The sequence below is a fragment of the Gopherus flavomarginatus genome, chromosome 24, assembly GCF_025201925.1.
Source record: "Gopherus flavomarginatus isolate rGopFla2 chromosome 24, rGopFla2.mat.asm, whole genome shotgun sequence".
NCBI lineage: Eukaryota > Metazoa > Chordata > Testudines > Testudinidae > Gopherus > Gopherus flavomarginatus.
The window spans coordinates 2,090,879-3,064,156 of NC_066640.1; the positions used below are offsets into that span (position 1 = coordinate 2,090,879).

Consider the following 973,278-nt stretch of genomic DNA (forward strand, 5'->3'; position numbering starts at 1 on the left):
TTGTACACACATGTACAGACAGACAACACACTTGGAGGATTACTTTCTCTCTCAGGGACAGTCTGAGAGGGGGAGAGAGAAAGAGGGGGGAAGGTGAATTTTCCTCTCTGTTTTAAGATTCAAGGAGTTTGAATCACAGTGATCTTCCAGGGTAACCCAGGGAGGGGAAGCCTGGGAGAGGCAATGGTGAGGGAAAGGGTTTACTTTCCTTGTGTTAAAATCCAGAGGGACTGGGTCTTGGGGGTCCCCGGCAAGGTTTTGGGGGGATCAGAGCGTACCAGGCACTGGAATTCCTGGTTGGTGGCAGCGCTACAGGTTCTAAGCTGGTAATTGAGCTTAGAGGAATTCATGCTGGTACCCCATCTGTTGGACGCTAAGGTTCAGAGTGGGGAATTATACCATGACAAGCACACTGGCTGGGCAGGGCGCTGTGCCGTGTCCCTACTGGAGAGCGGACAAGGCTCACAATTCCCCCGGATCAGTCCCAGGTTTGGAGGGATTACTGAACTCAGCTTGCTGCACTGCCTGGAGGGGCTCGGTATCCAGCATACCGTGGGAACAGCGACTCCAGGACACCATTCCCCAGACTGAAAATCAGGAGCTCCAGCTTGACTGACAGGAGCACACTCAGCCCTGCTGACAGCAAAGCAGAGAAGCAATGGCAGATTACACGGGGAGCAAATGATTGTGTTGCAAGGGAGCCATCCAGGGGTGAAAGTAACTTACAGGACTTACCGGTACTGCCGGAGTCCTGAGGGGGGCATGGCCTCAACCAAAAGAGGTGGTGCCTCTCAAAATTTAAAGGCCCTGGGGCACTGGCTGTGACTGGGAGCCCCAGGGCCTTTAAATCAACCCGGGGCTCCTGCTACCATGGAGCTCCAGACCCTTTAAATCCCCACCGCAGCTCTGGCTGCTGCAGCCTCGGGCGGGATTCAAAGGGCTTTGGGCTTCCCGCAGCCGGGGAGCTCTGAGTCCAGCCGCGGCAGCCCAGAGCCCTGTAAATCCAGCCCCAGCCCAGCCACCAGAGCCGTGGGCGGGGGGTTTAAAGGGCTCTGGGCTGACAGCAGCCACGCCAGCCCAGAGCCCCTTAAATCTGGCCCCAGCCTGGCAGCCGGAGCTGCGGGTGGGATTTCAGGGGCTCTGGGCTGACCACCGTGGCAGGGAGCCCAGAGCCCTTTAAATCCCCGCCGCGGAAGCCAGTGTGGTCCAGCACGGCATACTGGCTCTTGCCGGTACGCCGTACCAGACCGTACCCGCTTACTTTCACCTCTGGAGCCATCTGTCTGGAGGGACTGCACTTGATGTGATGTCTGGTGCCCCACGAGTTGCTGTCAGCGTGAGAGGCACATGCACCCCGTGCTAGCAGTGGTAGGGATGCCCCGGTGGCAGGAGATGGCAGTGACTCTGAGGAGGCTAATGGGCAAGTGTACTGGAGGAGACAGGAGCAGAGCTAAAGTTTGCTCGGAGCCTGACTGGGCTTGGGAGAGCTGGTGAAGTTGAGGAAACACTTGATTAGTTTTTATCTCCATGCTGCCTCCTGCCCCAGTGGCTTCTGGTGGAGGCAGGGAATGATATGAATGATGCTGTGGCTAGGGATGGGGCTGGTTTGATGCAGGAACATGACATAGGAAGATTGTTCCCCTGGGATTCCCCAGCGGCTGAGAGCAAGTTGGGCAAAGCAGCCAGGAGGCCATGTGCCCCTCTGAAACTTGCACCGAATTTGGGCTGATGCTGTTTCCATGTTTTACTTAAAGCCCCAGCTCCTGGAGTCAGGGGAATAGGTGGGAATCTCAGCTTCCATTGAAAGCAAACTCAATGTTGGTCCTGGCAGAGCAAAGCTGGAAAATGTGGCTCCTGAAGGCTCAGAGACCAAAAGGCAAAGGAACTCACCCACCACTGATGATTTTTTAAATCTCATGATTTGGGGGCAACCTGACTCATAATTTTTGAGCACTTTTGTATTGGCCAGACTGACCCAGGCCTTGTAAACCTCCAAGTCTTGGCTATCATCGGGCTCCTGGCCCATGTCAAACATCACTATGTCAAGTGCAGCAGGCTAGCAGCACTAGATTGGGTCTGTCCAGGCACCTGCGTAGCGGCAACATGTTCTAGTGACACTGTTTCGGGGAAGTGAGTATGACAGTCTAGGACATGTACATTGTTTGTCCAGCCAATGTAAATAAATCTAGGCTCCTTTGCTCCCCGGGGGCAGGTTTCCCTCTGCCACCAGCATGGGCTCTCTTGCTGGGCTTGGCCAGTATTTTTGTTATATGTCACAAGCCTTGACAGCTTCCTCAATGTCATTGTTCATTTGAGGCCAGTATAAAATGTCTCCGGCAATTGCAGTCCATACATGACTTTCCTGAAGCCTCTTAACAATTGTTTCTCTAACCCTTTAGGAACTACCATGTTGTTCAGAGAGATTCCTCTTCAGCTGCCCCAGCCACCCTGTGCTAATAGCGCTTTCTGTAGGGTTTCGTCCTGCGTCGTAGCTCTGGCAATCACAGTCCACAATTCAGCCGAGACTGAGACAGGATCTTTGATCAGACTGATGCACAAAATCCAGCTCTGGCCTTTGCTCCACTGCACTCCAGGGCTTTACAGCAAGTGTCTGCAGCCACCAAATCTGTCCTCAGTTTATACTGGATTTGAAAATCGTGCATTTGTACCTGCAGAAATGACCTCTGCATTCTCGTAGCCATGTTTGCCAGGCCCCTTTTGGCCTCAGCAACACGTTCTTTGTGGTCAGCTTCAGCTAACACAAGCCTCTCCTAAATAAAGACATTAATGATTAAACTTGCAGAGCCATGGACTAAGGCCAAAGCCTCCTGCTCCATCTGAGTGAATTGACACTCAGTTTTGGTGACTGCCCGTGATCCATGTGACATGGGCCTCCAGTTCTGACCCAGCTGTTGTAAAGAGGACTGTGCCAATGCCCCCCTTGGACAGCTTAGTATCCTACTATCTCCAGACTGAGGCTTCTTTATTAACTCCTTCCATTTTTCAAACTCTATATTAAGATTTGCATCCTATATCCACAGGCCATTTGCACTGCAGCATTCACAAGCTGCTGTTTCGGGCAGCTAAATTAGGCACAAATTTCTCTATATAGTTCCCTATTCCTTGTCTGTTGGGGCAGGAATGGTGACAACCATATCAGCCTTACCGTGATCTACCTGTAACCCTGCTATGTCAGCTTCTCTCCCAGGAGTGTTATTTCTGTTGAAAATTTTCATGGAATGAGGAGTTCAAAAAAAAATTCATTTGGAAACATTGAAATGAAATCTATCCCCTTTGTCAACCAGAATGTGACAGCTGAACAGTTCAAAACCATCCCCTCTGTCAGTCACAGTGAGACACCTGAACGGTTCAAAATTGTCCCCTTTATCAATCAGAACTTGACATCTGAACAGTTCAAAACTAAATGTTGAAACTAACCATTGACATGTACCAGACTGTTTTGATTTGCATCAACATTCCAAACAGGGCCGGCTCTAGCCATTTCGCCGGCCCAAGCACAGCGGCACGCCGCAGGGAGTGCTCTGCCGCTCGCCGGTCCCGCGGCTCTAGTGGACCTCCCACGGGCGTGCCTGCGGATGCTCCACCGGAGCCGCGGGACCAGCGGACCCTCCACAGGCATGCCTGCAGGAGGTCCACCGGAGCCGCCTGCCGCCCTCCCAGCAACCGGCAGAGCGCCTCCTGCAGCATGCCTCCCCAAGCAGGCACTTGGCGCGCTGGGGCCTGGAGCCAGCCCTGATTCCAAAGTAACCACCACAGTTCAAAATGTCTCCACAAAATCGAAACATTTTTCCCAAATGGACATTTCTCCACAGAAAATTTTGACAAACACACATTTTCTGATGAAAACCTTTGTCGGGAAATGTTCATCCAGGTGGAGGCAGGGCCCTGCTTTGGGATGGAGGAGATCTGGGTCTTTCCCAGCTTCGTCTGCTGGACACCCTCTGTGACTGTTTGCCCCACACTCACCATTAGCCTGTTATGACTGCAAACTCTTTGGGGCTGGGACTGCCTCTTACCCGGGGTCGGTGTATGCCTGCTGCAATTGGGCCTGATCTCAAGAGACTCTCTAGACCAGGGATCCCCAATGCAGTGCCTGCGGGTGCCATGGCACCCACCAGGAGTGGCACCAGGGTTTTTGGCGCCCTAGGCACAGGGCCGGCTCGCTGGTCCCGCGGCTCCGGTGGACCTCCTGCAGGCGTTCCTGCAGATGGTCCACTGGTCCCGCGGCTCCGGTGGACCTCCCGCAGGTGTTCCTGTGGACGGTCCATTGGTCCTGCGGCTCCGGTGGACCTGCCGCAAGCGTGCCTGCGGATGCTCCACCGGAGCCACGGGACCAGCGGACGGTCCGCAGGCATGCCTGCGGGAGGTCCACCAGAGCAGTCTGCCGCCCTCCCAAATCCTGGTGCCATAGGTCGCCTAAAGGGAAGCGCCGGCCCTGGCGCCCACAGGGGCATCTAAATGCGCCCGCATCCTGGCCGGAGGTCGAGCATCCACCGAAATGCCGCCGAATTTCTGAGGCATTTCAGCGGTGACGCCTCTCGATGATGCTGCTTGCTGCCAACAAGCGACATCATTGAGAGGCATTGCTGCCGAAATGCCGCAGAAATTCAGCAGCATTTCGGTGGATGATCCACCGCTGCCAGACGAAAAGGTTGGGGACCGCTGGTCTAGATACTTTGGTAATAATAAACTCCACTTCCACAAAAGAAGTCGCAGAAGAGGTCCCTCATTCGCCAGGACCACCCACATGCACAGCTGGTGCCAGTACCCCCAGGGAGCCTAGAGTCCATCCAGGTAATTCTCTGAGAGCAAGCTTGGGAAATCTCTTCAGGCTGCATGTTCCTGGAGCTCACATGCTGTGCAGCAAAGAGCAGTTTGGGATGTTGATACAAAAGGTGTGGCTGTGTGGTGGTGACACCATGGCACAGCACCAGACAGGTAACCATCCCACATGGACCACATCCAACACAGTCACCTACGGGAGATTGTGGGGAAAGACAGAGAATGCCTGCATGGCTCCATGACACCTGCCAGAATGGTCTGGGCTCAGCCAACATTTCATCAGCTTGAGAGGAACAAACGCCAGCTGCATCTGCATGCATATGTGTGCATGTATGTGTGTGTAATGTCAGACAGAGGTAGTGGTGTATGTATATGCCTGCGCATGCGTGTGTGAGTGTAATCTCAGATAGAGGTGGGGTGTGTGCTTGTAGGTGTGTGTAATCTCAGAAAAGGGACCTAGTGAGTGATTCATTTCATAGGCCCAGGACCCTGCTTTTGGCAGCCTTTGCTTGTGCTCCTCATGCCAAGAAGTGATCCTGACACACGGGCATGTGCACACGCACACGCACACACGCACACACACACACACACACACACACACACACAGCCCTGCTTACTGAGCTGCTCAGAAAAGGGAAGATACCAAGGGGCACACACAGCAAAGCACTTCCTCTGTGCAGCCCTCCCACCATTGCTGTAGTGCTATGGAAGTCCCCCTGACATGCACCAAGGAACATGGCTCCATGACGTTCGGGGTCGACCTGGAGACCGACAGCTCTCCATGGCACGATCCTGACTTGTTCTACCAACTCCCTTATGGATGCATGGTGCTTCCCCTCTACAACGCAAACAAAGGGAACGCTGGGAACTCCGGGCATCTGCCTCCTGCCTCTGTCCATCCAGGAGTTCCCTTCCTGCTGATCCCAGAGTCTGTGTGGCTGTGAAACTCCTGCCCTGGCTCCTTTGTACCTTCCTGACCGCCCACCTGTGGGATGATTTCCAGACACTTTCCCTGGGTTTTTCATAGTCATTAAATTATATGGAGATCTGGCATCAGCACAAATACATTTATTACAGTGTGTAATGTCATTGCTTAAGAACAGCAAAGAATTTATCTCTCATATAACCAATGTGCAATACGCCATATAAAAATGCTGAGCAATTTATCTGAGATGTAGCAAGTGACTGTTCTGTTCTTAATTAGCAGTCAAAGTAATTGGTAAATTCTTGCATTTAAATAGTCAGTGATTTAATTGCTGAGTAAATCAGTTCCTTGGTAGTTAATTACTAGGCTTTCCTCTAGATTGTTTGTAGAATGCCCCCCACCCCTTCCTCAGACTGCCTCAAAGAATCACAGGGCTGTTGCCAAGTAAGTCTGTTGTTTATTTTGCTAGGGTGCTGCCCTGCTTGACACTGGTATGTGTGTGTATGTGCACGCGCGCTGTGAGTAGGGTTCCCAATCCCCATGGACAAACATACTGAATCTGCAGGAAGAACTATCCAGTGACTCCAGCCTGGTTATTGGTGTTACAAGGAAGAGGGCCAGGGTCACGCGCTGCCTTCACACCAGCAGCACAGCTCACTCTTATCGAGGAGAGTCGTTGTAGCCTTGTCGGTCCCAAGACATTAAAAAGACAAAGTGGGGGAAGGAATATCTTTTACTGGGCCAACTTCTGCTGGTGAAAGAAACAAGCTTTCGAGCTTACACAAGCTCTTTTTCAGGTCTGGGAAAGTTTGTCTCTCTCCCTGACGGAAGCTGGTCCAATAAAAGATATTCCCTCCCCCACCTTGTCTCTCTTATCAAGACGATTCATTCAGCTGGATCCCTTTTCCCAGACTGGGAGCAATTCTTTGTGTTCTTTGTCGAGTGATTGCTCATATGCATTCCAGTTAGGTGTGTGCGCGCCGTGTGCACATTCGTCGGAGAAACTTTTACCCTAGCAACACTCGGCGGGTCGGCTGGGCGCCCCCTGGAGTGGCGCCGCTATGGCGCCGGATATATACCCCAGCCGACCCGGCCACCCTTCAGTTCCTTCTTACCGCCCGTGTCGGTCGTTGGAACAGTGGAGTGCGGCTTAGCTGATCTCCACCTTCCCTAGCTACTCGTAGTCTCTTCTAGTTATATTCGTAGTGTAGTTACCTGTTATTGTATATATATAGTTCATTAGATTTAGTTATAGTTCATAGTTATAGTTGTTAGTTAGTAAGTATTGCAGGGTTCGGGAGTAGCCCCTTCTCCGCACCCGGTGCCGGAGCTCATGCCTGGCTCACCGGGTTTCAAGCAGTGCTCGGCCTGTCATAGGCCGATGCCAACAGGAGATCCCCATGACTCCTGTTTGAAGTGCCTAGGGGAATCGCACTTATCGGCTAAGTGCCCAATTTGCAAGGCTTTTAAGCCAAGAACTAAAAAGGAGCGGGACTTTAGGTTAAAACAGCTCCTAATGGAAGCGGCCCTGACACCGTCGCCCTCGGCACCGAGCACGAGCCAGTCGGTGAGCAGAGGCACCCCTACGGCACCGGGCGTTGCCGGTCTGCCTAAGGATTCCTGGCACCAGCCACCGCCGGCACCGAAATCGACTCCGCGCCGCTCCCTCTCCCCGAGGTTGAAGACGGCGAAGGGTCAGACGGCAACACCAGCGTTGCAGCCAGAGACTGCACCTAAGTCTGACCGCCCGGCACCAATACCTGCCGCGGCACAGCCGAAACCGGTACCGTCGACTCCAGCCCCACGAGGGCCATTGAGTCCGGCACCTGACAGTTCCCCGGCACCGGCCGTGGTAGAGCTCACTTTGCCATCTACCCCGGAGACTTTCTCCGCGGCGAGGGACTTGATCGCCATCACCGAGGTGGCACCGCCTCTACCCCCGGCACTGCCGGTGCGGGTATTGCAGTCCATGGGCAAGCTGACCCTGACCAGACCGCCGTCTGTCAGTGTAGCGGACCGGCACCGATCAAAATCACGATCCCGCAGGCGCTCTGAGTCGAGATGTCACTCTCGGTCCCGGCGCCGGTCCTCGCCACGGCACCAGTCGGACTCTCGGCACCGGTCGGACTCTCGGCACTGGTCGGACTCTTGCTCCCCAACCCGCTACTCGCGGTACCGCTCCAGTTCCCGGCACCGTCCCAGGCACCGTGCCTCCCAGAGCAGGTCAGGGCGTAGACGCTGGAGATCCCGGTCGACCTCCCGGCACCGGGCCGGTCGCAGGTCCCGGTCTCGCTCTCGATACCGCTCTGTGTACCAGCACCAGTCCCCAAGATCGAGAGGTGCAAGATCAGTCAGGACTTCAGCTCCAGGCTTTTCTGCTCCACCATGGCCGTCCAGACACACATCCGTATCCTCCTAGGTGGACAGCTATTACGACCGGGACTGGGATACGGAGGTACCTATGGGGGGTTTCCAGGACTCTCGGCCGCAGGACATAGGACCTCAGCAGTGGTCCTTCTGGACACCCTGGGCGTACCAACAAGCCCAAGGTGCCCCCCTGGTCCAGACCCACTCTGCTGCCTCAGAACATCGGGCACCAGAGGCCACCATTTCCCGCCCCCCCACGGTTGAGTCGGAGGAGCACGCGACACTTCCTCCGGACTCCCCGGGACAGCTGAAGCAGGAACCGTCCCAGGAGAAGGAGGGCGTCCAGGACCCCCTCATTCCCGGGGTATCCTCCTCCTCCTCACCGGATGAGGCTGTGGCAGGGACGTCATCATCAGGGCCCCCGCCAATAGACCTCAGGGCCCACCAGGACCTTCTTCGCAGAGTGGCCCTCAATATCAACCTCCCAGTGGAGGAGGTCCCAGAAGTCGAGGACCCCGTAATGAGCATCCTCACCGCTGATGCTCCCACCCGGGTCACACTGCCATTCATTAAAACCATCCAGGCCACTGCCAACACCCTCTGGCAGTCTCCAGCCTCCATTCCACCGATGGCAAAGGGAGTTGAGAGAAAGTACATGGTACCCTCTCGGGGGTATGAGTACTTGTACGTTCATCCTCCTCCCTCCTCCTTAGTTGTCCAGTCGGTCAATGAAAGGGAGCGACATGGCCAGCAGGAGCCGGCCCCAAAGTCCAAAGAGGCCAGACGGATGGATCTCCTGGGTCGTAAGGTGTACTCAGTGGGGGCCCTACAGCTCCGAGTGGCCAACCAACAGGCTCTACTGAGCCGATACAATTATAACACTTGGACAGAAGTGGGTAGGTTCTCTGAGCTGCTACCCCTGGACTCACGCCAGGAATTTAATGCATTCCTGGAAGAGGGAAAGAAAGTGGCCAGGACCTCTCTCCAGGCCTCCCTAGATGCGGCCGACTCAGCGGCCAGAACCTTGGCCTCGGGAATCACCATGAGGCGCATCTCCTGGCTCCAGGTCTCTAACCTGCCTCCTAAGCTGCAGTACACCATCCAGGACCTACCCTTTGATAGCAAAGGTTTGTTCTCGGAAAAGACTGATCCCAGGCTGCAGAGCCTGAAGGATAATAGAGTCATCATGCGCTCGTTGAGAATGCATACCCCCGTAACCCAGCATAGACCCTTCAGGCCCCAAGCACACCGCCCGTACTTTACACGTCGGCAGAGGCAGGACCTCAGTAGAAGGCGCAGGCGGGGTGGCCGCAGACGCCAGTCCAGTCCCCAAGGGGACCAAAACCACGGGCCCTCTAAGGCACCACCGGGCCCCAAGTCCAACTTTTGAAGGTGCGCCCAGGGACGGTGTACCAGTGTCAGGACAGGATCCTTTCCCTCCCTTCTCCAACCGTCTCTCCTACTTCCTCCTGGCGTGGTCCCAATTGACGTCGGATCTTTGGGTTCTGCGCACAGTGAAGCAGGGATACCACCTCCAATTTGCTTCATCTCGCCCTCCTGCCCCCCATCCTGGTCCCTCTTCAGGGACCCCTCTCACGAGCAAGTCCTCCTACAGGAGGTCCGATCTCTCCTCACTGCAGGAGCTATAGAGGAGATACCTTTAGACGAGAGAGGAAAGGGGTTTTACTCCCGCTATTTTCTGATTCCCAAGTCCAAGGGAGCCCTCAGACCTATCCTAGACCTGCGTGGACTCAACAAATGGATGCTCAAACTGAAGTTCCGCATGGTCTCCCTGGGAACGATTATCCCGTCCCTGGATCCTGGAGACTGGTATGCCACCCTCGACGTGAAGGATGCGTACTTCCACATTGCCATCTTTCCACCACACAGGAAGTACCTTCACTTTATGGCCAACCACCAGCACTTCCAATTCACAGTCCTCCCCTTCGGCCTCTCCACGGCCCCGAGGGTGTTCACGAAGTGCACGGCCGTCGTCGCCGCCCACCTCCACCGGCAACATATACATGTGTTCCCATATCTGGACGACTGGCTTGTCAAAGGGTCCTCTCAGTCTCAGGAACGGCAGCCCGTCAATGTAGTTACGGACCTATTCTCCCGGTTGGGCCTACTCCTCAACACTGAGAAATCCACCCTGGTCCCCACACAAAGGCTGGACTTCATAGGGGCAACGCTGGATTCCACTCAAGCCAGGGCCTACTTGCCTCAGCCCCGCTTCCAAGCGATCGTATCGATCATACGAGGTTTACAGGCCGCCCCAATCACCTCAGCTCACACCTGCCTCAGACTCCTGGGGCATATGGCTGCATGTACTTATGTGACCAAGTATGCCAGACTCCGCATGAGACCCTTCCAAACGTGGCTCCATTCGGTCTTCCGCCCGGGCAGGGACCCTATAGACATCCTGGTGACAGTTCCCCCAGTCCCCTCCGCTCCCTCGATTGGTGGCTAACTCCATCCCTGGTATGCGCGGGGATGCCGTTCCATCCACAGCCGCCGTCAATGATCTTAACGACGGATGCATCATCCCTCGGTTGGGGGGCCCATCTAGGTCACCTGTGTACCCAGGGCCTTTGGTCGTCCCAGGAGCTCACACTCCATATAAACGTCCGGGAGTTGAGAGCAGTCCGCCTTGCATGCCAGGCGTTCCAGCAACATCTTCACGGCCGTTGTGTTTCGGTGTTCACGGACAACACAACGGCCATGTACTACATCAACAAACAAGGGGGGCCCCGCTCGTCTCCCCTGTGTCAAGAGGCCATTCGACTCTGGGACTTCTGTATAGCCCACTCGATAGACTTAGTGGCATCCTTTCTTCCGGGGGTCCGGAACGCTTTGGCGGATCGGCTCAGCCGGTCCTTTCTATGTCACAAGTGGTCAATAAGACCGGACGTCATCCATTCGCTCTTCCGGAGGTGGGGATTTCCCCTCGTAGACCTGTTCGCCTCCCGCTCGAACAGGAAGTGCCAGGAGTTTTGCTCCTTTCAGGGTCTCTCTCCGGGGTCGATCACAGACGCATTCCTCCTGTTGTGGAGGCACCACCTGTTGTATGCCTTCCCTCCGTTTCCCCTGGTGCACAAGGTCCTGTTAAAGCTCCGCAGGGACAAAGCGTATCTGATCCTGATCGCGCCTGCGTGGCCCAGACAGCACTGGTTCACCACCCTGCTAGATCTGTCCGTGGACACCCCAGTTCCCCTCCCTCTCTTCCCAGACCTAATCACATAGGACCACGGCAGGCTTCGTCACCCAGACCTACAAACCCTCCACCTCACGGCGTGGCTCCTGCATGGCTAAACACAGCGGAGTTGCGCTGTTCTGCTCTGGTTCAGCATATTCTCCTCAGCAGCAGGAAGCCTTCCACCCGCTCCACGTACTTGGCAAAGTGGAAACGCTTCTCTTGCTGGTGCGCAACTCAGGGCGTTACTCCTTCGTAGGCCTCGATTCCCACGGTCCTAGACTACCTCTGGTACCTTAAGCAACAGGCCTGGCGACATCCTCTCTGAAGGTGCACTTAGCAGCCATATCCACTTTCCAGCCAGGCGAGGGTGGCCACTCCATGTTCTCCCACCCCTTGGTCTCTCGGTTCATTAAGGGCCTAGAGCATCTCTATCCCCCCGTACATTGCCCTGCCCCTACCTGGGATCTCAATTTGGTCCTAAACAGACTAATGCTCCCACCATTTGAGCCGCTAGCGACTTGCTCGCTCCTGTTCCTGTCATGGAAAACAGTCTTCCTGGTGGCCATTACATCGGCCAGGCGGGTCTCCGAGCTGAGAGCACTCACGGTGGACCCGCCCTACACTGTTTTTCATAAAGACAAGGTACAACTGTGCCCTCATCCGGCGTTCCTCCCTAAGGTTGTGTCTGCCTTCCACACCAACCAGGACATCTTCCTCCCAGTCTTCTTTCCAAGGCCCCACTCTTCTTGGCGGGAGCAGCAGCTACACTCCTTAGATGTACACAGGGCACTCGCTTTCTATATTGAGCGAACAAAGCCGTTCCGAAAGTCTCCCAACTGTTTGTGGCGGTTGCAGAACGGATGAAAGGCTTGCCAGTCTCCTCCCAGAGGATCTCCTCCTGGGTGACTGCATGCATTCGCACATGCTATGACCTAGCTTATGTCCCTTCGGGCCACCTCACAGCTGTCACGGAGTCCCCGGGCGATGCTCTGGAACTGCTCCCCACCAAGCCAGTCAGGACTTTGGGGAGCCTCCTTTCCCTAGGAGCAGACTTGTTCAGGGCAAGAAGCTCACACAGCTTCACCTTCTGGGTCTCTCCTTGGAGCATTTAGCATCCTCTGCCCCTCCGTGCGCTTCCCATAGCGAGTCCACCCCAGCGGGGTCCTGGGGAAGCCACCGGGTTTTGCACCCCCACTTTGCAGTCAGACGTGACTCTCAGCCAGCCAGTAAAACAGAGGTTTATTCGACGACAGGAACAGGGTCTATAACAGAGCTTGTAGGTACAGCGAACCGGACCCCTCGGCTGGGTCCATTCTGGGGGGCAGTGAGCCAGACCCCCAGGTCTGCCCTCCACCCTTGGCCCCAGCCAGCTCCAGACTAACCACCACTCCCAGCCCCTCCTCTCTCCTCAGCCCCTTTCCCGGGCCAGGAGGTCACCTGATCCCTTTGTCTCCAACACCTTCAGCTGGCACCTTTGCAGAGGAGGGGCCCAGGCCATCAGTTGCTAGGAGACAGAGTGTCAGGCATTTAGGTGCACTGGCCCTTTGCTCTGCCAGATACTTAAGAACTGCCATGGGGACACTGAGGCACCAACACAGTATTCAGAGAAAACATTAAGAACTTTCCCAGTTCGTCACATCTCTCCCCCCTTCGAGACCGAACTGAGCGAGGTCACTCCAGCCAGTGACCTGGGGAAGTTCGAACCCACCAACGTTCCCATGGATGCCCCAGCATCTCTTCCATTCCTTGGTGTGAGTTACACCAGGACAGTCCAGTCTCACGCCCTCCCTTAGGTCGGGTGTGCTTGATGGCACTTGCAGGCCGCATGTAGGAAGGTTTATGCGGCTTGAACCCTTTTGCTACCCCAATACCTTTGGGGTTCAAACTGGGACGGGGTCTTCTCCCAGCATTTAAGAGCCCCCCTTTTGGCCTTGGCCAGCTTTGGGCTTGGGCAGCTGCTTCCCACTTTGTGGCCCAGACACAACACCTTTGCCGTCCCCCCTTACACATTCCAGCTTTTAAGGTCAGTTTCACCTCCTTGAGGCAGCCCATCCCCCTTTTTACCTGGGACACCTGTTCCTCCCAGGTCTGGCTAAAGATGCACATGTTATCAGTGTCTGCTAGGGCCAAGTTCTCCATCTCCCTCTGCTTGTCTAGAATCTCCCCAGGCCTAGGCATGGGGTGGGCATCGGACACTGTGATGGCTTTAAGCTTCTGATAGCCCCCATAAAACCAGATCATCCTGTCTCCCTTGGGGATCAGCCCCACGGGTGAGGCCCATGGGCTGTAAAATGGCTGGATCCCATCTAAAGGCAGCATGTCCCTGACCTCTCTCTCCAGGTTCTGGGCTGCTTTCCCAGTGACTCTGAACGGGGAACACCTGATGGGGAGATTGGCTCCAACCTCAGGGAAGAGATCCCCCAGGGGGTCTTCCCCCTTCTCCATCCAATCCTTCCCCTTCAGGTTCAGGGGTCCCCTCACTCTCCTCCCATTCAGCAGCTTAAATGGGAAGAGCCCTGTGGATTCCTGGAGCACCACCAGCTGCCTCCCGATTCCCCCCAGTTCTACTTCCCCTTGGGGAGCCCATTCCCGGTACAGGAATCCCTTCTCCTGCAGGACTCTGTCCCTGCAGCCTTCCCCAAGGGGGTTTGCAGCGCTGTGGCCAGCAAGTTTTCTCAGCTTTTCCAAGGAGGGATTCTTCTGCAGCTTGGTCTGGGATTCAGCAGCTGGGGCAAGGAGTGGGACCTGCTCCCTCTTACTGGCTGGGCCTGGGGTCACAGCCCCCCTGAGCCCTGTCCCTGGTAGCTTCCTCCCTGCTGTGTAATTACTTTCCAGCAGCATGTTTGGACCAGGCAAACCTGTTTGGCAGCTGACCTGCCCTGCCTGGGTGTCCCCCCACTCAGCTGGGATCTCAGCTGCCCCGGTGCTTAGCACTGCCCTTGCTGTCCCAGTGGGGCCAGGCAGCGAGCTCTTTGCTCTGGTCACAGCATTAGAGCCAGCGTGAGCCCCCACTCCGGTGTGCAGGGGGGCAGGGAGCATCTCTCTCTCCCATTCAGCCCCAGGGGGCTGGTTATAGGTAGGCAGGTATCCTGAGCCCAGCAGCCCCTCCCCCCTGCCAGCTAGGTTATTTGCATTTTCACTGACCATTTTAATCCTAGCCAATTGGTTCCTTTGATTTGAATTCAAACCCTCGGCCGTTACAGGAGCAGGGCCTGGATCCTGTCCCATGGGGAGACAGTCACCCCCCAACAGGGCCTCCCAGCAGATATCCTGGAGAACCCCAACTACCAGCCAGCCCGACCCCTTCTGGGTCTGCACAGGGATCTGGGCCATAGGCAGGGCAAGGGGCTTCACCCCAGGGAACTTTACCCAGGTTCCACAGTCCCTCAGCATCTGGGGCTGCACCACCACAGTTTTCTTTGTCCCAGGGTCTTGCCCCCGCAGGCTTGTTTCCCCACTGACCCCTGGGCAGCCCCCTATGTCTCTCTGCTTCACCATCACCAGTTCACGCTGCTGCTGCTGCTGCTTCTCCTGCAGCTTTTTCTCGGGCTTTTGCTTTTTCTCACGGTTCTCTCGCTCTCTCGGGCTCTGCTCCCATCCCATCCGTCTCCAATCTTCTGATCGGGAACCCAATCGTGAAGACCCTCGTCTGATTGGGGACCAGACTTCCGGGGATGCCTGGCTGATGCTTCAGCTGCTCTCAGATCCTCTTGTAGCCCCATCTGGGCCAGGAATCTGCTCCTCAGAGCGGTTCTTCTTCTCCAACTGCACGATTAACTGTGCCTTGGTGAATTTCCCCATGCGTAACCCTCTCTTTATGCACAGGATCATAATGTCCTTCTCAAGGAGATGGTGATAGGCCATCACTTCACCGTTTCCAAGTGGCTCTGGACTCACAGGGCTGTGTGCTCTTGGCTCCCCCATGGTTTTCAGGAAGAACCCCTGGTGTGCCAGCCCTTCTCGTGATCACCACCTCTTTGCCAGGGTCGAGCTGCAGACTCCTCCGCCCCTGGGACTGCTCCTGCAATCCCCCGGGGAACCCTGCTACTGCAAAAATCCTTCTCTCTCCCAGGGTCGAGCGGCAAGCTCCTCCACCCCTGAGACTGCTCGCTGCAATCCTCAGGGGGACCCCGTTACTCCAACAGTCCTTTTCGCTGGTCACACACTCCCAGAGGTTAACTGCCCCCTGAAACCGTTCCACTCTGAGCCTTCAGCATGCCTGGTCCTCATTATCCCTCCTCTGTTTTACTGCTCCCCAGTCACTTACTGCAAGCAGCACCATTCACGGGGTGCAGTACGTCCCGCCACTGCCACCAGTTGTCACGGAGTCACCGGGTGATGCTCTGGAACTGCTCCCCACCAAGCCAGTCAGGACTTTGGGGAGCCTCCTTTCCCTAGGAGCAGACTTGTTCAGGGCAAGAAGCTCACACAGCTTCACCTCCTGGGTCTCTCCTTGGAGCATTTAGCATCCTCTGCCCCTCCGTGCGCTTCCCACAGCGAGTCCACCCCAGCGGGGTCCTGGGGAAGCCACCGGGTTTTGCACCCCCACTTTGCAGTCAGACGTGACTCTCAGCCAGCCAGTAAAACAGAGGTTTATTCGACGACAGGAACAGGGTCTATAACAGAGCTTGTAGGTACAGCGAACCGGACCCCTCGGCTGGGTCCATTCTGGGGGGCAGTGAGCCAGACCCCCAGGTCTGCCCTCCACCCTTGGCCCCAGCCAGCTCCAGACTAACCACCACTCCCAGCCCCTCCTCTCTCCTCAGCCCCTTTCCCGGGCCAGAAGGTCACCTGATCCCTTTGTCTCCAACACCTTCAGCTGGCACCTTTGCAGAGGAGGGGCCCAGGCCATCAGTTGCTAGGAGACAAAGTGTCAGGCATTTAGGTGCACTGGCCCTTTGCTCTGCCAGATACTTAAGAACTGCCATGGGGACACTGAGGCACCAACACAGTATTCAGAGAAAACATTAAGAACTTTCCCAGTTCGTCACAACAGCGCTCTCTACTAGAGCTCAAGCGTCATCAGCCGCCTTCCTGGCGCGCGTGCCTATCCAGGAGATATGCCTTGCAGCGACCTGGTCATCGGTCCACACCTTCACCTCGCACTACGCGCTGGTCCAGCAATCTAGAGATGATGCAGCCTTTGGCGCAGCAGTTCTGCATACCGCCACATCTCACTCCGACCCCACCGCCTAGGTAAGGCTTGGGAATCACCTAACTGGAATGCATATGAGCAATCACTCGAAGAAGAAAAAACGGTTACTCACCTTTGTAACTGTTGTTCTTCGAGATGCGTTGCTCATATCAATTCCAAACTCACCCTCCTTCCCCACTGTTGGAGTAGCCGGCAAGAAGGAACTGAAGGGTGGCCGGGTCGGCTGGGGTATATATCCGGCGCCATAGCGGTGCCACTCCAGAGGACACCCAGCCGACCCGCCGAGTGTTGCTAGGGTAAAAGTTTCTCCGACGAATGTGCACGCAGCGCGCACACACCTAATTGGAATGGATATGAGCAACACATCTCGAAGAACAACAGTTACAAAGGTGAGTAACCGTTTTTTTCAGCAAAGGCAAGGCCTACATACACTGCAGCAGACGAGACCTACATTCTGCTGAATACTACACCTCCCCAGGGCAGAATCAGCTCCTCTAATGTTAATAGATTCATAGATTCATAGATTCTAGGGTCAGAAGGGACCAATGTGATCATCTAGTCCGACCCCCCGCATAAAGTGAGTTACATCCAAACTGCTTTGTGAGCTCTCCAAGGCTGGGAGTGTGCCTTTTCTTCTGCAAAGCACTTACACACTTGCGGTGCACTCAAATTATAACGGACTGTCACAATAAAGATGTTCATCACAATCAAACATTTCCAAGGGAAAATGTCGATTTTGACAAAATTTTCCAATTTTTCAACTGGAAAATTCAAAACAAATCATTCTGTTTCCAACACAAATGCCTAAATTTTTCATTTCAACATTTCTGAGTTGAAATCTTTCTGAACTTTTCATTCTACAAAATTTTTCACCATTTTTTGTCCCATTTTGCAGGGAAGATCAATGTTGAAATGTCAGCATTTCCCATGGGACAGAAATTCGTCTCTCCTCGGATCATTACAAGGTTCCAAGCCTGGCAAGGTTTGCTCCCGAGTTTCCTGGTCCATTATTAGCCAATCAGAAGGGAGAACTGTCTTATGCTCAGAGTACGACAGAGTGGGTCTGGGGGCTGAGCACCTCAGCTTCAACTGCGTCAGGGGGAGCTGTGCTGCCAAGATAAGAATCATAAACTCACGGGGTTAGAAGGGACTGCAAGAGCCATCTAATCTAGCCCCCTGTCAAGATGCAGGATTTGTTGTGTCTAAACCATCCCAGACAGATGGCTCCAGTCTCATTTTGAAAACCTCCAGCAAAGCACCTTCCACAACCTCCCGAGGCGTCTGTTCCATTGTCCTAACAGATAGGGAGTTTTTTCCTGAGATTTAATCTAAATCTGCTATGCTGAAGTTTGAATCCATTGCCTCTTGTCCTGTTCTTGTGTGGCAAAAGAGAATGTTTCTCCATCTTTCTTATGGCAGCCTTTCAAGTATTTGAAGACCGCTACCATGTCCCCCATCACTCTCCTCTTTTCCAAACTAAACATACCCACTTCCTTCAGCCTTTGCTCATATGGCTGCATTCCATCCCTTTGATCATCTTTGTTGTTCACCTCTGGAGCCTTTCCAGTTTCTCCACATCCTTTCTATACACTGGTGACCAAAATTGTGTTTTGCATTTTATGTTTTGTCGTGTGCTGTTTGTCTTGTTGCTAGCATTGTTGTGTATTGAAAACTACTGCATTAGGCAGAAAAGGATTAATAAGCATTTTAACTGTATTTACAGAAATCAGTGTTGCAGAAGGGTGGAGGTAAAGGAATTTCAGTCTTGGCATTGAATGGTAGGAAGTTACCAGTCACCTGTTAAAAGGTAAAGAAGTAACACAGTTCCTAGAACAAACAAAAGGCAGTGTGGGAAACCATCCATACCATGCATGGATTGGTAACTGGTTAAAAGACAGGAAACAAAGGGTAGGAATAAATGGTCAGTTTTCAGAATGGAGAGAGAGAAATAGTGGGATCCCCCAGGGGTCTGTACTGGGCCCAATCCTATTCAACATATTCATAAATGATCTGGAAAAAAGGGTAAATACTGAGGTGGCAAATTTGCAGATGATACAAAACTACTCAAGATAGTTAAGTCCAAAGCAGACTGTGAAGAGCTACAAAAGGATCTCTCAGCATTGGGTGACTGGGCAACAAAATGGCAGATTAAATTCAATGTTGATAAATGCAAAATAATGAACATTGGAAAACATAATCCCAACTATATACATACGATGATGGGATCTAAATTAGCTGTTACCACTCAAGAAAGAGATCTTGGAGTCATTGTGGAGAGTTCTCTGAAATCATCCCCTCAATGTGCAGCAGCTGTCAAAAAAGTGAACAGAATGTTGGGAATCATCAAGAAAGGGAGAGACAATAAGACAGAAAATATCATATTGCCTCTATATAAGTCCATGATATGCCCACACCTTGAATAATACATACAGATGTAGTCGCCCCATCTCAAAAAATATATATTGAAATTGGGAAAGGTTCAGAAAAGGGCAACAAAAATGATTAGGGGTATAGAATGGCTTCCATATGAGGAGAGATTAATAAGACTGGGACTTTTCAGCTTGGAAAAGAAGCAACTAAGGGGGGATATGATAGAGGTCTATAAAATCATAAGTGATGTTGAGAAAGTGGATAAGTTATTTACTTATTCCCATAATAGAAGAACTAGGGGTCACCAAATGAAATTAATAGGCAGCAGGTTTAAAACAAACACAAGGAAGTATTTTTTCATGTAACACACTGTCAACCTGTGGAACTCCTTGCCAGAGGATGTTGAGAAGGCCAAGACTATAACAGGTTTCAAAAGTAAGCTAGAAAGATTCATGGAGGATAAGTCCATGAATGGCTATTAGCCAGGATGGGCAGGAATGGTGTCCCTAGCCTCTGTTTGCCAGAAGCTGGGATTGGGTGACAGGGCATGGATCACTTGATGATAACCTGTCTGTTCATTCCCTGTGGGGCACCTGGCATTGGCCACTGTCAGAAGACAGGATACTGGGCTTGATGGACCTTTGGTCTGACCCAGTTCTTATGTTCTTATGCATGCAAATAGGGACATGCTAAGAATTGCTACTGCAGAAAGACAGATAACAGCTTACCATTGGTATGACATATTTTCTGGATGGTCTGCCACAAGTACTGGCATTCTATCCGTAATGCTACATCCCCTACTAGTGGTCTTGGATTTGAATTGTATTTGTCTAACTGGAATGTTTGGAATGTGCTGTTGGCTAAGAAGAATGTATGCAAGACTAGAGCCACAGGCCCAAATCGCCTCCCAATATTTTCTATTAAACAGATTAAATAAGAAGTGACTCTGGTGATTAATAATCTTAGTGGCAAAAGGAGGATTATGTTGGATTAAAAGTGATAATTAATGCATTCATATTTTTCGGGAAAATATGGTCCAGTATATGACCGCAGATTTGGCCTGACCATTAGAAAGAAAAATGTCTCTCAGTCAGCCTGCTAAGGCTGTGCTAATTGGAGCCTGCCAGTTTACAAGGCCTGTGTTAATTACAGAGCATATCCAGAGACAAAGAGTCCATTCTAAAAGTGATCTAATGATATGTTACAAATGTTTTTCTGAATTCAGGAACAAGATTTGTTGTTCCTCCACTTTTACATTGCTCTCTTGTTTGTTTTCTTTTCATGTGTGACAAGAGGCATGAGTAGAGTCATTGGAGTCCGTTATGCCCCAATGATTTTAGAAGAGTTATGTTAGAAGATGAATAGGTAACAAAATACATATGTAATAGGAAGTAGTAGGTTAAGGGAAACAGAGTGTGATTGTGGATGGATGCTTGATGGGTAACACAGGTTGAAGTGCCAGCCTTAGAATAAGACAAAGAACTACCCAGGACCATTTGGCTGAAAAATGTGCAGGATGGAGATAATCGGATAACCCTGAGAGCAAACCAGGATCCACTCACAACTGCCCCAAGGACTGGGGGGCATAAGAACCGAAGAAGAAGATAACAACAAACTGTCATTGCTGTACCAACTGTGTGATTGATTATCACTTCAAACGTGAGAACAGCATGACGAGGCAAGCCCCATAGACTTGAATGAGGATAAATCCCTACAAAAACCAACCCTGAAGACTGAGAACTTTGCGTCTGGTTCTGCAGCCAACTTCCAGGAGCATCAGATGCGCATCTGACAAGGCCCCGCTCCATCCTAGTGTCCAGGTCACCTGGCCAGTGACTTGGCAAGAGCAACTCTAAAGCTGGTAACTATGACAAAAACCTTGCAGAACCTGTGTGTGTATAAATGAATGTGAAATTGAATGGAATGTTATAGCTATAACTGACTGCTTACTATGATTCTTTCTGTATTCACAATAAACACGGCATATTGCCATATCCCCCTTAATAAGATCCTACTGGTTTTTATTTTCTTGGTATAATCCATTGTATATATATGTTGATATTCCTTGGTATAATCTGCTTTAACCAGTTCCTTATCCACTTTTCAATTCTTATATTAATCCCCATCTTCTTCAATTTAACCAATAATTTCCCAAATGGAACTGCCTCAATAGGGGCCTACCAAATTCAGGGTCCATATTGGTCAATTTCATGGGATTTTTACAATAATACATTTCATTATTTCAGCTATTTAAATCTGAAATTTCACAGTGTGTAATTGTAGGGATCCTGACACAAAAAAAGGAGCTGTGGGAGGTCGCAATGTTATTGTAGGGGGGTTGCGGCACTGCTCCCCTTACTTCTGTGCTGCTGCTGGCAGTGGCGCTGCCTTCAGAGCTGGGCAGCTGGAGAGCAGCAGCTGCTGGCTGGGAGCTGGAAGGCAGAGCCACTGCCAACAGCCGTGCAGAAGTAAGGATGGCCTGGTGTGCTATTGTCACCCTTACTTCTGTGCTGCTGCCCGCAGAGCTAGGCCTTCAGTCAGCAGCTGCCACTCTCCAGCTGCCCAGCTCTTAAGACAGCGCAGAAGTAAGGGTGATAATACGGCAACCCCCCTAAAATAACCCTGTTACCCTCCTGTAACTCCCTTTTTGATCACGACCCCCAGTTTGAGAAATGCTGGTCTCCCGATGAAATCTGTATAATATAGGGCAGGGGTGGCCAGACTGTGGCCTCTTTTACTGTTAAAGTGTGACTTGCAAGCCCCCCCCCCCGCGCGCGCGCGCACACACACGCACACACACACACACACACACACATATTCTCCACCTACCAGCCTGGGTGGGGGCTGCTCAAGATCTCTGCCTTGCAATGGAAGGTTGCGGTAAGAGCTTCTGTACAAAGGAGAGGAGGGTCTTGCGGCATCAGCCCTGCGCGGCGCACCTGCCAAGGCTCAGGGATTCAACAGGAGTGGGGCTGAAGCTCTGAGCCTGACTTCTGGCAGGTGTGCCACGGGCTCTCAAACTTTTGAAGATTGTTGTATGTGGCTCAGAGGGCCAGTAAGTTTGGTCATCTTGGTATAGGGTAAAAACACAAAAAAAAAACAGATTTCATGGAGGGACACCAGATTTCATGGTTCGTGATATGTTTTTCGTGGCCATAAATTTGGTAGGACCCTATGTATCAAATGTCATACTGAAATCCAGAGAGATTAGTTCTATTGCATTTCCTTTGTCTAAAAAATCAGTTATCATCTCAAAGAAAGAGATCTGGTTAGTCTGGCACGATGAACCTTTTGTAAAACCATGTTGTAATTTATCCCAATTACCATTAACCTCTATGTCCTTAACTCATCATCATCATCATCACTCCCATAATTACATTGGTCATTGGAGCACCAACGTTAATGAGCAATCAACCAATTCTCTCCACCCACGATGATTGTGTGTCAGTGCTTGAGTCCGCGAAGTCCATTCCTGTCCACTCTTTTATGTTATCAATCCATCTCTTCTTCTGTCTACCTCTTCTTCTCTTCCCCTGTACTGTCCCTTGGAGGATGATCTTGGATAGGCCAGATGATCTTGTTACATGGCTGTACCACTTCAGATTGTGCTTCTTCACGGCTGTCAGGAGGCCTTCATATGACCCAGCACATTGGGTGATGATGTTGCGGACCTCTTCATTAGTAATGTGGTTGAAGTAGGAGATGCCCAGGATTTTTCAGGAGTATCTCATCTCTACTACCTGTATTTTCTGTTTAAATTCTGCCTTAAGGGTCCATGCCTCGTACACATACAGAAGAATGGAGATAACCAGTGCATGCATCAGTTTCAGTCTGGATTCCAGGGAGATGTTCTTGTTCCTCCAAATTGGCTTTAGCTTTGCCACTGCTGCTGCTGTTTGCGCAGTTCTTGCCCAAATTTCTGCCTTGGATCCATCAGCAGTGATGATTGCCTCCAAATACTTGAATTATTTTGCTGTCTCCAGTTCTTATCCACTGACAGGGACATGTGAGCTGATCCCAACACGTTTGTTGGTCATCAGCTTGGTTTTCTCTGCACTGATTTCCATGCCGTATTTTACAGAAGTTTCATCCAGTCATTTCACAAGGTTGGCAAGTTCTTCTTCGCTGCCTGCCAGGATGTCAAAGTCATCAGCGAACCAAAGATTTGAGATTGTTCATCCCCCAATGCTGACTGTGCCTATGTGATCTTCCAGGACATCAGTCATTGTGCGCTCCAAGTAGATGTTGAACAGCGTGGACGAAAGAAGGCAGCCTTGCCGGACTCCAACAGTGGTGCAAAACCACCCTCCTATTGTGCCATTGACGAGGACTGCACTGCTGGCCTTGGCATACAGTTGTTTAATGATAAGAATAAGCTTACGACCAACATTGTATTTCTTCATGGTTTTCCAGAGAGCTTTGTGCCGCTCTCTGTCAAACACCCTCTTGAAATCATTGAAGATGTGGTAGATGTCCTGCTAGTGTTGTAAGTACTTCTCACATAGAGCACAAGTTCTGTGGTACTTCTTCCAGCATGAAAGCCAGCCTCTCCTTCAGCAATGATACTCTCTGCTTGTTGCTTCAATCTGCTCAATATGATTTTCAGCATCACTTTGCTGGGATGCACAATTAAGCTTATGGTCTGGTCATTTTGACACAATTGCAGGTTGCCTTTCTTTGGCAGAGTGGTGATTAGTGACTGTGTCCACGTGGAGGGTCACTCACCGGCCTGCCAGATCTTGTTGCAGATCTTGGTGAGTACATCTATTACTATTTCTCCTCCGAATGTCATCAGTTCAGCTGGGATGTTGTCTCATAGACTCATAGACTCATAGGTCAGAAGGGACCAATCTGATCATCTAGTCTGACCTCCTGCACAAGGCAGGCCACAGAACCCCACCCATCCAATTTTATACAACTCCTATCCCAGGACCGAGTTATTGAAATCCTCAAAAATGGTTTGAAGACCTCAAGCTGCAGAGACACCACCAGCAAGCGACCTGTGCCCCACGCTGCAGGGGAAGGCGAAAAACCTCCAGGGCACCTGCCAATCCGCCCTGGAGGAAAATTCCTTCCCGACCCCAAATATGGCGATCAGCTAAACCCTGAGCATGTGGGCAAGAGTCACCAGCCAGCACCCAAGAAGGAGTTCTCCGCAGCAACTCAGTACCCATCGCATGCAACATCTCCCCGCAGACCACTGAGCAGACCTGTCTGGTGGTAATTCAAGATCAATTGCCCAAATTAACGATCCTATCATAACATCCCCTCCATATACTTATCAAGCTTTGTCTTAAAGCCAGGAAAGTCTTTTGCCCCTACTACTTCCCTCGGAATACCTGTACCCTTTCCATTTTTGAGTGATTTCACAGCTGTCTCCACTTCTTCACATAGTATTGGAAAGTCATCCTCCTCTGTTGAATCTGGGCTGTTTAAGACATTAGGATCACTGTTTGTCTGGTGGTTGTATAGATCAGAGCAGTAGTTTGTCCACCTATTGATGATGTCCCTTTCTTCTGTTCCTTTCTTTGTCTTGAATTGCATTAGCTTTGGTCCATCTTTCCTTCTTTTACAACCTGGAAGGCTCGTTTGCTATTTTTATTTTTGATATACTCTTCAGTTTTAGAGCATTGTTTTTCAGTCTATATCTCCTTGGCCACCTTCATTCCTTTCTTCATCTTTCTGCCAATCACTCTGTATTTATCAGCCCCCTCAGTGCTGTTTTTGTCTCTCTTAAGTTCTCTTCTAATGTCACACATTTGTAGTACAGTATTTAATTTGTGACTCATGGTTTTGTCTTCTTACGATGTTTCCCAAGGATGTCCATTGCTGCCTCATTCATTATTGCATTGAAATTGTTGGTCGTTTCTACATCTTCCTCTAGAGACAACAGCATGGCAAATTTTCTGACAATCATTGCTTGGAATGACTCTGCAATGTTTCAGTCTCTGAGTCTTTTTAAGTCAAACCTGGTTCTGGTGAACTTTGGCCTGGTAATTTTCCTTAGCTGCAGCCAAAAATTTAGCATCATGAGGTCACAATCACTTTCAATATCAGCATCAGGGAAGCTCCTTGTTTTAACTCCGTTAATCTCAGAACAAAATCAGTTTTGCACCATGATATAGTTGATCTGGTTGTAATGTAGACCATTAGGTGTGAGCCACATTGACCATCTGGATGCTTTATGTGCTCCTAATGTGTTTGCAAGAACCAGATTGTTATAGCTGTATGGCAAATTGCTGGCACTATTTTGATGGGTCTCGCGCTTTCTCTTCTTTGGGAGGGGGGTTCAGGGCACTATTTCTTGCCCCTGCAGTGGAATGTTAACTGCCCCACTAGTGTCCTAGAGCAGGGGAGTGGAGAGGGAGAGACCTGGGCCCGCCCTCTACTCCAGGTCCCAGACCAGGGGCCCTGAGGATAGTGGTAAACCACTTGAACTGACACTTCCTTCCCTGGGCTACTTCCCTCTCCTGCCCTTCAGCTTGTGGGGGGCTTCCTGCCATCCCTCTGTACAAGCCAGGTGCCCATTTACCTAGGGTCTTGGACTTCTTAGCTCACTGCAGCACTTCTCCAAACTGTCCTCTGCTTCCCTTCAAACTGTTCTCTGATCCAACACCAATCCTCTCTGCTCCAACTCCCTCAAACTGTTCTCTGATCCAACACCAATCCTCTCTGCTCCAACTCTCTCAAACTGTTCTCTGCTCCAACACCAATTCCTCTCTGCTCAAATCCCTCAAACTGTTCTCTGCTCCAACACCAATTCCTCTCTGCTCAAATCCCTCAAACTGTTCTCTGCTCCAACACCAATTCTCTCTGCTCCAACTCCTTCAAACTGTTCTCTGATCCAGCACCAATCCTCTCTGCTCCAACTCTCTCAAACTGTTCTCTGCTCCAACACCAATTCCTCTCTGCTCAAATCCCTCAAACTGTTCTCTGCTCCAACACCAATTCTCTCTGCTCCAACTCCCTCAAACTGTTCTCTGATCCAACAACAATTCTCTCTGCTCCAACTCCCTCAAACTGTTCTCTGCTCCAACACCAATCCTCTCTGCTCCAACTCCCTCAAACTGTTCTCTGCTCCAACACCAATTCCTCTCTGCTCCAACTCCCACACTGTCTGATTGAAGCAGGGGTTTTTACCATGTGACTGGCTTCAGGTGCTCTAATTGGCTTCAAGTGCTCTAATTGGCTTCAGGTGCTCTAATTAATCTATAGCAAACTTTCTTCCCCTTCCAGGGAATAAGGCTCCCTTCTAACCCTCTCCTGCTGCCCTCTCGCCATACTGTATCACAGCTGGTAAACTCCAAAAGTCTCAATCCTCTGTCATTGGTTACCACATTACAGAAAGGGCCACAATAATCTCGCCAATCTGCCTGTGCATCAGTACTCACTTTAGCATTCCAATCTCCCTGTACAATCAGGATATCTTTCTTGTGTACCTTATCAATGATGCCTTGGAGTTGATTGTAAAAAAAAGGTCATCATCATAGTCTGTTGTGGAGGTGTAGACTTGTACCACTGTGATATTAAATGGCACTGCCTTTAGACAGATGGAAATAAGCCTACTGGACATTGGGTGGTATCCTAATACAGAATTCTTGATATCTTTATGAACAAGAAATCCTACACCGTTAACACGTTTGTCCTCTGCACTGTAATAGAGTACATGGCCTTCTTCCGTTAGTACCTCTCCAAAATTCTTCCATCAGACCTCAGAGATTCCTAGGAGGTGCCAGATGTATTGTTCCATTTCGTACGTGAGTTCTTTCAGCCTCCCTATTTGTCTCAAGGTCCTTACATTCCATGTGGCTAAGGTGATGTTATCTCTTCCACAGATCCTCTTTGTTGGGGTTACACCATAGTATACTTGTCATGTCTGCCCTGGTGAGAGACGAATGGCGTGGTCATTATTAACCTGGACTGCAATCAATCCGGTATGGAAATGGTTGACTTGCTCATCATATGGTGTGTCTTGGGAAAATTTCTAACCTAGTGGAGCCCATCCCTCTCCAAGCAGACCCCTTTTAGTAACTTCTTGCAATATGCAGGAGGAGCAGGGGGCCTATTCTGTCCCTGGACCCACAGGGGAACCTTAACTACTTTTTTTTTCAAAATTTGTTCCAAGACCTTGAATTCAATTGAGGTCAAACTAACCAGCCTGTAGTTTTCTGGATCACTTTTTTGTTCCCTTTCTTAAAAATAGGAACTATATTAGCAAGTCTCCAGTCACAGGGTCTGACCTCTGAGTTTAGAGATTCATTAAAAATCCTTGCTACTGGTCTTGCAATTTTGTGTGCCAGTTCCTTTAATATTTTTGGATGGAGATTATCCATGTCCCCTGATTTAGTCCTGTTAATCTATTTGAGTTTGGCTTTCACCTCAGAGGTGGTAATATCTATTTCCATATCCTCATTTTCATTAGCCACCCTGCTACTACCCATCAGCTCCTCATTAAAAACTGAGGCAAAGTATTCATTTAGGTGTTGGGCCAGGCCTACACTATCTTTAATCTCCACCTCATCCTCAGTGCTTAGTGGTCACACTTCTTCTTTCCTTGGTTTTTTTTTTAATTTATTTTATTTATATGGCTATAGAACCTTTTACTATTGGATTTAATTATCTTTGAAAGATCCATTCTGCTTGGCTCTTGGCAGTTCTCACTTTTTCCTACACTTTCTGACCTCCATGAGGTAGCTTTCCTTGCTGATCCATCTCATCTTCCATTCCTTGTAGGCTTTCTGCTTTCTCTTAATCACCTGTTTGTTCATTCTGCTTGCTCTGCCACCCTTCCCTACGATTTTTCCCCTTGCTTGGGATACAGGCTTCAGATAGTTTCTGCAACTTTGACTTTAAGTAATTCCAGACTTCTTACACATTTAGATCCTTGAGTTCTTCTATCCAGTCCACTTCCCTAACTAATTCCCTTCACTTTTTAAAGTTTGCCATTTTTAAATCAAGGCCCCTAGTTGCAGATTTATATTTGTTTAGCCTTCCATTTAGTTTAAACTGAATTAACTTATGATCGGTATATCTTGACTTTAGTAAAGCTCTTGATACTGCTATTAAAGATCTAGAAACTTGACCTATGAGGGAAGATTGAAAAAAACTGGGTTTGTTTAATCTGGAAAAGAGAAGGGGACATGATAATAGTTTTCAAGTACATAAAAGGTTGTTACAACGAGGAGGGAGAAAAATTGCTCTTCTTAACCTCTGAGGATAGGACAAGATGCAATGAGCTTAAACTACAGCAAGAGCAGTTTAGGTTGGACATTAGGAAAAACTTCCTAACTGTCAGAGTGGTTAAGCACTGGAATAAATTGTTTACGGAGGTTGTGGAATCTCCATCACTGGAGATTTTTAAGAGCAGATTGGACAAACACCTATCAGGAATGGTCTAGATAATACTTAGTCGTGCCATGAGTGCAGGGGACTGGATCAGATGACTTCTCAAGGTCCCTTTCAGTCCTATGATTCTATGATCATGAGAACCAAGGTTGTCTCCTACAACCAGTTCTTCTGTGCAGTTCTCACTACTCACCACTACAAAATCTAAAATGACCTCACCTCTTGTTGGTTCAGTTACTATTTGGTGAAGAAATCTGCCAGCCATCACATCCAGGAGAATCTGGGCCCTCCCATTATTAGTAGCACTTGTCCTCCAGTCTATAGCTGGGAAGTTAAAGTGTCCCATAATCACACAATTCCCAGTAGTATTTATTTCATTAAAAACATTAAAGAGATTTCTATCCAGATCCACATCAGATCCTGGGGGTCTGTAGCATAGGCATTGACTTTCCCCTCTTTGCTCGACCCCCCCACTCTGCCCCCAGCTCCACCCCTTCCATGAGGCCCTCCCCAGCCCTGCCTCTTCCCCACCCCCATTTCAACGCCTTCCCCAAATCCCCACTCTGGCCCCCCTCCTCCCCTGAGCAGTCCATGTTCCCATTCCTCCCCGCTCCTTCCCAGAGTGGGCTAATGCTGTTATCTGTTTGGTGGCGGCTGGGCGGGAAGCACTGGGAGGTGGGCAGAGGAGCAGGGACATGGAGTTCTTGGGTGAGGAGGAGGAAGAGGAGGTGGGGCAGGGGGTGAGGGAAGCTTGGCTGCCGGTGAACGCAGAGCACCCACTAATTTTTCCCCATGGGTGCTCCAGCCCTGGAGCACCCATGGAGTTGACACCTATGGCCTGTAGCACACCCCAAGCACTAGCCCAGGGGAACCTCTAGTAGCTTTCTTCCCCAAAGTGATTTTGGCCCAAACAGATTTTGTTTATCCATTCCATCACTTTTAATTTCTTTACAGTCTATCTCTTCATTAATATACAGAGCTTCTCCACCATCTTTACCTTTATTTCTGTCTTTTCCGAACAGCACATACCCTTCAGTACCCCTGCTACAGCCATGACTACTATTCCATGTTTCTGTTATCCCCCTAATATCTGGTTTTACTTCCTGCACTAGTAGTTCTATTTCCTCCATTTTGTTACCCAGGCTCCTTGCACTGGGGTACAGACATCTTAGTAGTTGCTGCTTGATTTCGCTCACACTCCTCACCCATTTGGGTACAGTCATTCTACAGACAGTATCACCTACCAGACTGTTAGTGTCATTGGTATCAGCACAACCTTTCCTCTTGATGCCCATTCTCCTACCCACTGCTGTTCCTTTCTCCATTGCTGTAGCTTTCCTTACATAATTTTCCTCCCGTTCAATGCTAAAATCAGATGTGGAGATTACATGAGCATCTCCCAACCATCTCCCCCAGGATCCTAGTTTACAGTCAGTGAACCCCTGGGAGAAACACAGGAAAGCTCTCTCTGTGGGAATAACAAGTGGAGTGCAGCTGGGCAAAATGCTCACAAACCATTTACTTTATTGCCTGTTTCCCCTCTGACACTGATTGTGAGCTCTTCTGGGTGGGGGCTGTTTCTCACTGCGTGTCTGAGCAGCACCCACCACAATGGGCCCCTGATCGCATTGGGACCACTACGTACTAACAATGATAAATTAACCTTTAACAGTTAATGAAAAGTGAGTGATTTCACCAAACTCTAGCATTTCTTGCAGACTTTGTTTTGCTGCCAGGATACAGATGACAGGTGGGATATCATAGGTCATCAAGTCCAGTCCCCTGCTATTGTAGGCAGCCCTGTCATATAATCCCACCCATAAATGACGGCCGATGTATCGCTGCACCAAGCCTGTGTTCAGATTATGGTAGCCTTGAGTTTAGCACTCCCCAAATAGTGAGAGACAGGAGTGCTGGGTAACGCAGCTCCCTTGACTCCAGCTGATGCTGTGGAACGCCGTCCTCCACCCACCCCAGTGCAATCTGAACAGTTTGTGACAAACTCTTGAGTTTATTTTGGAAGTTATTGGTCATGCAGCCTTGTTTTTGATTCTGTGATAGGCTGCACCTTACAAATTGGCTGGGACTTGAAATTTGACAGGGGAGGGGAGAGGGGGAGAAGAGAGGTGGCCCTGGAGTCAAAGAGGTGCACCAGGAAAATCTGCCCAAATTTGGCCAAATTATGAATCTCTAAAAATCTTAGTCTGCACATGCTGTGTACACACAGGTTAGAGTTTGGTAGCTAAATTCTCCAAAGATTCCATCTGCATTGAGCATTCTCTATCCCTCCAGCTCCTACATGTGTCCAGACTGCATATGCATCATCCCCACAGAGCAACTGAGTGTGCTATATCCTGCGGCTGCAGGGTCTAAGCAGGACTTAGAGCAGGACGCCTCTCTCCTGTGCCCTCCATGCTCTCCAGCTGGTGCCCAGGTGGCATATGGAGATTGAGGCTGCCTGGCTAGAATGCAGAGGGGTGAGGAAGAGGGCCAGGGAGGAAGATGAGATGCTGGGCTGAAGGGCAGAAGATCAAAGGGAAGAAGGGATGGGAGCCTGGGGGTAGCAGAGTTGTGGGGAGAATGACAGAAGACAGGTGGGTGGTAGGATAGGAATAAGCAAGGAGAGGGGTTGGATAGGTATGGGGGGTGTTGAAAGGCACAAGCCATTCAGGGAAGGCTAGGAGCAGTGTGGGGATGTCATAACATATTCCCAGATTTGGACCTTAGCGTCCAAAATATGGGTGTTAGCATGAAAACCTCCAAGCTTAGTTACCAGCTTGGACCTGGTAAAGCTGCCACCACCCAAAAAATTAGAGTGTTTTGGGGCACTCTGGTCCCCCCAACAACCTTCCCTGGGGACCCCAAGACCCAAATTCCTTGAGTCTTACCACAAAGGGGAATAAACCATTTCCCTTCCCCCTCCTCCTTCCCAGGTGTTCCCTCCCTCGGTTCCTGGAGAGATACACAGAAGAAAGCTCCGTGAATCTAAACAGAGGGATTCCAACCTCCCTATTTCCAATCCTGGAAAACACAAGCACCGAGAGGTCTAACCTCCCCCCTCTTCACCCAGAGGGTATGCAAAGTCAGGCTTAGTAAATCTAACACAAAGAGATTTTTCCCCCTGACTTCTTCCTCCCACCAATTCCCTGGTGAGTTGCAAATTCAATTCCCTGGAGCCCCCACCAAAGAAAACTCCAACAGGTCTCAAAAAGAAAGCTTTATATAAAAAGAAAGAAAAATATATAAAAATGGTCTCTCTGTATTAAGGTGACAAATACAGGGTCAATTGCTTAAAAGAAATATGAATAAACAGCCTTATTCAAAAAGAATACAATTCAAAACACTTCAGCAACTACACACATGTAAATACAAAAAAAAAACAGTATAAACCACTGTCTTATTTCTTTGTACTCACAACTTGGAAACAGAAGATTAGAAAGCAGGAGACAGAAAAATCCTCTCATAGCCAAGAGAGAGACAGGCACAAGACAAAAAACAAAGAACTCAGACACAAACTTCCCTCCACCCAGATTTGAAAAAGTCTTGTTTCCTGATTGGTCCTCTGGTCAGGTGTTTCAGGTTACTCCTTTCCAGGTGAAAGAGACATTAACCCTTAGCTATCTGTTTATGACAGGGGAACATAGGCAGGATGGGACAGAAGGGGGCAGGGAGAATCTGGGGACACAGGGGAAGAAATTTCTGTAATCACTACAGCACATTCCCCTCCAGAATCTGGAATTGAACCTAGTTGTGCTGAGTCTCACCATTCCTCAGCTGTCTAGCAAAGAGCTGTGAAATCCACTGTCAAAGTGTCTTTACTCTCCCTCTAGTGGCAAGGCCACAGAGAAGATGATAGCCTTCTCCTGGTGCCAGCTACTCCGTTAGCTCAAGTGAGAGAGGTCTGTGCTGTGGATCTAAAGTCCAAACCCTGCTGATGACCTGTGGGAGGGTCAATATGGTTCAATGTGATGGAACTTCTGTTTTTTTCAGTTTTCTAAAATAACTAGGAAATGACGTTTAACAATTATGTTAAAAGAATGTGCCAGTTGCAGAGTCAAACACTCGGAAGTTAGGAAGTCCCAGCCAGATGCTGCCTGTACTCAGTGGGACGCAAACTTTTCCAGTCGTGTCCCCCACTTTACCATCACTGCACAGCCAACGCTTCCTCAGCTGCAGAGCTTTGGTTGAAGGTGGGGCTGGGGGAGGAGCTGAGGCTGGGGGTGGAGCAGGACTGGGGTCTGAATGGGTTTCAGGGAGGAGTGAGGCTGGGGTTGGTGCTTGTCTGGGGACAGAGCAGGGCTGGAAGCGCAGGGCTCCCTCCCCGTCCCCCATGAGGCCTGGCCTGGGCCCAGCTGCAAGCCCCCCAAACGTTCCTCCAGAGCTCACCTTGCAGTTTGGGAGCCATTGCTGTACTGTGAGCTGTTTGCTACTAAATTCAGTGCTCCTGTGTGTGTGATCAGCACACCATACACCTGGGGCTGTGCTCAAATATAAAATGTATGAGATAATTAACTCTGTAGAGATGTTGGGGGCCTGCCTCCCATCTTCTCCAAGGCCCAAACTGTCCCTGATGAGCCTAGGCTCAAACTGTCCTCGCCATAAGAACATAAGAATGGCCACACTGGGTCAGACCAATGGTCCATATAGCTCAATATCTTGCCTCCAACAGTGGCCAGTGCCAGATGCTTCAGAGGGAATGAACAGAACAGGGCATTTATTGAGCAATCCTTTCCCTGTCATCCAGTTCCAGCTTCTGGCAGTCAGAGGTTTACGGACACCCAGAGCATGAGGCTGTGTCCCTGCCCATCTCAGCTAATAGCCACTGATATACCTACTCACCAGGAACTGATCTAATTCTGTTTTTAACCCCAGTTATAGTTTTGGCCTTCACAACATCCCATGGCAAGGAGTGCCACAGGTTGACTGTGTGTTCTGTGAAGAAATATTTCCTTTTGTTTGTTTTAAACTTTCTGCCTTATTAATGTCATTGGGTGAACCCTGGTTCTTGTGTTATGAGAAGGAGTAAACAACACTTCCTTAGTCACGTTCTCCACACCAGTCATGATTTTATAGCCCTCTATCATATCCCCCTTTGGACGTCTCTGTTCCCAGCTGAACAGTCCCAGTCTCTTATCTTCTCTTCACGTGGAAGCTGTTCCATGCCCCTAATCATTTCTGTTGCCTTTCTCTGTACATTTCCCATTTCGAATACATATTTTTTGAAATGAGGCGACCAGATCTGCACGCAGTATTCAAGAGGTGGACGTGCCATGGATTTATATAGTGGCATTATGATATTTTCTGTCTTGTTATCTATCCCTTTCCTAATGGTTCCTAACATTCTGCTCACTTTTTGACTGCTGCTGCACACTGAGTGGATGTTGTCAGAGAACTCTCCACAATGGCTCTGAGATCTCTTTCTAAAGTAATAACAGCTATTTTAAACCCCATCGTTTTATATGTATAGTTGGGATTATGTTTTCCAAAGTGCATTACTTTGCATTTATCAACACTGAATTTCATCTGCCATTTTGTTGCCCAGTCAGCCAGTCTTGTGAGATCCCTTTGTAACTCTTCATAGTCTGCTGGACTTATCTGTTTTGAGTAATTTTGTATCATCTGTAAACTTTGCCATCTGACTGTTTACCCCTTTTTCCAGATCATTTATGAATACGGTGAACAGCACAGGTCCCAGAACAGATCCTTGGGGGACCTCACTATTTATCTCTCTCCACGGTGCAAACTGACCATTTAGTTCTTGTCACGGAGTGTGGGGAGTCCGGTCCTGCACCCCTCTTCCTGGGACCCACAGTGACTCTCAGCCAGCCAGTAAAACAGAAGGTTTATTGGACAACAGGAACACCGGTTACAGCAGAGCTTGCAGGCACAGTCAGGACCCCTCCACCGAGTCCTTCTGGGCTTTCAGGGTGCTTAGATCCTAGCTAGGATACCCTGAATTCCGCCCACACAGCCCCAAGCCCAAACTCAAACTGCTTCCCTCCTGCCACTCCCTTCCTTTGTTCCCCTTCCCGGGCAAAGGTGTTTGACCTTTCCCCTCCCTTACCTAGCTCAGGTTACAGGCTCTGGCCTCATCCATCTCCTAAAGTCCTCCCCTGCTCTCCCACTCCCCACACAGACAGCCCCTACTGCATCACAGTTCTACCCTTTGTTTCCTGTCATTTAACCAGTTGCTGATCCAGGAGAGAACTTGCCCTCTCATCCCATGACAGCTCACTCTGACTAAGAGCCTTTGGTGAGAGATCTAGTCAAAGGCTTTCTGAAAGTCCAAGTGCACTATATCCGCTGGACCACTCTTGTCCACGTGTTGTTGACTTCCTCAAAGAATTCTAATACATTAGTGAGGCATGATTTCCCTTTACAAAAGCCATGTTGACTCTCCCTCAACAAATCTCGTTCATCTATGTGTCTGATAATTCTGTCCTTCACTATAGTTTCAACCAGTGTTCCCTCTAATTTTTTACATCCATGTGCGGAATGAATTTTGTTATGTCCTCTGATGATGAGGGTTCTGGCTGGGGATGAAAGCTCTGGGGTGGGGTGAGGGATGAAGGGATTGGAGTGCAGGAGAGGGCTCAGGGCTAGGGCAAAAGGTTGGGGTGTGGGGGGATGAGGGCTCTGGCTGGAGGTGTGGGCTCTGGGGTGGGGCTGGGGATGTGGGGTTCAGGATGTGGGAGAGGGCTCAGGGCTGGGGCAGAAGGTTGAGGTGCAGGGGGGTGCAGGCTCTGGGGGTGGAGCCAGGGATGAGGGGTTGGGGTGCAGGCTGCCCCAGGGCTGCAGTGAGGAGAGAGGACTTGCCCCAGCCCTCTCTTACCGCAGCACCTCTCCCCTGCTGCAGCAGCTCCAGTGGTCCTGGGCCAAGGGAGGGGCTCCTCTCTCCGGCAGCTCCGGTGGGCCTGGGCAGGGCTGGGGGAGGGGCTCCTCTCCTCAGCAGCTCCGGTGGGCCTGGGCCGGGCTCGGGGAGGGGGTCCTCTCCTTGGCAGCTCCAGCGGGGCTGGGCTGGGCCTGGGGAGGTGCGCTTCTCCCTGTCTGCCTGCACGGCCCTTGAGAGTCTGCCGCATAACTTACAGGGAACGTAGGTTTCAACTAATTTGCCTGGTACTCAAGTCAGGCTAATTGGCCTGCAATTCCTAGGATCACCTCTGGAGCCTTTTTTTAAATTTAGCATCACATTAGCTATCCACCAGTCGTCTGGTACAGAGGCTGATTTAAATGATAGGTTACACAGCACAGTTAGTAGCTCTGAAATTTCACATTTGAGTTCCTTCAGAACTTTTGGGTGAATACCATCTGCTCCCGATGACTTATTACTGTTTAATGTATTAATTTGTTCCAAAACCTCCTCTAATGACACCTCAGTCTGGGACAGTTCCTCAGACTTGTCACAGAAAAAGAACGGCTCAGGTGTGGAGATCTCCCTTCTGTTCTCTGCAGTGAAGACTGATGCAAAAAAAATGAATTAGCTTCTCTGCAACAGCCTGGTTTTCCTTGAGAGTGTTCCTTTAGCACCTCGATTGTACAGCAAGTGGCCTCTCGGATTGTTTGGCAGGCTTCCTGCTTCTGATGTACTTAAAAAAATTATTGTTTGTTTTTGTGTCTTTTGCTAGTTGCTCTTCCAATGTTTTTTTGGCCCGCCTGATTATACTGCTACATTTGACTTGACAGAGTTTAAGTTCCTTGCTATTTTCCTCGGTAGGATTTGATTTCCCATCTGAAAGGACGTCTATTTGTCTCTAATCACCTCTTACTCTTTTGTTTAGCCCTGGCGGTGGATTTTGGTCCTGTTACTGTTTTTTCTCTCATCAAGGCCCCGACTGCCCCTGCTGAGCATAGTGGGGACAGAGGCCATCCGTTCAGCAGCTCTGAGTTCTGCCTCCCCTGGCGGAAGGAGAACTGGCTTTGTTCTGCCCGGAGGCGGGGCTGAGGCTCTGGCTCCAGGGCCAGGCTGCGCTGGGGAGTGCTTTGAGCTTCAGCAGGAAGGAGGATTTGTATTCAGGTCACTCTGAAAGGGACGAACTGGATTGACAGAGTCATTCTCAGGGGCTGGGGCTGGCTCATTTATAGATGAGTCTCCTGCACAGAATACAGTATTTCCAATTTGCTTCCCAGACAGTGTATCCAGAAGCAGCTGGGGCTTAGAAGGGAAATGGATAATATTAAACAAACACAGAGGCAGCCATAAATTAATGGCATTACCCCCCATGTGACACAATCAGCCCATTCTCACAGGCTCAAGTTTCCCAGTTACTGAACTCAGTCTGATCAAGGGCCTCAATTATTCAAGCCCAGTTGGCCAGACAGCCATCACTGAGCTGTAGGCAGGTGCCAGCAAAGAGCTAGCGGCTTCCAGCAAGTGCCAAGAGGCACAGCTTGGAGCCAGCGTCTGGGTCTCACATCACAACCCTCCCTTAACTGAGGCTGCAGCGGGCCCACCAACCTCTGAGCCGTGGCCCAACCAGCCCCAGAGTGGCAGCGAACTGCCTGAGTGGTGGGAGGGGAGGGAGTTTACTGCACCCTCTTTAAGCCCTGGAGGGGACACTGATGTTACCCAAACACCTATTTCCAACAGCTCATTCTGAAGCCAAGCCTGAGCGACAGAAGAAGGGGCCAGCCAGGGTAGCCCCAGAGAGGGTGGGAGTGGACAGGTTAAGCAGACGAATGCATGGGCTGTTACAAGGATTCAAACAGGTGGGAAAACACCCAAAGAGGGTCAAACCAACCTCTCCTGGCTCCATCTGCCTGGAGCTTGACTCTCGCCAAACCAGCCTCTTGTAATAATCTAAAGGAATCAGTTATGGCCAGAAGCACAGCCTTGCATGGCTAACGATCTTGTTAGCAGAGCCAAGAGGAAGCAGACAGCCACCTCCCAAGGTCAGGGGCTGGGCAGTTTGTTGTTATGTGATTTATTCCAACCCTGTTGATGTTTCATGTGAAGGTGGGACCCGGGGGGCGGGGCGGGCTGGTCCCCACCAGAAGGTGGGACCTGGGGGGTGGGGAGGGCTGGTCCCCACCAGAAGGTGGGACCTGGGGGGCGGGGCAGGCTGGTCCCCACTGGAAGGTGGGACCCGGGGGGGGGAAGGGCTGGTCCCCACCAAAGGTGGAACCTTGGGGGGGGGCAGGGAGGGCTGGTCCCCACCGGAAGGTGGGACCTGGGGGGTGGGGAGGGCTGGTCCCCACCAGAGGCCCAGAGTGGGTAGCCCCAGGTCACACAGGCATCGTATAGCAGAGCATGGATCTGAGCCAGGGTGACTTTCAGGACAGCTCTCTGGCCACTGGGCCGTGCCTCCTTGTGGTACCTTTTCCCCCTCTCTCTAGTCCAGCCACTCTCTCCACCCCACCTTGATTAAAAACTGGGGGCCAGAGCCTCAGTGGGCATAAAGTGGCAGAGTGCCTTGGATGTCAATGCTGATTTACACCCTGGGGCTCTGGCCCAGTGTCAGGCTGCCAGGAAGAGGGGTGACCCCAACTTCTCCAGTGAGGCTGCTCCTGGAAAGGCCAGTAACAGCTGCCATCTCGGTGAGGCACCCGGGGACACGTGGTTGCCAGCAGGCACCTGTGCCAGGCAGAAGGCCAAGGACCCACTGCCAGACACCTGTCTGGAGACTGGCTGGGAAGCAGCCATGACAGCAGCCCGTGTGTGCTGTACGTGTCTGTGCAGCACCGCCCTTTGACAGGTCCCAGGAGCATGACAGGTCCCGGGAGCCTTTGCCTGGACTGGCTTGGCTAGGGACGCGGCATGCGTGGGGGCAAGAGAGGGCGTGTTATGAAGCAGGAAGGGACCAGTTCTTTCCCCCACGCAGCTAGTAGACAGCAGTGATGTGTGCACGCAGCTCGGGACACCCTAGCGCTGCCAAGCAATGCAAAGGGAAATGAAGCCCGCGGGCTCAGCAGGATTTACACCCCCTTGGGATCAGCCAGAGGGCAGGGTCCCCACACAGGCTGCACTCCCAGCCCCAGGACTAGTACTCGGGCTGCCCAGGAGCAACTGAAGAACCTTCCTCACCTGGCCGCCTGCTTTCCCACAGCATGTGGATCCCAGGCATCCTGCTCAGGAATGTGGAGAGAGTCCAAAGCTGACCGCTGAGCTGCCACTGCCCTCTCAAGGCAGTGCAGGCCCTCTCCACCCACTCACTGCAAAGCAGCAGCATCCTGTTCCATCCACTTCCCATCTGCCAAAACTGGATACGCGGCTAAACTGGGGGAGCCCAGCTCCCCACAGCGAACGTCTTGGGGAGAATCTGTCAGGATTGCTTTGTCTCACACACAAGCTGGGTCCTGCATGAACCCCTAGCAGAGCAGGCCTGTGGAGCTGCAGACAAACTGCCACCAAGCAGCCCACTTCCCTCTGCCAAGAGCCTTCCTCATGAGCTGACACTAGAGTATCACCCTGGGGCTTCTTGGAGCAGGCAGCCCATACGCCAACCCACTTGAAGTTTCAGAGAAGAGCCACAGGAATGATCAAAGAACTGGAAAACCTGCCATACAGTGAGACGCAAGGAAAGTGATCTGTATAGTTTAACAAAGGGAGGGTTAAGGGGTGACTTGATCAGCATCTATAAGTAACTGCATGAGGAACAAAAATGTGATACTGGAGGGCTCTTCAATCTAGCAGACAAAGAGATCACAGGATCTAGTGGTTGGAAGCTGAAACCAAACAAGTTCACACTCACTGGAACAATTTCCCAAGGCCTGGGCTGGATTTTCCATATCTGGAAATCTTTAACTCAGAGGGGATGTTATTGTACATAAGATGCTCCAGTTCAAAGAGGGATGAATTCAGGGACGTGCCCAGGCCTGTGCAATGCAGGAGGTCAGATGGGATGATCACAGTGCTCCTTCTGGCCTTGGATTCTATGAATCGACATGAGGTTATAACGGCTAGTGACACTCAGGAGGCAGCTTGAGAGGAGAGAGGGCTCAGCAACCACTCATGTGCCCAGCTCCAGCTGAGCCTGCTCAGGCTTCTGAAAACGTCTAGTTTGCATGCACAAAGGGTTAACACAGCTATTACCCTAGCCAGCCCCTGTTCATCACGGCATCCTCTTAGCATAGCCAGTTTGTGCGTGGAGTCATCAGCGCAGGGCGTGGTTTGTGGCTCAGTTTGTGCTGAGTCGGAAAAGAAAGCAGAGAGGAGCACCTCCTGCAGGAGTCAGCCTCACTATCTGCTTTGTGATGGTGAGCGAAACAAAAGACACACACACACACACACACACACACACACACACACACACACACACACACACACACACACACACACACACACACACACACACACTGGGGTGACCAGACAGCAAATGTGAAAAATTGGGACAAGGGGTGGGGGTAATAGGAGCCTATATAAGAAAAAGACCCAAAAATAAGGCCTGTCCCTATAAAATCAGGACACCCAAACACACACACACAACCCTGTGGTCACCAGCGACAGGCTTGCCTGGCCCACACTGATCGGACACGGAGCTGCCCTTGTCCTGGCCTGAGCCCAGCCAGAAGAAAGGAATCCAAGGTTTAAAGGCTCCTTTGTGTACAGCCCAATTATCCAGTGCAGCGCTAAGTAAGTGAAGCTCAAAGCACTCCCCAGCGCAGCCTGGCCCTGGAGCCAGAGCCTCAGCCCCGCCTCCGGGCAGAACAAAGCCAGTTCTCCTTCCGCCAGGGGAGGCAGAACTCAGAGCTGCTGAACGGATGGCCTCTGTCCCCACTATGCTCAGCAGGGGCAGTCGGGGCCTTGATGAGAGAAAAAACAGTAACAGGACCAAAATCCACCGCCAGGGCTAAACAAAAGAGTAAGAGGTGATTAGAGACAAATAGACGTCCTTTCAGATGGGAAATCAAATCCTACCGAGGAAAATAGCAAGGAACTTAAACTCTGTCAAGTCAAATGTAGCAGTATAATCAGGCGGGCCAAAAAAACATTGGAAGAGCAACTAGCAAAAGACACAAAAACAAACAATAATTTTTTTAAGTACATCAGAAGCAGGAAGCCTGCCAAACAATCCGAGAGGCCACTTGCTGTACAATCGAGGTGCTAAAGGAACACTCTCAAGGAAAACCAGGCTGTTGCAGAGAAGCTAATTCATTTTTTTTGCATCAATCTTCACTGCAGAGAACAGGAGGGAGATCTCCACACCTGAGCCGTTCTTTTTCTGTGACAAGTCTGAGGAACTGTCCCAGACTGAGGTGTCATTAGAGGAGGTTTTGGAACAAATTAATACATTAAACAGTAGTAAGTTGTCGGGAGCAGATAGTATTCACCCAAAAGTTCTGAAGGAACTCAAATGTGAAATTTCAGAGCTACTAACTGTGCTGTGTAACCTATCATTTAAATCAGCCTCTGTACCAGAGGACTGGTGGATAGCTAATGTGATGCTAAATTTAAAAAAAGGCTCCAGAGGTGATCCTAGGAATTGCAGGCCAATTAGCCTGACTTGAGTACCAGGCAAATTGGTTGAAACCTACGTTCCCTGTAAGTTATGCGGCAGACTCTCAAGGGCCGTGCAGGCAGACAGGGAGAAGCGCACCTCCCCAGGCCCAGCCCAGCCCCGCTGGAGCTGCCAAGGAGAGGACCCCCTCCCCGAGCCCGGCCCAGGCCCACCGGAGCTGCTGAGGAGAGGAGCCCCTCCCCCAGCCCTGCCCAGGCCCACCGGAGCTGCCGGAGAGAGGAGCCCCTCCCTTGGCCCAGGACCACTGGAGCTGCCGCAGCAGGGGAGAGGTGGATTTGCTACATCCCAATTATTCTGCCATGTCTGAATCCCAGTGTCCCAGCTGAACAGCACTACCCTAGCTCGGGGGCTGGCTGTATGCCAGTCCTGGCGGGGGTGGGATAGTGACTGTTATTCCCAGCGGGATTTAATACAGACCTGCCAAACCTCTCCCCATTCGTCAATGAAGTGAAATGCCTGATGCAGCCCTACCCCAGACTCTCCTTGACGAGGGCAAAGGGATGTTTCTGTTATGTCCATGCACCCATACAGAGAAGGTTGATAACGTACAGTACTCTGACTGGAACAGTGCAATGTAATGTGACTTTATTTCTTAGACAAGAACCCCAAACAGAGAGAGACAAAGCAGGCTTCTCCCTAAAAGAGAGAGGAACAGGCCAGAAAACCCATCATCCCTTCTGAGTCTTGGAAGTGGGTCCCCAGCATCCTGAGTAAGCCTAGCTGTGCAGAGGAGTCAGGAAGGGAGGGAGGAAAGTTACTGGGCTTCGTTCTATGTTTGTACATCACCTAGCACAACAGAGCCCCAGTCTGGAACAGAGACGCTGGGCCCCACAATGTGGAGGACAGAATATTCCTGGTCTGACTACCTAGGCCCATCAAGTGGCTGCAGCCCAGCACTGAGCCCCCTGCTCTATCCGGAGTGGAGGCGGCGGGCGGGGGTGGGTGAAGTGTCAGTAGGGATCTATGGGTCAGATTTTCAAATGCCTAAGGGAGTTAGGCATGGGATTTCCTTAGGTACTTCTGGAACCATCCCTCCCGCCGACACCCCCCCCCCCATCTGTGATGGGCTAGCCCAGATGAGATGGAGCTGTTAGAGGCAGGAGAGATCTGTCAGGCTGTCCTGTGTCTCCTCGGGGGCCAGCATGAGCTCCCTGCCTAGCTATGCTCCGGACTGTCTGTGGATAGCATGGGATGGGCTCTGCGCCCTGCTCTGGACTATCTGCGGATAGCATGGGATGGGCTCTGCGCCCTGCTCCGGACTGTCTGTGGATAGCGTGGGATGGGCTCTGCGCCCTGCTCCGGACTATCTGCGGATAGCGTGGGATGGGCTCTGCGCCCTGCTCCGGACTGTCTGCGGATAGCGTGGGATGGGCTCTGCGCCCTGCTCCGGACTGTCTGCGGATAGCGTGGGATGGGCTCTGCGCCCTGCTCCGGACTGTCTGCGGATAGCGTGGGATGGGCTCTGCGCCCTGCTCCGGACTGTCTGCGGATAGCGTGGGATGGGCTCTGCGCCCTGCTCCGGACTGTCTGCGGATAGCGTGGGATGGGCTCTGCGCCCTGCTCCGGACTGTCTGCGGATAGCGTGGGATGGGCTCTGCGCCCTGCTCCGGACTGTCTGCGGATAGCGTGGGATGGGCTCTGCGCCCTGCTTCGAGAGGCTAGTTCAGTCAAGCAGGTCTCACATTTCCCACGCCCAAGCTGTGATGGGCCCACGAGCCAGGGCTGCTTTGGAGCCTCCCAGTAACAGAGTGCGTGTGGCTAGGGCCCTCTCAGACACCATGGCTGCTCCCTGACAGCAGTCCCAGGGGGTGAGGCTGAGATGGCTGGCTGGCGGGAGATGGGCAGTGGTGTAGTGGATGAATGAAGGAGAAGGAACTACGCTACTGGAGTGGTGTGGAAGGGACACGTTGCAGGGGGAATCCGAAGAGTGGGCCAGTGGCCAGGGATCCCACATAACGCTTGGGCTGGGGGCAGGCGGCAGGGAGGGGGATGTCAGGAGGGACTGAGTGGTAGTGCTGGGCCGGGAGATATGGCACAACCTGCCACCACAGGAGGGAGTGGGTGGGCTGGGGTCCAGCACGCGGCTGCTCCATGCACTGAGAGTGACTACAGCTTCTTCTACCAAGTGTGCTGGTTTCACAGTGCCCTGCCCTGCTCACACCCCGCAGATGGGAGATCCGGCCTGGCCCTTGTAACAGGTGTTGACCGCAAGCCCCTTGTGGCAGGGCATTTCTACCCTTGCACACTGGGAGCCGTGTCCCTGGCTGCAGCCCAAATAATCAACAGCAGCAATGCCCTGGTGGGGCCGTTCTGAGTGTGCAGGACTTGGCCCTGGGAATCCAGCAGCCCTGCAGAGTCCGTGCACAGCTCAGAGCCAGGTACTCGTCACAGCCCAGATCCAGCTGGCTTTGCCTTTTCTTCTTTTCAGTCTCACTGTATCATCCTACAGCCCCACACCAGCTTCTCTCCTGCAGCCTTCCCAGAGCCCTTAGCACATCCCCCTTTGTTTCTGTAGCCCAGCGGTACCTATTTAGTGATTGTGAGTCATGGTAACTAAGGCAACCTGTCTTTGCAGGGCGAGGATGAGCGAACAGCACCAACGCACTGACAACTCACCCAGTCACTTCTGTACAAAACACCACCAAGCTGCTGGGTCCCTCCCAAAGCGAAAGGACCCACCGGCCCTGCCCAGCTCTCTAGCCTGGGCACACCCCACCCACGGCCAGCCCTGAGCAATGAACCAGGCAGCAGGTTTGCGGGAATAATGGCATGAGTCCGGTAAGCAGGGACACACATAGGGTCTGAGCTAGGGCTGCGTCACTCTCAGGGGCAGGATTTCACTGCCACCAAAATACATCTGAGCTCAGATTTCAAGCAGGGTGGACAAGGCCTGAACTGCTGATGTAAAAACCAAGCAGGAGAAAAGGAAAAAACCATGAAAAATAAAGTAAAATCTGACTGTCCTGGGCTTCTTATGTCTCTTTGCAAGTCACTGCTCATGGGTCGCGCCTTAACTAGCTAACGAGCCCCTTGTGGCTGTGCCGCACTCAGGTCCCCTATCCTGCTGAGACGCCAGACCCTACTAACCACTGTGCACCACCTGCAGTTTGGGGCTGGGCTTTACAGGGAGCCCAGGTGGAGGGAAAAGCCACAGAGGAAGGCTGGCACTCCCATGGCGGGTTCACAAAGGGAGAGAGGGTGGGAAGGGAGGGGGTGGACCAAATGCACAAGGGAAGGAACTGTTTTTCCCTGAAGGTGTTGGATGTATCTAGCTATCGGGGCTGGTGGCGTTGCTGGCCCATCACTCTGCTTTATTAGCTCTTGAATTGATTTATTTGTTTATTCTGATGCGCTGGCGAATTTATATGCTCAAAGCATTAGCATTTAACGACGCCGTCTCCAAACAGCGACACCAGAGCTGCCTTTTGACACATCTTGCTGCCTGGAGAGGTTGGAGTGTCTGGCTAGTCCTCCTCCCCCCAGCCCCGCCCAAGAGATTTGGGGAGGGGCAACTCTTGACAGAAATGGCAGAGGAGCCATCTGCCATGTCACTGGCCTTTACAGGCATCTTCCTCGGCCAGCAGGGATGATGTGAGGCACAGATTACTGACTCCTGGATGTGCTGTTGGCATGGTGTGTAATTAAGTTGCTCAGACAGCATGGTGATAGGCATGGGTGATTAGATAGATAGATAGATAGATAGATAGATAGATAGATAGATAGATAGATAGATAGATAGATAGATAGATAGATAGATAGATAGGATCTGGAATGCAAAAATACCATGTATAAATATCCACCCCGTTGCTAAAATCAGATTTGTTGACATAGTTACTATTTGTAAAGGGCCGACAGGTTTGCTGCTGAAGTGGAGGTCAGCAGAGGAAGCCCAGGCTCACAACCCCCCACTCTCCAGCTGCGCTGGCATCGCTGATAATACTGAAGTGTGAGATAAACAAGTAAGTAACGGACAACGAGCCATGTTTATTTCGGCAGCTTCAAACTCTCCCCTCCCCAGGAAAAACAGCTGCATTTGCACAGGACAGACCTGGTGGGGGAACGTGATTGTCCCGATTCAAAGCCGTCCTGGGGTGTGGAGGAAGAGGAACCGTGTAACGCTGAAGTAGTGCTTAATGAATGAATTCAGGGCAGGAGGTCAGATGACATGATCACAATGGTCCCTTCTCGCTTTGGAGTCTATCAATCTGTGAGACTCTTTCCAGCCCAGCTGGTTTGAGCAGCCCTCCCATGAAGCTAAAATATTCAAACCCGGGTGCCTAAAGCTTGGCACAGGGTTGCCAACCCTCCCAGATTGGCCAGGAGTCTCCCAGAATCAGCATCGAGCTCCCCGTGGCTATTGAAAGGAATCTGGGAGATTTTAATAGGCCACTAAAAGTCCGGCCAGTGGCGCAGCAGGGCTAAGGCTCCCTGCCTGCCCTGGCTCCGCATGGCTCCCAGAAGCGACTGGCATGTCCAGCTCCTATGCACAGGGGTGGCCAAGGGGTCTCTGTGCACTGCCCCTACCCTGACTCCACAGCTCCAATTGGCTGAGAACTATGGCCAATGGGAGCTGCGGGGGCGGCCCCTGCAGGTGGGGGCAGTGTGCAGAGCCGCCTGGCTGCCTCCGAGCCTAGGAGCTGGAGCCACCTGAGGTAAGCACCGCCCGGAGCATGCACCCCTCACCCTCTCTTGCACTCCAGCCCCCTGCCCCAGCCCAGAGCCCCCTTCCACATCCAAACTCCCCCCAAGTGCCCACACCCTGAACCCCCTCCTGCATCCAAACTCCCTCCCACAGCCTGCACTCCACCCCCCATCCTGCACCCCAAATCCCTGCCCCAACCCAGAGCCCCCTCCCACACTCCGAACTCCTTGGCCTCACCCCCCTCAGTCCAGAGTCCACACCCCCTCCTGCACCCAAACCCCTCAGCCCCACTCCCAGCCCAGAGCCTGCACCCCAACCCTCTGCTCCAGCCTGGTGAAAGTGAATGAGAGTGGGGGATGGAGTGAGCGGGGGCAGGGCCTCGGGGAACGGCTGGGCCAAGGGCGTTTGGGTTTGTGTGATTAGATAGTTGGCAACCTTAGTTTGGCAGCGAACTCCTCCACACCAGGCACCTCAGTTCTGATCTCTAGCGGTACCAAGCCCCCGTGACTCCTGTTTACATCCATCGGTGAGAGCTTTCCTGGCCCAAGGGCTGTGCCCGCTGGGCCCTGCATAACACTGACTGGCTGAGAAGAGGGGCATGCAAAGGATGGTGAGTGAGGTCTGAGATCCCAGTGCTGCCTAACACCCCCAAGTCCACATGAGCGTGGTAAACTCCTCATTGGCATTACTGCAGGCTGGTCAGGGATACGCCCTGGGAATGACTGAACTTGAACTCTCCCCCATGAGGGTAACCAGTTTAACCTGCCCCACATGCAGTCCTGGGGCACTTCCAGACTCTCCCTAACCCCACCACCAAGTCATTGCAAAGAAAGAACAGCTACAAATATATAAACTAGGAGGAGATGGGCTCCGTCAGCCACTGCTTCCCACACAGCTGCTCTCTGAGTTTCCCGCACATCCCGCTGCTCTTGCCAGCTCACCTGAGTTTTATCGTGAGTCGTGGGATATTTGGTGGTTTTCTAAAGCTCCTTAAAGCTCCTGCTCCTGGAGGCAGGTGATAATATGAGAATTTCAGCTTTCACAACAGAAAGGTAAATTTCTAGCTTGTGGTTGTCCAGAAAAGCTGGATACCATGACCCGCTAAAGGCACAGCCGCCAGAAGGCAAAGCAAAAGACCCAACATTTACTAGTGCTAAAAGTCTCATGATTTTTAAATCATTCCCATGACCTGGGGGGTGGGAGGGTCTGGCTCCTGATTTCTGACCCCTGAAGTTGCCAGACTGAGACTCCCCTAGGCCTGGGGCTAGGCTGCTGTTTATAAACCCCCTATTTCCCAGGCCTTGCCAGGAGCTGGGGCTCTGAATATGGCTGCTGTGCTGGGCTAGGCTCTCCTGGATCTCACTGACTCCTTGGCTGGGAGCTGTCAAGCCTGGCCTTGTCCCTGGCCCTGAGGGGAGAGGAAAGTCCAAGCTCAGACTGGTCCCAGAGCGCTAGAGCCCAGTCCTAGGACATGGACTGCCTGGCACAAAGCCTGCACCCCCTCTTCCGATCGGCAACAGACTGCCCCTTCTCCAGCACACGGGGCTTTGGCTGGGCCCTGGAGGGAGGTAGGGTGACCAGACAGCAAATGTGAAAAATCAGGACTGGGTTGGGGGGTAATAGGAGCCTATATAAGAAAAAGACCCAAAAATTGGGACTTTCCTTATAAAACCAGGACATTTGGTCATCCTGATAAGGGAGGGCTCCCCACAGGGTCTACCTGTCCCTCCCAGCCAGCACTGAGGAAGCAGGGCCCGGGACCAGCCCTCAGCCAGGGCCAGTTCCTCAGCTGTGTAGGTCAGCACAGCCCCACTGACGTCAATGGAGGCCTCTCAGTTTGAGCAGCTGAGGAGCAGTACTAGGGAGCAGCAGGGGACGTGCCTTGGAGGTGGCTCTCCCCAGGCAAGGGAGGGGCATGGTTCCACCTTCCCTTTCTTCCTGCTCCCAGCCAGTGCTCTGTAGTAAAGATCCTTGTTTGCTGTGTTGATTTCACATGCACCACAGAGCCAGAGAGGCATTTTTCTGCAGCGCTGGACTGAATAACAATGGGCTTCTCTTTGTGAGCCATTCCTGAGATATGGTGACCTGATGATAACGACCTGCAATAGACACAGCTAAACCCTGCTGAAGTATACATATTATGTATTAGTATAGCAGTTATACACCCAAATTGACCTACACCCAAATTGACCTGTACCTTTAGTATCATCCTGAACACTTGTGCTAAGTATGCCCGAACCCTTGCATTAGCTGGAGTACGCCTTGGCTTGGATAGATAGGAAAACTGCTGCTACCAGGACAGATGAGAATTTCTTCATCACAACAGGAAAGGAGCTGCCCATACAAACCTAGGAGGTGCCTTCATCCCCTTAGTACCTGGAACGGCTGCACTCAGAACAAAAATAAGGTGCATCGTAACTCGGACTGCAAAGGGTGCACCAAGGGACCAAAACAAACAGGGCAAAAAGCCGCCTAGCTAAATGATGTATGCGGTACCCTTTCCTACTATCTAAGCAGGGTGTGCATAGCTTTGGGGAGCACACCTGAGTAAGGTGAATGTAACAGGATGCTGCACAGGACGGCTCTTCGGAGACTGGTATCGTACAGAACCTTTCCCCTGCACCATCTTCATAGATCTGCCTGACACTGGTTATTTCATCTCTTGAATGTATTTCATAGGAAAACAGCGAACCCAAGCATGGCCAAGCACTTGACTATCCAATTTATCAACAATAATATCGACATGCTCAGACTCTTCAGGCCTTCGAAGGTTCCGAGTGATTCGGGGCCCTGTTCCTGGACATTCTTCACAGCTCCTGCCACCCAGCCTTTGGCAAGCCCCAGTGATCCCAGCTGGTGCCACGAGGAGTGCCACCAAGTGGAGTGGTTCAGCAGCCTAAGGAGCCCAATGACTCAGCCTGCCACCTCATGAGGCACCTGTTGCTGCGTCCCTATTCAGTGCAAAGCACTGCCTGAGTTAATATGCGTATCTGGGAATAATTTGCATACCCTTTAATAACCTTACATTTCAGTTTAGAAAAACCATTGTGCAAGGATGTAGTGCGAAGGGAGCTCTCCGTCAGCCTGCAGGGACAAGGCAAATGACCTGCATACTCTGCCCGGAGGGCTGGTGTCGGAAGAGTACTCAGGGTATGGCTACACTTGCAGCTGTGCAGCACTGGGAGTTACAGCTGTCTTCCTACAGCTGTGTAGGGAAAGCGCTGCAGTGTGGCCACACTGACAGCTACCAGCGTGGCCACTTTTGCAGCATTTGCAGTGCTGTTGGGAGCGGTACATTGTGGGCAGCTATCCCAGCGTTCAAGTGGCTGCAACGTGCTTTTCAAAAGGGGGGGAGTGGAGTGTGACAGGGAGCGTGGGGGAGACAGAGAGAGTGGATTTTTGGAGCTGACACTGTTCTCAGCTCCCTGCCTTGCAAGTTCTAAGGACTGGAAGATACACAGCACCAACCTTCAATCATTTTAAAAGTTTCGACCCCTTCCCCCACCCTTCTCTTATTCACTAAATGCAAATAGCCTTCAGACTAGATAAGCAGCTGCTCCAAAACTGAATCCCCCCTCCCCTCCCGCCGTGTTGCGTCTCTCCTCAAGCAAACACTATCAAGCTGCGAACATTCCAAAGGAATCCCCCTGCCTGCCTCTGCTCCAGCAAACGAGCTGTGTTTGTTTTTTAGATAAGCAGCTCCGGGAGCCCGGAGTTCACAACAAAACAGCACAGTGGCTGAACAGGCATTCTGGGATACCGCCGAATACCTCGGAGGCCAATTACAGCGCTTTTGGTGGCCACACTTGCGGAGCAGCGCTGCATCACCAGCGCTGCAATCTTTATACCCGAGGCAGAGCAGGAGTACAGCCAGCGCTGCTGCAGCGCTGTATGTGCCTTGCAAGTGTGGACGGTGAGTAAGTTGCAATGCTGTAAACCCACCAACAGCGCTGCAACTCTCCAGTGTAGCCATGGCCTCAGACTGCAACACCTGAGCCGGGCTCCCAGGACCACTTTGCCTGCAGGGTCCGTACAGCTCCTCAGGACATGGAGTTGGGGCCTCATGTTTGTTCCAGTTCTGCCCACACAAGGCAGGAGAGAGGAGCGGGGGGGGGGGGGGCTCAGCGAGGAACAAAAGCAAAGTGCCTGGTGCTCACGCCATCAGGGAGATGCCCAGACCACACCCAGGTCAGCAGCACAGATTTCCTGGGAGCTGGCTGGGTCCCTCTCACGGACTCATACAGAGTCAGGATCCAGCTACAGGCCCCTGTTGTCTGGGCACCACTGGGCAGTGTCTGGTCAATGCACCCCGGGCACAGCCCCCAGTGCCCTGTGCCTCTGGGCACCACTGGGCAGCGTTGGGCTCAGCCCCCAGTGCCCTGTGCCTCTGGGCACCACTGGGCAAGTGGTGTTAATTCAGGTGTGAACACAGCCTGGTTCCCCATAAAGCTTGTCTGGCCCAAAGGAGAAGGGACTTTCCCCAGCAGTCCCTCCCGCTGAGCACTCCAAACAGCTCACACTTAGCACCTGGACAGGCCATGGCCCAGATCAGAGGAGCAGGTGAAAATTCAGGACACAGACAGCTCCCTCCATCGACCTGTCAGATCTCCCCCAAGGCCACAACTCTCAGCATACTAGCCAGGGAGTTCAAACACCAGCACTCAGACCCCGTAAAATCATGAGATTGGCCATAAATTGGGAGGCTTTTTTTAAAATGATGAGCCCTGTTTTGTAGTCTGCAGTTTTAGTGACCTTCCCCTTCACCCACCACGTGTTCAGTCACACAGTGTCACCAGCTCCCAACACATGTCAACCCTTGCTCCAGGAGCTCCGACTAGAGGGCTGTCCGAGGTCTCGGCCCATTTGTGCTGGGTGCTGTACGGAGTAAGGCAGTCCTAGCCTGCAGCCTAGTGCACAGTACAGTGACCCCTGCTGGCCACCTACAGGTGACAGGCTTTATAGTTCAGCAGAATCCTGGGGCAGCCAATGTGTAGGATGAGGAGGAGGCACCTGTGAAGTTATGTTGTTGAAGCTCAGAGCTTTTGGGAGCTCACATAGGCTGGATCTTCCATTCGGTGGACACACACACACATGCACACATGCACACACACACGCTGCTCTCCACCTCAAATCCCCTCACTCCTAAAGCTCTCTTTTCCATCCTGTTCTTAAAGGCACAACTCCAGTTATCCAAAATACAAACATCACAAATGCAATTTACAAATATTATGAACACAACATCCAAATGCTCTTCTAAGCACCGTTTTTGCAACATTAAAACATGGTAACAATCATCTTTAAATTAAAATCTCGACCTATGTTATCTCATACCCCACAGGGCGTCAGCTCAGAGGGAACTCAAACCTCTCTAATCCACAGCACTGATCATGGCCCATTAGAAGTAACTGGTGGGGACAAGCATGCTGTTATCTTTGTGGCCCAGCCCATAGAAGGAGACAACACACACATTCTAGTAGGTTACACAACCATTTATGAGACACCACTAGAATGATGGCCATCGGCATTCCTTGTTTCTCTCCCTAGCTCTGGGAGCAGAGTGTGGCCTCATGCTTACCACCAGACTAGCCAATTATAACAGGACTCTTAAGAACATAAGAACGGCCGTACCGGGTCAGACCAAAGGTCCATCCAGCCCAGTATCCTGTCTGCTGACAGTGGCCAATGCCAGGTGGGAGTGAACTTAACAGGCAATGATCAACTGATCTCTCTCCTGCCATCCAGCTCCACCTTCTGACAAACTGAGGCTAGGGACACCATTCCTTACCCATCCTGGTTAACAGCCATTAATGGACTTAACCTCCATGAATTTATGTAGTTCTCTTTTAAACTCTGTTATAGTCCTAGCCTTCACAACCTCCTCAGGTAAAGAGTTCCACAAGTTGACTGTGCGGTGTGTGAAGAAGAACTTCCTTTTATTTGTTTTAAACCTGCTGTCCATTAATTTCATTTGGTGGCCCCTAGTTCTTATATTATGTGATATTCTCCGACTTATTCTCTATCCCTTTTTTAATTATTCCTAACATCCTGTTTGCTTTTTTGACTGCTGCTGCACACTGCATGGACATCTTCAGATGACTCCAAGATCTCTTTCCTCAGTAGTTGTAGCTAAATTAGCCCCCATCATATTGTATGTATAGTTGGGGTTATTTTTTCCAATGTGCATTACTTTACATTTATCCACATTAAATTTCATTTGCCATTTTGTTGCCCAATCACTTAGTTTTGTGAGATCTTTTTGAAGTTCCTCACAGTCTGCTTTGGTCTTAACTATCTTGAGCAGTTTAGTATTGTCTGCAAACTTTGCCACTTCACTGTTTACCCCTTTCTCCAGATCATTTATGAATAAGGTAAATAGGATTGGTCCTAGGACTGACCCTTGGGGAACACCACTAGTTACCCCTCTCCATTCTGAAAATTTACCGTTTATTCCTACTCTTGGTTCCCTGTCTTTTAACCAGTTCTCAATCCATGAAAGGATCTTCCCTCTGATCCCATGACAACTTAATTTACGTAAGAGCCTTTGGTGAGGGACCTTGTCAAAGGCTTTCTGGAAATCTAAGTATACTACGTCCACTGGATCCCCCTTGTCCACATGTTTGTTGACCCCTTCAAAGAACTCTAATAGATTCATAAGACATGATTTCCCTTTACAGAAACCATGTTGACTTTTGTCCAACAGTTTATGTTTTTCTATGTGTCTGACAATTTTATTCTTTACTATTGTTTCAACTAATTTGCCCAGTACTGACGTTAGACTCACTGGTCTGTAATTGCCAGGATCACCTCTAGAGCCCTTTTTAAATATTGGCCTTACATTAGCTAACTTCCAGTCACTGAGTACAGAACCCTTTCGGAACTCTTGGGTGAATGCCATCTGGTCCGAGTGACTTGTTACTGTTAAGTTTACCAATTAATTCCAAAACCTCCTCTAGTCACTTCAATCTGTGACAGTTCCTCAGATTTGTCACCACAAAAGCCAGTTCAGGTTTGGAAATCTCCCTAACATCCTCAGCCGTGAAGACTGAAGAAAAGAATCCATTTAGTTTCTCCTCAATGGCTTTATCATCTTGAAGTGCTTCTTTTTTACCTCCATCGTCCAAGAGCCTCACTGGTTGTTTAGCAGGCTGCCTGCTTCTGATGTACTTGAAATTTTTTTTGTTATTACTTTTTGAGTTTTGGGCTAGCCGTTCTTCAAACTCCTTTTTGGCTTTTCTTTTTACATTTTTACACTTAATTTGGCAGTGTTTATGCTCCTTTCTGTTTACCTCACTAGGATTTGACTTCCACTTTTTAAAAGATGCCTTTTTCTCTCTCACTGCTTCTTTTACATGGTTGTTAAGCTACAGTGGCTCTTTTTCAGTTCTTTTACTGTGTTTTTTAATTTGTGGTATACATTGAAGTTTGGCCTCTTTTATGGTGACTTTGAAAAGTGTCCATGCAGCTTGCAGGGATTTCACTCTAGTCACTGTACCTTTTAATTTCTGTTTAACTAACCTCCTCATTTTTGCATAATTCCCCTTTCTGAAAATGAAATGCCACAGTGTTGGGCTGCTGAGGTGTCCTTCCCACCACAGGAATGTTAAATGTTGTTATATTATGTTCACTATTTCCAAGTGGTCCTGTTATAGTTACCTCTTGGACCAGCTCCTGTGCTCCCCTCAGGACTAAATCGAGAATTGTCTCTCCCCTTGTGGGTTCCTGCACCAGCTGCTCCAAGAAGCAGTCATTTAAAGTATTGAGAAATTTTGTCTCAGCATTTCGTCCTGAGGTGACATGTACCCAGTCAATATGGGGATAACTGAAATCCCCCACTGTTATTGAGTTCTTTATTTTGATAGCCTCTCTAATCTCCCTTAGCATTTCATCGTCACTATCACTGTCCTAGTCAGGTGGTCGATAATAGATCCCTATTGTTATATTCTTATTAGAGCATGGAATTACTATCCACAGAGATTCTATGGAACTTGTGGATTCACTTAAGATTTTTACTTCATTTGATTCTACGTTTTCTTTCACATATAGTGCCCCGCCCCCGCCCCCTCACTTGCATGACCTGTTCTGTCCTTCTGATATATTTTGTACCCCGGAATGATTGTGTCCCATTGATTGCTCTCAGTCCACCAGGTTTCTGTGATGTCTATTATATCAATATCCTCCTTTATCACAAGGACCTTTAGTTCACCCATCTTATTATTTAGACTTCTAGCATTTGTGTACAAGCACTTTAAAAACTTGTCCCTGTTTATTTGTCTGCCCTTTTCTGATGTGTCAGATTCTGTTTTATGTGACTGTTTATCATCTGATCTGGCCCTTATATTATCCTCTTCCATCCTCTCCTCCTAACTAAAACCTAGAGAATCTCTATTAACAGACTCTCCTCTAAAAGAAGTCTCTGTCCGATCTACGTGCTCCTCTGCAGCAGTCGGCTTTCCCCCATCTCCTAGTTTAAAAACTGCTCTGCAACCTTTTTACTGTTAAGTGCCAGCAGTCAAGTTCCACTTTGCTTTAGGTGGAGCCCAACTCTCCTGTATAGGCTCCCCCCATCCCAAAAGTTTCCCCAGTTCCTAATGAACATAAACCCCTCCTCTCTACACCATCATCTCATCCACGCATTGAGACTCTGAAGCTCTGCCTGCCTACCTGGCCCTGCGCGTGGAACTGGAAACATTTCTGAGAATGTCACCATAGAGGTCCTGGATGTCAGTCTCTTCCCTAGCAGCCTAAATTTGGTCTCCAGGACGTCTCTCCTACCCTTCCCTATGTCACTGATACCTACATGTACCACGACCACCGGCTCCTCCCCAGCACTACACAAAAGTCTATCTACATATCTCAAGAGATCTGCAACCTTTGCACCAGGCAGGCAAGTGACCATACAGTTCTCCCAGTCATCACAAACCCAGCTATCTATGTTTCTAATGATCAAATATCCCATTACTAACACCTGCCTTTTCCCAATGACTGGAGTTCCCTCCCCCGGAGAGATAACCTTGGTGCGAGAGGCTACCCCAACATCTTCTGGAATGAGGGTCCCAACTATGGGAAGGTTTCCCTCTGCTCCCATTGACTGCTCTCCTTCCCTGAGCCTTTCATCCTCCTCAACAGCGCAGGGGCTGTCTGACCGGAGGTGGGACAATTCTACAGTGTCCCGGAAAGGCTCATCAACATACCTCTCTGCCTCCCTTAGCTCCTCCAGTCCTGCCACCCTGGCTTCCAAAGCCTTAAAGACTAACAGGTTTATTTGGGCATAAGCTTTCATGGGTAAAAAACCCACTTATTCAGCTGCATGGAGTGAAAATTACAGATGCCGGCATAAATATACTGACGCATGAAGAGAAGGGAGTTATCTTAAAAGTGGAGAACCAGTGTCAGTATATTTATGCCGGCATCTGTAATTTTCACTCCATTCCACTGAAGAAGTGGGGGTTTTACCCACGAAAGCTTATGCCCAAATAAATCGGTTAGTCTTTAAGGTGCCACCGGACTCCTTGTGGTTTTTGTGGATACAAACTAACAGGGCTACCCCTCTGATACATGTAGACAAGGAGCATCCAGCTGGTGACCGGGGAAGAAAAAGGGGGCAGGACGGAGCGGGGGGAGGAAACAGGGCAGATTCTGAAAGGTCAGTTGGATCTTGCATGGAGTGGGAATATCAGGATGGGGGGAGGGCTGGAGCAAAGAGCCTGTTGCAGCTCCTGTCACCCAAAGGCTAGCAGCAGCAAGTTCTAGTGGGGAAGTGGGGAGCAAGGACTGGGTACAGGAGGGGAGGGAGGGGGGAAAGCAGCCATGCACTCAATAACCAACCAGGCAGGCAGGTGAGCGCTGATCAGAACAGGCCACGAGTAGCCAGGAGCAGCAGGGTGCTGACATTCAGCATCGGTTAAATACCAAGAAGCTGAGGAACGGATGAGGGGAGCCCAGGGCTCAGCTGGCTGTGAAGGAGGAGCTGCCCACATGGGAGGGGCATAGGCTGGTGAAATGCTCATGATGCAGATGCTGGGTGCATGTGACCCCAAGATCCCATGGCTCCAATTCAGGCTGCAGTAGCTGGTTTGGTCTCTGGTTGCAGAATGCAGCGTGTTTGGGCCAGGAAGTCCAGCTGCATCAAGCACCACCTCCCTCCCGCAGCTCTGGCCGCTCACAGCCCTTCTCAGAGCCAGGCCCTGGGGCATCGCCTCCCAGACACCTGCTGTGTCACTGAAAGGGCAATCCTGGGCAGCACAGCGCAGTCAGATGCTGCAACACCTGTTTTGTGCCAGAGGCTGTCTGGGCAGAGGTAGCACAAAGAGCGAGGGGCAGACAATGGTGAAAACAATTCAGCTGGGGGCCAGAGGGTCCGATCCGGCCTCGCTCACCCAGCTTCTCACCAGGGAAACCAGGGAGACAGTGCAGCCTCCGCTGACTTCCAGGCAGGCCTGCATCGCCTGGGCTGGAGAGCAGGAGTCAGGCGCGATTCAAAGGCACTGCAAATTGGGACCACTTCTTGGTTCAAATATTTCCCGGATGAAGCTGGGGAGAGGCCGCCGGTGAGAGCCCTGCAGTCTGGGGCCTCCAACCCCTAAGCCAGGGACAGCGCAGGCCATGACTGGGCAACTTTCCCCAGCCCTGCAGTTGCCACTGCCACTGTAACCCTGACCAGGAGGGGTCACCAAGGGCGGCCCATTGCCCGTGGCCAAGGCAATTCTTCACCTGTCAACAAGAGGGTTACTTAGGAATGATTCTGGGGCAAGTCTTGGCCTGTGCTGTACAGACTAGATGTTCCCATGGTCCCTCCTGGCCTTGGGATCGATGACTTTGTGAGAGGCCAAGCTCACACTGCCCCAGCACACACAGAAACATGCTTTCTCATCATCGACCTGGCCTGGCCCCAGTTCCCTGCGTCCCACATCCAGCCCTGGAGCTGGCCAGAATCTTGCCACCCCCAGCCCTTTCTTATCTCCCAGCCCTGTAACTCTCTAGTTAAATGGAGCAGCTCCCGCTTAGGGCTGGAAGGAAGCATCCTCAGGGCCGTTAAGTTCCCCTCTGCATATTAGATTAAGGATCCCTGGTCCATCAGGTTTCCATGTAGGAATATTTGCAGTAAACCCAAGTGCTGCTCCCAGGTGCCTGATAATGTTTTCGTCCGGGGAGCAGCTGCGCAGAAAACACTGACTCCACATGTACTGAGTCGGCAACCTGGGGTATTTCGCACCCACGCCTGCTCGTGTTCTCCACGTCAGCCTCATCCTAACCCCCACCAGAGCCACAGCTGGGATCAGTCACTGCAACCAGAAGTCTTTGCTTCAGTGCCCCCCTCCACACTGGCACAGGTAATCCTGGCCATCAGGCAGCGAGTGGCCTGTGGCCCTAGACGTGCCACCATGCCCTCTGCTGGGAGCGACTCTCTGCTGGCTCTGCAGGTGACATGGTGGAGGGGAGAACTGCAGCCGCCTTTGCTGGGAGGTGAGCAGGGTCAAGCTGTTGCAGGAGCTGCGTGCTTTGCCGCCATGCCAGCGTGGGGAGGGGGGCGGGGCTGGCTGCAGTGGCTTGTTAGTACCTCCTTGTGGAAGGGCAAGACGCTGCCTTACTCGGCAGAAAAACTGGGCAGAGCCTTGCTCAGGAGGCCAGCTGTACTCACTGCCACGCTCTGCAGGCCCCTCCGGTGCTGGGGGGGGGGGGCGGCTGAGAGGGAGCTGGTGGGATAGTGGAGCACAGAACGCGTCCACGGGGGCTCTGCGGTGCAGGGCTATGCCCAGCCAAAGCACCCTGGATCTATGAGCAGGTGCCTTGCTGAGCTCCATGCAGAGTGATGGAGCCCCACAGATAGGAAAGGAGGGATCCTTTCACTCCCAGCTGGGGCAGAGACCTTCCAGCACCCACCTGAGCCTGGTACCAGGGCTGGCAAGCGAGCTGGGGTGGGGAGGAAGGTCCCAGCCCTGCCGAGGACTTGAGGAAAGGTGGGAGACCCTCTGGCTGTCTGCCAATGGAGAGTGAGTGGCTGTGAGCTGGGACTGTGCTGAGCCCTTCACAGAGACACTGACTGTGGGATACTGGTGATGCCAGATGTGCTTTCAGCACAGCCTGGACAGAGAGGCTTCTCTGAGGACCTCATGTACAAAGGGAACATCAGCCCGTCTCCCCAGCTCCTAGGGCTGCAGATGTGCCATACACACACCACCCCATCTGGCATCCAGCAGCCGTCTCCTCTTCCTCACGCTGACCAGAATGCCACCTTGGCGAGCGAGCAAATGTCCTGAGACAGCAAAACAACTGACATGCAACTGCATCATCCCACCTGCCCTAGCCCCCGCTGAAATCAACGGCCAAGTCCCTCGCCTGCACGCTGCACTTGTGGGGTCACCAGCCTGGACTGTAACCAGGAACTCTTGTACAACCAACATGGGCTTGCATGTTCCTGGGAGCAGGAGCATGTCCCCCGAGGGCCTGCAGGCCGGCTGCCAGCTTTGCTGAGTCTGAGGCTTATGTCCCAGACTGACAATTGCCAATCAAGCAGAAATGGCCATGCATCCCCCTCTAGAGAGCAGCTGGGGTGATGGTCTGGCACGGGGGGGGAGCCAGGATGAAACGGACAGTGCAGGAGGACAGAGACCCCAGAACAAACCCGTTCTTCACCATGCACTGGAAACAGGGCACCACTATTAGCCTACCTAGAGAAAAGCTTCAGGACAGATTTATGGCAACTCGACACTGAGGAGAGCATGGAACGGCTCCAGCAGACGGAGAGCTGATTTGAGGATCAGCCTGGGGGAGGCAGAGTGCCTGGGGGCCTGTTCTTTTACCACCCTGCCCAGTCCTTCAGAACTTGCAGCAATTTAAAAAAAAAAAACATTTTCCCAAGAACCCCCCACATCAGATGCGGTTTCTGGTGATCCTGGGGGGAGCTCAGCTAGCCCGGCTCTCTCCTTCCACGCCCTGGGTTGGTTGTTACAACTGAAGTTTCAGCTGGGCTTGTGCATACTCCCAGGCCAGAGTAGCCTGTGCATTGCCAATGGGCCTTACTGGCTACACATGTTCCTGCTCGCTGACTTTTCCTACAGGATCTGTCACTGACAGCTTTTAAACTCTGCCAGATCCTCTCCTGTTTGATGGCTTTGCACAGAATACTCCCCTTGGTCCTCCACCTCCATAGGAATCAGTATATTTGTTTTACTTGTGATCTTTATGGTTTGTGAAATTAAACTACTTGATAAAAAAGTTTCCCACCTTCCAGACAGGTTCTACTGAGCCCACAGACCAGGTGATTTTCAAAGAACATCAGTAGCAGGGCACAGAACTGGACCCAACCCTAGACACACACCTCCCAGGTAGAACTAAGAACCCACCCGAAATTGCATCTTTTTACTTCTTTCCAAGTGGCTACATGCTGAAAATTCCTGGAGTCTCCCACGGCTTTAGCCTCCAGACTCTTGGGGGATGTCTCAGATAACGATTAAGAATTTTTTAAACCGGCAGGAACCATGTCATAATTCCTTAAATCGGGGGAGATTATTCCAGGCTGTTTGCCCTGGGACTGTTCGGTTTATTAGTATGTTCTATCAGGCTGCACATCAGCCATGTGATCGGTGCATTGTACAGATGTAAACAGGGATCAATACCCGATAAGCCAGCCGCGGTTCACGGGTTTACACCGCTGTAAAGGGAAGCAGAACCCGTCCCTGGTTCACTGAGGAAATGCACCGAGCACCGCTCATGGCATCATGACTTCACCTGACAGCGGATTTTAACTCTGGCGCCCGGCGAGCCTGGCACGCTGGTCTGGCCCCAAAGCGACCTGGATGGAATCGAACCGAACTTCACCCGGGGCGAGTCTCCGCTGACCGGACAGCACCAGGCACGGACGCCCCGGCTGTGGCAGGAGGGCACCGCGCGGTGCTCGCTGCCCCGGACAGCCCCTGACCGCCCTCCCGCTCCGGGCCAGAGCCGCGCCCTGCCGCCGGGAGCTGCCCTTACCTGCGCGCGGCTCGGCTCCGGCTCCGGCTCCGGCTCCGCTCCTGGCGCAGCGGGTCCCTCCCGGGCAGCGCCCAGCAAGGCTGGACCGGGCAGCGCAGACACTGAGGCGAGCCCCGAACGCAGCGTCTCCGGCTCTTGGCGCAACACGCCCCGGCTCGGCTGCCAGGCTCGGGGGTTTGAATTCCACCAGCCTCTCCTGATTGGCTCGCGGGGACCAGCCAAGGGGTGCGGTGACACTGCGGGGGGGCGAGGGGGGGCGGTGACACTGCGGGGGGGGCGAGGGGTGCGGTGGCACTGCGGGGGGGGCGAGGGGGGCGGTGACACTGCGGGGCGGTAAGGGGGTGCGGTGGCACTGCGGGGGGGGCGAGGGGGGGCGGTGGCACTGCGGGGGGGGCGAGGGGGGCGGTGACACTGCGGGGGGGTAAGGGGGTGCGGTGGCACAGCGGGGGGGTGCTTCGGGGGGCGTTGCGGGGGGACAGGGAGTGGCGCTGCGGGTGGAAGGGGCTGCGGTGATGCTGCGGTGGGCGGGGGGCAGGGCTGGGGGGTGTGGTGGCGCTGCTGTGGGGCAGGGGGTGTGGTGGAGCGGGGGGGGGAGAGGGGGTGTGGTAGTGCTGCAGGGGACGGGGTGGCGCTGCGGGGGGTCCAGGGGGTGCGGTGACGCGGCGGGGGGGGGCAGGGGGTGTGGTGGAGCTGTGATGGCACAGCGGGGGGTGGCGCTGCTGGGGGTGTGGTGGAGCTGCGGGGGGGGAGAGGGGGTGTGGTAGTGCTGCAGGGGACGGGGTGGCGCTGCCGGGGAGTCCAGGGGGTGCGGGAGGCAAATGGGGGTGGCGCTGCGGGGGGGCAGGGGGGTGTGGTGGAGCTGTGATGGCACAGCGGGGGGTGGTGCTGCTAGGGAGGCAGGGGGTGTGGAGGAGCTGCGGGGGGGGGGAGAGGGGGTGTGGTAGCGCTGCAGAGGACGGGGTGGCGCTGCGGGGGGTCCAGGGGGTGCGGGAGGCAAAGGGGGGGCAGGGGGTGTGGTAGAGCTGTGATGGCACAGCGGGGGGTGTGGAGGAGCTGCGGGGGGGGAGAGGGGGTGTGGTAGCGCTGCAGAGGACGGGGTGGCGCTGCGGGGGGTCCAGGGGGTGCGGTGACGCGGCGGGGGGGCAGGGGGTGTGGTGGAGCTGTGATGGCACAGCGGGGGGTGTGGAGGAGCTGCGGGGGGGGGAGAGGGGGTGTGGTAGCGCTGCAGAGGACGGGGTGGCGCTGCGGGGGGTCCACGGGGTGCGGGAGGCAAAGGGGGATGGCGCTGCGGAGAGGGGAGGGGGGGCGCTGCGGGGCGGAGGAGCTGCAGCCCCTGCCGCCAGTCCCAGGGCAGGGGCACATGTACCACTGGGGTCCCTGCCTGGGCGTGGGCCAGGGATGCCCGGGCTGGGGTGGCCGATGGCAGCGCTGCAGTGCGTGCTGAGCACCAGCCCCAAGCTGGAGCCCGCTTTATTTCCAAACATTCGCCAAGCAGGCAGTGCTGCTGCAGCTCCCCCGCCTTCCCCCCGGGCCCGGGCCCGGGCCCGGGCCGGGGCTGGGCTGATCCCCGGGCTGGCAGCGGCGGGTAACGCCCCCCCCCCCAGCCCCGTGCTGTCTGAGTGCGCGCAATCTCCGTCACTGCCACTTGCACCCCAGGATCCCTTCCGGCCGCTGCACCAGAGTCCCCTCGCCCCCGGCCTACCCACAGGGCCGGGCCATGGCTGGCGCCACTTTGCGGCTCCCTCGGGAAGGATTCAGCAGCAGAGCTCCCCAGGCTCAAGGACTCCCTCTGCTGTAAGCACTGCTGGAGAGTGGGAGGTGGAGCAGAGGGACCCCCCACACACACACCCAGCTGTCTGTCCCTGGGCCAGCTGTCCTGTGCACCGCCCCTAGTCCAGTTAATAGGGGTTTTTATACCATAGGATTCACTAGGGACAGGACTAACATCTGTCTTGTTTTGTTCTCTCCTCCACCCCCAGGGCCAAGGGTTGGTCTGTGGAGAGCATTGGGTTTGAATGTACACACTCACATTGCTCTAGTAAATATCCTGGGGGGGGGCTTACCAGTAGAATTTAACTTCAGAAAGGGCAACTACACAAAAATGAGGAAGCTAGTTAAATAGAAATTAAAAGGAATAAGAGTGAAATGCCTGCAAGCTGCATGGAAAATATTTTAAAACACTATAACAGAGGCTCAAACAAAATGTATACCCCAGCTACAAAAAATGGGAAGTGGATGGAAAAGAGTCCATCGCAGCTAAACAACAGAGTAAAGGAGACAAAAAGACGTCCTTTAAAACTTGGAAGTCAGATCCTACTGAGGAAAATAGAAAGGAACATAAACTGTGTATAACAAGTGTGAAAGTATAACCAGGCAGTTCAAAAAGAATTTGAAGAGCAACTAGCAAATGACACAAAAATCTAGCAGCAATTTTTTTTAAGAACATCAGAAGCAGGGGCCACTGGATGGTCAAGGTGCTAAAAGAGCACTCAAGGATGACAAGACCGTTACAGAGAAGCTAAATTAATTCTTTGCGTTGGTCTTCACTGCAGAGGTCATAAGGAAGATTCCCACACCTGAATCAAAAAGCATGTGGACAAAAGAGATCCAGTTATAGTGTATTTAGATTTTCAGAAAGCCTTTGACAAGGTCCCTCACCAAGGCTCTTAAGCTAAATAAGATGTCATGGGATAAGAAGGAAGGTCCTCTCATGGATTGGTAACTCGTTAAAAGATAGGAAATAAAGGATAGGAATAATCGGTCAGTTTGCACAGTGGAGAGAGGTAAATACTGGTGTCCCCCAAGGATCTGTACTGGGCCCAGACCTATTCAACATATTCATAAGTGTTCTGGGGAAAGGGTTCAAAAGTGAGGTGGCAAAGTTTGCAGATGACACAAAATTACCATAGGCGGCAAGTTATATGGGCCCGTGGTGCCTGTGCTCCACCAATGTTCAAGAAGGTGGGCCCAGCTCCACCAGTGGGCCCAGCTCCACCAGTGTTTGGGGTTATATTTTCAGAGCTGTCCCATCCGTAGGATGGACCAAGGCAACTTCCCCAGGCCCCGCGCTTCAGGGGAATACAGGGTCCAGGGTGGCCTGGGGGGTTAGCAGGCGGCCTGGCACCGCAGCAGCAATTGACCCAGACCCAGCCCGCCCTGCTCCGCTCCACCTCTTCCCAGCCCTCCTCCACTCCACTCCTTCCCTCAAAGCGCTGCCTCTTCCCATCCCTGTTCCAAAGTGCGGGTCTGGGGCAGTTGCCCCAGTCCATCCTATGGACTGGATGGCTCTGCTGGACCCATTCTGGGCACCACCAAAAATTATACTAACCCGATGCTCATGAAAATTACTCGAGATAGTTAAGTCTCAGGCAGACTGTGAAGAGTTAGAAAGGGATCTCACAAAACTTGGTGACTGGGCAAGAAAATGGCAGATGAAAATCAGAATTGATAAATGCAAAGTAAGGCACATTGGAAAACATAATCTCAACTATACATATAAAATGTCGAGATCTAAATTAGTTGTTACCACTCAAAAAAGATCTTGGAGACATCGTGGGTAGTTTCTTGAAAACATCTGCTCAATATGCATCAGCAAGCAAAAAGGCTAAGAGAATATTAGGAATCATTAAGAAAGAGATAGATAACAAGACAGAAAATATCATAATGCCTCTATATAAATCCATGGCACGTCCACACCTTGAATAACGTGTGCAGTTATGGTCACCTCATCTCAAAAAAGTTATATTAGAACTGGAAAAAGTACAGAGAAGGATAACAACAGGAATGGAACAACTTCCATATGAGGAGAGATTAAAAAGACTGGGACTGTTTCAACTTGGAAAAGAAGCAACTAAGGGGGGATATGATAGAGGTTTATAAAACCATGACAGGTGTGGAGAAAGTGAATAAGGAAGTGGTATTTACCCCTCCACAAAGAGCCGTTCCTAGGGGGGTGCAGGGCCAAGGACAACCCCCCATCCGGCCTAGGCCCTGCCCCCACTCCACCCCTTCCCCTAAGCCCCCACCCCACCTCTTTCTGGCTTCCGCCCCTTCCTCCAGCAAGATGGGCTGGGGCTGGGTTGCTCACTGCTGCCAGTGCCAGGCCCCCCCGCAACCGCTCCAGGCTGCCCTGGATCCTGCTTCCCAAAGTGTGGGACACCCCCCCAAAGTGCAGGGCTCAGGGTGGTTGCCCTGGTTCTCCTATTGTTGGGTTGGCTTTGCCTCTACATAACACAAGAACCAGGGGTCACCGGGTGAAATTAAAAGGCAGCAGGTTTCCATAAGCAAGCATTTCTTCACACGATGCACATTCAGCCAGTGGAATCTCATTGCCAGGGGATGATGTGAAGACCAAAACTGTATCTGGGTTCAAAGAGAACTAGATAAGTTCCAGGAGGAGAGGTCAGTCAATGGCTATTAGCCAGGAAGGGAAGGGATGCAACCCCATGCTCTTAGTATCCCTAGTCTCTGTTTGCCAGAAGCTGGAAGTAGATGACAGAGGATAGATCACTCGATAAATTGCTCTGGCACTGAGCACTGTCAGAAGACAGGATACTGGGCTTCATGGACCATTGGTCTGATCACTATGGCCGTTCTTATGTTCATATGTTTCTGTTAGCGGAGGTCAGCTGAAACAATGTGTCTGGCCCTTGCACTGGAAGACGGGCAGGTTTGGGATGGTCTTTAGTTTCTGGGTGGTTTGTTCCACAGTCTGGGTCTGGTCCCTGAGAATATTCTACCTCCTGCACAGATGAACTTTCCCCGACTGTGCAGTTCCATCCTGTTGGAGGAACAGAGCTGTACACCATGGTCCCCATCCTGGACCTGGGCTCTTTGAGATAGGCTGGTCCCAGGCCATTGACACCTTGAAGATAAGGACAGAGACCTTGAACTTGATTCGATATTGTATGAGAAGTTAGTGTAGGGAACGGAGGACAGGTGTGATGTATTCATGGCAGCCAGTGTTGCTGAGGAGACATGCCACAGCATTGTCTATCAGTTGGAGTTCTCAAAGTGTGGAATGCTGCATGCCCAAGCACATAGGCACTGACTCCAGGGGTGCTCCAGGGCTAGAGCACCCACAGAAAAAAATAGTGGGTGCTTAGCACCCACCAGCCACTCGCCAATCAGCTGTTCAGAAGGCCCTGCCGATCAGCTCCTCCCCAGTGCCTCCCACTGGGAGGAGGGGGAGGAGTGGTGGCAGGAAGAGGCACAGTGGGGCAAAGCCTCAGGAGAGGGGTGGAGCAGGGGCAGGAAGAGACAGAGCAAGGATGAAGCCTTGGGGGAAGGAGTGGAGTGGGGGCAGGGCTCAGGGCAGAGTGGGAATGGAGCAATCCTGGGGAAAGCTGAAAGTTGGCCCCTATGCCCAGGTACAGGGTATTGCTGTAGTCCAGCTGAGAAGTAACAGGTATTAATAATGGAGGCCAGTTTATGATTTGGCAGGGTGGGATGGAGTCTCCTACCTAATTGGAGGGAGCTACATCTGTGACTGATGCTTTCTACTACAGCCAGGTGCACTGCTAAGCTACAGACTGAAGTGACCATCTGTGGGTATGTACTTTTAACCAAAGGTGACCTTTGTGTCACTGCAAGTATTCTCTGTCCACCAGCATCACCTGTGCCTTGCTCAGGTCCTTCAAGCAGCTGATCTCATCCGTGAACTGGTGTGTGGTGGTAGTGGTGTGGTCCTGGGTGGTGAAGGGTAGGTAGAGCTGTGTCATTGGCATATTGCTGGCCCATGGGTTTGCCTAGTGGTTGCATGTAGATGAGGGTCCTAGATTACGGCCCCAGCATCCTTCCATGCTGTGCTGGGCCAGACACACTGTCCACACGCCCATGCTGAATGCTCCCTCTGCCAATGAAAGGCAACAGTCTGGGGGGTGGAGTGTGTGTATGTGTGCCTGTGTCTGTGCCTGTGTGTGTGTGTGCCAGTGTGTGTGTGTGTCCTTGTCTCTTCTCTTGGCTGCAGGGCCTGCAGACACACTACACTCTGAGGGAGAAAGCATGAGGCAGGCAGCCAGGAACACCTGGGTCCTAACCCCACAGCCACCCCCTGGGCAAAGCCCTTCCCCTCCCTGTGCCTCTTCTCCTTTGTGAAATGGGGCTAGTGTGGCCCGCTAGGGCGGGGGCGGGGGCGGGGGCTGGGCAGCATGGCAGGGGTGGGGCTTTGCTCTGTGGGTGCCTCGTGGGGGTGTTACAGACTCTCTCTCACCAGGATGAGGAATTTTCTCTCCATAAAAGAATCCACTTCCTGAGGGATGGGTCCCTGCTGCCAGAACCAGCCCAGCTCTCCCCCTAGCCCCCGCAGGCTGGGGTGCTCAGAGATGGGGGCTGGCTGCCATCTGTCTGCCCTGCTCTCAAGGGAGGATCTGGACTTGGAAAGGGATGGGCAAGCATAGTGCCCAGTGCAGCATCTCCCTCTTAAATTACAGAAAATCCAGGCACTTGGGAGGAAGGCCCTGGAAAGAGCGACGAGCAGGAACTGTAGCTGTATATCCCTGGGGTGCAGCAAACAAGTTGCCAGGACAACCCTGCATGGAGGCCAGGAGTGCCAGCTAATTAGCGCTGCCTGGCGATGGAAGGAGGCATGACGCGCAGGTAGGAAGATGCTGATGTGCAGAAGCATTTCAGCCGATTCCCCACCCCCATTGCTCAGCAGTGCCCAGCGCTGGTGACATCTGCCAGGCTCTGTAAGGGGTGCTGTCATAAAGATAAAGGGAAGGGTAACAACTCTTATGCATGCAGTAATATAACATCCCTCCTGGCCAGAGGTACAAAATCCCCTTACCTGTAAGGGGTTAATCAGTTCAATTAACCTAGCTGGCACCTAACCAGAAGGATCAATGGGAAAAGAAGATACTTTCAAATCTGGCGGGGGGAAGGTTTGTTTGTGCTCTCTTTGTTTGTTCCCTCTCCGGACAAAGAGAGAGAGACCAAGCAGGTAAACCAGCTCTTAAAAAGATACCTGAAATGATATGTCTAAAATTACAGAAATTGTAAGTAAAGGCAAGGAAATCTGTTAGAGTATCTTTTGTTTTAGCTTGTGAATTTTCCCTGTGCTAAGAGGTAATTTTATCCCTGTTTTGTAACTGGGAAGCAGAGTCAGAGGGGAATCCTCTGTGTTTTAAATCTTTTTATTTACCCTGTAAAGTTATCTTCCATCCTGATTTTGCAGGTGTGATTCTTTTACTTTTTTTTTTATACAATTCTTCTTTTAAGAACCTAATTGATTTTCCCAGTGTCCTAAAAAAACAGGTATTTGGTCTGTGCTCACTTTGTTAACCTATTGGGTAGTATATTATTCTCAAGCCTTCCCAAGAAAGGGGGTGAAGGGGCTTGGGCAGGGGAGATAGGGCTCCAAATGGCCCCTCCCTGAATGTTAGTTTAAATCACTTGGTGGTGGCAGCAATACCGTCCAAGGACAAGGAAAGGAATTTGTGCCTTGGGGAAATTTTTAACCTAAGCTGATAGAATATAAATTTACAGAGTCTTTCATGTGGCTCTCCACATCTGTACCTCAGAGTTCAGAGTGGGGAGAGAACCCTGACAGGTGCGGATGCCCCACTTCTGGGCAGACTTTCATAAGGAGGCAGCGAGGACAAGGATGCAGCAGACAAACAGAGCGAGCAGGGGCCTGCCAGCACTGCACCTGGCCAGCGGACTGACCGCCCCTCTCTATGACCAGCCCCTGGCTTTGGCTCCCTCGCCCGGCTGCTGGATCCTCTCAGCACTCTTCTCACAGGACTGAGGCCCCCCTCCTTGGGCGGGGCACTGAACAAATGGTGCTGAATTTCTGCAGCTAGTTTGAATTTGCCAGAAGCCTTGGCACAGCTGGCGTCTCTCCTCCCACCTCCCACCAGGGGTTCACATGGGGCCTTCAAGCCTCAGCTGTGCCTGGCACGAATGCCTGTGGGCATGGCATTTCCAAGGCATGGACAGTGGGGTTCAGGGTGTCTCTCCCCCTCAACCTGGCCCCTGTCAGCAAATTGGCAGCGCTGTTTCCTCAGCCACGGCTCAGCCTTGCTCACGGGGCATCTTGAGCTCCCCAGCACTGGGGAAGGCTCCTGGTGGGTGGAAAACTTCTTCAGTGCCAGAGCAAGGGCTGTGCTACAGCACAGGGAGCAAGGTGTCATGGCCAGCACTGGGCCCAGCTACGGAGTGCTCCCTTGCTCAGGGGAGGTGCTCTGATGGGGCAATGGGCGCCACATTCACATGCTCCTAGGAGGTCCACAACTGGGAGGAGGAGGGTGTTCCCGCCTGGACTCTGCCTGCCTAGACCATGCCCCTGGGCTGGCTTAGAACAGCCAGAGGTTCCACAGCCAGATGGACGCATTTAGCTCACTGCTCTCCTGAGAACATCCCTGAAATAATCCAGGCTTGATGTGAACAGTGTCAGTGATGAGAACCTGCCACCACGACTCTTGGTAGGATGTTCCCATGGCTAATTCCGGACACTGCTCCACAGCAGCAAGGGTAGAAACACGGGAAAACTATGGGCAAACGAACTGGGACAAGAACCCTGACAGCAAAGGCACAAAAGCCCTTTGATCACCCCAGCAAGCAGCTGACTAGCCAGCGTGGCCAGAGGCCCCTTCCCGAAGGCAACGTCTCTGTTTTGATCCTTGCACTGGGGATGCCCCACTTGCCAGTTCACAGCACCTGGGCAGGGTTAGAGGCCGGTGTCCAGCCCTCTCCCACTGGCACAGCCTGGTGGCTTCACCCAAAGGATCCAGTGGAGCTGTCAAGTCAGAGCAAACATTTTCTGGAACACACTGGCCCCCTCCATTTGTGGCTAAGGAGCCTTGCACTCCCCTCACCATTGCACCGAAGGCAGGCTGTGCCGCTAGAGAGAAGAAAATGCACAGTGTATAGGTGTGCAAAGTCATTCAATCTCAGCCTTCCAGAGAGAAGAACCTGCCAGATAAGAAATCCAAATCAATAGCTATTGGAGTGTTATGACCATGAAAACAGGCTAAGGATACAAGAATAAAAACAAAGTGCTGCAAGATGCTACCGATGTATCCATGGTTACAGGAAATAGTGTCAGATGTGGTATAATGGTACTGGAGAAATAAGACATGATGGTGTCAATGAAAGCTGCAGGATCTTGTCCTTCATCAGCACAGGCTTTGGATGCTGCTCTGTTTGCGGCATGGGGAATGCCGACCATCTAGAGCCTACTCCATCCTGCATGCTGAGTGTGGATGGGGGGCACTTCAGGCCCAGTGCTAGGCCCCTATCCTAGGAACTCGTCCCAGCTCAGGAAACCCCTCAGTACATTCTTAAACTTCCATTTGTGTGTGTACTTCAGTGCTTTGTTGAACTGTGCTGATGGGATCATGTAATACTGAGGTGTTGTCATTAGCGCTGGTCACAGCTTTCTGAGTGAAAATTTTTTAATCTGAAAAAATCCCTCTTCAAAAACCAAATTTTGTGTGAAAAACTTTCTCCCTTTCAAAATTTTCTGTTTTTTCCATTAATTTGAAGTGAAAATGTTTATCACTGTTCTGTTGACTTTTCATTTTTGTTTAATTTTCATTTTATAAATGAGGAATGTTCTAAAATGATTTTTTAAAGTTTGAACATATTTGTAAATATTTGTGACCCCACTGAGCAATTGAAAGTAACCCTGCAGCAAAATGAAAATGAGAAATTCCGTTTAGAAAAGTCACTATTTCAAAAATGAATAATGATCAATGTAAGATAAAACTACGATACACTTAAAAATTTTTCATCTCTTCAAAAATGACCAATCCATCACTTTTCAAAGCTAACAAAACAAAAATATCAAATTTAAAAAAAATATTGTCATGTTTTAATAATATGTCCCCTAGCTCCAGGCACAATTCCCAGAAGGCCTAGTGCTAGGCCCTAGGGTAGGCACATCCCAGCTGTTGAACACTCAGTGGGGAGATCTTGGGCCAAGATCTTCAAATGAGAGAAGAGATTTTGGATGTCTCCATTTGCAGATGTCTGACTTAAGACCCCTTCAAAGGGCTTGATTGTCAGAAAGTGCTGAGCACCTGCACTCTGGACATCAGATTATTCATGGCATCACCAGCAGGGTGTCCAAAATCACTAGAGACATTTGAAAATCCTCATTTTGATACTCGTAGCAAAGCTCTGTGTCCTGAATCTCATACTGTTCAGAATAGCTGTGAGAACAAAACTGTCCTGCCAGATCCCAGTGAAATCACAGTAGCGACTCCATAGTTTAAGGGATCAAGAGACACCTACACCTTAAAAATCCCATTTCTCTCTGGAAACCATATTCCAGGCGAGCAGGCTTTGCACAGGTGTAAATGACACCCCCAGGCATAAAGCAGTGGCTCTGCCCTCTCACACACCCACTGACATTTGATTTAAGAGAGCTCCTTTCCACTTGACAGTTGCTCTGACTGCTTTCCAGACACATGGGGAAATATTTCTGGACAACTTTTGCAGTTAATGAATTGTGGCTCTTTTTTTTTTTTTTCACATGAGACTTGGACAGGGAGGAATTTTTCCATCTGGAAAAGTCAATAGGCTGTGTTTCTTCATCTGTAAAGTTGGACCTCAAAGACAACTCAAGCAAGACACTTGAGTTTGGTTTATCCATTAGCTTTACAAAAGGCTGTTTTTAGTAAAGCTGGTGGGTAATTCTGGAGTTATTTGCTTCTAAATTATGGTGGCTGAGAGGTCTTGGCAGATATAAACATCTCGGTAAGTTTTAGAGAATGAAAATGCTTCACGAACACACACCTTCGCAAAGCTGGCAGACTTTGTACACTAAATAGTTCTGGTTCCAGAAACTTTCAAGATCCTCTGGACTTTGTAAACAACATTGCCTGTGCATCAGTCGACACAGAAGGTTCTCTGGAATAGCAGTCTGGCAGAGAACTCTTTATATGCTAAGAAATCTGGAGAGAAATAATTCTGCACCAGAGAATCTGTGGAGGACAACTGAAGCTGCCAGCTCAGAGACTGCATCACTAATTTATTGTAGCGCACTGTGAGATAGAAATACACACCCAGCAGTTACTGATGAGATGTTTAAAATCTATTGCCCTCCTCATAATCCATCAACATTCTGTTCAGAAGAAAATATTACATTGGTAAATGTACCAAAAAACAAACACACACACCCCAGCCCCCAAAAAACTGGTACAGCATTGTAGAGTAAAAAACCTGAACATCTGAATATAAGAAAATTGAACATAAGGGTCCACGACTCACAGACTTTAAGGTCAGGAGGGACCATTATGATCATCTAGTCTGACCTCCTGCACAATGCAGGCCACAGAATCTCACCCACCCACTCCTGTAACAAACCCCTAACTATGTCTGAGTTATTGAAGTCCTCAAATTGTGGTTTGAAGACCTCAAGCTGCAGAGAATCCTCCAGCAAGTGACCCATGCCCCATGCTGCAGAGGAAGGCGAAAAACCTCCAGGGCCCCTGCCAATCTGCCCTGGAGGAAAATTCCTTCTCCACCCCAAATCTGGTGATCAGTTAAACCCTTAGCATATGGGCAAGACTCACCAGCCAGCACCCAGGAAAGAATTCTTTGTAGTAACTCAGATCCCACCCCATCTAACATCCCATCAAATGAGTGTAATTCTAATTCCATATGCCCCCAGCCTCCCGCTGCAGGGCAGAAACCCGCTGATAGATTCCTAGAGGCTAAGGCCAGACGGGACCATTAGAGTGTAGAGCTAACGCTCTGCATATCACATTCCCCCCAGTTGTCCCTGTGTCGAGCCCAGTGACTGGGGGCTGACTAAAGCAGACCTTGACTTGAAGATGTCAACAGATGGAGAATCCACAGCCTCCCTGGGAGTTTGGTCCAATGGTTGCTCACCCTTACTGGACAATTTTGTGCTTAATTCCCAGTTGGAATGTGTCTGGTGTCAGCTTCCACTGGTGCTTGCTCTGCCTGTGCCTGCCCTAGGACCTGGGATTTCCTCCCCAGGAAGGTTCTTCAACCCTGTCACACAACACACAGTCAGCCTGTGGAACTCATTGCCAGGGGATGTTATGGAGACCAAAACTAGAACTCAGATCAAAATAGAATTAAGCCAATGGAGAATGGCTCCATCAATGGCTATTAGCCAGGCTGGGCAGGGATGGTGTCCCTAGCCTTTGTTTGCCAGAAGCTGGGAATGGGTGACAGGGGATGAATCACTTGGTGATTCCCTGTTCTGTTCATTCCCTCTAGGGCACCTGGCACTGACCACTGTCAGAAGGCAGGATATTGGGCTAGATCGAACATTGGTCTCACCCAGTTCTTCTGTCCTTACGCAGTATTCGTCTCCCCAGTGCTGTACATGAAGATAAAATCTCTTTACTTCTCCCCTGTTTATCCATCCAAGGATCACATTAGCTCTTGTGCCACAGCTGTGGGTGCTCAGGTTGAGGTGCTTGTCCGCTATGACCCTAAATCCTTTCACAAGTCCCTGCTTTCCAGGATCCAGCCCCTTACCCCCCGGAGGCGTGCTTGGCTTTCCCTGCTCCTGGGCTGCACTACAATCCATTGTGTTTGAATGGGCCCAGATCACACTGTAGAACTGCCCTGTCCTCATGGTCATTTACCACAATCTTTGAGTCACCTGCCAATGTTACCCGCAGTGATTTTATCCCTACTCCCAGACCATCAATGACACCACTGAACAGAGCTGGGCCTAGCACTGATCCCTGCAGAACCCTCCCAGAAACACCTCTCTGCCTGCCCTGCCCCACCGACTAGTCTGATCTGGGTTCCAGACCAGCTGTGGGTGGCAGGTGGCACAGAGTCCTGTGACTCCGCAATGCTGGCCTCTGAAAGGCTGCGTGGAGCGGGGCTGGACGGACTGCTGTGGTCTGGATGCGGCTGCTCTAACAGAACCGATCATCTTTCTGTGGTCTTAGACCTTTGCTTTCTTTACCGACCCCAGTGTGTCCCAATGGAAAGCCAAGTCGATCTCTGGGTCCCCTGGATCATTGGACAGGCCATAGCCCCTCTTGGACGCTGCCGTTCAGGGAGCACCTGGAGCTTGTGTGAGCAGTAACAATAAGATGAGTAATTCCCAGCTCCTGTGGGTCTCACAGCGCTCTACAAAGGAGTCAGCATCGTTATCCCCATTGGGAAGATGGGGAAACTGAGGCACAAAGGGGTTTGGCCCCAGGTCTCCCAGCAGGCCAGAGCTGGGACTAGAACCCAGGTCTCCTGAGAACCAGGCCACTGCTCCACCTGGTGGCCCACACTGCTTGCCACTGCAGGTCTCCACAGTGGCTGTCACAGCGCCTCCTGCTGGCCTCTGAAGAGTTGCCACCACACTGTTCTCCTTATCCTCAGTGACTGTCCTGACCCAACAAGGTGCCATCCCACATCCATCAGGTTTAGCTAGACCCTGAGCAACACCGAGATGTGACCTCGAGGCTCCTGCTTTCGCCCCTGCTCCAGTGGGTCTGTTTCCTTCCTCACTTTATTCCTTCTCTTTACCATCTTTCTTGCTTTGTATTCAGTCTACCGGGCATCTGGCTTGGCTGGCCAGGACAAACCTCTGCTTGCATCCCTGCTGCTATCAGAGGTGCAAACTGGAATCAGCACCTTGCCCCTCTTCCAAGCCCCCATTACACCAAAGGGGGAGGAGGCACCCAAATCCCCTAGGCTGTGTCAGAAATTGCAACCGGTTTGATACAGCTCTTTGCACTGAAGGTCTATCCCCTACCTGGCCTAGCTCTGCTCCACAGAGAAGCCTAAGTGATTGGAACCCTTCCGCTTGGAACCACCCCCCATGGCAGCAGGCTGTGGGGAGGAAAGATCAGGTAATCAGTCTCCCGCTGTCCCACTTGGCACCCAGCCCAGCAGCATTGGGACAGCAGCATCCTCGCCGGCGTCCCAGAGCTGCGCTGCATCCGGAGCAGCTCCGGAGCCTGAGGTGTCCTGTCCAAGGCTGAGAATCCCGGCACAGGGCAGAGGCCTTTCCAGGCCTCTGGGGCATGTCTCCTGGTTATTGCTAGCCAGGAGCCGGTCGGGGGCCATGCTCAGAGCTGTATTCAGCCCTTGCCCTCTACAGCGTGGCTCTGTTGACCCCGGTGGGGTGGGCCTGCTTGCCCCAGGGCTGGATTTGGATCAGCTTGTGTTTGAGTGACTTCTGCCACTGTCAGGGTGGTGCACGCAAGGGGATCCCACCCCCAACCCCACCTCAGCCCTCGTCCCAGTGCAGCCAGGTCTGGACGTGATGGGCAGGGACCAGCCAAGAACAGCTTTGCGAGGATGTCCAAGGAGCTGGAGCTGGACCTGGTATGAACCAGGCGGCTGGGAACGAGCCTTCCCAAGGGCAGACAGGAAGGAGTACGGGGATGAGGAGCATTAAGAGCTGCTGTATGTGAGGGACACGGGTACGTGTCTCAGCTCCCAGAGCAGCGAGCTCCAAGCCGACTGCCAAGGACTGCTCTCTGCTATGAGTCAGACCCAGCCAACAGTCAGGGTGAACTCCCCAGCCACAAGTTCCCTTTGCATTTGGCTGCACAGACGAGGCCAAGCAGGGAAGCTCTTGGTGGCCATCTGCAGGGCACGTGCGAGGGGGGGCTGACGGCCCCAATCCTGCAGAGAAACCCCCACAGGCCCAGCCGCTCTGCACTCAGCTGAAAGCCACCAACACCCCAGCGCACCCAGCCTCTGCCAGTGACTGGGGCCAGGATTCATACCAGAAAGGCACCTCCCAGGGCACTGCCAGGCTGCCACATCCTCAAAGGCACAAGCCAAGTGCTCAGAAAACCCACAGCCACTGTTCGGGTCAGGGGAGGGGCCCAATGCCAATTCACAGCAGGCCCCCTCCACACAGTTGGCAGTACACCCGTTCCACCATCACATCAGAGGTCAATCCCAGCTCATGTCATCCTCTCCCTCCCCAGCCCCTGGGGCTCTGCAGGGACGGGGATTTGGCTGGTCTTCCCGCACCCCACTGGTCCCCACCTGGAGACTCCTGGTGCGTCTTCCTCCACATGCCACTTGGGGGAGGGGGAGACTGGGTGGCCTGCCCCTGCCCCCAGGCACGTCGGAGCCTCATCTAGCCCCCTTGCCTGTTTCCAGCGGTGGTTGGGCCGGCAGATCCAGGAGGTGTGAAGATCCCAGGGCACAGCAGAGAAAGGGAGTGAACCAACAAGGTGTGGGAGGGAACAGTCAGTGCCTCACCATGACCCCAGCCACACCAGCTCCATAGCCACAGCAGCTGGGCCCCTCAGCCCCACAACAGCTCCTGGACACTGAGGAGATCTTCTCTGGCTCCCTATAGACGGGGCCAAACTGCCAGCAGGACAGTTTCCCTGGGGAATCCCAGCCCCCCTGGCAGGGCCAGTCCCGGCCCCTCACATCATGCTCCTATGGCAACGGCAGGCAAACTTTTTGGCCTGAGGGCTGCATCGGGTTTCGGAAATTGTATGGAGAGCCGGTTAAGGGAGGGGGTCATGCCCCTCCCCAGGACTGCTGCCCCATCCAATCCCCCTGTCCCCTGACCGCCCCTGGACCCCTGCCACCCCATCCAACCCCTCCTCTCATTCCTGACCCCCACCGGGGACCCCTGCCCCATCCAATCATCCCTATCCCTATCCCTGACTGCCCCCTGCTGCCCCATCCAACCCCCCCTCCTTCCTGACTGCCCCCATTGGAACCCCTGCCCCCATTCAACCCCCTACTCCCCCCACTGCCCCGACTCCTATCCACCCCCTGCCCCCTGACCACCACCCCCAAATCCCCTGCCCTCTGTCCAACCCCCCCTGCTCCGTGCCCCCTTACCATAGCTGCCTGGAGCACTGGTGGCTGGTGGTGCTACAGTCACATGGCCCAGCTGGAGCCACACAGCACAGAAACTGGGTTAAGCCCCAGGAGCTCACAGCCCCCCACCCAGAGCACTGCGCTGGCTTCGGGGGAGGGGGGAAGTGGGGGAGGGGCCTGAGGCAAGCCTCCCAGGCCAGGAGCTCAGGGGCTGGACAGGATGGTCCCGCAGGCCAGATGTGGCCTGTGGGCTGTAGTATGTCTCCCCTGTCCTAGGGGTAGATGTGAGAAGTTTTTGGAAAGTGTATGGGACAATTTCCTAGTGCAAGTGCTGGAGGAACCAACTAGAGGCAGAGCTCTTCTTGATCTGCTGCTCACAAACAGGGAAGAACTAGTAGGGGAAGCAAAAGTGGATGGGAACCTGGGAGGTGGTGACCATGAGATGGTCAAGTTCAGGATCCTGACAGAAGGAAGAAAGGAGAGCAGCAGAATACAGACCCTGGACTTCAGAAAAGCAGACTTTGACTCCCTCAGGGAACTGATGGGCAGGATCCCCTGGGAAAATAACATGAGGGGGAAAGGAGTCCAGGAGAGCTGGCTGTATTTTAAAGTATCCTTATTGAGGGCACAGGAACAAACCATCCCGATGTGTAGAAAGAATAGTAAATATGGCAGGCGACCAGCTTGGCTTAACAGTGAAATCCTTGCTGATCTTAAACACAAAAGAGGAGCTTACAAGAAGTGGAAGATTGGACAAATGACCCAGGAGGAGTATAAAAATATTGCTCAGGCATGCAGGAGTGAAATCAGGAAGGCCAAATCATACTTGGGGTTGCAGCTAGCAAGAGATGTTAAGAGTAACAAGAAGAAAGTCAAGGAAAGTGTGGGCCCCTTACTGAATGAGGGAGGCAACCTAGTGACAGAGGATGTGGAAAAAGCTGAAGTACTCAATGCTTTTTTTGCCTCTGTCTTCACAAACAAGATCAGCTCCCAGACTGCTGCACTGGGCAGCACAGCACGGGGAGGAGGTGACCAGCTCTCTGTGGAGAAAGTAGTGGTTTGGGACTATTTAGAAAAGCTGGATGAGCACAGATCCATGGGGCCGGATGCGCTGCATTCGAAGGTGCTAAAGGAGTTGGCGAATGTGATTGCAGAGCTATTGGCCATTATCTTTGAAAACTCATGGCGATGGGAGGAGGTCCCAGATGACTGGAAAAAGGCTAATGTAGTGCCCATCTTTAAAAAAGGGAAGGAGGAGGATGAGGGGAACTACAGGACAGTCAGCCTCACCTCAGTCCCTGGAAAAATCATGGAGCAGGTCCTCAAGGAATCAATTCTGAAGCACTTAGAGGAGAGGAAAGTGATCAGGAACAGTCAGCAAGGATTTACAAAGGTCAAGTCATGCCTGACTAACCTAATTGCCTTCTATGACAAGATGACTGGCTCTGTGGATGAGGGGAAAGCAGTGGACATGTTATTCCTTGACTTTAGCAAAGCTTTTGACACGGTGTCCCACAGTATTCTTGCCAGCAAGTTAAAGAAGTATGGGCTGGATGAATGGACTATAAGGTGGATAGAAAGCTGGCTAGATCATTGGGCTCAACAGGTAGTGATCAATAGCTCCATATCTAGTTGGCAGTCTGTATCAAGCGGAGTGCCCCAAGGGTCAGTCCTGGAGCTGGTTTTGTTCAATATTTTCATTAATAATCTGGAGGATGGCGTGGACTGCACCCTCAGCAAATTTGCAGATGACACTAAACTGGGAGGAGTGGTAGATACGCTGGAGGGTAGGGATAGGATACAGAGGGACCTAGACAAATTAGAGGATTGGGCCAAAAGAAACATGATGAGGCTCAACAAGGACAAGTACAGAGTCCTGCACTTAGGATGGAAAAATCCCATGCACTGCTACAGGCTGGGGGCCAACTGGCTAACCAGCAGTTCTGCAGTAAAGGACCTGGGGATTACAGTGGACGAGAAGCTGGATATGAGTCAACAGTGTGCCTTTGTTGCCAAGAAGGCTAATGTCATATTGGGCTGTATAAGTAGGGGCATTGCCAGCAGATTGAGGGACATGATCATTCCCCTCTGTTCGGCACTGGTGAGGCCTCATCTGGAGTACTGTGTCCAGTTTTGGGCCCCATACTAGAAGAATGATGTGGAAAAATTGGAAAGAGTCCAGCGGAGGGCAACAAAAATGATTAGAGGGCTGGAGCACATGACTTCTGAGGAGAGGCTGAGGCAACTGGGATTGTTTAGTCTGCAGAAGAGAAGAATGAGGGGGGATTTGATAGCTGCTTTCAACTACCTGAAAGGAGGTTCCAAAGAAGATGGAACTAGACTGTTCTCAGTGGTCTCAAGTTGCAGTGGGGGAGGTTTAGGTTGGATATTAGGAAAAACTTTTTCACTAGGAGGGTGGTGAAGCACTGGAATTGGTTACCTAGGGAGGTGGTGGAATCTCCTTCCTTAGAGGTTTTTAAGGCCCAGCTTGACAAAGCCCTGGCTGGGATGATTTAGTTGGGGATTAGTCCTGCTTTGAGCAGGGGGTTGTACTAGTTGACCTGCTGAGGTCCCTTCCAGTCATGATAGTCTGTGATTCTATGATTCTATGATGCCCATAAGGTAGGCCCAGCTCCTGAGGCCATTCTGCCACCGGCCCCTCAGAGCACTGCCCTGGGGACCCACTAGTGGTGGATAGGGGCCTGTGCTCAGGCACCCTGGCCAATTGAGGGGCTCTGGAAAATGAGCACCCCAGCCCCCAGCATAAATCTGCCACAGGCTAGCAGAAGCCTGGAGCTCTGGCAGAAGCCGCGGGGCAGCCCAGCACCCCAAACCTGATCCCCAGCAGCGGTGCCAGATGGGCGCGCAGGGAGGGGGAAGCCCTATCACCCTGTTGGAGGAGCTCTCGCTCCCTGCTGTGGCCATGGGGCCATGGTGTGGGGGACAGAGCTTCTCCAGTATTGGGGCTGCGGTGAGGTGGGGCAGAGGGGACAGAAAGACGTGAAGGGGGGCAGGGCAGCAGTGGGGGGGTAGAATGGGACAGGATGGGGCAAGGCCATGGAGGAAGGGCTGGAACGGGGACAGGGTCATGGGCGGAAGGGATGGGCATGGCCACGGATCTGGCGCCAGGAGCCTCCCCCATTGCTCTGGCCCAGCGCTCCAGGAACACCTCTGGAACTGACAGCCAGTATCTGCCTGCCACAGGTGAGTATCGTGTGGCAGGAGAAGGGAGGGAGGCAGCCGTAGCTATCAGCACTCCAGCAGTGTCCTAGCACCCCTCTGCCTCATGTGCAGGGCCTGGGAGCCAAACAAGGGGGAGTCTGGGGCCAGTGATCCTCACACAGGCTCCCCCCAGGATGGGCAGTTCACACAGCCAGAGGGGGTAATACCCTCCCCCAGCAGATAAAAGACAGACACACACTCTGGGCAGGTAAAACATGCGCTTGGCCCCAAGGGTGGTACACAGACCCCTCCCCCAGGGGGCTGACACATGAACCCCCTCCGTAGGGTGGGTAATACACAGACCCCTCCCCCAGGGGGGTAACACATGGACCCCCTCCGTAGGGTGGGTAATACACAGACCCCTCCCCCAGGGGGGTAACACATGGACCCCCCCAGTAGAGTGGGTAATACACAGACCCCTCCCCCAGGGGGGTGACACATGGAACCCCCCTCCGTAGGGTGTGTAATACACAGACCCCTCCCCCAGGAGGTGACACATGGACCCCCCCCTGTAGTGTGGGTAATACACAGACCCCTCCCCCAGGGAGGTGACACATGGACCCCCCCATAGCATGGGTAATACACAGACCCCTCCCCCAGAGGGGTGACACATTGACCCCCCCTAGGGTGTGTAATATACAGACCCCTCCCCCAGGGGGCTGACACATGGAACCCCCTCCCTAGGGTGTGTAATACACAGACCCCTCCCCCAGGAGGTGATACATGGACCCCCTCCGTAGGGTGTGTAATACACAGACCCCTCCCTCAGACACACACTCCCAGGCAGGTAACCCTCAGCTCCACCCTTCTTTCCTTGCCTTCCCTTTCGCCTCCCTCACTCTCAGGACCCGCCCCAGTGAATGTCAGTTGTTCAGTCAGGGCCTGATGGCGCAGTGCCCGGCCCCTGCCTGGGGCGTCCGACACCCAGCGCCAGGCCTGGTGTCGTGTGCTTCGGTGCCAGAGCTGCTTCCACATCAGACGGGCTCTCTGCACGCAGGGGTGGGTCTATATATCTTGCTGCCCCAAGCACGGCCATCTGGCGGCTTTGGCGGTGCGCCTGAGGGAGGTCCACCAGTTCGCTCACCGAATTGCTGCCGAAGCCGCGGGACCGGCGGACCTCCCACAGGCATGCCGCCAAAGGCAGCCTGACTGCCACCCTCACAGCGACTGGCAGGCCGCCCCAGGCACACTCTTGCAGCGCTGGTGCCAGGAGCCTTCCCTGTCTGCAAGATCCAGCCATGTCCAGCAAGGCGTGGCTGAGCTCCGTCAAATGAGGCATTTCACACACCACACCAGCTAGTGGCTGAAGAGTGTAACACATGATTGCTGGGGCACCCAGATTGCTTCTCCTATGGGGTGGGGTCACGGCACCCCATTAGACCTAGGGAGCAGGCTGGATACAGGATCCCTGGCATGTACAGGCCCACTGCACATAGGGCCATTAGGGAACAGGATGGGCAGGGCCTCCATTCATGGCCCTACTCCAGCTAGTGGCAAAATATCAGGGTTGGCCCTGATCTGGGGCTCAGATAGAGTCTAGCATTGGGTGAAGCTGCCCTGGCACAAATGAGAGTGCTGGACTACCCAGAGCCGCCCTCTTCCTGGGTCCCCAGGTGCCCAGCTTTGCAGGGTGCAGCGCTCTGGAAGGGTGAGTCCACACGGTGCTCCCCGGTGAGGGTGCAGCTCACAGAGACGTATCAAGCTAGCTGTGGTGGCGCCGGCGTGGGTAGCAACAGTGATGTCACAGCAGCACAGGTTTCAGCACATGGGCCCACCTGAGACCCTGGGTACTCACGCAGGTGCCTAGCCAGTGCTGATGTCCACACTGCCGTGGCTTCACTGCTCGGGGACCCAAGCTAACTAGCTTAATGCTGGCTGGGCTACCTCTGCGTGAGCTGCAGTCCCACCCTGTGACACAGTGTAGACAGACCTCCAGACAGGCCTGCACTCTCCACAGGACAGCCACAGAGCTTCCACCTAGAGCTGGACAAAGACACAGCTGGCCCTGGCTTTGCCAGGCTGGCTCCACTGCAGGTTCCATCGGAGGAGGGTTTGCAGCACCGTCTCTGGCCAGGGCCCCGCTTAGTGGTTATTTCCTAGCTCATTGGACTATGTCTGTTCACCCTAGTGCCCCAGCTGAGACCTGCTATCCCCCAGCGGGGCCAGAGGGGCTACACCGCAGGCTAGGAATTGCTCCCACGTCGATTCTGTGCGTGCTGAGGGTCCGGGAATTGCAAATGAATCGTGACTGGGGCCAAGCTGCACTTTGACACTTTTTATTTCTGTCAAGATTTATGGCGCATTGAGCCTGTCTCATTACATTGGCCAGGCAGACGTCTGTGTGCAGTGGAAGCTAACAGGTCTGGGGACACATCAGCTGAGAACTGGCAGGAGCAATAATTAAAGTGGTGTCTCAATGAATGCTCTCCTGGGCTTCCAACACTTACACTGGCTGTGAACTCAAAACACATTCAGGCACCCGTAGGGTGACCAGACAGCAAGTGTGAAAAATCAGGATGGGGTGAAGGCAGTGATGAGCTGCCAAAATATTAACAACCGGTTCCCTCCTCCTCACCCCACAAGGGGGTTGTGCCCCCCCCGGGGATCCTGCCCCATCCAACCACCCATGTTCCTTGACAGCCCCCCCCCGGGGACCCCTACCCCATCCACCCCCCTTCCCTGTCCCCTGACTGCCCCCTGTCGCCCCATCCAACCCCTAATCTCATTCCTGATGGCCCCCCGAGACCCCTGCCCCATCCAACCATCTCTTCTCTCTGTCCCCTGACTGTACCTGGAATCTCTACCCCTGACTGCCTCCCACCGCCCCATCCAACCCCTGCTGCTTCCTGACTGCCCCCCCCCGGTACCCTTGCCCCCATTCGATCCCCCTGTTCCCTGCCCTCTGACTGCCCCGACGCTAATGCACCCCCCCAACTCCCCTGCCCTCTATCCAACACCCCCTCCCTGCTCCCTGCTCCCTGCCCCCTTACTGTGCTGCCTGGAGGTGGGGGCCAGGCTGGAGATGCTCAGCCAGGGCCGCGGGGCCGGGGCCGAGGCCAGACACACGCCGCCTGGGGACAGGGTCAGGGGCCAGGCCAGAGCCGTGCGGTGCCTGGACCCCTCCTCATGCCCCGCCCCCCTGCCCCAGCTCACCTGCAGGAAGCTGCTGCTTCCTTCTCAGCTCTCCCAGGCTTCCAGCGGGAACAGCTGATTTGCAAGAAGCCAGGGAGGGGGAGGAGAAGCTGGGGGAGCCTTCAGGGGAGGAGGCAGAGGCAGAGTGAGGTGAGCTGGGGCCAGGGGAAGGGCAGAGATCTGCTGGAGCTTTTGTTAAATTTAAAAGCCATTTTCTAACCAGTTGTCCCTCATGGGACAACCGGTTCTAAAAGGGCTTCTAAAATTAACAACTGGTTCCCGCGAACCGGTGGGAACCGGCTCCAGCTCACCTCTGGGTGAGGTAATAGGAGCCTATACAAGAAAAAGACCCCAAAATCGGGATTGTCCCTATAAAATCGGGACACCTGGTCACCCTAGGCACCTGCACTAAGCCCCTCTCTGCTTCCCGCACGGCCCAGAGGCTAGCAATGTCGGCCTTAACCATGGGGAGCGAACGTGGACACAGCATGACCCAGAGATGCTGCATAACCCCTGGGATGGAGAGAGTTTCCTCCCTAGGGTTGTCCTCCTGCACCTGGCTAGTGACCTCCACCTCCCTGAGTTGCATAGCTGGGAGAGGGGGGTGCTGCATGGCTGGGAGAGGGGGTGATGTATGGCTGGGGGAGGGGGGCACTGGATGGCCGGGAGAGAGGGGCGCTGCAGGGTCAGGGGAAGGGAGCGCTGCATGGTCGGGTGAGGGGAACACTACATATGGCTGGGGAAGGGGGGCGCTGCATGACTGGGGGAGGGGGCGCTGCGTGGCCAGGGGAGGGGGGCATTGCATGGCCGGGGGAGGAGGGCACTGCGGACGCAGTCAGTTTTGCCATCAAACAGCCGGACTAAATACCCCTTCTCCAAATTGCTCAACTTTCCATCTCTGGCTGCTGCAATGTCCCCATGTCCCCAGTCCCACAGCATCTGCAGCCTAGACAGGCCTGGATTTATAGTGTGAAAAACAAACAGGAAAAAAATTGGGGGAGGTGGGCGGGGACCTTTCCAATTTCCAGCCCCAGGAGCACAGCAGAGCATGAGCCTCAGCTCTGTACCTTTGGAGCTCACTTGTTTTACAAGCAGGCTCCCCAGCTCAACAGAGCTTTCCCCCAGAAGGCTCCCTGCCCTCCCCTGGCTCTGACACCAGGCAGTCTGGCCTGACAGCTCAGCCATCTCCTGTCTCTCATAGGCTGGCACTGACAGGCCTTGCTCCCAGCTTCCTTTCTCTTCCCTGCTCCTGGAGGTCGGTTACAGGTGTTGTGAAGTTCTGAGGACTGTTACTGTTCTGGGAGCACCGGTGTCGCTGCACAGGCACACAGCTAGTGTGTTAATTCAGCAGACCTCAAGCCTGCTCGTACAGAAAGACATCGGCTCATCAGTGGCGAAGGTGCTAGGCCAGGTTTCTTTCCCTCAAGGCACAGTTCTAGTGTCCCATAGGAGCTACAGGTGCACTAACACCTGAGTGCCCCATGGCAGGGAGCAGCTCAGTCAGCAGCAGGAGTCTCTGCTGCCCTTTGGCCATACAAAGGGTTAAGGCGAGGTGCCCTTACGTTTATAGACTGAGAAACAATGTGCAGGCCACCTGACGTGTTTAATGACACCTCCTTGTTACCTTCCCTTGCACCTGGTTCCTGATGTCGCGGACAAAACGTTATTCTGTCAAACCATCTTGTCTTGTGCTTGGCTGGGGTCGACCCGTGCTTGGGAATGCCCAGTGGCTCGTACTTCTTCAGAGTGCCTGTGTCTTACCCGTGCTCGCCGTACCTCTGCCAAGTGCCGGTGCTGGATGCTGCCCTATGCCAGCCTGGCTTGGCTTTGCTGACTGTGCCCCATGCTCTCTCGCTCTCCTGCACCGGACATGGGGTCACCAGAGGCGGTTCCACAGCCCCCGGCAGGATAACCAGAGTTAGCCTGTTTGTCAGCCTGAGATAGAATTTGGGGTTTGACCTTTTGAGACTCATCTCTCAATCCGTGTGAACAAAGAACAAAGACACTGTGGGTGGGTTGCTCCTCCCTGGCCAGATGGGTTTGTCAGTACAGTGGGAACAGATACGAGCAGTGAAAGTGTTTGTGGCGCACACTTTAAGGTCACCTCAACCCCTATCTCAAGGCAAAGTCAAGCAGCCAGTCGGGAGGGGCAAAGGGGGTCAGGGAGCAGGTATAAAACACTAAAAGACCAAAGAAATGCCTGTCCCTGTCCGTAGCACCACCTCACTCCTCACCCCTCCCATGCGGTACAAAAGAGGTGGGACGAAGACCCTAGACTCACAACCAGGGCAGGCTCCAGGCCCCAGCACACCAAGCGCGTGCTTGGGGCGGCATGCCGCAGGGGGGGCGCTCTGCCAATTGCCGGGAGGGCGGCAGACTGCTCCAGTGGACCTCCCGCAGGAGTGCCTGCGGAGGGTCCGCTGGTCCCACGGGACCGGCAAGCAGCAGAGCGCCCCCCGCGGCGTGCTGCCGTGCTTGGGGCAGCGAAATGGCTAGAGCCGGCCCTGCTCATGACCCCCCAAAACAGAACATGACTGTGAATTGTAAGGGGTGAGACTAGGGGACTAGGTATATTTGGGCCTGCTAAGAAGGAGGAGAAGGGGGGAATGGGGACACAGGCAAAGCTCTGCGGTGTCAGAGCTGGGAACGGAGCACTCGCAAACAGAACCTGCCAGTGTGTAGAGCTCTGGAGATGCTTGCTTGGAACTCACCCCATGAACATTGAATTGCCTGCACTTCGGACTTCTGGTCTTCTGCTTTCTGTCTGCGTGACAAGAACCAGGGGAGATGGTGAAGAGAAACCCTCTAACAACCAGTACACAGCATATGATGTCTGCCTGTGGCACCCAAGAGGCTGCACACTATCCTGTTCCCCTTGTCTGGGTAGTGTATGTCTCAGGCCACTCCCTCCCTGTGTAGTCCCTTACCCTGGCTGTCTGCTCCTGGTCCCTTTCTCTCCTTTCTTCTATGCTCGTGGGCTTGCACCAGGCAGTGTCGCACGTCAAGCCCATGGGGAGACACAGATGTACTTCATGGATTCACAGACTTTAAAGCCAGATGGGACCATAATTATCCTCATTTGATCCTGCCCCTCCTGCATAATACAGGCCCTAGAGCATCCCCAGTGATTCCCAAGTGGAGGGGCCAGTTCTCCCCTCTCAGGTCAGTGACACTGATGAGCCCAGTGCCGTTGAACTGGAGCGATGACACACTCATTTATGTAATGGAACTTCCCACAGCTCCCATCCAACAATCAGGGCACTGCACCAGCCGCTCCCTTCCCTGGGAAAACCTGAAAGGACAGATGCCCTGATGGTCACCAAATCCAGGCTCTGGGGAACCAAGAGGAGACCTGAATTCCAAAGCCAAGAACCCACCCTGGGGCAGTGAGAATGCCATGCCAGCGGCCAGGGGGCAGGTACCTCAAGGGTCTGGGTTGACCCCAGGCAGCTGCTGATGTAGCATCCAGGAAAGAGGCAGTTTCCAAGGCGTATGCTAGAGGAAAGGACCAGGAGCGGTGACCCTGTGGCTCTAGGTCTGGCTCTGCTGCTAACCTGTGGTGCCTTGGGCATATCACTTAAACTCTCCAGATCTCACTGTCTGCTCTGTAAAAGAGGGCTGCTAGTATTGGCCAGTCTCACGGATGGCTGGGTTACTGTTCTCCGCCGCTGTCCATGGCACTTTGTGCAAGGACTCCCTGCTCTGCGGAGCAGACAGAGCAGCCTGGAGCTGGGGTCGTGATCATGTACCTCTGCTGAGCACCAGGAGTCCCTGCAGGGTGGCTGCTGGCTGGCAGTGGCTGCTGAGAGTCACTAATGCAGACTGCATCTCTGCCATGGCAGCTCAGGGGTTGTTTGCTTGCCTGAACTCATCCTGTTTGCCAGGAGGCAGAGAGCTTGCAGGGCTGTGGGTTCCTTGGCTTGCTGGTGCCCCTGGTTCCACCTGTGACCCACCCAGCTCAGGATCATAGGGCTGAGTCTTTATCTTTGTGCAGGAAAAGCAGCTCAAGGGGTGGGAGAGGGGCCTGTGACCTGCAGCTCGGCATGCACAGCTCCTCCCAGCTAGCACCACAGGGCTCCCTGCAACGGCCGCTAGCATCAGCCTGGGCTCAGGAGCAGTTAGGATGCTCCTGGCTGATTGTATTCCACTCACCTCCGAAATGGAGACAAGACTGCTCTCCAGGCAGTTGGGGAGAGAACATCTGGCAGCAAAACCTCATCCATCAGGAACGTCTGCCTGCTTGGTGGAAACGCCAGGCTGAAGGGCCCTCGTTAGCATGTAAATGAGCTGCTCTTAAGTGGCAGCTGGGGCCTTCCCAGCTAGCAGGTCACGACTAGTCATTTACTTTTAACTAATACAAAAGTCACAGTGCCTGCATCCCAAGAAAGGTGAAAAAACTCATAGGCAGGAATTGTAGATCAAGCTGGATGAGCAAGCATCTCAGAGAGGTGATTAAGAAAAAGCAGAAACCCTACAAAGAGTGGAAGATAGGAGGGATTAGCAAGGCAAGCTACCTTATTGAGGTCAGAACATGTAGGGAGAAAGTGAGAAAGGCCAAAAGCCAAGTAGAGTTGGACCTTGCAAAGGGAATTAAAACCAATAGTAAAAGGTTCTATAGCCATATAAATAAGAAGAAAACAAAGAAAGAAGTGGGACTGCTAAACACTGAGGATAGAATGGAGGTTAAGGATAATCTAGGCATGGCCCAATATCTAAATAAATACTTTGCCTGAGTCTTTAATGAGGCTAATGAGGCACTTAGGGATAATGGTAGGACGACAAATGGGAATGAGGATATGGAGGTAGATATTACCACATCCAAGGTAGAGGCCAAACTCGAACAGCTTAATGGGACTAAATCGGAGGGCCCAGATAATCTTCATCCAAGAATATTAAAGGAACTGGCACGTGAAATTGCAAGCCCATTAGCAAGAATTTTTAATGAATCAGTAAACTCAGGGGTTGTACCATATGATTGGAGAATTGCTAACATAGTTCCTATTTTTAAGAAAGGGAGAAAAAGCGATCCTGGTAACTATAGGCCTGTTTTAGTTTGACATCTGTAGTATGTAAGGTCTTGGAAAAAATTTTGAAGGAGAAAGTAGTTAAGGACATTGAGGTCAATGGTAATTGGGACAAAATGCAACATGGTTTTACAAAAGGTAGATCGTGCCAAACCAACCTGATCTCCTTCTTTGAGAAGGTAACAGATTTTTTTAGACAAAGGAAACACAGTGGATCTAATTTACCTAGATTTCAGTAAGGCATTTGATACGGTTCCACATGGGGAATTACTAGTCAAATTGGAAAAGATGGGGATCAATATGAAAATTGAAAAGTGGATAAGGAACTGGTTAAAGAGGAGACTACAACGGGTCATACTGAAGGGTGAACTGTCAGGCTGGAAGGAGGTTACTAGTGGAGTTCCTCAGGGATCAGTTTTGGGACCAATCTTATTTAATCTCTTTATTACTGACCTTGGTACAAAAAGTGGGACTGTGCTAATAAAGTTTGCGGATGACACGAAGCTGGGGGGTATTGCTAACACAGAAAAGGACCGGGATATCATACAGGAAGATCTGGATGACCTTGTAAATTGGAGTAATAGTAATAGGATGAAATTTAATAGTGAAAAGTGCAAGGTCATGTATTTAGGGATTAACAACAAGAATTTTAGTTATAAATTGGGGACACATCAGTTGGAAGCAACAGAGGAGGAGAAGGACCTGGGAGTATTGGTTGATCATAGGATGACTATGAGCCTCCAGTGTGATATGGCCGTTAAAAAAAGCTAATGCAGTTTTAGGATGCATCAGGCGAGGTATTTCCAGCAAAGATAAGGAGGTGTTAGTACCATTATATAAGGCACTGGTGAGACCTCATCTGGAATACTGTGTGCAGTTCTGGTCTCCCATGTTTAAGAAGGATGAATTCAAACTGGAACAGGTACAGAGACGGGCTACCAGGATGATCCGAGGAAAGGAAAACCTGTCTTATGAAAGGAGACTCAAAGAACTTGGCTTGTTTAACCTAACCAAAAGAAGGCTGAGGGGGGATATGATTGTTCTTTATAAATATATCAGAGAGATAAATATTAGGGAGGGAGAGGAATTATTTAAGCTTAGTACCAATGTGGACACAAGAACAAATGGATATAAACTGGGCACTACGAAGTTTAGACTTGAAATTAGACGAAGGTTTCTAACCATTAGAAGAGTGAAGTTCTGGAACAGCCTTCCAAGGGGACTAGTGGGGGCAAAAGACATATCTGGCTTTAAGACTAAGCTTGATAAGTTTATGGAGGGGATGGTATGATGGGATAGCCTAATTTTGGCAATTAATTTGGCAATTGATCTTTGATTATCAGCAGATAAGTATGCCCAGTGGTCTGTGATGGGATGTTAGATGGAGTGGGATCTGAGTTACTACAGAGAATTCTTTCCTGGGTGCTGGCTGGTGAGTCTTGCCCACATGCTCAGGATTTAACTGATCGCCATATTTGGGGTCGGAAAGGAATTTGCCTTCCTCTGCAGCATGAGGCACGGGTCACTTGCTGAAGGATTCTCTGCAGCTTGAGGTCTTCAAACTACAATTTGAGGACTTCAATAACTCAGACATAGGCTAAGGGTTTGCTACAGGAATGGATGGGTGAGATTGTGTGGCCTGCGTTGTGCAGGAGGTCAGACTAGATGATCATAATGGTCCCTTCTGACCTTAAAGTCTATGAGTCTATGAGTTTTCTTCTCTCCTCTTCCTGAAGCGCCTGCTGGAGCTGGGAGGAGCAGGGGGCCAGACAAACGTGAGGACGCAAACACTGAGACTGGCACTGGCCTCGCTCTCTGCCAGGGTGTATGACTGCTAAGACTTGTGTGTCTGGCGATCCTTCCACGAGAACATCTCTGTGGCTTCTGGACATCACTGAACACCCCACCCGCATGCTATTAGTCCCATGTTATGGATGGAGAAACCCAGGCACAGAGGGTGAAGTGACTTGGCCAAGGCCACCTGGTGAGTCATTGGCAGGGCTGGAGAAAGAAGCCAGGAGTCCTGATTCCCAGTCTATTGCTCCGTGCTGAAGACTCAGGACTAGCTTCTGTGGAGAGCAGAGAGAAGAGACTCAATTGCTGCATAAACTGCTCACCATTGCTGCCCTGTAGCTCCTGGAAGCAGGTCCTTTCTCCTTGCTGTGGGTCCAGCCACTGGAGATCCACATCTCAGACCCTCAGAGCCCACCTATCACTCCACTGCACACACACAGCCCATCCACTGTGTGCACACCCACACATACACCCACACCCACAGTACCCATCACCCCACTGCACACACTGCCAACTCATTGCATGCACATCCACACATACACCCACAGTACCCATCACCCCACTGCACACACACAGCCCACCCATTGCATGCACACCCACACATACACCCACACCCACAGTACCCATCACCCCACTGCACACACACAGCCCACCCATTGCATGCACACTCACATATACACCCACACCCACAGTACCCATCACCCCACTGCACACACACAGCCCACCCATTGCATGCACACTCATACATACACCCACAGTACCCCTCACCCCACTGCACACACACAGCCCACCCATTGCATGCACACCCACACATACACCCACACCCACAGTACCCCTCACCCCACTGCACACACACAGCCCACCCATTGCATGCACACCCACACATACACTCACAGTACCCATCACCCCACTGCACACACACAGCCCACCCATTGCATGCACACCCATACATACACCCACAGTACCCATCACTCCACTGCACACACACAGCCCACCCATTGCATGCACACCCATACATACACCCACAGTACTCATCGTGCCACTGCACACATACAGCCCACCCATTGCATGCACACTCATATATACACCCACACCCACAGTACCCATCACCCCACTGCACACACACAGCCCACCCATTGCATGCACACCCATACATACACCCACACCCACAGTACCCATCACCCCACTGCACACATGCAGCCCACCCATTGAATGCACACCCACACATACACCCACACCCACAGGACCTATCACCCCACTGCACACACGCAGCCCACCCATTGCATGCACACCCACACATACACCCACAGTACCCATCACCCCACTGCACACACACAGCCCACCCATTGCATGCACACTCATACATACACCCACAGTACCCATCACCCCACTGCACACACAAAGCCCACCCATTGCATGCACACCCACATATACACCCACAGTACCCATCACCCCACTGCACACACACAGCCCACCCATTGCATGCACACCCATACATACATCCACACCCACAGTACCCATCACCCCACTGCACACACACAGCCCACCCATTGCATGCACACTCATACATACACCCACAGTACCCATCATCCCACTGCACACACACAGCCCACCCACTGCATTCACAACCACACAACCACACCCACACAGCCGACAGCTCACCCATTGCATACACACACGCGCACACACACACAGACACAAAACTATTATGGTCCTGGTTGACGCTTGTGTTTAGTTTCTGGTTCAAAACACAAATCACCAGATGGAGTGACAGGACACCTCCTCCTCTTTTGAGGGACGGGACTTCCAGCAGAACGTCTCTCTCCCATGACTGCCAGCTCATGGCCCTGGCTGCAGAGCACCTGGGAGCCATTGCTATAAAGAGGTGCGACGGGGGGCGGTGGGAGGGGAAGTGAAAAGCCAGGGAGTGCTGGACCCCAGGGCTCGGTGAAGGAAGCAGAGAGGCAAGCACAGAGGAGAGCTGCTTTAGTCCAGCCAGGAAGTGGAGTGAAAGGAGGGGACAGAAGCAAGATGATCAGGGCAGAGGGGAAATCCTCTCCCAGGAAATACACATGCAGGGACGGGGTGGTGAGGCTGGGAAGATGGTTTCCCAAGTATTGTAGGGAATGTGAGAGCTGTAGCACAAGGGAGGCCTCTAGCTGCTGCTGGATTAATGATAGGAACCAACAAAGACACCAGCCCTGCTCTGCTTCCCATAAAGAGAAACTGGCAACACTCCTGCTCCTGCCTAGATATGGCTCTGCTGCTACCAGCCCAGGGGCTTGTACACAGAGCTGGGCGCTGGAGGGGCGCACCGCTTCCTGCAGGGAATTTGGCTTCCATCTGAACAGGAACAAACCCTCTGCAAAGAAAAATTCAGTGGAAAAAAATATTTCAGATCATTTGGAACATTTTAGTTCAATTTTGACTTCTTTTTATTTTGTATTATATCACAATGCATCACACTGTAACGTACCATATATCACAATGCATCACACTGTAACATAACCTAATTGTAACTGTAACATAACGTACCATACGGTACACTGTAATGTACCATAATTCACAATTCATCACACTGTCATATAGCATATATAACAATGCATCACACTGTGATTTACCAATCACAATGCATCACACTGTAACATAAAGTAACTGTTACTGTAACATAACATCACACGGTAACATAACATACCATACGGTACACTGTAATGTACCATATTTCACAATTCATCACACTGTCATATAGCATATATAACAATGCAGCACACTGTAACATAACGTAATTGTAACTGTAACATAACATGCCATACGGTACACTGTAATGTACCATATTTCACAATTCATCACACTGTCATATAGCATATATAACAATGCATCACACTGTAACATACCATATACCACAACACATCACACAGTAACATACCGCATATCACAATGCATCATTGTAATGTACCATATCATACAACACTTTAAAACCAACAGTCATTTCAAAACAAAGACAAACAAAATACTGGTGAAATCAGCCTGATTTTGACCAAACTGCAGAGATGTCTCCAATCAGCTCGGGTGTAGCCTAGTCTGACACTGGAGGTTCTTTGTCCATCCCGATAGTGGTACCCACTCTACAGGTTTGTGAGTCTGCATCTGGTGCTGTGCTGTTCTGCTGGTTCTGCTAACTCAAGCAGTGCTTTTTTTAAAAAAAGCTCCTGAGGCCCCGGGGTTCAATCCCCAAAGGGACCCCCTCCCAAGGGCCATCACTACTAACTAGCACATTCAAGTTGTTTTCACCTGGAGCTCTGCCCTGCTGCCTCCAACATACGGGCCTCAGAGCAAACCAGACTCACACTGTGCACTGCTAGGTACTCCTGGACACACAGGCAAGCACTGAATTCAGAGAATCAGAGAATCTCAGGGTTGGAAGAAACCTCGGGAGGTCATCTAGTCCAACCTGCTCAAAGCAGGACCAAGCCCAACTAAATCATCCCAGCCAGGGCTTTGTCAAGCCTGACCTTAAAAGACTCTAAGGAAGGATATTCCACCACCTCCCAAGGGAACCCATTCCAGTGCTTCACCACCCTCCTAGTGAAATAGTGTTTCCTAACAGCCAACCTAGACCTCCCCCACCTGTAACTTGAGACCATTGCTTCTTGTTTTGTCATCAGCCACCACTGAGAACAGCCGAGCTCCGTCCTTTTTGGAAGTCATGTGACCCAGCCCCCTAATCATTTTCATTGCCCTCCGCTGGACTCTCTCCAATTTGTCCACATCCCTTCTGTAGTGAGGGGCCCAAAACTGGACACAATATTCCAGATGTGGCCTCATCAGTGCCGAATAGAGGGGAATAATCACTTCTCAATCTCCTGGCAATGCTCCTACTAATGCAGCCCAATATGCCGTTGGCCTTCTTGGCAACAAGGGCACACTGTTGACTCATATCCAGCTTCTCATCCACTGTAATCCACAAGTCCTTTACTGCAGAACTGCCACTTAACCAGGTGGTCCCCAGAATGTAGCAGTTCATGGAATTCTTCCATCCTAAGTGCAGGACTCTGCACTTGTCCTTGCTGAACCTCATCACATTTCTTTTGTCCCAATCCTCCAATTTGTCTAAGTTACTCTGGACCCCTATCCCTACCCTCCAGCATATCTACCTCTCCCCCCAGCTTAGTGTCATCCACGAACTTGCTGAGGGTGTAATCCATCCCATCATCCAGATCAATAATGAAGATGTTGAACAAAACCAGTCCCAGGACCACCCGCTGGGGCACTCCACTTGATACCAGCTGCCAACTAGACATCGAGCCATTGATCACTACTTGTTGAGCCCAACGATCCATTCATCCAATCCATACTTCTTTAACTTGCTGGCAAGCTTTCCTAAAGTTAAAATGTATCACATCCACCGCTTTCCCCAGATCCACAGAGCCAGTTATCGCGCCATAGAAGGCAATCAGGTTGGTAAGGCATGACTTGCCCTTGGTGAATCTATATTAACTGTTCCTGATCACCTTCCCCTCCTCAAAGTGCTTCAAAATGGATTAATTGAGGACTTGCTCCATGATTTTTCCAGGGACTGAGGCTTCCCGGATTCTCCTGCTTCTCTTTTTAAAAGATGGGCACTATATTTGCCTTTTTCCAATTGTCCGGGACCTCCCCCAATCACCATGAGTTTTCAAAGATAATGGCCAATGGTTCTGCAATCACATCAGCTAACTCCCTCAGCACCCTCAGATGCAGCACATCCGGCCCCATGGACTTGTGCACGTCCAGCTTTTCTAAATAGTCCTTAACCTGTTCCACCAGTGAAGGCTATTCACCTCCTCCCTACTCACCTCCTCCCCATGCTGTACTGCCCAGTGCAGCAGTCTGGGAATTGACCTTGTTTGTGAAGACCGAGGCAAAAAAACCATTGAGTTCTTCAGCTTTTTCCACATCATCTGTCACTAGGTTGCCTCCTTCATTGAGTAAGGGTCCCACACTTTCCCTGACCTTCTTCTTGTTGCTAATATACCTGTGGAAACCCTTCTTTTCACATCCCTTGCTAGATGCAACTCCAATTGTGCTTTGGCCTTCCTGATTACACCCGTGCATACTCGAGCAATATTTTTATACTCCTTCCTAGTCATCTGTCCAACTTTCCACTTCTTGTAAGCTTTTTTTTTGTTTAAGCTCACTGAAGGTTTCTCTGTTAAGCCAAGCTGGTTGCCTGCCATATTTGCTATTCTTTCTGCACATCAAGATGATTTGTTCCTGCACCCTTAATGATGCTTCTTTAAAATACAGTCAGCTCTCCTGGACTCCATTTCCCCTCATATTAGCCTCCCAGGGGATTCTGCCCATGAGTTCCCTAAGGGAGTCAATGTCTGCTTTTCTGAAGTCCAGGGTCCATATTCTGCTTCTTTCCTTTCTTCCTTGTGTCAGGATCCTGAACTCAACCATCTCATGGTCACTGCTGCCTAGGTTGCCACTCATTTATACTTCCCCTACCAATCCTTCCCTGTTTGTGAGCAGCAGGTCAAGAGTAACAGGGCCCCTACTTGGTTCCTCCAGCACTTGCATCAGGAAGTTGTCCCCACTACTCTCCAAAACTTATCTGTGCACTGCTGTATTGCTTTCCCAGCAGATGTCAGGGTGATGGAAGTCCCCCATGAGAACTAGGGCCTGTGATCTGGAAACTTCTGTTAGTTGTTCGAAGAAAGCCTCATCTACCTCATCCTCCTGGTCTGGTGGTCTATAGCAGACGCCCACCACAACATCACCCTTGTTGCTCTTGCCTCTAAACTGAACCCACAGACTCTCAACAGGCTTTTCTCCAGTTTCATACTGGAGCTCTGAGCAGTCATACTGCTCTCTTACATACAGTGCAACTCCTCCATCTTTCCTCCCCTGCCTGTCCTTCCTGAACAGTTTATACCCATCCATGACAGTGCTCCAGTCATGTGAGCTACCCCACCAAGTCTGTTATTCCAATCACATCATCCTCCCTTGACTGTTCCAGGACTTTCAATTCTTCCTGCTTGTTTCCCAGGCTTCTTGTGTTTCTGTACAGGCACCTAAGATAACTAGCCGATTGTTCTACTTTCTCAGTGTGAATCAGGAGGCCTCCCCTGTTACACCCTCCTCCTTGTGTTTTCTCCTGGGCTCCCACTTCCCCACTTACCTCAGAGCTTAGGTCTCCATCCCTCGGCTAATCTAGTTTAAAGCCCTCCTCACTAGGTTAGCCAGCCTACCTGAAAAGATGCTCTTCCCTCTCTTCGTTAGGTGGATCCCATCTCTTCCTAGCAATCCTTCTTCCTGGAACAACATCCCATGATTAAAGAATCCAAAGCCCTCTCTCCAACACCACCTGCATAACCACGCATTCACCTCCACAATTCGATGGTCCCTATCTAGGCCTTTTCCTTCAACAGGGAGGATGGACGAGAACATGACTTGTGCCTCAAACTCCTTTATCTTTCTTCCCAGAGCCACGTAGTCTGCAGTGATCCACTCAAGGTCATTCTTGGCAATGTCACTGGTGCCCACGTGGAGAAGTAGGAAGTAGTAGCGGTCTGAGGGCTTGATTAGTCTCAGCAGACACTCCATCACATCCTGAATTGCAGTTCCAGGCAAGAAGCACACTTCTTGAGTTTCCCAGTCTGGACGGCAGATGGATGAATCTATCCCCCTTAGGAAGAAGTCTCCAACCACCACCACCTGTCTTCTCCTCTTGGGAGTGGTGGTCATGGAACCCCCATCCCTAGGACAATGCATCCCATGTCTTCCGGTCGATGGGGTCTCCTTCTGCTCCCTTCCCTCAGATCATAGAATATCAGGGTTGGAAGGGACCTCAGGAGGTTCATCTAGTCCAACCCCCTGCTCAAAGCAGGACCAATCCCCAACTAAATCAACATCTGAAGAGGCTCGTCCAAACCATTCTCCGCCATAGTACCTGTGCAGAGAGCCTGAAAATGGTTTCTTCCCTCTGTCTGTATTGTGAGTACGTGGGTTCTCCTCTTGCTTCTTCTGGAGGTCACATGCTGCCAATTTTCTTCCCTATTCTGCATTTCCCTCTCTGATTCTTCAGCATGCTGTGCCTGCAGCACCAAACACTGACTTCTATCCAGAAAATCTTCATTTTCTCTGATGCAGTGCAGGGTTGATACTTGGGTCTCTACTCCTTTAACCTTCTCTTCCAATATGGAGACCAGCTTGCACTGCATACAGACAAAGTCACTTCTACCCTCTGGGAGAAGGTCACAACAGCTGATTGCCCACTATCCATGTTATCTTCCTTCTACGAGCCTCTTCAGATGTTGTATTTACTGCTCACAGAAGCCTGAAAGGCAAAACTCTGTGGGAACTCCCCATAGGCAAACTCTCTCTTTGCTTCTTCTCTGTTCACATCTCACTCGGTTCGCAGCTGCTCGGTTCGCATCTCACTCGGTTCGCAGAGTCCTTTAAATCCTGGCCGCGGCTCCAGCGGCCGAGCTGGCACTGGGATTTAAAGGGCTCAGAGCTCCCCGGGGCTGTGGGCAGCCTGGAGCCCTTTGAATCTTGGCTGCGGCTGGGATTTAAAGGGCTCAGAGCTCCCAGCAGCTGCGGGCAGCCCAGAGACCTTTGAATCCCGGCCACAGCTCTGACGGCCGGGCTGGGGCCAGGATTTAAAGGGCTCGGGACTCCACTCAGCAGCAGGAGCTCCAGGCCCTTTAAACCCCGGTCCTAGCGCAGCAAAACTTGAGGTTCTCCCCCCGGGGGGCTCCTAGCCACCTCTTCAGCTAGGAGCCCCTGGTTGATTTAAAGGCCCTGGGTCTCCCAGGCACAGCTGGTGCCCTAGGGCCTTTAAATCTTAAGAGGCCATGCCTCTTCCAGATGAGGCCATGCCCCCTCCTCAGGACTCCGGCAGTATCGGTAAGTCCTGTAAGTTACTTTCACCTCTGAGCAAAGCACTCCCAATTCCCACCAGATGTTTCCACCTGAATAGGGCCAGGCTCTCACAGTAGCTCAGCATGTCACGTGTGCATGTCTCCCAGGAAAGCTGATCCTGGCTGGGGTATGTACTAGCCTATGGCCTAGCTCCCTGGGCTGGGCGTTTGCACCTGCTGAGCTATTAGTGCAGAAGCAAAGAACAACAAAGACCTTCACCCTTGGTGACACACACTCAGGCAGCATGGAGCTCTGCCGGCAAGCAGAGTGGTGGGGACCTGCACGCAATGGCTGTGATAGCCCTGCCAAGAGCAACACCTGGTGCAGCCAGCTCTACCCACCCTGGGCACTCACAGCACAGGGTCACCTAGAAAGTGTTTGGGGCTCACTTGTCACCACAGCTCTCAAAGCTCCTGCCAGAGACAGTCCCATGATATAGAGAGATGTTTCCTTGGTCACCCATGTAATGTTCTAGCTCCAGCAGCAGGGCTCGTGAGCGGCACTAGTTTCATAGAATCATAGACTATCAGGGTTGGAAGGGACCTAAGGAGGTCATCTAGTCCAAGCACTCAAAGCAGGACCAATCCCCAGACAGATTTTTACCCCAGTTCTCTAAATGGCCCCCTCAAGGATTGAACTCACAACCCTGGGTTTAGCAGGCTAATGCTCAAACCACTGAGCTAGCCCTCCTCCCGACTCAGGTCTTTCCTGGGGGAGCAGAACATGAGTGCTTACATGCCTGCAATCCTGTCTGGAAGAGTCAGCATTCCAGCAAACACTGGACGGCAAAAGTGTTACAGAAAGAACATAAAAATGGCCAGATTGGGTCAGACCAAAGGTCCATCTAGCCCAGTATCCTGTTTGCTGACAGTGGACAATGCCAGCTGCCCCAGAGGGAATGAACAGAACAGGTAAATATCAAGTGATCCATCCCCTGTCATCCATTCCCAGCTTTTGGCAAACAGAGGCTGGGGACACTATGCTTGCCCATCCTGGCTAATAGCCACCAATGGATCTATCCTCCATGAACTTATCTAGTTCTTTTTTGAACCCTGTTATAGTCTTGGCCTTCACAACATCTTCTGGCAAGGAGTTCCATAGGTTAACCATGCATTGTGTGAAGAAATGCTTCCTTTGAAGCCAGTTACCTCAGATGCCAGGACCCATCTGTTAATATCTGAGATGGGAGCAACAAAGCTTGTGAAGGTGCCACTTTGATGAAAGCTCCTGGTTTCACACAAGCTGTATAGGCACCAACTCCATGGGTGCTCCAGGGCTGTAGCACTGAAGGAAAAAAATTGGTGGGTGCTCAGCACCCACTGGCAACTCCCCATGACCCCGCCCCCCTGCTCCAGTTCACCTCCGCCTCCACCTCCTCTGCGAGCACACCACCACGTCCTGCTTTTTCCCCCTCCCTCCCAGCACTTGTGCTGCAAAACAGCTGATTCGTGGGGCAGGGAAGGAGGAGGGGGAACACAGCGCACTGGGGGAAGAGGAGGGGCTGGGGCAGGGATTTGGGGAAGGGATCCAATAGAGGCAGGGAGGGGGCAGAGTTAGGACGGGGACTTTGGGGATGGGGTTGAAATGGGGGCAGGGCCAGATGCAGGGATGGGGTGGGGTAGGGACGGGGCCAAGGGTGGCGAAAGAGGGGGGGCACAGGCACCCACCAGTGCTGGAGAAAGTTGGTGCCTATGACAAGCTGGGGCTCATAGGGTTCGGTGCAGATCTAGCTTCAGATTTGACATTCAGCCAGAGTGCCAGGCTTGGATTCTAGGCTGAACCCAGGCTAAGGGTTGGGTTTGACAGCACCAAAATCTTGGGAGCTGATCTCAGGGGATTTCTGCCACTTTGAGCCCATAAACAGGGCTGTTTCTCAAGATTTTGGCTGCATCGATCTTCTCTGTTGTGTCTGTTTATCTAGCATTTCTAAAGTGCCCATCCCCAGAGTATCTGGCACTATGGTCAATGTATTCAAACTTGGGAGCCTAACATTATGCACCTGGGCCAAGGGTGCTTCAGATTTGGTTCCTAAGTCCCTCATGGGCACCTGGGCAAATAGCCCGATTTTCAAACACCCTGAACACCAAGCAAACTCAGCGAGGCCGGGTTGCTCCGGGGGCTCAGTATTTGGAAAAATTAGGGGATTCATTTACCTGTCTGTATTTAGACAGCCATGTGTAATGGTGTTGACCTAAGTAACTTAGCTCCCCTGGGGCCTGCATGAGGAAGGAGACTGGGTAAGCACAGAGGAATGAACAGCAAGAGATGATGTCGGAGTGATGCAGAGAGGCCTGAACATTTCTATCAGAGAGGGGGGAAGGTACCTTTGAAATTGTGCACCTTGGAAGCCTCCAATGCAAGTGGAGAACCTGTGAGATGTGACATCACAGGCAAACGAAGAGGGGAAGGGAGGTGGGGTCAGACTCTTCAGACCCTTTTACTTTCTGTTTGGTTTTAACATCTATTTAACTCCAATGCCCAATTAACACTATGGAGAAAAGAAGTCCATCAAAGACTAACTGTTCTTGCCCCCTTGCTAAGATGCTAGAATTCACACTGAATGTGATCAGAGACACACAGAAGCATGCACATGAAGCCAGCCAAGCCCTGGCTCTCTTCAGAGTGCTAAGGTCAAATATCAAACGGAACAATTTAAGGAATCTTTGCAGCCTCCTGCACACACCCCACAGCACAGGCTTTTATAGCCTAGTGGACCTTTGAAATGGATTCTGTTGAAGGCCACCCCTCAGAGTAAGGTGTATCAAGGCTGTGGGGGCAGGTCGCACGGAGTCTGGAGCTGATTGATGTGCCATGCTCTTCCCTACCCCCCCCCCCTTGTGTTTGCTAAAATGCAAATTGTTCTGTTTCCTGCCATCTGCTCCCCCGGCTGTCTTGGGGACCCTGTTTACTATGTGTATGTAAAGTGAGATAAGTACTTAGGAGAGATCCCATTTAACAACCTTTGCCTAGGCTGGGCTGATTGGTTTTGAACATGTGCTAATAACATCACACAGAGGGATTTCGTAACTTTACATATAATGCTGCTACACACATTTCACCCTGATATTATTGACCAGTGAGTTATTTGATTTCAAATGACACCTCAGAAAGCTTATTCTGTACAATGTACAGTGTGTGACTACAGGGTGCTTTGCGTCACAGCACTCCCCTCCTTTGGAAAACCATTGACAGCCACGGCTGGAAAGCACTAGTGGAGAGCTGAGGATTCTTCCCACAATAGAAATAACAAATGCATAAATGTGCCTGCTCCTTGGGAGCAGACAGAAAACGAATCAGAGACTGATGGATGCCACCATGAGAATTGGCAGCACTGTCTGTAGGGCTCCTCCCTCTAGTACCTGAACCCTTCACACACCACCCAGCACCCCTGTGCCTTAGAAAACTGTTACTGCCCCACTTCAAAGATAAGGAAATCACAGACTAAGTGTCTGAGCTGAGGTCAAAGTGGAACTGATTGACAAGCAGGGAACAGACCTAGATCTCCTGGTCCTATAGGCCCAAGACTGTCCTTCCTGTCGCATGTGTAAGCAGAGTCAGGGTGAGCTCTACCCTGACATCTGGTGGTGAATTATGGCGAGTGTGGAAAAGAATTTCAGAGGCTGATTGTGTTTGCATAGGCACACCTACCCCACCTAGCATAGCCCACGGCAGCCTAAAATGGTTACTTTCACAGCTGTGGGATCCCCAATTTCTTTGTTATTGGGGCAGGAGGAATAAAATGTTGTCACCCTGATTATGTAAATGAGGAACTATGAAACTGTTTTAATGACAGAGAGTCTCACCATCAGCTAAGTAGCACTCACTACACAACGGACATGGGTTCCAAAACCCAGTGAATTGAGAGATGTTGGGGATAGATATTTGTACTGGGTGGTGTGGGCCCCTTGTGTGAGTCAGAAGCACTAATTGTGTCTTCTCCTTCCTCCCCCCATTGTTGAATATTAGAGCTGATTTTTGATTACTTTAAAAATCTAGCTACAGGTTACTGAGCTGAACTTGCTTTGGGCTAATGGTACACGAAAACTGGGGTTCCCCTACTATGAGCTGAAATCACTAAAGAGCTAAAGTTACTGAGCTGAGAGCACTGAGTTCTGTGCTAACTAGTGGGGGAGCCTGAAGCTATACTGTGGAGCAGAGCAGTTTGTGGGAAGGTTGGAGCGGCCCATGGAGCAAGTGGAACTGAGCAGTTTGCAGGGATGGCTGGAGCGGATCATAGGATGGCTAGTGGTGCAGAGCACCAAGTGGAGCAGAGCTGAGCAGTTTGTGGGGACGGCTGGAGGAGCAGAGTGGAGTGGCTGGTAGAGTGGAGCAGTTTGTGGTGAAGGCGGAAGCAGAATCCCACAGAGAGGCAGGGCAGTCGACCTCGGACCACGTAAGGTGTCCCTTTCTACCCAGGCTAGGTGTGGGGGAACCCTGCAGATAGACTCTTGAACTCTGGGGTTGCACTGACCTGGGACAGAGACTTTTGGGTTGAGGGACTTTTGGGACTGTGGGGGATCTTTGGATTGCTGGACTCTAGGGACATTTGGGGTATTGGACTTTGGAGTCTTGGGGAGATTTGGGGGTTGCTGGACTCAAGAGCCCAGGGAAAAGGACACAGCTCAGTTTCCTGGAGTGGGTCTTTGCTCACAGTTTGGTCTATGAACTCTAGTTGAGGTGTTTTCCCAATTTAATGCTTGTTGTTTATCTCATGTTATTAAACATTTTCTGCTACACCGAGACTCTGTGCTTGCGAGAGGGGAAGTATTGCCTCTTCGACACACCCAGGGGCGTGTGTAAGATTTTCCCAGGTCACTGGGTGGGGGCTAGAGCTGGTTTTGCATTAAGTTGTAGGGAAGGGACTCCTATGTATTGAACCCGGCCCTTGCTGCTATCAATTCGACCTGGCAGAAGGGTTACACATGCAATGGAAAGTGTTGTCACAGCTATAAGAATATCTTCCTGCTAGGAGGGCTGTCTGATAAGTAAAGGCCCCTGTTTGTTCTGCGATGAGCCCTCCCCAGCAGGCTCCTGTTGCACTGGTTCAAAGTGATGAGAAAAAACGCCCCATGATTCTCTCTCTCTAAATAAAAGAATAAAAAGCTGCACAAGCTGCAAAACCCCGCCCTGCAGAGCTGCTCTGTCAAGGACAGTTGTCTTAGAAACACACACAAGCCCCTGTCTAGTTTCAACCCTCTTTGTTGCTTGTGTGCGGAGGGAAGTGTGCTACGCTAGATAGCGAAGGGCTGAGTTTGGAAGAGGAATCTTTGCAAAGGACTGAACTGATGAGAGAAAAGGTTGCAGCTGGTGGGGCCCACCCATCAGAGCCAGCCAGGGAGTGCATGGGTGACATTGTGTGTTGTGATTTGTCACAGCCAGGGGAAGCAGATACGAGACAAGGGAATTCGGCCCCTTTCAGAAGCTATTACAAGAAGTGTCAGTTTCTCCTTGGTTTGATTTTCCCTGCACACAAACCTGGATCCCAATACATGATTCTGAGAGACGACAGCCAGGAGGTTTCATAAGAAGCTGGTGAGTGCAGCACTAGGGAGGGGAGCAAAGCAATGAAAATGACAGATGAGTAGGGAAAACAATTAGTGTCACTTGGTTCCCCATCCCTACGCCAGGGCAAGGAACAGGCTAACTGGCTTTGATGAGAACCGGACCCAAACCCTGTTTCCATCCCCAACCTAGGCTCCAAAGAGGTTTGCATCACATCTTCACTCTAGGTATTTTTCTCTGCCCTTGTGGATTGCAGAAGCCCTGACATCCCAGCTCTCCTGGCACAGCAATCCCAACAAAACCAGCATCATTTGCTCTTCTAAAGACAGGGGGAAACTGTGTTTTCTCAGTGCCCGAGGGGCACTGCTGAGGGCCATGCTGAGCACGTGCCTTTGCCCTCTGGGCTCTCTCGTAATGGGGTCATCACCCCTCCTGCTAAATGTGTATGGAGGCCACAGGGACTTGGTGAGATATTCTGGACTGTGGTGCCACGGGTGATGCAGGCAATTGCTGTGATAGACCTGCCAAGAGCAACACCCGGTGCAGCCAGCTCTATCCACCCTGGGCACTCACAGCACGGGGTCACCTGGAAAGTGTTCAGGGCTCACGTGCCACCACAGCTCACAAAGCTCCTGCCAGAGACAGTCCCATGATATAGGGAGATGTTTCCTTGGTCCCCCATGTAATGTTCTAGCTCCAGCAGCAGGGCTGGTGAGTGGCACTAGTTTCTTTCCTGGGGGAGCAGAACATGAGCGCTCACATGCCTGCAATCCTGTCTGGAACATCAGTGCCAGAGTCAGTGCTGTAGAAATGCCAACTGGGTAGATTTCTTGATGGCCATATCTATGAATTTCATACTAAATGAATGACTGTCCCTGTCTCTAAGGGGGAGGGATAGCTGCTGATTCCAGAATCAAACTTTCTATGCAGCACACCAACAGAGGCCCCAGCACAACAAAACCCTTAAGTACTGTGACAAAGTTCCACCTCTACCTTGGTGGGTCCTGTGCTTATTGGCAGATTTGCTCACCTCAGTAATCTTCCCCACAGTCTGGGTCAACTTCTCCTGTGTCTGCTCAGGAGTTGGGAGGTTTGGGGGGAACCCGGGCCCACCCTCTACTCCGGGTTCCAACCCAGGGCCCTGTGGATTGCAGCTGTCTATAGTGCCTCCTGTAACAGCTGCATGACAGCTACAACTCCCTGGGCTACTTCCTTATGGCCTCGTCCAAACACCTTCTTTATCCTCACCACAGGACCTTCCTCCTGGTGTCTGATAATGCTTGTCCTCCTCAATCCTCCAGCAGCACACCCTCTCACTCTCAGCTCCTTGTGCCTCTTGCTCCCAGCTCCTCACACGCTCTTCCTCTTCTCTGGCTCCTCCCCTGCCTGACTGGAGTGAGCTCCTTTTTAAACCCAGGTGCCCTGATTAACCTGCCTTGATTGGCTGCAAGTGTTCTAATCAGCCTGTCTGCCTTAATTGGTTCTAGCAGGTTCCTGATTACTCTAGTGCAGCCTCTGCTCTGGGCACTCAGGGAACAGAAAACTACTCATCCAGTGACCAGTATATTTGCCCTCTACCAGACTCTTGTACCCCACTGGCCTGGGTCTGTCACATATCCCTCCCCCTTGCTCAACACCAAGGGGTTGGGCAGCTTGGGATGCCAGACAGTGCACACATGACAGCCATCAGCATTGCCGTGATGGCTCCCTCCTCTGTGCTGCACACGGAACTGGAAAGGTTAGAGGGATAAGAACCACCTGGTCACCCTTGTGTTCTTCTCCTTGTTCCGCTGCATCCATTGAAGAGGGGCATGGTCGGTCACGAGGACAAATCTGCACCCGAGCAAGTAGTAGTGCAAAGCTTCCATGGCCCATTTTACGGTGAGGCACTCTCTCCCCACCACTGTATATGTTTGTTCTCTCGGAAGGAGTTTCCTACTGAGGTAGAGAATTGGGTGTTCCTCCTCCCCGACCATCTGTGATAGAACGGCCCCCAACCCTACTTCCGATGCATCTGTCTGCAGGATAAATTCCTTGGTGAAATCAGGGGCTATCAGTACAGGGTTACTGCAGAGGGCAGTGCTTAGGTCTGTAAATGCATCCTCTGCTGCGTCAGACCATCTTACCAGATCAGGTCCATGGGCTTTTACTAGGTCTGTCAGGGGGCTTGCCCTTGTGGCAAAGTGGGGGATAAATCGTCCGTAATATCCCACTAGACCTAGGAATGCCCTGACTTGTTTCTTGCGACGTGGTCAGGGACAATTTTGGATGGCCTCCAACTTGTTCACTTGGGGTTTTACCAGACCTTTTCCCACAATGTAGCCAAGATATTTGGCCTCCGTAAACCCTACAGCACACTTGGCAGGGTTTGCTGTAAGGCCAGCTCGCCTGAAGGTATCAAAGACTGCCTCCACCTTCTCTAGGTGGGTTTCCCAGTCTGGGGTATGAATGACCACATTATCCAAGTAGGCAGCAGCATAACTGTTATGTGGGCGTAATAGCTTGTCCATGAGGCACTGGAAAGTAGCCGGGGCCCCATGTAGTCCAAAAGGGAGGACAGTATATTGAAAAAGACTCTCTGGTGTAGAGAATGCAGTCTTTTCCTTTGCATCTTCCGCAAGGGGAAACTGCTAGTACCTCTTTGTCAAGTCTAGAGTTGTCAAGTACTGGGCATTACCCAGACGGTCCACTAGCTCATCTATGCAAGGTATGGGGTATGCGTCGAACTGGGATACTTCGTTTAGTCACCAGAAGTCGTTGCAAAACCTTGTGGTGCCAGCACGATTGGGCTGGACCACTGACTGTGGGATTCTTCGATGATCCCCAACTCCAGCATTTTTTTTACTTCTGCTTTTATTTCCTCCCTTTTGGCCGCTGGCACCTGATAGGGCCTCATTGTTATTCTGGCCCCAGGGTTCGTGACGATGTGGTGATATGTCTCAGTTGTTTGACCCGGTTTTGTCGAGAACACATCTTGGTTCCGGAAGATCATCTCAGACACCTCATTCTTCTGGTCTGGTGTTAAATTGAGAGACACTCTCACCTGTTTGGAAAGCTTGTTTTCCTGGGTTAGGTCTTTTTGGACAGTTATGCATGTCTCTTGTGCATGCCAGGGTTTCAGAAGGTTGATGTGATAAATCTGTTCTTGTTCTTGGTGTCCTGGCTGCCACACCTTGTAGGTTACTTCCCCCATGGGTTCAACCACCTCATAGGGCCCCTGCCATTGGCCCAGAAGCTTGCTTTCTGCCATGGGTACCAACACCATCACCCAATCCCCTGGTTGAAATTGTCGGACTTTTGCCTGGCAATTGTAATAGGTTCTCTGGGCCTCCTGTGCCTTTTCCAAATGTTCCCGTACAATAGGGGTGACACGGGCTATTCAGTCTTGCATCTGTATTACATATTCGATTATATTTCTCCCCTCATTGGGTTCCTCTTCCTAGATCTCTTTGGCGATGTCTAGTATGCCACGGGGGTGACGCCCATATAATAACTCAAAGGGGTAAAACCCATTTGAGGCCTGAGATACCTCCCAGATAGCGAACATAAGGTAGGGTAGTAGGGTGTCCCAATCCTTCCCGTCCCGACTTACCACCTTCCTTATCATCACCTTGAGGGTTCGTTTAAACCTTTCTACCAATCCATCAGTATGCAGATGGTAGACTGAAGTTCTCAGGATATGTGTATGGAGCAGCGTACAAAGGTCCTTCATTAGTTTTGATATAAATGGGATTCCTTGGTCTGTTAATAACTCCTTTGGTAGCCCCACTCGGGCAAAGATCTCCACCAGCTCTTTGGCTATCGTTTTAGAGGCTGTGTTCCGCAGGGGGACGGCTTCTGGGTAGCTACTAGCATAGTCCAAAACTACAAGTATATATTGGTGGTCCCAAGCCGTCTTCTCCAGGGGTCCTACTAGGTCCATGGCTATTCACTCAAAGGGGACCTCTATGATGGGAAGGGGTACTAAAGGTGCCCTCAGGTGGGGATGGGGACTGTGCAGCTGACACTCTGAGCAGGACGAACACTTCTTCGTGTACTCTGGGCCAGAAGAACCGTCGTAGGACTCGTGCCAGGGTCTTCTCTACCCCCAAATGCCCCCCAAAAAAGATGACTATGAGCAAGACTTAATACGGCGTTCTGGTGTTTTTGAGGTACTAGGATCTGCTGTACCTTCTGCCCCTGTACTGGTGCAACCCAGTATAAGAGATTCTTCTTCATTATGAAGTAGGGTCCTGGTTCCTGGGTTTTCCCTTCCACGGGGATCCCATCTATTTCAGTCACCTCCTTCCTAATGTTGTCGTACTTTGGGTCTTCAGCCTGGTCCCGTCCAAAATTTCCTCTCCCGGGGCTAATCTGCCCAAGATCTAGGGGCCCAGTCTCTGTTACCTCTACTGGTTCAGAAGCATTAGGGTGGGGGTCAGACTCGGGTGCTTCTCCCTCCTGGGTGGCCTCCTTTTCAGCTGCTCGGGTCCGCCTACCTACGAGAGCAACTATCTGGCTTTGAGTCAATATTCGGGTTCCCAAGGCCTTAGCTGCCCTACTTTCCCTTTTCGACTTTCTACCCTGTCTGGGAATGGAAAATAAATCTGGGGATATTTCAGAGAAGACTGGGGGTTGACAGTCTACTGTGGAGGCCTCACTAACTTCAGGGTTCCCCTTTTCCTCCAATTCTCCTACTGGGAGTAAGTCTCCAAACCCTGGGAAGTCCCTCACTATGAGCACCGGGTATGGGAGTTTAGGGACTACACCTGCTGCTACCTCAGTAGCGTTCCCCTGAATCTCGATTTTTACTGGGATGGTGGGGTAATAACCAACTGTCCCATGGACGCATGTTATCCGCGTATGCTTAGCCCACAGCAGCTGACTACACTTCACAAGCTTCCCCGAGACAAGCGTGATAGCACTCCCCGAATCAACCAGTGCCGTGGTCTCTACCCCATTTAGCTTTACTGGTCTGGTGTACATATGTGGGGTTAGTGAGACCCCCACAAGGTGAATTAGGGAGCATGGGTCTGCCCAGTTACCCAGATTACACTGCATCGGCTCCTCAGCATTGGGACACTGTGCAGCTATATGTCCCCACTCCTCACAGGCATAATATCTGTATGGAGCCCTAGGCATTCCCTGGGCCCTTCTGGTGGTCCAGTCACCCGAGCTCTAGGGCTTGGTGCTGCTAGTTTACGCCGGGGTGCCTCTTCCTTAACTGGTCGGGTCAGCTCCCTCACCGTCCTTCGCCTCTGTACCAGTGCAACAACCTCACCATAGGTGGAGGGTTCGTTCTGGCTTACTCAGGTACGAAGGTCTGGCGGTAGTCCCCTCATGTATCGGTCAATGACCAGAACCTCTAGTATCTCTTCCGGACTCCGTGACTCCGTTTGCAACCACTTGCGTGTGAGATGGATGAGGTCATACAGTTGGGACCGCTGGGTTTTGTTTTCCTGGTACCTCCACTCGTGATACCACTAGGCCAGCACTGCGGTCATTACCCCAGGTCTGGCCAGGATCTCTGCTTTCAGCTGGGGGTAGCCTGCTCCAGCCTGATTCTGCTCAGTCTGCAGCATCTACAAGCTCCAGGCTGGCTAGCTAATGACGCCAGGGATTCCCCAGCTCACTGCTCTGGGTTCAGTTCGGTTCCATAAGCCAAATAGCCAGAAAGCATTGAGGTGGGTAAGTGCACATTCCACTGCAGACCCTTGAAAGAAGGAAATGCCTTGCTCTGGGACACTTGCTCTGGGACACCTGATCTGCTCCTTCATGGCCACACTGCACACAGCCGCTCTGCAGTCTCACAAGGAACCTCCTTCTTCTCAAACATAAGAACATATGAATGGCCAAACTGGGTCAGACCAAAGGTCCATCTAGCCCAGTATCCTGTCTTCCGACAGTGGCCAATGCCAGGTGCTCCAGAGGGAATTAATAAAATAGGTAATCATCAACTGATCCATTCCTTGTCACCCACTCCCAGCTTCTGACAAACAGAGCCTAGGGACACCATCCCTGCCCATCTGGCTAATAGCCATTGATGGACCTATTCTCCATGAACTTATCTAGTTCCTTTATGAACCCTGTTATAGTCTTGGCCTTCACAACATCCTCTGGCAAAGAGTTCCACAGGTTAACTGTGCGTTGTGTGAAGAAATGCTTCCTATTGTTTGTTTTTAGCCTGCTGCCTATTAATTTCCTTCTGTGACCCCTGGTTCTTATGAGGTGTAAATAACAATTTCTTATTTACTTTCTCCACACCAGTCATGATATTTTAGACCTCTATCATATCCCCTCCTTAGTCGTCTCTTCTATAAGCTGAAAATTCCCAGTCTTATTAATCTCTCTTCATATAGAAGCTGTTCCATGACCCCAATCGTTTTTGTTGCCCTTTACTGAACCTTTTCCAACTCCAATATATCTATTTTGAAATGAGGGCAACCAAAACTGCATGCAGTATTCAAGATGTGGGTGTACTATGGCTTTACAGAGAGGCAAGATGATATTTTCTGTCTTATTATCTATCCCTTTCCTAATGTTTCCCAACATTCTGTTCATTTTTTTTTACTGCCGCTGCACACTGAGGGGATGATTTCAGAGAACTCTCCACAATGACTCCAAGATCTCTTTCTTGAGTGGTAACAGCTAATTTAGACCCCATCATTGTATATGTATAGTTAAGATTATGTTTTCCACTGTGCATTACTTTGTATTTATCAACTTTGAATTTCATCTGCCATTTTGTTGCCCATTCACCCAGTTTTGTGAGATCCTTTCATAGGTCTTCACAGTCTGCCTGGGACTTAACTATCCTGAGTTGTTTTGTATCATCTGCAAATTTTGCCACCTCACTGTTTACCCCTTTTTCCAGATAATTTATGAATATGTTGAATAGGACTGGGCCCAGTACAGATCCCTGGGGAACACCACTTTTTATCTCTCTCCATTCTGAAAACTGACTATTTATTCCTACCCTTTGTTTCCTGTCTTTTAAACAGTTACTGATCAATGAGAGAACCTTCCCTCTTATCCCATGACTGCTTACTCCACTTAAGAACCTTTAATGAGGGACCTTGTCAAGGGCTTTCTGAAAATCTAAATACACTATATCCATGGGATCCTCCTTGGCCACATATTTGTTGATCCTCTCGAAGGATTCTAGTAGATTGGTGAGGCATGCTTTCTCTTTACAGAAACCATGTTGACTCTTCACCAACAAATTATGTTCATCTATGTGTCTGACAATTTTATTCTTTGCTATAGTTTCAGCCAGTTTGCTTGGTACTGAAGTCAGGTTTACCAGCCTGTAATTGCTGGGATCACCTCTGGAGCCCTTTTTAAAAATTGGTGTCACATTAGTTATCCTCCAGTCATTGGTATAGAAGCTGATTTAAATGATAGGTTACAAACCACAGTTGGAAGTTCTGCTATATCACATTTTAGTTCCTTCAGAACTCTTGGGTGAATACCATACCAGGCCATCCTTACTTTTGCGCTGCTGGTGGTGGTGGCTCTGCCTTCAAAGCTGGGTTCCTGACCAGGAGCAGCCACTCTCCAGCTGCCCAGCTCTGAAGGCAGTGCCACTGCCAGCAGCAGTGCAGAAGTAAGGGCAGCAGTACCATGACCCCCTCCCCTTAGAATAACCTTGCGCTGCCCCCCCCCCCACACACACACACACTCCTTTTTGTGTCAGGACCTCTACACTTACAACACTGTGAAATCTCATATTTAAATAGCTGAAATCATTAAATGTATTATTTTTTAAATTCTATGACTGTGAAATTGGACCGTGAATTTGGTAGGACCCTACCAATGACACTTCAATGTGGGACAGTTCCTCAGATATGTCACGTAAAAAGAATGGCTCAGGTTTGGGAATCTCCCTCACATCCTCAACCTTGAAGACAGATGCAAAGAATTCACTTAGTTTCTCCGCAATGGCCTCATTGTCCTTGAGTGCTCCTTTAGCATCTCGATCATCCAGTAGCCTCACTGATTATTTAGCAGGCTTCCTGCTTCTGATGTACTTGAAAAAATGTTTGCTATTACTTTTTGAGTCTTTGGCTAGCTGTTCTTCAAATTCCTTTTTGGCCTTCCTAGGGAAACCTGGTGCAGACAGCACATTCATCTCCTGTACAGAATCACAGAGCTTCCTGGTTCAGAGCTCCTGCTTCCCCCACAAACACACAGTAGTGCCTTATACAGGCCAGCGGGAGTAGACTGTTTCCTGGAGTTGCTGAAGTGCTGCTGTGGCCTGGAGTTATATTGCCAGAAGAAAACTCACAGCACCGGAGTTTTGTTTCTCAAAAGGGCTGTGTTCTTCATAACCCTTAATGTTTCTATTGCTGTATATAGTGTTGTAAATACACACAGCACATTACAGAGCCAGGCAAATTCCCTGCTGCCAATTGCTTACAATGTACAATTGACTGTGTCTATAATCACGGTGTCTGGCTCTAGCTCTCTGTGCTGAGCTCCTGACAAGGAAATGAGCAGCTCAGCTAATTGGAGCTCAGTTAACTCCAGCTCCCGGCCAGGGGAGAACATCAGCTCTTGTTGAGTGGGGAAAGAGACACTGGACTCTTCAAATCAGCCCTATGTTCCACCTCACCCCCAGCACAGGTGTCTTTGTGTGCACACACTGCACTCATATCCAAATTCTGCCTTAGGGGGGAGGTACGGGCTACATCTTCCTAGGCTGCCTAACTAATTCAGGACTTTACCCATGCAGTATTTGGGATAGGGCCCAACAGTGTGATGGACAAGGCCCACTTCTTCAATGTCCGTCTGGGTGAGATTTCCACGACATCTCTGCTCCCCTTCAGGCACCAGAAGCAGAGCCCCGACTTCTAGCTGGGCTCACTGTGGTGAGGGTAACTCTGTCCTGAAATCTGGCCCCGACTCTTGGAGCTGAGCACTAGAAAAATCAGGCCCTGAAACTCTTCTGAGAAACAATGTAAAACATAAATGTTTGGGGCCCCATTCTGCGAAGCGCTGAGGTTGCCTGGGGCTGAGACCAGTGATGAGCTGCTATAATCTTAACAACCAGTTCCCTATAAAAAGTGCTGATTTAAGGGATTTGCCACAGCATGTATTTTTTGCCCCAACAAGGTTACCATACATCTGTATTTTCCCAGGAGGAATTTTTAAATTTTAAAAATTCCGCCCAGACAGCGATTTAAGAACCAAAAAAGCCTGCCATGTCCAGGAAAATACAGATGTTTGTAAACCCTACCTAAAGTTCTTTTTTAAAAAGATGGGCTGAACTAGAAATGAGCTCCGTTTTATATGTGTGGGTCCCCGCCACTTCCTTGGGGTGTGCTAGGGTGACCAGATGTCCCAATTTTATAGGGACAGTCTCAATTTTTGGGTCTTTTTCTTATATAGGCTCCTATTACCCCTCACCTCGGTCCCGATTTTTCACACTTGCTGTCTGGTCACCCTAGGGTGTGCACATGTGTGGGTCCCAGGTGCCAACTGATCCCCCTCATTGAAGCAGGTATGCAGGGTTACTGTCCTGAGAACTGCAGGGCACCAGTGGACATGGGGCTGGCTGCAGACAGGGGTGTGGGGCAGGGCTAGCGGGAGGCAGGGAGTGTGACATGTGCTGGCTGCAACAGGGGCTGGCTGTGGGCAGGTGATGCAGACGGGCTGGCTGCAGGTGGCTGCAGGCAGAGGGTGGCTGCAGGTGGCTGTGACAGGGGCTGCGGGCAGGGGCTGGCTGTGGGCAGATGATGCAGACAGGGGCTGGCTGCAGGTGGCTGCAGGCAGAGGGTGGCTGCGGGTGGCTGTGACAGGGGCTGCGGGCAGGGGCTGGCTGCGAGCAGGGGCTGTGGCAGAGGGTGGCTGTGGCAGAGGGTGGCTGCAGGCAGGTGATGCAGACAGGGGCTGCGGGCAGGGGCTGGCTCTGGGCAGGGGGGCAGGCAGGGGCTGTGACAGGGGCTGGCTGTGGGCAGACGATGCAGACGGGGGCTGGCTGCAGGTGGCTGTGGCAGAGGGTGGCTGCGGGCAGGTGATGCAAAAGGGGCTGTGAATATCGGCTAATGAATATTCTAGATCTTACCCAAATACAAGCTTACAGCCAGTTCTTATTAATTAAACTAAAATTTATTAGAAAAGAAAAGAGAGAGAGTATTGGTTAAAAGATCAGTGTACATACAGACCTGAGCACAGTACTTAGATCAGATTCATAGTAGAGATGTTGAGCTTTGTAGCTGCAAAGAGTTCTTTCAGAATTCGTCCATAGGTTATAGTCCCATGCCCATATTCAGGATGATCCAGATTAAAACTGGAGATCTCAGCCCTCTGGCTTAGGCTTCCTGTACATGAAGCATCAGGCAGATCTGAGATAAAAGAATCTAGAGCCGAGAAGTTTTTATACTGTTCCAGGCCTTCTCTTCACAGGTCAGAGGCCTTAGACTAACAAGAGGCAATCACATCCTAAGCATCACCGATAATTAGCTACACAGATTCACATAAGGCAAGTGCCTGTTTTCAACCATTCTCAGGTGATTTGCTAATCATTTCAGAGAGAGATGAATACAGTGACATCAGTACATTTACAGTTCATTTAAACGTTATTTCCTTTAGATCTCTGAATTAACAGAACACAGCATAGACAGGGACTGTTTTACTACATTATTAACTTCTAACAATAGATACATAAACACACAAATTATCTACCAATATGTTCGTAAAGGTTGAATCTGGGTCAATTAGCCTGCAAGCTGCTTAACTCTTTTTAGTCATACATCACACTTTTTATAAGATCCATTACAATTATATAACAGTGGTAGCAACAGTGATTCGCATGGTCATACTGCAATCAGATAATGTCACAGGAGGCCATTCCAAGTATGCCCTGAGGTTAAAGTGAACTGTTGTAAATCACTAGTACTTACATAGAGCATCTGCCAAGCACTCATCAATCACACCTGGACTAAGGTCCTGTGGGCTTGCAGTCTGCAGATTTGGCCAGACATGGGACTCTGTGCCCTCTGCTGCTGTCTTTGTCCCTGGAGCGCCGTAAAAGGTGCATCATCACATAACTAATGGGGGTTAAGTGCCCTCTCTCCCCCCAACTCCCCCACCATGGCCATAAGGGCCCTGCTCAATAGCCTTCTTTCCAACTTCCTCCTTCTGTAGTTAAATGTGACATGCTGGTGCCAAGGAGCCAGTATATTACACCCATGGTCCTAGCTCCTAGTAACATCTTTACTTTTGCTCACTCATTTATTCCTTAGCATGATACGGGATGGTGTCAGAAATGCAGATCTCTGATGGCGATGGTCTCGCAGTACCACCTAGCAAAGGGTCCCTTACAGAGCGGCACTCAAACATACAGAGTTGCATATCCTGCAGCTCGAGCCCACTGATCGGGACATCAAGGTCAGAGGGCCAAGCAGATCCCCAGCTTATCCCATGACCAGCCTTGCTGGCACCCTAAAGACCCTAACTGTAAGCTGGTTCTACTCCCAGCAGTTCCTTGGATCTGCTTTCACATCAAGGCTTTCTACATCTCAGGGAGGCAGATTTCTCAGCTTGACCTGGGAACACAGCAACTACCTGTTTTTAAACAGTGCCATTTCCCCTGACAAGCAACCTCTAAGTACATTAAATACCATCGCTCACTAAGCAGGCCAGTCCGTAAATATGTCACAATCCTGCTGAAGCTGGCCAAAAAGGGCTGAGTTGTTTGCTTTTTCATCTCATTTTCTGCTGTTAGCAAATCTAGACACCCTCATACTTTAATTCAATCTTCTGGGTAATATAAAAACTAGCTGCTGCTGGCAGCTGGCTTGGAGTGCAAGGTTACTCCAGGAACTGTAAATCTCTTTGTCTTCTGGTGGCTCCTGCATTTCCTTAGAATGTGTGTTTTCCATACAGCTCTGCTGCCAATGCGCTTTGGAGTCTTACTGCCACTGCCACTGGCTCTTTAAATATATCTGGGAAGTGTTGATACCTACAGAAAAACGGAACAGATAAAGCTGCTAGGAAGAGGAAATCTCAACAAAAAAAAAAGGATCACTAGCTCTGTAATGAAACGTTAAACTATATTATATGGTCAGCCACTAGCTGTGTAATACGCTACTTAAGCTAACCTCAGCCATACCTGGTACAGCATTAAAGGATCTTAGATTAAAATATGTGGTGCATATGAGCAAAACACACAGGATGAAGCCAGTAAGTATGTATGTAACCAGTCCATATCTGGTACAGGGACATGAACTGGAGTCGTGAGGAACAAAGCAACAAAGATTGGACGATCTCATCAGCATACCACTCTTCAGTGCCCCATAGAACGTCAGCTTTGACAAACCTCACAATGGACTGACTTGAAGTGTATTTTGCAAGATTTCAAATTGCAAACATTCACAAAGAAACTGGAGATATTCAGGTATCTTCTGTAATTTAAGCTATGGGGAAGCAAGCAAAGCATATCTTTAAATTCTTTAACTTCACTGAAGAGTCACAAATCTGACTATGAAAGGGGTTCTGGCAATGTTTAATTCATACTTTATACTTCACTTTATGAAAAAGCAGATTTCCACAGGCTGCCTATCCCCTTACTTCATAATGTGGAAACTGAGTTAAAGAAACAAAAGCAGATTGGCATAATTGAGAAAAGGCAACAACATGATGTTCCCCATCAGTACCAGTTATAAAGAAAAATGGAAAAATATGAATCTCTGTGGCTCTTAAAAGACTTAATGAAGCAGCTGTGAGAGAAAAATCTATCCTCCCAGCACTGGATGACTTCCTCCCCAAAGTGAAAGGAACTACAGTAGTCTCCAAACTGGCTGCCTTGAGCAGATACTGGCAAATTCCTTTAGCCAAAGAAAGTGCTAAACTGAGTACAGTTATCACACCTTTTGGGAGATTTTTGCTTTCATAGATTACCTTTTGAGATTATCAGTGCACCTGAAATTTTTCCAAAGAAAGATGGCAGAACTGTTAATGAACACAACTGGAGTTGTAGTTTTCATGGACGATAGCAATATGGGCCTTCAACAGAAGAACACATCAAAACCCTCAGCAAAATCCTAAGCCTAACACATCAGCCTGCACTGAAACTAAACAAGGAAAAAATGTGTTTTCCGCCTTCCCCAAATCAGGTGTTTGGGACAGACAATAAACAAAGATGGAATCAGTCCTAGCCCTGATAAAGTAAAAGCAATTTGAGAACTGAATGCACCAGCTTTTGTACCAGAACTCAGATGTATATTGAGGATGGTAAGTTACCTTGGTCGATACCTACAAGACCTTTCTGCAGTGAGAAAAACCACAGAATGAACTGTTAAAGTGCAACACATGTCGGCTATGGGGCCCAAACCCAGAAATTGCCTTCAAAAAAGTAAAAGAAATTTATCACACCAGCTCCAATTCTCAAGTACTACGATGTGAACAAGCCACAACGGTCAGTGTGGACGCAAGTGGCTCTGGCCTAGATGGTGGACGGCAACAACACGGCTCAGAGTAGAACCCAGCTACATTTTTCGCTCACATGCTCTCAGCAGCAGAAAAACGATCTGCACAGCTTGAAAAGGAGTGCCTGGCAAGCGTATGGGCATGTGAAAACTTTTACAGATATCTGTGTGGACTGGACTTGTTTATACTGATAACAACCATAACCCATTTTAGCCCTCATCATTGGAAAAGACCTGGATCAAGGATTGCTGGGATGCCATTATCTATTGCTGAGATTAATGCAATTTAATCCAATTGCTTAATATGTTCCTGGGAAAAATCTGGTAGTAGTAGACATGCTGTCACAGAGCCCTGCATCACATTCAACTACTGTGAGATCAAACATGAGATACAGGTGCACACTGATGCTGTTGACATAGGCAAACTAGTGTCAGAAAAGGGACTACTCCAACTGCCAAAAGCAACCTCGACAGTCATGCACGTTCAGGAAGTCTGTTCAATTGGGGTGGCTGGCCCAAGGAGCTAAAGGACAGTAAGGAAGTGACAAGACTACTTTGCAGTGCATGGACAATTAAGCAAGTCAAAGGGACCTGTGATTAAAGCTAATTGCATCATAATGCCAAATGAAATGAGAGGAGAAATCCTAATCCTCATCCCTGAAGGATATCAATGATTAACTAAATGCCATGAAGAAGTCCAATCAATCAGTGCGGTGGCTGGGCATCTGCAAGGATATAAAGAATGGAGTATCTACATGTGACCATTTCAGAACCAATAGACCAGCACAACACAAAGAACCTTTAATAACAACGCCTCTTCTGGACAGATTTTGTAAGAGACTAGCTGCAGATGTATGCAAATTCTGAGGATATCATTACCTGGTCGCCATGGACTATTTTTCCTGGTATATAGAAATAATGTATTTAAAAGATATAACATGTTGAAGTGCTATTGAGAATCTGAAGTGCACTTTTGCTCATTTCAATATTCTAGAACAACTAGTGATGGACAACCAACCACAAATCACTGCAACAGAATTTAGATCATTCCAAACAAAATATGATTTTGATCATACTAGCAGCCCACATTACCCACAAGCAAATGAAAAGGCTGTCCTATAGCAGGAAGATCCATTCCTTGCTATTCTGAGTTACAGATCAACGCTTTTCACAGCTACTGGATACAGTCCAGCACAACTCTTGAGGGGAAAGCAACGCAGAACTACTCTTTCAACTTTGGAAACCTGTCTGTTTCCGAAGTGGCCAAACCTGCAGAGAGTTGCAAAATCAGATAAAAAGGCTCAAAGAGCTTATGAACACGTTTAAAACAGACTTCAACCAGTTAGAGAACAGCCAGGTCTAGAACCTGGTGACTGTGTTTCTGTCAAATTGGATGGAGAAAAAGACAGGAGAACTCCAGCTGTCATAAAGTAAAAGTGTTCGGTGCGCAGATTGTATATGATTGACACTGACAGTGGAGAGTTCAGTAGAAACCATCGGCATCTACATGTTCCTCAGAAAGAACAATCAACAGAGCAAAATCTACGGGTGGCAGATGCAGAGCAAGAAGAAAACTCAGTGATTCCAAACCAACCGCAGCCAGTTATTGCAATTAACAGACAGCTTGATGACCAAGTTGTTATGTGTTCAGGTCATGTAATTAGGAAACCAGTACTATTCAGAGACAGTTACCCGTTAGATTCATGCTGAGCTTGAAAGACAGTGCAACAGTGTAAATATTGTAAATGGTAATATAGAACTTACCGAGATGTAAGGGAATTGTATTATACTCTTAAGCCACTAGGTGGCGCTGTGTATAAAATACCATATTCAAATGAACCTTAGCCATACCTGGCCGTTCATTAAATATCCTAAAGATGAACACACTTGTAGTCGATCCATACCTGGTCCAGGAACATGACAGGCTCCAAAGAGACACCAGCCCCATCAAGTCTTTCTCATGTCACCAGGGATACGTTCATCACTAGTAATTTCTTGCATTTAGCACAGGGCCTGCTGGGCACCAACCACACAACTGGCCATCCTTTTTGGGTGCACAAATTGAAACCATGATGGGGCTGAGCACTTTCTCAGTTGCTGAGCACTTAAAGCTCCCATTAAATCCAAGTGAAGCTGTAAGTGCTCAGCACCTCTGAAAAGCAGGCTTTGGTAATCAGACCCTGGCCGAGCAGAGCACCATGACCACTGCAGCTTTATCAGCAGAGAAGCCACAGGATCACTGGACAGGAGTTGAAAGGAAGCAGAACCACCAAGTCCGTGCTCTGGCTGCAGTGTTTCTCACCCCACAGACTGTAAGAACCTGGGGATCAGCCTTCTTTAAGGGATAATCTACCGAGGGACCCACATTGTCACAGGGAAAGTACCTCTCTATCGGCGTGAAGGACAAGGTGCTTCTCTGGCTACCAGCCTTGTGTGCCATAGTGTAGCCTGGGGTGGTATTTGACAGGTGATATGTCACCGCAGGGTCGGCCCTGGAGCCCCCTAGAGTTGCTCCACTATGGCGCCCTATAAAGGGATCCGCCGACCCTCCACCCCCTCAGTGCCTTCTTACCGCCAGTGATGGCTAGCTGGAACTTCTCTTGAGCATAGCAAGTTAACAGTGTCCTATCCTTGTGTATAGTCTGTGTATATCGTCATGTTATAGTTAGTTTACTTACGTCATTGTATATAGTTCTTGGTAGTTGGGGGTGTTCCCCCCCAGTTTCTGTTGCCTGCTGGGGCATGCCCGGGTCCCCCAGGTTTAAACTCTGCAAAGACTGCAGGAAATTCATGCCCAAGAGTGACCCGCACTCTGCTTGTTAGAGGAGCCTCGGAGAGAGCCACCAAAAGGACCGGTGCTCTATCTGCAGAGGCTTCCGCCCGAGAGCTCTCAAAGATTGAGAGTCCTCCTGATGGAGGCTGCCCTGTGGCCACCCTCAGACCTGGAACAGTCCGAGGCAGTGCCCAGCATGACTTTCTCGATGCGGAGCACCCCGGCACCGGCATCAGGACTTAGGGACCAGCCCAAGTCATCTAAAACCCAGCACCAGACGGAGTCGGGTCATAGGAAGTCAGCCTCAGTGTGGCACTACTCACTGTTGCCGGTGCCCACTATGACAAGAAAGCTGGTGAGGGAATGGTCACTCCACTAGGACCCAAGGCTGATGCCATCCAAGGGTGCAAGCGGACAGGCTGGGCTACACCTGCATCGCAGAGAGGGCGGTCGACTCCGGACCAGCCTAGATCCCCAGACCTCAGCGGAGACTTGCGCCTCCCTTCGACACCGGAGGCATTGGAGGCGGCCTCAGACATTTGGGACTTCCGGCGCCGGCCTCCCCACACCATAGGGAGTTGCCTACCATGGCCCTTCCCCCAATACAATCGAGGGGCAAGCCAGCCATTCTGTCACCTCCCTCCCGGCACCGCGCCTCTAAGGTGGCACTGGAGCAGATAAGAGGCTCCCTGCCACCTCAGCATCACTCTCCAAAGGCACCAGCTGCTGCTCCTCCCAGGTCCTCGTACTCAGAGACTTCAGACTCAGAGGCAGATGCCTACCGCTCCAGCCAGTCACGGAGCAGGAGATTGGTTTTGGGGGCGAGCCACCAGTGTTACCCACAGTGGCAGCAGCAATGGCATCCACCCTTGAGGTCAGAGTTTTCGGCTCTGGTGTAGGAGGGAAAGCTGATCTCCCGAGCCTCTCTCCAGGCTGCCCTAGATGCGGCGGACTCAGCCTTGCGCACCTTGGCCACAGGTCTGGTCATGCAGTGGGGACCCTGGCTCCAGGTCTCAGGCCTGCCCTATGAGGTCCAGCAGACCATTCAAGACCTCTGCTTCGAGGAGCAGATATTGTTTTCAGAAAAGATGGACAAGTATCTGCATAGCCTAAAGGACTTGTGGACCACGCTTCGCTCGCTGGGCTTGCATACCTCTGTGACCCAGTGCAGGCAGTTTAGGCCACAGATGGCCCCACGCCCCTACCAGCCTCAGACTCGCCAGGAGCTGGGGCGCAGACAGGGCAGAAATGGCAGGAGGTGTCACCAATGCCACACCTCCAGCCAGGCGTCTGGTCAATCGTGACCACCATCGGGGCCTAGACCCCCTATTATATGGTATGGTTGAGGGCAACCTACCTACCAAGACTCTGGATCCTTCTACCCCTACCTTTGGGTCACGTCTTTCCCCCTTCTACCGTGCCCGGTCCCGTATCACATCAGACAGCTGGGTGCTCCGCACGGTAGAGAGGGGATATTCTATCCAGTCCTCCTCCCTCCCGCCCCGCCAGCCCCCCTCCCCATCCCTCTTCAGGGACCCATCTCACGAGCAACTTCTAAGTCAAGAAGTGAAGTCCCTCATAGAGGCAAGGGTGGTGGAGGAAGTCCCTCGGGAGTTCAGGGGCAAAGGCTTCTACTCCCGGTATTTCCTAATACCAAAGGCAAAAGGGGGCCTGAGATCCATCCTGGACTTGCGGCGGCTGAACAAGTTTGTGCGAAAGCTCAAGTTTGGCATGGTCTCCCTGTCCTCAGTCATTCCCTCCCTGGATCCAGGAGATTGGTGCGCCGCCCTCGACTTAAAGGACACCTATTTCCACATTGCCATAATTCCCTGACATTGTTGGTACCTTAGGTTTGTCGTGGCCGACACCCATCTGCAGTTCACAGTGCTCCCGTTCGGCCTGTCAGCTGCTCCAAGGGTCTTCACGAAGTGCATGGCAGTCATGGCGGCCTTCCTGCGCAGGCGGGGCATCCAGGTATTCCCTACCTGGATGACTGGCTCATAAAGAGCCACTCCAAGGAGCAGGTGGAGGCCCAGGTGTCGTTCATCAGGCAGACCTTTCTCAATCTCGGCCTCCTATTGAACGAAGCCAAGTCTACCCTGTTTCCGACGCAACAAATAGAGTTAATAGGAGCAGTTCTGGACTCCACCCACATTAGAGCATACCTGCCGGAATCCAGGTTCTGTGCGATTTCCGAACTCATCCTCAGACTGCACTGCACCCTGATTACCACGGCACGAGTTTGCCTCCAGCTGTTGGGTCACTTAGCGGCATGCACCTATGTGGTAAACCATGCCAGACTCCGTCTTCGCCCGCTACAGTCCTGGTTAGCAACAGTATATCGCCCGGCCAGGGACCCCTTGGACTCAGTGGTGTCCATTCCCCACTTGGTGCTACGCTTGCTGCGGTGGTGGCTCGACCAGCAGAAAGTGTGCATGGGTGTCCCCTTCACTGTCCCTCAACCCTCCCTCTCCCTGGTAATGGATGCCTCGGATCGGGGTTGGGGAGCGCATCTAGGACACCTCAGGACATAGGGCTTGTGGTCGCCGGAGGACCTCGAGTTGCATATCAATGTCAGGGAGCTGAGAGCGGTTCGCCTGGCTTGTTTGACCTTCCAGTCCCACCTGGCTGGCAGATGTGTTTCAGTCCTCTCAGACAACACGTCGGCAGTTTTTATATCAACAAATGGGAGGTGCATGCTTCTCTCCTCTCCCCTCGCGCTGTGGGATTTCTGCGTCCACAATGCTACCCACCTGATGGGGTTCTACCTTCTGGGGGAGCAGAACGGTTTGGCGGACACCCTCAGCCGCCCATTCCGGGGTCACGAGTGGTCCCTCCGATGGGACATGGTACGCTCAATTTTCCAGCTCTGGGGCTTTCCCCGGTTAGACCTGTTCACCTTGAGGGAAAACAGAAAGTGCCGATGGTTCTGCTCCCTCCTGGGCTGCAGTTAGGGGTCTCTGTCGGATGCCTTCCTACAGTCTTGGGGGGTCAGTCTGCTCTATGCCTTTCCTCCGATCCCTCTGATACACAGGATGATTTTGAAGATTTGCAGGGACCGCGCATGGGTAATTCTGATAGCTCCAGTGTCGCCGCACCAACATTGGTACACGTCACTCCTGCACGTGTCCGTTCAGGCACTCCTGATGCTGCCCCTGCTCCTGGACCTGATCACGCAGGACCGGGGTTCCCTCCGCCACCCAAGCCTGGAATCTCTCCACCTCACAGCCTGGATGCTCCATGACTGAACCTGGTAGAGATGCAGTGCTCCCAGCAGGTCAAAGTGCTGCTCAGTAGTAGGAAACCGTCAACTAGGGCCACCTACCTGGCCAAATGGAAGCGCTTCTCCATATAGTCGGGTCAGTGAGGTCACAGTCTTCTGGGGGTCCCAATCCCCATTGTCCTAGACTATTTGCTCCACCTCAGACAACTGTGCCTCTCCCTCTCCTCGATTCATGTTCACTTGGCAGCCATCTTGGCTTTCCATTCGGGAGAGGGGGGTACTTCGGTGTTTGCAAACCCGCTGGTCAGGCATTTCCTCAAAGGTATGGACAGACTATTTCTGCATGTTCGTCAGCTGGCCCCTGCTTGGGACCTGAATCTGGTCCTCTCTGCCCTCTCGGGACCTCCCTTTGGCTTCGTGCTCTCTGTTGTACCTGTTGTATAAGACTGCCTTCCTGGTGGAGATCACCTTGGCCAGAAGGGTGTCAGAACTCAGGGCTGTAACATCCAAGCCCCCATACACTGTCTTCTATAAGGACTAGGTCTAACTTAGACCTCACCCGGCTTTCCTACCCAAGGTCATCTCACAGCTCCACATGAGTCAAGATATTTTTCTCCCCGTGTTTTATCCAAAACCACACTCTTCCAATGAGGAGCAGAGGTTACATTCCCTGGATGGCCACAGGGCCTTCGCTTTTTACATCGAGCGTACCAAGCCATTCAGACGTTCAACTCAGCTCTTCATCGCAGTGGCGGATAGGAGGAAGGGGCTTCCGGTCTCCTCTCAGCGAATCTCTTCGTGGATCGCGACCTGCATCTGGGAATGCTACCGTATAGTGAAGACCCCTGTTCCTCTGGTCATGGCTCACTCCACTAGGGCACAGGCCTCCTCTGCGGCATTCCTGGCTCAGGTTCTGACTCAAGAGATTTGTAGAGTGGCCACGTGGTCCTCCATCCACACGTTCTTGTCCCACTACGCCATCACACAAGGCTAAGAATGATGCAGCCTTCGGTCGTGTAGTACTCCAGCCAGCAGTGGTCTCCGACCCCACCTCCTAAGGTTAGGTTTGTGAGTCACCTACTTTGAATGGACATGAACAACAACTCAAAGAAGAAAAAATGGTTACCCACCTTTTAGTAACTGTTGTTCTTCGAGATGTGTTGTTCCTGTCCATTCCAATACCCGCCCTCCTGCCCCTCTGTCGGAGTGCTGGCAAGAAGGAACTGAGGGGGTGGAGGGTCTGCGGGCCCCTTTATAGGGCACCGTAGTGTCGCCATTCCAGGGGGTGCCAAGGCCGACCCTACGGATGCTGCTAGGGGAAAATCTTCCAGCTGGCGTGCACGAGGCGCGCGCACGTCTACTTTGAATGGACATGAACAACACATCTCAGAGAACAACAGTTACTAAAAGGTGGGTAACTGGTTTTTATAGAAACACACAAAGACACCAGCAAACATCTCACGAAAGTTACAGACTTTGGGTACGTCTTCACTACCGGTGGGTAGCAATCGATTGCTCAGGGATCGATATATCGCGTCTCATCTAGACACAATATATCGATCCCTGAACGCGCTTATATCGATTCCGTAACTCCACCAACCCGAACGGAGTTGTGGAATCGACAGGGGGAGCCACGGACATCGATCCCGCGCCGTGAGGACAGTGAGTAATTCGATCTTAGATACTTCTACTTCAGCTACGTTATTCACATAGCTGAAGTTGTGAATCTAAGATCGATTTTCCCCCGTAGTGTAGACCAGCCCTAAGTCTCAGCAGGAGTGAGCACCTTGGTGAAAGCCATCAGGAAGCAGAGACTCTGGGAGGCTCTTTACTGAAGGGAAAATAAACTTGAAAAGTAGATTTCTGGATCATTGGAACAATGGCTACAACAACAAGCAGTACACAGGTGAGGAAAGAAATGGATGACTGTAATCCTTCCAAATCCTTGCTATGTCAATGTGAGAAAAGCAATTAATGAAAATAACGTCATAATACACCTCTATCCCGATGTAATGCGACCTGATATAACATGAATTTGGATATAACTCAGTAAAGCAGCACTCCGGGGGGGCAGAGCTGCTCACTCTGGTGGATCAAAACAAGTTCAATATAACGCGGTTTCACCTATAATGAGGTAAGATTTTTTGGCTCCCAAGGACAGCGTTATATCGGGGTAGAAGTGTATATTTGGGGAGATAAGATCATGCCATCCAGAGAGAAGCATTAATTATGATTTGCAAAGTATAAAAAATTGCTTATAGACGGGGAGTCAATTAATAGTCAGTCGCTCTGAGCTAGGTTTCAAACACGAGACAGGAAAATGACAATTCTACACTGTTAGTCACCAGCAGACAGCTAAGATGATGAGATCAAAGATCAATTCAATGATTGCCTGTAAACTCTGACTGACAATATTCCCCAGCATGAGAGTAACAGGGACTTCGTGAGGTTGACAACAATGGAGTGAAGAAAGCAATGGACATCACAGCCTTGGTCCCCCACATCAGAACAGCGAAAGGTTGGTAGAACAGGGCTTGCTATCAGGGCTCATAATGAGTGGAATCGTATACCCACAAAGACAGCCACAAAATAATGGGAATTCCCCAGAGGACATCACCAGGAACCAGAGTGACTGTGTATATATGGGAAGCATGTTTAGATCAATTCTCCAGGACGACAGAGTACAGAGGAGCTGATGTCGGATGTGACCACAATTTGTGTCTGGCAAGACTGAAGATCAAAGTTAAGAAAACAAACCCTCCAAAAGCACGAAGAAAACTGACAGCAAAAGGTGATGGACAAGACATCACAGCAGCACTTTCAGAGTGAACTGAAGAACAGATTTCAGGTGCTACCAGACTAAGATCCTACACAGGAAGTCAATATTGGCACATCCTGGTCCTTTCTGCTTGACCATGTTATGAATGCTGCAATAACTATAGCTGTTTTCCAGACCAGATCAGTCTGGGCAAGGGAGGATACATGGAACTGTGTGAAAGGAAGGAAATGAGCCAAAGCAAATATCAGCTCCTCCAAAACATGTCTAGGAACGGAAGCAGCAAAAAAAATCTGTATAAAATAAAGGACAACGCAGTAAAAAGCAGAGTGAGAAGAGACAAGAGGAAATACACAGTGTAACACGGTGGCCTGGCCCTTTAAAGGCCAGAGGCCTGGGGGCGAGCAGTCCTGTTTCCTAATTAGACCCAGTGGTGGGTTACCACATGGGCCAATGGGGCCCGTGCCAATTTGGGGGCCCTGCAGGAGTGGCTGGAACTCTTGCTCTGACCACTCCTCCTCTTCCCCTGAGGCTGCACCTCCTGTTGTAGGTTGAGCAATACATACTCGCCCAGCCCCCAGGCAGAGCTGGCTGAGTTGCTCACCTGAGCCTCACGCTGCACTGGAATGAGGGGCCCCCTGCCCTGAACTGCACAGGACTGGACTGAGAGCCCCTGCCCTGCGCTGTGCAGGGTTGGAGTAAGCCTCTCTCCCTCCCCCCTCAATGCAGCACAGCACTCACCCGAGCCCTTCTCCATTTCCCTTATAGAATCATACACTATAAGGGTTGGAAGTGACCTCAGGTGAGGTCATCTAGTCCAACCCCCTGCTCAAAGCAGGACCAATCCCCAGACAGATTTTTTTCCCCCAAATCACGAAATGAGCCCTCAAGGATTGAACTCACAACCCTGGGTTTAGCAGGCCTATGCTCAAACCACTGAGCTATCCCCCCAAGAAAAGAGGCAGCTGCTTCCCACACTTGGACTTGAACCCAGGCCACCTGGGTGAAAACCAGGAATCTTGATAACTAGACCATGTGGGACAGGCACTCCCCTCCTGACAGCTAGACCATGTGGGACAGGTCCTCCTGTCCTCTACATGGCATGGAGCTGGTCCATATCCATCTTCCCCTCCTGCCCCCCCAAACTGGCCCTCTCCCCTCTGGTGATCAGTTGCTCCCCCAGCAGCATCTTGCTAGGACAGAAACAGAGGCTGGCGTTTCTTTGCTCACAGTTAGTCTGATTTCACAGGCTTCTCCTTCTCATGTGCTGACTCCAGCCCTTGTGCTGGGCTGGCAGCAGGAAGCCGCCGTGAAGTGTGTTGTTTATCTGTCTGCAAGATCCAGGTAATTCATGGACACAGAGCTCACAGTCCACACTCGGTCATTTATCACCAAAGGCAACTCACACCAGGGCAGCTGCCCAAGAAAGCCTTGAGGTGCCATAGACCGTGTTCTCGTCCTTCACTCTTTGCACCTTGGCAGCTTCGCCTCATGCACAAGTCAGTGGGGCCAGTTTGGTCAGAGGCGTGTAAGGCGCCTACTGTGTTTATCTTGTTGACACCAGGGAGACAAGCACTAGTTTCCATTCATCTTTGGGAAGCTGGACACTGAGGCTCCCACCAGACAGACGCACTCCTGCCCCTCCCAGCTCGCCTGGGGGCAGGAAACAGGAGGGCATGGAAACAAGCTGTGTCAGTGTGATGCAAAGAGAGGTTTGCCATGCTGGGAGTGACCCCAGCCAGGCAGGGTCCCACCTCTCGCATCCTCTTGCCAGTGGCTGGCACAGATACATGGGCACACAAAGGCTGCAGGGCCCTGTCTGAATGCCCCATCCTTCCCAGCCCTTTGCAAGTGGCTGTCTCTAAATTGCAGGTGCCACCATGATAATGAACAGGGCATTAGCCAATAGGAGTCAACAGCTGCAGAGTTCAACCTTCCAGGGCCAGATTATTTAGCAATCAATAAATGTGACGGCAATGCCCTGACTATGAACGAGTGTCTCTTTGGAGCAGGGGCCTGCCAAGCTCATGTTCCGGCTGCAGAGCAGGAGAACTCAAAGACTCAGTGGCTGCAGCATCAGGAGACAGCCCCGGGGAGCTGCTCTGTCTGGAGAGGGACATGGTGCGGGACTCGAGGGTGGCTGAATGCAAAGTAGCAGCTAAATGTTTAAATCGTGCAGCCCTCTGACCTCCCATCTAATGGGGCTTGGAAAGCTCTAGGAATCCCAAGCTCCGGGTAAGAAATTCCTTCCCTCTCCCTGCCCACCCTCACATCTGTTTGGCAGCCCCATTAGTAACAGGTTCATAGTCTGCTTTCTTTTGCTGTGCCCTTGATCTAGTTTAGACAAAGCTCTGGGGGCAGGAGCCTTCTCTATGCATGTTTTTAAAGCATCGTGTACATCTTCAGTGCTATATAAACAATTAATGATCCATCTCCTTCCCTTCTAGCAGCTAGACGGCATTTCCACTCTGTATTTTCCTGCAAGCTGAGACCTTCTCCACTTTTTCCTTCTCTGTGGATATGATGCCTCCGGCCACTCACTGCTCCATCCCTCGAAGTCTGTCTACAGAACAAGGACACAGGGGGGTTTCTGGGAAGGGCCTGGGTTTCTGGGTTTCTGGCCTGGCCTAGCCTCCTTGGTGGCCCCTTTGGATGGGCATGCTGCTAAACCACTCCGTGCAGGTGTCTTTCCTGGCTTGCTCAACCCAAGAATGCAGGGGAAAAGCTAGCGCCAAGTTGGAAGCAATAATGGGTGTTGGGCCCATTACAGATCTCCAGATCACTGCACTGCACAAGGCCTGACTTTATACCACAACCTGTGTGAAGCTGGGGTCTGGGCCCTTCCCACACTCCTGGCTCCCACCGCAGCCCTCAGTGCCATGTGTGGCAGGAGGGAAAGCAGGCCCAGAGCTCTGCTCAGGTCTCTGAATCTGCAGCTAGACTACAGCACCTCCTGAAAGGGGCAGGGCTGCGGCTAACTGGCAGTAAGCCAAGAATTAGGGATGCTGCATAGATAAGGCCTGTTTGGGGGCTAGGCAGCGGACAGTGTAAGACCTGAGGGGACCATTAGATCATCGAATGTGACCTGCACTTCAAAGAGACTAGAGCATTTCAGTCTAAACTCTGTAAAAGCAGCAAAGAGTCCTGTGGCACCATATAGACTAACAGACGTTTTGGAGCATGAGCTTTTGGGGGTGAATATCCACTTCATCGGATGCATGTAGTGGAAATCTCCAGGGGACCTGCCCTGTGGCCCAGTGGGGGGTAGGTTGACCAGACATCCCGATATTATCACGACGGTCCCCATTTTAGAGGACCTGTCCCGCAGCCCGACCTTACATCGGTTGGAATGCCCTTTGTTCCGATATTGGAGACTGTCCGGACCGCAGCCGAGGCGCTGCCGCTCAGCGCTTCCTTGGGCAGCTCCAGGCACCCACCCACCAGCAGGAGTGCCACGTGCTCCAGGTGTGTGGCTTGCAGGTGCTGGGAGTGGAAGTGCCCCAACCTGACCCGAGTCGTGACCCTGGAAGCCAGAGGGACCAGCCTGCTGGATGCTTCCCAGGACTCCACACTTCGCCCCCCAGCAGGTCCCTCTGGCTCTTAGGGTGGGGGGGGCTCTGTATACTGCCAGCACCTGCAAGCCCCTCTCGATGGCTCCAGCAGCTCTCATTGGTGCTTTTCCCAGCCAGTGGGAGCCACGGAGCTCACACTTGTGGTGGGCGCAGCATGTGGAGAGTCTGGAGACCCTCCTTGCCGCTCTCACCCTAGGACCCAGAGACCTCCCAGCACGGCTGGTGAGTGCGGCCAGCAAAGGGGGCAGAGTGTGATGGAGTGAGTGTCTGGGAGGTGTGTGTGGGGCGCTGGGCTGTGAGGGTGTGGAGGGTGCTGGGCAAGGGGGGAGGTTTATGTGTTTTGGGGTGCTAGGCAGTGGGGGTCTATTGGGGGGTGCTGAGCAGTGCAGATCTGTGTGTGTCAGGGCACGGGGCAGTGCGGGTCTGTGTGGGGCATTGTGTAGTTGTGGTGGTGGGGCTGTAGGGAAGGGCACTGGGAGGGAGGGGAAATCTGTGTGGATTGGGAAACTAGAGAGTGGGGGGTTCTGTGTGGGGTGCAGAGCAGCTGTGGTGGGGCTGTGGGCACGGGGGCACTGGGTGTATGTGCACAGCACTGTGCATTTGAGGTGGAAGGGTTGTAGGAGGGCTCTGGGCATAGTGGATCCAGGGGGCACTGGGCAGGGGAACTGTGTGGCGCAGCAAAGGCCCACCCTTGACAGGAAGGAGCACTCCGGTAGCACAGGGCCAGGCGGACCATAGTGCCTCTGGCTCTGGTCAGGGCTATGCACCTGTGTCTGTCTGCCCCCACCCTCCAGACCAATGTGTCCTGATATTTCACTCTTGTGATCTGGGATTGGTGCACCCATCACACAGTGACTCTTGGTGAGACACTGGATAAGTTGTTCCTCCTCTTTGTCTCTCTCTGCGTATGCAGGGCACAAAGAGACAACAAGCAAAACAGCCCTGGGGCTGTGAAGGGAGAGGAGCTTAAACCACTGACAAAGTCGAGAACAGCTTTGAGAACCAGGGGGCTTTGAGAACCAGCCTGCACTGAAAAGAGTGATGCCCTGAGCACATTTACAGACACACTGAAGCCAGGGACCAGAACCACTGAGCCTGCAGTGCAGCCCAGACATGCACCCACATCTGCCCTGCATTCAGAATTCCTCCCAGATAAGGACATTAGACATAAACATCTCTTTCTTTCGTCTCTCTAGCCATGCAGTGTTCATTGTTGTTTATATCACACTGTGGAAGTTGGGAAAAGCGCAAACACATCTTCGTCTTCCAGGAAGAGCAAGAGTCAGACTAACTTCTCTTTACTAACGCGAGACTTTAATGCAGGGCCTGGGTGAGCGGGAAAAAACTGTGAGAGGTTATTGTGATCTTGTGTTAGATAAGAATGGAATGCAGAGAGTAGCAGAAAATTACTGAGAAAAGTAAGATATCGGGAAGGAAAATGTATAAACAAAATGGAGCTGTTGATCATTACTGTATGTAACAAAAGGTACAAACACTTGCCCTAATTGTTTATCTGGCAGAGACCTGCCTTGGGAAGGGGAATCCCTGTCCACATGTACTCTCCCAATCAATTGCAATTGCTCATAATAAGGCTGCCTCCGGCTTGTTGCTTTAAACTCAGAGGGAAGATTATGTTTTCTTCCACAACACACACAGCTGCTGACATGAGCCACTTTTGTTTGCCTCTCACACGTTTCACTGCAGAATGCAGCTCCTTTGCCACTGGAGAGAAAATATCCTGAACCCCAGTGCCAGTGTTACAGCCCCTTGCTTCCCCCTTTCACCGCAGGAGCAAGACACTGCACTGTTTAAACAAGTGCTAGAGGCTGGGCCCTCCAAACATACACAAATGCAGGGTGCATGGTTATGGGTTGGCATTAACCCACATTTCCAAAGGATGAGTGCTTAAAGTTAGGGGTCTAGGCACTGATCCTGAAAAGGGACTCTGCAGACAGACCCTTCCGCTGACACTGAGCCCCTGTCAAGCCAATGGATGTAAGGGGCCATGCTGCTGGGCAGAGCTGGCCCAAACGTTTTTGTCACAACAGTCTTCCATCAGAAATTGTAGTTTCATCTAAACTGAAATGTTGCATGGAAATGTGTTGATTTTGGAAGAAAAAGGTCAAAACAAATGTTTTTGACATTGTCATTTGGTTTCTATAATGTTGAAATGTTTCATTTTGACTTTACTTCATTTAACTTATATATCTATATATACAAAATATAATATTTGTTCTGTGATGTTATATTTTGACCATACTGAAACAGAACATTGGATGTTTCCAAATACAAACTTTTCAGAAATTTCTTAGATAGTTTAGAACAAAAGCAAAATTTTGAAATACTGGCATTTCTGTCAGGATGGAAATACTGTTTTCAAGCCAGCTCAAATGCTCTCTCTCTTTGGTACTCAAATCGGCATCTGAGGAAGTGGGTATTCACCCATGAAAGCTCATGCTCCAAAACGTCTGTTAGTCTATAAGGTGCCACAGGATTCTTTGCTGCTTTTACAGATCCAGACTAACACGGCTACCCTCTGATACTTGACAAATCAGCATAGTGGTGCCTTAGTATGGACTGAGGTATCTATCTCACTTTAGACACTTATGATTGAAAATACCTCTCACTTTGTTAGAACATAAGAATGGCCATACCAGGTCAGACCAAAGGTCCATCTAGATCATTATCCTGTCTTCCAACAGTGGCCAATGCCAGGTGCGCCAGAGGTAGTGAACCTAACAGGCAATGATCAAGTGATCTCTCTCCTGCCATCCATCTCCATCCTCTGACAAACAGAGGCTAGGGACACCATTCCTTACCCATCCTGGCTAATAGCCATTTATGGACTTCACCACCATGAATTTATCCAGTTCTCTTTTAAACGCTGTTATAGTCCCAGCCTTCACAACCTCCTCAGGTAAGGAGTTCCACAAGTTGACTGTGCGCTGCATGAAGTAGAACTTCCTTTTATTTGTTTTAAACCTGCTCCCTATTAATTTCATTTGGTGACCCCTAATTCTTGTGTTATGGGAATAAGTAAATAACTTTTCCTTATCCACTTTCTCTACATCACTCATGATTTTATATACCTCTATCATATCCCCCCTTAGTCTCCTCTTTTCCAAGGTGAAGAGTCCTAGCCTCTTTAATCTTTCCTCATATGGAACCCTCTCCAAACCCCTAATCATTTTAGTTGCCCTTTTCTGAACCTTTTCTAGTGCCAGTATATATTTTTTGAGATGAGGAGACCACATTTGTACGCAGTATTCGAGATGTGGGCGTACCATGGATTTATATAAGGGCAATAATATATTTTCAGTCTTATTCTCTATCCCCTTCTTAATGATTCCTAATATCCTGTTTGCTTTTTTGACCGCCTCTGCACACTGCGTGGACGTCTTCAGAGAACTGTCCACGATGACTCCAAGATCTTTTTCCTGACTCGTTGTAGTTAAATTAGCCCCCATCATATTGTATATATAGTTGGGGTTATTTTTTCCAATGTTCATTACTTTACATTTATCCACATTACATTTCATTTGCCATTTTATTGCCCAATCACTTAGTTTTGTGAGATCTTTTTGAAGTTCTTCACAGTCTGCTTTGGTCTTAACTATCTTGAGCAGTTTAGTATCATCTGCAAACTTTGCCACCTCACTGTTTACCCCTTTCTCCAGATCATTTATGAATAAGTTGAATAGGATTGGTCCAAGGACTGACCCTTGGGGAACACCACTAGTTACCAGTCTCCATTCTGAGAATTTACCATTAATTCCTACCCTTTGTTCCCCATCCTTTAACCAGTTCTCAATCCATGAAAGGACCTTCCTTTTTATCCCATGACAGCTTAATTTACGAAAGAGCCTTTGGTGAGGGACCTTGTCAAAAGCTTTCTGGAAATCTAAGTACACCTTGTCCACTGGATCCCCCTTGTCCACATGTTTGTTGACCCCTTCAAAGAACCCTAATAGATTCATAGGACATGATTTCTCTTTACAGAAACCATGTTGACTATTGCTCAACAGTTTATGTTTTTCTATGTGTCTGACAATTTTATTAACTATTGTTTTGACTAATTTGCCTGGTACTGATGTTAGACTTACCGGTCTGTAATTGCTGGGATCACCTCTAGAGCCCTTTTTAAATATTGGTGTTACATTAGCTAACTTCCAGTCACTGGGTACAGAAGCCGATTTAAAGGACAGGTTACAAACCTTAGTTAATAATTCCGCAACTTCACATTTGAGTTCTTTCAGAACTCTTGGGTGAATGCCATCTGGTCCCGGTGACTTGTTAATGTTGAGTTTATCAATTAATTCCAAAACCTCCTCTAGTGACATTTCAATCTGTGACAATTCCTCAGATTTGTCACCTCCAAAGGACGGCTCAGTTTGGGAATCTCCCTAACATCCTCAGCTGTGAAGACTGAAGCAGAGAATTCATTTAGTTTCTTCGCAATGACTTTATCATCTTCAAGTATTCCTTTTGTGTCTCGATCGTCCAGGAGCCTCACTGGTTGTTTAGCAGGCTTCCTGCTTCTGATGTACTTAAAAAAGATTTTATTATTACTTTTGGAGATTTTGGCTAGCCGTTCTTCAAACTCCTCTTTGGCTTTTCTTGCACTTAATTTGGCAGTGTTTATGCTCCTTTCTATTTGTCTCACTAGGATTTGAATTCCGCTTTTTAAAGGAAGTCTTTTTATCTCTCACTGCTTCTTTTACATGGTTGTTAAGCCATGGTGACTCTTTTTTAGTTCTTTTACTGTGTTTCTTTATCTGGGGATTTGGAGTATACATGAAGTTGGGCCTCTATTATGGTGTCTTTAAAAAGCGCCCATGCAGCTTGCAGGGATTTCACTTTAGTCAGTGTACCTTTTAACTTCTGTTTAACTAACTCCCTCATTTTTGCATAGTTCTCCCTTTTGAAATTAAATGCCACAGTGTTGGGCTATTGAGATGTTCCTCCCGCCACAGGGATCTAAACTGTAGATCTAAACGTGTGCTTTTTGGATGTATCCCATGAGGCTTCATTGGTCTTTATGCTGCCAGGGCTCATTCAAAACCCTATATGTCAGCAGGAAAACCAGAGTCCTGATCACTATGCAGAAAATCACTGTTGTGTTAAAAAAAAAAAAGGGTCACCTTCTTTCCAAAGGCCTAATCTGAACTCGGAACTGGAAATGGCATAAAATAGCACAGTGCCTAGCGAGAACATCCTGTAGTGAAAGATCACCAGTGAAACATGGGCAGTGAACATGAGCCTCCTCTCCCAGGCAGCGTGCCCCCATGCTCCCCACTCTGGTCACTGACTCTAGGAAGCTTGGAATATGACAACATTGCAGCAGCTGAACCATTTCCTGATCCCAATGTACTTGGTGGGAAGAACAAACCCACTCCTAGGGAATGCTTATTACACCCTGGCAGCTCAGCCAGAGATGGGAGAAGCATCTGAAATGTTCACTTCCAGATCTGTGCTCCTCAGCTGGCACCAAAGCCTGGCACCTTGTCCCGACTGGAATCAGCAGGCAGAAAGCTGGGTTCTAGAAGATTAGGCAGCAATCCTGCAAGTTAGTCCTTCCTCTCAACACCCACTCCATGGGGCTCCACTCCCTCCCAATTCGGCTTCCCTTTGGGAAATCAGCTACACCAGCAAGGGAAGAAGCTAATACTCAAACCTGGCCCAATGCTGGAGAGTTAGAATCCCAATCCAAAGGGATTTATGCACCCAAATTACATGTCCTTTAAAAATGTGAGTTTGCCATGGTCCCAAAGGCACTCAGCAGCACCCCTGAGGGGCAGACAAGTTGAGCCTTCACTAGACTTCACCCACCTGATCCAATCTGTACCCTTCTGACTACCAGGTGACAGCTTCTGTAGTTCCTAACTGCTTGCCAGTGTGAGCATGGCCCCAGAGAAAGCCATGGACAGCATCTGAGGAGACCTAAGCAGGATCCCACACCCTCCCCCCCGCCCCCCGCACCTAGCCTGAGGGAGAACTTCACCCAGCATTTCACTGGGGATGTAGCCAGGATCTGAAGGGAGCCTAGTTCTGGCCAGAATTCTTCCAAGACCAGCACTCCAGACTAGCTGCACTGTTCGTGAATGAAGCTGATCAATAGCTTTTTGTTGTTGTCTGGACATTTCATTAAGCTGAAAGACAGTAAAATGTTCTCGGTTATTTAAATGCTCCATGTTTACAGATACCACCCCTGTGTGCACAGACTGCACAGTGGTTAGAATAAATATTGTAAATAATCAGTGGCCATTAATATCTCATACAGTGATATTCTCCTTGTTCACTGTACACATAGGTTTAATGGGAGAAACAGCGTATGTCATGGGATCAGTTGTGTAACTGATCAATTATTACAAAAAATTAATTAAAAGCCACAATAATTAAGGACCGATTACATAGTTATTAATGCTCAGGCTATAGCAGTGTGTTAAATTAACGCTGACAGATTACAGGTACTGTATCAGATGATTGTAGTGGAAGTTGCTTTGATAGCAACTGACTTTTAATGTCAATAAATGACACAAGGACTGGTAACTAGCTGTGAGGACAGGTCCCTGATACAGAGCGATCTGGATCACTTGGTAAGATGGGCACAAGCAATGTGTTTTAATACAGCCAGTGCAAGGTCATACATGTAGGAGCAAAGAACACAGGTCACGTGTACAGGATGGATAGTGGACCCAGGGAAGCAGTAATGCTGAAAAGGCCTTGGAAACCAAGTCAGTTTGACACTGGCCACAAGGGCTGCTACGACCCTCAGGTATATAAACAAGCAATACTTAGTAGGGGCAGGAACCAGAAGGGTGGGACCATTGCTGGACACTGGTCCAGTTTTCATACTCTTGAAAGAGGATGTTGAAAAACTCAAGATGGTTCAGAGACGAGCTTCAAAACTGATTAAAGATCTGGAACACTTGCCTGACAAAGCCAGATTGAAAAAGCTCAGTCCATCCAATTTATCAAAACGAGAAAGTTAGGAGGTGACTTGATCCTGGGGGGCAGATTTCTGATGCAGCCGGGCTCGTCAGTCTAGCAGACCAAGATCCAGGGACCGGAATCTGAGGATAAACAAACCCAACTGGAAGTTAGGGGTTGCCCCCATTAGCAAGGGGCTGATGCCCCAAGAGAGGAGACCTCTGTGACGAAATGGGGGGGTTTTCTTGGGGTTTTCTGTCTTTTCCAGGGTTTGCATGCACAGGGGGTGGGACTCAATGTCCCTGGGTGTTACCGCTTTAACGAGGTGAGGGGAGAGGGAGTTTGTTGTTACAGAGGACCAGAGAGGGACTCGGGACCCCAGCCCAGGAGACACAACCGGTTCTGGCCAGTGGGAGGACAATGGGCTGCAGAGAGAGGACCCCGGTGACCTGACCAGCTGGTTCCAGCCAGAGGAGAGCTGCGAGGAGAGGGGACTCAGGCCTTCCTGTTTACAACCGTGTTTACCTGGAGAGAAGACCATGGACAGAGGCGGGGTTTGAGGCGGGGATATCAGAGGCCCAGCTGGGAAGCAGGGGGGCTTGGGGCTGGCGAGGGGAAGCAGGCAGAGCCCACCTGGATGCAGGGAGACTGGGATGTGCTGTTATTGTGAGAGGCCAGGCCTGAGGCCCTGAGAGTTTCCTGTGCTGTGTTCAACTCTCAATAAACCCTCCTGTTTTATGCTGGCTGAGAGTCACTCCGGTCTAGAGAACAGGGTTGCATCAGCCACTTCGGGAGTGAAGAGGCCCAGGGGGTCCAGAGCGCGTGGACTCCCAGAGGGGCCCACCGCAGAGACAGTTGTGCTAAGGCTCAGAGAGGTGAGGCTCCAGGAGGTGGAGAGGCCTGACCCCAAGAGAGTGGACCCCCGAGAAGGGTTCTCTCACTGAAAGGGGCACCCCCCATGGACCGCACAGGGCCAAGAGTGGGCACGATCTGTGAGTCCGTGACATCGTGGTAGCAGAGGATGGTTTGTGGATGCACCCTGTAGACATTTGGCTGCGGGCGCAGGCTCTCTGCAGTGAGTGGCTGCCAGCGATAGAACGAGGGTATTGAACAGAACCAGCCTGGAAATGGCCTATAACCGGCTCCGTAAGAGCGATCTGGCACGTATGTGCAGGGAGAGGGGGCTGAGTGTGGGGAGGCTCCCAAAGGAGCAGCTGATTGCTCAGCTTGTAGAAAATGACCAGTCTGAGGAACAGGCTCCAGACCCCAGGGGGGCTCCCGGGGTGCCCAGTGAGCTGGGGAGTAGCCATGGGGGCAGTCCGTGTAGCGACTGGGAGGGTGTCAGACCCGACTCCCCAGTCAGCACAGGGAGACCCCAGTCAAGTTCCTCCCTCGAGGAGCTGTGGAAACTAGAGCTGGAGCTGAAAGTGAAGGAGCTGGCGCTGGAGGAACGAAGGCTGGTGGACAGAGAGAGAGAACGAGAGGACCGTGTAGAACAGAGAAAACACGAGTTGGCGATGGAGGAGCGGCGGGCCAAGAGGGCCTGCCAGGGGGTAAGTGGGGAAGGGCCCCGAGACGCCAGTGGTGTGGGGACTCTGGACACCAAACTGCTGCCCCAGTTCAAGGGGGGGGGGGATATTGATGCCTATCTTACAGCCTTTGAGAAGGCTTGTGATCTGAACCAGATTGACCCCACAGACAGGCTGCGCTGTCTGACTCCCCTGCTGAGTCCCAAGGCCATAGAGGTGTTCAGCCAAATGGATGGTGTTGAGATGGGAGACTACGACCTGTTCAAACAGGCTTTGCTGCTGAAGTTTGAACTGACCCCCGAGGCAAACAGGAAACGATTCCGGGGTGTGCGCAAGACCTCAGGTGTCACTTACAAGGAGGTTGCCAACCTGCTGGGGGAATATCTCCGCAAGTGGGGGAAGGGCACAAGGGCCACCACCACGGAGGACATGTATAACCTGGTGGGGTTGGAGCAGCTGTATGACATCTGCCCTCCAGACCTTAAGATGTGGCTAGTGGACTGGAAGCCCAAGGATCTGCGCAGTGAGGGGTCACTGGCAGATGAGTTTGTGGACAGCAGATCAGGGGCAGGAGGAAGGCCCACATCGGGGGCTCAGAAGGGGAGTCACCCAGAGACCTCTCAAAGGTGGGACTCCAGGAAGCCCAACTCAGGGGTGGCCGGGAATGCCAGGGCTGGCTGACCCCCCGCATGGGACTTAAGGGACCTGAAATGTAATTACTGTGGCCAAAAGGGGCACAAGGTGGCCCAGTGCCTGAAGATGAAGGAAATGGCAGCCAAGCAGTACCCAAGGGGTGTTAACTGGATGGAAGCCCACCAAGGGGGGGCACTGCCGGGCCAGAGGGCCTCAGTCGAGAGGGCTGCACCAGGGGGAGAGGACCGCCAGACCAGGCCACCAGGAGAAGGCGAGGCCCCAGGTCCAGAGCGGCCATACTCCATCTGCCAGGTGAGCGTGGGACAGGCCCCAGGGGACAATCGTCACATCATCCCCATTGAGATGGGGGAAGGAGCATCCAGGGGTTCTGGGACACGGGAGCAGAGGTGACGCTGGCGCTGTCCGAGGTGGTGGACCCAGACCAGCTAGTGCCCGATGCCTACATGACCCTGAGGGGAGTGTTTGGGCTCCCCGTCAAGGTGCCTGTAGTGAGGATACAACTGAAATGGGGGGCTAAGGAGGGATCCAAAGAGGTCGGGGTGCACGATCAACTGCCTACCGAGGTGCTAATGGGTAATGACTTGGAGAATTGGCCTGATGGCACTCAGAGCGCCCTGGTCCTTACCCGGAGCCAGAGCCAGCGAGGGTAGCAGGACCTCCCGAGGAGGGGGCCCAAAGCGCCGAGGGTAGGGCTCAACAGGGCTAGGCCGGCGCCTCCGTCCCAGGGTGGGGAAACTGAGGCACCACCAGCCAGGGCTGTATCTTCAAACCCAACCACTGAATTCCTAACGGAGCTGCAGGTGGATCCCTCCTTGGAGAAGCTGAGGGCCCTGGCAGGCCATGGTGGGGCAGGGTCCCAGGGGGAGGACCACCGGGAGCGATTTCTGTGGGAGAAGGGATTCCTGTACTGAGAATGGGCTGGTTCAGGCTACACTGAACCTTGGACAGGTGGGAGGCAGTTGGTGGTTCCCCAGAGGTACCACCACAGACTGTAGTACTTGGCCCACGATATTCCCGTCAGGGCATCAGGGCATCCGACGCACCAGGCAAAAGCTGCTGCAGCACTTTTACTGGCCTGGGGTCTTTGACGCTGTCCGACAGTATTGCAGGTCCTGTGACTTCTGCCAGAGGGTGGGGAAGGCCCGGGATAAAGGTAAAGCACCACTGAGACCTTTGGCCATCATAGAGGAGCCTTTCCAGAAGGTGGCCATTGACATAGTGGGGCCCCTCAGCAGGGTGACCCGGGCAGGGAAGAAATACATCCTGGTGGTAGCGGATTTCGCTACACGCTACCCCGAGGCGGTGGCCTTGTCATCTATTGAGGCAGACACCATAGCAGACGCACTGCTGACCATCTTCAGCAGAGTGGGGTTCCCCAAGGAGTTCCTTACAGACCAGGGGTCTAACTTCATGTCAACTCTGCTCCAGTGCTTGTGGGAGAAGTGTGGGGTCTGGCACACCTGGGCCTCAGCCAACCACCCCCAGTCCAATGGGCTGGTGAAGAGATTCAATGGGACCCTAAAGAGGATGCTGAAAACCTTTATGGACCAGCATCTGCAGGACTGGGACAAGTATTTACCCCACCTGCTGTTTGCATATAGGGAAGTGCCCCAGGAATCCACAGGATTCTCCCCATTCGAGTTGCTGTACAGGAGGAAGGTGAGGGGACCCCTGGCAGTGGGAGGAGAAGGGAGAGGATCCCCTAGTGGGACTCCTCCCTGAGGCAGGGGCTAACCCCTCGCTGAAATCAATTCCCCTCTCTGACCAGCTAACCCCTGCCCAGCAGGCAGAGATCAGAGAGGTGCTGCATTCATACCGGCAGCTGTTTTCCAACCAGCCTGGGCTCACTAACCTGACTATCCACCGGGTGGAGATGGGAACCAACCCTCCCATCAGGTGTTCCCCATTCAGGGTCACTAGGAGAACAGCTCAGGATCTGGAGAGAGAGGTCGGGGATATGCTGGCTTTAGGAGTAATCCAGTCGTCCACTAGCCCCTGGGCCTCGCCGGTGGTGCTGGACCCCAAGAAGGACGGGTCGATCCAGTTCTGTGTGGACTATGGGAAGCTCAATGCCATCACCGTGTCCGATGCCTACCCCATGCCTAGGACCGATGAGATCCTAGACAAGTTGGGGGGCGCCCAGTACCTCACTACTATGGATCTTACCAAAGGCTACTGACAGGTGCGTTTCGACCCGGAGGCCCAGTTGAAGTCTGCCTTCACCACCCCAATGGGGCTCTTCGAGTTCCTGGTCCTGCCTTTTGGTCTCAAGGGGGCACCTGCCACCATCCAGCGCCTGGTGGATCAGTTGCTGAGGGGGATGGAGCACTTTGCTCTGGCATACATTGACGATATCTGTGTCTTTAGCCAGACCTGGGAAGACCATGTGTCCCAGGTGAAGAGGGTGTTGGGTCACCTCCAGGATGCAGGACTGACTATAAAAGCTGAAAAGTGCAAGGTGGAGATGGCTGAGGTGCCATACCTGGGCCACAAGGTGGGGGGTGGCCACCTGAAGCCAGAGCCAGCCAAGGTGGAGGCGATCCAGGACTGGCCCACTCCCCAGACTAAGAAGCAGGTCCAGGCATTCATTGGGATGGCGGGGTACTACCGGAGGTTTGTGCCCCACTTTAGCTCCCTGGCGGCTCCCCTCAAGGAGCTGTGTAGGAAGGGAAAGCCAGACAAGGTGGTCTGGACTGAGCCGTGCCAGAGGGTTCTCGGTGCGCTGAAGGGGGCACTTATCCAGGGCCCGGTGCTGGTAAACCTGGATTTTAACAAACCCTTCCTGGTGTTCACCGACGCCTCAGACACAGGGCTGGGGGCGGCGCTGATGCAAACTGATACTAAGGGGGAGAGACATCCCATCGTGTATCTGAGCAAGAAGCTGCTGCCCCGGGAGCAGCACTATGCAGCCATCGAGAAGGGAGGCCTGGCCATGGTGTGGGCCCTCAACAAACTGCAGCCATATCTATTTGGGCAGCGCTTCACCGTGTACACAGACCATTTGCTCCTGACATGGCTACAGCAAATGAAAGGGGCTAGTGCCAAGCTGCTGAGATGGAGCCTGCTCCTCCAGGGGTACGACATGGAGGTGGTTCATGTGAGGGGGAGTGCCAATGTTATAGCTGATGCTTTATCACAGGGCGGGGGCCCTGAACTTCCCCAGGTCACTGGCTAAGTGACCCTGCTCCGTTCAGCCACGAAGGGGGGAGAGATGTGACAAAGTGGGGGTCTTTCTTGGGGTTTTCTGTCTTTTCCAGGGTTTGCATGCACAGGGGGTGGGACTCAATGTCCCTGGGTGTTACTGGTTTAACGAGGTGAGAGGAGAGGGAGTTTGTTGTTACAGAGGACCGGAGAGGGACTCGGGACCCCAGCCCAGGAGACACAACCAGTTCTGGCTAGTGGGAGGACAATGGGCTGCAGAGAGAGGACCCCGGTGACCTGACCAGCCAGTTCCAGCCAGAGGAGAGCTGCAAGGAGAGGGGACTCAGGCCTTCCTGTTTACGACCCTGTTTACCTGGAGAGAAGACAATGGACAGAGGCGGGGCTTGAGGCGGGGATATCAGAGGCCCAGCTGGGAAGCAGGGGGGCTGGGGCTGGCGAGGGGAAGCAGGCAGAGCCCACCTGGATGCAGGGAGACTGGGATGTGCTGTTATTGTGAGAGGCCAGGCCTGAGGCCCTGAGAGTTTCCTGTGCTGTGTTCAACTCTCAATAAACCCTCCTGTTTTATGCTGGCTGAGAGTCACTCCGGTCTAGAGAACAGGGTTGCACCAGTCCCTTCTTGGGTGAGGAGGCCCAGGGGGTCCAGAGCGCATGGACTCCCTGAGGGGGCCCATGGAGAGAGACAGACATGCTAAGGCTCAGAGAGGTGTGGCTCCAGGAGGTGGAGGGGCCTGACCCCGAGAGAGAGTGGACCCCCGAGAAGGGTTGTCACACTGAAAGGGGCACCACCCATGGACCGCACAGGGCCAAGAGTGGGCATGATCTGTGAGTCCGTGACAACCTCCTCTTGGGTCCTGTGGAGTCAGTGACAGAGTCCTGACCCCCTAGACACCCTGGCAACCCTTCTCCCTCAACCAGTGGGTGTGGGGGAGGCAGCAGCAATCCCCAGCAGCCAATAAGAGGGTGGAAGGCAGCTGGGCCGACAGCAAGCACTCTCTGAGCCTGGCCAGCTGTTGGGAGGGCAGGAGCGAGACTGGGGACAAGCCCAGCTTCCCGCCTCCACCCTGCAGAGACCAGCTGGAGCAGAGGGGAAGAGTCTTCCTACAGTCGGCCACCTCAGCCCTTCCACATCTGGCCCTGGCCTGGCTGTAACCCAGCCGGCAAACAGGACTCAGGAAGGGCCAAGCTGCTCTCCTGTCCCCCACAGGGCACAGCCCAGCTGCCTATCGGCTGGCCACACCCAAGTTCTCTGGCCCCCTGCCTGGTGGAAACAGCCCGGCTCTCCAGCCTCCAGTCTACTGGACACAGGACACAGCCCGGCTCTCCTGTCCCCCACCCTGCCAGCCACTGGACATAGCCCAGGGAGAGGGCACAGATCAATAGATTGCCCTTTCCAGTCACTGTCAGTCTCAGGAGTGGTGTTTGTGGTAGGAACCAGACTCATTTACATGTGCCACTAGCCAGCCATAGGACGTGCTGCTCACACTGCAATTTATCTATCTTCCCAGGTCTAACTCGCTTGCTGTGCAATGTCATAGATCATTAGAGTGTCTGCACAAGATTTAGATTCTGCTTGACCAGACTTAATAGAGCTCTTAGATGTCAATAGCCTCTTCCAGCCACATCACAAATCAGAAATGTGCTTATAATTTCCAGGGGAAATGCATGTATTGCAAATATCCCACACTCCCCTCTAGAATTCACCAGAAACTTTCCAAAGACAGAAAAACAGGAAGAATTTGAACTTTTGCAGCAGACTGTCACGTTATAGCAGTTGGTATTTGGATTCAACAGTGAAGACTTGTTATCCTTAGAGGGAAGGAGATTAGTGTTGCACCTTGCTGGGGAAAGGAGCTACGAGCAAAAGTAATAAAGCTGCTTCCTGAGATGTGAGATCCTGAGCTGGATCTCCACCCTTCCATACCATGGTGACATGTGCACCTGATCCCAGTCCCTAGACACTATTCATGTGCAGGCCCTATGCTCTTAGCTACAGCCTATTTGCTTCTGCTCAGGGAGCATCTCTCTATAGGTGTCCCTAGCCTCTGTTTGTCAGAGGGTGGAGATGGATGGCAGGAGAGAGATCACTTGATCATTGCCTGTTAGGTTCACTCCCTCTGGGGCACCTGGCATTGGCCACTGTTGGTCGACAGGATACTAGGCTGGATGAACCTTTGGTCTGACCCAGTATGGCCATTCTTATGTAAACCCAAGAAACTACTTGCTTCCTTTCTTCCTTCAAGTCGCTCTGCCTCTTCCCCCTTCTGAGCAGGGGCACATCACACTCTGGGATGGGAGCTGGCTCAGTTGCTTTGCATCCGATTCAGCTAGTGAAACATTCAGTACAGATGCATAAACACACATCAAAGCCGCCCGTTCCAGCAGTAGCTGAGGTGGGAATCGAGGGTGCTCTGAGGATGGAACTTTTTCTAACATTATTTTTAGGATGCTTGGGAAAGGGACAGTAACAGAAATAGTGTGGCAGCAGGGAGCTATCTGCACACATTTCCTATTATAAAACAAGCTGTGACTATAGAATCATTTCCTTGTGTCAGAGCTGGAGCTAGAGAAATGAAATGCACCCTCTGCACTGAACCTGCCAGTGCAGACTGTCTGCATGGCCTTAGGCCAGGGACTAGCAGCGGTCACGCAGCAGAGGGAGTGCCCAAAGGATGCACCACTCCTAGAGTCTCTCCGTAAGGCCAGTGGAACACTATTCGCTGCTGCATGCAGGTGCAGCCCTGACATCAGTACAGGGCGAAGAAGGAAGACATTAGATGGGTGGGGGAAAGGGTGGGGGTCGAGGGGAGGAGAAGAGGACAGCAAGCCCATTTCCTGTAGTATTACAGTGCTAGGCTGCACTGATTACATTGCAGTATCTTCTCACATCACTCCCAGATGCAGTGTTACCTGGAATCAGCGGCTGTACTGGCCTATGGCTCCTTGGCAGAACTCTGTGGCCAGATATATTGGGTCTATGCAGCCTCTAACCCCCGAATACAGAAGACTGCTTTACTTGTTCCCCCACACCTGCATCGCTCATAAGAACAGCCACATTGGGTCAGACCCATGGCCGAACTAGCAGGGGCGGCTCTAGGCACCAGCAAAGCAAGCACCGTGCTTAGGGCAGCCGATTTGCAGGGGCGGCAGGGATCCAGCATAGGAACTGAGAACCAACAGAGGGCCCTGGGAGCTGTAGTTCCTTGGTTAGCTCCCTGCCTATAGAGCCAGCCCTGGAGCAGGGAAAGAACTACATTTCCCAGCATTCCCTTGATCACTACCAAGAGGAGGGAGTGAGGAAGCTGAGACCTCGTGCTGCAGCCTGCTGTGAATGGAGAGCTGCACTGTGAATGAAGGGCAGAGATAACATATGTTAACATTCAAAAAATAGGACACTCCACGGGGAGGGAGGGTAGCCCCAACCTGCCACCATCCACTCCCTCCAACTGCCCCCCACAGAAACCCCAACCCATCCAACCCCCCCTGCTCCCTGATCACCCCCTCCTGGGACCCTTGCCCCCTTCCCCCCAGGATCCCACCCCCTGCCTAAGCCTCCCTTATCCTTGTCCCCAACTGCCCCCTCCTGAGACCCCCCCAACTTCCCCTAGGACCCCACCCCCTACACAGGTACCCTACCTGACAAACCGCTGGGACTTCCATGCCTATCCAACTGCTGCCTGTCCCCTAACTGCTCCCCGAACCTCTGCCCCATCCAACACCCCCTGCTCCCTGTCCCTTGACTGCCCCCCTGAAACCCCTTACCCTTTCTCCAACCCCCCCAGCCCCCTTACTGTTCCAGTTAGACCAGCGTGTCCAGCTCCGCGCAGCACCAAACATGCTGCTGCATACGTGCTGCCGTGCTCCCCCATGGAGCCACAGCCCCCCCCACTCCCCAGCACCTGCCTTCCAGATTTGAACACCTCAAAATTCAAGAGGGCTCACGCTCAGTTTGGGCTGCTGTTACTTCATTTCTCCCCAATCAAATATACTGATCCACTGTAACTTGCTGTAGAAAAAGTAGGATAAAATTGAGCAAGAAACGCTCCCCAGTGGTTATTAGGACTGGAATTGCTAGTTTCAACAGCCATTGCCTTTTGTTTGTTTGTTTAAAAGGAAGACAGTGATATTGCATTGGCAAATTCCCCATAGAAAGAAAGTGGAACAAAAGAAAAACAAAGGCACCTCAACTTTTCCTCATTTATAGAGGACAGTCTTATAATATGCATCCAGATATCCTCCAATCACACAAGCTGAAAATTGTTCCACTTTACTGCAGCTCTGTAACCATATGGGAACCAATCCTGGCTGTTCTGTGCACATCCAAAATTCCTGCTGAATGACCCACCCTGGGAGCGAGTTACCAGTGACCCAGGGCTGCGGCGGAAGGAGGGTGCAGGTGTTGTGGTGGGGGAGAGCCCAGGTCTGGGGTGGCAGGAGGTGTGTGGGGGGGCAATGGTGGGGGGCGAAAGGGGGATGTAGAGGGGGAGAGCCCAGGGCTGGGGTAGCAGGGGGGTGCAGCAAGGAGCCCAGGGCTGGGACGGGGAGCAGCCAAAATGTTTTTTGCTTGGTGCGGCAAAAAAACCTAGAGCCAGCCCTGCCAGCTAGCCCAGTATTCTGTCTTCTGACAGTGGCCAGTGCCAGGTGCTTCAGAGGGAATGAACAGAACAGAGTGGTTTATCAAGTCGTCCATCCATCTATCATGAAATGCTGCTGTAACGTAGTGCTTCAAACAGCTGCCAGAGCTCTAGGTTTTACTGATCCTCTGCAGAGAGCGGCAGGGTTGAGGAGTCAGATTAAGGGCTTGGGTTTGGCAGAGGTGGAATCACAACACAAATCACCCCTCCAGGCTCCCATCCCAGCACTGCAGCTTGGACTCAAACATCCCCATGTCTGCAGCAAGGGGGCTGTTAAAAATGTAGCCTTGTTTCTCATCTTGGGCCCAGGTGAATGCTGGTGGAAGCCTGAAAGCCAGCTTAAGGCGAGGTTGAACTGGCCTGTTACCTTATCCAGCTGTGAGAAGAACAGCTCAGTCACTCCAAGCAGCGTTTCACAGTGATTCCAACTGACTAGCACCTAGCTACCAGAGTCAGCTGTAACAATCTTGTGCATCATGTATCTGAGCCGTCCAAATAAAGAGGCAGCACATTCCTTCCGCACCACGGGCCGCTGACCAAGGGGAATTGCTTGCTGACAAAAACTTAACAGGAAGCCACAGATTCAACCCCCAGCACAGGGACTTGATGCTCATTTACTAAGCGTTTTAGCCCACCTTTTTGGGGAGGCGCTAGAAGTGTCCTACCCCCTGCACTTTAATACATTTCTAACATGGTTGCCAACCAGCCCGGTTCTAGGATCCCATTGCTAGGCTTCAGGGGAAGTGGGTATTTTGGAGCCCCAGACGTCACTATTTAAAAACAAACCATCTTCCAAGGGTCCAGGCACTACTAGATCCTTAGAAAATCTCAGATTGAGAGAGTTCAGGGTCACCAACTGTCTAATCACACAAATCCAAAGACCCTTGGCCCACCACTTGCTCAACCCCTTCTCCAAGGCCCCGCCTTGCTCACTCCCCACCCCCACACACTCACTTTCACCAGGATGAGAAAGGGGGTTGGGGTGCAGCAGGGAGTGTGGGCTCTGGGCTGGCGGGGGGTTTGGAGTGTGGGAGGAGGCTCCTGGCTGAGCCTGGGGCAGGGGTGCAAGCTCTGGGAGGGAGTTTGGGTGCTAGAGGGGGCTCAGGATTGGGGCAGGGGGTTGAGGTGCAGGAGGGGGTGAGGGCTATGGAAGGGGGGTTGGGTGCAGGAGAGGGTGAGGGGTGCAGGCTCCAGCCGGGAGGTGCTTACCTCGGGCAGCCTTCTGCACCACTCCCAGAAGTAGCTGGCATGTCCCTGCAGCCAATGGGGGGGGGGGAGGGAACAGACAGCTCTGCATGCTGCCTGTACCTGCAAGCACCACCCCTGCAGCTCCCATTGGCCCATTGGCTGAAGTTCCTGGCCAATGAGAGCTGCAGAGTCAGCGCTGGGGGCAGGGGCAGCACACAGAGCTGCCTGTCCCTGACCCCCATGGGCCGCAGGGTCATGCCAGCTGCTTCTGGGAGCGGCGTGAGGCCAGGGCAGGCAGGGAACCTACCTTAGCCCCGCCGTGCCTCCAGATTTTCAGCCCCTAAAATCTTCAGTAGTCTTTGGGCGATAGGGACTGATTCCAGAAGACTCCTGGCAAAACCTGGAGGGTTGGCAACCCTATAAAAATTTTAAAACGTCGAATTGCACCACCATGTCAGTAGTTGATTGTGACTTATTTCTATGAAGGATGAAGACTCTCTAGTGTGTTAAGCAGTGGGACAGCAGCTTGATAACTGTATATAACTGTATACAAATCTGGACCTTTTTGACAATAATTTGGGGTCCCTTTAAGTCATTTGAGGGGGCAAATGTACCCTTCCTTTTGAACATGAACTGGGCACCTAATTCCTTAAGGTTGCTTTGAAAATCCCAGTGTGGACAGATGTAGCACTAGCCCTGCGCCACAAGGCAGGGTGACGCCCTCCCTAGGAGGGACATGGGAGCAGGGGAGGCTATTTGGCATCAGTGCCACCCCCCAGCAGGTGTGCTCTGGATGCAGGCTGGTCCTTGCTTGGCTGAGAGGAGCTCTCCTGCCTCAGTCCAGCTCCAGCACCAAAAATGGACACGAGCTCTTCTGGGGAGTTAAAGGGCAAAACTTTATTTTCTTTTTTGGGGGCAGAAAATTAGGTTTTCAGTTAAAAAAACACTTTTGTGGACAGGACTTCTTTCCTTGGAAAGTTTCAATTTTTCATTGGAAACCGCAGAACTGAACATTTTTAGCAGAATATCAAAGCTGCTTCAGTTTGGTACCAAAAGGCTTTTTAATTTTGGAGTTTTCATTTAAAAAACAAATTCCACTGAAAATTTCTACAAAAACAATTTCAATTTTATCAGTTTTATATGAAACCCACTTTCTGCCCCCATTTCCAGTCCACTCCAGCGCTGGATTCAGGGTCCTTGGATATCTCTGATTAGAGACTCTGGTCAGAAAGTTATTGAATTTCCTCAAAATATCAAACTTGGTTTTCAGCTTTTTGGCAAATCCCTTAAATGACTCAGCCGGTGTCTCCGCTCCAGGGCAACCTGCCTGGCCCTGCAGATCTCTGCATAGGGAGAACTCCAAGGTGGGCCAGGCACAGGGACCCGTGCCTGGCCGCTGGCACCTGGCCTGCTCTGGGCTTGGCCAGCAAACCATGCCGGTTAGCTGTCCGGTTCTGCCCAGTCTGCTTTGGGATGGGGCAGAGGCAGATTAGAGGTTTCTGGGGCCCTGGGCCAGAGCAAGTGGGGGCTTTCCTCTCCCCTTCCACCTACAATCCCTCCTATCCCTCCCAGAGCTCTTGTTAGGGAGTGAGATTGGGGCACATGGCAAGCAGAGCACATTGGGGCACACAGGGTGCCCATTTTTATGCCCCCCCTCAACTGGCCAGGGCCCTAGGCATGGGTCCTGTTGGCCCAGTGGCTAATCTGCCACTGGGTGGGGTTACCCTCCTACCCCCTCAGAGACTGCTCCAGTCCAAGTCAGCTCAGCACTTGCAGGCCCTTTGCCGTCAGTCTCTCCCGTTCTAATGCTCTGAGCTGTAGATACCACAGATGTTTTTAATGTGCCTGAAAGGTGCCAGGAACGGTTATCAATGATGCACTTTCAAAGTGGGAAAATGTGTCCAGCAGGTCCCACAGGGGTCCAGCACTGGTCAATATTTTCATAAATCAATTGGCTAATGGAGTTGGAAGTTCATTTAGGCAATTTGCAGATGACCCCAGGCTAGGAGGGGTTGATAGCACTTTGGAGGAGAGGATTAGAATTTGAAATGCCCTTGATAAATTGGAGGATTGGTCTGAGAACAGCAGATGAAATTCAATAAAAACAAGTGCAAAGTTCTACACTTAGGAATGGAAAATCAAATGCATAACTACAAAATGGGGAATAACTAGCTAGGCAAGAGTACTGCTGGAAAGGATCTGGGGATTATAGTGAATCACAAAGTGAATGTGTCAACAATATGATGCAGCTACATACAAAAGAGACTAATATCATGACTAGGTTGTTATGACATATGTTGCAACCTTGTGCAGTATCTCTGGGAATAGAAACTCTATTAAGCTTATGAATGGTTTATGTATCACTATGGGCCAGGGACTGTATGCAACTTGGGGCAATGGAGGAGGGTGAGGGGGAATGTTACCACAGCTCTTCCAGGAACTAAAAGCAATGGATGGTGATTTAAGGTGCATCACTCAGGTTGTAAAGACCTCCATAGAGGTACCATGCCTGGGGACGCTTGCGTAAACTGGTTCAAACTAGGTTTTCCAGAGACCTACTGACTAAGAAAGGATGTTTGGCATAAAAAGTCTGCATCTAAACTGACTCGGGGCCTTCTTTTGATTCAGCAAGCAGACAAATCCTTCTGATCAAAGACGCAACCCTTCCAGAAGGACTGGAAGAACTTTGGCTTACTAGGGCCCCCGTCAGATTGAGCGGTGACATCTGATTAGCTTTTAGACTGTGTCATAAACATACAGTTAAGGGTTAATTCCTCTTTTGCCTGTAAAGGGTTAAGAAGCTCACATGACCTAGCTGACACCTGACCAACAGGGCCAATAAGGAGATAAGATACTTTCAAATCTAGGCGGGCGGAAAGTCTTTGTCTGTCTCTTGTTGTGTGTACTTTTGCTGGAGAAGATCAAGGAGGCAGCCATTTAACTCCATTAAAACTCAAAAGTTTTGGATTTTTTTAAGCAGATTTTTTTTTATTGTTTCTTTAAACAATCAAACACAGCAAGCAGCAAATAGTTGGCTGCACACTTCTGAAACCCCAAACCATATTCAGGTTTTGGCAGACTAATTTCAGCTTTTCAATTAAAAAAATCACAACAAATTTTGAAGGAAAGCAGACATTGTCCATGATTTTTTTCTGCCTTTTAAACCCCCCTAGTTTTCGATCAAAAAAAAGTTTTGACGGAAAATATTTGTCCAACCCTTTTAATGAGCTTTAGTGCCTTTTAGCACTAGCTGATGCTGAGAACCAGTGATACCTTGTAAAGGTGACTTGAAAATAAATTATCTCAAAATTGGGTTTGTGCTGAGATGATTTTTAAATGTTTATTTTTCCCAGGGTTGCTGGGGGTGGGAGCAAGTGGGGCAGTTTTCCCTGGGCCCTATAGGGGCCCCCATGAAAATACAGTATTCTATAGCATTGCAACTTTTTTTTATGGAAGGAGCCCTCAAAATTGCTTTGCCCCAGGCCCCCTGAATCCTCTGGGCTGCCCTGCTCTGGGGTTGCTGAAAAAAGTGCTCTGAGATGGCAGTGCCCATTTGAGCAACACTGTCTGATAAGATCATGTCATGTAAAGATTGTGGGCCAGACCCTCGGCCCCTGAAAGGATCCTCGGTGCTGCCAGCACAGCATACGTGGGCAGAGGATTCCCCCAGCAAATCCTTCCTTGATGCACAGCAATAGGGGTCTCCGCCTCCTCGACCCCCACCCCTATCCCTGACCCTGCTCCCTGGCAGGAGCTCAAGGGCTGAATTAAAATGTCTGAAGGGCCAGATGCAGCCCCTGGGCCGCAGTTTGCCCACCCCTGGAGTAGACCCTGGACAGAGATTTGGAGCCTGCTACAGGCAAGGAGCTGCTCCTGAAGAAATAGCAGCTCATGCTCTTGGAGGCTCCTCAGCATTCACGCTGATGAAGCGATTGGAAATGCCCCCTTTGAAAGGGCCCCAGGGTCACTAGGCTGGGAGAGGTTGCCAGGCTCTCTCCTCTTGCAGTCTGCCAGCTCTGGAAGGGAAAAGCTTGTACTTTTCATGGAGTTCTGAGGCCTGATGGGCCTTGCAGGCCTTCTGGGCCTGAGCTGGGTTTCCCAGAACCTTGGACTCTCCTGGGACCATTCGCATCCCCAGAGGGCCTTTTTCTGAGCTGCCACTAAGGGTGACACCTGCTCGGTACCTGCTAAGCATCGGAGCTCAAAGCTGCATCGACATGCACAGAACTGGTTCACAAAGGTACTGGTGCCCTATTGCCTAGTGGAATCCGCAGTCCCGAGGCTCCCTGTAGGATGCCTGGGGAGAGTCAGGGATGCTGCAAAGCCAGCACGCTGCGTGGGGAGCTGCCTAGGCTGGCCAGTGGGCAATGTCAAGCAAAGGGGTGAGGTTTGGGGCCCAGATCCTCCAAGGGACCTAGACACCAAAACTCTCCTTGATCTGGCCCATCGGAGCCTCAGTGATAGGCTGGAGGGAGGTGCCTCCCTCTGCTTGGGATTCTCAGCCATGACCCATCTCCTGGGGTTTGGCACCTCAGTGGGTTGGCACTTTCTGGGGAGATCTGGGGTGGATCCCTCTTGAACTCTTCTGCAAAAGCTGCTCCATTTTGTATCACTCATTAAATAGTTGCTGGCAGTGCTTAATTTGAGCCAGGGCTGAGCCCTGGCACCTCTGGGCCTGGCGGTTCATGGCCCCGGCACCTCTGGGCTTGCCAAATCAGTTATGAATGTAAAAAGATTGCTTCGGCCACAGCCCCTCTTTTCTTACAATTAAGCTCTAGTCACTGGGTGAGAAAGGACAAGTCAAGAGTTGGCGCTGTTGGCCAGTGGCTGAGGCATTCACTGTGAGACATGGGAGATCACGAGCAAGTCCCTGCTTCTATAAGGGTTGAATTAATTACAAAAAATGGAGCAGTTCCAACAGGAGAGGCTGAAAGAGGCCTGCCACTCCTGCTGTCAGCGGCCTGTTGTGTGGGATCCTCACTGGGATGCAGGATTCACGGCTGGTGTCCCTGCCCCAGGTGAGTGCTGCGGCCACCAACCATTGGCCGTTCTGGGCACGCACATGATCTTCCTCCTCTGGGCTAGGCCCATCCATAGACACTCCCAGAGCATGCCTGGAGGATCGGGCTGTGCTGGTGAGCTAGACAGGGGTCACCTCGCTGGAGAATCTTGCTGCAGCTTTGGATTGCACTTGCTCAATGGTCCTGAGCTGCTCATTAGCTGCGGGGCAGTGTCAGGGCTTTGCACACGCCCACCGGTGGAAATGTAGTTGCCTGGGGGGCTAGGCAGCAGCTGAGCAGCATTTCCAAGGATCTCAGTGGTGTCTAAATGCCGGACTGGAGCACCAAAAGAGGAAGTTAGGCCCCTAAGTCTCTTTATGGATGTAGCCGTTAGTCCCCAGGCATTTTTAACTGTTCGCCCAAATAATGCAAGGCGCTAGTCCTCACTGAGGCTCAGCCAAATAGAAGCTGCCCAGTGCTTTAGCTGTGTGAGTACATAAGAGCAGCCAGACTGGGTCAACCAATGGTCCAGCCAGCCCAGTATCCTGCCTTCTGACAGTGGCCAGTGCCAGGTGTCCCCAAGGGAAAGAACACAAGAGGGCAATAACAATGGGTCTCAGATTTCATCAAAATGGGAAAGATGTTCCCCTCCCCGCCTTTATTCCTCTTGCTCTTCCTGGATTCCAGAATGACAGAAAAGGTTTGGCTTAAACCTCTCTAAGGCCTTTCACCTCCAGATGCTAACAAAAGCCGGGACAATCTTAGCTCCTCTTGCTTTATAAAAAAAAGGCTTGTAGGCCAAGGGCCACCAATATCAGTGGGAGTTCGGCACCTGTACCTTACCCTTTCTTTCGCCTCCTATTTCCTGCCCCTCCCTTTCCACACAGCAGATAAAAGGATTTCTCTGGGTTTCAGCAATGAAGTCCCCAGCTGCATATTTACTGGGAACTGATGTGACATCAGTGTAAAAACCCAGTGGCCATTGAGCACCGTCAGGACTAACAGCTTGTTACACAGCGGAGCGAGGGAGCTGGGGAAAGAATGGGGCAATGTGACTGGGTAATAAAGGGAAGCGGTCAGCCCTGCAGACACAGGAGCTGGCGTCTCCTTCCCCCCTGCTCAGGATGAGGCTCCGACCCCTCCCAGGTGCTTTTCAACTGGAGATCGCCAAGCATGTTGAAAGGCAGGCATGTCCCTCCCTCCGCATACAGGCAGGGAAGCGGAGACATGACAGCGAAATGGACTTGCCCAAAATCACAGCATGTCACTAGCAAGGGCAGGAACAGAAGTCAGTTCTAGGGCCCTAGCCACGACTCTGTCCTGCTAGCCCATTTCACACAGACCTTCCTGGGGTGTCGCTGACCCACTGGCTGCACAAAACCTTTCCTTTACTAAGCAGCGTATGTGACAGTGAGAGCCCTGCATTGCGAAGTGCTGTCCAGAGACTGACCTGCTCACACCCCACAACGCGCAAGGGGTTAGCAGTGTCATCCCTATATTACCAACGGGGGAAATGAGGCAGCAAGCAAGGTCACAGAGAGAATCAGTGGTAGAAGGAGGATTCTCTCTCTGGAATTGCTGACTCTGTCCTGGCCTTGTGCTCTGCTCACTGCGTGTAACATTTAAACTAACCTCAGCCACACATGGCAGAGCATTAAAGGATCTTTTGATCATAGAATCATAGAATCAGAGAATATCAGGGTTGGAAGGGACCTCAGGAGGCATCTAGTCCAACCCCCTGCTCAAAGCAGGACAATCCCCAACTAAATCATCCCAGCCAGGGCTTTGTCAAGCCTGACCTTAAAAACCTCTAAGGAAGGAGATTCCACCACTGCCCTAGGGAACCCATTCCAGTGCTTCACCACTCTCTGAGTGAAACAGTTTTTCCTAATATCCAACCTAACCCCCCTCCCACTGCAACTTGAGACCATTACTCCTTGTTCAGTCATCAGGTACCACTGAGAACAGTCTAGATCCATCCTCTTTGGAACCCCCCTTCAGGTAGTTGAAAGCAGCTATCAAATCCCCCCTCACTCTTCTCTTCTGCAGACTAAACAATCCCAGTTCCATCAGCCTCTCCTCATAAGTCATGTGCTCCAGCCCCCTAATCATTTTTGTTGCCCTCTGCTGGACTCTTTCCAATTTTTCCACATCCTTCTTGTAGTGTGGGGCCCAAAACTGGACACAGTACTCCAGATGAGGCCTCACCAATTTCGAATAGAGGGGACTGATCACATCCCTTGATCGGCTGGCAATGCCCCTACTTATACAGCCCAAAATGCTTTTAGCCTTCTTGGCAACAATGGCACACTGTTGACTCATATCCAGCTTCTCGTTCACTGTAACCCCTAGGTCCTTTTCTGTAGAACTGCTTCCTAGCCATTCGGTCCCTAGTCTGTAACAGTGAATGGGATTCTTCCTTCCTAAGTGCAGGACTCTGCTCTTGTCCTTGTTGAACCTCATCAGGTTTCTTTTGGCCCAGTCCTCTAATTTGTCTAGGTCCCTCTGTATCCTATCCCTACCCTCCAGCGTATCTACCACTCCTCCAAGTTTAGTGTCATCTGCAAACTTGCTGAGCATGCAGTCCACGCCATCCTCCAGATCATTAATGAAGATATTGAACAAAATTGGTCCCAAGACCAACCCTTGGGGCACTCCGCTTGATACCGGCTGCCAGCTAGACATGGAGTCATTGCTCACTACCCGTTGAGCCCAACGATCTAGCCAGCTTTCTATCCACCTTATAGTCCATTCATCCAGCCCATACTTCTTTAACTCGCTGGCAAGAATACTGTTGGAGACCATATCAAAAGCTTTGCTAAAGTCAAGGAATAATACATCCTCTGCATTCCCCTCATCCACAGACCCAGTTATCTCATCATAGAAGGCAATTAGCTTAGTCAGGCATGACTTGCCCTTGGTGAATCCATACTGAATATAGGATGATATATTTGATGAATATATCTGGTGTGTATCTTGCTCAGAAGCAAGCTCTGTAGCCTGTCAATATCTGGTACAGGAACACGACATGGTGTCAGAAATAAATTAGTGCCAGAGGAGAACAGAAACAGAAGGAAAACAGCAGAGAAGTTACAGACAGAAGGAACAAAGCAACAAAGGTTGGAGGATCTCATCAACCTGCCACTCTTCAGTGCTCCAGATACCTTCAGCTTTGACAACCCTTCACAATGGACAAATGTGAAGTGTATTTTGCAAGATATTGAATTGCAAACAAACACCACAAAGAAACTGGAGATATTCAGGTATCTTCTTATGCTATGCGGAAGCAAGCTAAGCATATCTTTAAATCCTTAGACTTTACTGAAAACAGTCACAAAGTTGACTATGAAAGAGTTCTGACAATGTCTGATGCATATATTAAACCTCTGAGAAATGTGCTTTATGAAAGAGCAGGTTTCCACCAAAGAAGTCAACAACAGGGGGAAATGATGAATGTTTTTATAAGAGCTCTGCATGCACTGGCTGAAAACTATGATTTTGGAATGCAAACCACGAAAATATCAGAGACAGGCTGGTTATTGGGTTCACAGATTAAAAACCTTTCACAGCAGCAACAACTGAAGCGAGATTTAGCCGTAGTCATGGCTATCCAGATAGCAAAGCAGTCTGAATTAGTCAAACAACAGAAGAAAAGGCAGAAACACCTTGAAAAACCAGGAACTAGCTTGAAAGCTATAACCAGACACTTGAGTATTAAAAGTCATTATCATAAAACCCCTGAGGCAAGGAGAGAGAATGCCCAGGCTAAGAGGGACAAATTCCCGCCTGCGTGCACAGGGTATGGAAAAAGTCATATCCCAAGACATGATGCACATCCAGCCAGAGGTGCAAGGTGTAATAAATACATGAAATATGGACATTTTTCAGCTGTTTGTCTCACAGTCAGGGAGTTGACTCATATTACAGACAATAAAGAGCCATTGTTTCTGGGATCCATCACTTGTGATGATGCAGAGCTTGCCTGGATCTTGAATGTGAATATGCATAAAAAGGCTATTGACTCTAAAATTGACTCAGGACCTGACATCACAGTCCTCGCAGCAGGGATTTAAAAATCACCTTCAATCCCTCACACAGCTGAAGTCACCTGACACAGACTGACTAGCCCTGGGGGTATCCTGCACTGCACAGGCCAGTTCACCACAGAGACAAGTTACAAAGACAAAAGCTTTGCATTCAGAGTGAATGTGATCAGTGGATCAGCTGCAGCGTGGCAGCCATGATGGGCCTAGTGAGAAAGGTGAAAGAACTCAATGGGAGAGTTGACGATATTGGACTTTTGAAAGCGGGTGAAAGGAATTCAGGGGGCAGGCTGCAGGGGTGGGTAGTTCAGGGAATGCAGGGGGCAAAAAGCAGTCTGGGGTGCCAGGTATGGCCAGGGCATGGGCTAGATGATGACTGGCAGTGGCCTTATACTGAGGTGAGGTGGGAATAGTGGGTAGGGGTTCCCCAGGGAAGGGAGACCCAGATTGGAGGGGTTACTGACAGGGGGCAGTACCCCAGGTAAAAGGACACTGGGGTCCAGGGAGGGACACAAGGGCCGGAGGACAGGCAGATCACCAGCCTGCAGAGGGCGCTCCAGAGCTGGAATGAGCTAATTCCCAGACGTCACCAGCAGGAGGTGCCACAGGGGTGAGTCTGCTCCTCTACAGCTCTATACCTCGATTTCAAATGTTTGCTCCTGAGGGTAATTCCCATAAGGTATTTAACCTGCCCATCTTGAAGGGACTATTCAAGTTAAGTGGCCTATCAAAAGAACAGTTAGCACACAATGGAAGATGCCCATCTATGCTGAATGGACTGTCCTGTGAACATAAGTCATGCATGGATATGTGACCGGCCCGTGTGACTCCAAACACCATCTTGTCGTCTGTGATCTTCCACTAGCTGTGCTGAAGGCTTTGTTTGAAACAATGGGATTCCCTCCATATGGCAGAAGCTATAAAAGGTCCTGGAAATATCTCCATTTTGCTTCTTTCCTGCTCAGACCTCTGGACTATGGACTTATACTAATGGGAGTATCTAACTAAGGGACTGAGGTCCTTCTGATGATTTGGAAGCAACCAGAGACTTGACTTAAGCCAGCAGTTTATTCCATCATTGCTACAAGTCTGATCCAAGAACTTTGCAATTACTGTATGTATTTGATTCCTTTAATCAGTTTTAACTCTCACCTTTCTTTCTTTACATAAACCTTTAGTTTTTAGATCAATGGTCTCCAACCTTTTTACATCCAAGATCACTTTTTGAATTTAAGGGTAACCCAGGATATAACCTGCCCCTTCCCCAAAGCCCCACCTCACTCACTCCATCCCCTCCTCTCTCCGTCGCTCACTCTCCTCCACCCTCACTGATTTTTCCTGGGCTGGGGCAAGGGGTTAGGGTTCAGGAGGGGTGCGAGCTCTGGGCTGGGGCAGAGGGGATGCAGTGTGCGAGGGGGCTCCAGGCTGAGCCTAGGGCAGGGGGTTGGGATGCAGGAGGGGGTGTGAGGTGCTGGCTCTGAGAGGGGGGTTAGGGCTGGGGTAGGGGGGTATGAGGTGCTGGCTCTGAGAGGGAGCTCAGGGCTGGGGCAGGGGCTTCAGGTGCAGGAGGGAGTGAGAGGTGCAAGCTCTGGGAGGATGTTTGGGTGAAGGAGGGGGCTCCAGGTTGGGCAAGAAGTTGGGGTGCAAGATGCTGGCTCTGGAAGGGGGGCTCAGGGCTGGGGCAGGGGTTCAGGGTCCAGGAGGGGGTATGGGGTGCTGGCTCTGGGAGGGGGCTCAGGGATGGGGGTTGGAGGGCAGCACTTAGCCTCACTGCACTGCTGACCAAGGTAAATCAGGTGTCCAGCGTGGCTCTGTGCACTGCCCCTCTCTGCAGGCACCACCCCCAAAGCTCTCATTGGCCACAGGTTCCTGTTCCCGGGCAATAGGAGCTGTGGGAGCGGTGCTTGCAGGCAGGAGCAGCACATGGAGATCCCTGTCCCCCCGTCCCCTCGGGCTGCATGGGGCCATGCTGGCTGCTTCCAAGAGCGGCGTGGGGCCGCGGCAGGCAGGGAGTCTGGCTTAGCAGCAGGTAGCCCTGCTACACTGCTGGAGATCTTGCTCAACTGGGAGAGTCCCCAGGATCGACCAGTCGATGGCGATCGATGGGTTGATGACCACTGTTTTAGATACTAAATGATTGGCAGCAGTGTGATTTTGGGTAAGATCTGAGTTGTATATTGAGCTGGGTGTGTGGCTGGTCCTCAGGGATCAATAGAACCTTTTATTTGATTAAAGTAGCTTTAAAGAACCACCCATCTTTAAGTCTAGTGTTTCTGGTGGTGATACAAGGACTGGCATGCCTAAGGACACTGCTTTTCTGACTTCCTGTTAGCCAGTGCGGTGAGACTGATGGTTACTTTTGTTGCTGGTTTGGCATTGTACCTATTGGGTTTCCAGGAAGTGGGCGGGCGGAAGCCCACTGCTAAAGGATCCCCCCCCCTCCAGCCTAAGGGAGGCTCTACAGGACCTGAAACCCAACTGAGTTCAGGGGACAACTAATGAAATAACAGGGACAGAGGGTCAAAAGGAGGGAGCCTGACGGGGACACCGAGCAGAGAACCCTGGACAGCGGCCACTGCTCCTCACACTGGTTTGGCATTGTAGAAGGGCAGTGACCTTGCTCTGGCCTCAGCAAGGGTTAAAAGCCAGCCCTTGGAGAAGGCTGGGGCTGAGAGCCAATCACAAAAGGCTGAGAGGCAGCCAGTCAGGGCCAGGCTGGGCCCTATAAAAGGGCTGCAGGGCCAGCAGGCAGAGAGAATCTCTCTAGCTGTCAAAGCAGCAAAGAATCCTGTGGCACCTTATAGACTAACTGATGTTTTGGAGCATGAGCTTTCAGGGGTGAATACCTACTTCGTTGGATGCATGGTATCTCTAGCTGTCGGGAGGAAAGGACCTGGCTGCTTGGGTGCTCAGGGTACTGGGAGTAAAGCAGGCCTGGGGAAAGGCAAGAGGAATTGGGGAGCGCCATCTTGGCAAATCCCCAGGCTGAGGCCTTGCTACAGGCCAAAGCAGGTACTGGGGCTGCAGAGGTGCAGCCCGGGGTTAGGCAGAGGCAGCTGGTCTGACCTCCTTGCCAATGATGAGTGGCCTTTACAGGCTGAAGTTTGCCCTAGTGAGAGGTGGCTGGATGATGACTGGCAGTAGCCACTGAGGCAGGGTGGGTTTATAGCAGTGGGGGTTCCTGAGAGGGGACCCAGAGAGTGGGGGGGGGGTACTTCTGGGGCAGAACCTGAAGTAAAAGGGCACTGGGCTCTGGGTGGGACACAGGGCCTGAGATGGGTGAGACATTGGCCAGAAGAGGGTACTCTGATGGCTGAAGAGCTAATTCCCAAGACAACCAGCAGGAGGTGCTGTGGCTGGTGAGTTGACGATCTGCTACAGGTATATCTCATAGGAGAATAACCATCAGTTTTGGGCTGTATCTGCCCTATTTCTCAGCAGTTTGTCCTGAATTTGGCATTCTCAGTTGTGACCCACTGAGGCACAATTACAGCATATGAACAGTGTGATAGAAGCATATTGTTGCGGGAAGGTTGCCCAGTGCCCATGGCTCACAGAGACCTGTCTCAGGGAGCATTCTTTCCTACTTAGAATTCAGCATGGTAACCCACAAGAACCCCAAACCAGACAGACAAAGCAGCCTGTGCCCTAAAATAGTTGGGCAAGTTCTCATTTGCAGCTTTTTAGCCAATGGTCAGTTGCTAGAAGAGATGCTGTGCTGATGTTAGTTTTGGTTGTTCCAGATTCTGGGCAGAGGGAGGTTTTTGCACTGGGTTCTTGAGGCAAAGTTGCTCCCTAGAAAGCAGGCATAAGTGTTGGGCTGAGAGCCCTGAGAGAAGGGACTGTCCTGCCTGCTGTATGACCACCTCTGCTCCAGGACTTGTGCATGTGTGTAAATTAAGCAAGTTACACTTTGAATGTCACCAATGAAGCAGAATCTCAAACTGGCATAGCAAGAGTTAGTCTTTATATTCTTCCCCTCCTGGCCATGCTGCTGATTACTCATTGACCCATTCATTGCTAGTGCCCTCATTCATCCCCCACACGCTGTGTTGTCACTCTGCCAGCACAAAGTGAGTAACCCCCTATTAATCAGGCAAGTAGCATTGCGCACTAGCTGCACAGGTGTACAGTGAATGCCCAAGGGGCAGCAGACATAGTACCAGGCCCCAGTGATATATCAAGTGATTTATTTTTCTGACTCTATTCATGCCAGGGTTCCTCTCGGCAGGGACAGGGTTTGCTCTGGGGTGAGCATTCCCAGGATCGTGTTTTCCCTTCCGGTGCTGGTTGCGTCTCTCTGGCTTTGTGGCACCTCCCAAGTGGACAGAGGCGGCTCTAGATATATTGCCACCCCAAGCACGACAGGCAGGCTGCCTTCAGCGGCTTGCCTGTGGGAGGTCCCCAGTCCCGCAGATTCGGCGGCAGCCTGCGGGAGGTCCACCGAAGCCGCGGGAGCAGTGGACCCTCCGCAGGCATGTCGCTGAAGGCAACCTGACTGCCGCCCTTGTGGTGACCGGCAGAGCGCCCCTGTAGCTTGCTGCCCCAAGCATGCGCTTGACGTGCTGGTGCCTGGAGCTGCCCCTGCAAGTGGATCCTCTTTTTTCACTGCCAGTGGCTCAGTATTTGTACGACCTGCTCCTTTCGAGCGGAGACTCAGTCAGCTGAGTGCTCCTGCCCGTCTGTGCCCAGTGCCCATGGCTTGCAGAGATCTGTCTCAGGAAGCATTCTGGCAGCAGGTCCTTTGGAGCTCCCTGGGGTTTCTTGCTTGATATCAGAGCCTCAGGATCTCCTGTGAACAGAGGCAGATTAAGGTTTCCTGGGGCCCTGGGCCAGAGCAAGTTGTCATAAACAGATGGTTAAGGGTTAATGTCTCTCTTACCTGTAAAGGGTTAACTAGCTCAGTAAACCTGGAACACCTGACCAGAGGAGCAATCAGGAGACAAGATACTTTCAAATCTCGGTGGAGGGAAGCCTTTGTTGGTGCTTTTTGGGTTTTTTCTTTGTTCTCTCTGGGTTCTGAGAGGGGCCAGACATGTAAGCAGATTTCTCCACTCTTTCTGAAAAAGCCTCTTCTGTTCAATTTAGTAAGTACCAGTTAGAAAGGTGGTTTAGTCTTTTTATTTGTTTTCTTTATTTGCAAATGTGTATTTGCTGAAAGGATTGTATCTCTGTGGCTGCAACTTGTATTTGTGCTAGGGGGAGGATTCTCTCTAGTGTCTATAAGCTGAAAGACCCTGTAACATTTTCCATCTTGATTTTACAGAGACATTTTTTACTTTTTTCTTTCTTTTATTAAAAGTTTTCCTTTTTAAGAACCTGATTGATTTTTTGGTTATCTTGTAAGACCCAAGGGGAGGGAGTCTGCACTCACCAGGGAATTGGTGGGAGAAAGGAAAAGCCTGGTTTCTCTCTGTGTTAGGATTACTGTCTCTCTCTCAGGGAGAGTCTGGGAGGGGGAGAGAAGGGGGGGAAGGTGACTTTCATCTCTGTTTTAAGATTCAAGGAGTTGAATCACTGGGATCTCCCAGTGTTACCCAGGGAGGGGAGAATCTGGGAGGAAGAAAGGAGGGGAATGGTTTATTTCCCTTTGTTTTGAGATCCAAGGGGTTTGGGTCTTGGGGTCCCCAGGGAAGGGTTTAGGGGCCAGAAAGTGCCCCAAAACACTATATTTTTGGGTGGTGGCAGCTCTACCATTTCTAAGCTAGTAATTAAGCTCAGGGGGGTTCATGCAGGTACCCCATCTTTTGGACGCTAAGGTTCAGAGTGGGGGTTCATACCTTGACAGGGCTCTATCTGCCTGCGGTGCTGCCCACATCGACCCCTTCTGCCTGTGGCCTTGCCTATGGCCTCTCCCCTTTCTGACCCTTCCCTGGGGCCCTGCCATTCTGTCTCCCCGTCCCCCCACACCTCCAGAGGCCTCACAACCTATTTGCTTCTTTCTGCCCCACACGGTGGCCTCAAGACCAGAGAAGCTCTGTACCCCCCACCAGGGCCCTGGGGCTGAGTAGGGTTGGCTACTTTCTACTTGCACAAAACTGAACACCCTTGCCCTGCCCCTGTCTCTCCCTTCCTTGGAGGCCCGCCCATGCCCTGCGCCTTTTCTGAGGCCCTGCTCACTCCATCTCCATCCCCATCCCTCTGTCACTTGCTCTCCCCACCCTCCCTCCCTCATTTTCACTGGGCTGGCTCAGAGGGTTGGGGTGTGGGAGGGGGTGAGGGCTCCGAATGGGGGTGTGGACTCCAGTGTGGGGCCAGAAATGAGCAGTTTAGAGTGCAGGAGGGGGCTCCAGGCTGACGCAGTGGGTTGGGGTGAGGGCTCTAGCTGGGGGTGTGGGCTCTGGGGTGGGACTGGGGATGAGGGGTTTAGGGTGCAGGAGAGTGCTCTGGGCTGGGATTGAGGGCCTCAGAGGGTGTGAGGGGGAATGGGGCTGGGGGTTGGGGTCCAGGCTCTGGGTGGCATTTACCTCAAACAGCTCCCTGAAGCAGCAGCATGCCCCCCCTCTGGCTTCTATGTAGAGGCTATGGCCATGGTTCCTGGCAAATGGGAGCTGCAGGGGTAGCGCTTGGGGCAGGGGCAGCATGCGGACCCCCTGGCTGCCCCTATGTGTAGGAGCCAGAGGGGGACATGCTGGCTGCTTCCCAGGTGCCATGCGGTGAGGAGGCGAGCAGGGAGCCTGCCAGCCCCACCCCACAGCACTGTTGACCAAAGGGGAGACAGGTAGCTCAGTTAGCCTGCTAAACTCAGGGTTGAGTTCAATCACTAAGGGGGCCATTTAGGGATCTGGGGTAAAAATCTGTCTGGGGCTTGGACTAGATCTCCTGAGGTTCCTTCCAACCCTGATAGTCTATGATCCTATAGTCAACTACCCAGTCATTGGTGCTGACTGGAGCTGCCAGGATCCCTTTTCGAGTGGGTGTTCCAGTTGAAAAACTGGACACCAGGTCAGCCTAAGCAGTCCTGACACCCAGCCTTGGACTCAGCCTCTCTCTGGCTTCTCCACTCCCTTGCTTTTGGTCAAAGGGGGCGTGATGGTGGAGAGGCCCCTGTGGGCAGGTGGACTGGCTGGCTCAGGGAGCTGGGAGAGGTCAAGTCCCTGGGGCTGGGTGCTTTGCAGACCCAGAATGCTTAGTGCTAACAGGCTGAAGGGTTGTTCTGAGAACAATGAGGCTGCAACGTAGCCGAGCAGTGCCTGGGACTGAGCCCCCCGTGCTGTTTACAGCTCCCGTTTATCCCGGCAATTTATGAAAGGCTGCTGGAACTACCCTCATAAACAAAATCCAGATGTAGGACAAGTAAGGGGCTTAATCTGCAGCAAGGGAGATTTTGGTGATATTAGGAAAAACTCTCAGGGTAGTTAAGCTCTGGAATCTGCTTCCCAGGGAGGTTGTGGAATCCCTGTTACCGGAGGTTTCTGAAAGCAGGTTGGACAAACAGCTGTCAGGGATGGTCTAGGGTTACTTGCTGCTGCCTCGCGGCTGGATTTGATGACCTCTCAAGCTCCCTTCCAGCATGACATTTCTCTGATTCAAAGAAGGGAGATAGCTCATGGCTGTAGGGATTTTTACACCCGTAAAAGGGTAGCACAGGAAAAAAGCACAAAGGTGGTTGTAGGGCAGGGGTAGGCAACCTATGGCACACGTGCCAAAGGCGGCACATGAGCTGATTTTCAGTGCCACTTACGCTGCCTGAGTCCTGGCCACCGGTCTGGGGGGGTTCTGCATTTTAATGTAATTTTAAATGAAACTTCTTAAACTTTTTAGTAACCTTACTTACTTTACATATAACAATAATTTATTTATATATTATAGACCTATAGAAAGAGACCTTCTAAAAACGTTAAAATGTGTTACTGGCACACAAAACCTTAGAGTGACTAAATGAAGACTCGGCACAGCACTTCTGAAAGGTTGCCGATCCCGGTTGTAGGGAAACAAAGCAGAGAGTGACTGCCTGTGTGAACCCCCCCCGCCTCTCCAGACGTTACAGCAAATGATCAGAACAAAACGCAGCCAGGGAATTGCTTCAACATCTGGTTCAACTTCAGACTTGTGAAATGTTTTGCTGACATTTTCTTCACAGAAGAAAACGCATCGTCATCTCCTAGCTGCCAGAACAGGTCCCTTTGTCCTGCACGGGACCTAGGACATCATGGGCACGTCTACATAGCAAATAGATACCTGCAGTTGGCCTGTGCCAGCTTGCTGGGGCTGTAGGACTCTCTTGTGTTGACTGCCCAGCTCGGGTTGTAGCCCAGGGTCTAGGACCCTGTGGGGTTAGAGGATCCGAGTTTGAGCCAGGCAGTCTACACAGTGATGAAACAGCCCTGCAGTCCGTGAGCCCGTGCCAGCTCGTATGTCTAGTTGCTGTATGGACATACCCCCTGTGAACAATCATTGTCCAGGACCAAATGCTTTGGATCTGCTGGTGACTCAAGGAAGGGTGTAGAGCAGCCTGCTGGGGGTAGCCCAAGGCTTTGACCTTGATCTTCAAAGGCCAAGATAGTTTCGGTCCTGAAGTGCTGAGAGCACCCAGGCTCCTGAGAACTGATAATTGCCCTGGCCAACAGGCAGAGCCACTGCCCCCTGCCCCCCCCAGCCTAGCTAAGCCTGCATTTAGGGCAAAGCCAGGACCAGCCCACAGTGTTTTTGAGGTTGGGGCTGATTTGGGGGTTATCTGATTTTATTCTGGGCTCTACTTGCCTAGAGACAAGCACACTGCAAGACACAAGAGAGCAAGAACTCACGGGCAGCTGCGCAGCAGGGGAGAAGGGGGAAGCACTGCTCTCACAGGAAGGGGCTTCTCCAAGTGGGTTTATACAACACCCACAGACTGCAGAACAGTAGTGTGGGAGCCAAGGGCAGCAGCCAGGGTGCGCTAGCAGTGGCCTGTGGGGTGGTGGGGTTTCCCTCAATTAACACAGAAGCCTGGCAGTCAGGACAAATGGGTTCCCTTCGCAGCCTCCCCGTGTTACGCTGGCTAAGGCACTGCTCCTCCTCTTCCCTCCAAGTTGTGGAGATGGAGTTAGAGCCCAGCCTTGTGTGCAAGCCCCTGCCGGGCAGCCACACACTCACTCTCCAGCCATGCTGATTACGCCAAGGGAGAGGGCTCATGGGGTCAAGCCAAGCAAGGAATGTGCAACATCTCTCAAGGGAATTCAGTCTTTTTCCAATAGCCAAATCCCTAGGCAGACAGGGCTCACCTCAGGCAGCTGTCTAATCCATGGCTGGGTAGTTTTAATTCTCTGGATTGGTTACAGACTGCACCAGGTCCTCAGGTTTGGTATTATACATTCAAGCTGTGATCTGCTGACTAAAGCATGTGCTATATCTGTGTCAGTGGAGGAGCAGAGCAGCATGTCCAGTGCAAACACTCAGGTGTGCCATGTTGTCACATGGCGATAAAGGCAAATCCTCTGCTTCTCACCTGACAGGTGCAGTGTGGCAGAGTCCAGCAGCATGCTTCTTCTTCGAGTGATTGCTCATATCCATTCCAGTTAGGTGTGTGCGCGCCGCGTGCACGTTCGTCGGAGAAACTTTTACCCTAGCAACCCAAGCGGGTTGGCTGGGCGCCCCCTGGAGTGGCACCGCTATGGCACCCAATATATATCCCAGCCGACCTGGCCACCCTTCAGTTCCTTCTTACCGCCCATGTCAGTCGTTGGAACTGTGGAGCGCGGCTTCGCTGACCTCCACCCTCCCTAGCAGCTCATTTTGCTATCGTTGTATATAGTAGTTATAGTTAATTGTATATATAATTATTTAGTCAGTTAGTTATTAGTTGTAGTTTGAGGGGGTCGGGGACCCTCCCCCTTCCCCGCACCGGGAGCCGGAGCTCATGCCCGGCTCATCGGGTTTCAAGCAGTCTCGGCTTGTCACAAGCCTATGCCAGTTGGAGACCCCCATGACTCCTGCTTGAAGTGCCTCGGGGAGTCGCACTTATCGGCTAAGTGCTCAATCTGCAAGTCTTTCAAGCCGAGAACCAAGAAGGAGCGAGACATTAGATTAAGACAGCTCCTTATGGAAGCAGCCCTGACACCTCCACCCTCGGCACCGAGCACAAGTCAGCCGGTAAGCAAGGGCACCGCCACGGCACCGAGCGCTGCCACCAAGGACTCACGGCACCGGCCTCCACCGGCGCCGAAACCGGCTCCGAGCCGCTCCCTCTCCCCGAGGTCGAAGACGGCGAAGGCGCAGATCATCCCGCCAGCAGCTGCCTCGCAGTCAGAGCCTGCGCCAAAGACGGACCGCCCGGCACCGATACCTGCCGTGGCACCAGCTAAGCTGGTACCGTTGACTCCGACCCCACGAGGGCTGTCGAGTCCGGCACCCGGCGGCCCCCCGGTGCCCACCGCGGTAGAGCCTGCTTCGCCATCTACCCCGGAGACGTTTGCCGCAGCGAGGGATCTGATCGTGATCACCGATGCGCAACTGCCCTTACCCCCGGCACCGCTGGCGCGGGTACTACACTCAATGGGCAAACCGACCCTGACCAGACCAGCTTCGGTCAGCGTAGCAGACCGGCACCGCTCCAGATCGCGGTCCCGTGGACGCTCTGCATCGAGGCGTCGCTCATACTCTCGACGCCGATCTCGGTCTCGGCACCGCTCACGCTCCCGGCACCAATCGCCTCGATACCGCTCACGCTCCCGGCACCGATCGCCTCGGTACCGCTCACGCTCCCGGCACCGGTCAGGCTCCCGGCACCGGTCGACGTCTCGAGCGTCAACCCGGTACTCGCCGTACCGCTCCAGCTCACGGCACCGCGGTGGGTGCTGCATCTCCAGGAGCAGATCGAGACAGAGGGACTCGAGATCTCGGTCAACCTCCCGGCACCGAGCCGGTCTCGCTCTCGACATCGTCACCAATACAGACACCGGTCACCACAACCCAGAGGTGTAAGGTCTGTCGGAACCTCGGCTCCAACTTTCGCTGCTCCACCATGGCCATCTAGAGGCACGTCAGCATCCTCCCAGGCGGGTAGCTACTACGAACGGGACCAGGATCCCGAAGTACCGCTGGGAGTGTTCCAGGACCCCCGCCCGCAGGACGTCGGTTCCCAACAGTGGGGTTTTTGGACACCCTGGGCATATCATCAGACCCAGGGTGGCCCCGTGCCCCAGACCCGTTCTGCCACCTCAGAACATCGGGTACCAGAGGCCACTGTTTCCCGCCCCCCCGTAGTTGAGTCGGATAAACAGCTGCCACCAGACTCCCCGGGTCAACTGGAGCAGGAACCAGTCCAGGAGCAGGAGACCGCACAGGGTGCCCTCATCCCCGGAGTATCCTCCTCCTCCTCCTCGCCAGATGAGGCCGTGGCTGGGTCTTCAGCGTCAGGGCCCCCACCGATAGACCTCAGGGCCCACCAGGACCTCCTCCGTAGAGTGGCACTTAACATCAACCTACCTGTGGAGGAGGTCCCAGAGGTTGAAGACCCGGTAGTGAGCATCCTCTCTGCGGACGCACCTACCCGAGTAGCCCTCCCATTCATCAAGACTATCCAGTCCACCGCTGATAACCTTTGGCAATCGCCAGCCTCCATCCCGCCGACAGCTAAGGGAGTGGAAAGGAAGTACATGGTACCCTCTCGGGGGTACGAGTACCTATACGTCCACCCTCCTCCCTAGTTGTCCAGTCTGTCAACGACAGGGAACGGCACGGCCAACAGGCACCGGCCCCCAAAGCCAAGGAAGCTAGGCGAATGGACCTCATGGGTCGCAAGGTGTACTCAGCTGGGGCCCTGCAACTCCGTGTGGCCAACCAACAGGCTCTACTGGGCTGTTATAACTATAATATATGGGCAGAGGTGGGTAAGTTCTCCGAGCTTCTACCCCAGGACTCACGCCCGGAATTTAATGCGTTCCTGGAGGAGGGTAAGAAGGTGGCCAGGACCTCTCTACAGGCCTCCCTCGACGCGGCCGACTCAGCAGCCAGAACCTTGGCCTCGGGAATCACCATGAGGCGCATTTCCTGGCTTCAGGCCTCCACCCTACCCCCGGAACTACAATATACCGTCCAGGACTTACCCTGTGAAGGGAAGGGTTTGTTCTCGGACAAAACAGACTCCAAATTGCAAAACCTGAAGGACAATCGAGTCATCATACGCTCGCTGGGGATGCATACACCTTCCACCCAGCGTAGACCCTTCAGGCCCCAAGCACGACGCCCATACTTCCCACCCCGCCAGAGGCAGGACTTCAGTAGACGGCGTGGCCGGGGGGGCCGCAGACGCCAATCCGGCTCCCAGGGAGGCCAAAACCAAGGGCCCTCCAAGGCACCACCGGGCTCCAAGTCTGGCTTTTGAAGGTGCGCCCGGGGACGGCGTACCAGCCTCAAGACAGGATCCTTCCCCTACCTGCTCCAACCGCCTCTCCCACTTCCTCCCGGCGTGGTCCCGGTTAACTTCAGACCGTTGGGTGCTACGCACGGTGAAGCAAGGATACCACCTACAATTTGCTTCCTCACTCCCTTCCCGCCCCCCTTCCCAGTCCCTCTTTAGGGACCCCTCTCACGGGCAAACCCTTCTGCAGGAGGTTCGTTCTCTCCTCGCAGCAGGAGCTATAGAGGAGGTACCTCTAGACGAGAGAGGCAAGGGGTTCTACTCCCGATATTTTCTGATCCCCAGGTCCAAGGGAGGTCTCAGACCCATCCTAGAAGTGCGAGGCCTCAACAAATGGATGCTCAAGTTGAAGTTCTGCATGATCTCCCTGGGAACCATTATCCCATCCCTGGATCCTGGAGACTGGTATGCCGCCCTCGACATGAAGGACGCGTACTTCCATATTGCCATCTTTCCACCGCACAGGAAGTACCTTCGCTTCACGGTCAGACATCAGCACTTCCAATTCGCAGTCCTACCCTTCGGCCTCTCCACGGCCCCGAGGGTGTTTACCAAGTGCATGGCCGTTGTGGCCGCCCGCCTCCGTCGGCGGAAAATCCACGTGTTTCCGTACCTCGACGACTGGTTCCTAAAGGGGTCCTCCCAGTCGCAGGTGCGGCAACATGTCGAGGTGGTTACGGACCTCTTCTCCCAGCTAGGCCTGCTTCTCAATGCCGAGAAATCCAGCCTGGTCCCCACACAGAGGTTGGACTTCATAGGCGCGACCCTGGACTCTACTCAAGCCAGGGCTTACTTACCTCAGCCCCGCTTCCAGACTATCGTCTTGCTCATACGGAGCTTGCAGGCCTCCACAATCACCTCAGCTCGCACCTGCCTCACACTACTGGGGCATATGGCCGCATGTACTTACGTGACAAAGTATGCCAGGCTCCGAATGAGGCCCTTCCAAACGTGGCTTCATTCTGTATTCCGCCCGGGCAGGGACCACCTAGATGTATTGGTGACGGTCCCCTCTGACCCTCTCCGCTCCCTCGACTGGTGGCTGACCCCATCCCTAGTATGCGCGGGGATGCCGTTCCATCCACAGCCAGCGTCGATGACTCTAACAACCGATGCATTATCCCTGGGGTGGGGGGCCCACCTAGGGCACCTACGTACCCAGGGCCTCTGGTCGTCCCAAGAGCTGTCACTCCACATAAATGTCCGGGAGTTGAGGGCTGTCCGCCTCGCCTGCCAGGCGTTTCAACGACGTCTGCACGGCCGTTGTGCTTCCGTACTCACGGACAACACAACGTCCATGTACTACATCAACAAACAGGGGGGAACCTGTTCGTCTCCTCTATGTCAGGAAGCCATTCGACTCTGGGACTTCTGCATAGCCCAGTCGATAGATCTGGTGGCATCCTTCCTCCCAGGGGTCAGGAACACACTGGCAGACAGACTCAGCCGATCCTTCCTATGCCACGAATGGTCGATCAGACCGGATGTCATCCATTCCATCTTCCAGAGGTGGGGATTTCCCCGCATAGACCTCTTCGCGACCAAGTCCAACAGGAAGTGCCAGGAGTTTTGCTCCTTTCAGGGTCTCTCTTCCGGGTCGATCACGGACGCATTCCTCCTGCCATGGACCCACCACCTATTGTATGCCTTCCCTCCGTTCCCTCTGGTGCACAAAGTCCTGTTGAAACTACGCAGGGACAAAGTGCATCTAATCCTGATCGCACCTGTGTGGCCCAGACAGCACTGGTTCATCGCCTTGCTGGACCTGTCTGTGGACCCTCCAATCCCACTCCCTCTCCACCCAGACCTGATCACACAGGATCACGGCAAGCTCCGTCACCCGGAGCTGTGAGCCCTACACCTCACGGCGTGGCTCCTGCATGGCTGAACGCGGCGGAGGTCAGCTGCTCCGCACCGGTCCAGCATATCCTCCTTAACAGCAGGAAGCCTTCCACTCGCTCTACGTACAAGGCCAAGTGGAAGCGCTTCTCTTGCTGGTGTGCTACTCAGGGGGTGAACCATACGCAGGCCCCGATTCCCACGGTCCTAGACTACCTCTGGTACCTTAAGCAGCAGGGCCTGGCGACATCCTCCTTAAAGGTGCACTTAGCGGCCATATCCGCCTTTCGACCAGGAGAGGGTGGCCGCTCCGTATTCTCCCACCCCCTAGTCGCTAGATTTGTTAAAGGCCTGGAGCGTCTCTACCCCCCCGCACGCCGCCCTGCTCCCACCTGGGACCTTAATTTGGTCCTAAACAGGCTCACGCTCCCACCATTTGAGCCACTGGCGACTTGCTCGCTCACGTACCTGTCATGGAAGACGGCCTTCTTGGTGGCCATTACATCGGCCAGACGGGTCTCCGAGCTGAGAGCTCTCACAGTGGACCCACCCTACACCGTCTTTCATAAGGACAAAGTACACCTGCGACCCCACCTGGCGTTCCTCCCTAAGGTTGTGTCTGCCTTCCATACCAACCAGGACATCTTCCTCCCGGTCTTCTTCCCGAAGCCCCACTCTTCTCGGAGGGACCAGCAGCTACACTCCTTAGATGTACACAGAGCGCTCGCTTTCTACATTGAGCGAACAAAGCCGTTCCGGAAGTCTCCTCAGCTGTTTGTGGCGGTCGCAGAACAGATGAGGGGTCTACCAATCTCCTCTCAGAGGATTTCCTCCTGGGTGACTGCATGCATTCACGCATGCTACGATCTAGCTCGTGTCCCCTCTGGCCACCTCACGGCACATTCCACGAGAGCTCAGGCGTCGTCGTTGGCCTTCCTGGCGCACAAGCCTATCCAGGAGATATGCCGTGTAGCGACCTGGTCATCGGTCCACACATTCACCGCACACTATGCACTAGTCCGGCAATCAAGAGATGATGCGGCCTTTGGTGTAGCAGTTCTAAATACCGCCACATCTCACTCCGATCCCACCACCTAGGTAAGGCTTGGGAATCACCTAACTGGAATGGATATGAGCAATCACTTGAAGAAGAAAAAAACGGTTACTCACCTTTGTAACTGTTGTTCTTCGAGATGTGTTTCTCATATCCATTCCAAACCCACCCTCCTTCCCCACTGTCGGAGTAGCCGGCAAGAAGGAACTGAAGGGTGGCCGAGTCGGCTGGGATATATATTGGGCACCATAGCGGCGCCACTCCAGGGGGCGCCCAGCCGACCCGCTTGGGTTGCTAGGGTAAAAGTTTCTCCGACGAACGTGCATGCGGCGCGCACACACCTAACTGGAATGGATATGAGCAACACATCTCGAAGAACAACAGTTACAAAGGTGAGTAACCGTCTTTTTTATTTAGTCGTACAAGTGCTAGGATGGGAGAGGCTATTAAACCCCAGGCACAGTGCAGACCAGATTGCTTGGGGCTCCTAGCAGATTGCTGATCACCCTCCAACAAGGAAGTGGGGGAAGTTGATTCTGATTGGGGGGGGGGGTCGCCTGGGGCCCAGAATTTGTGCATGCACCAGGCAATCAGACTTCTCTGAGCTGTTCTCACAGCTATGCCAGTGCTAAAAGACACGATGTCTGCCTCACCTTTGCTCTCCCAGCAGTGTCTGCACACACAGGGCCCAGCCCCGTGGCCGAAATATGAGTGAATTCCAATCAGTTTGCTGATGAAGGTGATCTTTCACAACACCACCTTCTTCCTCAAACACTGAACAAGACCCAAGCCCACCATTTGTCCTCTTGCTACTGGAGCTGGTCACACGCAGGGACTCATCTAGTCCATCACTGGATTCTGCAGTGTGGAATTTATTTTGTTCAGATATTAGGAACATGAATTCAAGACATTAAGTTTAAAAAAACTAAAATGACTCCACTCATAAGAGCACCGACGTGGAACTGGCTGAACTGAGAGCACATCCACAGCCAGTAAAGGAAACAAATGCCCGTCCTGAGAGCGGGAGACCCCGGCATGGCAGAGTTGTGCCTCATGTGTGGGTGCCTAAGCCAATGGGTGCTGTACTTGCTGCAAACATCAGACTGTCTGCAGCAGCTGCTACAGGAATGATAATGATGCCTGGGCTAGACAGTTGATTTCATTTAGATTCATCCAAAGAACTGCTCTGGACACTCATAAGGGGAGGAGGAGGAGGGACAGGCAGAATGATTTTCTTTAATTACAAAGGAAAAAAACAGCTCTTCTGCTTTGTGGAGAATTGGAAAAAGCCAGGGGTCAACATTCCCTTGAATCCCCTATTGGGTAAATCCTCTGCCCAAATAAGTCACACCCTTAAAAGAATCTTCACTCTTTATTGAAGGAGGCAGCAGAATAATTTATGAACATAAGACCATCTCAGCTGAACCTCCATTTACCCAGCACCAGTTTGGATTCTGTGCCAGTGAACCTCCTTCAAGCTCTGTAGCCATCACACAGGTCCAAGTGAGAGGCCAGGTACGCACCTCCACCTGCAGCAGGAGACTGTACCCTTCAATTCATACAGAGCAGGTAAGTGAATCATACCCTCTGCACTCAGTCTGAGCAATAAATAACTGGGGTGTGTGTGTGGGGGGGGCCTATGGCTCAAGCTGGTTTTGCATCTTATTTGCTCTGTTTGTTGCATCTAGAGCAGATAATGCCAACTGTTTGCATCCATCCCTCTTGTCCCTAGTCCGTATTCTACAGCTCCACCCCTTTCTGTCACAACTGGCACTCTGCCCAGGTAAGTACAGCTCATGTGACCACCAGTGGATCTGGGGAGATTCAAACACAGAGACTCTCAAAGCAGTGGGTCCCACCTGCACCAGAAGAGAACTGTGTGTAACACAACTGGGAGCACTCCTCACTGCTACAGCCAGGTCTGTGTTGATACGGCCCCACACGACTCTGCGGAAGGTGCACGTGTGGAGGCATGGTTGCATTTGGCTTGGTAAAGTGCACGACACTGCATCAACAGAAGGCTTATTGGTGCAACCTAGTAAAAGAGCAGCTGAGACCTGCATGTCCTGAAAGTACTTTGAGAGCCTTTCAGGGAGCTGGGGAGTCTGTCTTTGGGTTACTATAGATGCTGACATTGCAAACGATACATGTCACTTTGCTACTGCCCAATACCCACCTGGGTCCATGTCAGGAAGCACTAAGGAACATGGGGAGGAAAGAGGCCAGCCTCCTCCAGCCAAGATTTAAAAAGGAACCAACAGCAACTGCTAGTGTCTTAAATCAGTTACACTTAAATCTACTGCACATTCCTACAGCGTAAAGCTAGCGCCGTGCCCAGGGTAGCCATGTCGGTCCCAGGCAGGTCACACCAGGGACTGGGAAAGTGATTGCACACCCAGTAGCTGCCTTTTCTGAAAAGGAACCAACACAGACTGTTCCCCACAGCTCCCTTCTTACACTGTAGGCTGCTGCAAGTTCAGACATGGCACTGGTGCAAGTGAGAGGTGTAGGAAGCTCTTGGATGGCGTTCTTAGAGGATCTGCTCTGTGCTTGAAGCAGAAATGTCCAATAACCTCCAAGCAGCATACGGGTTGAGTTCATCCTGGTCTCTGCAGAGCGCCCACACATACAGCATCCGCAGAACTTTGTCCTGAAACAAAAATTCACTTGTTAGAACTGAAACTACACACTGCAGAGAACACAGCATTGCTGTGGGCTATGAGTCATACCCCTTCCCCCTCACAGAGAACATAGCACCGCTATTGGGGTAGGAGTCAACCCCCAGCACCACCACACACGCAGAGAGCAACACCGGTGTTATACAAGTCCGACATAGATTTTGTTTTTATCTCTTTTAGTTAAGGTTACCAAAATGCTGGATATCATAAGCTCACTTTCTCTTGTGCAGTGTTTCAAAAACTTAACCTTTTGGGCTGAATTGTCCCTGATTAGCTTTTCCCCATAGGGTTGTGATGCTTGAAAATGTGAGCCAGGCAGCCATTTGAGTTATATGGCAACAAGAACACACACGCATTTTCCTGTTCCGACAACCAGTTTAAACACAGATAGCCCAGGAGCAGCTGAACTCTGCAGGGAATCTCCTGCAGTTAGTACCTCTGATTACATAAAGCTGAGAGTATTTGAATATGGACTTGTGTGCATACAAACACCTAAGTATGCAATCTCCAACAGCCTTGGGCTGGCTGGTGCCCATTAGAAAGCTTGTTTGCCCTGCTCTTCTGTCATTTTTCGCCTTTTAACTTTTCCCCCATGTCTCCCCACCCCCTGCCCTTCCTTCTCTCCTTAGTAACTCACAAAACTGCAGGAAATGCAACTGTTACATTTCCATCCAGGTCAAAGCCCTGCACACATGTAGTACTCACTCGAGTCCTGTTATCCTGGGTCAATACGTATACAGTAGAACCGCAGAGTTATGAACATCTCAGGAATGGAGGTTGTTTGTAACTCTGAAACACTCAATTCTGAACAAAATGTGATGGCGGTTCTTTCAAAAGTTTACAGTCGAACATTGACTTAATATGGCTTTGAAACTTTACTGTGCAGAAGGAAAATGCTGCTTCCCTTTTATTGTGTTAGTAGTTTACATTTAACTCAGTACTATACTGTATTATTATTATTTTATAAGTCTCTGCTGCTGCCTGATTGTGCACTTCCGGCGTAACTCTGGGGTTCTACTCTAGTATTTTCCTGAAGAAGTCTATGCTGTTAAGTGTATAAACATATAAGATGGGTAATAGGGCTGAGTTAATTGCTATTGAAACCTTAATTTGCATTTTTCAGCTATTTGTGATGTTAAAACTCCATTTCATTAAATTCTGTAATGAAAGAGGCAAACTAAGAAAGGAGAAAATTGGCACCAAAGTTGTGATCTAGCTGGAAGGGTTTCAGCTCCTGAAAAATAGGGTGTTTTATTGGAAATGTGGCAGACAACTACAGGGATCTAAAAAAAAAAAAGGAATCCTTGTGGCACCTTAGAGACTAACATTTATTTGGGCTTAAGCTTTCATGGGATAGAACCCACTTCATCAGATGTATGAAGTGAAAAATATAGGAGCAGGTATAAATACATGAAAGGATGGGGGTTGCTTTACCAAGTGTGAGATCAGTCTTATACGATAAATTAATTAACAGCAGGATACCAAGGGAGAAAAAATAACTTTTGAAGTGGTAAGAGACTGGCACATTACAGACAGTTTGTGACACCAAAACACAGGGAAGATGGCTCTCTTACTGGGGAATGAGATCACAGAACAAAAAAAAAAAACCAACCCGTTACCTGCACTGTGGGAGTTCTGGGTGACTGATTTTGCATTTTTATTAACAGAGCTACATCCTAATCTTGGATGTGCAGTGCATGTTGCTGCATATATTCAAAGAAACTGGGACTACAAACATCTGAACTCCCAGAAGTGGATTTCTAAACTGCAGTTAAGATTAAAATTTGTCCCTTATTCCCATGGGATGCTGTGACAGGCACAGCATCCTGCACCACAATCTCTCAGGATTAATTTTAAAGAGGATTCCTGGAACCTTTCAAAAGTGCTTTGCTGGATGGTTAAAGGCCTATTTCCCCAGATCAACTGTGCAAAACTCCACAGGCATCTGTCCCCTGCTCTCTTTTTAAAATGGTGTATTTGCTAGAACACCTGGCATCATCATTTCATATGCTCCCAAACCTCCTAGGTATCCCACTGAGGGGGAGTTTGCAGCACTGTAGTGGGTGAGCGCAAACAGGGCAATACTGCAGCAGGAAGAAGCAGATGATTTCTATTTAGCGAGTTTACAGCTTGAGGCTCCTTTTTACCTAGAAGCTCATTTGCTCATGACTCCAAGCGCTGCAGAAGTGCAACAGTAAAACAATCATGGCAGCCAGGCAGCCTGCAGCTGACACTGAATTAAACTAAAGTTTCCTTTCCTGTACAGCATTTTAATACATCTCCTGGATGTATTGCTGTTCTCAAGGAACCAGACAGAAAATGGGCTTTGATATCCCCTTTAATAAATCAGCCCATTAATACCCAACTTTTACCAATAGGCTAATTCAAGGTGAGAAATCACTAAACAGAACTCTCTTCTCTCTGTGGTTAATATGACAGGCTGCAAATCAGTCCAGATGGGCCCCCATCATTAAAATTAGACCTTTTTTCTGAAAACCTACAGTCTGGGCTGAGAAGAATGGCTGAGAAAAGCCAGTATTTATGAAATACGTATATTAATTTTAATGGAAGGCTCCTGGAAACTGCCAGCACCAGGCTCCTTGCAGTGTCACCTATTATACATCATTAAACTACTTAAACATCGTCCAGACACAGCGAGAGCCGGCTGGAGAGCCTGCCACTCGGCCACAAAGACTTCCAGAAAATTTCACAAGCTCTTAAACCCATGTGTCATTAACTCCCAAAACGAGCTTGACAGAACTTATCTGCAGACGGTGCTTAGGTGAATGACGCTGTCTACAGCCTACACGGACAAATGAAACCACTGCAAGAAGTGATTCACACACAGATTCCAGGACAAGGCATGGTCAGTCAGGCATCCCCAGAGTAGCTTTCAGAGGTCCCAACACAGGACAGTGCCATGTGCAGTGTCTAGCATGAGGCAAGGAGAACAGTTTACCTAATTTGAGCCAGAACCTTAATATAATTACAGTGGATCCAGAACTTAAACTCACAGGGCTTGAGATTATTCCCCACCCCTTTTGCAATTTATTAATTTTAATTTATCCCACTTCAAGTCCATTTTGCTAAATTTCTGCCCAAGTTCCCAGAACCTCTGGGCTCCTCATGCTCACACCCACTTCATCAAGGACGGAGAAAGGCAAGAAAGCATGCATCTAAAACATACAAATAAACAAATTAAATATAAAAACAGGAAACAGCCCCGCTGGGAAATGAAGGTCCTAATGTGCCCCAATTTGTTGTTCCCCAGTTTCCCCCATCTTTAAATGGGGATAATGATACTGACGTCCTTTGCAAAGCACTTCGAGACCTAATGGTGAGAGCTAGATATTACTTACAGCTGCAGTATAGAGCTACCACCACAGGTAGCTGAGAGCATGTGTGTGGAGCAGCAGTCAGAACAGTTACCACAATACTGCCACTCCCTTTTCATCACTCCCTCCTCCCAGGTACTCACAGCAGCTCCTAGTTTGACATCATTCTCCTACTTAACAAATGGGCTTTCACTGCTCCTTTCAGATGGTCTTACAGGGCCCCAACCAGATGCCATTATTCATAATTACTCTTTCATTATGGTTTTTCTCTCATGAAGAGTCACATGAGACTCTCAGACACTTCCATGCAGTCCAGAAACATCAGAAACAGCTGATCCAAGACAACCTAGGTACACACAAAAGCCAAGTGCATGAAGAACAGACCAAGCGTATGAAATTCTGGTATCTATGGATATGTCTACACTATGAAATTAGGTTGATTTTATAGAAGTTGATTTTTAGGAAGCGATTTTATACAGTCGATTGTGTATGTCCACACTAAGCACATTTAGTCGGCGGAGTGCGTTCTCACTACCGTAGCTAGCATCGACTTACAGAATGGTGCACTGTGGGTAGCTATCCCAGTCTCTGTGCCCACTGGAATTCTGGTTTAAGCTCCCAATGCTTGATGGTGCAAAAACATTGTCGCGGGCGGTTTTGGGTACATGTTGTCAGTCACCCCTCCCCCTGTGAAAGCAAAGGCAGACAATCGTTTCATGCCTTTTTTCCTGGGTTACCCATGAGGACGCCATACAACCGCAAGCATGGAGCTCGCTCACCTCACCGTCACCACTGCTGTTGTGGGCAAGTCTACTGGAGGGGCTGCTGTGATCCAAGTAGCCAATGCAATCATGGACGTTCTGTTATCAAGGGTAGTGACTCTGGGAAATGTGCAGGCCTTTTAAGATTTTAGGTGCATCATATTCTTGTCCTTTGTCGCTGGTGAAGTTGACACAAGAAAAAGCTCCAGGGCTCTTGCTCTTTTGCCTTGGCCGATGTGCCTTGCCCTAACCAGATCTCCAAGCATTCGACACAGAAGCACCTGCTGCAGCTGACATTGCTACACAGCAGCAGCTCCTTGCCTTCGCAGCAGACGATGCAGTAGGACTGCTAACCGTCCTCATCCACCGCTTCTGTTGCAACTCTGCTCTCCTGCACCCTAGCAACAAGCTTGGGGGATCTGTACTGGTTTCTCCTGGAGGCGGCTGGCAGCAGATGTTGCAGTAGGACTGCTAACCATCGTCATCCACTGCTTCCACTGCATCTCTGCTCTCCTGCTCCCCAGCGATGAGCTCGGGGGATCTGTTCCGGTCCTTCTGGTTGCTGCTGGCAAGACGGTGCAGTAAGACTGGTAACTGTCCTCGCTGGACATGTAGCTAGGCCGGGGGTTCTGGGAACGTCTTCCCTGCCCGGCTCCTAGCAACCTCCAGGGCATGGTGTAAGGCTCCATCACTTCCCCTGCAACTCTGTTCTCCTGCTCCCCAGCAACGAGCTCGGGGGATCCGTTCATGAAGCCTGGACAGTAGTAAGGAGCAGTTCAACTATAGTCTGAGCAAGTGCAGAATGGTGGTAGAATGTGCCTTTGGACGTTTAAAAGGTTGCTGGTGCTGTTGGTCAGACCTCAATGCAACCAACATTCCCACTGTTATTGTTGCTTGTTGTGTGCTCCATAATATCTGAGAGAGTAAGGGGGAGACGTTTATGGTGGGCTGGGAAGTTGAGGCAAATTGCCTGGGCTCTGATTTTGAGCAGCCAGACACCAGGGCGATTAGAAGAGCACAGCAAGGCGCGCTGCGCATCAGAGAGGCTTTAAAAAACCAGTTTCATGACTGGTCAGGTTTCGGTGTGACAGTTGTGTGTGTTCCTCCTTGATGCAAACCCACCCCCTTTGTTGATTTTAATTCCCTGTAAACCAACCATCCTCCCCCTTTTGAAAAAAAGTAACTATCGTTTTGAAACCATGCATACTTTCTTTATTAATTTAAAAAAAAAGATAACAGACAAGATAGCCTGGTGGGATGGGGGAGGAGGGAAAGACATGGCCACATTGTCATTCAACAATAAGCAGCCTTCTGTTACTTGGGCCATCCTCTGGAGTGGAGTGGCTGGGTGCCCAGAGCTTCCTCTCACCCCCTCCGCGTTCTTAGACATCTGGGTGAGGAAGCTATGGAACTTAGGGAGGAGGGTAGGTGGTTATCCAGTGGATGCAGCGGGGGTCTATGCTCTTGTTGGCTTTCCTGCAGCTCCAACAGATGCTTCATCATGTCCATTTGCTCCCCCATTGACCTCAGCATCGCATCCTGTCTCCACTCTTCGAGCTCACTTATTGCTTTCTTGGCCTCTGCCACCGAATGCCTCCATGCATTAAGCTGTGCCCGAGGACTGCATGAGCTCGGAAAACATGTCATTGCGAGTGCACTTTTTTCGCAGATGATAGGGGGAGTGTAGAAACATTCTGTGCTCTATGATAAGGGGGGGACTGCATGGTCACCTGTGCTGCTGAGTTCACCACACTGACCAAACAGGAAATGAAATTCAAAGGTTCCCAGGGCTTTTCCTGTGTACCTGGCTAGTGCATTGGAGTTCGAAGTGTTGTCCAGAGCAGTCACAATGGAGCACTCTGGGATAGCTCCCGGAGGCCAATACCATTGATTTGTGTCCACACAACCCCAAATTCAACCCAGAAAAGTCGATTTTAGCGCTACTCCCCTCACCGGGGAGGAGTCCAAAAGTCGATTTTAAGAGCCCTTTAGGTCGATGGAATGGGGTTGGTTGTGTGGATGCATTCATTTTTAAATCGACTTAACGCGGCTAAATTCGACCTAACCCCATAGTGTAGACCAGGGCTATGTAAAGCAGCCACATTAAGAAGTGTTTAGCTGATTAACTGAGGCATGTTGAGTAAGGCTAACCCTCTAACTTGGGGTGGGGGGAGGTTACTGTCTTTACTTCTATCCCTGCTGTTTTTCCCAAAAAGTTTTTAATATGCAACTTTTTTTTATTTGCTCAGAAAGATCCTACATTTCAGCCATGAAGTGATGGGATGTATGTGACGGAAGTGAGATTGATTGTTCAAAACCCACACCAAGATGACAGTCCCCAGCAGGGAGATCCATAAAGGTAGCAGCCCCTGTTCCTCTCTGCACTCAATCCTGGCTAGACAGTAACACCCTTGCTTATTCCCAGTTTGGCTTGAGCCACTGCTGGGACTTTCCACCCACTAAATTCCCTTTGTCTAGCAGCTCTGTCATTAGATTTTAAAGCAATGCAATCAAGCAGCATGCTGAGAGTGATTCTGTGTAATCCTCTGGGTGCCTTGCTGCCCACGGCCCTCATCCCCTCGGGTTTCACAACCTTCTCTAAACCATAATCCCACCCTTTGCTACTCCCCACTGCTGCCCAGGATCCCTGGGCCCTTTAAATGTACCAGCACAACGAACTCAGGCAGTGTCCCTGCCACCCCCACCCCCTGCATCTGACAAGCACAGAGCTCTGAGTGGCTGAGCCAAGCCAGGCACAGGAAGGGAGCAAGTGTACTGAGGGGGAGCGACTCCCTGTGCTAGATGCATCTGGATACTCTGCCCTTTCGTTATTTGGTTACATGACTTCACCTGGGATTGAAGTGCAACTTATTGGACTCAATCACCATTTCCCACTATAAAGACACAAATCCCATCAGCTCTACACCAGCTCATTACACCTTCCTCATTCTGAGCACTTTTTAAGAGGGCTGCTAAGGGTCTGACCATCAGATCTCTTGTTTTTCCAAGTACTTCCCGCCAGTTTTTTCTGTTGGTGGAATTTTTTTTAAATCAATTGCTCCATTTGCTAGATCTCTGTTAATATCAGTGAAAGCATCTGAGTTCTGGGACATACGAGACGTTTGGACATGCTTACAGGGCAAAGTTTTCATGTGTGCTTTGAGGGCAGGACCTTGTTACTTCACACTGGTGATATGGAGACCCATTGTGAAGTACTGAACTTCATCTATTAGTAAGTGATCATCCTAAAGAAAGCCCGGTTCTCCATCAAAAAATGTACTTGTTCGTTTATTGGACAAGCTTAGTTTTAATTAGTGATGTTCTAGCAAACATAGTGAAGTAATGAGACCTCCTGCTACAGCACTATTTCATCTCTGCTCAGAAGCAGAGAGGGCATGTGTTTGTGGGGGTGAATTATGGAGAGTATGGATTAGTTAAATGCACATTAGCCAGGTTCCATGGCAGATGTGTGTGTTACAGTGATGACTGGATTAAAATTGAATGCACACAATCTCACTAGAACTGACTGCAAAGCACTTCATTTTTCACACACAGTACAGGGTATCGGTGATAAATAAAGGGTGGGGGTGCTAGTCCCCTTTTATGGACCCAGCCAGCCAGTTAACTATGAAATCCCCCTTAGTAGTTGTTCTCTACATGCTTTACCTGTAAAGGGCTAAAAAGTATCACTGCTATGCATAGGTAAAAGGAAGTGAGTGGACACCTGGTCAAAAGAACCAATGGGAAGGCTAGAATTTTTTGAAATTGAAACAAGACTTCCCTTTCGTCTGTGTGTGGTTATTCTCAGACAGAAGCAGAGACAGGATGGAAGCTATGCTGCAAAAAGCTTGGGGTCAGGTATGAAAAATCATCAGTATCATACCTAGAAACTACTCATTTGAAATCCCAGCTATGTAAGCAGATCAGGAAATGTCTGGGAAGACACGATCAGGTTTATCTCCTTTTATTTCTTTATGGCTTGCGGATGACTCTGTGCTAACCCCAGGTGCTTTTGTTTTGCTTGTAACCTTTAAGCTGGACCTCAAGATCTATTCTTGATGCATAATCCTTCTATTTGCTCTTTTTAAATCTAGCAATAGCCTGAGTTTCCAGATGTATTTCCTTTCTTTTTGCTTTAATAAAATTTACCTTTTTTAAGAACAGGATTGGATTTTTGTCCTAAGAGGTTTGTGCACACGTTGTTTAATTAGCTGATAGCAACAGCTGATTTCCTTTGTTCTTTCTCACCTCTTCTCTGGCTGGGAGTGAGGGGTGAAAGGGCTTGAGGGTACCCCACAGGAAGGAATTCCCAAGTGCGCCTTCCTGGTTCTCAAAGGGGTTTCGCACTTGGGTGGTGGCAGCATCTACCCATCCAAGGTCAGAGAAAAGCTGTAACCTTGGGAGTTTAATACAAGCCTGGAGTGGCCAGTATTTATTGCTAGAATCCTTGAGGGCCCCCACCTCTGCACTCAAAGTGCCAGAGTGGGGAATCAGCCTTGACTGCATCACTTACCGGATCTCCTTCTACCACCTCTCCTTTCTGATTTTTAATCACCATAACAAGTTGAGCCTGGAAAGTGATAATTAATACAGGTCCCTGCTCCATCATCTTCCCCATAGCAAGCTGTAATGAGAAAAATTTTCTATTAGAAAGTGGAGATGTCTTTCTGCATGTTAACATCAGAAGAAGCTTTCCCAGTTGCACTTGAGCCTAAGAGTATGTCTTCACTAGAAAGGTAGTTGGAGCTATATTAGGTCAACCTATAGCTACCACATTAATTCTGCCAGTGAGGTACATCCACATGACCTTCCTTGAGTCACGAGTGGTGCATGTCCTTACCAAGAACGCTTCCACTGACCTAAGAGGGGCAGTGTGAGGAGCAGAGAGCCTGGTCTCAGCTCCACTGGCAGCTCCCTGTCACGAGTCCAGCTGCCCCACAGGCTCCTGGGCCCAGTGCTCCAGGGGAGTGGGGGGTAGCTAGGCTCTAGCTGCCCAGCTTTCTTGTCAATTTCACAGCAGGTGACAAGACAACAGCTGATGTCAGTAACCGACATAAGCCTTACGCCTCTCGTGGAGGTGGAGTTATTATGTCGGTGTAGTAGGGCACTTACATTGGTGGGAGGGAGACTGTAGCGTAGACCAGCCCTAAGTTTCTAGCACAGCAATAAGTCATATTGCCACCTCCCTAGCAGCTCAGTCGGGAGTGAGGCAGGGAACCAGATTACTCAGTGACAAACATTCAGCTCTAAGCACTTTCATCCCACGTGTCTAAAGCCAGACTTTACGGTCATGTGCCAGTTCAGGAATTCAATTGGACTGCCATTTTCTGCTAATGCAGATGGTGATGTATATATATACCTTTTCTGTCTTAACATAAGCTGCAGTTTGTGCACTGAATTTCATTATAGCTGTGTATGTAACATCTACATTTGAATCACAATTCTGTACTAGTATGGCTTTTTGCATTTAATTTTTAGTAAAAAAGAAAACTGTCTCCAGTCAGTTTGTTATGTTACATGCTTCTAAGTCAACATTTTGAAATGTGCGTTCCTAAAGTTGCACATCTAAATCCATATTAAGGCACTTAAACAAGAGGTCTTCATCTGATAGGTGCTAAGCACCAAAAAATCCCACTGAAGTCAAAGGAAGCTGTGGGTGCTCAGCATCTTTGAAAATTAGAATGTTTGTCTAGGTACCTCAAATATGTATTTAAATATCTATGTTTGAAAGTGTTGGTCTTAAGTTTCACTCTTCTCACATGTACATGGGAATTACATATTCAAATACAAATGGAACATTACTTCACTGTATGTGTATAAAACACTATCTGGAGAATCATTTTGCACACACAACAGTTCAGTTTTGGAAGTGACATGCTGCAGTTTGCTATTTTCATTCTAAATGTTCTTTCCCAACCACAGCAAAGATGCCATTCTGATTTAAAACACTGTCTGTACATGCCAACATAAGTGTTTTCTGAGTGTAAAAAAGTATCAGAAGAATGTCTGACAATACATTTTGGCTCAAAGGTCACAGGAGAACGTTATTAAATATCCCCTTGCCCATTCACCTTTGGGCGAAGAACAAACAAAGGCAACCCCAGGGTAGTAATTCAAGGAAGTTGTAAATGGCTGAAAACAGACACAAAGTGCCTCTTCAGTCAGAACTCCAGTCCTGCTACCGTGACATTGTTCTATTTAGCAACGGAAGGGGGAGGAAAATAAATCTAAACTTCCCACCCAGGAGTTATTATTCAGCACACCATGAAGTCATGTCTCTTGGACACAGACTTAATACTGGATGTTCCTAAATTAAGAGAGACGTTTAGAATAAAGTGATATGTTTATTACTTCAATAAAGTTCATTTGATTAGAATGCATTGTTTATTGCTGGAGATAATCAAGGGAATTGCAGCTGTAATGGGCAGATTCCTGCTTGGTTGGCACTCATATCTAATTCCTCATGTTACAGAAAGGGCAGGAAAGGTTTCCTATTATTTCAGAGGAGCTGGTGTAATGGAAGGGGACAGTCTAGTATCCCAGGAGGCCCTCAGATTACTATGGCAATATGGGCCTTGGAAGGAGAGGGAGGGGAACAGTTCTTTTATAAGAATTGCATTGCTCATCAATGATGGTGCCCCACCGACCAATGCGATTATGGGAGTGATGATGATGATGATGATGTTTGGTTCACAGAAAATATGCTCATCTGAAGTCAAGTCAGAGGAACTCAAACAGTCTTTCAAAGCACAATTTGCCATGTAGTACTATGGCATCTGTTTCCCGCTGCTAGGTACAACCAATGGCATTATGAGTACGAGAAAAAGGAACACCATGAGCTCCATTTCTTCCTGTTTTGAAAAGGAATGTGGGGCACTGGCAGTTCGTGTAACACAGGCATTATGAGGGTTGATAGTTTCCCACATGCAGCTCTGCCAATGAACTTCAACTGCCCCCTGCTATTCCAGTCCTAGAATCCCGCAGCTCAAAACCCAAGAGCCTCAAGCCTTAGCTCCCGGTGCTGCTCCCATCATAGTCCTCTCACAAGGTTATTGGCTATCACAAGCTGTGCGGCAGTTTAGTGGTTCAGGAAACAGGAGGAAACTACCTAGTTTCTTCCACCAGCTGGCCTCTGTTGCTAGGGAAACTTGCCTGAAGAGTCTTGGATACATCTGTGGTATTTCTAACTTCACATCTCAAACTGAACTGAAAAGAATTGAGGTTATTACCAGTCCTGTATATTGGCTGAGGCTTGGTCTACACTTAAAAGTTAGATCGACCTCACTACGTTGCTGAGAGCTGTGAAAAACTGTGCACCCTAAGCAACACTGGTAGTTTGCCCTTGCCTCTAGTGTAGACAGTCTTTCAAAATGGCTTTTCAAATATTGGTCTTTTCAAATGGCTTTGCCCTGTCCAATATACTGCACGTTCAGTTACCTGCTACTAGGTCTCTGTAGCTTAAGTTGTCTTGTACCTCTCAGGTTGTCTACACTACAAGTATTAGAGCAGCACAGCCACATGACTACAGAACTTGTAGTGTAGACACTTCCTACATCAACAGAAGGGGTTTTCCTATCCATGTACACAATCCACCTGAGAAGCAGTAGCTAGGTCAACAGAAGAATTTCACCCAGACACTCCAGTACTGAGCCAACTTGTGTCTGACTAACGTTTAACTTCCAGAAAGGCATTCTGATTTGAAGACCTCAGGGGATGGAGAATCCACCACTTCTTTGGTAGTTTGTTCCAATGGTTAATCACCCTCAGTGTTAAACATTTGTATCCAATTTCTAATGTGAATTTGTCTGGTTTCAGCTCCCAGACACAGGACCGGCGCTAGGGGTTTTAGTGCCCTAGGTGCACGTCAATTTTGCCGCCCTGTGTGCTGGTCCCACGGCTCCGGTGGAGCTGCTGCAGTCGTGGCTGCGGACGGTCGGCTGCTCCCGCGGCTCTGGTGGAGCTGCAGCAGTCGTGCCTGCGGGAGGTCCACCGGAGCCGCGCGAGCAGCCGATCGTCCACAGGCACAACTGCGGCAGCTCCACTGGAGCTGCCTGCCGCCCCCTCTGGCAAAACGCCGCCCATCAATACTCCTGGCGCCATAGGCGATTGCCTAGGCTGCCTAAATGGAAGCGCCGGCCCTGCCCAGACATTGGTTCATGTTCTGCTTTTCTCTGTTACATTAAAGAGCCCTTCAGTAGCCAGTATTTCTTCCCCTTGCAGGTACTTATACTCTGTAATCAAGTCACTTCTCAGTCTTCCTTTTGGTACGCTAAACAAATTGAGGTCTAAGTTTCTCCCCCAGTAAGGTATGTTCGCCAGTCCTCAAATCATTTGTGGTTTTCTCCTGTACCCTTTCCAATTTTTAACATCCTTTTGAAAATATGGACACTAAAACTGGATGCAATATTCCAGCATTGGTCTCATAATGACATATACATAGATAAGAAATGGTTATGACTGTAACTGTGGTCCTTCGAGATGTGATGCGGGCGTGTATTCCACTTGGGTGTGTGCACATCCAGTGTACAGGAGCTGGAAAATTTTGCCTAGTAGTACCTGTAGGGCGGTGGCACTTGCGCCTCATGGCTGTAGCCCCCCTCCTGACTATATGAGGCAGCACCACCCCAACGTCCCTCAGTTCCTTCGCACCCAATGTCAGGAGTACAGACTGCAATGCAGAGTGGACAGAGGGTGGGCTATGGAACACACGTCTGCATCACATCTCGAAGAACCAGTTACAGTAAGTAACCATTTCTTCCTCTTCGAGGGGATGCAGCTGACTCACAAGCAGTACCTGCAGGAAGCAGGACCCACAGTCTACTTCAGTGGTCGTCAAACTTTTTGTATCAGTGACCCATTTCACACAGTAAGCTTCCAATTGTGAGCCCCCCTTATGCATTAAAAATAGGGGGAGGGTAATTTAATGGCGGCTGGGGGCTGTCAGCCCCACAGAGGCGATAGCTCGTGACCACCATGTAACTGCCTTGTGACCTCGACGGGTCATGACTCCCAGTTTGAGAACCCCATGTCTAACTTAACCAAGGACTGCAGGACTGCTCCTCCACAGTTCGCATCTGCTCTGGATGCCATGGTAATTGCATAATGGTTGGTAAACATATGTGCAGATGACCAAGTGGCAGCCCTACAAATATCAGTACTGAAGGGTCACTTAAAATACCTTTGAGGGAGCATAGCTTGTGCTATTTCATATGTAGTCTTGATAGAGGAAGTTATCCACCAGGAGATCATCTGTGAAGAGACTGCTTGTCCCTTCATCCGGTCTGCAAATGACATGAACAGACGAGGCTAATCACAAAAGGGGTTTAGTCCTGTCCAGGTAAAAGACAGACAGCATCTGACATCCAGCAAATGGAGATGCTGCTCCTCCAGGGCTGAATGCGGCTTAGGATAGAGGCTGGTAGATTCACTGCCTGGTTCAGATGAAACTGTAACATCACTTTAGATAAAATCTTCAGGAGCGGCCACAAGGTCACCTTGTCTTTAGAGAATTGCATATAAGGAGGCTCTGCCATCTAAACCAGCAACTCTCTCACGTTCCTTGCAGATGTTAGGGCCACCGGGAATGCAGTTTTTGACACAGAAGAGAAAAAGATAATGATGCAAAAGACTCAAAACATCAGAGCCATTAAGGTACCATCAGAGCCATTACGACTGTACTGATGTCCAGCAAAGAAACTTGTTCTTCACTGGCAGGTGGCGATGAAGGATTCTGTTCAAGAACCTTGCTGTCATGGCATCTGAAAATATTAGTCTCCCCTGAATGTGCAGATGAAATGCCAAAATTGCAGCCAGATGGCCTTTCAATGAACTGAGTGAAGAGCTGAAGTCTGAAGATGCAACAAGTACTCCAAGATGTCCTGCATCCCTGTCAACCTTGGATGAACCGTTAGCAGACGACCACACCAAAAACGTTTCCATTTGGCCAAACAGGCCAATCTAGTAGAGTGTTTCCTACTATTAAGCAACACCTGTTGAACAGCCTCAGAGTATTTTTCCTCCTCATTTAACTACAGAGCAGCCATGCAGTGAGATGTAGAGAGCTGAGTGCAGAATACAAGATCTGACTGTGGTGCTGGGTCAGTAGGTGGGGATGAAGTGGGAGAGACATGGGATGCTGTCGATAATCAATAATGACAGGGCAGAAAACCAACGCTGCCTCGGGTCATGCTGGAGCAATGAGGATGACCTTGGCATGGTCCAACTTGAGTTTGATGATTACCTGCAGGATGACTGGAATCACAGGGAAAGCATACAAGATTGCTGATTCCAAACTCAGGTGAAGGGCGTTAGCCAGAGAGCCCGGACTAAGGCCCCACTGAAAGCAAAAAAGAGACATTTCTTCTTGTCTCTTGTAGCAAACAGATTTATCATAGGAATGCCCCAAATTGTAAAGATGGACTGAAGGACACTGGACTTCAGAGACCACTTCTGACTCAGGAAGAAATTGCTATTGAGGTGATCTGTGAATTGATTCTAGGCTGCAGGTAAGTGATCAGCCACAGTAATAATGTTCTCTCTGATGCAAAACTGCCAAGTCTGATTGCTACCCGACACAGCACATTCAAGTGTGTTCCTCCTTGTCTGTTCACGCAATATGTCACAGTGGAATTGTCCATAATAATGTGATCCACTGAGCCCCCGATTTGGTATCGAAAGGTGACATGCGTTGTAAATGGCTCAAAGCTCCAGAATGTTGATATGAAATGTAGCTTCCTGTTCTGACCATAGACCCTGGACTCTCAGTGACCACAAATGCACTCCCCAGCCTAGCGAGGAGTCGTCGGTGACAATGGTCCTGGTGAGCGGTGACCGAGCAAAGGGAATGCCCTGGCATACAGTGATGGTCCTCCTGATTCCCTGGTTGTGACTGCCGGGAATGATAGAGCCCAGCAGGGCAGGTGTAAGTCTTCATCCAAGGACAGGGAGTCCAAGAGGGTGGACTTAATGGATTGGAAAATCTATACTTCCTCTTCCCTGCAAATGTATATTGTGAACTAGCTGTCATTGCTGTCCAAGTATAATGTTATTAATGTGCCTAAGGCTGTTGGATCACATGGCTGCTTGCATGCAGGTGGCCTAATTTACCTGGCAAATTAGGCCACCTGCATGCAAGCAGCCATGTGATCCAACAGCCTTAGGCACATTCAAGCTGCAGGCTCAGAGTGCAGCTCCACACGAGGACAAACTGCCTGAAAATAGTCTGAAGGCAGAAGTGCTCTCAAACTCTGGCCAACGTATCTGCCATGTCCTCAGCCAATTGCAAGGATGTCTTGGCGACCAAACAGGCCTCGACTATCAACGCTCAAAATTCCTCCCTGGAGGTTTCAGGTAACAGGTCTACAAATTTAGACATAGCTATCAAATTAATAACATTGTACTTGGACAGCAATGACAGCTAGTTCACAATATACATTTGCAGGGAAGAGGAAGTATAGATTTTCCAATCCATTAAGTCCAACCTCTTGGACTCCCTGTCCTTGGATGAAGACTTACACCTGCCCTGCTGGGCTCTATCATTCCCGGCAGTCACAACCAGGGAAGCAGGGACTGGGAGAGAATAGAAGTCTTCAAAACCCTGCACACGTACAAAATAGCGGTTCTCTGAACACTTTGCACCAGGCAGCACTGAAGCCAGAGTACTCCAAAGAACCTTTACAGGCTCTAGGAGCACATCATTAATATAGAGGCCTACCCTCCCTGGAGCAGATGGCTAGAGGATATCCAGTAGTTTGTGAGCATTCTTGTGCAGGAACTCTGATTGTACCGGGGAGCAGTCTGAAGCACCTGCTCCATCCTGTGTGCCAGCAATAGCACAGCATCAGTCCATATTACTTTTAGACGTAGAGCAAGAATCTCCATGAGACCTGGAGAGGTCCCGACTGGCCTTATGAAACCTCTTCCACCAACGCACTTGAGGAGTCAAACAGCTTCTTCACCTCTTTGGAGAGATGCCAGCCCTGGAATGCAGACAGTATCAGTCACTGAGCAAGAGGGCAACCTCCAATCCAATGCAGGACGTGGAGCCGAATCTGGCCTCACGGCTGCTTGAGACCGAAGGCCTCTAGCCACCTGAGTCCTTTTAGTGAACAATTTACAAAATTCAACACTGTTCCTTGGTGCGACCCTCGCCCAAATAGAACAAGCACATTGTTTGGGGGATCACTAATGGGGATCGCCTCCTTTCTCCCTCTGTCCCCGAAGATGGTCAATATCTGAACCCTGGTAAGGGTATCACACGGAGCAACTAAGTAGGGTACTAAGTATACAACTCCATACAGAGAAAACTCTCAGTAACAGAAAAGGAATTGAGGAATTGTGTAGTGAAAACCACAGAGCTCTGATTCCAGCCACTGGTGGTGAGAAGGAAGTGAAGGGTGTTCTATTTTAGTATGGTATACTAGTATTTTTTAATTAGAATACTGTGCGTACAAATCCTTTTAAAAGTACGTATATTACATCTACACAGCTATCAAACAAACTTGTGAAACCTGATTTCATTCTCTGATGAGATTATAAGACCTATTTTCCATAAAACCATGTTGACTAGTACAAATGATATTGCTATCCTGTAATTCTTGATTCACTGAATCCCGTGTCAGCTTCTCTATTTTGTCTGGGATTGATGTCAGGCTAACCAGCCTACGGTTACTTGAGTCATTCTGCTTGTCCTTTTGAATACTGCCACAGCATTAGCACTCTTCCAGTCTTCTGGAAGTTCCCCAGTATCCCAAGATTTAATAAAAATTAACGTCAGCCAGCCACAGATCTCCTCAGTCAGTTCTTTTAGGAATATTGGGTGCTGATTATCTGGGCCTGTTAATTTAAAATGTTTATTCCTCACCTTGTAGACACTGTCTAACATCCTCCTCAGTTACTAATTGACTAGAAAGTACATCATCCTCAGATTATATGAGTGCATCATGCTTCTTTCCAAATACAAACCAGAAATATTTACTGAATACTGTTGCAATTTATGTATCATTAACAACTTACGTTCTCCATCTAATGAAAACATCTGCTTTAGTTTGGAAGGAGAGGTCAATCCATAAATATATTTAACCACTGATTCCATATCTGACACTGCAGCTAGTAAGAAAACAGCTTCACTCACAACCATAAACCTCCCTCCCCAACAAAAGTCTCTGGGAATTACAGTAATTTCTCTCAGGCAGGTTTTCCTGTACTGCATGAACCTGATCCACTAAAACGTTCACCAAGAATGATCATTCACAATGAGCCATCTGCACACACGCACGGGGTCAGTGATATCTGCCTGTATCTTTTGTCTTTCTAAATTGCCTGGGTATAGATTTACACCAAGGTGCCTTTGCAGGAATGGCACTGGGACTCCTGCAGTCTGTAACCAGGATTTTATCACAACTCTCTCTCACTGGGCCAGTGGCTAAGCAGAAAATGACAAGCGTCAGAACAGAGTTCCCTCTGGGATGTTTCACACAATGGAACTGCTAAGCAGCAAACTCAGTGATCCTCTTCCACAGCCTCTGTCGGTTGCTGTATTTCTCCCTGGTTCTGCATCTTGATGTTAGCAAGATTAGTGGCAAACGCTAGAGCAGCTGTGGAAGGGGTGAGTCACACCACGTGTGAAATACTTGCTGAAGAAGCAGAAAACCCCCCTTACATACACCCAGGGAATCACAAATACCCAGACATCATAAAACTGTATTTTAGATGTAAATAGAGCAGCATCAATTTTAATGCACGCAGCATTTTCTGAGGCTACATCTTCACTACCTGCCGTATCAGTAGGTAGCAATCGATTTCTCGGGGATTGATATATCATGTCTCATCTAGACGCGATATATCGATCCCTGAACGAGCTCCTGTTGACTCCGGAACTCCACCAACATGAACGGCGGTAGCGGAGTCGACAGGGGGCGCTGCGGACGTCGATCCCGCGCCGTTAGGACGGTAGGTAACTCGATCTAAGATACTTGACTTCAGTTACGCTATTCACGTAGCTGAAGTTGTGTATCTTAGATCGATTTCCCCCCCTAGTGTAGACCAGCCCTGAGAGAAATGGAAACCCCAAGAACAGTAAGATAGCAGTGGTGTAAAACCTAGCATAAACCAGCAGCCTTAAACCATCCCCAAACCCCACAGAACTGTAAAAAAGGAGTCTCTTCTAGGCAATTTATTAAACTGTAAAGCAATGATACCGGGCCACATTTTGAGGTCTTTCAGATGCAAACTACCAGTGAAGTTCATGAGAGGTACTGTGGTGTGGTACTGATTCTCTTCCCATCCTTTCTGTGTGTTTTGTCAATTTAGATCATAAACTCTTCAGGTAGGAACTGTCTCTCGCTATGTGTATGTACAGCACCTAGCACAGTGGAGCACTGATCTCAGCTGGAGCCTCTACATACTGCCATAATGCCAATAGGAATGTGCCCATGTGAGAAGTCAAGTCTGAGCCGGAGCTCAGGATTTGACCCACCTCCGAGGAGGAACAGAAAATGGGAAACTTACATCAATGTTGTCAATGTCAAGAATTCTGGAGTGGAACAGGAGACCCATTGCTTTGGCTTGTTGGATTGGATGAGCAAGCTGACTGTAAGTCTAAATAAAGCAATATAAACTTTGGTTACATGTTTGAACTTTTCATATCCTAGGAAATCAGTGACAAAGGAAAGGAAGAGGGAGGATTCCTTACAGTGAACATTTCAAAAGAAACAATCCAAAATGAACACACTGAACAATGTCAGTTCTTTGCAAATATGCTGATTACCATATTCATGTAAATATCAGGTCGTTTCATTAAATGCTCATGGGGGTGGGGGTTCCTCACAATCCAGCCCTCTCTGGGACTCCCTCTGTCATGCAGCTGGACATAACAGTAGGCATATAATTAATGACACAGAACAAATGCATTGAGAGCACCCACTAGCCAAAGTATTTACAGTTCTGATCTGACAGCAAACATGGAAACAATCCGGAAAGCAAGTGAACTTTCTAGCCATTTCCCCAGTACACGGAACTTGGAGATTAGCCAAGTTTTTCCTGGCTCCTTTTTAGACGCAAATGCTTCATTATTATTTATGCATCAAAAACTGTTGTCCTAGATGCTGAATTGCTATTTGCTTCCAGCAATATACTAGGTATCGGTCAAACAAAAAGGAAGGCACAGTCTGTGTCTTGAAAAGCTTCTAATCTTTATCACAAATCCTAAAAGTGCAAATATCCTGCAGAAGCTTACTGGTAAGGAGGTTAAACTAACATGAGTCAAAGCAGAAGGTTCTGAAGAGAGATTAGACAGGGAAACCTTACTGAACCAAGAACTGCACCTTGAGAGCTAGTGGGTGGTATTTAGTTATTCTCAAACCTGATTTGAATATTGGCCAGTTGTTTATTGGAGTTGTTATACACACAGAAGTCTGCACTAAATTTATTATCCTGGACTTCCACAAAGGATGAATCATTAGCACAACAAATAAGGCAGAGTCAGAAAAGTTTTAGAGGGAGTAATTTGTTCTCTTCCTGTTATATCTTATGAGAGTTTGAGACCATCCCTGGGAATGGCTATTTCCTTTGTTCTCTATAAATTAGCTAATGGTGCTGCTTTGCTACAAATAGTGATTTGCACAATTTGAGACCTTCCCCCATGATGTCCTAGATTCTCCCGTCAATGGGACACTCCATTCAGTTCTTCAGCTGGTTTTGCAGCTGGACTCTCAACTTGGCTAGTTTTAAGTTTAAAATAAAACATGTAGGAAACGCTTGCCTCTCAGTATTTCAGGTATGGGGGTAAGCCTGCTGCCTCCACTACAAACTTTTCAAGAGGGCTGGTCTACAGAGTAAAACTAAAGTACTTAAAATCAGTGCTGAAATGCTTTCACACGGCTTTAAACGTCCCACTCTGTTATACCACGGTATTGATGGTTTTATTCTAAATAAAGACACAAACAATCAAAAGAGACTGAAGCCCTATGAAAAGGATCTGCCCAGTTCAAAATGCAGAAGATTCCCTACACAAGCTTATCTGGTTTATGTGAATTTCCAGACCTCTTGTGGTGGAAATTGATGCAACTTTAAAACATTAAAAATGTTGAGTAATTAGATTTCCTTTTTAACAAAAGGATACAATTTTCTGTGCATTGTCAACAGCCCAATTATTCTGGAGCAGGACGGGCAGCAGAAACAGACGGCATTTAAAGGACAAGAATAAATGAATCTCCAGGCAAAGATTGCTTCCACAAACTTAAAAAAATGTGATGATAGAGCTATTGCTGAAGTTACAGATCAGATACAGTTTACATACATTTGTGTTTAAAGAAGCGGACCCAATGCTGAAATTCTCTCATAGTAGACACCTGGGAAAACATTTACTATTTTATAGCAGACAAGATCAAGGCAGCTGTTTCTCAGGACACCAAACGAAGGGGACAAACATGAGGGAGGGGCTGGGGAAAGGAAGGACAAGGCACACAGCAATATCATAATGGGGATGGTGACTGTTTGGCCAAGATTAGGGCCATGCTGAACCTAATCTTGCGACATTTCAGGCCCAAAATTAACACCAGAGTGAATCCCAGCTTTTAGAGACCCATTATTAATATTTATACTTACTGCTTCATAGCACCAATCTTTGAGGACATCCAGGTCTCCAGATATCATAGCCTAAAGAGGAAGTAATAAATAAGCAATACAAACAAGGGAACTTTTAAAAAATCTGTCAAACTATTAGCTCTTGAAAAGTGACCTTCTTTAAATCCTATATTATGCCACGACACCGTTCACCTAACCTGCCTCGACACGGAGTGCGATGAAATTTCAGACATTAAGGTGATGAGCAGTACAGAAGTACCTATAAATATATACTGCTTGAGATAAATCACAGATCTTAGGCTTAAGTAGGTAACATGCACCAAACTGAGCAATTTTCAAGTTTGGGGAAATGTATTTTAGCAGGAACACAGACGCAGGTGCAAACAGTAGGAACAAATGGTCAATTTTCACCATGGCAAAAGGTCAACAGTGGCACATTCAGTTAAACTGAAAGGCAATAATATATTTTCAACTAAGGCAAGGATTTTTTTAAAAAACATTGCATAATTAATTTGTGGCACCTACTCCTATAAGATATTATTGAAACCAAGAAATTAGCTGGATTCAAGAGAGAACTGGAGAGAGAGAGAGAGAGAGAGATAAACATCCAGAGTTCCATTAGGCAGGATAACTTTCATTGCAATAGATATAATAAATCTCCAAGCTTAAAGTCATAAGTGAACTTACTGCCTGAGGTTAAAAAGACCCTTCCCCATGGGCAGTCTATTCTATAAGTGTCCATCTAAGGGTTTCTGCACCTTCCTTGAAGCATTTAGCATTGACCGCTGTTAGAAGCAGGATAAAAGGCGGTCCAATCCTGTGTCACAATTCCTATATTCTTTAGTTTTCGGCTCTGTCTACACTACAGATACAGCTATGTGTTTAACCAGTTTGAGACACACGCAACTGATCAGTTATTACACACAGATGTGACCGCACAACATCTGCTTTCAAAATATACCACCTCCTCACTGTGGATGTCCTGCTTACCCATAAACATCAAATTGTTTTTTGAATCATCCTAAGCAACTGGCTCAATGAGCTCTTATGACCGCGAGCTCCAGACAAACTATGAAATGTGTTAAGGAGTATTTCCTTTCATCAGTTTTAAATACACCGCTTGCACTATAATTGCATGTGTCCCTGTTCTAACATCATGAGAAATAAAGAATAGCATTCTTATTTAGTCTAACATCCACGGGTTTATATACCACTCTCATTTTCCTTCTCTAAACTAAACAATCCCAATCTTTTCAACTTCTCTTTACAAAGTCCTTTCAAACCTGTAATTCATTTTGCCATCCTGCTTGTCAACACTATATATTGTCTGTCGTCGTACTACCCAGAACGAGGTAGTATCTTTTATTGGATAAACTTCTGTTGGTGAAAGACAAGTTTTAGAGCTCACACAGAGCTCTTCTTCAGGTCTGGTCCAGTTCAGATCCAGACTTGCAGAAGAGCTCTCTGTTAGATTGAAAGCTTGTTTCGTTCAGTAACAGAAGTTGGTCCAGTAAAAGATATTATTTCACCCGCCTTGTCTCTAATAACCTGGGACCAACACAGCTACAGCAACACTGCATACAAAACTACCCATTCATCTAACTGTGTTAGGTCCCTCTGGAGTTCTTAGCATGTGTCACTCAGGGAGAGAGGCAGTTTGTTTTCCAGTCTGGTCAGGGCCTAAAACCTTCTAGACTGGGTGGGGTGGTTCTCCTGACCTGAGATTCATCACTCCTTACGCTAAGTCATTTCTTCCGGTTAGTTATGCTGGGCTGGAACCCTGAGTTTGAGAGGCAAAAAGCCAGTCACCCGGCACTTTAGCAAAATCAAACAGACTGCGTTGGAAGCCTTCTGAGAGACTTTAAGGGCAGAAATAAGTGCGTCATGTCCCTGACCCTCTAACTCACCTCCAGGACATTGGGGATTATGTCATTCTCACATTGCTTTAGAAACCGATCCTTGTCAAAAGCTGGGTCCACTTTGAGAATCTCTGTCAAAACCTCTGACATTTCTGTCTTCGAGAACAGCCCACCTGACAAGGCAATTCAATTCAATGAGCGTTTGTTGGCACAAGTGTTGCCAAAAGGTAAGGGAGACATGCAGCCTTCACATATTTATCACAAAGGTCAGTTCTGCCAGGACAGAGCTAAACGTGTTTGGGGTATTAATTTTATCCTCATTTGTCATTACTGCCCACTCCTGAGCCAGTGGCTGGTTGCTACATTCCACAAGACAATACGTATATGTAAAATATCAGGAAGCCCCAAATTCCTTCCCAGAGGCTAGTAATACATTGAAGGCAGCAGCACTAATACTCCCATCATTAATCCTGAGTCTCAGCTACGTATCATGTAACCCTCGAGAGACTCTTCTCAACAAAGATGAAATAGTACCTATTAAATCGGTGACTTTGTCTGTAACAGCTCTGGATGCCCGAATGAAGGCATTATCGCTTTCATCGTACTTCATCTTCATTTCAAAGAACCCTGAAAGAAGAGGGGAGATCAGCGTCATTGCCTTGCCATGTCACTCTTTTGTGCATCTTAAACTGGAATTAGCATGTTCAAGTGCAAGACTGGACAGGTCTGATTGAGGCGTTTGGACTTCACCTATGAAATCTTTTCCAGATCGGTCGTATGATTTAATATATTTCAATACTTTGGTGATAAGAGTTTTTTTTTGTCATTACTTTCCCACAGTTAGGGATAAATTATCTTAACTATTAATCTTTTTCCATAGCTTTTACAGATTGGTTTCTCCTCTGCATGAGCATCAGAGCCCAAAGATCATACAGCTGTCATACTTCTGGCCTAGGAGAACTAAAGTATCTGCCAACTCAGCAAACAGTGTTCCTGAATCATCCCAGCAGGTTACAGCATAGGTCAAAGGCCTTCCATCCCATCCCACAGCACACCACTTGCACCCTGAAAGCCAGTGACCAGGAATATAATCCAAAACCACATGAGTGGTAGTGCAGGATACTAACATTAGGCCAACACCTTTCAGCAGGTTCCTGATCCAAAGAAAACCTTGCTGATTTATGTCTGGGAACGTACAGTAGAACCTCAGAGTTACAAACACCAGAGTTACGAACTGACCAGTCAACCACACACCTCATTTGGAACTGGAAATGCACAATCAGGCAATAGCAGAGACTGAAAGAGGAAAAATTAAAAAAGCAAACAGTACAGTGCTGTGTTAAATGTAAACTACCAAAAAAAGAAAAGGAAAGCAGCATTTTCCTTCTGCACAGTAAGGTTTCAAAACTGTATTAAGTCAATGTTCAGTTGCAAACTTTTGAAAGAACAACTACAGCATTTTGTTCAGAGTTACAAACATTTCAGAGTTATGAATAACCTCCATTTTGGAGGTGTTCATAACTCTGAGGTTCTACTGTAGTGCAAGGACAACAAGATTCTAAGCAGCAATGCATTCCCAAACCTCGAGGACAAAGATAAGGTCTAAAACAAAAATAAATCTCCTGGGATGAAGGGGAAATATCCACCCCTTTGCTACAGCTCTTTGTAGCTGTTCTTAGGAAACCAGAGATCAGAAGGGTGGGCATTAGTGGAAGGAAGGAAGGAAGATGAGCTCCTGCAAAGCAGAGTTTCCAAGATAGATACAGAAGCGAGTGTTAAAAAAAGTATGGAACAGATTAAAACAGCCATACCACATCAGACCAGTATCCCATCTAGTCCAGTATTCTCTTTCTCACAGCAGCTAGTTCTAGAAGAAGCTGCATTAAGTAGTTATGGGAAAACCTACCCACAGTGGAGGTTTCTTCCCAAAGCATATTAGTCAACGGTTGACTTAAGCTCTGAATCTTACTCCTTATAAAAACTAGTTTTCTATCTGATATCTTCATATATACCATACACAGTATATAAAGGGAGCAACAACTAGCTCTGCTCTACATAGCCTGGGTACAACCCCACCTGCAATACTGTGTGTTGCTCTGGATCCCACAGTTCAGGAAGGATACAGAAAAAACTAGAGAAAAGGACAACAATCCTGCATCTTGGTGGGGGTTAGACTAGATGAGCCTTGCAGTCGCTTCTAACTCTACGATTCTAAAGAAGCAATTAATCTCCAATCACTGCACAATCTGTGTAACATGAGGGGAGTCTGAAGGAGCTAAATGTATTGTCTAGCGGAGATTATTCTGGGAGATCATCAGGACAACCATTGAATACTTTCAAGAGAATCCTGTCTCACAAGAGAGTGGGACAAGGAGCAAGTGAGCAAAAAGATAAGGAAATATTCAGGCTAAATATTAGGAAAAATTCTTAACAGTCAGAGCAATGGAGAGGTTAAAGGATTTTGTGATTTATCTTGGAAAACACAGGGGCAAGCTGGACACCAGGCAAAAATGGCCATGATTTATATTATGTTAAGACTAGTTGCACAGATGGCATCAGAGCCCAGGTTGTAAGAAAGCGGAGGTAACTGGAAATAAAGTTCTGTTCCTTAAGCCTTGGGAACACTTACTATTGAAGACTACATTGTTGTCCTTGAAGTCTTTCCACTGCTGATACCATTTGGAATCCTTGTGTAGCACCACACCCATCGCCTCCCTAGGGAAGAGCAAAAGGCAAGTATTTCATGAATCAACAGCCAAGCTCTTAATGAGACTGGAGACAAGGAGAAAGATAGTGATGGCCATTCACTGTGCAGCATCCTGTGCAGACTGCATGTGACACCTGGGAAACACACTGTGTGAGCCCGAGTGAATAGGTGGACTGGAGAGGAGTTGGAAAGAAAGGTCAGGAGTTCAGATTTGATCCCATTAAGCTTATGTTGAGAGTGAGACATCCAGGAAATATCAGAGACCTGTTCAAATGTCTGAGGTGAGGAAGACAAAAATACTAGAATATCCAAATCAAAATTTCAAGTCAGGGCAATATATTCTTTGTTAATGCACAGTAACTCAAACATCTGATGCATTTTCTTCCAACTTTGCAGAAATATTGTATTTTGCCTTCAGAATAAACTTGCCAATCTTCAGGTCAAACCAAAGTTACAGGAGGAATAAGATATGGCTTTCCAACAGAAGCTGGCTGCAATCTTGATTAGGGAGAATCTACCAATCACAGTAACTGCCCCACTCCTCTTACCCATAGAAATGGAGTGCCACTGAGCTTCTATCCCTGCCCGGCTTCTATTCAGAGAACATCACTCCCTCAAACCATCCCTTATTCCTGCAGCATGACCTCACCTCTAGTCTCCACCTCCCAATCTGTGACCCAAGTTTGAAAACATTCAGCAGATCACATATGGCAACAGTCTCTTTTTATTCAATACATACTCATTAGCTTCAAATATTCTCTCTTTGACTTTCTCTCCAGCAAATTCCGTTCTTTTCCTAAGTCGCTCAGGACGTCTGTAAGGACCCGTCTGCCCTAGAACGCTTTCATCTATTTCCTTCTTCACTGTTTCTACTCCCTGAAAGGAAAAACATTCCTGTTAGAGTGGAGTTGTTGCAGAAATCTATCACCTCAGTTGAAAAGAAGATAGAGTATGTGGGCCACGTTCAGCCCTGTTGTAAGCAAATACACCATCGCTTAAAACAAGGTTAAATGTGGCCCTGCATTTGGAAAGTTAACAGCAGACATACAATAAAACAGCTGTCTGGATGAGGCTGAGAATAAAACAGTGGAGAACTGGCGAACTAACCAAACTAACAGACGCTTGGTAAAGAAGTCTCTGCAGAGAGGAGGAGTGGAAACCCTGGCAATTCAGGTGAGAATTCTTACTGAAAGATAGTGCTGACTTGCCTGGCTTTAAGGAAGAATAAGTTCCTAACTGGATTTGTAGCATTCAGGACTTAGGAAGAAAGGAACTACAGGACAGCAGAAAATGCAGGAGAGCAGGACTGAAATGACAAATGTATCTGATATTACGGACAGGGAGAAGCAGCCAAAATTATAGGAGAGCATATTTTCAAGGTCAGCCAAATCTAGTTCTAAGTCCCAGACCCAAGCAAGAGAAAAAGCTCTGGGTTACCTGAAATGTGCATCTGTAAGCCAAAAAAACAGGCAGCCAAATTATTCACAGCAAACTGCATCACTATTGGTGAGAAAACAGGTTCTGGGACTGAATTCAAGTCATGCTGCTGGACCACATGGAATTGTGTGGAGAAGTCTCAATAGTGCATCTAAGCCAGAGGAAGAAGCCATGGATATCAACTCTCTTGGCTGAGTTTCTGTTTAGGGAAGGGACTTTCTGGATTAAGACACAAGTAATCTTTGGGCAGCCTCTGCCAAGGAGAGGCCTGTTGTGATTACTATTGCAGCATGCTCAGTGTGGAGGGGCAAGACTTGGGGGTGTTTCTGAGGAGGTAGGCACGGTGCAGGCTCCATCCCCTCAGGCAAAGCAGAATGTAGCAGCCTGCCTGCTTAATGAATTGTTCCCATTGTCTCTGTGAATTCCCCCAGGAGTATAAAACAGGTGTAAAATGTTTAAGGCTCGTTCACATTGCCAGAGTGGTATAAAGGACAGTCTGGCCTTAGAAATGCTTATGGTGCTTTAGTGATTAGAACTGGTTTACATTTTTGGACTGAAAAAATTTCCTGTCAAACTGTGCTCCATGAACTACTTGGTATTGACCTTTCCGGAGACGATCAGTAGCCAATATAAATTGTGAGTTTGATTCCCTAGTCCTTAATTGCTCTTCAGTTGCCTATGATATAACACTGAGCATGTGGCTGCATATATTTGTTCAGTAATAACTAGAAATAAAGGGTCAAACCTAGCAACATTACTATTAGGTAAGGGGGTATGGAGGTTTCCTCCAGTGCTCCCCATTCCCATTCTCCATCCATTGTATTGTAGTTTAAATAAATTACTGAAATAATTTCAACCAGAGTGATTATACTGTGTTATTTTGACAAATAAAATATGCAGAATTTTAAAATAGTGTGTACAGAATTCCACCAGGAGTACACTGTCTGTTAGGACAGGAGAAATGAATACCCTCTGCACATCAGAAATGAATGTAAAATGAAACCTTTCCTTTTAATCAAAAAAGGTTGTTCCAAAAAAAATTAGACGGATACTTTGCCTCCAAAGGGAGAAAGACTTCAAAGGTTTTGTTTGTTTTGTATAATCACTCCATTTCAATATACATGCTTTTGTTTTAATTTCTTGTTTTCTTATGTTTAATCGATAAACTTTCAACTGTAAAGGAAGTGATTTTGGCTATTTGCCAAGAAATTAAGTAAAACATGGTCTCTGTAAAAAAGATCTTTGTATCATTGTTCTTATATTGAACAGTGAAAGGGTTTGTCACCTTTAACTTTTTTAATCCTTGAAATTAATACATAAAATAGGTCTCAGATCTCAAAAAGTTAATACAAATTGGCAACTGGATTGCTTGGCAAACTGAATGGTTTCATAACTGAACGTGAAAAGTAAAAAAAATAAAAAATTAGTTCAAAGCATGCAAAACCACTTGTTTCACTCAGGGTTACAGGATTTTATTTTTGTTTCAGACATGTTATCTGATTGCCTTGTTTTAATTGGGTTTTAATTTATATTCTAGTTTTAACTTCCACGATCTCTGGTTTTTATTTTTGCATTTTGATTCTGGCCCTGGTTATCTCCTGTTTGGTTGTTTAGGGTCTGTTAGTACTTGTGAGTTAAAATGTTTTCCAAAAAGATCCCTTGATAGAACAATGTTGGTAATGGAACTTCTCCCATTGCCTCCAGGTGCTACTCCTTTAGATAATTCCAGGAGCTTTAGTTCCAATGAAGCAGTCCCCCATGAATTAACTATCATAAAAGGATGATGGAGTGAATAAAGATTTGCTAGAAAAAATGATGGAGATTCTAGCGTGGATGTATGAGAGCATTCCAAGAAATATACATTCTTTTGAGGTATGGCTTAAGCATAAAAGGAAGTTTGCAGTAGGAGATTTAATTGAAAGGAACTATGCATATTTGGAAAAGTACAGGTGGTATAAGAAAGAGAAACATCTAATTTCTGTTTTAACAATACTGGCTGGAAATACCTGTTTTATTAATCTAAAGTACAGAGATGAGATACAATCTATGTCCAGAGTTGAATAGTTTGTTGGGAAAAACACTGCAGGTTCTGAAGAAATGTGGGGTACATTGCAAACAGACTCATACAGGATGTCACAATCAAGAGATAGAGAAATTAATTCTATGAGAAAAATTCTGAAAGAGGTACAGAAGGGCCTAGTTTAAAAAAAAAGTATATTAACTTGGAATCGAAAAACGAACATGTTTAAAAGAGAGAGAAAAAGTATTTTATTTGGAAAAGAATTGGAGTATCAAACTGCAATTCAGGAAGATGAGTTGCTACAAAACATTGCAGTCAAGGAATCAAACTAAACTTAATAAAGGAAAGAGATAAACATCAATAGCGTAACTGCAATTGGAAATAGAAAGAGTGCTGAGATTAAATTAATCAGTAAAAAAAAGCAATAATTAAAAGAGTAGAAGCAAGGGAAAATAACTGGTACTAAAAAGAAATTGCAGAATAGTTTGAAGGCTCAAGTGAGACTAAGAGGACAGCTAAGAAATTTAAGAAAGAAGTTACTTTTAAAAGTACAGTTCTGCAAGAACAAGGTAACATTGTTAAAGATCAGCAAAAATTTGAATTTATGTCACCCTTTATATCCTGCTAAAATTGTAACCTGGAGGTTACAGAGCAGATGACATCTTTAACAGAGTGTCAGCAGAGATAAATTAATGTTGCTTGCTTGAAGGAGAGAATATTGTATCTTCAAAAACTCCTTAACAGCTCGATAAATGGCTTATAATTAAGGCTATGATTATGTCACAGAAGTCACGGAATCCGTGACTTCCAGAGAACTCCATGACATTTTCTGCTTCAGACTCAGGGCCACGGGGCTGGATCTGTCAGCCAGGAGGCTCCAGAGGTTTCAGCTGCAGGGGCCCTCACAGCTCCCAGCCATGGGGGGCAGCCAAGGGACTCCCAGTTCCCAGCTGTGGGGGGCAGCCCCCAGAACTCCCAGCTGGTGCCAGCAGAGGGGGGGACTCTGAAGTTCCAAGTGGCAGCTAGGGCCCTGCAGCTCCCAGCCACCAGTCCTGGAGCTCTGGCCTCCGCAGGCAATGGGGTCCCTGCTGCTCCCAGCCGCCCTGAGCGACAGCAGCAGTGGGTGCTGGCTCCTCCATTCTGTCACAGCTATTTTGAGTAAAAGTCAGGGTCAGGTCATGGGCATCCGTGAATTTTTGTTTATTGCCTGTGACCTGTCTGTAACTTTTACTAAAAATAACCACGGCAAAATCTTAGCCTTACTTATAATATTAAATAGGAAGGACAAAATATTTCTAAGTAGTATAAGACCTTCGGGCAAGCCTATTTTTTGCAGGATGCGCAGTTTAATTTTTAGGTGCCTTTTTTCAGGGGATTAAATTTTCAAATACAAAGTCCTCTGCTTGGATAGGTAAACTCTGTAACAAACTCAACGAATGAAATCCTGAACAGACTAGAGAGCTGTGTGAAACCATCTAAGCAAACCAACCAAAAGAATAAAGGGAAGGAGACTGCTCAACACTGTAAAATACTCCAATAGCTTCCAACTTGCTGAGAAAAGAAGAAATAAAGCACTAACTAAAATAAGCAAACTGAACAAAAAGGTTTCTGTTGTGGAAAACACAGGACCTGGTCTTTTTCCTGCTCTGCCTTCCTTTTTTCCTCCTTATCCCCCTCTACTTCCATCCAGGATATATCAATTCTGTCCAACGAAATTAATTCTGACTCTCAACCTTGGATTCCACAAAAGAAATGCATAAGAGGGAATAGTGGTACACAAAAAGTTAAAGAAAATAACTTGGTAACAGAAAAAAAAAATTATTGCATCTAAAAATCCAAGGTAATAACAGCCTAAAAGCACTATTAGACTGTGGAGCTGAAGAATGTTTAATGAGTTCCTTTGTTTTCAATGCCACTGCAAAATCCTTGACTCCTAATACACCACTCCAGAAAAGGAAATGTACATTGTCACGCAAAAGTTTAATACATTCAAGTTTTCAATTAAATTTGTTTGTGATTTAATGTTGTGTTTTCAGGAGGTTGAAGTCTCTCACCCCTTTTGTGTCTTTAAAGGTTCTAGAGACAGCATTGTTGTGGGGACAAGTTCCTTTATCCACTTTAAAGCACAAGTGGATTGGGAAGACACAGGGTTTTACAATTAAAAGTAAAACCTTCTTCCTATAGAAACAAAAATGGTTTTAAGTCTATTTGGTAAGCCAGTCATAAAAGTTTAAAAAATGTGTGTCAAGGAAGGAGGACTTTTACCTCTCCAAACAGAGAGGGGAAAGTGTATTCAAAAAGTAAAAGAAATAACTGAAATTCCTCATATAAACTTGCCTCTCTACCCCCCTCCCCTACAACTGTTCCTCACTCCTCTTTTCCATAACCCTTCCCCTGTTCCACCTCTTTTTCTCCCACCAATCTCCCAGCCAACCCTTCTTGCAGTCTGTTCAAGGACAAATTTGTTCAGAGTAAAAACAACATGTGTAAACACGCGTAAACTGCAGTTTTTGTATTTTGACCAGAAGTAATTCAGAAGTGTCTCTCTCTCCTTTCTAAAAATTCTTTAATAAATAAGGAAATGTATAAACAGTTATACAGAAGCGACCCAAAATTCGGCCTGGTTAGGGAAGGGTTTTCTTTCAAACTCTAGGGAAGAGTTTACCTATCCAAAATTCACCCACTGTTCTGGTCTGAGACCTACCATGCCCAACGTATGTAGGAGGAGATACTAGTACAAATAGCTACAGTTTAGGGTTTTAAACACACCCAGATTTTCACCTATTTGGAAGACAATCCTGTGTCCTTGAAGCCCAAAGACCTGTTAAAATCTGGTCAAACAATTCCAGAGGCATTGTATGTAACTGATTACTTTTTTTTTTTAAATAGAAATTCCACCTTTTCCAGAGAATTTCCCTGTAAACATGGTAATTAAGAAAGGACACGTGTGAAATTACCCTATGGGTTACTTCCATCCATGCAACGTTTCCAGAAAACCGGTCCAATGTTAGCTAAAGAAGTTGTTCATCTCTTGGATTTTAAGGAGGGTAATTCCTACCTTTGTTTTAGACAATGGATTATGCACTAAAACTATTAAAATGTAATTTAGGTACTGGGAAGGACAGGACTTAATCCTGCCAGTCACCACAATTGGGGAAGTCCCAGAATTACCCTCTTTATTCAGATTTTTGGAGTTCGTGTGTTATACTGTACCTACCTCTCTTTAAACTTACGATTTATTCTAGAAGGTTACAAAATTCTCTCTACACCTGGCTAATTGTATAGCAAGAACTGGCATTATATAAAGAAATCACTAACAAAATCCTGTTTAATTCTGGTAAAATATCAGTTCAACAATCTCACATACAGAGTAAAGTTGAAGAGAAAATTAATTCCTTCCCCAGAACCTGCAAATGACTTTCCAAAATAGGTAAAGAAAATGACATGGAAAAAAATGTTTGGATTCTCTGATGCAGATGGGAATTACAAAAGAACGACGTTCTCTGCATAATGCACCACTGTGGCCAATTCTAAAAAAAGTCTCACAAATAGAGGTTAACAACTGATTATAGAACACTAAATAAAAGCTCCTAAACAGGTGATTCATGCAATATAGAAATCAAAATTTAGCCATGCTAAGTGCGAAAAAACGTATTTTACCCCTTTTGATGTGGTAAAAGATTTTTGGACCCTGGACATGGTCCCAAAGGACCAACTCAAATGGGCTTTTACTTAAAATCAACCATAAAAATGAATGTGTCAACTCTGGTTTTATGTACAAACTCAAGCTTCTACACCTGGCGTAACAAATTCCAAAATGCTAAAACTAAATATGTCTGATTTGTTTCAACTAATCAAGGCAGTAAATCAACTAGATCAGGAATGTAAATTAACCATTTATTTTAAAAAAGGTAAAAAGCCATTCAAGCAAATGGGCAACATCATATGGGCAATAATAAAGCTAACATATTAGCCAAGGAAGGTACACTACATAAAGAGCACCCTACTGCCAAGTGGGAATATTGACTCAAGGTCAGGCAAAAAAGTACAAACTCCATGTACTGATGAAGCCACTGCTTCTACTTTGCAAATGCTAATCACTTAAAGAAAGGCAGAGTAACCTTTTTAAAAAACAATTCTTAACATTAGTTAGTCCAAATCCAACTAAATAATCCAAATGTGTCCAAACTCTACTGTTATGGTTCTGTTCCAGATTGTTTTCTGTGATGGAGTATTTAATAGGATCCTGCACATAACTATGAATGATGCTTAATTTAAAATCCAAATGTAACAATAAAACGAGCTGTTTTTTAAAAACAAACACCATAAATCTGTAGTTGCAACATCTTATCAAAAAGTTATGCTATAGCATAATCATAAGGTATGGAAAGGGCCTCCTGGTACCAAAGACACCTATGAAGCCTCAAAACAATTTGCTTATTGGCCAAAACTGTATAAAAATGTGCAAAATTATGTAAAGACCTATACTGCATGTCATAAGTTCCAACCCACCAAACCTCTAGTTCGGGCTCCACTGCAGCTAAAAAAAGGAATGTTAGCCTTGGACAAGCCTACACGTGAACTACATCAGACCTATGCCAACATCTCTGTGGGAAAATAAACTGTAACCTGTTTTTCAGCAAATGGGTGGAATGCTGCCTCCAATTACAGTGCTGTACCTACAGCATCTCTTTTGGTGAATATTTTTACCAAATGGGAACTGTCCTTAAAAATTAAATCTGACAGAGGTTCTACTTTTACATGGCCATACTGGGTCAGACCAAAGGTCCATCTAGCCCAGTTTCCTGACACTAGCCAATGCCAGGTGCCCCAGAGGGAATTAACAGAACAGGTTATCTTCAAGTGATCTATTCCCTTTTGCCCATTCCCAGCTTCTGGCAAACAGAGGCTAGAAACCATAGCAAATAGTCATTGATGGACCTATCCTCCATGAACTTATCTAGCTCTTTTTTGAACCCTGTTATAGACTTGGCCTTCATAACATCCTCTGGCAAGGAGTTTCACAGGCTGACTGTGTTTTATGTGAAAAAAATACTTCCTTTTGTTTTAAACCTGCTGCCTATTTAAGTAGGTGATGTTCCAAGTGTACAAAATACATTAAAAAGAAATTGCGTACTTCCTATCACCCTAAATCTTGAAAATTAGTTTAAAAATACCAATAAAAGAATTATCACTATGCTGCATAAAAGCTTGGACTATCCACAAGGTTGAAATATTAAATTACCTTTCACTTTATGGGCCATGTGCTCAATACCTAGCCAAATGACTGGGTATAAATTCCTTTTAAACTTGTGGCAGAAAAATCCATAGTACTAGCAACTCATCTTCTATACCAAAATGTAGCAGACAATAACCCTTCTCCTGCCTTAATTGCACAAGAGTACACAACAGAACTAAAACATTTTTTCCTTTGTGAAACAAACTACAGAAAATGTGCTCCCGGAGTAAACTATAACAGTATTCCTAGAAATACCAAGTAGGACAGAAAGAATTTTATGTTAAACTATCAAAGGAAAAAGAAGGTGCCCAGGAATTCAGATCCATTTATCTGAATTGGTACATTTAAAATTACAGACAAAAATCTCCTGTTACCTATCAAATTAAAATAAATAGCCAACCTGAAATGGATATATATCAACCAAGTAAAAGTGTTTTTAAAAACAAAAATTAACTCAAGAAAAAATATTTCTCCTTTGTTCCTTTATTTTGTTTTTGCAAAAAAGTAATAATTACTTCTGGGAGTTCTGCCAAGGCAAAAATAAGAACTTATGTCAAAAAATAAACCAACATCCATTGGCAAAGAATTCTTTTCTTGGCTTATGAGTATAATGAGTTTTATACACTCAATTTTTATTTATGTTAAAAAACAAAATTTTAATGTAATTAAAGCTAGAAGTCGTTCCTCCTTTACTTGTGCCTATGCCACATTACCTGCAAAAATAAAAAACTATAAATCCAGGACTAAACTCCAGAATCGTGTTAATAACAAAAAACACCAGAAACTTTAATTACTCACACCGGAATATTAATTCACCACACTGCACATCTCCATTATTACACAGACTTTATTGGCAAAAATGTTAGGCAAGACTGAATATGACAATTTTCAAAAATAATGTTTCAATTATGCCAATAAACAAATTACAACAATAAAAGAGAACTGGATAAATTCATGGAGGTTAAGTCGATTAATGGCTATTAGCCAGGATGGGTAAGGAATGCTGTCCCTAGCCTCTGTTTGTCAGAGGGTGGAGATGGATGGCAGGAGTGAGATCACTTGATCTTTACCTGTTATGATCACTCCCTCTGGGACACCTGGTATTGGTCACTGTCGGTAGACAAGATACTGGGCTGGATGGACCTTTGGTATGGCCATTCTTATGTTCTTAATAAGAAAACTAAAAAGCTAATAAAGAATTTAAGAAACAAACCAGTAGCAGCTTTAAAAATTCAAAAAGCAACTGAATTCCAATATACTGACTTCCAGCATTTTAAAATGATAAAAAAAACCACTAGGTCAAGCTACTACCAACAAAATCAAGCTCTATACAACAGCCATAACCCATAGGCTAGGAAATGTAACACCAATTTATGAAACGAAAGAAAAATTGGAAGTTATCTTTATGGTTAATTACCTTATGTCAAGGCTAAAAATATTTGCTCGCTTCAAGTAGTTCACAAAGTGGTGGTGTAGCAAGATTTTGTGGACACTAAGATGGTTACTCCAGACTTGGTTGCCTACTGTAAAAATGTAACCACCATACAGAACTATCTAGTTTCTGATCTAAAAAAGTATCAGTGGATAAATCCAGTGAACTAAATACGTAAAGGTAATCCATTTGTAAAAAAAACCAAACCAAACCTGTGGTATCAACACTCAAGAAACCATTAAAAAAATGTAAAGTAAGTCTGACTAAATTTCTTAAAAAACAAAGTAGTCATTTCACCTATAGTTAAAAGAAAGCTATTTAGCACAACCTTAAAACATGAGTATAAAACAAAGTAAATGGTGTAAAAAGCATTACTACTTTGCTGTGAAAGTAAATTTAATCACTGTTCTAAAGAAATCCTTGCTTTACCTTGGGGAAAAGGTTTTGTATTCTTTGGAATCTAGTTCAGTTAAAATGCAACTTCTTAATATTTTTAAAGAACAAAAGATACCAAATCAGTTCTGAGTTTGACATGTTGCTAGGTATAAAAAAATGTCCATACGGTTAATTTGTTTATGGAATCTAATCCAAATGAATGAATGGAATTAAATCCCAATTTTGAAGTACGGAATTTACAGACCCTAGGCAATAAAAATGTATCATTGACAAAAGGCTGCTGCTATTTTAAACTGTTAATATTGTTAAGTTTGGGTATTAATGATAATGTTGTGAATATATTAAAAAAAGCAAAACATGAGCTAACAAATAATCCAACACAAATGCGGGTTCACAACATATCCTCCCCTCTCTCCACCACTTTCTTCAACCCCATCATCGCCAATGCTTTCAGGTTTTAGATCCCCTAAATCAACTAGATCATGTCCAGTGACTGTGGTTTAACTAGTGCATGCACTGCCTCCTGAGCATATTGAGGGGATGTCACCAACTTTATGCCATTTTGGGGTTATTACAAAGAGACTTTAAAAAAAAACAAAACTCAGCATACTCCCTTCCCAGGTCATCTCACCTCCCTGATTCTAAGACAGAAGGAACAGACCAAACTGAAAGACTTTCTTCCTAAAAGGAAGGCCATTACTAGGCCTTGCTCTTGCTCATGTGGAAACAGGGCTAAAGGATTTAAATATAAGCCTCTCAGTTGTAAGAAACCAAGCAACTGTCATGCTAAATCTTAGCCTAATATCACGGGACCTGTAGAAGCAGGGCTCATGTCAGAAGTGGGTGGGAAGATGGCAGAGTACAGTCAGCATGACCCAGCCTTGAGATAGCAATGTTTTGAGAACAGAAATGAGAAAATACAGGAATGGGCAGGACATAAACTGCAGATGTTTTTAATTAATGCATGCCACTAAAATGTATAAATGCTTGTGTGATATTGCTTGCACTTTGAAGAAACTGAGGCAGAGATGCTCTCTGTCAGCTGTGTTCTTCCCTTGCAATTACATGTCCTGAATAAAGCTGTCTCTGATTTTGCTGCCTCCAATCTGAGAGTGGAGTTCGTTTCTTCCACACCTATAACTCCCTCCATATCAGCCACCATTTTTCCCCACAAAGGTCTTAAATCCCATTCAAATGCCCCAAATCTTTTTAAATCCATGCATCTCATTGGTTTCCGGCCAATGGGAGCTGTGAAGATGGTACGGGGGGCGGGGGCAGAGCACAGAGCGGCCTTCCCACCCCACAATTGGGGCACACAGTGACATGCCAGCAGCAGCCAGCCACTTCCGGGAGCGGCATGGGGCCATGGCAGGCAGGCAGCCTGACTGCGCATCCACTGCGCCACAGGACTTTGACTGCCCCCTCGTGATCTCTGGGCTGCTAAAAGCCTGGCAGGCCGGACAGAAATGTTAGATGGGCCAGCCCCAGCCTGTATTTTGTCCACCCCTGCAGTTCCAGTGGGAACTGTGAAGCCAGAACTGGGGGGCTGGGGACAGCCTCTGAAGCATCTCCGATTGCCCCTCCACCGAGGAGCTGGGGCACACCGAGGCTTGGGGCTTTCGGCCCGTGGTGTGGAGACTTGCCGTGGTCCGGATAAAATTAAGCAGTGGGCCAGAGATTCCCAACCCCTGGTCTAACTAATAACTGTATTTGGGGTCGGGAAGAAATTTTCCAACAGGACAGACTAGCTGAGACACTGGGGGGTTTTCGCCTTCCTCAGAAGCATGGGGCATGGGCTGAACTAGAGTAAATGGTGAATTCTTTGTAACTTGAAGATGTTAAATCAAGATATGAGGACTTCAATAACTCAATCAGAGGTTATGGCCTACTCCAGGGGTGGATGGGTGAGGTCCTGTGGTCAACCTCTGCGATGTGCAGGTCAGACTAGATAATCATGATGGTTCCTCCCTGACCGGAAAGTGGACCAGGGTCCAAGGACCTGTGGGTCGACCTGCCTGCCAAGCACCCATTTGTAACTGACCAGCCCTCCAGCATTCCAAAATCATCATCAAAAGCCACATTTCCCCCACCTTTTCCAGTCTCTCTACTCCAAACTGTGTGTCTGTTAAAAAATAGATGTAAAATAAGACAAAATAGAAGCCCCTTTACAAATCAGAACTAAAAGTAAAATTAACTTTTCTTTTCATCAAAAAGGTTCTAAAAATAAGACTAGTATCTTGTTTCCAAGAATTTAAAAGTTTTGTTTGTTTTGCACAATCACATAATTTCAGTTTCAATATAAACGCGTTTTAATTTTTTGTTCTCTCATGTTTGAGCAGTAAACTTTCCACTTTAAAATAAGGCCTGGTCTACATTAAGAATTTACACTGATATAGCTATATCTCTCAGAAGTATGAAAAATCCACATCCCAAGAAATGTAGCTATATCAACTTAACCCCCAGTGCACACAGCGTTAGGTTGACAGAAGAATTTTAAGAAGCCTCTTGGGGAGGTGGATTACCTACGCTGATGGGAGGGATTCTTCCATGGTGTAGGTAGCGTCTATACTGAAGCGCTATAGTGACACAGCCACAATGGTGCAGCTGCACCACTGTAATGTTTTAAGTGTAGACAAGCACTAAGTGCTTTTGACTGATGCCCAAAAAAACCCCAAAAAACCCCCAAAACAAAAAACAAACAAACCAAGGTCTCACAAATAAAAAAAGGGGGGGGGGACCTCTTTGTATGTATCACTATTTTATGTTGAATAGTAAAAGACTTTATTACATCTTTAATACAATAGACCACACCCTGCTCCCAATGACGTTGACAGGAATTTTGCCATTGACTTCAATGGAAGCAGGACCAGGTCCTAAGTTTGGCCATTGTAGCCATCACAGAAGAGTGATGGACACGAGTACACGTACAATTCAGTATACAGTAAGACTATTAAATCTTGCAAAATGACTGCTTGCCTGGAAGGGATGGCCTGATGGCCTGCTTTGGAGAAAACAGCAGGCAGGTCTGAAAAGGGAGTTATCTTACTGCAGCAGATGTAGTGAACAGGCTTCATTATAGAAATGCCACTTTATAATATCTGCTACTGCAGCTGAAACTGACCTTTAGCAGATGACATCTTATTAGGAACAAATATATTGGCATGACTGATGAAATCAATGATCCAGCTCGCCTAGTACCCTAACAGCCGCTAGGATCAGATGCTTCTTTATTTGCAATACACCTGTAATGAGAAATTTCTTCCAACCCAGTCATTTAGAGGTTAGCTTATAGACTCAGACTTTAAGGCCGGAAGGGACTACCCATGATCATCTAGTCTGGCCTCCTGCCCATTGCAGGACACAGAACCTCACCTACCCTGAAATAGATCCCTTACCTCTGGCTGAGTTACTGAACTCAAATCATGATACTTCAGGTTATAGAAAATCCACCACTTACATTTATGCCATGACACAGGAATATTTACATCCCTTCTAGGAAAAAAAAGGGGCCTTACCTGGTGCCGAAGGAAGGTTCAGTAGTAGGTGTGACAAAGTGGGGCTTTTCTGTAATATTTTTATGGAGCCGGTGTGTGCCTCGGCTGCCCTGTCCTTTGCATTGCTACCCCGTGGGGGGGCGGGGGGGAAGAGTTTAAGTCTGCTCTCAGAGCAACGCAGGAGATGAGGTGTGGGTGTTGCTTTGTTGTCTGAGATGTAATGAAACTGATCCAGATCAGAGGGCCCAGAGGGATAACAAAAAGCCCCAATGACTCAACAATCGACACAACACCGGGAAGCTCCAGCAAATGGGGTTGTGAACATAGCATGGCTTTGCCTGGAGACAAAAAAGATTGGGAGATGACCAGCCGGTCAGGGAGAGACAGAGCCTGAGATGGAATTCAGCACAGCTTGGCTGGGGTCTGTGCTGGCTTGGCCAAATGGACTATGTTTTAACCTTCATTTCTTTATCCTAAACTAAGGACATCCAGTGCTGTGTTCCAGTTGACTAATAAAGCGTACTCTGTTTTAAAAACACGGCTTGGCGTCACTGCAAACACTTGCTGAGGTGTGCTAATCTCTGCAGAGTGTACAAGCATCTGAAGAGGAGTCATACGCAGCGTGGACTCCCACCCCACAGTGGGAAGCAGGAGACCCAATGCTTAAGATCGTTCAGGGCTCTCAGATGTACACCATCCAATCCTGGTGATTAACAGCTCTTTAACTTATCAGTTTACTCCAGCACTTCCTAAGTATCTCCTGTATGTTGGAAGGGTTTTGCTCTCAAAACTACATTCACTTGACGGTGAAAAAAGCAGCATAATGCTGAAGAGTGCAGCAGAATGACTTGACATTTACGTTTGGGAGGGTTTTTTTCGTGTCCCCCCCCACCCACCCACCAAACAGCTTTCTTGTTAGTGAACATGGTGCCTGCATGGCAGGGCACCAAAGAAGACATGTCACCTGCATGTGTACCTGGGAGATTGCTTTAAATGCTGCGGTCTTGCCCAGTTTCTCCCCTCCTTTGGTGACTGATTCAGCAGACTGCTTTGCTGTTTTGGCAGCTTCTTCCACACCTTCTTTTATCTTCCGACCAATATCAGTCTTACCTACCTCATCCAAACTCTGCAATAATATAGAAGGAAAATGATGTGAGAAACATGGCTCATCACCTGGATTTGAAAGAGATTCCTCTTTTTGGCCGTTAGAGACCTCCCAAGTCACCACCAGGGAAAACCAGCAAGTTAATAGCATGGTCAAGGTCTGTAGGACTAATATTTGATTTGTCTTAAGCAGTTACAGGTCACAGCGAGCCTGACTTTTGTGCTGCAGTGTCAGCAGTAATCCCAGAGCTGTGCTGTGATCATTGGTGAAGAAGATATTTTTGACCAGATACAGAACTACATATGTTGGACTGGCAATTATTTAGACACGTGAATGCCGCTTAACAGCAACCTCTCGGTTCCAGCAAAAAGTTGCTATTATCCAAAAATTGCCAATAAGTGGAAGGCAGATTTGCAAGGCTGCAGCCAGGGAAAGAAGCTCTGGGATACAGCAAGCCCAGGGCCCCTGGTGCCAAGGCAGGACACCCCCTGGACAGCACAAGGAGAGATACTGTGCAGCCCTGGAGCCCCTGCTCCCTGTGGAAAACCCCAGCTTCCAGGCTACAGGTCCTCCCTCCCAGCTTCTGCCCTGCCTGCAGCCTCCCCTCTCATGCCTCAGCACCAGGACTCCTGCATTGTCCAGAGGCCACCACACGCTGCTGACAACATACTGGCTTTTTTTTTTTGGGCTGCGCCACCTGGCAGTTAAAATACTCTAGACCTTACCTTTGAAATACTCACATGCCTATTAACTCTCTAAGAGATAGACGGAAATGCAGTCCAGGCCAGTGCAGCTCTGGTGGAGAGAGCTCTATGCACTAATTTTTGATCCACCAGGAAAGAAGTTCCAAATACTCTCTTCCACTCCAACAAAATAAGCTTTACATACACCTGAGAGTGCCTAGGGGGTGTGGTGCTATACACATGCTGTGGCAAGCCCGAGGTTAAAAATTCTCCACAAACAGTTGGTCACCATTTCACTCTGAACCAGCACAGCTGCTTTAGCAGGTGCTCTTTGCAGGGATGTCAAGAGACTTCACTGGCAGTGGACAGCTGATTCTGGGGTGGTGGGAAGACAAACCCACCCAGAAGAGGTTGCCAGGTAGACAGTACCACCAGGTGTTTTCCCCATCAGCCAGCCCTGCTCCCCTGCCCCCTCAGTCAGCACTCCTCCCTTTCCTCTCTGCACCCTGGTTGCCAGGAGGGAGATGCCATTGCAGCTGGGAGTGGATAGGAGTGCACAGACCAGGCACCCCTGGCCCAGCAGTAGTGAAGCATAGGCTCCTGCCTCCCCACAGCCTTTCTGGGCCGGGCTGCTGGAGGCTCATGCCAGCTCTGCCAGCCCTTGGACGCTGGTGCCAGCAGCAGGGACCACCTTCACCACAGTTAGCGCCATGTGCCCAGGGACTCGACCACAAACAGCATCTCCCCACCTAAATGGCGCGCTCAGCCCTCTTTCCCTACCCTCCCTACCGGCTTGAGGCTTCCCACAGCACCAAGAGGAGCTGCCACAGGATCCAGCAGGAGGGCCCAGCAGGTAAAACAGGACCCAGGTGCTTGCTGCACCCCCTCCAGAAACCCTGCTTCCTCCACCCCACTCTGTACCCTTCCTCCTTGCTGGCTCAAAGCTTCCTGCCAGTCTATGGTACTGAGAGCAGTTGCCTTCTGTTCCAGTAGATTGGGGACCCAGCCACACAAGATGTACAGCCAGTCCCAGACTGCTGCATAGCCACACATGTGCACAGCTCAAGCACAACATTGCTCCTAGCCATGTTCCCAATTGGGCTCTTCCACTTTGGTGCTGATATCTGACTTGCCTATGCCCCAATGAAGACAAAAGTCTTGAGGCATTTTCTCTTCTGCAGCTATCAGAAAGACCTCCATGTACACACTCATCTACACTGCAGCAAGGAAGAAACACGGGGTGCTGATACTGCCTGCACATCTGCTGTCACACTAGTCACACCAAAAAATTCTCCAGCAGTTACCACTGCAGGTCTCTTTAGTGGCCTTGGCCTGTAAGGGCAGCAATAGTGACCCTCTTTCAACAAGAAGATAGAGATAAAGGACATTAATTCGATGCAGATGAAGTGCAAATCACAAGTAAACTGAGATTTTTGCAAGGTTATACACTGTACCTCTTTGACTGATCCTGTTATTTCTCCAAGCTTCTTTTTAATCACTTCAGAGGTCTTAACCGTTTCAGATTCAATGGTTTTCTGCAGCGCAAACAAAAATTTTTATGTTAACAGGAATCAATGCATCAATCAAAATTATAACCACCTGAGAATTTTACAGCACTGCATCAGTAGAGTGCAGCATACAGCACTCTTTGGGTGACATACTGCTGTAGGACAGAAGAACAGCCCCAGTTAAACTCTCTTCTCAATAGGATCCATGGACTCTAACTAAATGAAGTGAAAGGCCTGTTTACATACCCCTAGGCCAAGTCTTGCATGTTGGTACCAAGCTTGGTACCTGCATTCAGGTTGAGTGCTGGATAGTGTGGTGGAGGAGCCCTCCTCTCAGACAATACCAAGAGGAGTGACTGGAAATGGTCCCAGTTCTGGGGGAAAGCCCCACTCATTCCAGCACAGCCACTGGACCTCCATCAGCCGCTTTCATCCAGGCCAGGTGCCTTCAGGGAAGCCCACACCAAGATCCAGTGGGATGTAGGAACGATAGTGGCGGGGGCTCTTAGACTGAGGGTTCCACCTCTGACTCCAAGGAAGAGTCCTTCTGAGGAGACCATGGTGGGGGCAGTACACCTCACTTCAACCAGTCGGTGTCTAGGGTCCAGAGTTTGGTGCCAGACAAGGGAAGTCCTCGTCAATAACAGGGGGGCTGGGTTGTCTCTGCTCAGTACCAAAGGTCCTGGGTGCTAAGTATAAGTTCAGGGCCCTATGCTCCCTTCTGCTCGACACACTCATCAGAGCAGACTGTTGACCCAACGGGGTTGGCGGTACCGGAACTGTCGGTAAGTCCCTGGCCACTACAAAGGTGGAAGGCACCGTGATCCGGCTAGTGCTATGACGACTCCCTGGCATCAACGGCTGGTCCCACACTGGACTCAAGGGCACCCGTGAGCAGGGTGGAGTTGACAGTGCTGCTATCACACTGGGAGCGTAGGAGGGCCTGACGCAGGTCGCACTCCACTGCATTCCCCTTGTTTGTCCTTCCCTGGTACTGGGGAGCGTCCCTCCTTGGATTGTCGCTTATGTTTCTTTCTCAGTACTGGAAATGGAGAACGGTACCGAGTAACACGCAGTGCCAAAGGGGCACTTTGCAGCGAAGCCGAGGTGCTCAGTGCCAAGTCCAACCAGCTTGACTCCAACACTGGTCTAAGCGCGGTTCCATTAGGATAGCCCTTAGTCTAGCCTCCCTGTCCTTAGTACGAGGCTTCAAGTCCCAACAGATCTGGCAACACTTTCGTACATGAGCCTCTCCCAGAGGCTTCAGACAATTGGAGTGTGAGTTGCTCACCAGCATAGGCTTGCCTCAAGAGGAACAGGGCTTGAAACCTACAGACCAGGACATGCCCAGACCCAGGAGCGAAGGAAGGAAGCACCTCTAACTAAGACAGACGGTCTAACTATATACACTACTACTAAAACTAAGACTAAATATAACTCAACTAGAGAGTAACCACTGAATAAATGCCTTGCCAAAGCAAAAGAAGCTGTTCCAGCAACCGTCACAGGTGGTAAGAAGGAAATGAGAAGGTGCGGAGCCGGCCGTGCCCCTTATACCAGCACGAGTGTGCCGCACCAGAGAGCACTAGAGCCGACCCAATGGATACCATTGCGGGAAAAATTTCCAGCTATGGTGCATGCAGTGCACACACACACCTAACGTGGAATGCATGTGAGCAATCATTTGAAGAAGAACTTGGATATCCTGATAAAGATGTTTAGTCGCTGAAGATGGAGAATGGGGCAGAACCCTCCACCTTCTTCAGGATGAGGAAATATGGAGAGTAGAAGCCTCTCCTCTGGTAAGGAGGTGCCCTTTGAAAGGAGAGCATCTGCCTCTTGCTGGAGAAGGCATTGATGGGAAGGGTCTCATGGGGTGGAGTTGGGGAAAAGAAAGAAATTCTATGGAGTTACCGTGATGGATAATCTCCAGGACTCAATAGTCCGTGGTGATCCTGCCCCAACTGTGGGTGAACAGGGAAAGACGGCCCCAAAGATGACACGGGGCACTGTGGGTGGTAATAGGAAGGGTTCACTGTTCTCGCGCAACACATCAAAATTGTAAAGGCTGTTGGTGGGCAAGAGATGAGGAGGTGGCTGTGGGTCACTGCCAGTGGGACCAGAGGCACTTGCATGGAGGTTTCTGGTGCTGTTGGTAGGAGGCTGGGTAAGGCACATATAGCTAGGGTCAGAACTGCTGGAGCTGCTGCTTGCGACATGGGACTGGAGGCTGAATGGTGTCATTATTGGGGAGCGGCACCCCTGATGATCCCTGAAGGTCGAGGATGTCCAACAGCTGGTTTTGCTGGTCCTGAACCTCCTCCAGCAATACTAAACTGCTCAAGATAGTTAAGACCAAAGCAGACTGTGAAGAACTTCAAAAAGATCTCACAAAACTAAGTGACTGGGCAACAAAATGGCAAATGAAATTTAATGTGGGTAAATGTAAAGTGATGCACATTGGAAAAAATAACCCCAACTATACATACAATATGATGAGGGCTAATTTAGCTACAACTAATCAGGAAAGGGATCTTGGAGTCATCGTGGATAGCTCTCTGAAGATGTCCACGCAGTGTGCAGAGGTGGTCAAAAGAGCAAACAGGAAGTTAGGAATCATTAAAAAGGGGATAGAGAATAAGACTGAGAATATATTATTGCCCTTATATAAATCCATGGTACACCCACATCTCGAATACTGTGTACAGATGTGGTCTCCTCACCTCAAAAAAGATATACTGGCACTAGAAAAGGCTCAGAAAAGGGCAACTAAAATGATTAGGGTTTGGAGAGGGTCCCATATGAGGAAAGAGACCAGGACTTTTCAGCTTGGAAAAGAGGAGACTTTGGGTATGTCTACACTATGGGATTATTCTGATTTTACATAAATCGTTTTTTAAAAACAGATGTATAAAGTTGAGTGCACATGGTCACACTAAGCACATTATTTCGGCAGTGTGTGTCCATGTACCGAGGCTAGCATCGATTTCTGGAGTGTTGCACTGTGGGTAGCTATCCCATAGTTCCCGCAATCTCCCCCACCCATTGGAATTCTGGGTTGAGATCCCAATGCAAAAACAGTGTAGCGGGCAATTCTGGGTAAGTGTCATCACTCAATCCTTCCTCCGTGAAAGCAATGGCAGACAATCATCTTGCCCCCTTTTTCCCTGGATTGCCCTGGCAGACGCAATAGCATAGCAACCATGCAGCCCTTTTAGCCTTTTGTCACTGTCAACGTATGTTTACTGGATGCTGCTGACAGACGCGGTACTGCAGTGCTACACAGCAGCATTCATTTGCCTTTGCTAGGTTAAAGAGATGGTTACCAGCTATAGCACCATTTGCAATTGGAAATTGGCGATGATGTTTATCAGTCCTTTTGTACCGTCTGCTGCTGTTATGGTGCTCCTGGCTGGCCTTGCTGAGGTCGGTCGGGGGCGGATGGACAAAAATGGAAATGACTCCCCAGGTCATTCTCTTCTTTATGTTTTGTCTAAAAATAGAGTCAGTCCTGCCTAAAATATGGGGCAAGTCTACTAGAGAACCAGAGAGCACAGCCGCTCCGGCTCAGAGCCCCACAGATCCTGCAGAAATGATGATGCCATTCTAGGGGGTGCCCCTGCAACAACCCCACCCATTGCTTCCCCCCTCCCCCAACCCTCCTGGGCTACCTTGACAGTGTCTCCCCATTTGTGTGATGAAGTAATAAAGAATGCAGGAATAAGAAACACTGACTTTTTAGCGAGATAAAATGAGGGGGAGGCAGCCTCCAGCTGCTATGATAGTCCAGGCAGTACAGAATCTTTTAGACATGAAAGGGGGGGCGGGGCTGATGGAGCTCAACCTCCAGCTGCTATGATGAGGACGGTTACCAAGCCTTTTGTACCGTCTGCTGGGAATGACCGGGAGTCATTCCCATTTTTGCCCAGGCGTTCCAGGCCGACCTGACCGAGGCCAGCCAGGAGCACTCATGGTATGATGATGACGACGATGGATATCAGTCACTTTGCACCGTCTGCCACCGGGGAGGGGAGGAGATGCTGCTGTTCAGCGCTGCAGCACCCCGTCTGCCAGCAGCATGCAGTAGACATAGGGTGACATTAAAAAAGGTGAGAAACGATTTTTTTCCCCTTTTCTTTTGGGGTTGGGAGGGAGAAGGGGGTAAATTGGTGACATATACCCTGAATCACCCAGGAAAATGTTTTTGACCCTTCAGGCATTGGGAGCTCAGCCAAGAACGCAAATGCTTTTTGGAGACTGTGGGGACTGTGAGATAGCTGGAGTTCTCAGTCCCCCTCCCTCCCTCCATGAGCATCCATTTGATTCTTTGGCTTTCCGTTACGCTTGTCACACAGCACTGTGCTGAGTCCCTGCTGTGGCCTCTGTCTGTCATAGCCTGGAGATTTTTTCAAATGCTTTGGCATTTCATCTTCTGGAACGGAGCTCTGATAGAACAGATTCGTCTCCCCATACAGCGATTAGATCCAGTATCTCCCGTACGGTCCATGCTGAGCTCTTTTTGGATTTGGGACTGCATGGCCACCCGTGCTGATCAGAGCTCCACGCTGGGCAAACAGGAAATGAAATTCAAAAGTTCGCGGGGCTTTTCTTGTCTACCTGACCAGTGCATCCAAGTTCAGATTGCTTTCTAGAGAGGTCACAATGGTGCACTGTGGGATACCACCCGGAGGCCAATACCGTCGAATTGCAGCCACACTAACTCTAATCCAACATGACAATACTGATTTCAATGTTACTCCCCTCATCAGGGAGGAGTACAGAAATCGGTTTTAAGAGCCCTTTATATTGATATAAAGTGCTTCGTTGTGTGGACTGGTGCAGGGTTAAATCGGTTTAACGCTGCTAAATTCGGTATAAATGCGTAGTGTAGACCAGGCCTAAGGGGGGATATGACAGAGGTATATAAAATCATGAGTGATGTGGAGAAAGTGGATAAGGAAAAGTTGTTTACTTATTCCCATAATACAAGAACTAGAGGTCACCAAATGAAATGAATGGGCAGCAGGTTTAAAACAAATAAAAGGAAGTTCTTCTTCACGCAGCGCACAGTCAACCTGTGGAACTCCTTACCTGAGGAGGTTGTGAAGGCTAGGACTATAAAAGCATTTAAAAGAGAACTGGATAAATTCATGGTGGTTAAGTCCATAAATGACTATTAGCCAGGATGAGTAAGAAATGGTGTCCCTAGCCTCTGTTTGTCAGAGGATGGAGATGACAGGAGAGAGATCACTTGATCACTGCCTGTTTGATTCACTCCCTCTGGGGCACCTGGCATTGGCCACTGTCGGTAGAAAGGATACTGGGCTAGATGGACCTTTGGTCTGACCCGGTACGGCCGTTCTTATGATATGCCATGGTCTGCTGCCACCCTCTGTAACATGTCTTGGTATTGCCTGTGATCATCAGGGAGAGATAGACAAGGAGGGATGAGCACCTCATCCAGCGATGAGGAACCGGCTCTACATCTGCCTCTTCCTCAGAGCCCAACAGTGAAGGAGCCTGGGCCGAGTGGTATGAGGCTTGGGAGGGTGGGTAGCGCTGGCAATATGGGTCCCAGAATGCTCAGTGTGGCTAAGTGGTCAGGACCAGAGGGTGTGGCAGGCCCAAGAGATACCGGAACCAAACCATCGCTGCTGGGCTATAAGCTAGAGGATAAGCCAGGGATGCAAGCCCAAGCTGTGCCTGGACAAAGAGGAGGAGGGCTCCAGCTCAGAAAAGTATTCCTAGTCCGAAGATGGCATGGATGGTGATGGAACAAACAGAGTGGGCCAGCCACAGTGGAGAGTCAGCAGGGGGTAGTCTGGAAGGAGCAGGAGCAGTTGTCCTCCAGAGTAGGAACCTCGCAGGTGAGTGGGGAACCTGAGAGAAGCGGAGAAGGCGGGTAAAGTATCTCCAGTTCCTCTGGAGAGAGAAGGGGCTCCACACAACCAGGAATCCAGGGAGTGCCCATGGAGATGCCGGAAGACCAAGGCAGGGTCCATGGGGCCAGCTGGACCAAAGGACGTGGAGGTGGCAGCAGGACAGGTGGTGTATGCTCCAGGGACTGTTCCAACAGAGTTGGTACCAGGGCGACCAGCTGTACCGCTGGATCCTTCTTGTGCTTTGCTTTACTCTCAATGCAGAGAAGCTTGGGTGCTGGTGCCACAGTGTTGGGGCACGACATCTCACCTGACCTGCCCAGCTCAGAGAGGAAATGCTGCACTTAGAAGAAGTCCTCATTAGGGATTTGCGCCTATGCCCATGACAGTGCTTCCTACCCTCACGTCTGGGTTTCTCTTCGACTGCTACATCCAGGGCGTGAGAAGTGCTGGGAGAAGCGCTCACCACCAGTGATATATGGTGCACAGTCTCATGGTTTCCCCCATCCAGTATTTTCGGAAGCAAAGTTTCTGTGCTTCCCAAGTCCTGGATGGGAAAGACTTGCAAATCACCCAACGAGCGACGATGTGAGCCTCCTCGAGGCAGTAAAGACGTTGCTGATGCCTGTTGCTCATGGAGAATGAGCATGGGAAAGAATCAGTTTTTAAACCCTGGAACACACAGCTTAGACCCCAGCGGGGCAGAGGAGCGTACCCCAATTGGGGTAGACGAACACTACTTACTATATACAACTAGCTATCTACAAGAAAAAAACAAACAAGAACTATACACAAATGGAGCAGGTCACTCTCTTAGCTAAAAGACTAAGAGCAGGAAGGAACAGAGGTTCTAAGTCAGGCCATGCAGCAGTTAGAGGGAACAGGAGGCATCGACATGCACGGCTCCTGGATAACCTTGGCTAGGAGCACAAGGGGACACACGACACATGTGCAGGTCAACGGACACTGCTAGGAAAAACATCTGGCTCCAGCGCACGGCACACATGTACACCCATATTTGGAATACATATAGGGACCATCACTCAAACAAGAAAAATGTTAAAAGGCAATAATATAAATGTGAAGCAATTCAAGATTATTAATTCCCATTTCCCTGGTTCCTTCACTGTACTGAATCTGGCCACTGAAAGAATGTGCAACGATGTACAAGACTTCAGTTCCTCATTAGTGCAATGAAAGCACTTTCTCTCTAGTAAAGCTGTTTTATAATCCATTAAGAATGTGATTATGTCTAATCAATACAATGAAAGTGAACAAGCCTTAGTTGTATCTCCATGTCTATAGATAAGTGAATCATGGAATACCAGAGTTGGAAGGGACCTCAGGAGATCATCTAGTCCAAACCCCTGCTCAAAGCAGGACCAATCCCCAGACAGATTTTTGTCCCAGATCTCTAAATGGCCCCCTCAAGGATTGAACTCATAGCCTTCGGTTTAGCAGGCCAATGCTCAAACCACTGTGCTATCCCTCCCCCTTTGTTACCTGTTATTATTTGTGATTTCTATTAAAATGTCTGTTGGAAAGAAATTCCACCAAAAACTGTAGAAATACTGAACTCTTTACACTTTTTACAGTAGTTCATTGCACCTACTGGTGTTTCCATCAGTCAGTCCAAACCTTTCCTGAATACAGCAAACCCAACAGCTCATTTGCACAGAAGCTTAGGTTACGATACTCTGAATCGTAATAGACTACTGACTGGCCAATGAAGATGTTGGACCACAAAATAATTCATGGTGAAGACTTACATATTTCCTCCGTGCTTCCTGGAGTGCATCAGATTCTTCTAGCTTTTTAGCTTCATCCCGGAATTTTTTAATACTTTCTTTCATCTCTTTATTTTTTGCTAATTCCTGTTTGATGTTGTCCACAAAACCTGATATAAAGCCTTTTCTGCCCCCAGAAGAATAATATCTAGACTAAAAAAAATAATTATTAGCGTCTGTACAATCTAAAGAGACATTAAGTATCATAGCCAGGTAGATTTACACTTCAGGTCTGCTATGTAAAAGGATGTGGAAATTAGGCATCTTGAGGACGGCCAAAATACCATAGCCAAGGAGCACTGTGCCTTCAGAATAGCAATGAAATCTCACAAACACACTGCACAGAGCACTAGAGGTAAAAGTACACAAGCAAAAAAATTACTCTCTCAAGAGGCAAAGGAGTCACACTGTTCTGAGTGAGCTGATAGGTTTCAATAACCAGTCAATTTCAATAACCACCAATTACTTCTGTTGAGGATCTCTGCTTTTGGTGGCTGCACACATGACTGGAGCCTCACTACTGGATTTTATTACCTGGGCTCATTGCTGGCAATCAAATATATGGAGGGAAAGTTGGTATCTGACAAATCCAAAAAAAAATTTTTCGTCACATCTTTCAAAGCCACACTGAAGTCTACAATCTAGGGTGGCCACTTGTCAGAAGCATATCAATTTCTAGTAGACCCCAATACTCTTATCATTACTAAAACATACTTTCAGTCTAATGCATGCATAAAACCCTGCCCATCAACATACCTGATGTAGCTCTAAAACAGGCATGCCCATTCTATAAACAATGCCACTAGGGAGTACTGGAGCTGGGTATCTTCCATATATAAGCCTCATGCCACTGACAAGGCATTTCTGTGAACAGAAACAAAGAACAAACAAATTTTATCAAAGAATAAAGAAATAATTAGAATCATAGAGTATCAAGGTTGGAAGGGACCGCAGGAGGTCATCTAGTCCAACCCTCTGCTCAAAGCAGGACCAATCCCCAGAAAGATTTTTATCCCAGTTCCCTAAATGGCCCCCTCAAGGACTGAACTCACAACCCTGGGTTTAGCAGGCCAATGCTCAAACCACTGAGCTATCCCTCCCCCCACAATTAAATGTGCTTGGGCCACACTCAGTGCCCAACGAGCCAGTGGAAAAAGGGACGTGAAGAACACAGCAAAAAGGGGCACTTCTGGCTAACCTCTGTGGAACAGAAGCTGGGAGCTATACTGGAAATACTCACTCACCAGAGCTTGGATACACAAAACAAACCAGCACATTGTAACTTTATCATGAATGAAAGCACTGCCGCATCCCTATCACTCACTTGCACAAAACATGAGGGCCAGACTGTAAGCTACACCCCAATATAGGTGGGCCTATTTGTCACTATTTTGGGGAACTGGGTGGATATAGTACTGTTCTAGCTAAGTGCCACCCACCATCCCAGAGTAGCTAGATGTTTCTGCTATTATTAACAGTTAAAAGCTCATGGTGCAATTTAGTTTGCTATCTGTAATCTTCAGAGCTAACATCCAAATGGGATGAACAGCGAAGTTCACACCTCAAAATAACTTTTTCTATTTGCAAACTCAGCCACTATTGGTTTAAGTGATATTTGGAGTATTTCTTTGCAATTTATAGGGCTAGAAACTTTTTTTTTTTTTTGAAGAAAAACAAACTCTTTCTGCTGAAATGCAGTGGGACAGCCTATCACTACTTGCAGCTTCAGTCCTACCTCCCCTACTCCTGGGGATATTCTGTGCCACTGCGCAAGTGCAGAATAAATGGCCTCTGCAATTTTTTTTCCCCTGCAGTATAACTGATTCTGATGGGGAGGTATAGTGAAGCAACAAGAGGGGTCACATTGCAAAAATACCTTTTGCCCACCATGGGCTGATGTGGCACCAGAGGAGAGGGCAGCTAGCTCACGGGCCTGACCAACCAGCCATGGAGAGGGAGGGGGCAAAGGATGTCTTCCTTACAGTGCACTGCCTGCCGAGCCAGGTGAGGAGGCATGGGGGATGGACATAATAGGGCACATGAGGTTGCTGGGGGATCACACAGACTGGGGTTCAGAAGGGCTGGTGGGGGGACAGACTAGGGTGAGAGCATAGGAGCTAGTGGGGTGACAACATTGCGCCAGGGGCTGAATGGGAGTGGGGGTGCAAGGCCACATGGGGACAGAAGGGTGGGGATGCAGGGCCACATGGAGCTATGCCAGGCTGAGTGTGGGTGTAGGGTCACATGGAGACATGCAGATATGCCTGGCTGAATGGGTGTGCAGGGCCACGGGGGGACAGAGGTGCATGGACACATGAGAAGAGGGGCAGATGTGCCTAACTGAATGGGAAAGCCTAGGGGTCAGCCAGGGTCTGTATGGCGGAGACTCCCCATCTCTCTAACAATACCTCTCCCAAAAATCTGTTCCATATATTTCTCCTACCCACACTCAACAATCCTCCAAGTTCACTCCCAGGCCACTGCCCAGCAATAGCTTCCCTCTCGCTCAGCTCCTCTGTTACCCTGACTCCCCGAAGCCTTTGCACTGCTTCTGAGGGGTGCGGGAAATACGTTTCTGTATTGTAGTTTAAATGAATTACTCAAAGATCTGTATTACTATTTCCAGTAAGGAATCTATTTGTCGAAAAACATTTCCTGAATCTTTTTTGTTGTCTTTATTGTTACAGACATACTTGCTGACAGGTATTTCGAAATAAATTACCAAAATAATTGAAACTGGCATGGCTATATCATGTTATTTTAACAAATAAAATATGCACAATTTTAAAATCTTGTGTACAGAATTTTTAATTTTTGGAACAAAATTCCACCAGGAGTAATCCCCTTCTTAGACAGACACACGCCAAATTCCTGATTTCAGAAACCAGCCTCTCCCCCTGCTGACATGTGAGAAGGAACCTTCTACAGCTTTATGCTAGCGGCAGGGAGACAAGGCAGCCTGACCACACCGAACGAAAAGTCTGAGCAGCGATGAACTTGGAGTGGAGGAAACAACACCATGCTTTCTATACAGAGATTTCACAGCAGTTAAACAAGCCACATTATCTCTACTTCATTCAAATACAGAATAGTGAGTCTGTCAGAGCCTGGAATGGAACCCATGTCTCCTGACTCCCAGCACCAGAGTTTCAATATAGTCAGCGTGGGGGAAGGCAGGATCAAGCACTGTTTCCTACCCAAAAGGAAGGATGAGGCCCCCCAAGAGATAAGTAGGAAGGCCAGGAACAACATCCCACCTCTGTGAGCTCTCTGTTGGTGGAGGCCAGGAACAAACACCTCTTGCTTCCTGAGTTACAGGGAATGGAAGAGAAGCACTTGAAGTACAAATAGAGACATTTTTAAAAAGTCACTTACAAGTTTGTCCCATCTGGCCTGGATGCTAAAACAGCACATCCCTACCCCACATAATTAACTCTTTAGTCCCATCATTGCATTTAAGCTTTACACCAGGATCAGCTCACAGATCAGCATGTTGCAAAGCTCTCTCCATTCTATGACCCCCATCCCTGAGCCAACTCTCTTTCCCAAAACCAAGGCATGCTCCTTCACGCTCAGCCAGCACAAGGCTGTAGCTTCTCCCCAGACCTGCCAGCAAGCTCTTAATGAGCCCCTACCTGCTCAATTCTCACAGTCAATACTGCTTCTCCACATGACTGCCTCTCTCTAGAACCACTCCACCAAAATCACTATGCCCATGCTAAGCCAGACTCCTTTCAGTTAACACAACTCTAATAGACTTTATGGATGGGGAATATTTGATCTTGCCTTCAAGACTTGTAGTAGAGGACCTCAAAGGCTCTGGGCTCCCTCTTTTCACCAGGCTCGTAAATACTCAAGATCTATCTTGAGCAGCCTGGTTGTTTCCCCTTGCTGCTGCTATAAAGGAGCCCCATCCCAAATACCACCAGCTGAAGGCAAGGCTTATTGCTGAGAAAGGGTACTCCATAACGCCCCAAAAATATCTGATACAAAGATCCTTGTAACAGAGTGATTGACAATTAGTTTCCATGTTTGCAACGAGAAATCTTTCAACTCAGTACCCTATTTACGTTTTCTATCAAAGCTCAAGGGGACAGCTAAAGAAAGTGAGAAATAATACATTTCACCCCTGATAAAAGGAAATAATTTTCTATGCCTTCTGCCTATGAAACTCACTGCCACAAGATATGACTGAAGAGCCCAGAAGGTTTTAAAAAGCATTAGATATTTATATGGATAATGAAAACATCCACAGTAACATTAAATAGGAGATATAAAACTTTATTCTTCAGGGCCTAAGCCAGTGGTTCTCAAACTTTTGTACTGGTGACCCCTTTCACATAGCAAGCCTCTGAGTGCACTTTTTAATATATTTAACACCATTATAAATGCTGGGGACAAAGCAGGATTTGGGCTGGAGACGGACCGCTCACAACCCCCCATGTAATAACCTTGCGACCCCCTGAAGGGTCCTGACCCCCAGTTTGAGAACCCCTGGCCTAAGCTAACCATGAAAAGCTTGAAGCTAAGAAAAAACTTTCTCTATATGGGACTGCTGTCCTTAACAAGGTTTCTTGAACTTTCTTCTGAGGCAGATGGTACTGGAAAATGTCTAAGGCCTGGTCTACACTAGAAAATTAAGTCAGTTTAAGTATGTCGCTCAGGAGTATGAATAATCCACACCCCTGAGCAGAGTAGTTAAACCGACCTAACCCCCAGTGTAGACAGTGCTAGGCTGACAGAAGACATCTTCACTTGACCTAGCTACGGCCTCTGAAGGAGAAGGATTACTTATCCCAACAGATAAACTCCTCCAGTTGGGGTAGGCAGGGTCTATACAGAATCGGCACTGCTGCGGAGGGGCAGCTGTGCCACTGTGGCATTTCAAGGTAGACACACCCTGACTCATTGGGCTCATCTGAAACAGGGTGAAAAGCCCGAGCAGCTATTTGTATCTGGGGTCACCAAAAGGTCATGAGACTCCTGAATGCAATTTCAAACTCTCCAGAGCAATCTGATAAAAGAAACTTGTCATTTGTTTCATTCAGTCATTCACTAGCTGAGCACAGGGAAAGCCTCACATTTGGAATGTAACATTTTTATCAAATATCATCAAAAATCAGCCTAACACCCCGAAAAGTTATATTAATTTCTTCCATGAGATGACAGGCGTGCGCAGCAACCCATGGGGAGAAATAAAGCAGCCAGTTATATTTACTGGATGACAGCCAAGCATGCTGAGGAAGGTGAAGCAGGGCCACCCAGTGCTGATCCTCTGGGACTGTAACATCCTCTGACCTTCGCTTTTTGCCAGAGGAGCCGGAGCCAGCCCCAGCCCCAGCCCAGCCAGCGCCTTCCCCGCTCTGCTCCGGAGAAACCAGACCTGCAGGTTTCCAGCTCAGCGCCGAGGGCACCGCCTGGGACTGGGGGCTTCTTGTTCCCGCCTCTATCGCCTGCCCTCGGGACCCGCCGCGCTGGACAAGCCCCGCCGCCCGGATCCCGCCTCCAGCACGGGACGCGCCGCCGAACCTGCCCGGGCCGCTGCCGGCGACTGGGGCGAGTTACAGGCGCTACTGGCCCGGCCCGAGCCGGGAGAGCAGCCTGCGGCAGGAGCCGGGCAGCCCTGCGAGGAGACCTCGGGACCGCGCCCCGCGCCCCTCCCCCAGTCCGGCCCGGCCCGGCCCGCGCCCCTCGCCCAACCCCCAGCCCGGGCCGCTCCGCTCCGCTCACCCGGCAACCCCAGGCCGCCGCCGCCGCCATCTTGGGAGCGAAGCGTGTGTGACCTGCCCGCCGCGCAGCGTGATGGCGTCACCCGCTCGCGCCGGGGGGAGGGGCCGGGAGCCGGTGACTCTCTTGTGGCGGAGTCTGCACAGGCTGCCGGCGGCGGGCGAGCGAAGGGCCCGGCCGGGGGACGCAGCGGAGCCAGCAAACCCCGGGCCGGGTCCCACCCGTTGCCGGGCTAAGGGGGCCCGCGCGCGGGATTGGATAACCTTAACTCTGCCCCCTCGGGCACGCGCAGCGCGGGGGGCCAGCAGCGATCCCGCGGCTCGGGGCAGCCCCGCACGTGGGTCTCCCGACAGTTGGCAGCTGAAGGTTGAGGCCTTCCCAAGGCTGCTGCCCTTCGTTGTGTCCGCAGTTTGTGTTTAACAGAGTCCGCCCCTCCCCCTTCTCCGGGGCTCTGACCCGAGGCTTGAGGGCAGTTACTCCTTCACGTGCCAGTTTTCCCCCAAGGCGCGTTCCCAGCCATGCTCACTTCCTGAGCTGTTCTTAAATACTGTGTTTTCTCTGCCTCCGTGTGCGGCCCCAGGCCTGAGGTGCTGCACTTTGCTTTGAAGACACAATTATTAACTTCCTGTGTGGCGCTCATCACTGTAATATCTAAGTGCTTTACCAGCCTTAACTTCTTTTCACAACACCCCTGTCAGGTGAAGGGGTGGTATTATTCCCATTTTACAGATGGGAACTGAGGAACAGAGATTTTGGTGACTAATTCGAGGTGTTCAATTTGAGATGCCTTAGACCTTTTTATTCAGAGTGCACATCATTTTATATGTTCAAAGCAGAGCTCCCCTTGACTTCCGTTACCGCTGTGAGCACTCAGCATGGCCAGAAAAACAGACTCCAGGGTCTCAAATCTGGCACCCAAAAAATGAGGGCAACGCAATTAGTGACCACCTGTGAAAAGTCTAGCGACTTGCCCAGCATCAGCTGCAGGGACAGAATCCAATTCTCCAGGGCAGCATTCATTTGACTTGACCAACCTTTCTCTTTCTGCAGTTTACTGCCTCCTGCACCACACAAACCTGCTCCATCCCAAGAGCAGGTCCATTCTGTGCAATGAATGAGGCAGGGGTCAGATGGAAAAAGTAGTATGTGATCATGCATTTGCAGACTATACCATAATGCAAGCACCAAGGGTAGAGAATTAAGGTTTCACAAGGAACTAATTCTGACATTTCATAGCTTTTGAGTACTTGATCTTGCAACACTAATAATGTTTTTAATGTAGCTTTTTGTGTGTAGTCTCCTATGTTTTTAAAAAAGCAAACTGAAAAAAACAATTTCTATCATGTGACATGATACTGACACCCACAGGGTCCATCACCAGGGTTGGAACCCTTGGATCTACCACTTGAGCTAACATTGTAAATGGTAATAGCAGGTTATCTTCTATGTGGACCAGCACTACAGGATGAGACACTTTATCAAAGGGTTTCATAGATATTTGCTGACAGCAGAGCAATGATTAGACTGGAATCTTGGATTCCATTCCCAGGTCTAGAGGGGAGTGTGCTGTAGTGGCCACAAACTCATCTGCCCATTTCCCCAAAGCTTGACCCCTTCTTCCCTCCAACCTGTTGTCCCCACAACTGACTCCTCATCCCAGTCCCATTCTCCTCAACTAGCCAGTCCCAGTCCCAACTCAAGTTTATCGTCCCAATCTTTCCCTCCAAGCTTGTCATATTTGGTTTTTTTTTCCTATTATACAATTCAGCATTTTGTAGCGTTCTTTCGTGTTGCTTCTTACTCCTTTCTGCACAATTCCAACTTTTTCATTTCCTCATGACATGAACATCTTTCCAGACCTCTAATCATTTTCCTTGCTCATCTCTACATCCTTATTTCCTTTTTCAGATAGTGTTGATTTATATAATGGCATAACTTTTTCAGTATCATTTTTCCATTGCTATCCTAATGCAGCCTAATGTAATTTACTTTGAGCAATGATAGACAAGTCTTTTTCTTCAGCATTTAAATTTTGAACCCAGTAATATATCTCAGTCGTTCAGAGTATTATTTTCAATGTGCATTACCATGCTTTTATCAGCAGTGAATTTCATCTGCCATCATGCTACTCCGCTGAAGTCAGTTTGAGATACTTCTCTGGTCTCAACTAACCTAGAGATGGTGTAGGCTAGATATTTTCCCTATCATCCTTTGTGGTAATGACTGATGCAAAGAACTGACTTCCTTGCTATGTCCTTCTCTTCCTTAATTTTTCCCTTTATGCCCTTCACAGTCCAGCAAACCCGGAGTATGTTGCCTGCTTCTTATTCTGATATGTTTTGCACAAAATCAAATTGCTCTTCAGATTCCTTCTCAAATCTTTTTTATAATCTACTTACCATAGTTTACAATCCTTCATATAAGCTTTGCTAGGGTTGGACTTCCTTTTCCTGAATGATACCTGTTTTGTTTGGCTTCAATAATCTCTTGTACCTTGTTGTTTTTCCTGGTCTTTTTACTTCTTTGGATGAATAGTCATGGCAGTTTAAAAATCCTTTATCAGCTTGGGGGGACATGCTTATCTCCTCACTCTTGTCTAGCTTCCTCTTTTTGACCTTCTCCTTTCTAAAGTGTTGGGGCACTGTGCTAGTTTGATACAATTCTTCCCATTGCCAGTATCAGAGAAGCAAGTGTCGAGACAGCCAAACAAGCATTTAAATTCATGTTGTCCCTGGGGTGGAGATCCTTTTCTGTAGCTTAAACTGGTTGTAAAAGGGGCTTTTTCTATTGCAGGAGGGCAAACCCTTTTTCAAAAGGTGTAACACCATCTTAGTTTATAGTCTGGGATTATTGTACCATTAGGTGTCCACTCAATCCTCACTATAGCTGCTAGCAGCCTTAGTAAGATGTATTCTATCACCTTTGCAGAAGGTAAGATAAAATTAGTGTGCTTTCTGCCTTCAACCCATCCAAAATAAGGTGCCTGTGGAACATGATCCAACTCCAGATGAAGCAGCAGTTACCCATTCTCTCTCTTCTGCAGTGATTAGTGTGGCAGGTGCAATACTTAGAATTACCTAATTAAATCTTCATGGCCAGAGGGAAAAGATGGGCTTAAGTATTCAGAAAGTTAGCAACCAGGCCCAGGGCCGCTATGTGCACTTTCTATGAATGAGTAATTTTGTAAATAGTTACAAGTGTCTTGACCAAGTTTTACACACCTAGCTGAATTTCCAAGTATAAAAAGCACCCAGAATTCTCTTTATAGCTTTGACTTTTCCAGGTCAGTACTCAGGAAGACCCTGGCTCCATAAAGGGACTAGAGCATTGCAATGTCTTGTTTTTAGATGCCTAATATCACTGGAACAGTGTATTCCTGAGGGAACTCTGTGCCATTAAAAATTGTGCCAAAAAATTAAAATTCTGCCTTTTTAAAATTCTGCAAGTTGTGTGTGTCAAATGCGGAAGCTTCAGCATGGCATTGGGGAGCACAGGCCAATGCCTGCACAGAGGTGGGAGATCACCGTAGCTCCCCTGATCCTCCCAGGACGCGGAGTCAGCGGTGAGACTGCACCCAGCCCTGACAGCGCAAGGACTGGGCCCTGCCCCTCTATGCCAAGCACAGCCGGTGTGGGTGGACAGGCTCAGCAAGGCAGGATCCAAGTGTGGAGGGGCTTAGTATGAGGGGGATCCAGGTGCAGGTTGAGAGGGTTCTGTGTGGGGTAGCTCAGTGGGGGATCTCGATGCACAGGGGCTTGTTGGGGGATTTTGGGTGCAATGGTAATGGGACTCAGCAAGGGGGTCCAGGTGAAGGTGGTTGGGGCTCAGTGTGGGGTAGCTCAGTGGGGGATCTCGATGCACAGGGGCTTGTTGGGGGATTTTGGGTGCAATGGTAATGGGACTCAGCAAGGGGGTCCAGGTGAAGGTGGTTGGGGCTCAGTGTGGGGGGTCCAGATGCTGGGACTCAGTGGAGTGGGGATCCAGGTGGCTCCTTAGGATGGTCCAGGTGCAGGGTGTGTGTGTGAGGCTCAGCAGTGGGATCTGGATGCACAGGGGAGCAGTTCCTTGTACAGGTATTCCTCCCCTGCAGCTGAGGAGTGATGGGTGCAGGGAGGCAGGGGGAGCTTGCTGCAGTAAGGGGAAGAATCTGACCCAGCCCCGGATGCCATGTAGGGGAAGAGGAAGTCCCATCCTCCCCAGCCCAGCCAGGACTAGCAGCTGAGCCCAGTGCAGGGTAGGAGCCACCAGCTGGGTCTTCCCCAGTCCCAGCGATTTAGCTCTTTGCTGGCTGCCCATGGCACCTGAAACATACTGCTGGGGAGGGTCGTATGACTGATCTTGTGGTTTCCCTTTGCTTCCCCACTAGAAAGTAATTTTTCTGCAGGGAAGCAACAAAATCTGCAGGGGATGAATTCTGTGCATGTGCAGGGGCACAGAATTCCCCCAGGCATAAACAGTGGGACAACCAAGCCTGTGTTAGGCACCTAGGCTCCCTGTACTATCAATGGAGTGAGATGGACACCTACGATTGGAATCCACAACAGCTGGCATACTAGTTGGAGAGCCACTTACAGTAGTCAGTTTGAGGGCTTATGAGGGACATGTCCTAGGCCTTGCACCTCTAACAGATGCCAAGTCTGTGCTGCCGGGAGGCACTTATCACTGTTTGCAATCCAGTGGAACACTCTGTCCTGGTGTCAGGTGGCTTATGGAGTTTGTGCCAGAGGTGGTAGTACAGGGGTTCTCAAACTGGAGGTCAGGACTCCTCATGAGATTATTACATGGGGGGGAGAGGCAGGGGCGGTCACGAGCTGTCAGCCTCCACCTCAAACCCCACAGCATTTATAATCATGTTAAATATGTAAAAAAGTGTTTTTAATTTGTAGTGGGGAGTCCCCACACACAGAGGTTTGCTATGTGAAAGGGGTCACCAGTACAAAGGTTTGAGAACAACTGTGATGATAGTACTTCCCTTAACTTTTATCCCAGTGGTTAGATCATTCACCCAGGATGCAGAGACCCAGGTTCTGTTTCCCACTCTGCCTGACAGGGAGAAGAGAGCCCTGTTCAAATCCTACCTCTCAGGAGAGTGCCCTAACCATTAGCCTATGGGACATTCTGATGGGGGGCTCCCAGTTGAAGCTGTTCCACCTTCTAAAAGTTAGGTCATTGGAACAGGGAACTGGACCCTTGGTCTCCCACTTCCCGGACGAATGCTCTAACCACTGCACTGAAAGTTAAAAGGAGGCAACACTACATGGCTGGCCAGATTTTGATCAGGGCCTGAGCTGGTAGGCCTGCTCTCAGCATGCCTAAAGAGATTGGGTCTTTATAGGGAAGATTGGGGAAAGATAGGCAGAGGAATGCCTCTCTTTCCCCAGTTTGCCCATCACAATGGGGATTAGGTATGAGACAGGCCCTTGGGCACCTAAAGTAAAGCAGCAGTGCACATGTGCAGAGGCAGGAACTTTTGACAAATTTAGGTGCTGAGTGAGTTTAGGTAGCTGCTGAACAGGGGTTTCATGGATCACAGTGGTACCTAAAACTAGGACTTGGCACCAAAATCCCTTTGTGGATCTGAGCCAAAGAACCAGATAGTAACTACTCCAGTGAGAATCAGTCTCAATCTATTTCTCTCCACCCTATCTCAGAGAAGTTTTCATCTTCACACACTAGGAGACAGTTAATTTGTTGCATTTCACTAGAACAGTGGTCCCCAACCTTTTTGTGGCCAGTAGCACATTCATGTTTTCAGAAGTGTGTGGCGGGCGCCAACAATTTTTCAAGGCTTATTTTGTATTTGTACATTAAATAATGCAAAAAACAATATTACATAATATATGAATCCATAAGATAAAAGGGTAATTTTACATGTAAAAAGGTATTAAATTATTCAGCAATTACTCTATCACCTTACCATGTGAATTTGCTCTTTTTTATCTATCTGTAAGAAAAACTAAGGCGTTTTTACAAAATAAATATCCAACACATTCGGTCCATTCTGCAGAGGGGGAGCGGTTTTGGGTTTTTTTTTTTGGCAGTAGTTCTAGGCAGTGCAGAGAGAAGCCTGAGAGAAGCCACGAGGACAGAGAACACCAGCGCCCGCAGCACTCTGTCCCCAGCAGGTGCGGGGCCCTGGCTTCTCTCCCCAGCTGGGCACTAGGTGAGCCCTGCACCTGCCAGGAACAGAGAACAGTGGTGCCCGCAGCCCTGGAGTTCTCGGTCCCTGGCAGGCGTGGGGCCACGCTTCTCTCCCCTGCTGGGCACTAGGCAGGCACACATAAATGCCCCGGCGGGCACCATGGCGCCCACGGGCACCGCGTTGGGGACCCCTGCACTAGAAGTACCTCCTAGCTTTAGCTGTGCTACTATCACACTTCACTACTTAGTTCATATCTTAGACAGAAATAAAGAATGGTTTCCTTTCTGCTCTGGGTACGGTTGGAACAACAGCTTGCTGCAACATGGTCTAACTCCCTTCAATAAGCCTAGGAAGTGGCAAGAAATGCTGTTCCCTACAATGCAGTTCTTGGACAGATCATCCTGTTACAAGATGTCTCTTGAAACTATGGCAGTTTCCACGTGGGTTCCTGCTTCCAGCATGAGACTAAGAGTGAAATCCACTGAGGTGGGATCACCTGTTCTCCAAAGACATTCAGCTATTGAGGCTAGTGTGCAAGAACCAGGATTATTTTAAAGTTCTCATGTTGTGCTCACACATCTTTGAAAGTTTTAAAAGCTAGTTTAAGACATTCCTAGGTGCTTCCAGACATGAACTATATTTCACAGCACATGCATTCTAGGTTTCTGAACTACTTGCTCTATTTATACCAAGACTTGTTAAGCATAATATTTGCTGCCAATAATTGATGCATCAATGACTGAAAGCTTTCAGTAACTGGCATTTATTATCAAAGTCATACCATATACATCTGTAATGTCAACAAGATGCCACAACTACAAAAAAGATTGTGCACATTGCAGTTTCAATGCAAAACAGTAAAATGGAAATCCATTTGTTAAAAAAAGTAATTAAAATTACTCCAGAAAGCAACTGAATTTTGTAATGTCTTCACATCCAGTCAAATTAAAATGGTTAACAAGAAAAATACAAATTCAAAAGATCTGGTATCAGTGTTTAAAAATGCAACTAATTTAAGCATTTCTATCAATTCGCACATCAATTTCCCTGCCACGAAGCTGTATCCCATTCATCATCCGGCAAGCTCTCTCAGCCACTTCTGGGGACTCAAATCTAACGACACCACAACCTTTGGACTTCCCATTCTCCATCTTGATGTCTGCGTACAGCACGTGACCTGCAAAAAAAGGGTTTGTGTTTAGCGTATTGAAATCAGTGCATGAAGCTCAATACCTAACCAGGTTCCTACTTGAAATGATCTTGTGATTAAGACTCTGAAAGGTCTCCAATAGAGCATTCCAAGTACAGTGATAAAAAGATGTACATTTAGAACATATCTTGGAGTCAAATGCAGCAGAAACATTTCAGGTGTGATTGACCATACTTTTATATAAAGGATTGTTCTCAAAATTAAACATTTGCCTCACTTAACATATTTGATTGGAATCTGTCTCTTTCCACTGATCCACCCCTTTCAAGCATTTCCCAGTTTTAAGAAGATGCAGCTTGACACTCAGTTTTGAGAGAGCCAGACAAGACTTGTCCCCCTTTTTAAGGAGTTCACAGGAAGGGTGCATTGATGCTCCTCTCTATTTTGTACTGAAGGCCACAGTGCAGTATTACTGTTATTCACTGATGGAACGAACAAGGAGTCAGCATATGGGACTAACTATAGGTAAGTAAAACTCAAACTTGTCAAACAGCTTCATATCTGGCATCCCCCTCCCCAGATATCCCTACAAAGCCATTCCAGCAAAAATACATGAGCCACATCATTGTAAGATTAATCTGTTGGATCAAGCTACCCACATCCAGAAATCCTTACAGCACAGCAGGGAAAATACGTGACAACTGAATGGTTCTAAACTTAATTTATGTTCTGAAATATTTCTACATGGAAGGCATATCATCTGTGCCAGCAGTTCTCAATCTTTTCCATACTTTTCCTCTGCATAATAAGAGGAAGAATTTCTGAATCTGCCTCCCATCTGGTCCAAAAGACAAGTCCTTGTGGACCTACTTGAGACTTGCCACCCTCTCCCATGTTGAGACCCCATGATGTACATAATGAACACTTGTAAATGAAGCCATTTCCTCCTTTCACTTTAGTGTTACATTACTGGAGATGATTTAAAGATTAAAGGAATTCGGTTAGATTTCAATTTAATCTTTTATTGGATGAATCTGGTAAGACACTGGACTAGAGTTTTAGAGTGAAGAAGAGTCATGGAATGTTGGCATTAACCTATAACCAGCAAGTGGAATCCTGGGTTCATGGCTCAATGTTACAGAAGAAAGTCTCTATTTTAGTAGGGCATATTTACGCTACAGTTTTGCATTAAAGGAGTACTTAGAATTGTCTGATCTATTAAACTCCTGTAAGAAAAAATTATTTACAGTTACTAGTAGGGATGGGATTACTAGTAAGCCTGATGTACCCAGGCTGTCTCCAACTATTGCAGGAAAGATGTACAATTACTGCGTGTTACTTTTGGAGGAGAGTATTGCCACTAGAAGGCACAATTATTGGGGAGGATAAAAACCTGACACAGTTGAGGACTGTGTAAGTTTTTGCTAATATCTAATATTTTCCTAGGTTTGTATGAAGTTTTGGTTAAGTAGTACAGGCAGCAGTTTAAGTTATCAAATTCTCTGAATCATGTGTTACATAATGATTTTGTCCTACAGTAAGGTTGTGTGGAGGTTCTTCAGTAGTATAAAGTAACTTACCACACTCATTAAATTTGTCCTTCAGCATTTTCCATGTGAAATCAAAAGGAAGCTGGAGAAAGAAAGCAGTCAGTCACTCACTGAGTATCTGTTCCATGGTTTATCAATATAATAATTAAGAGTTGCTAGCACCCAAGTATAAAACACATGGAACACACAGCATTGTACTGTCCGCACTTACAAGTGTGGAGGGTTGTGTGTCCAGTTCGTAGCAATTAAAAGAAAGATTTTTCAATTCAGACCTTCTATAAAACTGTTCCCTGTGCAGCATTAATACATTTGATGAAGACTACACAAATACTTAGTCTAACTGAAGCCATCAAAACATGCAACTTAGTCCTGGCATTTCTTCATCCTCTAAGCACTAACACAAGAGTTTTGTGCAGTTACCTAGATTATGGAAGTGTTACTCACATTTCTCACAAATATCTGGCAGGCTTTTCTGGCCACCCCAGCTGCAGGTCCTCCAGTTCCTCCAAGAGTGCCTGCAAAACTGCCTGCGAAGTTTCCACGCTCCATGTCCATTGTTCTTTCAAAACTGCTTCCCATTGCAAGTCCCATCCGATCTATACCTGCCCCCATTCCCTGCCCCATGGTAGGCCCCATTCTCTCCATATTAGTGGCCCCCATGCGATCTAATCCCATTCTGTCCATACTAGTGGCCCCCATGCGATCCAATCCCATTCTGTCCATACTAGTGGCCCCCATGCGATCTAGCCCAGTTGGCATTCTATCTATAACTTGACCCATTCCAGTTCCCATTCCAGCAGGTACCATACGATCCATACTTAGACCCATCCTATCCATGCCAGAACCCATGCGATCTACTCCTGAGCCCATTCTGTCCATAGTTGTACTAACACGATCAATAGCAGTACCCATTCTATCAATACCAAAACCTATTCCAGAACCCATTCTTTCTATACCAGAACCCATTCGCTCAATGGTTGGGCCCATTCTGTCAATGCTAGAAGCTATGTGGTCTATGCCCAGAGGGGCCATTCGATCAATTCCTGGGGCCATTCGATCTACATTAGAACCCATGCGATCCAAAACAAGACCCATTCTATCTATTTCAGACCCTACTCTCTCCATCCCATGTCCCATCCCAGAAGGTATTCTTTCTATTCCCGCACCCAGACGATCAATGCCGGGTGCCATCCTCTCAATTCCAGGAATGCTGGCACTTCCACCTAGAACACAATACATTGAGACTTCATTATTTGTGATCATGTGAAGAGGATATTAAATTTGATGCACCTGGATATTCTTGATGTTTGAAACTGTACAATTTGTTAGTGTCCTGTGCATTCCCTAGTTGCAGATTCTGAAGCAGAACTGTGCTTGAGAACCTAGATTTTTTTTTAAATGAGAAGTCAAGTTTCTAGCCCTTACACATAGCGCTTTCAAATGTGAACCAAGTGTTAAAGAGATGCAGTGTTTGAAGCCGTTTGCAAATTCAAAAGAACAGTAGTTGGATTTGTGTTCACAGCTCACATCAACAACTTAAGTGTAACTTCAGCTGTCAAAACATAAGCCTGCTCAAGCACTAGCAGATATTGGGGTTGGGCAGTGAGGTAGCTAGTTGCTGGGTGTAGAATGAGTTCAAGACCCTTCTCCCAAAAGGATTGGAATAGACTCTGCTCCTGCCAGCCAGAAGTGGTATACAGATGCAAGCCAATAGTTTTAGCTTTCTCCGGGGTGCCAAAATCCAACAGATTCCAGTGCAAGTATTCACTGCCAAGGCAAAAGCATGCAGTATATTTAGCTTTTTAATGTGGAGAGAAGCAAAACTTAACTGTTTGACTTTTGGCAACTGTCTGAGTAGGATTAGGCACTCTCTGCATTTGTGAGAGCATACTGCCATCTATTGAGCAACTGTAGCTTGACATATGGTATTTGTACTGCTGACAGCGAACATCTTCAGCTCGTGCCTAGGGAGTAGTCTCAGCTAGCAGGTGTGTTTGATTACGAAGGGATAAGCTCATGGTATTTAAATGTTGCATGCTCATTTGTATCTTAAGACAAATTTGAACCCGACTGTGGCTCAAAGGGGAAAAAAAGGCATGTTTGGGCTCAGGCTCATTTACAACTTCCCAATATTTCTGAAGAATGATTATGTTGAAGAACGAGATGCTGATGTAGTCTGACATTTTTGCAAACAGTACTGGCATTATAGTACACCACAAAATTTAAACAGTAATAAAAGGGCCTGAAGTTTATTTGGTCTTTCTTTCTGGGCCTAAGGTGCCAATGTGGTACAGATAGCACAATGTGCCAGGGAATGGTTCTCCCTGAATCATTTTAGACATCCGATATGTGCATGAGATGCCAGCTGCACCGCTTGAACTAGTGTTTCTTCACACTGGGATCGTGCATACTGAACAATAAAGCTGCCTTTAAATTTACGATCCAGTCTAAATCTAAACTAAACTTATTCTAAAAACTATTAACTATAAAATTTCAACTAACATAAGCTAAGGTAAACACAGTACATAAGTGGATCAGAGTGGTTCACATCCTTTCACTGATGTTTAAAAGCTACCTGCTAACCACGTGAACTAATTTAAAATGAAGGTTGGTTACTTGTAACCAGAGTTCTCTGACAGCAGAAAAATTAGGGTATTTTAAATTTGGACTCCACAGGGACAGGGAATGGGGGAGGGGGTGTGAATATGCAGAGTCCCTCTCACAGAACTCCAGTTACAAGTAACCTCTCAATTTCTTCAAGTGTCCTCTGCATATTCCCACTCTTGGGACAGTCTGGCAGCAACCAAGTAAATTGGATGGAGCGATGTGGAGTTCTACTTGCACAAGGATTAGAGTATCGTTCTACTACGCTGGGATTGGATGCCATATCCAATGCATGATATGTTATGAAAGTGTGAAATGATTTCCACATACCAGCTCTGTATATCTCAAAATAATGGGAATGTGTTTGTTTAAAAAAAAAAAAAAAAGGTAGATTTTACTAGAGCCATAACAATGAGCTCTAAATGGACTAGGATGGACCCTCAAAAATCTCATTGTTATATCATTAGAAAATATAGAACATTTGTCCATGTGAGGATGGAAAGCTGATACCGCTACTCAGTGAGAATTGCCAAACCCTGATGTTTTAGGTGCAGTAAGTTATCCACAAGATGCTGAACTGAGGACTGCATTGGCAAAAGATAGAAAACCACTTCCACTTCAACATGGAGGACTTTCTACTATTCAACAAGTCATCTGCTTGCAGCAAGTTCACAGACTCATCTAGGATTTAGCCATAGAGTGTCCAGGGTGTTAATTTAAAGTTCCTGCCCATAGGTTTGGGTGCAAGAGCTGACTGTGATCTTGTGAGATTAAGTTTAGGTCCAATGGAAACAAAATCACAGCCTCCAGTGACAGATCCAGGGGAGTGGGGAACCAGTGCTGCCGGGGCCACTCTGGGGCTATTAACATAGACGGCATGATCCAGTTTGATCTTTAGCAACACTGTAAGAGTGACAGACGGCATGATCCAGTTTGATCTTTAGCAACACTGTAAGAGTGGAATTGGGAAAGCATAGTAAGGTTTATCCAGGGTATCAGGAAAGTGTCTGATGGAAATGGGACTGCCACCTGGTAGATAGAAAATTGATGGCATTTCCTGTTGGGTTTTGGTTGCAAGTAAACCTATGTGAGGATTCCTCTTCTCTGGAAAATGCATCTGGCTACATCTGGTCCGAGAGACCACTTATGGCGGACTCGTAAATGATCCACTTTGGCAGTCTGCCCGTTCATTCTGTGCCCTGGAAGGTAAGAGGCTTCAAGAATGATTGAACTGGCGCTCCAATATTCCATTTCTGACTTGCCTTGACACAGTGGGGAAGACCAAGCTCTTCCCTGCCTGCTGAAGTAAAAGATTGCCACTGTGTTGTCAGAGAACAGACTTTTCCGTGGTCCCTGCTGCTGATATAGAGCGAGGTCCCCTTGAGGGACATAAAACCTGAGTATGGAGGGGAACAGATGAGCCGCTCACCCCAGGGCAGACATGTCCATCAGCAAAGATTGAGGGCGGACAAAGGCAACACCTGCACAAACACTGACTAGGTTTGTTCACCAGTCTAGAGAAGTCAATACTCAAGAGGGCACATTTAGCAGAGAGTTCTGATGTTGAAGATTTGATGAATAAACAGAGGTCAGACAGCTCTGAAGAGTCCTGAGATGTAGGCTGGCACGCTGAACTATGTATGTGTCATATGCCCCAGCGCCTCAGGCAGTTTTGAGCTGTAGCTGGTAAGCACTGAGATCAACAACAAGAAATCGAACCATTTGGAACCTTATATCGGGAAGGAAAGCTCTGGCCTGAGTAGAGTCTAGCACTGCTCCTATGAACTCTATCCTCTTATCTGGGCAAAGTAGCTTTTTCTAAGTGGATCAGTAGATCCAGGGTTTTACAAATTGACTAAATGAGAGAGACTTGACAGTACCTGAACCCTGGACTGGCCTCTGACTAGCCAGTCATCCAGGGCAGGGTAGACTTGTACTCGAAGTCTCCTCAGAAAAGCAGCTACCACTGTCATACTTTTCTAAAAACACAACAAGCTGCTGACAGGCCAAAAGTAGCACGGTGAACAGGTAATGAGAGCGGTCTTAGGTGGTAAGGAGGAAGTACAGTGGCTCTTTATACCAGCACATAATGGTGTGCAGCAGCAGAGAGCACTTGAGTCAGGCCAACAGGTACCACTGAGGGAAAAATTCCCTATGACTGACTGTGTGCAGAATGCACACATGTAATCACTTGAAGAACCACTCAGTCTGGATACCTCCCATACAGCTCATGAGAACACTTAGGCCTGGTCTACACTAGCCTGGTATTTCGGAATTAGCTGAGTTATTTCAGAAAAAAAAAAAGATCCTGTCCACATGACCAAACTTTTTTTTCCCAATTTAAAGGGCTCTTTAATTCGATTTCTGTTCTCCACCTCAGCAAGTGGAGTAGTGCTTAAATCGAGATCGTAATCCTGGGTTAAAGGTATTGTGGACGTAATTCAACGTTATTGGCCTCCGGGAGCTATCCCAGGATGCTCCCTTGCGACCGCTCTGGTCAACACTCTCAACTCCAATGCACTAGGAAGGTGGCAGGAAAAGCCCCAGGAACTTTTGAATTTCATTTCCTGTTTGGTCACCATTAGCACAGTCGACCATCAACACAGTCCACCATCACAGGCGACCAGGCAGAATCCACCATCACAGGAGATCTAACAGTCCCGGATTCGAAGATGAGCCCCAGCATGGTCCAAACGTGAGGTACTAGATTTCATCACATGTTGGGGAGATGAGTCTGTTATGGCAGAACTATGTTCCAAAAAGAGGAACGCAAACACCTACGCTAAAGTCTCCGGGGCCATGACGGAAAGAGGCTACTCCAGGGACACAGAGCAGTGTTATACAAAAAAATCAAGGAACTCAGGCAAGCATACCAAAAAGCCAGGGAGGCAAACAGGAGCTCTGGGTCACAGCCCCATACATTCCGCTTTTACCGTGAGCTGCATGCAATTGGGGGGGGGGGTGTGATGCCACCACTACCCCACTACTGTCTGTGGACACCTGCAAGGGGGGAACTGCACGGAGAGAGAAGGAAGAGACATTGGAAGACAAAGGAGGAGGAGGAGGATGATAGTGCACAGGGAGCAAGTGGGGAATCCGTTTCCCCCACCCCCACCCCCCAGCCAGGATCCAACAGCCTGGATCCAACAGCCTCCCCTCACTCCCAAGGCGGGCTCCTGTTCCATGACCCTGGAGGTACTTCTCGTGAATGAGAGTTTAATCGGAGCCACGCGGTGGGGGAAACCCAGCGGTGCTGGGTTGTTCGCGTTTAGAGTAAATCACTCATCCCTGCTCTGAGCCTGATTGGAGCCGGGCGGGGGGTGGTTGTGTGCAGTGATCATCCCAGAAAGCCTGCAGGCCAGGCCCTCCTTTTATATGGCAAATCCACCAGGCATTGCTTGCTATGGGAAAGGGGGCCCAGCCGTTTGAAAGCATTGAAATGAATGTAGAAGAAGCAGAACCCTGCGTGCCCCTAGGGGCTGCCTGCAAGATGAATTCTGTTGCCTGGCTGTGTGTGATGGCTTACTTACACCAAAGTGCCCCCTTTGTTCTCGCAGTGTATTTTTTAAAATACTACCCCCTCCCTTTTTCTCCTTCCGCAGGTGCAAGTGTTTCAATGTGGCCTCCATCTACTCCATCCCAGAGGCTGGTCCAGGTTAGAAGGCGGAAAAAACGAACTTGGGAAGACATGTTTGCCAAGCTCATGCAGTCCTCCCGCACTGATAGGGCCCAGCTGAATGCATGGAGGCAAACAATTGCGGAGTCCCATAAAGCATTACAGGAACACGAAGAGAGGAGGGGCGCGCGATGAGAGCAGGCAGGACACTATAGTCAAGCTCATGGGGGAGCAAAAACTGACATGCTCCGCTGTATGGTGGATCTAATGCGGGAAAGGCAGCAAGACAACAGACTGCCACTGCAGCCCCTGTATAATCAAACTCCCTCCTCCCCAAGTTCCATAGCCTCCTCACACAGATGCCCAAGAACACAAGGGGGGAGCTTCGGGGAACCACACACTCAACCTCAGAGGATCGCCCAAGCACCAGAAAGCTGGCATATGCGAACTTTTGATTTGGTTTCTCGACTTGTTTTTCCCTCCTCCTCCAACCCCCTAACCCAATCCCCCTATGTTATGCATCAAATAATAAAGAACAGTTTTTAAAACAATTTTGAGTTTATTTCTTTTCATATATATAAGGCGAGGGTAACTTAAAGAGAAACAAACAACTGTCACACCGTACCCTGGCCAGTCATGAAACTGGCTTTCAAAGCTTCTCTGATGCACAGCGTGCCCTGCTGCACTCTTCTAATCACCTTGTTGTCTAGCTGTGTGAAACTGGAGCCAAGCAAGTTGCCTCAACCTCCCACTCCGCCATAAAAGTCTCCCCTTACGCTCACAGAGATTGTGGAGCACACAACAAGCAGCAATTACACTTGGAATACTGGTTGTGCTGAAATATAACCAAGTCAGTAAACTTGTGCCAGCACCCTTTCAAACAGCCAAAAGCACACTCCACCACCATTCTGCACTTGCTCAACCTATAGTTGAACTGCTCCTTACTACTGTCCAGGGTGCCTGTGTACGGCTTCAGGAGCCATGGCATTAAAGGGTAGGCTGGGTCCCCGAGGATAACTACAGGCATTTCAACATCCCCAACAGCAAATTTTCTGGTCTAGGAAGGAAGTCCCTTCCTGCAGCTGTTCAAACAGACCAGAGTTCCTGAGGATGTGAGCGTCATGCCCCTTTCCAGGCCATCCCATGTTGATGTTGGTGAAATGTCCCTTGTGATCCACCAGTGCTTGCAGCACCATGGAAAAGTACCCCTTGCAGTTTACGTACTGGCTGCCACGGTGTGCTGGGGCCAAGAGGGGGATATGCGTTCCGTCTCTCGCCCCGCCGCAGATAGGGAACCCCAGCGCATTAATGCCATCCACAGTGGTCAGCACATTTCCCAAAGTCACTATCCTTGATAGCAGCTGCTCAAAGACTGTGTTGGCTACTTGAAGCACAGCAACCCCTACAGTAGATTTGCCCACTCCAAACTGAATCCCGACTGACCAGTAGCTGTCGGGCGTTGCAAGTTTCCACAGTGCTATGGCCACTCACTTCTCAATGGTGAGGGCTGCTCTCATTTTGGTGTCTTTGCGCTTCAGGGCAGGGGACAGCAAGTCACAAAGTTCCATGGAAGTGGCCCTACGCATACAAGTTTCACAGCCACTGGGAATCATCCCAGACCTGTGACACTATGTGGTCCCACCAGTCTGTGCTTGTTTCCCGGGCCCAGAATCGGCATTCCACGGGATGAACTTGGCCCAATGTCACCATGATCTCCCAATCACCACATGCCGTGCATCTAGGAACGTCTGTGTCCATGTCCTCATCAATATAGTAATCACGCTGTTGCTTCCTCGTCCGGTTTTGCAGGTACTGAACATACTGCTGGATAATGCGTGAGGTATTTACAATGGTCAAAACTGCAGCAGAGATCTGAGCGGGCTCCATGTTTGCCGCGCAATGGCGCCTGCCCGGGTAATCCTGAAAAAGGGCACGAAATGAGCGGTTCGGTTCAAGATGGCCAATAAAAGGTGGTAAATGGTTGTCTTCTGTAGCTTCCACGGGAGCCCAGGACAGCTTCCGCCACTTTCTGTGCGGCTTTGTTCACGATGGCCGAGAAACAGCAGGGAATTGTTGCCTTCTGTAGCTTCCACGGGAGCCCAGGACCAACAACATGGAAAAAGCGGTGAGAGCAGAGTTTGTGGCAGAAGCTGTGCGGCTCTGTTCACGATGGCCGAGAAACGGCAGGGAATTGTTGCCTTCTGTAGCTTCCATGGGAGCCCAGGACAGACAACATGGAAAAAGTGGCGGAAAAGTCTGCTGGCAGCATGGCATCTGCCATAGCTTTCACGGAGGGAGGAGCGAGTGACAGCACACACCCAGAAAAACCTACGAGAATGTTTCTGTCCCATCATGCATTGGGAGCTTAATCCACAATTCCAATGGGTGCAGAGACTGCGGGAACTGTGGGATAGCTACCACAGTGCAACACTCGCCATTTGATGCTAGCCTCGGTACTGTGGACGCACTCCGCCGAATTCATGCACTTTATGGAGACACAACATCGAATATATGAACTTGATTCAGGAAATTCAAATAAAATAACTTTGAATTAATTTCATACTATAGATGTACCCTTAGTTTCTCAAAAGGCATGGTTTCAAATACATTTTAGGGAGTACACTAAATTTTAGTCAAAGTTGCAACTAGATTCTCATACCACAGCAGAAGAGATTATTCCAAACATTACTTGTCACTATTGTGAGCACAATTCAGATGAATAGCCCATAGCACAAAAACAGCCTTCGTTTGCTTACCTATTCCCCTGTCCAGGGTGTCTCCAAAACTACGAGACATTCCCATCTCATTTCTTCCAAAGTCTCTGTCAAATCCTCCACTCATCGCACGATCCATCTCTGCAGAAAGTATTAATTTAGTATATTTCCAGGGCAACTTAGACATTTTGAAGAGAACATGTTTCACAGTTCACCTCCTAAAATATTACAAGAGACAAGTGTTTTGCCATGTACTGCTTCGTAGAGATATAGACCCCCACACACGTGGAGTTTTGTTTGCTTGCTTTTACATACACACACACAGAAATTTCAGATCCTTGCACTTCCTTTTCCTAGCAGATCTTGGCAAGGTGTGTGGAGGACATGTATCTATGGATTACATAGGACTAACTTAAGCTCCTGCTCTGTCCCTTAACAGAACATCAACACTCCTCTCTCAACCTACTAACGATGAGGAGGGAGCCAGACCTTTTCAGGTACAACTGTAATATCACTCTATCCAGGTCATCTCAAGAGCCAGCCAAGTTTTCCTCAAAGTTAGGATTTCAGTGTTAGAAAGTTGTCAGGAAAAGCTCTGGAAATTTTAGGCTGTTTCATACCCCATAAGAGCAAACAAGTGTTTATTTTTAAGTGTGACTCTGCAAAGGAAAGATTGATTGTGATCATTTTTGCTTCCTCATGATGAATAAAGAAAGGCTGAGTCACTTCTCAAAACTCAAGGGTTTCCCTAATTTTATTTACATGTGAAGGTAAGGTCTTATCCATCCCAGAAGACTAGGGAACTGAGTAAAAAGGGCTATCAGAAGTGAAACCTGAGCGGGGAAAGGAATTTTTAATCAAGGTAGTTGGAACTGTTTGTTGGCATCTTTAACTGAAATGTTTAACAAGTGGAAAAATGAGATTTGTTGAAGATGCATCACTCCCATTCCAACAAGAAAAGATTGAGAAAACTCCAGTTTTTTCCAGGGAGACCTATTACAAAAAGTTTAACTTGACACGGCTGTTATGGCTAGTGGTAAAAACAAGCAAAAAAATAAAGCTTTCAGGTTCTCTTTACACAATATAAAGGAAATGTGTTCTTTTCCTTTCTTTTGTAGGTAGCCTTACAGCATACAGTGCTCCAACAGGATTGCCAATCATTACTCATCCAATTAGACCATCCAAATTTGAAGAGTTCCATGACAAGACAAGACATTTACTGAGGCTGGGGGTATATAATGTAGGAATCAGTGCCTCACCACTCATTCTTCCCATATTCATTCCAGATGGAAAGCGACCCAGGTTGTCTATGCCACCAAAAGGACCCTCCATTCCTGAAACAAATTATAGTATTTCTAAGATAAAGGTGACATTAAAAAGAGCATTTCAAATAAGTCACCACACTAGATCAGAATGTGTTATTCCACCTATTTACTCTTTGGTAATATTGCTAGGAATATTCTAGGAAAAGCAGCCACATGTAAAATGCCATCTCGAAACGGTACACCTTGGAGGCATAAGGAAATGTTTACAAAATTAAAATTATCATTAACAAGAAATTCCTTGTAATGGAACTGTTCAGTTTAGTCTCAAGATGGAATATGGCCACAAGCCCATGCTCTAACTTTTGTAAATATCCAGCAGCAGTTAAGAGTCAAAACTGGTTAACATCTTGGTTTATATTTCATCTGAAAATCTCACCCCTCCAGGAGCACAATACCTATTAGCACAACATATGGTAATTTATTACTGCTTTAAAAACAAGGGTCACTACTGACTCAGTGACTGTTTCCAAGTAAACAAATGCTTATCTGGCTTTATTGTTCCTAAATTAAGGTATTTCCAGGGAGATGTTAGCCTACGTAAATGTTAGCTAATACCAAAGACAGATAAAGATACATCTATATATGAAAAAGCTATTTGCACTTCAGAAATGCATATACAGTAGCTTACCTCCCATTTTATTTATTCCGAAGCCCATGCCTTCCATTCCCATTCCTCAAAATAAAAAAAGAAAGCTTTATTTATAGATGGAATTACACATGAAGACAATCAGTCTGATGTTTCAGCTTCTCAAGTTACTTTGCAGGAATGCGGACTTAGATTTTGGTTTAAAAGCTTATACTGAGAAAAGCAGTGAATGAGCGGATCTACTAACAAGAGCTCTTTGGGGAGAAAATGACATGGAATCCTTTCTAAAAGGACAAAACAGCAGAAAAATCATGAGTACACTCAAACTGAAAGTTGTTAGAAATGCAACTTCATAATTGGTTCTTTCACAGTAGCATGTAATAAATCCAGTATTCATTTTCCAGGCAACTTAGAATTATGGATTCTAAATGGAGGTGAAATCATCAGTTACTGATGTTTGGTATTTAGTAGGAAGCCACAAATCACTTACAAATTATGACAATACTTTGAAATGCAACACCTTCAGGTATCTGATTTGGAACTTCTGTGTTCTATTTTGACAAGAAGCATTATAGCTTCAGGTGAAGTGCCACTTCCCTACTGGACATAAAAAGAAAGCCTGACCGAAGCACAAACAATCCCACTTCAGAATATTACCATAGAGGAACACTGATTAGAGGGAACACTGTATCAAGGAGTTAGAGGTCTAAATATAGATTTCTGAAATCAAAAGGCTTTCCAAACTCATTAAGAAGTTTTCAATAGAAGACTACTTTGAAAGTTTAACATCTCCTTGTACTGTTTGCTCCTCGTGTACAAGAACCAGAAAATGAGACATGTACTAGGCCAGGGGTTCCCAAAGTGTGGTATATGTACCATGGGTGGTATGTGAGCGTGATGTTCCATCTATTCATTTAGAATTTAAGGTGGTACATAAAGTCACTCTAGTTTGGATAATCACGGAGGAAAAATACTTCAGCAGTCTGGATTTTTTGAAGCACGTTTTGGGTTCTCTTTACTGGAATGAAGCAACCCTAGGTCATATGAAAAGCTAGGAAAAAGACTTAGTAAGTGAAAAGACACAGTAAGAAGTTTGATTTTCTTACCTCCAGGTCCCATGTTGGGCATTACCATGCCTTTGTTTAAATGATTTGCATCAATAGGCTGTCCTCCTGGTCCTAATCCCATGCCAATGCCACCAAGCCCATCTAGAGGAAAAAAGTAATTTTTTGGGGAGGGGCAGAGATGATAGCAAGCTTTGTTCTTAAAGTGATAAAGTTTCTATTTTGTTCTGAAGATCTCAGTGGATTCCCACTCTTGGGTCTGTATTTCTAGCACTTGAATAAGTGGGAACTCTCGAAGCTCTCAAGTTGGATCTGAAATAGCGATGATAGGTGGTGCAATACCACCTCTCTACTTCCTCAAGCATCTCCCTCCCAATCCCCATTTAGGTACTTTCAAAGGTCAGCCCTAATGCAAGAGCTGAAAGTCTTCTAAACAGCAAGATGGAAAAAAGAATGAACATTTACTTCTGGATGATGGAGGATAAGAAATGAGTTAATATAAAAGTTAACACCCCTCCGTTTGAGATCAGTGGCAATCCAGTGGGGAACATCTCATCCTTTTTAGAGTATTGTTCTTGATCATTCAATAGCCAAGGTAAGGAAACAGCCAACTTCCTTCTCACATACAGATGCACTTACTAGGGATTGTAGATGCATCCCTGTGGATCCTTGAATGCTATAGAATCCAAAGCACAAAGCCAGCCTCCTTCCTTTAAGGGGCATAATGTTTCCAGACACCATCTTGACTTTCCTTTGACCCAGAACTGATTGAGGGATCCCCAAACCACAGAGGCTAACCTCTCCTGTTGCCTTGAGTATTAGGGAGTACCTGGAATAAAAGCCCTTCCCCACCTCACCTAGCAATATCAGCTTTATGGCACTCTTTGACAGGGAGGCTTTCCCGCACCATTCCTGCAGTATAGCCAACTGAACTCCTGCAAGCCATAAATTCAAGGTGTCAGTTTTAAAGAAACTTACGAGGAAGCTGTTGGGGTCGTTCTGGAGGGAAGAAGTCTCCCTTTGGAAAGGCTCGCTCATCCTGAAAAGAGTTAAACAGCATTAAATCCCACACGAGATTACTGGCAGCACCTTTTAATGGAACCAACCCTCTGAAAGCTATGACAATTCCTGGCAAACAACGTCCACAACTGTACTATGGACTTACTGCCAAGTACAGAATTCATAAATATGGCCATTTCCTGAAGTTACGTTTTGGGGGATTACCCGAGAAGAGAATTCTCTATGGGCAAGGCACTGGCACTTTAGCCTCCTCAATGCAACTTGAGAAATAGCAATAGGGGAAACTTGGAAATCTGCATTTAGCTACACTAACAATACAAATGCATTTAAATCGTTTAGATGCTTGCTGATAGAGTAAATAAAATTATTTTAACCTGCACTAAAGCGTTCTGTTAAAGCAATTGCCGCTGTCCTCAAGAGTGCTCTACAAATAGCAATCCTATCCATAAGACATATGTACCAGTAAACAAAATGTTATTCCAGCTTTGAGTGATGAAACTAGTTCAAAATCCAGATTCATTTGATCCTTTGCCTCTGTTATGCTGCCACACAATCATTCTATGGTAGCTGCTTGTGTTTCCTATGTGTTTAGGCTGGGTTTTGAAGCAGCAGCATGATGGTGAAGAGTTCTGAGTGCTTAACGAGTCTGATGACCTCTCACATTTCATCCTACAAACTAAATGTGACGAAACAATCCTCACAGTTGACCTCCATTTCTCTCCTTGCCTTCCTCTGCCACACCAGATTAACACATTGCTTGGTTCTCAATCTGTGAGTGTTCCATGGACCACAGTTTGAATGCCAGCCATGAGATATCCAACACATGTTCTGATATCACATTACACAGTAAGAGGACTGTGAATATACTTACCATTTTTACATGCATTGGTCTGTCAAAAAGCAGCTGCCCGTTGAACATTGCTAATACTTAAGTTAAGGATGTTTTTTTCAAAATATTAGTCCAAAAATCTTACTGCTAAAAAGAACTTAAAGTTTGAAGTTGTACTGCTGTTAATGTCTGGCAGTGTATCAACCCCACCCCACAGAGCGGAGGCTCTTAAGCAAAATAGGCAGCCATGGAATAAATAACTGGTAACTTGTGTATCAGTAACTAGTTAAGAGATAGGACACAAAGGGTAGGAATAAATGCTCAGTTTTCATAGAGGCGAGAGATAAATACCAGAGTCCCCCCCACAAGGATCTGTACTGGGACCAGTGCCGTTCAACAAATTCATAATTGACCTGGAAAAAGGGGTAAACAGTGAAGTGGCATAGTTTGCAGACAACAAAAAATTACTCAAATCCAATGCTGACTGTGGAGAGTTACAAAGGGATCTCACTAGACTGGGTGACTGGCAATAAATGGCATATTAATTCAATATTGATAAATACAAAGTAATGCACACTGGAAAACAATCCTAACTACACATACAAAATGATGAGGGCTATATTAGCTTTTATGGCTCAAGAAAGATCTTAGAGTCATTGTGGATAGTTTTCTGAAAACACCTGCTTAATGTGCAGCAGAAGTCAAAATGGTTAACAATGTTAGGAACCATTAGGAAATGAATAAAGAAGACAGAAAATACCACAATGCCACTACATACATCCATAGTACACCCACACTTTGAATACTGCATGCAGTTCTGACCGTCCCATCTCAAAAAAGATATTAGAATTGGAAGAGTACAGAGAAGGGCAAAAGTGATTAGAGGTATGGAACAGCTACCATAAGGACAGATTAAAACGACTGACTGTTCAGTTCAGAAAAGAGTTGACTAATGGGAGAAAAGAGACATCTATAAAATCATAAGTGTAACGGAGAAAGTCAATAAGGAAGTGTTATTTACCCTTTCACATAAACACAAGAACCCAGGAGTCACCCAATGAAATTGTTTAAAACATAAGGAACTGCTTCTTCACACAACACACAATCTGTGGAACTCACTGCCGGGGATGTTGTGAAGCACAAAAATATAGCTGGGTTCATAAAGGATAGGTCCATCAGTGGCTATAAGCCACGATGTTAAGGAGCACATCACTGCTCTCTGGGTGTCTCTAAACTTCTGCCAGAAGCTGGGACTGGATGACAGGAGATGGAACATTCAATAATTGCCCTGTTCCATCCATTCCCTCTGAAGCATGGTCTGGCCATCCTTGCTCTCCCTCCCTGGAACTTAAAATCCATCAGCTGAAGTTTCAAAGGTATCTTAATCAGTGTTTTTTGGTTGGGAAAAATTAAGATTATAAACATTTAATCCTAACCAAAAGAGTCTTTAAGACATTATGACAGGTTCAGAGTGGTAACCGTGTTAGTCTGTATCAGCAAAAAGAATGAAGAGTACTGGTGGCACCTTAAATTTGCAAGACATTATGTATCATTAAAAACTATGCATTTGAAAGCCAGAAGACAATTTAAATTTCTCCGAACATCAACTCTACTCCAGAAACTTTAGCAGCTTTGCTCAGGCCTGAAACTCAACCTCCGACATGTCCATTTTGACACATGTACCTCTACTATAAGATGCTAGAGTACTTTGTCTTATATGAGCCTCATTCCTGACATATACCCCATTCTCTAATCCACCCTCCCATTGTGAATCAGCTTAAAAACATCATAGCTATCAAATCGTGTGTCTCCCCTTTTCTCTGGATGCCTGATTTGGAAGACAGTACTCTGAATGCTCCGCCTTTAACTGAAAAGTTGAATTGTAAAATTCTCTCTTCCTTTATTTGCTACAAGTGCTCACAGAGAAAAAATATGAATAAAAATTTGTTTCCCCTCAGCATCAAGACCATTTGCTTGGCATCTGTGATTATCACATTTATTAGCTGTCTTCCAAGAAAGTGAAAGTAGACAGGACCAGAGTTTACAGTATAAAAAGCAAGTACATTTAAAAAGGTCCAGACCTTCATACATCATAAAACAGGGAATGCCACAAACCTTTCTCCCTCAATCTCCCTCTCTGGTCATCCGTAAAGGGATTTAAAATAAACCCCTCTAGCAAATCTATATTGTGTTTAATTATTAGGTACACCTAAGAGGCAGCTGTGTACATTTCCAGCCAAAGATATGCAATATGTTGTTCCAAAATGGAGCCCCTTTCCAATACATTCTTGTTTCCTCAAGTCAACAGTTTACTTAAGCTAGACAAAAATAAAGTTTCATTTACACCCAGGTTTCTTCACCGGTTTCCTCAGTGTCTATGACCCGGTGCCAATGTATTACCATGAGGCAAGATGATGGTGCTTAATTTCAGTGTGAGAGAGACAGAAGCACTATCAGAGTTTCTTAACTAATGCCAATTCTACTAGTCTGCCATTTGCTTTCACATGAGGAATCAGATGGGACATGATGCACTGGAAGTCTTCTCTGGTACGTAGGAAAACCTCATTTTAAGGGTCTTTGCTTCACTATTGCAGAATTTCTTCAGAAAGGATACATATAGCCTGAACAGCTTCAATAGATTGTTCAAAAGTAACAGTGCCAATTCCACGACTTTTGCCATCTTTGTCTTCTAGTATGTCAGCTCGAACAACCACCCCAGCCATGCTGAACACTTCCTTCAGTTTCTTCCAGCCAACCTTGTAATCCAACTGAAAGAAAAACACAGTTTGAAATGTTCTGTAATGTTTCTCCCAACAAGTAGCCCCAAATATTGTTTACTGAAAGCTTCCTGAACTAGGTGCTGTAGATTTCAGAATAAATTCAATAATCTTTGCAAAAATGGCAGAAAGTGTTAACTCAAAGATAGTCAGCTATGAAAGTTTCAAACCAGAGCAAAGTGAATACAAGCCGTTCATGCATAGTGAGTACCTTAACTCCAGAAGATTCCCGCTGATCAGTATTAGTGATAGAATACCCTTTAACTGAGTTACTGAGTTTTGCTACAGTGTAAGTGCACAGCAAGAAGTATTCTATGATGATAAATAAATAAGATGGAGATATACCTATCTCATAGAACTGGAAGGGACCCTGAAAGGTCATTGAGTCCAGCCCTCTGCCTTCAATAGCAGGACCAAGTATTGATTTTGCCCCAGATCCCTAAATGGCCCCCCTCAAGGATTGAACTCACAACCCTGTGTTTAGCAGGCCAATGCTCAAACCACCAAGCTATACCTCCCCCAATAAAGTGATATGTTTCTTTATACTGTAATGTAGTAGTCTGGAGATTCAATGCAGGTGCAGTATTGAGGTGTCATTATGCGGAATGTGCACTGTTTGGCTGTATGTCACGTGAATACTGCATTTCATCTCAGGCATGATACTGTCACCCCAACTCATGTCAAATATGTAGGCAACATTGTTATAGCCGTGTTGGTCCCAGGATACAAGGTGTGTGTCTTTTATTGGACCAACTTTTGTTGGTGAGAGAGACAAGCTTTCCAGCTTAGACGGAGCTCTTCTTCAGGTCTGGAAATGTACTCAGTGGCACAGCTAAACACAAGGAGGAACAGATTATTTAGAATAAGTAGTTAAAACATTTCAAGGGATCATTCAAGGTGAAGAGGACCCAATAAATGCCTGAACAAATAAACCAATCACCATGCTCTAGAATGAACTCACACAGGAAAATGATAAAAAAGAAACACCATATTGCCCGTAGGGGAACGCCTTTCACAAAGCGATCACTATCTGACCTATTAGTCCACACCCTCAAAGGAAACCTGCACAACACTTTCAAAAGACGAGCCGAGGTCCTTAAATTCATAAATTTGCTAGACCCTAAAAGTTAGGGGCTGAAGAGACACTGGTTTTATGGCTTATTACAACAACCTATTTCCAATAACTATATTCCCTCCCCTACCCCCAGTGACTGGAGGGGTGTTAACAGACCATTTCTCCTTGAACAGTACTTTGAAATGTGTTAACTACTTATTCTAAATAATCTGTTCCTCCTTGTATTTAGCTGTGACCTTGAGTTTCCCAGACCTCAACAGCTCTCTGTAAGCTCAAAAGTTTGCATCTCTTGCCAAAAGTTGGCCCAATAAAAGATAATACCTTACCCATCATGTCAAGTAGTACTTTCCTCAGCAGGTAGTCCAACTGAAGATGATAGGACTAGTTACAGAGTAGAACACTATTAATAGACTACAGTCAGAAGGGACCATCAGGATCATCTAGTCTGATTACTCAAAGTAAGTAAATTTGCCAGAATAAAGCCTGATCCCTGGCAGATTGCTCTCCAAATGAAGAGCAGTACCTAATCCAGTTAAATCCCAAATCTTCTGCCCAGACATCACACCATACTTACATTTGCAACAAATACTGTACTTCCAAGTCTCCCAGCCTGTAAAGCATGGATAATCTCATTGGGTATGTTGGGATTATTGAGAATGCTGGGTGGTATGTTGATCATTCCAGGGCCTCCTGGTCCTGGGCCAATACCCATGCCACCAGCTGCTGCCATGGCCTTCTGCATTGCTCTTCTGGCATGCTCGCCATCAGGATCCTGCAAAACAGTAAGAGTAACATGTTCAACAAGATGGCAAAATTCACTAAACTCAATATGGACACTACAGAGCCACACTTTACACCCAGTAACACAGGGGGACTTAATGGCAAGACTCCCATGATTCAATAATAAAGTCATCGGTAAAAAGTAAATCAGAAGCCTGTATCAGGCACCACTTCACTGCTTGTTTTTGAAAAAAGTTAAGACGAACAATCTCATGGTGACTCAAGAATCACACTTGAAAACCTCAAACTGAACTGAATATGGGTTTCACTGAAAGCTGTCTGAAGGAGCATGAAGGGCAATAAATGACAGCACATTCCAGATAGCAAGGAGGTAAAACCTACCTACTCAGGTACTTGGGATACAAAATTATAAATGCTCAAATAACCTAGAACATGGGTTAACAGCAAGCTACACGTGCAAAGGATACTAAATAGAGAGCGTGAACACCAGTGCAGATGAACAACAGGCTCAGAGAGGCATGAAATTAAGATTCAGTACAGAATAGAGGCCCTGTCTAAATGAGTTTCAGCCACTGGAGCAGTTACATCAATACTGTTGTACTGCTGACTGAGCACCTTGTGTAGACAAGCCAAAGAAAGCTTCTAGCTGAAGAAAATCCAGAAAAAAATTAACATGGGGGAAAGCCACGATGAAGAAGATCTATATAGGAGACCATGGACAGCAAGTTGTAGGTACAAGCTTGTGATACAATATGGAACAAGAGAACTAGTGCACACGTAACCCAAAATTACAGGGGCATAGGAAGCTATACACCAGAGGAATAAAATGCAGTACATGCAGAAAAGAATTAACTGGATTGGGGGGACTAGAAAGGTTAATTTGAGAGGAAATACAGTTTAAAAAAACCCAAGACATTCAAAGGCATATAAATGCTCAGTTAAGTCACTTAAATGAATATAATTCTACCTTTAACAGTGACAACTAGAAACAGACAACTTTATCCACTGATTCACCCACCACCCAGGAGATTAAAAGCCAATAAATAGGATTCTTTGGATACCTTTAGAAATTTGTTTCCATACTTTTCAATACAGGGTATTTTTGTAAACTGGTTCCTTAGCTTGTAATTTCCAGACAAGCACTAGTTTGACAACCACAACTATTTAGGGTTTCTGGCAGAGTGGATAAATTCTTGCAACTTTAACTCTGGGTTAAGATATAGTTTTTAAAAAGTCTTCAAGAGATTCCTCGATAACAGCTCTCTCGACAAACCTTGCAAGCCATGCAGGGACAAACCCCAGGGTCTCCCAGACAACCTCCTAGCTCCACATATGGCTCTCTCCATTCAGGACCCCGCGTTCCTCAAATGGCCTTCCCTTCTTGCTCTTGTTCAAGGCTAGCCACACCCACTCATTTGGATTCACTGCCAGTCACTCCAACCATCCACACTCTGAAAAGCATGCAAACTGGAGTAACTAAGTCAATTGAATGAGGGAGGCAACCTAGTGACACAGGATGTGGAAAAAGCTACTGTACTCAATGCTTTTTATGCTTCTGTCTTCACGAACAAGCTCAGCTCCCAGACCACTGCACTGGGCAGCACAGTGTGGGGAGGAGGTGACCAGCCCCTTGTGGAGATAGAAGTGGCTCACGGCTATTTAGAAAAGCTGGACAAGCACAAGTCCATGGGGCCGGATGCGTTGCATCCGAGGGTGCTAAAGGAGTTAGCGGATATGACTGCAGAGCCATTGGCCATTATCTCTGAAAACTCATGGTGATCAGGGGAGGTCCTACATGACTGGAAAAAGGCTAATGTAGTGCCCATCTTTAAAAAAGGGAAGGAGGACCACCTGACGAACCACAGGCCAGTCAGCGTCACCTCAGTCCCTGGAAAAATCATGGAGCAGGTCCTCAAGGAATCAATTCTGAAGCACTTAGAGGAGAGGAAAGTGATCAGGAACCGTCAGCATGGATTCACCAAGGGCAAGTCATGCCTGACTAATCTAATTGCCTTCTATGAGGAGATAACTGGCTCTGTGGATTAGGGGAAAGCAGTGGATGTGTTATTGCTCAACTTTAGCAAAGCTTTTGATATGGTCTCCCACAGTATTCTTGCCAGCGAGTTAAAGAAGTATAGGCTGGATGAACGGACTATAAGGTGGCTAGAAAGCTGGCTAGATCATTGGGCTCAATGGGTAGTGATTAATGGTTTGATGTCTAGTTGGCAGCTGGTATCAAGCAGAGTGCCCCAAGGGTCGGTCCTGGGGCCAGTTTTGTTCAATATCTTCATTAATGATCTGGAGGATGGCATGTACTGCACCTTCAGCAAGTTTGCAGAGGACACCAAACTGGGAGGAGTGATAGATATGCTGGGAGGGTAGGGATAGCATACAGAGGACCCTAGACAAATTAGAGGACTGGGCCAAAAGAAACCTGATGAGGTTCAACAAGGACAAGTGTAGAATACTGCACTTAGGATGGAAGAAACCCATGCACTGCTACATACTAGGGACCGAGTTGCTAGGCAGCAGTTCTACAGGGGTAGGCAACCTATGGCACACATACTGAAGGCGGCACGAGCTGATTTTCAGTGGCACTCGCACTGCCTGGGCCCTGGCCACTGGTCTGGGGGGCTCTGCATTTTAGTTTAATTTTAAATGAAGCTTCTTAAACATTTTAAAAACTTTATTTACTTTACATACAACAATAGTTTAGTTATATATTATAGGCTTACAGAAAGAGACCTTCTAAAACATTAAAAGGTTGAGCACGCGAAACCTTAAATTAGAATGAATAAATGAAGACTCGGCACATACATTTCTGAAAGGTTTCCGACCCCTGACCTAAGGGTTACAGTGGACGAGAAGATGGATATTAGTCAGTGTGCCCTTGTTGCCAAGAACGCTAACGGCATTTTGGGCTGTATACGTAGGGGCATTGCCAGCAGATCGAGGCATGATCATTCCCCTCTATTCGACACTGGTGAGGCCTCATCTGGAGTACTGTGTCCAGTTTTGGGCCCCACACTACAAGAAGGATGTGGAAAAACTGGAAAGTCCAGCAGAGGGCAACAAAAATGTAGGGGGCTGGAGCATATGATTTATGAGGAGAGGCTGAGGGAACTGGGCGTATTTAGTCTACAGAAGAGAAGAATGAAGAGAGATTTGATAGCTGCTTTCAACTACTTGAAAATGGGTTCCAAAGAGGATGGATCTAGACTGTTCTCAGTGGTACCAGGTGACAGAACGAGGAGTAATGGTCACAAGTTGCAGAGGAAAGGCTTAGTTGGATATTAGGAAAAACTTTTTCACTAGGAGAGTGCTTAAGCACTGGAATGGGTTCCCTAGGGAGGTGGTGGAATCTCCTTCCTTAGAGGTCTTTAAGGTCAGGCTTGACAAAGCCCTGGCTGGGATGAGTTAGTTGAGAATTGGTCCTGCTTTGAGCAGGGGATTGGACTAGATGACCTCCTGAGATCCCTTCCAACCCTGATATTTTATGATTCTAACTGTGCTTTAGTATTCGTGGTAATATCGGTCTTTCACTGGTTTTGAAAGGGCTCTTCGGCTTGTAAAATATTACAGAGATTTAGCTAAATCTGTTCCTGAGGTACAAAAAGCTAGAAGCACATTGGGAAATTTAATAAAATGACTCTTAGCTGAGCTTTGGAACCTTCAGAGCTATAAAATACCTTGCCTGTTCAGCATAAAAATCTAACTCAGACAAATATAGTGTGTACGGTTTCAGGTGGACTACTTTGATTTTAGCATTCTTAGGGAAAGTGGTTAAAAAAGACTTACCAGAATAGCTTCAATGTTAACTATAGAAAAGCTTGTTAGTCTCCATAATGACTTGGCTACCTACTAAAGAATAGTTGTACAGTCAGACTTCAAGGAGGGCAAGAACACTTTCCATCTGAGGATCTCAAAATGGTTTAGAGGACAAGTATCATTAGCACCATTTTACAGATTTGAAATTAAGGCAGAAATGATTAAGTGATTTGTCCAAGTTCACTTAATAGCCAATAGTAGTTTGGACTCCAATCTGCCTAAACAATAACTAAATGTAATGAGATGACAGAAAAGAGGTGGGTGAGATATCTTTTACTGGACCACCAGTGATTTCTGGACCACATTTTCGGTTGCATAGAATGCAGGTCTTAAAAAGCTAATACTAATTAAAAATGTTTTGATTATGGAGGTTTTTTTTTTCTTTTTTAAATTCCAATACTATACTTCCTTGTAGTGAATGGTAATTTGAACACTGCAGCATTGCATTAGTGTATGAGAAAAAAATTGAAATTGACAAGGGGGAGTGTTCCAACAAATACAGAATTCAAAATGGCAAAGACCCCTCTAGTAATTAAAGGTTAGTTCATTCATTCAGCCTACAAGACTTCCAGTAAAGGGCCTTAATAAATATCAATTGGGAAGATGGATTTTTCTATGTTAACAACTAATCACTGGTAACTGAAGTGAGAGACCAGACAGCAGTCAGATGGCAGCAATTTCACCAACTCCTGTGCTGAAACAAATTCAAATATATGGAGATATACCTATCTCAGAGAACTGGAAGGGACCCTGAAAGATCATCGAGTCCAGCCTCCTGCCTTCACTAGCAGGACCAAGTACTGATTTTTGCCCCAGATCCATAAGTGGCCCCCTCAAGGATTGAACTCACAACCCTAGGTTTAGCAAGCCAATGCTCAAACCACTAAGCTAACCCCAGTCACCCATTAATCCACAGAACATCAATTCTGCTTAGGAGGATAGGATTAAAATTCAAAATGATCTGGACAAACTGGAGAAATGGTCTGAAGTAAATAGGATGAAATTCAATAAGGACAAATGCAAAGTACTCCACTTAAGGTAGAACAATCAGTTGCACACATACAAAATGGGAAATGACTGCCTAGGAAAGAGTACTGCGAAAAGGCATCTGAGAGTCAGAGCGGACCATAAGCTAAATATGAGTTAACAGTGTGACACTGTAGCAAAAAAACAGCCACACATTCTAGGATGTATTAGCAGCAGTGTTGTAAGCAAGACATGAGAAGAAATTCTTCTGCTCTACATGCTTACTTGGTGTTCAGATTCACACGTTTTACAAACACTTCCATAACATTCTCTGGAACAGATTTATGGAAAGATTCAGAGGGGTTTAGTACATGTATGTTTTGCAAGTCAAAACACAGAAGTGTACTAGCAACAATGGCCACCTTTGCTTGTTATCTTTTTGTCAATCAGTTCTGAATTGTCACATTCAACACCTAGACTTTAAATTGGGCCAATATGCACATGTTCATTTTTACCTGGATTTCAGAACAATGCCTCAGGTTAAGCAAAGCATATGCCTACAATTAAAAGTTTTGACAGCCCAGATCTTAGCTGGTGAACTGATTTCATACAGAGGTTTTAGTTTATTATTTTATGTACTTACCCTTCCGGTGACTTCATATCCCAATTAGCCAAGCATAAAGTTTATTAGATTATGAACAAGCACTTTAAAAACCAAGACAGAGCAGATTTAAATCTTACTTCTTTCACTTTCAGAGGTCTTCCACTGAGACTATGCTTGTTCAGAACCTCGGCCGCCTTCTTCATGCTTTCTTCCATCTTAAATTCAACAACACTGAGGAGACAAGATAGATTATTAAGAATGTTGCTTGTAGTTTGAAATTGCCCACCCCGCTAATAACTGATAAACTTACGCGCATCCCTTGACATGGTGATTTCATGGACGAGTAAGAAGGAGGGGAGGAGGGAAAGAGAGAAGAAAGTAAGTAAAGCACATAATGCCAAAAAGTTAACTTTAAAAAGATTTAAAATTAATTAAAAAGCTACTTGGTTTATAATTTAACTCTAAAAAACAGTAAGAACAAAATACAAGCTTACCCAATATAACCTTCGTTACCTGGATTCCAAAAAATATTAACTCCCACACATTAACAGGATTATACTGTCGTTTTTGAAGTTGTAATAAGCAAAACTAAGTCCAGGTTCTCCAAGAAAACACCACACACTGAACATTTCCTGTTCTCTGTAGCCTGTCAAAATCCTCACCATGTTCCTTCATCCTCAATCCATATCCTTTCAGTACACTTAAGTGAGTTCCTATTATGATTTTGCTAAAACATTCCTTCACTTAACAGAAATTAGCTTGACACCTACTAAAGCTACGCATGTCTTAAGTTTAGACATTTGCCTTATATTAACTGGCATGGGAGTGTCATGTTTACAGAACCTGCTTTTGCACACTGAACTTATAAATTCAACAACTACAAATGATTATTTTCAAAGACACGTTTTACGTTAACATACCACTGTAGATACTGCTAGGGTCCATGCATAATTCACTCACAGCCAACACCGACTGAGCACAATGCTGACACTATCTGCACATCCCTTCCCACCTCCTCCCTATCCCACAAGGGGGTTTGGGCAGTGTCTAGATATAGAGCCACTATCCATACACGCTACCTTCTGATTTCATTTGGTTCCACGCCACCATACAATTACATTTGTCATGTAGTAAAATCCACAGAAGAAATTCTCTCAATCACTTACCCTTGACTTTCCTTCAGCGTCCATTAAGAGCTCCACGTATGTTACCTCACCAACTACAAATCAGATTCCAGACGACACATATACCAAGGGAGAAAAGCCAAGAAAACAATGGGAATTTAGAACAGTCAACAACCTTGTATGGAGCCTCTGCCTTATAAGAAAGCCCAGAAACACTCCATATTCTCTAAACCACCAAGCTGGACATTACAGGTGTGCAGTAAAGTCTTTAAAAAAAAAAGGTAAACAAACAGGTTCTTGATTTTCCTCCCCTCAAAAACAAGCTATTTCCACAATATCAGTTTCCTGAGCCTTTAATACTCAAATCACTTGTGGCAATCCAAATCCATGGGAAATGGTCTGCAATGATAGTTTTCCTTTTTCCACAAAGAGAATCAGCTTTCTATTGGAGACTGACCTAGTATGTAGCCTTCTGTCTAGATAGTCCAGACGTTAACCAGCTACAAGTTCATGTTTCACTCTGATTTCTACAAGGGACAGTTAGAGGGGTCTCCAAAACCAAAACTGCACCCAGTTAAGTGTCAGTGACTCAACTAGGTGTTTAATTTAATTGGGAGGTTAATAATCTACCCTAAGTAAAGGGGAAAACAGACTTCATTTTTAGATCAGTTAGCTGTTTAAATTTGACTAAGTTCAAGATAGTTTTCATTAGGAAAGTTGTTGCAATTTTCATTCCCAAGACAATAATTAACTGAATGTTTAGAATCTGTAGCAAAAAGAGTACAATTTGTAGGAAAACTAAATCTGCATTTCTCCACAAAAGATTAGGATTGCCAATTCATGATCACTTTAACCAGACTGTATATCTCCAAAATACCACTACCAAAATGGCTGCTGAGTTTGAAGCAAATGGCATACAGAAGTATAGCTGAAGAAACCCATTTATGCTTACTTTTCTGGCTTATTTATATAAAAATGAATGTATCCAAACAGACTTTAAATTCCTAGCAAGACTACTTACAGATTAACCTTAACATGAGACTTTAGCAGGATTTCTAAGCGTTGAGAGGGGTTCCTTCACCCTCTCCTTCATTTGGATTGATCAAAAACTAACAGGATCAGTAGTCCAAACTGAAAGGGGACTATAAAAAGTGTAGGGCGGGAAGGGACCTCAAGAGGTCATTCAGTCCAGCCTCCCCATGCTGAAGCAGAACCAAGTAAACCTAGACCATCCCTCACAGGTGTTTGTCTAACCCTGTTCTTAAAAGCCTCCAATGAGGGGGATTCCACAATCTCCCCTGGAAGCCTATTCCATTTATCAACTGTCCTTATCATTAGAAAGGATTTCCTAACATTTAAGCTAAATTTCCTTGCTGCAGATTGTGTGTTGTAACGTGGACATGGAGAGCAACTGATCACCATCCTTTTTGTAACAGCCCTGAAGATATCTGAATACTTCTCAGGTCTCCCCCTCAGTCTCTTTTCTCAGGACTAAACTTCTCCAGTTTAAAGACTAACAGATTTAATTGGGCATAAGCTTTCATGAGTAAAAAACCCACTTCTTCAGATCCAGATTTTTTTACCCACAAAAGCTTATGCACAAATAAATCTGTTAGTCTTTAACATGACACTGGACGCCTTCTTGGTTTTGTGGATACGACTAACACAGTTACCCCTCTGATGCTCCTCTCCAGTTTGTTTTTTAACCTTTCCTCAGAGGTCAGGTTTTCTAAAACTTTTATCATTTTTGTTGTTGTTCTCTGGATTCTACAGTTTGTCCACATCTTCTTTAAAGTGTGGTGCCCGGAATGAGACTCTGATGAAGAACTGGCCTACTGGGCACTGGTGAGAGCAGAACAATTACCTCATGTCAATACACCCCAGAATTATATTGATTTCTGTGAACCTAGCAGAAGCTTATAAACAAGTGTATGTTATAGCCAAGGTTCTAAGCTACATTACCATTCTCATATTCAGTATTTGGACCATCTCTGAAGATTATAGTTGCCAACACTTGGATCCAAATAGCCAGGTCACTTAGATCAAGAGCACCATAAATCTAGAGCTAAAATCTCTATGGCCTACACCTCTGTACTGGGGGGACAGCCTCCACTTGCTTTGTGTGCATACTAAGCACAGTCTTTGACTGCTCCTGCCAATACAGCCAAAAAATAGCTTCCAACTACTACTTTGGGCATAAATATTCAGCATGACCAGGAAATTCTGAAAGCCATTCGTTTAAACAGCAGCAGCCAGAGTCCAACCACACTGTGTTTTTACAAGAACGCAAATTTGATTTGAATTTATGTAGTTAAAAAGACAAATTCCCAGATGACCTGCAACAGACAATCCATTTCACAAATGCCAAAAGTTGAAGTCACAAGGTTAGAAATCAGCGGTGACCTAATGCTCCCAGTAGCACTATTGGTCCATTGGGAAGATATTGCTCTGCACTCTAAACTACTTATCAAAGCAGCTGCAACTGACACACAAAAATGTACACAAACTCCTCCAAACAAGCGTTTTTTCCTTGGTCATTGGCTCAAAACAGTCAGAAGCTGATTTAACATTTGTCCCTGTAATCAGCCTAATGACCTTTACAGGAAGTTCTGACCTTTGAACCACAAAATTTACTGGTCTTCTCTAGTGGCTATTTCATATCTTACAGAGAACCTTAAAGTTTGTACCAATTTTGCTCCGAGCTCTCAGTGTTCAAGTTTTATACATTCACATTTTAAAAAAAAGTCACCTGTATTAAAAGTTGCACTTTAAAAAACAACAACAACAACAAAAAAATCAACTTACTTGAGCCTCCTTTTAGAAGCAGCCAAATTTCAGAATAGGGACACCATGTGACAAGTGACACGCTAGCCCAACATCCAAGATAAGTCCAGATTACAGAAGAAATGTGAGAGGTGTATTCTGCACTTAGTAAGTCATGTGGTATGATCCAGGTGACATTCTTACAAGGGAAACTATGGTTGATATGAGATGGCATAAAAAAATCCTAGAACCTGAAAGGTAAAGAAAAGGCCCCCTTGGACCTATTCTAGATGCAAAACTAAGTAATATTTTTGTTAACATGAAGTCTGTTTATTAGAAGGGCAGACAGGCATCAGGGATAAAAGAATTACTGGCTGGCGAGTAGCAGGCAAGTACCACTTGCAAAGTACAGAAAATAGAGTGAGAGGTCCGTCATGGAAGTATTCTTACCATATATCGGCACATCATTTCCTGGTTCAAGAACTATATTTCCTTTCCCCTTGTTGGGAGTGGGTGAGGAGAAAAAGGAAAGGCAAAAAAACTCCTACCACTCTACGGGAAGGAAGAGTCTCAATGCTCTCCTCTGCCAGCAGCCAGAAAGTCAGACTGCACTTGGCCACCAACACAGAATGGTACATGAACCCCACCCTTTCAGCTATTGTACAGAGGCAATGCTATCTGATCAGTGCTCTTCTGCCTGAGCGGTAGACTAACATACTATAGGACCTGGCAAAAGTTTTTTTGTTTTTTTTTAATTTAATTAAAGGTTCTAACAAAGATTAAAATAAAAGTTGTTCACATAGGGAAGAACCACTGCATGCACAAGTACTGAGTTAAGAAATATCATAGAGGTACCAGATAAGGATATGCGAGGGTTACTAAAGCTTATCGACTAGTTCGGGGGATAACCACCTACACTTTCAAAAAGGATGAGCTCAGTGATCGAACAAGTCTTGCCTAATCTAGATATATTTCTACTATCCCTCTGTTTGATACTTGTAAGATTTTACTTGGAGTAAGAGAATCTGTTTTGAATACCATATTTTGAAGAGAAGCTCAGCATCTCAATGAAAAACTAAAGTGTTATGAAAATGCAAAATATCAAAGTTTGAAGACAGACTTGTTATTACAACAACTGCAAATACATGGCCCAGGAATTCTGCATTATAACAAATTTAGCAAGTATGTGGGTATTTGCTATTGTCATTTTTGGCAGAATAAAGTTAGTTTCCAAGTTGCAAAGAGGCATGAACTGACAATCATCTTGGATTCATCTGAAAGGACGTGTGATATGAAGTTTAAAAATATTAGAGATGCAAGTTAGGCACTCTTTCAAAATCTGTTTGTTGTAAGTTTTCAACATAAGAGTTTGGAAAGGAAGAGGGAACCTTATTAAATATGAAATAACAGAAGACCTAATAGGTCTGTTTCATCTCCCTGCCAATAACGGACTATTACCTATTGTATATTTCTGTTTTGTTTGGAAAGTAGTAGTCTGGGGGAGAAGGAAGAGGATGCACAGTCATTTTTATTTTGAAGTCAACAGAAGACTTTATTAAACAAGTGTGTTCATTCATTTGAAATTTGCTGTAGAAGACAGTCATGCCAATTTAAGTTTCCACAAAATTTGGCCCTTCCCACAAGATGATGGCTCAAATAATCATTAAGCACAAAGCCTGCTCTGAGCAAAATGGGTGCAGTTCTCAAAAAAGACATTTCAGCTTCCTTTCCAAAAACAAAAACAAACAAACTGTACACTATTCTATATAAATCCAAACTTTGAGAAAATTTAAAGATTTCCTATTACATTTGATGCATAACGAGTCCCATTATAAAACAGCCCTCATCTCACTATGGCTTGATTTAAGATATTTTATTGAAGATCTTTTTAAACAGATGCTATAGATATTAGCTAATGACTTCCAAGATATACATGCACACTACAAAACAGTGATTGACTCCATAGGTAGTGTGCATTATGATTTCCAGTTAAAGCAGGGCTAAAAATCATAGTCTTTATTTACTTACTGACTGAACGCTGTCTCCAAACTTAACACTGAATTTTTTTCTTTGCTTTCTGAAGTTTAAAATTGTCACTTTTGTAATGAAAGCTTTTAAGAAGTGTTCTTTTAAGACATATTTGACTTTTGCAGGGTCTTCTTAAGAAGTTTTGCTAGATCTCATTTATTAATTTTTAGACTATCCCAGACATATGCAATATAGTAAGAGCTGAAATAACGTGTTATTTCTAGAACTGATTACCAAATTTCATGGTCTGAAGCAAGCAGACAGGAGAAGTTATAATTATATATTCTAGAGGCACTGCTTTCATAAAAGGTTGATATCTAATCCACCCAAGCCCTAACGGTGGTTTAGCAAACCTGAAAATGAGAACCTTGGTTATACTCATTTTTCAGCCATGAAGGTTATAAAGGTTTAGAAAATTTGACATGAAATCAAAAGAATGCTCCACGATCTAGGCTGACAAATATCCTTACCAGAAAATTTGTCAACTATAATCATGATGTTATGACCAACAGTTAAGTCAGAGTCCCATTTAATAAACTTCCAAGTAATCAATACCATAATTTTTGCTACTGTTCAGATGCAAATCAGCGTGACCATATCTGAGTTTGTTTACAGAGTTCCAGAGAAGTCCAAGTATTACTCAAGCACTTGCTAGATGGTGCTCAAAGCTTTTCATGCTCCCCTAGTTTCATTTGAAAAGCTTTGAGCATCAGATAAAGGAAAGGTGAAATGTGTTACCATAAAAAGATTCAGCAATCGAGAATAAGTATTGCCCAAACATTCTTCACTAATAAAAAGGACAAATTGAAAGCAGCACGCCCAACACATTCACGATGGGAGTACACTAAAATTGGTACTGTGTTGTATTAAACTGGTTTCCTTAACTTGTGATTTCCTTGATTTTTAGGGTTTGTGACGAAACACTTATGCAAACCTATTTCTCAAGTTATGAGGGCATTTTATGTCTTTGGAACGGCTTTAAATTCCTGAAGGTAGCTATCCCAAAATTTTATATATTGATAGGCTTACTATGGCTACAGGTGTGTCTACATGAATCTTTACTGCATGGCAAGCTGGGCTATACATCTACAGAGCTCCAATTTCCACACATTTACTATCAATGTGGACCCTACCACTGCACACTACAAGTCCCCTAGCATACAATGACCACAGTATGTCAAAGGGGTATAGAGTAGGATGTTTCAGCCAAGTTGCTAGTTTCCAGGGTTAACAGATGAAAATACATTTTAGAATACTGATTTATTTCAACAAAAGAGGGATAGGCAAGAGTTAAAAACAGGCTAGAGTTTAAAATTAATAAGTTGTTTTAAATAAAGGAGAGAATAAGACATGTGCCTACCAAGCAGACTTTTGTGTTTGTGGTAGGCACTCTACAGTGGAGCCTCCAATAGTAATTAGGGCTTTTGTGGGCTACTGTAATATAAATGTTTAATAGGAAAGTGACAAACCCAGAGCACACAAAATTGAGACCAGAGTACTCACTTAAAGTTGTTGTGTTTTTTCTTGGTTTTGTTTAAAAAAAAAAAAAACTAAAACAACTACCCTCCACAAACCTGGGGCATGAGTTACATCAGTACATACTGAGTCAGGAACAGAAAAGCCAACAAGAATATCTGAAGACTTGATGGGGTGAGTGGGGAGACAATGTTTAAACAATTAAGTTTCAGTGCATGTTCGCTCTTGGAAATTTATGGATATTTGCTCATCTACATAGATCTATTGAATATATCTTATCAAGAAACAGTTTTACATGTTGCTTCTCTTCCTACCCTGAATACAAATCCAGAGTGTTATTTTTTGTATTTAGGAAAAAGGATGCAGCGAAGGTTACTGCAGATGTAGTCAATGATTCATAACGATTATCTACCACAAATATGACTTGAGGGTACTTCCAATTACAGCTCTTGCCAATTTGCTTCTTCAACAGCTAATTATTCTCTCTTAAGTTCTTATGGACATACTGTGGCTCCATCTCGCAATTGAGAGTACTAGCCAACTACTTCCTCCCAGGATTATGAAATTGTATTAGAAAATTTAGTATTTTAGTATAATCAGATCAAATACTTCATGTAAAAGTGAGTTTAATATGTTGCATGTCATCACACCCCAGATGAGATAGATAGTAACCTGAACTGCTAACAGCTCTGAGCCACTAACTGCTCTGAAATATCAGATGAAAAGGGAAACTAAATTAGCTTCTCTCGCCCACTTTTTCCATTTGTTCGGTGGACAGGATAGAGAAAGCTATTTGGCATTCAACCCTTTTCACTTTTAGACTTCACATACTTACTAAAATGGCATTTCACTAAAAGCTATATGTAGCCTCACTCACCTGCGGAACCTTTTTAACCAATGTACAATGCTACTGACATCAATTTAGCTCAACAGGGTTTGTTAACCAATACAAGGGAGTTTCAAACAAGAACGTCTGTGAGCTTTATTAAAAATGGTAATACTGCACACCTGTAATTCTAAGTTTCACCAACAAACAATACACTGAAATAACTGAACCAAGGCATCACTCTTCAGAGCGATGTGCCACCTTTTAAAGATTCAGATGTACACATCTGAAAACCAATTTGGAGAGATGAGCAGACCTCAAAGCTCGTGTCTCCTAAACCATACTTACTGGCACAAAACAGCTGATTGAAGTGAATTGCTTCTACGTTCAGCAACCTGCTATGTCATTGTTGTGAATAGCTTTAAAATCTTCTACATGATTGCAGAGTGATGGAGCCGTAAAACGTCACCTACATTTATCCTTTATGTTCAAAGCTGTTTCACATGCTCCCAAAACGTTACATTTTGGGCCTGTAAATCTTACACATACAAACCAGAATTCTAACAGAATTTTCAAAGCCACATTCCTGGTTCTTGGAACTACTACGCCTTGTAACAAGAAATACCAATTCAGCAAGTTCAAGCACAGCACAAGACCACCAATTTGGGTAAAAATCAATGACTAGTTAGAATGGATCGCAACTACACAGCAAATCTAAACTGTTAAATATTTTTGAGCAGTCCCAAAAACCAAGAACAATGCATCTGGATATTTAACATGACAAGCCCTGCAGACAGAATGAAAAGGTTTTACTGTTCCCCTAGGAGCATTTGCAGGAATGAATAGCTGAACAGCAAGGCAGGAAACAATCTCACATCGGACTTTTCCATCCACGTGAACTGGAGAAAAACCACAAGACACTTGGAACGGAATTCAACATAGTACTTAAAGACATCTACACATAGACACAGTCCTGTTACCCAATGTTTCTTGCACATCCAAGAAAAATTATAGAGTTCTAAAACATAGGATCATTCATAATTAATGTAACAATGCTACAGGCAGGCAAAGCCAACTGAAAGGAGAGATATAACTAAGATTACTGATAGTATTTCAGTTGTTAAATTCAGGTACCACTATTTTATTGTTTCAAGTCAAGACATTTAATTATGAATGTTCCCTATGGCCTACAGTCCTTAAGATTTAATTATATGCATTCAATTCCAATTTGCCTCCAAAGAAAAAACATGTAAGAACCTTTTGGAAATTTGTGTTCCCCTTCATTTGGGCCACAGCCTGTGAGCACATTACCTAACATTCCTTACCTAGTTTATGCCACAATTAAACATTGGTCACTAATTTGCAAGACATCAATTTATGGATCATTCTCTTGCTATGTATTTAAGATGTGACCTACAAGAGAAAATGATCTGTATGCTTTTATGCATCTTTAAAAAACTGGAGACCTCTAAATCGTAAGTAGGGAGCCCCTACTGTACTACATTAGAAATTCAGATCTTGACTCCTCTGCTTTTCCAGGAACACTGGAAACAAGTAAGTCCAATATCAGTAAAAACAAACAAGTAGAACTTATTTGAGTGGAAGCATTATAGAATATTGGCAGAAGTACTTCAGATTGTTTTCACCTTTGGGGAGGGTAGGATCCTGAATCTATCAATGAGAGAATTCCCAAATACACAAATCAATCATTCAATATGAAAAGAGATTTTGGGAGGGAGTGAAAACGGGGAAGTGTAACATGAACATTTTTTCAAGGCCTCCTTTAATGTAGCAAATGCTGAGGCACAAACCAATTTTTCCTCCTCTGTAGGTCACCCTTAAACACATTTAAGTTCTCCTGAATATTGTACAATACGGATATTATCTAAACACAAGTCAGACTATTACATTTTGATTCTAGGACACAACTACATATACTAAATCAGCAGTAGATGGACAACCTACATTACCCAAAAACATTACATGCTTCAGAGCATGTTATGGTACCTCAAAAACAAGTCCTGATGTAGAAAATCTGACATTTTCCATGAGACAATGGCACCTTTCACGCTTTGATGAAGCACTATTAACCACATGCCAACATGCCTACACAGGAACTATCCTGTGAGGAAAGCTGCCTAAGAACAGATATCATGCAACACCAAAAAGGCTTTAATCTAGACGCCTTACAAAACTCATGTCACTAATTCTATCCAGAACAACAAACTAATACATTAAAATTTTCAGGACAAAGTCAGCCACTGTTAAGATGACAGACACCACTCTGTCACCCAAAGCAGCCATTACCTTTCTCTTTGACCAGGTCTTTGAGAGATTGCCACTTCACATCAAATGGAATATTTGTGATAAAAGCTCGATATCTTTTAGCAGGGTTGGCATATGGCTCAAAACGATTTCCCCCTCTTTTGACACTTTTCTCTTTCCTTTTTTCATTCTGGCTTGGTCGTTCACCTTCACTGCAAGAAAAATACAAATATTCAGACATCATATTAGCAATTACAGCATTAGATAAAGTCAATATATCATACCTTTAAATACATAAGGAAACAGTTCATGCACATACACCAGTATGTTTGAGACTATAGCAATTAGTAACTAATATTAACTTCAGTTCACAAGTTTTGGTTTGATAATAAGAGTATGACTTGCAGGTTATCTCATTAATTTTAATTATTAAACAGCTGCAGCAGCTCAGATCAGTTCCAGAGACTGTGAACTGTCTACCACCTGGCCACATAACTTTCTTGCCTCAAGTGGGACATAATTAAACATGGAAAAGAAAAAAAAACAAATCCAACCACCCACCACACATACACCTATGTCAATTTGCAACCCTTTTATGATATCTTTAGTACAGCTGAGCAAATTTTTCATTAAATAGAAACTTTGCCAAAAACATTTGTTTTTTAGTACTCCTAAACTATTTTGCAAATTCAGAGAGAACTCAGATAGTTTTGGCTGAAACTATTTCATATGGAAACATTTTGACTCTCAAATCAGCATTTCATTTGCAAATTTGGTCAATTTTTAAAAACAAAGGGTGAAAAAAACACCAGAAAATGGACAAATTGAAACAAGATTTTTTTTTTGGTAGCTTCAAAATGAACGTGTGTTTTGTTTCATGAAAGTTTAAAAAAAACCTGTTATGGTTTGAATCAAATGAGTTTAATTATTATTTTTTTTTAATTCAGCTGCCAAACTGAAAAGTCTATTATTCATTCAGCTCTAGTTTATAGTGAGCCTGAAAGGAAAGTTTCTCACCAACAGCAGCACTTTAAAGAAATTGAAAGTTTAATTTTTAATCTACCCTGGAAGAGTCCATGGGTACAAAGGAAGTGATTTTTATTCACTGTTTAAAACTATTTTTAACATTACTCCAGAGGGAATTCTGCACCACTGCATGTGCCCAGAATTCATGTCCCCCACAGATTTCTTCGCTTCCCCACAGAAAAATGACTTTCTGACAGGGAAGTAAAGGAAAGATGCAAGAGCAGTGATGAACCAATCCTTAGCAACTGCAGGTACATCATTTCAGGCAGCCAGTTGAGAGGTAAACCACCGCGGGGCTGGGGACACTCCAGCCAGTGGCTCCTATCCTGAGCCAGGATCAGCTGCTAGTCCCAGTTGGGCTTGAGGCAGGAGAGGATGGAACTTCCTCTTCCCCTGCAAGGAGTTGCTATGGCTACGTCAGATCCATCCCCAGAAACCGCCAGCTGCAAGAAGCTCAGCATCCTCTGCGGCTTCCCGCCAGACTTCCCATACCCAGACACCCCTGCCAAGCCTCACCCAGTACATCCAGAACCACCCCTAGCCCTCCATACCCAAACTCCACCTAACCTCAACCCCTGAATCTGGAGCCCCCATGCCTCCGGACCCAAGTTCCCTCTAAGCTTCACAACTGCCTATTTAGTGCTGCACAAGTGCTTAGGGAACCCCTCCCCCAGCCTCCACCTAGCCCAGACCCCAAACTGCCACAGGAGGGACGCCCCTGCCCCAACTCATCCTATGACCCGGATGCAGCCGTGGCTAGAGCAGCACAGACCCAGGCACGGCCAGCATGGCACAGCCCGACCCCGGAGCAGCTGGGGCAGTGTGGAGCGGCCTGGACCGTCCTCCTCCACCCCAGACCTACTGGGGCCCGCAGGGGAGGGGTGCCTATACTGCAGCCCCAGTGCCCCCACAGCGGGAACAGGTGCCTCGCCCCCCAGCCCAAGTGCTGCTGCGGAGAGTCCTCTCTCCTCACTGTAGCACCCTCCTGCACCCCAAACCCCTCATCCCTGGCCCGACCCCATAACCCACACCCTCTGCACCCAATCTTCGGCCCCACCCCAGAGCCCACACCCCTAGCCACAGCCCTTGCCCCTCAATCCTCTGCCCCTCCCACAAGCATTCTTAAGCCCCACCTCCACCACATAAATTTTGTTATGTGCACCAATATGAAGGTGATGAGTCACATCACCTCCATATTAGTGTACATAACAAAATTCATTCTGCACATGGTGGGAAAAATTAGAGGGAACACTGCTCTGGACCCCCACCCCCTGCAGCCAGGCCCCCCCCCTACTGGAGCACCCTGCACTCAAACCTGCCACCCTGATGCCTCACCGCCTGCACCACCCTGAGCCCTCACATCCAGACCCCTATGCCACTGACCCCCAACTAGCTGCACTCAGACTCCCCGTCTAGTCCCACTCTCCTAGCATCCAACCCCACCCCACCCCCGCTGAGACCCCCACACCCAGACCCCTCCACTGAGCCCAACCACCTTCACCTGGAAGTCCCTGTAGAGTCCCATTGCCCCAGCACCTGGAACCACCCCACTCCCCCACAAGCCTCTGTGCACCCACATCCCCCCACTAAGCTGCCTGCACCCAGACTGTCCCACACAGAATCCTCTCACCCCATACCTGGAGCCCTTCACCCAGAGCCCCTCCACATTTGGATCCTGCCTGCCCGCCCCACACCTGGGTGCAGATGGGCAAGACCCCAGGGTGTTTCTTGGATAGGCCCAGGCCTTGTGCTGTGTCAGGGTCGGGTGCAACCTCACTGCTAAGTCCACGTCCCAGGGGCGGGAGGGCAGCAGGTTGATCTCCCACCTTTGTGCATCCAGTGGCCTGTGCTCCTCACTGCCATGCTGGAGATCTGCATATATTTATTCATAAATAAAACTTGCATAATTTTAAAATTATGATGCTCTCAGGAGTATAACATATATTTGACCAAGTCATTTGGGAGACAAGCTCCATTGGATTCAGCACCTTCACTCCATCTTGGATCATGAATCTTCAATCAATATATAAGCCAGCCCACTAGAGCAACTAACAAAATGTAACATTGCTCGTTTAAATTATGCTTTTGCCAATATTTCTAAGAAAAACTGAAAGCCTTCCAGGCCTTCCTTATGCTTCAACAAAAGCTTAGAGAAGGGCATAGCCCCAATGTTTTCCTCTACACACCACTTAACTGACACTAAACCTGTAGAAACAGTAATATGGCATACTTATTTTGAAGGGTTCTACTTGAATTAGGTTTCCCATTTTTCTGCTTCAAATCTTGAAGTACCCAAGGTATACAAGACAATTTCACTATCACTTGTTAAAATGTATACTGTTGGAAACGTGGGGAGAAGGAAGCCCTTTATATCTACAATTTTGTTTCAACACCACATTGCAGCTTGAATCTGACCAAGGTTTGAGATTGCATCTGGGTCTAATTCCATTAAGAAAAATGGAGACTGAAAAGCAAGCAAACTGCAGGCTTTAAGCTCCTATGGGGTTAAAGCGATTTATATTTAAATTACAAGAACCAAACGAATGAGAGTTCATGTTGCCCAGTAGTTCCTTTCATAAGTGAAGAATGGATAAAGAAACCTCAAAGTCAGGAAACACTAAGTTAAGGTACATACTACCCCGACATTGCATATTAGATTCTGCTCTCTTTCAGCACTACCACCTATTAGTACCCTGCCCTTACAGATGCTTCTGAACACTCTGTATAAGTCTAACTCCTTTTTACCAAAAGGAAACTCAGGTTTAGGTCTGGCACAGCAAACAGCATATGCCTACAATCAAACACTGACCCTGTTCCATACAAAGCATAGACTTGTACCACCCCCTTCACTCTGATCTTGAGGATTCCTTCTGAGACATTAGCTTCATTTAACCCTCACTAAGTCCCAGAGACCACTGTCATGTCAGACTGCAAACAATATCTACGCCAAGAAAACCCCCAGGCACCTCTGACCACCTACAGAACTCACTGGTGAAATGAGGCATATAAAGAGAGGGGGAGGTGTATCAGTGACAGCTCTGCCAACCTGCTCTAACTAATCCCTCCATTATTCAATACAGCTATCCCTACAGTGAACACAGATGGAGTGCATGCAGATAATCACTGGAATTCAAGTCTGTGGAACACACTGGGGGGAAGTACATTTTCTTAGTCCTTCCCATCTACTTATTATCGATTCAGTTGTTAAAAGCTAGAGGGAGGGACCATCAGATCCCTAGCCTGACCTCTTGTATAACAGGTCAGAACATTTCAATCAGTTACCTACTCCTGTTCTGAGTCTAATAACTTGTTTAAGCCCCTTCCAGAAATGCTACCAGTTTCTATGGTATTTGAAAACTCCACAAGATGGAGAAACCACCACTTCCCTTGGTAGTTTGTTAACTTTTGCGCTCCCATTAATGAATCATTCCCGGGGCTACTGCAGAGTGAAGGTTGTTATTGTAACTCTTCATTTCCTGGTTTTCAGAGGTTTAAGTCTAGCTGCTTCTTCATTCTACAACAGCAGGAGGCACCACTGGCCAATCTTAACTGTGCTGTTGCAGCCATGCAGGAGAGAAAAGCCCTGTTGGAGGTGTACATACTACAATGCTCCTTCTGCCAACAAAACTCTCCTGCTTTGCAGACAAAATAAAACACCTCAACAAGAGGCACAGAGCTTTTTGCAGCAAAGTTATATCGACAAAGTGTCAGTGTAGACACCGGATTTGGTTATGTTGCTGTAAGTGGCCTCCAGGAGGCATCCCAGAATGCCCATCCTGGCCGCTCTGGTCAACAGTTCAAACTCCACTGCCCTGCACAAAGACACACAGGCTTCCCTTTAAAGGCCCAGGAATTTTTGAAATTCCACTTCTGTTTGTTCAGCATGGACAGCTCACATCACATCTTCCCAGATGACCATGGCAGCTCCACGTAGCAAATACTCACACTTGGAGCACACTTGTGTTGTTGGATCTGCTGGCACAGTGGGGAAAGGAAGCTGTGCAGTCCCAGCTACACTCCCCCCTAGGAACTTCAACACCTCCAGACAGATTTCTCGTGGCATGTTGGATACAGGCTATGAACAGATCATACATCAGTGCCGCCCGAAGACAAAGGAGCTGAGGCTGGCATATTAGAAGGCAAGGGAGTCAAACCGTCGCTCTGGCGCTGTGCCAAAGACCTGCTGCTTCTATAAGGAGCTGAATGCCATTCCCACCGGTGACCCCACCTCTACCACCAAGAGCCCCATGGATACTTAATTGGGGCTGGAGACAGCAAAATAGCAGACTCAATCCCAAGGACGAGGAGGTCGAGTTGAAGGATGATGTGGAGTACGTGACATGGTCATCTGGTGGCACAACAAGTCGGGACCTCTTAACTCTGGAGGGGTCTAGCTAATCTCAGCAGTCCATCTCTGGCGCACATGATGCAGGAGAGAAGAGCCCTGGTAAGTGATCTTTTTTAACCGATTCCACTCAGTTATGAGGTAGAGGGGTCCTTTGCTTTGTATATTCTGGAAGTGGGTGAAGGGATAGAAATGTACAAGACTAGCTGTGTTTGCATGTGCTTCACATTCCACTGTGCAACTAAGCAATGCGGCAGAACAGTGTGTTAACGAACACAGATTTCACAGGAATCCTCCAAAGAGATCTCTCGGGAACTTTCCTGAATGGACCCACCAATCCTCTGCCAAAGATTCCTTGGCAGAGCTGCTTTGTTCCTTCCCCGGTATTAGGAAACTTTCCCATGCCTATCAGCAGTTATTTGTACAGGGACCAAAGCTCTACACAGGTGAGCAGCATAGGGATCTGGTCTGAAGCCGCACAAATGCAGGAGATGCATCCTTGCTTACCCTCAGGAGTAACATATTGGCTTCAACAACCCTTGCCTGTGGCAAATTGTGGCAACATTTACAATACAAAACAAAACACAATGAAATCCTTTGCCCCTTCGAGTGCCTGCTTCCCTCCCATCCCCGAACTCACCATGTTTAGGGTGTTCACTGAAGCTGTGAGCTTGCCAAGGGACAGTGAGAAATGATTACGTAACGGAAAAAGAAAAAAGGGGGTGCATTTTACTATAGTGATTTGATGTGGTGCATGTACTAACAATCATGATTCTGTTTGTTTCTTGTGCTTCTGCACATGCGGCCTTCAGGGCCTTCCCTACACACCAGTGGAGTGCCTCTGCCAGATAAGGAAGCGACCAAGGGGGGCATCTTTCAAGAGGTGCTCTAATCCTCAGAAGCTGAAAAACAAGAATGCAGGGCATGGAGAGAGACTTTAAAAGAAAATTATAAAAATAGGCAGAACAGAAAGAAGAGCCAGGAGCAAATTTTAATGGGCCAGGAGCGGATGACAAAAGTGATGGAGGAGCAAAATAAAATGTTGAAGTCCCTAATCACGTTGCAGGCTGAATTAATGCATGCTCGGCCCCTTTGCAGCCAACACAGAACTGCTTTCCATGCCCTCCCTAAACCCTACCCACACATTCCTTGCAACTTCCTGGCCCCTCTCAGTACCCCGCTCATTCCACACCTTCATCTTCCAAAATGATAGCTGGACTTACACACAGCTATAAGCCAACAATGCCCTTTATTGTTCTCTCTCTCCCCCAAAGCCTAGTGTGTGTGTTAATTGGTATTTAATAAAAATATACTCTCTGAAAGATAACCAATCTTTATTTGCCTCCTACACACAGTGGCTGGTGCTGGAATTAATACCCAGTGGCAATTTGATCATTTGCTGAGTACAAATCACAGTGAGGAATCAACATTTTCATGCAAGGTGGCAAGCTAAAGCATTGCAGAGTGCTGTACAGAAAGACATGACTGGAGCTCATTGTCAAAATGGTGCCTCAAAGCCTCCCTGATTCAAATAGCCCCCAGTGTGATCCTCTAATAACTCTGGTATCTGGCTACTCAAAATCAGCTGCCAGGCAATCTGCCTCTGCACACCACCACAGGGAAAACTTAAGAACGTAAGAATGGCCCTATTGGGTCAGACAAAAAGACCATCTAACCCAGTATCCTGTCTTCCAACAGCGGCCAGTGCCAGATGCCCCAGAGGGAATGAACAGAACAGGTAATCATCAAGTGATCCATCCCGTCGCTCATTCCCAGCTTCTGGCAAACAAAGGCTAGGGACACCATCCCTGCCCATCCCAGATAACAGCCACTGATGGACATTCACAGAGGGTAGGTATCTAGTTCTTTTTTGAACCCTGTTATGGTCTTGGCTTTCACAACATCCTCTAGCAAGCAGTTTCACTGGCTGACTGTGTTGTGTGAAGAAATACTTCCTTTTGTTTGTTTTAAACCTGCTGCCTATTAATTTCATTTGGTGACCCCTAGTTCTTGTGTTATGAGAAGTAGCAAACAACAATTATCTACACCAGTCATGACTTTATAGACTGCAAATCATATCTCCCCTTAGTTGTCTCTTTTCCAAGCTGAAAAGTCCCCGTCTTATTAATCTCTCCTCATACAGAAGCCATTCATACCCCTACTCATTTTTGTTGTCCTTTTCTGAACCTTTTCCAATTCCAATATATCTTTTTTTGAGATGGGGGCGTCCACATCTGCACACACTATCAAGATGTGGGTATACCATGGATTTATAGAGGCAACATGATATTTTCTGTCCTATTATCTATCCCTTTCTTAATTATTCCTAGCATTCTGTTCACTTTTTTGACTGCTGCTGCACATTGAGTGGATGTTTTCAGAGAACTATCCACCATGACTCCAAGGGCTTGTCTACATCAGAAAGTTGCAGCGCTGGTGAGGGAGTTACAGCGCTGCAACTTTGAAGGTGTACACATCTGCAGGGCATCACCAGCGCTGCAACTCCCTGTTTGCAGCGCTGGCCGTACTCCCGTTTTGTCTCGGGTGTAGAGGATCCAGCGCTGGTAATGCAATGTAGACACTTACCAGCGCTTTTCTTGACCTCCGTGGAATAAGCAGGTATCCCAGCATACCTGAGGATACCTCTCTGGTAATCAAGAAAACTCCTCTGCCCTGTGCTCACCTGACCCCTCCTTTAAATCCCCCGGGAAATTTAAAAAATCACCTTCCTGTTTGCTCAGTCAGGCGTGGAGTGCAATTAATCAATCATTCATTCAGCGACCATGCCTCCACGCAACAAACGAGCCCCAGCATGGACCAATGCAGAGCTGCAGGATCTAATTAGTGTGTGGGGAGATGAGGCTGTTCAAACACAGCTGCGCTCCAGAAGGAGAAACTACGATACCTATGGTCAGATATCGCAGTCCATGCTGAGAAGGGGCCACGAACGGGACGCCTTGCAATGCAGAGTAAAAATTAAGGAGATGAGGAGTGCATACTGCAAAGCCCGTGAGGGAAACCGACGCTCAGGAGCAGCCCCCACAACCTGCAGGTTTTACAAGGAGCTGGATGCCATACTTGGGTGTGACCCCACCGTGAATCCTAGGAGCACGATGGAGAGTTCAGAGCAGGGAGAAGTGGGGGATGGTGTAGAGGATGAATACAGTGATGCTACTGGCGTTGAGGGGGACACCCCAGAGTCTCAGGACACAGGCAGCCAGGAGCTCTTCTCCAGCCCTGAGGAGACTAGCCAGTCACAGCAGCTGGAAGCGGACGTTGATGAGGAAGCTGAGGATCGTGCTCGTGGTAAGTAGATTGCAATGCTCTGTCCGTCCCCCACCCCCCCTTCCAAGCGGGAAACCTGCCCTGCGGTGTGCTTCTTCCTCACCGATCCCCCCTTCCAAGCGGGAAACCTGCCCTGCGGTGTGCTCTGTCCGTCCCCCACCCCCCCTTCCAAGCAGGAACCGTGTCCTGCGGGGTGCTTCTTCCTCACCGATCCCCCCTTCCAAGCGGGAAACCTGCCCTGCGGTGTGCTCTGTCCGTCCCCCACCCCCCCTTCCAAGCGGGAAACCTGCCCTGCGGTGTGCTCTGTCCGTCCCCCACCCCCCCTTCCAAGCGGGAAACCTGCCCTGCGGTGTGCTCTGTCCGTCCCCCACCCCCCCTTCCAAGCGGGAAACCTGCCCTGCGGTGTGCTCTGTCCGTCCCCCACCCCCCCTTCCAAGCGGGAAACCTGCCCTGCGGTGTGCTTCTTCCTCACCGATCCCCCCTTCCAAGCGGGAAACCTGCCCTGCGGTGTGCTCTGTCCGTCCCCCACCCCCCCTTCCAAGCGGGAAACCTGCCCTCCGGTGTGCTCTGTCCGTCCCCCACCCCCCCTTCCAAGCGTGAAACCTGCCCTGCGGTGTGCTCTGTCCGTCCCCCACCCCCCCTTCCAAGCGGGAAACCTGCCCTGCGGTGTGCTTCTTCCTCACCAATCCCCCCTTCCAAGCGTGAAACCTGCCCTGCGGTGTGCTCTGTCCGTCCCCCACCCCCCCTTCCAAGCGGGAACCGTGTCCTGCGGGGTGCTTCTTCCTCACCGATCCCCCCTTCCAAGCGGGAAACCTGCCCTGCGGTGTGCTCTGTCCGTCCCCCACCCCCCCTTCCAAGCGTGAAACCTGCCCTGCGGTGTGCTCTGTCCGTCCCCCACCCCCCCTTCCAAGCGGGAAACCTGCCCTGCGGTGTGCTTCTTCCTCACCGATCCCCCCTTCCAAGCGTGAAACCTGCCCTGCGGTGTGCTCTGTCCGTCCCCCACCCCCCCTTCCAAGCGGGAACCGTGTCCTGCGGGGTGCTTCTTCCTCACCGATCCCCCCTTCCAAGCGGGAAACCTGCCCTGCGGTGTGCTCTGTCCGTCCCCCACCCCCCCTTCCAAGCGGGAACCGTGTCCTGCGGGGTGCTTCTTCCTCACCGATCCTCCCTTCCAAGCAGGAACCAAGGCATCCCACTAACATGGGAGAATTTTAAGCAAAAGTACTCACCCCATTGCTAGACATGTCTTAGCTTTCTTGAACTCTACAGTGTTATGTGAGGTATGTGAGAGGGATGCTACCTACAGTTTCCAATGTCCTTCAAAAGTTGATAATAAACAATGATGCCCCTGTGTATTACATGTCTCTATCTCTATTTTTTCTAGACAACTCGAGTAATGCGGCTGTGTCACCGGCCTCACGTAGATTGCAGAATTTGAGGCGCAATCCTAGGAAATCAAAAGAGGAGCTGATCAAGACCGTTCTGAACCACTACAACAGGGAAAGTAGGAAGACTGAGGAGTGGAGAAAAAGTGTACAGGAATGGAGGCTGACTGAAAGCAGGAGACAGGAATTGTCTGCCAAAAGAATAGCCAGGCAGATGATGAGACTCCTGTCTCGCCAAACCAAGTCTTTTGAGTCTCTTGTAGCCATGCAGGCAAATATATACCGTGATAACCCACAGGCTTCCAAAAGCAATGTTCCTTGTCCCCCTGTGTATCCTCAAAATAGCTTTATGCAGCACCCAGTTCCTTATTATCATCAGCTGCCCCCAACACCTATAACATCACCTAGTAACCAAGATATGTTTAATTCTTACCCAGTGCACTCCACCCCCATCATTCTGCAGCAAAGTAATGGTGAGTTGCATCAGACGGTTACAACTGAGTAAAATAGGAAATAGTAAAACCTCTGAATGTACTGTGAACCACCCATACCCCCTTACCTGTTTTTTACTGTATGACAAATAAAAGGTTTTGGTTTGTATTTCTTTCCATATGTTTTATTGGTGATAGAAATGGCTAATTATACACAGCAAGGTAAAGCAAAGCACAACACATGCACCAAACATTACTGCTGGCTCTCAGCATCAAATTGCTCCCTTATAGCATCCCTAATCCTTGAAGCCCTTTCCTGGGCCTCCCTATTAGCCCTGCTCTCTGGCTGAGCAAACTCATTCTCCAAACGTATAACCTCGGAGGTCCATTCCTCACTGAACCTTTCACCCTTCCCTTCACAAATATTATGGAGGGTGCAGCACGCGGATATAACTGCGGTAATGCTGCTTTCCATCAAATCTAGCTTCCCGAACAGACTGCGCCAGCGAGCTTTCAAACGGCCAAAAGCACGCTCCACAGTCATTCTACAGCGGCTCAACCTGTAGTTGAAACGTTCCTTGCTCCTGTCAAGCTTCCCAGTATATGGTTTCATGAGCCATGGCATTAATGGGTAAGCGGGGTCTCCCAGAATCACGATGGGCATTTCCACGTCCCCTACTGTTATATTGTGATCTGGGAAAAAGGTCCCGGCCCTAAGCCTCCTGAACAGGGCACTGTTCCTAAATATGCGTGCATCGTGCACCTTTCCAGGCCATCCAGAGTAAATGTCAGTGAAATGCCCACGGTGATCCACAAGCGCTTGCAGAACCACAGAGAAGTACCCCTTGCGATTAATATACTCCGATGCCAGGTGGGGTGGAGAGATAATAGGAATATGCGTCCCATCTACTGCCCCTCCACAGTTAGGGAAGCCCATTTCTGCAAAGCCATCTAAAATGTCCTGCACGTTACCAAGAGTCACGGTTCTTCTTGTCAGTGTTCGATTAATGGCCCTGCAAACTTGCATCAGCGCCATTCCAACGGTGGACTTTCCCACTCCGAACTGGTTCGCCACAGATCGGAAACAGTCTGGAGTTGCCAGCTTCCAGATTGCAATAGCCACCCGCTTCTCCACAGAAAGGGCATCTCTAAATCTCGTGTTCATGCGCCGCAGGTTGGGGGCGAGATCATCACAAAGTCCCATGAAAGTGGCTTTCCTCATACGAAAGTTCTGCAGCCACTGCTCGTCATCCCATGATTGCAGGACGATGTGATCCCACCACTCAGTGCTGGTTTCCCGAGCCCAAACGCGCCGGTCCACGGAGCAGAGCACGTCTGTTATTGCCACTAGCATTGTACTGTCTGCATATTGATGCGATTCAGTACCATCGTCCGACTCCTCAATGTCAGTCACACGCACATTTAGCAGCCTAAGGATTAGATCCACAGTAAGGCGAGATGTGCTGGCAATAGTCATTAGTAAGGTATTCAGTACCTGAGGATCCATTCTTGAAAGATAATGCAGAAAAACCGCTTTAGAGTCACAATGCTGCCACAGTGCTCCGCATGTGTACCAAAGCAACGCTGGCCGTTGGAACAGGAACAGGAAGCAGAAGGACAATCACACTTCCTTCCCCTTCCCACAAGCCCCAGCGCCGCTGTGGGACGAGGTGCCCTGTGGGATAGCCGCCCACAATGCATCACTCCCAACAGCGCTGCAGTGTGGCCACATCTAACAGCACTTACAGCGCTGCTAGCAGTAAGTGTGGACACTCTGCAGCGCTGGCCCTATACAGCTGTCCTAATACAGCTATAACAACCAGCGCTGCAAAGTTTTAGATGTAGACATGGCCCAAGATCTCTTTCTTGAGTGGTAACAGCTAATTTAGACCCTATCATTTTATATGTATAGTTGGGATTATGCTTTCCAATGTGCATTACTTTGCATTTATCAACATTAAATGTCATCTGCCATTTTGTTGCCCAGTCACAGTTCTGAGAGATCCTTTTGTACCTCTTCACAGTCTGCCTGGGTCCTAACTATCTGCAAATTTTTCCACCTCACTGTTTAACCCTTTTTCCAGATCATTTATTAATATGTTAAATAGGACTGGTCTCAGTACAGACCCCTGGGGAATACCACTATTTACTTCTCTCCATTCTGAAAACAGACCATTTATACATACCCTTTTTTCTTATCTTTTAACCTGTTATCAATCCATGAAAGTACCTTCCCGCTTATCCCGTGGCAGCTTACTTTGCACAAGAGACTTTGGTGAGGGACCTTGTCAAAGGCTTTCTGAAAAATCCAATTACGCTATATCCACTGGATTCCCTTGGTCCACATGCTTGTTGACCCCCTCAAAGAATTCTTTTCACCTTTAGCTTTACAAATATGGAATGCACAGCAGGCTGCTATGACCATGGGACTATTTTCCTCATTTACGTCTAACCCACCATAAAGGCAGCACCAGTGTGCTTTTAATCTGCCAAAGGAACATTCTATGGTCATTCTGCACCTGCTCGGATGTGCTGCATTCTGCACCTGCTCAGCAGCATTGTCGCCTTGCTACTTTCCTGGTTTCCCATTTAAGGCTTCATGACATATGGTAGTATAGGGTACGCTAGGTCTCAGGGTCATTATGTGCATTTCAACATCCCCCCTCCCCCCCAATTGGAATCTTCTGGTCTGGAAAATAAGTGCTTGCTTGGAGATTTCTGTACAGGCCAGTGTTCCTGAAGATGCATGAGTCACACACTTTCCCAGACCACCCCACATTGATGTCAGTGAAACCATATATGCAAGACCATAGAGAAGTACCAATTTCTATTGATGTCCTCCATCGCAAGATGGCCCGGGGCCAAAATTAGGACATGCATGCCATCCATCATCCTGTTGCAGTCACGGAATCCCATTGCTGCAAAGCCATCCATCTTTTCATGCATTTTTCCAAGAGAGTCAGAGTCCTTCGTAGCAAGATGTGATTAATGGCTCTGCACACTTGCATTAACGCAGCCCCAGCAGTCAACTTTCCAACTCCAAACTGATTCACAACAGACGGGTAGAAGTCTGGAGTTGCCAGCTTCCACACAGCGATCACCATGCAGTTCTCCACCAAGAGGGCAGCTCTCATTTTGGTGTCCTTGTGTCGCAGTGCTGGGGTGAGCGCTACACTAAGTTCCAGGAAGATGGCTTCCGTATCCAAAAGTTCAGCAACCACTGCTTATCATCCCAGACTTGCATAACACTGTGGTACAACCACACAGTGCAAAAGCGATAGTCCATGTGCACCTGTTCCATGAATACCAAAAGTAATCTGGTGTTTCTTTCCATGGCACAGAGTAGATCAGGAACCTCTGATTGCTGTTCAGAATGGGTGCTCATGATATACTGCATGACCAGCCACAATGGGTTCATAACAGCGACCACAATAGTTGAAAGCAGTGCAGGATCCATCCTTTCAGACAGAGATGGCAGGTGCACAGTAAACGAGTTGTTGAGAAATGCTGCAAAACGCAGTCAGAAACCCACGGAACGATGAGACAGAAAAAAAACTGCATCATGGGACATCGAGCCCACACCCATGATGCACTGCGATCCATTCCACCTTCCCACAACTCCTAGCTGCGGAGGTGGCAAGTAGCACAGTGGGATAGCTACCCACGGTGCACTGCTCTCCGTCAATGCCAGAGCACCAACTGTGGACAAACTCTGCCAACAGAAGCAGCATTGTACAAACATGCACAAGCGCTGTAATCATACTGGGTTTTGATCATCAGTGTAATTTGTGACGACAAAACTCTGTAGCATAGACAAGACCTCAGTATGGTTTTTTAGGATGATTGACTATAGGGATCCAAATTCTTTGGGCGAGTGTGATCGTGGCAAACATGCTCAGCTCTCCTAGATACCAACGTCTGTTTGGACAACCAACCTCAAGGAAGTGGCTTCAACTACTTTCTTTCAAGTGATTTAGGAAACTAACTCGATGCTCTGAAGTGGGGAACATGAGCAGGGATCCATTTGGGCAGTCTAAAGTCAGTAACTATGGTATTTAAGAGTTATTTTTCTTTAAGAACTGTCCCCATGAATCCTCAGAATACCCAGCTCTTGGAAGAACAAGCCATAGTCCCCGTCCCCCCCCAGGTGAGTTTGAGTACCTTCAACCCTCCCTGAGACATCACTAATACTGCAGAAAAAGCCAGTGAGGTAGGTAAGCTGGAAATCTCAATAGCAATGTTCCTCTTTCATCCCCAACAGAAGAGAATCTCTAATATTATGAGGTACTGCAGCCCAGGTATCCAAGTGGTTAAGGCACTACACCATGCAGACTCCCAAGATGTAGCCTGGTAAATAGTGTCACATGAACACAAGGCTTACCACTTGTAGAAAAAAAGCTACAGGTTTATGATGGGAAGCTCTCAAAGGACACTGTCCCCCTAACAGTATGAAAAAATCCTCTTAAGCAAGCTGAAAACAGCTATGGCGCCTCTTGGCTCCAGTGAATTTGACCATTTGTGATGGAATGAGAGTGGACTTGTTCAGGCAAACCCTAAGGACTGAGGATGCTTTACACACTTTTCTGAGGGCTTGTCTACACTTGGAATGCTACAGTGGCACAGCTGCAGCACTGGATCTATGGCATTGTAGCACTTAAGTGTAAGCACTTTTCCAATTAGCATAGCTAATCCACCTCCACAAGAGGAGGTAACTAGGCAATGGAAGACTTCTTCTAGTAACCTAGCACTATCAGATCCAGGGGTTAGGTTGGCTTAACTACGTCTTTCAAGCATATGCATTTTTCACACCCCTGAACAATGTAGCTGGGTCAACGTAACTTTTGAGTGTAGACCTGGCTGGCCTGAGGTACATCTTGCAGTGTGTGCGCTAGGTACAGTCAGATACAAATATCCAGACACCCAAGAAAGCCCATTGCCACAGGCAAATGTTTCATGAAAAGCTGGTGGTGAAGACACCAAAGGTTAGAAAGCAGTATTGGTATTTGCCTGGACAAGGTTGGAGATACATTCAATAACTGTGACGTTCATATCTTGACTCAACTTTGCTCTATGGAGCTTAATCCAACTGATGACCTGCTTCTAGAGGCAGAGAACCTCCCTCTGGAAAAAAGTTCAGTCTCACATGAAGTCAGGAAGAACTCTGCTTCTCTAACCAAAAAGTAGTGGATATCCTTATTTTGTTCCTTCAGGAGCCAAATTTATAAAGCAGCATGTCTCACTGAAGGCAGTCATCTTGCCATCACTGTTCAATAACTGCCAAGTCTCACCCACAAAGTGGCCAAAAACTAAGATTACATCCCAAGATGCTCTGGCCACTACCAAAGCTGAAAGGTCATACAAGTGAAAATAGTCAAGCCTTTCTCAAGAACCAAATTTGGTGTGCTTGGTTCTAAAATGGAGGGCAGAGTGAGGGAGGAGGAAAGACACTGGAAGTAGTGAGCTACATAGAAGGTGGTCACATCCTCAATTGCTTGTTCTGCAGAATATAAGAAATCTATGGGCTTTTTTTGCTGAATCAGTGAATTCTAAGTCTAAGACTTCAGAAAGGCCTTCATATCGCCAGAAGGGGAAGCACTGGCTGCTTTTCTGGTGGAGACAAAGATGAAAGAAGTTTCTGGCTCAGCCTCCACATTCTCATCTTCCTGTTTTACGGAGCCCGTAAGACTGAGATGACAGCTGTTTATAAGCCAAATTTTGGTTGCTATAAATTTATGGCAGGTCAGAAAGTCCAGAGTCAATATTCAGAGCTCTTCCAGCTCCAAGGCAACACGACAGTCCCATGATCTTATTTCAACCATAAGGACTCATGGACTCCAAATTCCAAAGCATGGCAAAAGACAGCTGTTCTCCACCAACAGGACAAGGAGTCAAGGATCTGGCAAATTATATGCTAGACTTGGCTACCATTGTACACTGGGCCTCCAAACAGCCTTTCTTCTCTATCACACACACAAACTCCTCAGCAACAGTGGCTCCCATTAATATATCACATCTATCCTATGTTCCCTACACTAGCTTCTCATAGAATATCAAATCAAGTTCAAGGTATCTGTCCTTATCCTCAAGGAATTTGATGGCCTGGGCCTAGTACATCTAAGAGGTTGCCCTAAAGTTCTAAGATGAAGACCATTCTTAACCCCTTCACTCCTCAGGAACAACTGAACTTTCTACAATAAGAGAAGGTGATCTATTACTCCTGGGGGAATTCTCCATCACTGCACAAGCGCAGAATTAACGTCCCCTGTAGATAAATTCATTCACATGCACCTTCCGAGCAGCCGGGGGGGGGGGGGAAGGGGGCAAGTCTGGTTTGGGCATCAGAAGCAGCCATGGGAGATGTAAATCACCACCTCGGGAGATGTGGGGGTGGGGGGGAAGGGGGGAGAGACAGGGACAGGATTTCCTCTTCTCCTGCACGGGCTGCTCCTGGGGTTGGGTCAGACCCACCTCCAGGAACCTCCCCCACTTCAGAAAGCTCTGCACATACACCCCACTTCCTGACCCTATCTCTCCCAGCAACCAGGGGGAGGGGTCACTGTATGGGAAGCTGCCCCTCATCGGCCCAACCCCCATGCATCCAGACCCCGCCTGCACCTGGACTTCCCTGCCAAGCGCCTGACTGATTCAAGGCATCAGGAAACCATGGCACAAGCTGCATCTCTAACAGAAGAGGAACCAGCATCTCACTTTTCCTGATGCTGAAACATACAAAATAACTGGTAGCAGCTAAGCTTGACTGAATATGACATAACTAATCTTTTTTAGACCAATAGAGGCACATTAGTATGCATTCCTCAGTCTTTCTAGTGAAAGAAATATCAGAGCTTACTCGCAGAGCTTCCACAGTTCCTGATACCAAGACAGCAACACAGAAGAAACACTAGCAGTGGATACCAAGACCTGCACCCTCCTTTACATCAAGATGGGAACAAGAGAATTTGTCAGCACCACGACTCTTCCCTAGCTGAAGGGTGAAGCAGAAGTGTCCAGGTGCCAAGAAACTGATCTGAAGTCTCAAACCTGCTTAGCAGACTCAATAATGAAGAGCAGAGATTTATTAAGATCCCACCTGATCATAGAAATCAAAAACATGGAACCCTAATGACATTACTGCATTGCATGAAACAGGTCTCAATTTAACATCCCTAGCTGCTGCAGCCATGCCACGTAGCCCAAAACAGGAAAAATGGCTATTCAGTCAAGCACTCTAGCAGGGCCAGTGTCAGGAAAAAGTAACAAGCCTAAGAGGGCAGTGCCCCAGGCAATGTCCATCAACACTCTTCTTTTTAAATAAAAATGCAGCAAGCTAATCTTGTGGGGAGGGAGAAACATCAATGCCATCCCACCCCCCCAGTGCCTGCACTCAGCCAGACCCCCAGCCTCTGCACCAATGCCATCCCCCCCCCCCAGTGCCCGCACTCAGGCAGACCCCCAGCCTCCCGCACCAATGCCATTTACTCCCCAGCGCCCGCACTCAGCCAGACCCCCAGCCTCCCCACCAATGCCATCCCATCCCAACCCACCCACCCTCAGCCAGACCCCCAGCCTCCCCACCAGTCATCCCAACCCCCCAGCGCCCGCACTCAGCCAGACCCCCAGCCTCCCGCACCAATGCCATCCCACCCCCCCGTGATCGCACTCAACCAGACCCCCAGCCTCCTGCACCAATACCATCCCACCCCCACAGTGCCCACACTCAGCCAGACCCCCAGCCTCCCCACCTATGCCACTGTACCCCCCACGCGCCCGCACTCAGCCAGACCCCCAAGCTCTGCACCAATGCCATCTACCTCCACACCCGCACTCAGTCAGACCCCCAGCCTCTCCACCAATGCCATCAACCCCCACATACCCGCACTCAGCCAGACCCCCAGCCTCCCCCCAATGCCATCCTACCCCACCAGTGCCCGCACTCAGCCAGACCCCCAGCCTCCCTCCCAATGCCATCTACCCCCACACACCCACACTCATCCAGACCTCCAGCCTCTCCCCCAATGCCATCTGTGATGAACTAGGAATGTTCTTAATGTTTTCTCTGAATACTGTGTTGGTGCCTCAGTGTCCCCATGGCAGTTCTTAAGTATCTGGCAGAACAAAGGGCCAGGGCACCTAAATGCCTGGCACTCTGTCTCCTAGCAACTGATGGCCTGGGCCCCCCCTCTGCAAAGGTGCCAGCTGAAGGTGTTGGAGACAAAGAGATCAGGTGACCTCCTGGCCCAGGAAAGGAGCTGAGCAGAGGAGGAGGGGCTGGAGGGGGTTGTTAGTCTGGAGCTGACTGGGGACGAGAAGTGAAGTGCAGACGGGGGAGGTCTGGCTCACTGACCCCCAGAATGGACCCAGCCGAGGGGTCCGGTTCGCTGTATCTATCAAGCTCTATTTCAGACTCTGTTCCTGTCATCGAATAAACCTCTGTGTTACTGGCTGGCTGAGAGCCACATCTGACTGCAAAGAAGGGGTGCAGGACGCTGTGGCTTCCCCAGGAGCGTCTGGGCGGGCTCGCTGTGGGAAGCACACGGAGGGGCAGAGGATGCTGAATGCTCCAAGGAGAGACCCAGGAGGTGAAGCCGTGTGAGCTTCTTGCCCTGAACAAGTCTGCTTCAAGGGAGAGGAGGCTCCCCAAAGTCCTGACTGGCTTGGTGGGGAGCAGTTCCAGAGCATCGCCCGGGGACTCCGTGACACCATCCCACCCCCCCCCCAGTGCCCGCGCTCAGCCAGACCCCCAGCCTCCCCACCAACGCCATCCCACCCCCCCGCGCTCAGCCAGACCCCCAGCCTCCCCACCAACGCCATCCCACCCCCCCGCGCTCAGCCAGACCCCCAGCCTCCCCATCCCCCCCCCCAGTGCCCTCACAGATGGCTCCCCAGCCTCCAGCACGGCCCTTGCTCCAGCTCCTAAACCCCCATCCCGCCAGGCCCGACGCCCTCACTCAGCCGGGCCACCGCTGTCAGCACCGGCTCCTTCCGTCCACTGAGCCCCCCACCTCTGGAGCCCCCGCCCGCAGCCGGCCCGAGGCCCCGGCCCACACACGCGGGGACTCGAACTCCTGCTCCCCCGACCAGGAGGCCACCCACGACGGGACGGGGCTCTGCCAGCGGCGCCTCACCTCTTAGGGGGCCCGTCCCCGGCGCTGCCTGCCCCGTTAGCCGCCGCCGCCGCCGCCTCCTCCATTTTGCCGCTGCCCTCAGCCCCCACGGCCGCCATTTCCTCCGCGCGGCCCCTTTGTGTAAGCAGCGCCAGCCCCGCGCCGTGCCGCGGGGAACGCTGGGAAAGGGGCGGGGCTGAGACCCTGGCGGCCGCTCGCCCGTGCGGCCGCGCTGACGTCACGGGGCCGTTCCCGGGCTCGGGGCGGGGGCCGCGCGATGGCGCGAGGCGAGGCAGGTCGGGCGGCGGCGCTGTGCCTGAGGGGGATTCGAGCCGTGCCGGGAGCGGCCGTGCCTGGAGGGCGTTCGGCGCGGGGCGGGTCACACTGCCGGGGTCGGCGGTCGTGCGGGGGTGGGTCCCGTGCCTGCAGGAACGGCGGGGGTGGGGTGCGAGGGGCAAAACAAACCGGTATTTCCTGCGCACGCGCGTTTGCGGGGCTGTGCTGGGACCCGCCCCCCCGGCTGGCAGCAGGGCTGCCCCTGAACCCAGCTCTGTGCTCCCCCGTCTTTGTACCAGTGACCTCTGAGTGTGACCCCCCCTCCCCCTGTACATTAAAAACACTTGTAACTATTTAACACCATTATAAATGCTGGAGGCAAAGGGAAGGATTAAGGTAAAGGTTGACAGCTAGGGACCCCCCCCAGTAATAATAACCTCACACCCCCACAAGGAGTCCTAACCCCCCAGGTTAAAAACCCATTTTAGCTGTTAGAGGAGCCTCCCCCTTGGTGCACACTATCCCAAAATAGGCCTACTGCTTAACCATGGTATCAATGATTTCAGTTTCATAAGTATGAAACAAAGCTCTCAACTAAAGCTAAAGTAAATTTTTTTTATTAATCTTTGATACAAGACACACACTTTCTCAATTTGTTGAGTTTTGTAACTTGGCCCCTGCCTAGCGAGTGCTGTTGAGTTGAGAGTGAGTTGCTCCATCAGGGTATGCCAGGTACAGTTCTGGTGCCCTCAGTTTGCACAACAAACAACAACCCTTTATCACTCCTGCCCCAATAATTGGGGGGGGGGGGAGGAATCCAAGATCAGCCATAAATGATAATTAGGGCAAGCAATCCCATCATGCTGAGCACCTCGGCGGGGGGGGGGTGTCCATGAAAACAAGATCAGCTCCTGAAGTCTTTTTCCACAGTTCACCACTAGATGTCAGGGAAGAGCTCATTTAGATTGTGCTTACATGTAAATCACCTGGAGTTTAGTTACTTGAGTGCACAGGAAAAAAGGACTCTAATAAAATCTTCATGTGCAAAAGTCAGTTTGTTTTTTCAGAATCAGCCTAACACTTTCACTAAGACTTAAGCTCTATTTTAAAAAAAATTAGGCTTCAAACAAGCCTCAGAAATGTCAACACATAAGGCTGATTGTATAAATACATGAAACTGAGCATTATAAGAGAAGATAAAAGGGCTGACCTAGGAGGAAAGGCCTTAAAAGCCAGAAGCTAAGTGACCAAGGGGAGCTAGTAAACAGGGGAGTTTGAGAGAGGGCGTCATAATATAATCATGATGGTTAGGAAGGGCCGCATTGCCAGTGCTAATACTACTCCTGTCTCCTCCACCTGTGCCTGTCTCCAGACAGAGAACCTAACCATCGATGCCTCTACTCAGATCCTAGTGTGGATTTGCAAACTGTGGCCTGCATTTCCCACTTACAGAAAGCCAGGCTGGGCAGACCATCCAGTGTGAGAAGTGCTTGCTGGTGGAATCTCTAAGGAAGCAGATGGGAGAGCTACAGGAGGTGGTGGCTAGGCTGAGGAGCATCTGTGCATGTGAGGAATTCATTGACGGTTTTCATATGGAGACTTCCAAGGCTGAGGAGGCTACCCAGCTAGAGAGGACTGCTATCACACCCCTGTGGAGGAGGATAAGGCTCTGGTACAGGGAGGACACTGGCTGCTGGTTACTTCTGGCAGCAGGTAGTGCTCCACCCCTACTCCCAACCCGCCCACCATGGTAATGGAAAACCATTATACTGCCCTGCAATGAGGAATCACCTCCAGAAGGAGGAGGAGAAGCCATGTACCCCCACAGCTAGGAGGATCACAGACATCACTCCCAGGAGGAAACATAGGTTGGTGACTCTCTTTTGAGGGGGATGGAGATGCCCATCTGTTGCCCTGACATGGCATCCCAGGAGGTATGCTGCCTGCCAGGGGCCATATCTGAGACATTGTGGAGGGATTGACTAGTACCCCCTGCTACTCATCCATGCGGGCACTAATGATACTGCAAGGTATGACCCTTTGCAGATCAGAAGTGACTACAGGACTCAGAGTAAGGATGAGGGAGTTGGGAGTGCAGGTGGTGTTCTCTTCAGTCCTTCCAGTCAAGGATAGGAGCCTCCTCAGAGACAGATGCATCCTGGAGGTGAATGCCTGGCTGGGAAGATGGTGTCACCAGGAGGGCTTCGGCTTCCTTGACTACAGGATGCCGTTCCAGGAAGAAGGACTATTAAACAGAGATGGAGGCCACCTATCGGGGAAGGGGAAGAGCATATTTAGCTACAGACTAGCTAACCTTGTAAAGAGGGCTTTAAAACTAGGTTCAACGGGAGCAGGTGACTAAAGCCCACAGGTAAGTCAAAAACCTGGGAGAAGGGTTGGAATCTGGGGGGAGCATGGGCTGTTATAGCAGAAATAAGGGAGAAGCAAGACAAAACTTTGGGGGGCAAATTAAATCAGTATCTTAGATGTCTGTCTGTATACTAATGTGTGAAGTATGAGGAATAAGCAGGAAGAACTAGAAATGCTAGTAAACAAACAACTATGACAGTTGGCATCACAGACTTGGTGGGATAATATGCATGACTGGAATATTGGTATAGAATGATACAGCTTGTTCAGGAAGGACAGGCAGGGAAAAGAGAGGTGCTGCCTTATATATTAAAAATGTATACACTTGGGACTGAGGTTGAGATAGAAATAAGAGACACTTCTTGAAAGTCTCTGGATAAAGATAAAAGGGATAAAAAAGGGTGATGTCATGGCAGGGATCTACTGCAGACCACCAAACCAGGAAGAAGAGGCTTTTTTAAAAAATCATCCAAAGCACAGGAACTGGTGGTGATGGAGGACTCCCACTACCCAGACATCAGTTGGGAAAATAAACACACCAGGGCACAGATTATCCAACAAGTTTTTGGAATGAATTGGAGACAATTTTTTATTTCAGAAGGTGAAGAAAGCTACTGGGGGAGGCTGTTCTAGATTTGATTTTGACAAATAGGGAAGAACTGGTTGAGAATTTGAAAGTGGAAGGCAGCTCGAGTGAAAGTGATCATGAAATGATGAGTTCATGATTCTAGGGAATGGTAGAAGGGAGAACAGCACAATAAGAACAATGGATTTCAAGAAGGCAGACTTTAGCAAACTTAAGTAGTTGGTAGGTAAAATCCCATGGGAAGCAAATGTAAGGAGAGAAACAATTGAAGGCAGTTGTCTCTTTGAAAAACTGCCATTAAGGGCACAAGAGCAAAACTATCCCACTGTGTAAGATAGGTAGGTAGTATAGCAAGAGACCACCCTGGCTTAACCAGGAGATCTTCAACGATCTAAAACTCAAAAAAACAGTCCTACAAAACAAATGGAAACTCGGAATACAAGTATGTAGGGACAAAATTAGAAAAGCCAAGGCACAAAATGGAAGGAAACAAGCAAACATTCTACAAATACATTAGAAGCAAGAGGAAGATGAAGGACAGAGTAGGCCCGTTACTCAATGAGGCAGGAAAGATAACAGAAAATGTGGAAATGGCAGTGGTGCTTAATGCCTTTTGTTTCAGTTTACACTAAGAAAGTTGGTGGCGACTGGACGTCTAACATAATAATGAAAATTAGGTAGGGTCAGAGTCTAAAATAGGGAAAGAACAAGTCTAAATTACTTAGACAAGTTAGATGTCTTCAAATCACCAGGGCCTGATTAAATGCATCCTAGAATACCCACGGAGCTGACTGAGGAGATATGAGCCATTAGCGATTATCTTTGAAAAGTCATGGAAGTCGGGAGACATTCCAGAAGACTGGAAACGGGCAAATATATAAGGCTCATTTACAAGAAGGGAAATAAGGACAACCTGGGGAATTACAGATGAGTCAGCTTAACTAGAAGATAAGTTGATAAACAGTCAGCATCGATTTGTCAAGAACAAATCATGTCAGACCAACCTGATAGCTTTCTTAGACAAAGGTACAAGCATTGTGGAAGGGGGAGGGGGGGAAGTGGTATATCTTGACTTTAGTAAGGCTTTTGATACTGTCTTGCATGACCATCTCAAACAAACTAGGGAAATACAACCTAGATGGAGCTACTATAAGGTGGGTGCATAACTGGTTGGAAAATCATTCCCAGAGAGTAGTTATCAGTAGTTCACAATCAAGCTGGAAGGGCATAATGAGTTGCATCCTGCAGGGATTGGTTCTGGGTCCGGTTCTGTTCAATATCATCATCAATGATTTAGATAATGGCATAGAGAATATGCTTATAAAGTTTGAAGACAATACCAGTACTGCAGAAGAGGATCTAGGGGGTCATAGTGGATCACAAGCTAAATATGAGTCAACAGTGTAACGCTGTTGCAAAAAAAAAAAAAAAAAAAGAAAAAAAAAGCAAACATCATTCTGGGATGTAGTAGCAGGAATATTGTAAGTAAGACACGAGAAGAAATTCTTCCTCTTTACTCTGAGCTGATTAGGCCTCAGCTGGAGTATTGTGTCCAGTTCTGGGTGCCACATTTCAGGAAAGACATGGACTAATTGGAAAAAGTCCAGAGAGGAGCAACAAAAATGATTAAAGGCTTAGCAAACATGACCTATGAGGGAAGATTGAAAAAAAAATTGGGTTTGTTTAGTCTGGAAAAGAGAAGACGGGGCTGGGGGGAACATGATAATGTTTTCGAGTACATAAAAGGTTGTTACAAGGATGACAGAGAAAAATTGTTCTTAACCTCTGAGGACAGGACAAGATGCAATGGGCTTAAATTGCAGCAAGGGCGGTTTAGGTTGGACATTAGGAAAAACCTCCTAACTGTCAGGGTTGTTAAGCCCTGGGATAAATTGCCTAGGGAGGTTGTGGAATCTCCCATCAGTGGGAATTTAAGAACAGGTTTGACAAACACCTGTCAGGGATGGTCTAGATAATACTTAGTCCTGCTCTGAGTGCAGTGGACTGGACTAGATTATTTCCAATTCTAGGATTCTATGATAAAAGCCTTCTACTGAAACCGGTTACGCCATGAGCTCAAGACAACTGTGCTCTGGATCTAAAGATCCCAGCCTATTGGTGACACCTGGGGAGAGGTCAGTGTGGTTCCACAGGATGGAATTTTTGTATTTGCCAAATTCTAAGTATGTTAAAAGAATTAGGAAATCACATTTAAAAAAAGTTAAAGGAATGTTAATGTTGCAAAGCCAGGAACTCAAAAATAATGAAGTGCCAGATTAAGGATGCCTGTTCAACCTTAATTCAGCCACCTTGTGTGTGCACATGATACAGTCTGTAATTACATGGTCAAATGCTATACTTCCACCGGACCCTGCCTGCCTTGAACAGGCATGCGGCAGCAGGATAGGACTCCATGGGCTGCTGGATTTCAGGTTCTTCTCTGGTTCTGCTGTTCTCCCCTATACACACAGTGTTGTCCTTCTTGGAGAATGCCAGGTCAGTGTCCCAGCTAGGGTTGCCAGGCATCTGGTTTTCAACTGGAACACCTGGTCGAAGGGACCCTGGTGGCTCCGGTCGCTACTGCTGACTTGGCTGTTAAAAGTCCAGTCAGTGGCGCTGCAGGGGCCCAGGGCTAAGGCAGGCTCCCTGGCTCTGTGCGACTCCTGGAAGTGGCCACCAAGTCCCTGTGGCCTCTAGGCACATGGACAGCCAGGGAGGCTCTGCAAGTTGCCCACACCCCAAGTGACAGCTTTCTGACCTCAGGGATGCTTCTGGGTTCCTCTCCTTCCCATGTTGTCTCTTGAATCCCTTTCTATTCCTTTATAGCTGTTTTCTCTCATTCCTTCACTCTGCCCTCTTGGCCCCTGTGACAGCATGGAGTCCCAGTGCAGAGCTGAGATAATCTCGGTCCTCTCTCTCACATGTAGCCAGGAGCACATAGTGTGTCTAGCCATCACACTAGTGGTCACTGGGTTTGCCTCTCCTGCCTAGTCTGAGCAGGTGTCCTATGGCCAGGGACTGAGAATCCTGTTAGCACTGGAAATAGCTAGTGATAAAAATCCACATTTTCCCCTACACCAGCTGTCCAATTTGCCAGGTACATCATGATATCCCCTGTTCTGGATTAGAGGATCTAGCCCTGCTGCTGGCTTCACATGCTCTTGCAGGGGTAGACTGGCTGGACCTGATTCCTCTTGCAGTGACACTGGTGTCAATCGTCAATAACTTTGTGGAAGTCCTTGAGATTACACTGGTGTAAAATCTGTGGGAAGGAAGAATCAGGCTCATAATGTTTATATGAAAAAATCTAGGGTTTTGTGGTAACAAGATTGTTACAAAATCAGACCTCTCTATAACAGAAGGGCACCTTTTTCCAGTTATACACAGTCTGGCAGAAGGAAAAAAAAAAAATCACATCTCCCACAGAGGCTGCTGAGATGAGCTCGTAGAGCCTGAATCTTTGGAAAGGGCAAGAAACAGAACGATATTTATTGTCCTTAATGACATGCGGAGGCTGAATTTCTAAATCATCCTGTGGAGGGGCAGAGGACCCATCCCACACCAGCTGATAAGAAGGTGTTAAAGAACTCCTGTTGTCAGCTTCAGCCCCCATCCATTGCACCTGTGAGGCATGTCAGGCCTGGGGGCTGGTTCTTGTGGGTGACATTCAGTGCAGTTTGGAGTGGTGCTGGGAAGCAAGCTGAGCTAGGGCCTCTGATGAGGGTCCTGCGATACTAATGGAAGGGTGGCTTGAGGATGGCACCTGCCTGAGCTCCTGAGGAAGAAGCTGGACTGCAGAACTAAGTCCCAGCCCAGCCTTTAGTAATGCAGAAGAGTGGGTGCTGAGATGGCCTGCAGCTTCCCCCACCCTGGCACGAGGAAGGGGCCTGACCTCCTGAGGACTGTGGAAGTATTTTCCTCTTGTTAGGATTCTCCATATCCCTGGCAGGGGGTGGACTCACTTGGGGTACAGCCCTCCAGCTGCATCTCTATGTCCCAGAATGGGACCCTAGGGCTGCTGCTGCTGCCCAGAGAATGACATTTGAGGGAAATGAGGCATCTGCCCTCACCACAAGGGGGCCATCTCGAGACATAACCATCAACACCCCCACATATGAGACTGAAGCAGGAGAACATGTCTAAGGAAATGAATGAGGCAGGATCCTATGGAAAAATAGTATGTGATCATGTAATTAAAGGTTGTATCATAACGCACCCCCACAATGGGGCCAAATGAAAACATAGACACCTTAATTCTGGCATTTCCTAACTTTTGATGGCTCAGTAAGGAGTTAGACACAATTCTGCCTGTTTCATTTTTTTTGAGTAATCTTAATTTGTTTCAAGAGCTCCCAAGCAAAATCAGTCATTCGGTATCTGCCTGTCCATTCTTTCATTATCTTTAGAAACAGTTTTCTAGAGAGCCATTTGCAATATCAGTTAATGATTAGGTAACACACACCAACCCATCTGGCAGGATCTCTGCACTTTGTCAAACAAGGCCATTTTCAATGGGAACCTGTCACTTAGACTGTCCTATGACATGCCTAGAAAGTATTTAAAAAAAAGCATTTATTTAAAAGTGTCAGTGCATGGCCATGATCATTTATCAGTTCATAGTGTAGAGGCTTGTATGAGGCAGTTTGATGTTGCTGTCTGTGCAAAGAGCTGGGAGTTTACTTCCAAAGATTACTTAAGAAATGTAACTACCCATTATTCCTAGGAATGGTGAAACAAAACAAAAAGTTAATTCTGCAAGACATTTGTAGTAGCTCAGAGTAATTAAATAGTAAATAACTAAATTACTTAAGTATATTTTTGCTTAGTGTGACAAAGCTTTGTCCTTATCTCCATGGGTCCTGTGTTTCCTGATGGATTTTGCTAGCCTCAGAGGCTCACTGTGACCCTCCCCTGAACCCTTCTCTCCCTAGGGTCACAGTCTACTGAGCCATTTTCATCATAAGCCAGTGAGGGAGGTGAGAAGCTATCCTCCTTCACACAGTCTCTGTTGTCTCCCAGTCTCAGTGATTAATCAGGGGGCAAGCCCAGGCCCAGGCCCAGGTCCAGGTCCATCCTCTACTCCAGGCTCCAGCCCAGGGACCCTTATAGTATCAGCTATGGTAGCTGACCTTTTAGGAACAGGACATATACAATTCCCTTGGCTACTTCCTCAAGCTTCACTTGACCCTTACCTCAGGGCCTCCTTCCTTGTGCCTGATATGGGGTGTGCAGCTCAGGGCTTGTCTACATCAGAAAGTTGCAGCGCTGGTGAGGGAGTTACAGCGCTGCAACTTAGGAGGTGTACACATCTGCAGGGCACCACCAGCGCTGCAACTCCCTGTTTGCAGCGCTGGCCGTACTCCCGTTTTGTCTCGGGTGTAGAGGATCCAGCGCTGGTAATCCAGCGCTGGTAATCAAGTATAGTCACTTACCAGCGCTTTTCTTGACCTCCGTGGAATAAGCAGGTATCCCAGCATACCTGAGGAAGCCTCTGGTAATCAAGCTGGTCTCCTTCCCCGGCTTGCTCTCGCGTTCCCCGAACCCCGAGCAAGCAGGTCTCCTTCCCTGAGGTTTGCTGGGTGGTTCCGGGAAGGCGAGAGCAAACCGGGGAAGGAGACCAGCTTCGCCGCGGTTTGCTCTCGCGTTCCGCGAACCACCCTGCAAACCGCAGGGAAGGAGACCTGCTTGCTCGGGGGTTCGGCGAACGCGAGAGCAAACCGGGGAAGGAGACCAGCTTCGCCGCGGTTTGCTCTCGCGTTCCCCGAACAAGCAGGTCTCCTTCCCTGCGGTTTGCACGGTGGTTCGCGGAACGCGAGAGCAAACCGCGGCGAAGCTGGTCTCCTTCCCCGGTTTGCTCTCGCGTTCGCCGAACAAGCAGGTCTCCTTCCCTGCGGTTTGCAGGGTGGTTCGCGGAACGCGAGAGCAAACCGCGGCGAAGCTGGTCTCCTTCCCCGGTTTGCTCTCGCGTTCGCCGAACCCCCGAGCAAGCAGGTCTCCTTCCCTGCGGTTTGCAGGGTGGTTCGCGGAACGCGAGAGCAAACCGCGGCGAAGCTGGTCTCCTTCCCCGGTTTGCTCTCGCGTTCCCCGAACCCGAGCAAGCAGGTCTCCTTCCCTGCGGTTTGCAGGGTGGTTCGCGGAACGCGAGAGCAAACCGCGGCGAAGCTGGTCTCCTTTCCCGGTTTGCTCTCGCCTTCCCCAAAACCCCTTGAAGCCGCCCAACAGCGCTGCAGTGTGGCCACATCTAACACCACTTGCAGCGCTGGTTGCTGTAAGTGTGGCCACTCTGCAGCGCTGGCCCTATACAGCTGTACTAATACAGCTGTAACAACCAGCGCTGCAAAATTTTAGATGTAGACATGGCCTCAGTCCCTCCCACAGGGCAACTTCTCACAGCTCCTGACATACACACCTACCTGACTAATTGGGAGGCTTTTAACTAGTTTCAGCCAGCCCCTGATTGGCTTCAGGTGTCCCAATCAACCTAGCAATCTCCACTGCCTTCTGGAAAGGTCTTAATTGGCCCTAGTGTCTTAATTGACCTGGAGCAGCTGCCATTTACTTATCCTGATACCATGGATTTGTTTAACCTGGGGCTAATGTAGCTATCTCCCACTACTTTTCTATAGCCATCTGGCCTTGCCCCCATCACATTAGTAATTCAATTATTTTAAAATTACTAAGTAATTCCATTTCCTTTGAGAATGACAGTATTAACAATACTACAAAATGGACAAATCATTAGCTAAGCAAGAGCTAATAATTGTTATTCATTATAATAGCAACACAACTCGCTGTATACTACAGACAAGTAAAAACTACATTATCATAGAATTTTAGGGTTGGAAGGGACCTCAGGAGGTCATCTAGTCCAACCCCCTGCTCAAAGCAGGACCAATCCCAACCTTTTTTTTTTTTTTCCCTTTCTCTCCCCAGATCCCTAAATGGCCCCCTCAAGGATTGAACTCACAACTCTGAGTTTAGCAGGCTAATGCTCAAACCGCTGAACTATCCCCCTGAAGAATGTTAAGGTTGCGAAGTTAAACAATCAAAGTTACCCAGTTGCAGAATGGCTCTTTGCATGTGAAACCAGAGGATCTGAACTGGCCATAGTGCTCGGAAAACCACTTTCCAATAGCTGTGCAGTCTCCTATCTTGGTTTTATAGCAGGGCTCCTGATCTTCGGTGATTTTTCTAAAGTCCCAGCTTCTGGAGCCACACGATTACCCAAGATGCTCCAGCTTCCGCAGAACCCCAAAGACTCACAAACCTGAAGACAAAGAACCTCAAATGATTAATTTTTAAAATCTCATGATTTTGGGTGCCCTGAGTCAGGATTTCTGAGCCCTGGGGGGTTGGCGAGGCTGTGATAGATCAGGCACCCCCAGAGCAGGAATATGGGCTCAGCCTGCGACTAAACCACTGAGCCAAATTCAGTCCTGGTGCAAATGGTGTTCCCCTCCACCTCATTCCCCAGCTAAATTTGGCCTATCACATTCAATTCCCAAGTAATGAAAAGCAGCCCAAAGCATTGCCTTGAGCTGGGTCGTGCCTCTCCCAGCTGGAACAGCAGAGCCCTGGGCATCAGCACACTGGCACTAGCAGGCCCTGGTTTAACTGAGATGGGGCTGGAGGCAGGTAGGGTGATCACACAGCAAGTGTGAAAAATCTGGATGGGGTGTGTGTGTGTGTGTGCGCGAGGTGGGGGTGGGGGGTAATAGGAGCCTATATAAGGAAAAGCCCCCAATATCGTCACTGTCCCTATAAAATCGGGACATCTGGTCAACCTAGAGGCAGGACATACCCTTGTCTCTGGAATGTGCTTCCTGCGCCAAATCTTCAAAGCCTGGTGGGCAGAGGAATGAAAAACAAAATAGAAATAGGGGGAATAAAACTTGTAAGTGATTCAGCTCCATCAAGCTGTGTTCATCCCAAGCAGGGGGACACTCACCCCCGCTCCTGTCATAAATCAGGGCCTGACCCTGCAGAGACTTAGGGACTCCTCATGTGAGTAAAGCGATGTGCATGAGCCTTGTAGGATTGGGCCCTTAGGCCAGGAACTGTGGGCTGGATTCAAATGCAGAGACTTGAATCCAGCTCCCAGGTGAGTGCCCCTAGCCACTGGGTGACAGAGCCAGAGCCCAGCAACTGTTTCATTATTCATGCCAAGAGGGACACCTACAACAGGAGAGACCGAACGAGAGCCAGCCCAGAACAACCACCAGACTGGTTCAATCAACTCTGCTTGATTTAGAACAGGGATTGGAGCCTGGGTCCCCCCACGCCCCAGATGTGGGCACTGGCCCCTGGGCAATGGGCCTGGGGCTCTCGCTCACTCTCTGTGTGTGACGGGGCTGACTTGGAGAGGGCGCTTCTCTCAGGCCCGTCTGTCAGCTCCTCAGGCTGTGGTCAGTAGGAATGAGTGTCTAAGTCCCTTGGGGGATCTGGGCCCTAAGCTTCCCCCTGTCCTCGGCATTACCCACTGGCTGGCTAAGGCAGCTCCTAGCGCAGTGTGCTGGCTACTGAGAATCCCTGTTACCAAAATGTCAGGTCTGCCTAGCTGAGAGCCAATAACAGCCTGACAGGGGTAAGGAAAAGAAGCTTTATTCTGCAGAAAAAAGGAGAGCCTTGCACCTTGGTACAAAGACTTTGCCTCACACAAATTTCACAAGCTTTTTATACACTTTCAGGCAAAGATCCTTGCCGTGTTAACACTTGATTGGTGGTTGTTAGACTCCATACTTTTGTTATTTGGTTAGTGAAAACTGGTTTAGAGCCAGATTTTCCTGCTTTAAGGCAGAAGAGAGAAGACAGTTTAAAAGTTCAGGGTACTGTGTATGTGAGGCACCCCCTAATGGCTAAACCGTTAGTTGTTAAGGGGGTTATCAGTAACTTTCACAGTCCCCCCTTTGGGCCTGACAAGCCCAAATTGTCAGGCCCGTTACGCAATTTGCGATTAAGCTGGAGGGACAGATACTGGTTTTTTGTACGGGCAGCAGAGATCCTAGTTACAGTATTACAAACACACTTTGCACATTGCATTATTACCCAAACAATACATAGGACGAAAAGAAGGAAAATAATTTACTTTATAATTGTTTGGAAGACCCCTATAAACCAGGACCCAAGGTTTGGGAGGAGGTCCTTAAAACTAAAGGTGTGATTAAGAGATACAGCATGGAAAACAACAGCAGCATTTTTAATAGCTTGTAAATTTTTTTCAATTAAGCCAGAGCGATTAACATAAAAACAGCATTTTTTTCGATGTGAGCACAAGCCCCCTCATTTTAGCATTTATGGTATTTAACATGTTTATTTTGTAAAGCTACTTTTGCTACTTTATTAATTTTTTGCTGCAGTTTTTGGAAAGCGTTTATTGATGCATTAGCTGTTTTTTTAAGCTTTGCAGAAATATTTACAACTGCTTTTTTGAGCTCAGCTACCCCCAACCCAGGAATGAGTGCACAAACAAAGGAATGGAATCCTGTCTGTTTGACAATTAACGGATTTTTGGCGTGTTTGGTTCTAGTCTTTATGGAGGGGGTGAAAAGCTTGTGAGAATAGCTTCCCAGGTTGAGGATCTGGAATTTAACGTGTTGTTGATTTGAACATCAGGCAACACCCGGGCCACACCACACCGACCCTGCCAACCAGGAGGGAGAGCTTTGTAGGCGCTATGGCCACAGATAAAATACAAGCCGGGGGTCTTCAAGTAGAGGGTAAGGGTATTACCTGCGACTTGGTGGCGCCGGGCCACTAATACATCCCACTGCTTGGGGGTACCTATTATGCGGTCCTGACACCTCCAATGGGAGATATTTAAACGTCCCAGGGCATGGGTGTCATTTAGGATGCCCCCACAATACATAACTGCAAACAAATTAGCTGTAAAACTTGCAAGCGATTCCATGGGCTGTGGGCATCCAGATATCTTTTCACGGGATGGGTGAGGCAACACAATGCCAGAGTAAATATCCATATAAAACGTATGTGTGTTATTTATGGAGCCCAACGGGAGGAACGAGGGGAACCATTTCCCTTGATAAAGAATGCCTGTTGATTTTACAGTGAAAGCCCTGTTTAGGAGGCAAGGGGGTTTCTGGGCGTTCTCAGAAGTGTTCAAAGGGGAAAAGGTTCCGGTTCCGACATCAAACCGAAGGGTTTGGTCACAGGCCTTAAGGGGAAGGTAGCCTACCTCTTTCCCAATCTCTTTAGCATTTTTTAAGCCAAGGGGCAGGTGATACCCAATTTCAAGGATATTAAAAAGAGAGACCCCCTTAGCTGCCCAGTAATAATGCCAAGCTTTAGACACCTTCCCGAATTTATTATACTGATATTCCCCTACCCATGCCCATTTAGTTTTCCGCACTACCGCACTAAGAGAGTACTTCAGGGAGATTTGCAGGAGCAGCCCACAAGCCTATTCCTTTTTTGGATCGGGTTTGGTGGCACAGCCAGCAATTAGACAGGTGTCCCAATGTGCTGTAAGGACTCAACCACTGGGTGGGGGTTGGCAAGTACAAAGGGCAAACTGAAAGCAAGTAACCATTGTACCACCACCCATAAATTTATAGTCTGTAAAGTTTCAGGACTTATTCTGTTGGAACAGGAGTTTTAGCTTCTTGAGAGGCTTAGCCTTCCAGGTATTGTTTGCTTCAGGCTCTTCCGGGTTGCGGTGGGAAGAGCTGGCGGGGCTCCCTCGAGGTCTGGCGTTGTCTGCTTCTGGCCCTGGCCTAGGGGCTAGCTTAACTTGAGTAGGATGAATCCAAGTGTTTTGCTCTTTCACACGAATTGCAGTGTGGGAAGTAAGAAGGACTTGGAAGGGGCCCACCCACTGGGGTTGGAGAGGCTTGTGTTTTCACTCTTTCACATAGACCCTGTCTTTTGGAGTGATCCGATGGGCAGGAACATTAGCAGGTAGAGACTGAAATTGAGCTGTGTACCTGTGGAGAGAGGTGAGAGTAGTTTGGAGGGAAACAACATATCTGGTTACTTCCTCATCACCCCAAGTGACTAAATCAGTTACAGGTCCTGAATCAGCAAATCCAGTGTATGGCCTGCCAAATAAAAGTTTAAAGGGTGAGAGACAGAGCTGGCCTCTGGGGGCAGTTTGAACTGCCAGAAGGGCCAGAGGCAGGGCCTGAAGCCATTTTAACCCAGTTTGAGCGCACAGTTTAGAGAGTTTAAGTTTTAGAGTCTGATTTATTCTTTTTGCTTGTTTTGAAGATGGTGGTCTCCAAGGGGTGTGTAAGAGCTAGGTAATACCCAGGGCCTTTGCAAGGGTTTGAATAACCTGGGCAGTAAAATGAGTTTCTTGGTTGGAGTCAATAGACCTAGGAGGGCCAAACCTAGGAATGACATGGTTTAATAGGGTTTTCCCCACCTCCAAGGCGGTTGCTAGTCTAGTCGGGAATGCCTTGATTTAACCAGTCAGTTGGCACACGATTACAAGAAGGTACTTGCAGCCTTGGCACTTAGGCATCTTTGAATAGTTAATTTGGAGTTGTTTAAAGGGCGTGTATGCCCATAACCTGGCTCCAGGGGGGCCTTAAGTTTCCCTCCATGGATTGAATTTTGTACAGATGTTGCAGGTAGCAAGGACCCGTTTAGCTTCCTGGCATACTTTAGGGGCATACCAAAGTTTATTTACAGTAGCTGCCACAGCTTTTGCCCCACCGTGTGTTTCCTGGTGTAGTTTAAGTAAGGCAGGCCGCAAAGCAGCTCGGGGCAATGACCTTCTTTCATTTGGTAGTTGCCACTCCCCCCTTGGCGTCTCGGTGGCCCCCATACTCTTCCAGTGCTTAACTTTTAATGGCTTAGGGGTAAAAGGGACCAGGACTGGAGTTGGTGGGAGAGAGGATGTGGGCGCCATCTGGTGGGCAACATAAGGCTATAGGGAAGCCGCTTTTGAAGCTGAATGGCCACTCTGTTGCCACAGACGGTGGGATTATTTTCTTTCTGATGGGCCCGGACATGGACGATAGCAACCTGAGATGGCAAATGAATGGCTTCTAATAATTTCAGGATCAAGAGCCCATGTGCTACCTTAGTGCCACTGGAGGTGATAAACCCGCGTTCTGCCCACAGTTGGCCTGTGGCATGGCAAACACCAAAGGCATATTTTGAGTCAGTGAATATGTTTACCAACTGACCTGCTGCCAAATTACATGCTCGGGTGAGGGCTATCAATTCTGCCGCCTGGGCTGAGGTGGAGGGTTCCAGGGGAGCAGACTGCAATACCTCAAACTGAGGAGTTACTGCGAATTCAGATACTTGCTGGCCCTCCACGACCCGCGCAGAGCCATCTGTGTATAGCTTCCGTTCAGCATTTGGAATGGGCACATCTGAAAGATCTGACTGAGGTTTTTTTTGATGTTGTACTACCTGAAGGAATCATGTGAGGGCTCATGCTTGTTGTCCGGGAAAGGCAACAGGGTAGCAGGGTTCAAGGTATGGCACTGTTCAATTTTCAAGTTGGTTCTAGATAACAAAGAAACTTTCAAGTGAGTTAGTCTCTGACTAGTCAAATGCTGGGTGCCCTTTTGGACTAAGAGCTGCTGGGCTGCATGTGGGGTCCGTAGGGTCATTGGATGGCCCAAGGTAATCTTTTCTGCTTGGGGTACCAGGAGACCAGCGCAACCACTGCTCGGAGGCAGCCAGGAAAGCCTTGTGCTACAGCATTTAATTTTTGGGAGTAATAAGCCACAGGCCGTTCTTTAGGCCCAAAAGTCTGTGTACGGACACCGGAGGCCACCCCTAGCCGCTCATGTACATAAAGAACAAAAGGCTTTTGATAATTGGGGAGTCAAAGGCCTGGGACTGAGGCCAACGCTGTTTTAATTCCCTGGAAGGCTTTTACAGCCCCAGAGTCCCAATGGAAGGGCTCCTTGGTATCATGAGTGATCAGTTTAAAGAGAGGTTTTGCCATCTTCCCAAAGCCTGGAATTCAGGAACGGCAAAATCCTGTAAGGCCTAGAAATCCCCGCATCTCACGCTTTCTTTTTTGTTGGGGAATATTAAGGATTGATTGGATACAGATACTGGATAACGCCCGATGCCCCGGGGTGAGCACATGACCAAGATATGTCACCTTGTTCTTAGCAAACTGAAGCTTAGAAGGAGATACTTTATGTCCCTTTTTTGCCAAGCAGTTTAGCAGGCAAATAGTGTTCGTTTTACATGTTACCTGATTCAGGGAACAAACCAGGACGTCATCCACATACAAGAGATACATAGACCCACCTGGTAGGTTGATATCAGCTAAATCACGTGCCAGGATGGAGGAGAAAATAGTTGGAGACTTAACATATCCCTGGGGTAGCCGAGTCCAGGTTAGTTGTTCTGCTTTCCCGGTTTCTGGGTCCGTCCATGTAAATGCAAAGATATTCCAGCTGTCTCGATCTAGGGGAATACTAAAAAGGCATTACACAAGTCTATTACCGAATAGCAAGCAGTACCTGCTGGAATGGCAGTCAGGATAGTGTGAGGATTAGGCACCACATTGTGTCTAGCCTGGACGACTTTATTCACTGCATGCAAGTCCTGGACAAATCGATATACTGTTTTTTTCTTTGGATCCAGGTCAGGTTTTTTAACAGACAGAATGGGGGTGTTGAAAGGGGACTTAGTGTGAACCAACACTCCCAACCCCAGGAATGTGTTGATAAGATTCTGGAGGCCCAGCAGAGCTTCTCGGGGGATGAGATACTGACGAATTCGAGGAATGTTAATGTCTGGCTTCAGGGTTATTCGTACCAGCTCTGTCCGGAGAGTGCCCAAGTCTGCCTTTGAAGTGCCCCACAGGGAGGCTTGTACCTCTCGTCTGAGTCGCTTAGGCAGGTTCATTGGGCTCACAGGCAGAATCGGGTCCTTGGCAGCCAGGGTTAACGTGGCACATAGCTGAGGGAGTTGATTCTGAGGCAACTGGAGAATGATTTTGTCATTTGAAAAGAAAATCTGAGCACGTAATTTACACAGCAGGTCTCTGCCCAGAAGGTTAACTGAGGAATCCGGAGCTAGCAAAAAGGCATGGGAGGTTGAGACACCAGAGATTTCTACAGCAGCCTCCTGCAATACAGGACAATCAAATGGCTTTTCGCCTATACCCATTACCGGAATGCTTTTATCTGTAAGATTTTCTTTTCTTGGCTTGGCAGTAACAGTAGAGAGGGCAGCCCCTGAGTCCAAAAGAGAAGAATAAGTGGTTCCTCCCAAAGTTAAACGGACCTGGAGGTTTGTGGAGGAACAAACATAAGTGGTAAAATCATTTGAATAGGTAAGAAGTGGACCGCCGGGTCGCCGTCATTCCTCACTATTGACAGCGTCTGTTTTTTCTACAGCCATTTGGTGTTGAGGTTAGGGCTGTTGTTCGGTACGTCAGTTTGGGCACTCTCTTTTTCAGCGACCAAGTTGTTTACAATAATTACATATGTCATTAGCGTGACTTGGGGCCCCCCCATGATCCGTTTTTGGTTGCCACTTGGGGGGTCCCCGCCTCCCTCCTTGTTTCTCACTCCCAGCGTTTACAAGGGCTGCTAGCATCCTCACCTGTTTGGTCTCTTGAACTTTATTTCTGGTGTGATACACACGGGTGGCCACGCTTACCAGTTCCTCCAGAGATTTCCCCTCAGCGCCCTCGAGCTGCTGCAACGGCTTTTTGATATCTGGGGCTGACTGAGAGATAAAAACAAGCCTGACCGTGGACCGTGTGTCCACAGCCTTGGGGTCTATGTTAGTATAAGTACAGAACACTTTACAAAGTTTCTCATAAAAGTCGGAGGGGTGTTTTTCTTTTCCTTGTACAGTATTATGGACCTTAGACCAATCTAGAGTTTTTTCTTCAGCTTGTTTTATACTGGCCAAAATATAGTTTAGAAATCTCTTTAACCCTGCCTGCTAGGCTGGATTATTCGGGTTCCATTGAGCAGGGTTGGCAAGGGTTATAAAGCTGCGGCCATTGTTGGCAGCCCCCGCTGCCTCCCGGGCCCCCCTTAGGACCCACTCTTTCTTCTCCGTACATAATAGTCTAAAAGTTGGCCCACATCTTGCCAATCATGATTATGAGACTGGAAAATGGCACGGAATCGCCTATGAACGACATCCGGGTCGTCCCTGAGGCGAGGCATAGTGGTTTGCCAGTTCATAAGGTCTGCAGTAGTAAATGGGACATGGACATAATGGTCTACAACATTCCCATCCGTTGTGGGAACTGGGATGGTCCAGAGGGGTGCCTGGATATTAACTGTTTCTTCCCCATAGAGTGCTCCCTTTCTTGTATGGGACGGGCTAAAGATGAGAATAATCAGAGAAGTAGTATACCCATTGCTGGTTGCTCCACTAGTTGGTTCACTGACTTGAACTGAGGCTTCCTTGGTTTTCGGTGGCAGGACCTGTTCTGATGCAACTGCTGCCTCCAGGTCCGCCTCAGATGGTTGTGCTACTGCCGGGGTGGCCACGGTCTAGGACAATACATGGGGGAAGTGTTCTCCCAACAATCGGCCTCGTGAGGGGCAGAGGCTTTCGGGAATAGAGGGGCCTGGATTTGTACCTTCTCTAAGAGACGATGAGCTTCATCGTCCCACAAAAACCAATAGTCCATTTGCCCCGGCGCTTGATTCTCCAATATCAGGTGCAAAGAGGTTAAATGAGTCGGAATATCAAAGGAGCCAAATTCGGGCCATGCAGTCCCCAGGGCTGGCCAATCCTGGGTGCAAAGTTGTAAAAACCGCTTCCTTGACATCCCTTTCTGAACATCGGGCAGGGGCCATTTACTTAGCATATGATCCAAAGGGCTATCCTTAGAGGGTTTTCCCTGAGACCCACCCATCTGTCTTTTGACACTTAAACAGAGAATTAAACAGAGAGCAGAGGGAATTATGGTCTAATCCAGGATTTTCTACTTGTAGTACACTGACTGCTACAGGGGACAGGACAGAAGGATCTCAATTCGACCTCAGAGCTTCATCACATGCTATGGCTTCCACCCTGAGGAATTACGAACGAGAGGTTCAGTTCCGCCCACACACCTAACGCCCAAATGTATACAGCAGAAAAACAATAACCAGTTAACCAAAACAGAACAGAACCAGAACCAGATAGCGTTTCCTTATCCTATTAGGGCTCACCTTATCGGAGCACGAACCCCAGGGGCCGCGGTGAAGTGAGGAAGAGGGGCTAAACACCCCGGTGGCACCGCTCCTAGTTTGCCGCAGCCATCCGGAGTCCGATGTCTGAGCTAGGAGAATCCCGTCTGGGGTCGCCAGAAACTGTTACTGAAATGTCGGGTCTGCCTAGCTGAGAGCCAATAACAGCCTGACAGGGATAAGGAAAAGATGCTTTATTCTGCAGAAAAAAGGAGAGCCTTGCACCTTGGTACAAAGACTTTGCCTCACACAAATTTCACAAACTTTTTATACACTTTCAGACAAAGATCCTTGCCATGTTAACACTTGATTGGTCATTGTTAGACCCCATACTTTTGTTATTTGGTTAGTGAAAACCGGTTTAGAGCCAGATTTTCCTGCGTTAAGGCAGAAGAGAGAAGTCAGTTTAAAAGTTCAGGGTACTGTGTACATGAGGCTTCTGCTTCCCCCTAATGGCTAAACCGTTAGTTGTTAAGGGGGTTACCAGTAACTTTCACATCCCTTTCCTAGGTGCTGACTCTTCCCAGGCATCATACAGGGAGCCTGGGTGCCAGCCTGGGGCTAGTAATCACACTGGATGGCAGTAGGAGGGAGGTGACTTCTAACAGCGTCTAAGTCCCATTGTGAATCTAGCCCCTGTCTTGCCATGTGTTCATACAGCACCTAGCGCAGTGACTAGGCCTGTGGGTCCCAGGCTCGCAGGGATGTCTTCCCCCAGGCTTTTCCTGGGAGAGGGATGAGCCGGGGGGAGCAGAGGGAGGGCTCTGGGTGGGCTCAGACTGGTGGGTCTCAATCCCCAGTGCAATGCTGGGATAGTCAGGCCCATTGATACCTGGTGACTGTCCCAGCTGCTCTCCTTGCTCAGCTCCTCCTCCCCTTCCCCCCACCAAATGCCCCGCTGTCCCGACTCAGGCAGGAAGGAGATAGTTTCCTCTGGCTTGTTATCTGCTGGAGTCAGGTGCCAGCCCTGCCCCGCTTCCTCCCTTGGCGCCTGGAGCAGCGGCTCAGCAGCCAGCGCCTGCTGTCTGTGCCCGGGAGTCACAGGTATCTGCCAGGAGCAGATCCCGTCCTGCAGCTCTGGCTCAGGCTGACAGGACAGCGAGTCTTGCTGATGGAAGCGGTGCGTTCCCCAGGGCATGGGAACTGGTAACAGGGGGTTGCAGTTGCTATCCTCCCCGAGGATTATAACTAGAATCCTGGAATACTGGGACCTCCAGGCAGGGACCTTTGACTCCGGGGCAGAAGCCATCTGGGTGTGTGGCCATGTGCTGATGGGGGGATGTGATGATACATGCCTAGCCCCACCACCTTGGGGACCCACAATACAGGGAAGCTAGTGAATGGGTGGCACACAGGGATGGGGGCATATGCAGCTGGGCTCGGGGCACTGTGTGAGCACTGGCAGAGGGTCAGAGCTGGGGTCTGCATGGGTGAAGCTCCCCTCCCCAACCTGCTTTACCCAGGATTAGCAGTAACTCTGCTGGTCGAGGTGCAGGCATGGGCCGTTCTCACTCTGGATCGGCAAAACTGTGGAGCAAACAGCTTCACTGGGTGTTGAGGTCAGGCAGGGGGAGGACGTCTCTGGTTTTGCTTTTTAGATTTTACTTCCAAAGCAGGATGAGTGGAGAAGCACCCAGCCACGTCTTACCCCACCCCTGAGAATGGGAATTCCCCGATGGCCAGGGAGCAGCGGACAATGAGCACACAGGGACCACCCAAACACAAAGGAGAGCAATCGCGAGGCAGAGGCTGGCCAAAGGAAAAGGCCCTCCTGAGCTACGACAGGCCTGCCAGGGTGGAAGGGAGATGGGAAAGGTGCACTGGGTAAGATGTAATGAGCAAGGGTGGGGGCTTGGTGAGCCTTGCTGTTGGGCTCAGCACTGGCAGTCTCATGCCTAGCACCGCTGATCCAGGCCATCTCCAGTAAGATGGACACGTGACGTGTGTGTATGGGGTGGGGGGGTACACAGGTGTGTGTGTTTAACAGGAGTCAATGTACAGAGACACATGTTGGATCTCAGGCTCATAAAGTGCCCTCTGCATGGCTGGGTCCAGGCACAAGATGCTGACACTGAAAGGGGAGCAAGTTCTGGCCACCAGTAGCAGGAGGCTGGCATGCTCCAAGCACCTGCTGCTAAGCTGGGCCAGAGGGGCCTAGGTGGCCCCTCAGGGACGGTGAGTGAACAAGACGGCCCAGGGCCCCAGGGGGATGCTGGCACCTTCCTTGTCCTGGCGGTGCCAGGAGCTAGAAAAGCTGCTCAGCTGGGCAAAGCACTGGGGGCCCTGGCTCCGAGGAAAGGCTGAAAGCTCTGACAGAGGGAGCTGCGGGACTGCAGGGGGGAGGAGGTGAGCCACCTAAGAGGATCCCAGGGATTCGCAGGAGGATGGATTTGAACTCAGCAAGGCAGGACAATGCATGGATGCCCTGGCAAGGTTTAGAAAGGCAAAGGAGCCTGGATGGGTGCTGCCCTGCAGAAGCCAATCCCCAGGCGCATGAATGCGGGGACAGTGGCATGGGCACCAGCAGCACTGGGGGCCCCAGCTGGGATTCAGAGGCAAACGCTAGTGAGGCCTGTGCACGAGTGAGGGGCTGATTGCTCTCCATAGCCAGGCTCCACCCATGACATGGGCAGCGCCATTGGCCCTGGCGCATGGGGCAGTGCTGGCAGAGAGGCCCCAGCCCATGTCCCTGATATGTGGGGCAGCCCTGGGAGAGGGACCCTGCCCCTGGCCTGTGTCCCTGGCACATGAAGCAGCGCTGGGGGAGGGGCCCTGTGATGGGGAGGCTGCCCCTCACTGGCAGAAAAGGTGTTAAAAGCAGCCCGAGGGAGGCCACGCCCCAGAGGCAGCCAATCAGAGAAGGGCTGAAGGGAGCAGCCAATCAGGGTCAAGCAGGCCCATATAAAAAATCAGGCTCACTGGTCTGTAATTGCCGGGATCACCTCTGGAGCCCTTTTTAAAAACTGGCATCACATTAACTATCCTCCTGTCATCTGGTACAGATGCTGATTTAAATGATAGGTTACAAACCACAGTCTCTCAGTCCCAACATGTAGCCCCTTCCTGCTGACAATGAACTGGAGTCCCAGCCCACAGCCCCTTTCTCTTCCTGATACTCTTGAGCTCAACGTGCAGCCCACATCTTCTACTGATTCACCACAATCTACCTTTAAAAAGTGACAGAAAGTCCTGAGGCATCTTATAGACTAACAGATGTATCGGAGCATGAGCTTTCGTGGGTGAATACCCACTTCGTCCTCCAGGCTAACAAGGCTACCTCTCTGATACAATCCACCTTTAGTTTCTCTGCCCCTCACATGCCTCAATCCCAACACACAGCCCCTTAGTTCTTATGAAGTTACAGAAAAGCCCTGACAACTTGACCTCTGCCCTCTTAGAGCAGTGTCCCAGCCAGCCTCTGCCAGACATCACAGCACTTTATCTGCCCAAATGATATACAGCACTGCAGGGATCTTCGACAATCCCCACCTGCCAGGGCTGCAGGGCTCCTCCCGGCAGAACTGGCTGGATTGGAATCATGGCCCTCTGCACAAGGGCTGTGCTTTGTCTCCAGCAGGTCTCTCAGTGCTGTCAGAGCTCTTGGATGCTGGAAGAGACTCCTCTGGTTAGGTACAGAATAAGTCAGAAAAGTTCAGCCAGGAACATTTCTACCAGGGCAATTCTCCATTGAGATCCCCAGGGATGGGAGGGTTCTCTGTCATTCAGACTCTTTAATCAAGACTGGACATTTCTCAAAAGATCTGCTCTAGCTCAACCACAAGATATGGGCTTGGTACAAGACTCCCTGGGTGAAACTCCATGGCCAGAGTGGATGGTCATAACAGTCTGTCATGGTATTCTATCCCCAATCTGAACCTTAGAGTCCAAAAGTTGGGGTACCAGCATGAATTCCTCTAATTACTTAATTACTTGCTTAGATCTGATACGCTGCCACCACCCAAAATATAGTGTTTTGGGGCACTCTGGTCACCCCAAAAACCTTCCCTGGGGACACCAAGACCCAAATTCCTTGAGTCTCACAACAAAGGGGAATAAACCATTTCCCTTCCCCCTCCTTTCTTCCTCCCAGATCTTTCCTGCCCTGGGTACACTAGGAGATCACCGTGGTTCTAACTCCTTGAATCACAACACAGAGAAATCAGGTTTTTTTCCCTCCCCTCCTTCTCTCCCCCTCCCAGGCGTTCCCTCCCTGGGCTATCCTGGAGAGCTAGACAGATTCAAGCTCCGTGAATCTAAACAAAGGGATTCCCCCTTTCCCCCCTCCCTTCTTTCTCCCTGTCTCCCACCACTTTCCCGGTAAGTACAGACTCAATTCCCTTGAGCCTCAACAAGGGGAAAAAATCAAACAGGTCTTAAAAAGCAAAACTTTTAATAAAAAGAAAGAAAAAAGTAAAAGTTGTCTCTGTAATTTAGATGGTAAAAGTTACCGGGTCTTTCGGCTTATAGACACCAGAGAGAAGCCCCCCCCCCCCCCCGCAGCAAAATACAATTTAAAATATTTCCAGCAAAATACACATTTGCAAATACAGAAAACAATCAAAAGACTATAACCGCCTGTTCTACTTAATACTCACTATTCTGAATATATAAGAGACTGTAGCAGGGAGATTGGCAAGAAACCTGGTTGCACATCTAGTCCCTTTCAGGACCCAGAGAGAACAAAGCAAAACCCAAAAAACACAAACAAAGGCTTCCCTCCACCAGATTTGAAAGCATCTTGTTTCCTGATTGGTCCTCTGGTCAGGTGTTTTTGGTTCCCTGTTTGTTAACCCTTTACAGGTAAAAGAGACATTAACCCTTAACTATCTGTTTATGACACTGTCCTTCTGGCTCTTTGACTCATTGATCTAGGGAAAGGTGCAACATTTCTCTCAGACTCTGCCTCACCCAAGTTTTACTGGATAAAGTCATCCACAGCTGCCAGTTCTGCATGAACGAGCCACTGTCTGAGCAGCAGCCAGGGAGGGACCGTTCTCCGAGATGCACCAGCTCCCTACAGCACTTGACTCTGGCCAACCGGCAAAGGGTGGCAGCCGAGCCATGTCGTGTACACTGTGTTCACACTGTAGCCACAGGGTGAATTGAAACAGAACCCTGGTAATGGGACAAACTTGTGGGGGGGAGCCATGTTTCATGCACAAGATTGAAGTGGGGGTGGGGCGGTGGGGAGAGGCTTTAGATCAGAAGCCTAAAGACCAATTCTGAAAGTGGTCACTGATTTAAAGTGCCTCAAGTTCTGGGCACCCAGGTGTCATCGAGTCATTGCTTCCAAGCCAGGCAAGACCATTAGACCCTGCAGTCTGACCTCCAGCATGACACAAGTCAGAGACGTGCCAGTGCCAAGCCTGTGACTTTGATGAATTATAACTGTCCTGGGCCGTCTCCCTGACAGTTGTGGGGGTTGGGGGGTTTGGAACCAGTAGCTTAATGGGGACGCCTGTCTGCCAAGTAAAAGGCTTTTAGACAGTTTTGCTGAGTGTCCAAAGTTTCATCATATCCCTCCATCTGCTCAGCAACATCCCATCACTCCACAGCGTCTGAGACCCAGGAGATGGTGACACTGACTTGCACACCAGGCAGTTTTCAAGGGCAAGAACAGGAAGAGGCTGCAGAAATTTGAGACTTTCCTTTAAACTAGACATGATTTTCCATCAGCTAAGTAGCTGGAGCCAGAACCCTGTTGCCGGGGAATGTTTTCCTAGCTGAGCTCGTAACCAGCCAGGGCTGCTTTTCAGGAAATGCCAGGAGCTGGGGCGGTGACTCACTTATCCTGTCTATTCAGGGATTCATTAGCTGCACAAGGGGAAAAAATATAAAACACCCGGCTGCAAACTGGGAAATTTCCTAATCAGCTGCAGGCAGGTCAGGTGCCCAGGGCAGAGGGATTGTGGACGTATACTATGTAATGGCCTTGCAGGGGCTCTGCGTAGCCTTTGGGTCCTTGTTAGAGCAGCACAACGCCCAGCACTGCACAGCTCTCAGGGAGGGAGCAGAGCCGGACTGCAATGAGACGGGCAGGCGTATGTGGCGCCCGGCTCAGTCTCTCCCCAGAGTAGGCTGATGCTTTCTGGGGGAAGGTCAGGAGTAGTATGGGAGGAACAGGGCCGGCGCTTCCATTTAGGCGGCCTAGGCAATCGCCTAGGGCGTCAGGATTATTGGGGGGCGCCATTTTGCCAGGGTGGGGGCAGCAGGCGGCTCGGGTGGACCTGCCACAGTCATGCCTGCGGACGGTCCGCTGCTCCCACGGCTCTGATGGACCTCCTGCAGGCACGGCTGCAGCAGCTCCACCGGAGCCGCGGACCAGTGGACCCTCTCTGCAGGAGTGCCTGCGGCAGCTCCACCGGAGCCGCGGACCAGCGGACCCTCCCTGCAGGAGTGCCTGCGGCAGCTCCACCGGAGCCGCGGACCAGCGCGCGGGGCGGCGAAATGGCTGTGCGCCTAGGGCGCTAAAAACACTAGCGCCGGTCCTGGGGAGGGATGTCTCTGAGGGAGGGACAGGCCACATCTGTACAATGGACCCCCCAGAATGGTGGCATCTGCAGTGTCAGTGATGCCCAGCAGGTGGTGCTGCAAGGCAGGCACTTGGATTCAATGTCTGTTTTGGGTCTATACCGAATGTCCCTCTGGGAGCTAGTGCAGCTTCTGAGCCCGCTGGGAGAAGGCTGTGTCTGCACTTGACTGTAGTGGAAAACTCCACCGCACTGTACTAGCTCCAGCGCCTGCACAGCTGCAACTCCAGCTGGGGGCGCTAGTGTAGACAGGCTGCCGGCCTCACTGCATCACAGCAGATGCTGTTACAGGCTGCACGCGGCCCTGACTCGCTCCCACCCCGGGGCTGTCCTGGCACTGGTGAAACAGCAGACCATGTCCCCAATCTGCTGGGGGTAGCTACAGTTACAGGGCGCTGCAGGGAGCTCTCAGGGCATTTTGTTACCAGCTTCGGTACTGAGAAGACCCCCGTCTCTCCCCAGCTGTGTCTGCACCGGGCTAAAGCTGCCTGGGGTGTGAGTGCCTGCAGTGGGAGCCAGGCACAGGAGCTTTGACTCCTGGGCTGTCTGGTCGAGTGGAGACGCACCCCTGGGCTGGCAAAAAGCACCATTTCTGCTGCTTGGACAAACTGTGACAGCCACACACAGTCCTCTCTCCAGCAATTGTAGCCCCAGTGCATTGTGGGACCTATTCCACAGAGGCACATTGTGGGACTACACAGGAGGGTCAGTGCAATGGTCCCCCCTGCAGGCTACACTGGCCCTGCGATGTGAAGGGGGCCCTGAGGGAGGATCCTGTCCTTGCGAGCTTTGCTCTAAGTACTATTACAGCAGGACAGGGTGGGGCACCACTGCGGGCGCTTGGGGGGGAGATGAGGGTGCCACAGGCGTGTCAGGACCCCCGCTCCACCTTTCACATTATAAATGGGATGGGGGTCCCGGCTAGGTCCTGGTGAGTCAGGCAGGGGCTCCAGGGACCCTGGGTCGAAAGCCTGGGTGACAGCAGGATACTCTTAGCATGGAAAGACTGAGAAATGGCTCCGAGTGCGGGAGCTGCCCCTCTGGGCAAACACACCAAGAGCTGCCCCAAGCAGCCAGCATGTCCCTCTGCATTTGATGCTCCATCGCCGGGTGTGATTGTTACTAGATGTGACCAGAATGGGATGCTCCAGGGTCTCTGCTCCTTTGTGGGGTCAGCTGGATGCCGCAGGGCTGAAAGGCCCATTCAGCAGCACCTCACTGCTGCTTCCTCCTGTAACCTCTGCTCTGCCAGCCAAAGGTTGGTTTCTGTCTGTGCCGTAGGCTGCTGGGCCCTGCTACTGCTTGGATCCACTTGGCACCTCAGTGTCTGGTGCTACCAAGCAAGCAGGAAACTGGCCTTTCTTGTTTTGTTTCTATGCAAGGTTTTTGTAGAGGGTCAATTGCAGAGAAGGGCCAGCCTTATGGGGTGTATTCACTCAGCTCTGTTCAGCTGCCAGAGGATGTTGTGTGCGTCCCAGGCCATCCCCACGCTGAGATCACAGAACAGCATTGCCTAGTGGTTAAAGGAAATGTCTGGGAGCCAGGAGACCTGTGGACTAGTCCCCCTCCCTGGGCTGTGGTTTCCTTCTGGGGAAGTGGGGCAAACACCCGTCCCTCCTCATAAAGCCCTTTGAAACCTTGGAGAGACGGGGGCTGCAAGCACCAACTATTGCCAAGAGCATACCAATCATTAGCTCAGTGGTTTGAGCACTGGCCTGCTAAACTCAGCATAGTGAGTTCAATCCTTGAGGGGGCCACTTAGGGGCCTGGGGGTTGGTCCTGCTTTGAGCAGGGGGTTGGACTAGGTGACCTCCTGAGGTCCCTTCCAACCCTGATGTTCTATGATCAAAGAGGGACTGGACACTTCGGTGAAGAACAGGAATCATCAGCATTATAATAGGTGATACTAAAACACAGAGCTTGGCAGGAGAGTGGCCACCTCTTGCTTCAGCCAGGCTCTAACTACTAGAGGCCAGATGAGACCTGCACCTTCCCCTGAATCATCTGGTGTCGCTCACCCAGACAGGACACTGCACTTGGGGTCTGATCCAGCCTGGCAGCTCCTACCTTCTGAACCAGCGCTAGTCCCACGACCCAGCTGCTCTCAGAGGTGACACAGGTGCTGGTGGGAGCAGGCCCAGGCCCCATGGCAAGGGCCAGAATCGACAAGCATTAGGTGAAATGTACAAGGAGGTCAGTGTTTGCCACGAGGAAAATGGATCAGTTTGGGAGGGAGAAGACAGGAAGCTTGGTCCAGTGGTTAGAGCTCAAGACTGGGAATCAGGAGAATAGGTCTATTCCCAGCTCTGTCAGTGACTTGATGGGTGACCCTTCTGCCGCTCTGTGCCTCAGTTTCCCCACTTGTATAATGGGGATGATGCTACTTCCCCACCTTACGGGGCTCTTCATTCATGTTTGCAAAGGCTGCAAGGTCTCTGCATGGATGATGCTGGAGGAGGGCAGACAGTGTAGCTTCTCACTGAGGCCAGCCGCAGAAGCCGGTCATAAAAGGGAACTGAGAATTATAGAATATGAGGTTGGAAGAGACCTCAGGAGGTCATCAAGCCCAACCCCCTGCTCAAAGCAGGACCAATCCCAATTAAATCATCCCAGCCAGGGCTTTGTCAAGCCAGGCCTTAAAAACCTCTAAGGAAGGAGATTCCACCACCTCCCTAGGGAACCCATTACATTGCTTCACCACCCTCCTAGTGAAATAGTGTTTCCTAATGTCCAACCTCAACCTCCCCCACTGTAACTTGAGACTATTGCTCCTTGTTCTGTTGTCTGCCATCACTGAGAACAGCTGAGCTCCATCCTCTTTGGAACCCCCCCTTCAAATAGTTGAAGGCTGCTATGAAATCCCCCCTCACTCTTCTCTTCTGCAGACTAAATAAGCCCAGTTGCCTCAGCCTTTCCTTGTAAACCATGTGCCCCAGCCCCCTAATCATTTTTGTTGCCCCCCGTTAGACTCTCCAATTTCTTCACATCCCTTCCGTAGTTGGGGGACGAAAACTGGATGCAATACTCCAGGTGTGGCCTCACCAGTGCCGAATAGAGGGGAATAATCACTTCCCTTGATCTGCTGGCAATGCTCCTACTAATACAGCCCAATATGCCGTTAGTCTTCTTGGCAACAAGGACACACTGCTGACTCATATCCAGCTTCTCGTCCACTGTAATCCCCAGGTCGTTTTCCACAGAACTGTCGCTTGGTCAGTTGGTCCCCAGCCTGCAGCAGTACATGGGATTCTTCCTTCCTACGTGCAGGACTCTGCACTTGTCTTTGCTGAACCTCATCAGGTTTCTTTTGGCCCAATCCTCTAATTTGTCTAGGTCACTCTGGACCCTATCCCTACCCTCCAGAGTATCTAACTGTCCCTCCAGCGAACTTGCTGAGGGTGCAATCCATCCCATCATCCAGATCGTTAATGAAGAAGTTGAACAAAACCGGCCCCAGGACCGACCCTTGGGGCACATTGGTTGATACCGGCTGCCAACCAGACATGGAGCCGTTGATCACTACCCATTGAGCCTGACGATCTAATCAGCTTTATATCCATTCATCCAGCCCAGACTTCTTTAACTTGCTGGCAAGAATACTGTGGGAGACTGTATCAAAAGCTTTGCTAAAGTCAAAATGTGTCACGTCCACCACTTTACTCATATTCACAGACCCAGTTATCTCCTCGCAGAAGGCAATCAGGTTAGTCAGGCATGACTTGCCCTTGGTGAATCCATGCTGACTGTTCCTGATCACTTTCCTCTCCTCCAAGTGCTTCAAAATGGATTCCTTGATTTTTCAAGGGACTGAGGGGTCTGCACTTCCCCAGATTCTTTTCCCCCTTCTTCCCCTTTTTTAAAGCTGGTCACTACGTTTGCCTTTTTCCAATCGCCCAGGACCTCCCCCGATCGCCCCGAGTTTTCAGAGATAATGGCCAATGACTCTGCAATCACATCAGTTAACTCCATCAGCACCCTAGCACGCAGTGCGTCCGGCCCCATGGGCTTCTGCATGTCCAGCTTTTCTAAACAGTCCTTAACCTGTTCCTTCACCACTGAGGGCTGCTCACCTCCTCCCTTATACTGTGCTGCCAAGTGCAGCAGTCTGGGAGCTGACCTGGTCTGTGAAGACTGAGGCAAAAAAATCATTGAGTTCTTCAGCTTTTTCCACATCATCTGTCACTAGGTTGCCTCCCTGATTCAGTAAGGGTCCCACACTTTCCCTGACCACCTTTTTGCTACTAACATACCTGTAGAAACTCTTCTTGATACCCTTCACCTCCCTTGCTAGCTGCAACTCCAGTTGTGCTTTGGCCTTCCTGATTACACCCCTGCATGCTTGAGCAATATTTTTAGACTCCGCCCTAGTCATCTGACCAAGTTTCCACTTCTTGTAAGCTTCCATTCTGTGTTTAAGCTCACCGAAGATTTCTCTGTTAAGCCAAGCTGGTCGCTTGCCATATTTGCTATTCTTTCTGCACATCAGGATGGTTTGTTCCTGCTCCCTCAAAAAGGCTCTTGTAAAATACAGCCAGCTCTCCTGGACTCCTTTCCCCATCATATTAGCCTCCAAGGGCATCCTACCCATCAGTTCCCTGAGGGAGTCTAAGTCTGCTTTTCTGAAGTCCAGGGTCCATATTTTGCTGCTCTACTTTCTTCTTTTTGTCAGGATCCTGAACTAGACCATCTCATGGTCACTGCTGCCAAGGTTGCCACTCACTTCTACTTCCCCTACCAATTCTTCCCTGTTTGTGAGCAGCAGGTCAAGAGGAGCACAGCCTCCAGCTGGTTCCTCCAGCACTTCCACCAGGAAGTTGGCAGACTTTAGAAAACTCAGGGAGATGGTAGGTAAGATCCCATGGGAAGCAAGTCTAAGGGGGAAAAAGGTTCAACAGTTGGCAGTTTTTCAGAGAGACATTATTAAGGGCACAAGAGCAAACTATCTCACTGCATAGAAAAGATAGGAAGTATTGCAAGAGACCACCCTGGCTTAACCAGGAGATCTTCAGTGATCCGAAACTCAAAAGAGAGTCCTACAAAAAGTGGAAATTTGGTCAAATTACAAAAGATGAATATAAACAAACAACACAAGTATGTAAGGACAGAATTAGAAAGGCCAAGGCACAAAACGAGATAAAAAACATTCTACAAATACATCAGAAGCAAGAGGAAGACAAAGGACAGGGTAGGCCTGTTACTCAATGGTTGTGGGGGGTGAGAAACAATTACAGAAAATGTGGAAATTGGAGACGTGCTAAATTACATTTTTGGTTTGGTTTTTCACCACAAAGGTTAGTAGCAATTGGACATCTAACATAATGAATGGCAGTGAAAATGAGGTAGGATCAGAGGCTAAAATAAGGAAAGAACAACTTAAAAATCACTTAGACAAGTTAGATGCCTTCAAGTCACCAGGGCCTGATGAAATACACCCGAGAATACTCAAGGAGCTGACCGAGGAGATATCTGAGTTATTAGCGATTATCTTCGAAAAGTCAAGGAAGACGGGAGAGATTCCAGAGGCCTGGAAAAGGGCAAATAGCCTACCCATCTATAAAAAGGGAAATAAGGACAACCAGGGGAATTATAGAACAGTCAGTTTTAACGTCTGTACCGGAAAGATAATGGAGCAAATAATTAAGCAATCAATTTGCAAACACCTAGAAGATAATAAGGTGATAAATAACAGTCAGCATGGATTTGTCAGGAACAAATCATGTCAAACGAACCTACTAGCTTTCTTTGACAGGGTAACAAGCCTAGTGGATAGGCGAGAAGTGGTAGATGTGGTATATCTTGACTTTAGTAAAGCTTTTGATACTGTCTAGCATGACCATCTCATAAACAAACTAGGGAAATACAACCTAGATGGAGCTACTATAAGGTGGGTGCATAACTGGTTGGAAAACTGTTGCCAGAGAGTAGCTGTCAGTGGTTCACAGTCATGCTGGAAGGGCATATCGACTGGGGTCCTCCAGGGATCAGTTCTGGGTCCAGTTCTGTTCAATATCTTCATTAATAATTTAGCTAATGGCACAATTTTATAAAGTTTGCAGATGATACCAAGATGCCAGGGGTTGCAAGTGCTTGGAGGATAGGATTAAAATTCAAAATAGGGTAACCAGATGTCCTGATTTTATAGGGACAGTCCCAATGTCTGGGTCTTTTTCTTATATAGGCTCCTATTTCCCCCCATCCCCATCCTGATTTTTCACATTTGCTGTCTGGTCACCCTAATTCAAAATGATCTGGACAAATTGGAGAAGTGGTGGGAGGGATAGCTCAGTGGGTTTGAGCATTGACCTGCTAAACCCAGGGTTGTGAGTTCAATCCTTGAGGGGGGCCGTTTGGGGATTGGTCTTGCTTTGAGCAGGGGGTTGGACTAGATGATCTCTTGAGGTCCCTTCCAACCCCTAATGATCTATGTTAAAAAAAAAAAAGTAAGATGAAATTCAATAAGGACAAATGCAAAGTACTCCACTTAGGAAGGAATAATCAGATGCACACATACAGAATGGGAAATGACTGCCTAGGAAGGAGTATTGCAGAAAGGGATCTGGGGGACAGTGTGGATCACAATCTAAATATTAATCAACAATGTAACACTGTTTCAAGAAAAGCAAACATCATTCATAGCAGGACTGTTGTAAGCAAGACACAAGAAGTTCTTCCCCTCTACACTGTGCTGATTAGGCCTCAACTGGAGTATTGTGTCCAGTTCTGGGTACCACATTTCAGGAAAGATGTTGACAATTTGGAGAAAGTCCAGAGAAGAGCAACAAAAATTATTAAAGGTCTAGAAAACACAACTTATGAGGGAAGACTGAAAAAAATTAGGTTTGTTTAGTCTGGAGAAGACAGAGTGGGGACATGATAACAGTTTTCAAGTACATAAAAGGTTGTTACAAGGACAATGGAGAAAAATTGTTCTTTTTAACCTCTGAGGACAGGACAAGAAGCAATGGACTGAAATTGCAGCAAGGGAAGTTTAGGTTAGACATTTGGAAAAACTTGTCAGGGTAGTTAAGCACTGGAATAAATTGCACAGGGAGTTGTGGAATCTCTGCCATTAGAGATTTTTAAAAGCAGGTTAGAGCAACCTGTCAGGGATGGTTTAGATAATACTAAGTCCTGCCTTGAGTGCAAGGGACTGGTTTAGATGACCTCTTGAGGTCCCTTTCAGGCCTACGATTCTATACATTCACATTTAGCTGTAGTAAAACCCATATTATTTGGTTGCACTCAATTTCCACGCAATCCAGATCGCTCTGAATCAGTGACTTGCTCTCTATTATTTGCCAATTCCCCAATATTTGTGTCATCTGCAAACTTTATCAGTGTGATTTTATTTTCTTTCAGGTCATTGCTAAAAATATGAAATAGTATACAACCAAGAACTGATTGCTGCAGGGCTCCACTGGAGAAACAGCCTCTCGACTGATAATTCCTGGTTTACAAATACTTCTTGAGAGCTATCAGTTGGCCAGTTTTTAGTCTATTTAATGTGAACTATGTTAATTTCATATCACTCTAGTTTTTTAACCAAAATATTGAACAGCCCCAAGTTAAATGCCTCATAGGAGTCTAAGTATATTATGTCAACACATTACCTTTATCAACCAAACTTTGTAATCTCATTAAAAAAGGCATGAAGTAGTATGACAGGATCTATTGATTATAAACCCATGCTGATTTGCATTAATTACATTACCCTGCTTTACTTCTTTATTAATTGAGACCCGTATCGGCTGCTCCATTATCTTGCCTGGAATCGACATCAGGTTGACAGGCCTATACCTACCCAGGTCATCCTGGTTACCCTTTTTAAAACCTGGCACAACATTAGCTTTCTTCCAGACTTTTGGAACTTCCCCAGTGCTCTAAGACTTACTGAAAATCAACATTAACAATCCAGCGAGCTCCTCCACCAGCTCTTTTAAAACTCCTGGGTGCAAGTTGTCCAGGCCTGGTGATTTAAAAATGTCTAACATCAGTAACTGCTGTTTAACATCCTCCAGAAATACTAATGCAAGGGAAAGAGTGATACCACCATATGATGAGACTATATCATGTTTCTCCTCCAGCTACAGAACAGAAATATTTATTGAAAATGTCTGCCTTTTCTGCATTATTGATAATTTTACCATTTCCATCTAGTAATGGACCAATATCACTGCCAGGTTTCTTTTTGTTCCTAATATATTTTAAGTATCAGAGGGGTAGCCGTGTTAGTCTGGATCTGCAAAAGCAGCAAAGAATCCTGTGGCACCTTATAGACTAACAGATGTTTTGGAGCATGAGCTTTCGTGGGTGAATACCCACTTCGTCAGATGCATGTAGTGGAAATTTCCAGGGGCAGGTATATATATATGCAGGCAAGCTAGAGATAACGAGGTCAGTTCAATCAGGGAGGATGAGGCCCTGTTCTAGCAGTTGAGCTGTGAAAATCAAGGGAGGAGAAACTGGTTTTGTAATTGGCAAGCCATTCACAGTCTTTGTTTAATCCTGAGCTGATGGTGTCAAATTTGCAGATGAACTGAAGCTCAGCAGTTTCTCTTTGAGAGTGCCATAAGAGAGTGCCTGATCAATAGAGCTGGGTGAATAACTTATTTTTCAGTTTGGTGGCAATTCCAAAAAAAAGGGTTCAAGTCAAACTGAATCTGTAATTTTTTGGAATTTTGGGTGAGTTGAAGTCCGTTTGTATGGAAGTTTGGTTATTGATGAGAGTCTCCAGGTTGGAGAGCTCTTTTTTGATGTTTTCCTGTTTGCTGTATAGGATGCTGATCAGGTGGTTCCTCAGTTTTTTAGATAGAGTATGGCATAATCTCTCACTGTGGTCTGTGTAGTATGTAGATAGCAGTGGATTTTTTACCTTTAGTCCATTTGGTATGATGTTTTAAAAATTCCTCCTTATTGTCCTTAACTCTGCTAACCATAGGTTTCTCTTTGTGTCCCTTTTCAGTCCTAACTTTTGATTTACGGTCATTACTATAAATCCTTCCTTTTCTTCCATATGTTATATCATTTTCCTATAGCTGCCATCACTTCAACTTGGTTTAGAAGGTTTTTTTTAACCAGTACAGCCTTCTTCCTCAACTGTGGTTTTTGGACTCTGAAGCAGAGGAAGGCAGCTTTCAGCTGTAGCCTACCAGTGCAGGGGCTTTACAGAAGCAGGGCTGCGATAATCTTCACAGTGCTCTATAATCATGGCCTGGCTAAGTGAGACTGGAAGGCTGTTTCTTTCCAGCAAGCATTTGCCCCTGAGTACATCCTGCCTCTTCCAATAACAACACAACTACACAAGTTGTTTCACTTTTATTTATATAATCACATGGTGTATTTCCTCCGGGACACTAGAATGTGCGAGAACAGAGACGCTGATTTTCCAGATGCCACAAGAGCTAAATGTCTCTGCTGGGAAGGAGGCCCTAGAGGATTCAAAAGTGGGTATCACCATTTTACAGGGGCACATGCAACAACTCAGATTACTTGGAAAATACTATAAATACAAGGATGCAGAGAGAAAATAAAGCTATGCTGCCAAGGGAGGGGATCAGCCACCCCTATCACCTGAGAGGGACTCCCAGGTTTCACAGTTGCAGACTGGTATCAATGCTGGGTTTCTATTTGAAAGACTGGTTACATTAGAGTCATTACTATTATCATGAATGCACATGACTATGGGCTGAATTTTGAGACAGGTCTATGCTAGATGTGTCATAGGAACCACCTCCCAGGGGCTGGTTGGATCTAGTGAGGAGGTCAAATAAAAGGGAACACATTTGGAGAAAAATGCACCCAAGACACAGGTGTCTGCACAGTGAATGGCTGGAACCACATCTCACACCCCAAGGGAGGAATGGAGCAGCATGTGCAACACACGAATGCAGAAAACAGCAAGGAGTGGGCGGCAGCTTCTACTTAAGAGCAGTTAAGCCTGGAAGTGCGGCTGTGCTTTTCCAATAACCCAGCAGCCAGTGTCAGTGAGTTCTGGTAGCTCTTGGAAAGCACTAGAGAGACCTGGCCAAACCTGTGGAGCAGCCTGCAGCTGCATTCAGTGGCTGCCAGGAGTCTGAATGGGCTCCTCATGATTTCACACACACACTAAGAGGATTTTGATGACTGTTGTGCAGCCACCCACTAGTCCCTCAGACTGCACATTTCATGTCTCACCAGGTCTGGAAGGAATTCAATACGGTATGCCAGCCCCCTTGGAGAGTCTAGATTGAACTGAAGGGGTAAGGGAAGGCTGTTCCTAGAATGAAGGATAACCAGCAGAAGGGAAGAGACAAGGGCCTTCCCAGGAAGTTGGGGAGAAAGGCAGCAGTGGGAAGAGGGGAGCAAAGCCTCTGGACTGTATGGATGTGACAAAGGAAAGAACTATTGTCCAAGGTACCAAGGAACAAGGCACACTTGCTCAGCTATCAGACGAGAGAAGAGACTTTCCTTCAATCAGTGGTGGGAACATGCACAAACCCGCAGAGAAAAGAGTCAAAGATGTTCCACAGCAACCTACTGCCCAATCACAAATGAATAGCACAAGGCAGACACAGGAGGGAAGCCAGCCACCCAGCAAAGCCTTGGCCACATGGAACCATCGACCCCAGTAGAGAGAGCGGAGCATTTTGCATGTTCAGTTAGGCAACCATTGCCCATCAAGGATTTTTTTAATTTGATCCAAACTGAAAGGGAGGGGAGGGGGCTGCTCTGGCGAAAGGATCTAGCTCAGCCAGGCAGGAGAGAACATGGAAAAGGGGAGATTGGATTTAGAATCCAGCAATCTGGGGACTATGGGGCTAAGGCCCAGAACTGTGCTATCCAAGCTAAATTCCATTTCCGGATTCAGTGACTCGAGTCTCAGAATCATGGCACATGGATGCAAGTATAGGGCTACAATTCAAGCCTGCCTACTCTTTGCTATTTCCCTTAACAGTTGCAGTATTTGGATCTCAGAATATTGCTCTCCAGAATAGCTCTCTATAATTAGAGCACTTGCCAAGGCTGCATTCGCCTAGACCATGGTGACAGAACATCTGCAGACTAGATCTGTTCTGAGATGTGGAAGCAAAGGACTGTGCACAGTAGAATATTAAACAGAGGAGGAATTATTTGAGGGTCACAGAAGTGGGGGATGGAAGAGGATGAGGCAAAGACTGAAGGCCAAAGAGGCACATTTACACTAGCTATTAAGGAAGAGTTGCTGGAAATCCCTTGGCAGATCTTCCACTGCAAGGTGTCAAGGGCCATTTGCTAAGCTTATTGCAGAGGCAACTGGATGCAATGGTGGTAAGAAGAGGAACCCATGCCCTGGACTAGAGAGTGACTAAGGAGCCCATTCAGCCCTGAAAATCCAGGAAAATACCTGTGTTAGGGCCACCGATGGTCCAGGCAGTGATTTCAGTGACTCTCCAAATAGCAGCACCAGGGGCTGTGTGCACAAGTCCCTATGCATGGAGTCCTAAGGCTTCCCCTCCCTGCTGCTCGGGATGCAGAACGTGAATACGTCCAGGAAGGAACATGCAGGAGCTAATGGTAGCGTATCTCCTGCTTCTAGCAGCGTATATGTTGATCTTAGGGAACATGAACAGGATACATTAGCCAATGAGAACTCAACTCTGCTCTTTTGGGGGTGGTGACAGCTCCTCTCTTAGGGTATGTCTACACTACAAGATAAATTCGAATTAGCTTAAACTGATTTTATAAAACAGATATTATAAAAAGTCGATTGTGCGTGTCCACACTAGGCACATTAATTCGGTGGTGTGCGTCCGTGGTCCGAGGCTAGCATTGATTTCTGGAGCGGTGCACTGTGGGTAGCTACTGTAAAAGAATGAGGCCAATAACGTCGATTTGCGTCCACACTAACCCTAAATCGATATAGTAATATCGATTTTAGCGTTACTCCTCTCGTTTTGTAGGAGTACAGAAATTGATTTAAAGAGCCCTTTAAATCGATATAAAGAGCAGTGTAGTGTGGACGGGTGCAGCATTAAATCGATTTAATGCTGTTAAAATCGGTTTAACAGCATAGTGTGGACCAGGCCTCTGCCTTCAGATAGTTTTAAGCAAATAAGGGTCTCCTGAATGGGCTGTCTCTGGCTCATGCAGTGATTTTCAGGATCTTATCCTCTTAGCACCTGGAGTCACTCACTGTGTTATGTTTAGCGGAGATAATATACCAACAGCTGAACACAGCAGAGTCCTAGGGATAAAGTGATAATTTCATATTTTATGAGCTCACAGCTTCAAGTGAGAGTTTTCATATTCTGAAACATTGTGAAATTTTCAAGATTACAGTATTTTACAATACAAAATGTCTCCATTCAGTATTATGTCATTTTACTCCTTCTGGGATTATAATAATTATTAAAAGCACACACAACTTTGTCAAAAGGACAATAACCACCACTACAGAAAACAAAGGAGAAAACCTGCTGCAATGATCTCAAAATCCATTTAGTGCAAAGGACACGGGAACTTTTAGCAATGTCCAGTGAGAAGTGTTCTTTATATGCTCATATTGAGAAACGGCCCAGATTCAACCTCTGAGTGAGATCAGGCTGCCAGCTTCTATACTGAAGCTTAGAACAATGTCTATATCAACACAAAAGGACTGAAAACACAATATGCATGGCCATTAAAAATAGTATTTATATATAGCTATATAGAGGGATTTTTTCCACATCATGTATTTAGTTTTAAGAAAGAATTCTGGCAGATAAACACATATGGCTTTCTGTCTCTGTGGACTCAGAGCCCTTTGGGGCCATTTCACACAGCCAAATGTTTATCATCTGTTTGTTTGCCTCAAACTAAAGTACTGTACTCGCTGAGTGCAAAGTTCCTTTGGTTGGGGTGATTGTTTTGCCAGGTGGCTGCAGCTTCCACACACCTTGTCCACAGAAAAAGATTCAATCCACTTCTCTGGCGACATTCCTGCAAAGCCACTCTCGTCCTCTCCTTGCTCACAGCTGCCCCATTCGGAGGATACCTAGCATGGGGTAACTCACACAGTTGTTTCATCTGCATTCTTCTTCATGAGCTTGGTGGAGAGCAGGGAATGCTGGACAGGATGAGGGCTCTTGGAGTCCGGAATCATTAAGCGGACTTTCTGATTGGTCCTTCTCCACTCCGAATACAGCTGGCAATGATAACGGAATGAAACCTGATGGACAACAAAGTATCAGTCTGATTACTGAGCTTCCGGGGCCTGCCACAGAATGGATGGGAGGTAAATGCCTGTGCCCAGTAGAGGACAATGCTAGTGAGATATAATGGCAGCACTAGCTGCTTTCCTGAGCCCTGCAAAATGGATTCCTGCACTCTTTCCACAGCCCACTGACGCTAAGAGAGACAAAGCTGTGCCGGAAGTGGCTAGGACACATCTCATCAGGCCTTCAGCTTCAGGCCTTTGCTGAGGAATTTTACTGATTGTTTGCAAACTCAAGACTGTGGTTTCTGTTGTTTTCTTATTTTAAGAAATTGTCCCTAACTAGTAATATAGACAGGGCTGAAAGTAACTTCCAGGACTTACCGGTACTGCCGGAGTCCTGAGGGGTGTGTGGCCTCATCCAGAAGAGGTGTGGCCTCTCAAGATTTAAAGGCCCCGGGGAACCGGCTGTGGCTGGGAGACCTAGAGTCTTTAAATCAACCAGGGACTCCCAGCTGCAGAGGTGGCTGGGAGCCCCCCGAGGCTCAGGGGCAAACTAAAGGGCCCGGGGCTCTGGCCACCAGGGGGAACCCCAAGCTTTTGCGGGGCTGGGGCAGGGATTTAAAGGGCCCAGAGCTCCTGCCGCTGAGGGAAGCCCGGAGCCCTTTAAATCCTGGCCCCAGCCCGGCCGCTAGAGCCGTGGCCGGGATTCAAAGGGCTCTGGGCTGCCCACAGCAGCGGAGAGTTCTGAGTCCTTTAAATCTCAGCTGTGGCTGGGATTTAAAGGGCTCAGAGCTGCCCACAGTCGCGGGCAGCCCAGAGCCCTTTCAATCCCTGCCGTGGAAGTCGATGTAGTCCAGCACGGCTGGAATAGCCTTCATGAAATATACAAGATATTTAGAGAAAGTTTTGTCAATTTCAGCCTCTGCACTCTGCAGGCAGGACAAAACAAAAGGAGATCTGAGATTGCACCCGATGTTCTAAGGACATTTCAGGTGTTTAAATCAATATATAAAGAGAGTGGATTGGAATGAAAACTACTATTTCTTTCAAATGAGGCACAATAATTTCCCTGAATATTCAGTTTTCCCCTCCAATCCCTTTGTGGTTTTGTCTATGGGGGCTATTTGCTTTCCCTGTGAATCTTTAGTTGCTTTAGCAAAATTGCTTTGCCCAAAATAAACCCTAATCATCATGACACATCTTTCCACCATGTTCTCCATGTTTTTTGTGTTGTTTTTTTTAAACAGTAACATTTCAAAGAGGATCTGCAAGCAGTTTGGACATCACAACCATGATCCTCTGCTGGGGAGGGAATGGGATAGATTTGAACTTGGAAATGGTTCCTGATTTTGACTGTTTTTAGAAGATCCCCTCATCCCGGGGAAAGAAAAGAACTGCCCCTGCCATGGTCACACACACCCAGCAACAACTGGGAGTGAAATTAACAAGGATGCCAGAAACGGCTCCTAACTCTGGGCACTGAACTGCACAGGGAACAGCTGAGTTTAAACTGTTCTTTTGCAGGCAGCAGCAGCAGGCATCTCAGCCAGTGTCCCTACTGCAAGCTACAGCCTAGAGGAGAACTCCTGCTGGGGGTGGGGTGGGGGAGAATGCAGAGCCTTGTCTGCAGCCTGGCTGGAGGAGGAGGGAGGAGCCGAGTAACCAATGTGACAGTGAGTTTCCCCCTTCCACCTGCTTTTATTAGCTCTGGATTCAAGCTGTGCAGCCAAATGCTTGTATTTGTTGTGTATATTAGTATTGGAGAGATCCCCTCATCCCAGGGGCAGAAAAGGACTGCCCCAGCCATGGTCAAACACACCGTCCCCTCGACCCCCTCCCCCCAGCTACTGTGAGTGAAATTAACAAGGATACCAGAAACCTAGCCCTGGGGGCTGAACCATCAGGGAACAGCTGAGTTTAAACTATTCTTATGCAGGGAGCAGGCTTCTCTCTCCCTCCCTCAGTCAGTCTCCTTTTCTTACCGGTCCTCCATACCAGCCCGTACCAGTTTACTTTCACCTCTGAATACAGACCAGCTGGATTTGCTGAGAGCACACATTCCTGGGCCAGAGTTTGCTTGATTTGGTTTACACCAGTCCCAGTGCCCTCTGGAAAGGATCTATGGAGATGCCATGGAAGTACAGGGTGTCTCTGTAAGGGACTGCAACAGGAATCTTAGTCCTGTGCATGAGTTAACCAGAGCACCAGATCTGGGGTTAGAATAAACGTCCCACTAGGCATTCTGGGAGGGAACATTCAGCAAGGCTCAGGATCCGGAGGGTGAGTGAATCTCATATGGTCAAATCCCTACAATTAGCAGGCGATGGTGGAGCTTGGCCCCAAGCTCTGTTTTTTTAAGTTGCAGTAACTTGTTTTCCTGTCTGCAGTTACTACACTTCAGTTGCGCTTTCAGCCTTTCCTCATTTCCCTCTGAAAACATTCCTGCATGACTCAGCCTGAACTCAGAAGTGATGCAACTGAAGTTTGCCAGGCTGGATGGATCAGGAACCCCAGAAGCAGGCTGGGATGATGGACATGGGACTCCACAAACTGTTTCACATCAGGACGCTGCAGCGCGATTTGGGCTAAGTTTTCACACCGGACCTGGGGTTCCCAAAGCTGAAGGGGAGGGGAACACACTTGTAGTGGCCTACCCACAGAGTTGTGAACCATCACCTGCCTATTTGCTCCCCACCTCCAATGTTCTCCCTTTCTGGCCATATGGCAGCAGAGACAGCGTGTGTGTGTTTGGGGAGCAGAAAAGGGATGGAGAGAGAGAACGAAAACAAAATAAAGAGCCACATCCACAAACTCACAGAGAAACTGGACAGAAAACAGAGGCACCACAGCACAGTGAGGGGCATAACGCTGAAGAAAGGGGGCAACAATCTATGTGGGGAGGGGAAGGCTCCAACCAAAGAAGGCTGGGAACTATGCCCCAGACTTTGGTCAGTTCTTTGTGTTTCAGAAAGAGTGGGTGGGGCTGGGCACACAGATACAACACAACATGACACTGCCTTTAGATGTCAAATTCAGACTGATTTTCCCCCTCTTTCAGGCCATGTGCTCCTGACTGACTTCTCCAACATGCCCTGGAGGTGGGCAAGTGGGGAGCGTGCAGGAAGATCTTGTTCCCAGTAACAATGCCCTGAGCATCCCATGCACAGCTGAGGCAGAGAGCCCAGAAACAGTGCCAGTTACAGATTCCCAGGAGTCTATGGGGCCTTGTTAACTCCAAGGCAGTGACAGACAATTTTAAAGCAGTATTGCTGGGCTGCTCTGCTACAATAGAGAACTCTGCATATTGTAAGAAAAAATGGTTACTAACCTTTTGTAACTGTTGTTCTTCGAGATGTGTTGCTCATGTCCATTCCATTGTAGGTGTGTGTGCTCGCCACATGCACTGGTGCTGGGAGTTTTTTCCTCAGTGGTATCAGTAAGGGACCGGCTCTGGCGCCCTCTGGAGTGGCGTGTGCATGCACTGGTATAAGGGGCACTGCTGGCCCCCTCCCACCCTCAGTTCCTTCTAGTCAGAACTCCGACAGCGGGGAAGGATGGTGGGTCCTGGAATGGACATGAGCAATACATCTCGAAGAACAGTTATGAAAGATTAGTAACCGTTTTTTCTTCTTCAATGATTGTTCATGTCCATTCCATTGTAGGTGACTCCCAAGCAGTACCTCTGGAGGCGGGCACGAGTTCATGGCCGTGTCGACTACAAAATAGCTTTGCCAAATCCAGCATTATCTCTGGCCTGCTGGGTAATGGTGTAGTGCATGGTGAATGTATGTACCGAAGATCATGTGGCAGCCCTGCAGATGTCCTGGATAGGAACATGCACCAGGAAGGCAGCCAAAGACGTCTGAGCCCTAGGCGAGTGAGCCTTCACTGTCCGTGGAGGTACAGCCTGTGCCAATTCACAACTAGTGCAGATGCAGGTGGTGATCCAGTCTGAAATCCTCTGAAAGGACATCAGAAGACCCTTCATCCTGTGAGCTATCGCAATAAAGAGCTGAACTGATCTGCGGAAGGTCTGGATGCACTCCAAGCAGAAAGCCAGGGCATGCCTGACATCTAGAGTGTGCAGGTGTCTGTCCTCGTTGGTCTTGTGAGGCTTGGGACAGGACACTGAGAGGAAGATATCCTGATAGACATGGAAGCGCAACGCCACCTTCAGCAGGATAGGGCTGCAGCTGCACCTTGTCCTTGTAGAACACCGTATATGGGGGCTCCGAAGTGCGGGCTTTAATCTCGGAGACTCACCTCACTGAAGTAATGGGTTCAAGGAATGTGACCTTCCATGACAGGTGCAAGAGAGAGAGAGCAAGAGGCTCGAACCAAGGACCGGTAAGCCTGGAAAGGACTAGATTGAGGTCCCATTGGGGAATCGGATCCCGAACTGGCAGGGCCGTCCAGAAGGGGGGTAAGTGGGGCAATTTGCCCCAGGCCCCACAAGGGCCCCATGAGCCCTGGCCTGGCAGCGGTCCAGGTCTTCGGCAGCATTTTGGTGGTGGGGTAACTTTAGTGCTGCTGAAGACATGGAGTGACTGAAGGGCCCCCCACCGCCGAAATGCCGCTGAAGACCCGGACTGCCGCCGGGTGAGTACAAGTGCCAGAGCTCCCCTGCTTTGCCCCAGGCCCCCTGAATCCTCTGGGTGGTCCTGCGGACCGGAGGAAACAGCCTCTTGAGGGCCTTGAGGAACATGATCATCTTATGTGAGAATACTGATCTTCCCTGGACGTGCGGATGAAAGGCTGATATGGCTGCCAAGTACATCTTGATCGATGAAAAGGCAAGGCCCTGGCGTTTTAGATGCAGGAGGTAATCCAGGATTGATTGTAAAGAGACACTGACAGGAAATATTTCACTCCAAAGCCTAGTAAGAGAAGTGTTTCCACTTTGCAAGGCAGTCAAGTATCAGAGGGCTGGCCGTGTTAGTCTGAATCTGTAAAAAGCGACAAAGAGTCCTGTGGCACCTTATACACTAACAGACGTATTGGAGCAGGAGCTTTCCCACTTCATCGGATGCATGTGGTGGGTGGCTCCAGTGGAGGGCTTTCTGCTTTCCAGAAGAACTTGATGGGAACAGGCCTGCTCCTTGGGGCTCAGCCACGCAGCATTCATGCTGTGAGATGGAGAGAAGTGAGGTTCAGGTGCAGCAACCATCTGTGATCCTGAGAGAGCAGGTCCGGACGGATGGGAAGAGTCCATGTGGCTGCCACTACCAAGTCCATGAGAGTGCCGAACCAATGCTGGCGAGGCCAGGTCGGGGCGATCACAATGACTGATGCCTGGTCCCTCTTGATCTTGGAAAGGACCCTGCTGATTAGCAGGACTGGTGGAAAGGCGTACATGAGACCCTCTGACCACGACAGAAGGAAGGCACCCAACAGTGAGTTGCTGTCGAGACCTTGTAGTGAACAGAATTGGTGGCATTTCCTGTACTGTCTTCTGGCAAACAGGTCCGCTTGGGGAGCTCCCCATCTCTGGAAGAGCATCTGGGCAACCTCTGAGTGGAGGGACCACTCACAATGAGAGAAGAAGGATCTGCTGAGGTGATCCGCCAGCGTGTTCCAGACACCAGGGAGGTTAGAGACTTCTAGGTGGATAGTGTGCTGGATGCAGAAGTCCCACAGGTGAAGGGCTTCCTGACACAGGACTGATCACTGGACTCTCCCTTGTGTGTTGACATAGAACATGGAGGCCGTGTTGTCTGCCAGTACCTGCATCACTGGACTAGGGATGTAAAATGTTAAACGGGTAACCGATAAGCATCAGTCTTATCAGTAAGGTATTACAGTTAACGTTTAAACTGCTGTGGGACTCTGATGCCAGCCCCCAGCACCCTGGCTGTTGGCCTCCCGCATCCAGGGTCTTGGCTGCCAACCTGTGCCCCAGCGTCCTGGCTGCCGGCCCTGCACCCAGGGCTCTGCGTGGGGGACGCAGCGCAGCCAGAATCCTAATGGTTAAACGTTTAACCGGTACAATTTTAAAAGTTTAAACGTTTACTTTTTTAAACCGCTATTTACATTGTTACACTTGACCAGATAGATGGGGGAAGAAACACCTCACACACCACACAAACGGCCCTGAGCTTTCTGGCCTTTATGTGAAGCGACAGCTCCTACTGTGACCGTAGTCCTTGAGTTTTGAGGGCACCAAGGTGTACTTCCCAGCCGAGGCTGGATGCATCCGACACCAGGGACACTGTAGGCCATGGAACCGCAAATGGAACCCCTTCCATCACTGTATTTGGGTTGCACCACCATTGGAGGGAGGTGAGTAACTGGGCCAGAATCATGAGGAATCCCTCCAAGGGGTGTCTGGCTGTGGAATGACAACCACGTTTGAAGGGACCTCAGCTGCAGTCTTTGATGCTGGACTACGTAGGTGCACACAGCCATGTGCCCTAGGAGTCTGAGACAGACCTGAGCTGTGGTGACCGGATGTGCGATGACTTGGGCAATCAGATCTGACATTGCTCTGAACCTGGCTTGTGGTAAGAACTTCTGGCTTGGGTAGAGTCGAGGACTGCTCTGATGAACACTATCCTCTGAGCAGGGACCAGTGTTGATTTTTGTTTATTAACAGGCCCAGGGCATGACAAGTGGTTTGCAACACCTCGATACTGCACTGCACCTGCTTCTGGGAGCAACCCTTGATGAGCCAGTCATCCAGCCAGGGATAGATCTGGACCCCTCGATGTCTGAGGTAAGCTGCAAATACTACCATGCACTTTCTAAACACTCTTGGTGCTGTTGCTAGGCCAAATGGGAGCACTGCAAACTGGTAATGTGTCTGACCAACCACAAAACATAGAAATCTCTTGCGTCCGGGAAATATTGAGATGTGAAAGTAAGCACCTTTTAGGTTGAGGGCGGCATTCCAGGATCCAGAGAGGGGATGATGGAGGCAAGGGAGACCATGAGGAATGTCAATTTCTTGAGGTATTTGTTGAGGTCTCGCAGGTCCAGGATGACCCTATCCCTCCTTTGGCCTTCGCAATGAGAAAGTACCGGAAGTAAAAACCTTTCCCTCTTCATTCTGCTGGAACTTCCTCCATGGCCCCTAGCCACAGGAGGACTTGCACCTTCTGAGTAAGCAATTGCTCGTGAAAAGGGTCCCTGAGGTGGTACAGGGAAGGGTGTGGGAAGGGGGGGATAGAACAAAAGTAGAGGATATACCCCACTGCCACTGTATTGAGGGCCCAGCGGTCTGTAGTTATGGAGGTCCAAGCAGGGAGGAAAGGTAACAGATGATGGGAAAATAAAGGGTGAGACAGATCCTGGTTGCAGGCTGGGAGGTCACCCTCGAGCGTCCTCTCACAATGATTGCCTGTTTTTGTGAGGGGTGTGGCTCGAGCCCAAATGTAGCTCCACTGCAGGCGATTTGCCTTGGCGATGCCTATATCCCCATCTCTTTCTGCAGTATGGTTCCACTCTGGTCTGGCCCGTGCATCTCTGCATTTGCTGAGGTTTACATCTCTTTCCAGCATGGGCTGGAGTGTACAGGCCCAGCGAGCAAATAGTGGCCCTTGAGTCTTTTAGGCCGTGTAATCTGCTGTCCGTTTGTTCAGCAAACAGGGACGAGCCGTCGAACGGGAGGTCATGAATGGACTGTTGGACTTCCACCAACAGACTGGATGATTGAAGACATGATGCCCTTCTCATGGCCACCACGGAGGCCATCACTCTGGCGCGGAGTCTGCCATGTCTGAGGCGGCCTGGAGGGAGACTCTTGCAATTGCCCTGCCCTCCTCTAGTATGGCATCGAACTTCCATATGGTGTCCTGCGGGAGTGAATCAGCAAACTTGGCCATGGACTGCCATATGCTGAAGTGATACCTGCCGAGCAGAGCCTGGTGGTTTGTGATGTAAAGCTGTAGGCTGGCTATAGAATAAATTTACCTGCCCTACAGATCAAGTCCTTTGGCATCTTTATTTTTTTGGGTCGAGCTGGGCTGCCCCTGCCTGTTGCGCTCATTGGCAGCCGCAACCACCAGAGACCCGGGAGAGGGCTGTGTATATAGGTACTCAAACCCCTTTGCAGAAACGTAGTATTTGCACTCCGCCCTCTTCGAAATGGGTGGCAGGGATGATGGTTTCTGCCACAGGGCTTTTATGATTTTTACTACCACGTCGTACATGGTTACAGCCACCTTTTCCGGGGCTGCTGCAAGACATCAAATAGGGAGTCCGTGGGTTCGGACATCTCCTCTGCCTGCAATCCCAGGTTGGCTGCCACCCATTTAAGCAGTTCCTGCTGGGCTTTGACATTGTCCTGAGGCACAGTCTGCAACAGGCCAGCTACTGCCTCATCAGGCAATGAGGAGGCAGCGGCCAGCCCGGAAAGAGGGGCGGGTTCTATGTCCCCTCCCTGGGGAACCATGTCCACTGGAGAAAGTAGCTCTTGGGCCCCTTGGACCGATGTGACGTCCGAGCCCAGGGGCGGTCGAGACACTAAGGCTGAAGGTTCTTCCAATGCCCCTGAGACTGAGCACTGGGCCTGAAGTTTCCCAGCCTGGGGAATTGCCCATGGGTTATAGACTTGCCAGGGCCCAGGCCACTGACCCTGTGGCCACATGCCTGCAGGTTGGCTCTGGGAAGAACCTGCTTGCTGTGCAGATGGCAGTTGATTCCCTGGGGGCCATCAACACCTTACTCTCAGAGCCCAAGGAGGAATAGTCTTCCTCTGGTGACCACAGTGGCGCCACCATAGGCTAGGCTTCCCCGCTATGTCTGGCGGTCTTGTGCCTGCCAATCAGGCAGTGGTATCGGGTCCCCGCTGAGCCGTGTAGCATGTCCGGCAATCAGCAGTGCTGCTAATATGCCCAGTAATAATCTGGAGAACGACACCACTCGCTTCAGGAAATGGTGCGCAGGCTTTGGTGACTGTGATCAGGAGTATGGAAATTGTCTACGACGCTCCGGTGACTGACGTCTGGATTCCGGCGACCGGCAATGGTCCGGTGACCAGCGATGGGACTCTGGTGACTGTCTCCGGGGGTGCAGAAACTGGTGTCTCTCCGAAGAGTGGTGTTGAGACTACGGGTGGGGAGTGCTGAGGCTCTGGTGAGCGGCGCCTGTGAACCAGGGAGTGGCACCTTTCGGGTGACCGCTGCCAGAGTTCTGGGGACCGGTGGCGCACCTCTGTGGCCCGGTACCGTGGATCTTATGATCGATGTGTGGATCCCGGAGATTGGTGCCTGGAACTTGGCAATCGCCAGAAACCTGCTGAGTAGCTGTGGGTCTGCGATTTGGGATGCAGCTCTGGTCCTTGGGAGTGGGCCCGGGTACGGTGCCCGGGGGTGGCTTCTGCAGGGGTGCCATTGAGGGCTTTCCCTCAGAAATGGGTGGGCAGGAGGGGTCTTAAGCTTTTCTTCCTGAGGAATAGGCAGCAACAGGAGAGAGAAGATGACTTTTGCCACTTGAAAGTCAACCGTCTGAGGTGGACAGAACCATGAGGTATCACACGTCTCTACCACTCCCTAGGCTAGGAGGCAGGTCGCAGTGTGGACTTGGCCAATAGGCAAGGCTGCCACCTGGTTACGCTCCGGTGATGGCGAGATGGCCCACCTTGTTCCAGGCTCCTCTTTTCCCTTATCTTTACCCTTAGTGGATCCCAGGGAGCATCCCTTCCTGGTGTGCTTCTTGTGCCTTTTGTCTCCTACCGGTGACAAGGACGGGCGTCAGGAGGCAGCCAATGCTGGGGGCACACTTCTTGTCGATGCTGAAGTACTCGCACCGAGTCCAAATGTGCAGGCTCCGAGGGTGGTGCAAGAGCAGACTTCAGCCTGACATCTCTCTCTTTTCTGGTCCAAAGCTTGAATCCTTTGCAAATACGGTACTTTTCACAAATGTGGGACTCATCCAAACACTTCAAACAACCAAGATGTGGCTCTTTGATTGGCATAGGTTTCTTACAATGATTGCACAGCTTGAAGCCCGGGGAGCGGGACATGCCCTGTCCCTGGGCTAAGTCCCTCGAGGGACTATGAATAACTAAATACACTAACACTATAAGGAAACTGATAACTGTCTACAACTATTTACACAATAAAAGTTCAAAGAACCACTGAAAGAGAGCCACTTGATAGACCAAGGGGAGTGTTCCAGCACCGACACTGGCAGTAAGAAGGAACTGAGGGAGGGACGGGGCTGGCAGTGCCCGTTATACCGGCGCATACGCACTCCACTCTAGAGGGTGCCAGAGCTGGTCCCCTACGGATACCAATGAGGAAAAAACTTCCAGCACTGGTGCATATGGTGAGCACACACACCTACAATGGAATGGACATGAGCAATCACTCGAAGAAAGGACTGCTCTGCAACAAGAGACTTACCGTTACAATTTCTCAAGTGAGAAGAGGACGACAGGTCTTCTCCAGCTTGGCTGGAGTCAGACTTTGAAACAGACCACTTTGTGGCCCCTGGCCATTTTCTCAGAGCTTTTAAGAAATCCTTTTGATAGCTTCCTACTGGAATTTCAGTGACCCCAGCTGATCTCCAAGAGGAGTCCCACAAACCATTCTATAGGCTAGTGCTACTTTTTCCCTCTTCGCCATAACAGTGCTGCTCTTAGACAGAGCCTGACTATACCTCACTGCTATATTTTATAAAGCCTTTGACCAGCCTGATAGGAGTGCAGATTCCTATGCTCTTATGGTATCTCAGAAAGTATTTTATCCACAGTATTGTTTTTACCATAGCGCCAAGATTCAGGGATTTTTATTTGAAAACAGGAAGACAAAGAACAGCTGGGCTTCTTACTCCTCTCCCCATGCTTGCTAACCACACCAGTCCCCAGGCTAATGTCAGGCTTGGTCTGTCCACTTCTACATCCCACACTGCACACACTACACCAAAAGGGCATGTTGCCCTCATGTCCATCTGCAGACGTTCCTGATGATGTGCAGTGAGTTAGCATGCACGGGCAGAAACTCATTTTCAAGTGTCATTGACCTCAGCAGGTTACATTTTAAAATTTTATTTATTTGTATTTAATGGGAACAGCCAAAGATGTGCCTCTTGGTTTGGACTAAGGGCTGGGCAGCTATGGAGGAACTGCAGACACAGCCATGGCTGAGCTCTGGGAACACAAACTATCCTTCTGGGATACTCTGCTTTGAATTCCTGTAACTGAGAAACACCTTTAAATGGAACAGGACCCTGGGTGGCATTTTGCTGTTCACTCACCAGTGTCCAAAGGACGTAGATAGTAAAAAGTGCAATAGTAAGTGCTATCAGTCCAATGGCTTCCAGCCGGCTGTTGAACTGCAAGTGATCCTGGGCACCACGAAGACACAGCCAGCCTGAGATTGCCGCCAGGGGAGTAATGAACAGAAAACACACCATGTCACAGAAGAGGGTCCTCTTCTCATTGCGAGGGCCAGGATCCTTCAGCCACTACAGGAAGAGGAAAGAGGTGATTAGGCAGTGGCACACAAGAACTAATACATATGCATGTGTGGGAGCGAAATAGGAGCTATAGTGTGTTCAGCTTCTCATTATCTGCATTCTATAAATGCACCTGGTGCTTTATAACAATAACCCACAAGGCCTCATAAAAACTGGTTAAAAATGCAGAGCATGTTTTTTTTTAACACTAGCCAAGCATATGGGAGGTGCTAACACATCTGCGTGTGCAGAGGGGAACACCTGACTAAGTGCTCAAAGCAGAGTGCTGCTCTCCAAACAGCAGCAAAGGGCAGGCTGCTGCCGGCAAACAAGGCCCCTTAGACGTTGAGTGCAGATCTTTCTAAGCGATGTTTACTGGAATCTTACAATGCAAATGAGCCAGCATCTTCTTGCCTTACAGTTTGTGCAGGATTTATTGCTTTCTCTCTTGTATGAAGAGGTTTTGTTTTAGGCCTGCAATCCAATCTAGCTGGCTCTGGGACCTGGGGAGGGAGCTGAGAGGAAGCAGGAGACATTTCTTTCACTGAATTAGAGAGCAAATACATCTCCAAAGGTGCTGAATCTGAGTGATATCAAACATGCCACAACAACCAAATCAGAGTAGAGCTGGTTAGAACATTTCTGACAAACCCTTGGACAGTTTGATTTTGCTGAAGGTTGGATGGAATTCAGGCAGGGCTCTGATGGAAGCCTGCCTGGTTTTCTGCCAACTTGCCCACCTGGGTCCTCTGCAGCCTGCCTGGTTGGCTGTTGGGGACCTTGGTTCCCAGGTTCACAGCCCACCAGCCGGACAACCTGGAGGTGGGGCGCCATTCCCATCTGGAGAATCTACACATTTTGGGGTTTTGTTCCTAATTAAACCAAATTTTGAAATCCTCTGTGAAATGGAATTGCCTTTCTCTGTCAGCTCTAAAATTGAGAGATCTTCAAGACTTAGCTTCACCTTGGGCCTCTCCTAGGCCCTGCAGTCCATTGCCCCTGCCGATGCTTACCTAGACCCTTCTGTTTAGGGGATGATTAACTCTAAATAAGATACTCTCGATGCCGCCTCTGAGGCAATGACAGCAAACGGGGGTGGGGGGGGGGGAGAGAGAGAGAATTCCTGCAGAATTAACCAAGTAGGAAACCAGGATGAGATGGAAAAAAAACCAAAAAAAAACCCACCACGCAGGATGTGGACTGAAAGCCTCTTGCCTGAACAGGGAAGGCTGGCTGCTGAGCATCAGAAAACCAAGTACAGTCAGGGGAAGGCGACTCAGACCCACCTTCTCTCACAGCGCACCCTGTGTCAAAAGTTCTGACTTAGTTGTAAAATGACCCTGTTTACTAGGGAAAGCTTCCCCTCAAGGGACTCGACTACTCTTTCCCCCGGTCTCAGCCCAGCCACATAGGCTGGGGAAGGGATTTTGCTATTTGCACAGATAAACTTGTGGGCAAAGGAGCTGAAATCTTTGTTTCACCCTGACAAAGCTCAAAGTCAATGTCATTTCCATTGTGTGAGGAGCCATTGGCAGTCGCATTGCATAACCGTCCTGAAGACACCATCAAAGCAAGGGCTACGGGCCACGAGACACTCACCAGACAGAGACTCTTTGCCAGGACACTCTCCCTTTTTTACAGACTTGCTTCCTTTCTCCCTCTGTGCATTTGGTGATGCAGTGACTCCCCTCGCAATGAACCCTTGTTTTTGTTCTGTGTTACGAGGGTGAGTCTGCGTAAATGTTCTCTGTCTACTGTACCAATCCAAAGGTAGGAAGCTGTTTTAGTAAGAACCCAGCTATTTCCCTCCCTCCAGACAGAGGATGCTGATACCTCATTATTTGTTTCTTGCAGAATGGTCTTGATTTAGTAAAAGTGCTGGGTAATTTTTATGCTGGACACCAAGTTTTACAACAGGATTTGCTCTCCTCCGAGGATTATACTATATTTAACCTTCTTTAAAGAAAAAAAGAAAAGAAAAGAAAAGGAAGGAAGGAATCTGTAGGTGCTAGCGTTAGCCAAGCTTTCTATGATGAGGTGTAACGCAGACCAAGCTTTTGGATTCCTTCTTGGTCCCTGCTCCAGAACTGTTGGGTTTCTTCTCGTTCAAAAATTATTAAACAAACAACAAAACAAGACCAAACCAACAGACAGAGCACCACAGTCCCGGGAAGGGAAGACATGCCAAGAGAGCCAGTGACCATCCAGGCATAAGAACCGTAACAGAGAGGATTGTAGTGGGGTGAGTTCCATGGTAAGGTCACTGGGAATAAGAGAGTCCCAAAAAGCAGTTCTGCTGTGGGTGACTGTATAATTAAACACTGCAGGGTAATGGCAGCTTAAGCGAACGTAATCTCTGTCTCAGTGGGAGCCCCTTCCGCAATGGATTCCCTGGGTACCCACTGCTGCAGAGGCAGACTGAGGCGACAGCGCAGTGGTCAGGCACCCCACGTGTACAGGCTGAGGACATTGCAAACAGGGCTGGTGATTTGCTAAGAGAAGGGGAAATGAGACTGGAATTAATACAACAGAGCCACTTAAACCGACAGCTGCTTAGAGACGTGGTTTGCACTAATCCATTGATGTCTCCCTGTTCTTCAGAAGTGGTTTAAGAAGATTATGGCTCAATAGCGCACTCCCCACCCTGTCCACCACCACCACCCTGCAGGCCATCCCTCCACCGCTACTCCCTCCACCTGGGCACTGCTTGGCCAGGCTCCGGCAGTGACGCTCTCACTCTTCCCTCTTCCTGGAGTATTTTGTTGCTCACCACGCTACAGGAAGTGGGATCCTGCTCATTGCCCTCCCCCTTCGCAGTGTGCTTCACTGGGCCATACTGCAGCCACTGGCTTCCTTCAACACATTCCTTCACTGAGTGGCACCAAGCAATGCTCCAAGCCCCATGCCCATCATGTGGGGCTGGGTATTCTACTAGAGGAGACTGCAGTTTTGTTTTGATTCCAGCTGAAGGTATTTCCGCCTACTGGGGAGGGAGTAGCCATGCTGCAGGCAGAGTACTCCAGCAGTGAGAGGGAGGGGACAGAGAGCTGTGGCTCACTGCTATCGCGGCCCAGAGCAGTGGCACAGCTGCTCCAAGAGGGCAGAACAAGGCAAGGCCTGCTGCTGGGGCTCCGCTCTCTGACCAATGCCAGTGCCCAAGAGACGTGCCAGGACCCCTCCAACCAGCCCTCCCCTAACTCGGCAGCATATAATGGGAAGGCATCAATGGATTAGTGCAAACCACTTCTCTAAGCAGCTGTCAGTTTAAGTGGCTCTGTTGTATTAATTCCACTGTTACTTCTCCTTCTCTTAGCAAATCACCAGCCCTGTTTGCAATGTCCTCAGCCTGTACACGTGGGGTGCCTGACCACTGCGCTGTCGCCTCAGTCTTTTTCTTATAGAGGCTCCTATGATCTTCCAACCCATCCAGATTTTTCACACTTGCTGTCTGGTCACCCTAACCACAATGGTCATCTAGTCTAAACCCCTTCTGAGATGCAGGATTTCTTGTGTCTAAATCATCCAAGGCAGCTGACTATCCAGCCTCTTTTTGAAAACTGCCAATGAAGGAGTGTCCACAGCCTCCCGTGGAGTCTGTTCCATTGCCTTACTGTTCCTACAGTTAGGAAGCTTTCCCTGAGATTTAATCTAAATGTGCTGGGCTGTAGTTTGAACCTGTTCCCTCTTGTCCTGCCCTGTGTGGCAAAAAGAGAACGTTTCTCCATTTTTTTTATGGCAGCCTTTCAAATATTTGAAGACCGCTACCATGTCCCCCCTCAATTTTCTCTTTTCCAAATTGAATACACCCACTTCATTCAGCCTTTGCTCATATGGCTGCATTCCATCCCTTTGATCATCTTTGTTGCTCACCTCTGGATCCTTTCCAGTTTCTCCACATCCTTTCTATACCCTGGTGACCAAAATTGGACACATACTCCAGCTGAAGCCTAACCAGCACCGAGCAGAGCAGTACGATCACCTCCCGTGACTTTCATACTATGGCCTCTGTTCATGCAACCTAAAATTGCATTATTTTTTTTTCAACAGCATCAAACTGCTGATTCATGCTGCTGCCAAGTCAGTTATCCCCACTCCGTATTGGTGTATTTGTTTTTTCTTCTCTAAGGATAGCACCTCACATTTGTCTTTGTTGAATTTCATTTTATTGTCTATAGCTCAGTTCTCCAATTTCTTCAGTTCCCTTTGTATTTTAGATCTATCCTCCAAAATGCTGGCAGCCCCGTCCAGCTTTGTGTCATCTGCAAACTTGACCAGGATGCTTTCTGTTCCTACATCCAGATCTTTAATAAAGATGTTAAACAACATCAGACCCAGAACAGATCCCTGTAGAACCGCACTTGAGACCTCCCTCCAATCTGCCATCATTCCATTAGTAGTTACTCTTTGTTTGCAGTTTTTTAACCACTTTTGTATCCACCTAATGGCTGTTCTGCCAAGCTCATGCTTTTCCAGCTTACTGATCAGAATGTCATGTGGGACTGTGTCAAAAGCCTTGCTGAAGTCCACATTCCCCCACTCTCCAAACCAGTTACCCTGTCAAGAAAGGAAATCAAGCTGGTTTAGCATGATCTGTTCTTGGTAAATCCATACTGGCTGCTAGTGTTACCCCCTTCATCTGCCAGGTGTTCACAAATTGAAAGTTTTATACATTGCTCTAGTACAGGGTTTCTCAAACTGTTGGTCAGGACCCCAAAGTGGGTCATGATCCTTTTTTAATGGGGTCACCAAGGCTGGTGTTAAACTTGCTGAGGCCTAGGGCCCAAGTCCGGGCCCCACCACCTGGGGCTGAAGTCAAAGCCCAAGCCCCACTGCCTGGGACTGAAGCCTGAGGGCTTCAGCTCTGGGAAGGGGGGCTAAGGTTACACACCCCCTGCCCAGGGCAGAAGCCCTTGGGCTTTAGCTTTGGCCCCCTCCCGCAGCCAGGGCACCAGGGTTGGGGTAGGCTTGGGTCTCCCCTCCTGGGGTCATGTAGTAATTTCTGTTGTCAGAAGGGGGTTCACGGTGCAAGGAAGTTTGAGAATTGCTGCTCTAGTAGCTTCAAAGTCAGGCTGACTGGTCTATAGTTTCCTGGCTCTTCCTTTTCCCCCTTTTTAAAGATGGGCACTATGTTAGCCCTCCTCCAGTCTTCCAAGGCCTCTCTTGGAAGGGCTCAGGCTGAAGCCTGAGCTCTTGGACCCTTCCATCCCACAAAACCTAGAGCCCGGGCTCCAGCCTGAGCCCTGAGAGCCCGCGTTGGCTAGCACAAGCCAGCTGTGGGTGTCCAGTTGCTATGTAGAAATACCCCAAGATGATGAGAGCTTTGTGGATGGAGGGGAAAGGTCAGTGGTACTGGAACAGGGAGGGGCTGGAGGGAAGGGAGGGGCTTGGCCCATCCACTTTTCACCAGGGCAGACATTGCCTCCTTCCCCTCCTCTTCCCTCCAAGGCCGCACCCCCAGCCAGGCCAGCAGCTGGTGGAGCCCAGCCTGGGAGCCTGGGCAGTTGTGGGAGTCGCAGAAACACCTTATTTGGGGGTAGGATCTAAATCAGCCCCCTGTCCAAGTCCCTGCCTGCCAGGGTCCCTGCCCAGCCTTGGGCAGGTGCAGGTGGAGGATCCAGATGCTGGCTCTCCACAGCTGCCTGCACAGCTCTTATCCCGACCCAGTTTCAGCCGAGGGGCAGGGCCTCAGAGCTGCAGCCAGGCCATGGTAAGAGCCACATAGGCAGCTGTAGGGAGCTGCAGGAGACCCTCCACCTGCCCATGGTGTGGGGGGTCCAAGCAGCCTCCCCAGCCCATGTACCCACCCTGGGCAGGTGGAAGGTCCACACCACAGCCCCCTATAGCTGCCTGCATGGCTCTTACCATGGCTGGGCTGTGGCTCCAAGGCCCTGACCACCAGCCAGAGCTGGGTTGGGGTAAGAGCTGTGGAGAGCTTGTGTTCCTCCACCTGGGTAGGGAGCCTGGAGGGCAGGGATGGGGGGCTGCTTTTGGCCCCACCCTGGGCAGGCTCCTCATCTCCTCTCGGCTTCCAGATTGGCTGTGGGCGGGGCCTTGGGGAAGGGGAAGGGGTGGGATCACAGGGGATGGCCCCTTGATCCCCCCACTTTTGGAAAGGCTCTGCCACCCTTGGGAAAGGCTTATCTTAGAGATGTTATGAAGAAAGAATCAAGAAAGTTTAGACATAACCTGGGTATGAGGATCTAGAGAGAGGTCTGAGTCGAAGATGACACCCAGGTTAGAGGTCTGAGTGACAGGCAGGATGGTGGGTTTTTAACAGTGATCAAGAAAGGAGAGACTAGGGAATGGTGGGGAGATTAGATGCTCTATTTTAGCCATGTTGAGCTTGAATGATGGCTAGACATTCAGGAGATCTCAGTGACAGACTGAGATTTGAGTTTGGACAGGAGACATGTCTCACGCAGAGAGGTAGATTTGCATATCAGCAGCATAGAGATGGTAACTAAATTTGTATTGGTGGATGAGATTGTCCAGAGATAAGGTGTAAAGAGAAGGGGACCAAGGACAGAGCCCTGTGGAGTTCCCCCAAGAAAGTTATTGTTGATGGTGGTGAGGAGGAGATGAGGAGATTCACAAATTGCAAGGCCAGAAGGGACCATTATGATCATTTAGTCTAACCTCTTGTACAGCACAGGCCAGAGAACTTCATCTTGATTGAAAAATTGGCAGTAATGGAAGATCCACCATGATCTTTGGCAGGTTGTTCCAATGGTTAATTATTCTGTTAAAAATCCTTAAAAGGATCTTTCAGAGGACACACCGAAGGAGCAGTGAGAGGCAGGAGGAGAACTAGGAGAGGACAGAGTCACAGAAGCCATGTGAAAACAAGATTTCAAGAAGAGGAGCATGGCTGATGGTGTCATAGTCAGCAGCCAAGTCAAGGAGGATGAGGATGAAGTACTGGTTCTGAACTTCAGCTTGGAAGTGATCATCAGAGATTTTGGTAAGAGCTATTTCAGTGGAATAAATTGGAGAGGAATTGGAAGAGAGACAACAATTGTCAAGTGTGTTCAAAGGGCTTAGAGAGGAAACGGAGAAGGAAGATGGGGAAGCAAGTAGGGTCAAGCAAGAGATGTTTGTTTTGTTTTTTGGGAGAGACTAAAGCATGCTTGTATTGTGAGGGGAAGAGGCAGAGGAGAGAGAGAGAGACCCAGAAGGAGAGTAAGGGAGTGGATGAGAATGGGTGCAAGGATGATCAGGAGATGGGATGGGAAAGGTCACTGGGGCAAGTGGAGGGGCTAGAGGAGGACAGCAGACAAGAAACATCGGCGTCTGTGGAGGATGACAGAGTTGTAGGACAGGAAGGTCACATTGTATTTTGTTAATTTTCTCTTGGAAGAAGTCAGCAAGAACTGGAAAGAAACATGGGAGAGAACCAGAGGAGGTGGCTGCAGTGTTTCCAAACTGGACTGGAAGCTACTGACATTAAAAGGAAAATAAGAGAATGTAAAATCCTCCACCTGTTGTTACAGTTCCAGGACAGCGCTCCCACTTGGCCGCTCCCCAGACTTCTGTGAAGGGATTCAGCTGCTGGATCCCTATGTGTTTTAAGCTTTCAGAGTCTCAGCAGAGTCCAGGTACTGCCCCTATCTTGAGGTCCCTAGGCACAATCGGGGTGCAGAACCTCTCTCTAGCACCCCCTCCTGAGAACTGTGCCAAGTGGCCCATTGCCCAGCCCTAGGACAGTGATGAGCCTTCAGACCTCACCCCCTGCCCCATAGTTTAAACACACTGTCTTCCAGAATTTCAGCCATGTGGGTATTCTGGGCAGATAGTTCATGTCTTTAAGGGGCAAATGGCAGGTATAATGCATGAAATGCACAGCCACTCTGCACAGGATTCTAATACTGTCCTTTAATCACATGAGAAATACACTGATCTGTACAAAAATAAACTGCACACATTTCTCTGCCTCCTTTTCCTCACCACTCCAGAACATTCGTTGGGCTGGGGTCAGAGTCGGCTGGGGCATCCAGGATCCTCTGCGGCAGCACATGGCTTGTGTTTTCAAACATGGAGCCTTCTCTCCCCAGCCCACCTTCTCTGACCTTGGCTGATCTGTCCCCTTCCTCTCTCCTGCCCAAAACTCCCTGCATGGCTCTGTCTTCCCTCTGTGATTCCTTTACAAACCCCTGTTTGGTCACTTTTGTCTGCTTTGTTTGGGAGCTGTCCGCTGATGTCAGCCCCCAGCAGACGAGCAGCAGGAAGTAGATTCTCCCTGAATAGGAGGCTGCTGGGTTCTAAGGACCTACCACTGTGCCTGGTCTGAAGTAGGACTGCTTAAAGCAGGGGTGGGCAAACTATGGCCCCCAGGACTGCATCTGGCCCTTCAGACATTTTAATCTGGCCCTTGAGCTCCTGCTGGGGAGCAGGGTCGGGGGTTTGCTCCACGAGGCTCCTGGAAGCAGCGGCACGTCCCCCGTCCAGCTCCTACACATAAGGGCAGCCAGGGGTGTCTCCATGCTGCTCCTGCCCCTAGCGCCGCCCCTGCAGCTCCTATTGACCAGCGAATGGGGCCAATGGGAGCTGCAGGGGCGGCGTCTGCAGACAGGGCAGTGTGTAGAGCAGTGGTCGGCAACCTATGGCACGCGTGCCAAAGACAGCACGTGAGCCAATTTTTAATGGCACACTGGAGCCTGCTGGGACTCCAGTGTGCCATTAAAAATCCTGCCGGCGCGGCAAGCCACAGGGTCCGCACTCCCAGGCTGGAGCGTCCAGCCGAGTGCAGCAAGCCTGAGCCAAACATCCCCACCCTGAGCACCAAACGGGAGCTCCTGCACCCCTCCCCCCACATTCCCACCCGCAGCCCTTGCGCCAAATGGAAGCTGCCCAGGTAAGTGCCCCCACACCAAACCTCCTGCCCCAACCCTGAGCCCCCTCCCTCATTCTAGCTCCCAGTCAGACCCTTCTCCCCTAGCCCTGTGCTCAGTGCACTCCCACCCTCAGCTCAGTGCAGAGAGAAGAAAAGAATGGGCCAGAACCAGGGAGAAGGTAGGTACCCACTGTATATGGGCAGGGCCGGGACCCCAGACTGGCAGCGGGCTGAGCGGGTCCAGCAGCTGGGATGGAACCCCTGAGCAGCAGTGGGCTGAGCAGGCTGGGCATAAGATCAACAATTTAATTTAATTTTAAATGAAGCTTCTTAAACATTTTGAAAACCTTGTTTCTGTTACAATACAACACTAGTTTAGTTATATAATATATAGACTTGTAGAGAGAGACCTTCTAAAAAACATTAAAATGTATGACCGGCACATGAAACCTTAAATTAGAGTGGCACAGCACTTCTGAAAGGTTGTCGGCCCCTGGTGTAGACCCACCTGGCGCACCTCCGCATAGGAGCCGGAAGGGGAACATGCCGCTGCTTCCAGGAGCTGCTTAACGTAAGGCTTGCCCGGAGCCTGCACCCCTAACCCCCTCCTGCACCCCAGCCCCTTGCCCCAGCCCTGATCCCCCCTCTGAACCTGTTGGTCCCACCCTCCTGCACCCCAGAGCCTGCATCCACAGCTGGAGCTCTCGCCCCCCCTACACCCGCACCCCAACCCCCTGCCCCAGCCTGGAGCCCCCTCCTGCACCCTGAACTCCTCATTTCTGGCTGCACCCCAGAGCCCACACCCCCAGCCGGAACCCTCACCTCCTCCCGCACCCCAACCCACAACTTCGTGAGTGTTCATGGCCCACCATACAATTGCCCTCGGGCCAAAAAGTTTGCCCACCCATGGCTTAAAGCCTTGTCAGCAGTGGAGAGCACACAGACAGAGGCACTCCACGACACACCAATTTCATAACTCCACAACACTGAACAGAAGTCATCAATTGTAGAGATTCCTCAAATCACTATCATTGGCAGGCCCATGCAACACACAGCAACTGGAGCAGAAAGGGGAATGAAACCACAAGACAAACTCATTTAAAAACATCTTAAATACTGAGATTCATGCAAGACAAAAAACACTGACCTTCATAAAATAACTAAATTAGGTGAATCTGATCAGTGAACAGGACTAATTAGAGACTGAATTATTTGTAGTATAACTGATAACCTTGCTTTGACCTGGTTATTTCAAAAGTTAAGTTAATTTCTTGCAAAGTACAGCAGATAATTGCAGGGTGTGTGAAAACTGTGCTTCCTAACCGTTTGCATGCAGTGAAAAAAATCAGAGTGCATTCAATTTAAAACGGATGCTATGGCATAAAGACCGAACGGAAGGATACACAAACTGCAAACTCAGATTTGTATGTAACAAACATGGAAGCAAGTCCAACATGGTGCAAAATGACCAGTCCAAAGGTTACAGTGTCATGAATGCAATGAAAGCAATCACTTTGCAGTGAAATAGAGGAACATACAATAATAGACATACAGTTGGAGGACAAAACATGATGATGATACAGAAATAGAGCTCTTTGTTGGGTCGCTTCATACATTTCAAAGCAAGGATTTACAAGAGATTAGTTTGCAATGTTGTAAATACATGAACAAGGTCTGAATGTCAAAATATTGGGTGACTGGCAAGAGAAAAACTTTTTGGAATTTAAAATGGTTATTGAAACACGCATATTGAAATATTTGGATTTAACAAATACCCTAAGACCTTAGTTGCACTGGGGAAAGACCAGAGATGGTTCAGGGTAGATTTTATAACGCAAACATGATACCTTTAGGTAGCTGTGTTTAGTAAAGTTATGGCCCTTCTGCATGAGTCACGAAAGTGTGTGCCCATTCTCTCACTGGCCCTGACCTTCACATGATTTCTCTCTCTAGGTTTTTAGATAACGTGTACTGCTCTTTCAGTTGGACTGATCTGTCATTGGGCTTGTTAACAGCTGCTGCTGTGAAGTTAACAGAGCATCTGCCAAACCCAGGAATGAGAGTAGGAAATCAGTTCAGACACCAGTTTTGTTCCCCCTGGAAACCTTGATTACTCAGTGCAGGTCAGCATTACCAGGAGCATGAGCTTCCCAATGACAGGAGTGAGTTGTTATATTTAGGCAGCACTATAACTGCTGGGAGCTTCTAGGGCTGCAGCTTGTACCAAAGGAGACTGGAAATCATCTATTCCTGGATCAGGAGGGTGGCAGTCAATGACAGCCTCTTACTGACTCAGGTATCGACCGGCTGGCATGCCCTATTAATAGCAGGGAGCTAGGCACAGTTTCTAGGTAGCCCATTTACAACACTGCAGCAGAGGACAGGAAAGGGTTAAAATGATTTAAAATGTTTAAATAAATAGTTAAAATAAAGAGGAGCAAATTAGCCCTATAAATAGCCTCCAACAGGAAACCAGCAAAGGGCTCCAAACTAGGGATGTAAATATTATTTTAAAAAGTTAACCGTTTAAAGGATTGAAATTATATAGTTTAACTGGTTACCTGCTGGGACTGGAGCTGCTCTGGCCGGCCCGGGGCTGAGGTTGCTCCGGCTGCCTGGCTGCTGGCCGGCGCAGCTGGGGTTAATGGTTAGGGTGAGTTAACTGGTAAGACTAATGCTTACCAGTTAACCGGTGAACCATTTACTATTTTACATTCCTACACCAAACACAAGAGAAATCACAGATGGTTACACACTCAGTGACAATCTGAGCACCAGGAAGGGCAAACGGGCAAGGCTCAGGCACAAATGGGGAAAATTGACAAAGATTAAAACCGTTTACAAAAAGAGAAAAATAGGTATCAAAGTATTTTGGTGGATCCTTTCCCCCTTGTCCCCCCAGCCAGAAAAAGGGAGAGGGATGGGGGGGGGGTGAATGCAGAGGGAAGTACCAAAGCGTTTAACAGACCACTCAGTGCTTTGGCAGTAAGCAGCAGCCAGAGAGATTAATGAAGTCCATGCAGAACAGTGATATTTTCCCAGAAAAGGCTGCCTGTGTCAATAGAAACAGAGACCCAGCAGCATCTTGGAGAACGGCCCCTAGGGAGAAAGGAAGCGTAGACTCAGCAATGAATGACTCAGCTTACACAGTTCTGCCTGAAGCCCTAAAAGAGGGAGAGCTTCTACAGTTGTCACAGTGCGTTCCCCAAGAGCAAACGGACTCCACAAACAGACTAACTGATGTACTGGGCTACTGCAACTGATCAGACCAAAGACTTCTTCTGGTCATAAGCAGCAAACCCCTGGAATGAAGGAGTTTCATAGTTATTGCAAAACCTCTCTGAACACCTGAAATATTAGATGTGTTTTCTAAGATGAATCCTGCAGAGTAATTATTCCTTTTGTTTGCACTTGACATGGTTTTACTAAAGTAGAAATATCTGGTTCAAAGCAATTCTCTGCACTTTGACTTCTTATAGTCAGGGGTCTATTCTTAAAAAGGCTCTAAAGACTGAAAGACCTTGAACAACACTGGCTGGAAACCAGTCTGCTCAGATCACAACTATAATCATACAAAACACTATGTTTAAAGATCACTCATGTAGCAAAGGCAAGCAAACATTAGGAAACGCCAGAATTAAGATTGCCCAACAACCTTAATTCACTCCCACTCTGTGTATATGCATTAAGATATAGCGTGTGATCATGTAACTGAAATCTTTCTTCCACAGAACCCCTGCCTCATTTAGGGCATAGGCCAGATGGCGTTCACTTCAAGAGAAAGTATTCAATATTTTGTTTTATCATCATTTTTCAGCGTGTGATTCCAGGACTTCTATCTGTACATTATTCAAATCCTGCTCTGAACAGAGAATTATTAATTTCCTCAAGGGCTTTCTCATGGTGCTCCTCACTACAGTATCTGAGGGATTCACAAAAATCTAGTTACTTTTGCAACACTCCTAAGAGATGACTGGATATTATCTCCATTTTACAGATCAACTGAGGCACAGAGAGGTGAAAAGTTTTGGGTGTCCAATTTGAGATGCTTAGAACCAGATTCTTCATAGTTCTTAGCATTGTACATGTTCAAAGCCCAGCTCCCGTTGATTTCAGTTGCAGCTATGAGCACCCAGCACTTCAGCAAATCAGACCATGTGGTTCCAAGTCAGGCACGCAGAAAATGAGGACACATAATTGGTGATTCACTGGTGAAAAATCTGGTTGAAGTGACTTGTCCAGCACCATGCAGGAACTCTGTGACAGAAGCAGGGACAGAATCCAATTCCCCAGGGCAGCATTCGACTGCCTAAACCATGAGACCATCCTTTATCTTCCTACAATCCTCTGTCTTACTAGCTGCACACTTTCCAATACTCAACTGTGGCCTGGGCTTACTGGTTCCTCCCTCTTTGGTGAGGGTTAGGCCTTTAGTTTTGGGCAGGCCTCCTGCCTGTCCAAGTTCTGCAAATAGCAACATCTTCCAATTTCTGCAACAAATAGACAAGATAGAGGACCTATACACAGACAACAGGCTCCTTCACTATCCAACCCTGATTCACTCACCAGAGCAAAGCCTTCCTGTGCACTCAGTGAGGTGGGGCATGTGGAAAAAAAACAGTATGTGATCATGTAATTAAAGACTCAGTCATAATGGTAAGAGGGAAAACAGCACAATGAAGATAATGGATTTCAAGGAGGCAGACTTTAGTAAGCTCAGGGAGTTGGTAAGTAAGATCCCATGGGCAGCAAGTCTAAGGGGAAAAACTGTTCAAGAGAGTTGGCAGTTTTTCAGAGACACATTATTAAGGGCACAAGAGCAAACTATCCCACTGCGTAGGAAAGATAGGAAGTATGACAAGAGACCACCCTGGCTTAACCAGGAGATCTTCAATGATCTGAAACTCAAAAAGAGTCCCACAAAAAGTGAAAACTAGGTCAAATTACAAAGGATGAATATAAACAAATACCACAAGTATTTAGGCATAAAATTAGAGAGGCCAAGGCACAAAACAAGATTAAACTAGCTAGATACATAAAGGATAACAAGCAAACATTCTACAAATACATTAGAAGTCAGAGGAAGACCAGGGACAGGGTAGGCCCTCAACTCAATGGGGGAGGGCGGGAGAAATAACAACAACAGAAAATGTGGAAATGGCAGAGTGCTAAATGACATTTTGGTTTTGGTTTTCCTCAAAGTTTAGTAGTGATTGGACGTCTAACAGTAAAAATGCCAGTGAAAATAGGGAAAGAACAAGTTAAAAATTACTTAGACAAGTTAGACGTCTTCAAAGTCACCAGGGCCTCATGAAATACATCAAAGGGTACGTCTATACTACCTGCCGGATCGTGTTCACTGTACCAGGGATTGATTTATCGTGTCTCGTCTAGATGCGATAAATCGATCCCCGAATCGACGCCTGTACTTCACCTCGGCAGGGGGAGTAAGTAGAGTCAACGGTGGAGCCGCGGCAATCAACTTGCTGCTGTGAGGACGGCCAGGTAAGTCAAACTAAGATACTTCGACTTCAGCTATACTATTCGCGTAGCTGAAGTTACATATCTTAGTTCGACGCCCCCCGCTAATGAAACCCAGGCCCTAGAATACTCAAGAAGCTAACCAAGCAGATACCTGAACCATTAGCAATTATCTTTGAAAAGTCATGGAAGACGGGAGAGATTCCAGAGGACTGGAAAAAGGCAAATATAGTGCCAGTCTATAAAAATGGAAATAAAGACAACCAGGGGAATTACAGACCAGTCAGTTTAACTTCTGTACCCAGAAAGATAATGGAGCAAATAATTAAGCAATCAATTTGCAAACACCTAGAAGACAATAAGGTGATAAGTAACAGCATGGATTTGTCAAGAACAAATCATGTCAAACCAACCTACTGGCTTTCTCTGACAGGGCAACAAGCTGAGCTTCACATTAGAATAACGGAGGGCTTCTTCACTTCCTGGTGACCACAACTGAGATTTGTGTCTCATTTGGATTTGCCCATTTTTTAGCTGTAACCACAAAACTTTGTTTTCTTTCACTGCACTGCCTCTGTGTTTTTAGAATGTATCCATACTATGTCATCAAGGCTGCAGAATCTATTTGGCCAGAGTGTTCCTTGAAGCCATCAATAAGAATTTAAAGTTTATCATCTTTGGCTGTTAATTCATCCACCTTGGAATTTAAACCACTCATCCTGTCCCACGCTCTGGCCTCTTATCAATGGCCATCAGAAGTACCTGCATGGTCAAGCAATGGCTCTGTTGAGATCCACACCCAAATGCAGGCCTCTCCCAATGTTGACTTGAGTAAATAGCAAAAGCAGCAGTGAGTTTCCTCACCATTAGATTTTACAAAGCTATTTTATGTCTCCTCAAAACCTGTACCAATCACAAACCTGAAAGTGTCACTAAAAATAGATGGCTCTCAGACATAAAGTGCCTAAACAGGATGTCCAAATGCTGTACTTAGCTCACATCAACATATATGTTTCTGTTTTATGCACTTGGATGCTTTTACTAGCACTTAAGTGCAGGATTTGGATGTCCTATTTAGGTACCAGATATGGAAAATTAGGCCCTGTGTAAGGTTAAGTAACCCAAGTGCTGCTGGGCATATCAGTATCATCACAGCTGAGATACAGGCCCTGCCCTAGTAAATGTTATAGAGTACATGATCTTGTGAGCTCCAAACCACCAGGCTATGTAGCAGAATCATTGGAACAAATACATTTCTACTGTAAGCTGAGTTGCATGTATCCCATTCTATAACCCTGCCTGGGTGGAGCAAGATCACAATGAAATCCCCTGGTGGGAGTGGGAGCACACACAAGGGGAAGATTATGGGAACTGCGGGCACCTCAACTAGATCGCCAGATTCTTCTATTGTGGAGTTTTCCTTCTGATAAGAGTAGTCACTAACAGATCTGGGGAAAACCTCCAAGGGGAGACTTTCTTCAGTTTACAAAAACAGAAGACGATAAGAAATAAAACCTCCATGCAGCCTTCCTCTGCAGCTGCACAAATAGTCTTGATGAAAGCCCCATCTGCTCCTTCTCCAAGCTGCCCAACCCGAATATGAAGTGAATAGTGGGGGGAGAAGTTTACAAGGAATTTCCTTAGGTGATGGGATAGATCAATGAGATCCACTAAAGGCGAGTGTTCCACAGACTCTTTTGAAGGACTCTCGGCCAATGGCTCTGTCATAAACAGATAGCTAAGGGTTAATGTCTCTTACACCTGAAAAGAAGTAACCTGAAACACCTGACCAGAGGACCAATCAAGAAACAAGACTTTTTCAAATCTGGGTGGAGGGAAGTTTGTGTGTGAGTCCTTTGTTCTGGTCTTGTGCCTGTCTCTCTCTCGGCTACGGGAAGGATTTCTCTATTTCCTGCTTTCTAATCTTCTGTTTCCCAGTTGTAAGTACCAAAAGATAGGTTTGTTTTTCTGTAGTTACATGTGTATAGTTGCTGGAGTGCTTTGAATTGTATTCTTTTTGAATAAGGCTGTTTATTCATATTTCTTTTAAGCAATTGACCCTGTATTTGTCACCTTAATACAGAGAGACCATTTTTTATGTATTTTTCTTTCTTTTTAAGACCTGTTGGAGTTTTTCTTTAGTGGGGAACTCCAGGGAATTGAGTCTGTGCTCACCAGGGAATTGGTGGGAGGAAGAAGTCAGGGGGAAGTCTGTATGTGTTAGATTTACTAGCCTGACTTTGCATTCCCTCTGGGTGATGGGGGAAGAGAGATTAGCTCTCGGTACTTCTGTTTTCCAAGGCTGGAAACGGGGAGGGTGGAATCCCTCTGTTTAGATTCACGGAGTTTGCTTCTGTTTATCTCTCCAGGAACCCAGGGAGGGAATACTTGGAAGGGAGAAGGGAAGGGAAATGGTTTATTTCCCTTTGTTGTGAGACTCAAGGGATTTGGGTCTTGGGGTCCCCAGGGAAGGTTTGAGGGGACCAGAGTGCCCCAAAACACTCTAATTTTTTGGGTGGTGGCAGCTTTACCAGGTCCAAGCTGGTAACTAAGCTTGGAGGTTTTCATGCTAACCCCCATATTTTGGACGCTAAGGTCCAAATCTGGGACAAGGTTATGATAGGCTCACCAAGCTAAGCAACGTCTTGTCTGGTGATCTGGCAACATGACATGTTTTTGTTGTTGCCACCATAACTAGTAACAACAGGCATTATCAGACTATCATCTAGTCATGTACCGATTTGACTGTGTGTGTGTTTGTTTGAAAAGTGTGAATTGAAAGTGCTTTGTTCCAGGTGGGCCTTGAGTGGTTGATTGAAGTGTGAACCAGGAGAGGCTTTGAGGGGCAGCTGCTTCAAGCCAGCAGTCTTATAAAAAGGCAGCCAGCTGCGATCTTAAGGAGCAGCGAACAGAGAAGAAGCAAACAGAGGGAGTTTGGGAACCATCCGAGAGGAGCTACGGTGAGTGTTCTTGAGGTTGGTGCTGTATTAGAGGGGCTGTGTTGTTGGCTGGTAGGGTGAATATCTGAGTATCTGTCTGCTGTGACCATTTGTTTGACAAGTCCACCAAATGAGGAAGAGGAAGTGGAGGAGTCAATCTACACGCAGGTAACAAGATTAGTTAACATACATGAGCAAATATTAATGGAGGATTTTAACTTCCCTTATATCTGTTGGAAGACTATTACAGCAAAACTTGATATGTCCTGCAAATTCTGAAAATGTGTAGGAAACAAGTAGAGGGTCATCCGTTGTGGATCTGGTTTTGACGAACAGAGACAAATTAGTTGCAAATGTGAAGATGGTCAGGAATTTGGGAAGAAGTTATCATGCTCTGATGAATTCAAGATTCTATGGAAAGGAGGACATGAGAACAGCAAAACAAGGACACCAGGCTTCAGAAATGTGGATTTCAACCAATTCAGTGAAATAGTAGGGACCATCTCATCGAAAGATCAATTAGGAAGAAAAGGAGCCAAAGGAGGCTGGCAGTTCCTAAAAGATGTAATACTAGAGCAGGGGTCGGCAACCTATGGCACATGTGCCAAAGACAGCACATAAGCTGATTCTCAATGGCTTGCTGGGGCCTTGCCAGGACTCCAGTGTGCCATTAAAAATCTGCCAGCGCGGCAAGACACAGGGTCCGCGCTCCCGGGCCAGAGCGTCTGGCCGAGTGCAGCAAGCTGCTGGTCCCTCCCCCTGGAGCCCTGCTGCCATGCGCACAGCGCTCAGGGGGCCGGGGCTGCGCATTCCCACGGGGCAGTGTTTGGCTCCGTGGGGAGGGTAAGATGCTCCCCGCTCATCTGGAGCCCTGTGGGCACGCAGCTTCTGAGGGACAGGGTGGGGCGGGGCTGCGCGCACGGCAGCAGGGCTCCAGATGAGCAGAGAGCCTCATGGTAAGGAGTCCGGGGCCAGGGGGAGGTTGGATAAGCGGTGGGGGCAGTCAGGGGACAGGGAGCAGGGTGGGTTGGACGGGGCGGGGGTGGGATCCCGGGGGGGGTGGTTAGGGCAGGGGTCTCTGGAGGGGGCAGTCAGAGAGCAGGGGGGGTGGATGGAGCATGGGAGTCCCGGGGTCTGTTAGGGGGTGGGGAGTGGATAGGGGTCAGGGCAGTCAGGGGCCAGGAAGCAAGGAGGGTCCTGGGGGGGCAGTTAGAGTGGGGGGTGGTCTCTGGAGGAGGTGGTCAGGGGACAAGGAGCTGGGGGAGTTGGATGAGTCAGAAGTCCGGGGGGGGGGGGGGCTGTCAGGAGGTAGGGGTGTGGAGAGGGGTTGGGGCAGGCAGGGGCGGGGAGGTTTTTATGGGTCCAGAGTTCTGGGGGATCCTGTCAGGGGACGGGGAGCGGTTGGATAGGCATGGGAGTCCGGGGGGTTCTGTCTGGGTACGGAGGTGTGGATAAGAGTTGGGACAGTCAGGGGACAGGTAGGGCGTAGGGTCCTAGGGGGGCAGTCAGGGGACAAGGAGCAGGGAGGCTTAGATAGGGGATGGGGTCCCAGGAGGGGGTAGTCAGGGACAAGGAACGGGAGGGTTGGGAGTTCTGAGGGGGGCAGTCACGCAGCGCTGAGCCTTGACCCCCCCCTCACACACACAGCCCTCTGCCCTGAGCCCTCCACCCCCACACACACCCCAGGCCCCTGCCCTGAGCTCTGTACCACCCAGCCCTCTGTTGACTCCTTCATTCCCCTCCATGACCCAGCCCTGACTCTTGCACACACCCCCACATCCCCAGCCCCCCCACACATCCCATGCACCCTGCACATCCCCATCCCCACCCCTGAGCACCAAACAGGAGCTCCTGCACCCCCCCTCACATTCCCACCTGCACCCCTCACACCAAATGGGAGCTGCCCAGGTAAGTGTCCCCATACCCAAACCTCCTGTCCCAACCTTGAGCCCCCTCCCTCATTCTAGCTCCTAGTCAGACCTTTCACCCCCAGCCCTGTGCTCGGTCCACTCCCACCCTCAGCTCAGTGCAGAGAGAAGAAGAGAATGGGCCAGAACCAGGGAGAAGGTAGGTACCCACTGTATGTGGGCAGGGCTGGGACCCCAGACCAGCAGCGGGCTGAGCGGTTCCAGCAGCCGGGATCCCGGCTGGCAGGAGTCGGAGGATGGAACCCCTGAGCGGCAGTGGGCTGAGCCGCTCGGCCCACTGCCGGTCTGGGGTCCCTGCTGCCGGCCCCGCTCAGCCCACTGCCGGTCTGGGGTCCCTGCTGCCAGCCCCGCACAGCCCGCTGCTGGTCTGGGGTTCCGACTGCCAGACCCTTCCCAGCTGGGGTCCTGGCCACAGGCCCCACTCAGTCCACTGCCGGCCGAGGTGTACAGAACCCCAGACCAGCTGCGGGCTGAGCGGGCCAGTGGCGTAAGATCAACATTTTAATTTAATTTTAAATGAAGCTTCTTAAACATTTTGAAAACCTTGTTTGTTTTACAATACAACACTAGTTTAATTATATAATATATAGACTTGTAGAGAGAGACCTTCTAAAAAACATTAAAATGTATTATCAGCATGCGAAACCTTAAATTAGAGTGACTAAATGAAGACTTGGCACACTGCTTCTGAAAGGCTGCTGACCCCTATACTAGAGGCTCAACATCACGCTATTCTAGAGCAGAGAAAAGGTAAGAAGAGCCAGAGGAGGCCAATATGGCTGCACAAGGAGCTTTATAACGATCTAAAAACCAAAATGGATACATACAGTAAATGAAAGGAGGGGTATTTCACCCAGGAAGTATACATGGGAATAGTACAAGCGTGTAGGGACAAAAATCAGAAAAGCCCAGGCAAAGAATGAGTTACAGCTGGCAAGCAATGTTAGAGACAACAAGAAGTGGTTCTTCAAATATGTCAGGATGGTGTGGATCTGCTGCTCAATGGAGAAGGTGAGCTGATAACGGAAGATGATGGGAAGGCAGAGCTGCTTAATGCTTACTTAGCTTCAGTCTTCTCACAGAAAATAACGTGACTGGACGACCATAGTGAACTTACCATAGACAATAAAGGGGAAGGGATGCAGGTCTGGATAAGCAAAGAACACGTCAGAGATTTTCTGACCAATCTGAATAAATTCAAATCAGTGGGACTAGAAGCTATGCACCCGAGGGTACTGAAGGAATTAACTGAAGAAATCTCAGAGCCACTGGCAATATTTGCAAAAGCATGGACGACAGTAGAGGTCCCAGAAGACTGGAGAAGGGCTAATGTAGCACCCATTTTTTAAAAGGGGGGAAAGGAGGAGCCAGGGAACTATAGACCAGTCAGCCTAACATTCAATACCTGGGAAGCTACTAGAGCAATGTATAAAAATATTCAATTTGCAAATACCTGGAGGATGAATGGGGTAACACTAGCAGCCAGGATGGATTCACCAAAAACAAATCATGCCAAACCAGCTTGATTTCCTTTTCTGACGGGATAACTGGTTTGGTGGATAGGGGGAATGCAGTGGACAAAATAATATATCTGGACTTCAGCAAGGCTTTTGACACAGTCCCACATAACATTCTGATAGGCAAGCTGGAGAAATGCAAGCTTGGCAGAACTACCATTAAGTGGATACATAATTGGTTAAACAGCTGCAAACAAAGAGTAACCATTAATGGAATTGTAAAAGCAGCAAAGAGCCCTGTGGCATCTTATAGACTAACAGACATATTGGAGCACGGGCTTTCATGGGTGAATACCCACTTCGTCGGATGCATGTAGCAGACATTTCCAGAAGCAGGTATATATATGCAAGCAAGACGCAGGCTGGAGATAGCGAGGTTAGTTCAATCAGGGAGGATGAGGCCCTCTTCTAGCAGTTGAGGTGTGAACACCAAGGGAGGAGAAACTGCTTTTGTAGTTGGCTAGCCATTTACAGTCTTTGTTTAATCCTGAGCTGATGGTGTCAAATTTGCAGATGAACTGAAGCGTGGCAGTTTCTCTTTGAAGTCTGATCCTGAACTTCTTTTGCTACAGGATGGCTACCTTTAAATCTGCTATTGTGTGTCCAGGGAGTTTGAAGTGTTCTCCTACAAGTTTTTGTATATTGCCATTCCTAATATCTGATTTATGTCCATTTATCCTTTTACGTAGGGACTGTCCAGTTTGGCCGATGTACATAGCAGAGGGGCATTGCTGGCATATGATGGCGTATATTACATTGGTGGATGTGCAGGTGAATGAACTGATGATGGTGTGGCTGATCTGGTTAGGTCCTGTGATGGTGTGGCTGGTGTAGGTATGTGGGCAGAGTTGGCATCGAGGTTTATTGCATGCATGGTTCCTGAGTTAGAGTTACTATGGTGCGGTGTGTAGTTACTGGTGAGAATATGCTTCAGGTTGGTGGGTTGTCTGTGGGTGAGAACTGGCCTGCCACCTAAGGTCCATGAAAGTGAGGGATCATTGTCCAGGATGGGTTGTAGATCCCTGATGATGCGTTGGAGGGGTTTTAGCTGGGGACTATATGTGATAGCCAGTGGAGTTCTGTTGGTTTCTTTCCTGGGCTTGTCTTGCAGTAGGAGGCTTCTGGGTACACATCTGGCTCTGTTGATCTGTTTCCTTATTTCCTTGTGCGGGTATTGTAGTTTTGAGAATGCTTGGTGAAGATTTTGTAGGTGTTGGTCTCTGTTAATGGAATTATGTCAGATTGGAGGGAGGTTTCAAGTGAGGTTCCACGGAGGTCTGTTCTGGCTCCGGTGATGTTTAACATCTTTATTAATGACCAGGATGTAGGAGTAGAGAGCATAATGATCAGATATGCAGACAGCACAAAGCTAGGGTGGCTGCCAACACTTTGGAGGACAGAGCTAAAATACAAAGGGATCTTGATAAATTGGAGAACTGAGCTATTGACAACAAAATAAAATTCAACAAAGACAAATGTAAGGGGCTACACTTAGCGAAGAAAAAGCAAAATGCACGACGTGTGGGATAACCGGCTTGGCTGCAGCACTGTTGAGAAGGATCTGGGAGTTGTGGTGGATCACAGCCTCAACATGAGTCAGAATGAGATGCAGTTGCAAAAAAAGCAATGAAATTTTAGGTTGCATTAACAGAGGCATAGCATGCAAGTCATGGGAAGTGAGAATACTGCTCTACTTAGTGCTGATTAGACTTCAGCTGGAATATGCATCCAATTTTGGTCACCAATGTATAGAAAGGATATGGAGAAACTGGAAAGGATCCAGAGGTGAGCAACTTCCAATACTTGAAAAGCTGCCATAAAAGAGATGGAGCAAAGTTGTTCTCTTTTCACAGAGGGCAAGACAAGAGGCAATGGATTCAAACTTCAGCATAACAGATTTAGATTAAATCTCAGGAAAAACTTCCTAAATGTTAGGACAATGGAACAGACTGCCCAAGGAGGCTGTGGAAGGTGCTCTGCTGGAAGTTTTCAAAAGGACGCTGGAGCCGTCTGTCTGGGATGGTTTAGACACAATAAATCCTGCATCCTGGAGGGCGGGGGGAAGACTAGATGACCCTTGGGGTCCCTTCTACCCCTATGATTCTAACAAATTTCAAATCTATTTAGCTTTGAAACCTCATCAGGCCTATTTAGTAAAATCATGTTTTCTGACTAACTCAGCTACTGCCCTCTTGCACTGTAACTCACAATTTATTTATTCATCCCAGGGGAAACATCTGCAAGCTCAGTGATGTTTTAGATATGCTCACTCTAAGCAGGAGGCCCAAGTTCTTCAGCAGGTATAGTATAATAGCTGCACAGTAATTTAATAAGTCTGAAAGATCAGTTGGTCAAAGATATCTTCCTCTCCTGTATGGAATGACCTCTACAATGAGCAGGAGATGTGACACTACAAACAGCCAGAACAGACCTATCTAAAGAGGGGAAGGAACCAAACTTTCTGACCTACAAACCAAATGCTTTCATGTGTGTCAGGGTCACTCACCAAGGACTGGTCCATGACACACAGCATCAAAAGTATACCATGCCTCATATTTATGGGCAAGATACACCAAGGAAATTAAATGCAAGAGAACTAAGTTAATGCAACATTGAGATATTAGATGTCAAAATACGGGGAGGATAGGGAAGGAAAAATGACACTTCTCGAAGCCACATTACACATGAACATTAAGTTAATAAAGGGGACACCACATACAAGACAGAATTCTACTTATGTATGGATAACAGGGCAAATGAAAACAACAATTCTGCATTTCCAAAGTGTTTTTGTTTGCAGTCTCAATCATAAAGGCAAATTTATAGTTCTCTGGCCTCCTCATTCACCCAATTTTGTCTGCCTCTAAGGAAGATAACAACAAATATACTGACCCCCATTCTCCAACCTTCCTCTAGGGGATACACCTGACTCTCGGCCAACTCCCGGCCAGATCAAAGGCATGGACTCTTCTCTTCCACAGATTTCTTCCAGCTTAAGTTACTATGTCAGGGCATTTTGCATTTTTACAATGTGTCATATATACTCCTCACATTATATTAGTTATTATTAAAATTGAGGAAAAATGACTATTTCCTAGTAATTTTTTTAATCATTGCTGGTTATAGTGCATTAAAAGGTATGATCAAATTGTCTATATCCAAAACAAAGCTCTGGTTAAGAATAATCAACCATGTGACTCTGGGAGACTGTTTCATCTATATGTAGGGCCTAAACTAAGTTATGCAACTTTTAAAAATAAACTATGCAGGTTCAATTTAAAAAAAAAAAAACACTGTAGGATGAAGATGGTTCATGTTTTGTTAAATACACAGCTTTACAGACAGGTTGAATGCAGGGCCCAAGGGACCTGACGGTACCCCAGAGTACTGAATTAAAAACTGTTACATCAGTCATTTTCCTTCAAAAGTAAAGAAAATAACATATGAAAAGCCAAGCAGGAGGAAAGTGGTACCTCTGTGAGGGGCCTTGGTCTTCTCTCTACGACAAACTCAGTGTGGCAGAGCTCACAGTAACTAGTGTTGGAGGAGGAGAGCCATTTTTCCAGGCAGCTCTTGTGCACGGTCCCCAGCGTTCCTGTGCAGTCGCAGGGAGAAAGCAGCCCCTCCCCATTTCCACCTTCATGGCAGATTCGACAGATGGGACCATCACTAAAGAAAGAGGCAAATAATGGGATGAAATTGCTGTCAGACTGGGAAGAATGGCACAGCCATGTCCAGAGAACATTGAGACACATCCCGCCATGCCCTGCAAGGGCATGCTAATGCTAGACGAGGTGCTGCATTGTGCTGGAGACTGGGGGACTCTTCAAAGCAAACTGCCGTGGCAGCAGCAGAAATAGCTTGATAAAGACACACAGTAAATGACTGCATGTGGGCCATGTCAGTAACTGCAAGGGCATTACTAAGAGTTACATCTTAGTCTACATTAGTACGTAATGAGGGAGCAAAAACTACAGTGGACCAGAGTCCAGAATGGCTACCTGTACTGCTGGGGAGGCTTCTAAAAAGCACCAGATTAAGATGCTATGGATCGATTCAGAGAGTCTTCATTTTCAAGCGTATGCTGTAAACAGAACTCTCTCACTAAAGAGCTTAGGGTCTCAGCTCTACGGCATACACAGCAATTGTGCATACCCAAGTCATGAAATCGCAATGTTAAAAATCAGATAATTGAGACCATCACTTGTTTTCCCCCTCTCACCTATTCACATTCAGATGTGATTTTGGCAGCTGATGTCTCAAAACTAGCTAGAATTAAAGACCAAGGTTGCATTCAAAATAAAAACAGATCAGAAACCATGCTCCCAAAAGGCATATCATGTGCTAATAAATAAAAGACCACTCAGCAAAATTAGCGGCATATTAAGCTTCTCTGTCCACCACACTGCAATCAACTCCACCCTCCATTTGTAGACTGTCCATGTATAGTATCTGCTCTGCACGGCTAGGGAGCTATTTCCTCCTACATATCTATAAGAGGCCGGGCCTAGTACACAGATTGCACTTTAGTAATAATACAATGCATTAATCATTCCCCTAGTGGTTTGAAATCTCACATAAGACAGACATATTGGAATCAAGTGTGGAGGAAGCCAACACAGTAATCAGACAAATTTGATTTTAAAGGTCAAGTATCTTCTGACCTGCCAGGACTAGAAAAGCTTTGGAAGACTAGTACAAATACTTTCAGGGCCTTTTAAATTTTCCAAGCAATGGTCCTGGGTTGTTGATTGAAATTAAAATAGTTCAGTCTGTTCATATATTCCTGAGGGTACCTTTCCCTGGGTCTTTCTGGAATTATGTTACTGTGCACTGTTAGCACAGTCCAAGGCTGCTCACCACAGGGGCACTGTCCAAGTAGCTCATAAGCACATTTAGGCTACGTCTACACTACGGGATTATTCCGATTTTACATAAACTGGTTTTGTAAAACAGATTGTATAAAGTCGAGTGCACGCGGCCACACTAAGCACATTAATTCGGTGGTGTGCGTCCATGTAGCGAAGCTAGCGTCGATTTCTGGAGCGTTGCACTGTGGGTAGTTATCCCGTAGCTATCCCATAGTTCCCGCAGTCTCCCCCGCCCATTGGAATTATGGGTTGAGATCCCAATGCATGATGGTGCAAAAACAGTGTCGCGGGTGATTCTGGGTAAATGTTGTCACTCAATCCTTCCTCCGTGAAAGCAATGGCAGACAAACATTTCGCACCCTTTTTCTCCTGGATTGCCCTGGCAGACGCCATAGCATGGCAACCATGCAGCCTGTTTTGCCTTTTGTCACTGTCACCGTATGTGTACTGGATGCTGCTGACAGAGGTGGTGCTGCAGTGCTACACAGCAGCATTCATTTGCCTTTGCAAGGTAGCAGAGATGGTTACCATCCCTATTGCACCGTCTGCCATTGTAAATTGGCGATGAGATGATGGTTATCAGTCACTTTGCACTGTTTGAAATTGGAAATTGGCGATGATGGTTATCAGTCCTTTTGTACCGTCTGCTGCTGTCATGGGTGGTCCTGGCTGGCCTCGCTGAGGTCGGCAGGGGGTGCATGGACAAAAACAGGAATGACTCCCCGGGTCATTCCCTTCTTTATGTTTTGTCTAAAAATAAAGTCAGTCCTGCCTAGAATATGGGGCAAGTCTACTAGAGAGCCAGAGAGCACAGCTGCTCCGGGTCAGAGCCCCAGAGATCCCGCAGAAATGATGAGCTGCATGCCATTCTAGAGGGTGCCCCTGCGACAACCCCACCCGTTGCTTCCCTCCTCCCCCAACTCTCTTGGGCTACCATTGCAATGTCTCCCCATTTGTGTGATGAAGTAATAAAGAATGCAGGAATAAGAAACACCGACTTTTTAGCGAGATAAAATGAGGGGGAGGCAGCCTCCAGCTGCTATGATAGTCCAGGCAGGACATTAAAGGGTTGGGGGGAGAGGAGTGCAGCCTCCTGCTGCTATGATAGTCCAGAGAGTACAGAATCTTTTCTTTAAACACGAAAGGTGTGTGTGTGGGGGGGGGGCTGATGGAGCTCAGGCTCCAGCTGCTATGATGAGAAGGGTTACCAAGCATTTTGTGCCATCTGCCAGGAATGACAGGGAATCATTCCCATTTTTACCCAGGCGCCCCCGACCGACCTCACCGAGGCCAGCCAGGAGCACTCACGGGATGATGACGGTTTTCCACCATTTTGTACCGTCTGCCATCAGGAAAAGGAAGGGGAGGGGATGCTGCTGAAAAATGGCAAGAAATGATTTTTTTCCCCTTTTCTTTCACGAGGGGGGAGGGAGGTAAATTGACGAAATATACCCTGAACCACCCCGGACAATGTTTTTGACCCTACAGGCATTGGGAGCTCAGACAAGAATGCAAATGCTTTTCGGAGACTGTGGGGACTGTGGGATAGCTGGAGTCCTCAGTACCCCCTCCCTCCCTCTATGAGCATCCATTTGAGTCTCTGGCTTCCCGTTATGCTTGTCACGCAGCACTGTGCTGAGTCCCTGCTGTGGCCTCTGTCTATCATAGCCTGGAGATCTTTTCAAATGCTTTGTCATTTCGTCTTCTGGAACGGAGCTCTGATAGAACAGATTTGTCTCCCTATACAGCGATCAGATCCAGTATCTCCTGTACAGTCCATGTTGGAGCTCTTTTTGGATTTGGGACTGCATGGCCACTCGGGCTGATCAGAGTTCCACGCTGGGCAAACAGGAAATGAAATTCAAAAGTTCGTGGGGCTTTGCCTTTCTACCTGGCCAGTGCATTCGAGTTCAGATTGCTGTCCAGAGCGGTCACAATGGTGCACTGTGGGATACCACCCGGAGGCCAATACCGTCGATTTGCAGCCACACTAACCCTAATCCGACATGGCAATACCGATTTCAGCGCTACTCCTCTCATCGGGGCGGAGTACAGAAACTGGTTTAAAGAGCCCTTTATATCGATATAAAGGGCCTCGTTGTGTGGATGGGTGCAGGGTTAAATCAGTTTAATACTGCTAAATTCGGTTTAAACACGTAGTGTAGACCAGGCCAGAGAAGCACAAAGGAATGGGTGGTGACAACAAAATCTACAGAGAACTGGCAAAATGAGGCAGAATTTCTGCCTCAAAGATTCACATTGGCTTAGGCAGAATTTGCATTTTCAGTGATGAATCAATGCAATGCATAAAATTAAATTGCATGGAAGTGAAATGTCAGTTCCAGAATGCAAACAATCTGTCTTCAAGGAGTCTGGCCTGGCCATGCTGACTGCCTGGTTACGTTGTCCTTTCTCTCTCTCGTGGATCTGGCCTTACATTTAAGTGTTAATTGTTATATTGCCAAGGGTTTAAATTCAATGTAAATATAAGAAGTATTTTAGGGATCACAGTGTGCCAGAAACAGAAAAAGACATAGTGGAATCCCCCTCGGCACCTCTCCACAGCATCAGGAAAACACTGCAGTGAAACTGCAACAGAAAGAGCATGTTGGGGGAAGTGCTAAGGAGCAGAGGGTAGGGCAACGTGGCAGGAAAGTCCCATTCAGGAAAGTTTTCAAAGCAGCAGCTGTGTTAGTCTGTATTGTCAAAAAGAACAGGTGTACTTGTGGCACCTTAGAGACTAACAAATTTATTTGAGCATAAGCTTTCGTGGGCTACACCCCACTTCACTGGATGCATAGAAAGGACCATATAGTGAGGAGATGTATATACATACAGAGAACATGAAAAGGTGGGAGTTGTCGTACCAACTCTAAGAGAAAAAAATTGTAGTGATAATCAAGATGGTCCATTACAGACATTTTGACAAGAGATGCGAGGACACTTACCATGCAGAAATAGATTCAATGTGTGCAATGGCTCAGCCATTCCCAGTCTCTATTTAAGCCTAAATTGATAGTGTCTAATTTGCATATTAATTCAAGTTCAGCAGTTTCTCGCTGGAGTCTGTTTTTGAAGCTTTTCTGTTGCAAAAAGAACAGTAGTACTTGAGGCACCTTAGAGACTAACAAATTTATTTGAGCATTTGTCTGGACAGTCTCTATGCAAAAGAATAAATGGACACAAATCTGACATCAGGAATCATAGAATTCAAAAACCAGTAGGAGAACACTCCAACCTCTCTGGGCACTCAGTAACAGACCTAAAGGTGGCAATTTTGCAACAAAAAAGCTTCAAAAACAGACTCCAACGAGAAACTGCTGATCTTGAGGACAGGAGAGAAGCAACCTGCAGGAGGACCTCTGCTGCAGAGATGGGAGCGTGCCACAGACACAAGAAATCTTGTACCCCAAAAGGGAAGGGAATGATGTGCACAAGCCACACAGACCTAGATACTGGGTGCCCTAAAACACCCTAGACAGACAGGAGCTGGGACAGGGAGTGGGGAGAACAGGAAGCAGCAGGTGCCACCCTGCTAGAGAGAGGGTAGGTCAGAGCCTTTAAAAAAGCAGGGATTGGGGAGGTTCAGCACCACTCTCTCACTGCTGCCAGTGGGTAGAACCGAGGAGGTGCAGCTCTGTTCTACCCAGTCTGTGCTAGGACTGAAGGACGTCTTCCTTCCCCCATACTGCTAAGCCCTGGCTCATGCCATAGTTCGCTCATTGAGACTTCCATCAGCTGCTCCTCTCGGGCCTTGACGACTATCCAGTCTTCATGCCATGCCACAGTCATGTGCAGTGCCCCTGCTTTCCTGCAATTTTGACCATGTTGCCACACCTTGGCATCATTTCACCAAACCGTCACCTTCCATGTCAAGTTCAGAGCTCCCCGGGGCACTGAACGTTCCATAGTATACACATCCCCCACTGTATTCTGCTCCATCTACTCTCCATACTCTCACCTCTTTCTGCCTCCTGCTTCTGGAACCCTCTGCCAGTGTGCCACAAACTCTCACTCACTTCCAAATCCTACCTGACACTGCTTGACTCCGTTCCTGGGCCAGCTACTCCTCTTTGCTTGCCCTAGCCAGGCCTTGGATGAAAAAAAAAAACAGAACACCATAGCTTAGAAGCCTAATGCAAAACATAAAAGTATCTTGGCTCTCCCTACTTCTGCTCCTTTCTTTTGATCCACAGTGCAATTCTTCAGGGCACGGGGCAGTGTCTTATTTCAGTCAAGCACCAAGTCCAGTTATGGTGCTATATAAATATGGCTCAAATAAACTATAAGCAGCATTAACAACTGAGGTAGTAAAAAAAATAAAAAACGCCCCAAGTCTCAAATATTCTCATGCTTCTGTTATTTGCTAAGAATTGCATCTGTGAGATATTTTATCTACTCTCTTCCTGTTTGAGAAGTCTCAGGATTTCCAGTGTCCTAACAGAACCTTGACTACCAATAAGCAATCCAGCGGATAACATCTGAAAAACTTTTAAAATAAAAAGGCAAAATTTTTGCTGGAACTACAAAGGAAATATTTCAATTGTGACTCCATTCTGTGGAGAGATTGCAACCCTGACCTAGCCCGTCTCTCCCGGTTTTAAGATCAGTCACGCTGTTCCTGGTATTGTTTGGTTTCATGAGATCTTGAGGTCAGTTACTGTGGCAGGACACAGTCTACATTATCAGTAGCATTGTTCCTTCCCTCTCTTCCTATTTTGGTTTCAACAACTCTTCCATTTCACATACGTATCCGAGCCAAGTAAATAAAGCACCAGTAGTAAGTACAGTAGAACCTCAGAGTTACGGACATCTCGGGAATGGAGGTTGTTCGTAACTCTGAACAAGCTGTTACGGGATGCTCCTCAGGGCGGACTGCTAAGCAAGGGCTCAGAGTTCTACAGTGGCTGGCCGGTGAGTGGGGGTGGGGACAGAGAGCTGGTTCTAGCCCCCTGGCTGCAAAGTTGATGAGTGAGGCACCTGGTCCTTTAAAACTGAGTTGCTCCTCCAGAGTGCAGTGTGCAGGCAGGAGCTCTGGCTCCAGCTCCAGCAGCTTAAAAACTCCAGGCCATGTTTCAGTAGCAACTCGGAAAGTTTCTTTCCTAGACTCTGTAAAAAGCAGCAAAGAGTCCTGTGGCACCTTATAGACTAACAGACGTATTGGAGCATGAGCTTTCGTGGGTGAATACCCATTCGTCGGGAGCATGAGCTTTCGTGGGTGAATGCGTCCGACGAGTGGGTATTCACTCACGAAAGCTCATGCTCCAATACATCTGTTAGTCTATAAGGTGCCACAGGACACTCTGCTGCTTTTACAAATCCAGACTAACACGGCTCCCCCTCTGATACTTTCCTAGACTCGGACCTTGCAAGCTTGTTCCCCTTCCAGCCAGTGGGGAGGGAGAGGGGAAAACAGCATTCACCACCTCCTACCTGTAAGTGGCTGTCCTAACCCATCCTAAGTAGGGAGTGGGGATGGGGACAGGCAGTCCAGATCTGCCTACCATTAAAATGCAATACAGGCACAGTACAGTATTGTATTTGCTGGTTTGTTTGTGGGGGTGGGGTTGTCTCCATTGCTGCCTGATAGCTTATTTCCGGTTCCCCGTGGTGTCCAGTTGACCAGTCAGTCTGTAACTCTGGTGTTGGTATCTTTGAGGTTCTACTGTATTTCACTTGGTTCTGTGGTTACTCTGCTCTTGGTGTGGCTATGTTCACAGTCAGGTTTAGCCACACGGCTCTGTTTGACTTCACCAACACCTTAAGTTAGGTGACCAGATGTCCTGATTTTATAGGGAGAGTCCCAATATTTGGGGCTTTGTCTTATATAGAGTCCTATTACCCTCTACCCCGTTCCGATTTTTCACACTTGCTGTCTGCATTTTCACAACTACTTCAGGTTAGGTGACCAGAGATTTGAAATAGTGATGGCTGAGTAGGATTCCATTACAGCCATATAGACACCCTCACACCAGGAGCCCTAAAAGCAGCACGGTTTACAGATACTATTGCATTTTTATGCTCTGGAATTCCAGACAGTTTGCTTAACTGATCCTCATTCCCCCACCTAATTTAAAGGCATGAGCTGTTTCCCACCCAGTGGGATGTCCCAAGTGTTGAATCCAGGCTTGGGAGTTCCCAGTCAGCTGCCACATCCTGGCGTCCACCCAATGGCTACTGAAACTGGATGGGCTCAGAAGCTAGGGCTATAGCCCCAGCCAAGGCACTAGCCGTGGGAGCTCTGACTGAGGGCTGCCTAGCTCCACAAATTGGTCCAGCTACGCTATTTAAACCAGGAGGAAGAACAGGAAGTTTGTCCCACCAACAAGGTGGTTTCCTGTTGGGGCTGCATTGGACCCTGCTTGTGCCTGCTTCCTGCACCCAACCCTGTTCCTGCTCTGCTCCTGCCTTACCCCCGCCTTCGCTCCTGTTCCCACTGGGCTCCTGCTCAGAGCTTGATCCTTGCCTCTCCTCCTGCCCTTATGCTTCACCTCCAATACAGTCCTGGTTCCAGCTTGGCCTCAAACTTCTGACCCTGACTCCCATCCAGTTTGACCCTTGGCTCTGGCAGTTAGCATCTGACCTCTATTCTGACCTTAAGCCAGAATCAGAACCAGAAATTGAAGCTGGACCCCGGCTCTAGAAACTTGCAGTTGACTCTGGTGCTGCATGGCTTCCTGCCCCACCCATTAGACCTGTCTCCAGCTCTGCTAGGCCACACTGCCTGAATCCCAGTCCATAAGAGCTTGCTCAGACTGCTTCTTAGGGAGGGCCCAGCAGAATGAAATCAGAAAGGCTCACTCTTTCTTTGCAAAGGGAATTGGAGAACTGAGTGGGTACTCCACCTCCAGACAGACTACCTGGCAACACAGGCCCATCTTGCTCAGTTTACTGAGGAGAATCAGGCACTACACTAATGGGCTCTTCAACACTGACCTCTGGGTCCCACTTGCTGTGGCACCCCTCACACAAGGGCCTGTGACTCCATTGCCAGAACATTTCAATGGGCACCATGAAAAGTTCCAAGGGTTTATAAATCAATGTCTCCTCTAGTTCCAACCTTAGCTGCAAAAGTACTCTTCTGACCAGGCCAAGGTAGGCCTGGTAGTCAGCCTGGTAACGAGGGAGGCACTGGACTGGACCTCCCCACTATTAGAGGGCATTACTCCAGTACTAACCAGTTGGGACACCTTCCTACAGGCACTGTTGACATCCACCATGCTGGAATGGCTGAGGCTGCCCAGCAGAGGCAGGGTACTGCTGCCGCATATGCTGCCCACTTTTGCCAACTGACATCGGACACAAAGTAGAATGAGGTGGACCACCTATTCCACTTCCAATGGGGTCTGAGTGAGGAGCTCAAGGATGCTCTGACCCCAGTGAAAACCCCAGCAGGCCTGGACACCTTTATAGAGCTGACTATACAACTTGACAACCACCTGTGGGAAAGGCGTGAGAAGAGAAGTGAGAGTTTCCACTTACCCTGCATGCACCTGCTACAACCACCACACTATTCAGCACACCAAGCAGATGCAGATAGACTCTGCCCACTGGCAACTTAACCCTGAAGAATCCTCCAGACTTGGGAGTCCCCAGACAGCTGCCACACCCTGGCCTCCATCCAATGGGCATCACCTCCGTCTATGCCTCTATTATGGCCAGCCAGGCCACTTCATCTCCACCTGCTTGGCCTGAAAGCTGACTCAAAAGGGTCTGGAGAACAAGCCAGCCCAGTCCTGGTCTGAGCTGGGCACAAAAGCAAGATATAGCCCCAAGTCCCAAGGCTGAGTCCTGACAGGATCATGAACCAAATCCCACCAGGTGGGGCCACAACTGCAAGTGCCTGTTACGCTAAGAGTCCTGCACCAGACTTGACAACTCCCTGTGCATAAGGCCCTCATCAATTCAGGCACCGCAGAAAGCTTTATGGACAAGACAACAGACCAGACCCTTATAGTCCACGTCTGTCCAGGACCCGATAGAAACCATTGATGGGGCCCCCACAATATCCTCAGGGCCTGTAGTCACTGAAACCATCCCCCTGGAGGTCACAATCTGGGGGCATCAAGAGATGCTGCAATAGAGTGTAATACACTCCCCATATTTCCCCCAATTCTGGGTATCTCCTGGCTAATCCATCACAATTCCCTCATTCACTTGCAGGAGTCACGAGTCTCTCTTTCCTCAAAGTTCTGTCAACAGCACTGCTGGGATCTGATGGATGGGAAACACCCAGAAGACGCACAGGCCCCATGGGTGGTAGTGATTGGCCTAACAGAGATGGGAGGTGGAATCCTTGTTTAACTTCCCACCAAATACAGTGATTTTGCTAATGTATGCAGACTCCCTACCTCCCCATCGTGACTACAACTGTTCTATAAACTTACAGCCTGGAGCAACAGTCCCATTTGGCCGGCTTTATGCCATGTCTGAACCTGAGCTAGCAACCTTATATGCATACCTCCAAGAGAATTTGGCCAAGGGTTTCATCCATAAATCCACCTCACCTGCTGGGGTGCCTTTTTTCTCTTCATGAAGAAGAAAGATGGCAGCCTCCATCTCTGTGTAGACTACCAGGTCTTGAACCAGATAACAGTGAGAAATTGAATATTCACAAAACTAGACCCTACAGGGCACATATAACCTTGTGTGCATTAGGCATGGAGACAAGTAGACGACCATCTTTTGGACCCACTATGGCCATTTTGAATACTTGGTGATGCCAGTGGGCTGACAAATGGCCCCACTACGTTTCAGTACTTCATTAATGATGTATTCTTGGACATCCTAGATCAATACGTAGTAATGTACCTTGGTGATACACTTATTTTTTCAGACCGTTCCAAACAGCATACAACTCATGTTCACACCATCTTGGAGAGGCTTTGCCAACATGGATTATATGCCAAGTTCAAAAAATGTGCCTTCAACGGTGTTTCTACTGACTTCATGGGATTAATCCTGTCCGTGGAAGGAGTTAAAATGGATCCAGAAAAGGTAAAGGCGGTCTGAAATTGGGTAGTACCTCGGAACATCCACAAAGTTCAGCGTTTCCTGGACTTCATGAATTTCTACTGCTGGTTCATCTTGAAATTGTCAGAGCAGACTGCCTCTCTGACCACTTTACTCCATAAGAGCATCCAGTTCAGTTGGATTCTGGAGGCCCAATGTGTCTTCCAGCACCTAAAACTTGCATTTACTAGCCCAACCTGATACTACACAAGCCTTAATTGTTGAAGCGGACTCTTTTAATGTAGCAACTGGAGCAGGGTTCTCCCAGAGGCATGGGTGCAGCAAGTGATGCATCCGCATGCTGTTTATTCTAGAAAGCTCACTCCTGCCAAGCAAAATTATGAAATCCTGGACAATGAACTCATGGCTATCAAACCAGCCTTCAAGGAGTGGCAACACTACCTTAAAGGGGCCTTACAGCTGGTCCAAGTATACACAGACTATAAGAATTTGGAATATTTATAGAAAGTCAAAGCCCTCAATCACAGATAGCTCCAATGGGTCCTGTTGTTCTCCCATTTTAATTTTACAATCTCCTATCATGCAGGTGGTGGGAATGGCAAAGCAGATGCCCTGTCCCAAAAAGTGGAGTACTATGCTGACCAGAAGAAACCCGACCAAGAGATCTTCTACATCCTAAAGTCTCATAACTTCCTCAGTGTGACAATGCTCCCGGACCAGTTTGTCCTAATCTGCTCAGCCTCTGCCAGTGGGACTTCCCCGATGATCAAGAAGCCATTGACCAGGAAGTGCATGAGCTCCAAGACAGACTGACCTTTGTGAAGGGACGCATATATGTTCCCCCTGGCAGTCCCCATGTGGCAGCTCTGCAGATGTGCCATGATTCCCCCTTGGCGAGGCATTTTCGCTGTTCCAAAACATAGTACCTGGCCTCCTATTTCTTTTGGTGGCCTCACAAGCACATGCAGCCTTCTGTGACTTACATGTCTGACTAAGGTGCCACACAACAAACCTTGTGGGCTTGCCCATCTCACTAGACTTAATCGTGCAGCTACCTGAGTACAATAGAGATATAGCCGTCTTAACTATTGTCAATCACCTTGTCAAGGATGATTCCCCACTCTGGTGGGGACCCGCAAGGATTTTAAAAATTAATACTGGTCACTCCAGACTTGTATTAAAATTTTAATGTTACAGGTTCTCTGATCTTAGATGGGTAGATGCTGTTGCCACCACTCAAGTGCAAAACCCCTTTGAGAACCCAGAAAGGCGCACTTGGGAATTCCTTCCTGTTGGGTACCCTCAAGCCCTTTCAGCCCCGCTCTGGGGAAGAGCTAAGGGGGGGGGGGGGGAAGAAATCAACTGTTGCCACCAGCTAATTTAAAAAAACAAAAAACCACACATCTGCACAAACCTCTTAAGAGAGACAGAACTCCAATCCTGTTCTTAAAAAAGGGTAAATTTTATTAAAAAAAGAAAATACATTGGAAAACTCAGGCTATTGGTAGATTTAAAGAGAGCAAATACAAGAATTAAGCATCAAGAATAGCTTTCTTGAGGTGCAGGTTAAAGGTTACAAGCAAAACAAAAGCACCTGGGGTTAGCACAGAGGAATCCACAAGCCATAAATAAAAGAAAATAAACCTAATCGCGTCTTCCTAGACATTTCCTGATCTAGTTTCTGGAGAAGAATGATTTAGTTGGTGTTGGTCCTGCTTTGAGCAAGGGGTTGGACTAGATGACCTCCTGAGGTCTCTTCCAACCCTAATCTTCTATGATTCTAAGATGTAATCCCCTCCCATTGCTGCCTCACCAACTGTAATGGCCCCTTAATTGTGGCCACAAACGAGTTCAAAGGGTGAAAATCCCAAATTGGGATGTGGCAAAGCCCTGTAGGCAAAGTACAACTGCTGCAACACTAGGTCCCAATCATTGGTGTGCTTATTCACAAATTTATGTATCATGGCCCCCAAAGTCCCATTAAACTTCTGCACTAGGTCATGTGTTTGATGATGGTAAGGGGTGGCAACCAAGTGGTTCACCCCATGAGCTTCCCAAAGACATTTCATGATCCCTGCCAGGAAGTTAGTTCCCGAATCCATAAGGATGTCTGATGGCCAATCTATCCTGGCAAAAATGTCTGCCAATGCCTGGCTCATGCTTTTAGCCTTGGTGGCAAAATTCATGAAGGTCAGTATGTACAGCTTTCCTCTGGGTGTTTTCTTAGGGAAAGGAGCCAGAATATTCACAGTTACACGCTGAAATGGAACCTCAATTATGGGGAGTGGCTGGAGAGGGACTGTGACCTGGTCTTGGCTTTTCCATCCTCTGGCACACCTTACAAGACCAGACATAGGTAGAAACATCCTTGCCCATTCCCTCCCAGTGGAATGACTACCTCAAACAGTCTTTGGTCCTGTTCACCTAAGCATAGCCACTAGGGTGATCGTGGGCTAAGCACAAGAGCTTTTCCCTATACTTAGTTGGAAGTACCAACTGTCTCTGAGGATGCCTGTCCTCCTTGTACCCACCAGAAAGGGTTACTTTGTATAACAGTCCTACTTCTACAACAAACCTGGACTTATCGAAAGAGCTGAGAGGCAGTAGGTTGCTCCGTGCCACCGTCCAAGCTCCATTGAGGCTTTCATCTGCTTCCTGCTCTGCCTGGAATTGCTCCCTTGATGCTGGAGACATTAGTTTTTCGCTGGGTTGTGGATTTGGACCCACTGGAAGCGATGCAGGTGATGGGCGTGTTTCCATCGATTGTGAACCGCTTTCCGCTGGTGCGCAAGGTTGTATTTCAGGCTCTGGTTGAGCTTCTTGTGCTGGTTTAGCTGCTGCTGCTGCTGCAGGCGCAGGCTCTGTGGCACCCTTTGGTGCTGGCTTCCCTGACTCTGGTGGGGTTGCAATCATGGGCTCTGGTGCTGACTGCTCCGCCAGCTCTGATCCTTGGGCTAGTTCTGGCTGGGTCCCAGGAACTGGATCTACAACTGCTGCCATAGACTTTGGTCTGGGGTCTGGTTCCACCACCTCTGGCTGGGTCCCCAGGCCTGTGGTATCAAGGGACACAGACTGGGTCCATGTAGGAGGCACAGGAATGGGGTTATGTAGGGAGGCCTCTTTAGCCTGGCTGCGGGAGACCATCCCCACCCTTTTTATTAGCCTTGCATGGTTGGCCAAATCTTCTCCCAGCAGCATGGGAATGGGATAATCGTCATAGACTGCAAAAGTCCATATTCCTGACCAGCCTTTGTACTGGGCAGGCAACTTGGCTGTAGGCAAGTTAAAAGACTTGCCTTTAAAGGGTTGCACTGTCACTTGGGCCTCTGGGTTGATGAATTTGAGGTCTACCAGGGACTGGCAGATAATTGACACCTGTGCTCCAGTGTCTCTCCACACATTAATCTTCATCTCGCCCACACTCACAGTTTCCCTTCGCTCTGGGGGTATTTGTGAGGCCTCTGGGCCTGAAGGCTCTCGGTGGGACCCCGGGGTGATGAGTTGCAGTCGGCCTTCATATGCCCCAGCTCATTACATTTAAAGCATCGCCCAGCTGATTGTGGGCTGGGCGAGTTGGGTGGTTGGAGAGTAGGGTGGTAGGACGAGAGGGCATCTGGGGTTTTCCTGGCTGTGTGGAGGGCTCTTCCTTATGAGATGGGGCCTTGGGCTGACTTTGATGGTGGGGTGTTATTTTGGGTTGCCCCTTCTGGTATCTGCACCAACTGCTACTAGCACTCTTCTCCGCCACCTCCACTCATTTGGCTCCAATCTCCCCACCCTCAATTACACTTTTGGGGTTCCCATCTAGGATGTACTTTTCTATCTCCTCAGGCACACCCTCTAAGAACTGCAACATTTGTATTAGGAGAGAGAGATATTCCAGAGACTCAACATTTGCTCCCAACATCCAGGCACCCCAATTTTTTTTACAATGTGGTAGGCATGTCAGGAAAATGTCACATCTGGTTTCCACCTTAGGGCTCTGAATCGCCGAGGGGCATGCTCGGATGTTAGCCCCATCCTAATTCTGGTCTTTTGTTTAAAAAGTTTGTATGCGTTCATGTGTTGTTTAGGCATTTCAGCTGCCACCTCTGCTAAGGGCCCACTGAGTTGTGGCCTCAGCTTCACCATATACTGGTCTGGAAGGATGTTGTACCCAAGGCAGGATCTTTCAAAATTTTCTAAGGTGGCCTTTGTATCATCGCCTACCTTGTATGTGGGGAATTTCTTGGAATGGGGAGTGGTACCTGGAGGAGGATTGCTAGGGCTACCTGGTTGAGCCAGCTTAGCTTTTTCCAGCTCTAAGCGCTTCAGCTCCAGTTCCGCTTCCAAGCACTTCATCTCATTCCTTTCCTTCGCTTCCAGGCGCTTCTCCTCCACTTCAGCCTCCAAGTGCTCCACCTCCAAGCACTTCATCTCTAGGAAGAAATTCCTGTCTTCCGCAGTTAGAACTCAGCCTGGGTTAAGGGCATCCCTCCATCCTGGCAGTGGGATCTCAGGTTAGGGAGGGCTGACCCTTTCCCCCTGGGAAATTCCCGGTCCTCTATCCCCTCCCTGCATTTCTGTCATGGAGCTGGATATCTGGGCTTGATCTGGGTCGGTCTTCTCCATGGTGTATCACTTTTGGAAGACTGGTTGCTCTAGGGTTTTGGTGGCCAACCGCAACCTCATGCACAGGGCTGCCCTGTTGCCACAAAGCTAGAAAAAAAATAAACTGCTTGCTGGGCTCCCTGACTTGGTAGGCTGAAACCTTTGCATGCCAGTTCCCCCTCAGCCAGCAAAGAAAAGAAATAAAAAAAATAAAAAAAAAAAAAATGCTCTGGCTTTGCAGGCTGCCAAAAGGAAAAATGTGTCCTTTTAAAATCCCGAGGTCTGTGCTTCTGGTTCAAAATGATCCCACTGCTCTGCTACCATGTCAAGGCTGATTCCCCACTCTGGCACTTCGAGTGGACAAGTTGGGGGCCCTCAAGGGCTCTAAAAATTAATACTGGCCACTCCAGGCACGTATTAAACTTTGAAGGTTACGGCTTTTCTCTGACCTTGGATGGGTGGATGCTGCCACCACCCAAGTGCAAAACCCCTTTGAGAACCCAGAAAGGCACACTTGGGAATTCCTTCCTGTGGGGTACCCTCAAGCCCTTTCACTCCCCTCCGGGGAAGAGCTGAAGGGGAAAAAAAAACAAAAAAAAACAAAAAAAAAAACAAGCAAAACAGCTGTTGCCACTAGCTAATTAAAAAAAAAAAAGTATGTGCACAAACCTCTTAAAACACAGAACTCCAATCCTGTTCTTAAAAAAGGTAAATTTTATTAAGAAAGAACGAAAGAAAGAAAATAAATAAATACATTGGAAAGCTCAGGCTATAGGTAGATATAAAAAGAGCAAATACAAGAATTAAGCATCAAGAATAGCTTTCTTGAAGTGCAGGTTAAAGGTTACAAACAAAACAAAAGGACCTGGGGTTAGCACAGAGGAATCCACAAGCCATAAAGAAATAAAAAAGATAAACCTAATCGCATCTTTCTAGACGTTTCCTGATCTAATTACATCTCTGGGGTTTTAAATAAGTAATTTTTAGATATGATACAAATGATTTTTCATATCTGGCCCAAAGTTTCTTACAGTATTGCTGCTCTGTCCCAAGGAGAACCACCACAGACAGACAAAGGGGAAGATTTTTCTCAAATTTTAAAAAGTTCTAGCCTTCCCATTGGCTCTTTTGGTCAGGTGCCCACTCACTTCCTTTTACCTATGCAAAGCAGTAATACTTTTTAACTCTTTACAGGTAAAGCAAGTAGAGAACAGCTATTAAGAGAGATTTTATGGGTAACTGGATGTCCATAACAGGGAGCTACCCCCCACCTTCATTTATCACACATCTCATGAACATGGCCCACTTTGTGTCTTGTACCCGGTTACCTTCCTTCGAGGAGACTGCCCAGCTACAGGGAAACCAGCTCAGAAACCCAATAGATACATGGAAGCCAGGTCATCTGCCTTCTGGACTCCCCGAGTGCATTATTTCTGACAATGGTGCTCAGTTAATGACTTGCTTCCAGCAGGAGGCCATCCAATTGCTGAGAGTACACTCTTGTCTTTCTTCATCTTATCATCCGCAAACGAATGGCCAGACAGAAAGAGTGAACCAAATCCTGGAGCAGTATCTCCAGAGATACAGAATGACTGGTCCTCACTGTTATCCTATGCAGAGCTCACATATAACAACACTGAACATGCTTCCACAGGACGAAGCCCTTTTATTGCAAACTACACATTCCATCCCCAGTTCCATCCTTAAGTACCCCTAACCTCCCCTACTCCAGCCACTTCAGATCGGGTACAACTGATCCATTGTACTCAGAGGGAGCTAAAAACCCACCTGAGGAAGCCAAACAGGACAACAAGTGATATGAAGACCAATGGCAACAAAAAGGCCCTGAATTCACTGTAGGCCATAAAGTATGGCACTCAGTAGAGCTCCTCCATACCAACAAACCATCCCATAAACTCAATCACCAATTCCTTGGCCCACATTGAATCTACTAACAGACCAACTTTGTCACCTTCAAACTCTACCTGTCTCGTTCCTTCAAAATCCACCCAGCATTTCACGCGTCCCTATTGAAGCCATATGTGACTAACCCTTTTCCGCACCGGACCCAGCCACCTCCCATTCCGATGCGTGTGCAGGACCATGAAGAGTATATTGTCCATGAAGTCCTCAATTCTAAAACCAAATAGGGTAAGCTGTGGCATTTGATTGATTGGGAAGGTAACAGGGCTGAGGGGCATTCCTGGGAGCCTGCTGAACACGTCCATGCCCCCGAATTTGTAAGAACATTCCACAAGAACCATCCCATTGCTGCCATAAGAATGGGGGTGATGTGATGTCCCAGATCTTGAACCCAGGCATTGGAGTCCCCAGACAACTGTCACATCCTGGCCTCCATCCAACGGCTACTGAAACTAGGTGGGTTGAGAAGCTACTAGGGCAATAGCCCCAGTCAGGGCACCACCCATGGGAGCTCTGTTTCTTGGACTACTTGGCTCCACTGATTGATCCAATTACGCTATTTAAACAAGGAGGAGGAATAGGAAGTTTGTCCAAGCAACAAAGTGGTTTCCTGTTGTGGCTGCACTGGACCCTGCTTGTGCCTGCTTCCTGCACCCAACTCTGTTCCTGCCTTACCCAACCTTCGTTCCTGTTCCCACTGTGCTCCTGCTCCATGCTTGATTCTTCCCTCTCTTCCTGTTCCTGGCTCCTCCCTGCCTCACCTCCAATCCTCATGGACCAGTCCTCGCTCCAACTCCAGCTTGACCCTTGGCTCTGACATTTGGCATCTGACCTTGGCTCCGGCACTCGGTTTCGATTCCTGATTCTGACTCTGGCTTGACCCATGGCTCTGGAACCTGGCAGTTGACTCTGATGCTGATCCTTGATTTCCTTCCCCACTCTGGACGCCTGCTCTGTCCACTAGAGCTTATTTCTTCTCTGACTAATAGGCCAGACTTCCTACATCCCGGCCCATAAAACCCAGATGGCCTGTTTGCAGAATTGAACTCCCATTGCAATCCCCAAGAAAAGAAATTCAAGTCTCACTTCCACCATTCTGCTCCAGGTTTGTTAGATAAAGCATTCTGTTTTGCCTTCATCAATGTCTGTGTCTAGCTCTTCCTTCCACATATTCACAGAGTCACCATTTTCCACACTTCATCAATTCTTTATTCGTAGTTTATGGATAGATTTGAAATTGAATAGAACAACTGACACTCAGGTAGGATTTGAAACTAAGATCTCTGACCAACTCACTAGCTGAGTTGAATATGAGGCCAATGTTCTCTGCAGAGGGAAACTGTCCAGCTTATTGGAGCTTTTTTCAACCAAAAAAGTTTCAGCACATTTTGCTGCCATTTGCTTGTTGAATCAACAATCCTGGAGGTCTACTAAGACACAATCTCGTCTTCAGAGGACAAAACTGGAAATCACATGTGGAAAAAAGAATTGGCAAATGCTCTATGAAGATACTGCTTTAAATTTTACTAGCTTGGCTAGATTCAACTGACACACATCACCCTCTATGACTCCCAGGCACATCAGACTGACCCTCTGTTCTGTCTGCTCATTTTTGTGAGTAGCTGGGATATTTAAATATACAAGAATCCTACATTAGTTATATCTGAATAAATCATGGTGTCCAGATATAAGTGCCCTGGTATTCCAGTAGGCTGGGGAGAAAGGACATTGTACAGTCTGCATGTGCACTTTTTACATCACAAGCTTGTCGGAGCAAGGACTGTATTTTGTCTTATGTCTTTGGTGCTTAAATAATCATGACAGTAAGCCTAGTTCCTGGCTTTTTTGGTGGTGGATGTCTCACCTTCACTGCAGCCCCAGCTGATGCCAGTTGTAGCACACACGGCTTAGGCTTGATCAGCACTAGGTAGTCTGGTTAGGATGCAATGGACATTTGAGAGCCTAATTAATTGTATGTATTTGATTAGTATTAGGTTCCATTTTAGTGTCTATTTCCCTGGACAAATCTGGCTAAACAGATATCATCTCCAATGTTAGTTTACCATGAAGCTCCTGGGCAAATGGGCTGGGATATGATGTAAGCAGAGTCAGGATGAGCTCTACCCTGACCTCTGGTGGTGAATTATGGGGAGTGTGGAAAAAAATTTCAGGTATTTGCATTGGCACACCCACCCCACCCAGCATAGCCCACGGCAGACTGGGATGGTTATTTTGACAGTTCTAGGATCCCCAATTTCTTTGTTATTGGAGCAGGAGGAATAAAGTGTTGTCACCCTGATTATGTGAATAAGGAACTATGAGACTGCTTTATGACAGAGAGGTCTCACCATCAATTAGGTAGCACTTGCTAGACAAGGGACATGGGTGCCAAAACCCAGTGAATTGAGAGAGAGGTTGGGGACTGGTGTGTGAACCTGATGGTATGGGCCCCCTTTGAGGGCTTGGAACACCAATTGCACATCCTTGTCTCTCCACTGTTGAAGAGCAGAGCCAATTTTGAATCCTTTAGGAGTCCAGCTAGAGGCTGCTGAGCTGAATTCACGTTGGGCCAATGGTGCATCAGCACTGGGGCTCCCCTGCTACAAGCCGAAATCACTAAAAGAGCTAAGCTTGCTGAGCTGAGATCACTGAGTGCTGTGTAAATTAGTCGGGGAGCCTGAAGATCTATCGCTAAGCGGCTGGCAGATTGGAGCAGTTTGCAGCACGTTGGAGCAGCCCACGGAACAGTGAGCAGAGTGGAGCAGTTTGTGGGGACGGCTGGAGCAGCTCGCGGGTCTGCTGGAGGAGCGGCACAGCTGGTGGAGTGGAGCCAGTCGTGGTGAAAGCTGCAGCAGAACACCACGGAGAAGCAGAGCAGTTTGCCCCCTGGCCCACATAAGGTGCCCCTTAACACACTGTGTATGCCCCCCCATTTCCACCCAGGCTGGGGCAGGGGGAACTCTGCAGATAAACTTTTGAACTCTGGGGTGGCACTGACCAGAGACAGAGACTTCTGGGTTGTTGGACTTTGGAGTGATTGGACTTAAGACCTTAAGGGGGAAAGGACATTGCCAAACATACTTGGAGGTGGGTTTTTTTTTGCTTATGGTTTGTGTTATAGTCCTGTTTGTGGTGTTTCTCCAATGTGATGCCGCATTGTTTCCCTCCTTTATTAAAAGGATTCTGCTACACTCGGACTCCGTGCTTGCGAGTGGGGAAGAAGTATTGCCTCCTAGAGGCGCCCGGGGGGGGGGGTGGTATGTAATTGTCCCAGGTCACTGGGTGGGGGCTCAAGCCGGTTTTGCATTGTGTTATTGAAACGGAACCCCTCGATACGGACCCAGCCCTTGTTGCTGCCAACTCAGAGGGGCAGAAGGGTTACATAGTAATAGCTAAGAGCAAAAGGCTGATGCAGCCCAGCGCAAGCAGCGAGCAACGTTCCTTTACCTTTGTGCTCCCAGTGCTCTGATCACTGTGGAGAGCAGCCGGCCATCTTTTGCAGTCACTTGGGTGACATACTGTGGTCGCCCGATGTCGGTGTCCTCCACTGACTTAGACAAAGCAGCACTTCCTGGACAGTCACACAATGAGCCAGGTAGGTGGCAGCAGTCGCCTGTCGTCATGGCAACAAAGAGCACCTACTCCTTCAGAGACTGAATCTCAGAGTCATGATAGGCCTGGAACAAAACGAGACAAAGCCGATGAAGAGGTTTCTAAGCCATTTCACTCCTTGTTCAAGCTCCAGCTAGCTTCTCGCACAACCAGCCTCTCCCCCTTCTCCTGAGGCATACAGCACTCATCAGACTCTCCTTCCCGCAGCGTGCTGTTTCTTACACTGCTCTACAAGTCTGTCACACAGAATTAGTTACCTGCAGTCAGTGGGCAAAGGGAGGAAGGGGGGCCTGACTCCAAGTCATTTAGGATCCTGCTCTGGCCTCAGCATCACTAACTGTGCTATTATTACCTTGTCCTCCTACATACATGGGAACTGGAACCCTAAACAAAGCCTTGCACACTTGTCCTTACTGGCCCAGGCACAAAACTGACTTGTCCACCCTTGTGATAAAGAAAAGCCATTAATGATATTTTATTAGCCTGTACTTGTCCTTGAGACGTAGAAGCAGAATTTTGTGAGGCTGCCTTAACATAAAATTGAGGTTCCAGATGAAGTGGCCTTTTCATCTATTTTGGGGAGGATGTTATGGATTTTGCTCCCCAGGGAGAGTTCACAGTACCCACAATTAGAATAGCCATCCTAGCTTGTGAAACTGAGCACACTGAACATGGAAATGATGGGACATTAACCAGGGAGCCTCATGGGGCCATTTTGGCCTTGTCTAGACTAGGATTTAAGGTGTGATGCTAGCATGTGTTAGCTAACATATTTGAAAAGTCTAATGTAGACAAGTATCAGAAGGGTAGCCGTGTTAGTCTGGATCTGTAAAAACGGCAGAGTCCTGTGGCACCTTATAGACTAACAAACGTATTGGAGCATGAGCTTTTGTGGGTGAATACCCACTTCGTCAGATGCAGCCCACGAAAGCTCATGTTCCAAAACTTCTGTTAGTTTGTAAGATGCCACAGGACTCTTTGCTGCTTTTACAGATCCAGACTAACACGGCTACCCTCTAAATGTGTGATATAATGTAGACAAGGCACACTAACATACATTATTGTCTAATTAAAGCCCCCCTCCTTCCATTCTACCCCAGACTTTAAGTGGACCACCCCCTCAGTGTGTGAGTGTGTAAACATTTCAGGGTCAAAACTCAAGGTGACACACATGCAAAAACATGTTACCCCTCTGGCTTCTTGGAGGGCACTCCTTCGCCCTTGCAAAGGGGGAGCTGCCATTCTACCTCTCTTATCACTACTCCGTCGACCTTCCTGTCCTCCTCTCCAGCCCACCCTGTCTTCTTTACTCTCATCCCCCTCTAGGCTCACTAACAGTGTCCTGCCTCCAGTCTATGTTTACCTGCCCCCACATTTTCACTTCCTTTCCAATACTGCACCTTTCACATTTTCCATCTGTCGCCCCTACTCCTCTGCACCTCCTAAGCTGTATTCTGCTTCTTTTCAGTCTGCCTTCCACAAACCCCTGGATCTCCACACCCCTGCACTCCTTCAATTTCCTCCATAGCTGTCAAGTTTTGTTCTGCTCCATGTGTTTTATTGTGTGCAAATTAAAAAACTAATTTCCATATGTGCAAATAAATTGCTTAAACAATAAGCTTTCAGTCAATAAATCCTGCCACAAACACTGGCAGGTTAGGACACAGAATAGCATAAAATGTGTCAGGCATGGCTGGTGTAGATGAGAGGTTGTTCAAAGGGGTGGGTGGTTGCTGGGACAAGTCAGTGTTTGGCAGCTGACTGGCATATCCAGGAAGGGCTCTGGACCTATGAGAGATCCTGAAATAACCGATTACACTGAAGTGAAATTGTTTTGCTTTCAAATCTCTGCACTATGGAAGTCAGCCAGGACCATGAACCAGCATAGTTTTATAGTCACAGCTGGGCCTAAATCAGACTAAAACAAAGAAAAATAATAGAGAGACTGTTACCTGGTTACATGTTTGGCTGAACATGCAGAGAAAGAATGAGAGCACGACTATTAAGGAGATTCTAAGAAGACTTATTCAGAAGATTAAAAATGGAATAACTTGTTTGGATGAACTTTCCTTTTCAGGAATTTACACCACCTTTAGTAAGTCCCCCACAGTGGAAAACTGTATCTTTCAGAATGGCTCTGTTGCCTTTGAACAGATCTAGGAGCAAATCCGCATCTCTACCTGACTTCCCTTTGGTAGGCAACAACAGTTAGCAAAGGGCTCCCTCAATTCACAGAAAGTCTTGTGTGTTAATCATATTCTGAGTAATTCATAAATAATTCATTTACTCGCTGTCCTCATAAACACACACACACCTCTGGTTTACTGATCAATCCACAAGAACCTCATTTGAGCATTACTGGAAAATGTCGGACACCAAAGGCCCTCAATAGGGAACTCATGAACAGTTTTCTAACATTTCTGATTTGAATTGTTTAGCAAAACTATTTTTGGACAGCTATCTAGAGACCTATCTTCCTGCACCACTGCCCAACCAATTCCCACTGAATTCAACAGGAGCCCTTTCACAGACTTTAATGTGAACTGGATTTGGCTTTCACTCAACTCACCTCTACCTCTTGACAGACTGCATCTGGGACTAGAAGTATATGTCTTTAACATTCTCTTGCTCTCTTTTTTTTTTTTTTCTTTTAAAAGAGAGACACAGGATCTCCCAGAGTATAAAGAAGCAAAAAGTAAATCCCATCATAGATAATATCATTTACATGATTATCAAACCAGCTGCTTTGCAAATAATAAAAATGCATTCTTTTAAGTTCTTAAAATCTATTTTACCTAAATGGGTGAAAAATGTATGCTCTTCCTGGAAAGGTCAGTTAGAGTTGCTCAGCCAAGACACGTGTTTTTTTGTTTTAAATCGGGAGAAAAATGCCCCTTTGTGCATTTGCACAAGACCCTGTACTCCCTCCTAACATCCTGAGGATATTTAACACTGCATTTCTTCCATGTTCTGCATCTTGCAGAAATACATGCAGCACAGAATCTTCCCCACTCCCCTGCCTCTATTCTGTGCTGCAGGGGAATCGACACACACTACAGTCTGTCAGGAAATGGCCGGTTACAAAATATTTGGGATTTTCCCAACATGGTTCATGGCAGGGTGTAGCCTGAAGTCACTGCTTTAATATGTATCTGACTAATGCCGTCCAATAAACGGAAAGGAAAAGCAGTTAGTATTTCGCAGTTACAGTTAGTGGGGAAATAACTGAAGTCCAAAGAGAACATCTCCAGTGCACTCCAATTCCAATTCCATACACAGGTGAACATGTTGCATGCAAAGCCAAGTTTATCCCTTTCCTGACTTCCTAAGGACCTCAGCCTCCTCTACACACTCACTCTCCTCAAGAATTTTGACAGCTCGTCATACCCAAACCCAATCCTATCATGGGAACACCAAGGAGCAAGAGCCAGGGGTGAGTGACAAGTCCTGTTTTCAAAAAAAAAACACACCCTCCTTTTCAGTCACCCATAGCTTTCTCTAACAGCCCTTAGCAGCTGGAATTTTCCATGCTCATTGTCTGCCCAGAGATTTTTTTTTTTTAAGCTTACAAAATAAGATCTCTTCAGCTGTTCTGTGAGGGTGAATAAAGGTCTCCACAGTGTTACAGATGGGAGTTTCGTATACTCAACACTTGAACAGATCTGCAGCAAAACTGGCTTGGTTTGTAGAGCTCCCTCAGATTTTACAAAGGCTAAACCATGTGTGTTAGAAATTCAGCTTAGCAGTGCGAGTTATGCCGAGGATTTCAGAATTCTCACACATATACAGTGAGATTAGGTGGTTCTCAGATAAGTCCTTTTTGTTTATTAATTTTATTGCAAAGCTGTTTGAGGCAGGGACCGAGCTTCCCTTTGTACAGCACCCAGCACACTGTAAGAGCCACTGTGAACAGACCACCAGTAATTCTTCTCCTCCTACCCCCACCCCACTTTACCTGGATGCAGTTCTTCTGTATTTTGGGAGTGGAGAGTGCTACCTTAGTGCATCGATACTAGAAACAAACTCTACGTTCAGGCAATGTTACAGTGGTGATTAGTGGCCAAATCCTGCTTGCCTTACTCATTTGATCAGTCCCATTTGTGTGAATAAAGCAAGCAAGATTTGACACCTGAATACAATAAAGTAGGGAAATGTTTAAGCTCCAGTAACATTAACTCACCCAGCACACTGTAAGAGTCACTGTGAACAAACCACAAGTAATTCTTCTCCCCCTACTGCATGGTGTCACTATAGAGCAGAGTCAAGTGCCTTAATTGTGCACTTCCCTACCTCAATATGCTTGGATAGCTTTGAAGTTAAACCATAACTGGATTTCCTGATGCTTGTGTTTTGGAATAATTACAACTAACCTTTTTTTTTTTTATCCTAAAATACTGGTAATTTCATAAAATCTCTGCTCTCGACCTTAAACTCCATCTTAACACGGTTTAATTCAAGAATACACTACAAAGGGCTGCACTTTTTGCTGCAGTGTGACAGTAGGAGCGCTGCACACACACACACACACACACACACACACACACACGGTACAGAAGATAAAAATCAGACTCTGGTGAAAGTCAAATTCTAGAGATTCTTCCACAGACCCCTGTGCCTTTGGGTTTCTGAAGAGGGGAAGGCTGTTTTGAAATGGTCATCACCACCTCCCACCCTGTGCAACTGATGGAGCTGGGGTAGTTCCAGGCAGGTTCTCATAAAACCATGTTTTTGCAGATTCCTATAGCAACCTGTTGCCATGTACATTCTGGGGTGAGGAGATTTTGGTTCATTCCTCTTTCTTATTCCAGCATGTGCACATGTGTGTATTTCCAGACAGTCCTATGGTCACAAAGCTTCAGAACTGGTTTAACCCAACTACAAACACTGGTCCCAAACTGCTGCAGAGAGTTTTATGGGCTGTGATTAATGATTCAGGGGCATAGCTTCAACAAGCTGTTCTCGTGCTTCAGCAACATGATTCATCTGGCTTAACCCACAGCATCATACTCTGAAAGCATTTGAAGAAATATCTGGCCGCGCCCAACACACATTTTAATACGTCTTTTAAACTTTGTTACAAACATGTACTCAGTAACACACAAAGGAGGGATCCCCATCAGGAGATTACTACAGTGAAACAAAAATGGAAGTTGCAGGAAAATACACCTGGAATTTTCAGGTCTCCGGACACTGGTTAACTCAAACTCATAAGAATAGTACGGACCTGGAATGAGCATGCAATTGAGGAGAGCCCTTTCAGTATGAAGATAATAGTTCTATAGTGCTTTATGACATCAATCCAGCCAATCAAGCTCAGGACAATAACTTACATTTGTACAGCAGCTCTCAGCCTGAAGGATCTCAAAGCATTTTACAAGTTCTGCAGAGCACATGCATGGGGTAATCACTCACCAGGCCACTTCTAGATTTTCTGGCTTGTGTTTATTTAATGCAACACCAAAGGTTGAGAATCTAAATGCACGAAAGTCAGAACCTTTACGGAGTTAAGATTCCCATCATTAACTCACCTCTTTAGGCACTGCTTCATAGCAGTAAGTCACAGATGGATAGAGCTGACCCAAAGATCACTGAAGCCAAGGGAACAAGTCTCCCACTGACTCAGTATACTTTTTATCAAGCCTTAGCTAAGGAAGAGGCTGTGCCAGCACACCTTGCAGGCTAGAAAGGCAATGCTCACAGACTTAATGCCATAAGCTACTATATTTTTTCAGCAGGGCTATTTGCCTCACTCATGGAGTGAAATTTCAAATATTCATAACAAATTACTCCAAAATTAGCTACATGACCTTCTGAAGAGACAGCAAGCACTTTAGGGCAGGAACTGTCACTTTCTACGTGTTTGTATATTGCCCAGCAATCTGGCCTGGCTGGCTTCTAAGAGCTGCCACAGTGTTAGTGTTAAATAGTAATAAAATTAAGCCTGCCTATCTTGCAGCGGGGACAGATGACTACAACTTGTAGTTCCTAGACAGGCCACTTTAGAGAGACGTTCCAGAGAATGTTTGAAGACTTGGTTTATTTATACTGTTGTCAGGCTTTAAATGAGCTTGTTTTCCAAACACAGAGGAAGACAGTCTTCCATAGAGAGTACAGTCTTAAAAAGATTAGAAAAACTAACTTGTCAAGCTCAAGGCTTGGCAGGATTTGATTTGTATTGTATTTCAGTTTTTATGGGCAATATTGATCATTTATAATCAATACATTTTGTTACCAAACAATTTGAATCTTATATTTAGATATATTTTCCAAATTAGACTGAAGTAAAGTATTTCATTTACTTGATTTCAATTGTCTTTGTTTCTGGAAACTAGCAGCTGCCTGCAGGTTGCAGTGTATTTTACCACTGCACTGTCACAGAGCTTGTAGTGCATATTTACACAAAGCGCTCTCTTTTGCTCTTCAGTTTGGAGCCTACTGTGTATTCACACAGTGTATGCTTATTCCATAGAGGGAAGAGATTTTCTTGAAATGACCTTATATTGATATTGGTGGATACAGCACAACCTTATCCCTGGATCAGTTTTTTGGGGTACAGTCCAAATTGATAAATACTTACATTTACTAATTAAAACTGCACCAAATGGAAACTGTCTCACCACAAGAACTACGCTGTCATTACTATGGTTCCATAATAATTTCAAAACAGTTACAAGAAGAACAGGAGTAATTGTGGCACCTTAAGAGACTAACAAATTTATTTCAGCATAAGCTTTCGTAAGCTACGAAAGCTCATGCTGAAATAAATTTGTTAGTCTCTAATGTGCCACAAGTACTCCTGTTCTTTTTGCGGATACAGACTAACACGGCTGCTACTCTGAAAACAGCTACGGTTAACTAATTATTGTAAGTGAATCAGACCTATGGTCTTCTCTTTGCATAACACTATTTAGACGCTGATAGGCCTTCATCGTCATAAAACATGAGCAGAGTATTGTTCAGTTGTCCAATCACGTTCACACACCTGTAGTTAATATTTTTACATTTTCCCAACATAGTAACACATATGCAACAGAATGTTAGGCTCCATTAGGAAAGGGACAGATAAGACAGAAAATATCATAATCACAGGTGCCGACATCTCTTCTTTCCCATGGATGCTTGACCCCCCTCTCCCTCCGCCCCTGCTCCACTCCTTTCACAAGGCCCTAGCCCAACCCCGGCCCTGCCCCGCCCCCATTCCAACCCCTTCCCCAAAGTCCCCGCTCAAATTCCACCTCCTCTCTGCCCCTATTCCAACTCTTTCCCCAGATCCCTGCCCCAGCCCTGCCTCTTCTCTGCCTCCTCCCCGAGAGCACCACGTTCCTGCTCCTTCCCTCCCTCCTGGAGAGTGCTGACGCTGCCAAACAGCAGTTTGGCAGCGGCTAGGCGGGAAGTGCTGGGAGGTAGGCAGAGGAGTGGGGACGCAGCGCGCTCAGGGGAGGGGGAGGAGGTGGGGCGGGGCATAGAATATCAGGGTTGGAAGGGACCTCAGGAGGTCATCTAGTCCAACCCCCTGCTCAAAAGCAGGACCAATTCCCAATTAAATCATCCCAGCCAGGGCTTTGTCAAGCCTGGCCTTAAAAACTTTTAAGGAAGGAGATTCTACCATCTTCCTAGGTAACCCATTCCAGTGCCTCACCACCCTCCTAGTGAAAATGTTTTCCTAATATCCAACCTAAATCTCCCTCACTGCAATTTGAGACCATTACTCCTTGTTCTGTCATCAGGTACCACTGAGAACAGTCTAGATTCATCCTTTTTGGAACCCCCTTTCAGGTAGTTGAAAGCGACTATCAACCCCCCCCCCCCCCGCATTCTTCTCTTGTGCAGACTAAACAATCACAGCTCTCTCAGCCTCTCCTTATAAGTCATGTGCTCCAGATCCCTAAACATTTTTGTTGCCTTCCGCTGGACTCTTTCCAATTTTTCCACATTCTTCTTGTAGTGTGGGGCCCAAAATTAGACACAGTGCTCCAGATGAGGCCTCACCAATGCCAAATAGAAGGGAATGATCACGTCCCTTGATCTGCTGGCAATGCCCCTACTTATACAGCCCAAAATTCCATTAGCCTTCTTGGCAAAAAGGGCACACTGTTGATTCACATCCAGCTTCTCATCCACTATAATCCCTAGGTCCTTTTATGCAGAACTGCTTCCTAGCCATTCGGTCCCTAATCTGTAACAGTGAATGGGATTCTTCCATCCTAAGTGCAGGACTCCACACTTGTCCTTGTTGAACCTCATCAGGTTTCTTTTGGCCCAATCCTCTAATTTGTCTAGGTCTCTCTGTATCCTATCCCTACCCTCCAGCGTATCTTCCACTCCTCCCAGTTTAGTGTCATCTGCAAACTTGCTGAGCATGCAGTCCAAGCTATCCTCCAGATCATTAATGAAGATACTGAACAAAACCAGCCCCAGGACCAACACTTGGGGCACTCTGCTTGAAACCGGCTGCCAAATAGACATGGAGCCATTGACCACTACCCCTTGAGCCCGACGATCTAGCCAGCTTTCTATCCACCTTATAGTCCATTCATCCAGCTCATGCTTCTTTAACTTGCTGGCAAGAATACTGTTTATCAAAAGCTTTGCTAAAGTCAAGGAATAAACACATCCACTGCTTTCCCCTCATCCACAGACCCAGTTATCTCCTCATAGAAAGCAATTAGGTTAGTCAGGCATGACTTGCCCTTGGTGAATCCATGCTTACTGTTCCTGATCACTTTCCTCTCCTCAAAGTGTTCAGAATTGATTCCTTGAGGACCTGCTCCATGATTTTTCCAGGGACTGAGGTGACACTGACTGGCCTGTAGTTCCCCAAATCCTCCTCCTATCCCTTTTTAAAGATGGGCACTACATTAGCCTTTTTACAGTCATCCGGGACCTTCCCCATTTGCCATGAGTTTTCAAAGATAATGGCCAATGGCTCTGCAATCACAAAATGCATGAGGGGAGCTTGGCTGCTGGTGGGTGCAGTGCACCCACTAATTTTTCCCCGTGGGTGCTCCAGCCCCAGAGCACCCATGCAGTCCACACCTGTCATCACAGTACCTTCATATAAATCCATGGGATGCCCACACCTTGAATACCGAGTGACACTCTGGTCACTCCATCTCAAAAATAGATATATTAGAATTGGAAAAGGTACAGTGAAGGGCAACTAACATTATTAGGCGTATGGAACAGCTTCTGTATGAGGAGAGATTAAAAAGTTTGGGACTGTTCAACTTGAAAAAGAGATGAGTAAGTGGGGATATGATAGAGATCTATAAAATCACGACAGGTGTGGAGAAAGTTAATAAGGAAATGTTATTTACTCCTTCACATAACACAAGAACTAAGGGTCACCCAATGAAATTAAAAGGCAGCAGGTTTAAAACAAACAAAAGGAAGTACTTCTTCACACAGTGCACATTCAACCTGTGGAAACTCATTGCCTGGGGATGTTCTGAAGGCCAAAACTATAACAGGGTTCCAAAATGAACTAGATAAGCTCATGGAGGATAGGTCCATCAATGGCAATTAGCCAGGATGGTCAGGTAAAGCCTCAGTGTAATCAGTGCTGAAATGTCAAGTGTAGCCATACCCTAATAGATGTATTGGAGCATAAGCTTTTGTGGGTGAATACCCACTTTGTCAGATGCACGTAATGGAAATTTCCAGAGGCAGATATAAATATGCAGGCAAGAATCAGTCTGGAGATAACGAGGTTAGTTGAATCAGGGAGGGTGAGGCCCTCTTCTAGCAGTTGAGGTGTGAACATCAAGGAAGGAGAAACTGCTTTTGTAGCTGGCTAGCCATTCACAATCTTTGTTTAATCCTGAGCTGATGGTGTCAAATTTGCAAATGAACTTAAGCTCAGCAGTTTCTCTTTGGAGTCTGGTCCTGAAGTTTTTTTGCTGTAAGATGGCTACCTTTACATCTGCTATTGTGTGGCCAGGGAGGTTGATGTGTTCTCCTACAGGTTTTTGTGTATTGCCATTCCCAATATCTGACTTGTCTCCATTTATCCTTTTGCGTAGGGACTGTCCAGTTTGGCCCACGTACATAGCAGAGGGGCATTGCTGGCACATGATGGCGTGTAACATTGGTGGATGTGCAGGTGAATGAATTAGTGATACTGTAACTGATCTGGTTAGGTCCTGTGAGGGTGTCGCTGGTGTAGATACGTGGGCAGAGTTGGCATCGAGGTTTCTAGCATGGATTGGTTCCTGAGTAAGAATTGTTACGGTGCGGTGTGTGGTTGTTGGTGAGAATATGCTTATGGTTGGGGGGTTGTCTGTGGGTGAGGATTAGCCTGCCTCCCAAGGTCTGTGAAAGCAAGGGATCATTGTCCATTATTCATGAGACTCCAGTCAATAGAAGCAGCTACAGAAGCAACCAAACCAGGGACTGTTGCACTGGGGTGGTGGGAGGAGAGGAGGGCAAAATGGAGCCTAGACAGGAACACTCTTCCTCTGACCCACAACTGTACAGGGGAGACTGTCATACTCTGGAGGCACTAGGACCCAGGTGGTTCTTAGTTGGGCGAAAAACTGCAGAGAGGAACCAGCCAGCCAGAGGTTCTATCCGGAAGCAGCAGAAGCTGCCATAGCAGGGACAATTGGGGCAGTAAAGAACTTTCTACTGCCCTGTGCTGACAGGCTATTTGCTTCAAGCCTTCCCCTCCCTCACAGTCCCTTCACCTCAGCTTCACTCCACCCCTGCTCCTCTTCCCCTCTCCCCTACCTTGCTTGCCTTCCCATTTAGCTGACCCCTTCCTAAATAAATCCATCCCCCTGAAGATGTGGAACTAACATATCATTTGATGCCTTCATGTTGTTCCCTCTCCTGGTCCCCACTCTGTCTCTCTCTAGTCTATTTAGATTGTCACCTCTTCAGGGTAGGAACTGTCTGCTGCTTTGTTGGTACAGCACCTTGCACAATATAGGCCATTTTTTTTTGCCAGAGAAGTCATTGCTGTGACAGTCATTCAGCTTTACCCGGGAGTATCTGAAACTGCTCAGACCCGTCTGCAGAAGAAAATCATGTTTCAGTTTATTATTTGTCATATGGCAGCACTTAAAAGTCCCAACCAAGGTCAGGACCCTATTGTGCTAGATGCTGTATAAACATACAGGGACAGATTGTCCCTGCCCCAAAGAGTTTATAATCCATGGTGGTATAGGTTTCCACATGCTCCTTGGCTCACCCATGCAGCAGTAGGATCTTCCCAGGCAAACATCAGACCTTTCATCTCCAATTCCACACCCCACCCCACCCCACCTAGAGGAAAGTGACATAATTATCACACCCACCAAGGCATATTTATTATTTGTGTTGCACTGGAACCAGGAGCACCAGTCATGGACCAGGGCCCAGTTCTCTAATAAACTTTTAGCTCTGTACAAACACAGAACATGGTGGCATCTTCCCCCAGATAACAGAACTGCTTTGATCTAAGTGATGCAGAATCACGGAACCCAACTTTGTACACATATTGGCACATGGTAATGAGCTCAATCAATTGCACAATGCATCAAGTGGCCTGACTGCCACTGCTTCTTTGAGAGCTCCTGCATGACTTTCCAAGGCCACACAGACCTTGATACCTTCCCATGTCTATGAGTCACAGCCAGTTTTCCTGATTATCTGCTGCCTACTTCCTAGCTCCCACACCAGACTGGTCTCCCTTCAGATTTTTAAAGGGGTCACAGGAGCTGCTCTAGACCTTACAAGATCCATATTAGATGGCGTGTGCTGCACTAATAAGAATATAAGAACTGCCCTTCTGGGTCAGACCAAAGATCCATCCAGCCCAGTATCCTGTCTCCCGACAGTGGCCAGTGCCAGATGCCCCAGAGGGAATGAACAGAACAGGTGATCCATCAAGTGATCCATCCCCTGTCACTCACTCCCAGCTTCTGGCAAAGAGGCTAGGGACACCATTTAATGCACTAATGTTCATCGCAGGTCCTCTGATCTTCAGAAAGTCCATGGGAATTCAAAGCTGAGAGGTGGAGTTGGAATCACGGTGTGAAACTTTGGGAGCAGGATAGTAGCAGGAAGCCAACTTGTGGCAGATTTCTTGGGAGCCAGGGGGGCCATGTGGAGCTCGTGAATGGAAATTCACTCATTACTCCAAGAATAAGGGCTATGAGCTTGGGGTGGTTATACTGTATTTTTCACACATAAAGAAGTTGAATCACTGATATCAGTTCAACTTTATCTTTATAATGTAACTATACAGTCACAAACACTTTAACCCTGCAATCTTAACAGTGCATAACAAATTTATATTTTAAAGAGTTAATATTAAAGTTGTCCATAACAAACCTTACCTCAGTTCCACTTTGTGCATGTATCATGATACAAACTGCACAATCACATATTAGTTCTCGGATTCAATATTTCCTATATTTTCTTTAAATACACTCGTATAGCATCTTGTACTACCCATCTATGCCAAATTCACTGAAGGTAATTTAAAATAATGAGTACACAGAAAAACATAAGTCACGCCACATCTGCTGTATAAGAAGCAACAAACAGTATTAAGTGTTAGCATACACAGGAAATTGCCATTAACTTACAATATTAACACTTTTCATAAGCCACGTACCAATCATCTTTCATTAACACATCAGTCTTTACACAACTATTATTTAATATAGTAACCAAAGGAAAACAATTTTATGTCAGAACTATTTTGGAAAGAATTTAGTTTTCAATTTATTTACATCTGTCCTCTTAAGAATATGCCAATGACTTTTAAATCAGTAGCAAGTTGACCATATTGTACAGTACAAGGTCCCTTTGCACCAGCATTCTGCTCTGGGGGTATGTGGCTGTTCCTGTATACCTGCCCAGTCACAAGAGGCTCAGGGGGAGGGCTGAGCCCCAGATAGTCCACCCCTTCCAGGGGTTGTCAATAAACACAAACCAATTGCCCCTCAGATGTGGTAAAGTTCTCCCAACTAGGCTCACTGGCTAGTGTAAAGGCATCACAAGTGGATCCACAACAGGTCCTCCCTTCCTCCCTCCTGGGAGGGGTCACCAGGCAGTGATCAGCTGAGCAGTTTTTATCTTTAGTTAGCCCTTGCTCCAGGAGCTGAAGATTGGAGACCTACTCTTCTCACAAGTGTGCCACTGACTGGGTTGGGCTTCTCACTTTTAAGCTCTTCCTTCTAATTCTGACATCTTTCACCCTTAGACATGGACAGTGCATGAGCCCCTGCTTTGGGGAGGCTAGCCATGTGGCCCCGTCCCTTCTGCCCAAGTCCGATCCTCCCAAAGCCTGCCAGAGCCCCGAGCCCACGGCTGAAGAAGCCCCCTCTGAACAGCCCTGGTCTGCTTGCTTGACCCAGTGCCAGGCTGCTTGCTGGCCCCAACCGCCTGCTAGTATCTGGCTGGAGCTGAGCTGGCACCAGTTTTGGGGAGAGGGCAGAGTGGGCAGGGCCAGGGCTTGGCTTGGGAGAAGCTTAGCCTCCCCTGGTCTATTATACCTGATGCATTAGTTTATTAACTCTGTGTTGCCCAGTGGGGGGGTTGTACACCCCACCACACCTAGCAATCAGATCACTTATTGGGATTGACCAGGTGGTCACCTGACAAAAGGCCTGGAAGGTTAAAAAGGGCAGGATGCTCCTTCAGCTTTAGCTAGTGAAAACAGCTGAAGAGAAGAGCTGCATGTAGGGCCCAAAGCGGAAGGCTGCTCCCCTGAATAAAGAGGACCTCCAAGGACTCCCAAGGGAAGGGTGAGCTAGCTAGGGGCACTGCATTTAGGATGTTTGAGGTTTTCTAGATTATCTGTACTCTCTTATGCTTTATTTGTTAATTAAAGAGCAATGGTGTTAGACACTTTTATACAGAATTTTGTGCATGTTAAGTGTTACACCTACCACCAGCCCCCCTGAAGAGGAGAGAGACAGAAGGCTCACACCTTTGGGTGGTGTTCTCCTGTAGCTTAAACACAGCCTCTCCCAGAAGTCTGAGGCATCAGCACTGGTTCCAGGGACTGGACCGAGGAACTGCATGGTCTAAGCTATCCAAATGGGAGCACTAGACAAGGGATCTGAATCCCAAGCGTGTGCCCCGAGACCCAAGACAGGGACAATGCCTGGGCTCTGTTCAGACTCCAGATGCTAAAAAACACATGGGTATTCAATGGTAGATCCCTTCACAGCAATTTGGAGGGCTGCCAGCAAGGGGAACCCGATTTGATCTGTGGTATCTTTTCTACAAACTTAGATACACATGTATGATAGTATAAAGATAGAACATGAGATCATGCAACTGAAGATTGTTACAATGTACATGCACAACAGAAGGCTATAGTTTCATGTTCAACCTTAACATTAGCACTTCCTGAAATGAGTTCTGAACTGTGCAACACTAGTGTTCATTAACAGGTTTGTTTTGCATTTAATTAATCTGAGGATGCTCTCATGAACTGGGTAACAGCCAACCTCATTCTCTGAGCTTGTTCATCCAAGGATCATACTGATTCTTTACAAAAAAGGAAAGCCCTTTCAGTATACCTTTTAAAAAAAAAAAAGGTATAGCCACACAGTTGCCCAAGCATGTACATGCATGCTGTGACATCCGGATTAGGATACACATACATGGCATGTACCCTAAAGATGGCTTAACCGTCTCCTGCACCTACAGGAATCAGAGACTCCTTTCATCATTTGTTCCTTCTGTGGCTCCCTTTGACAGCCACGACCCCAATCTCTCCTGTGTTATTCCAGTTCAGTCCACTGTGTCCAGTGGACACAAGATCACAAGAGTCTGGGGAAGAAGAATCCATCAACTCTCTACTATGGTATCTATACTGTAGAGTCTGCATGTCACATGTGTCTGAATAAATAAAATTCAGGTAAAGTGGTTTTCTGCTCTGGTAGTCATTAGAAAGCCCATAACCCATAAGTGTATAATAAGAGTTGTTGGAGAGCTGTTCTGACTAACAGGCCTCAAAAAACAGTTGCAATCCTCTTACCTCGCAGTCTCCCCACCCAATAACCAATGTGTCCATATGACACCATGAGCTGTCCTGTGAGGAAGAGGTGCCTCTGATGTCACAAACCCATCATCCAGCTGTAAATTTGTCATTGGAGCAATGGACACAGAAAAGGAGAAGGAGCAGAGGACAGCGGTGATGGAAAGCAATAATAAACAAGTTCTCTTGGGATGGAGTACCTGCTAGTCTTACAACATGGATTTACAGATTCCAAGTGTATGAACAATCAGATGTATAAAGGGAAGACAACTATTCATGATTGTATTGGTTCTGAGCTAGAGCTGTTATGAACTTGTGATCACAGAAAAAGCCCTTTGCAGGAACTTGTAATAGGAGTGTCGGTGGGCTGGGAGGCCTAGTGGTTAGCATCCAGTCAGTTGTGGAGCAGTGGTAGGGGAGCCCAGGCCCACCCACTCCACTGGACTCCAAACCAGGGCCTCAGGAGGATCAGCAGCATTCAACCTCCAGGCACACCCTTTAAGCTACCCTCCCTGAGTCTCTCCACTTCTGGTCGCAAATAGGAAATAGAAAAATGAAGAGGAAACCAAACAGTCAGTCCCAGCATATAGACCAGGTACTTCAAGGAGGCATCTCCAACCCTTTTTGGCAGGGACCTTCCGAGTAGGTCTGTACTCCTCCCCAGCCTCCAGAACTTTCTGAGGTGGCTTTTCAACCCTGTCTGCAGCTGGAGTGTGCTCTGCACAGTTGGAGGGGCAAGGCTAGTGGGGCCCAGTACCGTCCTTTAACCCCTTCTGTCCCACTATGGGGTTTGTATACCCCATCACAGGCCTGAAGGACTGACTCCAAACAGAGCCCTTGATGGAGTTGGGGGATAATCTCTGGTAAACTTATTAACATTGGTGTAGGTTCTTTTATTGTTTTTAATAGGTTTTCACTGCAATGCTTTCATCTTAAGAATAAATGTGCTTGCTTACAAAGAACTGTGTGGTAACTTGTGATGCTGGCAGCTAAAGCCGATCATAACCTTCAGACAGAAAGCAAGGCATAGATGCTGGTCTGTTTAAGCAGTCTGGCTTGCTGGGGAAATTACAATCTAGGCAGAGAACTGTGCAGACTGGAAATACCTTAGCCAGGAAAGAGAGAGAGATGTGTCTGCCCGAGAGGTGATGGCTGAGAAGCTGGGAGCCCTCAAGGGACCACAAGAGGGGGAACATAGGTGCAATTGTACTCAGACCTTAAGGTCAGAAGGGACCATCATGATCATCTAGTCCAGTGGTCCCCAACCTTTTCGTCTGGCAGAAGCCAGATGAAGGACCACTGCGGCGGTGGAGCACCTGCCGAAATGCCGCCGAATTTCGGCGGTGCCTCTCGATGACACCGCTTGCCGTTGACAAGTGACATCATCGAGAGGCGTCCCTGCCGAAATTCAGGTGTGACGCCTCTCAATGACATCACTTGTTGGCGACAAACGTCGCCATCGAGAGGCATCCTCACCGAAATGCCGCTGAAATTCGGTGACATTTTGGTGGGTGCTCTCCCGGGGTCCAGGACACAGGCACATTAAGATGCCATGGCACCCGCGGGCACCGCGTTGGGGACTACTGATCTAGTCTGACCTCCTGCACATTGCAAAGCACAGAATCTCACCTGCCCACTCCTGTAATAGACCTAAAACCTCTGTCTGAGTTACTGAAGTCCTCAAGTCATGGTTTAAAGACTTCAAGCTACAGAAAAATCTGCCATTTACACTAGTCTAAACCTGCAAGTGACCGTGTCCCATGTTGCAGAGGAAGGCGAAACTGAGCCATGACAGGTAGTTCTACAAACAAGCATATGTGTTTCTGTACTTTCATAAGCTTGACCAGTCAACAGCAACACAGTCTGACAAATGAGATTCAGTATGAGTCCACAAAGACAGGAGACAACAGGCATACAAAACCAATTATAAGAAAAATCCTTTCAAATACAAACATAATATTTATGTCTGCATAAATTAAAGAACAAAGAATGAGTTTCCAAGTTCTTTCTTTGTTCAAAAAAGAAGTATGATGCAGTGACATCAGACTGAAAGAGAAGAGGAGGATGTTATACTATCTTCCAAAACCTTTGTTACATATAGTATCAACATTAAATCATTAAGAGCCCACTTGTGTAATGTGTTGAGGGTGCTCATCTCTTTCCAGGAGGCTTTCAAATCCCACTGACTTCAATGGGAATTAAAGATTCTAAACACTTTTTAAGCATATCTAGGGCCTACTCCTTAAAATATGGTGTAGGATACAAAATGTTTGATTCTTGTTTTCAAAAGCTAATTAACCTCATGTTAAACATGGTGTGCATGATGGCCCAGATTTTAAGAGTTCACACACTGCTGAAGAAGTGGAACATAAGGCTTCCTAGGAGGGGCTAGAAATTGTTAGAGTTATGTTAATTCTGGAAAAGCTACATTTTCAACATGTAATACGTAATCTCCATTTCCCTACAAGAGGCTAAAAGCATTAGGTTAAAAGTGCCTCTCTCTGTAGGATGTTTACATGAAAGATTTGGGGTGGGGGGTGGGGGGAAAGAAGTCCACTTGATTCATTGTTAAAGCTTAAGGAAGGGATATTGAGGTTGCCTGACTACATAGTTGTACTAACAACTAGTAGATTATCGTCAGTCACAATACTTTGCACTTGTATCACTTTTCTGAAGACCACAAACATTAAGTCTCTGAACAGCCCAAGTGGTAGATGACCCTTTTTTGCAGATGAGAAGACTGAGCCGCAGAGGACTAAGTTGGTGACAGAACCCCAGGATTTCCAACTCTCTGTTCAGATTGCTAGACTACACACCTCTGCGGGCTCAACTGTCTTTTCTAGCAGATAAGTCTTCTAGCATGTGGTGTACAATACAAGAGGTCCCAATGTTTATTTTCAATAAAATCCTCATTACAACAAGCACAGAATTATAGAAGTGTAGGACTGGAATGGACTTCAACAGATCATCTAGCCCAATCCCCTACACTCAAGGGAGGACTAAGTAATAACTAGACCACTCCTGACAGGAGTTTGTTTAATCTGATTTTAAAAGCCTCCCATGATGGAGATTCCACCACCTCCCTCGACCATTTGTTCCAGTGCTTAACTCCCCTGACAGTTAGGAAGTTTTTCCTACCATCCAACCTAAACCTCCCTTGCTGCAATTTAAGACCACTGCTTCCTGTCCTATCCTCAAAGGTTAAGGGGAAAAAATTTTGACCCTCCTGCCAGTAACAACCTTTTATATACTTGTAAACTGTTATGTCTCCCCTAATATTAAATTGTCCTCCAGAATCTCAGATTTTATTTTAGAAAAGTGGTGGGCTACACAGAAAAGTTACAGTGGCTTACCTAGGTCTCTCAGGGAGTGAAAATTCCACACCCATGAGCAACGTAAGTTAAAGTTGGCCAGTCTTCTTCCAAGCTCTGCCCATTCGAGATGCCAAAATAAGACACTACTCAGTATAAAGTGAGCAAATACTAAAATATGACTGTGCTGCTCTGAGCTCCCCTGGACTCCTTAAACTGGATTCTCCTTTGGCCAGGCTTCAATACGCCCATGTGCTTTGCTGGCCCCTTGGATTTAGTTCCTTCTTGAACAGGGGTAGAAAAGTGGGATGGTATCTCCTAAATGCCACCCCCTTGTGGCACGAGGGCTAGTTATAAACTGGAAACTTGCTGTCCACACCGGTGCTTTTGTCAGTGAAACTTGTCAGTCAGGGGTGTGTTTTTTCACACTCTGACCAACAAAAGTTTTGCCGACAAAAGTGCTAGTGTAGACAAAGTCTTGACTACATCGCTCAGGGTGTTGGATTTTTAAAATCTGAGATTTTGGAGGACAAGATAAGAGGATCAGACCCGAATATAGAGCAATATTCACCCTGACAGTTCTGAATGAACTCAGTACCACTATACATATACATGCGTTAGGTTACTCTGAAACACATCTGGACACTATTTCTGAAACAGATCCTTGCCTCTTCTAAGTAGGAAAAATCAGAGAACAACAATGGAGCCATATAATGGAAATTACAACTCCTTTAGAGAAGGCAACCTACCAGGCCCCTGGAGAATGCAACAGTCCACCAGGTCTTAAGAAGCCAATCCTGTCTCCATACTTCCCTGTCTCCAACCTTCCCCATGGACTCTCCACAATCAGGTTTCAATCCATGATGTGACAAAGACAAGCCTTAAAAGCTGGTCAACAACCTCTTTATGGCAACTGAAAGAACAAAGCTCAACACTGATACTATTCAGTCTCTTTGCAGTGTTCAAGGCAGTCAATTACAGATGCTGCTGACCTTACAAGACCTATCCTGAGTGGATGGTGCAGCATTGTCACCGACGCAATAATTCCTCCTGAACTGGCCCGAGAGCATAGCTGCTCCCCATCCCCAAGAGCATTCACATGCACAGATCTGCAGAAATCAGTGCTGCTCCTGCCTCTTTCCCCTTCAACATGAGAACTCATGGATAAGTTGCAAGTAACATAGGCTCAACTGCCAACATACCAACACCACCCATCCTTGCATCTCCTCAGCAAACTGTATTGACTGGACACCACCAGGTGTCACACTGCCTATGTGAGATCAACACCTGGACAAATGGAGGCTTGCTCACACTGATCCCAGACTACAGCTGAAGAGCAGAGTCCACTATGGAGAACTTGAGATGAATCTTACTGTATTTGGGGACAGAACCCCAGAGAAGTTTGTGAGAGCACTCAATTGAATTCTGACTATGCTGGAGCCCACAGAGTGCTAAGAAAACAAGGTCCTACCCCTCAACTGTCCTAGAATAAAACAAACAAACAAAAAAACAGAAAGACAACACAACACTGGATGACAGAGATCAAAAAGTCTAATCTAAATGTTAAGCTTGGAGAAACCTATGGCTTTTACCTCCCTACCTCACAGGGATATTGGCAGGAGAAATATATTAAGGACTGTGAAATGCTTTGAGAGCTAATGAAAAAGGAAATTAAGAGCTAAGCATTATTATATTACATATTTTAATCATGGAACTAAATATACTTAAGACATTTCACTATTTACTTTGTAGATGCTTGGAAGAGGAGAGGTGTGAAAGCTTATCCAGCCTGGCAAAGGCGGGCACATTAAAATTAGACCAAGTACCGTTGTCAGCATTAAAGACAAAAGACCAGAACCTGAAATGGATGGGGGAACAACTACAGCTGGAAAGCAAGAGTTAAACACTCTAAGAGGCAGACAGGAATCCCCAATTGCACTGGGCGACTGGACAGACTGACAGCCTAGCAACCTCAGGGCAATGCTGACACAACCAGCTCCTGTCCCTCGCCCCAGAGAACCTGCCTCAGCCTAGAGGGGTTCAGGGCAAGAAGTATCTAGCGCAGACACTAATGACTTGACATTGTCCCTCCCAGCTACCCTGGGCCAGCGCAGCACCTCGGGCAGTGTGGGGAATGGGAGCAGCTTCTCCAGCACCCGTCTGGGGCTCCAGAGCAGCCCTCCTCCAGCCAGCCCTTGCCCCCAGTATTCCCCACCCACGCAGGGAAGATGGTCCCGGGCAGAGGAGAGCCCCCACCCTACGAGGGCAGATGTCGGCTCCCTATGCCACCAACCCCCAGATCCCTCTCAGTTCCACCCCGCTTCCCCCAGCTCCTTCCCCTGCTCCCCAGCAGCGCCAGGTCCCCCCAGCTCCAGTCACCCCTCCCCGGGGTCGCCTCGGCTCCCTCCGCCCATCGCAGCCACGCGCATCCCGCCCGGAGGGCGCCCCTCACCGTCCCAGTAGCACCCGGGGCCTAGCGCACGACGCCCGCCAGGCACAACCTGCCGGTCCCGGTGCCCCGGGCTGAGTCTCAGCGAGGCCCGGGCCGCCCCATACCCCGGCTCCAGCGGCCGCCGGGCGCCGCCTACTGCCTCCCTCCCGCTGTCACGGCGGACGGAAAAGCGCACGCGGATAGCCCCGCCCATACCCATACCAACCAATCAGCGCTAGGGATTACACAGACGGATAGATACATCGCCCAATCGTCTGCCAGAACCGACTCAAGACGTCATGATGGACATAGCCACTAGCTACTAGCAGCCTGGGGAAGAGCGTAATGTGGCCGCGGACGCGCAGGATGCCGAGTGGCGGGGACAGGTCAGGCTGGAGAAGGCGGGGCCTAGAGCAGGGGCAGGGCTTGAACCTCTCCCTCTCCTCCTCCACCTAGCCCCGCCCCCACTGCTGGGGGAGGGGCCGCCTCAGGGGCCCTTGTGAGGCGCGCGCTGGTGGCCTGGGCGAGGCCAGTGGGAGCTGGGCCCTGCTGTCAGGGGGGTGGCTAGGCCCACGCCTGGGCTTTCGGGCTGCAGCCAGGCCGGGCTTGAGCCCCAGGCAGGCGGACCAGCTGTGGCTGAGCCGTCCCCTCCACCGCGGCCTTGCCTCCGCCAGCCCCCAAACCCAGGGACGGTTTGGGGTCGCAGAACGTACCCACCACAGAACATTGCTGTCTGGAGAAGGGAACGGTGCCCGAGACCCTCTGGGGAGCCGGAGTCGGGATGGTTCAGGGTGTCTGAGAAGGGTTGCCACAGACAGGTGAAGGAGGTCCAGCTACTGCACTCTTTTGGCCGTTAAGGTGCTATGAGGTTAACACTCGCGCCTTGTCTCAGTCTAAGCAAAGTTTTGAAGATTAGAGGTATAGGTGGGTGCATGTAGAGCGGGGCCAGGATAGTAGCAGAACATCTCCCAAGGAGTTGCAGCCACTTCCTCTGAGGGAGCAGAGAACTGACTGAATGTTAGCAGAATCGTTTAAGTATTCCTCACTCGTTGCTGTCGCAGAGAGGTATACATATGTGAGGCTCCGGGTTTGGTAAATGCTCTGGAAGACAGTCATTGAACTCCCACTCATGACCCTGATGGAAATGCCTGCTCTGCGTTCTGAAGGCTGAGTAGATGATCAATGGGATGAAGGATGCATGAGTTCCATAGTCTCAGTGACTCTGTGCATAAGGACTGAGAGCTCTTGCTCCCTTTTGATGGTTTATGTAGTACATAGTTTCTTCGTTGTCCAGCGAGAGTGGCCCTGTATGTCATGAAGGAAGTGCTGACAGGTGTAGTGGACTGCCCTTAGTTCGAGGATGCTGTTATGGAACGATCTCTTTTGGGGGACCATTTGCCCTCTGCTGTGACCTCTTGTAGATTGGCCCATCCACCCTGGAGAGAGGCATCTGTCATGAGAATTTTTGAAGGTGAAGCACAAACCTTCAGTGGGTCTTTCCACCACCTGAGAGAGTCTAGTACCAGCTCAGCCTCTGTGATTAGTTTGGAAAGACCCTGCCTATTTGGGGTCTACATGGTCCTTACCCCAGCCTGACGACGTCTGAGGCGCAGTCTCACATGCGGTGTAACAAATATGGATGACAACATATGGCCCAGGAGTTCTAGGCAGGCCCTTGCAGTTGTATTAAGCTGTGCTTTAGAGTAGAGATCAGGCTGGTCATAGTGAAGAATCTTTCCTTGGGGAGATAAGCCTGGTGGATGGGGAGACTAGTGTGGCTCTGGTGAAGTCTATCCACTGGACAGCAGTGCAACTGGTTAGTGCACAGGGGAATTCTACTGGGGTTATGAGATCAAGCCCTACCTGGAGCACTGGTTTCTATTACCCATGTGGCTTCCTCAACTTGCTTTAGGGAGGAGGAGGGATAGCTCAGTGGTTTGAGCATTGGCTTGCTAAACCTAGCATTGAGAGTTCAATCCTTGAGGGGGCCATTTAGAGAACTGGGGTAAAAATCTGTCTGAGGATTGGTCCTGCTTTGATCAGAGGGTTGAACTAGATGCCCTCCTGAGGTCCCTTCTAACCCTTATATTCTATGATAGTGTAGACTTCCTTAGATTGATGCAAAAGCCCAGGGACTGAAATAGAGACTGAGCCTCTTGGGTGGAGCAGCCCCAGAGGAGTGAGCCATCCAAATATGGAAAGACTGTGATGCCCCACTGATGCAAGTGAGCCACTACTGCTGAGAGCACCTTCATGAAAACCCTCACTGCAGCACATCCAAAGGGGAGGACATGATATTGGTAATAGAAAGTTCTAAATTCTAAAGCATAGAAATTGTTTGTGGGAGAGGACACTAGCAATATGAAAGTAGATGTCCTGAAGGTCAAAGGAGACAAACCAGTCCCCTGGATCTAGGGATGAGATTATGGTGGCTAGTGTTACCATCCTGAAGTGCTGCAATAAGACATAGGTGTTCAAATTTCTGAGATCACATATCAGTCTTCAGCTGCTCTTTCTTTTGTGAATCAGGAAGCATTTGGAACAGAACCCTCTTTGGACAACTTGGGGGGAACCGGCTCCATCACCCCAAAATGCAGGAAGGACTAGACTTCCTGCTTTAGGAGATCCTTATGAGAGGAGTCCCTGATGAGGGACGGTGAGGGAGTTGGGAGGGGAGAATAGAGTGGGAATGAATGGAGTATCCCCTAGTGACCACCTCCAGCATGTACTTGTTTGAGGTGATATATTCCCAGGTAGGTAGTAAGTGGGACAGACGGTCTCCAAAAGCGGGGGAGACAGCAGAGTTGTGCAGTAGAGGCTGTTTGAGGCCCTTGATGAGATTGTCAAAATGGTCTCTTAGAGCAGTGGCTCTCAACCTTTCCAGACTACTGTACCTCTTTCAGATTTGAGATCTGCTGAAATATCTTTTTGTTGCAAGCACATATATTCCCAGGAACCACAATATTGCCCTTGAGACTTTAAGGGAGTGGGGCTAGGAATCCATGTCACTGCTGAAGAATTTGGGCCCTTCAAAGGAGAAGTTCTTGCAGTGTTTTACACCTCCTTCAGGAGTCCAGAACTCTAGATCCAGTATTCTCACTGCATAACCACAGTGGTGGCTAAGGACAAGAAGCCATGTCAGCAGCATCAAGAGCGACCTGTAGGGTAGCTTTGGTGATTAAGGGACCTTCCAAAATGAGGGCTTGAAAATATTTGCTTTGGTCTTCTGGCAAATGTTCAATAAAATAAGTGAACAATGAACAGCTATTAAAATCATATTTTGCTATCAAGCCGTGGTAATTTACAACTCAAAATTGAAGAGCCAACAACACATAACAGTTCATACGAAGGAGATCTAGGCATCTGGACTCTCTCTCTGATCTGGAGCATGATTGACGATTCCTTTCATTGATTGTGCCCATAACCAGGGAGTTGGGGCTGGGATAGGAAAAGTAGTACTCCATTACCTTGGCCGGAATGTAACAATTTTTATCTGCCCACTTGCAAGTGGGTGAAATAGTGGCAGTTGGTTACCATGAAGTGCATGCAGGCAATAACAGTGCCTCATTAATGGTATGATGATCTTACCTTGGGAGGTGGTGTGTAAAATGTGCACCCGGCTGTGACATTGCACCCCATATTCTTCATAATGATATGATATGATTATTAATATGAGGTGTCATTGGAAAGGTTATGATTTGCTGAATATGATTATCCTATTTGTATGCATGTACTTATCTGAAGTTATGAATATTGACTATGTCTCCACATTTCAAATGTAGTCATACTTGGGTAACGCCCACTAGACAAGATGCTTTTAGTCTAGATAGGGGATGGGGAAGGGTCTATTCAGGGCAATGGACCATTAGGAAAAAACAGTAGGCCCTAGGAGAAGCTTATCTCCTACCTGGTGATCCTTCCTATCAATGCTTCAAATAATCTGTAAGTAATGGCTGCTATGACTCTACAAGGACATGTGATCAGACCACATGTCTCTGGACTTCATCTTGGGATGTCAGTATTTTTCCACAGACTAGTCTGGGAACCAAGCTTCCCGCCATATGCAAAAGCTATATAAGGGAGGGAATGACATTATCTGTGGTTCTTCACACCCCACACAAGAAGACTCTGGGAAATACCTGAGGAGCAAAGATTGAACTGGGGGAAGTGCTGGATGTGGGCTAATGGGAGTTGCCTTGGCTGTAGCCTTCCTATGCAGAGGCTAGTCAGAGAGCCTGCATGTAACTGCAGCTGGGTGTGTCCCTACCTGTATGTATGCTGGTGAAAGTGCTGGCTGGAGGGCTTTGGGAGCCCAGGACCGTGGGTCGGGGCTGTGTTCCCTGTAAGCTGTGTGCTTGTGAGGCTGCCCAGGAGAGATTCAAATGCTGCCCAGCTGATTAGCAGAGCATGCACAGCCAGCAGCATGTGTTCAGGTGCATTGATGTTCCAGAGATGGTACTGGGGGCGGGGGGAAGAGCCAAGTGCCAGTCTGGATGGTCTCCAGTTTTAGATGCATCTTGGTGCCAAAAGATGAGATGCTACTGAGATAGGGGCTTCTTGGTGCTGCTTAGCTGAAGGCTTTTCTGATTAGGACTTCTTAGGTGGTACAAAAGCTTCGGTACTGGCATCAGCTGGAGCCTCAGTGGGACCCATTATGGGATGTGAGTTCTCCCAAGAGTCGGCTCGATGAGGTGACATATCCCACTTTCTAGAGTCTCTGGTAGATGAGAAGAATCCTATGGCACCTTATAGTCTATAAGGTGCCACAGGATTCTTTGCTGCTTTTACAGATCCAGACTAACACGGCTACCCCTCTGATACTTGGTAGATGAGATGGGCTTCTTCCTTTTAGAGATCTTCATCTCTGGAACCACCTCTGAGGCTCCAGAAGTCAGCAGAGTAGCCTGAGAGATTGAGGCCAATGTTTGGGGGTGCAAGTGAGTGGCCCCTACTGGACTAGAGAGTGTTTCACTAAGAGGAGCTTCAACCTAACCTCTCTAACAAGACCTGCCTTTGAACCCCACACAGACTTTACCCTTCAATGGGACGTGAGTGTTTCAGACAATGGAGACAACTAGAGCAGCAGGCATAACTGGACACTGCAAGACAGAGGTTCCTAGGGTTGCGTCAGAGGCCGGAGATATTGGCTAGTATCATTCGGTTGCAAGTACCTGGGAGCAGCTTACATGCCAGAGGCTGTGCGTGACCAGCCCAGGAGTGGGGTTCTCACAGCAGATCAGGGTGAGGCTGGCTCTCAGAGTCAAGGATTGGAATGACCTAGCAGATCACCAGTCCAGATAACATCAGAGGGGAGCATCACAACCTCCCAGTCCCAATTTTCCCCCAAATCCTCTGCCCAGTAGTGTTCAGCTCTATTGCTGAATGCTTACAAAAGTTATTCATTTGTTGTTCCCTTAAAGAGACAGTACCTAGCAGCTTATCACCTTAAGTGGCATTAACACACATTCTTTTAATCAAAGCACTGAACTGATTTACAGTAGAAGTAAAGCAAATTTATTAAACAAAAAGTGAGAGTTTTAACTGATACCAGGTATAAGGAATGAAGATAGAAAGGGTGACAAGAAAACGAAAGTAAAAATACACCGCTAAGCCTAAACCCTGATATAACAAACTAGTCTCTTGCTCAAAGATGTTTCTCACTAAGTCTCTTTTCCAGCCTGGCTGACTAGACTCTGGCCCTGACCCTCCACAGAGCTCTGAGTGCTGGGTGCCTTTGTCTCCTCCGGTGAAGGCTACAATTGCTTTTTCCTCCCTCTCCTTGTATCTTTCCAAAATCATTGACTCTGCATCCAGGGACAGGAAGGCTTCCTTGGGGTGGTTTCCATCCCCTACCAAGATTGTTAAGTGGTCATCTTTCCCCACTTGCTCTCCTGATGACTTTGTTTCTCCTGCATGTAAATGTGCTTTTCTTTATCACACTTTTCTTAATTTATATCAGAAACACTTTCGGGCAGGTGGAATTACACTCCTTTGTCAGGAACAGGGATTTCCTGGGGGCTGCTTGCCAAATATATTTTGATAACATTGCCAGCATATATTTAGGTCCTTTGAGTTACCATATTTACACCATGAGAGAATATTAATTATCAGGGAGTTATTAGTTTTCCAGTGATATATACCCAAAAGGTGGCATGTAATAGCAAGACAACTGTGTGCCAAGTGATATTGGGGTGCTTTGAGGATCACAGCAGCAGACAATGCAGTTGCTCCATCTTGAGCCACAGCTGTTTGAGAAGGAACTGGAGGGGGAGAAGCTCCATGCTTCTTATATGATCTTGCATGGGAGCATAAGGTGCTGCTCTACAGAGGCATGGATGCTGCTGTTTACAATCTCCAGTTGAGAGCACAGGGGCACATACACAGCCTATGGTAGGACATATACTTGAAGGAGGGGACTGTTACAATTGCATGATTTTACCTTTCTCCTTTAAAAGAAGGGTGGGATGAAGAGAAGTAGGAAGTTACATAGGTTTTGCCCCATTGTGTGTATGCACTGTGATACAGTCCTTCAGTTACATGATCACATACTTCCCCCTGCACCCCACTGCCTCATTCAGGGCACAGGACGGATGCATAAGGGGGCATTTCTACTACAGGGCAAGTGGCAAGGCAGGGATTTATGAACCTTGTTCAGATGAGTTGGAACTGAACATAGCTTTGTCTCTACACCGATTACAATTTAGAACAATCCTGGGCAGCTCAGATACTATGGCTGACTGTTGCTACATTAGCCAGCCATGCAACTCAGATCAAGAGCAATGGAAGCTCCCTAAAAGTGGGGAGGTCACCAGTGTTTGCACCATGGCCCTGTCCCCCTGCATCACCCCTTTCCCTGAGGCCCTGCCCCCACTTGCTCCTCTTCACCCATCGCTCGCCTTTACAACTGGTAAAAAGTGTGAGGGCATAGCCCCCCCTTTTAAAAGTGATGAGGCTATGGCTCCCTCGTCCCCTGCTCCGACTAAGATCCGACTATAGCTACTGCTAATCTCTCTTCTGCCCCAGACCTTTAGTTTTTTAATTACACATTCCTAATGTAAGATTTCACTTAACCATATGCAAGATGACCACAAGTTTTGCTAAGAAATTAGAAGCAATCTTTTTATTAACAGGGGGACTATCCAACTTCTGAGTTTCCAATTTTGTTATAACAATGGAACTGGAAAAGGAAAGATGCTCAAGGAAATTCAAATTACTTTGGTCTTAAAACCAGGAAGGAAGAATGGCAGTTAAAGGGACTTTGTGCATTCAGAATGCAGCAAGGTATGGAATTCTTTATCGTTAACTCTTGTGATTTTGGCCCCTACTGCAGTCTGTCTTGTGCCTCATAGCCCTTCCTGCAGCTTTCAGACTTGCCCAGGGGGAACCACCTCAAGGGGCTGGCTTCCCTACTTCCAGAGGAAGAGCAGCCAATGGCTGCTACTGCCTGAACCTAATAAAGCATGCCCCCTCAGTGGCCCACAGAAATTTGGTATAGGGGAGGGGAAAGCCCAGCCAAAACCACTTTCAGAAAGGGGAAGCAGCAACCACTAGGAGCTGGCAGCTCTCTTCCCTCACTGCATGGGACCAGGCCTGGGAGACTGAAGACACAGCCCCCTTTTAGAGCTGACCACCACCACCTCAGATCTGGGAGACCTACACAAAGAACGCTGAGACTGCCCCCACTCTCCCAGGAGGTGAAGGATCTTCACAGCTGCTGGAAGCCTACAGGTGTGCTTGAGGGCAACAGGTTCGATATCAGGGATATATGTGCAGACAAAGTTGACATGGGACTGGGTGAGTACTCTTGAGGACGGTCTGGGGCAAATGAGAGGGCTGAAAGGACAAAGCTAATTGATGTGGAATTTGGGGTGCATAACTACTGGGGAATGAGGCTGGGTAGAGGGCAGGAGCAAAGAATTCATTAACTAGCATTTTGAGGACAAACTGGGAGCCCTCCACTACATCAGGCAGCACTTCATAAAGACCTGCCCAAATTTGTATAAGCTAAAGGTCTGGTTTTGGCCACAAGATGTTGACACATATAGATTCTGGAGAAGCAAAGTGCTAGGATCAATGTGTGTGTGACAATACCCTCGCTCAAAACAAGCTCCAAAAGGCTCCAAGCTTTCAGGCCCTCTTTATCCATCTAAAAAAAAAAAAGGGGGGGGGGGTAGAAAAGAGCATAAAATCCCCAAGCAGGCCCTGCTCAAGGCAGATTCTCAATAACATTACAATAGCTCTGTATAAAATACACACAGTGAGTGTGAAATCATATCTGCTGCTGCAGAACTAACTAAAAAGTAACCACAAGATTGAATTACTTGATCTGAACAAGTGTAAAGGACAGACAGAACACCTTCCCAGTGACTTCATGGCTCTGCCCATTTCTAGCTGGATTCCCCCTTACCCACACTAGGTCCCCACTGGATGTTAACATGCTCAGTTCCTCGCTGAACAGGAGTGTCTGCTATTGTTCAGCAGCCCCACTGGGCAGGCTGAGTGAGAAGGGATCATAAACAGGTTCCAAAGGCTCAGCTGGAAGGGGAGTGGTGGGCTCCCACTGCTCCAAGGGATAAGGGTCAATCCAATGGCTTCCCAAGGAATGTCCTTAATAGCTCTGTGCTGTGAATTCCCTTTGACTCAGCACCACCTACTAATCAGACATCCCTTCCAAGGTAATATCTGTTAACCTCAGTTCTGGTTGTTCAGTCCTATTACCCTGCCAGTTCCAAAGGCAACAGATTCCCATCTTATTCTAAGGACAAAATAATTGACACACACAGTTTGGTTTGGCAATCTTTATAGCCACAATACATAATAACCATGCACAAAAATCAAGTGACGCATATATATATTTACAAAATGAATTGCACTTAACTGAACACATTAACCATGAATAAAAGTAAGTGACAGGAACCTCTTCCCAGTTGCATAAAGGTCCAGTGTGGTAGCCCACAAAGCCTGACACACTACACTCTACCAAAAACTGATGATAGCGTAAATAACTGTAATGAAGCAGCCTTGGAATCACACATTTTTCTGGAAATACCCCACTGCTCATCATTCTGAACTACAAAATTCTACATTACAGTCCTGTTAAAGGCCTGCTCTAGAAACCATGAGAATCCCAGCTCAGCCCTAACAGGCTGTAGACCAGTGAAGGACAATTTCAACCTTCACTCCAAATTGCCTGACTTTTGCCTCTTTAAATAAAGAAGGGTCCTTAATTAGTGTAAATTCCTTTACTGTTGGGGAGGGGGGGGCGGGAAGGCCTCAGTAGGTGCCTATGAAATACCTTATTAGGTTTGTATTTTTCTACTGAGATGAAAATATCTAAGGAAGGTATTCCTTTACACTCAGAATGGAGACTCTCCTATCACAGAGCACAGATGCACTCTGTTTCACACCACTGATAGATCAAGGCCATGACAGCACTCTGTGTCCACAGGGCTAGCGCACAGAAATCAAAATATTACTGGCCAAACAGAGAAGCAGATTTTTCAAAGCAAGTTGGCTTCTTTCAATGAGTGACCTATTCAAATAACAAAGGCACAGACCTGTCCTCAAAATCAAGAAGGCAGTCTAACAATTCCAGTTGTCTTGCAATGCGAAGACAGCTCAATTCATATGCATTTCCCATTTTGATTTTTTTTTTTTTAAATGGACAAAGATACTAGGTCTTTTCCCACAGGCTGGGGATTCTGTAGAGGCACCACGTGTAGTCAGCTCCCTCTGATATAGCTCTGATGAGCTGTGGAGGGTGGCAAGAGAGGAAATCATATTCTCTTCCCCTCTGCAAACACTTCTACAGCAGACACACAGAGTCCTTTTAATAAAGGGATTCAACAATTAGAGCAGAGTCATTGTGGAGTTTTGCAATAACAATTTTAGTGATTTAAACTTTCCCCTGGACCACACTTGCTTGCTTTGCACATCAGAGGTGAACTCCATACTGTGGAGTTCACCTCTGATGTGCAAGAAAGTATGTCAAGAAAGACTGGCTGAGAGCTCCTATCTGTCACTGAACTCAGACGTGTAGGCAGTTACTGAGACTTCCCCATGTGACAGAAACAAATGTGAGATTTCATGAGAAAACCCTGATCAGAATAGGATGAGCCAATGTAATGAGGTTCCGCTGTGCATGTGTTCAATGATAAACATTGGGTGTTGGTTAATTTTGGTCTTCTGCCTCCTCTCCAAAACAGCTTCAATAGACAGGGATAAGCTAGTTATTTAATTAGTAAAAGCTGCTGCTCTCATGACACCATCCAAGACAGAAATAAATTTAAAGTCAGCAGGGACCTTCAAAATGGACACAAGCACCAGACCATCCACACTTGATGGTGGAAGATGTTTCTGAAGTTAGCTGTTAAAACTAACACTGGTCGCAGTGTCTGGGTAAAGCAGGGACTTTGGGAATTAAAGTTAAATCTTCACAAAGCTTGTTCCCCCAGAACCTGTTTGCTTCCTTGAGCAGGCAGCTTTCTGTAAAAAGGAGTTTTCATTTAGGAGACAAATGTTGCTCTCACTGACATGCAAATGCCCTCACTGCAGACAAGTGACTAAGGACAGAAGTGTTCCCCTTCTTGTTTTTCCTTGCACTACAATTTCGGGATATGGAGCTAATGAGGTTATGCCAGGGACTCCTATGGAGTTATGCTGCAGCTAGGCTGAGCTCAATTTTTTCATGTCAAGAAAGTGTAGTAATAGCCTGCACTACTGTACAGTGTATTTGAAGGTTTGTTCTAGCTGCTCCAGGTCTGAGGATCAGAAAGCTGCCTTTGAATTCCTTTGTCTAGCACTCCAAGAGCAGGCACCTGCAGTGCTTTCTAATCACACTAAATTTTAGAAGTGTAAGGGAGTAACCCCATTAAGGTTTCCTATCTGTGCATGAGAAGACATCTAAGAGCTAATAAGATCTAAGACTACAGTAAGTGCCCGTTCTCTAGTGCTAATGGCCTCTGGCATACCTTAGGCAAAATCATCTTATCCTCACAGGAGGGGGAAGAGTTTTGTGCTCCGCTGACTTTGCAAACAATTGCAGAACAGCCTGTGGGAAACAGTCCAGAACGAGGCTAATGAAGCAACCCACCAATTCAGACAAAAACAACTTCATGTCAAGTATGGGCTGGAGTGCAGCCAGAAAACTAAGGGTATGTCTACACTGCCCATGTTACAGCACGCTGACATGGGGAGTGCAGTCATGCTTCATCACTGGGGGAGAGCACAACTGAGCAGCTCGTTATGCCAGGACCTCAGGACAGGTGGAATTAGCACAGGATCTCTTCAGTAAGCAGGATGCTTGGTTGTTCTTGAGCCCTGGACAAGGATTTTTTTTTTATTAGGGCTCTGAGCCAAATCCCAGAGCTCTGCACAAATCCCAGGAGTAAAAATGTTTCCAGGCCAGAGCCTAGGAATTTAACCAATTCTGACCCCTCCTGCTTCTCTCAACTCTTCTCAAACTAGCCAGAAAACCCCTCACCCACTAAGGAGAGTAGAGGCAGGTGAAGTTCACCGTTAGAAACAAAGGCTCTGCAGGGTAATCACCATATTAGTAAATTACCCCGGACTAAGGCCTCTTAAGAGCACAATTCTTCCTCATGCCATCAAAGTACTCAGGGATGCTCCTCACTCCTTTACATCAAGTGTTCTGTTGAAAGAGCTTTTTAAAAAGAAAAAAACAAAACAAAAAGAAGACTCCAGCTCCAAGAGTGGCTGCCTGCTCTTGAAAGGAATATTTTCAAACCTTTGTGAGACTGTTTTCAATATATTATGCATGATGTGCTTCCCCTGCCAGCCTCCAAATACCAACTGCAAGTCACACAATGTCTCAGACGCACCAGAAGGAGATGGTTCCAATTCAGGCTTGCTAAGAGTCCTGTTCTCAGGATGTTATTAGTGCTAGTGTCATGTGCTGAGAGTGCTTCCAGCACTGGGAGTTTGCAGGGACAGCACCCCACCACTTCCCAGGAGGGATAAATACCTTCCCCAGGAGATGGGGATCGTTCACTGTCCTAGAGCATAGTCCCATAGCCTGAAATGAAACCTGGCCAATGACTTTGGTGAATGTACTAGAAAACCAGTTAAGTTTAAATTTATGTTAAACTATGAAGTACTGAGACCATGTGACTGCTTAGCTTAAAACTCTGGCCTTCTATTTGTAAAATTCAATGCATTTGGCTGGACATCTTATAAAGAAAAGCCATCAGAGTTCACTGCCCTTAATTTTATTACATAACCAGATACAAAACAGTTGAGACTGGAATGTCAACTCCCCCCACCCCAAGCACACAATGTACAGTTTCAGATTCACTTTGTAACATAAAAATCGACAACTCACTGACATGCAAGGTGGGACGTGTCAAGTGAGGCCTGGACTCAGAATTTGGAAGCAAGTTGCTTCAGCTAGCCTCCCAAGAACAGAGAGTGGGTGCTCCCAATGCCTTGTTTTGATCATTTCACCTGGTACTCTTTCAACACAACACTGCTTACTGCAAAGATGCAACAGTACCAGAGCTGGTGACCGATGAACCCTTCCCCACAGAGGATTTTCACAAGCTAGCAAGCGACTGACAAGTTTGTGATAAAATTATTCCTATTTAACAAGTTTAATAGTTGTTAGCCCTACTGATAACAGATAATCAGTCATATCATATGAATTAGTCATTTGGAAGTTACAAGCTGCAATTCAGAAAACAGGCTAAGAGTGAAGTAGCAGGACAGTGTGTATTACTCAGAATTTTATACAGTTTAGTAGAGGTCAAGAAAAAAAAAGTTAAGCACCAAGTCAATAGTGAACGATAATGGAAAGATAATCCAAGATGCTGTGGTTCTGCATAAGCTTTACAAAATGTATAAAGTATTGGGTTTCTCTACAACAACCGAAAAAAACCTTACCAGTGCAGGTATGTACATGACATGAAAATATTGCTTTACTCTCACTCAAACGGATTTAGGGATAGACCTAGTGAGAAAGCAGCATGCAAAACAATTCTGGGACTAGAGAAGATTTCTCCTCCAGACACTGATCTACGGTATAAAAGGAACCTAGTTCTACAGCTTGCAAAAGGACCTTAAAATTAATATGCTGGCACTTACTGTACATTAATGTTAATTAACAAAGCCAAGAATAAATATTAAGCCACTTCATACTGCCTGCCCAGAGCTGAACAGGCATCCATCGTGGCAAATAATGCAATGCAGACATACTTCATTGATCCCAAATAAAACAAATTAAGAGTAGAGCAGATTTCCCAGGCAGGAAACAGTAAACTGCACAGCCAGACTAACTCTGCATTCAGGGGAATTACATAATAAGTAAGGTTATTTTCAACACCACTCGTGTGTGCAGCCACTAAAAACCTCACTGTGATACTTCAGCTGGAGAGAAAACAGAACATTTGGTAGACTAGGTATCTTTTAATTTCTCCCTCATGTTTACAGAAACATAAGGTGCTGTGAAAAAGTCTGACTACAAGGCAAATGAAAGCCTAAATGTAGTAATTTCTTCAGCCATTCTAACCAAGCTCCCATGCCTCCTCTCCCACACAAAAATAAAAATATAAATTTGAGGAGAGTGCTTCATGGGATAACATCCAGCAGCAGATGTTCCACAACAAGTATGTCTAACAGATCAGTGCCTACATTTCAAGCCCAAAAGTCATCACATTCAAAAGGGAATTTCAGAGGCAAGGGAATGTTAGCCCTACAATTAAAGCTCTAAGATGAAAGAAGGGGGTTGGGGAGGGGTGTGGAGAAGAGGAACACAGGAAGTCACTGAATCACAGGAAATATCTGAAAGAAGCCCACACAAGTTTCTAACTGAAGCACAGACGATGTGAGGGGCACAGAGCATCTACAGGTCACAGGTTCTGACAGCACTGGAGTTTGTTGGGTTTCTGTCCATCGGTGGTTGGCGGGACGCTGATATCAACTACATTGTTGCCGGGAGACTCGTCGTGTGCAGATCGATCTGCAATCTGCTTCTGTGAGACGATGCGGTAGATTTCTGTAAATGAGAACAGACTCATTAGCGAGAGCCTAGACAAACACATTTGCTTCAACAAGGTATTTGCACATTCCACAAAAAGGACATTGTAGAATGTGGTACTGATAAGTTTCAAGGGTAATCTAGTCTGACCAGCCCTGCTGCTTACCCACAGCAGACCCTCTTGGCCCAAAAAGGAGGCTGTTTACCTTGCCAAAACTAGGTTTATACAGGGTTATCTAGCTAATCCCAAATCTCTTCTAGTTTAGTCAAATTCTGGTTTTGCTTAGTGCAATGCAGGGCAGAATGTTCCTGCCCATTGACACCTCGGAAAGCCATTATTTTTTAACAGCTTGCTCATCAGTTGGATAGCCTGTTAATAAGGACATCACGAAAACTAGATTTGTGTTTAGCGAAGTGATCTGCTCTTGCTGCCAACTCCTCCTGCAGAGTGCTGCCAGCCACCAATTTGCAAAGGATATGGCTGATGGGCCTTTAGTGGGGTATAAGCAGAAAGAGGAGACTAACTCCCTAAACAGAGATCCTATTTTCAAGGGCATGTCCTATTTAAAAGAAAAAAAAAGTCACACCATCTAGAAGCATTATTGTTAAACAGGATGTGTGTTAAACTTTGACTTATGCATCAGCAACTCTTCCCAGTTGTCACTGCACACTTCTACTTTGGTCAACTGGTACAAGAATATGAGAACGCTGTTACTGCTGTACCGTAAACAGCCATTGTCTCTCACATGGTGATCTACACCACACAAGTCAGTGGAAGCCAGTGAGTCCCATAATGCAGTACTAGCTCATAAAGTAAAGTAATTTCTTTCCGATTCAAAATCAATCAATCAATTCTGCCCTGCAGCAGGAGGATTAATGGCCTTGTAACACTTCAGAAGGAACATGGTCAAGTTAAAAGCTTTTTCAGAAATAAGCTTCTTTGTTTGCGTTATTATAGATTCATAGAATTGTAGGACTGGAAGGGACACAGATCATCTAGTCCAGTCCCCTGCACTCATGGTGTCATCTTCTAGACTGGGGTCTCAAACTCAAATGACCACGAGGGCCACATGAGAACAAAGATACAAAAGCCCCCGCCGACTCTGCACCCAGCCCCTCACCCACTCCACTTCTTCCATGAGGCCCCACCCTCTGCCCCGCCTCTTCCCACCCCATTCCAACCCCTTACCCGAAGTCCGTGCCCCAGCCCCACCTCTTCTCTGCCTCCTCCCCTGAGTGCACCATGTTCTCGCTCCTTTCCCCTCCCTCATGGAAAGTCCTAAGCGCTGCACAGCTGTTTGGCGGTGGGAAGCGCTGTGAGGTAGGCAGAGGAGCGGGGATGGGGCATGCTCTGGGGGGCAGAGAGATGAGGGGAGCTGTGGCAGGCCACAGTAAATAACTCTGCAGGCCGTGTGTTTGAGATCCCTGTTAGACAAATACCTGTCAGGGATGGTCTCTAAGGTGCTCTTAAAAATCTCCAATGATGGAGATTCCACAACCTCTCTAGATAGTTTATTCCAGTGCTTAACCACCCTGACAGTTAAGAAGTTTTTCTTAATGTCCAACCTAAACCATCCTTGCTGCAATTTAAGCCTACTGCTTCTTGTCCTATCCTCAGAGGTTAAAGAGAACAATTTTTCTCCCTCCTCATTGTAACAACCTTTTACGTACTTGAAAACTTATTGTGTCTCCTCAGTCTTCTCCGAACTAAACAAACCCAGTTTTTTCCAATCTTCCTTCATAGGTCAGGTTTTCTAGACCATCAATCATTTTTGGAGAAAGTCTGGAGAAGAGCAACAATTTGTCCATATCTTTCCTGAAACATAGCACCCAGAACTGGACACAATACTCCAGCTGAGGCCTAATCAGCAGAGTAGAGCTGAAGAATTACTTCTTGTGTCTTTCTTACAACACTCCTGCTAATACATCCCAGAATGATGTTTGCAAAAAACAAAAAAAACAAAAACACAAAACAAAAAAAAAACCCAAAGAACAAAAAGCAAGTGTTACACTGTTCACTCATATTTAGCTTGTGGTCCACTCTGACCCCCCGATTCCTTTCTGCAGTACTCCTTCCTAGGCAGTCATTTCCCATTTTGTATGTGTGCAACTGATTGTTCCTTCCTAAGTGGAGGACTTTGTATTTGTCCTTATTGAATTTCATCTCATTTACTTCAGACCATTTCTCCAGTTTGTACAGGTCATTTTGAATTATAATCCTACTCTCCAAGGTATTTGCAACCCCTCCCAGCTTGGTATCGTTCGCAAACTTTATAAGTGTGCTCTCTGTGCCAGAGGTTCTCAAGCTGTGATCCGCAGACCATCAAAACCTGCTGGGTTTTTGAAAGGCTCTAGAACATGTAGCCCACCAAGGTCTCTATGCTGGATATACTGGGAACCCTGAACCCATCCAAATGGCCTATCAGCTTCTACACACAGCTCCTGAGTGTAATTCAATCAGGCTACAGAAATTCAGGTTTTAAAAACACACCAGATTACATCTCAGGCCCATTCCCTTGCAATACCTTGAAGCACCTATATATTAGGGAAAGATGCCACAAATCCAGTCCCCCTAGGCATCTGACACCAGGGAAGGAAAGCATTAGCATCAAATAGCACAAGGTCTTAGAGCTCAGGCCCGTCTTAGTGGTCTGCATCAGTAGAGCTGGTCAAAGAAAAGCTTAAGATGACCAGCCTGGGGATCAATCTTGCCTTTTCTAGAGGAGGGTGACTTTTAGGCCTTGCTGATGCTCAGGCACTCACAGTAAAAGTATCTCACGTTCAAGCATCATCTCATTTCATCTGGGTGTTGGGGCTGATGTTGGCTCAGCAGGTTTTCATGAAACACAGCAGGAGATGTCACCACTGCCTGCTTCTGCACAGCCTGGGTGTGCAGGTCTTCCCCCTTCTGGAAGATAGGCTCACAAAACAAGATGCCTTACAGAACAAAGAGACTTGTGCACTGTTTGGTCCTATTTGGATAATAGCTAAGGACCTTGTTAACCAATGTACGGACCCTGACAATCTGTGGATATGAACGAGCCTGGAAGGCAGAGGCAGACCTGACTGACAGAAGTCAGAGACTACTTTAGACAAGAGTCTGGGGCAGGACACAAAAACACTTTGCATTCCAGAAGGTTAATGTTGGAAGCGTGGGGGAAGAGAGAATCCGTAAGATTTTGGACCTCACTTGCTCTCCAGGGTGATGTTACAACGGGAAGAAGATATGGTAGAGATACGAGTCTGATATAGTTTGAATGGAGGCTCCCCATGAGCTTTGTTAGAACTGGATTCAGATCGTGCAGTAGAGATTGTTGAGACAGACTATAGGGAACAACTCTACAACCACTTGATATTTCCTTCTTTATACATACAAGTATCACATTAGCCCAGCGTGATGCTATGGCAAAAAAGAGTTTGGGAATCACTATTGAAAAGGACTTAGGCGGTTAGAGTTCTTCCTTTAAGGACAGGGGACTATATTCTAATATGTGGCAGATGCCCTTCATCCCCTGGTGTATGATCTTTCATCGGTGTGTGAGATTTCCTACAGTTTGTCTTGTAGCCCAAAGGTTTTAGTACAAAGTTTGTTCCCTGTTGACTGTCCTGGCTGAGGATCCACATATCTATTCCACGAAGCCAGATCCCGACACTACTCTTTGTGGCACAGTGGTGGAGGCTTGTCCAGGTTGTTCTCACTGCCTTCAGCCAGCTCTGGTCACCCACTAATCTGGCCCTTGCACAGAGATGGTACTGCCAGAATATAGGCAAGTTTGTGCAGAATTGGTTGAATTTTTTTTTTAAGTTTGTATTTCCTTCTCTCACGTTTCCCCCTTTGATCCAGAGATGGGAACCAGGAAGGCCTGGTCACTGGTGAGCAGCTTCCAGTACAAGACTCCCTTTGTCTCCTTTCTTTCTGCTACACACACACACATAGTCCCTTGGGGCCTTTACTCCTGGGTGAATTCTGTACCCAAAAATTTTTAATTTCTGTACACCATTATTTTAAAAAATTCAGCATGTTTTATTTGTGAAAAACAACAATGTAATCACCCCCATTTCACTTATTTTGGTTATTTATTTCAAAATACCAGCCACCAAGTATGTCTGTAACACAGACAACAAGAGATTCACCCAGAGCAGTGAGTTAAAGAAACCCCTATGACAACCCAGTTCCTGTTTCTCAGTTATGCTTTTGTCAGGTGCCTCAGTCTGAGTCTATCACATGTGCCAGCTGGGCACATCTTGGAGGAAAACTCTGCCCCTCCAGTCTTTTAGTTTAGTCTCATTTTTTCACCCTGCATGTGTAGTGTTGCCATATAAAGGTTCCCAAATAGAGGACACTGCTGAGGAGGGGGGTGTGGGGGGGGGAGAAGAGGAAGAGAACTAAAGGGCTCTGAGTATTGGGAGAGGGTATTTGGGGGGAACTGGAGGGGGCTGCATGGGACACCCCCCAGCCCATGCCCTTCCCCCTGCAGAGATCTAGCTGCAGGGTGCCCCCCACCCCAACCCAGACACCTGTACCCCCTTCCACCCCCAGAGATCCAGAGGGAGAAACAGCCTGATGCTGCTCAGACAGGACTTGTATGGAGTACCCTGTGGCGATTTCAGTGTTGGGCTGTGCAGGGTTGACACTCCACAGGGCCTCCACCCTCGCCAGGCTAGGTGCTCCACTCACTGCAGGGCTGTGGCCCACACACCACCTCCTTCTTTCAGGGCATGCTGGGAACTGCAGCTGCTGGGAACCCTCCAGTCCCCATCCCCCAATGGGCTCTATTTGCAAGCTGGGGAGCCAGGCTCTGCAGAGTCCAGCAGCCCCTAGTGGCATCCAGCAGCTCTGCAGCACAAATTCTTGGGGGGGGGAAGTGAAATTCTGCACAGAACATTAATTTTGCATATATTGTGCAGTGGTGCAGAATTCCCCCCGCAGTAACTTGTGCTTTGCAGTTGCAGCAAGGTAAATAAATGGTAGGTAGAGCCCTACCAGATATATTTGTTTTTTTATAATTAAGAGGAGGGACAGCTTTCTATACGTACAGGACAGCTTCACATGTTTTACTAGCATTCCTGCTTCTGGCTTCCCTTTCATATGTCTCATGTCCCAGACACGATCTTCACCAGCTTCCCAATTACAACAGCAAACCTGAATCCCAGTTTGGTATGGAACTAGAGCACCTGAGAGCATGAAATATTTTATGAATGTGCAGGAATGTTGACATTTTATAGAATGCAGGGGGTCCTAAAAGCACAGCTGAGGAAAACAGAATTGGGCTTGTCCCACCTTTCCAAAATGTTTTTCATGAAAGAAAGAATGTTGTTAGAAATTCAAGTCTTGTCAACTACGCTGAATTACAGAACCAGTAGAATTATCCTAAAATGGGAGTGAAAAGTGATTGGGAAGGTGCTTTTGTTAAAAATCTCATCTTGAACAGCATTAATCACCTCCTGTAGACCTGGCCCTAAACATTAGAAACTTTTGCCTGTGTAACAGTGGTTAGGTTGTGATATTTTACTGGCTTTTTATACCAGCAAAAGCCCTAGTGTAGATTCATGTATACTGGCAGAGAAGTGCTTCTGCCAGTATAGCTGATTTCATGTGGTGAACTACACCAGGAAGAGCACCCTTTGCTGCGTTTCCACTGAGAGGGTTTGCTGGTATAGCTGTATTTAGAAAATCTTTTCTAGTGTAGACTGTTCTAAGATTCAACACTTCCACTGTTTCACTACTGCAGTGTTTCCCAACCCACCGGTGGGTTGCGGGAAGGGTCCAGCGGGGTTGTTTGTGCCCCAGAGGCACTCCCCCACTGCACTCTTGCTTCTCCTGGGCAGTGGGCAGCAGCGTGAGGAGTGGGATCTGGATGACAGCAGCCACAGAACAGAGGAAGTGCCTCCAGGGCATGCACAGACTGTTGCCTGTCTGGCAGATGGCTCTGGCTGCTGCGATCATCATCTGGAGCCCACTCTCACTCCATCTGGGAACCGGGATTCAGGCAGCTGCAGCAGTTTGGAGCACACAGCCAGAGCCGGCAAGTGGACAGTCAGCAGTGATCATGGCCTAGCTGCAGAGACACAGGTGCTGACTAGAGCTGCAGAAAGGGACAGAGCTGGGAGAACAAGAGCAAAAGGTTGGGGAGAACCAAGCAGAGGGTCTGGGAGCAGGGCAGCAGGAGTGTTCTCGCCTTGATGCCCAAGCAGACTGGCACTGTGTGCCCCCTTCCTTGCTGGGAGGGGATCCGTTTTTGGTGTCTGTTTCAGTTGGGTCCCCCAGGCATAAAAGGAGCTTGAGAGGCTAATTCTCTCCCAGGAAAAGGACAGCCTGCAGGATGTTTAGTGTGTTCGTTTGTTTTGTTGTATGTAGCCTGCCCTCCACTCCCCCGTAAAGAAAGCAGCGATGACCTTAAACTACAGGGAGCACAAGCACTAATAGAGTCCTCTAAGAGAGGGCAGGGCTGAGAGAGCAAGGGGGCTGGGAGGAGCTTAGTAGGGACAACTCTAAGTTAGAGGCCGCCCCACTCCCCCTTTTAAATGGAGCTCTGCAGCCCTGTATGACAGCATGTACAGTGCTAGTGTGGATAGCACATAATTGTCATTTTCTTTCATGTTTGAATTAAAAAACCATTAAAAAAGATTCAATTAAATTCAGATTAAATTTAAAGACAATGGCATGTGCATGCACCGGCACACTCAGTATATCTATAAAAAGGTGGGCTCCCAGAGAAGAAAATGCAGTTGGCAGGTCCCTTTAAGAGAGTCTGGTGATCAGTGCCAAGAAAACATCGCATACCTGAGTTCAAGCAAAACCAAATCCAGCCCTTAGTGCCCTGATTTAAAAATAATAATAAAAACCGAAACAAAACGAGAACCTTTCTGTTCACTAGTATCCATCGGCAGCAACTGCAAGGACACAAATCCATGCCAGGTCATCTTGGCATTATAAACCAGCAAAAGGGCTGCAGAAGTTGAACTGCTGTACCTAATGGTCTGTCTCCACTGTACCCATCATCATGTAAGATTCCAGCCTTTCTTAGAGGTTCTCATGAGCTTCCCCACATACTGTCATACTGCAGACATGCAAGCCAAAAAGCAAAGTCATACCTGTGAGGATGTTCTTGAAGGCTTCTTCTACATTTGTGGAATCCAGGGCCGAAGTTTCAATAAAAGATAAGTTATTTTTTTCTGTAAAAAGAAACAGATCATTCAGTTAAAGACTTTAGCAGCACTTTTGAATTACAGTCCTTAGCTTAGATTTCTTGGTATAGCCGGCCTGGACCCCCCCATCTTGTTTTCTGTGTGACAGGAGAAGCTCCACTACTTGCTCAAATGGATCTGGCACCCCAATCCCAAGAGTCTGAGCACATCTCCCTCCTTTCACTCTCTCTTCTGCCAAGCAACAGGGTCCCTGCCCTGCACATTATTTATTATTGCTCTACAGTTGCCAACAGCAGTTTGGAACTACCCCTCTCCCCCGACACAACGCTGTCCTCGGGAGCCATAAGATTGTACCGTGTTATAGGTGAAACCGCGTTATATCAAACTTGCTTTGATCCACTGGAGCGTGCAGCCCCGCCCCCCCAGAGCACTGCTTTACCGTGTTATATCGGGTCACGTTGTATCAGGGTAGAGGTGTACCAGTGTGCTGCAGCTCCCAGCAACATAGAAGTACCTCTGAGCAATAGCACAGGCACAGTCATGTAGATGGGTAACTGCAAGATTCATCCTCACTGCACTCCCAGAGAGACTGACTTGGAAAAAGCAGGACTTCTGTGACCCCACATCCACACTAGCAGGGCCAGGAAACAATGAAACAGGAGTGCCCGGGGCAGCAGCTTTGTATAATTTTTGGTGGTACCCAGAATGGGTCCAAGTGCCACCACTCCACACTCCCCTACGGCTCTGGGTGCAGGAGGGGTCTGGGCTAGGAAAGGGGATTGGGGTGCAGGAGGGGGTTTGGAGTATTGGGGGGGAGAGAAGAGGGGTGGTTCCCGGAGGGGTGCTGGCTCTAGTCTGAGACAGGGGTTGGGGTGCAGGAGGGGGTGTGGGGCTGGGGATAAGGAGTTTGGGGTACAGCAGGCAGGCTGCCCTGGGCTGGGGGGGCCAGAGAGGACATCCCCAGCCCTCTCCCCACTGGCAGCAGCAAGCTCTAGGAAAGGGGGGGCCCTCCCTGGCATGACACTCACCAAAGCCCCACCCAGGCTGCTGTTCAGGAAGTCCAGCCAGGATACGCTCAACCCCCTATACCCCCAGAGTTGCCTGCAAGAGGCATGTGCCATGCACCTCCTCCTACCACAGGTGCAGCAGCCGCCTCAGCCTGCTCCCGGCACCGCTCCCTTGTAGCCAGCAACGGCAGGCAAGGGAGCGCAGCGTGGAGTGGCACAGCAGCTGCCCAGGGCAGGCAGGGACACTTGGGGAAGGCGTGCAGGGGCGGCAGGTGGGGCTGGGGGAGACAGAGACCCGGCCCCTTACATTGGTGGAGCTGGGCCCCTCCAGGCCCTGAATTTGCTGGATCCTGCAGACCACGGGCCCATACAACTCGCTGCCCTTGGGAGTGCCTTCCCTCCACAGAGATCATGTACCATTGCCACCATCAATGTTTAAATACTGCACATACGACGTTACAGTACTGCCTGCCAAAATGTGAGACCTTAAATTGGAAGTTTGCATTGCAGCCCCAGCCCCCGCCCCTATCATTAACTATGGCTGAACAGCTGAGGTAGGAGCTGCATGCAGCCTCTCATTCCATATTGCACTGGGTTTCAGTAGCACACGCAGGGGAAAGACTCATTTAGTCTCAAGATTTGTGACTTGCTCCATTACATTGTGTTAGCCAACACCAAGGCTGGGAGGGCTTTAAACCATTTCCACAGCCAAAGGTAAACCTCTGTTCAACACAAATATTTCGCTCTTTAGTGAATGTAATACTCAGAGAAAGTTTAGTTTTTTGGTGTTTTATGTTCTTCTTTATTCATCCCTCGAGATCCTTTAAGTTTGGTTTTTAACCATCAGCAACATTTTTCATCCAGATCTTTGTTACTCTCTCCAGCCTGAGAAGGAAATAGGAAGAGAGTCTGTGCTTCAAATATCAGGCAGCCCAGGAACAGGATCATCACTGGTTTGCCAGACATCTTCCCAGCTCTGGGTCTAAAAAGAGTTCAGCCAAACACCGTTTGACATTTAAGTGCACTTTTTCCATTGCCAGGTTGTTTTTTTAAAAACACATCACCCCTCAAGTCAGAACTTCGAAATGGAAGGCTGGCCCTTGTCCGAGACGGAGTACTTGAGTCTGCCACACACCATAAGCTGGTGTTTTAACTTCAGCATAACAGTCCACAAACCTGCAAAAGCCCGGGCCTCGTCGGTGGGCACAGCTCTCAGATGGCGCAGGTCACTCTTGTTTCCCACCAGCATGATGACAATATTGTTGTCTGCATGATCCCGGAGCTCCTTTAACCAACGCTCGACATTCTCATAGGTGAGATGTTTGGCAATGTCATAGACAAGGAGGGCCCCAACCGCACCACGGTAATAGCTGAAACCATGAAGAATATACTGCGTTAGAAGGAATTCAGCTCAGGGATCTACACAGACATTTTACAGTTCACCTTAACGGATCACTCTTGTTATATAGTGTGTATGGTAACACCCATTGTTTCAGAGTGTGTGTGTGTGTGTGTGTGTGTGTGTGTGTGTGTGTGTGTGTGTGTCTCTGTCTGTCTCTTTTCCTACTGTATTTTCCACCGAATGCAACTGATGAAGTGGGAAGCTTATGCTCAAATAAATTGGTTAGTCTCTAAGGTGCCACAAATAAATGCTCCTGTTCATTTTTCAGTTAGTTTTCCCATTTCAAATGTTTGTTTGTTTATTTATTTATTTTTTAAAAAGGGCACTAAGGGTTTCTCTTTAAAAAGATAAAAGAGAGTTTCAACTTTTAAAATGGGATTTTCAGAAAACTGAAATGTATTTAACAAAACATTGAAGAATCTGGAGGCTATTTTAAGCAGAACATAAAGGGAAACTCACTATCATTTCCAAGAATAAGATAGATAGGAGACTTCTGTTCAAAAAAAGTTTTGCTGAGTTTATGTAATCTATCTTTCCACTATGACATGTAAGTAGGAAAATAAATTACTAGAAAAAAAGACCAATACGGACTTTTTTTTTTTTAATTTAAGAGATTCTCTAGGGTATTTGGACCCTTTCCCCCTTGGCCCATTATCCCAGAACCTGAGCTGCCCTTTCAACAAGTTTTTCACAGCAGCCAATTTCAACTCAATTTCTTTAACATTTAACTTCTACAGAGCAAGTGACTTGAGTGGCTAAAAGGGACACAACACAGGGCTGGGAAAAAAAAACAAAAAAAAACACACACACACGGCAGTTGGGATGGGAGATGGGGTAGTTTAAAATAATCATTCCTTCCTTTAGTCAGGGGCTCTTTGTTCCTGCAACTTCCTCTCTTCACACCTGTCCCCAAAGAATGCCAAAAGCCAACATTTCAGCCCCACCCCCATCCAATTTAACACAATGGACATGGATGCCTTTTTGTCCACAATTCAGTGACAAAGCCCATTGATGACATCAGAAAGGTCCAATCAGCTCATCAGAATGTGGCTTTGGCTAACCCAGCTCCCAACCACACTAGCTGTCTTCCTCTAGAAGAGAAAAGTCCTGTGTTTTGGGATGCCAGCATTCTGCCTGTGTGTGACAGGCAAATTGAAATTGGGATCTGAACACTCTACTTTTTAAACAGAACATTTTTTCCCTCCAAATTAGACTCAATTTTAAATCTTTAGGTTGAGTTTACTTGTTTCTCTCACGCTCCATTTCAAAACAGTAATACATGCCTACACGCCACCAAGGCGCAGCATTCTCTGCAGTAGTCAGGATCTAGTTTCTATAGCAAGGCCTACAGATTTTGGGTCTCTAGGAGCTTTTGTAATACAAATATGTAAATTAATATGAATGGACCAACCATGCACTTATCTCAGTGTGCAACCTGCAGCAAAGCCAGCAGATATCATCGTGAAGACATCCTTCACTTTTGAGAAGGCCTCTTATTTGAAAGCATTTCAGAACTAGGTGTCTAGAGAGACGACATGCCCAATGCTTAGCAGCCAACATTATCAAAACTAGCTTCTAGTTTTTGGGTGCTTAACTCAGTGACTCCAGAGGTATAGGGTGCCCACAGCTCCTAAGGACTTCAAATGAATCTGTGATAGTTGGCACCCCTGAAAACCAAGTCCCATGTGTCTCAGATTGGAAACCAAGTCAGTGGGCACTTTTGAATTTTTTTGGGCCTGGATGCCTGGACTAAAGGATCAAATAATGCCCATTTATTAAGAGAGACTACTATTAATGTGACTGAAACACCTCATGAAGGTAGTACGTTTTAGGCAGCAAGAGAATCAGACAGAACTTTTGGGGTTACCAATGGCATTAGGGATGTAAACAATATGTAAAAACAGTAACCATGTAACCGATTAAAATTCAGTTACACAGTTAAACGCTCACCTGGGGAACTAGGGGCGACAGGATGCTTCAGCACCCCCACATTTTACATGGGGCTCCCTGCTGCCACCCTCATGCCCAGGGCTCCCCAGGCACACATGGCCAGCAGCTGAGAGGGACCCTGGACGGAGTTTAATTATTAACAGAAACCAATTAGCATCAACCCTATCGGTTAACTGGTTAAACTCTTACATTCCTAAACGGCATAGTCTACTTTAAATAGTGTCATTCCAACTGAGCAATACTTTCCACCATATTCATCTAGACTCCTCCCTATCCCACCCCCTAGCCATTCTTATTATAGTGTACAGTAACCTTTCAGAGTAAAAACACAAGTAGCATTGTGGTGGTTCTCTAGTGCAGTGTTCTCAGCCAGGGATATGCATACCTCTGGGGGTATGCTGAGGTCTTCCAGGGGGTACATCAACTCATCTAGATATTTGCATGGTTTTACAACAGGCTACATAAAAAGCACTAGTGAAGAACAGTACAAACTAAAATGTCATACACAAAATGAGAAAGTATGCAGCATACCTATTGAAAAACTGCTACTTTTGTATTTTTAGGTCTGATTTTGGAAGCAAGCAGTTTTTAAATGAGGTGAAACTTGGGGTATGCAAGATGAATCGGACTCCTGAAAGGGGTACAGTAGTCTGGAAAGGTTGAGAACCACTACTCTATTGAGCCTCACTGATTGCAGATTTAGTGTGCAGATTAACCCTGGGAGTAGAAAGTAAAACTGGATTCTTTCCTTCTCATGTGTTTCCATCAACAGCAGAAGTGGAGCAGAAGAGAGCTGCTGCTGGGTAATACTCACGCTGAGGTTATGGCACGATATCGTTCCTGCCCTGCAGTGTCCCAGATCTGGGCTTTTATCGTCTTCCCATCCACTTGGATGCTTCTGGTTGCAAATTCCACCCCGATGGTGCTCTTACTCTCAAGGTTGAACTCATTGCGAGTGAAGCGTGACAGAAGATTACTCTTCCCTACTCCAGAGTCCCCAATCAACACAACTGGAAGAAATCAAAATTAATCGTTTATCTTGATATTTGTGGGAGGAATTAATGATAATATTTTATGACTTGGGAAACGTCAACTCAATCCATGTGAAACGTGACCCAAGATTACTTTTCCCTACTCCAGAGTCCCCAGTCAACAGAGTTTTATCAGGCCACTCACTGCTTGCCCAGATGCACAGTACAAAACCCCTAAAACAATTATTTGCAATCCCTTCAGTACAGGTTTCATTCTAAGAAGTTTCTGATCCTTAGGCATAAGGAGAGCTTCACAAAGTTAGGCAGAAAGAAAGATAGTCAGACACTTACCATATGAGCAAGATCTGAAAGAAACTCATGTTTCATAGTGTAAAACTGTAATTCATCCAGCAGCCAGTTTCTGGTAGGTTACATCATTGTTGGTAAATGACCATTCAAAAATCTCCACCTGAACGTGGCAAGGTTCCAACTAAACGTTGGAGAGAAATGGTATAAACCAGCAGTTCTTAACTTGCGGGCCAGTCAGCACACAGGTGCAGTCCATGTGACATCCTTAGGGCCATACAGGTTGTATTGGCTATGGCCCATATAAAACGCTTCTCACAGTGGTAAATAGGTTGCAAACCACTGGTATAAACAGCACTGAAGAGATCTTTACTACAAACAGATCAAATTTTACAAAAATACTTGCAATTAGATTAAAATTAAATTAATGCCAGATCCCAATGCCATTTCCTAAATCTGGGACCAGCCACACTTAACATTACATGTATTCAGAGTAAACCCAGTCTTGGCTTGCACTTGTGCTCACACTCTAAGGAGATAAACAGGTTGCTCCTTTATTCTTTGGTCAGTTGATGACCTCCAGACACAATCCCCTCTCCCCCAAATCAACAACTTATTTTCTCAGCCAGATTTGTCACAAAAGTTTCTTAACAGAACATTACAGGGACTTTGGCAAACATTTTAGGCAATTGCCTACAATCTCTTTGTGAGATCCTACCATATTAAGTTTATGCATCATTATGCGACAGGGATTATATATAATTCCATGGGGGAGAGTACACACATCCTTTTAGGAACTACGAACAGCAGCGGGTAATTAGGCAAATTCCCTCACATTGTAAACACCTCTAGAGCGAGGTATCACCCCCTGAGGAGGCTCCCTTTTATTAGTTCAAAATGGATTCTCCAGAGGCCAATGGACAAAAAGGAAGGACTAGAGAGAGTCTAAGTTTAAACTTACTCAGTCTTTGTTCTGATCTAGCAAAATGGACAGGATCAGATTTGTCAAAGGGGAGGGCCCCAATCCTTAGGGAATGGTTGAAAGGACTGACACCAACTGGAGCTCTTGGGGAGATGATCTCTGTTAAGCTTGTTTATTTTTTTAATGTTCTAATGCTTTTACCTTAAGAATAAATGTACTTGCTTAGAAAGAGTTGTGTGGTAACTTAACTGCGGCAATTACACTCTTTAGAGCCTGCGGAGGTAGCAAAGTGCAGAAATAGGCCTGTTCAGCAGTCTGCCTTCCTGGAGCAACTCTCACTGCAAGCAAGGAACTATGAAGACCGGAAAAACCCTGGTTAGGAGGGACAAAGACAAAAGGTCTCCATCCAAGAGAGGTGATGGCTGAGGAGCCTAGAGTTGATGCTCTTGTGGGACCATGAGGGGAAATTATAGGTACAAGGACTACTTTTTTTTTTTTTTTTTTTAATCCCTACATTAGGGAGTGCACAAGTTAGCAAGCAATAAATAAATGGAAACTCATGGTCAAAATCAACAAAAGCCACCTTCACCAATCACAGCAAAGAATATGAGCATCATTTGCCCCTTTTGGAAAAGAGGTTACTGAAGTTGACGGTAGGTCAAAGAGGCAGACAGACAGACTGCAGGTGGGACATCCCATTATTGCAATAGCAAGGGTGAATTATAATGTGTGGGTCGCAGGTCACCTCACAGACTTCCCTTCACTAAATGAGGTACTTCTGCCTGCCAGCCAGGAGCATACATTTCTTAAATGTGTATGGATATGGTGTGTGTTAAGCAATATAATTGAAGAGTCTTAATTTTTAAGTTTTTGTACGTTAGAAAATAGGATTTTTTTATTTATTAGATTATTAATTTCTCTACTCATGATCTATGTTACACTGCATTTGGATGGTAATTTAAATTCAATTAATACACAAGACATTTAAAAAATGTTTAATTACTTATGTAAATATTTCTGGATACATAAAGTATAAAATATGTTCTCAAACTTCTTAATTTATTAAAGGACGTATTATCTGTAGCCGGTGAATTGAACTGACTGTTTCTGGTCCCCATACCTGTTTCTGGTCCCCTATACACCAGACATTACTGGTGGCTTTTGGCCTCAAATTGCTCCCTCAAGGCATTCCTAAGCCTTGCAGCCCCACGCTGGGCCCCTCAAATAGCCCTGTTCTCTGGCTGTTCAAATTCAGCCTCCAGGTGTTGAACCTCAGAGTTCCATGCCTGAGTGAATCTTTCACCCTCCCCTTCACAAATGTTATGGAGGGTACAACACGCAGATATAACCGCAGGGATGTGGTCGTTGGCCAGGTCCGGCTTCCCATACAGAGCACCAGTGATCCTTTACACAACCAAAAGCACACTCCACAGTCATTCTGCACCGGCTCAGCCTGTTGTTGAACCACTCCTTGCTGTTGTCAAGGCTCCCTGTGTAGGGTTTCATGAGCCACAGCATTAAAGAGTAACTGGGGTCTTCAAGGATCACAATGTGCATTTCGAATTCCCCTCTGGTGATCTTCTGGTTTGGGAAACAAGTCCCAGCCTGCAGCTTCTTGAACAGGCCAGTGTTCCAAAAGATGTGTGTGTCATGCACCTTTCCAGGCCAGCCTGCATTAATGTCAATGAAATGTCCACAGTGATCCACAAGCGCTTGGAGAACCATAGAGAAATACCCCTTCCTATTAACATACTCAGGGCTAAGTGGGCTGGTGCCAGAATTGGAATGTATGTGCCATGTATCGCCCCTTCGCAGTTATGAAAACCCATTTGTGCAAAGCTGTCCACAATGTCCTGCATGTTACCCAGAGTCACCGTTCTTCTAAGCAGGATGCAATTACTGGCCCTGCAAACTTGCATCAACACAATTCCAACGGTCGACTTTCTCACTCCAAACTGGTCAGCGACTGATCAGTAGCTGTCTGGAGTTGCCAGCTTCCAGACTGCAATAGCAACCCGCTTCTCCACCATCAAGGTAGATCTCAATCTTGTGTACTTGCGCTGCAGAGTGGAGGCAAGCTCTTCACATAGTCCCATGAAAGTGGCTTTTCTCACCCAAAAGTTCTGCAGCCATTGCTCATGGTCACATCGTTATGCAAGTCTGGGATCCTACCACTCAGTGCTTGTTTCCTGAGCCCAAAAGCGGCGTTCTACAGTGGTGAACATGTCCATGAATGCCACAAGCAAACTCGTATTGTATGGATTACTCGAGTCGATATCGTCATCGGAACCCTCACTATCACTTTGGATCCTATGGAACAACAACTGCCAAACCCTGGTGAGACTCGTCAGCATACTCCTTTGGGCTCCATTCCCGTAGACCAAAAGGGAAGACAAGAGCGTACAGTACAAAAAAACATTGAAAAATGGCACCAAATGTGGACAGAAGCACAGGGAATGTTAGGATGCTAACTGATGCATCACAAGGTGTTGGGACAGGACACAGAATGCCCTGCACCCTCCACCCCCTTCCCACAAGAAAGGTGGAAAGAGGTGTTCTGTGGGTAGCTTCCCACAATGCACTGCTCCCAATGCCGCTGCAAGTACCGCAAATGTGGCCACACCAGTGCACAAGCACCTGTCAGTATGGAGACACTACAACACTTTCCCTACTACACTCTCCGAAGGTAGAGTTTAGCTCACAGTGCTGTACATCTGCAAGTGTAGCCATGCCCTGAGTCAGCTTCATGCAGCCCTTGAAGGCTAGTTACTACACAATGGCCAACCTCCCACTGATTCCAAGGGGAGTTACACTCTGGATTTTGGGGGTAAGCAGTCCTAAATTTCCACAGACTATAAATGGAGTTTGCCCTAACTCTAGAGTGAGATTAACACCCCGATCTAGACATATGTTCAGTATTTTTGATTATCAGATTCATAGACAAATGGAGAAGGGGAGGAGGAAGAGGTCATTGCATCCATCTCGTGACAAGCAAATTCAGGGATCTCCTAAAATTCTTAGTTCTCCAGTCTTGCCATAATCCTGCTAAGAGGGAGTGGCATTTCAGCTGTATCAAGATTGTGTCATTGAACTCTATATGAATTTATGAAAGTATGCTGATGAGTGAATACAATGTAACTAAAATATGCTTCATGCAAAAGGTCTCTTGTAAGGTATCATTACAAAGCTTATAATCTGAGTGTGGTCATCCTATTTGTATAAATGTGTTACTCTTGTATCTGAAACTAGAAATACGAAATATAACTGAGGGCCTATTGTAATTATGCAAAGTGTGGGCCATTAATGGTGGTTTGGCATCATGATGGCTCCCATCAACCAGGACAACTGACTGTGAATCACTCTGTTTGCAGACAGGCCTTCCTGTGAGTCAGGCTGGGAGGACTGAAGGCTTAGGGTGTTACCGTGACATGTGATCATGTCACCTGAACTGGAATCCATCTTTAACCTCGTGCTTTTCCATTGAGAAGGATTCCTGCCTTATGCAAAAGATATACAAGTGGGAGGAACTGGACAAAGAGGATGGCCATCATAACAAATGCCCTAGCTACCACTTGAGCTGGAACAAGGGCTGTACCAGGGGAAAGGATTGTGCCCAGACTAGGAAGGCATCCAGTCTGTGAAAGAAACTTATTGAAACATCTGAGGGTGAAATTTTAGCTGTATTCAGTTTTATTACTGTACTAGGCTTAGACTTGCATGTTCCATTTTTATTTTCCTCAGTAATTCACTTTGTTCTGTCCATCACTATTTGGAACCACTTAAATCCTACTGTCTGTATTTAATAAAATCTCACTTTAAATATTAACTAACCCAGAGTACATATTAATACCTGGGGGGAGGAGGGGGAGAAAACAGCTGTGCATCTCTCTCTATTGGTGTTTATGAGTTTACCCTGTATAAGCTTTATGCAGGGTTAAAATGGATTTATTTGGGTTTGGACCCCATTGGGAGTTGAGCATCTGAGTGTTAAGACAGGAACACTTCTTAAGTTGCTTTCAGTTAAGTCTGCAGCTTTGGGGCATGTGGTTCAGACCCTGGGTCGGTGTTGGAGCAGACTGGCGTGTCTGACTCAACAAGGCAGGAAAAGCAGGGGCAGAAGTAGTCTTGGCACATCAGTTAGCAGCCCCAAGGGGGTTTCTGTGATCCAACCCCTCAAAGGATATTCTGTCTTTTGAATGACATTTTGGTTAGAAAGGGTCGATTTGCAAATATCAAGTTTGTTTTGCCAGTCATTACATCCAATTACATTAATAATTTGGGTAACTACTAATTAGTATTTATACCACTTTTCATCCAAAGGTCTCCAAGTACTTTACAAACATCAATCCGCATAATAACCTTGTGAGTTAAGCAAGGGGAAGCAGAAGACAAAGGTTGAAGTGACTTGCTCAAAGGTCACACAACATGTCAAAGTCAGACATGAGTTTAGAATTCAGGAGGTTCCTAGCATCAGGAACAATTCAGTAGACAATGTTTGCTCTACATCTATCAGCAGAGCTTTCTGGTGGAGTAAAATGAAAAAATTTGTTTTGGATGTGGTGTGAAGCTTTTTTTTTTTTTATAAAGTAATAAGTGAACATGAAATAGGTAGGGCAAAACTCAAATTGTAAAAACTCTTTGGAGTAGGGACAAATCTGTCCTGCATTTCTACAGGGCCTAGCACAATGGGAACCTGGTCTATGAGCTCTAGGTGTTTTTTTTTTTTTTTGCAAAATTATACATCACTTTCAAATGCTCCTACACTGGAACATACCAAACCACAATAGCATGAATGGGCTCTAAAGGTACTAAAAAAGTTGCAATGATCTAACTAGATAGATTTTTAATTTAGTTACATTAGGGATTTGCACTGGTTTAAGTGCATGTAAAAATCAGTTTAACTCAAGCTTGCATCCTCAAATACAGTGATGCTTACCTCTTTCCTATATTTCCTTCTCTCTCCTAGCTACATGCTGCCATCAGTTTACTTTGTTTGGTACTTGTAGTAATGGGTGCTCTATAAACACACATAGTACAGTACGTGGGCAAAAGAAAGAAAGGGGCACAAATGGTAAACTGGTTGCTAAAATAGTCTGTTCCCAGGTCATTAAAGGCATTTAAAAATCTAGGATAAGGACCCTGAATTGGACAGAGTTGAGGGTGTAGAAGAGATCTATTTTTATATTACACGCTCACCAGCTTGTCCCATCCAGAAGGCAAGCTGCTGCGTGCTGGACAAGTTGGAACTGCAGACTGGTCTTTTAAGTGCATTGTCTAGAGGGAACTGTTGTGCTTTAGTCTAGAAATAATGAATTAATGCATTATTGTTGCTAGGTCCTCATCCCAGAGAAGTGGTTGAAGCCTTCTGCCTATCTGGAGGTGCAAGAAACATTATTAACACTACCTAGTTCACAAAAAGAAGATTCAAGTCTCATACTGAATTCCAGATAACTGAAGTACCAATGGCGAAGTTCAGCCAGTAAGAACCAAAAATAGACATCCTGACTTTAAAAACACACATCTCATAGCAGAGCTAGAGCAGTAAAGATGGAAGAGCAGATTAAAAAAAAATTGAGCACAAAGTTGATTTTCTTACAGTTGTGCAGCTTAAGCTGATGCTAATGACACTGTCATGGAATATCTCACAGATAGTAGATGACTTCACGAATCTCAGAAGCTTGTTGAAGATAAACACTCAAGCAATCTTCTCAGAGATCCTTCCTGTCCCACAAGCAAAGGAAGACAGAAGATTGAGGAAGTGAACCGCTGGATAGGTAAGTGTTGCATGATGGAGGGTTTTGGTTTTGTGGAACACTGGTCCACTTTCTATGGGGAGAAGGGACAAGACGGTTACTCACCTTTGTAACTGTTGTTCTTCGAGATGTCTTGCTCATATCCATTCCAGTTAGGTGTGTGCGCGCTGCGTGCACGTTCGTTGGAAGATTTTTACCCTAGCAACACTCGGTGGGTCGGTTGGGTGCCCCCTAGAGTGGCACCACCATGGCGCCGGATATATACCCCTGCCAACCCAACCGCTCCTCAGTTCCTCCTTGCCGGCTACTCCAACAGTGGGGAAGGAGGGCGGGTTTGGAATGGATATGAGCAACACATCATCATCATCATCATCATCTCGAAGAACAACACAGTTACAAAGGTGAGTAACCGTCTTTTCTTCGAGTGATTGCTCATATCCATTCCTGTTAGGTGATTCCCATGCCTTACCTAGGCGGTGGGGTCGGAGTCAGATGTGGCAAAATGCAAAACTGCTGAGCCAAAGGCTGCATCATCTCTAGACTGTTGAACCAGAGCATAATGCGAAGCAAAGGTGTGGACTGAGGGCCAGGTAGCTGCACGACATATTTCCTGGATTGGTACATGAGCCAGGAAGGTAGCAGATGAAGCCTGAGCCCTGGTAGAATGTGCGGTGAGATGGCTCGAGGGAATATGAGCCAAGTCATAACAAGTGCAGATGCATGCCGTCACCCAAGAGGAGATCCTCTGGGAGGAGACAGGTAGGCCCTTCATTCGGTCTGCCGCTGCGACAAAGAGTTGGGGCGATTTATGAAAGGGCTTCGTCCGTTCAATATAAAATGCGAGTGCCCTACGGACATCTAGGGAGTGCAATTGTTGCTCCCGTTGTGATGAGTGCGGCTTCGGGAAGAAGACCGGACAGAAGATGTCCTGATTGATATGGAAGGCCGATATCACTTTAGGGAGGAATGCTGGGTGTGGTCACAACTGCACCTTGTCCTTGTGGAAGACAGTATACGGTGGGTCCACCGTGAGCGCCCCAAGCTCAGAGACTCGTCTGGCCGATATAATGGCTATGAGGAAAACTGTCTTCCAGGACAGGTAGAGCAGCAAGTTGCTAACAGCTCGAATGGTGGAGACATAAGTCTGGTTAAGACCAGGTTGAGGTCCCAGGTAGGGGCAGGGTGGCGTACTTGGGGGTATAGGCACTCCAAGCCCTTGAGGAACCTGGAAACCATAGGGTGTGAAAACATGGAGCGTCCACTCTCCCCTGGGTGGAAGGTAGAAATGGCCGCCAAGTGCGCCCTCAATGATGATACCACTAGGCCCTGCTGTTTGAGAGACCAGAGGCAGTCCAGGATGGTGGGGATCGAGACCTCGGTGGGAGTAACATTTTGCATTTCGCATCAGCAGGAGAAACGCTTCCACTTGGCCAGCTACGTAGACCAAGTGGAAGATTTCCTGCTATCCAGGAGTATTTGTTGTACTGAGGCAGAGCAGCATAACTGACTGGCTCAACCACGCAGGAGCCATGCCGTGAGGTGAAGGGACTGCAGGTCTGGGTAGTGAAGTCTGCAGTGGTCCTGAGTTATGAGGTCTCGGAGAAGAGGCAGGGTAATTGGGCTGGCTATCAACAGGTCGAGCAACATAGTGTACCAGTGCTGCCTGGGCGACGGTGGGGCGATCATGATCAAGCAATCTCCGTCCCTGTGGAGCTTTAGCAGGAGCCTGTGAACCAGCGGGAACAGTGGAAAGGCGTAAAGCAATTGGCTCGTCCACGGTATCAGGAAAGCGTCCGAGATCGAGCCCAGGGAGAGACCTCAGAAGGAGCAGAACATCTGGCATTTCCTGTTCTCACGGGAAGCAAAGAGGTCTATGCGGGGAAATCCCCACTTCCGGAAAACAGAATGAATAATGTCTGGATGGATCAACCACTCGTGAGAGCGGAAGGCTCTGCTGAGTCGATGTGCCAGAGTGTTCCGAACCCCTGGGAGAAAGGATGCTACTAGGTCTATCGAATGGGCTATACAAGAGTCCCAGAGTTGAATGGCTTCCTAACAAAGGGGGGAGGACCGTGTCCCCCCGTTTATGTAATACATGGCTGTTGTGTCTCAGCATTCACAGACAACACAACCACCTTGCAGATGCTGTTGAAACGCCTGGCACGCAAGGCGGACTGCTCTCAACTCTCAGACATTGATGTGCAAGGTCAGTTCCTGAGATGACCAAAGGCCTTGAGTGCGAAGATGTCCAAGGTGAGCACCCCAGCCGAGAGATGACGCATCCGTCGTCAGGGCCACAGAAGGCTGGGGTGGATGGAATGGCATTCCTGCACACACCAGGGAGGGTGTCAACCTATAGTTGAGGGAGCCTAGGAGTCTCGGTGGAACCGTGAGGATCCTGTCTATATTGTGTCTTCCCGGGTGGTATACTGAGGAGAGCCAAGTTTGAAGGGGACATAGGCATAGCCTGGAGTGCTTGGTCACAAACGTGCAGGCAGCCATGTGACCCAGGAGGCTGAGACAAGTTCGAGCGGCAGTGGTTGGGAATTTTTGTAGGCCTTGTATAATCTGTATCATTGCGTGAAACTGTGGCTGTGGTAAGCAGGTCCTGGCGAGATTGGAGTCCAGAATGTCCCCAATGAACTCTATTCTTTGTGTGGGAACCAGAGTAGATTTCTCTAGGTTGATCATCAGGCCTAGCTGGATGAATAGGTCCTTGACGATGCCCACGTGCAGTATTACTTGGGTCTCGGAGGCCCCATGAATGAGCCAATCGTCGGGATACAGGAAGACGTGTATGTGTCAACGACAGAGGGAGACAGCGACTATGGCCATACACTTTGTGAACACTCTTGGGGCTGTGGAGAGGCCAAACAGAAGGATCGTAAATTGGAAATGTTGATGGTTGACCACAAACCTGAGGTACTGTCTGTGCGGAGGATAAATGGCAATGTGAAAATACGCGTCCTTCATGTCAAGGGCGGCATACCAGTCTCCAGGATCCAAGGATGGGATGATGGTCCCCAAGGATACCATGCGGAACTTCAACTTTATCAAGAACTTGTTGAGTCCCCACAGGTCTAGAATTGGTCTGAGACCTCCCTTCGCCTTGGGGATTAGGAAATAGCGGGAATAGAGTCCCTTGCCCCTCAAGTCCTCCGGTACCTCTTCTATAGCTCCCATGGCAACGAGGGACCGTACCTCCTGCAAGAGGATTTGCTCGTGAGAGGGGTCCCTGAAGAGGGACGAGGATGGGGGTGACGAGGGTAGGGGAAATAAACTGAAGGCAGTATCCAAATCCTACCGTGCATAAGACCGAAAGGTCTGAAGTTAGTTGGGACCATGCAGGGAGGAAAGAGGAAAGGTGGTTGCAAAATGGAGGGAAAGGATCCTCTTGAACAACTGGTACGTTGCCCTCGGGCATGCCTTCAGAAGTTTGGTTTAGGTCCTGTGGGTGGTTTGGCGGGGCCGTGATTCTGACCCCCTTGGGGTCCGGACTGCCATCTACGATTGCCTCGGCCACGCCTCCTGCCAAAGTCCTGTCGCTGTCTAGGCGGGGGGTAAGGGCGCTGAGGCTGGGGACGGAAGGGTCTGCGCTGAGTCTGCGGTGTGTGCATCCCGAGCGAGAGCATGATCACCCTCCTGTCCTTCAGACTATGCAGCCTAGGGTCAGTCTTTTCCAAAAATAGGCCCTGACCTTCAAAGGGCAAGTCCTGTAGAGTATGCTGCAATTCAGGTGGAAGGCCTGACACCTGAAGCCATGATATTCGCCTCATGGTAATTCCTGAAGCCAGAGTTCTGGCCGCGGAGTCGGCTGCGTCTAAGGAGGCCTTGAGAGAAGTTCTCGCCACCTTCTTTCCTTCCTCCAAAAGGGCTGCAAAGTCTTGGTACGGGTCTTGGGGGACTAGCTCTGTGAATTTCTCAACTGCCGCCCAGTGTTATAGTTATAGTGGCTAAGCAGGGCTTGTTGGTTTGCCACCCTGAGTTGGAGGCCCCCGGCAGAGTAGATTTTAAGCCCCAATAAATCCATGCACCTAGCCTCCTTTGCTTTTGGGGCAGGGGCTTGCTGGCCATGGTGCTTGCTGGCCATGGCGCTCCCTTTCATTAACCGACTGGACGACGAGGGAGCAGGGAGGAAGGTGTACGTACAGGTACTCATACCCCTTAGAGGGCACCATGTACTTTCTCTCAACTCCCTGAGCCATGGGCAGAATAGATGCTGGAGACTGCCAGATGGTATCAGCCTTCGCTTGGATCATCCGAATAAATGGTAAGGCCACCCTTGTGGGAGTGTCAGCTGACAAAATATCTACCACCGGGTCCTCTATCTCCGGAACCTCCTCCACCTGGACGTTCCTATTCAGAGCCACCCGTCTCAGGAGGTCTTGATGTGACCTTAGGTCAACTGGAGGAGGGCCCGAGGAGGATGTTCCTGCCACTGCTTCATCTGGAGAAGAGGAAGAGGAAAGGCCAGGGACAATTGGGTCCTCCGTTGTCTCGTGGACTTGGGGGACGTCCGGCTCTGGTAGGACCGGAGGGTCTGGTGCCCGAACGGGAGCGTCCTCCATAGTCGCAGGAGGGGGGTGGCTAACAGTAGCCTCCGGCACCCGGTGCTCCGACGGTACGGAGCATGATGGCACTGGAGGTCCACCTTGGGCTTGGTGATATGCCCAAGGTGTCCAGAAGGACCACTGATGAGGTCCTTCATCTTGAGCCTGGGTCTCTTGAAAGACACAGCTGGGAACATCTAAGTCACGATCCTGTGCATAGGAAGCACTGTCTGCATGGGATGACATAGATGCATGGCGAGACGGCCAAGGAGGAGCTGAAAACCCCTGAGAATGGTCTCTATTCCTGGGTAGTGTCTGTCTGTACGCTGCAGCGGAGAGCGGTACCGGGCGCTATACCGGTACCGGGAACGAGACCGAGACCAGGACCTGCGACTGGAACAGTGCCGGGAGGTCGACCGGGACCTCGAAGCTCGACGCTGGGAGCAGCTGCGAGAGGTGCGGTGCCGGGAGCTTGATCGGTACCGAGAGTACCAGGGCGGTGAACTGGGTCTTGAACGGTGCCACAAGTGCAACCGGTACCGAGATGGAGAACGGTACTGGGACTGCGAGCAGCATCAGGACTGGGATTAGCAATGGGACCGAGAACGCCGGCGGGACTGTGATCGTGATCGGTGCCTCTCAGCGATGCTGACGGAGGATGGTCTCAGTAAGGCAGGCTTGCCTATGGACTATATTACCCGCACTGGCGGTGCCCGGGTTTGAGGCAGCGCAGACTCCGTCAGTGCAATCACTTCCCTTGCCGCAGAGAAAGTCTCCGGTGTGGAGGGAATAGTAAGTTCAACCATGGCATGTGCCGGGGAGCTGTCAGGCACCGGACTCGATGGCTCTTGCGGGACCGGAATCGACAGTGCTGATGGTGCCGGGAGGTCCGACTTAGACGGGTGCTCCGACTGCAGTGTGGACATGGAAGCTGCAGGAGTCTCTGCGGGTAAAAAAAAACCACAAGAGAGGGAGCGGTGCCGAGCAGATATTTGCCGGCAACGGTTGGTGCCGAGGGGCCTTAGCGGTATCAGTGCGCTCCGGTGCCGAAGATGCACTTCTCCCCAGTTCGGACTGTCCGGCGCTCAGTGCCGATGGTGGAGGAGTAAGAGCTGCCTCCATCAGGAGCTGTCTAAGACGAAAGTCCCACTCCTTTTTAGTCCGCAGCTTGAAGGCCTTGCAAATGCGGCACTTATCTGCGAGGTGGGATTCCCTGAGGCACTTAAGGCAGGAGTTGCGAGGGTCTCCTGTAGGGATCGGCTTGTGACAGGCCGAGCACGGTTTGAAACCCAGTGAACCGGGCATGGGCACCGGCACCGGGTGAGGGGAAGGGGCTAATCCCCAAACCTCTCTTGACTATATACACTAACTATGTTAAAGAAAATAATAAAACTAACTGCAAGTATTAAAGTTTGAACTATATACACAACAACGAAAAACTACGAGTAGCTAGGGAGGTGGAGATCAGCTAAGCTGCGCTCCACTGTTCCAAAGACTGACATGGGTGGTAAGAAGGAACTGAGGGGCGATTGGGTCGGCAGGGGGTATATATCCGGCACCATGGCGGTGCCACTCAAGGGGGTGCCCAGCTGACCCACCGAGTGTTGCTAGGGTAAAAATCTTCCGATGAATGCGCATGCGGTGCGCGCACACCTAACTGGAATGGATATGAGCAATCACTCGAAGAAGAATATATAGTTTGGTTGACCTCTGCCTCAGTAGAAGGGGAACCAAACTCCTTGGGGACAGGCTGGCTCGAGTAGTCAGGAGGGGGTTAAGCTAATAAAAGGGAAGATATGAGTGCTCAGCACAAAACTTGAGATAATCGAGAAAATAATTAACCAAGGAACCAAAGGACATGGAGACATTCACTAGTCTTGAATTGCCTATGCACCAATGCTAGGTGTCTGGGTAACAAACAAGAACTGGAATTGCTCATTTATGCACAAATTCAATCTAGCTGGTATTACTGAAGCCCACTGGAATGATTTGCACAACTATAATGTTAACATCAATGGTTATAACCTAGTTAGGAAGGATCAAGTGGGCAAAAGGGGAGAGGGAGTGGCACTGTCAAAAATGACATTACCGGTTTCAGAGTCACTGATAACGCAGAAGAAAATGATCCTTAATACTTACAGATCAATGTCTTAACAGATAAAGCACAAGATGGGGTATTAGTTGGTGTCTTCTATAGACTAGGGGTAGGCAACCTATGGCATGTGTGCCGAAGGCAGCACGTGAGCTGATTTTCAAGGGCACTCACACTGCCCGGGTCTGGGGAGCTGTGCATTTTAAATGAAGCTTCTTAAACATTTAAAAAACCTTATGTACTTTACATACAATAGTTCAGTTGTATATTATAGACTTAGAAAGAGACCTTCTAAAAATATTAAAATGCATTACTAGCACATGAAACCTTAAATTAGAGGTTGCTGATCCCTGCTAGAGACCATCATATCACACTAGGGAACATGATGACAACCTCCTTATGTACCTATCTAGAATGTGCAGGAAAAAGTTCTGGGTGATCATGGGAGTGGGGTAGGGGGAGCAGGGAGACATGACTTCAATTGCAGTGATATATGCTGGAGGTATCATGCTGCCAGTATTATATCATCCCTGGAATTTTTAAAATTTATAGAGGACAGTCTCCTAACTCACGAAGTGTTGCAACCAAATCAGAAGAATGTGAATGATAATTGGGAATTATTTAAGAGCACCTTACTAGATGCCCAAAAAGCCACAATTGAGGAAGGAGGCTTTGCTGGTTAGAGGGGAAGTGAAGGCAGATATTAAAAAAAAAAAAAAAAGGGGGGGGGGGAGGTTGATAGTAATGAATATAAATCAGTAGTTAATTTTCTACAATTCCTAAGGGATGCAAAGGAGCACAAGGGGAAATCTCTGGCCAGCAGAGTTAAGGACAATAAGGAAGAATTTTTTAAAATATACTAGGAACAAAAAGATACTAATGTGAGGAACTGGTCCATTACCATTTGTAGAAGCATCAGAAATAATGCAGAAAAAAGCAGAAATTTTCAATTATTTCAGTTCTGCATTTGGGGAAAATACAGATTATACAGACTCATCACATGGTGATTAGCAATTTTAATTCCACTGTAGAGTGGAAAACAGCAGCCACTAAAGGTAAACTTATCAGCAGGTCAAAACTCTTGGATGCAAGTTGAGGCGCTTGCTGGACCATTAAAGCTGATATTTAGTAAGTCTTGGAACACTGGGGAAGTTCCAGAAGACGGAAGAAAATTAATGTTGTGTCAGTTTAAAAAAAAACAAAAAACAGGTAAACAGGATGACCAGGGTAATTATAGGCTGGTCAGATGACCAATCCCAAGCAATATAATGGAGCAGCTGACATGGGAATTGATTAATAAGTATTAAAGGAAATAATTAATGCAAACCAACAGAGATTTATGGAAAATAATCCTGTCAGATTAATTTGCTATATTAAATGAGATTACAAATTTGGCTGATCTAAGTACATTATGGGAACACAATTACTTTTACTTCTGTAAGGCATTTGACTTGGTACCACAAGACATTTTGGCCATGTCTACATCTAAAATTTTGCAGCGCTGGTTGTTACAGCTGTATTAGTACAGCTGTATAGGGCCAGCGCTGCAGAGTGGCCACACTTACAGCAACCAGCGCTGCAAGTGGTGTTAGATGTGGCCACACTGCAGCGCTGTTGGGCGGCTTCAAGGGGGGTTCGGGGAACGCGAGAGCAAACCGGGAAAGGAGACCAGCTTCGCCGCGGTTTGCTCTCGCGTTCCCCGAACAAGCAGGTCTCCTTCCCTGCGGTTTGCAGGGTGGTTCGGGGAACGCGAGAGCAAACCGCGGCGAAGCTGGTCTCCTTTCCCGGTTTGCTCTCGCGTTCCCCGAACCACCCTGCAAAGCGCAGGGAAGGAGACCTGCTTGCTCGGGGGTTCGGGGAACGAGAGAGCAAACCGGGAAAGGAGACCAGCTTCGCCGCGGTTTGCTCTCGCGTTCCCCGAACCACCCTGCAAACCGCAGGGAAGGAGACCTGCTTGCTCGGGGGTTCGGGGAACGAGAGAGCAAACCGGGAAAGGAGACCAGCTTCGCCGCGGTTTGCTCTCGCGTTCCCCGAACCACCCAGCAAACCTCAGGGAAGGAGACCTGCTTGCTCGGGGTTCGGGGAACGCGAGAGCAAGACGGGGAAGGAGACCAGCTTGATTACCAGAGGCTTCCTCAGGTATGCTGGGATACCTGCTTATTCCACGGAGGTCAAGAAAAGCGCTGGTAAGTGTCTATACTTGATTACCAGCGCTGGATCACCAGCGCTGGATCCTCTACACCCGAGACAAAACGGGAGTACGGCCAGCGCTGCAAACAGGGAGTTGCAGCGCTGGTGGTGCCCTGCAGATGTGTACACCTCCTAAGTTGCAGCGCTGTAACTCCCTCACCAGCGCTGCAACTTTCTGATGTAGACAAGCCCTTTGATTGAAAAAACTAGAATAAATTTAAAATATGGCACACATTAAATGGATTAAAAACTGCTAACTGATAGATCTCAACGTGTACTTGAGAGCGGAGACTCATCAAGCGCGTATGTGTCCAGTGGGGACCCACAGTGATTGGTTCTTGGCCCTGCACTATTTAACAATTGTAGTAACGACCTGGAAGAAAACAAAATCACCACTCAAATCTGAGGATGACAAAATTGGGGGAATAGTACATAAAGAGGACTGGTCACTGATTCAGCATGAACTAGGCTGCTTGGTAAGATAGGCCCAAGAAAACAAAATGCATTTTAACTAGGACTGTCAATTAATCGCCATTAACTCGTGATAAACAAAAATTAATTGCGATAAATCTCAGTTTTAATCGCACTGTTAAACAATAGAATGCCAATTGAAATGTATTAAATATTTTGGATGTTTCCTACATTGCCATATATAGTATTCTGCATTGTAGTTGAAATCAGTGTATATTTTTATTACAAATATTTGAACAGTAAAAATGATAAACAAAAAATAGTATTTTTCAATTCACCTCATACAAGTACCATAGTGCAATCTCTTTGCCATGAAAGCACAACTTACAAATGTAGATTTTTTTTGTTACATAACTGCACTCAAAAACAAAATGTAAAACTTCAGAGCCTACAAGTCCACTTAATCCTACATCTTGTTCAGCCAGTCGCTAAGACAAACAAGTTTGTTTACATTTACAGGACATAATACTGCCTGCTTCTTATTTACAAGATCACCTGAAAGTGAGAACAGGTGTTCACATGGCACTTTTGTAGCTGTCACTGCAAGGTGTTTACATGCCAGATATGCTAGACATTTACATGCTCCTTCATCCTTTGACTACCATTCCAGAGGACGCGCTTCCATGCTGACGACACATTAAAAAAATGTGTTAATTAAATTTGTGACTGAACTCCTTGAGGGAGAATTGTATGTCTCCTGATCTGTTTTACCCGCATTCTGACATATATTTCATGTTATAGCAGACTCGGATGATGACCCAGTACATGTTGTTTGCTTTAAGAACACTTACACTGCAAATTTTACAAAACGCAAAGTAAGTACCAATGTGAGATTTCTAAAGAGAGCTACAGCACTCAAGGTTTAAGAATCTGAAGTGCATTCCAAAATCTGAGGGGGATGAGGTATGGAGCATGCTTTCAAAAGTCTTAAAAGAGCAACATTCTGATGCAGAAACTACACAACCCGAACCACCAAAATAGAAAAAAACAAAAAAAACCCCAACCTTCTGCTGGTAGCATCTGACTGAGATAATGAAAATGAGCATATGTCAGTTCACACTGCTTTGTATCATTATTGAGCAGAACCATCATCAGCATGGATGTATGTTCTTTTGGTATGGTGGTTAAAGCATGAAGGGACATATGAATCTTTAGTGCATCTGGCATGTAAATATCTTGTGACAGTGACATACGAATGTCTATTCTCACTTTCAGGTGACATTATAAACAAGAAGCAGGCAGTATTACCGCCTGCAAATGTAAACAAATTTGTTTGACTGAGCCAGGAGTTGGCAACCTTTCAAAGAAGTTATTTTTTCATTTTTGTCTTGACCAAAATATTTCGAGAGCTGCATCACATACAAAGCTACTAGAGTTAGAATTTATCAACTAATAATAATTGAACATATTCAAGTTATTACTACTCCTCAATACTTTTAAGCACCTAGATTCTAGCTGCTTCAGCAAGGACTGTACCAGACTGCCCACAGCCTGGGTATGTGGCCACAGTGTTAAACCCTGCTGGGTCCAGGCCATTGCATCTTCACGGATATCTTTAGCCAGGGTAGCTAAATTAAAGCTAGCAGAGCTGCAATCAGGAGTGTGATTGCAATGTAGGCACACCCCCTGCATTTGTACAGCACCTAGCACAATGGAGACCTGATCTCAGTTGGGGCCTACTGATGTTACTGATATACAAACAAGTTTGGATCCATCTCTCCTGCAAATACTTGCATTCACATTTGGGTTTGTTAAAACGCATTTGCTACAGGGCCTGCAAGCGACCTGACAGTTCAAGTGAGACTCTGAATAAGGGCGGGGGGGGGGGGGGGTCACAGTAATGCACTCCCTGGAGGCTGAGTGGTCTCTGCCCTTCTGAATCATGGGGTGCCAGAAGCATTGCGTACCTCAGACGACACCCATGCTGCAGTGCTTATGTGAACCTCACCCTGGCTTTGTATCAGATTCCAAATCCCCTGCATGCAAACCTCCCACCTCTTCCGCTGAGTGCCAGTCTTCCTTGATTACAAAGCAGGGGATTGGGGTGTGGAGGGGGAGGGAACCAGCCAATGAGAGCTGAAGGGGCAGTGCCTGTGGGCACAGGCAGCGCATGAAGACCCGCTGTCCCTCCTCCCACTAAGGGGCATGCAGAGACATGCCAGCAGCCAGCTGCTTCCTGGAGTGGCGTGGGGCCAGGGCAGCCAGTCAGCCAGCCAGCCTGCTAAGCCCTGCTGCAGTGCCAGTTGGGAGCCGCCTGTGGTAAGCACCCTCCCAGACAGAGCCTCCACCTTGTACCCCCTCAAAAAACAGCTGCCCACAAGGGGGCAGCCAAAGAGTGCCGAACCCTGGTCTGAGCGATTGGCTGTACAAGAAGTAGGAGTGAGTGGACCTGTAATCTCTGAAGTTTTGTATTGTTTTGTTCGAGTGCATTTTTTTTGGTACATAACTCTACATTTGTATGTTCAACTTTAATGCTAAAAAGACTGCAGCAGAGTACTTGTATTAGGTGAACTGACATACTATTTCTTTTGTTTCTTTTTTATAGTGCAAATATTTGTAATAAAATATAAAGTGAGCACTGTACACTTCGTATTCTGTTTTGTAACCGAAATCAATATATTTGAAAATGTGGAGAAGATCCAAAAATACTTAATAAATGGTATTCTCTTATTATTTAAGAGCACAATTAATTGCTATTAATTTTTTTTAATTGCTCGACAGCCGTAGTTTTAACATGGTTAAATATCATGTATCTATTCAGGAACAAAGAATGTAGACCATACTTACAGGATGGGGGACTATCTGGGAAGCACTGAATCTGAGAAAGATTTGGGGGTAGGCTTCCAGTATGATGCTGTGACCAAAACAGCTAATGCAATCCTGGGATTTATAAAAGAGGAATCCAGAGTAGGAGGAGAGATGTTATTTTACCTCTGTAGCTGGCACTGGTGTGACCACTACTGGAATACTGTGTTCAGTTCTGGTACACACAATTCAAGGAGGATATTGATAAACTGCAGTAGGCTCAGAGAAGAGAGTCACAAGAATGAGTAAAGGATTTGAAAACATGCCTTACAGTGATAAGCTAAATATATTGAGCTTTTTGACGCTAACCAATCATTGGCCATGAGAAGGTCCATTTTGGTCAATGTCACAGTCACAGGATTTTTAAAAAGAGTGTCAGAGGGGTAGCCGTGTTAGTCTGGATCTGTAAAAGCAGCAAAAAAGAGTTCTGTGGCACCTTATAGACTAACAAATGTATTGGGGCATGAGCTTTCATGGATGAATGCATTCACCCACAAAAGCTCATGCTCCAATACGTTTGGTAGTCTATAAGGTACCACAGAGTTCTTTGCTGCTTTTAAAAAATAGTAAATTTCATGATTTCAGCTATTTAAATCTGAAATTTCATGTGTAACTGTAGGGGTCCTGACCCAAAATGGAGATTTGGTGGGGGGGGGTTGGGTTGCAGTACTACTCCCTTACTTCTGCACTGCTGCTGGCGGTGGCGCTGCCTTCAGAGCTGGGCAGCTGGAGAGCAGCAGCTGCTGGCTGGGCAGCACTCTGGTCCAGCAGCAGCCCAGAAATAAGGATGGCATGGTATGGTATTGCCAACCTTAGTTCCGCGCTGCTGCTGGTGGGGCACTGCCTTCAGAGCTGTCTCCAGCTGCCCAGCTCTGAAGGCAGAACAGCAATAAGGGGGCAATACCACAACCCCCCTAAAATAACCTTGTGACCCCCTGCAACTTCACTTTGGGTCAGGACCCCCAATTTGAGAAACATTGATCTCCCTGGTGAAAACTGTGTAGTATAGGGTAAAAGCACACAAAAGACCAGATTCCATGGTCCATGACATGTTTTTCATGGCCGTGAAGATCGTAGGACCCTAGTAATACAGACATTCAGACTAGGTGATCACAGTGATCCTTTCTGGCTTTGGAATCCATCAATAAATTTTGTAAGCATCTTTTAATTTTTTGCCTGTGGTATTTTGAACACTAAACCAGGGGCTGGCAACCTTTCAGAAGTGGTGTGCTGAGTCTTCGTTTATTCACTCTAACTTAAGGTTTCGCATGCCAGTAATACATTTTAATGTTTTTAGAAAGTCTCTCTCTAAGTCTATAATATATAACTAAACTTTTGTTGTATGTAAAGCAAATACATTTAAAATGTTTAATTTTAAATGATGCTTCTTAAATTAAAATGCAGAGCCCCCGAGACTTGTGGCTAGGACCCAGGCAGTGCGAGTGCTCCTGAAAAATCAGCTCGTGTGCCACCTTCAGCACGCATGCCATAGGTTGCCTACCCCTGTTCTAAACAATATCAGAGCACATTTCCCAATAGGGCTTGCAGAAATAAGACTTGTTACAAATAATTTAACATAAGGATGCCAAATCTTTGTGCATTTTTTAAAGTGGTTTATTATGAATAAACCTAACTTCAGTTATACTGGCCATACTTCCAAAAAAGCAGGAGGCAAATATTTCTCTACCTCTAGATAGAATTTCTTAACAAAGGTCAGCAATTTTTCCTTCCTGCAGGCTTCAACATTTTTATTTAAGAGTGAACTTTTCTATAAAAACTGATTTTCTTATTAGAATATAACAGATAGAGTTTGCAGTTTTACAGGTACAGTGAATCACTTCTAAGACCATTTTGGGGTTATTATAAAAAATACTGAAGGACAACTATTAATGTATTTGACTCTAAATCACAGGTACGCAAACTACAGCCCACAGGCCACATCCAGCCTGTGGGATCGTCCCGCCCGGCCCCTGAGCTCCTGGCCAGGTAGGCTATCCCTGGCCCCTCCCCTGCAGCCATGCCACTTTGTGGGCAGTGCTCTGGGTGGCAGGGCTGCGCACTCATGCAGGGCAGCACAGCAGTGTGTCTGGCTCCAGCCAAGAGGTGCAGCTCCAGACATGCTGCTCTGAGCAGCATGGTAAGGGGGCTGGGGCATTGGATATGGGGCAGGGGGGCAGTTGGATGGGGCAGAGGTTGGGGGGGGGCAGGGTTGTGGATAGGGGTCAGGGAGCAGGGGGGGTGGATGGGTGTGGGGGCCAGGCTGTTTAGGGGAGGCACAGCCTTCCCTATCCCGCCCTCCATACACAGTTCTGCACCCCAATGTGGCCCTCAGGCCAAAACGTTTGCCCACCCCTGCTCTAAACAGACCAGTGAACCCACTTGCTATATGTTCCATTTATAACTCAAAGCAAAAGGTTTCTGCTTTTTTAAATGTTCACACTGCAAGCTAATTTGCTAATAGAAAAATCCAAACAGTTTCAGCTTGGTGTATTATTCACCAACAAGAGACTTACTTCAAAGTCCTTCACTGGCAATTTTAGTTCTATTCTGCCACATGCAGACATCAGCTTGTTCTTCCCCAGCTAGAGCATAACAGACAAAGCTAGAGCAATGCAGACAATGGGAAAAGTTTCATTTTGATCAATAAAAAAAACAAACAGATTTGAGTGAAGATGCACAACATGACACTAAAGTTTATTGTACAGATATACTCTAAGAATGGCTAGTCCCCCAGAGCAGCTCTCTGACCATAACCACACTTTCACCCTCCAAGCACAAAAACAACAGATTACCTGAGGCCAGACTTCAGCCATCTTTCTATAACTACTAGTGTCATATTAAAGAACAGCCACTCCCACATACAGGAGACGGCCAATTCTTCTGTGAGGGAACACCAAAACAGTGAGCTGGTTGTAATAGTTCATGCTCAAGTTTCTCAGCCATTTTCAAATTCTGAGCAGTCCGTTTACACAAAATAGTTTCACATAAAACTTTGCTGAATACCATTTTTGCAAACAAAAAAAGTTACTGAAGTCAAGATTTCATAAAGGAAGTTCTAAAGCAGTAAACATTTTAACAGTTGAAGTGTGATTCTGAAGCTTTTTTTTAAAAAAAAGAACTAAATAAATCTTAGTTATAAGCTTTTGTGGGCTATAACCCATTTCATCAGATGTATGGAGTGAAAAATACAATAAGCAGGTATAAAATATACAGCACATGAAAAGATGAGAGTTGTCTTACCAAGTAGAAGGGGTCAGTGCTAATGAGGCCAATTCAATCATAGTGAACGTGGCCCATTCCCAACAGTTGACAAGGAAGTGAGAGTATCAAAGGGAAAATTATTTTCTGTGTGACCCAGCCACACCATCAGGGGCTCGTTCACCTGCACATCTACCAATGTGATATATGCCATCATGTGCCAGCAATGCCCTTCTGCCATGTACTTTGGCCAAGCTGAACAGTGTCTATGCAAAGGAATAAATGGACACAAATCAGACATTAAGAATTGTAACATTCAAAAACCAGTAGGAGAGCACTTGAATCTCCCTGGACACTCAACAACAGACTTAAACGTGGCCATTCTTCAACAAAAAAATTTCAAAAACAGACTTCAACAAGAAACTGCAGACTTGGAATTAATTTGCAAACTTGACACCATCAAATTAGGCCTAAATAAAGACTGGGAGTGGCTGGGTCACTACGAAAAATAGTTTTCCCTCTGTTGATACTCACCCCTTCTCGTCAACTGTTGGGAATGGACTACATCCACTCTACCTGAATTGGCTTCATCAGCACTGACATACACCCCCACTTGGTAAGACAACTCATTTTTTTAGTGCTATATTTATACCTGCTTATTGTATTTTTCACTCCATGCATCCAATGAAGTGGGTTCCAGCCCATGAAAGCTTATGCCCAAATAAATGTGTTAGACTCTAAGGTGCCACAAGGACTCCATGTTTTTGCTGATACAGACTAACATGGCTACCCCTCTGAAACCTGACATTTTTAAGCCTCATTAGGTCTACTAAGAGATGTTGGATGCGATGGGTACTGAGTTGCTGCAGAGAATTCCTTCTTGGGTGCTAACTGGTGACTCTTGCCCACATGCTCAGGGTTTAGCTGATCGCCATATTTGGGGTCGGGAAGGAATTTTCCTCCAGGGCGGATTGGCAGGTGCCCTGGAGGTTTTTCGCCTTCCCCTGCAGCGTGGGGCACAGGTCGCTTGCTGGTGGTTTCTCTGCAGCTTGAGGTCTTCAAACCATTTTTGAGGATTTCAATAACTCAGTCCTGGGTTAGGGGTTGTTATAAAATTGGATGGGTGGGGTTCTGTGGCCTGCCTTGTGCAGGAGGTCAGACTAGATGATCAGATTGGTCCCTTCTGACCTATGAGTCTATGAGTCTATAAATTGAGAGGATGATTAGTACATATCTTTTGCTAGCAAAATGTGTCTGTAAAACTAAAATTAGAGTTAAATTGTGCCCTAAAGATGCACCAGGAGATAAATACCAGGTCCTTTTCAGAAAAAGTGGTTAGCATCTTCTGTCCCCTTAACAGAGAAAGTAAAATTCAAAAATCCTTCCTGAAATGCAATTGTCTCCTTCCTGCTCAGACCACCATATATATGGCCACTGGAACAGAGGTAGAAACAACTCAAAAAGCCAGTGCACAGATAAAAATAAGGGCAGGTCAGAATACCAGCAAAAAATTCACTCAGACACCAGTAATTTCTTCACTGCCTGCACAACACATGATATATAGTTTCACAAGGCAGTGGGGATTGAAGTTGGTCTTACCCATTGTTTTTTTTATTACTTTTGGAGGCACAGCCTGGGTGGCAGCCCCATCTCTTTCCAGGACAGACTCATGAACCACTATATTATTCCTTCTCTGGTATCCATGATCCCATAGCTAGAAGGGGAACAGCACAACAGATTTTTTACGGCTGGGCCAAGAGATAAATAATAAAAAAATATCTAAGCAACATCAGTGCATTTCCAGCACCATTTCACACATAGAAGACATGGTCCCCACCCTAAGGAATTTAGGCTCTCAGCCACATAGAACAGGGTTCCCCCTCACTAAACAATGTTAGAAAGTACTTTACAATACAAATACAAAAGCAAGTCCTTCCCTGAAAAAATAAAGTCTAATTTAAGTTCAACTATTTTTCAACAGTGTAGCTTTTTTAAAACAAGATCCATGTAATGTTGCGTACTTTCATCTACTTATCAAATTATTTTTGAGGGTGAAAAGAATAAGACAGCTGTCAAGCTTTAAAGTCTTTGGATATTGAGCCATTTGGAAAAGCTGATGGGATTTAGTACTGAGGCCTGGCAACTTAGCATACTTTGGAAGTTAATCAATTGTGCTTTAAGGGAGGAGGGGAAAAAGAAGTTTTCCAACTATTTGGCAGCTCTTAAAATGAGTGGGTCATATAGTGCAACACACATTAACTTTACATGAAAATAAGACACAGTAAACTGCTTCTAATGGAAAAAACAAAAACCTCATTTTTCCCCTGGCAAGCAAAATATTTATGCATGGACACCAATGAAAAGAACAAGTGCTTGTCTATATAGCAAGTTCCAGCATGGCAAGGCAGTGTGTTAATCTACAGCAAACTAACTCACTGTGAGGACACTGTTACAGCAGGGGTCCTCAATGCGGCGCCCGCATCCTGGCCGGCGGTCGAGCATCCGCCGCAACGCAGCCGAAGTTTGGCAGATGCTCGACCACCGCTATGGTCCTTCATGTGGCACCTGCCATATGAAAAAGGTTGGGGACCACTGTTAACAGTGTAGTGTGCCCTGGAGTACCACTTGAAGTATTGCTATTTGCAACTGTCCTACAACACACATAACCTTCCTGAGGATTTGAAGTTGTTCATCAGCGAAAACACACACATCCTACTCCAGTTCCAAAAGTCAACTACACACCTAGATGTCATTGAGCCACAGCTTGTTCTCCTAGAACAGGGGTAGGCAACCTATGGCACGCTGAAGGCGGCATGCGAGCTGATTTTCAGTGGCACACACCCTGCCCAGGTCCTGGCCACCAGTTCAGGGAGCTCTGCATTTTAATTAATTTTAAATGAATTTACATACAACAGTAGTTTAGTTATATATTATAGAGACTTATAGAAAAAGACCTTCTAAAGAAGTTAAAATGTATTACTGGCACATGAACCCTTAAATCAGAGTGAATAAATGAAGACTCGGCGCATCACTTCTGAAAGGTTGCCAACCTCTGTCCTAGAATATCACACTGTTGCAACTCAACTGGTGGTAGCAACAGTGAGAGTGCTGTTATTGCCAGTGTCACAGATCTGCTCAGAGCTAGGGCCAGCAGTCAGTCTGCACTAGTGCAACCATCATTGGTGCTGCCAGTGAAGTTGTGACAATGAGATATTAGTGTTCATAGACACACACACTTAAAACTCCAGAGCATCCACCACCAATATTTTTTTGGATGAGAGCACAAAGTCATTTCAGTCTCTAAAGAGAAACCGCCAATATTAAAAACATCTGCAGAGGTTCGGCAACCGGCTTCAGAGAATTTTATGAAGTTAATTTCACGTGGGCATTAAATATATACTGAGCAATCTCAGTTTAAAGCTGCCCAGTAGTTAGAAAGTTGCAGCAATACTGGAACAGCAATAAAGGAATTTCTGCTTATTACAGCAACTCTAGAGTTAAGCGACAAAGAGTCCTAGAGTTAAGGTGGATAAGAGTTTTCTACTCTAACCCCCATTTACATTTAGCAATTTTTGAGCAACACTTGAGCTGAAGTTTCTTGCCCTTTGTCTCAACCCAAAGGTAGTTTTTTGGAAAATTTATATGAATACTAACCTGTTGTTTCTAAGGCTATGTCTACACTGGCAATTGAACAACAAAACGTTTGTCTTTCAGAGGCGTTAACACCTCCCATCCCCAGAAAGACAAAAGTTTTGGGAGGACAAGCACCAATGTGAAGAGCGTGTTGTTGGCAGGTGCGTTCGTTGGGCGTGGAAGTTTTTGGCCTTCAGGAGAGCCAACAAAACAGCACCTACACTGCCCGACTTTCAGTGGCACAGATGTAGCGGCACAGCCGTGTCGCTGAAAGCCGTGTAGTGTAGACAGCCTTAGGCAGCCAAACATTAAACACACATTTTTAAGGGCTTAAAAACAGAGAGAGGCGCAGCCAGAGTCCAAGAACAGAAAAAAATGGTGTTCACACCTTTTTCTCTACTTCCAAGCGCTTACTTAGGAGCATGTTCTCCACTAGATTAAAAATATCGGGTTTTCGAAGGTGCTTGAAAAAACACACAGGAGGGACATGGGAGCTCCGTGCATCAAGCCAGAACCGCCACCAGCCCCCCGACTTCTGCGGAACAAAGAGAACACGCTGCCCCCCCCACGCAGAGGGAGGGGGCAGAGACCGGCCGGGGGCAGGCGGGATGTACGGCGCCAGGCGCGGAGCGCTGCCCGGTTCCCAGCGGCGGATCCCACACGCCGCCCCGACCCCCTCGCGGGCTGCCAAGCCTGGCGGGCGCCGTCCCTTGGCCCGGGACACGCAGCTCCCCGAGCCCCGCCGCCCGCCGAACATGCCCAGCGGCCTGCGCCTCCTCCGGGCCCAGCCGCCCCGCCCCGCTGCCTGGCGGCGGCCGAGGGGCCGCCCTGGGCCTGGGGCCCGCGGAGGGGCCCGCGGTACCTTTGAAGAGATAGTCGTACTCGTCGTCCCGGGTGCCCATGGCGATGGCGGCGGGGCCGATCCTCTGGCTGCCGGGCACCGACGCGGGGCGCTGGGGGTGGGGAGAACCGCTCCCGCTGCCGCCTATGAGCGGCCGCCAGGGACGCCGGAGGGCGGACACATCGCGGATTTCGCAGACACCACCCAATGGGAGACTGCGTCAAGATGGCTGACAGGCGGCCGAACCAATCAGTTGAGCACGGTGGGGGCGGGGCGGGGCGGGGCCTAGCCGAGCAGGGTGTGACGGGGGGGCCCGGCTGCAGCCCGACACCCGCCCCCCGAGCAGGCCGCGGGCCCAGCGCTGGGGCCGCACCACGTGACAGGGCCGAGACCACTGCCCGCTGGGGGCCCGCCCCGGCCCTGGCCGATGAAGTTTTAATTGAATTACTACGTCACGTGCTGACCCCTGCAGGCGGGCTCCCGCCGGCACCGGCTGCCCGGCCCAGCCTGGCCAGGCCCCAGGGCACCCGGCTGGTGTCAGTGCGGCCTGGTCCCTACCCGGCCAGTCCTGAGGGGATACGCGGCCCCTGCCTCCGCCCTGGCCAGGCCCCAGGGCACCCGGCTGGTGTCAGTGCTCCCTGGTCCCTACCCTGGCCAGTCCTGAGGGGATACGCGGCCCCCTCCTCCGCCCTGGCCAGGCCCCGAGGGCACCCGGCTGGTGTCAGTGCGGCCGGGTCCCTACCCGGCCAGTCCTGAGGGGATACGCGGCCCCCTCCTCCGCCCTGGCCAGGCCCCAGGGCACCCGGCTGGTGTCAGTGCGGCCGGGTCCCTACCCGGCCAGTCCTGAGGGGATACGCGGCCCCTGCCTCCACCCTGGCCAGGCCCCAGGGCACCCGGCTGGTGTCAGTGCGGCCGGGTCCCTACCTGGCCAGTCCTGAGGGGATACGCGGCCCCCTCCTCCGCCCTGGCCAGGCCCCAGGGCACCCGGCTGGTATCAATTCTGCCCAACCCCCACCCGAGCCAGGCCCTGCTTGGCTCCCAATTCCAGGGACAGAGCACCCACAGGGAAAAAATAGCGCGTGCTCAGCACCCGATCAGCTCCTCTCCCCCCTCCCAGTGCCTCCCAGACACCGGCGTTCAGCAGTGTGCAGGAGGTGCTGGGGAGGAGGCACACAGCAAGGGCAGGGCATGCTTGGTGGAGGGGGTGGGAAGAGGTGAGGGGAGCTTGGGGGCAGTGGGGGTCAAGCAACTACCGGCAGCTTAGAAAGAGGGCGCCTCTGGCATGAGCATGGGTTCACTGACTCATGGGGCTCCCTTTTCAGTGTCAGTGACTAAGCCCAATAAAAGAACTTCAGAGTTCCCTTATGGCTCAGGGAGTTCCAGGGGCAGATCCCCTACAAAGAGCTAATCCAAAAGGAGATCTCCTCCCCCAAACCATTCTTCCACTGAGATTTTGTGGCCCAGTGTGGTTCCCACCAAAGCTCCCTTGGCACCAAAGTGGCAGACTGAGGAATCATCACAATTGTCACTGATGAAGCTGCCTCCAGTCAGAGGCTCTTCCTTGATGTCACATTTGGCACCACCAAAAGTTTCTATGGTATTGCTACATCAGACACAGCAACCCCAGCAGTTTGGGATGACATTGCTACTTGAAGAGACCACAGCACCATGTAGACTGTCTACTCTGCAGCACCATATGGCGTCAGAGAGATTTACAGCACTTGCAGATAGGAGCCTGAATCACCTCTATTGTCTACATCAGTTTCCCTGATGGTGCCAAAACATTCAGCAACTGTGGCACTAACTACCTCAGTGACTCTACTTACCCCACCAAGATTGACAACACCACTTACGGAGCTGACATACTCTTCCTTAATGGCCTGAGATGACAGTCACAACTCGGAGAGGTTGCAGCACATAGATTCATAGACTCTAGGACTGGAAGGGACCTCGAGAGGTCATCGAGTCCAGTCCCCTGCCCTCATGGCAAGACCAAATACTGTCTAGACCATCCCTGATAGACATTTATCTAACCTACTCTTAAATATCTCCAGAGATGGAGATTCCACAATCTCCCTAGGCAATTTATTCCAGTGTTTAACTACCCTGACAGTTAAGAACTTTTTCCTAATGTCCAACCTAAATCTCCCTTGCTGCAGTTTAAGCCCATTGCTTCTTTTTCTATCATTAGAGGCTAAGGTGAACAAGTTTTCTCCCTCCTCCTGATGACACCCTTTTAGATACCTGAAAACTGCTGCTATGTCCCCTCTCAGTCTTCTCTTTTCATGTACTTCCCTAGAGCTTCAGTCTCTTACAGATGGTCTAGAGACTTTTCTGCAGACAGGCACTGGGACACCCATCAATCAGGTTATGGAATGTGGATCCCAATACCATGGCCACTGGTTCATAACTCTCAATGCCAGTGTGACTGTACTGGGGACCTCGGTCAGCAAAAAAGAGGAATAATTAACCTCAGACCTTGTGTACTAGGACACTTCCATCCACAGTCTTGGCCACCCTGGCTGCTCTGGAACCTTCACCAGATCAGCCTTCACTTATTCCTGAGGAGGTACCAGAAGACGTTGGACCCACTGCTGCTGACATTATCCTCATTCTCATTCTCCCTTGACAAGGCCATTCTCCTTCCCAACTTCAAGGGGATGACTTCAAGGGGTTCAGGACCTACTAAGGAGAATCACAACAGCATTACAGATTCCCATAGAAGAGATCAGGAGGTCAACTCACAAATTAATGGGCATTCTACATGGACCCAGCAAACACCACCCACAGCAGCACTAACTTCCTGCAAGGTGTACAAAAAGTACCAAGACCTACCTAACGGAGCTGAGTTCTTCTATACGCACCTTGTGCTATCTTTACTGGTTGTGACTTCTGCACACAAGAAGTCACAGTAAAACAAAGCCACACCAAAAGACTGAGTACCAATATGAATTGATTTATTTGACCATAAGTTGTATTCCTCAGCAAGACTATAATTTTGGGTGCAAACTGTCATGCTCTAATGGCTAGATATGACTTCCAAGCCTTCAAAAAGTTGGCAGCCTTTACAGACAGCCACCCACAGACCAGAGAAGAGCTCTTCTCTTTAATCAACAAAGGCCAATTCATGGCAAAGTCCAGTCTCCAGACTTTGCTGGATGCTGCAGACACGGCCTCCTGATCAGTGTTCATAGTGATGGTCATGAGGACACCTCATGGTTGAAAGGCTCTGGCTTCCCTTGGGAAATACAATCTACCATTGAGGACATACCATTCAAAGGTTCAGTGTTCTTTAGTGCAAGAAAAGATGAGACTTTTCACACCTTGAAGAAGAGCAACTCTATGATCTCTGTCTACACTCTGGCCCCTAAAATTGAACATTTTAGACAGCAATCTCATCCTCCGCCACCCTTCTTCCATTAGAGGTCCACGGAGCCTCTAAAAAGGACATATTCATTGACACAAGCAGCCACACTCAGCAACCCACCCGTCACTACCAGCATCACAGAACAGAAGCATTAATTTTGGTGGGACTGTTGAGAGATATGAGCCACCTCTTCAGATCTAGAACTGATCCTGTCTTTTGGGAATCACCTAACCCTCTTCAGGGACTCGTGGTCCTCTGTCACCACAGATCAGGGGTTTATGGACATGATATCAGGCCACACCACCTGATTTCTCACTGTGCCTATGTAGGAGCAGGATTTTATAATTGTACTATGAGAATTAATGTATAATTTGATTTTATCCTGTCAGCCACCCTTTTTGAATAGCAGAAAGGAATGACAGACCAGAACAATCCTTATGACTGATTATGGTCACCCTTTTGTTTTAGGATAAGTTATAATATCTACAATGGTTTCCTATATGTATTACAAATTAGGCACTCTAGTTAAATATACATTTCTTTGTTTTAAGGTTTAGAAAGTAAGAGACAAGATCTTGTATTGTGTCTATGTTAAGGAGATTAGAGGAATGGTAAAGGCCTGGGCCCCAATGTAAATTGTTTTAATTATAAGATTTAGGAAGGTTTAATTTACAATGCCTTTTCTTGCTCAACATAAAAACTGCTGTATACCTTTAACTGTAAAAGAGGAATGAGGAATGTATGCATCAGGAAGAGATAAGGTGTGAAGGCCATTATTATAGCCAAATGGTTAAGGAACAAGGAGTGAAGAGACTTAACGACACCATCAATGTGCATCTATAATAAAGAAAGGGCAGATTAACGACCCTGAGGTGAAGGCTGGCACCCCTAAGGACAATTGATTAAATCTAAACCAGGACAGGATGACCCTCTTGGAGGTGTATTGAAATGTTTACACTAATTAAAAAGTAACCGGTCAGAAACTGACATAGCAAAATCCATGAACTTCAACAGAGAAAAAAACCTATAGGAACAGGGTACTTTGCCATGGGGTTCGGGTTGGTCTTGCCACACACCAGGAGCATCGGATCACGATCGACAGAGGCCAGCTCCCCTCTGCGACCAGTCTGGCTGGCCACTAGATTAATCCAAACTCTGGACTGATAACTATAAACATCAACCGGCAGGACTCTGTGTGTGTATGTATGTGTGTGTGTGTGCATGTGTATGACTAAAAAGCATATGCTAACTGCTGTATTCTCAATAAATGCTGCGTTTTTGCCTTCTCCTCTATAAAAAATCCTGTGTGCTTTGTATAACATAACACTTTCCTCCAAAGCCCCTTACCCTTCCTTTTCCAGGGACTCTTCTCACAAGGATCTTTTATAACAGGAGGTCCTCTCACTCCTCTCTATTGGAACGATAGAAAAGGTCCCACCTCAATACTGGGGGTAAAGGTTCTACAGCAAATCCCAAATAAGAAAGGAGGATGGTAACCCATCTTGGACTTAAGAAAGCTGAATTCATTCATATACAAGTTGAAGTTCAGAATGGTTACCCTCACTGTGATACCGCACCCCATATTCTTCATAGTGATATTATTATGATATAATTATGGCATAATTATGATACATTTTGTACAAGATTAGGGAATGTAAGATGTCATCCAAAAAGTTATGATTTGCTGAAAATTATTATCCTATTTGTATGCATGTATCATTTTTGTATCTAAAGGTATGAATATTAGCTATGTATCTGAATTTAAAATGTGCTTACTCTGGGTGACACACACAACTAGCCTTTCAGGTACAACAATGAAGAGGCCAAACAGTGCTGTTGGACCATCAGCAAAGACAATGGATCCTGGAAGAACTTAACCTTCTTGTAAACGTTCCAGACAGCCTATAAGTAATGCCTGCTATGACTCAGCAAGGTATGCAAAGGCCACATGACTCTAAACTCTACTTTGGGATATCTGTATTTTTCCACACACTGGTTTGGGAACTGGTTTTGGAACAAAGGGTTCCTGCCATACGCTAAAGCTATATAAGGCAGGGAGTGACATCATTTGTTGTTCTTCATTCCCCACACAAGAAAACTCCTGGAAACACCTGAGGAACAAAGATCAAACTGGGGAAAGTGCCGGACCCAGGTTAAAGGGATTTCTAGCCTGTGTATGAAAACCTGGGGATCCCAAGCTGCAAAGCAAATGCAGTTTGTCTCTTAAGAATCTGCAAGCCTGCTAGTACCATCTCTCAGGGTAAGAAACTGCTAAGTCATATCTAATCTATCTAGTATATTAAGCTTAGTTTGCATTTTTGTTTATTTGCTGGGTAATCTTCTTTGGTCTGTTTTCTATCCCTTATAATCACCTTAAATCTATCTTTTGTAGTTAATAAAGTTATTTTATGTTTTAATTTAAACCCAGTGTGCCTTTAAGTGAAGTGTCTGGGGAAAAATCTCAGTTTGGTTTAACACAGACTTGTTGCATTTCCACTCCACATTGAGCGGGGAGGCAAACTAGATACTAAATTCATACTGGTTGGGGTTTGGACCAGGGCAGGAAGGTACCAGGGCTCTGGGGTCCTTGTCTGGGAAGCTGGTGGTTATTTTGACTGTAGCTTCTCTATTGTTGGTTTATGCAGTGACTGGTCAGAGAGCTTGCATGTAACTGCAGCTGGGTATGTCTCTACATGTGTGAATGCTGGAGGAAGTGTAGGACTCAGAGCGAGTCTGCAGTTTGTCACAGCAGCACAGTGTGAGAGGGAACCCAGATTAGTGTATCAGAGAGCTCAGTTGTACCCCAGTTCCAAGTGGCACCCTGGGGGGAACTCATCACACTCACCTCCATAATTCGTACTCTGCATCCAGGGGATTGGTTCACATCTCTTGATATTCAGGAGGTGTAGTTCCACATAGCAATAATACTATCACACAGGAAGTACATGAGATTATGATAGGACACATATACTACCAATATCAAGTGTTACCCTTTGGTCTATTGAACACACCAAGAGTATTTACCATGGTGCTAGCAAGTCATGGCAGCACATTTAAGAAGGAGGAATATTTTGGTGTATCCTTACCTGGATGGTTGGCTGGTACAGGGACGATCTCCTCAACACATCTTAGAAGCCATTAGTTACATACTCAATTTGTTCTAGAACCTGCATCTGAAAGTCAATGTTCAAAAGCCCATCTGGCTCCGATCCAGAGAATCAAATTCATCGGAGCAATTTTAGATTCAAATAAGTCCATAGTTTGCCTTCCTCATTTTTGTGTAGCTCCCCTTTTTTAAGTTAAATGCCACTGTGGTGAGTTTCTTTGGTATTTTGTCCCCTACGGGGATGTTAAATTTAATTACATTATAGTTGCTATTGCTAAGTGGTTCAGCTATATGCACTTCTTGGACCAGATCCTGTGTGCCACTTAGGACTAAATCAAGAATTCCTAGTTCCAGGACTAACTGCTCCAAGAAACAGCCATTAATTGTGTCTAGAAATTTAATCTTTGCATCCCATCCTGAGATGACGTGCCAGGTCAACATGGGGGTAGTTGAAATCCCATTATTATTTGGTTTTCTGTTTTTGTAACCTCTTTAATCTCCCTGAACATTTCACAATTGCTGGTCATCGTCTTGGTCAGGTGGTTAGCAGTATATTCCTACTGCTATATTCTTATTATTCAAGTATCCAGACACCACAGTAAGAACTTGCTTCACGCTTTTCAGACACATGGCTTTGTGTACCTTCAAGATGTCTCATGGCAGACTATGACTCTAATGCATGCAAGTCTGGCTGAGATTGGTGTACGTCCATCAAATATCATCTGGATATGGCCCTCTGTATGCTTCTAATAGTTTTGTCAATCTGAGATGGTGGAAGGATCCTACAAAGCCTGCAGAGGAGTTCCCTTTACACCTCCTCCCCTCCCATTCAGAATTAAGATGAAAAATGCCTCACTTTTGGGATGGAGAACACACATAGATGGTCTGCAGGGATAGGGCCTGTGGGTGCCTTGAGAAGCACAAATGTACTTCAGCCTCTTAGACTTCAGAGCAGTCCACAAAACCTATGGATCAGACTGTCCATATAATGACAGACAAAACAACAACCATATTTTATATCCACAAGTAACAGGCAAAATCCTCCCCTTTCTGTCAAGAAGCAGTCAGGCTGTGGATCTGGTGCATCAAGCACCAGATCTCTCACTCCGCGGTACTCTTACCTGGTCTGCAAAACAGCATAGCAGACCATTTGAGTGGACACTTCTCTTCAAACCACCGGTGGGAAATCAAAGACTCCATCCTCCAGAACATCTTTTTCGACTGAGGTTATTCTTGAGTGGACCTGTTTGCAACACAAAACAACAAGGTCTTCTGTTCCAGGGGTGTGTGAGCCCAGGTGCCGTGTCTGATGGCTTCCTAATCTTGTAGACAGGGGGTCTACTGTACATCTATCCACTGATCCCATTGCTTCCCAGAGAGCTCTGCAAAATCAGGCAGGACTCATTTTGATAGCTTCAGTGAGGCTGAAGCAGTTTTGGTTCCAAAACATGTTTTCTCTTATCTTCTACAGTTTCCTGCCCCTCACATTTTCTGCTCTGCTAACCCCTATTCCCTTGACACTTGTGCCAGTGACAGCATATTGCAGTATACAGCATGGTAGTGTGTTGGGATGTTCACCCCACAATAGCCTAGGAAAAGTTAATGAGGCTGAGAAGGGGCCAATTAAATGGATAGGCCACACCTGAAGGGAATTAGGTGGCCTAAGTAACCCCATCTGAAAGGAACAGGCATGACTGGTATAAAGCCAGGAAGTTGGCAGCAGAAAAGGCTGCAGTGGGGGAGCCTGCATCCACTCTTGAGATGTTAAAGAGGGAAGGAAGGAAACCCAGGGGGGAGAGTGTGTGGAAACCTCCAGGGAATTTGGGCCCTAGGGAAGGGTTTATCCAGAAGTGTGGCAGAGCAAAAGCCTGAGAGAGACAGAGGGGGAAAAGGCTCAGTGAAATGGCATCAAAGTAGGACACTGCAGACCTTGGCTGTTAATTAGAAGGTCCCTGAGCTGCAACCTGGAGAAGACAGGTCCAGATATCCATACCAGCCACTGGGGAAGTGACTCAGTCTGGGCAGTGAGGAAGAAGACTGCCATTTTGGATGAAGAGACTTTGATAACCCCCAAAAGGGGAAAGCACACAGTGTCCTGGCCAGAGGGCCAAGCCATGAAGAGAGAGCACCCTGAGTCACAGAGAGAGAGAGAGAGAGAGAGAGAGAAGTGGCAGGGCACATGAATGAATGACAGAAGGGGGCATCGGATCTGGTAGGAGCTAATCCCCAGAGGAGCCAGGAGGTGCCCTAGCAGTAAGTGAACTCTGTGGCAGGCAGTACCAGTCTATTGTCCATGCTTTGACTGGGAAAACTAAGCAGTCATGGATTGGTGGCCCCTTATGAGAGTAGATGGTGTGGTACAGTCACTGGATGGTGCAGAAGAGGTCGGGTATCTGTAGAGGAAGAGTTGTCTGAGGATGACTCATGGCAGAGAGTTCTTTTTTGGAAGAGATGATGCTAACATAATGTAGTCACTCCTATGCAGAAAGATGGGCATGAAGGTCATGGGAGAGAAGACCAGGACATGGAGGAGAAAGATAATAGGAGGGACTCAACATTAACAATACAGATATACTCCAGGGATTGTCTTCTTTTCAGAGAACACACGCTGCCTTTTTCCAGAATAATATTTTCCTGATGACTCTTTGCCTTCAGTAATTGATAAGATGGGGGGCCTAGGCAGAGAGCATTGGAATACAAGCTTCAGTATTTGGGGACTGGCAGACAGCACAGAAAACAGCCCACCAATGGTGCCACTCAGCATGTCACCATCTGATCAAGGAGGAGTGGTGCTGAGGGAAGCAGACGTACGGCTTTTGCCTCCCTCTTACACCTCAACAAGGCTCTCTCCGTTCCAGTGAGTTAACCTCCTTCAGGAATCCCTTCTCCTTCCTGCAGAGATCTCCTCAGATGTTGTCAGAGGAGCAGTCTCACAGGAGTGCCAGGAAGGAGAGCAGCCATTGCTGCTTCAGAGAGAGGGTGGGGATGTCTCCTTGAATGAATGTTTTTCTGTCAAGATGAACACTACTCTGCTCTTGGCAAAACCAATAAGTGATGCACTCTGTCCAGCTCTGTCTGTACATGACATGATTAGCACCAATGTGGTGCATAAAGGTAATGGACCAGATACTCAGCTGCAGCTGAGGAGCAGGCAATGCAACTCTGAAGCAGGGGATTCAAATGTGGTTGTGAGCTAGGGTAGTTCCTTGATGTAAGTTAGAGCTGTCTGAAGGTTACTTTGATTTGTGCCAGCTGCCAATGTCTCCAAGGAGATCATATGGCAACCAGGGATCTGCAAAGTGTAGAGGCATCCTGGCCACACACCCTTTGCTCTGGCCACATGCTCTCAGGGCCAGAGACAGATTAAGGTTTCATGGGCCCCTGGGCCAGAGCAAGTGGGGGTCCCCTCCCCACATGTTCCACCTGTGGCCCTGCCCCCAGTTCCACCCCTTCTGCCTGTGGCCCTGCACACAACCCGACCCCTTTCTGCTCTTTCCTCAGGGGTGTTGCCCCTGTTCCACCCAGGTTCCCCCTTATTTGGCTCCCTTCACTGCAGCCCTGCAACCCTTTTTGTTCCTTTCTGCAGCTGTGTGTGTTCGTCACCCAGTGTCCTGCAAGCTTTCTCTTAACCATTGCCAATGCAAGGTGGAAGGAAACAAGGGAGAAGAGACTGGGGGGATTTGCTGCAGGTGAAGGACAGGCATTGAGAGAATGCCATCTTCCAAGAACAACTCTGATGGGGACTAAAAAGTCCTAAAGTCGGGCTTGCTAACCAGGAATATCACCACCTGCCTGTTAATCTTCTCTCTGAGAGGGACCTCCGTACACTTGTGTCACCACTAGTCCCGGGGAACGGCTGTCACGTGAAGGAAATGACAGTTCCATAAATAACAAATGACTGTTTGGCGTGAAGGTGAAGCTAATGGGAGGAAGTGTCTGGCACCTCCATCTCAGGGACTCAGACGCTGCAACATGAGGAGGTGTTTTGCCAAGGGGAGATGTAAAAGGAGTCAGCTGTGTTGAGATACAAGTAGGGTACCATTTAAGAGGGAAATAAGGAAACACAATGACAAATTCACCCATCTGCTGTACATCTGCATCCCCTCCCCAAGGACCAAGCAAACATAGCCTCTAACAGCACGTCTTTCCTCTTAGATCCCGTCTAAACTGAGAGAAGAAACCTCCTGTCCTTGAACAAGATTTTTGAGGATGGATCTAGCAGAGTTTAGTTCCTGTCATAGTTTCAGGGTAACTGCACCTGTATTTCACTCTCCAAGGTACCACCCAGCTCTGTCTAAGCAAGCAAATTGATTCTTAAGGTAAAAGCTGGCAATGCTCCTACTAATACAGCCCAATATGCTGCTGGCCTTCTTGGCAACAAGGGCACACTGCTGACTCATATCCAGCTCATCCATTGTAACCTCAGGTCCTTTTCTGCAGAACTGCTGCTTAGCTAGTTAGTCCTCAGTCTGTAGCAGTGCATGGGATTCTTCCTTCCTAAGTGCAGGACTCTGCACTTGTCCTTGTTGAACCTCATCAGATTTCTTTTGGCCCAATCCTCCAATTTGTCTAGGTCTAGATTCCAATGCCCCCTTCCCTGCTCTTTATGATGTACAAGGAAGTCCTGGCTCACTGCTTTTAAAATATCTTTTTTGGCTTGTGTTTTGTATTAGAAATATCAGGTCTTGCCTACTCTGCCTGTGCTGGAGTATTATAGAGTTGGCTGAAGAATTAGAGTGATTGTGATATCATCTGAGACTGAAGGTTGAGCAGTTGGGAGGGGAAGAGAGATTTAATCAGACTTGGTTTTGTGAACCCTTGTGAAGGGTAGGATGGTCCAGTAGTTAGGTGCTAGGCTGGGATGTTGAAGATCTGGATTCAGTTCCCTGTTCTGCCATGGGCTTCCTGTCTGACCTTCAGCAAGTCACTTAGTCTCTTACTGCCCCATTTCCCCATCTGTAAAATTGTGATAGTAGTTCGTCAGGGAGGTGTTCACATGCTGCAGTCGAGGGGACCTGGTATCGGTGTTTGACCCTGCTCGTTGAGAGTTGTTCTGTGTGTGAACAGGTGGTATCAGAATTGTTTATGCAGCTACAGCTTGTGATTTCTATGGGTGTTAATGGCACTCTGTTTTTGTTTAGTGATACTTATAGTGGTTTGTCTTGTCTTGAACTGCACTTAGGAACCTGAACAATGAGGACATAAAATCTTTCTTTGGGAATACACCTTCTGTTCAAGTATCTCAAAGTGTGTTACAAGTGTCATCACATCACCGGGAAGGAGGTAAGTAGAATTATTCCTATTTCACAGACAGGGATACTGAGGCGATTATGGGTCACCACCACCATTTACAAAAGCAGAGTCCTAAGGTAAGGCACCTAAATCTATATTTAGGAATGTACTCTAAAAAGGCCTGATTTGTACTAGTGCTGAGCAGCCACAGATCCCTGGACTTCAGTGGGTTTTGTGAGTGCTCAACATCTCTGAGAAACCAGTGGCTTTAGGTGCGTAACTGTAGGTACCATGTGTGAAAAGGGTAACCTTATCCTGAAGGAAAACTACTTTGCAGCACCATCTGATGACGTGGAGAGTTACACATCAGCTCCAAGCTTCCTGGTTTTCACAGTAACGGGTCAGTCTCTGCCCCTTGCTGCAAGGAGATCTGCAATGTCTTAGGCTCTATGGGCTGTTCTTGGCTCTGCAGCAGAAGAAGCCATGGGGCACAGACTACTTCTTGGCCCACCAATGCAGAATGAGAGGGCAGACCCGTTGTGTGGCACCATAATAATGACTTTTCTAGCTTAGGTTGGGGTGGGGAGCAGGCCTTGCAAGAGGGAGGAGCTGCCCCCGGACTCCTCCAAAATGGGTTAGGAAGGGGAGGGGCCTTCCAGGCCACAGAGCAGCTCACCAGAAGACATTTAGGCCATAGTTTTACAAAGTAGCTACTGCCTTTTGGTGCGCACCCTGAGATGTCAAAGGCCTTTCTTTCATAAGTGCTGAGTACCACAATGGCAGCTGAATTCAATGGGAGTCGCAGGTGCTCAGCACCTCTGACAATCAGGCTTCAAGTGTTTCAGGCTGATCACCCAAAAACGGTCTCACACACAACAAAAGGCCACTTTTGAAAATGTTGGTCTTCGTGGTGATTGGCAATGAGTCTGGCTGTAATGGGCTGGGGAGGGCTGTTGGGCTTCTTGGAAGGGGTGGAGTTGTGGAGAACTTAACTGTTATTGTGAAATTGGCCAGTTTCTCCAGGATTCACACCAGAGTCAGATTCAACTTGTCAGTTTCTCTGTGACAGGATGTCCTACCGTCCCTGGTTCTGGGCTGGCCCTTTCCCATGGAGAGCAGGAGCGAGTCTTTGGGCTTGCAGTTATCATGGCTGCTTGGCATGACTGCTCCAGCATACGCATGTGTGGTGTTTAGATGTTGCTTGTAATTATTAGAACTGGGAGCACTGGCTGTTGGGAGTCTGAAACGACAGGAAACAGGAAGGAGGGGGGAGGAGTTGAGGAGGCAGAGTGAGGGTTACAGAGGGTACAGCAGCAGCTTGGTAAAGAAGTTTCTACTTTAAAAATAAAGTCCTGTTGAAGTTTGTTAGTACCTTACCTGGTTGAAACAACACACATGGTCCTCTGAACAGGATCTTCACAAACCTCCTGTGTTTCAGCTGCATTCTCATGACTAGCAGGGAGCCAGGGTTCATTCATATACAGAATTGCACCAGTTTAACTAAAGGAGCAACATTTAAACTGACCTAGTTAAACTGGTGCAGCTTTTTGTGTGGATACTCTTACTTTGGATTAAACCTGGTTTATATTGGTTTAGCTACAGGTAGTAGGATGAGAGCATCCACACACAAAGTTGCACTAGTTTAGTTGGTTTAACGCAGGGGTCGGCAATCTTTCAGAAGTGATGTGCCAAGTCTTTCTCGATTCACTCTGATTTAAGGTTTCATGTGCCAGTCCTGGTCTACACTATGTGTTTATACCAAATTTAGCAGCATTAAACTGATTTAACCCTGCACCCGTCCACACAACAAAGCCCTTAATATCGATATAAAGGGTTCTTAAAACCGATTTCTGTAATCCTCCCCGATGAGGGGATTAGCACTGAAATCGATATTGCCATGTCGGATTAGGGTTAGTGTGGCTGCAATTCGACGGTAGTGGCCTCCGGGCGGTATCCCACAGTGCACCATTGTGACCGCTCTGGAAGGCCATCTGAACTCGGATGCACTGGCCAGGTAGACAGGAAAAGCCCTGCAAACTTTTGAATTTCATTTCCTGTTTGCCCAGCGTGGTGCGCTGATCAGCACGGGTGGCCATGCGGTCCCAAATCCAAAAAGAGCTCCAGCATAGACCGTATGGGAGATACTGAATCTGATCGCTGTATGGGAAGACAAATCTGTTCTATCAGAGCTCCGTTCCAGAAGATGAAATGACAAAGCATTTAAAAAAATCTCCAGGCTATGATAGAGGCCACAGCAGGGACTCAACACAGTGCTGTGTGACAAGTGTAATGGAAAGCCAAAGAATCAAATGGACGCTCATGGAGGGGGGGGGGGGTACTGAGGACTCGAGCTATCCCACAGTCCCCGCAGTCTCTGAAAAGCATTTGGATTCAGGCTCCCAATGCCTGAAGGGTCAAAAACATTGTCACCAGTAGTTCAGGGAATATGTCGTCAATTTACCCCCTCTTCCCCCCACTCGTGAAAGAAAAGGGAAAAAAATCATTTCTCGCCTCTTTTCAATGTCATCATATGTCTACTGGATGCTGCTGGTAGACGGAGTGCTGCAGCGCTAAACAGCAGCATCCTCTCTCCTCCTCTCCCCGGTGGCAGATGGTTCAGTACAATATGACTGATAGCCATCCTCATCATCATCCTGTGAGTGCTCCTGGCTGGCCTCGGTGAGGTTGGCCGGGGGCGCCTGGGCAAAACTGGGAATGACTCCCGGTCATTCCCTTCTTTAAGCTGTGTGTCCTGGAGATTCAGTCCTGGCAGATGGTACAACAGGGCTGGTAACCATCCTCATCATAGCAGCTGGAGGCTGAGCTCCTCTCTCCCCCCTTTTCATGTATAATGGAGATTCTAGACTATCATAGCAGCTGGAGGCTGTGCTCCTCTCCCCCACACCTTTTAATGAGTAATGGAGATGTCCTGCCTGGAATATCATAGCAGCTGGAGGCTGCCTCCCCCTCATTTTATCTCACTAAAAAGTCAGTGTTTCTTATTCCTGCATTCTTTATTACTTCATCACACAAATGGGGGGATAACTGCCATGGTGGCCCAGGAGGGGTGTGGGAGGAGGGAAGCAAGGGGTGGGGTTGTTGCAGGGGCACCCCCTAGAATGGCATGCAGCTCATCATTTCTGCGGGATATCTGGGGCTCTGACCCGGAGCGGCTGTGCTTTCTGGTTCTCTAGTAGACTTGCCTCCTATTCTAGACAGGACTGACTCTATTTTTAGACAAAACTTAAAGAAGGGAATGACCTGGGGAGTCATTCCCATTTTTGTCCATGCACCCCCTGCCGACCTCAGCGAGGCCAGCCAGGAGCACCCATGACAGCAGCAGAAGGTCCAATATGACTGGTAACCATCATTGCCAATTTCCAAAGCAGCAGACAGTGCAATAGGGCTGGTAACTGTCTCTGCTACCTTGCAAAAGCAAATGAATGCTGCTGTGTAGCACTGCAGCACCGCGTCTGTCAGCAGCATCCAGTAGACATACAGTGACAGTGAAAAAAGGCTAAACGGGCTCCATGGTTACCATGCTATGGCGTCTGCCAGGGCAATCCAGAGAAAAAGGGCGCGAAATGATTGTCTGCTGTTGCTTTCACGGAGGAAGGATTGAGTGACGTCATTTACCCAGAATCACCCATGACACTGTTTTTGCTCCATTATGCATTGTGATCTCAACCCAGAATTCCAATAGGCGGGGGAGACTGCGGGAACTATGGGATAGCTATGGGATAGCTACCCACAGTGCAACGCTCCAGAAATCGACGCTAGCCTCGGTACATGGACGCACACCACCGAATTAATGTGCTTAGTGTGACTGCGTGCACTCGACTTTATACAATCTATTTTAAAAAACCGGTTTCTGTAAAATCAGAATAATCCCATAGTGTAGACATACATTTTAACATTTTTAGAAAGTCTCTATAATATATAACTAAGCTATTGTTGTATGTAAAGTAAATAAGGTTTTTAAAATGTTTAAGAAGCTTAATTTAAATTAAATTAAAATACAGAGCCCCCCCGGGACCGGTGGCCAGGACCTGGGCAGTGTGAGTGCCCCTGAAAATCAGCTCGTATGCCGCCTTCAGCACGTGTGCCATAGGTTGCCTACCCCTAGTTTAACATCACACCTTGAATTAAACTTATTCAGCTTTATATGTAGATCCCAGCAGTCATTCCTCTGATTCAACAGTTGTTTTCTTTGCAGCTATTCCTCTAGGCTACAGCATGGTCCTACCACTGTGGTGAAGGGTGGTGAAGCACTGGAATAGGTTACCTAGGGAGGTGCTGGAATCTCCTTCTTAGAGGTTTTTAAGGTCAGGCTTGACAAAACCCTGGCTGGGATGATTTAGTTGGGGGATTGGTTCCGCTTTGAGCAGGGGGTTGGACTAGATGACCTCCTGAGGTCCCTTCCAACCCTGAGATTCTATGATTCACTCTTGCCAAAGAGGTTACTATGGCTGTAAGAGCTAATCCAAGAGCCCTCCCATGCTACGTAGGGTATTTGCACTGTCAGGAGCTAGTCTGTGGTATATCAGCAAACCACATTTCCTACCCAGAGGCCGTCGGGGCTAGGTCAAATCCTTCCAATTTAATAGTGTGCTGGGAGAGCTCATCAGTCTCATGCCACTCGCAGTCCAATGAGCTGCTGACTCCCAGCCCAGCTGCATTGCTGAGCCACACCAGGGCATCAGCACTGATCCATCCATAGTCTGGCACACACTACTCTGGTGTCACCCTTGATCTGTGTGTCGCCACTGGCTCCAAGCCAGCCGACTGACTCCAGGCAGCCTTGACTCTGAGGCCCACACAGTTCTTGACCTGCAAAGGTTCTAGTTATCAGCCTCACATCATTTTCATCTGCCCACCTCTCACTGCACTTTTAATCACCCCTGTGCTGCATGAGATCACATCCCCTCAGGACCGATTGAGGCCTCTATGTGCTCATCCCCACAAAGGACCTCCCCTTGCCACATGCACCACCTCTGTATCATAGAACAGCCTGTGCACTGCTCTACAGCCAGGGGACATGCAGGGACCTGAACAGAGGTCATGGCAAGTGAGTGAAGAACTGATTTTCAGATATACACTATTACTCATTTTAAAGCCTGGACTTAGAGTCTGTTACCGCTTTTAAATTCTTGTGGGGTTTTTAAGCATAGCTGCCATTCAGCTAAACCCTTCTCTCTCCAAGGCAGAGAACCTATTCTGAGGGAACAGTCCATTCGCAGGTAGGATGGGTGAGAAAAAAGGCAACTATTTCCAGCAAGGCCGTGAAGCTTTGTGTCCTGCTGGGCGCTAGAATTCAGAACGCTCTTGTGCTGCACAAATACACTCGCTGCAGTCCTTAGATGGAAGCTGCTACATAAATGCTGCTTCTTATTCATTGTTATAAGGCCACAGCATCAGATACCACATTACAACCAGTAACTTGGTGCCACCCTGTTTCCTGGGAAGGGGGCGTTTCACATCCACAGATGAACAGGAATATTTGAAACTGCCCTTGCCTCATTAGCACTGCATGTGGTGTCACTTCTCTCATCACCAGAGGGAGCCCTCATCTTTCATTTGGACCTGAAGATCAAACTGAAATCACAATTCAAAGCATGCATTGGAAAATAGATGAGGGAGGATTCAGAGGGAATTCCAGTTAAGACTTCAAGTACTTCCCCTTCCTTGTTAATGTCTGTCACAAGAGTGGAATTTCCCAGAGAAAGAAGGCCCAGTAACACTCTTAATTTTTGAATGGTCTCTGCCTAGAGGGCCTCATCCCTCACAGCAAGAAGTGGAATTGGGTAGATCAGGACCAAGGAATAAGAGAGAACAGCAGGGATAGTTCTCCAACTGATCAGGGTCAGCTCTTCTGGCTAGCTTGCAAGCTTCCTGGTGCTAGTCTTTTGTGAGAGGTTGGATGGTCTATTAGCTTTGCTCTTCTGCACATAAGGCCCCCTGTGCCAGGCAGTAGCTCACAACAGGAACTATTTCTGGCTGGTGCTGGAAATAAAGGTTGAGTATCATTGGAGTAAAGCTGAAAAATTTACTCCAACTGCCACAGAATGAAAATCCAGAAATGAACAGATAAGGGTGCGGCTATTTCACTGCTCATTATTTGTAGGAGCAGCTTACTTCAATGATCATAGCACACAAGGCCTCTGACATCTTAACATATGCTGGGACCAATTTAGTTTTGAATGAAACTAACTCCATTTGTCCCCTGTATCTATTCACCAAGGTACTATTTCAGAACACTAGGGGACACAGAAGGTGTGTGGGGAGGTGTACGTTGCATGGTTTGTATGAGCACTTCCAGGCTAGTAGAGAATTTCACACAGCAATTCCTGTGTTGAGTCCAATCATTTGTTGATTTAGTTTATCCTTTTAAATAGAGATTGGATGCCTCAGACACCAAGTGACGGAGAATCCAAGGCAGCTCTTGAAAAGGTGCTCCACTGGAAGCAATGGTCAAGTTTGACCATTTCAATTTGTCTAGCTTCAGCTTCTAGCCATTTGATCTTATTTTTCCTTTGGCTGCTAGAAGAAACAGCCCTCTGATATGAACGATCTCCTCCCTGCATAGGTAATTATGGGGGGATTGCATTGGCACTTAATGTTCTCTCCAATAAGCTAAACAGATAGAGCTTCTTTAGTTTTATTGTAAGGCCCATTTTCCAGACCGCATCATTCTTGAAGCTCTTTTGAGCAGTCCCCAGTTTTGTCCAACATCCTTTAACATGTGAGCACCAGAACTGACCGAGCATAGTTGGGACCAAGAGGTGAGTCCCTTACACAGCAGTGCACCAGGTGGCCTCCACCACCTCATTGGGAGTCATATGACAGAACTCAGAACACATGTGCGATATCTATCGGTTTGGTGGGGGTTTTATTAAAAGACATCTGCAGAAAGTCAGATTTTTAGTATAAAAGGGTTAGAGCTGAAAATACACAAACTACTGATGATCTTTTTCAAACCCAACATTTATAAATTACACCACATTGTTATTAACACTGCATTTAAATACAGAAACAAATTAAACCGTAAATTCATTAAAAAGATCCAGCATTCTACAAATGACTATTTACAGTATCCAGCAGCTAAGAGCTCTAGCAAGTCAGTCAATATGACTTAAATAGGACAGGATACTTGGGAATACCCAAGAGGGAAACTTGGCCTGTAACAGTTTCAGTGATTATCACTTGACCTACAGTCTCCCCAAAGATCAGATGCATCCCACGACACCTGCTCCCCGCCTCTAAGACACTCTGGGAAGTCCTCAAATCCAGTCACTGAAGACACCAGAATAATATGACAGTATTTAGGGCAGACACCATGTGCGACTGATGCTGCTCCCAGCACCTTGGGGGAACCCTACTGTACCTCACCTTTCAGGGAGATTGTGACCTGAAATTGAAACAGCCAGGGGACAGGGTCTTCTCCACACTGGGATTTTGGAATCTTGCAAGGAGAACTAAACCTCCAGGATAAGGTGATGGAGGAGAAGCACAGCCCTAGATGTGAATTCAGGGTTGGGCCCAGGCCAAAAGGACAGCAAGGGCAGACTGCGCCTCATGCCATTCTAGAGGCTATTCTAGCTGACTCAGAGCAGCACCGGTAGGCTCTCTCTGAAGCTCAGGATTCACAGAGCCAAAAGGGACGTCTATGATTTAGTCTGGCCTCCTGGTAACAGGCAATTGGAGGAATTACTGGGTGAAATCGTAAGGAGGAAACTGTTCTTCCCAGGTGGGGAGGCCAGGAAGGAGGAGTTGCATGTAATCTTTGAGGGTGAAGAAAGCTCGATGGACTTCAGTCCCCATTCCTCAAGAGGGGCCCCCAGAACTATACCCTTGGAGGAAACAGTCACATAGTGTTTAAGTAACTGAGGAGAGGGGGGCAGCTGGGCAGGAGTCATGAGAAACAAAGTGGCAGACATGAGTTACATTTGCTGCTGCCTCTATTGCTGCTGCTGTGTAACTGACCAGCCATGGCTGGAGGTGGGGTAGATGAGGAGGGTCTGGGAGGAATGGGGTGGGTTTTTGGCAGCAGCACCATACTGCGGCTCCAAACCTAGGCTAGCTCCCTGCTGGGCTCTGAGAAGAAAAGCCCAACAGTATCAGCAGCCTCTTGGAGGAGGCTCACAAAGCCCCCATGAGCCAGGTGGGAATCTCAGTGAGAGGAGAGGATTAAAGTGGCACATGGGCCCAGAATGCAGCTGTTCTATCTATGATGTAAGAGGACCCCATTCACCTCACCTTTCCCCAGCTTCAGTGCTGGGACCAAGCAAGCCCCTTGAAAGCACAGTGGCTTTAACAGCAAAGGTAACTGATCAACCAAGACTTAGGACAAAGCTTTGTACATCACTGACTTGGGCAGCAGCAGAGCTGGTCTGTGACTGCTCCCCCAGCTTGTGCATTCCACAGTGACCCTGTTCAGGGCTACTTGCCCATTCTGGGAGCTCCCATCCTTTGAGTTCATTGGACCCCAGTAACACTAAGTGGTTATACCTACAGGAAGAGCCTGCTGCTGCATTGCTCCGTGCTAGACTCTGCCAGCTAAACAGCTCCTAATGTGAGGAAAGGTTCCCCTCTGAACTACCATTGTGAGGGTTGCGTTTCTGGTTTTTGTAAACACCAAGTGATGGAGCTGCAAATCTGCATTCCTTTGAGTCTTTCAAGTGGCAGCTAGGTTAGGATTCTGTTTCCAGCTCTGCGGGTCGGATTTTCAGGGTGGTAGATTTCAGTGGGTAATACCTCCCCTTCCATGTCTTCCAGAAGATGCCCTGTTTCCGCTCATGCCGCTGGCGGGGGATGGAGCGGAAGTACTTTCCGTTGAGGTTGGCATGGCCGCAAGTGCTAAACCACCAGCCTCCTAGAAGGAAGGAAGAGAGAGATTTCAGCCAATGGGAATTTTTACAGCTAAAAAGTCCCATAACAGGATAAAAAAATCACTCCAGATTCAGAGTTATTGCTGAACCTTCCCTTCCAAGCACAGTCTGCTCACCACCCCTCTCAGAACTCTGGAAGGTTAAAAGACCTGAGGTGTGTATGTGACAGGGGTTTCAGAGGGTACCATGCTCCAGGGAACTCCAGCACTACTTCCAGGTCTGAAGAAGATCAAGCCACGCAGGCAGCTAGGCCTGCATGACCATCAAAGAGGCCAAATGAATGCAAATACTTCCATAGCCCCATCTTGGTCATATGGAGCCCTAGGTGGTGGGGCAGACCCATTGATATGATAGGACTTGTTATTAGCTCCATTTTGCAGTTAGGGAATGGAGGCTGAATTGCAGCAACTTGCCCAGTGTCACCCAGCATAGGATGGACGGGGAGAGAGACATGGGACCTGTGTGCGCATGTGCACTCGGAATTGACACCAGATGTCCCAGTTCAGCGCTGTGGCTCAAAACCATTCCACTCCCATCTGAGAGCACACACCCCCTGTGTGCAATCTCTGGCCATTAGAGGGTGCAAAAGTGGAACTGTTGTAACAGCTGGGAGCCACAGGTAGCCCCAAGAGCAAGGAGTAGACTCTGGATGGACAGGGGAGGTGTGTTACACTGCTAGCAGAGCTAGCCTTGTGGGAAATGCCACGGTTTTGGTTCACACAGGTTGTCTGTTTCATTTGCATTCAATTTACAGTTCAAACAAGCCAAACATTCAGACATGGGTGAATTCCTCTGTTGAACCCATGAACTGGCCTCCTTCTTTGCTTGGACAGTTTGAGTCACAGGGAACAAGCTGGTAAAGCTGGGCCAAGTTATGACTTTGTAACAGAACCTGGAACCATGAGAATATCACCTGGTTTCAGGTTTGATTAGAGTTGCTCACACTGCTGCCCCCTGTGGATCACTTGGTCCCATCCCTGTGGAGGAGGAGGGTGAAGCAGGGGACAAGGTCAGAGTCAAAATACCCAAATGCCCGTTTTTCACCAGTGCCATCTGCCCCAAGCTGTTGGAAGCAGAGTTGTGTTTGCATAGCACCGAAACAAGGAGGGTCTTACACTGGAAAAGGAGAGCTGGGCTTCAAGCAGCTTAGGGCAGATGGAGGAAGACTGCTGCCACCTACATCCCCACCAAGAGAAAGACCAGACACTTGCTTAGGAACACAGCACCTTGCCTTTGCCAGTACTGACCTGACAGGTGCTTGGCACAGTTAGTGTCAGCTTTGAAATCGTTGTCCTGATCTCGAGTGGAGAAGGGCAGCTGTCTGAAGTCCCCAAGGGCATTTTCCAGTTCTCCTGACACAGGTCCGAGGAGACTGAGTGTGTAAGCTGTGTTCTCTCCACCCAGGCTAAAGAGGAACTGAATAAGCTGAGAGTTTCCTTCCCAGTCTTGCAGCTCAATTGAGAGATTGTACCTTCCCTCTTGGACAATGTGGTATATTTTCTCCAGGCCCAACCAGAAATCACCTGAAACACAAGGAACTTTGCATTAGTTGGCATCACACACAAGCACTATGCAAATCAAGGAAGATGTTAGCATGCAGTGCTAGGAGCACTCCAGATTCTCTGGTGTGTACAAAGTGCCAAGGGAGGTCAGTGGGTGTATGCACCTTTGTGTGGTGAATTTCCTCAACCCCTTCTCAGCCAGCTGTGCCCACTCATCCAGCCAGGTGTTATGCTGGGTGGAAATCTTTGGTCCACCTCTGGGGCAGTGTGGGAATGGAATTTGCTTTCCGATCAGGGAAAGCTAGAATTAAAAGAATAAAAGTCTTCCACCATCTGCTTACTGCTAAGGTCTCCAAAGCCATTCCTGTAGGCTTCCCAAAGCTGGTCGAAGTCCACGGAGCCATCCAGACGCCTCTGGATCACCGTCCAGCCACCTTCTGCAGGTGGAAGAGATTGTTCACTTATTTCAGTTCTGTTATATGCAAGACCAGTTTGCAGAACTCAGAATAGCCCGAAGTACTCCCCTTACTTACCAGCAGTCATATCACAGTAGACTTTGAAAGGCTGAGATCCCAAGGGCTGGATCTGAAACACACCACTGCTTCTCTCCCCTGCCAGGAAGAGCTGCTGGCAGTCCAGCTGGAGCTCTGCAAATGGGCAGAGAGGGAATTTAGAAGAAGCCATCTCAGCATGCTGCTCTCAAACAGGTTTGTTCATACCACAGTCCTAGCGGCTACACGTATCTACAGATGAGCCCAGCTTAATCATTAGTTTGAATGCTAAAGCTAGAGACTGTTTGTACAGCACCTAGCACAATGGGGCCTGGCCCATGACCAGGGCTCCTAGGCACTATGGCAATATAAAGAAGTAATAAAAAGCCCTAACATTTTCCAAGGCAGCTCTCTCTAGGCCCTTGGGCTTCTGTTTCATTTTGTACAGGAGTTAATACTGGACTCAGAGGGCCCAAGAAAACAGACAGCTACAGCCTCCCAGAGAACTGGGCCAAGTGTGTAACTCAGGAGGAGGAGCTGGTGAGACAGATCACATGAGCTGTGCAGAGTCCGCAGACCAGAGGCAGCAGCACTGTGCGGCTTCCAGACATCTCTGGGGGTGCCCAGTCAGGACACGAGGAGGGCAGATGGTAGGAAGGGGTAATGCCCTGCAGAGGGCAATAGGTGCAGAAAGTTCTAACTCACCCTGACTACCACTAATGCACAAACCACTTGCAAGTTCCATCTGCCTCTCAAATGGGACTTTAGCCATAGCTGAGCCAGATACGCACAGCATTAGTGAGGACCTGCTGTCGGACAGCCTGCTGCACTGCTGGCTGGCTGACACTGGAGCAGGTGCAGAGCAGAGCCCATCAGCATATGGAGACCCTTTTGCCCAGAGCCCTCATAAGCTCCCCATAAGCAATGAATGGGGGGAAGTGAGGGACCAGGCACAACCATGTGGGACTCCCAACTGCAGGCCAAGACTGGCTCACAGGGGCAGCTCTAGCTTTTTTGCCACCCCAAACATGGCAGTTAGGCAGCCTTCGGCGGCTTGCCTGCGGGAGGTCCCCGGTCCCATGGCTTCGGCGTACCCGCTGCTGAATTGCCGCCAAAGGCTGCCTGACTGCTGCCCTCACAGGGATCGGCAGGGTGCCCCCCGTGGCTTGCCACCCGAGGCACACGCTTGGAGCGCTGGTGCCTGGAGCCGCCACTGCTGGTTCAGACACTGAGGGGTTACCCTGCCAGGGCCCATGAGAAGTCACCAACTCACATTTGCCATAAGGGCACTGGCCAGAGGCTCTGACCATTCCCTGCAAAGCATCAGCAAGACTAATTGTAAAGCTAAGAGAAGTTCTGCTCCTCCTGTCCCCAGATGCCTGGACTTTGGCCTCGGCTTTACTGTAACTGCCAGCAAAGCACCATTTCAACAGAACTGGTAAAAGTCCAACAGGCCTAAGAAGAATCCGGTTATAAAACCTGAGTCAAAAGGACAGGAAGGTGTCAGGACATGCAGGGACTTTATCCAGCTTTGCAGAGCATCGAGGAACAGCCACAAAATCAAACCGCTCTTTGTCTGCCTGCAACAGGTGGCGAGAGCCCCTTTCCCGGCATCTCCCCAAACAAAGCGAGGTCTGTTCCTAACGTAGCTGCCTGGGGGAAGCTGGGACAGTGCCCTTTGCATTCAGCTTTAAAATATATTGTCTTTGTTCCCCTGAGCTGCAAGGACAAAAAAAAAAAAAAAAGATCTATGTCTGTAAATGAAGACAGCCCCCTCCTTTGGGTTTGGCTAACTGGAGCTTGGATTCTTGTGTAGCTGCCATGAGCGTGAGTTCAAGAGGGACTGCGGGGACATGAGAGTAAACATGAACTTTCCCCCACTTCCTATGCCTTATTCCTCCACTGGGGAGCGCAGGGACCTCGTTCTCAGCATGGAGCTCCTGGGCCTGGAGGAGTTTTACTGTAAAGCAAGGTACAGTATGTCTTGCGTCATGCAGAGTAGCTGAGCTCTGGTGCAGGACGTGCAGCACTTCACACAGGATATTGGGTTGCAGCGGGAAGCTAGCCTTGCACTGAGGGCTCCAAGAACTCGCTGGGCTCCAGCTCAGACAGCACCGGGGGTGGCACCGGACCAGGCTCTGAACTGGCTCCACTGTCCTCCAGCGCACGCTGGAGCTATCTGCCGGGTTTGGTACAGAGGGCTCTGGAAATGGCGGGATTGCAAGGGAGCATGCTCTCAGCAAACCTTCACTTCAGCCTCACACCCCCATTCAGCACAGCCCAGCCACTCACCCCCTCCAGCTGCTGCGGAAGGAAGGCAAGCAGGAGGGGGCTGGCCCCAGCTGGGAGGGAAGGATGGTGCTTTCCCCCCAACAGTGGGGGCTGGGTGGGATGTGGGGGTCCCCTCTCCATTTCCATCTCTTGGGGAGCTGATGAGAAGGTTCTGTTGCTGCCCCCACAGGAGTGAGGTTTCAGGAATTGCCCCCCTGTCCCCCGAGTGTCCATTTGCTCCCCGTGCTGGCCCTGAGCCATGCTGGGCTCATGCTGCCAGAGCTCAAGCTGAGTATCACTAAGGCACCTCTCACCTTAGTGTCTGGGCAGCAGACCCAATGGGAAGCGCAAGGAGTGGCACTCGGTGCCAGCCACTCTCCATATGTCCAGACTAGCAGACAAAAGAGCCCTTCCCGACCGCCACTGAGCACTGTGGGGTTGTTTTTAAGATAAAGCAAGTGACACCAAGATGCTGCAGGGATGGAAACCCCTGGCCAGGCTTTCAACACCATTCTCCAGGAAAGGCTGACGCCAGGACAAGGGCTCCCCGCAGCCTCCTTGCACCCACCCCTCCCTGCTCTGACATCAGCGTCTGAGTCTGAAGTAGGGGAAAGGTGAGCCCAGCCTGGGAACGTGCTGGGGGAGGGCTTTCTTCCCAAAACAATGAAGCAAGCCTGCTCCCGAGGAAGGGGGAGGGATGGTTAGAAAGGACTTAACTTTCACCCAATTTCCTTCCAGCCAATCACCGTACTGCCTTTCTGATCAGCCATGCTCCCCTTCCCCCAATCAGTGTGGGCTGCACCCTAACTTTGTCATAAGAGCTATTTTCTTGCTAAGGTCTGAACTTTTACCTAGTTGCCTCTTTGGGCACATTACTCCTCCTCCCTCCCCCATAACACCATGAAACCAGATGCCTGGAGCACAGGCAAGGGGGTGGGTTGACAGCTGAAATCACCATTCACCAAGGAGGTGCAGCAGGGTAACCTCTCCCCATGCAAGTGGCTAAAGCCTGCACAGACGCCAGGGCCAGCATTAGAACAGGCGAGACCGTTCACGCACTGGCCTCTCGATTAGCGTCAGCACTTGGGCTAGGCCATCACCGCTGAGTCCCACCAAGTCATTCATAGACAAGACCAGACCGAACCAGGCCACTCCGAGCCAGGAGCGAGCTACCAGAGGGGCTGTTTAGTCAGGTCAGAGTGGTGACAAATGGCACCAAACCACAAACCAGCCTTAACTCACTCACCTACCCTCATCCCAGATCCTGCCCCAACTCACTCTGCTGGGCCAAGCAAACAGGGTCTGGAGAAAGGGTTGAGGAGGGGGCTGGGGTTGTTAAGAGTTATCCATTACTTTAGTTTGTCATGGGGCTGGGTGCAGGCACTGACAGACAGTCATCCTAAAGCTTTTGACCAGCAGGGTGGTGGACGTGTCACACACGGCCAGACACAGGTGAGTCAGCAGAAATTACAGCAGGGTGAGCTTGCTTCCCAGTCTAGACCCAGTGGCAGAAGAGATCATATCCTGCATTTTCTCAGGACTACTCACTGCTTCCTTCTCTAATCTTTCCTAAGTATCTGCAGAAAGGACGCCTGGATCTCTTGCCAATCCCTAAATCAGGCAGATCACACCACGCTGCCCCAAAGAGATTGCTGGTTGCTGGGGTCAAGAATCTCTGAGCAGCTCCCGTTGAACAGTTACCTTATTGCTGGGCTTTGCCAGATATACTGCACTGCTCAGCTGCTTTGTTTCCCCTACTGTAGCAGCAATGTTCCCACTAACTGCAGCTGGCTCTATAACCTCAGCTCATTTTGCTTTAGAAAAATACTGCAGGTAGTTCTGACTTTAGTTTTTAGCATTGTTAGTTGTGCAGCTTTAAATCCCTGGTGGAAGAGCATGAGCCATGGGCCAGTAAAAATGAAAAGCGAAGTGTTTATTTAAAAAAATAAACCCATCAAGGAACGTTAAAACAACAAGGCCCAGCAGAATTACCCCTTGGATTGCCATGTATTATTGGAACGCGAAGGTCACCACCGTCAAGCAGAGAGTAAACACTGTTCCTTGAACACAGGATTGCATTCCGAGCTCAGTTGTTCAAGTGTTTCTTTTACTCCCACTAGGAACTGTTTGCTTTGCTTTCCCCACCCCGCCTTCCCCAACCAAATTATTTTGGAATCCCAGCACTGTTGGGAGATAGGGTTTAACTTTTGCCTACTTGGCGAGCTGCCAGGGAGGAGAGCGTATGCAGCGCCTGAAACCATGATCCACCTTCTGCAAGTGATTAAACCTCTTGCTCTCGAGGTTGTTTCAAACCTTCAACTTTTGCACAGTTGGCCGAGTGCCATGCTTAGTCTGTTAGCTTGTGTTCGCTGGATGTACATAAAAGGGCCATTCTGAAGAAGTTGCTTATGGGGCTCATTGCCCACATGACCCCCAATGCAGCAGCAGGAGCAGCTCTGAGCACCAACCTTCTGAGTGATTGGCTGCTAGGAATGCAGGCAGCAAACAGCCCAGGGAGGACACTGGGGCCAGTCCTTGCCAGAAGGCTCCTTCTCCTTGCTAATCAAGGCGGAAATTGAATTGCAGTTGCCAGTCAACAAAAGTGATCAGGCAAATGAAGAGGAACTCAAGGTTTGGCCTAAATGGGGAACCTTCTCTTGAGTGGAAGCACCACTGCCATCAACAGAAGAATCATGGCCTGCTCCATAGTGAAAAAGACCTAAGGTTCTGTTATTCTTGGTCATCCGGACCAGTCTTTGCCGCCTCCTCTAACATTCAGTGTGCCCCAGTGTAGAGACAGGGTGTGGGGAGATGCTGCCTCGTAAGAGCATAAGAACGGTCAGACCAAAGGTCCATCTAGCCCAGGATCCCGTCTTCCAACTGTGGCCAATGCTAGGTGTCCCAGCGGGAATGAACAGAACAGGGCAATTATCAAGAAGTGATCCATCCCCTGTCACAAATTCCCTGCCTCTGGCAAACAGAGGCTCGGGACGTCCTCCCTGCCCAGTTTCATGCCAGCCATGTGGGGCAAGGGCAGAGGGGGACTCGGGAAAGGTTTTCAGGAATGCGGTGCTGTAGTTTGCTCCTCATTGTCCTAATATAGAGGACTCTGGTCGCAAGAACCCAGTGCGACCGAGGGCTAACCCAGCACAACTGAAAGCTGGCTGGAAGTCTCCCAGGTGTGGCTCCCTGTCTGCATTCATCTCCTATGCTCTTTGTTCTCTGCCTAGCCCCTGGCCCTTTGTTTTGTTCTTGCAGGGGCAGCAGCAGCCGGGTAACAGCACTTTCTGCTTTCCATGTGCTAACTAAGTACCCCCCTCTGCAGCCTTTCTGCCTGGAGAGCCTCCTGTGCTTGACACAGAGGGAAAACCCACTTGCCTTCTAAATCGTTCCTGTTTGGGTCAGACCCTTTACGCAGCCAGCTGGAAAGCGTAGGCATTTCCCTAGTCTGCACAGGGCTCCGGTCTGGGGAGCAGCCTGCAGTACATGGCCCAACAAGCTACTAAGCCACTCACCCTGGTCCTGCTTCCACTGAATTCAGTGGGAGTTTTCTGTGTGATGGAAGCAGAGCCTGGCTCTTTGTGTGGCCTGAATGAGGTTGCTCCAAAGGTCACAAGCCCAATGAATGTGTGTGTGCGCCCATGCAGGGAATTGTCCAGCACTAACCTGGGACTCCAGAGACTGGGATTCAAAACCCTGCTCAGCCACAGGCTTCCCAGGTTAACCTCTGGCTCCTTGCACCTCACTCTCCCTCTGTACCATGGGGACAGCCACAGTACTTCCCTGTTCGTGGGGGTGAGGTGCTCAGACCCCACAGTGATGCAGGTAGATAGACCCACAGCTTCCCATCTATTTCCTGTCCTCTGCTTGTGGTAGATGAACCCCACCCCCACCCCGAGGGATACAGGATATGGGAAGACTCCTCAGCTGCATTTCAAACTCCAAATAGAACAAGACTCCTCTGCACAAAACCAATGACCAAGTGCTACCAACCTGGCCTGCCAGCCTCATTCAGCCACTTCACCCATTTAGCTATATACCTTCAGGCAGAATTCATCTGCTTCCCACAGGCATTCTCCATATGAGGCTGAAACAGTCCTGTAAAATCCTGAAATCCCTGCCAGACTGGATCCCGGATCCCTGCTAGATCCTGGAGGCCAGATCCTGCCCACACAGCAGATCCTTCCAGTTCCACTCAACTCCCATGAAAGCCAATTTCACATCCTGAATCAGGACAATTGAACCTTTTGTTTCTGGGCTGTAGCTGGAACTGCTGACAGGAGGACTCGGCTAACTGGGCGGGCGGGAGGGAGGTGACAGATACTCACTCTGTGGCTGTGCAGGTTCCACACTGGCATTTTGGCTTTGGTTGGTATGTCTGATGCTTTTCTTCAGCTTTATCCTCCACTTTAGACTCTGAGTTTTGTTGTCCTTAAGATGCAGAGGAATCAACAGATTGACCTGTGCCAAAAACATGGATAAGTTAGCGACTCATTGAGCAGACTTGAAACACTGATCCATAGGTGAGCTGGTCTAACGGCTCCCAGAGCAGTTAGTGGTGACACTGCCTGCCTGCTCCAGGATCAGCCCCTAGCATGGCGGAACTCCCCTGGGTAGATTATACAACAGGTCTGGGGCTCAGAGCGGCTCTGGTTTTGTACAACCCTGTCAGCCAGGGATTTATTGTGCAAACAAAGAAAGAGGTGGCAGAGCCAAGCACCTCAGGTCCAGGTCCAATCTAGCTGAACCTCCCCCTGTTTCAAAGAATGCCGGAGCTTGGATAAAAGGTTCCAACTTGTGGCCTTTGATCCTCTGGGTCAGACACACACAAATTTTGTGCCAACACAACAAGCACTTTTAAAGCCCTGTGAAGCTAAATGACACAGTGGCTGGGATTGCTTCTACCATCCCATGACAGCCAAGAAGCCCCTGGGCTGGGTCCTGAATTATTAAATTAGGCTCTCAAGATGCTCCCAGCCTGCGGGGAGCGTTTGCTGGTGTCAGTCTCTGCTCCCTATTCCCATTGCTATTAGCAGTCAGGAAAAGCCCCCGGGGAACTTACTTTGCTCTGCAGGCTTTTAATCTGCAGGTTCTGCTTGTCCAGTTTGTACTGCTGCTGTTTGACCTTCTGCAAAAGCTCCTCGATCCTCGCGTTCTGAGCATCCATTAGGGACTAAAATGCAAAGAAAAGGATGAGCTCCGCACACCCCTGTCCCCACTGCCGGGCGAGGGTCACTCGGGGGTGGGCGAGCCCTGCTCCGCCCCGCGTTTGCCCAGCTCCGAGACCAAGGCTGGGAATTTCCCAGGCTACTTTTGGTTTTGCTGCCTCTAGGCTCGTCCGGCACGTAGCGCATGAAGCCCTCAGCTGACAGCGCAGCCCCTGGCCCCAGCGCTGCCTCCCCTTCGGGGCAGCAGCCCCCCGGAGACGCGCTGCCTACCTAGCGGGGTCAAGGCATTGGGAGAAGGGAGGGGACAGCCAGCCTCGCCGGGTCGGGGGCTCGCCAGACCGCTATCCCAGGGAGAGCGGCGGGGCGCGTGTGCGCTCCCCTGGGCTGACACGGGGGTTGCTTGGACGGACGCAGCCCTCCGGAGAGCCCCCTGTAGGGTCAGCGCAGCGGCGGGGGAAGACGGGACCCCGGGGCAGGGTTGGCGCAGCGGCGGGGGAAGACGGGACCCCGGGGCAGGGTTGGTGCAGCGGCGGGGGAAGACGGGACCCCGGGGCAGGGGAAGGGAGCGCGGGGGGGACCCCCGGGGCAAGGTCAGAGCAGCGGCTGGGGGACCCCCGGGCAGCCGGGGAAGTGGGGGGCGCACTCACTTGCAGCGTGCCCAGCTCCTTGGCGCTCTGGTTCTCCGAGGGCCGCCCCTGCAGCACCTGCCGGATCTTGCCCTCAAGCTGCTCCAGCCGGCCCTGGATCTCCGCCTTGTCCCCGGCCATCTGCTGCAGCTTCTCGCGCAGCGCCTCGGAGAGCCCAAAGAGATGCTGGTCCCTGCCCTGCAGCTCCCGCACGGCGGCCAGCAGCTGCCCGCCCTGCTCCTGCGCCTGGCGGGTCTGGCGCAGCAGCAGCCCCAGCGAGCCGTTGTGGGCGCTCAGCCGGCCGCCCAGATCCCGCAGCTGCCCCTTGGTCTTCTCCACGTGCTCCTTGAGCCCGTGGCCCAGCTGCAGCAGCCCGTGCGCGATCACGTTCACCTCGTCCCAGGAGGCGAACTGCACCTTCCGCTCCTTACTGCCGGCCGGGAAGCCGCCCGCCCGGGGGCCCAGCCACGCCGCCGCGCACAGCATCAGGGCTGCCCCCGCCAGCCGCATGGTGCCCGGTGCAGAGCGCAGCGCAGCGCGGGTAGCTGGCGCGTGGGAGCGCAGCGCAGCCTGGATACCTGGCGCGTGGGAGCCGACCGCAGCCGGCCCGCTGCAGAGCGCAGCGCAGCCTGGATACCTGGAGTGGGAGCGCAGCCGGCCCGCTGCAGAGCGCAGCCTGGATACCTGGCGTGGGAGCGCAGCGCAGCCGGCCCGGTGCAGAGCGCAGCGCAGCCTGGATACCTGGCGTGGGAGCGCAGCGCAGCCTGGATACCTGGCGTGGGAGCGCAGCCGGCCCGCTGCAGAGCGCAGCGCAGCCTGGATACCTGGCGTGGGAGCGCAGCCGGCCCGCTGCAGAGCGCAGCGCAGCCTGGATACCTGGCGTGGGAGCGCAGCGCAGCCGGCCCGCTGCAGAGCGCAGCGCAGCCTGGATACCTGGCGTGGGAGCGCAGCTGGCCCGCTGCAGAGCGCAGCGCAGCCTGGATACCTGGCGTGGGAGCGCAGCGCAGGCGGCCCGGTCCAGCAGCCGGCTCAGCCTAAGCGCAGTAAACACCCGTCCGCGGTCGCTCCCCTTTTATAGCCTCCCCGCGCACCTCGCCACTCTGCTTTGCATAATGACGGGGGAGTGCCCTGGGGAGCGGCCAGGGAGTCTCCGGTTTCTCCTCCTGCCTCCCTGCGCAGCCCAGCCTGGCACGGCGAGGGGGGCTTAGGCTAAGCCCAGCTCCAGGCGTGCAGCCAGCCGCCCTTGCCCGCGTGTCTCCCGCCAGGCCGGAGCTGCGGTCTCCCGGGCACGCCGGAGCTCCCGGGGCCGGGCCCTGCTTGGCGTGCGGAGTTGGAAAAAGCGGGGAGTCCCCGATCCCTGCGCGATGGGAGGGCTTAAGGGGGAGCAGAGCTGCTGGGGGGGGAGCAGTGGAGGTCCCTGCTGGAGACCTGCCCTCCCCGCCCCGCGCTGCTCCCTAGGAGCCCGCTAAGAACCATGCTGCACCTAGGGGCGCCGGCCCCTGCGGGTTTCCTCCCGAGAAGGACGTACGGAGCCAGCCTCCCAGACACAACCCAGGGAACAGCACCTTTGCCTGCGCTAATCGCAACAAAAACACCTCGTGCCTTGGCTGAGTCCCACCCCTCTGAGAGCAAGCCACCAGCAAGACCCCTCGGCCTGAGGGGGAGCCTCCCACCCTACACCTGGGTGCCACTGACAATGTCCCCTCCACTGAAGCAAAAGCCCCATCAGCCGCAGGCCTGGACCAGGGGTGGCTCTAGGTATTTTGCCGCCCCAAGCACGGCAGGCAGGCTGCCTTCGGCGGCTTGCCTGCGGGAGGTCCTCGGTTCTGCGGATTCGGCGGCGCCCCTGCGGGAGGTCCCTGGTCCCGCGGATTCGGCGAGGGGCCTGCAGGAGGTCCATTGAAGCCGCGGGGCCAGCGGACCCTCCGCAGGCATGTAGCTGAAGGCAGCCTGCCTGCCGCCCTCGCAGCGACTGGCCGAGCGCCCCCGGTGGCTTGCTGCCCCAGGCACGTGCTTGGCTTGCTGGTGCCTGGAGCCGCCCCTGGCCTGGACCTACCCAGAGAGGAGGGAGCTGCCCTGGGGCTCAATCTGGATGCTTTGTGCAGGGATAAGGCCTTATGCCTTCTGAGTCTCCTTTCTCTGCTAGATTCCAGCTGCATGTTCTTGGCTTTTGGCCCAGGGACTGGCTGGGGGGGGGGGCATGCTGGGGGCAGTGCTGAATGGGGCACTCCACGGATGGGCACAGCACTGCCCAGGGGGGCAGCATGTGGCACTGTCTAGCCAGCTCTCTGTTTTAATGAGTTTGGGTGCCTGCCTCTGCCTTGGTACTAGTGGGTTTAGATGGTTCTGTCTCATTCTTGGGGGGTATGAGGTTTGCCCTGTGATCTGATGGTCTGGCTGGGTCATAAGAGTTTGTGGCCAGAAGGAACCATTAGATCATCTTGTCTGACCTCCTGTACATCACAGACCATTTCACCTCTGCCAGTTACCCCTAGATTGAGCTGATAGTTTGTGTTTGGCTAAAGCATCTTCCAGAAAGGCACCAGGCTGCATCTGAAAACCTCAGGAGATGGAGAATCCACCCTTCCCTTGGTAGTTTGTTCTGACGGTTGATGACCCTCCCTGTTCAGAATTGGTGCCCAATTTTTGATGTGAATTTGTCTGGCTTCAACTTTCAGCCACTTGTTCTTAATCTGCCTTTCTCTGCTAGATTAAAGAACCCTTAATACCTGCTGTTTTCTGCCAGAGAAGATACTTATGTACTGGAATCAAGTCATCATCCAATGATCTTTTGGATAAACTAAATAGACTCAGCTCTTTAAGTCTCTCCTTGTCCAGCAATTCTCTAGTCTTCAAAAAACTTTTGTGCCTTCTTTCTGCATCTTCAGTTTTTCAACATCCTTTTTAAAATGTGGACCCCAGACCCAGATGCCGTATTACAGTATTGTCTCACAATGCTCTACACAGAGGTAAGATGGGTTCCCTGCGCCTACTCTCTACTCTCCCACTTATACACTGCAGGATTGCATTAGCCTTTTTTGCCACTCCTTTTGAGTTGCTTGGTACTATGACCCCTAAATCCTTTGGAGTCCCTGCTTTCCAGAAGAGAGTGAACTGTTCTGTAGGTGTGGCCAACACTTCTTGTTCTTAGTTGCATAACTGTGCATTTGGCTGTATTCAAAAAAATCTCGTTTGAATAGGCCTCAGCTTCCCAGATCACTCTGTATGACTGCTCTGTCCTCATCGATAGTTAGCACTCTACCACTGCGTGGTCATCATCGAAAGCTATGAGCAGCAATTTTACATTTACTTCCAGATCATTGCTAAAAACACTGAATACATCTAGTCCTGGTCCAGGCAGACCCCACTAGACTCACCTCTGTTCAATGATTCCCCATTGACTACTACTTTTATGAGACCTGCCAGTCAGCTAGTTCTTAAGCCATGTAATGTGTGCGCTGTTGAAGTGGTACAGAGCTCATTTTTTAATTAAAATGTTGTACTAAGCTAAATGCCTTAGGTAAGTCTAAGTCTATTGCATCTACACAGTTATCTTCTTCAATAAAAACTTGTGGTCAGGTAGCCCAGTGGTTTTCAAACTGTGGGGCATGACCCCTAAGCTCTGCCCTAGGGCGGCATGGAGGAACCTTTGGGGGGGCGAGCGGCGATGCCAGGCAGCTTGGACCAGCCCTATGCAACGGGGCTCAGGGAGGGAGCTCTGCCACCTCCACCCCTGACTCACCTCAGCAGGCCACCCAGCCTGTGGATCAGTGTCAACATCAGGGGCAGCTCTAGACCCCAGCACGCTAAGCGAGTGCTTGGGGCAGCAAGCCGTGGGAGGCGCTCTGCCGGTCGCTGGGAGGGTGGCAGGCAGGCTGCCTCTGGCGGTTTGCCTGCAGAGGGTGCGCTGGTTCTGTGGCTCCGGTGAACCTCCTGCAGGCATGCCTGCGGAGAGTCCACTGGTCCTGCGGCTTCGGTGGAGCCTCGGGACCAGCAGACCCTCCATAGGCATGCCTGCGGGAGGGCCACTGGAGCCGCGGGACCGGCGACCGGCAGAGCGCCCCCTGCTGCATGCCGCCGTGCTTGGGGCGGCAAAATGTCTAGAGCCGCCCCTGGTCAACATCCACTCCCAGCAGCCTCTGTGCCCAGCACTGGCTCCTCCCCCAGAGACCATCGTCTTCCCCCACCCAGAAAACCCGAGCTGGGAGAAGCAGGTATTGTGTCTATTTTTGTCTGGTTGCGGGGGAGTGACCAAAAATTCTAACTCAAAGAGGGCAGGGTGGAGGGGCTCAGCTCAAAAAGTTTGAAAACTGCTAAGTTAGCCAGTGCTGAGGACATTGCTTGGTTGTTTCTGGTAGGAGAAGTTGATGAGTCAGGCATTGCTTTGGTGTGGTTCTCTTTTTTTTTACAAAGGATGTCCGCACAGTCCTGTTTCCCTGTCCACAATAGGAACTAACAGCAGTAAGAGTTTCCGTGGTTACAGTTGGCCTCTGCAGTGACAAAGCCCTGGCTGCGATGATTTATTTGGGATTGGTCCTGCTTTGAGCAGGGGGTTGGACTAGATACCTCCTGAAGTTCCTTCCAACCCTGATATTCTATGATTCTTTGAGTCCTGTGCCCCAAATAAATTCTTTCTCACTCTGCTTCCCCAGGGCCACACTCACAGCTTCTCTTACTTTCCTTTGTCTGTCTGTCTGTCTCTCTCTCTCTCTCTCACACACACACACACACACACACACAATCCATACATCCCCTAGGCCTGCATTTTGCCAGCAGCCCCAGGAAACCCTTCTTATTCTTGCTGGGTTAATTCTTACTCAGTCATTGCCATGTGACCCAGTGCCTTGGGTGGTGGCTTTTATTGTTTCAGCTATCACCATGTAAAGGGGGACTAATTGTTCCTTCGACTTAGCCTGAATGAAGTGGGGAGGGGGGGACTTACCACATCTATCATCTTAAACCATGGCTGGGATTGATGGGGCCATTAACACCTTCCAGCCTAATGCTTGTAATTTTATGAAATAATGAAATCAGGTTGGTTTGACAAAACCTGTTTTCCATGTTGCCTGGCATTAATTATATTCCCATCCTTTAATTCTTTATCAGTTGAATCCCATATCAGCCTTTCTGTTATTTTGCCTGGGATTGATGTTGGGCTAACAGGCCTATAGTCACCCAGGTCACCCCACCTGCTCACTCTGAATATTGGAACAACATTAGCACTCTTCAGTCTTTTGGAATTTCCCTGGCATTCCAAGGTTTATTCAAAATGAACCTACGCGGGCCAGAGATCTCCTTAGCCAGTTCTGTAAGGACTGTTGTCAGGCCTACTGATTTAAAAAGGTTTCTCTCTCAAGTAGATGTGGGTTAACACACTTTTCAGTTACTAATGGATTAGAAAGTACTTCATCATCGTCATGAGATACACATATCATCCTGCTTCTTTCTAAACGCAGAACAGAAATATTTATTGAACACTTTTCCCCTATTGTTAAGGGCTTGGGTGAGTCTGCCTCATTCTTGATGTGTTTTGGTGGTTGTGTCCCATTATCAATGGGTTTGGGCGGTTTTATCTCATTCTTGGGGGAATTGGATGGTTCTGTCCCATTCTTTATGGGTCTTGGTGGTTCTGGCCTGTCCTTGGGTGTGTTTGGGGGGGTTGGGTGGTTCTGTACCATTCTTGATGGGTTTTGGTGGTTCTGCATGGTTCCCAGAGGGCGTTGAGTGGTTCTGCCCTATTCTCGGGTAAAGGGGTTGGTTGGTTCTGTATTAGTATAGTACATCCAGGTGCAGGTGATTGTTGATGAGAACAGAAGTTTGGAGTGATGAGAAATTACTGTTGCTGGGGAAGCTGCTCGTGCTGAGTTTAACTGAAAGTCATTGTTTTCCCCACAATGTCCCACAAAGGGAAGGCTTCACCACTCTCTCCTCTCCATCTGGCTCACAGGGCGTTAGTGCCAGTCAGATTTTGCAATGGGGGAAGTGGTTATTCACAAATAATCTACAAATGAGAGTGGGATGTAAATGCTGGGTTTTATAAAAGGCTGCGCATTGCACAATCGCTAATGTTTGCTCAGCAATAATCTCCCGCATCCCTTGTGTTGGCCTAATTCCTATTTTCTATCAGGTAGTTAGTGCCTTGGGTCAGCTTTGATCAATAAATGCCAAAGCACATCCATTCAAACAATGCTCAGCCAGTGACAGGGCAATGTTTCAAGGTAATGCTGGGAAAAGCTTCTCTGGCAGCTGAGGTCTCAGGCTGAATAGCCGTACAGGATGGCTCTAGTGTCCAAGCGGAGGAGGAGAGTGGATGCGAGCCCCATTCCTACCCTCAGCTGGGGTCACAACTCCCCATGACTAAATGGAGGGGCCTAACCAACTGTTTTTCTGTTGTAACAAGGGGTCATGGGCTGGAATAGGCAGAAAGCTGCTGCTCCAGCCTTCCCTTCCCCACTGCCTCCCTTGGTCTGTGTTCTTTGTCATCTCCCAGGCCTTCTCTCCTCCTGTGCCCTCATTCCATCCCTCTCTCTCGGGCCTGTCTGGTCCACCTCCCCCCAGCAGCCCTCTGTAGCCTACTCCCTTCTGGATCCTTGCTCTGTGCCCGCCCTGTCTCTGCATGGAGGAGGAGCCGGTGCTGGTCACAGAGGCCAGGGGTCATTTTATGAACCGGCTGGTCACAGACCCCAGGGGTCATTTTATCAACCGAGATTTGTGAAGATTTTTTGAAATATATATTGTTTTACCTCTGGGACTGTTTGATTTCCCAAAGGCATCTCCCAGAAGAGTGGCTGCTCCCTTCTCTTTCCAGTCCCTGGCACTTGGGTATGTCCGTGGGGTGGCCTCTAAATTCACTCTGCTCTTAGAAATGAGCGGATTTGTCTTCACTTCCTCTGTAGCCTAAGCAATTGATATCTGTGAATGCTCTGAGATCCCCAGCTCAAAAGCACCTCAGAAGCACACAATGACGATGTGTCATTCCTCAGCAGGCAGGTGTGTAAGCTGTGGTTACGATATACAGAGCGATGCCCCCCAATGCTCACCCCCAACCCTGACAGCGACTATCACAAAAGAAGGACGGGAAAGCCCAGCAGAAAAGGTACCTGAGTGATGTGTCTGGAAGGGGTCGGTCCATCGGTCTCTTCTCACCCAGCGGATGAAGGATATTCCAAGCATATCAATAACTTGAGTATGGGATCACCAGGGCCGGCTCTAGCAATTTCGCCGCCCCAAACACGGCGGCACGCCGCGGGGGGTGCTCTGCCGCTCGCCGGTCCCGCGGCTCTGGTGGACCTCCCGCAGGCGTGCCTGTGGATGCTGCACCGGAGCCACAGGACCAGCGGACCCTCCGCAGGCACGCCTGCGGGAGGTCCCACCGGAGCCGCCTGCCGCCCTCCCAGCAACTGGCAGAGCGCCCCCCACGGCATGCCGCCCCAAGCACGCGCTTGGCACGCTGGGGCCTGGAGCCGGCCCTGGGGATCACTTAGAGCTGCACTGTGCCGGGGCCAGCACCTGGGGGAGCCATGGAGCCCTGCTGCTCCACATCTCCTAGAGCAGGGATGGGCAAATTACGGCCTGCAGGCCACATTCGGCCCGCCAGCCATTTTAAGCAGCCCTCGAGCTCCCCCTGGGGAGTGGGGTCGGGGCTTGCTCCTCTCTGGCGCTCCAGCTGGGGAGCAGGGTCGGGGTCCGCTCCATGTGGCTCCCAGGGGCAGCGGCATGGCCCCGCTCTGGCTCCTACATGTAGGGGCAGCCAGGGGGCTCTGCTCTGCACACTGCTCCCACCCCAAGCACTGCCCCCACAGCTCCCATTGGCCGGGAACTGCAGCCAATGGGAGCTGCAGGGGCGACTGTGGATGGGGCAGCGCACAGAGACACCTGGCTGCAGCTCTGCATAGGAGCTGGAGGGGAACATGCTGCTGCTTCTGGGAGCTGCTTGAGGTAAGCACCTCCTGGAGCCTGCGCTCTTGTGCCTCTCCCCACACCCCAACCTCCTGCCCCAGCCCTGATCCCACTCCCGCCCTCCGAACCCCTCGATCCCAGCCCAGAGCACCCTCCTACAGCCCAAACTCCTCATCCCCAGAGCCTACATCCCCAATGGGAGCCCTCACCCCATCCCCTGCCCCAGCCCGGAGCCCCCTTCTGCACCCTGAACTCCTCATTTCTGGCCCCATCCTGGAGCCTGCACCCCCAAGCCAAGCCCTCACCACCTCCTGCACCACAACTCCAATTTTCTGAGCACTCGTGGCCCACCATACATTTTCTATTTCCACATGTGGCTCTCGGTCCAAAACGTTTGTGTACCCCTGTCCTAGATCTGTCCAGTACCCAGGGGCACATCCCCATTCCCAGCCCACACACCTCTCTGGATGATGCTGGCTGCTCCTGCCCCAGAAGCTATGGCCTTGCTTCCACCTCCCCAGGGCCTGCTCCAGGCACCAGCGTAGCAAGCAGGTGCTTGGGGCGGTCAATGGAAAGGGGCGGCACGTCAGGCTCTTTGGCGGCAATTTGGTGGCGAGTCCCTGAGTCCCTCTTGGAGGGAAGCACCTGCTGCCAAATTGCTGATGAAGAATGAAGCGGCAGCGGTAGAGCTGCTGCTGATTGCCGCTTTTTTTTTTTCCCCCTGCCGCCTGGGGTGGCAAAAACACTGGAGCCGGCCCTGCACCTCCCACTTCCTTCCCCACTTCAGCACCTCATCATCTGCTCCTGGAGGAGTTGTGCCAGAACAGACCCTGCTTCTGTTCTGCCTGGCCTGGGCCGTGGAAGCCTCTGGTACCCATCCCCCTTGTGAACGGACGTGAGGGGAGCTGCCAACCGCTGCCCCAAAAGAACAGGGAATTGTGGCTAGGACACCACAGCTGACACAGGGTGCCCCCTCACTCACACAGAACCCTGGAGTCGGGTTCTGCTCTATGTGAGTCGGGGGGAAGGATCCTGGGGCTTGACCCTCCAGTCCCTGGGGAAGGAGATCACCAACAAGGTTCTCCCCCATCCCATTGTCCTGGCTTGGCCTTGTGGTAGAGACCAAGAGCCAAGCAGGCCCCTGAGATTCTCCTGGATCTGGCACTCTCCTGGCAGTGGCCAAGTGCCTCTGCATTGGTGCTGGTCCCTGGCACCATCTCTTGGGGTTTCCTGACTCCAAGAGGGACAAGAATCCCACCCCCTCACCACAGACCAGAGACTCTGGGGGCTATGATACTTTCTGCTGACAATGTCTTGATTGGGGTGGGGAGGGGAAGGGGAAGGGGAAGGAGATTCAGGGGAATAATGATGTGCAACCCTGGCCATGCCCCTGACCTGCCCACTCCTCCCTTGGACCTGCCCTGTCTCCTTTCTGCTTCTGCACCTGCCCTGGGCCACCCAGAGCCCCCTGTGCAGCATGTGGTGATGGCAGGAGGCAGTGGCTCAGCCCCTCCTTCTGAGAGGAGAGGGGCAGATCGGAGCATGAAGGGTCTGCTCCACATGCGGTGCTAAGGGGCTGATTGGGCCATAATGATTAAACGGCAAAAAATCAAAAGCAAATCCAGCCTGAGGGCTGCAGGGCAGGCGAAGGATGGGCTGAGTTCTGCTTTTTGCCCTGCGCTGACACACTCCCTTTCCACTTCCCCAAGCAGGCGGGGAGGCTGATTTTTCTGCCCTGTATTGCTTTGCCAGCGTTTCCCTGAATTTCCCCTGCTGGCAGTGGCTGGGCAGGCACGGAACATTTCTTTTCCCTCTCTCAGAGTCTAGCTTTCGTTTTCTGGCTAGGGATTCACATTTTACTTCTTCCAACATAGTCTTTCCAGATGTGTTCCGCAGCGCAGGGCTGTCCCTCCTCTAAACTCGGCCAGCACCTAGCCCACCGTGAGTGCTGCTAGAATATACCTAACAGCCAGGGACAGCCAGCCCATTTTACACAACATTGGCACCCTCTTGCGCACATGGCTATCTTGTAGTAGGTCTCCCTCGGAAGAGCTAGGTTCTGGTGGTGCTCAGTGGAGGGCAGGAGGAGAGGTTTGTGGTTATTATAGTTGTTCTGATCTTTTCTCCATACTGTTCCTTCCCATGCTGACCCTGGAGGTTATTGTGTAAAAGTTCAGCATGATCTGAATTTGAATGAATGCCTGCAGCTGCTGGGCCTGGTGACTGGTTACTCACGTCATTGAGTAAGATGGGAAACTTGCTGATTTACAGGAAGGCTAATCAAAAGACTGCTTTATTGTTAGCAACAGGCATACTGCTGCGTAACAGAGAAGAGTAAAATAAAGAGGGGAACAGGGCATTTTAGGTTTGGAAGATAAATTTGGATCTTCCCAAAGAACAAATATCCCTGATGTAGTGAAGTTATGTCGGCCTGGAGCACAGATTTCGTATAACTGCTCTGAATCAGGTATCGGGGATGCTTCCAAACCCCCTTCAAGGCCAGCCCCCCCCAAGAACACAAGCAGGGGCTGACTGAGCTCGGGGCCTGCTCTACACACAGATTTTTTTGGTTACAGGTGTAATTTTTACCACTACAGCTATACTGGTACAAACCCAGGAATAGACACACAGGGCCGGCCTTAGGGAAATTGCCACCCTGGGAAAACTTGTATTTTGCGGCCCCTCCACCCCCATCATTCCTGGCCTGCAGAGGCTCCCTGGGCTGCCCTATCACCTTTGGGACTCGTTGCCTCCCACAATGTTTAGTTTGTATTGAAAGAGCTGCCAGTGCTCAGCCATGGCTCAAATTAAGCACTGGCAGGGCGGCCTGACACTGCTGGGTGCTGGCCGGCAGTACCGGGTTTACCATGGTGCCAGTGGCTCCATGCTGTCGGGCCCACACTCAGAAGGAGCCCCGGTGTCTGGATTGTGGCCCCACCTCTCCAACCTGCTCTGCCTGGGTTCTGCCCAGATGAGGCCCCACCCCACTCACTCCTCTTCACCCCCCTCTCTCCCGCCTAACCCCTGGGGCGTGAGTGGTGGGCCGGGACCCTCCAGGCATGTGGGTCCTGAGGGAGCCTGGCCGGGGCAGGCTGGGCTCCTGCTCTGTCCTGGCTGGTTGTGCCACTTCCGAGGAGCCAGAGGGATCCCTGACCAACCCCAGAAGTGCTGCGGGATCAGCCCATGCATGGACACAGTCACTTCCAGTAGGCCCCCCGCTGAGTGTGGCTGGGGGGCAGGAAGGGCGTGGGGCAGTGGGTCTCTGGAGGGTCTGGGCAATGGGGGTTCTGTGTGGGGTACTCCTGGGGAATGAAAACAGATCCCCTTCAGATTTCTTTGCTTCCGTTTCAAAAGTGACAGAGAAGTAAAGGGAGAGGGGGTGGCAGCTGAGTTTATAGTCCGATGTCCAAATCTCATATTCAGGGCGTACCAGCATAACTGGGACCTCAGTCTTGTGACTCAAACTTCCCCCGATGAAGCCTAAACAGATCTGAAGTGAGAGAAAAGGACCCAAGGGTCTTTTTATACAGTGTTCTAGTATCCACTTGACCAGGCAGTCCTGGTTAAACAATAGGCTTTTGATGTAACTTTTTGCTTTCTAAACACCACCAGTAATTAGTTACACAAATTACTATAGGGCAATGTATCCATCAGACAGTCTATTGCAAACTTCAAAGAGACATGTAGACAATGACTTTATTTTACCCAATCGATAGTTAAAGTGAAAGACAGTTCCTGTCTGTTTGCAGGTAGCATCTAAGGGTACGTCTACACTACAGGATAAATTCGAATTAGCTTAAACTGATTTTATAAAACAGATATTATAAAGTCGATTGTGCGCGTCCACACTAGGCACATTAATTCGGTGGTGTGCGTCCGTGGTCCGAGGCTAGCGTCGATTTCTGGAGCGGTGCACTGTGGGTAGCTACTGTAAAATAATGAGGCCAATAATGTCGATTTGCGTCCACACTAACCTAAATCGATATAGTAATATCGATTTTAGCGTTACTCCTCTCGTTTTGTAGGAGTACAGAAATCGATTTAAAGAGCCCTTTAAATCGATATAAAGAGCAGTGTAGTGTGGACAGGTGCAGTGTTAAATCGATTTAACGCTGTTAAAATCGGTTTAACAGCGTAGTGTGGACCAGGCCTATGCTACACACAATTAGTGTTACTTCTGACAGTACTGGTTTGCATTTCAGAGTTCTAGCCTGTTTAGTGTGAATGGCCCTAATTATCCTTCACATGCTGTTCTAACATGCCCTTAAAGGTGGGTTTTGGGTCAGTCAGCCTGCAAGCTGTTTAACCCTTTCTTGCCATGCAGCACACATACATTTGCTACCTTATGCGCTATCTTTAGTAGAGATAAATAAAAATGAATAAATACTGCTTACTTTCTCTGACAGACACACTGTGTTACTGCCATTATCTCCTCTATTGTAGTCAATTGTTTTTCACTTAAAACATAATTTTAACATATGTGATTACATTTTTTCTCTCTTTTATTAAGAAAGGGAATTAATTTTTCTAGCATTTATGTTTACCAATCACAATCATGTATGTGACTCACTAACATTTGACTCCATTATTGCTGTTGGTATCAGAGTTGGAACTGCAGTTATTTTCATGCAAATAAAATAGTTATTTTACAGATATAACTAAAAATACAATTTGAAAATAAGCAACTTTCATCTGCCCAGTGTCTAAAGTTATGTGTTTAACTAATGTTTTTTAAACTGACACTGCTAAGGTGAGTACAAGGTAAAGTTACATTCTAGAAGGATACTGTTATTTGATTGTACCACGTTAGATAATGAATGACAAAGCACAATATGATGATAACAGTAATAATGATAATTACTCCAGCCAGGACAGGTTAGGCACTTTAGAACTCGCTACTCAAAGAATTCAGTGTAAACATGAGAGAGAAATAAAATTACGAAATGCACAAACCAGTCAAGAAACTAAAATAACCAGTCAAAGCATGAGAGAGTTATTTATTTATGAAATGCACAGACCAGTCAAAAAACTAAAATAACAGCACTTTGAAAGAATAAAATTACAGAGAATATATACGCATTGCAGGAAGTACCAGCAAGTACCACCACCACCAACAGTATAAGTCTGTGTTGGGGGGTGAGTGTGAAAGAGAGAGTGTATATGAGCTGGGGGAGTGTGTGAGAGACCATGCTTCAGCCCTTTAAGAGAGCAGCACTCAGCAGTTGAAGGAAAGCTCCTTCAGACACTGCAGCAGCTGCTAGCAGCTCCGTCCCTCTCTTGGTGAGCCCTGTCCTCACACACACACACCTTGCTCTGGGGAGATGGGGTACCTGAGCAGGGGGTGGGGGCAGGGACACCCTGACATCAGAGCCCCTCCTCCCCCACAGCAGACAGGAAGCTCCCAAGAGCAGCTGGCCAGAGGCAGCTCCAAGGCAGGAGGCAGGAGCCGTGGGGCTGCAGATGCCAGCGAGGGGACGGGCACCCCTGCTCTGGAGGCACCTGTTTGTAGCGGGACCATGGGCTTTCACCTCTGCCTAAGGCCAGCCCTGTGGACACAGTTATACTGGAACAAAGGTACCTTATACTGAGGCCATTTATTTTCCTACACAGACAGGAATAAGTGATATTGATATGAGCACCTTTATACCAGTATAACTGTGTCCACACCAGGGAATTATAGCATTTTAGACTGTGGTGTTAAAGTGGTGCAACTTTTGTGTGTAGACAACCCCTCAGGCCATGGTTCAAATCTAGCCCAGATTAGCAGGGATTGGAAGCTGTTGTTATCTGATCCTTCTTTGGGGCCTCCCCACTTGATCCTAGAGTGGGCTGTCTCCTCCAGCTCAGGCAATGAGCATGGGGGCCCAAGGGGGACTGGAGTTCCCCAGGAACGAACACCTATCCCAAACCTCCCCACTAGAGCGGGGCAGGAAGCAGTTTTCCTATCCTGCAAAAGTTATCAAGGTTTCCAATTTTTTTCCTTTCCTGGTTTGGGACCAACAAATAATAATAACAACAATAATAATAATTAATAATAAATTAAATAAAATCAAAATCGTAGAAATTTTTGCAAACCAAAACAATCCTCCCAAAACAAAAAACCAAAATGATTCAGGTCAATTAAAATGTTTTGTTTCAACGTTCAGAGAACAAACCACATGGGACAGATCTTGCTGGAAAGCGCTCGGCAAACACCTAGCAACAGCAATACAGACAGAGATCAAACCAACTTGGGCTCTTGTTCCTGGGCGAGTGTGCATGGGGCAGAATGTTTATAAACAGGGGGCCACACACGCTTCTAAACAGCGTCGGTGATTCCATGGCACCCGTCAGGGTAAAGCCAGATTCTCATTTCCCCCATAAGGCCCCTTTACACCACTCTGGTGCACTCCCACTTCCAAACTTCACACAGCCAGAGGCATAATGAGCATAATGCCAAGGTTTTCTCACCCACTGCTATTTCGATAATATGGGCTGATGTTTTGCTGTTTTCCTTTGCAAACTATGCATAAACCTAGAGCAGAGGAAGGGAATTCCATTAGCTGCCTACTCGACTTACTTAGCTGCTGACTCTTGGGAGAGTCAGCTCTGTTTTGCTTTGCAGCTGCTTAACTCCAAGTTCCCATCCCTAGTCTGCTGCCCTGATTTGCACAGGCACGGGGGCAGAAGGCCATTTCTATCTATCGGGTTTGGTACCATTACTATAATGTCTGAGCCCCTCCTCTTCCTCCCCTCCCCGCCCACAGCAGGGAAGTACTGTGACCCCCACTGGACAAAAGGGAACTGAGGCACAGAGAGACTAAGGATAAAACTTTCAAAAGCACAGAACCAACTTAGGAGCCAAGTCCCATTGTCAGAAGGGATTTAGGCACTTCAGAGCCTAGGTCCCAGTGATTTTCAATGAAACATGTTCCTAAGTGATTTAAGTGCTTTTGAAATTTGACCCTCACTAACTAGCCCCAAGTCACACAGGAAGCCTGTGGTGGAGCAGGAATTGGAGCCAGGTCTCTGTACATCCTAATCACTAGACCATCCTTGCACCTCGCCTGTTAAACTGGGCACTTACTGGGCTGATTTCTCCCCCGCCAGTGTTAAAAGCTGTCACTAACCTGGGCTGATTGGGAAGGGCTGGCTCCTTCACAGCTTTCCCATCTCCGCTGAATAGCCAGCGCATGCAGGCCTGATGGTAAATTCTCAAGGGCCTGATTCTCGTTTACATTGAGGCTGCTTTACACCACCCTGGCAGTGTACCGGGGTCTATAAGTGACCATATGCCAGAGAGGCATAAAAGAGCCTCAGGGTAAGTGAGACTCTTTATTATTACTGTGCTGCTTAGAGGTACCCCATCCATCAAGCAAAACTGTTTGTCATCCGAGTCTGCTCTGTGCCTACTGTACCTGCTGGGCTATCAGATATCAGTTCCCAGGGCCATGCAACTGCACCTTTTTATAATCCAGACACTGCTTTTCTCCTAGGAATCATGGGAGGATAGATGTGGCGAACACACACTTTGCCAGGCAGCAACGTATTGACAAGGACATTCTTCTAGCAACACACAATAAGTTCTCTTGACAATAACCTGAAACAAGAATCCTAGTTTACTTAGCAGAAGCTGAGAGCCTACATAAAAGGCTAGAGAGAAGTGCCATTTACCCAACTCACCCTTATTTCCTTGGTTGGATTGAATAGAAGCTATGCAGTTCTTTGCTACCCTTTATTCTTCCTGCCCTCTCTTCTTTGGACTCACTTTGGGACTCTAAGGTTACTGTGTAAAAGGTCATGTTTAGCCGGAAGACAGAAAAACAGGTCTTCAGTGAACGTGGGAGGCTTGGCAGCTTGAGAATTTAGTCCCTTACTTTTACAATCATCTTTCAATTTAGACAACATGCGTTTCAAATTACTGGCTCCTGCTGAGCTGGAGACCATAGTTCGTTGATGGAGAGATCTCAAGGCCTCCCAAGGAGGAAGTTCCACATCAGAATCCCCAGCCCTCAGTTTATTTTGGAGACTCTACATACAGAACTGAATTAGATGCCACTCTATGCTCTGTTTGTTGGCTGATTTTTGAAAGAAAACAACTGTATTCTGGAAGCGTTGGTGAGTGCCACCCTAGAAGTGCATGGTCAGCCCTTCCATAACTTTGACTTCTTCTCCACCAAATCTCTTGTTGCAACTGAGAAGGACTTGTAATTAATTCCAAGCAGAACTGAGGGGAAAGAGAAAGTTCTGTACTTCTGGGGTAAACAGGATTCCAGGAGCCAGGCAGACCTGTTACCTTTCTGGGTGAATCTTTCTTTTAAAGCAATGCTTTTCCCAAACTGCTTCCCTGTTGGAAATTCTGTAGAACATTAGAGTAGTTTGGGTTTACACCACTTCAGTCTGTATCACACCTCCATACACTATATGTTCCTGGAGCTCAGACAGATGCTCGGTAAGGATGCTTTGCACTCTGCATTTAGTCTGGCTTTGAGAATGGGTGCTTGGAGATCCAAGTGTCATGCTGGGGCTATCATTTTTCCAGGCTCAGGTCAGGGCTCAGTTGCGCTTTGCCCCTAGAGAAAGATGGACTCAGATGGGTCTCAGATTTCTCTAGAGGAGAATATTGCACAGCAAGTTGTCTGCTCTGCTCATGGCCATCTTTTGTCCCTGACAAGTGATACGGTGTCTCCTAAATGTCTGTTTGCCTCATGTCACCTTCACACACACCAGGGTAAACCCATGACCTGAGACAACATTTGTAGCTCTGGCCAGTGTGCCCTTGACTTTGTAGTCGGTCTCCCTGGAATGATTGCTGACTGTGTGGAAGGGAAGTATCCCTCCTGGGCCCATACTCAGGAATCCAATTCTTAATGCTGACAGTCTTGCCCAGTTGCCTCTTAGCCTCTGACCTGCCTTTTTCAGGACAGGTGCCTGAGAGAGTCATAGCAAAGGAGCTCTGGCTCCTTGGTCCCTTTCACTCTGGCATTTGCTGTAGCTATAAAACTGGGTCTGTTGGTCAGTGAGCACCTCTGAGAATGGATAAAGGTCCCCTGACCATGCTAATAGTTACAGATCTGCCAGCAACCGTCACCCCTGCAGGTCAGATCGGTTCTGCCCTCAGGGAAGGGGGACTGGAGCTGAGCTTCAGGGACTCTACTTTTTATTCCTTGACAGATTCCAGGGCCTGTCATGCACAGCTGCTGATTTGCTGTCCAGACTGTCCCATGCAGGGCCTCACCCGTCTGGTGGCTGTGAGTTGCAGGCCTGCCAGTGTGGCTGGGGAAGCTCACTTCTAGGTTTCATGGCAGAGGCTTGGGTGGTCAGGCCTAGTGGGTGGAGAGGCCAGAGCAGAGCCGGAGTCAGAGCCAAAGGTCAGAATGGGGTCAGGAGTCCAGGAGCAATGCACGAGGCAGGTCTGTCATGACAGCTGGCAGGGGAGTCCCCCTTATTTCATAGACACTTCCTGGAACTCCCTGGGCTCGGGCACCTGACCAATCCAGGGCCAGGAGGGGAACTGCCCGGCTGGCCTTGAGACGTGGTTCTGCCTGTGGAGTGTCTGTGTGACCATACATACAGCCCATGTGGGGTGGCTGTGTGCAGGGATCCCTGTCCACACCCTGCAGAACCTCACACTAGGTCCCTGTTTCATCGCGCAGTCCCTTTGCTTTGCTAGTGCCTGGCCATGCTGTGAGCATGCAGGAGACTGAGCTGGTGGAAGCCGGTGCCATGTTTGTATCTCCTCCTGGGTCTGTCAGGTTGGCGCTAGGAGGCCCCTGTGAGATCCCTAATTGCGTCCAGTAGCAGCAGAGGTTTTTTCCTGCCAGAGCTCGCTAGGAGGGTGTGGCTTTTGCTGTCGGATACAGGGTCTCACTATAGCTGGCCAGGCCTTGCTCACCACCAGAAGAGAGATTAAAACATGCTCTGCCTGAGACGAACTTAGGGACTGCTTGCAGAATGTATCTGTGCCCCTAGGGCCTGATCTGACCCCCTCTTGCTTGCACTGAGTTGGACCTCACTCTGCACATAGACCCACTGAAAACCACTGAGGGTATGGCTACACTTCAAACTTCAAAGCACTGCCGCGGCAGCTCTGCGAAATGTGAGTGTGGTCACAGCGCCAGCACTGGGAGAGAGCTCTCCCAGCGCTGCATGTACTCCACATCCTCTCCGGGTGTAGCTTGCAGCGCTGGGAGCCGCGCTCCCAGCGCTGCGGCACTGATTACACCGAGGCTTTACAGCGCTGTATCTTGCAGCGCTCAGGGGGGTGTTTTTTCACACCCCTGAGCACGAAAGTTGCAGCGCTGTAAAGCGCCAGTGTCGCCAAGCCCTGAGTTCTGGTCTGCTCTACAGACCTATTCCAGCATCACTGCATCGCTCTGGGGGGACGGAGCTATACTCCCGTGTGGACAGCGCTAAGTCAGACAGAGCTCGCCCGTCTCCACTGACGCGCTCCAGCTGCACCACTGCAGCCTTTGAGGTGTAGAGGTGCCCGCAGGCTCTGCCTGCCCTTGGGACCGGGGGTGCGTCCAGCTCGAGGAGACGTGCCTGCACTAGCTCTGATGGGTTCGGGTACAGCCATGGCAAGGTGGGCACGGGGAGGGGCTAGCCGCCCCACACATGCAACTAGCATGTCAGACGGGATTGACTCGTGGTGCCACAGCTCCCCTCCATTGTCAGCGCCCCAGCTCCAGCAGGGCAGCTCTCCTCGAGCTGGTGCAGACAGACCTTTCTTGGGGCCTGCTGCATGGGGCACATCACGCTCCTGCTCCATGGACCCCACTAGCTCTAACTGCAGAATCAGAGAGAGCCAGGCTCCATCATGCTGTGGCATCTGCCAACATCCTGGGTTCCTTGCAGTCACAGGGGCTGCCCCCCTAGCACTCCAGGCTGACCTCCTCATGGCCATGTCTTCACGCTCCTGTGACCTGACCTCTCTGCAGCTGTCAAAACTGTCACACAAGGGCTGCTAACATGCCTACATGCCATAGCTGGACTAGCTGGGCCTGCGTTCCAATCATTCCTTTCCAGCAGAACCCAGAGCACACCCCCACCCCCCTCCCCGCACAGGGCCCTCACCTGGGGAGGTCTGCAAGACTTGTTCTCTATAGTATCTACACAAAATTGCTAGGGGAGGTGGGAAGTTGACAGGCTTCTCCACCAGCAATCACTTCCCACAGATGCAGCCAGTACCAGCACCAGGATGTCCCAATGCCAGGGGGAGTCCAGCAATGGGGCAGATTCAAGGTGATGCTGGTGGGAAGGGGGAGCTGTTTGGAGAACTAGCTGAGGCACTGACCTTCCCTCCCAGCAAAGCCATCTGCCTCCATCCCTCGCAGACTCTGGGTCCAGCTGGACGCCTCGCTAACCTTGAGTGAACCATGCCAACCCAGAGCAGCACAGTCTGGCTCTTTGTCCCCACTGAGTGGCTAAACTACATGGAGAGGTTGATGAATCTGTAACACTTTGGCTTAGGAGCCCAGGAAATGCAGTCACAAGCTCTGCTTGTCCATGGGACAGAGCTTTCGTGGGGCTGGGCTGAGTCTGTCTGTGGAATGAACTTGCCTGGGAGCTAAGGATCATCCCAAACCTCCTGCCTTCTGCTCCAAGTGCCAAGTGCGCTCCTCCGACTGGCCTTGCATCACTGAGCAACCTGGACATATTTAAACACAACCCTACCAAAACAAAACACGGCACTTCACACTGTTCACCCTGGAGGAGAGAGGAAACAAACCACACGACAGCTGTTAGTCATGGCCTCTGCTTCATCCATGGAAGGTGCTGAGGTGGTGCTGGTGATGAGGGTGAGATAAGAACCTGAGCCGAACGGACTCAAATAGTTTTGTCGGAGCTGCAGTAATGGCCATGCAGGGACCCTGACAATGGTGCTGAGCTGGCCCCGGGAATGTGCCCATTTCTGGGTGACTTGTCGAGCAGACTGGACAGACATTCCTCCTTTTGTTTTCCCTCCCTTCCTTTATCAGTTACTGATTTTAGAATGTTTCAGCCTGTGACATCATCTCCTGTAGGCTGGGCAAATTGTCTCTGAACCAGGTTCATGGCACAGCTTGGTATAAACACTGACACCAATGTTCTGTCGAATCTCACTGACGTCCTTTCCATCTGAGTGAGTTCACAAACTCCCAGTCATCCAGGGCTTGGGCATAACATGGGAGTACCCAGTCTGAGGGTGTCACAGCACTTATAGTTTCTCTCCTGAGTGGATAAACATCCTCTGAAAATTGCAGCATCCGCCCAGCTCTCTCCACTTTTCCCATTGGCAAACGCTGATTTCCCCTGTTCTATTTCTCAGGCACTAGCAGTCAACATGGTCCCATTTTGTAGCTTCTTTGGTTGTAGCTCACCATGTCATCAGACACACAGTTCAGATGCCACGTCCTCCAGGGCATGGACTGACTTGTTCTAGCTTGTACAGCAACTAGCACAATAGGCCCTCAATCCTGACTGGAGCCTGGGCGCTACTTTCCTATCAATACTTGTTAATAAAGGAATGTGCCCAGCGGAGAGAGGTAGTGCAAGGTAATAAAGCTGCACTAGCTGGACATGGTCTAAAATTAGAGGCATTTTGTTTATTTTACATTTCTTGGAAAAAGAATTGCACTGCTGTTCTTAATTGTAAATAGATTTTTCAGTCTGTGGGACTTTGCCCGGCGGCGGATCGTAATGATGGGAAAGTAGATTAAAGCCTGGGGTGATCCCCTTCGGCCCTGACCCTGCCAGCCACTGAATCTGTGTCTTGGAGCTGCTCCATGGTTTTGTGATATATTCATCTTCACAGACATATTAAGAAAGAAACCATTCTTCAGTCAGACCCCTGGCGGCCCAAGAACCCGCCCGGGGACGCCAGTGGGGCTCTGGGCAGGCACGAGGTCCTCCATGCAGATCCCATTGCAGGGCGGGGGCCTTGGCATGGTTACACACATGGTTACCAGGCACACAACTGGCAGTAGACTAATGTGTGGGCTGAATAAAGTGGTGCACGCCGGGCCTGCCCCTCTCCCAGCACTGCCAGCTCCTGCACTTGCATTGCAGCTCTGTTGATTTCGGGGGGATTTTTTCCTCTGTCTCATGAAAACATGACAAGAGTCACCAACTTCTGAATTATCCCCTATGCAAACTTGGCGCCCATCCTATTCCTGTCAATGGGGCTGAAGCCCGCATGGTGCCCTACGTCTATCTGCATGTGGGAGTGAGTTGGTCCTTAATAAAGTTGGCTACCACCTCCCACCGTAGCAATATCTGTCAGTGGCATGTGGCGCTGGGCCCATGTTTGTTCTCTGTCTGTGCTCACAGACACACAAAGTGTTACCCAAGTGCTGGAAATTTAAAGGCAGGTAATTTGCGGGGACTGTACGTTGGAAATCCCTTGTTCAGGCTGTAGTGCAATGTCCTTGCTGGCCATTGACCCGGCAAAACAGCATTCGAGCTCAGCTGACTGTATGTGAAATTCAGCAAGGAGCCAGAATTGAGCTGTAACCAGAAACCATTCTGCTGCCTTAAATGTGCTGCATCCCACACATTCTGGCTGTGGCCAGGCAAGGGGTGAAGATGGGTCGATGGCCAGGCCTCAGTGTGAATTACTGAGTATGGAGCCGTGAGCAGCTGCTGGCGCAGGGATGCTGGGTTAGCAGAGGGCGCTGGGTATTCCTAGCTGGGAGGCAGAGTGGTTAGTGCATTATGGCTTTTGTGGAGCCTCAGCAACTGGAGACAGACGAGTCCTGTGAGGTCACTTTTGGTCCAGTGCACTGGAAGCCAGTGAGGCAACCTCTCCTGCAGTGTTGTGCTAACACACCCCAGCACACAGGAGTTGACAGCACAGATGCTTGTTCCCGACACGGGTGTGAATGAGTGCACGTCCTGGATGGGAGGCTGTGAACATGCTCAGATCCCCCGAGGCTGACTCACAGCCTAGCACTCCACTTCCATACGCAGACTGGCATGAGACTCGCGGTTCTGAGCCAGGCTTCGGAGATGTGTGCGAGAACAGCCCATTAGCTGACAGACTCAGGTCAGGGCAAGGCCAGAGTCCCTTTGCCCCTGCCACCCCTCCCACCTGAAGGACACGTACCAGTGCAGTGAGAACAGAAGCTATTCACACACGCTTATTAATATTAATGGAAGTAACACACGCCAGACTATAGAATTCACATCCCTAGGGCTCTGCTCCTGAATATCTCACCTAGGCAGGTGTCTTCAGTGTCACATACGTCTTCCACTTGGCAGGGCCCATACCCGTGTCTAGGCCATTTGGGCCACATGCGCTATAAGGATCAAGCAAGAGCAGCAGGAACCAGCCCCATTGAAAGGAACTGCCTCAGCTGAAATCACAGTCCTGTCTGCAACCACGTAGCCCTGAAAGATGACTTCAGTAGGATTTCTTTTAGGCTAAATCAACTGAGCACCATTAATCAAGGCTCAGCACCATCACAATCTTGTGCTGAAGGGGAGCCATTGCTCATCTCTTGAGCGTCTGAGGGAAGAGCTCCAGAAGGAAAGGGCTCTACCCAGAACGGAGTGTTAAGTGTAACGCCCAGGAAGTGCAAAATCCCGAACCAGTCTCAAGTGTGGTTCATGTCCGATCCTCCAGGTAAAGCACATGCCCTTTCTGCTGATGAAGAGCCGACAAAACGCCAGTCACCACTGTGCATTTGCTCATGTGCAGAAAGCAGCTCAGTAAAAGCTGCTCACCTAAGGAAAGGACGAAATTGGATGATTTTAGCAGCAGGAGGACATAAAAATAGAAACCTGTAACAAAACCACCTTGTGCTCTCTCTCCCTTGCCAGGCATTTGTATGGCTCTCAGCGCCATCGCAGCTGTGTTTCATACTAATGGGAAATTGCACCCATTTCCTTAAGCAAATAATAGACATTGAGCGATTTGACCAGAGTGGGAATTGCTTTTAAAGATTAGGAAAAAGTACAACAGAACTGCCTCTTCTTTTCAGAGCATTCACTGGAGAGGGTGGGTAAATCCCTCTAACAATGTCTGGCAAATATTCCTTGTGATCAAGGCTAGATTTGCATTGCCTGTCTTCATAGACCTGTCTCATTCTCTTTCCATGAATATTCTAGCCAGCAATTCTACCCTGAAACAGTGACTTTCCTGCAACTGTTCCAGGATAGGCAGGTGAAGTCTGACATTCAAAACATGAGTATTTTACACCAGAAGCCTGGTTCACAGTGTTTTGCTGAGATTAGACAGGGTATTTGGAGGCTGCATTGCCTGGAGCTGCCCCTGAAATCTCCCCTTGGAGATCTCACGAGATGAGTGACTTTGCAATCAAATGCGCTGCTGAAAAGCCTTTTTTTTTTTTTTTGCCATTTAGCAAATTCAAAGCTTCCCTGAGCTCTCAAGTGAAACTGCAGAGAGAGCACACAGGAAACGCTCAGACCCATAATAAATATTAGACGAGAGCTGCTCTTTGCAGTCCTGTAGCGACTGCACCAGGCACGCGCCCAGGGGATCCGTATAGTAGTGCTGCCCCGTTAGCAATGTCCTTGCAAGGCTGTTGTCATTAGGAGGGGAAGATAGTGACCCGCGTCAGGTATTTCTGTGGTGCACAAGGCCCTGCTTTCCTGAACACAGCAGGAACAAACAGAAGCAGGCAGTTCCCTTGCCCAGAAATCCCCATCTAGCCAGCTCTGTGCCCATGAAGCTCTGGCCTTGGCTGTAGCATTAGTGCAACCCCAACAGCATCCCTACCACCATGTCGCTCTGCCCTGCTCAGATCAGAGTTCTCAGCCCATGGGTCACCAGAATGTTTCTGAGGGTCACGTGGCAGCTCCGATCCCATGGGGCTGCCTGGGCTCGCCTCCCTGGTGCAGGCACTGCAACCTCTGATGTCCCAGTGCCATTCTGGGGTGGCCAAGTCATCATGATGATGGGAGCCCGGGTAGGGCAAATCTCAGTGAGTGGCACTGCCATCCCATGAGCCAGGGCACAGCTCCACTCACACCAGTTTGGTCCAGTCACGAGGGTGGGGCCAAACTTGAGCAGCGCTGCCACCCCGGGGCAATGCCTGGAGCTGAGAGCCAAGCCCAGCCAGCCCCACAGCACAAGAGCTGCAGAAGCCACCACTGTGGGGTGAGTGTCGGGCAGGACCTGACCCAAACAAGCCCAGGGCATCTACCCTCAGACTATTTAATGCGTGGCGACAGGCCATAACCATTTACAGGTGGGTCCTGAGACCACCAAGGTTGAGACCTACTGGTCTAGAGGACCCAGGGAGGGGTAAGATGCCTGCTCCTGCCATGAGATCGCTCCTGGCCTGCCCTTGCTAACACTACGGGAGCTGCACTGGTGTTAGGCCAATGGCGTGAGCTGCGAAACCTCAGTTCAGAACAGGCAGGGAGTGGTCCCAAGTGTCTGGTGCAGGGGAGGGACCCCAGCGTGGTGCTCAAAGGGGGCTGGAAGCACCTGCCGCCGTATGTTGTTCAGATCCCTAGCAGTGGGTCACTCCCTGCGAGATGTGAAGCAGCAGGAAGCCAGCTGGATGCAGACTCATAACCCCAGGGCTGGAATGTTGCCTTTCCAGAGACAGCAGCAGCACGCAGCCATCTCGCACACGTGCCTCCTCTCACCCTGCATAAATCTGCACTGACAGCTCGTCCCTCCACCCACTGGTCCACACAGGAGTTACTCATCTCGGCAGTGATTTTTTCAGCTGAACCGGCTAAGGGGCCAAGAGAAAATAAAGCCAATCAGTCAGTGGCACAGAAAGGAATGCAGCAAAATCCTCTCCCACCCAGGCCCTAGTTTAAGATGTGACATGTCTTTCCAAGAAGTCTGGAACCCATTTGCTCAACTAGATTTCCTGACGTTACCTGTAACACCAGTTACAACCGCCCTGCCCCATTCCCATTAACTCAGCTAGTAACATTCCCAACCGGCACTGGTTTCACTGAGCCGATTCTGTGTCCTCCATTGTGTTGAGGCAGAAAGTGCTCCCTGTATCAGGCTAAGGAAATCAAGTCTCGCTTCGTTGGAGACAGAAACTCAGCTTCAACGATTGAGCAGGGCAGGGAACATAACATAAGAACATAAGAACATAAGAACGGCCGTACCGGGTCAGACCAAAGGTCCATCTGGCCCAGTATGTGTCTACCAACAGTGGCCAATGCCAGGTGCCCCAGACCTAACAGGCAATGATCAAGAGATCTCTCTCCTGCCATCCATCAGGGAAGATTAAGGTGCGACTTGATTACAGTCTGTAATTAGCAACATGAAGAACAAATATTTATTAACGGGCTCTTCAGTCTAGCAGGGGAAAGGTCTAACACAAGCCAATGGCAGGAAGTGGAAGCGAGACGAATTCCGGCTGGAAATAAGGTTTACATTTTTAACATTGAGAGTAATTAACCATTGGGACAATTTACCAAGGGGCGTGGTGGATTCTCCATCACTGACCATTTTGAAATCAAGCCTGGCTGTTTTTTCTAATAGATTGGCTCTAGTTCAAACAAAAATTACTTAATGGCTGTTCTCTGGCCCGTGTTCTGCAGGAGGTCAGCCTGAGATCGCAGTGCTCCCTTCTGGCCTTGCAATCGCTGAAGCATCTTTCTGTTCTGTGGCTGCATAGTGCCTGGTATGATGGAACCCTGGGGGATTGATTGGGCTGCAGCACAAATAAATAATAATCCATTGAGAGGCGCTGTCCATTAGCATTGCCGGTGCTGGGGCGGGAGGGGGAGGCCAGCCCCTGTGACGACAGGACGAATCACTGCCTAGTTAGTGTTTACTTGTTAAATGCCAGCAACAGGCTCAGCCCTGAATGAATCACAAAGTCAGGCCACACAGTGGCCAAGTGGGCCCTGGCTTTGGGGATCCTGACTCTCTCCCAGGTCTTCCCTGCGTGGAGAAGGGATGGAAACGCTGATCCGTCCCCTGGAGGGTTAGTTAACCTGTTTAAACAGCAATATAAGCGCTAAGGGCGACGTTTGCATAGCTCCCAAGCCTAGGCCCTCTGCTAAGCTCAGGGGAGGCAGGGGCCTAAGTACCTTGGAAGAGATAAGCTTCAGTGACAGAAGCCACCACTGAAAATCTGAGAGGCTCAAGTGCTGCTTACAAGGTTACCCAACTCTCCAGGCTGCACAAAACTCCTCCCAGCAGCCCCGAGCCTCAGCCTCTTGGAACAACTTACTTCTCATTATCCCACAGTTCAGAGGTGGGATTTTTGCAGCACCCTTTGGGATCTGGGCACATGGGCTAAAATCCTGGCTCAGTGGGAGTCGTTAATTGGCTTTAAAGGCACCAGGATTTCGCCCATTCCTTTCAATGGGCATTGAGTGTATATCCCCTAGATGCTGGAATGTTGGTGAGCAAGCACCCCCAGGGCAAGCAACTGGGCTCTGCTCATGTGTCCAGAGACTGGGGTGACATCCCTCCCGCCCCCCGCAACCTCTTCATACACATGCATGGTGAGTGCAGACTGGGGCTGCCCTGAAGTACCCCTGCCCCACTGCAGGCCACATGGGGCTGAGTGGACAGAGCCCGTTGGGGAGGAGTGGAGGGTGGGGAAACATTTCGCCCACAGGGCTGGCCAAGACTGGCCCAGCTGGCATGGCCTAGGGGAAGGCGCTGGCCTAGAAGAGCTGTATGAAGCCCTAGCCCCTGGGAAACGGGGGGTGCAAAGAACTGGGAAGTGCAGGGGTTGGGGGAGCAGGAGCAAGACTGGTGCAGTAGACTGGGAGGGGGATGAAGGGTGGCACAAAGCCAGGGTGCAGTGCTCAAAAAGCCAGGTGTGCACATGGAGAACGGACTGTAAAGCAATGCTCCGTGATACCAGAGATGGGGTGAGATGTGGTTTGGGGGACAGAATAATGGTGCACAGAGAGGGGGATATCCAGTAGCAGGGTGGGATGGCAGAGGCTGCAGGGGACCAGGTGGCACGTGAGACCAGACCATACAGCCAGTCATGTGGGGCAGGAAGCATGAAGTCAGCAGCGACTGCTCTTTGGTCCGGGCTTATATATGTATAATAAAAACGAAGTCCCCAGCCACTACCATCAGCAAGAAGCCTCCAGTTCCAGATTACAACCAGCTCAGTATTAACCAGTCTGGACAGGACATTGAGCAGGTGGCAATCATCAAACACTTGGGCAGCATCACAGATGGAGCTGGAGGATGTTCAGAAGATGTGGATACTCACACGGCCGCAGCCGTGCCCTGTTCCGAGCCCTTCGTCAGCTCAGTGGAGATGTCAGGACATCAAGCTTGCATGAAGGCGCAGATCTAGAGAACCCCGTGATACTAGCTTTGTTCTGTGGCAGTGAAACGTGGGCACCGAGGAAGGCTGAAGAACAACAGATTGACATTTCTTATGCTCATCAAACTCATCAGCTGCTTTCTAGTAAGTGACAGGACGAGATCCGCAATGAGGACATTCAAAGCCTCCATCGGCACTGGCCTGGTGCCAACGGCTTTCTTGGTCTGGACATGTTATTAAGATGGAAGATCAATGAATTACAAAGCTTGTTGGCCAGGGAATGCCGCTTCACAGGGGGCAATCAGCTGGGTGCCAAAAGCGACAGTGGCGTAATAAGATTACCGGTGATGGACACAGACTGAGCGTCCAGGCAAACCATCTTAAGGACCTGGCTAGAGATTGATCTGAGTGGCACTTGGTCTGCAAGAAGGCTACACCTCTTTACAATTTGCCTTGGCAGTGATGATGAAATATGGACTGCATGTAACATTTCTGTACATGTAGACTGGGCCCAAGACATGGCTCCCAATCACCTTTCCCAACCCTGGCCCCTACAGCTCCGTCCCCATCTATGCCCACTTCCTCCCCTGCACCCCCAATCTTCTGCCCCCCCAACCCCCCGATGCCTGCCTTCCTCTGCACCTGGCCAAGGTGTAAATGTTTAACTATTTTAACACAGGATCCTTATACATTTTTTAAACCTCAGAAATTCCCACCCAAATGCTTTGTTAATTCCTAGATCAGACTGCTAAGTGCAATTTCAAAATGAGATGGTCTATCCCACATCAGAGCAATACAAATAAACAAACATAAAATTCTGGCACCAACCGTAACACCCAATTTATGTTCGAGTGGTTCCCCCCCGCCAAATAAACAGAAACGTTCTCAGTGACCTCCATCCAGACAACCTGAACTCTGCACCTGGAGTTCTGTACACCTTTTATATGTCTTTTGGCTAGAAGTACCACGCTGGCTCCATGATTAAGCTCACACTGAAAATTTGCACTTTTCAGTAGGGATTATACATCTCTTTATTTGTAAGTATCACAGTAAGAGCCCCAGAATGTAGATTTAATTCTCTGTGACTCTGCAATAAATCTGGTCATTAGTTTATGAATTAAAAGTATTTATAACTGTCTCTCCACCCCCTTGTATTCAGCTTGGACATTCTTCTCACCTTCTCCAGACCTGAAGACGACCTCGGTAAGTTGAAAAGCGTGTCCCTTCCACCAGCACAAGCTGATTCGATAAAAGATATTACCCCACCCTCCTTTATCCTTTTTGTAATCTGATGAATGAATCATAGAATTTTCAGATTGTCCTACCTAACTGATGATTGAATTTGAGATTTAAAAATTGGCTTACTAGTAGATTTTTAGTAAACCAAAGACATAGGTTACTTCGTAAAGGTAATAATCTGTATATAATTAATTTATTTACATTAGTGATTGTAACCATTTTTTTTTTACACCACAGCAGCTATAACATAAAAAAACATTCATCAATAGATGACAAGTAAAATATTCCACATGAGGTGTCAACATTTAGCATTTTTGCCAGTGGAAATGCTGACGCATGAAACTCTTCATAGATTCATAGAGTTCAAGGCCAGAGGTTGTGGAATCTCCATCATTGGGGATTTTTAAGAGCAGGTTGGACAAACACCTGTCAGGAATGGTCTAGATAATACTTAGTCCTGCCTTGAGTGCAGGGCACTGGACTAGATGACTTCTCGAGGTCCCTTCCAGTTCTATGATTCTATGAATTAGATCATCCCATTTGACCTATATATCAAGGTCATTACTCTTCATTCAGTTACCCCTGGCTTGAGCCCAATAATTGGTGTTTGGCTAAAGCATCTTCTGGACAAGCCTTGATCTGAAGACATCAAGAGACGGAGAATCCATCATTTCTCTTGGGAGTTTGTTCCAATGGTTAGCCACCCACACTATTAATAATGTACTCTATTTCCAGTTGGAGTTTGTCTGGCCTCTTAGCATAAGAACATAAGAATCACCATACTGGGTCAGACCAAAGATCCATCCAGCCCAGTATCCTGTCGACCGACAGTGGCCAATGCCAGGTGCCCCAGAGGGAGTGAACCTAACAGGCAATGATCAAGTGATCTCTCTCCTGCCATCCATCTCCACCCTCTGACAAACAGAGGCTAGGGACACCATTCCTTACCCATCCTGGCTAATAGTCATTAATGGACTTAACCTCCATGAATTTATCCAGTTCTCTTTTAAACCCTGTTATAGTCCTAACCTTCACAACCTCCTCAGGTAAGGAGTTCCACAGGTTGACTGTGTGCTGTGTGAAGAATTTCCTTTTATTTGTTTTAAACCTGCTGCCCATTAATTTCATTTGGTGACCCCTAGTTCTTATAGTATAGGGACAAGTAAATAACTTTTCCTTATTCACTTTCTCCACATCACTCATAATTTTATATACTTCTATTGTATCCCTCTTCCAGCCATTTGTTCTTATTCTTATTCCAGAGCCTTTTAGTGCCCAGGGTTTTCTCCCCATGAAGAAGACACTTAGACTAGGGATAGTCAATTATTTTTTGTCAAGATCCAAATTTCTTGGTCAAGATATAGTCAAGGTCTGGTCTCTGGAGAAACACCACAAGTGTTCAATGAACACATAAAATGCTGTGAAATATACCCAGGGCTTATATTGCTTATATTTTTACTGCATTAAATGAAAAATAAAATAAAATCACTGTATAAAAAAAAATAACCTCCTAGAAAGATGTAATTTATCTGAGACTTTGAGAAAGTACTTAGATAAAATGTCAAACAGATGCAAATATTAGCATTAAAAACACTCTCAGAAACTGTAAAAGCAGCAAAGAGTCCTATGGCACCTTATAGACTAACAGACGTATTGGAGCATGCATCCGACGAAGTGGGTATTCACCCACGAGCTCATGCTCCAATACGTCTGTTAGTCTATAAGGTGCCACAGGACTCTTTGCTGCTTTTACAGATCCAGACTAACACAGCTACCCCTCTGACACTTTCAGACAACTGTTTCAAGTTGTGAATAAGTTGTGAATACAATTATTGTAATGTAGACATATCTACATATAGATAGATAAACATATTCAAAACTTTTCAGCCTTTTGTGGTTTATTTAACATAAGTATCAGTGTTTGAAAGAAAATAACACTTCGTACACATGAACTCTTTCTCTTTTATGGTTCAAATCGTTCCAATAACAAATACACATCCACCTACATGTTTATTAAGCAAAAGAATCATGAATTACTATGAAATACCTATTAAACTGTAGTATCACTATTGAAAATGTAATTTTATACAGCAACACAAATTTAAAATGAAATAGGTGTGAATAATGTATAATGATTTTACGCAAACCCAACTTACGCAAATCCGCACTAATGGAAAAAGTTCTGTAAGCTAGAGATAGGACGGATTTTTTTGTTTGTTTTTTGCATGATTGTCGGGTATACAGTTCTGACTTATGCAACATTCGAGTTATGCAAGGTGTTCTGGGACAGAACCCTTGTGTAAGTCGGGGAGCGTCTGTAGTGCTTGCCAGCAGTGGGAAAAGTGACAGTTCCTCTGCTGGACAAGGGCCTTGAAGTTTGGAGTGAGTTCAGTCCAGGCAAGACGGAGGTGACTGCACAGATGATCAGTCTGAACAGAGCAATTACGAGATTTAATGTTGTTCAGTGTTGCGAATGCGACTCACACACATGTCGTGCCAAACACAGCCTAAATGGTAAACGCCACCTTCCTCGAGTGTGGATATGTGGAGTCCAGCACAAGGATTGTCCAGAAAGTTTCAGATGTAGTTTCAGTGCCGCATCTTAATCACATCATCTGCTTGTAAATCAGTAAGCTCCAGCTGTGGTGTTGCTTTTTCAACATCTGGAAAGGATGCTTTTGCTTGATCCCACCAAATACCATTTGCTTGGGGCTTCAGCCCAGCAGGAAGCATGCCCAGACCCAGGACTTCAGTAGCCAGGAATCGGAGCTTCACTCTGGGACTGAAGCACGCCCTGCGGACGTGAAGCCATAAGCCACGCACACCTTCAGCAGGCCGAAGCCCTGAGTCCCAGTGCGCGTCCCGTGGGGCTTCAGCCGCCAGGAATCTGAGCTTCAGACCCACGGGAAGCACCTCAGACTGAAGCACCTCCCTGCAGGCTGACGCCCCAAGCCCCCATGAGCCCTGCGCTCCGGAGAAAAGGCTCTCGCGGTCTGGATTTGGACTGTGGGATGCCTGTTGACTACCTCCCACTTAGACACTCTAATCAAGTCACCTCTCAATCTTTTTGATCAGCTAAACAGACCTGAGCTCTGTCAGTCTGTCACAGTCAGGCATTTTCTTCGGCCCCCAAATCATTTTTGTGCCTCTTCTCTTCTCTCTCTCCAATTTTTCAACGTTCTTTTAAAAAGGTGGATCCAGAACTGGATGCAGCGTCCAGACTCGTCTCACTAACGCTGTACACAAAGGTCAAATCACATCCTCACTTCTCATCTGTTTGTCCAGCCAAGGCTTGCACCAGCCCTTTTCACCCCAGTGTCGCACGGGGAGCTTGTGTTCAGCTCTTTGTTGCTATGGCCCTAAATCCTTTGGTGTCCAGGAGACAGTGACCCATTCTGTAGCTGCGGCCGGTGTTCCTTGCTCCTAGTTCTATAACTGTGCCATTGGCGCTATTAAAATGCATTTTATTGGAATGGCCCCAACCAGAGCGATCTCTAGGGGGCTGTGGGGTCTGGGACAACCCCTGCCCCTCCATCCCTGGCCCTGCCCCCTACTCACCCCCTCCCCCTGAGCCCCTGCCCTGCCACTTCCCACCCCTGCTTTGACCTCCCCCGCTACACTCCTTCCCCCAAGCCCCCGCCCCCACCCTGCCTCTTACTGCCCCTACAAGGAGAGATTGAAAAAATTGAGTTTGGTTAGTCTAGAGAAGAGAAGACTGAGGGGACATGATAACAGTCTTCAAATACATACAAGATTGTTCTAAAGAGGAAGGTAATAAATTGTTCTGCTTAACCGCTGAGGACAGGACAAGAAGCAATGGGTTAAAACTGGAGCTAGGCAGATTTAGTTGGACATTAAGAAAAACTTCTTAACTGTCAGGGTGGTTAAGCACTGGACTAAATTGCCTAGGGAGGTTGTGGAATCTCCATCACTGGTGGTTTTTAAGAGCAGGCTGGACAAACCCCTGTCAGGGATAGTCTAGGTGATACTTAGTCCTGCCTCAGTGCAAGGTATGGGGCTAGATGACCTCTCGAGGTCCCTTCCAGTTCTACGGTTTCTGTGATCGTGCAAATCTGCCCGCAGAGCTCTGCCAACACGTCTCAGTCTTGACCTACAAGCACACCCTGCTTTTGTTCCAGTGTTGGGTCCCCTTGCTGATTTGCCAGGGAACCCTGGTCTTAAGCTGATCTGCTGTTATAGCCCCGAGCCTTCCTTAGGAAGAGAGGTGCCAGTCTCTGTGCTTGCATCACAATGTGCCCAAAGGGGGAACTGGGTGAGACCAACAGACACCTTTCCTCTTGTGCTGTGAAAGAGGCTGTGAAGTGAGGTCTCCAGAGGAACAAGGCTCATGCACCAGCCCACCTGCTCCTCCCCACATCTCCAGCTCTTCTGGGGCCATTAGGATTGTTTATTCTTGTTGTTGTGTTTCGTTTATTGCGAATCCCTCTCGTACTGATCCTGCTGGAGAGATTTCTGTGCCATATGTGGCACTGCAGCTCACATGCCCTTGGACTTTGGTGTTGGGGACAAAAATAACTGTCAGAGGTGACAGTTTGCCATTTTAATAAATATTTGCTTGATCAGTACGAGGTTGGGATGGTCTCAGGGACTTACAGAGGGCCCCTGGGACTTTACTCCTGAACCAGGCACCGGTCGCCTGTTCCAGGGGCAGCAGCCAATTGTACCTAGCACCTGACCTCCTACCCCAGCTCCATGCAGCAGCAGCAGCGCAGGAGAAGAAATACCCTGGAGCGAACAGATAGACTGTTGCCTTTACTTTGTATCCTTGTATCAGAAATACTCTCCCTGCTCCCAGTGCAATGACCTGTCATAGAATTCTTGTCCATCTAACCTCTCCTTGAACACGTTCCCCAGCACAGAAATTCTCTGACAAGTGAGAACGTTGGTGCTGTGGGAAGGATGCTGCAGGGATCGGGGAGGGTGTTACCAGGCGGACCCTTGTGGAACAAAGCTGAATGATTCCAAATGTATAAAGCAAAAACTGAGCGGCTTCCTCTGGCTCGCATGCTGTGGCCCTTGATCAAGCAGAGCTATTGCCTGTGGTGGGAGCTTTTCTCAATTCAGGATCACAGAGCGTGGTTCTGTGGGATTGTTCAGGAACCCTCTGTGCACAACAGTGTCACTGCAGATTGGCATTTCAATGGGAGTTGACTGCCCCTGAGAAAACCCCATGTGAGCTGGAATCACTGAAGCAAAACGACCATGGACCCCTGCTAGGGCATTTTACAGGAGCCTTTTTAGAAGAAGAATGGCCCAGCCTGGGACGCGTGAGACTAGCATTAATCCCTGCTCTGCCACAAACTCCCTGCTCGACCTTGGCCAAGTCACTTAGTCTCTGTGCCTTGGTTCCCATCTGTACAGGCACTGCCCTGCCATACGGGGGGGTTAAGGGATCAACCTATTAAGGAGTGTGAGCTGCTCAGGCCCTGTGGTAATGGGGCCAGCTCTGCACCAGAGCTAGACAGATACAGTCACTGTTCAGAGCAGAATCACCTTCTATGGCCTGGTCCCCACCCATTCAGTTGGCCTTCGTCTCATTATGGCCATTATGGCTGGGCTGGGATTCCCTCAGGGCCAGCTTCCTTCTCCCATTGGTGGCTGGGAACCTTTCTCCTTCTTAGCCTTTGAGGACTCCCCTTCTTGAGTCTTTCCTCGCCTCCTTTGGGTGTGTGCTCCCACATCAGGGCAGCCCGCAACACCCTGCCCTAACTGGCAGCAAGGGCAGGCTCTGCCCACACTCGCTGGCGCTTCCTCTGTCCCTTTGCTCGCTTCGTTTCAGACTACTGTGCACCTGGCTGCCGCTCACAGGACTCTGGCTGCCACTGCTGGTACCTTTCGGCCAGGTCTCCCTCTGGGCAGATTCTTGGTGGCTCCGGAACAGCCGAAAGGCGGAGATTTCAGTGTTGCCAACTCTCGAGGTTTTGTCACCAGTTTCACAACATTTGGTGTTTTTCTTACACTCTCAGATCCTGGAGTCAGGTGAGAATCTCCGCTTGCCTTTTAAAAGTACATTTCCAGCCCTCATGGTTGCAGAAAAGCTGGGAAATATGACCCCAGAGCAACCTAAAGGTTTGGAAACCAGGAAGCAAAGTAAATTAATCCAGAATTTATTATTTTTAAAGTGCTCATAATTTTTTAAGTCAATCTCATGATTTTTGGGTCCTGACTCATGATTTTTGAATGTTTGTGGTGGCTAGGCTGATACTTTATCAAGTTACAGAAAATGCATTGAGCTGTGGTTGAGTCTCTGCTTTCCACAAACGATAGCCTGTGCAATCTGTTTGCAGCTGGGTCTTGGGCCTGGTTTAAAAACTCTTGCAGTTAAATCCTTGCAAATGCCTGCATGGACCAGCTTGTATCAGTTTCCAGCAGGTTTATGTCAATTTGGCTCCTTTGGAGCTTTATCTGTCTGGAAGGAACCTGCCTAGGCACAATTGAAAAATAACAAAATAAAAAGCAATTAAAAATTAATCTTAGCACATACTCGGTACAAAATGTCCATCCATGTCAGCTGTGTGAACTTGGAGACAATGGGGAGTAGAATTCCTCCCAGAACAGTGCCACATGGGGTAGAGATCTCTGATCATTGAAGGCACTTTAATCCTCCGGTGGTCGGGAGGTGAAGCTAGACAAGTTCAGACTAGAAATAAAATGCAGATTTATAGCAGGGTAACTAACCATTGGAACAATCACTTGGAGTCTTTACATGAAGACTGGGTGTCTCTTTCTGAAAGATCTGCTTGAGCTCAACCAGAACGTATGGACTTGGTGCAGGTCTCCGGGCGACATTGTATAATCTGTGTTCTGCAGGTAAGATGACCATAATGGTCCCTTCTGTCTTAAAGTCTCCAGATTTCTGAAGTGGGGCAGGAGGGAGAGCATGGCAATCTCCCGTTGGATGTCAGCATTTGCACTTTCTTTGACCCTTCAAAACAAATGTCCTTTTGTGATGAAGCCTCGTGTGTTTGGACTCCTCCCGGTGAATGTGTCTGGAAAATCTGAAACAATCAGATTCTTCAGGGTGAACTCCCAAGTGGCTGAGGTTCAGATTTCAAAGGAATAGAGGTTTGGGGTCGGGGGAGAGATTTCCTAGTGTTAAAATGATAAGTGTGATGGGTTGGGTCACAGAAACCCCCTTGGGGCTGCCAGCTGATGTTCTCAGACTACTTCTAACCCGTTTTCCCTGTATCAGAGGGTAGCCGTGTTAGTCTGGATCTGTAAAAGCAGCAAAGAATCCTGTGGCACCTTATAGACTAACAGACGTTTTGGAGCATGAGCTTTCGTGGGTGAATACCCACTTCCTCAGATGCATGTTTTCCCTGCTAGCTTGGGACTCCAGAACCTTGCCAGTTTGAGCCAGACCCGCTAGCTTGCTACAAACCCAGACCCAGGTCTGAACCACGTCCCCCAACAGCTCCAGGCTTAACTGAAAACAGCTTAAGAAGTGTTCCTGTCTCTAACACTCAGATGCCCAACTCCCAATGGGGTCTAAACCCCAAATAAATCCATTTTACCCTGTATAAAGCTTATATAGGATAAACTCATAAATTGTTCACCCTCTATAACACTGATAGAGAGATATGCACAGCTGTTTGCACCCCCCAGGTATTAATACATACTCTGGGTTAATTAATAAGTAAAAAGTGATTGTATTAAATAGAAAAAGTAGGATTTAAGTGGTTCCATGTAATAATAGACAGAACAAAGTAAATTACCAAGAAAAATAAAATAAAACACACAAGTCTAAATCTAATACAGTAAGAAACTGATCACAGATTAAATCTCACTCTCAGAGATGTTCCAATAAACTTCTTTTACAGACTAGCCTCCATCTAGTCTAGGCCCAGCAATCACTCACCCCCCTGTGGTTACTGTCTTTTGTTCCAGTTTCTCTCAGGTATCCTTTGGCGGTGGAGAGGCTATCGCTTAAGCCAGCTGAAGACAAAATGGATGGGTTTCCAAGGGGCTTAAACAGACTTTCTCATGTGGGTGGTCTCCCTCCTTCCCCCTGTGTAGAATCCCAGCCACAAGATGGCATTTTGGAGTCACTTGGGCAAGTCACATGTCCATGCATGACTCAGAACTTGATAGGTGGCAGCCATTGTTCACATGCTCCCTTGAACGTCCTCAGACTTCTTATGTGGATTGGAGTCTTCCAAGATCCATTGTCTGTTAAGTGTTTCTTGACTGGGCATTTAACTTGCACATTCCTTTCTCAAGAAGCTGACCAAATGCCTTACTAAGGCTACTTAAAATCAAACAAGTACACAGCCAATATTCATAACTTTGAATATAAAACTGATACATGCATACCGATAGGATGAATATATTCAGTAGATCACAACCTTCACAGAGATATGTTACATGGCATATGTAGTATGAAACATATTCCAGTTATGTCATATTTACATTCATAAGCCTATTTCCATAAAGTATTATGGGGTGCAATGTCACAATAAGGTTTCCTTTTTTTTGAACAAAAGGATTCCTTCCTTTTCCTTTTTGGCAGCCTTCAAGCTAACCCAGGTGAGCAGAAAAGTGTCTGCAGCCAAATAGCAGCAGCAGCAGCACCATGCCAATGATACAATGTTTGTGACATGATTGCATGATGGCATGGACAGGCTGGCTGGTAAGTGATGAGTGGCGCAGGAAAAGCCAGGATCACTGCCCAGAGTTTTAGCCTGCCTGGGAGCCTTCCATTCTATTCTTCTTACTATCTCAGGCTTTGTCTGCACTGGCACTTCGTTGGCAAAACTTTTGTCATTCAGGGGTGTTAAAAAAACACCCTCCTGAATGACAAAAGTTTTACTGATGAAAAATGCAGGTGTGAACAGCACTTTGTTGGCAGGAGCATTCTCCGCTGAAGCCGCGGAACACCAGCGGACCCTCCTCAGGCATGTCGCCGAAGGCAGCCTGGCTTCCGCCCTCGTGGAGACCAGCAGAGTGCCCCCACTGGCTTGCTGCCCCAACCACGCGCTTGGCGTGCTAGTGCCTGGAGCCACCCCTGGCTCCACCTACCCTGAGAGGAGAACCCCTCCTGCCGGTGTAGGTAGAGTCTTCACTGAAGTGCTGCAGCAGTGGTTTTTGTGTAGCCAAGTTCTGAGCCATCACGTGGGAGGCTCGGCCTGTAATTATTAACCCCCCTGATAAAGCAAACAATGTGGCACCAACTCTGAAAGGTCACAGGCAGGGACAGGGGCTGTGGAGCTATGTTATGGCATAGGAGCAGCAAATACACCTGGCTGACAATGATGTCTTCGCACAAACAGCTGTGCCAGGGCCAGACTGTGCAAATCAGCAGCAAGCCCCATGGAATAAGCTTTTGTTTGTCACTTTTCCCCCTTATTAGACACCTGAGAAGCTGAGGCTGCAGTCAGGACAATGGCAGCCCTGGGCCCCAGCCGTGGTGGTGTTACCTGTCTTGCACCTGACTCCTAACAGAGGAGAAAGGGGAAGAACTGATTATACTAGAACAAATTGCTTCAAATGATCAGTGGTTACTGGGCTGAAGCTGGCAAAGGAAGGATTTTCACGGCATCCTGTACAAAGCCTTCCAGAACCACACAATGAATCAATTACTCTAACAGGGACATAAGCCTCTTTGTGTTCATATTATGGCATTATGACACAGCTGATCAGACACTCAGGGTTTGGCTACACTTGCAGCTGTGCAGCGCTGGGAGTTATAGCTGTCTTCCTACAGCTGTGTAGGGAAAGCGCTGCAGTCTGGCCACACTGACAGCTACCAGCACTGCAGTGTGGCCACATTTGCAGCATTTGCAGCGCTGTTGGGAGTGGTGCATTATGGGCAGCTATCCCAGCGTTCAAGTAGCTGCAACGTGCTTTTCAAAAGAGGTGGGTGGAGTGGAGTGTGACAGGGAGCATGGGGGAGACAGAGAGAGCGAGTGGATTTTTGGACCCTACACTGTGTCAGCTCCCTGCCTTGCAAATTGCGACCACTTCCCCCAACCCTCTCTCATTCACTCTTAAATGCAAACAGCCTTCAGACCAGATAAGCAGCTGCTCCCACGGATTCTCTTTCCCCCCCCCGGTGCTGTTTCTCTCCTCAAGCAAACACTAGCTGTGGACATTCCCTGCCTGCCTCTGCTCGAGCAAACAGTAGCTGTGCTTGTTTTTTAGATAAGCAGCTCCCGGAGCCCCAAGTTCACAACAAAACAAAGAGAGTTCTTTAGTTAAAAGCATTATGGGAAAATTCCGGAGGTCAGTTACAGTGTAGTAAGATTAATCACCGTTTACACTGGCACCCCAGCGCTGCAGCACCAGCGCTGTTCTCTTTATTCCTCTCGTCCACGTGGAGTACAACCAGCGCTGTAGTCAGGGAGATACAGCGCTGTATGTGCCTTGCCAGTGTGGACGGGGAGTAAGTTGCAGCGCTGTAAAGCCACTACCAGCACTGCAACTCTCCAGTGTAGCGAAGGCCTCAGACCCCCATCACTCCTTCCCATCGCGTGTTCACGGTGATGTGCTTTGAGTATAGGAGTTCACCTGCAAATGGCCTCTATCCCATTCCCTCTCATCACCACTGCTCTTGGGTAGGGCAGCCACAGGCCCGTTTTGGCCAGGACATTCCCTTTTTAAACTTGTCCTGGCCATCCTGACTTTTTTGGCAAAACTGGCCATTTGTCCTATTTACTTCTGCTAACTTGATCAGTTGGCAAGAGGAAACAGGACAAACGCCCTCTTTTGTCAAAAACGGGAGGTACAGAGAAACAAGTGGGGGTAGAGAGTGAGCAGCAATGCCAACCCCATGTGGGGCTCAGATGAGCAGTGATGCGAGCCCCAGCCCTGCATGGTGAGGAGGAGGCAGGGCTGGAGTCAGCCCCCCATGGTGTGTGTGTGTGGGGCTCACGCTAGTCCCACATGGTGTTCCATTTTCCCTTCGGGAAATACAGTCACCCTACTCTTGAGAATGGTCGCTCTCGTCACTTCCGCTGATGAAAGGCTTAGGCTAGTATTTGTATAAAGCACAAGAATTGGAGCCCATTTTAATGAAAATGGACAGTTCTAATCTTCTCATCCATTATTTCCTAGGGCCTTTTTGTAACCCGGTGAGTGACCCAGAAACAGATACAGTGCGGCAGTAACTCTTGCTTCATGAAATGCAGGGTGCAGCTCTGAAGAGGTACATTTTAGATCTGGTTGGAATTTTTTTTTCCTGTGAATAATTTTAACTTTTGGTTAAACTACCAAAACATGAAAAAAAAAAAGGCATGAAATTTTTAGTTTTCAAAACATTTTGAGGCCAACAGACACCACCTGTGAAAATTTTAAGTTAGTTAAAAACTCAGTTTTTTGTTGAAAATAACAAGTTTTGATAGAAAATTTTCCATCTGCCCAGCAGAATTCCTGGTCACTTGAAGTCTGTACATCAAGACTGGATGCGCCTTGTACGCAAAGATACGCTCCGTTTCAGCGGCAAGCTAGCAGGTTCCACTTCCCTAGCACAGGTTCTCCAGTGCGTGCTGACCGTCCTAAAACCTAGCTACCTCAGCCTGCTACTGCTACAGGGACTTCCCCTTTGAAACTCACCCTATGGTGCTTTCCAGTGTGCACACAAAGGAAGGGCTGGGGAAAGTGCAGGGGGAAAGTGAGAGGAGCTGTCAGGGAAGCCTCCATGTGAATTTGATCCTCCCCTAGGTATCTAGCTGCCCTGACAGCAGCACTTTGTGGTCTTCCAGCCGCTGCTAACTCACTTACAAACATGCAATTGGATCCCCAGTACATTTATTTCCAGGAGAAAGTGTGATGCTGCAGAAAGGCCCCGGGGTTCTCTGTCGGAGGCAGGAGCGGAGAGAAGGGGTCTGACTTATCCAGGGTACCTCGAACAAGTTAAATACATCAATAGAGCAGCAAACAGACTTAAATGAATGGGGAAAAGGTGTTTCTAACCTTCCCCTTATTACTCAGTAGGACCCGTACGCAATCCTCCCCATCCCCCATGTGGATTTTGTAAACTAAATCAAGTTTATTGCAATAGAGCCTCAGGACCGACCAAGACCAGGGCCCCGTGTGCTGGGTGCTGTACGAACATAGCGAACTGTATGAACAATCTGAACAGGCAAAACAGGCATCACCCCCAAATCCCAGCGTGGGGATCAATGGGATGGCAGCAGACAGCATGTTAATGACATGATTTGGGGGTGATGGGGTTAATTAGATGGGGATTAGCTAAACAGAAAGACAAGGGAAGGGAGACACATGAGCAGCACAAGGCAGTGGAGAAGAAGTTGAGGAGGGGATAAATCGGGAGGGAATGGGGATTGGGAGTCAGCTTCTAAAAGATGAATATATCCTAAACTTTCCCAAATGCTAAGCCAATTACACATCCTAGCTCCACAGCTGCACCGGGTCTCTTCCCATCAGAGCAGTCACTTCACCTTCCTCATTGCAATTGAATTGGTGACTGGGTACAGAGCCATGCGGACCGTTTTTCCATCAAAAAAAATTTCCCTCAAAAGGGCTTTTTGACCATGTTCCTTGACATTTTCCAGTTTTCAATAAGAATCTGGAAACCAAATTGTTCTCAATTTTTGGAAAAATAAATTCAGTTTTTGATATTTATTTTGGGGGGTTGGTAGATGCTTTACCAAAACCAGGTGTTGAAAACCAACATTTGTTACTGAAAACTGAATAGTTTTACCAAAAGCAGGTTTCAAAAAGATAAAAATTTTACCACAATTTTTTGGAACTGAATATTATTTTTCTTAAAAATGAAGCATTTTCACATCCTGTGAAAAATTCCGGGTGCTTTTGCACTGGGTCTCGGCTGGACACTTGCCTCTGTTTGAACCTAACCAAGCAAGAAAGAAAAATGAACATGCTGCTTAGACTGAGGGGCAGCTATGGGGCACAGACCATCCCTTTTGAATGTCTGGGTGGTTCCCAGCAGAGGCGCTGACTTTCTAATGAGCTGGGGGGTGCTCGACCCCCGCTCCTCCCTAGGTCCCATCCCCGCTCCACCCCTTCCCCCAAGGTCCAGCACCCACCCTGCCTCTTCCTGCCCTTGCTCGGCCTCCGCCCTGCCCATTCCCACCCTGTTCTGCCCACTCCCCTGAGCGTGCCCTACCCTCGCTCCTCCCCTCTATCCCCTGCAGCTCCTGCATGCCACAGAACAGCTGACTGCAGTGGGCAGGAGGTGCTGGGAGGGAGGGGAAGGAGCCAATCAGCGGGGCTGCTGGCAGGTGGGAGGTGCTGGGGGGGAGGGGGAGCACTAACTCACAAGGCTGCCAGTGGGTGCTGAGCACCCACTATTTTTTTTCCGTGGGTTCTCCGAGACTGGAGCACCCATGGAGTCGATGCCTGTGGTTCTTTGTACTTGGGCTCTGATTCAGCACGGCATGGGCTTACGTCCCACTGGAGCCCAGTCAAAGGAAAACATACTTAAGTTTTGTGCTGAATCAGGGTCCGAGAGGGTGTCCCCTGAAGAAAACCTTCCATTATCCTGGTTCCCACGCTGCCCTGGGCATTCTTCAAGAGGGGAAAACATTTTCCTGACTGGATTCCACTCTGAAAGCATTGATCTTTCATTCCTTCTTATCTGTGTTCGTTTTTATCCGCCACCCCCACCCATCCCCAGTGCCAGACAGCCTGGAGAAAGCTGGTGATTCCTGCTTGGCGAAAAGAGATAATTAGAGCTGACAGGTAAAGGAGAGGAAACAGGCTAGTCCTCAGCCTCCTTCCTTTCTGCTCTGCACAGGGGGCCTGGATGGGGCTGGAAGGTTTCTGTTCCCTTCCCCGTCAAGTCTCGTCTCTGAGCTGCGCCATAGTTCTGGGTCCCTGGCTAGAGCCAGCCCGGGCAGCCACACTGTTAGCTACACTCACATTGCAGCTCCATGGGCTGCCCGCCCCTTGGAGACACCGGCGCACCCATGGAAGAAGAGGAGAGGACTCTCCGAGCTCCCTTTTTGAGTTCTCCAACCTGAGGGCAGCCAGGAAACCAAACAGCCCATGACCCAAGTTAGAGCAGACACAGAGCATTGTGAAAAAAGGTTTTGCACCCAGTCCCACCCCCTCCAACCTCCAGTGGGGCCCTCTCCACCTTGGAACACGCACCCCCTCCTTGCCCCTCCCTGGCCGGACATGTCCCAGCCATTGGGTCTAGGAGATGCTGGCATTGTGCCAGCTAGGGTGACCAGATGTCCTGATTTTATAGGGACAGTCCCAATATTTGGAGCTTTTTCTTATATAGGCTCCTATTACCCCCATCTCCTGTACCGATTTTTCACACTTGCTATCTGGTCACCCTAGCGCCAGCGCAGGGTTCCCTCCTGCCAGGGGAATACTCACTGGTCCCTTTCAGGCAGCTCTGTGCTGCTCCGTGGGTGCACCGGTTGCCTAGAGATGATACCAAGGGCAGGTTTGGAAGATAGTGGGTGTGAATGACACAGTCTGGCCTGAAGACTGGGGATTCCCCATTGTTACTGGGAAGTCTAACAGCTCCTAAGCTTCCCCTCTTCCCCCACTACTCTTGAGGGCTGGCCTCCTCCTATTCTCCTTCTCATCTCAGACTGGGGCAGGCTGCTCTGGGAGCAATCACCCACCTTCTTGTTATTATGTTGTCTTGTTTTATAATGAAAATAAGCTCACAGTAGTTTTTGTTTTGTTTTCAACGGAGCTTAAAAATTGCCGAACCTTTATTTTAACTGGTAACCCTGATTCTTTTTTCAGTTCAGTGCAGGTAGAAAAAATTATGGTTCAGTTTCTGTTCTAGTTCAAGTAAAAAATATCGGTTTGAACTGGTTCTTTGGTTCTGGTTTGGTTTTGGTTTGGGTCACTGCTGGAGACGATGCAAACCTCACTGATCTTTCAGTAGCCAGGCTGAGTTTGTGGAGCTGAAGGTTAGAAGATCCACCTTCAGGCAAAAAGCGAATTTCTCCTGGAATCTGCTACAACTCTGTCCATATGAAACCCTGGGAAGCTTTAACAGTAACTTTTTAATGCATAGCCACATGCTGATGTTTGTAAAGTGCTTTCAAGCCTAGGCGGAAGACATTCCCCAAGTGCTTTGTGCTAGGATGATTTTTAAAGCTAGTTAGAAGAATTTGCTAGAGCTGAGTGAATAGCTCAAAGTGAATGATTGATTCCACAGATTTTGTCTTTCTTCCATAAATATATCCAGTATTTCCTCTGCTCATGATTTTATCAGAAATTGTGTGATATATGGTGATTTTTCTTAAAGTCCCAGCTCCTGGAGTCATAGGAATATGTACGAACTTCTGATTTGCAGGGGTATTGGTTTTGGTTTGGGGATTTTTTTAAAGGCAGTTTCTAGCCCTTGTTGTTGTGAAGAAAAGTCTGGAAACATGACACAAGTGTACCCTAAAGGCTCAGCACTGATAAGATTAATAGAAACAACCAATAATGCATTATTTTAAAAAAATCTCATGATCTGGATGGGGACCAGTTATTGATTTTTGAAAAGTTGGAGATGGCGAAGCTGCAGATTGGCCATGGATTTACTCAACTGTATTTATGACTGAAAATTCTTTCAGTGAATAATGGGTCCTGTGCAGATTGTGCAGAGCATGAGTTGTAAACAATCAATTACACATTTGTGCTGTGCCTTGTGGAACTAATTGATGTAAGTTACCTTGCAACTTTATAGGTTAGATTTCAGTATGCGCAATTCACCCTCTCTGAACTATTTAGCTAATGCAGTCAGAGCACAGAAACAATGCCATGTGACTGATGTCACTGATCAGTACTGTGTGGATCAGATATAAGCTTTGTAACTGTCTGTGAGTTCAATATTCTCTTGTGGGTATCTCTTGCTCCTACACTCAGGTTTTCAGTTGGTCGCAGTGAGTGGAAAAGCCTCATGAACATGGACATAGGGAAATTCACTTCGGCGTGTGATTATTCACGGGAAATGTTTGCTGCTCTTGGCTCCTTGCCAGAGTCTGCTTTCAGTCACATTTCAGGGCCATTCACCCAGACGTGGGTGGAAAAGCTTTGGCAGATCCATCCCGGGCCTCATCCGGCTTAGGAAGGGAGATGTACCGTGTGGTAGCTGTGAGCCAGGGCAGCCCTGGATCAGCTGCCTGCAGCGCCTGCCCCCAGGGGGGTGCGGCGCCTCCCTGAAGAGCCCAAACTGTTTGGGAGGAGCGGGAAGAGCAGGAGCGGAAGCTGCACAGTCCAATGTGGCCTCACAGAACACTCCTGTGCTTCCTCGCCAGGCCATTGGCCTTCAGCATGTTACATGAAGCTGGGCAGAGACAGCTGACCTAGTTTAGCTGGTCAGGACTTGAAATGACATCTGTGTGTGTGCAATGGCAGTGCAGTGCCCCTCTCTCCCCCACGCAGCCCCGAGCTCTTCTCACAGACACACCCACACAGAGAACACACACCTGGTACAGCCACAGCACAGACACACACTCGCACATGTAAAGGGATGGTGGCCCCCTTACTAACATTCAGTGGGGGTGTTTTGGTTGACTAGCTCCCAGCACTGAAAGGGGAAGGGTCGATGGGAAATCAGAACCCTAGAACAATGGGGAGAGGCCAATGCTCCAGGTCAGCCAGATTGACAGGGCGGGCAGGCTAATCAGGAAGTCAGGTGGCCAGGGGGGTCCCCTCCTCCGTAAGAGCTGGAGCTGCCTGGGTCTAGGATGACCAGACAGCAAATGTGAAAAATCAGGACAGGGGGTAGGGGGTAATAGGAGCCTATAAAAGAAAAAGACCCAAAAATCGGGCCTGTCTCTATAAAATTGGGACATCTGGTCACCCTGCCTGGGTCAGACAGAGTGGGGCAGAGCTAAGGAGAGAGCAGGGGCCCAAGCTGGGAGCAGAGCTGAGCCAGAGCCAAAGGGGCCAGAAAAGCAGCCCAGGGAGCAGGTCAGAGCTGGGAGCAGAGCCAGACACAGCCCAGGGAGAGCAGATCCTGTGCTGGGAGCAGAGCTGCAGCCACGGAGCCAGGTACGGTGAGCAACTGGGGCCAGCCAAGGGGGGACCTTGGCAAAGGGCCCAGCACAGAAAGACACCCCCAGCCAAAGGTCCTTGCAGGCCAGAGTGGGAGGGGGATCCTAACTCGATGGGGGGCTGACGCTGGGAAGAAGGGTCCCACCGCCGAAAGTCTGGAGGTGTGTGGCCACCACCATTGCAAGTGTCCGACCCAGAGCATCCCAGCAGCACAGCCAGGGCCTGAGAAGGAGGTCTGGGACCTACAAGGAACAGACTGTGAAGTGCCCTGATGTCCAGAGACACTGTTTATGATGTTCCCTGCCACAGAGCAGGGTGATGTGTTTTCCTTTAACCTTTCCAATTTTTCCATATTCTTTTTTAAAATTAATTGTTAATTAAACAACTTGCATTTGCTTTACATTGTATGAAATGAGCAGTGGAATCAGTGCAGCGAGAGGACCCCAGAGTGGGGACACCCTAGCCCCTGGCCTGGGTGACCACAGCATTGTTGGGGGTCGAGCCCCCCAGGAATCCTGGGCTCCAGTCAATTCCCCCCCCCCAGTTCCCCAGTCTTGCACCCCAGAACTGTATTGTCTTGCCCTGGTCAGAAGCCTGAGCAGTGTAAATCCGTTACCCATCCACTCCCTCCCTCGATGTCGAAAGGACACACAGTAGTCTTTGTAAACTGAGCTGACATTTCCCAAGTACTTCAACCAGAACACAAAGTCTTAGGTAACGTAAAAAAAGATTTATTAACTACAGACAGATAGATGTTCAGTGATTATAAGTAGTGAGCAGAAAGATCAAAGTTAGTTACTTAAGAAATAAAAGTAAATTTTCAGTCAGAGTTCTATAAACTAAACAGGATTTGAATCACGCAGTGTCTCACCCTGATAGATAATAAGTCACAGATCTTCCATTCACAGGCTGGAACTGCCTTCCAGCCCAGGACCACCCTCCCCCAGTTCCAAGTCTTTGTCCTCCAGATGTGATGTCACTTCCCCTCTTTATAGTTTCTTCCAGCTTGCTGGAAACATCTATGCTTCTGATGTGGGGGTTCACCCCCATTGGTCAAGTCTTCTCCATTGTCTATGTGCTCACTCAGAGAAGACTTCTGGGATAGTCGTTAGGAGAGTGGATTCCCTTTAATTGGCCATTGGTGCATCTGGCTACTTCATTGTTGTACCTGAAAGGCTGGTTGTGGGTGTTCCCAACCTTACAACGTATTTCAGTAACACATACATATCAAAACTTCATAACTTCCCATACAATGATGGCATATACAATCCAACAGGATATTGATGTTCAACTGATGAAGAATTTTAAAATGATACCTCACAAGGCACACTTTGTACAAAACAAATCATAATTATATGATGGTGGTGAATATGGGGGTTCCAAGGTGCTATTCTGGGATACAGCGTGCTACACCCACTCCTGCAATGGGCCCAGAGTTCCTGGAATCCTAAAATCTTGATGTAAAGACTTTCAATTACGGAGAATCCACCATTGACTCTAATTAAAACTTGCTGAGTTTCAGAGCCTAGTTCCAGCCCGAGTGACAATGCCTACACTGCGATTTTTAGCTGTGCCCTGCAAGCCCGAGTTAATTGATCTGGGCTCTGAGACTCTGTGCCAGGGGTTTTTCTTTGCAGTGTAGACGTACCCTTTGGGTCCTTCAAAAATAATCCCAGCCTACATTTTCAAGGAAAACTAACCAAACAACAGAAACCAAAGCTGTGAGCAGGATATTTAAATCAATACAGGAATTATTATTAGTGACATAGAATCATAGGACTGGAAGGGACCTTGAGAGGTCATCTAGTCCAGTCCCCTGCACTCATGGCAGGATTAAGGATTATCTAGACCATCCCTGACAGATGTTTGTCTAACATGAGGACAAAGGACCATAAATGCACACCTCCTTTGCTTCCTGCTTTTCTATTTATTTTTTTTTCTGTTTCTGATTTTGAAACAGGAGGGGCCAGTTGCCCTGGTTACAACTAGTTACCAATGGGTTCTAAAATGTGGGTTTTAGTAATGACATCATGCCAGGGCCATGTTATACATTCATGGAGTCCAAGGCCTTGATCATGTAGCCTGACCTGCTGTATAGCACAGGCCAGAGAGCTGCCCCCAAATATTTCCTAGACCAGGTCTTTCATTACAATATAGACTTCTGGGCTTGGGCTGCAGCCCGGGCTTTAGAACCCCGTGGGGTGGGTCCAGCAATGAAACAGCCCGGCAACCTGAGCCCCTTGAGCCTGTGTGGGGTTTTCTTTGCTGTGTAGACATACCCAGTGTCACTCTGGGAGCTCATGTGCAGCAGATTATCCTCCATGACCCCCAAATTGTTTTCAGAGTCACTACTACCCAGGACAGAGTCCCCCATCCTGTAAGTATGGCCAACATTCCTTGTTCCTAGATGGATATATTTACATTTAACCTTATTAAAATAGATATTATTTGCTTGCACCTAGTTTACCAAGCCATCCAGGAGATCAGTCTGTGCATTCCCAGAGCTCCAGCCATTTCTGCCCGTCATGGATCACTGGAAGACAGGGCTAATCTATCCTGTCCAGCAGGAGATAAAATGGATGAAGATTTTCTGAGTGGTGGCCAAAAAACATGCCATGAGGCCCTAAAGGCTAAAAGCAGGCTGGCTGAATCACTGGCTTTCCTGGCTGTGAGGGGATCAAATAATATCGAAGGATTTCAGGAAATATGGAAACCTTTCCTGGGCTGCTGGAAACCACTACATCTGCCCAGCAATGTGTGGATTGTATTGCACGTCAAATTGCAGTCTCCACTCTCAGCTCAGCTACCATCTGCTGGAGCTCTGAATCCTTCATCACAAAGCAGCCCCTTGTGGCTCTTCTCTGGCTTCCCTCTGTCTGGTCAGCATCATTCTTGGAGCTGCAGTGCCCGACTCTGAACAGGTTACTCCAGTGTAGTGTCCCTGTGGTGCTCGGTTTAGTGTAGTACTCGCTGCAACAGGTCCAAGGAAGAGCCATTGATGGAAAGGACCCAGCCTGACTGCCAGTGCCCAGCCTGAGTTTGTGGCACCTGTAGTTAGAAAAAACACCTTTTGCTTTGCAAGCGGGGCATGGCTGGTAAGGAAATGCGTTCAGCCCAGGAAATGTGGAGCCCCATGGGACCAGGCTTCAAGCAACATTTTAGGACAGAAGTGCACTCGCCAGGCCAGTCCCTCAGCTGGTTTAATCAGCCCAGCTCCCAGATCTGGCCCCAGGTTTAAGGCTTTGCTAGCTCAGAGCTGAGCGTAAGGCTGCCAGGTGACCTAAAAGTGTTTCTAAATAAGTGAATGCACCAGATTGCACTGACTTGTCTGTATTTGCAGAACCTGTTCCCAGGCCAGGATACCTGTGGAGCCCTCTGCAAGGGCTGAAGACCAGCTCCCTCCTCCCATCCTCACTTAATTCAAACACAGCTGGTTGCTGGAACATGCCCCTGTTTATGTAATGAACAGCCAAACTGTAGTGGCACTTCTGGTGCCAAAATGGGATTCTCACAACATGTTTTTACTCATTAATGGAAAACTAGAGCAACGACAAGCTCACTGCTACTGGCTGATCAGGTAACAAAGCCGGCCCTCCCCCCAACAACGCCCATTGTTTGTGACTAGGGCCTGGTGTCATGGGGCTGCACTGGACTGGAGACAGAATCATTTCCATTTTACACTCATCTTGCCAGTCACAGGCAGAGCATCCATCTCAGATTATCTGTGTCACTCACTGGGCTCTGGCCCTGCTAGGAACCTCTGCTGGGTTTGTCTTGAAGGCCTCGTTCGCTCGTGAATTCGAAGGGGGAAAAGCTGTTAGTAAACAGACTCTGGTTCACCATTGCAGACACTGCCCAGCCAAAGTGCTGGGTCTGCAGGACGTCTTTCCTGATATCGCTACGGGCAAAGGCCCGCACAACTTGCTTGCTTGTGCGCTAACAGGCAATGTGGTCCGGGGGAGAAGCCAGAAGCTCCTGAGCGCTAATCCCTGGCATGGACTTGCTGTGGAGAGTCACTTAATCGCTCTGCCTGCGTCTCTCCCTCAGTGAAGAGGGATAATGATCCTTACACTTCCTGACCTCACTGCGTTGTTGGGAGACTGACCAAAGGCAGACTGAGTAGGCCTAGACGGGCTGTAGCCACACCTGGCTGCAGGCTTGCCAGACCCACAGTGTGGGCCAGAACCTGCTTCCAGGGAGCTCCATGACAGATTCCCTTCCTGCTGGATCTGGTCTTGTTGCTGGGTCTCAGCTTCCTGCCATGAAACGTCTTAGACTGACATGAGCACAACTCACCTCCCACTGCCTCCATAGCCCAGGGCATCAGCCTGTACCAGGAACCCTCTATCTTCCCACATCCCCCTTGACTGCAAACCCACCTGTCCCTTCAGCCAACACTCCCCACTGCCTGAGCCCCCCGGTTACCGAGACCTGCACCCCTCTTGTCTGGGCCATGGCCACTGAGCCCTAGCCCTCCAGACTCAGCATGTGCAGCATGCTCCCACACAACTCCCACCTCTGGCCCTGAACTCCCCAGCCCCCTGGCTCCTCTGTCATGCCAGAATTCAGTGCCAAACTCCCCTGCTCCTAGAGACTAGCCCCAGCTACTAACCGGAACTCCCTCCCGCCATTCTCCTGGAATCCCTAGCGCGGGTTTCCTCCCTGCCCTTCCCACTCGTGCCCATCTGCTGGTGCCTTTCCATCGCGTCATCTGGGAGCAGCCTCTCACCCTGGCTAAGCCTCCTCTTGGCTCTTCCCTGGCTCTGTCTGCGCCCTTGCCTGTGAGGGGCGGGAGAAGTTGGGGGGGATGCAGGAACTGGGCCCATTGAGAGGCCAGGGAAGGTCCTGCCTGAGGAGAAGGATGGTCTGGGCCGTCTCACCCATTCTGGCTGTAACCACCCTTTCCCTGATCCAAGCCCCCCAGCAGGGAAAGTCAGGGCAGGCTGAGCTGCCCCCAGCAGGTTCCCTGTGTGGGAGCAGTGACCTCTCCCCTTCCGAGACAGGTGATAAGAGGAAGGACGAGTGCAGCTGCACCGGGCCCAGCCAAGGCAATGTGGCAGCTGCTGCTCTGTGGCCTTTACAGGAGCTGATCTTTGATTTGCAGAGCTGGCCAAGTCCCTGCAGGACACTCTGACCGGCCTCAGCTGGGGAACAGCCAATGCTCCTCCCATGACCTGGGGCTTGCAGCGCTGGCTATAGAGAGGGGTGGAGAATGGCAGCGATATGGGGCACTGGGACAGGGGCACTAAAGGGGGCAAGGGGCAGGGTACATAGAGGGTCTGGCTCTAGGGATAACAGACATACTGTAGGGCAGGGCAGCAAAAGGACATGTAGGGGTGAGGGACATGGGGGGCACTGAAAGGGGCAGGGCCGTGACTGGGCCAGGGAATGGGCTCAAATGGTGTTTGCAGAGTGCGTCAGTTCAGTCAGTCCTAGAGTTTATACCTGAATCTACCTATCCCTCCCCAGACACACCCACCTACCTGCCTAGCTAGCTAGGTTAGGGGGAGGGATAGCTCAGTGGTTTGAGCATTGGCCTGCTTAAACCCAGTGTTGTAAGCTCAATCCTTGAGGGCCCCATTTAGGGATTTAGTTGGGGACTGGTCCTGCTTTGAGCAGGGGGTTGTACTAGATATCTCCTGAAGTCCCTGCTAGTCTATGGCCTGTGAAAGGGGAGCTGGGAGCTTGTTTTCCTGGGTAAAACTCTTCCACCAATAGTGAAAGGCCTGAGGGGGACAGAGCCTGGGAGAGCCAGGGTCCACTACAAAGAGGCCAGAGTTGCTGCAGCAGGAGGGACAATTCCAGCTGATGCAGAACAAGTAAAGCTGGGGCCAGAGGCAGCCCCTCCCCTGGAAGACAGTGAAATGCCCAGTGCAGTTTCCTTCCATTTAGATTTTAAGCCATTTCACAGCAGAGGTTATATGTCCATAGAACACAGGCACCTGAGCAGCTTTGGCCAGGGCCTCAGCTGGAATAACTAACCTGAGGCAGCTTCTGTTCTTTAGGGAAGTTCAATTCTATTGAAACACCCACCCAATGCTGGGCACCAAACCCCTAGACTCCAAGTGGCCTTGCGTTCTCCAGCCAGATGTGCACACAAACCCACAAGGCAGGCTCCCCTCCCTATCCTTTCACTCACTGACCCACAGCCATCCTGGTGCTGGGTTTTTTACACCCCCTCCCAGTAACCCACCTGGGGGGAGGTGAGTGGTATTTCTGGGATATGTATTTGGGCAGAGATGCTATTTGAAGGAGAGAACACTAGAGAGCTGGGTTCTGGCAATCTCCATCAGCATGATGCAACTGTACTCTTGTTTTCACCAGCGTCACACGTGGCTCCAACAAAGCAAACACTCTCACACAACCCCAGGGTTTCATTGCAACAGCTGAGAAAGCAATGACTGGGAATGGAATGGATGCTGGTCAGAGCCGTGGAGAGAAGATGCTGGCAAAGATGCAGAAGATGCCACCAATTGTGAATGCCTCACCCTTTGTTGGCAGTTTTACCCAGACATCTTTGCTCCAATCCCTTCCAAAGCCACATCACCTGCCCCTTGTTCCTTTGTCTTTTGCTGGTAAATTGTAGCCTGTTGTATCAAGTTGTGGTGAGGTTTCAGGTTCCTGGAACCAAGAATGATAACACCGTTTGCTAATGCACCACGCGTGTTCGATTCCTTGCTTGAGTGGAGATGTCAGAACTGCTGTGCAGTGCATTCAAAGATCCCAGCCTCGCCAAGCTGACAGTGAAATGGCTTGGTAGGGATCAGTTCCCTGAAGGGGATTTAGCTGTCTCCAAGATCTTGTTGAGGGAGGGGGCAGAGTGCAGGGCTGGGAAATGAGCTAGGAAGGCTGTGTGGGGAAGTGTGCTGAGGTGGTAAATGGGCAGCAGAAAAGGCACCTGCGACAGCTTGCACGGGGCCATTCCTTACTGTGACTTCTCCAAAGAGTTCCTGGCCCCAAATGTCCCCTGCGAGTACTGCTCATGGTCTGCTGTGAGGAGAGCTAGGACAGTGTCCGCTCTAGCAGGGCTTTCTACTTTGTGGATAGTTTAATTATTTTGTCATAACCCAGGAACCAATTTGGTCTAGCTGTGAGGCTGTGTTTGTGCACCCCCCCCCCAGGAATATGGTTGTCTGCAGCTTCAAGCCTCTCTGGAATTTCCTCTGGCCTGGCCATTTTCGCTCTCCTCCAGCACTTTGGCCTTTGACCTCACACCCACTATTGGTTACCAGCCTGAGAGGCCATGGGGTCTTCAGACTGAGCATGAGGCTGGGAGACAGGAAATAACTGTTGCAGGAGAACCTTCGCCTGCTCCTCCAGAGAGGAAATGATCCTGCCCTTCCTCGAAAGGGGCCCATCAGCCCTTGCACTGAAATCCAAGCCGTGTGTCGCAGCAGCCCTGGGGGAGAACGTAGCACTGCTACGTTCTAAGCCTGGCTCTCTTCCTGAGTGGCCTTCAGGGATCAGCTCCCCTCTCTGGGGCATGTAAGTGATCCTCACCCGCACAGGGGGAGGGGATAGACAGGCATGTAAGTCAGCGAAAGGGGATGCCTCCTTCAAGTTGCACATTCCTAAAATCTTCTGGCAGCTGCTGTTCCTCCTGCACTGCTTCCTCTTGGCTCCTCCCCGCGTAAAGCAGCCCCTTGGGCCAGCAGAGCAAGCCGGGCGATGGGGAGGAAGGGCAGGGGTTAGTGAGGTGTTGGGAAGTGGGCGTGAGTTTATATGAGTCTACAGGCAGGGGCAGCAGGTTTGTAGAAATTTTGGTGGTGCCCAGAACACCCAGAGCTGCCTCTCCAAACTTCACTCCCTCCCACCTGCCTAAGGCTCTGGGAGGGAGTTTGGGTGGGGAGAGGAGGTCTGGGGTGCAGGCCCTGGGCTGGGGCAGGGGATTGGGGTGCAGGAGGGGTACAGGCTCTGGGAGGGAGTTTGGGTGCAAAAGGGGTGAGAGGTTGGGCTCTGGGAGGGAGTTTGGGTGTGGGGGGGGTCTGGGGTGCAGGCTCTGGGATGGAGTGTGGGTGCAGGGTCTGGGCTTGGGGTGGGGTGCAGGAGGTGGGGTTGAGTGGTGCAGGCTCTGGGAGGGAGTTTGGCGATGGGAGGGTGGTGGGTTGGGGCCCTGGGCTGTTTTAAATGGCCCAGGGAATGTGTGGGGGGAGCTCCTGGGGGCGGAAGGTGGGGCCGAGGGAGAGACCCAGCCTTAAACATTGCTGGAGCCGGGCCCCGGGCCAGGAATATTCCTGGTGCCCAGGAACCATGGGCCCATAGAACTCGCTGCCTATGTCTATGGGAACCTAGAGGGTGCTAAGCTGGCAAAGTTCCCATTTCAGAGGCAGAAGAACACATGCATTACACCAACATGGTCACTCAGGGGGTTGGACTAGATGATCTCCTGAGGTCCCTTTCAACCCTGATATTCTATGAACATGCTAGTTATCCAAATACCTTCTTCACTCCTCTGTACATGCATTGGAAGGGAATAGGTGCCAGAGGGATATTATTAATGATGTGTGTATTACAGCAGTGCCTCCAGGCCGCAGCTGAGATGGTTAGGTGGTGTACAAACACCAAGTAGGAGACATGCCCTGGCCCAAAGAGCTTACAGTTCTAAACAGACATGGGGGGAGGGCAACCACAGGCACAGCAAGGGGTTGTGACCTGCCCAGGGTCACCCAGTAGCTAAGAACTGCTCTAGCAATTCTTTACCAACAGTGCTCATTACAAGTATAGCCCCTTTGCAGTTAGTAACTCTCATAACAACCTGCATGGAAGTTGGAGAGAGGAGCAGAGAAGAGTTTGGAGGACAGGAAGCCAGTCTGTGTGCACATGGCTGGAATGCCCACCGCAGTTGCAACATCTCTGTAACTAGTTCTCTTAATACAGAGTCAGTTTAGTTTTACAAGGATGAAGTCCTCTCATGTTATTATCCAGCAACAGTACATGAAACAATTTGTTTCTTGGACAGTCTGGGCTCCTTTGGTGAATTATTCATATGGATTTGCTGAATATTTGCACAAATAATTTACAGCTTCCTGTTTGTTCAGAAACTGCTCACTTAACCCTGCCTGTGATTTGCTCTTAGATGGTCAGCTGTCCAGGGCAGGAACCATTCCTTTGTTCTGCAAGTGCAGCACAGAGCACACTGGGGGCCTGCACCATGACAGCAGCTTCTAGATGTTACCATAATGCACCTTAAATAATGAACAGCACCATGCACAACAGGGTGGGGCTGATCTATGTTGTGGGCTCCTAGGCTCTACCGTAATACACCTTAAATAATGTAGAGCGCCTCACAAAGTGGGGGGCTTGGTCCATGATGGGAGTTCCTGGGCACTGCTACAATACAAATAATAAAATAATGTTGTTTGTGCTGTGTGGTTGCTCATCTTGGTCACATGCTGCTGCTGCTGATCCCTGATTGGATTTCAAAGAGGAGAATAATGGAGAGCAGATAGGAAATTTTCTGGGACAGATTTTCAGACAAATTGTCAGTTTTGAAATTGGGACCCCTGACCATTGCCGTGAGCACCAGGCATTGTCCATACGCTCAGTCCCCAGTGACCCAGGCTCCCAAGCAGAGTGACCCAGCATCTGGCTCTCAGGGGAGCAAGCCCTGTGCTATCTTCCTGGAATCCACAGATGTAGGTGAAAGTTAAACTCGACTCTGGAAGCTGAGCTTTCCCAGGACCCACTGATGTAATATTTCCAGGAGCAGCATGTCCCAGCAAAGCTATAAACACGTGCAAGGCATAAGCAGGCCTTTATCTGTCTGCAGGGCCTTGGGGCTGCCTAATTTAAGACTGCAAATGTGTTGTTTTCCAACAGCACTGTAATCAGAGAAGGAGTTGTGGATGGGAGTTCAGCTCACACACAAACAGGAGGGCGTCCTGTGAGAAGCAGCTTGTGTAGGCTCTTGCCTCTTCCTAGCCTGACTGTGCTGGAGTGGTGCAAAGGGTGAGCAGCTGCAGAGAGGGAGACACCCTGCCCTACTTCCACCACCTTGTGCAACCGGACTTCTGCATCTCACTAGCCCGGCCCATGAGAGCCACCTACCTGGGGCCCTTTCCCTCTCCTCCTCCCAAAGGCCTCATTGCCAGGGCTGGCTCTAGCCATTTTGCCACCCCAAGCACGGCGGCACTCCGCGGGAGGCGCTCTGCCGGTCACCGGTCCCTCTGCTCCGGTGGACCTCTTGCAGACTTGCCTGCGGAGGGTCCGCTGGTCCCTTGGCTCTGGTGGACCTCCCGCAGGTGTGGCTGCAGATGCTCCACCGAAGCCGCAGGAGCAGCGGACCCTCCGCAGGCACGCCTGTGAGAGGTCCACCAGAGCCGCCTGCTGCCCTGCCGGTGGCCGGCAGAGTGCCCCCCATGGCATGCCACCCGAAGCACGCGCTTGGCGTGCTGGGGCCTGGAGCTGCCCCTGCTCATTGCCCAGTGACCTTGCCCTCTGACTCAGGGGGCTGGATGAAGAGTAGAGGAATGTGTGTGTAGGAGGGGGCCAAAGTAGGATGACCAGGTGTCCGGTTTTCAACCGAAACACCCAGCTGAAAAGGAACCCAGGTGGCTCCGGTCAGCACTACTGACCGGGCCATTAAAAGTCAGGTTGGCTGTGCTGCAGGGCTATGGCAGACTAATCTCTACCTGTCCTGGCACCATGCTGTGCTAGAAAGCGGCCAGCAGGTCTGACTCCTTGGCGGGGGCCACGGGGCTCCATGTGCTTCCCCCACCCCGAGCATCGGCCAATGGGAGCTGAGGGGGCTTTGCCTATGTGCAAGCAGGAGGGAGGGATAGCTCAGTGGTTTGAGCATTTGCCTGCTAAACCCAGGGTTGTGAGTTCAATCCTTGAGGGGGCCATTTAGGGAACTGGGGTAAAAATCTGTCTAGGGATTGGTCCTGCTACAAGCAGGGGGTTGGACTAGATATCTTCTGAGGTCCCTTCCAATCCTGATATTCTAAGAGCAGTGCACAGAGCCCTCTGGCTCCCCTGCCTAGGTGCCAGACCTGCTGGCCACTTCCAGGCTCAGACCAAAGGTCCATTAAGCCCAGTATCCTGTCCTCTGACAGTGACCAATGGTAGGTGCCCCAAGAGGAATGAACAGACAGGTTATCATCAAGTGATGGTGCCCTGTCACCCAATCCCAGCTTCTGGCAAACAGAGGCTAGGGACACCATTCCTGGCTAATAGCCATTGATGGATCTATCTAGTTCCCTTTTAAACCAGCTATAGTACTGGCCTTCACAACACCCTCTGGCAAGGAGTTCCAGGGGTTAACAGTGCATTTCATGAAAAAATACTTTCCTGTGTTTGTTTTAAACCTGCTACTTATTAATTTCATTTGGTGGCTCCTTGTTCTTGTATTACAAGAAGGAGTAAATAACACTTCCTGATTTACTTTCTCCACACCACTCATGATTTTATAGACCTCAATCATATCCCCCCTTAGTCACCTCTTTTCCAAGCTGAAAAGTTCCAGTCTTATTAATCTCTCCTCATATGGAAGCTGTTCTATACCGCTAATCATTTTTGTTGTCCTTCTCTGAATCTTTTCCAAGTCCAAATTATCTTTTTTGAGATGGGGCAACCACATCTGTACACAGTATTCAAGATGTGGGTGTACCATGGATTTATATAGAGGCAATGTGATATTTTCTGTCTTATTATCTATCCCTTTCTTTGTGATTCCCAACATTCTGTTCACTTTTTTGACTGCCACTGAGGGGATGATTTCAGAGAACTCTCCACCATGATTCCAAGATCTCTTTCTTGAGTGGTCACAGCTAATTTAGACCCCAACATTTTATATGCATAGTTAGGATTATGCTTTCCAATGTGCATTACTTTGCATTTATCAACATTAAATGTCATCTGCCATTTTGTTGCCCAGTCACCCAGTTTTGTGAGATCCTTTTGTAGCTCTTCCCAGTCTGCTTTGGACTTAACTGTCTTGAGTAGTTTTGTATCATCTGCAAATTTTACCACCTCACTGTTTACCTCTTTTCCCAGATCATTTATGAATAGTTGAATGGAACTGGGCCCAGTACAAACCCCTGGGGGACACAGCTAGTTACCTCTCTCCATTCTGAAAACTGACCATTTATCCCTACCCTTTGTTTCCTATCTTTTAACCAGTTACCAATCCATGAGTGCTCCTTGATGCCAGGACAGATAGGGAGCCTGCCTTAGCCCTGTAGCACTGCTGACTGGGAGCTGCCCGAGGTAAGCCCGTTCCCCAAGACCAATCCCCTGCCCCAGCCCTGAGCCCCTCACTCAACCCAGATCCCCCTCCTGCTCCCCAAACCCCTCCTCCCCAGCCCCATCCAAGAGCCCCTACCCCCTCCAACACCCCAAACCTCTGCCTCAACCCACAGCCCCCTCCTGCACTCTGAATCTCTTGGTCCCACCCCACAGCCTGGGGCCCCCTCCTGCACCCCAAATGCCTCATCCCCAGCCCCACACCAAAGCCCTGAACCCCAGCCAGAGCCCTCTCTCCCTCCCGCACCCGAACTCCCTGCCCCAGCCCGGAGCCCCCTCCCGCACCCTGAATCCCTCATTACTTATAGATTCATAGACTCTAGGACTGGAAGGGACCTCGAGAGGTCATAGAGTCCAGTCCCCTGCCCTCATGGCAGGACCAAATACTGTCTAGACCATCCCTGATAGACATTTATCTAACCTACTCTTAAATATCTCCAGAGATGGAGATTCCACAACCTCCCTAGGCAATTTATTCCAGTGTTTAACTACCCTGACAGTTAGGAACTTTTTCCTAATGTCCAATCTAAATCTCCCTTGCTGCAGTTTAAGCTCATTGCTTCTTGTTCTATCATTAGAGGATAAGGTGAACAAGTTTTCTCCCTCCTCCTGATGACACCCTTTTAGATACCTGAAAACTGCTATCATGTCCCCTCTCAGTCTTCTCTTTTCCAAACTAAACAAAGCCAATTCTTTCAGACTTCCTTCATAGGTCATGTTCTCAAGACCTTTAATAATTCTTGTTGCTCTTCTCTGGACCCTCTCCAATTTCTCCACATCTTTCTTAAAATGCAGTGCCCAGAACTGGACACAATACTCCAGTTGAGGCCTAACCAGCGCAGAGTAAAGCGGAAGAATGACTTCTCGTGTCTTGTTTACAACACACCTGTTAATGCATCCCAGAATCACTTTTGCTTTTTTTGCAACAGTATCACACTGTTGACTCATATTAAGCTTGTGGTCCACTACGACCCCTAGATCTCTTTCTGCCATACTCCTTCCTAGACAGTCTCTTCCCATTCTGTATGTGTGAAACTGATTGTTCCTTCCTAAGTGGAGCACTTTGCATTTGTCTTTATTGAACTTCATCCGGTTTACCTCAGACCATTTCTCCAATTTGTCCAGATCATTTTGAATTTTGACCCTGTCCTCCAAAGCAGTTGCAATCCCTCCCAGTTTGGTATCACCTGCAAACTTAATAAGCGTACTTTCTATGCCAATATCTAAGTTGTTGATGAAGATATTGAACAGAGCTGGTCCCAAAACAGACCCCTGCGGAACCCCACTTGTTATACCTTTCCAGCAGGATTGGGAGCCATTAATAACTACTCTCTGAGTATGGTTATCCAGCCACTTATGCACCCACCTTATAGTAGCCCCATCTAAATTGTATTTGCCTAGTTTATCGATAAGGATATCATGCGAGACCGTATCAAATGCCTTACTAAAATCTAGGTATACCACATCCACCGCTTCTCCCTTATCCACAAGACTCGTTATCCTATCAAAGAAAGCTATCAGATTGGTTTGACATGATTTGTTCTTTACAAGTCCATGCTGGCTATTCCCTATCACCTTACCACCTTCCAAATGTTTGCAGATGATTTCTTTAATTACTTGCTCCATTATCTTCCCTGGCACAGAAGTTAAACTAACTGGTCTGTAGTTTCCTGGGTTGTTTTTATTTCCCTTTTTATAGATGGGCACTATATTTGCCCTTTTCCAGTCTTATGGAATCTCTCCCGTCTCCCATGACTTTCCAAAGATAATAGCTAGAGGCTCAGATACCTCCTCTATTAACTCCTTGAGTATTCTAGGATGCATTTCATCAGGCCCTGGTGACTTGCAGGCATCTAACTTTTCTAAGTGATTTTTAATTTGCTCTTTTTTTATTTTATCTTCTAAACCTACCCCCTTCCCATAAGCATTCACTATGTTAGACATTCCTTCAGACTTCTCAGTGAAGACCGAAACAAAGAAGTCATTAAGCATCTCTGCCATTTCCAAGTTTCCTGTTACTGTTTCTCCCTCCTCACTGAGCAGTGGGCCTACCCTGTCCTTTGTCTTCCTCTTGCTTCTAATGTATTGATAAGAAGTCTTCTTGTTTCCCTTTATTCCCATATTATTACTTGCCCTACCCCGGAACCTGCACCCCTAGTTAGAGCTCTCACCCCCTCCTTCACCCCAACCCCCTGCCCCAGCCCAGTGAAAGTGAGTGAAGGTGGGGGAGAGCGAGACACTGAGGGAGGGGGAATGCAGTGAGCGGGGGATGGGGCCTTAGGAAGGGGTGGGGCTAGAGTGTTTGGTTTTGCGCAGTTAGAAATTGGCAACCCCAGCCCACAGGGAGCTGGCATCCCTGCAGTGGATATACTGTGGGGGAGGCTCCTCTCTGCATAGACTCGTGCACATGTGTGGGATGGGGAGGCAAGAGTGGGACCCAGATGGGCTGGAGTAGCTGCTGTAGCACTCAGGATCAGGCCCAGGATAGGAACCACCAGGACCTCCCTTCCCAGCCTGGAGTCTGCTCCCCTCCCCCCCAAACCCGCTGCCCTCCAAGTCCCATTGCACCCCTCGCTCCTTCTCCCATGCCTCTGTCTCCCCATTCACAGCAAGTTGCTTCTTCTGGGGGTCAATCAGAGGATGATGCTGGGATGCGGCTGCAAAAAAGGCAAAGTGATCCTGGGACGTATCAGGTGAGGCATTTCCAGCGGCAATCAAGAAGTATTAATGCCCCCGCACAGACCTCGGCTAAGCCCTCCCCGGAACACCGTGTGCAGTTCTGCTCATCCATGCTCCCAAGAGGTGAATTCAACTGGGAACAGATGCAGAGTAGAGTCACAAGGATGATCAGGAATGCAGGGCCTGTTTTAGGAGAGGAGACAGCCAGAGCCAGTGAAAAGAAGGCTGAGAAGGGCTTGGGTTGCTCTCTGTTAATACAGTACGGGGGTAATACCAGGGAGGGTGAAGAGCCAGGTAGGCCCAAGGAGAAGGTTGGCACAGGAACAAATGGGGATAAATTCAGACTGGAAATGAAAAGGTTTCTAACCACTGCCGGGGTGAGGTTCTGAAACAGCCTCCCAATAGGAGAGCAAACGACTCAATCCGTTCCAAGAGCGAGCTGGACAAAGGTATGGGTGGGATTGTCTGACGGGGCTGTTTGTGATGGTGGGGGGACAGGGCTCAGCAGCCCTGGGAAGCCTTTCTGGTTTGTCTTATGTTCCTAAAACCTCATGCTTCCGGGTTTCAGCCAGCCGCCAGCAGGGGTCAGGATGAGGCTTTCCCGCCCAGTGTATTTCTGTTGTTCTTTTCTTTCTCTCTCTCCTTTAAAGCCTCAGGACGGCCACAGCTGGAGATGGGTCACTGGAGGGCCAGGGCCAGGGCTGTGAGGGGCACTGGGCAATCTCTCACTCACCTGTGCGGCTGGTTGGCTCTTGCTCCCATGCCCAGGGACTAACCCATTGCCCAGTGTGGGTCAGGAGGGGATTTTGCCCCAGGTCAGGCTGGCAGTGACCTGGGGGGGAGGGCGGTTCGCCTGCCTCTGCAGTGTGGGGGTGCGGGTTACTTGCCAGGTTCTCTGGGTCTCTCTCACTTACTCATTTCCCTGCCATTGCAGGGCCTCGGGTAGGGCCTCCTGCTCCCTGCCTGTGGCACGGAGCGGGTTAGTCTCCTGGGGGCTGTAATACCATCACCTCATTTCGGTTGTTGGGCTTGGTGTGCAGGGGCTGGGTGGAGCTGGGGGCCTGTGATCTGCAGGTGGTCAGACTGGATGGTCTGGTGCTCCCTTCTGGCCTTCAGCTCCAGGACTGCATGTTGCGGGGCAGGAAAGGAGGGGTGTTTGGGTCGCAGCACTGGCTCAGCACTCCCCATTGCTGGATTACACTGTGGGTATAAAAGGAACTGAAGAGGAGCCAAGGGCCTGGGCCAGTGTCCTGCAGTGGGATCACAAAGAGAACCTGCTGCACCTTCGCCATTCCCAGAAGCAGAGCTTCCTTTGGACCTGATTGTCAGAGGTACTCAGTACCCAGCACTCCCGCTGAGCCCATCTTCCTGTGCCACATAGCCCCACAGGTTTTACTCTGAGGGCCAGCTGCATCCCAGGAACATCCGCTTCATTTGACCTTTGTGCATATTGTCATCATGTTAAGGGTGCTGGGTGATGTCAGAAACCTGTGGCAGTGGGTGAACTGGCTGGACCCCAGGCTGGCAGTGTTCGCCTGCCAACCCTCTGCTAGCAGGTGGTGTAGACCCTGCTGGAAATGTTAAGTAGGCCCTACCGACTTACTGAGGCAGATCATGGCTCATTACCTCCCAGAAGACCTAGGGTGTGGGCTGAGTACTCTGAAGGAGGAACCTTAGTAGCCAGGGCCGGTGCCAGGATGTTTTGTGCCCTAGGCGAAGCTTCCACCTTGTGCCCTCCCTTCCCCCGTGCCCCCGCCCTGAGGTGCCCCCCCCCCCCGCAGCAGCTCCCCCTCTCTGCCCTGAGGCGCCCCCTTTGCGGCAGCTCCCCACTCCCCACCCTCTGCCCTGAGGCACCCCCCCCCCACCCCAGCTCACCCCTGCTCCGTCTCCACTCCTAGCACACCATCGCTGCTTCACTTCTCCCACCTCCCAGGCTTGTGGTGCCAATCAGCTTAAGCGCCACAAGCTTGGGAGGTGGGAGAAGTGAAGCGGCCATGGCGTGCTTGGGGAGGAGGTGGGGCAGGGGTGATCTGGGGCGGGGAGTTCCCCTGCGTGCCGCTGCCCCCCCCTTACTTGCTGCAGGTGGCCCTCCCCGTGCTCCCCTGCCCCAGCTCCCTCTGCCTACATGCTGGTGGTGACCAGGGCGGCCGAAGATCCGGCCACTGCGGTCGCTGCCGAAGAAAATGGCGCCCCCCAAATCCTAGTGCCCTAGGCGACCACCTAGGTCACCTAAATGGTTGCACTGGCCCTGTTAGTAGCAGCCGAGTTTAGGGAGGAACCGTGAAGATTGAGTTTGAGCACTACATACTGGGTGGACTGTGCTTTAGAGCAGTGCTTCTCAAAGCCGGTCCACTGCTTGTACAGGGAAAGCCCCTGGCAGTCTGTTTACCTGCCGTGTCTGCAGGTTCGGCCGATCGCAGCTCCAACTGGCCGCAATTCGCCACTCCAAACTAATGGGGACTGCAGGAAGGGCGGCCAGCACATCCCTCAGCCCACACCACTTCCCGCAGCCTCCATTGGCCTGGAGCGGCAAACCACGGCCAGTTGGAGCCGTGATCCGCTGAACCTGCAGATGTGGCAGGTAAACAAACTGGCCCGGCCCACCAGGGGCTTTCCCTGAACAAGCGGTGGACTGGCTTTGAGAAGCACTGCCTTAGAGCACATCAGGAAAGGCACCTGCTCACATAGTGATGCTAAACAGGGCCGTCCTTAAGATTTATGGTGCCCTAGGCGGGATTATTAAGCCGGTGCCCCTGTGCCTGTCTTGCTCTTAGCAACACAAACATAAGCTTACACTATTGGAAAACTTGCCACATGCATGTAATTAAAACCAGTTTAACTTAATTAAGCACACTGTAATGCTGATGGACTAGCACTAAAGAAGCAGCACTATAGAAAAAATTCTGATTTGACAGAATGATGCAAATAATATCATTTTTTTAATTTGTCAACATTTTATTGGAAATTTATATGAAGAGGTATTGAAACAAGGATTTGTTTTTAATTAAAAGCAGTCTTTCTGGCTTGTTTGGCTGCAAAATCAGTAATAATGTCATTGTATGACAAAGACAAAGTGATGTCTTGTTTGATTGCAAGAATAGCAAGACCAGTCAAGTGTTCCTGACTCCTTGTAGAGCGGAGATAGTTTTTAATGAGCTTTAGTTTTGAGAAACTCTGTTCTCCTGATGCTGCTGTTACAGGAATTGTCAGTAGAATACGAGTGGCAATGTACACAGTACGATATATGTCAACAAGTTTGCTGGTATGAGTAAACTGTACAATGTCCATCATCGATTTTGCACGTGGCAACATTGATGACAGTGTACTCAATTCTTCAAGTCTATTTAAATCAAAATGATAGCCGTGCTTCAGGAGGCTCTCTAGGTCAGGGGTCCCCAACTCGGTGCCTGAAGGTACCATGGCGCCCGCTGGGGCCTCTCAGTGCACCCACGTACTGGCCGGCGGACGAGCATCCACTGAAATGCCACCAAAATTCAGCGGCATTTTGGCAGCAATGCCTCTGGATGTCGCCGCCTGCTGCCAACAAGCAGCGTCATCCAGAGGCATCGCCGCTGAAATGCCACTGAATTTTGGTGGCATTTCGGCGGATGCTCGTCCACCCCCACGGTCCTTCAGCTGGTGCCCGCCAGACGAAAATGGTTGGGGACCACTACTCTAGATTCTTGCACTTTGTCATTAGTTGCTCTTGTTTTCCTATTTTGTTGAATTTAGTCCTGCTCAGGCCACTTACCAGCTGAGTGAATGGAACCCCAGGCCAATAGCGGGTTGAGTGGCTCAGCCAGGGTATCAGCCGCTGGCCTGCTCAGCCTGCTGCCAGCCTGGGGTTCCTTGGGGGTCCCCAGGACAGAAGTGGCTGCTGAGTGGGGCCGGTGGCCGGGACCCCGGGTGGCAATGGGGCAGCAGCCGGAACCCCAGAGCAGTGGCGGGCTGAGCCGCTCAGCCCACCGCTGCATGCCACCAAAAATCAGCTCGCGTGCCACCTTTGGCACATGTGCTGTAGGTTGCTGATCCCTGCTCTATACATTAGTACGGAGATGAGCATATTACAGTTGTTGGAGGGCTCTATTTAGCAGTAGCAGGGCTATAGGAAAGTCAGTCAACATTTTTTGTTTCTCTGATGAAAACTGGCCCACTCCCTTCCCCATACCAAACACAAATAAGTTGTCACACATAATTGTCAACAACTTAATTTTCTGTTTTTGGCTAAGATATTGATTTTTTTTTAAAAAAATATTGAAATTGAATTCAGGATTGTTAGCAAGCATTGTTGGCGAACAAATTTGTTAAATGACAATCTAAATGGCAACACAGTACTGCTTTCATGCTTGGCTCACCCCCCAGCCTGCTGGTCCAACAGCTGCAGTAGAGGAGGAGATAGGTGGAAAACTGCAGGACCCCAAAATCCACCTCTTTGGGTGCAGAGTGGCAACGGCAGCAGCAAACCCTCAGGTCTGATCACATGCCAATGGGCACCACCGCCAGCCCAACAGACCATGGTGAAGTTAGCATAGCATCTGATCTCAGGGACAGGGCACCCATAGAGCCACAGCAGCTCATCTTGCCCTGTGCAGCTCCCCCCCGGATGAGATGGATCGCTGCCAGCCCGGGGGAGAGACGTGCTCCCTAGCTAGGGTGACCAGATCCAGATATCCTGATTTTATAGGGCCAGTCCTGATATTTGGGGCTTTGTCTCATATAGGTACCAATTTCCCCTACCTAGGGTGACCAGACAGCAAGTGTGAAAAATCGGGATGGGGGTGGGGGGAATAGGAGCCTATATAAGAAAAAAACTCAAAGATCAAGACAGTCCCTATAAAATCGGGACATCTGGTCACCCTACAGATGAGTTCCTTTCCCCACCCCTTCCCAGAGACCACAGCAGCCAATCCCCTCCCTCAGACTGTGCTTCATTCAGCTCTCTCTAGGACCCAGCAGCCCTGCTCTTACATGGTTCACTGCTTCCCATCTGTCTGGGCTCCCGGCAGAGCGGTGCCCCCAGACCTAGTGGTGCCCTAGGCGGCTGCCTATTCTGCCTATGGCTAAGGATGGCTCTGATGCTAAGGCAGAACCCTTGAACTCTGTAGGGTGATTTTCTTTTTTTACCTTGATGTCTGTACCATTAGCTTTCGAGATCTCTTGTCAGTGATATTTATGATCATTATAATTGTCTTGTGTTTCCCACTTCTGTTCTCATTGGGAACACAGTGCATTTTTGCTTATTCGTTTTTTCAAAAATCAGTTACCAAAGATTCATATCTTACTAACTAATTTCAAATGCCAGAATGTCCACAGGTCCATATATGTTCTTAACAAATGAACTGTGTTTCTTAAAGAGCAGAATAGACTACAGGACTGTAAGTTACATAGAACTAAGACATGATCTAAGTGTAACTGCAGAAAGATGCCAGCAAAATTCTGTTGGAATCTTGTTAATGGAAATAAAAATTATGTCAGTTCTCATAAAAGAATTGCAGGAAAATAAAAGAAACGGTGTGCATGGTCTCTGCTGGAAATTGGGCCTGGCATCGCCTGTCATTATTTGCTTTAGTAACTTTGCATATAAACCTTATTGAAAAAATTAATTATTTACAAAAATATGCTGAATGCATTTGGTTGTACCATGTCCCGCATGTCCCCACCAGCCATAACCCCACCTGCCACGTCACACACCTCACGCCCTCACCAGTCATAGCCCCACGCCCCTGTCAGTCATGCCATGCTCCCCTGCCCCCACCAGGCACAACACAGCCTGCCACCCCCCAAAATCCCATGCCAGACATGACACATCATTCCGCCCCACATGCCCACCAGCCACGACCCACCATGCCATTCCCACACCCAGCCAGCAGAGACATACCATGCCACCCCCATGCCAGCCATGAGGTGCCATGCTATCCCCATGGCCCAGCCAGACATGGCATGATTTGCCATCACTACACATTGCCATGCCAACCCCTCGCCTGCAACACATCATGCCACCCCCAAGTCTCCCTAGCCACAATGTGCCATGCCAGTCTTCACACACCCACTTCCCCCGAGTCCCCACAATCATGCCCTGCCCTGCAGGCCAGACCCTCACCCCAGTGGCTCCCTGGCAGCTGCCACACATGGGGCTTTCATGGCTTTGCGCTGTGTAATTTGTGAGCACTTCCTGGCTTGTTGACACTGGGCAGAAAGGTTGGGACTGGGCAGACAGCAGCGCCAACTTGCCACCCTGCCCTGAGAGACTAGACACGTGGGTTTATTGTTAACCCCAAGAAACCACAGGGGATAAACCTGCTGAATTCTGCCCCCATCACCCACCTCCCTGTTCCAGGAGCCCCGCCCAGCCTGCTCTGTGCCAGCCTCGGACACCTGTGCTCATGGCAGGTTTAAGGACAAAACTGTATTCCTCTGGGTTTCTCCACCAGCTTTCCCTGTGCCAGCCCCACCCCCTGCCCCCACACATGTGCCAGCCCCACAACCCCTTTCCCCTGTGTGCTAGCCCCACACCCCCTGGTCCCACACCTCGTATGCCAGCCCCGCTCCCTCACCCCACCTTCTGTGCGCCAGCCTCCCCACCTCGTGTGCCAGCCCCACATGTCCCACCCCCATGCCTGCCCAACTCATCCTGCCTCCCCCAACCTTCCTGTGTGCCAGCCCAACACACTCCTCCTCTCTCCAACCGCCTGCTAGCCCCACACACCCTGCCACCCCCAGCCTGGCAGAGAAAGGGAGACCTAACATTCCAAGGGCTGAGAGCTGAAGCTAGACACATTCAGGCTGGCAACAAGGCAAACACTTGTAAGAGGGACAGTAATTAGCCATGGGAACCATTCCCCAAGGACGTGATGGAGTCTCCATTGCTGGCCATTTTAAAACCAAGATAGGATGTTTTTCTGAAAGATCTGCTCTAGGAAGTGGGCTGGGCCAGCCGGGGGCAGGTCTCTGGCCTGTGCTGTGCAAGGGGGTCAGACGAGATGATCAAAATGGGCCCTTCCGGCCTTGTAATCTATGAATGTATACACTGCCCCTCCCCTATGTGCCATCTCACCTCCACCCCAACACATCATGCCCCCATCCCTGGGTGCCAGCCCCACACCTCTTGTCCTGCACCTGCCCCACACTCCCCAACTGCCAGCCCCTCACACCATGCAACCCCTACTCTCGAGTGCTAGCCCAACACACTCAACCCCTGACCCCTTGGGTGCCAGCCCCACACTGCCTTCCCCCTTTCCCCATGCTAGCCTGATTTACCCTTCCTCCCACCCCCATGGGCCAGCCCTACACACACCTGCCTTCCCCCCATGTGCCTTGCCCACACACCCTGCCCCCTGCCAGGGTGCAGGACCCAACTAGTCTTTCCCCCACCTCTGGGTGCCAGCCAGTTTTGCAACACACATGAAGGACACTGGCTGTGTGTGAGCATCCCCCGCCCCCAATAGTGGAGAGCTCCCAGGTTTTTATGCTGAAGGTCTCAGGTTCCAGCCCAGCTGAAGCCTGTGGTTTCTGTATTGATACATGGCCAGGGTTTGTCACACACAACCACCCTCTGCGGCCAGGGACCAAGTTCGGAGATTGGCCCTGATCCACTGACAATCCGGTCAGGTCAGGGCGACCTTAGCTGTGGAGCAACGTGTATCTTAGTGTTGGCCAAGTTTGCGAGGCCCCTGCCCGCAATGCAACAGCATTTCTCTGTCTGTCTGGAACACCAGAGACCCAAGGGGGGAAAACAGGGAACAAAGTCACAGTGTCAGGCACCTCTGTGGTTGGGTAGAGGTCAAAGAGCCCCATTCCCACTGTGCGCCACAATACCCCAGCTTAGCTCCGCCCAGCCCCCCAACAGAGCTTAACATGTTAACACCCAAATGACTTCACTCCTAGACAATAATAATGGTGGGAAAGGGGGAGTGAAGGCTGGGACATAACCCCTGTCATGGGGAGGAGAATGTGGGATCCTGAGATGGGGGGAGAGGGAACAGAGACCCCTTAGCATGGGGGGAGCGTGGCAAGTGGGGAGATTGGGTAAATCCAGTATGGGAAGCATGAGGGAATGGGAGAAGAGGGAAATGGGGGAGTATACAGAGCCCCTGCCATGTGAGGGAGACTGAGGGACCCTGGGATGGAGGGAGGAGGAAACGGGGGGAAACACAGCACCCCTGTTGAGGGTCAGATTGAGGGACCCAGGCATGGGGAGGACAATGGGGCGACCTGGAATGGGGCAGAGGAAAGGAGACACAAAGAGCCCCTGGCAGAGGGGAGGCTGGGGGGTGGGAGGGTGGCCCCCAGGAAACTTGGCGGGGATGGAGGGATGCAGAGCACCTGTAGGGTGTGCATTGGGCCTGGCCTGCACAGATGCGAAGTGTGGAAGCCCTGGATGTATAGTGTGTTTATATAGCTGAGTCCAGCTGTGCCTGGGCCTGGCTAGCGAGGGGCCGCTTGGAGTGCAGTCACACACACACAGGAGTTCAGACTGCATCTCTGTGGGGGTCTGGCTGACTCACTCTGCATACAGTGCCCAGACCCTTCCCACCCACACTAACTCAGCCCAGCTGGAGCCTGGAGGCTGCTCTGGCAACTCTGTCAGAGCCTCAAGCCTGCACTTAATCTGCCATCCAGCTGGGAGAAATCGCCACTGGGGACAAACCCGGGGCCTTTTCCCGGTTTGCACATCGCTCCCAGGCCTTTTCCCGGTTTGCACATCGCTCCCAGGTGTTTTCCCGGTTTGCAAATCCTAAGTACCGAAGGGTCAGATTTTCAAAGATATTTAGGTACCTAAAGATGCAGGTAGGGACTTGATGGGATTTTCAAAAACTCCTAAATTACTTAGGACCAGATTCTTAAAGGTATTTAGGTGCCTAAATTCCATTGATGTCAATGGAAGCTAGGTGCCTAAATACCTTTAAAGTCTGGGCCTTTGGCCCTACTGAAAAATTTACCTTACAGTTCCTTTGCTTTGACTCAGGTAGGGCCAGAGGCAGCAGAACCAGCCGGTGCCACCAGGGGGCACATGCAGCTCGTGAGTCGCGGGTCTGCAGCAGGAGTGAATTCTGGGCAGTGGAGGGGCAGCACCAGTTTATTGTCTGGATGAAAGACACAGCCATCCACAGGTGTCACCTGTACATATCTCCATTCCCTTGGACCAGCTGGATCTCCAGAGGTATCTTCCACGTTGAGGACCTGGTATCAGCTGGAAATTTCTAGTGACAGCCTGCCCAGCCTCATCTGTCTCTCCAGCCATGCAGAATGCTGATGTGTCCTCTTGCTTACGGTGTTAAAGCCGCCAGGTCTCCTCTCTGACTTCCTCTCTGCCCAGCTCCTTGGTGGCCAGGTCCTTTCTTTCTTGAACCTGGGGTACTGATGTTTTCTGAACCTGGCTGTCTAGGAACTCCTCAGCTGCTCTGCTTCTCGGTAGCGTCTCTACCTGACCCTTCAACCCAGGAATCTTTCCCTCCAGCACAGGGACTTCATGCACAGGAAATCCCATCTGGCTTCAGGCAAGGAAAAAAACCATGACACAGCTGTTCAGGTCACCAGCCCTGTTCCATTGCTGGCCATCGTGGAATCAAACACAGAGCTGGACCTAGGAGGAAAGGCTCTCACATTCCCTCCAAGCTCTCTCTCCTGCTGGCTGCCTCTGTTTGCTGCCCTAGGGGTAAGGCACCCCAAAAGCTGAAGATGCTCAAGGATTGATATTGATGTTGATAATGCCTATCATCTGGGTACCTCATAAACTCAAATGAATTTATCCTCCCATCTATAATGGAGTACATTTAGTGGAGCATTACAACAAACATTTCAATTGATGAGCAGTCTACAGAGATGCCATGTGCAGAGTGAGAGCAAAAAAATAAATAAATTGAGATATACCTATCTCATAGAACTGGAAGGGACCCCAAAGGGTCATCAAGTCCAGCCCCCTGCCTTCATTAGCAGGACCAAGTATTGATTTTTCCCCAGACCTCTAAGTGGAACCCTCAAGAATTGAACACACAACTCTAGGTTTAACAGGCCCATGCTCAAACTGCTGAGTTATCCCTAAACAGCACTAGTAGAATGGCTGTTATGGTGGGTGCTCATGCCTGGTTTGCCCACTTGTGTCCAGGCTGGTCTGTCACCACGCACGACCCAGGTGGCTTGGTGCGCAACTGTGGGTGCATCCCTGCCCTAGTTTCCTCTAATGAGTTTTCACTGAGTTCAGTGAGGCTTTTATGTAGTGAACCTGCCCCTGAAGAGGTCTGATTTATTTAATCAAAGGCCAGATGGACACGTAAGCAAACCTTCATCCCACCCTCCAAGGTGGGGCTGGGTGGCATTAATCTTTTTCTGTTTGAACCAACTGAGTAGAGGCTCCATCCAGGCTCTTCAGCAGCAAGACCCTCTTGTCACAGGAGCCTCTATAGGGCCCAGCCTCTTGCCTTCTCTAAACATAGCACCCCCGCAGAAGTCAAACAACTGCAGCTCTTCTCCAGAGCAGTGTGTAGCTCCTCTGCAACCTGGAGCACCTGCCACTGTCTGGGAAGGTCCTTTTGCTGAGACTACGTCTCCCTAGGGCAGTAATCACCAACCAGTCAATTGCAATTGACTGGTCGAACCTGGGGACTCTCCAAGTCGATCGTGATCGCTGGTGTAGCAGCAGGGCTATGGCAGGCTCCCTGCCTGCCCCGGCCCCACGCTGCTCCTGGAAGCAGCCAGCATGGCCCCGTGGGAGAGGGCAGGGGTCTCAGTGTGCTGCTCCTGCCTGCAAGCACCACCCCCCAGCTCCCATTGGCCAGGAACAGGGAACTGTGGCCAATGCGAGCTGAGGGGGTGGTGCCGGCAGAGAGGGGCCGCACGTAGAGCCATATGCCCTCTGCCCCTTCCCAGGGGCCACACGGGCTCATTGACGCCTTGCAGGAGTGGTGTGGGGCTGGGGCAGACAGGAAGCCTGCCTTAGCCTCCCTGCGCCACCAGCTGGGAGCTGCCTGAAGTAAGTGCTGCCTGGCAGAAGGTCGCACCCCAACCCTCAGACCCCTCTCAGAACCAGCACCCCAACCCCTTGCCCCAGCCCTGACCCCCCTCCCAGAGCCAGCATCCTGCACCCCCTCTTGCACCCCAACCCCCTGCCTCAGGCTCAGCCTGGAGCCCCCTTCCACGCTGCAAACCCCTTGGCCCCAGCCCAGAGCCCCTCCAAAACCCCAACTCCCTGCCACAGCCCAGTGAAAATGAGTGAGGGTGGGGGAGAGCAAGCAATGCGAGGGGGGGGTGGAGTGAGCGGGAGGGGGCTTTGAGGAAGGGGCAGGGCCTCAGGGAAGGGGCAGGGTAGATCCTGGGTTGCCCTTACTTTCAAAAAGTGATTTTGGGCATAAAAAGGTTGGAGACCAGTGGACTAGGGGCTTGGCCTTCCCAGCTCTCCCCTTTCCAAAACACTTCCCTTCAGGAGCACCTTTCCTGGGGTCTCTTTCCTAGGGAACTCCCTTGAGGAGTCCTTCTCCTCAGAGGCTTCCTCTGTTCTGGCACCTCTTGGAGGAGCCCTCAGAACCCTTTATTAGGTCCAGGTGTTCCCTAGCTAATTAACTGTTGCCCAGCCACCTAGGAAATTAACGACTAACAGCTGGAGCTGGGTTGGTTCCCTGAGAGGATCCTGTCACAGGAAGGCTGGATGCCTGACCCCATCAGGGGCCACCCTGTGCCAGACTGGCAGGCCTCTTGAATCCACAACTAGATTGAGGGGATTGGTGGAGAGAGAGAGAGAGAGAGAGATATTGAAAGAGAGAGATGTATGAGGATAGATAGATAGATAGATAGATAGATAGATACTCCATTTCCCAACTGATGTTGACAATTAATATTTCAAGCAAATTCAGAGAAGTCGCCATGTCACACCCCTATTCAGATACGGAACGTTACGTACAGAGAGCTACAGGAAGGTTCTGAAGGCTGGGATCAAAGGTCTAAGAGTGACTCTGATCTGAGTGGTCTCTAGTTTTGGTGCCCCACTGGAGAAGTCTCGGGCCTGGATCTCAGAAGTGGTGGTTCAGCCTGGAGCCAGTGGGAGCTGCAGGTGCTCATTGCCTCTGAAAACCAGACCTTCCCTGTCTCAGAGTTAGTGGCCACCTTGGAACATTTGGCAGCATGTCTTTGCACTTTTGCATCCCTTCAAAGGGACCTCACCAGGGGAAACTCCTGGGAAGGACCATATGGCCCAAGGGAGCGAGTGTTCAACCCTGGAACACAGGCTCTCTCCTGCCGACCCCTTTGTGCTGCCCCAAGAGAGGGGGGGCCCAGTGCAGTTGGTAGCCATAAGCACAGCTACTGGATAGAAGCCTCCCCCACCCTGCCCCGGCTGGTTTGTGTGGCACTAGGAGGCCTCTGAGCAATCAGACGCTGCAATGGTGTGACTCAGGCAGAGGAGCGCCTGTCACCCCCTGCTTCCTGGATTGTGTTGGGGCTTAGGTGGGAGAGAGGCACCAGGCACCTAGAGGGATCTTTTACTGCACAAATATAGGTGCTGAGCAAGTTTAGGCACCGCCAGGCTGGTGGCAGCCGAGTGGGAGCTTTGTGGATCGCAGCAGTGCCTAAAAGCAGAACTTAGCCACTGAAGTCTGGGCTTTGGGAGCCACGTACCTCTGTGGACCCAGGCCCAAGACCCTCACCCCCAGCTCCTTACTCTGTGGCAGGGTCTCCTGCACTAGGCCATTCTCACCCATTCCTCCTCACCACATGGTTCCTATGTCCATCACGAGAGGTGATGCTACAGGGAGTGCAAAGACATAGCTTCTGCCGCCCTTCCCAGTGCACCCAGCCCTCTTTGTGGGCCAGTATCAAGGGAGAGCAGAGCACAAGCTTTGACAGCGGGGCAGATGGAGGGAACAGTCCTTGTGTTTGAGGGAGCACAGGGCCTGCGGTTGTTCTAGGGCATTGTGTATTCATGGATCAGGAGAAATGGCTCTACGCAACCTTCTCCGCCCCTGCACAAGGGGCCAGCCCAATCCCTCCTGGCTCTGCTGGGATCCGTGGGGCAGGCAATGGTGCATGCAGTCCCCTCCTTTCTTTCCATTACGGCGCCTCTCCATTCTTTTACTAAAATGTCATTGATTCTTATTAACCCTTTCTCCACCATTGCCCAAAATCTTCTGCACACAAGGAGCTTCCAGACAGGGCCAATCAGAGGGGTGGCCAGGAGGGCCATTTGGCCTGGGCCTCAAGCTCAAAGAGGGCCTCAAATTTAGACACTTGTTAATTTTTTGGCATTTGATAAGTTTTGCAACTTGTTTTTATGCGCATCCCTATTGGGCCAAAATGTGACACTCTTTTTCTCAGCTTAGAGCTGCAAATTTAAGCAAATAAGAGATGTGATTTGGTAAAAGACATAATTTTTGTGTTAACGCATATAGATTTTGTCATATTAAAGAGTTAAAAATGTTCATAAATATTAATAAAAATATATCGGTTCTGATGGCACAAGATTAGACTGTGATGAACGTGTCCTCTCAGATCAGCTGATTATTTAAATAAACCATTACTGGTGGCTGGTGCTGGGTCAAGTGCATGTTGGAAGGTAGAGAATTGTTACATATTAGTGTCTTTATGGTTTTACGTCTAGTTGACTAAGGAATTATCTATGTGTGAGAATTCCTCATTATTATCTTCGTATGGGAGCTAAAAATGGTGACAGGTTAGTTGGTTGAGCCCTAGCTTGGCCATCATCATAGGCTTTCGTAGTCTATAGGCCCAGATTCAAGGTGAAAATTTGTGAGGAAAATCTTGTACAGTGAGTTTCATGAGGACACATTTGAAATTTTTGGACATTATCCCTCTGTCTGTATCCGTGTCTGTGTTTACTATATATATGTCATCCCTTTGTCTTCAGCTCAGCCTGTTATCGTATACCTTGCATACTTGAGTTTTGACTGAGTGATAAGGATAATAACCTGACAGTTTCATTTTGTGTTCTTAATTAGTATTCCTTCATTTTAAGTCTTTTCAGCATTTGTGTACCATTTATCATTTGTGTGAATCTCACTGCACAGGCTCAAACTGAACTTCAGTCTATTCAGAAGCACATGTCCAAATTTGAATGCATTCCGATGTCATCTTTGTGGATGAAGCTACTTACAATGATCCACCAAACGAATCTGGTAATTGAAGCACGCAGTGCTACACTTGATGTTGAGAGGGATAATACTGAAAGTCTTATCAATCACATTCAACAGACTCGTGAACAATGGGATGCGATCCTGACTGAGTCCAGATTAGTAGCACAGAATAGTGGCATTTCATCTGAGTTCTCCACCAATCACTACTTATCTACTGAATCAGATGCCAAGCATCATTATAGGGTCAATGTCTTTCTTGTCATCATTAACTGTATTCAATCAGGTCTTACATGTCGATTTGAGGCACTATGACTAATTTGTACCCTTTTGGGGTTTCTTTGGCAGTTCAACAGACGGAGTAATGCAGATCTACTTTCTGCAGCTGAACAATTTCAGCAACAGTACAACAAAGAAATCTCAAAAGATCTCAGTGCCGAGGTCATTTTCCTCAAATGAATATATTCCACGAACTTTAAATTGGATTGCAAGCCAAAGGAATTGCTTCAAGAAATACTCGAACGTGGACTCTCTGGGTTGTTTCCTATTATCACAATTGCATTGCGTAGTTTTGTCAGTTTTGTCAGTTTGCGTGGTGAACGCACCTTCAACGTGTTGAAGCAGGTAAAGAACTATCACCGTTCGACTATGGGACGGGGCGTTTGAATGGGTTCTCCAGACTTAATATCAACTGTGACATTGCATGAAAACTAAATTTTCCCTCAATAATTAGTGCATTTGCACAGAGAAAGGCTAGAAAAGCATTTATTAAATACATTTTTTTTCAAATTATGTCTCACTCTTTTTTTGGTGCCTTATTTTGTTTTCATGCATCGTCATTTTTTATTTTTATTATGACTAGGGGCCTCAAAAGCTGGAAGTGACCCGGACCTCTCTGGACCTCTGAGAGGGCCTGCTTCCACAGCTCACTTTCATTTGGGATTGTTCCCAACTGTGAGCAGCATGTCGCATTTTGCTCAGTGGCCCGTGTCCTAGCACAAACCTCTGTAGAAACCAGCTTTGTACAGGCTGAGAATTTCCCATCTAACAGGAGAAGGGAATTTGGCACCCAGAGTGCAAAGCTCTGACTAGCTTGTTTCAGGATGGAAATTTTGCCAGGCCCTGAGCTCTAGCTGCCATCACGTCATGCCATAATTAATAAATATCACATCTGTTGACATGCTTAGAATCCACTCCTGCCCGTGGCAGCATGACACATACAGCAACGTTTTGGCGAGGAGGAAGTCAGATGAGCCCAAGGAGACATCCTGCCTTCTCAGGACAGGAGCACAGTGTTGTGTAGGGAGAAGCACCAGCAGAGCTGGCACAGCGTGCTCTGGGACATGTTTTGCTGCTCCTTTCAGCAGGAGCAACACGTGAGCTGCTTCTGCCACTGGTCTGCATGCCGTCTGGATGGGATCCTACATTCCTGCTGGCTTACACTCTAGCCGCACTCTTTTCCTACCCCCCCCCCGCCCCCGTAGCCTGTGGTGCATGCTACAGCCTCCTATACAAGAGTGTGGCAGCCACCTATGACCTCCTGTAAGGCCAGGTCTACACAGGGGAGGGATTGATCTAAGTTTTGCAACTTCAGCTATGTAAATAATGTAGCTGAAGTCAATGTATTTAGACCTACTCACTGCAGTGTCTTCACGGCTGTGAGTCGGCTGCTGCCGCTCCCCTGTCAATTCTGCCTATGCCTCTCACAGCGATGGAGTACAGGAGTCGATGGGAGAGTGCTTAGGGGTCGATTTATTGCATCTAGACTAGACACGATAAATCGACCCCCACTGGATCGATTGCTGCTCATCGACCTGGCAGGTAGTATTGCCATAGCCTGAGTCATGGCTCTATCCCCGGACACCTGCATGACTTGAGCAGCCACCATATATGCTATTTTTACTTCCTTGCACGCCAGTGCCGGGCACCAGAGGCAGGATTCAGCCCAGAAGAGAAGCCATGGGGGTGGCAATGCTGCTATAGACCAAAAAGCCTGCTCCAAAGCCTTCGACGTCTTATATAACTCTACCTGGAAATGGAGAGAGGGGAGAGCGTGCCCTGAATTCCCACTGGATGAGTGGTACAGCTCAGCCTGGGACATGCCTTAAAGGGGAACGCTCAAGAGTTTAACAATCTTCAACTGAGAGCCCACTTCCTTGCCTGTGTTGCTAATAACACCTTACAGCAAAGACATTGAGAAACCTGATCTAGCTTTGATGCTGTGTGTTTCCTTTTTGCATTTCACTCTGCTCGGCTAGCAAAGCTGAACGGCTCCAAACTGTGTCGGTTTTCTTTCCCGGCTGGGACACAGCCCTCTGCGGTATCTTGTGGTCTCAGGGTTACCTCGGACGGGGACAGGGTAAATAACTGTGCAGGGATAGTTTGGGTTTGTGATGTATGCAGCTGTGCACAAGTTATGATTTTACCTTTAAGCCAGATTCTGGAGCTGTCTCCAGGAGGCAGCTGTTGTCCTAAATTAAGTTCAGCTGCAGACTTGATTATTTGTTCTTGCATCGTCCTTTTAATTAACCTAAACTTAAACATCATTCAGACTGACAGTTCCTGGCTCTTGTCTGCGCTGACTGACAGTGCTGATGTTCGTTAAAATCACAAATAGTGCAAATAAACAAAGCAATTCAAAACTTGTGAGATGCCAGATTCCAGGAACTTGCAAAATCCAGGGTGTGTGCAAGCTACCAAGCCAAGTAGCTCCAGATCTGTCATTTAAAGTTTTACTTTAAAATCTAAAATAAATGCAGAAAGCTGGTGCTAATACAATGCAAAAGCCAGACAAAAGGAAGCACTGAAGTGTTAGAAAAGTCCCACATTTCAGTTCTTCCCTACTCTATTAGCTTGGCCTTATCGCATATCCTGCATAAGCAATCTCAGTGTTGCTAACTGGTACAGTGTTAGCTTGAGTTTCACAATATCTGACATTTTTCTTACATCCCTAGCTCCTGGAGTCAGAGGATTATGTAAAATCTCATTTTTCAGTTTCAAAACAAGGCATAAATGTGACTGGGAGAGTAATTAACCATTGGAACCTTTTCCCAAGGGTGGCGGTGAGTTCCCCATCACTGGCAGTTTTTAAATTATGATAGGCTGTCTCTCTAAAAGCTCTGCTCTAGGAATTGTTTGGGGGCAGGTCTCTGGCCTGTGCTGTGCAAGGGGTCAGACTAGATGATCACAGTGGCCTTGGAATCTATGAAAGTTTCTAGCTCTTGTTGTTGCAGAGAAAAGCCTGAAAATGTGATGGGAGTGTGATCCAAAGGCTCAGAGACCAAAAGGCAAAGAAAAGGGCCCAACCTTGCTATTTTCAACCAATCCTGTGGTTCCTTGGACCTGACTCATGAGGTGTGAGTAACCTGAGCAGCCAGCAACTGAATCCTACAGATAACATCATTGAATAAGATGCCCTGGGGTGTCTGTTTTGTTCTTCATGGGGTGGGGGGGGGGGAAGGGGGGAGAGTTGGCTTGTGCAGTTCACCAGCCTCCCAGGTTCTGGGAGGGAAAAGCTGAACATCTCTGAGCTGCAGCTATTCAGCTTCGGTGCCTACAAACTCCGTCAGTTGCTCTTGCTAGCTCCTTGCTCTGGAGCTAACGGCTCTGCAGAGCCAGCTTGCCGTTTTTACTGTGTCTTGCTCCACTGTGTCTTGCTCCAGAACTGTTACAGCCACTTTTTTCAAGAGCGTGAGCAGGAGGAAGTTGCTATTCAGGTCTTTCCCCCAATTCAGGACACACGGGGGGGTGGGGGGGGTGTCAAGGATCATACCCGAGTTGCATGAAAGTCCAGTGGCTTGAGCACTCCAAGGGGATGGGGAGGGGGCTCTGTTTGGGCGAAGAGCAGTCGGTCAGTATGTCAGCCAGTGCTGGGTGTGCTCCGTGGCTGCTCAGCAGTTGGTCGTGTTAAAGGCCCAGCTAAGAGGTGTAGAGAAGGTGCCAAGACCTTGTTCGCTTCCCTGCAGCGCATGCACTCGAAACAGGCAGCACCCAGCTGAGCGTGCACATGACCGAGAGAGTCATGCAGACAGGAGTCACTGGACGGAAAGTCAGGCTGAGGGGCAGGGGTGGGAGTTCCCGGGGGTTGCGGGACGGGGATGCAGCACTGGGAGAGGCTATATTGGGAAATATATGTATATCAATATACATTGTGATTCATAGATCCATGTAATATGTTATAGGTCAATGAGGCCTGGTGTGAATGGTGTGTGCTTAACATGAATACATACACTGCAAGTTAGCAACCGAAGCAAGAACTTATGGTCAAGGACTATTAGAACTATTTGTTCAAGAACCATCTTATGTTAAAAAAAAAAATAATACAAAAAATACAAAAAAATCAGCAGAAAAGGAAACAACCAGCTGAATTAATATAAAATTGTATTAAAATTTTTAAAAATGGCCTCACATCATGGTGGCCCGCCCAGAATTGTCTCTCTGGGATTGTGTGGGTAGAAGGCCTAGTAAACAAAGACGAAAAACCAATAACGCAACAGAATAAACTATATTTGGTTGCCTCTAATTTCTGCAAATCAGAGTTGTTTATTGATCCAGCTTCCCATGTGGTTATCGATGTGGTTTTATCATCTTATAATCAAAAGGAATCTCAGCTGTCCCTCAAAACCATTCTGGCCTTTGGACTCTGGCATAGTATGTTTGGGATGTAAATGTAAAGTGAGTAAGGTTTGTTTTGTAATCAGTAAAAAGCATTTAAAGGGTTATATACCAACACTGTGTCCTGTATCTGCCTGCTCCCCATCCCATAACAAAACCTCTGTTGCAGGTCCAACAGCTGGAGTAAAGCACCTGACCATGCTGGGCCTGCATAGGAAAAGAAGGCGCCAGGCAGGGAAGGTGGAAGCTGAGAGAGTTCCCCTCCTGCTCTCGGCCCTGGCCTCTCTCAGACCTGGGTCACTCTGACGCCACCCAACACCTCTGCGATGAGCTGCAGGGGCAGCTGCTGCCCCTCCCCCACCTCATGCCCTCCCCCCACTAAGCGAGTTTCAGATTGTTTTGGTCCTAGGCTGACTCCAGGTTGTCATGTTCTGCTCACATCTAGAATGTGATGAGGCCCCTGCATGGGACTTCTCTGTCCTGCCTATTTAGCATCATTTCTGAATATTGCTAATGTGCTATTTTCCCCGTAAACACGCTGTCATAAACAGATAGCTAAGGGAGAGTTAGGACACACGCCACAGCTGCTGCTGCCTGCTAATGAAGAAGTTAATGAGACCAGACCTGCCCCGATCCCTGCCAAACACACTGCACTCATACGCTGCCATGGGCACCTCTAATACCAACATGCAGCGCGGGTGACAGCTCTCCCAACCACGGAGCCATTTATGAGACACTGCTCTGCATCTTGTGGCTGCTTTATTACAGCCCAGGGCCTGATCCTGCTGTCAGGGACAGAAGCAGCCAAAACAAGGACCACTGCACTAAGTGGGGGGTGGGGATAAAATGAGGCCTAGCCAGAGCTACCCCTTCTCCAGACCCCGACCCCAACGCTAGAACTGTACAGGGCAGACTGTTACACTCTGGAGGCACTAGGACCCAGGTGGTCCTTAGTCGGGGGCAAAATTGCAGAGAGGAACCAATCAGCCAGAGACTCCATCCGGAAGGAGCAGAAGCTCCCATAACAGGGACATTTGGGCAGTCAAGAACTTTCTACTGCCCTGTGCTGGCAGGCTATTTGCTCCAAGCCTTCCCCTCCCTCACAGTCCCTTCACCTCAGCTTCACTTGACCTCAAGAGCAGAGGGACTGAAAGCAGAGCCAGCAAGCTTCACAGGCCCTGTCCAAGTTCTGTCCACACCTGGCTGCAGTAGCAGAACTCAGACCTCAGCTCCCCAGGCTGTTGAGTTCAATGGGACTGGGCATTAGCCATGCTGAACCAAATGGTAACAAATGCCTGTCCGGGATACGGCCAGCCAGCAGAGCCACTGACACTCCAGTGTGAAGCCTTGGAGAAAGGACTGAACTTTTGCTTTTCAGGCTTTTGTGAGCTGTAAATGCAACATCTGAAGAGGCTCGTAGAAGGAAGACAATATGGATAGTGAGCAATTAGCTGTTGTGACCTGCACAGGATGTGCCATGTTTGGCTTTCTCCCAGATAGAAGTGACTTCGTCTGTACGAAGTGCAAGCTGGTCCCCATATTGGAAGAGAAGGTTAAAGGACTAGAGAACCAAGTATCAACCCTGCACTGCATCAGAGAAAATGAAGATTTTCTGGATAGAAGTCAGCGTTTGGTACTGCAGGCACAGCATGCTGAAGAATCAGAGAGGACAGTGCAGAATGGGGAAGAAAATTGGCAGCATGTGACCTCCAGAAAAAGAAAGAGGAGAACCCATGTACCCCCAATGCAGATAGAGGGAAGAAACCATTTTCAGGCTTTCCGCACAGGTACTACAGTGGAGAATGGTTTGAAAAAGTCATCTGAGGGAAGGGAACAGAAGGGGACCCCATCGACTGGAAGGCATAGGATGCATTTATCCTAGAGATGGGGGTTCCACGACCACCACTCCTGTCAAGGTTCTTTCCCCACTCTGAACTTTAGGGTACAGATGTGGGGACCTGCGTGAACACCTCTAAGCTTAACTACCAGCTTAGATCTGGTCTCGCTGCCACCATCCAGATTTCTGAGTTATCTGGAAAACTCTCAAATACTAGCTCCCTTTTCTGGATAGTCTTGAGAGACTTCTTCACCAAGTTCCTGGTGAACACCGATCCAACCCCTTGGATCATAACACAAGGAGAATTTAACCATCCCCCCTCCTTTCCCCCACCAATTCCTGGTGAGTCCAGATCCAATCCCCTTGGATCTTAAAACAAGGAAAAATCAATCAGGTTCTTAAAAAGAAAGCTTTTAATTAAAGAAAGAAAGGTAAAAATCATATCTGTAAAATCAGGATGGAAAATAACTTTACAGGGTTATCAGATTCATAGAGCCCAGAGAAACCCCCTCTAGCCTTAGGTTCAAAGTTACAGCAAACAGAGGTAAAATCCTCTCAGCAAAAAGGAACATTTACAAGTTGAAAAAACAAAAATAAAACTAACACGCCTTGCCTGGCTGTTACTTACAAGTTTGAAATATGAGAGACTGGTTCAGAAAGATTTGGAGAGCATGGACTGATGTCTGGTCCTTCTTAGTCCCAAGAGTGAACAACCCCCAAAACAAAGAGCACAAACAAAAGCCTTCCCCCCACCAAGATTTGAAAGTATTTTGTCCCCTTATTGGTCTTTTGGGTCAGGTGTCAGCCAGGTTTCCTGAGCTTCTTAACCCTTTACAGGTAAAAGGATTTTGGTGTCTCTGGCCATGAGGGATTTTATAGTATTGTGCACAGGAGGGCTGTTCCCTTCCCTTTATAGTTATGACAACTTCCAAGAGGAGAAGACAGGTGGTGGTCGTCGGGGACTCCCTCCTAAGGGGGATGGAATCATCCATCTGCCGTCCAGACTGGGAAACTTGAGAAGTGTGCTGCTTGCCTGGAGCTAGAATTCAGGATATGGCAAGAGTGTCTGCCGAGACTGATCAAGCCCTCGGACCGCTACCCCTTCCTACTTTTCCACGTGGGCACCAATGATATTGCCAAGAATGACCTTGAGTGGATCACTGCAGACAGGGGCGGCTCTAGACACCTGTAAAGCAAGCATGTGCTTGGGGCAGCCCATTTGCAGGGGCGGCAGGGATCCAGCATAGGAACTGAGAACCAACAGAGGGCCCTGGGAGCTGTAGTTCCTTGGTTAGCTCCCTGCCTATAGAGCCAGCCCTGGAGCAGGGAAAGAACTACATTTCCCAGCATTCCCTTGGTCATTACCAACAGGAAAGGAAGGGGGAGGGAGTGAGGAAGCTAAGACCTCATGCTGCAGCCTGCTGTGAATGGAGAGCTGCACTGTGAATGAAGGGTAGAGATACCATATGTTAACATTCAAAAAATAGGACACTCCACGGGGAGGGAGGGTAGCCCCAACCTGCCACCATCCACTCCCTCCGACTGCCCCCCACAGAAACCCCAACCCGTCCAACCCCCCCCTGCTCCCTGTCCCCTGAACACCCCCTCCCGGGACCCCTGCCCCTAACTGCCCCCCAGGACCCCACCTCCTATCTAAGCACTGCTGGTCCTTGTCCCCTGATTGCCTCCTTCTGGGACCCCTGCCCCTAACTGCCCCTTGGGACCCCACCCCCATCTAAGCCTCCCTTCTCCTTGTCCCCAAATGCCCCCTCCTGAGACCCCCCCAACTTCCCCCCTAGTACCCCACCCCCTACATGTCCCCTGACAAACCGCTGGGACTCCCATGCCTATCCAACTGCTGCCTGTCCCCTGACTGCCCCCTTGATCCCCGACCCATCTACCCCCCTTTCTCCCTGCCCCGACTCCCCCCCAAACCTCTGCCTCATCCAACCCCCCGTGCTCCCTGTCCTTTAACTGCCCCCCTCGAACTCCCTACCCCTTCTCCGACCCCCCAACCCCCTTACCGTGCCACTCAGACCAGCGTGTCTGGCCCCGTGCAGCGACAGACATGCTGTTGCATACGTGCTGCCTTGCTCCCCCACGGAGCCACACCCCCCAGCCCCCCCAAGCACCTGCCTTCCAGATTTGAACACCTCAAAATTCAGGAGTTACTCAAGCTCAGTTTGGGCAGCTGTTACTTCATTTCTCCCAAATGAAATATACTGATCCACTGTAACTTGCTGTAGAAAAAGTAGGATAAAATTGAGCAAGAAGTGCTTCCCAGTGGTTATTAGGACTGGAATTGCTAGTTTCAACAGCCATTGCCTTTTGTTTATTTATTACTGACCTTGGCACGAAAAGCGGGAATGTGCTAATAAAGTTTGTGGATGACACAAACCTGGAAGATATTGCTAACACAGAAAAGGACCGGGATATCATACAGGAAGATCTGGATGACTTTGTAAACTGGAGTAATAGTAATAGGATGAAATTTAATAGTGAAAAGTGCAAGGTCATGCATTTAGGGATTAATAACAAGAATTTTAGTTATAAATTGGGGACACATCAATCGGAAGTAACGGAGGAGGAGAAGGACCTCGGAGTATTGGTTGATCACAGGATGACTATGAGCCGCCAATGTGATATGGCCGTTAAAAAAGCTAATGCAGTTTTAGGATGCATCAGGTGAGGTATTTCCAGCAAAGATAAGGAGGTGTTAGTACTATTGTACAAGGCACTGGTGAGACCTCATCTGGAATACTGTGTGCAGTTCTGGTCTTCCATGTTTAAGAAGGATGAATTCAAACTGGAACAGGTTCAGAGACGGGCTACTAGGATGATCCAAGGAATGGAAAACCTGTCTTATGAAAGGAGACTCAAAGAGCTTGGCTTGTTTAGCCTAACCAAAAGAAGGTTGAGGGGGGATATGATTGCTCTTTATAAATATATCAGAGGGATTAATATTAGGGAGGAAGAGGAATTATTTAAGCTTAGTACCAAAGTGGACACAAGAACAAATGGATATAAACTGGACACTAGGAAGTTTAGACTTGAAATTAGACAAAGGTTTCTAACCATTAGAGGAGTGAAGTTCTGGAACAGCCTTCCAAGGGGAGTAGTGGGGGCAAAAGACATACCTGGCTTTAAGACTAAGCTTGATAAGTTTATGGAGGGGATGGTATGATGGGATAGCCTAATTTTGGCAATTAATTTGGCAATTGATCTTTGATAATCAGCAGGTAAGTATGCCCAGTAGTCTGTGATGAGATGTTAGATGGGGTGGGATCTGAGTTACTACAGAGAATTCTTCCCTGGGTGCTGGCTGGTGAGTCTTGCCCACATGCTCAGGGTTTAACTGATTGCCATATTTGGGGTCGGGAAGGAATTTTCCTCCAGGGCAGATTGGCAGAGGCCCTGGAGATTTTTCACCTTCCTCTGCAACATGGGGCACGGGTCACTTGCTGGAGAATTCTCTGCAGCTTGAGGTCTTCAAACCACAATTGAGGACTTCAATAACTCAGACATAGGTTAGGGGTTTGTTGAAGTTGATGGGTGAGATTGTGTGGCCTGCAGTGTGCAGGAGGTCAGACTAGATGATCATAATGGTCCCTTCTGACCTTAAAGTCTATGAGTCTAAGACAGTGATATTGCATTAGCAAATTCCCCATAGAAAGAGTGGAACAAAAGAATAATAAAGGCACTTCAACTTTTCCTCATTTATGGAGGACAGTCTTATAATATGCATCCAGATATCCTCCAGTCACACAAGCTGAAAATTGTTCCATATTACTGCAGTTCTGTAACCATTTGGGAACCAATCCTGTCTGTGTTCTGTGCACATCCAAAATTCCTGCTGAATGACCCACCCTGGGAGCAAGTTACCAATGACCCAGGGCTGCGGCAGAAGGAGGGTGCAGGTGGTGGGGTGGGGGGAGAGCCCAGGTCTGGGGCGGCAGGAGATGTGTGTGGGGAGCAATGGTGGGGGGGAAAAGGGGAGGGGAGAGCCCAGGGCTGGGGCATCAAGGGGGTGCAGCGAGGGGCCCAGGGCTCTGACGGGGGGCAGTCAAAATTTTTTTTGCTTGGGGCATCAAAAAACCTAGAGCTGGCCCTGACTGCAGACTATGTGGCTCTGGGAAGAAGGATAAAGAAGTTTGAGGCACAAGTCGTGTTCTCATCCATCCTCCCTGTTGAAGGAAAAGCCCAGGTAGGGAACATCAAATTGTGGAAGTAAATGCATGGTTGTGCAGGTGGTGTCGGAGAGAGGGCTTTGGATTCTTCGACCATGGCACGTTGTTCCAGGGAGAAGAGTTGCTAGGAAGAGATGGGATCCACCTAACGAAGAGAGGTAAGAGCATCTTCGCCAGCAGGCTGGCTAACCTAGTGAGGAGGGCTTTAAACTAGGTTTGCCAGAGGATGGAGACCTAAGCCCTGAAGTAAGTGGGGAAGTGAGATACTGGGAAGAAACACAAGGAAGAGGGAGCAACAGGGGAAGCTTCCTGATTCACACTGAGAAAGTAGGGAAATCGGCTATTTATCTTAGGTGCCTGTACAGAAACACAAGAAGCCTGGGAAACAAGCAGGAAGAATTGGAAGTCCTGGCACAGTCAAGGAAGGATGATGTGATTGGAATAACAGACTTGGTGGGGTAGCTCACGTGACTGGAGCTCTGTCATGGATGAGAACAAACTGTTCAGGAAGGACAGGCAGGGGAGAAAAGGTGGAGTTGCTGTCAAGGCTAATTCCCCACTCTGTCACCCTGAGTGCAGAAGTGTGACCCGCAAGAGTTCTAAAAATTAATACTGGCCACTCCAGGCTTGTATTAAACTCCCAAGGTTACAGCTTCTTTCTAACGTTGGATTGTTAGATGCTGCCACCACCCATGTGCAAAACCCATTTGAGAGCCCAGGAAGGCGCACTTGGGAATTCCTTCCTGTGGGGTACCCTCAAGCCCTTTCACACACACCCCGCCCCCCTGGGGAAGAGCTGAGAAAGAAAAACAAAGGAAATCAGGTGTTGCCACCAGCTAATTAAACAACGTGTGCACAAACCTCTTAGGACACAAAAATCCAATCCTGTTCTTTAAAAAAGGTAAATTTTATTAAAACAAAAAGAAAGAAAATACATCTGGAAATTCAGGGTATTGCTAGATTTAAAAAGAGAAAATAGAAAGATTAAGCATCAAGAATAGATCTTGAGGTCCAGCTTAAAGGTTACAAGCAAAACAAAAGCACCTGGGGTTAGCACAGAGGTGTCCACAAGCCATAAAGAAATAAAAGGAGATAAACCTGATCGCGTCTTCCGAGACATTTCCTGATCTACTTAAGTATCAGAGTTTTAAATAAGTAGTTTCTAGGTATGATACTGATGGGTTTTCATACCTGGCCCCAAACTTCTTACAGCATAGCTCTGCCCTGTCCGCATCTTCCCGGGAGAACAACCACAGATAGACGAAAGGGGAGTCTTGTTTTGATTTTAAAAAATTCTAGCCTTCTCATTGGCTCTTTTGGCCAGGTGCCTTCTCACTTCCTTTTACCTGTGCATAGCAGTGAGTTGTAACCCTTTACAGGTAAAGCAAGTAGAGAACAGCGACCAAGAGGGATTTTATAGCTAACTGACTGGCTGGGTTCATAAAAAGGAGCTACCCTTCCCCCACCTTTTCATTTATCACAGTTGCAATATATGTAAGAGAGCAGTATGATTGCTCAGAACTCCAGTCTTTAGGTTAAGCTTACAGGCAAGAGAAAGAAGGGTGATGTCGTGCTGGGCATCTGCTATAGACCACCAGACTAGGAGGATGAGGTAGACGAGGCTTTCTTCGGAGTATTAACAGAAGTTTCCAGATCACAGGCCCTGGTTCTCATGTGGGACTTCAATCATCCTGACATCTGCTGGGAGAGCGATACAGCAGTGCACAGACAATCCAGGAAGTTTTTGGAGAGTGTTGGGGACCTAACTTCCTGGTACAAGTACTAGAGGAAGCAACTGGGGGCCGTGCTCCTATTGACTTGCTGCTCACAAACAGGGAAGAATTGGGAAGGGAAGTAGAAGTGGGTGGAAACTTGAGCAGCAGTGACCATGAGATGGTTGAGTTCAGGATCCTGACAAAAGGAAGAAAGGAGAGCAGCAGAATACGGACCCTGGACTTCAGAAAAGCAGACTTGGACTCCCTCAGGGAACTGATGGGCAGGATCCCGTGAGAGGCTAATATGAGGGGGAAAGGAGTCCAGGACAGCTGACTGTATTTTAATAAGTCTTATTTAGGATGCAGGAGCAAACCATCCCGATGTGCAGAAGGAAAAGCAAATATGGCAGGCAACCAGCTTGACTTAACAGATTAATCTTCGGTGAGCTTAAACACAAAAAGGAAACGTACAAGAAGTGGAAACTTGGACAGATGACTAGGGAGGAGTATAAAAATATTGCTTGAGCATTCAGGGGTGTAATCAGGAAGGCCAAAGCACAACTGGAGTTGAAGCTATCAATGGATGTGAAAGGTAACAAGAAGGGTTTCTACAGGTATGTTAGCAACAAGAAGGTGGTCAGGGAAAGGGTGGGACCCTTACTGAATCGGAGAGGCAGCCTAGTGACAGAGGATGTGGAAAAAGCTGAAGTACTCAATGCTTTTTTTGCCTCTGTCTTCACAGACCAGGTCAGCTCCCAGACTGCTGCACTGGGCAGCACAGTATGGGGAGGAGGTGACCAGCCCTCTGTGGAGAAAGAACAGGTTAAGGATGATTTAGAAAAGCTGGACATGCACAAGTCCATGAGGCCAGATGCACTGCATGCGAAGGTGCTGAGGGAATTGACTGTTGGGATTGCAGAGTCATTGGCCACTATGTTTGAAAACTTGTGGCAATCAAGGGAGGTCCCAGACAATTGGGAGAAGGCAAATGTAGTGCCCATCTTTTAAAAAGAGAAGAAGGAGAATCCAGGGAACTACAGTCCAGTCAGCATCACCTCAGTCTCCGGAAAAATCATGGAGCAGGTCCTCAAGGAATCTATTTTGAAGCACTTGGAGGAGGGGAAGGTGATCAGAAATGGTCAACATAGATTCACCAGAGGCAAGTCATGCCTGACCAACATAATTGCCTTCTGTGATGAGATAACCGACTCTATGGATATGGGGAAAGTGGTGGATGTGACATACTTGACTTTAGCAAAGCTTTTAAGATGATCTCCCACAGTATTCTTGCCAGCAAGTTAAAGAAGTATGGTTTGGATGGCTGAACTGTAACGTGGATAGAAAGCTGGCTAGATTGTCAGGTTCAACGGGTAGTGATCAACAGCTCGATGTCCAGTTGGCAGCTGGTATCAAGTGGAGTGCCCCAGGGGTCGGTCCTTGGGCTGGTTTTGTTTAACATCTTCATTAATTATCTGGATGATGGGATTAATTGCACCCTCAGCAAGTTCGCAGATGACACTAAACTGGGGGGAAAGGTAGATACATTGGAGGATAGGGATAGGGTCCAGAGTGACCTAGACAAATTGGAGGATTGGGCCAAAAGAAATAAGATGAGGTTCAACAAGGACAAGTGCAGAGTCCTGCACTTACGACAGAATAATCCCATACACTGCTACAGGCTGGGGACTGAATGGCTAAGTGGCAGTTCTGCAGAAAAGGACCTGGGGATTACAGTGGACAAGAAGCTGGATATGAGTCAGCAGTGTGCCCTTGTTGCAAAGAAGGCTAACGGCATATTGGGCTGTATTAGTAGGAGCATTGCCAGCAGATCGAGGGACGTGATTATTCCCCTCTATTCGGCACTGGTGCGGCCACATCTGGAATATTGCATCCAGTTTTGGTCCCCCCACTACAGAAGGGATGTGGACAAATTGGAGAGAGTCCAGCGGAGGGCAACGAAAATGATCAGGGGGCTGGAGCACATGACTTACAAGGAGAGGCTGAGGGAATTGGGCTTATTTAGTCTGTAGAAGAGAAGAGTGAGAGGGGATTTAATAGCAGCCTTCAGCTACCTGAAGGGGGCTCCAAAGAGGATGGAGCTCGACTGTTCTCAGTGGTGGCAGATGACAGAACAAGGAGCAATGGTCTCAAGTTGCAGTGGGGGAGGTCTAGGCTGGCTATTAAAAAACACTATTTCACTAGGCGTCAAGTATCAGAGGGGTAGTTGTGTTAGTCTGGATCTGTAAAAGCGGCAAAGAGTTCTATGGCACCTTATAGACCAGGGGTCAGCAACCTTTCAGAAGTGCTGTGCCGAGTCTTCATTTAGTCACTCTAATTTAAGGTTTCATGTGCCGGTAATACATTTTAATGTTTTTAGAAGGTCTTTTTCTGTAAGTCTTTAATATATCACTAAACTATTGTTGTGTGTAAAGTAAATAAGGTGTTTTAAATGTTTAAGAAGCTTCATTTAAAATTAAATTAAAATGCAGAGCCCCATGACCAGGACCAGTGCAGTGGAGTGAGGCATCACCAGCAATGGAGCTGCCATGTGATCAGGACACAATAGGGATTTGAACACAGAGTGGAATGTCATATGAAGAATGAATGAAGATTTGACTTCAACTTCTTTTTTATCATTACTAGTGGTTTGACCCAATCTTTGTGCTGTTTCCTGGGATGAAAGAAGTAGGTATATATTTCTTGCTACTCCCAGTCACAACAGCTACAGTTAAGCGTTTTTTGTCATTGAATAGAATTTTGTGTTCTGAAAGAAGTCACCTTCTGCCTGATCATGTGAATGAACTCATGAGTATATCAATTGAAGGACAGGAAGTACCAGACATATGAAAAGTCACCAAAAATGAACGCACTGCATTTGACAAGTTCATTAACAGAGTTGTGCAAAATTACAGCAAGAAGGATGTAGATGTTGTGCTTCACAGAAGCCTTGAGTAGCCAACTTTGATTTGTGTGACGATTTTAAACCATAAGTTAAATCTAATAAAATGGTCGTGAAACATTTTTCAGTTTTTACTATGGTGCCATCCAGCCAACCTTCGTCCTCAGTCTCACTCCTCATCAGCCCTCACCCCCCTGTACATTTGAACACGCCCCCCACCTCCAAATTCAATTCCTAGGGAAAATACTGAATAGGGGACAAGGGAAATGAGGGAATTCAGAGGCAAGTTAAAAATAAATTAGGCCATAACCCCAGGTTGTGTTGTAAATCAGTTTGGAACTAAGTGGTTTTTACAAGTGTTGAAAATAAAATGTTAATGTTTTGGAAAATGCTGTCTCTGTTGATAGTCATTTGGCATATGGCATTTAGGCAGATGTTAATTGGAAATGAGCTTAATATAGCCAGACAAACATAAAAAATATTTAATGGTAGTAAAAAGGTGGGTTTAATGCTAATTAATTAAGGGGTGTTATAATAATTCATTATAAAATGGGTAGCAAACTAATTTTAACTCATGCGCACTCATCCACCAGCAAGGTACCCTCAGAGAAAGGATTGTGAATCCCCCCTCATGGACTGAACGCCTGTACCTGAATCCCTCCATCTCAGGAGGTGAGGATCGGTGCAGTGGGTGGTGATATGCCCACACCTTCAATACTGTGAGCTCAAAAAATATATATTGGAATTGGAAAAGGTTTAGAAAAGGGCAACAAAAATTATTAGCGGTATAGAACAGCTTCCATATGAGGAGAGATTAATAAGACTGGGACTTTTCAGCTTGGAAAAGAGGCGACTAAGAGGGGGATATGATAGAGGTCTATAAATCATGAGTGGTGTGGAGAAAGTAAATCAGGAAGTGTTATTTACTCCTTCTCATAATACAAGAACAAGGAGCCACCAAATGAAATTAATAGGTAGCAGGTTTAAAACAAACACAAGAAAGTATTTTTTTCACACAACGCACTGCCAACCTCTGGAACTCCTTGCCAGAGGATGTTGTGAAGGCCAATATTATAATGGGATTCAAAAGGAATCTAGATAGTTTCATGGAAGATGGGTCCATCAATGGCTATTAGTCAAGATGGGCAGGGATGATGACATGCATCTGACAAAGTGGGTATTCACCCCCAAAAGCTCATGCTCCAATACGTCTGTTAGTCTATAAGATGCCACAGGACTTTTTGCTGCCATCCCTAGCCTCTGTTTGCCAGAAGCTGGGATTGGGTGACAGGGGATGGATCACTTGATGATAACCTATGTTCATTCCCCCTGGGACACCTGCCATTGGCCACTGTCAGAGGACAGGCTACTGGGCTAGATGGACCTTTGGTCTGACCCCAGAAGTGGCCATTCTTACGTTATGTTCTTATAATGCAAGGCCTCTTTGCTTAATTCCCTATTTTATATTTAATAAAGCTTTTAATTTGATCACTCATTGAGTCATTCACAGGCCTCCACTAAATTAAACTGTGTTTCACCACTCTAGAGGCTTGAACCTAGAAAAATTCAGTTTAGTTTTATTCCTCATTACTAATTGGGAACACACCTAATCAAAGGCTCCAGAAACCCTGGAGAAGAATTCCTCCCCAAGCTGTCACCGGGCCTCCACACCATCCTCCAAGCTGTGGGCTGCGCATTGTGGGAGAAATTCACTTTCTCACTCGCTCCCAGTTTGGGGACTAAATAGCACATAGGCCTTGCCCCTTGCAGAGGCGTGAATTTCACCCAGAATCTGACCTGCCAACCCCAGGCATTCAAAATCACAAATTGGCATGAAAATCATGAGATTCTGTTTAAAAAATAAATTCTGGGTGCTTATTTTTTTTGTGTTCTGATATTTGAACAGCTAAGATTCACATTTTCAAGCTTTTCTCTGAAACTGAGAGGGCCAGAAACTATCTAAAAGAAAAAAAAAAGAAGTTAAGATTGTCACATGACTGCAGCAGCTGGGGCTTTAAGAGAAACACCAGATATAGTGATTCTCATGCTAAAATGGTAAGAGTTAGCAATGCTACATGATGCACAGTTTGTATGGAAAGAAATCAGTGAAGTTCAATTAAACTTAAGTGCTAACTGCCATGATGGGCTCTGGTTCAAAAGCAAGTTAACAGTGTAATATCCAGGCACACGGAGGTTTCCCGCATCACCTAGGATGCACAGACAGTGCCTCTGTGCTCGGAGCACCGCCGCATGTGGTACCTAGACTGCAAAGCTTCTCTCTTCTCCAGCAAAACCTGCATTTCAAGTCCATGTGAAATATGGTGGGGAGAGAAAGGCACTTTGCGCTGCCTTTGCCAGTCTCTACGGAGTTTTATTTAGACATCAACGAACCATTGTGTTTCTTGTCGGATCATTTAGATTGTCGGCACTTTGGGGCAGGGCCTGTCATTATGCTTGTACAGCATGTAGCACAGGGGGCCCTTGGTCTCTGCCTGGGGCTCCTAGGTGCCATGTTCCCACAAACAGTAAATAATAACAAGTGGAGATGACACCGCGTGGCAGATCAGCTGCGGCTGCTTTGGGATGAGAAGTGCTGGGGGTTTCTGTACCAAGGGACTCTGCTGTTTACTAGAGAGCAAAAGAAATTCTGTGTCAGCTTAAAATTGTGCAACACTTTTCTCCTCCTGGCAGAGAGGTCTTTTCCGTTGAGTCAAAGGACATGGAGCTTGCTGGGCAGCATAAACAGCTCAGGCTGCAAGTCATTTATTCTCCAGGTTCCAAGAAACAACTTCCATATTCTGAGCCTGTAATGGGGGTGCAAGGCAGATGTAGAGGAATGGGCTACTGGGTCCTTTGGCCCAGTTAGTCCCAGTTAAGACACCTGGAGCAGGAAGCAGGCCACCAGGGAGGTTTAAAAAGAAGAGCCAGGCTCAGGTGTTGAGAGTGAGCAGATGTTGAGCTCTCAGTGTGGGAGAAAAGGCTGGATAGAGGGGCCAGGGACTGGGAAGACTTGGGCCAGGCGGCTCTCCTGGCAGCATGGGGAGTTATGTTGCTTTATACTTGGTTTGGACTTTGAGCTCCCTGGAAGGGGTAGCACCGTAAGAGGTCTTGCTGGAGGGCTGCGCTTCTGCCACCCAGAAGGCATTGGAGGGTGGGCAGAGCAGTGGAAGCCTGTCCAGTTGGGAAACCAGTGATTTCCCTACCCCCCCTGAATTTCCCCAACACTCCCCCCCAGTTTTGTGAACTAGTTACATGCCAAACCTGGTGGCTGAACTTTGCGACTTTGTCCTCACCCACAACTATTTCACATTTGGGGACAATATATACCTTCAGGTCAGCAGCAGTGCTATGGGTACCCACATGGTCCCACAGTATGCCAACATTTTTATGGCTGACTTAGAACAACACTTCCTTAGCTCTTGTCCCCTAATGCCCCTACTCTACACTGATGACATCTTCATCTGGACCCATGGAAAAGAAGCCCTTGAGGAATTCCACCATGATTTCAACAATTTCCATTCCACCATCAACCTCAGCCTAGACCAAACCACACAAGAGATCCATTTCCTTGACACTACTGTGCTAATAAGTGATGGTCACATAAACACCACCCTATACCAGAAACTTACTGACCACTGTACTTACCTACATGCCTCCAGCTTCCATCCAGGACACACCACACGATCCACTGTCTTCAGCCAAGCTCTGAGCTACAACTGCATTTGCTCCAATCCCTCAGACAGAGACAAACACCTACAGGATCTCTATCAAGTATTCTTAAAACTACAATGCCCACCTGCTGAAGTGAAAAAACAGATTGACAGAGCCAGAAGAGTACCCAGAAGTCACCTACTACAAGACAGGCCCAACATAGAAAATAACAGAACACCACTAGCCCCCAACTAAAACCTCTCCAGCGCATCATCAAAGATCTACAACCTATCCTGAAAGATGATCCCTCACTCTCTCAGATCTTGGGAGACAGACTTGTCCTCACTTACAGACAGCCCACCCCAATCTGAAGCAAATACTCACCAGCAACCACACACCACAGAACAAAAACACTAACCCAGGAACCTATCCTTGCAACAAAGCCCGATACCAACTCTGTCCACATATTTATTCAAGTGACACGATCATAGGACCTAATCACATCAGCCATGCCATCAGGGGCTCGTTCACCTTCACATCTACCAATGTGATATATGCCATCATGTGCCAGCAATGCTCCTCTGCCAAGTATATTGGCCAAACCAGACAGTCTCTATGCAAAAAAATAAATGGGAATCAGACGTCGAGAATTATAACATTCAAACACCAGTAGGAGAACACTTCAATCTCCCTGGCCATTCAGTAACTGAGGTGGCAATTTTGCAACAGAAAAGCTTCAAAAACAAACTCCAACAAGAAACAGCTGAACTTGAATTAATATGCAAACTAGATACAATCAATTTAGGCTTAAATAGAGATTGAGAGTGGCTGAGCCATTACACACATAGAACCTATTTCCCCATGTTAAGTATCCTCACACCTTCTTATCAAACTATCTTAAATGGGTCATCTTGAGGATCACTACAAAAGTTTTTTTTTCTTCTGCTGAGACTAGCTCATCTTAATTAATTAGCCTCTTAGAGTTGGTTGGGCAACTCCCACCTTTTCATGTTCTCTGTATGTATAGTATCAGAGAGGTAGCCGTGTTAGTCTGGATCTGTAAAAGCAGCAAAGAATCCTGTAGCACCTTATAAACTAACAGACGTTTTGGAGCATGAGCTTTTGTGGGTGAATACCCACTTCGTCGGATGCATGTAGTGGAAATTTCCAGGGGCAGGTCTATATATGCAAGCAAGAAGCAAGCTAGAAATAATGAGGTTAGTTCAGTCAGGGAGGATGAGGCCCTGTTCTAGCAGTTGAGGTGTGAAAACCAAGGGAGGAGAAACTGGTTTTGTAGTTGGCAAGTCATTCACAGTCTTTGTTTAGTCCTGAGCTGATGGTGTCAAATTTGCAGATAAACTGAAGCTCAGCGGTTTCTCTTTGAAGTCTGGTCCTGAAGTTTTTTTGCTGCAGGATGGCCACCCTAAGATCTGCTATAGTGTGGCCAGGGAGGTTGAAGTGTTCTCCTACAGGTTTTTGTATATTGCCATTCCTAATATCTGATTTGTGTCCATTTATCCTTTTCCGTAGAGACTGTCCAGTTTGGCCGATGTACATAGCAGGGGGGCATTGCTGGCATATGATGGCATATATATATATATATATATATATATATATATATATATATATATATATATATATATATATATATATATACATACACGTATCCTCACTATATGTTCCATTCTATGCATCCGATGAAGTGGGCTGTAGCCCACAAAAGCTTATGCTCATATAAATGTGTTAGTTTCTAAGGTGCCACAAGTACACCTTTTCTTTCTGCGGATACAGACTAACACCGCTGCTACTCTGAAACATGCCAATTTAGTGACTGTTTGGAAATTTGAATTGAAATTGAAACATTAATACACACTTTAAAAGCATATACAGTGTATGATAAAATACATAGATCTGAAAAAGTATAATAGATTTCAAAAGTATGAACATAGACTAGCTTCCTTATACAGCTGTTTTTTATGACAATGTCAGTGCATTCATTTCAGTGATGTTGGCCAACGTAATAATTTCAAATGATGATTTGTAAGCAAAGTCTAAATGAGCTCTCCCTGACAGCTAGTGATGAGCAGGAGGCTGAGGGGAAAGGCTTCAGGACCAGATTGTATTTACTTTCACACCTAATCTACCTAGGTATCCAGCAAACAGAGCTGTGTTGCCCAAGTGATAGATTTTGGCTGGGGCTGGGTTACAAACCACTTGTATGCGGGGAGTGGGGGGTGGGAAATGAAATGTTGTTCTTATTGTATGAGTAAAGGTCAGTCAAACTGTACTTAGCCTGTGCTGATTGACCTCTATCATATCCCCCCTTAGTCATCTCTTTTCTAAGCTTAAAATTCCCAGTCATTTAAATTTCTCCTCCTGTTTCATACCCCTCATCATTTCTGTTGCCCATCTCTGTACCTTTTCCATTTCCAATCTCTCTTTTTGGGGATGGAGTGACCAGATCTGCACACAGTATTCAAGGTGTGCATGTACCATGGATTTATATAGAGGCACTATGATACTTTCTGTCTTATTATCTATCCCTTTCTTAATGATTCTCAACATTGTTTGCTTTTTTGGCTGCCTCTGCACATTGAGTGGATGTTTTCAGAGAACTAACCACAATGACTCCCAAGATTGCTTTCTTGAATGGTAAAAGCTAATTCAGACTCCTTCATTTTGTATGTATAGTTGAGATTGTTTTCCAATGTGCATTACATTGCATTTATCAACACTGAATTTCATCTGCCATTTTGTTTCCCAGTCACCCAGTTTTGAGAGATCCCTTTGTAACTCTTCACAGTCTGCCTGGGACTTAACTGTCTTGAATAGTTTTGTATCATCTGAAAATGTTGTCAGCTCACTGTTTACCCATTTTTCCAGATCATTTATGAATATGTTGAACAGTAATGGTCCCAGTACCAACCCCTCAGGAATACCACTATTTATCTCTCTCCATTCTGAAAACTGATAATTTATTCCTACCCTTTGTTTCCCATATTTTATCCAGTTACTGATCTATGAGAGGACTTCCCTCTTATCTCATGATGGCATACTTTTCAAAAGTCAATTTAAATTAAATACATTTTTTAAAAAAAAATTATAAATTTTTTGGAACTCTAGACCTGTTATGTGTAACTTGCATTATCCTTATGTTAAATTTGCATTATCCTAACAAAACATTTACTTTATTCATATGTCTTTTATATATCTCATTGGCCCTGACACCCCCCCCCCGCGGAAATTCAAACACCCCCCCTAATTTCAATTCCTGGGGAAACTACTGTGGGAAACTGAGGCTGAGTGGCGGCTGCTCTGCACAGCGCTGGACAGGGCACTCTACATTTACACAGCTGTTCCAATCTGGCGTGTTAGGCTGAATGTTTTAGCCATTCAGTTGCTGAGGGAAGGGTATTGTGCAAGTCCAGGGGAGAACCAGGCAGCCCTTGCCAGTGGGTGCACTCTGCCAGTGTATATGATCTAAAACCTTCCACTTGGCCACAGCAGCAAAGGGGAAAGTGAAGGCCCCCTCTCCCCCCACCCCCGCCGCAGCGTATCTGATCACTTTACAGCCGAAGGGATTGCACTTTGCCCACGGACGGGCGGAAGGACAAAATTCTGGGGCTGGACGGTTGGAGCTGTCATGGGACAGGCACTGGCTGTGTTTGAAGCTGGTTTTTGCCACCTGGAGGTGACATCAAGGTTCTCGAAAGGAATTGTCCAAGCAGAGATGCCTTAAGATAAGACAGTAGGTGGTGGATTAGATGCAGCATCAAGTGGGGGAGATGTGGCACGTCTTGTATCTTAAGGGTGGGGACAAAGCCCCTCCCGATGCCACTGGGAGGATTCTGCATGGGGTGCCCTGGACAAGCAGTGCTCTGGACCCATGACTGCCCGGGCTGTGCTCAGGGTCTGTCTGCACTGCAATCCGAGGTGTGACTGCAGCACAGGCAGACGTACCTGAGCTAGCTCTGGGAACAGCAGCCTGGGGCCTGGGTCCCTTTGGGGCAGCTAGACCATGCTGCTGAGAGTCCTTGGGGAGGAGGAAATGAGCAGAGCAGCCCTCCCATGATTTCCACCCCGGCCTGGTCCTGCTGTCAGGCCAGCGCCGCCCGGAAGGACATGGGCTCAGCCAGTGATTCTAGTCTGGCTGATGGGGATGGTCCCATGCTCTTCTTCATTCATTCTGTTTCCCTCCGAGAGCTGAAACGACCCCTCGCTTGCCTTCATCTCACATACGTGAAGGCTCTGCCGTGGTCCCCGGCCCTGCACTGAGACCCGCACAAGGGGCTCGATTCTCCCCTCGTGGGTATGTGAGTCACACGGCTGCAGCCCATTGACTCCTGTGGAGTTACTCTTGGTCGGCGTGTGAGTGAGGAGAAGGGCAGGACACAGCAGTGAGGCCCCCAGGGAACCCTGCTCCTCTGTATGTCACGCCAGGCCCTCTCTGTGGTTCTTACCAGACTCTGGTCTGGGAGTGCTGACACAGCTGGACAGGACCTTGCCATGCTTGGAGGAGGTTCATTTTCTGCACACACCAAAGGAAGGGAACAGATTTATCTGCTCCAAAGGCCTAAAAATCGTCTGCCAGTTTGGGAGAGAAACGTCCCAATGTGCAATAGGAGAACAAATACTGAACCCCGGGGCGGGGTCCACACTGGTGCTGGGGGCTGGATCCCAGGTGGATGTGCGCTGAGGAGTGGCACGGAGGAAGTGAATTTGCACTGGTGCTGCAGAGGGCAAGGAGGAGCCAATTCATAGTGGCACCAGCCACGCCGGTTCGTTAGTGCCCGTCGCTTTCTGCAGAGTCTGGCCACCTTCTTCTTTTAAGATAAATAAAGATTCTAGGGTGAGATTTTCAAACTGCCCAAGGGATCTGGCCAGTATTTGAGCATCCAAGTCCTTTCAGCAGTTTTGCAAATCCCCTCTCTAGCTTGTCTCACCGCAAGGATCTCGTTCCAATGCAGGGTTCTGTCTGTTCCTCTGGGCCTAGGGCTGCTCCTCCCTTCCCATTGAGGCATGGCCCAAGGATGCTCCAGAGCACAGCAGGACCATCGCACAGCCCAGCTGGCTGTGCCAGGTGATTGCACCCAGAGAGGAGAGGGCTTTGATAGACGTGTTGCTGTGCACACCCCAGACCTGGAACCCCCACAGGAAATGTGCAGGGGCCCCAGTGCCACCAAACCCATTGGGCAGTGGGGCAGCAACATTGGTGATGACATGGAGCTGCTGACTTCGAGGGTGGGAACAGAAGGTATTTTTCCTGTTCAAGGCCCCTTAGATTCTCTGTTCAAAGGCTTGTACTGGGGCTGCGGATGAAGTGGGAGAGAGGGGCCTATTAGCTTCGAAGACAAGGGCAGACTCCCCCACTCAGCTCAGTAGGGCATTGGCTTGCTAGCAGGGCTCTTTAAATGTCAGGTTGTTAACCATTTCCCTGCAACAGCTTTGCAGCGCTTCCCGCAGTCCCTCCCAAGCCTCATTGTAAAAGGCGTCATTCCCTTTAGCTCCCTTCCACATGGGTTGGCCACCCCCTCGCTTTTGTTGTTATTCCCAGAGCAAAAAATGAATCATGAAACCGAAGTTACAGAAAGAGTCATTTGCACTAATGTCCCGAATCCCACAGCGTTGGAAATTTCATTTCCTGGGGGCAGAGTGTGGTAGAAGGCATAATGGTTCAGCTGCAGGCTGCTTATTTAAATTGACAGAATCTCCATCATTAATTACAAATGTGCTTTTATGCTGAAAAGAAAGTGCTTCCCCTGAGCATCTGGCTGTGTGTATGCATCTCTTGCCCACTCTTTTTACTTGCCTGGCTACTGGTTGCTAGACTGTTTGCACTGAGGTTCCATGCGGGCTGTGATGTCCGTATTTCACACTAGCAGAGCTGCCTGGCTGGAGGGCAAACCCACATCTTGAAAAGGCAAACACTGGCGAGGCAGAAATACAGGATGAAAAAGTTTGGTTTGGGTTTTTAGTGAATTGGAAAACTCAGTCCCCTGCTTGTTAACATTTGAGGACTCTGTTAGCAACACACTAAACACTTTGCCAGGCCAGTTGATTATTTACCCTGTAGTGAGTTAGGTGGCAGGATAAGGCTCTGGGATTTGCAACTCCCAGAATTCCACACTGCTGGCGGCTCCATTAAAAGTCCGGTCAGTGACGCAGCAGTGCTAAGGCAAGCTACCTGCCTGCCCTGGCTCTGCACAGCTCCTAGAAGTGGCCAGCATGTCCCTGCAGCCCCTAGGTGCAAATGCAATCAGGAAAGCTCCACGCACTGCCCAAGCGCTCAGAGCCACCTCCGTAGCGCCCATTGACAGGGATCCATGGCCAACGGAAGCTGCAGGGGCAGCGTCTGCAGGCGTGGACAGCACGCACTGCGCAAAACCATCTGACTGTGCTTCTGCCTAGGATTCGGACATGGCAGCCGCTTCTGGGAGCAGCATGGAGCCAGGGCAGGCAGGGAACCTGCCTTAGCCCTGCTGTGCCACCGACTGGGAGCTGCATGAGGTAAGTGCTGCCCGGCCGGAGCCTGCACCCTGAACCCCCTGCCCCAGGTCTGAACCCCCTCCTGTACCCAAGCACCCTCCTAGAGTGCACACCCCCCTCCCACACTCCAACCCCCTGCTCCAGCCTGGAGCCCCTTCCCACACCCTGAACCCCTCATTTATGTCCCCACCCTGGAGCCCGCACCCCCAGCTGGAGCCTTCACCCCCTCCTGCATCCTGATCCCCTGCCCCAGCCCAGTGAAAGGGAGGGAGGGAGGAAGGCTGGAGTGAGTGAGTGCAGGGCCTCAGAGAAGGGATGGGGCAGGGGTGGGGCCTTAGGAAGGGGTGGGGCTAGGGTGTTCAGTTTTGTGCAATTAGGAAGTTGGCCACCCCAGGCCCTGAGCTCAAGCCTGCCAGCAGCCAGGAGCAGCACTGGGGCCAGCAGGGGGAGGAGGGGCCGGAGGGGGGGACAGCAGCTTGGCCTGGTGCTAGGGTTGCCAGGCAACCGGTTTTCGACAGGTGACCGGGCTGCTAAAAGCCTGGTTGGCCACAGCAGGGAATGCAGGCTCTGTGCCTGGCTCTGCGCCGGTCTGAGGAAGCGGCTGGCATGTCCCTCGGGCTCCTAGGCAGGGGACAGAGAGGACAGAGGAACTCCACACACTGCCCCCCTGACAGGCACCACTCTGAGTGCTGGCTCCGCTGTTCCCATTGGCCAGGAACCACCACCAATGGGAGCGGCGGGGATGGCGCCTGCGGGTGGGTGCAGCGTGTGAAGCCCCCTGGCCGCCCCTCCACCTAGGAGCCTGCGGGACATACTGCCACAGTAGCTGCAGTGAACTGTTGTCAAATTTCTTTTCCGATTGCCTCCACCCTTCTCATTATGGTTGTGTCAGACAGTTGCAGCTCTTTGGTTTGCTTTAGGGTTGCATTTTTGTTATTGAAATCAGCATACAGGATTGCCGCAGAAGACAGAAACACTCTTTAACGATCTGTCAGTAAATGCCTTCTTATGTCTTGCTCAGATCCATGCGATTTTGAAATATGCCTCTGTCAAGCATTCTGCAATGGACCTTGAGCGCTGTTTTATTTTTTGCTGGCCTTTTAGTGAAGCAGCAAGTAGTTCAATTTTACTTTTTCGTGGGTTACTTCCAGGTGGGTAATTTTTGCTGAAATTTGCATGCGCTGTTGCATAATGGCTTTCGAAATTGCTGCGCTTAAAGGCAGAACACGTCTGCTGATAAATTAAACAAACAGGTGTCAGGGACTCTAACCTAGACAGCAAAGTTTGTTGTTTGACTGCGAGAGAGACAGGCAACACCAACAAGGTTTGATTAAAAGCTTTTTATTGACAAGTGCACGCATTAATAGAGAGCAGCTTGTTTTTAGAGAGAACCAGCCTGCTTTTTACATTTTAGTATAAGCCTATATAGACAGTTTTGTTGCGTTATAAATTATTTACTGGAGCAACCCACCCCCTTTTTTAACAACTAGAAACTAGACACTTTTAGCATACATGTTTTACAGCATTAGGTGATTAACAATATTTTAGCAAGCACCAGAAGTTAGGAGTGTAGGGGAGTTAAAACAGACAGAGAACTGAACCAAGGAGTGAAAACAGGGAGGCTGGGATTTTTTATTAGTTTTTTAAAGGAACTGTTTTTAACACAGCACAGTTGGTACTATACCAGGAATGCAGCCCCTTTTTTATTTTACTTTTTTTTAGCGCTTTGTGAGACATGCTGCTTTTTAGGTTTTTTTTACTTAGGGATTACCCACAAACCTTTGTTAGCCTGACTTTGGTTAGGTTGGCATACCTGGTTTTGTTTGCTATATTTTTATTTAGGCCTAACACAGGCTTCATGCATGTTTCATTAAGCACAAAGAAAAACTCATGAGTCTACTTTTCTTGAAACTTCCGGTTTTCATCTTCCAAATCACGTACCTTTCTCTTTTTCTTGGCGGGCTCTGGAAGGGGGCTCAGGGCTGGGGCAGGGGCTTGGGGTGCAGGAGAGGGGATTGGAGGCTGGCCCCAGGACGCTGCAGGATGGGTGATGGAAGAGAAACGCTGGTCCAGCATAGCTGGGCCTGCTGTACTCATGCTACTTCTGGTCTTAATGCTGAAGAACTATTCAGAACGTGCCCATTGAGGGGCGGCACTTACTTTGGGCAGCCCGGGCCCCACGCCACTCCCGGAAGGGGCCAGTGTGCCCCTGTGGCCCCTGCGGGGGGCATGTGGCTCTGTGCGCTGCCCCTCTCTGCAGGCACCTCTCCCACAACTCCCATTGGCAACAGTTCCTTGTTCCTGGCCAATGGGAGTTGCAGGAGCAGTGCTTGCAGCCAGGAGCAGTGTGCGGAGACAGCATGGGCTGTGGGGGTGTGGTGGCTGCTTCCAGGAGCGGTGGGGGGCCAAGGCAGGCAGGGAGCCTGCCTTAGCGGCAGCCCCACTATACCATCAGGCATCGCTGGAGATCGCGATCAACAGGGAGCTGCACTTAGGGTCGATCGGAGCCGCCACTGGCTCTCGGGCCTTGCAATGAAGAACAGTGGTTTACAGTGTACTGCTATGACAGGTCCTCCAGCCCCCCACAGCACACATACGGGTAGGGACACGCCCAGCTGCAGCTACACACGTGCTGACATCACCTCTGTATGGGAAGGCTCATGTAAGGCACCTCATGGTTTCCAAGGCTCACACCCCCCTCTGGAGTGTAAACCCAAAATTATACCATCTTGTGCTGCACAGGGAACTGTACAGCGTAAGCTCATGAAATTCATCTCTTCCCCCAATGTGGAGGAAGATATACAACAGCTTTCTGCCCCCAGTTATGATTTCCACACATTGGGGGTATTTTGGCTGGAGCCTTTCTATTGTTGATTCATGCAGTGGCTGGCAGAGCATTCATGAACACAGCTGGGTGTGGCCCCTGCCTGTGGATATCTGTGTTAGGGCAAGCTTGGCGGGCTTTGCAGCTTGTCACAGCATGAGAGGGAACCCAGACTAGTAAAACAGAGGGCTTAACTGTACCCCAGTTCCAGGGGGCACCCCGGGGGGGAACCCATCACAACCACAGCTTGTGGGAAGAGCTTTGCTGCTGCTGTATCCTGCTATAGGGGCTGGACAGGGCGCAGAATTTGGAAGGCACAATGGGAGCCTAGAGCCACTTTGCCCTTATGCCACCTGGGCCTGTATGCTGCCCCCACCACTGCATCAGGGGGCCCCTGATGCTGCTAATCCACCTCCTGAAGGGACTGAATTCCCAGGCTGTTTGCCTGGAAAACAGTCTCTCTGTGGAAGCCAATAGACTATTTTTATCTTCACCTGGGCAGGACACCTCTGGCAAACTCTCAGCCGCTGGTGTTGGCTTCCTGACAGATGTGGGAGAGCTTGTCCTTCATCCCTGCGCTGCAGACCATGTGAGAAGGACAGGCTGTCACACAGGGCAAGAACTGCCGTCTAACAACATTCCTCCTTCTGACCAACTCCCAGGTAGAAATCAGAGCCTTGGATTGTGCTTCTCTCATGCTGGGAGGAGGATGAATCATAGTGTGTGGAGATGGGAGTCTCATGGGAAGAAAGTGCAAACAGGCTAAGACTTGGTTACTCTAGTAACTGTATCCATAGTGATGGAGCTCAATCACCCTGATCATTAAAAACATATTTCAAACCATCTTATAGCTGGGCCCAATCTCCAGGTAAGGGGCTTTTCCACACACATTAATGACAGTGAGTCACTCAGATACTGCAGTAATGGGGACTACATAAGTAGTGTTGTCCTATTGGCCTGAGCGGTTAGCCAATACTTGGGGCTTTGCAGGGCTGTTTCCCTTAGGAGGTGATATGATGATACGAGTCAGGTCATTCTTTGGTGCAATCCTATTTATTTACAAAGAATGTGACCAGAGTACTCTTCCCCTGCACACAATAGGAACAAATAATTTCAGGCAGTTTCCTCGCTCAGGAATTCTCAGGCCTGCCTTTCTAGCCAGCCCTGTGCCCCAGGCAGCTCTATTTCTGTGCTCCGTCTCAGGGCCATGCTGGTGATGTCTGCTGGCTTTTTCCTCAACACACACAGCTTGCCAAACAGTTCCCTACCTCTGCATTTACAGTCAGTCACAAGGAAACCCCTCAGGCCACTCAGCTTACTCTGATCAGGCTTTGCCATGTGGCCCTGTACCTTGAGTGGTAGCCTCCTACAATTTCCAGTTATCACTACATAAAGGGTCATTTAATTGCTGCTTCCATTTAACCTGAAAGAAGGATGCTTAGCACATCCATCAGCTTTAACCAGTTCTGTGACTGACTGTAGAGCAAAGATCTCTTTCATTGCATCTTGTGACATTCTGTACCTCAAAGCAGCACCCTGGAACCACCATATTCACCACCATCATATAATTATATGTTTTGTACAAAGTGTGCCTTGTGAGGTATCATTTTAAAAGTCTTTATCTGTCGAACATTAATATCCAGTTGGATTGTATGTGCTATCACTGTATGTGGAGTTATGAAATTGTGCTATGTGTGTGTTACTGAAATATGTTGTGACTTTGGGAACACCCACAACTAGCCTTTCAGGTAAAACAATGAAGTAGCCAGATGTGCCGATGGTCCATTAAAGGGAATCCACTCCCCTAACAACCATCTCAGAGTGAGCGTATAGACAATGGAGGATGCTTGACCCACGTCATAGCAAAAGATCTTTCCAGCAAGCTGGAAAAAAACATAAAAGAGGGGAAGTGATATCAGGATGTGTCCTCACTACCCCCACCCCCAACTCAACACCTGGAAACACAACTGGAAGACAAAGACTTGGAACTGGGGGAGGGTGGTCCCGGGATAGAAGGCAGTTCCAGTCTGTGTATTGAAGATCTGTGACCTGTCTGCCATCTATCAGGGTGAGACACAGCTTGATTCAAATCCTGTTTAGTTTATAGAACTCAGACTGCAAATTTACTTTTATTTCTTTGGTAATCAACTTTGATCTCTATACTCACTACTTACAATTACTTAAAATCTGTCTGTAGATAATAAATCTGTTTTATATGTGTCATGGTATAATTCCCCACTCTGAACCTTAGCGTCCAAAAGATGGGGTACCAGCATGAATTCCTCTAAGCTTAATTACCAGCTTAGTACTTGTAGCGCTGCCACCAACCAGGAATTCCAGTGCCTGGTACACTCTGGTCCCCCCAAAACCTTGCCCGGGGACCCCCAAAACCCAGACCCTCTGGATCTTAACACAAGGAAAGTAAATCCTTTCCCTCACTGTTGCATCTCCCAGGCTTCCCCTTCTTGGGTTACCCTGGAAGATCACTGTGATTCAAACTCCTTGAATCTAAAACAGAGAGGAAAATCCACCTTTCCCCCCTCCTTCTCTCTCCACCTCCCAGACTCTCCCTGAGAGAGACAGTAATCCTAACACAGAGAGAAATTAGCCTCTCTCTCCCCCTTCCCTCCTTTCTCCCCACCAATTCCCTGGTGAATCCAGACCCAGTCCCCTTGGGTCTCACCAGAATAAAAAAACAATCAGGTTCTTAAACAGGAAAAGCTTTTTAATTAAAGAAGGAAAAAAACAGTAAAAATTATCTTTGTAAATTTAAGATGGAATATGTTACAGGGTCTTTCAGCTATAGACACTGGGAATACCCTCCCAGCCTAAGTGTACAAGTACAAATTAAAATCCTTCCAGTCAAATACACATTTGAACTCCTTCCAACCAAATACACATTTGCAAATAAAGAAAACAACCATAAGCCTAATTCGCTTTATCTAACTAGTACTCACTATTCTGGACATATAAGAGCCTGTATCGGAGAGATTGGAGAGAAACCTGGTTGCACGTCTGGTCCCTCTGAGCCCCCAGAGTGAACAACAACCAAACACTAACAGCACAGCACAAAAACTTCCCTCCCTCAAGATTTGAAAGTATCCTGTCCTCTGATTGGTCCTCTGGTCAGGTGACAGCCAGGCTCACTGATCTTGTTAACCCTTTACAGGCAAAAGAGATATGAAGTACTTCTGTTCTATTAACTCTTATCTGCTTATGACAATATGTTACCTAAAACAATGTCTTTCAGTTGAAGTACTTGGGAAATCTCAGCTCAGTTTACAAAGGCTAGTGCGTGTCCTCCCCACATCGAGGGAGGGGTGGACGGGTAATGGATTTACGCTGCTCAGGCTTCTGACCAGGGCAAGACAGTACAGCTCTGGGGTGCAAGGTTGGGCAGCTGGGGGGAATTGACTGGAGCCTCCCTATTGATGGTTCATGAGCGGCTGGGAGAAGCATTCATGTAACTCAGCTGGGTGTGTCCCTGCCTGGTGATGTCTGTGTCAGTGCAGTACCTACCAGTGGTTTGTAGCTTGGCAACAGCATCACAGGGTGAGAGGGAGCCCAGGCTGGTGGGACAGAGGGCTCAGTGGTCCCACAGCCCAGGCTGCACCCTGGGAACCCCGTCACACTGTTATTAGCACCTGCCGGGAGGAAAGCACTGGGTAGGAGTGGAGAGTAGCTAGCTTGCACAATGCTGCAGTGTTGGGCTGCAGACACATTAGGGGAACAGTCTCTTGAATCCTTTCTCATGTAGGTGGCATCATTGTTCTAGGGGACATCAGAGCTGAGACGGGAGCCCTTTTTCGCACCCAGGGACTGTATTCAGCAGCAGCTGGAACAAAAATGCACAGAGAGAAGAGCCAAGAAATACAAGGGGAATGTGGAGAGTTAGAGGGGGCGGTGTGTCTCCTGCTTTGCCAAAGGGAACATGGTGCTTGACGGCACCATAGACATACTGGGGGTGTCTATCAGTCAGGTGCCACTAGACAGATTAGGTTGTGATAGGAAGATTCCTAGTTGCCAGCAGTGGGTTTTGGGATGCTGGGGGTAGTGGGTTTGGAGGCCTATGGGTGGTGGGTTTAGGGGGGGCTGGGTGATCATATTACTGACCCCCAAGGTCACCCCATGCTGTTGGTTACAATATCTGCCTCCTTGCCACAGGACTCATTCCCCTGGCCTGAACTGGGCTGCTGCGGGGAATGACGTGTGCCGGATAGCAGGAAAGATGAAATGTTGGCCCCACTAATTATCCCAGAGTGGACTCAATGGAGCATTGTCTGCTGCATTGTTCCTGCTATGCCCTTGATGGGGACTTACTGGCTTGAAAACTGGGGATTCGCTATTTGAAGCCTAAAGCCCATGTTAAAGCAGCAGTTATTTGGATTGTCTATGGCTCAGAGGGGTGGGGAACAGTCCATGGCAAGGAGGCAAACATTGCATCCAGTGGCACGGGGTGACCCTAGGGTCTATAATGTGGCCACCCTGCATTGTTTGTGCACATCACTGCCAGGCTGTTTCTAGGGCACCAGCCACCAGAGCCATGGAGCATTCTGCACTTGGGAGCATTGCGCCTGCAAAGGAAATCTGGGTGCACGTGGGGAGGAGCAGGCCCAGCAGGGCTGCTGGCCAGGGAACGTTACTGTGCAAGGGGGATTGGGAAGACAGGCTCATTCTGAGGGATGATCCCACCTCTCCAGGTGCATCCCCAGCCCCACTCTCCATAGTGTCTGAGCACTAGGTAACTGTCCAGGAAGTCAGGTTTCAGAGTAGCAGCCGTATTAGTCTGTATCCGCAAAAAGAACAGGAGTCCTTGTGGCACCTTAGAGACTAACAAGTTTATTTGAGCATAAGCTTTTGTGGGCTACAGCTCACTTCATCGGATCCACAAGTTCTCCAGGAAGTGACCCCCTCCCCTGCTCTGGGAAGTGGGGTCTCCACTGCAGAGCCAGAAGGTGACTTTCCCCACATCACCCAGAGAGTCTGAGTCAGAGCTTGGAATTGAACCCAGCTCTTCTGGGCCTCAATCCCGTGCCTCAGACAGCGCAGAAGAGGGGCACTGCCCTGCCTTATGGCGGCCCTGTTTTGGGAAGTTGGCCCAGGACTGTTTGAAGTCCCTCGACCCCTGCTGGGGAGACCTGTGTGATGTGACAATCATGAGGAAGGAAATCATTTGACTCAGGGGCGTTGGTTTGTGAGCATTTTCCTGAGGTCTCTCTGCTTCCCTTCCCCTTTGGGTGGGGACCGTCCGCCTGGGGATGCTCGGCAGGGGGGTGTTGAACCATTGTCACTGTCTTCATGTAAATATTGCCCCTGGTTTCTTCCCTTGGAGACCGTTTGTCTCTGTTCCCATGGCAATGGGTTGGTTTTGAAGGTGTGACACATTCCATGAGGAAAGTACAGGGCCTTGGGCTCTTTCAGGTGCATTTGTTTGGTGTTAAAACCTGTTCAGCTTTGTTTTAACTGCATTTTATTTGGACTTTTACCCGGTGCTGCCCAGCGCAAGTCTGGGCGGCTTTTCATTTCCTGTGGCAATTTTATAAGATCGTTTTCTAGTAAACAATAACAGAGTGGTCAAATGATCGGGCAGGCCAGCTTCCTGATCTGTGAATCCAACCACAAAGTGAGACAATCAGTTAGTGGGGCCCAGAGCTGAACACCCAGGGTCTGAGAGAAATGACAAACTCTCTGACGAAGAAAAGAATTGTTTGTGCTTTTGACATTCTCTGTTCCGAGAGGGGATTGCGAGGAGATCCAGACTGAACATTAACACAAGCAATGGGCAGCCTCAAAAATCACCGCACAGCACATAAAGAAAATAAAGCAGGAGCTTGTGTGGATTCATCGAAAAGCAACAGCTCTGGAGATTGTGCATTCCATAACAGCCTTTAGCAGAACCAGTGAGCAACTAGGGCAAACGCTGGGCTGTGGGAAATGTGGTTCTGAGCACTAGAGAAATAAGGCGCCGACACAGCAAACCACTTACATTAAATCCAAATGCGCTTAAATGCTTTGCTGAAGAAGGACGAGATGACTCACTTGCATAATGGTAAGCATGTGCTAAAATGCTTTGCTGAATCGGGACCTAAGTGTCCTGCACTTGGAAATATCTGCAGAGACTGTCCCAGAAAGGACTGTGATGAAAGAGATGTGAAGCAAGAGACGTGCCAGCAGGCACAAACAGGCATGAAGTGAGGAGTGTGAGGAAGGGAACGCACCTCTGGAACTGAACAGAGGTGCTGGGCGAAATCTTCAAAAGCACCTAAGTGTCTAAATACCTTTGAGGATCTGGGCCTTAACTCCCATTGAACGCAAGGGGGAATCTGTGCCTATGTGATGTAGAAGTAGGGTGACCAGATGTCCTGATTTTATACAGACAGTCCCAATATTCGGGGCTTTGTCTTACATGGGCGACTATTGGTCCTCACCCCCATCCCGATTTCTCACACTTACTATTTGGTCACCCTACCTAGGAGCCTGAGAAGTCAACAGGACATAAGCTCCTAAGTCACTTAAGTGGTTTTGAAAATGTTGTTTGCAGTGGTGTTGTAGCCTTGTCGGTCCCTGGAGATTAGTGCAACAAGGCAGGTGAAGGAATAGCTTTGACTGGATCTTTGAGTGAGAGACAAGCTTTTGAGCTTCCCAGGGCTCTTCTACTTGAAAAAGCTCTGTGGAGCTCAAAAGCTCATCTCTTTCCTCAGCCGAAGTTGGTCCAATCACAGGTAACACCTCCCCAGCCTTGTCTTTGAAATGTTCACACTTCCATGGTCAGTGTAAGACAGGAGCTGAAGTCTCTGCAGTGTCAGGAAAGCTGGGAATAAATCTGAGCTAAATAGCACGAAAGAAACGTGGTTTGAGCAGAGCTCAGGAGGCCATTCCTGAGTGAGGAGAGTGACAAAGTCTGGGGACTACGGTTTTAACAGGAAGAGGGGGACAGCAAAAAAGGCTGAAGTTTGAAAGTTGAAATTTGGGGTGGAGCCAGATCTGAGCAGCCTCTGGCCGCCTGAATGAAGCTGGTTGGAATTGACATGTTAGGAACATTTGACAATTGCCCTGGGCCAGATTGTGCAACCCTTACGCTGAGAAGTGCTTCTTCATGGGAGCGTGAGAGTGCGTGCTCACCAGCACAGTGTGGGTGTGACCAAATGCACCCCTCTATTCACACTCTCCGTGCTAGTGTAATAATCTTTGTACCCAATATGCCTTGTGAGGTATCATCTGAAAACTAATAACACACTGTGCAATCATATGAGGAAATTATGTGTAAATGTATGAATTCCTCCTGCATGGTGTTGGTAGCACATGTTCAAACCCATGTAGACCTGAGTAAGGCAGGAGTGGTTATGCAGGTCTATCTTAAACTAAGGAATGTGTGTTTACCTCAATTTACATAAACTGGGTCCTTGAGACAGCAAGGGGGAGACAAAGCAAATCTGCATTTCAGAACACGCAGGGGAGAAGAAAGCATGGGGGCAACTTCTCCCCCAGACTCCATGTTGCCTTTACTGCTTGAATAAACTTGGCTTTGGGGTTAATCTTCAGAAGAATCCACTTCAGATGGGGAGGGGCAAAACACCCCACTCTCCCTCTCTCTCTTTCACTGAAGACAAGGGACCCAGACTTTGGACTTTGGGAGGGGTTCCGACCAGAGAATTTGGTCAGCCCTGTTGCTGGGACCATGTGGTAAAGATTTTACCTTGAATCAAGTCTAGTTTGTTAAACCTAGAAAGAGTTTTCTCTTTATTTTTCTTGTAACCATTTCTGACTTTAATACCTTATACGTGTCCTCACTTAAAATCTCTCTCTGTAGTTAAATAAATTTGTTTTCTTTAAAATAAAATTGAATCTGGTTTTGTATTTAAACTGAATGGTTTGGTAACTCCAATTAAAGTAGCAAAAGATAGTGTATTGACACATTCTAAGGGCAATGGACCAGTAATCTCTGAGCTGTCCAGGTGAGCATGGACAGTGCAGAACACATGTTTTTTTGGGAAAATCCAGGACTGGGAGTGTGCTGGGGTCACCCCACAGGCAGGAACCAAGGCTGCTGGAAGCCAGAATGTGGCTGGTGTGTTGCTGACAGGCTGCTGGGGTCAGACACTCAGGGTGTGCCCTCCATGCTGGTGGATGGATCAGGGCCAGCTCTACTGTTTTCGCAGCCCCAAGCAGCGCACTGAATTGCCGCCGTGGGTGGCGGGGGCAGTCCGTGTGCCCTTAGGGCAGCAGGTGCGTTTCCGCAGCGGCGGCAGTTCGGTGGCAGCTTCCATGTTTAGCTGAAGCTGCTGCGGACAGCCGCCCCTTGCAGATTGCTGCCCCAAGCAGCAGCTTGGAATGCTAGTGCCTGGAGCCGGCCCTAGGGTGGACTGTAGGCAAGACAAGTTGTGAGATACAACAACAGGGCATTATGAGATACCCCAGGTGGCCGGGCAAACAATGTCATAAACCCTCACTGGTCTGTATGGCCTGGAACTGGAGTAGGAGAGGGGAGACCAGGGAACTGGGGCAGGGATGCTGGGCAACAGGAGGGGAGTATGAAATGGACCCAAGCCGCAGCAACCTTCAAAGAGCATTTGGAGGCTGACGTGGGCGGACAATGGGTTTGTGGAGCAAATGGCTGTATGGGACAGGGTATTCCGGTTAATTTCTGGGGGTGCTACTGAGGCAGTCTGTCTACACCAACGTTCAGCAAAGGAAAATGCCCCTTCCCCCCAGAGCAGGGCCTGAATCGGGGGTCCTGGGCTCTGTAAGCAATTCCAGAAGCAGAAGCTCATTTTGGATTGAAGGAATTTTCCTGGAATCTCCTTTCGCTAGCCAGCCGCTAACACTTCATCTGCAGGATTGGCAGCATTCCCCTGGAGTTATGGGGAATCCAGCCTGGTCACTTCTCCTTCGACCTCCCCTTTCCAGGACTCAGGAACAGGAACACTGGCACTGGCACTTTCCTTACACTCACACGGGCAGGAGTGCAAGGGGCCAGGGCTGAAGAGCCCTGACAGACATAATGCAGAGGGAAGCCCCCAACGACAAGCTGGAGGCAGGCGGTGGGTTATTAGGGAATGGTGCAGGGGTTGGGATCATAGGGGGATGTGGCAGCTAAGGAGGCAGAGTTGCTATGGGGACAGGTATAGGAGAGTTTGGAAGCTGCTGCTTGGGGTCATGGGTGCTTATGTCAGGGGTGCAGGAAGCTGAGGGAGGGTCTATTTGGACAGCATGAGTCTTGGAGGAAAGAGAGGGCAGACAAGGGTACTCACTGGGGTGCCAGGTGGCCTCCAGATTCCCTCCCCTTTCTGCCTCTGGACCTGGCCAGCAAGCCCCCACTCCCCTGTAGTGTCCCTGGCACTTTAAGGGGAGAGCTGCAGGTGGGGCAGGGCTGTGGATGGGGAGGTGGGTCCATGCTCGTGGAGTGGGAGGCACCAGACTATGGAATGTGTCCGTGGTTCTTTGAGATTCACTAATGTCCCAGCTGCAGAGCATTAAACGTGAACTCAGATCTCGCAGGAAATAGCTTCAACTGCACAGAACCCACATCTCCCTCCCCAGCTCCTTGCTCTTCTGGGAACTGGTGGGCGGGAGTGAAGAATGGAGGCGTTTACTGTGTGGGCCACTTCAGGGCACTGACCTTCTACTGGAGGCAATTCCCTTAAATGAGCGAGCAAAGGTCAGGCTGCATTGGAATTGCTCCCTGCTACCAGGACAGCAATTCCAGCTAGTGCCAGAGGGCTCCCAGCAAATAAACAACACACACAAGAACAGAACATAAGAACAGCCACACTGGGTCAGACCAAAGGTCCATCTAGCCCAGTATCCTGTCTCCTGACGGTGGCCAACGCCAGGTGCCCCAGAGCGAATGAACAGAACAGGGAATCACCATCCCCTGTCGCTCAGTCCCAGCTTCTGACAAACAGAGGCTAGGGATCCTGCCCATCCTGGATAATAGCCATTGATGGATCTCTCCTCCATGAACTTACCTTCACAACATCCTCTGGCAAAGAGTTCCACAGGTTGACTGAGTTGTGTGAAAAAATACTTTCTTTTGTTTGTTTTAAACCTGCTGCCTATTAATTTCATTGGGTGACCCCTAGTTCATGTGTTATGAGAAGGAGTAAATAACACTTCCTTATTTACTTTCCCCACACCACTCATGATTTTATAGACCTCAATCATATCCCCCCCTTAGTCACCTCTTTTCCAAGCTGAAAAGTCCCTGTCTTATTAATCTCTCCTCACATGGCAGCCATTCCAGACCCCTCATCATTTTTATTGTCCTTTTCTGAACCTTTTCCAAGTCCAATTTATATTTTTTGAGATGAGGCGACCACATTCGCACGCAGTATTCAAGATGTGGGCGTATCCTGGTTTTATATAGAGGCAATCTGATATTTTCTGTCTTATCTATCCCTTTCCTAATGAGTCCAAACATTCTGTTCGCTTTTTTGACTGCCGCTGCACATGGAGTGGATGATTTCAGGGAACTCTCCACAATGACTCCAAGATCTTTCCTGAGTGGTAATAGCTAATTTAGACCCCACCATGTTATACGTATAGTTGGGATTATGTTTTCCAATGTTCATTACTTTGCATTTATCAACATTGAATTTCATCTGCCATTTGGTTGCCCAGTCACCCAGTTTTGTGAGATCCTTTTGTAGCTCTTCCCAGTCTGCCTGGGACTTAACTGCCTTGAGTAGTTTTGTATCATCTGCACATTTTGTCCCCTCACTGTTCACCCCTTTTCCCAGATCATTTATGAGCATGTTGAATAGGACTGAGCCCAGCACAGACCCCCGGGGGCAGCGCTGTAACAAGGGCGAAATGAGTGAGGTCCTTGCCTCGGGCACGCACAGCTGAGGGATGCAGAAAAGCCCCAGATCGTCCCTGCCTGAACGAAAGCTGCTGCATATCAGGAGGGGGTCAGGGGAGGAGGCACACATGTGCTTCGCAGCCCTTGCCTCCCCTGGCACCCACCTGGAGGAGATGCCGAGGGGGCTTCTGGTGGAGACAGACCTGATCATCTGCAGCCAGGGGACCTTACTCACCTGAGCAGCTGCTGAGGCTTCGGTGAATGTTTGACCTTGTGATCCCCCCTTCTCCAGCCACCACTCCTGCAAACTGGGCAAGGGGCAGCCCCATCCCCCACCCCCAGTGAGGCTATGGCGAGGGGCAGCAGGGGAGGAAGGAAGCCACATGTGATGGCAGTCTCCTCCCCCCAGCACCCACCACCACCTCCCAGAGCCCACACCCCCTCTCCGGCCCTCAAACTCTATCCCAGAGCCTGCACCCAGCCCTCCGCACTCCCTCTCAGAGCCTGCACCCCTTCACTCATCCTGCACCCCACCCCGTGCCCCAGCCCTGAGCCTGCACCCAGCACCCAAACTCTGTCCCAGAGCCTGCACCCCCACCTCTTCCCACACACCCTCTCCTGCCCCCAAACTCCCTCCCAGAGCCTGCATCCAGCCCTCCACACTCCCTCCCAGAGTCTGCACCCCTTCACCCATCCTGCACCCCCACGCTGTGCCCCAGCCCAGAGTCTGCACCCAGCACCCACACTCCATCTCAAAGCCCAACCTTTCAACGGTCCTACACCCCAATCCCCTGCTCCAGCCCAGGGCCCGCACCCCAGACCTCCTCCCCCCATCCAAACTCCCTCGCAGAGCCTTAGGAGGTGGGGGACAGAGTTTGGGGGGGAAGGGGGTGGGCTCTGCGTGTTCTGGGCACCACCAAAATTTCTACAAACCTGCCACCCCTGATACTTGGGGAGGAGCGGTGAGGAGGTGAGTGGCGAGTTGGAGGATGGAGGGAGGCATCCATTTTCAGTATTTTAATTTTTGGTACTGCATTGATTGACTACTGTGTGCAGTAATATAGTGCCCCCTGGGTCTCTGAGTGAGGCTTTATACTGGTGGGGTGTGTGTGTGAGGAGGTGAGCCGCGAGTCGGTGGCTGGAGGAGGGCAAATCTCCCAAATTCAAAATCTGGGACTGTGTCTGTTGGTCCTTTTTGCTGCTTTTCTCTGGGCTGGGGATTGTCCCAATGCTGCACAGAGGTGTCCCCAAAGGAAGGGGCTTGCTCCTAACCCCTAGGCTGTCAGTGTGTCTGCTCTGCTCTAGTCAGCCCACTTGACAAGTCTGATTGTCCTTGGTCTGGCTTCCAGCCCCTCTCCAAGGGTTGCAGCTGTCTGGAGGTGCTGCCTTCCACACTTGCCTCAGTCCCACCTCATTCATTCAACAGGGCAATTGATTACAAAGTGGGGGGAAGATCTTATTCTACTCCTAGCAAAAAGACATTTTTCTTTTACTTAATTACACTACCTTAGGGGCCTGCTATAACATATTACCAAGGTTCAATACAAAGTCATATAACAGTTATAAAAAAATGCATAATGCAGAGATTTATCTACAATTGCATTGATTGACTGCTGTGTGCAGTAATATAGTGACCCCTGGGTCTTTGAATGAGGCTCTATACTTGGGGAGGGGGAGGGGGTGAGCAGTGAGTTGGGGGCAAGCAGGTGGGCAACCGGCTGGTGGGCAAAGAGGTGAGCAGTGAGCCAGCAGGGGTTCTAGGGGCGGGCATGGGGGTTTCTGACAGGGGAGGGAGAAGGTGAAAGGAGGCGAGTGGTGGGTGGGGGACTGACTAGGAGGGACGCAGCATGCCAGAAGGGGGTGAGGGGTGTGATGGTGGGGCTGAGCAGGTCCTATTCTATTGCTGTGATCTGGTCACCCTATGCGTGCCGTTTCTTCTTATATGGAGGGGGGAAGGCACAATTTTATATTCTTGCCTTGGGAGCAAAAATAGCTAGTTATGGCTCTGCCTGGTGGACACCACTATTTACCTCTCTCCATTCTGAAAACCGACCATTTATTCTGACCTTTTGTTTCCTGTCTTTGAACCAGTTACTGATCCATGAGAGAACCTGCCCTCTTATCCCATGACAAGCAACATCCCACCCCGAGATAACCCCCAGGCCGGCCCCCAGCACCACACCAAACCAATGCTATGCCCTGCCCGGGCACAGGGGCTCTCTGCCAGCCTCCTACCCCAGGGAGAGCCACTGCAGCCTGCCCTGCCCCACCCCAGCTCCCACGGGTCTGTTGGCAGGAGCTACCAATGGCCACATGGCTACACTGCTTGGTCAGAGGAGTCCAGATCTCTGGAACCAGCCAGCCCACAGTGCCCAAGATTGTTGCTGGGGATAGGGTTTTGGGGGTCAATTCCAAGGGGAGGCCCTGCAGGCTGGGTGCTAGCAGAAGGACCAGCTGATACAGTTCAGGACCAATGCTTGCATTTTCCCTCCCACTGAGCTGTTAGAAGCATCACCAGGCATGCAGCCGATGCTGCCAATAGACTACAGCCCAGTCAGCTCTGGGAAAATGCCACAACTGGCAGAGGTGTGTGAGTGCACATGCACTGCTCAGGCACTGCTCAGGCACGGCATGGCATTGCACAGACAATGTACAAGCACTGCACAGTCATTGCATGCTCAAAGCAATGACACCAATGGTTGGTGCAATATCTTTTTGCTTAGTGTAAAGACGTGTAGAGACGCCCAAGTGTCAGCCCCCAAAACAGCTTCAGGTTCCTTTGAGGTTCTCCCCTGCCCCTCACCACCGGGACAGCCAGCTCCAGCCCCACCCTTCCAGGCAGGGGCGGTTCTAGGTATTTTGCCGCCCCAAGCACGGCAGGCAGGCTGCCTTTGGCGGCTTGCCTGAGGGAGGTCCCCGGTCCCGCGGATTCGGCGTCACTCCTGTGGGAGGTCCGCTGAAGCAGCGGGACCAGCGGACCCTCCGCAGGCAAGCTGCCGAAGGCAACCTGCCTGCCGCCCTTGCGGCGACCAGCCGAGCACCCCCTGTGGCTTGCTGCCCCAAGCACGCATTTGGCGTGCTTGGGTCTGGAGCTGCCTCTGCTTCCAGGTCCCTTCATGTTGGGCACATTCTTCCAGCTCCTCTCCCTCTGGTTCTCTCAGTGGCAGGAGGAAATTAGCTGGCTTTTCCCTGGTGCTACTAACACCACGAGTTTGCACCCTGGCCAAGATCTGTACCTGCACCAGTTGCCACCATCTCAACTTGGCTCCAGCATCTACGTCCAGGGGAGAGACCCAGAGAGAATGGCTCTACTCTCCAGCCATCTCAGAGAGGGCCCCACTGCAGGCCCAGAAGCTACCAGGCCCCTCCCCAGGGCCTGGCAGTAGCACTCAGAGGACTGCTCACTGGTTTAATTTGTTGGACTTGCCCAAATTGAGATCTAACGTTTGCTGCGACTCCTCAGATGTCTTCATGGCATCCTGCTGGCTGGGGCTTGCCCACATGAGAAGGTTGACCTGGTCTGCTTGATACCTGGATAATGGTACAGACACAACAAAACCTGAAGTGCTAGCCCCACACTGCTCACTCTCCACACAGGACACGGCGCAGTGCGTGGGGTGGGAATCCTAGGGGGCAAAGTGCTGCTGCTAGGCTCTGTGCATTCTGGGTGCTTTTTGCAGTGGATTGTGGGTGCCTGCAGGTATCTAAGGGCATTGTGGGACTCGGCAACAAACTCCCATGATCCCTCCTACAATCTCAGGTTTCAGCAGCTTTTTGCTATCCAGCACCATCTGCGAACTGCTCCAGGCAGCACGGGGAAGCACTTCTGAGCACTGAGACCGACAGACGAGGTGATCCTGGAGAGCAGCAGTTGCTCAGCTGGGCAGCTTTGGCAGAGGCAGCAGCAAACCATCACCAGGGCGATTCACGTGGCGACAGAGGCTCTTTCCTAGCCACTGCTTCTACGGCGCCAGGCTCGTCCCAGTTAGCGTGGCTGAATCACAGCACAGCGCAGAGTCCTCAGGCAGCAATGGACAGATCTGAGGTCAACAGCCAGACTGGACCAAACTTCTCAGAGAGCATCAATTCCCAAGGACCTTCCCCCTGGATATCTAGAGGATGTGACATGGACGCAGCAATGGGGGATGGCTGCAGGAGTCCCTGCTCTTGGTGGCTGCAGGCAGTGCACTACGTGTTGTGTCTGGGGGCAGCTGGAGGGTCTGTCTCTAGGAAGGCATTTGAACGCCTAACTCTAGGAAAGCAGAATGCCCAGGGCTTGGAGGAAGATACCATTTCTTTCTGGACACTCACACTGCCCTCCCGAGATATTTTTAAACTTGAGGGGTGAAATCTTGGCCCTGCTGAAGTCAAGGAGGGTGGGGATAGGGTCCAGAGTGACCTAGACAAATTGGAGGATTGGGCCAAAAGAAATAAGATGAGGTTCAACAAGGACAAGTGCAGAGTCCTGCACTTAGGACTGAACAATCCCATGCACTGCTACAGGCTGGGGACTGACGGTTAAGCAGCAGTTCTGCGGAAAAGGACCTGGGGATTACAGTTGATGAGAAGCTGGACATGAGTCAGCAGTGTGTCCTTGTTGTCAAGAAGGCTAACGGCATATTGGGCTGTATTAGTAGGAGCATTGCCAGCAGATCGAGGGAAGTGATTATTCCCCTCTATTCAGCACTGGTGAGGCAACACCTGGAGTGTTGTGTCCAGTTTTGGTCCCCCCACTACAGAAGGGATGTGGACAAATTGGAGAGAGTTCAGTGGAGGGCAACAAAAATGATTAGGGTGCTGGAGCACATGACTTACGAGGAGAGGCTGAGGGAACTGGGATTGTTCAGACTGCACAGGAGAAGAGTGAGGGAGATTTGATAGCAGCTTTCAACTACCTGAAAGGGGGTTCCAAGGAAGATGGAGCTCAGCTGTTCTCAGTGGTGGCAGATGACAGAACAAGGAGCAATGGTCTCAAGTTACAGTGGGGGAGGTCTAGGTTGGATATTAGGAAACACTATTTCACTAATGTAACCCTTCTGCCCCTCTGAATTGGCAGCAACAAGGGCCGGGTTCAGTATCCAGGGGTTCCGTTTCAATAAAACCATGCATAACCGGCTTGAGCCCCCACCCAGTGACCTGGGACACTTACATACCACACCCCCCTGGGCACCTCTAGGAGGTAATACTTCTCCTCTCGCAAGCACGGAGTCTGAGTGTAGCAAAATCTTTTTAATAAAGGAAGGAAACAATGCAGCATCCCACTGGAGAAACACCACAAACAGGATTATAACACAAACCATAAACAAAAAAAAAAAAAAAAAAACCACCCCAGGTACATTTGGCAATGTCCTTTCCCTTTAGGGTCTTAAGTCCAATCACCCCAAAGTCCAACAACGCAAAAGTCTCTGGTCCGTGCCACCCCAGAATTCGAGAGTTTATCTGCAGAGTTTTACCCCCCACCCAGCCTGGGTGGAAAGGGGGGGAAGTCCACACAGGGTGCTAAGGGACACCTTACGTGGGCCAGGGCCAACTGCTCTGCCTCTCCGTGGAGTTCTGCTGCAGCCTTCACCATGACCAGCTCCACCACACCAGCTGCGCCGCTCCTCCAGCTGTCCCTGCAAACCGCTTCACTCCACTCACTGTTCCATGGGCTGCTCCAACAGACTGCAAACTGCTCTGCTCTGCCAGCCACTTAATGATAGGTCTTCAGGCTCCCCCACTAGTTAACACAGCACTCCATGATCTCAGTTCAGCTCTTAGTAGGGGAGCCCTGGTGCTGGTGCACCATTGGCCCAACATGAATTCAGCTCAACAGTCTCTAGATGGACTCCTAGAAGAATCAGGAGGATGTGCAATTGCGGGTCCAGGCCCTTAAAGGGTACCCATACCATTAGATACACACACACACACACACACACACACACACACACACACACACACACACCATCCCAAGCTTCTGTGGGGTTATGCTAAGTGTGGGGGGGGTGGATGCCAATGCAAATTCTTGAAATTCTTTCCACACGCTCTACAATTCACCACCAGATGTCAGGGTAGCGCTCATCCTGACTCTGCTTACCTCAGAAAGGTGGTGAAGCACTGGAATGGGTTCCCTAGGGAGGTGGTGGAATCTCCATCCTTAGAGGTTTTTAAGGTCAGGCTTGACAAAGCCCTGGCTGGGATGATTTAGTTGGGATTGATCCTGCTTTGAGCAGGGGTTTGGACGAGATACCTCCTGAGGTCTCTTCCAACCCTCATCTTCCATGATTCTATGATTCTGTGATTCTAAGGGGAGTTTTGCTGTTGATGTCAATGGGACTAGGATATCTCCTAGGGTTGGATCCTGTGAGCTAGAGAGCAAGATTCAGGTAGCAGAAGGCCACGCATCCATCCAACCTTGGCAGGACAGACTGTTTTCTTAGAGGCTCCAAGATATAGAGGAAGCGGAAGGTACAGCAGTTGAGGAAGAAACAGCTTTTGCTGTCCCGTGGCAGCTTGCCAGCTGCTGCTACGAGAGCATGTGCCAGAGCAGTGAGTCCCACAGCGACACCACCATGCCGCACTGTGTCACATATGCCTGCCTGTCCGGGTCCAGTTCCATATTCTCCAGGAAGGCAGACAAGCCTGTGTCTCCTGACACTACCCCAGCCCTGGTCCCCACCACCCCCATTTGGTAACCCCCGGGCACTGTCTAACAGGGCCACCCAGGAACGAGCCAGCTGCCAACTCTTGCCCTTACTCTAGCAGGCACCTGGGCATAGCTGCCTCTCACCCCCTTTTGCCATCCTTTGTGTTGCGCTGGCAGAACCTGGTGCCCTTCCCTCCCCCTGGGCCCTGGCAGAGCTGGCCCAGCTCAGGCTTAGATTTGGGTGGGCCTGGGTGCTAACTGGGTGAGCTGCGGCCCACTCCTGGCTGCGCCCTAGCAGGCCTGTCGTGGTCCCCGGGCCGCTCGTCGCCCAGCCCTGCTGTAAGCAGTGAGCGGAAATGGGAGTGACGGGAGCTGAGGCACGACAGAGGGGAGGGACCTCATTCATCTCCTTGGTAGCTACCCACCCTCACAGGGCCACTGGCAAAGCCTCTCAGACCAGGTTCGTTCTGACTGTTTCAAACTGCACAGGGCCTCCCCCTCCTCACATGGGGGATGAGACTCTGCACAACTTATAGGGTCCACAAAATACCCTCCCTCAGCCCCACTACCCTCCCCTATTCAGCCATATAGGTGATTAGCCAGATCATTATACAGCAAACTTCACTGTCCTTCCCTAGATGCCCTTACCGGGGTTTCAAAAATGCAGTGAGCATGGTCAGGAGGGATCTGAATTCACTCATTGCTCAGCCTGATCAAAGGCAATTTGCTTCAGAACAAAGCTGCGTGCTACCGCTTGGTGAGGGCTACTTCCAAGCCAAACACCACCGTCCAAACCGCAGGCGTCTCAGCGGCAGGCCTGTTCAGAAGCAGTTTTTATTTATTCTGTTTTTAACCGTTTCTGCTCCTGCTGTCCCAAACCAAGTCTGGAAAATTGCAGCTGGAGAAGTGAAAGTTTTATAAAGTTAAGAGTGAATGAAACTGGGGACTTGGAATGGAAACCATTGTGCAAGTGGGACTATTCTGGTTTAGAACCAGTGGCCCCTGTAAGGCAGCTTTCCAAATTCATGCAAGACACACTCCCAAGTCCCATCCCATAATATTCTTTTCTCTGCACTAACGTCAGCCCTGGTGCCCAAGCAAGTCTCCCTACCTCCCTTATGGCAGCCTCAGCTTTGCAGAAACTCTAGGCAGAGAGGTCTCCAGAGATCAGCTGATGCAATAAACCTTATTCCGGGCACTTCTGCCTTTGCCTTCTGAGTGCTGTGAATATTGTAGCAATGCTGTTCCTTTCATCTCGGCTTCCTCCCAGGGAGCCCCCAGCCCTCCACACATTCACTTCCACCTTGCTGTTCATCTGAATTATTCAGACTCTCCTTCCTGAAGTGGAGAACCGTCCATTACACTTTTATCTCTGTGATGCAGCTGGAATCATGGGGTTTGAAGCTACACTGCATTAATCTACTCTCTTTCCTGACCAGCATGTTCTTCCTATAGATTTAGCACAAAGGACTTTGTCCTTCAATATGCACAGGCCAACCCCATTTACTTCCCAATGCCTTGATTAGTTTTATTTCAGGTCGGAAGGCAGCCCGTCAAGATCTCAGGGTGTTTAGATTTGGGAAGGATTCACCAGGCTCTCCCAAACCTTATAACCAACCTCTCTTAAACCTGAAGGCACCTAGGATTGGCAGCGAACTCTCAAGTCCATTGGCCCTTCAGACCCTGAGACAGAGAGGAGCCAGTGGGTTGAGGCAAGGTCTGGCAGCCAGGGACTCTTGAGGTGTGTTCCCAGCTCCATGTCATATGGCTTGACTGCATTGCACAGACACCGCACCTTGCGTCCAGAGTGCTATGCAAACCTGACGCAAGGGTCACAACTCTCCCACCATCTGGAAAGATGCTTTATGAGGGATGGGCGAAATTTTTCTCTCTAGTTTTTGGTGGAAAACTGGGTCTTCCATTAAATGAAATTTTCATGAAAAGTGTCTGCAGAAAATTTTGAATATTCGTTGAAAATCAGAAACCTTTTGGGTCCAAACTTGAAAGCTCATTAGCTGGACCCCAGGGTTTGGTTTTCACCCCAAAGGCTTCCAGTTTGTTAACAAAAAGTTGAAAGTTTCTTCATGAAATGTTTTCCCCAACCAGCTCTAATTTTAACCATGTTTTCTGATGGGGAAAGTGAAGCCAGGGAGGCAATGGGATTGGCCCAAGGCCACACAGTGAAATGGTTGGGATTAAATCAGAGGCCTTCCCACACCACTAGGTCACGCTGCCTCCTGCACAGCTCACTTAACCCTTCTATGCCCTGTTTCTCCATTGTCAGAGTGGGGCTAATACCTCATGAGGATGAATGAGCTAATGTATATTTCTGCAGTTTGACAGTCAGACTGGCTGTACAAGTGGCTCTGTGATACTCACCATAGAGACAACTTCCCTGCATGGATGATGCCTGCAGGGGAGCGTTGTGGGGGCAGAGTTATGATTCTCTGAGGTTCCCTGGTGTTGCCTTAACTCCAGTTTTTCCGGTAAGGGGAAAGTAGGACAATATTCCATGGATTCCGTGGTGAGCAGACGGCTCACCACGGAATGGGATTACCGACAACACAGCTGGCATGGAATGCCTCAGACAATCCCAAAGTCTGCAGATTTGTATCGGTCTCCAAATCTCTGGATCCTTCACTTACTGCATGGAGATCTGACAGAGGGCAAGTGTCCATCACAATAGTGTCTAGGTGTCTCATACAACATGGCAATAGCCACTAAATACTGTCTGCTCCCTACTGGTAAGGCCATGCTTCCTGCAGCTTGGGAAGTAGCATATGGAAGGACGGAGGAGAGATATTTTAGAGGGGAGAGTGGCTCCTGGTTGTTCTCACTGAGGTGAGGGGGCTTTGCCAAGAGGTGTGCCCTGTGTTTTGCTCTAGAGGAGGAGGGACATGAGCCCTATGGCAGGGTGCCCGGCTGTCTAGAGCTGTCTGTCGGAGGTGCCCTTCCCTGGCTCCCAAGACATTGGTGGGTGATAGTGCTGGTATCCTGGGGGAGAGAAGCATTCTTGGAGGCTGCAGGGAGAGAGCTACCCAGGTCCCAGGCACCTGAAGGGAATCTGGGAGTGGAGAAGGAGCCAGTGCAGAGCACACGATATCAGTGTGGTGTGTTCTTGCCATGGGGCCTGGGTGGGGAGATGATCTGCAGTATCCTGCTGTGGTGGAAGATCTGCCCTGAGTGAAAGATGTTACTGTGGAGACAGTGGCATGTGCCCTGTGGCCAGGCCTGTGTCTCTGAGGAGGGGTCACATGCTGCTTGCCGACAGCAGGTGGAGAAATCCCCATCAGGTGACTGAGACTATTCAGTGCCTGGCTTCAGGGGTGACTCCAATAGGACTCACTGTATAAAGAACCATGACATTGCCATGGGCTTTCTGAGCCCCATCTGTGTGACTGGCACAGGGTGCAGGAGGGCAGGCCCAGTCTGGCTCTGCTCCTGCCCACAAGGAGAAGAGCGTGCCAGGAGCTCTACAGGGCTGCAGCCAGTTTGAAGTCCACAGAACAAAGCAGCGGATGCCGGGTTAGCCGGCTCTTTGGCACAGTAGAAGGGTCTTTTGGTTTCCTTCCCAGGAGTAGCTAGACTCACAGAGAAGGTCCCTCGTACTTAGGCTTGGCAGCACTAGCTTGGGATCGGTAAATGTTGTTTTCTCCGTACACACACAAACCCACCAAAAATAGTTCCATTGATAATAATCGAAATGTGCAGAGAGGCAGAGTCACGAAAATGCTGCTTGAAAACTTAGGAAAGTTTGATTTAAGGATATTTAATTTGTACATTTTGCCATGTTTTGTGTTTTAGTGGTTACAGGGCTTTAACTTTTTGAATTAGTGTTTACTGACATTAAGTCAGTGCTTAATTTATGCCAGGGCTGCCAGGGCCGAGCCCCGGCACCTCTGGGCTTGGCAGTTCATAGCTCCAGAACCTCTGGACTTGGCAGTTCATAGCATATCAGGGTTGGAAGGGACCTCAGGAGGTATCTAGTCCAACCCCCTGCTCAAAGCAGAACCAACCCCAACTAAATCATCCCAGCCAGGGCTTTGTCAAACCTGATCTTAAAAACCTCTAAGGAAAAACCACCTCCCCAGGTAACCCATTCCAGTGCTTCACCACCCTCCTAGTGAAAAAGTTTTTCCTAATATCCAACCTAGACCTCCCCCACTGCAACTTGAGACCATTGCTCCTTGTTCTGTCATCTGGTATCATAGCCCCAGAAACTCTGGGCTTGCTGCATCAGTAATGACATTTTTTCAAAAATTGCTTCTGCTCCAGCACCTTTTTCCTTATAAATTAAGCCCAGTATTAAATAATCATTGTTTTAAGCCCTGTCGTCTGACCCACCCATAATTTTGAAAATTTACATTAATAAAAATAGAACAAATGCTTAATATGAACATTGATATTATCTGTTGAAATTATAATAGATAATATAGAATTGTGCCGAGCGGACCCATACTGTCCATTGAATAGCAAGGTGTCCGTTTAAGTCACGGCGTGGTTTGATTGTTCAGGGAGCAGCAGACATTATGTACAAATAAATGCTCCCTCCCTCCGAGCCCAGGGGGTAAGTACAGCTCTCAGTCCAGTATCACTTGTGATTTGTATGACACAGTGGGGTGAGTAAGCATGAGTGGCGGCACTAGGCCATTCCACTACTTAGAGATCATAACATTGATAAAAAAGCCATGTGGTCTAGTGCTTATAGCCTTGGCCTGGGGCCAGGGCCGGAATAACTTTTTGTGGGCCTGGCGCCAAACATATTTGTGGGCCTCCCGGGGAATGACTGTAAAAGGAGCTGGGGGTAAAAGCACAGTGGGGCAGGAGCTAGGGTTGGTCTTTGGAGCAAGGGAGGGGTCAAGAGTAAACTGCAAGCGCAGCAGGGCTGGGGAGGGGGTAAACAGGATCCTCCCCCCCGCCTCTGCCCGCACAGAGCGGGTACCTACCTGGTTCTAGCCCAGCCTCTGCGTCTCTTTCTGCGCTGAGCTGCCCCCACTCCCGCAGCAGCAGGACAGGTTCTCTTCCAGCCCTCGGGGGTGGGAGTAGGTATTGGGAGGAGCGGAGGCTAATGTGGTTACTCCTATACTCGGACATTTAGTTTCCACTCAGCTCTGCTAACCGGACACTCAGGTCCCATTTTCTACTGGAGTTTCCAGTCTAAAGCTGGATACCTGGCAACAGGGCTCCCAGAAAAGCCTGAGAGGGAGAGAGGGGCAAGCACTCATTTTGAAAAGTAAGAGGGCTAAGCCTTGGGGGGAGGGGGGCTAGGGAGTGGAGAGGAGCTAGTGGGCAGGGCCATGTCTGCTGTACTGCCCAGGTAGGTTGCAGACTGTGGGGATCAGCTGACACAGTATCCAGGGCTGGTGCAAGGATATTTTGCACCCTAGGTGAAACTTCCACCTTGCCCCCCTCCCTCCTTCCCGGAACATCGCTCATTATAAATTTTCAGAAATGAATACAGTGCAGTCACATCTTAAGGGGGTTAGGTTCTCAGGTCAGCGTGTAAGGGGAAAATCGCATAGAGTGAAAATTACCATAAACTACAGTATACACTAGAACAGGGGTCCTCAACCTACAGCACATGTGCCAAAGGTGGCACGCGAGCTGATTTTTTTTTTTTTAATGGCAGGTTGTGGTTTCCAGCCACTGCTGAGCCTGCTGCCAGCCTGGGGTTCCGTTCACTCAGCTGCCAGCCAGGGTCCCAGCCAGTGGCTCTGCTCAGCCTCCTGCTGCTCACCCAGGCCGGCAGGATGCTGTGTGGAGCTGGTGGCCAAGATGCTGGCTGGCAAGGGGCTGGCAGCCAGAACCCCAGATCGTAAGTGGGCTGAGCAGGGCCGGCGGCCGGGACCCCGGCTGGCAGGAGCCGGCCCACTGCTGGCCCTGCACAGCCCACTTCCGGCTGAGTGAACAGAACCCCAGGCTGGCAGCAGGCTCAGCGGCAGCCGGGACCCACAGCCTGCCATTAAAAAAAAATCAGCTTGTGTGCCACTTTTGGCACGTGTGCTATAGGTTGAGGACCCCTGTTCTAGTGCATACTGTGCATACTATAGTTTATGGTCATTTTCACTATACACGATTTTCCTCTTTCATTGTGACTTTAGAACCTAACCCCCGTGTAAGATGTGACTTCACTGTAGCGTAAAAAAAATTTGAGGGCACTGCTTTTTGGCACCCCCAAATCTTGGCACCCTAGGCGGTCGCCTAGTTGGCCTAGTGGTTACACCGGCCTTGACAGTCTCCCCAGGCCAGGTGACGTGACAGCCAGTGATGGATTTAGAGTTAGTGGGGCCACCCCAGCCCTGTGCTCAGCTTCATTTTTTGGGGTTCCTCCTTGGGACCTAGCTGAGAAAAAGAACATTTTCTCTTATCTCCCGCTGCCCCCGTTTTTCATTCTTTTTTTCTTCATCCTCCTCCTACAAGTAATAGCAAATAAATGAAAATAAAGTGAGGTATCTTGATTTTTCTTGTAGTCGAACTTATTTTTCCACAGACCACTTGAAAATTGCAGAGGGTCTCGACAGACACTTAATGATCTTTGCAAATATTGTAAAAAATGTTCAGGTGAGGGGTCTGGCCAGGAGCTAGGGCTAGGGTGGGGGCTCAGGGTTGGGGCAGGAGGTTGGGGTATGGGGTGCTTACGTGGGGCAACTCCTGTTTGGTTCTCAGGATGGGGGTGGGGATGTGGGGGAGTGCAGGTTTCAGGGCAGGGGCTGGGGGGGCATGAGGGGGGATGCAGGAGTGGGGGCTGGGGAAGTGTAGGGGGTGCAGGGGTCAGGACAGAGGGCTGGATGTATGTGAGAGGGTGGAGGGGGGTGGGTGTGTGGGGGGTGCAGAAGTCAGGGCAGGGGGCTTGGGCTATGTTAGGGGAGTGAAGGGGGCTGGGGATGTGTGAGGGGGTGAAGCTGTCAGAGTGAGCAGGGGGCTGGGGGTGTGGGCTGGGGTCATGGGGGTGCTCATGCAGGGGGCTGGAGGGGGTATGCCCCAATTCCAGCCCCTTTCCCAAGGCCTCACCCTCCTCCTCCTCCCCAGCACGGCACGCTGCGGCTCGCTCCTCCTCCCCCCACTCTTGCCGGCAAGCAGTTGATCTAGCTGATCAGCAGCAGGGACATGAGGAGGGAACGTAACATGCTGGGGAAAGAGATGGGGGAGCATCATGCTTCTCTGACCCCACAGGAGAGAGCAGGGGGCGGAGAAGAGCTGGCTGGTGCCCCTTTCGACAGAGGGCCCGGCGCCAGTGTAAATCTGATATTGCCTGGGGCTCAGAGGCCCTAGATTCTATTCCTAGCCTGGTGGGTGACCATGGATCAGTCAATTCTGCTCTTGTGCCTCAGTTTCCCCATCTGTACAATGGGGGTAGGGATACTGACCTGCTTTGAGAGCTGCAGGTGAAAAGTGCTAGGTAAGAGCTTGATGTTCTCATTTGTATGGTCATAGGGACAGATCTGTAAAGGTATTTAGGCCAGGTGCTGTACAAAAGGTGGTCCCTGTCACATAGAGCTCACAAAGTGCAGTGCTTCTATATTCTGGGAAATTTCCCCAAAGCTGAAGTTGAAACATTTTACTCCCAAATTCCCAGGTTTGGGGAAATTTCCCAGGATATAGAAGAACTGTAAAAATCTTTAGTTGGGAATTTTTCACCATATTTGGGAAATCTTTAGCGCTCAGTTGGGAAAAGTTGGCATCACGGTATAGAAGCACCGACAAAGTAGCTCGTTGGCCCTCCTCCATCCAGGCCTTTTTTAAAAACTTCACTGCAAAGGGGCTGCCGAACACCTTTGGGCCCGGCGTTCCACAGCCAAGAAGCAAAGCTGCTGGGAGGTTGGAAATTGCTGAAATCAACATTCCCCACTGTCAGGTGCTGCACCAACCCTGAAATGACACCACCAAGAACACTGTTTGTCTTCTAAAAGAAGCTGCATTTTACCTTGAAGGTTAGATTGACAAAACTGAGCTTCTCCAATGCTTAGTTCAAAGCCTTTAGGCTGGAGCATCTGTTTGGGAGATCCCATTTGTCCGGCTCCGAGCGAATAACTGCTTCTTTTCAATCTCCAAAAGCCTTATCCATCTGCACCTGGAATGCAGCCAGGCCACACGACATGGTACAACGCTCTCAATGCCTTCTCTATCACCAGGGTCCATTGTTATTTATTAATACTGGTGTTTCGACTGCTAGAAATAGTGGCACCATGAACCAAATCAAGGATTCCTTGCCTAATGGACACTGGAAAAGCATCACATTGCACACAAGCCACAAAAATCTGCACAAAACTCAGATGACCTCTCTTCAGACAGAGCTACCAGTGCTGTTCAAAGTGACATAGAGAGTTTAACAAAGTCAGCTTCATTTGGTTCATCTAGACGTTTTACTGTCATCATGTTTGCCTTACTGACTGATTGACAGCTTTGCTTTTCACACCAGATAGCTCATCAGTAATCTTGTATATTGTAATAATATATCTTTACGCTCTGATTGAGGCCAGTTTATAGAAAAGCTACTGCCCCAGAAGGGCCCAAAGGCTATCTGGGATGAGCCTCAAACTCCTGACCCTCTCATCACATCAGGTGCGTCAGTACCATTAAACAGCTGCTTTCTTCCCTGCTGACCTGACGAAGGTCACCCGGCAGTGGTCATGTGGGGTGGCACAGGAGAAAGCAAAAGGTGCTGGTGGGAAAATACAACTCACGGACAATAAAATGTGTCTGGTGAGACTAAACTCCCTTATTGTCTGTCAGTAGAAGACAAAGGGTGGGCGGGAAACTGAGGGGATGAGACTTGCCCAATGTCACCCAGGAGGTGAGTGGTACAACCAGGGATCAAGCCCTGTCTCCTGAGTTCCAGCCAAGTGCCCCATGCACGAGATCACACTGCCTCCCAGGTGAGCCCTTGGGACACATCACTCACTCACCTGAATCATTGTCCATCCAAGGCATGGGGGGAGCGGAATCTCTTTAGGTCCCAGTCCTCCACCCCCACTCCAGGCTCTTGCTGAAGTAGGGCTCATCTGCTTGTTCCTCCCAGCCCTGCAAGTGGGTTTATATTTCTTGTACTTTTCAGGTGCTCTTTGCAAGAAAAAAGACTAGAATTGGAACAAATGGCAGCTGAACATTTTCCTTCTCAGTCTCGAAGGCAGCACTGCTACCACCAGCAGCTCAGCAGAGCAGGCACGACGTGCATCAACCAAGTGGAAAACCAACAAAATGAGACACCATTTGTCTGGGGACACAGGACCCAATTCTCTGTTGCTGTTACACCGTGTGACCATGGTAACCCACAGGGCCCAGTTGTGTGTTTGCACAGCACCTAGCACAACAGGATCCAGGCCCATGGTAATACAAACGCTGACGAGCAATAATAGTAGCTGCACTCTGTGTGACCCCTGTTAGCACACACGGCCCAGTCCCCATTACCATCATCCTGTGTAATCCACCCTAAAACAATGGGACTCTCTGTCGCCCCCTAATGGCTGGTTCATACACCAAGAGATGAAGCTGCTGCAGCCCTGAAGATCCTTACTGTATTCTTTAGCTCAGGAGGTCACAGTTTATGCTTTTAGATCCAGAGCTCCTGGGTTCGGTCCCCGTGGCCGACAACTCAGCCGTGATTCCATCTCACACCGTCAAGATTCCTTCCCCACTCTGAACTTTAGGGTACAGATGTGGGGACCTGCATGGACACTTCTAAGCTTAATTACTAGCTTAGATCTGGTACCACTGCCACCAGCCAGAATTTCAGTGTCTGGATCACTCCCTGTCCCCCCAAAACCTTCCCCTCCCTGGGTTGCCAGGAGAGACTCCTTCACCAATTCCCTGGTGAGTTCAGATCCAACCCCCTTGGATCTAAAAACAAGGAAAAAATCAGTCAGGTATTAAGAAAAAGGCTTTTAATTAAAGAAAAGAAAGGTAAAATAAAACCTTCTGGGAGAGATTAGCATACCAACTACTCTCACAGACAACAGATTCAAAACACAGAGGATGTTCCCCTGGGCACAATTTAGTTACACAAAAAAAATATCCAAATACCCAATTTGATTCTACCTCTATTTGCGTGACAGGTTACAAAGAAATAAATATAAACTATTTATCCCTTTCTAAAACTTACTACTCTAATAAGAGGCTGGTTCTTTGATCTTTTTCACTCCGGCTGAAACTGAAACTCTCAACAAAGGAAAAACTTCCCTCCTTCCTTTTGAAACGTCTTGTTCCCCCATCGGTTCCTCTGGTCAGGTGTTAGCGAGGCTAGGTGAACTTTTTCACCCTTTACAGGTAAAAGAGGCATTAACCCTTAACCATCTGTTTATGACACACCTGGTCCAACGTTCTCCTTCACACCTGTGCAATATGGGGGTAAAAGGCTCCCAGACCAGCCGGGTGGCGTCTTACGCTCCCCTTGCTCTGCTGTGAACGACAACACTTGGGAAAGGCAAGGGAGGTGGGGCCATGACCTCCAACCTGACCAGGGTCACGTTGTACCCAGACGAAGGGAAACTGCCTTGTTTCCCTACCCACCCCAGCCTAGGTTGGTTCCATGCCTACTGGACTGACAACAACTGGGACAAAAGGTTCGGGCAGAAGTGGGTGGCTGGGGACTATCCCATGGGAACTACTCGGTAATCGCTGGCAAGCACCTAAGGTGCAGACCCACCAACGCCACAGGGTGAGGTGAGATTGCAGGGAGCGGCTTCCTTCATGGGAGGGTACTGGGCTTTCTGAACCCCACATTGTCAGACCCTTGGACAGACTGTGACAGGGAGTTAAAGAGTGGCTGGCATAGGCCAGCAAACCAGGAGAAAGAGGTTTTGAATGGCCAGGGCACCCTTAATGGTCTCAGAGGGGGACTGCGCCCCTCATATGTCTCCATAAGGGAATCTGCGAAGGTTCCAGGGTCCGACAAAGCACCGACAATACAATCAGCCCAGCCAGCCGCTCTGAATTGGCCGGTGGTAGCTCAAGGGGCCACCAGGTAAAGTCAGGGTTTGCCAGCTGTTATTCCCCAGTAGCACCTGAGACCAGACCCTTCCAATCGTCTGAACAGGAAACAACTGCAGCATGTGAGATTCACATATACACTCATGAGACGTGTTGGTGACAGTTACCACCTGTCACCTCGGTTTGGAGAACAGCCAGAGCCCACAGTACTTTGGTCCTGACTGACAAATGAGACCAAAGCCATGGTCTTCCATTTAGGTTTGTGTCCCCACCACTGGGCTGCGTAGAGAGACAGCCCCGGGCTCCCTACCCCTGCAGCAGGGCGGCTGGCTTTGCTTTGCTCCAGAGCTCACAGAAAGCCTGTGACTAATCCTGGAGATTTAGAAAATTTGCCATGACCAGTTTGTGATTCTTGGCGCAATGCACCGAGACCAAAGCCTTGCCCTGGTCACAGCTAACGGCTCCAGGGTGGGAAGGGGGAAGTGTGGGGTGACAGTTCATCTCTCTGGGGGTGGGTCTGGATGAGTTGCATTTTTGAAGACTGATCTCTGCCCGTGACGAGGGGACCCCACCCTGAGCACACTACAGTGAGACAAATTGCGAAAGCTCCTCTGGACTCCAGTGCAGCAGGTTCTAAATGAATAATCAGCACTCGCTAGTCGCTCTACACTGGGGCTTGTTACTTAAAAAGATTCTTACACATGAAAAATTCATTGCATTAAATGATTGATGGCCAGTCCATGGAGGTGCCCTACATTCTGCCGCAGAGCTCGGAGTGCAGGCAGGTTCTCTCTTCCACTTTGGGCTGCCTCCTACTCTGGGGCCTGGGCTAGAATGAACACAGCTTCCTCCTCCAGAGCGTCATCCCGCCCCATGGAAAGTGAGGACAGTCCCATTCACACCAGAAAGAAATCACACAGGCAGGCAAACCCCTACCAAAACACACAGAAATTAGAAACATAACTCTATCTATCTATCTATCTATCTATCTATCTATCTATCTATCTATCTATCTATCTATCCTTTGAAGTATTTCTCATAGTGTAACGTATTCATTTCCCCTTCTTCCTCCTCCAACTTCTCTTTTCCTCCCTTCTTTGGGACAGCCATCTTGGAGGGAACAGATGTTCTGCCTGTGGTTGGAGGGAGATTCCTTATTAGCTCTTGTGGCAAAGGCCTCCGCCTCTAAACTAGCCTGTTCTTTTCAGGTACTTGTACCACCCTCATCCATGCATGAGCGGAGCACCTTTCAGTAGCACATTAAGGGATATGACTAATAGCTGTCCCATGTGGTTCATTTCCTCTCTGTTCTCTTCTTCTCCTCAATAAGCACATCCACTAGAAGATCTTTAATAATCATTTGAGCTGGCTAGGGGGGGAAAGAGAGAAAAGATTTTTTGAAAATTTTAGAGTTTTTTTTTCTTCAAAATTTGCAGTGTTGAGGTTCAGACCATTTCAACTCACGCTGTAGCGGGTTGAGAAACAGAAACATTATCCTGGGAACATCCTAGCTCAACTTATTGTGTGAATTTTGAAAGTTCAAATTTCAAAATCTGTTGACCAGCTCCAGTAATAACGCTGGAATTCCCAAGCCAAGATAACACACACACACACACACACACACACTCTCTCTCTCTCTCTTAGTGACCCAGAACATATTAGCTCTGTTTCTGGATTTGTGTCACTGTACTAGGGCCTGGTCCATTCAAGTTAATGGCAGTCTTCCTTTTGCCAGTCATGGGAGTTACTCTGGGCCTTGTAACATTTGAGAAGTGGATAATTCAGTGTGGATGCATGTTATTTGCGTGGCAGTATCAAAGGGACTGGGCCATTACAAAATGAATACCTCCTGTTTTTAATGTAAATAACGTTCTGATGAGTGGGTGTGAGGCGGGTTATGTTTAAGCTGTGTTCAGACATTAGCTTTGCCTCTAACTATTGGTACATGGAATTATTTTGCTCAGTAGGAGAACGTTCCTGTTTGATTACGGGTATTGCAGGTAACCCAGCTAGCTAGTTTTGAATGTTAACATAGCCTTGATGTTGCAGGTTGGTTATAATTGTACAAAAAGCCACATTTTGTGCATTTTTGTAGAACTGGGAGACAGGCATTACAGGGCTCATGGAGCCCTCAGGAGAAAGCTGGAAGCCTGGGGAAAGCATTGTTGACACTTTGCAGTGACTGTGCTTTGTCCCAGGGTGGAGGGAAAGCCGCCCAGTGGGAATGGTTCTGTCCAGCAGTGTAGGTGGTGGGGTAAGGCTGGGCTCCGATAGCTCATCTTGCCTGAGCTTGCTCTTTCCATGGTTTTTAATGTTCGTGGCTTGTTTTCTTACAGCTGGGTTTAGTTCTGCAGCTTCTCTTGAAGCGAGGTTAGCAGTCGCAGTGAGCCTTAGCAGGGCTCATGATCTGGAATTTCCCGTATTTTGTATCACTCCCTGGTTTAGTTGGATGCCAGGTGCTGCTGGGCTGTGTAGGAAAAGCTCTGCAGCACTGCCTGGAGACCAGCTGGGGAGCAGGGAGTAGGGTTTCTCAGCTATGCATGCAAAGCTTTTCCTGGAGCAATTAGGATTTTTACCAGCTCCCTGGACCTGATCCTGGTCCCCAGCAAGTCCCTCTCCACAGACCTTCAGTCTACAGCTTTGGTTCCCCCGTAGGGATGCCAACCCTCACAGATTGGCCAGGAGTCTACTGGAATCGGCATCCATCTCCTGGTGACTATTGAAAGCAATCCAGGAGATCCAGGCTGCACAAAGTCCAGTCGGTGGTGCAGTGAGGGTGGCAGGCTCCCTACCTGCCCTGGCTCTGCACGGTTCCTGGAAGTGACTGGCATGTCGAGCTTCTAGGTGCAGGGACAGCCAGTGAGGCTCTGCCTGCTGCCCTCGCCCCAAGCCCGGACTCCACAGCTCCCACTGACTAGGAACCACAGTCAATGGGAGCTGCAGAGGTGGTGCCTGCAGGCAGGGGCAGCACGCAGAGCCTCCTGGCCGCCCCTGAGCCTAGGAGCTGGACATGCTGGTCACTTCGGAGCACCACCTGAGATAAGTGCCACCTGGAGCCTGCACTCCAACCCCCTCCAGTGCCCCAACCCCCTGACCTAGCCCTGAGCCCCATCCCACACTCCGAACCCCTCATTTCTGGCCCCACCCGAGAGTCCACACCCTCAGCTGGAGCCCTCACCCCCTCCTGCACCCCAACCCAGTGCTCCAGCCCAGTGAAAGTGAGTGAGGGTGTGGGAGAGCGAGTGTGGATGGAGTGAGTGGGGCGCGGAAGTGTGGCCTCAGAGAAGGGGCGGGGCAATGGTGTTTGGGTTTGTGTGATTAGAAAGTTGGCTACCTTATTGCCCAGCAGCCTATCTTCTCCTTTCCTTCCCCCATTGGCTCACTCTTTGTCAGCTGTTGGGCTCTTCATCCCTGGCTTTTCCAGTGGCTGCCCAATCTCCCCCACCATTTGTGGTGGTCTCCCTCACCCCACAGTGGCCCCCCAGGGATGCAATGTTCTGCTGCTGCTGCTCAGCCCCTGGAAGCTGCAGAGCAGGCCTCTCCCTCGTTTGCTGCCCCACACATGGCACTGAGGGGTTTGGGGGTCAGGGAGCCAGCAGAGGTAGCAGTGAGAAGGGGATGGGGAAGCCTTGGCTGTTTGCTCAGAAGTGGCCTCTAGTAGCAGAAAGGAGGCACTGGGGGGAAGGCCAGTGCAGGAAGGGGGCATGAGTCTGACACCTGGGGCGTAACCGCACTTGGGCTGGTGGGGAATTCCCAGCTTGAGGAGACACACCTGGGCTAGTTCTTACTGAGCTAGTGTAGCGCTGGCAGAGACCCCCAGCCTGCGGCGGAGATCAAACCTGGGACTTGTGGAGCTTCACGCGTGAGCTTCAGGCTACATCTTCCTTGGCCCAGGCGGCAGCAGACTCATCCCTGACTAGTTGGTCTAGCTGCTACTAGAGGGGGACGGGGCCACCCCAAACAGGCCTGAGTTACACTAGCAGCTAAAAACAGAGGGTGGCGGCTCATTGCCCTGGAGTGATCCCATCCCAACCTGACACTAGGTACGTACTGGGGGCAGCTGGCACCCCTGTGGCTACATTACAGCTCAATCCAAGCTATTGCTGGCCTGTCTCCTCGAGCTGGGAATCGCCTTCAGCTCGAAGTGCAGCCAGACCCTCAGAATCAGAGACAGGCAGGGTTTTACATACCCAGCAAGAGGAAGGGTGGCCTAGTGGTTGGGGCAGGGCCATCCTTAGGCATATGCAGCATAAGCAACTGCGTAGGGCACCATGAAGTTTGGGGCATGAAATTTCATAGTGCCCTAGGCAGCTGCATGCTGCACACGCAGCAGCATCAGCCCCAGCGACCTGCCCTATCCCTCGGCAGTCCCTCCCTGCAAGGGGTAGGGCTGTCCTTAGGGGGATGTGGGGCCCTGGAAAACTCCCTCCGCCCCCGCCTCTTACCCTTCCCCCCTGTTCAACCCCTGGCCCGCCCCCATTTCACCTCTTCCCCCAGTGATCCTGCACTCACTGGCAGTGGGAAGTGGAGCAATGCGGCCCCAGCCTCTCCACTTCCCTCGCCCCAGCTGTGTCACTGGGTGGGGGGGGTTAGGCAAAGGTTTCCCCACACACACACCCACCAACAGTGGGAAGCGGAGCTCCACAGCTGGCAGCTGGTGGAGTGGAGCAGGCTGGGGCCAGGAGATGGGGATCCCTTCCCCCAAGCCTCTTCCCCTGAGTGAGACAGCTGGGGCCAGGGTGAGGGAAGCGGAGTGGGCTGCTCCTCACCCTCCGCTAATCCCCCGGGCCACTCTAGGCCTGTGGGGCCCCCAAAAGTGCCCCCTCAGCTCCTACCTCCCAGACCCTGGGAGGAGGGGGCTGTGTAGGGGACCCAAATGGCTAGTGACGGCCCTGGGTTCAGGTGCTCACGTAGGATGTGGAAAACTTGGGTTCAATTCTCTGCTCAGCCACAGACTCCCTGTGTGACCTTGGCCAAGTCACTCAGCCCAGCTGGATGTCAGTTCTCCTCTACAGTGGAGACAACTGCCCTGCCCTGCCGCACAGGGGTACTGTGAGGTGCTCACATATGTGGTAATTGGGGTTGTACAATATCTTGGGTAGACTAGAGCTGTGCTTTCTAGTGAGTATGTTAATTAAATACACCCAGGATGTGGAAAAGGGTTTGCAATGAGCATTGGTTTTTCATGGAAATGTCTGTGTGGCTCAAAAGGCTCAGATTTCTTGGGGGAGCGATTCAGAACCAAAAGGTTTTGTTCCAGCTCCACCCCACTCATGACGAACACTCAGTTCTGTATCTATAGCTGAAAAATCAGAAAATTCCAGGGGAAAATTTTGTTTTGATTGAAATGGTTCCTGGAGAAGAATTCCCATTTTTCTAGCAGCCCTGGTGGAAATCTCTAGAGCCTGAAACCCTATCTCTGCCCTGGCACAGGTGAGGCCTGTCCCCAGAGAGTACCCTGTTAGGAGCCATTGATGTCTTTCACACCTGGGTCCCCATTCACAAATCCAGGCTTCCCACTACACTCTGCTCTATGTAAGTTGTCCCAGCCAGACAGCCTGGAGGCTGTGGCTAGCCCTGTTCTGTGGGTTAGCGCTGCCCTCTGCTGTCTATCCAGCAATTTGCATTCATGTTTATTTTCGTTCTCTCGTCCAGCAGCAGTGGCAGGATTTAGAGGGTGGGACTGAAATTTGAGGCCAGAAGTTAAATACAAATAGAGCCACCTTAATCAAATGCAGTGCCCTTGACCCACTGCACTGTGTGGTCTCCTAGGCCCTTTTATGCCACTGTGGTTGGAGGACCATAGGAATTACAGCATGAGCTAGGGCAGCCCTGAGGCTGCTGTAATTTACACTGTGGGCTGGACAGATGCTCAAACAACCCCAGAATACAGGATAACAAGGTGAACTCAGTTATGTAACTCTGATTCATACCAGCTGAGGCACTGGCCAAGGGAGTACAAAGGTGCTGTATAGCTACCTTTGTCCTAACTGTCCATTCCCCTGGTCCTGCACTGCTCCAGGACAGGGCACCTCGGATTGGGGCCATGGTGACCAATCACCCTGTGCTGTGGTGTCTAAGTGCTGACATAGCCTGAGAACTTCTCTGCTTTTTCTGCTGCTTCACACTTGAGATCCTGCCAGAACTGAGCAATGCGGCTGAGCTGGCAAACGCCTGGTGGTGTTAAAACCTTCTGTGAGATCTTAATGAAAACAGATTTTTTAAAAGTTTCCCTGTACACCTAACAGGGAACAATGACCTCAAATGTGTCAGAGATGCACATCAGGCAGATATATTATGGGTATAGAACCAACTTCTCACTCTCAGGTTAGACTAGCTCCATGACCGTGGGTGGTGGGGATAAGACGCCAGGGGAGGCTAAGCCTCCCCAAACAGGACACGGTGCTCCTCCCTCTGGAGCTGTGCTGGTCCACCGCTGCTGCTATGGCACTGGGGCCTTGGTCCCACCCACGCTCCTTCTTGTGGCCCCACACTCGCTGCTTCTCTTCCCACCTCTGCTCCACCTCTTCCCCCCATGCGTCTGCACCTTCCATTTGTGCCTCTTCACCCTGGCAGGCAGGGAGGACCTCTGGGGCAAAGAGGAGCGAGCGGTGGGTGGAGGAAGGGAGCAAAGAGGCACAAGTGGCAGGGAAAGGGGCCTCGGGGGAGGAGGCCAAGTGGGGACAGGCCTCGGGGCAGAGCAGGGGTGGAGTGTGGGCAGGGCCTCAGGGTGGAACAGGAGATGTGGCCCCCACACTTCTCAGGATCTTCCTGCACTTGCTCCCAGCCTCCCCAAATGCAGGAGTCACATGTTGCCCATGTCCGTTATGGATACAAAGCCAACATCCCACCTTGACTCTGGTTCTGAATTTTTCCTGGAGCGTGTCCCTAGGTTTGTTGCCAGCAGTGGGTGGGGGGATGAACCGGGGTGGGAGTGGCATGAGCACAGCTGCTTTGAGAGCCATGAGATAAGGCTCTTGTTTTATTTAAGTGAAAATGGAAAATCAACCCAGCCTTGAAATGACTGTGAGGGCTCCCTTTAAAGCTTTGTCTAGACATGAGGTTCTCGCAACAAATATTTTGGTGGCCTCAGAGTGCGGCCACCAGCTCTTGCTGGTAGCAGCACTTACACTTTTTCCTAAAATTATTTATTTTTCCTAAAGTTAAAAAAGTAATATGCACATCTATACATCCAAATCATTGGCATTTATTTATGTAAGGTTTGGGGTTTTTTTTTGCAGACTCAATAATAAAAATCACGCACAGTTCTCTCTATTCTTTACGGACCTAACAGAATAGAAACACAAATAAGGTGCTTTGCACGTGCTTCTCTTTTTTATTATTGTTTCTTTTCCTTTGTTGGTAGAAGTGGTTCTCTGTATAACAATTCTGAAGTAAATTTAAAAATGCTTTGACATAATAGAAGTCCAAATAATAATAGAAAACATATCTGGGTGGCTTGGTTCTGGAGAGAGGAGGGGAACAGAGGTATGGCTGTGTCTGGCCCAGGGGAGCTTGGGGTTTTGACCAGCCTGGAGCTCCTCTGGAAGAGGTGGGGAGGGGCCAGTTTCAGGGCTTCGGCCAGCCCAGGGTTCATCTAGGCAGGTGCGTGTGGGGGAGTGGGTCTCAGGGCTTCTGCCAGCCCGGGGCTCCTCTGGCCACAGGGGGGGAGCTTGGGACTTCTCCAGGCAGGGGACTTGTGGCTTCAGGCGCAGGCAGTCTCGGGACGCCAGCTGCCAGGGGCGCCGGCAGAAGGGTGCAGTTGGGGGCTAGCCTCCCCAAAGGGGAGCTCCACCTGCTGCCTAGGCACCCACTGCTCAACTCCTCACCCCCTGCCCACCGCTCACCTCCTGTGTCCCTCCTCACTCCACCACTCACCGCTCACCTCCTCACTCCCCTGCCACAGACACCCCCCTGCCCGCTGCGAGAACTCCCGCTCGCAGGTTGGTCACTGCTCGCCTCCTCACTCCCCCGCTCGCAGCCAGACCCCCTGCCCACCTTGTCACCCTGCTGCTGGCTCTCTGCTCGCCTCCTTAGTCCTCCGCCAGGCCCCCTGCCACTCGCTTCCTCCCCCCAACTCCTCCCCCCCATGCACCTGCTTCCCGCCTCCTCACCCCCGCACTCGCCTCCTCACTCCCCCGCTCGCAGCCAGACCCCCTGCCCACCTTGTCACCCTGCCGCTGGCTCTCTGCTCGCCTCCTTAGTCCTCCGCCAGGCCCCCTGCCACTCGCTTCCTCCCCCCAGCTCCTCCCCCCCATGCACCCGCTTCTCGCCTCCTCACCCCCCCACTCGCCTCCTCACCCCCCTGGTGGCCTCTCGCCTCCTCACCCCACCCCTGCTCACCTCCTCTCCTCCCACCCGCCTCCTCACCCCCACATGCACCTGCTGCTGGCCTCCTCACCCCCCCACTCGCCCTCCTCACCCCCCCACTCGCCTCCTCACTCCACCCCTGCTCACCTCCTCTCCTCCCACCCGCCTCCTCACCCCCACATGCACCTGCTGCTGGCCTCCTCACCCCCCCACTCGCCCTCCTCACCCCCTCACTCGCCTCCTCACCCCCCCCACTTGCCTCTCGCCTCCTCACTCCACCCCTGCTCACCTCCTCACCTCCCACCCGCCTCTTCACCCCCCCATGTACCTGCTGCTGGCCTCCTCACCCCCCCACTTGCCTCCGCACCCCCCCAGTGGCCTCTTGTCTCCTCACTCCACCCCTGCTCACCTCCTCACCCCTGCCCGCTGCTCACCTCTTCTCCCCCTCCTCCTCACCCCCATCCACCTGCTGCTCGCCTCCTCACCCCCCTACTCACCTCTCGCCTCCTCAACCCCCCCGCTCACCTCTCGCCTCCTCACCCCCCCTGCTCACCTCTTGCCACCTCAACCCCCCCCATGCACCCGCTGCTCTCCTCCTCTCTCCTCCCCCACCCACTTCCTTTCCCCACCCGCTGCTCACCTCTTCTCCCTCTCCTCCTCAATCCTCCATCCACCCGCTGCTCTCCTCCTCACCCCCCCGTTTGCCTCTCATCTCCTCAACCCCCCCAATCACCTCTCGCCTCCTCAACCCCCCCGTTCACCTCTTGTCACTTCTCGCTTCCTCACCCCCCTGCTCACCTCTCGCCTCCTCAACCCCCCCGTTCACCTCTTGTCACTTCTCGCTTCCTCACCCCCCTGCTCACCTCTCGCCTCCTCAGCCGCCCGCTCACTTCTCGCCTCCTCAACCCCCCCATCACCTCTCGCCTCCTCAACCCCCCTGCTCACCTCTCACCTCCTCACCCGCCACTCACTTCTCGCCTCCTCACCCCCCCACTCACCTCTTGCCTCCTCAACATCCCCGCTAGCCTCCTCAACCCCCCCCCATTCACCGTTTGCCTCCTCAGCCCCTCCTCGCCTCCTGCCTCCTCACTCCACCCCAGTGAGATTGCTTTATGTGATGCATGATAGATATAATGATTTTCTTTTAAAGGGTTAAAGATCTGGCTGAAGGCTACTATAGATCTATTACAGCTATAGGCAACCTATGGCACGGGTGCCGAAGGCGGCACGTGAGCAGATTTTCAGTGGCACTCATGCTGCCTGGGTCCTGGCTACCAGTGCAAGGGGCTCTTCATTTTAATTAAATTTTAAATGAAGCTTCTTAAAACATTTAAAAAACCTTATTTACTTTACACACAACAACAGTTTCGTTATATATTATAGACTTACAGAAAGAGACTTTCTAAAAACATTAAAATGTATTACTGGCACGCGAAACCTTAAATTTGAGTGACTAAATGAAGACTGGGCACAGCACTTCTGAAAGGTTGCTGACCCTGATCTATTAACTAGTCTACTAAGGGGTAAGGAATGGGAACTACTCAATTGTCAGTCCTCATTCTGCCTTTGCAGACTCAATAGTCTGATTGTCTGTGCAGAATAGCAACCTCTTTTTAAGCCAGACATGCAGAATGGCCCTTTGATGAGTTTTCAATGGCAGATCTCTGAGATTTCTGCAGGGGGGGTGCCCATCACCACTTTATTGACCCTTCCCCAAACCTCCCCCTTTAATAATCAGGGCCTTCAGCTGAAAGGCTGCCTGCTCCCGACCTGCCAGGAGGAGAAGGGCCACTCTGTGTGCAAAGGACACATGGCTGTTTTCAGCTTTGTCTGAAATGTCAAAGGAAAGTGGAAAAGCCTGTGACGTAACCCTGAAGCCTCTTCTCAGCTGCAATATGTGTGTGAGTCAGGGTGCCGGGGGGCTAGAGGTGAAATCACAGCTGAGATGAATGGATGATGGATGGGCTGGGATGAGGTGGCAGAAATAACTCTCCAGTTTTACCAGTGAATGGATACAGAGACCCAGTTCCTATTGGCGCTGCCTAGTGCTGAAGGGCACCGTGTTCTCAGGTCCTGGCTGTAAGGGGTATACGAGCCAGAAGGTGTGACGAACTGGGAAAGTTCTTAATGTTTTCTCTGAATACTGTGTTGGTGCCTCAGTGTCCCCATGGCAGTTCTTAAGTATCTGGCAGAGCAAAGGGCCAGTGCACCGAAATGCCTGACACTCTGTCTCCTAGCAACTGATGGCCTGGGCCCCCCCTCTGCAAAGGTGCCAGCTGAAGGTGTTGGAGACAAAGGGATCAGGTGACCTCCTGGCCCTGGAAAGGGGCTGAGGAGAGAGGAAGGGCTGGGAGGGGTTGTTAGTCTAGAGCTGGCTGGGGTCAAGGGTGGAGGGCAGACCTGGGGGTCTGGCTCACTGCCCCCTAGAATGGACCCAGCCGAGGGGTCCGGTTCGCTGTACCTACAAGCTCTGTTTTAGACCCTGTTCCTGTCATCGAATAAACCTCTTGTTTTACTGGCTGGCTAAGAGTCACGTCTGACTGCAAAGTGGGGGTGCAAAACCCGGTGGCTTCCCCAGGACCCCGCTGGGGTGGACTTGCTGTGGGAAGCGCACGGAGGAGCAGAGGATGCTGAATGCTCCAAGGAGAGACCCAGGAGGTGAAGACGTGTGAGCTTCTTGCCCTGAACAAGTCTGCTCCAAGGGAGAGGAGGCTCCCCAAAGTCCTGACTGGCTTGGTGGGGAGCAGTTCCGGAGCATCGCCCGGGGACTCCGTGACAACTGGTGGCATTGGTGGGATGTACTGCACCCCGTGAATGGCGCTGCTTGCAGTAAGTGACTGGGGAGCAGTAAAACAAAGGAGGGATAATGAGGACCAGGCATGCTGAAGGCTCAGAGAGGGACGGTTTCAGGGGGCAGTTAACCTCTGTTAGTGTGTGACCAGCGAGAAGGACTGTTGGAGTAACAGGGTCCCCCTGAGGACTGCAGCGAGCAGTCTCAGGGGCGGAGGAGCTTGCCGCTCGACCCTGGGAGAGAGAAGGATTTTGCAGTAGCAGGGTTCCCCGGGGGATTGCAGGAGCAGTCCCAGGGGCGGAGGAGTCTGCAGCTCGACCCTGGCAAAGAGGTGGTAATCACAAGAAGGGCTGGCACACCAGGGGTTCTTCCTGGAAACCATGGGGGAGCCAAGAGCACACAGGCCTGTGAGTCCAGAGCCACTTGGGAACGGTGAAGTGATGGCCTATCACCATCTCCTTGAGAAGGACATTGTGATCCTGTGCACAAAGAGAGGGTTACGCATGGGGAAATTCACCAAGGCACAGTTAATCGTGCAGTTGGAGGAGAAGGACCGCTCTGAGGAGCAGATTCCTGGCCCAGATGGGGCTACAAGAGGATCTGACAGCAGCTGGAGCATCAGCCAGGCATCCCCGGGAGTCTGGTCCCCAATCAGACGAGGGTCTTCACGATTGGGTTCCCTATCAGGAGATTGGAGACGGATGGGATGGGAGCAGAGCCCGAGAGAGCGAGAGGAACGTGAAAGAGAGCAAAAGCCCGAGGAAAAGCTGCAGGAGAAGCAGCAGCAGCGTGGACTGGTGATGGTGGATCAGAGAGACATAGGGAGCTGCCCAGGGGTTAGTGGGGAAACACGCCTGCGGGGGCGAGACCCTGGGACAGAGAGAACTGTGGTGGTGCAGCCCCAGATGCTGAGGGACTGTGGGACCTGGGTGAAGTTCCCTGGGGTGAAGCCCCTCGCCCTGCCTAGGGCCCAGATCCCTGTGCAGACCCAGAAGGGGTTGGGCTGGCTGGTAGTTGGGGTTCTCCAGGATATCGGCTGGGAGGCCCTGTTGGGGGGTGACTGTGTCTCTTTGGGACAGGATCCAGGCCCCGCTCCTGTAATGGCCGAGGGTTTGAATTCAAATCCAGGGAACCAATTGGCTAGAATGGAAATGGTCAGTGAAAATGCAAATGACCTGGCTGGCAGGGGGGAGGGGCTGCAGGGCTCAGGATACCTGCCTACCTGTAACCAGCCCCCTGGGGCTGAGTGGGAGGGAGAGATGCTCCCTGCCCCCCTGCACACCGGAGAGGGGGCTCAAGCTGGCTCTGATGCTGGGACCAGAGCAGAGAGCTCGCTGCCTGTCCCCACTGGGACAGCAAGGGCAGCGCTGAGCACGGGGGGAGCTGAGATCCCATCTGAGTGGGGGGACACCCGGGCAGGGCAGGTCGGCTGCCAAACAGGTTTGCCTGGTCCAGACGTGCTGCTGGAAAGTGATTACACAGCAGGGAGGGAGCTACCAGGGACAGGGCTCAGGGGGCTGTGACCCCAGGTCCAGCCAGCTAGAGGGAACAGGTCCCACTCCCTGCCCCAGCCGCTGAATCCCAGACCGAGCTGCAGAGGGATCCCTCCTTGAAGAAGCTGCGGGAACTTGCTGGCCACAGCGCTGCAAACCCCCTTGGGGAAGGCTGCAGGGACAAAGTCCTGCAGGAGAAGGGATTCCTGTACCGGGAATGGGCTCCCCAAGGGAAAGTAGTACTGGGGGGATTCGGGAGGCAGCTGGTGGTGCCCCAGGAATCCACAGGGTTCTTCCCGTTCAAGCTGCTGGATGGAAGGAGAGTGAGGGGACCCCTGAACCTGAAGAGGGAGGATTGGATAAAGAAGGGGGAAGACCCCCGGGGGGATCTCTTCCCTGAGGTGGGAGACAATCTCCCCATCAGGTGTTTCCCATTCAGAGTCACTGGGAAAGCAGCCCAGAACCTGAAAAAAGAGGTCAGAAACATGCTGGCTTTAGATGGGATCCAGCCGTTTTACAGCCCATGGGCCTCACCCATGGGGCTGATCCCCAAGGGAGACAGGATGATCTGGTTTTATGGGGGCTATCAGAAGCTTAAAGCCATCACAGTGTCCAATGCCGACCCCATGCCTAGGCCTGGGGAGATTCTAGACAAGCAGAGGGCGATGAAGAACTTGGCCCTGGCAGACACTGATAACGTGTGCATCTTTAGCCAGACCTGGGAGGAACAGGTGTCCCAGGTGAAGAGGGGGCTGGGCTGCCTCAAGGAGGTGGGACTGACCTTAAAAGCTGGAAAGTGTAAGGGGGGACGGCAGAGGTGTTGTGTCTGGGCCACAAAGTGGGAAGTGGCTGGCCAAGGCCAAGATGGGGGCTCTTAAGTGCTGGAAGAAGACCCCGTCCCAGTTTGGACCCCAGAGGTATTGGGGTAGCAAAAGGGTTCAAGCCGCATAAACCTTCCCACATGCGGCCTGCAAGTGCCATCAAGCACACCCGACCTAAGGGAGGGCGTAAAACTGGACTGTCCTGGTGTAACTCACACCAAGGAATGGGAGAGATGCTGGGGCATCCATGGGAACGTTGGTGGGTTCGAACTTCCCCAGGTCACTGGCTGGAGTGACCTCGCTCAGTTCGGTCTCGAAGGGGGGAGAGATGTGACGAACTGGGAAAGTTCTTAATGTTTTCTCTGAATACTGTGTTGGTGCCTCAGTGTCCCCATGGCAGTTCTTAAGTATCTGGCAGAGCAAAGGGCCAGTGCACCTAAATGCCTGACCCTCTGTCTCCTAGCAACTGATGGCCTGGGCCCCTCCTCTGCAAAGGTGTCAGCTGAAGGTGTTGGAGACAAAGGGATCAGGTGACCTCCTGGCCCGGGAAAGGGGCTGAGGAGAGAGGAAGGGCTGGGAGGGGTTGTTAGTCTGGAGCTGGCTGGGGTCAAGGGTGGAGGGCAGACCTGGGGGTCTGGCTCACTGCCCCCTAGAATGGACCCAGCCGAGGGGTCCGGTTCGCTGTACCTACAAGCTCTGTTTTAGACCCTGTTCCTGTCATTGAATAAACCTCTGTTTTACTGGCTGGCTAAGAGTCACGTCTGACTGCAAAGTGGGGGTGCAAAACCCGGTGGCTTCCCCAGGACCCCGCTGGGGTGGACTTGCTGTGGGAAGCGCACGGAGGAGCAGAGGATGCTGAATGCTCCAAGGAGAGACCCAGGAGGTGAAGCCGTGGAAGCTTCTTGCCCTGAACAAGTCTGCTTCAAGGGAGAGGAGGCTCCCCAAAGTCCTGACTGGCTTGGTGGGGAGCAGTTCCGGAGCATCGCCCGGGGACTCCGTGACAGAAGGACACGCTAGCTTTGTCATGAGTACATGGCTAGAGCTTTTCCTGGCACCTAAAGGGGAACGATCCTCTGGATGAAAAGGTGTTTCTGAGCAATCATTTACTTTTCCATCTTTTCCCTCTGGCAGCTGCACCCTCAACTTCAAAAGAGCATCCACGGCAAAGCTCCTGGTCAGGCCAGTGGGGTAGGGATGAGCCCTAAGACCACAACCATGAAAGGCAGAATGAAATGTGGGAGAGCCACCCTATCACACAGCCATGGAGCCAGTGAGTGTGTAACACCAGAGATGGGCAAAGTGCAAGCTAGGATCATGCAGCTGAGTCTGAGACTGGCAGCCCCATGGTCATGTGGGAAATGGTGAGACATCAGAGAAAGCACTGCCAGGATTTTCACTTCTGGGGAATCCATCCCCAATGCTCACAACATGCTCATTACCAAGAAGAGACAGAACCAGTGACCAGCCCTCAATGGTGGAACCGCAGATTCCAGGGTGATGGGTGGTGCAGTGTAAGAATGGAACAGGACAAACTGAGATCAGAGGGAAAGAGGAGCAGAGAAGCTGACCCCATCCCCAGCCGAGCCCCCAGTAGCCACTGTAATACACTAATGCGGCACTGGAGGTCCATGCAGGAAGAGCTTAGAGCACCTGGTTGTGAGTGCACACAATTCTGGTACTACAGTTGCCAAGCAAGTTAGACTAATCATTTCCAAATCTAACCCCAGCTATGAACCAAGGAGGGGCTTTGAAGATCCCACCAGGTGAGATGTAGATCAAAGCCATTGCAAGTTAGAGAGATTTTCTGGGTCTGAATGAGGGTTAAAATCACTTGTTCTGCTGCTTATGTGACATCCCATAACCTGTGCTTTGTTGTGTAGGTAATTGGACCACATTGAAGGGCTCATGTTTGATTTCTTGCTGGCAGTCTGGCAAGGATGAAGGGAAATCTCTTTTAACCTCTCATCTGAGTGCTGAAGAGCTTTGTGGCTTGAAAAAGCATGAGTCAGTTTGGGTGAGTAAAGTAATGTAGATAGAAGCAGGAGCAGATAAGCCACCACAAGCCCTTTTATTCAAATACCATTTCACTTTGATGTAGGTACTTTCTGCCTCTCATTGTGCACTAGAATGTGCATTTTATTGCTCTTCATAGATCAGCTGGAGCCAAAAGCCCAACTGCCAAGGGGGATGAGGAGAAAAAGCAGAGTTTTTCAGATGCATGCTCTAGCGTGGCATCTGATGGCCTCCTCTGCCAGCCAACTCGTGGGGCAAGTGGGCCAAAGTGACATTCCCTTGGGTAGGAGCAAGACCCTGCTTGCATTTGCCGCAGCTGGGAATCTGTCTTGTTCCAGGTGCAAGGAGTTTTCTGTAGCCTGCAAAAGCTGCTTTTCATTTTCAATAAAATTTTGAAACTAAAATGTGTTTATGGAATCTTCAGAATAGGGCAGGGTGAAACTTTTCTAAGGAAACTTTTTTTGGTGGGAAATCTAGATTTGGAGATGCCAAAACATTTTGTGAATTCATGTGGGTTTCACCCAATGATTTGTTTCATTTTTTTAAAAAATGAAATGTTTCATTGAAACACTTCCATTTTTCCCTCCAAAATGACTTTTCATTTAGAAATTTCTCCTAATTTAAAATGTCCTTAGTTCTCTCAATGATGTTTCAAAATGCTTGGAATCGAGACAAAACATTTTGTTCAATCTGAAAATATTCCTTTGTTTCAACTTTTCGATTTGCCGAAAATGTCAAAACATTTTTTTTCTATAATTGCCAGAAAACTGAAAAATCCATTAGTCCCCCAGCTCCTCTTCAGAGCTGGGATTTCACAGCATTTAGTGCCAGAAGGGTCTGTTCTGATCAGCTAGTCTGAACTCCTGCAGAACTCAGACCAGAAAACCTCACGTACTGATTCTGCATTGAAGCGAACATCTCACGGTTGAGCTAGAGCTGATCTGCTAAAGAAAGACCCGTCTTGATGTAAAGGCCCCAAGAGATGAAGAATTCACCATGGCCAGGAAAGTTGTTCCAATGGTTAATCGTACTTATTTCTAGTTTGAGTGTATCTAGCTTCAGTTTTCAGCCACTGGATCCTGTTAGGATTTTGTTTACTGGGTTTAAGAGCCCTTTAGTATCAGAAAAGGTCTCCCTCTGTTGGTATTTATACACTGTGATGCAGTCACCTCTTAACATGCCCTCGGAGAAGCTAAACAGACCAAGTACCTTAAACATCTCTCACTGACAAGCAGGTTTTGCAGACCTCAGATCTTGTGGCCTTTCTCTAAACTCTCTGCAATTTATCAGCCAATTGCAATTCTCCAGCACTGACCTTTTCTTTCTTTATTTCTTTTTTTTTTAATACCCAGTTCTAATCAAAGTGTCCCGGACTCACAGATCATGCCCCTCTTGGCCCTGTGCGGTCCATGGGGGGTGCCCCTTTCAGTGAGACAGCCCTTCTCGGGGGTCCACTCTCTCTTGGGGTCAGGCCTCTCCACCTCCTGGAGTCTCACCTCTCTGAGCCTTAGCACATCTGTCTCTGCGGTGGGCCCCTCTGGGAGTCCACGCGCTCTGGACCCCCTGGGCCTCTTCACTCCCGAAGGGGCTGATGCAACCCTGTTCTCTAGACCGGAGTGACTCTCAGCCAGCATAAAACAGGAGGGTTTATTGAGAGTTGAACACAGCACAGGAAACTCTCAGGGCCTCAGGCCTGGCCTCTCACAATAACAGCACATCCCAGTCTCCCTGCATCCAGGTGGGCTCTGCCTGCTTTCCCTCGCCAGCCCCGAGCCCCCCTGCTTCCCAGCTGGGCCTCTGATATCCCCGCCTCAAGCCCCACTTCTGTCCATTGTCTTCTCTCCAGGTAAACAGGGTCGTAAACAGGAAGGCCTGAGTCCCCTCTCCTCGCAGCTCTCCTCTGGCTGGAACCGGCTGGTCAGGTCACCGGGGTCCTCTTTCTGCAGCCCATTGTCCTCCCACTGGCCAGAACCGGTTGTGTCTCCTGGGCTGGGGTCCCGAGTCCCTCTCTGGTCCTCTGTAACAACAAACTCCCTCTCCCCTCACCTCGTTAAACCAGTAACACCCAGGGACATTGAGTCCCACCCCCTGTGCATGCAAACCCTGGAAAAGACAGAAAACCCCAAGAAACCCCCCCCCACTTCGTCACACAGAGCACCAGACACCCTGTGGTTCGGGCGCGCACTGAGAGCATGCTGGTGCACAAGGAAGCTACTAACATCCAAGGTCTGAATTATTCATAAGAGAGACTGGACTTGATCCAAGTCTAGTTATGCAGCTTCTAGCACCAAAGGAGAGGTAGGACCCCCAGCCATGGGAAGGCTTGTTGTCCTTACATGGCCCCACTCACCACAGTATCTAAGCACCTGAGAACCTTCCAGTGGCACACACTGCGAGGTGGGGCAGGGCGACCATCCCCACGGTGCAGATGGGAGATATGAAGCACAGCAGAACCAAGTGGCTTACGCTGGGTCACAAGGGAAGCCTGTAGCAGAGCAGGGAGCTGAACAGGGAGTGTCCCCGTGCTATGGAGAGGCCCTAAGCACTGGCCCATCCTTCCACACATCAAAACACAGCTGTGGCTATCCACAGATGATCTTACTGATCCATGTGCAGACAGGCACAAGGCACAGAAGAAGGATCCTAGTAAAAAGGAGCCCTGCAAGGCCTGCATGAAGGGTGTCATGCTGTCTGGTGCAGTTCACAGCTGTGAGTGCCTGCCTCCCGGCAGATTGTCACAAAACAGGGCAGACATCCCAAGCTGGCGGCATGTTCTATTCTTAGATTTCACCTAAACAGTAACAAATGTGAACTCCTGGTCACTATCCCAGTCTTACCATGAAGTCACAGACAGTCTCCTTAGGCCCTCCAGCCTATCCTGCCATCCAGACAAACTGAACTTTGTGAGAAAAGCCTCAGATCACACCTCATCAGGTTGCTCTCAGTCCCAAAGGACCAGTTGCTTACCACGGATCAGTTAGTACTCCAGACCTTACACCAAAGGCAGCCAATTGTATAGTTAACTAACTATAGGTTTATTAGCTGAGAAAAAAGAACGAGAATTATTGAGCAGTTAAAGCAGGTAAAATATAACAACAGGTGCATCACAGTTTGGAATTCCAAGTGGTGGCAGTGATTAATAAATTGCTAGTTTCTCAGGAGTCTTTTCCAGAGCTACCCAGAATAATACTGGGGATCTACATGTTCTCATTCAGTTATTTTGCCCTGTTAGAATTCAAGCAGTCCAGAGATAAAGGATCTTTCTTTGAATTCATATTAATAGTGTCTTTATGCAGAAAGAAAACTGGCAGTGTCTGTACCCCTGTGGGTTTTTTCTTTGATGACTGATACTGAGGAATGCACTAAGAGTCCTTGACCTGGATCATCACACACAATGGCCACTTGTTTTGAAAGTATCATTTTCTGTTAAAGACCTTAAGTCCTTTCATTTCACAAGCTTTCTTTGGTGGGCAATTTAGGTACAGAGTTATACACAAATGTAAATGTTTGCTGTTGCATTATAATAGGACAAGATAAGTGAGAACAATTCAAGTAATGATATATATGTTTTCATAAAGTTTAAACATCTGAATGCACACTTATACATTAACAATCGCCTTGATCTACACTAACACAGGTGAATTGGCCTGTGGCCTGGGACTTTTCTGGTTTGCCAGCGTCACAAAGGGTAGGAGCAGAGTACCAGGACTGGTCAGAATATGTTTTTTTTCCACATGGAAAATTTAAACTTGTCATTGAAAAAACAGAATTTGACATTTTTGATGGGCCCTGCACAGCATGGTATCTAGGACATTAATGATCAGCAGCAACGCGGGGATATGACACAGACTTTACAAGTGTGTTACACATGCAGATTCAGAGGCCTTGTCCTTAATTGTACCATGGTTGGTTACAACTTTGTTAGTCACATTGAACAATCTGAAACACAGAACACGGTCACTACCCCGATATCCCCTGCTCCCAAGAGAAAACACCAGGCCCGGCCTTTGGCCTTGCAATGCACTATCGCACTCTTCACCCTGGTCATCTTGTTGATCCACAGCTGCCAAGTCTCCTCTTGCCCGATACACAAGAAATCCCTGCACTGAACCCCCGGCAAACACTCTCACCCTGGAATGGCATCATCCCAACCTGGGCTGGTTTGTTCCACCCACTCAGCCACCCCCCCAAGTGGGTAAAAAGTTCACCCAACTCCTGAGAACGCAGGTGCTGACTGGGGCCCACAATGGCCCTATTGGATTTACTGCAACAGGGGGGATGGTGTAATTAGCTGGTGGTTCTTTCCTTTCCCCTCTCATGCAGCTGCTCTGCTAATCTGTTTTATCCCCTAGCCCTTCCGCTGGCAGCCACGCTACCGTGACAGATACAGCCATAACAGTAAGCTGTCAGGAGGGAGCTCTGGAGTGCTGGCTGTGACCAAACCTTCCCAGTTTGAGCTGTCTCTCTTCACGGCCCTTGTTCTCTTTGGCCTGGTCTACACTACGCGTTTAAATCGAATTTAGCAGCTTTAAACTGATTTAACCCTGCACCCATCCACACAACGAGGCCCTTTATATCGATATAAAGGGCTCTTTAAACCGGTTTATGTACTCCTCCCCGACGAGGGGAGTAGCGCTGAAATCGGTATTGCCATGTCGGATTAGGGTTAGTGTGGCTGCAAATCGACGGTATTGGCCTCTGGCCGGTATCCCACAGTGCACCATTGTGACCGCTCTGGAAAGCAATCTGAACTTGGATGCACTGGCCAGATAGACAGGAAAAGCCCTGTGAACTTTTGAATTTCATTTCCTGTTTGCCCACCGTGGAGCGCTGATCAGCATGGATGGCGATGCAGTCCCAAATCCAAAAAGAGCTCCAGCATGGACCGTACGGGAGATACTGGATCTGATCGCTGTATGGGGAGACAAATCTGTTCTATCAGAGCTCCGTTACAGAAGACAAAATGACAAAGCATTTGATAAAAATCTCCAGGCTATGATAGACAGAGGCCACAGCACAGTGCTGCGTGACAAGCGTAATGGAAAGCCAAAGAATGAAATGGACGCTCATGGAGGGAGGGAGGGGGTACTGAGGACTCCAGCTATCCCACAGTCCCGCAGTCTCTGCAAAGCATTTGCATTCTTGGCTGAGCTCCCAATGCCTGAAGGGTCGAAAACATTTTCCCGGGTGTTTCAGGGTGTATGTCGTCAATTTACACCCTTCCTCCCCTCCTTGAAAGAAAAGGGAAAAAAAACATTTCTCGCCTTTTTTCAATGTCACCCTATGTCTACTGCATGCTGCCGGTAAACGGGGTGCTGCAGCGCTGAACACCACCATCCCCTTCCTGGTGGATAGCAATCATATTGTACTGTCTGCCACCGTCATCATCAGCCCGTGAGTGCTCCTGGCTGGCCTCATTGAGGTCGGCTGGGGGCACCTGGATAAAAATGGGAATGACTCCCGGTCATTCCCGGCAGATGGTACTGAATGGCTGGTAACCGTCCTCATCATAGCAAGTGGAGGCTGAGCTCTATCAGCCCCCCGTTTCATGTCTAAAGAAAAGATTCTGGACTATCATAGCAGCTGGAGGCTGCCTCCCCCTCATTTTATCTCACTAAAAAGTCAGTGTTTCTTATTCCTGCATTCTTTATTACTTCATCACTCAATTGGGGGGACACTGTCACAGTAGCCCAGGAGGGTTGGGGGAGGAGGGAAGCAACGGGTGGGGTTGTTGCAGGAGTACCCACTTGAATGGCATGCAGCTTATCATTTCTGCAGGATCTCTGGGGCTCTGACATGGAGCAGCTGTGCTCTCAGGTTCTCTAGTACACTTGCCCCATATTCTAGGCAGGACTGACTCTATTTTTAGACAAAACATAAAGAAGGGAATGACTCAAGGAGTCATTCCCATTTTTGTCCATGCACCCCCGGCCGACCTCAGCGAGGCCAGCCAGGCGCACCCATGATAGCAGCACATGGTACAGAACGACTGATAACCGTCATCTCATTGCCAATTTACAATGGCATGGCAGACGGTGCAATAGGGATGGTAACCGTCTGCTACCTTGCAAAGGCAAATGAATACTGCTGTGTAGCACTGCAGTACCGCGTCTGTCAGCAGCATCCAGTATACATACGGTGACAGTGACAAAAGGCTAAATGGGCTTCATGGTTGCCATGCTATGGCGTCTGCTAGGGCAATCCAGGGAAAAAGGGCGCGAAATGATTGTCTGCCGTTGCTTTCACGGAGGAAGGATTGAGTGACAACATTTACCCAGAATCACCCGCGACACTGTTTTGGCCCTATCATGCATTGGGATCTCAACCCAGAATTCCAATGGGCAGGGGAGACTGTGGGAACTATGGGATAGCTACCCACAGTGCAACACTCCGGAAATCGATGCTAGCCTTGGTACATGGATGCACATTGCCGAATTAATGTGCTTAGTGTGGCCGCGTGCACTCGACTTTATACAATCTGTTTTACAAAACTGCTATATGTAAAATCAGAATAATCCCATAGTGTAGACATACCCTGAGTTGTTGTGTTAATTCGAGTGCTCCTGGTGAACGCTGTGTGCTCTCCTCACATTCTGGCTCCTCACATGGGTTTAACCGAAATAAATCTCTCTCAGTGGCCAGCTCGTTCCAGCCCCGTTCCAGACCCACAAGCTGTTGTGAAACAGAGGAGGGGTTTAAGGCAAGGTAGAGATGGGGACTCAGGATTTTCCCAGGCTGTGGTGGGGTTTGTAATGACCCTAACGTTATCAGAAGAGAGTTTCCTGCATGGCAAACCACCAGTGAGTTCGGGGACAGGAAGGCAGCAGAGATCCTGCCCATTAGCACATTCCAACAGATGCAGAACCATCATATGGAATCAAAAACAGCTGCCAAATAATCCAAGAGTGTCCCAAGCTGAGTATATGCAACCTGCAACACTGAAGGATGCCCCGGAGGGTTAGCTAGGCATGCAGTGCACTGGGGAGGGCTTTGTTCTGCAGGAACAGGACAAGAGGCTGAAGCAGAAATGAAACATGGGAAACCAAAGGCCAACTCACACAATATTTGGTGTTTTTCTTAAAACTCCAGCTTCTGGAGTCATGTGATTCTAGGAGAAACTAAGCTTTCATTTTAATAAAAATAATATTTCTAGCCCTTGTGATTGTGAATGAAAGCTCAAAAATATTACATGAATGTGAAAAGGCCCAAAGAAACAGAAGGAAAAGAAAAGGCACCCAACAGTTATTATTTTTTAGAAATCTCATGATGTTTTGGGCTGGTGACTCGTGATTTTGGAATACTTGGGGTTGGGATACTGAAAATCATGGAGTGTACACGAGGAACGAGCTCATCCTGTGTCCCCTCTCCCCAGGCAAAATGTACCACAAGGGCTGTCTGCAGTGTAGCCATGTTGGTCATGGGCTATTAGAGAGACAAGTGGGTGCGGGAATAGCTTCTATTGAACCAATTTCTATTGGTGAAAGAGACAAGCTTTCAAGCTCCACAGAGCTCTTCTTCAGGTCCTTAGGTCCAGGGCCCTCCTTAGCCATAGGCAGAATAGGCAGCAGCCTAGGGCACCACTAGGTCTGGGGGCACCGCTCTGCCGGGAGCCCAGACAGATGGGAAGCAGTGGAGCATGTAAGAGCAGGGCTGCTGGGTCCTAGAAAGAGCACAATGCTGCACAGTCTGAGGGAGGGGATTGGCTGTTGGGGTCTCTGGGAAGGGGAGGGGGTAGGGGTTGGAGAAGGAGCTCACCTGTGAGTGTGACTCTTTACCCCCAGCTGAGGTGAGGTGAGGCAGACTCTGTGGCTCTGGAACCAGTATCCTTTGTTGTCCCCCATAACATCCATTCTTCTCCCCCCCACCCGTCCCATGGAGCACCCCCTCCTTTCTCCCTCCTCCCCAGGAGCATCCCTTTCTCTCTTCTCCCTCCCCTCCATCAGGGCTGGGTTGGGTGAGGTGCTGGGGGTAGGTGGGGGGAGGCTGGCTGGCTGCCTGCTGAGAAATGAAAGTGAAAGTAACTCACTTCCTCGGCAGGCAGCCAAGATTGGAATGTCACACAGGGCTGGGTTGGGGTTAGCCAGATGTGTGAAAAATCAGGACAGGGGGTTGGGGTAGGGTGAGCAGATATCCCTATTTTATAGGGACAGTCCCAATTTTGGGGTCTTTTTCTTATATAGGCTCCTTTTATCCCCACCCCCACCCCTTGTCCTGATTTTTCACACTTACTGTCTGGTCACTCTTGGTGGGGGTAATTGGTGCCTATATAAGACAAAGCCCCAAATATCGGGACTGGCCCTATAAAATCAGGACATCTGGATCTGGTCACCCTAGCTGGGGAGCACCTCTCCCCCAGGCTGGCAGCTGCCAGCGATCCATCTCATCTGGGGGGAGCTGCACAGGGCAGGATGAGCTGCTGTGGCTCCATGGGTGACCTGTCTGAGATCAGATGCTGTGCTAACTTCACCATGATCCGTAAGGCTGGTGGTGGTGCCTATTAGCGTGTGATTGGACCTCAGGGTTTGTTGCTGCTGTTGCCACTCTGCACCCCAAGAGCTGGATTTTGGGGTCTATTGCAGCTGTTTGACCAGCAGGCTGGGGGGGTGAGCCAAGCATGAAAGCAGTACTGTGTTGACATTTAGATTGTCATTTAACAACTTTGTTTGCCAAAAATTCTTGCTAACAATCCTGAATCCAATGTCAATATTTTTTTTTAAAATCAATATCTTAGCCAAAAAGAAAAAATTAAGTTGTTGACAATTATTAGTGACAGGTTTGGTTTGAGGCAGGGAGTGGGCCAGTTTTCATCTGGGGTTCCGGCTGCTGCCCTATTGCCAGCTGGGATACTGGCTGCCGGCCCCACTCAGCACCTGCTGCTGGCCTGGGGACCCCCAAGGAACCCCAGGCTAGCAGCGGGCTGAGCAGGCCAGCTGAACCACTCAACCTGCTGTCAGCCTGGGGTTCCATTCACTCAGCCGGCAGCGGGCTGAGCGGGTGGTGGCGGGCTGAGCAGGGCCGGTGGGGGGTTGAGTGGCTCAGTCTGCTGCCAGTCTGGGGTGCCAGCAGCACTCCGCCTACTGCTACTCCGGGGTTCCGGCTGCCGGCCCCTTGCCAGTCAGGATCCCAGCCGCTGGCCCCACTCTCCCTCTTGCCAGCCTGGGTGAGCAGAATCCCAGGCTGGTAGCAGGCTGAGGGAGGTTAGCGGCCGGGATCCTGGCTGGCAGGAGTTGGTAGTCAGAACCCCAGACCAGCAGCGGGCTGAGCAGGGCGTGGGATCCTTGTCTAGGGTTCCAGCCACCAGCCCCACTCAGCTCGCTGCCGGTGGGGTTTCATTTACTCAGCTGGCAGTGGCCTAAGCAGGACCGGTGGCCAGGACTTTGCCACTTGTATTCTACTGAGTGTACATTCTACTTCTAATTCTAATTCTACTTCTACATTCTACTGAGTGTACATTCTAATGAGTGTACATTCTAATGAGTGTACATTGCCACTCGTATTCTACTGACAATTCCTGTAACAGTAGCATCAGGAGAACGGAGTTTCTCAAAACTAAAGCTCATTAAAAACTATCTCCGCTCTACAATGAGTCAGGAACGCTTAACTGGTCTTGCTATTTTTGCAATCAAACAAGACACGACTTTGTCTTTGTCATATGATGACATTATTACTGATTTTGCAGCCAAAAAAGCCAGAACGATTGCTTTTAATTAAAAACAAATCTTTGTTTCAATACCTCTTCACATCAATTTCCAATAACATTTTGACAAATTAAAAAAATTATATTATTTGCATCATTCTGTCAAATCAGAATTTTTTCTATAGTGCTACTTCTTTAGTGCTAGTGCATCAGCATTACAGTGTGCTTCATTACGTTAAACTGGTTTTAATAACATGAGTGTGGCAAGTTTTCCAGTACTGTATGCTTATATTTGTTTGCTAAGAGCAGATCAGGCACAGGGGCACCAGTTTAATAATCTCGCCTAGGGCACCATAAATCCTAAGGACGGCCCTGCTTAGGTCACCCGGAGCTTGCAAGCTAGTTTCTTTCATCAATAGAAGGTGCTGGATAAAAGACATTACCTCGCCCACTGTGTCTCTTCCACAAGGCCTGGGCAGTTCAGAGACAGGAAGTGAATAGCCAGCCAACAACAATGTGCTGAGGCTAATAAAAAACAGCCTTTAAAGCCTGGAGCTTCACAGCTCAGAAGACCCTGGGGAAGGGAACATTCAGGGTGAAGATAAGAAAGTAGCTCCTGGCAGGGAGAGGTATCAGATGGGGGAATCCCTCCCCAGGGAAAAGAGGGAGGTGTCAAAACTGGACACAACACTCAGCAACGTGGTGTCGGGACCTTAGCCCCAGGGAGATGGAGCAGCAGGTCTGATAGGCCTTGTCTGTCCATCTCGAGTAGGATTCCAGGGCCCCTCTGAGGCAGTTCAGAGTGAAGGAGCTAGGGAGCTGGGATGGCCATGTGAGCTTGAGAATTAGCACACAGTGTTGACAGTCTTTCCTGGGCTTGCACAAGCATTGAGGGAGTGTCTAACATCTTGCCAGCCAAGGCGTGAACCCTGTCACAGCAAGGGCTAAGCGATTGGTCTATCGCTTTTGGGCTCTATGGCACAGCACGCCCGTTGTAAGGCAGTGTTTCCCTCTGATGTTTTACAGGCAAGCTTTTCCCCAAGGCTTCAGCGTGTTTATGACAAATCAATGGCAAAAAGTCGCCCGGGCCAAAGGAGCTAGTGGAGCAACACTGACTTTGGGGCTGGAGACTGGCCAAAGTAACGCCCTGGACTTGAAAAGCACAGAAGGCATTTTTCTCAGCTCTGCTCCCTCCAAACTCTTGATAAGGCTGAAATGAAACGTTGCCCAAACAAATGAGAAGCCGCCAACCTTTCCCTTTTGTTGATTGGGTAACTCGCCAAGTGGGCTAAATATTGACTGAGATAAAAGGCTGCCCTCACTCCACTGTGCCAGCAGGAAATGTCACCTGCATCAGTGGGAACTGGAGGGAAGGTAACAAAGGGACACGGGTGTTCAGCATAGGCACCATATTTCCCTATGCTGAATATGGGACACCTGGGAAAACTACTCGCATTCAAGTGAGTTCAGCAGCAATCAATCAGAACGATGCAGTACAAACGTTCAAATTAACATCAAGCTGACTGAGCCCCTGTTAAAAAGAAATACTGCTTTAGGGTTCACACAGGGAGGGGTGACACATCACCCCTACCCCCCACGCACACACACACATGGGGAGAGGTAACACACACACACACTCCCGTACACCTCTCTCACATGGGGTGATCAACTGACCTGACCCTTCCCTCCTGGTGCTGTCTGCCCTCCATGCCTGGCTGGGCCCCCGTGACGGACCTGCCTCTCCCAGTACCTGGCATCACGTCTTGCCAAGACAATATGTTGGGGGGCACACAGGGTCACATGCCCCCCCCCCAATTTCTGCCAGGGTTCACACCAGAATGTGGCTGTGGGAAGGGACGGGAGCTGCTTCAGCTGCAGGGGGTGGGGGAGGGATGACCTAGCCCATGTCTTTGCAGAGCTCATCTCTTCTTCTGCGCCCCTCTCCCTCTCACCCCCTATGGCTGGGAGCTGCTTGTCTCTTCCTGTCCACACAGTGTCAAAAGGCAGTTAACCCTCCAGGCTGCTGCTGGCCACCCACCTAACTCAGCTGCCTCCTGTCCCACCTGTCCCTTCCACCCCCATGGCTACAGCATGGGCAGGAAGGGGTTAAGCTGTAAGGACGCATTGTGCACCAGGGCCCAGGGACTGCAGGGGCTTGAGCGAACTGGCCAGAGAGGTGGCTCAGCAGGGGAGGGTGCCTAGGGGCCAGAGCAGCCCCACACTCCCTGGAGGCAGGACCTAGGGCGGAGGGTGGATGAAGAAGGTGCTAAACCTCTGCCCTGGGGGCTGCTGTGGAGCCTGCAGGTTTGGGGCGTGAACAGGCTGAAAAATAGCTTCCCCCTGCACCCCTACCCCACACACATACTGCCGCCACTCCAGAGCTTAGCTGAGGGGCAGAGAGGCTTCCCAGTGCCAGTGCTGCATGGGGCTTCAGCACATGCAGGGCTCGGCTCCTCTGGGCCAGCACCCTGGGCCAGCGGGTCTTGGGCTTTCCAGGGATGCCAGCCCAGCCAGAGGCAGTGGGGGAAGGAAGGAGCCTGCCAGCCAGGCTCTGGGTGAGCTGAGCGCACCGACCAGGGGCTGGTTCTCTGCAGAGCACTGGGAGTGGGACATGCCCCGCTGGGGGGATACGGAGGAGCAACGTGGCTGGGGAGGGTGAAGGGGCAAAGCAGGGAGAGGACAGCGAGAGGGGGAGCACGTAAAGGGCTGATGGGAGGGCAGCAGAGGCGACATGTAACCAGCCGCCGCCTGGCACCTGCCTGCACTGACCAGTCACCACAGCTCTCAATGCAGCCAGTGCCGGCAGAAAATGGGATGTGGGGCAGGACCCTGCTGGTCGAGAGCCAGCACACAGCGGGGGCTGCACTGACGGACCAGCAGAGGAGTGGACAGCTCTGCGCGCTGCATCTTTGCCCTGCCACCAGCCTTGCACACCCAACCCCATCGTCAACCACTGGACCCCCCCCGACTCACCACTGGTGGGAGGGTGACTGATGAGCAGGGATCTGGCCAGCAGCAGGACCCATCAGTACTGATATGGGGGAGACAAAAAATATGGGACAATTTGCCCGTTTTTAATAAAAAGCTGGGACACCTGCAGGAAGGCTTAAATCCAGGACTGTTCCTTTAAAAACGGGACATCTGGTCACCCTACTTCCTCAGCTGTGTTAGGGACTGATGAATTTCATGGTGGGAGCATTCTGAAGATAGGGGAATATGGGCTGTTTGCAGAAAGTTTGTCCAAATAACTCTAGGGAAATGAGAGGGTGCTTAGACTCCCCCTCCAGCCCTGGTACCAACACCAGTATAAGGAGCAGTCCCACTGTCTCTGTCTGCTCTAGATTCCGGCAAATGCGGTGGTAACGCCCTGTTTAGACTGAGCATGTGAAAGCACAGAAATCAGGTGGTTCCCACAGTGAGACTAACTGGGCCACACCGCACACATTTGTTTAGTGCTTGGTGGGGATAGTGACTCATGTCAGCATTTTCGGGGGTGTTCCCCTATAGTGGGAGAGGAATGGGGGAGGGTCAGTTTATAGTAGCTCCATCACCTCGGCAGTTTATAGTAGCTCCATCGCCTCGGCACTTGGACTTCTAACCCAGAGGAAAGAGCTATTCTCAAAAACCCAGACACAAGAGCAAGATCCCCAGCCCAGCTCGCTGTAGTTAAACTGATCTCAGAGTCCTGGCTGAACAGCTCTTACCCTGAGCCTTGGCAATCCTGAAATGGGGGGTCCAGTGGGCGGCTGGAGGGAGCAGGATCCAGGGGAGAGGGTCCCTGTCACTGTTACAGGGCTAGCTGCACCTCTCTGGGCTCTCTGGATTCACCCCCTCAGGTCTCAGGTCTCCTGCCTTCCCTTCTCAGGGTGGACTCCTACGATTCTCCCACTCTTAAACCAGGCTCTGGGCATCAACCATGCTTATCCATCAGCTCCTTCAGGGTTTGGTACTTGCAGTTCTTCTTCAGAGTCTGCGACCAAAGCACTGCTTTGACCCACAACCATCTTTTGAAACCAAAGCGTTGTTTGTTTAACCACAGGAACTCTGCATAGCATGAGACAAAAAGGTTTTAAAACAACAAAAGGTCTGCAGGCATGTCTATCTTCCCTGGAAGTCTGCGTTCTATCCTTACCCTAGCCCAGCCTACTCAAGTGTGCATTCTCCCTTCCCCTAAACCGCTTTGGGGAGCTCAGCTGGTGTTGGAGATAGAACTTCAAAGCATGTGGCTTTTGCATTGTCTGGCTCTCCAAAGCCATTGTCCTCTTTTCTTCCTACATGCAACCACCAGCCTCTTCTTGAATTAGCCCCACCTTTTCCTACAGCAATCAGGGCAGAGAGTATTCATTGCAGGCAGCCCCAGATCCCGCACAGAATGCCCTAGAGATCTCAGCCTCTGAGACATGAATCCAGACTGACCCAGTAGTCCACAACTTCCACAACAGGACACAGGAGAGAGGCAATCTCAGAGGGACCATGGCCAACCCCAGCAACTTACCATCAGCTTCCCACTTTCCTTCTTTCCAAGGGCGGCTGCCCTGCTCTGGGCCACCAGCTCCTTCCAGCTGACTCTGTAAAGGTCAAAGAGGGGTGGGAGGAATCCTTCAGCTCACAGTAATGCCTGCCCGTGGGGAGCTGTCTCTGAAAAGCTTCCTGTCTGAGTTCAGGCCCGTCTGATTCTCTTGCCCTTGTGGTGTTTTGCTCGGGGAGGCAGGACTGGTCTCCTTGCTCCCTATTTCACTGCCATGGCCAATAGCTCCTGTGACTCTTCTGCCTTCCCCACAGCCTGCCACGTTCCACTCTCAGGCCCCAGAGATCTGTGGTTTCACTCGGGCCTTGTCTACACTGCCACTTTACAGTGCTGCAACTTTCTCGCTCAGGGGTGTGAAAAAACACTGGTAGCTACTCCCTTCGTGAGGATGGGTTTTTTACAGTGCTGGGAGAACTCTCCCAGCTCTCTGCCATGACTACACAGCCACATGAAAGCGCTACATTGCTAGTGAAGACATACCCTCCGTCTGTGGGAAACAAGCTTAGAATTTGCACAGACCATCTCGTGCTGAATTGGGAGGAGTGAAGAGAAGTATCCAGCAGCTACCCCAAAGAGCACTGGCATGGCCAATCCTCTCCCAGCCTCAAGCTGCCGAGACAAGGCCAGAGCTGCCCTCCTGGGCAGGTACTGTCGTCAGAGCACCGTTACCTTGCTGGGAGAATAACGGCTTGATAAAAAAGAAACTTGGTGTCTGTCCGAATGTTGTGATCTTCAAAAACTTGTTCTGTAAATGAGAAAAAGCTACACTGGCACAGCTCAGGTGATGCTGAATTTCTGCATCAATATCTGCCTTGGATGAAAGATGACTTCCGAGGTAGAGGAAATGATCGACATTAAAATGGAGCGAAGTCCTACGTGATGGTTCCCTGCATTTTGAACTTGCTCACTGACAAGCTGAAGAGGATAAGAGGCATAGGAGGAAGGAGAAACTGGTTCCCAGTCATGGTCATCAGCCTCCTGCTGAGCCTGAAAACATCTGCCCTCATTGTAATAGAACTTGTGGTTCAAGGATTGGCCTTATTAGCCACCTGAGGACTCATAACTCCCATGGAAGATGATCATACTTGGTAACGAGTGTTCTCCCATCATCATTACCTTGCTGCTTGCTTTGCTCCCTTTCCCAGTTATTAATGGAGACGAGACCAGACCTACCAGCTGGCCCTTGCCAGGGCTGGCCCTGCCCCCACGACCTCCCTCAGCACCCTGCTCTGTCTGTGAAAGCCTCACAAAGGAGGCCAGACTGCGCTCGGGCTTGGCCCACCTTCATGGGACGCCTCAGCCCAAGCACAGCACCTGTCATCGTCCCACTGACTCCTCTGGAGTTACGCCAGCCGAGGAGCTGGCCCAGGCTAAGCTTTGTACAGTATCTGTCCAGACAGGGAGTGTCTCGTCCTGGGGCTTTGGTGGGGAGAGAGTGACATGTACTCAGCCAGCTGACACTGGTGCTTGTGTGAGGTCAGGGGTGAAGCCAAACATCGAAACATCACAGCCAGCATTTTTGGGGGGAGGGGTAGGTACAGGGCTAGGGCTGGTGTATGAGACACTAGGGGGGTGGGTAGGGACAGTTGGGGGGCTGGTGTATGGGGCACTGTGTGGGGGTTGGGGCAGTTGTGGGATGGTGTATGGGGCACTGTGTGAGGGTTGGGGCAGTTGGGCTGGTTGGTGTGTGGGACACTGTGTGGGGGTTGGGGCAGTTGGGCTGGCTGGTGTATGGGGACTGTGGGGGGTTGGGGCAGTTAGAAGGATAGTGAATGGGACACTGTGGGGGCTGGGACACTTGGGGGGCTTGTGTGTGGGACACTGTGTGGGGGTTGGGGCAGTTGGGATGGTTGATGTGTGGGACACTGTGTGGGGGTTGGGGCAGTTGGGGGAAAGGTGTATGGGGCAGTGTGGGGGGGTTGGGGCAGTTGGGGGAATGGTGTATGGGGCAGTGTGGGGGGGTTGGGGCAGTTGGGGGAATGGTGTATGGGGCACTGTGTGGGGGTTGGGGCAGTTGGGGGAAAGGTGTATGGGGCAGTGTGGGGGGGTTGGGGCAGTTGGGGGAATGGTGTATGGGGCATTGTGTGGGGGTTAGGACAGTTGGGATGGTTGATGTGTGGGACACTGTGTGGGGGTTGGGGCAGTTGGGGGAAAGGTGTATGGGGCAGTGTGGGGGGGTTGGGGCAGTTGGGGGAATGGTGTATGGGGCATTGTGTGGGGGTTGGGGCAGTTGGGGGAATGGTGTATGGGGCACTGTGTGGGGGTTGGGGCAGTTGGGGGAATGGTGTATGGGGCACTGTGTGGGGGTTGGGGCAGTTGGGGGGATGGTGTGTGGGGCACTGTGTGGGGGTTGGGACAGTTGGGGGGATGGTGTGTGGGGCACTGTGTGGGGGTTGGGGCAGTTGGGGGGATGGTGTGTGGGGCACTGTGTGGGGGTTGGGACAGTTGGGGGGATGGTGTGTGGGGCACTGTGGGGGGTCATTTACATTGCTCTGCAGCTGGTGTTACAATCCCCTGAGGGGAGGGATTCGAGGCTGGATGCTGGAGCTCAGGAAACAAACGTCCCATCCGTCCCCGGCCCAAGCCTGCGGACACAAACGTGCAGGAGGACACCCTGCCCAGGGCTTACCTCTGAGCAGCTCAGCAGGGGACCAGCAGCCCTCCTCTCCCCCCCTCCGCTGCTTGGCTTGGTTTATTTATTTAGGTGTACAGGCATACGCAGTGCTTTCGCACCAGGGGATGGGGGCAGGCACAGAACATAGGGCCCGACTCTCCCCTCCTCACACGTGTGGCCATTCACATCTGTGTGCAGTGAGTGTGAAACGTAACCACAGCCGAATGACAGCATTTTATACACTCTTTATACAGTCAGTAGGATGCGAGGAGCCGGGCAGTGGAGACCCAGTCCCCAAAGAGCTGACAGGCTGGAGGCCCTGGCGGGTGCAGTGCAGCATAAACAATCCCTCATTAGCTCCGACTGCCAGGCAACGACTCAGAGAAGATATCAGACCTCTTTCCAGGTGCGCCTTGAATAAACACAGCGCTGTGCCTGGCTCTCTCCTTTGGCTGAGAGAACCAGGTCATCTGTCAGGGAACTGGTACCAGCTCCCTGATTGTTGGGCAGGCCTGTTCTCCTGGGCTCTTCTAACGCCCATCAGCAGTGTGTGCAAACACAGTGGAGGCCGCAATGTTCTTTATGTGTCAGTGGGGGTAGAACCTGGCCTGTAGAACATTTATTTTGCAGGAAGGAAGGAACCAACCCAGCTTGACTCCCAGGTCCCAGACTGAGTGCAAAGCTGCTGGTGCATTTATGTGCAAATTACTGAAAATCAGTAAACATGGAAGTAATGATGCCATCATTACAGAGCCACTCTTAAGATGTCTTTTACCCCAGGACAATTTTAAAACAGTTCAGCGTTCGAAAGTCAACCAGCACTAACTGTCCTGAAGAGTTAGACTGAAATACCATTTCTTAAATAACCAAAATACCTGTGTTTAGAAATAACATTGGGAGCTCTAAGTCTATGGCATGGGTTGATGGGGGGATTTGTGCTGCAGGGCACCACTTGTGACTTTTTCCAGACTGTGATCTCATGTTACAATACAAGGGAGCTTTGGGACCCTCCTCCCATCCAGCCATAATGAAAGAGAGGGAGGTCCTGATCCTCTCTGGAGGTCTCAGGCCCCTGCTTGGGAACTGTCTAGCCTACATCTCTATAGAGTCCTTAGAGTTCTGGAGGCCTCTGACCCTGAAGACCCTGCCAAGTGCAGCCTAGAGTGTCTCCTCAGCTCTCCAAATGAGAAGACTTGTGCTGTTGGTCAAGAGCAGGGCCGGCTCTAGGTTTTTTGCCACCTCAAGAGCAAAAAAAAAAAAAAAAAAAACCCTCCAGGAGCGCAACTGCCAAAGGTGGCTGGAATGCCACCCCTGAAATTGTGCAGCACGTGCTTGGTTTGCTGGTGCCTAGAGCTGGCCCTGTTCAGGAGCAATGGAAAATGCAGATAAAAGTGTGAGTCTCCCCCACGCAGGCAGAGTGGGAGACTGGACTGTCCTTCCGGAGACAGGAATGTCTAGTGTCCCTCCCAGACCAGCCTCCGGTCTACAAATATCCTTCCCCTTGCTTTGAAAGGCTGCACTGATCCCAGGGGAGAGGTTCCTTTGGCTCCGGTACTTTAACACACTGATATATCCAGTTCCCACTCACTCATTCAAATATTAAACTGTTCCCCAAAGTATCACAAACAATGTTAATGCTGAATCTGCCTTGATTAACCCACAACTTAGTGGCCACACAGGATCCTGTCACCAACAGCATGAGAAAAGGCAGACCTAGTGTAACCCCTGGTGAGTTGTTAGCAGGGCTTCTCTGTGCCTGTCCAGAGAGGAGAGCAGCAGGCAGAGCACTGTCTAGGGAACGCTAGCAGCTTGTGCTTTTAGCTGTGGTGGTTCCCGGGTCCATCCATGATGTGTTGGCCAAGATGGCAGCTGTCACATGAGCATGACAGCAGCAATTCAAATGTACCTTAAACAATAGCTTAACCTAGTACAGTGCTTTACCTCCATTGATTGCAAAGGAAGTATCATTACCCTCATTTTACAGATGGGGAAACTTAGGCACAGAGCAGTGAAGTGTTTTGCCCAAGGTCACTAGTCCCAGCTAGCACTCCTGACTGCCACGGTAGTGCCATATCCAGTGGGTTACATTGCCTGCCTTGTGGGAGCCCTTCTAATTATGCACAGATCTCTGGGCTCTGTTTACAATGGGTATGTTCATAAGCAGGTATGCCTCAGACAATAGGATGAGTCTATTCTTGTCATTTGGAATTTTGTAAATAATTTTCTTAATTAATGCTCATACTAGTTACTGCCTGCTCTGTAATGTACATATTGTTTAACTCGACCATCAAATGTTAATCAGCCTTTGTAACTGTTCATTCTGTGTCAATATACATTTAGGAAAAATTAAAGAGAAATAGAATTTAGGACTAAAGAACACAGAGAGATGGTTTCTATTACTGGCCCTCCCAATTTCCTCACTTCTTTGAAATGAGCAATTTAAGAGTAGATGCAAAACTGGTAACTTCGTCAGTGTAATACTAGTGAGAGTCACCAGATGGCTCTATCTCAGATGGTCTTGCTTATTTATAGGCTTTAAAACGTCCAGTAATGCTGCTCTGTCCGCACTAATGCAGTTCTTTGGAGAAGCACAGCACACCGCCAGCAAAGTCTGTTCTGGCTTCAACTGTCTCTCTAATTAAAATCATTCTTAGGTACAGAGCTGCTGCAAAAACAGTGCACAGGGCCAGGACATTACAGCTTGGTTTGGACTTCTGTTTTCATGCTCCTTCATCCTAACAATGACAATTCACTCAAAGGATCAAAAAGTCTTTGAGAAACAAGAGTTCTGCCCTTCAGCAGCCACCCATGGTCCTCCACATACCCCCACTGGCTATCTGGGGGGCCCCATGCCTCTACCTGAAGCTGTGGCTCTGTCCCTATACCGTTGCCCTGTACCTCCTTAGGGTAGGGGCAGGTTGCAGAGTTAAGCTGAACTGGGCCCTTTCTACCTCTTGCAAGCTATTGTTTCAGGCTGTCAGCAGACTCAGGCAGGTATCAATTATACTCAGTTTAGGCTTTTCTTTGTATCCATGAGGAGGATTAGAAGTATAAAGCTGAGATTCTGATCTCATTGTGTGACTCCAGGAGCCACATTTGTAGGCATGGGCTAATAGCGTCTACTCTTTAATCGAATCCTGCTACCATGTGCCACACTGGAAGCAAAAGACCCAAGAATGAGACTCCCGCACCGATGAGAATGGGCACTTTCCATTAAAAGAACATCTTTAAATAGGGATGAAAGGGAGCCAAAAGTACAACTGGGTTCAAAAGAGAACAAGGTAAGTTCATGGAGGACAGGTCCATCAATGGCTATTAGTCAAGATGATCCAGGACTCAACCCCATGCTCTGAGCAACCCTAAACCCCTGCCTGCCAGAAGCTGGGAGGCTAAGACAGAGGTGGGTGCTCCAGCTTCCCTGTTCTGTGCACTCCTCCTGAATCTGGTACTGGTGTCTGCCAGAGACAGGATACTGGGTTAAGTGGACCATTGGTCTGACCCAGTGTGGCCGCTCTTATGTTCATAGCTACACTTGGGCTTTTGCCAGCACAATTATGTTGGGGGGGGGGTCTCTTCCCCTCACCCCCCCCCCCCATAACCACGCTGGCACCACTCTTAAACGTAGACAAGGCCTCAGTAAGAATCATTGGGTGGTGTCCTGAAGCCTGCTGTGTCCCTGCAGCGCCTGGCGCAGTGAGGGCCTGATCTCACAGGGTCCCCTGGGGGGTCACCCTCATGCAAATAACAAAGACCAGTGCGCTGTAAAGTCCCTGCGCCCAGAGCCGACGCGCTAGGGTTACACTGCTGGCTGGCTGGGGCAAGGCCGGCCTGGTTCATACAGCGCCTAGCACCGGCGGGTCCCGGCCCCGCGCTGGGCGCTGCTGTAATGCGAACAAAGTCCTCCCCCCACCCGCCGCTGCCAAGCCAGGCGGTAGCTTGCGTGGGCTCCCCGGCGCTGCAGGGGTCGCGGCGGCTCTGCCCTGGCGGCGTGGCCGAGCCGGCTGCAGGGACCTGCCCCGGAGAGAGCCCGGCTCCGCGGCCAGTCCGAGCGCATTCCGGGCAGGCAGCGCCCCCGGGCGGGTTCGGGTCCGGGTCCCACCCCTGGCGCGCAATTGGCCATATGTGCGCGGGGGAACTGCTGCGCCGGCCGAGCCGCAGCCAGTGTCGCGGGCGCTGCGCTGGGCGCACCGGGCCGGACGCGAGGCGGCAGCTGCAGGTCAGGAGGGGTTTTCTGGGCGGCGCGGAGAGCCGGGGCTCGGGGCAGCTCGGCGCTGCGTTGCGGGGTCCCCGGGCTGCTGGGCGCGGCTCTGGCAGCCGGCGAGCCCCGCGCCGAGCCCAGCCCCGCTTGCACAGGTGCAGCGGGAGGCCGGGGACCCGCCGGTGCCTGACTTCGGGGAAAGTCCCGAGGCGGAGCAGGGCCGGGCGCAGCCCCATGCGCTGCCCGCTGGGCTCTGCTCCCCTTGCAGCGCCGCGGGCTGGTGCCCCACGTGGGTCCGTGTCTGATGCGTGGACGGGCCCGGGAGGGGAGGGCCCGGAGCCTGTCCCCCGGGCTCCGCGCTCAGACACGGGGGGCTCAGTGGCCCCCTCTTGGGGCTGCCCTGACTGGCTCGCTTAGACGCGTGAAAGGGGCTTTCCCGGGGGCTGCTCTGGTGAGCGCTGCGGTGGTGTCGTCCCTTGGCCGGGGGCTGGGGCAGAGCCCTGGCTCCATCCCCAAACCTCAGCTCGTGAGAGGAGCCAGGGGCTGGAGGTTCCCCCTCAGGGGAACAACTTGATGGTGGGGGGGTGAGAGCCATTGAACCAAACTGTAAATCTTTTATAGAATAGAAACTACTCCAAGCCCTCCCCCTGCACCCTAGTTCCAGGGCCTGTGTTCCTCCTTCCTTCACTTTGCTTGGACTGGCTCAGTAATGCTCTCCACAGAGCGGGTGGTCCCCAAAGTGCAGTCAGCTCTGCTAATGGGGAGCTCCCATCCCTGGCCATGGCTGTATGGAGTGGGGCAGAGATGAGATCCTGTCTCACACCCAATTCAGGAGGTAGCTCGTTTATGTCCCTAGCGCTTTCACACCACAGTGATGGGCACTTTTGAAATGCAGCAAGGTGGACAGACAGACAGATAGGTTCTGTCCAGGTTTCAGGTGACTGACTTTCCTATGGTACCTGGTACAGAAGTGGCTAGCTGTCCCTGCGTGAAGTACGGGTGTCAATGAAATACTTTCTCAGGCATCATATCTATCTATGGTCCATATAGAAATGCCCTCCCTGCCCTGGGCCAGTGACTTTGTTAGACACCTATCGGTTTACTGCGAGAAGGATCCTGTCAGTTGGAGCTCACTCGGGGGTTTGGCAGCTCTGAGTGGTTTCGCAGAGAAAGGTGGGACGTGATCCAGTGGCTGCAAGTTGAGGCTAGCAAAGTCAAACTGGAAATAAACTGCACATTTTTAATGGGGAGAGTAATTAACCACTGGAACAATGTACCAGGGGCTGTGGTGGATTCTCCATCAGTGACAGTTTTCAAATCAAGAGTGGGCATTATTCGAAAAGTTCGGAGTCAGTATTAGGAATTATTTGGGGGAAGTTCTGTGGCCTGCGCTATACACGCAGCCGGACTAGAGAATCACAGTCATCTCTTCAGGGCTTAGGATCGATGAATCTGTAAGTGTGGGAATCTGGCTAGGAGACCTGATCCCCAGCTTCCCGTAACTGCCTAGGTTCCTGCAGCTACAGTGTGAGCCTCCTGCTGCTCTGTCCTTTCTTGTCTGTCTAATGCAAATGATACCAGGAAAACGGATTATTTGCAGAGGCTGGTGATTTTGTGTCCACTGTTATTAAGCAGTAATAAAAGGAACAAAGTGGAGACGGTTAGGGTAAGAATCTGTTCTTCTCCAGTTTTCTGGAAGACCATTTAAAAAGATTACAGTGACGCAGCCCTAGCGTAAGGGAATGTCTGCTGTGAATGCCTACCCCAGGAAGCGGGAGAGCTTTCCTTAGTGAACCCAAATGCCAGGCTTGTTAGGGGCCATATCCTCAGTGGGTGTAACTCACTGGCGCTCTATTGAAGCTAAAGGAGCTATGCTGATTTACACTGTAAATGCTGTGTTTAAGGAAACGTATGTGGATTCCAAGAGGCAGAGGAATGGAACAGGCCAGACCCACTTTGGGAGTGAATCTCTTGAGCTCCCGCAAGGTATCTGGGTTGCACCCAAATTGCTCTGCTTTTCTGTATTGATTTTATCCCCTAAAGAGGAGAGAGTTGTTACGGGCTTAATGGCCTCCGCTGTTGTGGCTGAGCCTGAATTCTGCAGGGTGGACAGGCCTCCATTTCCCCTGTACTAACGCTGCAATCCTGTTGATTACCTTGTCCTGCCATGTGGGTCGTGACGGGCCTCTGTGTCCCGCTGAACCACCTCAGATTAGCTTTCCCAGGATAATTGCTCTCCCTGGAGATACGCCAGCTGCCGTAAGTGCATACACGTGCCAGCGATGCCGTTATTAGCCAGAACGTGCACAGCACCGGAGCTGTGCAAGGCATTGTACGGATGGTTATATGAAAGGTACCTGTGAGGATCCCTTCATCGATGCCATACACAAGGCCTCAGATATTGCAGTGGTGGGGCCCATGTCAGTGACTGCACAGTTCATTGGGCTAAGCCCTTCGTGCTAATGAGGATACAGGTGGGGAGGGTGCACAACGGAGCAAAGGAGAGATTCTCTCACAGAGGCAGGAGAGGTTAGCTAAGGTTCTCCCAGAGCTTTGGAAATGTGCTCAGTTATACGGGGAGAGAACAAGGGCTTTTATTGTTGCCTGCAGTAGGTTTATTGCTGAAGCACAAACATGTTGTCTCAGACCGTGAAACAGTAGTTAATTTGCCCCACCCTTTCACAAGACTCCTAGCCCAGCCACAGTATCAATTCATAGCCATTGGGCCTGATTCTGAACCCCTTGCCCCCGTTTGACACCGGTCGGACTCCACTGTTCTCAATGGGGCTACTCCTGATTCCCCCCAGGGTTAGTGAGTTCTGACTCAAATCTGGTTGTATGCAGTATAATTTAGCAGCAGGGCACTGGTTACAAGGTCCAGCAATGCCATTCAGGGCTGCTGGAAACGCGTGGCTGTGGGGTTCCCTGGCACACTCTTTCCAGTGTCTGATGAAAAGCTGCGGCCTAGGAACTTGTTAGAACTTGCACAGTTGTTCCTGGTAGTAGAGTTAAATTATGTGGGTATTTAACACAGTTGTAAAGTCTGATGACCGTTCATACCCAAGGGAAAGAAAAAGGAAAATGAAAACATGGCTGAGTTTAGAGTTTATACTGTGTATACAGGCATAGAGACACTACATGTGCAAGGAGGCACAAACGTGCATGTGTGTCAACCCAGTGTGGGTATGTAAACATACCTGCATGCCTACAAAGGAAGTGTGCGCACATGCAAATATATTTGTGAACCAGTGTAGTAAGAATTGTGAGCACATCTTTTATACGTGTGCCCTGCTGCACTGAGGCGTTCTCAGATGAATACAGATGCACATACATGTGTCCACACTTACAAACATGCAGATTTGCACAGATTGTGTGCGCACATTCTGACTCGTGTAATGTAAATCACGAGTTATCCTGGCTGAAAGTGTGTGTTTACTCTTTGTAAAATGTAAGTGTTTCATCCACGGACACCTGACTCCCTCGTTGGTCTCAAGTAGCCTGGGTCACCTGCTGCAGGCCCGTTCTCTAGTCTTCTGTCAGTGGGAGATGGTCAATGTGCTTTTGCAGCTGGATTGATTCAGGTTCAAGCCATTGTCTATATTGTTATATGTAGATTCCAGAAATTGACAGGAACCTGCAGAGAGAGGAATGGATGGATGTCCCGTTTTACTGGAGCACGTGCATACATCAAACTAAGTAACTAGAAATGTTGGACCAGATCCAAGCTGGTGTAATCAGCATGCCATTTACACCAGCTGAAGATCTGGCCCAGGTGTCGCAAACTCAGGATGTTCCAACAGCCCCTTTGCAGCAATGCATTTTTTGCATTAGTATAGACAGGACCACTGTTCTGCAGAAGGAAGAGGGTTAGATTGTGATGATGATAACTCCATAAATCATTACTCCACCCTGGAATTAGATGACTGAGGATATTCAAGCTTGCCTTCTTCCCTCCAGTCCTGACTTCAATGGGTCAGACCAACTACACCCCTTCCGGTGTGGCTCTGGCTCCTGAATGAACTTTGGAATAGTTGAGAACCTTAACAAAGATGCCTGGGATGTATATCCCTGGGTTGTCTTGGAGACAACATGTGGGCATCTCAGACCACACTTACTGTCCTGCTGTCAGTCAGACAAGGCAGGGAGCATTCACCTGCAGATGGATATGTGGTGCGTCAGGTTCACTGATGGCTCCTGGAGAAGAGGTGAGATGTCAGATGCATGGAGAAGACCACATGTGGAACCAGCCTCTAAGATGGAACAAGAAACTACTGACAAATGAGCTTGCAACTTCAGCACCGGGTCCAATGCTACAACAGCTAACAAGGCAATTGCTCAGGGAGGCATTCGGGTCAGAGGTCTAGGTCTAGGCATGACAGAAGGACCTTTCTGCTGTGTACCCAGCATGAGGGGCAGAATGGTACTGCCCAGCGTGGTTACTGCTCTCCAGTGGAGTACAATGAATTCTATGGTGAGGGACACATGAGATGTTTCCAGATGACATCATGGGCCTCCAGGTCTGGGAAGTTCACTTTTAAGCCCCCAACTAATTGCAGGCGGAAACAACCTTTACACACTTGGGCCCAGTATTCCCAAGAGTGACCACTGCTTTGGGCTGCCTAACCATGGAACTGTGCAGACACGAGTGAGCGAGCTTCTGGATAGCGATTTGATTTGAAGGGCACACTGGAAGAGGTCCAGTGGGATGCATGTTTACAGCCAATGGAAGGGGAAGTTGATGGCAGGAGAACACTAGGATCGTCTTGGGTGGAGGATGTGGTATCCTGGGAGCGTCAAAAGGACCATTCATCCCCAGAGATTTGCAGAGAATAGTATAGAGCTGGCTACTTTGGTTGCAAATCTCCCAGTATTGGAGAGGCCACATGAGACGAATCTTAGACACCGAGCGCCCAGATGGCAGCCGGCATTACAGGTGCCGTCCCTTCTGAAAAGCAGACCTGAGCGAGCTGTGCAGCCAGCCCATCTATCCTGCTCCGAGCTTCTCCTGCTGTTTTCGCCTGGCTGGGGCCTGGCGTTCCCAGCCTTGCTTTGGCAGCTCTTGGGGAGGATTTCTGTCCACTCTCTGGAGAGGAAGCAGCCTGCTTGCTCAGAGGTTTCCCTTTAACTCTGGAACAGCCTCAGCGCTGGGTCTTCAGAGCTTATCTCCATGACCCAGCTCAAAGGGAAATGTGCTTTGCAAAGATAAATCAGCCTGGAGCTGCTCTGGGCACTGTCCCCCTCACACTCTTGATGACCTCAATGATTTGGCAGTGCATGTGGATCAACTGGAGCCACAGTCTCGGTCACTTATCCCACTTGAAATCGCCTAGAAAAGTGTTCCCGGGTTCCCAGGAGCAGACTGTGCTGCAGCTGTGGGGAGCAGACATCAGACTGACCTCTTTGGAAAGTGGCTTAAAGGAATGTGAAGCTTTTAAAACAGCCACATAGCCCCACATCCCCATCTGATAACACACTCCGGACTCCCCCACAAAACACACAGAGCCTAGCCAGACTCTCCGCAGGCTGGAAAGCCAGAAAATTCAGAGTTAAGTTTCCATGCAGTGTTCAAGCTATCACAGTACGACTGATCCCAAATGGTCAAGAACCAGGAGTCAGGCCCTCCAATAAGAGATTGGGTTTGACATCATGAGATTTTTAAATATTTTTTTCTTTTTAGCTTTCTGAGCTTTTAGGTTGCACTGTCCAGGGTCATGTGCCCAGCTTTTCTCCACAGCCAGGAGGGCTAGAAATGTTTTTCATAAATATAAGCTGAGGTTTGCCCGTATTCACCTGGCTCCAGGAGCTGGGGCTTCACCCCGATATCACCGCACTCATGATAAAATTGAGAGAGTTGGCAGCACTGCAGTCCATTTCTTCTAGACAGAAGGTGTGGTAGGGGCCAGTATTCCAGGGCCTTGGCCCTCAGCTGACAACAGTAAATCTTTTCAGTCAGGAATTTGAACAGAGACTCCGAGAACGACAATGGGTGGCTTTGTGCAGCCAAGGTTTGGACCTGGCAAGAAACCAATACAAACCAGTGGGGCAGGAGGTGGGCAGGTGTCAGCTCACAGTTTCTAGGAATGATCCCTGCTTAGGTCATTGTTCTGCTCCTGGAGTTAAGGCTTTTACTGCCATCCCCTGGATGGGACTGGTACATCTCACCACACGTCGTTATGAGTAATGGCCAGTCTTTTCCTTGCAGCCCCCACTTAGGAGCCAGCACCATCTCGGATAGCAACATGGCTGCATTTCAGGGCAGGCTCGGTGCTTCATGTACAGTAACAGGCGATCACGGGACGTTCTAAGTGCTTTGGAATCCTTGAGTATGAGACTATGTCAGGGCAGAGAGCTAGAGACCAGGCAAGGCAGATGCTGGGGGAGCGGGAGTGGAGAAGGTCTCATTGAGGTCAGTGCCTTCCACATGTAGCTTGATTCGCAGCTGTGCAAATGGCCACGGGATTCTCCTTATCCTCAAGTGTCTGCAGCAAAGCTGCTCGCTGCCCTGTCAATTCACGCACATGCTCTCACCTCCTCCAACTCCCTCTTCTCTGCCCGGTGCTCTTCTCCTGGGACTCTCCCCTGCTTCCCCCTCAGAAGGTCTGCACCTGGGCTAGGGGCCTGCAAGGTGTCCTAGCATGGCTCCCCATTTATTTCTGTCCCTTGGGCAAGGGCTGCTCCCCCATCACCCCAGCTGGCCACAGAACCTCTCCAGCTGCAGACTTGCCATGTGCTGATGACAGGGTCGGCTCTAGGTTTTTTGCTGCCCCAAGCAAAAAATGTTTTGGCTGCCCCCTCCTCCCCCAGACAAGAGCTCCCCCTCTTGCCCACCAGTGCCCCCCTACTCACACCCCCTGCTGCCCCAGCACTGGGCTCCCCCCCAAACGTGGGATCTGCTACCAGCACACTGCAGCCGAGCCCTGGCCCAGCTGCGAATCTGTCCCCATGCGGGTGGAACTGCTGGGCAGTGTGGAGTGGGAGTACTTCCAGGTGGTGGCGTGGCTGCGTGGCGGTGCAGAGAACACGGCCCCCTCTGTGGGCTTCGCGGCGCTGCTGGTGACCGAGGTGGATCAGTTCGTGCTCACCGCCCTCATCCCCAACATGCTGGCGGCCGAGGACCTGGAGAGCCCCCCGGACCTGCTGCTCTCCAGCCTCACGGTGCCCTGGCCCAGCCCCAGTGGGAGGGAAGGCGAGGATCTCCGGCTGCGGGGCTACCTGCTTAGCACCGACAAGCCCAGCCGGCTGCTCACTTCTTCACACGCTCCGGGAGCCCCTCTCACCGCCACCGCAGCCGGGGCTCGGCTCCAGGGGACCCCGTTTCCCTCCCTTCCCGGCTCCTCACACACTCTGGGCAGGGCCGCCCAGAGAATGCAGGAGGCCTGGGGCAAAGCAATTTTGGGGACCCCTTCCATAAAAAAAAGTTGCAATACTATACTATATTAACATGTATTTGGAAATGCAAAAAATAACTAGTGAAATACATTCAAAAATTAATTTGTAATAATTTGAAAATACACCAAATACATTATTTAAAAACATTAAATCCTTTACTGGTATGTATACATTTGCTGTTACTGGGTGATGGTGATGGTTGGTGCCAATGGGCTGTCACTGCCTGGGGGCGGTGCTGCTGTTGCCCAGGGCTGAGTGGGGAGCTGGGCTCTGAGTTGGGGGGTGCCCGACTCACAGGGGCTGGGCTGAGGACTGTGGAGAGATGGGGTCGGGGGTTGTCTGGCTCAGAGGGGCTGGACTCGGAGCTGGGGGTCAGGGCTGTGGGGGGTGCCCAGCTCAGAGGGGCTGGGCTCGGAGCTGGTGCCTAGAACCAGCCCTGGCTGAGGAGAGAGTTCTCTGTTCCTGCCACAGCTGCAGAAGGTTCCTGCAGGGCTGTATAAATCCAGAGGGAGTCCCATGGAAAAGTGGGAGCCTGCTGCATAACTTAGGTGCAGCGTGCTGTAGGGGATTGGGACCTCACTTGTGGCCATTGAAAACACAGCAAGGAACATTCAGAGAAATAAAAACAGAGACCTGGGGCCTGGTCTTTGTGCCAGTGTCACTCGACTGACTTGGAATCAGGCCCCAGGAGCCCCCAGATTCCTCCACACACCTGCTGCTTTCCAGGCGAGAAATGCAGAGCCTGCGTCCAGGCTCTGTTCCACTTGCACATTCCACACTCCTGGCTCCCTGGACGTTTCCTGCCATTGTACGTGGTTTGGGAATGTGACTCACGGTGGAAGTGTTTGTGGGAGCTGGGCTGCATTGAATTCTCTGCTGCCTGGCCCGCGAGGGTTTGCAGTGATGCTGTATGGAGCTGGCCCTGGTTTCTGAGCTTTGTACAGACGGCCACAGAGTTTTTTCATTTTTATAGTCTAGCAAATAGACTATAAAAGAACAGTCCAGCCCTTGGAACTCCTTAGGGGGGTGGATTGGAAAATCAGGGGGAGCTCCATGAACTGTCCCTCCAAAGGCCAGAGAAGGGCAGCACAGCCCCAGAGCTAGTGACTGCTCAGGCAGCTGACGAACCTCGTAGTTCCCCATCTAAACATCCGAGAGGAGGAGAAAGAGTGGAGCAAAGCCCGTGCTTGTGTCTGGGGGAGCTGTGGGGCTCCGTTTCCACCCTGCCTTTAAAAATAACAGCACAACTTCCTCTCTAGTGGGGTCCATGGAAAGTGCCAGAGAATGGCTTGGAGGTGACTTAACGCTGTTGTGTGAGAAGCCCCCGAGCAGCAGGAAACTGGAGAACAGACCTGCCCAGCATTAGCGTAGACGTGCTGAGAGCTAAGGCCAGAAAACTTCCTAACCAGAGGTGTTTGCTCAGACGCAGCGGGGGCAGTGGAACGGTCCAGGGCTCATGCTGAGAGATGAATGTAGCCAGATTTTCAAATTCTCATCTCTTGTGTAGGCACCTGAAGAGCTGGGCACTGAGCCCTTTAAAGCCTGGCCTATAACTCCCCCGGTGCGAAGGAACGTCTGAGGTGGGCGAGCCCATTGAGTCCCGGGTCTGTGGCATCCCCTCCAGCCTGGTGTGATGGTGAGAGGTGCTGGTGAGCGTGCAGTGACCTGTGTGCTAAGGGCTGACACAGCGAGGCCTCTAAGCAGGGTCACTGATTCGCCTCTTGCTCCTGCTGGGCTAACTGGGGAGTAACCGAAGTCAGTTGTGTTGCCAATGGGAGTGAGGGGCTGAGCCACTTGAGTGACACAAAGAGAGAGTCACTGGGCTGGCACTCAGGAGACATGGGTTCTAATCCTGGCTCTGCCGTTGGCCTTGGGTGTGACTCTGGTGCCCATCCTGCTGGGTAAGCTAGACTGTTTGGTCATTGGGGCAGGGATTGGCAAGGGCTACTACTGTAATAGAGCTTGATGATAATAAGAGGAGGTGCCAGGCTCCTCAAAAAGGCAGCTGTGCGGTGGAGAGGGACCTTACCAGAGCTGTTGTCAGTGGATGGTGCTGGTTAATGTTTGACTGGGGCAGTTGATGCTGTGTGTCTCCAACACATGGATCACTGTGCTCTCCCCGGGCAGGAATTGCTCTTTGCAGACAGGCTTCATTGGATTCAGGGCTGGAGAGGGTGGGGTCTCTGCCCCAGGTGCCAGGCCCACCTGCTGAAATGGCTGGTAGAGGGGCTGGGATCCTGCCGCAGTGACATCTGGCCCCTTTTGGTTTCAGCTGTGTGCCCTCTTACTCTGGATTGTTCCTGAATGTGTCAGCCAGTCAAAGAAAGGAGCAAACTAAAGAACGGTGTGCCTGGATTAACACTGCTGCCTCTGCAGTGTGATGTGGCTATGGCAGATCGCCCCACTGTACCCCCCATAACTAGGGGCAGGTGGTGCTGCCTAGTGGGGAGAGCACTGGATTGAGACTCGCGAGACCTGAAATTCTGTTTGCAGCTTTGCGACCCACTGACCAGCTGAATGACCTTGGGCAAGTGACTTCACCACTTTGTGCCTAGTTTCTCCATCTGTTACAAACTGACTTGTTTGTAAATTGCTTTGAGATTCTCTGATGAAAAGAGCAAGGTTTTGTTATTAGATGCACCCAGCTTCCTAGCACATTTGCAGCCACTAAGACCATTCTCACTCTCTCCTTTTTAAATAGATCTAATCAACCGGTGAAAACCCCTAATGCAAACACGCTTAAACCAGCTAACCCCTCAGTTCAGTTGATTTAACTTCATTCAATAATTTACCTGTGCAAGGCAAAGCAATTTAAGAATGGGTTAAACCTGTTTAAGTGCATCTACATGAGGCGTCTGCGCTGGTTTAACTAGATTAGTTTTAAAAGATGAAGTTTAACCTTTGTAACTTTTCTACTCTAGACAAGCTCTCAGTGAGCTAACTAAGAACAGTAACCAGTGTGAGGCCTAACAGAGATGCTTCACGTCAGTGCTTTTCAGCCCGTGTCCATGGACCTCTCGGGGGCCAGAGACTAAGTCTAAGATTTCCAAAGGGGTTGTGCCTCCATTCGAAAAAATTTAGGGGTCCGCAAATGAAAAAAGGTTGGAAACCACTGGGCTAGTTCAAAAAGGTATTATCTGGGGACAGTTCTCTGGCCCAGGTTATACAGGAGGACAGACTAGATGATCACAATGGTCCCTCCTCACTTTATCATCTATGAAAATGGCTGAGATGCTGAACTGCTCTTTAAGAACCTGTCTTCAACAAGAGAAATATTGAAAAGTTTGGCCAACGAGGTAAATAATGAAGACCTGGTAAAAGAGAGACTGGTGAAGAGAAAGCGGAGACCCTCCAGAGAATGATAACTTATTCAGATCCATCTTGATTGTTTGGTTCACATCCCAGAACAACGAGGGACTGCGCTAAGAAACATGGTACTGTACCACTGATGACTGAAAAGTCATGGAAAACCATGGAGCTACCAGGAGACTGTAGAAAGCAAATGCAGTTCTGATTTTCAAAAAAAAGTCAGACGAGTGATCATGGTTGTGAGGATGTGGGAATTTTCTGTAACATTTTCATGAATCCTATGTATGCCTCAGTTTCCCCTATGTGCTGTACTGTTACCCAGTGGGCGGGATAGAACTGCTTGTTCTCAGGGCAGGTGAAGAGACATGGGTATGAATGTGGCCCAGCTGTCTGAGCCTGGATGGGCCATTGGAAAAAGACTGGCTGAGGCCGACCACATATCGGTGGAAAATCCATGAAGACAATGGCAAAACCAGTCACCAGGACACTGACACCTAGCAGTCACCAGGGAGAGGGCTCTCCCCACCTCTCATCAGGGACGCTTGAGAACAAAGGAGTGCGAGGGGTGAGGTGGGGGCATAAGAGCTGGCTGCTGGAAGGAGTCGAGGCTCCCACCATAGGCAGACAGACAGAGCTTGCAGGGGTTCACTGCAGCTTGGCTGGGCTCTGGGCTGACCAGGATGGTCTCTGTTCGGACCTTCAGTTCTTTGCTAAGCCAAGGACTTGCCATGCTGCCTTCCAGTTAACGGAAAATCCCGACTGTTTTGACGGTGCTGTGAGTGTCACTGCAAATACTTGGTGAGGTGCAGCAATGCCTGCAGAGTGCACACGTCTCAGCCGGATTCGCTGAGCAGAGCTCAGGGTATGAAGCAGGAGGGCTGCAGGCCCAGAGGGCCAGTCTAAGGAGGGGGTGGTGTGGCTCACTCTGGAGGAAAAGCGGCACCAAGGGGTCTGCCACACTGAAGGGTTCCTCCTGGAGACTGTTTCAATGCTGGGGGCGTAGCCCCAATCCTGTGGGTCTCTGACATGGGCCACGATCTTCCAGTCAATGTAATTTCTCCCCAGGGCTGATCAACACGTAACAGTGGTATCAGTTTAAACCAGCTGGAATAAATACGTCAAGGCTGCCCTCACCACGTCTGTGGCACCTTGAGGCCTTAGCAATTCTGCCAGTCTAGTGCCCCATTTCTGCTAGCAGCTCCCTGGGTAGCTAGGAGAGGAGACTAGGAATCCTCCTCCCCCTCGCACCTCTGCACAGCGGCTGGCCAGAATCTCCTTTGGGAATGTCACCACGCAACAGGGGCAGGAAGGGACCGGATCACAGCAGTAAAGTGATGCAGCGGGAGCTAGGGTGCCTTGCTCATCAGGAGCCTAGCTCCGAGGAGAACAGACTCTGCTAGGATTAATGTGCAGGCCAACCTCTGACAAGCCAGGACTCCTTGCCCGTGACTGCGATGTGCTGTGAGATGGGACTGGACTCTAGGAGAAACCCACTCTCCATGGCTGGCTGAGCCCTGGATTGTCTCCCAGACGGTTTGTTTGAAGGCTGAACTCCTCAGGAAGTCTGGGATGGAGTGTGGAAGGTTTTTCCTGGCATGCTCCCCACACAGGATAGAGCCAGGTTTCCCGGCGGATGGGAGCTGCTCCTCTGTTTCCCTTCTCTCAGGAAGCAGGGTGATGAATTGTGATGCAGGAGATGGCTACATAGCTGTCGGTCTGTCACTGTCCCTTTTCCTCTGGTTTGATTTATTCTCAGTGTGTGAACCCCTCTCCTCCTCCCCCCCCCGCCCCCGGGAGGGTCAGCCTGTCCTGGGGTCTGCTGGAGGAAGGAGTGTTAAGATCTAGGTATAAGGAGGTTAGTGGTTTCCCTGAATGCTCTGATGCTTTTAGCCTAGAGAAAGAGGGAAACTTTCAAAAAACACCAAAGGAAGCTGTGCTCCTAAATCTCTTTGGCTTTCAATGGCATTTGTGCTCCTAAATCCCTAAGGTGCTTTTGAAAATCACCCCAAAGAGGTTTAAAGCAGGTCTTTCTCTAAAGGCCCATATGTGGCCAGATTTCTAACAGAAGCACTCACTTACCATGCTGAGGAGTGCAGTAAAAATGCCTGGACAGACAGACAGACATGCCCTTTGGAGGGCAGGGAGCATGGGAACACCAGATGAAGACAACAGTAAAAAATACAGGGTCATGTTGTGATTGGAGCCTTAGGGGATGGAGAAGCCCCTTAGGGAGATGATTACTGCTGCATATTTCTCTGCTTGGCACCAGCACAAGTTAGAGTAGCCTGGGGGCTGCTCTAATGTTTGCTAGCCAGCTCTGTGTCCGCCTGGCCTCTGAGCATCAAGCTGGGCCCTGCCAGCCTTCATGTCATCACCCGTAACAGAGATTCTGCAGCCAAGTTAGGCCCCAGTGACTCCTGTGCAATCCCTTCGGTGCGGATGGGTTTGCACAGGTCACCAAGTGGAAAGTAATAAATAAGCCCGTCGCTGGCTGATTTGTTATTAGCTTGGATTTGTAAGTAACCCCGTGGCAGAGTGGTCACCCGAGGCAGGAATAGAGCCCTGCTCACTCCCCCGGGCTGGCTTGGCAGAGCTACTAGGGGTAAGAAGCAGCACACACTTGTTTCGGTCAGTCAGGTCAGTGGATGTGGCCTGGCGGTGCGGTGAGGCAGCCTGCTGGGGTTATTTTAAGGAATCTCTGTCGGTCTGATTCCTCACGGTGCCTCCCAGAGCCTGGCAGGGCTCTGGCAGATAACGGCACCAGGCTTTTCTGTCTAAGCGAACAGAGAGACTGAGCTAGTCCTGCCTCCTGTGAGCGTGTGATGAGCCAGCGGCCGCCCTCACGCTGCCCCAGCAGCAGGAGCCTTTGCGTGAGGGGCTCTGTCAAGGCAGTTCTCCTGGCTTTGGTATGGTCTCTTGCTGCTGGAGAATGTCCGTCTCCCTCCCCTCCTTTCCCATGCAGTAGGTGCAAATAGAGTGGGGTTCATCCCAAGCCTGGGGCCACCCCAAGTCCTGTGTTCCTTGTATGTCTCACTTGACCCCTCGGAAAGGAACAGAAGCTGTGCATAGGCCCGGTGCAGAGGAGGAGAATTTACTCTGCCCATGTTTGAAATGCACAGTGCCCCTCCGCTCCCAGGGTGGGGCCAGAGCAGCACCTCGGCATGGGGTTGCCAGGAGAACCCCCAGCCCCAGATTTATATAACCACCTTTCCACTGCATCAGAGTTTGGCACTGGGTAGTAATGTCCTCTCAGCCTTCAAACCTGCCAGTGTGCAGCACAAGCTGTGGAAATCCATGGCTTCTTCCCCCTGAGAGGAAGGATGGTCCAGAGGCTAGAGCACTCCCCTCCACCTCTGGAGAGTCTTTGCTCTGCCACAGACTTCGTGTGTGACCTCAGGCAAGTCACTGGCTCCCAGTGTCTCCGTTCCTCATGAGTAGTGGGGAGGGTAAATACAGTAGCGACTGGCAGGTGCTCAGATATTGTGGTGAGAGGGTCAGATATATACCTTAGATGGATAAACAGATAACAGATGTGCAGAATGTGGGAATCTGGGCTTTGTTGCATGTTCCACTACAAGTGCCAGATTATGACTGTTACTTGCTATAGAAGCTGGTGTTTTCTCACGGTGCCAGTGCAGTAATCCATGTTTTTCTGAAAGAGGAAAATGGGAAACCAGAAGTTTTGTCTTGAGCAGCTGTAAGCTCTCCCCGTGTGGCCCATCCTTAGTGCTTTGAACACAGGACTTTCAGATCCCCAGACCTCTACACGTGAGGCGAAGGGGCAACTCCTATTCTTTGTGGATTTACCACTAGAGGGGCGTGACACACCCTTTGCCAGTGGGTTACAGTTATTTGCCAGAGAGCAGTAGAATTCAAGTGATCGGGAACCTGGGCTCCTCTTCCTGGCTCTGGGAGGGTAGCGTGATCTAGTGGCTAAAGACAGGATAGCCACACACATAGATCGGGTACAATCAGCCTGGAAGGCAGTGTGGCTGAATAGCAGAAACCTGGGTTCTATTCTGCACCCTGCTGGTAATGATTTTGTGTAACCTCTCATTTAGCATGTTTATCAAACGAGGGAATGGTACTGCCTAGGGCAGGACACGGGGCTTTGCTCGATTGCAAGAGCTGGAAAGTGCATAGAGACATTAACAGCAGTCAGTGGATGGGATACTCCAGTGCAGGGTCTCCTTGCTCCCAGTTCGGTGCACTTCCCCCTAAACTGCAGAGCATTCGAATGGTAGGTTGGTCTGTCTGTCCTCTGCAGAACAGGAAACCTGATTGAGCTGCATTGTGGAATGCCCTGCAAAATCTGGGAGCTCCGGCCTTGGTGCGACCAGAATGTGCTGTCAATGACACCTAGTGTAAATCTAAAGTGACCCATTTGAATTCAGTGGGGATGTTACAGGGAGGAAAATCTAATCCAGTGTGTCAGGGAGCCTGAGTCTCTCAGGGGGACAAAAAGTGTGAGACCATTGCTGGGCTTTGCTGGCTGCGGAAGGCGCTGGGATTCTGCAGGGCTGCTGTGTAATACAGCCTGGCCTGGAGGGCAGGACCGGCTAGAATGAGTCTGCAGAGCTGTGGGCAACGGGAAGGAAAGCAATGTTCTTCTCATGGGCACGGTGTTTCCTTGCAGCAGCTGGGGGAAAATCCAGGGTGACTGCTGGATTTCCGTGCTGGCTGCTCCCCTCAGCCTCCATCTGTCTGGAATCGGCTTGTGTACAAAGCTGGCTCTGAAGTACAAGGCTGTGGCCTTTTCAGCTTTAACTTGTGAACTCGCTGCCTGGCAGCTGGGAGGGGAAAAGTGCCTGGCCCAGAGCTCCACACAGCACAGTCTGTCTGCACCACACTGCTCCTGATAGTAGTGGGCAGACATACGAGAGCTTTGGGATGGGCTTGGAGGCTGAAGCTGTGACGATTCAGCTCAATGTAATTCTGCCCTCATCCCATGAGAGAGCATCAGAGCGTCCTGGAGCCTCGGCCTGGCCTCCCGAAACTGGCAGGGGGTGGACACCAAGGAGACGTGGTGCCGGCAGAGTGTCTGATCTGACTCCCACTGAAGTCAGTGGAGAGACACGGTGGGATCTGGATCGGGCCCTGAAATAGGGCTAATCGATTGGGGGAAGGGCAGAACAAACCCAGACACAGATTCAGGGGGATGGAGAGGTTCGGGGCTGCCCCACTGCTGTGGCACCAGGCTGTACCCATCAGGGCTTGGCCTGGCAAAGGTGGTTCCAGCCCTGTTGGCTGGGGGAGTCTGACTTCCTGGATACCGATCAGTGCCCAGGGCACCTGCCAGGGCAGAGGAGGGGCCCAGGGCACTGATTCAGCTGCAGCTGGCTAGCAGGTTGTGACCTTTCCTCCTGCAGGCATGCCCTGGCCCCTGGAGGCTGGATCCCTGCTGTGCGCTGTCCAGGGGCTGTAGCTGGAGCCAGTCTGTAGCTGGAGCCAGTGCCAGACCCGTGTGCACCTCTCGCGGTGACTCGGGGCTCGTTGCCAAGCATTGCCAGCTGTAGTTCAGAAGGACAGTGTCCCCAGCCCTGCCTCTGACCTGCTCCTTCCTTCCCATCCCCATGTGTGGCTCCTAGTCTCTGCTGGCCCAGACTGGGAGGGAAGGGGATGATGTGCAGACCTGGCTGTAACCCCACTGTCCAGGCAGGACTAGGAGTCTCTTTATGTACAGATCCCAAGGGACTTGAGCGCTGGTGACTTTTGCCATTTCCATGAATGTCTGGCTGTGAGACGTTGCTCACTGAGCAGCTGGGAAGGTCAGGGAGGGCCCCGGGCAGAGGTTTTAAGGCCCTTTCATATGTAAAACTGGCAAGTTTGCCGTGTGCCAGATGTGCTCGAGGACTTGGGTGGAGTCCAGCAAACACAGCAGATAGCTGTTACTATACTGTGCTCGCAGGCGCGGGTGGAGCACCTGCAGAGCTCCTGGGAAGAACCTCTGGGCTGGAGGACTTTAGGAAAAGCTCAGGTGAAGCCTGGAAGGAATATTGATACAGCTGTAGCAAGCAGGGGCACAGGCAGGGCCGGCTCCAGGCACCAGCCCAGCAAGCAGGTGCTTGGGGTGGCCAACGGAGAGGGGCTCTTGACAGCAGTTCAGCGGCGAGTCCCTCATTCCCTGTCGGAGGGAAGGACCAGCTGCCGAATTGCCGCCGGACACTGAAACGGTGACGGTAGAGCTGAGAGCGATCAGGGTTTTTTTTGTTTTTGCTGCTTGGGGTGGCAAAAACCCTGGAGCCGGCCCTGGGCACGGGACTGGTGAATGGAGCCGGCGCTGGGCACGGGACTGGTGAATGGATGCCCCCGAGCAGTGGTAAGGTTACAAACCTCCTGTCTTGGACCAGTAGGTATCATTCCTTCTCTAGGCGGATGGGGCCTAGAAACAAGGAAACGCACAAGCTCTAAATGTGTGTTCTCCATGAATGTAACTGATTCCTCGAGGAACTGGCAGGCTGCATTAGGCTGCTGTCTAATGTCTGTGAGTAGCCGTGTAATTATAGGGCTTAGAGCCCGGGAACTCGATTGCCAGCATGTCTGAAAAAATATTCTCCGCTGTCAGAGGGAGCTGGTTTGAAGCTCTTCTGCTGGCAATTCTCAAAGCAGGTGCGACTCTGTGAGCCGGCTGTTGTTCCTCTTCTCTTAGCAGCCCACACAGCAGCTGTGTTGTGTCCACCCACTGGGAGTGCTGAGCTCTGGGCTCTCAGGGGCTGCTTTCTGAGTCAGCTCCCTTGTGACTAATCCTTCTAGGCAGAGGTATGATATTTCTGATCAGCAGCGAAAGCATCACTGCCCTGGCATGGCCCCTGGGTGCAGGCAGCCAGACTCAGCACCAACCGCAGGCACCTTTGAACGGCTAAGAAGCTGGAGATCTGGGCACTGCTGCACCCTCCGCTTTGGGAATTCACGACCCCCGCTGCGTTCACACACTGCGATGGTTAGTGGCACTAGAGGGCAGGCTAGTTGCAGAGACCCAGCACTTTCATTCACGGCTCGGTCATCGGCCCAGTCTGAGGCTGCTCAGATGTCTAGAAACTCATCCCTGCCCCGATGCTTGCAGACAGCTCCAGACAATGACCCCTGGCTGAGGCTGCTGGTTGGCTGCTTGCTCCCACGCATCGGTCACACAGCTAATCTGCACTGCCACTGCCTGCTATGGCTGTTACCCTCACCAAGCCTGCTCGTCTTGACCTCTCAGGTCTGGTGGCTCTTAGCTTTAAGCTCCCTGGGTCAGGAATTGTCACATTTATGCAGAACTTAGCACAATGGGTCAGCGATTTCCTCAAAGGTACTTAACTGGCTCCATCACAGTAGGATTTGAGCACCACACAATCGTGAATGGATTTACCCCGTGGGCTAGGACAGAGCTCTCAGCTCTGGTATAACCTGGGCAATGGCACCTCTATTTCCGTCCTCATGGTCCGGCAAGGGAACCCACTCTAGGCACCTGGCTCCTCAGCTGACCTCTGTCTCCTGCCTCACCAAGCTTTCTCCCCACTGCACAGTTCCCTGCCTACACTGTGTTACTCCACAGTAAGACCGATGGCCTGAACAGGTCTTTGAAGACTTATGATGACTGGCATAATGACCCACAGGCACAAGTTACCTCACAGTGCTTTCTAAATACGTACATTTATTCTTAAGGTTGAAGCATTACAGAGAAAATACCACACTGAAAACAATACGAACCTCCCCCCGTGCCAGTAAACTTATTCCCAACCCCACCCAGGGATTTTTCTGTGGTCACAAGTTCATAACAGCTGCTAGCTCAGAACAAGCCCACCCATGACTCTGCAGATGCCCCTTTACCCAATGTGTGTGTGGTCTGCAGAGCCCGTGAGTAAGTAACCAGACAGAGTGGGTTTCTCTGCAAGGCCTGACTTTGAAAGAATGGGTCCAGAGGTGGGTAATCGGCATTCCCCGTCTCGCAAGTATTTCCTGGGAAACTCACCCAAGCAACAGTTCAGTCTCCTCTGGCCCATTCTCTTAAGAACCCTTTGACGCTCACAGCACTTCCCAAGGGTTATGTAGTCTTGGCTCCTACAGACAGTCCCACCGTAACACTGCAACATTTGCACTGTTAATACAATGACCTTGGAAGACACTGAAACGTACTTGGGTGAGGTTTCTCCAGCAGAGTGCAGGAAACCCCACGTCTGTCACAGTCCTTGTTTTACAGAGAGGTGACTGAGTGGCAGAGAGGCCAAGGCCCAGACCCTCAAGGCTGTGGAAGTCTCCTAACTCCCATTGAATCAGTGGCTGTTAGGAGCCAAAATACTTTTGAGGAGCTGGGGCTAAGCAACTTGCCCAGAGCAGCGAATTGTACCTGGGTCTCCTGTGCCCCAGGCTAGTGCCCTTACTACAGGGCCAGCCTTCCTCTTCTGGCTGAGTCCTCTACATGCTGCCGCTGCAGAAGTTCTATAGTTAGCACTTGTTCTGCAGGTTTGTCACAATGAGAAAAGAGTCATGGATACTGGACTATTTCTGTGGGTCCGTGACTTTAATAGAGCAGTGTCCCCAAACGGTGGGTTGCTGGCCCAGAAGGAAGAGGAGGCCCCGGTGGTGGAGGCTGAAGAGCACGCCTGCCCTGCACTCATCCTGCAGTGGTGGCTGGGCCCTGCTCTGGTGTACGGGGTTGCAGCACCACTCGGGTTTGGCCTGGCTGCCCCTCCATCATGACCATGTATAAAACAAGAGAAATTGAAAGATCAGCAAACTGATCAAAGGGAATGCTTTCCCCACCCAATGACCAGCGGAACTCACTGCCACAAGATATCACTGTGGCCAAGAGCTTAGAGCAGGATTCAAACTAAGAATTGACATTTCTATGGATAATGGGCACGTCCATCCTCACACTAGGCAGTTGGGCTATAAACCTTCCAGGTTCAGGGTATAAGCCAACCACTAAGTGACAGGGAGTAGGAACAAATGTTACCTGTGAGCAGGATCACTAGGGGCTTCTTTCACCTTCCTCTGAAACATCTGATGCTGGTTGCTACTGGACACAGGATTCTGTCCCAGCTGGACTCTGCTGTGACCCCATCTGGGCCAGGGCTGTGTGACACACAAGGTCTGGTATGGCACGTCCTGTTCTCACAGGCGGATGCTAATCCTGCTCTCAGCAGCTTCCCTGCTCTGATTTGCTTCCTTTCTGAGCAGGAGCAGAGTGTGGGGCCCCCTGCTGCCAGACACAAGTATTGCAGCTATCAGACAAAAGCGGCCTTCCCCCTCCCCAACACTGGGTTTTTCTTGTAAATGTGCTGCAGTGTTTAAAGAATAAACATCTCTGATAATGCTGGAGATCTCTTAGCCCATCCATAACCTCTGTCAGTCCTCCTTGGAGAGAGAGATTCCCACCCCCTGCCTTGCTCTTGAGGCTGGCAGAGTCCTTCCCTAATAGTCATCCTCATTTTTCCGTTTCTTATTTTTATCCCCTTTTACCCTAGCAGCTCCCAGCCTGCCTTTTGGACTCTTGTATGCCCCATGTCTCTGCAGGCGCTGAGCACGTCACAATCATTCATCCTCCCCACACCTGGCCAGGCAGGGATGGATCATAGTTCCCATTTCACAGATAGGGGAGCCGAGGGAGGCACAAAGAGATGAAGTGACTTGCCTGAGGTCACACACAGAGTCTGTGGCTGAGCTAAGAATTAAACCTGGGTCTCCTGTGTCCCAGCTGTAATCACGGGCTTCTCCTCTGGCATGCCGGAGCCCCATGATCTCTGCAGGAGACAGAGTGTGCCAGAGCCCAGAGATCTCAGATTTCTGTATGCGTCCACCAAGTGAAACCAGTATGTGCATCAGTCCAAAGATTACCTGTACCTGCCAAGAGTAGGGCGCGGGGAGGAAGGGAAGTGAGGGCAGTGGCTTCAGCAGATGTTACTGAGCATGCTCACAAGCAGCAAATCTGGGGGTGCACATGACCCTGCATGACTCCCCCCACCATCACCTCTCATGTCACTGACATGTCTGGCATGACCAGTTTGGAACAATTCTGCTGTCACTGTGGATAACAGCACATCCACATGCTCTCGGTATAGGAAAATCCAGGGGAATCAGAGTAGCTCTGGCGCATTCAGGAGACTCTGAAACAGAGGGACATGCTGCTATGTCACTATGTTACATCTCATTCCTAGCAAGGGGTTGAAACCAAACCCCAGATCTCAGCATCCTTGGATTCAGGGAGTCCAAATCTAGCTACGGATTTTACCCCAAACTCTTTATCCAGCCACACTGCCCTTTGCGGGAGTCAAAATCCATAGATGGAGCCAAGTCTGATGACTTGTGCTCATCTCTGCTCATCTCTGGGTGCGGCAGGAGAAGGAAGACCCCAGTGGGAAGCTGGGGCTGTGTTATGTTTGAGATATTGCTGCATTCATTTTGTCTGGGGTTTGTTCTAATCTGCGGCCTGTGGGATGTAGTCAATCTCTTGTGATTGGCTGAGCAGCTTTCAGTGATGTATCACATCTGATAAGAGGGTTGTTTTTGGAGCTGGAGTTTATCATGAGTGTTGGGGCTGGGGTGCTGGCTGCTCCGATCTGGCACTGGTTCTGGGAATTACAAACGCCTCTCCCTTTCACTCCCCAACCTGCGGGGTTGTTTGTTCCAGCAATTTCCCACAAAAGCAAACATCATTGTTCCTGCAGCGCTGGGGCAGTCGGCCAGCAGATGCAGACAGATGTTCCAGCGGGTCAGCTCTGAACAATTGTATGTTCCCTGCTCCCCAGCTAATTAACTCACTTCTTGGAATTCTTTCAAAACCAGATTTTTTTCCCCACATTTCATGGAATTCTCCGACTCGCTCCTGGAGCTCTGCTCAGTTTCACTGCTCTGATCTCTCTCCCTCGCCCTCTCCTGGACTTCCCTTTCCCTCCTCACGCCGTGTCCCCTTGCTGCAGCGAAGGGGGCAAGGCCTTGGCTACAATAACAAGGAGTCCAGTGGCACCTTAAAGACTAACAGATTTATTTGCCACCGGACTCCTTGTTGTTTCTGTGGATACAGACTAACATGGCTGCCCCCCCTCCCCCCTGATACTTGGCTGCAATGTGACTGATTCCCATTTGCTCTCAACTCCAGCCCACCGCGTGCATCTGAAGGTTGGGTTAGAAAAACTGTCTTTGGGTGACTGCAGCTCCAGACGCTGGAGCCAGCCCTGCCCAGGAGAGCCCAGTCCCTTATGACCAGAAATGTCCGTCCTTGCAGATCTGCACGGCCTGAACATGCTGCTTAAGGAGCCAGTCCTGCTGCAGGTCACCTCGGACACTGCAAGTCACTGAATGTTGCTCCTGGAAAGCCATTGAACCTGTGGAAACGCTCCTGCTCAGCAGGGTGTGGTCACCAGGAAATGATTACAGGCCTGAGGTGGCAGATGGCGCGGGAGTGGGCTGTGTGCCTCTTGCTCCCTTAGCTTAGCTCACACCAGCCTGACCGCACCCCCTGCAACTGCCTGACGACACTCCCAGAGGTTCCTCCTAGCTGCCCCTGCTGAGGCGCTAGGAGTGTGGCTCTCAACATGCCCTGATGCCATGCATAGTGCTGGCCCGCTGCTCCTCCTCCCCGGGATAGGCCAGCTCCACCCAGCCCTGGCAGCCAGGAGCCACTGGGCTTCCAAAGGTGAAGTGCAGAATGGTTGGACATTGCTTGAGTCACATTTATCAGTGCAGGCTGTTGGAGCAGGTGCTCTAGGAGCTAGTCAGGTGATCTGGTCACATGGGCACTAGAACACAGGAATCCCAGCTGGGCCAACAGAGAGGAGGCAAGTGGGACTAGATTCAGACCCTGCTGAGTCCATTGGATGCCATGATCTCCCCTGGGGCAGCAGCCTCGTCATTGGTCATTTGCATTCTAGCTGCCCTCAGGCTGGGTATAAAACAACCTGTCTGCCTCCCAAATCCAACTGTCTTGGACCCAGATAATCATTTCCTTAGCAGCGAGGGTGCATGTTCCATAAAGCCCTGGGCTACACCCTTCGAATCTGCACCCGGCTCCGAGTTTAGCTTCTCTGGCCTGAACGAGTTATCCTGATTGTCCTGTGGCTAGCTGGGGAGGGTGACTGAGGTGTCTCTGGGCATCTTCTAATGAGTCTTCACTGTGATAGCAACATGCCGAGTACACGGATTAAAGGAAACACTAAAATTGTTCAGCTCTGCACCCCTCTGCAGGGCTGGCTTTAGGCCGATTCCGCCGAATTGGGCCCTGTGCCTAAGACGGCCCCGCGCCCTAAAGAAGAGTGCCTGACCTTTTAATTTTTACTCACTCGGGGGCGGTCTCGGTCTTCGGCAGCACTTCGGCAGTGGGTCCTTCAGTGCTGCGGAAGACCCGGAGCGAGTGAAGGACCCGCCACTGAAGACCCGGACTGCCACTGGGTATTCAAATCGGGCCCCGCACTTCCTAAAGCCGGCCCTGCCACTCCGTGACCCATTTGCTTTTCTCTTCCTCTTCTTTGTCTCCTCTCATCCTCTCCCTCTGCTTCTCCTCCCTCCTCATGTTCACGATCTGGCCATGCAAAGGGTGAAAAGGATTCCAGGCCCTCTTGTGGCCTAAGCTCCTCAAATGTCTGATTTGCTGCTTCTTGCGTCCCTGGCTACTGTCCCTTCCCCCTTCCCGTGCACTCTCCTTGACAATGACTCAGATTGGGCTTCATCTCTGGCACCTCCTGTGTTATCGGTGAAGCAGGGGCAGCATTCTCTCTCTCTCTCTCTGCACCTAGTATGGAATTTCTCCATGTACAAGGAGCTAATTTTAGCCGGCATGACTCAGAGCAGCAGCTCCGCTGAGAGCTCACGAACAGCCCCTTGCAACAGAGATAATCAGCGACTGCTGAGTGTGGCGAGACGTGGACAAGGTGAACGGAAAGCCCTCCACACCAATCTCTACCATGACACTTGGAGCAGGGCAGTCTCTGCCTTCTGCTTTGGGCCCAAAGTGTTCCACTGGCCACCCTTCCATTTATGGTTCCTGCTCTGAGCATGTCAGACATCCAGGAAACCTCCAGCTCTGTTCATGTAACCATAGTTAGGCACCAACTGTCCAACCCACGACTGGTGGGAGATGCCCTAGATCCAGCAAACCTTGGGAACGAAGCAGGGAGACTAACAGGCCAGAAGTGAAAAGTGGGAGATCTTCATTTGCCTGGCAGGATTTCTGGACTGATACTAGATCATTGGTGCTGGAACCAAGCTACAGAATAGGAAGTAGGGATGTAAATATTGGTTTAAAAAGTTAACTGGTTAAACAATTAAAATTATATCATTTAACTGGTTAACTGTTAACTGATGTCGCTCTGGTGGTAGACTGGCATGGCGAGGCAGGAGCTGGGATCCCACCAGGGCTGGGGTCTCGCTGGCCCGGCATGGCTGGGGGTGCTCCAGCTCACCCGGCAGGGCTGGGGCTGCTGGGGCTGGGGTCCTGCAGGCATTGCCAGGGATGGGGTCTCACCAGCCAGCCAGGCACAGCCAGCCACAGGGGTTAACAGTAAGCCTATGCTTATCAGGTAACCAGTTAACCCTTTACATTCCTAATAGGAAGTCTGCTTTATGCTGCACTGGGGGTGCAAAGCAACCTCAACCCAGCTGGAGACAGCCCAGGATCTGCACCAGACTCTTCACGCTTCACTTTGCATTTCGGAGACTTTGCAGCATTACAATAAGTGTGTTGCCGAAGCCAGACCAACACTGTGTCCTCCCAAAGCAGAGAGAATGGAATAGACCCTGGACTGTTCCCTGGGAAGTAAAAGCTGTCTCTTTTGGTGTCCCTCGCTTTGATCACAACGACGCCCATAAAGTAGCCAGGGTGGTATAAAAAACTACAGCCAATTCTGTAACCAGGAACCCAATAGCAACCAGTCCCCCCTGCAGTACAGACGAGCCCAGTTGAAACAGAGGGATGCAGCCTATGACTCAAGGCCTTAAAATAGGGCAAAGTCCCACTGCACAAAGCTCGTGCCTAGGCCAGGCTCACCCCAAACCTCCGAATCACCTTCTCCAAACTGCCCCTGAGTGCCAATGAGATCCCTTGAGCCCCGCTGCAATCCTGGAGGGGAGGGCTGCTGGGCCGGCAGGGGAGAACGGGGGTATGAGCACACCCTCCCTGAAGTTCTCCCCTAAGCAGCGGGGAGGGGATTGCCCATGGCGTCCTGGGCCTGAATGTCTCCGTCCATGTGCTGTGTGAAATGCTCATAAGGCCCCAGCCCTCGCTGGGGGTGGGGGTATCATCAGCAGTGGAGAGCGAACCTCCCTCTGAGGTGAGAGACAGGCCAAAAAGCCTTTCAAACATTCCAGAAATGGCTTAGAAAACATTCCAGAAATGCACTTACAACCCTAGGCCTTGCAGAGAGTTTGATTCTAAAATCTCACTGGTGCCAGACTGCAGCGGGAGCTGAGCGTGGCTCCTCCAGAAGAGATCATTTTGGTGTGTGCGTCATGTCCCAGCCAGCCCCAGGCCCTACTCAGATAGAAACCCCTCCACCTCCATTGTTATCTTAACTATGGCCACAGGGTCTAGTGGCCAGGGTCCTGGTCTGGGAATTGAGAGACCTGTGTTCATAAGACCAGCCATGCTGCATCAGACCGATGGTCCATGTAGCCCAGTTTCCTCTCTCTGACAAGGACCAGCTAGAACTTCCAGAGGAGTGCACAGAACAGGGCAACTATGGAGTGATCCACCCTTGTCTTCCCCTTCCAGCTTCTGGCAGTCAGAGGTTTTGGGACACCCAGAGCATGGGGTTGCATCCCTGGCCATCTGGGCTAATAGCCATTGATGGACCTATCCTCTATGAACTTATCTAGTTCTTTTTTGAACCCAGTTATATCTTTGGCCATCCCCTGGCAATGAGTTCCACAGATAAATTGTGCATCGTGTGAAAAAGTATTTCCTCCTGTTTGTATTAAACCTGCTGCCTATGAATTTCATCGGGTGACCCCTGTTGTTTTCATATTGTGGGAAATGGTAAATAACTCTGTTCACTTTTTCCACATCATGATTTTATAGACCTCCATTGTATCCCCCCTTAATCACCTCCTTTTCTATCCTGAACCGTCTTTTTAGACTCTCCTCGTATGGAAGCCATTTCATACGCTTTCATTGCCCATCTCTGGACCTTTTCCAGTTCCACTTTATCCTTTTTGGAATGAGGTGACTAGAACTGGACACAGTATTCAGGTGGTGGGTGCACCATAGATCTGTTCCCAGCTCTGCCCCTAACTGCTGAGTGCCGTTGGGTGAGTCATTTCCTCTCTCCGTGTCTCAGATTCTCCTACACTCCCAGTCTTCAGCAAATAGCCCAGCTCTTGCTCAAGCCTCCTCCTTGTCTCCAGGACGGTTTTCTCCACACGGAGATTTTGCATTAGGGATCTTGGGGAAGGTGATCTTCATTGTAAAGCATTTTAATAACCATCCCTACCTCTTATGTGGTGCTTTGCCTCAGATCTACAGAGAAGGTCAGTGTCATTCTCCCCATCTTACAAATAAGGAAACTGAGGCACAGAAAGGTGACTTGTACCTAAGGTCACCTAGCAGCAGAGCCAGGACCAGAACCCAGGTCTCCTCAGCCTCAGTCCAGTGCTCTCTCCAGCAGTCCTTATGCTACTTCAAGATTGCCAGCTGACAAGTGCTGAATAGAAGCTGGGGCATGATACAGATTTTGCCCTTTCTCTGATGCAACTGGTGCCTGAGCAGGGTCTTCTCCTCCCTTATCTTTCAGGTTATATTTTCTTTTCCAAGTTTCACTTCAGATCTCCCCCTTCCCTCTGTGCCCCAGAATGCATTGCAGAGTCTAGCCACAATTTCCCCTAATCCCCCTATGCTGTGCTTTGAAGCAGGCTGCCCAGATGGGGTGGGGGTGGCTAAAGGCTTCCAGGGCAGGAGCCAACACAAATGCTGCAGAATGGAGTTGGGGAAAGGGAGACACAGGGTTCCCGTCTAGTCTGTGTGGGAAACGCAGGCTCCTGGCTCCTGCTGAGCTGAGCGTTCCATGGGGCCGTCTCTGCAGGAGGGGGAACGCTGAGGCGGTCTGGGCACAGAGCTCTCTGAGGGAGGCGGTTTCACCGTGTGGTGGTGTGATGCGGCAGGAGGCTGTTCCCCTTGTGACTGGGGTTTCTTTGTGATGTTTTGGTGTAGGAAGTGGAATTGGGGTGTGAAGCCAGGAGGGCAGTTGGGGTTGCATAGACGGGCTTCCTTCTAGTCTGTGCTGCTGAGAGTCACAACCTGCCTATCAGGAAGGAATTCACTCTGGCTCATAATGTCTTTTCAGATTTCCAGTCCGCTGGTCTATGGTTTTGTGATCCCCTAGGAGAAGATGGCACAGCCCATACACCTGAACCAGAATCTCCCAGGTAAAGACATGGGCAGCTCCTACCTAAGGGGTGCCAGGATGATGTGTTCTCCCAGTGCTCGGCTCTGAATGTAGAGATGGGGCACCCCCGGCCCTCCCACAAAAAGAGATGGAAGGGGGTGATCAACCTCTTCCATGAATGCAAATGGCAGGGGCTGCAGCCTAATCAGAGTCGTCTGCACCTCCAAGGCTGCAGCCAGGGCCGGCCTTAGGGAAAATGGCACCCTGGGTGAACTTGTATTTTGGCATCTCCCCCCTCCCCCCATCACTCCTGGCCCCCACAGGCTCCCTGGGCTTTCCCTCCCCTCCCCCCATCACCTCTGGGCCCCCGCTGCCTCCCCTAGTGTTTAATTTGTATTGAAAGAGATGCCAGAGGCTAGACCTAAGCACTGGCAGGGCCACCTGATACTGGCCGGGCACCCAGCTCTGAAGGCAGCGCCACCACCAGCAGCAGCGCAGAAGTGTGGCCTGGCATATGGTGTATTGCCACCCTTCTGCGCTGCTCCTGTGGCTTGTGGTGCCTGATGCTTGGCATGTGGCTCTGCGCTGTCACATGGAGGCTGCATCTTGCCAGAGCCCATGGCCCTCCTGGCTCACCCAGGGCACCATTTCAGATCGGGGGAGGAGAGGAAACTTTAACTGTGATTCCAGGGACTGCTTGGGTACCTGAAAATTCTAGGGTTTTTGCAGATAATAACGTAGGAATTAGCTGACAGGAGCACTGTGTCTAACTGTTATATAAAGAAAGAAAAAATTATATACAAACACCAATTAAAGCCACTGTCAAGGTATTATTCCCACTTTGAACTTTAGCGTCCAGAAAGTGGGGACCTGCATGTACCCTTCTAAGCTTAATTCCTAGCTTAGATCTGATAGCACTGCCACCAACCAGAAATTCCAGTGTCTGGTACACTCCCTGTCCCCCAAAACCTTCCCTGGGGGACCCAAGACCCAACCCCCTTGGGTCTCAAAACAAGGAGAAATAAACCATTTCCCCTCCTTTCCCCCTCCCAGACTTTCCCCACCCTGGGTTACCCTGAGAGACTATTGTGACCCAAACTCCTTGGATTTTAAAACAGAGAGGAATTAACCTTTCCCCCCCCGCTCCTTTCCCCCCACCAATCCCTTGGTGAGTTCAGACCCAATCCCTTTGGGTCTTAAACAAGGAAAAAATCAATCAGGTTCTTAAAAAAGAAAGCTTTTAATTAAAGAAAGAAAAAAGTAAAAATTATCTCTGTAAAATCAAGATGGAAAATGTTTACAGGGTCTTCAGCTTACATAGACTAGAGGGTACTCCCTCCCCCCTAGCCTAAGATACAAGTTACAGCAAACAGGGGTAAAAATATCCTTCCAGCAAAATACACATTCACAAGTTAAGAAAACAACATAAACCTAATCCGCCTTTTCTAGCTAGTGCTTACTATTTTGAATGTGAGAGACTGTTTTAGAAAGATTGGAGAAAGATCTGGTTGCACATCTGGTCCCTCTTAGCCCCAAGAGCAAACAACCGAACAAAACAAACAGCACAAACAAAGACTTCCCTCCACCAAGATTTGAAAGTATCTTGTCCCCCCATTGGTCCTCTGGTCAGGTGTCATCCAGGTTCACTGAGCTTCTTAACCCTTTACAGGTAAAAGAGACATTAACCCTTAACTATCTGTTTATGACAGCCACGTTTAAAGTTTATATGTAAATTTAGAACAATCAGGAGATAATACAGCAAGATATTCCCAATCCCAAACCTTGAGGTATCAGTTCTGGATCTTTAACACAGATCTCAGAAACACATGTTTGATACGTTGTACACTATCTTTATTAGAGGTACATAAATAAAATCTGCTTAAAATCTGTGTTACTGCCATTATCTACTTTAGTCAATTGTTTTTCACTAAAAACATAATTTTAAAATATGTGATAAGAGTTTTTTCTCTTTTGTTAAGAAAGGGAATTTATTTTTCTAATTATTTTGGCATTTATGTTTACCAATCACGATCATGTATGTGACTCACTAACATTTGACTCCATCATTGTTGTTGGTATCAGAGTTGGAACTGCAGTTATTTTCATGCAAATAAAATAGTTATTTTACAGATATAACTAAAAATACAATTTGAAAATAAGCAACTTTCATCTGCCCAGTGTCTAAAGTTATGTGTTTAGCTAATGTTTTTTAAACTGACACTGCTAAGGTGAGTACAGGCTAAAGTTACATTCTAGAAGGATACTGTTATTTGATTGTACCACGTTAGATAATGAATGACAAAGCACAATATGATGATAACAGTAATAATGATAATTACTCCAGCCAGGACAGGTTAGGCACTTTAGAACTCGCTACTCAAAGAATTCAGTGTAAACATGAGAGAGAAATAAAATTACGAAATGCACAAACCAGTCAAGAAACTAAAATAACCAGTCAAAGCATGAGAGAGTTATTTATTTATGAAATGCACAGACCAGTCAAAAAACTAAAATAACAGCACTTTGAAAGAATAAAATTACAGAGAATATATACGCATTGCAGGAAGTACCAGCAAGTACCACAACCAACAACAGTATAAGTCTGTGTTGGGGGGTGAGTGTGAAAGAGCCAGTGTATGTGAGCTGGGGGAGTGTGTGAGAGACCGCGCTTCGGCCCAGGAAAGCTCCTTCAGACACTGCAGCAGCTGCTAGCAGCTCCGTCCCTCTCTTGGTGAGCCCTGTCCTCACACACACACACCTTGCTCTGTGGAGATGGGGTACCTGGGGGGGGGCAGGGGACACCGTGACATGAGCACCCCTCCTTCCTCCCCCTCTCCCCCACAGCAGACAGGAAGCTCCCAGGAGCAGCTAGCCGGGGCAGCTCCAAGGCAGGGGGCAGGAGCCTTGCGGCTGCAGGCACCAGCAGAGCAGCAGGGGGAGGGGCATCCATACTCTGGAGGCGCCTCGTTTATAACAGTGCCCTGGGCTTTCTCCCAGTTCGCCCCTAGGTAAGGCTGGCCCTGGCTGCAGCCGTATCTCTCTGTGGGCTGTTGGTAGAGCTGAGCAAAACCCAGCATTTCCACCCAGCAGGAAATTCCTGTATGTCAACATTTGTTTTCACATAAATTGGGATGAAAAGTTGAAATTTAGAACTTTTTCATAAACTGGAAAGTCTGAGAAATTTCTATTTGAAAATGTTTCATAGAATCATAGAATATCTGGGTTGGAAGGGACCTCGGGAGGTCATATAGTCCAACCCCCTGCTCAAAAGCAGGACAATTCCCAACTAAATCATCCCAGCCAAGGCTTTGTCAAGCCTGACCTTAAAAACTCTAAGGAAGGAGATTCCACCACCTCTCTAAGGAACCCATTCCAGTGCTTCACCACCCTCCTAGTGAAAAACTTTTTCCTAATATCCAACCTAAACCTCCCCCACTGCAACTTGAGACCATTACTTCTTGTTCTGTCATCTGCCACCACTGAGAACAGCCGAGCTCCATCCTCTTTGGAACCCCCCTTCAGGTAGTTGAAAGCAGCTATCAAATCCCCCCTCATTCTTCTCTTCTGCAGACTAAACAATCCCAGTTCCCTCAGCATCTCCTCAGAAGTCATGTGTTTCATCTCCCTAATCATTTTTGTTGCCCTCCGCTGGACTCTTTCCAATTTTTCCACAACCTTCTTGTAGTGTGGGGCCCAAAACTGGACACAGTACTCCAGATGAGGCCTCACTAATGTCAAATAGAGGGGAATGATCACTTCCCTCGATCTGCTGGCAATGCCCTTATGTATAGAGCCCAAAATACCGTTAGCCTTCTTGGCAACAAGGGCACAGTGCTGACTCATATCCAGCTTCTCATCCACTGTAACCCTAGGTCCTTTTTTGCAGAACTGCTGCCTAGCCATTCGGTCCCTAGTCTGTTGCAGTGCCTGGGATTCTTCTGTCCTAAGTGCAGGACTCTGTACGTATCCTTATTGAATCTCATCAGATTTCTTTTGGCCCAATCCTCTAATTTGTCTAGGTCCCTCTGTATCCTATCCCTACCCTCCAGCATATCTACCACTCCTCCCAGTTTAGTGTCATCTGCAAACTTGCTGAGGAAGCAGTCCATGCCATCCTCCAGATCATTAATGAAGATATTGGACAAAACTAGTCCCAGGACTGACCCTTGGGGCACTCCGCTTGATACCGGCTGCCAACAAGACTTGGAGCCATTGATCACTACCTGTTGAGCCTGATGATGTAACCAGCTTTCTATGCACCTTATAGTCCAATCATCCAGCCCATACTTCTTTAACTTGCTGGCAAGAATATTGTGGGAGACCGTATCAAAAGCTTTGCTAAAGTCAAGGAATAACACATCCACTGCTTTCCTCTCATCCACAGAGCCAGTTATCTCCTCATAGAAGGTAATTAGGTTAGTCAGGCATGACTTGCCCTTGGTGAAACCGTGCTGACTGTTCACTTAGTTGAAATGATTCAAAATGCTTCTTTCCAATCATTCCAACATTAAACTGCGTGGATCTGTTGTGGTACGTTGCCTCATGGGAGCTCAGGAGTCCCATTCTCCCTATGAACCAGACTCCTTTCCCAGACTACATCTCCCATGATGCACCACACAGCTTGGACTGAGGGAACTCTACACTGCATTATGGGAGATGTAGTCCTCCAGGGAGCTTGGCTCATAGGAGAGAACACAGAGTCCTGCACATAGGAAGGAAGAGTCCCAAGCACCACTACAGGCTGGGGACCGACTGGCTAAGCAGCAGTTCTGCGGAAAAGGACCTGGGGATTACAGTGGACGAGAAGCTGGATGTGAGTCAGCAGTGTGCCCTTGTTGCAGAGAAGGCCAATGGCATATTGGGCTGTATTAATAGGACCATTGTTGCAGATTGGGGGAAATGGTGAGACCACATCTGGAGTATTGTGTCCAGTTTTGGTCACCCCATTACAGAAAGGATGTGGACAAATTGGAGAGAGTCCAAGGGAGGGCAACGAAAATGGTCAGGGGGCTGGGGCATATGACTTACGAGGAGAGGCTGAAGGAACTGGGGTTATTTAGTCTGCAGAAGAGAAGAGTGAGGGGGGATTTGATAGCAGCCTTCAACTACCTGAAGGGGGGTTCCAAAGAGGATGGAGCTCGGTTGTTCTCAGTGGTGGCAGATGACAGAACAAGGAGCAATGGTCTCAAGTTGCAATGGGGGAGGTTTAGGTTGGATTTTAGGAAAAAGTTTTTCACTAGGAGGGTGGTGAAGCACTGGAATGGGTTCCCCTAGGGAGGTGGTGGAATCTCCTTCCTTAGAGTTTTTAAGGTCAGGCTTGACAAAGCCCTGGCTGGGATGATTTAGTTGGGGTTTGGTCCTGCTTTGAGCAGGGGGTTGGACTAGATACCTCCTGAGGTCTCTTCCAGCCCTGATATTCTATGATTCTAATGCAGGGGGCGCGGCTGAACTACAATTCCTACAAGGCCCTGTGCTTCAGGGAAATGTAGTTTAATATTTTATTGAACAGATTTCTAATGTTCTGTTTTGGGTCAGTTCAGCAAAATAAAATATTCTGATGTGGGTCAAACGCAGACAAAATTGAATATTTTATTTTGATTTGTCACTGATGGAAAATTGAAAATTTTTGGTAAAATCAAGATTTTCCCACTGAAAACGTCGACTTTGTGGAAACTGCATTTTGTATCAGAAAATCACTGTGACAGAAAATTCCCAACCAGCTCTAGCAGGATTCTAGTGGAGATTCAGAGCTAATCCAGTGGGAGGGTTGCTCACCTGAGTCAAGGGGAGAGGGTATCCCAGGGGTCAGACACTCTCATCTATCCATTCGTACTAATGACGGAGGGTTTCCTTCAGATGCTCCGGGGCTTGGCCCCCCCATCCTCGCTGCTCCCCTCTACTTTAACCCCAGAGTGAAGGCCTTTTCATGAAGCGCAAACTCCTAACCTCTCTCTGGACCTGATCCAAAGCCTATTGCCACCACTGCCATCAATGGACATTGGATCCGGCCATAGGTCATTTTGTCTCATGGCTCTGTCCCTGCTGAACATGCCCCAGTTTAGCATCCTCTGTCCATGGACTGACCATGCTGCTTCACCTCCCTCTCAAAGACCCTGAATTAATCCTCACCCTCCAATTTGGGTGTGACACTCACACAGGTCCAGGCTTCCCCACAGGGTTCAAGTGGTGCTCAGAGCAGAGGGCACATGGGGTTATTCCAGACCCCTGCTTCCCATCTTCTGCCAGGTGAGAAAGCCCCAGTCCCTTTCGTCTAGTATGGGCACCTATGTGAACTTTCTGTGGCATCAAACACTCGCCCTGCATCCAGCAGGAAAAGCTGAGAACATGAAGACAGACAGGGGTGCTGAGAGCTGAACCAAACTGTAAACTCTGTATATGATGGAAACCACTTCAAGCCAGGGGGTGCTGCCGCACCCCCAGCACTTCACTTCCAGCACCTCTGGAGACAGGGACTGGAGATGGGTTTGACAAACTTAGGTCTTTCTTGACTGTACCAATGGTTTCCTTTTGGCTTTCCCGGCAGATTTAGGTGGCCCCTTCTTGTACAGAGATCAGGAAGATGGGGAGAGGAGCTCCTACTCTGTGGAAACCCCCTACGGCTTCCTGCTAGACCTCGATTTTCTGAAATATGTCGATGACATTGAGAGTGGCCAAACTCTTAAGAAGATGCCGAAGCACCGGAAAGTGAAAGGATCCAAGCAGCACCCCAATTCCCTGAGAAGCCCCAGCGGCCACGCCAGTGGATGGACCTCCACCGAGTCTCTGGCATCCACGGCCAGCGAGGATGGAAGGAACGTGCTCCTGTTATCTCCACGCATCAGAATGCAGTCTGGGTCTTCAGAAATGAGAGAACCCCTGAGCAAACAGGCTTCCAACCCCATGTCTCCAACTCCAGTTATAAATCTCCTCCCACCTCCTGCCCCCAAATCCCTCATGCGAAATCTCCAGGTGGAGAAAACCCTGCAAGAGACAAGTAGGAGGCTGGAGCTAGAGCAGCTCCATTTGCAGAATAGTGGAGATGCCCAGATGACTGGGCCACCCAGCAGTCCCTCTAAAACATGGATCTCCGCCTCCAGCACCACTTCTTTTCACCAGACTCGCTCCTCCTCTGCTGTCCCTTTGAATGGAAATGGGGACAGCCAAGCCACACCTGGCCCATCTCTGACAGGCTCTATGAGAATGAGCCCTTCGAATTCCGGAAGGAGCACCCCGGCCACCAACATCAGCCCAGCGCATCTGCAGCATGTGCGAGAGCAGATGGCTGCTGCCCTCAAGCAACTCAAAGAGCTGGAGGAACAAGTTAAGATGATCCCAGTCCTAGAAATGAAAATCTGCAAACTGAAGCAGGAGAAAGAGAAGCTGATGGCAGGTTTGCAGGAGCAACCCCTGCCCGAAACGAGCGAGGCCTCTGTTTTCAGCTTTCCACCCAGGTCTCTCGGCGCAGAGGTTGCCAGGGCAAGCCAGGAGGCTCCCGCAGATCTGGAAAGAGAACTGGAGTCAGTGAAGGCTCGAGCAAGTAAAATCACAGAATTAAGGAGACTCACTGAGAAACTGTCTGCTTCCGACAGGAACGTGCGAGCCAGCAGGGCGGCTGCCCGCCCCGCAAGGGCCATGGAGAAAGCGTGTAAGTCTGTAGGTGTGGGCGAGGAGGTGAACATGAATGAGGCCGTGTTCTACTACCGATCTCAGAAGCCATGCCATGAGATTGCTGTTGGCCAAGAGACTGAGACCAAGGACGCTGCAGTGTGGGTCGTGGAGTCCTTGTTAGGGCTTCCGACGGAAGCAGAGAAGGAAATGGAGCTGCTGCAGCACACGATTGGCCACCAGAGAGAGGTAATCGCCATGATGGAAGGCCACTTGAAGGACGCGACTAAGGAGCTTGAGGAGTTAAGAGTAGAGGTTTGTTCCAGAAGGCCAAGAACTTTGATAGATAAGGAAATAATGGCCACACCTCAGATGGTAGAAGCACATGCAGAGGCTGCAGTACCTATGCAGAGCCAGGGGGTGGGCAACCACTTGGAAATGATTGATAAGGGTGTGGATTGCTCGCCAGAGATGTTGTGCATTGGAGTCAACTGCAATTTGGAAAGTAGAGAAGTTGCTGTAGGTCCAGATTCACCAGCCCAGTATGAAGAGAAGGACACCCAAGCTGATCTAGAGGCAGGAATTGATGCAGCAATGGAAGAAACAGATCAAGGTGTGGCTGGTGATAAGTCTAAACAAACCCCCAGTGGTGCCGGGGAAGGTGGAAACCAGGTGGATGTTGCTGAGTCTGACATCACCCGTGGCACTAAGACAGCCGTGCCTCAGAGAGGGACAGGGACAGGGACAGTGGAAGTGGAGCAAAGGGCACGTTTAATTCCCCAGGACTCCAGGAAAGGGGTGCACGAGTGTGTGAGTGCAACGCGGGAAGGGCCTCTGGAGAAGGACAGTAACGCTCCTCTGAGTCCTGGGGCTGGTGAGTCACTTACGCCAGCATCTGCTGCATGCTGACAAGCCTCGCGCCTGTCAGGCCCTAGCAGAACATGCCCATTTGCATTTCTTTTTAAGCAGTTAGCTGGAGCCTGACCCCCCAGGATCCTGGTTCTCCACTCACTCACACCGGTTTGACACCATGCCTTTAAATTCAGTGGAGCTACTCAGCAGTGTCAGTGAGAGGAGACTTCCAACCTGAGAGGAGGCTGTGTTGATCAGGCACCTGGGCAGATGACCTCATCATAGGTCATGTGACAGCAATTCTGGTAACCACATGCTGCCAGCCCCCCAGTGAATTAACCCAGAGGTTTGTGGGGTAACTGAGGATCTGCAGGCTGGGGGAGGGGGAGCACAGTGTTTGTGTGGAGCAGGACAGGTGGAGCCGTTGTAGGGGGGGAGAGGTTGCGGGAGGGGTAAGAGCGGCAGGGATTGTGTGCTTGTGTTTCGGGGGACAAGACCTAGGCATGGCTAGGAGCTCCCACACCGGGGCAGCCATTGAGAATTAGAGCCCCGAGTGCTGTGGGTTAGAGCTGCCTTCCTCGGCACATGCAGGATGCTGCCTGGGCCCATCGCTCTGCTGAAGCTCGGGGTGTCCAGATGGACAGAGCAGCAGATTCCCCTGTGCTTTGTTACTCTCTAGTGAGATGAAGGAAGAACAAATTCCAGGCCTTTGCGGTGGGAGATGGAGCGACAAGTGGAGATCCCCCAGCCCAGCAGGCTCTGGACAGGAAGCCTCCTTGCCCAAACCCAGCCTGTTCTCACCCCCAGCACTCTCAACCCCAGCCTCTCCTGGACAGCCTGCCACCTCACCCAGCCCCCTTTCCAGGAACTTGGGATGGGGTGGGGAGGTGGGTGGAGTGAGACCCTACCTTTCCACCATGTGACTTTCCCATCTCTGTTTCCTCAGGTGCCCTGAAGTCAATCATGAAGAAGCGAGACGAGTTTCCGAAGAGCGAGGCCGAGGGCGGGAGGAAGAGCCTGCAGTTCGTGGGGGTGCTGAATGGGGAGTATGTGCCCTTCATTCCATCTCTTGCCAGGGCGCAAGCTCCAGCACTCGCAGATCTCTGTAATCCCGGCTGCAGCCTAGTCCCACAGCAGGGCAAGAAGCTGCCGTGATTGCAACATGCCATGTGTGTGTTGGAGGCAGGGAGCAGTGTGACCCCAGCTCTCCCTCTGCACAGTACAGGCGCCATGGGAGAAGGTGGCAGATCTCACTGCAGTGCCCTGACCCCGCTCTCTCTCACGGCAGGTACGAGAGCACATCCAGCGAGGAGGAGGAGGACAGTGAAGAGCGCTCCTCTGAGAAGATTTCACCCACCAGCTCTGACAGCGACGCGGAGGACGACGCAAACACCTGGGACGAGGAGATCGGTGTGAATGTGGGTGAGGCTGTGAGCAGCATGGAGGGTCCTGAGCCGGGCACAGAGCAGAGGAAGAGAAACGGGGAGCAGGGGACAGAGAGCGCACCAGCTCTGGACCCCACCGAGGTGAAGGAGAAGTAAGTGCAGAGTAGTCTCCCCAGGGCTGGAATTCCAGCCAAGCTTAGTCAGAAAGGCCCAGTTATCTGAGAGCGCTCCAGCCCCAAACCCACTGGAGCCAGTAGGGAGGGAGGAGGAGTTGTCTAGAGCCTCTTCCACAGAAACATCTCAGGCCAGGAGTGGTTCCAGCTGCCGTCTCCCTCTCCTGGCTGAAAAAGCCAATTTTATTTCTGCAAAAATGTCTAAGGAAATGATTTTGTTCTAATTTTGCCATAGACGATTCCTTCCCTCCCCCAGTGAACAGCACAAAATGGAGCCACAACACTCATCTTGTTTCCAACTTTGTGGCCACAATTGGACCCATTTGGTGAAACATTTGAATTGTATTTTTTTGACAGGAAAAATAATTGAGTTTAAAAAATTCAGTTGGCCCTAATCTCATCTGAATTAGTTAGTAAAAAGATCGGCCATTCAAACTCATCCTAGCCCCACCCCCCAGGGCAAGCCAGCATCTCCCAGCTGGGTGCTGCCAGCAGACGCTGTTAGAGCCATCACTAGTGGCAACCAGTGAAGCTACGGTTGCTAAACAGTTTGCGTTCTGCCCCCATTTCCACATGCTCCTAGCTTTGTGAAACACTCCCCCTTGGGGGCTGGCATCTGCCCTGGGCTCTGCTAGAAGGTGAATCTTTCAGGAAATTGGAGCAAGATTCTGCCAGTTGTATCAGTGTTATGGGGGCTCGAGGGGAATTCTCCCTGCTTGGTGTTTTGAGCAGGGCTTCATTAAACAGTGGAAGGTTGAAAACAGGCCTGGGTGCAAACTACTCTGGGGACATTGTTCTGTTGGAGGAAAAAACAGATTTCAGTTTAGCAATCTGCCCATTTGAAATCTCTGATGAAACATGCACCAAGAAAGCCGCCTTCGATCTGCAGGTGCACCCAGCTTGCCAAAGCTCCTAGGGCCAGAGGAAGGAAGTGCACTGCCCTTAGCTGAAGCTCCTAGCAAGAAAAGCCGTAACGCCTCCAGGGACAATCAGGGGAGCATGTCTCCAGGAGAGCCTTGCTGTACTTTTGAGATGGGGTAGCATGTGTTCCCCAGTGCAGCCCTTCCACTGAATGACTGGAAAACCATTCATAAATGGCAAGGTACAAGATGCATGTAATTTAGACAGGAAACAAATAAGAGGGAACATGATAAGGGTATAGAAAATAATGAATGGTACAGAAAAACTGGACTGGGCACTACTGAAACAAGAACAAAGACACCTCCAAGGCAGAAAATGTAAAAACTGAAATAGGGAGACTTCCTTTTTGCACAACACAAGATTAGCCAGTGGAAGTAGATATACTTCACTGCCTCTGGGTATAATTGAGGGCAATTGCCCAGCAGGATTAAAAAATAGGTACATCATTTATATGAGAACATCCACATTGGCTAGGATTAAAAACCCACAAAGCTTGGAATGGATTAAAAAACCTATGCTTTGGGCATCAGCCAGCCGCTAAATCAGGGGTAGGCAACCTATGGCACATGTGCCGAAGGCGGCACGTGAGCTGATTTTCAGTGGCACTCACACTGCCTGGGTCCTGGCCACCGGTCCAGGGGGCTCTGCATTTTAATTTAATTTTAAATGAAGCTTCTTAAACATTTTAAAAACCTTATTTACTTTACATACAGCACTAGTTTAGGTATATATTATAGACTTAGAGAAAGAGACCTTCTAAAAACGTTAAAATGTGTTACTGGCACTCGAAACCTTAAATCAGAGTGACCAAATGAAGACTCAGCACATTGCTTCTGAAAGGCTGCCGACCCCTGCACTAAATGATGGGATAGGAAGAAATTTCTCTCTTTGGCCATGTCATACCGTAATTGCGCACTGCCGGATTTTGCATCGGAGACTGGCCGGTGTGGGAGACAGGACACTGAACTAGATGGAGCTTTGTTCTAACCCAGCAGGGCAGTCCCTCCATTCCAGTGTCACTGCTTGCTAGGGCCTGTAATCATTTCTCTGGGAGCTCCTGGAAAGCAGAGACTGAAACGCACACTCCCTGAGTGCTGCAGTCCGGGAGCCTTTGGACCCGTGCAGAACACAAATGGGATTCTGAATGACGGAAATAACAGGGGGGTTTTCCAGGGCAACCCCTCAGGAAGGCAGGAATCCAGATCGGCCCTCTGACCCCTCTAGCCTGACCCTCGCTGCTGCACCAGATCAGATATTCGTGCCTTTACTCTGGATCCAGTCTCTGGCTGTTACCAATGTCTGATGCGTTGGAATCCCATGCCCAGCACCTGGGTGGCGAGAGAGTCCCCACTGCAGAAGAGGAAGGATAATCTTGTGGCTCTGGCATTTGCCTTGACGCAGACGTTTTGGCCTCGCTCCGTTCCATGCTCCCTTGGGGAGCCATGGGCCCTCCTGTCTGTGCCTCCGTTTCCTGTCTTCAAAATGGGGAGTAGCAGATGAATCTGTGAATGTGAGGTGCTGAGATCTGCTGGCAAGGGGAGCCACAGCTGTATCTGGTTGGTAGGGCCAGGGCGTACCAGGGAGGGTTCAGGGCTGTCTTCACTCATGCATGGAAGCAGCACGTGGATTGTTTTCTTTTCTCCTAACAATCCTTTGAGTCTATTGCTGATGAATTCCCCCTCCCCTCCACACACCTTTGTGCTTTAATGAGCAACTAACTTACCTGCTGAAACCCCCCCAGCCTGTCCTGCCAGAGACTTAAAAGCAGCTCCTGGCTGTGCCCGTGCGCCCTGAGGCATGGCTAGAAGTTGGCATGATGTTTAGGCACATACCCGTCAGGAACTCTAGGATCAGCTTGTTAGCCAGCAGCTGCACCCGCTCGAGGCTGCCCGTGCTGTTCTGCAGGCCACCTACTTCTCTGGGGTGACGCAGCAGACAACTCCATCCCCCACTGCTTTTCACAGGTTTGAACTGAGCCCAAGGATGAGAGAGGCCTGCATGATTGTGAAGCACCACCTCAGCCATCCCAGTGCCGTGAAGAGCAAAGAGGTGGTGAGTAGGAGGGGGTGCCGAGAGCTGAAGCAGCTGGGCTTGCCCTAGGTGAGATCGAGACCCACAGTCAGGGGTATTCTCCCCAAAGAGGCTTCTGTTAGGTCATTAGAGCCTGGATCCACAGACCCCTCTGCAACTCCTTGTACACCGGCCCTGCTGGGCCCCATGGCTAGAGCCCATAATCGGCAACAATGAGCGCAAGGAAAAGGTGTGTGAGCCAGGACAATGGAAGACTAGTTGTTCCCCTGCATGCCACACGCTAGACACCCTGCTCGCCCCGGAGCACCCCTTTAGGGGAGGTGCGGGGGGGTATTTTGTTCTAGTGCAGAAGGAATTGTTCTGGGCAGGTCTCTGGCCTGTGTCATGCAGGATGTCAGACGAGCTGATCACCGTGGGTCTCTCTGGCCTAGGAATCTCTGAATCCCACCCCCAACCCCTCCCTGTCCTTCTCTGTGCTGCAGCCTTGGAGTCATGGTCTGAGTCACTAACCTCTCCTCCCAGCTGGGCTCAGCCTGACATTCCAGGCATCACAGACCCTAAGAGATTGGAGGCCGAACAGCCCATGCTCCCTGCACACACAGTCCCCTCAGCATGCTGGGAAAGCCCTGAGGGCAGGTATAGAGCCAGCTGCTGCTTGCTACCCATGTCTCCAGACATCTGTGCCTTTCCTCCTGGGGCTTCCTGTCCGTGTCCACTCCCCGCCCAGGGAATGCCTAGCGCCATGTGTAAGGCTTCAGTCCAGAGGCTTCAGCACTGGCCTGTCACCCAAGGCCTTGGTGCAGCTCGGATCTGTGCCATGTTATCGATGGGCAGGTGTAGGGAATTGCACTGCTTTGTATTTGTGGCAATGGGAGGACTTGGCTGGGGATGGCGCAGCCTTGGGTCACAGCTGCTCATGGGAACTCTGGCTCCCCAGGCTTTGTGTTAGGGTGAAACTTAGCAGAGGAAGTGTTGAGAGCAGCCACAGCTTTGGCCAGTGAGCATGGTCCCTTGGAGATGAGCATTTCCCAGCCTGAGGCCTGCCCTTTTCCTTCCCCAGCTGTCCAGCAGCAGCATCCTTCTCCAGGAGTGGTTCCGAGTGTCCAGCCAGAAGTCCTCCATCCCAGAGATGGTCGCCAGCCACCTCCTGGCCTTCGCAGAGGTCTCTCCAGGGATGCTGGCCCATGTGGTCAATCTCTCGGATGGGAACGGTAACACAGCTCTCCACTACAGCGTCTCACACTCCAACTTCCAGATCGTGCAGCTGCTCCTGGACACGGGTTAGTAGCACAAAGTGTCCTCTGTTTACCCCGGGCACGATGTGACCCTGTCCGGTCCGGAAGTGAGGATGGCTCAGCTGAGGGTTCTGCACTAGGAGACGGGAGCGGAGACCTTGGTTCCCTTTCCAACAGCTGCCCTGCTCCCCAGGCTCCTCTTGGCTGCTGCTCCCGAGCCCTCCCATGAAACACACCCACCCAGGAGCCCTGACCCACCGCCTCCTCCCGACAGCCAGAGGCCAGTCTGCCTCCCTCTCCTAGCGCCTCCTAGTGGCCAGGCTCTAGCCCGAGAAACTAGCCTGTGCTCGAGGTGTAGAACGCATCACTGGCCCATGCCCTGGGGTTACAGAGACATGTCAGGTGAATTAGGCCTGAAAGTGAACCTACTACACAAGTATTTCCTTGCCCTCAGGGTCCCCAGATCCTCTGCCCACAGATTCCTTCAGTGGTAGAATCTGATGCAGGAATGCTGCCCATGGGCACTGCAGGGCAGGTGCAGTGACAAACACATGGACAGGGTCTTGGTGTCTGTGCTGTGACAAGGGGCCTGATCTTGCTGCCCTCATTCATGCTCCACCTGCAGTCCAAGGTGCCACCTGCGTACAGAGAGCAAGACACAGCCCAGGCAGTGGCCATTGCTGGGGCATGTGAAAGTGGGTCCTTGTGCAGAACACTGTTCAGTGCAGCCATTAGGCATTTGTCATGAGCCCAGGCAGCTGAAATAGCTTCCACGGGCCCTGAGGTGGCTCACCCCTGGCAGGCTGGGGAACAGAACAGGAGATTCCATGCAGCAGCAGATCCTCCAGTCCCAGTCTTGCTCCACTCCCTGCATGGAGCCACCCAGGGCTCCATGCTGCACAGAGCATGTCAAACCTCCTTTGCAGCCCCAGGAATCCAGCAAGGGGTTCCCCGCAGGACCGCAGCTGTGCAAGAGGGGGCTGGGTTAGCCCTTACATGCCCAGCAAACATGTACCATAGGGCAACATCAAGGGAACAAGTCCTTTCCAAACCGCAGAGCATCCCCTGGCGAGTGCGCCTGAGACAGGTGGGGGCCATACGGTCTGGGGCTGTGCCTTGGCCTAGCAGTGCAGCGCAGCCACGGCACAGTGAGCATTGCCATCCGGAATCCAGACTTCCCAGCGCGCAATAGCTCGGCACCAGCAGCTCCTTGTCTTGAGACACGCTCTTGGAGTCAGAGCTGAGGGCAGTTTTGCTGCTGAACGTTCCGGCCTGCTGGGGTCTCCAGCGCTCCCCCACTTCTCTTTCTGCAGGGGTTTGCAACGTTGACCACCAGAATAAAGCCGGCTACACAGCCCTCATGCTGGCAGCTCTGGCATCGGTGGAGCATGAAGATGACATGAACGTTGTCAGGAGACTTTTCAGCATGGGAAACGTCAACGCCAAGGCGAGCCAGGTCAGTGCTAGCAGGGCTGCTCCCTGCAGCCGTCACCTCCACTCTAAACCCCCAGATTCAGCCTGGCTGAGCTCCCAGGCCATGCCTCTGGTCTCGACCGACAGTTGGAAAGAACAGCTTGTGAGCAGGTGGGCTGGCTCACCTGAGTGACAGGGCTTGTTTCTGTCCCCTTTTGGTTGCCTTAAGCTTCGGAAGCCACTCCTGCTTTGGACCAAAACAAGTTTTGTTTTACCTCCAGTGAGCTCTGCGTGGGACAGGCTGGCTGCAGGCGGCTTCCACACAGGTCCGGGAACACAAGCCAAACCAGCCTACTCCCAAATAGCACTTGTCACCGTAAGCAGCTGCTGGCCGGATCCTGTGTGTGCTCAGTGCTGAGCTCCCAGTGCTCTGTCACTGGCAGGACCAAGCATGTTCCTTATTTAGATTTGCCTTCTGTGTGAAGCTGCCCCTTTCCAGTGCCTGGGACCCCGAGGGAAAAATTGGAACTGTCCCTATAAAATCGGGACATCTGGTCACCCTACTCTGGCCTAATATGAGCCTGTAGGTCCTGGGCACTTGTCTGTCTAGGAAGGCGTCCAGTTGTTACTAATATCCCCTCTCCCAGCTGGAGGGGACCATGCCAGGTCTCTTCTCTGTGTCCGCTTGCATGCAGCTCCCCTCACCTCTCTTCTCACTTGCAGGCTGGCCAGACGGCGCTGATGCTGGCGGTCAGCCATGGCAGGCAGGAGATGGTCGAAGCCGTGCTGGCCTGCGGAGCCGACATCAACCTGCAGGATGAGGAGGGCTCCACAGCCCTGATGTGCGCCTGCGAGCACGGGCGAGTGGAGACCGTGAGGCTGCTCCTGGCCCAGCCAGCTTGTGACATCTCTATTGTGGATAATGTAAGTCACTGCCTGCCCCACTCACCCCCAGGGACCATAGTGCTGAGTTCTCACCACTGCTGCGTTGTGCTGCATACGCTGATGTGCTGCCACCTCGCCAGTTCCCTGTATGACAGAGCTGGATGAATCGCTCCTGCCTGGGGATTTTCACCTTGTGTTGGAATGCAAATTATCCACAAACAGAGTTTAATTTTTCCCAGTGTATTTGTGCTCAGTGATTGTTTGACTAACCCCTTTATGAGAACAAACCTCAGCCTGTCGGGAGTTCACAAACCGTCCACTTGGACTAGGCACTGTACATGGCATCCGGCTGATCATCTGCGGCTTCGGGTGCCTGCCTGACTAACAGGGACTAGTGCACAGCGCATGCTCTTGTTTGCAAGTGAAACCAGGTATTGTAAAGAACAGCTGAGCCCCGAACATTCAGAGATTGCAAGGCCAGAAGGGCCCATAGTCTGATTTGTACAACACAGGCCAGAGAACTGCCCCATGGAAGCACATGGAAACACAAACCCATTCAAACAAACAGCCCACACTTAGGGAGCCAACCCGGCTGAAGCTGGCAGCTGCTTGGAGGCAGAATGAAAGCGTCGGTGTGTGGGTTTCACCTGGCCCTATCACACCTGCACTCCACGGCCAGTCCAAAAGCAAGAGGGGAGGTGGGTCTGGCAGTCCCTGCTTTTGAAAAGCCATGCCAGTTCCCATTTAGCTCCTGTCTCCTATGTCATCACACCATCCGTTATTCCAGCCCCGGACCTTCACCTGGGAGAGGAGTTCCATAACTTGCCCAGCCTGTCAGGCCCTTGCTGTTGCTGCTTGTTCCAAGGCGTTGGAAGCACCGAATGTTCAGTATTGTGTTACTTAAATGGTCACACCAAGTCTCCTGCTGGGAGCTCTCTGAGGAACCCTTTTCTTTTTCTTTCCTAGGATGGGAACAATGCTGTGGCCATTGCTCTGGAGGCCGGTCACAGCAACATTGCAGTATTGATGTACGCCCACCTCAACAACCCCAAGGCACAGTCACCCGTAAGTAACCGAAGGCTCCCCTAGTGGAAACCATGACAGCTTTGGCCCCATCCAGACTGTCCAAAGTGCTGTGCAGGAAACAGGTCACCATGCTCACTGGGACCTGCAGGCCGGACATTTCCCGAGCTGGCTTTTAAATGCAATTGGCTGCTGAACTCTCACTGGGTGATAGGCCAGGGTGGTTAGCACAGGGCCCAGCATCAGCCCTCTCCAAGTGGGGAGGCTTATGAAAACCTAAGACAACAGCAGGGTGAACTGACTGCAAATAAATCCAGCCTGGATCTCTCAGGAACTGAACTCTCTGCTGTAAGCTTATCAAAGGGAGGGATCTTGCCGGGTGGGGCTCAGGAAGGAATAACAAGAAGTCACCCAATGGACCTGCCCAAAGGCAAGGTTAAAATGGATAGGAACTAACCTTTCCCATCAAGGCTAGTGGCGAGGTCTCCCAAGGGAAGGGGTGAAAGCCCCAGCCTTCGAATTGTTTAAACCTTGATAAGACCGAGCTCCAGGGTGGGCTCTGTGGGGACCGGCCTGCCCAGACTGAGGGAGAGTGATCTGTACTGAATATATTAGGAATTGTTAAGGGGGCAAAACAAAAGCTGGGATTTCCCATATATGCGAGAACTATTCATGAGAAGATAAGAACGACCACGCTGGGCCAGACCAAAGGTCCATCTAGCCCAGTATCCTGTCTACTGACAGTGGCCAGGTGCTTCAGAGGGAATTGACAGAACAGGGCAATTGTCAATTGATCCGCTCTACAATGTGTGTGAAACAGGCTTCTGACACCCAGGAAAGGGGGAATTTGGAAAAGGCGTCTTTCTGAATGGCCTCAGAACTATGTGCCACCCACCCCAAGGAGAGTTTGTGCTAATTCCCACTTGGTGTTTCATTGGCTTAGTGTGCTGTCACTCAACCACCTGCTGGAGAGACCGGGGAGGGGTGGAGTTCTAAGGAACATCCCAGAAGTTCCTCTCTAGTGCTCAGCTCTTCTGAAATGCAGTTGTTATTTCTCCATCGTGCCTCTAGACTCAGGAATTATTGCTGTCAATCAGACCATCAGCTTTACCTAGTGCCCCAATGACACACGCATACAAATGCATGTAAATTACAATACATGGTAGGAAAGCAGAATCTAGGAAGTAAATTACATTATTATATTTGAAATAATTATTAAACTGTACGTGATTTTCTGTTGTTTGGCATTGATTGTATTAGAAAGTTGGACGAACTTCCAGAATTGTCAGTATATGTCCTAGCGCTGCAGCACTGACACACTAGGAAGACTAAGAGCTAGGCTGGCATTTCTCAGAGTGGATCTTAGCTGGGATGCATATTTTGGGTGAAAGTCTGAAGCAGCCATTAGGGAGTTCTCTGCATTTGGAAGCAGAGAGGTAATTTCACGCACTCAGGTATATTTTCAGATGCTTTTTTTCCCACTTAGTTGACTCTGAAGCAGCATCAAACTTTTAATTGTGTCCTGACCCTGGGCCAGGCGTAAGGAGCCACTCTGCTGAATTGATGAAATTGGAAGAGATTTTTTTTTTAACCTATCCATGCAGTTCTGCAGTGATTGGTGTTCTCCCCAGGGGCTGTCCCAGAGATGACCAGCTGGGTTACACCCAAGAGAAGGGGTGACTCATAATGTAGATGAAAAATTCTCATAAGGCATCAACAAGGAATTGGCTACTGAGCAGAGCTCAGGCATGGCTTTTCATGCTCCCCAGACTGAACTGCTGGGGCCTGTCCTCCTATTGCCCTAGCTGAACAGGGCACCAGGGGTTGGATCGAGAGGATCTTCCCCTTTGGTCCCACACACAGGAATACCGGTGGGGCTGAGGAGGAGGCTGTTGTTTCTGCATCCTAGAAAAGTTTAATGACTGATGTTCTTTCTCTCTCTCTGCATCAGGGGACCCCACCAATAGCCTTGAAGAGCTCTAGCAACCTAATGAAAAAACAGTAGAGCAGCCTTCACATCCCAGGCGGCTGGATTCTCCGGGCACTCACTCCTCATCGTCCTGAAAATGGAAACTCCCCCATAATCTCATCACATCCAAGAACTCGAGCCCAATCTCCCAAGGGCCCGTGTGTTTATATTCCTGTCAAGTGTGACAGGCATCTATTCTGAGCCTAATTAACCCAATCTCCACTGGAGGGAAGCAGCTGGCACTAGTCTGTTTCATGGGGGCTGCTGTAGAGTGAAACAGAGGGTCACTTCCAGCATTTCCTCTCTTCTCCCCACCTTGATGCTTGTCTAGGCTAAACCGGGCAAGTCGCCCTACCCGGGCCAGCCATGAGCACTATTTCTAACATCATACCTAGAGCTGGTAGAAAAGTTGGGTTTCATCATGGAAATTTTCAGCAAAAATAGGAAAAAATCATCTACATTTAAATTTTCCACAGAAAATTTCAATTTTTCAGTGGAAATTTGAATTCCAAAATACCTGAGGCTAAAAACAAACCAAAAGACCAAAAATAAAAAGTTTGATTGGGAAATGCAGCTGTAGCTGTGGTTGCTCAGGTCCCATTCTCCTCTCTGGGCTGTATTGTTCTGCTGCTTTATGACATGTACGCTCTGTTGTACCAAGAATTCTTATGTAACATTTGAAACATAACTGGTGGGAGTGGCTGGGCTGCTGGTCACTGCCCTGCATCCTGGCTCTGCCTTGCTCCCAGTTCCTGCAAGATATCTGACTGCCAGTTCCTGGGTTTGTGCCCTTGTCATGCATATGCATAACTTCATTAGAATACCCCACACATCTGTCCTTTTTTTTTTTTTTTTAAACAACTAAACAAAAGAATACCCTCATTGTTCATGCAATGGTGAGACGTGATTCTGCTGCTTCTCAGTAGCTTTCAATGAGTCTTTTTGGGTTTTTTGACCATTGTGTTGTAATGTGTTCTCACCTCCGCTGGGAGTCTTGGAACAGCATCAGTTTCCTGTGGTCATGGTGGTGTGTTTCCCAGATAACCGACCCAGGCATCCAATGATCTTGTGTCTGATAGTCCCAGCAGGTGACATCACTTTGGTATGTGTCAGTGTTGTTATCAGGATGTTCCTAGTTTGGTGTGTAGGTGGGTTTACTGTTAAATTCTGCACTGTGTGTGGAGGTAGCTCATCCGGGACGTTTATCACCAGTACCAGTAAGAGATGCTTATGGCTCTGCCTCAACAAAGATCCTTGTTTTGATCTCGTGTGATCTTGGAGCAACCAGACAAATCACCTCAGCCTTATCCCCCATGAACCATTATTCCAAATGTTAACAGATTCTCCAGGGCGTAGTTCCCTCGGGTGCACCGCAGTTTTGTCATAGTAGCACATTTTTATGCCTTCATCTTTCTCTTTCCTTCTGCACCTGTTTGTGCCTCTGTTCTTTAGCTGCACTCTGTTTAATTTTAGGCTGAGGAAGTTGATTTCGTACCTGACATCCTACCACAAGCTCTACAGGTGACTTACCACATTCTAAACACTCCGAATTTGCCTGCCCCATTTTCAAGCCCATTATCCTGCAGGGGTTTAGAAGTCGTATATTCAAATCCTGTGCATCTGCACAAGGCTTGAAGTCTTTGCTCACAAGTTGAGATCCATTGTCAGTCCTCACTACCTGTGAAATCCCAAATCTGGCAAAAGTCCCTTTGTGTTTCAATATGACTGGGTAGGATGTGGCATCCGTCAGTATTTCTACCTCTGGGTAGTTTGAGTTTGGATCCAATGTAGCCACATAGTCTCTGTCCAGTAGGGTAAAGGTATCTGCTCTCACTGTGTCCCAAACACCAGCTGACACACCTATATTTAATAGTGATTCTTTGGCTATGGCTAGCCTATGGGTTTGGCATGTGGCACAGGTATTTACCATATCAGTGATGTCATCATTCATGCCTGGCCAATCGAGTGCTCCCCATGCCCTTCTTTTGCATATCCCTCTATCCAAATTTGCTGTATTCATTTTCATGCACTGTAGTCTGCTGCCATTCCACACCACTAAGTAACAGTTTTCTCATATTTTTTGTTGTATCAGTCAGGTTATCTATGAAGTTGCCCAGCCAAGTCACCAAACCTAGAAACCTTTGTAAGTCTTTCGTTTGCTTTGGGTTTGGCATCCTAAGGATGCTTTTGCTAGATCAGGCCTGACACCACTTTCTGACAAGATTTCCCCTGTACAGAGAAGTTCTGTCTTCGTGAACTGGCACTTTCCTTTGTCCCTGGCAAGCTGCTGAATAGTCACAAGCCTTGCATAGTGTACCTGTTCTGTAGTGCCCCAGATGAAAATATCATTATGTGACCTTGACACTTTCAGTGCCATCCAGTAAAAATGCATGGTTCTATGACAGAGGTGGGCAAACCATGGCCCATGGGCCACATCTGGTCCTGCCTGGCCCCTGAGCTCCCAGCTGGGGAGACCAGCCCCTGACCCCTCCCCTGCTGTCACCCCCACCCCCACAGCCACGCCACCGTGCAGGCAGCACTCTGGGCGGTGGGGTTGGGCGCTCCTGCAGGGCAGCTTGTCTGGCTCTGGCCGGGCGGTGTGGCTGCCAGGCATGCTGCTCTGAGCAGCATGCTAAGGGGGCCGGGGCTGGGAGATTGGAAAAGGGCGGAGGTTTGGGGGGGAGGGGGTTGAATAAGCATGGGAGTCCTGGGAGGCCTGTCAGAAGGTGGGAGTGTGTGGATGGGGTCAGGGGACAAGGAACGGGAGGTTAGATAGGCATGGGGTCCCACGGGGCTTGTCAGGGGGTGGGGATGTGGATAGGGGTCAGGGAGGTAGTCAGGGGACTGGAAGCAGGGGGGTTGATTGGGGGTGGGGTCCCGGGGGGGCAGTTAGGGGTGGGGAGTCCTGGGAAGGGGTGGTTGGGGGACAAGGAGCAGGGGGGGATGGATGGGTCGGGAGTTCTGAGGGGGGCAGGAAGTGGAAGGGGGCAGATAGGGGGCAGGGGGCAGGCTTTTTCAGGAGGCACAGCCTTCCCTACCTGGCTCTCCATACAGTTTTGCAACCTCAGTGTGGTCCTTGGGCCAAAAAGTTTGCCACCCGTTCTATGGAATACTCCAGGTACAGAGCAAATTCCGAAAGGTAGATGTTTGAAGCAGTATGTGCGAAAAGGAGTGTTACAATACTGCACACAGCAGTGAGCTCTAAGAGATCTAGAATGGTCAAAATGTTGGCACCCGCCATCTTTCCCAAGAGTTCATCTCAGTCAGTATGTGATAATGCTCCCGTCTTATTTTAGTGTTTAATTCCTTGGGTTTGAGACAAAAGCACAAAGATCCAGATTTCTTTTATACTATCACAAGTCTGTGGGTTCCTCAACCCTTTCTGTTACTTCCATGGCTTGGAGACATTGCAGTTCTTGCTGGAATCTGCCTCTCAGGGCCACAGGCACCTTCCTGGCTGTGTGTATAACAGGGTTTGCATCCTTCTTCAAAGTTATTTTATGCATGACTGCCAATTTTCCCAAGCCTTTGAACACATCTGTATCTGTATCTACTAAAGTTTTGATGCCTCACAACAAGCTGTGTCCTATATTAATCAGCTTGCATATTAGTCCCAACTGTTGACCTGATTCCAGGCCCAATACATGTGTTCTGTGTCCTATCAGAAATGTGTACTCAGTCTGTTCTTTCTTATATGTGAGAATGAGCCAGCGTCAGCCCGCCACAGGACTATGGAGTCCATCACGAGCTGTCTGGACGTTTGCCTGTTTCATCAGTGGGGTCTTGTACTTTAAAGTTCACCACCATTGTGCTGGTTGTACATTGGTATCAATGCTTGTGTCTACATTATCTGTGATTTGTGAGCCATTAGTATTACCAGCGATGAACCAGTTCTTGTCTATTGGCAGCTGTAGGGTGTCAACATACACTGCCTCCTCACTGGGGCTGTCACAATATTCCTGGATTGCATCCACCGTTTAATGTTGGCTGCATTGGTTAGCAAAATGGTTGTACTTGAGACACACACACTGCACTCCTGTCCAAATGCTGGGCATTGTTTGTACACAAGTTTGGTTCCACACGTCCCACATTTGTTTGGAATGGCCCTTCCACAGATTTTTTTTTTTGCCCTTTTTCATATTGATTGGTGTCAGTTTATCATTTTGTATGTGTGCGTCTCCTTGTCCTGCACTGCAGTGATCTCCTGCATGATGCCCCTGGTACCCTCTTTGCTTAAAGCCTATGTTTACAATTTTGCCTATTCTGCTGCTTTGCAGGTGTTCATGGCTTTCTCCAAAGTTAAGCCACAGTCTCTCAGTAGACATTCCTGTAGCTTTAGATCACTGCAGCCTGTCTCTAATCAAGGAATCTCTTCTGGCCCCAAAGAGGCAAGACCGGCTCTTGTGCTTAAAGTCTGTGACGTAACCCTCAATGCCTTTGTTTTCCTTTTGCACTCGTGTGGAAAAAATTTAAGTTTCCTTCTTTCTAGGAATGCGATGAGTCTGAAATTGTGCTAGGACCTTATCAAAATCTTCACTGTCCTGAGGGGACAGCTAGAAGCTGTTAAAAAGATCTAGAGCTTCCCTTCCAGTTACAGTTAGCAACGAGGCTGCTTTCTGGGCTTCCACTCAAGGAGCCTGCATCTATTGCCACCATGTATAGAACAAACAATGTTTAAACCTCATCCAGGATTCCTCTACGTTCTCCATTAACCTGAGTTCCCGTGGTAGCTTTACGCCATCATTTTTTTTTCACCTGTGTTGCAGAGGAGGTGGGAGGTGGAGCAGGGAGATTGGGGAGCTCCTCTGATGTAAGGCTGTTTGAAACAATCCCTCTTTCCTTAACATGCTGCCTTTAAATGTTCTCCAGACAGTGCTCTCCCCTCCGGCCACTTTTGGTACCGTATCTTGTTCTGCTACTTTGTGAAACAGATGCTGTTTTATAGAAAGGATTTTATTTAGTGTTTGAAACATAACTCTGGGTGGTGGCTGTGTTACTGATCACTGCCCTGTGTTCTGGCTGCACCTGGCACTCAATTCCTGCAAGATATCAGGCTACCTCTGCCTGGAGTTGTGCCTCAGCACATAAGCTGTGCTCCCTTGTAGAACTATATATCCCATGATGCACCAGTCTCCCCTCTTGGGAAAGTGCGTGGCCTGGGTGCATCATGGAAGATGTAGAGGATAATGGGGACATAAAGCACGTGAACTACATCTCCCATGAGGCACCATGGCAGTATTTCAAATCAAAATACTTTGGTTGTCAGGCATTCAGTTTTTCAACCAAAAAATCTGACATTTCCGTAGGAGAACCTGCACTTTTAATGAAAAAAATTTGTTTTAGTTTAAAAACAGTTTCAATGGAAAATGAAATTACTAGTTTAATCATCTTGGCAGGAACTAGCTCTTGTGTTTGCTGTAGTGCACTGGTTCGGGAGGTGGCTAGAGTACCAGACTGGGCGAGAGTGGGGTATCCCATACCCATGAATCCACTCAGACTGGTCATCTGGGGCTTTTTTGGAATTCCCACAGCTGTTACTGCCTCTTCCCACTTGGGGCCAGCCTCCTTCTCCCAATGGGGTTGGGGAGGGAGGCAGGGAAATTCCCTTTAGAACTCCCACCCCCTGCTTTTAAAGAAGCTGGCAGCTTTTAGCTGTGAAGGCAGTTGAAGCTCCTCTTGGCTCTTACCCACCCTTCCATCCAGCCCTACCAGTAGGGAGAAGCACAGGGGCCAGAGGCAGCTGGGAAAGTTACATAAGTGAGTGAAAAGTGGAAGTAGCAGCTGACAGGGCAGCCAAGCTTGTGTGAGGAAGGGAAGGGCTAAGATGATAGGTCCATGGTGGGACCAGCTGGGATGGGGTGGGGGCAACACACCCATGGAATGTAACAGCAAATATCTAAACCAGAGCAAGGCTTTCCTGGGACATGTCACTACTGGGCTTTCAGGTTCTGCTGCTCAGCAACAGTGGAAGTGACTCTGCCAGTTTCCAGTAGCCGGGGGAGCAAAGGGCTGGCACTCCCAGAGACCTGCCACCTCACTTTACCCGTTTCCTTCACTGGGGCAGGAGCTGGACCAGCTGCTGAAAATCATTGAGAAGCTCTAGCCTGGAGCTTTGGTTATGCCCTCTGGAAGCAGTCTGAAAAGCAGGTGGAGAGACCCACTCCTTTCCCTTGATCTCCGCACAGGAGACACTGTGTGGGCCTCACACCAGCACTGCACCTTTCCACCTACAATCCAACAAATCACAGTCCATGGCCTCCCAGTGCCCTTTGCACATGGGATGGGCTGGTATCTCTGATTCCAAGAGGGCCTGCTCGCTTAGGCTTATATGGGAGTTAGGCACCTAAATTCATTTGAGGATCTGGTCCTTAGCCCCTTTTCGGCCCAATTTTTCACTCAGCCCTTCTCAATGGACTCAGAACCTGCCAATCAGTGTTAAACGCACTGCATAGCCGAACACACTCGCTTGCAGGGTGTGTTACTGGCAACTGCACTGTGAGGTTTCACTAACTCTCAGAGGGGCCTCCTACCAGCTATAAAAATCAGAATATTTGGTCATGAAAAATGTAAGTGGGTTTGAAAAAGTGATCGCCTCCTCTCATGCACAGCAACGCTGTCCAGCAGCTCTGTGAAAAACCTTCCCGTTACATAGCAGGGGTGTGAGCTCAGAACAGCAAAGGCTGGGCCAGGACACACACACACGCCCTGGGGTTAGTAGACAACCATGCTGGAGCATTTGAGAGCTTACAGCTGGGTTTGTTACCATGTTATCAGTATAGAGCAGTGGTCCCAAAACTGTTCCTCTCCCCCTCCTGCTTACCAGTAATGGGATGTGTTCACATTCCCCCCACCCCAGCCTGGAGCCAAGTCGTGGCTGGGGGTGAGGACCATGGGAGCCATGGCTGGGAACAGGGCCAGAGCGGAGCTGGCTTGGCCATTCCTCCACGCCCCCATAGGGGAGCAGGCCCCCCCAGTTTGGGGACTACTGGTATAGAGCCAGCAGTTCTAGCCTGACTCTCCCAGACCAGTTGTTATTGTTTGTCCCAACCAGACTTTGTCTGAGCCAAGTTTATAGAATCTGAGAACTGCTCTTCTGATGGGCAAAAGCCCAGAGCCTCAGCAGTATTTGGGCATCTAAACCCTATTGCTTTCAGTGGAAGTTAGGTGCCTAAATACCTTTAAGGATCTGGGCTGAGGCTCCCATGCGTGCTGCAGGCCTGTGTCTGCTATACCCTGAAGTCGATGGGAGGATGCTCACAGCAGCTTTCTAGTGCTCTGATTACACTTGCTTTGTATGTACCACCCATTAGAATGCTTTTGCCTGGTGTCTGTTTGCTAATATTTTAATATTGTTTATTTTTTAAAATATAAATAAAATGTAAAGTTAAATATATTTTAAAATCAAGTCAAGGTGCCATCAGCATCCCCTTAACCTTTAAGGCTGCCTCCAATTGAAGTGTCCAGAACCTGAACTTTACAGAACAAGGTGACCTGAGCTGGTTACCAGCTCGTTTCACCTGATTTCTTCCAAGTTTATTATGCATTGGCTGAAGCAATTCTGCCTGCCTTCCCCCATTCAGCGTTCCAGGAGGTGTGGCCGGATGCAGGAATCACTGGGTGAAATATTCAGCTGTGTTGGGCAGGTCAGCCTAGCAAAAATGGTCATGTCGGACTTAAAATCTATGAATTAATTTCTCAGTTGCAATCCCTGGCCCCTTTGCTCTGTCCTGATGTGCTGGTTAGACTAAGGCCCACATGGTAATATTGGAGGCCAGCTCAAGTGCTAGTGTATGCACTCAGCACTTGCTGCTCCTAGCAGTAGGGCCCTCCCACATTCACAGCCATGAAATCTGATCTTTTGTGTACTTTCACCCTATATTATTCAGAGTTCACAGGGGAGACCAGCGCTTCTCAAAGTAAAAGAGAGTGAGTGAGTGTGTGTGCGTGTGCCAGTCCTCCACCCAAAGGGAGGCTGCAAGGCTATTCCTGGGGGAATAGTGGGGTTGTAGTATTGTCACCCTTACTTCTGCGCTGCCTTCAGAGCTAGATGGCTGGAGAGTAGCAGCAGCTGCTGGCCAGGTACCCAGCTCCAAAGGCAGCACCCCTCCAGCAGCAGCACAGAAGGGTGGCAATACCACACCACACCACTCTTCTGCGCTGCTGCCTTCAGAGCTGGGCTCCCGGCCAGCAGCCACCGCTCTCCAGCTGCCCAGCTCTGAAGACAGCGCAGCAGCACACAAGAAAGAGTGGCAATACCACAACCTGGCTATAATAATCTTGTGACTTTGGGGTCAGGACTCCTACACTTACCACACTGATTTAAATATCTGAAATCATTAAATTTATTTTAAAAATCCTATGACAATGAAATTGACCAAAGTGGACCATGACTTTGGTAAGGCCCTACCTATCAGACCTGCTCAACCATCTTGGAATGGCCTGTCACTGCACTGCCTAATTCCCACAAACAGCATATAGACCAGGATTACAATTGTTCTCGTTCCTGCCAAAGCTGTGGTCTGCCAGAGGAACAACTCTGGGCTGGGGAACTCCTCCCATGCACTAGCTCTGGTTAGTTAGCGAAGCCTGGCTCCACAAAAGGTCTTAGGCAGCACAATGCTCAGTGTAGCAACGCTGAACTTTTAGGCACCTAGTAAAATCAACAGGAGCGACAGTAGTAGCCACAAAGGCTGAGTCAGGCACCTGGGCTCCCTGTGTAATGAAGGGAGGGGTGCCTTCGGCTGCTGTCCACAAAACCCAGTACAACAGGCAGGGATCTGCCTGAGCTAGCCAGTGGGCAATGCCAACCACACGTGGGCTGAGCCCTGCTCCCTCACAGAGCTAAACACCTGAGTCCAGGGGGCAAGAATGGGAGCCTGTACAGCATGAACAGCACACCCGGTGGGAGATCTCCTCTTCGAAGCCTTTCTCCCCCTCCAGCAGGAGAGTCAACCTGGGGCTCCCACATCCCAGGCAAGTGCTTGGGTCAGTTATAATGTGGTGGCAGCACCTCCTCCTGTTAGAGTTTGAACTTGACCCAATCCAATAGGCAGTCTCTGAGCACACCTACTGGCCAGGACCCTACCCACAACTCAGATGGACGAATGTCTGTCTTCCTCAGGTTTGTGAATTGCTTAGGCAAGGGACAGGCATTCAGATAGTAACAGGCAGCAGCCCACATGCCCTGAGGGTACTTTTACTCTGAAAACTTGGGTGTCAAGTGAGGTTACATGCCTATGGTGTGGGGTGGGAGCTCTGTGGATCAGAGTGAACCAGGACACAGGCCCCTTAAGTGCCCAAAACCAGGATAAGTGTCCTAAGGCCACGAATCTACAGCCCCAGCTCTAAGTGACACACAACAGGGAGGGGACAAAACGGGGGGGGGGGGGGGGGGGGGGGCGTCACAGAACACAGCAACAAGGTCAGGCAGAGGACCATTGGCTGTGGGCACAACCAGGGGAGATTTGTTTTTATATTACAAATACACTGGCAGAGCCATAGCTAGCTCATTCTTCATTGATGTGGTAGAAAAGGAACTCAGGGGAGATCTTCTCTGCATAGGCTACACTGAGGGGGAAGCCTGCGAAAATAAACAAATGGGGCATCATTAGTGGAGGAGACTGGAGGTACCTCAGTAACAGATTGGGCAGGGGTGAAGCAGGGACTTGTGTGCCAGAAGCAGCTGGAATTTGATGGCAGGCAGGGTGAAGGTTATAGGATCAACAGGAGAGTGATTGACTGGATGGGGCAATGTCTGTCAAGTAAACCAGAAGGGAGGCTACAGCAGTCTCCCTGAGGTAAAGGGGCCTGCATGCATATTTTAGCTCTAAGAGGCAGATCCAAAAAAACAGACTCTTGATGAGCCAGTCAAGATGCAGGTATTTGTACTCAGAATGGAGGGGAAAAATGGCCCAGTCCTGATAACTCTTGGGTAACAGCCTACAGGAGGCAGAATGACCTAGTGAAATGAACATCAGGACACCTGGCTTCTTGGCCCAGCTTAGCTCTTGATCTGCTGAGGTGACCTTAGCCAAGTCCCCTTATTTTGTCCCTATGAGAAAGTTGCACTGGTTTAACACTCACACCCAAAGTTCAACAGGTGCAAGTTACCCAGACACAGAAGCTCTTAGCTTAAGACCAGCATAAGGCAGCTTTAAGGCAGGGACTATCATTCACTCTGTATCTGTGCAGCACCTAGCACAATGGGCCTCTGATCTATGTTGAGGCCTCTAGCTGCTACTACATAAAACAGCTCTAATCCTTCCCCCACAAAGGGTATTATGGCTAAAGCTACAATTGTGTCATGGGTATTTTTTTAGTAAGTCATGGACAGGTCACAGGCAATAAAAAACTACAGAAGCCATTACCTGTCACGGAGGGAGGGTCCAGCACCTTCCCCGAGCCCCACCCAGCAGCCGGGAGCTGCAGGGACTCCATTGCCCAGTGGCTGGAAGGTCCCCCTGCCACCCTGGGGGGGGTGGGAACTGCAGAGGACCCCCTGCCAACACTGAGCAGCACTGGTGGCAGTGGCTGGGAGCTGGGCTAAGGAGGGGCAGCTGCTTGCATTAGCAGAGCCGCTGCAGGGGGGACCCCCACCAATGGCAGCAGCTAGGCAGCTCAGGGGTAGTCACAAACAGCCAGTCAATTGCCAGGGTCCTGCCAACTGCAGTTGCCTAGCAGAGGCTGGGCTGCTGTGGGGTCCCCCGCTGCCGACAGCGGCTGGTTAGCCAATGTCAGAGGTCGCTGGAAGTCATGGATTCTGTGACTTCCATGACATAATTTTAGCCTTAATTACAGCTGAAAAGAGAGTAGCAGCAGCTGCTGGCCAGGTCCCCAGCTTATCTCATGCCTGACAGCCCATGGTCTCAAAGCTTTTTTCGTTCATTAACACTGTCAGTCTTGGTACTGCTGAGGTCAGAGGATGGATAGAAATGCACTGGCTTCCAGCATGAAGTTTCAGTTAACACCAGATGGGATCTTTTGTATGGCAATTCAGCTACAGCACTTGTAATGAGTTTTAAATGAAAGTGAGGAATAAAGTAGCTCAGAAGAGGTAGCCTCTGGAAATACTTTCAATATTTTCTTCCTATAGAACTTTGTTCTGCTTCCATCACCAACAAACATTTGTTTCTTAAATAACTGAAAGAAAGGAAAGATGTTACTGGAAAAAATTCCTTTATTTTAGTCTCTGAAACAACATTCCTCTTCACTAAGTCAAGTGGAGTAGGTATGAACTGTCGCCTCTTCCTTGCAGGAAATCAGAAATGGTTGTGGCATCGGGCTTGCTATCTATAAAGAAAGCATAATGCAGATCTGAGTCTTATACTATCTTCCAAGACTTGGGAGGGGAGGCAGGGGGAAGAGGGACTAGAGATAACTGAAAAATCAGAGTTTCATTTTGCTCCTATAGTTAGTTCAGGGCATGTCACTGCAGTAAGTGGAATTCAGGATTTCACCTGCCTGCTCTCACCTGCGGTATTTCATCGAAACTTGAGGAGCAGTTACAGCTTCCTGTGGCCAGGAGATCATTACATACATGGAAATATCCTGGGCCATTTTCAAAACTGCTAGTTAATTGCCCAGACATGTGCCTGAGCCCCAGAAGTAGAACATTCTACGGAAACAAGCTGCGCTCTCCAGTTTACACATAAGAAAAGCCACAGCCAGCAGAACTTGAGCACTCCATAACAATTACATATGGCTCCTCTTCTACCTGAAGTTCAGCCTGGATCAAAGGCTGCACCTGGAAAAAAATCGCCTTTAAAAAAGTTTTTTATTTGTATTATAGTAACACCTAGGAACCCTAGGCATGGACCAGGATCCCACTGTTCCACGTTTTTACAAATCAATAACTTGCTCTATGGCAGCATGAAAAGGCTACAGAGCAACTCTTAGCAAAAGCTGCAGTAAAGCAACTAGCCCTGTTCTCCCAAGCCTGCAGAGAGGAGCAAGCATCACACGGTCATGTTGTCTACACTACAAAAAGCTACTGTATTTGAAGAGTTATGAAAAACATCGTTCCATGGAGAACTGAGTTAGATGACAAGCAACAACTATGATTTTGCAGTTAGTGTAGACAAAGAAATTGTGGTCAGTTCTCATGACTGCTAATTCAATTCTTCACAGCTGTGTTCAAACACTGTGAACACTGCTAGAGTGCAGACCAACACATGGAGAGTCACAGTTAAGCGATGGGCACCACATTTCAGTGTTAAGGTTGTTACGGCCTCAAAGCAAACATCCGTGAGCACTCTACACAGAAGGAGTCTCAGAACCCAGACACATGTTCTAGGCCTAGACGGACTAATAATTTTCTGGCTTCTTAACCAGAAGCTCACTTTAAAAAAAAATCTGGCTCGGTATTTAACGTATTAACTGTGAAGATTAACATCTCAGATACAGTAAGGGCTTGATTACAGCCTGAAAATGAAATGAGTTACCAAGCTGCAGCATGCAGATCAGCGTAATCGCCTTGCTTCACGCTCAGATTCCAGCAACGTCAGGACATCCCCCTCACGGACAGGCCCCTTTACGTTCCGGATGATGGATCTGCTGGTGTCGTCCATGAATTCAACCCGAACCTGACAACCACAGCAGAGAATGAAGAAAAATGCTCTAAACCCCCATTTCCCTGGCCCATTTGCCCTGACATGCCTGCTCAGTTTGGGGCTAGGCCTCTGCTCACGTGCCCCGAGTTTCAGTGCACTCTGGAAGTCACAGAGAGCGGCAGGAGGAGCTCTGATGAGTGTATATGAAACAGGAACTGTCTACAGGTGGGGAACACCTGTTCCCCCGTCTCGCAACACGGGGACAAGGCAACCGGCAAGGCGACGAATCAAAACCGTAACAGGAAACGCTGCCATGTGGCCGGGGGCGGGGGTTAAACTGCGGAACTCCCCGCCACTGGCGAGTCGCGTGGGCCCGGCTCCGCGGGCCTGGGAGGGGAGCCCGGGGCGCTCCTGAACCGCTCTCGCTGGGCAGCGCTGGGTCCGCCCGCGGCTCAGCCGGGAGCCCGGGCACTCACCTGGGTGCACTGGCCCTGCGAGCCCGTCCGGCCCAGCACCTTGGTGACCTGCGGGGAGAGACTCGGGTCAGCCGGGCGCAGAGCCCCGCCCCGCCCGCCTCGGACCCGGCCCCTGTCCGGCTCGGACCCCGCCCGCGGTCCCGGCTCGGCCTGCTCGCCTCGCCCCCCGCCCCTGCTCGGCCCCGGCCCCAGACCCGACCCGCCCCCCGCCCCGCGGTCCCTGCCCGGCCCCGGCCCCAGACCCGACCCGCCCCGCCCCCCGCCCGCGGTCCCTGCCCGGCCCCGGCCCCGGCCCCGGCCCCAGCCTCGCTCGCACCCGGGCCAGTTTGATGGGCTGCACGCGGCTCGTATCCATGGCGGCAGCTGCGGGAGCGGATAGGAAAGGGGGCGGGGTCGCCCCTCGCGCATTTATATAGCGCCAGCTATCGCGAGACCCAGCGTGCACCGCGCTACGTCCCCTTCCCGGCGTGCGCCGCGCACCACTTCCGTTTTCTCTTTTCCCGACAAGCACCGCGGCAGCGCCCTTCACAGCCGCCAAGATGGCGTCCGCCACTCGCTTCATCCAGCGGCTCCGCAACTGGGCGGCGGGGGTAAGGGGGGGGGCTCTCGCGGGCCTGTCCGAATTCCCGCGGCCCAGCAACGCCCTCGTGCTGGGACCAGCGTAGCGCGGCCCCCTCCCCCGGGTCTGCCTACTAGTCTCTGCTTCCTGCCCGCCCTGGGCCCGGGCACCTGTAACCCCTTCTCCCCTGTCCCCGGGCTGGCACCTCCCTGAGACCCTCTCGTCTCCTTTACAGCGGGACCTTCAAGCCAAGCTGCAGCTTCGGTACACGGAGATCTCCAAGAGGTAAATCCGGGGAGCTGGGCACCGAGCTGGACTGCTCCTAGGCAAGCCCTTCTTCTGTTGGTATGTGCGAAACTCCGCACCAGCCGCAGCTGAAACTCCCCAGCCGCAAAGGGGAGAGAGTGAAGCCTAACCGGACCCAAACCCAAACCTATCCAATTCCAATATCCGTCTGTTGAATACAGATGGGCAACTTGGCCTAAAAAGAGAGAAAACAACTGTTCTCGCTCATCTTTCACATATAGGAACCTTAAATGTAACAGCAGATGATAAAATAAACTTTAGACAAAATTGTAATATTTATTAGTAACTGGTTGCTACCAATTTAAATACAAATCTCAGGAATTGTAAAAGTTAAAGGAGACCTTCAAAGGTAGAAAAGTGGGTTAGTGCTATTTTCTGAGTTCAGTACATAAAGACCTGGAAGTTTTTCCGTGCCCTCTGTTTCTTTCTGCTTATTTTATATTAGAAATGCAAGTCTTATCTCTCTTTTGAGGGTGGTGGTCGGTTTGGGGAAACTGAGGATCTAATAGGGTAATCATATCCAATGCCACGCAAGCAAAACTTGATGATGAAGGGAAGTGACTTTTATTCGAACAGTTTACACCTGTGGGGGCTTTTTAAATAAATTATTATAGTTAATTAAAATGCTGGAGAAACATATTGAATTTTTAATACTGTGCTCCAACCAATCATTTTTCATTGAGGGACTGAAAGTGTTCAGAACTATGTTTGAGACCTCGAGTGCAAAACCAGACTGGACAGTCCTGGTATTTCTAAGGTAAATAATAAAGCTGGAAAAAAGCCCACAAGGTTTTCAGACCTCTTTACCCTTCCTAAAGAAGCAATACCTACTTTTTCTCTTTTGTCAGTCACACTTAAGATTTCAATAGCAACATTAACTTTCTCTGTTGCATATAATTGCATGATAGTTACTTTTTAGCCTTGAAAAGAACTCAAAATCCTGTTTCACATAGCTGAATTAATATTGCTGTGGAATTAGAACATACATGTTTGGAACTCTGCCCTGTTTTCTGTTTCTGTACATGAGAGAGATTGGGCTGTTATTCTTTATCCTGTGAGCCTTTGTTTACATGAACAAATGTTCTGAATTCATGGCCCCAGTTCTGTATTCGTAGCCATGACTGTGTCTAAGGCTTTCTGTGCTCATTCTGAAATCTTGGAAGGTGGCTCAAGATATAATGCTAGTGTGTCTTGTGCATAATACTACAGAGCCTAATTTTCATAATACTCCACTCAAGAGTAAGACTGAGAATATAGTTCTCACTTAGCATGGTGTGTGTGGTGATGCTTTCTTTGGATTGTTTGCTGTTTAGAACTCAGCCACCTCCTAAACTTCCACTGGGTCCCAGTCACAAGTTTGCAAATAACTACTACTGTACTCGTGATGGACGCAGGGAGTCCTATCCTCCAATTATTGTTATGTCTCCACAGAAATCCCTTGCATCATGCGCTCAAGGAGCCAGGTAGGTCCTATTTATCCTATGATCTGCAGCCACACAACTTCTGGCTGTGATATTGTGATCTTGCAAACTAAGCAGGGTCAAGTCTGGTCAGTGTTTGGCCGGTGCACCACCATATAACACATTGCTGCTGCAATAAATGATGATGACTGTTCAGTAGGTGGTGCTGCTAGTGAATGAATGCTGAATTAGTGTGCAATCTCTATGTACCTTCTTTTGAGTAAGAGGGGATGTTAGGGTTGGGAATGGTTTCCCTAAAATGTTCTGTGTTACTAATAAACCTGTATTGCTGTTAAATCTGAATTGATTATATAAACTAAAAGTTTCTGAAGGCCAGTCTCTGTCTCTCCCCTAGCTCAGAATCTGCAGTAGCAACAACTGAGAAAAAGCCAGTGACACCAGGTGTTCCACTTGAGAAGTGGGAACTATCAAAAGATCAACCTTACCTGTGAGCTGGCCAAGTATGAAGAGAAGGCTGAATGAGAATGGACTTCATAGGATTAACTGAAAAGCAGCAGCCTGGCTGGCGATCCAGTGATGGGGTTAACTTCAACAATGCTGTGTAGAATTTATTCTGGAAAAGAGACCGTTTTGCTGGGGCATGACTGATTAAACATATTTATCTCATGTATAGCTAATGTTCTTTTCAGAACTTTCTTTATTCAAATGATGGTTCAGAGTAAACTTGTATTTTATGGAAATGAGAGATAGATAATCTTGAGGTGTGAACTCATCAGTTCTCACAAGATAAACAAATTCGAGTCTGGTCACTCCTGGGATGAATCTTCAAAACACCGGTCGTGTACAAAATAGAGCTGGTGATACTTCCGTTTGAATCATTATTAAAACAGTGGCTCTGTATGGTGCTAGAGGGTGCAGTTCTGCAAAAGGTGCCATAGTCAGAATGAGATTTACAACTCGGAGCTATATGCAGTGGTGTTGTAGCCATGTTGGTCCCAGGATATTCGGGAGATCAGGTGGGTGAGGGAGAAAAGCTTTTGAGATTACACAGAGCTCTTCTTTATGTCTGGGAAACTTACTCAGGGCTTGGCTGCACTTACAGCGGTGGAGCTGCCCCTGCGCCACTGTAGTGCTTAGTGAAGACACCTATGCTGACAGGAAAGCATCTCGTGTTGACGCAGGTACACCACCTCCCCAAGAGGTAGTAGCTGTGTCAACAGGAGACGCCCACCTGTTGACATAGACCTGTCTAAACCAGGAGTTAGGTCGGTATAAGTACATTGCTTAGGGGAGTGGAAAATCATCACCCCGAGCAACATAGTTATACTAACAATTTTATAGTGAAAACTAGGGCTCAAAGTGTCATAGATAAATACAGGATGGAACAGATTGTTAAATATAAGTAGTTAACACATTTCAATGGACTATTCAAGGTGAAAAAGCCAGTAAAAACAACTCCAGTCATAGGGAGGAAAGGAATGGGGTGTGGAGGTTGATTAGAAATGTTTGTGTCCAGTGACCTGATTGGTCAAACTTCACCAGTTTTTATTTGTTACTCACTTCTCCTTTGAAGAATTGTTGTGTAGTGTTGCTAGTGTACAGTCTGTTCATTCTGTCCCAGAAATAGTTGCATTGTTAGTCAGGCTGTTTCCTATAGACACTGTACTGCACTATGGTATCCTAAAGGATGAAGGATATTAATGTACATAAATTACCATACTTGACTACCATGCATTCTCCAAGCAATTCCAGCATTTTTTTCACTTTCCCCAGGGCTGTGAAAAGTGGTTGTTTCACTCACCGGTGCTGATTGCATCTCAAGGACATGAGAAAAGCTAAGGATATGTCTTCATTACACTTAACTTGGGTGATGGCACCAGGCTTAGCCTAGCCACACTGCAAAGACATAAGACACTGGGTCCACAGTGGTGTTGCACTTACTTATGTGTTGGTAGGACCTCTGGAAGACACATCCCATGATTCTTTGTGCTGCAGTAAGCCAAGTTGTTCAGATTCTTTACCAGTGAATTATGGGAAAATGTCTGCCCTTTTGGGCAGAGGTGGGGAGGCATTGTGGGAATGTATTGGAGAACTATCAGCCCTTGAGTGGATTAGCCTACATCCTCCCTTTAAAGTGGGTGGGTTTGCAGCCTGAGTGAAAGCGAAACCCAGGCAAAACACCCACACTAAGCTGGGCAGGCTAGCTTGTGTCGAAAGCAGAACCAAACTCAAGTGAGAGGGTATTGTGTGTGGAAAAGAGGGAATGTTAATGGCAGCACCCAAGTTACAGCTCAATTTCTGGACAAATGCACCACAGAACCAATGATGTTTGAGTTAAATTGATATTTTCATCCTCTGGAGAGATGACCTAAATTCCCTCAGATTTCCACTATATCTTCAACAGCCAGAACCCCTCTATCACACTCTGTGTAGAACTCTCCTATGCCAGCATCAACTTCCTGAACGCCAAGATCAGCTTCAACAAAGGAACCCTACAGAAAACTATATACAGGAAACCCACAATCACCACACCTGCCGTCATATATCCAGTAACCATCTCAAACACACCAAGGCATCTCTTATCTACAGGTAAGTACTCAAATACCAGGAACAGGCCACCCAAATAACTGTAGAGAACCTGATGGGTGGGAGACCCACCAACCCACACACCCCTGGTTGTCACATACCACCCACACTGGAACCCAGATGGGATATAATTAAACAATTACAACCCATACTCAATGAGGATCACATCCTGAAAGAAATCTTCCCCAAATCCCTATTCTGTCTCTGAATCCTTTGAGGTTTTCAACTGGAGATGGGATTCTTACTCATAAAATCCTGGAAAGTAGAGATCAAAACAGATTTCAGCTCATCTAATGCATTTGGATTCTATTCTTTTTGGAATGTTATTCTGCACCTTAATACACCCTTCACACTGTCAGGAAGACGTTTTTCCTGATATTTATATCTAACTTGCCAATTAGCTTTATCCCATTATATAGATAGCACGAGGGTCATTCCTGTTTGAAGTAATAAGTGGATCCTGGGCTGAATAAACTCAGAAGCAGTAGGGAGATGTTCTGCCCAAATATAGTATAGTATTAGAGTTAACAAAAACCACCAAGTTTTACTAATATAGGCAACCAAAAAAAGTTTTAAAGAAGGAATACTTTTAAGCAAACATGGCAAGGCTAGCTGCTGAAAGGGAAACTGTTTAAATGCCCTTTTGCCTTGTTTTCCCCACATTCCCCTAGCTCTCAGCAAAGCTTTTCCCCTGGAATATTAGGCATTTCTATTTTCCTTTAGCTTCCCTCCCAAACCCAAAAAGTGTTCTGGGAAAAGAGCCATGGTGCCTTAAATGACTACAGACAGAGGAGAGTGGGTTGAGATTGAACGGTTTAATGCTTCAACACACCTTGGATTTGTGTTGGGAAATGTAAGAAAGCGAGTGAGAGCCCAAAGGCCTGCCCACACTACCATCTGACTGCAATGCAGCCGCACAGAAATCAGTCCCATTTCGTTTTGCCTTGTCCTGTCCCTGGCAGGAAAGCCCAGGTCACATGCAGCCACAGAAACTAAGCAGATTGTTGCTGCCCTCTACGAGCTTGTCCTGCAGCAACCAGACCCGCGGCTTCCTTCTCTCGTGCAGCGTGACTCGCAGGCTGCAGCTGAGCCAGCGCCCCCATGGCTGCAGGCTGAAATCCGGGCAAACGGTGGAGCAGGCACGAGCCACACCGCACAGCCGCTGCAGGGCACTGAATTCCCTCGCGCGCGCCTTGTTGGCTCGCCTCCTGCGCATGCGTTCTATTTGGACGGGGGAGGGTGAACCCTCGGCTCCTGCCTCGCGCATGCGTCTTCCCTGGACTGCCCCGCCTTCTTCCTCTGTCGCGCATGCGCCGCAGCTCGGCGTGGACGCGCTCTGTCTGACCCTGTACGGGCGGCATGTCGCCGCTTCTCGCGCTGCTCCTGAGGCAGCTGCTGGCCGCGGGGCTGGAGCCGCCGGCGGGGAACGGTGAGAACCCGGTCCGGGGGACGGGCGGGGGGCTGTCACTGACCGCACTGCCGGGCGCTCATCCTCTCCCTCGACACCGCCCCCCACGCGCTGGTCCCGCCTCCCAGCGGCGCCTATTGGTCCCGAGCCGCCCGTCTCGTGTCCTGCCCCCTCCCTATTGGTCACCGCGGGTTCGCTGGGCCGCGCCCCTCCGCGTGCCGGGGGGACACTGCTCAGCGCAGGCAGCAGCCCGCGGGCGGTGCAGGGGCGGGGCCCGCCCCCAGCACGGGGAGCCCGCGGGCGAGCCGGGGAGCCCGCGGGCGGTGCAGGGGCGGGGCCCGCCCCCAGCACGGGGAGCCCCGGGGCGAGCCCAGCCGCCCGCGGGCGGTGCAGGGGCGGGGCCCGCCCCCAGCACGGGGAGCCCCGGGGCGAGCCCAGCCGCCCGCGGGCGGTGCAGGGGCGAGGCCCGCCCCCAGCACGGGGAGCCCCGGGGCGAGCCCAGCCGCCCGCGGGCGGTGCAGGGGCGGGGCCTGCCCGCAGCACGAGGAGCCCCGGGGCTGGTGCAAACCGCGGGCCGGCTAACCTGCCTCTCCTCCGGCTTCAGCGTCCGGCCTGCCGTGCAGCCCCCACGGAGAGCGCTGCTGGACCCCCCGGCACGTCCGCAGCCTGCCCCAGGAGCGCTTCTGCGATGGCCGCCCGGACTGCCCGGACCGCGCGGATGAATCAGCGGAGGTTTGTCTGCACCCGGGAGTCCCGCCTGCCCCTGCCTGCCCCTGCCTGTTCCAGTGTGCCGAGGGGGACGAGTGCTTCCCATCCGCCTGGGTGTGTGACGGCCACCCGGACTGCGAGGATGGGCAGGATGAGCTGGAATGCGGGCCCCACTCCCCTGGGACTTCCCAGGCGCCGAGCACTGCCAGGACAGGTGAGGGCTGCAGGGAGCCACAGTGGGCTCGGGGTCAAATGGAGTGGGAGGGGGCATGCAGGGTGGGAGCTGAGGGGGGTAGTGCTTGGGCGCTGGCAGGTTGGTGGCGGGGGTGGATGCAATGCAGGCGATTGGGACATTGAGCACTTAAATCTTCCTTTAGGGTATGTCTACATCTACAATTTTGCAGCGCTGGTTGTTACAGCTGTATTAGTACAGCTGTATAGGGCCAGCGCTGCAGAGTGGCCACACTTACAGCAACCAGCGCTGCAAGTGGTGTTAGATGTGGCCACACTGCAGCGCTGTTGGGCGGCTTCAAGGGGGGTTCGGGGAACGCGAGAGCAAACCGGGGAAGGAGACCAGCTTCCCCGCGGTTTCTCTCGCGTTCCCCGAACCCCCCTGCAAACCGCAGGGAAGGAGACCTGCTTGCTCGGGGTTCGGGGAACGCGAGAGCAAACCGCAGGGAAGGAGACCTGCTTGCACGGGGGTTCGGGGAACGCGAGAGCAAACCGGGGAAGGAGACCAGCTTCGCCGTGGTTTGCTCTCGCGTTCCCCGAACCACCCTGCAAACCGCAGGGAAGGAGACCTGCTTGCACAGGGGCTCGGGGAACGCGAGAGCAAACCGGGGAAGGAGACCAGCTTCGCCGCGGTTTGCTCTCGCGTTCCCCGAACCCCCCTGCAAACCGCAGGGAAGGAAACCTGCTTGCACGGGGGTTCGGGGAACGCGAGAGCAAACCGCAGGGAAGGAGACCTGCTTGATTACCAGAGGCTTCCTCAGGTATGCTGGGATACCTGCTTATTCCACGGAGGTCAAGAAAAGCGCTGGTAAGTGTCTACACTTGATTACCAGCGCTGGATCACCAGCGCTGGATCCTCTACACCCGAGACAAAACGGGAGTACGGCCAGCGCTGCAAACAGGGCGTTGCAGCGCTGGTGATGCCCTGCAGATGTGTACACCTCCTAAGTTGCAGCGCTGTAACCCCCTCACCAGCGCTGCAACTTTGTGATGTAGACAAGTCCTTAGTCTGTAAACCGTACACCTGTTACAAGTGTCAATTGTAACATCAGGGATTCCTGCCTCTTGGGCAGCTGAGAGAAAATTTGGGCTGGTCTACACTCAGGGCCGGCTCTAGGTTTTTTGCCACCCCAAGAAAAAAAATTTTGGCTGCCCCCTACCCCAGCCCTGGACTCCCCCCCACACCTGCTGCTGCCCCAGCGGTGGGCTTCCCTCTTCCCCCCCCCCAGCAGTGCCCTCCCCCCACCCTGCTGCTGCCCCAGCCCTGGGCTTCCTCCCCCCCATCAGTGCTCCACACACACACATCTCCTGCTGCCCCAGACCTGGGCTCTCTTCCCCCCCCCACCCACCTGCACCCTCCTTCCGCCGCAGCCCCAGGTCACTGGTAACTCGCTCCCAGGGCTGGTCATTCATCAAGAATTTTGGATGTGCACAAAACACAGACAGAATTGGTTCCCATATGGTTACAGAACTGCAGTAAAGTGGAACAATTTTCAGCTTGTGTGATTGGAGGATATCTGGATGCATATTATAAGACTGTCCTCTATAAATGAGGAAAAGTTGAGGCGCCTTTATTATTCTTTTGTTCCACTTTCTTTCTGTGGGGAATTTGCCAATGCAATATCACTGTCTTCCTTTTAAACAAACAAACAAAAGGCAATGGCTGTTGAAACTAGCAATTCCAGTCCTAATAACCACTGGGGAGCATTTCTTGCTCAATTTTATCCTACTTTTTCTACAGCAAGTTACAGTGGATCAGTGTATTTGATTTGGGAGAAATGACGTAACAGCTGCGCAAACCGAGCTTGAGCACTCCTGAATTTTAAGGTGTTCAAATCTGGAAGGCAGGTGCTGGGTGTATGTGTGTCAGGGGGCTCCGTGAGGGAACACAACAGCATGTATGCAGCAGCGTATCTGGAGCTGCACGGAGCCAGGCACGCTGGTCTGAGTGGCACAATAAGGGGGCTAAGGGGTTGGAGAAGGGGTAGGGGGTTCCGGAGAGGCAGTCAAGGGACAGGGAGCAGGGGGGTTGGATGGGGTGGAAGTTCGGGGAGGCAGTCAGGGGACAGGCAGCGGTTGGATAGGCATGGGAGTCCCAGGGGTTTGTCAGGGGACAGGCAGGGGGTGGGGTCCTGGGGAGAAGTTGGGGGGGAGTCTCAGGAGGGGGCAATCAGAGGACAAGGAGCAGTGAAGCTTAGGTAGAGGGTGGAGTCCTGGGGGGCAGTTAGGGGCAGGGGTCCCGGGAGGGTGTGATCAGGGGACAGGGAGCGAGGGGTGGGGGAAGTTGAATGGGTTGGAGTTTCTGTGGGGGGCAGTCAGAGGGAGTGGATGGTGGCAGGGTGGGGCTTCCCTCCCCCTGGAGTGTCCTGTTTTTTGAATGTTAAAATATGGTCTCCCTACAGCACTCACACCATGCTGCCACATGAGGTCCCCCTCCTTCCTTTCCAGTTAGTTGTGGCCAAGGGAATGCTGGGAAATGTAGTTCTTTCCCTGCTCCAGGGCTGGCTCTATAGGCAGGAAGCTAACCAAGGAACTACAGCTCCCAGAGCCCCCTGTTGGTTCTCAGTTCCCAGGCTGGATCCCTGCTGCCCCTGCAAATGGGCTGCCCCAGCAGGTGCTTGCTTTGCTGGTGCCTAGAGCCGCCTCTGTCTACACTGGGAACTTCCATTGACATAGCCATATCTCTCGCATCTCTGAGAGACATGGCAATTGCAGTCTAAGCCCTGGTGTAGACAGCACTAGAGGAGAAGGATTACAGGACCCCTCCTGTCACCGTAGATCACGTCTGCTCTGAAGTGCTGTGGCACAGCAGCTGTGCTGCTGCAGGAGTTTGACTAGACACACCTCTTGTTTTCTCCATTTTTCCCTCCTTAGTTAATTTCTTTTATGCCTGCCACCGAGCCCTGTCACAATCTTTTTGCCCCCACCCCCACAATCTCATCCTTTCTGGGCCTCCAGAGGTTATTTGTATATTACCGCACCCATCTTGTCTTTCCTGCAACAACGCTCTCTGCTTTCCCCTCTCCCCTACCGCAGTAGTCAGCTTCCGTTCGTTGTTCATGAGAGCTTTTCATACAACAATAAGGCAGAGAAGACACTTTTTAAAATATGAAAATCTGGTGGTGAAACCCTCAAAATTGGCAAGGAAGCTGAAGGTGAGGTGCAGAATGGGAACTGCTTTGAACTCTTTTTGAGCTTAATTCAATCTCGGTATGACAGCGACCTTTGAAAGCCCCATTATTGAGTGCCCTCTGCTTTCATTTTAGAGAATCCAGCGATCTCCAAACCTGGGAAACCTGTGTTGTCTAAGAAGCGAGGCCCCTTGTGCGTGAGAGCTGCTATTGGTATGTGAGACTCCAAAGGGTGCTGCAGAACTGAGCTTGGCTTTTGCTGAGTAGCGTTAATGAAACTGAACTTGGCTCATATCGGATTGGATAGGATGTGGTTCTCTCAGGAATGGCTGCCCTAGGACTTCCTCTAAGCACTCTCGCTGCAGTGTGGCTTAGGCATCTTGTCTCAAGCACTTAGGTGGCAAAGTCCAAGGGTCTAAATTTCCAGCTTTGGGAAGAGGCATGTTATTTCCTTCTCCTGTTGAAAACGGAGTCTCACTGCATGGAACTTGGCACTAATCATCCCTCCAGGGGACACAACCCCACTTCCTACTGTTATGAGTCATTGCTTTGCCTGTCTAAATGCTGGGGAACTAGCATGGAGCAGCTTAGCCTCAGTGCTGCTGCCCACTTCGGGGCAGAAATCACAGCAACTTACTGCCTGTGTGTTCTTCTGTCTGCAGTGCTCCTGAGCGTGCTGGTGGCTGCAGGCTGCACTGTTAGATGGGGCCAATTCAGAGGAAAGAACAACTTCTACACCTTCAGCTTCAAGAAAGCTTCCAAAGAGCAGCTAGTGCTAGACAGGAGACCTTCGGACTCATTTCCTTGATGGGTATGTCTCCTACTCTACACTGGAGCCAAACTCCCCCATGCTGAGCTTTCCTCCCCTGCTGACCCCTTAGCCCTCCATTAGCTCTCTGGTGGAGTAGAAATCGTTTCCTACTGTCCACTCTGCAACGAGTTCCTTTCTCTGTGTGAGGGGCAGGAAAGGAGTCTCTCCCCACACACAAACCCAGCTTCTTTGTGCTGGGAAGACTGCTGGCATCTCTTTCAATGACCGGCTTGTTGCAGTGGGGAGATAATTGGGCTTGATGAACCCAGAGGAAGCTCTGAGTCCCTAGACACTAAGGGACTGCTAATTTTGAAGCTTTTTACAGTGGATGGCTTCCCCACAAGCTTTGCAAAATAAAATTAAGTAAGTCTTTGGCACAGAGGATATTAAATAACCAGGTGTCTTGGTTTTTCTTCATCTTGCAGGAAGTTGCAGTGCTGTGAGTTGGGACCCAGTGCGGTGGTCCTCATCACACTCCCCCCAAATGCTGATTGCACAATTTCTGGGACAAGTTTTCTGGGGTTTGACTGGGTGACAGTTACACTGGAATAATCAAGGACTCTTCCTTTGGCACAGGGAGTTTAGATTGTGGGATTATAGTGGCAATGGGGAATCAGAAAAATGATTGTCACTTGTGCTCTAAAATCAACCCTACAAGAATGTGATGGAAACGCTTGGAATATCACAACGGGTCATCCATTTCTCCCATTGTAGACACAACTCTTCTTCCCCCCCTTTCTCCCCCCCCCCCCCCCAATGTGGGTTATTCCACAAGATACTACTTGCTGGAATAGCTCTGGCCAGTGCACTATGTAGCCTCTGCGGTACGTTTGTCTGCTCTCCCTTCCATGTCCAGCCAGGAGTCCACTGAAAACTACCTCTTCCTACCATGCCGTATCTTGCCTGTAAGCATAGCTGTTTGCTCCTGGTTCCAGGGCAGGCCGTTCCATTCTACACACCTGTGAAGGGCCAAGCTCAAAGTGACATGGGTATATAATTTATATCCCCGAGGATACTGCTCATATTTGTAAGCCATGAGCTCAAACTTCATGTACCAGAAGCACTTAAAACATCATTGACTGCAGGAGAACTGTCAAGGAGATGGAAAAATGAAGAGTCTCCTGTATGCTTCGCTTTGCAGTGGCCCCTAGGCACAGCACAGGCTATTCAGGACCTGAGTGCCCTCAACTTCCAGTGCACTCAATGTAGGAGGTGCACTAAGCTCCTTGCAGGATTGGGCCCAGAGTTTTCACTTTGACACTGAAATCCCTGGACGTTGCATCCTCCGTGCAGTCAGAAGAGTTTGTTAGCAGATGTTTTAAGTTTTGACAGACATCTGGACCCAGCTTTGCTCTTTGCTTTTACCTGTGAGTAGTCTTGGTCTCAAAGGTCAGCTAGTAGCTGTGCCTTCGTTTCAGATCTTGGTCAGTACAACATTTTTTCATGAACTGTTATTAAAGAAGTGTAAAACACTAGTACTGTAGAGGAAACGGTTCCAGTGTAGAAACCTGGTGCTGGTGGAGGGTGAGCACTGTCTTATCCCTTTAATCTATTGTTGACATTCAAGACCTATTGTATTCTTTGCACAGATGCTTGCTCAATACATGCACAGATGGTAGAAGCTTGCTGCCCTGTTTGCTGAATGTGGTGCCTTACAGGTGGTGGTTCTGCTTGCAGGGCATACACTCCAGCCAAGAGCCTCCGAGGGCGGGACTCCCTGGGGGTTTGTATAGTGGGTACATGTGCATACGTAATATGAGAGAGTTTGTAAGAGGTATGACATATTTAGAATCTTGGCTCTTCCCAGCATTGGAATAGAGCACTAGCGTGAGGCTGAATCCCTGAGGGCTCAATGTGCTGCATTCTGTATGGTGGACAAAGAACCACAGTTGGCAATTGGGTGGGTGCTGAATGACCATGGGGGAATTAAAGATCTTTTGATGGCTTCCTGGATTTTGTTTTGAGGGTCATTTCCATTATTATGATTGATTCAGTCCCTGCTCAGCATTAAGACAGACAGACAAGTGTATGGACAGAAACATTCCAATACCAAACGCAGAGGATGGCTGAGTCCGAAGTGCAGCACAGTGCTGTTTTGGCAGGAGATGTGACAGTGTCACTTAGTTTGGAGCATTAACATCGATAGCTGCTCTGGAGACTGGAGTTAAGGAAGGATTTAGCTAGAAGCTGACAGAAGTAAATTCTGTGTGCAAATCCCAACATGGAAAAAAGCGCAAAGCCAAGAATGAGCAAGAGAAATACAGGGAGCACAGAGGCTTGGCTGAAACAAAGGGCTTAGAACAAGGAATGGGGTGATGCAGCCGGAGCTATGGGCAGAGGCACAATTGTGTATGGCTGTAATCCTGGTGAAGAGCAGCTCAGACTTAAAGAATGAGGCAAGAAGGGGCTGATCAGTAGACAGTGAAGGGGCTTTTGCCTGCTGGGGGGGAGTGAGAAGTGAATTGGGCATGGTAGAGAGGAGGAGGTTACAGTCAGTGAGACCTGGGCCTGTGAGAATGCTTTACTATAGCAAAGGAAAAGAAGGGTGGTATTTTGGGGGATGTGGAAAAACTTCAAGTGCAGGCAGGAGTTGGTAACTGACGGGATACATCAGGGATATTAATCAAGCTCCCACTTCAGCGCCATGCATTAAATGCCAAAAGCTACGATCTGTGGGATAGGACTGCACAGTTAAATATCCAAAAGTGAGGAAATGCCTATGTTAAAGTGTACCATTAGCTCTGCCTCCTTGTGAGTCTCTGTTCCCATACAGTCTGTTGGTTGTGATCATATGCCATCTCTCAGATAACACAGTGCAACATACTGATTTTTCTACAGTCTTACATGCACCTACCTGTGCTGCATCATTACTGCTTATGGTAGTTTTTATTGTCAGTCATAATGGTCTGGTCCATCTATGAAAAATCACACACTAAATTCATAAAGATTATAAAACGCGAAAGGACCATTGTGATCAGCTAGTCAGACATAATACAAGCTGAAAAATTTCCCTGCATTAATTCGTGTTTGAACTAGAGCAGATCTTTTGAAAAAACATCCAGTCTTAATTTAAAGATTTTCTGTAGGACTGTCGATTAATCTCAGTTGACTCACATGGTTAACTCCAAAAAATTAACTGTGATTAAAAAAAAAATTGCAATTAATAGCACTGTTAAACAATAGAATACCAACTGAAATTTATTAAATATTTTGGATGTTTTCCTACATTTTCAAATATATTGATTTCCATTACAACACAGCATACAAAGTGTATAGTTCTCACTTTATTTTTTATTACAAATATTTGCACTGTAAAAATAAACAAATTAGTATTTTTCAATTCACCTCATACAAGTACTGTAGTGCAGTCTCTTTATCATGAAAGTACAACTTACAAACGTAGATTTTTTTTTTGTTACATAACTGCACTCAAAAAATGTAAAACTTTAGAGCCTACAAGTCTACTCAGTCCAACCTTGTTCAGCCAATTCCTAAGACAAACAAGTCTTTTTACATTTGTGGGAGATAATGCTGCCCGCTTCTTATTTGCAGTGTCACCTGAAAGTGAGAACAGGCATTCACATTTCAAAGTATTTACATGTCAGATATAACTTAGATAATTTTTAAACATGCATATGCCCACTCATGTTTCAGCCACCATTCCAGAGGACATGCTTCCATGCTGATGATATTCATTTAAAAAAATGCTTTAATTAAATTGGTGACTGAACTCCTTGGGGAGAATTGTATGTCTCCTGTTCTGTTTTACCCCCAGTCTGCCATATATTTCATAGCAGTCTCGGATAATGACCTAGCACATGGTGCATTTTAAGAACACTTTCACAGCAGATTTGACAAAACACAATGAAGGTACCAGTGTGAGATTTCTAAAGATAACTACAACACTCAACCCAAGGTTTAAGAATCTGAATTGCCTTCCAAAATCTGAGAGGGACGAGGTGTGGAGAATGCTTTCAGTAGTCTTAAAAGAGCAACATTCCAATGTGGAAACTACAGAACCTGAACCACCAAAAAAGAAAATCAACCTTCTGCTGGTGGCATCTGACTCAGATGATGAAAATGAACATGCGTGAGTCCGCTCTGCTTTGGATTGTTATTGGGCAGAACCCATCAGCATGGATGCATGTATTCTGAAATGGTGGTTGAAGCATGAAGGACATGAATCTTTAGTGCATCTGTCACGTAAATATCTTGCGAGGCCGGCTACAACCATGCCAGGCGAACCCCTGTTCTCACTTTCAGGTGACATTGTGAACAAGACATGGGCAGCATTATCTCCTGCAAATTGTAACCAGACTTTGTCTGAGCGATTGGCTGAAATCGGACTGAGTGGACTTGTAGGTTCTAAAGTTTTACATTGTTTTATTTTTTAATGCAATTATTTTTTGTACACTATTCTACATTTGTAAGTTCAACTTTTATGAGAAAGATATTGCACTACAGCACTTGTGTTAGGTGAAATGAAATATACTATTTCTTTTGTACAGTGCAAATATTTAATAAAAAATAAATATAAAGTGAGCCATGTTACACTTTGTCACTATATTTGAAAATGTAGAAAACATCCAAAACTGTTTAAATAAATGGTATTCTATTATTGTTTAACAGTGTGACTAATCATAATTTTTCTAATTGCTTGACAGCCCTAATTTTCAGTGATGGAAAATCCATTGCAACCCTAGTAAATTATGCTCACTGTTTTAAAAAAAAGATTGTGCCTTATTTTAGTCTGAGTTTGTCTAACTTCAGCTTCCAGCTGTTGGATCTTATGCCTTTGTCTGCTAGTTTGAAGAGCCTTCTATTATTAAATTTCTGTTCCTTATGTGGCTACTTACAGACTGTGATCAAGTCACCCCATAAACTTCTCTTTGATAAGATAAACAGCTTGTTCTCCTTGAACCTTTCACTGTAAAGCCTGGTTTCCTAGCCTTCAATCATGCATGCTGCCTCAGGGCGTTAGGTGCTTGATTCTCATTGACATTCAATGGGATTTGAATGAAGGCCAGATTTGTAAAGGGTATTTCAGCACCTGAATATGCAGATTGATGCTTTTGAAAATCCCTTTATACACTTAAATACCTTCAAAAAATCCAGCCCTAATTCCATTAAGTCCCTTTGAAAGTCTCTTAGCTGTTTTAAATGATAGTTTCTCTCTAGTGTATATTAATAATTTTGTTTGGATCTATGAATTGTCCATATTTAAGGCATTTTAAAGATGCCTGTCAATCTAGGATTTATGTGTTAATACAGTCATTCAAATTTTCATAGTGATATTTAGCAAATTCAGTTATACCAACTCCCTTTCAGGCTCCTTTGGAGCTACTTACACATGTTTATAGGAGTCTAATGTGGTCTAATTTGTATTCTGGTTCTCCATTGCTCTGCCCTGTGTGTTTTCATTTACAGTGTGCAGAGTGGTATAAAATGCTACCAGATCAGAATGGTTTACATTGCTGTAAATGACTGCACAAGGTCGAGGGAAGCACAGCAGGTCCTCTGCCACCAGAAGAAAGTAATTTAAAGCAGGGTTATGGCTAGTAAAGAAGTGGAACTTAAACATCTTCTAACTCCTAGCTTGCAAGTTACACCAAACTTGGGACTCCCATAGACTTTGATAGTGTAGGTGCAAGTAGGTTTAAGCTGGAGGGGGCCATGTTTCTATGCCAGTGTAAGGGGTTCTAACATGCCACCTCTGAATATGTCACCGGGTATCTAGAGGAAGGCAAATGCACAGAGTTATTAGACCCAGCTGCTTCAATCCAAAAAGCATGGTGGTCTTGGAAGAGTCACTAACTCAAGGTCCTGTGATGCATTATAGTAGCAAGAGAATGGGCTCCATGCAAAGCTCATCAAGTCATGGAGCAGGGAGGTCCTTCTGTGCAGCTCTGGGCACTTCATTACCGGAAAGTTATAGACAATTTATAGCATCAGAGGGGTAGCCGTGTTAGTCTGGATCTGTAAAAAGCAACAAGGAGTCTGACAAAGTGGGTATTCACCCACGAAAGCTTATGCTCCAATATATCTGTTAGTCTTTAAGGTGCCACAGGACTCTCTGTTGCTTTTTACAGACAATTGATAATGTTCCAAGAGGAGCCACAGGAATGGGTGAAAACCGGGAGGAGGGCTGAGCGTTGTCTTTCTCTTAGCATCTAGCCCTTTCCACTTTACAAACATTCATTCATTAAGCCTCTCTGAGAAGTAGGTCAGCACCAGTATCCCCATCTGACAGAAGTGGTGGATCCCCCTATCGCTTATAACTGGACTGTACAAAGCATCGAGCGACTCTACAGGGAGGGCCCTGGGCTGGCTTGGGAATGAGCTAGGACCCAATAGGTCTTTTCCATCGCTAGTCTATGTGTCGCAGTGTCTCTTGTTGCAGTGACACAGAAAAGTGGTGACAGAATGGAGCCATAGCGATTCCATTAAAACACAGATGCTTGATGAATGAATAAATCTCAGAGCAGTATCTCAGCTTGGTGGCCCATGGAGGTAAAAGCTGTTAGACGTTCCCAGACAGTTCTATTCCTGTTGCCTCCTTGGCACTTGAGACAGTGGTAGGAGTTAAATGACCATGAGACGGGCCATGTGCCCTTCAGTTAGGTTCAGAAACGGAAATGATAAATGGTTGTCTCCCTGCCTGAAAGGGGGCTAGTTTGTGGTAGAAACAACCAGCTAAAATGGAGGCAACTAGAAAAAGAATGATAGAAATGCTTGTATGGAAATAGTTCCTTATATAAAGGGTTAAAACGTCAATCTTATTATTGTCTTAAGGTGCTAGAACTTAGCTGTCTCCGGCCTCCGCAGTATAAGCCCAGTTGCTCAGTCTGATAAGCAATCAGCTTTGTCAGCCCAGCACGGCAGGGGATCAGCACTGAAGCAGCTTGTGCCCATGGAGGCTGAAGGTGGGGTGCTTTTGATCGCCTCTTTACGAGTATAGGGAGCTTTTCTTAGCACGCGCCCAATGGAAGCATTACCATGAAATCAAAGCTGTCAACCCTCAGGCTGTCATTTTGAGGATCTCTGGTGTGAAATGCCAGGTACCATGAAGCAAGTGGGGAAGAGGCGCGCAAGCCTCTCTGCCAGTCTGAAAATCGGGGACCACCGTGGGTGTTGTCAGACGCCAGAGGAAGAAGAGGTCTACTTCCCGTTTGCACAAGACAGTGTGGTGAAGCAGTGGAGCTCCATGCACAATGTGACTGAGAGGAGCCAGGAGAAAAGCCAGGATCCTCCCCGACAGAGCAGATGCTTCCTCAACATCAACGTTGGGGGCAAATCTTTCCAGATTCCTTACAAAATGGCTGCCCGTTTCCCCATCACCAGAATCGGGAAGCTGGCCATCTCCACGGACCCCATGAAGAAGCTGAAACTTTGTGATGACTACTCGGTGCAGAGAAATGAGTACTTCTTCGACCGAGACCCTTTAATCTTCCATTACATCTTCCATTTTTACCGCAGCGGGGTCCTGTGGATCATGGATGAGCTGTGCCCCACTAACTTTGTGGAGGAAATTGAGTACTGGGGTATCCACCTGAAATATTCCCAGCGGTGCTGCCGGATCCTGTTTGAGGAGAAGCAAGATGAGCTCAAAGAGTGCCTGAAAATACAGCGGGAGCTGGAGGCAGAGCTAGAGCCCATGGAGCGGGAGGAGAACTTTGAGGGAAAGTGTCTGGGGGAGTTCCGAAAGGCTGTCTGGAACCTCACTGAGAAACCCTACTCCTCCACCCCTGCTAAGATCATCGCTGTCATGTCCAGCTTCTTTGTGCTGATCTCCATTGTAGGCATGACGCTCAGCACAGTGGAGGAGATGCAGCTCAAGACTGGGAAGGCATTCATGGAGCAGCTGGAGACCATCTGTGCCGTCTTCTTCACCTCCGAGTACCTCATGCGGCTTATATCCACAGCCACCTTTCCGAAGTTTCTGCGGGCAGCGTTCAATGCCATTGACCTGGTGGCCATCCTGCCCTTCTACATCCAGATTCTCTTTGAGCACCTGGATGAAGGGGATGCACTTTACCACGAGGAGCGTCACAAAATGGAGAGTGTGGGCAAGCTGGGGAAAGTCCTGAAACTCATCAAACTCATGCGGATTTTTCGCATCCTCAAGCTAGCACGTCACTCCACTGGCCTGAGGGCCTTCGGCTTCACCATGCGCCAGTGCTACCAGCAGGTGTGCTGCCTCCTCCTCTTCATTGCGCTGGGCGTTTTCACTTTCTCGGCTTTGATGCACTCTGTGGAACATGATGTCCCCGGCACCAACTTCACCAGCATCCCTGATGCCTGGTGGTGGGCAGCGGTAAGATGCAGTCACCCCACGTAAAGGGAAATGTGTGGGTGGGGTACACATGGGCAACTGAATCTGCTGGGGCTGCCATAGGGACATTCGCCACCTCTGCTGGCCAGAAGTCTCCCCCAATGTGAGCAGTAACTGCTGGGCTCAGGCCTGAATACAGAGGCTGCCCAGTCCCCTGCTGACTCTGGAGGGGGAAGCTGGCGACTGGGAGTTTGGCAGCAAAGCACAGTACATGGGTCCCATCAGGGAGTGAGACACCGGGCTTGGGGGCTCCTGCCTCACAGCACAGGACACTAGCCGTGGTGTCAGGGATACCCAGGTGGGGACAGGCAGACGGACCTGGCTCTGTGACACAGCAGTTCAGCGAACTCAAGGACAGTGAGGAGCTGTAGCTGAGAACCAAACCCTGGCAGAGCTAGCGTCTAACCAGACCGATGTGAGCCAGGAACTGAGAGCCTTGGCCAAGGAAGCGCAGGACACTCATGCCCCAGGCATCACGACCATCCATGCAGCACTGGGAACATGCAGAGCACCACGTCTAGTTATTGGGGTAGGGTGCTAAACCCTCAGGATCCAGGAACAGTGAGCATCTGTGACTGGTACTCATGGCGCCCATTCTCTAGGACACAGGGAAGGGAGTTCCTGCACAGCACACGGCAGGAGGGATAGGGCAAGAGGGACACAAGCAGCAGTGCCTGGGATTATGCTGGAGAGGAGAACTGTGTCTGGGGCCACCAGAAGGAGGGGGAGGGTAAACCCGGATCAATGTCAGAGCCGGTGACAGGATGGAGGGGTTGGAGATCAACTATGAAGGGGTTTGGGCCAGGGGTCATGAGCAAGGGGCACACAAGTCAGGTTGCAGCCTAGGTATAAGGGGGATGCACAGATTAGGATCCTGGGGACTGAGGAAGGTACATGGATTTGTCGGGCTCATGCAGGGGAAGGGAGACACATGGCTCAGCCCTGGGCTCGCAGGGTCTAATGAGAAAATGCGCAGCTCAGAACCCAAACATGGGTCTACGAAGGGGAAACAGATTGGCCTGGGTTTGTGCAGTGGGAGAGCGACACAGGTTGAGTCTGGGCTCATGGGGGATGAGTGGAGAAACCATTCTGGCCTGAGCTTGGGTGGGGGAAGAGGGGCCCAGACTGGGGCATAGGGAAGGACTCTTATATCTCAGGTCCAGGGAGGTGTTTATAGAACCTTGTGTGGTACGGGGGTCACACCAAGTTATGGCCAGTGATTCCCATGCTAATGAGCACCATTGAAAATCTGCTGCCCTTGTATTAGCACACAGCAGGCAGGAAATCAGTTAAAGCACTGGAGACTGAAGGGTTAACCAGGGCTTTCCTTTCAATAGTTTGTCTCCCTTCCCTGCAGGAGTGTGGTGTCTTTTCTAGGGGAGAGCCCACAGCTTCCTGCTCTTTCTCAATGGAATCGGAAGTTCCTGTGGGGATGCACATTGGGTCAGAGATTATTCTGAGATGCTAAAGTCCACTCTTGTCTCTTTCAAAGACAAGAGCTCAAAGGAAAAAGAAAAGAGAGGAACGCTCAGCTCAGCTGCTGAGAGAATTACAGATGTAGTAGCAAAAAGAACAGGAGTACTTGTAGCACCTTAGAGACTAACAAATTTATTTCAGCATAAGCTTTCGTAGGCTACAGCTCACTACGAGTTTTTTCATGAAGTTGATGGATTTCCACTCCATTTCTGCCTCTCAGAGTTGGCAAATTTTTACCAGGTTTGGGCTAAAGGGATGTGCAGAGCTGGCCATGGGCTCACAGTCAAAGGTGCTGCTGTCCTGGCCAACTAAACCAGATTCTGATTTGACAGAAGGAAAGAGGTGAGGGTGGGAAAATTCCCTGCCAGTGAGTGGGTGTGATCAGGAATCTCAGGTTCACAGCCCTGGAGTTAACCAGACACATGCAGTGACGGTATCTGAATCTCTGGGCTGGGCTGGTCAGGACATCTGTTAGGGTTAGGAGAGTGGAGGCCTAGCAGGATGATGGTCCATTCTGGGTACCGGGAATGGATGACAGAACTCACTCCTTGTCCTGAAGCACGAAGTCCACTCCAGCCTGTCAGGCCAAGCTTCAGCAAGTGACCCTCTGAAAATCCATGTCTAAAATGTCTAGGCGGCAGTAATCTCACCACGTCCAAACTGCACAATCAAAACACTGAGTCAGTGATTCTATTTATGTTCCTTTCCTGTCGTTGGTTTGTTTCCTGTCATTCTAACACCATCTTGGTTGGTAGGAAAACCGTAATTTTGCGACCTCTACAGTAGCCTTGAAGACCCTCAGTGAATTACTGTATCTGAAGCACATCTCCTTTGTGCTGAACTCCTGGGGCCTGGTATACCAGTGCCCTGCCATTGCTTTGTGCAGCCATTTATTTACTCCAGGGCACGGTGGGTGTGAAACTCTGCCATCCTGATCTGGAGGCATCTGTCACGCACCTTTCACTGTCCTGAGCATTGACACAAGGGGTGGGAGATGGGTGGGTGGGAATCAGCCCCGTGTCTCCTAGAAGCTTTTGAAATAAACTTTTGTCACCATTCACCAGATTTGGGCAGTTAAGGGCTTGGCTACACTTGGAAGTTGTTTCTGATTAAGGTGGAGCGTTGATGTAAAGTGCAATAACTGTCTTAGTTCTTTCCAGAATAAGAGTCTACACATGGAGCTAATCAGGAACAGCTTCCTGCGTGTAGACGAGCCCATGGGATTTAGACATCTGCAGGACAGAAGCTAAGAAGAAGGGGAGTGTTGTAGCCATGTTGGTCACAAGCTCTTTTATTGGAGCAACTTCTGTTGGGCAGAGAGACGAGCTTTCGAGCTCCACAGAGCTAGACCGGAAGAAGAACAAACTAACTAAAAGTTTATTAACTAGGAGAAAGAAATGAGAATTATGTGTGAGGTTAAAGCAGGTCAGCACACACACCCAAATGAGGTACAGGCAGGTTTCAAAAGGTTTCAAATTACTAGAAATTTCTGTAGTAAGCAGACTCTGTATCATTTGGGGCTAATCCAGGCAAAACAGGTGGGCTTATGCTTAGAAATCTTGCCCCTTAGAGTACAAGCAGCATAGGAATCCAGCTTCTCCTTGTCAGGAATTTTTATTTCTTCTCCCCACATCCAAAGTGATAGAACAAGTGTTGGTGCCTGACTCCTCTTCATGTGAGTGGGGAGGGCAGTCAACAAAGTCTATGTCCTTTTGATGTCTTACCATGGCTCATTTGGTTTCAAAGGCCGGCTTGTCTGCAGGCCTGTCACTTTACTCCAGGGGTCCCCCCTCTTACCCCTGTCCATGCCCCCCCCCAGGAATGGGAGTGGGGCTGCAGCTCCAGGAGAGGGGGCACCTGGACTGGGATAAGGAAGCTGAGGCTGGGGTCACAGCTGGGGGCGGGAATGGCGCCCCGGGTGCAGGGACAGCAGCTATGGACAGAGCCGGGGTCAGGAGCGCAGCTGGGTGGTGCTGCCTCCCTGGCCCCCGTGGGGGCTGGCCCAGGCACCAGCCACACACCCAGCTGTAAACGATTGTTTACACAGTTTCAGGGCAACTGGTCCCTCAGGGTCTTCTACTCTTAGGCTTTTGACTCCCAGCCATCACCTCTCTTGGGAGGTGACCCGCGACTCACTCCCTCCTGACCGGGGTATTTCCAGGCCACACAGTTCCCTGCCTACATTGTGATATCCCCAGCAAGCCAGGCTGTGCTTTGCTTTCTCTCCAGAGGCTATGACCAGTGTTTTGCCTGCAGTCACAAGTTACCACACAACTCTTTCTAAGCAAGCACCTTTATTCTTATGGTGAAAGCGTTACAGAGAAAACACATTAAAAACAGTAGAAGAACCTACACACATCCTGAAACACTTATGAGAGGTCATCGCCCAATTCCAAATGTCGGCTCTGGTGAGAGTCAGTACTTCAAACCTCACGGCTGAGTTTTCCCCATGGTTACAATTTCATAACTGTCTCGGATACAGAGCCAGAGCACCAGCTAGGCAGTTCAGCCATTTCTTTCACAGCTTGGTGTTTGAGCTTCAGTCTCCAGGAACAGGTAACAACAAATAATCACCCTTTTCTTAGGACATAGCTAAGTCTATTCATACCTGGCACATTTTCAATATAGTCCTTTGAACTCCTAAGTCACATCTGTCACATCTCCCCCTAGAGAGATTACATCCAATCCTGGCCCATCCTAAAACAAAGCCATTCAGTTAATACAATGGACCCCAAACATACTTAAACTTAAGTGGATAATGTCTCCCAAGGATAAGCAGGAAATTGCCGTACTTGTCACACTTGTGATGAAGAGCACAGTGAGCAATTGTTCGTCATGTCCACCAAGAGAAGGACAAGAGGATTTGGCTTGGTTTACCGCCAGGGAGCTCTAGGTTGGAAATTCAGAAAAACTTGCTAACTCTCAGGGTAGTTAAGCACTGGACCAGGTTACAAAGGGAGGGTGTGGAATCCCCGTCACTGGAGGGTTTTAAGAACAGACTGGACAGACACCTGTCAGGGATGGCTTAGGTTTACTCAATGCTGCCTCAGCACTGGGGGACGGACTAGACCCCTTGAGGCCCCTGATTCTATAACTATCAGTACTCAAGCGATTTAGCCATTATCCTCTTTGAAATGAGGGCAGGTTACCTGCCTGGCTGACCCAGCTAACCCGAGTGTGAGGGGCTTATGTGTGGAGAGGAGGGGGTTAGGGACAGCATCCAGGTAAGATCCCACCTAACGCTTCATTGAAGACCTTCCCAGGAATTTGGGTCAGAGAAGGGGAACTCATGGATTGGTGCGTAGCTTTGAGGGCAGAGGGCGGGTGACATATGGGTTGATTCCTGGACCCGTGGGGCTGAGGGCGAACATGGTGTGGTGCCCAGGTGGTGGGGATAAGGGTGACATGGGATAGTGGGTGTGAGAGGGAAAGGCAAGCTGGGGGGAGGAGTGACAAGATGAGGCTGACCCTCAAGCTGGTCGCAGGGTTGGGCCTAGCGGAGACACCTGGAGTGGTGCCCAGCTTAGGTGTGTGGGGGGAAAGGACCCTGGAGGGCTGTGACTCAGCTGTCATGTGCAGGACACAGGATCAGGCTGTGGCAGTGGGGCTGGGGTGAGTTTCTCAGTGGTGGGGCCTGGCTCAGAAGCTGAGCAGTCCCGGAGGAGCTTGCTGGGATGTGAGCTCGGGGTGGGGCTGATCGTTTCCCTCTCTCAACCCCCTTCCAGGTCAGTCTGTCCACAGTGGGCTATGGAGACACCGTGCCTGACACAGTGCTGGGCAGGATGGTGGCGTTCGGGTGCATCTCCTTCGGCATCATTCTCAACGGGATGCCCATCTCCATCCTCTACAACAAGTTCTCCGATTACTACACCAAGCTGAAAGCCCATGAGAACGAGACCAGCCTCACACTCAGGTTCACCAAGAAGATTCGCTTTAAGGAGCGAGCCCTGAAGAAGCTGGCTGAGTGCTGCAGTGGGGATGCCCACGTCCACGGCTGAATGGGCCACCCCGTGGGTCACGTGACCGGGTTACTCTGAGCACCCACCAGGCCACCTGACCTCCCACCCAGACACCTCCCCCACCAGCAGAGCCATCCAACATGGCTACCCCACCCACCACCCAGCCCGCCCGACCTGGGTAACAGAGCTCCCAACCTGACTACCCGGCTTCCCCCCATCAACTTAGTCACTGGACCTCCCAGCCTGGCTACCCCACCTCCACCCTAGACACACACACCCAGCTAGACGTGGATACTCCACCCTACAACTCAGCCGTCCATCTGGCTATTCTAGACACTCAGCCCCCTTGCCCAAGTAGGCTTCGTGGAATTGCCCACCTACTTCCTGGGCCTGGCCCCTGCACCTCCAGGGAACATGCACATTCGCTGTGAGGGAGACCCAGGGCCGGCGTTAGCATTTAGGCAGCCTAGGCAATCGCCTAGGGTGCCAGATTAATTGGTGAGCGCCGTTTTGCCGGAGGGGGTGGCAGGCAGCTCCGGTGGAGCTGCCGCAGTGCTGCCTGCGGACAGTCGGCTGCTCGCGCGGCTCCGGTGGACCTCCCGCAGGCACCACTGCGGCAGCTCCCCTGGAGCCGCGGACCAGCAGACCCTCCGCAGGCACCACTGCGGCAGCTCCACTGGAGCCGCGGGACCAGCACACGGGGCAGCGAAATTGCCGTCTGCCTAGGGCGCTCAAACCCCTAGCGCCGGTCCTGGGGAGACCCTGGGATGTAGGAACGCATGAGTGAGAGCAGCAGGTTAGGCCTGCATTTGCAATGTGATACGGCTGCAAAACTGTCCAGGCCATTTGTAGGGCGGAAGCAGAGAGGCGACCGAGCCTCTGCTGTGACCTGCCTGGAATGTCACACTCATTCCTGGACAGCCCAGTCCTGGGGACAGACTGTCAGGGCAGGAGCTCAGAGAAGAGCAACAAAAAGGACCCAGGGGCTGGAGGGATGGAGTGTGGGGCACAGCTGAAGCTGCCTGGCTTGGCTCAGGGACTTGGGTAGGCCTGAGAATGCTCTCCAAGCCGAGAGGAAGCAGGGAATTAATGTGACCCCTGCAGGCACAATTAGGCTGAATGGAGGAACATTCCCCAGCAGTCAGCTGTATCAGGCTGAGACTTAGTCACCCCCCAGGAAAGCGTGGAAGCCCCACTGCTGCTGAGAGAACTAGCTGAGGCAAAGCCAGATAGGATATGCAGCTAAGGGCTGCTCTGCCCTGGGCTGGGCCCCAGGGCCTGATGGGACATCAAAGGTCTTTTCTAGCTTTTGTGCCCCAGGCAGAACCCAATGGACGCCACTGAGAAATAGTGTCTCTACCCCAAAGAAGCTTTTACAACTGGAGCGCCGAGCCTGGGCCATGGCATAGGGGAAGAGCTGTAGAGCGGGAAGCAGGAGGGGGCCAGGGGATGCAGTGTGGGCGTGGCCATGGATGGCTGTTTGGGAAGGCTGAGCCTCCCCCAGCCTATGATACCCACTGCCCATGCTGGCTGGGGCAGTGGTGGTGCTGCTGAGCTCTTCTGCAAACTCCCTTTTGGGGGTCGGGGGGCTGTTCTCACGCTGCTGCTCTGTTGGCGCCTGGGAAATCTGTCTGCTAGAGGGTGAGCCTGAGACTGTATCAGCAGGAATGTTCCGCCAATAAAACAGAATGGGACAGTGGGTCATATTCACTGGCAAATGTCTCTGTGCCTGCGCCAGGGAGAGCAGGTTGGCGGAGCCAGTACTGTCTGTAGATTAGCCAGGGGAAGCTGTTTGCAGATATTGGTCACAAGAGATTTTGCAAATTCAAACATAGATTCCCTTCATAGTCTGCCTTCTATGGACCCTGGGCTGAATGTTTTACATGGTACCCACTGCATTCATGGGCAGATCTCTTCTTTTGGTGCAAGAGTCCAGTGATCTCTGTGCGCAGGTGTGTCTGTGGGTGTCTGCTCATGGCCCAGTGTATGGTGGTGCTTGTGCTTTAAACGCCCGGTTGTGCAGACTCAGCTGCCCTTCTGTAGCTGTGTGTGAGGGCGCTCAGCTGTACCCTTCCCTGCATCTTCCTTGTGCGTGAGGAGATTTGCTATAATGGCCAAACCTTGAAGCGTTAGTGGGCACAGGGCCGGCTTTAGGAAGCGCGGGGCCCAATTCGAACATTTTTGGCAGGGCCACGGCAGGGATGACAAAAAAAAAAAAGTGGAAAAAAAAGCCATTCATTTCTTCCATGTATTATTTACTTTCCATAACTATATAAATAATAAAATTGTATATTATGTACATTGCACCATATATGCTGTTGATTGGTTATTAATGACTGCCGTTTCACATGTGTGGGTCCCAGCTGTTCCCTGCCCCCCGCATTGAAGCAGGTGTGCAGGGTTACTGTCCTGGAACTGCAGGGACGTGGGGCTGGCTGGAGGCAGGGCAGGGGCTGACTGGAGGTAGGGTCTGGCTGCAAGCAGGGCAAGGGGTGTGGGGCTGGTTGGAGATAGGGGGGTGTGTGGGGCGGGCTGGCTTCAGGCAGGGCCGCAGGGGGCTGCAGCAGGGGTTGGCTGGAGACAGGGCAGGGTGTGCAGGGCTGGTGCGGGCAGCAGTGTGTGTGGGGCTGGCTGGCTTTGGGCAGGGCCACAGGGGTGTGTGGCAGGGGTTGACTGGAGACATGGCAGGGGGTTTGACGGGCTGGCTGCAGGCAGGGGGAGCGGGGCTAGTGTGGGCAGGGCAGGGGGTGCAGCAGAGGCAGCTAGAGCCCCAGCCCTTTAAATAGTCCCCAAGCTCCCTGCTATCCCAGGGCTTTGGGGGCTATTTAAAGGGCCAGGGGCTCCCCAGCTTCTACCCTGCCCTGGACCTTTTAAATAGCCGCAGGAGCCCTGGGGAATGCATGGAGGTGGCGGGGCTCTGGCGGCTATTTGAAGGACCAGGGTGGCAGAGGCAGCTGGAGCCCTGGCCCTTTAAATAGCCCCCGGAGCCCCTCACTACCCCAGGGCTCTGGAGGCTATTTAAAGGGCCTGGAGCTCCAGCCGGGAGAGCGGGCCGCGGGGCTTGCCACGCTCTGGCCGGAGCTCCAGCCAGGAGAGCGGAGCCGCGGGGCTTGCTGCGCTCGGGCCGGGGCTCCAGCTGGGAGAGCGGGGCTTGCCGCGCTCAGGCCGGGAGAGCAGGGCCGCAGGGCTTGCCGCGCTCCCGCCTGCGCTTCCCTCAAGGGAGCGGGACCATGGAAGACCCCAGAGTAGATCGCAGCCAGGGACCCGGGGTACGTTTAAAGAAAAAAAAAGTGTCTAAGGTGCGGGGCCTTCTTAGGCGCGGGACCCGATTCCTGGGAATTGGGCGAATCGGCCTAAAGCCGTCCCTGAGTGGGTAACTCAGACAGTTCACACTCTTATAAAGGCAAAACTACTCCAGCTAGAAACCACAAACCCGTTGAGTTATGGGCTGGGCCAGCTCCAGCTTTTTTGCTGCCACAAGCAGCGAAGGGGAAAAAAGAAAAAAAAGCCACAATTGGCAGCACTTTGGCGGCAGCTCTACCGCACTGCTTCATTCTTCGGCAGCACTTTGGCAGCAGGTCCTTCTCTCCAAAAGGGACCGAGGGACCCACCACCAAATTGCAACCGAAGATCTGGACGTGCTGCCCCCTCCAATTGGCCACCCCAAACACTTGCTTTCTGCGCTGGGGCCTGGAGCTGGCCCTGGTTATGGGCCCCATCAGGGAATAAACCTCATGCTAAGTGTAAAGAAAATTGGTTTGGTGTTTCCTTTTCTTTTCTTCAATTTTTATTGAACTAAACAACAGCTATACAAGAAAAAAATGCAAATGATGAATCAGAGTTTGCCATAAAGCCATTGCTGTTGGCCACAGAATACATCTCTCAGCAGAGATTTCCTGATTCTGATCAGCAGAAAAATCAGTAAGATTTACCAGGGTTTGGGATATTTTCTATGGGCCCAGGTTGGCCACCTGTACATGAGGTAGTACCTTTCCTTGCAGTGGCAGTGGGAGTTATTCACTGTTCAGCAGAAGGGTACCAGGCTCTCTCTAGCCACATATAGGGCCCGTTTTTGCTCACTGGAACACAGCTGTGTGGGGTGCTAAGGGTTCCCAATGCTCACAGTTTTACTGCAAGCTTCCTGATAAATGGTGTTTTTCTTAAAGTGCCAGCTCAGGGTGCCTGGTAATTACACGAGAATCTCAGCTTGTAGCTAAGTTAAAACCTTGATCGTACCAACCCTCAACTCTCACCTCCCAGAAGGCAAATAAAAGAACCCAGAATTTATCATTAAAAAAATCTCATGATTTTGAAGAGAATCTCGTGGTTAGGGAGGTCTGACTTGTGGGTTTTGAGGCTGGTGACACTGAGGGAAAATACCAGCTGCTCACTCACCCTCTGCCACAGGTGAGGGTGGGGGAGGAGAGGGAATGCTCAGCCTCTCCCCCAATTCACTGGCCAGTGAAACGGAGCTGGTGTGAAGGGGCAAATAAGCTGCTTCCTTTTTAGTGCTGCAGTAGTTTACTGTCCCCAGAGCCAAAGGGGGAGCAGGGAAGGAGTTGTGACTGAGTAACCAGACACTCTGGGCTCCCTCTGGGAGTGGCAGGGGCTGCACCATCCTCTCTGGCTCAGTCTAGCCCTTAATGCAGCGCTATGCTGTTTGTGCTATGGAGATCAAATCTCCCCATTTCTCCATTTGCTGAATGAAATATACTGGGGAAGGTTCCCAGTGCCACAGCAGTGAGGAGTGGCTTCCTAAGGAGGAGACAGAACAGATCTGCACTGAATCTATCCTGTTATGCCCTAATACCCAACCCCGGGGGGAGATTAATTTGTGCTTCAACGTTTACTCCCTGGGGCCAGGAGCAGTGCCAGGGTTTCTGATGCCCTAGGCGGACGGCCATTTCGCCGCCCCCCGCGGGTCCGGTGGACCTACCGCAGTCATGCCGGCAGACGGTCCGCTGCTGGAAAGGCTCCGGGGGAGCTGCCGCAGTGATGCCCGTGGGCGGTCCGCTGGTCTAAAGGCTCTGGTGGACCTGCCGCTGGCATGACTGCGGTAGGTCCACCGGACCTGCGTGCCGCCCCCCCGGCAAAATAGCACCCCCCAAAAATTCTGGAGTCCTAGGCCATTGCCTAGGTTGCCTAAATGGTAGCGCCAGCCCTTCCTGGGGCAGAGCTCAAACCTACAACCCCTGGACTTTGAAGGCTGAGGTTTTACTGCCTGAGCTACAAAACCCCCTTTGCAGTGACTGCCCAAATGTGGGACATTGCTACAACTGCATGGGTGGATGAGACAGGGAATGACCTTTGCCCTCCAAGGGATTTCACAAGTGTACCATTCTGCAAGGCCAACTCTGAAGATTAAAAACCCCAGGAACTGCTGGAGGCTCATGGAAGGGGCACAGAACTAGCCTGGAGCTGGGAGGCAGAACGGATGGGGTGCATGTGAAAGGACAGAATTAATTTCTGGACAGAGGGTGGGATCCTGCAGCAGAGGCCAATGTTGCCTTAGTAAATTTGGGCACTCTGGCAATCCCAATTACCACTTACATTTGGGGGTTGGGCACGAGGAGATCAAAGGACCAAACACTACAATATTATTATTAGGAATTGCAAAGGGGTTGAACAAGTCACCACAGTGGGGATCAAAATCAATGTGAGGAACCTGCAGGAACCGACCATTCCCACCAACCTGTTCCTTAAGGACCTGGGACCCTCCAAGGTGGACCCACATCTACATAAGAACATAAGAACCGCGCTGCTGGGTCAGACCGAAGGCCCATCTAGCCCAGTATCCTGTCTGCCGACAGTGGCCAATGCCAAGTGCCCCAGAGGGAATGAACAGAACAGGGAATCATCAAGTGATCCATCCCATCACCCATTCCCAGCTTTTGGCAAACAGAGGCTAGGGACACCATCCCTGCCTGGCCAATAGCCATTGATGGACCTATCCTCTATGAACTTATCTAGTTCTTTTTTGAACCCTATGATAATCCTGGCCTTCACAACATCCTCTGGCAAAGACTTCCACAGGTTAACTGTGCATTGTGTGAAGAAATACTTCCTTTTGTTTGTTTTAAACCTGTTGCCTGTTAATTTTGTTTGGTGACCCCCTAGTTCTTGTTCTTTATTTACTTTCTCCACGCCAGTCATGTTTTTCATAGAATCATAGAATATCAGGGTTGGAAGGGACCTCAGGAGGTCATCTAGTCCAACCCCCTGCTCAAAGCAGGACCAACCCCAACTAAATCATCCCAACCAGGGCTTTGTCAAGCCTGACCTTAAAAACCTCTAAGGAAGGACATTCCACCACCTCCCTACGGAACCCATTCCAGTGCTTCACCACCCTCCTCTTGAAAAAGTTTTTCCTAATATCCAGCCTAAACCTCCTCCACTGCAACTTGAGACCATTACTCCTTGCTCTGACATCAGGTACCACTGAGAACAGTCTAGATCCATCCTCTTTGGAACCCCCTTTCAGGTAGTTGAAAGCAGCTATCAAATCCCCCCTCATTCTTCTCTTCTGCAGACTAAACAATCCCAGTTCCCTCAGCCTCTCCTCAGAAGTCATGAGCTCCAGACCCCTAATCATTTTTGTTGCCCTCCGATGGAATCTTTCCAATTTTTCCACATTCTTCTTGTAGTGTGGGGCCCAAAACTGGACACAGTACTCCAGATGAGGCCTCACCAACATCGAATAGAGGGGAATGAGCACATCCCTTGATCTGCTGGCAATGCCCCTATGTATACAGTCCAGAATTCTGTTAGCCTTCTTGGCAACAAGGGCACACTGTTGACTCATATCCAGCTTCTCATCCACTGTAACCCCTAGGTCCTTTTCTGCAGAACTGCTTCCAAGCCATTCGGTCCCTAGTCTGTAACAGTGAATGGGATTCTTCCATCCTAAGTGTAGGACTCTACACTTCTCCTTGTTGAACCCTCATCAGGTTTCTTTTGGCCCAATCCTTTAGTTTGTCTAGGTCCCTCTGTATCCTATCCCTGCCCTCCAGCGTGTCTACCACTCCTCCCAGTTTAGTGTCACCTGCAAACTTGCTGAGGAAGCAGTCCATGCCATCCTCCAGATCATTAATGAAGATATTGAACAAAACCGGCCCCAGGACCGACCCTTGGGGCGCTCCACTTGATACCAGCTGCCAACTAGACATGGAGCCATTGATCACTACCCGCTAAGCCTAATGATCTAGCCAGCTTTCTATCCACCTTATAGTCCATTTATCCAGCCCATACTTCTTTAACTTGCTGGCAAGAATACTGTGGGAGACCGTGTCAAAAGCTTTGCTAAAGTCAAGGAATAACAGGTCCACTGCTTTCCTCTCATCCACAGAGCCAGTTATCTCCTCATAGAAGGCAATTAGGTTAGTCAGGCATGACTGGCCCTTGGTGAATCCATGCTGACTGTTCCTGATCATTTTCCTCTCCTCTAAGTGCTTCAGAATTGATTCCTTGAGGACCTGCTCCATGATTTTTCGAGGCACTGAGGTGAGGCTGACTGGCCTGTAGTTCCCCGGATCCTCCTTCTTCCCTTTTTTAAAGATGGGCACTACATTAGCCTTTTTCCAGTCATCCGGGACCTCCCCCGATCGCCATGAGTTTCCAAAGATAATGGCCAAGGGCTCTGCAATCACATCAGCCAACTCCTTTAGCACCCTCGGATGCAGCGAATCCGGCCCCATGGACTTGTGCTCGTCTAGTTTTTCTAAATAGTCCTGAACCATTTCTATCTCCACAGAGGGCTGGTCACCTTCTCCCCATACTGTGCTGCCCAGTGCAGCAGTCTGGGAGCTGATCTTGTTTGTGAAGACAGAGGCAAAAAAATCATTGAGTTCTTCAGCTTTTTCCACATCCTCTTTCACTAGGTTCCCTCCTCCATTCAGTAAGCAGCTCACACTTTCCTTGACTTTCTTCTTGTTGCTAACATACTTGAAGAAACCCTTCTTGTTACTCTTAACCTCTCTTGCTAGCTGTGACCTCAATCATATCCTCCCTTAGTCATCTCTTTTCCAAGCTAAAAAGTCCCAGTCTTATTAATCTCTCCTCATATGGAAGCCGTTCTATAACCCAATCATTTTTTTTTGTCCTTTTCTGAACCCTTTTGAACTCCAATATACACCTCTACCCCACTATAACGGGACCCAGTATAACATGGGTTTATGTTTAGCACAGTAGCAGTGGGGCTCCAGCGGCACTTTAAAGGGTCCAGGGCAGATGTGGGTGTGACAGCAGGGTATCAGTGCAGACACGGGAGTGAATAATGTGTGATGGCTTGGCATCAGGGCAGATGTGGGTGTGAATGGGGTGGGAAAACTGGACATCCGTGCAGACCTGGGTGTGACAGCTAGACATCGGTGCAGACCCACATGTGAATAGGGTGAGATGGCTGGACATCAGGGCAGATGTGGGTGTCAACAGGGTGTGATGGCTGGATGATGCAGAACTGTAGGATCAGCCCTGTGCAGAACTTGTGGGGAAGCATCATCAGCTGAACAAGTAACCAGGGCAGAGGGCCCCCAAGGAGACACCCCACTAACTGATCCAGACCTGAAAACCTAGAAACTCTTGTTTGTCTCTAGGGGACTCTGGTCTGAATCAAAGAATCTCAGGGTTGGAAGGGACCTCAGGAGATATCTAGTCCAACCCCCTGAAGAGACATCTGAGGAATTAACCTAGTGCAGTGCCTTCCCCAGGGCCCAGCTAGGAACCATTAGTGTTTTATATTAAATTGCAGCTATTGAAGCCATTGCACGGAGAGTATTTGCAGCTTCCCCTCTCTGCCAGCCCCAGTTAAAAACCTCTTCATTTAGCCCCTCTGGGGGTCATTGTGGGGCTCCCCAGGGTTAGTGCCCAGAGGGCTCAGTGTTTGAAGCACCTGCCTCCAAGCCCTGCCTTACCTGGTTTATCCTGGAGGGCTGGTTTCCGACAGCCCAGCAGCTGTAATAATCACATCAGTTCCCTCACAACTGCCCCACCCCCAACAGCTTCAGTGCAGGGCTATGGGTAGCTTACAGGGCAGGGGAACCCTGGGAGCAATGTAACCCGCCTGTCAAATACACAGCCAGCAGGGAAATGGGCAGGGAAGGCAGTTTGCACAAATAGTCCATCACCCCGCTCATACCTCCACGGAATGGCAGACCTGCCGTCTGACGAGTCGCTGCACGTTCCACGAGCAAACTGCGCTCTGCCCCAGAATGGGCGCAGGGAGTTGATACACGCTGCAGCCAGGGCTGGTGCTACCATTAACGCGAACTAGGCGGTTACCTAGGGCACCAAGATTTGGGAGTGCCAAAAAGCGGTGCCCCAATTTTTTTTTACAGCGTTCCTCCCAGAGGGCATGGGCGCTGCTCCGCTTCTCCCGCCTCCTGGGCTTGCAGCACCAATCAGCTGTTTGGCACCGCAAGCCTGGGAGGAGAATTAGAGCGAAGGCGGCATGCTCAGGGAGGAGGCAGGGCAGAGGTGAGCTGGGGTGCGGAGGTGCCACAGGGCTCCCGGGGGGGAGGGGGAGCTGCTGCGGGGGGACACCTCAGGGCGGGGAGGGAGCTGCCACGGGGGGGTGCCTCAGGACAGAGGGGGGGCGGGGAGCTGCCGCAGGGCTGGGGAGGGGCGCAAGGTGGAAGTTTCGCCTAGGGCTTGAAACTTCCTTGCACCGGCCCTGTCTGGAGCCTCCATTAACTGAAGGTCTGAGCTGGAGAGGAGCTGGAATATTGATGTTAAGAACCTTCACTGGTTGTTGCCATGCGTTTAAACGCCCGGGTATTTTTCACTATCCTGCTCTTGGAGTGTATTTTGCATGAGGATTATAATAATCCCTGAAAGGAGCCTGAGGCTGGCTTAGCACACGGTGTTCCTGCTTGTGCAGAACAGGCATCTGAATAAATGGGCAGGGCCCAGCCCACAGTCTGTGCTCCTAGGCAGCACAGATTTACCCAATGTTGTTTTGCCATCAAACCCGACTCAAGGTAGGAATTCAGGGATTAGCAGGTGAGGGGGGAGGGCTGGGTCCGCAGGCTAAGCAGCTGCTATTTTTGAAACGGTGTTTGAAAGAGGATTGAGACTGACTTAGCCTTGCTCGCTGCCAGTGCCAGGAGACAATGTGTCAGGATCCCTCCCATGCTGGGGACCGAGTGTCACAGCAGGAGCTGAAGGGTTTTTGCAACGTGATGAGCCCGAAGGAGGTGAAGAAGCCCCATAAGTCCCACCTAGTGACTTATCAAGATAGGGTTAAAAAAGGAATTAGATAAGTTCATGGAGGACAAGTCCATCAGTGGCTATTAGCCACGATGGGCAGGGATGGTGTCCCTAGCCTCTGTTTGCCAGAAGCTGGGAATGGGCAACAGGGGATGGATCATTTGATTGATTACCTGTTCCGACCGACTGGCTAAGCAGCAGAAAAGGACCTGGGGGTTACAGTGGATGAGAAGCTGGATGAGAGTCAGCAGTGTGCCCTTGTTGCCAAGAAGGCTAACGGCATTTTGGGCTGCATCAGTAGGAGCATTGCCAGCAGATCGAGGGAAGTGATTATTCCCCTCTATTCGGCACTGGTGAGGCCTCATCTGGAATATTTCATCCAGTTTTCGGCCCCCCCCACTATAGAAAGGATGAGGACAAATTGGAGAGAGTCCAGTGGAGGGCAACAAAGTGATTGGGGGCTGGGGCACATGACTTACGAGGAGAGGCTGAGGGAACTGGGGTTATTTAGTCTACAGAAGAGAAGAGTGAGGGGGGATTTGATAGCTGCTTTCAACTACCTGGAAGGGGGTTCCAAAGAGGATGGATCTAGATTGTTCTCAGTGGTAGCAGGTGACAGAACAAGGAGTAATGGTCTCAAGTTACAGTGGGGGAGATCTAGGTTGGATATTAGGAAAAACTTTTTCAAGAGGAAGGTGGTGAAGCACTGGAATGGGTTCCCTAGGGAGGTGATGGAATGTCCTTCCTTAGAGGTTTTTAAGGTCAGGCTTAACAAAGCCCTGGCTGGGATGATTTAGTTGGGGTTGGTCCTGCTTTGAGCAGGGGGTTGGACTAGATGACCTCCTGAGGTCCCTTCCAACCCTGATATTCTATGATTCTGTGATTCTATGTTCATTCTCTCTGGGGCACCTGGCATTTGCAGACAGGATACTGGGCTGGATGGACCTTTGATCTGACCCAGTGTGGCTGTTCTTATGCTCTTATGAGTGCCCAGCACCACCCTCCTGCAGGGATCTGTCCACAGCCAGTGCCAGATTAGCGCATATGCAAACTAGGCATGTGCCTAGTGCCCAGCTTTGTGGAGGCCCCAAATCTGAGCAACACCGTGACCCTGTGTGCCAGATTACACTGCCACTCACTCAACTCTGACCCAGCTGTTTCCCTGTCTTGATAGAGGGGCTGCCAAGCCAAACTCGAGCGGTGCTGTGACCCTGTGGTCACCCAGGCCCAGGGATGGGTTAATCCAGTCGCACTCAGCCCCTCACTCCCAAAAGAACCCACTTTCTTCCTCCTACTGAGCATCCGCCCCAGCCCTCACCCTGACCAGCTGGAGGATTGGTTAAGCTCTTCATTCACAGGGTATCTCCAGCCTCCTGCCTCTCCCTCAGCCCCTGTGAGAGGCTTTCATCAGCCAGCCCTGGCCTCTAGCAATTTCGTCGCCCCAAACACGGCGGCACGCCACGGGGCTTCGCTGCAGGGGGTCCGGTGGTCCCGCGGCTCTGGTGGACCTCCCGCAGGCATGCCTGCGGATGCTCCACCGGAGCCGCAGGACCAATGGACCCTGCGCAGGCACGCCTGCGGGAGGTCCACCGGAGCTGCCTGCCGCCCTCCTGGCAACCAGCAGAGCGCCCCTCGTGGCAAGCCGCCCCAAGCACGCACTTGGCGCGCTGTGGCCTGCAGCCAGCCCTGCCCCTGCTCACGTTATCTCTGAGTCACTGCTGCCTCTCATTGTTTAACAGCGGCTCTGAACCTTTCCAGACGACTGTCCCCCTTTCAGGAGTTGGATTTGTCCCTTGCACCCCCAAGTTTGACCTCACTTAATAACTGTTTGCTTTCAAAATCAGACATAAAAATACCAGTGTCACAGCCACACCATTACTGACAAATTGCTGACGTTCTCATTGTTACCATCTAATTATAGAATAAATCCATTGGAATGTTAATATTGTACTTACATTTCAGTGTCTAGAGCAGCATAAACAATTTTCAGTTTGTACTGGCTTTGCTCTTGCTTTTAATGTGTCCTGCTGTAAAACTAGGCAAGTATCTGGATGAGCTGATGGTACCCCCAGGAAGACCTCTGCTTACCCCCAGGGGTACGTGTACCCTCTTGGAGACCCACTAGCTTAGAACCCAAGAGCAGCTCAGCAGAGCTGTCCAGGTGAGGCCCAGAGGGAGCTAAAAGCAGCATTAAACTCCACAGGTAGTTTTCCCAGTAACACTGCTGCTGTTTCCCTTTCACAGGCATTGGCTTCTTACAAATTTTTCAACAAGAAATCTCTGCACTAGAAAGATGTGAGCAGAGAGTGTCTCTCTGTGTGTTTTAAAAGCTCTCGTGGGCGGGGGGCGGGGCAGTCCTGCTGCACTGGAGTCAATGACAAAACTTCCATTAACTGATGGGGGAGATTGGGGCCCAGCTACATGTGATTGTGCAGCACCTGAAACACATGATGAGGAGGGCACATTATAAACAACTGGACTTTCCTCAGTAGCCAGGGGTTCAGCTATAACAACAGTGTTTGCCTACCCCTCTTCTTAGGTTCCAAAACTGCACCCCACTCCCTGGGGTCAGGCTGAAAAGCCATCTCTGCAGCCTCAGCATGCGGCTTAAGGAAAGGAAGATGCCAAACTCATTTGATTGTGAAACTCTCAGAAACCTGGAGTCAGAGACTGACATGAGGATTTAACCTGCACACCAGATTAGCTTCAATCCCCCACCCGCTGCAAGCACCAGCCTCAAAGCAGGATCCTAATCCCACATTAAATGGCCCTTAGCAGCTGCAGTGAACTGTCTCAGGGGCAGAAGGATGCAGCCACATCTTCCTGTCTTCTGGGGCTGTTTGCGCCTTTGGGAAACCCAGTGTTTGGGGACTTTTAGGGGTGCACGTTATGACTACTTGCTCGTCATGTTAATCTCTTGTGCTGCAGTGAGCGGCAGGCGAGAAGCCAGCGGGGGGGGAGGGGGAAGAGTAGAGAAAGCTGCCCCCTAATGGCTGGGAGATGGAACTTGCTCACCCCGGAGAAACCTGCTAGCGTGTGACATTTCAGCTGGGATGAAGAGTAACAGCGGGCGCAGGGGTAGGCTGAGCCCACCAGCTCATCCCAAACAGGGCACCTCACAGCATCAGAGCCACTGCTGGCCTGGTGGCTCTGCGTCCCAGACCTGGACCAGGCTACTGCAGCCTTGCCAAAAGAAACCCCACTCCAAAAACTTCTGTCCTATGTTTAATAGTTACTCTGAATTCATTTTACAGGTTGCATAAGGCAGAAATGTACAAACATTTACAGGCACACTGTACAGGAGTTTTCCATCATATATTAGTGCTTTTGCTATCTACATATCGTACAGCCTGCAAGGAGGCCTTTCCATGCACAACGCTTCCCAAAGGGTCTCTCCATCACCCTCTGTGGGACTGGAACCAGGAGTGGAACTGGGAAATTTAATCCACTCAGTTTTACTTTAAATGCACCCAGTCCACAGCTTTTGAAAGGGTGCGTAGGCTTTAGCCATGTGACAGGGGCCACAACAACGTTCAAGGGGACCAGGGGCACACAAAGGCATCTCAGGCGTAGGCTGCTTGTCTTTAATTAAAGCATTTCCCAGGTGTTTTAGACAAGTTAGGCGCCATTTTGGTGTAATTGCCCCACTGAGCCAAGTGGTGGCAGCTGGAGATGTGGATTTCTTGCAGGACAGAGATTCTTGGAAGTGTGGTGAAAATGCTGGTACCTCTGGCCTGAGTGGGCAGCATAGCATAGGCTCACGCTGGTGAGTGGCTCTGAAAGGGTTGGTTCCTGGGAGCAGACATGTTTACAATTGAGGGAGGGAGGTTCCTTGTTGCCCTGACCCACTCCTGCTCTTCCTATGGGACAGGCATCAGTGGCAGCCACAGCTCCCAGCCACCATGTCATCGTATTGTTTAAGGACAACATTCTCATCATCATCAAAGTAGAGGAGGTTGATGGAGAAGAGTTTGTCTGGGACACAGCAGGGGCTGCTGACGCCCTGGGTCAGTTTGAGGGCGTTGATGATGGACTGCACTGTGGCGTGGTTTGTTGGTCTCATGTTCTCACCCAAAGGGAAGGGACAGGATCCTTTACAGTGATACGCGTTGTAGCTTTTCGGGGAGATGATCCATCCTGACCAGCCGATTTCCTCAAAGTCCACGGAGAGGAGTTGTCTCTGGCATGGCAGGAACTGATCCAGCGAGCGGGCATTCCGCGCCCCGCTCACTTCTGGTGCCAGCGATGCAGCCGGGAGGTCTGGAGTCTGAGGGCTCAAATCTGGGGGGAGGGAGTAACAAGATCAGAATAACGTCCTTATTGATAGACAAACCTGAAGTGAGACTGAAAGCAAGGTAGCAAGTGTGAATCAACCCCTTCCTGCAGCCATTACCAGCCTCACCATCTAGTTACTCAGCCCCCTTCTCAAAAATCCCAGTGTCAATCTGAATCATTGAGCACTTTGGGACTGAGTCTTCTCTCACTCACGTAGGTTTAAATCAGGAGGGACACCACTCCAGTCCATGGAGTGACAATGGAGTAGGGAAGAGACTCAGGTCCAAAGGGTTTGCATCCATCATGGAGCTGACATAGCTTGAGAGAAAGGCAGATACATGCCTAAAGGCTGCATCCATGTCCAAGCCTAGTTCTCTAAAGACTTTGTTCTGCTGCAGCTCCCTTAAGTGTAGAAAGAAACTGCAAACCCTTCATGGTCCATTGTTTGCCTTGGAGCTTTAGGAAGCTAGGAGCACAGGCTTTGCTTTACCAGATCAGAGTACTGGTCTGTCTAGTGTCCTGGCTCTAATTGCGGGCAATACCTCGAGGCAGCCATTCCTGTAATACACCTGGCTAATTCCATGGGGCTGTGTAAGGAGGAGAGATCTGATCCTTTTGGTGACCAGCTGAGCCTGAGCGATGACATTTCATTAGCCCATCCCAGCATAATTACAATTGTTATTCTCCAACAGCAGGAAATTCCGCTGCTTGATCACTGCCACAAGCTGGAGGGAAGCAGCATTTCTTTTCACTTGTGTTAAATTTGCAGCCACTAATTTAACAGTGATGCCCCTCTCCCATTCCTCTGTCATGGGACAGCATAAAAACAAGGGTCTTTAATACTTTATACTTTGCAGATAACTAGCCACTTCCACCTGAGGCTCCCACGGTGCTTTTCAGGGGCAGGCTGGGGAGAGATTGTTATGCCCATTTCACAGAAGGGGAAGCTGCACAGGACAGAGAATTACAGTCCAGTTCTGCTCTGAGAGAGGACTTTACCCAAATGGCTCAGGGGAGGAGGCAGGAGGGAGTCTCTCTCTGACTCCATGTTGAATCTCCTCAGATTACACATAAAATGATCTCAGCTGCCAAACTTGCCCTGGATCAGAGTCCCACTGGACTCTCCCTGGCTCCTGCATCGCACCCGTGATGAACCAGAACAAGTGTACTGGAATGTAGCTGGTGAGGCATGGAGCCATGGAAGAGTCCAGCCCCCCTCCCACAGCTGGCCTGGGCTCTGCACGGGTTAGAAGAGTTCAAAGCAGTGACCCTTAGTTTAGTCAGCAGGGCCTAGATCCTCAAGGGTATTTCGGCACCTAACTCCCATTAGATGGAAGTTAGATGCTTAAATACCTTTGCAGATCTGGGCCCAGCAACCATGACTTGGAATGGTGAGTAAGGAAATGATGGCAGCCGCTTTGCAGAGAAGAGCTGCACTTTATTCCCTCATTATTTCATGTGCCCTTCCCCGCGGAGCGTGGGTGGGTTCGCCTGACCTGGGAGGCTGCTGATGGGCAGAGCAGCTCCTCGTCTCCCATCATCAGTGAACAGAACCAGCATGGGCTTCTTGCTTTCATGGTGATCTCTTCCTGAGGCAAATCGCACCATGCTGGGATCCACCGGAGCACTCCCCAAGCCGCGGACAGTCACCAGCAGGCCATGGTTACTGCTGTCCTCTTCCATCCAGTCACGAACCTGCAAAACCACACAACGGTCAGCATGGCAGTAACACCTGTGAAGGGATGGAACCCAGCCCCCAGGAAGGCACCGTGAGGTACAGACGGGAGATACTGGGTACCGACAAACCACTGAGGACATCTCCATCCTCAGATTGTGTCAGTCCAGACCCCCTAGCCTCCCCAGTGAAAGGGACAATAAAAGAAAGCCACTGCCAACCCTGCCTGGTGACGGCTATCACACAGACCAGAAGTGGGGAGTGACGCTTACCAGCCCCACTATTGCCCTCTCCTGGGGTTGAATCCTGCATGCAGCCAAGGGGTACAAGCAGCACACGTGTCCCTCCCCTCACCTGCGCTGAGCCCTGCAGTCAGGAGAGGAGATGAACCGAGCTTCCCTGAGAACAACTCTGCTTGGGTCTGATCCCAGGTTGGAGCTGGAGCTCCCCAAACATCCTAGACTGCGGCAAGGCTTACGCTGGTGCTGTTTATGTGCAGCTCTCAGTGGGTGCAGAGCTAGAATCCTGTGACTGTCCCTCTGTAACAAACAGCCCCAAGTGTGGTAGCCCTGGTAGCTCCAGTCCGGGATCAGGGCCCCACTGTGCAAGGTGCTGTACACATGTGATAAAGACCATCCTTACAGCAAAGAGCTCAGTCTAAGGCCCTGATTCCGCTGCTGCAGCATGGAGGACACCCCTGCTTTCAGTGGGCCTCTGCATGGACACAGGGGTGAGTTGCACACTGCCAGCTGCAAGCCTGGAATGAAAGCAATCTACCGTGGAAAGTTAGTCTGCTGTGCCTCTCACCATAGTATGTAAGCTCTTTAGCCATTTAGGAAAGCAGGGCTGTGCCTGACCCCCTTGGTATATTGGATAGTGTTCTCTCTGTCCTGCCCACTTTGCTTTCACTGAAGAGTGACAGGTCTCTCATTGTGTAATGCCCTGGACTGGGAATCTGCTTTGGAAATACGACCTGTTAAAAGCTCTGTGGGACTGTCTCTTTCTGTGTACTTGTGCAGTTCCTAACATAGTGCGGCCATTAGGAGCTACTGTAACAAATACATAATGGGTAACTGTTTATAGTAAGGTTCCACTTCTACATAGTTCACATAATTTATGATTTATACATGCTTAATACATGTTTTAATAAATGGTTAAGCTATGGTTATAGAGTGCAGCAAGCCAATAGGTTCTTAATAGCAATCTGCAACACCTACTGCGGTGCTTAAAAGCACCCATATCACATACTACTCATATCATCATCTGTTAAATGGAACATTCCTATAAAATGTGACCATAATGATGATAACAGTGTGAAATTAAGAGATGTTAAACCCCAGCCCTTGCAGCTCATCATTAGCCCTGCCCTCCTGCTGTGGCTAAAGGTTGCTCTATAAGCAAATGGACACATAGCCTCTCAAACCCTGACAGAGGAAGACAAATAGAAGGTTGCCACATCTCCTTGGTGCCATTTAGTTCTCACATGAGTTACTATTTCTAGAAGATATCGTCTTGTTTCATAATAAACATGGATCTATACAACTGTTTTGTGATATTTAGCACTTTTTTTTACAATGGTTCATATTAAAAATATGTACATTGCTCTTGGTATCACCCCACAAATGTAGACACTGCGCCAGATGTCACCCTGCAAATATACACATGGAGCCAGGTGTCTCTCCCGAAATGTACACCCTCTACGCTCCACGTATGCAACAGTGCACCAGACATCACCACACCTCCCAAAAATCAGCAGCATCAATAGAAAGTTTGGTTTGATTCTGAAAAGTGACTGTGAAAAAAAATGGCATGGTGGGCTCAGTGTCTCTCTGATTTCAAATCAAGACTGCCCCATTTCCAAGGGAAAAGGTGGTTTGTTCCTGATTGCCATCAGCCCTGCAAACTCAGCCAAGGATCAGTCCTGGTGGGTTCTTTCTGGCTCCTGGAACATCCCGTGGGAGCCTGACCCAAATGGTGGATTATGGATGTGGTGAAGATAACATTCAGCTGCACATTTCAGAGTAAAGAACCTACAGCAGGGATTGAGTTAACAGTTCTGCTGCTGCTGCACAAGGCAGACTGGAGCTCAGCTCACTCCTTCTCAGACACCAACAGGAATGAAAGAACTGGTTTTGATCTGACAAGGCAGCTGCTCAGACTAAAGAAGTGTGTTTTTACATCATCACTTTCCTGATAATAACTTCACTTCAAACTAAATTTTAGCAGAAAGCCGGACTTCTCTGTCCCTTTCTCAGGCTGTGAAGATTATAGCCAGTGCCCTGATATCTGTATTGTAACATCTGGGCTGTCCATATTCACAGCTGCGTTACTCAAGACCACATCTGCTCTGATGTTTTAATAGTTCTAGAGGAGCCATTTCAGTACGGTTCAAAAGCAGTTCTGTAAATAAGATTTAAACCCGGCTGATCTGGCTAGTGCAGCCTCAGTGAAAACCCCTGCAAGTCACCTCTATTGATTCAAGAATACAGGTTTGTGAAATGGCTGGGTCTGCTGTCAAGGCTGCAGTGTCAAAGGAGGTGGGCTAGCAGCCTCAGCCAACTTTTTCAAATGGTTGCACAGAAAAGCCTTTGACAGACATCCCCTCCCCCCTCAGCAGCTGCCACTCTAGGCTGAAGCAGCTGGAGGCCAAGGGCGGGCATTGGAAGCTCCTTTGGTTTAAAGGGGCTGAGGAGGGCAGTTTGCTGACAGAAGGGACAGAAAGGTTTCATTCTTCCTCTCCGTACACATTTGAATTTAGGCTGAAGACACTTACAGCTTGTGTGATGCCAAACACCTCCCAGCCAGAGCCCTGCAAGGTGATAAGTCTGGCTGCCAGCAGCTTCTTCCCTTCAAAGGAATCCAGTTTGTTCTTGTCCAGGACTTGATAGACACTCACCTGGGGATAGTGAATACAAGGCAGTTAGCACCAGGGGCCACCGGAAGAGGAAAATCTCATTGAAAGTCTATGTTTTAAAGGAGAAGAGATGGGGGAAAGTCAAATTAGCCTAGTGAGAAACCTCTGTAGTCTGAGGCCTGGTCTACCCATAAAAATTGCACCAATTTTTTAGAAACCAATTTACTTAAATTGGTGCAACTTATTGTGTGGACACTGAAACTGATTTAAAAGTGGTTTATATTGATTCAGCTTAAGTCAATAAGGATCCAACTTTGGTGAGGTCAGCACGCAAGCCAGGAGCCAAATCCCACTCTCAGTAAATGTCTAGGAGTCACTCCAGATTCATAGTAGTGTCCCTGAGAGCAGAATATGGCCCATGCACTCAAAGCAGAGACACATGCACGTCTCATCTCTCCTTACCTGGCAGAAGTGATGTCTCTTGTAGAAAGGTCCCTCAGCCACCTTAGTCCGCAGTCTGAAGAGATGCAGCTCTGCTGTCAGGATCCTCTCATTCTTAGCCACACTCGATAGGATGAACAGGAAATGCATCTCATCACTGTGAGCTGGACCAAAGAGTCAGATTAGAAACTTTGGTGAACCCAGTTTCAGCCAAACTAAAAAGGAACATTACATGGGCACATTCTAAACGTTCTACTCTGATGCTGCACATCCTCTGGGAGGATGAGCTTCATCAGTGCATATGGGATACTCTTACTCCAAGCCTCCCCTCGGCTTCTAGGATCCAGACAAGCACCAAGAGCCCTGGAAAACTACTCTCAGACTCTAGCAAATCAGACCATTAGAGCAACTGAAGCACCAAGAGTTCTTACTTTTATCCAAGAAGCTGCGGACGGTGTTTCCCTCCAAGATGTCAGGGTCTTTAGTGATGCCATCAGCTCCTGCTACTGTGTTGTACAGGTCCACCATGTACTGGGGAGGCTGCTTGATATGGTGGGGAGAGCGGGGAGGGTCTTCTATGCCAAATACTTCCAAAAGCCTTCGAAGAGCCTCTGTTCTCATGTCTTCTGAATCCTCCTCTGGAAGGACACTAGGGGGTCTGGGATTGCAGCTTTGCAGCCTGGCAAGCAGCAGCAGCAACAGGAGTCTCTGCATGGTTTTCCTCTTCCAGTCCACCTGCGTAACTCCCACCCTCTCTCCAGCAGCACATTTATAACAGTGGGGAGAGATGGAATTATGTCAAATATGCAAACGAGCCATCAGGAAGGGTAAAGAGAGTTAATTGCGGTGCTAACAAGGTGCGAAACTGGGCTACTGAACGCCTTTCAGCAATTAGCCCAGTACACAAGCTGTATGGAGCAGGAAGCCCACTTGTGTACTCTTGTTATTTGAGAGCCAAATGTGGAGGGAAGGGAGCAGGCAGGAAGACCTGCACTGCTCACTGTAGTAAACATCCATGTCCATTGTAGAAAGGCACTGGCTGAGCGGAGTTTGCTCTCCATAGGAGACTAACTGCCTTCTAATGATGGCTTTAATGGGGCAAACAGGAGGACCTTTGTGCTCAGGAATTGAACAGCTCTGAGCAAAGGGTGGAGGAAAGGGTGGAATGGTCTCTGCCCCTCATGTAGTAGTGGTAAGAAGTGCACCTGACAGTTAAGCAACCATTGTCCAGAGGGATGAGAGATCAAGGCCAAAAGACATTTTTCTAGTGCAATGTCCAAGCAAGATACTTCAAACCATGGATAACATGGGGATGTGGGGAGGAAAGAGAGAGCAGAGGCAGCAGACTGCCACTAGTCTGAAAACAAATACCGGGACCTCGGGAGAGGTGCCATAGACCAGCCACCTTCAACCACCACCATTATAACCACCCGGGTGTCTAATCTAGATCTGTTCTGAGCAGGGTTAGATGCTCAGATGGTTAATGCTGTAGACGCCTCCCCATACTGAATGGACAGAGGGGCTCAAACCCTGTTCCCTGCTGTGAAAACATCTCCTGGACATACGATTGTTGCACTGAACTACCTCCTAACAGCACATCAGTGCTCAGTTGGGACTAGCGGGTCAGGTATTGCTGTGGGACTGCTCTGTCACTACCCTGCTGAGAAGGCACTTGCCCTCCATTTCTCTTCCTACCCTTTGTCTGTCATGTCCATTTCTAATGTATATTCTTTAGGGTGGAGACTGTCACTGCGTGTCTGGACAGTGCCTACCATGGCAGGCTTCAGGTGCTGCAGCAATACGCATGATAAATAAGAACCGTTTGCCAGGCCAGTGAAGTTGATTGATTTGATTTGCAAGATACATCTCAGGCATGACAGGATGAAAAGCAAAGCATGAGAGCACCTCCAGACTGTGCTCATGAGCTCTTGGCCTTAATCTGGGCTCTTCCCAGCCAAATCTTCCACCATCCATACCACAAATGGAAAAAATCCCACAGACCCCGGGGAAGCTGCCTCAGTGACGTGGGCACTGAGAGGGACAGAGCAGGCAAGGCCCTCCTGGGCGGGGGACAGACATTCCTGATATGGGCAGAGTGAGGGGACAGGTTCAGCCAGCCCTGTCATGGGGGTGCGTGGAGGGGTTGTGGGGGCTCAGCTATTCCTATCATGGGATATGTGAGCAGGGGAGCTCAGCCATTCCTGTTACAAAGTGTGTGGGGGGCTCAGCCATTCCTGTCATAAGGTGTGGGGGGGGCTCAGCCATTCTTGTCACAAGGGGTTACTGGGGAGGGGTCTTAGCCATTCCTATCATGTGTGTGTGTGTGGGGGGGTGATCAACCATTCCTATCACGGGGTGGGGGGAGAGGGCTTAGCTATTCCTGTCGCAAAGCGTGGGGGGGTCAGCCATTCCTGTCACTGGAGCGGGGGGGGGGGCTTAGCCATTCCTGTCACGGGGGGGGTTTGCCATTCCTGTCACAGGGGCGGGGTGTGTGTGTGTGTCTGCCATTCCTGTCACAGGGGTGTGTGTGGGGGGGGGAGATGATAAACAGTTCCTTTCCGACTGCTAATAAATGTTCTGAAGGGGAAGTGGCTGAGGGAAGGAATGGTCCCTGTGCCCCATATACCTGTCGTCCTACAGGGGAGGCAAGGACTAGGGGCACAGACAAACAGAGCTATTGTTATCTGGTTCATTTAGGCTGAAGGGCCAAATTTTTGGCTGATAAACCAATTTTCAAGGACAGAGTTTGGGTCACAAATTGCCATGGTAACAGATGACAATATTCTGGATTTGAAGAGGCGGTTGATATTCACAGGCACCAGGGTAGTTTATTTTGATGGGACAGTTACTGTTTTTGGGAAGCAGTTTCTTTGGGTGAGCATAGCTCATTGAGTCTGGGAACAAAGAGGAGGCAGGGTGCATGTGATAGTTATAGCATCAGAAAGCCTTTGCTAAGAAATAGGATACATTACCAAAATATAGAGTGATTACACTTTGTTTCTGACTGACGCTACAGAGTAGCTGCCATCCTCTAAGTGACAGTTAGCAGGACACACACACTTTCAATACCATTTAACTAAGGCCAAGTCTAGTTGAAAATCCACACTCCTGAGGTGATGCTGAAAATCCACACCCGAGTGATGCAGTTAAACCAACCTAACCTCCAGTATAGACAGCACTAGGTCAAAGGGAGCATTCTCCAGTCGGCAGAGCTACCTGCTCTCGGAGAGGTGGAGGACCTGCTGACAGGAGAAGCCCTCCTGTTGCCATAGGTAGTGTCTTTACTGAAGTGTTACAGGTGCAGTGTTTTAAGTGTGGTGCTGCCCTTAAAAGAAAAGATACTTGACTTTCAAGCTCTAAGAGCACAAGTTCTAGGCTTATCTTTTCCATTAACTGCTGTTACATTATTTCTTTGTAGTTCACAATTCAGGCCGGGCAACTGTCACCTGTCCCTCACTTTACTCATAAAGTGATCGAGAAAGTGCATAAAGCCATTTTAAACAGAACAGTGAATAGAACCCACATCTTCAACATGAAAGACAGTTACCCTCTCGGACACACTGCTTTTCAGCAGACACCTGCTAAATCTCTGTTCTTGGGTGTTCAATTTGTAATACATTCCTCTCCCACACCCAGGAAGAGAAACCAGGACGCACAATTCTCAGCATTCTACTGCTGTCTAGAAAATATTTGTGCAACCTGTTTGTAAAGTGTGTGCTCTCTGAACCAGCCGAGGTTTGTGGTGTGGCTATGAAGATCATGCTGCTGACTAGTGTGGAATGGGGGAGCTTGGGGATACCCTTGACAGAATTTCTGTTTCCCTGTTTAGTTAAGGCTATAGCTAACTGTCTCTATCAAACTGGATTTTGCATTTTCTAAAATGTATAAAAAAGTCAAATCAACCTGAAACACTAGGAATTCGGCAGTATGAGAAAGGATTCACAAGGTCATGTCAGACACAGTCAGGAAGAGAAACTAGCCCCCTCATATAGCACAACCAATAATTAAGCTAAATTAATGTCCTTGTCTATGCGGTTTGTTCAGTGCACCTACTCCTGCATATCCATCTCTGCTAAGCACAGTGAGACATGCAGATGAATTTTCCTTGTAAATAGTTGGACGCAAACACAGGTCTGTGCAGTGAATGAGGCAGGAAGTGTGAAAGAAAAGATGATGAGCCTATGGTTGGTACAATGGACCACAGCAGAACTGGTTTCTATCTCTATCTCTGCACAGATTTCCTATGTGCTCTTGGGTAAGAATTCTTGTAAATTGGTGAGACATAATTTCCCTTTACAAAAACCATGTTGACTATTTCCCAACAAATTATGTTCCTCTATGTGTCTGACAATTTTGTTCTTTATGATAGTTTCATATGAAAAGCAATTGAAAAGATTGTGATTGTGACCTTAGAAGAGAAATGAATACGAGGGGACATAATAAAAGTCTAAAAAATAATAATTTGTCTAGAAAATGTAGATCAGGAGCATCTGTTATCTCTATCACATAACACAAGAACAAGGAGAATTTCAATGAAATTAACACATGGGAAATTCGGAACTGATAAAAGGAAATGCTTTTTCACACAGTGTGTGATTAACTATGGAACTCATTGAGGCCAAGAATTTAACAAGATTCAAAGAAGCACTGGACATTTATATAGACATCAAGAATATCCAGAGCTATCATAATTCATTATAACATTTTTCAGAAGGGATATATAACCTTCTGCTTCAGGTTTTAAGCCAGTCTGTAATTATAAGAGACCAGGTTGGAGCAGATTATCTCACATCTGTTACCAGGGGGTTCTTAGTTACACCTTCCTCTGAAGCATCTAGAGCTGGCCCCTGTCAGAAACAGGCTACTGGACTAAAAGGACCTCAGCTCTGATAGAGTCTGACAGTCCTTATGTTCCCACTTTTCTTTGTAAGTTTGCACTTCATTTTTTTTGGTAACACTAGCGAGCATTGTCAGGGCTACGCATGAGGGCAGGGAGCTTAACTGAGTATTTCTAGTTTTTTGTAAGTCTGAGTCCGAGATTTTGAAGTGCCTTGTTCTGGAAGGGTCTGGGGAAAAGGTGGCACTGTGTGTGGAAGAACCTTAACCTTTCGTAAGTAATACATAATACATACAGCCATAATAAACCAAGGGCATCCTCTTCTGCCCAGGCCTGTGTCACCTATTACCAGGAATTACAGCTTGGTTGTGTGTGCACAAAGCAGCAATAGTCTTAGGACCAATGCATTATTCAGAATCCTGCAACACACAAATGATGCATCCCCCTGCTGTGTTAAAGGAAGCAGCGTCTTGCACCCATTAGTAAACTGCCACTATGAGTGGCACATCGGCACACACACAATGAGGAGAAAGAATTAAGGAGAACAGCAACAAAACCATTCTGCCAAAACCACATGTTTAAGCCCCTGGGTAGAAGTTAGGGGACAGGCACAAAATGGGAATTAACAGATAGCATCCCCCTCTTCCCAACCTTGGGGCAGATGAAGATGGTGATGGAGGAGCACCATGCAGGAATGGCAGGCTAATGCATTTTTTACCTGGCTTGGTAAATTTTTGTTGTAGTTCTGAGAGGCTGACTTAGATTAACAATAGGGGTAGGAATTCAAAAGGCAAACATACATTGGTATATTTGGCCAAAATTGTCAGACCTATGCCTAGAACTGGACTCCTAAATCTCTATGAAGGAACCTAAATAAAAGCGACCTGATTTTCACAGGCATCATTCAATTCAGTGTCTTCCACACCTCTGAAAATCTGTCCACTTCCTAAGGCTTTAGGAACCTAACTTTAGGTAGCCAGTTTGGAAAAATTGGGGGCCTGGAGAAAAAGAACCCAAAGCACCGATACTGAACAGGAGGGAGATGTGTGGGACGCATTAATGCAAAAAGAGACCAAAGTGTGATTATGGACAACAAATTATATAGGATTTTCATCTAATCATAGAACTGTAAGGAAATGCGAGAGATCATCAAGTCCAGCCCCCTGCACAGAGGCCGGACCAGGTAAACCTAGAGCATCCCGGGGCAACCTTGTCTTAAAAAATCTCCAATAATCCTCCTCAGAAGCCTGCTCCAGAACTTAACTACTCTTATCGTTAGACATTTTTTCCTAATATCTACCTAAATCCCCCTTGCTGCAGATGAAGCCCATTACTTCTTGCCCTACCTTCAGTGGACATGAAGAATAATTGGTCACAGTCCTCTCTATAACAGCCCTTAGCATATTTGAACACTGTTATCTGGTCTCCCCAAGTCTTCTTTTCTCAAGACTAAACAAGCCAATTTTTAAAAACCTTTCTTCATATATCAGGTTTTCTAAACATTTTGTCATTTTTTGTAGCTCTCCTCTGGACTCTCTCCAGTTTGTCCACATCTTTCCTAATGTGTGGTGCCCAGAAGCTGACACAGTGCTCCAGCTGAGCACTCAGTACTTCTCAGTGAGATAGGGAAAAACCTCTGCAGGCAGCAGCAGCAGCAACACACAAAAGTTGACTATTTCCAGGGATATGTGTTGCATTTTGGTTCATGACTAAGGCTCCACACCTGCAAGCACATATACTGAAACTTTACATATATGAGCAATTCTATTGACTTTAGTGGAGCTGCTCATATAGATGCAAAGTAAAGCATAAGTGTTTGCAGGATCATGCCTTAATTTATATTTTTATTTATTATGTGTGTTGTTTTAGCTCCTAAAGGCACCAGTCAGAGATCAAGGCCCCATTGTGCTAGGCACTGAATATATAGAGAATTAAAAGATAGTCTCTGCCCCAAACAAGTTAAAATATGACTATATCTACCTAAAGAGCAAAGGCCCAGGGTACCAGAAAAATGAAAGGAGCTGCAGTGGCTCAGGATAGACTGCCAAAGCAGATCAACTTCCATTTTCAATAGAAATTTAGGTCTGTTTCAGGAAATGGGGAAAGATTAGGCCCAATTCTTAATTGGCCTGAATTGATTTTCCCACCCCAAGTTATATACTAAGAATATTAAAACAATTGTCTATTATACCCTCACAGCATCTACGTACACAGGAGAGCTGGGAAATTGTGCAAAAATGTTTTGCAAAAACTCATTCAAATTTTTCATTGAGTTCGTTTCAGCTATGTTCCTGACCCTTTTGTTATCACGTTCTATGAACATTTCTGTGACATGAGTTTTTATGGCACATTTATGGCAAGCTTTGTTGACGAGTGTTTATGGCACATTGAAATAGTCATAGAAAGAGAATTTAAAATTCAATTTCCAGGAGTACTCATATGCTCTCTATTTGAACAGTAACCAAGCAGGATGATAAACAGCATCTACTAAAATTAAACTTAAAAAAAAACAAAAACGGGTAATTGCACCTGAGTTTTAAAGAAGTTGGCTGAGACTCCTGGACAATTGATATTTGTAAAGGCTTAGGCCTTGGCTACACTGGCGCTTTACAGCGCTGCAACTTTCTCGCTCAGGGGTGTGAAAAAACACTCCCCTGAGCGCTGCAAGATACAGCGCTGTAAAGCGCCAGTGTAAACAGTGCCGCAGCGCTGGGAGCTCCCAGCGCTGCAAGATAAACCCCATAAGTTTGAAGTGTAGCCATACCCTTAGAAACATGCATGATAGTGACAGACTCAAGGAGCTCAATTTATTTAGCGTAACAAAGAAAAGGTTAAGGGGTGACTTGATTACAGTCTATAACAGGCCTGCACAACATGCGGCGTCCAGGCTGCATGCGGCCCACGTGGGCTCACTGTGAGGGCTGTGGGCAAGCGGCGGGGTGGGGGCTGCCGGGTTAACCCCCTGCCCTGCCTCACAGCCCCGCGCACGCGCGCTGTGCTCCAACCCCTAACAGCCAGAACTGCACGTGTCTCCGTCTCCCACTCCCTGCACCTGGCGTATGGGGGTGCATCACTTCCGGGGCCTGCTGAGGTGGGAAGCGCTGGGCACGAGGCAGAGCTGGTAAGTGCGGAGCGAAGGGAGGGGTGCCTGGCCTGGGCTTGAGCCAAACTTCGGGGGCGGGGGGGGGACTGGGCTGAGACCCCCCCCCCAAGCCACCCCCTTCGGTTGGGGGCAGGACGGCTACTGCGCTGGTTGGTCCCAGGGCGACCTCCATAGTGATGGGGGCGGGGGGGATTGAACTGTCGGTGGGCAGCCAGGAAATCCCCAGGGGAGACGTGTGTGTCTCTCTGTGTCTGTGTGTTGCACCTGCCCTGCCCGACTGCTGCCCCTATCACACTGTCCCCGCCCACCCTCCCCCCGGCTCCCTGCGGCCCCTGTGTTTATATGTTGGACAGTCACATCCAAAACTCCACCAGAGAGATCCTTTGGGGCTATCTGCCTGTCCCACGTCCGGATAAAGGAGGAGGGTTGGGCGTGGGGCTAGCAACTCCACCCCGTAAAAAAAAAAAAAAACAAAACAACCTGCTACAGAAATGCCAAAAATAGAGACAACAGAGACTTTTACCCTGGAAAAAGAAGGGTCTTCAATTCGAAGATGCATGACGCTGGGTGGTAAAAGCCATGAGGAAGCCACTAAGCCGGTTACCCTTCTTGCAACCAGGAACGAATGGCCCAGGATAGAGGACTCTGGAGATCTGTTGTTGGCGGCCCATACCCCGATTGGGGTGACGGGCATGAGTGAGTGAGTGAGTCACATCCAATCCCTTCACACTGCCTCCCTTTCCCCTCCCCTTATTTCATGGGGGGACGATGAGCCGAGCTGGCTGGGCGGGCAGTGGTGGAAAGGCTTTATACTTGTGGGGGGTGAGGAGGTGAGCGGTGAGTTGGTAGCTGGAGTGGGACATCCATTTTCAGTATTTTAATTTTTGGTACTGCTGTGTGCAGTAATATGTGGGGGGGGGGGAGTTTGGCGGCACTGGGACTGTGTGTTTTGGCAGGGCCAAGGGGGTTCGGCCCTCAGCTGTTTTCTTTGGAGTAATATGGCCCTCGCCGCTTTACACGTTGTGCAGGCCTCGACTAGATGATCAGAATGGTTCCTTCTGGCCTTAAAACTTCACAGCAGATGGCTGGGGGACGTACAGGTTCAGGGGATTGCCCAGGCAGCCTCTGCAAGCTGCTCTGCCCTCATCACAGAGGCTGCACTTTAGCTTGATGGAGGAAGTGATGGAAGGGTTAAATGATGGGAGAACACTGGACTGTTCTCTTCAACCACCTGGAGTCAGCCAACAACTCTGCTGAAGGACCCTCCTGAGTGTGCTCTCACCCCTGGCTGCAATGTTGGGCAGCTCCTCAAACCTTCAATCATCTCCCCAGTGGAAGTGACTAAGCAGCAGCCGGCAGCCTGGTCTCCTCTCCTTACAGCCCCGGGACAGGCTCTCACAGGGCTGGCATGGGCAGAGTGGTTCTCCTCGCATCTTTCATCTTCCTCACATCACAGACTAGACTGACTGACCTGAAATTGGATCCTCTCATGGCCAGGCAGTTTGTGGGGTGCCTGGCCCATCTGAGCCCCCTGCTGGGCTGCACTCAGGGGCGGCTCCAGGCCCCAGCGCGCCAAGCGCGTGCTTGGGGCGGCATGCCACGGGGGGCGCTCTGCCGGTAGCTGGGAGGGCGGCAGGCGGCTCCGGTGGACCTCCCACAGGCGTGCCTTCGGAGGGTCTGCTGGTCCCGCGGCTTCGGTGGAGCTGCGGGACCAGTGGACCCTCTGCAGGCGCGCCTGTGGGAGGTCCACCGAAGCCGTGGGACCAGCGGACCGGCAGAGCGCCCCCCGCGGCATGCCGCCATGCTTGGGGCGGTGAAATGTCTAGAGCCGCCCCTGGCTGCACTGTACAAGGGATTAAGGTTTAATGGGATTAGGATAATGTTAAAGTCTCCTTTGAAAATCTGTGTCTATAATTTATTCTAATCCAATGTAACAAGGGTGAGAGGGCTTCTAATTATCCAGAATACACAGGGAGATAATTACAAGAAATTTGAGTAGCTTTTAGTTAATTGGCAGAAGGAAACTATTCAGATTCTTTCCTTCCTCTTCACATTTCTCCATTGCCAGGGCCAGGGCTGTCTGTAATACAGAACAGTGTCGGGCTGGGACTGCTCAGACACCAAGAACAGGAAATATCCAGATGAGCCTCTGCTCCAACACCTTCCCCTGGCTCCCCTCCCCCATTCCTACTGCCTCCCCAGTCCTGCTCCTTTTGCATCCCCCACTGCTGCTTCCTCTCCCCTAATTCCTCCTTCCTCTGCCTGCCTCCTCCACTCCCTGTGTCTCTGTGTGTTATGGGGCATTATCCATGTTGTTTCATTTCAAGCATATTTTGTAGGTGAGTGTATCTTTGTAAAAACGAAAGGATGACAAAGGTGCTGGATCCTGGTGGGGTCAGTCCTGGGAAGGCCCCCTAGCTGCGCAGCTGAACTGTCTCTCGGCTGTAATGCACTTTGCCTGTTTTCACAGGACATGCAGGCAGGTGTGTTTGACATGCAATTGTTCACATAGAACAAGTGAGAGAAGAACAATGAGGCACATCAAAGCCCTTCTAGCCTGTTTAGGTTCTGGCTCTTACAAGGCCATATTCTGGCTTTGAATACACATGGGCTCCCACTGGAGTCCTTAGGAGCCGCAAATGCTCCCCAGACACAGACTATGGCCCGCAGTGTTTATTAAAAAGCTGCAAAACATTCTGGAGATAGTTAATTTCCACACAACCACTGTTTAAAATACCTTTAATTTATAAAATAGCCTTCTCTCATTTACATATAGTACAGACAGTCTGGCAGAGGGTGGGCATGGCAGGACAAGGTGCTATTTGCATTATCCCTTCCATGTGCCCTCCCTGGAAGCTGCAATCCCTTCCTCCTCCAAGTCTCTAATAACTCCCACATTTACACTTCTGGATGGCGAAGACGGTGCGGATGTTGCCACTGCGGGTCTTGAATGTGTGTGTGTCGTACTGGTGAGGGACACAATGGCTGGAGGCACCTTCCGCCCGAACCAGGCATTTCTCTCCATTCTGCGAATCCCTGCAGTTAAAAAACAAAAGCACAGACTACCCAGATGCAGAGAAGAGGTAGCACTCTCAGTCTGCCCAGGGATCTGGGTTCATAGCTCACGTGCTGTCACAAAGCTGGGCTCACAACTCGTGTCTGGTCTCTGAAGCAAGCCTGGGTTCACAATTATTATTTGTATTGTGGTATTACCTAATAATAATGCCCAGCCCTCATACAGAGCTTTTCATCAGTAGATCTCACAGCCAGTTACAAGGGAAGTATCATTTCCCCATATTTTACAGATGGGGAAACTGAGGCACAGAGAAGTACATTGACTGGCTCAAGGTCGCTCAGCAGACTAATAGACTCATAGACTTTAAGGTCAGAAGGGACCATTATGATCATCTAGTCTGACTTCCTGCACAATGCAGGCCACAGAATCTCACCCACTCACTCCTGTAACAAACCCCTAACCTATGTCTGAGTTATTGAAGTCGTCAAATTGTGGTTTGAAGACCTCAAGCTGCAGAGAATCCTCCAGCAAGTGACCCGTGCTCCATGCCGCAGAGAAAGCAGATTCAGGAATAGAACCAAGTCTTCTGAGTCCCAGTCTAGTGCTTTGCCCACTAGGCTACACTGTCTCTCTGCCTAGGAGCCCCCGTCATGGACCAGGACCCTATTGTGCTAGGTGCTGTACAAACACAAGAAAAAAGGATGGTTCCTACCCCAAAGAGCTTACAGTCAGCAGCATGTAAAGAGACATTACAAGGAGGACAAAGTAATAGTAACAGTACCAAGAAACTATTTTTAAACACCCAGAGAAAGCATTAGCAAACTGCACAGAAGACTCAAGACAGTGGGGGTGGAGAGTGGTTAGGCTGCTCTCAACCCAGAAGTGGAAAGATGGGCTTGGAGCATCTGCCAATTTAGATTCTGTTTGATGCTCTCTCACAGGGGCCTTGGTTGAGCCATTTCAGCTTTCTGTGTCTCAGTTTCCACATCTGTAAAATGGGGATCATTTATTTATTGTTGCTTATTTGTTTCCATTTGTGCCTTTCAGAACTCCCTAGGCATGGTGCAAAACTAAAACAAACTGTAACCAAATACATGTCAACAGGCAGTGAAAGACAGCTGTTCTCATCCTCAGACAAGTTCTGATCGCACCAAACTCAAAACAAGCAACACCACTGCCCATTTCCCAAACCTCACCCTCCCAGACAAAGCCTAGAACAACAGGTGAGTTTGCAGCATATCAGAAAGATGATCAAATCCAGGCTCTGGTATATCAAGGGAGAAAGTGAATTTGAAAACCAAAGACTGTCATCAAAAATACCCTGTTACCAGCCCCGTCTCATTTGAACCAGCTGTAGATTTGGGATGTCTGCAGACTAGGGACATCTATGGAGAGCAGTGGAAGGGAAAAACATTCCACAGGGAGGGCACATCACCATGCTGTGATTTCTATTGACAGAGAAGGCAATTTCGGCCACAGATAGCAGGGCTGTCTTTCCATCACTGCCATAGTGTCTGCAATCAGATCCTGGCTAGCTTTGGTGTCCAACAAGAAGGATGTTGATAAACTGGAGAGTGTTCAGAGAAGAGTCACGAGAACAATTAAAGGATTAGAAAACCTGCCTTATAGGGTTAATCTCAAGGAGAAAGGTAGAACATGATTCAATGGCTGGAAATTGAAGCTAGGTAAATTCAGACTGAAAATAAGGTGTATATTTTCAATGGTGAGAGTAAATAACCATTGGAACAATTTATCAAGGATCATGGTGGATTCTCCATCTCTGACAATTTTTAAATCAGGACTTGGATGTTTTTCTAAATGATCTGATCTAGGAATTATTTGGGGGAAGTTCTATGGCCTGTGCATTTGGCTGTCTGATAGAACAAGAAAGCTTGCAAGTTCTTTGTCCGGGTTCTTACAGTGCACCCGCTGCTTGCTCGAATCTCATGACTTTGCTAGAAATAACAATGTGGGATGTGAATTTAAGAAAGACAAGTGAACTGAATGCAAAATATATTGGTGCAGTTACCTACCAAACTCTGAGACACTGGAGCCCAACAACAATGGTAATACAGTACTAGCTGGCAACTGAATGAAAATGACAGACCCCTTGGAGGCAGCTTGGATGCTGACTTTACACTCATTCAGTTGCATTCAGGTCAATGGAGATACATGGATATAAGTCTGTGCAGAATTTGTCCTTCATTCTGTAGGGAATCTGCATGTTTAGAGGACTGTAGCTAACCCTCCTGTAAGGGGAGGGGCTGTATGTGAACAGCTGTGCTTACCTAAGCAGGCAGTGATTCCCTGAGGTGCAGCTCCCCAAGCACCGTCCCACATCAATTTCCTGAAAAGATTTGCAAAACAAAGACAAGAAAATCACTTGCAAGACCCTGCCGATAAACGCCCAAAGGACAGCATTTCAGCTACTTGGCAGTAAATCCTGCTTGTGGAGCAGTGCTGTGTCCTGATCCTGGCTAAATGCAAGGGGTTACTTTAACCCATCTTTAACTGACGGACAGTACTAAGTCCGGTAAAGGATGCAGCTTTCATTAGGTCAGAGGTACTTTAAAGATAAAGTCACATTAAACATTTGACTGAATTTTTTTGCCCAAGAAAATAAAACATATTGCTTTATAACTGAGTTTGGGAAATAAGACCTGGGCAATACACAGATACTGTACGGGTGTAACTATTTCAATTAGATGTGTGACTTTTTAATGAAATAATTATACCAGTACAATCCATAGTGCGGGCCCACTTATGCTGGTATAAATTTGCTTATACCAACATAACCTATTGCCCTTAACTGCATAGGAATAGCCATACTGGTATAGAGCACCCTTAAGGCAGTTTAATGTGCATCCACACAAGAGTGGGAATTGTATGCTTATGTATGGCTTATAGTTAAAGCAATACAACTCTTTTAGAGCCGCATGCAATTGACCAACCTTCAGTCGCTCCTCTCTGTCCCCAGCAGAGTTGTGTATGATTTCATAATAATATTCCACATAGGAAACTCGATAGCAGGTTTCTTTCATTTCACAGTTTTCCAGAGTTTGAACCACCTCAACACCATTTGGGCTCTTGATCAGAACACTATCAAACTTTGTAGGTGCACAGAAGAGTCCGCCTGAAAGAGAATGAGAGTTTAATTTAATTTAGGGCCCAGTCCTGAGGCCACTGCATGTGCAGCATTCCTGCTGAGCATCTTCAACATGAGTTCTATGTACAGAGAAGCTGCAGGATCAGGCCTGAATCATGCAAAGTACAACATGGAAAGTGCTCACTTTCTAGGTGAAGAGCTGGTCTCTCAGTTAGCAAGCCCTGGGCACACTTTTTGCCAACTCGAGCCACTGTTTTGATTTTTATGTTGCTCTCTTGGTGATTTCACTGCACATGGCAGTGATATTGTGCTAGAGGCAGACATCATGCACCCAACAGACAGGCTTTTCTCCAAGGACCAAATCCCAAAGTCCAATCTTCGAAATCAGTTCGAGTTATGTCTGAGGAAGAGCTGCAAGACTTAGACCCAATGAATATTTAATAATTTTTTTAAAATAATATATTAATGGCCGAGCTACCAACAGGTCTAGGGAAGAAGAGAATTTACTTTTACGTCGTACAGGAAGCCAAAGCCCTTTGCAAAGGAAAGGATTGTCCTCAGAGCTACTTTGAGGAGTTGGATAGCATAGTAACATATTGTGATGTTCGATTTTTCTGGATTGCCTTTTGGATTTGATTAGCTTGTCTCCTCATGACCCCCTGCCTGAGCTGGCAGACATCACTTTGATGTCACATCTGCTTCACACTTTCACTTTGGATCTTAGTGTTGAACACTTCCTGCCCTTCCATGAGTTTTCACTCTTATTTTCACACAGGTCTGACAGACACTGGCTCATTGAGGTGATGAACGTTCTCCGGTGAGGTTGGTAAATAAGGATGAAGGTCCCTGTTTTACAGGTGGAGGAGGGTGGCTAGGTGATACAGCAAATAAGAATCAGACCCAGGAGTCAAACCGTAGTTCTCTGGCTTGCAGGTGGAGCTCCCCCAGCCCTTCAAGCAAGTCATTCAGCCTTTGTGACTGCTGTAAAGAGGGTGTGAGAATACTTTGTGCTTTTCCAGCTGTGCATCTCCAGGCACTTGACAACACAGGAAAGGTGTCATTGGCCTAAATGTTCGAAACTGACCAGTGATCAGGTGCCCAGCAGCAGATGCCTGGAAGGGGCCAGACTTCCAGAGGGTGAGTGCTCAGCACTGTTTGGAAACTGGGCTCCCTCAAGGTGTCTCAATTTGGGCATCCCAAATCTCTGGTTATTTCTGAAAATTGAGAACTATTGGTGGATTTTCAAATCTGCCTCCAGGATTCTGAGGCCAAATTCATCCAGTGGGAACTGGGTGTCCACATCCTTTGTGCAACTTTGAAAATCTTAGCCCAGACATTATTGTCACTTTACAGATGGGAGACAGAGAAAGGGAAGTGATTTGAGCTGACACAGGAAGTCAGAGGCAGAGCCAGGAAGGGAACCAGATCTCCTGAGTCCCACCCCTGGGCTTTAACCACTAGATCCTTCCTCACATACCCCACTGTCTCCTGTGTGGGAACAAAAGATATTTTAAGTAGAGAGAGACTCTACTACACTCAGTCTCCCACACCCCATTCCCCCAACCACATATGGTTTCCTGAGGGAAAGAAAAGCCTCCACTGAGCTTGGAGACTAGGGCCTAATTCTTCCAGCCCTTACACCTGTGCAATTTGCATATACAATACTTCCACTCACTGTAGTGCTGCATTATTTAGTTCTTAGTCGGCTGTGTCCTACCAGATCACACACGTGCTGTACTGCTGGAGGAGGCCAACATGCTACACATGCCCTCTCTGTTCAAGGACTCTGAACAGCACGCACAGTTCACATCCAAAGGTCCCTTATCATGCCATTGGCTTTGGACCAGATTTTTAAAGGCATTTAGGCATTGCTGAACTCAGCATTGCAGTGCCTAGCTGATTTAGGAGCCTAAACAAGCCTGTGGGATTTAGGCACAAAAGGAATTTAGCCTATGATATTTAGGCACTTAGGGATCTAAATATCATTTGCAGTCAATAGGATTTAGGCCCCCTAAGTGCCTAAATGACTTTTCAAAATGAGATTTAGGCTCCTAAATTAGCTAGGCATTGCAACGCTGAGTGCAGCAATGCCAATATACCTTTACAAATCTGGGCCTTTCTCTTCTAAGGGCTTGTCTACACTACGCAGTGTGTGTAAATGTTCTCTGTCAGTATTTTGTCAGCACTTTTCCAGACCCACAAGTGGCGTTAGCTTTGCCGGCAGGAGAGCCGCGTTCACACTGCCACTTGCATCAGCAAAACTTTTGTCTTTCCCTGGGGGGCTTTTTTAAGTACCTGTGAAAGAGAAAAGTTTTGTCGACAACGTCACAGTGTAGACAAGCCCTAAGTTTCTCTGGACTTATTTCTGTGCTGCTGCTGTTTGCATATCTTACTTGGAGAGTGGGTCTTTGTCCCTCTCTAGTGGCTGGTCCGCATAAGATATTTATTAGTAGAGCTAATCAAAAACCTTCTGATGGAAAATTTGACAAAACTGAAAGGTTTCATGAAATCCTATCAATTTCAACAAAATTTTCAACAGGAAGTTATTTTAATAATTTGTTTAGACTTTATCATTTCAACTATATTTGGTGATAAGGTATGACAGAAAAGTCAAAACGATGAAGTTCAAATGAAACTTTTCAACCCCACTGAAATGTTTCAAGAAAATAGTTTTGATGTGTCTGAAACATTTTTTGCAATTTTTGTTTTATGGTAAATTTTGAAAATTCAACTTTTCATTCCAAGTGAGGATAAAAGGAAATTTTGAAATGTTAGAATTTCCCACAGAATGGAAATTCTGTTTCCTGAAGAGCTCTGCTCATGTGTCTGCTTCTGCTCACAGCTGATGAACTGGATTGTTAAAGTCCAGTAGCAGAAACTCAGGTTTTAGCACTGAAGGTTACAAGTTCAAAGCTGGATGTCACTCCAGGTAAAGTATCAGGCCCGCCAATGGGGGGTGGCAAAGGGGCAACTGCCCAGGGGGCCAGGCGATTTAAAAGGGCCCGAGGCCCCTTGCTTCCGCCGCTGCTGCAGTTGTGGCAGTGGCTGGGAGCCCCGGGCCCTTTTAAATCGCAGGGCCCACTCTGTAGAAGTGGCAGGCTGGGGAAGTCAGTGGCTGCTCTGTGCTGCCTCTGCAAGGAAACGCCTCCTTTCTGCCGTGGGAACCAGCGCCATGCAGGTAGGGCTGACTGGGGCCCCGGGGGATGGGATCGCTCTGTGCTCCCAAGCTTCAGGTGTTCTGCCCCCTAGGACTGTTCTGGGATCCCTGCTCTGCACTGGCTCAGCAGGGCCAGTGAGTGCGGCTGGGGGACAGGTCATGGGGAGTGGGTCTGTGGGGGGTTCTTGGCTGTGAGGGGGTGGAGGGCACTGGGCAGTGGGGGAGTTTTGTGTGTTTTGTAGTGCTAGGCAGTGGGGGGGTTGTTGGGGGGTGCAGTGCAGTGGGGGTGGCCTGTGTGTGTTGGGGTGCTGGGCAGTAGGGAGGTCTGTGTAGGGTACCAGGCAGTTGAGGTGGGGCTGTAGGTGGGGGGGCACCCAGCAGGTCTGGGGGAGGCTGGGCATAGGTAGTTGGGGGGTGTTGGGTGAGGGGACTCTCTGGCACAGCATGGGCCCACCCCAGAGGGGAACGGACACGCTGGCCTGTTTGTAAATAGTGCCCTGCACTGGGCTGGGCAAAGCAGGGCCTCCCCCTCCATGCCCTGCCCCATTGCCCCTGGCTGGCTTCTCGCTCCAGATACTGACCTCCCCGGACCATGCTCCATTGCCCTCATGGGGGCCCACAAATATGTTTGGCACCAGGGCCACAAAAAGTTAATCCAGCCCTGGCTCCTAGATGGGCACGGGGTGGTACCGGCAGCAGGGAAGGCAGCCGGACGGGCACATCCCTTTCTAGGGGGCCCATTGACCGTTCTGCCCTGGGGCCCGGAATTACTGTCCGCAGGCCTGTAAAGTATGAAGTAAACTGCACCCTTCTTATTTCAATGTGAAGTTAACTTTGAAATCTAACTAGCAACTGTTTCCCTGCTGATTGTTCTAGCAGGATCATTCACCTACTGTGCTCATCCCTCAAACCTGCCTCTAATTATGTCAACACTGCACTTCCAGTAAAACTTTTGTCGCTCAGGGATGTGAAAAAAACCACCCCTGACCGACAAGTTTTAATGATGAAAAGCACTGATGTGGACAGCGCTTCGTTGGCAGGAGATGCTCTCCCAGCAACGAAGCTACCGCCCCTCGTTGGAGGTGGTTTTATTTTATCGCCGGGAGAGCTCTCTCCCAGTGACAAAGAGCGGCTACACTGCATGCTTTGCAACAGCGCGGCTGCAGTGACATGGCTGCAGTGACACAGCTGCCCCGTTGTAAGGTGTGCAGGGTAGACACAGCCTGAGTCCCTTCTCAGGCACCATGAACTCCATTGGTCATAACCTCTATCCTCCTTGGATCCGCCTCCCCCACGTAAGGTTCTGCATTCTGAATCCGAATCCTTCCTGTGTCGTCAAACATCACTTAGGGCACAAAGTCACTTTAATTCTGGAATAACTGTGTGCTCACAAAGCAGGCTAATTATTCCAGAATAAATTCTAGAACAGAATGTCTCCACCGCCAGTTATTTCATAAGAGTTTATTCCACAATAGCTCTCCTGGCCAATTTCCCCAGGTAGACAAGCCCCTAGGATTGTTTACCTCTTTTCTGCAGCTGTGTTCTAAAGTGAGGGTTTCCAGGATCTTTTCCACAGTAATCCTCACTCCCATATACTTACACCTGACCATTGTTCCATTTAGTGCATATTTCCCAAACAAGTTCATTGCTACTATTCCAATTATTTGGTATTTGTCTCTGGTTAAATGCATTAGTCACCTACTGCCCACTCCTTTGCAAGCTGGGTGCACTGTTCATCACTGTAAAGAGGATAAGACTGAGAATATATTATTGCCCTTATATAAATCCATGGTATGCCCACATCTCGAATACTGTGTACAGATGTGGTCTCCTCACCTCAAAAAAGATATTCTAGCACTAGAAAAGGTTCAGAAAAGGGCAACTAAAATGATTAGGGGTTTGGAGAGGGTCCCATACGAGGAAAGATTAAAGAGGCTAGGCCTCTTCAGCTTGGAAAAGAGGAGACTAAGGGGGGATATGATAGAGGTATGTAAAATCATGAGTGATGTGGAGAAAGTGGATAAGGAAAAGTTATTTACTTATTCCCATAATACAAGAACTAGGGGTCACCAAATGAAATTAATAGGCAGCAGGTTTAAAACAAATAAAAGGAAATTCTTCTTCACGCAGCGCACAGTCAACTTGTGGAACTTCTTGCCTGAGGAGGTTGTGAAGGCTGGGACTATAACAATGTTTAAAAGGGAACTGGATAAATTCATGGTGGTTAAGCCCATAAATGGCTATTAGCCAGGATAGGTAAAGAATGGTGTCCCTAGCCTCTGTTTGTCAGAGGATGGAGATGGATGGCAGGAGAGAGATCACTTGATCACTGCCTGTTAGGTTCACTCCCTCTGGAGCACCTGGTATTGGCCACTGTCGGTAGACAGATATTGGGCTAGATGGACCTTTGGTCTGACCCAGTACGGCCGTTCTTATGTTCTTATGTTACTGTTTGCTCAGCCTCCACTTTCAATATCATCTGCAAACTTAGGCTTTGTCTACACAAGCACTTTTGTTGGTAAAACTTTTGTCTGTTAGGAAAAAAACACACCCCGACCAACATAGGTTTCACTGAAAAAAGTGCCAGTGTGGACAGTGCTATGTTGGTGGGAGATGCTCTGCTGCCAAAAGTACTGCCACTTGTAGGAGGTGGTTTAGTTATGCAGGAAGGAGAGCTCTCTCCTGTCGGCACAGAGTGGCTACCTGGAAGACCTTGCAGCAGTGCTGCTGTGCACTCACTGTAATGTCTCATCTGGTGGGTGACCCCTCTACCTGTTCAGCATCCCGTTAGCCCGCTGGGCCTGCAGGCACTCCATGTAAATTATCTTCAGGTGAAAGGTGCATGGCGTTATCAGTCCTCACATCAACTCACAGAGGCAGAAAGTTATCATCAAACCCATTTTACAGAAGAGGGCATTCAGGCACAGAGAGATCAAGTGGTTGCACTACAGGTCAACAGCAGAGGTGGGACTAGAACCCAGGAGTCCTCAGCATCAAGCCCCAAACCTAATCCATACACCCTGCTGCCTCAGTGCAAGGTGCTTGCATTAAATTCCAGATCATATGAACTACCCTCCTGTCTAACCAAGAGTCAGACATGGCTTTAAGAAGGATAAGGGAGTTTTTTAGATTTCACTTGGCGTTCTCAGGTTGCAATAGTAGCATTTGAGGTGCTGCTCCAAGCCCTGAGATATGACGAGGAGTAACCCCTTCCCCGTGTTTACCTCCTCAGCTCATCTCCTCTCGCCCACCCCAAGAGATGAGGAGGGAAAAGTTCCTCCTCTTTTTCCATACCTCCTGCATGGGCTGGACTGGAGCACTTTCCAACATCCACCGTGAACTCCAGTGGGGTGTCCGGAAAGTAGGTTTTCAGGGATGGCAGCCGGAGACACTCCTCTGGGCTTGCATTACACTGGCAGGCCTCAATCACTTCCACTTCCTGAACCCCTTCAAACAGCAGCATCCGCTCCATGCGAACTCTAGTGGGTTCACAATGGGAATCCAAAGGGCAGGAGCGTTCTGCTCCAATCGACAAAGGCAGCTCCATCTGCCTGTCCTGCAACTGCACAGAACAGGCACAAGGTAACAGGTATATTTAAAAAAGGGGGGAGGGAACAAAGAGGACCTGGGTAATTATAGACCAGTCAGCCTAACTTCAATACCTGGAACGATACTGGAACAAATTATTAAATAATCAGTTTGTAGCACCTAGAGGATAATAGGGTTATAAGGCGTAGTCAGCATGGAGATGTCACGAACAGGTCATACCAAACCAACCTATTTTTCTTCTTTGTCAGGGTTACTGGTCTAGCAGATGGGGCGAAGTTGTAGACATGATTTGCCTTGACATTAGTAAAGCTTTTGACACATTCCCTCATGACATACTCATAAGCAAAGTAGGGAAATGTGGGTCTAAATTACTGTAAGATGGATGCAAAACTGGTTGAAAAAACATACTCGTGCAGCTCCCCACCCCGCCTGCTCCAGCTTACCTCCACCTCCGCCTCCTCCGTGAGCCCGCCGCCGCATCCTGCTTCTCCCTCCTGGCTCCCAGCACTTGTGCCACGAAACAGCTGATTCGCGGGGCAGGGAGGGAGGGGGAAGGAGGGGCAACGCAGCGCACTGGGGGAGGAGGCGGGGCCAGGGTGGGGATTTGGGGAAGAGATCCAATAGAGGCAGGGAGGGGGCGGAGTTAGGGAGGGGACTTTGGGGATGGGGTTGGAATGGGGGCGGGGCCATGGGCAGGGAAAGGGGCAGGGGGGTGCGGGCACTCAGCAGCACCAGAGAAAATTGGCACCTATGGTTAGCAATGGTACACTGTCAAACTGGGGGCATGTATCCAGCGCTGTCCTGTAGGGCTGTGTCCTAGTCCAAGTACTAGTCAATATTTACATTAATGAATTGGAAAGTGGAGTGGAAAATATGCTTATGAATACTGCCCCTCCCTCTACAGGAATAACTATCCTGGTACAGATCACATTTATACCAGGGTAACTGTGTCCACTCTAAGGGCTTGTACTGTTTTAGTTATACTGACACAGTTAAAATGCTGCAACTTTCGGGTATAGACAAGTCCTTAACAGCACAGGCTCTTGTCAGTTTGTTAATTGATTAGGGTTCTTTGTCTTGGCTGAAGTGTCCCATGGTTATTTTACACCCAGGGAGGGAAAGTATCCCCACGAAGGATCTGCTGTGAGAGCCCCACTGGCCAAGCAGAGAGAGGCTAACACCACAACAAATAATCTGATTCTGTGGCTGCCAATTTTACTGACTCAGACAGGAAAATGCATTTGGCCTCTTCCCACCTGTGCAAACTGACAAGCTCAGGAAAGAAGTTTTTAACTACTGGGACCTAGTGTAGAGCAGATGTGGGTTAAAGTACCAGCACCAGTGTGAGGCTGCAAGGGTGGGGAGGATGTTAAGTGATCCCAAAGCAGGGCCGTAGCCACAGGTGGACCTCAGTGGGCCATGGCCCACCCAGATCGGAGCCAGAGTCCCCTGAATCCACAGACTGAGACTCCTGACCCTGTCTCGGTGTCCATCAGCCCGGCCATGTCCCTCTCCTACCGGCGCTGTGTGCTGCTGCCCCAGTCTCCAGCCCCAGAGTTAGCTCTGCCGGGGTGTGTTTGTGTGTGTGCCTTGTGGGGGAGGGTCTAGTGCTGGGGCCAGAGACCAGGGAAGCAACGCGCAGCGCCAGTAGGAGAGGGATGCGCCACGTGGCCAGGCTGATGGACACAGGGCTGGGGTCAGGAGGGGCGGGCAGAGCTCGAGCCCCATGGCCTCCTCATCCCCGCCTGTCCCCCCTCCCAGGGCACTGGATCCCTCCTGCCCCCCTCTCAGGGCCCCCCTCCCTCCTGCCCTCCTCGCCCCCCGTCATTGCTGGGGCCCACATACTTTTCCTGTCCTAGCTATGCCACTGTCCTAAAGTCCATCAAACACCATCTAGTCAAGATATTATAATGTAGGAAACACTGCAGAATCATCAAAATATAGGCCTGGAAGCAGCATTGCCAACCCCAAATGTTCAAAAACCATGAGTCAGGCTCACCAAAAATCATGAGATTGACTTTACAATCATGCGATTTTATGTACAAATAATAGAGCTGCTGCTCTTTTTATTCGCCTTCTGCTTTTCAAGCCTGTAGGCTGCACTGGGGTCACATTTTGAAGCTTCCTCCTCAGCTACGCGGGCCAGAAACTTAGTTTTCTTTAGGAGTGAAGGCTGAAATCATCACATACCACTTGACTCCTGGGACCAAGGCTTTAAGGAAAACAATAATTCTCATGAGAGTTGGCAATGCTGTTTCTAGTCCAGTCCCCTGCACCGAGGCAGGACAAATCCCTGACAAGTGTTTGTCTGATTTGCGAATCTCCATCTACAACTGAGCTCTGGCTGTTTCTCTCACAGCAGGTGTTTGACACCCAAGGAGAATTCGTTTCCTTTCCTGTAACTCAGTTATCTCACTTGTTTGTCAGCTGGCAGGACAATATGTTAGATGAATAGTTTAGTATATTTCAGGATATCTACTTAGGAGCATATAGAAAAACCATGATGCATGACCAACTTCGGGATGTAACTGCTCCCATTGTGGGGATAGCAAAACACGGAGATGCACATTTCTCACCTTTTTAGTTCTAAGAAAGTCCAGCATAGAGGAATGTTTGGGAAATCCAGACTGATGGGAGTTTATCCTTTGGGATAAACAGTGGGACCTGCACATTCCAACATCCAGACTTACAGGACTGCCAGAGATGTCTGTGAACAGAGGAAAGATGGAGTCAGAAACCCCACAGAATGAGGAAATAATTGATATTTATTAGTTGTATTGTGCTAGTGCCTAGGAGCCCCAGCCATGGATCAGGCCCGGATTGTGTTAGGTGCTGTACAAACGCAAAACAGAAAGCTGATCCATGCCTCAAAGAACTGACAAACGGAAAGAAACCTCTGCTGCAGACGGTTGCGAATTCTGCAAAGAACAAACACACCAGATCCAGAAATGTAATGTGGTCATTTATTTTGACTGTGATTCCTGGTGATATACTTTGTAGTAGACCAGCAAATTCACTCTAGCATATTTTACAAAAAGCAATAAGGTCTCAGTAATAGGAAGTCACATGACAATGTCTCTGCCATCTAGTTTTTAAAGAAGGAGGAAGACCACCAGTACTTTGGTGAGAATCACTAAGTCTGCATATTAGCAAAGGGAGAATGTGAGAAGTTCTATTGTAGTTGAATTATTTAACCAAGATAGTAGGAGTGTCGGGTAAACTCTCTAATTCATGGGCAAATAGAGCATTCAAGCTGGTCCTCACACCACCTGAGGAAGTCTCACACACTCAGGTTGGGCATTTCATGTCTGTGAAACACCAGTGATTATCAGCTAATAATTGTTTCCCCTAGAAATACTTCAGAAAATTGACTAGTTTTCTCCAGCAGCTTTGTCTATATTCAAAGTTGCTTCAGTTTCATTTTATATTGGTTTAAAAATCAATCTCAATTAAATCAGTGCATACCCCAGTGTGGACATTTTTACTTTAGTTTAGATTAAATCTGTTCCCAGTTGATTTAGGCTGAACCACAATGAGCCTGCTTTAAACCAAACTAAGTGTCCGCATAGAAGTTTACACCAGTTTAAAATCACACAATTAGGCCATGACTACACTAACATTTGTGTCAGCAGAACTGTCGCTCAGAGTAAGTTTTGCCATTGTAAGCACTCGTGGGCATAGCACTATGTTGGCAGGAGAGCATCTCATTGAGCTGATTTTAGTCTATCAATGGGAGAGCTCTCTCCCATCAGCATAACATGCTACACAAGCACTCCTGCAGCTGTGCATCAGCACCGTACAGCTTGTAAGTGTTGGCAGGGCCTTAGTTAAACCGCTGCAACTTTCTCCTGTAGACAAGGCCTTGTGTGGACACTTAGGCTATGTCTGCACTACAGACCTGAGTCGGTGGGAGAGAGCTCTCCTGTGAGCAGAATAAAACCATCTCCAATGAACGGTGGTAGCTGTGTCAGCAGGAGAGCATCTTCATACCAGCACTTCTGTCAGTGAAACTTACGTCAGTCAAGGATGTGTTTTTTCACACCCGTGACTGATAAAAGTTTTATTGACAAAAGTGCTACTGTAGACGTAGCCTTAGTTCAGTTTAAACCAGGTTTATATCAATTCAGTTTAACTTAATAAGGAATCTACTTAAACTAAATTGATATACTCCAGGTTTAAATTGAATTAAGAGCATCCACACTGTGTCTTTCATCACTTTAACTCAATTGGTTTAAAATCACACCTTTGGTTAAACTGGTGCAAGTTTGAATACAGACGAGGCCTCACTACAGAAAGCCTGGTGCTACCTCTAAATGAGTCACTAATATGAACGTATTCTTCACAAGCATGACAGTATAATAAGACAACTGAAATGACTGAGGCTTTCTGAGGTGTTTCACAGGTGTCTGTAATCATGAGGGCTATATAAAAGCCGCATGCTTATCAGAGCAAAAGGGAGCAGGCAAAAACCATCTCCAGAGCTGTCCAGATAAGCTACAGAAGGACATACTCTGCTTGTTGCTCCTAGACTTCTCTGTGCTGTAAAAATGTAGAGGGGGGTTGGGAACTATCATCTCTTCTATTCCCTTTTCCTCCGTTCCTTTGCCATGAAAACTTCAGAAAGTGCCTAACAGCTCCAAACTCCAAGCCACAGCAGAAAGTTTGTCTCAACTTGGATGTGATACTACTATTCACTTTTTTCAGAGTAGCGGCCATGTCAGTTTGTATCCTCAAAAAGAACAGGAGTACTTGTGGCACCTTAGAGACTAACTAATTTATTTGAACATAAGCTTTTGTGGGCTACAGCTCACTTCATCAGATGCAACGGTATCATCAGTATGAATATAGTAAACTGAATATTTCCTAATTTGCACTCACCGTCAAAAAAGATGTTACCTCACCCAACTTGTTTCTCTAATAGCCTGGGACCAACACAGCACTCCCAAGATTACTCCTGACAATCAAGTCGTTCTGGTACAATACGCCTCTGAGCTAATGCAACTTTGAAAGGATGCAAACATTTGTCTTGAGAGTAAGTTCAATACATTTGGTACAGAAAATAAAACTTTTGTTCAGGAGAATGTATCGACCAATTAACTAATCTTCCCACTAATATTTTGTGAAATGTGCTTTTAGTACCTGCTTATGTAAGTGAGCAGTAGCATCAGCCTTTTAAGGATCTTGCTAGGAGTGCAGCATCCCAGAGGTTGATTAGGCAGCATGCCTTGGGGTGTTACCATTACATTTACTTACTTCAGACCTTAGCTCTTTGGGAATAAAATGACAGTGAAGTCTTGTGAGTATTCATAGAGTGTCCAGAGGGATGTTGATGATGGAACATGAGAGGGAATGTTTAAAGGAATCAGGCTTCTCAGAGCCTAAAAGGAGAAGTTCGCTTACCGTGCCCAATATAAATGGAATGGCTCTGCCTCCTGCAGCAGCCCCTCTCTGCAAACAAGTTTCTTCCTTCACTCTTCCTGCTGATGGCTCCTGCACCTGCACTCACAAAACATAAAGCTCATATGATCACTAGCTTACAGCTTGTGCTGCCTTCCTTCTTTAGCTGGAAGGGGAGTTTGAGCTCCAAGCGGAAGGCACACAGACCTCATTTCTTTAACTTTATGATTTTGATTTAAGGAATAAGCAGGATCAAAGTAGTTAAAAATGGAAATGACCCATTAGATCTCCAAGACTACTCCACGGCAAGGATAGACTGTATACACTCCGTCATTAATTATCATTAATTAAGTCCTTGATTCAGCCATCCCCATTCTCACTTTACTCAGCGTGGCAGAATCATGACCCAGCTTATTGCTGATGTCTGACAATCACCTCAGCACTGTATAGAAGAGGGAGCAGACAAGCAGAGATGATCCAGGTCTCCAATAAAGGATCAATTGGATATTAAAATAATTTTACACTTGACCGCAGCACATTCACAAGTCCTTTACTCCTTAAAATCAGCACACAGACCAGTAAAAACCATAGGAAGAAAAGAGAAATGAGACTTACTGACAAGGCTGGGAATACAGAAGAGGCCACTGAGAAGCACAGTCGCCAGTGAAAGATCCCTCATAGCTGCACCCTTGAAGACACTGAATTGTCTCCAGTATTCCTATCTCCGATATTTATAGCCAGAGCTCCCTTAGCAGGGGAGAAGGCGCTTGCAACAGAGACAAATGGGTCTGTATATTGCTGACATATGTTGCCAAGATTGTGATCTGAATAAACACCAAAGTGGCCTCAGCAGTAATGGAATCTCATCACCAACTTGTCTAGGGGAGCGGGTTCCAGCCACACTTCAAAGCCTTGCTTGGAAATGGCAGGTTTTCCACCCCAGGATGGGGGATTTCTCCCTTGGGGGCCTTTGTTCTCACCACCACTTTCAACCTAATTAAGCTCTCAGTAGCTTGGAGTCATTTTTAAGTTGTCTCATTTAAAAGAGACTCAAGTTCTTCAGCCTCATTCATTGCACTGAATGGCCTTTTCTCTGGAGATAACCGTCTTTTGTTTCTTTTCAACGCCAGACTTTAGATTAACCCTAGCTCTTTGGTAAACAAATACACCAGAGTCAGAGTCATAGGAGATCTGAGAGCATTCCCTCTGGAGAGCAGCCCAAGGCAGGTATCTGGGCCCTCCTTTCTGCCTTTCTTTCTTTATCAGAGGGGTAGCCGTGTTAGTCTGTACCCACAAAAACAACGAGGAGTCCGGGGGCACCTCAAAGACTAACAGATCTGTTAGTCTTTAAGGTGCCACCAGACTCCTTGCTGTTTTTTCTTTCTTTAGCAAAGCTGAACCCTTCAACTGGGAAGAAGTTTCTTTTTTTCATGCTCAGTAATAAACAAGCAGGAAAGTTCCTGAGCTATGGAGGAGCAGAAGTACCATGGACCTTTCCTACGCACAGCGAAGAATTCTCTCTAGCCTGTATATTGGTTTCTGGGACTGCAATATAACCCCCAAAGAGCTCTCACAGACCTTGTTTAGACTAGGAAAACAGGTCCTTCTTTCAACTGAGGCAAAGCTAGTTCCACTGAGTTAATACAATTGAAAGAAGCACCTTTTTTCCTGGTCTAAAAGAGGCCACAAGGGTAGCTGTCAGGGCCTCACTTTGTTATGTGGTTGAGCAAAGTCATGGTAGAAACTACAAGAAACTGGGCTGTCAGGTTCTGTATCTGTAAAAGGTCACTAGTGTCACGTTAGAAACGATGGCAGGCCTGCAAGCACTGCTGTGAGGGAGAGGTTGCAGAGCGGAGAGGGCAGAGTAGGTATTAGGCACAGAGGAGAAGACAGAGGGTGCAGGGATGAGCTCATTGTATAGGGCATGTAAGACAGACCGGGGCGAAAGTGGCACTGAGGTGGGGCACTAGGTGGGGAGGGAGGGTACAGAGTCTGGTGTGCACAATGACTCCCCCTGTTCTTTTTTTACCTTCTAGCTTCTATCAGGTTGGAAAATGAAATGACCATCCCACACCATCCCTGCTGCATCTCTGTGCCCTGCCTCTGTGGCTGAGGAGAAGAAATTGAATCCCACAATGGGTCAGAGGGCTTGCAAAGGCCTTACACCAGGGGGCTGGGATGGAGATAGACCGGAGACTCCCTTGTTAGCCAGGTAATTGATTAGGTGGAACCCTGATGTCTGCTTCCCCTGGTCACAGTCACTTGTAATTGGGCTCCCGGAAATCTCAGGGTGTATGTGTTGATTGCAGTCTCCTTATTCTGTACCCACAGGGGCAAGAATGATAGAAAAAGGTCATTATGAGTGAACTCCACCAGTCTCTCACAAACCCCAGTGCACAGGCACACAGCTGGGAGGCTGCGACCATTCCATTGATAAGTTACACAGCCCCCTTGTGGACTGCAGTGCAGGATACAAGTCTGAATTCAAGCAGTGGTGCACAAGCTGCATTTCTTCTTTGGCCTATACGTCATCTTACCACCCTTGGTTACAGTGAGGAGCACCCCACGACACGCTCTGCTTACGGTTGCCTGAGCACCTCTGTAATTATAACCTGAGTTTTCCGTCACTCGGAACTTCCTGAAAAGTTCACCTGTGAAACTGAAGGTTGAAAAGCCTGAAGGTGAATTTCATAGTCAGGCATCAGAGCAAAACCAAGTCACCCGTTCCTGACAGGAGGCAGAGTGGAAATAAGACCCCTTCCCCAAGATGTAAAAATAATTGGAACAGCCCGATAGTCCAAAGGGCTGACTTTGGCAGAGAAGTAGAGCTCTCTGAGGAGTAGAGCCCTTCCTTTCTCTGAAGGAAACTGGCCTTGATTTGATAGTTTATTATTATTTGTATTGTCATAGTGCCTAGGTGCCCCATTCATGGACCAAGCCAATGTACTCTGGGAGGGGCTGGGTTTTTTTTAGTTTTTTGTTTGTTTTTTTTGTTTTTGTTGCCTTCCTCTGGAGCATCAGGGATGGCCACAGCTGGAGATGGGACACTGGACAGAGGGACAGGGCTGTGAGGTGGCACTGGGCATTCTCTCTCTCTCAGGTGCTTGGCTGATCCTAACTCAGGGATGGTCAATTATTTGTCAAGGTCCAAATTTCTTGCTCAAGGTATAGTCGAGGTCCAGACTCCAGAGGAAATAATAAAAAATATAACACCAATAATAAGTAAATAAAAAGATTTTGGTGTCCATTCCAAAGTGTCTGGCGGTCTGGATCTGGCCCATGGTCTGCCTATTGACTACCCCTGAGCTAACTAGTGGCCTTATATGGGGTTGGGAAGGAATTTTTCCCCAAGTCAGATTGGCAGCGACATTGTGGACTTTTCACCTTCCAAGGACTATCTGGTTCTATATAATTTAATCATTTCCCTGCCATTACAGGAGCCTCAAACCCCGATGCACCTCAGTCCCTCCTCTTCTCTGCCTGTGCCATATAACAATCTAGTCTCCTGTGGGCTGTAACACCTCGGTCTCATGTTGGTTGTTGGGGTTAATGTGCAGGTGCAGGTGCAGGTGCAAGTGCAGGGCAGGGTAGGTGGCCGTGATCTACAGGATGTCAGATTAGATGATCTGGGGCGTCCCTTCTGGCCCTAGTCTCTAGGATTCTAGGAGGCCCCCATGGTGCCAGGCGCTGTACACAGAACAAAAAGACACTCCCTGCCCCAAAGAGCTAGAGTTGTCTATATCTGAAAATTAGGTTCTAAGCCTTTACAGGAGCAGATTTTGTGAAGTTCGTAAGTGTTACTAAGCACAGGTGCCACGGCTGGAGCACCACAGGGAAAAACGGTGGGTGCTGAGCACCCACTGGCAGTCCCCTATCAGCTCTTTCCCTAACTCCCAGCAGGCCCCACAGATCAGTGCATCCCCCTCCCTCCCTGCGCCTTCCACCCTCTGCAATCAGCTGTTTCACAGTGTGCAGGAGGCTTTGTGAGGGAAGGGAAGGAGCGAGGGTGCGGCACACTGGGGAAGGGAGAGGAACGGGAGACAAGAAGTGGGGCGGGGGCCTTGGAGGAAGGGGTGGAGTGGGGGCAAGGCCTGAGGCAGAGCCAGGGATCAAGCCCCCCCCCAGCACATTAGAAGGTCAGCGCCTGTGTCACTAAGGACAACTGCATGGTGCATCTGTGCACAGACAACTTAGCTTCACACTACAGCCTCCAGGGCTGGATTTCCAATTAGGCACGGTAAGCAAGTGCCTTGGGGTGCCAGTATTCTAGGGGCACCTTATCTCTCTAAAACTGCGTGCACCACAAAGGTCAACTGTAGGCAGGAGGGGCACTGAAGATGCTGTGCCTAAGGTGTAAATCCGGCCCCGAAAGCTTCCATTTGCAAAAGTGTCCATTCATTTTGGATGCCTCAATTTTTGGATAGCCACATAGGGCTCAATTTTGTCCTTAGTTACATTAGCAGACTCTGTAAAGACCTAATTTTAGACTAGGGCATCACATCCAAAGGTGCTGAGCATCTGTAGATTCCATGGACTTCAGCTGGAGTTGTGGGTACTCAGCTCCTTGAAAATATCAAACCCTTGGTGTCTGAAGTTGGATATCCAAAAATGGAGGCCCTAAAACTCATTTTTGAAAGTGTAGGCCAACTGAATCCTCCTGTCCCATGAATTACTCCAAAATGTTTCTGGGAAACATAGGGTCTGTTAAAATGAGCCCATGGACACATGCAGTCTGCTGCTCTGCATTCCCACCAAAATGGCCTCTTTCCCTGTGGGAAAGCCAGGAGATCTTGAGTTACTGTGTCACTTCTTCCACTAAAAGGTCTCACTTCTCTTTGCATCACAACCCCCTTTTTTTTGGGAGGGGGGAAGCCCCATAGTCCTAACCTAGGGAAGTAGGCAAATGTCATTACTCCCATTATAGATTGTGAAGCAAGTCATGCAAGGGGACAGAAAGCTTGGGACAAAGCTGGGAACAGAACCAAGAGCTCTCAGATGAGACACTGGTCTTATTCACTACAATACCTCTTGGAGAGATTCAAATCTATGTGCTTAGTTATGCTGCCTGTACAATGGGGTTACTCTTGATGAGCCACCTTTCTGTGCTTTAAGATACAGAGGGAAAAAGTGCTATGTCCATGCAGGGTATAAGCCCATTCTACATGGACAAAAATAGATATAAATGTTGCATGATTTGCAGTGGCTGCACTTAGGATTCAGGACTGTGTATTCTGCAGCCAAAGACATTTTCAACAGGTATTAACTCAGGGATATTTTGTTAGTTCTAAGGGATACAGAGACATGCATTAGTTAGGACATCATTGTGAGGACATTGCTAGAATCCTTGGGCCAGGCTGGCCAAGTGCAAGTTGGAGTAACTGTGTCCTGCCCCCATGGACACAAACTGTGGGGTCAGTGCAGCAGGTATAGGGTAACTTGCAAGATTTAGCATGCAAGACAAATGTAAAAGAATGCAATTTATGCACCAAGGATTCAAGTCAGGCATCACTATCAGGTGCAGCAATCAGTGAAGTTGCACACCTTTAAATGGGAGAAGAATTCAACCCCAAAGGTTCACACCCATGTTCCTGAGGGCACAATAGGGCCTCAACAGGACACAGGTAAGGCCCTCAGGGGGAGATGCAGCAGGAAAAGGAACTGACAGGAAGATTTAAGATACATCCTGAAGCTGCATCCCCCCAGACTTTATCTTACACTCAGACCATCCTCAGCATTCCCACATGCACTTGATTATGAGTCATGAACTGGTCCCCACACAATCCCAAATACATGTAAGTTACACTCGTTTTGCACACTCCTTGCATGGCAAATGAGTGCAAGTTACACATCTCTGTGACTTTCAGTTGCTTTATGGCCAGCTTGCAGCCGCTGCACAACTCTCACCATTTATTCAATGTGGACTTTGGCTCTAAGGGAACAGAAAGCTCTTCTCCACTTAATGAATTTCTTACTTTATAAAATAGGAAATTCATTGAGAGGTTTTGGACACAAGAAGCTAAATTACTAGCTGTCGTTGCACAGAAGTGAAGGGAATTACTATAGTCATATGGTTATTGTATGGTTTTACTGAGACACGTTAAGAGTTTGTGGCTCCAGATTAGATTAAACTGATATTTAAACACAAGAGTGGTGTGACTACAAAGCAGAGTTAAGGTTGTTTGAGTCCCTAACTTTGCATTTCTGTATCTTAAGGTTAAAGTTAAAACAAATCTCAATGTGTTAACTGTGAGCCCCCTGGGGCTGGCACAGCGATGAGGCTGGAGCAGCTGCAAGCCCCAACAGTGCTCTGTCCCCCCACCTCTTCCAGGTACTTTTAGTAAAAGTCAGGGATGGGTCAATGAGCTTCCAGGAATTTTTGTTTATTGCCTGCAACCTGTCCCTGACTGTGATCAGGAACATTCAACATGGATTCACCAAGGGCCTAACCAATCTGATAGTCTTCTGTGATGAGATAACTGGCTCTGTGGATATGGGGAAAGCAGGGGTGTCATATATCTTGACTTTAGCAAAGCTTTTGATATGGTCTCCCACAGTATTCTTGCCAGCAAGTTAAAAAAGTATGGATTGGATGAATGGACTATAAGGTGGACAGAAAGCTGGCTAGATTGTCAGGCTCAATGGGTAGTGATCAACGGCTTGATGTCGAGTTGGCATCAAGCGGAGTGCCCCAGGGATTGGTCCTGGGGCCAGTTTTGTTCAACATCTTTATCAGTTATTTGGATGATGGGATTAATTGCACCCTCATCAAGTTTGCAGATGACACTAAGCTGGGAGGAGAGGTAGATACACTGGAGGGTAGACATAGGGTCCAGAGTGACCTAGACAAATTGGAGGATTTGGCCAAAAGAAATCTGATGAGTTTCAACAAGGACAAGTGCAGAGTCCTGCACATAGGAAGGAAGAATCCCATGTACTGCTACAGGCTGGGGACTGACTGGCTAAGCAGCAGTTCTGCAGAAAAGGACCTGGGGATTACAGTGGACAAGAAGCTGGATATGAGTCAGCAGTGTGTCCTTGTTGCCAAGATGGTCAATGGCATATTGGGCTGTATTAGTAGGAGCATGGCCAGCAGATTGAGGGAAGTGATTATTCCCCTCTATTCGGCACTGGTGAAGCCACACCTGGAGTACTGTGTCCAATTTTAGTCCCCCTACTACAGAAGGGATGTGGACAAATTGGAGAGAGTCCAGCGGAGGGCAACAAAAATGATTAGGGGGCTGCGGCACATGACTTACGAGGAGAGCCTGAGGGAACTGAGGTTATTTAGTTTGCAGAAGAGAAGAGTGAGGGGGGATTTGATAGCAGCCTTCAACTACCTGAAGGGGGGGTCCAAAATGGATCTCAGCTGTTCTCAGTGGTGGCAAATGATAGAACAAGGAGCAGTGGTCTCAAGTTACAGTGGGGGAGGTCTAGGTTGGACATTAGGAAACACTATTTCACTAGGAGGGTGGCGAAGCATTGGAATGGGTTACCTAGGGAGGTGGTGGAATCTCCATCCTTGGAGGTTTTTAAGGCCCAGCTTGACAAAGCCTTGGCTGGGATGATCTAGTTGGGGTTGGTCCTGCTTTGAGCAGGGGGTTGGACTAGATGACCTCCTGAGGTCTCTTCCAACCCTAATATTCTATGATTCACTAAAAATACCCATGACCAAATCTTAACCTTATTGATATGTGCGCTCAGAGTTAACTCCATCTTAATGTAGTTTGTGCCAGGGAATTTCCTTTTAATTAAAAATGTCACACATGAATACCGAGCAATGATTTGGAGAGTTGATGAATCAATCATTTTTTAAATTTTAACTTTTATGGCCAAATCAGTATACTCTGACTGGTTTGCCCTCACCTTGGAGTAGCTCAAGGCAGCCAAAGCATACAGGCCAGCTAGCTGTTTTGCCAAAGCAGCCAGAGTGTACATCCCACTTTCGCCCTCCTTTGTCCTGAAAATTCCCCCTCCTTTATCTTCTTCCTGTTATGAAGATACAACTTAGGTAATGTTTTCATCCCTCAGCTACGAGGCCGAGAAGCGATGATCCTATCAGTACATGATCCTATCCGTAACTTTTGAAATTAACTATTTAAGATTAATGGTGTTATTTTGCCATTATTTTTCATAACTGAAACTTTATCTGTCAGCTGAGGCTGGTACCTAAAATCTTCTCCTTAATGGTAACTCCCGAAGATTTATCCTTTTTTCAGAATGGTTATTGTCTCCCATTGTTCTCAGTGGGACTGAAGTCATGAGCTATCCTCAGTTAAGAGTCCTTTTCAAAATGGCCAGTGCTTCCCATTGTTCCCAGAAAGAGTGAAGCCAAGCTGCCCTCAGGGAAGATGTTGACCACTTATGCTGTCAGCAGACTGAGGGTATGTCTACATCTACAATTTTGCAGCGCTGGTTGTTACAGCTGTATTAGTACAGCTGTATAGGGCCAGCGCTGCAGAGTGGCCACACTTACAGCAACCAGCGCTGCAAGTGGTGTTAGATGTGGCCACACTGCAGCGCTGTTGGGCGGCTTCAAGGGGGGTTCGGGGAACGCAAGAGCAAACCGCGGGAAAGCAGGTCTCCTTCCCCAGTTTGCTCCAGTGTTCCCCGAACCCCCGAGCAAGCAGATCTCCTTCCCCGCGGTTTGCTCTCGCGTTCCCCGAACCCCCCTGCAAACAGCGGGGAAGGAGACCTGCTTGCTCAGGGGTGCGGGGAAGGAGACCTGCTTGCACGGGGTTCGGGGAACGTGAGAGCAAACCGTGGAAGGAAACCTGCTTCCCCGCGGTTTGCTCTCGCGTTCCCCGAACCCCCGTGCAAGCAGGTCTCCTTCCCTGCGGTTTGCTCTCGCGTTCCCCGAGCCCCCGAGCAAGCAGGTCTCCTTCCCCGCAGTTTGCTCTCGCGTTCCCCGAACCCCCCTGCAAACGGCGGGGAAGGAGACCTGCTTGCTCGGGGGTGCGGGGAAGGAGACCTGCTTGCACGGGGGTTTGGGGAACGCGAGAGCAAACCGGGAAAGGAGACCTGCTTCCCCGCGATTTGCTCTCGCGTTCCCCGAACCCCCCTGCAAACCGCTGGGAAGGAGACCTGTTTGCACGGGGGTTCGGGGAACGCGAGAGCAAACCGGGAAAGGAGACCTGCTTCCCCGCGGTTTGCTCTCGCGTTCCCCGAACCCCCCTGCAAACCGCTGGGAAGGAGACCCGCTTGGGGGGGATTCGGAGAACACCGGAGCAAACCGCGTGGAAGGAGACCTGCTTGATTACCAGAGAGGCTTCCTCAGGTATGCTGGGATACCTGCTTATTCCACGGAGGTCAAGAAAAGCGCTGGTAAGTGTCTACACTTGATTACCAATGCTGGATCACCAGCGCTGGATCCTCTACACCCGAGACAAAACGGGAGTACGGCCAGCGCTGCAAACAGGGAGTTGCAGCGCTGGTGATGCCCTGCAGATGTGTACACCTCCTAAGTTGCAGCGCTGTAACCCCCTCACCAGCGCTGCAACTTTGTGATGTAGACAAGCCCTGAGGAAAAATCTCTGAGGAGCAGCTGAAGAAAGAGAGCAGCCATGTTTGCTCAAGGGTTCTTGTGGCCTTAGTCCCCTGAGAACAAGAGGTGGCAGTCATTTTGAAAGTGCAGTTCTACTCTGAATTCTCTCAGCTGTAGAAGAAACTTTTGGTTTTGAGGAGTGACAGGGAAAAATGGCTACTAATCCTAAACGAAAAATTCTTCATATGCCACCTACAGACAAGATTAGCGTGTTTTAACTATATGGGAAATTTGAGACATCTGTTTCATTCCTTAAGACCATGGCAGGGGAGGGGAGGAGAGGAAGGAGGTCTGACATATTCTAGATTTCTTAAAGGCTCATTTTAAAATTACTTTTAATTGCTATACTAATTAACGGATTTACTTGTAAATTCTCAGAAAATTCATTCTATGCTCAAAGAGTAAGAGCTGTAATTTTGGGAAGAATAATGCTCTATTTTTCATACATAACAAAGAGGCTGAAGCCCTCTTTTAAGTGCAAAATTCAACTCAAACTCAATGACGGATGTGCAACTGTTGCCTCCAGAACACTGCTTAGCTCAACTGAGATGCCAAGTTATATTATCCAACCCACTATGAGGCCAACATTTCCCATAATGTATGCATGAATGTGCGCCCCCCACCCCAGACCCTTCACACAGACACATTGAAGAGAAACTATTACACCCATTGGTCAAGAAACATTTAACTCTATTTGGCCAAGAGAGTAACATATACAAGAAATACATTTCCATAAAAAAATAAACTACCCTCGGACTTCAGAGGCAGGATCACTCCAACCTCAACGCTTTTTATTACCACCGAGTTCTAGAGGAGATGCTAGTACAGCATGGCTATTCGGAGCTATTGCTGTGTTACACAGTGAAAGTCTGAGCCTGGTTCTGAAATGTGAGCTGGAGGTCATATTACATACAAAAATGTATGAAAATTTATGGATTTTAAATAAAGAACTATCACAACTTAAGCTTTTTACAATACATTCTGGCTGAGATTTCCAAAGTAGTCTAGGAACAGACACACATCTTCCACGAAAATTTGTCTAGATTAATTTGAAAATCTCATGCCACGTGTCTTCCAAGGGCCACCCCACTCCGCTGACTCTTTCTTCAGGTAACTCCTTTCCTGGTGAGATCAGTCCAAAGTACCTAGAAATTCAAACGGAAATTCAAAAGGGGCAAAGGCAGACAGCACAGGTAGACATGAACAAACAGTGGAACCTTGTTTGCAAGCAGCCAAGGGAAGATGCTGTAATTTATCAAAACTTAACCAGATTACAAAATTCTAAGAACAAATTTCCCTGAAAGGTATTTCATTGCTGATGTTCCATTTTACTCCTCAATTCAGTGTTTTGAATGCTGAATTTTAAATGTTACCAAGACAAGTGACACATTTCTAGTTGGGCCATTAGCTATTACTAAACTGAGGTCAAAATTGAAAAATCTGCAAATGATTGATTTTAATGCTCTCCTTGTCGATATGAGACAATGTCCGCAAAAAATTAAAACAAAATTAAACCAACCAAAAACTCACCTTCCAGAAAAGCAAATTCATCAATAGCTTCAATGGCATTATCTGTAAAACAAAGTGAATTGAAAACAATTGGCACAGATAAACAAATTCAAGTGCAGAGATATTTTAAACACATCAACATATGATTTTAACAATGACTTTTTAAAAAATAGGTTTATTCATTTTGGAGACTACAGGGGGGAATATTTTACAATGTAATATTTGGCAGAAGAGAGCTTTTTTCTTTTCATCTCTGGGAACAAGATAATACTGTTTTAAATCTGCACCTACAATGTCACAAAACACATGGAATCTGCTGGAAAATGCCTTTAGTCTAGTAACATTATTGACAAAGGTCAGCATAACAAAAATGGTCTTCTTACCCAAGTCTTTCCTTTGCAGAGTTTTCCTTTTTCCTTGCTGAGCATACACATAAGCATCTTTAGCTATGGTTTCAACAAACAACTCCTGCAGGATGGAAGAGACAGATTGTTACAACAAGGGAAAGGTGTGACTGCAATCTGTTGATACAAGCAGACGGGACAGTTGAGCCCTAAAGGATTAAAGGAAAAAATTACACCCTCTCCCCCTTTTGATGCTCCCTTTCCTCTGATCAGCTCTAAGAATGTTCAATGAAACCTTTAAATTAGACAATTCCTGCATAGCAGGGACAAGTGTTATTAGGGTGCTGGGGGGGGGGGCTTTAGAGGTCCCTGTGTATATCTGGAGGTGAGGGAAGGGAGTGTGAATCCTGCTTTTTTTCTCTCTCAAAACATCACACTGGAACATGCAACATACTTTTCTGATTCTGTGACCCAGTTATTCACTTTCATGGATTACTGAGGCCCATGGTTAATATTCCTACCCCAAGACCTGCAACTTGCAAAGAGATTTATTTGGCAAATTCTTCTTGGCTCCCAAGTATCAGCAATACTCTAGATCACAGAAAATTGTATCAAAACATGCCTTTGCCCTTAAGGAGGTAACCAATTTTAGGAAAGGACAACTCCATTCAGGGCTAATTATGATACTTGATGATTTGAGCTCAGCAGGCTTTGCTATCCAAATTAAGTATTTGTCAGGGATACCAGCTACCAACTGCCCATCACTGCACCTTCTGAGTGCCAATCGCATCTGCACTACTTTCAATGGACAATGTAGAATAACCTACCTAAAAGTACCTCCACCTACCACCAAATGAGCTTCTTAGTTGCAGCAAGTAAATACATCCTGTACTGTGCCCTGAAGGACATGAAACTCAGGCTCTGACTGATCAGAAGAGCGAACAAATTCCACAGCTGGACACTCTCCACTGTCCAGACACCAGACCACAAGAGCCCAACCACTGTAGCTCAGCTGATCTCATCAGGGCTCAGAAAGACAGATGGTCTTTCTAGTAACTATTATACAGGCCATTTACAGCTTATCGATGATGACACTTGGAACTGCCACCAGAAGCAAGCTGGAATCGAGTGCAGAGCAGAGGTGCAGAGTGCTCACATCAGTCTGATGTACTAAGAAAGTGGGTTGCCACATTCTGCACTAGCTAAATCTCCGAAGTGCTCTTCCAGGATAGCCTTGAGAACATTATAGCAATTCTGTGTCCAGGTGACAAAGGATTCCTGCAGCAAAGCCTGCACCCTCTTAGCACTTATAGCCACCACTATTATCTCAATTACAAGAGCCCAAGGTTGTGGAATTCTTTACAAAGGGCAGACATGCAACTTTAACAGAAGGAGTAAACAACCTTCTACCAACTCTCCAGATTCTTCTCTCTTCCAGCATCCTCAAGTTCGGGCTGAGTCTTACCCAGCTTGTGACATCCAGATCCCTATCTTGGCCAAAGAAGGCAATGCAGAGGTAGCAGAACCTGTTATAGGGAGATGACGGAGCATAGGACCTTCAGCAAACTGAGCTGCTGAAGCATTTTGGGCTTCTACAATTTCCCTTAGTGGTTTCACAAACACTAAACTGCAAGACTGTTGTGCTCTAGAAAGAGAAAGTTTGAGACAAGGTTGTAACTGACAAGGCAAATAATAGCAAGTGGTGATTTTCTGAGCAAGGTTGTTAAGGAGAACTTTATCTTGCTCTCTTAAAAGATGCACCCACTATCCCGTTCAATATTAGATTGGCCAGCTTCCTGCTGGCTGGCAAGAGTCCATCTGACAGGTTGTCATATGCTGTCCCCCAGCATGCACAGGTGACATTCAGCTTTAACACTGCACGTGTGAAACCTAGCAAATCTGCATCAGGTCTTCTGATCCCATCAGCAAATGGAAACTTCTCATAAAACAAGCCCTTAAATGATTGCACCTTTATGGGTACATGTAAAGAGATTTTTATTCTCTTCTGCCACTTTTTCCATGGCATAGGAATACAGAATTTTTATATGCTAGTTAAATTCAGAGCTGATCACCACTGGTCTTCAAGTCAAATTAACTGCCCTAAACCATGGTAACCTGCAATGACAATCCAGGAAGTGAGAAAAGTACAGGCTACTCCAGGCGTGGGCAAACTATAGCCCGGGGGCTGCATCTGGCCCTCCAGAAGTTTTAATCCGGCTCACAAGCTCCCACCAGGGAGCGGGGTCTGGGGGCTTGCCCTAGCTCCACGTGGCTCCCAGAAGCAGTGACACGTCCCCCCTACAGCTCCTACATGTAGGGGCAGCCAAGGGGCTCTGCACGCTGCCCCCACCCCAAGCACCACCCCCGCCCCATTGGCTGGGAACCAGAGGAAGCTGGAGGGGGGAAATGCCACTGCTTCTGGGAGCTGCTTGAGGGAAGCGTCACCCGGAGGCTGCACCCCTGACCACCTCCTGCACTTCAGCCCCCTGCCCCAGCCCTGATCTCTCTCCTGCTCTCAGTCCCAGCCCGAAGCACTCTCCTGCACCCTCAATCCCTCATCCTCAGCCTCACTCCAGAGCCCACACCCCCAGCCAGAGTCCTCACCACAACCCCAATTTTGTGAGCATTCATGGTCCGCCATACAATTTCCATACCCAGATGCGGCCCTTGGCCAAAAAGTTTGCCCACCTCTGGGCTACTTTGTCAGCTGGGAAGAATAAGTGACATTAACAAAATGAAGGAAGCTAATAGACAAGATGAGTTAAACAGGATAATTAGTGAGGTTAACTGTGAAAGAGAGCTCGAAGGGCCCTGGAAGAGACCATAATAAAGCCACACAAGCCTCAGCACTAATTTAAATGAAAAAGTCTCACAACCGAGACGGAAAATGGACTGGCTATTGAATGAAAGCAGAAGCCAGATTATACAGTCAAAATCTCTGCAAAAGGGCTGTCGGAGATACTGCTCCCCAGTGGCAGCAAGTGCCTGAATGAAACATTCTAAGGGTCCCACAGGGCAATTCATTCACATGCTCATTTTGGAGGTGGCACAGAGCTGCGCAACCCAAGCAAAATTGCTACTGGAATTCTCCAGGACAGCGGAGTGCACACTGCACCACTCCATGGGATGCTTCCCAGCTCTGTGTCCACAGAGCTGATGGCAGCTGCAGAAGAGGTACTGAGTCATGCCCTGCCTACTCCTCATCACCTTTGCGTTAGTTTGCCTCCTAGGGGATACTGAGAAGGAAGTTATCTTAGCTCCTGCCTACATTAACAAACTGGTCTCTTACTGCTCTGCTCCCTAACAATTCCCAACATGTCTCTGACAACTGCCTCCTGCCTTTAATGCTCCTCCTATGCGTGAAATAACCTCCCTAGTCTGGTCTGTCAAGCTACTATTCTCTTGCCATTCAAATCCATCCTAATGGCTCACTTCTTCCACAATGCAAAAGAACGAAGTTAACAACATGAACACTTTTTAAAAAAAATCCTAGTCATTCTCTCTTCTGTTGTTCCCAAAGCATCTTATCTTCTCTGTGTCTCTTGTTTAAACAGTAATCTCCCTGGAGCAGAGACTGTCTGAGCTCTGTGACCCATAAAGTGCTGAGCACACAGTCAGCAGTTAAATAATAATAAATAAGCCATAGCCTACAGCCACAGGCTTCTTGTCAGATTAACAAACATCACAAGTCAGTATCTTGGGCACTGAAAGTCCCTTCCCCTGCTTCTTGTAGTATGACAGCCTCCTCACTGGATCATGCCCAGAGTTAACTTCAAATCTTAATCCTCCACTGCATCCATCATCTCAGAGTCATGTTCCTCTGCGACCCAATATTGCTGCTAGTAACAGACAAACAGTGACCAGGGAAGCTGTACAACCTAAACAGGTTATTTTCAGTTTTGCTTTGTCATAAAATAAGAGGCATGGACAGGGCCCATGTTGTGGCAGCACCCAAACTCTATGAGGCTGTTGTGGGGTAGAGGCAGGAAGAGAAGGAGATTTTTTTAAGAGAGTCTCATTTTACATTGTAACCAGAGAAGTTTATTTCAGTTTCAAATTATATATGAAAAGTTCTTCCAGGGGACAATGTTTCCCTGAAATGCAGCTGGTTGTTAGCAGGATCAGGCTCTGATCTTTGACTAAGCACCTCTTGAATACTCAACGGTTTCACAACAGTCTGGCATCTCTGATTTGGTCTTGTGTATGCCGAGACAGTGGAGAGAACTGTGCTAATTCATGCCAATAACTGGAAAGACTTGCTGCAAATAACTGATCAATGTCATCAATTTGCAAAATCAATCTCAATTGAAAAAGCAAAGATTCTGTACCTTAAAGTGTATTTCTCTCTACTTATTTTGAGAGGATGTTTACAATACTTGGACATACGCTAGTAAGTGTTCTGTAATGTTTTGTAAAAGTAAAAAAGTTTCAGTAATCAGAGATCTTACTGCTGCCTATAGGTAAATCATACATGGAAGTGACCATTTTATGTGTGAATTATGAAGTGCAGATTAATAACACCACCTAGCTTTTATCTAGCACTTTTTGTCAGTATGCCTCAAAGGACTTTACAAATGAGATCAGCATCATTATCCCCATTTTACAGATGGAGAAACTGAGTCATAGAGAAGTGAAGTGATTTGCTCAAGATCATCCAGCAGGGCAGTGGCTGAGCTGGAGCCCAGTGGTCCCACTGAGATGATGATGAGCAGGCTCTTTGTTGCTTGTGCATGAAAGTAAACAATCTGAAATGGACAAGGATCTGGGGGTTACAGTGGGTCACGAATTGAATATGAGCCAATGTCATGATGCAGTTATGAGAGAGGCTAATATCACTCTGGGGTATATTAACAGGAGTGTTGTATGTCAGATACAGGCACTGGTGAGGCCTCAGCCAGAGTAATGCGGCCAGTTTTGGGCACCACACATTAGGAAAGACATGGACAAATTGAAAAGAGTCTAGAGGAGAGCTACAAAAATGATAAAAGGTTTAGCAAACTTGTCCTACAAGGAAAGATTAAAAAAACTGGGCATGTGCGAAAAGGCTGACGGGACCTGACACGAGTCTTCAAATAAAAGGACTGTTATAAAGAAGACGGTGATCACTTGTTCTCCACGTACACTGAAGGTAGGACAAGAAGTAATGGGCTTAATCTGTAGCAAGGAAGATTAACATAGATATTAGGAAAAACTTTCTAACTAGAAGGATAGTTAAGAAGTGGAATAGGCCTCCAGTCATTGGAGGTTTTTAAGACCAGGCTGGACAGACACCTGTCAGCGATGGCCTAGGTTTACTCAATGGTGCCTCAGCACAGGGGACTGAACGTGACCACCTACATTTCTGTGATTCTAAATTCTTCAGTCTTTGAAGCACAGAGTACTTCAGCCACCAAAGAGCCTGCCAGTCAGTTTCCCATTGGGGCTGGAACAGGTGTTGCTTAAATGACAACAGGACCTATTGCCTGTCACCAGCGTAAGTAACGGACCTGATGCCAAATACAATATAAATCACTGGGTATCCAAGGGTGTCAGTGAGCAGCATAGCTTCACTGAAGAGCTAAAACTGCCTGGGGCAGGCAGTTCAGAAAGGGAGGGTAAGTCTACATTACGGGATTATTCCGATTTTACATAAACCAGTTTTGTAAAACAGATTGTATAATGTCGAATGCACACGGCCACACTAAGCACATTAATTCGGCGTGTGCGTCCATGTACCGAGGCTAGCGTCAATTTCTGGAGCGTTGCAGTGTGAGTAGCTATTCCGTAGCTATCCCATAGTTCCCACAGTCTCCTCCGCCCCTTGGAATTCTGGGTTGAGATCCCAGTGCCTGATGAGGCAAAAAACATTGTGGCGGGTGGTTCTGGGTACAGCCTCACCCCTCCCTCCGTGAAAGCAGCAGACAACCATTTCACACCTTTTTTCCTGGGTGAACTGTGCAAATGCCACAGCACAGCACGCATGGACTCTGCTCAGATCAAGACCGCAATCGTGGACATTGTAAACACCTCATGCATTCTCGCGCAGTCTATGCTGAACCAGGACCTGCAAAGCCAGGCGAGGAGGTGGCGGCTACGGCAGAGCGGCAACGACAGTGATGAGGACATGGACACAGAATTCTCTCAAACCACGGGCCCCTGCACTTTGGAGATCCTGCTGGTAATGGGGCAGGTTCTAGGCATTGAATGTTGATTTTGGGCCTGGGAAACAAGCACAGACTGGTGGGACCGCATAGTTTTGCAGATTTGGGACGATTCGCAGTGGCTGTGAAACTTTCACATGCATAAGGGCACTTTCATGGAACTTTGTGACTTGCTTTCCCCTGCCCTGAAACACCATAATACCAAGATGAGAGCAGCCCTCACAGTGGAGAAGCGAGTGGCAATAGCCCTCTGGAAGCTTGCAACGCCAGACAGCTACCGGTCAGTCGGGAATCAACTTGGAGTGGGAAAATCTACTGTGGGGGCTGCTGTGATGCAAGTAGCCAAAGCAATCATTAAGCTGCTGCTACGAAAGATTGTGACTCTGGGAAACATGCAGGTCATAGTGGATGGCTTTGCTGCAATGGGATTCCCTAACTGTGGGGGGGGCGATAGATGGAACCCATATCCCTTTCTTGGCACCTGAGTACCAGGGCACCCAATACGTAAACCGCAAGGGGTACTTTTCAATGGTGCTGCAAGCACTGGTGGATCACAAGGGACGTTTTACCAGCATCCACGTGGGATGGCCAGGAAGGGTTCATGACGCTAGCGTCTTCAGGAACACTATCTGTTTAAATGGCTGCAGCAAGGGAATGACCTCCCAGACCAGAAAACAACAGTTAGGGACGTTGAAATGCCTGTAGTTATCCTGGGGGACCAGCCTACTCCTTGATGCCATGGCTCATAAAGTCATACACAGGCAGCCTGGACAGTGGTCAGGAGCTGTTCAACTACAGGCTGAGCAAGTGCAGAATGGTGCTAGAATGTGCATTTGGCCATTTAAAGGCGCGCTGGCGCACATTACTGACTCACTCAGACCTCAGCCAAACCAATGTCCCCTTTGTTATTGCTGCTTGCTGTGTGCTCCACAATCTCTGTGAGAGTAAGGAGGAGACCTTTATGGCGGGGTGGGAGACTGAGGCAAATTACCTGGCCACTGATTACGCGCAGCCAGACACCAGGGCAATTAGAAGAGCACACCACGAAGCGGTGCGCATCACAGAAGCTTTGAAAACGAGTTTTATCACGGGCCAGGGTACAGTGCGACTGTTTTGTTTGTTTCCTCTTGATGAACCCCCCCCTCCCTTGATTGACTCATTCCCTGTAAGCAACCCACCCTCCCCCTTCGATTACAGCTTGCTTAAGGAAATAAAGTCACTATTGTTTAAAAATCATGGATTCTTTATTAAAAAGTCATTATAAAAAGAGGGAGAGAACTGACAAGGTATCCTGGGTGTGGTTTGGGAGGAGGATAGGAGGGAAGGAAAAGGCCACTAAAAATATTTCAAAGTAATGACAGCCTTTTGGTTGGGCTGTCCACGGGGGTGGAGTGGGCAGGTGCACGAAGCCTTCCCCCAAGCGTTCTTACACGTCTGAGTGAGGAAGATATGGAACATGGTGAGTGGTGAGGGTTGGTTACACAGGGGCTGCAGCGGCACTCTGTGACTCTGCTGCTGTTCCTGAAGCTCCACCAGATGTTGGAGGATGTCAGTTTGATCACGCAGCAGCCCCACCGTTGCATCCCACCACCGCTGATCTTCCCGCCTACACCTCTGATCTTCCTGCCGCCACCTCTCATCTCGAGCGTCTCTCCTCTCCTCACATTGGTCCCTCCTGTCCTCACGTTCACTGGCATCTTTCCTGTAATCTGATACCACGTCCTTCCACTCATTCAGATGAGCTCTTTCATTGTGGGTTACTTCCATGATTTCCGAGAACATTTCGTCTCATGTCTTTTTTTTCCTCCGCCTTATCTGAGATAGCCTTTGGGATGGAGTAGGGAGGCTTGAAAAATTTGCAGCTGCATGAGGGAGGTAAAAAAGGGAGAGAAGTATTTAAAAAAGATACATTTTACAGAACAATGGTTATACTCTTTCACAGTGAACAACACTATTCACCTTACACAGCACATGTGATTTCACTACAAGGTCGCATTTTGCATCTTAATATTGAGTGCCTGCGGCTCTGGTGTTAGAGATCTCACAGACGCAGGTCCGGGCATCAGAATTCAGCTTGCATGCGTCCATGGTAGGCCATTGTCTTTCGGCTTCTGCAGCCTTCATATACACAGTGCCCTCCTTTCCCAAATACCAAGCAAAGCCCGTTCAGTGCTGCTTCTTTCCTGTTAACATGCAGCAGCAGAAACCACCCCCGCCCATCCAATTCTCTGGGATGATCACTTTACCCCTCCCCCCACCGTGTGGCTGGTATCATGGAAGATCACTGCTAATCACCGCCCTTCCCCCTCCACCGCATGGCTGGTAGCAGGGAAGATCCCTGCTAGCCAAAAGCAAAAAAGCTCAGCACCATTACCCCCCCTCGGCTATCTGCAAGGAAGGATTTCTTTTAAGCAACAGGCAAACAGCCCAGTAGGAATGGCCATCTCTGTCCCCTTAATTAAATTCCTGAATTTCAACCAGGTTACCATGAACGGTATCACTCTCCTGAGGATAACACAGTGACATAAAGAACGGATGTTGCTTGAATGCCAGCAATCACCGGGACCATACGCAGCTAGGCTTTGTCATGCAATGATACCAGATTACTCGCTACATGCATGGTGTGGTCAAGTGTCCTACCATGGTGGACAGAATAAGGCTGCCTTGCCCAGAAACCTTCTGCAAAGGCTTTTGGTGTACCTCCAGGAGAGCTTCATGGAAATGTCCCTGGAGGATTTCCGCTCCATCCCCAGACATGTTAACAAACTTTTCCAATAACTGTACTGGCCGCGAATGCATCCCAAGTCCTCAGGCCAAATCAATCATTAAAAAACGCTTGCTTTTAAACCATGTTTTATATTTACAAAGGTACACTCACCAGAAGTCGCTTCCATGGCTTCATTGTCTGGGCTACTGGCTTGGGAAGGCTGAGAGGGTAATTCCATCTGGGTGAAAAAAAGCTCCTGGCTGTTGGGGAGAATGGAGTGCTGTGTGTTCTCTGCAAGCTCGTCCTCCTCTTCCTCCTCCTCATCTTCCCCGTCCGCAGAATCCTCAGCCATGGCTGAGATTACCACCCCCACCTCGGAATCCACGGACAAGGGGGGAGTAGTGGTGGTGGACCCCACCTAGAATTGCATGCAGCTCAGTGTAGAAGCGGCATGTTTTCGGCCCTGCCTCGGACCTTCCATTTGCTTCTTTGGTTTTCTGGAAGGCTTGTCTGAGCTCCTTAACTTTCACGCTGCACTGCACTGAGTCCCTGGTGTGGCCTTTCTCCATCATAGCCTTGGAAATTTTTTCAAATGTTTTTTCATTTCGTCTTTTGGAACGGAGTTCTGTTAGCACTGAATCCTCTCCCCATATAGCGATCAGATCCAGTACCTCCCGTGCGGTCCATGCTGGAGCTCTTTTTCGATTCTCAGGAGACTGCATTGTTACCTGTGCTGATGAGCTCTGCGTGATCACCTGTGCTGGAGAGCTCTCCACGCTGGCCAAACAGGAAATGAAATTCAAAAGTTCGCGGGGCTTTTCCTGTCTACCTGGCCAGTGCATCCAAGTTCAGATTGCTGTCCAGAGCGGTCACAGTGCTGCACTGTGGGATACCGCCCGGAGGCCAATACCGTCAATTTGCGGCTACACTAACCCTAATCCGATATGGTAATACCAATTTCAGCGCTACTCCTCTTGTCTGGGAGGAGTACAGAAAATGGTTTAAAAGAGCCCTTTATATCGATATAAAGGGCCTCGTTGTGTGGACGGGTGCAGCGTTAGATCGGTTTAACTCTGCTAAAATCGGTATAAACGCGTAGTGTAGACCAGGCCAGAGGGAGGGAGGAGAGGAAAGTCAGAGATAGAAGATATGGGGGAAGAGAGTCAGAGTGTAACACAAGAGGAAAAGCAAAGTTCAGAAACAGGATAGACCTACAGCCCCTCACAGGCACCCCACCTCCACCTCTGGGCACTCCCCCCACAGGCACCCCACTTCCCCCACGGGCACCCCATCCCCACCTCTGGGTGCTCCACCCACAGGCACACCACTTCCCCCACGGGCACCCCATCCCCACCTCTGGGTGCTCCACCCACAGGCACCCCACCCCCACCTCTGGGCGCTCCCCCCACAGGCACCCCACTACCCCCATGGGCACCCCACCCTCACCTCTGGGTGCTCCCCCACAGGCACCCCATTTCCCCCATGGGCACCCCAACCCTACTTCTGGGTGCTCCCCCCACAGGCACCCCACTTCTCCCATGGGTGTCCCAACCCCACTTCTAGGTGCTTCCCCCACAGGCACCCCACCTCCACCTCTGGGCGCTCCCCCCACAAGCACCCCACTTCTCCCATGGGCACCCCCCCACCTCCGGGGGTTCCCTTCAGGCACCCTGCTTCCTCCACGGGCACCCCACCCCCACCTCTGGGCGCTCCCTCAACCTCTGAGCCCCCGGGCTGCCGGGCAGAGGGAGAAGGGGGCGGCGGACCTGGGCCCGGGCAATCACCCCCCGACGCCCCTCACCGTGGCGCGGGCCAGGACGAACACGGCCTCCTGGCTGGCCAGGCTCACGTCGGGGTCGGCTTTGACCAGCGCCTTCACCCGGGCCAGGGGCAGCCGCGCCAGGCGCAGCGGGGCCGCGCACAGCGACCCCGAGCCCGGCTCCTCCGCGGGGGGCGCGGCCGCGACTCCCGGCTCCGCTCCCGCCATCCCGGACACAGGCGCCCAAAGCGCCTGCGCACCCGCCGCCCGCGCGCCCCACCGACGGGACCGCGCGCGAGCTCCTCGGCAGCGCGCGCGCGCGCAGTTCCCCCACGGTCCCCGCCCCCTCCTCGGTCTCTCTGTGCCCCACGGGTGCTGCCGCCCCTCCCCCCCCGCTGTCAGTGTGGGGCGCGCCCAGCCCGCTAGGCCCCAGCGGCCCGGGTCCAGCCCGGAGCGCTGGGGGGCTGCGGGGGGCAGGCCGGCTGGGGCAGAGTGGGTCGGGGGGGCGGGTCTAGCTGCTTCTGTGACCCCCCCCGCCAGAGCAAGGGGCCAGCGCGGGGGCGGAGGGGGCGATGTATCGACTGACCAGCGCTAGCTTGGGGCGGGGGGGCCCCAGGAGCGGGGGCCTCGGGCCTGCCCATTCTGGCTCCTAGCCATTGGCAGACCTGCCCCCCAGGAACGTCTCTCATTCCGTCTGACCCCTTCAGCCAGAGTGGGGGTGACGCCCAGTGCCCCCCGCCCCTGAGCCCCCAGCTCCCCCTGCACCCCTTCCCCACCTGGCTGGAGGATTTCCAGCCGTCCTGCCCCGGCTGGCCCAAGCACCGGCCAAGCTCCAGGGAGGGCTGGGGAGCTGAACCCCCACTTGCTGGGGGGGGCAGCATGGGAGGGGCCACAGCCTAGGGTAGGGGAGACTTAGCCTTCCCTGCCCTATGGTACCGGTGCCCCTGCCTTTAGCCTTCACAGCATCCCCTGGCTACAGGCCACAGGATGACTGTGCGTTGTGTGAAGCAGGTTTGTTTAAACCTGCTGCCTGTTCATTTCATTGGGTGGCCCCTAGTTTTTGTGTTATGTGATGGGGTAAATAACACTTCTCTATTCACTTTCTCCGGCCCCCTTTCATGATTTCGTAGACCCTTTCAAAGCACCCCTTAGTCATCTGTTTTCTAGGATGAAGAATCCCAGTCTCCTTAACCTCTCCTCACATGGAAGCTGTTCCATCCGTCCAAACGTTTTTGTTGCCCTTCTCTGTACATTTTCTAATTCTATTTTTTTTTAGATGGGGCGACCAGAACTGCCCGCAGTGTTCAAAGTGTGGGCATACCATGGATTTGTGTAGTAACATTGTGATAGTTTTTTCTGTCTTCTTATTTAGCCCTTTCCTCATGGGGGGCAGGTGGAGCCCACTTCTGGGAGGCTAGCCCCAGGCTCCGCCCCTTTCATCCCCCTCTTTGTGATCAGAGCCCCGAGACCCCCTCCCTCTCTCCACAGCCTGAGACTCCCCTGCCACGGTCCTGAGCCTCAAGATCTCCTCCCCCCGCAGACCGAGCCCCAAGCCCCCTTTCCCCCCGCCATGGCTAGAGCACCAAGCCCCCCGATCTTCCTCCATGGCCAGAGCCCTGAGACCCCCTGCTCCTCCCCCACAGCCGGAGCCCCGAGACTCCCTGCCCCATCCTTAGCCAGAGCCCCAAGCCCCCCTCCCCTTGTAGCCCAAACCCTGAGACCCCCTGGCTCCCCTCCGTGGCCAGAGCCCTTAGACCCCCCTGCCCCTTCCGGTCATCACAACCCAACTCTCTATACTTCTAATAACTGAATCCCCCATTACTGTCTTCTGTTTCTTCCTACCAGGGTGCCTTCCCCCAGAGGGGTGTCCTCAGTGCACAAGGATACCATGACAGCATTGGGAAAAAGGGTTGCATCTATGGGATCATTTCCCTGTGTTCCAGCTTGATGTTCTCCTTCCCCAAGACTTTCATCCTTTCCAACAGCACAGAGGCTGCCAGACTGGGGCTTGGCCTGCTCTGCTGTGTCTGATAAAGTCTAGTCTGTCTCCCTGAGCTCCTCCAGTTCAGCCACTCTGGTCTCCAGAGCCCATAGTCAGCCTCTGAGGGCCAGGAGCTGCATGCACCAAACGCACACATATACTGCCTGCCCACAAGGCAGATAATCGTATATGCTCCATTCAGTGCAATAAACAATCCCCCCCAGCCTGCTGCTGCCATCTGCTTGCATTATTTTGACTCTTGCAGGGTTTTTGTTTGTTTGTTCTTTGTTTTTCAGGGGGTTATTGGCCTAAGTTTAGAATATGTTTGTTAGATGTGTCTGGCTCTCACGCTTCCTCTAAATTCCCTTGAAAAGCTCCCATTTGCGGCTCCACTGGTCACTTAGGAGCTGACTTTTTAAACCCCTCTTCTTCCTGAGTTAGCCTCACCCCTCATCAAGGGTTCATAAAGGGAATAGAGATCAAAGGATGCCGGGCTAGATAGGGTAGTATTGTCTGCATTTTACAGCTGGGGAAACTGAAGAACAGATGGATTAAGTGACTTGGCCAAGGTCACACAGGAAATCTGTGCAGGGAATTGCACCCTGAGCTCCCAAGTCCTAAAGTCTCTGGGTCTGTCTACACAGCAGTTTGGAGTGAGCCCACTAGCTGGGGTTTGACAGACTCGAGCTAGCAGGGCTCGTGCTGCTGATGTGCTTTTGAAGTTGTGGCTCGGGCTGGCGCTTGGGCTCTGACACTTAGGGAGCAGGGTGATTTTCAGAGCCCGAGCTCCAGCCTGAGGTGCAAATTCAGTGCGCTGTCTGCACGGCTATTTCTAGAATGCTAGCATGAGCCCCATGAGCCCAGGTCTGTTGACCCAGATGGGGAGGCTTGCTTCTGCTTGCTCCAAAGTGTAGACATACCCTTAACCCCAAGCCCATCCTCTTCCTAAAGTTCACAGGGTGTTCTCTGCCTAGAGCTCAGAAAGGCAGATCAGGGCTTGCCTCCTGCCTCGGAAGCCCATTCATTCCCTGCCCTCTTGCACCCTGCCTCTGAGACCCAGCACAACTGGCCACTGGCCACCCCGCAACAAGAAGAATGGTCTTAGTTCCAACCATAGCTAATTATTACTAACATGTTAAGAGAGCCATTTTACACACAGTTGGTGTATTTTGCTGTTATTGTATAATTTTTCTTAGCTTATCCTAACATGAAGAAAAGTCCTGATGTGGAACCAGGGTTTAAATACAGACCCTCAGATTTACATCACAGACAGATACCCTTTGAGCTGGCATACGCTTTGCTCGTGAGTTACGCAACTATTTGCTGGACAGCAGTACAAAGGGGTTGGAATCAGGACTCCTGGGTTCTGCTCCTGCCTATGGGAGGGGAATGAGGTCTGGTGTTTAAAACAGTGGATGAAACAAGGCCTAGCACATTCATTTCAAAAGGCAGGGTGACTATGGATGAGCCTGGACTCTGTCATATTTAAGACCTTCCAGCTCTACCAACAGTGACTTTGAGCAACTGCTCTAAAATGGGGGAAGGGCTAAGTGAGGCCCCGCAGAGTCTGCCAGGTGCTAGTACTCTGATACCTGAGTTCTTTCCCTGGTTCTGTCCCTGGGTGACACTGGGAAGTCACTTTTATGTTTCTCCATCTGTAACAGGAGTATTGATACTGGCCTCCTTTGGAAAGTGCTTTGAGAGTGACTGTGTTACCATCCCACTCAGGAACAACTCCCCACCATGACAACACAGTTGCTGATCACAAATGTCTTGTGCTTTCTGCAAATCCCATGATGCTCTGAAGAGCAGGAGCAGTGCGGTCAGTTTGGCCATTGTAAAACTATACGACTAACTAACAAAACTTGCCCAGATAGTCACTCACAGGAGCGAACCATCTCACTGTAGTATAAAGACAGAACCTGAGACACGAGGCTTGGTATTAGGGGCCTGGCGTGAAGCCTAAGGCCTGAACCAAAGTCAGGCCCTGCTGGTATAAAACAAAGTTAGCAAGAGTCAGCCTATGAGCAAAGGTCGGGCCCTGTTATAGAACAGGTGCCTGCTTGCAGGTGCACTGTCCGGCACAGGAACTTGGCAACAACATGGTGCGTTCCAAAACCACAAGCATTCTTAGGCCCTAGATACTCACATAAACACATTCCAGAACACCCCAATACAAGGTTATGGTATAAACACACTCCTCAGAGATAATACAGGACACAGACCCCTCCTGAAGAGACGGTAGGATGACAGGGTGATGGCTGGAGATGTTTTGATCGAGCCAACATGCACAAGGTAAAGGATGGGAACTAATCACATCAGAGGGGCAATATGTAACTTGGTTGTATCAGTATAAAAAGGGGGCTGCAGATGGGGTGTCTTTGTCTGGCCTAGCAGGAGGTGGAAGGTCCTGCCCCTCGCTGAGCAGAGTCCATTGTCACGGCCATACCTGTAATAGTGGCCCCGCAGAGTCTGCCAGGTGCTAGTACTGTGCTTTGTCGGCAATAAACCTGGCCGAGAGCCTCTGCTACTGAACTGTCTGTGGCCTTGGGCAGTTCACTCGAGGTCTGCGCACAGCTGGGGCAGAACGCAGAGAGAACACAAAGCCAACACCTGATAACACGTACTTCATCTTTCAGATCAATATAGATACAATATAGATAGCTCCAAAAGAGAGCTAAGGGAAGAACTGGGGTTTTTGTCTGGTGGCTGAAGCAAAAAATCCAGAAAAAATGACATAATTCAGGTCAAATGAAACACTGTGAATGTTGGCTTGAAACGAAATGCCAACATTTTCTACACAAGTTTCAAAGTGGTTTGTTTTGAAAATGTCAACATGAAACATGCTGACATTTGCAATTTTGGTTTTGGGGTTTTTTTTCAGACGAACTATTTGCCAAAGTCGACCCAAATTTGCAAATCATTTTGGACCCTGAGAGATGCATTTTTTGGGTGAAATTTCTATTTGCCAGAAAAAAATTGTCCAGCTCTACTCCAAACAACCAAGGCTGTGTAGCTACGCCCAGCTCAGTGTCAGCAGGACATGGTGCTACCACTCTGGCACCAACTGAAGCTAGGTCAGAAAGAGCTGCTCCCCCACCCCTTGCTGCTTTTCATACAGACCACAACTACTTCCTGAAGTAAGACAGTCGCTTGCTACGCACCTGGCAAAAGCCTTTGGTTTCAAGATGCAGTAAAGGCAGAAGGTGACCACGCTACATACAAATGCTGGATCCCAACCTCCCACAGGCAATTCTGCATGAGGACATTTGACTTTCCATGGAGAGAGGGTGAGAGAAGCAAGCGCCTGGTGACAGAAAATGGTGAGTAATTTACTGTGTCTGAGTTGTTCACACCTGGTCTGTGACGAATACAAAGGCAGGAGAACAGGGCACAGGCAGTGGGGCAGGATCCCTCCATAGCACTAGGAAAGATGGAGTGTCTTACTTATTGCCCTGTCGTTGCAAGCTGGTTACCAGCCAGAGTCAGCAAGAGCGACACAGGGTGGTGAACCTTGCTCTGGGTCAGAGGAGCAGCAGAAAGCACTGTGCAGGACATCCCCATGGACAATAGGACTTTTGCACTTGTCCAGTGTGGTACATAAAGAACCATCAAAGGATCTCAGATTGCTTTGCAGTGTGAGATGTAAACCAGACGGGGATCACTTCACTCAGCACTGAAATGCAGCCACCTCAGGGTCAAACCCAGAAGCTGGAAAGAGGCACACAGAAACACTAAACAAACTAGGTCAAGATGTGATGTCTTTTTCAAAGTTACCCCCTAGTTCAAGCACAAGCTGTTGGGCTCGATGCAGGAATCACAGGGCAAAACTGGCTTGCGCAGGGAGGCAGACTAGGAGATTGTGGTCCCTTCTTGCTTTAAAATCTATGAAAGCAGAGAAGATTACTGCACATGAGTGACAGCAAAGAGGAGTTTAGGGAGGTAGAATACAACAATCTGAGTTGGAATTTGATCGGGATATGGGGTTATCAACAGCTTTAGTTCATAACTAGACTTTTTTCTTTTTTTTTTTGAGTTCATGAAATGGCTGCAAAAATGGACATTGGCGTGGTTCAAAAAGCAATTCTGGGTCAAGTATTTGCACTTGTGAATCAGTAAAAAGCTGGTTTATACAGTTGTTGCTTCAGAAGCCACCTGGCTTATGGGGGAAGCACAGGCTTGCCTTGGAGGACGGATGCCACATTTTGTCTCCATCTGTGCTACTGCTGGTGGGTAACAATACTCATCTTACAACTGCTGGGGATAGTGGCTACTTCTGTGCCTGCTCCCCTTGATGTCAAAGGAAGCTGGGGGTGCTCCTGCCTGTGGCGATCAAGATCAATAGTGCCTACATTTAAGCACTCAAGTTTTAAAACGTTGCCTTTAACTTCTTTGCGTCCACTCCCTCATATGTAAAACGAAGTCACGTACGAGTACAAAGTACAATTGAAGTCTGGGCGTAGCAGGGGGAAGAGGAAGATCCGATGGCTTTGGGAGAGCGAACCCAAACATGCTGATTAGCTGTTTTGTAAAGGGATAGAATCAGCATTGCATGGTCTGGGAAATGACTGGTGGGCGGCTCATGAGGTGACCCCTTTGGCGGATGCGGTCCAGGCTCTACAAAATGTACAACTACAAGCTTTACAAAACTCCAACCTCATTACACCTGCTGCTAGCCCAACATGCACTAGTGCTGTCCCCAAAGCATCAAGACCCTTTTCTTTGCAGCCATTCCCTGGGGATTTCCAACACAGAGGTTTCTAGGCCATTTGGGCAGCTCTGAAATGCTGTTATAGAGGCCAGCCCTCGCTGGTGCAGTTACCAGCCTGCCCCACTTCACAGTGTGTGCTCAGCACAATAGGAACCGCACAGGAAACTCACCGGGCACTGCTCTGAAAAGCATGGGGAACTCCGCCCGCAAATACAGAACTCGCTCTCCCAGATGGCGGTGACAGCGACAGCAAGGTGACGAGCAGAGGCATGCAACTGGGACTGCCTCTGCCTGCTGCTGCAGTGCTCACTAGTGGGGTCATGGTTCTCAACGGGCAGCCTCAGTTGACACCCTTGAATCAGGCTATTGCACCCATAGCAACTGGTGCAAATGACATTTGGGCCTGCCAGGCTTTGCAAAGAACAGTGCAACTGGGGTACAAGTAAGCTGCCAAATTTTGTGCCTGCTAGAGCCATGGCCAGTCAGCTGCACCCAGGAGGGAATTTATCAAAAGGGTGTGTGACGCAAAGGATGCACCTAAGAGCAAGCGGGTTTTTGGGCACAAATACTTTGCACCGGAACTTGCACTTGTAATACTCAGGGTGCAGCCAACACCAGCAACTCTGCATTACCTGTCAAGAGAGGCCCAGCCACGCAGCAGCCAGCATCCTTGGGCAGCAGCGGGCTCTCGGTTCACACAGCGGCCTGACTGACAGGTTCCCTGGGAATCGCTTTGCACCGAGATGGTCTCACTTCTCAGATCCCAGAGGGATGAGGAGCAGGATGGAGAAGAAATGTGGCTGTCTTCTGCCTCCCCTCATTTTACCGTTGACTTTGATTGGGGTTGGGAGCAGGACTGGGCCTTTTGCTCCCCTCCTAGCCCTGTGCAGTGTCTGGATACTAAATTCTGCTTTTCGCTATGTTGGTGCCAATGTGAAGTAACTCCATGGGGCCAGAGTGCCCCTCCCATTAGACCCATGGAGCTTCTCCAGGTTGTTCTGTAGGGGGTCTGGTGCTTATCTTTGCCCCCATCCCCAGAACAAGCAGGAGGTTCAACCCTGAGATCATTCAGCCAGTGCCATCAGCATTGGGGCCCCTTTGGCTGTTTGGACTGTAGGCTCTTTCCCTCCGCTTATGTGCAGAACCTTACGTAACGGGGCCGCTAGCTGCTACTATAATACAAATAATGAGCCTTCGCCAGCTGGGATGTGAAATTTTTGTGGTTTTGATTAATTTTACTCCATGGACATTTTCAGGGTGAGCGCCTAGAACCGTCCTGAATGATCCTCAGACAGGTGGAAATTAACATTGTCTGCTCTGTCCTAGGAAGGAGAACGTGTTAAACACCTACGGGCCAAGTTCCAAGGGAACAGGCAAAAGTTCCCTAAAACGAGCAACAGGCCAGGGATTCCGCTTGCAGACTTACTTGCAAAGGAGGAGATACATGGACTTAAACCTGGACCTGAGAGGGACCAATCTACTAAATTACCCAAAGCCAAGAGGATGGGTTTAAAAAATGCTCCTTTCTCTCAGGATGATGTTCCAGGCTTGGGGCTCCTTTGTGAAGACCCCGCCTGGGTGGCTAATTCCAAGGATAGAAATGCTATGGAATCCAGTCTCCACCCAGCCGGTCTGCAAACAGGAATACAAGAGGCACTCCCTGAACAAAAGGGCACAAAGAGGAATTCAAACCTTCCTCAGAGAAGCCAGACTCAGCAGACCTGGCCACTGATCAGGCATGCTAGGAATCAAGGAGTAAATGCTGGTGCCCCCCTGGTCCCTGCCAAAGGGACAGCCGTCCCATCTCTACTGGACACTCCAAGAAGCGTATCAGAGAAATGGCAACCTAAGGTTCCTAAGAGAAAGCCACTGCCACATGCAACCGCACTGGGACTCAAGCCAATGAAACCCCAGCGCCCTCCTGAGGTGGATCTAGAGAGGTTCTGGAAGGCTGCTGCTAGCAGAGCACATGCTTATCCTGCGCCAGAGCCAGTGAGAGGCATGAGACATGGTATGTCCAGGAGTATTTGTGCTACATGAGAATCCCCAGGCAGCTAGAGGAGAGCGGTCCGAGAGGATGGGGGGTCAATAGTGCAGGAATTAGGATCTGGAATTCCTTTGAGTGGAAGTGTTGAGACTTCAGGGAAAGATGAGGTTCTGGCAAAGGAGGAGGGTTTTATAAACACAACTGGATGGGGAAAGAACTAGACAAGAAGTTGATCCATTAGTAAATGAGGAGATGGAGAAAATTAATGAAGACTCAGAAATGACTGAGATGCTGAGCTTGTTTTTTTAAATCTGCCTGTAGCAAAAGAAAGACCAGAGTGGTGCCTAGTTAGGAAGTGATGGAGATCTCCTCCAGTGAGCTGGAGAGAGTTGCTTATGCACTGGTTGGCTTAGGGAACTAATGAACTCCTCTGTCGCTGGCAGTAATTCACCAGGAACAATCTCTCCCCTAGGCAGCCCTGAATGCTCTCTGATACTTGGTGGAATTGCGAAGGGTGTTCGGAGCCAGCAGGAGCATCCGAGTGGGGCTCAGGCAGTTGTCATGTTCCTGCTTTTGTGTCCAACCTGAATTGCCACAAGCCACCTTTGGTATTAATGACTGCAAAGACTTTTGTGTTGGCTCAATGTGGCAACAATTCTCCCTGGCAGGCAGGGAATAGTGCTCTGCTGAGGTCCTCAGGGTCTAAGCAACTTGCATAAGGTCACTGCCTTGCTGATCCCAGCTCTTTTCACAACCCCATCATTCCAGGTCTTTGCTGTTCTTTGTGCTGCTGTGAAGGATGAACGTTGGGCCCTTCAGCCAGTTCGTGCTCTACTGTCTTAAACTTGGGGCAGGAGCACCGGAGCCTGTGTTGAAGTGGTGGTGTCACTGGTACCAGGGCTGTGGCCTTGTTCCCTGCCCCCCTCTTCCCCCAGGGCCCTGCCCCCTGGCCAGGGAAGCCAGAACCTGGCCATGGCAAGAGCCACCCAGGGAATCGAGCTGCTGTGGGGAGCTCTGAAAGCTCTACCTGTGCAGGGCAGGGGACTGGGATGCCCGAGAGCAGACCCTGGCCTGTGTCTCCACCTCCCAAAGTGTGCCACCCAGCTTCTCAGCTCTCTTGCTGCCACTCCACACCTGCCCAAGGCTGCTACAAGCATGTTAAAAAGTGGACAGGCATAGCCCTCCAACCTCCCAATTCTGGCACCCCTGACTTGGGACCCTCCTCCAAACAGCATTTTGCTGGTGTCAGGTACTTCTGGCCTCCACTGCTGTAACATCTGAGCATATCACAGTCATTTGTATTTTTAAGCTTGCTACATCCCCTGGGGTAAGGCAGTGCGGTTATAGCCCTTGTACAGATGGGGAAGACAAGCAAAGAGAGAGACTTATGCAAGGACCCATCCCCATGTGGGGGAGCAGGGACTCAAACCCTGTTCTTATGAGTGGTATGGGGGGGTGCCCCATAACACTGAGCCATCCTGATCATCAGGCAAGAGCCTAACTCCCTACTGTAATCCCAGTGTCGGCCACGCTTTTCTCCTGCATCAGCTGTAGTGCATCCCTGGTGCATCTTCACTGTGAGATGTCTTGCAGACAGGCTCCCCATTTCCTGTAATTAGAATCTTTTCCTTACAGGTTTCAGTTGAACCAAGTGGTTTCTGTTACCCTTTTACCACTTCAAAGTTAAGCCGTAATTGTAATTCTTACATGTACAGCTCAGTGATAAGAATCATCACATAACCTTCATTTGACTTCACACTGTTGCAAAGCTGGGTTTCCCTCTTGTCAGTAATTGGTGCAGCTATTAGGTCACGTGACAGTCCTTTCTGAGACAGAATTGCCTTGCTTGGCTACTTGCCAGGACCCACGCTTAGCTGTTTTCCTGGTGTTCTATCTGCACCGATAATACTGACTATGGACACGTCAGGTGTGCTGGCCTCTTTTGCCTTCATCCAAATGGACCTTGTTTTGCCACCTGTGCAGTCAGCAGGCTTTCGTAAAATGGTTTATCCCCATCTCTGGACACGTCTCTCTACCCTCACACGCTGGCTACTGCACAACGATACACAGTAATCTGAGTACACAAGAGTTTCTGTATTGTCCTCTTTTCCTGCTGTTTGTCTTTTCTTTTCTGTGTAGTGTCCCCTTCCCCCCCATTACGGGTTTTGCCTTGGTTGGGTTGAATTCATTTTTCAGACACAAATCTATAATGTAGCGAATCTAGCTTGGCCTCTGCTCACATCCGAGCCCTGGCAACTGCATCCCTTGTGTCCAGTGCCATGTTATCTTGTGTCAGTTCACCATGTAATGGCCAGACATGCCTGTGAGCTGATCCCTGGGTTTGGCGTGTCCCTGGCCTCTTGGGTTAAGTGCACTCATACAGCACGTTCCTGTGCTTCCAGGGGCTCTACAACCGCCTGCTGCTGTGCCCCAGGCAGCATGAGATGCGGGTAAATATGGGAGCAGTCTGTTCACAGCAATCCTTACTAAGGAGTTCCCTTGTCCAGTTCACTTGCAACTTCATAGGCTGAAGAAATGCCTGGCTTGCCCTCTAAGGGAACTGGATTTATTTCCGATCACTCAAGCTTCCTCACAGCAAGTCCAGCCCTCTCTGCCTTCATGGGGTCTTCGGGCTGGAAGCTGATTTCTTCTTTACTTGGGGGTCTAAAACCACTCAAATTGTCCCAGCCTTTCTGGCTCCACGGTTCAGCAAAGGCATTTCAAACAGGAGTGCTACTGTCCTCTGGGCAGCCACCAGGGGGCGCCAGACACACCCTCAGGGGCCGGGCTGGGAGCTGGGGCCCCAGGTGTGTGAGGGTCTGGTGCTGGCTATAGGAAGAGGGTCAGTCAGTCCAGGTGCATTTGGGAGCTGGGCCTGGGGAGGATCCATTTCTGGACAATGGAATGAAGCTAAAATGGAATGAGATGGGCTGAGGCAGGTGATGTGTGTTGTCATTTTAGCTCTCTCTGTTGTAGGCTCTTTCACCTTGAAGGACTGGAACACAGTGCTGCGAATGGTCGCAATTTTATCACACTAGTGGGGTGATATTTAGTGCACTTCGTAAAGCCCCAGCTCATGAGTCAAGGGATCCGCTTGCATTTAAAAAAAAAGTAACTTTCTAGCCTCACTGGTTTTTGAGGAAAGCTTGAAAACATGGCCAGAGAGCGACTTAAAAGAGCAACAGCCAGGAACAAAAAGAGCCCCAGATACATTAGTATTAAAAAAAACCTTTTGTGATTTTTAAGCCAATCTCGAGATTTTGGGGGCCCTGATTCCTGGGTTTTCATTGCTTGGGCCTGGCAATGTTGTATAAAGACATGTCATCGGGCAGCGGCTTGGCTACTGAACCCAAGATGGAACGAGTGGACTGGGGGTAGCTTTTCACTTGGGAGCCCCTCGCTGTGCTGAGATTTGTGTGCATTGTTTTGAGCCAGTGAAAGTCCTTGTGGTCCATCAAAGGGGTGGACTTGGCTGACTGGAATTCCTGGGAGCAGTGATGGGGTGGGAGCAGCCTTTTAATGGGAGCCTTTTGGAAAGAGCCAGGTGACCAGTGATGCAGCATTATTAAAAGACCGGCGCACTGCCCTGGTCATGCTCCATGGTCCAGGACTGTGCCTTCCCTAGCGGGCTGGTTTGGGCACAGCCTCTGCAGTGGGGAAGGCGGCATACCCCTGCATTCAGAATGGGCAGGGGCAGATCTGGACTCTAAACAGAGTTTCTTGGTGGGGGTGGAGGTTTGCATTGCTCTGTCAAACCCAGGAAACTGGCTTGAAGCCATCAGTGAACTGGCTTTTCCCTCTACCCCTCCCTGTGCCCACAACCTTTGCTATAGGTCACCGGAAGCCAAATTCTGCTGCGTCTTCCCCAGACCGACTTTCATCTCAAGCTGCTCCGTCTGCTCGTGTCCCGAGTTCGGCGGGGGAAGAACTGAGATGGTAATTCTTTCTTATTCTTGCTTTGCACCTCCAGCTACAGGATGGGCTGCTGCGACCAAGGGCCAGAGCTGAGGATACAGTCCAGCATTTTCAGAAGTGGCCCCAGTTTTTGGGTGCTGCAGTTTCTGGGTGCCTGATGTGAGACCCCTTCGGCTGGATTCTCCGTTTGGCAGTCAGTCACTCCAGTGCTCAGTGCCGCCATTCTGATATGAGGGTGTTTCCCAGCCACCGTGCACTAGATTAAATGGTGCACAAGCTGCAGGGCAGAGGAGAATCAGACCTCTGGGGTGTGATTCCTCCATGGTGCTGAGCACCCTGATCTCCAAATGGAATAAATGGGAGTGCCCCAAGAGCAGCCGCCGCCTGAGGTGTCTCCTGTGGGAGACTTAGTCACCGGGCACCAGATAATTTTGAAAGCTCTGTCGCTGGTCTCCCTCTGCAGCTCAGGCACCGATTGCTGTCCGGCATACACCCTGCTGTGGTTCATTGCTAGAAGGGAGGCGCAGCATTGCAGGCCCTTGCAGAGCACTCTGCAAAATGACGACACAGCCTCCAGCCCCAAGCCTCACTCCTTTTGGTGCCTAACAGTGTCACATGTTCCTATCCCTGCTGCAGCCCACTGCCAGCCCCAGGCACATTTTGGCCTCCTGCCCCTTGCACCTCATCCACCCTCTTGCAGTGCTGATGTTTGTGACAGTCTGTTAAACTCGGCTCTCGCGCGGCAATCACTCCTGCCACACTCAGCTCCCTAATCCCATTTTCTCTGCTGCCCCAGTGACCAAGAGCAGATATATGATGATGTGGAAGCACTTGGGCCAATTGGCAAAGGGAAAGGATGTCTGTTGTCACCTGCTTCCCGGCTCCCAGCAAGTCCCCGCTCTGGAACAGGTACGTGCCCCAGACTGGAGCAGGGGTTATGGAGTGTGTAGCCAGCACACCAAATAAAAACGTGGCCGCTGCCCACTAGAGCTGTTCAGAGCAGAGCTCAGAGGAACTCACCCTTCACTACGAGCGTAGTGTGCAGCTCCACTCTGAAAAGTGACCCCCGCTCCTGCCCTGCTCCCTGTGTGCACCAGAGACCCGGGGAAATGCTGCACCTCTGGTGCTCAGACAGCTTGAATGTGGCCAAACACCAACGCTGTGATGCCTCTGAGTGGGGGCCCGAATAGCACCTAGCCGAGCTTTTGAGAACTCAAGTCAGAGCGAATAGAAACTGCAGTCTGCTAGCAACATGGGGAAAAGGGGCTGTGTTAGCACTGTCAGAGACTGGCACCAAGGTGCCTGCCCCCGTCCACTTCTAGGAGGTCAGGCACCAGAGAGGTTGTGGTACTGTCCCAGCAGCCACAGGTGCCCATGTGCAGGTGGCTGGAGCGGCTTGAGGGCTTGTGGTGGATGCGGAAGGCAATGACATCTAGGCCTTGGCTATGTGGCAAAGTTTTATCAGACAGTGTAACCTCCAAGGGGACCCTCTTAGTCCAGTATAACAGTGGTGTTTTCTGTTTAGCTTAATCCCGTGCCAAGAGACATAAAATAACTGCTTATACCAGAGTCAGAATGTCCACACACAGGGATGGAGTGGTCTAAAGAGATACACACCTTGGGTTACCCAAAATCCTTTTCCTTGTACCCAAGGATAACAGCTGCACCTGGAGAGCACAGAGCCCTCTAGCAGTGAGGTTGGAAACCTCAGGGGCTAGGGGTCTAGCTGAATCCTGAGTCAGCTTGGGCACCCAGTGCTAAGAGCAGATTTTTAAAGCCAAGCACCATCCACCTCTGCTTTGAAAATTCCCCTTCTTGGTTGAACACTCAAAATCTGCAAAGCCCCAAGGTGGCCCTGTGAACCCCTGCAGTGAAGCCCTCGGTCTCCACAGAGGCTAGGAGAGTGAGTGAATGCACAGTCAGCAAGCGGATGACCAACAGTGTTGTCTAGCGGGGTTACAGTGTTACTATGGTGAGGTGATGGGATTCTGGGAAAGCGCTGGCTGGAGTTCTGAGTTCCAGCCACATCAGTATCAGAAAGATGTACATCAATTCGAGTGGGAGGGTTAGAGCCAAAGTGAAGGGGCTGGAGAGACCGATTACTGACCCTTCCTAAAGACGGGCTAAGCAACAGCAAAGGAGCGACGTGAGAATGGTTTCCAGGTATTTGTAGAGGACAACATCATAGAAGGAAGAATGTATTAGGGCAGTCAGTGCCCTCCTGCCAGTCCAGGATGCCCCCTGCAAGGGGGAGAGGGACAGGGTAAAATGTAAGCTGCACATCAGAAAAGCCTTCCTGACAGTGAGATGGGTCTGGCTGCGGCGTCATCTCCACACCAGAAGCCCCATCGTTTGGCACAGAGGAGACAAGGTAGAGCCCTGGGGGACAGGCTCAGAGGGCTGGATGGGACCCAGCCTACACCTCCGATGCTGGCAAAGCATTCCCGCCAGCCACCCCTTTGAGCTCGTCTCAGCATGTGGCTTTGTCACACCAGCCTCACTGACTTCTCCATGCCCCATTTGTTTGTGCAGGTGCCAAGCTGACCCCTGACAGATTTCCCCCGCCGCCCGCTGAGTGCAGGTAATCAACGGATTTATTAATTCAATGCTACCCACATGCCTAAACATTGGGAATCGAACCGCCTAGGGCATTCGCTGTGCTTCTGCAAGGGCCACTGTTTTAGTTGCTCCCCGGGGGACTGAGAGCTATAAGCCTGCGGCTGTAGCATGAGTCACAGATGCCTAGCGAGGGCTCCAACAGTGCCTCTGCTCTGGGGACCGGCAGAGAGGCCCCGTAACAGCCTCAGGCAGCCAGCACGGTCAGGGCACATTTCCCAAGTTCTCTCTTTTTCAGCATGGATCTCACCCTACGGCCAGGGCCCACAGCAGCTGAAGGGGTTTTCCTGTCAGGGCAGTTCATCCTCCTCTCCAAGAAGCAGTAGCGGGGTTGGTAGACACTTCTGTTGATCTTGCTGCATTTATAGCTGAGGTTAGGTTGATACAGCCACGTCTCACAGGGTTTGAAATTTTTCACAGCCCTGAGCGATGTCGCTAGGTGGGTCTCATTTCTGGGTGTCAACCAGGCCTAAACTGCACAGCCGTGGAACTGCAGAGTACACGTGGCTCTGGGTAGAGATTTCCAGCTGGCCTAAAACAGGACAGAAGACTGAGCTCCCCACTCATGGGATCAACACAAACTTCTCTTTTACTAGGGCTCTGTGCTCAATGCCCTGCGTGTCCCTAGGGGCGCTGGGTTCAGTCCCTGTTCATATGCCTATGTGTGTGCTGGTGCCGTTCCCAGTCCCCTGGGCCATTCTGGGCAGGCAGAAGGGAAGCACTGTTTGGTTGACAGGGCCGGCTCCAGGCAGCAGCAAAGGAAGCACAGGGCTGGCTCTAGGTTTTTTGCCGCCCCAAGCAAAAAAAATTTGGCTGCCCCCCGTCCCAGCTCTGGGCTCCTTGCCACACCCCCCTGCTGCCCCAGCCCTGGGCTCTCCCCCCCCCCCACCTTTCCCCCCCACCATTGCCCCCCCCCACACCTCCTGACGCCCCAGACCTGGGCTCTCCCCTGCTCCTTCGCCACCTGCACCCTCCTTCTGCCGCAGCCCTGGGTCACTGGTAACTCGCTCCCAGGGTGGGTCATTCAGCAGGAATTTTGCATGTGCACAGAACACAGACAGAATTGGTTCCCATATGGTTACAGAACTGCAGTAAAGTGGAACAGTTTTCAGCTTGTGTGATTGGAGGATATCTGGATGCATATTATAAAACTGTCCTCCATAAATGAGGAAAAGTTGAGGTGCCTTTATTATTCTTTTGTTCCACTCTTTCTTTCTATGGGGAATTTGCCAATGCAATATCACTGTCATAGACTCATAGACTTTAAGGTCAGAAGGGACCATTATGATCATCTAGTCTGATCTCCTGCACAATGCAGGCCACACAATCTCACCCATCCACTTCTATAACAAACCTCTAACCTATGTCTGAGTTATTGAAGTCCTCAATTGTGGTTTGAAGACCTCAAGCTGCAGAGAATCCTCCAGCAAGTGACCCGTGCCCCATGCTGCAGAGGAAGGCAAAAAACCTTCAGGACCTCTGCCAATCTGCCCTGGAGGAAAATTCCTTCCCGACCCCAAATATGGCGATCAGTTAAACCCTGAGCATGTGGGCAAGACTCACCAGCCAGCACCCAGGAAAGAATTCTTTGTAGTAACTCAGTTCCCATCCCATCTAACATCCCATCACAGACCACTGGGCATGCTTACTTGCTGATAATCAAAGATCAATTGCCAAATTAATTGCCAAAATTAGGCTATCCCATCATACCATCCCCTCCTTAAACTTATCAAGCTTAGTCTTAAAGCCAGATATATCTTTTGCCCCCATTACTCCCCTTGGAAGGCTGTTCCAGAACTTCACTCCTCTAATGGTTAGAAACCTTTGTCTAATTTCAAGTCTAAACTTCCTAGTGTCCCGTTTATATCCATTTGTTCTTGTGTCCACTTTGGTACTAAGCTTAAATAATTCCTCTCTCTCCCTAATAATAATCCCTCTGATATATTTGTGAAGAGCAATCATATCCCCCCTCAACCTTCTTTTGGTTAGGCTAAACAATCCAAGCTCTTTGAGTCTCCTTTCATAAGACAGGTTTTCCATTCCTTGAATCATCCTAGTAGCCCGTCTCTGAACCTTTTCCAGTTTGAATTCATCCTTCTTAAACATAGGAGACCAGAACGAACACGGTATTCCAGATGAGGTCTCACCAGTGCCTTGTATAACGGTACTAACACCTCCTTATCTTTGCTGGAAATACCTCGCCTGATGCATTCTAAAACTGCATTAGCCTTTTTAACGGCCGTATCACATTGGCGGCTCATAGTCATCCTGTGATCAACCAATACTCCGAGGTCCTTCTCCTCGTCCGTTACTTCCAACTGATGTGTCCCCAATTTATAACTAAAATTCTTGTTATTAATCCCTAAATGCATGACCTTGCACTTTTCACTATTAAATTTCATCCTATTACTATTACTCCAGTTTACAAGGTCATCTAGATCTTCCTGTATGATATCCCGGTCCTTCTCTGTGTTAGCAATACCTCCCAGCCTTGTGTCATCTGCAAACTTTATTAGCACATTCCCGCTTTTCGTGCCAAGGTCAGTAATAAACAAACAAACAAACAAAAGGCAATGGCTGTTGAAACTAGCAATTCCAGTCCTAATAACCACTGGGGAGCATTTCTTGCTCAATTTTATCCTACTTTTTCTACAGCAAGTTACAGTGGATCAGTATATTTGATTTGGGAGAAATGAAGTAACAACAGCCCAAACTGAGCTTGAGTAACTCCTGAATTTTGAGGTGTTCAAATCTGGAAGGCAGGTGCTGGGGGGGCTGTGGCTCTGTGGGGGAGCACGGCAGCACGTATGCAGCAGCATGTTTGGTGCTGCACGGAGCCAGACTTGCTGGTCTGAGTGGCACGGTAAGGGAGCTGGGGGATTGGAGAAGGGGTAGGGGGTCCCAGGGGGGGCAGTCAAGGGACAGGGAGCACAGGGGGTTGGATGGGGCAGAGGTTCGTGGGGCAGTCAGGGGCAGGGAGAAGGGGGGGTTAGATGGGTCAGGGATTCAGGGGGGCAGTCAGGGGACAGGCAGAGGTTGGATAGGCATGGGAGTCCCAGTAGTTTGTCAGGGGACAGGTAGGGGGTGGGGTCCCAAGGGGCAGTTAGGGGCAGGGGTCCCAGGAGGAGGCAATCAGGGACAAGGACCAGCAGTGCTTAGATAGGGGGTGGGGTCCTGGAGGGCAGTTAGGGGCAGGGATCCCAGGAGGGGGCAGTTGAGGACAAGGACCAGCAGTGCTTAGATAGGGGGTGGGTTCTTGGGGGGCAGTTAGGGGCAGGGGTTCCAGGAGGAGGCAATCAGGGACAAGGACCAGCAGTGCTTAGATAGGGGGTGGGGTCCTGGAGGGCAGTTAGGGGCAGGGGTCCCAGGAGGGGGCAGTTGAGGACAAGGACCAGCAGTGCTTAGATAGGAGGTGGGGTCCTGGGGGGCAGTTAGGGGCAGGGGTCCCAGGAGGGGGCAGTTGAGGACAAGGACCAGCAGTGCTTAGATAGGGGGTGGGTTCTTGGGGGGCAGTAAGGGGCAGGGGTCCCGGGAGGGGGTGTTCAGGGGACAGGGAGCAGGGGGGGTTGGATGGGTTGGGGTTTCTGTGGGGGGCAGTTGGAGGGAGTGGATGGTGGCAGGTTGGGGCTACCCTCCCTCCCCGTGGAGTGTCCTATTTTTTGAATGTTAACATATGGTATCTCTACCCTTCATTCACAGTGCAGCTCTCCATTCACAGCAGGCTGCAGCACGAGGTCTCAGCTTCCTCACTCCCTCCTCTTGGGAGTGACCAAGGGAATGCTGGGAAATGTAGTTCTTTCCCTGCTCCAGGGCTGGCTCTATAGGCAGGGAGCTAACCAAGGAACTACAGCTCCCAGGGCCCCCTGTTGGTTCTCAGTTCCTAAGCTGGATCCCTGCCGCCCCTGCAAATGGGCTGCCCCAAGCACATGCTTGCTTTGCTGGCGCCTAGAGCCGCCCCTGAGGAAGCAGATGCTTGGGGCGACCAACGGAAAGGGGCAGCACATCCGAGTCTTCAGTGATGGGTCCCTCAGTCTCTCTCGTCCTCTTTGAGCTGCCGCCAAAGTGCCGCCGAAAAGGAAGAGAGGGAGCGACAGACCTGCCGCCGAAGTGCCGCCAATCGACTTTATCATTTTGTTATTTTCCCCACTTCCCCGCTTGGGGCAGCAAAAAAGCTGGAGCTGGCCCTGTTGGCTGATAAAGGTAACTGCATGGAAGTAACATGACTTCTGCTTGGTAAACTCAGCCATGAATTTGGTAGGACCCTATGTATAACTATGCATTTGGCTGTATTTAAATTCAACAAACCCAAATGTTTTGGCCCTACCCGAAATGAAATAGTTTGTTTTTCTGATGGAAAATTAAGAATTCAGCAAAATTGAAATTTTCCCACTGAAAATTTTGAATGACCAAAAAGCTGCATTTCCCGCTATTTGGATGAAAAAATCCTGACCCGCTTTCCCCACAGAATCATAGAATATTAGGGTTGGAAGAGACCTCAGGAGGTCTAGTCCAATCCTCTGCTCAAAGCCCATGGGGTTGCTGGCTCAGTCTGGGCCTCAGGGTTCTGGTGGGGGATTGGTTCTCCAAGTCCTCATTATCCAGATGGAAGTGAGAGCCCGGTAGCTCTAATATAAGAAAAAAGTCTGATGGTTATAACCCCACATTTGACTTTGCAGCTCAACTTTGAACAAAAGGCCCCCACATGGGTGGAGTTAAAGACAGGAATTGAGCTTTCACCTTTGGAATTTCCACTTGTAGTTTCTTTACCTTCACTCTGCATTAAAGCCAGGGTTTGCTGTGGTTCTTTGCATGGAATTTATCTTAGCTTAGAACAGGGATCGGTGCGGAATGATTCTCCAGGCCATCTACGGGCTTGATTCACTATAGCCCTGCCTCTTGCACAGTCATTTACACCAGAGCACGGGAGTGCAAAACAGGCCTGGGATGTTTCACTCTGGCTCTGTGCCAGAGTAAATACCTGAACACACGGCAGGGCAGGGGTGAGTGAGGCCTGATGGACTTGAACCCAAAGGCGCTGATTCTGTGCTCCATTGCACTAGCGTAAAGCTGACACAGAACCAAGTGGAGAATCTGGCCCAAAGAGTTTAACTTCTCTGCTGGTTTGGAAGGCAGCCCCAAAGCCCTGGACGGCTGGAGACCCTGGGCTATAGTGGGCTGTGGAAATGGGCTGCAGTGTTCTTGTCATGGATGATTTAATGGGAGGCAGGGGTGGAAAACGCTGGGTCTCCTGAACATTCCAGAAGATCATCGTGACTTCTCCTGGCTCTGCAGAAAATCCCAGATTTCAGAGCTAAGCGGGAAACATGTGAAGAATCTCAAACAGTGCAAGAAAGAAGAGCAGGCGGACAAGGAATTTCAGAAGAAATTCAAGGTGAGCAGCAATGGGCCCTTTTTCATAGCAGTCCCCCCATGAGGTGCAGTCAGTCATTCATTCCCCTCTTGCTGCCCTCTGTGACAGGGATTTCATACAAAGCTAGAGAGAGCTCTCCTCTATAAACCAACGCTCAACAGAAACCCAGACCAAACGCTTTCTTAGCTTAGACTTAACGGTCTTAGGTCCCCCACTACAAGATCTGCCCTAGCTCAAGCAGAAGTGATAGGCTCAGGGAAGAAATAAGTGGGTTAGGTTCTCAGTGGTGAAGCCATCTGCCAGAACACCCCCACCAGCGTGACACCCCCCTCCCCCGTCCTCGCGAGGTCGTGCTCTGCAGAGGATGCCCTTCTGACACCAAACCGGCTCCTCCATGCAGCCAAAGTGCTGGTCCACCATTCTGGCGTGATCTGGCTCCACTACAGCACAGCCGGTCTCTGGCCAGTGCCATGCAGGAGCTGAGGGCTGATCTTAGAGAGCCGTCCTGGCCTTCCAGTCTCTGATGCTATATGAGCACCTCCTAGTCTTTAACATGTGTATCCCCATAACCTCCCCGCATGCACAGTGCTGCTAGCCTCAGGTTGCCGATGAGGAGCTGAGCACAGAGAGACTTGCCCAAGGGCCCCCAGCAGGAACTGCAGCGAGGCCTTCTGCCTCCTAAGCTAGCGCCCAAATCACTGGGCCATCCTTTCCCTCTATCAGAGCCATGGCTGATTTGGGTGCTTTTCCTGTCAGCGCAGCCATTCCTCCGCCTCATCCCCTGCAGAGCTTCTTTGTCTCCACAGATGCTCTGCCCGCCAGCCTTCTCCCATGCTACAGTCTTCAACATGCCCTCGCACCATGCAACGCTGCTTCCTCCCACATCCCCTGTCTGCTTCCTGGGGTCAACGTGCGAAAGCGGACTGGGATAGTGGGTCGTGGCATGGAGGAGGAGATGGTGGGGAACGAGGCTGTGTCAGGGTGCAAGGGGGAGCAGAGCTGTGAGCAGGAGTATGGGGCTGTGAAGAGAGCATGGTAATGGGGGGATATGGGGGAAATGGGCCACGATCTGGGAGGAGGCTGGGGGAAGAGAGATAAAGAGAGAAGAGGGCAAGAGGGGACATGGGAGGGGATGATGGGGGTGAGCGAGAACATGGGTGAGTGGGGAGGTGGGATGGGACGACAGGTCGAGCGGATATGTGGGGAGGGGACAATGGGAGGGAGAGGGGACATGAGAGAGGATGACCGGGGGCGAGTGGGGACAGGGGAGGGGATGACGGGGGCGAGCAGGCACATGGGAGGGGATGACGGGTGAGTAGGGCCATGGCGAGGGGATGACACGGTGAGTGGAGACATCTGAGGGGATGACGGGCAAGCAGGGACGTAGGAGGGGATGACGGGTGAGCGGGGACGTGGAAGGGGACGACGGGGGTAAGTGGGGACGTGGAAGGGGATGAAGGGGGTGAGCGGGTTTGTGGGGAGGGGATAACGAGTTTGAGCGGGAACGTGGGAGGGGATGACGGGTGAGCAGGGACGTGGGAGGGGACTACAGGGGCGAGCGGGGATGTGGGGAAGGGATGACGCGTTTGAGTGGGAACGTGGGGAGGGGGTGAAGGGGGCGAGCAGGGACGTGGGAGGGGATGACGGAGGTAAGCAGGGACGTGGGAGGGGCTATGGGGGCGAGCGGGGATGTGGAGAAGGGATGACGAGTTTGAGCGGGAACATGGAGAGGGGGTGAAGGGGGCGAGCAGGGACATGGGAGGGGATGACGGGGTGAGCAGGGACGTGGGAGAGGATGACAGGGGCGAGCGGGGTCATGGGGAGGGCGTGAAGGGGGCAAGCAGGGATGTGGGAGGGGATCATGGAGGTGAGCAGGGAGATGGGAGGAGATGACAGGGGCAAGCGAGGACATGGGAGGGGGTGAGTGGGGCTGTGTGCAAAACCCTAGTATGGATGCATGAGGTCAGAACAAAGACAGGTATTAAGCAAGTTACCAAATTACACCCCACTTTGCACCAGTGCAGGACGTCTATCTTAGAGGTTTGGACCAGGGACTACATCAATGCAGTTGCAAAAGGACAAATTCCCTTAACAGAGACCAGGCCTCGAGTTCAGGAATTTACCCAATGAGGTAGGGCAGTGTTATCCATAGCGGGGTCAGAGCCCAGAATTCCCTGCCAGGGAAAATTCCAAAATTAAAAAAGGAATTGTTCCACGTCTTGAAATGTCAGTTTCCCATAGACTGGGATTTTCAACGATGCTTAGCAAAAATCAAAACAAGGTTATGTTCCAACCTTTGCAAAATATTTCCTTGGCTCCCGGCTGCCATCCTAGAAGCCCCAAGAATCCTAGTTCAAGCAGAGGCTTCCAGGGTCCCAGCTCCATAGCTGCCCCCAGTCAGGGGGCTGGGAAGGCGAAAGAGCTGATAGGAAACCAGGCCGGCTTCCCTCAGAAACCTGCCTCCATTCCCACTGAAATTTCATCAACATCACCACATTCCTGTGAAAGGTTTAGAGTTCGATGAATTCAAAAGAAAAGCATTCTGAGCAGCTCTAGGGCCATTCCTCCATGGGGAACCAGGCACGGAAAGGCTGAGATAACAAGCCTGGTAGAGTGAGGATTAGAGCCCAGGTCTCCTGATGCTTAGCCCGGCACTTTTAGTGCCAACCCATTCTCCAAAGGAAGGGACTTTCCCCACTGCTCCCCAGTAGCTCGAGAGCACCAGTAACCGCAGGGCCCAAGTTGTTTCTCCATCAGCCGCTCCGCGGATTCCCTCCTGTTCTCAGATGAGGTGATGGCTAATGCGAAGTCTGCTGGTCCATTCTGGTACTCTGACCAAGTGAGCTGGACTTGTGGGAGACTCAGATCCCAACCGCAGTCGCTCTTCAGTGCTGCTCTTGGCCTACCCCAGACACAACGTCCACGAGTGTCGTCCCTGATTGCTCCCTGCGGCTGTCGGCAGCTCCTGCAGAGCGTACAGGGAGTGACATGCTAGTGATGGGTGCGCTGCTGTCAGGTATGAAGGTTAGCGCCATTTGTGAGAAACAAGGACCTGTAAAATGGAGCTTGGCCTAAGCATGGAGGCACCTTCAGGGCCGCTGTGCTCCCAACTCCGTCCACCTACAGGAAAAGTGATTGTATGTTAAACTAGGTCACCATGGCTGGGGAAACAGTTCCTAGTCCACCTGGCCTCCTGGGAGTGACGCCCCGAGGAATGACGCTGCCATGACAGAGCTGTCTGGCCTGCACTCACCTCGGACAGGCACCTCAAGCCATTGTCAGCCATGGAGCCATTTACTGCATGTCTCCTTCCTGCTCACGTTACAGTTCGAAGGGGAAATCCGCGCTCTAACCCGAATGATGGTCGATCCCAACGTGGCTGAGAAGAAAGGGGGAGGGAAGAATCTGCCGCTCAGACGAGGAGAGATTCTGGATGTCATTCAGTTAACGAGTCCCGAGAGAATACTCTGCCGCAACAACCAGTGGAAGTGTAAGTCTGAGGCGCTCCGGTGACCGGGGTAACGCCATGCTTCTCAGGCGGGTTGCTGGTACCGGGGATCAGACCCGGGATATAGGGCTCTAAAAAGCTTGCACTGCCAGCACCTGAACTAACACACCTAGCTCTGTTAGCCATGGCTGTAGGAGGTGCATCAACCTCTCCCTGTAACCCACCACCACTAGAGGAGACAGCCCCACACTGAGCAGGGTGGGTATGTGGATGTGGCATACATGCCAGCTGGGCAGATATGGAGATGAACTATTAATGGCTCTGTCAGCAGCTCCTGGCAGTAAAACACCGGGCTTCATACCTGCATTTTGAACTGAAGGAAAATCTACGCCACGAGACTGTGAAATCTGCCACTGGGGAGACAGACCCAAGTTTTATCCTAGATCTCAAACATTTCCAAGTTTAGGGGCCAGAAATCTCAGCTCAGTGTCCTGCTTTTCCTTCCCCACAGCCCCAGCATTCGCTGAAAACCAGCTAGAGGCCTTGGCTGCAGACAGTCTGGCATCTCTCCTGGGCCAGCTGCAGCCTGCACATCATAGGAGCGCCAGGGCTTCCTGGTGGGATGTGTGTTTGTCTGAGTGAGGGGGAGGGCATCTTTCTTCTCATTCCCGGCACAGCCAAGAGCTGGAGCCCAACGTCCGTGCTGTGCACAACGTGTCTTTAAGAGGGGAGCTGCTGGTGGGCTGGAGATCCTTGGAATGGAGAGATGAAGCCTGGGGAAAGGAAAAGAGAAAGGGATGAGTGGGTTGGAGGAGGATGGGAAAGGGATGCTCAGGTGGGTTAGAATCCTGGGGACATCTCCGAAACTCCAGCCTATCGGAGTTCTCGTTGCCCCTGGCCACAAGGCTCGCAATAGCCCTGTTTCCACTCATGCACATTCTGAAGAAATGGGCCTTGGAGCCACCAGATGTCAAGGCCCTGCCACACACTGGACCTTCTTCTTGGTCCCGTGGCTACCCCCAGCTGAAGCAGACTCTTCCCATCTCCTTCAGCGCGGGGCATCCCTTCCTAGACTTTGCTAGGGAGATTCCAGCCAACAGGGCAGGCTGAGTGGGGCTTCCCTTCATCAAAGTGTCTCTTACTGTGCTGCCCCCTTTGGCCACTGCCAGAGGATCCAGCTTAGCTTCTCCAGGCCAGTCCTGGTTTTGGTGCAGGGTTGCAGGGCTGCTACTCTCCTCCCTTGCACACCCAGATCTACGGCCTGGCACTTACACCAGCCCCATACAGCCCATGTCAGTCTCCAGCTCCAGCACTGATTTCTGTGCATCCATGGCCTGCACTACTAGGCTGTCCACTCTGAGAGTGGACATTCTGCTGGGACTGTGGCCCTAGAGGTCTGCTGGCCTGATTCCTTCACTGCCTGGGGGGAGAATTTACATTTCCATTAAATGTGTCCTTTCGCCTGTCTGTTCCAGATGGATACGTCCCCAGGGTGGTGCTGCTGCAGCTGTGAGTACAGATACATTTCTCTCTTGTTTTCTTTTGGATAGAATTTTTTTTTTCAAGCTGTAAAGATTAACCAGAATAGCTGACAATGGACAATAGTTAAATGGATGTTAAAAGGATCAGTCAGGAGAGTGAAATGCCTGGAAGCTGCATGAAATGTTTTAAAAACACCATAATAGAAACTCAAACTAAATGTAAACCCCAAATAATAAAAAAACAACAAACCAGTAACAGGACCAAAAAATGCCAGCATGGCTAAACGGCTGGGTAAAACAGGCAGTTAGAGGCAAAAAGGCATCCTTTAAAAATTGGAAGTCAAATCCAAGTGAGGAAAATAGAAAGGAACGTAAACTCTGGTATGTTAAGTGTAAAAGTATAATCAGGCAGGACAGAAAAGAATTTTAAGATTAACTGCAAAAAGACACAAAAACTAACAGCAAAACATCAGAACCAGGATTGTCTGCCACCTAATCAGTGGGGACAATCAAGGTGCTAAAGGATCATTCAGGGAAGACAAGGCTGTTGCAGAGAAGCGAAATGAATTCTTTGCATTAGTCTTCACTGCACAGGATGTGAGAGAAAGTCCCAAACCTGAGCCATTCCTTCTAGATAGCAAATCTGAGGAACTGTCCCAGATTGACCTGTCAATAGAGGAGATTTTGGAACAAACTGATAAACAGTAATAAGTCACCAAAACCAGGTGGTATCACCCAATAGTTCTGAAGGAACTCAAATGTGAAATTGTAGAACTACAAACTGTGGTATGTAACCTGTCATTTAAATCAGCCTCTGTACCAGATGACTGAAGGATAAACAATGCAATGCTGATTTTTAAAAAAGGCTCCAGAGGCGATCCTGGCAATTACAAGCCGGTAAGCCTAACTTCAGTACCAGGCAAATTTGTTGAAGCTATAGTAAAAAACAGAATTATCAGATAGATGAACATGATTTGTTGGGGGAAGAGTCAACATGATTTTTGTAAAGGGAAATCATGTCTCATCAATCTACTAGAATTCGAGGGAGTCAACAAGCATGTGGAGAAGGGTGATCCAGTAGATATAGTGTAGTTAGATTTTCAGAAAGCCTTTGACAAGGTCCCTCACCAAAGGCTCTTAAGCAAAGTAAGCAGTGATGGGATAAGAGGGAAGGTTCTCTCCTGGATCAGCAGCTGGTTAAAAGATAGGAAACAAAGGGTAGAGATAAATGGTCAGTTTTCAGAATGGAGAGAGGTAAATAGTGGTGTCCCCCAGGGGTCTGTACTGGGCCCAGTCCTAGTCAACAGATTCATAAATGATCTGGAAAAAGGGGTAAACGGTGAGGTGGCAAAATTTGCAAATGATACAAAACTACTCAAGATAGTTAAGTCCAAAGCAGACTAAAGAGTTACAAAGGGATCTCACAAAAATGGGATGACTGGGCAGCAAAATGGCAGATGAAATTCGTTGTTGATAAATGCGAAGTAATGCACATGAAAAGCATAATCCTAACTATACATATACAATGATGGGGTCTAAATTAGCTTTTACCACTCAGGAAAGAGATCTTGGAGTCATTGTGGAGAGTTCTCTGAAAACATCCACTCAATGGGCAGCAGCCATCAAAAAAGTGAACAGAATGTTGGGAATCATTAGGAAAGGGATAGATAAGACAGAAAATATCATATTGCCTCTGTATAAATCCATGGTTTACCCACATCTTGAATATGGCAAATGTGGTCGCCACAGCTCAAAAAAATATATATTGGAATTGGAAAAGGTTCAGAAAAGGGCAACAGAAATGATTAGGAGTATGAAACAACTTCTGTACAAGGAGAGCTTTAAAAGACTGGGACTGTTCCGCTTGGAAAAGAGACGACTAAGGGGGGTTTATGACTGAGGTCTGTAAAATTGTGACAGGTGTGGAGAAAGTGAATAAGGAAATTTAATTAACCTTTTTCATAATACAAGAACCAGCCAACGAAGAACCAGGGGTCCCCCAAAGAAATTAAAAGACAGCAGGTTTAAAATGAGAGAAGCAAAACAGCTGTTCAAAGGCCATAAATCTCACAGTACCTTGTTCTTTTCTGTCATAGGGACACTGACATTTACGATGATGTTGCCTTTTGTGGTAGGTATCCAAACTAACGCCGCTTCCTCTCCCCCACCCCAGATTCAGAGGTGACTATAGGGCTAAGCGCTGGTAATCTGCAGTGAGACAGGTAGCCTGGCTCACTGGAGATATCCGAGTCTGGACATGATACCTCCTCCCCACCTCCCATCCTGGCTAATGGCATCAATTTCACTCCTTGCAGTGCCGAGACTGCTCTGTGGAGGGTCCTGCCAGATCAGCCCATGCTGGGTCACCTCAGTGACCAGACAACAAATGTGAAAAATCGGGACAGGGGGAGGGGAGTAATAGGAGTCTACAGAAGAAAAAGACACAAAAATCAGGACTGTCCGTATAAAATCAGGACATCTGGTCACTCTTGGGCCACCAAATATGTGTACTATTCACTTATTCATAGTAGAGAGGAATTTGAGTCTATTAGATAGCCCAGTCTCCAGGAGCCAGACAGCAGGCTCACCCTTGCCCTCTCCAGGACCCCACTCCCCTTCTCCTTTCTTTGGGGTTTCCGTTTCTCCAGTCTCTCTTCCCCGAGAGACCCCATCTCTCTCTCTCCTCCCCAAAGGTTTCTGAGCTCCCAGAAGGTTTGACCTACTTTGTTTCTCTTCTCATCTAGCTTTCCCCCACTGTCTCTTCAGCTCAGCCCCTCTGCCTACCTCCCTTGAATCCACGAAGAACCACAGGAGAGCAGATGTTACTGGTTGGGCTGGCTGAGGCATTTCACCTTTTCCTGGCCAGTTGTTTGGTGTGTTCGCAAACTCTGACTGCTCCCTGGCAGACATGCAGAGAGGGAGCCAGGGAGAACAGCTCTGTGTACCTACGTGGATGTACAGCAGCTCTTTAGTTATTAGCTCTCTAATGAATACATATTTTCTCTGCTTATCTTCTCAGATGAAATTAATTCTTCCACCAACACCAGCAAGTGATCTCACCAACAGAGGAGGGGCTGTGAGGACAGAAACATGAAAAACTTTAAATGCAAGTTTCCTTCTTCGAATTGGGAGTTGCCTTCTCCACAGTTAGTGCTCCAAAGGCAATGTGTCCCTTGTAACATGGCAGGGTGGTTAATTTTAAGATGTTGGGCCTCTGGAAGGATTTTGCCCTGCATTCAGCAAAACTACTCAAAAGTAGGACAGGAACCACAATAGTGCTCAGAGAAACAGGTTACAAGTGAGCTGCAAATAAACAATCTGCTGTGTTTCTTGTGTTTAGCTGTGTAAAGAATGGTGATGACCTGAGAGTTTGGGTTTTTCTTAAATTTTGCTGGTTGTTTAGCTTAGAAATCCAGGTCTTGTCTATCTTATTTTTCCTGACAAGATTCTGATCTGCTTCTGAGTATGTGAAGCCTCAGCAACTGAGAAGGGACGGAGAGTGCAGTAACACTGAGTTACACAGGTGTAAATACAACACAACAGTTGGGAGGAAGGATATCTTTGTTAATGATTGAAAGCCCCACCCCTTGAACTGGGATCTGAGAAGGCTCCTGCTCCATTTCTGCTACCCGCTAAGGTGGCATATAGCAAAATTAGGGACGACCAAACAGGATAGTCATGATAGCCTGAGGGGAAAGACAAGTGGAGTTTTCAAAAACCCTTTAGGCCTGTATAGCTCAGAATGGAATAAAAAGGGACAAGCCCAATTTCTTGTTCTTTGCAAGTGAGCTAGTGACAGTCCAATCGAGTCCTCCCCTGGCAGCTGGCCACACAGAGACAGAGGTTGGTCTTGTGATTAAAGCACTGGCCTGGGATTTGGGAGATTTGGTTTCAGTTCTTGGCTCTGCCACAGACTTCCTGTACAATCTTTGTACCATGCTCTGCCTTAGTTTTCCATTTGTGAAATGGGGATGTTGGTTCCTCCTCTGTCTGTCTGGTTAGATTGTGAACCCTTCGGGGCAGGGACTCTTCCTACGTATATGTACAGCACCTAGCACCATGGGGCTCACCGGATCTCAGCTGGGACCTCTAGGCACCACTGCAAGACAAATAAAGATGCAGTTTGTTTCCAGGCTGTCTTTCCTACCATTGCTCTTGTTCACTAGTTCTCGTGACTGTTTTCTCAAACGTCAAGGTGCCTCAGGAGTTCACACATGGACCTTTGGTTCTGGGTCCATCTTCACTGCAGAGTTAGCAGCAAGCGAGAACAGACACGCTACAAAGCAAAACTTGAGCTGCTGGGTCCACAATGGCATTGCACTCCCTCATGAGAGCCTTCTGGGTGCCTGGCCTACAGTTCATTGCGCTGCCGTACGTGGAGCATCTCTGTGAATTCTTTCCCCAGGGAACCTGTGAGAATGTCAGATACAGATAGGGGCGGCTCTAGGTATTTTGCCGCCCCAAGCATGGCAGTTCACAGATTCCGTGACTTTAACAGACTCTGTGACTTCCGCTTCAGCTTCAAACCCTCCTCCTCCCGCGTGGCAGGGATCTGGCTGGCAGGCCCCAGGCCAGCAGGGCTCAGGCAGTCAGCCCCCATGGCTGGCAGGGCTCCGGCTGTCAGCCCCCAGGCCAGCAGGGCTCAGGCAGTCAGCCCCCATGGCTGGCAGGGATCTGGCTGTCAGCCCCCATGGCTGGCAGGGCTCTGACTGGCAGGCCCCATGGCTGGCAGGACTCCAGCTGTCAGGTCCCAGGCCAGCGGGGCTCAGGCAGTCAGCCCCCATGGCTGGCAGGGCTCTGGCTGGCAGGCCCCAGGCCAGCGGGGCTCAGGCAGTCAGCCCCCAGGCCAGCGGGGCTCAGGCAGTCAGCCCCCATGGCTGGCAGGGCTCAGGCAGTCAGCCCCCATGGCTGGCAGGGCTCTGGCTGTCAGGCCCCAGGCCAGCAGGGCTTAGGCAGTCAGCCCCCATGGCTGGCAGGGCTCCAGCTGTCAGCTCCCAGGTCAGCAGGGCTCAGGCAGGCAGTCCCCAGGTATGGCATGGTGCAGACAGTCAGCCCCACATGGCCAGCAGGCTCAGGCAGTCAGTCCCCATGGCTAGCAGGGCTCTGGCTGTCAGCCCCCAGGCCAGCGGGGCTCAAGCAGTCAGCCCCCATGGCTGGCAGGGCTCTGGATGTCAGCCCCCAGGCCATCAGGGCTCAGGTAGGCAGTCCCTGGGTCTGGCATGGCGCAGACAGCTCCACATGGCCAGCAGGCTCAGGCTGTCAGCCCCCCGCAATGGGCCTCCAGCTGTCAGCTCCCCGCCCCATGCAGGGCTTCAGCTTCATCCTTCAGCACGTCTGTTACCCAGTGTAGACTCCTATTTATGCTCCAGCCCCAGGAATACACCACAGACCCGATGCTTGCTTGCCGAGGAGGCTGTAGTATGGGCCCGTGACAGGATCCCTGGGGTGCAGCCTGGGACTGTGGGACCGCTGTGCCCCCGAACTCTCTCCAGCCTGGGCTGTCTCTCACAACGAATTGTTAGTGACAAGCAGCAAACTCCCTCCAGGCACTGTGATCTCTCAGCACAACAGCATGTGGAGCCCCACACCCAGCTAGGTTGCATGATTGCTTCCAGAGCCACTCATGAACCACACAGACAAAAGCACCAGAGCCAAATCCCCCCAGCTCGCAGCACTGTACCTCAGGAATATACCACCTTGCACTGCTCAAGACAAGCAGTGCAAATTTATTAATTGGTTCACCTCTTCATCAATGGAAAATGGGTATACATCAACCTTTGTAAACCTGAGCAAGCACCCTTACCAAACACTTTAGGCAAACTCACTAGTAAAAATAAACAGTTAAACAAATTTATTGGCTACAAAAAACAGATTTTAAGTGATTATAAATGATAGGAAAAAGTCAGTTAGTTACCAAAATAAAATAAATTATAATCATGCAGTCTAACCTCTCAACTCTATTAGACTGGGTAATATCAAGATTAAGCAGTTTTTCTCACCCCACTGGATATTGCAGGTCATAGTACACAGGTTTCACCCGTGAAACCTGGGCCAGTCTCATCTGTTGGAATCTTCAGTCTTCTGAGTATCCTTGTTCCTTGCAGCATAGGTAGATGGAGGAGAAAAGGCCAAGCATGGGGGCCCTGTATTCTGTTTTATACCCTTAGTGCATGTGCTTGGAGAACACAAGTCCAGGCACGATTGGTGGGCACTGCTGTCAAGTTAAAGCAATATCCCGGTGTGGCTCCTGTAAGTGGGTCATTGAATTGTAGGTCCTCTGCTGGACAATGGCCGGTGGTGTCTGTTCAGCACCCACCCGGGGGTTGGTTACCACCCTTGTCATTGTATCTGGAGAGCTAGTATCTGGGTGCTTCCCGAACCCACAGCATATTTTAGTGACAACCATACGACACATTCTCATAACTTTATATGCATTAATGAGATACATATTTAGATAGGAAAATGACTTTCAACAGATCATAACCTTTCCCCTGATACCTCAAATGGCCTGCTTTAGATGCAATATCACAGTTATATAAAAATAAGGAATATAGGGGTTACAGGATGCCCCCCAAGGTATAGAATGTCACAGGGCCTCTCCCCTTTTTGAGCAGGACCACCCAGTGCTGATTGTGACGGGTTCCCCCCAGGGTGCCACTTGGAACTGGGGTACCACTGAGCCCGCCTGACCCAGCAGCCTGGGCTCCCTCTCACATTGTGGTGCTGTGATAAGTTGCTGAGCTCTCCAAGATTGCTTTCACCAGCATTCACACACCCAGCTGCAGCTTCACACACACATGCTGAGATCAGCTCTGCCTGGGAAGGCTCAGCTAAGGCACCTCCCAGTGGCTAAGGCTCGCATCCCCCACTGGAGTGTAAAGTCCCGTCTTGCGCTGCACAGGGAACTGTACAGTGTATGCTCATAGAAGTCGACCCCTCCCTCAATGTGGAGAGAGAGATGCAACCACAGGCGCCGACTTTTCAATGTGCCAGGGAGTGCTTGACTCCTGGCTCTGCCCCAGGCCCTGCCCCCACTCCACTCCTCCCCCAAGGCCCCACCCTCTCCCTGCTCCACCTCCCCGCTCCAACCCCTCCTCTTTATGCCCCATTTTGGCCCTCTCCCCAAGCGTGCCTAGTCCTCACGCCTCTCACTCCCCCTCAGAGCCTCTCACATGCCGCGAAACAGGTGGTTGTGACGAGTGGGAGGCACAGGGAGGGAGGGGGGATGTGCTGATTTTCAGGGCCTGCTGGTGGGCAGGAGGTGCTGGGGGGTGGAGTGGAGCTGATAGGGGCTTGAGGGTGGGTGCTCAGCACCCACTATTTTTTCCCTGTGGGTGCTCCAGCCTGGAGCACCCACGGAGTCAGCGCCTATATATGCAACAGCTTTCTGTCCCAAGTTATAATTTCTACACGCTGGTTTTAGATAAAACAAAAACAAGTTTATTAACTACAAAAGACAGATTTTAAGTGATTATAAGTGATAGCAAACAGACCAAAGCAGATTACCTTAGTAAATAAACAAAATCGCAAACTGAGCTTAACACACTAGATAGGTAGGATATGAATTAGCAAATTCTCGCCTTGAGTGTTAAACAGGCTGTTAGATTGTTAAGGCACAAGCTACCTTGGCTTTCCCAGGTTTTCATACACAGGCTAAAATCCCTCTAGCCTGGGACCATCACTTCCCACAGTTCAGTCCTCGCCCCTCACATGTTTCCAGGTGTGTTGTTATAGGGAGAGTGAGGTACCAGCATGATGTCATTGTCCCCCTTTTATATTTTCTTCCCACTTCCTGGAAAGCTCTTTTGCTGTGACTGGGTCAAACAGTTCCCATTGTGTAGTGCTATCGCTGAGAGGTGTCTATTGTACTCAGTTCCTGGGGAGATCCTTGTGCTTGTGTGCCTTTCCTCAATAAGCCATTAACATTGTTTGGCCTTTTTACAGTAGTACTTGAAAGGCTGCTTGTATGGGCCCTAACAGAACATGTCTGACCCTTCTGGGCACATGGGGATTATTGGAAGGCACGAAGGACGAGCACCACTGGCATAGAGCAAGCCTGTGCCCACACTGCAGAATGGTTGTGTTAGCAGCCAACAAGTTGTGCTCACTTGGGCTATGCCCCTGGTGAGCCAGCTTATTCGAGCAAAGCGGTTTAGCATGGAGACAGGATTCAAGTTGACCTGAGTTAACTTTTCAGTGAAGGCAAGGCCTCAGGTATGATTACATCAAGGGACACTGCTCCTAACAAGACCTCCTGTGGACATTGGTATTTTCCATCTGTCTTTTGTAACAGACTTGGCTAAGCTTAACAGTTGCACAATATTAGCTCTCTGTTCACACACTTCTGACGATACCGTGTTTTACCTAAAGGAAACGTATCTTTGCATTATTGCTTTAGAAAATCTTGTGATATCTCAGGTGATTGTATCTTTCACATCACCCTTAGGTGTTGTGTAGGTTGGGATCTTGGTACTACCCTATTTCTTTGATTTGCCTTATTAATTATCATAGTGAATAGTCTTATTTTTGCAAATCTCTCTCATGCTGGAGAGACCCTTATATTGATCCATCAGTGGGGCCTTGGGGGTACAGTAAGAAGAAAAGCTCCAGGATCTAATTATTATTAAACAAGGATATTGCAGGGGCACCCAGAGGCCCCAGACAGGCCTTGTTATGTTAGAGACCAAGAAGAAAATTAATAGAATATCAGATTTGGAAGGGATCTCAGGAGGTCATCTAGTCCAACCCCCTGCTCAAAGCAGGACCCATCCCCAACTAAATCATCCCAGCCAGGGCTTTGTCAAACCGGGCCTTAAAAACCTCTAAGGAAGGAGATTCCACCGCCTCCCTAGGGAATCCATTCCAGTGCTTTGCCACCCTCCTAGTGAAATCCAACCTAAACCTCCCCCACTGCAACTTGAGACAGTTACTCCTTGTTCTGTCATCTGGTACCACTGAGAACAGCCAAGCGCCGTCCTCTTTGAGGTAGGTACCCCCCTTCAGGTAGTTGAAGGCTGCTATCAAATCCCACCTCCCTACTCTTCTCTTCTGCAAACTACACAATCCCAGTTCCCTCAGCCTCTCCTCATAAGTCATGTGCTCCAGCCCCCTAATCATTTTTGTTGCCCTCTGCTGGACTCTTTCCAATTTTTCCATATCCTTCTTGTAGTGTGGGGCCCAAAACTGGACACAGTACTCCAGATGAGGCCTCACAAATGTCGAACAGAGGGGAATGATCATGTCCCTCGATCTGCTGGCAATGCCCCTACTTATACAGCCCAAAATGCCATTAGCCTTCTTGGCAACAAGGGCACATATCCAGCTTCTCATCCACTGTAACCTCTAGGTCCTTTTCTGCAGATCCTAGTTCCAGTCACTGCTGTCAGCCTACTAAAGCCTCAGTGTGTGACCCACAGCAGGGACCCTCGACCTACGACCCTGTGCAAAGCACATATACCCCAATGACAGCTCTGTAGGATCAACCATCCAGGACTGGCTTCCTGGGCTGTGTGACCTAAGGCAACTCTCCCTCCTCTAACCTCTCTGATTCCGTGTCCACATGGAGTACTGCGGAGAGTGTACCTGGTGCAGCCACATAGCAATGGAGGAGTTAACCTACGCATGTTTTTGTCATCAACCTTTCTTCCAGCCAACTAGAAAGCTTGGATTAACTAGTCTAAGATGTCACTTTCCATTAAGGCGAATGGATCCCAAATAGCAGTATAACACTGGTTCTCTCTTTGGGATTATGTGTGAGAGAGTTATCTGATTCTGATCTGGTTTCTGGTGGGTTCTGAATCTGGCAAAGGGAAATGATTCTGCAGAACAAGAAAGATCACTAATGATGACTATTAGCAACCTCGGGAATATTAGTAGCATCAAAGAGACATTTTGCTAGGAGTGGAACTTTCTGGACCTCTAAAGAGGATCATGTGGGAATGTATTAAAAAAGCCTTGTTAAACTCACTTTCCATTAGCTGCTCGGCCATCTGGAACTGGATCCGAGCTTTCTGGAGAAAGAATGGCCTGTTGACTCTTTCGATGCTCTCTGTTGTAACTGGATGCCTGCTAGGATTTCTGCTAAGGGTTTTGGAGCTGACAGATCTGGTAAGTGGCAGAAATGTGTTGTATGTGCAGAAAAATTGGGGTGGGATCACGGAGTGGGTTAAAACTCCTTAGGATAATGGAACTATTGCTATAAAACTTCTTTTGGGTAGAAATATGTTAATCTGCACTAGATTAAACCTCACACTATAAATTGTGCAGAGAAAAACACCCGTTCATCTCAGCCCTGCTCCCCGGCACAGCTCTAGCAGCATTAGCAGGCTCTCCTAGAACTAATGCTTATTTATTGTCACAAAACGTACTGCTTGGCACAGCATGAGGGGTTAGCACAGGAATCCAAGCTGCAGTTGCCAAACTAAGGGCCCTTTTGGTGAGGAATCCTCCATGCAGTCTCAATGTTTCTCCACTTCCTGATCTACAGAAATCGTCACTCACAGTGGGGCAAACCCTGCCCCTCACTCTGTCAGGGAAGTGCAGCTCCATTGTACAAGGAGGGGACAGGGCAAGCCAGCATGGTACGGAGCCCAGTTCTGCAAGGGCACCTTGGTTGGCAATGTGCAGAGAGGGGTAGGACATGGGTGGGGAAGGGGAGGGATCGAGTACCCACTGCTGTCTGGCCTTTCCCTTGGAGAAGCTACTACAAGTTACTCCACCAAGGGGCTGCAGCAGCCCTGGGGAATAGTTCTGCAGCATGCAGGAGGCGGGTTCATTTCACCACCCCCTCTTCACACACTGCCCTGCTCCTGGTTCAGCTACCCAGGCTCGCTGCTGGGTGCAGGATTTGCTCCACTGTGTAGATGAGCCAGGTTCTGGGTTGTCATAGTACTTAGCACATGCACAGCGCTTGAGGAATCCTCCCACCAGCTCTGGGAAGTGTGTCAATAAATAGTGAGCCCCATTAGAGAGAGCTGGCAACTGAGATGAAGAGATTCGCCCAAGGCCACACCACTAGTCAGTGGCAGAGGTGGGATTAGAATTTAGCAATTTCTGATACCTGCCCCCTTGTTGCCTCTCGTCTAGGAGCTTCTTGTAGAGGAATTAACTGAGCCAAAATGTAAGTGACTAATCTGATCTTTCAGCATTCCCCAGGACCCTTGGGACCATGGACAAGGCTGCAGTGCTAATGGATAACACAAAGTTAAAAATACATTAGATTACATTGGTTCTCTTAGAATATGCAACAACTTCCCCCCAGTTTTTGATGTAGGCCTTATTTTAGCTGGCTGTGGTGCTAGGTAGTTGAGAGGTGCCTTTATTTGGTTGTTACCTCGCAGAGCTCCGCTCATTCTGTAACAACCTCATTTAATCTGGCAGGATTTAGAAATGTCTGTCACTTCAGTTATGGCTCCCAGCATGCTGCCCATAGCAGAGATAAGCTGGTTACTTAAGTGAAGCAAGTGCCAAGCCTGGTGATTCTCAGTGACACCTGGTCTGCCACACCTGCTGAGCTTTCATGGAGCGTTGCCGAGGGAGTCTCCCTGCCTGCTGAGCATCTGTGCCCAATGATCCACTGAGGTTCAGTTTGCTGTGTTCCCGTGCCCTGGAGCCAGGGCCCTACCAAATTCATGTTCTATTTTGGACAATTTCACAGACATAAGATTTAAAAAATCATAAATTTCATGATTTCAGCAATTATAATCTGAAATTTTACACTGACCCAAAAAGGAGTTGTGGGGGGATCACAAGGTTATTGTGAGGGGGTTGCAGTACTGCTACCCTCAGAGGTGATGCGAGGGAGGGGCAGGAATGGTCATGTGCCCCTCCCCAGATGCCAGAGGGGGCAGGGAGTTACAGCAGGGCCTCAGGTCAGAAGGAAAGTACCTTGCCCTGCCCTGGTGATGGGGCAAAATGGGAGGGAGCAGGGAGGAAGCGGGGAGCTGCCAGGGACAGTGGGGATGATTATGGGGATCATGGGGAGGAACGGGGGGCAGCATAGGCCAGGACTGGGAGTCTGGGGGGGATGCACAGTAAGGAAACAGCCATGTGGCCTGGATGGATGGGCATCCGTTCTTGTTTTTTTAAAGATTGAAACAAAGAGAAGGGCTGAGCACCTCTCTGGCTAATAGGGAAAGAGTTGGGCAGAGTCTGTGTATGTCAGTGGCTCTCAGACTTTTTTTACTGGTGACCCCTTTCACATAGCAAGCTTCTGAGTGTGACACACCCCCTTCTAAATTAAAAACACTTTTTATATGTTTTTATATATTTAACACCATTATGAATGCTGGAGGCAAAGCAGGGTTTGAGGTGGAGGTTGACAGCTCGTGACCCCCCATGTAATAAGCTCATGAGCCCCTGAGGGATCCCCACCCCCAGTTTGAGAACCCCTGGTGTATGTTGTGGCAGCCTGGGATGAATGCTCACTTACTCCATTGCCCTCCAGAATCCCAGGTCAGAATTAAAATACCCTGGATTGCCTCCCTCACATGATAAATCCCTTAGGATCAATTATGGTAGGACCACAATTCCCAGGGATTCTGTTAGTCTCTAAGGTGCCACAAGTACTCCTGTTCTTTCTTCAGGGATTTCCTGTTCATGCCATCGTGTCTGCAGACAAGTGAACTTCACCTTGCTAAGGCCCCTACAAGAGCAGCTCAAGGCCATGGGCCAGTTCTCTGGGCTGGGGTGTGTCTGCTCGAGCTCTCTGGTTGGATGCTCAAGTGGTTTGAACTGGGACTTTCTGACATGCCCAGTACCCCTTCTTTGTTTCCTTGCCCCTCTTCTGAACGAGCAGGTCTAACTGGGGAAATAGGCTGTGTTTAAAAACAGGTTTGCGAACATGCTTGAACTATCATGTTTTTCAATACAACCGATTTCCTAGTCTAGACAGGGTGGGCCAATGCCAGAGCCCCACATTCCATTCTTACCCCAGGTACAGGCTTTAAAGAGGGAAATTGCTCTGTTATATAGTAAAGCAGGGCTGTGAGTGTGTTTTCCAGCAATGTCTCATTATTCACCCTCTCAACTCTCCTGGCCTTGAGACAGAAGCAGTTGCTGACTCCAGGCTCCTCTGAGAGCCACAAACCCCTCTCCTGTTTTTGCTGGGACTGTGGTTTGAATCTAATGCTGGAAGAGCTGTACAGCATGTTTTGCTGATGGCCTCCTTTCACACTGTGCCCTTGGCAGCACATTCCATGGGATTGGTTTGCTGTAGGGCCACAGCATATGCGCCCTATTCCCAGAGTCGCACTGTGGTGGTCTTGCTACATAGCAAGAGAGCCACTCCCAGTTCACACTGGAAATACAGAAAGTAGCACTGATGGCAATGTTTCCACTGCAAAGAGTTTGCCAAGAAAGGATAAGGACAAAGTGTTGTTAGCTGCTCTTTCCCAGCGATCCTGAGTGTCACCTTACTGCACCCAACTCTGCAGTGGCTGAGTGGTACACGGAGACATACTTTAATATTACTTCTATTACAATATGTGGATACCTAATAGGGGCTTATAAATTGAAAACTCTGAAAATACTGCGCACAGGCTGGGGTATGAGAAGGTGTGCTGTATTGTACACCGTGGTGGGTTGGAAGGTACGGGTGCTGGCTGGTGAGTCTTGCCCACATGATCAGGGTTTAGCTGATCGCCATATTTGGAGTCAGGAAGGAATTTTCCTCCAGGCCAGATTGGCAGAGGCCCTGGAGGTTTTTCGCCTTCCTCTGCAGCATGGGGCACGGGTCGCTTCCTGGAGGATTCTCTGCAGCTTGAGGTCTACAAACCACAATTTGAGGACTTCAGTAACTCAGACATAGGTTAGGGGTTTGTTACTGAGTGGATGGCGAGATTGTGTGGCCTGCATTGTGCAGGAGGTCAGACTAGATGATCATAATGGTTCCTTCTGACCTTGAAGTCTATGAGTCTATGAGTATGGCATATTGGGTACAGTGGGGTATTGGAAGGTATGCTATACTGGATTGTATACAGGGAGATATTGAAAGGTATGGTATATTGTTGCCCTTTGAAAGGCAGGGGTATAATGAATCTGCTGTAATTCCACTGACTCCAGTGAAATTACACCAGGGGTAAAATTGGCCTAGTAGATTTAATTCTTTTTCTGTACTGCTGCAAAAATATCTTCTGGCGTACATTGTTCCAGAAATCCTCAGCAAACATGCATTAGTTATTGTTTGTTCCCTGCACTCTAGTGTAACAAAGACTAAAATGAAAAGAGAAATTTAAGGCTTCAGCCATAAAGCAGGTCAAATGTATAATTGAAGTGACTGAGCAGCGCAGTAAGTATCAGAAAGCTGGGCTGCTAAGGAGAACCTGGTGTCTGGTGGAGACATGCCACAGATCTGCTCTGCTCCCAAAGCAAGACAGTGGTGAAAGGGGAGGTAAACCTGCTCTAAGATGATCACACCATTATTTGTCCCTGGTATTGCAGACCTAAGGGACAGCTCTCTGCTTAGCAAGTCCAGGGGTCCCCTCACTCTCCTCCCATACTTGAATGGGGAAAACCCTATGGATTCCTGGGGTACTTCCCTGTATGCCAACAGCAGGTGGGGTAAATACTTGTCCCAATCTTGTGAGTGCTGGTCCATAAAATGTTTTCAGCATCATCTTTAGGGTCCCACTGAACCTCTCCACCTGCCCGTTGGACTGAGGGTGATACGCTGAGGCTCAGGTGTGTCGGACCCCACACTTCTCCCATAAGCACTGGAACAGGACTGACATGAAGTTGGACCCTTGGTCCATAAGGACCTCCTTGGGGAACCTCACTCTGCTGAAAATGGTCAGCAGCGTGTCTGCCATGGTGTCTGCCTCCACAGAGGACAAGGCCACTGCCTCGGGGGAGCTCATAGCGAAATCTACCACCACTGGAATGTATCTCTTCCCTGACAGGATCACCCTGCTGAGGGGCCCCACTATGTCCATAGCCACCTTCTGAAAAGGCTCCTTTATGATGGGCAAAGGTCTCAGAGCTGCTTTACACTTATCCCAGGCCTTCCCCACCCTCTGCAGGAGTCACAGGACCTGCAATACTGTTGGACAGTGTCAAAAGTTCTGCAGCTGCCTCTGCCTGGTGTGCCGGATGCCCTGATGCCCTGAGAGGGGACTATCGTGGGCCAAGTACAACGGTCTGTGGCAGTGTCTCTGGGGGACCATAAATTGCCTCCTGGCTTTCCAAGGTTCAGTTTGCCCTGAACCAGTCCAGTCCAGGCAGTCCTCCCACTGGGATCCTGCACTGCTGTGGCCTGCAAGGGGCCTCAGCATCTCCAAGGAGGGATCCTCCTCCAGCTCCATCTGGAATTCAGCTGCTGGGTTTGAGGATACAGCCCTGATTGGTGGTGCCTCAGTTTCCCCACCTTGGGACAGAGGCATCAGCCTAGCCTTGTCAAGCCCTACCCCTTGCTGGCTCTGGCTCTGGCTCTGGGCACTCCAAGTGCCATCCGGCCACTTCTCCAAGTCATTACCCATTAGCACCTCGGTAGGCAGGTGATCGTGCACCCCGACCTCTTTGGATCCCTCCTTAGCCCCCCATCTGCTGTCCACAAACTCTTCCACCAGTGCACCTGCACTGCGCAGATCTTTAGGCTTCGGGTCCACTAAACAGATCTTAAGGCCTGGAGGGCAGGTGTCATACAGCTGCTACAACCCCACCAGGTTATACACGTCCTCTGCGCCCTTCCCCCACTTGCGGAGATATTCCCCCAGTAGGTTGGTGACCTCTTTGTAAGTGACACTTGGGGTCTTACGTACACCCTGGAATTGTTTCCTGTATGTCTCAGGGGTCAGTTCAAACTTCAGCAGCAAAGCCTGTTTGAATAGGTCAGAGTTCCCCATCTCATTTGGCTGAACGCCTCTATGGCCTTGGGACCCAGCAGGGGGGTCAGACAGCGCAGCCAGTCTGTGGGGTCAATCTGCTTCAGATCACAAGCCTTCTGAAAGGCTGAGAGGTAGGCATCAATATCTCCCCCCACGCACACACACCTCCTTAAACTGGGGCAGCAGTCTGGTATCTAAATTCCCCACAGAACTGGCATCTCGGGGCCCTTTCCCTCTTACCCCCCGGCAGGCCGTTTTGGCTTGCTGCTCCTCCAACTCCGACTCATGCTTCCGTTGTTCTGAACAGTCCACCAGCCTCCACTCCTCCAGCGCCAGCTCCTTCGCTTTCAGCTCCAGCCTCTGCAGCTCCTCCAAGGAGAAACCTGACTGGGGTTCCCCTGTGCTGACTTGTAGCAACCTTGTAGACTCTCGGTTGCTACAAGGACTGCCTCCACGGCTACTCCCCAGCTCTCCGGGTACCTTGGGAGCCCCCCTGGGGTCTGGAACCTGTTCCTCAGACTGGTCATTCTCTACAAGCTGAGCCATCAGCTGCTCCTTAGTTTTGCCTCCCCACGCTCAGCCCCCTCTCCCTGCACAGACGTGCCAGGTCCCTCAGACGGAGCTGGTCATAGGCCATTTCCACACTGGTTCCTTCAATTCCCTTGTTTTATCACTGGCAGCCACTCACTACAAAGCACCTTAGCTCACAGCCAACCGTCTACAGGGTGCATCCACCAACCATCCTCTGCTACCATGTTGTCATGGACTCATAGGTCATGCCCACTCTTGGCCCCATACAGTCCTTGGGGGGAACCCCCTTCAGTGAGACAGCTTCTCGGGGGTCCACTCTCTCTCGGGGATTAAGCCCCTCCTTCTCCTGAAACTGCACCTCTCTGAGCCTTAGCACGCTTGTCTCTCGCCGTGGGCCCCCTCAGGGAGTCCACGAGCTCTGGATCCCTGGGGCCTTCACTCCCAGAGGGAATAATGCAACCCTGATCTCTAGACCTGAGCAACTTTCAGCCAGCATAAAACAGGAGGGTTTAGTGAGCGTCTGAACATAACATAGGAAACTCTCAGGGCCCTCAGCACAGTACATCAAAGTCTCTCCTGCATCCAGGTAGGCTCTGTGTGCTCTCTCTTTCCAGTCCCAAACCCCCCGTACTTTCCAGCTGGGCATCCGATATCACCTGCCCCCAAGCCCTGCCTCTGTCCACTGTCTTCTATCCAGGTAAACAGGGTCACCTGGGCCTCCTCTCCTCTCAGCTGTCCTATGTTCCCCACTGGCTAGAACCGGCTGGTCAGGTCACCGGGGTCCTCTCTTCGCAGCCCATTGTCCTCCCACTGGCCAGAACCGGTTGTGACTCCCAAGCTGGGCCTCCAGGTTACCAGGTCACCAGTTGCTAGGGTATCCATTCTCCAGGCCATTGTCTGGGGTCCCAAGTTCCTTCGCTGGTCCTCTGTAACAACAACTCCCTCTCCCATCACCTCGTTAAACCAGTAACTCCCAGGGAAACTGCATCTCATCCCCTTTGCATGCAAACCATTGTAAAAAAACCCAAGAAAATCCCCCACTTCGTCACAGAGATTACGTATTTGGTTGGTAAAGTTAGTAGTGTTGATGTAACATACAAAGACTTCTGTAAGGCAATTTATTTGGTACTACTTGGTATTTTGATTAAATAAACTAGAGCATATTAAAAAAAGCATGGTGCACCTTAAATGGGTTAAAAACTGGCTAAGTGAGAGGTCTACAATTGTTATTGTAAATGGGGAATTGTTATTGCATAGGTCTGTTTCTACTGGGGTCCTGCAGAAATCAGTTCTTGGCTGTACACTATTTTTATCAATGACTTAGGGGAAAAAAATAATCGCTAATAAAATTTGCAGATGACACAAAAAATAGTCTTTAAGGTGCCACAAGTACTCCTGTTCTTTTTACAAACATCAGAGTAGTGGCAAGTAATGAAGAGGTGACGTCACTGATACTGAGCAATATGGAATTGCTTGGTAAACTGGAAACAAGCTAACAACGTTTAATACTGCTACATCATAAAATCATAGACACCTTGGGCTGGAAGGGACATTGAGAAGTCACTTTGTCCAGCCCCTTGTACTGAGGCAGGACCACAGGGCCTAGACCAGGGGTCAGCAACCTTTCAGAAGTGCTGTGCCAAATCTTCATTTATTCACTCTAATTAAAGGTTTTGTGTGCCAGTCATACATTTTAACATTTTTAGAAGGTCTCTTTCTCTAAGTCTATAATATATAGTTAAACTACTATTGTATGTAAAGTAAATAAGGCTTTTAAAATGTTTAAGAAGCTTCATTTAAAATTAAATTAAAATGCAGAGCCCCCCCGGACTGGTGGCCAGGACCCAGGCAGTGTGAGTGCCACTGAAAATCGGCTTGTGTACCGCCTTTGGCACCCATGCCATAGGTTGCCTATCCTTGGCCTAGACCATCCCTGACAGGGGTTTGTCCAACCTGTTCTTAAAACCTCCAGTGGCAGGGGTTCCAGAACCTCCCGTGAAGCCTAGTCCAGTGATATCTGTGTAGAGGTATATGACATAAATGTAGGCGAACATAAGAACGGCCATACTGGGTCAGAACAATGGTCCATCTAGCCCAGAATCCAGTCTTCCAACAGCGGTCAATGCATTCCTATACATCTAGGAACAAAGAATGCAGGTCTCACTTACACGATGGGGGATGCTAACTTGGGAAGCAGTGACAAGAAGTTCAGCTTGGACCACCAGGCACCTCTCAGGAGAAGGCACCCACAGCCCACGCATTTCAGCCGCCTAATCCAGATGAGACTGCTGAGCTGGGGGGAGCAGAGCAAGAGATGTGTGGTCATGTGGCTCTGCTCAGAGACGTGAGTTGGTCCTTCTATGCCCTAGTCAAAGCTGATATGAACAAGTAGGATATTAAGCTGGAATTTTCAAGGAACCCTAAGGAGTTAAGTGCCCAAATCCCACTGAATTTCAGTGACGGGGGCCCCTAACTCTCTTAGGCTTCTTTGAAAATCTTAGTCTTAGAATATGCCTGGGAACAGTCATAGACACAAGTCATCTCCAGCACTCTGTGTGAGGGCACAGCCAGCCTCTAACCATGGAGGGGAGGGGAATCTGCCCCTGAGGGAAAGTTATCCCATAACTGCTCTTGCACAGCCAAAGTTACCTGGGATGTGTTCTCAGCCAGTGTCTTCCCAGATAGAGAGTGCAGTGAACGTTCTGGGAATGCTTTCCCCAGCACTGACTGCAGTGTGAATGCCTCAGTCAGGGAAAGAGAGAAGAGAGTGGCTGTGAAACATGAGGTAAACCACCCATTGGCTCCCCACACTGAGTACGTACATTGACACTGAGGTGGAGGTGGGAACCGTGGTTTCAGTGGTTCCTCTACCCCAACCTGTTGCTTCACCTGCCCGGCTGGTATGCAAGCCTGGGCCCTCCCCATGAGTCATTCAGAATTCAGGGGCTCTAGCAGAAGAATTTGGATTCCTTGCTCTAAGGCCAAGGTTATCAGCGATAGTAATCCCTTGGGGACCAGGGAGGGGTTATCGCTGACAGTGATTCTTGCAGTAACTGGGGAAGAGGGTTATTCATGTTGGCAATCCCTCTGCATCGGGGAACATGGGTTATCAGTGCCAGCAATCTCTCAGCTTCGGTGGGTATGGGTTTATTGGTGCCAGCAATCCCTCAGCATTGGGGGACATGGTGTTATAGATGCCGGTGATCCCTCAGAGTCACAGCGTGTCGGGTTATTGGTGCCAGCAATCCCTCAGCATCGGAGGACGTGGGGTTATCAGTTCTGGTGATCTCTCAGCTTGGGGGTGTGTGACATTATCAGTTCCGGTGATGTCTCAGCGTCTGGGGGCATGGGGTTATCGGTGCTGGCGATCTCTCAGCATCGCAGGATGTAGGGTCATCAGTGCTGGAGATCCCTCATTGTCAGGGGTTGGGCAGGGGATATTGATGCCGGCAATCTCTCAGCAGCTTGGGCAGGGGCTGGGGTAATCGGTGATAGCAATCTCTCAGCTTCTGGAGGTGTGGGATTATTGATTCTGATGATATCTTAGTGTCTCTGGGCCTGGAATTATCAGTGCCAGTGATCTCTCAGCATCGGGGGACATGGGGTTATCAATGTCAGCGATCTTTCAGCGTCGGGGGCATGGGGGTTATTGGTACTGGCAATCTCTCAGAGTCAGGGGGCATGAGTTTATCAGTGCCAGTGATCCCTCAGTGTCGGGGGACATGGAGTTTTCGGTGCCAGCTATCCCTCTGTGTCGGGGGACGTGGGGTTATCAGTGCCAGCAATCTCTCATCATGGGTGGGCATGGGTTTATTGGTGCCGGCGATCCTTCAGCATCAGGGGGCATAGGGTTATCAGTGCTGGCGATCCCTCAGCATGGGGGTATGCAGTTATCAATGCCGGCAATCCGTCAGCATGGGCCTTTGTGGTGTTATAGGAGCTGGCAATCTCTCAGTGTTGGGGAGTGTGGTGTTATTGGTGCCAGTGATCCATCAGCAGCAGGGGACATGAAGTTCTCGATGTTGAGGACCTCTTAAAGTCGCAGGGTGTTATTGTTGCTGCTGATCTCTCAGTGTTGGGAAGGGTGCATGGGGTTACAGTGCCAGCGATCCCTCAGCATCGGGCAACGTGGGGTTATCGGTTCTGCTGATCTCTCAGCGTCGGGCAGTGCAGGATTATCAGTACTGGCAATCCCTCAGTGTCGGGGTATGTGGGGTTATTGGTGCCGGTGATCTTTCAGCATTGGGGGGCATGGGTTTATCAATGCCAGCGATCCTTCAGCATTGGGAGATGTAGGGTTTATCAGTGCCAGTGATCCCTCAGCGTCGGGGGACATGGGGTTATTGGTGCCAGTGACCTCTCAGTGTTAGATGGCATGGGGTTATGGGTTCTGGTGATTTCGGGGGACATGAGATTATCAATGTTGGCAATCTCTCCACGGGGGGTGCGTGGCGTTACCAGTGCTGGCAATCTCACAGTGTTGGAGAGTGTGGGGTTATTGGTGGTGGCAATACCTCAGCAGTGGGGGGTGTGGAGTTCTCGATGCTGGTGACCCCTCAGCATGGCAGGGGGGTTATCACTGCTGTTGATCTCTCAGGGTTGGACGGGTGCATGGGGTTATCGCTGCTGGCTATCCGTCAGCCTCAGAGGGTGTGGGGTTATCGATTCCTCTGATCTCTCATCGTCAGGTGATGTGGGGTTATCGGTGCTGTCGATCTCTCAGCATCGCAGGGGTTATCAGTGCCGGCGATCCCTCAGTATCAGGGGTTGGGCAGGGGTTATCGATGCCGGCGATCTCTCAGCGGCTGGGGCGGGGGCTAGGGTAATCAGTGTTAGCAATCCCTCAGCTTCTGGGGGTGTGGGGTTATCGGTTCTGGAGGAGCGGAAAGTGATAAGGAACAGTCACTCCTGCAAGTAACAGAGGCAGAGAGCACAGCTGCTATTTGCATCTTGAAGCCACCGAGGCCCTTCTTAAAAAAGGGAAGAAGGAGAAGCCACAGAACTACAGACTGGTCAGCCTCACCTCTGTCCCTGGAAAAATCATGGAGCAGGTCCTCAGGGAATCCATTTTGAAGCACTTGGAGGAGAGGAAGGTGATCAGGAATAGTCGACATAGATTCACCAAGGGCAAGTCATGCCTGACTAACCTGATTGCCTCTATGATGAGATAACTGGATCTGTGGATAGGAGGAAAGTGGTGGATGTGATATATCTCAACTTTAGCAAAGCTTTTGATATAGTCTCCCACAGTATTCTTGCCAGCAAGTTAAAGAAATATAGATTGAATGAATGGACTATAAGGTGGATAGAAAGCTGGCTAAATTGTCAGGCTCAACAAGTAGAGATCAACGGCTCGATGTCTAGTTGGCAGCTGGTATCAAGTGAAGTGCCCCAGGAGTAGGTTCTGGGGCCAGTTTTGTTCAATATCTTCATTAATGATCTGGATGATGGGATGGATTGCACCCTCAGCAAGTTCGCGGATGACACTGAGCTGGAGGGAGAGGTAGATACTCTGGAGGGTAGGGATAGGATCCAGAGTGACCTAGACAGATTGGAGGATTGGGCCAAAAGAAGTCTGATAAGGTTCAACAAGGACATGTGCAGAGTCCTGCACTTAGGACAGAAGAATCGCATGCACTGCTACAGGTTGGGAACCAAGTGGCTAAGCAGCAGTTCTGCAGAAAAGGACCTGGGGATTACAGTGGACGAGAAGCTGGATGAGTCAGCAGTGTGCCCTTGTTACCAAGATGGTCAACGACATATTGGGCTGTATTACTAGGAACATTGCAGCAGATCGAGGGAAGTGATTATTCCCCTCTATTCGGCACTGGTGAGGCCACACTTGGAATGTTGTGTCCAGTTATGGTCACCTCACTACAGAAAGGATGTGGACAAATTGGAGAGAGTTCAGCGGAGGGCAACGAAAATGATCAGGGGGCTGGAGCACATGACTTAAAAGGAGAGGCTGAGGGAACTGGGGTTATTTAGTCTGCAGAAGAGAAAAGTGAGGGGGGATTTGATAGCAGCCTTAAACTACCTGAAGAGGGGTTCCAAAGAGGATGAAGCTCAGCTGTTCTCCGTGGTGGCAGATGACAGAACAAGGAGCAATGGTGTCAAGTTGCAGTGGGGGAGGTCTAGGTTGGATATTAGGAAAAAGTTTTTCACTAGGAGGGTGGTGAAGCACTGGAATGGGTTCCCTAGGGAGGTGGTGAAATCTCCATCCTTAGAGGTTTTTAAGGCCTGGCTTGACAAAGCCCTGGCTGGGATGATTTAGTAGGGGTTGGTCCTGCTTTGAGCAGGGGGATGTACTAGATGACTTCCTGAGGTCTCTTCCAGTCCTAATCTTCTATGATTCTATGATTGTGGCGACCTCTCAGCATCGGTGGTGCAGGGTTAACGGTGCTGGCAACCCCTCAGCTGCTGGTGGCATGGATTTCTCAATGCTGGAGACCCCTCAGCGTGGGGGGGGTGGGGTGTGACAAAGTGGGGGGTTTTCTTGGGGTTTTCTGTGTTTTCCAGTGGGTTGCATGCACAGGGGGTGGGACTCAGTGTCTCCGGGTGTTACTGGTTTAACGAGGTGAGGGGAGAGGGAGGTTGTTGGTACAAGAGGGCCGGAGAGGGAACTTGGGACCCTGGCTGATGGCTTGGAGGATGGAGACCCCAGAGACTGGTGACCTGGTGACCCGGAGACCCGGCTCAGGAGGCACAGCTGGTTCTGGCCAGTAGGAGGACAATGGGCTGTGAAGAGAGGACCCTGGTGACCTGACCAGCAGGTTCCAGCCAGAGGGGCCAGAGGAGGTGTCATGGTATAAACCCTCACTCTGAACCTTAGCGTCCAAAAGATGGGGTACCAGCATGAATTCCTCTAAGCTTAATTACCAGCTTAGTACTTGTAGCGCTGCCACCAACCAGGAATTACAGTGCCTGGTACACTCTGGTCCCCCCAAAACCTTGGCTGGGGACCCCCAAGACCCAGACCCTCTGGATCTTAATACAAGGAAAGTAAACCCTTTCCCTCACCGTTGCCTCTCCCAGGCTTCTCCTCCCTGGGTTACTCTGGAAGATCACTGTGATTCAAACTCCTTGAATCTCAAAACAGAGAGGAAAATCCACCTTCCCCCCTCCTTCTCTCTCCCCCTCCCAGACTCTCCCTGAGAGAGAAAGTAATCCTAACACAGAGAGAAATTAACCTCTCTCTCCCCTTTCCCTCCTTTCTCTCCATCAATTTCCTGGTGAATCCAGACCCCGCCCCCTGGGATCTCACCAGAATAAAAAAACAATCAGGTTCTTAAACAACAAAAGCTTTTAATTAAAGAAAAAAACCAGTAAAAATTATCTTTGTAAATTTAAGATGGAATATGTCACAGGGTCTTTCAGCTATAGACACTGGGAATACCCTCCCAGCCTAAGTATACAAGTACAAATTAAAATCCTTCCAGCCAAATACACATTTGAACTCCTTCCAGCCAAATACGCATTTGCAAATAAAGAAAACAACCATAAGCCTAACTCGCTTTATTTACCTAGTACTCACTATTCTGACCTTATAAGAGCCTGTATCAGAGAGATTGGAGAGAAACCTGGTTGCACGTCTGGTTCCTCTGAGCCCCCAAAGTGAACAACCACCAAAAACTAACAGCACACACACAAACTTCCTCAAGATTTGAAAGTATCCTGTCCCCCGATTGGTCCTCTGGTCAGGTGACAGCCAGGCTCACTGAACTTGTTAACCCTTTACAGTCAAATGAGATATGAAGTACTTCTGTTCTATTAACTCTTACTTATCTGTTTATGACAGGAGGGCTGAGAGGAGAGGAGACCCAGGCCTTCCTGTTTACGACCCTGTTTACCTGGAGAGAAGACAATGGACAGAGGCAGGGCTTGAGGCCGGGGATATCGGAGGCCCAGCTGGGAAGCAGGGGGGCTCTGGGCTGGAGAGGGGGAGCAGGCAGAGCCCACCTGGATGCAGGGAGACTGGGATGTGCTCTTATTGTGAGAGGCCAGGCCTGAGGCCCTGAGAGTTTCCTGTGCTGTGTTCAACTCTCAATAAACCCTCCTGTTTTACGCTGGCTGAGAGTCACTCCAGTCTAGAGAACAGGGTTGCATCAGCCCCTTCGGGGGTGAGGAGGCCCAGGGGGTCCAGAGCACATGGACTCCCTGAGGGGGCCTACGGCGAGAGACAGACGTGCTAAGGCTCAGAGAGGTGCAGCTCCAGGAGGTGGAGGGGCCTGACCCCAAGAGAGAGTGGATCCCTGAGAAGGGCTGTCGCACTGAAAGGGGCACCCCCCACGGACCGCACGGGGCCAAGAGTGGGCACGATCTGCGAGTCCGTGACATGGGGTTATCAGTGCTGGTGATCCGTCAATATTGAGTGATGTGGGGTTATTGGTTCCAGCAATCTTTCAGCATACGGGGCATGGGATTATCGGTGCTGGCGATTCCCTCAGTTTCAGGAGGCATGGAGTTTTTGGTGCCGCGTATCTCTGAGCATCACAGGGTGTTATCAGTGTCTGCGATCTCTCAGTGTCGGAGTTGTGGGGTTATCGGTGCTGGCAATCCCTCAGCGTCGAGGGACGTGGGGTTATCGGTGCCAGCAATCTCTCAGGGTTGGTGAGGGCAGTTGGGGTTATCAGTGCCGGCAATCCTTCTGTGTTGGGGGGCAGTATTATCATGGGGAGGTTGCACACAGGTGAGGCATGTTAGAGAAGGGACAAGCTAGTGTTTAGGGCACTAACCTGGGATTGGGGACATCTGGGTTCGGTTTCCTGCTGCACTCCAGGATTTTTGTTTGACCTTGAGCAAGCCACTCTAGGGCTAGATCCACAAAGGAACTGATGTACCTAGGACCTAGCTGCCACTTTAGGCACCTAAATCCAAAATATAGATCCTCCAACCCTGTGCTCAGCTGCCCAATAACTCTGCAGATGCCTACATTCCCTAGCCACTTAAGTTTCTGCAGGTAAAGTCCTCTCGGCACCTAGATTTCTGCTGGTGAGCATGAGCAAAGCCACCTAAGTCATGATGCAGCTGAGCCATTCAGCACCTGAAGGCCCTGACTGGGCAGATGTTCTGAGACCACCTGGGAGCATGTCGAGCAGAGGAAGAGTGATTTATTTAAGTATTTGATGCAAAGTGGAACAGCTCCAACAGGAGAGATTGAGAAAGCCCCACACCCGAAATGCCCAGTGAGTAGGACACTCACCTGGGAGGTGGGAGACCTGCATTTAATGCCCTGCTATGAGTCAGACAAGGGAGGAAATTGAACTGGGTCTCCTATTCACTAGGTGAATGTTTTAACCACTGAGCTATTAGGCACAGGGGCACCTGTTACACCATTTTTTGTGAGAAAGGCCTAGCCTGCCTTTCTCTGGCCTCCAGGGTAGAGCCATGCAAATAATCAACATTTTTGATTCAAAGGCAGAACAAAAAATTGAGGACAAAAATGTTTTGGGTCAAACAAAATGCTTTGTTCCATTCTCAAGGGTGGGGTTTTTTGGGGGGAGGGGGCTTTTAAAAGCAATTAAATAAAAAATTGAAGTAAAATTCTCAATGAAAATTTGTTTCCAGTCTAAAAGTCAGCATTCCAGTTCAAAAATGCCAGAATGAAATGTGTCTGCTTTGTGGGGATTTTATTTATTTTTACCCAAAAGACAGCATGGCATTAGAGCAGACCGCTGAGCTTTTCAATCATGCTTCAGACACATAAACCTATTGACTCCGTTTAGTGTCATAGTTTGTCACCTGGATTAAAATGTATGAGGGTGCTTAAATATGTGTTAGATCCTGAGGTGCATCTGCAGGACACTGCACTGGCCATAGTGAAGAGCACTTATCTGCACCTGGTAAGACAAGTGTGACCTTTTCTCCAGTACTGATCATGCCACCGTTATCCCGACCTTTGTCATTGTGGAGATTAATAGAAGGAGGAAGTACACATCAGAGCCCTAGAGGGGCTCCTGTTAGGGCCTTAGTGGGGCTCTGGGTGATCACTACTTCCCACCACCCAACACAGATGTAATGAGTAGTGTCTGCAAAAGAGAAACTAACAACTAATTATTCCTCAAGAAAGGTTTTTAATGACTTATGACTATAAAGGCAACACAGACAGAATGTGCCTAATGACTTTACGTGTACTGTAACCATCCCCAACCAACACAAGTTCATATGCAATACTAATACATTGATTAACTATATTTTAGTAACTTTGACCTATTTATAACTTTATCTAATCAATGTATAAACTCTTATTGACTTTTATGATAACTTGATGGTGACTTATACTGAAGACAGGCACAGCGGCTTGCAAAGCTACTATGATTTATAAGACTACTAACTTTACCAACGCTGTGCCTGTTTCCAGCAAGGCACAAAACATATACAGTTACTATATATTGATTAAACCTATAGTATTAATACAGACTTAAGATTAACAAGCTCGAGCATCACCAGACCATTTTAGTTCATATCTCACCCTGTATTTGTCCAAAGATACGTTACCTTTCAGTTGACCATTTCCTGCGCTGGCCAGGCACAAATAGTCAGTGAAGTGCAAGTCCCTTTGGTTCACAGGGTGTATGAGTCTGACAAAGAGCAATTTATTTTAGGTCAACACATACACAGACACACACACGTGTGCCTCTGCATCTTATTTATATGGTATTTGCTGGCTGTGCTTCAAAACAAGTCAACTAATCAAGCTAGCCAAGTATTCCAGGGTGGCATTTGCGGTTGTTTTGAACTAATGAACTGTGCACCTGTGCTCAGCTCCTCTCCTCTCTATGTGGCTAATAGTGGTCAATTTGCTAGACTCAAATATGCTCGATTCAGCTCAAGAGGTATCTGGTTGCAGAGCATAGTAACCACAAGCCTGTATCAACCTTTACAGAGTTTCCTTCTTAGTCTATAAAGCTTCCTAGATAGATTGTGCTTATGCTTGCAGGATTCTACTGTACTTGCTTCTTACAACTTCCGGAAGTTTGAGGCCTATCAGTACTTAGCCTGACACTACTTGACAAGGCTTATGCACATTAATCACAGTCATCTCAAAATTCGACTGCTGTAAAATGCTGTACATGGCACTATACCTTGGAATTATTCAGAAACTGAAGCTAGTGAAAAATGCGGCAGCCCAGGTAAGTGGAATTGCATGCTGGGAATACATAAGACCTGTGCTCTGCAATATTCACTGGTGTCCGATCAGCTTCAGAGTGGAATTAAAGGTGTTGATTTTAACCTATAAAACCCTAAATGGAACTTGGTTACCTGAGAAACTGCCTCTCTCCCCAGGACACACTGCCACAGCTGAGGTCACCAGAGGCACAGGAACACCCTGGGTGTACAGAAGAGGTAGCAGCTGGCAGGATGTCATCCAGGCAGGGCTCTTGGTTTTGGAACTTGCTCCCTACCTTTGTCCCGCAGATCCCAGTTTTGTTACTCTTCCGGTCATGCGGCAAAGCCCCTGGTTTCTCCTGCATTACGGATGTTTGGGGAGGGCAGTCCTTTAGTCATGTTCATGTTATGGGTTTTTACTGTGTGGGGCTGGTACCTGGAACGCTGGCTGATGCCTATGTTGCATCTCAAAGTTTTGAATACATAGACGACCAGAACAATGTGCTTACCAGTTTACTTTAGCTCCCCCATGTGGAGCTACAATTTATTTTATGCATTGGGCAACTAGTGAAAAGGTTGTACACAATTGCACTTGTGCACTGGACATCACTTGCAATTGCCTGTTTTACATATGCAGATAAGGCCCAACTTCTTGATAGTATGTAACCCTTCTGCCAGGTGGATCCAGCAGTAACCAGGCAGCAGCAAACTCGCTGGCTACTCTTCTGCTCACCACCTCTTCAGTCCCTCATTCGCCAGCTGACTGTCAGTCACCTTCTGCTGCCACCTGCCTCTCTGCTGTGACCTGTGCACATCAGTCTCTTACTGATCTTCAGCTCTTTGCAGGCCAGGGAGAGACACTGCCTCATCTCAAGTGATTTCAGCTCTCAGTGGTGGAGTATTTAAAACAACAAAAAAGGCTCATAATGAAGCCTATTTAGCTCTTTCTTTGAATACTGGGGAGGAACAGGTTAAACCAGAGCAGGGGAACCTTTGGGGAGGGTGTACAATCCTTCTGGCTAGGATATCTGCCCCCACCCTTCTTACCTTCCCAGGGATCTGGCACTCGATCCCCTGGCTTAATGAGGTCCTTTCAGCCTCAGGTGACTCCCTCATTTGGCAAAGGTTCAGCATAGTTCTACTCCCCTTTATTCATACAATAATAACAACATTGGTAACAGCATTTCACTCCCCCCACATTCAGCACTAAAGTGATTTGTAACCCACTACCAGCCCAAGTTGATTACTTCAATCAATACACTCCTCTATCTGCTGGTTAGGTCAGCAGAGTAGGTGTGTTCATGTAAATACAGTTTGCTCTTGAAGTCTCTCCCCCTCCCAGCTAGCTGTCAGGGAAAAATTCATTCAGACCCTACTTACAGCGATAACTAACAATGTCCAGGAATTGATATTACTAATAGCTGGTGGTTGAGAAAGTGATTCTGATTATTGTTACAGGACTAGTGTACTCCCAATGACTCCTTCAAGTGCACTACTCCAGCATCCTTTTCTAGCTTTGCTTTCATTTGATTACACTCTATTTGTTGTCCATATTGCCTGTCCCAGTACATTCCCCCTATACAGCATAAAACCAGACAAGACCAGAAGATTCAGCAATCATCCCTGGACAGTGATGGGGAGAGAACAGATTTAATAAAAGATACAAAGTTGGAATCATGGATCTGTTGCAAGAATGAGAATCTGTAATTTTTATATCATTGAACAGTGTGTATATGTCCATTATTTACATCTTGCCAGATGATTCTCCTGCCTGATCAATCTTTGTTCTTTTCACAGGAGAAGCAATACTTTTCTTTTCCTGGAGAGCTCCTTATGAGGATGTTGAAAATGCTGATTCTACCCCTCATTACTTCTAGGTAAGAAAAACTCTCTTACTTTAAGAATAAAAAGTCATGTTTATTAAATTGTGCTGAGGAAATGTATTTACAGGAGCCAAGCCATCTTCTTTACAAAGCCAGATGGAGGGAGACACTCAGATCCTGAAACCATCCTCTAACCAAGGATCAGTAGATTGCACAGTTGCATGCATTGACATTGTAACATATGCATTTATATTAATTCAGGCATGACTTATCAGAAGCACATTTGTGCCCATTTTTACGTATGCTGTAACAAACTTCAACAGGCGGTTTACTTAGTGAAAGTGCTTCTGTAGCAAGGTGGTCACCCCGCCCCTGCCTGAAGGGGATAAAGCAGCCCCAGAGAGTGCTGCAGCAGGGGAAAAGCCAGGCTGATTGGGGGAAGCAGACACAGGTGAGGCCATGCCCCAATCAGGCCGCAGCCGGCCCTATAAGAGGGCTGAGGGCCAGGGGCTAAAAAAAACCATTCTCTCTAGCTTCCTTGAGAGAGAAGGAACTGGCTGTCTGGGAAACAGAGAAGGGTACTAGGGTGGAGCAGTGCTGGGGAAGGGCAGAGGGAGCTGGGGAGCAGGGCTGGCTTTAGGCTGATTCCCCCAATTCCCCTGAATTAGGCCCCATGCCCTAAAGAAGAGTGCCTAACTTAGGCGCCTTTTTAATTTTTACCCCCCTGGTGGTGCTTCGGGTCTTCCGCGGCATTTCAGCAGTGGGTCCTTCAGTGCCGTGGAAGACCCGGAGAGCTGCTGGGTGAGTCATCTCTGCAGGAGCCCCATTGAAACTATTCAAATTGGGCCCTGCACTTCCTAAAGCCGGTCCTGCTGGGGAGCTCCAGCCTAGCTAGGCTGCAGGCTGAGTTAAGGGCCCAAAGGGTACTAGGGCTGCAGAGGGGCAGCCCAGGAATAGGCAGAGGCAGCTGGTCTAACCCCCCTTTGCTGATGATGAGGGGTTTACAGACTGTGTCTGCCCCAGGGAGTAGGGGCTAGATGGAGACTGGCAGTAGCCACTGAGGCAAGGTGGGGATAGGGGGTTGGGGTCTCTCCTGGATAGGGAGACCCAGACTGGGGATTACTGCGGGGGCAGAACCCTGATGTAAAGGGTAATGGGTCCAGGAGGGACATGGGGGCCAGCGGCAGGCGAGACACTGGCCTGCAGAGGGCGCTCTGGGCTGGAAGAGCTAATTCCCAGGATGACCAGCAGGAGGTGCCGTGCCGGTGAGTCGTCGCCCCGCCACAACTTCTTTGTCACCTTTCCAATACGTACTGCTCCTATTGTTTTTTTCATAGTGGTAAGTCCTAAGAAGATGGGGAAACAAGTAGTAACATTTCCAAATTAATTGTCACTTAATGAATCAACAACATGTCAAAAGGAAATGCAGAAATATAAAAACAGTTTCAACAGCTCGGTGCTGGTGACACTTTAAAGTTGATACCAGAAAACTAGGAATCCAGAAGATGCAGGTTTCTTTCCTTCTCCTTTTCCTGCAACAGAACAGAGTTTACTCTCTGACACTAAGGCTACGTCTAGACTACCCGCCACATCAGTGGGTTAAAATCGATTGCTCGGGGATTGATATATCTCGTCTCATCTAGACGCGATATATCGATCCCCGAGCGCTCTTATATCGATTCCAGAACTCCATCAACCCCAACGGAGTTCCGGAATCGACAGGAAGAGCCGCGAACATTGATCCCTTACGGTGTGGACGGGTGAGTAATCCGATCTTAGATATTCGACTTCAGCTACGTTATTCACGTAGCTGAAGTTGCGTATCTAAGATCGATTTCCCCCCGTAGTGTAGACCAGCCCTAAGGAACAACTTGATACCACAGGGCTTCTTAGTCCTGTAAACAAAACCACAGAGATACAGTAGCTCGTAACTAAAGCTAGATAAAATTGACCTAGAAATAAGGCACACCTCTTTAATAGTGAAAGTGGTTAACTGATCTCAAGTTGTGGTGATTTCTCCATCACATGAAGCCTTTAGATCAAGACTAGATGTCTCTTCCTAGAAGAGATGCTCTAGCTCAACCACAAGTCACAAGCAGGAGTCACTGGATGAATTTCTGTGACCTGTATTATGCAAGAGGTCCAACTTGTTTGTCATAATGGTCCCTTCTGGCCTTAAAAATGTATGACTTTCTAGTTTAATGGTATATGTCTGTAAGATTTCTTGCATACGCTTGTCTCATGGACTCACAGACTGTGCCCACTCATGGCCCTGTGCGGTCCGTGGGGGGGTGCCCCTTCCAGTGCGACAGCCCTTCTCGGGGGTCCACTCCCTCTTGGAGTCAGGCCCCTCCACCTCCTGAAGCCGCACCTCTCTGAGCCTTAGCACGTCTGTCTCTGCTGTGGGCCCCCTCAGGGAGTCCATTCGCTCTGGACACCCTGGGCCTCCACCTCTGAAGGGGTTGATGCAAACCTGCTCTCTAGACCAGAGTGACTCTCAGCCAGCGTAAAACAGCAGCGTTTATTGAGAGTTGAACACAGCACAGGAAACTCTCAGGGCCTCAGGCCTGGCTTCCCTCAGCCCCGCACATCCCAGTCTCCCTGCAGCCAAGTGGGCTCTGCCTGCTTCCCATTTCCAGCCCCGAGCCTCCCTGCTTCCCAGCTGGGCCTCCGATATCCCTATCCCTATCCCCATCCCCACCTCTGTCCATTGTCTTCTCTTCAGGGAACCAGGGTCAGAAACAGGATGGCCTGGCTCTCCTCTCCTCTCAGCTCTCCTCTGGCTGGAACCGGCTGGTCCGGTCACCGGGGTCCTCTCTCCACAGCCCATTGTCCTCCCACTGGCCAGAACCGGCTGTGACTCCTGAGCTGGGTCTTCGGGTCACCAGTCGCTGGGGTCTCCATCCTCCAGGCCATCAGCTGGGGTCCCAAGTTCCCTCTCCCCTCCCGTCGTTAAACCAGTAACACTCAGGGACACTGAGTCCCCCTCCCTCTGCATGCAACCCACGGGAAAACACAGAAAAACCAAGAAAACCCCCCACTTCGTCACAGCTTGTGACTAAGTAGGTAACTGACACATTTGCATTTTCCCCCGGTACATATTCTCCGGTTTTCCTGCCACTGTAAAATAACGTTTCCACTCCTTTTGGATGGTATAGAAGAGCGGACTCACCATTCAAGGTGAGCACTTCCTCATGGCTGGGTGTGGTGTAGTGTAGCAGGCTCTCTTTTTGCCAGCATCCCCCTGCCGATAGTTGCTCTGGCCCTGCTACCTTCCTGTAACTCAGCCTTCTAGCCAGGGGATGATTTAGTCCCACCAAAGTCCAACAAATAAAAGTCCAAATATCCTTACAAAAAGGTCTTCAGCCCTAACTCTGGGCCCCGTGGTTCCTGTGCCCTTCTCTCAAGGCCCCCTGTTGTCCTTGTCCCCTTCTCCAGTCACACACCACCTTGCCAGTGGCTTGTAGGGGAATTGGGGCCCTTCTGCTCCACTGGGTTACAGCCCACAGCCTTATAGTGAGCAGGCAAGGTCCGTCTATTCTGACCTGCCCTTGCTACTTTCCTGGGCCTTGTCCTACCTATAACCAGCCCTTCTCCCCACAACCTCTCTATGTTCACCCTTCACTCAGAGCCAGGACACACAGGGCTCGCCACTGGAATCCCCCAACAAACTCCTAAATGAAAAGTACCAACATAAACCCAGCTTCTGCCTTCCTCAGGCTTAACCTTTCATCCCTATCTGTTCCTCAGCTGAACACTGCTCAGGGCTCTCTCCCTAGATCCTGCCATTTTATCAGAACTTTACAGCTGAAGATAAATTAGTCACTGGCTCATTCCACAGGCTGACATGAAAATGTGTGTGTTTCCAAGAGCAAGATAGCTAATTGTTTAACACAGTATGATATTTGCAATAAGATCTGTTAATGAAGCATGAGAGACAAGGTGGTTCAGATAATATCTTTTATTGGACTAAGTTCTGTTGGTGAGGGAGACAAACTTTCAGACTTACACAGAGCTCTTCTTCAGGTCTAGGAAACATACTCAGAGTGTCACAGCTAAATACAAGGTGGAACAGATTGTTTAGCATAAGCAATTAACACATATTTCAAGGTGAAGTGGTCTGTTAACACAACTCCAATCATAGGGGGAAAGGAAGTGGCAGGGAGGGATTGTTAGCGGGTTAGAGAATGTTGTAATAAGCCATCAGTCCAGCGTGTCTGCTCAGTCTGATTTTTGGTGTCTAGCAGAGTAATGAATTTAAGCTCCCAGGCTCGCCTTTTGAAAGTGTTGTGTTGAGGATGAGGACTGATAGGTCAGACATAGAGCGATCGCTTTGTGAAAAGCATTCGCTCACAGGGGATAGGGTGTGTTTGCCTTCTATCATTTTCCTGTGTGAATTATCTGGTTTCATCCATGTAGCTGTTAGCGGGGCAGTTAGTGCACTGGATGAGGTACACCACAGGTTGCAATAGGCATGAGTGGGACCCATGGATCTTGAAGGGTGTGTTGTGAGGGGTGTTGATCAGAGCAGTGGAGAGATGTTTGCAGGTTTTACATCTGTTGTTCTGACAGGGTCTGGTGCTGCTTTGAATTGGTGTGTGTCCAATATCTGTGAGGAGTTTGCTTCTGATGATTAGCTTGGAGTGGTTGAGGAGTTGTCTGAAGGCCAGACGTAGGGGGTCAGGAAAGATTTCTTTCAGGACATGGTCCCCGACAAATATGGGTTGTAACTGTTTAATGATATCCCATATGGGTTCCAGCGTGGACAACTTGGAGTGTGCGGACAGAAGGGGTTCATGTCCATATTGAAGCATGTTCTTTCAGGGTATTTGGGTGTCCCATTCCATGGTGTGAACTACTTTGCTACTGGAGTCATTCTTTCAACCCAAAGCTCTTTGTAACTTTTTTACTCTGTGCGAAGTGGTGTCAGGAAATGAATCTGGGGAGACACGGCTGTCCGACCGATCGATGGCTGGCACAAACAGGACAACACAAGACTGCTTTCACTTAAAGCTAAACTTTACTAATCTCAAGCACTTACACACGTCCACAACAGGTTAGTAAAACACCCCCGACCCTTGATAATTACCGAAGCTGAGTGTGGCTCTCGAGTAGCACAGCAGCAGCCCGTCTGCTAGTGGGGAACACAAGATGTATCCAGAGGGAGAGTCCAGTCCTGAACAGTCCCCCTACCTCAAACTTTTCCCCCTTATTTATGCATTAGTAAAACAATGACATGTCACTTAAAGAAAACTTGTTAAGCAAGCAGTTTCAATGGTCAAGCAAGAAGTTTCCTTCTGATCATTGATTAACCAGGTGTGGTTTTTCCCCAGAGTTTGCAGCCTTGAGGCCCTAACAAACATTCCTGAGGGCACATCCTGCTCTTCTAAAATATATATATCAGCAATTTCAACACAATTCTTATCAGGAAGGACACAGGGTCAAGCTGCCCTTGCTGTGGCACCCAAACCTCCCTCCCCTCCTGCCTTGGTTAAGCTAAGGCTGCTGCATGGCCACTTTATGGCCTGCTCACTTGGCTGCTTTTAGCAATAAACAATAGTGATATCAGGCACTTTACTGGTTTGCCGAAATCTCCCTGTACAGAGTGTTCTTGATTGGTGAAGACGGTTTTAAGTGTGTTAAGGTGTATATCTCAGACTTTCTCCTTGAAGCAAATTGTGTGGTATCTGAGGGCCTGGCTGTAGAGAACAGATTTCTTGGTGTGTTTGGGGTGGTTACTGGACATGTGAAGATAGGTGGGGTGATCTGTGGCTTTTTTGTATATTGTTGCCTATAGGTTCCATTGTTGAAGCTCATTGTGGTATCTAGGAAGTTGATGCTAGTGTGGGAGTGTTCTAGAGAGAGTTTAAAGGAAGGGTGTTGGTTGTTGAAGTTGTGGTGGAAATCTATGAAGGAGTTGACGTTGTCTGTCCAGAGGATATCACTGACTTATCTCAGGTCTATCATTAGTTTCGTGGCGTATTTGTCTAGAAATTCTTCCTCTATGTGGCCCATAAAGAAGCTGGCATACTGGGGAGTCATCTTAGTACCCATGCTGTTCCCATGGTTTGGACAAAGTGTGTGTTGTTGAATGTAAAATTGTAATGGGTGAGGATGAAATGGATGAGATTGGAGATGTGTTTGGGGTGGATAGCTGCGTGTTGTCCATTGTCTTGTAGATATTTGAGGCAGGCAGCTATGCTGTCATTGTGAGGAGTGTTGATGTATGGGGAAGTGACATCCCTGGTGGCAAGGATAGTGTTGAGAGGAAGGTGGTTAATGTTTCAGAGTTCATGGAGGAAATTAGTGTGTCCAGAAGGAAACTGGCCATTTGTGTGGAGAGTCATTTCAAGATGGTTTTAGGCAATTCCTTCAGTAAGAGTGCTGTCGCAGATGTGATGGGTCTCCCTGGCAAGCTCCCCACAGACCAGGACACACAAACTCAAAGTAGCACCTGACCCTGCTGGAACAGATGCAAAACCTGCAGCCATATCTCCACTACTATGATGATGAACACCCCCATCCCAACACACCTTTCCAGATCCATGGACCTGTCACCACATGAGGTGCACTTCTTCCAGTGCACTGAATGCCCCATTAACAGCAGTGTGGGTGAAACCAGATAACCATTATGCTTTCGCATGAACTCACACAGGAAGATGATAAAAGACCATATCAGCTGTGGGTGCACACTTTTCACAAAGCGATCACTCCACATGTGAGTGATCTACTCTACCACACTCAGTCCTCATCCTGAAAGGAAACCTGCTCAACACCTTCAAAAGACGAGCCAGGGAGCTTGAATTCATAGACTCTAAAAATCATGGATTGAATAGACACATCGGATTTATGGCTTATTACAACAATCTGTAACCCACTAACAATCCCCACCCTCCTCCAAGTAGCCTTTCCCACCTTTTCTTTACCCCGGGTGACTGGAGAGGTGTTATTGGGCCATTTCACCTTGAATGATCCCTTTAGCTGTGACACTCTGAGCAGGTTTCCCAGACCTGAAGAACAGCTCTGTGTAAATTTTAAAGCTCGTCTCTCTCACCAACAGCTGTTGGTCCAATAAAAGATATTACCTCACCCACCTGTCTCTCTAATATCCTGGGACCAACACAGCTACATCACCACTGCATACATTAATGACGCATGACAAATAGAAATGGAATCATTGCAAGATTTCACTTTTTACTTGAATTGAAAACCCCTGTATATGTAAGATATACTACAGCCTTGGAGGATTCTCTCTAACCTTTGGTTCCAGTTAGTAATCTTCATCTACATGATTTTCGTGTGCTCCTTTTGTCCTATATGCACACAGCCATCCACAGTAACTGTACAAGGTGGATATTCATCTAAGGGTCTGGTCTTGCAAAAACATATGCAGATGAATAGCCCCAGTAAGTTTGTACAATTACTGAAATGCCTGAGGGCACGTATACATTGCAAAATTATGTCAACCTATGTTATCTCAGCATACAGCCGCTGCAGTAATTAAATCACTTTTGTGTGTCCACACTATGCTCCTTGTATTGGTGGTGCGTGTCCTCACCAGGAGCACTTGTCCCAATTGTACTGTCGGTGATGGGCATTGTGGGATGGCTTCTGAAAGCCAGTAACAGTCAATGTCAGCAACGCACTGTCTACACTAACATTGAGTTGACCTGACTACTTTGACCTGGACTTTTTGCCTCTCGCGAAGGTGGAGTTATTAAGTCAGCATAGCAAGGCAGTTATGTTGGCGGGAATGAAATTTTAGTGTAGACGCTTACATAGTTAGGTCAGCGTTATCGGTGTCATAGACCAGGCCTGAGTGTCTGCAGGAGCAGGGCTAAGATTACAGAAATAATTACAGCACATGCCAGCTCTGCTAAAGTTCAGGTAGAGGAGACCTTTCTGTTTAAAGGCCGACTTTTTAAAGTTCTTTGCAATACAGCAGGTGGAACAGTGAATCCCATACTTAAAGCGCGTATCCCATCTTACCCCCTATTTCCAGTAGCTCCTATCTCTCTGAAATGTTCATTCTTTAGGGTGAAACTTCCCAGACTCTGGGAAAAAATTTCAAAATTGCCACAGTGACTTGCGTAGTATCTTCAACTCCAAACATCCAAGTTACTAATTAATTAATTTTATTTGTCTTCTGGGTTTGGATTTCATAAATTCACATTTTTTAGCTTTTCTCTAAACGAGGGCTAGAATTTTACTTTTCTTTTATAATGAAAACTGAGATTATCAGGTAATGACATGATTCCAGCCACTGGAGCTGTAAGAAAGACAGCAAATATCATGCGAGTCAGCAATAATTCTTCTGCTTTTGAAGGGGTTGCTCTCTGTCTCTGCGTAGCCTTTTGATTAATTTAGAGAGTAAATTGTACCAGTCACTAATAAGTGTCTCTTTACTCAGGCAGCTATGTACATTTATTATAGGAAATGAGATTGGTGGAGCACACATTGAGACTTTGAGTTTTATTTCATTCAGACAAGCAGGGCTGCCCAGAGGGAGCAAGTGGGGCAATTTGCCCCAGGCCTCGGGTCCCGCAGGGCCCAGCAAGAGAATATAGTATTCTATAGTATTGCAACTTTTTTTATGGAAGGGGCCCCCAAAATTGCTTTGCTCCAGGCCCCCTGAATCCTCTGGGCGGCTCTGCAAACAAGTGTAACCCTTCTGCCCCTCTGAGTTGGCAGCAACAAGGGCCGGGTTCAGTATCCAGGGGTTCCATTTCAGTAACACAATGCATAACCGGCTCGAGCCCCCACCCAGTGACCTGGGACACTTACATACCACACCCCCCTGGGCGCCTCTAGGAGGCAATACTTCCCCTCTCGCAAGCACGGAGTCTGAGTGTAGCAAAATCTTTTTAATAAAGGAAGGAATCAATGTGGCATCCCATTGGAGAAACACCACAAACAGGGTTATAACACAAACCATAAACAAAACCCACCTCCAAGTACGTTTGGCACTGTCCTTTTTCCCCTTAGGGTTTTAAGTCCAATCACCCCAAAGTCCAACAACCCAAAAGTCTCTGGTCAATGGCACCCCAGGGTTCGAGAGTTTATCTGTAGAGGTCCCTCCCCCCAGCCTGGGTAGAAAGAGGCACCTTACGTGGTCCGGGGCCAACTGCCCTGCCTCTCCGTGGGTTCTGCTTCTGCCTTCTCCATGAACTGCTCCGCTTTACCAGCTGCTCCACTGTGCTCCTCCAGCCGTCCTCAGAAACTGCTCCCCTCCACCAGCTGCTCTGCTCCATGAGCTGCTCTGCAAACTGCTCGGCTCCGCTCGCTCTGTGGGCCGCTCCACCCTTCCCACAGCTACTCCACTCTGCCAGGCGCTCCACTGCCACCAGCTGTCCTGTGATCCGCTCCAGCCGTCCCCGCAACTGCTCCACTCCACCAGCTGCTCTGTTCCACAGTATAACTTCAGGCTCCCCCACTAGTTAGCACAGTGCTCTCAACTCAGTTATTTCAGCTCTTTAGTGATTTCAACTCTTAGTGATCTCAGCTCTTAGTAGGGGAGCCCCAGTGCTAGTGCACCATTAGCCCAAAGTGAGTTCAGCTCAGTAACCTGTATTTAGATTCTTGAGGGAATAAAAAAAATCAACTCTGACATTCCACAGTGGAGAGAGGAGGGGGTGGAACTGGTGCTTCTGGCTCCACAAGGAGCCTGCACCACCAGGCACAGATACCTGTCCCCAGCCTCTCTCAATTCACTGGGAATTGGAACCCATGTCCCTTGTCTAGCAAGTACCACCCAATTGAGGGTGAGTCATTTGTCACCAAGCAGTCCCACAGCTCGGCAGTCTGGGATAGGGTAGGCGTGCCTATGCAAATACACTCTCTGACATTCTTTCCACCAGATGTCAGGGTAGAGCTTATCCTGACTCTGCTTACACAAGTATAATTGAAATAATAGAAAAGTAAGATAGAGCAAGACAAGTATTGCAAAACGACCCACTACTTCTCCCCCGACCCCTCCCGATAGTGTGTGCTTACAATCTTATGGCTTGTATAGGCCAGAACAATTCCCAGTGCTGATGTACTTACAACCTCATAGTGACTGGTAACAGCAAAGGCAGGAGAAAAAGTAAGTGCTGATCTTCACAAGTGGAAATGACACTTGGGCTTCTGCCTGCTTATTATTCCAATTAGCCCAACTAAAGGGTGGGCGTATATCTTATTTTAGCCCCTTTTTTCCATACACTCACACTCTGGGTGACCAAATGTCCTGTCTTTTTATAGGGACAGTCCTGGTTTAGGGGACTTTTTCTTATATAGGTGCCTATTACCCCCCACCCCCTGTCCTGTTTTTTCACAGTTGTTATCTGGTCGCCCTACCCACACATCTGGGGACCATACTGAAATTTGTTTCCAGCCTCCTGTCCACGTATGACTCTGTCAAACCATAATTGAGTTTCCGATCATTGCCCCAAACTGTTTGTGTCAATAAGTTTCCAACACATGAATGTGGTTAGCCCTCTCAGGTACATTTGCCTAAGAATCCCTGAGAAATTTGTTTGCAAACATAAACTGTTCTTTGAGATTTGCTTATTTATCACGAGACACATGTTGCAGAAATCTCTATAACCTTAGTGAGATTCTCATGCTAACTCTTATTGCTTAACTGCTAGACTTTGCTAAGCCTCAGCCAAACTTATCGCAAAGCCTGTCCAAAACATTCATGTATATTAAAGTGGTCACCTACTTTTGTTACCGCTTTAAATGCTCATATTAAGCATTGTGGCATTTAAACTCTGCTTTAATTCCAAATAGCCCCCTTTAAAGATCAGGTCAGTGGTCAAAGGTCAACACTGATGTAATGCGCCTCCTTTGATTGTACTGGGCCCTGACCAAGCCTGGTCTCCACCTCTGCCCCCCTCACAGTGGATAGGTAGAGATTCATTTATACTGCTGAGCATCATTCACACGTTTCTGGACTTGGGAGGAATGCTCTCTGCACAGGTACTCAGCAAACAAATTCGGTGCTAGCACTTAGTCTGCACAACTCTACCTTCGGTCCTCAGCAGCCTGTGGGATGGAGTCCTGAATGGTCATTGTTGGAATGGCAGTGACTCCTGTATTTAGGTTCCGTACCATTTTCCATTATAAATGTTTTGTTCTGACTATTTTTCAAGAGAACTGATGTCTCCATGTTTATATCAGGAGTTTGAAATTAGACAGAGTCAGTCTTGGGGCCTTTTGCTCTTCCCATGAAAAATCTACCCAGATTTAGTCAAGTTATAAACTACCAAAATCACTGTTTCCCATCTGTGTTTTTCTTAATAGAGTTTGCTCCAGGCTTGCTGCTAAAATAGTAGGCAAAATAGTATGTCAGGGGTCGGCAACCTTTCGGAAGTGGTGTGCTGAGTTTTCATTTATTCACTCTAATTTAAGGTTCCACGTGCCAGTAATACATTTTAACATTTTTAGAAGGTTTCTTTCTATAAGTCTATAATATATAATTGAACTATTGTATGTAAAGTAAATAAGGTTTTTAAAATGTTTAAGAAGCTTCATTTAAAATTTAAATTAAAATGCGGAACCCCCTGGACTGGCGGTCAGGACCTGCGCAGTGTGAGCGCCACTGAAAATCAGCTCACGTGTCGCCTTCGGCACACATGCCATAGGTTGCCTACCCCTGTAGTATGTGATCATATAATTAAAAACTCCTCATAATTCATAGACTCAAGGGGACAGAATTAAGGCAACACAGGAAACCATAATTCTGGTATTTCCTAACTTTTGAGTGCTTGGACTTAGCTATCATACTGTTCTTTTAACAATTTTTTTTAAAGGAATAGCATATATGCACAAGGGCATATATTTAAGCTACTTTTGGAAGCCAAAAGTCAGTTAAAGATGAGGAAAGCTTGAAAGTGTGTTTGAATGGAGCTCGGCTAGTACCAAAGACCAGGCGTATGCTTATTTTACAAAAATTCATTATCTTTTTAAAATACCGAAATGTTAGAATGTCTGGAAATGAACAGGGCTGGTTGGAAAACAAGAATTACATTTCACCAAAAATGTGAGGTTTTGATGCAGAATGAACACAACAAGACCTTTTGAAATTGTTCATGACAAAAACCAGAGAAAATATCCTGATTCAGAGCTGAGAGTTGAACCTAGGTAGAATCAACAGGTTATAGTCAGTCTCTGTAATGCTTCCTTAATGTCTCCTGGTGGAGCTGTTCCACGTCGTAAAAAGAATTTAATATCCATTGGATCAGAGCATAAAAAACTAACTCCACCACCCAGTGGGTAGGGCACTCATTGAGATGTGGATCTGAGGTTTTTAATGTGGCACAGATGTTTGTACTGAGAGCACATAATTGCATTGCACAGGTGTTAAGGGGGTAGCAGTGGGTTTTGGCAGCTAGGTGGGGGGCAATTGGGGCTTTTGGCGCATTAGAAGGCAGGGGAGGGGAATTTGGGTTTCAGAATTAAGCCCCATTGAGATGAGAGGGAACAGTGCACTGCTCTGAGCTACTGTTTCAGGCAGCCCCTGAGCAACATATGTTTTACCAACATGAGTGGTCATGTAGACAGTGCCTGAGGCTCTGTCTACACCACTGTACTGCTTCAGTAAGTGTAGCCACTTACTACAGCGATGAGATTGTAGGTCATCCACCTCCCTGAGAGGCAGTAGCTAGAAGAATTTGTCTGTCAACCTACCACTGTCTACACTGGGGGTTAGTTGGTTTAACAGTGTCTCTCAGGGGTGTGAAACGTCGCTAGGCAGATGTAACTGTTCGGTGTAGACCAACCCTGAGTGTACAAGGAGTTTGGATGTGTAAAAATAAACCCATTGGGAGAGCTCAAAAAAGGCTTTTGCAGAATTCAGAAACATTCAGTTTTCCTGAAATCCAAGAAGAGCTCAGAACACGGACATGCCAGACTGCCTCTGGACAGGGGCAACTGGGGAGAGGTGCACAGAGGGCCAAGTGCCCCTCCAGCATGGTCAAGTGCCCCAGCAGCCAGCCTGGGCAGGGAGAGGAAGGGGCAGGGGCACAGCCAGAAGGGAAGAGGCAGGGCCAGAGCCTCTCCTCTTCCAACCATGCTGCCTGGGACGCTGCCCGGTGTAGCGCAGTGGCTGCCCGGGAGAGCACCTGGCTGTGGCAGCAGCAGGCTGCCTCGTACCCAGGCTCAGCTTCTGGGGACAGGAGCTGACTCTGAGCATGCCTTGGTGCGGGGCCGAGGGGGAGCTCCAACTCGCTCAGCCACTGTCCTGTATGCCAAGCCTAGGAGGGAGGCAGCTGCAGTCAGACACTCTCCCAGGCTGGGCAGCATCCGGGAGTGGCTCCAGGGCCTGGCTGCCAGGAAGAGCCGGGGTGGGGGGGAGCCAGCGCAGCGGGAGAACAGAGCCCCCCCAGATAACGTGGGATTGGGAGAAGAAGGGGAGAGCTCAGGGGCCCTGAGCTGGGGGTGGGGCGGGGAGGAGTCAAGTGGGGAGGTCATGTGTTGTCTCCTTTGTATCCCTCCCACGAGTCACCTATTGACCAGGGAATGGGATCCCTCCTGACTCGGATACCTTCCTGATGATGGGCAGTACCAGCTGCCTCAGAAGAAGCTGCAAGAAACCTGTTGTATTAATTTCAGTGGAATAAATGGACACAGACAGTCAAAGATGCTCACCTGACCCTGTCACTGTACAGCGCTAAGTTTTAAACCAAGTGTGGGGTTCTGCGTACAGAGACCTCAGTTGGCTTAGTCCCATGGAACACACAACTAAAAATCTCTCTGGCCTTTTATTAAAGATCGAGAAAAAGAAGGAAAAACAGCTAAAGCCTTAAAAATGTAAAATATTAAGTAAGGCTTTGAGCACCATCCCTTCTTCCTTTCCCTTAACTGTCAAGTTTTTAGAAGGAAAAAAACTCATACCTGGCAGTCTCTGAGATGTGTGCAGTGTAGTTGTAGCTGTGTCAGCCCCAGGACATTAGAGAGACAAGGTGCACCTCACCCACCTTATCTCTCTAGCCTTTTAGATGGATTAAAAGGGGTAATAACTTTCCTGGTTTGGGGCGCGTGAGAGAGAAAAAAATAGCTGAGATGAGCTGCTGCTGCTGCTACTTTTAAAGTCTGATCCCATTTCCTAGAAAATAAGACAAGTTGATCCCATGAGAGGAGAGAAAAGAACAGCTCTGAGAGAAAATGCAGCTTCTCTTACTTGCATCCTTACTGGTGGAGAAACATGGGCATGGCCCATGGTCTGATCAGCTGCTCTGAGACCTGGCAAACTCGCTGCTCAGATTATTGCTTTTAGCTGCCTTTTGGTTTACAGGCTTACAGCAATGTTGCGAAATATACAGTCTTGGCCCCGATTGAGTGTTACCCACAAATACCATCCATCTTATTGACCGTGGACTCTCTAACAAGTGTCTGTGTGTGTGGTCTGGGGATATGGTTTGGTTTGTGGAGTGAGGGGTAAGCGGGGCCCCCAAAATGTTCCTGCTTGGGCCTCCCATGGGTTAGCGCCACCTCCGATGGCAGCCTTGATGGAGAAGCTTGCTCCTTCCAGGCCTTCTGCTTCTGAGCCAACAGTTGTCCTGATTCCACCCCCCCAAAGTCTTTTTTCTTTTAAGGACTCCGCAGGGAGTGGTTGGCAGGATAGCCCAGGCCTTCAGTAGTTTGTCCACCAATTAGGCCTAATTTCTGACACACCAATTTTGGTCCATTGCTTTCTGGCCCCACACAGCTCTTCTTTACCGGGCATGATTTTAACACAGTCCTTGGATTCTAGCAGTTGGCCTTTGCGTTTGGACTCCATTTCCCACCTTTTTCCATTAACATTTATTGCAGGGGTGCTCAGACTTTTGTCCTGGTGACCCCCTTCACACAGCAAGCCTGTGAGTGCGACGCCCCCTTATACATTAAAAACACTTGTTTATATATTTAACACTATTATAAATGCTGGAGGCAAAGCAGGGTTTGGGGTGGAGGCTGACAGCTCATGACCCCCCCCCCCATGTAATAACCTCATGACCCCCTGAGGGGTCCCGACCCCCAGTTTGAGAACCCCTGATTTATTGTGACCCATTACTGTGATATTCTAAGAAGTTCCACTCACCGCTGAGCTCCCAATTAGAGTAAATTTGTAGGCCCAACTATTACAAAAAACTGGCCAAGTGACTTTTATGGACTAACCTGCCTTTGAGGGGAGTTTGGATTCTGCTCTGAAGCAGACAGGTTCACTTATCTGTAAGACTCTGTCCTATCTCGTGTAAGTGTGGGTGTTTTTATTATTCATTACAGAGGTGCTGTCTTTCTGTGTTCCTGGGGGATGCTCCACTGCCGCCCCACCTCTTCCTGTCCCCACCACTCCCCCACCCCACTTCTTCTCATCCCAACCCTGCCCCCGAACGCGCCCCGCTCTCGCTCCTCCCCCTCCTCCCCAGTGCCTCCTGCACGCCGCCGAACAGCTGATTGCTGCTGATGGGAGGTGCTGGGAAGGAGGGGGAGCAGCAGATGGATGGGGCCTGCCGGCAGGCAGGAGGTGCTGGGGGGAGAGGGAGGAGCTGATTGGAGGGGGCTGCTAGTGGGTGTTTCTGTGGGTGCTCCAGCCCCAGAGCACCCAGGGAGTCAGCATCTATGATTCATTAAATGTCAAATCCCTTCTTTCTAATCCTACTGAATTCTTGGCATCAATGATATCTTGTGCCAATTAGTTCTACAGGATTTTTAAAATCCACTTTTAAATTTGTTGCGTTTCAGTTTCACTGACATCTCATTTATGAGTCATAGACCATTATGATCAACTAGTCTGACTTTCTGGAGAATCTGAGAGGGTAAATAGGACTCCTGGATTACTTTATCTAACCCTCCGTCATGTCACTGCTTATTTCTCTTGTCTCTGAGGCCTCATATGAAGTCTCTCCAGGTTCTAACCATTTTTGTTGCCTATTTCAAATGGCGTGACCAGCGTTGGACATGGAATTCCAGGTGGAAGACTTCCAGTGACTGATACAATGGCTGACACGATGCTATTTTCAGCATCATTCTCCATTCCTGTTGTAACAGAAGCTAACACCTTGTTTTCTCCTTGTCCAGCCCTGTGCGCTAAGCAGATGGTGGAGCTCAATGAGCTTAAGTGGATTGGAGTTCAGGACCTTGGCAGGTGGCAAGCACCCTGCAGATCTCATGGCCAGTGTGGGATCTGCTGGGGCAAGGAACACATGGAGCTGGTGACTCGGGCGGTCTCTGCCAGAGACATATCTTGTGCTGTTCAGTTGTGAGAGTTCGCTGAATGTGTTCTTTTCTCTTTCAGCCTGATGTCTGGCCTGGCCACCATGGACTCCAGGGCCTGTGGGAAAATGGGGTTGATCACACTCACCTATTATCTTTGGACGACATTCATGGCTGTAACTGTTGGGATTGTGCTTGTGATCAACATTCATCCAGGTGCTGCTGCCCAAAAGGAGGAGTATACCGTGGGGAAAGTGGTGCTGAGCTCTGCAGATGCCTTACTGGATTTAATCAGGTACTCTCCAGCAGCTTCCGCAATAGCCCTGGTTTTATAAATATGGGGCCTGTTTTATTGTTTACAGCCAAGTTCTTTGCACTGTAAATGAGTTCACATGAGCTTTTAACAAGATCAATGTCTCCAAGAACATTTAAGGAGAAATTGGCCAAATTCCACCCTGGAGTAAGTGGGTACAATTCCAGGCACTTCCCCAGAGTGCACTTGTTCAGACGACAACTGACTCTGACTGCAATCCATGCAGCAACTTAGGTGCCTAAACCCCTCTGTGCGGCACCATAACGATCCACAGAACTCCTGTTCAGCTGCTGCTTAACCCTGTAGGCACCTAAACTCCCTCAGCACCTCACTTTCTGTGGTAAAAGTTCCCTAGACAGTAGACACCCAAATTTTAGACTGTGGGGCGTGCATGCTGCTGCCTGTCTCTAGGCATCCAGACGCCTATCTCCTGCCCTAAGCCCCAGAACAAGCCATGAATGGGGGAAGACAGGCATTAAATTGTGTGCAGAGTCCAATCTATATGTGGTCTCTGAGCAGGTCTACTGGATCTGATCCCATTCAAAATTTGGCTGGAGGAGGAGGTGGTGGCAGTGGTACCCACCTACCTTATAACCTTTAGCCCAGTGGTTAGCACACTCACTTGGGGTGTGGCAACCCCAGGTTCAATCTCCCTCTCTGCCAGGAGAGTGAAAGAATTTGAAGAGGGGCCTCCCACCTCTCAGAAGAGCGTGCTATGCACCACGGCCAGCTCTAGGTTTTTTGCCACCCCAAGCAAAAAAAATTTTGGCTGCCCCCCATCCCAACTCTGGGCTCCTCGCCGCACCCCCATGCTGCCCTAGCCCTGGTCTTTCCCCTCTACCCCCTTTCCCCTCCACCATTGCCCCTCCCACACCTCCTGACGCTCCAGACCTGGGCTCTCCCCTGCCCCCCGCCACCATCTGCACCCTCCTTCTGCCTCAGCCCTGGGTCACTGGTAATTCATTCCCAGAGCGGGTCATTCAGCAGGGCTTTTGGATGTGCACAGAACACAGATAGGATTGGTTCCCATATGGTTATAGAACTGCAGTAAAGTGGAACAATTTTCAGCTTGTGTGATTGGAGGATATCTGGATGCATATTATAAGACTGTCCTCCATAAATGAGGAAAAGTTGAGGTGCCTTTATTCTTTTGTTCCACTCTTTCTTTCTATGGGGAATTTGCCAATGCAATATCGCTGTCTTAGACTCATAGACTTTAAGGTCAGAAGGGACCATTATGATCATCTAGTCTGACCTCCTGCACAATGCAGACCACACAATCTCACCCATCTACAACAAACCCCTAACCTATGTCCGAGTTATTGAAGTCCTCAAATTGTGGTTTGAAGACCTCAAGCTGCAGAGAATCCTCCAGCAAGTGACCCGTGCCCCATGCTGCAGAGGAAGGCAAAAAACCTCCAGGGCCTCTGCCAATCTGCCCCAGAGATTCCTTCCAGACCCCAAATATGGCGATCAGTTAAACCCTGAGCATGTGGGCAAGACTCACCAGCCAGCACCCAGGGAAGAATTCTCTGTAGTAACTCAGATCCCACTCCATCTAACATCCCATCACAGATCACTGGGCATACTTACCGGCTGATAATCAAAGATCAATTGCCAAATTAATTGCCAAAATTAGGCTATCCCATCATACCATCCCCTCCATAAACTTATCAAGCTTAGTCTTAAAGCCAGATATGTCTTTTGCCCCCATTACTCCCCTTGGAAGGCTGTTCCAGAACTTCACTCCTCTAATGGTTAGAAACCTTTGTCTAATTTCAAGTCTAAACTTCCTAATGTCCAGTTTATATCCATTTGTTCTTGTGTCCACTTTGGTACTAAGCTTAAATAATTCCTCTCCCTCCCTGATATTAATCCCTCTAATATATTTATAAAGAGCAATCATATCCTCCCTCAACCTTCTTTTGGTTAGGCTAAACAATCCAAGCTCTTTGAGTCTCCTTTCATAAGACAGGTTTTCCATTCCTCAGATCATCCTATTAGCCCGTTTCTGAACCTGTTCCAGTTTGAATAGATCCTTCTTAAATGTGGGAGACCAGAACTGCACACAGTATTCTAGATGAGGTCTCACCAGTGCCTTGTATAATGGTACTAACACCTCCTTATCTTTGCTGGAAATACCTCACCTGATGCATTCTAAAACTGCATTAGCTTTTTTAACGGCCATATCACATTGGTGGCTCATAGTCATCCTGTGATCAACCAATATTCCAAGGTCCTTCTCCTCCTCTGTTACTTCCAACTGATGTGTCCCCAATTTATAACTAAAATCCTTGTTATTAATCCCTAAATGCATGACCTTGCACTTTTCACTATTAAATTTCATCCTGTTACTATTACTCCAGTTTACAAGGTCATCCAGATCTTCCTGTATGATATCCCGGTCCTTCTCTGTGTTAGCAATACCTCCCAGCTTTGTGTCATCCACAAACTTTATTAGCACATTCCCGCTTTTCGTGCCAAGGTCAGTAATAAACAAACAAACAAGGCAATGGCTGTTGAAACTAGCAATTCCAGTCCTAATAACCACTGGGGAGCATTTCTTGCTCAATTTTATTCTACTTTTTCTACAGCAAGTTACAGTGGATCAGTATATTTGATTTGGGAGAAATGAAGTAACAGCTGCCCAAACTGAGCGTGAGCCCTCCTGAATTTTGAGGTGTTCAAATCTGGAAGGCAGGTGCTGGGGGGCGGGGGGGCTGTGGGCTCCGCGGGGGAGCATGGCAGCACGTATGCAGCAGCATGTCTGTCGCTGCACGGGGCCAGACACGCTGGTCTGAGTGGCACAGTAAGGGGGCTGGAGGGTTCTGGGGGGGGCAGTCAAGGGACAGGGAGCATGGGGGGTTGGATGGGGCAGAGGTTTGAGGTGGAGTCAGGGCAGGGAGAAGGGGGGTTAGATGGGTCAGGGGTTCGGGGGGGGCAGTCAGGGGACAGGCAGCGATTGGATAGGCGTGGGAGTCCCAGTGGTTTGTCAGGGGACAGGTAGAGGGTGGGGTACTAGGGGGGAAATTGGGGGGGGTCCCAAGAGGGGGCAGTTGGGGACAAGGACCAGCAGTGCTTAGATAGGGGGTGGGTTCGTGGGGGGCAGTTAGGGGCAGGGGTCCCGGGAGGCGGTGATCAGGGGACAGGGAGCGGGGGGGTTGGATGGGTTGGGGTTTCTGTGGGGGGCAGTCAGAGGGAGTGGATGGTGGCAGGTTGGGGCTACCCTCCCTCCCCGTGGAGTGTCCTATTTTTTGAATGTTAACATATGGTATCTCTACCCTTCATTCACAGTGCAGCTCTCCATTCACAGCAGGCTGCAGCACGAGGTCTCAGCTTCCTCACTCCCTCCTCTTGGGAGTGGCCAAGGGAATGCTGGGAAATGTAGTTCTTTCCCTGCTCCAGGGCTGGCTCTATAGGCAGGGAGCTAACCAAGGAACTACAGCTCCCAGGGCCCTCTGTTGGTTCTCAGCTCCCAGGCTGGATCCCTGCCGCCCCTGCAAATGGGCTGCCCCAAGCTCGTGCTTGCTTTGCTGCTGCCTAGAGCTGCCCCTGCTAGCCACTGAGCTGGGGATGTTGTGCGGTGGGGTCCCTGAAGCTGTTCCACTGTGGCTCAATCACGATAGAGTGAGTGGAGGAAGGGGACTGGACCCCCCAGGGTCTTCCACCTTGGGGCCTAAACCACCAGGCCACAGAGTCATTTCCAGTCTCTCTAGCCCCATAGCCATTCCACTGTGGATAAACCCTTAGTTTTTTGGGGGAAGTTAGGGGGAGTGCAAGAGAGGTACTCTAGTCCGGTGGCTGGGCACTCATCTGGGATGGGGGAAACCCCTGTTCAGATCCTGGCAGTGACGGATTGGCCAACAGGGCCCCTGCCACATTGGGGACTCTGGAAAAATGAAGCCCCCACACCCTGACCCCATTTCCCCAAAAGGAGCATGGAGGGGCCACTTGCTGTAGCTCAGGGCCCTACACATTTGTAATCCACCTCTGGATCCTGGTTCCCCTCTGGCGGGGGAAGGGGTGGAAGCTGAACATCCCACATCACAGGTGAGCGCTGCAAGCACTGGGCTAAAAGTTAAGGTGGCCGTCACCACCTGCTTCCCCCTGCAGAGATGTGTGGGTCCAAGAGACTGGCTCCAGGCTGGGGCATTGCCCAGACCCTGTGACTCTGGGCCACCTCCCTCCTATTCATCATGTAGGAACCGGGGCACCTAACTCAGGCTTTGTGGAGCCCCATGTTGTGCCTGTGATTTTCTAGGTGCCCAAAAGTTAGGTGCTGCGACACTCAGTATTGCAAAGCCTACGGCCTTTCGTGTATCTCAGCCCTGATGTCTACGATCAATGAAGTGAGGGGGATCTGCACTTCCCCAGCTGCCACTGAGACGTCCCTCCCTCAGACCCAGCCATCTGCTTTCTCCTTACTCCCCCCGGGCAGGGGCCCCTGCCCTCAGAGTGAGCCCCAGCAAAGTCAGTGAATTCTTCCCTTCCCTCACAACACCCCCCAACAGCTCATCATCTCCCACACATGCATGCACTGAGTCAGCTGCCCTCTGCCTCCTGAGAGATACCCCAGTGGCCATACTGGGTCTTGGGCACCGTGGCCACCGTCTTCCTTCCCCTTTCCCCCTTCAGCCAGTCGGCTGCAGGCCTCGAGCCAGGGCTCTGAGTGGCTTGTCTCTGACAGCCAGGCTTTGGCAAGAGTGAACGATATAGAGCCCAGCCAGCGATATGAAAGGAGCTCAATTAATTCTGAAATGCAGAGAAATAGTTTGTGTGCCATGTAGCTGTAGCCCAGGATATTGGAGAGACTCGTTGGGTGAGGGAATATCTTTTATTGAAACAACTTCTGGTGGTGAGAGAGAAGCTTTTGAGACACGCAGAGCTTCTCTTCTGGTCTGGGAAAGGAGCTCACTCACAGCAAAATGCCAGGAGGAACAGATTGTTTAGCATAAGCAGTTAATACATATTGAAGGGCCCATTCAAGGTAAAGTGGCCCGTTAATACCTCTGCAGTCAGAGGACAAAAAGAGGGGGTTGGTGGGGTACAGATTGTAGTACATCTCTACTCCGATACAATGTGACCCGATATAACATGAATTTGGATATAACGTGGTGAAGCAGTGCTCTGGGGGTGGGGCAGCGCACTCCAGCAGATCAAAGCAAGTTCAATATAACGTGGTTACACCTATAAGACGGTAAGATCTTATGGCTCCCGAGGACAGCGTTGTATGGGGGTAGAGGCGTAATAAACAATAAAGGTATGTCTACACTGGCAGAATTAAAGCGCCAGGAGCAACAGCACCACTCAGAGCACCGAAGAGAAACCACTGTTGTGTGTTCACACTGTCAGCTGACTGCACAATAGTGTGTTCACACGTGCAGTGGTATTCGGAGTGGTGCACTCTGGGCAGCTATCCCACAGAGCATCTCTTCCTCTTCTGCCACTAAAAGTTGAGGAAAGACAGAGTGGGTCATGGAGCGTCCTGGTCCAGTGCCCTGTGATGCATTGCTTCCCATCCCAGCAGTCCCTGTGCTTCTGTCCGCATTTGGCACCTTCTTTCAACGGTTTGAGTACTGCGCACTCTGCCTCTTCAGTTTGCAGAAATGGATCCCACACTGTTGACCAATATGCTGCTCGCTCTGACTAACACGTCATGAGTGGCAGTGGATTTATTCCTTAAACTGTAAAGACAAGAGGAGTGTGACATTGATCTCGCCACGTGTAGTAGCTACAACATGAGATTCCTTGTGGCATTCACGGAAGTGCTGGCCACAGTGGAACGCTGCTTTTGGACTTGGGAAACAAGCACTGAGTGATGGGATCACATTGTCATGCACGTCTGGGATGCAGAACTTTTGGATGAAGAAAAACACAGTCATGGACTATGTGATGAGCTCACCCCAGCTCTGCAGCAGAACGACATGAGAATGAGAGCTGCCCTGTCACTGGAGAAGTGCATGGTGATTGTGGAAACTGGTTACTCCAGACTGCTATTGATCGGTCACTAACCAGTTCAGAGTGGGAAAGTCGACTGTTGCAGTCGTGTTGAAGGAAGTGTGCAGGGCCATTAATCGCATCCTGCTTTGGAAGACCATGACTGTGGGCAACGTGCGTGTCATTGTAGATGGCTTTACACAAATGGGCTTCCCTCACTGTAGAGGGGCGATAGATGGCATACATGTTCCAAATCTGGCACCAGACCACCAGTTGTTTGGGGAAGGATTTGATGTCCTTAAATTCCTTGGTGAATTGTGGTGTAGGCTCTTTTTTGAGTTCTTTATAGTAGTTGGTGTCAGAGAGTTGTCAGTTGGCCTCATTAACATAATCACCACGGTTGAGGACCCTTTTGCTGGTTCGATGACTATCTGGTGGTTAGATCTGAGGGACTGTATGGTTGTCCTCTTTGTGGTGGAGAGATTATGGTGGATGTGATGTTACGGATTTTGCAGTCAATTTTTTGAGAAGTTTCACAAAACTCATACCACTGCTGCCTTCCCCCCTGCTGAATTTGCAATGGTGAGCACATCTGTGGGCCAAATCCTTCAGTCCCTACTCCTGTAAATCTCCCATGCATCTTACCTGGAGTTTTCCCTAGGTAAAGAAATTTGGCCCAATAGCTAGTAAAAACAGCTAGTTAATTCTATGACAAATGGGTTCTCAAAAATATAACATTAGCCTCTGGGTTTACATAATTGGCTCAGCGGCCTTGTTATCACTTGATTTTTCAATCCCATTTCCGCTCCTGATTTAAACTTGGAAAGGGGGCAGTAGAATCAGTCGTACTGAAGGAGCATGAGCCATAATGTACTTTACTCGCCTTAATTCTCTGAATGTTAATCCTGCAAAGAGGCTCTCCACTTTCTTTTCAAGCTCATGAGGCTGATTCATTCCTGTCTCATTCATCTCTTACAGAAATATGTTTCCTTCTAACCTGATTGAGGCTTCATTCCAGCAGGTGAGTTCCCTTGATCCCAAGCTCCTAAGTCACCTCTCGGCTCCTGAGAACAGGGGACGGGTCACATGGGCAGCCTGGTGGGCTTGGATGGCTCTCTCAATATCAGTGATTATCACCTTTCACTGTAGGAACCTGCCCAGGAAGACGCGTCCCCCTTTCCATACTCACCCACAGTGACTGTGACTCGTCACAAGGGTAGATCCCATCTCGTGGTGCATGGTTGGAAGCTTCAACCCAGCCACATGTGCTGGGGCTGCACATGTGTCCTGGCCAGGCTTAGAGCCCTCCTGGCTGGGAGGCTGCACGGTTGGGGGAGGGGGGGTTCCCTCACAGGTGATATGTCCTGTCCTCCCCAGACTCAGCCTCCATACACCTGGGGAGTTAAAAATGAAAAGATTCTTCTGCTCCCCACTAGAACGAGCCTAGGGCCAGATTTCCTGAAGACCCCCGGCGCTCAGCTCCTTTGGAAATCTGGCCATTAATGCTGCTCTGGACTGAGCCGTTCACTTTTTCTCTGGCCCGAGCTCCTGTTGGTACCAAATGGCAGAGCCTGCAGGGAAAGGGCGAACAGCAGACTCGCCACCCCCCGCAAGGGGCATGTTGAGGGGCGGGGGCGAATCACCAGGAGATAGAGGGGCAGGAAGGGTCGAGAGCTGGGAGAAGGAGCTGGCCTGTGAGGTGGTGCATGGAGAGCCAGAATGTGGGGAAGAGAGAATGAGCTTCGGGGGTACAACAAGAGAGCCTGGGGAGAAGGGTGAGGAGGCCTGAGAGGGAGGATGGATGGGGACTGGAGTGGGGAGGGAGAATGAGCCGCTCTGTGGGTGTAGGTGGGAGGCCTAGGGGAAGGAAGCTGCATGTGTGGTGGGGAGGGGGATGGAAGAGAGTCTGGGAGGGGGAGGGGAGGCAGAATGGCACGTGTGGATTGTGCAGGGTGGAGGCTCTGTAACAAGGACCATGTGGGTTGGGTAGAGGGAGCCTGTGGCAGGTACCAGCCTATTCCAGGTGAATGTGCGCCTGTGCTTTGTGTTTGCTGGATCTTCCCCAGAAGGCAGTAATGGCGGGGGAGGAGCGTGGTTGCGGGGGTATGAGGCAGAAGAAAACACGTGAGAGACGGTGAAGGTGGGGAGAGCCTGGGCGACTGGAATGTGGAACACGAGAGGGGAGAGAAGAGGAAGAGAGAAGGGAAAGAGAACAACTGTTCCACAACCACAAAAAGGGGGATAGAGCAAGAAATAGACTGAAAAAGTTAGGGGAAAAGATCAAGGCAAGTGAGAGAAATGCGAGGGAGCCGCAGGACTGGTGATTGCAAAGCAAGGCCGACCCCTCCTAGCTGAGGGCAGTTGTCAGCACAGCCCGAGCTGCTCATCTGAGCCCCCCCATGCAGAGCTGGCTTGAGCCTTAGGGGAAGCCCCCCCCACACACAGGGCTGGCCTGGGCCCCAGGTGTCACTGCCTGCCCGAGCTCCTCCAGGTGAGGCTGGCATTGCCCCTCACTGCCCCCGAACGTTCCTCCAGGCCCCACTAGGGACAAGCCCCATTTGTTTTGCAAAACTGGGCATTTGTCCTGTTTGCTTTCGCTGACAATCAGTTGGCAAGAGCAAATGGGACACAGGCCCAGTTTTGCCAAAAAATAAAATAAAATTTGGGACACCAGGGACAGGGCTTAAAATGGACTGTCCCAGCCAAAAGAGGCCATATGTTACCCTGCCTATCACGCAGGTAAGTGAGCTGTGCATGTACCTTCAAGGGCATCCTGTACACTGCATACCGGGGTGCTTGGGCTGTGATCTGAAGAGAACAGAACCACTTCCCCAGCTTGGTTTCTTGCTTAGCTCACAGCTGATCTCTTTTATTTTCAGTGGTAGTAGCAGCTGATCTTCGTATCACTCTCCCTCATCCAGAACAAGCCTCCCCCTTGCAGATTTTGGGCTTGAACTGGTCCCAGTCAATGAGAGTGAGCACAAGCCAGTCCTTTGCTAGGAGGCCATTTGCTTTTAATTTAATTTAATTTAATGTTGCAGTATCGGACAGTTCTCGTCCCAGTGGTGAAATCTTCAGGCTTTCCAAAGATCCCAGGGAAACCTCTCAGCTTCATTTACTTTGCCCCTGACGATGAAAATCCCGAAATCCAAAGGCCTGTGCTTCTTGAGATCACCCCGTCTCCAGAAATGACCTACCGGATCCTGCCTGGGACCAGCAATGAAATGAATGTCTTGGGGATTGTCATCTTCTCTGCTACAATAGGTACTTGCCAAATACAGTCAGATTTCATGCTACCCACTAATCAAGCATTACTGGGAGGCATTTAATTATGAAGGTATCATATCAACTCCATAGTTAAGGTTGTATTGATTTAAACCTCTGTGTTCATATGTAACAAGGCAGGGTTTCCTCTCCATGTATTCGCAGTGCAAGCTGCATTTTGTGATAAATTATTAATTATTTTCTTTATTATTTATTAATTCTATTAATATGGATAATAATGATTGAAAATAGGCTCTTTATTAAGTGTTTTAAAATAATTGTGTAACATTTTTGGGCTCTTCTAGGTAACACAGCTTGTCACTAATCATCCAAACTTTTCATATCGTTAAAGCTTATTGAAAAGGGGAGACAGGCTACATTTGGAAAAGTTAGGTCATAAGTGAACACAGTTATCAGAAATCATTACAGGCTACTTATAATGCTCTAGAATTTACACAGCACTTCGTAAACTGTTCAAGGCAGGGAGTGTTTCTAGTCTGTGTTTGTAACCTTGCAGAGCCAAGCCATCATAGGACAGCAAATGAGGGAAGGGAAATTGAGGCTAAATGCTGAGTGAACAAGAAAGGAAAGATTCTGGGTTTTAAGTGGGGGATGTGAGGAAGGAAAGATGAGTTGCTGGCAGCAGGAAATTGGAGATTGTTCCAAGCACCAGGTGGTCGAAGATGAAGCTGAAAGTGACAAGCAGATGAGTGGAGGAGTAAGGGACAGAAAACCAATTAAGAGACTTAAAGGGATAGAGGTGTTGTGGTCAGCGCAGTGGGAGATAAAGGTGAGTGAAGCACAGGGATGATTTGAATAGACTGAAGGGGAGGAATGGGATAGCTCAGTGGTTTGAGCGTTGGCCTGCTAAACCCTGTGAGTTCAATCCTTGAGGGGGCCATTTAGGGGCCTGGGGTAAAAATCTGTCTGGAGATTGGTCCTGCTTTGAGCAGGGGGTTGGACTAGATGACCTCCTGAGGTCCCTTCCAACCCTGATATTCTATGATTCTAAGGAGGAGAGGTGAGAAGAGGAGAAGGTAGCAGTGATCCAGGTGAGATCATGAAGCAGGGGGAATAGAGGAAATGGTGTATCTGGTTATAATAAGGGGAAGAACTGACAGGATGTGGCCTAGAGACTGCATGTGGGGTGAAGGCAGGAGAAGTAGACAAAAGAGATGAAGATTACACCAAGGCCTGAAGCTGGGAGCAGGAAGGAGGGTGGAATTGTCATTAGTGGTAGAGAAGGGAGGTAGCAGAGAGGGACCGGCAGGAAGGAAGGTCAATTCAGTGTTGGAATGGAATGATTGTGATGTAGCGACTGGACCTCTGAAAGGAGATGGCAGACTACATACAGAGGTAGGCACCCATACAGACATTCCTTCAAGATTTGAGATGTCAGTCGTGGACTTGGTTCTCCCCAGGGTCAGCAGCATTTGCTCACTGTGTGGTTTTTTTTATTGTAATTCCTTGTCTTCAGACATTGAGCAAAGCCTTCTGCAAGCAGGTGGGATTTGCCATGTAAAATGAACATGCGTTGGCTTCAGGTAGTTTCCCCTTTTGGTTCTTCAGGTAGCACCTTCAACTGACATTGCCTTGCCTTTGGCTGGCCAGAGCTTCATCCTGGGGGTTGTGGTTTCTAAAAATACCAACGTTAAACTTGAAGATTAAAAACAGAATTCTAATGACACTCTTCTCAGGCCGTTTTGAAGTCATCAGAAAAAAACAGGCTCCTAGAACAGGACAGCAGTTGTTATTTTCCAACATACACGGCACAGACGTTCTCCCAGGAAGGGATCTATCTGCTCTCTGTCTAGGGCTAGATAGTCACTAGCCCAGAAGTTGTCAAAACAGGGGTCATGACCCCTCAGAGTCACAAGGTGGGTACATGGGAGTCACCAGCTGTCAGCTCTGTGAGACTGACAGCTCTGAGTCCCCATTAAATTAAATTAACCCCCCTCATTTTTAATTTATGAGGGGGGCTCACACTCAGAGGCTTGCTGTGGGGAAAGGGTCACCACTCCAAAAAGTTTGAAAACCACTGGACTAGTCTCTATTTGGCACATGAGGGCAGCTAACCCAGTGTGCACCCCTCCCCTGTGATCAAGTGGCAGAGAGGAGATGAAGATGGAGGAATCTTGGCTCCACAGCCCCCACCTGCCTGCTAGAGCAGCTGGCTGAGTGCATGGGAAGGAGAAGTAACTTCCTCCCTCCCACCAGCACGGCAGGGGAATAGCTAACTCCTCTGCCCTCCCCTCTCCAAGCAAGGGGACAGCAGAAAGTGCCACTTGCAGGTGGAACCGTTACATGCCAATCTTTACTCTGGGCTGAGTTGAAGGATCACAGTCAAGCCCACACCGACTATAACTCCTTACTCCTCTGTAACTTGTCTAGGAGTTCTCTGGAGTTTCACTTCAATGGTTCAGTGTAACTTAGGAATTAAAGCATTTATAATAAATATTTGATCCTCGTGGGCCATCTTTCAAAGGGTATGTTGAATAGATGCTTGACAGGCAGCAGTCCTACCCATTGCCCTCCCTGACTCCCAGCGTGGTGCCCATGGAGGAGAAGGGGGATGAGTTGATGAGTCTTTACTATGTCCCGATAGAGAAGACAAAGGAATACACCTCTGCCAGTGTAGGGCTACCCTTCCTGGTGTACTAAGATGCTTCTGCATCCCTTCTACATGGGATTGGGGGTAGACAGTCCCGATGGCCCAGTTCCTACATGTGTTGCCATGGATTTGGTGGCCAAAGGTCTAGTTAGCACCCCTGATGTCATATGAGCCAGCAAGTGTGACTGCAGTACTAGGCCCACAGACAGGTCATGGCATGCTGAACAGGCCATGAATGCCAAGAAGGATGGTATCAATGGGCTGGGTACCCAGAAAGCCAGAGGAAAGGTGCTCAGTGGATTTAGCTGGTACCACAGGCACTCTATTCATATTGGTATCAAGGCACCAAAGGAATCTTAGATCATTATCTGCCCCTCAGCTGCAGAGCTCGAGATGAGTCTAACACATGCGGACTCTTGTGTCTTGATTCTGAAGGCCATGGAGACCTCTCTCTCTTTCTCTCTCGTCTCTGAAGTGACGCTCATTCCTACCCCTTCTTGAGACAATTGGCACATGGATCAAACTTGATACCTGGGCTCTCTTGGGTGTCTCAGCCTTGGTTCTCAGGGTGGACTCTCACCAGGGTGCTAGCTGAGAGGGACTGGATGGAGGCCTGAGTCTTAGCTATATCCTTCTTCATCATGTGTGAGGAGGCCTTCACAGAGCACTCCAGAAAACTTTAGGCAGGCACCCCGAGCCTGTTGTGTCTCTTGGAAAAGAGCACAGGGTGCAACAGCCAGGGATCTGTCCTTTTCCAAAACAAGAAAAGCACTTAAGTATGCCCATCACTGCGTGGCATAGAAGCATCAAAGGAGGGGCATGTTTTAAACCTGGGGATTTAGCTTCTGCTGTAACAGCTCAACTTCAAAGGGGGCTCCAAGCCATCTAGCGACCTAGGCAAAAATTTTTTTTTTAAACATTGGTAAAGCCAGTGGGTAAATGAAAAGGGCTGACTACCTACTAACTGCACTGACCAATCACAAGCAACTAAGTGCAGCAGCAGGAGAAGTAACCGAGAAGCGGGCAGGCACTGCAGACATTCTGTCTCGCACACAGGCAGTAAGAAGGAACTGAAAATCAGATGGCCCTACTCTGCGTGGGGATGGAGGAACACAAGGACAGCAAGGGTGCAGACACTGCTTCCCAGTAAATCTGGTCTCACGCGCCATGGGAACCATGTTGGTAGATACTTGAAGAAGAACTTTTATTTTGTTAAAAGCCAGGAAATTGAGAGCTACGGCTTCCCCAGCAGTCTGAGTATGACCAACACAGTAGGGTTTGTCATTATGGACTCAAACAAGAATAGGCAATGTCACATGCTATTACGTAAATCCAGTACTAGAGTAGAAATGAGGTGCAATCCCTTTCATTCAAAAAGAGGGATAGTTTAGCCTGTTGCATTATGGGCTATAATAATCCCACAAAACTAACTTTTGGAGGGTCAGTGCTCCAGGAAATGGATTATTCTGTTATTACCAAATAGGAGCAGGAAAGATAGTCCACCTGCCTCTAGAAGTTACTGCTTGGTGGTGATGAAATAGGTTTACCAGCTCCCTGATCAAAAGAAGGGGCCAGATCATAGACGTCTCTGTAACTTGAAGTCTTTAAACTGTGCTTTGAGAACTTCAGTAACTCAGCCAGAGGTTAGAGATCTATCACAGGACTGAGTGGGTGAGGTTCTGTGGCTTGCAATGACCAAGGAGGTCAGACTAGATGATCACGATAGTCGCTTCTGACCTTAAAGTCTTTGAGTCTACCATAAGCCCAGGTTGTTAGGGAATGATCACATGACTTCAGGGAGGGTGGGGAGATGATGGGGGCTAAATAAGTTCAGATAAAGTTCACAGATGTCCAAAGCTCGTTATATCCCTCTCCCCTGCCCAGTGTCTGACTTTCTACTTTGGGTTTGTCTTCACTGCAGTAGTAGCTCAAGGTATAACTCAAGTGTTGTTCCTAAACTGACTGCCAGAAGTTTGTAGCTCAGGAGAAGTGGTAGGGGAATGACACTTCAGGTGCTGCCAATGCGGAAGCAAATAATGCAGTGGGTATACAGCTATTCTGTGCTGCGGATCCAATCACTCTCCCTCGCTCGAGGGAAACTGGAGAAGGTAACTCAAGTGTAGATAACTCAAGCTAACTTTGCAGTAAAGACATAGCCTTCGATTGCCAGCTCTTTGATGTAGTGAACTGTCCATGACTCTGTGTGTGTGTGTGTGTGTGTGTGTGTAGTACCTAGCACACAGGGACCCTGTTCTTGGCTGGTCCCTAGGTCCTACTGTAATAAACATTAATAATATAATGTAAATTGCATGGAGGTTTATCTCGATTAGAAATTTGCTCTTTTGGGAGTTTGTCAGTTGACTCTATATTGCAGCCACCAGCAACTGAAGATCTTTGCATGTTAAAAGAACAAGTTAAATATTACTTAACCAAGTTAGATGTCTTCAAGTCACCAGGGCCTGATGAAATACACCCTAGAATAATCAAGGCTGACTGAGGAGATAGCTGAGCCATTAGCAATTATCTTTGAGAAGTCATGGAAGACAGGAGAGATTCCAGAAGACTGGAAATGGGCACATATCTATAAAAAGGGAAATAAGGACAACCCAGGGAATTACAGACCAGTCAGCTTAACTTCTGTACCCAGAAAGATAATGGAGCAAATAGTTAAGCAATCAATTTGCAAACACCTAGAAGATAATAAGGTGATAAGTAACAGTCAGCATGGATTTGTCAGGAGCAAATCATGTCAAACCAACCTACTAGCTTTCTTTGACAGGGTAACAAGCCTTGTGGAAAGGGGGGAAGTGGTAGATGTGGTATATCTTGACTTTAGTAAGGCTTTTGATACTGTCTCGCATGACCTTCTCATAAACAAACTAGGGAAATACAACCTAGATGGAGCTACTATAACGTGAGTGCAAAACTGGTTGGAAAACTGTTCCCAGAGAGTAGTGATCACTGGTTCACAGTCATGCTGGAAGGGCATATCAAGTGGAGTCCCGCAGGGATCAGTTATGGGTCCAGTTCTGTTCAATATCTTCATCAGTGATTTAGATAATGGCATAGAGAGTACGTTTTGTGATGAGGCAAGGCGAGATGGCTACAGTAAAGTACTGAGAAACAGGTATGTTAGCCCCAGGCTAAACAAATCCCTAGGACCCTGGTAACCAAATGGCAGTTGCTCCAGGTTAATCAAGGCACCTGGGGCCAATTAAGATCTTTCTAGAAGGCAGTGGGGATAGCTACTTTAATTAGAACACCTACAGCCAATCAAGGCAGGCTAATCAGGGCACGTGGGTTTAAAAAGGAGCTCACTCCAGTCAGGCAGGGAGGAGCCAGAGGAGAAGGAGAGTGTGTGAGGAGCTGGGAGCAAGAGGCTAAGAAGCTGAGAGTGAGAGAGTGTACTGCTGGAGGATTGAGGAGGACAAGCATTATCAGACACCAGGAGGAAGGTCCTGTGGTGAGGATAAAGAAGTTGTTTGGAGGAGGCCATGGGGAAGTAGCCCAGGGAGTTGTAGCTGTCATGCAGCTGTTACAGGAGACACTATAGACAGGTGCAATCCACAGGGCCCTGGGCTGGAACCCAGAGTAGAGGGTGGGCCTGAGTTCCTCCCAAACCTCCCAACTCCTGATCAGACACAAGAGGAGCTGACCCAGACTGTGGGTTCCACAAAAGGAGAAGATCACTGAGGTGAGCAAATCCGCCAATAAGCACAGGACCCATCAAGCTAGAGGAGGAACTTTGTCACAGCTTATAAAGTTTCTGAATGATTCCAAGGGGGAGGGTTTGTAAGTGCTTTGGAGGATAGGATTAAAATTCAGAAAGATCTAGACAAACTGGAGAAATGGTCTGAAGTAAATAGGATGAAATTCTATAAGGATAAATGCAAAGTACTCCACTTAGGAAGGAACAATCAGTTGCACACATACAAAATGGGAAATGACTGCTCAGGAAGGAGTACTGTGAAAACGGATTTGGGGGTCAGAGTGGACTACAAGCTAAATATGAGTCAACAGCATAGGCGCCAACATTTTCCAGTGCCAGTGAGTGCCCTTGCCCCCCCTGCCTCTGGCCCTGCCCTGACTCCACCCTGGCCCCACCCCTATTCCAACCCCATCCCCAAAGTCCCCACCCTAACTCCACCTCCTCCCTGACCCTATTGGATCCCTTCCCCAAATCCCTGTCCTGGCCCCGCCTCTTCCCCCAGCACGCCGCATTTCCCCTCCTCCCCCCTCCTTTCCTGCCCCACAAATCAGCTGTTTCGTGGCGCAAGCGCTGGGAGGGAGGAGGGAGAAGCAGGATGCGGCGGCACTCTCATGTAGGAGGTGGAGGTGAGCTGGAGCAGGGGGGCAGGGCCACGGAGAGCTGCCAGTGGGTGCTGAGCACGCACCGATTTTTTTCCATGGGTGCTCCAGCCTCGGAGCGCCCACAGAGTTGGCATCTATGCTCAACAGTGTAACACTCACCAAAAAAAAAAAAAAGCGAACATCATTCTGGGATGTATTAGCAGGAGTGTTGTAAGCAAGATACCAGAGTAATTCTTCCGCTCTACTCCGTGCTGATTAGACCTCAACTGGAGTATTGTGTCCAGGTGTGGGCACCACATTTCAGGAAAGATGTGGCCAAATTGGAGAAAGTCCAGAGAAGAGCAACCAAAATGATGAAAGGTCTAGAAAACGTGACCTCTGAGGGGAGATTGAAAAAATTGGGTTTGTTTAGTCTGGAAAAGAGAAGACGAAGAGGGGACATAACAGTTTTCAAGTACATAAAAGATTGTTACAAGGAGGAGGGAGAAAAATTGTTGTTCTTAACCTCTGAGGATAGGACAAGAAGCAATGGACTGAAATTGCAGCAACAGAGGTTTAGATTGGACATTGGTCCTGCCATAATTGCAGGGGACTGGACTAGATGACCTCTCGAGGTCCCTTCCAGTCCTGTGATTCTATGTTCCCTATCAATGCTGTTTAATAACTCAAGTTAACATGTCTGGTTGCAGGCCTCCTTCTAGGGAAAATGGGTGAGCGCGGAACTCCTTTAGTCAACGTGTGCCAGTGTCTGAACGAAGCAGTTATGAAGATTGTTTCAATGGCGGTTTGGTAAGTAAATAATTCTGATTGACTCAATTTGGATGTTTTCATATCTCCCAGTTATGCCCAGTTTCAGTTATATTGCTACAAAAAATAAAAGTTCAGGATGTTAAAATATTCCCACTTCTGCAGTCAACTTTTTTGTTTCAAGCTTAAGTAAAGAGTTGAGGCTATTGGTTCTCTGTAGTAAGAAGAGCCTCACAGTTATATTAGCTAGGAAAAAAATAAGAATTATGTTTTTTATATCCTGAAGTATATGAATTAATGAGCTTGAGTCAAGAGGAGCTCTCAGACTTTAAGGTCAGAAGGGACCATCGTAATCGTGTAGTCTGACATCCTGCACATTATAGGCCACAGAACCTCATCCACCTGTTGCAGGCACAGAGGGTGCCCGAGGCAAGCAACAGTGGTTCGTTGCCCAGAGTGCGTAGCGCCAATGAACACACACCAGGGTGGAGAAGCAAGCAAAGTTTATTTGAGATCTCAAAGCGGTGCTGGGAGACTTGACATGCCTCAAATCCAGCCCTCCTACACAAGCGGCTTTTCCCTTTTTATAAGTTTTTTTTTTTTCCTTTCTTCTTTCTTCTCCTCCCCTCCTTCTCCTCCTTCCTCCCCCTGTAGCAGTTACGTAAGCGCAGGTGCATTAAGTAATCTTGGCCGTGGCAGCTCGTTAGTAAGTTTTCCTTCTGCAAGTTATCTTGTCCTTCTGCTAAAGGTGCACAGGCCTCATTATTTCTGCTTTAGACCAGTTAGAACTGTTGAAACTGATAATGGCTGTTACACCTGCCCTTTTAGGTCGATTAAAGTTCAAACATGGAGGGACTCTTGTCTGCTGAGGCCTAAAACCAGGAAGGCTCCATACCCTTGTGGCCTTCCACCCTCCCGAGTTACTTAGGGTTATGCTTAGTGACACCAACACACCCACTCCTGAAATAGACCCCTAACCTCTGGCTGATACTGAAGTCCTCAAAGCACGATTTAAAGCAGGGGTAGGCAACCTATGGCACATGTACCGAAGGCGGCATGCAAGCTGATTTTCAGTGGCACTCACATTGCCCGGGTCCTGACCACAGGTCCGGGGGGCTCTGCATTTTAATTTAATTTTTAAATGAAGCTTCTTAAACATTTTAAAAACTTTATTTACTTTACATACAACAATAGTTTACTTCTATATTATAGACTTGTACAAAGAGACCTTCTAAAAACGTTAAAATGTATTAGTGGCATGCGAAACCTTAAATTAAAGTGAATAAATGAAGACTCAGCACAGCACTTCTGAAAGGTTGCCAACCCCTAATTTAAAGACAAAGTTACAGAGAATCCACCATTTATACTAGTTTTAAGCTGCAAGTGACCTGTGCCACATGCTGCAGAAGAAGGCAAAAAATTTCCAGGGTCTCTGCCAATCTGATGGGAGGGAAAATTCCTTCATGACCGCAGATATGGTGATCAGTTAGACCCTGAGCATATGGGCAAGACCTACCAGCCAGACACCTGGGAAAGAATTTTCTGTAGTAACTCAGAGCCCTCCCCATCTAGTGTCCCATCTCACCACATGGTATAACATTGTGCAGTCGGGTGGATTCATAATGTGGAATTTTAAAACTTCCTCTGGTTTATGCAGCATTTGGCCACACCTGGAGACACTCTAGCACAGTGGTGGGCAACCTGCGGTTCGTGGGCCCCACACGGCCTGTCTGGGTAATTGCTGGCAGACTGCCAGACAGTTTGTTTACATTTGCTCAACCGCCCGCAGCTCCCATTGGCCACGGTTCACCGTTCCTGGCCAATGAGAGCTGTGGGAAGCAGTGGCCAGCATGTCCCTGAAGCCCACACCGCTTCCTGCAGCTCCCATTGGCTGGGAATGGTGAACCGCAGCCACTGGCACGCAGGCGGCCATGCAAATGTAAACAAAGTGTCTGGCGGCCCACCAGCGATTACCCTGATGGGCCACGTGTGGCCCACGGGCCGAAGGTTGCCCTCCTCTGCTCTAGCAGGACAGGATGGTCTTTTGTTATGACATTTGCCATGTTCCTATCCCAATGAGCGGTTTTTTTTTTTGTTTTTTTTGTTTTTTTTTTTACTATTCTTATTGCAGGTACTTCCCATTTGGCATTGTGTTTCTCATTGCTGGGAAGATTTTGGAAATGGAGGATCCAGCTGTGATTGGAAAGAAATTGGGACTCTACGCCATAACGGTGGTGACAGGGCTAGTCATCCATGGACTTATCCTCTTGCCTTTGCTTTTCACCCTCATTACTAGGAAAAACCCCTTTGCTTTCATCCGGGGAATACTGCAAGCCCTGCTGATCGCCCTTGCGACATCATCCAGGTATGACAAAGTGGTCTGGTCATCATTCGTCACAGACATTCCATTATTCCAGCTGAGAGAGAAGCTGGTTTCATTATTCAGGTTTAGGCTGTGTATAAATGTTTTCATCCTTGGTTTAGCACAAGGGTTTCCTGAGTAATGTACCAATCACTGGTCCCTCATGTGCTATTCTTGCAAGGGAAATACCTTAGCAGACTCCTTTCAGCTATTTGAACTATGGGAGAATTAAGCTACTCCCCATTGTTTAAACCCCTTGCCCCTGCCCCCCCCCCCCAACAGTCTTTTGAATGAAGCTACAGAAAAGAAACAGGTAAAGTCTGAAACTTGAGATGTGGCTTGGGCCTAGTTCTCAATGAAAACTAGAGCCGCTGCCAGGTTTGAGCAGTGTGGGGGAGAATAACTCAGCGTGGCAAGAAATTAAAAGGAAGCCCAGCCATTTCTGCACGTTGAGTCAGTTCTAAGGATTTTTAGAACCACCCTAGAACCACAGTATTATCTATCCCTTGCCTAATGATTTCTAACATTATTCGCTTTTTTGACTGCTGCTGCATATTGAATGGATGTTTTCAGAGAACTATCCACAGTGACTCCAAGATCTTTCTTGAGGGGTAACAGCTAATTTAGACCCCATCATTTTATATGTATAGTTGGGATTATGTTTTTCACTGTGCATTACTTTGCATTTATCAACATTGAATTTCATCTGCCATTTTGTTGTCCAGTCACCTGGTTTGGTGAGATCCCTTTGTGACTCTTTGCAGTCAGCTTTTGTGTTGTCTGCAAACTTTGCCAACTGACTGTTCACCCCAATTGAGACAGAGTTCTGACACTTTCCTTCCACCATTGTTTAAGAGGGAGGTGGCAGCTGATGTACAGAATTTTCACTTCGCTTTATGAGCAGATGTGGTGACCTTGTGCCTCCAGCAGCCTTCTTATTAACTGCCTCAGTGACACCAACGACAATGGAAATGGTTATTTCTTTGCAATGCAGCTCAGCAACTCTGCCCATCACCCTGAAATGTCTTCTGGAAAACAATGGGATAGACAGACGGGTGGCACGATTTGTTCTCCCTGTTGGCGCAACCATTAATATGGATGGGACTGCACTGTACGAGGCAGTCGCTGCAATCTTTATTGCTCAGGTCAACGAGTACGATTTGGACTTGGGACAAATTATAACTATCAGGTAAATACATTTCTTCCTTTATTTACACTAAATCTGTTCTCGTTCTTCCCTATCCAGATCTAAGGACAGCATATCATAACAGCTACCAAATTTCCCACTCAGCATTGGTCATTCTATTACATGTTTAAGGTAGACGTGGTTGGACAGTAATGTATCATAAGCATAGACCGTCTGGCTACTTCTTTACCTGTTGCAGTGCCTCTGCAGTCCTGTACACTCTAAGGGCATGTCACCACTACAGAGCAGCATAGCCCCCCCGTGCGGATGCAGCCTGCACCAACAGGAGTTTCTCTATTGGTGTACGAACGCTGTGTGAGGAAGCTGTGTCTATACTAGGGGTTTCATTGGCATACCTGTGTTTCCACACCCCTGAACACCATAGTTATGTCAACCGAAATGTGAAGTATCGATCAGGTATAAAGCAGTACAATTCCCCTAGCCTGGGTGCAGTTATATTGGTAGAGAAGTGCTTATACTGGTACAGCCTATTCCCATTCAGGGAGGGAATAAGCCGGGATGGTAAAAGGCACCTCTGTACCAGTATCACTGTGTCCAAGTTGGGGGCTGTTACAAGTAGAACTATTTCAGTTTAGGGGTGTGACTTTTTTTTTTTTTAAACAGGACAGTTACACAGAACCACTCTTGTGTGTAGACCAGGCCTATGTTTTCACTCAAAAAACTCCTAAACTGACACAGTGCTATCTTGTCAGACTGTCTGCAGACTGACAATTCCCTGGAGAATGATGTGAACTACCCCATCCGTCTCAATGAAACTGATGATCGTTTAAGTACTATGATTAACTATTTCACTGCTAATCAATTTAGCAGAAACACATACGTCCAATGTGCTCATCCTATAATCCCAAACCATGCTTTGCCAGCGGCTAAAAGCCCCAAAGAGTCCCTACCTAGCTGCCAAAAAAGACGGTTACTTACCTTTGTAACTGTTGTTCTTCGAGATGTGTTGCTCATATCCATTCCAGTTAGGTGTGCGCGCGCCGTGTGCACGTTCGTCGGAGAAACTTTTACCCTAGCAACCCAGTCGGGTCGGCTGGGCGCCCCCTGGAGTGGCGCCGCCATGGCGCCCAATATATATCCCAGCCGACCCGGCCACCCTTCAGTTCCTTCTTGCCGGCTACTCCGACAGTGGGGAAGGAGGGTGGGTTTGGAATGGATATGAGCAACACATCTCGAAGAACAACAGTTACAAAGGTAAGTAACCGTCTTTTCTTCTTCGAGTGATTGCTCATATGCATTCCAGTTAGGTGATTCCCAAGCCTTACCTAGGCGGTGGGGTCGGAGCGAGATGTGGCGGTATTTAAAACTGCTACGCCAAAGGCCGCATCATCTCTAGATTGTCTGACTAACGCATAGTGATCGGTGAAAGTGTGTACCGATGACCAGGTCGCCGCACGACATATCTCCTGTATAGGCACGTGCGCCAGGAAGGCCGCCGATGTCGCCTGGGCTCTTGTGGAGTGTGCTGTGAGGTGGCCAGAGGGGACACGAGCTAAGTCGTAGCATGCGCGGATGCAAGCAGTTACCCAGGAGGAGATCCTCTGAGAGGATATAGGTTGCCCTCTCATGCGTTCTGCGATCGCCACGAACAGCTGAGGGGACTTCCGAAACCCCTTGGTCCTCTCGATGTAGAAAGCAAGCGCTCTACGTACGTCCAAGGAGTGTAGCTGTTGCTCCCGCCGAGAAGAGTGTGGTTTCGGAAAGAAGACGGGGAGGAAGATGTCCTGGTTTGTATGGAAGGCGGACACCACCTTAGGGAGGAACGTCGGGTGGGGTCGTAGATGTACTTTGTCTTTATGGAAGACGGTGTAGGGTGGGTCCACTGTGAGAGCTTTCAGCTCTGAGACCCGTCTAGCCGATGTTATGGCCACCAGGAAAGCCGTCTTCCATCATAGGTGTGTGAGCAAGCACGTCGCCAGTGGCTCGAATGGTGGGAGCATGAGCCTGTTCAGGACTACGTTGAGGTCCCAAGTAGGGGCAGGGCGGCGTACAGGGGGGTATAGTCGCTCCAGTCCTTTAAGAAATCTGGTGACTAAGGGATGAGAGAATATGGAGCGGCCATCTTCGCCTGGTCGGAAGGCTGAAATGGCCGCCAAGTGCACCTTTAAGGAGGAAGTTGCTAGGTCTTGCTGCTTAAGGTACCAGAGGTAGTCGAGGATTATGGAAACTGGGGATTGTGTAGGGTTCACCCCTTGAGAAGCGCACCAGCAAGAGAAACGCTTCCACTTGGCCCTGTACGTAGAGCGAGTGGAGGGCTTCCTGCTGTTAAGAAGTATATGTTGGACCGGTGCAGAGCAGCTGAGCTCTGCCGAGCTCAGCCATGCAGGAGCCACGCCGTGAGATGCAGGGCTCGCAGGTCCGGGTGGTGAAGCGTGCCATGATTCTGGGTAATCAGGTCTGGATGGAGAGGAAGGTGAATTGGGGGGGCCACAGATAGGTCCAGCAAGGCGGTGAACCAGTGCTGTCTGGGCCACGCAGGTGCGATCAGGATCAGGTGCGCCTTGTCTCTGCGCAGCTTCAACAGGACCTTGTGTACCAGGGGGAACGGAGGGAAGGCATACAGGAGATGGCGGGTCCACGGCAGGAGAAAAGCGTCCGTGATCGACCCCGGGGAGAGACCTTGAAAGGAGCAAAACTCCTGGCACTTCCTGTTGGACCTGGTTGCGAAGAGGTCTATGCGGGGAAATCCCCACCTCTGGAAGATGGAATGGATGACATCCGGTCTGATCGACCATTCGTGGCAGAGGAAGGATCGGCTGAGGTTGTCCGCCAGCGTGTTCTCGACCCCTGGGAGAAAGGATGCCACTAAGTCTATCGAGTGGGCTATACAGAAGTCCCAGAGTCGAATGGCCTCTTGGCAAAGGGGAGACGACCGGGTTCCCCCCTGTTTGTTGATATAATACATGGCCGTTGTGTTGTCCGTGAGTACGGAAACACAACGGCCTTGCAGGTGACTGAGAAATGCCCGGCAGGCAAGGCGGACTGCTCTTAGCTCCCGGACATTTATGTGGAGTGACAGCTCGTGGGACGACCATAGGCCCTGGGTGCGAAGGTTTTCTAAGTGAGCTCCCCACCCCAGGGATGACGCATCGGTTGTTAGAGTTATCGATGGCTGTTGCGGATGGAATGGCATCCCCGCGCATACCAACGATGGGGTCAGCCACCAGTCGAGGGAGCGAAGAGGGTCGGGGGGCACCGTCACTAACACATCCGGGTGGTCTCTGCTCGGTCGGTATACTGAATGAAGCCACGTTTGGAGGGGCCTCATTCTGAGTCTGGCATGCTTTGTCACGTAAGTGCAAGCGGCCATATGACCGAGGAGTGTGAGGCATACTCGAGCAGAGGTGAGAGGGGATGCTTGCAAGGTCCGGATGATCGCACCGATCGCCTGGAAGCGGGGTTGAGGTAAGAAGGCCCTGGCCTGAATCGAGTCCAGGGTCGCACCTATGAAGTCCAACCTCTGTGTTGGAACCAGGCTGGACTTCTCGGTATTGACAAGCAGTCCCAGTCGGGAAAAGAGGTCCGTGGCGGCCTCTACATGTCGTCGTACCTGCGACTGGGAGGAACCTTTCAGGAGCCAGTCGTCTAGGTACGGAAAGACATGGATTTTCCGCCGACGGAGGTAGGCAGCTACGACGGCCATGCACTTGGTGAACACCCTCGGGGCCGTCGAGAGACCGAAGGGTAGAACTGTGAATTGAAAGTGCTGATGTGCGACCGTGAAGCAGAGGTACTTCCTGTGCGGTGGGAAGATGGCAATATGGAAGTACGCGTCTTTCATGTCGAGGGCGGCGTACCAGTCTCCAGGATCCAGGGATGGGATAATGGTTCCCAGGGAGATCATACGGAACTTCAACTTGAGCATCCACTTGTTGAGGCCCCGAAGGTCTAGGATGGGTCTGAGACCTCCCTTGGATTTGGGAATCAGGAAATATCGGGAGTAGAATCCCTTGCCTCTCTCGGATAGAGGTACTTCCTCTATGGCCCCCGCCGCCAGGAGGGAACGAACCTCCTGTAGGAGGGTTTGCTCGTGAGAGGGGTCCCTGAAGAGGGACTGGGAAGGGGGGCGGGAAGGGGGTGAAGAAGCAAATTGTAGATGGTATCCATGCTTTACTGTGCGTAGTACCCAACGGTCTGACGTTAATTGAGACCACGCTGGGAGGAAGCGGGAGAGGCGGTTGTAGAAGGTAGGGAAAGGATCCTGAATTGAGACTGATAAGCCGTCCCCGGGCGCACCTTCAAAACCCGGACTTGGGGCCCGGTTGTGACTTGGAGGGCCCTTGGTTCTGGCCTCCCTGGGAGCTGGGTTGGCGTCTGCGTCCCCCGCGTCCACGCCGTCTATTGAGGTCTTGCCTCTGACGGGGTGGGAAGTATGGGCGCCGTGTTTGGGGCCTGAAGGGTCTACGCTGGGTGGACGGGGTATGCATCCCCAGTGAGCGAATAATGACCCGATTGTCTTAGATTTTGCAATTTTGAGTCCGTCTTCTCCGAGAACAACCCTTTCCCGTCAAAGGGTAGGTCTTGGATAGTGTATTGTAGTTCTGGAGGTAGTGTGGAGGCTTGCAGCCATGAGATGCGCCGCATGGTTATTCCTGACGCAATGGTTCTCGCTGCCGAATCAGCTGCATCGAGGGAGGCCTGGAGGGCAGTCCTGGCCACCTTCTTACCTTCCTCCAGGAATGCGTTGAATTCTGGGCGTGAGTCCTGGGGTAGCAGTTCTGCGAACTTACCCACCTCCACCCATATGTTGTGGTTATAACGTCCTAGAAGGGCCTGCTGGTTGGCCACACGGAGTTGCAAGGCCCCCGCTGAGTAGACCTTGCGACCCATGAGGTCCATGCGCTTAGCCTCCTTGGACTTGGGGGCCGGTGCCTGTTGTCCATGTCGTTCCCTGTCGTTGACCGACTGGGCCACGAGGGAGGAGGGGGGAGGGTGTACATACAGGTACTCGTACCCTCGAGAGGGTACCATGTACTTCCTCTCCACCCCTTTAGCTGTCGGCGGGATGGAGGCTGGTGACTGCCACAGGTTTTCGGTGGTAGACTGAATAGTCCGTATAAACGGTAGAGCTACTCGGGTAGGGGCATCTGCCGATAGGATGCTCACCACCGGGTCCTGAACCTCTGAGACTTCCTCCACGGGGAGGTTGATATTAAGGGCCACCCTACGGAGGAGGTCCTGGTGGGCCCTGAGATCTATTGGTGGAGGACCCGATGTTGAAGTCCCGGCCACTGCCTCGTCCGGCGAGGAGGAGGAGGAGACTCCGGGGATGAGGTCATCCTGTGCGGCATCTCGTTGTTCCTCTGGTTCCTGCTCGTGACAGCCCGGTGAGTCTGGACGCGGCTGTTTGTCCGACTCAATCACGGGAGGTCGGGAAACAGTGGCCTCTGGCACCCGATGCTCTGCAGTAGTGGGATGTGGCTGAGGTAGGGGGGCACCCTGGGTCTGTTGGTAAGCCCATGGTGTCCAGAAACCCCACTGTTGGGCACTCGTGTCCTGTGTGTGTGGGTCTTGAAACTCTCCCAGCGGTACTTCGGGTTCGTAATAGCTACCAGCATGGGAGGATGCCGACGTGCCTCTTGATGGCCACGGTGGTGCTGCAAAGGTCGGTGCCGAGGTGCCGACCGACCTCACACCTCTGGATACTGGCGACCGGTGCTGGTATCGGTGGGGAGAGCGAGACCGGGACCTGCGACCGGCTCGGTGCCGGGAGGTCGACCGGGATCGCGAGAGCCGTTGTCTGGATCTGCTTCTGTAGGCATGGTGCTCCCTGCGGTGCCGTGAGCTGGAGCGGTGCCGGGAGTACAAAGTTGACGCACGTGACGTCGACCGGTGCCGGGAGCCTGACCGGTGCCGGGAGCGTGAGCGGTACCGGGGTGATCGGTGCCGAGAGCTCGACCGGTGCCTAGGCGATCGCCGTCGAGGTGATCGGTGCCGGGAGCCCGATCGGTACCGGGATCGGGATCGGGACCGACGCCGTGAGCCTGAACGGCGTCTTGAAGCTGAGCGTCTGCCGGACCGCGACCTGGAGCGGTGCCGGTCTGTTACACTGACCGAAGTCGGTCTGGTCAGGGTCGGCTTGCCCATAGAACACAGGACCCGCACCGGCGGTGCCGGGGGTAAGGGCATGGGTGCCTCCGTAATGGCGATCAGCTCTCTCGCCGCGGCAAATGTCTCCGGGGTAGTAGGTGTGGAGAGCTCTACCACTGTGTGCACCGGGGAGCTACCAGGTGCCGGACTCGACGGACCTCGAGGGGCCGGAGTCGACGGTACCGGTTTGGGCGGTGCCGCGGTCGGTATCGGTGCCGGGCAATCCGCCTTCTGCGCAGGGTCTGGCTGCGGGGCGGCTGATGGTGAGACAATTTGTGCCTTCGCCGCCTTCGGTCTCGGGGAGGTGGAGCGGCTCTGGCCCGGTTTCGGTGCCGCCTTCTTGGAGGAGGTACTCGGTGCCGCGGTGCCCTTGCTCACCGGCTTGCTTGCGCTCTGAGCCGAGGGCGAAGTCGTCAAGGCCGCTTCCATTAGGAGCTGTCTTAATCTGATGTCCCGCTCCTTTTTGGTCCTTGGTTTAAAGGACTTGCAGATTGAGCACTTAGCAGTTAAGTGCGACTCCCCTAGGCATTTTAAGCAGGAGTCATGAGGGTCTCCCACAGGCATAGGTTTGTGACAAGCCGAACAGGGCTTGAAACCGGAGGAGCCGGGCATGGGCTCCGGCTCCCCGTGTGGGGGAGGGGGGGGTACCCCGATCCCCTCGCTACCACTAAAAACTAAACTAACAACACTAAATTACTGACTATTGATAACTATAAACTATCTATATACAATAATTAACTATGTACAACGAAAGCTAAATGAGCTGCTAGGGAGTGTGGAGATCAGCGAAGCCGCGCTCCACAGTTCCAACGACCGACACGGGCGGTAAGAAGGAACTGAAGGGTGGCCGGGTCGGCTGGGATATATATTGGGCGCCATGGCGGCGCCACTCCAGGGGGCGCCCAGCCGACCCGACTGGGTTGCTAGGGTAAAAGTTTCTCCGACGAACGTGCACGCGGCGCGCGCACACCTAACTGGAATGCATATGAGCAATCACTCGAAGAAGAACCTGCAGTTCTCCTCTGAAAATGTACACAGCACAGATGTGAATTGCCAGTGCAAACTTCTGTACCATGTTTACATCGGGACAATTCAGGGCAGAGTAAAATAAACTGAATTTATAGTGAAAGAAACATAAGGAACCCAGTGCTGACTGGATTAGTCGTTACATTTCAGTTAATAATAACAACCTCTGTGCAACCTTAACTCTGCCCCTTATGTGTGGGTGTTAGTGAAGAGTCTTTAATTAAGGCTCATTCACTATTCTTCTGCAGGACCCTGCCTCATTCAGTGCGTAGGATGAATAGTCCTCAGGGAATGAGGCTGCTGTGGGATATTTCTACTTACCCTCCTTCACACCCTGAACTGCGGCAGTGAAATGGGAAACTGCACCTTTCAACTCCTCAGCTGTTGCCTCTCTTGGCGGGAGACCTGCTTCTCTCCTTTCTGGCCAGGGTATTTCCAGGCTGTAGTTCCCTGCCGTTACTGTGTATTGCCCAGCACAGAAAGGTCGCCCAAGGACACCTGCTTCAGAGACAGCTAACTGGTGTAACCGCTCCAGTTTAAGCCCACTTTATTCTTAAGCTGAAAAGAATCACAGAGACCAGAAGCATCACACAACAGCCAAATTGCAGAGAACATAATTTTGTCCTCTCTTTTGAGGCCTGCCTACAGCTCAACACTCAAGTATCTGAGCACCTCACAAACATTCATAAATTCATCCGAACAGCTCTGTGAGGTATGGAGTGGGACAAAGTTCCTCCTCTGCCGTGATGGGTTCTGCGCTTTCTGGCGGACTTTCTCACCTCGGAGGTTTTCGGCAGTCCTCAGTCTAACAACTTTTGTTAGTGACACAAAGCTGACATTCACTCAGCTCACCTCATCACTGGCCAGCATGGGGAAAAGGAGGAGAACAATCCCCTGCACTCTCTGCTGGTCCACCTAATGGGTTGGGAGACAGGCCAGAGACCTTCCCCTCTGGTGGGACCCACAGTCCAAATCAACCCCTCTTATATCAAATAGGGAGTTGGGGGGATGGGGGGGAACCCAGGCCTGCCCTCTACTCTGAGTTCCAGCCCAGGGCCCTGTAGATTGCAGCTGTCTAGAGTGTCTCCTGTAACAGCTGCATGACAGCTACAACTCCCTGGGCTACTTCCCCATGGCCTCCTACCAACACCTTCTTTATCCTCACTATAGGACCTTCTGCCTGGTGTCTGATAACGCTTGTACTTCTCAGTCCTCCAGCAGTACACCTACTCACTCTCAGTTTCTTGCACGCCTCTTGCTCCCAGCTCCTCACATGCCCCTCACTGGCTGCAGTGAGGTCCTTTTTAAACCAGGTGCCCTGATTAGCCTGCCTGTCTTAATGGATTCTAGCAGCTTCTTAATTGGCTCCAGGTTTCCTAATTAGCCTGCCTTCCTTCACTGGTTCCAGTAAATTCCTGATTGTTCTGGAACCACCCATTACCTTACCCAGGGGAAAGGGACCTGCTTAACCTGAGGCTAATATATCTGCCTTCCATCACGCTCCTGTGGCCATCTGACCTGACCCTGTCACAGGAGCTATTACCCTATATATGGAGGGTAATTCTGAGTGCAGCGGCCCTGTGGGGACACCAGGAGTCTCAGGCTGGGCCCTCAGAAACTGAGGAACACAAAATTAGAACCGTCTTTGAACATTTTTGGCCAACGTCTCTCAGGCTGTCTGTGGCAGAGCAAGGGCTAGAACTCAGTTCTCTTGTGTCTCTGCCCACAAGAACATCCTTCTGCCACGTGCAGAATGTTGCCACCTTTGCTACACACCATCTAGCTACTGCTGTGAAAGACACACCGAACTCGTTCACTCCATGCCAACCTCATTCGCTGCCCCAGCAGTACAGTAAGTGAGGTTAGACGCTTCTGGAAAAGATTTCAGAGCTCATTCTAGCTAGCTACGGACAACCTGAGAAACATGACAGCAAGAGAAGAGGTTTCTATTTTATTTACAAGGGAGGTTCACAATCAGCCTTATAATGAGACCATGGTTGCAACTTTAACTGTACAGAGGCTGTCACATCTCCATAATTACATATCCTTCTGGTCCACAAATGCAGGCCTCTACTGTTTCAGCTGAAGCTAAGGTGTTTGCGGTCACCTATGGATGGAGACACACTCTGTCTCGCTCGCTTTCTCACAGCCACTGAAGTCAATAGCAAGAAATTCCTGTTGTCTTCAGTGGAAGCAGAACTGGGCCTAAAGCTATTCGCCACAAAAATCTGTATTAAAACTCTGCTTAATTACAAGCAATCTTCTTCAAATCTAGCCTGCACATACATTTTCAAGGAGCCTTTGCTAGATGGAATGTTTGCAGGGGTCGGAACAAGCCACTAGGTGCACAGAAACATCAGACATATGTTGAAATATTTCTGTAATCTAGAATGGTGGCTCGCTGGTTGAGACAGACAGATAAGTCGGGTGTGGGGGGGCACACTGAGGCTTAATACGGAGGGGCTTATGAGTGAGTGTTCCCCAGCTAGCCACCAGTGCTTGCCAGGACAATGTGAAAGCCCAGGAGGGAGTGAGGCTACGTGATGAATGCACCCACCAATCTTTCATTGGAAGAGTTGATGTTTACTTTGCCATACAGTCAAAACCATTAAGAGCCTTCCAATGACAAAGGTGCTGTGGCCTTTCTATTTCTGCAGCATAACAGCGACAGCAGCAAGCATAGGTGCAGCGGGAATCCCCCAGTCAGGACTCGTTACAATGGTCATTGTACTAACCTCTGTTGGCCTTCCCACTGATGACATCACACTGATCATTGCAGTTGACTGGGCTTTGTAAGTATTTTTTTTTCCATATCCTATGTTGTTTTTAGTGTTCAGGACAGTGACCCCTGAGTATTCTGATTATACAAATGTAGCTACAGTGGTTCTAACAGATGTGACTGGAGTCTAAGGGGATACAGAACAAGGCATGGAACCAGGAACTCTGCACTGTAGTCTTGTCTCTGCCATGGACTTCTTGACACCCTGAGGAAATCGCTGAAGCACAATTTTCTTAAGTGGCTAGTGATTTATGGGGCCAACATTTTTGGATGCCCAGCTTGGGCCTGATTTTAGACGTTCCACGGGCTTTGATAGGAATTGTGGGTGTTCAGTCCTGAGGAAAGTCAGGCACCAGGCTCAGTGCTCAATTTTGAAAATGTGGCCTAAGTATCTCTTTGATGCAGGCTGTGATCCATTTGGTGATGGGCTTGCTTTCCAGACCTTTCCTAGAGCCCTCCAATAGAACTAAGAGGAATTCTTCCTTCCTAAAACATTCTGACCCATGTAGGTACATTCTCAAGATGCACCTGAGGTTGAGAACATGCCAAATTCTCTCCTTCCTACTGCGGGGACAGGAATGAGGGAAATAAAAATTCCTTGGTTTGAGTGGAAGGGACAAAACTAGGAGGAGAACAGAGCATGAACTTGTTGCCGTGGAACATCAACTGGTCAGGGCTGCTAGTTCCCTTATTCACCAGAAATACCTCCTGGAGGTCAGAGCAGGACAAGGGCATGAAGGAGGGATCACTTAGCTTTTGAATACCAAGTTAAAACCGCAAAGGGCCACCAGAAACCCGAAGGTGGGAGTGAAGGGAGGAAAGAGACTATCCTAAGAAATGTGGACACTAGGCCCATAAGTGACTAAGAGCAGAGGCGTGAACTTTTAGGGAACGAGGTGCTAACCCCTCGGTAAACTGTGCATGTAAGAAATGCTCACTGAAATTTTGGCTCTCCTAGTTGAGGTCCCCCTCCTGGTAGCACGCAAAGAAGGTACTCACAAGATTGAGGCACTGTCGGAGTCATCCTGGCAGAGGTGCTCTGCTCTGTTACTGATCATACATACAGAGGCACCTGCAGCACCAAGGTCTGGATGTATCACTAGCCCTTTCTGCAGAATGTCTAGGCAGGTAGAGGGAGGCTGTTGAGCCCATCTGGACCAGGAGTGGCTCTAGGCACCAGCAAAGCAAGCAGGTGCTTGGGGCAGTCCATTTGCTGGGGCGGCAGCCAGCAGGGATCCAGCCTGGGAGCTGAGAACCAACAAGGGGCTCTGGGAGCTGTAGTTCCTTAGTTAGCTCCCTGCCTATAGAGCCAGCCCTGGAGCAGGGAAAGAAAAGACGGTTACTCACCTTTGTAACTGTTGTTCTTCGAGATGTATTGCTCATATCCATTCCAGTTAGGTGTGCGCGCTGCGCATGCACGTTCGTTGGAAAACTTTTTACCCTAGCAACTCCAGTGGGCCGGCAGGTCACCCCCTAGAGTGGCGCCGCGATGGCGCTCGATATATACCCTTGCTGGCCCACCCGCTCCTCAGTTCCTTCTTGCCGGCTACTCCGACAGTGGGGAAGGAGGGCGGGTGTGGAATGGATATGAGCAACACATCTCGAAGAACAGTTACAAAGATGAGTAACCGTCTTTTCTTCTTCGAGTGCTTGCTCATATCCATTCCAGTTAGGTGAATCCCAAGCCTTACCTAGGCGGTGGGGTCGGAGTGAGAAATCGCGGCATGGAGCACTGCCGAGCCAAAGGCCGCGTCATCTCTGGACTGTTGGACCAGGGCGTAATGGGAGGCGAAGGTGTGGATGGAGGACCAGGTCACCGCCCTACAGATCTCCTGGATGTGCACGCGGGCGAGGAAAGCCATCGATGATGCTTGTGCCCTGGTGGAGTGCGCAGTCACATGGCCCGTAGGGGTGTGAGCCAAGTCATAACAGGTCCTGATACAGGACGTTACCCACGAGGATATCCTCTGTGAGGAAATGGGAAGCCCTTTGATTCGGTCCGCTACTGCCACGAAGAGCTGGGGGGATTTGCGGAATGGTTTGGTCCTCTCCACATAAAATGCGAGTGCCTGATGGACATCAAGCGAGTGGAGCTGTTGCTCCCTGCGGGACGGATGGGGCTTTGGGAAAAAGACGGGGAGAAAGATCTCCTGGTTGACGTGAAAGGCTGAGACCACCTTGGGGAGAAAGGCCAGGTGCGGCCTCAGCTGCACCTTGTCTTTATGGAAGACCGTATACGGGGGATCTACCGTGAGGGCCCAGAGTTCTGACACCCGTCTGGCTGAGGTGATGGCCACCAGGAAAGCAGTCTTCCAGGAGAGAGAGAGCAGGGAGCAAGTCGCTAACAGCTCAAATGGAGGACCCATGAGCCGAGTCAGAACAAGGTTGAGATCCCAGGTAGGGGCAGGGGGTCGAACCTGGGGGTAGAGGCGTTCTAGCCCTTTCAGAAATCTAGTCACCGTAGGGCGAGAGAAAACCGAACGGCCATCTCCTCCCGGATGAAAGGTAGAGATAGCCGCCAGGTGAACCCGAAGGGACAATATTGCCAGGCCCTGCTGCTTGAGGGACCAGATGTAATCGAGAATACTGGCGATAGAAACCTCCGTAGGGAGGGAACCCCTCTCCGAGCACCAACAGGAGAAACGCTTCCACTTGGCCGAGTACGTCGCTCTAGTGGAAGGTTTCCTACTGCCCAGTAGTACCTGACATACAGGGGTAGAGCACTGCAGTTCCGACTTGGTCAGCCACGCAGGAGCCACGCCGTGAGGTGCAGAGACTGGAGGTCAGGGTGACGGAGCCTGCCATGGTCCTGGGTGATCAGGTCCAGGTGAAGGGGCAGAGGGACTGGTTCAGCCAGAGACAGGTCCAGCAACATTGGATACCAATGCTGCCTAGGCCACACTGGAGCTATCATAATCAAGTGGGCCCTGTCCCTGTGCACCTTCAGAAGGACCTTGTGGACCAGCGGAAACGGAGGGAACACATAGAGCAGGTGAGTCGTCCACGGGACAAGGAAGGCATCCGCTACCGACCCTGGTTCCCGGCCTTGAAAAGAGCAGAACATCTGGCATTTCCTGTTCCCTTTGGACGCGAAGAGGTCCATCCGGGGACAACCCCACCTCTGGAAGAGGTGAGAGGGCAACGTCCGGGCGAAGAGACCATTCGTGCGAAAGGAAGGATCTGCTCAGACGGTCTGCCAGCGTGTTCCGTACTCTGGGGAGAAAGGAAGCCATGAGGTGAATGGAGTGGGCTATACAAAAGTCCCAGAGCCGCATCGCCTCCTGACATAGGGGAGAGGATCTCGTGCCGCCCTGCTTGTTGATATAGTACATGGTCGTCGTGTTGTCGGTGAATACAGCGACCTTGAAGCTGATGGGAGAACGCTTGCCAAGCAAGACGGACCGCTCTCAACTCCCGTATGTTGATGTGGAGGGCCACTTCCTGTGGGTACCACTGGCCCTGCGTCCTCAGGGTTCTGAGGTGGGCCCCCCAGCCCAGGTCTGAGGCATTCATTGTTAGGGATACCGAGGGTTGGGCCGGATGAAACGGGAGCCCCGCACACACTACGGACTGGTCCAGCCACCACCGGAGGGAATCCAATACCTCCTGGGGGATGGTGATAATCCCCTCCAGCAGATGTCTGCCCTGACGGTACTGTGTGATGAGCCAAGACTGGAGGGGCCTCATGCGAAGCCGTGCATAACCCGTAACAAAGGTGCAGGCTGCCATGTGGCCTAAGAGGGTTAGGCACGTCCTTATAGAGGTCAAGGGGGCCGTCTGTAGGCGCCGAATGATGGCCGACAGCGACTGGAACCTGAGCAGCGGCAGAACGGCCCTGGCCAAGGTGGAGTCCAGAATGGCCCCAATGAACTCTATCCTCTGCGTGGGGAGGAGAGTGGACTTGTCCACGTTGATAATGAGGCCCAAAGCTCCAAAGATCCTGTTGATCCTGTGGACGTGGTTGCGGATCTGCGACTCTGACGTGCCTCGAATCAGCCAGTCGTCGAGGTAGGGGAATACGTGTATGCGACTGCGCCGAAGATATGCGACGACGACCGCCATGCATTTTGTGAATACCCTCAGGGCTGTGGAGAGGCCAAACGGGAGGACCGCAAACTGGTAATGATGGCGGTCGACCACGAACCGAAGGAAGTGTCTGTTTTGCGGAAAAATGGCTATATGAAAATAAGCGTCCTGCATGTCGAGGGCGGCGTACCAGTCTCCAGGATCCAGAGATGGGATAATGGTCCCCAGGGAAACCATGCGGAACTTCAACTTCACCATATGTTTGTTGAGTTCTCGCAGGGCTTGTTTACACACAGCTGGCCTGCTTAACACTTCACTGAAGATATTACCTGCACTGACGGAAGGGGTTCTCTTGTTGGCGGAGATAATCCACCACCCCGAGAGGCAGTAGCTAGGGCGAAAATTCTCCCATTGACCTAGTGCTGTCTATACCATGGGTTAGGTCAGTTTAACTGCATCACTCAGGAGGTTGTGGATATTTCGCACCCCTGAGCAGTTCGACAGACCTAATTGCCTCATGTAGACCAGGCCTAAATCAAATTAAGTCCACTTTATTCTGAATAAGAACATGTACACAGGTGTTTAATGCAGTTTAACTAATACACTTTAAATTCATACCTTTAGTTAATTCAACTCAATTTTCCTGAGTGTCCCTATGTAAACAAGACCTCAGTTATCTTGCCCTTGTTCAAGTATGTACAGACCATGACCAGGTCATCACTTAGAGTGTCTACATTGGCAATTTGCAGGACTGCAACTTTCTCACTCAAGGATGTGAAAAAACACTCCCCTGAGTGCAGCAAGTTTCAGCACTATAAAGCACCAGTGTAAACAGTGCACCAGTGCTGCGAGCCGTGCTCCCAGTGCTGGTAGCTACACCCCTCATCGAGGTGGTTTTTTTAAAGCACTGGGAGAGCTCTCTTCTAGCGCTCTGCCGAGCCACGTTAAAGCACTGCCACAGCAGTGCTTTAGCATTGCCAATGTAGACTAGCTCTAAGCCTCCTCTATGATAGGCATTCTTGAAAATCTTGAGGTATCATTAGAGGAGGTTTTGGGAAAAAAAAGAGATAAATTAAACAGCCATAAGTCTCCAGGACCAGATGGGATTCACCCAAGAATAGCAAATGTGAAATTGCAAGACTGCTAACTGTTATCTGTAATCTATCATTTAAATCAGCTTCTGTACCAGATGACTGGAGGATAGCGAATGTGACGCCAATTTTTAAAAAGGGCTCCAGAAGTGATCCCAGCAAGTACAGGCCTGTAAGCCTGACTTCAGTACTGGGCAAACTAGTTGAAATAATAATAAAGAACAAGATTGTCAAACATATAGGTGAACATAATTTGTTGAGAAAAAGTGAACATGGTTTTAGTAAAGGGAAATCATGCCTCACCAATCTATTACAATTCTTTGAGGGGGTCAACAAGCATGTGGACCAAGAGGATTCAGTGTATTTAGATTTTCAGAAAGCCTTTGACAAGGTCCCTCACCAAAGGCTCTTATGCAAAGTAAGCTGCCACGGGATAAGAGGGCAGGTTCTCTCCTGGATCAGCAACTGGTTAAAAGATAGGAAACAAAGAGTAGGAATAAATGGTCAGGTTTCAGAATGGAGAGAGGTAAATAGTGGTGTCCCCCAGGGGTCTGTTCTGGGCCCAGTCCTAGTCAAGATGTTCATAAATTATCTTGAAAGCAGAGTAAACAGTGAGGTGGCAAAATTTGCAAATGATACAAAACTACTCAAGATAGTTAAGACCCAGGCAGACTGTGAAGAGCTACAAAAAGTTCTCACAAAACTGGGTGACTGGGCAACAAAATGGCAGATGAAATTCAGTGTCGATAAATGCAAAGTGATGCACATTGGAAAACATAATCCCAACTATACATATAAAACGATGGGGTCTAAATTAGCTGTTACCACTCAGGAAAGATCTTGGAGTCATTGTGGAGAGTTCCCTAAAATCATCCCCTCAGTGTGCAGCAGCCATAGGTGCTGACTCCATGAGTGCTCTGGGGCTAGAGCACCCACGGGGAAAAATTGGTGGGTGCTCTGAACCCACCAGCAGCTCCTCGCCCTCCCCCGCAGCTCACCTCTGCCTCCACCTCCTCCCCTGAGCACGCTGCGTCCTGCTTCTCCCCTTTTCTTCCCAGCGCTTGCCGCCATGAAACAGTGGGGAGGAGCAGGAACGTGGCGTGCTCAGGGGAGGAGCTGGGGAAGAGGAGGGGCCAGGGCAGGGATTTGGGGAAGGGGTCCAATGGGGCAAGGAGGGAGCAGAGTTGGGGTGGGGACTTTGGTGAAGGGGTTGGAATGGGGGCAGGAGGGGGAGGGGCAGGGGTGGGCTTGAGCACCCACCGGCATTGGGAAAAGTTGGTGCCTATGGCAGCAGCACTCAAAAAAGTGAACAGAATGCTAGCAATAATTAAGAAGGGGATAGATAATAGGACAGAAAATATCATGTTGCCTCTATAAATCCATGGTACCCCCCACACCTTGAATACTGTGTGCAGATGTGGTCGCCCCATCTCAAAAAACATATATATTGGAATTGGAAAAGGTTCACAAAAGGGCAACAAAAATAATTACGGATATGGAACAGCTTCCGTATGAGGAGAGATTAATAAGACTGGAACTTTTCATCTTGGAAAAGAGACAGCTAGGGGGAGATATGATTTTATAGAACTCAATCATAACTGCTGTAGAGAAAGTAGATAAGAAAGTGTTGTTTACTACTTCTCATAACACAAGAACTAGGGGTCACCAAATGAAATTAATAGGCAGCAGGCTTAAAATAAATAAAAAGCAGTATTTCTTCACACAACACACAGTTAACCTGTGGAACTCCTTGCCAGAGGATGTTGTGAAGGCCAAGATCACAAGAGGGTTCAAAAAAGAACTAGATAAATTCATGGAGGATAGGTCCATCAATGGCTATTAGCCAGGATGGGCAGGGATGGTTTCCCTAGCCTCCGTTTGCCAGAAGCTGGGACTGAGTGACAGACAGGTGATTGGATCACTTGGTGATTACCTCTTCTGTTCACTCCCTCTGGGACATCTGGCATTGGCCACTGTTGGCAGACAGGATACTGGGCTAGATGGGACCTTTGGTCTGACCCAGTAGGGCCATTCTTATGTTCTTGTCTCTTCCTTAGGCCATGTCTACACTAAAAAAATTATGTCAACTTAGGTTACATTGGCATACAGCAGCCACGGTTATTACATTGCTTGGACTTGTGCACACTATGCTCCTTGTGTCAGCACACATGTCCTCACCAGGAGCGCTGGTATTGATGCAGAGTGCAGGGCACCATGGCTCAGTATCCCACTGTGCATATTGCCACCATGCAACACAGGATGTTTTGGGGAGTTTTTGCAATGCCTCATGAAGCAGAAACGAGTAGCACAGGTGTGACTGGGAGCATGGGGTCAACTTCCCATAATGAAGCGTCCTCCATCCCATAATTTCATCTGCATCCTGCAATATTTCACACTTCTTCAAAATCCCCATAAACCTATGTGTCCCTCCTCACAGCTCTGCACTATTGTCATGAGCGTTGCAAGCACAGAGTGCCTAATCTTGCAGTATTTTCAAGAGGAGATGTGGGGAACATGACATTTCCTTGAAGGCTAGATCGCTGTGGGACATAGACAGAACCAGTTCAAGGTTGTTGGTGGCATTCACAGAGCAGCTGCAGATGGTGGAGCACTGCTTCTCAGCCTGAGAAACAAGCACTGGCTGGTGGAATCGCATTGTCTGGGATGTAGGTCTGGGATGATGAGCCGTAGCTGCAGAATTTTCGGATGCACAAAGCCACATTCCTGGATCTGTGCACCAAACTTGCCCCAGTCTGCCAGCGCAGGGACACCAAAATGAGAGCTGCACCGACAGTGGAGAAGTGAGTGGCGATTGTACTGTGGAAATTTGCAATGCTAAATTGCTACCGGTCGGTGGGAAAACATCTCGGAGTTGGGAAATGCACCATGGGGGCCACTGTCATGCAAGTGTGCAAGGCCATTACGCACCTCCTGCTCTGCAGGACTCTGGGCAATCTGCAGGACACAGTGGAAGGTTCTGCAGCAATAGGCTTCCTGAACTTCGGAGGGTCAACAGATGGCACACACGTCCCTATTTTAACACCAGACCACCTTGCCACGGAGCACATTACAGTAATGCAAGTGCTGGTGGATAGCCGGGGATGCTTTACTGACATCAGTGTGGGCGGGACAGGGAAGGTGCATGCTGCGGGCATCTTTAAGACTGGACTGTTTTAACACAGGACTGTTAAAAAAGCTGCAAGCAGGGACTTTCTTTCCTGACCAGCAGATTACCATTGGGAATGTTGAAATGCCAGTATCACGATTTTGTTGAAATCACAATATCCTGGGAGACCCAACCTACCCCTTGCTCCCATGGCTCATGAATCCATACACTGGCCATCTTGACAGCACCAAGGAAAGCTTCAAATGTCAGCCCAGCAGGTGCAGAACAACAGCTGAACGAGCCTTTGGTTGTTTGAAGGGTCCCTGGCGTTGTTTACTTATGTTGGACCTCAGTGAAAAAAAAATCCCAATGGTGATAGCTGCCTGCTGTGTCCTGCATATCATCTGTGAATTAAAGGGGGAAAGTTTCCACCAGTGTGGAGGTGGAGCTGCTCTCTGCTGAATCTGAACAGCCAGACACAAGGGCAGGGCCGGATTAACTTTTTGTGGGCCCGGTGCCAAACACATTTCTGGGCCCCCATTGGGGAAATAGGGCATGTGATGGGGGGCGGTCCGCAGAGCGAGGGGCTGGCTGGGAGCAATGAGACACAGCACAGCAGGAGTGGCCCCACTCAGCCCAGCACAAGGGCACTGTTTACAAACCCAAAACTGCTAGATGCACACTGGCCCCCTCAGCCCTGCGCTGCCAGTGTGCCCCTTCCACACTCACCCTGCCCAGTGCCCTGCCCTTATGCCAGTGCCCCCTCACCCACAGACTTCCCCTCACAGACAGCTGCAGCGGCACAGAGCTGCTAACAGGGGAGTTTCAGTGGGAGTTCAAGGCAGAGAAACCAGGAAGTCAGACAAGGGAAGAGTCAGGGGTCTGCCAGCAGCCCAGCGCTTGTTGGTGGCCTGCGATGCGGTGTAAGGCGTGGATTGCCAGGCACAGAGTTGGAAGGGTATGATGGAGGCAGAGGCAGCAGGTACAGACGCACTGGGGATGACCAGATGCGGTAGCTGTGGCATGTACATGGTCCTGGAGGGGGCACCTGAAAGGAGTTTGGTCTGCATGAAGTGCCGCCTGATAGAGCTGCTGGAGGAAAAGATAAGAGGACTGGAGATGCAGGTGGAAACTCTGGCTGAGTTTAGAAGGGGGTTTGAGCAGATGATGGAACACAGACATGATGAGGCACAGGGGATAAGCTCAGACGAGCGGATAGAAGCAGGACCAAAGAACTCTGAGGAGGGGCTGCTGGGTGAGGAAAGTGGACGGTGGAAGCATGTGACTAGGAGAACCAGGCAGAGGAAAAGACGGGCCAGCGATGGAGAAATAGAACTCAGGAACAGGTTTGCTGAGTTGGAAAATGAAGATGGAGCACAGCAGGCTGCTGAAGGAGAGAGGGCAAGGAAAAAGAGTCGAACAGCTAGTCCTGCAGAAGGAGGGGAGGAGTCAGTGGAGGCAACACCAAGCATGAGCCCTAGGAGGATTGTAAGGGCGAATACAAATCGAGAGGAATTGCGGCCAGCTGGTGTGGGGGATAGACCGGAGAATCACACTGTCACCAGGAAAAGGCAAGTCTACGTGATTGGAGACTCTTTACTGAGAAGAATAGACAGGCCTGTAACTAGACCTGATCGGGAGAACAGAAGGGTGTGCTGTCTGCCAGGGGCTAAGATACAGATGTGGACCTGAGGCTGAATAGGATCCTAGCGGGAGCGGGAAAGAATCCGTGGATTGTCCTTCATGTGGGAACGAATGATACGGCTAGTTACTCGCTGGACTGTATCAAGGAGGACTATGCCAGACTGGGGAAGACGCTCAAAGAAATCGAGGCTCAGGTGATCTTCAGTGGGATTCTGCCGGTTCCTAGAGCAGGGCGACGAAGGAGTGACAAGATTATGGCGATCAACAGATGGCTCAGGCATTGGTGTTATAAGGAGGGCTTTGGGATGTACGGTCATTGGGAAGCGTTTACGGATAGACAACTGTTCGCTCAGGATGGACTTCATCTAAGTAAGGAGGGAAATAGAATTCTAGGATGGAGGCTCGCTGACCTCATCAAGAGAGCTTTAAACTAGGAAGTTAGGGGAGATGGCTGGGAGATGCTCAGGAGATCTCCACGCCAGAATATAACCTGGAGAGGGAAGTAAACAAAGTGAGAGGGGATACTCTTGCGGACCAAAGAATTGATCCAAGGAGGAATAGTGGAGTAGAAACCAGAGTAACAGGTGATGCTGGTGGTAGGTTTGTGCACGACAGGGGAAAGAATGTCACTGACGCCAAACGCCAAAAATTAAAATGTCTGTACACTAATGCGAGGAGCCTAGGTAACAAGATGGAGGAACTGGAGCTACTGGTGCAGGAAGTGAAACTGGATATTATAGGGATAACCGAAACCTGGTGGAATAGTACTCATGACTGGAGTACAGGTATTGAAGGCTATGTGCTGTTTAGAAAAGACAGGAAGAAAGGCAAAGGTGGTGGAGTAGCCTTGTACATCAATGATGAGATTAACTGTAATGAAATAAGAAGCGATGGAATGGATAAGACAGAGTCTGTCTGGGCAAAAATCATACTGGGTAAAAAAGCAACTAGAGCTTCCCCTGAGATAGTGCTTGGGGTGTGCTATAGACCGCCGGGATCTGATTTGGATATGGATAGAGACCTCTTTAATGTCTTTAATGAAGTAAACACAAAGGGGAAATGTGTGATTATGGGAGACTTCAACTTCCCGGATATAGACTGGAGGACGAGTGCTTGCAAGAATAATAGGGGTCAGATTTTTCTGGATGTGATAGCGGATGGATTTCTTCATCAAGTAGTTGAAGTACCTACGAGAGGGGATGCCATTTTAGATTTGGTGTTGGTGAGCAGTGAGGACCTCGTAGAAGAAATGGTGGTAGGGGATAACCTTGGTTCGAGTGATCATGAGCTGATTCAGTTCAGACTAGATGGAAGGATAAACAAATGTAGATCTGGGATCAGGGTTTTCGACTTCTCGAGGGCTAATTTTAAAGAGTTAAGGAAATTAGTTAGGGAAGTGGATTGGACGGAGTAACTTGTGGATTTAAATGTGGAGGAGGCCTGGAATTACTTTAAGTTGCAGCTGCGGAAATTGTCGGAAGCCTGCATCCCAAGAAAGGGGAAAAAAACCATGGGCAGGAGTTGTAGGCCAAGCTGGATGAGCAAGCAACTCAGAGAGGGGATTAGACAAAAGCAGAAAGCTTACAGGGAGTGGAAGAAAGGCAGGATTAGCAAGGGAAGCTACCTTGGTGAGGTCAGAACATGTAGGGATAAAGTGAGGAAGGCTAAAAGCCGCATTGAACTGGACCTTGCAAAGGGAATCAAAACCAATAGTAAAAGGTTCTACAGCCACATAAATAAGAAGAAAACAAAGAAAGAAGAAGTGGGGCCGCTATACACTGAGGATGGAATGGAGGTTAAGGATAACCTAGGCATGGCCCAATATCTAAACAAGTACTTTGCCTCAGTTTTTAATAAGACTAGTGAGGAGTTTAGCGATGATGGAGGGATGATAAACGGGAATGTGGATATGGAAGTGGATATTACCGCAACTGAGGTAGAGGCCAAACTTGAACAGCTTAATGGGACAAAATCGGAGGGCCCGGACAATCTCCATCCGAGGATATTAAAGGAACTGGCGCGTGAAATTGCGAGCCCGTTAGCGAGAATTTTTAAGCAATCGATAAACTCGGGGATTGTGCCGTACGACTGGAGGATTGCTAACGTAGTTCCTATTTTTAAGAAAGAGAATAAAAGTGATCCGGGTAATTATAGGCCTGTTAGCTTGACGTCTGTAGTATGTAAGGTCTTGGAAAAAATTTTAAGGGAGAAAGTAGTTAAGGACATAGAGGTCAATGGTAATTGGGACGAATTGCAACATGGATTTACTAAAGGTAGATTGTGCCAAACCAATCTGATCTCCTTCTTTGAGAAGGTGACGGATTACTTAGATAAAGGAAATGCGGTAGATATAATTTACCTAGATTTCAGTAAGGCGTTTGACATGGTTCCACATGGGGAACTGTTAGTTAAATTGGAAAAGATGGGGATGAATATGAAAGTTGTAAGGTGGATAAGGAACTCGTTAAAGGGAGACTCCAGCGGGTCGTATTGAAGGGTGAACTGTCAGGCTGGAAGGAGGTCACTAGTGGAGTCCCTCAAGGATCGGTTTTGGGACCGATCTTATTTAACCTTTTTATTACTGACCTTGGCACAAAGAGCGGGAATGTGCTAATAAAGTTTGCGGATGACACAAAGCTGGGGGGTATTGCTAACACGGAGAAGGACAGGGATACTATTCAGGAAGATCTGGACCACCTTGTAAACTGGAGTAATAGTAATAGGATGAAATACAATAGTGAAAAGTGCAAGGTCATGCACTTAGGGATTAATAATAAGAATTTTAGATATACGTTGGGGACGCATCAGTTGGAAGCGACAGAGGAGGAGAAGGACCTTGGAGTATTGGTTGATAGCAGGATGACTATGAGCCGCCAATGTGATACGGCTGTTAAAAAAGCAAATGCGATTTTAGGATGCATCAGGCGAGGTATTTTCAGCAAGGATAAGGAGGTGTTAGTACCGTTATATAAGGCGCTGGTGAGACCCCATCTGGAATATTGTGTGCAGTTCTGGTGTCCCATGTTCAAGAAGGATGAATTCAAACTGGAACAGGTCCAGAGACGGGCTACTAGGATGATCCGAGGAATGGAAAACCTGCCTTATGAAAGGAGACTCAAAGAGCTTGGCTTGTTTAGCCTGGCCAAAAGAAGGCTGCGGGGGGATATGCTTGCTCTATATAAATATATCAGGGGGGTTAACGTTAGGGAGGGAGAGGAAATATTTAAGTTTAGTACTAATGTAGGCACGAGGACGAATGGGTACAAACTGGATATAAGGAAGTTTAGACTTGAAATTAGACGAAGGTTTCTAACCATTAGGGGAGTGAAGTTCTGGAACAGCCTTCCGAGGGAAGTAGTGGGGGCAAAAGACTTTTCTGGCTTTAAGACTAAGCTTGACAAGTATATGGAGGGGATGTTATGATAGGATAGTTAATTTGGGCAATTGATCTTGGATTATCACCAGATAGGTCTGCTCAATGGTCTGCGGGGAGATGTTGATTGGGATGGGAACTGAGTTACTGCAGAGAATTCCTTCTTGGGTGCTGGCTGGTGAGTCTTGCCCACATGCTCAGGGTTTAAGCTGATCGCCATATTTGGGATCGGGAAGGAATTTTCCTCCAGGACAGATTGGCAAGGGCCCTGGAGGTTTTTCGCCTTCCCCTGTAGCGTGGGGCATGGGTCGCTTGCTGGTGGATTCTCTGCAGCTTGAGGTCTTCAAACCAATTTTGAGGATTTCAATAACTCAGTCCTGGGTTAGGGGTTGTTATAAAAGTGGATGGGTAGGGTTCTGTGGCCTGCCTTGTGCAGGAGGTCAGACTAGATGATCATATTGGTCCCTTCTGACCTATGAGTCTATGAGATCCCTATGCCCAGCACCCCCTGCCTAGAGACCCCTCCCGCTGACCTCCCACCACAATTGCACAGCACCCTGCACACCATACCCCCTGCCCAGCTCCCCCACCCACAGATCCCCTACTGTGCAGCACCCCCTTCACAATCCCACCATCACAGCTGTACAGTGCCCCATATTCCTGAGGGAATTCGGCATCAAATTCTGTGCATAATATTTTTTAAAAGTCTGAACTTTTTATTTTAATAATAAATGTGGAAGCTCCACCATGGCAGTGGGGAGCACAGGCCACTGGCTGCCTGGAGGTGAGAGAACACCCTGCAGCCTCCCCCACCCCCCTGGGACAGGGACTTGTCAGTGAGGCTGAACCTGACCCTGACACAGAACAAGGGCCAGGCCTTCCCCAGAAACACCCTGGGGCCCTGTCCCTTTTGTGCCAGGCACCCCAGATGTGGGCAGGGATGCTCAGCCCAGCAGCAAGATCCAAGTGCAGGGGGACTTAGTGTGCAGGGATCCAGATGGGGGTAAGAGGGTTCTGTATGGGGAGTAAGAGGGTTCTGTGGGGGGCAGTCTGGGTGCAGGCAGCTCAGTGGGGTATCTGGATGCACAGGGAGGTGCCAGGTGCAGGGGCACTGGGAGTCTGCAGGGGGGACCAAGTGAAAGTAGGGGAGTCTGGGTGCAGGGGAGGTGGGGTTGTTGTACTCACCGCACAGGATCTTTTCGGGGGAATAAGGCAACCGCCACATTTATTGGTAATATATGCATCAATCAACACTGTATCACATGCATATGATATATTACACTCACACACTCACATACAAACACACACACAAGCACATTTCGTCTTGTTGTTGTTACCAACTAGTTGCTCCCCTTAACTTCACTGGCCAGGTGAGTTAGATGGGGGAGGGGTGGAGCTGGGCTTCTGCCAATCCGGATCGATGATCCGATGTTGACAAGACGAGATCCGGGGTCCTCTGCAAGACACCTCACATTTATAGCAGCTTCCCTCTTGTGCAAATCTATGCCAGATTCAAATGTGTGTCTGTGTCTGTTGTGCTGCTTCCTTCTGGGTGTTGTCCCAATGCTGTTCAAAGAGGGTGTTTCCAAAAGAAGGTGCTGGCTTCTAACCCCCCCTCTTCGGCCGTCAATATGTCTGCTCTTCTTTAGTGAGCCCACTTGTCAAGTCTGATTGTCCTTGGTCCGGCTCCCGGCCCCTCTCCAAGGGTTGCAGCTGTCTGGAGGTGCTGCCTTCCACACCTTCCTCAGTCCCACCTCATTCATTCAACAGGGCAATTGATTAAGGTGTGTGTGGAGGATCTTATTCTACTAGCAAAAAGACATTTTTCTTCTACTTTAAGCATCCTTAGGGGCTATAACATTATACCAAAGCTTAACGCAAAGTTTTCTTTAAGCGTTTCCACATAGGAATCTGATACAAAGTTCCTATATCAAAGGACTTGATACAAAGTTGTGTGAAAGTTACGTGAAGGTGCTTAAAACAGAGATTTACCTAGAGGGTTCATTTGGGTGGGGGTCTAGGTGTAGGTGGCTGGGGCTCAGTGGGGAGGCTCTTTGGGGTGGTACAGATGCAGGGGAAGTGGGGCTTGTCAGGGTGAGGGGGCGATGGGCCTGTTTAATAGGGGAGCCCAAGCTGCTGGCAAGGGGATCAGCATTCTGGGCCCCCGTTTCCCCTATCCCAGGGTTCGGAAACCTTCGGCACGCAACCCACCAGGGTAAGCCCCCTGGCAGGCCAGGCCGGTTTATTTACCTGCTGCGTCCGCAGGTTCGGCCGATTGTGGCTCCCACTGGCCGCGGTTCACTGCTCCAGGCCAATGGTGGCTGCGAGAAGCTGTGGCCAGCACATCCCTCGTCCTGCACCGCTTCCTGCAGCCTCCATTGGCCTGGAGCAGCGAACCGTGGCCAGTGGGAACCGCGATCGGCTGAACCTGCGGCCGCGGCAGGTAAACAAACCGGCCCGCAGGGGGCTTACCTGGTGTGCCGCAGGTTGCCAATCTTTGCCCTATCCCCTTCCCTTCCCCAACCCACCCCCTTCCCCACTACTTCAGCTCCTCCCCATCCCACCCTCTTCCTTTCCCACTGTCTCTGTGCCCTGCCCTGCCTGCCCCACCACGAGCACTCACTGTTGTACAGGATGAAGGATGGCTCTCGGCACACAGAAGGGAGCTCAGCCAGCACTAGGACTCAGAGGGTGGTGTCCAGCTGCAAAGTCCAGGGAGCGGAGCAGCATCTTCCTTCAGCCGGGCTGTGCAGCTCTGCAGTCACAGAGTCAGGACCCTCGCTCCACCCTCCCCAGACCGCACCCCCGCCTCCTCTCCCCAGTGGGGAGCACTGTGGCTGTGCTCCTCCCCCGCCCCCCTGCCGGCAAACAGCTGATCTGCAGCAGGGAAGGGGGAACGGAGCAAGCCGTGAGAAGAGGCGGGGAGGGGGAGCTTGTAGGACCCTCAGTGCTAGCAGCACCAAGCTTCTGCTCCCCGCAGGAGAGAGCGGGCGGCGGGGAAGGGTGGGCCTGGCTGGGCCCCCCTGGAGCGTGGCCCGGCCCCGTGGTAAACCCACTACTACCCAAGGGCTAGTAGAAGGGTTCAGTACAGAGCTCTGTAGCTCAGGGAGACTTTAATGGTGAGCCAGACCGGTGGATGTTGCTGCAGTGTACGCGACCTGGCCTTGCTCTTTGCAGCCCGGTACGATTCCTGTGGCGATTGTGTGTGTGCAAAGTAGAACATTGCCAGTGCTCTTCGTAGTGCAGTCGTGAGCGAGGTTCTGGTTTCTGTGACAAAACGAAGTCACAGGAAATGGGTGCTGGTCAGACCTGCTCAGCACCAGGCAGCACATGCTGTGCACTAAGAGAGATGAATTTTGTTCCAAAAATGGATTTTTATTCTGTAACATGAACCAGGCAATTACAAAACCTTCTGAGACTTAGGAACAGAACTTAGGAAGGGGAGAGATCACCACATTTCCCTTTCAGGTACACACACACCAACCACGGCTTTCACAGGTCAGTCTCCGTGTAGTTGTGACTGTCTTTCATGTCCCTTGGGGTGCAGTGGTAGGGGCAGTGCAGTGACCTAAGTTCCCTGTAAGCTGCACGGATGCGCAGCAGCCGACTTAGCACCGTGCAGGCGCTTAGGGGACCCGGCTGGGGACCTGCCGTGGCCTCCGCCTAGCCCAGCCCCCAATCCCTCCTCCAGCCCCAACTCACCTTGTGGCCTGGACCTGCCACAGCTGGAGCGGCCCATACCCAGCCACGGCCCTTCCCCCGGTCCAGACCTGCTGGGCCCAGGGGAGAGGCACCTGTTCTGCAGTCCCAGCCCTAGAACTCCCACAGCAGGGACAGGTGCCTCTCCCACCCCAGTCACTGCTGCAGGGAGAGAGTGCTTGGGGGTAGGGGAAGTGCTGGGGGGGAGAGTCCTCTCTCCACAGCATAGCCCCGGAATACCCTCCTACATCCCAAATCCTTGATCCCCAGCCCCACCCCAGAGCCTGCACCCCCAGCCAGAGCCCTCACCCCCTGCACCCCAACCCTCTGCCCCAGCCTTCAGACCCCTCCCACGGGAGCCCTTCAGCCCCACCCCCACCAGATGAATTTTATGTGCACCTCCATATTGGTACACACAAAATTCATTCTGCACATGGGTGGCAAAAATTAGAGGGAACCCTGGCAGCAACCCCTGATGACATGTGGAATATTGAGGGGGATGAAGGGAGGCGATATCGAGTTCTCTACAGGCTGCAGAGGGAGGCGAGCACAGGATTCTTATACCTGCAGGTTACCAGATTCAGTGCAGCTTCTGTTTGCTGCCTGAGAAGCCCCATTATGTCCTAGTGCATCTCTCTCTCCTTTTCCTGCTTGGACGCCCAGGCCTTTCTCCTCTCAACTTTTCCCTCTCCGTGCTGTCTGAAATGGTCATCCTCCAGGCCCTGGTCTCATTCTCTCATGCAGCACAGGTTTACATGATCTCATGGAACGTGCCAGCCCGACTCCTCTTCTTTCTCCTCCTCATCTGGCTCAGGCTTTCCTCGGGCGTGGAGAAGGAGACGGAAGGCCCCAATGGCAGTAGCTGCAGATACAACACAGAGAGGTACCATTGTTAGTGCATTCAGAGTGGAAATAAAAACTTAGGATACAGTAAATCCTCACTTAACGTTGTAGTTCTGTTCCTAAAAAATGCAACTTTAAGTGAAATGATGTTAAACGAATCCAATTTTCCCTTAAAATTTAATGTAAATGCAGGGGGTTAGGTTCCAAGGAACTTTTTTGGGGGCAGACAAAAGGCATTATATACTGTACAGTACTGTACTTGGGAAGTGCCCCTGGCTTACCTCACACAGGTACAGCCCACTGCAGGCCAGGACACTAGGAAGCACCTTCAGAGCAGCAGTAGCAGCTTCCCTGGAGAAGAACAGGTGCTGCCTTTGCTAGGGGATGCTCCAGACCTGACTTTTCCTGTCCCCACTCCACTCCAGGCCCACCTCTTCCCACCCCACTCCACCTCCTCTCCGGAGCACGCCGCAGCCTCACTGCCCCCCCCCACCCTCCATTCCTACGCGCCACCAAACAGCTGTTTGGTGGTGGGAAAAGCACTGGGAGGGAGGGGGAGGAGGCGGAGAAGATGAACTTGGGCAATGCTCCTTTGGAAAGTCATTGCTTTTCCACAGACTCTTACAAGCAGTGGATAGAGCAGGCAGCCAAACCACGTTATAAGGGTGCACTGCACAACTTTAAACGAGCATGTTCCCTAATTGAGCAGCGACGTAACTTTGAAACAAAGTTAAGCAGGAGGATGTTAAGTGAGGAGTTACTGTACTGAACTCACTTCCCTTGCTCCCTAAATGTTGCAAGCAGTACATTCTCACTTCTGCTTGGGCTTGACAGAGCACAGCCCCAGTCACAGCACCTGCCATTGTGAATATGGCTATTGGGGGGCAGAAGATAGGGGAAATGAGGGGGGAAATAGCTTACAAGCATGAGTATATGTGTATGGGGCAATGAGACTGAATACTAGCACCACTTTCCACAGGCAGGGGTGATTTTAGCTGGTATCTCGCTCCTGAAGGTAACAGAGGCAAAGAGCACAGCTGCTATTTGCATCCTGACGCCACCCAGGCCCTTCTTTAAAAAGGGAAGAAGGAGCAGCTGCAGAACTACAGCCTCACTTCAGTCCCTGGAAAAATCATGGAGCAGGTCCTCAAGAAAACCACTTTGAAGCATTTGGAGGAGAGGAAGGTGATCAGGAACAGTCAGCATGGATACACCAAGGACAAATCATGCCTGACCACCCTGATTGCCTTCTATGGGGAGATAACTGGCTCTGTGGATGAGGGGAAAGCAGTGGGTGTGATATATCTCGACTTTAGTAAAGCTTTTGATAGGGTCTCCCACGGTAATCTTGCCAGCAAGTTAAAGCATGGATTGGATGAATGGACTACAACAGGCCTGCACAACTCAGAGCGGCGAGAGCCACATTGCTCCAAAGAAAATAGCTGAGGGCCGAACCCCCCCAGCTGTACTGAAACACGCCCCCCGCTGTCCAGCCCGCGTAAGCAAGCAGGACTCACTCTGGTGACGCCACCTGCTGGTCTTCTCGGGAATTAGCTCATCCAGCCGTTGGAGCGCCCTCTGCAGGCTGGTGTCCCACTGCTGCTGGCTCTGTGTCCCTCCTCGACCCCGGTGCCCTTTGATTTGGGGTGCTGCTCCCTGACAATACCCCCACACTCTGGCTCTAGGTCTCCCCTCTATGGGGAACCCCCAATCCTCTAATCCCCACCTCACCTCACTATAAGGCTACTGCCAGTCACCAACTAGCCCCCGTGCCCTGGGGCAGACTGCATTATATCAGCCACTCATCACAGGCAAGGTTGGGTTTGGACCTGCTGCCTCCCTCTATAGCTGGGCTGCCCCTCTGCAGCCCTGGTACTGGTCTTAGGCCCTCAGCTAGGTTCGCAGCTAGGAGGTTTTCCAGGCTGGAGCTCCCGCAGCTCTTCTAGCCTTCCCCCAGCCCTGCTCCACTCCCAGTACCCTGCTCAGCTCCCTAGCAGCCAGACCCTTCTCTCTCTACAAGCAGAGAGAGACTTCCTCTGGGCCTCTGGCCCACAGCCTTTTTATACAGGCCAGTTGGGGCGGCTTCCCCGGTCAGCTCAGCTTTTCCCCTGCCACAGCCCTTCCCCAGGGCTGTTTTAAGCCCTTCAGGGCAGGAGCGGGGTAACCACCCTGCTACACCCCCCAAAACACATCCCCTAACCCAGCGATGCCCGCAGCATGGAAACAAACCCTTCTTCCCCAGCGCCACCCCGCCGAAACAGCTGTGACCGAAAAGGAAGGGTTTTTTTGGGGGGGATGGGTGATACTTTATTAAGGATTTTTCAATTAAAGCAAACAATTTTTTTAATTATTTTTGTTTTTTTTATGGAAAAATGAAAAACCACCTGTTCCGTTGAAAGAAAACATTTGTACTTTTCATAATCGCCTTGCAAATTTAATGAGAGAGATGACATCTCTTTTCGGCAACAAGCTTGTCATATTTGGGGGTCATATTTGAAGTGGATATTTTCATAATGTCTTCCAAATGGTCGTCAGTCAGAGAAGAACGTTGCTTGTTTTTATTCATGTTCATGATGGAAAATGTTTGTTCACATATGTAAGTGCTTCCAAAAATGCTGAACGTTTTCAGTGCAACTTCGATAAGATTCTTGTATTTTTCATCATCCAGACTTTTGTAGAAGTCCCACAGGCTGCTTTCTCTGTGCTTATTTCGGTAAATTGCCGAACATTGACGTTCAATAACCTCCAACTGCAAATCTCCTGGCACATCCGCTGGATCCACAGAAAAGGGCTCTTCAATCAGTTTCAACTGGATGTCGTCATCTTTAGACAAAGTAAGTCTTCTGTCAAATTCTTCAATCAAAAGATTGATGTGCTTTGCGTATTTTTCTCCTAACTCGGCGTGTTTGTGCTGAGGGATACGCTGTGCACAAGTGGGAAAGTGACACATTTCACCTTTTGACAGCTGATTTCTGAAAAGTTTCAATTTCATTTTGAAAGCTGTCACTGCTGCACGCATTTGAAATAGAAGCTGATTTTTTTTCCTGAAGTTGAATGTTGAGGTCATTCAGGTGTGCTGTAATATCACAAAAGAAAAAGAGATCTTGATTCCAGGACTCATTTTCAAGCTCTGGGAATTTTATTGGCCCATTTTCTAGGAATTTTGCTACCTCCTCTTTCAAAGCAACGAAACTCTGGAGCACTCTTCCTCGACTCAACCACTTCACTTCTGTATGGTAGATTAAGTCACTGCACTCGGCGTCTTCCCCTTCAAGAAAGGCTCGAAATGTCCTATGTTTTAGTCCTCTAGAACGGATGAAGTTTACAATGCAAACTACCACTGACATTACATGCTCAAATTTTAAGACTTTGCTACACAAAACCTGTGGATGTATAATGCAGTGATGTTTGGTTATTTGTCTCCCAATAAATTCTTCAAGAAGACTAATGACTCCAACATTTTTTCCGCACATAGCTGGAGCATCATCAGTACAAATGGACACCAAGTTTGTGAAATCTAATCCCAATTTATCATTCATGCACTTGATCACTTCACAGGAGATTTCTTTTTCGGTTGTGCGACCTGTCATGGAGCACATGCCAACCAGTTCTTCAGTAATTTCAAAGTTTTTATCAATACCGCTAATAAAAATAAGAAGTTGGGCAGTGTCTTTTAAATCGGTGCTTTCATCCATAGCTAGGGAGTAAAAGTAGAATTCAGTGATTCTCTGCTTTAACTGATCACTTAGATTGGTAGAAATGTCTGCTATTCTTCTCTGTACAGTCATGCGTGATAGACTGACAGTCTCAAATATTTCCCTCTTTTCTGGACATAACTCAGATATAGCAATCAACACACTCTTTTTTAAAAACTTGCCTTCTGTGAAGCATTTCCCAGCAGCAGCAAGTTCCTTAGAAATTTGATAGTTTACTTTAGTAACCGTATCATTCTCAGTGCTCACTTCCTTGAAAATTTGCTGTTCTCCACTAAGGTTTTTCACTAAACTGGCTGCTTTAATTATTTTTTCATTTGGGCTCAATTTGGCGAGATTGGGATGTTTAGTTTCAGAGTGCTGCCGAAGGTTGTATTCTTTCATAACAGCTAATGTTTCGTGACACACGAGGCACAGTATTTTGTCTTTGGAAACAGTACATAAGTATTTATTCGTCCATTCAGTGTTGAAAACTCTGTGCTCTGATTCTATTTTTCTCTTTTTCTTTTCACTCGTTGTAGCCATTATGAAGCTCAAGATTTTGTTGAATAAATTTACACACAAGAGAAACACTCACAGTCACACACAAAGAGGAGAGATATCTCACGGCGCGTCGCACACTAGCAAGGCACTGACAGTGTGTGGAAGCCTGTAGAGAGGGAAAGAAATGGCGTGCATAGGGTAACCAGATCACAGCAGTAAAATAGAACCGCCCCTCCCTGCTCGGCATCACCATTACACCCCTCTTCAACCCCCCATGGGTCACTATATTACTGCACACAGCAGTACCAAAAATTAAAATACTTAAAATGGATGCCTCCCTCTAGCCACCAACTCGCCGCTCGCCTCCTCACCCCTTCACAAGTATAAAGCCTCACAGCCACTACCTGCCCACCCACTCTCTTGGTTCATTCCCCTATGAAATAAGGGGAGGGGAAAAGGGGGACAGTTTGAAGGGATTTTCTGGGGCTATGAACTAAGCCGGAGAGAGGAAAGGGGAGCAGTGTGAAGGGATTGGATGTGACTGTCCAAAGCACAAACACAGGGGCCGCAAGGAGCCCGGGGGGGGGGGGGGGAAGCAGTATGATAGGGACCAGGGAAGGGGACAGCAGTCGGGGCAGGGCAGGTGCAACGCACACATACAGGACCGCTCGGGGGGGGGGCAAGTGGGGCAGTTTGCCCCAGGCCCCGCAGGGGCCCCCACGAGAATGTCAGAGGCTCCACCCCCCTCTGCTTTTGCCTTCCCCCATCTAGGGAGACCAGATCACAGAGGTGAAATATCGGGACGCGGAAGCGGAAGAAAAAAAAGCAAAAAAGCATGAACAAGTGGGAAGCACCTGGGCTGGCGCCAGCCACACAGATGTAGACAGCGGCCCCGGCACTCAACAACCCCATCCAGAGCCTGAGGACTGACACCCCGATGTCACGGAGATGGGCATGGACAGGGGGAGCGCCCTCGCCAGATCCCTGCGCGGAGACCGGCCTGGGCTGGCCGTGGGCGCACTAGCAGGGAGCAGCCCCTTCCCTGGCGGGCTCCAGCTCCCCATGGGCCCGGGAGTGCGGAGGAACTTTTTTGGGGGCAGACAAAAGGCATTATATACTGTACAGTACTGTACTTGGGAAGTGCCCCTGGCTTACCTCACACAGGTACAGCCCACTGCAGGCCAGGACACTAGGAAGCACCTTCAGAGCAGCAGTAGCAGCTTCCCTGGAGAAGAACAGGTGCTGCCTTTGCTAGGGGATGCTCCAGACCTGACTTTTCCTGTCCCCACTCCACTCCAGGCCCACCTCTTCCCACCCCACTCCACCTCCTCTCCGGAGCACGCCGCAGCCTCACTGCCCCCCCCCACCCTCCATTCCTACGCGCCACCAAACAGCTGTTTGGTGGTGGGAAAAGCACTGGGAGGGAGGGGGAGGAGGCGGAGAAGATGAACTTGGGCAATGCTCCTTTGGAAAGTCATTGCTTTTCCACAGACTCTTACAAGCAGTGGATAGAGCAGGCAGCCAAACCACGTTATAAGGGTGCACTGCACAACTTTAAACGAGCATGTTCCCTAATTGAGCAGCGACGTAACTTTGAAACAAAGTTAAGCAGGAGGATGTTAAGTGAGGAGTTACTGTACTGAACTCACTTCCCTTGCTCCCTAAATGTTGCAAGCAGTACATTCTCACTTCTGCTTGGGCTTGACAGAGCACAGCCCCAGTCACAGCACCTGCCATTGTGAATATGGCTATTGGGGGGCAGAAGATAGGGGAAATGAGGGGGGAAATAGCTTACAAGCATGAGTATATGTGTATGGGGCAATGAGACTGAATACTAGCACCACTTTCCACAGGCAGGGGTGATTTTAGCTGGTATCTCACTCCTGAAGGTAACAGAGGCAAAGAGCACAGCTGCTATTTGCATCCTGACGCCACCCAGGCCCTTCTTTAAAAAGGGAAGAAGGAGTAGCTGCAGAACTACAGCCTCACCTCAGTCCCTGGAAAAATCATGGAGCAGGTCCTCAAGAAAACCACTTTGAAGCATTTGGAGGAGAGGAAGGTGATCAGGAACAGTCAGCATGGATACACCAAGGACAAATCATGCCTGACCACCCTGATTGCCTTCTATGGGGAGATAACTGGCTCTGTGGATGAGGGGAAAGCAGTGGGTGTGATATATCTCGACTTTAGTAAAGCTTTTGATAGGGTCTCCCACGGTAATCTTGCCAGCAAGTTAAAGCATGGATTGGATGAATGGACTACAACAGGCCTGCACAACTCAGAGCGGCGAGAGCCACATTGCTCCAAAGAAAATAGCTGAGGGCCGAACCTCCCCAGCTGTACTGAAACATGCCCCCCGCTGCCCAGCCCGCGTAAGCAAGCAGGACTCACTCTGGTGACGCCACCTGCTGGTCTTCTCAGGAATTAGCTCATCCAGCCGTTGGAGCGCCCTCTGCAGGCTGGTGTCCCACTGCTGCTGGCTCTGTGTCCCTCCTCGACCCCGGTGCCCTTTGATTTGGGGTGCTGCTCCCTGACAATACCCCCACACTCTGGCTCTAGGTCTCCCCTCTATGGGGAACCCCCAATCCTCTAATCCCCACCTCACCTCACTATAAGGCTACTGCCAGTCACCACCTAGCCCCCGTGCCCTGGGGCAGACTGCATTATATCAGCCACTCATCACAGGCAAGGTTGGGTTTGGACCTGCTGCCTCCCTCTATAGCTGGGCTGCCCCTCTGCAGCCCTGATACTGGTCTTAGGCCCTCAGCTAGGTTCGCAGCTTGGGGGTTTTCCAGGCTGGAGCTCCCCCAGCTCTTCTAGCCTTCCCCCAGCCCTGCTCCACTCCCAGTACCCTGCTCAGCTCCCTAGCAGCCAGACCCTTCTCTCTCTACAAGCAGAGAGAGACTTCCTCTGGGCCTCTGGCCCACAGCCTTTTTATACAGGCCAGTTGGGGCGGCTTCCCCAGTCAGCTCAGCTTTTCCCCTGCCACAGCCCTTCCCCAGGGCTGTTTTAAGCTCTTCAGGGCAGGAGCGGGGTAACCACCCTGCTACACCCCCCAAAACACATCCCCTAACCCAGCGATGCCCGCAGCATGGAAACAAACCCTTCTTCCCCAGCCCCACCCCGCCGAAACAGCTGTGACCGAAAAGGAAGGGGTTTTTTGGGGGGGATGGGTGATACTTTATTAAGGATTTTTCAATTAAAGCAAACAATTTTTTTAATTATTTTTTTTTTTATGGAAAAATGAAAAACCACCTGTTCCGTTGAAAGAAAACATTTGTACTTTTCATAATCGCCTTGCAAATTTAATGAGAGAGATGACATCTCTTTTCGGCAACAAGCTTGTCATATTTGGGGGTCATATTTGAAGTGGATATTTTCATAATGTCTTCCAAATGGTCATCAGTCAGAGAAGAACGTTGCTTGTTTTTATTCATGTTCATGATGGAAAATGTTTGTTCACATATGTAAGTGCTTCCAAAAATGCTGAACGTTTTCAGTGCAACTTCGATAAGATTCTTGTATTTTTCATCATCCAGACTTTTGTAGAAGTCCCACAGGCTGCTTTCTCTGTGCTTATTTCGGTAAATTGCCGAACATTGACGTTCAATAACCTCCAACTGCAAATCTCCTGGCACATCCGCTGGATCCACAGAAAAGGGCTCTTCAATCAGTTTCAACTGGATGTCGTCATCTTTAGACAAAGTAAGTCTTCTGTCAAATTCTTCAATCAAAAGATTGATGTGCTTTGCGTATTTTTCTCCTAACTCGGCGTGTTTGTGCTGAGGGATACGCTGTGCACAAGTGGGAAAGTGACACATTTCACCTTTTGACAGCTGATTTCTGAAAAGTTTCAATTTCATTTTGAAAGCTGTCACTGCTGCACGCATTTGAAATAGAAGCTGATTTTTTTCCTGAAGTTGAATGTTGAGGTCATTCAGGTGTGCTGTAATATCACAAAAGAAAAAGAGATCTTGATTCCAGGACTCATTTTCAAGCTCTGGGAATTTTATTGGCCCATTTTCTAGGAATTTTGCTACCTCCTCTTTCAAAGCAACGAAACTCTGGAGCACTCTTCCTCGACTCAACCACTTCACTTCTGTATGGTAGATTAAGTCACTGCACTCGGCGTCTTCCCCTTCAAGAAAGGCTCGAAATGTCCTATGTTTTAGTCCTCTAGAACGGATGAAGTTTACAATGCAAACTATTACTGACATTACATGCTCAAATTTTAAGACTTTGCTACACAAAACCTGCGGATGTATAATGCAGTGATGTTTGGTTATTTGTCTCCCAATAAATTCTTCAAGAAGACTAATGACTCCAACATTTTTTCCGCACATAGCTGGAGCATCATCAGTACAAATGGACACCAAGTTTGTGAAATCTAATCCCAATTTATCATTCATGCACTTGATCACTTCACAGGAGATTTCTTTTTCGGTTGTGCGACCTGTCATGGAGCACATGCCAACCAGTTCTTCAGTAATTTCAAAGTTTTTATCAATACCGCTAATAAAAATAAGAAGTTGGGCAGTATCTTTTAAATCGGTGCTTTCATCCATAGCTATGGAGTAAAAGCAGAATTCAGTGACTCTCTGCTTTAACTGATCACTTAGATTGGTAGAAATGTCTGCTATTCTTCTCTGTACAGTCATGCGTGATAGACTGACAGTCTCAAATATTTCCCTCTTTTCTGGACATAACTCAGATATAGCAATCAACACACTCTTTTTTAAAAACTTGCCTTCTGTGAAGCATTTCCCAGCAGCAGCAAGTTCCTTAGAAATTTGATAGTTTACTTTAGTAACCGTATCATTCTCAGTGCTCACTTCCTTGAAAATTTGCTGTTCTCCACTAAGGTTTTTCACTAAACTGGCTGCTTTAATTATTTTTTCATTTGGGCTCAATTTGGCGAGATTGGGATGTTTAGTTTCAGAGTGCTGCCGAAGGTTGTATTCTTTCATAACAGCTAATGTTTCGTGACACACGAGGCACAGTATTTTGTCTTTGGAAACAGTACATAAGTATTTATTCGTCCATTCAGTGTTGAAAACTCTGTGCTCTGATTCTATTTTTCTCTTTTTCTTTTCACTCGTTGTAGCCATTATGAAGCTCAAGATTTTGTTGAATAAATTTACACACAAGAGAAACACTCACAGTCACACACAAAGAGGAGAGATATCTCACGGCGCGTCGCACACTAGCAAGGCACTGACAGTGTGTGGAAGCCTGTAGAGAGGGAAAGAAATGGCGTGCATAGGGTAACCAGATCACAGCAGTAAAATAGAACCGCCCCTCCCTGCTCGGCATCACCATTACACCCCTCTTCAACCCCCCATGGGTCACTATATTACTGCACACAGCAGTACCAAAAATTAAAATACTTAAAATGGATGCCTCCCTCTAGCCACCAACTCGCCGCTCGCCTCCTCACCCCTTCACAAGTATAAAGCCTCACAGCCACTACCTGCCCACCCACTCTCTTGGTTCATTCCCCTATGAAATAAGGGGAGGGGAAAAGGGGGACAGTTTGAAGGGATTTTCTGGGGCTATGAACTAAGCCGGAGAGAGGAAAGGGGAGCAGTGTGAAGGGATTGGATGTGACTGTCCAAAGCACAAACACAGGGGCCGCAAGGAGCCCGGGGGGGGGGGGGGAAGCAGTATGATAGGGACCAGGGAAGGGGACAGCAGTCGGGGCAGGGCAGGTGCAACGCACACATACAGGACCGCTCGGGGGGGGGCAAGTGGGGCAGTTTGCCCCAGGCCCCGCAGGGGCCCCCACGAGAATGTCAGAGGCTCCACCCCCCTCTGCTTTTGCCTTCCCCCATCTAGGGAGACCAGATCACAGAGGTGAAATATCGGGACGCGGAAGCGGAAGAAAAAAAAGCAAAAAAGCATGAACAAGTGGGAAGCACCTGGGCTGGCGCCAGCCACACAGATGTAGACAGCGGCCCCGGCACTCAACAACCCCATCCAGAGCCTGAGGACTGACACCCCGATGTCACGGAGATGGGCATGGACAGGGGGAGCGCCCTCGCCAGATCCCTGCGCGGAGACCGGCCTGGGCTGGCCGTGGGCGCACTAGCAGGGAGCAGCCCCTTCCCTGGCGGGCTCCAGCTCCCCATGGGCCCGGGAGTGCGGAGCCATAGCGACCTTTGCGCCACTGGGCTACATCCTGCTGGAGAAAGCGGGACCTTGCCATGGCCCCCGGGATGGGATCTCCTCACCTAGGGTCGCACACCCAGCCAGGCGCACACTGCTCCCCCCACCTTGCCCCCCAGAGGCAGACAGACTCACAGATACTAATTATCCCCAGCACTGCTCCCCCAGCATCTTGCAGCTGCTCCTTCGCCTCTCCCTCGCCGCGTGTAACCTGGCACTCGGCGCCAACTACACTCTGCTGCCCACCCAAGCAGCAAAGCTGCGGCAGCAGCCAAACGACTGCATGGCACAGCGCCCCCGGGGCAGCAGGGAGACTCTCAGGGCGGGCTGCCGCGGAGCTGGCTTCACAAACATGGGCTGGGCAAGGGGACCAGCAATCCAGCACCCAGCTGTCCACAAAGCCTGACTCTGCTGCCCTTTGCACAGCACCTGGTGGGGCACGGGACCGCTGGGGCTGGGGCTGGGGCTGGGGCTGGGGCACGGTCAGTGGAGCTGCAGCCGGCATCCCCCACCCCTTCCCCGGCGCCGAGGCCAAAACCTCTGCCTCCTCCCCCCAGGGCGGGTATTTGCAGAAGGATCCAATGGGGCGGGGAGGGAGCGGGTATTTGGAGAAGGATCCAATGGGGCGGGGAGGGAGCGGGTATTTGGAGAAGGATCCAATGGGGCGGGGAGGGAGCGGGCAGAGGCGGGGAGGGCATGAGCCCCCTCCGGGCTGTGCCTGTGGAGGCAAAATAACTGGACAATTTGCATCCTGATTGAACATCGGTCAGGACGCGGGACAATGAAGTAAAAATTGGGACAGTCCAATAAAATCGGGACATCTGGTCACCCTACCCCCATCCCCCGGCGCCTCAGCATGCCGCGTCCAGGAGCAGCCCTGGACAGCGCTGCAGCGGTGTCGCTCCAGCGAGGCCTGAACTCCTCCCGCTCAGAGCAGCGTGGTAACGGGGTGGGGCTGCGAGCTGCAGCCGAGTGGCAGGAGCTCACGCCCCGCTGGAGCCAGGCTGCTGCAGCTTTGTCCAAGGCCACTCCTGGACGTGGCGCGCTGAGGCTCTGGGAGAGGGAGAGGGAGAGGGAGAGGGAGAGGGAGAGGGAGAGGGAGGAGGCGGGGGTAAGTAGCATGCTAAGCCTCTCTGAGCCGGGCATCCCCTCCAGCTCTGAGCCCCTCTGAGCCGGACACCCCCCTGACCTCATCTCCCCCAGCCATGACCCCTAGCTCCATCCAAGCCCAGCTCTGAGCCGGACACCCCCCTGACCCCATCCCCCCCAGCCATGACCCCTAGCTCCATCCAAGCCCAGCCCTGAGCCGGACACCCCCCTGACCCCATCCCCCCCAGCCATGACCCCTAGCTCCATCCAAGCCCAGCCCTGAGCTGGACACCCCCCTGACCCCATTCCTCTCCCCCTGAGCCCAGCCCCCAGCTCTAAACCCAGCCCCTCTGAGTCCGACACCCCCTTGACCCCACCTCTCCCACAGCCAACCCCCAGCCTCTCTGAGCCAGACACCCCGACTCCATCCCCCCATCCCTGATCCCCAGCTATGAGCCCAGCCCCTCTGAGCCGGACACCCCCCTGACCACATCCCCCCCAGCCCTGACCCCCAGCTCCGAACCCAGCCCCTCTGAGCCGGACACTCCCCTGACCCCTTCCCCCCCAGCAGTGACCCCAAGCCCTGAGCCCCTCTGAGCCAGACACCTTCCTGACCCCCCCATCCCTGATCCCTAGTTCTGAGCCCAGCCCCTCTGAGCCAAGGACCCCTTGACCCCAGCTCCCGCTGCGGCTTGAGCCCAAGCCAGGTGACTCTCCTCTCACTCACCGGCTCTGCCTCATGCTTCCCGCCTCAGCAGCTCTGGAAGAGACGGTGTAGGAGGAGCAGGAGACAGAGACGCGCGCCGCACTTCTGACTGTCCGGGCGCTCAGAGCGCGGCACGCAGGGCTGTGAGGGCGGGGTCCGCCAGAAGGGGGTGAACCTGGTCAGAAGCGCGGCTGCGGGTTCGCCTCCTGCTGAGGGGGAGGGCCGACCTCACAGCCCCATGTGCGCACACTGTGCTCTGACCGCCCAGACGGTCAGAAGCGCGGGGCAGTGAGGTCGCCGTCCCCCTCCAGGCAGGGGGCGAACCCGCAGCCGTGCTTCTGACCATCCAGGCGGTCAGAGCGCTCTGTGCGGGGCTGTGAGGTTGGCCAGTGCCCAGGCGGGCAGGCGAACGTGGAAGAGCCCCCCGCCACTTGCCTGCAGGCCACACAGTGGGACCCCGTGGGCCGCATGTGGCCCGCGGGCCCCGTGTTGTGCAGGCCTGGACTACAAGGTGGATAGAAAGCTGGCTAAATTGTTGGGCTCAATGGGTAGTGATCAACGGCTCCATGTTTAGTTGACAGCTGGTATCAAGCAGAGTGCCCCAGGGATCAGTCCTGGGGCTGGTTTTGTTCAGCATCTTTATTAATGATCTGGATGATGGGATTAATTGCACCCTCAGCAAGTTTGCAGATGGCACTAAGCTGAGGGGGAGAGGTAGATATGCTGGAGGGTAGGGATAGGGTTCAGAGTGACCTAGACAAATTGCTAGCCTGTGCTCTGCAGTGGTTGTCTGCTGAAGTAATTGCTAAGTGGAGTGGCAAAGAGTCCTACCGCAGCAGAAAAAAGGCAGCAGCGCTTCCCAGAAGCCTTCGGTAGAGGATTGCAGAGTACCTCCATCAAAGTATCACTGAGATCTCTCCAAAGGATTCAGGGCACAAACAAACTGCTCCATGTGGCCCCTCTCTTGGTTGTTTCACTACCTCTTCTAGCGCAAGTAAAAAAGAGTAAATTAACAGATGTGTCCTGCCACTCTGGGGGTTCCATCCCTGGATTTTCAAAGAAAATGGCATATTTACCAGAGGTTCTTTCCCTTGTATCAGGCTTCCCTGAGCTGGACTGTGGGGACTGGCTGGTGGAGTCAAAAACATGTCCTGGCTCACTGGGCAGCTAGATTCCCTGGTTCCCATATTCCTCCTCCACACTGTTCATGGCAGGGGTCTGTGACTTGGGCTCCTTGAAAGTATCCACATGGCTCTCGGAGGTCATGGTGAGGTCTCCACCAAGGATGGCAGGCAGCTCTTTGTAAAAGTGGCAGGTCTGCAGCTCTGCACCATATCGGTCGTTGCACTCTCTTGCCTTCTGGTATGCCTGCCCTAGCTCCCTGGCTTTCAGGAGGCACTGCCGCTGGTCCCTCTTGTAGCTCTTCTCCTGCTGGCCCTGAGCAATCTGCTCTTAATGTCCACATTTCTCTGACTGGAGTGGAGCTGGGTTTGCAGAGTCTCTTCTCCCCACAGGCTTGGGAGATCCAATACCTCCCTGTGTACTCCAGGCAGGAGCACATCTGCAGCATGTAGCCAGGGCATGGTCAGCTGGGCAGTTACACTCAACAGCGGAGAGAGGCTAGGTGTGCTTGGCAAGCCAGGCAATCAGGAAAAGGAATTTCAAGTGTGTGGGGTGTTTAATGGGAGGGGCAGCTTCTTGTCCACATGACCCGTAGGCAGCAAATTCACAACGGCAACCAGAGCAGTCTTGTCAGGCATTGTGGGGTAGCTCCTGGAGGCCAACAGCAGTTGATGTAAGTAACGTAGTGTCTATACTGATACTGCATCAGCCTAACTACATCCACCCTGAATCTGTGCTGCTTGGGGAGGTGGTGTTATTCAGCTGGTGTAGTGGGGCAGTTACATCAGTAAAAACGAAATTTAAGTGTAGACACATCCATAGGAAGGTCTAAATAAACTGTCTTGTGTCAATGTAACCATGCAGTGTAGACCAGGCCTTAGTTTAAAGGATCTAGGAGCAGAAATCTTTCAATGGGAATTGCACTCCTAAAAATCCCTGAGGCATTGTAAGGAGCTTTATCTGTTTAGGGGGCATTTTACCCAACTCTTGCATTGTAAAGTGTTTTTGAGACCTCAAATCATTCTTGTAGCTTTTCTGTGAATCCTGTTTTCAACATCCTCTTTAAAGTATGGACACCAAAAGTGAATACAGTATTCCAGTAGTAGTCCCATCAATACCCCTGCTAAGGTAATATCTACTTCTACTTTTTTAAGTAAAATTATTATCAAATCTATAAAATTTTAGCTTTTGTATTTTTTAATTAACACTTTGGTAAACCAAAAATGTAGGGCTCAATGACCTGACTGTGTCTTTTTGAATAGCTGTTGCCTTTTACTCCAGAGGCAGTTGCCTGGCAATGTCAGGTGAAGCAAATCAGTGTACTGTGCGTGCACATATTTAAAGCACTTTGGGATCTCTTTGGGATAAAAAGGTAGTATGGAAATGCAAGAGGTTATTTATTTTGCTTGTGTTCTTGCAGGGGAAATCAGATTATCTATCACCACCGGCACTTTCACTAAAGCTAGCTGGCTCTCACGGCTCTTTTTTCTTCTAGAGATCGACTTAGAACAATGACCAATGTCTTGGGTGATGCACTTGCTGCGGGCATCATAGCACATGTCTGCCAGAAAGATTTTGCCCCAAAGCCAGAGAAAGTACGTATATCCATTGGGGAGAAAACAAGGGGTGCCAGGGCAAAACTCAAATACAGAAACTGTGGGCAGGTCAGGGAGCAGAATTAAGAGTATCTCCTTCTTGTTTTTGCAGCAAGATCCAGTGAGCAACACAGAGAAGCTTTCTTCTGCAGAGAACTCCCTTCTCCAGCCCAAAGACCATGTGATGGAAATGATTGTAGAAACCTTGTCCGAACGAACAGGAGTTAATTACAATATCTGCCAGGTGTAATGGCCACAGCATTTTCATCCTCAGGAAGGGGATTTTGGTGCTAAAACATTGCCACTCCACTCTGTGTGAACATGTGGACCTTACTGTGCACAAAGAAGGCAGAAAAATCCATTATTTTCTCTGGAGGTGTTTGAGAGGCTTCAATGAACAACAGCAGCATAACATTTCTGGCCAGAAGTTAAATAAGAAGCAGTAGTGCCAACTGCTTGCGGCGTTAACCTGACAAGCTACATCTGTGATGTTGTCTTGACATTCCAAAGCAACAGATTTTTAAAGGTTTCATGCCACTAGTTTCTCAACACAATTTTTTTTTCTAGGACAGAGGAATGGACAGTTATTAGAGGAGAACCTTAGCTGGTTGTTTTAAAAAAGGCCTGAGACAAGGCAGGGCTCTGTCACCTTCACCCATTTGCTGTAGGCAATTGCTGTCAGTTTGCATTGTTTATTATGCCGATAATTTTTTGACCATCTTATTTGTAAATGGTTGTTGGTAAAAAATTTTACAGAGAGATTTTATATTCTCTAAAAATGGAGATTTCAAGCAGACTTTCTGCCTGTCATTCCAAATCTAATTTTGTCTTCAAGGAACAGGCTGTTTGGACATCTTCGGACACAGAATGTAGGAGCAGATTTGTTTGGAAATGTTCCAATTTTTTCACTTGATCAGGTTCCCAACAACCATTCGTGGCTCTGTCAATGACTGCTTCATCTAGTGTGGTGAAGATACAGGTACTAAACACAAGATTTGGGAATAAATGGCAAAATTTGCATGGTGAGAGTGGAATACAAGAATCAAAATCATCTTTGGTTTCTTCATGATACATCTGAACTAAATGCAAGCAACTGGAAACTGCATGCAGGCATGAAAAGGAAATGGAAAATGCAATTGTATATGGCTTTAAATGTTTTTTTTAAATATGATCAAGCATTAAAACAGTGCTTTTGAATATATTTTATTTATGAATCAATCTTCCTCTTCAAGTATAAAACATGTCATATTAACCAACCCCTCCCTACATAATTTTTCCCGACCAGTGTGTTATGGGTCAGATCCCAATGAAATTATGCTGATTTTCCATCTGAGGACCTGGTCCTGTTTCTAATGTTGTTCCAAAGGCAGACTTAATATATCAAGACTGTTCTTGGGGAAAAAAAAATCATGAGTGAGTTTATATCCTTTTTGGAAATGTCATCCTCCCCCACTCGTGTATCATTACCACTCCAATAGAACAAAGCGCTACCTTTCTCAAACTCCCATTAATCTATTTAGCATTCCCTAGACGGAAACAGTGAAATCCACAAAGGCCTGATCTGACTCTCCTTGAGGTCAGTGGAAAGGCTCCCATTAACTTCAATGGTTGTTAGATCAGACCCTGAGGGTACATGTACACTATGGGATTATTTCGATTTTACATAAACCGGTTTTGTAAAACAGATTGTATAAAGTCGAGTGCCCGCAGCCACACTAACCACATTAATTCAATGGTGTGCGTCCATGGTCTGAGGCTAGCGTCGATTTCTGGAGCATTGCACTGTGGGTAGCTATACCGTAGCTATCCCATAGTTCCCGCAGTCTCCCCCACCCCTTGGAATTCTGGGTTGAGATCCCAGTGCCTGATGGGACAAAAATCATTGTCGCGGGTGGTTCTGGGTACAGCCTCACCCCTCCTTCCATGAAAGCAGCAGACAACCATTTTGCGCCTTTTTTCCTGGGTGAACTGTGCAAACGCCATAGCACAGCAAGCATGGACCCGGCTCAGATCAAGACCGCAATCATGGACGTTGTAAACACCTCATGCATTCTCATGCAGTCTATGCTGAAATGGGACCTGCAAAGCCAGGTGAGGAGGTGGCGGCGGCTACGGCAGCGCGGCAATGGGAGTGATGAGGACATGGACACAGAATTCTCTCAAACCGCGGGCCCCTGCGCTTTGGAGACCCTCCTGGTAATGGGGCAGGTTCTAGCCATTGAACGCCGATTTGGGGCCCGGGAAACAAGCACAGACTGGTGGGACCGCATAGTTTTGCGGGTGTGGGACGATTCGCAGTGGCTGCAAAACTTTCGCATGCGTAAGGGCACTTTCATGGAACTTTGTGACTTGCTTTCCCCTGCCCTGAAACGCCATAATACCAAGATGAGAGCAGCCCTCACAGTTGAGAAGTGAGTGGCAATAGCCCTCTGGAAGCTTGCAACGCCAGACAGCTACCGGTCAGTTGGGAATCAACTGGAGTGGGAAAATCTACTGTGAGGGCTGCTGTGATGCAAGTAGCCAAAGCAATCATTAAGCTGCTGCTATGAAAGATTGTGACTCTGGGAAACATGCAGGTCATAGTGGATGGCTTTGCTGCAATGGGATTCCCTAACTGTGGGGGGGCGATAGATGGAACCCATAACCCTATCTTGGCACCGGAGCACCAGGGCACCCAGTACATAAAGCGCAAGGGGTACTTTTCAATGGTGCTGCAAGCACTGGTGGATCACAAGGGACGTTTCACCAACATCCACGTGGGATGGCCAGGAAGGGTTCATGATGCTCACATCTTCAGGAACACTACTCTGTTTAAACTGCTGCAGCAAGGGAATGACTTCCCAGACCAAAAAATAACAGTTGGGGATGTTGAAATGGCTGTAGTTATCCTGGGGGACCCATGCTACCCCTTGATGCCATGGTTCATGAAGCCGTACACAGGCAGCCTGGACAGTGGTTAGGAGCTGTTCAACTACAGGCTGAGCAAGTGCAGGATGGTGGTAGAATGTGCATTTGGCCATTGAAAGGCGCGCTGGTGCACATTATTGACTCGCTCAGACCTCAGCCAAACCAATGTCCCCTTTGTTATTGCTGCTTGCTGTGTGCTCCACAATCTCTGTGAGAGTATGGGGGAGACCTTTATGGCGGGGTGGGAGGCTGAGGCAAATCACCTGGCCACTGATTACGCGCAGCCAGACACCAGGGCGATTAGAAGAGCACACCACGAAGCAGTGCACATCAGAGCAGCTTTGAAAATGAGTTTTATCACGGGCCAGGGTACGGTGTGACTGCTGTGTTTGTTTCCCCTTCATGAACCCCCCCGCCCTTTATTGACTCCTTCCCTGTAAGTAACCCACCCTCCCCATTCGATTACAGCTTGCTTAAGGAAATAAAGTCACTATCATTTAAAAATCATGTATTCATTATTAAAAAGTCATTATAAAAAGAGGCAGAGAACTGACAAGGTATCCCAGGTGTGGTTTGGGAGGAGGATAGGAGGGAAGGAAAAGGCCATTAAACACATTTCAGTGTAATGACAGCCTTTTGGTTGGACTGTCCACGGGGGTGGAGTGGGTGGGTGCACGAAGCCTTCCCCCACGCGTTCTTACACGTCTGGGTGAGGAAGACATGGAACATGGTGAGTGGTGAGGATTGGTTACACAGGGGCTGCAGCGGCACTCTGTGACCCCGCTGCTCTTCCTGAAGCTCCACCAGACATTGGAGGATGTCAGTTTGATCACGCAGCAGCTCCAGCGTTGCATCCCGCCACCGCTGATCTTCCTGCCTACACCTCTGATCTTCCTGCCGCCACCTCTCATCTCGAGTCTCTCCCCTATCCTCACGTTCGTTCCTCCTATCCTCACGTTGGTCCCTCCTATCCTTACGTTCACTGGCATCTTTCCTGTACTTTGCTACCACGTCCTTCCACTCATTCAGATGAGCTCTTTCATTGTGGGTTACTTCCATGATTTCCAAGAACATTTCGTCTTGCATCTTCTTTTTCCTCCGCCTTATCTGAGATAGCCTTCGAGATGGAGTAGGGAGGCTTGAAAAATTTGCAGCTGCATGAGGGAGGTAAAAAAGGGAGAGAAGTATTAAAAAAGATACATTTTACAGAACAATTGTTATACTCTTTCACAGTGAACAACAGTATTCATCTTACATAGCACATGTGATTTCACTACAAGGTCGCATTTTGCATCTTAATATTGAGTGCCTGTGGCTCTGGTGTTACAGATCTCACAGACGCAGGTCCGGGCATCAGAATTCAGCTTGTGTGCGGCCATGGTAAGCCACTGTCTTTTGGCTTCTCCAGCATTCATATGCACAGTGCCCTCTGATGCTTCTTTCCTGTTAACATGCAGCAGCAGAAGCCAACCCCCCCCATCCAAGTTTCTAGGATGATTGCTTTACCCCTCCCCCCACCGTATGGCTGGTATCATGGAAGATCATTGCTAATCATCCCCCTTTCCCCAGCCACCGCGTGGCTGGTAGCTGGGAAGATTCCTGCTAGCCAAACGCAAAAAAGCTCAGCGCTATCCTTCCTCCCCTCCTCCCGCTTGGCTACATGCAAGGAAGGATTTCTTTTAAGCAACAGCCCAGTAGGAAAATGGCCATTTCTGTCCGCTTAATTAAATTCCTGAATTTCAATCAGGTTACCACGAACAATATCACTCTGCTGAGGATAACAGAGCAAGATAAAGAACAGATGTTTCTTGAATGCCAGCCATCACCGGGACCATACGCAGCTAGGCTTTGTCATGCAATGATACCCGATTACTCGCTACATGCATGGCGTGGTAAAGTGTCCTACCATGGTGGACGGAATAAGGCTGCCTTGCCCAGAAACCTTCTGCAAAGGCTTTTGGAGTACCTCCAGGAAAGCTTCATGGAGATGTCCCTGGAGGATTTCCGCTCCATCCCCAGACATGTTAACAAAACTTTTCCAGTAACTTTACTGGCCACGAATGCATCCCAAGCCCTCATGGTAAATGAATCATTAAAAAACGCTTGCTTTTAAACCATGTTTTATATTTACAAAGGTACACTCACCAGAGGTCGCTTTCATGGTTTCACTGTCTGGGCTAGTGGCTTGGGAGGGCTGGGAGGGTAATTCCATCTGGGTCACAAAAAGCTCCTGGCTGTTGGGGCTAATGGAGTGCTGTGTGCTCTCTGCAAGGTCGTCCTCCTCTTCCTCCTCATCTTCCCCCTCCGCAGAATCCTCAACCATGGTTGAGATTACAACCCCCACCTTGGAATTCATGGACAGGGGTGGGGTAGTGGTGGCAAAGCCCCCCTGAATTGCATGCAGCTCACCGTAGAAGCGGCATGTTTTCGGCCCTGCCTCGGACCTTCCGTTTGCTTCTTTGGTTTTCTGGTAGGCTTGTCTGAGCTCCTTAATTTTCACTCTGCACTGCAAGGAGTCCCTGGTGTGGCCTTTCTCCATCATAGCCTTGGAAATTTTTTCAAATGTTTTTTCATTTCATCTTTTGGAATGGAGTTCTGTTAGCACAGAATCCTCTCCCTATATAGCGATCAGATCCAGTATCTCCCGTGCTGGAGCTCTTTTTCGATTCTCAGGAGACTGCATTGCTACCTGTGCTGATGAGCTCTGCGCGATCACCTGTGCTGATCAGAGCTCCACGCTGGCCAAACAGGAAATGAAATTCAAAAGTTTGCGGGGCTTTTCCTGTCTACCTGGCCAGTGCATCTGAGTTCAGATTGCTGTCCAGAGTGGTCACATTGGTGCACGGTGGGATACTGCCCGGCGGCCAATACCGTCGGTTTGTGGCCACACTAACCCTAATCCGATACGGTAATACCGATTTTAGCGCTACTCCTCTCATTGGGGAGGAGTACAGAAACTGATGCAAAGAGCCGTTTATATCGATATAAAGGGCCTCGTAGTGTGGACGGGTGCGTTAAATCGGTTTAACGCTGCTAAAATCGGTTTAAACGCGTAGTGTAGACCAGGCCGGAGAGACTATGGAGCCGCACGGGGTTTATGGATGCATTCAAGCGCCCGTTTCTTGCAGTACATAATAACAATTTAAAACAGTCACACTTAGACCTCAGGGATTCAGGAGCCAAATTAGCCATCACCATTACCCCAAAGAGCCACAATGGTGTGAATTCATGGTTTCATTTACTACAATGCTATGTATTCATATTTAACCAGTAGGACAGGGCAATATTTAGATTATATCTTATTCTCTCAGCAAAATGACTGACCAAGTATTTTATCAACTACAATTGGTTAACAACAGAGTAGAAGCATCCAGATTGGTCACTCTCTTAAATTGGTTAATAATTAAATCACACAGCGTTTTAGTATCACTTGCTGCAAGGAGCAGAAGACACTGAGTACCACTTGCAGCTTGTAAGACTCAGGCTGAGTATCACTGATTTAAAAAGGTATAATTGTGAGGGGAAGGGAGAAAAGCCTTTGAGGAAATAGCTAGTACTTATTTCCTTATGAAATACCCCAGGGGCATTCTACAGTGCACAGCACAGACACTATTATTTCAAGAACAAATAAACTGGATCTAAAATTTCTATATAATCTTCTGCCGTGTTTTGGGTTTTTTTTTTCTGTTTTTGTAAGAAAAATATAAACTGCATCTTTTATGTGGCAAGTACAAAAGCAAATGCTATTAAAATTATGCAGATAGAAGTGTGCAGCCCAAAACTATATTTTCCATTAATGTTTATTTAAGCAAAATGTCATTAACAGCTTTGGGCCTTATGATGGTTGGCCCTGCAAGGCTGCAATAAGGATGTGTAAGCAGCGCCACAGTGACCTTTGTAGGGAGACAGCACCTAGCAGAAATCAGCCAGCCAGGAATGGCCAGTTTGTGGCAGTTGGGGACAGCAGATTTCATTAATTAAAAAAGCCTTTATCCATTCAGAATCAAGACAACTAAAACCTATGTACCCTGGAGGGAAAAGGGAGTGAGGATAAAGCCAGTGTGTGTAAACACTTGTTTGATTTCAAGTTAGACCGAAAAGCTTTTTGGGTCATGGATTGTCTCTAACGCAGTACTCACCGGGACCTTTAGGAGCCACCATAATCCAAACAACATACACACTATTTGTTGCGCTTCAGATCAAGAACTCCACTCCCTCCTGAAGACTGCAGGCAGGAATAGAGACTGCTAATACTGCTACACAACATTTGAATTTGTTAGTAAATTTGTTTCATTTTCTCAAATCCAAAGAGGAATGGAAATCTTTGAAATTAAAAAAAAATACTAATCTTATAAACCCTTTCAGTACGGTTGAGGGATACAGCCTATTGGTCCTAGGCCTTGTCTCTGGGGATAAGATGGCCGCAAGGAAGGCAACTGAGAGACGAAAACTGAGGTGATAGCCTCTAAATCAAATGGGTTTCACCAATAGTTTATTCAAAACTAAATTCATCTTCTGGCTAGCCAACCTGTAACTTATAGCACAGTGGTTACAGCACTTACGTGAGATGTGGGAGACCCACGTTCAATTCCTCTGTCTGCTGGAGGGGGGAAAGAATGTGAACAGGGGTCTCTCACCTCTCAGGAGGGTGCTTTAACCACTGGGCTGGAAGTTATTTGGTGGGCACCACTTCATTCTACCACACTTCAAAAGGGATCTGATCCAGTAGATGGACTTGGAGCACAGCTAGTGGATGAGGCTCCTCCACAACTTGGGCAAATTCCTATTTTCCCCTGGGTTGTGAACTGCCCTGAGTCTCAGGTAGAAGACAGGCACCTGGAGGCTTAGCAGGAGGTTGCAGTGTGCATGTTCAGAGGCAGGAATGTAGGCACTGAGTAAGTTTAGACACCCATAGGGTTTAGTGGGAGTTTTGTGGATCACCATGGAGCCAAAACTAGGATTTAAGTTCTAAACACCTTTGTGGATCTGGGCCTAATGTGAGTTGCTCTAGGTCTCCATTGTTGCAGGCCAGGGCCCTAAACATTGAGCCATCCTTCCTCTAATGCTTCACTACAGGGCCATACTAGAAACAGCCTCATCCAAAACCTCTCTTAAATAACATTTTTAATCCACTTAATGGGGACCACACATTGATATGGGTCACTATTTTTGATTTAAAAAAAAAAAAAAGGTTGTACAGTACTGAGGCAAATGCCTTTAGGAAATACAAGTAAATAACATCAGCGTAATTACTTTTATTAACCTCACTTTCTTCTTGATATAATTATTTGACAAGAGTATAAATTTTATTTTTAATACAAGAACTATATTCTGTCTAGCCCTTCTGACTGGCATTTCCATCTTTAAGTTCTTTATTGATAGAGGCATATGGTATCAGTTCCGATATTCTGCCTGGCATCAGGCTAACGAGAGGATGACACGGAGGATGAGGTAGGATCTTTTATTGGACCAACTTCTGTTGCTGAGAGAGACAAGCTTTCAAGCTATACAGAGCTTCCCCTCAGGTCTGGGAGAGGTATTCACAGTGTCACAGCTAAATACAAGGTCAAACAGATAGCTTAGCGTCACTAATTATCACATATTCAAAGGAGGCCCCGTAGTAAAGGGATATTAGTGTGTTACAGATTGCTGTAATACGCTATAAATCCACAGGAGCGGCTCCAGGCACCAGCACGCCAAGCTCGTGCCTGGGGCGGCAAGCCACGGAGGGTGCTCTGCCAGTCACCGCAAGGACAGCAGGCAGGTTGCCTTCGGCGGCATGCCTGCGGAGGGTCCGCTGGTCCCACAGCTTCGGTGGACCTCCCACAGGCGTGCTGCTGAATCCGCGGGACTAGGGACCTCCTGCATGCAAGCCATCGACGGCAGCCTGCCTGCTGTGCTTGGGGCAGCAAAATACCTAGCGCTGCCCCTGTAAATCCAGTGTCTTCATTAAGACCATGATTTTTAGTGTCTAGCAGTTATGAATTTAAGCTCCAAGGCTCGTCTTTTGAAAGTGTTGTGCAGGTGCCTTTGAGAATGAGGACTAATAGCCTGTATTTGACCCAACCCATTTATAATGACCCGGTCATATTTGGCGTTGGTTTCTCATTTTTCATTGCTTTTTCATAACCTCTAAAGCAAGATGGTTTTTAGCTCAAGCTGCATTTCCCCCATGACAATGGAAGTGAGGCATCTTAGACATCAAGCAAGTTATTAAAAAAACCCTCAATTCCTATTCACATTTTTCTGTTGAAATTTTTGGCCCCAATCAATGCTGCTCACACTTAATTTTAGTTTTGGAAAAATCAGTTCTTGTAAAGGAACCCAGCATATATATTATTGGTTAGGACTGTATTCCATTTGCACAAATCAACTGCAACTCATGTGAAGTTTTTTACCCATAAAAGCTTATGCCCAAATAAATCGGTTAGTCTTTAAGGTGCCACCAGACTCCTTGTCGATTTTGTGGATACAGACTAACACGACTATCCCGATACTTGCAACTCAATTGGTCCCTTGTATTTAGGCAACCAATATTGTTTAGTTCAGTGGACAATTCATCTTGCTCTGTCAGAATGAGGTCTGCTATTGAATGACCCCATATTGGATGCAATGTATTCTGTGTAAGTAAAATGTTCTTAGAGTATCTGAAAATTATAATTTTCTATTGCTGGCCTGAGACCTGCAATAAATCTCCCAGGTTGAAATTCTCCCTGGATAATGCACTCTCTTTCTATTCATTATAGACAGGTGCTTAACAAGGTGTTTACCCTGTTCTCTAATCTTATTTGGTAGTCTGTAACAGACTACTTTCACTGCCTTCTTTTGTGCTCTATCACTGATCCCCAAGTATTCCTTAACAGCTTGTGCTTCCAAGTTCTCAATAATTCTAAAGCAGGTAATAGCATCTTTGGCCTTGTCTACAAACAAACTTGCACTGATTTAACTACAATGGTTTAAAAACACACTAAATTGAACTGGTGCAAGTCTGTGTGCAGATAAAGCCTCTGATGACGTGGCCAGCTCCCTCTACCCTTCCTGAGGAGGCTGTAGCCAGTGCAGCCGGTATCAAGCGGAGTGCCCCAGGGGTTGGTCTTGGGGCCGGTTTTGTTCAACATCTTCATTAATGATCTGGATGATGGAATTAATTGCACCCTCAGCAAGTTTGCAAATGACACTAAGCTGGAGGGAGAGATAGATTGGACCCTATCCCTACCCTCCAGCCTAAGTGACCTAGACAAACTGGAAGATTGGGCCCAAAGAAATCTGATGGGGTTCAACAAGGACAAGTGCAGAGTCCTGCACTTAGGAAGGAAGACTCCCATGCACCACTACAGGCTGGGGACTGACTGGCTAAGCAGCAGTTCTGCAGAAAAAAGACCTGGGGACTACAGTGGACGAGAAGCTGGATATGAGTCAGGTGTGTGCCCTTGTTGCCAAGAAGGCCAACAGCATATTGGGCTGTATTAATAGGAGCATTGCCAGCAGATCGAGGGAAGTGATTATTCCCCTCTATTTGGCATTGGTGAGGCCACACCCTGGAGTACTGAGTCCAGTTTTGGTCCCTTCACTACAGAAGGAATGTGGACAAATTGGAGAGAGTCCAGTGGAGGGCAATGAAAATGACTTACGAGGAGAGGCTGAGGGAACTGGGCTTATTTAGTTTGCAGAAGAGAAGAGTGAGGGGGAATTTGATAGCAGCCTTCAACTACCTGAAGGGGGGTTCCAAAAAGGATGGAGCTCGGCTTTTCTCAGTGGTGGCAGATGACACAACAAGGAGCAATGGTCTCAAGTTGCAGTGAGAGAGGTTAGATACTGGGAAACACTACTTCACTAGGAGGGTGGTGAGGCACTGGAAAGGGTTCCCTAGGGAGGTGTTGGAATCTCCTTCCTTACAGGTTTTTAAGGCCCGGCTTGACAAAGCCCTGGCTGGGATGATTTAGTTGGTGATGGTCCTGCTTTGAGCAGGGGGTTGGACTAAATGACCTCCTGAGGTCTCTTCCAACCCTAATATTCTATGATTTTAGTATTCCAATCATATGAATCTTCCCATCATTTTTATTACCAACGTCAAAATTTTCTCTCATACATGAAAGAAATTCTAATCCCTCCTGTTTAATACTGAGGTTCCTGGGAATGACATAAGAAATTAAATAATTTATTCCTTTCAGGTCTCTTGATACTTTAATTTACATCCATGAAACCTCGAGACCAAGTTACATGTTTGAGCATATGAATAGTGGTTACTCCCTTAATGCCCTCCTCTGTCGCAGCTTAACACCCACCTAACTTGTCAAGCCTATCACCAGAATTAGCCTCCTTTGCAATGGAAGGGGGACCAAACTGTAGGCCATCTTATATGGGAAGAGGGTCTGAGATGTTCCAATCACTTACCTAGACATCAGTTCACCCCAAGAATCCTCTGCCTGTGTTCCCTTGATTGTGGAAAGTCATATTCTCCAAGATCCCTGAAGTCTTCAATTATCTGTGAAACCAGGTCACTGGTGCCAAAATTTAACAGACATCATGCCTGCTGTCTTAAGAATCTTGTCCAATCTTGCAGCCACATCCCTCACCTTAGCTCAAGCAGCACAGCACACCATCCTGCTGTCTGTACCCTTCAGAATGTTTTGTTGACTTTTCCTAACATGGATTTCCCAATAACTTGTCTGTTTCCAATGGATGGCTGGAGGTCTTCTCTTGGACATAACCCAATCCAAAGACCTGGGACAAGTGGCTGCCTGTAGTTATGTCCCCTGCAACTCTTTCTTTCCTCTAGTGGATTTCTCAGAGACATTCTCTGCAGTTGTCACACCAAGCACTTGATGTTGATCAGATAGCTTTAGTTATGTAGAATTCCTCCTAGTTCTCCTTTCCCCATGGTCAAAATGCCAATCATCATCTTTGTTTTCTACTCTCTATCATTCTTAGCTGATTCTTCCTCCCTTGTTGAATCTACAGTGGTGATGCCTGAAGTTTCTCTGATGTAGGGTTAAGAGTTGTTCTTTTCTTCCCATACAGGCATCAGCCTGCAAGTCTTACACAGAAAGTCTCTTGTCTTCAGGCAGGAAAGAACACATGGTACGTCCTCTGCAGGTCACAATACCTGTTCTCTTGCTGGTCAGCAGGGTTACTAAAGAAGAAATGCAGATTCCATCCCCACTGTTCCCACAACAGAAGTTTCTTGACCAGTCCATCTCTTTTGGGGAATACGAGATGGGACCAGAGACAAAGTCTGGTGATTGTGAAGGATATGGGCTTGAACAACAGACACTCTCTCATCAGCTCTCCATGTGGTTTAATTAGCCTCACTGACAATCTCTTGTATCTACAACTGTAAACTCCCCAGCCTCTTTTTTCCCTTGTACCTCATGAACTCAGACAGAGTGGCTCAGTCAAGTTGGTTCCTATGGTTGGGGCACACCTTGTCTCTGACTTCAATATGGAACTGGGGTGACAGCTGTTCCATTCTCTCCCTCTAGATGTAGGGATGTAGGATAATGGCCTAGCTGGACCAGAGGTCATCTAGTCTCTTCATCTCCCTTCCTCCAGCCTCACTTGGTGTTTGGGGCGGGGGCAGAGTGCATATCTCCCGGTCCCTCTGCCGTCTACGAGCTGCAGGGACATGCTGAGCCAGGTAGGGAGTCTGTCAGCCACACCAACGCTACCCCCCCAGCCACAGTGGGAGGTCCTGGGCCATGCGGCGCCCATCCCCCCCAACACCAGTGGGGGTCCTGGGCCACCTCCTCCAACACCACCAGGGCGCCCCCCCCCCAATTTTAGTTAGGGATATATAATAAAAGTCATGGACAGGTCACGGGGCGTGAATTTTTGTTTACTGCCTGTGACTTGTCCGTGACTTTTACTAAAAATACTCGTGACTAAAACATAGCCTTAGTCATGACCAACAGCAACACTCAGAGTACCAGCCCTGGCAGCCACTTCCAGAGAGCTGACTCACTCACTAAGTGAGCTGCTACATTCTACACCAGCTTCAGTCTCCACATAGCTGTGAGATGCCACCCCACAAAAAGTACACTACAACTGTCTCATCTTGAGATGACAAAAGCATTGACAACATTGGTAAGGTTGGTATCTGAAAGAAGAGGTCGCCCCCTGCTGACCAGCTGCTGTAATATGATCATCCAACATCAACTTTGGGTATAAAATTGCCCCCATTTGCAAACTCTGGTGGTGACCATTGGCAGACACAGCACCCCCTCAACCAGAGGGACAGAGATTCACTCCATCTCCTTCCCCAACCCACCCTCCCTTTAGTGTTGTGTGGGGAGAGTTTCAGCCAGATCGCTCTCATCTGTGCCCCATTCTCAACTAGACAATGGTGAAGGTACTGAACTGCACTGTTGTCAGAGTAGGGAAGAGCAAGAATCATACAGGTGGATGTCAGCATCCTGAAAACCCCACGCCGCCTTCCTAACCCACATGGCACACTGCAGCACTCCACACTTAAGAGCCTTTTCAGAAGAGGAACAATTGCCTATAAATTACTCACTCCAATTTCTGAGAGAAAAGAATGAAGCTACTGAATGGCAGTCTTACGCCCATCAAAGCCAGGTCTACATCCAGAATGATGTCAAGCAGACCAAATGTATCTAGACACTTGAGCTGTCTCAACACAAACTTTTGCACAATTATAGAATCATAGGATTGGAAGGGACTTCAAGAGGACTTTTAGTCCAGTCCCTGCATTCAAGGCAGGGCTAAGTATTATCTACAACACTCCTGACAGGTGTTTGTCTAACCTGCTCCTAAAAATCTCTGATTACAGAGATTCCACAAGTTCCCTAGGCAATTTATTCCAGTGCTTAACCACCCTGACAGTTGGGAAATTTTTCCTAATGTCCAACCTAAATGACCTTTGTTGCAATTTAATCCCATTGCTTCCTGTCCTCAGAGGTTAAAGAGAACAAAATTTCTACCTTCTCCTTATAACAACCTTTTACGTACTTGCTAACTGTTATGTCCCCCTTCAGTCTTCTCTTCTCCAGACTAAACAAACCCAATTTTTTTCAATCTTCCCTCATGGGTCGTTTCCTAGACCTTTAATTATTTGTGTTACTCTTTTCTGGACTTTCTCCAATTCGTCCACATCTTTCCTGAGATGTGGTGCCAAGAACTGGATACAATTGCTCAAAAGGAGAATACCTGATAAGCTTAGTGCCAGTTTGTCAGCTGCTGACCATGGTACTCAAACTCCCCAACAGGACCCCTTCCCTTATGCCAAAGGCTGTTGAAGGCAGCAGCAGCAGCAGAAATTAATGGTGGTAGACAGACACCTTCCATCTGTGTCATGACCAGAGGCTCATTTCTGGGAGGCATGTTGAAATGCCAGAGTGCACACTCAATGCAGACTGAACATTCAGAAGCATGCTCTTCTGCTGGATAACTCAGCCAAATCTGAACAGATTTCATGGGGAGTAGCAAAAGGCACTCTCCTGATCCTGGAACTATCCTTTTGACAAATTTCTAAGTCCTGCTGCAAACCATAAAGGTGCTAGAGTTCTTGTTAAAAAAAATATTTTTTTAAATAAAGGGAAGGATAGTCAACTTGAATATATGGGTCACCACTAGAACTAGGCCAAAAAAAATTGGGGGGGGGGAGGGAGAGACTAGTAAATTTGCAAAATATATAATTTTTCAGGTCAACAAAACTATTTGAGAATTTGGAATGGGGAAAGGGGAGAATCAAGTCAAATCATTTCAGACATTTCAAAAGGTTTCATTTCAACTTTTCAGTTAGAAGGCAAAATACACCCAAAGTCAAGCTGAAACCAAACAAAATCAAAGTTGTTTTGGAACAAAATGTTCATTTGACCCAAAACAACTTTGTTTTGTTTCAGTGAGAAATACTGAAAATATTCAGCTTTGGTTCAAACCAAACTAATTTGTTTTCCAATTTTTCAGTTCAGCTCTAGAAACAAACAATTATTCACTCAGCTCCAGTCATTACTGACTCCTCTATAACACATCTTATAATGTTTATTGTATCCACAAAGGAAGAGCTTGTTTCACTATAGTACTAGTTTTGAGAAAAGGGAATTCTATGTCCTGTACAGAGAGAGAAACTTCCTGGTACAAGTTCATTGTACCTTAAACGAGAATTTTTTCTCTACTGTTTGAGAGTTCTTTAATGAGTCAGCTAAAATTTCAGTGACTTGAGTGATGTGTCTGCAATCAAATGCAGAAAGAAATGCTAGCATTTACCATATCTTTTATCTTAAGCAGTCTTACATTTTTAAAACTACTAACTTGTTTTAACACAAAAAAATGAAAACAGTCTTGTCCTCCTGGCACTGAGATGCAAAGAAGTTAAGGATCAGATTTTCAAAAGAGCTCCGCTCCCAGTAACTTCCATTGTAAGGGAGAACTGCTGTGTATTATGAAAATCTGGCTCCAGGAGCATGTTAATTTATGGAAGTCTGGCAACAATGTGAATCACTCAGTCATAAAAACTGCGTTTTCAAATCCTTGGATTCTTTACAAACACCCCCCCCACACACACCCTTTCTCTCAGTGAAGAATAAAAAAGGGGGGGGGAGGGCAAAGTGTCTCCCAGACCTCAATCACTGAGGGCACATTTACACTATAAAATTTAATTGACTTAAGTTACATCAACATACAAAACTGACTTAACAACTGCAGCGACTGTGCATTCACACCAGTGCCAACTGTTGGAGCTGCCCAGCAGGGCTCCAGCTGTCGGAGACACCTGGGGCTGACAGCTGGAACAGTCAATACATTGTCTACACTGACACCGTGTCAATCTAACTACACTAACCTAAGCACTATGCCTCTCGTGGAGGTGGGAGTCGGTGTAGCGGGCAACTTACATCAGCAGAAGCAACACTGTGGTGTAAAGGCTTACAGAGTTAGGTCAACGTTAGCTGCCCTATGTTGACTTAACTATGTTGCTTAGGGCTGTGAAAAATTTTATACTCTGTGTGACACAGCGAGGCTGACCTAACCCCAACTGTAGACATAGCTTGGCCGACACAAAAATGATCAGAATCACAGTATTATCTTACTACAGAGTCTCCTGATAGCAGCTCCGCACAGTCAGGCTTTCATTCTACAGTGGGTTTACAATGGAGAACAAATCCCCATTTTTCTCTAAAATTAGGTGGCCAATGACTGTGAAATGATATAGAAGGTTAGAAAATTCAAAGTGATTAAAAACTACACAGTTGTTCTGTTTTTCTTCATAAATCCCAATAGGAAGACTTTGAAATTAGTCTCTGGCTGAAATGTGTCTTTGACAGTCTGATATTTCAATGTTGATTAGTATCTTTTTAAAAGTATTATGTGACTATGCAAAATATGGTAGACAGGTACATCCAAGAAGAACTGATACAACATATTGTTTTTTTTTTATTTGTATTTTGGGTCAATTTTACACATTTTTCACTTTAGCTGAAAAAGTTTTACTTGCCAACAGCTGCCAAGGGAGAAAGTTTATATGCTACAAGCATAAACAATGTACCAGTGCACACACAATGTCTTCTCCGTCAGGAGATTCATTTATCTTACAGCCGAAAAGGGTCTGATATGCGGATGCTTATTGATAAAATCTTCTGTCAGTCACTGCACAGGTGCACTCTCAATTATCTAACTCCCCTCTCACTTAAGAATAAAAATCTCCCTGAGAACATTAATACACAAAAAACTTTGAAGCAGTTAAGGTAGCTATACACAACAGATATGACAAAAACCCATAAAAGGACATTAAAAGTTAAAACCACACTTTCATCCAGTTGCAACACAACTGAATTACACAGACGATCACACACTGCACTTACCTTTCTTCTTGGAGTGCCAGCCATCTCTCACCCCATCCCAACACACTGCTGCACCAAACATCCACAAATTATACTATGGAGAGGGGTTAGGTTGGTAAAAAGGTGTGTGGAGGGCTGGCTGAGAAGATCGGATGCAGTGTGCAGCTTGTGGTATAGAGTAAAGGGACATGCCTGTGGGTGGCAGAGGAGGAGTTACTTACATTTACAGTGATTGGAGTTCAAGATGTTTTGTACCTACATGCGAGGATGTGCACACATGCACTATACAGCTACTCATACACAGGACATACAGGGAAGAGTGGACCCGCAACACTCTTGTTCTTTCTTAACCTCCGAGCAAGATAAAACTCTGAAGCAGAGGGGAAAGGAGGATGGGCAGCAGATCACCCATACAGACAAAAACACCCTGAAGAAGTCCAGATACAGTACGTAACCGCTCCTCCTCCTCCAAATAATTGTCTTGTGGGTGTTCCACATGAACAGATTCCTGAGCTGTATCTTAATGTAGAGGAGGGTGTTGAGAGGGCAAACCCTATGCAGGGTGTAGAACAGCTTCACCAAAGGTCGCATCTCCCGTGGAGGCATGGAGTAAGGCAAAGCTGTGAAAATATGTGAACGGAGGAGTAGGTGATGGCCTTGCAAATGTCCTTGATGGGTACCTTCCTAAGGAAGCAATAAGAAGACTGAGCCCTCATAGACTCATAGGTCAGAAGGGACCAATCTGATCATCTAGTCTGACCTCCTGCACAAGGCAGGCCACAGAACCCCACCCATCCAATTTTATAACAACCCCTATCCCAGGACCGAGTTATTGAAATCCTCAAAAATGGTATGAAGACCTCAAGCTGCAGGGAAACCACCAGCAAGTGACCCGTGCCCCACGCTGCAGGGGAAGGAGAAAAACCTCCAGGGCACCTGCCAATCCGCCCTGGAGGAAAATTCCTTCCCGAACCCAAATATGGCGATCAGCTAAACCCTGAGCATGTGGGCAAGAGTCACCAGCCAGCACCCAAGAAGGAATTCTCCGCAGCAACTCAGTACCCATCACATCCAACATCTCCCCGCAGACCATTGAGCAGACCTGTCTGGTGGTAATTCAAGATCAATTGCCCAAATTAACGATCCTATCATAACATCCCCTCCATATACTTATCAAGCTTTGTCTTAAAGCCAGGAAAGTCTTTTGCCCCTACTACTTCCCTCGGAAGGCTATTCCAGAACTTCACTCCCCTAATGGTCAGAAACCTTCGTCTAATTTCAAGTCTAAACTTCCTAATATCCAGTTTACACCCATTCGTCCTCGTGCCTACATTAGTACTAAACTTAAATAATTCCTCTCCCTCCCTAACGTTAACCCCCTTGATATATTTATATAGAGCAAGCATATCCCCCCGCAGCCTTCTTTTGGCCAGGCTAAACAAGCCAAGCTCTTTGAGTCTCCTTTCATAAGGCAGTTTTTCCATTCCTCGGATCATCCTCGTAGCCCGTCTCTGAACCTGTTCCAGTTTGAATTCATCCTTCTTGAACATGGGACACCAGAACTGCACACAGTATTCCAGATGGGGTCTCACCAACGCCTTATATAACGGTACTAACACCTCCTTGTCCTTGCAGGAAATACCCCGCCTGATGCATCCCAAAATCGCATTTGCTTTTTTAACAGCCGTATCACATTGGCGACTCATAGTCATCCGGCTATCAACCAGTACCCCAAGGTCCTTCTCCTCCTCCATCGCTTCCAACTGATGCGCCCCCAACGTATATCCATGGAGTGAGCAGTGACTTTATGAAGGGATGCATCCCAGAGGACTCAGCATACCAAAATGCACACCTCATCTTCTTAGCAAAAGCAACAAAGAGACTGAGGGTACCCTGAAGGGCTCAGTTAGTTGAAAACAGAAAGCCAGAACTCATTGTACATGCAGTATTTTTAGACTGAACTCTGCTCTGGATGAGCGGGACATGGGATAGAATACTGGCAGTTGAATGTCCTGATAGATGACACTTCAGGGAAGAAACGAAGGTGGGAGCAAAGTTTAACCTTGTCCAGATAAAGCACAGTACACAGCAGGTCAGCCATGAGGGCTCCTAGTTCTCCTACCCTTCTGGCTGAGGTGACTGCCATAAAGGAACAAAGTCCTGAAGGACAGACAGATGGAGTAGTGATGCCATGGACTCAATGGTAGGCCCTTTTAATGCATTAAGCACTAAACTGAAGTCCTAGATTGCAGTAGAGTCTGCGTTGGAGGGAACAGATAAAGGAGGGGGGGAGGGATAGCTCAGTGGTTTGAGCATTGGCCTGCTAAACCCAGGGTTGTGAGTTCAATCCTTGAGGGGGCCATTTAGAGATCTGCGACAAAAGTCTGTCTGGGGATTGGTCCTGCATTGAGCAGTGGGTTGGACTAGATGACTTCTTGAGGTCCCTTCCAATCTTGATATTCTTCTATGAATCTTGCTGTTGTAAGATGCATGAAGATCAAGAAACCCTCAACTGCTGAGTGGAATGATGTGATGGTGGCTGAATCAACCCTAAGAGAGCTCAGGATCAGTCCCACCAATTTCAAGATTACTAGATAGTTGAGGATTAGCACTGGGCAGAATCAGCCAGACAGGCAGGGTGCTGGGTGCACCAGATCTGGAAGCGCTTCCACTACTGTAGATACGTTCTTCATGTGGTAGGTTTCCTGCTATTTAACAGAAGCAACTGAGCTTTGGAACCTTTCTGTTCTAGGCCTGAGAACAAACAAGGAGCCAGGCCCTGAGGTATGGAGATGATAGGTTGGAGTGGGTTTTGGAACCTGATTCTTGAATCAGGAGGTTTGTTATTAGAAGAGGAGATAGAGACAGATGTGTCACCTGCTGAGTCTGCGCTGGCAACAGCAACTATTTGGGCCATCCTGCAGCTAAGAAAACAACTTATTGTTTCAGTTTGAGCAGAGCTTTGTGGATCAGTGGCGTTGGAGGGAAGGTGTGTAAGAGACTGTGGCCCAAAGGGCAAAGAGGGAGTTGTGATTATGTTTCCCCCCTTCCTCCCCAGAAGAAAAAGCATTTTGAATTGGAAGGTGTGGTAAAGAGGCCTCCCTGTGGGAGACCCCCCAATAAGACAAATCTCTCAAAAGATCATATCACTCAGCTCCCATTTGTGGTGTAAAATTCTGCTCAGTGAATCTGTGATGGTGTTCTGCAATCCTGGCAGACAGACCCGAGATAGCTATTCGCTGGACTATGCACCAGTTCCACAGCCTTGACCCTTCACAAAAGGGGCAGAAATGTGCACCACCTCAGTGGTTTGTATAGCACGTGGCTGATCGGTTGTCCAGCATCACGCAGACTGACTGCCCCCAGATGAGAGAGAGGAAGCAAAGGACCACTCCAAGTTTGATAACTCTAGAAGAGTTCATCTGCTTTGGATCAAATTATTATTTTTTGTTAGGTGAACACCTCAGCCTCGAATGGAAGCATCCATCGTGATGATGTGCGTGGAAGGTGGATGTAAGAAGGTGGTTCCCATGCAGTTTTTTAAGGTCCTTTCCCCAATTGAGGGAGTTGAGTACAATTTGTGGGGCTGACATCTGCCTGGGCAGCTTGTGTCGGTTGAGAGTGTAGGCTACTTTAAGTCAGATTTGAAGATACTAGGAGGGCAGCCTTGCATGGGGGGTTAAAAAAGTGCAAACCTCCATGTGCCCTAGAAATTGAAAACAAACCCACACCAAACTTCGTGGGTTCTGCTGTAATGTGGAGAGCAGGTCAGACTTTGTGGCAACCTGTCCACAAGTAGGTACGCTTTGGCTGCCACAGATTCTAGAGTGGCCTTGATAAAGACTATGCACACACAGGCAACAGGGTCAATTTCTCTACTTTGAGATGAAGATCTGGAGCAGTGGTTCTTAACCTTTATTGTAGCCTGCACCCCTTTGGTTCTCAAAATATGTTCTCGCATCCCTTAAACCTAGATATATTTTTTGTTTGTATATTACAGTAGTCGTTAAATTTATATTAATAAATACATAGGTTTGATTAAACAAAGTAGTACTTATGTGCCCGTGCTTAATTTGTGATTTCAGTGATTTACCTTCTAAAAAAACTGGCATGTCTCACACCCCCCGAAGGTGTGTGCACCCCAGGTTAAGAACCACTGGTCTAGAGACTGGAACAGAGCTATGGCCCTTGTGGCGGCAGACTGGGCTTTGAGAAAAGAATATCCCCTGAGGAGCCAGACATCCAGACAGGGAAAATGGTATTCCGAACTACTGAAGGTGGACCATGATGAGGGAGAGAACATTTATAAAGACCCTGGGGGCAGTCACTAGGCCGAAAGGCAGGACACAGTACAGGTAATGATCAGTATCCATTACAAACCTGAGGAAGCACCAGTGCTCTAGGTGTATGACTACATGAAAGCAGGCATCCTGGAGGCTGAGGATGATGAACACCCCAGGATTTAACAGAAAAAATGGTTACTCACCTTCTCGCAATTGTTGCTCTTCGAGATGTGTTAGCGCTAGCGACGAATGGCACTGAGCTGACCAGATTAAAAATCTCTTCCACTTGGCAAGACAGGTGGCTCTAGTAGAGGGTTTCCTGCTGCCAAGGGGGTCCTATCTAGCCTGGTCTGAACAAGAAAGTTCCACTGGGATCAACAATGGAGCTTCCACGTCGTGAGGTGAAGTGACAAGGTTCAGATGTTGAAGATGACAATGATCTTGCATCAGAAGGTCCAGGAAGAGTGGCAGGGCGACTGGAGCTTCCACGGACATGTCTAGGAGAGATGTGTACCAGTACTGGCGGGGCCAGGCTGGAGCTATCAATATGACTGAGCTTGTTTCCTTCGGATCTTGAGGAGCACCTTGTTAACGGGCGGTGTGGGCGTAAAGGAGACGGCCTCCCAATGGAAGGAGGAACATGTCTGCTCTGGAACATGTGCTGTGATTCTGGAAGGAGCAGAACTGCTGCCATTTCGTTTTGTCACATGGCAAATAGGTCTATCTGGGGAAAGCCCCACCTCCGGAAGATTGAAAATAAGACATCCAAGCAAGGGGACCACTTGTAGACTTGAGATAACCTGCTGAGGTGGTGCGCCAGCTCATTTTGTATCCCTGGGAGGTATGATGCATGCAGGTGTATTGAATGCTGGCAGAGGAGTAGGCACTCCTGTTTGTTGATATAGAACATTGCTGTTTTACTGTCCATCATAACAGATACACAATCACCCATTAAGTGTGCAGGGAAGGTGTGGCATGCTAGGTGCACCACTCTCGGCGCTCTGACACTGATGTGGAGACCCAGCCCAAGCCTGATGCATCTGTTACTAGTGAGAGAGACGGCTGAGGGCTGGTGAAGGGGACCCCTGAACATACCTCCTGAGGGTTGAGCCATCACAGGAGAGATTCAAGGACTGTCCAAGCTTTCTCGGGCTGGTCGATACACTGACGTGAGCCATGCCTGAAGAGGCCGAAGCCTGAGTCTGGCATATTGCACCACGTAGGTACAGGCAGCCACATGTCCCAGAAGCTTCAGGCAGTTCCCTGTTGTGGTGGTGTGAAACTGTCTGAGGCCTCAAATGATGTCAGCCAGGGCCTGAAAACTCGCTTCTGGCAGCTATGCCCTGGCCTGGGTTGAGTCTAGTACTGCCCCTATAAACTCTATCCTTTGTACGGGGGATAGAGTCAATTTTGCTTCATTTAGAAGGAGAACCAGGTTGTTGAAGGTGGCTCTGATAAATCTGACCTGAGCTTCCACTTAGGTCCTGGAGAGGCCCCTGATCAGCCGGTCGGCGAGGTACAGAAAAAAACGGTTACTCACCTTTTTGTAACTGTTGTTCTTTACGATGTCTTGTTCATGTCCATTCCAAGCAGATGTGTGCGCGCCGTGGGCATGCCCGCTGAAGATTTTCCCCTAGCAGCACCATAGGGTCGGCCCGTGCACCCCCTGAAGTGGAACCTCCAGGGCACCCTATATAGGGGCCTGCCGATCCTCCACCCCCCCAGTTCTTTCTTGCCAGCACTCCGACAGAGTGGCAGGAAGGTGGGTATTGGAATGGACACAAACACCACATCTTGAAGAACAACAGTTACAAAAAGGTGAGTAACCGTTTTTTCTTTGAGTGATTGTTCATGTCCATTCCAAGCAGGCGACTCACAAGCCTGAGTTTAGGCGGTGGGATCAGGATTCACTGCAGAGGAGCACTGCACGGCCAAAGGCTGCATCGTCTCTGGTCTGGTGCATGATGGCATAGTGCAACGTGAATGTATGGATTGAAGACCATGTAGCAGCTTTGCATATTTCCTGTGTCGGGACCTAAGCCAGGAATGCCGCGGAGGAGGCCTGTGCAGTTGTGGAGTTGGCTGTGAGGCCTGATCTTAGCATTCACGGATGAAGGCTGTGATCCATGAGGAGATACACTGTAATGAGATGGGGAACCCCTTCATCCTGTTGGCCACAGCAACAAAAAGAGTTGGATTGATTTCCTGAACGATTTGATTCTTTCAATACAGAATGCCAGGGCCCTGTGAATGTCTAGGGAATGCAGCCTACACTCCGCGCTGGAGGAGTGTGGCTTAGGATAGAACACAGGGAGAGAGAGACCCCTCTCTGTCTTCTTCTGCAGCACTGGTGATTGCAAACGGTGCCTGCTTGCGGCATGTGAGTCGTGAGTGGACCCCCAGCGCCGGTGCTCATGCTGACAGTGCCAGAATGCTCTGCACTGAGGAGGTGGTGGTATACGGCGCAGGATCCGTTGACCCAGGGGTGGACTGAGGAAGGAGCGCTGCCTCCATCAACAGGACCTTCAGGCACTGCTCTCTTTTAAAGTCGTGGGTCAAAAGGTCTTAGAAATGGCACAACGATCCTTTTGATGGCTATCTCCTAAGCACCTTAGACACGAGGTATGAGGATTGCTTCTGGGCATATACTTGCTGCAAGCTTTGAAGCCCGGAGACCCCAGCATGCCCCAGTGTTGGGAGAGCGTAGGAGGGGATTCCCCTGCAAAGGAAACTTATCTAACGTTAACGAACTAATTATTAACCAACAATGGAGATCTAATGGAGAACAATATAAGACCACTGCTAAATGTGCTTGTCAAGACAAGAGCACAGGGAAGTTCCAGGTAACTGTCACTGGCAATAAGAAGGAACCGAGGGGGTGATGGGTCAGCAGGGCTCTATATTGAGCACCATGAAGGTGCAACTCCAGGGGGCATCCAGGCCCACCCAATGGATGCTGCTAGGGAAAAATCTTCAGGCTACCATGCACATGCGTGCACACATACCTGATTGGAATTGACATGAACAAGCACTCGAAGAACAATTGTTGCTAGGGTGACAATGCTGAAGTGCTGAATATGAATAGAAGTGTTTACAGACTGAAAGTCTATCTTTCTCCTCCTTCCTTTTTCCTCTGAGTATCTAAAGAGAAAACTGTTTCTGATGAAGTCTGGAGGAATGAGGCTGACTGCACCCTGTTGCAGGAGGGATTCAACCTCCTAATTAGGAGCACCTGTGAGACAGGTCCCTGAATGGGGATGGGAGAAGCAGAACTGGATGGAGTAGCCCATTAAGATTACTACCAGTATCCTTTTGTCTGAAGTGATATGATCCCAGGAAGGAAGAAAGTTACCTCCAAAGGATAGGTGAACAGATGGATGCTGCAGCTGAAGAGCCAATGAGGAAGATTTATGGGGCTTTACCAATGTATCTAAATGATCACTTGGATGAGGTAGCCGTCTGAGAAGTAACAGTGGTGGAAGGGTCTTCCTTGTGTGGCCTAAATCTCTTTCTGGGTGGCTCAACAGTTCTTTGGGGTACCTGACAGTACATCAGATGAGAGAACTGTGATATCTGAGATGTACTGTATTTTCTCTTTGTAGATGGTGCATAGATACCAAGAAAGCACATCATCACCCAGAATTCTTGAGCAAGTGAAGACAGTCATCTGTAATGTCAATCAAGAGTTTTGGCCCTTCGAAGGGCAAGTCCTCCACAGTATTCTCCACTTCTCTGCAGGATTGTAGCCAGGAGGCCTGGCACATGACTATGGCAGTACACATCAAATGAGAGGCTAAGTCCACCACGTCAAGAGAAACCTTAAGTAGGGTGGCCACATGTCGCGATTTTATAGGGATAGTCCCAACATTTGGGGCTTTGTCTTACATAGGTATCTATTACCTCTCACCTCGTCCCAATTTTTCACACTTGCTTTCTGGTCACCTGAGCCCAAAGGGACGCTTTGGCTGTTGCCTGACCCTCTGTAATAAGAGCTTGAAACTGCTCTCTATTGAGTTTTTTGCCTCTGGACAAGAAAGAGAAAATTTACTGTAATTGGCAAAGTCACATTTTGCCATCAGGGCTTGTTAGTTAGCAACTCAGAATTGAAGAGAGGCCAATAAGTAGATCTTATGCCCTAGGAGGTCCAGCTGCTTAAGCTCGTCAGATGATACTGATTTGAAGCTATGTTGCCTACGCCTTTCATTGGTGACACTCATGGGCATCGGGCAAACTCCCCCTTCAGGGAGGCTAGGCCCCCAGTTCCACCCCTTCCGCCCAAGGCCCGGTCCCCACACCTGCCCAACATCCAGGCCAGCCCCAGCTGCCCTAGGCTGCCAGCCTGATCCCCAAGCCCCAGGCCACTGGCTGGAGCTGCACTCACACCAGCTTCAGGTGAGTGAGGACAGGGCCTCAGGGCAGAGCGTAGGCAATGCCACGGCCTAGGTTAGGGGTGGCCTCCTCTGGCCTTTGATACCCGATACTCATGATGGTACTAATGACCAGGCAATTAAAAGCAGGATGTGAAAAGTACTCTGAGCCCTTAGTTGGGAACAGTACTTTTTATTGACCCTCTTTGCAGGTGGGAGGGATGGAGTCTAGAGTCTGCCACACTGCAGGCTGGCAAGGGAAGGGCCTCATTAATAGGTAAGGCTTGCCCTGAGTGAAGGTGTGCAAGATGTCCACGAAGGAGTGCTGCTGTTCCTGGATTTCCTCCAAACGGACTCTGGCAAGGCCTCTGCTATGAGTTTCATCATGTCCTGAAAGATTCTGAAGTCATCCACAAATGATGGCAGAGGGGGAATAGTTGCCTCATCTGGAGAGGAAGAGGATGGTGGTGCCTCCTCTCTGGTAGATACTCTTTAATAGGGTGAGGAGGCTCCTGAGGTGTTGATGGATGAGACTCCTGATGAGACCTTTTGCATAAAAAGTGCCCTGTAGACTTAGACCCTGTAAGAAGCCAAAGGATTCGTTTAAGGGAAAAGGTGCTGGTCCCCATAGGTGGTCTTTCTAGGGTAGCCAGGTCAAGCATCTGCTGGGGTCTCTTCCTCAGGGAAGACCTCAAGGGGAGGAGGGTGGTGGATGGTAGAGCACCAAATAGTGCCACTAGACACAGGAGGAGCCCCTACTGGGACTCTCAGCAATATAGAAGCTTGAGCAGAATCCAGCCATCATGATGGTACTTATAGGCAGTTCTTTAGTTGAGGCTGCAGCAATACTAGGGAACATGCTGGGTGAGGCTGGGAAACCGGTGCCAGCGGGAAATTCCTCCTGGTATCCCTTAGCAGGAGGGAACTCCGGTTCCTCCATAACATGAATGTTCTTGGGAGGGGGAAACCTGGAAGGTACTGAGCCCATGGAATGTTCCTCCAGATGAAATCTGTCCATGAGTACCAGTGGAGGTCCCACTCATTTTGGAGAGATCAGGGTGCTGGTGGATGGTACCAGATAAGAACTTCTTTAAAGAGGCATTAGTCTTTAAAGATTCCAGTTTTGGTACTGATGGGTCCAAAGCTTGGGCCTCCTGAACAGCGAACTTCTTGGTACTTAGATTCTCTGTATCTGGTTTCTTGGCTTGCAGCCAAGAAGTCTTTTACAGCCATGCTGACACTTTGGTACCATGCTCAGTGTGAGCCCTGGTGGTACCTGCAGCGGGATGTGGGGTCTCCCTGCTTCCAGATCTAAGTGGAGACTCCTTTCCCTGTTTAGATTCTGCCAGGAGAGTGGGGTCTCTTATGTTTGGTTGCTTTCAGCAAGACCAAAGTTGCCCCCTACTTTCTGTAGCTTAAAGCTGCAGCCGATGAATTCTCTGGAGAACTTTACACGGCTCAGTCCAATTACTTGGGGATGGGGCATGGAAACTCAGATCCTGAGGGTCTAAGGGAATGCTCCACGAACAGTAGTTTCGGGTGGTTTTCCCACCATTTTCAAGATCTGCTCTTAAAGCCACAGCAGATATTACACTTGGATGGGATGTGAGAACAGCAGAGGTAGCTGGAGTCCCCATCGCTGAAGGGAAAAAGACCTGTGGCAAGTCTGGCAGGGCTTGAATCCTGCAATCTTGGCCATACTGCTAGGAAAGACAAGCAAAAAGGCCTGAGAGGGAACAGGGTGCCTCAAAGAAGAGGGAGAAAGCAGGAATGGAGAACCCAGCGGCAGCTCCAGGTACCAGCGCATGCCTGGGGCGGCAAGCCGCGGGGGGCACCCTGCCAGTCCCTGCGAGGGCGGCAGTCAGGCAGCCTTCGACGGCTTGCCTGCGGGAGATCCCCGGTCCCATGAATTCAACGTACCCACCGCCAAATCCATGGGATTGGTGGACTTGCTGCAGGCAAGCTGCCGAAGGCTGCCTGACTGCCGTGCTTGGGGCAGCAAAAAAGCTAGAGCCGCCCCTGAGAGAACCCCCCTTTCAAAGCACAAACTGTTCTATAAAAATAAACAACCAAAAAACCTAATTATAAAACAGTAAAAGGTGCTGAAGAATAACTTCAACAGCTAGATACTGGATGTTACAGAACTCTTCAAACTGCTGGTGATTGAGAAGGAACTGGAGTGCTTTCTCATCAGAGCATAGGGTGTTGTCTGGCACAGGCATAGACCTGAGGGTACTACTGGCAGAAAAATCTTGAGTGCACGGGCGCACACACATCTTCAAGGGGAGCACCCATAGGGGCAATAACTTGAAGAGATGTAATGTTAGGTGGTTTAACTTTTCATTTCCTTACTTTTGTGAGTTCATGCCAGGTATGCAGTGTGTTGCTTCAGAACAAAGTGTTTTCTATATTATTTATATAAATCCTTTTTACCTCATCCCAGCCTCTCTTTGGTTTATTCTCAATCCTCACTGTTTACATCATACCTATATTTTTATTGCAAGTTCTTCAGGACAGCAATCTATTTTATTTCGCAAGGTGCCCAACACATGAGATAATCTTATTAATTATTCCTGGGGGAATACTGCCTCACTGCGCATGCACATAATTCATAGGAAAAGGTACAGAAAAGGGCAACAAAAATTATTAGGGGTATGAAATTGCTTCCATATGAGGAGAGAATAAAAAGGCTGGGACTGTTCAGCTTGGAAAAGATACAAATAAGGGGTTGGGCAGTGGGGGGGTGGGACGGACACAATATATATTTTAATATCATGGTGTGGAGAAAGTGACTAGGGAAGTGTTATTTGCCCCTTCCCGTAACCAGGATCCACCCAATGATATTAATAGGCAGCAGATTTAAAACATAAGGAAGTACTTCGGCATGCAACCCACAGTCAGCCTATGGAACTCATTGCCAGGGGATGTTGTGAAGGTCGAAACTATAACTGGGTTAAAAAAAAAAAAAAAAAAAAAGAATTAGTTCATCAGGGCTAATGGTCTGGGATGCAACCCCTTGCTCTGGATGTTCCTAGTCTCACTGCCAGAAGCTGGAAGTGGACAACAGGGTAATTGCCTGTTGATAATTGCCCTGTCCTGTTCATTCCCTCTGAAGAACCTGGCATTGGCCACTGTCAGAAGACAGGAAATTGGTCTAGATGGACCATAGGTCTGGCACAGTATGGCCATTTTTATGTTATTTTAAAAGACAGAGGTGGCCAGAATGGATTCTCCAGCACAGAGTCAATGCCTTCCTGCTCCTCTGCTGTAAGAGGTATTCAGCCTCTAATGAATCCTCTGCATCAGTGACTACACAGAAATCACACTCTCAGTGCTTCCAAATTAGTCAGCATGGTGCTTTTCGCAGGAATGGAAACAACACTAGCTACTGAGAGACTATCTGGGTAGCTGTAGGGGTCTTCATGCTGAGACTAGTGTAGCAAGTGCTGAGGCCTACTTCTGAACTGCATGTACTGTCCTCAGGTCAAAGAAAACCCTTACTATACCAAGAGCTGAAAGATCTCTATGCAGAGACCTCTACCTACAGCTACCACTCAGGCAGTCTCAGCACCATGAAGGGCAGGCAATGCCTCTTGGAAGCAATGCCTCATCAGATGAGCCAGAACTCAACACCAACATCTTGCAGTCTATTTTGAGACAGAACTAAGGCTGG

The 973,278-nt window shown here is 49.2% G+C and overlaps 16 protein-coding genes and 1 long non-coding RNA gene across 32 annotated transcripts; 7 read left to right on the forward strand and 10 right to left on the reverse strand.

The window, feature by feature from the left end:
• Positions 1-171,022: 171,022 nt before the first annotated feature.
• TIMM44 (translocase of inner mitochondrial membrane 44) lies at positions 171,023-228,375 on the reverse strand. 3 transcript variants are annotated; one of them, XM_050933788.1, is made up of 14 exons: positions 228,304-228,319; positions 225,831-225,880; positions 223,330-223,437; positions 222,556-222,726; positions 214,854-214,934; positions 212,588-212,737; positions 198,333-198,469; positions 197,516-197,601; positions 195,421-195,513; positions 194,935-195,059; positions 193,049-193,099; positions 190,952-191,041; positions 180,957-181,067; positions 171,023-172,319 (listed from the first exon to the last, which is right to left on the reverse strand). In XM_050933788.1, exons 3-14 carry the CDS (start codon positions 223,417-223,419, stop codon positions 172,200-172,202), a joined length of 1,305 nt encoding a protein of 434 aa, XP_050789745.1. In that variant the 5' UTR covers positions 223,420-223,437; positions 225,831-225,880; positions 228,304-228,319; the 3' UTR covers positions 171,023-172,199. The 3 variants fall into 3 exon arrangements, with proteins under 3 accessions (XP_050789745.1, XP_050789744.1, XP_050789747.1); XM_050933787.1 differs by lacking the exon at positions 225,831-225,880 and having other exon boundaries at positions 228,304-228,375; XM_050933790.1 differs by lacking the exons at positions 225,831-225,880; positions 228,304-228,319 and having other exon boundaries at positions 222,556-222,721; positions 223,330-223,418.
• A 6,807-nt stretch (positions 228,376-235,182) lies between these two features.
• On the reverse strand, positions 235,183-291,101 carry HNRNPM (heterogeneous nuclear ribonucleoprotein M). Of its 4 annotated transcripts, none has more exons than XM_050933747.1 (16): positions 290,968-291,100; positions 274,094-274,271; positions 271,416-271,585; positions 261,202-262,110; positions 261,029-261,122; positions 255,327-255,524; positions 253,515-253,668; positions 250,943-250,992; positions 250,030-250,090; positions 249,094-249,195; positions 248,030-248,074; positions 247,336-247,410; positions 246,119-246,217; positions 237,587-238,365; positions 237,173-237,224; positions 235,183-235,619 (listed from the first exon to the last, which is right to left on the reverse strand). In XM_050933747.1, the coding sequence occupies exons 5-16, from the start codon at positions 261,104-261,106 to the stop codon at positions 235,456-235,458; spliced, it is 1,857 nt and encodes a 618-aa protein (XP_050789704.1). In that variant the 5' UTR covers positions 261,107-261,122; positions 261,202-262,110; positions 271,416-271,585; positions 274,094-274,271; positions 290,968-291,100; the 3' UTR covers positions 235,183-235,455. The 4 variants fall into 4 exon arrangements, with proteins under 4 accessions (XP_050789704.1, XP_050789703.1, XP_050789702.1 ...); XM_050933746.1 differs by lacking the exon at positions 274,094-274,271 and adding an exon at positions 277,385-277,646; XM_050933745.1 differs by lacking the exon at positions 274,094-274,271.
• On the forward strand, positions 279,181-282,011 carry LOC127040047 (zinc finger and SCAN domain-containing protein 29-like). Its single transcript, XM_050933804.1, has 2 exons — positions 279,181-280,050; positions 281,411-282,011. Exons 1-2 carry the CDS (start codon positions 279,528-279,530, stop codon positions 281,914-281,916), a joined length of 1,029 nt encoding a protein of 342 aa, XP_050789761.1. The 5' UTR covers positions 279,181-279,527; the 3' UTR covers positions 281,917-282,011.
• An 11,733-nt stretch (positions 291,102-302,834) lies between the features above and the next one.
• LOC127040069 (uncharacterized) lies at positions 302,835-310,437 on the reverse strand. Its single transcript, XM_050933839.1, has 4 exons — positions 310,300-310,437; positions 308,723-308,848; positions 307,633-308,401; positions 302,835-305,118 (listed from the first exon to the last, which is right to left on the reverse strand). Exons 3-4 carry the CDS (start codon positions 308,282-308,284, stop codon positions 305,042-305,044), a joined length of 729 nt encoding a protein of 242 aa, XP_050789796.1. The 5' UTR covers positions 308,285-308,401; positions 308,723-308,848; positions 310,300-310,437; the 3' UTR covers positions 302,835-305,041.
• An 18,619-nt stretch (positions 310,438-329,056) lies between these two features.
• MARCHF2 (membrane associated ring-CH-type finger 2) lies at positions 329,057-406,947 on the reverse strand. Of its 4 annotated transcripts, none has more exons than XM_050933820.1 (5): positions 406,854-406,947; positions 385,897-386,126; positions 365,566-365,761; positions 341,197-341,406; positions 329,057-330,012 (listed from the first exon to the last, which is right to left on the reverse strand). In XM_050933820.1, exons 2-5 carry the CDS (start codon positions 386,070-386,072, stop codon positions 329,854-329,856), a joined length of 741 nt encoding a protein of 246 aa, XP_050789777.1. In that variant the 5' UTR covers positions 386,073-386,126; positions 406,854-406,947; the 3' UTR covers positions 329,057-329,853. The 4 variants fall into 4 exon arrangements, with proteins under 4 accessions (XP_050789777.1, XP_050789775.1, XP_050789778.1 ...); XM_050933818.1 differs by having other exon boundaries at positions 406,805-406,946; XM_050933821.1 differs by having other exon boundaries at positions 406,909-406,929.
• Positions 396,563-742,886, forward strand: LOC127040025 (potassium voltage-gated channel subfamily V member 2-like). Of its 2 annotated transcripts, none has more exons than XM_050933762.1 (3): positions 396,563-396,576; positions 734,955-736,914; positions 742,134-742,886. In XM_050933762.1, the coding sequence occupies exons 2-3, from the start codon at positions 735,652-735,654 to the stop codon at positions 742,404-742,406; spliced, it is 1,536 nt and encodes a 511-aa protein (XP_050789719.1). In that variant the 5' UTR covers positions 396,563-396,576; positions 734,955-735,651; the 3' UTR covers positions 742,407-742,886. The 2 variants fall into 2 exon arrangements, with proteins under 2 accessions (XP_050789719.1, XP_050789720.1); XM_050933763.1 differs by lacking the exon at positions 396,563-396,576 and adding an exon at positions 570,507-570,520.
• Positions 418,995-460,228, reverse strand: RAB11B (RAB11B, member RAS oncogene family). Its single transcript, XM_050933828.1, has 5 exons — positions 460,035-460,228; positions 433,096-433,291; positions 430,106-430,299; positions 427,869-427,949; positions 418,995-420,791 (listed from the first exon to the last, which is right to left on the reverse strand). Exons 1-5 carry the CDS (start codon positions 460,072-460,074, stop codon positions 420,646-420,648), a joined length of 657 nt encoding a protein of 218 aa, XP_050789785.1. The 5' UTR covers positions 460,075-460,228; the 3' UTR covers positions 418,995-420,645.
• On the reverse strand, positions 479,617-491,709 carry ANGPTL4 (angiopoietin like 4). Of its 2 annotated transcripts, none has more exons than XM_050933780.1 (10): positions 491,650-491,709; positions 491,349-491,436; positions 491,243-491,301; positions 490,686-491,209; positions 489,933-490,043; positions 489,199-489,331; positions 482,642-482,755; positions 482,450-482,545; positions 481,854-482,129; positions 479,617-480,590 (listed from the first exon to the last, which is right to left on the reverse strand). In XM_050933780.1, exons 4-10 carry the CDS (start codon positions 491,172-491,174, stop codon positions 480,409-480,411), a joined length of 1,401 nt encoding a protein of 466 aa, XP_050789737.1. In that variant the 5' UTR covers positions 491,175-491,209; positions 491,243-491,301; positions 491,349-491,436; positions 491,650-491,709; the 3' UTR covers positions 479,617-480,408. The 2 variants fall into 2 exon arrangements, with proteins under 2 accessions (XP_050789737.1, XP_050789738.1); XM_050933781.1 differs by lacking the exon at positions 491,650-491,709 and adding an exon at positions 491,541-491,559.
• LOC127040093 (uncharacterized) lies at positions 639,965-644,794 on the reverse strand. 2 transcript variants are annotated; one of them, XR_007771361.1, is made up of 3 exons: positions 644,709-644,794; positions 643,488-643,625; positions 639,965-641,865 (listed from the first exon to the last, which is right to left on the reverse strand). It is a non-coding gene; the product is annotated as an uncharacterized LOC127040093 (long non-coding RNA). The 2 variants fall into 2 exon arrangements; XR_007771360.1 differs by lacking the exon at positions 644,709-644,794 and having other exon boundaries at positions 643,488-643,807.
• KANK3 (KN motif and ankyrin repeat domains 3) lies at positions 657,881-704,988 on the forward strand. Of its 5 annotated transcripts, none has more exons than XM_050933699.1 (12): positions 657,905-657,948; positions 666,827-666,968; positions 684,882-684,963; positions 691,468-693,402; positions 694,327-694,426; positions 694,669-694,917; positions 697,824-697,911; positions 698,951-699,170; positions 700,439-700,581; positions 701,262-701,462; positions 702,390-702,488; positions 704,398-704,988. In XM_050933699.1, the coding sequence occupies exons 3-12, from the start codon at positions 684,927-684,929 to the stop codon at positions 704,449-704,451; spliced, it is 3,126 nt and encodes a 1,041-aa protein (XP_050789656.1). In that variant the 5' UTR covers positions 657,905-657,948; positions 666,827-666,968; positions 684,882-684,926; the 3' UTR covers positions 704,452-704,988. The 5 variants fall into 5 exon arrangements, with proteins under 5 accessions (XP_050789657.1, XP_050789656.1, XP_050789660.1 ...); XM_050933703.1 differs by having other exon boundaries at positions 691,468-693,141; XM_050933701.1 differs by having other exon boundaries at positions 666,827-666,955.
• Positions 715,574-717,870, reverse strand: RPS28 (ribosomal protein S28). The gene is made up of 4 exons (XM_050933840.1): positions 717,756-717,870; positions 717,440-717,487; positions 716,856-716,996; positions 715,574-715,704 (listed from the first exon to the last, which is right to left on the reverse strand). The coding sequence occupies exons 1-3, from the start codon at positions 717,792-717,794 to the stop codon at positions 716,874-716,876; spliced, it is 210 nt and encodes a 69-aa protein (XP_050789797.1). The 5' UTR covers positions 717,795-717,870; the 3' UTR covers positions 715,574-715,704; positions 716,856-716,873.
• On the forward strand, positions 717,915-720,397 carry NDUFA7 (NADH:ubiquinone oxidoreductase subunit A7). Its single transcript, XM_050933845.1, has 4 exons — positions 717,915-718,029; positions 718,234-718,283; positions 719,618-719,767; positions 720,120-720,397. The coding sequence occupies exons 1-4, from the start codon at positions 717,979-717,981 to the stop codon at positions 720,214-720,216; spliced, it is 348 nt and encodes a 115-aa protein (XP_050789802.1). The 5' UTR covers positions 717,915-717,978; the 3' UTR covers positions 720,217-720,397.
• CD320 (CD320 molecule) lies at positions 723,399-729,775 on the forward strand. Its single transcript, XM_050933834.1, has 5 exons — positions 723,399-723,740; positions 724,324-724,641; positions 727,925-728,002; positions 728,452-728,600; positions 729,026-729,775. Exons 1-4 carry the CDS (start codon positions 723,671-723,673, stop codon positions 728,595-728,597), a joined length of 612 nt encoding a protein of 203 aa, XP_050789791.1. The 5' UTR covers positions 723,399-723,670; the 3' UTR covers positions 728,598-728,600; positions 729,026-729,775.
• A 13,558-nt stretch (positions 742,887-756,444) lies between the features above and the next one.
• LOC127040045 (bone morphogenetic protein 2-like) lies at positions 756,445-763,590 on the reverse strand. The gene is made up of 6 exons (XM_050933800.1): positions 763,579-763,590; positions 762,247-762,523; positions 761,837-761,979; positions 761,294-761,416; positions 758,342-758,540; positions 756,445-756,851 (listed from the first exon to the last, which is right to left on the reverse strand). The coding sequence occupies exons 1-6, from the start codon at positions 763,588-763,590 to the stop codon at positions 756,445-756,447; spliced, it is 1,161 nt and encodes a 386-aa protein (XP_050789757.1).
• An 8,893-nt stretch (positions 763,591-772,483) lies between these two features.
• On the reverse strand, positions 772,484-810,267 carry POLE4 (DNA polymerase epsilon 4, accessory subunit). Its single transcript, XM_050933795.1, has 9 exons — positions 810,023-810,267; positions 799,414-799,498; positions 799,052-799,093; positions 787,984-788,079; positions 785,160-785,290; positions 782,329-782,596; positions 775,723-775,904; positions 775,060-775,118; positions 772,484-772,791 (listed from the first exon to the last, which is right to left on the reverse strand). The coding sequence occupies exons 1-9, from the start codon at positions 810,206-810,208 to the stop codon at positions 772,638-772,640; spliced, it is 1,203 nt and encodes a 400-aa protein (XP_050789752.1). The 5' UTR covers positions 810,209-810,267; the 3' UTR covers positions 772,484-772,637.
• Positions 810,268-815,144: 4,877 nt separating this feature from the next.
• On the forward strand, positions 815,145-839,592 carry PRAM1 (PML-RARA regulated adaptor molecule 1). The gene is made up of 10 exons (XM_050933791.1): positions 815,145-815,284; positions 817,999-818,683; positions 822,493-822,595; positions 823,371-823,483; positions 825,107-825,155; positions 830,483-830,582; positions 833,889-834,051; positions 835,485-835,518; positions 837,587-837,621; positions 838,510-839,592. The coding sequence occupies exons 1-10, from the start codon at positions 815,282-815,284 to the stop codon at positions 838,542-838,544; spliced, it is 1,320 nt and encodes a 439-aa protein (XP_050789748.1). The 5' UTR covers positions 815,145-815,281; the 3' UTR covers positions 838,545-839,592.
• Positions 839,593-845,420: 5,828 nt separating this feature from the next.
• On the forward strand, positions 845,421-944,502 carry LOC127040029 (excitatory amino acid transporter 5-like). The gene is made up of 11 exons (XM_050933775.1): positions 845,421-845,597; positions 864,749-864,828; positions 881,033-881,245; positions 888,179-888,221; positions 890,242-890,464; positions 898,076-898,175; positions 900,265-900,498; positions 901,490-901,684; positions 911,476-911,610; positions 944,153-944,252; positions 944,365-944,502. Exons 1-11 carry the CDS (start codon positions 845,421-845,423, stop codon positions 944,500-944,502), a joined length of 1,638 nt encoding a protein of 545 aa, XP_050789732.1.
• Positions 944,503-973,278: the final 28,776 nt, after the last annotated feature.

Bases quoted from the DNA above. Each gene is read 5' to 3' on its own strand.
- MARCHF2 (XM_050933820.1), bottom strand. From the start codon at position 386,072: ATGACGACAGGCGACTGCTGCCACCTACCTGGCTCATTGTGTGACTGT. The intron at 365,762-385,896 runs GTAAAGGAACGT...CTCTTTCTTTAG, and splicing joins AGAGCACTGGGAGCACAAAG to TGATGGTCCCATCTGTCGAA. The intron at 341,407-365,565 runs GTACCACTTTCC...CTCTTCCTGTAG, and splicing joins GACCAAGGCCCCTCACAGAG to TGGCTGAAGGATCCTGGCCC.
- POLE4 (XM_050933795.1), bottom strand. From the start codon at position 810,208: ATGGCGGGAGCGGAGCCGGGAGTCGCGGCCGCGCCCCCCGCGGAGGAG. The intron at 788,080-799,051 runs GTGAGTTTTTGG...TTGTGAGTGCAG, and splicing joins TGAATTTGCTTTTCTGGAAG to GTGCAGGAGCCATCAGCAGG. The intron at 775,119-775,722 runs GTTGGTCAATTG...AAATCTTTTCAG, and splicing joins ACAGAGAGGAGCGACTGAAG to GAAATTGATGTGGGACGGTG.
- HNRNPM (XM_050933745.1), bottom strand. From the start codon at position 261,106: ATGGAAGAAAGCATGAAGAAGGCGGCCGAGGTTCTGAACAAGCATAGT. The intron at 255,525-261,028 runs GTAAGATTTAAA...ACTGTTTTGCAG, and splicing joins GACCTCTGAAAGTGAAAGAA to GATCCTGATGGCGAGCATGC. The intron at 247,411-248,029 runs GTAAGCTACTGT...AATTTGTTTCAG, and splicing joins CGGAATAAATAAAATGGGAG to GAATGGAGGGTCCTTTTGGT.
- LOC127040069 (XM_050933839.1), bottom strand. From the start codon at position 308,284: ATGGGTATAGGCGAAAAGCCATTTGATTGTCCTGTATTGCAGGAGGCT. The intron at 305,119-307,632 runs GTACTGCTTGCT...CTCTCTCCACAG, and splicing joins CCTGACTGCCATTCCAGCAG to GTACACAGCTCAATTTCAGT.
- RPS28 (XM_050933840.1), bottom strand. From the start codon at position 717,794: ATGGATACGAGCCGCGTGCAGCCCATCAAACTGGCCCGG. The intron at 717,488-717,755 runs GTGCGAGCGAGG...CTCTCCCCGCAG, and splicing joins AGCCCATCAAACTGGCCCGG to GTCACCAAGGTGCTGGGCCG. The intron at 716,997-717,439 runs GTGAGTGCCCGG...TGTGGTTGTCAG, and splicing joins CGCAGGGCCAGTGCACCCAG to GTTCGGGTTGAATTCATGGA.
- ANGPTL4 (XM_050933780.1), bottom strand. From the start codon at position 491,174: ATGCGGCTGGCGGGGGCAGCCCTGATGCTGTGCGCGGCGGCGTGGCTG. The intron at 490,044-490,685 runs GTGAGTGCGCCC...TTTGCATTTTAG, and splicing joins AGGAGCTGGGCACGCTGCAA to TCCCTAATGGATGCTCAGAA. The intron at 480,591-481,853 runs GTCAGTACTGGC...CCTTCCTTCTAG, and splicing joins CTGTGCCAAGCACCTGTCAG to GAGGCTGGTGGTTTAGCACT.
- PRAM1 (XM_050933791.1), top strand. The intron at 818,684-822,492 runs GTATGTCCAGGA...CCTTTGCTATAG, and splicing joins AGTGAGAGGCATGAGACATG to GTCACCGGAAGCCAAATTCT. The intron at 835,519-837,586 runs GTGAGTACAGAT...TTTCTGTCATAG, and splicing joins AGGGTGGTGCTGCTGCAGCT to GGACACTGACATTTACGATG.
- NDUFA7 (XM_050933845.1), top strand. From the start codon at position 717,979: ATGGCGTCCGCCACTCGCTTCATCCAGCGGCTCCGCAACTGGGCGGCG. The intron at 718,030-718,233 runs GTAAGGGGGGGG...TCTCCTTTACAG, and splicing joins TCCGCAACTGGGCGGCGGGG to CGGGACCTTCAAGCCAAGCT. The intron at 719,768-720,119 runs GTAGGTCCTATT...TCTCTCCCCTAG, and splicing joins TCATGCGCTCAAGGAGCCAG to CTCAGAATCTGCAGTAGCAA.
- LOC127040029 (XM_050933775.1), top strand. From the start codon at position 845,421: ATGTGGGAATGTATTAAAAAAGCCTTGTTAAACTCACTTTCCATTAGC. The intron at 864,829-881,032 runs GTAAGAAAAACT...TTTCTCTTTCAG, and splicing joins CTACCCCTCATTACTTCTAG to CCTGATGTCTGGCCTGGCCA. The intron at 911,611-944,152 runs GTAAGTATTTTT...TTTTTCTTCTAG, and splicing joins ATTGCAGTTGACTGGGCTTT to AGATCGACTTAGAACAATGA.
- TIMM44 (XM_050933787.1), bottom strand. From the start codon at position 228,333: ATGGCGGCGGCGGCGGCCTGGGGTTGCCGG. The intron at 193,100-194,934 runs GTGAGTTAGAGG...CTTCCTCTTTAG, and splicing joins TAATCCCCAATGTCCTGGAG to GCTATGATATCTGGAGACCT. The intron at 191,042-193,048 runs GTAAGTATAAAT...TGCTTTATTTAG, and splicing joins AAGATTGGTGCTATGAAGCA to ACTTACAGTCAGCTTGCTCA.
- KANK3 (XM_050933700.1), top strand. From the start codon at position 684,927: ATGGCACAGCCCATACACCTGAACCAGAATCTCCCAG. The intron at 684,964-691,467 runs GTAAAGACATGG...CTTTCCCGGCAG, and splicing joins CCTGAACCAGAATCTCCCAG to ATTTAGGTGGCCCCTTCTTG. The intron at 694,427-694,668 runs GTATGTGCCCTT...CTCTCACGGCAG, and splicing joins GTGGGGGTGCTGAATGGGGA to GTACGAGAGCACATCCAGCG.
- CD320 (XM_050933834.1), top strand. From the start codon at position 723,671: ATGTCGCCGCTTCTCGCGCTGCTCCTGAGGCAGCTGCTGGCCGCGGGG. The intron at 724,642-727,924 runs GTGAGGGCTGCA...CTTTCATTTTAG, and splicing joins GCCGAGCACTGCCAGGACAG to AGAATCCAGCGATCTCCAAA. The intron at 728,003-728,451 runs GTATGTGAGACT...TTCTGTCTGCAG, and splicing joins GTGCGTGAGAGCTGCTATTG to TGCTCCTGAGCGTGCTGGTG.
- LOC127040025 (XM_050933762.1), top strand. From the start codon at position 735,652: ATGCCAGGTACCATGAAGCAAGTGGGGAAGAGGCGCGCAAGCCTCTCT. The intron at 736,915-742,133 runs GTAAGATGCAGT...ACCCCCTTCCAG, and splicing joins ATGCCTGGTGGTGGGCAGCG to GTCAGTCTGTCCACAGTGGG.
- LOC127040045 (XM_050933800.1), bottom strand. The intron at 761,980-762,246 runs GTAAGAACTCTT...TCTTTGGTCCAG, and splicing joins CCGCAGCTTCTTGGATAAAA to CTCACAGTGATGAGATGCAT. The intron at 761,417-761,836 runs GTAAGGAGAGAT...CACTATCCCCAG, and splicing joins AGAGACATCACTTCTGCCAG to GTGAGTGTCTATCAAGTCCT.
- LOC127040047 (XM_050933804.1), top strand. From the start codon at position 279,528: ATGCCTCCACGCAACAAACGAGCCCCAGCATGGACCAATGCAGAGCTG. The intron at 280,051-281,410 runs GTAAGTAGATTG...TATTTTTTCTAG, and splicing joins AGCTGAGGATCGTGCTCGTG to ACAACTCGAGTAATGCGGCT.
- RAB11B (XM_050933828.1), bottom strand. From the start codon at position 460,074: ATGGGCACCCGGGACGACGAGTACGACTATCTCTTCAAAG. The intron at 433,292-460,034 runs GTACCGCGGGCC...GATTTCTTCCAG, and splicing joins GTACGACTATCTCTTCAAAG to TTGTGTTGATTGGGGACTCT. The intron at 420,792-427,868 runs GTATGACTTTGC...TCTCATTTACAG, and splicing joins CTTCAAGAACATCCTCACAG to AAATCTACCGCATCGTCTCA.